The 1,153,433-nt window shown below is 28.3% G+C and overlaps 8 protein-coding genes across 23 annotated transcripts; 4 read left to right on the top strand and 4 right to left on the bottom strand.

Annotated features, from left to right (window-relative positions):
• Nucleotides 1-103,099: 103,099 nt before the first annotated feature.
• On the bottom strand, nucleotides 103,100-103,531 carry LOC129962367 (uncharacterized). The gene has a single exon (XM_056076114.1). The coding sequence runs from the start codon at nucleotides 103,529-103,531 to the stop codon at nucleotides 103,100-103,102; it is 432 nt and encodes a 143-aa protein (XP_055932089.1).
• Nucleotides 103,532-187,367: 83,836 nt separating this feature from the next.
• Nucleotides 187,368-188,408, bottom strand: LOC129962366 (uncharacterized). The gene has a single exon (XM_056076112.1). It carries the CDS (start codon nucleotides 188,406-188,408, stop codon nucleotides 187,368-187,370), a length of 1,041 nt encoding a protein of 346 aa, XP_055932087.1.
• Nucleotides 188,409-406,066: 217,658 nt separating this feature from the next.
• Nucleotides 406,067-1,054,696, top strand: LOC129962049 (tyrosine-protein phosphatase Lar-like). Of its 15 annotated transcripts, XM_056075745.1 has the most exons (41): nucleotides 420,850-421,014; nucleotides 541,016-541,048; nucleotides 543,004-543,145; nucleotides 619,236-619,350; nucleotides 661,308-661,377; nucleotides 710,179-710,261; nucleotides 799,120-799,239; nucleotides 891,755-891,793; nucleotides 916,022-916,306; nucleotides 949,606-949,788; nucleotides 974,166-974,276; nucleotides 983,296-983,574; nucleotides 991,518-991,805; nucleotides 994,420-994,440; nucleotides 998,662-998,762; nucleotides 998,969-999,164; nucleotides 1,002,395-1,002,679; nucleotides 1,006,363-1,006,671; nucleotides 1,009,918-1,010,229; nucleotides 1,011,554-1,011,751; nucleotides 1,012,022-1,012,114; nucleotides 1,013,250-1,013,436; nucleotides 1,015,358-1,015,565; nucleotides 1,016,692-1,016,878; nucleotides 1,023,167-1,023,261; nucleotides 1,023,861-1,024,077; nucleotides 1,026,740-1,026,909; nucleotides 1,027,865-1,028,047; nucleotides 1,029,907-1,030,136; nucleotides 1,033,339-1,033,591; nucleotides 1,035,939-1,036,244; nucleotides 1,037,910-1,038,023; nucleotides 1,039,537-1,039,691; nucleotides 1,042,966-1,043,251; nucleotides 1,044,766-1,044,862; nucleotides 1,045,035-1,045,111; nucleotides 1,046,664-1,046,798; nucleotides 1,049,145-1,049,270; nucleotides 1,050,346-1,050,500; nucleotides 1,052,028-1,052,163; nucleotides 1,053,962-1,054,696. In XM_056075745.1, the coding sequence occupies exons 7-41, from the start codon at nucleotides 799,146-799,148 to the stop codon at nucleotides 1,054,028-1,054,030; spliced, it is 6,180 nt and encodes a 2,059-aa protein (XP_055931720.1). In that variant the 5' UTR covers nucleotides 420,850-421,014; nucleotides 541,016-541,048; nucleotides 543,004-543,145; nucleotides 619,236-619,350; nucleotides 661,308-661,377; nucleotides 710,179-710,261; nucleotides 799,120-799,145; the 3' UTR covers nucleotides 1,054,031-1,054,696. The 15 variants fall into 15 exon arrangements, with proteins under 15 accessions (XP_055931721.1, XP_055931720.1, XP_055931725.1 ...); XM_056075746.1 differs by lacking the exons at nucleotides 420,850-421,014; nucleotides 543,004-543,145 and adding an exon at nucleotides 406,067-406,088; XM_056075750.1 differs by lacking the exon at nucleotides 543,004-543,145 and having other exon boundaries at nucleotides 983,296-983,568.
• Nucleotides 1,054,697-1,074,084: 19,388 nt separating this feature from the next.
• On the bottom strand, nucleotides 1,074,085-1,078,584 carry LOC129962365 (uncharacterized). Its single transcript, XM_056076111.1, has 5 exons — nucleotides 1,078,567-1,078,584; nucleotides 1,077,613-1,077,735; nucleotides 1,077,366-1,077,433; nucleotides 1,075,085-1,077,014; nucleotides 1,074,085-1,074,390 (listed from the first exon to the last, which is right to left on the bottom strand). The coding sequence occupies exons 1-4, from the start codon at nucleotides 1,078,582-1,078,584 to the stop codon at nucleotides 1,076,207-1,076,209; spliced, it is 1,017 nt and encodes a 338-aa protein (XP_055932086.1). The 3' UTR covers nucleotides 1,074,085-1,074,390; nucleotides 1,075,085-1,076,206.
• A 1,252-nt stretch (nucleotides 1,078,585-1,079,836) lies between these two features.
• LOC129960693 (uncharacterized) lies at nucleotides 1,079,837-1,081,573 on the top strand. Its single transcript, XM_056074261.1, has 2 exons — nucleotides 1,079,837-1,080,165; nucleotides 1,081,381-1,081,573. The coding sequence occupies exons 1-2, from the start codon at nucleotides 1,079,896-1,079,898 to the stop codon at nucleotides 1,081,495-1,081,497; spliced, it is 387 nt and encodes a 128-aa protein (XP_055930236.1). The 5' UTR covers nucleotides 1,079,837-1,079,895; the 3' UTR covers nucleotides 1,081,498-1,081,573.
• Nucleotides 1,081,574-1,085,322: 3,749 nt separating this feature from the next.
• On the top strand, nucleotides 1,085,323-1,088,245 carry LOC129960682 (ATP-dependent zinc metalloprotease YME1L-like). Its single transcript, XM_056074256.1, has one exon. The coding sequence runs from the start codon at nucleotides 1,085,705-1,085,707 to the stop codon at nucleotides 1,087,868-1,087,870; it is 2,166 nt and encodes a 721-aa protein (XP_055930231.1). The 5' UTR covers nucleotides 1,085,323-1,085,704; the 3' UTR covers nucleotides 1,087,871-1,088,245.
• A 5,717-nt stretch (nucleotides 1,088,246-1,093,962) lies between these two features.
• LOC129961703 (pleckstrin homology domain-containing family J member 1-like) lies at nucleotides 1,093,963-1,106,505 on the bottom strand. Of its 2 annotated transcripts, none has more exons than XM_056075247.1 (8): nucleotides 1,106,105-1,106,505; nucleotides 1,103,866-1,103,951; nucleotides 1,101,194-1,101,272; nucleotides 1,100,622-1,100,712; nucleotides 1,100,104-1,100,167; nucleotides 1,098,532-1,098,632; nucleotides 1,095,835-1,095,869; nucleotides 1,093,963-1,095,474 (listed from the first exon to the last, which is right to left on the bottom strand). In XM_056075247.1, the coding sequence occupies exons 1-7, from the start codon at nucleotides 1,106,196-1,106,198 to the stop codon at nucleotides 1,095,848-1,095,850; spliced, it is 537 nt and encodes a 178-aa protein (XP_055931222.1). In that variant the 5' UTR covers nucleotides 1,106,199-1,106,505; the 3' UTR covers nucleotides 1,093,963-1,095,474; nucleotides 1,095,835-1,095,847. The 2 variants fall into 2 exon arrangements, with proteins under 2 accessions (XP_055931222.1, XP_055931221.1); XM_056075246.1 differs by having other exon boundaries at nucleotides 1,095,835-1,095,867; nucleotides 1,098,524-1,098,632; nucleotides 1,106,105-1,106,495.
• Nucleotides 1,106,506-1,124,748: 18,243 nt separating this feature from the next.
• Nucleotides 1,124,749-1,130,224, top strand: LOC129962070 (40S ribosomal protein S14). Its single transcript, XM_056075781.1, has 5 exons — nucleotides 1,124,749-1,124,905; nucleotides 1,125,704-1,125,875; nucleotides 1,128,186-1,128,347; nucleotides 1,128,676-1,128,752; nucleotides 1,130,104-1,130,224. The coding sequence occupies exons 2-5, from the start codon at nucleotides 1,125,727-1,125,729 to the stop codon at nucleotides 1,130,169-1,130,171; spliced, it is 456 nt and encodes a 151-aa protein (XP_055931756.1). The 5' UTR covers nucleotides 1,124,749-1,124,905; nucleotides 1,125,704-1,125,726; the 3' UTR covers nucleotides 1,130,172-1,130,224.
• Nucleotides 1,130,225-1,153,433: the final 23,209 nt, after the last annotated feature.

Below are 1,153,433 nucleotides of genomic sequence, written 5' to 3'. Positions count from 1 at the left end.
TATTTTTCATAGCTCTTCATACTAGTGTGCTAACAGATAATTCAAATACCAGAAATAATAATTAGCTACTCCGGCGCGTCCTTAATTGGCTACTCCAAACCGGCCGAAGTTACACGGCTACATCTGATTGACCGGTCCTCAAGACAGCAAAATTGATGGAAATTATGATTGAGTCCTAAGGGCCATCACCAGCCACAGTACAACCCTCCCATGGGAAGCACGCCCAGTAATCGATAGGATATAACCTGCACCCACCATTTCCGTATTCGAATAGCGAGTCTTTTACTCCCCCAAGTAGCGAGAACCAACCACCATACCGGAAGCTTCAGATTCTCATTTCTGTGGTAACTCCCGCTGGAAAGTCATAGTGCAAAATCTCATTATTGCCGTCCATGCAGCATTCGTGGACAATGTTTCATAGACATAGAGTTTTACAATTGCAAACCACATCCGGTAAAATGATATTTTTATTTTCTCTGAAATGTAATTTGGAGACAGACGTCGCTTTAATCGAGATGGCAGCTCAATCCTTAAATTGATTGCTTTTCAAAATGAAGAAAAAATTATCCATTCTTTGTACGAGAAACTTATAATCAATAATAATTCTTCTTAAATATGGCATTTTAAAATATTTAAATTTTTCTAAAATATTATTTTATAAAGTTTTAAAATATAAATTTTTCTTAAATATGACATTCTTAGGAATGTGTTGGTTGGTTCTATTTTATACGACAGTATGATAAATGTTACTAAATGATAAATTAATTTACATTTTTTTTGTCATTATATCCGAATTTTTTGGCCTTTGATATTGCTATATGTTTGATATTATTATAAGTTAAAATTTAAATGGTGTTCCTTATTGCCATATGTCAGCTGTATAGTTGGATATTGGCCATAGTTGGATATTGGATTTCTAGATATGCTGATAAGCTTACAATTGTCTGTTACAAGGGTCTTCTTATATCACCTGACTTGACACTTATTGCATTTTATTAATTGTGTTATTCAAGTCTTTCCTGCCTTCTGTTGATGCAGAATATCTTTGTTGAAGAATTCAAGAATCCTGTCTTGATGTCGCAGATTAGCATCCATGTCCCATAGAGCATTAGCGATGTTAGTGAGTCGCTAATGCTCAAATTCAGTAAGAAGAATATAACTTTGTGTAGTTGTCACAGTTGTTCATTATAAACGAATTTCAATCAATATATTATTTAATAAGTTTTCAAAATTTAATGAAAAGTAATAATCTCTTTATTATATAAATGTAATATGATTTAGCCCTTTTAATAACATTTTCGGATATGTATATCATCCCTGAAAACGAAAATGAAAAACTCGCTCGAATCCTAGACTGAGATAAATATATTCTCAGTTAATAAGTTTGCTGTTTAATATCATAGCAAATTTTGCAGACAGAAAATAAAACTTTGTGTGCTTATAGATGAGTGTATGAAAAACATTTCCCTATGGAGACTATATATAAATTTAGTTTTTGTGCCTTTTTATTTCTAACCTCTATAGAATCTGAAGTTCTTTCACTGTGGTTGCCACTTTTTTCTATTGAAACTTTGCAATTGGAAGTATATGTCTACTTGAAATAGTTAAGGAAATAAATGTTTGTTCCATTTTTTGAACAAACATTTGTTACAGATTATTATATCCCCTTTATATATGAATATGTAAGTAATTGCAGACACATTGCTACTATTTTTCATTTATACAATTTTATTTTGCTTCTTGCGGTTCCATTGCCAGACAAGACAGATTCCTTTCTTATTTTTTCTGTAATAAGAACAAAATCCGTTTATATTATCTCAATGAAAGTTTCTTTTCCTACTTTATTTTTACACACATCTCTTTATAAAAATAAATATAATAAAGATAAGAAGAAATATCATACTAGAATAACATAATATTAGAACATAATAGCACAATATAAAAAAGATAAGAGGAAAAATTATATTTAGGATTAAGAAGATGTGATTTCTTCATCAAGTTCATGAAACCGTCTAGCAAGATTAAGGTTTAAGTTCCAATAATTAGATTTTAACTGGGAGAAATTTTGTACCGAATTTGTGAATTATTGCTTGAAAAAAATTAAAGTGTGACCGTTGTTCCGTTATTCTATTCATAATAATAAAATTTCGTATTCTCAACGAAATTAAATTATGATAATATCACAAAATAAAAAAATAATACAATGCTAATTATTCTAATTATGATAAAAAAATTGATGGATTTCTCAATATTTGTCACATTATTTGCACGGAAACTATTAAATTTCTGAATTTATTTATTCACTTAGTCACTCTTATTATTTATTTATTCACTTAGTCACTCTTATTACTTATTTATCCACTTACTCTCTCTTATTATTTATTTACCCACTTACTTATTATTTATTTACTTACCCATTATTCAAATTTATTTAAATCTTTAATGTATAATAACAATGTTCACATGAATAGGGAAAGTCAGAGATGAAATTATACCTTATGGCGCATGCGCGAAATTCATATCATATTTCCTTTCTATGTGAAATAGAAACACTGGAAGCAAAAATAAATAGTCGTTTCTGATAAGGGAAAAAAAAACTTCCACCATTTTAACTATATTTTTGTACAACGATATAAATCTATCTTTCTGTAAAAAAATATTTTTGCTACCGTATGAATGTTATTTTCCCTTAACTTTTCGTCTCTTGAGTTTGACAATCCAACTCTAAAGCGACTGACATATATTACCGAAATGAAAGTGGCAAATTCCCAGTCTTGAGAAAAATCCTACACCATTTGAATGACAAAGGTGAACTCTTATTCTGAGAACAGTTGTACTGGAAACAATTCAGTCTGAATGGTGTGTCATTGTTCTCTTAGGAGCCGTTTCTCGGAAATGAGCAGTTGAGCTGGATGGATAAGATTCAGAACCTTTTTGCTTTATGGTTTTTCTCCCCCAGTCATCATACAATAATAATATTAAATCACCGGCATTACTCACGTAAGCTGAAAACTCTCAGAATATAAATGTGCTGTCATTTCTTTTATTTAATAAAGATATTTATAGAAATGGAATTAAGTACGTCAGTATTTAATACATTTTACATCTTGAGTTTCTGTAATATCAACACTGCGTTAAACATTTAGTAGTACATTGAGCACTTGTTTAGTTAAACATTTTTATTGAACTGGAATTGATTCCTACTACAAAAATGGAGTTTTATAAACCGATTTTCGATTCATTTCCTGATGTAACAATTTTTTTAAAAAAAATTTTTAAATTTTGAATATTTGTTTATTCTATATGGCGGTAGACTATTTGATATTTTAAACAATCCTTGTTACGTAATAGATTATTTTAATTGAATTTCGATTTTGTACCTCTAGCTCCACCTGGAAGGGAATTTGTGAAAAATAAAGGAAAATGATTTCGAGATTAGTTTTATTTTGTGAAATTGAGTTACTTCCTATTGTAAATGACAATCACAATGATGAAATAAGAACAAAAGAGTTTAAAATATTAAAATAATATTTTCCTATTACTGATATATTAATAATAAACATGGTTTTAAATTAAATTTAATTACTTTTCATCGAATTACGTAATCTAGTCATTATTGATAGCGGTCCAAACTACCCTTACGGATAGTGGATTTCCTAAATTAATAATTATTCCTAGTAATTTTCCTAAATTAATCATAATTGCTAGTGAATTTCTAAAATTGTTAGCGAATTTTTCAAACTAGTCATTAAATTGTTTAAACTAATCTTTACTACAATTGAATTACTTAAACCAGTCGTTACTACTAGAGAATTGTGTAAGTTAATCGTTACTGTTAGCGAATTGCCTGAACTAGTCGTTATTGCTAGTGATCTAAACTACAATTATTGCCAGTGAATTTCCTAAATGTGCAGCAACTGCAAGTGAATTGCTTAAACTAATCATTATACATACATTTCCAATCATAATGTGGCTTAAAATTTGCACTTAAACACAGGGTTTTAATGTATTATCCTGTTGCTTAAGTGAATGAAAGCCAGCATACATATTTTACGATAAGTTTATTTTGTGAAAAATTGGATATTGCAGAAAAATCATCAAAATCTATATAAAATCATACCCAAATCCATTAATAATATCAATTTTCAAAAATTGCCAATATTTCCTGTTTTACGAGAATCAATCGTCAATGGGATGGTATGCCAAATAATTGGCAGAATCCCCATCAATATTCCTTTGCAAAGAAATAGCACTAAATATAAAAACACAGCTTCATTTTCCCATGTGAACATTTTTATATGAAAAATATTGGATAAAGATACGAGTAGCTAATTGCCATGTTTCTTTGTTAGAGATTACATCCATTTGAGATTTGCAAAAATAATTTCATTTAATTTTATCGTTATTATATTCCTAATTTATAACGAAATGTCTCTCACGAAAAGTGTATTGAATAATCGCTAAGAACGAACAATTCCGTCTTTTTAGCTAGCTATAACTTTTCTGCATTCGAGACATTTAAAGCAGGGAAACTTAAAATTTCTACAATATTACATATTTCTAAAACTTGAATGTTACAAAATAATTTCATTTCTACCAAATTCATCATTTAGGATGAGAACTTTGATGAATAGAAACCTTCACTGAGTGTCAAAAACGAGTTATCTCTTCTAAATAACTTTATTTGAGATTTTTAGCAGATGCTTGGCAGATGTGTCATATTTTAAATTAACATAGTATATTCAGCTATTAACTATTGCAATTAATTAATTATTACAATTAATAATGTATTCGACTATTAATTAGTGCAATTAATAATAATGTATTTGTTAATTATTTGTAATGTTATATATTAAAGAAATTCATCATTAACATATATATAAGAATAGAATAACATCTATTTCCTACATGTTTTTTCTTTGTCACAAAATTAAAAGATGTTATTTCATCCGGCAAAAAAGCTTTTTCTAAATGTTGTACAAAATATTAAAAGTTATTAATAATAAAAACATACGTTTACTAATATACTTACTATTACTTTCCTCTATAATTCCTTAGAAAAAAACAGCTATATAAGATGGCCAGTAAAAATAACCGATTAAAATAACTTGATTTGGCCATTTATTTTAATGCGTGCTGATATACCACATAAAAAAACTTTTGATTCAAATAGTGAAATTTGTTATCACACATTTATCTGAACTTTATTATAGTCATTGTCATAACATATTTATCATCAATTTGCTATCTGAACCCATTTCTTAGAAGAATGCAAGGAATCCACAATGTTTATATTCTTCTACAACTAAGCCAGCTTTATAATTAGGTACAGGATAAATCGTCAGCATTTACAGAAGCTCCTTTTTTGAGAACCATAACATATTTTTTTTTTCAAAGCTCACAATTAAGACTAACGAATTTTATTTTCTTACACATTATTTCTCTCTAAATGATCAGTTTATCTTCCCTTCTTTATAAAGTCGAAATTGCAACTATCGATTAATCAAAAGTTTTCGTGATTGGCAAGATAGAGATTGGATGATTGCTATTCGATGAATATTTACACAGGCCAGTTTTTCTGCATTGAATAGATTTGCTTTTCTGAAATAAATGCTTTCATCTAAATTTGGGATTAGACCTCTTTAATTTAAAAATAAACACATTTCTGCCCATTTTTAAACAGAACCGTGACACTACGCATAGACGGAAGAAAAGAGAAATATTTTACTAATTCACTCTTGTGCTGTAGGAGTAATTTTTTAAATGATTTTTTTTAAGAAATTTACTGTCAACCTTCACTAAAGTGAAAATGTTTTCATGCAATTTCCTTCTTTCTTTAATGTAACTGGAAGTATATGTCTAAGTGCAAGATTGAGAGAAATTAAAGCATGTTCCACTTTTGGGGGACATCCTGTATACCTATGCTTATATTGAATAATTAGTATCAGTTCTTATACCTCTTCTCAAATTCGCGGTACTATCTTTTATCAGTCATGCTGGCTTTGCATGGTTAGTGTAGTGTAATACACGTAAAATAAATATAAATTTGTTAATCTTTCAATAAACGATTTTAAATAATACTTTTTGGTTCAATCCAATCTTTTCTTAAATCTATCTGATTCAATATTCATTCCATTGTGAACTAAACTGTTCAATATTCCATGGTGCACAACTTTACTTTCAACAGCATGATTATGGAAATAGCACACAATATCAAAGTTTATGGTAACAAACAAGTCTAAAATTCAATTGTCTTCTATTCTGTATTATACCTTATAAATGTATCGCATCTGTCTTTTATATCCAATTGTTAAAAACTGTTGAAGGTTTCATTCCAAACTATTTCCTGCAATTTAAGATTATTTTCTGAGTTAATTGGCATTATATGCTATTTAAATCTTTGCCCTTTTGTTCATCATGAGAATCCCCTTTAATTTACCAAATATAAAAATTTAAGTTAAGTCATAATCTCAAAATAATGTTCAAAGAAGATACCATTTTTTTCACATGGCAACATATTTTATGAGAGGAATTGAAATTATTGATTCCAATTACAATTGCAAAATGTTCTGAAATAGGTTTAAATATAAATATCGGAAATATGAAAACATACGAATAAAAAACAATCAGATAATAGAAAACTCTTAAAAATGTCACTGATTTTATAATGAAGTATTCAGATGCTGTGTTAGAATTCATTTTTAATGAAGATGGTCGTGTAATTCGAGAAAGTGATACTCATTTTTGTGGTCAGTATGGAAGATTTCTGCATGTTAGCCAATGAACTTCAATAGTAATAGGAAAGTATAAAGAAATGATACAGATATGCAGAAAAATAGTTATACCGTTATATTACAAATTGTGATAATTCATGATTTAGTTGATTCTTTTAATATACAAATCCCGTATTTGAAGTTTAATTAGTTTATGTTAGAAAAGAAAACAAAAAACAATTTATATCATATTACATGAAGTTTTAAAAAAGAATTTAAAACTGCATGCATTTAAGACTCTAATTTACTGAGATTAATGCAGAAAACATCAGTATATTTCAAAATCTGTCAACACAATTGTTTAGACATTTAAAAATGTTCCACGTTTACTTCAAAAATTATTCTAAAATGTAATTACGAAATAAAAATTATTATTTTTATTTAATTAATTCTGATTCTTAGTAGTTAATTTTTATTGTTCTGTTAACTATCTATTATTTAGTTAATTTTTTTAATTAGATCTACTTCTTCAAGTTGAATGCAAACATTAGCATTGTTTGTATTCAATTTAAAATACATCTATTGTGATAATTTGAGAAAAAAGGAAATAAAAATACATTTTGAAGCACATATATAATCTCATAAATTGCTTGATTTTATTATGAGATACTTACATAAATACTTTTACTATGAAAGCTACATGGGAAACCTGATATTAAATGTAGATTTTAATAGTATCTGGATTTTCCATTTACATAAATGAAATAATAATTGAAAATTCTCTGAAAAAATTTATTAAAAACGACGCTAAGACAAGTTGAAATTTAGAAATGTTTTAGAAAATAATTTTTTTTGAGACCACAAAGTATTTAAATCTTTGATTCACATTCGGACATTGATTCAACCAGAGCAATATTGATGTACTGGCAGGCAATCCTTCCACATCTGAAAAATTTCTTCACGAAAAAAATCTTTACTTACAAAGAAAAACGAGATTTTGAAATTTTTGCTATTTATACCTATTTAGTTATTTTATCTATAAATTATATCTAGCGATGAATTTTAGTAAAATTAATATTCATCATAAGGACAATTAAATCATAATTTAATTACTTAGGATAAATATCATGAAAGCAAAACGTTGATTTTCTGCGTTTCCACTTTGTATGACGTGTCATTGTTAAAAGAAATTTGACAAGTAAAATTTGATACGTTATTTTGAAAAATAAATTTAAATAAAAAATAAAATAAACACCTACCAATACAAGCATTAAGGGTTGCATATTTCTTGCATAAAATCTAACGATTTTCTAGAATTGATTTTTAATTACTAAGCCAAAAAATGCAAAAAAAACAATAACCCTCATATAAAAATATAACAAAATTGCAAGAAGAAAACCTTTCCGTCAAGATGAACTTCGCCTTTTTTTTCCATTTCCTTCTTGCTAAATCAGGAAACAACTTTAATATTCCCCAGCTGCAATTATTTTGCAATTTTTACTCGCATCCGTAACTTTCTTAATTTCCTTTCTGGACTCACGGAAACTGCTTAATTGAACTCAAGGAATATTAAAGAATTTCTGATTTCTCTTATTTTGGCACAAAGAATCTTAGTTAGCATATTTATAAAATTTTTTTGTTAATTTCCTAGCATTTTCAACTGAAATAATGCTTTTGACATTAACATTGTTTGCTTTCAACTTGAAATAAGTTTGCTGTTTGTTCAAGAAAATAAATGTTCTCGAAACGTCTAAGACACGCAATAAGTGATTTTTTAAAATTTTCTTTAAAGCGATATATTTTTCGGTTATAGTGAAGAGTTTGTTTCCTTCCTAATATAATTCTACTTATTTTTTGGTATAATTACTTATTTTTCATTCTCATTCAAAATTTCAATAAAGATTCAGTTTTACTATATACTGACTTGCAAATGTATTCATATTTTAAATCGATAATTATTACTTTTTCTAGAAATTGTATGAAAAGTCTTTAAGAGTTTTCATTGCAACCTTAGTCAAAAGGCTGTCTATATAGCCAATATTATATACTAATACACTTATTTCCCATTGAGAAAACTTATACAGGACATAAAGAATTATATTTTACACTTATTGAATCAACTAATTCACTTTCACAAGAAATTTCGAATTTTAAATTTTTATACAATTTTCTCGTACTAGTAGTTATATTTAATAAAATAAATTTAATACTTTAATATTTTTAGCAAGTAACAGTTTAATCTTCATTATTTTAAGCTAATTAAAGTCCGTCGCGATGGAGCGTTGTTTGATTGATGGATTTTCCACGAGAACCATTAAAGCTATTTAAAGTAGATATGTTCGATGTTTCATATTCAAATCGGGTTTAGTCGCAGAAGTGATTTTTTTTGTACAAAAATGTTAGTGTTTTTTGTACAAGAATGTTTTATTATATACGAATAATAGCATAACAGACTATAAAAGAATTCAGAATAAATTTTAATTCTTTAAATAAATTGGAAAAACTTTTCAAGCATAGACTTATTTTTAATGATTTGGAAATTAACTTTAGAACTGCAATTAAAGTATACACCCTAAATCAGCCAATCAAACTAGGTTGCAATGGCTTAGTTGTTAAGTCTTTGTCATCAGAGAACTGCAGATTTGAAAGCCTGTTCAACTAATGTAAGTCTGGTGCACGATAAATGTAATATCAGAGATCCAATATAATTTTGCTGGAATAGCGTACATTTTAGAGAGGAAGGGACAAGATTAATTTATGTCCTCTTCTTCTGCCCATTGTTCAAAATTTTTTGAAATTTTCCAAAATAAGTCTCACGATAGTTGAAAATTACACGTCTTATTACTAAATTAAACTCATTCTATTATGTATACCTTTTTAGGGATTCAAGAAAATATTGAAACTGATAAAACATTCAAACCTGAAATTATCTACCAACAATTTATTCATATATATAATATGCAAATATTACAGGTAAGGCATTCTTCTACTTCAAGTGATCATTCATTGATTGCTTTGAAGAACAGTACATAACATATTTCGTCTTTATAACGATCCAATGATCCTTACAACTAAACCCTTGATTAAAAGATTTATTCAGATGTGCTTAACCAAATAGAATTAAATCATTACCACAAAATTCAAGACAAGAAAAATTAATTTTTGAAGAAAACTAAAAAAGAAGAGTTCAAAGAGAATGCATAAAAGAAGTTTAACATTTTTAAGAGAAGGCAGATTGGATACTATATATGTTCCGATTCATAATTGAACTGAGAATTCGATGAAGTTACGAAAAAAAGATATTTAAAATTATATTTTGATTTAGATTAATAATTACGTAAATTCGATAGGATACTGAAATTATTATAGTCTTTTAGAGTGATTCACTAAATGTGCTGAACATGATACCAAATCAATCCAAAATAAAGTTCCCATATTTTTATGCTCAAACATAATAACCTAAAATACCAGTTTCAGTTCCTCTACTAGTAAACCTAATAAATAAGAAACTGTAAATATTAATTAACAATAAGTTTAAGTTTATTTCGATTATTGTAAGTTTATAATGATTAAGTAAACTAAGTTTTAAATATATTATAAAATCAACTGGCTACATAAGGTAAATACAATATATTTTATATTCAAAATGAAAATGCTTCCTTGAATGTGTGAGTTTTAAATATATTGTTAAGCTTTAAATATTATAAAATCAACTGGTTCCATCAGGTAATTTCAATATATTTTTAAACTGAAAATCAGAATCTTTCCTTGAATGTGTGAACATACTTTAGACAAACTAATCAAGCTACTCCTAACGTTCTACCGTGGAATAATGCAAGCCCTGTCTTTTGCGAGGATGGATTTAGTGGTTCGTTCCCTTTGATAAATTATGGTTCAACACGCATAATTACAAATGATGAGTTGTCATTTAATGGTAAGAACAATTGCTTTCGAGCTTCTCTTGAATATTCATGAAAGGATTTGCTTTGATAAACAGTATGCCTTGCTTATTCAATTGAATCATTACTTTATTTCTTTCAAAGATTTGTTTGAATGAAAGTACTTTTTTTTTCCTTTAACTTATTACGATAGGTTTGAACAAAATATCTTATTAACTAATGGAATACAAACATTTACTTTTAGGACAAAGTCGTTCAATATGATATCACTTGATGTCTTTTAGCATTTTATAAAATTTAAATTGTTTTTGTTAATAATTTTCATAAACTTTAATATGCAATTAAAGATAATTTTTAAACAGTTAATATTTATTTCTTCAGTTGGGTTACTACCTCAACAAGTAATCGAGCTTCATTTGTGTATCAAATTATGACATTTTTAATCTTATATTAACCTCGTAAATATAATTCAACACAAAAATGAAAAGTGATCCTTAAACATTTCCTTGGACTCTCATTTTTATCAATGCAGTAATTATGAAAATTAAATAGTTTATCTAATTAAATAGAAAAATTTATTAAAGATATTAGATATTAGATCGATAAATACCAAAAATATATTTAATTTTAGGAAGAAAATATGCAATTTCAAAGCGATTTTCAAATGGTATTGAAGTGATTTTAAAATATATTGTACATTTTATTTATATGCATCAGGAAATTCTATAAAAATTTGGTTGTTTAGTTTTAGTCAATAAGTGTTTGCTCTATTCATAAAGTTTTGTCAGCATATTATCAACTACTAATGCATTTCATTTTCCTCTTACATTTGACATAATTCTTTTATGAATTTCTTTTTATTTTCAATCTCTTCAGAAAAATTAATTCAATTTATAAAGATATGTTTATTTTAATTTGTGATAAAATTAATTGAAACAATCTGCTTACAAAGAACTTTCAAAAAGTTATAAATAGATACGGAACAGATGCAAAGAATTAAAAAAAATATAAATTGTACCTAGTGAAAATATAAAATCTTCGAAGTAATGAATGCAAGCTTATAAAATGAAACGTTTTTTCGTGTATATGTCGCCATTTTGCAAGACAGATAATTTGACCTAGAATTATCGAATTATGTACATCTATATAAAGATGCAAATGTGCACCTTGAAACTTTTTATCACATAATTATAATTAAAGTTTTAATGAATTAAAATTTATTAAAATTTTGAAGCTTTTGCACCGCAACTTTAAAATATTACCATATAAAAGTAATTTTTATGCCAACTGAAAACACAAAACATTTTTTTTTTGTGATATCAATTGAATTGTCTTATAATGTTTCCTTGAAGTTTGCAAACTGCTGCAATGAATTCAAAACGTTTTCTTTATTTGTTATGTATTTAATCAAGTGATTTTTTTTTCATAATTAAGAGCTAAAGAAGGATGATTCTACTAATTAGCCTAGCAATTTAAGTTGAGGAACCTGAGAACAAAATTTCGTTACGAGGAAAGACAATTTACATTCTAAAATAAGGTAATCAGTCATTTAACTTTTTAATAGCATCATAATGTCATGGGACTTAAATTCAATACGTAGGTTCATGTGCACAATAAACAGAACATATATAAAACTATTAAATCAGCACAATTATATCAAAATAACAGGAATATCTTTTATAAATTCAAATATTCAAAATAATTTTTTGCGAAAATTAGGAATTTCAGATTTTGTGTAATAACTTTAATTAAATCTGGCACAATTAGTATAGCATACTTTGTCGAAGCAACTAGTCGTCAAAGGCGGCTATTATTAGATATTTAATAATAAATTTAATGTTAGTTTTAAAAAGATAGCATCTTAGTATAGTATGCAGTGTGAAAAAATGTAGAAATTAAAAGTCTGAATATATAAATTAGTTATGTAATTGGGATTTAGGGAAAAAATTGTCTTCTCAATATATAAAGTGAGAAATTTAATTAAAATTTCTATAAAAAAAGAAGACATTGAAAAATTCTCACATTACTAAATTCTGCAAAATCTTTTAAAAGAAAACTTTTTATGGACATTTTTAAAACAGTAATTCTAATAACTCTCATTTTCTGTCTTTCATAATTTAATATTTAAAATAATTTGTTGTGGAAATTATGAACTTCAGATTAAATACAGAAATTGCAAGTTTGAATACATGTATCAGTTATGTAATGGAGATTTAGAGATAAAAAATGTCTTAATATATAATTTGAACAATTTAAATAATATTTCTATAAAAAAAGAAGACATTTCAAAATTCCTAAACGCTTTAAATGGAAAAAGTTTTAAGGGTATTTCAAAAACAGAAATTCTAATAGTCCCCCCCGCCCCTCTTTCACAGTCATCTTTCTGCTCCACACATAATTTTATTTTCCCCACATTTACCACTCCTAAATTCAACTTTTGGAAATCTAACTTCCCAAAAATCCGCAAACTTGACTCCAGTCCCATGATAAAGAAATATGCGTCGAACACGACGCTTAAAAATCCTTCCCACACAGTGCTTTTCCCTCACTCAATTTTGGGAAGAAAGCAATTTCCTCCCTGAAGCCTTAGATGGTTCACCACACGTAATAGATTGTAATCAGTTCTCGGCAGGGAGCCATTTTGTATCCGCCATTTTCGCTCGCCAAGGAAAGAACAGTCGCCATCCATTTAGATAAATCGTGATACTTCGCTTAAGCCATTCAAAAAGACGCTTTCAACAATTCTAATGAAATGGACACTGAATGCCAGCAGAGTTTTCAGCGAGCCGGATTTGAATAGGCTCCGCCAAGCGGTGGAATTTGGTTGGGTGGATTCGAAGTGCAATTTGAACTCTTATTCCTTTGGCACCGAGATTGTCATTAGCCACGCGTGCTTTAAATAAGGTCTGGGATTTAAATTTCACCCCCCTCCCTTTTTCTTAGTGGAAGGTGTTTTCGAAAAAGACAGATAAGGTTTGGCTTTAAAATTCATTTTATTCCCTCCTCGTGGTTAGTCGGCGGTAAAGAAATCGCCCTTTATCAAATAATACTCGAGATTTGAAGAATGGTTTGAAATGTTTGGGAAAAAAAAATATATTTTTTCAGAGTCTAATTCAGAAGAAGAAAAATACATTTTTCTTTTTATTTCTTGTCTTTTTGTTTGTTTGTTTTTACTAAAGTTTAATTTATGATACGAGATAGCTAATTTTATCATAATAACATTATTTCTTTGAAAAGAATAGAAGAGACAAAAGCTTTCAATTAAAATACGTTTCAAAGATAAAGAATAAAAAAAAACGCTAAATATTTTAAAGTTTGTTAACATATACTTTAGTGTTTAATTACTAATAATAGTTACTAAACACTTTTAAATAACAATACTTTCTATTTGAAAAAAAATCAATGCATAAACTCTTAAAATGTATCTTATATGTAAATATGTATCTTAGAAAGCGCAATATTGATTTAAAAAATCCCAGAAAAAATTCATTTCAGTAAAATAAATATTTAATATTACGGGATAATTTGTTAAACATTTAAAATAGAATCATATAAACAAATACGAAATCAATTTTTTTTGAAAAAATTAAATTTTAATACATACTTGAATTAAACTATATTAAACTGCTCATTAAAAACTAATCTGTTCAGTTAGTGACAAATGTATTAAAATACCAGCTGAATCAAAGAATAAAATTACTGAGAAAATTATATTACATATTAATTAAATATATATATATATATATATATATATATATATATATATATATATATATATATATATATATATATATATATATATATATATATATTCAAAAACTGCCTTCATCATTTCCTTTAAAATTAAATCTATATAATTTTGATTAATACTGATTATTGTGATTAATAATATTTGTCAAGATGAAGAAAAAGTACAACCAATCACTGGCAGGACAAAACTGAAAGTCCTTTCATTCACAAATTTTATATTTAACTGGACGATAGACTTGAATTTTATATTCCAAACTATTTTATGCAATCAGTATGATTTTTATACGATTAAACCTAAATTAATCATAGTACATAATTCCGAAATATTGCTATCAATTATTATATTTCTTCAGATCAAAAGGAAATATTAATTGTAAGTAAAAATATATAGAGAGATTATTCTTTTCTCACTTTATAAAGCCAGCTAAATATAAAACATATTATTATATTTAGATTGCTCAAACATAATAATATAAAATAGATATATTTTAATGGAATTTAAGGTTTGCAATATTTTTGTTACTTAACTAACATTTAAAAAAATGTAAATAAATATATCTGAGATTAAGAATTATAAATAAAAGAAAATTGAATTTTGCATGATATGGTTGATTCAATTAAGATTAATATACATTAAATCATGTATTATTTCTACTATATCTATAATCCCTTCAATGGTAATACATGTAAGATTTTTTCAATATTCAGTATGAATTTCTTTTTATTTCCAGACTGATCAATTAGTTTCTATAATGACAATTCATAAAATAATTTATCTACTACAACAGACATTCAATTTAAAATATCATCTGTTACAACTATGAATTGTATATAAAACGTGTAATAATTAATAGAGTGTGTATAGTCATGTCATGAATATGACACACCCGTATACAGATGTCCTATCTTAATATCAAGGCTTGCTTCTATTGATTAAAGTCCGAAAGACCACTGGACGGTTATTTACCAGCTTTGTATAATGCATCATCAAATGACAATTTCAAAATGACCAGTGGCGTTGTACGGGACTGAATTCGCTGTTATGTGACAGTTGAGATTCCTGCTCGGTATTCTGGGAGCTCTAATCACATTTTAGACAGGATATTTAATCAGCCGCAAGTAATAGCATGCGTCTTGTGACAGGCGCAAACAAGCATGCTGGAATTATGTAGTTTCTGTGATTAAACAGCTAGAGTAGTTTTCGGACATTACTGCTGCGATAAATTAACAAATGCAGCAAGATTCGTTCTCACAAAGCGAAGTGAAAGTGATGTTGAATAATCTATTATAAAGAATCTGTCTCTTTTTCTTTATACTAATGATTTAAACGAATCAAATAGTTTTATTTTCTTTTAACAAGAAATAAAAATTCTTGTTTTATAAAAGTTTAGTCGAAAATGCATCTAAAAATAAAGAGAATTGAAAATACTTTCGGGAAGTTTATATAAAAAAAAACTTTTATTATTTCAAGGAAATAACAATTTTCTTCTTTATTGCTTTTTTTCTGATGATTATGCCGTTATTTTTTATAAGGTAGCAAAACGCAGCTGAATCGTATACAAAGACGACACTTGCGATAAACAACAGTAATCAGACAAAACAAAATTATTAAATAACAGCTACAGCGTTTTGTGTGTGCAAAAGGGCACTGGAGATTTCATTGAACAACTGATTTGAGATCAGCTCAACTTCACTCTCGGTCAGTCTACTGACTCTCATCTATGCCCCTTCTCTTTTTCGAGACAGAACGTCCAATGTTCTCGAGAAAACCTTGGAACTCGAGTCTTAATCCAGTTATCTCCAAAAATCTCGAATATTTTGTGTCCTACATTTTTGTAGCGAAATAATCGCAAAGGCTTTGGATCGTTGATCAAGCATCTATTCAGCATCCAATAGAACTTCTGTAAAACTATCTTCTTTACCAGGAAATATAATGCGCAGTGAAATAATATTTCAACTTTGTAACAATATTCAACTTTTGCGCAAAAGGTGATAAAAAAATAACACAGCTTTTGAAGTAAATAATACGATGAAACGAAATAAATCATCTTGTATCTTAAATAAATAAATCATCTCATTCAGAAATGAGATGATTTATTTATTTCTGAATGACATTATTCAAGACACAATTATGATTAGTAAATAAGGATTATTATTCATTCAAAATAAAAATCATTTAATTGTATTATTTGCCTGAATTGATTTCCTACAACTTGAACAGTAGAAGCGTACCAACTCTATTTTCCAAGGTGTGAAAAAATGTAAGTATTTTCATTTATAGCTACATGGCATAATGATATCTTTATCAAATCTGTCGATTTCTGGATTTTGCTAAGCGTTCTTTATTTTATAAATAATCTAAATGGAAATAATATAATGAATATAAATCTGGCGAGAATGGAAACCATATTTGATAATTCTTCCAAATATATTTGTCAAGAAAGTAAATAGCTGAAAAGAATTTTTTAAATTGAGATCCCATTATGCTTAAACCATTCTTCACATATCCGATAGGATACAGACTCTTCCAATGAAGCATATGTAGATACAGATAAAAAGCTGAAGTATTAGAAAATATCAAAGCACATCAAAGAAGAGCATTTACAGTTCAATGCATTAGGTGTCTATCTGTTAGCTATGCTAAGAGAATTTTTAGCCTACAAGTGTGACTGTTGTTTATCGATAAATGTCAGCTCATGAAGATCTTTTCAGTTAAAATACAAATTTGTATTGACCTCCCTATATTTGAAATACTCTTAATCGAACCCTCAATATTTTGAAACGAATACATATATTTAAAATTTAATTTTATTTTTTGAAATACGACAAACGCTTTTCATTCAGTAAAGTTTACTTTTTTCAAAATTCGAGATTTTCCAACTAATAACGTATTTCTGTAACTTTTCCATTAAATGGAAAATGGAATTTAAAATATATTTTAATTAAATATTTGTTTTCATTTTTCAGAAATTCTATTGCTCTGCTTTTAAAATATGAGGATATTCCTTTATTTTATTTTAAATGAAATGACAGTAGCTGATAGTATTTTATCCTCTGCAGTTTGACCTAAACGATTTCTGATAAGTATATTTAACTCATCAAATTTCATAAGTAAATCGATTTACTTAAGATCACCTTATCAAAAATTTCTCTTCCACACCCCTAAAAATTGTTTCGAGATGTTCCCGAGTAATGTTCTGTAAAGGATTAAGTAAACTTATTAAAAGAACTACATATTAAATATTTCCTAAGTAAATAATTTAATATTTGATGTCATTCCGAAAGAAAAGTAGCATCTCTCTATGTAAACGGGGTTGAAAGAAATCTAAATTTAATAATAAGTTAATGTTTTAATTTAATTTGACTACGATTCTTTAAGAGCTTTAAGTATATCGTGGAATGCAGCTGTTAAATATTATATAAAACAATAATCTGCAAATCATTTTAATATTGTTAGTTTTATTCGCAGAAGAAGGAAAAGTTTTTCATATGTTAACTGATGAAGAATATTTTTCTAGTATTCCCACTAATATTATGAATGATAGAACCCGGAAACTGTATAAATATTTAAGTTTCGTCATTTTCTAGTACTATATTTACTGACTTAAATAACAAAAATATAATTATTTACATAATTAAATAATTAATTATATAAATATAATTAATTATTTATTATTAATTATTGTAATTATTTATTTAAATCATAATTTCTATTAGAATGAAATACCTATCTTCGATGATTTAAAAATAAGTTAATAAATAATAATTAGAGTAGATAATTTGAATATAATATGAAGCGTTTAAAGTGAGATTCTTTAATGCATTTTACCCATTTCTTCTCTTTCTCTCCATTAAGATAATATTTCTTTTCTTTCTTGCTTTTTAGTTACACAAAAAAGGAAATAAAATCCAATATTTTATAGCAAAAATGGATATTTATAGTCCTTAAAATAGTTCATCCACTTCAATAAGAATTCATGGCAATTGATAGTTACTCTTTTTCATAAGTGTTCTCAAATGATTAGCCCATTTTAAAAATAAGTAAAATGAAATTCAAGCAATTGAAATTCCTTTTTTACTTTATTATGCTTAGAATATTGTTGTGTTTTTAACTTTCAAAATTAAATTCATTTCAAAATTCCGTAACAGATGATACTGAATCCTTTAAAAGCAAACAATAGGAAGCGTTCATCACTTGAACCAAATATCATTGTCTCGAATGAAATTTATAAAATCTCTCAAACGTCTCATTTGGAATTATTTCACAAGCAATAGAGAAATGCTATTCCATTTCTATCATCGCCTTCGACGTATTCCGAAAGGTTTGATAATATATTTATGTTGTTGTTGTATGACAAGTGCAATAAAAATAAGATAATAAAGGGAGTAAGTGGGACAATAAGATAAATATATAACTTTCAGATATCCTCATCAAGAAAAGTCCTATTCCATTTTTGTCATCGGCTTTGAATGTCAATAATATACATAATCTTTCAGATGTCTTCATCAAGAGAATTCTGCACATAAGATATCTAATTCGTCCCACCTTTTGTTCATGTAAAATTCTTAAAGAGTCTCAATATAATTGAAATGTTCATTGAGTAGATTCATATATTTGGAAATACGATATAATATCTCGCCTTCTTTGCATGAATCACGATATATTTTTAGAGTCACTTAAATCTTCTTCATATAGTTTTCTTTACTCATACATAATCTGAAGATAATATGCTACAGATATTTCTCGTTGGTACTAAATATCTTTAGTTATTCCTGTAGAGACAATGGGGACCCAACAGTTAATTTTGCTGGCTGTAGGAATAGTGGTGAAAATATGAATTTTCAGTTTCTAAAGTTTCTTGTTTTCATTTCGCCCCCCAATTTTATGATTAATGAGAGATCATGTATCTATTTTTTCTGGCTGCCTACATATATAAAATCCTTGTCTTTTTTTCACTATCAATAAGTATAGCTGTAGCCCCCAAAAATGGCAAAATGAAACTCGTTTGTACAACCCTTTGCAGTTTGATTTGAGGTGAGATAAACCTGCTATAAAAAAATTATTATAGTTTTGTGGTTCTGCCTCTGAATCAGTAGTGGTAAAAGAAATTAACAAACGTTCTTAATTCTGCCGAAAAATTTAGAACTTTTGGCAAATAACATGGGAACAAAAACATATGTTCTGACAAAGCATATATACTTATATATACAGGATATCTCAAAAACCTTGACTGCGGTTTTTATTCCTTAAATATTGATCGCAGACATATATTGTAAATTACAAAGTTGTGCAAAAAAAGGTGCAAAATGTTATGAAATCGATTAAAATTTTTTGGGTATTAAACTTTAAAAATTGTAAAATTTAAATTTCTATACGAACCCCGTACAAAAAAATGCCAGTGAGTAAAATGTACCCCAACCTCTAATGAGGCCATGTACAAAATTTCAGAATTTTATCATGAGAACTCTCAAAGATATGTTAAAATAAAGTTGGGGAAGGGTCAATCACAAATTAAAATGCAAATATTTACAGTTTCAGTGCACATGACGCGAAGCAGTAATGTATCATAAGGAAATAAAATATGCTTTATATCTTTAGTTTTAAATACAGATTTTAAAATATATTCTTCCAGAAGAATACTTTTAAATTTTATATCATGAATGACAGAACATAACTTAAAAATAGCACAGTCAATGAACTTGTAAAAAAAACTTATGTAATATTTCTTTGAAGTAATCTTTCCTTATATAATCTTTCCTTTAAGTTATTATTTCTACAAATTTTTAATAATTTTGAACCAATAAATAGCAAAATTATTATTTATTTATTCAATTATAACTTTCTTTGTTAATTTGTGTACGACCCCTACAACACGAACATCCAACATGATGTTTCCTCTTTGCGAACTCATATCCAGGCATCGAAAAGTGGTTTAAGTTAGCATTTATGTAGTTTCATATCTTTGAGACTTTTTGCGATAAATTTCTGAAATTTTGTACATGACCTTATTAGAGAATGGGGCACATTTTACTCACTGGGAATTTTTTTTTGAAAAGGGTCCATATAAAATTTAAACGTTGAAGTTTTTTGAAGTTTAATCCCTTGAATATTTTAATCGATTTCATAACATTTTACACCTTTTTTTACGCAAATTTGTAAATTACAGTATATGTCTATGATCAATATTTAAAGAATAAAAGCCGCTGTCAGGGGTTTTTGAGACACCCTGTATATATATATATATATATATATATATATATATATATATAATATGGTTAGAGACTTTTTAACTTTTTGTCTCATCTCTGTATGCTCCAAATGTAAACAAATTTGTTTGTAGACATGGATTATGAACATTTTTTCACATAAAGAAAAACATGGGTCTAATCAGAAAAAGGTATTTGAAGTTTTCTTCCTAGAATAAAATACAGTTCCCCGAAATGATTGAGATGGTGTCAAGAAGGATATTTTCCAGGTGGTTCAAAATGAAACATAATCTGAGAAGAAACAACAAATTTTATTACGGTGCATGCTAGATGCTGTAACCAAAAGGAAAATTATAACTTCAACTCAGAATTTAAAATTTTTTTTTCACTTGATAGTAAGGTTCGTAAGATAAACTTTTCCATGATGCATTTCAAGTTATCATTTAGCAGAGTAAAAACATTCAGAAATGTACGCGTTACTAAATACTAACAATATTTATGAAAGGCAAAAACTTTAAAATTTTATTTATATTTTATTCCGTGTCAGGGAGAAGCTCTTAATATGTTATGATTTGAATCAAAATGCTAATAATATACTAATCTGTGTGTGAAAACATTTCACATAAGAAGACATCATACCTCTAATAGTGCTTAAAAAAGGCCAAGCATGTTAAATTACATAAAAAAAAAACTCAAAAAAATAATAAAGAGAAATAAATTATATAAAAACCGATTTTTTTTGCAAACGTATATCAATGTACAAAACAAGAATTTTCCTTCCAAATATTTTTATTTTGGAATTTTTACAATCATTTACTATATACTATAATACATATTGTATATACTATTGTAAAATATTTTTCCCAGGATATATGTGTCAACTTTCAGGGTAAATGGAATAACACGCAAATAAAATATATTTCAACACTTACTCTACCGTATTAAGATAAAAAAATATTTAATCGATAAATACAGGGAATAATTAAAGTTATTTAAAACAAATTTTTATTATTTCAATTAAAAGTAGATTTCTATCATTTTTAGTTTTTATTGCGATTTTTACGGAATCTTTATATCAATTTCTCCTCAAGTTTCAACAAATTGGTTTAGTCCTTACGGAATTAAAGTCGGATTAAACTAATCTATTAGTTGATACAACAGCTTTAAACATTTAAAAATTTTCTACTGTTACTTTTAGAACTTTCAATCCTCAGAAACTTACAAAATGTATTAAAGTATTAATGCATTTTAAATCATGTTAAAATGCATTAATTTAACTTAATCAAGCTTATTAAGTTTATTAAATCATGTTTTAGTTAATCAAGTTTAAGCTTATTAAATCATTTTAAAAACAATTATGTAAGAATAAAAAATGAGCTTTAAAATTCAATATATTATTTCTCTGTAAGAATACGTTTTTAGAAATATTTGATAATTTCATTGAAAATATATTTAATTATGTAATGAAATAGTTATATAGTAAGATCAAAAGTTTAATAAAATGTCCCTTTATAGAATTTTTATTCTTTTCTTCAATCTTTTTCTATTACAGATCATCAATCTTCAATCTATTACATTGTCATTTCAATCGGGAACAATTATATCCTTAGTACAGAATATCGTACTAAAATAAATAAACTGAATCTTTTATTAATTTAATGATTTTACTTAAAGACATTTTAAAATAGAATGCTGAAATAATTATAGTAGCTGTGCTTTGATAAAGATATCTTAATATCTGATTGTTTTCTTTTACTTATTATGTGGATACAAAAATTGTTTGATTTTATATATATAGGAAAAAATAGTATTGAAATCGGTTGAATTTAAAATAAAATTTGAAAATCAATATTGAAAGAATGGGCGAATTCTGCTATATAAAGTTTATTAAGTTTTTCTTAGTCATTATAATTATTTTATAGTGAAATGATTAAATAAATAGTTCCAGAATTAGTTTGAAACATTTAGCGTTATATTTATATGTTAAATATAATGCTTTATTTGGCTTCAAAGCCATTAAAATTATTTACAAAAGAATTTTTTTACATGTTAATTAATTTTTACGTTACTAATAATCTTCTTTCAAGGTAATTTGAAAAACTTTCAAAATGATCTACAATTTCATCTATTTATCTATACTTATAATAAAGCTCAATGTGTGTGTGTGTGTGTGTGTTGGCGCTCTACAGGCCAGGTCATTTGACATACAGCTATCAAATTTGGTACATGTATAACTTAGAGGCCGGGAATGTGCACCTGGGGTCCCTTTATTTGAAATTTTAATTAGAATTTTAATTATTAATTAAAAACTAACTTTCCCGTCAAAAAAAACATCCATTTTCCCCACCGCCAAATGAGTAAGGCTTCAGTTTTTTTTTCTCCCAACAGTAATGAGGCTAGGGTTAATATTTTTCGGCGGATTATTTCAAACGATTCTGTTTATTTTCTTAATGTTTGATGCATTTAAAATTAAACATTGTTAATTAATCGATCTTTCAGATTCATTCTGAAGTACTTTTGAATTAAAATAAAACAGAATAAAGGAAATTAAAAATTTCTAATCCACATAGCGTTACCCCAACTGGCGTAGAAAAAATCACGTATTTGCGTTACGTAACTGGCGTTGAAAATTCACGCATGCGCATTGTGTTGACAATTATTATCAACGGATGCGGACTGGATTTAAATTATTTTTAGGTTCGTTGTATGCTTTTGTAATTAAAATTTATTTTATGTTAGTTATATATTTTTTGTATATGCTTATAGTTTTAAGTACATCGTCTTTTAAGTAGTTTTTTTAAAATCTGTTTTCAACCGTTTATTTTAAACGATTCGTTTTATTTTCTTAGTGTTTGATGCATTTAAAATTAAACCTTGTTAATGAATCGATCTGTTCATGATAAATCTAAGAAAATTTTGTTGACAAATTCTTGAGAAATTACATAAATTAAAAAAGATATTCTTTAGTGCCCATAAAGTTTAAACGCTGAGTAACTCTATTTTCATTAATCAGATTATACAAAAAATGCTTTGTTTCAATAAAAAATATTATTATATTAATTGAAGATTAATTCTTTCCACTTTAATTTAAAGCATAAATTCTACATGTGCTAACAGAAAATTAGAGAGATACATATTACGTTATAACTGAAGGCCGTTATAATATTATGAATGAATTTTATGACAATCAAAATTGAAGTTTTAAAATATTTTGATGAAGAAGCTATTAAAGTAGGAATTGCATAAAATATTTAATTATTAAAATTTTAACGATCATTAAGATTGGCGAACCGGCTGGTCGCCAAAGGCGGCTAGTTGTTAATAAAACCTAAATCATTGAAACACTTTTTTAATGAATAGTCAAGAATTAAAGGAAATCATTTTGAATTTTTAAATTCTTAATAGAAAATGAATTAATAGGAAAAGTCATTATTTTTCATTTTATCTCTATAGTTATGCTATTTATTTAATTAAAAAAACTTCTTTCAATTTAAAAGGTTATTCCGATAGCAAAACATTCAAATCATTGGAAAAATTTAAAAATTATCACCGATTATCTTACATTAATAGATAATCGGTTTAAAAAATTATATTAATAATCAAAATCACTAGCAAAATTCCGTCATAATCGGAATAAATATAAAAAGTATTTTATTTCATTCATTTAACGTTTTGACGTTTTATAATTTTTATTTTTGTCATAATCCAAAACATTATCCTCATTAAAAATAATATTAATGTTTAATATGATTGACATTTTATAACGTTTATTTAAATGCATTCAAGTATCTGAGTTATTTCTTATAATAATGTCAGTATCTAGAAAAATTGGATGAAATAATCCTCTACTTAGCTCTCTAATACTATAGTAATTTTGTAATGACTTAAACCCAAACATAGGATGCCTTTTATACTTAGCAGTAGAGTAGGAATATGCACATAATATATAAACATACAGAGTGCATCAGTATACAAACTTATGCTTATATGATTTCAAAAATGTCACCGTAAGAGAATTTTAAAAACTTTTTAATTAAATATTCAATACACCTTTTAATTTCTTCAACCTTTCACTTACTATAATATTACGCCAGTCCTTTATTATATATTTTTATGTATTTGTGATATATTAAAATATTTTTAGTGTTGGTAACTATTTAGGGAAAGAAGTTCATTATGTCTATTAGATAAAATTAACTTTCCGATTTGTAAATTGATTAATTGATAATTAACAAATCAAGGTTAGCAAATATATATATATATATATATATATATATATATATATATATATAAATATATATATATATATATATGTCAAGTACTGCAAATACTTAAGTTAGTGATCTTTTTAACATCAGTTATTAGCACAGTCCTATTGCAAAAATAATAATAATTTTTATTTGTAATTGATTAATTAATTTATATGACCAAAGTATTTGTTGATATGCTGTGTGATTTTTGGAGTTATTAAAAGATAGCCACTGTAATCAGTTATGGTAAAATAATTTGCTGTGTACATAAAAAAATATTGATGAATTTGTTCTTTTCGTTAAGTATACTTCCCTCGCAGTGTGAAAAGATTATATAAAGGTTTTTAGTTTTAGAGTTTGCTAACATGTTGGCACACATTTTTTATTTGACAATAGGGCTCAAAAGCCCATTTTTTTTTTCAATTCTTTAAGCCTACCTATGAAATTTAGCGTCAGTCGTATTTAGAAGTAACAATTATCACATTTTCTCAGGGATTTTCCATGAAAACTCTCGACGGCTATAACCGTGATTTGTTCATCACGACATTTTTTTCTTTTAGTATGCTTTTGCCTACAAACCGTCATAATTTGGACGGCTATAACTGTCATTTGCGGCAAACTGTTAATCACGGTAATAAAATCTTTCAATGATTCTTTAATTTTAATAAATATTATGAATGGAATTTTTCATTACAAATTCTCTATAAAACCATTTACCGAATTCATAATCTGTGATATTTTATTTGAAATCTAACTACTGTATGGTTTGTTTCAGTGTTTAACGACTATCGCTGAGATAGAAGAAGTTTTACAGATGCAGTGTACATAAGCCTTTATTCATTTCCTGTTTAGATAGTTTCTCATCACCTATCTCAGCTAAAATTTGCAAGATATGTTTTTGATTGTAATGAAAGAAAATTAGCGAAAGTTGGAATATAGTCTTTCATAGAAAAAAACTACAGTTAATTTCAATTAATCCAAATAATGTGTCTTTCGGATGCTTGCTTCAGTGTCTAAATCTTTAATCATGACATTTTTCTATTCAAGGACATGAAAATATAGCAGTTTAAAACTTAAATAAATTATTACACTTTTTCAAAACATTTTTGGTATTTTAAAATACAGGAATGAAAATTTCACTAATACACTAATACAGCTTTGATTTAATAACTTATTCAATTTTAATATTTTTTAAATGGATATTTTTCAATTCTATGCATAATGTTTGATAAATAAAACGCAATAATTCAAATGTTCACCGCTTTCATTTCGGTTTAAATTCCAAAATCATATCTAATAATAATATAATTATAAATGAAATACACTACCTAAGTTATGGATCTAAAGAAAAACTCACCTTTATGTGAAAATTTCTTGAACAAAAGTTTCAACAGAAGGAACGATGTTTAGAATAAGATGGCAATAATAGAATGAAATGATCATAGATGAAATGGTGAATTATTTTAAGGAGAAATACTTAGTTACCAGTCAGAGTGACATTCGACAAAGTGGGTCATTTTCCATTGCTTTTGAATAATACTTTGAAGATATCTAAGAAAACAGAATCATTAAACAGATCCTCAGCTTTTATTTACCAATTTAGGAGGGATGTAAAAGATAATGATCCGGTGATCATCACCGATGTTAATCTCCAATGAATCTCCCGTGTTAGAAATATATGTCAGGCATTTCTTTAGAAAACTGCCATGCAAAGACAGAGGTATGTGTAAAATGTATGTAGACGAAAAAAGTATTTCATAATTTAGACAATAGATTAGAAATACATTGAGAAACAATCGTTCTGCTGATAATAGAGAAAATATAAATATAAATTTTTTTCAATAAACAGAAATTAAAATTTAATATATTATTTTGAATAAAATATATATTTTATTTGTATATTAAATATTTACATTAGTCACATAGTTAAATAAAATTTATTCGAACCTTTGAATAATTTTTTTCAAAATGAAACATTTTTTCCCGTTATCCGTCATTTTTATCCGTAATGACAACTGTAAATATTTTTTTAAAAATATATCTTTTTATTTTAATTTAGGTCATAATAATGAAATTGTTTCATTATTTACTATTATATAGGTTTTGATAAATTATGTGATGCGTGGTTATTATTTCTTTTCCATATAATATCCCCTGTAAATTCTTTGCATGAAAATGTAGCTTTTCCTTGTCTTGTTTTCAGCAACAAAAAAAAAAAAAAAAAAAAAAAAAAAGAATAGAATTTTCGTTTTTAGCACTGCAATTGACTGCTGTTTTTTACTGAACATACTACATCCTTTTGCATTCAATACTTAGGGGTATTTAAAGATTATATACAAAACATTAACTTTAAAAGTGGAAGAGAATCTTTCAAATATTTTTATGTTTAATGGAATACTATTCTTTAAAGAAAGTTTTCCGTTTATTTGTTTTTTATTCAAACTTTTTCGAAAATTTGTAATTTTTAAAATTGTATGTAAACCCACATAATATTAGTTCTTTACAAAAATAAATAAATAAAATAGTAAAAGACGGACATCGACAAAAATCGGATGCTTTTCGGAAAATGTATTTAAAATGTATCGGATGCAAATGTTTCGGAAATGTATCGGATGCAAAAATCGGAAAATGTATTTAAAAAAAACCTCTTTGAAAAGCTCCCATTTCAAGTAGTTTCAAAAAAAAATATTTCTAATAAATAAGCCGAACGATTTCACTTTTAAAACACTTCTCAACTACAATACACCCCGCACATAAAAATCCGAAAAACCAAGTCCAAATCAAACACTGCATGAATAAAGTTAGAAAATGCAGCCCTCATCGAAAAGTGAGACCATTTTATTACCCCTTTAAAATCTTTTCTATCAAATTTTATACCGGACTTTGATGTTTTGTCCCTGTGCCTATGGTTCCCAATATCGGATGATAAGAAACCCTGCATCGATCCAGAAGTCTCTCTTTTGAAGAACTTTCTCTTTTCCTGTAGATGGCTCTGCTGTTGAAATAGCTTTGGTCGTGGCTAAAACCAAAGCTCACGCAGCCTCCAAAAGAATATGTTGAGAGGCAGAGAGTTCGATGCAACCAACCGAGACTAGTGTGTGCTACATTGCCAGTCGCGGCACGTAGGATGCACTGTGTTTATTTGAGATCATGTTGCTTGGAATTCCGGTATGGATAATATGCAGCAGCAGTGAGTTGGTTTGCTTCTAAAACAAACTGGAATTCGAGTTTGCTCTGTTGTTTTGATTCGATGTGATTGGGACACAAGACGATTGTTGTTGTGTTATTTTTTTTTTTTTTCGAACGGAACCTTTTTGGTGACTTTTTTTTAGTTGTGCGAGTGAAAAGCGTATTCAGTGCAGGAACTGAGAGCAGTGATTGGATTTTAAAGGTATTACATTTCAGCTTTTTTAAAAAATTAAAACTTATGATCTTATAAGATAAATATTTTCAATAACTCAGTGCTTTATCAAAATATCTAGAGAATATTGCAATAAAACAAATGAGGAGTGCGTATATTGAATACATAAAATGCACTTATTTTTTCAGTATAAAATATAATATTTTATTCCGAATAAAATATATTATATTCGGTATAAAAAATAAAATTAAAGAAAAATTCATTAACTACTTTAATATAGTTTTCTTGAACGAAATTTTAAAAACGAAATTTGGAATTAAAACTTCTTTCAAAACTTATACAATAAAACAAAGAGAAAAACTTTTCTACAGAGTAAAAACACATTTTTCTATATTTTTTTTATAACTGATGTTGAAACAAGTCAAAGAATATAAGTAAAAATAATTTTAACTCAGAAATTGCATACATAATACTATTTTATAATATTGCACACTGAAATCCTAAATTTAAAATAGCCTTATAAATCTTTCTTTAACACTTATTTTTAAAGGATTTTTTTTTACATACAAAATTAACATTTGAGAGATATTGAAAATTCATTATAATATACATAAATTAATAACCTTAAAGAGCATGGGAAACTTATAAAGAAGTAAATCTTCGTGCAAAAGCTATACAATTCCAAAATTTTGAATATTCTCTGATATAAAAGCAAATTTTTAAATAGTAAGATACTATTTTTGTTTACAAAATTTCTGATTTTAAATAGAAAAATAATGGTATTACTCTTTACTGTTGAATCAAATAATAAGGATTAATTTTTAAATCAAAAATATAATTAAAGCAACAACAAGTGTAATTTTTAAAAATATAAAATCAAAAATAAATAACAAATTATAAAAATATCTCGAAGCAGTGCCAATTTCCATTTTATTTCATTGTACATTCAATGCAATTATATATATATATATATATATATATATATATAATTAAAAAGCTACTATCCACTTATTTATTATAATGAAAATTAAAACAGAATTTCTGTGTCTTTATATCATATCCTAAAATTTTTCTAAAATAAAAATTTAAGCTCTCATTTTTAAAGATATTATGATTATTAATATTAAAAAGGTAATATATTTCTATTTAATAAATTTTATGAATAAATAGAAACTGTTATATTTTATATATAAAATCGTCATTGTTAAAAGAAAAAAAACGCTTACATAAAAAAGTTAAGGCTATGACAAAAAATAATTAATGTGTTATGTTGAAAGTATTTGATCTATAGCATAGAATATTCTAAATGTCAAATTGTATCCCAAGGTATTTTTTAAAATATTATAATTATTATAATATAATATAATATAATATAATAATATAAATATTATTTTTTGCATTTGAGAATTTCAAATATATTGGATTTAAACATTTTTCATTAACTATTAACTTTCCCATATATCTCCCAAATTTGAAGGTTGTATTTTTTGCTAATTTTAATAATTTATAAGAATTGACAGTGTACGAATATATTGTCCCTACCTGGAAGAATGCTTAATTTAAATAAAATTTAGGTATTTCGATTTTTTTTTAATTCTCAAGCAATTTTCAAAGATTTTTGTTTCTATTCAAAAATAGATTGTACAAAAATAGATACCTTCATATATGCTAAATTAATTTGATATGATAAAGAAAGTGTAGAAATCAAATGGCAAATTATTTTTTACATATATTAAATTCGTGCCACAAGACTTAATAAACAAACTTATTATCATACTTGCATCGAATATCATTTCGCAGTTTTGAAAAATTAGCATAGAAAACATTTCAATCGAAAAGTTATCACAAATAATAACACAATTATCTCGAAAACTTGATAACAAAAAAAAATGCCAAAGAATGAAAATGAAATAATATTATTAAGCATGTTTAAAAACTATATAATAAGGCATAAAGTACTTTGATGTTTTATTCCTGATAACTGAATAGAACATAAAAATATTATCAATATTATCATATTTGAAAAATGAGAAGGCATGGAAATTTTAAATTGCTATATGCTCATATTAATAGAGTAAATTTATAAGCTTTCATTTCGCCGTATTGCTTCATGCAGTGTATATATATTCTTTCTTTTTTATTCATTCTGATGAACAGTGATTTTATAGCTCTACATGAAAGTGTCAGTTTGTTTTTTAGTAATTAATTTAAACTATTCCATGTATGTTGATAATGATTAGTTAAAAATAATGATTAAAAAGCAAGTTTTTCTATGAGGTTAATATTTATGTAGATTGTAGTTCAAAAGAATACAACAGTTAAAATAATAAAAATAAGCTGCTGACGTTCATTGAGTTAAAATTGTGAATAAAGAAGTAAATTTTATGAGAATTCTGTTTTTTGAATATTTGAAAAGAAAATTTCATGACTGTATTTGAAGGATAAAAAATAATCAACAATACCCTCAACCTGCATGCATGCAAATTAGCTTATGAAAAAAAATACTTTGATGACATATTAGTTGCGTTATTTTATTCTGTAAAAATTAAAAACTATGCAGTATGGTGATTATTTATTATTTATTAAATAAATAATAATTATTATTTATTAAATAAATATTGTACGATAAAGCTGATTTAACAAAACATTATACCAAAAATTCTGATTCAATTCATTTTTTCAAAAAATTTGTATGTGTCTTCTAATTTTTTTTACATTTCAAAATTAATTTAGTTTGGATTTGTGTTTTCTCTTGACAAATGCGCACACTTACAATACGGTCTTTTGAAGTCTGTCTTTTTATGACAAAATTGTGCAGACCCAATAACTGATGCGAAATACAAAAATTGAAACTCCTGTTGATGTAAAAGTATTTATCACATATTAAATTCCTGTATTTAAAAATGTAATCTGAACTTTTCGGATAAGATAAAATGTTCTTTTAAAAATATAAAATAAGAACAATTTAAGACGACTGTCTTTTCCTCGTATTTTTATAATTCACCCAGATTATCGATGCTAAAGATTTAATAAATGTGGAAATGTCAAAATTTTTTTCAGTTAAGAACATTAAATATCACATTTTTTTCTTTCAATTGGCTCGGATCCAAGAATTTGTCTTTTTCTATAAGGATGGAAGTGATTAATTTAATTTTTACGAAAGAATGCAAAAAATCTTTCATTGATAACGAAATCTGTTGTCATGAATTTGGTGTTGTGATTTGTTTAAAAACTGAATTAAAATTCATTTGCCATATAAGTGATGGTCTTAAGATATTTTTCAGAATTTTCAAAAAGAGGATATTCCTATTTATGCCGGGTTATTTATTTTTGAACACATTAAAAAAGTAGATTTAGATTTGTTTTTGGGAGAGCATACTTAGTTTTACTCCCCTCCCCCCTCCAAAAGACATTTACATATTTTTGATACGCATCTCATTTAAGAGAAGAAATTCATAAAAATTTTTCAAAAAGTTATTTCCGATGATAAACTTATTTTTAAGAAAAAGGTATGATTGTAAAAAAATTATATATATATTACTTTTATAAACTTCTCGCAGATATACTCTAGAGCTGTAGAGAATGTCAGTTATAATGTGTGATCAGAATTAATTTAATGTTAATAATATACAACAAAATGTTGTATGAGTAACATTTTTAAAAATATGCATCAATGTGCATATAATGTATATAAATGACAGCGCAAATCATAATTGCTTTGAACATCATAACTGCAAAAATTCATGATTGTAAATTTTTGCTTATAATTGTACATATGTAATATAGAATCGGTAAACGATTCTATATCACTTTTGTTACACTACAGCGTTTAAATTTCAAACACTTATTTACTCTTTTGCTCTTAATGAAAGTAATTAAAAATAATTAAATAATAATAATAATTAAAATATTTAGAAATTAATTATCAGTTTATTATTAATTTTGTAAAATTTTGTCTCTGCTTTAGTGGTGGCAGAAGAAAAATCTGAGGAAAATTGATTACAAGATTGTGTGATGTTTTTTTTTTTAAATTTTTTTTATGATGAATAATAAATTAAAATCGAAAAAAAAAGAAAAACAAGGAAATAAAATTTTGGTATATTAAATAACAGTGTTTTATTAGAAACTGTTTTATTAAATATATTTACAATTCTTTTATTCAAAAGCATATCATATTTCAACTTATATGTAGTGTTTTAACTTAAGGAAACAAAACTTGAATTCTGGATTCTTGCTGAAGAAATGAATGAAAGTATTATAGGATAACTTTTAGTGATAGTTTAAAGAATATATTGCGATGGATTTCTTTAAAACAAATGTTTAATTGAAGATATCATTATATGGCCAAACCATGTTTGTTAAGTCCAAAATGTATTTTTCTGTCTCCATTAATAGTTTTATCATCGCATCTGTTGTATAATTTTCTATTGAAATAAACATTTTATTTTCATATTATCGATAATTGAACTAGATTTCTATATTATATGCATATAATTACTTTAAAAATAGTACGACTAATTTAAATTTTAGAAAGTAGAAACCCTTTCGTGACTGTTTTGCGCCATTATCGTTTAATGATTACTGATACATTTGCAAATTTATGAACTCCATTGAGCATATAAATTAGACAACAAAAATTGCTTTAAAATATCGAAAATTCTTTATGCTTAGAACAGCTTTATGTAAAATAAATGTTTGAGAATTTAAATTTTCCATCTTTTAAAATGTTGACTGTATACAGCTTTCTGCAGGAAAAAAAAATCTTAATTTTTTAGTTAACCAAAATTCTGTCCAAAATTCGGAGTATTTTTTTTATCAGTTTCTGACAGACAATTCAATACTTTAATTTTTTTCTTACTCCAGCACTCTTGAGAAGTTTATGTAATGGAGGTCAGTGACTCTAATAAAGATTCTAGAATATCCGTTCTATAAATATATCGAAGAGCTGCAATATTTCAGTAGAGTTTCTTTGATAGTAAAGTAATTTTTTTTATCAATTTTGTCTCTTTTAGAATATCAAACATTAAAACTAGAATCCTTGAGAATATTAAACAGGTATGAGTTATTGTCATTAACATTTGTGAAGTTAGTTGCATAAAAATTCAAAGTAAGATTTTATAACTAAGTAAATACTTTTAGAATCTATCTTCAGTATATCGCCGATATTTCTGGCGAACCCTTCTACAACCAATATTCATGTCTAATATGCTTTTTGAAGGAATAACAAAGTGCACTAATTGCTTTCCAGAATTTTATTAATGTTAAAAAACCCCAACGTAAATAAGTACCATCTCTCTCCAATGTAAATCCAATTTTTTTACAATAGTATTCGAATCTCATGCGTTAAAAAATGATATTTATACAAGAAAATTTCATCATTTAGTATGGTAAAGTACAGTATTTAATAACTTGTTAGGAAGTAGCAGGGTATCTATGATACAAAGAGGAGTCAGGAAGATAGTAGTTTATACAGCCCCTCGATATGAGGAAGAATAAGAAAGGCAGAAGAATATATTTCACTCTTAAAAGTAGAAGAGAGTAAGGGAAAAATTTAAGAAAATTGCCTAAAAATGAGACCACCAATATCTATACTGAACGCTTTCCACGTGATATACAAAGTTGCGCTCATAAACAAATAGCCGGTATTATTAGGATATCACTGATACAAACAACAAATTCTACAGAACTGTCTTTATATGATTCGATAGAAAGAAACTGCTGTCCATTTTTGAGAAATTATAAACTATCCACTATTCATCGGCGGTGAATGTAGTTTTGAAAACATTCCACAGGTTCTCTTTGAAAGGAGACGGCGTTTAGCGGTTTTGGAACTACATTCATGCATTGATTTTGGCTGGCCCATTTCTGAGCCATTGGGGCAGAAATCTTGAGAAATGAAGATGTGTTCAGTTTCCCATCAAACATGACAGAAGATATGATCTAACAAAATTGTACTTCTCGTTGACAAAAAAAAAAGGGTATAACAAAACAGACAGCTTCAAATTTTGCGTCTTCTACATACGTTAAAAAATTATCTGTTCTATTGTACTGTCAAACATTCGAGTATTTATGCTCAGTAATAACATCTTCATTCCACGACGTATATTTTTTTCGCGCCGCTTATGCCGCAAACTTTAACACAGAGATCGCCAAACGCTCAGGCACTGTAGCAGATTTTCAGAGATTTTTCACTCTGACATATGTGGTATCGAAAATTGTCCGATCGATTTTTCTGGGATTCCGTTCCTGTGCGCAATCATATAAATATTAATTCCTAATCCCGGTCAATCTAAAGCCAGAGGTTTAAAAAACAGGAATTATGCGAAACAGTCTTCCCTGTTGAAGCTTACTAAGGAAAAAACAACAACGTACATGAAATGCATGCCTGTGTTTTCTTGATTCATGCCACAAGCCAATTTTTATGTAAGAATAACAATGATTGAGACGCAAATTCGGCGTAAGCTGGCACCTTAAACTTTTGGACAGGTACTTTGTAAGAAGAAATGAATTTATTTAGATGCATTACGTTGATAGCTTCAAGATTTGTGCCATATATTTTGATTCAACTTTATAACTTGATCAAAAAATTGTTTTAATGGGAAAACGCCCAAAATTATCATGTTTCCTCTAAGCTAATTTTCTTTTCTTTCCTTTGTCAATTAATTAAAAGTTAATTATTTGATTTTTAATATTTCTTAGAAATATCGAAGGAAAAATTATTGTAATACTCAAAATAATTCATTCTTGACTAAACTCCATGTTTCAGATGCTTCAGAGTTTATGTTTATATGTTTTGTCTTTTATTATTATTTATAAGGATGATAATTCAAAAATGTTTTGAGCTAAATAAAGTTTTTTTGGCTTGTTATCCCTATTCCAAATTAATTTATTTCTAACGCATTTTTAGCGAAATCTTTTCATAGAAAGACTGCTTAACTGGCACAATAGCATGTGAACACAATAAATAAAACGATTTAAAATCTATTTACAATTCAATACCCAGTTTTAATAATTAGAGATTATATCTTATAGATGGTTTTAATTAAATAATCCATGTGGTTTAATGTCTATTTGCCTGTGCGTCTCCATATACATATAAATACGGTACTTTATAAAAGCAAAGATTTAAATAAATGAAAAATAGCATGTTAATTAAAAATGTAAATCATTTCCAAATTTTTATTTTAGAAAAATGCGTCCAAAATGCATATTCGGGTTTTCTTAACTAAGCTATAAATATAAAATTATCGCATGGAGGACTCAGAAAATAAAAATATGAGTAATAGTTAGGACTTTCACGACCTTGTAGCCCGCAATTTTGTGCAAAGGAAGGTGGGAATAGTATTTTTATTGGAATATGTGAGAAAGTTTTAAGGAGATAATTCCTCTTACATTTGATAATAATACAATTTTAATTTTATAAATTGTCAACAAAAATAATGTTTAATCCTATTTTTTAAGGGTATTAAATGAATACTGATTTACAGATAGACATATTTAGCTGTTTTTTTCTGCAAAACTATTGATTTATTATCTGTTCTAAATAGTTAAATCATACATAATAAATATTTTAATAATGATTTATATGAAATATCATTAGAAATAGTAGAATCACATGAAATAAGTAAAATATTGAACAAATGTAATGCAGTTATTGGCAACTATAACTTTTGATACTGTTTAAACGAAATCAAAACATTATGATTTTGATACTGTTTAATTAACAATATCAAAATTATGAAATTCTTCGACAAAATTAATTAATTTATATATTAAATTTCAAAAGTCTACTATTCAACAAAGAAGTCATAAAAATTATCGGAAATAGTAAATTGCAGCTTTCACTCTCTCGTATATCTAAATAATTATAATGGGACTCAAATAAACCTTTAACTTTCATATACAATTTCATTCAGAATATCGAATATTTCCAGTTCTGTTTAAATAAAAAGATAATTTTTAATCCCTCAAATCTTAAACCACTTATTCAGAATTATCACTTAAATGAAACTTAATATTTTTAAATGCACATGGACAAGACAAATGCGAGAGAATTAAAAATAATGTATCGATGTCATGAAAAATTCGTAACTTTCCTCGGCTTCATTAATAATTCCCGTGTAAACAAAGCTTGAAAGCTTTTAAATTTATTTGCTGAGATTAGCATCAGGATCTCGTTAAAGAATTTCTCCCTTCTAATGAGCTTAACAGTTATCTTTCATATTAATACATTTCGTTCCATCTTTATTTTTAAATTTCCGCACAAACACTTCTTCACAATTAGAGCATTTGGGACTTATCCTCCTCATTGCTGTTTTGTTGAATTTAATTGCATCATGTAAAATTTGTATACTTAATTTAACACTGGAACTAATTTGATACATTTTCACTGCGCAATTCTTTATAGGTTTTCCGACAAAATAACGTGGTTTGAATTAATTAGTATTTAATTACTATACGCAGGTTGCTAATTAAAATATCATTTGTTTCGTTCTGGACAATATGTTAGCGTCATTAGGATTGTATACAGCAATTTTTTCTAATTATATTTGTTATGTATAACCTGGAATTTTATTTTTGGAACATTTTTATGTTTTATCATTTTTGAGGGAGATTTTTAAGTTTTAACTTATTACGGATTAACTTTTATAATATAGTTATTTGGTACAAAGTTAGTTTTATGCATAGATCTTATTTAAATTTAAATTTAAATTTAGAACTCTGAAATTCTTATACATTTTTGGGGAAAATCGAGGAAGAAAATCAGCTTTATTTTAACGAAAAAGAATGTTTGCTATTCGTTTGATTTAGATAATCCCAAAATGGGTTTAATAAAATAGTATGGAAAGAAAGAATGCAATATACATCATTACAAATAAAATTTATCGCATATGCCTGATGAAATTTGTTCAATTAAGGATTAGAATATTTATGTTCTAGATGTCTACTTTAGTATCAAATAAAAATTGTTTTTTTAATTATATTTCTATATTTTCAAATTACCATATGAAATGAGATTGTAATTAAAATGTAAAAATTGTTGTAGTATTATCATTATGTAAAGCAAATACAATAATTCCTTTTGTCATATAATAATTTTAAATAAAAATGGTGAATCATCGAAATAAGCGATTTATAAAATAAATACTTCCGTTGGTATTTAATTAAAATAATAGTTTTCTGCTAATTTGATTTAAATATATACGTAAAGCAGACATTTAACAAAATTATTGTATTTATTTCTTCATCTTATTTTATTTTATTATAAAACACACAGTAATAAGTATTTTTAAAACTGACTCATTAAATGACTGTGATAAAATTTACAGATTTAAACAATCTTAAAAAGCAAATTATCCTTTGTGAAAAAATTTTCTTCTCTTTGTCTAAATGGCCTTTAACAGGGCGGACAAATAATACCATTAGTAAATTTTAAATGCATCCGACATTAACAATAATAAATTGCATTTCAATCATCATTCAAGTTATTTCATTGTTGAAATAATGATTCCTTCGTTTCTAACATTATAAATCATAAAAAAGTATCTTACTTATTCAGGATTATAATAATTTCAATGAATTTTTAATTTTAATTAACAGTTTTAGTAATGTATAAAATGAGAAATTTTAAGTTTCCGATTAAAAATTAGTTATTAAATATATTTAGAAATCTTGTAATCAGTTACTTCTGAAATTTTTTATGAGATGGATTGGTCCATTGGTATTGAATATATTATTTAACTATATTAAAATTTTAACTAGTAATTAAATACTATTTTCATTGAGCTAGCACGAAAGTAAAAAATTTAAATTTCTAATACATCAGGCAGAAAAAAATTTGAAAAAAAAAATCCTATATGGATTTGGACCTTTTTAAATAAGTTAAATATTTTCATGTACTTACATCAAACCATTTATAAACTAACCTTATCTTCAAATATCCTTAAAATGTTTTATTTTAAATCCATGCTGCCAAACGAATTCTTTGAAATATAATGTCCAAACAAAACTTTAATTTCCAGACTGTCCATGATATGAAAATTTAGTGTATGATGTATTAATGTGTTTGATAATTTAGATGTAGGTGTATGATAACTTATATTCTGGCTGATAAGAGAAGACATTTTCAATAGTTGTCAGCATGTATGTGATAATTTAGATTTTGGATGATAAGATGTGAAATGTCTAGTAGCTGATCCGCTTTATTAATCTGAACAGTATAATGAGGATAAGAACAATTTTTCCATGAACTATAATGCTCTTAGTTTATTGATTGTCGAAAAGTGAAATTTTAGTTACAAATAAAGTCAGAATTTTTAATGTGAAAACTGTCTAACATACTCAATGTAACAATTTTTGACAATGCAAAATTAATGTATTTTTCAACTTATTCGTATTTGGAATTTTAATATTTTTGTGGGAAAAATGTAAGCTTAAATGCAGTGTTTTCAAGAACATCTTAGCTGGCAACTGAAATTTCGCAATTTTCATATAAACCAATACATTTATTATGCTAAACTGGTTTCAAAGACTCTATCACTAAATTCGAAAGTTTATTCTTTGTCACATGATATTTTTGATAAATATCATATTTTTATTAGATATATACCATAGAATTAATATTTGCTTTTCAAATTAAATGTAATTTGGATCTAATTTGAAAGTAATTTTTAGATCAGCCATATATATTTTCATAACATTTTGGATTCAAGTCATGTAACTCATCCTCATCTGAAAAAAAAAAGCTAATAATTAATGAGGTCACTTTAAAAATTTATATAGTTAACTAGTTTAAATTCCAGATAAAGGGTGAATGAAATGATATCATAATGAATTAAAAAGATTACTTTTAATTTCTGGTATACGGTCCATATAAAGAGAAAGTATAATAATCGTCAAAGGTTCGATATCCAAATGCTGATGAATCTTCATATTCCAGTGAAATATCCATATTGATTGAACATGATAACTCAAAATCCATTTCTGTAGTAACAAAAGAAATTTCGTAATGTCCTTTACATCAAATTTATAGACATCTCTCAAGTTTTGAACGAAATTCATTCACAGGAAATCGATATGGCTACTAGAGTAAAGTTTATGTGTTATTTATGAAATGTAAAGAAGCAGATGAACACAATTTGGTATACTGATTTGTCATTTAAAATTCAGATTCTTTTCAGAATTGGAGCCATATCTGTCAATGAATTTATTTGTTAGTCTCTATCTTTTCATGCATATAAACGCGATAATTCAAAAACGTATTGACTCAAATTAATGAAATTTGGTGTGAGCTTTTGTGATTAAAATTTTACTTTTACGCTAAACTCTGGCTTCAACAGTTGGGAAAAAAGAATGCATTTGCAGTCATCGTAAATGTTTATGAGAAGTTTACATATCTTCTAAGTTTATTCTCCTGTTTATTACTATCAATGAAATTCCTGCATCTATTCTTATATGATCTTTCAGAAAGATCTAATTGAAGTATTCGATTGCAATACATTCTTCATCATATTGGCATAAATGTTAGGACTCCCTGATACCTGCTATTCATGGTCCTGCTCATTCTAAACCCTATGCCCTCCAGATACATAACGTAAAATATTTTAAGCAGAATCCAGAATTTTCATCAATAACTCGCAGAACTTCACATTTTTTTTCTTTAACTATAACCTTCAGGATATTACTATTACAGAAAAAGCATTGAGAAATCCGTGTTTCTATTTTATATTAGTAAGGAAACTCCCCCTTTCTACTTTTTAAAGTTTTCATTCATCTTTGATCTTTTCTCCTGCCACCTCCAATTTTTGTGGAAATAAATCAGAAAGAATTTCTGGTGGAATTTATTTTCTTTATGATTTTTAGAAAGTGAACGGAAAGAAATTGGGCAGAATTTATTAGTCCAAACGTCATCTATTTCATCTCGATTCTAAGAATTTTAAATGTATCAGTAAAATACAATTTCTGTTATTTTTTTATGAAACCAAGATAAGATATTTTTAATATTTTTGAATTCATAATAAATTTGTTTATCTAATAAGAATGAGAGAATTATTCTTTAGCTCTGCAAATATACAGGATAATTCAAAATGAATATAGCGATTACAACCGGCTATAACTATTTAATGAAAAGAATTTTTCAATAAGATTAACCCAAAATATAGAAGGAATTTCAAAATTTTGTATACATACGTCATAAATGCTCTATGTGATTTCCTTTGGTCAACGGACAATATCTACTCTGTAGTTCATTTCACGCCATACATTCTGAAGCATGTCTGCAGTCACCGACGCAAGCGCATAACAAATGTGTACTTTGAGTTCTTCACTTATTTTGGGCATGGAAAGCACATGCGCCCTGTCTACAATCTGTGTAAATCTTATGGATAAATTCTTTTTTATTAGATAGTTATAGTCGTTTATAATCGCTGTATTCATTTTGAATTACCCTGTGTAATAGATTAAAGAGGGTTTTCATGTTCGAAACATTTATTCTACTCTAACCCAGTAATCACACCATCACTTTAATAACTATTAATTTAATTTCTTTAGTTTTATTAGAAGGCTTAGTTCAAAAGATGCCTGACAAGAATCCGAAGCCATTGAAATAAACATTGCTGATGCTTCATTTGTTGACTCTATCAACACTGAAAAGTCCCAATCGCCCGTTGAAAGAAATTGCAATGGGCGCCCAAGTGGCCTTGATATCATTGCGAAATTTCCTCCTCCTTCCATTTATTGTGATTGATTGAATACCAATGACGCTTTTTTCATTAGAGGTGCTCTGTCAGATGGTTTTTGAAATGGGAAAAGAGCTCTCAAAGATGTCTGAGCATACATTTACTTAACAGTTATCAATTTAGAGGGGTTCTCTTTTGTATATCAACTGCTTAAGAACAAAGGCTGCCATTGAGGATTTTTACGGTGGTTGGGAATTTTGATTTCCCTGAGAGAAAAACTCGGACATTACAGAATTCTGATCTTAGGAAGGAGATATGAAGCAAATCAAAATTAGATTAAAAGATGTAATAGCCTTACTATTCTGAATAATTGTGAAATGCTAATATTTATTTTGTTTTCATATTTAAAAACGTTTTTCATTAATGTAGGCAATCTGAATAATTTTTAGAACCTTTGTTAATGCAAATAGGGTTACTATATAAGAAGTGAATACCTTTTGGAAGAGATTTAATTATATCAAATGAACTTGAAGTCATTATACTATGGTGTAATGATGTAATTATGCTTCATAGTTGGATTATTGTATCGTTACATATAGAAGAGTAGAAACCTGTTGAGGATTTCATTGATACATTAAAATTTAAATATTAATGTCTATTATAAAGTCTATTACCTTTCAAGCAGTTAAAAAATAAATAAAATTTCCTGTTTAAAAAAAATATAAGAGTTTTTTTTTTCTATTTGATACTATTTTTCTATAATAAATTTAACTTCATTTCTTTGATTTTTTTTATTTTTCAATGCTAATTTAAAATAAGTTTGTAACTGTATTTTATCTATTTAAATTATGAATTTTGGTTTCTTAATGTTTAATCATTAATAAAGAAGTAGTTTTAATGATATTAATAGGACAAAAAGTACAATATTTAAAAAAATTATTGAGAACTGAAAAGAACTGATTAAAGAGATTCTGTCACAATGTTTCATAAATTAATTTAATGAGATTTAAATTTTAAAAGATCATTAATTCTTTTCCACCTTAACTCTTTCAATACTGAAAGTCTTAAAATGCCCGTTCAATAAGTTGGAATCAAGACGTCTGCATGTCACTACTAGGTTCCTCCCTTCTTCGTTATGTGTGGTTATCGGTCTAAAATTTTGAAGATTCAGACTATTAAGGAAAAAAATTTATAATGACTGCAGCACTTTTTCTATGTATCAAAAAGTACAAAAAGAGCAAGATTCAAGTTTCTGAGAAAGACTTCATAACATACTAATTAATTATACTGAATAAGAACTAAATCGCTGCACAAAATATCCAATAATTTTCTGAAATTATTTATTGAAAGTAATAAGTGAATATAACATATTTTTGACGTATGTTCTTAGTTTACAATTTAAAAAGAGAGAAAAATTTATAATTGAGCACTTGCTTTGTTCATTAAATAACTCGTCCACATGGGTTTCGGAAGTAGGATTGTTTTCTGAAAATTTTCAAAGGATGTATGAGCATGCGTTTGTATAATAATCATCAGCTTAAAGGGCTTTGTTTTGTATATGATACCTTCAGAACACTGATTGTCATTGCGGTATTTGAAGCGGAATCGGAAATTTTTACTAACATTGAAAAAGAAATTCGGGCGTTTCAGTAATCTGAGGGACTGAATGGGGATCAATTTGAATGGGGATGTTAAAAGGTATTTCCAGAGAAAAAGTGAAAATTATAATTTTTAATCTTCTTCTATTTCTTAATGATGTTTAATAGCATTTTATTCGAAATTTTTTATTAGAGGAAAGCTATTTGTTTAAAACAAATGTGAAAGTTTAATTGTGAGGAAAGAATTGAAAATAAAAACTTGTTTTCTAACCTGGCACTTTTCTTAGAATGAAATAAAATATTTGGGAATGAATCAGGTAAAATTATATTTTATTTACAATAGGAAATGCATAAAAAGATATATATTACATTTTTTTTTTTATCTCGGCGTTCAGGTTTTATGTCATTGTCGCTGTTTCAATATACAAGATAAAACTAAGGGCATCCTTAAAAATAAATATTCTGCAGACCGGAAACAAACCTTTTCCTCTATAAAACATACGTTAAACCTGAAAAATGATCTACATTTTCATTTCCCAAAACTCTAGTAATGTCACTTCCAGGTAGACGCAGGAAGCCATACAGCGTAGACAAAAAAGAAATGGAATTTTCCTGAGATAGGTCCCCTTTACTTTCTTTTGAACTAAAACAAATGTAAACAAAAAGCGTATGAGATAGCTGGATGCTGTTTACCTTTAGTATAGTTTAGTTTGGAATAACAAAACGAAAAAGTTAAAAAGCAATCTTTAAAATAATTTCAAAGCTTTTTGTTTTGATACTTAAGCTTCGGTTATGGCGCATTCCGGTTTTGAATTTAATAGTTAATTTGGATACTCTACAAATCTTTCGAAAATATCTTTGCATAAAACTGTTAAATAGATTATTTTAAAATTTTTCTAAAATTTAATTTCTTAAAATGATTACAAAATTAATCTTCGAAACTTTTTAATCATATAAACTTTTTTTAATAAATAAAGTTATTAATACATCGTACATAAAATTAAATGTAAGGCAGGATACAACAGATGCATAGTAAATAATTTAATAAATATTACCAAATAGGATTTAGTAGGGATTTTCAACGAAATGAAGAAATTATTCTTTATTAAAAAAATTATATGGCTCATTAGAATTTAACTTGTACAAGATGAAAAAAAAAATTATATTCACTTATATGCAACACTTTTATTACCTACGTATAAGTACTTAGTAAGTACTATTTTATATTATTAGTATAAGTACTATATTAACTACTTATACTAATAGTAGGTAAGTAAGAGCAGAGTTAAAAATTGTTCACGAGGGTGAAATGGAAATGGAAAAAATGCACTAGAATGTTGAAAAAAGCATATACTTAGGTAGACAAGAAGAAAAGGGTAAGAATTTCTCTGCTTTTGCAATGCTATATGATGAGGATTGTTTATTTTAATTGCAGCTGCGTTCAGAGAAAGCGAAACTGAAACTTTCCATCATTCTTGCCTACTTACCTCTTATATTTTTGGCAAATGGCGAGGTTATAATGTTCTGAGATCTATAGGTGAAACGATTGCAATGAAATTTTCTCCCGCCAGATTTACAACTGACATTTAAAAAGATCTTCCATATATTCTACTACATATGACTTTTCTCTTATAAAAGTTGGTAATGGAAAAGAGATTATGGGTAAAAACAACTTAATTGATGATGAAGATGAAAAACGGGACACCAATGGAAGACAGTTAACGATGATAGTTTTGATCCTGTGCAACTAGGTATAGTGGCAGAGGAAATAAAATATTTACATTATAGTGAATCATCTGTATATGAATTTCTAACACATAAGAGCTAAAAATAATAATAATAATAATAAATAAATAAATAAGATTTTGAAATTCTAATTTCTGTTACATAAATAAAAATATTTTTAAAGTCATTTTTATTCAATTTATTTATTGTAGCATTTTTAAAATTCTTCTGTTTAGTTTTGTATTGATCTGCTCTGTTTTAAATTTTAAAAACAATAATTCTTCTATGTTTTAGTAGAAAACCTATGTTCTGTTTTCCAATTAAATTAGAGATAACAACAATGCTTTGTAATAGCTTTACTCTCACGATTTCAGTTATCCCAATTCTAGGATACCCTTATCCGTATGAAAATTTGTCTTTATTATTTCATGAAATATATTTTTATGCTTACATACCATATAGCAAAATTCTACAAATGCATTTCTAATTATTTCGTTCTTTTATAATGCTAACAATTAAAGTATTTGTGAAGTATTAAAGAAATAAAAACTAGTTTCATCTCACTCATTTCACTTAAAAGTAACATGAATTTTGCTCAAGTAGAAGAAAAATGTTCCTTTTTTTATTTTTAAAATGCCTTAAGCTAGAAAAAATTATCTATGTTTTTCATTTTTCAAAGTTTTAGTAACGTCACTTTTGTGTAGAATGAATAAACCGTACAAACGATAAAAAAAATTCCAAATTCTCTTGAAATTTGTTTTATTTTATTCTTTTGAACATAAAAATATAAACAAAAGACGCACAAGAAAGATGGATGCTGCTTATCTTATAAATGTTTTTTTTTTAATTTTTTATTTTGAGTTTTGAAATAATGCTGATTTTCCAAGAATTAAAAAAAAATACTTTCAGGAATTCAAAAAACACAAAATAAAGTTTATTTAAATTTTATTTCCTTACCTTAAGTTTATTCTTATATTTATGTTCCCACGTGTATTATTACATATATAATGAATATTTCAAAGCTATGCTATGTTTATGAGGAATTAAATCTTGTATTAAGAATTATGAACTCAATAAATTATTTAAGTGTTTACCTGTTATAAATATTTAAATAAATGTCAAATGGAAAAAAGATATATTTCATATTTAAAAATATTTTATCACCTTGATAAAGATTCGAATCAAAACTAAACCAAATCGGAATCTAAATCTTTCTTTAGATAATGATTTCAAGATGAAATTAATTGATGTGTCATGATTGTCATGAATTGAACAATCCTGCGCAAACTAAACAATAGCAGTTGAAAGGCACATATTGGTTTCCAAAATTAAAGTGGTGCCTAAATGATTATATCACAAGCATGAATTAAACGCATAAACTATGAACAATATAAAAAAAGTGATTATAAATACCTTTATCAATATTTTCTATGTTTTACTAAGATTTTCCACTTTTAAATTAGTATTTTAATTAATTAAAAATTAATAGAATTTTAATGTGTTTTCCACGAAAATTTCCGAAAATATTGTTGCGTAAGAAAAAATTTTGGAATGTTTCAAAATTTTAAAAAATGTATTTTTAATGATACCAATTTAAAATGCACGCATATATTCTCTAAATTTCTGTAATCTTTTAAGATGTTTTTTGTTTACTTTGCAACAGTAGTTATAACAAATCGTAATAACATTGTTATATTGAATTTTAAACCATTTTTATTAATTTAATATTTAATTTATGATTTTTTTCCATTCTTCCCATTCTAAAGAAGAGGGATTCTATTTGATATCTATGCAGTTTATAACACAAATAAAAAACTGAGATTACAATACCACGAAATAAAGAAGATAGACGAACCACACGTTTACGCTCTATATCGTTTTGATGTCATAGGCCTGGTCACCATTAGAAAGGTTCAATACACGATGAACAAAACGTAAGACAATTAAATAAAACAACTGCCAATTTGGTGGTATCCTTGTCATGAAATTATATATACATAATTTAATCGAAATGAAATATATTTAATATTCTCAGCGAACCATTAGGTTTCCAAACGTAACATGCTTAATAAAGAATGTTATGTTCTGCATGCTTTCGGCAAAGAAATACAATGAAATACGCTATTGGAATTCTATTCAAGGAATAATGCAGTACTAAATTATTCTAATTAAAATGAAGAACTGATATTTTTGCGTCTGAAATAAGATAGTATGGGAATAAAAGTCATGAAATGGATATTTTTCAATAACAAATACATGATAGGTTATTATAACTACCTTCTAATATTCGTTCGTGATATCTGTGTTTTCATACAGGCTTCAATTTGAAAACAAAAATGAATGCAGTCTTTGAAAAAAAGAATCTTTTGAAGAGAAACTAACATTCCCTTTGTCACAAACACTTAAAATCTCAAAAAGAAAAAATTATTAGTGTTTTTCATTTCCAAACTCCAAAATTTTCATTTCAGCCTAGAAAGAATTACGTGGAAGAAAGAAAATTTGAATTCACCAAAGATTTATTTCTCTTTCTTATTTTGAATGCAAAATGTAACCAAAAAACGTATAAAAGATCTAGGTGTTTGTTTTTCGAATACTTTTGTTTTGTTCTTTATTTGGAGAACAAGGGTGCATTGAAAAATTTAAACGATTTTTGTGATTTTTCAACAGATATTTAATGATTACATTTTGATGATTACTTAAATTTTTACATTAGCTTATCTCCAACTGACGGCGCCTTTTTTGACATGCATAAAAAGAGTAATTCTGAATATATAGAGTAATGTCGAAAGCTTAAAAGCTAATTTTTGTCACTAATTATATTATACTTGTAGCAAAAATTCATAAAAATAGAGATAGTGAAAATTGTAGATTCCGATTAATCTACGAAAAGATTTGCTGTAATATATAATAGGAAATATAAATTAACTCTATTAATCTGAACTGTAGGTAATGTCTAATAAATAAATGAAAAATGAATAAAATTTGAAGAAAAACTGTCGTTTTTCTGTTACATAACGGTGCAATTCTGTTCAAATTTCAACTGCTTGATTTTCAGTGTGGATCAACGATATTAGAGTAGACAAAATATAGAAGAGGTGAGAAAAAATGAGGCACACAATACGAATATTGCATTTAATAGATTTCTGTATGAATTCAGTAAAATTACCACACTTAGAACTTGAAAATCAGGGAATTTTTAAGATTATAAAATTTGTCTAACAAATATTGTATAAAATTATTGAATTTTATTATTTAATACTCGCATTAAATAATAATTTTGTATTATTAGTGCAAACATGGTTTTATGAGGTTGAAACTCATAGGGCAATAATTTCTAAACGGTAAGTAATAATCATATAAATCTAATAGAATAATGTAAGGAATTAATTTCAGTTTCATAATTACGAATTCAAATAAATATTTGTATCAATTACGGAACGTAATTTTTGGGCAGCTCCTAGATCCAATGAACCATGTATAATTTTTAAGATACTGATATTTTGAATAAAAAAAAGTTCCAGTCTTTTTCAAACAAAATAGTCTATATTCCAAAAAATTGATAAAAACTCTTTAAATAATTTTGTTCATTTTGAGTATTTTCTTTATCTAATATATATATATATATAAAGTTGAATGTCAATAAATTAGCAATGCAGTCATTCTTACGTCGCCAGTCTTTTTATATAAAGCTTTTAAAGAAAATAGCGATTTTGAAAATCAAAGAACTTTTGAAGAACATGAGGCTAATTTTAAAAAGAGAAAAATAAATTTACAATATGAGATAGAGAACAAAGGTTGAATGCATCTTTAAAAACAAAATTCAATACAAATATGAAAGATAAAATGAACATGGATATATGCTCTCAGTGTATTAGTACTAATCCAGCGTTATATTTTAAAGAGCAGTAAAATTTCAAAGTGCAGTGGAATTCCAATTAATTTCAGTCAAGAATTTCGTATAGACGTTATATATCTTTCTTGCAGGAACTAAAATAATATACAATTCATTTATAAATTCTGATGCATTACTAAAAACAATCACCAGACTAATCATGAAACTTTCAGTCTAACTTCATGTCTTGAATTATTTGTATTTTAATAATGCGTGACGTGTAGTTGGGTGATGGCATAGTAAATGTATTTAATCATCAACTGATTATCTAAAAGTATTAAAGATCACTCGAATTTGATGACATGTGGTTTGCCAGATTTAAAAACTGCTAAAAATTCCAATTTTATATTTTGCGTAGCTTAATCTTAGTGATTTCCCCAGCAAAATATTTTTAAGCTTCAAATTTTGTTAATCAAATAACTCATACTATTATAGAAAACTTTCACTATTCTTTTCATAGTACTATGCTTTCTGATAATTCTCTATTAATATCTTTATAAGCCCAATTCGATTTCATAAAAAAACAATTATTTTTTTTAAAATTTGATACCTTTTTTTAAAAAAATCCGTTAGTTATTTAGTTCTTGGAATTAAATCTCAATTCGAAATACATCAAAATTCCAAAATGTTTATTAAATGCGCGCTGAAACTTATTCAACATCAGGAAATAAGACAAATCTTTATAACATGATGAATAATGGAAAAGTGTCCGGGATGAATTATTAGTTGCAACGCTGAAATTTATTATGATTTCAATTCATCAATGAAATATGTTATTTAAAATATGCTGAAAATATGTTTAAAATTTATTTGAAAATGATGTTGAATTATCTTACGAAAATCAAGATAAATTCCAGTTAAAATTTACAAAAATAAATATATAATTACTCCGAAAAACTCATTCAGACCATCTAAAATTAATATCTGTCAAATATAATAATTCCAGTTTAAACGACTTGGCTTGAAGTTCACAAACAGGGAAAAACACATACGCACCCAGGCACACAAACACATTCATTATCAGAAAAGATGAATGTGCGTATTTTGATGCTTTACAGAACAAATCAATATAAATAGAATTCTGACATTTGACATAGATATATTTTAGAAGATAGAAATGTGGGTCTCAGATCGATTTTATTGAAATTTTAATTGTCTAAATTAAAATTCTTAATTGAAATTTAATCAAATTCTGATTATTTTACTCCATAATATCCAAAATTGTTGTAAAAATGGTTTTTGCATGATTTTAAATTTTAAATGGTTGTCGTTTCGCTGATTCAATTTATTTTTATTTAAAATGTGTACCCATTTTTAATTAATTACAAATATTTTAAGCTTCTTTAGTAATAATATTTTTCCCTATTGTAAATAAACTCAATTCGTTTTCTTTATTGATACGAATGTTTTATTAATTTTGGATTTTTCATCTATTATTGAAGATGGAGAATTGAAAAACATGATTTATTTTTACATAATGAGTGTATTTCTGATAAAAGTGAGCTCTTTAATATTCTTTTTTGAAAATTTGATTCACTGGTAACTAAGATTTAAATTGTAACACGAGTGACCAGTGAAGAAAAAAAATAAATTGATTTTTTTAGGGTTTGCTTCTTTTTCTTGTATGCTAATTAAAAGTGTCAAAAAATTATTATCGTTCTTATCGCTTCAGAATTTGTTTGCCATTGCATTAAACGGGATTTTATGTTGAATCTGAGAGCCCTCATTGAACAATCACCTGACATAGGCCATAAATTGTAAAACATTTCTGTGCCACCAATAAGACTTTGCTCCGGAACGATTAAATTTTCCGCACTTACTTATTTAAAAAAATATTTCATTTAAGCAAAAAGTGTTTTTGTATTGTTTGAAGATTAATGACTTCTATTAAATTAAAGTTCACATTTTAAGGGTGATAGCTGAAAATTAATGAAATGCATAGTATCATGAAGAGAATTTTATAACTCTTCTTAATTAGTATGAGTAATATAATTATCATATTTTGAACAGTAAAATTATTTGATGAAAAAGTAACTAGGTTAAAATTACATAAAATATTTAATTGAAAAATTTGGCTACCATTTATTACGAATAAATAACCTCCTGTTAACCATTTATATAAAATTTATAAAAAAAGCATTTCAGAGCCTAAAGCAAAAATATGTGGAAACAGATTGTGTTAAAATCCGTGCTTTCTGACAACAAGTGTATAAAAATCACAAATGATTTTTACATTTCTGACTTCACTCAGTATTTCACTTTCACTGCAAAATATCTCATTCTGCTAGACAAAACTAGCTGCATTCCATTCTTGCAATAAAGGATCTTTAAAGCGAAGATAAATACCATCCTTGTCACAAATGCTTAAAGTCTGAAAAAAATGATCTGACTTTTTTATTTCTCTAAACTTCAGGAATGTCACTTCGACAGAGAATAAAGAAGCCACGTAGACGAAAGAAAATTGGAATTCACTAGAGATTTGTTTCTCCTGCATACAAAATGTAAACAGAAAGCTCACAAGAGATCTGGATTCTGTTTACATTTCAAATACTTTTGTTTGATTCTAAATTTCGAAACAAGGATGTTTTGAAGAATTTAAAAGCTTTTTGTGCTCTTTTCCATCGAAATGTTTCAGTTATCTTTCAGTTTACCTTTATATAATTGTATCTTTTCTACGAATATAGTCGATAATTTGGAAATTTAAATTTGTTTTATATTGCTCAATAAAAGTCTACAGTAGAATTAGCTTCTAGTTTATCTCTGCGTGTTCATATCTGAAATGTGTTTGAATCTGATTATACTATATTATAAAACGGGCAGATGAATAAAAAGGGTACTTATTTAGAAAGTGTATTTACCAGAAAGAAGCTAACAACATACCGCTCATCAGAATATTCTTCTTGGTCCAGAAAAATCTCCATTTTGGTCCAAAAAAGAAAGGGGGGTCTTATTTCTCTCTATTTTTCCCATCCTGGTCTATCTCCAGGATCGGGGAGAGGGGAGGAGAGGCATTGATCAGTTGTATCAAGTGAGAGATTTTTTTCTAATCACATCTTAGTTGGCAGGTTCTGCCTATACCATCAAGGCCAGAAAACAGCTTTAGAATTAGGGTTCATTTCTATATCTGTCGTTGACAATCTTTTTTTTTTTTTTTTTTTTTTTTTTTTTTTTTTTTTAAATAAGGAACTATATTACCTATTCGTAATTTCGGTTGTTTACTCGTGCTTCGTACCTTATGGTAGTTTCTTAAATCAAATATAGATTATTCGACTATCGACACCAGATTGAAATTAGTAATCTTGCTGCATTTTCCAAAAACACCATTTGACTCAGAAAGTTTTGCACTTGAAGTCAATTTTCGATCTATGAGGAAATGGTCTAAAATTAAGACTTCCACTCGATCACTCATTCTATAATCTTACTCAAAAGAATGGCTTTTAAGAGCCGCTTTGACTCCAATTTACATTATATATAAGCTCGCTTTTCCCAAACGAGATCTCCCAATAGATTTACATAAACAATTTTTGTATAAAAGTTTTGGAAATAACAGACTTTAAAAAAATCCGTGGCAATTGTTGATTGCGATGATATTTCGAAAAGTGTTATTGAAATGGTATAAACTGTGAAACAATTCTTATAAAACAAAGTGTAATTAAAATTTATCTAAACGGGCAAAGAAGGTATAAAAGAGGAAATGAAGAAGAAATACTTGAATAATTTTTCTTCGTTACGAAGAAATGAAATTTTAATAAATTTAGTGAAACAGAAAACGAAGAAAATTATGAATAATATACAACAAAATGAATTTCTTCTATTTCTATTATATTTGCTTCGAATCCCCTTCAATATGTCTTATTAATACAAATTTAATGAACATATATTTGAAGGTAATATTGTAAATAAATTTATAACATCCTAATCTATGATTTACATTCTTTGTGAAATTATTTTATTTGATCATCTGTGAAGCTCAGATGTAACTGAATTTATTACATTGACAATATTTTATTCCCGATTAATCAGACTGTTAGTTTCGTATGTATACTTTTATTTCTGTTTTCAACCCCGTCACCATTTAATAATATTTTGTCTTTATTGTATTTATTTAGTTCTATTCTTTTTTTGTTTCATGTGCCATTCTTTTGTCTTTTGTATTGGTTAAGGAATAAATTTGTTTCCATCATTATTGCTTTCATTTTCATTTTTTTCTATATTTAATTCACTGTTAATACACTGATTATTGAGCATTTATTTACTTCTAAAAGCATATATTTTATACTTGTTCTTTGAGTTCTTCTTATTCTTGTCTTCTGGAGGATTTAAATGAAATAATAAAAGCGAATCAGTTTAAAGATAAGTTAATTATTTTACTTTTCACTGTCGAATACGTTAATCTATACTTAACAATTAAATTTAGAATCAAGTGTATCTGATAAATATCATATTTGTAATAATGTGCTACTTTTTATAGCACTTTATTTGTGTTTTTCGAATTAGATCTGTTACTTACCTTATTAAAATATTAAATGCTTGAGAACAAATGTTAATATAAACATATTTATTGCTTTTCAAGTATACATTAAGCAGTTTGATTTAGATTTGTGAAGAAAACTGACAACAACGTCTTTCAAATAATTTTTGCTTTTCAACATTGTTGACGTACTTCCTTTATAATGACACTTCAACTAATTTATATCAAAATAATCAGCATAATAGGGATTAAATTTTGATCAAAGGTTTTTAAACACACAATTGTTAAGTTTATTTCTATACAAATTTAAATATTATACATATGTCCCCAAAATTACGGATGTTATAACAGCTAAAGTTTTAAAAATATTCAGTATTTTTAATGGATATATAAATATAATATATATAATTGATTAAATTATATCGATCAAATGCAAAAGTGTGAAAATATGTTTATAATATTTTTTTTAAATGATACACATCTGATAATATTTATCATATTATAATTGCATTTCTATTTTGTGACAGAAAATATATTATAAACTCACAAATTATTACTATATTTTTGTTCATATATTCTCTCTTGTCTAGTTATTTAATTTTCTTATTACGGTGTTTACTTTGCAAGTTAAAAATTAATATTCTTTAAAAACAAAGACTTTTTAGACCGAAGCCAAGCACCTTATTTCTTAGAGAAACTTTAAGCTTGAAAAAAATGATTCGCGTATTTTGCTTCTCAAAACTTCAGGAATGTGATTTCAACATCGAAAAAAGAAGCGAGGCAAACTGAAGAGAATCCGAATTCTTCCGAGTTATGTTTCTCTAGCTCCTTTCGAATACAAAATGTAAACAAAAGACTCGCCAGAGAATTGAATGATGTTTACCTTTGAAATACCTTTGAAATACTTTTGTTTAATTCTAGGTTAAGAAACAAGGGTATTTCGAATTTTTTTAAAAATTCTTTTTAAAGTTACAGCAAATTAGATGTTTCAGTTTATATTCAAATTCTTCCTTCAGACTGCTTTTTATGACATCTTATTGTTACAAGTTTACAGTTAATTTTTATAATTTAAAGTTATATTGTTTTACACGTAAAATTTTCCTTTCATAAAAAATCTTTAAAAATAAATTTTTAAAAAATATTGATGGACCACAAGAGTAATTGGAGAGGTTTACTTTAATAGATTATAATAATTTAATTATATGGAATAACAATAAATGAGTGTCAAAGAAATAAAATTTAAAAAAAATATATATTTTGTTTAGAGCCGAATTTTTTTGTATCAATATTTGAATTAAAATAAATAATATTTATAAAATCTGTATTACATTTGGTTTGTTTCAGGGCACAATAATTTTTTTTCCCTTTTCTTTTCTGAACTGGTATACCTAAATTCTTTTAGGAATCCAATTTCTTTAGGATTTATTTCGTTTAATAATTTTCCCATTAACGTAGTGCCAGACAGAATAATGCTAAATAATAACGTAACATCATATATAATCAAAAATGATTCATATATGTGCTATAGTAGGCACATATATTAGTATAAGTGTAGTAGTAATTTGTTCCTTCTTTATTTTTTATAAAAAAAGATGTAAACAGAAGAGGAACAGAATTGCAATGATTTATCTTTCGAAAACTTTTGTTTCCGTCTAACGTTTTTGAAATAAATATGCTTTAGAGCATGCAAAACATTTTTTTTTGAAATTTTTCAAATTATTTCCATAATAAGAAAAGTTTGTTTTTATCTAAAATAAACTTTAGCTCATCAGTTACAAATTTGAAATGTTAATACATTACAGCCACACGTAATATTATATTTTCTTTTCCTTGTCCATTGAAAATGGTTTTTTATATTAATATTATAGTCTCAACGGGGGTTTCTTGCGATCTAGATGATATACAAGTTGCGTCACATTTACTACAAATTTATTACGTGAAGTGCTATATTGGACAATTATGATAATCATGATATGTATTCAAGAATTATTCATCCAATACTTTTTGAAATCTGTGTCAACACGAAATTTTTATAAGCTAAAAATTATAGGATGGGTCTTTATTTAAAATGGGTATTTTTAACATGGAATCAGGAAGATGCTTTTCTTCTTCTTAACTTTCTATAAGATAACAGAGTCCTATCAATAACTTATATCTACCTAATTAGTAAAAATTCAACCACACTTGGGAAAGAAATTATCTGCAGTATGATTGGAGTACAAATATTTTAACTACTTGTGACGAATGAAATTCTTATATTTTGAGTATTCGTTTATTTATAAGTATCCATGTGTTTCATAATAAATTTCTATTTATATAATTTCAAGTAACCATAATAAATTTTAACCAAATAAATTATAGATATTGTATCTCTAATAACGCCTGATTTTAAAAAATAACCAAATTATATATTTTAAAGCATTGTAGCGATTTTCATGCATGGCGATTTAGATATATCTAAATTTTCTGATAGACATTTAATTTACATATATCTGAGATTCATTACGCTCAAGTGAATGCGAAATTATGCCTTAAAGCTTTAAAAGAATTTATGTTACTACTAATTCACATACATATTCCTTAAAAAGGATTACATGTAATTATTTATTTATTTATCTCAACTATATAGCCTTTTATAGTCTATTTAATATTTTTTATATTAGCATTTTATAGCATTTCATAGCTATTTTAAAATCAATATTTAAGCTCTATAGTGATTTCCATATATCATAAATTTATATATTTAAGATTTATGAGGATTTACAGAAATAATAATTTACATATTAACGTTTATGAAAAGAAAATTTTTCACTGTTTTTTTATGCCTGAAAGTAGCTTTCGAATAAATTCAAATATGCCTCCTTAATGCTTCAAAATACAAACACACAAATATATTTTTTTTCCACAACTAATGCTCAGAATACACTCAAAAACTGATTGCAAAACAGAATATTTATCCAAAAATATTTTCTTTTACATCCACAGGCAAACAAATAAATGATTTCTTTTCATTAAGAAAGATAGCAGAATTTTCCAAAAAAAAAAAAAAACTATGCACGAATAGTCTTGTAAAAATAGTTAATGAATGCAAATCACGAAAATCTTCTAGAAAAACGAAAATTTCTTTTAACCATGGAACAAAACCGATCAGCACAATAAAAGTACGCAGTGGCGGAAGAAAATTTTTCTTCGCATTGAATTCAAAAGAACATAAAATTTAATTGAAAAACTTCTCGATTTCCGATATTTACCCGAGGCAAGTGTTGTCTTTCAATCGCTCCGGGAAAGCTCCGAAGCACATTTCATCAAATCTCCAGATAAAATAATGCCGCCCGTAATGCGATTTCTTATGATTTTGTTCCCACCCGTCAGCTTGCGAAAACCTTCGAAACAGCGATAATTTCACTCCCAACCTGAAGGATATTTTCCGATTTTCCGATATGGATCTCAATCCATCTCGTTTTGGAAACGAAAAAAAAAAAAAAAAAGGGGAAAAGGCAGATAGGAAATAGTCAGGAAGAAGGTCATACATCTGGAAAAATGCTTCATTCACGGAAATTGTATTTAGAGAAAATAGAACTGCAATCAAAGTTGATAGTAAGATTTTTTCCCTTTGACTTTTTCAAATATTTTATTTTATATAGAATATTTGAAGAATATTTAGGAAGGAAGTTGGTTGTTCACTGCATGGAATTATTTTGAACACCTTCCTCGTAAGATCTGCATTCTCACTCTTTAGATAAAATATTTCTTTTTTTTTAATATTTCACTGCATTTTGTAGAAAAAATAGAAATGCAATCAAATTTGAGAATAAGAATTTTTTCTTTGACTTTTGCAAATGTTTTATTTTATATAGAATATTTTAAAGATATAAAAGAAGGAAGTTGGTTGGTTGCTGTATTGGTTTATTTTGAATGTCGTCCTCGTAAGATATGCATTATCATTCTATAGACAAAATAGTATTTCTTTTTTTTTTAAATACTTCATGGAATTTTCTTGAGAAAATAGAACTACAATCAAAGTTTATAGTATAAGATATTTCCCTTTGACTTTAAAAAATATTTTATTTTATACTGAGTATTTGAAAAAGATTTAGGAAGGAAGTTGGTTGTTCACTGTATGATATTATTTTGAATACCCTCCACGTAAGATCTGCATTGCTGCTCTACCTTCTCTTTGAAATTATTCATTCTATTTTGAGACTGTTTTTATTCGTCTGTATTTAAGAGTTTAATTTTGCATTCAATTGTTCACTCATTCCCTGATAGTTATAGGTTCCCCACAGTAAAAATTCAGAATTTTGAAAATTTAATAATCAATTAATTTTAATCAATTAAATTGTCTATTCCATGTGCGAAGCGCTATTTGTTAATTTAATTATCGTAGAAAAACTATTTACAATGTTGCTTGTTATCTAATATATAAAAATGAATTTTTATTTTTCGTATCTTATGCGCTGCCGTACCGTTCAACCGATTGCGATGAAACTTAGAGTTTATACTTGCGCTAAAACTTATAGCTTGCACTTGCGCAAAGGTTATATTTTTAAATTGACAAAAGACAAACAGTAAACGGCAAATGCCATTCGGAGTTTGTTTTGTTTGGTTTAGTTATATTAACGTCCCGTTTGAAGTAACACTAGGGCTATTTTGGGACAGACCTCGTAATTTTGAACCGCCATCAGATGACGAGGACGACACCTGAGCTGGTATCCCCCTCTCCCCACCACACGACGTTTGGTCATGACGTATTTAACGGCAACAGACCCCCTTACACGACGGTTCTTCGGTGGAATCGGGTCTCGAACCTGAAACCCTCAGGTTCCAAAGCCAAGACCTTACCACCAGGCCATCGCGGCCCACTGTCATTCGGAGTTAATCGTACATATATCAAATAAAATAAGATTATTTGATATATACCAATCAATGTGTGTCATCTACACAGGATGTTGCCATTCAGCTTGTACAATATTTTATCTGCGGCAAACTGCAGATATTATTCAGAGTTTATCGCATGCATACAAAATTGAATTATAATTATCGATGCTGATCAAGGTAAGTTATATATAATGGAAATTTTCCAGTGTAAACAGTAATTTTTCTACTTATTAAGTGCAAAAGATATTTAGGTAAGACAAGCGTATATTGTGTTTATTACTGGGACAAAAAAATATGTCTCCAAACATTCATCACTTAATAGATCTACCAACTTAGTACATAAATAAGCCAATTCGAGCTTCTCAAACAAACGAGGAACGTCAAGCGAGCAATAAAGCAGATTTCTTACGAATTCAACATTCAAGTGCTTCAGAATCTCAAGAAAACATGCGGCTAGAATCGAAAGACAACGTTTATACGTTACTTCATTACACGTATCAGAATTAAAAGACCAATGCACGGCAAAAAGCAAGGCAACTATTATTAACGGAAAGTCTATTGAAGAAGATATCCACATTCCACGCATTCCCATTATTCCCACATAAATGTCTTTTGATTTCAAACGACTTCAGTTCTCCATTCGACTTGCATTCTCGATGATCATCAAAAAGGCGCAAGGTCAATCACTTTAAGCGTACGAAATGAACGTAGAAAATCCATGTTTTTCACCTGACCAGTTATATTCTGGATGCCTACTAGTCGACAGCCAAGAAATTAAGTTTAATTAATTAAGTTTTGCTAAAGACAGAAAAGCAAAAAATTTAGTCCCTCCGAAAGCACTTGAATAATAAAGTAAAAAATAGAGAATAAATATTATTTGTACTTCTCCTTTATATATCATTAATTTTCAATGAATGTCATTGCCGTTAAGAAAATAAATATGAATCTTTCTCTCATTTCTAATTAAACAACAGAGCAAATTTTAAACGATATTTCCAAAATTATTTCTTCTGTGGCAGCAACTCGCCAGGTACCAGATAGTTTATAATAAAAATGACGAGATATAACAAGCAAAAAAAAAAAAAAAAAGACATTGAAAAAAAAAAAGAAATATTTAAGATTATTTTAGTTAAGTGCTAAAAAAATGGGAAATATATATTTTTTTTTAAATATAGAGGCTAATACATCGTAAAAGTGCGAATATTGAAAGCAGTATTGAGTGTAAACTACATGAATATCATATAGAAGAAAATACCTGCAAATTTTTCAAGAAATATATATTCACTACTTATAAAGGAGAATATATGTGCATCTGCACTCTATAGACCGATTCACCTACAGCTACTTAACGTCATAGATATACGTTGCAGCGTGTGAATGTCTACCTCGGAGAGATTGTTTCTAAATTTTAAAGTGAATTTTCATTAATTAAAGACTGAGAGAAATATTTACTTCCATAAATTCTGATTGCAACTCTTATATTATCTTTAAATTAAAAAAAAAATTCTTTTCAATGATAAAAATGTTTGTCTATATTTTGCCAATTTTTAATATTGAGTGTATCTTGCAATGAAATATTTCATTGTTGGAATAAAATTACGATCGATTTTCTTGTTGCATTAAATACTTCAAATTAGATTTTTTTTTCACTTTTGATAATTACGATATACATATTTGTCTTACTTTTCAATCCTGAGTATTTTTCAGCATAATGTATGCGTTTAATTCTTTAAAAAATAATTTGTGCTATTTTCAATTCAAGGTAAAATTCTGGATACAATTGTGAAAATTTTGTATGGTGTTTGCCTTTTGAAATGTAGTTTTTATTTATTTATTTTTAAATATAATTGCGCACACAAATATATACTCAGAAAATCAGTGAAATACTTCACACAATTAACAAAACGACAGAAGACTTATAAAATAGTTGTCTGAATTAAATGTTTAACAAATTTTGTTAATCGGAGATTTCGATATTTGCTTTTATTTGTAAATTTTGCTTTTATCTTTTGTTAATGAAATTTTAAATTAATATAAAAACTTCTTACAACTATGCATTTCTGTATAACAGAATATAGAAAAATGACACTTTCTTTGTTAACTCTTTTGTAATTTTAGTTTTCTCATCATACAAAATTAAAATGAGTATTTATTTTTCTTTTACAAGGTGTATATTTTGAGTTTTTGTCATTGCATTTTTTCGATAAATTGCTTTAGAGAATTTAATACTGCACTTAAACACGAAGAAATAAATTTACTTATATTTTTTTAAGGTTCAATTTTTTTTATATATTTGCATCCAACATATTTGCTTTTATTTTCTGGGGGTTTTTTTTTCGTCAAATGAGTAATAAATTGTTTAATCTACCATTTATTATTTGTAATGAATAATTCCTTCTCATATAGAATGTTAAGTCATTTTCTAGTTTTAATCAACGATTGTTGAGTTAATTGGTATTACTTCAGTACATATTCTGTAAAGTTCGCTGCATTATTTCTGATTTATCGGAAAATTTACTATTACTCAACTACTATTTACTATTACTGTTAGGATGTAATTTATATGCTACAATTTGAAAGTTCATTTTTCTTCATTAGTAAAATATTTCTTTCAAGCCACCAGAAATATTTCTTCTAACTGGAAAATTATTTTAAATTATGTGTGTGTGTGTGAGTGCGTGGGATATAGCTTTATAATTTTCTTTTTAGTCTGAAGAGCAAATCGCAACTACGATTTATAGCTGAAGCATATTTTAGTGGGATGAAATCTGCAGATCGAAATATTTTCTTTTTGTTTTGTTGTCAATTAATTGAAATTAAGTGAGATTTTGATTTTGCTTAGTGTTGATATCTATGCCGTCTTAAAATACAAAAAAAAATATTTTTATAATGATAGAAATTTTGTTACTGAACTGTGTTTCCTCTAATTTTAATAAATTTCTAAATACAGATATATTTTATAGTAGTTGTTATCATTGTTGTAATAAATTCAATATTGTTTTTATTGGTATGACAAATATTTTTTTGAGTTTTGTTTCCATTGTTGATACAAAGTCTATGATTATTCCCCATATATTTTCAAACTATGCTGTATGATTACTGAAAAAAAGGAGCGCCGAAAATTTTTAAAGGTTATACATTTCAAAACACTATTGCTCTTTTATGTAATATAATTTGGATGCATAAAAATATGTTATCGTTCTTCAAATTAGAACTTTGGCTTTCTTTTTGCATTGTTCTAATTTTGATAATGAATGATTAAAAAAAAAATTATCATTATGAAAATTATGAAATATATTCGAAATTCTATAAGTTTTACAAAACATCGTAATATTTATTCTAAAATTAGATGCAACCTAGAATTGAAATTGAAAGGATAAGTACATTTGAAAATGCGTTTTTATTTTGACCCTATTGTGGGTATGTAATAATAATCAGTATATATACTCACTCGCAGCCGTCTGCAGTACTGGGCGGAACCAAAAATATCCCCACCCTTTTAATCTTCGTCATTATAGAATGTAAAATCTTAACTTTTGTTGGTTTTTTTGCATCTAGTAAGTGAAATAGATTTCTTTAATGTTTAAATTGACTGTTTTATCGCTGTGAAAATAAATCAATGCACAAAATGAAAATTATTTATGAGATTGTAAACTTATAAGATTATGAGATCGTAAAACATATTTTATTTAATTTTTTAAGCTGATTTGTATTAAAGGTAAATGAATTGGAATTTGCAGATTTTAAATATTCTCACCTTAATTGGAAGATTCTGCTACTTTTTTTCCCTTTAATATTATTTTGAATCTTAAATATATTTTTTAGTGATATTCTCTGCATTCACAATGTCTTTATCAATGTGAAAAAAAAAATTAAACAGTTCTTTTCACCTTCGGCTGATTTTCTTGAAACTTCGGAAAAGGAGAAGTCAGAAAATGTTTCAAAAGTATATGAGCATTGGTAAAAAAAAAGGAAAAAAAATTACCAGAAAAAGTTATTTAAAAATTTTCTTTTTTCATCAAGTAAATAATATTTGTCTTTAAAATTAAAGTCCTATAAAAACTTTCTTCAAATAGCAAACTATGTTACATGAAATTTCTTTTAAAGGAGACATTACTGTAGGCTTGGATTAACTTCCCGCCACAAGAGACTCTGCCCGATAGAGTTATTATGCCGATCATCTTGATAAATATTACTTATCACTGAAGTAAAATAAAATGTCGTTCTATATAAAAAAATCTAAAATATTTAATTTAAAAATTGTTTTCAAGATTTGAAGCTAATTTGAAAAAAAATTAATAAATAAATGGATATTTTGATGAAATCATTCTCCTGGAAAAACAAGAAAACTTTATGTCGCATCAAAATTTATATAATTTTCTCAAATTTAAATTCATAAGAAAAATATTTAAATTGTTTAAAAGACTATTCTTAATTATTCATAAATAATTTATTTAAGAGTTTTCTCTTTTTATCATTGTGATTTTTTTATGAGAAATACATTATTTTCAAAATGATTTTCTTTCTCACATATGTTAAATGACTTTTCCAATTGCATATTGTTAATTCAAATGCAAATCAAATAAACAATCTGTCCGCAAAATATTATTTTAATTTCATTTATATAAAGACCTAAAATTAATATATATATTTCTGTCATATAAAAATACCTAAATATTAAATTAATAATATGATCGTTATATTAATTATAGCATAAAACGTTTTAATAACAATAAATACATCCACTTCAATAAGAATTTTCTTTAACTATAATATTACCAAATATTTTATTAATATTTTTTTGTTTCTTATAAACCCACCACAGTTTTTCATTGCTAAATTTGTGTAAGATCCCTTGCGAAGACTAAAGTATATTTTGAGATTTTAACTCGGCTAAATCCAACTTTGTAATGATACTTTCTCTTTTTAAACAAGAAAACATAAATCGTAATTGCTGATTCGAAGCTTGTTTTTATAGTGCAATTATCACTAATTAACTGAACGTAAAATTTTAAAAGCAGTCTTTTGCGTGATTAAAAAGCGAGCATTCCTTTTTAACATTACGTGGTAATGTGTGTATTTAACAAAATTAGATGTTCGTTGTTTCTGCTGGAACCATTTTTTCCAAACTCTGTTTCCATTACTTTAGTATCGTTAATGTGTCTCTCTTTTAACGGTCCTTGCAGCGAGTTTATGAAGCCTTAATTAAAAATATAAGTGTCAATGCCCTCGTTGCCAATGGGTGAATTAAATGTAATACGAATATTGTAAAGGCACTTATTGTGAGATATATAATGTATCTGAAACTAAAATAGTTTATTTAATTGAAGCTCATCATATATCCAAACACTTGAAGCACAAAATGTTTTAGACGAGACAGGGGAGTTTACTTTTATATTAATGTGTATTGGTGCAGATATGATATTATTTGTTTATGATATAAAATGAATACTTAATGTTTTTGCATTAATTAAAGTTTATACATAACGCATTAATATAATTTCTTTAATTTAATGTAAATTTTTAAGGCAGTAATTGTGGGATATACAATATAAATAACAAAAACGGTTTATTAATTTAAAGCTCATCATTTATCCAAGTGCATAAATCATAAAATATTTTAGAGGAAGTACAGAATTATTTAAAATTAGATTTTTGTAGATAAAAGACTGTTAGTTATGTAATAATTTTTTTGCATGCATTAAAAGACGCACAAAACAATTCAAAAGCAAAATTGTTTTTAAGCATGCATTAATATTTATGGGATAGTTATAGATTGAAGTTATCATTTAATTAATATTCAGAGGTCGAGATTTTTTTAAATCAAATATCAATGAAATTAGATATCCGACTTTAAAAAAAAACAGAGAGTGTCGAATTCTTATATTATAAAATAAATAGAAAAAAGAATTTTTTACTAATTACGATTTCATATATCTTTCATAATGCATTACGAAATTAAATAATATTGGTACATTTTAATTAATTTTGTACAGCAGCGGAACAGTAATAATGAAAAAAACATTTCAACGCATTTTATTGTTTTACAAAGGATTTTCTGGCAATAATAACTAGTCACCATCTAGGAATTAAATCATTTATTATTTGAGGATTCCATTATCTCAAAAACCGCCCACTTGTCATTTTTAGAATGGTTCCGTGCTTAGCTCAAATTATAGATTTTATTTAAAGCTCTGTTATATCAAATTCATCGATAGACTTATTTACCACTAAAGATTTGCATTTAAGACTCATGTTCCAACAATTCGGGGCATTGATAATCGATCACATTGAATAAATAGTGAGAAGACAGTTACAATCTGTTTAATTAAAGAAAATTGGTTTCTGTAAACTAAAGCTTTTTTTCAACTCTTATTACTATTATTAATAATAAACGAATATATACAGCTCTTCGAATATTCAGAGATATTCTTTGGATTATGAGGCTTTATAAATCGAAGATTTTCTAAACGTTTGAATTAATTAAAAATAAAAGAAATATTGAAGGTTTTATTATCAATAACTTCACAAAAATATTATCACAAAAATGACCTGTACACTTATTTTATCTTATTATTTTACTGCTTTGCTAAATAAATAATAATTTTTGATAAAATGATGAATAAAATCAATTACTAAAAATGATATGTTTTAGCAAAATTACATTAAAATACATGAAACATTTTTCTTTAATTTCGATAACGTTTTATCAGTAGCTTTATACATACTTTTTATAGACGAATAAAATCCAAATCGTTTTCATTACTTCCATTAACATTTAATCACGAATTCTCTGTAGCTGCTGAAAAGCGGAAAATGAAGATCTTTTATTTTTTTAGGGGGGGGGGTGATTGAACTCTGGAATAATGTATTTCAGATAATAATTACCAAATATATCGTTCATTTTTGTTTAATAAAATAATGGTAAAGAGGAAACCGCTTTAAATATTGTTGTTTTTACTGTTACAGCTTGCCCTATATCTGTTGCAATTTGTAGTAACTGAGAAGTTTTGAAAAAATAAAGTTCTGGTAGAAAAAAAAAATCAACAAAATTATTGAAAGTTTTTATAAAATAATTTAAAATTATTATTAAAATTATAAGCAATTTTCAGAAAAAAAACCCTCTATGTTCGATTAAATAAAAAGGAAAAAACAGTAATATATATATATATATATATAAATGTTCAAAGTTTTGTACATATTAAAATAATTAAAGCATATAAAATTATTTTAATATCATACTAAAGCTGTACCAATATAACTAAATGTACATACAATAAAAGTATTATACTAAGACAAAAATGAAAATATACAGAAAAATACATTGCATATAAGAATACATTTTTTACAAAAATTCTAAAATTCATATAAACAATATTAAAGAATTACACAGCGGCTCTGCTTACTATAATTTTAGGTGCAGGGTATATAAACTTTACTTAAATATAAAAAAACTTAATAAAATAAACTTAAACATAATAACTTAACTTAATTATAAAGAAAGTTAAATCAAATATAAAGTAAACGTTAAAAGACAAATACATTACAAATATTAAAATTATATAAGATAAAAAAAAACATTTCGGAACATGAAGTATCATCAAAATAATACTTATTTCCGTTTGGTACAATTAAAAGATCATTGTTTGAAAGTATTGCACTAAATGAAAATGAAAAGATGCAATATTTGTGGAATACAAAGTAAATAAATAAAACATAATAATTAAAATGATAAAAATAAAATTAAAAAAAAACTGCATCATGTAAGAGGAAAATATTTAAATTGAAGCAGAATGTTATGAATGAACTACAAAAAAAATATTTCTTGAGATGAGTGCTTCAATAATAAACACAGAAATTTATTACGAATCGGCCGTAAGTTTTTATTTATTGGGAGTGGCTGAGATGGAAACTGAAATATATAGATTTAACAGAGAGCCTTTTTAACAGCGATTAATTGTTATAAACACTCACATCTGCCAATTTTTCAATAAATACTAAATTATTTAATTCTATGAATCCAGTTTTTCGCATATTTATAAAATAATTAAAACATATAAATCCAAGCATCTTATACCAACAAATGCATTCTACGTATTTTAAAATCCAAATTTATTGCAAGTGACGATATGGAAAGGACGTAGAAACTCACATCCCACATTCTGAAAAGATATAGAACCACAAAATTGATCCCAAAATCCGAAGAATACAGAAGATTCAATCCAATCCGTTTAACCCTGCAACTGACATGTACAATGCTCCCTTAAAACATATTACAAAAGACTTTAAAACAGCCTCAATCTCGTCTCCCGATTTTATGAAAAGCAAGCCATCGCAATCAAAGCGGGGACTAAGTTATTCTAATCGTACAATTCCTTGAGCGATTTATTTGGTCGGAGCTCTCTTTCCAAGACAAATAAGTCGCTCTTGGAAGCCGCGAGAAAGATCTTTCAAATGAGTGTTTGTCTTTCCTCGATCGAGATTTAGGAGACTCCGGCGTGTCGTTTCTCAACTACACAGATCTTTCAGATATAGGATGTGTCCTTCGGATCGCTTATTTACATTGTAGCGCAATTATTTGACGAGACGTTCTTCGACTTAGCGCCTGCAAGTTTGGGGAATTCCCTGCTTGAGGGGGTCGTTGTTCAAGTGCACCAAGAACGAAGGCATTAAAAGTACTCGTGGATTCTAAATGAAGTTTTCCAGCTGAAATAAATATCAGCACTTAGTGTCATCTAATAAAAATTTCTTATAAATGGAGATACACCACTATGACATAAAAAACAGATGGCGCAATTTTGAAAGAATACTGGCAACTTTTAAATGGCAATGGAATAATCCATCAAAACGCAATAAAATTTGCTTGTAGACTATCAAATGCAATGTAAATTTTTTCTATATATTTTATGCAAAATTGAAATGACAGTAACTCTATGCCTAAATGTTACCAAAATAATAAATAAAATTAAATATTTTGTGTCCATCTGACAAAAAAATATTGTATTATGTTTTCTTTTATTTCTTTTGCCATGTCCTTCATAGTATTCTACAGAGGAAAAGACTCCATCATGTTTAGTCTCAACTTTAATTTTTGTCTTAATTCAAAACAAATATCGGCCGCGGTGGCCCAGTGGTAACGTCTTAGCTTCGAAGCCTGAAAGTTTAACGTTCGAGACTCGTTTCTACTGAAAGGCCGTCCTCTAAGCGTGTCTGGGGCCAGTTAAATCCGTCGGGGCCGAATGTTCTCCCGCTGGTGTGGAAGTTTAGAAAGGGGGTGCCGAATCAGGTTTCGTCCTCGTCATCTGACTGCGGTTCAAAATTATGAGGTCCGTCCCAAAATAGCCCTAGTGTTGCTTTAAAAACTGGATATTAATATAACTGATCTGAACGAAAGCAAATATCTAATTAGAAGTAAAGTTATATCTCTTTAAAGTTATTCTCCGCCCATAAAAACTTATCGTTTATTCGTAGAAAAAAATTTCTGAATACAAATAAAGTGATAATCATTGGAAATTTGTTAACATGCATGATAACATAACTATATAAATGATGCCCTACTAGTGTTTATAGAAAAAGAATTAAAGGGATTTTATTATACTCATATACGTATGGAAAAGACGCAACTGTTTCTCTTTTATACCGTGAGACATAACGTATAATTTTATATCATAATCTGATACTGGAAGCAGAAATTATGTCTTGTCTGCAATATCTGAGCTTTGAATGTGAGAGAAAATCACGAGTTCCATTATCTAAAGTGGCAATATTTAAAATTAATACCTCGGTATTCGCTTTAACTATTAATTGTTGGTAATGCTTGCTGCTGAAACCTTTCATAGTTTCCATCTATGAGTTATGTAATAAATGAAAGTATCCATGGTACTTCCATGTAATAAAAATCTATATATTGCAGGTAAATCATACTTTTACACCAGGTGAAACCTAGGTGCTTTAAGATCTATTTGGGCAACAAAGAGTGCCATAATTCTCTGAAATCACGAGTCTGATTCACGCCTTTAATTATGCATGCTGATTTAGTAGGAATTATAACCACTAATCGAACATTTAAGCATTGTAGAGATAAAGACCTCCCGACCCCTTGGCGTGATGTCATTGTGTGTAAAGCATTTTACAATCCTGGGGAGTCCATATCTCCAGCACGCTGCTATATATATATACCTTACCCTGATTTTTATTTATGACTCCTGGAAGTTAGATAAACAACAAAATGAAAAAGTAAGTTCTAGAATTCTTAAGTGCTTGAATTTTTATTTGCTTCTTTTACTGAAAAAAAAATCAGAAGAATAAATGTGCGTGACAGTGCATCATAGTTTGCAAGTAGTATTCGATGCTCCCTTTTGGCAAACATCCAGAGGGTGAACAACATTTTACAAGCTCTCTAAATGAAACTTGAGAATTTTCTTCTATTTTAGATTAACAATGTATATTACTCTTTTGTAAACCTGTATTTTCTTATGAAATATTGATTAGTCAATGACAAGAAGTTATCATATAATATACAAAATGAAAAGAAAGTTCTACTTATTAAACATATTAATTAAAAAATAGGTTGGGTATTTTTCCGCTCATACTGAATTAGTACCTTTCTAATGATCAAGTATTTAAAACATTTAGAGTGGATACAGTTTTTGTTGCGATTAAAGGATAAATAAATAAAAAATCCCCTTTCAAGCTGGAAGCAAAGTTAGATTCCTTTTCATCTACTATCTCAAGAATCTAATTTCAGGTAAAATTAAGACTTGAAAATTACTTTTTGGCCCCTAGTTTCTAAGATATTGCAGTTATTAATAAACTTTATATATAGAAATTGTTCCTTTTATGAGGCGCTAGTATGGCTAATTTAATTTATTTTTCTATCTTCAATATTAAGGAAGTTAATGCGAAATTAATTCTTCAAACCCTCCACCCTGTCCACCCCCTTTGAGCTAGACGGCTCATTTACGAAACTCATCCGCGGTTTCTACATCTCTATCAAAGTATTGCAAACCGGTTAAATTCAAATGAAATTACTGCTGCAGTTTTCTTGCTTGCAAGATAAGATGAGGAAAGCGTTATACGCATGTATAAAAGAGAGTTTCAAGATTAACATTAAATAGAAAATATATGAGAATAGATAAATTATGAATGGCAGGCTTATATATTTTCAAGAAAACCCATCTACATTGCCATTACTCCATTTGGGAATTCCCAACACGGAGCAAAGTTTTCTTTCTCCTTTTTGCTCATCAGTCAGAAAACATTACTTTCATAATTTGCAAGGGCCACGATGGTTTAGGATGGCTAGTAATTTTGAAATATCAGACCAGTAGTTGTAAGGTGAAGAAATGCATTCTCCATCTCCTCCGATGACAAGAAATGAAACTTGGATGGCCCTGATGGCTTTGAATATTTTTGGCATGATATGAGAAGAAAGAAATAAATTGTCTTGGAACGTCAAGTAGTTGGTACGAGAAGATACGAGAGTTGCTTCTCTTTTAATAGCATGCGGTATTTTGAATTCGTCTTATCAAAAATAAATTTATAGTATTTCAGTACATTATTAGTACACTGGTGAATTTAAAGCACACTGCTATTTATATCATAAATAATAGTGTATATTTAAATAAACATAGAATAGGAAAAAATAAGATGCTTCATTGAGTGCTGCTACCTGCTTTTAATATACCACGAAAGTAGACAGTGCATATTGAATTAAATATTTTAACAAAAGGCTTAATGTTTTTCCGCTGTTTGTATGTAAAAAAAAAATTATGTTATTACATCGTTGAAGAGGAAACTTATTTGTATATAGTTAAATAATCACACAAATTTCACTTCTCCGATCCGCTCAAAGGCAAGCGGATAAAACTGAATGACCGGATCACCACGACAGCAACACTGGCGGGAACTGTGGTTGAGTCCTATGAGCCATCACCGCCCGCGATATAATCCTTCTCTTCGAAAGTGCGTCCCGTCATCGATGAGAGGTAGCAAACCATCACCTTTTTCTATACTCACCAGGGAGACGAGAACAAACCAGTCATCCTCAGCTTTGAGATGCCCCGGGGGGAGTATACAGTTCACTAAAATAGCTAAATTTAAAAGTTTTAAAGGCTTTAGTGTATTCTTTCTTTCTTTCCGCTATAATTACAAAAGTAACACAAATTGGACCACAAATATTTTGCAATAGCTTAGAAAAAAATATAATAACAAGTAACCTCAAATTCTCGAAATGGAACGCGCTCACTGCGTGTAGGTTTGATATGCCCTGGAAGCAAACTGGAAGGCAAGGATTGATTCTTTTTTTAAACACTTTTATTTAACATCCCATATTTCAAATTGTAAAAGCAAAATTTTGTTTCCCCACTTCCTCATGTTTCAGTAAAAAATATTATTATATTAATTGCAGATGAATCCTTTCCACTTTAATTTATAGTACAAATTCTACGGGAGCTAACAGAAAATTAGAAAGATTCATATTACGTTATGACTGAAAGCCTTTATAATATTATGAGTGAATTATATGACTATCAAATTTTGAAGTTTTGAAATATTTTGATGAAGAAGCTATTAAAGTAGGAATTGCATAAAATATTTAATTATTAAAATTTTAACGAACATTAAGATTGGCGAACATGCTGGTCGCCAAAGGCGGCTAGTATTAAATATATCATACTAATTTGACTTTACAGTATCAGCGTAACGTTATTTGTTATCGCGTTCAATATCCGAATAAGAAAGGATTAATGGTTTAAAACTTTTGTAGACAAGTGAATGTCGAAAGAAATGCACGCTAAAGTATAGAACATAATAGATTAATAAAAATTTTTGAAAGCGTTTTCCTCAATGTATTAAAAAAAACTAATAATTTATTATCAAAATTCTTGATGGCATAACAAACATCGTAAAAGCTTGAGACACAGAATAATATAGGAGTTTCCTATAAACCTCAATAGTTGTCATATGAAGTAACAAATCCTAATCATTCATTATATAAAAATTTAAGCATATTATAAATATGATTTTAATTCCAATTTACTTTTTCGATGTTTTGTATTAGTTTATCAGAATTAAGTAAAACTACGTTACTCATATTCAAAACGGATCTTCCATGTAATAGGTTTGCGAAGCCGAAACTGTCACTATGCCAAAGTACATTTGATTAATAAAGAAAAATGAAAATAAATCAATATTGCTATTTCTAATCTACCATTTATGTTAGTTGACTGCTGAGAAATAGTAGACTATTAAAAAATTTTATGGCAAAATTGTTTATACCCATTATGTAATTATTCCCCCGAATTCAATACTTCTCTGTTTAGAAAAGCTAAACATTTAAATAAAAAGGAAAATTTTCACCCAACATTATTTTTATCTTCTTTTTATTTGATTATCTAAAAACATTGATTGGATAAGAAATACAAGAATTTTCAGAATACCGAGGGTAATCCACGTCAAGAGTTATTGCAATAAATGGTTTTCTTAAAAGAAATTTAGTCTAAAGAAGATGAAGCATTGTGACATCTCTTATGAATAAAAATCGCAATGTTTATTTATGTACAGGATGATCAAAAAATAACGAGAGGTGATCGGAGCGTTGTAGCGTGTTATGTACTGGACGAAATATAACAAAATTTGGTCACCATACACATTAAAGTAAGCGATTTCAAATTTATGAGAAAAAAAAAATAGTACAAAAAAACGCCGATAGGGGAATTCCTTTCCCTGCGATCGAAAACTTTATTACATAATTCGCTTATATGGGTACTTTGTGACATGACATCGAAGATAAAAGGAAGGGTTGCGGGAATGTATATTATTCTGCAAGAATTCATCCGTCGATTGCGTTGTCACTACGTGAACGCGCCTTATTAGTCAACCTATTTTATCAACGGGATGAAAATGTCAGTTCTGCTCTTCGTGTATAACGGCGGTTAAAACAGTTACGTAGAGGACTGATGACCATAACTAACTTGCAAAGAATGGTTGAAAGATTTGAAACAACAGGAATTCTTGGTGTGCAACAAAGCCGAAGACGTAAAGTTATCAAGTAGGAACAAGTTCAAGAAGTTGCAACTGCTGTAATGGATCAGGCGATAGCTAAGAAGCAGGGTACCAGCAGTGCACATTCAATTTCACGACAAACAGATACCCCGTTCTAGACGGTGCAGAAGATATAGCATAAGATCCTGAAATTTTATCCGTATAACACTCATGAACTGATGACACTAAACTGAACCTTGGCAGTTTCTGATTGTGTGGCGGTTCTGGTTCACTTGAAAGTCGTTGTGTATCAAGGACAGGCTCTTGACATTCCTTCTCTAAAAGACCAAATAAAGTTACAAGTCAGACGAATAAATGCCGATATTCTAGGAGTCACCGTCGAAAACCTCGTGCACCCCATGCAATTATTGGAACATCAAGTGGGTAGTCACCTTGAGCCAAATTTATAAGTTGTTATAATAAACATTTTTTATTGGTATTTAGTGTGTTGTTATTTACTGTTTCCATTGGCAATTATGTATTCTTTTTCACATGTTATGCGCTTGCAGCAACAGAATTTTCCCTATCGGCGTTTTTGGTGCTATTTTTTTCTTAATAAATCGAAACCGCATACTTTAATGCCGTGATGGTGACCAAATTTTGTTATATTTTGTCCAGTGCATAATACGCTACAGGGCAACGAATATCTCCTGTTATTTCTTGATCACCCTGTATGTAAAACGCTAAAGTATATGACACAGAAATCGCTTTTATTACTTATTGCATAATGATAGCAATTAAGTGCAAACGTATCGATTCACGAAAGTTTCAGCAGCCCACTTTATTCAACTCTTTTACGGCTGCACTTAATTCAAATCTTCGATAATTAAATAAAATTTGTTTACTTCATTCAGTCACAAGATGTAAGAGAAATTAAGAAATAAACATTAATCGGAATTGAGCATTACTAAATATCACTATGGACATTTAGTAATCGAAAGTGAATTTAGACTTAACCATCAATATGGATACTTACCTATGGAAATACATGGCATTTAAAATTATTAATTTCACAAAACGTTTTTGCATTATCTTAAAACTCAAAAAAATTATCTCTTAAATGCTATCGATTTCATTTCTGTACAATTTTTTTCTTTATTTGAATAATGCTTCAATTTAATATATATTGTTACGATGCTTTTAATGTTATGAATTTCAAAATCAGCCATCAAAATATTCAATTTCATGCTTTTGCCGTTATTAAAATTAAGAATTAAAAAATTACCTTTTATGGAAACAGGATTTTCACTTCCATTGATATTTCATAGTATAAACGGTTTTAATTTGTTCCCACAATAATTTATTGCAGAATGATTCAATTAAACTCATATTTTAAAATCGTATCAAATAAAACTGAATTTTAAAAAAACGAAATTCATATAATCCTTGCCTATAAAGTCAATAATCTTGACGATCAAGCTGGTCGCCACAGGGAGTTAGTTTAAATATAAAACATCTCCCCAGAAAACATTTGTATTAATAATACATCGTTTATATAGTAAAACACGTGGTTCTCAAAATACACAATTAAAAATCAATTAACAAATGTATGTGTCTTGAAATATCAAACTTTAAAATTTGTGTGATTATGATTTGAATTTGAATCTTCTTAATCAATAAAGGTGTAAGCATAATTCTCTTAAAATACTTTCTAGATGATTCAGGTCACATTGTTTTAATTTTTTTTTATTTTGTTGGTACCTCATATTGATTAGAAATGAAAAGCTGTCTATTTGGAAGATCTTATTACCAAAGCAAATCCTCTCCATAGGCATTTCAAAAGCACCAATGCAGATTGTAACAAACAAACTATGCATATTCTGTATCTATTCCAAGAAAATTAAAGTACTTGAGTATAAAATGAAACTAAAAGAAATTAAACGCCCAGAATTCATTGCATGTAACACAATATACTTCAGAGGATCCCTCTGTGTAGATAAACGAACAGCAGTATCCTTGGGCGTTAATAACAGGCACTTTGGACACGGATCCAATCAAAATTATGAACGTAATTTTCAGATAAACATAATAACACCTTTCACCGTAAGACAGATCACTTAAATCTTGTAATTAAGAAGGAACTAAATATTGTCAGATATTCCTAACCTTTACCTTCTATCCTGCAGGCCCTGGTAATTACTTGTCAGTAATAAAGAATGAAAATTTGTTTAGCTTCCAATCACAACCTTTCGAGTTTTAGACAATTAATAAAGAAGGGGGGGGGGTGAAAGGGGATGGTTAAACTCATCACTCTGTTAATTAATTAACGAAGTTCTATTTGAAGCGCAAGAAAGGCAACAACTTCATAGACTTTTAAAATAGAAGACCTTTCAGAAGCGATGGACTGTAGATTAGATCTTGCAAGTCATACTTCAGATTAATTAAATTTCTAGTAAGTCTTTCAAATTAATATAATAAACGCGTGGCTTTAAAATAATTAACGCTGAGAATTTAATTTAAAACTGCGCTACAAAAGAAAGTAATATGATAGGCAGACTCAGAGTATTAGAATAAATAAATATCGGCATTTAGAAAAATGATGCTAGAAGGGAAGCCTTAAAACATATTTTTGTTTAATTGATGATTGTGTATATGGATATTATTGTATATTTTTACAAATAAGTAAAATTTCTTCGCTGAGAAATTACTCTCACTAAAAAGTGAATATTTGCAAATATCTTAAATGCACGATGAATGGATGCCAGTTCATCAATCTCGTCCTTGGGAACAAACACGACAATTACTTGAATTGGCTATTTATTTGGCAACAAAAATCAATGTCTTCGAAAATTCAGGAGTTTTGGCAATATCTCAGTTATGACTTTCTCAGTTCGAAGACTTTTCTAGAAAATTTTATGTCCTATCAGAAAATGTGAGTGTTAAAACAAATTAATAAACCGGTAATTTGTTTGGAATGGTGAACTCAAACTTCGGTGCTGCTCTTGTTTAATAACAATTTACTGTTTAAGCGTGTGTTTTGGATATCCGTAAGTATTGTGCTTATGTGTGCTTCGGTTTCGTTGTACTACCATCTGTGTTGTCTTATCACCTGCTCAATAACTGATAGCGAAAAGTATCACTATCCGTTGTTGAGCTAGTTCAATTTCTCACCGTATTCTTGTATTATTCTCAAACCTTCGTACTTGGTGAGTGGGGAATGGTTTCCGTAGCAATATAGACATTTAAAAATCATGCATTGTAGCCAAGTTATTCAAGGTGCAATGTAAAACGATTATGGGTTTCTCGTCACTTTTTAAAATGTTTTGTAAATAAACTTCAGTAAAGATGAACTAACATAGAGAGTACTTAGTAAAGATGGATTAACATAAACATTATTTAGTAAAAATGGACTATACATAATTTTTACGATCAAATTATATAATTTGATCGTAAAAAAGCACATAAAATGAAACTTCTAATAAGTCTCTAACACAATTAATTTGTATCTTTATATTATTTAGCAAAGAAAAGCTACTTAAAAATCTTCCGGAAGTAAAATTTAATGATGAATTTAAAATTCGTAATAGAAAGAAAATCTCTAGTTATTAAAATGAAATGTACTTGCATACATCTATTAAATAGTTAAAGTAGTAGTTATTCAATAATCATTTAAGAGACAGCAAGAATAAATTTTCCATTAGACATCATAAATTAATAATAATAAACCCCTCTGAATAAAATTCTACAGTTTCTTAAGATAATTATTCTGTTACTTTAATTAACTTTGATCGTTTAATTTAAATATCTGGTGAAATGTAATTCAGCCGTTTAATTTAAAATTGGATTAGGGATAGGATACCGGAAACATTATTAGAGTAAGTATATATCTTGTAAATTTTATAAATAAAGAAAAATCAGTAAAACTTCATAAAATGAAGGTATGATTTCTTCCTTACGAAAAATTATTAATATCAGAAAATTTTCAGTCCAAAATTCCATAAATTTATATTAAATGCAAATGCTAACATTTGTAGGCCCTTCACCTCCATTGCTTTATTGATGTTTGCAGATAAAACTGTTTTGTTTTAGGCGAATATGTTGTATTGTTTTCTTACATGATACCTCTCAAGATTCAGCGAGTTTTGCAGCGAGTTAAATTTCTCATATTTGGTCACTCCTAAAATATCCTGTAATTGTTCGCGGAAGTACTAAAAGTGATTTGACAGGTGAAGCATTATTGCCATTTTCAGTCAAATATCCAAAACTCGAAATCCCAGCATTATGCAACTTCAAATGAAATCGTAAGTGGACGTCAATATAACAATAAAATTCTTTTGAAATTCATAATAATAATTAGATATTTGAAATCTGATCTTTCATCCATTAATTTCAGAACGGTTGTAAAATTGTTTTGAAATAGATATAATAAAATTGTCATACATTTACAGCATCAACCAATGGCCTAATCCTAAGTTAAATTTCTTATTTTGAAATATATACGGGAAAATTATACATACGGGAAATATATACGGGTTCTAAAGAATATTTAAAAAAAACCATGAAATGTGTATCTATATGATAACAATTTCCTAAACTTTTACGTTTGTTCAAACAAACAACTTTGTAGACATTGATGAAAAATGACACTGAGAAGTGCGCCAAGTTAATTAATTTATTTATAAGCCTCATAGAAGTTCAGTTTCCTCCTAGCATATCATCCTCATGCTAATGATATGGATATAGAATATAAGCTTTTCAAGCAATGGCATGTATAATAGTCAGAACATCTACTATTTAGCGCTTGAAATCCTGTATGTCAAAGTGTAGCATCTAATATGCTAATCTGTTATTAACTTGCTGCCTGACCATAGAGTTCGCCAAGATTGATGGTTGCTGCAAATTTAAAATAAATATTTTTTAAAAACTTTTTTCTAAATTGTCTCTTCAGCATTTTTTTTAAACTTCTCCCTAAGTCTTTATACATCCGATTAGAACACAGGGGAAAGGGTTATTGTTTAAAAACGGCGAACTTTAAAAGTTTTTCGCATTCTCTGACTTTGAAGCTAAAATCTAATTGTAATACGAAAAAAATGAACATTTTGTTGAAAGCATTGAAAATTACTCATGAAAAAATAAACCGAACCTTTATTTGGCCATTAACAATGATCAAAAAAGGGAGAATGAAATATAAATAGCAATAATGGAAATTATTTGGAATTTACAACAGTAATGAAATATATTATTGTGAAACAAGATATAAAATATTTTATATCCTATTGTAAAAAAGGATATATATAAAATATTTTTTTAAATTTTATTAAAAATTTCAAAAAAATTATATGGAACAATAATGATATTAAAAAAGGTATTTAATTTTAAGATGATATGAAGATAATATTTGCGTTGTAATACTTTTGAAACATTTTTCCGAAAATACGCAAAAAGTTCTCGGAAATTTTAATTAATTACAGTTCTAATTAAAACTTCAAAGAAATCGCTCCGATATGGCGCACATTTAAAACCCCCAAATAATGTATATATCAGGTTTGGCGGCTTAGGTTAAACAGTCTGTCCGGTGAGGTGCCAATACACGCAAATTTTCTTTGTTATTAATAGAAATATTGTTACTAACAGAATTTCCATGACAGACTGTATTTTGTGTAATCCCATTTCGGAGGAAATAATATACGGAATTTCTAAAGAATGCAATATCAAAATTTGCACAAGTATTATCGTCACTCAGCTCTGGAATGCTGTATATTTTGGCTCGTAGGATGCAACATCAGCAAGCAGAATAATGAACGTAATAAGATGGAAAAAAAATAATAAAACTCTCCTTTCTTCCGTGCTTCATCCCAGGTTTGGAAGTTGGAATCAAAACAATTCATATTTCGAAGCATCTATTCTTATCATTAATTTATATTGAATGCCATTTGGAATTAAATTAATGGCACTCTACAGTCTGAAAAATGTTTTTTTTTCCTTCACAAGTCATATTTCATGTTGTGTCTCACTGTGAATTCTGAACTTGGTTAAATTCTGGGAAAATGTATTAAAAGGCTTCTTCTTAACAGAAAGCGCATTCAACTTTCTTTCAATTTTGACATATCAATTTAGAATTTAAAAAAAAAGTAATTTATCATTTTCTCCTATTTAAACCACTTTCTTTACATAAACACAAAATGCTGCTGTAAATATGTGGAAAATATATTTCAGCTGAATATAAATTTAATTTCTGTGATTCTAGAAAAGCAGCCTAACAATTTGGGGATTAAATTTAGCATTTGCGTGTAAATACATAACGACATTTGTTTTTTAACAGTCTACATATAAAACAAATCGTCAAAAGAATGCGAATCGCCGTTAACCTTCGACTTTAGAGAACTTCGAAGAATCTGAATATCGCCAAGTAAACCGGGGAATACAACCATTTTAGCATCTTATGTATAATACAGTTTAGCATTATTTAATAATGCCAAGTAATTGAATTGTCTTTGCATGCTTCACGTAATCCAAAAATCACCAAGTCAGCCCAGGGGTAAAAAAAATAAGCAAATACTTCAAAACTTGTAACAATTCTATAATTATGACTCACAAAACTTTTCTTCTTAAGTTCGTAATTTATGTAATACACAAAATTGCATGTATTATTTATGTGTTTAATGCTATATAATAGTTTATAGTTTAATCAGCTACAAAAATGCAAGTTGTATTAAAAAAAAGATATGTAAAGGTAAGAAACAGTGCATTATGACACTATTTTATAAGATTTCCGCAAGATTAGGATTAAAGGTATGGCGGCAGTTTAAGAACAAAGATCAGCCAACTGTTTTTGTGGCTTTTGAGATTATTCTCAAAGTACAGCTCAACTTATAGGTGATCAAATGCATTACGGATTTTTGAAATTTATGAATTATGTCCGGAATTATATTCTCTGCACTCTTAAAGTGTGCCAAATTTATAACAATATTGCTGACATATAAAGACTTTCATAAGACATAAAGATATTATATTGAATTGAATTGGGAAATAATAAAAAAGAAAATTATATATATAAAATATATAAATTATAAAATAAGGAAGATGAGGTCTAAAATTTGGAATGAGGGAAAATGAGGAAATTTTCTAACCATTTTTCACGTACAATATTTTTGTATATATATATTATTTAAAAGAATTATCATAGTATTTTTTTTATCTTTAGAACAAAAATATTCATGAAAAAAAAACATTTTTATAATTTAAGATAAAATATTAAAGGCAGATACAATGAATACGAATTAAGAAATAAAGAAAATATGCCTTTGCAAATCAATTAAAGGGAATTTACAAAATAGCTGTTAGTAATTCATTTGCAACAATAACTTAGGAAATTTCACAAATTTCTATCACTTATCACTTATCTTACAAAATCACTTATACAAAATCACTTATCACCCAATCACTTATCTTACAAAACCTGTTTTTTAATTACAGCCTGAATTAACATCATTAAAGGTCTTTCAACAAAAAATATTTTTCGTCTAGTTTGTAGCAAATGCATTAAAAGAGTCAGAAATCTGAAATATAATTTAATGAAATTCTATTAATAAATTTTAAGCACAGAATTTGTGAAGAATTACTAATTCAGGCATTTCTATTTCGACTGAAATGAAATGCTTTTGATAAAAATAACGATATTTGTGGAAAGGATGGGTTCTTTTTTATTTGACATATTTATAATAATCTTCATATATATTAATTAGATTAAATATATTGATCTAATTAATATATAAGATAATTATAATTTCTGAGGTGTTTTAAAAATTTAGAATTCAGAAACATATGAAGACATAGTTTCCATATGTAAAAAACATATTTTCTTAGACAGGTTATTTATGTAAAAGGTTATTTTTCCTTGTTGCGTTAAAGAGAATTTAACGCTAATTATTTAAATATAGCTAAAAAAAATTAAATATCCAAGAACATTTGATGTTGTCATGGCGATTCGTTACATTGGATAAGACATTTGTAAGAGGAACGTCATAAAAACGTTCAATGTGGTGTCCGCCAATTCTGAAGCTCTTCTGTTAAAGATTCACAAAACATTCGTGCTATAATTTTTTTATTATATAATAAAATATAAGCATATCTTACTTCTGTATTCTGTATCAAAGTTGTATTAAACGTAACAACAATTTTCTTTTATTTCTGAAAGCATCTCTTATTTTGAAACTAATAATAATTATATAATATTTCAAATAATTAGTACAGAGATTTTATCAAAGAAGTAATATTTTAGAGATTTTTGCCAAAGAATTTAAAGTTTAAGAAATTTCTAAATATTTTTATATTGATACCTCATTTCATAAATATTATTTCTTTATCACTTTAAAAAACATTATTTAGATAAATAAAACTAGCATTTAAAATTTATTCTTTGATTATTTGTTAAAAGCAGAAATTTTATTTCAAATCATTGTTGAAATGATTCAAATTTTTAATTTATTTATCTAATATATGAAAATCTCATGTCACGGTGTTTCTGTTCGAACTCCTCCGAAACAGCTCGACCGATTTTCATGAAATTCTTTATGTGTATTTGGTAGATATAAAAATAGGTCGTAAAGTATATATCACAGCACTAGGTAATTAGGGTGTTCCTATCCACGTTCACCGTGCACTGAGGAGATCAACGCTTGCTTGAAATCATCGCCACTGTGGCGTAATGTTGAAACAGTCCAGCTAAAAATAAACACGCGCGTCCAAATGCTACAGGATCCATCGGCTGACACATTCTCGGACCAATTGTTAGATATCGGTGATGGAAAAGTTGCAGTCTATGAAAATACTGGGTGCATAAAATTGCCCACTAATTTCTGCACTATCGTTGATTCGCAAAATGCTCTCATTGACCACAGTTTTCCCGATGTGCGCACATAATACATAAAGAATGCGTGGCTGGCAGAAAGAGCCATTTTGGCAGCAAAAAATGTGGACGTCGACGCTTTAAACTTCAAGATACAACAATCGTTGCCAGGCGACTTGGTATCATACAAATTGATCGATACAGTTTTTGATGCTAACGGAGCTGTAAATTATCCAACAGAGTTTTTGAACTCACTGGATTGGCCAGGCATGCCACCACACCTTCTACGACTGAAAGTTGGATCTCTGGTTATTTTACTTCGGAATTTGAACCTACCATGGCTGTGCAATGACACGCGATTGGTCATTAAAAAATTGATGAAAAACTCTATCGAAGCCACCATTTTGAATGGTAAATTCCTACCCGGAAATGTTTTGCTGCCACGAATTCCAATGATTCTGACAGACTTGGCAATCGAATTCAAATGCGTTCAATTTCCTATTAGATTCGCATTCGCAGTGACAATCAATAAGTCTCAAAGCCAAACGATGTCTGTTTGCTGCTTAGATTTCGGCACACCATGTTTTTCACACGTGGCATGTTCTCGCGTGGGCAAACTATCGAGCTTATTTGTGTTGGCTAAAGACGGACTAAGAAAAAATATCGTACACTCAATTGCTCTTCGAAATGAATATTGATTTTCTTCATTTTATTTTTATACTTTAGGACAAAAAATATATTACTTTTTTCACTTTACGTTTAATTTTTAAGAGATCAAATAATGTATATGTTCGTTACGTTAATGAAATACATTGTATTGAGAAAATGAATGTTTGGTGTTTTTTAGTTTTTATCGGCGGTCATCGTCTAAAGTGCTCCATTCCTCTTTCTGTCATAGATCCCATCCCTACACACTTACAATACATACTTACGTTAACAACCAAAATATTCAATAGAAGCAATTTATAAGGCAGAACAACGTTTGCCGGGTCAGCTAGTATAATTAAATTTTGTTATTTAATTTATATTTTTGAATCAAACTTCTGGGGATGTTAATAATAGGTATTGTATTAAATTGCACATTTGCATAAATTTCGACTAACTGCGTACATTAAGTTCAAATAAGCCTTAACTGCTTATTGAAAATTATTATACAAATTCCAAAATGCACATAGCAAAAAAAAAATTAATAAAAAAAAAAATTCTACGATTATATATGAAAATATGTCTTTTTTTGTTTCACTTGAACTTTTATTACACAGCATTCAATTCTTTCTTACTAAAATTGTCTATGTTTATTGCATTGAACAAAATTCAGAGAGATACAGTGAAATTTTGTCAAAACATTTCCAAAACGCACATTTTTAGAAAAAGGCATTGTCACAAAAAATTCTGAAAAATGACTTCATATAATCTTCATTATTTAAAAATATTTTATTATAAATGGTACTTTGAAAAGGATTTTCGATCTCACAACAATCCACAATTCGTTAGATTATGCAAAGTGTACCCGGAATCTATAGAATGATGGTATAGTCACAATTTTACAGCTGTATTAAATTATTACTCTTACTTTCTTCCACATATAGCAATTCTTGAAAAAAAAAGATAATGAAGAGGATTATCAAATGTGTGCATGTGTGTGCGTGTGTACGTGTGCACGCGAGCATGTGCGTTTGTGCGAGTGTGTTTTTTCATTTTACTAATCCAAAAACAGCGAAAATTTTCTCCTCGTTGCAAAAGTAAGATTCATATGATAGAGCATTTTCTGAATTTTGTAGTCTTAATATAATGATTTTAAAAAATATTAGTACAAGTAATAAACTTCATTAAAACTGAAATAAGATCGACCAAATTTCTCTCGGTCGATGTTATCTATTTATAGTTTAGTAGTGAAACTGGTAGGATTTTTTTCATATTTTTGAAAATTAACATTAACTCAAAAATTCAAGTCTCGACATTTCATTAAGGGCAAAACATTTTTTTTTTCCAAATAGGGCTTTAAAAAGTAATTCAAAAATATGTATTCCCTTCAGCATTTATTCTATTTAGATTTTCCTCAAGCGCCTATTGTTCCTCATTTAGTGCAATCTTACATTACAAATCATATAAATCTAACACTATCATAATGTATTTTTTCCCTAGGACATTCGGGCATGCTCTGATCATTGGCTTTAATAAGGAAAAATTGTACAATTATTGAACTGAAATAATATTTTCTTAAGGGTCTTCAACCAATACATGTGTCTAAATGTTTTGAATATAGACGTGAAGAAAATTTGCAATTAAATCACACCTCATTCATAATATGACATTTTTGCCCCTTGCCAACAACATCGGTTTATCGAAGATAAATGCCCCCGGTATATTTTATTTTCCCATCCTCCCATGATATTGAAATTTAAAAACTGATCATAATCGCACCAATGTTTTCTCTCCTTAACGTCCTCAAAGACTGACACCTGGGGACATGTATATGCCTCCTTATCCTCGATAGTTATTTTATTGTTCATAAATCAAAAAAAAAAAAAAAATTTTGCTCATCTAGTCACGGTTGAAAATTTAAAACTTGATTTTTATCTTAGGATGGACTCAAGACTGATGTACTGGGCATCTTAATCCATTGTTCTCGCCATCGCTTTGCCACTGTTAATTCTTGTTCAGATTTTGTACTAGTATAATTCTTTCTTTTGCCCACTAGCTCGTATCTAATATGTATTACTGATTCATTGAGGATTTCATTCCCTTCAATCAACTTTTTACAATCCTAGAGATATTATTACTCCTTTGTTTCATAGTATCAATAATACATGGGATCCTTCTACGGTCAACAATAAGAAAAAAAAACCTAAAACTTTCGAAATGAGGAGCCCATCTGATATTTAAAAAAGCAAAAAGATCTGATTAACTCTCATTTAGAATTCCCAATGTTAAAAGATATTTTGAGATTTCGTTCGTATGATTATCTGAAAATTATGTTTACACCATTAAACTAATGAGTCCTTCATTGCTTTATAACATTTATATCAACAAATGTATTCAAATGCAATTAATTAATTATTTTATATTTTCCAGACACAGTCTAATCCTGAATAAATCGCTGTTGAATCCAAGCAGCTGGAAAGATTTTACGAAAGTGGCTGAGTTTTGAAAATCTTTCTTGTAATTAAAGAAAGACTAAATCAATTATCTATAGTGCTTCTATACGTAGAGTTGCAAAGAAATCAGGCCACTAAAGCTGATCAGTAAGAAGACCACGTTCAACAAAGTTAAAGCTTGTAATCACGTTCCTCCCAGCTACTTCCACTGTAAGTACTGCTCTACTCTTTTAGATTCATTCAATCTTCCTTTTTTTCTTTCTTTTTTTTTAGTTCTTTTTTTTTACAACTTTGCACCTCTTAAGGGATTCTACCAAAATAACGGAAATGATACATTGATACAATTAACTCGAAATTTAAAACTTAATAAAGAATGACTTTGAAACTCTACCTCCTTCTATTTGCGACAAATTATTGTTGATGCATTTAATAAAAATTAGCGTGCATATATATCTTATGTTAATTGCAATAATATGCAATATCATATATTAATTGTAATACCAGGAAAACAAGCTTAGCTAAGCAATTTTTTTCCCATAAAATCGTGTATTTTTTTTTTTTTTTTTTTTTTTGCGACATTATTTATATACGAATCACATATTGATTACCTATGAATATTTTTTAATCTTACTTACGTATGAACTGATCATTTAAATAGAAAAAATCACGAGTTCACTTAGTTTAAGATGCTATTCAAAACAATCTGCTGTATTACAATCATTGTCAATCATTTTACAGTTTCGTTATCTATCAGAGAGCGGATAGAAAAAAGGCTCTGATAGTTAATCATAATCATAATAGTTAATCATAATTCTTTTTTATGTGTGTAAAATCGTGTTTTTTAAAGAAAGACGCCTATGTAGATATAAAACAAAACCTTATAAGTATAAAGTTTGATACAAATCATTAGAGCCGTTTCCGAGATACACGAAATAAATAGTTTTATATTTATACAAGAATTGCTCGTTTAAAGATATAAGATTTTTCTGAAGCTCGGGTGTTTACCTCGGTTTGTTTAGATTCTGCTTGGATTGTTGGCGCCATCTCTTGGACTCTAATGCGTAGTTATAAAAAATGTTTGTGAGTGAGAGTGTTTGTGTGTGCGTGTGTGTGTCAAACCGCATTTTTTCAGGAAAGATACCTATACCGATAGACTTAAAAAGCAAACTCTAATCTAAATATAAAATCTAATACACACAAATTTGATCCAAATCTCTTGAGCCGTCTCTAAGATACACGAGATAAATATATATACATATATAAAGAATTATTCGTTTAAAGATAGATATAAAAAATATATGTTCGTATGCATATACATTCGTTTACATAATAAATAATGATGTGAAACACCCCTTCTTCTATTTGTCATTGTAGATTATTGCCGCTGCATTTCCATAAAAATGTTCGTATTTGTTTACATTATCTATGCAAATCCATCTGCAGTCTTTATTGGTATCCATTGCTAATTTCGTCAGTCAGCAGGGTTCTAGAATGCTAAAAAATAACTTTGCCATGATGCATGGATCAAAGGGATAAGTTTGAGGCTTTTAATCAGCAATATTGAAAAATGGAAAGATGTGTGTTTGCTTTAATAATGTATTTTCTCCTCCAGAAAAAATAAAAATGTTGAAACAGAAAAACTCCCTTTTAAATCTTCTACTATCTTATTCTATAAATAAGATTCAAGACCTCATTCTGCTTGAGTCATTCCTAGATTTTAAATGGTCATCGTGACCAGCATATGATTCTGCTCTTTCCTATTCTCACATATTCTTTGCTGGAAAGCTATATTAGATATCAACTAGCTTCTAACAATTTCTAATGCCAAATGTTAATTTTGGAAATGAAGATAGACGCCAGATGTTTTTTTTTAAATATTCACTATACTGTGAAGTTTTACATTAAACACTTTTCCACTATAAACAAAAAATATTTGGGTTAAACATTAACAATTATATTTTAAATAACATTTCGAAACTGAAATCATCAACTCCAAATCATTTCCAACAATAATACCTTTAGATTTATATATTATTTTGTTCTTCACTCCTCTTATATGGTTTTGAAAAGTTTAGGGTTGAAAGTTGAAATACATTGCATATGCTTTATATATTGTATAATTGGCATTTTTTGTGTACTGCAATGTTTCGAGCGCAATTTAAAATTTTCCACCGTACCGTATTTGCAAAGTTAAATCTAAATTGTAAGAATTAAAAAAAGTTCAAAAATGTTTTAAATGTCAAAAAATTATATTGTAAATTTCAAAAAAAATTCGAACTCCAGATTCTGACACCTTTTCACGTTTCAGATCCCCTCTCAAAGTTTGAAAAATATATTTTTGACTACTGTCTCTCTGAGAAAATGACACAAACCGGTTTTTCCGATAGATGGATGAAATGTGTCATATGGACCTTAGACCAAATGTGTAGATTTCTGTCAAAGTTTTAATTAAATCCATTTAGAGTAACGTCTGTCCGGCTATTCGAGTATAAATAAATTCTATAATTATGAAGCGTAAAACGCCAGATATATAGAAATGGGTACTCATATTAGCATTAAAATATCGTTTTTTACCGGATGTTTGGAGAGGAAGGAAATTTGTCAAAAGGTTCGGCGTCTGTCGTTCTGTGCTTCCGTATGCATGTAAGCACAATAATTCAAAAGCCCAATGTTTTAAATAAATAAAATGAAGCACGTGATCTTGTAAATATAATACTGTGTGATATTTTGGTTTCAAACAGTTGTAAAAATAGCGCACGATAGATTCAATATATCATATTTGATAGCCTGATGGGTAGGACGTTGGATACGCGTCTCTTGGGTTGAGAGTTCGAACCCCGCAGCTCGAAGATTCCCCGCGTGTGTGGTGGCTGGCGCACGTATAAATCTGCCATGGTCACAAAGACCTCCATGTCGAGAGTAACACCACTGGGGGTACTGCATCAGGGGTGATCGTTCTCTGATTCAGGTCTAAATGACGATCTGTGGTTGCGTGAATGAAATGCATGAATGAAGTCCGCCTTGTAAAAAGGGTTGTGACGTGTGTAGTGGCAAAGTCGTACTCTTGGCCCTAGTTGACGCCACTAAAACAAGAGACGCACCGTATCTGCTTAAATCGCTGTCTTCGTAACAGCGGAGTTGTCCATGGCAAGTGCCATAAGAAACAACAACATATTTATTGTTCGTCTTTTGTTTGCAAGGCATTCTTGACCTTTCCAAAGATTCCAAATTTCATAAACACAATGTATTTATCGGAATATTTTGTAGGAGAAAAATGTATTAAAAGGTGTCATTTTGAGAAAAAGTTGCGTTTTTTGGTCGTGAAGAATTACCCATTATAAATATTGAAGCAAATGAATTAAATGGAACAAACACAAAATTCATTTTATTAATAAACATTACTTTCTGAACATTTTCAGAGCAATCCAATCCTAAAAATGATTCACGCCAAAGATAATTCACTCTGAAATTCAATAAAAGATCCCGGGATCTTAATTCATTTCCACGATTAAGGCATTTCCGATGATGATGATTCATTTTTTAATAGGTCGTACAAACCTATTTTAAATATTTATAAAATACATCGTGAAAAGTTATGTACATGCGATTTGACAATGATAAATGTCAGGCAATGAAAAGTATTCCTAAATATGTTTCAATGTTTAGGAATATTTTTCAAATAACGGTTAAATAACCAGACGATATTAAAAGGATAGTTTAGATCCTGTGATTGTGAGAATCTATTTTTCTGCTATCCAAATTGAATGATTTTTACTTTCATTGGAGATAAGAAAAAAAAACACATTTAAGAGCTAGGTTACAGGAAGGCAAGAATCCCAAATACAAAGTTTGTGAAAAATTCAAACTCCTTCAGTTAACTTTGATGGCACGGACTACATTGAGTTGATAAATTCGAAAAAATAGAGTCTGTCGCTCTCTTCAAAAATAGAAAGTTTGAAAATAAGCTTCTAATTCATCAGACCTTCAAGATAAAATTCTTCCAGAGTTTGCGTTTCGAAACTTTTTCGTGCCATAGAATAAGATGTGTCTGTTAAAAATTCCATCGACTTTGCCTTAGAGCCGCGCATATTCGGAAATGGAATTGTCTATAACATAGCACCGCGGCTCTCAAATCCTAAGTTTAATTTTTTTTAAATACTCATATAAGGCATTTAAGATCTTAGATTAAATCAATATAATTTAACGCTTTCCAATTGGTTGGCTGATTGAATAGGTTGTGTGTGGAGTCGAATTGCAGACATATTTTCGTGGTGAATTCGGACTCATTTTAAAAAAGATCGGAAATCAATGAAGAGTTTAAAAATGATGTGGGCTCATTAAAAATAAAATGTCTAAAATGCCTTACATCTCTAAATTAACAAGAAAGATGGCATTTTGTTACTTAAAATATCACTGAGCATATGTCTGTAAAATCGTAAACATTTCATGTTTTCTCCTCTCTTTATTTATAAGAACTCCAAATTTAGCGGATTATCTTATTTAACATTATTTATCTATCATCAAACATCTAAAGGGAAATTTCCAGGTTCAGGCAATCAAATCTTATATAATTTCAGCGAAAAGTATATTTTCGTACGTTTTCCATTATTTTATTTCCTAATTTTAGGTCTTTTAAAAGATATGAAGATTCAAGATATTCTTCTTCTAATGTGATTTACAATGATTAAAGGACAAAAGCACACATTTTGAGCTCTATTAGAATTTGAGTCTCAAAAAAATGATCACCATTCTAATATAAAACTTCAAAATTGAAGTCCACGACCATGTTAGAAACCTAGAATACCATTACGAATAAATAGGAAATTCCAATTTCAATATGTTGCAGTATTTATTTAACTTCATTGAAGAATATATTTATTTCCTTAAATTTGTCTACATTTCTGTACATTGCATATCATACAATGCACAGTATATTCTATAGCTAAACTTTACATCAAATATGTATATCCTTTATTTTAAATTCAAGTTTCCTACGTCATCATGTTGAACCTTGGATTTCAAATAAACCTAAGGAAGAATAAAAGTCAGTTGGAGTTAGACATGGTGAATGAAGCAGCTAGGCTTACTAAAGAAAGAAAAAAAACTCAGATATAAATTGATTGTACTACACTGCGGTAATAATAAAAATGTGTCATGTGATTCTTTATCATCATGAAGATTATCTTGTTTCTTTGATTGGAATGTCAGCAGGTTTTGTATTTTATCTCCAATTATGCCAATAGAGCCACATAATCCCTATTGTCAATTACCGTAATTAACAACATTTCATAGAACTGTTTCTTTATATATCATTAGTCAGCTTGTAGAATTTGATGATATTCGAAACATAGATTTAGACATAGAGGATTCTGAGTAGCATCAGTTTCTTTTTTTAACACCTTATGCTAAGTTAGATAATTTTTTTTAAATATTGTAAATTTTCGAAGTCTTTGTGTGTATACATTACAACATTTTGCGAAAACAATATGAAAAACTTAATAATATGAGGAAAATTCAAAAATTACGAATAATTATAAAGGAACTGCAGATACAGCTAAAGTGTTTTCATCATGAATCACCGTTATTCTTTTTTAAAAAAAATGTGTCTCTTCTCTTTGTAATGAAGAGAAAAAAAATCCAGTTATGAAATTTCGGAATTGTGCATAAAATTCATTTAACCATATAGTTATGTTTTCAAGTCAAGTCCAGTAATTTTGTTTTCAAATCATTGGCCGTTTACAAACAGGCTAATGAAAAGATCAACCCACTGTCAAAATGTAATTATAATTTTTATGATACAACTATATGTTCATTTTTATCATTTAAGCTATTTGAGATTTGGAGTTAACTTTTAATAAATCTAAAGACGAACAGACTTATTTCCCGTAGAAAGATTCCGTTGAAAATTTGATAAAATTTGCTATCTTGGAAAAATAGAAATAATAATTAAAAAATTGCCAACTAATGCAATGGTAGTAGCTCCAATATAAGTTTTACTTCAACATTCTGAGGCAAATATCGAAGTAATTATTTTTTATTAAAGATCGCACGTACTGTACTTCTAGTCAAAAATTCTATCTAAATCAATTATTTTAATAGCATTAAGTCTCCTCTAGCTAAATATTATAAATCAGATTTACATCAGAGAGTGTATATCAAGTGCTAGGAAGTAATTGTTTAATCCAAATTAGCATTTATATTAGATAAACTGATAACGTAAAGCTACTTAAGTGAAATAACACGCATTAATCTGCTTACCTAAATTGTGTTAGATTTGATAAATGATTATGCTTAGAAGATTACGCAGATTGTACCAGGAAGTGATAAATATTCAAAATATAAGCTTTTATTAATTTTATTGGAAAATTAAAATAAAGAATATTATTTCTTCTTAAATTATATGCCAGTAAATTTCTCAATTTTAGTGTATAGAAATTTAAATTTATTTAAAATTATATCTTAAAGCATGATTAAGGATAGATTTCTAAATTAAAATTAGTAATCCGCCACATCCCATCGTCTTTAACATGTAATTGTACTTAAGTTTTGACTGGAATGTTTTTGTTTTTTGTTTTCTATCATTTAAGTAACTATAATAGATAATTTAATTACAATTTAGTTTAGTTTACTTCAATTGTATTGGCATCTGATTTGCCAAACAATGAGTTGTTCTTAAGTAGAGGAGTGAGGATGGATTTCTTACAATTATAGCTTGGATAAAGAGAAAAAAACCTCTTTATTAACATAAAATGTCTTTATTGATCATTATGAAACCTTCTCGGTATTGTCAGGCTTTCTAAATATCGAACATCATCGAGAGGATAGGGTACAATATCTTGTGAAAATCTCATGCCATGCCAACAGAACGAGATTTTCCCACTTGGAATAAAAATATGAGTTGTGAAGAAAAGCAACATAAACATTGGCCTTCTGAATAGATTGAAATATATCTGAAAACTTTATCAAAATCCTAACTTGGGAAGAACATTGCCATCCTGATTGTTAAGCGACTATTGACTAAAGAATTGGGGGATGTTTAATCATCAACAATTATAAATATTATTATGTGTCTATTACGTTTATTGCAATTTTATACTTGCCTTTTTTTACAATTTTTACCCTTTTTCTATTCTACTTTTTTTCTTTCACACCTTTTTAATATTTTTCTTAATTTCTATTTTTATTTTTTACTATATCCGGGCTGATTTTACTTTTTGGCATTCCAAAGAGCTTAAATACAAAATATAAACAAGCACCCTGTTAGTCCTCGGATTTGCATTTTGGTGACCAGTATTTTCTTTGATGTTTTACTATTACATGAGAGAATTTGAGGCTAATGAGTCCGTTTTGCCTTTTAATTATTTATTATACCATACGCAATCTATGAGCATTGGAATTCTCGGATGCAACATAAAAAAACACATCAAACATATGAAGGTAACGATTGCAGATTCATTTAAAATTATTAATACAGTCTATCTTTCTTTTCGATATTTAGTAAGCCATGATTTTATCTACAATACTAAATTCTTCATTGAATAAGGAAGGTGCGCTCTAGATTTTCTCTTTTTAGGGATACCAGTGGCCCAAGTAGCCATAGTCTACGACTTAAACACGGTTCGAATATTAAGTGTTAACCTCCCAACATCAGATTTAATATGCAGCAAATTAATACATATGTCGTGTTTTGGATGAATTGGATTTTTATTTCTGGATTTTTGTATGCTAAAATTGATACCTTATCACCAGGCCTAGGCGACCTCATGTTTGATACAAAAGAATAAAAATGAATCGATCAAAACATTTACATATTAAATGTGCAAACATATACAACGATACAACATCAATCGTCATCCCTCATTGTGTGCCAAAAACATTGAACCAAAAGTTGAACCTGATTTATGGTTATTTAATGACCAAACTATCTACAGTCAGAGGTATTCAAGTTTATTGAAATATGAAGATTATTTTTGGACGAAAGGAATGGTATAATATTTGACTAACTACGTGTTTACAGGAACAAGTGTAATGAAGCGAAACTACTTCAACTTTAGAGACGGAGATTTACTGCATAGATTGTCGATTTCATATAATATTTGTCCATGTATATCAATTCTTTCAAATATATATAATGATAATAATACGGACCTTTTAATTAGGCGCATTGGTTTACAGTGTAGCTTTCACTGGATGATAGCCTACCTCGCATTTCAATTGGTAGTTCCCGAATGTACGAAGGGATTGAAGAGTAAATTATAATTTAGTAAACCTAACTCTTTTTTGAATGGAAAATTAATTTAGATATTTTCAAATTCATTTAAAATAAAATATTTCTAAAATTTTAAATTCCAATTTACAAAAAAAAACAAAACAGAAAAACATTAAAATGAAGAATTCAGAATTTAACTGTTTCCGCAGCTCTTTCATTTTCATAACTTTTCTTCCCTAAGTGCAGTTTATAATAACATTATTATATCTTCTACAGAATAATTTCTAAAGACTCAGAAATCTCTGTTTGTGAAATATGTATTATACACGCCGCTATTTTAAGACTCTGTTTGAACATTGAAATAATTTTAATTATTAATGTAAAGAAAAAAAAAGAAATTCTTAAAGTGTTAAGTAGTTTTTATAATAGTAAAACTATAAGTAGTTTTAATAATAATTACAGTAGTTTTGTGGTCGCCTATAAAAAATAATACAAGTTTTTAAACTTCCGAACAGTTTCAAGAGGAATTAACTTTAATCGACAGATTAACTAGGAATGAACTTTAATGAAACCATCATAAATCCGGCTTATTTTGAGTACAGCGTATTAAAACAGTATAAAAACAAATAATTTTACCATGAAAAATTTGTGATTGTTTTTTAATATAAATAATTCAAATCACATCAAATGTCCTTTATTTTTTCAGAAAGGAGCGAGAGTACATAAGAGTAGTTTTAGAAGCAGCCTTTATCAATGCAAGCAGTTATTATTTAGCTTTTCTTGGCTTAATTTCAAATAATAAACTTACAATGGTCAAAGGAGGCATTCAAAAGATATATTCTTACATTATTCAAATTTAATATCTTAAATCTTAACACATGTTAACTTCAAAATTACACATCAGCTAAGAAGTTAAAGAATCTTATTAAGAAACGGTATTCAATAAAAATCTTAAATTCCTTAGAAAACTGCAAAATGTTTACACACAAAATAATTAATAGTTCCGAGAAAAGAAAAACTTTATATACTGCTTTTAAATTAACTACTTACTACTGTATATTTCCCCTTAAGTAAAGTAATAAAGATTTCATCACAAAAATGAGCAACAAATGTTACGTAAATATGTACCTTCAACTCACTTCGGATACACGGCTTTTCGTTCGTAAATTATTGTCATGAGCATATAAATTAAAAGCCATGAAACGGAAAGTGAAAGAAAAAGCTCTCGAGAACAAACTTCCAGAAGAATATAAATGCATTGGAGACCGAAGCAGACGTAGTAAAATCTTCCCTCGGGCTTCTAATGAAGCAATAGCAGTGAATCAAACAACCGAACAAAATTCTAAAGAATACCGCTAAAAAGCCGCCGGCTTGATTGTGCAGCAGATCTCGATCGCGAAGTCTGTCATCTTATGTTTGAGTCGGAGCGAGCGGCTTTCAAATGTAATTTTTCTTCCTAGCGAAACAGATCGGCTTAGTAATCGGTTAATAGTGCTGTTACCTTTCTCTGCTGCTTTTTTTTATACCGTTGGAAAAGTTGGTCTTTTAAAGATTGTTCTTTAAGTTTATGTTAGAGAAGATCTTGATTATTAGAAAACGAGGATTTAATTGTTATAAAAAATTTCTTTAGGAATTTGTTTGGTAGTAAGGCAAATCTTCAAGGGTATTATTAGGATAGTGAATGGAAAAAGAAATACAGTTTGAGGTAATTTCGAGCTCTGCAATTGCCACAAGCGACAGGTATTTTTATGGACGTTTTTAGGAAAGAACTATTAATAGGTAAAAATAATAAATGACAACATACAGGTTCAATTTATCACTGGTGATTAAGTCCTATCTGTCGTGGTCTGCTGACTGCAATGTTTCAAGTATTCAAAGGGTTTACTGCACTTATCAGAAATCTCTACATGCAGAGATGATTAATTACTTAAACAAGTGCTTTCTGATAACAAAATCTATAAATGACTCCTATTAATGGAACAGTAATCTATATGCATAATGTCCAATAAAACTCAATAATACTTTGAAATTATAAAAAAAATCAAGAAATTAGTTTACTGGAATCGATTTGTACCTTTAGAGTTCATAAAGAGTAAGATTCCTTTTTCTCAAAAAAAGGAAAAAAAAAAAAGCCCTCCTATAAAACTCCTGTAAAACCGAGTTTCCTGTAATTACATTGCTTAAAAGAGAATTCGAATAATCATTTTATGAATCTTTGACAACTATTTGCACTATCGATGAGAATTGTAAGTTGTGTTTTCTCCTTCTGAAGAAGAAATACCTCTCTGATTTCAAGGTGCGAAAACACAACTTTTTTTACTCTATTCTCAGTTGATGTTACCTTGATATCCGTCTATATTTACAGGACACCATATAAACACTCATGGTTTCAGCAACAGATGTATATAATTTCAATAGAGAACACAAAATTTATCTTAGCTGAGGTCGAATTTTTCAAAAGGAAATTTGAGGATTTTTGGGGGGATTCTATGGAGAGACTGGAAGGCTTCTAGAGACGAAATATGGGCATCAACATAATTTGGTATATGATTTTAGAAAGGAGTGAATAAGTATTCCACACATTAACCAAATTAAAACTAGAAATAAATATTAAGTTTACAGCCAAAATCAAAAATAAAGATTAAATGAATCCGGTTACTAGTAATGATACTAATTTTATCTCCAAAACCTCAATTTTCTGGGATTTTCGGGTCACGAGGGGTTAGTTTGTTGGATGAAAGTCAGACCCCTCACAGAAAAAATCCCTGGTTTGAATCCTTGCATGAGGGTGACCCTTGAGAAAGTCTTCGGGCCGGATTCATTTAATCTTTCTTTTTGATTTTGGTTGTAAACTTAATATTTATTTCTAATTTTAATTTGTTAAGTTCATTTGTGTTTTAGTTGTAGCAGCATTAGCGTTCTCTAAATACAATGTATATTTTATATTTTATTATATAGATTCTGGAAATTTTATATAGGTGTTTTTGCACTTTGTTTATTTATGGATTGATAGTTTCTTATTCCACACATTAAGTATCTAGCCTAATTTGGCATCTTTTCCAGCTAGTCCTTAAAATCCGGTTTCTCTGACCAATGCTCTATGTAAAGTATGAAAACGATTCCAAGGTGTATGTAAAGTATCAAGATTATTTTGAGATCTTCAGATCAAAATTTATAAGTGGAATATAATTTTTAAATACATATCATCAAACAGCAATCATTAACACAGCGCATATTGCATATAGCACAAGAAAGAGTAACAGCGTGTACATATGAACTCATTTTAAATTCTTTTATCACTGCTTGATTCCGTAATTTATCCTTAATCTAAAGAACAACAAAATTTCAAAAAATATTAAAAGCATATCTTACTCACCTAATCAAAATGTGAAATCTACTCCAAATATGAAAATAAACAGAATATTCATATCTTTATAATCAACAATGGAAAAATCCAGATTCAAATATTAGTAGCAGTAATAACAATAATTTGAGTTTTACTTCAATAATAAAATTTATTGCTATAAATTATGCTTAAAATATTTTTAAAAAATAAAAGGAAATTATACGGCAAAAAATAGGTATCATTAATATATATATATATATATATATATATATATATATATATATATATATATATATATATATATATATATATATATATATATATATATATATATATATATATATATATATATTGTATAAAAAACTAGACTTTTGTAAAGATCTAATGTAATAATTCCCTAAAACATTACTTTTATATTAATTAAATTAATAAGAATTCAGATAATGTTTGAGTTATTTAAATTTATTCATATTAACATTGCATTTTAAATCCATGCAAAAGTTAGATCTTGTAATTTTGTACTATACGTATGTACAGTCATTCGGCAGTTTTGAAGTTGTCAAATTCAAGCATATGTTAGAATATTTTCGTATTGCAAAAATTCGAATAATGACCTTTACATCCAAGAATGATTTCGTTTCACATAAATTACAAACCTTTTTGAAATTTATATGCATGTAACTTTTATTAACTACTATAGAAAATATCATAATATTATTTCAAATCTCTTAGAAACATCTAATGTAATGATTTAATACATGTCTTATTGGTTACCATAATAATGTGGAAGATTCTGATATGAATAAATGTGTTGCGTATAATTTTCAGAACTATTTAAGCAACATGGACGCATTTAAATTTCCATAAATCTACCACGCAACTCATAATACACGTTAATTTCTATATATCATAAAAATTCGAGAATTTCGAGTTGGAAGCCGAATTATTTTCACCGGATTGTCACAATAATGTTATTTAACCTATAAGAAAGCATTCATTTATTACATTGTCAAAGAATAATTGTAAAGTTTTTAGAGCTTTTTTTAAAATTATTCGTTTTTATGTTGTATTAGTAGTTAATATACTATATGATATTTTTTCAATATTGCTGCAGTGTTTAATTTAGCAGCATAGTTTTAAGAGATCGTAATTTACTTCGATTCTTTCAAAGATATATTTTTGTAGCTAAGGTTTTGGAATTCGGGCCTGACATTCAAATTTTGATCTTTCCATCAATGATACAGTAAAAAGAGAAATGAGTTTTGTTGTGTATTTTCTAATCATTTAACACAGTATGAAAATTTATGAACATACATGGTGCAAACTCAAAATGGAAAATAACATAATAAATAAAATAACATTAATTTGATTGTGATTATTATTATTTATCTGGTTATTTTCTATGAATATATATATATATATATATATATATATATATATATATATATATATATATATATATATATATATATATATATATATATATATATATATATAAATATATATATATATATATATATATATATATATATATATATATATATATATATATATATATATATATATATATATATATATTACAGAATGTATCTGTATTTCAATCCACTTTATGATGAATCATGCCCTTATTATAGATTGCTCGAATTATATTAAGCAATTGGTTGAACGAGAATTGATTTATTAAAGAGAATTCAAGTTTGCTCCGAAAAATAATGAGATAATATCAGGGAACATAAAGCAGTGGATTTAACCCTTGATAATGTCTAATGACATAAAATGTCTGATTTTGACAGGAGAAGTGTGCTTTTATTAATAAATATATGTCATCATTTTTATACAGGCGTAATATACATTTTCGAGGATAGTAAATTTATCCAGTATAAATGAAGGATGAATTAAAATGTTTAGATGATTAATTTTGAAGTAATTAGTTTTCGAATGAATGAATCTGGATGAAATGAGTAATATTATACGTGAGGCATTGCTGTAATTTTTTTTTTAATAATTTGGCTTCGATAGTATATATGTATATATATGAGACTTATATTAATCATTTTGCTTGCTCTTATATAAGAAAAAAGCAAATCATATTTTACGTTACACAGTTTTTGGACTATTATATTTAACTCCTGAAGATGTTTTAGATTTTTCAAATCTTGTTTAAATAGTATCAGAAAAGAAAAATATTGATAAAGAGATTAGAATTAGAGGAATGATCGTAAAGAAATGAAATTAGTCTATGAATTATTCTTAAAATTTGAATATGATATAAAGAACATTTTGTTGCAACGGCATGTTAAAAATTTATTTTAAAAAATGGAAAATCAGTTTATACCCGTTTCGACCGTTTTAGAGGGTCAAATAATTGTTTAATAGCGCACTTAATGCTTCTAATTGCCAAGGAACTATGTCTCTTATTTTTTTTCGATTCTATCAAAAAATGTAAAAGCATATAACATTCAACTAAGAAAACAAACAAACAAAATTATATTCAAAGTTATCAAAGCCATTTTAATTTTGTAATTTTTATGTTTACTAATAACATTTCGCATATAGCAGTTGAGATCAGGACACCATCTTTACACCTACTGATTCGATACTGCTTATAGATAAAATATTCCTTATAATAGTTCCTTCTATGGTTCATATTAATTTCATCCCTTGATGAGTGATTAATACATCCATCACACTTTATCATACTTTATTTTATATTATATTTTGACTTTTGTTTTTGATTTTCGCTTTATTCCTTTATGTACGAAAGTAATATATTGAATTTATAAAAGTGAAGTTAAAAATTATTTAGTATTTGATCTATGGCATTTTTCATTTATAAGAGATGATGTATGGATATAATTTAGGTACAACAAGATTAAGTGTAAAGATAAATAGTTATAGCAAAAGTTTTGTTTAATAAATTCTTGTAAAAAAATGTAGCAAATAATAAGCATAAACCGAACATATTTCATACTCACCCACAAAATAACTCCTAAACCACATATTAGTTAGAAATAAAATTTCTTGACATATAAACATTTAAGTTATTAAAGTAACTTATCTAATCAATCATACCATTAAATCCCCTACCGTTCTTTAGCATTTATACAGATATATAGGGGGCAGGCTCAAAGACGCGCCCTCGACCGCAAACTAAAAAGAAATAAATTATTTTATGATGCCGGTGTAGAGCTCTTCTGCGTGGCGTATGGGAATTGATTAAGCATCTTTGAAGAATAACCCGTCTGGCATGAAGGATGCTCCTCATAAAAGCAAGAGCAACAACATGACCTGAGTGACAGATGAAAAATGTAGCATTTCTGCCACAGATGGCGGCGCGTCTAAATCATCTGCTATTGATCCGTTATCGGAACTTCTTAATTATGACCTTTGGGAATATTTTCCACTTTGATAGAGAGTAGATATTGCGAAGAAATGCGGTTGGCTGCTGGAAGTATGGAATTCGAGGTGTGAAAATAAAAATTGAAAGGTCACCGGATTCGGTTTTATCGTTTTGTATCATTCTTCAAGTATATTACAGAATATTTTTCTAAATAAAATTCATTTTAAAACTGAATTGAAAGCGATCATTAAAATGATTGAAATGATTGAAAGCGATCATTTGAGGCATTTTAATCCATATTGTAAAATTTTGAATTCAGTTTTTTTATATAATATATTAATGTAAAGAATTTTAAATTGAAAATTAATAAGAATTATTTTTTAATGTTATAAAAAAATATATTTATTATGTTGTAAAAAATTTATAATGTTATAAAAAATTTATAATGTTATAAAAAACAACATTATAAATAAAGAAAATGTGTGTAAATGTTTCAATGAAAAATTTTAAAAATTAATTTATAAGTAATTAAAATACAAATAAATAACGTAAAACATTTATTCATATATATATATATATATATATATATATATATTCACAAAAAAAATTAACAATCATCGCACAACACCTAATATTTTCATTCGTATTCAACATCCCTTACAACACACAAAGCAAAAATGAGAATATAGTCGACGTATAGTGATTAGCTTTTTGGCTAATAATAACCAGATTGCTCCATATTAAACAAAGCAGTCTATGAGTTTATTTTTCACTGCAAGAGAACTCCACAAAGAGATTACATAGATAGCCAGCCATTAAGTTTGGCAGTGGAGAAATTATTTCCATATGTATAAAATTATGATATTTCAAATAATTGAAACACCTATCAAGTAATATCTGGTAATCAGTCCAATTAGTTGAAGAAAATTAGTGAAAGGTTTATTTTAAATGTGAAATACGAGCTGATTTAGAAGTTTAAAAATTAAAAATTCATTGGAAAGAAACAAATTATCACAAAATATTTTGATATATCCAGATTTGATCATTGATAAACCGGATTCTTTTTTATAATGCAAACTTTTGCTTAAGAAGTCATCAGTAAAGGACGTTGATGAGAAGCTAATTTTAGATTTATGTAAATCAGACCTTAAAGAATCTAGATGGTCATAAGTTCTTCCTTCGATATCAGGAGTACCTTCGCGTTAGCTGATCAAGTTGTTTTTGATAAAAATAATTCGTACATCAATGAAATTTCAGCAACTATTGAATTAAAGGTTTTCGCATTGTAAAAGAAATCAAGACAAGAAAAAGTTTCATTTTATGGTTTGGAGAACTAAATTGTGACTAACTCTTCAAAGAAATGTGTCATTTGGAAAGAATTATACGTAGTCGAAAGACATCCGCAACAGAAACACACGTCTGTTCAGTACAAAAAGTCATGAAGCACATGTCAGTTCATGTCTTCTACAAAAAATACTACTCATGGATAAAGGTTGACTCCATGGTATTTTACATATGTACAGTATCATATACAGAATTTATATATCCACTAGGTATTATCGAAAGGCAATCATTTATCATCAGGGCTCTCATAAAAATTTAACAAGAATCTCGAAAGCTATTTAACGTCTTATAGGCTGATGAAATCCTATTTACACTGCACGGATACATAAAAAAAGGGAACACTCGTATGTAGGGAAATTTTGAGACTCCACCTAAGTCGCTGTGTTCCCTCCATATAGTTGAATAGAATTTGGACATTCATTGAGAGCCTTTTCTTCGTTAAAGAGCTTTGTCTAGTTGTATAGCGATAAAAATTATGCAGCGGCACATGAAGGGCATCTTAATTGCTTTGGTTGAATATTCTGCTTATTTGCAGGAAAGAGATATGCTAACCATAACATTCTTCATGCAAAGTTTACTCAGGCCCTACATTGGAACTTCAGTGAAGGCATTCCTCTTAGTGAAAATTCATGGTAAGTAGAGGCTGTAAGATGAAATAATCCCCAATGATGACCAGGTCCCTTGAACTTAGCAGGTCTTTCTTTGAAAGTCGAAATATTCAAAATCCTTAAAATATCAATCGCGCACTCTCTTCATTATTATTTTCAGAACAAAAGATGCCACTCTGCAAACTACAAAACTGCCATATTTGCAACATTTAGCTTTCACAACTGAGACTTTTAACTTTCACATATGACATGCGTCATATCATTTTAAACCTTTATATTAAAAAAATATATATGCTGTAGTGTTATTGTGTTTTAGTATTCAGTTTAGTGACACCACTATAGTAAAAATTATTTTGTTCTAATTATTCTTATATTAATTCGTATTATTTTTTGGTGTCAACTTTAACAAATCACAATTGTCTAAGCAAATTTGGGATTTTTAATGAAATTTAGAATTTTAAGAAATTTATGAAGCACTCTGTTTCCATGATTTTTGCATTTAATTATATATATCATTAAATATGTTTCTTTAACCTATGACAAGCGTAATATACGCTGAAGTGCCATAAAAATTGGTACAACAATCGAATATCGTGTAGAGCAAGATGATTCCTGCAGAACAGAACGCCGTCTCATACCCCTGTATTAGTGACTATTCTGGTCACTGAACGGTTTGGTGGGTATGTTACGGGAATTTTATTTAAGTAACAAAATATTTACAGTAGAAAAAACGAATCAAAAATAACTATTTACAGAATTTGCAAGCATATAAGAAATTATATTAAGATGAAACCGTTTACCAAATTTTTCAACTTAGAAATATAATTTGAAATAATAACAGGCTGAGAGATAAAATGTGTAAATATATACATATATTCTGTGTTCACTTATTTTTATGATATAGTAGATCAAGAGGCAGTAAAAAAAAATCCGATTTAAAATAATTTGGTAAATGGGAATGAAGAGAATCTCTGTTTGATTGAAATGTATGACAGAAGACTACTGTGCTTTTTTCCCCTTAGTCTTTTTTGGTATGAGACTTGATGTTGAGAGCTATGGAGGCAAGAAGAGGTCTCTATTTTCACTTATAAATTTGATTATATTGGGGATTTTTTGCTTGGACAGGAAGTTGCTGGAGATTCTTTTCAGCCATTCCTGTTCATGGCTTCGTGATGATTTTTTCATAGCCAAGAAATTGTGAGGATGCATTCCGTAGCATAATGAAGTGTGGGGCCAATCCCACCACAACTGCACTGGTCACTCTCAGATCATCTCTCTGATCCAGTTAGTGGGATTAAGGTTGACTGAAGGCAGGATATTTAAAACTTTTCTGCCTGTGACACCATTGCTCCAATATCCTTGCCATTCCTCAAGCATGTCTTTCCGGAGGAGGGCTTTTATATGTGGTTTAGGAAGCTTTATTTGCATATAAAATTGCCTATTTCGCGTTGCGTCCTTCGCCAGTTGGTCTGCTTTTTCATTGCCTATATTGTCTGCATGTGCTTTAACCCATGACTTTTACTGTTGATTTTGAAAACAGGACACCAAACATTTCTCTTGTTTTTTTTTTTTTGTTTTTTTTGGTTTGTGCTCTTTGGATTAGAAGATGCCATGATACTAGCTCTATTATCGACATGTAATTTAAAAATACTGTTGTTTGAGAACTGAGATGCATATTTTACTGCTTCATGAAGTGCGGTGAATTCAGTTTGAAAAACGGTATTGTTGTCAATCAATTTGGCAGGCCAGTGGTAGGGCAAGGAATCATTGAATAGGACACAAAACGCAGCTTCAACTCCATGTTCTGTTTTTAAGCCCTTTGTGAAAATATTGATATTGTTTATTTGAGATAAATTTTTTCCTTCATCTTCCAATGAGATTTGGTTGGGATTGAGATGCTGTGAATTGTAAGTTGACCAACCAGTTGCTTTTTTCTCAAGCTCTTCTGGTTGTATCTCTGTTATATTATGCGGAAGATGCATTCTTAGGCGATATATTGTCGTTAGTCTGGCTTCAAACTGTAATTGCATGTGCAGTGATGGAATGCCGAGAATGGTTTGTAGCGCTGCTTTTGGAGTTGTGCGGTATGCACATGAAATATAAAGAAGAAATGGTCTGTGAATGGTGGAGAGTTCCCTCTTCATACTATATGTTGGGTTTAGACACCACGCTGATGAACCATGGGTGAGCGGTCTCTCAACTACTGTTTTATAAAGAACTCTTCTGTGTTTCTGAGAGATTCCCCATATGCTTCCAGCGATTCTTTTGAGGTTTTGGTGCATTTTAATGACCTTTTCTCATTGCTTTTTTATGCCAATTTAATCGGCCCTCAACTTGGACTCCTAGATATTTAATCGATTTGTTTCTCTTGAAGATGTCTCCATTCCATGTGATTCTGCGGCCTCTCGCCATTTTGCTGAATAAAATATGGGTTGTTTTTTCCGTAGAGATGGAAAGTTGATTATTTTTATTTTATTACATATGCTCGATAATGTTCATGTCGGGGGGGGGGGAATTAGGTGGTCATGAGAGGGATTGAAATTCAGAAGAATGCTCCTTAAGCCACTCGGTAGCCACTGAATACCTGTGTGGTGGAGTATTATCCTATTGGAAATTGTCCATGTCCGTCAGAAGGCATACAAGGCATGAAGGAGGCAGGTGGTCAGAAAGGCTGTTAACGCACCGCTGACTTGTCATGGTCGAGTCTTGACGTATCAAAGGTCCCATCTCATGCCAACTGCACACGTCCTATACCATCACAGAGTCTCTACCAGCTTGAACAGTTCCTTGTAGGCATGAAGGATCTATGTATTCATGGGGTTTTCTCCACGCCCATACACGGCCATCCACTCAATACAATTGGAAGTATGACTCGTCAGACCAGGCAACGTTTTTCCGATCATTAAAAGTCCAATGACTGGGTTGGCAAGCCCAAGAAAAGGAAGTGCAAAGCTTTGTGCCTTTGAGTAAACAATGGTATACGAGATGGTATGCAGCCCATATCAATTAGGGTACGTTGCACAGTGTGAATTCTGACACTTGTTGATGGACATGCATTCAAATCCGCGGCAATTTGAGGAAGTGTTGAACGTCTATCCCGTGTAACAATTTTTTTAAGCCATCGATGATCCCTTTCTGTCAAGGTCGTTTTTCGGCTGCAACGCTGTCGGAGATTTGAGGTTTTACCGGAAACCTGATATTCGCGGTACACATTTGAAATGGTCGTGTGCGAAAATACAAATTTCATCGTTGCTTCGGAAATGCTGCGCCCCATCTCTCGTGCGCCGATGATTAGTCCCCGTTGAAAATCACTTAAATCTTGATAACCTGACATAGTAACAGCAAGAATCGATGTAATAGCTGATCAAACACCTGTGGTCTTACATATGTAGTTTCGACCACATCGCATTGCACTGATTGTTGAACACTTCCATTATTTGCATACGACCTGCTGTACCAGTTTTTCTGGCTCTTCATTGTAGTATATTCGATGGCAATTATGGGTTTAAAACAAACAATTTCTGCTTTTCAGTTGCATCCTTTTAATTCTTTTTAGAAAATATCTCACCAGTAATAAAGTATGCATCTTTCTAGACTCATATGCACATTCTAAATTGTCAAACCTAAGAAGCAGCCAAATCGCTGGATGGTTCAATTGCTTAGTCGAAGTATTCGTGTTGTTATTGAAAAGAATATGGAATCAATTATTCAGCAATGGAATGGATGCTATAGGAATATGCAGATATTACGAAAGTTTATCATTTCATAAATATCAATAGCACTGTAGAACATAGAAAGTAAAGAAGTTGCAAATTGCATACTGGAAGGCTCTGTTTTTTCTTAGATGTATCCACCTGAATGAATTCCTGCAATTCCTGAATACCTGCCAAAACCATATTTCTTCAAACTGCTGTAAAAAACTTACTTATGTTGCTCGCTTGTATATCGTTAAAGTAGCTAAGGTTTTAATAAAAAACCAATCAGAGAGAAAAAAGAAGTCAAAAACACATGCTTGATTATCTTCAATAACAAAGAAGTTTGGCACAAAATATAACTATTGGACTATTAGGAAAGATCTACAAGAAAAATTTTCTGTTTTCTCTTCACTGTTTGCATTTCCTGTTTCGAAATATGATTGCTTATAAGAATTGTAAGCAAAAACTTAGAGAGTTTTAAGTATTTATTATTACTGATTGACTAATTAAATAAATAATGACATCATTATTGATTTGCTTTAAATTATTCATTTGCACTGAGATCCTGTTGCCATCTGCTCTTTTTAAACTCTTTTCAACTCAAATGAAATACAGACACTCATATAAGACCAGATTATTACAACGATATCAAATGCCGCCATCCGTCTGGAAAGGGCTGAGATCGAAAACATTAATTCTTTAATTCTCAACAGAGCCTTTCAAACGTATATTTCAGAAATGCCATTTCTTCTCTAAACAAATGGTGGCAAACTAGCATTTCAAACTCTATTTAACTCATTATTAACGGAATTTTTGTCATCCGAGTTACGAAGTAAAACTAAATTTAGAAATTAACAATAAAATTTAACCTAGTCAAAGTTCGTCAATGAGGCAGGAAAACAAAATCACTGCTCTTTTAAAAGTTTTCCCAAAGACCTGGTCTATGTGAAAATTGGTATTTGAAGCTGTCCCTCGCGGCAATTATCTCTTCAGATGTCAGTAAAATGTTTCGTATGCAAATTACCGACGTCCGTTCCCATGGAAACGGCTCAGCATAATCTAGATCAAATGCCAGGCAAGAATCTTTGACACTGAATAGCTCCCGAGGGAGGATGTTGAGAAAATTTGTGATGACGGATAATTTCATTATATTTTATGAATTCAATCTAATGAGGTAAACTTCCATTAAAGACTCAAGGGAGGCTTTATGTTTATTTATTTTCTGAATGAAATATATCACTGTTCTTAGATGAAAGCAATAAATGTTTGGATGTTTTTGTTTAATTGTATCATTTCTGCTATTTTAGAATTTTTCTATAACTTTTTTTGATATTTTTAAATGTGTTAATTTGTAAGTATTAAATTAGACTGAAAGGTATCAACCGACATAAAACTAATTTTAAACATGTGCTGCCAACTGGGGAAATAAAATATTATATGCAGTCACGTGAAAACGTGACTGTTTTGTGGAAAACAAAATGGTTAGTAAATTTTGCTTGCACAGTTGCCTTTCAGCTGGTCCCATGGCGATATTAATGGATTTATTTAATTGATAGGTATGACCTTTTAATTAAATTAGTGAAATCTGTTTTGCAACTAAAATATTTGTCTTAAAATTTTTGCATAGAAGCAACTGCGTTTTCACATAAAGAGAACGTAAACCAACACCATTAATATATTTAGAAATTATATAAATATTTTTCTAATGGAAACAAATTTATTCTATCAATAACATTAATAAAATGCCGCAAGAACAACAGGTGTTTTTGTTAATTTTTTTTATTCCCGCTATTTAAACATTTTTCTATAACGTTTTTTCGATGAAGATTATTTTTAAATGTCTACTAAATTTTGCTTCCACAGTTGCCGTTAAACTGGTTCCATGGCAATAATAATGCATGTTTTTCTGTAAATCATTATTTAATCGATTGGTATGAATTTTTAATGAAATCATTTAAATCTGTTTTAAACAAAAATTTGTTTTAGAATTTTCACATTGAAGTAGCTGCGTTTTCACACAATAGGAACCCAAACCAACGCAATTAAAATATTTTGAAATTTTGTCAATATATTTCACATGGTAACTAATATATACTATGACATTAATAAAATACACAAATAACTCAATTATATATGAAATAGCACTTTAAAAAACTTTGAAATTTTTAAGGAATTTAAAAAGAAAAGAAAATAGAAATTTTCTAAAAAGACAATAGAAATTTATCAAGATAATGAAAATAAAATTCATTTCGTGTTCAAGTTATATTTTCTTTCAACCTAAAAAAAAGATTTTGGCTATCAAAGTTTTTTTCAAACTAATTTTCATTAATTAATTAAATTATTAATGAAATAATTATATATATATATATATATATATATATATATATATATATATATATATATATATATATATATATATATATATATATATATATATATATATATATATATATATATATATATATATATATATATATATATATATATATATATATATACTCATAATAAAGTTCATTGTGTGTGTTGGCGCTCTACAGACCAGACCATTCAACCTACAGCTACCAAATTTGGCACGTGTATACCTTGGAGGCCGGGAATGTGCACCTGGGGGTTATTTTTTCGAATTTTTAATTAGAATTTTATTTATTTAAAAATTAAGCGAAATTTTGTCGTGTTTCTGCTATAACTTCCGAAAATATTACCGCACAAAAAAGATTTGAAAAGTTAAAGATCAAAAATTTATCTTTTAAATGATACCAATGTTTTAACCTTAAAATTAAATTTCTATTTTTAATGAATTTTTAAATAAATATTTTAATTATATTTTTCAACAATTTTTTTTCGTACAAAATAAAAATAAAATCTAAGCTGCACGAGCACGTTTCGCATTCACGGGAAAAATTAGCTTTTTTTAAAGTGTTGCCATCACATTAATTAAAGCTCCAATTAGAAATAAATTAAATCTTTTTGGAAATGAAATCTGCAAAAATATAATTTTCGGCACGTCTCTGTAGGGAATGAAACAAATATGAAATATTATTTTTTCTAAAAAATAAATTCAAGAAAAATTATTTTACTATCTTTTACACTCTCTATATTATTAATCCAATAAATCGGTTTTATTTTAAGGCAAGTTTTGTTTAATATGAACAGGATATCCATTCAAATCAGGGCCACACAGCTAATTTGTAAACCTTTAGTAAGACTCATATCTGCTAAAATGGTCTAAATGGAAAATTATTATATTTTATGTAACTTGATTCAATAAATGCTCTAATAATTAACGAATATTTGATTTTACATAAAGCTTCTGGTGTGTAAATCACGATTAACAAAATGTTCTTGAAACACTAATATTTTAAATAAGAAGAGTTAATTTCCAATCAACTAAATCAACCACTTAAACTGACTGATTTATGAAAATTTGAATATAACTATTCAATAAAAAAAGGATAATTTTAGATTTTCCATCGATTGTTTCAAAGAAAATAAGTCAATCAGCGCGCAGGTTTCTGAAGATTAATTGGCCTAAGATTATGAAAATGTTGAGTTTTTCTAAATTTTTAACATTCAAAACTTCATAAATTAGTCTTTGTTGATCGTGGAAAATAGAAACATTCATTCATTTATTTAAAATTTGTTGTATCCAGAATATTTCTCAGAATATGATACCTTACTGCATTAAATTTAGACTTCATAATTTTTGAAATATATTTATAGGCCGGAACAAAATATTATTATTGATTTCATTTCAATCCTTTTGAAAGCAAAACTAAAAACTGAATTTTATGCTGAATCTGAGAAATTTTTATTGAATTATTCTTTGAGATATTATATAAATTATGAAAGATATTTTGTAGTTCACATAAGACTTAAATACCGAGCGATTCTGTTTGCAATACTCATATTCAATAATATTAATCTATACTTATTATAAAGCTCAATGTCTGTCTCTCTCTCTCTGTGAGTGTGTGTGTGTGTGTGTGTGTGTGTGTGTTGGCGCTCTACAGGCCAGGTCATTTGACATACAGCTATCAAATTTGGTATATGTATACCTTAGAGGTCGGGAATGTGCACCTGGGGTCCCTTTTTTTGAAATTTTAATTAGAATTTTAATTATTAATTAAAAACTAACTTTCCCGCCAAAAAAATCTTCCATTTTCCCCACCACCAATTTTTCCGCCAAAAAAAATCTTCCATTTTCCCTACCGCCAAATGAGAAAGGCTTTAGTTTTTTTTTTCTCCCAACAGTAATGAGTCTAGGGTTAACATTTTTCGGCGGATTATTTCAAATGATTCTGTTGATTTTCTTAATGTTTTATGCATTTAAAATTAAACATTGTTAATTAATCCATGTTTCAGATTCATTCTGAAGTACTTTTGAATTAAAATAACACAGAATAAAGGAAATTAAAAATGTCTAATCTGTATAGCGTTACCCCAACTGGCGTAGAACAATTCACGCATTTGCGTTACCGTAAGTGGCGAAGAAATTCACGCATGCGCATTCTGATTGTTGCCATGACAACCGTTATCAACGGATGATTTAAATTATTTTTAGGTTAGTTGCATGCTTTTGAAAGTAAATTGTATTTATGTTAGTTATATATTTTTTAAATATGCTTATAGTTTTATATACATCGTTTTTTAAGTAGTTTTTTTTAACCTGTTTTCAATGATTCAAATTATTTTTAGGTTAGTTGCATGCTTTTGTAATTAAATTATATTTATGTTAGTTATATATTTTTTTGTATATGCTTATAGTTTTAAGTAGTTTTTTTAAACCTGTTTTCGACCGATTATTTTAAACGATTCATTTTATTTTCTTAGTGTTTGATGCATTTAAAATTAGACATTGTTAATTAATAGATCTGTTCATGATGAATCTGAGAAAATTTTGATGACAAATTCTTGAGATATTACATAAATTAAGAAAGATATTCCTTAGTGCCCATAAAGTTTAAACGCTCAGTGACTCTATTATCAGTAATCATATTATTAAAAAAATGCATTGTTTCAGTAAAAAATATTTTTATATTAACTGCAGATTAATCATTTACACTTTAATTTAAAGCACAAATTCTACGAGGGGTAACAGAAAATTAGAGAGATATATATCACGTTATGACTGAAGGCCTTTATAAAATTATGAGTGAATTATATGACTATCAAAATTTGAAGTTTTAAAATATTTTGCTGAAGAATCTATTAAAGTTGGAATTGCGTAAAATATTTAATGGTACGACCGGTGTTTAACCCCCTGCTTGGCAAAATTTTTAAAAATCGCCAACAACGGCCTGGCGAAATGTTTAAAAGCAAAGGAGCAGATGTTCAATCATAGTGCATAATAAAGATTGCCAGCTTTGGTGCGTTGTCGCAACTTGGCGAAGAAGGGGGTTAAACTCCGGTTCAAGCTATTTAATTATTAAAATTTAAACGAACATAAAGATTGGCGAACCGGTTGGTCGCCAAAGGCGGCTAGTAATAAATAAATAACAATAAAGATGATAAATAAAATAAAACGCTTGGTTTTTTTAAAAAAATATCTTTATATTAATTGCAATTTCATCATTTCCACTTTAAATTAAAGCTGAACTTTTACCGGAAATGACAAAGCAAAATATATATAGTTTAGAAAAATATATATAGTAAATTGAACGAAACGATCTAAACAACAGTATAAGTTGGTATGCCTATCAAAATTTGAGATTAAAAATGTTTTGTTTGAGAATCTATTAAGAGACCAGTTACTTAAAATATTTAATTGAAAATTGTAGCCAGTGGTAATAGTGGCGCACCGGCTGGTCGCCAAAGGCGGCTAGTATATATATATAAAGTACAATGTGTGTGTGTGTGTGTGTGTGTTGGCGCTCTACAGGCCAGATTGTTTAACCTACAGCTACCTAATTTGGTACATGTATACCTTGGAGGTTGGGAATGTGCACCTGGGGTCCCTTTTTTAGAATTTTTAATTATAATTTTAATTATTAATTAAAAACTAACTTTCCCGCTAAAAATATTTTTATTTTCCCCACCGCCAAATGAGTAAGGCTTCGGTTTTTTTCCGACGCTAATGAGGCTAGGCCTAACATTTTTTATCAGATTATTTCAAATGATTCTGTTTATTTTCTTAATATTTGATGCATTTAAAATTAAGCATTGCTAATTAATCGATCTTTCAGATTCCTTCTGAAGTACTTTTGAATTAAAATAAAACAGAATAAAGGAAATTAATCTATATTTCTAATCTACATAGCGTTACCCCAACTGCCATAGAAAAATTGACGCATTTGCGTTACCGTAACTGGTGATGAAAATTCACACGTGCACATTGTGTTCTGGTTGTTGACAACTATTATGAACGGATGAGGACTTGCTTTAAATTATTTTTAGGTTAGTTGTATGCTTTTGTAATTAAATTGTATTTATGGTAATTATATATATTTTTTGTATATGCTTATAGTTTTAAATATATCTTTTTTTAAGTAGATTTTTTTAACCAGTTTTCAACCGATTATTTTAAACGATTCGTTTTATTTTCTTAGTGTTTGATGCATTTAAAATTAAACATTCTTAATGAATCGATCTGCTCATGATGAATCTGAGAAAATTTTGTTGACAAATTCTTGAGATATTACATAAATTAATAAATATATTCTTTAGTGCCCAAAAGGTTTATATGCTCAGTGACTCTGTTTTCAGTAATCATATTATTAAAAAAATGCTTTGTTTCAGTAAAAAATATTATTATATTAATTGCAGATTTATCCTTTCCACTTTAATTTAAAGCATAAATTCTATGGGATTCTTATTAAAATTATGCCCTTATCTATCAAAAGCGTTTAAAAACATATTTTACTAGGAAGGATTATTATTCTTTTCATCCATCTTATTCGCAGTATTCATTTTAATTCAAATAAAATAATTAATTCGAACTAATCATTCTAATTTTTGGCAGGAATTATCATGCAATGGAAGAAAAGTTAAATTTAATATAATGATTAAAAAAATCATAAAAAAATATTCGGAATATTTTAGTCGCTATTTTTTCTTCAAAGGCAATATTATCTTTCCTATCACAAAAACACATTTTATCTGTGTGTACGAGTCAACTCACATCTTATCCAGTAATCGGACATTTAATAAAATACTAAATATATTATTAAAAGTAAAGCCGTATTTTCACATATAAATTGGAATATTTTAGTCTTAATACGTGAACTCTAAATGTAGCCCATGAGTTTAAAATATAATTTTTTTTTGTCGTCAGATGATTGAAATGAAATACTAAGACACTATTGGAAATCAAAATCGGTAATCTATATATTTTTAGGACAAAGATAAATCCTGTTAAAGAATTTGTTTTATTATTTATTCCAGAAATTGAATTTTTTATAGAAGAGCGAAGGTAATATTTTTTAGGTGATTAGCCGGTAAACACGGAACATTTGAGCTCCATTTGTAGTCGATACTTGAAAAGAAGATATTTTTATTTTACCCAATACACGCATTCACTCAAATAATTATTAGAAAACAAGTGATAATATTAGGAAACAAGTGATTATTGGAAAAATTATTAACAATAAGAATACATTTCATTGACGTCAGTCAATTCAAACAAAATTCATTATTTTATGAAATCATTGAATAATATCATTTTTTTCTATTATTAAAATTATTGTGATTAAAAATGGTTAAACTTTAAAAGATTAATTCTAAAAATATAATTGGATTAGAATGGCAATTTTAAATTTTTTTTTCAGATAAAATTCGTTTTTACATTCCTTGATAAGTTTTGTATTAGAAATATTTTTCCAACTTTCTTCAAATTAATAAATTTTATAATAAATAATAATAACAAATATTAAAAAAAATATATAAAATTTTAACTAAATAAAGTAATAAAAATATTAAGTTTTTCTATATTGACAGATCTTTGATTCATTCCGCAGTTATTAATATTCTTCCTCACTTACCTTTGTAAGACATTATTTCTAAGAAATAATTGAACAAAAATTTAATGTTTGCCCAACTTTTGCCTGTCACTCGTTTTTAATACTTTTTTAAAAACTTATATTACAGTTATAATTTAATTTTATTTTCATGCTTATTCAGCTTTGTTCTCTCGTCCTTATCCTTTGGTTCAATAAATAAGATAATAAAAATAATTTTGTGATTTCCTAAATTCCTATATTTTGCGCTAAGCGTAAAAACTTAACTCACTACAACTGATAATAAGTTGATTTATTTTTAAATCCTGCTTATAAATATATAAATCATTTTCACATTCCTTTCAATTTTTATTCATATGATATATTTTAATTTTATTAAGTAATAATTACAAATTTTAAATAAAATAAATTGATACATATTATTTATTAATAGAAGCCAATATTTCGGACAAACAAATTGGTCGCGAAATATTCGTAGTTTATAGTATAACGATTGCCAATTTTGAACTTTTAATCAATTTTTCAAAGCAAACATATGGATCTACAATCACCTTAAAAAGGTGTTCAAGATGGTGAAAGAAACTGTTTTCAAATATTTATCCCATTCTAGATTCTAGGGGATTCATCCTTTTGATCAACAAAAGTATTTTCATGTTATTTTTTTTTATTACGCATTAAATTTTATGTTCCATTTTGATCATGTAAATTTTACTTTTCAGAAATTATTCCTTGATAACACTAAGTACTAATTCTACTCCTAATTTCCATACGAACAAATGAGAACATCTGTGTAATCAGTGGATAGAATTCAATCAGAATAAACAATCAAGGCCACAAAACAGTTGTACCACGTTTTAATCTATATGTTATCTGACAAATCTACATTTCAAAAGCAAAGTATAATAAGTGATAAGTAAAATAAGGTTGTGCCATATTCAGCTGCAACCTTACTTTAATAACATGTATAGAAGGACAAGATTTAATCGCTTTTTTTGTAAAATTGTGTTATTTTTTCGGAGAAAATATGTAGATACGAATCCCATATTGATTACGTCTGAATATTTTTTTTCAATCTTACCTACTTACAAAATGCTCATTTAAATAAAAAAGAAATCACTAGTGCACTTAGTTTAAGATGCTATTCAAAACAATCTGCTAATATCACAGTATTCAATTTACAGTTTCGTTATCTATCATTACTTATATTTTTGAACTTACACTCAGTCTTACTGTGGTGGAATCGGATCTGAGATGGCACTATATAACATTGCCAGCATGAAAGTAGATAGAAGCAATGTCTAATAATTAGTTATAAAAATTGCTGTTTTTGTGCGTAAAATCGCTTTTTTTCAGGAAAGACATCTATTTAGATAAACTAAAATTCAAAAATATTAAATAGAAATACGTAAGTAATAAAATAAAGCAAAAAGAAGCGACTCGAAGCGGGACCCGCAACACACGTGTCATTCATCTTGTTATAATCCTGTACTGTACTGTCCACACATAGAAGTGGAGGCTGAATATACTTATTCTAATAGTAAGTGATAAAAATGTTTTTTAGCGTAAAATCACCATTTAATTAGAAAGATACCTGTATAGATAAACTTAAAAGACAATATCTTATATATATATATATATATATATTATTCAGAGGTATGATATCTGTAATGAAGTATTATCCATATATTTGTAGGGGGCATATATATATTTGGGCAGTCCTTTTTATAATAATTTTATCATTTCTGCGTAAATTTTTCGCCGGGAACATGTGAGTGTAATTTGTATTTAAATGCCTTAAAAGATGTTAGGCTAAATTGCAATTATCAAAAGTGAGAAGTAAAATAACTCTCATTGCTGCCAGTACAGCTTTTGGAAGATTTCGTTTCACGGCACGTTTAAGACTTCATTGGAGGAACCGTAAAAGGCAGGAAGAAATAGTCCTTTAACTACGCTATAAAAGGCTGGGGGCAATAAAGAAAAGTGGCCGAAACCCTCAAACAACACCCGGGAATCTATCGGACAGTTAATAAGTAATTAAGAGCACTACCGGATATTGGAGGGAAAAGGAGAACTATGTTCGAAAAACTGGTAGGCGGCAAAAGGAAGGAAAATTAAGAATGAATTTGAAAATACATAGCTGAAAATTTTGTAGTTTTTTCTAGCTTTTCCTTTACATTATTTTTGTTTCCAAGCTGCAATTGAATTTTTGCGAATTGTATTATGGTTGCGAAGGAAATAAAGAAGTTTTGAAGTGTATTGTAGAGAAAACACGCATTTAAATATTCTTTCGAAGAAACATTTTTATTGCTGCCCTAATATTTGCCTCCATTTGTTAATTTCCTATTACTGGATGAAAAATATTTATAGTGGGGAGAATATGTTTGCGTATTAATGATTACATTTAAAATATATGGAAAACGTTGATATATAAGGTGATTATTTCAAATTTTTAAGGGGATTGGGGACTCTGAAATAAGCAAAAATGGACGAAAACATGAAATTTTATTTTTATCGTTTCATTCCCAAGTAACGTATTTATATTCAATTTAAATAGTGTCATAAAATGTATTCTTTAAAAAAATTAATATTTGAAGGACTCATTAAAAATACATTTTAATTACTTTTCTCAGAACTATATTGTAATTAGATTTAAATATTTTTGAAGTGTTCCAGGTATCTTAATTTTTGAAGAAATTAAATAGAATTGATAACAAAGAATTGGGTTAACCATTAAAAGGAAATAGGGAATGCATTTTATATTTCATGGTTTCTTTAGATAATTAAAAATCAATTTTAGTTCAGAAAAAAATAAATTCTAATGAAAATTCAGTAAAATATTTCTTAAAAAATAGCATTTTATTAGGATTATAAAATCATGTAGTTTTATTCAAAATAAATTTATATTGAGCAATAAGAAAAAAAAATGATGGTAAAAATTAAGAATTTAGTCGCCTAGTGTTTTTGGAAATATAAAATATATATATATTTTTTTTAAAATAATGTATTCCGTTTTAAGAAGGTTTTTTTTTAAGTTGATGTACTTATATTTTAATACATATGTATAAAAAATTTCATAACTCTAAGTGCTTTATAGAGTCCACCGTCCCTTTTACTATTATCTTTAAAGAAACGTAAAATTGAAAGTCTTTGGCAAATATAGCATTTTGATTTTGAATTAAACTCGAGCATTACGAAACTGAAAACTGAAGAATATTTCGCTGTTTATAATGAAATAATCTATACGGCTCGAAACAATGAGAATTTTTTTTTGTTTCTGTGATCCTTAAATGCAATCTATACTATAAGCCTCGAAATCCTATATTCATAATTCAAAAAAAATAGCTTCATAACTTTTCCACTAAAACTAACGTGATATATGCAAACTAAAAATTTAAGAATGTGTAACTCATTGTAAAAGATTAGAAAGAAAAAAAAAGCTCATTAGTTTGAATTGCAAGGATATTGATGCAATTAATTCATCGAAACTAGAAGATCTTCATTATTATTTTGATATGTTTAATTTTAATTTTAATATACAATTAATATTAATTATTGTATTAAATGTAGAGAAATAAATGATATATCCAAAGAAAATTTACTTGCAAATATTATTAACAATAAAATCTATATTTTACACTTTTTGTGAGTAATGATATTCATACCATACAAGTTGTTTATGCATTATACAATAAATGAGTTGCTGTGGAGTATTTTATGGTATCTCCCTGCAATAGATTGCCAAAGGTTCTGTAAAGCAATGTTGGTATAATTCAGATCAAACGGAGGGTATCCAGAATTCCATTCATTTTATCCCATATACTGACTGGATGGTCATCATATAATTTCTTTCATGGAACCATTCATAATTTCATTAAGAATTTTCAGATAATCATACATTTCTAGATGTGTCGAATGTTAAAAACATCGTTTGTTTTTTAATATTTTTATTCGTTTCATGCATGATATACGATGTTACACAAGCACCGCCCAATTATCTTAGCAATTCAATGCATGCATATCCGTAAAAAGATGGAGTGGATTGCTGTAAAGAATACTTGTTGCAGAAAAATATTTGAATTTCCTACTTGTAATACAAAAAAACATATTTAAAAAAAAGATTTGGCGATACTGAGTATCGCCCTGCACTGATTTAAAACATTACAAGAAGTTTTGCATTATTCTTTTAAGGATTATAAGATATTTCTGAGAAAGTTTTGAATTACGTTTGAATACTGAAGTACATGGATATTTTAATGAGATTCCAACGCTGAATTTCTGTGGAAAATCTGCCAAAATTCTGTGAAAATTATGTTGCATTCATTTTCAAACTAGACAGAAGACTTAATCTATTGATTCGGTCTTTTAGATGATTTACATTCTGAAAAATCGTGCTTTCAAAAATGTGCCAATGTGAATATCCATAGAACTTCAAATGCATAAGTTTCGAAATTAATAAAACCAAACTAAATGGAGCCACAGTTACGCATTGAAACAGCGGCTCCAGAAGTCGAGGTTTATTCCACTTTGCCCCAAAACTACTGACTCAAATGTTTAAATTTAATTACCGCCATAATAAATCAAGTCATTTTGACATAATAGAGATGATCGCGTTTAGATCATGAATTCAAATTCAAATTATAGAATGATAAGCGCTGACAAGGAAAAATGTCGTCAACCGGTGTAATCGTCTGATCCCAATAGTCGCAGGATTTCTATCCGCATGGCTGCATTACTTGGAAAAGTTTTGCTATAATCATTAAAAATTATGAGGAATGTTTTTAAGTTCATTATGGAGAAGCACAATTAATAAACTCACTTTATTGCTAATAATAATGATAATGAAGTCATTCTCACACATGGAGAAAAAAATAACAAATAAATATCATCAAAAATTAATTATGCTAAGTAATATAATTTCTAATTTCTTCCTTTATGGTCTATAGAAATAATAAATACAGAACAATAATAAAAAAGGAAATGAAATGGAACGAAATGTCGAAAGTAAACGTAAGTAAAAAATAAAAGTAGAAAAGCATAAAAATATGCAAAGAAAATAAAGAAGAAAATACGAACACAAAAAAAAGGCGCGAATGCTCAAAATACTTCAGTTTAAGGACTGCTGTGTAAATGATTCATAAATCAATTATAAAGATTGAAACAATAGGTAAAATAATTGAATCAACACATTAATTGCTTAACAAGGAATGAAATAAATGTGGAGCGGCAAAATATATGTAGAAATTTTTACAAAAAATATTGAACAATGAGTTGAAAAATGCATTTACCTCAAATGCTGTAATAATACCTCAATGCTGCATTTACCTCAAATGCTGTAATAAAGTAAATGCGGTTGAAAATGAAGAAGAAGTATAAAGACATTTAAAGAAAAGTGTATAACAGATTATCATAAATTAAACCAGGATACAAAACGGAATTAAAAAATGAAGAAATTAGAAAAAAAAAATGCTTATCACTAAATAGAAAAACGCAACACAAGGGACGTACATGTCTTTACATGCTGGGCGAAAGTATGTTTGCAGATATTAATGACATATCTAAGGAATAATCACAGATAAATCATCACACATTAACCAACGAAAGCTGTGGTAGAAAATTTCATGAACATTGGCAATGTGCTTAAGATATAAAAAAAAGTTTTTTGTAATATACTTCAGATTGATTCCTAAAATGGGATCTTCTACATCCGTATTGTTCATAAACACTCAAATGAGAACTAGACACTAAATTCAGATTTAAAAAAATAAGGATCTATTAATAGAGAAAAAAAACATATTGTCAAATACAAATAGAAAAAAATGTTGAAAAAATAAATTCTTTAGTGAACTGTTATGAATATAAAATTTCGAGAATTGCACATTTCAGCTCAATAACTTTGCTACATTCTAGAATAAAAAAGTTAAAATAAAAATGAATTCTATTATTCTAGTACTTATCAATGCTTAGCGTTATTCATGTATCGATAAATCAGTCAATTAAAATATTTAATAAACTATCTCAGCTCCTAGACGGAATTTTGCTTCCGATAATGACGCATATTAAAACGGCGAGGATGCTTTTCACTCCAGCAAGCGTAGTTTCAACAGACGACATTGGACGATTATATTATAGATTATTATTATTTTTCTTTTTAAGAATTTCATTTTTGTAAAATAAATTTAATTATTAAATAAATGTTTTTTTTTGTTTTTTTTTTCGCTAAACAATTATAAGATACATCAGAATAAAGCGTGAACAAAGGAAGTGCTGAAGACTGGTGCGCGTATGCACCACTCTTATCTCAAACGGAAGAAACGAAAACATCAAGCTCTGCTTCCACTTATGATTATTGATATAAAATATAAACGCGTAGGCAGATATTACATTCCTCAGATACCAGAGATAAATGAAGAAGATCGGAAGTAAGGAATTATGTTCTGCGTAAGATAAGAGGCAACCTAAAGCAAGGCTAATCTCCCTCCTGTTATTTTTCTAACCATTAGCTTCTTATCTACAGGGATGAGTTAATGGTGTTTCATGTAACTCTGTATTTACAGCTTATGGCATCTGGATTAGTATTCCCTGCTGCGTGTTGCTATTATTTGATGTCTTGCGTGACGCGTAAGCCCAAATGCCACGCATTTACTAGACAGTTATTAGATGGAATATAGAGATTCTTATGAACTATTGTTATGGATTCTCTAGGACTATGCATATATGGAAAAAAACGTTTCATGTCTAATTTTTGAAGGCATTCTTAGGATATCTTATTGCATTATTATTTAGCATTAGCTTGTTTATTTATTGTGCTAATTATTACGACAACTAAGAACCCTTAACTATATAGAATGTTCTTAATCATTTCAGCCCCAATTCATATAAAAATAATTTTATTTCGGTAATTATGAGGCAACGTTGTATTCATTATTAGATCAGTTTTTGTAAAAGAAGAGATCAGTTGTTATCAAAGAAGCAGATAATGGAATTCTGAAGCGAAATTAAAGAGCTAGATATGTCTGACAGTTTCAGTATCCTATTGTTATCTCAAATTTATTGATTTTTTTGTATGAAGATCTTACTTTTTAAATACGTATTTGACTAATATAATAGTCCAAGAAATATCTGTTTTAAAATTATTCATCATATTGCAGATAAATGAATTCTTTAGATATAACACTGAGACAAGGTTATTGGAGTGGTAAATTGCAAATAACTTGGAAAAATTTCAAAATTTCAAATTCGGTGAGGCAAAACGAATATGAATCAAAAGACATTGAAGCGTCCAATCTTTTTTAAATCAGCTGTTTACACTAAAATTATTTTTGTATTAGCTAACATATTCAGAAAGCATAATATTTTGGGTTGAAAATTTGTAAGATATAATGAATAGAAATTGTAATATGTTCTATATACAACTTTTAATATATTCTATATATATATTTAATATGATCTTTTATATGTTCTTTTATATTTTGTATATATTATGAATCCTTTCTTTCATGATATAAATTTCTAGAAAAATTTCTTAACAGTTTAAGAATAAACTTATATCAGTTTATAATGAGTTATTAAGAATATTTTTATATATAAGCCATTCAAGATATTTTCCCGTGGCAAAAGCACGCTTTGTTTCGGTTGGAAACTTTATAATTTACTTAGAAAATGAAGTAGTAAATGCTTTAAAGTTTAAGATTAAAAATAATTTATAGTTAAAAAACACTTTTGCAATCCTCCTTCGCATCGTCATCTGCATGACAGGTCTTTTATTTATTTATTTTTATAAATTTCAAGCCTTTAATAAAAAAGAAAATTCTTGATACTGAAAATGCAACATTTTTTTTAAAAAATGCTTCTATTGAAAATAAATTATGCTTCAATAAAATTAATTTCTTCTTGTCAATATCTACCAAGAGAATATTTCCATTTAAAATTAAATTTCATTCAATCATACAAATATAGAATTCTTTCAATTTGAAATAAAGAAAAGAATATTCTATAATAAAAGAAATTGTACACGTAGTAAACATCTGCAATATGATCTACTTTACTACTACTACTACTTAATTTTACAAACATCTACTTTTAATTTACAATCGACAAAAATAAAAATGAAAGTTTGAAAAGAATTAGGATTGAAACATCTTGCATTATATTTTATCTTTTTATTTTTTTATTTTTAAAATAACACAGATATTTTAGAAAGCTTTAAAGTCTCACTTTATTCGCATAACTTATTTATTGGTAACTAAGATTACCACATCCCTTCTAATAACTTAAAGATGAGGGTGTTTCCTAATTAATCAATCGGATTTCTCCAAAATAATGAAACGTAAGGAAACAATTCCTTTGTTGTATATCCTCAGCGTAGACAACTCTTTTCTAATTCAATGATCTTCACAATTCCGCTATTTTTTGCAATATATTGCAAATTTATTAATTTATATATTTATTTTTGTGTCAACCTGAAATATTACTTAAATTATATTCGATAGTAATTTTTTTTGTCATTTTTGATAACCATTTAAACCATATAAAATATTTTAAGTATTAACAATTTTAAATATGTGCGCTTTAAAAACGATATTCTTTTTAATTAAAAATTAAGTATTTAAACAAACTGAAATGGTTAAAATTTTAGCGTGTCATATAGAGTCTCTAATCCAAAAGGTTTTCAATCGGACAGCTCTATTTTAGAAAATCATTCTTCTTCCAAGAACAACGAAAATCCACCACTATGATCTACAGGTCTTTTCGTTGCTATTTACAGCTCAAAGAATTTTTCTCAACACTTCTTTTCTTTCTTTCAAGGGTTTGTAAAAATGCTGTAGACTCGAAATTGAAACTCAAACAACAGTGTGCTTTGGAAAAGACCTCGTCTCTCCTCTGAGGCATCATCTGGCGAACAAAGCCCGTAATCCCTCAGAGAGAAAGAGGAAATACGAGTCTTGTCCCCAGACAAACAAGATTCATTCTTCACTGCTGGACTGTCAATGGACGGCCACCTCCTTAGATATTTGATAAGTTCGATTTACCTCTAAATAGTACGTGATTGCGGGCGTGGACCCAAAATGAAGTTTACAAATATAGATGGGTTAGGAGAATTTCTGAATGAATATTTCATGATTCAGAGTTTTCTTTTAGAGACAAAAGTGCAATAGAAGTTTTGCCGAATATTTACGTTTAGTCCAGGATTTTTATTTTATTTTAAGGACTTGATAGACTCTAAAATAATCAATAGTATATCCGAATTGCATTACGCTTTTAACATTTAAACTATAAAATATATACTTGTATATGAATAAATTTCAGTATGAAGTATGCATCGTTAAATAAGATAAGAGTGCAGGGATTTAGAAGTGTGAAATTTGGAGAACCTACATGTATAATTTTTGTACTTACATGTGTTCCGTATTTCATTCAATTGGCTAACTGCAAAACACTCACTCCCAGAAAGATAAATAATTAGGATATTTGAAGAAAATATCATTCTATTAGCATATATTAAAATATTTTAATGGGTAGAATTTTTTTATCACAATTTATATAAAAAAAAATTATAACAGCATAAATAAAGAGAGGTAAAATAAAATATTTAATTAAAAACAATTATTACAATGATAAATAAAACAAAATTAAATTTTATTTCAAAGAACAACAAAAAAACCATATGTATATACAATGGAAATTTGCACGGAGGTAATTCAGACCAATAACATTTATGAAAAGACACGAAGAAAACTTTACAAAAAAATGATTTTATAATTAAGAAGAACACGATATAAATAAAATAGAAAGGATACAAAGGATATAAAAGGAATAAAAAGGATAAAATAAATTTCATGAACGAAATTTCTGTATCTGTCATAATATTTAAATGTAATACTTATTGCCTTGCGTTTGATGGTAAAATTCTACAGAATTTCAAGCTTCTTAAAGAAGTGAAATTCACAAAACTTCAATTATACATTATTATTACAAGGATATTCACCAATAAGGTTTAATTCCTTTTCATTTAAAAATATTCCTTCTCCACTCACCAATAAAACAGATCATCTTAGGAAAATTCTAAACCTCACATTATTAAAAAACAGCAACATATTTTTATTAATTTTTTTTCTAAAAGTCCCTAATATTTCAGTTTTTTTTTTTAATTCTAACTTTATTTCAACAAAATGCTCATTTCCGTTCATATTTATTTTTTTATGAGCAAAACATTTTTATATTTTCAATTTTGTTTAATTATTATTCGAAATCAATTTAATTAATATTTTAACTAAAAAAATAAACAATTTTTTAGATATGGTTTTGCATTACTAAATCTAATTTCTAATGAATTGGAAATCGTACCCTCAATTGCAAAATGAAGTATAAATTTAAATTGGTCTTTATAGTCTTCGCCTTTTTTCTATTCAAAATTGCTATTTTTACTACTTTTTGATACTGCATTGAGCTTTTAATTTCGCTATATTTCTAAATTTTCTACCAGCGATAACATAATATTTATAATATCGTTTAAAATTAAGACAGCTTGAAGACTTGAGGTTTTGGATACACTACAAAATTTTTCTGACAGAATTCTCATGGCTTATGGCCTCATACAATGTGATTAAGTGCTATGAAAAGTCGAAGTACTTGAAATTCATAATGGCTTGGTTTACTAGCGTTTTAGAGCTTCACAGAAAGTTCTCGAATAATCCGCATAACGCACCTCCTACCGATCTTATCCCCAAAATTCCTGAATATTCCAGTATCATCCATTTTGTTACCAAAGTCGCCAAGTTTGTTGCCAGACAACAGAGTAGACCGTAAAGTTATTTTTCCAAAGATGGTATTAATTGTGCTGGAAGCAACATTAGAGATTCATTACAATGTTCTATTTAATGTTTGTGTAGCGTTTGAGGAATAAGAATGAGAAGTTATAGCACCTCTAAAATTAGAACACAATAATACAGACAGTTACGTTTTTAATTGCTCTATGCTATAACGATATTTGACAACATTAGAGTGATTCATACTCATAATGAATATCATAAGAATAAAGCTATTATCATTAACATTATTTTAATGACTATTGCAATTAAAAGTTTAAAAACAATTTCTTAAAAAATATGAACGTCAAGATATGCATGAGAGTTCTCCAACGGGATTAATATTAGAGAGACCCAACCAGTATTCCCGAGAGCCAACTGGACACTAAAAGCTATTTTTGATTATAATAAACATTCCTTCTATGGATTTATATAAGTGTATCACCAATTTTTATTTCGCATCTTTCATTTTTGTTTAATTTTCAACATTCATAATATTATTTCGGGGACTGCTTTGATTGATACGAATTGAGGTTTTATCTTTTATAGTCATTTACTTTTTTTGTTTGATAATATTCTGTTGGAAGCACAGAAACATTTTTTGATATATAGACACGGGCAAAAATGCCTTCATCGTTCTATTAAACATCTGATAAAGTTAACACTATTTCGGTATTTTAATTTTTATATAGATATCTACCATCCTTTTGAAATTTCTTTTATTTAGTAAAATATTTTTTTATGCATAATGCATTAACTTTTGAATAGCATAAAAGGAATACAAACATGATATTAAAAATAAAGTATAAAGCCGGTAATATTGCAATGCTCGAACACCAAAAAAAATATATGGGTTTAACATCGGATATAAGGGAGGAATATTTACCAAACAGAAGGTGATTGCGACAAAAAATGTGAAAGTAAAATAGTGATAAAATATTCTGATAAATTTCTCCTTCAGGGCGGTTTGTAACATTCATTTTATGCAGTAGTTTCTGTATGTTTGGCTTTTCTCATAAATATATATCGCTTTTTATCTTTTTAAAACAAGGAAATTTTACTTTAAAATAGTTGGTATAAAAATAGTTGTGCATGCAAACATTAATCTCCATAATTTTACGCATTCCACCGGATTCGCTTGTAGTGGGTGTATGGTGTGAAAACACAATCAGAAGACCTCAGTAGAAAACAACAACAGTGTTTATTAAACGCAAAAACACAAACGACGAATACCAAGACGCAACTATATACAGCCTAGACATACACACAGGACAGCACACAGTAGTATACTACAGCAAACAGTAGCCCACAAGTAGTAATCAACCACAGCACACAAAGCGGCCAGACAAAATCCAGTAAGAGAGGGCATCCTCGGAGCTTCGCTCTACGCTCTCTCCAAACAGGCTGAAGTTCTCACTGTCTCCTCACTTTAGCTGTATCCAACTGCCGACTCACTACCAGACGACTGGCTACTCCACACACGACATGACGCTGCTTCCATTATTGACAACATGACTCAGCACACAGCTCAGTTCAGCACTAGCTTGAGCTCCACACAAACGCTAGCACTCCGCCGTTGCTTCGCTATCCTCTCGAAGACTTATTATTTGTCAATGACTCCAACTACTCGCAGCTCGAGACTGACGTCTTTTTATAGTTCCCGGGAGGCGGGCAAAGAATCTTCTAGGTCAATCAGGCGTATGTTGGTTTCTAATGGACGGATCATTAAAATTCTCGAAGTTTCCGGCATTATCTATTTTGTCTCCAAATTCGTCGCCAAGTCACTAAATGGTCGCCAAGTTTGCCGCCAAGCTCTGGTGATATCACTGGGTCGGCATCTTAGCAGCATCCAATATAGATGATTGTAAATCAGTCTTTCTGGTGATAGAATTAACCGTCCTGGGAAGCAACTTTACAGGCTTGTAACGATATTATATTCAGTGATATTAATATATGAGGGATTATTTAGATTTTCTATGCTTTCAGTAAAATAATTATAAATATACAAAATACTTTTAAATACATGGAAACGAAACTTAATTGAATTCTTGTTTCAATAATTGCTCTTTACATTCAGTGCATTATCTATAAAATAAATTAATAAAATCTAAATGGTTACATTGATTTAAAAATTTCAACATTTTGTATGTTTTAAACTTTTAATTGAAGTAAATACTCTTATTTCTAATAATGTTGGCATGTTGAGTTTGGAACTGACAATGAATTTTTAATTACTCGAATTCACTCAATTATCTAGTATGGAAATATAATTTAAGGCATACGAAGCATGTATTACAAGATCTTCCGTATAGGAATTACCAAATATTCTTTTAATCATGCAAAATGATTTGAACCTCTTAAACATATTGTTGCAATGCAATCTGATATTAGTTGCAAGTAGAGTACTTCTATACTGCCTTATTTTTCTACATTTCCTTTCATTTAGCGTGTGAATTTCCAGTAGCTTCTTATTATGGGTTTCATTTCTTTTGGTCGTACATTTAATAACAGCCCATAGTAGGTATATGTTGAGAAAAGTGTTTATCATATTCATGTTGAACCACAACTATAGGAGAGAAAATTGTTGCTATAATGTAAAAAAAAAGTACTTTTAGAAAATAAATTTGACATTTTGAAGTGCAAGGCTATTGTTTATCCTCATTTGTTTATAGGCTGTACTTGTAAGTGCGATGCTATTTCGAATTTAAAAACAATTGGGTAATGCAAGAAAAGTTAGCAATATTATTCCAGAACTTTCAAAACACTATATTCTGAATATTTTCAAATATATAATAACAGATTTCACAAAGGAAATCAAAGCGAATAAAATAGAATGATAGAACTCTAAATAATATTACATTCTGCCAATTGTTATCCATATATAAGAAGCTGCTATGAGAAATACTTATTTGATATAAAGATTAAGCATAGAAGCAGAAAAAAAACTATTTACCATATATATCATAAATAAATAAATAATAAAGAAAAATTAAAAAAATAGGATTATATAAATAAAAATTTCCCAAATAAAAACCGAACAAAGTGAAAAAAAGTAATATCTTTTTTATAAATTTAACAGAAATCACCAATGTTGCAAATAATCAAAACCTATTGTTTCGGCAATAGATAGATAATGTCCTTGGTACACAGCGACTGAAGTTATTGTTTGAAATCTTGCGCAGCTTTCTTTACTTCGTTGTCCACGTGAAAGCGTCTTCATTACAAACCATTCATAACTTCTCCAAAAATGTGATAACCACATGATGATACAACCAGGTTGTACTTTGATTATTTCCAAGTTTACTGGATCCTTTGGTAATTATATAAGAAGTTTGATCAAGCATTATCATAGGAAAACTAACTGTTGTGAGAAATGGTCAGAACAGTTTACATTTTATATTGATTGCTTTGCACAGTTTTATAAGAGTATTGAAGCATTATGCAGAATCGATAGTGCAGATATACGACAGTAAATCAATCAAAAGTATCTCACAGTGTTTTGAGGAAAACATTAAAGATATTTTTCCTTGATGCAGGCAGGCATCTCATTTAATGGTTCCATTGGGACATATTTTGCATGCTTTTACTTGATATATGTTCCCATTTATTCGGATCTGTAATAATGACACTATCACTTGTTGTCAACAAGAATGCGTTTTTGAAATGCAGAATCCTCGTTAAAACGGATCATATGGAGCAGGTTCATTTCGTCTCTTCTTAGAAAGTGTCTTGGTGTATAAAGTGCAGATGATGATAGATTATTGATTGCATCGTTCCTATACTCAGATTCACTGATGCACAAACTTCATGAGTCGCTAAGACCCATATTGCTGCACGCCCTTCAGCTCTAGATGCCATGCAACCTTAACACGCCTTAATGAGCAATCTCATACAAACAGGCGAATCGATTATACGTGGATTTTGATACACTCATCCAAAATATTCTGCTTACATTCCTGAGTGATATCGCTGTGACACTGCTACATATGTCTCCTTTTTAACTGGGTAAACCTTATAAATAGAAATTTATTTTCAAAAATTGCTAACGAACTGCAGTTTTTATTATCTGATTCTTCAACGTCCTCTCGTTAATAACATTCAATTATTTTGGTTTTTGAAGCTTTTAAGATATAAACCAGCATTATTCCAAAAATGTCAATATATGCTTATGTAAAACTCATGAAATGCATTGCGAGAATTTAATTTTACATTTCTCATGCTTCTCACAAGAAAACGTAAGTATTAAAATACCAGTAGAGCACAAAATGGTATGCATTTAGATGATAGAAATCTTTGCTCTGTCCCAGAAGCATAATATGCATTGATCCTATTAGATTAAAATCAAAACCTCGAATTCCTTGTGTTATGTAATAAAAGTTTATTGTTTAATACACTTTAAAAAATGTGTGCCCAAAGTTGGAAATCTATATATAATTTAAATATTGGGATATGTAACAACTTACAGAGTTGTCATGAAATGCTGGAGCATTTGTGGTGTATTTTTCTAAAAAAAGAATAAAAGTTTTTCTTATTTTCAAGCAAATAACATAATTTCAAAAATTCTAACCTTTACTCTTGAGGGCAGAAATACAAATACTTTTTTATAAAACTGAATGTTGTAAATGATAAAAGAGATCAGCGGAAATAATATTAGTCTATGAAGCAATTTCTTTTTCAGAATAGTTTAAAGCAATCGCGTTGATGGACCAAAACAACAGAAGAAAAGCCATGTTTCTAATCTCTTTAGGAGCAAGGATGATTAATATTTTTTCTAAGATAAAGTTTCCTCTCTACTCGAACGTTGGATTTCCCAGGCATCTTGAAGTTACAAAGTGTCGAAAGTGAAAAAATAGCGAGTCAGCAAAACCAGCGAGGAAAAAGAACCGTTTTCTCATTTTCCTCATGTATCAGCGAAATGCTTTCTGCGTTCTAACCCTTGTATTACTGCCTTCTTTCTCCAGACAGAAGACACTCTTCCTTTCATTTTTTCCCCTTACCTATCTGTGGAAGAACTCTTTATCTTATTTTCCTGAAAGAAGTTATTTCTTATGCCATGAATTGGTAATTGTTAGTAGTTGTTTCCTATGTTTTAAGCAATATTTGAAATACGCTTGAGTTTATAAGAAAATTGAATTTGTTTTCTTTCTATAATTTTACTTATCTATATAACAAGAATTTATAATTTTCTTTAAAAAATTTTATATGCTTGTAACATACATTAAATTCTCATAAGAGTAACTCTCATTATACTCTCATTAGCATACGAAATACACCGAAAACATGAAGCATAGGATTGAACTAAGCAGAAATTGGAATACTTTTAATAATACTCAAATGCTTCACAAATATAAGCAAAAGAAGAGCGAAGAAAGGGAGAGAAAAAATGAGAAGAAAATAAGAAGCAAAAGTCGATAAATATACACAAAAAATATTAACGAAATATGAAATATAAGAATTTTTCAAAATTAAAGAATTTGCCAAATTTAATAATAATTTGAAAACACAACGACATTAATTTCCTGCATCACAATAAAAACATAATACCGGAAAAGGATACAAGAGGTATTTGCGTGTATTATTAGTAATTATATTTAGAATCATATCATTTGTTTCATAAAATGTTAGACTGTGGTGTTCTGAGGATAGAATTTTAGGATAAGAAAAGATGGAGCGTAAGTTCGAACCTAATTTTGGTAAAACTACAACATTTATTAACTTTGTGTCTATTAAATCTGTCTTTAGAAGTAAAACGCTCTAAAAGTGATTTGTCTTTGATGCTTGAGAAGCGAAGTGACGTCTAAAATGTTACAAAGTCATCGGACCAAGATTACCACATGGTTTTCATTAATTCCAAATAAGTTCAAAATAGGAAACTAATCTATCAAAAAAATTAAATTCGATATCCTATACAGAAATTAAACAGGCATTTTAGAATATAAGAATCTTTGATTTTGTAAAGCAATACCCTAAAGCAAATCGTAATTCAAATATTTTCTCCAATTATGATTTGTTTGACGTCAACTTCTCAATCGAAATTAGAATTATTTTCTTTTCAGTATTGAGTTTATTATTTTGTAACTAAAGAGTAATATGAGAAATGTTTGTATTTATAACCTTATTTTTTAAATAAATATTTACATTATTTATGCTCTGAATTATCCTTGCATTAAAACAATTTTAATTGAAAGGATAACGATTTAAATGCAAAAATGAAATCTTTACAAAAACATATCAAAATTGCGTGCATTAAGGTATCTGCCTGAGTTGCCAAGTCAGTTTTTGACTAAAAATCACAATTTATTTTCATTGTTTCCTTTGAAAGACCAATTATTTATGTTTCCAAATTTGTGTTTGTTTTCTTTATAAGATTATTATATCAGAAAATATAGAAGTTTCTTTAAATCAAGATTTACGAAAACGAAACCGGAAGTAGCACGAAAATAACCGGAAGTCAGTTTTTTGTTCTTTAATATCATTAATATTCACTAAAGGTTGTGTTGTGAAATGTGAATGTGTAGGGCATGTTCAAAAGCGAGTGGTTACTCAATTGAGGTCTCGGAGGTAAAGGAAAGCTTACAGAAAATGTCATAAATATATTACAAAACTATTATGGAGTTGCTATAAGATCCAATGTTGGTAATTTATTGCAGATTCAAAGTGCAATACTTGTTGCATTTGCTCATGTTTGTTCCAGTAATAAATGCACAATGCCCAAAGGGAAAGGATTCTTATTGCAAATACCAACGTGCAATTCAGAAGGTAGAAATATAAAGACTGAAGTATAGGACTCCCCAAAAAAATATTATGAATATTATTAAGCCTACATATATTAAATTATGCGACCAAAATCTTTTGAAAAAAATGCCTTCATGGGAAAACACAAAATGTTAATGAACGTTTGAACAATCTATTATGGACAATTATTCCCAAAAATACGTTTCTTGAGTTGAAAACTTTGCGTTTAGGAACTAATATAGCTGTATTGCTATTTAATGGTGGTTTTTTTCTAGCATAATAGAAATTTTTAATGAATTGGGTATTATTCCAAGTCATTACATACTAACACAATACAGTAGCTTCGACAACGAGCGAATTGTTGTTGCAAAAAGACATTCTTTGCCTGTTACAAAATTGTCCAGAAAAATAAAAGGGGTTATTAGAAAGAAAAAATAATAATAAAACAGAGTATAAATATAAGGAAACAGAGTATATGCTACAAAAGTGGGGAATTTTAAGTGTTTAAAACGAAATATTATTTTAGATGCATACTAAAAAAAAACTTTAAATGCATTTTTTAAAAAAAATGTGTTTTTTGTCAAAATTTTACTATGCAAAACATAGTTTCTCAGAAACTTATGTATATATTTTCTTCAAATTTTGTATATATATTACCATAAGTGTTATGAAGGCAACGAACTAAGGATTTAGGTATAATGTTTATAGTTTTTGAATTTTAGCATTTTATTGCCAGTAGTACCCAAGATTTTTACAGCATTTGTACCATAAAAATGCTCGAAGACCCATAACTTTTTTTCATTTGTATATTTTTCTTAGCTTTCAGTTCATTTCCTTTATAAGTACAATAACCATGTTGTGTAGAAAAATAATTTAAATTGGAGAATTTGAATTTAGTGTAGAGTGTTTAGCGTTTCGCTCAAATTTCATCAAATTTTTCCTAAAATACCTCAATGTAATTAATTAAATTATTTTTAAATTTTTCTAATTAATATTATTTATTGTTTTGAGTCATATTCATTAAGAAAATCTACTAAAATTGATAATCGAAGGAGCTTTAAAAAATGTGCCTCCGAAACCAGGCAGATACCTTAAGAAAATGAATTCATCATTCGTGTAGTCTTGAGTGTATTTAAGAAAAAAGCTAATGCAGAAGAATATTTGAATATTGTGAAATGTTTTTGATAGTAATTAATAATGAATTGAAATGATGATACCATAAAGCGTCGAAAGATGTATATTCTACTATCTATCTACCGGATTAGACAATTTTTAGAGAAATATCCAATTAAATTCTATCAAAAATTTCAGCTAACTAAAATTATTCGCAGTTAATAGTTTTTGTCAAAAACTGTCATTTTAAAAATTGAAAGTTTCCACATAAAACTCAATTTATAAAAAAAAAAAAAATTGTTGCGTCATTAAGAGTAAGAGTTAGTAAAAACCCGATTTGCTGATTCATTGAATTTTAATATTTGCTACAAAACAAAATTGTGTTTGTTATTTTAAACACATGGAGCTAACGAATCTATATTGTGTATTAAATATCTCTAAAAAACTAAAAATTTCTTTTTCTCTCTGTTTTTGTTAGACTAAAAGCCTTTCAATTTACGTAATACATAGAAACATTTCATTTATATTATGAAATAGAAAATTTTATTTTCTGAAAGTATAGAAAATTGAAATTTGTAAACATTGCATATATACGTAGGTGTTCAGAATTTCATCAAATAAGTAGGAACATTGTGTAACATTAGTAGTAACATTGTGGAACACATAAGTAGGAACATTGTGAAAACTGGTTTCTATGGAAGTTGATAATAGAAAGTTAGAAAAAATTAAATTTTTATATTTTCCTTATGGTGAAAAATTGTCAATTAGTAAAATGTTTCGCTTACATTCATCCGAGTGCGTATAACGTTTTCATGCTTCTATCTACAAAATTTATAAAGATATGCTTATTTTAATATTTCAAGAGACTAATCATAAATTTAGATGAAAACATTTTTTCAGAAATGCTAATACATTCTGTACGAATAAGTATGGTATGAAAATATTTGTCTAGTATTACATCAGCATCAGAAGAAAATTTGCTAATCATGAATAATGTTGCACATTTTGATTGATAAGCAGTTGTAATTTCGACTTTATAAGGAGGAAGAAAGGAATTATCGATAACACTGAATCTTTAAGCTTTCACTCAAAAAAATATTAGAATGAGCAATTGTGTGCTCTTTTAAAGGATGATATTTTCTGAAATATGGAGCTTTTTAAAATACTGAGCACACAATTGATCTACAACATTTATAACAACAATGCTGGTGAATTTGCAGCAGAATGCGAATGTCTTCTGAATTCTCGGCATCCTTCTAATAAATGCTCTATTTAATTAGAGTAATTATTTCAAATAATCCTATAATATTTACATATCCATCAAATATAACAATAAAATTAAGACAGTTCATTATTTTAATTCATAATTATTTCACTTCCACTCAATTTTACAATTTTAAATTTCAGCAAACATTCGTCTTGTTGCCATTTAGCAAATCGCATAACATTTTTCACAGTCTGTATATCGTTTTCAAAATGATTGAAAATATTCCTCGAATCGTCCTTTCAATTGGTGTAATGGATTTAAATAAACCTATATATTTCAAATAAATCATGTCAGACAGTAAAATCAAAAATTTCCCTTATTTTATCCAATGATTATTTCACTTCTTTTCTTATTTTTACTTGTGTTTTTTTTATTTAAATAACTATTAGTTATATTATCAGTTTACGAGAAAAGTTCTCTTTGTTGAGGCATTATGAGAAATCATGAAATAAATAAGTACAAATGCCCATTATGATCAAATGAAAATAATTTGCATTCGTATTATAATTTACAATTTAAAATATTTCTATTTCTAATATTTGCTATCAAATAAAATGAAATAAATTTGAATTGTCCGATTTTACTGCTTCCTAAATGACATAACAGGTAAGTAATAAATCTAAAGAAAATATAACAACAAATTATTCCATCTCAGTACTGTGATGATATCCATTTTGCATGATCAATGGACTGAAATCTGATCAAAGATAGTTTCTTCCATCATATGCATTCTTTTGCTCCAAGTCCTATCTTATCTCAGGAGGCTCATGCTTGAGTATTAACTTAAAGTATGGAGCTACGTTAAATTTGATAAAATTATCAAATATTTGTTTTATATATGGCATTATGAATGTATAAATTGTTTTATTCATAAAACCTTATGAATTATGTTTCTACATTGATGCTTTGGAAAACTGCTTTCGGTTTTTATTTGCACAGTTTACGTTTCAATGCTATTTATATTAGATGTTAATTTCTGAAATGCTAAATTTTAGCAAAATCTTTTTATGAAAAATTTAATAAATAAAAATGTACTGCTTAATTTGAGTTCAAATTTTAAACAATAATATCACAATGGCACCTTCTGCAATTCCAGAACTTCCAAAGTAGCTTTTGTTTGTTTATAAAGATTTTACAGTTGTTTTAATGCCTCATACAGTGAAAAGAATTGAAAATTTCATATTTCAGTCAAGGCCTATTATTTAAAAATTGGATAGAAATACAACATTTTCTTTTGGCAAGAACTAGGTATTATATTTTAAGTTATGTAGAACATTTGAACATATCATTTGATCTTATTATAAGCTACAGTGTTTCAGCTTTAAACTATTTTTTCAACTAAAAAAAACATATTTTTCCGATTTTACAAGATATTTTAAACTTTAGATACATTTTTATTTTATATGCGTTTTTCAATTCATTTTAAGTATTTAATAACGTTTTTTGAAAAGCATTAAATCATCAGGAACGTATTCAAATTCATTAAAATCATATATCGGAAACGAAGTTTTTTTATTTATTTAATCTGATAAATAAAAAAAAAACGCATTTCCTATAACCATCTGTTATTTTAGAATGAAAATGTTTTACTTCAGAATATATCTGAATAAAATTCATAAATTTCTTCTTAAGACAGATGTATAATGTTATAAAAAAAGTAGATAAAAAATATATGTAGATAATAAAATATATAGCCTTTAAAGTCTCTAAAAAGTTATATTTCTTACACCGTATGATTTCTTACCTCACAAGAAATTAATTAGTCCATTACAGAAGAGATCCAATTATCTTTGGGACAAGAATTTCCATTAAATTGGTTTCAAAAGTGCGGTCAAATCTTATAAAATAAAAAAAACCTCTACGAAATCGGTCAGTAGAGCACAAAAGTTTCTCGATGCAGAAAATAGCTATTAATTTAATCAAATTACGAAAATCTGGAAAAACATCAAAAAATAGAGCAGTTTGAAAGCGAATGATGAAAAAGAAGATACAGTTTGAAAAGGAAATACAAAAAATGATCGTCGAAGAATTTTTCTTCACGAAGCCAGTATTTATAAGTTATATACTAAATAAAGCAAATTTTATTCTTCTGAAAGTGTTTGTTTACTGGACATATGCATTATATAATACAAACTTTCGGGTTGAGTGGCGGCTTACTGTTATTAAATGCTTAATGCTTTATTCACAAGCACAGCTGCCAGCCAGAAACCGTACTTTTTCACAACACAATCACATTTCGAATGGTACTTAAAATGTCATTCCAACAACTACAATACGTCTAGCGGTTTGAATAGGAAATTATACTCTACATAAATTCCAGTTTCGTTCACTCCCTTCTTTTTTTTCCTATCTTCATTTGGAAATCGTAGATATTTAAAACTTATCCTGACTTTTAGATCACCCTACACCACAAAAATAAATTATTGTAAATATTGTGAATTAATCCTTCTAAAAAAATCATGGTTTTATTAAATGCTTATTCCCTTAACTTATCTAAATATCTTCTATGAGACTCTTTTCTCTTTAAAAACAAATAATGCTCCCTGATGGCTCTAAATAAGTATGCACAACCTAAATACCCGATAAAAAATAATTTTCTTTCACATTATAAAGATTTACAGCGTTAAATTGCTTCTAATCAGAATATTTACTGCCGAATTCAACAATAGCGCTTTTTAAAAATATTTAAAACGAAGAGCACCCGATATTTTTAGGAATCTAAAGCTCTTCGAGAAATGATAATAATGAGTTATCCTCACGCCTGTAGTGTCAAGATATCCACTCTAAATGATGACTGAAAATCTGATACGTACCTCCGGAAGCCCATAATTAAGTGCCCCCCAATCTCTGCATACCTTTCAACTGCTTCCGACCTTATCCGAGGTTTACTAGGGCTCGTATCTGAACTTGTGTAATTAGTCATCCTTGACCAGCCCCTTGCAGAAATAAACGATACCCTCGGCAAAGCTCGGGTTTTAACCGAGGAGTAACGAAATAATGTGGTCGTTAAAGAATAACGGTGCTTCTATTATTAATGGAGATGCTGTCCAACTGCGGAGGCTTTCCTTTTAACGATAAACAAATGAAGGTAATATCGCCCACTGGATTGATGGGCTGAGCATGCAGATGTGATGTTGAGTGCTGATTATAATTGAAAAATAAGCTCAAACTCCTTACAAGTTTTCTCCGGTGTTTAAGGAAATGTATGGGAAATATGGTTTTCATTTTGAGGAAAACTTTTGATCATTGCGTTTTTCTGGACGTGTGCCCAGTCCTTGAGAGATGTAAATTATAAAGAATGAATCTTGCATTTTGTGAGAGTGATGTTATTATATTGTTTTATAAATAAGGCCGTGCACATTGTTTTGATGGCAGTTATGGACTTGGATAAATAAATAAATTGAATGGAATGCCTGTTAGTTGATTGTTTACAGACTCTTCCTCGAACGCTAAACAAGTGAAGGTAATATCTTCTCCCAGATTCATGGAATACATTATGCAGAAGAGAATATAATCGAAAAATGTCTCAGTTACACAGAAAATTTCCTTGGAAGTTAAGAAAATGGATAAGAAAGATGGTTTTCATTTTAGAGGATAAATTTTGAGTCTCTTATTGATAGAGTGTTGTTGGTTAGAGTGGGAAGAGACGATGTAGGTGAGCTTCAAAACGTTGTAATCCAGCTGAAAATGGCGTAGTGGAGAAGAGGATTTATGTCAGCAAAAATCATTTTCATTGAATCATTTGTTTTGTTTAAAAGCTATTCAAAGAAGAACCATGAATCCTCTTCATCAGTTTATTTATTGGTGCAGACTGGTGTAGATTGACGGCTATTTATTCATCTAATTGGCATAGTCCGCAACCATTTTGTTAGCTAAGATTGGTGGTTACTAAAAATTTCATTTAAATATTTTCTATAACGTTACCTTAATTTCGTATGTAAAATAATTTCAAATTTTGATAGACATACAATAAATATTACTTTATAAGCCTAATATATTTCAGTAAGTTATTTAGGTCATTGTAAATTGTTGTTGATTGGTAGCCATTTATTTATCTGCTTGGCACATTTGGCAATCTTCAGTTAGCTAAGATCGATGGTTACTAAAACTTTCAATTAAATATTTTTTATAAAGTTAAATATTTTCACATTTTGATATAACCAAAATACATATTACCTTAGAATAATAACTTTAATTCTAAAGTAATATTTATAATATTACTAATAACTTTATCTTCCTTTATTAATATCGTTGCAGATAGGTATTGATTGACAGCCATGTATCTACCTGCTTGGCACATTTGGTGGTCATATAGTCACAAAAATCTTAATTATTTTTTATAGCATTGTCCTAATTTTATCTGTAAAATATTTTCAAATTTTGATAGTCATATAATACATATTACTTTAGAAGCTAATAGCTCCCTGTTCCGTGTCATATATTCCCCTATGTATTTACGCATGTACTTGTACCACGTCAAATATTCTCTATTGCTTGTTCTGAAATTAAACATTTTTTCTAAGCACAAAAAAATTTCAAAAATTTTATTATAACCATATATTTTATTGAAGCTTATTCAACATGGAAAAAATCCTCTTCAATAACAGAAATATTGAAACTAATAAAATATTATTATTAACAATAAAAACAGCTTAAGTTTCGCTTTAAATATGAAGTGCATTGCTGTAAAACAAGCTTAAAATATTTTATTAAAATTTATTAAAAATGGAAAAAGAAGTGTTATCAATGAAAGATACTTTTTTTTAAATTAAAGGTGTTGTAAAATCATTTTTTCTTTAATAATATCGGAGGTTATAGGCAGATCTATAGGCCTGGCCTATAGAGCTGCAGCACATATGCACTTACAATCTCCTATATAATTAGAATATATATATATATATATATATATATATATATATATATATATATATATATATATATATATATATATATATATATATATATATATATATATATATATATATATATATATATATATATATATATATATATATATATATATATATATATATATATATATATATATATATATATATATATATATATATATATATATATATATATATATATATATATATATATATATATATATATATTGTAAAACATGCATAGAATATTTTTTGAAAATTGATTAAAAATAGAAAAATCTTAAGACAGAAAATTAGTATTCTTAAAAAGACAATTTTTTTAAAAAAATTGTAGATGTAAAAAAGTTTCTTGTTAGTATATATTTTCAGGAGTTATCGTAGAAATGTTTTAAAATTTCATTTAATTTTTAATTATTGAAAATTCCTTAAAAAAATTTAAATATCGCTTTTAATAATAGTTTCTTCTAAATCCTTTTTTTTTTCAACAAATTTGAGGATAAATAAATAAAAATAATTATAGAAATAATAAAAAAGTAGTTTTAATGTAATAAAATACTATAAATTAGGGAGCAAAACCGTATAATTTAAAGTAATAGTATCATTTAATTTAAATATATTGGAAAATTTATTTTATTTTTCCAAACAAAATAATTCTATATATAATAAAATAAGTATTACATTTACTCAATATTTCATCAAATCAATAAAATGTTTCAGATGCTATTATATTGTTATTGCAATGTGAAAAACAGAATGGGAACTATAAATTAATGATGATGACTGTAATAAATAAAATTAAATCTTTGGGATTATGCTTTTGAATATTTTTAGAATTGGCAATATTCGATTAACCAAAAACACGTTTATGTATTATTGATTTAAACATTCTTTCTTAAACTCACTTATTTATAGCAGAAAACTAGAAATATATATAAAGATATTTTATTAATATCTTCTTATTTAAATTTTTTCTCTAAAATTCCTGTAAATATAGATATTTATACTAATTATATATTTATACACAAACATGCGGCTTAATATGAATATTAAATTTTTTAATAAGCTTATTGTTTACTATAAATTTTGTTTAAGCGGAACTTTACTCCGTTTGATCTGATAATTATATCTATATTAATGATTTTTAAGAAAATAACTTTATTTGAAATCCTTTGCAGCAAATATTGTTTGTTGTAAAAAAATCTTATGCGTGAACTAAAAGAAATACAAGGATATTATGCATCATGGTTATAAATATTTTCAAAAGAAATCACATTTGTTTGTTGTTTCATCAAAAATGAAACCACAAAAATAAGGAATTTAAATACTATTAATTTTTGATATTAAACAAGGATAGTGATATTAATATATTTATTTATTTTAGAGCTGATTACTTTTAGTAATTTATTATGGTGATAGTATGACTTTTGCCACCTAATTCAAACGCCATCCTTTAATTTTTTCAAACGTAACTACATTTCATTTTTGTATTTAATTTCATCGAAGAATTAATAGGTATTTTAACTTGTATTGCCAATTTGATTTTTAATGATCTTTCCCAAAACATTTAACAATTCAACCAACTGACTATTCTAAAACAAAATGAAGCAAAAAAAATTTAAAAAAATAAGTATAAATGACAACTTAAAAAATGTTTGCAATTATTTTATACTACATTTTTACTACAGATCTTTTAAATGTGAAGAACAATGTTTATTCTGAAAAATTAATAGCACATATCGATATTAGAGCATAACATGCTTGAGAAAGAAAGAGAACTGAGATTATTAAATGGATCTGAGATCGTCACAAATTGAAAATAATTGCTTTCTAAATCAAATAGGAAATTGTAATATTTTGGAATTCTAACTGGAATTATATTTTGAATTTTCCAATAAAAATTAATAAGTATTTAAACGTGCTGTCGACTTCACTTTAATAACATATCTCCAACAGATTTTAAAATTCCTTTGAAGCAGCACGAACATTAAATAAAAAAAATGAATAAAACATTCTAGATTCTTCTATTTTCATTTCCCTTTTTTATTTCAACACTTTTTATCCTTGCTCACTTCCAATTTACGATCTAAGCTATTAAAATTACTTTTCATTTCGCCATTTTATGTAAAATTTCCATGTGGTGCGTAAAATGTGGTATTTGGCTCTGATCCAAAATGGCCACGCGCCAGCTGCCGGTTAATATCTATCTCGTCCGCATAGTTGACTGGATAAAATATCGTTTGGTCTAGATGTGATCTTCTTCTTAAATGTTTTATCACTATCGTTTTTGGTGTTTGGGTTAAAGTGGTGAAGTGTGTAAAATAAATATTAAAGAAGGCTCGTAAAGTGAAAAGAAGAAAGTCAGAACGTTTTGGTGAAAAAGGAAACGATTCCCAAGAGCATCTTTGATGTAATAATATCTGTAAAATAAAGGTAATACACTTGAAACACTAAATATTTTCGTTAAATAAATGCTTTTCAAGTTGCATCTATCTGTTAACACTGTAATATTTCTTCCAACTCCCTTGTAATTAGATATACTTTTCCTTTTTTCCCGTATCTTTTTTATACACTAGAGATATTATTTCTTTCTTTGGATTTCAAAGAATCCAGCGAATATTTTCAACGTATATACATAATTAATGGTCTACTATCTGAGAAAGAAAAATACTATTCTTTTGTTTCTTTCCGAATGTATAAATAACATTATACTATATTTTGATTAAAGTCTTTTTTTTTTTTTTTTTAGGATTTCAAAAAGTGATTTAGGAGCGTAGTATAAAAATAATTTGTGTATGCGAAACAATAAAATTTCTCATATAAATTTGTTTTAAGATTTGATTGTGATATTTAAAGGTACATATTAAACCTAAAAACATGATATTTATTAATTTTATACCTTATTTTACCAATGTTGAAAAAAATTATATATTTAATCAAAGAAACTAATTACTCATTTCTTTCTGGTGAACACCATTTTATTTTCGGACACGTTTTTTGTGCCACTTCATGTAGACTATTACAGATTAGGACACCTCTCACAATCGGGTGCCACGTCTAAGTGCTAGCATCGTTCTTACACACTCTCTACGTTCAGATACAAAAAGAATTAACAGGAACTTTGTACTCGACAGATACGCCATCTATCGGCGTGAAGCTGTAACAGAAACCTTTCTATCTCTAATTTAAAATCGATATTAAAATTATATTATTGAATATAATTTTAACATCAGTCTCCTTTCTAATGAAGACAAAAGCCGATATTCGATTTTTTTTAAATAATGAGAATGGAGACGTTTTTAAAACTGATCTAATTGGAGATATTTTTAAAACTGATGGTTTATACATATTTCCAAGGTTAAACTGGACCAGATTGTATCCGTATAATTTGGGTGTTTGTCTTTACCAAATGACTCGAATTGGACTTTATTGATTTTTTTTTTCCATTACTGTATTTAAAAATAAGATTTTATGTAAATATTTTTCTTTTTAGAGTGTTCTAGAACATTCCATCAAGTGCATAAAAGGTCTTTACCTGCATAAGACTTCAGTAGTGGCACAGTCTACATGGTTATGATATTTCTTAATAAATCATTCTGCGAATGAGTAAGAAATTAATTTGTACAAGATAATACATTTTAAATATCACATTTCAGTAAATATTGAAATTCAATAATTTTCGTAATGTAACCTTACGTAATGTAACCTTTCGTAATGTTCCGTTTCAATAACTTTCGGAATGTAACCTTACTTCTATTTTCTATATGACTTTCAATATGTAAATACAATTACTCTCAAAATCGAATCGAATTGATGACATTTTTGTTGAATTATTCTTAAATCTATATTGCTTGCAAATCTACCTTTCGAAATTTAATCTGAAAACATCGATAAATCTTGAATTGTTGAAGTTAAAATGACATAGAAAGTCAATTAGTACATTATGAGGGGGCTAAAGCTTATAATTCATAAGTTGTTCAAAAATATACCGCTGTTCTTGTATTGCTGAATCATATATATATATATATATATATATATATATATATATATATATATTTCTTATGGGAACAGCTTTCTCAAGTGCTTTAGCTAATATTTTCCTGCATTACTATGAGAAAAAAATCATTAAATATAATTTAATAAACGGGTGGAGATATATTGATGACCTACTTTTGATTAACTTCGACAATACTAATATTATTACTAATTGCTATCCAAAAGATTTAATTCTAAAAGATACAAATAAAAATCAACTTGAGGCTACCTTTCTGGATTTAAAAATCAAAATTGCTAATGATAAAACAATAGTTGGTATATACGATAAAATTGATGATTTCAACTTTAAAATAACAAAACTATGTAACTACCATTCCAATCTAAACTCTAAAATTTTCAAAAATCTAATTTTCTCACAAGTTAACAGGATCAAAAGGGTTTGCAATAATAAAAATTCTTATATTGAAGCATCAAACAACCTCCTTAAAAATTTAATTAAAAATGAATTTCCTAGAAATTACTGTAATGTCAATTTTTTAATTAAACAAGGTATGGTTTGGGATTAATCCTTTGGCTTAAATAAAAATATAACTTTCCTTGCATATTGGATCACTCAATAGATGGCGCTGGGAGCCTACATCTGTTTACATAGTTTACCGCTAGTTTTTTAAAAACAGGGAATCACAATCAATAGTTTAAAGTTTCCTTGACTGTTGATGGTATGTACTGGCCTTTTCGTTTTAATTTTTATTTTTAGTGCTATTTTTTGTTTTTATTGTTATTTTTGTTATTGTTTTTTTACTTTGTTGTGGTTAATTTCTTTTTATTTGTTGTTTTATATTTCCGAGTTTTATATTAAGTTGATTCCGAGTTTATTATTGCATTTCTTACCCTCGAACAATGGAGATAATGACTCTTTAAGTTAATGAAAACAATCTTTCAAAATTCGTAAATAGCAGCCTCTCTTCATTATAATTATGTTGTGGTTAATTTCTTCTTATTTGTTGTTTTATATTTCCTTTCTGTTAAAATGGTATATCTCTTGAGCATAATTTCAGGGGATTTTCGGGTCACGAGGAATCATTATTAGACAATGTATGTATTTCCTCACAGAAAAAATCCCTTTCTTTGAATCCCTGCCTGAGGGTGACCCTTGAAAAAGTCTTCAGGCCGGATTCTTTTTTTATATTTTTTATAATTTTTTTGGTTTAATTTTTATTTGATTTTTTGTTTTTCCTATTAATTTGTTTCTAATACTTTTGTATATATATATATATATCGAGTGTAGAAGCGAGCAAGAAAATTGACATCAAAATAGTAAAATAAACTTGAAGTTTAAATGTAACGATTTCTCTTTTCAATAAAAATGGAGATTGTAGAGATGTAGAAAGAAGCATGTCGAATTATCCATAGTTAAAATTTTAGCAAATATGTGAATGTTTATCAATGTCGTTGAATGTACTAGAATGAATAACCATTATTCGTCGTCTATAGTATTAATTGAATTGACGATGTGCCTGTCGAATGCTGGAGTTTATAGAGGCCTAGATTAAAAATCTTTTTAATGGTTAATGATAGTGTATTAATGCTGAGGGTAAAATAAGAGAAAAGTTATGCTACCAGATGTAATGCTGACTAGATTTTTTTAGGCCTCGTAAATATCACCAAAAATAATTTAGATGAAATTGAGAATTTTACTTGAAATAGTAGCCTGCATTTTCTACTGCTAAATTGAAATCTTAGTCCTTATTCGTTTTAACGTAAGTGTTGATACCTAAAATATATTTTCTTCTCCCATATCGAAATGTTCGACCATTTTTGATTTTATACTTGTTTATTTTTCGACTTTTCTCGACAAAAGGATTACAATTATCCGCAAAGGATACAGAAGAATTTAAATTTTTCAAATTTGCGGTGTTAAATAATTATGACAAATTTTATGCAGTATTCCAAAAAACAGAATATTTTATTGAAAAAATTAGTACTTTGGGATACTTGGAAACAGGCGAGAAAATAAATTTAAAGAAAATAATCAAAATTGATAAAACTTATTCTCTATACTATCAGTTCAATACTATGAGAAGAGGCCAAAATATATATCTCCAATTAAACCATATTTTCTGGAGTAATTGAGGACAAACCAAGGTAAATATAAACGCTGTAACTAAGGTTGGTTAATCAATAATAAATTAGAAAAACATATTAATTAATTATCCCTTTGGAACATGATTATACATTCACATTAATTACAGACTTATTTTCTTTCTTTTAAGAAGATCTTATACTATATAAAGTAACAACTTGTGCGAAATTCGTTCCTAATCACCCTAACTGACCTTATAAAGATGGAAGTCTGCGTGCCTGCATAGTAGGCATCAGAATGATAATCACCATACAACATGGGGTCCCAAACGACGTTTAGGGGGTGAAAATTGCAAAGATATAGAGAGTCGGAGAACTGCTGGAAACTGTAAAAAAATAATAAAAATTAACAAATGGTGTTTCAACTATAAACTTTTTTTAAAATGAAATCACATTCTTAAATTTTTTTTCAATGCTGGTAACATGCGGATTTGGTTATCTAAGGGGTCGAAAATTACTGAAAACGAAAAAGTAGTTTAGAACCCAAATTCGCGAAAATATCAAAACTTAAAGAAAAGTAAAAGCTTGAAAATGTAAAGAATTTTGTATTCTATAATTTGATAAAAGCCTGTAGTGTGAGAACTGGAGAGTTTTAAAGATATTCTAGAAAAACTGAAATGGGAACCAGAAAACATCGCTGCAACATCAGTACCTATGTTCTCAGAGAGCGTTGTCAAATTCGAAAGCGCTGTCAAATTTAGAGCAAGTATAGTAGGCATTAAGTAGATGAAAAATTACCAGAAAACATAAGATCGTAGGTACTGTTTGCTCAATGAAAATCGCAAAAACAGACTCCGAAAAGACAATGAGCGAAGAGAATCGCCCTATGAATGCGAGGATTAGTAACAAGGTAATCGAGAAGAAGCCTTCTCGTATGTAAATTTTGTATGCCTTCGAGAAAATAAAAGCAGCGAGCAAGTATTCATTAATGAGCATTGCAGAATTGATGGTCGTTAAACTTTATTCGCAAACAACAAGTCAGATTTGATGAACGCAGCTAAAATGCGCTGGTGCACCATCATGTACTAACCAAATGTTCTGGTGTACAATTGTCGGTGTTCGCTGCAGTAAATCCGGAGGAATGAGCTGGAAGGAAACAATATACTTTGTGCCGCTGAGGCATTCGGGTAGAAGATATAGTCCAAATAGATGACTCTGCCCAGAAGTTAATATCAAACGTGTTGTACGTTCGACGAGATACTGGTGGCCAAATATTCGCATTGTGCGTGTTCTTTCGCAAAGCAGGCTTTTTCTGATAATGAAACTCTAGCAGAAAATTGTGTATCTTCCTGTGTGGCACTAAGCATCCAATGTGCGAACTCCACCCGATTTGTGATTTTCAAGGAAATCGGGTGGAGTTCTACCTACCACCTACGACCCTACGTTTTCTGGTAATTTTTCATCTACTTAATGTCTATTAACCTAGCTCGGAATTTATCTTTTGAATTTGACAACGCTCTCTGCGAAGATCGGTACTGACGTTGCAGAGATGTTTTCTTGTTCCCATTTTAGTTTTTCTTGAATATCTTTAAAACTCTCCACTTCTTACACTACACGCTTATATCAAATTATAGAATATAAAATTCCTTACTTTTTCAAGCTTTTATTTTTCTTCAATTTTTAATATTTTTGCAAATATGGGTTCTAAACTACTTTTTCGTTTTCAGTCATTTACCACCCTCTGGATCCTCAAATGAACACGTTACCTACGTGAAAAAAAAAACTCTTAAGAATGTGCTTTCCCTTGAAAAAAATTCCTTGTTGAAACAGCATTTGTTATTTTTTTATTAATTTTTTGCAGTTTCCAATAGTTCGACTTTCTATATTTTTGTGATTTTCACCTACTAAACGTCGTTTGGGACCCCATGTTGTATGGTGATTATTTATCCTTTTAATGCCTACTATCACCTCTCTGAATGTGTCGGTCGAATTCGGCAACACCCTGTATGTTATATAGCGTAGGTGTATACAAACATATACATACAAAGATCTGAATATATTATATGCCCACCCATATGGAGAAGATCCAATATATAATTTTAATGTACTTTTAGAAGTATACATTATTTCAATATGAATTAATTAAGTTGTCTATCCAAATTTTTAAAATATTTAATTAGTAGTTTTATTCAAGTGCAATTAAAATGACTCAAAGTACTTCAAAATATTTTCATAATGATTTGAAACAATTTACTAAAAGTTGAATTTTTTGGGTAAAACTCGCTTTATTTAATAAGAATTTGGAATAAAATACCGCATAAATTATCCGTCATTTTATAAAGCTTTGTTTTATCGACTGTAATTTTGGAGAGATGTGGAAAGTTGTATTCCAATAATGCCCCAGAAATGATCGAACTGCGAAGCGGAACTCATCGTCTTGAACCCTTGCATAGGAAAAAGCCAGCATGTAAATGACTGTTATGGATTTCCTATTTTCCGATCTTTTGAGTGGCTGATAATCGAATGACTGGAAAGCTTCACAGAAGTAGGCAGCGCCGCTTCGCTATTTTCCACTATTTTCAATTTTCTGGAATAAAAATCTTATTATTTGATTATCAGGATTCACTCACTCCTATTTCCTTTTTGCTGGCTTTTAAATTATTTAAATCAATATTGTAAATTCCTGAAGTATTCAGTCCTTTCAAAGTTCGGTCATTCCCATTTATAAAGTTTGCTTTAATTGAAAACGAATTTCTTTTATCGGAATACTTTGAAAAATAATGAATCATAGCATGCACTTAATTTTTTTTTTTTTTTTCATTTTGCATATGTTTAAACAAATATGGATTAGAGATGTTAAGAAATCTGCACCAAATTTAATTTTTATGCATTCTAAACTATATCAGAAACAAATAACCGATTAATAAATTGGGTTATAGTTTAGTTTCATTACATTTTGCGAATATATTCTCCATATCTGAAATACACGAACATTTAATTGGATTTTTCTTTTACGAATAATGACGCTGCAACGAATGCCACCAAAACTTATAAAAATTAATTATATTTGCCAACAATTAAAGATTATGAATTGCTTCTTAATAATTTAGTTTTAGTTTAGTAATCTTAGTTTAGTAATTTAGTTTTAGTTTAGTAATCTTAGTTTAGTAATTTAGTTTTAGTTTAGTTATATTCATTTTATAATTTACAAGTGCTTACATTAGATGATAAGAAAAAAAAGTATTTTGTGGACTTATGGAGAGTGTTCTGGATTGGGTAGCACAATTATTGTGAACATGAAATGAATCGTAAATAATCAGATGTAGTTATGTACATTTTGGAACGAATTACCATTTTAAAAATATGAGTTCTATTATTCTTATAGTGTAGTATCTTACAATATATATATATATTTTTTGGAATGAATAAGCGTCATCAGAATTATTTTTATAATGTTTAATAAATGTGGCTATCCCTTAAACTATTCACTTTGGAAATGGTCCCTAACTGCTTCATTGCCCCCATTTATGTTTATGGACTTATTAATTGTTTATTATTATAGTTTATTTGTTTGGGTATTTTTGTGAAAGGGATATTTCTGAGTTACTCTCACTATTATATGACTCATTTAGCCAGTTCTTAGAGTCACTAATAGTTGCAAGTTACTTGTATAGTTATATAGTTATGGTGATGTTATACCATATGTAATTACGTAGTTTCGCTCTGGTTATTTTAAATCAAAGGTCAGTGATGGAACTTCAAAAGGAAATATTTTATTTCCTAACCAAGTAATATTGAATTGTAATCTGAAGAAGAGTGAAATTAAACTCCCGATATGTAAATGGAATGTTCAAATTAGCAATTCACCTTCATTCATATTTTCTTTTCCATTTTTTTTCTCTTACCTATTAATAAATGTTATTAAAACTAACACTCATTAAATTATATTAATAGCAATATAGTACTTCCGAATTTATTAAATATCAATACATGCAATTCCTCTATTTTAAATTTTCTCATATATGAAGAATAGAGAAAGTGTTGCAATCGTCAAAAATGTCAAAATCGAGATTTTAGCAAAACTCTCAGTGTTTTATATTTTTCTAAATTGGAAAAATATAAAACATTTTTGCCATTATACTTATTTATTCGTCGGTTGATCTGTTTACCACAAATATAACTCCAAAATACTTTCAGCTAGATTGATGAAATTTGATATATGGGCTGTACACTAAATTTTTAGATGTGTATCAAATTATGTGTAAAATCCGTTAAGAGAAAGTCTGTCTGACTGCCTGTTCTAATATAAGTTAGCATAATAATATAAACGAAGAGAGTTTGAAGGATAAAACTGAGTACACGGATTTCATATTTATAGTGTAGACACCTATCAAATTTAGAACTTAATCCAAATACGGATGGACTGTCTGTCGGTCTGTACCTTCAAAATCATGTAAACGTGATAACTCAAAAACGCAAGGAGTTCAATATATCCAATTTGATATGCGATTTTGTGATTACAAGTATAGTTCTATATCAAAACTTTGTTTCATTTGGCTGGAGTTAAAATGTCTAAAACAAATTTAATTTCTAGATGTTACTTACCGCATGCCGCCAAAAGCCTCGCCAATCAACACATGGTAGATTCCGAAAAATGCTGAATTCATACCAAAGGTTAATATTTCGAAACTATTGTATATCAGTGGCAGGGAAGGCGTTCTCTGAGGTAACAACTTCATTAGAAAATATGCGAGAAAGTTTTCAGAAGACCTCTCTTTCTGGTTCAAAAATAAAAAAAGTCTGCGACTTAATCCTCGTTTGAGCTGAAAAACTCCGAAAACCCATTGGACATGGGTTAAACGTTAGCCACCAAATCTAAATTTATACGTTACGTTAATGCAGGGATGGTTGGCCCGAAATATTTAATGTTCAATAGGGCGATAAATGCGACAGATCTTCCGAGGAATTGCTTTCAAACTGACAATTCAGCCATAATGAGACCGTAACTCTGCAATGAGACTACCACAGGCCTATTTAAGTTTCGGTATTGAGAGCATAATGTTCTTTAATATAAATACGAATTTAAAAACTATGAGGTTGCATTAGTATTGGTTGCATTAGTATTAGTATGAGGGTATCACACAAGCTTGCGATCGTTTTTTCATAAATTTTATCATTTAAATGCTTCCAAATGCTTTGATATTTTTTAAGTAATAACAATATACATTTATATATAGTTATAATTTTTATGATGTCTTTTTCACCAAGTTATTTAATTTCATTAAATTCTTTTCTTGAAAATAAATATCATTCGTAACAATTATATTGTGAATATAAGAATACAATAATTTTATTTGTTTAATTAAATCAACTATTGAGATGGTTGATGAGTTCATTTTTTATTTATGGATCAAAAATCATAAAATTTATTATAATCCCTCTAACGCTAGTCTAATTATATTCATTAAAGATATTTGATTTACTTTTTCTTGATCCTTTATTCACAATGCGTTTACATTTGTGCCTGTCAGCTGAAATAAAAACCCTATTCTTTAATTTCAGACAATCAATCATACTAGAATTGTTTGCTTGCATTTTATTTAAATATTTGGTTTTATATACTAATATTTCATTTAAAAATAGAAATATATTTATAATTTAAATTACACAAGAATTTATTTGCAAAATTTTATTTTTTAATTTATCCTTTATTTTATTTAAATAGCTGAAGACCTCAGCACCTTTGTTAACATAACTATGCAATTTTTTTAAAAAAATCATGCAATACAAATACTTTTTGTATATTTTGTGACTTTTTTTTTATATAGCATTATTTGATTTGTTGTTCATGGTATCTTTCTTATCTTAGAAAATATATTTTTTTACATGCTGCAACTCTTCCATATATTTCTGCTCTGTGTCATTTTGGTTTACATCATCTCTTCAATATCCTGAAATCCATATTTTTTATTCTCTTTTACCTGATTATTTATGCGTGAAAACCGATTTAATACTTATGAATATTTTTCCGATTTATAGCAACTTTAATTATATTTTTAACACCTTCTATAATTTTAAACTAATACAATGAAAAAAATCTAATACACATTCCCGATATGAAAATAGTCAATTATCCAATTATCTCTTCTACAAAAATATCTTCCTTCTTATAATTTTTTTTAATTTGCTTTGAATCATAAAAAATTGTAGAAACAATCAGAGATATATATTTTACGAATGAAAACGGTTGCAGAAAGCAGTAGGATTTTATAGATCATTAATGAAAATAGTAATTATGTTTCTGCCGATTTAGAATGCTCAAAGGTTAAGTATTCGAATTTGTAAATTTCTTACAGTTCACTTTTAATACTAATCAGCTAGAGCGTTCTCCTGAAAACTTTTTGGCATGCTCTCTTATAAAGTATTTGTGGATTAATAACTGCATGTCATCGGCGAAAAATATTTATAGAAGAATCGGTTTCATATTATTATGCGCGATTGGTTGTTGGGATGCAGTTAATACACAAGTACCAGAATATGTGTTTTAGAAGCCTTTTTTGCGACTGATTGAAAACAAAAATCTGATAGAGAACTATAATAGTTTTCAGAAAATCACATTCTAAATTTGATGAATTTGTCATTGCTTTTTTTTTCAGTTATCGCGTGTATAGGCTTCTGAAAGAACAGACCGATAAATATTCATTCTCTTGTTGGATTTGACTCAAAATTTGAAAGTTTTCTATACTTTGGATATTAAATTTGTGTATCAAATGTAATATATCTCACTCTCTTCGTTTCGTAGCTATCATATTAACTTACATATGGATATAAGGATTTCTTCTGAATTTATTTTGTTTAAAATTTCATAGAAATCTATAAATTTTAAATAAAGAACCTATACCACATTTCATCCATCTATACTAAAGCATTTTTTTAGTTATCGTGTTCAGAGACAGTAGTTATAATGCCAAAAATGGGTTTTTAGCATTCAGGAAGTTCTAAAGTGTGTGGCTCCATCAAAATCTCTAGTTCAAATTGTTTCTCTTATCTTCATATACGTGAAAGAGATAATAATTACTTGTAATTATTAGCTACCAAAAACTGTAGCAGTTATTCTAAAACATTATATTATAATCCTGTTCAAAATGAAATAAACTGAAAAATTAATTTTTCTTACACCAACCAAAATATTTTAATTTAGAGTTTTCAATAAACAGTACATTTTTAACAGCCGTCATCACAGACATTTAGAAATCGTCTGCCATTTTGAACTGCGTCATTGGTTTCCTATTATGTCTCAAATTAGATATAGAAAAAGCAAAAGTTCTGCTATATGTATGGATATTTTAAATAAAATTGGGCCATAGTTCGCTAATGAAATGAAAGATTCGAAATGATTTTACCAATTAATAAGTAATAAATCTGACCACGATTTTTTTTTGCGTTATTCCAAAGAAATATAAATATGTTTAAATTATAGATCAATTAAGAATCTGTTTTCTTTTTAGAAATCTTAAATATGAGATAAAAGAAATGATAATGCTTATTAATTATTTAATAAAATTTCTTAGCTTCTTCTATTATATTAATTATCTGAATGGAATTAAATAAGGAATGAAAACATATTTTTCTCATTGTCCATGATTTGTTCTATCTCTTCTATTGTTAACTGCTGTTATAAAGTAACTCCATGTTAGAGAAAAACAAAAACGAAAAAAGCATTGTGTGGAATGCTAAAATGCATTAAAATAATTCTTTAATAAATGCAACAGCATTTTTTGACTGCTCTTATTATAAAATAAGCCTTTAGAAGATTACTGATATAAGAAATACATTTAGTTGAATCACAGAAGAAACTTACTGTTTTATTTCATGCGATAAATTGTTAATTACTTCTGAAGTTGATTCCGAGTTTATTATTGCATTTCTTACCCTCGAACAATGGAGATAATGACTCTTTAAGTTAATGAAAACAATCTTTCAAAATTCGTAAATAGCAGCCTCTCTTCATTATAATTATTTTGCTTTCATCTACCGCAGTTGCAAAAGTTGTTTTGCCTGTCATTAACACTAGATTTTCGGTTTATTAATGGGGAATTTTGCCTCAAATAATCAATTACAGATTTACTCGTTGATGAAACTAAATAAATCATGTTAGTCATTGATAAAAAAAAGTTAATTTCAATTGCAGTGTAAAGATTGTGAAAACAGGCTTATAAAATTATTATTTTAAGATTATTTTTTATTATTTATTTTAAGAAAATGCAATATTTAAATAATTGAAAATATGTTTGCTATCATTAAGCTGAGTAAAAACTTTAAAAGTCGCATGCTAGTAGTTTACTTATTTATTTTCAATTTATTTACATTTAAACGCTGTGATGAAATTGTATCAGAATGTTATTCAGATTTTTTGAATTTGAAGGCAAATTTTAAGAATTTTATTTCTTGGTTAAATTTTTGAGTTAAATTTTGACAACTTTAATGTATTTAGAGTTATACGAATTAGAAATTCCTTATCTGTCTAAAACTTAAAGTTACGATGAAACATTTGCTTATTGAGGTACTAAGAAAGAGAATTTAATGAAAATATGAAGATAAGAATATAAATGAGGAAATATAAAGCTCTCAGCGTTTCCCGATTATAGACTTTCCACTCAACAGCTGTACGAGGAAAAGTCAATAAGCCTATTTAATCTACATTAAAATAGAAAACACATGAAGCAAAATATAGAAGAAGCATACATAAAAATAGAACTTATAGTAAAAAGCAGCAAATCGGTAATAAACGATCTAAACAGCAGAGTCCTCAGAGAGAACTTGCTGAAGACATTTCACTCAACTATTCATTTGAACTCAATTCAGCTGATTGGTCTATTATGTCTCAAAGGTTTTTACAACTTCAGTGACAGGTTAACTGGAAGTTCTAGAAGAAATGTCAATAATCGAGTTCTAATGAAGCTATTGCTAAGAATTTCGAATATTCTATACCCTTCAGTTTTGTCGCCAAAGTCGCGAATTAATCGCCAAGTTTGTCATGATGATTAAAGCTTATTGACTCGGCATCCATCCAAGAACCCTAACTATATATGCAAAACTATCTTCCTTTCCAAAAGTTTTACAGTGGAGGGAAGCAATATTGAAAATTCATAACAGCATGAAAGAATAACCATTTTTATCCTTGAGATCATAAACATGCTCATAAATTTTATTTCTCACATTAAATCTTCTGTACATTATCAGTTGCACAATCATTTGAGTTGAAAATACCTGCAGCTTTAAAAATATACCCTTATGAAAAACAAACAAAGCTTTTGTTCTATATATCAGAGATGATTTAATGTCATAATCAATTTATCCGAAACTCAATCTCATACCATAGAAATATACACCATCCCAAGTCTTAAGAGATTTATTCCCAACAGAAACAATCCAATAAAACACATTTGATCCCGAGAAGATTATAAATCACAGTATTCTTTTAAGGTAGTCACATTTCTTAAAAATTAGGAAGCCAAAATAAAAACGGAACTGACATTTTATTTGGAGAATGTAATCCACTATTCTTGCTGGCTGTGCCCACTAGCTTTATGTGAAGTTAATCCCTTTAGAAAAAAAAGTATAAGAATCCGATCCTTTCTTACGATTAATCGTAGCTTCCATCGATACAGACTGAAGCTCTGCTCAAACTTTCCTTTCAGAGAATTCAATTTATAACCCATCCTTCTTTTGTTCGGATCAAGGCTAATGGTCATCGAATGCGGAGGCTGACCACCGCAGAACGGGGAGTTACGGTTATGGTGATATAGGTCGTGTCTGTTTTGCGGGCAATTATTGTAAAACAAGGCATTTGAGAACTTCCAGACTGTTTAGATGGCCGGTGGATCCAGCGGATGGAAACACAGCGGGAAATATTACTAAAAGGCCCCGACTTGACGCATGAACTATATTGCTCTTGGCATAACCATTACCGGGATTTTCTCTCTTCATTATTCGAGGGAAAATGCCCATATCTCCCAAAGAAATTCGGCGCTCATAAGTCGCGTTATGGAAAAGTAAATAAATAACTCTTTTAGCGAGATAGGATCATTTAGTCATTTTCGTACAGAGTAAGAGTTTTAACGCCGATTTTTCAGCATTTTTCGCGGGTTGGAAGTCAATCTGCTTTTTCATGTAATGCTATTATCGGGTGGCATAAATTAATGGTTGAATTCATTTTAAGAATATTTGAACTTGTTTGTAAAGGTTCCTTCACAACAGTGATTTAAATCAGTAGAAGTGGTCTCCCCAATACTTTCTCGTATAAACTCTAATAATAATATCGAATAACATAGTCTAACAATTTTGCATCATAGTATTAATATGTGCACAATCGTGATTAACTTTTGCATCTCCCTGAAACTGTTTCGTATATTCTATAATAAATGCATCATTGTATTATTAAGCATATGCCGTAGGTAAAAAATAGTTAGAAAGGTGTCTATAATCTTTGGTCGCTGGGAAACTGTTAGTAAAAACGTGATAAAAACCGAATGTATATTTGGATTTTGTTTTCCAGCCTATCAAACCCAAAATTTGACCCAGAACAACAATTGTAGTTACAAAAACACGTGGGTTGGGATAGTCTGGTTGGTAGGACGTTTGATTCGCATCACTTGGGTGGCGAGTTCGAACCCCGCTGGCCGAAGACTCTTCATATGTGTGTGGCGGCTGGCGCGCGTATAAATCTGTCGTAATCACAAAGTCCTCCATGTCGAGAGTAATGCCACTGGGGGTCCTGGATCAGGGGTGATCATTCTCTGATTCAGATCTAAATAATGATCTGTGGATGAAGTTCGCTCTGTAAAAAAAAGGGTTGTGACGTGTGTGTAATTAAGTCGCACCCTTGGCTTAAAATCACTGACATCTAAAGTCAGTGGGCTTCTCTATAACAAGTGCCGTTAGAAAAAATCACATACCAAATTATATGTATTTAAACACTGTTTCTGAATTTATCGCATTTACATGCTTTTGAAAATACGGATCGACAGACGTTCAATTTCTTTCCAAATTTGATACATATCTACATTTTAGATATTAAAACTGTGTGCCAAATGTTATTCGCTTAACTCTCTATGTTTCGTTGTTATCGTGTTAACTTACATTCGAACAACCAATCAAGCCTAATTCTAAATGTCTTCAAACTTTGATAGATTTCGACAAATTTGTAAAGGATACCAAATTCAATCCATCTAACTCAGAGCATTATTCCGTTGTTTCTCTCACAAAGTCTAAAAATATGTTTTTCGAATTACAGAGCGTGGAGATTCAATAAAATCTCGAATTAGTACTTTTTGTTGAGTCCGGTGCTTTTTTTTCGTATACGAGAACGTAAAACAATCACTGAAAAAAGAGATTAACCTATTTGAATAGGAAATCTTTTGTCTACCCAAGTCTTCTATTAAAGGGATCATGATAGCGGAAAAAGTGCTATTTTAAAGCAACCAGAGCAAAATATCCCTGAGATAGTCTGCATTTAGTTGTAATAGTTTCATTTCCAGTGATTTGAAAAAAAAGTTTTAGAGAACTTCCATCTGTGTTATAGATTAAATAAAGTCCACTTTCAGTGATACATATACAAATTATTACTCTAACTGTTATCTCTTATTAAAACGCAATTCAGTATGCGTCAAAATACTCTTATTCCTAAAAAATTCATTTCTTTTAAACTGTTATTAGAATGAAATATTCTTTAAAAAACTACAGATATAAGGAGCATACGAGTGAAAGGAGTTTTGCAAAATAAAATTCTGTACTTCTTATTAAAAACAACTGTAAGACCTTTTATCTAGAATATATTGATCTAAAATAGACTACATGAAAAAGGAACTACAAAAAATAAGATTGAAAAAGATATGCGAAGTATTGGTATTTCATCCTCTTGTTCTTCTGAAATTTTAGCTGAAAATCTCTGTAAATAAAGCTTCACTCGCTCTGTGAGAATACTGTTATTTCTATAGTTTCTTGTACCAGTTGCTCTCAGATATGTTGGAAACAACGAACATTCATATTTCTTCCGTCAAGGAATGATGTCGCTTTATTTAGATTGCACTGTTTTATCTGCCACAGAGCAAGAAATGCGTCTGCGTTTAGCTTCGTAAAATATATTGTTGGTATTTCAATAAATAACTGAATTTAGGAATTTCGTATTATTCGCAACAAAAATATTTCGATGATTTTAAGATTTATTTGCGTTTATTCCAAATTGTTCCTCTCAAAATTTCACTCATGAAAAGTAATTAATTTATGATGTGAGGTGCGAATATGGAGCAATTCGATATATTTTTAAAATAGTGTTGTAATTTTCTCTACATTTCGTCTCAACATCATTTCCTTTGCTTTCCAGTATTTATTTAAATGATTGAATAATTAAAAGAATTTTAAAGAAAAAATTGATTGACTGACTGATTTTGACGAATCTACTTGTTATTAATTATATTAGAAAATAGAAAAGTTAAAAAAAATGATTCTCAAAATTTTCAAACTTATTTTTGTAAAAATAAGAAGAAAATATTTCTGTTAAACACACTATTTTCAAATGGATTTTCAGCTTATTAAATTGCTAGCAATAAAAACTAAAATGCTAAATTTTTATAACATAAACTACTATGAAAATTTTCTTATTAAATCTAAAACAAATTTTATATTTTGGGAAATAGCTTAATATTAATGATTTACATAATAAGAAATCTTAATAAAATAAAATTAATCTTCCAAGTGAAAAATGCATTCTTGTTTAAAAAGAATGAAACATTCTCAAAAAGTAATGTTAGCAAAATGAAAAATATACTTGCAATTGATATATTTATACCACACTTGAAAACATTTTTGGCAATATTCTGTAAATTATTTGGAGTAGTTTCTCTTTGTTTCCATCATTATAATGCATTACAATGATCTTCTATTTTTGTCAAATTTTTTGTTCTTTCTTTTTTTATTTTGAGTTTATGTTCAAGATTATAACTCTTCGAAACTATTAATTTTATTTTCCAAATTTCTGGAATATAACATTATACTGTGAAGAACATGAGATAAATTAACCTATCAAAGATATTCCATCAATTTCCATCTGTAAGGGATTATTTGTTATATAATAAGGATATGAAAAAAATTATTCGCGTAAAAATGAGGAAATTTTGTATATATTGCGAAAATGATAAATTCTAGTAATTTATTTATTTTGCGTAAAAGTCAATATTCATTCCTGATGTATTATTGCAATATCATGATAAAACCGTAAAAATGTATTAACAGTTTTAGGATTACTCTTTTGAGCTTAATTTCTCTACTCAAGGGGCATTTTTCATAAATGTTTGAGATAATCTGGTGCTGATTTTCTTATCATGATTTTTCGCTATTTGGATATGAAACCTTTTAATGCAAACAAATTCTTGACTGTAGGGATTATTCTGAAATAAGTGCATCGTATATATATATATATATATATATATATATATATATATATATATATATATATATATATATATATATATATATATATATATATATATATATATATATATATATATATACAAAAGTATTAGAATCAAGTTAATAGGAAAAACAAAAAATCAAATAAAAATTAAACCAAACATTTCTTTAAATACTTAAAAATTATCCTGGACAAAATAAAAAATGAAGACAACTTTATTATTTCTAGTAACAAAGAAGTATTGGATTTTCTTAAAGATAAAAACATTAATAAACTTAATACTTTTGATTTCGAAAATTTATACACTAATGTACTTTATGAAAATTTAATAAAGGTCTGCACTTTTATATATGACGAATATTTAAATGAAAATATCATTCCTAAAAATAACTTGGCTTGAGTTATGTAATTTTAATATTACTGAAAATTACGTGTTTAATGGTATTAATTTTTATAAACAAGTCAAGGGCATTCCAATGGGAACAGCTTTCTCAAGTGCTTTAGCTAATATTTTCCTGCATTACTATGAGAAAAAAATAATTAAATATAATTTAATAAACGGGTGGAGATATATTGATGACCTACTTTTGATTAACTTCGACAATACTAATATTATTACTAATTGCTATCCAAAAGATTTAATTCTAAAAGATACAAATAAAAATCAACTTGAGGCTACCTTTCTGGATTTAAAAATCAAAATTGCTAATGATAAAACAATAGTTGGTATATACGTTAAAAGGGATGATTTCAACTTTAAAATAACAAAACTATGTAACTACCATTCCAATCTAAACTCTAAAATTTTCAAAAATCTAATTTTCTCACAAGTTAACAGGATCAAAAGGGTTTGCAATAATAAAAATTCTTATATTGAAGCATCAAACAACCTGCTTAAAAATTTAATTAAAAATGAATTTCCTAGAAATTACTGTAATGTCAATTTTTTAATTAAACAAGGTTTGGTTTGGGATTAATCCTTTGCCTTAAATAAAAATAGAACTTTCCTTGCATATTGGATCACTCAATAGATGGCGCTGGGAGCCTACATCTGTTTACATAATTTACCGTTAGTTTTCTAAAAACAGGGAATCACAATCGATAGTTTAAAATTTCCTTGACTGTTGATTGTATGGTCTGGCCTTTTCGTTTTTAATTTTAATTTTAGTGCTATTTTTTTGTTTTTATTGTTATTTTTGTTATTGTATTTTTACTTTGTTGTGGTTATTTTCTTCTAATTTGTGGTTTTGTATTTCCTTTCTGTTAAAATGGTATATCTCTTGATCATAATTTCAGGGGATTTTCGGGTCACGAGGAATCATTATTAGACAATGTCTGTATGTCCTCACAGAAAAAATCCCTTTCTTTGAATCCCTGCCTGAGGGTGCCCCTTGAAAACGTCTTCAAACCGGATTCTTTTTCATTTTTTTTTATAATTTTTTTGTTTAATTTTTATTTGATTTTTTGTTTTTCCTATTAACTTGATTCTAATACTTTTGTATCAATTCATCTGTGTTTTAGAAGTAACTGCAATTGCGCTCTCTAAATACTATGAAGTTCTTTTTTGGTTTTAGTTTAAATATGTAATAAATTTTAGTTGCAATTTCGAAACTGTTTTGTTTCGTTTTCATATATATATATATATATATATATATATATATATATATATATATATATATATATATATATATATATATATATATATATATATATATATATGCCAAATACCATTTCTCAATATTTTTATTGTAATATTTACCATTGGGAAAAAATTTATTTACTAATGTTTATTAGCTAAGTATTTTAAAATTATACTCACTATAAATAATACTCGCCACTTTTTAAATTCCAAAGCAATGGATTTTTTCAAATTACCTTTTTCTTTCTAAATTTTATAATCCAATATTCGTGTAATCAGAATTTCTATTTGGAATTTTGGTTTTGAAATTATATTTTTGTATTAAATTGCATTTTTTTATTCTCTGAGAACTAAGAAAATATTAATTTATAGACCTCTTAGGCAATACTCACTTTATACTGCGCAATAGGGTGGAACGAAAAAATAAATTTTTGATTTCTAATTTGTAATAGCGCGGAAAAGTTGGCTTTTGGTGCAGATAAAATAAATTATAAATATGAAAAATACTGGAGTAGGTATTGAAGTGCCGGAAGGACGTTAAAGTTTCATAACATTGAAATTTGAGCTACATTTTAAAAGGTTTTTTTTTTCTTTTTTTTTACAAAATAATCAACTTTTGATTTTTAATTTACAATAGTGCGGAAAAGTTGCCTTTTGGTATAGATAAAATAAATAAAAATTATAAAAAATATTAGAGTATATCTTGAAGGGCCGCAAGGACGTTAAAGTTTCATAAAACACACCTTTGCAACTTTTTTAGAAATTTTGCGAGCCTCAATTATGAAATAAAATGCTTTAAATAGACGTTGTCATATGAATAAAAGTATAAAAACCGTTTTATTATTGCATTGGAATGGCACTGAGTCATCACCGGAACGGTTGTTACTGAAGTAAGGCGGAGATTTGCCTGCGTCCGGTGACAAGGACAGAGTTGGTTTCAAATCAGTAGCTTTGCCGAGTTCAGTTCAGTTGGGGTCTCCGCTCCGTCTGTTGTGTAACTGATTAACGTAACTGATTTGTTAGTATGTGCGCTTGTACGCTTCGTTATGAGTAAAAATGGCTCAGTCGAAATTAGTGAAGACAAGACAAATACCGGAGTGTTCTATTTTTGGGAAATTTAGATGATTTGCTTGAACTTGAACAAACTACTGACGAATCTAGTGCTACTGTTATATTAGACATAACTCAAAATTGCTTCAGAGACGGATACTTCTGTAAGCGAAATATGTGACACTTTAGTTCCCATAATAGAACAAATATGGTCAAGAGCTTCTATTCCCACTGCCTCTAGAAAAAGAATTTCACAAACGATAAAAGCTTATTTTGCTAAATACAAGAATTTATACTAAAAGCAGAAATTTTTCAGATAAGTTTGATTCCAACCTCACAGAATTTAGAGAAGAATCTAGATGTTTGTTTGATATTGCTGACTTGTGTAAAAGAAAAAAAGTGCCAGTTATGGAATAAAATGTTCTAAACGATCAACGCTCTAACAGGAAAATAGTTATAGGTAATATTGATATTGCTACCACAGCGCTTTGAGGAAGAAAGAAGCAAGAAAGAGTAAAGAACTACAGACAATGGTTAAATTTAATCAAGAACGGGCAAAAAATACTGGTGCATGAGAAACGATTACTGGCGGCAGTGCCAACGCTGAAGAACAACATTGTTCGTTACCAAAAGAGGCAAACCAACCAGATCCATCAAATAGACAAGAAGCGATAAAACTATCGAGTGGCTGTGTGGTTTAAGTAAAAAACTTTATACAGAAGGCATCTGAAGCTGAACCAAACACTATTGGGGACTCGGTTATCGACTTTCCCTCGGCTTTCTTGTCACATGTAAGCAGTGGAAAGATCTGTGAAACTGGTGGCCGAATCGGCTCAAAATGTCTGTGGTTCAATTGCCAGAGGAGGATACATAAGAGCAAAAATTGACTCAGGTGTGAATATGCCAAAATTTAACTTTAAAAAATTTTCAGTTTAATGTGGTAATGAAGTAGAAACAAGCTTTTTGCATTTGTAACATTTGTAATCATTAAGGATACAGAAGCAAGAAACGCAAGATTTGACAAATAATAATAATAATAATAAATTTTAAAAAAACATTTTTTTATTGTTATAATTTGTAATTAATAATTTTTCCCATTTGTAATGCATATATTTGGATTTAAAATCATCTTTTATAACATTAAATGAATAACAAATTCTTAAAAAGATTTTACTAAAGTTTATAATTTTTCAATTTTTTTTATAAAATTTAATCTTTTTGCGGTACCTTGAGATATTTTTACATTGCCACCAGAATTTTTTAAAATTCTTTTTGAATCTTAAATCTAATTTTTCTCCGCTATTACCAAACTAAAATCAAGAAAAAAATTTATTAAAGATCCTTTTTAAAAATTTAGATTTTTTTTCAATTTTTTACAAATTTTAAGCTTTTTGGGCCACCTTAAAATAATGTAATATTGCAACCAATTTTTAAAAATTGTTTTCGAACCCAAAGGCACCTTTTCCGTACTGTTACCAAGCTAAAATCTAAAAAAAAAAATTTAATTTAAAAATTTCCATTTTTTCATTTTATTTTTCAAATTGCAAGCTCTTTGTAGCACCTCAAAATAATGCAATATTGGAACCAAATTAAAAAAAATGAACTTAAAGGGCAGCTTTTCCGCGCTATTACCAAAATAAAAACTTAAAAAAAAAAAAAAAAAAAAAAAAAGGCCATTTTCGTTTCACCCTACTGCACAGTATTTCTTCGTTCAAAGAGAAAATAGTAATAGATCTCCTTTTAAGACCTACACTAAAAAAAAAAAAAAAAAAAAAAAAAAAAATTCTAAAAGTAAGATAAAACAAAACATTTTCTACTTTGGTATTTCATCCTCTTTCTCCTTTGAAAATTTAGCTGACCTTCACTATGGAATGCACTACTCTATTGTACGTGAGAATGCAGTAATTCCTCATGTTTTTTCTCTGTTGCCCTAATATATATAGGGAATGCAAAAAACATTTGTTTCCTTTTTGGTATACCTTGTCTATCAATGAACTTCCTTCCTTAGTAGAATATAAAAAAGACGTCTTCATTTAGTTTTGTAAAAAATATTTAAAAAAAAATCTTGTGAGGAATTTATTTGAGAGGTTAACAGCACTATTCTACAGAATTTGAGAAATATGCTTATTTTTGTTAAATAAATCTATCAAAATATTTTATTTTCGATTTAATATAATTATCTATAACTCAGAAAGCTTTTAGCATAATGAGTTTGTCTGCATTTCTTTATAGCAGAAACATTTCTTGAGATTATTTTGGACAGTTTTCAACAATGAAGACATTGAATGATTCTGATTAATTTATTAGCGATATGCTGGAGATAAAATATAAAAACATGAAAAATTTATTGAAAATACGAAACTTTATGCATATTATTTAGTACAGTAAATATAAATGCGAAAATCTTTTTGTCAGTTAATTAATCCTGTTCTGAATTTATTATTTGTTTCCCATCATAAATGATCAATCTTGCTTTTATAATTACATTTGCACATTTTCATTTAACATTTAAGCAGCAATATCAATTCAGAAAGATTTTCCATTTATTTTCTCAGATTGACTAAATATTATTAAAGTAATGTGCTAAAAAGTGTCTTTTAATGTCATGTATGTGTGTCTTATATAATGTAAGAATGCGATTTCTAGCTTTAAGTACAAAAAGAAACACAGACGCACAACAGTCACAAAAAGTTAATTAGTCTTGTTTCACTTTAACCATTGTCACATCATACTGAAAAAAAAATTAAAAATACTTTAAGCTAAACAATCTGTGTAGTAAAAGATATATATAAAATATTTAAAAGTTATTTTAAGGGAGACAATTTTCTCTCTCATGATAATGATAAGAGACATTATATATTTTATTCAGCAGTGCAGATTTTACATATATTAATGTTCAGTTAAAGTGGGAGAAATAACTGAACAATAAATTTATATTTCATAGCTTTGTTAAATTTTTATCTGGATAGCAGTTTATCTTTGTGTTTCAAATTATTCTGACATCATATTTTAGACATTTTTCTTGACACAAAATTAACAGAGATAGTCGCACATTTTTTTGGGTTTTAATCACATTTATATAAATTAATTTATAGTATATAATATTCCTTTCTTTATAGAAAAGAAAATCTTCCTTAAAACAAAAGAGATCTCTGATAAAAATAATTATCATTACAAAAATAGTAGCTTTTCTTTTATAGACATCTAAAAATAGAGAAAAATCAAAATTTATATCATAAAAGCTCGATTAAAATTTAAAATGTCATCGCAGGTTCCAACAGGTGAACCATTTCCAAGATGCAAAGCACAATGCAGTCCTCCCCCTCCCTCTACAGATCTTCATCAAGATAATACGCATGCATAAAATGCTGAAATAAACAGGAATCATTGTATATCCTCTTTCAAAACCAGCAATTCAAGAGGCCCTCTTCAAAAGCCCATGATAACCTCATTCCAGATCGCCATAAACGGGCTTATAAAGCCCTCACGGATGCAGAGTCGTTGACTTCAGAGATGGAGTATTTAAAAAGAAGAAAGGATGAAGCCGCCTTATCTACAACACTCCATGTACATTTAGGCCTTCCTGCCTGGCAGAAAATCGCCCTCGCATGCCTGACTCCATCCTCTTTTACTGACCTTTTACTGTTCTCAATCATGAGCGATAGTGGTCATGGAATTTTATGGGTTTCATTGTTTCTTCCTTTTTTTTCGAACACTGGTGGCTTAATCTATCCCGAGGGACTCACAAAAAAGTTTGGACAGACCCCGGCGGGTTATTCTGTTTCGATATTTACAACAAATGGCAAAATAAAAGGTAGTTGTTGGGAGTGTACCAGGCGTTCCTGTCAGAAAGCTTTTCGATTTTGTTTAATCTTTGAAGAAAAGCATTTTCGGGTATTTATGTTCCACTTTATAACTATTTACGCAATGTCTCTGTGCTCGTTAAGAGCAGATGGCTGAGTTCGTGAAAGAATTATCTTAAGTGGAACTATAAATGAGGATGTTTTATAATAATGTTCTAATGTTTTATAATACTATGCTTGGTTGTTAATTTTTTTTTGACTATGTTGGTTAAAGAAACTATATTAATCATCATTTTAATATATTCTATATATAAATATCGTTAAAAAATTATTATTTTTTCTTAAAACTTTTACTATTACTTGTCCACTGTAATTAATTACTGAAAGTTTACTTTACAAGCCGAATCAATGAACTTGGTGGTTCATTTTTTTGTCCGTGTTGGTTAAAGAATCAATGTCAATCATCAATTGAATCTGTTTTATATATAACGTAAAAACATTATTATTCCTTAAAACATTTGCTACTACTTGTCTGTTTTAATTAATTAATGAGAATTTACAAGTCGAAACAATGAAAACGTTTCTTTATAGACAGCGATATTTGATTACGGATCAAAATAGGTACTATTTTTGTAATGTATATTAACATTTATTTAATATCAATAAATAAAACATAGTGCCTTCACTCATATGGTTATCATCGAAAATGGATGTAGGTATCTGAAATAATTCAATTATATAGAAGTAATCATTATAAAAGCAATCATAATAATATGTTTATTTTTTATAGTTTGGTAATACAGATACATAATAGATTTAATTGAATTTACTCGAGTACCTAAAAAAATCACTTCATTTATTTTGAGGTAAAAACCTGTGCCTGGTTTTAGTTACTATTCCTAGAAAATTTTTAACTAATTTAATAATGTAACTCTTTGATAATTTTGATATCAATATAAATATTAATGTTTAGAAATTAATTATATTAAGAAATTGATCTTTAGTTGAAAATTTGACTTTAATGTTTCGGATTTCTTAATTCACTGTTTTTAACTCCGGAATAATATATATTTTAAAAAGATCTAAATTTCATTTCTATATTCGTTCTTTAAAAGGTTTTATGTATTTATTTTTATATTTTATAGATTACCTTTTTATTCTATTTCATATCTTTAAATGCTATTTTCTCCAATTCTAATTTCAGTAAAATTTTCTTACAAAAAATCTTATAAATTTAGATTTACTGCATATTTATTATTCGTATTTCGTTAATAATTTCTTAATATGATTTGAAATTTCTGAATTACAGAATGAAAAATATGTTCAAATTTTTAAACCCTGCAGTCTCCTTAATGCTTCTCTAATTGGAAATTTCAATGTTTTTTTTTTATGATTTGAACCCTAATATTTGAAGATTGATCAGTGATATAACCAACTTTTTAGATCTGGAATTATATAACAATTATATTAATACTATATTATATATTTTTTATTATATTTATATTATGTAATAAGTGATACCGATTAATAAATTTTTAATTAAATTATTTAATAAATTATTAAACAAAAAGGATTTTGTCCAATACCTCTTTTTAGCCAAACAAAATAAACTATATTTCTTATAATTTTCAAAATATTTTTTTATTATTATTGCGATATATTTTATATTTATGCGATATATTTATGCTTTTCTATCTTTTTTAAGAAAAGATTAAAATTTATAATTATTTTATAGAATTTTTCAAAAAAAAATTATATCATACGTAAATGCATACATTAATATAATTTATTTCTTTCCTTTTGCTAGAGTTAATAGTCATTTATTAAATTCATTTGTATTAAATTCAAGAAAATATAATGCATTAAATTAAATCATTTTGCCTGTAACAATTTTAGAAAACTACTTTCATAATGTAGTAACGTGCGAATTCTCATTAAAAATTTTTTTGTCTACCAGAATAATGAATTGAGGAAAAACCTCATTATATCAGCAGTTAAGCAGCAATAAATATGTCTGTATAAACTAAAAGAAAATCTTTATTGCACTTGTAATTTTGCCCCAACGCACTATTACATAATTGGTAACAAATAAATGCTGCCCTAAGAAATAATAATTTTTAACATCTTAAACTGATTTAAATCATTCAAACTGGAATAAAGTTTAAATGATGGTCATTAATAGCTGTTTTATGTTCATTTATCTATATAATGCTTCAGCGTAATTCTTTGGATGAAGGCAATCCTATTTTATAATATTCAAAGTGCAAGAATGTTAGATGAGAATAATTAGTTCCTAAGAGAACGTTCTGTTATGAATACTTGATATTTTGAATTACGCTGATTTTTGAAAAAAATATATATAATTTTATTTTCTTGTTTAGAATGAAAACTCTTCACCGGTGTATTGTTTGATCAATTAGAGATAAAAATAATTCAGAATCATCTTTCAAAAAACAAATAAAGAAATATTTTGGGGAGGGGTGCATTTACATTATACAAAAGAGTATATCAATGTTCTTTTTCAGTACTGTTAAATTTAAATTCAAGAATAATAATCATTTAGAAAAAACTACTTATATAAGAAGCGTCAAAAACATGTATTTCCTCATTGAATGTATACATTGCAGATGAAAAAAAAAAAAGAAAAAAAGAAAAAATATTTTTAAAAAATAACAAAATTTAAATTAGAAATAAAATGGGACTTTTATTATATAGTAAAGAAATCTTTACAATCTACATCTTGAAAAAAATAAAAGCTGATTTCTATTTATTTGGTATTTTTTAGCTAGTAAATCGCATTTTCCAAGTTTCAAAAAATTAGAATAACATCATGCAAATTTTTATTAATTAGACGATGAAAATTTATTTGTATCAATTTTAGTTGATGTAAATTGCAGAAAGAAAGTCCAGAAAATTTTCATACGGTTTTTAAAACATGAAACCTGATTGCTTCAAAAAGACATTTATCAATAAAAATTAAATTATTTCGTTTCATATTTAATAAGGATCTGAATCAACAAACGGTCAAAAAATTGCAGACAGGTATTCAGAAAAATTTCTTTTTTCATTTTCTTATATTATCCCTAATGGACTAAGAATCCGAATAAATATTTTATATTTCTATGCACTAGATAATAAATTATATTATGCAAAAATAAACATTATAAACGCTTTATATGCTTCAAAATAAAATAAATTATTTACATCTCAAGAAAGCTTTCTTAATGATTTTATATAATTCATATAATTTTCAAAAAATATAATTTTCTAATGTAATAATATAATTTATAAAAATATAATAAATATAATTTTATATAATTTTCAAAAAAAAAATCAATATTTCCATATTTATACAAAAAAATCTGATGCAACCATATATCTTGAACGAAATTATGTATAAGATTAATTAAGTTTTAATCCCCTTTAGAATGAAAAAATTCTGGTCTACATGCATCTACTAATAATAAGAGTAAATACGTCTGCAGATGTCTGCGTTTTGTTCAAGCAGCAGTTGGATCAGAATCTATTTGATGTTACCTTGAATCGTAAAAATCGTTTCTCCAATTTTATAATAATTTGAATTCATTTAAGAGAAGCATTTATTAAAGCATAAATTTTGGCGTTATCCATATTTAAGTATATCCATAACGGTTATCTGCTGAAAATACACCATTTTAAAATTTTAAAAAAATAAACTTATTAATGATGCGAGATTAGTTTTAATGTAACTTTTTCCATAATTTCCAATTCTTTTTTGAAAATCATTTTTATATAACTTAACAATACTACCTTTTATAATTGGTTGAAATTTAAGCTGTTTTCATTGCACCTACAAATAATTAAACGAGAATATTCCATTCATAGTTGAAAGCTAACGAATGATCACTAAATGCAATTTCTATTTATATGATAATTCATTTGTATATTCTGTAATGAGATTTATTTTATCTCTGTTTTCATTAACAATAAAAGGACATGGCGTTTGTTGGCCTATTATCATTTTATAGACAAACAGTTGAGAAATCCTGCACTAACGTTTATTGGAGGTTTAAAATATGAATACTAGGGCGATTCTTTTAAACATTTAATTAATTAAAAGTTAAATAAAAATGTGTAAATTTTCAAAGATAACTTCCGAAAGCATTAAAACACAAACATTATAAAACTTTTTAAAAAGACAAGGGAACATTTTCATAAATCTTTTATTTTAATATGATTAATATTATGAATAAAACAAATTTCAACGAAAACTTTCAAAATGATAATAATTAAATTTCGTTTGAGTTTTTTAAAAAAAGTGCAGAATTTTTATTATGAATCAACTTGCAATTTTAAAACAATTTCCTCATACTTTTTTATTGGTTTTTCTAATGAACGCTTTGTATGATTTTTCCGGATTCCGAATAAAATAAAAGTTTAATCACTCTTTCCTGTTGTTCCGAATAATCATTAACGGTATAAAAATGACAATGTAAAATTGAGTGCAATTCCTTTGAAAAGAAATTCGTTATATGTGGTCAATGTGTAATATTGAAATTCGTTACATAATATGAAATTTCGTTTAAATTTTATTTTTATTGCTTATTAATTTAATATTATTATTTTTTTGTTACGGTGGTGTTGGAAGAGAAAAAAATCTATATTGGAGTGCCTAAGAAATTTCTGCATTTCCCATCTTCATAAAAATCAATGAAATTATTTATTTCTTAAACTTGATGTAAAAAAGGAAAATAATGCAAATTTATCAAACCAATTTTTAAGATTGTAATGAATGTTATAAAAAGCGAATCATCTATTTTAATTATTATTACATTTAAATTCTTCAATATATATTTCGCTTTCACAGATATTTTGGACTCGATACTCTCTTAAATTCTATAGCAGGTTATGCCATGGTAATGTTAGGTGTAGTAGTGAACAAAGATTCAATTAAACTTATTGCTCGCTTATAATTAACTTCTAAAACATTTAAAAAATGTATTTTCTTATAAAGAACACACAGATGTACAAAATTTCTATAATTCACATATTAAAAAGTTAGGGAAAAAACGATATTACAGATGTGATTTAAGGGAAGTTAATTTAAATTGTGTAGAAATTCCTGAAATCTTGATTTTGGAAACAATGAGAATCTGTTCCTCAATTTAATCTTATAACAATCAATAATATTTATGAGAAAGATCTGTTAGAAATTATTTAATCTTTGTTTTACTTATTTTACACTGAATGGGCATCCATTGGAGTGAAACGTCTAATTCCTGATGTGTGGAACTTACGAGAGACAGCTGATTCAAACGTCCATTACCTAGTAGCACACAATATAGCATTACAATTATTGCAAAACAATAATCACAATGCTGTATAAAATTGCTGAATATTATATAATACGATATAATACTGAAAAATATTGTATAATAATGCTGAATATAGAATTATGTAATATTGGAGAATATTGTATAATACTGTATATATATATATATATATATATATATATATATATATATATATATATATATATATATATATATATATATATATATATATATATATATATATATATATACAGTATATATATATATATATGAAGAATAATATAATATGACAATATTTTACCATATTGTGTAATATGCTATTCTCTTATCATACCTAAATTAATTATTTGGGTAGTCCTAATATAGTTTACACGTTTCAGCAAAGCGAGACGACATTTTAATTTCAAAAATCACCAGATTCTATTAACAATTATTTTAGCTAAAAAGAGTCTATTCTTCAAAATATTCTTGGGGAAATTGATTCACAATCATTAAAAATTTCATCATTCTATTGAATTAATATATTCCTTTAAACAATTCTTTTATCAAAAAATTATGCAAGATTTTCTAATTTACATTCTACGAAAAATATTTTTGTTCAGATTTTGTGGTAGATTATACTGAACACATAATTTATCCTTCAAACAAAATATAACAATCAATTCAAGCAAAGATGCAAAATTTTAATGTTCCTTTTGTGCTTAAAATTTAGATGCAGTATTTAAAAGTAAAAACAAAGATGCTTTTAAAAGCAAATCAACGTTTCACACACTTGACAGAAATAAAAATTTTATCCTAAATCTTAGAAATTAAATAAAAGAGTATTTTCTCTTAATAGGTAACGATGAACTTTACAAACAACACACGGCGAATTCTCACGAGCGGTTTCAAAAGAATTCCGACTCCTCAATTTTTCATGTTGAGCATTTCATTAATTATTAGTAGTAGTCGTTAAGAGGGTCATCAGCAAGAGCTCAAAGCCATTCGATTTACAGCTTCAACTTGAGACCGTTATAAAAAGAGAAAATAAATGTAAAAGATAATTCATCTTTTCCTGTAAAAGGAAGAAAAGCGAAAAAAATTCTTCTTGAGCACTTAGGCAGTTTCTTGTTCGTCAAAATGAATTATGGCTCAAAGTTCGAAATTTCGAAAGCTTCTTTATTAGTCCAATAGCAATAATGCAAGGCTGAGAAAATTTTCAGCGATCATAAAATGGCACTCAGGGAAGTACTTCCTTGATTTATAGTGTTTTAAATATTTTGCTTAAGGAAATTGCTTTACAGAATCCCAAATGGAAACTAAATTTAATTTTAACGATTTTTTTTTCATACAAATATAGAGTATTAAGAAAGAAATTTTTTTATAATGCATTAAAAGAAAGAGGCATACATTTTTGAATAATAAGCATCTCTTTTTAAAAGCAAATCATGTGAAAAATATTGTACACATGTTAAAAGAATAAAATTTATTATTGCGCTTGTCTGGTGAGTGAGCACGCTATTTGCACATTCAATATCCAATTTAAGGAGTTCTGCATGGACTTTAATAAATGAATGTTTGAAAGCACAAGATCAGGGCTATATGGTAACAACATATCCCTATAATATTACAAATATTTTTTTGAGTGGCGAAAGATAAGTTGGGCTTTACGATATTAAGCTGGGAACCAAAATTTTACAATTTGCCGATTCTGCCCATTTTTCTTGAACTGCATGATACAGTTTGAAGAGTTCTTTGAAAGTAGACACTTGGATTAACCATTTGATTTCTTTGTAAAATTTCATAATCTAGAATTTTTTCTTAAGCCCACAAACTGACAGCGTATATTTTTTAAAGTGAATCTCCTGATTTTTTTATCCTGATTTTTTCAATTAATGTTGTTATAAACTATCTACATTTCTTGACTAATTATTATTTATTCCAGAAATGGATCAATTTTGTTTCGTTTCATAAAAATAAATAGAGTAATCGCAAACTCTGATCCGTTTCATGAAATGAATTGTTTTAAACTTAAATCGAGTTTTTCAACATAACCAAGATGATTTTAATTCTTTTTGAATGCATACGTAGGATACATAAAACATCTTTGCAGTCTTACGTGTTATGACGATCTGAATCGGTAATAGATTTGATAAGGCTCTCATCAATTTTAACTGGACGGCCAGATCAATTCGCTTTTCTGGCTGATATATCACCAAAACGAAATTTGGCAAACCAATTTCGACATTGCCTTACTTACAAAATTAATTTCCCATATACGGTGCATAACTTCTTGTAGGTTTTCAATGTGCTTCTTCCTTTTCAGAATTAATACAATAAAGTGCGCCTGAAATCAACTTTTCAGTTTTTAAATTAGAAAAAAAACCCCAAAGATAAAAAAACTGATCAATATAAATTTCTTACTAATTATAGGTTAACTCCAAACAATATGAAAACAATATAAATTAATACATTGACAAAACTAAAGATTATAAAGAAATATAAAGAACTACCTATCTACAAGATCTACAATCCTTTATTTTCCAGCCAAATAAAATAATGTTTAATACATTGTGCGAAATTCTTGAATAGCACGTCATATAGGAATTAAGAAGCAAAAGCTATAGAAACCCGTTAGAATACAGTATTTATACAAGGTGAAACAAGGAAGTAAATTAATTTAGAATATTATTTCGGAATTAATAATTCATATTTCTAAATCAACTTTCTAATAGTAACTATACAGCTTTGAGATAGTCTAACAAGGAGGCATGTCATTTCATTGTTAAACTGTATATTAGAAATCATTTGAAGTCTGTGAAAACTGCTCCAGGAATATCATAACAATTTATCTAAGATTCATATAATATACTATATCAAAAAACTGATAGTTCAAAAGCATATTTAAATATAATCAGTGTGTCCTATTTTCTATTATAAATCATTACGAACTGAATGATAAATTTCGAATCCGTACATGAATATAGAAATTTTATTTCGAAGAACTCTCAAATTATATGAGAGTTCAAAGAAATGATCACCAAATATTTTTCGACTGCTTCTATAGTTTATTACTACTACAACTGTTATTGTCTTCTTCTATACTTTATTCTACTATTACTGTCTGCTTCTGTTGTTTGTTTGTTTGTCTGTTACATTACTGTCTGTTTGAATATATAAGTCCTATGCTCTAACTCATATATCCAAACAAATAAAAAGTTAAAGTTTCAAATTTTTTTCAGGTTAGAATTTAATTCAAAGAAGTATGTTATGTATTGATATATTTTTGTCAAATCTAATGAGATAAAATAGTTAAAACCATTTTCTTAAAACAAAATGAGGCTTTCTAAATTCAACATCTTAATTTCAAAAAGTTCCTTATTTTGAAAACTTTCAAGAACTATCAAAACAAATGAATTAGTCATACTGCCTTGTATACTTGTAGAATTAAGAAATAAGGCATCATGTAACTAAATAGGGAATAAATTGCGAAAATTAGAAGAGAGATAAGTAAAGAATCCTATGAAAAGGTTATTTTTTTTTCTAATTTTCTGAAAAACACTATTTAAGATGATAGAGTAACGTTTATATTATCTCTAGATTAATTGCAAACAATAACGCAAATGCAATGCCTTTAATATATTTAGAATTGAATTGATGTGTCATAATTGTTAAATGAATTCGTAGATATAGATTGTTTGTTTTATTGATCAAATGACATCAATCTGTCAATACATGAGATATTGAATCTTTGTTTTATGAAGGGATACCATTCAAAAATGGATCTGTTATTTTTTTTTATTTTTTTTTGGTACAAGATGTTTCCAAGATTTTATTATTATTTAGTCCCATCTCTTCCTATTCTGATCCTTTCTTTGTACTGTACTTTAGAAGCTATAGCTTTCTTATATTCGAATAATTGGCTCATGGATTTCTTATATTAGAATAATTGGATGGATGATTAGAATAATTGGATTTAAGACAATTTTCTTTAAATTCTAGGTTTAATACTCCTATTGTTTGTCTTAAGTTGAAACAGTATTCCACATTTTACTGATTTACTTTTATGTTAGTGAAATTTATGTTTTTTTTTTTTTTTTTTTTGTATCTTTGCTTTAGTTTGATTTTTTTATATCGTTTCTTACTTATTTTTCTGGGCAATTTTATTTATAAGTACTGCAATTTTTGCCCTTGACAAAGGTTTTTTTTGTATTTTATAATGTTATGCAATATTAATTATTATTCTTATTTATTTTTAATCCCTATGTTTTAGTAGTTCTGTTAGTATATTGGAAGATAAACCAACGCATCCTGTTATCCTATTAACAATAACTCAAATGTCATTATCACAACTTAATTAATAAATATTAAAGAAGAAAATTTGAAGTATACCAAAAAAAGAGCTTAAAGAATTAGAAAAAAATAATTTTAAGTATACCTTAGATTATTCTTTAGAGTGGGTCTTCTCTGTCTGTAATATTCAAATCAAAATTGATCACTGAAATCGGATTAAAATAAATTGTGGACCCAGAAAAAGGAAAAAAAAAGCATGTATGAATCCTTTTCCGGATTAAAATTATTTTCTAATCGCTTTGACTCAGGATTTAATTCTGTTTTCCAATTCATATTACGCATATATATATATATATATATATATATATATATATATATATATATATATATATATATATATATATATATATATATATATATATACACACACACCATGTTTTAGTAGTTTTGTATATATATATATATATATATATATATATATATATATATATATATACACACACACACACAAAAGTAATAAAAATCAAGTTAATAGGAAAATAAAATTAAACCAAATAAAAAAGAATCCCGCCTGAAGGCTTTTTCAAGGGTTACCCTCAGGCATGGATTCAAAAAAAGGGATTTTTTTGTGAAGTAATACAGACCAGATAGTCTAATAATGACTCCTCGTGACCCAAAAATCCACTGAAATTAGGCGCAAGAGATATACCATTTTAACAGAAAAGAAAATACAAAACAATAAATTAGAAGAATACACCCACTAATAAGCAAAATACAATAACAAAAATAACGATAGTAAAAAAAATACCATATAATAATACTCAAATCAGTAATGCAAACAAAAAGGAAAGCCTATACCAGCAGCAGGCAAAGAAATTTTAAGTACCGATTGGGATTCCCGCTTTTAACACTTAAAAGCTAACGCATTTGAGGTAAAAAAAACAATTGTAGGGTCCCAATAGTTGGTATCTACGATAAAAGAGATGAATTCAACTTTAAAATAACGAAGCTTTGTAATTAAAATTCTAATCTAAATTCTAAAATGTTCAAAAATCTAATTTTCTCACAATTGAACAGGATCAAAAGGGTATGTAATAATAAAAATTCCTATACTGAAGCATCAAATAACCACATTAAAAATTTAATTAATAATGAATTTCCCAGAAACTACTGTAATGTCAACTTTTTGATTAGACAAGGTGTGATTTGGGATTAATCTTTTACCTAATTTAAAAATAGAACTTTCCTTGCATATTAGATCACTCAGTAGATGTCGCTGGGACCCTACAATTTTTTTTACCTCAAATGCTTTAGCTTTTAGGTGTTAAAAGCACGAATCACAATCGATAGCTTAAAATTTCTTAGCCTGCTGTTCGTGTATTCTTTCCTTTTCGTTTCAGTACTGATTTGAGTGTTATTATATGGTATTTTTGTTATTGTATTTTGCTTATTAGTGAATGTATTCTTCTAATTTATTGTTTTGTATTTTCCTTTCTGTTAAAATAATATATCTCTTGGGCCTAATTTCAGGGGATTTTCGGGTTACGAGTAATCATTATTAGGCTATCTAGTCTGTATTCGTCCACAGAAAAAATCCCTTTTTTTTGAATCCCTGCCTGAGGATGACCCTTGAAAAAGTCTTCAGGCCGGATTCTTTTTTATTTGGTTTAATTTGATTTTCCTATTAACTTGATTTTTTTTACTTTTGCCTTTATTCATCTGTGTTTTAGAAGTAGCTGCATTTGCGCTCTCTAAATAGTATGATGTTTTTCCTGTTCTTTTTTTTGTTTGTTTGTTTTTAGTTTGAATAAGGAATAATTTTTAGTTGCGATTCCGAGACTATTTCGTTTCGTTTTCAATATATTTCTTACTTTAGATTGGTTATATAATCGTTCGCCGCCATTTGGAACGTTGGGCGGAGTTAAATGCATTTCACATCACCGTCGTTCTCGGATGCACAAATCAGTAAATCTAATTTCCCTTCAAGCAGTTCAGACAGTTTCCTTCAAATATATTATTTATCGTTGTGGGAATAAATCTAAACCTGAATAGAAATTTGCTATAGGATCAAATCTCCAGGTTTTAATTGTATTTTTTATGCTGATTTGTAGCAAAAGTGTAAGAGCTGATCTCTGCAATTTTGTCAATCTTTATTTATCCAAATTCATAATATTCCCATTTTAATTGTAGGTCATAACTAATATTTCCTTTCAGCATAATTTTTATTTTTATTGACATATTTTTCCTTTGTATACTTTTTTCATATTCAATGCTAGAGGCATTTTTTTTCTTCTAAAATATTTTTAAGAGAATTTTTCATCTGAAATAAAGTTAATTAAGAAGAGATCAGAGGATTAGGCTGGTTTTGGAATTGGCAGAATGTGATGTTTTAAGTTTTAATGTGACAAAAATGATTCTGATGTCGATGATATTATAGTAATTCAGCATCCACGACTTTATTAAAAAGGATCGATTCTCTTGTTTCACACAGATTTAGGCAGATATTTAAGCATATATATAGCTGATATAGTGATTGTCCAACCATTCATAGTTTATCTGTCAAAAAAATATTTCCATCTTTTCTCTATGGTTGAAATATTTGAACTCACAAGATAAGTTGCTTGCATGTGCTATCTATTTCTGAACTGGTTAAAACTTGTTCAAAATAGTCTGGATATTCTTTATTCAAATTCAGCTAGAAATGATATTGTAGCGTAAATGAGGTTAGCGTAGATAAACCGTGAATTAGCTAAAGCCAAAAATAACATTTGCTAGTCTCAACTCGAGACTTAATTCAAGGAACTACACCTTACATCTGTTTTTATCCACAAGACGAAATGCCTCGAATCTTCCAGATTTAGAAAGACGCAGAAATTCTAAAAACATCCTAGAACAAATAAGAAATAACAGAAAGCAAATCAACAACAAAGCAAATTTTAGTCAATTTGTCTGCAGTGAGATACGAACTTAGGAACTGTTGCTTTCTGTTCATAGCATTTTCCCACGGAGCCATTCAGTCCTTACCACGTTCGAACAAGTTTCCTTACAATATAATTCATTTCTATTTGGAAAATCTAAGTTCTGTGATTTTTTTTGTAGTCTGTGGATGCGTTCGGAATTGCATAATAGTTATTTAAAAAAATGGATCAATTCATAACAACTATGCAGTTATTCATATTATCTAGCGTCCCTTTTCCTTACATTTTGTCGTCATATCCTTTTATATTTTGCCATATGCAGAATGCATTCCAAATTGAGATTTTTGCAAATGGGTCTCGTGTAAATATGAACAGGCTTACTTTTTTGATACCATTAGCTTCTTTAGAAGTATTAAATTTGAAAAATATCTGACTACACTTAAGTCATTTAGTTTTTATATAAATGCAATGCAAATGTTCAGTTTTGATAACAGCATGTCTTTAAACAAAAAAAATACTACCATCAAAACAAAAGCTTTGCAAGTCCAGTTATCTTCTTTGATTATTAGCAAAGCAGCAATAAAAACAGAATCCAATTTAACAGCTCTTCTCGACTGGACCTGGCTGGCTTTTGCACGATTCTTAGATTTATACTCAACAAGACCTCGTGCACTTTAAAATTGAAAACAGGCGTATAAGACACTTCAAAGAACTCATAAAACGTATCTATTGAACCTGGCTAGTCAATACAACTCCTTTCATAGCTTCTACTCAGGCGAGAATTTAAATGAGATCTGCAGGATTCGTTGAGCGTTTAAATTGATTCAAGGAACAAATACTTCCAGGATTTCTTTTTTTTTTTTCCCTTCACTTGCTCCTTTTTTTTTTTTTTTTTTTTTTTGCAATGAGGTTTCAAAAATCTAATTTCCCAACTTCGATTCATCCTCTCCAATGAGTGTGCAGCGCGTATACATTGATTTTCAAACATTTTGAGAAAAAAAATTATTTTTGTGTTAGTTTGAAAGGGAGGAATTTCGATTTTATTTTCAGGTGTCCATGTTATTAAAAAAGAAAACTATCAACTTCAGGCAGACTAGTTAGACTTTTTAGTAAAATTATTCCTCGGATTTTTCTTATTTTTAGGAATTTTAAAAAGCTATTTTGAAAGTGCTTCTTTTTGTGATATGCTTAACATTTTTTTTTTAAGTTATACATAGGTAAATGTAAGTAGATCAATATTTTATTTCTTTGTATTTTACTAAAAATGAATTTGCCCGAATTCTAGATTCCTCGAATAGTAAGAACTTCGAATGTCACTGAACCCCCAAAATTTTCTTGTGTTATTAATTCTTAATATCATTACTTGCATTTCCTTACTATCCATGCTAGATTTTATAATTTTAATCGTGAACATTTAAATAGATTATTTGAAAGAAGAATATTTTCTCTTCATAATATATAACAACAAACCTAATTTTTGTTTGTTTATTTTTCATTTGATTGGCTGATTTATGCACAGGGAAATCTAGGATTTTTATTAGCTTAAAAAAGTAACTATTATTTTGATAACCTTGAAATAATCAGATGGTCATCCTCCTCTAATACTCATCTCTTCTCTGATAGGCGTTTCATCATTAGCTGAGTTAAGTAGTTATTGTTTTTGGGTAAATTATCGTTTTTGATAATTTTCATAATATCTGATTTTAAAATTGCACTGTGTAGTGTCAATTATATTCCAAGTGACAGGGAAATAAATCATTGATATCAAATCTAAAATTGATGATGAAATAACTTTTCCAATTTTCGGTACTGCATATGAGAAAACTCATTTGTATAAGTGTTCTGCTTATATTTTCAGCAGCCATTAGTAATGCAATGATTAGTTGTCATTTTAATACTTGGCATGGACATTTTCGTAATTAAATGATAGAGCTTTGAATAATATGTATATATAAACATATTATTCAATATATACATATATGTTTATATATATGTTTGAATAATATGTTAGAAATTTAATTATTTAAGCAGTAAAATGTTTTGCAGTGACAGTCTGTATTTCTATTTTTTTTTGGGGGGGGGGGTAAGCAGTGAAGAATATGTATATCTTTTGCCCGTGAGCATTATTAACATTATTTCAGGAACCTTTGTCCCTTATTTCATTCAAAACCTAACATCACCTACTGGAATTTGACATATTCGAACAGCCGGGCAGACAGACTTCCTCTAAGCGGATTACGCTCAAAATTTGATATAAATCTACAGATATGGTGTAAAAGACTACATACTAAATTTTATCCGTCTAGATCAAAGTGTTTTCTGTAAAGTGGAGGTTCAGTAAAATTTCGAGTTCGAATTTTTTGACGATTACTATACTTTCTCTATACTACGTATACGAGAAAGTGAAATTAAATACTTTTGTACTTGCAACCTAAGAAATATTTTATCGGTTGAATTGAAAGTAACTATGCACAAAAACAAACCTTAGCTCCTATAAATCGAACATGAAAATATCATTGACCGATAACAGGATTAAAATTTCATTTATTTCGTTCAGGGGAGTTAATAATAAAATATCAGCAAAGTTTAAATCAACGTCTCCTTCCCAATATATTTCTTTTTAGTGTTATCCATCAAAAATATTCCACATTCCTGCTTCAAACAACGTTACAACAACAACTTAATCCCCTTAACCTCAAGCAACTTTAATATTAATTTCCGGGGCCAGCGCCACCTCATTAGACATCTAAGCTAACCAATGTTGCGTGATCCTTGCAAGAATCCGATCAGATTCTTGGCATTAGAGCTTGAGGGGAACTAATTTACAATTCATGGTCGAGAATTAACTTGAATTAGCGCCTGATCAAACGCTCAGAGGGATATTAATTTCCGTGGCCCCGAGTGTGCTGGGCCCTCGTTACTCACCGGTATCGCTGATGTGCAGAAGATTGTGATTATGATTAGCAAAATGACGGTGGGTAATCCGATTTCTCGAAGAGTTGCGGCAAGTGTGTTTCTCCCACTGATCAGCACTGCGGAATTTAACTAATGAGACCTTGGAGAACTCTTGATGGATGTCGATTTACCAAGGTGTGAAATATAATACTCTAACTATTAAAACGATCTGTAAAGCCATCTAAATTTATATTATAGGTTTTAAATGTATTTTCTTAAGATAAATGAATTTATGTTTTTACAATTTGATACTCAGAGATTAAATGTGCTAAAATTGTTTTAAAATATGAGGGAAAATTTGAAAATTATTACTATACAATAATTTATGCGTGTTTTTCCTTGTACTTTTTCTTGTACCTTCTAAATGAAAATGCTTTTATTTAATAATAAAATAATTTCATTGAAATGAAAAAAAACATATGTAAATGAAGAAATGTTATTAAAATTGTGTGGTGTAAAAGTAATTCTAAAAAATAATCGGTTTTTGGCAACTCTTATTTCGCCTGTTTCATTCATAAAGGTGAATTTACGCACAGCAAGTTATAAGATGCCCAGTAAGACAACACATGCGCAAAAGAGACTGATTTATGTTTGTTACAATTTCATTAGATAGATTTAGTTATTCCATGTTTGAGTATAAATTGCCGTTTTGGCATCCATGAATTTTTCTTTTTCACTGAGTATCGTACAGAAAGAAACATGGTAAAATAAAAAATAAAAAATGTCAACATAACCTAAATTTAGAAAATTATAGAAAAAAATGACAAATAAAATGAAAAAAAAAGCACTACTCGAATCAGAAAGAAAAAAAGTGCAAAAAATGCCGGAATTAATCTATGATAAGATATAAATTTTTTCACATCAAAAAGAATCCGCCAAATTCTACAAATGCATACGCAGTAAGGAAAAAAAACAAAACAAAACAAAAAAACAATACAACGACATTTTGCTGTCAAGTCGGGACAAGTGCTTGCCAAGGACTGAAGAGCATTTTTCTGCCTTTCTACGCATGCGCTAAATACTGGCCGTCTTATAACTGGTTGAGTGTAAACCCACCTTAAGCGCCGAAAGAATTACTATAATAGCAAATGCACGACAACTGGGAAATAATCTGCTTACTTACTTTTAGTTTTTAGGTGACGTTTCTTGTTATTTTTCAATTCAAGCATCAAAATAACATTTCAAGATTTAATGCGGGAAAGTATTTTAAAAATTAACAGAATCGTGGTTAGATGTGTTTATTTGGAATATTTAGTACAAAATAATTTTTTAATAAAAAAATCATTTCAAATGATTACACATTAACTATTTATACCTTTAAGATAATTAAAACGAATCATATGAATTTTATTTTACATCTTCGATTTTTCTATCTATAAGTTATTTTGAACTTTTTAGGAGAAAAAACAAAGAATTTCTCAACTCTTTTTTTTTAATTTTTAACGAATTTTTGAGATAGAAATTATACTTTAAAAAATCAGTGAAATTAAAATGTTGTTTAGTAGCTGAAATTAGTATCTGAAAAAAAATATTTAAAAAAACGTGTAATAGTTAAGAAGTTCAAAATAGTTCTTTTAGTTTACCAAAGTAGTTCTCCTGTTTACTTAGTACAAGATATAAACCCTTTAGCTGCCACAATTCTCACAGATTTTAGAATTTTACGTACACAACTCGGCCCAAAAAATATATTTCATACGCTTGACAGTTACGTTTCTTTCTATAATCATTTTAACAATCAATATTGTGTGTAGCAGAAAGCGCGTATTCTGTGCTCCGTTTCCTTGCAACAAGCAAACAAATTTGAAATTCGTTTATAAATTGAATGAAAATGAATTGTCATATTTGAAGCATTATATTCTTACTTTGGTTTTCTGTCTGTTTGTATTTTTATGTAGCTAACTCAGCCTTTTGTGTTTTATTGAAGTGACTTCATTGGTGACATTGGTATTATTATTTTATATTGACATCCGTTTTCAAAAATATCAAATATTTTTAAAACAAAACAGAATATAATTATATTGTTTCACAACTTATTGTGATTATATATAACTTATCAGACCCGAAATTTCAAAAACAAATTGGCAGTTAATGGGTTAAAAATAATTAAACTATACAAAAAAAACTTTATAATTCTAAAAAAATAAGCTTTGATTAAATTTTTAGCCAAGGAATCATTTTCATTACTATGAACATTTAAGAGCAACGTAGTTTTTCCCTTATTAATTAACGCCAGGTAAAATTACTGTTAGACATTTGTAAGCGTAACAAAGTAAGTAAATATTTAAATTATATTTTACATGAATATCCACATATACATAAATTAAGACACACCTATTAACTACATATAAAAACTTAAAAAAAGCCTCTAGTGAAAGGTGGTATTCTGTGAATAATTTCTATACTATTCTATAAGAATAAAATATTCCGAAATATGACTTCAGTACTAAATATTCCATTTAAAATTCTAAGAAATATGTATATTAAAATTCTAAATTTAAAAAATAAAATAAAAACTGTATTTTAAAAAAGAAAAAAAAATGTACATGCCTTCGCAATGTACATTATACAAGAATTGCAGTTTTCATGACAATGAATGCTACCATTTATTACCATCTCAAATGGAAATGGAAGATTACTTTTGTATTATTGAATGTATTATAATTACGCTATAAAGGGTGTCCCAAACTTAACTCAAGATTTACATTTGCCACCATTCGTGCAGTAAAGTGTTGACAATCCTATTAAAAACATTTAACAGCTGATAGTTTAGGGTTAGTAAAAAATAGAGAGTTACACGATAGAACAACGTATTTACGCAAAATTTGAATTAAATAAAAAAACACAGCTTTTTTTCCTTTTAATTTTTATATTTTTATTGAATCGTAAAGTAAACATGATACAGTTATGTATTTATAAAACAATATATAAGACAAATGGCCTCCACGACTTTGCTGACACATACACACTATTTCGTCGAAATTTTACTTGGCCATTTTGCATAAATGTGTTGAATTTCGCTGAAGCAACACTGAATTTCCTCCTTCAAATTTGCGTGCTTGTGGGATTATTGGCATAGATCTTTGGCTTCAAATAGCCGATAAAAAGAAATTCGATGGTGTTAAATCACACGATCTAGGGGGGCAATTATCAAATTTTGGAACTATGGCAGCCAGACTTTCATTATTTTTGAAATATTGTTCAACGATGAAAACAGGTTGTTCAATCTTGTAACGTTCCACCTTTACTAAACCTTAATTATCAGCTGTTAAATGTTTTTAATAGGGTTGCGAACACTTTACTGTTCGAATAAGGGCAAATTCAAATCTTATGTTAATTTTGTTACATCCCTTTTTAATAATGATTTTTTTTTTACTTATTATTATCGCAAATGGAATTGGAAAATTGCTTTCATGCTGTTGAAAGCAAAATAGTTATATTATATGTTAGTGTTTAGTGTTTTAAAAATAATGATGGTGCATCTTGGTAGATAATTTTATTTCTCTTTTTTCACAAACCACTCCTTACATCCCTATCAAAAGAAAGATGGAAGGCACTAGAACAATTGCAGAAACTTCATTCAACGATCTGTCATCCAAATACTATCAGTTTATTAAAAATTGAAGAAACCATCAAATTGTCAACAATATTTTGTTTATTCAAGGTATTAAAAATAATTCATACAACAGGTACAAGAATCTGTAAGAAATATTATAAAACCTATCTAGACAAAATTCAATTATATCTTTCTTGTTACTTACCTAGCAACAATAACTGTTTCAAATGTATATTATTTTCAAACTCAAACAAATGACTTCTGTTAAGTAGTACCCTTAAGTAAGTACTACCCTTACATAAATATTTCTGAAATACCATTAGTATGAATTGTAAAATCCCATTAGAGATTATAGTGTAATTTTACCTTAAACTCGTAACATTTCGCAAGAAAATTTTGTACTATATAGAAATACAAGGTGATTCATAAAGAAATATACAGTTTCGATGCACTATCATTTATTATACTTATGTGTCATCTATAACATAATTGTATGGGGTTATTTGTTAGAGACAGTCGCTGATGTTCTATGTTTGATCCCTTAAAAGATGCCGTACACTTTCTTTCTGGATACTGCACAGAACAAATTTACCTTAGGGGAATATCACATGTGTTGCACTGTGAATTTAGAATTCTATCTTCCCCAAAATGGAACATTGTACTTCCGTATTTTCCCATTGGCATGAAATATTGCTTCATCAATGAAAACTAATTGATTGGCAAAATCATTATTTTCCAAACAAAGCATATTGGCACAAATTTCAAAGCACTTTTGTTTGTCAAAGTCATTCAGATTTTCCAACATCTTCACTTCCTATGGAATCATTTTCAGCATCTTCTCAAAATTCTCTAGATGGTGGGCTGAGAAATCTGCATTTCACGATCCACCCATGATTTCTTGCGATGCACTCAGGCCTGCAGGATTTATACTTTTGCACAAACTACCCTAGTTTTAAATTTTTCCTGATACTGATAGATAGATTTTCTAATTGAAAATTTTCCAATTCTTAGAAACTTTTCCGAATTGTGATCGAAAAGGCCATTGCACAACAGTTGCGGATTTTGCTAAATTGAAGACCACAAAAAGACCTTCTACACCGCAGAAGCCGCCATTTCGACTGACTAATCACAGGGCACTCATTCTACTGCCCATGTGACTTCTGTAAAGGAAGAGACACAAACTTTAAGAGTACATCTACCTTACGATTCTCTAAGGTGGTCCGTGTCTTTGACTGTTACTGTTTTACAGCATCTGCAAAGTGTATACTTCTTTATGAATCACTCTGTACTATCATACATCAAAAGATTTAAAAAATCTCTAAAAATGTGAAACGTTTCTCGAAATTTTAAAATTTAACATCCAATAGCTTTTAAAAGTAATTAAGTTTTACTAAAGTTATAAAACATATACATTCAAGGCACAGATATCTTTATAAATGATCATTTCGGATTAGCAAAGCCTTTATAGAAACGCTTTCCACAATAAAATGCACACTTTAAATTTTTTTCCACAAGAACCTATTGGGAGCCCGTTTCAAGTGGTTGAAAGAAAAATAAGGGAAAAATTTGTCTTGTAGATCCTTGTTACAATCTTGTAAACTAGGATGCATGTCGAAAAGTCATCGGACGCTCTGTCTAAAAATATTCTCTTTCCGTTTTCGAATGTTTGAAATGTCAAAAAAGAGCAAAAATTTATTTTTTCCCGTGGGAGAAAAATGAAATTCGTTTATCGTTTCTTGGATTATTGTTATCCGTTACTATGGTAACCTATTCTGGAGAGAAAGCTAAAACAAAATCCACTGTAGCATCAGATTTAGGTAAACTTGAAATATGTTGTATGACCGACAGAAAATAGCCCTATTTGAGGGAATTTGTAAAAATATAAACTCGAGTCTTGGGAATTTTAAGCAAACCGAAGATTCTTTTTTTGCAAAGAACGTATATCATGAGTTTTAGCCGAATAATTTATGGATTTTTTTTTTTTTTTTTTTTTTTGCAAAATGAATATATTAAAGTAAACAGTATTTGATAGTTATTTCTATTTATGTACTGAAAAAAAATTACAAACACTCAATTTTGTTTTTATACGAAGTAAATTTTTCATAAATATAAAAGTATTTGTGGATAGAAAAAAATGAACAGACGAGTTCAAAGCTCTGTATATACATATATCATATATTATATATTTCAGTAAGTGCTTTAAGCCAAAACTTTTAAAAAAACATACATTTTACAAATTGTTTGCAAATTTTATGAGGTATAAATTTACACTTACAAATTTTATGAGATGTGGTATTCTTTACAATTCATTTTCTAATTTTGGCCTCATCATCTGGACACGGTTTGAAATTACTAGGTCCCTTTCAAAGTATCAATTGTGTTGCTTTAAAACGAGACCTTAATAGAACTAGACAAAAGAAGCTAATCCAGCACAAGCCTTGGGAGAGTGGTTATTAAATATCCTTAGCACATTCTAATTATTTAAAATAAAATTGTGTAAAAATTATTTAAATAATATAAGAATAAAATTAAAAATAAAAGATATTTTAAAAATGTAAACTATTATTGTACAGAAGCGCGTACAAGCTCGCTGTTGGTATAATTACTGAACATAATTTCGCTAAGATATATTCTTGAAAGTTTTTAACTGATTTCCGTTTTTTTATTGAAGTTATTCAGGGAATTCTTACATCATTCTCACTTGTTGACAAAACAGAAGTAATGAATTTGAATGCTTAATAAACTCTGCGGTCTTGGAGACCGCGCTCAAAAAAATAACTGAATTATTTTAAAAATCATCCGCTGAAATCGATTGAAAAACTGCACGTGTATTGAAGGTCACAAAAAAGGAAGCTACAGGATCAATCTATTCAAATGAGCTAAAAATAGAATAGGGATGACCGAAAATCCATCGCTAGCGGTCTCACAGACCACACGTCCCCAGTTAAGGTTTAATGCAACTAAACAAACTTTTTTTTCAATGAATGGATAATGCATTACTAAACATCAGCGCTCATTAATTTTTTCAACATTTCAAAAGGAATATCTTCTTTCAAAAACATTTAAAAATGCTTTAATTATGCATGGAAGTCAAATTATAATATTTCAAAATATGTCAATATATTTTAAAATTCGCAATTACTAAAGAAATATTTCATATATCAAATAAGGCTTCTAATAACCTTGAATTTAATTATTTATTACATATTATTTTATTTATTACATTATTATTGTGTTTATCTTGATTTATTACTTTTATTTTAAAATGCTTATACACCTTAAAGTTACATTTCAAAATGGCATGTGCCAATAAATATAAATTTTTAATTTCATTCTTTCCAATTAATATTTAAATTGTGTATTTTATATGAAATTAATATTCAAATTATATATGACATTCGAATTTGTATCAATAAGGAAAATATTTTTAATTGTAAAATGGACTGCAATTTTTTTAAGAATATTTTTTAGTTGAGTTGAAAATTAATTTCGAATATTTAAACTGAATATGTAATATCATTTCCATTTTCAGCCAGAAAATCTGTTTTTAGATCCATAATTAAGGGTTGACACAAAAAATACTAAATAAAATTTTTAAATACCAAAAAAATAACTTTAATTTGTATTTATTAATTTTGCACATAATAAATTGGATGTTAAAAAAATCAAGAGTACTCCAGAATAAAAAAAAGTATCAAAAGTAACTTAATTTTAAAAAAAAAGTTTGCCATTTTTTTTTTCGAGATTAATTTTTTTGCCCTTTTTTCTTTTCTAGGATCAATTAAAAAGAAATAAATGACAAATTTCCCACAGGACCAATGCATTAACTCAGTCTTTAGGAGAAGCACGACGTGAAAATGTTACCTCTTTCTTATAATGCCTACGCTTATACTCTCATAATTCTTAAAATCAAATTTTAACTTTTAAAATCTTTTAGCAAAAGGGATGAAACATTTTCATGTTTTTGGTTTTTAAAACAATATTTCGAAATGAAAGTGGAAAGGAAAGTTTTTAAATCGTCTTTTAAAAAAACAGAAGAAAATGCATTTCTGATTTTAAATTGAAAGTGCTGTCAGCGATTTAATTTTGTTTTTCATATTTTTGAAGCAGATAAGAGTTTTAATTTAACAATCTTATTTTACATTTTCTTTCAATTGCCTGATTTTAGAATTTGATTTTTTAAAAATTTTATACAATGTATAAGTATTGTTAAATGATAAAAATTAAAATATTTTTAAAAACTTTAAATTTTTAAAAACAAAACTTTTTTTATTTTTATTCATTTTTTGTATCATAAAGATTAATGACTTAAGATGATCATCAAAGGAGCTAAAATGTCAGAAATTGTCCATTCTACAAAAGAAGATTTAATTTATTTTAGTAAATTAACCCGTTTTAGGGCCGTGGGAAGTATGCTTCCCACCAAATTTATCAATTATTGTATGAATGTATGTAGGTTGCATCAGTTCTGACAATTTTTTTTAGAAAGACAGAAACTTAGAGGCTTCAGTTCTTTATCTTACACAAAATGATGTGTCTTGATTTGTTACTTAATTATAAATTAACCAAATTAATTAATTAATCAAATTAAATTTATCTATTATGCTAAATTAATCCCTTTTCTTATTCTAATTCCTAGCCTAAAAACTTTTTAACATAATATGACTAGAAAAAAAATGACCCTTTAAAGGGTTAAAGGAACACAAGTGTCATCTTGAGAATAGAAATAAAAAATATGAAAGTGTAAAACTGTCTGCAAATAGGAATCACATAAAGATCTTCAAATATGCAACTTTTAATCAAAATCGTAGTCTATTATCGAATAGTAGATTGCTAAGTCTATTAAAAAAGGAAGAGACCGGGCTGTTATTTACAATGCAGAATGTTTATGTGATTTTATTAGTAGTAATTTTTGTTTTCATTTAGTTACTGTATTTGTATTTTTTATTCTTTGCATACTTACTCATGCAGTAAAAATTAATACTGAACATAGATGACGCAATAGGCTGAAAACCATAAGTATGTTTGGAATGTGAGGGAAGCGCGCTCAAGCTTCTTTATTGTAAACACTTCAACCAGAGAGTTGGTGTGAAACTGGTGCAAGCAGGCACAGCTCACTCTTTTCTTAGCGGCAAAAAGAATTATTCGTTCACTCTTTGTTAGCGGCAATTTCTACTTTAAATGTATATATTATGTGTTTCCTTATATATGTGTGATCATCGTCTATGTGTGTTGTTATATGTTTGTGTGTGTGCGGAAATAAATAAGAAAAAGACAAGAAAGCCTCTTTTCTTGGATTAAATACACACACCCAGCTACACAGAATAACAAGAGGGAAATGGAAGTATATACCTCACAAATATCTTACCTATGGCACCTCAGATTTGAGGATGAAAAGCTTCCGAAATGGTATTTGGTTCTCGCCACCACAATAGGTACAGAAATGATATGGGCGGACTACCCCTTACCGATGACGAGAAGTACATCTCTTCATAGGGTAACCCTTAAGGTTTGCCAATGCTGTTGTGGTGGCTCTGTCATTCAGAGTTTATCCGTGTACCTCAGGGTCAGCGTAGTCACTGTATGATATACCACATAAATGGTTACTCATTCTTTAACATAAGCAACATATGTTGTTGTTACACATCCCCCTGTAGAAGGAAAGCCTAAACCAGGTCCAGGAGGCCCCGTCGCGTCAGTTCAGCATAAATCTGCAGAAAGTCCCGTTCAACCAGTAGCTGCTTATAAGAAGCCCCAAGAAAAAGAAGAAGGTGAACAGGACTAGCAGGCTGGGAGCAGGAACAAGGTTGGAAAGTCTTCTCCCCATTCTGACACCTTAAACACTTAAGATGGCCACTACGAAATCTGGCCATGGCCGATTGGAAAGGCAGAGAGCCACAGAATGTTATTGATAAGCCTGGGCGGTTGTCAGCATACCACTGATGAGATGGAGTACGGCGCCACTCTGAAAGCAAACGATGTTTTCCCAGGGAGTGTATCTCTGTGGGAGTAAGACGGTTCAAACAGTCCATTGGAATATCACAGCCATTCTTGGCAAGCACATCAGATATCTCATTGCCATGTATCCCGACATGCGATGGGATCCAATGGAGGTTTATAGGTGTATTCAAGCCAATTTCGCACAGAAGCTTCATAATCTCCTGGTCTGGAATATTAAATATTTCTGACCAGTTCTTGAAATACTGTATAGCATTCCTACTATCGGTCAATATCCGAATGCAATTGTTATCTGTTGTCTGGGCATAATTAAGGGCAGTTACAATTGCTATGATCTCGGATCTAAAGACTGAACAATTGTAAGGGGTTTGGATACTTATCCTAACTTCGCTATCATTGCTGTTGATGAAAACACCACTCCCTGTTCTATCGTCTTCCATCTTGCTACCGTCAGTGTAGATTACCAAGGCCCCAGAAGGGATACTATTGACAACCTCTAGGTCCAACTGTTTCAGCAGGTCTGGATGGTCCACTTGTTTATTGACAGGAGACCTCAGTTCGTCATTAAAACTAATGCCCCTAAGGGGCACCGTAGGAGGCAAACAATTTAGAGTATTCGAAGGAACGACCTCGAAGTCAATAACCCCCGACTTCCTGACATATTCCAACGGGATGTCCCTTTTCAAACGGTGGCTACCTCTCCAATTCAAGATATATGCAACAGCCCTGTTAGAATCACCAAGGCCCATTAATTTATTAAAATATTTAAAGGAACCAATCTTAAATCTCGTAGCCAGAGGCACAATGTCTGCTTCATATAGAGCACTTCATTGGGGCAGTTATTCCTTAACCCAGTGATTATTCTAGCTGCACTCGACTGGACGCGGTCCAGGATCTTTAAGTTAGAGGCAGAAGCCGTTTGAAATATTTGATAGCCCTACTCAAGAATGGGTCGCACGAGAGAGCAATAAGTAAGTCTAAGAGTAGAGTCATCAGCACCCCAGTCTCTACCCGAGATATGCTTCAAAATTCGTAGGCGCTCTCTCGCTTTATCTTCTATTTTCTCAATATGTTTCCTACAATTTATCTCAGGATTCAAAGTAAAACCCAAATAACTTGGATGTTTGTCACAGTCCAGTAACTGATCAGAAAGATACACAGCAGGAGAATAATTGTAGAGTTGTCTATTTGTATTGAAGAAACTACTAACAGACTTTGAAGGGTTAAAGTTTAACTTGTGATAGAGCGAAAAATCCCGTACAGCTTCCAAGGAATCGTTTATTTCAGATTCCTATTCTTCTATATCCGAACCACTAGACCACAAGAACAATGTCATCTACAAAAATGCCAATCTGACATTGAGGAACAGTTTTTTTCAATTCCCGCGATAAACATGGAGAACAGAGTAGGACTGAGAACGGATCCCTGGGGATTCCTCGGTATAACTTGAAAATCCTGTCTATTTTGAAAATGTATGCAAAACTTTATGTGATTTAGAAAGTTTGAGATCCAAGGGAGAGCTCTACCTCTAATGTTAAAGTCATTGTAACACTTGTTTAGTAGTCTATACTTCCAAACCCTATCAGATGCCTTAGTTAAGTCTAGAAAAACCGCCAAAGTGTGTCTCGTGGGTTTGTGGTTTTGGGCATCTCTAACACTTTGACTGAATAACAATATCTGGTCCATTGTGACATGGCCTCTTCTAAACGTCAGCAACATATTCTAATCTATACGATAGATACTGACCAAATACTTTAAACTCTGAAAATTCTTGTTACAAGCGCAATAATTCTGGAGGATAAACAAATTATAATGATAAAAGTAAATGAATATATGAAAAATTAAGTGCAATTTAGATTGCATCAACAACTTTTGGAAAGAAAAGTGCGTGTACATAGATCCAAAAGTATCACAAAATAATACAAGCATTCTTTAAAAAAATTAAAATATTGGATACATCCAATCCCAAAAAAATGATAAAGTTATCCCCTGTCCAAAAATTTTACATCCTTACTAGAGCAGCTGTTTTACACGATTAAATTTAATTCTTCGTAATTATAAATTCAAGATAATGTAAAGTGCAAAATATATGTCTTGCAAATAAGGAGTAAACGTTTCTTTTTCTTCAATTTTTCACTTTTCATCATCTTTAATTTTTTAGTTATTTTATTTCCGAAAATAAATTACACTAAAAATAAGATAAAAATGGTAAAAACAATTAATTCGATAACCTTAATTAAAATTGAATGGATTAACAATCCTTTTGTAATTTAAAATTTGTAATTCAAATATGAGTTATATTTTGACAAATAAATATTCGTATACATAAGTATATTTATTATTATAGTGGTAAACAACTTTTGATATTAAAAGCGATTTTGTAATGAACTACCATAAGAAAAATTTATAAAATAATTAAAGGAAGTTGATAAAAATATTAATACATAATTCTAAAAATAATATTTATAATAATTGCGCACAAATTGATGTATGCATTTTTATTTTCAAAATGAAATTGATATCTGGGTTACTAATTATGTTACGGTGCAAAAATTCTTTTAATAAAATGAGAAATATAGAAAAAAATATCATTCTGATTTGTATTCATTACTTTTACACACAATGACTGGGAAGCTAACGAAATAAAAAAAATCTCGAATAAAAAAAAATAGCTAACTTGATAAAAGGAAAATATTTTTTCGTCGTTCTTCTTTTCTTTCCTACATTATTCTTTTCGTCATTTTCGATTCTCTGGGAACAATTAGAGGGAAATAAATGCCAAATATCCCAGAGGGCTAGTGTATTAACTCAATCATTAAGAGAGGTAAGACGAGAAAAAACGTAGCTTTTAACTTTTTTTATATACTCGCGAGCTGTTTCTCCTTGGAATTCTTAAAATGAAAAATCTGAACTTGCAATTTTTTTTCTTGCTGCAGCAGAAAAATTTGAGAAAATTATTTTGCAATATATCCGCATATATAATATACCTTGGAACAATCGGAAAGTGAGTCAATGTTTTTTAATGAGCTTGAAAAAATCAAAGACAACGTAAATTCAGTTTTTTTCAAACTGTTTGGAAATAATTTGGTTTATAAATCAGATTCTTTGAATTAAATTTTAGTATTTATTTCGATCGTTTTTCGATTTTCAGTCAATACTAGGGTTTTCCGATTTCTAGTCAATCAACGGGGGGATACGTTGAAAAGTCGAGTCTTAAAGAGAATATTGGATTTTCCCAATATTCTTAATTATTCAGCAGCTTTCATTGTAAAACCGTTTGAATGTCTTCTTACAGGCACATATTTTCGAGTCATATTAGTTTATATATTTATATAAATTACATTTTAATGCTATTTTATATTTTTAAAGGCTATTTTCCCCAATTTTAAATTTTGAAAAATCTTTCTTTCAAAAATCTTTATAATATAAAATCTAATGAATATTTTTTTTAATTCATGTTCGATAAAATTGCAGAATTTGTCAATTAATTCTGCAGTTCTTAAAATCTAGAATAAGCTGTATCTGTTCTAGAATCTGTCGATTTAAAAAGATTGTGCATATATACTAATTCTTTACAATGCAAACAATATTTAAATATCAAATTATTTATCATTTTAACATTATAAATCAAGTAATATTTAGAAATACAGCTTATTTATTAGTTAAGGATTAGATAATACAATCTGTAAACTTCTGAAAATATCATTTTACAATATTCTAAATTTAAATGTTTATTCCATATGCATTTTCTTTACATTCACATTTTTTTTCATATATTTTCAAAACGCATTTAGTTTTATTGATAAAATTTTGTCTCAAAGATGTTTCTCAATCAGTTTTACGTAAAATTTCAAAGATGTGAATTTTATGTATTTTTCCAAAACATCTCTCTGGAACACGAACAGAATGATATTTCTCTTTTTAGTTTTTTCCCTTTTTTAAGAATTCATAGTTAATGGAAATTTCAAAAGTAAGATAAAAAGTTGTACAAATTAAAATGAAGGTGTTATGACGTCTCCTGTGCAAAAATTAATATTTAACGCATCATCGCCATATAAGATTTATTTATCACCACATAAAGCATATTTTTCTTTAATTTCTCACGTCAAGCCGATCTGCCCCAGGGCTGTGAAATTTCTTCAGAGATGGGGTTGAAGAATACGAGTTTTAAAATATAATTCTAAACAAATTTTGGTTTAAAATGTAAAAACAATCCAAAAAAAATACACGACTTCAAATTTGAGAGGAATGTTGGCAAAAAGATATTCATATGAAACATATAATTCGCATTAAATCTACGCATGCATATTCATCACAACAAAATACCGTAAAAAAATTCTAAATTCCAAGTGGTGCATAATTATATAATTACTAATTATATAAGCACACAACTTGGAGTATTATTTTGGCTATATAAGGAAAGGTAGCCATCTTCATTCATTAAACCAATTTACATTTATTGTATAAATGATAAATTCATATTGTTTAAAGAATTATACCGACTTTTTTGTTCACTATCTTTCAAAATATGCTCATTATTATTAAATTAAAATTTCAATAATTTGGGTTTTCAATGAAGTATTTTAATTCTTTGCGATTATAATCAAAAATTTTAATTTTCAATGAATTTTCGGTAAATACTTTTACAGAAGGATAATGTCACGGATAATTTGATAGAAATGTTTCCAAACAGGAAAGGAAATTAGGAAGAAATGTGCCAATAAACTCGAAATTATTAAAAATAAGTTTAAACTGTTATGATTTCTTTTCCAAAAGGCTATCTTTATATTTTTGTCAGAAGATATCAAGGAAGAAATGAAGTATATATATACAAACTGTTAGTGAGGTAAAGTTCAGAAATCCTATTAATGGTATTTTTAAAAAAGTACTTTCTGATTTGTGCTTATAGACTTTACAAGCGGTTACCAACAAAATCAAATAAACACTAGAAAATTAAAAAGAAACCAATTTAATGAAAAAGAAATATCGCTTTTCTTAATTCTCTTAATTTTTTCGGAACGTCATTCTTTTCCTCTTCTTCGATTTCCTGGTAACAATTAGCGAGAAATAAACGCCAAATATTCCAACGGTCCATTGCATTAACTCAATCATTAGGAGAGGTAAGATGAGAAAAAGGTAACTTCCATAGATTTTTTTTTCTTTTTATTCTAGCTGCATTTTTCTCCTCAGAATTCTTAAACGAAACTCGAACTGCTATTTTTTTGGCGTTGTGGTAGGAAGGATTGGGTTTATTAATTTTGGTGGATATGGGTTTTGATAAATAATTTTAATGAACTTAAGGAAGAAAATACTTTTAATAGACGAGGGAAATTCAGAATATATATATATATATATATATATATATATATATATATATATATATATATATATATATATATATATATATATATATATATATATATATATATATATATATATATATATATATATATATATATATATATATATATATATATATATCCTTTTTAAAAAAAAATATTTCCTATAATATCATTTTTATAGCAAATCATTGCATTGTTAGTTATTCTTACTCCACACTTTTCAAATAAGAATATTTTTAAAGGTTTTAATTTTTCCAACAAGCTTTTTAGCTGGTATTTAGCAAATCGTATCTCTATAGAAATTCATATTTAATAAGTAAATTATTATTCAATTGTATTTATATTTACTTATGTATTTATACTCAGTGGAATTTAATAAAAAAAATGTTTGCCTTAAATATTTGTATCGCTATATAATTGAGGACAAAGCGTTTTTTTAACGCTACCAGCTGATATATTGTTTTGTGATAACTTCGTTGAATTCTTTCTATACATTAAAAAGGTAACTTTTTTCATCATGTATCAAATTAGAAATAATTTTATCTAATCGAGGTAAATATTTTTATAAGCATTGAACCGCCATGATTTCTAACTCAGGCATTACTAAAGCGAAATTTGTTTCGGGGATCATACTTCTATATTTCAAATAAGCAAAGGTATACTTTTTAATCATGTATGGCTGCAATGAAAAGGTTTTTAATTTTAATAATCTGCATAAACTTAGCAAAAAAAAAAAAAATCTGGAAATCGATGAACTACTGTGGAATTGTTAATGAAATGTAAACTAATCTTTCATTTATAAATTATTCAATAAAATTCGTTCATGTTTGATAGATATTGTATATATAACTTTTCATCGACTTATTTTTAACTAGTTAAAATAATAATTTTAGTTGAAATAATATAGGAAACTTAGAATTGCATATATTATTTGAACTGAATAAAAGTAAACTGCTTTTGTATGAGATAACCAAATTTTGTTAGATATAGTTTTGAAAACTAAATTTAAATAATTCTTTATAGCCAATGTCGGTTTTACACTTTGTATATGAAATGCAAATCTCCAAAGCTATTTTTCAGGATAAAAAAAATATAAAATGAAAAAGTCATTTAATTTGTATTCATTAATTTTTATACACAATGACAAAGAAAGTAAGAAAATCAAATAGACTTCTAGAAAAGAAAAAAAAAATTAAGAAAATCTAACTTGATAAAAGAATTTTTTTCTTCCTTTCTTCATTTTTTTTCCTCCGACATAATTCTTTCGTCATCTTCGATTCTTTGGGAACAATTAGCAAAAAATAAATGCTAAATAACCCACTGGGCCAACGCATTAACTCAATCATTAAGAAAAGTAAGAAAGAAAAATGAACGTTCTTCGTTTTTATAAACATCTTTTCACTTCAGAACGTTTAAGACGAAATCTGAATTTAAAATTTTTTTCACTCAACGTTAGAAAAATTTCGGAGTATTGATTTTCGATATCTGAATTCTGATAAAATTGCTTTAAATAGACAGAAGGCAAGGAAAAAATTATTTACTGAGAATTATCAAAAATAATATACTTCGAGGATTTTAAAGAGTTTCCAGAGATGAAATTCTGCAGCTATTCAACTTTTTTGTTCCTAGTTCTGCTGCATGTCCTTTTAGAAATAATGAGAGAAGAAAGAATCGATGAATTTTGATTCTTTTCTTAATTTTAATTATTGATAATTAATAATTACTTCCGAATAAAACTGTTTGAATAAGATTTCCTTTTTAAAAAAATATGATTTCATGATAAGTTCAATCTATTGCATTTATTTAGTATTTCTAGTAACTTGATTTCTTTTTAATGGCTTATTATTTTTTATGTTCTGTATAATTATTGCAAAAATTCAAATTCTCTTTTGTTGCTGCATGAAATTGTAATAAACGTTGTAAAGTAGCAGTATGAATAATCTTTTATAGCTAAAAGACGCTTGTTATTTGAGTCTCATTCATTTAATCACACAAAAAATATGACTGGTGTAAAATAATTTTCAAGTTTCTATTATATTTTGAATCGTTTTTTATTTCAATAATAATCTGAGTGTAATAATTTAACGAATTTTTTACATTTCTGACAGATTTTGAAAGTTTTTAAAAAAATTATTTCAAAATCATTTAGTTGAAATATTTCGTTAAGTTTTCCTTTGAAAATAATATTTTTTTCAAACTGCACAGCTTTCTTTCCACAATATAAACATAATGTAAAAATATTTCACAATTTAATACATTTATTTATGAATTATAAAATATTTTATTGTAGATTTTCTGTAGAAACAGGTCATTAACCCTTATTCTTCGGATTTCTAATCAGGTGCTCTAGATCTGGGTCAATCTATGCAAGACCCAATTTAACATGCATAGAAAATGAAGATTTTCTGTTGCGTAACTGAATTTTTGATATGACTAAGACTTTGTTATTCTATAATTAAGATATTTTATTTCTATCCTAAGATATTTTAATACGTTTCGCCCAAATAGGATCTCTAACACAAGATCCTTCGATTCAAAAATTAAAATTATGTGTTAGCATAAGTCAGTATTATAATAACAATTGTGCTGAAACATTTTTTAATGTATTTCAATAGCCCAAAGCAAAAAGAATTTATGTGAAAGGCTGGTCCAGCAGAAAGGGGAGGGGAGCGAATAATGTAAGCTTCCAAAAAATATTTGAGCACTTTTTAAGATTTAGAATCAAGGAATTTAATTTAGAATATTTATTCTTCTAATGAACATATTTCAATATAATCTCAACAAATTTTCATACGATTACAATGAACTTTTCATGGAAACCGTTTTCACAAAGTCCCAAGGAAGTGAATGGAACTTTTAATGATATGTTTGCAGTACAGAGCGGAAGAGGAATATTAACCCTTTTGCAGCTTCCACTTTAATAAGCTGTAGGCAAGTACAATACGCCACAACGACTCTCAGAGGGTTGCCGCTCTAACGACTGTAAAGCTTCACTGGCTGTCTAAATTGCATCCTCTGCTTCGACAGCTACAGTGATTAAATATAATCAGTATACTTAAGTTCCAGATTCTAGAACTTAATTTCGTGCGTTTATTAACATTCCTATTTGAAAATGAACAGAGAAGTAAATATTGGATTAATATTCATTAAACAATACTGAATTTAACTTCGAATTGTTGAAAGAGAACGCTTATTCATTGCTTATGAAGATATTTACGACAGAGTTACACTGTGAGTTGATTAGTATTTATATTATAATCATTTTACTTTACGTCCAGTTAAAGAATTGAGTGAATTAATGGATGATTATCGAAATTATTTTGTTACTAAATTTCTGACATGTAAAAGGAAATCTTTGAGTCGAAATGTTGATTGATAAGTTAGTGATATTAAATAATTTATTTTAATTAAATATATATAGCTCAAAATCATTTTTCAGTATTATTCAATTTCTTTCTTTTTCTTCTTATTTATGTGAATGAGCAAAGGGTATGTTAGAAAACACTTGCAAACTGTGTTAAAAAAAGTAGATTTATAATGGCGATCAAGAGGTATATTATTCTATCATTTCCATGACAGAATATTTTGTGTAAATCAATATATGTATTCAGCAAGAGTAATTTCGAATATAAAATATGACCTTTTACCACTCTATTCCATGCTGGCAGCTGGTGACAAAATTCATAAAGTTTGTGTGTTTAATACAAATATCATCCATAATTTTTTCTAAAAATTAGTTTGTTATTATTTGAAAAAAATATCAATTATGCTGAATAAAACTATTTATCTGATTTCAGCTCTAAAAAATTAAGAAATACAAACGTTACTTTTTACCTCATAACAATTTTAATACTATTAACAAAAAATAAGTATAGAGAGACTAATATACTTATTTACTACAAAATTTTATTTAATCTCTTCTTAGCTAAAATTATTTATGTCAATTTAAATGCGAAACTATTCCGTCTTGTAACTTTGTTCACCATGTTTGTGTTGTTTCCTTCGCCAGTTCAAACAAACAACACATCATGACACACATTTCTTTGGCTAGGCTAATGCTGCGATGCTATTTATTTAGAAGAAACTAAGGACGCTACGATTTGTAATTAACACATTGACTCACGCTGATACCATTGGACTCACACTTGTAAATTACACCTATTATCTTCTTGAATGACCCGCTGTGTAGATAAGAGATAATAACGAGGAAATAATATAATGTGATTAAAAGTCTCAATGACAGAATTCAGTTGAATAATTTAAAGAATAATTTATTATTATTTATTAGTTGAATAATATTAAGATTGATTTATTATTATTTATCAGTTGAATAATATTAAGAGTAATTTATTATTAATTTTACTTTTATCTACCATTAAAATAAATTGTATAGTTAAATACCAAATGATAAAAAAATTAAAGTTTAAGTATAAAAATATGTATTATATTAAAAAATTAATTAATCTATGAGTATTATTTTAAAATTATGCAATCTCTATGATAACGATAGCGTTTTTGGCTTACTGAAGACTGCCATCATCATTCTGAATTGCAAGACTGGTTTGACAAGAAAAATCAGCTGAAGTTATCTCCATGAAACTTTTATAAAGATGTTATCCCTTCCTCTGTCTCGCATAAATTTTTTTAACATTCCAAGGCCATTGATGCCAAAAGTGCTCATATTTGTAGTTTTAGAGTTCCTCAAATAACGTTTTCTAATTCATTAAAAAACTTTTTAAAAAATGCATTTTCGATGCTCTTTTTTCGACAGATTAAAACCAAAATTTGACACAGGGCAACAATTTTTGTTATTAGATCACATAATGAAGTAAATATTTTTTTATCAACTTGACAAGTATGTGAAAATACTGATCAATAGACAGCCAACTATTTGACAAACTTCGTTAACGATATTTTTAATATCTGTACTTTAGATACTTAAATTATTTGCCAAAATCCATTTATGTAAGTCATAACATTTCTGAGAAATCGCATTTACATGCATATGAAAATGCAAACAAACACACTATCAAAATTGCATTATTTTTTAATGAAAATGTGTTGCAAATCAACTGAATAAATGTGAAATATATGTGCAAATTATTATTTTCCAAGCTTTTTTTATTTTGAGGAGTTTACTCGTAATCAAACAGCCAGAAATCTAGAATTTCTCTTCGTGGATTTCGTTCTAAATATAATAGCTATCTACAAATTTGGAATAAAGACAGCATACCAAATTCCATCTGCCTACCTTCAGACCTTTTTTACTTATCTTGTTAGCAGACAGTCAAAATTTAAAAAAAAAATGTGTTTTGGGGAATCAGTGGTCTGAAATGTGGGGATTCGACAAAATATGGATTTCGTATTTTTAGACCTTTATAATATTTTTTCTTTGTATATGTCGTATAAAAGAAAATTATAATTGGGAAGAAGAGATGGCAACTGGAATTAAATTTGTGCAAGAGAGAAAGGTAATCATTAGTGAGGCCTAGAAGCAGGTCATGAGAAAAAGGCATATTAATATTTCTTTTGAATAAATAAAACAATCGAATATGCTGAATTTACTTGTATTCTTACTCTTAAAGATACTCTTATTTTCCTGTAAAACCAGAAAGCCTATTTACCGATAAGGAGAAGTTTATATTAGTTATTCAAAGTTGCTGTTTGGAAGAAATTTTAAACAATGTGTTTGGCGTACGAGTTTGCCATTGCCAATAAAAGTAAGATTGTTCTGTTATGGATTTTCAAGAAAAGTTCAGGGAAAAGTATAAGTTCTCCCTGAAAAAACAACAGGCTTAATTGGAAACACTGTCTTCCATAAAGAAATCAGAACAGTCGTCTTTCTTTATTTGATATTATTCAACTGCAATAAGATCTTGAAATAACCTTAACTCACTTTTTTTTTTCTCTGGGTGAGCTTCAAATCATTCTTGGAGCTTCACTTCATGGATGAACTTTATCGTTCAGTCTTCAAATCAGTGGAGGTCCACCCAGCGCAATTGATGAGAGTAACCCCTGTTTATGATCGAATGGGACAAACTTTCTTCAATTCTTTAATCATTTTATCTATCTTATCTGACTAAGACTTGAAATGCTACACTGTAACTCCTTCATATTCAAGAAACTCACATACATGTTCTCTTTTTTTTGTGTAATGATAATGATTATAAAGGATCATTTTTTCATTATGAAGGAGCAACAGTGCAAGAAGCACTTAAAGACTTAGTCGGATCATCACACCAAAAAATTGGTGCGATGATCATGAAATGTTCATCCTCTCACCAATCATCTAATTCAGTCTGTTAATAGTTGTATATATGGTTCAATCAATATTTGTTACAACAAAGTGATGCACAATTAGATGCTGATCTCAGATATTAGTAGTAAATATGTCACCTTATATTACGTAGGGAGATTGGTTAAATTACTTTTATTAAATCTGGGACTCAAAATAATAACATGAAAAGGATCAATGCTAAAATCTTTGTTTTACTCAAAAGAAAATAATTTTAATGATGAATCTATGCCTTTTTATGTGATATATGGGTGGATGATTTATTTAGATTTCATGAATTATTCAGCTACTACAGGTTTATCAGTACGAATTCGTGGCTAAAACCTGTCAGTTCAAATAAACTATTGACTTTTGCAATTATATTCATTTACCTTTCCCTAAAGCCCAGAAAAGAGAAGGAACAAATTAAGAAAGTTCAAAATGTAATATAAAAATTATCACTGGCCTATCATATGAAACTGTGCAAGCTTGAAAATCAAACGATGGTCTAAGATGTAAAAAAAAAACATAAGAAAAAGACTTAAATCAAAACGGCAAAGAAAACGCATTCTGACATTGATTCAGGAAACGCGATTTTTCCATATAAAGTTAATGAAGAATTTCCTCATTCATTAAATAATTGCACAAAGAATAAACAGTTTAGTAACGAGCTTTTAGAAAGCTACGGAACCAAGAAACAGCTTGTACTTACTTGTAAAAATATGAGTTTAAATAAAAAATTACTATGTTATTTTTTAATGCGATAAAAAAAGTTTTCTTCTTTATGCTTATTTTCCTTAAAAGTCCAAGTTAAAATTATAAAAAAACCGCAGGTTAGATTGTACCTTTGATAGCATAACAATTTTATGTTTGTTTTAGTGCAGAATGTTTGAAATTGTTGGTAAATTTCATGCATAATAATTTTAAAAACTGCTTCTGAAATTTTCAAAATGAATGTTTAGAAATCAGAAGAAACTATAGAAATTATTGCAATACATGTTTACCTTTTAATATTCCTCGGTTCTGCTTGCTTTACTTTATTATCGTTATTATGCATAGTTAAGCACATATTTATAAATCCTAAATAACAAAAATTAAAGCAATTTTTAAATACGCTGTTCTTAATGAATTTAAAAAGTCGAAAATAGCTTTTACATGAAGAATATTGAAATCAAAACACAAATCTAAAGTATGATGTGATGATATTTTTATAATAAATGAAATGGACTTTATAGCGCATTTATAATATATTTCTAAATTATAATCAATTTTTAGGAATTTTCTTTTGATTTTTCATTGTGATCTAATTTTTTTTATGGTTTCGAATTCAGCAAATTACTGTTTTAACTAGTTTATTTCTCCTTTCAAAAATGTTATTTTTTAGTTTCTATCAGTTGTTTTTAGTTTGAAAATGTTTCATAATTCGTTATTTTAAAAATTATAGAGTATCTTGATCATTATTTCGGAAATTCTCTTCAAGATGGTACCTATAATATTGAATCAAAATTTAATTACAATAAAATGATAACTTAATTATTAAATTTTACTTATAAAATTTAATAACTTAGCTCTGAAGGTTTTAAAATATTTTGTTATAAAAGATACAGAAAAAGTGAATTAAAATTCTGTAATAAAATTACATCTTTATAAGCATAAAAGAAATCAAGATATTCTGTAATAAAATTACATCTTTATAAGCATAAAAGAAATCAAGATACATAAAAAAAGTGAAAACAATTTCCATTGTTTTTATATATATATGTATATAAAACATTTGTACTAGAAAACTCGCTTCCAATCAACAATAATATATAAATATATATATATTATAATAAAATATGTTGAAAGATGCAGCCTATTTTTCTCTAGCGATGCAATGTTTTTCTTTTTTCGCAAATCCTATTTTTATTCGATATACATTTGTTTGGAAGAAATTTGTTGTTCTGTATTTGGGGTTTATTTGACGAATCATCTCATGAATTTCAAAGCACGCTCGTCTTCAAATAATGTCCCGAGTCCCCGTTTCTTCTATTTCTTGGTCAAGAAATCTCACCAATATCCCTCGCGGAATAACAAATTGAATCTGCAATGAGTTTCATGAAATATACAGCACAATTCCTGGAAATGCCTTTTTAAGTGTTTAGCAAACAGCTCAGACCAAAATATACAGCCCTTGTCGAAACAAAAAGATTTGTCGAAACAGCAATTGTGTTTCAAATTCCGAGTAGACAAAGGCTTTCAGAAATGTATTATTCTGAAAATATAATGCACTGTGAAATACGAAAGCATCTCAAACAAAAAATACACAAGTTTAGAAATACGTTATTTTATAAAATAAATTATTTTAAGTCCAATTTCATATTGTTGTGTTTCGTTTCAATGCTTTGTATTGCATCAGGCTACAGGTATAGAGACGAAACGATGTAGAATAACGTTTGATAAATTATTAATATTTTGTCTCTCTTATTCTTATTATGACTAGAAATCCAGTAGAATTTTTTTACTCCTTACAAACAAATTATATTATAAAATTTCTCATCCAAAGGATCCATCATACATCTATGAAGCAAATATTAGTTAAATATTTCACATAATAATTTACACAGTTATAAATTACGAATTACCCAATTATACAATTTCCTATAATTGCTGGCTCGTAAGGAATGTTTTTATAGATAATTTCTATTATCTCTTTTATGCATAGCTTATATTTTTATCTTCTCCTCAAAGTAATATCTTTAAAGCAATTGTTATAATTAAAATGGTAAACAAATTGATATTAAAGTGAGCTACTTTAATAGTCTTACACTTGATCCAACTGTTGTATAAATGAACCTTCCAAATGAAGTCATATGCCATGATATCAGAGAAGCATTAAAAATAAAACTGTCAGGATAAAATAATCTAATTTCAAGCCACATTTTGTTATATTCTAATTTAACTTCCTTATTTTTCATAAAAACCACACAGATAACAAATGGCATTATTTTTAATTATTCAACAATATAAAAAATATCAAGTAATTAATATTTGATTAAACAATGAAATGGATTGGCATTTCTTTGCATAATAGAGAGTAAATAATTGAAAATTGTGCAAAGCATATTTTGAAAACTGTCGAAACCAAAAATTTAAATTTATATCACTAAAAAGAACACTTTTTTGAATTTTAAAATGGTATGAATATTTGAGCCATTGGTAAAATAAGGTTTATCGGAAGTTATCCTGAAAAAAAAGCCTAAATCGTGTTTAATATTTAGTTAATTAAAATCTGACTTTAAATTAAAGAATAAATCGCTCTTAGATGTACATTCCAAACCTCAAGATTTTATGTAATGAAATTTTGATAACGGAAACTCAAACACATATACGTTCTGCTTTATGATTTGTAGAGATTAAAGAAATTTTCTCAAAACTTGTCTCATATAATTCATAAAATTGACTCAACTTTTTTTAGATGGTAGGCTACTGAAGCTGGAATATGTTGCAACACTATTATGGAAAGATTTACATTTGCTAAATTATACCCTAATAACATTAAAATAAACATTATACTAGCATAGAATAGAATGCAAATAGTAATTCGCATGCTAAAAATATAATTAGTCCATTCTCTAACTTGCTTATGAACAGCAATATGCTTCATCTTAAAAGTATTTTGACTTAATTACTCGGAAGTTGAGTATCTATTCAACGAAGTTATTTATTGTAATAGGATACAATTAATAAAAGGAAACAAGTTAATATACAACCGTTATGATAATCGTATGGATTTCATGAGTCGGATAGAAATGAATCGATTCTTTTTGAATATCAGAAGAAAGTTCAAAACATAGTATAAAACATATTTAATTATTATTATTAGAGATAAAATCCATTCACACACTCTTTTGATCTGCATTATAGTATTAAAACTTGAGATTATTACTGAATATTTTGAAATTTAATCACAGCAGGATTAAAATAAAATATACTACAGGATTCAGATCTATTTTTTAGTGGTTGTTGAGTTCAGATAAATTTATTTTAATGGAAGAGGATGAAAATAAGTACTTCCCAATTTTATGTAAGTATAAATATCTAAAACGAAAGCAGTGTATAAACCTGGAATGAATCTTCTCAGTAAAACGTTGCAAAATTAAATGTGAAACTTAGTATTATGCATACTTACTTTTATTAACGAAATAAATATATGATCCTGATATTACTGATAAAAGTTCATTGTTTCAATTCTGAGAACTTCATTAATGATGATATTTATAATTTATATTTAAATATATTTTTAGTTTATTAATTTTCAAAGAAAATATCAGCTTTCGTATTCTTCAGGTATCAATTTTATTTTGTAACCAAGAAAAAAAAACATTAATGCTGTTTAAATGAATTGAAATATCTGAAATGACTAATAATATTTATGACTATTTTAAATGTTTTAATTACAAAAAAGAAACTTAAATGAATGAAAACCAATTTGTCCATCTATTTATTCATTTAAGTGTTAATTATGTTTGAAAAAATGATGAAAATTTAAATTCTTTTACTCTTTTAATAAATACACACATTTTATTTCGAAGAATTCTGAATTTCTTCATTGAAATATTCATTATTTTATTGTAGAAAAATCAAACAAAGGAAAATAAATATTAATTATGTGTTTACCATTTCAAATTAAGCATCCCAAACTTAATAAAATATGATAAATCAACTACTCAAATATTTAAAAATAAAACTTTAAATATTTTAATATTTCTACTTTATTATATGAAAATTTTAGGCGATTTTGAGATGTAAATATTTCTGTCAAAGCATTAATAAATGAAATGAAGTGTAAATTATGGATGCAATAAAATGTTTTTATAAAAATATTTGGAAAGTGTAAAATATATTGCATGATGTTGAATTTTTAAACTGAATCCTTCTTTGAATGACAATAATTTTTAGAAATATAATGAACAATTAATTTGTATTTAACACTTAGAAAATACACATGATTTATTGTTAAATCTTAAAAGAGATTTGCGAATCTTTCCATAAAAAAAATCTACGGAACTTTTCGGCAATTATAAGAAATTATCAATGCCTATTTTCAATAAAAAAAAAACGTTACATCAAAAATATTTTTGCAAAGAACTTTTATATGAATGAAACATAACAGAATTATTTTAAAGGAAAAAAAAATTACGCAAATAAGATGAAAAATTTTCGTTAATGGAAGAGGCGACTAATCTGTATTATTTTTCCTGGAATTCTTTTAAAGCTTTTTTTTAAGTATGCTGAAGCACATTGAAAGAAACACAAAAGATCTAACATTAAATTACAGTGAAAAGACTTAAAAGATTTACTCTTAAAATTTCGGTTATGTTGAGAGAAACCTTTTTCTATTTGACTAGAAAGTTTTGATTTTTCTTTTCTTTCTTATTAAATATAGGAAGAAAAAGTATGCAAACATTTTTAATATAAAAATGGTTTTCTTTTTCTTCAAAGAATTTAAGGAATGCAAAATGGAAATAAATTACAAAAAAAAAATGTGGCAGAATTTATGGAAACCCATTAATGCAACCGTAGGCATGAAAATATTAGAGTGTTTTTAAATATATATACACACACGTGCGCGGGCTCTCAGGAACAATCACACGCACACACACACGCACTCACACACACACACACACACACACACACACACACACACACACACACACAAACACACACACACATATATATAATATTCACACATTTTCTTTTCCTATTTATATTAAAAGTTGCATTTTTAAAAAAAAAATTTAAATTTTGTGAAAGTCGTTGAATACTTTAGTAAAACTGTGAAAAGAATGTTTTAAATTTTGGGAAATCGTTTTTATAATTGTCTTAGAATTTTTTTAAATTTTTAATTGTTACGAAGTTATTAATTTATTATTAAGTCATTATTATTACTTTCTTTCCCTTCTTAAAAAGGAATATTTATCAAACTAAGCTTTGATAAAAATATCTATTATAAATTTGATTATTTAAAATAAACAATGTAACAGGTTATTCAAATAGAATTACTCAATGAAAATTATTTTGAACATTATAAAACTGTTGCCTTTCAGTCATGCTATTCAAAATAAAATCTTAATCGAAAGTTTAGATTTTACATAGATTTATATTACAGATTTTCCAAATTTATAAAAAGAATCTTGCGCAAGTAAAAGTATTTCAATAAATTAAAATAATTAATTTGGGAACTTAAAATATCCTGAACCTAGTGATGATTTTTAATTTTTGAAGTATAAAATTACTGGTAAGGTTATGTTTTCTTATATATATATATATATATATATATATATATATATATATATATATATATATATATATATGTTTATTTTGTATCTACATATAATTTATAAATTATAAGTATTAATATAAATACATGTAATAAATATTTTATATCTTATTAATGAAATAAATGATATAATATACATATTTCTTAATTTAAATATGTTGAATATGTTACAATTATTTAAATTTTATTTTGATTTTTTTAATTAAAAGAATTAGTGAATATCAACTTTTATTTTAGATAAAAGAATATTTTGTTTTCGTGTACCTGTTACTAAGTTGTGGTCTTCCCAATTGGTATGGTGAGTTAAAATTTATGCATTTGTAAATTATAAATGCTGCAATGCATTGCTCATATTGCAATTTTAAATTATTCACATATTTTTAACCACTCGAAGCTTCTCTTTAAGAATGTTCTTAAGAATTCCCTAAATAAAAGTAAAATAATCCATATATAATATACGTCATAATCCCACCGAGGGTTACTCCAGATATTAGATTGAGAAGCTTCCGGCATGGGGATTGATTATCGCCGCTCTGGTGGGTACAGAAATGGTGTGAAGTCTACTATCCCTTACCAGTGAGAAACGTACTTCCCGCGGAAAGGGTTGTACCGAGGCTGGTGATGGCCTTTAGGGCTCAACCTCACTTCCACCAAAGTTAACGCTGCAGTCTGGTCATTCATATTTTATTCGTGAGCCACAGGACGAGTCGGAGTAGTCAATGTGTCTTAGTATCCAACATTTCTATAAATCATTAAAAAAAATCTTGAACAATTTATGATTAGATAAAGCCTCATAAATAGCTAATTTAAATAACATTCAAAATTCTCACTATCCTCTAAAAAATATATGAATTATTTTCTTCGAACATAAATATGCTATGCAGCAATTCGAAAATATTCCATACTGGGGATTAAATAATTGTTATGAACATTACTTCACAACCATACTAAATTATTAGTATTTATTTTATTATTACAGCAAATTTGAACACCATCATTGACTTATATTATTAATATATTGGTTGTTACGGAATACATGCAGAAAAAAAGTGCTTTTAAATTGCATATAGCCATTATTTTATTGTTTTGTAACAGGAAAGTTCCCCTTTTCTACTTTCTATAATAAAGAAAAATTTACAAATTTAAATTGCTTGATTTAAACAATATCTGAATCATACGCATTAATGAATTTAAAGAATCACTGTTATAATTGAAACAGAAGCTAATTACATCTGGATTTTGAAATTATTGTATGCTAGATTTTAAATATCTCTGTTATTTTTCAATTTCGAATATGAAGCCTTATTTTCAAAATTTATATATCGTTTTAAACTTGTTCCTAAAATACAACTCTTATTTTTTTTAATTGTTTAAAAATAGTATTGTATTTAACAGTATTTTCAGCATAAAACGTTTCAGTGATTAAATGCGGCATGCAGTGAATTTTTCCTACAAATCTTGTGCAAATGAAAGAAAATTTAATTATAGATAAGGATAAAAAAATATGTCAAAATGTAAGGAAATAAGATGAAATAAGTTGAAAATTTTTGCTAATGGAAGAGATGGCACATCTGTATTATACTTCCGAAACCTTTTTAAAAGCTTCACTGTGCAAGAAAAAAAAAGAAGTAACATTAAATTACAGTGAAATGACTTCCAGGATTTCAGTTTTCAGTCATATCGGAAAATATATTTTCTATCTGATTGAAAGCTTGAAATTTCTTTTGTTTCTTATTAAATTTAAAGAAATAGAACTGTATTAATAAAAAATTGTATTCCGCTCTTTCAAAGCTTTTAAAGAATTTAAAATAAGAAAAATTTCAGCATATATATAAGTTCTAGAAAATTAAAATGCAGCAGTACATTTTTGAAAAATATTAATCCATTTTTGATTATAGAATAAGTACTTCTTTTAAAATATAATACAAATATAAAATGCTCAAAATGTAAATACATGAATAAATTTTTAAATTCAATTTTTTTGTTTTTGGATATTTATATTTTAAATATATTTTGTTGAAATGTAGGATTTATATAGCTATTTGTATTAATTTTATTTAACCAATTTTTTAAGTATTTAACTTAGAAACGCATATTTTTGTATTCTGCAAAACATAATTTTATTCCTTTGCGAACATTTTTACATGTATTGCAAACGTTTCAAATTCTATGATTTGATGATTCATGATATAAAATATATGAAATTATACTTTTGGAATAATTGTATTATATTATTAATTATATTTTTTAAATAAATTTTTGAATATATGAAATTATATTTTTTGAGTTTAGTGTACAAAATAGTTATGTAACAAATTTATATTGCTGTTTGATGTCGATGCCACAATGCAATTTCTAATAAATATGATTAAAGTATTTTTATACACTTTTAAAGTACTTAAGAAAATTTAAAAAAAAATTATTTCAAATCAAATTTACATAATTTGTTTTGCATTTAGAAATCAGTTTTCTTTAGGCTATCAAGTATAAAGAATTTTAAGAATAAATTTTAAATATAAGTGTTAAAGTAATATTGTTTTTTTTTCCTTCTATTTCATAAGAAAATAACAATCAACTCATATATTTGTATTTAATAAAATTATATTCAGGAGAGTAGCTTTAAAATTTTTGAAATATATATATTTTTTAATTAATATTTCTTATAACCCAATAAAATGAGAAAATTAGTCAATTAATAGTTAGTCAATTTAGTCATTCAATATATCCAATTGAATGACTAAGTGAAAATTCATAAAACATATTTAATCAATTCAATAGATAAAAGCAAAATCTTCAAGATATTTTTAAGAAATTTACTATTGCTTTCTTAAAATTTGCTGATTAGATAATATTATAAAACGTGTTATTTTGACATTTAAATGAAGATATGTGGGTAACATTTTAAAACCGTGATTCAAGCAATCGAATTATCAAATTTCCTTATGGACATGAGAGTAATAATAGCTTCAGCAATGGATGTCGAAATAACTAGATTTAGCTAATTCCTATCTAAATTAAATCATTAAAATATGTCCAGCTATAATACTATAAATGAAGTGTTGCTGATGATGATTAACTGAAGCTAAAATACTTTTCAGTAACATTCATTGTAACTTGAGACGTTTCGGACAGATCTGAATAAAAATATTGGGCACTGTGAAAATAACCAAGGCGGACATTTCAGTCCTGAAGTTTTTAAAATGAAACTTTAAAATACAAAGAAATTTTATTAAAATATTTGGTTTTAGGACTTAACATAAAATGAGAGACATTTCATCGATAAAACTGAAATTTTCAATGTTTTATAGAAAGATTTTTTTAAAAAAACGTCTTCTTCAAATATCGTTCCTTCCAATACTCAAATTCCTTTAAAAAGTAATAAGTATACATGCGTTCTTGAAATATTTAATCTCTCTTTCTTATCTGAAGTTTTAATCTAAATTCAAAAAAATAATTAATTCTTTAAAGTGAAACGACTTTCCCTAACTTTAAATGGGAAGCATCTGTCTGTCAGAAACTGTCCAAATTTTCATTGTGGAGTTAAAATCACCCTCTTGTTTTCATCAATACATCATGTGGTAAGAAAATGACTTTTTATTCTTTTTATTATTCATTATTTTTTTCCTTCAAATTTAACTAAAAAAAGGTTTAAAAAATAATAATTCTTATCTTTTTCCACTCTGTTTCTTTCTCCCTCCATTAATTTATCATTGTAAAAAAGTAATGAAAGTCTTAAAAGTACGCTTCTTTAAACTGACGAAATAACTTTTCGTCAAGTGTTTAAAATTAAAAACATAATCTTAAACATGAAACACTGAATAAATAATGAAATAGCAATTTTAATGGCAATTATAACATATACTTATTTTGTATTAAGTATTTCAGAATGTACTTAGTTTAATTTAATATTTTTACAAAATTGTTTTCATCTGGAATTTTATTTTGACTCCTAATTTTTTTATAAAAAAAAATTTTATTCTTTTTAGAACATTCATGAAATGTTTTTAAACTTGCAGACTTTCTTTACAAACATAAATAAAATAATAAAGGAAGTGTAAAAATACTATTTTTTTTTCTTTTAATCAATCATGCACCTGTCAATACCGTTAAGTAAGGATTTTTCGGGGTAGTTTTTGAAAGACAAAAACTTGAAACATACAATGAGATTTCAAGTGGCGTTATGTTTTTTTTTTCATTTTCGCATACATCCATGATGTTTTAAGCAAATATTCAATAAAAAGGTATATCACTTAACCTTTGATACTTATTTTAAAATTTTAATGAAAGTATATATCAAACAAAATGTCATAACATAAAAATACAATATTCTTACTCAGTCTGTCTAAACGCTAGCATTTTATAAACCGGAAATTAATGCTTTAATGCATTTATTTGTTACTAAATTTAATCAAAATATGCATTAAATAAAATTAGTGCGTAGCAACCGTGCATTCAGAGTCATTCCGTCTGACGTACAACATTCTATGAGTGTGATATTAATGTCGTAATGCATACATTCGCTTGTAGCACTCCTCTATCGAGAGGAGTTGAGTATACGAACCCAGAAGCATTTGCAGAGAACATTTATCAAAGGCAAATGTACAGGATGGGGACTCTTTCGAAAATATATTGCTACGAAAATGCAGATGATATATCAAAATACCAACGATAAAACGAAAGAAATAAAAAGTACAGTTTGAGCTTTTCCTGCGTTTTTATTTTTCCTCATACTTTTCCTTCCCTTCCCCCCTCTTGCGAATGCTTCTGGGATGGCAGAAAAATTGAATGTGCCGTCAGAAATGTCGTGCTTGATGCTTCAACAGTAAAAATAAAATATTAAAAAAAATCTAAAAAAGGAGACGGGAATTCTTCCTCACCCCCGTCCACACACTCTTCTTGGAACTCTTTAATAAAGTCTTCCACCATAGCTCTATAGATCAGATATAAAATATTCAGTCAGAATGGGTGTGTCTTAGAAAGTAAGCGGCTACTAAATGGTGGAAATCCATTGAAAGGATTGGAAGATAGAACTAAGCCGTTGAGTTTGCAGATTTCTTCCTCTAGATTTGTAACTGAAATAGACAATGGGTTTCATAAATCGTAAAGCTGCATAATATTTAGAGATGAGTGTTCTTCAGGGGGAAATGAAAGAAATCAATTCAATATGAAATATTGTCTTACGTTCTTGTATTTTCACTCTAAGTTAGCTTAGATTTAATCTCAAGTATCGAGTTAGAAAACAACTTTAAAAGAAAGTCTTTTTCATTTTCTTTTTGAGTCAGGCAAGTCTACAATAAATGTTTATATTTTGGAGTGTTTATTTGAATAAGATGGCTTTTGTGCCATAAAATACAAACAAACTCAGATCCTTTATTTTGATATGGAGAGCTTAGCGATTCATTTTACTTTGGCATTGCTATGTTCATTCATGTTTTAATTATTATATTGGGAAAAGAACACAGAGTTATCTATACTTATAATAAAGCTCAATGTGTGTGTGTGTGTGTGTGTGTGTGTGTGTGTGTGTGTGTGTGTGTGTGTGTGTGTGTGTGTGTGTGTGTGTGTGTGTGTGTGTGTGTGTTGGCGCTCTACAGGCCAGACCGTTTGACATACAGCTACCAAATTTAGTACATGTATACCTTGGAGGTTGGGAATGTGCACCTGGGGTTTCTTTTTTCGAATTTTTAATTATAATTTTAATTATTAATTAAAAACTAACTTTCCCGCCAAAAAAATCTTCCCTTTTCCCCACCGCCAACTTTTCCGCCAAAAAAATCTTCCATTATCCCCAGCGCCAAACGAGAAAGGCTTCAGTTTTTTTTTCTCCCAACAGTAATGAGGCTAGGGTTAAAATTTTTCGGCGGATTATTTCAATCGGTTCTGTTTATTTTCTTAATGTTTGATGCATTTAAAATTAAACATTGTTAATTGATACATGTTTCAGATTCCTTCTGAAGTACTTTTGAATTAAAATAAAACAGAATAAAGTAAATTAAAAATTTCTAATCCGCATAGCGTTACCCCAACTGGCGTAGAAAAAATCACGTATTTGCGTTACGTAACCGGCGAAGAAAATTCACGCATGCGCATTCTGTTCTGATTGTTGCCATGACAACGTTATCAATGGATGATTTAAATTATTTTTGGGTTAGTTGCATGCTTTTGTAAGTAAATTGTATTTATGTTAGTTATATATTTTTTGTATATGCTTATAGTTTTAAGTACATCGTTTTTTAAGTAGTTTTTTTAAAACCTGTTTTCAACCGTTTATTTTAAACGATTCGTTTTATTTTCTTAGTGTTTGATGCATTTAAATTTAAACATTGTTAATTAATCGATCTGCTCATAATGAATCTAAGAAAATTTTGTTGACCAACTCTTGAGATATTACATAAATTAAAAAAGATATTCTTTAGTGCCCATAAAGTTTAAACGCTGAGTGACTCTGTTTTCAGTAATCAGATTATAAAAAAATGCTTTGTTTCAGTAAAAAATATTATTATATTAATGGAAGATAAATTCTTTCCACTTTAATTTAAAGCATAAATTCTACGGGTGCTAACAGAAAATGAGAGAGATACATATTACGTTATGACTGAAGGGCTTTATAATATTATGAATAAATTATATGATAATCAAAATTTGAAGTTTTAAAATATTTTGATAAAGAAGCTATTAAAGTAGAAATTGCATAAAATATTTAATTATTAAAATTTTAACGAACATTAAGATTGGCGAACCGGCTGGTCGCCAAAGGCGGCTAGTAAATAATAAACATTACAACAAACTATTCAATAACATTGTTATGAATTTCTAACATTGATACTCTGGTCTGTGAATCTTCAGATAAGGAAAACCATTCTATAGATATAACAATGATTGCGGATTGGAAAACGAGTGAGTACTCTTGACATTGGTGATCATTTGACGACATGCAAGCTTTGGCGAAAAAAATGAAAGTTTCCAAATATTCAAGAATTTTGGTGATAGCTCCATTAGAACTCGAGTTCCAGAGTTTATTCTAATAAATTCGATGCTGTGTCACGGAAGCTATAAAAACATGAGATATAGAAAAATGAATGGCTGAGTTAAAGCGAACAGATGAGCGAAGTCTCCCTTTCGAATGCTGATTTCCATCCAGTTTTCTTTCTGAGCTGTTGCTAATGGCAGTTCACTGTTTATGTGATACTGTTCAATGCACTTGCTGTTTTACATAAGGTCTAAAATGTCTTTCACTGACATTTATAAATGATTATCTAATATTTTAATTGCAACTCAAAAAATTTCAAATCTGATTTCATCGGTTGAAAAAAAAACCACTTCAATGCGAATGCACTATTTATTTATTTATTTGTCTTTTTCTACATTGTATAAGATTCTTTCCTATCTCGTTTTATATACAACGGCTAACTTTATTTCTAATGTTTAATGTTAATGATTTTTTTTCTCAAACTTTTATTTATTTATTTGTTTACTTATATTTTGTTATTTTGCATCCCAAAAAGAAAGAGATCCAATAATTGCAATCAAATATCTAATAACCATTAAAATAATAGATTCATTTATCCCCATATTACATGCCGGAATGGGGTCAATTCACGGTCATGTGACAGCTACCAAACAAACCGCATCTGTTCAATTTTCAACCGCTCTGCGCATGTCGGGATGTCTGCGGATAAAGTAGATGAAAGCATTGAAGTTGAATGTTGCACCAGCCGAATAATTATGAAACACTTTTGATTTTTCAAAATAGAAATTAATATATTGAATTATGTAGTAATGTAATTTTATTTTTTCAAAATAGAAATTAATATATTGAATTATGTAGTAATGTAATTTTATTTTTTCAAAATAGAAATTAATATATTGAATTATGTAGTAATGTAATTTTATTCCTCATATTAAAATTTTAATTGGTATTTTTAATGTAATTATTTTTTTGCATAATTAATTAGCATCGCTTTTTAATTAGTTTGGTGCATTTATATTCTTCCCTTTCCTTTTTTTTTTTTTCTTGTCCACGATACATTTTGACAAATGGCTATGGCAGTGTTTTTGAAAAATTACATATGTTTTTTCTTATATATTATTTCATTGTTATTGAATGTTGAATCTTATGAATATAGTTTTTTAAAAATAATTATTACTCTTAGATAAGTTAACATTTTGAAGCGTACTAATAAAATTATTACATTTTTTTTCGTATGTAATGATATTTATTAATATTGAGACACTGATATTTTCAGTTTGCTCAGAGGAAAGAACATGAAACTCAAATTTGTAAATATTGAATAAATTATGTTTACAATTTCAAATTATGAAATACAAAAGGTATAGATACCATTTTGTTTAATCTTTACAACTTATGGATCAGTTATTTCATTTTAATTTGTAGAAATCATTAAAGGACAAACAAGCAAAATTATGTCTTCATAATTTTTATTTATACATTATTAAAAATTATAGATAAAATACATATGATAATTATTTGAAAAAATATGACCAATGGATGTTACAATGTACTCACCTATAAAAAAAATCAAAAACTATTTATCAACATTTATTTTTCTAGACACTTAGAAAGAATATAAACATAGCATGACAAGAATGTCAAATTAAAGGATGAAATCAATTTATTCAACAGAAGCATCCTAGAACTAAACAACAGTTTTTTTTATCACCAATAAAAACATACTGTTGAACAATATACTTTTAAAGCAGAACATTACTAAAATGAATTATAAAATGCTAAAGTTACATTGAACGTATATCATAAAATAAAACAAAAACATACAGTACAGTAAATTTAATAAAGAATAAGGTCATGATATATAGATAGATAGATATAGATAGATAGATTAAATAGATAGATAGATAGATAGAAAGAAATTAAATAGGATATAAAGAGGAGTTGTAAGAAACCTTTATCTGCCATCACAACATCATTCGGTTCTAATACATGCATCAGATGACTTTTAATTAAAAGTTCCTTGTCAGATATGCTACCACACTAAAATGAAGCTGATGGCTCCTGAAGGTATTAAGGCTATCATATCTTTTAAAGTATTTGTTTTCTTATAAAAACTGAAAGTCATTTGCTGTTCTACTGGATTATTAGATTTCTATAAAGAAAATTCAGTGCAGTCAATAATGACTCTGGAATCTTTATTTTCAGAACCAAACTGTTTTGTCATGGTTCAATAACTAATGTCTTTGGAGAAAATATAGGTAACAATTTCAACTTTTCATTTAAAAAAAAACTTTCGTTACAAAATTAAAATACATTGAAACAGTAGAATCTGAAATTTCAAACAAAATAGTTAAAAATTCTTTTGAAATTCCAGTCCTTAATTTAACAAGGAACAGAACATATAAATCAACTTTACACTTCGACAAATTCAGTTTTTGAAGATCTGCTTCAAAATTCAAAAAAAGAACATATAGAGAGAAAAACCTTTCTTTAGTGAAATCTGTCAATGCCCTCATTTTCATATCATTAACAATATTTCCTTGAATGAATCTCTTTCTTTCTTGCAGAATCATGAAGTACTTGCAACTCATTTTGAAAATCTGTTGATCTTGTCAATTATTTCAGAACAAGTAAAAGTCTAGGAAGAAGCAGAGTACATTCCACTGAAATCATAATTCATATTTTGCTTAGTAATCAAATCTCTTGCATTTATATACTTATCTAAATGACATGTATTTTCAAAACATATATATATTTCTTATATGTAGCATTCAATTTATCAAATTAAGAGCGCTTTTACTAAAATGCATCAATTATAAATGCTGATAACAGTCAATTAGAAAGTTGTATTTTCAGTAGTTAGTAAACGATTCATTTATTAAATAAATCTTTACGAGATTTATTCACTGCCACCTAAGTTTAGCATTATTGTGGTTGTTAATTTTAAGTTAGGGGAGATATTTTTTGAAGTTTGTTTACTTACATCAATTAAATTTAGATAAGATTTTGCAGGAAAAACGTAATTTAATATTCATGTAAATGTTTTAAAACCTTCTAAGCATATTCAAAATTATCAGAAATTTTATCAAATGTCAATAAAGTAAATTAGAGATGCACTCATGATTTGTTTAATTGTTCTCATTTGTTTTTGATGGCAAATCACTTACCGATTTCTTTTTCTTCTTTTTTTCTTCTTTCTAAACAATTACTGGAACAGCTTTGGATTTCAGTTTCTTATATTTAGTAAATGGACACACACTGAATGAATTCTTCAAAATAATCGGAGCATATCACTGGCTTCTAAGAAAGATTAAAAACTTCGATTCCAAAGCTAAAATTCCAAGTCAGGATTGTTGAAAGGAATCTAAAGAAACATTTTATCATAACAATCCTTCATTGTGTTTCGCATTAAAGCATCCATCAGCACACCAGTATTTCCTCTTTTAACACATAATAAGAGGAGAAAAATGACTCAAAATTATAACTTCAAATATAAACAAAAAATCCGCTTCATAATTGGCGTAGAACGTTAATGGCAGACTCATTGACTAAAGTGTTGCGGATGAAAACTTAAATGCCATGCGCAAAAGTTCATGACACGTGACTTTTACGTCACATGAATTGACCCCATTTTAAACTACACTTCATCCATTTATAATGCCATTTTCGGCAAGTTTACTAATATAATTCAATGGCATTTCAGTTTATTTACTTACAAAGAAATTAAAATCTTTTTTTTAAATTTGAATCCAAAGTCTAAATAGTAGAAAAGTTTTGCCCTCGACTTTCTTGTATATTTCCATACATGGGCTTGTTTTCTGTTTGACCTCTCTACTATTTTGAGGTAATTGAATTTGCAATTCATAAATCATTCCTTTGATCAGTTGAACCCTTAATTTCATATACATTAACGACTCTTCTGTTGAAACGGGATACCACATTTCTTATATTTTGCTTTTTACAGCTTATTGCACTTCTGAGATATGCTTTTAAACACATTCAAATATTTACCAGTAAACTTTTGACCCTGAAAGTAATCTGGTCTTAAGGTTGGTTTTAGTACCATTTATGGCACTTGTTTATTTTTAAGAGAAAATTGTTTGAGTAATCCAGGATTTCCAAGATCTAAGTCGAGATGGTTTCAGTCTAGGATTTACTTAAAGGTTTTCAAACGATTTCGCCAATAATGTCAAGATAATGTATTTGCTGGGCACATTTTAGATTGCTACAAGATCGCCAACGATGATTGACGGTTCTCTAATCACGCAGAGTTGTCAATTGTCGAAGGTTTGCATTTTTTCGGAGAGATGGGAGAATTTATCGTGGATCCCCTAATAATGGACAAGTATTACATGTAAAAGGTGTCCCAAAATTAACGCCATTTTTTAATTTTCCACCATTCCATTCGTGTAGTAAAGTGTGGAAAACCCTATAAATAAAACTATTTGACAGCTGATTGTTTAAGTTTAGTAAAAATGGAGATTAAAACAGCGTGTTTCATTGACATTTCATTGATTTTTCAATATTTCAAAAATAATGAAAAATCTGACGGTCACAGTTCAAAAATTTGAGAATTGGACTCCTAGAAGGTGTTATTTAATACCGTTGGATTTCTTTTTATGGAGTTCTTTCAAGTCAAAGGTCTATGCCAACACGCCCACAAGCACGCATGCCTTTAATCTGAAATTTGGGAGCAAAGTCTAGACATAAAATTTCATTTGCCTAATATTTCCTCCATAAATGTTTTTTTTTTATTTAAAAAAAGATTTAAAACGTAGATACCCGTCAAAATATCGTGTTTGATTTTTTTTTTTTTTTTTTATGATGACTATACTGCCAACCAGTGCACTTGTCATATATTCATAGGGAACGAGATGGCGTTCTGTTTCTATAATTCTTGCACAAATATGTATAAACGATATAATTTCCAAAATTTAATTCACATTTTCGTTCTAGAAATAGCTCTAGTAGTTATTTTTATTTTATATCATTATGTTTCAAAAGTATCCAACATCAATAAATATCAATCAACTAAAGCATGCTATTTCTGATACGCCAGCAAAAGACAGAACAACTCCACTTACCTTCCAAGGCAATGGACTCCTCTCCCTCCAAAGGAGGAGTTTCACAGTAATCACCATCGGCAGTTGCATCTCGTATTTCCTTAATGCAGAACAAATAGTCGCAGAAACGAGAAGTCAGCGTCTTGATTAATGGTCATTTGGAACATTCGAAGGGTTCAAAGGACTGTTCTGAATTCCCCCAATGGATATAATTGCAGGGTTATTCGATACCGATGCGTGACAGAGACAAATATCAGTTTACGATTGGTGAGCTTAGGGCTTCCAATTTAATGACGAATCTGGAGGCATGATGCAATAGGTGTTACAAGGACGTAAGTCTATTGGAGGGATCTTAAGTTTAAGAGCCCATTTGGTTAACAGTGCAGTATCGTTTTGCCGAATATGGTTGCTCAGAATTTTGCAGTTCTGAATCCCAAGTATACGATTTTGAATCAACTCTATGTGTAATGTATTGTGTGACACGATTTCCAAACAATTGGCAATCAAATTATTAGATTTGGAAATAAATTAGTTCAAAGCTCTGAATTGAGACTGTTAAGCAAAAACGTTTATGTTCCATTTGAATAACTCATAAATCCTAACTGAACACTTCTTTTCCCTTTTTTTTTCTATCTTACTTCCATATATTGGAAATGTGGTTTCCTGGCATTTTATAAAATATTTTTGAAAATATAATTGCAAGATTTTTCAAGAATTCAAGAGAAATATTTTTTTCCTTGATAAATTTTAACAGAAATGCATTTTTTTAAAAAGTGCTCTAGGTCACCTTATAATGAAATACTAATATTCAAATGCAAGATATTTAAAAATAAATAGTTATTACTTAGCGTTTCATTTATAAATAGGAATATTAGTTTTGAAAATGATTTAGGATGACCTTAATTTCCGTATCTAAATATGAAAAAGTATTCAAGGTACACAAATCATAAAGATATACATATGTAAACCAAATTACATAATATTAGAATAATAATAAATAACATATTAATCTTTCGTTATGCTCATTTTTTGTCAGTAATTTTTGTTATTTGTGTGGCCTAGTTTAGAGCGATTTACTTTACAAATTTAATTTATAAATATGAAAGGAGTATTGAACATATTTTTAACATATGATACAATACGAGATATCTATTATCTATTGATACAATTTTAAAGAATATCAATTAATGAAAACAATCGTCATCAGACCTCTCTTAAAGAACAGCTGAAATCAACTCACTGCCTTAGCAACATCTATCTGAATATCAATGGTATTCAATTTTTTACATAATTTGCCTCATATAACCGATTTAAAACTTTAAAAGGAAAGGAATAAGCTATATTTAACGCATGTGAAATTAGGAAAAAAAATTCTAAAATTTACATATCTCAGCGAACATTCATATAATTAATTCCAAATTTTAATATAATAAACGAATTATATTTTGTCACATTTCTGCAAAATTTATTTTAAACATTTGAATTATATAAACAAAATACTTGCGGAAAAATTTGGATCTTTTTTTATGAACATACTTTCCCGAATTAACATATTCGTTTTATCATCGTCAGCTTTCTGTAAGATGGAATGAGAAGAAATCCTTTTTCATTAATATAAATTAATAGTCTAAGAGTCACCATGGCTAAATCTTCAAGGCAAAATAGAGGTTAAAGACAATTCGTCCTGCCTTTTTAGTGAAATTCGGAAAAATCCTAAAGTGCCCGTTGACCTTTGACCATATACTGTGTGTCAAATAGCCATTTTAATCAAATAAAAAAATGAAATTTAAAATTAAAAAATATTTAGGAAAGATAAAATAATTTTTTGGCCTTTTTTACAAAATTTCCTAATATTAGCTAAGGTACAAGAACAACTGAGCAAAGAGAAAAGAAAATAAATAAATAAACTATGTACCCAGTCTTTTTGTAACATTATGTCACAATCATAAAAAAGTCGAGAAGTGTATTGAAATATTTAAATAACATAATCTAACTTTTCATATCTCAGGTCGAATGTAATGAATTCATTAGCTTATTGGAAATCTTTATATTATTTCAAGTATTTCGACAAAAAGTTTTAGTAAGACCATAGCTTAGTAAAATTGATTATCAAAATTTAATTCCTTTCGTAGCTACAATGAAACACTTTCTCTAGAAACATTCAACCTCTTAGATTAATGTTTGAGAGATTACCTCCCATAAATTAAAGCTTTTCATAATTAGCTTCACAAATCTCGTCAGGCGCATGACATGCAAATTCTTTTTTTTCCTGGCTTCCTTTTTTTTCTCTGCGAAATTGAAATACCGTGTTCATTAAAGGATGCATATTTAATCGCTCTTTTATGAAGCAATTAACACATAGAATAATTGCTTTTGGAGGAAAAAATAAACGACTACGAAATATGGGAAATGAAGTATTGATAAAAGCATGCAAATGAAGAAAAACAGCCGCACAAAAAAAAATTAGACGAAGATTTCAAAGCTTAATGCCGCGATTCCTGAGATTTATGTTAATTTTTCCCACCGGGATACAACGAGATACCGGAAAGGAATCATTAAAGAAAGGAAAATATTTCTGTTCAAAGCAAAATGTTTCAAAGAGGTTAATTTCTCGGGTTAACAAATTTTCGTTGGTAGATGATTTCTACAAGAGAAAAATCGTGCGAGAGTATAAGCGAAGAGCGTCTTTTAAAGCAATCTTCTTTCATTACTTAAGACTTCCGTTTCGAGTTTTGGCTCAAGTGGCGTCAAAACCTAAATTGCATTTTGATTGCGAGAGCAAAAGTGATGCATATTAAACGTCTGCATTACGCTGATGTTGAGAGAGAAAACATAACGTTTACGTAGATAAGCCTAATGAACCTTTTTTTTTTCAAGTTTTTTTTTTATATTTTTGCAATTGCTGGAAAATTGTGTTGACTTTTATCATGAAGCATTACTTTAGTAGTTTCACTCTGTTTTTGAAAAGGCCTCTGCAGTAGCAAATATATATATATATATATATATATATATATATATATATATATATATATATATATATATATATATATATATATATATATATATATATATATATATATATATATATATAATATGAACATAATCATTTCAATTTTATTAACATTTCGTTAAATCCCAGAGTTCTTTTGTTCAATCTGGGAAAAACTGCCATGCGAATTGAAATATTTTTATTGCTATCTCTTTATGAAAATAACTTATTGGCCTCATTAATATTTTTCTGTCTTCTGCGAACGCATTTGTATGAATTAACAATCTCAATAGAAAATTTCTTAATCTTTTTATTTGTTCTCTTATATCGATCCTAACTTCAACCGTATTACTTCATATGAGTAAATATATTATAAGTGCATGAATAACCTAGTAAAGTAATTAACTTCTGATTCATATTTAGCAACTTTCTGCTAATAATACGTAGTATACAAATGGTTGCAATCCGCACGATGGATGTTCGGTAAAATGACTCCGTTCTCAGTAATATATAATAATGCTTTTTCTACAAAATACACGAATAATAAAAGAGGGCAACGTTTGTCTTTGAATTATAGAAAGGTGTAAAAATTGTTTATAAGCAAAAATATACTGAAATAAAGGAAACTGATAAAAAAAAAACTGATTAAATTTTAAAAATCTAGTATTATATGTTATAAATTATTCATCATAAAATTAAAATTTTTATTTTTAATTTGATTCATGGATTTTAAATATGTTAAAATGACATTACTTGTAGTAATAATATTTTTTTTTTCATTTTAAAAATTAACAATAATTGTTTTCAAGCTGCACAGTTTTCAATTCGGCTTAGCATATATGTGATTTAATATTAATTAAATAATTTCTGAAGACAGGAGGGATATATTTTTTTTTGAAATATAATTTATAAATTAGTTATAATGAAACTATTTTTTTTTATTTTTAATTTGATGCACGGATTTTAAATATTTTTAAATGATAATACTTATAGCTGATGCATTTCCTGCAAATTGTGACATTTTTTTTAACTTTTAATTTTATACACGGATTTTAAATACTTTAAAATGATAATACTTATAGCTAATGCACTTCCTGCAAATTGCGACAAACCAACCATTTCTATTCAACCTGTCAGCATAACCGCTTAACCGAATTTGACAGATAATTCTTCTTAGACGGTAGACGCTTATTAAGAGAGTGCATCTTATATCTATTTCAAAAAAATTATATCCCAGAAATTATGTAATTAACATTAAATCACATGTATGCTAAGTCGAGTTGAAAAATATGTAGCTTGAAAACAATCATTGTTGATTTTTAAAATGGAAAAAAAATCATTATTCATGCAAAAAGGACGAATAAATAGTTTTGTTTCATTTTTTAAGTATTTATTGCTTTTAAAAAAAATGTGTCCTGAAATTCACTATTTTTTTTTAAATAATAAGAAGATAAAAATTTTTTGGTATATTTTTTAATATTTATTCTTTATTGGTAAAATACTACTGTATTTTATTTAGGCTTACAAGTTTACAGTTTTTTTCCTCAGAAATATAAATTGCTTAATGTGTCCTTTCAATTTTTTTTCTATTTGAAAGATATATTTTATATAGATATATTTTTGTTTTACTTAATTTTTTATCAACTATACCGCTAACCTTTCAAGAGCCAATTACTTTCACTGAGGTAGGTTTAAACTTTTCTAAAAAAAGCAAAAAATACTGAAAAAAATTAATTAGCGTTCTATATTCATGGCGTATTCTTTTTATTATTCCAAACAATGCAATCAGCTTTTTTTTATAATAGAGATAAACCCTGAATTATAGTCAAATCTTTAAAGTAAAATGGCGAACCACTTACACCCCCGTATAAAAACAACATTGCGGCATCTGACACGTCCATTAAGAAAACAAGTTATTGCCTACCTTATGACGATAACAAAAAACCGCCGTGTCCGAAAGCACCTCATGATTCTAGCATTATGGCTTCACCTTCTGTGTTTTCACAGTAATGTTTCAGTTCCTGTAGGTGACACTCCACTGGAAAAACCGTAAACTATCGGTTTCAAGCAAAGCCAGACTTTTGCCACCACATTAGGTAGTTTAACGACGTAAAAGTATGTCTGAGTGTGACTAAACGCCTGCTATTCCTTGTTCTCGCTTCTTTTCCTCCTATTTTTAATGGCTGTCCATAAATAAAAAGCTCTTTATTGGTTGGAACCGTGGCGATGTTTCAACAAGCGTAGTGGCTAAAACAATCGATGCATTTTCTGCATGTCAATTATTCAGTGTAAGTGCCAGGTTCTTTATGGTAGAGATATAAAATGATTCTCCCCAAATAGAGGACTATATACGTCCGGAGTGTATAAAAAAAAGGTAAAAAAGAAAATTAGGATCGCATTACTTCAAATTTTATTATATGAATACAAATAACTGTTGAATTGTTCTCAAATGTTGTTCTTAAAACTTTAAACCTTATCTTTTTTTTATATATATAAAATGCTATGATTATATATTACAATAATCTTGAAAATAATGCCTCATTTTTTCGTATGGATAAAAACAATATTTAACGAGAATTAATATATCAAAGACGAGAATTCACGAAAATAAATATATTGAGTTGAAAAATTTTGAAACAAAATTTTCTGTCTGCTCTTTATGGCATGTCATTTTAGTGATTTGTGAAAATGTGCCTCAAATTTTTGTGAACTAATAGTGATCATCCTGTATATAATATCTTATGTCTTTGAATTGATAAAAACAACATTTAACGAGAATTAATATATCAATGAATAACCAAATTGTGTTAGAAAAAACTCTGAAACAAAATTTTCTGTTTGCTGTTTATCGCATGCCATTCTCTTGATTTGTAAGAATGTGCCTCAAATTTTAGAGGAGATTCTACTGTGGCTTCAGATTTCTGATACCGATCTGAAATGCAACTAAATAAAAGTCTGACTAGTAAAATTCTTGAAAGTATTTCAAAATATAACAATTTATTCGATAAATAAGATTATAAGCGAATAAACTATGAGTGATGTATCAATTCGTATACCTTTTTCTTTATCTACTATTATTGTAATGGTAATAATATTTTCAAAGGTTTCGCAGATTTTATTACTTAATAAACAAATATTGATTTCCCTGTTCTTTAACTCGTTAAAGCTTACGCGGGGTCTTTTTGACCATATTTTGTTTAGAATTTCTAGAAAGGAATGAAAGTTTGCAATTGTTACTTCCTATATCTTCATAGGAAAATCAAAAGAAGATTAGAATAATTAAAATATGTATCTCATTTTCTACAGGTGGCCTGGTGGTCAAATTGACCCCTGCGTGTGCTAGCATTTCAGATTCTTTTAATGTTATGACCATTACAGTGAGCATCATAGATTCAGTTATCTTCTCCCAAGTCTGATTGACAAAATAATGATTGCTCAGAAACGTTATATATTCATAAAATTTTGAAAAAGTGATCATGGTACAGAATCGGAACAAAATGCAGATTCTGAATACTCTGAAAAGTCTGGTAGAGTCCTTTCCTACTTGTGAAAATGTAGCAAATCCTTGTGTAAAATGCATTATCTTATAATATGAATAAATTGTCTTTAAATTTACGTTAGCAATTTATTTTATTCTGATGAGTAATAATGAAAGTTTTTTTTTTTGTATATGTATATAAAAGTGAAAGGTTAAAGTTATGAATTTTCAAAGTTTTATGTTTTAGTTTCTTTTACTAAAAAATTTCAAATGTAAACTTATATGTAAAATAAAAAATTTCTTATAGATTAAAATATATATCTGGTAAAAACAATGAAAGAGACACTGAAAAGGTATGGAGAAAGGGGGCTAAGTCTAATTTTCATTTTTCTTAATAAAAAAATGGCATTTGTGCATTAAATGAAAACGTATTTGGATGGAAATACATTTACAAGCACTGACCCTATTTTATTTTTATACAAATATCTAATAAGATTAGGGGTAAGTGTCTGATAATTTGGTGTTAAAATGTCCCAGCGCATTTGCTAATATTTAAAAACTTGCTTGAATGTGTTGAAGGGTTAAATCTGCTGTAAGTTTTACTGAAATTATCTTTACCATAAACCATCGAAAGAACAGAAGAATAAGAATACATTTTTTGTATTTTTTATATACATGCGTTATTTTATTTAATAAACATTTTCTTATTTTTATTCTTTTTTAAATTTGGATTGCTTAAATTTTGCATCAGAATATAAATTGCGATTTATTCCTTTCCTTATCCTTTACCGATACTTGTGTGCCAACCACATGGCAATAGCTAATACTTGTTGCGAACGAGCCTTAAAGTGCGATATTTGGCAATTAATCACTGGTATCCGATCAATAAACTATTTTTTTTTATTATTATTATTATTTTATTTTTTAAAAATTGAAGGAGAAATATATTGCAACATTGATAAAATTACTTCAAGATCGACATTCTCACTCTCCAAATTATGTTGCTGCCAAATTTCGCTGACGCGCTAAGTCTAGCATTCGTTTCTGGAGATAGCTTACATACACACCCTTTTTTTAATGAATTTTTAATTTCTTCTTCCATTAGAATTATATGGGTAATTATAAAACAAAAAATATTGGATAATTTTTGAAAATTTCGATTATAAAAAATTCCTAAGGGATTTTGTGTATAAAGAAATAAATTATGTATGTTGATTAATTGCACTCATTCTTCTTTTATTTTTATAAACATCATTCAATGCAGTTGATATGCTGTGTATTTTTTAAACAATGGATTAAGTCTATAACTCGTAAAACGTATGAGTGCAATAAACGATCAGGTATAAGACTCCCAAAATGAAACGATTTAAATATCAAGCATAATATGAAATATTAAGAACATTGCTGAAGGAATTTTGAAGGATATGGAGGATTTAATAAATATGAAATACAGAGCACCAAATGGAAGAACAAAATCAAATCAAAGTCACAAAATGATAAAAATTGTTCATAAAATAAGAGGAAGTGGAATAAATGTTTAAAGAAAAAGTATTATTTGTTATGATGATGAAATGTGCATGTAAAAAAAAACTCTAGCTTGCTAACTATATTTTAGCTATAAATTGATACAAAAATATATTAACTCTAAAATGCTGGGTTAACAAGAAATAAGTTACCCCCTTCAGAGGGCTCAAAATGCGTTCTATTGGCCCAAATAAGATAATATTTGAACTACAGATTATTGAGATGATGCTCTTTACATTTATTAATTAAAAAAAAGTTAGTGCAAAAATTTCACAATAGATGGAGCTTTAACACAAATGGCATTTATTTGCATATACTGAAAGTGTGAAACATAATTTGCGTTGCAGCGCATGTCTATTACCATTTTTCTTTTTACAAAAGAAAAAAGGCGGATTTTGCACGAACATTGGTTTTTTCTCTGTTCGCCACGCCTACATTGCAAGAAAAAGCGCTGCTGCTGAAATTGTTCTACCAGAACAAACAAAACTCCGTTGCAGCTCTAAAGGAATTTCGTCGTATGATGCAGATACGAAGAGGTCCAATTTCTCCAGGTGTCCTACGCAAGGCGATGCAAAAATGCAATAACCCTGTACTGAAATGATAGAAGAAAAAATATATAATATGATAATTTTAAACTGAAACTTTTTAAAGTTAATAATACGGAAACATGGGCATTGGTGTCAGAGCTTGAATCAAATATAATTTTTGATGAAATAAGTTTTGAAATTTTTATTATTTATTTGTTTATTTATTTAATGCTATAATCATGATCTAATTTAATCATGATTATGATTATTATTTTAATTTAACTCCAAATAAGCATTTAAAGACCTTTAAGAAATTGAGCGTTTGCACTTTAAATATTTCAAAATAAACTAATTGCCTTAATTCTCAAAAAATTGTATATAATATAATACATAAATAATATAGAGAATTTCCATTAAATTTGGTGGTTTAAAATAATAGAAATATTTTCAATCAAAAATTTTTAATTCTATGATAACCAAATGTTGGCACAATTTTTTTCAGTAATCACAAATGTGTCACAAAAAAGTATATAATGCATATTTTCATTCATTGAAGCAATTTATAACAAAGGCTATTTGGACTCTTATCAAAATAAATTTTTTTTAAAAAGCTGTTATGACCCCAAAAAAAATTCTTTCAAGAATGTCAATTATTATGCATTAAAATGTTTTATAAGTAATCCTATTATACTTTAATCGTCTTAAATTATCATTCTTTTGAATTTATTTTGAAATTATTTTTTAATAGGATTTCTTCTTTGAGTTTCTTTCTTCAACCTTTAATAGGATTGTGTGCATTTTTATAAGGTATTATGATGAGATTTTAAAAGAATACAAAATATCAAAATAGTGTATAATGTTGTATTCATTTTAATAAAACGTATGATGCAAAAGAAATTTTTATAACATCATTTGTAAGTTAAAATAATGAAAGCAAAACTTTTTTTTAGATTTACTGTAATTACATCAATTTTGAAGATGTAATAAATTCGAATGTTCAAATTTTGTAATAAAAAAAATCTGATTCTTTTTCTTATATATTACGAAATTGATGTTTATTTATAATGGATGGAGATTAATGTTTAGATGAACACAATGAGCAAAATTTGGGATTAATATAATTTTTGTTTAAATATGCTGTTTTTAAATGAATTCGGATATTTTATAGATAGGGAAATCTGAAAAAAAAATTGTCTTTCGTAATGGGCATTTAAAATATTCATACCCTTTTCATTAATACTTATTTAATTACAAAATTATTCATATATTTTTGTAAATAACAAGGTTTTTTAAAAAATTTATTATTGTTGATTTAAAATCCTTATTTTATCAAGGTATGAAAATTTAAAACGAATATAATATATATAAAAAGAATTTTTCATTGCTCAATTATAAAAAAAATCATTCACCATACAATGTGGGGTCGGAAAGTCGCGATAGGGCGCTTCGTCTGAAGTAGATAAATCATCCGTCTTTCGCAGAGCCCATCATTCTGACGCTATTCCTCGTCAGAGATGCGGCACTATTCGGATTCGGAGAAGGCAGATATGCTCTTCATGTACTGGCGTGCAAATGGCAACGCTAGAGAAGCGGCAAGACTTTAGCGGATGCGTTTTCCGAACAGGAAGCTACCCGATCGGAGAACATTTCAACGTTTACACAGGCAAATCTCGGAGACAGGTTCATTTCGCTGCGAAAGTCAAGATACAGATCGACCACGAAAAAGAAAATCGAGTAGAGAAATCCTGGAGGCAGTGGATAACCAGCCTGAACGAAGCACGCAATCAATAGCTCGGGAGCAAGGGGTGTATGGCCTGTGCTGCATGAGGAAAGGCCACACCCTTACCATCTCCAGCAGGTCCAGGCCTTACAGACAACTGATTTTCTACAACGTGTAACATTTGCACGTTGGTTCTTGTAACAGAGCAAATTGCAGCCCCAATTTTCAGCATCTGTCCTGTTCATGGAAGAAGCTACATTCATGTGTGATGGCGTATTTAATATGCACAGCAATCATGTATGGGCTTCAATAAATTCACATGATACACGTTCGTGTGTTAGCCAGCAAAGATTATCCATGAATATGCGGGCAGGAATGATATACAATAACTTAATTGGGCCGTATCTGTTACCAGACCACCTATATGGACAAAAGTACCTCATCTTCCTCCAGCTGGTGTTGTGCCTTATCTACTGCAACATGTACCGACAAATGTTCGAGGCATCATGTGGTTCCAGAAGACGGAGCACCAGCTCATTTTTCGAGGAATGTACAAAACAAACTATCTGGATATTGCCTTTCCGAACACATGGATTGGTCGCGGGGGTCCAGTCTCTTAGCCTCCCAGATCTCCCGATTTGTCCTGCTTAATTTTTTTTTTCTCTGGAGACTAAAATGTGTCGTGTACGAAACGCCCATCACGTCATCTTCACCCGAATCTCTTCGCCCGAATTAGCACTGTATCTGCAGACATTCGTGATATGCCAGGGATATTCAAACGTGTGCTGAATTTAATGCATCATGGATGTGAAGCTTGTATTACATTTGAATATTTGTTATAAATAAAAGTTCTTTGTTTTCATATTGTTGTTCTTGGTCTTTATTGTATTCACCACTTCTGCGAAGCAAGTATTTTCTCTCTACCCGACGTTTTCTTTCCGACCCCACATTGTATGGTGAAAGTTGCTTGTTTTGGCGAGCAAGAATGAATGAATGACTTTAAGAAAATCTCTGCAGCCATATATGCTTTTACTTGTATATATTTTTATGAAAATAACGAAGATTCTTTTCAAAAAATATTCAGTTTTCCTTTCTTGTACACGATATTGCATCGAAAGCAATAATATCGTCGAATATTTGATAACAAGATTTCGAAGAAAATCCAAGTTTTCAATATTCCCAAGTTTGAACTTTTTTTTATTTATCTTCCGATTTGACTGCCTTTGAACATCGCAACTAAAGCTGTAACGAACTTCACAAATGGAATTAGTTCTGCTGTCTTTGCACCACAATTGAAAATTTCTAGCATATTTTGAAAATACTCATCAACAAGAAGTCAAACCGTCTCGACCTCTTTGCACGTGTATGTAAGTCTCCTCAAAATTTCAATAAACATGATAGAGGAATTGAGAAATTTGATTTTACTAACAAAGTTGTACGTCAGTTTCATTTTTTGAACTTCACAGCTTGACTGCTTATTGAGCTCTCTATTCCTGTGAATTTGAACGCATTAACTCAAGAATGTTGATAAGTTGAATAATATTATTATATGGTTTTTCTTCCTAATTCATTAACATGTATATAATTTTGAACTAATCTCCAACTGGTAGATGTTTGTTTGTCTTCTGCTGTGTATGAGAATATAATAACTCAAAAGCGCAAGCAGTGGAAAACTGATACGGGAAAAAACTTTACCAGTCAGCAAACTGGAAAAAATTCTAATTATAGAGTCGATTTTCTTCGTCATACTACGAAACTAAACTCAAAACATGCCATAATATAAAAAATAGACAAAAACAACTGGAAGGGAAATTGAACTCTTATTTTACATAATCATTTTTGTATATCATCTTTCACTTTGCTGAAATAAAGAGCTATATCTTCTCACGTTCAAAGGATGTCAGCATCTAATCATAAATAACAACAAAAAATGAGCTAATGTTTATGAAATATTAAACAATATACTATGAGATTTACTCTAGACTGTAATTGTATTCTCTTATCTTACTTATTCTCATTTTACTTATATGCATTAAATATTTAAGAATTTATTCTTTTATTAATGTTATCGTATTATTTATATTATATCAAGTTTTTATTCAGACGTTATAGTCCTGTTTGAGACTTTTTCTCGCAGGAAATGTTTTCTTTGTAAAAATCCATTACCAAATGCATTCATGGAAAATAATATTCCGGCGAAAATATTTCCTAAATGTCTAGTTTTATTAACAGTTATTCCTAACTTTCCTAATACCAACTCCCTTTTTATCATTTAATTCCTTCCTTTTCTTCCAAATATAAGAAGGAATGTAACATTTAATGTCCCCGACAAAAAGTAAAAGCTGAACTAATATTTATCAAGAGATTTCTGGGCCAAGCATTCATAAATTTGTTTTAGAGCCCCCCCCCCTCCCTTTAAAAAGTAAATCCTCCTCCATGCGAGAAACACGAATCCTCATTTTGTGAAAATGAAACCGAAAACAGTAAGAATTGCTGACTACTTATAATGACATTAGAAACAAATAAATGTTCGTGTCCAAATCTCGTTTTGGATGTAGCGACGGCCATTATAAAACTCCATTCGCTGCCTTGAGGAGTATTATTTGGGAATGCAGGGTGGGGATTATTTCAATAAGCTGCCTTTTCACCGCCGCGCTACAATTTTCGTCTCTATGCTCCGGAATTACTTTCCATTCCCGTTCTAAGCAGAAATACACTTCGTCAATGGTTATAGAAATCTTCCGCTGGCAAGAGGCCAGTTTGAGTTTTTGCCAGCTAATAGGTAGTATAAAGACACGTCAAAACACAGTAGACATAGTTCTTTTTTATTGTGGCTCGTTCCTTTACATTTGTGACATATTGTGGGCAGGTATATTTTTAATATACGCCATCGTAGCCTGTCATGTAAAGAGGAACACTGACCTTTTAGATGTTAAGTAATATATAAAAATCACTCGTGCGGACCAAATTTTTGTCACGAGGATTTATTAATTCTTTAGAATCTTATAATGAAAACGTTTTTATTTGTTTGGATGTCTTACTTTTACTACTAAATTCCCAATTTATGACTCGCTTCTTAGGAAATAAAAGTAAATGGTTTTTTTCTTTGGTTTTTGGGCTTCAACTCACGTAGTGAAGAGGGGACGTTGTTTAATTCGTCTTATAAACACTTGTCCAATATTAAGAGGTATTCATGTTTTTCACTGCAAATATTTAGAAAGCTACATTTTAATCAGTTTTTGTCACAAAATTTTGCATTATTGTGTAGACTGTTTGCAACAAACTAATAAAACCATGAAAACTCTTTCATACATTCAACCTTCCCCATTCCCCAATGATTTAATCTTATGTTGATTAGGTGAAGTTTTTGACGTTCATCGTGGCAAGTGAACTAAAGTAGTTTGATAATGTGCGCATACTTAGAGTACGTTTTATAACACTGTATTTGATGTAAGAATGCAATCCGCTTGGTTGTTTCTTGTTCGACATTTTCGGTATTTGATTCAAAAAGGTTGTTAAACTACATGGATTTCATTATTTTTATTTAGATTGAAAAGTCAAAAAAAAAAGATAAAGTATGGAATATATATATACAAAATCAGTAAATTTATTATCAACACTCATTTTCAAAATATGATGAAAAGGCTGTATGGATTGTTTAACTGGAATTTATATTTTCCGCGGATTAAACATTTGATTGCTCTTAAAACACATGACTAAATAACATAGATAAAGTGTGCCTTGTGTGTAAAGATAGATAAAGTGTGCTCTTTCGCATTCTTAGTTATATGAATTGCTAGACAGGCGATTTAACGAAATATCTGTATTATTTCACCCTTTGCCTCAATTTAAATTTTGAATAAACAATGCATTTCAACAATAGTTCAGAGTGTAGTTGAAATTGATAAAAATATCATATCCATGTTATTAATGTTTTATTCTTTACATTAATCTTTGTATTATTTTAGAAAACTATGGACAACAGAGGTAATATATAAAATTACTTTTCTTTTAAATTATCCTGATTAGATTTTTTGTTATACGTTGTTCCTATAAATTTGTGTCATATTGAAACTGTGGCAATTTTAATAAACATCTTCGAAGCCTGTGGAAGGATAAAGTCTGTTTAACATTAAAAATTAAATATATGGTTCAATGATTTGGTTAAAGAATTAAAGAATAATTTAAATTCACATGAAAGCATTCTTCTAATCATCAATTAAAATAAACTAGATAAATTAATTATCAACTAGAATAGTTTTGCTTAAAGTATGGTAGTTGTTTTCATTATTATTTCTAAATAATAATCAAAATGTACAATTAATTGATTAATGTAATTAATAATAACTGTTTAGTATCACTTAAATAGCACTTTTAATTCTTTGAGAAATTGGGTGTCATTTCCGGAGATTAATTCTAATATGTCAGATTCATAAGCAAAAATTTAAAAAAAGTTTTCTTTCTGACATACTTTAAAAATTTCTTTAAAATGGTTTAATGTATAATAATAATTTAAATAGCTTAATGTATAGTTCAACAAAAAATAAATTATTTGTAGAACTATACATATTTAAATTAAATTTATCAAAATTGAAATGATTTAATACATACATAAGTCTTAAAAAAACTATTAACCACACACCACTATACACTGACTTAATATAAAATATATTGGCCAATTTTAATATTTATAATTGTTTGATAATTCATCATCGTTAGAGAATTATTAGAGCTAGACCGAAGGATGGATATATATATATATATATATATATATATATATATATATATATATATATATATATATATATATATATATATATATATATATATATATATATATATATATATATATATATATATATATATATATATATATATATATATATATATCCATCCTTCGGTCTAGCTCAGAAACTTGCAGCATGATAGGATAGTTCACCGCCTTAGTGGGTATTGCGTTCATTTCCACTATCCTACCCCTACCGTTAATGGAAAATGCCTCCTATGACATAAGTATATTGTAGCCGGTAATGGCTCCTATCTCAGCTTTAGTTCCCACCAATGCTATCGTATCATTCAGATTTTTCTGCATGTCTCAGGGAGTTTGTGAATGTGTCATTTAGGCTAAAGAATTCATTTTCTTCATAGCCCGAACAGCATTTGGAGTGGTAATAGCAATAGTATTAGTATCGAACATATTAATATCAAGGGATACTAAACTTGAAAAACAAAACAATAATATCGGATAAAATAAAATAAAAATATATCGCTGCCCTATCACATTAAAATCTATAAAAGTTTTCACGATTATATTGCTTAATGGTATAAATTTATAGTAAATTAGAAGTATATTTAACCATGAAAAATTTAGTATGCTAAGATAAATGACGTTTTTGCTTATATTCAATGCGTCCATTGAAATATTATACTTTTATTGAATCTGTAATAAAATTAAATCATTTGTAGATGATACCAGTTACAAATACTAAGTTAATTACATTTATACATTCATTGTAGTGCATAATACCGCATTCGCTTTCATTTCAATTTGAAACATCATAAAAGAATACTGTAATAATTTCTTCCAATTAATTCACCTGAGAAAGTATGTCTAATTTCGAAAATTAAAACATTTACTCTCGGCAAATGTATTAAAATATGAAATGTTCTATGAATGCTCGGTTGAATAAATGGAATAACATGTTTCTAAATAGATATTATCATATAATTTGATAATTTCAGAAAGCAAAACTTATAAAAGATAACAATTAAATACTCTAAAAAGAGAACTAAACAATCGCATTTCTTCGTTTTGTCCGGAGATTATATGTTAAACATAATTTATATATTTAAAAGAGTTTTTATACGCAAAAGAATCGATTCTCTATCCATTGATAAAATTTCTCGCTACCCAGAGGGAATCTTTTGCAGACTTTTATTTTTAATATTGTTTAGAGAATTTTAATATACTTTATCTGCAGCAAAAGCAAATCTTCGTGGAAAAATAAAAACCTACGCTATTCAAAATAAAATGTGATTTGGAATGTTTCGAAAATAATTGTTTTTAGAATATTGGCAAGTAAATATATATATATATATATATATATATATATATTACGTGAAATTTAAAAAGAAAATCTGTATTACTTAAAACTGTTATTTTGTTCAAATTAGACATTCATTATTCGCTTATCTTATTAATTTTTCACTTTTGCGAGCTAATTAAATACACTTTCATAGCTTCTCTTTAAAATAAAAAATAAATCAAAAATGAAATTAATTTTAAATATAAAATATGCAGTTATTATTTTTAGCCAAAATATTGCATATGATATAGTTTTTCAATTATTCTATTTATATTTTGGTATTTTAGAGATATAATAAAATGATTTATGATTTCCCCATTCACATAAATACTATCCTATGAAATATTAATTACTTGCGCAAAATGAAATAAATAAATAATATCTTGCTTTCCAAGTTTAAAAATTTAAAATTACAAAAGCTGAAGATTTTAAGAGAAAAACTCTGGATTGAAACAATGAACAGTAAAGAAATTTTAAAACATATTTTAGATTGTAAAATGATATTATCAAATATTAGAATTAAAGTCTTTTCTCATTCGAGGATGAAAAATAATTTAATTTCATTCTAGATAGTTTTCTAAAACTAATAATTTTATGTTGTTGTTTTTTTAAATTAGGAAAAAAAGATTGAATTTAGCATAATAGAAACATTAATAAAATATTTAAATTTGATATATATTGTCATATTATATTTATTTATTGAGTTTTTATACTAAATAGAGAGAAAAATATTTGTTTTTAAATGCATTGTAGAAACATTCTTCTGTCACATTGTATGATAAGTTTATTATTTTGGAAGAGAAACCTCTTCTTTTATTATTTTGATTTCACCATTTTGTCTCATTTTGGTAATCTTCTTTTGTCTATAACGGAAACTAAATCTGACATGCAAAATTGAAATTTGATATTCATTATATTACGATACGCATTTTAATTATATATATAGTAAGACTACTTTCATATATTAAGATATATATCAGCGATTCTTAAACTGTGGGTGAGCACACAAAAAGGGGGGGCACGAGAATATCCAAGAGAAAATATTATTTAAAAAATTGATTAACTGACTGAAAGGAAAGCACACATACACATAAAAAATAAAATACATTTCAACATATTTAATAACTTATTAAAGTAAAACAATTTACTAAACCAAAACTTACTTAATCAAAATATACTAAATTTAAAAAAAAAAATTAATAACTATTAGTGACTTCTTTGGGCCTGTCTTGCAGAGCAAAGTTTTTCGAAGGAAGACTTAATGATAGAAATAGTCACTCTCAAATCTTTTTCTATATTTAGCCGGGATCTATATTTTGTCTGCAAAGACGCCACAGCAGAAAATCCAGTTTAACAAAGGTAGAGTGGTGAAAATGGTAATAGAATGCGAAATGCACTTGTTTTTAGTGCAGAAAAATCATCCTCTACTCCTGCTCAAAATTCAAATAGTGATTTATTACTAAATTGCCTTTTAGTTTCGCCACTTGTCATGAAGTCTATGAATTTTTCTTTCTCATCAATTGAAAGTCCTTCGGGAGTCTTATGAAATGGATCCCTAACCCACTCGTAACTTGCTATCAGTTAGCCGTCAGCAAGAAAATACTTTTTAAAATTCTTTGGAAACATTTCTATATGATTTTCAATGGTTACAAAAACAACTTTTACATATTCTTCATCAGCCTTGTAATTTTTAATACAATCATCCACATTTTCAAACATTGTTAGGTTTTTTTTTGCTTTAAATTTCTGCTCCACAATTCCTACAATTCCTATTTTCTACAAAAATTATTAACTTTATCACTCGTATCCAACATAAGTGTATTTGCTCCTTGGAGTTGAAGATTCAAGTTATTTAATTTCTCGAATATGTCGACCAAGTATCTCAATTTCATCACAAATAAACCATCGCCAAAATTTTCGGCCTCCGGTCTGTTTTCTTCTTCTAGGAAAACGGAGATTTCTTCTCTTAATTCATAAACCGGTTGCAAAAATTCCCCACGTCATAACCATCTTGCCTCGCAATAAAATAGTAACGCTGAATGTACTGAAACCATGTTTTTATAAAGTGCGGGAAAGATTCTCGATTTCAGGGGTCTTATTTTTATATAATTTACTACGGTTACAACCGTAGTTAACACAGTATTCAGACCAGGGCTCATTTCTTTCGAAGCCAAAGCTTCTCTGTGTATCATGCAATGTGTCTAGACGCACTGGGGAATTTTTTTTTTGACAAGTGCTTTTATACCTTGGAATCTTCCGGACATTGAACGAGCACCATCGGTGCATATTCCAACGCAATTTTTCCATCCTATGTTTGCCTCGTTCAAAAAATCCTTTAAAATAGCAAAAATTGCGAGCGCTGTTGTTTTGAGTTCTATTGGTTTGCAGAAAAGTAGTTCTTCTACTACTGACATATTATCTCAAAATCGAACATAGGCAATTAAATGAGCATCTTAATTACTATCTGTTGCTTCATCAAGCTGTAGTGAAAACAATTTGTCAAGCAACTTCGAGAAACGCTGACACTGTACATCTTCAGCTATATCACCAATTGGCGAGCAACAGTATCATTTGAAAGAGGTATGGACTGCAATTGTTTTGAAAAATTATCTCCAAACAAAGTTTCTACAATCTTAATTGCTGTTGGCAAAATAAGCTCTTCACCAATGGTGTGAAGTTTTTTACATCTGGCTATTTTATATGAAACCTTGTAAGATGCAATTAAAGCTTTTTTATTCACAGACAAAGTTTCTTTAAAAAATGATTTTTTGCTTTTTATATGATTTTAATTTTATTTCGAAGAATTTTCTGGGTTTGTTGACGTACTCACTATGAAGTGTTTTCAAATGTCGTTTAAGTTTATTAGGTTTCATGCTGTCTGCTTCCAACATTTTTGAGCAAATGATACACAGGGGCTTTTCTTCTTCATTTACTTCAGTACTGGTAAACCCAAAATTTAAGTATTCTTGAGAATATTTTCTTGATTTTTTTTTCGGAACCACGCTCGTCTGTATACTTGTTGATGCTTAACTATCGTCTATAGCTCGCTTACTTTCGCTTAAAAATTTATCCATGAGTCTGCATAAATCTGCTGTTTAATATGGTGAACTGCAATTAACACGAAAACATATATAACATACACATTCATGATAGATGCGATAGCGATAGAAGGATTGACTCAAATGAGACTGGCTGGAATTGAAACTTGCGTTATCGAACATTTTTATTCTTACTATGAGAAAACATTTGCTCTGCGCATGCTGAAAACGACATCGGTCGTGTGGATTCCATTCCACAAACATTACTTATTTTTTCTCTCTTTTGTTTAGTAATGCTTCTGTCTCTTCTTCTTCTTTCTTTTATTATTCGAAAAAATGCATTCCCAGATACTAAATTTAGCTCACCACATCTAGGTTAACTTTCATTAACGAATTTTTCTATTTTCATATTCTTTTAAAGTTATCTACCTGTTTGGCTTTCATTTCAAATATAATATTTAAATTTTTCCCGCTTTCATTCGCTTCATCTGTTCACCGCCCGCTTGACAAAATGACAGATGTCGTTTCTCGCCAACGTTGGCGCGCTTTTACTCTTGTTTTTGCAATTAGTCAAAAATAATTTAAAAACAGAATCCAAAATACTGTTGTATACATTTTATTATAGGCGGGGGGCGCGATGAAAATTATGATGAAAACTGGGCCACGAATACGGAAAGGTTAAGAAACGCTGATATATATGGTAAAATTTTCAGCTAATTAAGACTTTTCAATAAATAGTATGTTTATGGTTTAATATTTTATAATAACAAATTTTATTCGTATATTTTAATTATTTTATGATTAACATGTATCCTTGTATTATTATTTAAACAATTTATTCTTCAAATACGATAAAGGAATGCCATTTAAAGATTCGTTTTTTACAAAGAAATATTTATATTTTTTGCTCTCTCTCTTTCTCTTTTGCAGGTATTAACCGTAAAAGTATCGCAAGCATTGTTTGTCTTGAATGGGCATTTAATATAAACTGTATACAGTGATGTACAACTGCTATTGTAGGTAAGTTGATTATGCTTTTGATAAGATGACTCAAATTCTCGTTTGATGCAGAAAAAAACAATTATAAATTCTTTGAAAAATAAATCTTTTATTATAGAATTGCAAGAAATCTTGTTTTAAGCAGATTTCGATTTTCATCATTAATACTTTATCGGATAGAGTTTGAATACATAAAAGTTTAGCTGTTAATGTCAAACATGTGTAATGATATTGCAATTAAATATAAAAATATTTGTTTCATTTAAATATGAAAATATTCATCTCATTGCTTGCCCTTAGTATAGAATCTGTTATTAATTTTTTAAACTTTTATTCGTGTATTAAATTATCAAAGTTAAAAGAAATTTCATAAAGACGATATTAGATGTAATTTCTTTGAAAAATAGGAATATCATTTAATTTCGTTTCATTTAAGCTAATTTAATTTGTGACTTCAAGGGTTTCCAAGCACAATTTCATTTTATCAAATTAAATGATATCAAATTTATTAATCTTATTACAGTTTGTCAGGAATTGAATCTTTTAAATATTTTTCAAAACTTAATGAAGATGTTATTTACCTTTATTAAATATATCATCCTTATTTTAAAAATCTTATATTTCAGAAAAGTTCAAGTAACATCAAAGGGGAAAAAATAAACATTTACCTATAGAATTTGTGTAGGATGTTCGTTGAACCAGTGGGAAAAATATAGTTTTTGAATTGGAAATTTCAGATTTGGAATCTTAATTCACTAAATACCCGCAGTGCTTTGCGAGTTTGTTGCAATCTTAGATTACTAAAATAAAGCAAGCTTCGTAATATTTATTTTGTTAGGAAGTTTATATAATGGAGTATTGACCACTATCTGTTTAAAAACAGTATAGAAAATTTGGTACATTTCGAAGATAACCTTGTATAGCTCCAAAGTAGGGTATTTCGAAAATAATATTAAATGATGAAATATTTCTAAAGAGTAACTTTTGATCAACTATAAAGTGTCAAAATTTGACAGCAGCTTTAAGTAATGAGTAGTTTTTCGAAAATATCACTTATTAAAACACATAATAAGGTCTTTTTTAAATAAATCTATTCTAATTATTCATAATTATCATATTCTGATCATATACTTATAAAGGGTGTCCCAAAATTAATGCGAGATTTTAATTCGTCATCATTCGTCCAGCAAAGTATTGGCAAACGTATTAAAAAAACCATTTGAAAGTGGTAGTTTAGAGTTAGTAAAAATTGAACATTATACTCTAGAACAAAGTATAAACGCAAGATTTGAATTAAATAAAAAAAAACAGTTTTTTTATTGATATATTTTTATTGAATCGTAAAGTACACAGGATAGTGTTATGTATGGAATAACACATAGGACAAATAGTCCCTAATACTTTACTGGCACATACGCACTGGCACATTTTCCATGATCATTTTGCATAAATAGGGCTGATTTTTTTTTTATGTAGCTTTGAATTTTCTCCTTCAATGCACGCGAGCTAGTGGGTTTGATGGCATGTCTCTTTGATTTCAAATTACCCCATAAAAAGAAATGCAATAGTTTAGTTTAAATCCCGCGATCTAGAGGACCAATTCTCAAATGTTTGAACTGTGGCAGCCATACTTTATTATTTTTGAAATATTGTTGAACAATATAAATACGTTGTGCCAACGTGTAACGCTTCATTTTTACTAACCTTAAACTACCAGATGTCAAATAATTTTCTTAATAGGGTTGCAGAAGCTTTACTGAACGAATGGTGGCAAATGATGAAATGGTGGCATCAGATGAAATCTTGCATTAATTTTGGACACCTTTAGAATGATAATAAAAGCATATTATGCATACTTATGAAGAAGTGAGTATCCATAATTAGTGTTCTAATCTAAGCAATTTTGTCTTCTTTCCGAAACTTGTATCTCTTTAAATGATGTATTTCATGTATCTCTTTAAATGATTTAAAACTCTATACCTTTTTCCATTTAATATTAATGACAGAAATGTATAGAAATAATGGTAAAATTCTTAAAAATAAGGTAATTAAACTATATCCCTAACGTATGTGTAATGCAATATTTTACTATTAAACCTAAAAAAGGCACTTTAAACTTAGCTCTGTCAATCAGAATAAAAACTGAAACGATTCTATCTGCTACTCTTGAAGTCAATTTAAAGAAATTAAAGAGAAATTTTCTTTTTATCGTTCATATTTTAAATAAATCTAATTAAACTTATGAAAAGAACTTTTGCAATACATTTTATATTTTTATTGTTACGTTCCGTCTCTCTTAATAGCTTCCATTGACAGCACACGACACGAATACAGAAAAAGAAAATTTTAAATTCAAATGCTCGGGTAAAGAGTCAAATTTGTTCGTCTTTTATTTCTAATATCCCATCTTTTCATTTTCTTTTTAGTGAGGTTTTCTTTTTATTCAATGCGAAAACATTTTCTTTTTCATGAATCGGAAATGTATTTTTATTGAAATTAAAAGATGGAAATAAATTAGATATTTAATTAAATGTTTTCCTTTCGAACGTAATCAATATTTGAAGTAGAAAAGAAAGAAATGTATTTAAAAGCACTTGTATTGCTATTCATGATACGTTCGTTCTACCTTCTTTTAGGAATTGAGATGCCTAATGAATTTTGGAAATCTAATTATTAATATTTAAAGTGAAAAACAGAATTGTTATTTAATATCAAAATAAATAAAGATATTCAAATAAATGTATCATAATCTGTCTTTGTATTTAAATCAAAGCTTTTAATATGACATTTGTATCTAATGAGTAAATAAATATTCAGGAGAAATGCAATTTGAAAAATCGCAAGTGAAATTGAATGAATTGTTAATGTATGAAAGGAGGGGAGAGGATTAATTCCCTTTTCACACGCATAAAGATTTCTATCATTACTTTGGTTATATATTTAGAATTTTATAGACTTTATCATCTTCAATTTAAAATAATCTTATGAAATGTACAACAACTCTCTAATTTACGTGAGTGCGTAGAATATTGTGGAAGGGTTATTAAACTATGCCCTTTTTTAATTATTAATTTACTAGCTTCAGTTAAAAACCTTCAAAATTAAATTCCCAATCGGTAATTTCGAAATAACCTCAAATATATCTTATCACAATAATGAACTGATTTGAAAAGAATATATTTCAAATAATAAAAATTATTACTTATTGACTGCAAATTTATTTTCGCTCCCTATTTCCTCAAAAGTACCGGTTTTCAATACAAATATGCTATGCATAAAATATCGCATACAAACTGTTATGGCTATTTAATCACTTCATTTTGCAGTAATTTAACATCATTCTGTCCCCAATTTTGTAGAAAAGATAGAAACTGAATTTTTATAAAAGAAAAAGTGCATAAATATTATGAGACAAAAGAAAGATATGTATTAGAGAATGAAACGCATTTTAAAATGTCTAAGAACTAATAGTTTAATTTAGTAATATAAACTAAAGTTCAAATAGAACATTTATTTTTCTAATCAACTCATATTTTCCTTGACTTTTATGCTACTTGAAAAAATCTGCTTCAGCTAAAGGACTTGGCTATATAGCTTTTATTGTACAATATTTATATTTGATTAATCAAATCGGTGCACTTCAAACTTGTTCCATTCAATTGATTGCCGCCAAGTTCAACAATCTTTAAACTTATGTATAATGCATCTTCACTCAGGCATCTTATTCGTAATTTATCAAAATATGCATATTTATCGAATAATTAACAAAGGATGATTCGAGATAAGTTACTTCTTGTATCTATATTACCATTATTTTTATTGACAAAATCTAAATCATCATCTTTAAATTCCTCTCTCAACATCATAATGTTTTTTTCTCCCTTGACATCCATTTTCCTCCATATTTGAAATCAAACAGCATTATCAATAACTAATTTTTACTCGTGAAAAATAATATACTTGCAGATCATAAAGCAGATTTCATTAAAATAGCATTTGATAATTTAATAGCCAATATCTTAAGTAAAGCAATATCTTTCTGAGTTGAAAAATATAATAAGATGGAATCTGAAGCTTTTGATTTCTAATAATTTATTTGAAGCTTATGTAATCATTAATAAGTATGGTGCTTTAACGTTCTGTTTTATTGGAAATTTATTACATTTCAAACAGCTAAAAGGAAAACAAAATACTTTGTATTAAGACACATTATCAGATAAAAATGAAGCATAATTTATAATTATATATCTATAAATTATCTAATCACTTTCATAAGTAAACAAACATTTATAAATAATCCATTAATTAAAGCTTTTAGCGAATTTCTTTCTGCCAAATAAAGGTAGCTTCTACAGCTGCATGTCAGAATTGAGAGCTGGAAAGCTCGCTTTCAGCAGTCTATTAGAAGCATGCTGGAATTCTTAAGCAACAGTGCGGACAACCAGAGCCGGGAATTTCATTATCTTGTTTAGCTCATCTTTTATTTTCTTCCTGGCAGGCACTATTCGTGCAACTAACGATTGCCACTGCTTTATTAGATTTCGAGTTGGATCCATTTCTTCTTTCGTTAGTTCCCAGCTTCCAGTTGAGTATACATCTCAAGGGCCTTACCTCTTCTTTTCTTTGAAACTATTTCCAACAATTGTTGCTTATTTTATTTGCATTTCACCTTTTTTTTTATTATTGTATTAACTGTATTGTATAAAACAGAAGTTCAAATAATGGCGGATATAATGATCATTATTTAGATATATATTTCATTTTTACTCTTTAAGCAATAGAAGGAATATACTGTTCTGCTTTTCAAAGGAATGCTCTATTAAGAAAATATTTATGTCTTTAATATGTCTAACTTTATTAAATCTTATTTACGTTTTGTATTAGTAGCAGCTAAGTTATAATTGGAAGCGATGAAATACCTCCCTAATGACAAATTAATAATTAAATTATTGTGTATGTTAATAATTAATCAGTCAGTTATTCACTATTATTAAATTTTCAATTTATACAATTTCCCATAACTTTTGTTAAAAAAACGGATTTGACATAATTTGCAAATAATCATAATTTGTCTTTAATAAGCAATCTGTTTCATCTCTTTTTTTACTGCAAAATTGTTTTATTTGTTGTTAAAACGTTAAAAACTAATGAGTGCTTTTTGCTTCAAATTCGATATAATAATTTCTCAATATGTTGTGTAAATCTCGATATAGAGAATAAGCAATCCATTATATTAGAAATGTTTTATAGGTGTTTTAGTGTTTCACAATGTGAAAAAGTGAAAAATTTGTGAAATATTTTTACAATATAAGAATAATTTTAACCCCAATAAAACCCCCAATATTTAAAAAATATATAGAAATACAACTTATCTTTTAATTAAGGAACTGGAAAATATATTTCTTAAACAACCTGCAAAAGTTTATGTAGAACATTTGATAAAACTCTAAACCAGAAGATTTCTGCTTTATAACTCCTTTTAGTCAAAAATTATTTTTCCATTTTTTTTTTAATTTTTACTTAACCGGTATATTTTGGACTCGTAGACAATTTTTTCAATCGCTTTTATGCAAATATTCAAAAATATAATTGTTTTTCAACATTTTCCAAAAACATTCATCCTGTACATAGTCATATACCTTCAAAGTTATAATCCCACTTTCAATAGAAAAAAATATTTTTCTGTCATCTTACAGATAGAAAATTAAAATAAACTAAACATTAGTTTATGATAAGTATAATTTCGTTTAACTAAATTTGCAATTATTTTGCAAATTTTAATCAAATACGAACCTTTTTACTGTAATTGTTATAAATATTGTAGAAATATACACTATAAGACACTATGAAAATATGCATGCCTTAAATAATTTTCATTTTAACTTCAAGTAATGTCTTAATTCACATATTAAGGAAACTCTATTTTAAGCTAAGCATACTAATCTATCCTTCAAGAAGAATTTGAAATTCTGCCACGCCATGCGGACGATCTGATTTTCGCTTCCTCAGAAATTTTCAGGAAAAGGAACTAAAATTCCTTGATGGTGAAAGTTTATTAAACAATACATTCTGCCAGTCAATTTTATCATCGAGCCATCAGCAGCTGCCATCAAAGTTTCTGATTCCAGTCGATCTAAAATGTCCCTGCGCGAATTTAGTCCCAGCCCCTAACGAGCCATTTGATATGCTCCGAAATTAACTTCCTGTGCAGGAGGAAGCGGTGCAAAGGAAGGAACATAAAGCGGCACCCCGATAAGGGAGTTGAGAGATCTGGGCAGAGTACAGCTATCCGTCTGGTCACGCCCCCTTATCTTGCCTTTCACTATCAACCAAACGTAATTAATATTTCATTGGTCCATTTGCTAACCAACTCGCACTCTTTGACGTATCAAATACCGTTTTATTTGTAGAACTGTGGAAATGGTATTTTTCCATTGATTTTTTATGTTCTTATCGGTGGCGAATCATACGGAAATGCAAACGAAATACTGGGAAGAGAAATCACTGCAGTGTTCTGGAAATTTTAAATTTCAATAAAACTGTTGCATTTTTCTGTAAGAATTACTTTCAAATTCTAGGTGCAAAGATAGTTGCCACGTATCTCTTTGGCAACTTAAACAAAAACAGTATTTGTAGTATTTATAGATGTTAAATTTTCATTAACTTTACATTTGATGTAATTTATTTTTTCCTTATTGCCACTTCTAAAAACAATAAAAATTATGGATTTCTATTTCATGCATAAAACATATAAAAATAATGATAAATATACATATATGTATATAGTGACAAAAATTAAAAAACAAAATTAAATTGAAAGTCGAATATAAACTGGATCAAGAAAAAAGTGCATACAAGAAGCATACAAGCACCATATATAGCATACAAGAAGTAAGAAACGAAAAACATGCTTTACGAATGCATAAAAGGATTAAAATCTAAGTACGCTGTTATGCATATGTCTCACCCTCGGCTTTATTTTTCGATTTTTAATAATTATTTACATAAAGAATTTATATATATATATATATATATATATATATATATATATATATATATATATATATATATATAAATCGAAACTAAAAAATTATTTCTGAATCAAACTACAAACTAAAAATAGAACAGAAAAAGCACCATTGTATTTAAAGAGCGCAAATGCAGCTACTACTAAAACACAGATGAATCTAGACAATTTCTATAAAAACCAAGTTAATAGGAAGAAAGTATTAGAATTTAACCAAATAAAATAAGAATCCGGCCTGAAGACTTTCTCAAGGTTCACCCTCAGGCAGGAATTCAAAATAAGGGATTTTTTCGGCGAGCATCCAGGCAAAATTTTCCAGCAGTATTGACTCCTCATAACCCGAAAGTCTCCAAAATCCCCTGAAATTAGGCCTAAGAGATGCACCATTTTTACAGAAAAGAAACAAAATAGCAAATTAAAAGAATACGACCACTAATAAGCAATTATACAATAACATAAAATAACCAAATAATAACTTTCATAACGAATTATGAAAACAAAAAGGAAAGCACATACAAGCAGTCGGCAAAAAAAAAAAAAAAAAAAAACATGAGCTGTCCCTTTTTTTTTTTTTTTTAATTTTAAAACCTTTTTCCCCGTGTTCTTTAAAATATAAGTTGCGTTAGAGTTATATTCATTAATTAATAGTTCTTTAAAATAATATTTACAAATTACAGAAATTATTTGCTGATTTATCTTTTACCGTAATAACAACTTTTTCTTTTAATTTTTTTTTTTTCTTTCTTTAATGTTTTGCTAAAATAGATCCTGCTTTCTTCAGACCTATCAATATCTGTATTCATTTTTATTTTAATTTCCTCTAAAATTCTCACTTTCCATTCACCGAAACCTTCCGCACGCCAATGATATTTCTAGATAATTTAGCAATAAAAATATTCAAATCTTTCCCAATGGAAATTAAGATTTTATTATGGTTTATTTTTCTCTTAATCTAAATTTAGTTCCTCTTTCCATTAATTCTCTTAAAGAGCTAGATTCACTATTTTTAAAATTACCTGAAATAATATGACCTTTGCCCATATCTATGAAATATTTACGGCTTTATTTGTTACAAATACAATTTGTTTTATTTATTTTATCTAAATTTTTGCTATAGTAATTATAATTACAATTTTTTTTTAAGTTGATGTATAACTAAATGCGATCGAAGCAGTTGTTTTTTCCACTAAAGGAAAAAATATATTATTATTATCTACAGTTTTTAGGTAATTTTAGTTTTTCGAAGTTAATATCCAAGAATTTATCACACAGAATTCTTTGTTAACATTATTTTTATTATTAAACAGTAAATCATTTTTTCCAATATTAAGCTTACATTTGATTAGATCAAGAATTATACATTTTAGTGTACGAATTTTTAAACTTTTAATCCCCAAATTTATTATTTATTAACCATTTAATTTTATTAGTTCTAAGACCAAAAATGCATTTCTTAATTTTGTGAAAGTTTTCACTATTGTGTGCCAGGTTACAATAATTTTGAGATTCCTCAAATATAATTTGAAAATTGCCACCTATTCCTTTACCTCTTTTAAATCCTTTACTATTGTTTTCTTTATTTAGAAAATCTTTAAATATATTAAATTTGTAATAAATGCAATTATTGTTTAAATCTCCGCAACCTTCCCCTTTTAATTTACTATTGTGTCCATAAGGAAATAAAGATTTTAGGTTACAAATATAAATGTTTTCCATTTCTAATCTTTTTTTTTGTCATTAACATTGTCTTCTAGAATGTAGATGTTAATATTATTAAAGTTATTGTTTTAAGAGTGTTCTAGTTTAAAGTCAGTAATCTTATTTTTTATAAAGTTTTTAATATCAGATCTATGGTTATTAATTCTTAAATTAAGTTCGGTGCTAGTTTGGCCAATATATTTTAAATTACATTCTGAACAATTTAAAAGAAAAATCATGTTTTTGTTTTTACAGAATATTTGTAAGCTTGAAATTTCATTATTGATTTGTTCTTTACCTGCTAATCGACAGTCTTAGACTTCCTGTTTCCACAAATTTGATATTTTTTATATATATTTAAGATTTTTATAACATTACAATTGTGCCAGTAACTTCTTATCCGTGAATGCTCCTGACACAAAGCTATCCACAGTGCCCCTTGGTTTGTAATAACAAAATTTCGTATACTGATGCAACAAATAATCTCATTAAAAATTTAACTAATAATGAATTTCCAAGAAACTACTACAATATTAATTTTTTAATTAAAAAAAAAGATTATTTCGGATTAATCCTTTAACTAAAATAAAAACAGATTATTTCGGATTAATCCTTTACCTAAAATAAAAATAGATCTTCCGTTGCATATTAACTAACACAATAGATGGCGCTGAGACCCTCCAATTATTTTTACCTTGCATGGTGTTAGCAAAAACAGTTTAGGGCGTAAGAAACAAAAATGGGGCAGCTTATGTTAAAAAAAAAAAAAAAAAAAAAATTACCGTTGCTGGTATATTCTTCCCTTTTTGTTTTTATAATTGGTTATGAGAGTTATTATATGGTTATTTTAATTTTTTTTTCTTTTTCTCTCTTTTCTTTTAATTTTTGGTTTGTTTCTTTTCTGTAAAAATGATGTATCTCTAAGGCTTAATTTCAGGGGATTTTCGGGTCACAAGGCGTCAATACTGTTGGGCAATTTAGTCTGGATTCATCAAAGAAAAAACTCTTATTTTGAATACCTGCCTGAGAGTGATCCTTGAGAAAGTCTTCCGGCTGGATTCTTATTTTATTTGGTTTAACTTGGTTTTTACTACCAATTGTATCTCTCTCTCTCTCTCTATCTATCTATCTCTCTCTCTCTCTCTCTCTCTCTCTCTATATATATATATATATATATATATATATATATATATATACAAAAGTATTAGAATCAAGTTAATAGGAAAAACAAAATCAAATAAAAATTAAACCAAAAAAATTATTAAAAAATATTAAAAAAGAATCCGGCCTGAAGACTTTCTCAAGGGTCACCCTCAGGCAGGGATTCAAATAAAGGGATTTTTTCTGTGAGGACATACAGACATTAAGTCTAATAATGATTCCTCGTGACCCGAAAATCCCCCGAAATTATGCTCAAGAGATATACCATTTTAACAGAAAGGAAATACAAAATAACAAATTAGAAAAAAACCACAAAGTAAAAATACAATGAAAACAATAACAATAAAAACAAAAACAGCATTAAAATTAAAATGAAAATTAAAAACAAAAAGGCCAGAACATACCTTCCAACAGTGAATGAAACTTTAAACAATCGATTGTGATTTCCTGTTTTTGAAAGTTAACGGTTAAATTATGTAAACAGAGGTAGGCACCCAGCGCCATCTATTGAGTGATCCAATATGCAAGTAAATTTCTATTTTTATTTAAGCCAAAAGATTAATCCCAAACCATACCTTGTTTAATTAAAAAATTGACATTACAGTAATTTCTAGGAAAATCATTTTTAATTAAATTTTTAAGGAGGATATTTGATGCTTCAATATAAGAATTTTTATTATTGCAAACCCTTTTGATCCTGTTAACTTGTGAGAAAATTAGATTTTTGAAAATTTTAGAGTTTAGATTGGAATGGTAGTTACATAGTTTTGTTATTTTAAAGTTGAAATCATCCCTTTTATCGTATATACCAACTATTGTTTTATCATTAGCAATTTCGATTTTTAAATCCAGAAAGGTAGCCTCAAGTTGATTTATATTTGTATCTTTTAGAATTAAATCTTTTGGATAGCAATTAGTAATAATATTAGTATTGTCGAAGTTAATCAAAAGTAGGTCATCAATATATCTCCACCCGTTTATTAAATTATATTTAATTATTTTTTTCTCATAGTAATGCAGGAAAATATTAGCTAAAGCACTTGAGAAAGCTGTCCCCATTGGAATGCCCTTGACTTGTTTATAAAAATTAATACCATTAAACACGTAATTTTCAGTAATATTAAAATTACATAACTCAAGCCAGTTATTTTTAGGAATGATATTTTCATTTAAATATTCGTCATATATAAAAGTGCAGACCTTTATTAATTTTTCATGAGGTAGATTAGTGTATAAATTTTCGAAATCAAAAGTATTAAGTTTATTAATGTTGTTATCTTTAAGAAAATCCAATACTTCTTTGTTACTAGAAATAATAAAGTTGTCTTCATTTTTTATTTTGTCCAGGATAATTTTTAAGTATTTAAAGAAATGTTTACCCGTATAGTAATTATAACTACCAGTGCTACAGGTTACGAATCTGAATTTTAATGGATTTTTATGAAATTTAACTGTTGGGAATAAATAAGGATAGTTAAGAGAGCAAGTCTTAGTTTTGGTTTTTTTTGCAAAAGCTAGCATTCTTTTATCTAATTCCTTTTTTCCGGTGTTCTTTAACATATAAGTTGCATTAGAGTTATATTCATTAATTAAAAGTTCTTTATAATAATATTTACAAATTAAACAGAAATTATTTGCTGATTTATCTATTACTGTAATAACAAATTTTTCTTTTAAATTTTTTATTTCATTTTTTAATGTTTTACTAAAATAAATTCCACGTTCTTTAGATCTGTCAAAATCAGTATTCAATTTTATTTTAATTTCCTTTAAAATTCTCACTTTCCATTCCCCGAAACTATTTCTATTGGTAATGATTTGGATGTTTTTATTGCCAAATTAGCTAGAAAATACCACTGGCCTGCGGAAGGTTTCGGGGAATGGAAAGTGAGAATTTTAAAGGAAATTAAAATAAAATTGAATACTGATTTTGACAGATCTAAAGAACGTGGAATTTATTTTAGTAAAACATTAAAAAATGAAATAAAAAATTTAAAAGAAAAATTTGTTATTACAGTAATAGATAAATCAGCAAATAATTTCTGTTTAATTTGTAAATATTATTATAAAGAACTTTTAATTAATGAATATAACTCTAATGCAACTTATATGTTAAAGAACACCGGAAAAAAGGAATTAGATAAAAGAATGCTAACTTTTGCAAAAAAAACCAAAACTAAGACTTGCTCTCTTAACTATCCTTATTTATTCCCAACAGTTAAATTTCATAAAAATCCATTAAAATTCAGATTCGTAACCTGTAGCACTGGTAGTTATAATTACTATACGGGTAAACATTTCTTTAAATACTTAAAAATTATCCTGGACAAAATAAAAAATGAAGACAACTTTATTATTTCTAGTAACAAAGAAGTATTGGATTTTCTTAAAGATAACAACATTAATAAACTTAATACTTTTGATTTCGAAAATTTATACACTAATCTACCTCATGAAAAATTAATAAAGGTCTGCACTTTTATATATGACGAATATTTAAATGAAAATATCATTCCTAAAAATAACTGGCTTGAGTTATGTAATTTTAATATTACTGAAAATTACGTGTTTAATGGTATTAATTTTTATAAACAAGTCAAGGGCATTCCAATGGGGACAGCTTTCTCAAGTGCTTTAGCTAATATTTTCCTGCATTACTATGAGAAAAAAATAATTAAATATAATTTAATAAACGGGTGGAGATATATTGATGACCTACTTTTGATTAACTTCGACAATACTAATATTATTACTAATTGCTATCCAAAAGATTTAATTCTAAAAGATACAAATATAAATCAACTTGAGGCTACCTTTCTGGATTTAAAAATCGAAATTGCTAATGATAAAACAATAGTTGGTATATACGATAAAAGGGATGATTTCAACTTTAAAATAACAAAACTATGTAACTACCATTCCAATCTAAACTCTAAAATTTTCAAAAATCTAATTTTCTCACAAGTTAACAGGATCAAAAGGGTTTGCAATAATAAAAATTCTTATATTGAAGCATCAAATATCCTCCTTAAAAATTTAATTAAAAATGATTTTCCTAGAAATTACTGTAATGTCAATTTTTTAATTAAACAAGGTATGGTTTGGGATTAATCTTTTGGCTTAAATAAAAATAGAAATTTACTTGCATATTGGATCACTCAATAGATGGCGCTGGGTGCCTACCTCTGTTTACATAATTTAACCGTTAACTTTCAAAAACAGGAAATCACAATCGATTGTTTAAAGTTTCATTCACTGTTGGAAGGTATGTTCTGGCCTTTTTGTTTTTAATTTTCATTTTAATTTTAATGCTGTTTTTGTTTTTATTGTTATTGTTTTCATTGTATTTTTACTTTGTGGTTTTTTTCTAATTTGTTATTTTGTATTTCCTTTCTGTTAAAATGGTATATCTCTTGAGCATAATTTCGGGGGATTTTCGGGTCACGAGGAATCATTATTAGACTTAATGTCTGTATGTCCTCACAGAAAAAATCCCTTTATTTGAATCCCTGCCTGAGGGTGACCCTTGAAAAAGTCTTCAGGCCGGATTCTTTTTTAATATTTTTTAATAATTTTTTTGGTTTAATTTTTATTTGATTTTGTTTTTCCTATTAACTTGATTCTAATACTTTTGTATAAATTCATCTGTGTTTTAGAAGTAGCTGCAATTGCGCTCTCTAAATACTATGAAGTTCCTTTTTGGTTTTAGTTTAAATAGATAATAAATTTTAGTTGCGATTTCGAAACTGTTTTGTTTCGTTTTCATTTTAGTTTCGTTTTCAAACTTTTTCTTACTTTAGATTGGTTACTTATATATATATATATATATATATATATATATATATATAAAGGGAAGTAATCTGAATAACAAGAGCCCCATATACGTATGCGAGTTAGAAAAAGTTACATATTTTTACAAGAGAATAATCAAATCAATGTTCTTACCTTCATTTAATATTTAATAATGATTCATCAATTCGGATTACTGAATTGTCAAATTTCCAGAATTATTATATTCAAGTTGTTTAAATTTAAAAATATTCTCATATTTTGAAAGATAACAACTAAGATATCTTGAATAATTTTTAATAATAATTCTAATTAAAATTTTGATTACATTTTTCTGTTAGTAAATCCAAATATCTATTGCTAAGTTAGTACATATTAAGGGTCAAGAATTTTAGTTAAAAGTCTCTCATTAATTTTCTGGAATTTATCAATAATGGAATTTTCTGGAATTTATCAATAAAGTAATTTTCTGGAATTTATCAATAAATATCAGATTTATAATTAATAATAATATGTTTCGATTAAACATTGTGATGATTTTTTTTCCGATATGTCTTGAATGAATTTCTGGAAAGAGTTGATTATCGAAAATGAATAACACACATGGACTTAGTCGGAAGCATGAACATCAAAATTCATCCTGCATAAAACATAATAATAAATATACGTCAAATCGACAGCATCTGCATAATAAAAAAAATGTATATATGTTTAAAAAATGCAAGAAAGTTTCTGGAGACTTTCAAATTTGTATACATAACCAATTTCTCATACAAGACATTGTCATCAAAACAACGATAGAGACAATTACAAATATGAATGCGACAGTATGTTCTCAAACAACTTCTTTCAGATCATATCAAAAACGTAAGCAAGGTATGATATAGAAACAGATTTCGGAATGTGTGAGACTGGAAAATCTATTCCTATGTCGTTGTATGATTTTAAAAATTCAGTCTGTTCATATCGAAGCTACATTATTTTTTTTAAAATTTTCTGTTAAAACTTTCTTTAGAAATGTCTGACAATTCTGGTCATATATGTTTTTAAAGTAGTTCTCAAAAATGTATGCCAAAGAGGCAATTATTTGAATAATATGAAATCCGTTAATGTCATCTGTAATCTAACGTGTAATTTTAATAAATAATTATTATTTAATTCAATGAAATCTAAAAGAATAATAATGATGTGTTTGGGATGAACTCAATAGTTTAATACGAAACTATCAAACAGTGCTGAAAATTGATCTAATAGTTTGAAACATTTAATATTATGTTCAGAGAAAGATTCTTTAATCTCTCATCCTATATCAGTGAGATGAAAAAGTTATTTCTGGTTACATTTAAATGTATAAAATGTATATAATTTGAGATGAATACGATTGATAGGATAATATTAAAAATAACTTTAATTATTCATAGTAACTGATTTTTAAGTAAATTATTATGAATAAATACTGTTGATGGATATTAAATGGTAATTGTTCAAATTATCTGAATTTATAACATTAACCGTAACTCATTGCATCTAACATAGAAATGCTTTATGTTTTATTTCAAATATTGCAATGGATATCACCAAATCTGATACGCGTCATAAATATTAATTTATAAACGCATATGAAATAAAATAATCATAATCTTCTGCTCCTGACAGAAATCAAGGGGAGTCATGTAACCGTGATTTTCTCGACTCATTTAACAATGCAGAATGTTTCAGTCAATATTATTATGGTAAATTATATAATTTGAGACTATCCTCTGTATAACCGGAAAGATGCAAAATTTGAAATGGTTTAATAATTTTAATGTCAAGACCATTTACTAAATTTTATTCATCTGTCTTGTAGAGACCTAAAAAGTTAAAAAAAAGAGTAAGCATAATGGGACGCTAAGAAGTATATACAAAACTAGAATATGGCAATAAAAGTTACTGTTAGGATGTACCTCACGTCTTCAATATGAACACTCATTTTTTTTTTCTTTTTGTTTCTTCAATATAAACACTCATTTTCTGTTCTTTAAATAATTAACACTTAATTATTTAAAGAATATTTGAAAACGCATTATGATATACGGTTATCAAAGCATCTAGAACGATAACTGACATGAAAATAGTAAAATTAAGGATTTCAAAATGTTTTAAAATCAAACTATATATGAATATCCAGTGGACGCAGCTTAACCTTTTCTAGAGCTATAGGAAGTATACTTACCACCAAATTTATCAAACTTTGTATGCAATTATATAGGTTGCCATAATCTCTAACAATTTTTTTAATAAGACAGAAACTTAGATGCTTCAGTTCTTTTTCTCACACAAATTGGTGTGTCTTGATTTTTTTACTTAATTATTAACTAACCAAATTTATTAATAGATGAAATTTAATTCATCATATAAGCTAAATGAGTCACTTTTCTTGACCCAATCTCAATCCTAAATTTGTTTTTAAATATACCATGATTAGAAAAAAAAATGAATTTTCAAAGGGTTACTATGATCGCAGTTATTGTTGTCATTCACCTTTTATTATAAGAAAACCTCTGATCTCAAACAGATGCATTTAAGTGCATAAAAAATATTCGTTTAGTGTAATTACTACAACGTTCAATGTTATCAGTTTTGAAGTAGAGAAATGACCAATCCTTGATTTTTAATCAGTCATAATGATTTGTGTTTATTGAATTTTTTGCTCTACTTGTAAAGAAAATTATTTTTTACACTTTGATTTCACATTCTTTTGTCTGGATACAGTAAAGCTATCTGGATTGATTCAAACCGAAAGCTACGCAGCGAAGTCTGGTTCTAATTTTGTTGAAGGGCCAGAAATCGCTGTTGGCTGTGATTGGAATTACGAAAGCAAACTGGTCTGAGAAATAAAGACAAAGTTTAAATTCATAACAAGTATGAAAGTTTACCTATAAATTATCAATGCAACAATGCCACGCAGTTGAGAATCTCGCCGTTTCTCTTTCGTAAATTTTTGTGAGCTGTTTTAAAAAGGAAATTAGGTAATACACCTTTGCTGCTTCAAAAGGAAAGAAATCCTCTTCCACCATCGGAATGAATAGATTACTTAATATTTTAAAATCTTTAATCATTGTAGCGTATATGTTTAAAAAATGAATACTAGTAACTAATAATTACTACTAAGTGTGTACTAGTGCTATTAATAATAATAATACTGGAATAATTAATTAAAAATAATAATAATGCTATAATCAAAAATGCATGTGAAAATGCATGTGTTAAAGAATAATTGTTGATAAGTAACAATTATATAATTTCCAATTGATATTTTTGAAATAAATCCTAATTAGACAAGAAGCAAATGCATTTTTTTTTCTTTTCCTTTGATATGATCAATATATATATTATTTTACGCAATTAGGTTTTGCTTTCAAAATTATTACGTTTTAAATTTATTAATAATAATAAATGCAAATAATAAATTTGTTAATAATAATAAATATTACTACTAATAATAAATTATAGAATAATAATAATAGTAATATAAGGAATATATGAAATCCGTTAAAGAATTATTGTCAATAAGCAACAATTAATTAATTTTAAATTGATATTTTTGAAATGAATCGTAGACAGACAAGAAGCAAATTTATTTTTTCATTTCCTTCAATATGATCAAAATATAGTTTATTTTACCTAATTAGGTTTTCCTATCAAAATTCTTACGTTTTAAATTTATTAATAACAATTAATTTTATTATCAATAATAAATTCTGAAATATTTCAAAAATAATAAAATTCAATAATATTTTACTAAAAAGAATGTATCTGATCCTTTAAAGAATAATTGTTGATAATCAATAATTATATAATCTTCAATTTATATTTTTGAAATGAGCCATAGATTGATAAGAAGAAAATATTTCTTTTTATTTACCTTTGATATAATCAAAATAAAGTTTATTTGCCCAATTAGGTGTTACAATAAAAATTCTTCAGTTTTGAATTTATTACATTAAACAGTATCTACTGTACTTAAAAACAAGGATTTTTGTCATTAATGAAGTTAGCATAATTTTCAAGAATACAAGCGTATTCAAAAACACCAAATATTTTTTTCTGTCGTTCTCAAACGCTACCAACATGAGAAAGACAAAAAAATGATTTATTCAAATAAGCTAACCAAATGGAGGGGAAAGATTATTTCTTTCTTCTTTTTGCACCAGTTTATTTTGCGTCCCTTCCCTTCATGGAGAGCTCTTAAAACAAGAAGTAATTTTAAATGGAAAGTACATCAAATAATATTCAGAAAGGAAACAGAACAGAGACGGCATTGAATGAAATCCAACCGTCCGTTTTAGTCTTTTACCTTTGAAATTGCATTGCCCCCAGCCTCTTGAAGGGAGATACGCGTTTCTCTTTTTGCGTGAATTCCGCGGATACTCCAGTTGAAACCACTCCGACAATTATTGTAAAATAAGATATTTGAGTAGGCACAGACAACTCGGAAATTTTCGATTCGCCCATGCGAAGGAATCATAGCCCGGAGCTCTGTATATGGCATAGAAACAAATATTGTCTCCGAACATTAACGTCAGAGAAACTAACGATATAGGGATCATTCCCAAATGGAATGACTTACTTTACTTATATTTGGTGATTTGGCTCTTCGAAAGAAATTGGCTTCAATATTTTGAGAATCATGGCACTTTACGTAAGTAGAAGCGATTTTATTTAATTTTAGCTGGTTTTTAAATTTTTATACAAATGCTGTTATTAGAAGATGTAAAAAATATATTTAATAAAGTACGTTCCTCTAAACAAAAATGACTTATAAGTAGGGATTGCAATATCGGACCAAAAGTTCAATACCGGTATTCGGTATTTTTTAGATCTTAATACCGGGATACCGGTTTTAATACCGGTAATAGAAATTTTAGAAAAAGAAAGATACCCCGGGTGTTTCTCTCTTTTATTTGCCAATTTTTTTAGAGAGCGCAAATATCACAAAAAATAATTTATAAATTATAACAGTATATAAAGAATCACAAAAAAAGAAAGGAACATCTTATTTATTTAAATCACAAAAAAGTATGAATATCACTATTCAGTCTGTGGTACTATTACGAATTTTCGAAATGTGATCTTAAAAAACATAATGCATCCATTCTACTGTCATTAAGCCTGGAACGTAATTTTGTGTAAAAATTACCAGCTGTCGAAAACGCTCTTTCGGCATCTACGCTAGTTGGTGGTACTGTTAGCTATGCGCGATATACTTTTTCCAAGTATTTACCTCTAAATCCCTCATCTTCAAATAAATCGATTTCTCGTCGAATGGTTTTGGATATAGCTGATTTCTGTTTTGTATTTTGGTTTGTTGCATTTTTTTATTTATCGCTAATTCTAACTTTTGTTCAAGAGATAATTCCTTTTCACTTTCCACATTAGGTCATCATAATCTTGGATAACTGTACCGAATTCTTCTGAATGTGGATATGTTTGTGGGTAAAACATTTTTAGAAAATTTACTATGAACGTGACCAGATTTGAATTGATTAGTCTCTTTTCTTTTTCATTTTTAAAATCATTATAATTATGTAAATATTGTAAGATATTTTCTATTTAGGTATGCCTTTCTTCTGTGCGATTTTTCAATGTAATATATAATTCTTCAGATAATGATGTGTGCTGTTCTTTCAGTGACTGCAACATGAAATTTATTGTTGCATTAGCTGTTAATAAATTAGAATGTCTTCGCCATAATGCCTTAACAGCCAGTTTTATTGGAAGTAGAGCTGATACAATTCTGGATATTAAGTCGAATTCACTATTTGAAAAATAATTTGCAGGTTTAAATTGATTACTGCTTTTGGAATAGGATTTCTCAGTTTCAAAAATCGTTCCATCGTAAACTGTAATCGGAGTAAACTGTTCCTACGTGTTTTAGAATCTAATATTAACATATATTCTGTTTTATATTCAGTTAGCATAAATGTTTGTAATATGGCATTTTTTTTAGGGAACGTTTAAATATCTTAAAATTTTTCGAACTTTATAGGAAGCAATTCTTGTTAATATTTCATCTTCATTAGCAATATCTTCTTCAACAATTACATTGTCATTATCTTCATTGTCAATCTCAATTCACTCTCACTCTCTTCAAAGTAGGAATCCGAAGTTTCTATATCCACAGTATTTGGATTCTTCTGTTCTTTATTTATTTACTAGCCGCCTTTGGCGACCAGCCGGTTCGCCAATCTTAATGTTCGTTAAAATTTTCATAATTAAATAGTTTATGCAATTCCTACTTTAATAGCTTCTTCATCAAAATATTTTTAAACTTCAAATTTTGATAGGCATATAATTCACTCATAATATTATAAACGCCTTCAGTCATAACGTAATATGTATCTCTCTCATTTTCTGTTGGCTCCCATAGAATTTATACTTTAAATTAAAGTGGAAAGGATTAATCTGCAATTAATATAATAATATTTTTTACTGAAACAAAGTATTTTTTTTTTTTTTTTTTTTGTAATATGATTATTGAAAACAGTCACTGAGTGTTTAAACTTTATGGGCACTAAAGAATATCTTTCTTAATTTATGTAATATTTCAAAAATTTGTCAACAAAATTTTCTCAGATTCATCATGACCAGATTGATTAATTAACAATGTTTAATTTTAAATGCATCAAACACTAAAAAAAAAAAACCCAATCGTTTAAAATAATCGGTTGAAAACAGGTTAAAAAAAAACTACTTAAAAGACGATGATCTTAAAACTATAAGCATACACAAAAAATATATAACTAACATAAATACACTTTAATTACAAAAGCATGCAACTAATCTAAAAATAATTTAAATCGTCCGTTGATATTTGTTGTCATGTCAACAATCAGAACACAATGTGCATGCGTGAATTTACAAAGCTAGTTACGGTAACGCAAATGCGTGAGTTTTTCTAAGCCAGTTGGGGTAACGCTATGCAGATTAGACATTTTTATTTCCTTTATTCTGTTTTATTTTAATTCAAAAGTATTGCAGAATTAATCTGAAAGATCGATTAATTAACAATGTTTAATTTTATATGCACCAAACATTACGAAAATAAACAGAATCCTTTGAAATAATCAGCCGAAAAATCTTAAGCCTAGCCTCATTACTGTAGGGGAAAAAAACTGAACTCTTACTCATTTCGTGGTAGGGAAAATGAATAATTTTTTGTCGATAAAGTTAGCTTTTAATTAATAATTAAAATTCTAATTAAAAATTCAAAAAAAGGGACCCCAGGTGCACATTCTCGACCTCTAAGGTATACATGTACCAAATTTGGTAGCTGTAGGTCAAATGGTCTTTTCTGAGGAGCGCCAACACACACAAACACACACACATTGAACTTTATATATAAGTATAGATGTTTTTTTAAAGCAAGCGAAGAGGGGAAAATAACTATTCTAAAAAATTGGGTAAAGCAGGTGTTCTTATTAAATAAGTAATTTTTAAAAAAAATGAAACGAAAAAGGGGAAAAGTTATTCTATAAAATTGTGTAAAGCAGATGTTCTGTATTAGAAACTTCTTTTCCCTTTGCAGCTGTGTTGCCATAGAAACCGGCGCACAGCTGTTTACACGTTTATGTTTATCTATTCAGATTTTGTAACATCTAATCAGAGTAACGGTGAATATCAGTGTGTCCGTGTTCGTCAATAAATGTTAATTTTTTTAATAACATGATTAACAAAAACAGAGTCACTGAGCATTTATAACTTATGGGAACTAAAAAATATCTTTCTTAATTTATGTAATATCTCAAGAATTTGTCGACCAGCCGGTTCGCCAATCTTAATGTTCATTAAAATTTTTATATTTAAATATTTTATGCAATTCCTACTTTAATAGCTTCTTCATCAAAATATTTTAAAACTTCAAATTTTGATAGTCATATAATTCACTCATAATATTATAAAGGCCTTCAGTCATAACGTAATATGTATCTCTCTAATTTTCTGTTAGCACCCGTAGAATTTATGCTTTAAATTAAAGTGGAAAGAATTCATCTGCAATTAATATAATAATATTTTTTACTGAAACAAAGAATTTTTTTATAATCTGATTAATGAAAATAGAGTCACTTAGCGTTTAAACTTTATGGGCACTAAAGAATATCTTTTTCAATTTACGTATTATCTCAAGAATTTGTCAACAAAATTTTCTTAGATTCATCATGAGCAGATCGATTCATTAACAATGTTTACTTTTAAATGCATCAAACACTAAGAAAATGAAACGAAACGTTTAAAATAGACGGTTAAAAACAGGTTTTAAAAAAACTACTTAAAAAACGATGCACTTAAAACTATAAGCATATACAAAAAATATATAACTAACATAAATACATTTTAATTACAAAAGCATGCAACGAACCTAAAAAAAATTTAAATCCAGTCCGCATCAGTTGATAATAATTCGTCAACACAATGCGGAATTCAGAACACAAAGCGCATGCCTGAATTTTCAACGCCAGTTACGTAACGCAAATACGTGATTTTTTTTTCTACGCCAGTTGGGGTAACGCTATGCGGATTAGAAAATTTTAATTTCATTTATTCTGTTTTATTTTAATTCAAAAGTACTTCAGAATGAATCTGAAGGATCGATTAATTAACAATATTTAATTTTAAATGCATCAAACATTAAGAAAATAAACAGAATCGTTTGAAATAATCCGCCGAAAAATACTAACCCTAGCCTCATTACTGTTGGGAGAAAAAAAACACGGAAACCTTACTCGTTTGGCGGTGGCGAACATGGAAGATTTTTTTGGCGGAAAAGTTGGCGGTGGGGAAAATGGAAGATTTTTTTGGCGGGAAAGTTAGTTTTTAATTAATAATTAAAATTCTAATTAAAATTTCAAAAAAAGGGACCCCAGGTGCACATTCCCGACCTCTAAGGTATACATGTACCAAATTTGATAGCTGTATGTCAAATGACCTGGCCTGTAGAGCGCCAACACACACACACACACACACATTGAGCTTTATTATAAGTATATAGATTAATTATTATTTTTATTTTTATTTTGGTATAATGCATCCATTACTCCTAATTGAATTCCATGAGCATAGCAAAATTGCTGATTTGCATCAATCAACTTTCCAACTTTTTTCATAATTGTTGCTCCATCAATTGTTATGGATACAATATCTTTTCTCAGGGATAATCCATGTTTCGCTAATTTAGATTTAAGCCTTTCCACACATTTTTTGGCTGGCATACTTCCCGAGACATGTGTAAGTCCTGTATTCCAAATTTTTTTTATCTGAATGAATTTATATTTAAATAGAGTCCATTTCTTACACTTGTCCATTCATCAAATGTAAGACTAAATTTTTCACCAATTTTGCCAGTTAGGGAAACATAAAAAAAAACGTATACTATTTTGCTATGTTGGCGATCCCTAAACATATAGTGGAGACAATTAAAAAATTTCTAGTAAATACCGAAAGAAACGGTATTTAAACTTGTGAATGCCGGTATTACAAAATTGTACAAATGGCTCAAAATACCAGTATTCGGTATCCCGGTATATCGGTATTGCAATCCCTACTTATAAGTTTTGCTTGTATAATCAGACAATTCATTTTTGGTTTGACTCTTCTAAAAAAATGTCTTCTATATTTTAAAAATCATGGTATTTTATGTAAAACGTTATTGTAGGAGCCATTTTATTTGATTTCAACAGATTTCAAATTTTTTATATATAGGCTTTCATTAGAAGACGTATATTTAATAAAGTACTAAACGTGTCTCGAAACAAAAATGCTTTTTTAACTTTTGCTTGGAGATTTACACAGTTTCATTTTTAGTTTGGTTCTTCTAAAAAAATTATCTTCTATATTTTAAGAAATCAGCATGTTAAATGTAATTTGTAAAAGCAATTCTATTCGATTTTAGCAGATTTTTAAATTTTAATACAATGACTTTTATTAGAAGATGTAAAAATTCTGTTTAATAAAATACTGATGTGTTTCATAACAAAAAGGGCTTATAAGTTTTGCTTGAAAAATTACACAATTCATTTTTGGCTGGCTCCTCTAAGGAAATTGTCTCCTATATTTTTAAAATCACGAAATTTTATGTAGAATGTACTTTGTAAAAGCAATTTTATTTGGTTTTAGGAGATTTCTAATTTTTTTTATATAAAGGCTTTCATTAGAAATTTAATAAAGTACTAAACGTTTCTCAAAACAAAAAAGGGCTTATAACTTCTACTTAGAGAATTACACAATTCAGTTTTGGTTTGGCTCTTCTAAAAAAATTTTCTTTTAAATTTTAAAAATCACGATATTTTATGTAAAACATAATTTGTAAAAGCGATTCTATTCCATTTTAGCAGATTTTTAAATTTTTATACAACAATTTTTATTAAAAGATGTTAAAATTATATTTAATAAAGAATTGTTTATGATATGGAAATGGAAAGTAAGTTTTTCTTGGAGACTTATGTAATTCATTATGCGACCTATCAGAAAGAAATTTTATTATCAAGATTAAATCCTCTAAGAATGTTATCAGATTTACTGTTCCTTTTTAACTCTTAAAAATCTTCTTTTTTACTGAAACTTTGCACATTTAGAGTAGCTGAATTTTAAAAATATTACGCTATTCAGAAAAATTTCTGATTGATTATTAACTCATAAATATTTATTCTAGTTAAAAGTTTATGAGTTAATAATCAATTAGAAAATAGTTAACAATCAATCATAGTTACATTTATATGTTAAATAGTATAGCTATATTTGAAATTAATTCTGTCATTTGTGATATAATTAGCTATTATAACATAGTTAATTTCAATTAATCATTAATGTATTAGATACTAATGCTTGCATTTCCAATCATAACACACAATATAATGCAATGCAGTAACAGGAAATAATATAATTAATAATTGTTTTAGAAACCTAATGAATTTATTTCAATAAAATTACACAAAATGTTATCTGAAATAAAACTGAAGCAATTAAGGATCATGAAATTAGCCATTTTTGAATTAATATTTATTTACATCGATTCTTAACAGTAAATGAATTTGTATGAGTACTATCAATTTGTATGTTTTCCATATTTTAAAACACTATCTGCATATAAAAAAGAAAAACTGACGCATACAAATCAGCAATTCAAACTGAAAATGATTACTTCTTTTTCTTGATCAAATAAATTTTGTTTGTGGCTTCCCCATCCTCCCTCTTTTGAAGAGCTCTTGAAACAAGAAACAATTTTTAAATAGAAAGCATATCAAATATTATTCAAAAAGAAAAGAAAATGGAAAAGAATCGAATGAAATTGAAAACTCGTTTAGTTTTCTGAAAATTTGTGTATTTTCTGACTGCCCGTAGGATCTTGAAGAGAAGTATGCGTTTATTCTTTTACCTGTCTTTCACTCTGAATTGAAAGTGCTTTGATAATTATTATAAAAGGAGATATTTGAGTAGATAAAGATAACTCAGAAATGTTCGAATCGCAAATGCGAAGGAATCATAACCCGGATCTCTGTATATGGCATAAACGCAAATATTGCCGCAATAAATTAACTAAGAAAAATATCGATAAAGGAGTCTTCATCAAATAGAATTACTTGGTTTATTATTTGATGTTTCTCTATAGTCAAGAGAAGCTGCCAGTGAGATTTTGGACATTCTATAGTTTTACATAAGTTTTTGAAATATCATTTATCTATAAAGGGTTTTCAGATTTTTATTCAAGAACTTCTGCTGGTAAATGTACAAAACATATTTCAAAATTTATGCACACTTTTCGAAACAAGAAAGAGCATATAAATTTGAGTGGAAATTTGCCCAATTAAATTTTTATGCTTACAACAATAAAATATTTTTTCTGAAGAGGAAACACGCTGAAAAACATTATAGAATTTAAAAATATTTTGTAATTTGACTAAATATTCATATTTTTCGAATTTAGTGGAGTAGATTCAGATAAATTGAAAGCAAATCTTATGTTTCGAATAATTTCCAACTTACAAAATTTAATGTTTTAGCTATTTTTTGCAAGTTAATATTACAGATATTTTAAAAAGTTTTCGCAAATTCAAATATTTAAAATTTTTATATTTTTCATCTTAAACTGTAAGTGAAATATACTGAGAAAAACATTAATTGAAAAATTCCTTTATGGAACATAAAAAAAAATATCCCTACAAAATTTCATAAAATTATACCTTTAGAACGAAATGAATTACTCATTTAAGAATCATAAAAAAAAAAAAAATTATAATTTGCATTACTCGAAACTGTATCTGTTGTATCAATCTATATATAAACATAACTTTAATTCTAATGATCTAAATAAAATTGTAAGAATAATAATGTATATATTAGTATAACATCAAATATAAAACATTTAAAAAAAACAGAATCATTTTTTAGCTCCTCTAACTCTATCCGCATTATGACAATAAAAAAACAGTGCATACAGAAGAACAGAAACAGTGTAACAGAATTTTAGTTTGCGACATTTCCCCTTCTGAAGAGCTCTTAAAACAAGATATATTTTTAAATGGAAAATACATCAAGTAATATACAAAAAGTAGAATAAACGTGAAAGGAACTGAATGAAATCCAACCGTCCGTTTTAGTCTTTTACTTCTGAAACTGCATTGTCTGACTGCCCGCAGCCTCGTGAAGAGAGATAGGCGTTTCTCTTTTTGCTTGCCCATTTCACGGATACTTCAGTTGAAACCACTCCAACAATTATTGTAAAATAAGATATTTGACTAGGCACAGACAACTCGGAAATTTTCGATTCCGCCATGCGAAGGAATCATAGCCTGGAGCTCTGTATATGACACAAGAGCAAACATTGTTTTCGAACATTAACGTCAGAGAAACTAATAGTACAGGGATCATATCCACATTGAATTCCTAATGTTATATCATTTTCTGTCAAGTAAACAACGTTTGATATTATTCAATGTTTTCATGTCTTGACAAAAACTGTCAAGGAAATATAAATAATTCAAATGAAAATGCCAATTAAAAGTAAGCTTGTTTTGAGTTAATAGTTATTCAAGAATATATAAAAGGTATTTAACTGAAATCAAAACTTGTAATGGGGAAGAGGAAATAATTCAAATAATATTTTTATTTATTTATTTTGTTTATCATGTGATCTTTTCGTTAATGTTTTAAGATTATGGTAACTTAAATACATAATTTTTTCAAGAGCTTAACATTCATTAACATATTCAACAGTTCGACAAGGCTTAAAATGCAATGAAACTCATTCTGTTATTATAATAAAATCTAAATTACCCAAGTATTAGCTATCGGAGTTAAGATGTGGTAACGAAAAACGGAGTGCTACGCTTGTTTAGAATGTGGCAACATAGGTTTAGCACACATGTAAGCCGGAAACTTCAAGTATTATGAAGTATGGCTGCAAGTGTAGCGGCATATCAGGTGATATGAATATCTCTACAGGACAAGAATATTAATTAGAATCGCCTTTAAACCGACACATACAATAACTTATAATCGATTTTTTATTCAAATTTTTCATATATAAATGAAGTGCTGTCTCACAGAGCTCTTGTTCATTTTATAAAATAATAAATGTAACAATAATAAATCAATTCATAATCATAAATTCTTAAATTTTATATTTAATGAAGAGACTGTAATTTTTTTGGAAATGTTTGTTTCAATCTAACGCATTCCACTCCATTCTACGGTAAATATATCCATAAATGTAAACATATTTTATTATGATATTTATTGACACAATCGATTAAGTACTAAGAATATCTAACTTAAAACAATCTCTCAGTGACAAGAATATTAAATCGCTCAGAAACTAACACTTATTATCTATTACCTAGTATTTTATTTAAGTTATTCATATTTAATTAAAATATTGTCGCAAAGAACTCTTGCTCATTTAATAAAATAATGATGATAACAATAATAAAGAATAGTTGTTACATTAAATCTCAAGGGTTTTTTTTCCATAAAGGCTTCAAAAACTTTAAATAGAGCGCAAAAATACATATTTAATTGTATTCCTTTAGAAATATGAAAAGAAGTCTCGATATCCTAACAGAATTTTTAATCATTTGTAGACGTATAAAAGTAGATTTTTCAGGAGATCATACTTTTAATAAGTTATTATTTCATTTGTATTACGTATTTCAACATAAATCCCTATATATTTTGTATTACTTAAAATATAATTTTCTCAGTAATAGGGAAATAGAGGAAATTAAATTATAAGAGATTTATTTAAACTGCTGAAGCAAATGATTTAATTAAGAAATGTTTCTAGAATTCGAGTAATTGTAGGAAATTCTTATATGCTTTTCTGCATTTAATCTGATAATACCCTTACTAACTTGCCTTTAATTTAAAATTCAGAATCTTATGAATTTTTAGAATTAAATTCAAATATTTCTCAATACGAAAGTAGAAATCTGCTTACTCCAAGACAAGAATACTTATATCTTCTCTTTTCATTATGCAGAATAGAATTGTTTTTACTGATTGCATATATATATATATATATATATATATATATATATATATATATAGAGAGAGAGAGAGAGAGAGAGAGAGAGAGAGATTGGATACATATTTATCTAATAATTTTTTGAAGGAAAGGCTAATGATTCTTTTAAATATATATATAAAGATTTCTTGTACACTTCATTAGAATTTAATTGGATACTAAGTAGGAAACAATAGGATAAGATATTTAGAATTTAAAACGAAATTTTTTGATTTATAATGAATTTATGTATTAAGAGAAAACGATTTTAGTGGAATCAGTATCAGTAAATTTATAAAGATAATGGACATAACAGTATTTATTCTACGTGATCTTTTAAAAAAATGCGAAATGAATGTTTAACTTTAAGTTCAATATTTAAATATTAATGTTAAGTAAAGCGTTATATATATCTACACAATGCTGCTAGAAATGACAAAAAGAAATTCTATATTACTAAAATAAAGCAAAAAAGCTATATATATATATTTCCTAAGAAATAATTTTTTTAGAGAGCGATAATAATAGATAAGATAAATTATAATTTAGCAATTTTTAATAACTCTAGGGAACAATAGATTTTAAATGTTTAAGTAAAAACTAATCATTGTGTTTTAACTCAAAACTTTTATTAAATTTAATAAAACACAGCATTAAAACTAACATATAAGAATGGATTGATGCAGGACTCTGAAGTATCTTAAAATCCAATAATTCACAAATTAATGATTAATTAAATGTAACAGAATTTGGCAATAACATCGATTCAAATACATTTATTGAGAAAGAAGAAATGAAAGCTTGTCACTATATTTCAAACTATAGGGAAATGATTAGTGTTTAATCAAGCTGATCATAGAAATATTGATATTTAAATCATTTATTTGAAATACTTCTCACAATATATGATTACTTTAATTAATATCAGTTTTAGATGTGAAACTTACATTTTCGTTTTAAAAATGTTTTCTATGAAATGTGATATTCAAAACTATTTCAAACTTCAAAAATCCTAAATTGAATTTATTTCATATTATTTTGAAAAAAACACTGCCTAGTTTTATTAAAATATAAGCAGGATAAAATAGCTTTCTTTTCTTTATAAAAAAAAAACATATAACAAGAAAAAGAAATAATTTCCTATTCCTTTAAAAAATGAACGCTTCACTATCTTCTTAATTTCCAAGAATTTATTCGTTAAAAAATTATTCAATACATAAAATGAAGCAAATCAAGGCTCTTGAAACAATAAAATTTTAAAACCATAATAAACAGTAAAGATGTAGAAATTTTAGTTTCTTAATTAAAAATATGTAAGATTAATATCTAGGCCAGAAAATTGTTATTATTAAAAATATATCTTCCAATTTCGGAAGGTATTCTGGAAATATATGGTATTAAAAATTGAAATAATTGAGCACTTTTAAAACTACATATTTGATAAAATTGATTAATTAATTAATTGATGCACGAATATATTGTAATTACATTAATTGAAAATTTATGATATATGCACCTCATTTTTTTAAAAAAGAAATTTTGGAAACCTATTTTTGGAAAAATTGGAAATTTTGGAAAAATAACATTTATTTTAAAAAGCAACTATGTTTAGATAGTAATGTCTTCGAAATAATTAATCTCATAGCAATATAGATTTTGTTTTCGAAACCAAAATGCAACATCTATTATTTTTAGCAAAAGTAGATATATAATTAAAAAAAATCCTTTCCTTGTGAAAAAGTGTGTTTTATTAAGCCTTAATTACCAAAAGGGAGTTGAAGAAAATTCAATTTAAACATATGCTTTGTTGAATGTTTCATATTTTTTTAATAAATAATATGTTTCTTTTGCATACATTTTAACGTATGCTTCCTTAATTTTGTACATATAGTCATAAATTATTCGTTTATTTTAATGCGCATTTTTACAAATAATTTGTGAGCTTTATATTATATAATGTGCAATAATACTTAATAATAATTTATGCAAAAAGTAATTTGTTAATTTTATACATATTATATAATGTGCGATGATACATAATAAGAATTTATGTAATAAATAATTTGTTATTTTTAGACAGATTACGTAATATGCAATAATATATAATAATAATTTATGTAATAAATAATTTTATGCATTTTTTTAAATAATGTGCTTAGTTATGAAGAAATTGAATTAATAGTACTCAAATTATATGCATAACATTGCATAAAATTATTGTTTTTTAAATGTTTTGTCTTCTGATAACATATATGCTCAATCAATTTTTAGTTGAATAAATCTTCTCAGTTTCAAACCACAACGAATTATTACAAGCCATTTTTCAAACCATCATTTTTACAAATAATATGTTCATTTTATTTATATTATATATTGTCCAATAATACATAATAGTAATTTATATAGTGAATGAATTTGTTAAATTTATATATATATATATATATATATATATATATATATATATATATATTCAAAAACCAAAGAATTATTACATACCATTTATGACACCCTCATTTCTACAAATAATATGTTAATTTTATACATATTATATAATGTGCTTAATTTCTAATGAATGAGTTGAACTAATATTACGCAAATTATATGCATAATCATAATACTTTTGTTTTTTAAATGCTTCGATTTCTGAGCATTATTCCAACATTTGTACTAAATCAAACTCCAGTTGGAAAAATCTTCTCAGTTTTAAACAATAAAGAATTATTACAAAACATTTCACTCCAAAGAATATTGAATCCCTGGAGAAATGTGGCAAACATTTTATCACGAAAAAGTACACAAGCTTTATATTTTTCACTTGAAATTTATACTTAAAGCTTGAGTGAATAAGAATGTACATAAAAAGCTAACTTAGAAACAATGTTTAAAAAACATTGACCATATTTTCATAGGCAGAATTTTTCTTGTAAAAACGAAAAGGCCTCATCAATCTTGTCAAAGGAAAATTTTTCTCCTTGTTGTTCTACTTTTATGCTTATGTTTTAAAAATGAAAATAAAAATTCTCTGGGCGGATGAAAAGTTATACAAAAGCATGAGTGTTTCCATTTTTATTATTCAAATTTGTTAACTGTACAAATATTAGAGTTGGAATTTCGCTAAAGATTTATGTTTTAAGCAGAGTACGACATTTGATGCTCGAAAAAAGAAAATATTTTTTAAAATATTCAACATGATGCACATATTACTTTGTTTTTATTGATTGTTTTATATGAAATAGGAATGTATTTAAAATAATTCAAAATTTTACTAAAGCTGATATTGTTGATTTTTATTAGAAATGATGGACTTCATTTCATCCTTTTTACATAAAACCTTAAATGAAGAGAAATCTGAAAAATATCATTAAAAAAGCAATATCTCAAAATGTATAAATTTTTGATTCAACCATGTGAACTTGAAAGCCGTCTTTTTCCACTCTCTGTCATAGTTTGTATATTTTTTTAAGTGCATCTGTTTTGAATAAAACTACATTTAATGTTGTTCATGTACATTTAATTCAATCAGACATTTACATCAATAAAAAACTAAAGAATTTCAATAAATTACCTTCTTTTTTAAAGAACTGTCATTAAACATTTAAATAATCTAAGTAAATAAAATTAGAATATGTCATTTTGATATGAATGCCAAGACTAAACGAAATATATAGAATAGTTAAAATTAAATCATGTAATACAATAATTAATTTTGCTTTAATTGCAAAATATGGTCTATTAAAAAACTATTTGAGTAGACAATACTTTAAAAGAACATTTTGATGTTCGTGAGATGTATATATAGGAATTATGAAACCGTCAAAATAAAAAAAACGTCTAAATAAAAAACGTTAGCTTCATTACAAGAAAAATGAAATACCAAAGTGTTACTACAAAGTGTAGCAAAATCAGAATCTAAAATGAAAAGAGTAAACTTTATGTATATATAAATATTTTATTAAAACAAATCTTGATAATTGTAATCATGAAAGTCATGTACCCTTCATAAATGTCAGTAAATTTGTAAATGTTTTCTCAAACCTTATACTGAAATAATAGGTGTGCATATAGAAATTCGGCTCTAAAGTTGGTTAAATTAAGAAACATACTTTAGCGCATTCGATTCGCCCCCTCCATTTTGGATATATATAACTTAATTATTGGGGGTTTTTTTCTTTGCACAAGTTTCAGTCATTTATAAGGTATCAGACCTTGCGTATCAATTTTATGAAAGAGGGGTGTTGACAACATTTGCGCTATTGCATTTCAAATTTTAAAAAATACTGCCCGAAATATGAAATTTATTAATTCAAAATTGGGTGAACGTTCTGTGAAACATAAGTAGAAAAAAAGTTGTTTGCAAGATTTCATGATTGGCATTCAGAACGATCCACGTCCAGGTGCAGTAAAAATATTTAAATTTCGCGTTTTATTGCTTAAAAACTCATATCAAACTCAAGAACAACTTACAAAACATATAAGAATTGCTCACCAAGTAAAACTACTTTGATTGCATGCAGTAAGTAAGATACAAAAGGAGGGGAAAGGATTCCTTATAAACTGATTGAAGAAAAAAAATGGCATTTACAAGAATTTGCATTTTTGGTACAAAAGAAAGAAGATTTTGTAAAAAATCATTACGGCTAATGAAAACTGGATTTGTTCGACAATCCTAAACGAATCATGGATCATGGTAATCATGGATTAATTTAGACCAGTCAGCAACATCAATTGCACAAACGAACCATGGAAATGTTACTATACGAAACCGTGAAAATGTTACTATATGTCTGTTGGGATTGGAATCGAATCTTTTATTACGATCTTCTGGAAAGTTATGAAATTATTATAGTTGAATGTTACCTGATCCAAATGATCATATTAAGTGATGCTATGGAGACAGAAAGACTATTCATGGACCAAGAAAAGCAGTAATCGATATTGTTGTATGACAGCGTTCGTCCACATGCATAAAAACGAACCCAGGATCTTATATTAGTTGTATGTTGAGAAGTTGTCCAGCATTCGACGTAGTCTCCAGATTTGGCTCCTTCTGATTATTACTTATTTAGATCGATGTCATCATATTTGAAATAGTAGCGATTTACGAAAGTTGATGTGTGAAAATGGTTTGTTCACTATTTAGCTTCGAAATTACCAACTTTCTGTCATGGAGACATTCATCATCTACCCTATAAATGGCAAAAGACCATAGATATTAGTTTTTATTAATATCTAAGGTCTTTTAATTATTTAGATAATTAATCTTTATAACAGCATCTCTTCAAAAAAGTTGAGTTCGAAAAACAAAAACTGAGTTTTTATAGGCACACGCAGATGATATCATCAGGCCTCAAATACGCTCATGCTCTGTAAATCAAGTTAAAGATATAAAGCGAGTCTGAAAGTAGTGAACAGATGTTAAAAAGTTAGGATTTAATAACTCTACAATAAATACTGTTACGAATTTGTGATGCGGCTTCCCAGCATAGTTGGTTCCATAGGAGGTCCCAGAGCTTGGCGACAAACTTGGCGACGAATTTGGCGACTTTGGCACCGAAATTTATTATACCCGAAACAACGAGAATTTTCCTGATCTTTCGAGTAGGAACCGAGATACGCCTCGAACGTTCCTGATTGGTTGAGAGGCTTCTAACCCCGCCTCCTGAGACCTATAAAAGGAGGCAGCCTGTGCTGTCAGAGAGTGGTCGGAATCGACAGTGTAGAGTAGAGTAGTCGCAGTCGGAAACGACAGAGTAGAGTAGTCGTAGTCGGAAGCGACAGATGAGAGTAGTCGGGATAGACGGTGAAGAGTAGTCGGGATAGACGTTGAAGAGTAGTCGGAATCGACGGTGAAGAACTGGCCTTCCAGAGATAAGCGGAGCAGCGACGGAGTCAAGCTAGTGCTGAGTGAAGCTGTGCGCTACTGTCTGCAGTAGAGTCTTGTTGTATGCTGCTGTGTATGCTGTTGTATGCAGCACGTCTTGGCTGAAGATAATCGTCCTCTATGCTATATATAGTTGTCGTCCTTGTGCTGTCCTGTGTGTCTTCGTGTAAATAAACGTCTTTGTTTTATTTTCTACTGCCGCCTGCTGATTGAGCGTTCTCCACACCATATAACTCCCACTATCCAAACGAACCCCGGAAATTTCGTAACAATACATATGTACCATATATAAAGGTTTTGTACCCATCACTAACGGTATCTGCAAAGTTTGTGAATTCTTTCTCGAACTTGTTATTAAAATAGTTGACTGAAGATGAAAATTTGTAAAAGCAAAAGATATAAACCAAAGTATAAAGTAATTAAAAATATTTTATTCTAAGTAATAAAGGTTGTGAACAAAAGTACAATAGATATAAACTTAAGTAATACGAATTTCATTAGACAAGTTCTTACTGCTGAAGTATTAAAGAAAACTTATAAAAAATGATCCATTCATGGGAAAGGAAGAAGTTATTTTTAATTTCGAAAAAATAACATTGTAATTAAATTTGATATAACAAAATATGTGCATTTAAAGAAATCCTTTTGCTTAGTATTGCATAGCTTTCTATTTTAAGGAAGGAAAGGAGTCACACATTTTGGAAAAGTACTTATTCCCGCTGACGGATTGCTGGATATCAAAATTTGTATTCTCAGTAAAGGAGTATAATCCGAAGTTTCTCCCACCAAGCTGATTTCATTTCACACCAACTTGTTGATACTCATGTAAGGATAACAGTTACACGTACTCGAATAATCGATATACAAAAAAGTCCATTTTTGCACTTGGTGAGGTCTATAATATCAAATTTCATTAAAATCTTAAATAAAAATTGATTGAGAATTGTAAATCTCGCATTTGAAAATCAGGGGAAAAAGAGCAATATTTAAATGATATAAAGATGATAACTGTACAATTCTTTCTGTTATTCTTTATAAATAATATTTCATGATAGTTATAAAATAGGCACATTTTAAAAATCATCCACGCATTTGTTTATATTTCATAAATTTAATGTCTGGAGCATTATTTATTTGCATCCTATCTCTTCATTATATCTTGAAGGCAGAAAAACTGCCTTCTTGCAAATAAGTACCAAGTAAATCCCTTATTAAATACTATAAAACATTCAAAACTTAACATGATCTCTGAATTGCAAGGTCTGAAGTAAGTTTGTTAAGCTTCAAAACTGTACCAAAAAGTTTAATGAGCAAGTTGTTTTTATATATAAAGTCCTCTATTTAAAAAAAATATTTAAAAAAAATTTTTACTAAATTTTTGCGAAAGAAATAATAATTAAATATTTTCTTCTGTAATTTCTGCATTTTATGATGTAGAAAAAATAATTGTAATAAATTTGTAAAATTATTTTTAAGTACTTTAATAACAAAAATTGCATATCTTTACATTCGTTGAATTTTTTTTTAAAGAATTCCACTTTTTAACTTATAAATATACTCTTTTTTCCTGTGTCAGAAAATGAAATGGCTAATAAAAGAAATGTGAAAAAAAACCTATTAAAATCTAAAGAAAAAATAAAACATTTCACAGAAATTGTTTTTTTTTTAATTATTTATACAATATTTCTAAGAACAAGAAAGCTTCAAAAATCATTTGTGAGGCGAGAAAAAATTTTAAAAATATTTTTAGGTATTATAATAAAGAAACTTACATACTGTTACAGTCTTTACAAAATAAAATTTTAAAAAATTCCAATTGTTTTAAAAGTTATATACATACTTTTTTCTTGTGAAAGAAAATGAAATGGCTAATAAAAGAAACATGGTACAAACAATTACAAACTAAATAAAAAATGAAACATATACAGACTTTGAATTTTTTATTTATTTAATATCTCTAAGAACAAGAAAGTTTCAAAAATTATTTATAAGGCGAGAAATTTTTATGAGATAATCTACTACAAATAAGTTTTTTTTTTCGGAAAAGGAAAATTTTAGCAAAGGAAAAAGAAAACTTAACTTTTTCATTTTTAATTTTCTTTCTAGAAAAACTTTCCATAAATATATTTCTAAATACATCGTTTGAAGTTTGAATAACTGTATAGTACATGAAATAATAAAATAATATTATAATATAAGTAATTTTCGTATTTATACTACTCTAAATTAGTTTATAATAAATTACTATAAATTATTTTACACTCATTTTGATACATTGATTATTATTTGCATTAAATTATTAAACGAACAAATTTTACAAGCTTCAGTATTTTACTAAAGAAAACATATCCTGTAAAATTAAATTTTTAAAAAAATGAAATCCCCTTTTTCAATTTACATTATGTAAAAACATAAACTACCCCTGCTGACTTCTCAAAAATATTACGAAAAGCTATTTAAAATTGTAAAAGTTTGAAATTAGAATTAATTTGCAGAAGGAAATTGTTAAATTTTTTTCATGCATATTCTGTCTTTCGGTAGAAAAGGAGACTATGCAAATAAATAATTAAAAATGCCATTCTACTTGTTAGTTTACTGGATTTTTAAATTTATCAAAATTTATTATTTTATTATCATATTATTTATATTATATGCTTTAATTTTAATATTTAATAGCAATTTATTTATATTTTATACAATATTAAAAAATATTTCAAATAAAAATTTTGATTATTATTTTCTTGAGAAATTTTATAACACAACTTCATAAAAAATATTACATATTTATATTTAATCAAACATTAAAAATATTAATTAATTTCTCATTTTTTCATTAAACCTTTTAGAGAACGTTGTTATAAGTCACAAAAAATTTACTGAAACTATTACATAAAATAAATGTATCATTTTATTCTATGCTATCATGATTTAAAATAGGTTTTTAATGATTACATAAATAAAATGGAATACAGAAAATTTCAACATTAATTGTACAAAAACTGTTCATTTGTAATTTGGTTAAAAATTTAATTTTTTTTCCAAAACAAATGTATTTTTTAAGAAAAGGGATTTTAAAGTAAATTTTTAAAATAATTATATTTCCATACACATAACAAAGAACTCATTGTGTTCCAAAAATGCATTAGAAAGAAAAAAATTAAAGAAATTTAAAGGTCTGTTTCATTAAAAAGATATTCTAAATATAGTTCTTCTTCCAGGTTAGGACTTATTAATTTCTATTACCGTTTCAATTTTTTTAAGTCCAAAAAATCCATTTTTAGAATGATTTATTACTGTTTGTTTAAGAGCACGGTAATGAAAACGGAATGAGTTATATATATATATATATATATATATATATATATATATATATATATATATATATATATATATATATATACAAAAGTATTAGAATCAAGTTAATAGGAAAAACAAAAACCAAGTAAAAATTAAACCAAAAAAATTATTAAAAAATATTAAAAAAGAATCCGGCCTGAAGACTTTTTCAAGGGTCACCCTCAGGCAGGGATTCAAATTTGAATCCCTGCCTGAGGGTGACCCTTGAAAAAGTCTTCAGGCCGGATTCTTTTTTAATATTTTTTAATAATTTTTTTGGTTTAATTTTTACTTGGTTTTTGTTTTTCCTATTAACTTGATTCTAATACTTTTGTATCAATTCATCTGTGTTTTAGAAGTAGCTGCAATTGCGCTCTCTAAATACTATGAAGTTCCTTTTTGGTTTTAGTTTAAATAGGTAATAAATTTTAGTTGCGATTTCGAAACTGTTTTGTTTCGTTTTCATTTTAGTTTCGTTTTCAAACTTTTTCTTACTTTAGATTGGTTACTATATATATATATATATATATATATAAACACATAAACATATTTTATAGCATTGACGCATTTTTTTTTCAGAATATCAGAAACCTTTAGATAATTGATATTTGGTATGTAATTTTAAATTTAATTATTTCATTAGCTTGTTAAATTTTGAAATTCTAGTCTGGTTATAATAGATTAGCATATTTCCACTGATGAATAATCTACCTGAAAATCTTTGTACACGTTAAAAACAACAAATAATTTTTAAATTGTATATTTCTATCTGTTTATGAACACAATAATTGAAAAGCAGAAAAAGGTACATAAATGAAACGTTGCAGGATGCTTTAATACTAGATAGTTTAATATATTATTACATTTTGGTTGTATATTTCCATTTGCAGCGGAATTTAAAGATATTGGCAGTTGTTTAAAAGAAAGTTCATGTTCCTAGATATTGAAACTCATTCAATGATTCTCTCATCATGCTCTTCACTCAACTCAATAATATTTCAATAAAATACTTCAAATGAAAAATTCAAAAAATGCATGTTAAAGCAAGCATTGCAATTTAATGTTTTAATAATTTTGTAGATTTTTTCCTAACTGTTGTTTTTAAGGTTTGAAATTTCTTTACACAATTAGAGAGATTCTTTGAAAATATCTACAATTTTTTATATAGATTTATTTCCTTATATCTACACAAAGATATCTGAAACAACAAAACTACTTACTTAATTTTGTTTTCTCATAAATGTAGGAAAATATTAATTAAATAATGAATTCAGCCACCATTTTTATATAAAGCCTTAAATATAAATTATTTCATCTGTCCATTCCTAACTTGATTTGAAGGTTTTGATCAATTATATTTTTAGGTTATGGTAATAGATGTTTCTTAAAGACCATTCTTTGTTTATCCAAAATTAGATTTTAGATCTACTCCCCCACTCATATTAGAAACAGGGCATTTATACATAAATACATTAATGGCCTGATAACATAGTTTTAAATTTAAAAACCGCTAAAAAATTTTCATTTATATTCTTGAAGTTTTTAAGAGAAAAAAAATCAAGGTAAAGGTAGGATTATCTTCAAAAAATTTATTAAAATATCTTAAGTAAGGTTTTTGTAGATTACTATGAAATGATTGAACAAGCTTCAGGAATTCTAAACAAGAAAACTACTATAATGCAGTAACATATTTTATTTTTTTTCTTTACCATTAACAGAAAATATTGTCTACAAAGATGGATCGTGCTTAGTGATGAAAAATAAATGAGCCATTCAAGAAATAACTGTTTAGTTTTCAAGTGATTATTTTAGACAAAAATGCCAGGTTAAATCTTGTCCAGAATTTTTACACTAAGACAATGTTTTCCTCCAGTAAGCAAATTTTTACTTTTAAGTCACATTCTGAAAACTTAAAGTTTTCTTTTGAAATACTGAAATAACCAGTTTAATTATTTATTCAGCCAATGTTTTTTTTTTCTTTTCATTTAATTCAGAAAAGGATTCAAAGTTATTATAACATTATAATATATTCAATAAAATTTTGCAATAATTATATCAAATATCTCCCTATCCAATTTTGTTCTATTTCTGAAGAATTCAATGAGATAGAAAGAAATCCAAAGCAATTTTTTAATAATTGTGTTTACTAAAATAGGTCTGACATTCTAAAAGCCCTGTATATATAGTTTATATATCCAGTGCTATCCAGACTTTCGATATCCATATATATATAGTTTATATAACTGTGTATGAAAACTATATAGTGCTTCATATATAGCACTGGATTTTAAAATTTTTGTCTGAAGTATCTCTTATATATATAAGAGATACTTCAGACAAATATTTATAGATTGTATATGGATTCAATAAAGCATAAGTATTTTGCATTGATAGTTTTTTTTTTCATAACTACGCATGCTATCATTTTAAATCCAGGCATCTCCAAAAGTGGCTGTCGTGGCTGGTTCGTGAGTGCTTTGAAAAAATTAGGCAAATAGAAAACTTAACAAATTTATTGCAGATTCGTTCGAGTTACTCTGCTCAGTAACTCCTTCTCCTCCAAGAGCAAACACTCGAATCACATCACTCTTTTAATTACACTCGCGCTAGTTGCCTAGCGCCATCTATGAACGTTTATTTTCTAACGCTTCAAAATCCAATCACTACAGTGGCAGTAGTAATAACAAATGTAATAAAAATAATCTTTCATTTCACATATTTATTAATGTACTAAAAATTATAATTTTTACTATCTTCTTTTTTGTAATTTAATTAATCATTTAATATTAAAAAAGTATAGAATTTCTGTTATTCACTTTAATTCTGAAACTCACTACCAGATGGACCATGTTCTATAATATCGAAATTTAATTAAATTAATCAAATAATTCCATTTAAATTCTGAATCAATAATATAATGTCCAGCCATTAAAAAAAAAGGAGCCTTTTAAAACTGTAACTGTAAGTGAGTAAAAATCAACTACAAGAGTTAAATGAAACGAAGATGAATAATTATGTATTTAAACAGAGTCAATTTTTCACTTCAAAAAACAGGCAAACAAAGCTGGCTTGATAATACCTGGCATTTATCTTTAAAAATTCAAGAAAAATGTTTTTAATGTAATTCAATTTAGTTATAACAGGGGGCACTCTTCGTGGGAATTAAAACATAACTAAATTAGTAGATTATATTATAATAAAATCTTTATAAATTAATTCGTGAAAACTATTGTCTTTTTCAACAGAAAATCAGCTTCAGAAGTGTACCTTTATATTCATAAAACAAATAAAAAATGTTAAATAACTTATTTCAATGCATATCTGATACTTAAAAAGCATTCCAAGAGGTTTCTTTTCAATAAACGAAAAGTTTGCTCGTTATCAAAATTAGAGAAATTATTGAGAAATAAAAAAGAAGATTTCTGAGGTAAAGAAAAAGTTCAGATGTGCATTTTTTGCTCTATGTTTTCGATATCTAACAGTATAAGGCAGAGATTTAGAAATATTTCGAAATTCCGAAATATTTTGAAATTATTTTATGCTTATAACTATATTTTTATTCGAAAATTATTAAATACAAAAACCCGAGAAATAATTTTTTTTTACTTGTGCAATTGCTTCTTTAAAGTTATGAAATTGCCTTCTTCGATAAACATAAATGCTGCACTAAAGCAGTTTTTAAATATTATTCTATTCTTTATTCTTCACAGAATGTTGCCCTCATGAATTATTCATTAATTGCACAGTAGCTTAGCTATTTAAAACAAATCTGAAAATCCGGTGAAAAAGGGACAAAATATATGTGATTAAATTTCACTGGAGAATTTCGAAGTATGAATAGATGTCAAAACTTTTTCATGTATTTTCTTTAAAGAATTTCACAGATTTTATGAAATGCTTTATTAAACTTTGAATCATTTCATAGTTTTTAATGCTCTTTAAATCTTTTGCACAAACAAAACGCTGCTTTTCTGTAAGGCATAACAATAATCAGAAAGCAATTAAAATTGGTGATATGAATAGAGAAAATTGAAAAATAATTCAATTAAACTTTCTGAAATTTAGTAATAGCAGCCTTTATGAATATATTTTCTATTTACTTTTTCTATTTTGAGACTAAATTTTAATTATACATTTTGCAATAATCGTTTCAAAATGTTTTTTAAAAATTTTTTTAGTAAATTATAATTTTTTGCTGAAGTGTTTTTTCCATACTTGCCTTAGTAAATGACAATTTTAAAGCTATTTAGTATTATTTTATAATTTAGAATCATTTCACTTGAAAATGCTAGAAATTTAAAAAAAGAATGCTGAAAATAAAAAAAACTCTTTACACATCGCCTCCAATTGGCGATTCAAGACTGAGGAGGTAGACCAAATGCAAAGAAAGTACAGATTGTGTAGACCAGAGAAAAAAACAGCCATCTGAAGAACTGTGAATCTTAGTGGTATATGCAATTCAGAAAAACAATTGTTCTATAAAAGTAAAAACCACTTTTTACAAAATTAAGAACGGTTTCTTATCTGTATTAATAATCTGGAGGGCAGTGTTTACCTCCTTTGTCAATTCGTATAACCTGTTTTGACAAGTTGCTGGGTGTGATTTAAAAATTACGTATCATTTGAATCTATTGTGATCACCTAGAAAATGGACACGAATTAAAAATGGTCGGATTTTGCTTTTTCATAACACATTGATGAAGAACTAATTCTAAATTTTAGAAAATGCATAGAATAAATCTGTAGTTTCTCTACCATTCTCTCTGAATAAATGCGCTCTTCTATTTGAGATCGAAAATCCGCTACCTACGTTGTCAAAGCCCGCAACATTTGATGCTTTGCTTTCCACAACATCATGAATATCAGTGAAATCAAAATTTTAATACCATGAAGTAAAATTATAAAAACAAAGTGCAAAAATTAATAATGATGTTGCTTGTTTGTTCTTTTCAAAACCATAATATTGTCTATTTAACGGCAGACGATATAAATAAAAGCAAATAACTGTGAATGCATTATATAAAGAAATACAAACAATAAAATTAGAAATTATTAAAAAGAACATTAACTGTAAGGATGCCGTTTAAATGGTATAAAAGTAATTTCCATAATTCTTTATTTTTTAACTTGGTTGCTGTTAAAATCATTGGAGAAATAGATTATATCGTCTGGTTAACCGTAGACGATATAAATAGAAGAAATAACTTTAAATGTTTTTTTAAAGAAGTGAATTTAGAGAATATAAAAAAGAAAATGTAAAGTTAGGGATGCTATTAAAAAATATAATTTTTTTCATGATTTTTGATTTCCTAATTTGGCTGCTTGCTTAATCAATGGAGGAATAAATTCTCTCTCAGTGGATCATCCATGGATTAACGAAAATATTCTTCTAACTTCTCAGAAAAAAATGAATTGGAAAAGAAATAAAAAAGTATTTTAATTAATCTAAATTTGGGGAAAATGTTGGAATAATTATCTCAAAAAATGTTAGAAAGTTAACGGAATTAGAAAGACAGCAGAAGTTTTAATTTCAATTCTTCACATTTTTTAGGAAGAAAAAATATTTTTTTGATTTCTCGAAATTTGGTAAATTACATAAGAGGTTTCAAACAAGGAAAATATACTATTGGTAACTATATAAGAAAAAAATCATTCATTGAAAATATGATAGAAAGGAAACTAGCACTATGAAGGGAAGCAAAGAGACAAGTATATATTTTTTCAGTAAATTTCATAATACAAAATTCTTTATTTAGGGAATGAAAGGAAATAAACCTGAAACATTATCATGCCAAAATGTTTTGGAAAAGAAATTCGAATTTACTTATTTGCCTTATTAAATATTACGCCACAACTCAATGCAAAATGATCCTCAACTAGATGATAAATAATGGGTGCATTTATTTTATTTATTATTCCTTCCTATTCCTCTTTCTATCTCTTGTTTCCCTACGATTTGTGCATTCTCCCCATTCATTTTCGAACAACTTGAAATGCATAGCATTTCCAAGAAAACAAGTGTTTATTTGCTTTGTCTTGAATAAATAAGTTCTTTATACTATTGAATGCAAACAAAAGATATATATTTTCAATAAAGAAGGGATATTGCTATAATTAATATTTTAGAAATATTTACCAAATTTATTATTCTAGAAAGTTAAAAATAAGTTTAATATTTCAGAAACATATATCAGCATAAGCAATCGTCCGCCGTCGTCTGTAAGGCAGGCAAATTTGAAAATATTCCTGTCCTTTCATTCTGCATAATTATCAGATATGAAATCCTAATTTCTGTTTCGACATCTAGCAATTGAGGCATTTTTCTTCTGATTAAGTTAACTAAATCATTGACATAGATAAATACTGGTATATGCAAATAGAAGTAAGCGTAAGTAAAAATTAATTATCGTAAACTAATAAACTTAATTATCTAACCTAAACTAACACTTAATAATCGTAAACTCACATTATTTACATTTTTTATGCTAGATTGTAGTTAAGATTAAAGAGCTGACGTCTGTACTTTCTATTAGTTTAAACATTTGTTTTTGTTAATAGATCACTATTTGTTACAAATCGATTAACTCATTTGTTTTGATTTGAATGCTCGTGAACATTTTCGATAAAGAAGATCCCATTGCAAGGAAACAAAACTTTAAATGCTATTATACATGTGCATTTAATGTTTATAGTAAATTATATTCTTTTAAGTGTTTCACATGCCAAAGGGTATGAGATTTTCTACTATATCTTTCATTAGTTAATCTGTGATAAGCATATCCGAGATATTATTAACAGGTTAGGAGAATGTGCAGGCGGACATATCTCCTAATAAAAAAATAGTTTTTCATAATCATAAAATAATCGTAAATGAACTGAAGTGAACAAATATAATGGAATACAAAAACGAGGCTGTGTTTTGTACTTAAGAAATACATATTTCATACCAGATCAAAATATAGTTCTGTCCAAAACATACCTTACATCTTTCTAATGGGAGCATTTTTTTAACCTGAGGCTTTAAAAGTAACTTGTGTTGAATTTCGGGAGAACATCTTTTGTAATATAAAAAAGATAAAAAATACAAAAAGAAAAATTCAGTAGAAACATGTCAAAAGTAGGAAGTATGTCGAAAGAGTGAGACGGCGAGAAAAAAAGTTTTTGAAAGAGGATTCTTAAAACTCTTTAGTTAAGCGCTAGAAAATCAAACACATTTTGAGAAGCTTAAAAAACTCTTTTCAAAGGACTTACTAAGGATATTCAGAGATTTTTTGGTACTTTATTTTAAGACTTATCTCCAGTTATTTCCTTAGAATGAGAGAGATGGCTTTTAATTTCCTTTGACAACATTCGTGATGTAAATTAATTAGGTTTTCTTCGTTTTGTTAGAGAACAAATAAAATTCAAGTGAGGATGTAAAGATCGTAAATTTAAGTTTTTCCTCAATTCAAAACTTTGTTTTCCCTGGAGGTTGGATGCAGAAAAAAGAGACATTGTTTAAAACTTGGGATGAATTTTGAAAGAACGTCCGAGTGAATAGAGATTTAATTTTGCAATCCGTAAAAATCCTAATTTCAAACTATAATTGTTAAATAGCCTCCTTAATTTTGTAAATAATTAAGCACAGTATGTTGGATAAAAATTATTTCTTAAGAATTTGTGTAATAACTGTTTACAAAACTATCAACTTTTTATATTAATTTACAAATCAATTAAATAGACTAAAGTAATTTACTTTTTTTACTACTTCGAATTTTCTATAAATTGTTTTGTTAAACTAGGTATTAATTAAAGAATAAATTTTAAAAAATAGGTTTTTTTCTTACAGTTTAAAATTTTATTTTACTAATAAAATAATGTTGAAAGAATATCCATCATTGAGATTTAAATTCTGGAACGCATTGCGAATATATTTGAGGTAAAAGATTGTCACGAACATATGTATAAATTGAAATCTATTTTGGAATCACAAAAAAAAAATCGAAATATCATTTTATAAAAGTTATTAGTTTTGTTATTTTTGCCACTAATTAAGCAATTTCCTTAGTACAACTCAATTGACAAAAAAATTAATTATATTATGAATTATCTAAATAGCTGTTTGGTATAGTGGTAACTTTTCATGTCTAAAAACTAATTAAAAAGATTGAAATATTTCAGAATATCTCATGATTTATAATTCTTATAAATAATGAAATATATGTGAATGATTTAAAATTCTAGAGCATAATCATTCAATTTTTTTTCATTAAAATATCTACTCATTAATATCCATAGTTTGCAGAAAGAAGCAAAAATATTCAAAAGTTTAAATTCTCGGTTGATTTTCGATTAAGTGTTGAAATAAATTCATTTGAAATTCTCATACTAATAAAAATTCGATTCTAAATAACATGAAAAATTGGCGCAATGTTTCACAATTTTTTTCGACATTTCTGTATATGTTTTATCAAATTGGTCGGAAATTTATAAGCATTATTTATGTGCCCTCATTTCGATTGTTTTCTATAAGAAAAATAGGCTTGGCATTCTTATTGGTGAAGTATTATCTAATCAAAGGCTATTTATTGCTCTAAAACCAAAATTTTGAGCTGCTTGTCATGCTAAAGATTAAAAAGCATGATTTATTTGAAAATAATGAAATATTTTCAAATAAATCATGCTTATAATAAATAGAAAATATATCAATATCAAAACATTTCTACAAAAACCGTTTTTCAGTAAACCTCTTGTTTAGTTTATTGGAAGTAATTTTTTTGTGTAAGATTTTGTTACACAAAATCAAACACTTCACACTTTTCAATAATCTATATGTTTTTTCCCTTGTAAGAATCAAATCAATAGAAACATGTATTTTTTAGAAAACAGAAATTCTAAATATGTTTTTCTGATCTTTCAAGCAAATTTCTTTTGGAAATCTTTCAGGATCTGAACAGAAAGAAAATATAAATTTTATTTTATACAAATTAAATATTCTTTCTATATTTTAAAATTTTCATAAATTTCATATTGAATTTGTAAATAACTAAATTAAGGGATTTTAAACTTTGGTTTAATTGTGAATTTCCTTTAAGAGCGTATGCTCGATTCATAACACAGGGTTTAGTACATCCATTTAAAGCGTAAAAGGCCTATGAAATATTCTCAAAAATATGGTGCATATTATAAATTTTGCATCAAAGAGAAAAAAATTAGATTTCTATTATTAAGAGAGAAAAACTGATTATCAAATATTTAAATGCATAATGTTACGCTTTTTTCTTTGATTCTTTTAAATATCAAAACGAGTGCGATATCAAACGATATTGAAGAATTAAATAAAATGTTTTTTAAAGAATTTGAAACATAATACTTTCAAAGAGAGACATTATATCTTATTAAAAATACATAGATAATTTAATACCCAAAAGTTAAGAAAAAAGCGATCGAAATTCCATAATCGATTCTTCAAATCTAGTTGCTTTTCTATCCCGAATTTAACAGTTTAGCAGTTTTTTCAAAGAAAAACAAAATTGAATTATAAACATTGTATTCTAATTTTGCAACTTCAAATAAAGAGAGATTTCGTTTCATCGCTGAGTATGATCTCAGCAACATTATTTTTGTCAGACACCGAAGAAACATAAATAGAATAAATGTACAATTATTTAAAAAATCAAATCAATCTTGAACATTTTTTATCCTTAATTTCTAATCATGTTATTTTCCCTTGAAGACTGATTCAATTTCATGACACTAAAACAATTAGTATTTATTCTTAAATTCGAACCCACTAAATTTGAAATTGTTAATATTTTCAGTTATGTTTCAATCTATTATAAAATTAAAAAAGTATTATGAGGTATTGTAAATATAAAAAAATAGCTTATATGAGAGTTTGTCGTTTGTTTTGTACATATTTTGAAACATCTTTATAATCCATTTAAAAATAATCATACTATTAGTGAAATATTAATATATTTTTATATTTTATGTTTTTCTTAACATTCATGAATTCTATTTGAATTTCATTTTACAGAATATTGACTATATATTTGTTAGGTAAAATTTTGGTAAAAATATGGATTAAGTTTCCGAAATCATGAAGTGTCACAAATTTTAATTAGCAATTAATTCTGCATTATTAAAAATCTCCAAATCAAAATTTTGAACATAATTCCTGAAACTTTTAGATCACTTACTCAATACAGTTTCTTTGTTTCTAAATAGAATCCCAGACACTATTCTAGGTAATAAGTAATACATTTTTCCAGACATGTAAGAGCAATAGATTTAATTATCAGGAAACAAAATTTAAAATGTTTCGTAAGTCAGAATCTCTAAGCCATCAAATGAAGAATAAGACATTAAAAATAAATGTATCAACCAGGAAATTTCAATCCCAAATTGATTCATTCAGAAAAATGTTGCTGTTAATTAAAATACGTGGACTAATAGCGTTAAGATAGAAATACGATAGGTTTTAAAGTAGATTATTTAAGTAGATTGCAATATAAATTGCTAAAGTATATAAGTTTTTTAAAAATCTAATAATAACTTCACATTAAATCATTATTGATTTCGAATTAATTATTTGCTTGATTTATAAAACAATATAATTAGTAGATTCGTTTTCTAGAAACCATTTACATATATTTAAATGTTTTCAATTTTCATTCCTCATTTCCGGTTTTTCTTCGATTTCATTTCTCATATGCTCATCTGAAAAAGTTTTGGATATGTTTCTGTAATTCCTGCTATCCTCTTTATACCGGACAACATACGGAAATAAAATGTAATTTTTAAGATTTCACATGACCAGCCAAATTTTCCAATGTCTGTCTTTGACACCTAAATATGAGTTTAATGGAATAACAATCAGATGTTTATTGAATGCTTTCTTTATCCAAGAATAATAAATATATAAATAAAAGATAATAAACAATAAATAAACAAAGGATATAGGATGTTTTCTTTATCCTTTATTTTTTTATTGTTTCCTTTATGTTCCACAAATTTTCTCACAAATATTATAAAACATAAGAATCTGTTTAAAGCTTAGTGATAATTTATTTAGTTAATTTTTCATTAAATAAAATCTCTGTGAAGTCAGTCAATTTTGTAGCAATGACTCCTTGTGTGTGTGTGCGTGTGTGTGTGTGTGTAAATAGTACTCCAGAAACTAGAATTTCGGACTAGGCTTACCTTATTTAGTATAAAATTGTGTGCCTGTGTACCACCATTCGATAAGTCAGAAGTTTGTACTAGAAATACCATATTTAATACAAATATTCTCAATAAAAGTGCGGTGGAAATGGGAACTTTGGAGAAATCCTTTTCTTTTTTTGTTCAATTTTAATTAATTAAATTAAAACGGGTATTTAGATTTTTCCGCAGGTTAACTTTTAAAAATATCATAGCTCAAAAATAAATTTTTCGCCTTACAAACACAGAAAATATTATATTTTCAATGATACTGATTTACATTCTGTGTAATCTTTTTTCAAAATTAATATTTTTTTATAAAATGAATGAGTGTTATGAATAAAATAAAGTCGTAATGCAAATCGCTTACATCGCTTCACCAAATATTTAAATGTGCAATGTTCTTATTATTTTCAAATGTAAAAAAATATATTGCCCTTGTTATCTGCGCAGTTCATATGACGAATTAGAAAATATTGACGTACGTGTCTCTAGCGAAATGCAGCATATTATGAAAAGTTATATTTCCTAGACGATTAAGTCTTTGATGGATTAGTGACTTCATAACATTTGACTTCATTAGAAAGTTTTATGTAAATAATATGCAGAATAAGTGCAAGGTAATAAAATTACAGGGTTTAACACCTTTTAGAATTTGATGCTTAAAATTACTTCTTTGATGAAACTGTAAACATCAAAGTTATGCACAAGTGTGTTTATGAAAATAAACACCATATGCTCCATACTCGTAGCCCAACGATGACTGTTCTTGCATAAATATATACCTTACTAATTAATAATTTAACATTTGCTTATTAAAGTCATGATAGAACTGTAAAAGATAAGTTTTATCATAGCGTAGAAGTTTATTTGCCTACGAAGAATAAAACGTTTCATTTGCCACTCCAGTTACTATTAATTCAAGATAATCAAACTAATATAGAGTTATTTTCGAATATTACATTATTGAAAAATATTAATTGCTGCAGAATACCTACATTACAAACATAAGTCATGATAATTTTAAAAAAAAAATATTTTAAATTAGAAATAAACTTAATTCTTACATCATCTATCATAAATAATGCTTTCATTTATAACGTGATTTGCGCTAGCTTGAATTAAAACTTTTCAATCTTCAGAGGTTTCGGTTACTATCGTACGCTTATTGAAGTTCGAACTTAAATTATCTTTAGTTTATGGCAGCATTGAAATAAAGTCTAGGGCGCTTCTTTATTCTGAATAATGTGTTGCATTAGGCATTAACTACAGGAATCCGAAGCACCTCTCCGATTCAGTTTTCCCATGCTATGCCATTGGAATGTTGCATCTCATAGAATTCTTCTTCCGCGTCGGCAACTGCTCCCCAACTTTATCGGTCATAATAAAGCTGTGTAGCGCTTATGGGTGTAACAACCTTCCTTATTGATTTTCGATATTGGATACTGGGTGGAGGACGACGGTTTCAGCAAGAACTCTTTCTGTTGCCTGCACGTGGTATTTTATAGAAAGGAATGGATGCCTGCTGTTGAAGAATCCTTTTTTATATTTTCAATGGCCATGACGCAATGGATACTGAGAGCTTTTATGTGAACTTTCAAAGAACTTTTTTTTTTATTCTTTGTTCAAAGAAGGAAATTTCAGCCTTCCAAGGGTGTGTTTGAGTCACTGATTGATTTTCGTTAGGTGACAAGAATACACCTCTAATTGATTTTATCTGATTGAGCCTCAAAATGTAAAATTTTTTATTCCTTTAATTTTTTTTGTTGTTTAAGTGTTTACGTTTAGTGGCATTTATTAATTTATATTAATTTTCATTTGCTCTTGTATTTACATAAATTCATTTTTATTCATTATATATTTCTATAGATTTATTTAATCTTTTTAGAGATTATTTTATTATTTGTTATTAACTTTTAATTCGTGATTTCATTTCATTTTTATTCATTTATTTTAATTCCCGTTTTTCATCGACCATCACAGATATGTTTTTTTCTATTTCAAAAGGATTTTGGGTTATTTTATTCCGACAAAAAATAAAAACTATATGAACCCTAAACCAGTTTTCAATATTTCATTTTACCGCTGCCAATATTTCATTTTACAGAAAATTTGAGCTAATTCTAAAATTTACATTAATCTTAAATCCATTGTCCTCATGAAGACACGGTCGATGTTTCATTTTTCCGCAAACTAACAAAAATAATAAAATTTACATTAACTTTGAATTAATTGTCAATGTGAAACCGTTGCTAATGTTTCGTTTTAAAAAAAACTTGCATAAATTCTACTCATCGATTATTCCAAGAAAATGTATTCAAACATTTTGATTATATTCATTTTTAAATAATGAAAAATATCTCAGATAAATATTTAAATGTAAATTATTTTGTAAGGTTCATTAAAAAATAAAAGAATAATTTTTATTTCACATAAATTCATTTATTTATTCATTTATAACTATTCAATAATCAAAGGTATTCACTAACGTTGTAACTGGATTAAAGCTTTTGATTATATCATCCAAACTAAAGAAAATTTGTGACGACGAAAATTATATTAATTAGCTACTTCAGATCTATCTAATATCATCATTAATTCGAATTTTATTTATTTCAAGGTATTTATTTAGCTTCATAAATTCAAGAATTATAAAGCAAAAAAGAAGAGAAGTCAAATGTTCAGAAATTTGTAGATAATAATTTGTAGACATAAATATATATATATATATATATATTTATATATATATATATATATATATATATATATATATATATATATATATATATATATATATATATATATATATAAATATATATATATATATATATATATATATATATATATATATATCTGATTCGAGCATCTAAAAAATTCACTTTTTGAAGCTAGAATAAAGTTTACATATTGTTAAAAATTAAATGCAATGTATAACGGAGATGTCAGTTTCTTACAGTAAGATTTTCTTTTTGATTATATTCATTTTCTATTTAATCTTAATTGGACGTTATTCTTGTGTCTACCTTAATAATGTATGTTAACAAATGTAAAAAATACAAAACTAAAAAATGTCCATATATTATAATAATGTATTAATTTTTAAAGGCCTTCATGAGTTTCTGACTCTTTCGTTAATATTGGCATATTTTTTAAATATTTATAAATGATTTCAGTAACATCCTTAGTTTATAACTTCGCATCAAATGATTCTTTTATTAGTAACGTTTATATATATACGTGTGTGTGTGTGTACCTGTGTGTGTGTGTGTGTGTGTGTGTGTGTGTGTACCTGTGTGTGTGTGTGTGTGTGTGTGTGTGTGTGTGTGTCTTTTTCATTAAATAAAGAGCAAAAAAGATTGGTAATGACCCAAAAATCATTCATTTTAATAATTTTCCTTTTTAAGATAATTTAAAGGGATGTTAAATACAAATAAATGCCGCGCTTTGAAATTTTAGATATATAAATAACACGTGCGTTATTAGACTGTTAAAAGATGAAAATATTCTGATCTCGTCATTCAAAATCAGAATGTATCAAATTCTAAAAATCAAAATATATCAAAATAAACACGTTAAAATCCAAGACGCGTAAGCTTTGCTATTACTTTGTTACTTTCTTTCAAGGAATTTAAATCAAATCGAAAATACTCCAAGAAGAATAGCACAAAATTCGGAATGCTTCACTTCTTACTGAAGAAAATTTAATTCCGTTAATAATTAGCCACTATGCTGCTTGAAAGACGGTTTCGGAATTCAATGGAAAAGTCAATTCACTTCACCGAGAATGCTCATTTTCCAACCCTTGCATCGACAACTTAATTAAATCTGGGCCAAAGTTTAATGAAAAGCAGGATACGAAGAACAGATCAAATTTCTCTTCTGGTAAATGAATTTTGTAAATAAGAAGAACATAAATAACCTGCAAACTCGCAAATTTCATTACGTTTTATTTCATCTAATCGTCATAAAACCGACGACTTATTTTGAAATTGCATCATCATTTTGCACCATCCAATAATTAATTTCGAGAAATATCGAGTTCTTGAAATAATGAACTATTTGTCGGTGGGAAAATTAATGAGTTGAAATACTCAATTTTCTTTTGCAATCTCTGATTATTGAATTTTGAGGTTAGAATAATAAAAGTACTTAAAGATTTTAGAAAGTATTGTATTAATTATTGCTCGCTGTTTTTAAATTTATTTGCAAAAAAATCAGTGAAATAAGATAATATTTAACAAAACAATTTTTAAAGAATATTTGATAGTATACTATATGTTTCCCTTTTGATTAACCAATTGTTTAATTTCATAACTAGATACCCATAAAAGTTGTATCAACCTCTAAAAAAGAAATAATTTTGCAAAATAAATAAATAAACCCTGTAATTTTAAAATTTTAAATACCGGTGCGGCATAAATTCGTGCAAATTTCAAAAAATCATAATAAAAAAGTAATGCCCGAAAAAAATTGAGGTTTGCTGGAATATGCTCAGAGAGCCTTTGGATTTTGTTATTTCCATTAAAAAAAGTGCATTTAGAAAATGACCGATAGATGGCGCTCACACGTCATACCGAGATGGTTTATGCAAATCAGGAAAACAGAACACAGTAACATTATAGTACATTTAATTTTAAAGCAAAAGATGCTCAACATGACAGCCACCACAAGGTATTAAGCAAGTGAGGCTTGTAGGATGTCGGCATCGATGCCACCAACCACCAATTGAATGGCATCTTTCAGTTCCATCAAAGTGGCAGGAGAGCTCCGGTAGACGCGGGACTTTAGGTATCCCCACAACCAAAAGTCCGCTGGAGCAAGATCTGGCAATCGTGAGGGCCACTCATTCTTACATCTTCTGCTTATCACTCTATCATCAGTGAATGTGTCTAGGAGGAACGTCTTAACAGAACTAGCAACGTGGGGCGGGGCACCATCCTGCATGAAGATAATGCACGTCTTTGCTGTAAAGCAGGCGTAATGTGATCACGCAAAAGCCTAAGAGAGCGTTCTGCAGTGACGGAACCGGTTTTCCAACCTTATACAGGACAACGCTCTTCAAAAAAGAAAGGGCCTAGAATGAAGGACGCAGTGAAACCGCACGAAACAGTCACATGCGGAGAATGTAGTGGTTTGGTCGTGTACGCACGAGGGTTTGATGTCGCCCAGATTTGCGTATGTCGCCTAGATTTGTCGACTGTTTTGCGTATTGACGTCACCATCCAATGAAAAGTGGGGCTCATCTGTCCACATGATGTTCAGTAACCATTCTGGGTCACGTTCCATGTGTGCGAGTACCCATGTTGCAAAGGCTTGTCTTTTCTCGCAAACTGCTGGCAACAACTGGTGAAATGTCTCTATCTTATACGGATGAAGTTTCAAGATTTCGTGCAGAATGCGTCGGATTAACCTTTACGGAATTCCTGTTACTTTACCTTCCTCACATGCACTGCAACTCCCCGTTGAAGTCTCGGCTGCCACATTTCTTATGACCCTTTGGATAACAGGGACGCGATCAGCGCTGTCGGATGGTCTGCCACTTCGTGGACGATCCTCTAATCTTCCCGTTTACTCAAAACGACAAACTCAATTCAATATCCCATTCAATGAAATTGGGTTTTTCTTCGCCTTAATTCCTTTCACTGTGTCGCAATTCTTTGGTCGCGGATTTACCGTTCTTATAGAACAGTTTAACCACTTATGCTCGATCCGGTAGCGATAGCATCCTTCTGGCGTCGAATGACAGATACATTTCCAGCCTTGTGTTTTATAACTATGCTGATTTGCATAAACCGTCTTGGTATGACGTGTGAACGCCATCTATCATTCATTTTCTAAATGCACTTTTTTTAATGGAAATAACAAAATACAAAGGCTCTCTGAACATATTCCTGCAAACCGTAATTTTTTTAGAGCATCACTTTTTTTATTATGATTTTTTGAAGTTCACACAAATTTTTGTCGCACCCGGTAGTTACATACGGAAGAAATAAAATCCCGAATAATTTATCGGTAGGAAAATTATGAGTTAAAATGCAATGTATGATTTTGAAACTAGTAATTGTTCAACATTAAAGTTAGAATAATAAAAACTCAGGAAAATTTCGTAATATATTGCAATAATTATTGCTTACAGATATTAAATCATTTGTGATTACAACCGAACTAAAAAATAATCAAAACTTTGGAGCGGGATTATTTGATATTAAAATTGATTTTTATATATTAATATTGATGATTATTTCATAATTTTTAATATTGCATTAATATTGCTGGCAGAAATTAATAGAGAATTAATTATGCTAGGTTAATGCAGAATTATTTATCACAAATCAAATAAATGTTTTTCAAAGAATCTTTGTAGAAAGATTATTTGATTATATTCTTACTACTTCCTGTCTTCCTTTTTTTTCAATTGGATAATTTTAGACCAGAATGTCACGGAAGGTGTAACAACACCGGAAAAAAGAGCACAGCAAACTGTAATTTTAGACAGATGTATGACGAAAAAGGGTAGTTAAGCGAAATGTGCCATTTCTTTAAAATTTTATATTCGATTTATTAATAGAATTTTAAAGTCCACCTTGATTAATTGAATTCTTCTGATATCGATTAAATCATGTTAGGATGGTATATATTTCACTTTACCGATTTTCGGTAATTAAACTTTTTAATAGAATCTTCAAGCACTGTGGGAAAAAAATTACCTAACAATTTTCATTATAAATTTCATAGATTTACTATTTTTATTGATTAATGAAACACTCGCATGCCAATAATATTTAATATTAACCGTCTTTTGCGAGCAGTTACATCAACAAAATTAATGAATTTAATAAAATTTAAAAAAATATTTTGCGTGACTTCGTTTTAATAGAAAAAATACTTCAGCGAAATATTTTTAAACTTTAAATTTTGATAGACCTGTAACCCATAATATTTTAAAAACCATTCACTTTTCTATTCATTGTGCTGTGCATCTCTCTAATTGTCTGTCTATATCAATTATTTCAAGAGAAAGAGTAGCAATCTTTAAAAATGCACACACATTAAAAATGTTTCACCATTCTTTTATTATTATAATTATGCCATAATATAAGACAGGGGGAGTGACGTGACGATATGTCTCACAATTTCAAAAGAATCAACTGTATATCTAGTTTCTAAAGAAGGAAAAATACCAACTAAAAAGTCAAATAAAGAGATTAACATTAAATTTAGAATATTAAATCGGCATTTGGATGTTTTTATAACATTTGGGGATTCCGATATGATATTCCGTATAACACTTTAATATATTTTGTAAAAGAACAATTCTATCTAGAAGATTATAGAAACAAATTTAGCTATTTAATGAGGAAGAAGGGAATTCAGAGTCTGGCTTTTAAATTTTAACCAACCAATAATAAAATTCTATCCTGATCAGTAGATTGATGGAAAAGCATAATTGAGACAAGACACGTTACAAAATCCCCTATAGGTAGCTGCAAAACACAAATTAATCAAGGATAACAGCATTCACCCCTAGTAACATTGTTCCCATCTTTATAAATTTCGAACAGTTGGTCCTTTTGCTCCTCATCGTTTCTGGAAAACGGAAGAAAGGAGATAAAGTCCAGGATGTAGGAGGAGGGGGAATAAAAGAATAAGCGCATGGTATAAAAGCATAAAAGTATAAAAGCATCTTGTACCGTGGATTATTTTGCATGCTATCGGAATTTGTCTTTTTTTTTAACGTAGAATTCCTTATGTTACTGTTTATAAATGATGAATATTAAAGTTGTATGGATACTAAGTATAACAATACCTATAAATAAAATACAATTATAATTTGTCAATTTTGAGAATATAATAGGAAAACGGCTCAAAAACATAACAGTCTTTTTAATATTAATTCTTAAAGAGCGTTATCGATCGCGATTTACAGTATAGTGTATTATATTTAATTGTAGTCATTTTAGAGAAAATTCAAAAATACATTTTATAGTATTCACGAAACGCAAAAACAAGTTTAACAAATCAAAATTGTACAAAACTCTATATTTAATTTGCCATTGAAAATGACCCTCGTTCTCCATCATATATTATACAATTGCGTGCTTATCAAGGTAAAAAATTACCAAACCTTCAGAAGTGGCCTACTTACTTATGCAGTATTAAATTAGAAGGTAATGGCATATCGCCCTCTGTAATTTGATAAGACGTTAAATTTTTAAAGAGTTATTGAAGATCTCAACTATCCAGACAGGCTATCCAACCGGCAGCTGGCTTCAGACAAGAAATTTCCTTTTTGCTGCGGCACATGCCAGCGTACTTACGAGATTGAATTTTGGAAACAATTATCCAGGCTGGCTGTCAATTCTCATTAGCTCCTAACACGCCACAGACCCATTTACTCATACCATCCCACCACTCTGCGAATTTGACAGTCCCTTTCCTACCTTCGCTTGCATCGCTAATTCTTATTACGGCAGGATCAATACCGTGATATGGAATAGATAATGTGATATTAAGCTAAAGCAAAGGGTGTCAACTTAGACGTGATGGAAAATATCGGATTTTTGATTGACGGTTAACTAGGAAGACCGTTTCAGTTAAATGTTATTAATTCTGGACCAAAGTTGATGCTCTGATATAGAGACAAAGAAAGAAGTTTTATGGCTCACGGCAATATGCTTTTAGATTTTAAATGATTATAGTTTGCAATACTCAATGCGTTTTATTGATGGATTGTATTAACCTTAGCAGAAACGTCATTTAAAAATGTGACTTAATTATATAATATTGAAGGAAATTTCCTTTTATCATGTGTATTTAGTGCTTTTATTTTACTAGCAACTCAAGGTAGCGTTCTATTTTTGCTGAAGAATATAACGAACGTCTTGTTCAAATTAGAAACACTTCAAGTGACAATTTCAAAAGTTTGAATGATATATTATTTGAAAAAATTCAGCTATTGTGTCTTCACGATTACGATTAATTCTGACTACGCGCGCGCGCACGCGCGTGTGTGTGTGTGTGTGTGTGTGTGTGTGTGTGTGTGTTGGCGCTCTACAGGCCAAATAATTTGACCTATAGTCACAAAATTTGGTACATGTATACCTTGGAGGTCAGGAATGTGCACCTGGGGTCCCTTTTTTGAATTTTTAATTAGAATTTTAATTATCAATTAAAAACTAACTTTCCCACCAAAAAAATCGTTTCATTTTCCCCACCGCCAAATAAGTAAGGCTTCAGTTTTTTTTCCCATGCTAATTAGGCTAGGCTTAAAATTTTTCGGCTGATTATTTCAAACGATTATGTTTATTTTCTTAATGTTTGATGCATTTAAAATGAAACATTGTTAATTATTCGACCTTTTAGATTCATTCTGAAGTACTATTGAATTAAAATAAAACAAAATAAAGGAAATTAAAAATTTCTAATCTGCGTAGCGTTACCCCAACTGGAGTAGAAAAATTCACACATTTGCGTTACTAACTGGCGTTGAAAATTCACGCATGCGCATTGTGTTCTAATTGTTGACAACTATTATCAACGGATGCAGACTTGATTTAAATTATTTTTAGGTTAATTGCATGCTTTTGTAATTAAGTTGTATATATGTTAGTTATATATTTTTGTATATGCTTATAGTTTTAAGTACATCGTTTTTTAAGTAGTTTTTTTAAACCTTCGACCGATTATTTTAAACGAGTCTGTTTATTTTCTTAGTGTTTGATGCATTTAAAATTAAACACTGTTAATGAATCGATCTGCTTATGATGAATCTGAGAAAATTTTGTTGAGAAATTCTTGAGATATTACATAAATTAAGAAAGACATTCTTTGGTGCCCATAAGGTTTAAACGCTCAGTGACTCTGTTTTCAGTAATCATATTATAAAAAAATGCTTTGTTTCAGTAAAAAATATTATTATATTATTTGCAGATTAATCCTTTCCACTTTAATTTAAGGCATAAATTCTATGGGAGCTAACAGAAAATTAGAGAGATAATATTACGTTATGACTGAAAGCCTTTATAATATTAAGAGTGAATTATATGACTATCAAAATTTGTTTTAAAATATTTTGATGAAGAAGCTATTAAAGAAGGAATTGCTTAAAATGTTTAATTATTAAAATGTTAACGAACATTAAGATTGGTGAACCAGCTGGTCGCCAAAGGCGGCTAGTATATATACATAATTGAGTTTCTGTAATGTGCCATGATGAAAACATTCATCTGATTCATTGAAATAGCTGACAGACAGATGGACAGAAATAATCTTATTAGAAATTAATACCGTTCAGCTGCTTAATATGACTTGCCGTGCAGAGCCACAACATTGGCACCAGCCCCGATCTAAAAATACTATTTGAAGGTCAGTAAACATTAAAAATATATTTTTCAGATTCATTTCTAATTTCTTTTGTTTATTCATATTGAAGTAGGAATATTTCTATTCTCCAGCGCATTGTAGAATTTTATGCAACATTTTTGAGAATAATTATGATTGTGATTCAAAGGTGGATTCACAGTCAAAGTTTGTGTGTGATAAAACCGTTTATGCGGGTTTATCTTATCCAACTGCATTGGGGAAAAGAACATTGGACGCCATCCGTGCTAGATAGCATTGGAAGAATGATGTCTTCCCAAAACAGTTGAAAGAACATTCGAAAATAATAAAGGTTAAATTCTTATACATAGCCAAATACTCTAAATCTTTCGAAATACATAACTGTAGAGAAAGTGGCATTACAATGTCCTCTGGAATAAGTTTAATGTCGCAATGAAGTTCATGTGCTGCCTTTGTTTCATACGATATACTTGCTATAAAAGCGCCATTTCATACCAAATGGATGATAGAATATTTTTCTTATATATATTTGTCAGCAAGTATTGAAGTCAGTAAGCATTATATTTGGCAGCAAGTGCTGTTGAAGTTTTGTTTCGAAAATAATTAAAGTCAAATTCTTATGAAGGGGAAAATGTAGCCAAATATTTTAAACCTTTCGCAATACATCATTATAGAGAAAGTTTCATTACGATGTGCTCTGGGATATGTTTAATTAGTCGCTCTAATGTCCACGTATTGAATTTATTTCATGCGATTCGAGTGCTAAAAGTGCCATTTGATATCAAATGGATGATGGAACTCTACCTTTCATTTTTCGAAAACCAAAGTATATTAGAGGGGGTTTCAAAAAGGTTTGGATATCTGCTGAAATGAAAAATATTCAACAAAAGTTTTGGTTAAAAAAAGGCAAGAAAAGAAAGATAATGCTCTAAAGTCTTAGATAGACTTTTAATATTTTTTATAGTAGGAAAAGAAGAATAGATTGACAGCACGAAAATAGTAAAAAAGAAGTATATCATTAAAAACTGCACATGCTTTAATGCCGTGAATCATATAAAAAATTCTGCAACTTCATTAAAATTATAGTAGGTGAAATGCGCTAAATACAATAATCAATACAATCTGCAATTTCAAAATACTTAAACTTTCCTTTTAATGTAAACGATAATGTTTCTTTTTCCAGGATGATACTAAATAGACAATTTCGAAACAAATATAAAATGGATGTTTTCTTGTTTGCTTACAAAATGAGAAAAATATGGCAATCGAAAAAAGATAATTTGAAAATTTTAAAGGTAAAAATAAATTTCAAATGTTTCAGTGTTCATTTTTTCTCTACATAAAAACAATTTTTTATATTAGAATATTTCAAAATTCTGCATTAGTGTTTCTATTTAAGCTGCCATTCAAAAACGATAAATGTTTACAGTGGCTCAAACAATTGAGAATACACCTTACTTTTACTTGATAAATCCGACTTTCAATATAAATAACACATTACCGAAAAGTGCAGGCACCTTTATATTCTTACACATAAAACTGGTTTAATTTAAAGTAAAAATAAAGAAAAATCAACGAAAAACCTCTAAACTGAAAAATTAAGAAGCATTTTAAATAAACATACGCAGATTTTTGCCTCAAAAAATTGAGAATACACCAATGAAATTTTTGTAATATCTCGCAAAGAAAAAAAGTCTTAATATTTAATTGCATGTCTTTTGGCTTTTATAATGGTCTATAAACGTCCTGGTACCAATTCGACCCATTTTTGGTGGTATCTGAAGATATTTTACTTCATTCTTCTTGCAAACTTGTTTTAAATGTGTTTTGTTTCTATTTTTGTGTTTTTGAACCACTATTTCGAGTGTGGCCCACAGATATTCAATGGCATTGGTGTCGGAGTACTGTGGTGGTGTGTGTAACTGCTGTTTACAATGAAAAAGACACCTCATTTTGACTTTACGTGCATTCCTGTTTGGGGTCGTTGTCCTGCTGAAAAATGAAATATCTCCCTAAACCCAAATTTTTACTACTTTCCTTTAGATTGCTGCAAAATATATCCAAGTAAGCCATATGACTCATAATGCCATCTTTAAAAATTAAATTTCCTACCCCGTATGAAGCCATATAACCCCAAAGCATGACGGAGTTGCCACCATGTTTAACTGTAGTGTGTAAATTTTTGGGATCGAAAATAGTATTAGGCTTTCTCGATACGGTGCAATGGGTGCCACTGCCAAAAATGTTGAATTTTTTTCATCACTAAATATAACTTTTTTCCAAAAGTTATTGGTATTCAATTGATGAGTTTTCGTGTATTTTAAACGCTTTCCCCTAATTTGCAACTTGATGAATGGTTTCTTTCTAACAATTCAATTTTTATATCCAGCTTATCTAATTACATTTCACTCAGTTTCAGCACTTACACTTCTGGTTATTATTTGAGAAATTCCTGCAGCAAGTTGGTTGAATGGTTCAGTAATCTAATAGAAAGTGCTAAAAATTTTGGTTAGATGAAAATTCATTTTCCAGCAGGACAACGACCCCAAACAGAACGTCAAAATATGGTGTCTTTTTAATTGCAAACAGCATTTACACACACCACCGCAGTACCCCGACATCAATGCTATTGAATATCTGTGGGCCATACTCGAAATAGTGGTTCAAAAACACAAAAATAGAAACAAAACCCATTTAAAACAAGTTTGCAAGAAGAATGAAGTAAAATATCTTCAGATACCACCAAAAATGGGTCGAATTGGTACCAGGACGTTTATAGACCATTATAAAAGCCAAAAGATATGCAATTGAATATTGAGACTTTCTTTCTTTGCGAGATATTACAAAAATTTCATTGGTGTATTCTCAATTTTTTGAGGCCAAAATCTGCGTATGTTTAATTAAAATGCTTCTGAAATTTTTCAATTTAGAGTTTTTTCGTTGATTTTTCTTTATTTTTACTTTAAATTAAACCATTTTTTATGTGTAAAAATACAATAATATTTGCACTAATGTTCGCACAATTTCAAAGCAAATCTGAAAATGCGACAGAATAATATTTAAATCAGAATAATCGTATATTTGCAATACTTATAAAATATAACAATACCTGGATAAAATTTGTTCAAAACATTTCATGCATTTTAAGTATTGTGGTTATATAAATTCTTTACATAATGGAACTGTGACATTTCTTTCTGATATGTTTTTGTTTGTTTGTTTGTTTGTTTGTTTCAAACGCATTTAAGTTTTCTTGCATTCCAAAATTCACTTAGAAATGTCAGCTTTCATATATTATTCATCGATGAAGAAATGCAGATTTTCTAATTTTTTGATTTTCTAATAATATTTATTAATAAATATTTGTGTAGTTATTATTACGAACCCAAAATGATCCCATAGAACTCTAACAAACATACTCACCCCTCATAAAAAAAAAAAAACCGTAAGCTTGGTGGCTGTCAAACTTTAACAAGTCAGAGTAGGAGAGCAAAAGCAGTTTCATAGAGTTTCTACTTCAGGAAAATTTGGCAAATTCTGCATCCTTATTCAACTATTAGGTATTAGGTTTACCTACTACTTGTGTACAGCGAATCACCCCGCCACCATTGAACGTAGAAGTAAGTAGATTTGTTGTAGTCGACTTTCATCTTTAGCATAGTCCGTCCAAAATACTGATCGATTCACCAAACTGACATCCTCTTCGAGGCATTTTGCCCCTAGCCAATAAGCGGTCAAGCATTGACCTTCCTCCTCATCTTCCCGCTCATCTGTCTTCCTATTAAGGTGTATGTACACACTTGAATCTTCGAAAATCGTTCAAAATATCGAATCGTTTTTTATTGCTTAATAATGTTCTCTGATCCTTTAGCTTTCAAACGATACCAAAATGTTGTCAAAATTCGAAATATTTCTCGAGTTATAATTATTTTTCTTGAGGTGCTTCCATTAAAAACTCTAGTTACGGTGTTTTTAAAACTCATTTTATGAAGAATGATATTTTTCCACTATGTTGCTTCATTCAAACAATCATAACTCAACAAGAAATTAAACAAGTACAGTTATTTATATATCAAAATAATATGTGTGAAATAGCGGATGTTTTGTACCTCAATCAAAGTTATATTTATAGAAATAAATTTTTAATAGCTGTTTAAAAGTTAAAATTACAGAAAAAATCTCACTTTTTCTAGTCATCGTTGATGAAAAAATTGTTTACAAAAAACTATACATTTTTATAACTTGTTTGAAGCAGACAACATGAAGACTAATATTAGGCATAATTTCCAACTAGAATTGTGTGTCTGTACAAATTAGAATTTAAGATATCATGTTTCAAAAAATAGGCTAATTAGCTCATTAAATATTATTTAATTAATTAATAATTAGTGTAATATGGTCTTTTCTCACTGAAATGAGATTAAACATATATTAATAAGCTACTGTGAAAAAACTGGATTTTTAAAGTTAAAATTAAAGAAAAAATCTTCAAGTGTGTACGTACACCTTAAACAAGGAACAGGACATCACTTTCAGAAAATCTACTCGAAATTCTCAGTATTTCTCCAAATTGTCGTTTCACGACAACAGGTATCCAAACACTTTCAAAATTTTAAACAGTTGGTAAAAAAACTGACAATCTTCAACATCTTGTCCTTCAGAATTCTAAGATTATCTGGTGCCATCAGTACTGTACTTAAGTCATCATTTTCAACTTTCAAATTCTTTCTTAATTTCCAAGATTTCTATGTTTTCCTTTAAATAATGGTAAACAGTATCGATTCTTCCACAAATGTATTTATTTTTCTGTATTTTTTCAAATCTTTGGAAATATGCTGGAAATCTCCCATGTCCTGATATAATTTGGATTATCAGTGGATGGTATATTTTTATTTTATTTTTTATTTCTTAGATAGGAATAAATTCATAAGTTTCTCTTCCCTTTTTGGTATTAAGTTTATCTGTAGTTAAAATTTGATCCTTCATTGATTCCTTTTGCATTTGAAGAGAATACATACAACAGTTCTTTTCTTGAAGTATGAATGATGGACTGAATTCCCGATGCTGTAAACAGCATGCCCAAAACTTTATTAAGGTCAAAACATTTCTGTCCAAATCTGATAATTAAATATATTTATTTCTGTCACAATGTTGTTGGGTATAATTATTTTTAATTATGGCTAAATTAGATGAATATTACCTTGTTGATGATTTATTTTATCTATTTTAATTTTTAATTGTTTTTATATTATCTCTTTCAATGAATTTCCTCGATTCTTTAATAAATGAAAACGATTTTTCTTCAGACCGTGTGTTGAAAACCTTTTCAATCGTTTCAGACGCTTATGTTTCCACTGTATCAGTGGTCGCGTATCTCGTTTATTTAATGATGATTTAACTGCAAGAAATAAATTTACATGGGATGAGGTCAAATAAATCGTATTAGTATTATACAATAACAATTCCGTACTTTAGAAAAAAAATGATATACGTTGAATCAAAAGCTAGTTCGTTGTACTGGTTTGTTTTTCAATAAGTCAGATTGTTTTTTCCATGTCTGTTCAAGAAATGTATTAAAGGCATCGTGACTTTCAAGTCTTCAATTCAATTAATACGTATGCCGAAAACATCAAACTTAATCAGATTAGGCATGGGTTGTAACCAATCTCTTCTCAAGTTTTTTTTAACCTCTTTAACTTGCCGAAAACTTTGCACTTGGAAAGCACTCGTCTACATAATTTTATGGAATCAGCATTAAGTTTTGGGGTTGATTTTAATAATTTAAATTAAGCATTTTCTTCGATATCACATGCATGAACCGAAATATTTTAATCAAAATTACAGACAATTACCGAAGCATAAAGAGGATGAAATTGTAGCAGTTGATTAAAAGTTGGGAGGCATTTAGTACAACTATGCATCGTTTGCCCTTCATTCATACCGCTTTATTAAAAAGTCTTGTTATTTATCAGACACACTTCATATTTTATAAATGCATTCTATAAAGGAAATGAGATTGGTATTCAATTAATTATCTAAAAAAAATTCTCGCAATATGCCTTTCTAACGCACAATAAATAATTATATGTGTTTCATGTGTACAGGCCGTGAATATCACCATGAATATTCAAATTATAGCGTGAATCTTTTTCTCATAACAGAAAGGTTTCGATATATTTTCTCATGATTTGAAAATGTTTTTATACGTTGTTTTTTTTTTTTTTAATTTTCAGTTAATTTCAATTTATATGCATAAACTTATAAACTTAAAAGCATCGTAATATTGATGTAAACTTGGGTTTTATAGATGAAAACACATGCCAAAAATATTATCTTCAATCCTGAAATATTTTTATAACATGTATTGCACTTTCGATATAACACAAAATACTTTACTTACACTACATTATTTCTGACACGCCCGTGAAAGGGGCATACGCAACACTCGCTTACAGCCCAACGCATCATAAATATTATTTCTATGTAGCATAAAGGTATTCGAATTACTTCCAAAATTTCGCTTGGAACTGTTTCAAAACAACAAAGAGCAAATTATGTAAATTTTATGTTGAAAAAAGGATTAATAATTGTGATTGCAAGAAAAAAAACAATTAAACAGAGATTCCAACAACTGGTTCAAAACATCGTAGAATGATAATATTTCAGACTTTATATTCTTATTCGTTCTATTCTTATTTTCATAATAAGTATTCAAAAATTTACTTTATAACATCCAAAAAACGCGCATATTTATATATAGTAAAACAAAGAAGGACATTGCCCTAAAATTATTTAAAAATAAATTTAAATAATTAAATTTAATTTCTATTAAAATTTTAAAAAATATTGAAACGAAGTAAGGGTGTTATCGTAAGTAAATCTATTTTTTTATTTTATGATAGTATATAAATAGTATAAACAGGACAGTAGTATAAAATGAATTTTGGTCAATAAATTACTCTGAAGTTATTGAGGGAAAAGTGAATATTTTGACTACTTTTTTATTAAAAATATCTATTTTCATCCCTGAAAAGCCCTTTCTTACAGGCCACCTACTACTCAAGAAACCACATAGGAAAGTACTGGTCCAGTAGTGTATTTTGTGCGATTTTTGCATTATACATGTCATATGCCTCAATTCATTGATAATGTGTTTGCTTGTAAATATTATTGTGCTAAAACGGAAATAATTTTCAAATCTTACATATACCTTAACTTCAAAACTTAATTTATTTTATATTCTTAGAATATTCCAATCCACAATTCGTTGATATTCCAACGGTCCCCTCAACCACTATCTCCCCAGTATCTAAACAAGTTTGGTAATCAGTGAAATTGAGAGATTAAATGCCACCCAAATCCTGAGCTTCGTGAAAATATTTGCAACTAACCAGAAGTTCACAAAATGGCATTTCTCTCCTAGAAATTATAATTATTCCGTATCCATGCAATGTCATCGCACGGCAACGGGATTCAAACTAAATTTTCAGCAGACACACAACATCCCCTTGTTAATGAATGAGTTTCTGCAAACAGTTCAGTTTATTTCTAATATAAATTTCTGGCTGTTTGCAAAGCTCTGGTTTGAAATACGACACTGCAGTTGTTAGTTATCTCTGGAATTTGAGCAACCTGTTAAACCCCACATTTGTCTGGTCTGTAAAAGGTATTAGCAACCACTGCCAGCGAGTTTTCAAATTTAAATAATTCATTAGAAAGCAGAAGGGTTCTTGAGAACACACCATGGAAATCGTTGGTTTCATTTTTCGGGTATTAAATGGTGTATACGTAGCATTAGTTTCTGTCAAGATATAATTTGAAAAGATGCGAGTTGTTATCCAGTAAAAACTTTTATATTCCAATTGGTAGAATAATTTTGAAAGGCAATTGTTTTCTTTCAAATGAAGTCTAGAAAACGTAATTACGAAATATCATAAGCAGGCTTTTAACCTTAAAACTAGATAAGACATTACTTAGAAAAGTAGTTTAAGATAATGATTGCGAAAAGGAGAAAACTAAACAAAATTTGTGATTTTTATCTTCTTTTTAATATTTTATCAACAAAATATTAGCAGCAATTTTTTTAAAAAAATAATATCTATAAATATATTCGCTTGCTTTGTAATGATATTTTTTAACAATGCTATAGATTGATATTAGATACTTTTTAGCAATTCCATAAAATCAAACTATTCACATTATAACGTATTGCGAAACATATAGTTACCTAAAGATTTTCTCCTTTCAAACTTTTCTTTATTTGTAACTTGAAATTTACTCCTTATATTGTATAAGATTATATTAATTACATTATTAGAATTTTGCATGAATAAATAATTTAAGAATTTCAATTTGAAGGATTGCACATTAATATTCCAAACATCTTTGCAAGTTCGAGAAATGTAACTTTAGATTTCAAGCGAAAATTGTTAGTAATAATGTATGAAAAATGTTCAGAAAGTTTAAAGTATCTACTAAATAATGGTGAATTGGTTTATTTAATATTATATTTTAATATAATGATATATTGTTTTATAATATATTTTAGTATAATGAAAAATTTGCAATTTTTATAATATTTTAATACAATTCAAATATTTCATATGAAAATCAATTTTTATTGTTAAAATTGCATTATGCTTTTTTTTACTGTGTAAGAACGATGAAATATACCAGTTATGAAAATTTAAAAAACAATAGATCAGAAATGAAGAAACCTTGCCTCGAACTTATATATAAGTATTTTTTTTTTTTTACTCTATTTATGACTAAAGTGAAAAATGAGTATGGATTTTCAATATGATTCAAAACTCTCAATTCTTTCCATCAAAAGTATTTTAAATAATACTGAAAGTGTATCATTATTAGATCAATATAGTTTTTTATGCATTAAATCATCGTAACTCAGCATTTCATGTTTTTAAAATGTATCCCATGAATGCTATAACGAAGTAAACACTTTCAACAATTAGGGTTTGAAAGAAAAATCTTCTTCTCCTTGGAAATCATCTTCTATTTTTTATTTAAAAACTGTAATTGTTAAAAAGGAATAGGCTCCAAAAGTCAATATTTTCTTTTCTTACAAACAGAATCCGATGGATGTAATTTGAATAAAAACAACTAAGCTGAATCTTCACATATCATTTCCCCAGGAGGAAAGCAAATTTTACTGCCGCCAATATAGGGTAACAAAAATATCCACAAAATGAACCTGTGGGAGTGTTCTCTTCCTTCGGTTTCAATTCTTTTCCAGTATAGCACGTCTTGTGTGAACTTTTATCATTCAATGTTTAACTATCTTCCCCTTAAATGAATGGATTCAAAATTTATCAAGTTAAGTATACTGTATGTTAAGATACACAAAAAAATTGCATTTTTCTAGCTCATTGAATGTTTCGAATTATAGAGGCCAAATGTATATAGGAGAATACATCACCAAACAAGCGTATCGCAAATGGATTTTAACAAAGATTCGTTAGAGATGTACAGTTCCAGTGCTGGACCCATATATCGAATTTCATGCATCTAACCCATGATTCTTTTATTTCTTCTCATAATTCTTCATGGGTCTTTTTAAGAGCCTCCTCGTGAATAATTTTTTCAATGGTAAAGGTTTTTATTGGTGATAGTAAAGTCTTGGATCAACTTTCAAATAAAACAACTCGAATTGAGTTAATAAGATGTGTAGGATTTATTTATGGGTCCATATTTCATTATATTAGATATCAAAATTAACACAGTATTGAAATAATTACGCATTAATTTTTAATAAAAGTCAAAAATTTCTGACCGTGCTCATCGGCTATTTAAATAGAATAATTTTAATACAATCTTTAAGTGCATTTCATGTCATTGAGCTTTCTTAACTTAGATTCAAATGAACTTTGATTTGTTTGCAGGTCTGTACCTACTTCAAACTTATTTCAATATTTTTTTTTTAAATTAATATACGCATAAAAAGTGTATGCTGTCTCTAATATCACTATGATTCATGAAAGGTTTTCAATATACTATTTCTTTAGCGTCGAATTCTTGATATCCTCTTTCCATTACTACTCATTTGATTTTCGTTCTTGAATATGTTTCAATTTTCACAAGAAGAAAATTTCACGTGGAAGAAATCTTTCCATTTTTCACGTGGAGAAAAACCTTTTTTTTTTCTTTATTTTAAATCCTAATGTTTATATATTACCTACCTCATTTAAATATTAATCTTTAGCTATAACCGATATTACCAACACCGATTTTGCGTAACCTTAAATTATCTGCCGTGTACTACCACCAGGAGTATACGTACTAAGGTTTGAAACTTCCGATCTATTACCTTATACTTTGGAGGTATTTTATTTGGATGCGTTTGGATGGATAGACATGTAAAGCTTTCGATGATGCATTTCATTTTAGTATCAAGACCAAACATCAAAATGCCTCCTTCTAGCTCACAACGTTTTGAATTATTTTTTACAGACACAGACTAACAGGAAGACAACAGCAACAACAAAAAAAAACCTCAATGATAGAAGTAATTCTTTGTTTTGCATAGTTAAATATTTTTAGAAATAAATATTTTTATTTATTGAATGAAATATGCAAATTTCACTTTACAACTTTTCCAATATTGGAATTACTATGACAGATTAACAAACAAAATACGAAAAATAGATAAATAGAATTTCTGTGTTTTATTATCAAAATTTTTTACCATAATGATCTTAAAGTAAAACTTTTTAAATTAAATTACCAGTACATTGCTTTATATAAAGCTTCGAACTTAACAATAACATCAAAATTATCAAGTGAAGCGCCTTGTCAGTCACCGATGATTAACATTAGGGTTTCTATTTGAACTGAGTCAGTCATCAATGATTGACAGTATACTTTTCGTTTAGGTCACATCGATCCCCAGCAAATGATGTTGTATTTTTATTTCTAAGAACATTAGTCATCGGTAAAAGACTATATTCTTTTAGTCCAGGCAGCGTCAGTCACCAATGACTGATTACAATCTTTTTGTTTAAGCCGTGTCAGTCTTTATCGACTGTAATACATAGTTTAAAAAACATTTTCTTCTGTAATAAAATTTAAATTATTTGGGGATTTTAAAAGCAATTTTAGTTATTAAATTTATTTAATGTGTATTATTAAAGCGTCATGTAACTTGAACCACAGACAATCAGATGAACAAAATTTATTTCTAAAAGAGTACTACAAATGTACTAGTACTAGTACTAGTATATGCGATCTTTGGTAACATTAATATACAGACATCTAGCACCAGTGTGTCTAAGAAATCGGACAGTGTGGGCTTAACTTTAAAAATGCCCGACCCAGTTGGCCACTTATAGTGTTAGATTTAGAAAGATAAAATTTCATAAAATTATTTAATTTACATATATGTAATAATGTATTTATTAATATATATTTATATAATTATTAAATATATATTGAATTTAATAATTATATAAATATTTATTTAATATTTATATAAATACTTTATATTTGTATATTTTCATTATTAAATCAAACTTTGTCATTTAATATTCTACAGTAAGAAAGTTTAGAATTTCTCCTGTAGATTCATATTCAAAGCTCCCGTAGATTCATATGTAACGACCTTTCCGGAACTTCCAATAGTGTTCGTTAGGGTCTATAACTAGCTGTTACGTGGATCTTTTATTCTATTCAAGGATTTTGTTTCAAGGATCTTCTCTTCAGTTGATTTGAAGAAGCTTAACTTTCACTTTTTTCCCCTGAAATAAAATAAAGAACTTCAGAATCCTGAGATGAATGCACAAATAGTGAACAGAAAATAGTCTGAAGTTGGGTGCTCGTTATAAGTATCTACAAAAACAGATATATACAGACAAAAAGTTTTAAGTACTCGTTATATTGTGAGTTGAGTTTTTAAAAAAAGATGCTGGAATCTGAAGTCATTTTAAAAATTGGTTGAGTTCCAAGAAAAATGCTACAGAATGTCTTAAGACGTTTTTAAAACAAATATGGAAAATGTATCGAATTGCTTTTAGAGTGGACAGAAAGGGCAAAAAACTTCATTTTATGGAGTTTTCTTAAATTAATAAATGTAGAATTTCAATTTTTATGATGTATACTTTGTACTAACTTGTTTTACAATATAAACAAAAGATTCCTCTTGCTTTAAATTCCTTTTATTTAATATTTTTATGCCACTTATATAAATAAATCCAGATTAAATTACACTATTCAGACAATGATTGCAACTTTATACATATGAGCAAAAGTAAAAAAATGTTTTGGAAAAAAGTTCAATTCTGAACGTTTCAAAATATTTTCTTTATAATTAATTTAGAAGTTAGCTTTGAAGATATTTTTATATAAATATAAGCTGTTTTGTTATATAAATATATAATGAGTATAGTAAACATATCGAGTTACTTAAAACTTTCTAAAAAATTTTTTTTTCAATATGAAGTTTAGTTTTTGTTTAATACTTGTAATATTTTTAAGTAGTCTATCTATTTTCATTTTTTGCAGCATGTGTACATTATTAACTTTAAGCACACATTAAAGTACCTTCATCAAATTATATTTTATTTAATGAAAAACTGAAGGATATTTTAAAATTTGAACTTCTTTCACATATTTTCATATCTATTCAAAAATTAAACCATTCTGGCATTTGTTTGAACAAGGATTTTAAAAAGTTAGCACAACGGCTAATGTTTCATTTCACCAACATTTTTCTTATTTTAATGAAAATCAGGCTCTTAAAATAATTACTTATTGATAATATTTAAATTCGTATTACTTTGTAAAAACTACCATCCTCAGTTTTTTTTTTTTGGTTTTTTTTTGTTAGGGTAACTAACAAAATTATAAGTTTTACTATAAGTTAATTTATAATTAAAAATTTTACTAATGGGAATAAGGAACAAGAAAAGCCGTTAATTCTTATTGAAAGGCATTCTTAGATCTTTATTAATTTCTTCCTTAAGTGTTTCATTAATTATATATTTTTTACGTATCAAATTTTATATATATCTGTGAGTCATTTACTGAAACTTTGACTAATTAAATATAAATCAAAATTTTTGCATATTTTCGCAATATATATAAAAATATCTATTGCAGCATAGAAAAAGAAATTTATTATCTTAAAATTAAAAAAAAAAAAACTTTATTTGTCTTAAAAATTAAAAATATATCGTTTCATTAATACCAACTTAATATTCATCCAAATATTTTCTGAATTTTGGAAAGTTTTTAAAAGCATTTTCGCATTCATTTTCTATAGCCCTGAAATTAAATTGTTTTCCTTATTTCACCAAATATTTAATCGAATGATTTCCTTCCATTGTTGAAATTAAGTAAAAACTTTGATTAATATTTATATATTTTGTAAAACAAATATAAAAAGTGAAGTTAAAGTACCGAGAAAGACAGATAATAGATGTTTAAAAATAATTTTTTGACAGAATTATGAATATGGGTATGAAATTATGTCTAAAAAGAATGATTGAATTTAAATACAACTAATATCCCAGGTGATCCAGCTTATCAACAAAGATATATATACATATTGTTACGAATCTGTGATGCTGCTTCCCAGCATAGTTGGCTCCATCATCAGTAAGACTGTTTTACAGTCATCTGTATTGGACGGAGTCTGGGTGTCGCGTCGGAGGTCCCAGAGGTGGGCGACAAACTTGGCGACCATTTGGCGACTTGGTGACGAATTTGGCGAATTTGTTGCCAAAATAGATTATACCCGAAACATCGAGAATTTTTCCGATCCGTCCATTAGGAACCGAGATACACCTCAAAAGTTCCTGATTGGTTGAGAGGCTTCTAGCCTCGCCTCCTGAGACCTATTAAAGGAGGCAGTCTACAGCCGCCAAGTGGTAGTCGGAATCGACGGTGAAGAACAAGTCTTCCAGAGATTAGCAGAGCAGCGACGGAGTCAAGCTATTGCTGGACTAAGCTGCGAGCTACTGTCTGCAGTAGAGTCTTATTGTATGCTGCTGTGTGCACGTCTCGGCTGAAGATAATTGTCTCCTCTATGCTGTATATAGTTGTCGTCTTTGTGCTGTCCTGTCCTGTCTTCGTGTAAATAAACGTTGTTGTTTTTTTTCTACTGCCGCCTGCTGATTGAGCTTTCTCCACACCATATAACTTCCACTATCCCAACGAACCCGGAAATTTCGTAACAATATATATGTATGTGTGTGTCTTGTGCAGTGCACTTATTTTTGTAATAATCTTTTGTTAAAATCAAGTTATTTACTCTCATGATAACCTAACCATATACAATAACTCTTTAGGAAGTTCATATATAATAATATCAAGTATTGCACTTTCGGGTAAACCTCAGCAGTTTTCTTTCAAAATCGTAAAAAAAAGAATGCTTGCTTATACTTTTGTTATTATTTATATTAATAATTATTTATATCATTATTAATTATTATATTATAAATAATCCTAAAATACATTTACAAGAATTAATTAATACTTAAATAAATCTTGAATTGTTTAAGAATTTTTCTTAGTCATTGGAGTCATTTAAGAAATCTAGGCCAATGTGGAAGATTAAAAATGTTTCAAAGGAACTACTCAAAATTTATCGTGTGCATCTAGTAACGTTCTATCTAACATCACTCCGAAACAAAGCACATTAGGACTGAGCGTATGTGGAAGTAAATTTTCAATGACTCACATCCGTTGAGAGAAAATTCAGCCACCGAAAACATTTCGGAGGAGAAACTTCATACTGCTGCGTGAACTTCATATTCTTTGGAGCATTTTATTTCAATTTCAATTTATTTTATGAGTTGCAATGCAATGTTTCTCATCGTCTCAGTACAGCTTGGCACACTCACCTCTCTATTTTTATATCTTTATAAATGTTAAATTTATGAATTTCTCTTATAATACTTATTTCAAACATATGTAATAAATATTTTTTAAATTTATTGTCATTAGTCGTAGTTAAATTTATTTTAATTTTTAAGAGACATAATTTTTTAATGCTGTGAGCTCGACAACTTCCAATTAAAGCTTTTCAAAATATTTTAGATACATTTTAATTCTTTCATATTTGAAATCCATTTTGGGTTTCGATATGAATTATGTTGGCAACACCATCATTAATATCACATTATTTTCTCCCTGTTCTGATTATTTGACATAATTGAAACATACATTCTATGTTAAAGAATTGCAAAAATTCTTACTTTAAACAATCATTTTGTCATTTACATTGATTCCATTGAAAAGGGATTAAGACATTTTGATATAAACAAACGCCACTCCAATTAATAGAATCTAATAAAAATATTTTTTTTTCTATTTTAATACCTTGACTCTTATATCCAGTCTAGTTATCGATGTGGAATATAGCATTTTCCCATTCTCGTTGGAGAATTATTATTATAAAAAAATATATTATAGCAAAAACTTTCTCTTTAATTTCTAGGATTTATCAACTCTATAATGATTTATTTGCACTAATAGGAATCCGTAGACTCACATATGTATAATAAAGCATCTCATTATTTTTCTTAGTGCAGAATAAGGAAAAGAAATATAAAAAGAAAACAAGAAATTGTTGTTAATATTCAGGTGTTGTGCACTCACTATAGAAAATTATTGATTTAATATTTATTCGATACTAGAATCCTATTTATAAATATTCTCTTGTTCATCCGGTCTGTAATGGTCGGAATCCATGTTCTGGTTCTAAACAAAGAGCTACTGTAAATCTTGTTGCATTTCAAAGATCGTAAGAGGGCTTATGCTTAATAAAATTTAACTTCTTAATAAATAGTTAAAGTTCATTTAAATTCAGCAAACAATATTACTAGAAAGTCCACATCCTTTCTCATCATCCTGGAAATAGCTGGAAATTCAATGAAAAATAAACTTATTTATATATTATTCAAGATCAGACAGACAAAGCTTATTTCGGCTTCTGTCCTCAGCAATGAAAATTGTCTGGCCTGAAAGCACTGAACATACTGAAACAATCTTTGCCTAAGTAGTGACAACAGTTTATTGCGATTTCAAAATTGAGCAAATCTGATTGATAAATGCATCTGGAAATTGAATGTGTAGAAGAGCTTATTAATTTAATATCCTTTACCTGATATTTGGATTAAATAAGAGGGGAATCAAGGTATCAGCCGATGGCAAAAAGGAAGAGATTCTATTGCATATATGAGCCGTTTATTTTGAAAATGGAGCAAGTCCATTTTTTGTTATTGCGAGATAGTTAAAGGTTTGCGTTTCAATAAATTTAAAAATATTGGTAAGTATTAATAAATATATTTTTTGTGTTTTATGGTACCAGATAATGTAGGTTTGTAATCCAATAGTGATTACAGTGCTGACTAAAAAAAAAATAAGAGTTCCATTATAACTAAATGAACGTGCCGCACTTTCAAAATTAAATAATTATTCTCATCATTCATTTAATTGGGAAATAATATTTCAGTTGCATCAGCCTTTTTTTAAGAATAAAAACAAAATACTATTCAAATTTTTATAAATATTTATTCATTTGATAAAAAAGGAAACAAAACCAAGAATATTCTAGTAGAAAATATAACATAACAACACACAATCCAGTTTTATTAAGAATTTCAATGCAATTATATATTTCAGTTTATACATAGGTATAATCAATTTGAATTTTATTCAAGATTTAACATTTTAAAAAATTCATGATGAACGGGAGGTACATATGGTAATAAATCTATCATATCCTTGTATTTTTCAGATGTAATAAATATCCTTTTTTTCTTACATAAAAGATAATTTTATATTTCTGAAATTACTTGGAATTATTTACCTTCCTCTTTGTGTTGACAAATCGATAACTTTAAATTCAAAATCTCGTTCTATCGAATATCGTTCTCGTTCTATCTTTTTTCTTTATAAAACCGTTTTTTCCAGAAGTTGGATTGAAAATAAATTTCGATGTTTAATTTCATGTACTAAAAATTTATTATGTTTTCGACAATTTTGTATTATTTTATAGTAATCCTGGGGAATATGCAAGGAACTGGTTTCTGGATTGAATAGTCACTGGATAGTTCCACTCCAAAATCACGATTGTTCGGTAGAAATGAATGCCCTGACAATAAAAATTTGTGATCAATGATATTTATTTCGTTGTCACTGGACTGAATAATCGGTGATGGAAGTAAACACTATTATCGACACACAAAATTAAGATATACTTTTTATTATTTATAAAATACTGTACAACCACCGATTTTCAATATCAAAAATAGATAAATAGAAACACCCTAGATTTCAGACATGATGTCAAACGGCCACATTTCCTTCACCATAGAGCAACCGGAGCTAAATTTTGCCGTAATATATATGGTCAAATATAATTTCAATGCAAGATGGACTTGCACCACTTTCAAAATAAACGGATTTTCAATACTGTGAAGAGCTAACATTTCAATCTCCAAAATACTAGAATCTAAATATTTTTTTACTATAAATTTTTTACTCTTTATGAGTCAGATCATAACAAGTTTTATCTATAACTTCCATTATCTCCATTTTTTTCAAAAATGGACTTGCCCCACTTTCAAAATAAACGGCTCATATCATTAAAACAAATTCTTAAAATTAATAATTAAGTGAATTATATAGTATTTGCTATGATTTTGGTTCTTAAATCACAATAATGTACTGACAATTCCTAATTTATTTCAATTATCAGAACAATAATATCAGATTTATAATAAGCAGCAAATAAATATTTCGTTATTTCAATAAAAATAATTGATTCGATTTCTGAAGATGTTTTTTTTTTATGTTTGATTATTTATAAAGCTATGCAGAACGATAAAAAAAATTCTCAAAAAATTTAATGTTTTCATTTTCATCAATATATGAATGCGAAAGAAAATACAAATAAACAAAAAAAATGTAATGATGCGATCAAAAATGTAATCGAATAATGAAGAAAATGCATTTTTCTTCTTCATTGTTCATTTGTGTACAATTCATTATTAAATCAGGTGATACGAAACAGAAACAATGGAATTAATTTAAATCGAACAATGAAGCTAATTAAAGTCTTAAGATCTGTGCTTTGTTAAAATGCTATTCTGCCCATTCTTTCATGTAATCAACTAAGTCATAGGACTAGGATAATTAGTTAGAATAAGAAAGTTTATCTTTTTTTTAACATTTTTAATAATTAAAAAAGCAGTTGGGTGACTGAAAGAAATGAAATGGCTGCAATCATGATATCGATTAATGTACAAGGAAATCATCATTGAAGTATTGTTGTTTAGAGAACAAAAATAAAGTACTGATCCAGGAACATCGCTATTTTATTTAAACGTGACTGTGAGACTTATATTGTTTTATCATTATCGACAACATATAAAGATGTTTATAACGATAGCCTGCTTACATCAATACCTTCTGTGATCTCAGTGTAAATCTTATATAATATATCTTGTGCCTCCCTGTGTTGATAATCACTTTTTAAATATATTTGTTTATAACGACAATTTTACCTCTCAAAAAAGTTAATATTGCACAATCCAGGTTTTTTTTTCTTGAGAAAATAAAGCCTTGTAGTCCAGAATATGAAATAACAGATTTTGAAGGGGACTAGAAAAAGAAAGTTATTGTAGCAGAGAATAGATCGAGGAAGTAGCGATTGAAATTTTCAAGGAAAACACATTCAAAGTGTTTAATACAGTAGTACATTCACACGCACATGCAGATTGTTATCTGTAAATGTGTGTTCTGAATGATCTACAACAGTAACCTCGCTACGGCAATTTTTAGCTCTTTGCAACATTGCTATAAACATGTGTTTCTGTATTTAGACCATGGGTTGGGTTTAGAGTTGGAGGTGGATTTTAATGGCACAAAAGCCAAACATGGCTATGTTACATATTTAGATCACGGGGAAATTATAGATACATAATGGGAAAATTTATAATTAGACCTTGAGAAAATCATATATAAAAAATACTTCCCATTTCCAAAAAATACAGCATTTTTGTGTCTATTTTATTGCAGTTTGACCAGTAAAATATGCAAACAAATTTCACGCAAATCATTCAGATGAAAATTTTCTTTGGATTGTTACAAACATGTTTTTAGCAGTTGTATTTTTTTTTTTTTTTTGTATTTACAATTTGTTTTCTGCAAAAGAGCTATGTGTTTTGGAGTTATGCGAATTTGTATGAATTAAATTGTAGCTACCATCTGTTATGAATAATTTAAAACGGCTTGTTAATTGTTGGTAGGTTAATCCATTTAAAAAATTGTATAATATTACACGCCAGATACATCGTTATAGGCGTAACACATTATGCAGCCAACAGTAATATTTTGAGGATAAATAGGATGCAACATGCTCGCTTATGGAAAATAAATGGAACTATTTTTAATCAAATTATGAAGCAAAAAAAAAACATGGATTTTAAAAAGATTTGAATCTTAAATTGAACGGATTAATTTTAGATGTATCAAAATTCATTCAAAGTTTGAAAAGGAAATACAACTGATCAAAATTGTTTTTCTGCATTATGCTGGTCGCTTTAATTTTAGTCATCACGCTGTTTACTTATCTTTTGTGCCTATTTTATAAACTGTTTTATTTTTTTTTTTTTACTTTTTTTTACCTTTGCTGGCAAAATTGTTTAAAAAGTTTATGAAAAGCAACCAGAAGCTTTCAGATGAATACACTTTTTTCGAATTTCTCTAGAAAAGCAGGGCAAACTATCTTTTCATCTGGATTATATAAAGAATAGGCTTACATCCATAGTTTATAATGAAAGTTTGGTCACGAGAGAGTTTTGGGGACCTACCAAAAGTGGATGAAAAAGAAAATGATTCAGATTCGTCTGGTTTCATAAAGCGCTGAAAATAATTTGCAACATTCAACAATAGTTTTATTTTCTATGTACAATATTTTAATATATTTCTTTGTCACATATATCCCGAAGTTATAAACGTAGTTTTCAAAAAAGAATATCCTAAATATTTTTGTATATTTCATGTAAGATTTCATTAAAATTATATGAAATTTATACATATCAATATGCCAACGAAACACAACTAAATTTTATAACACTATATATTAAATTTTTTAAATATTGGAGAATCCATAAATATTTGTAGAAAATAATAATTAGCTAAAAAGGTGCAAAACTTAGCATATTTTTTCTGTCATAAGTTTGAAATCAGGCACATAAAGCAGCTTTTATAAAAATTCCACTTGAATGCCGCAAAGCTTCAGAAGGATATTGGTACTGCAGCAAGCTGATTTTCAGTTGCTTTACAAGAGAAGCTAAATTTAAAAGGGCTTTGCACAAATTGCTATTTTTAAAATTTAAATTTTTGATTGGTTAATTATTTTCATTTGTATAGAAGATAAAATATGTAATATGATTATAAATTAAATACACAATTTGCAGTAAATTAGGCATGATAAATAGCAAAAAAATATTTTTACTTTGATTAAATTATATACATATAATGTTACTTTCATCGCAATATTTGTTATAAAATTACAATTGTAACATAATTAAATTTGATAGCTGGCATCTGTATGGTTTATTTATTTTGAATATGCTCCTTTCACTAAAAATGATTGCGTCCACTTTTAGTTGTAACAATGGTAGCTTCTTTCTGAAGAAGCCTGTGAATTTGATTTTTGGAATATTTTAGTAGTAACTGTATGCTATTCTAATGAGAGGAAACTGCGAAATATTTTTACTAATGTGGGCATTGCGTTGCTTATATGATTATCCTACATAGGAATAGATAGTAAGAATGTTCAGATAATTCGGAAAAGATACTAGCAGGTAATAAGTTATAATTAAAAATGTTATTGTATATTTACTGCAAATAGTATGTTGTAAACTATGCATATATGTATGTGCATTATATACTCCTAAACAAATGGGTCGTGTATGTGTCTTATATATAAATTATGTAAAACATACACTTAATATATAAGAGAAAAATACTGATTACTCTCTAAAGTGCAAAAATTAATTAAATGTTCAATTAATTAGAAATTAATAATAAAATTTGATATTTTTACATTTTGAACAACTTAACCACTAATTTTTATAATTTCTCTTTAATTCTAATATGTTTTTGATACTCTTCATCTTAATGTATTGATTTAGCCATGTTTAAAACTCATCCTAATTCAATCGTTCATACAAAGATAACCTTTCTTTCACTCCAGCATTTGTGATCAAAATTTGAAATATTAATATAAAAAATACTAATAACTTATGCAGAAATAACACAGTATACAAGGGTTGAATATTATTTTTAAAAATTCCACAAATGTCTTAATTCGCAATATTTGTTAAATATATATTTTTAGAATATAAAACCTAGGATTGATCAAATTATATTTATTATTATTATTATATATTTAATTTAAATATACAAAAAAATATTTTTTGGTTTCATGAAATAGAGAAAATTCTATTTCAACCCCTTTAGTAAAAGAATGGTAAGAAAAAAGAATAGCAGTATTCCTATATAGGAAAAGAAATAAATTTTCGAAACAAAGAGCTGAAATAATAAGAGCTGCCATTCTATAGGATAAAATCGAAATGGTCACGCATGCTAGTATATATATCACTTCTACAGCTATTTGTCATTGCTTAAAGTCCTGATTTCCTGTTGGGCAGGAACTTAATATTTGATATTGAAAAGCATATTTCTGCTTTCTCAGATATTTTTCTCGGAACATTTCTTTTATTTAAAAATGCACAGTTTGTTAAAGATTAGTTTGGCTGATATTGTAGCAACAGCAACAAAATAAAAGTAAACAAAATTTTTTGCATTTTTATAACACCAGTGTTTTTATAGTGTATTTCTTGAAAACGTTTTATTTGTTGTAACAGTACAATAACATGACTGCATAGGCACGGCTGTTCATGGATTTGAATTCTAGTTTTTAGGAAATTTGTTTCAATTTATCGAAAAATGTCAAATATCGATATTATAATAGATATAGTATGTTTATAAATATATGGAACTGAACATCTTTAAAGTGATAGTTTTTATAGAAGACAATTAAATATATCCCGAAGAGTCAAATTTATAAGGTCAGATGTTGAAATTATATCTTAAAAATCTGGGCAAAATTTTAAAAAAAATGTACTATTTGTGCTTTATAATCTAGTATTTGTTTCATTTTAATTTCTGTTCTAAATTTTTATAGAATGCGTCGATTTTTACGCATTTTTATTTAATTATATTTGCTGCATGTTTTCAAGAATTGAATATTACAATCGATTTCTCCCTTCCTTTCTTGATGTACTAGAGCTCTGAAATTTTGTACAATTGTGTATTAGAAGGAATGATGTACTACTATTCTAATAATTTCAGAACTTAACTACCAATTAATCGAATCATTTTTTCAAGCTAGTGGCACCACTTGGTAGAGAATTTAAAATAAAGTTTATTTCAAAATTACAGGATTTTTTTTATAATTAATTATGAATTTAAGCTAAAAAATTAATATAATTTGAATAAAAAAATGTTTTAAAAATACTTTTTGTAAATTTATTCTTAATATTCTTGCATATTTAAAAGTGTTCAGAAGTTAAAATTGCACACATTTACTTGAATATGTTATCTCAAATCTATTTGTTGCAAAATTTAATGCAATGTATAAAATAAATCTTATCTTTATGAAAGAGATTATATTGGATTAATTTCTAATTTAGTCAGATTTTTTTCCACAATTAAAGTATTCTACAAAAACTAAGTATTTTAATACTTTAATAAGAATATTAATAATTATTTCATTTAAATTCTGTCTAACACAAAAGATGTTTATTTATTTTATTTTTATTTGCCACATATAGAAAAGTCTTTTATTAGCTATATAAATAATTTCAGAATGGATTAAATAATTACACATACAATACGTTCTATTTTTCAACTTTAAAATCTGACACATTTTTATACGAATATTTTAGGATGCATGTTACATATATGATCCATCAGATTGTTATTTAAAAATTATCTTTCAGATGAAGTAAGTTCTTCGATTTGCTAAATTAAGAAATTGATTTCTGATTAGAAAAAATTTCTTATTGTTAATAAATATTGTGATGTTCATTATATGTATGGTTTCTCTTCATAACATGTTAATCTAACAAATAAAATTATACTGCTCTCTTTTTCATTAAAGGTAATTCAAATATGGTAGCAATTACTTTTTTCCACTTTAATGGTATGATATTAAAATTGGATTACTAAATTATTTGATTGTTTATCTGAATTGTTTATCTTAATCTTATACAGTATCTGATCTCATAATTATCTAAAAATTGGTTTAGCCGGTATTCTACAAATAAAATTGGCAAACTAAAGAATAAGAGAAACAAGTTAGCATCAAGAAATTAACGTAACATAAGAATTGACATAAAGGAAGAAGATGCAGAAATGACGCCATATTTTATATTGGAAAAATTTAAAAAGTTGGACAATTCTTGTTTGAGAATTAAAATTTCAGTTTTAAGAAAGTTTTTACTAGTTCGTGATATAAATTCTTTTGTTAATTTAACATTCCTTCGTGTTTTGTACATTTTAGTTTGTATTTCTTTCACTACTAGCTGTATTTGGCGACCAACTAGTCCACCGAGAATATTGTAGTCCATATTGATTGAGTTTAATTTCAATTAAATTTATTACCTATAACTAAATATTACGATTTCAAAGTTTTTCGATCAAATTATAGTAGACATTAGAGGGTATGCATTATTATATTTGACCTCCAATATTTATATTTGTATCAGATTTGGTTCACCCCGTATATAAATGCATGCACGCCTACACGTTTATTATTAATGTAAAAATCATATTTGTCCGATTTTATTTTTGGAAGTTATCACGAAGGAAACCCGATATTTTGCTTAATTTTCATTTAATATAGATTCTAACTAAAAGTTCAAAATAATTTCTTAGTGGAGCATATTCCTGGCCTCTAAGATATAAATGTTCAAAATTTGGTAGCTGTAGGTCAAACTATCTCGCCTGTAGAGCGCCAACATACACACACGAATTCATTTTTATTATAAGTGGAGATATAGATATAGACAGATATAATAACATCAAATAAAGTTATTGTTATTTGTGCTAGTATATAAAAACATTTGAGGGTTTCATTTCACTTCGTGTTGTTGCATAAACTCTGTCTCTCTTTCTGTATAATAACAGAAAGCATGAAGGTTGGCAATGTACTGTTTTATTCATAAATTATTAAAAAAATAATAAATGTTTTTCATAATGCTAATATACTTTAACATTATTTTCATTTTTCAGTATGAAAATGTTGAAGCTTTGATGTTTTCTTCTATTAGGTAAGTTTCTGAATATATTATTTTGAAACAATGAATAACGGAAACATAAAAAAACAATAATTTGAAATTTAGCAAAACAGTTCTAGGCCAGTGTAATCAAATTTTAGAGATAAAAATATATTTGTCTAAGCGTCAATAGCCTCCGAAGTACTTTAAAAACTGTCTAGACAATAAATTCGTAGAGGAGACGTCTTTCGCTATCGTTCTTACTCAAACTTTTCTAAGAATTTGTGGCTCGGTAACTTTATAAGTAATGTAGATAGGTAGAATCTTTCGACAAAGAAGAATTTGAAGAAACTGGCGAGTTGCCAGTCAGTTACAATCTATATTTGTGGTCGTTATAGACCTTGAGGAGCAAGAAAATTGATTCCTCCCGAAATCTGAATGAGTTTTGTATCAAATGATAAATGGATTCGCAGAATTTCGGAGTTTCCTTTTTAATAATGCAATATTTTTCATTTCCTACTGTCCAAGAATAAGGAAATGGAAAAATTTTGGAAAATATGGAGATGAAATCAAATACAATTTTCAAATAGAGAAATACTACTACCGTCTTTTCGTTTATACCTACCCATGTCTGAGTTTCATTTATTTTAATGTCGTATTTTTAAGTAAATAAAGAATATCTTAAGAGGATGAATTTCTGCAATATTTTAAAGCATTTCTAAAATAATTTTTAATCTAATCCCAGAAATGTACATTTCAAATTCGAATATCAAATTTCAAGTTGTTACGCTCAAAACTATTCTTACAAGACAATATAATTTCACTGCTTACTTTCTAGTAAACGAATAATATGAAGAAAAAGCACAGTAATCACAGTGCTCATAAAAAAATAATTTTGACGGATCTTCGTCTTTAAGACCTCTAATTCGGAAACAAATTTATTTAATTATATATCTCTGCCTTTCTGCCTGTAAACATGATTGATAACTCAAAAACGCTATAAGATAGATGGATGATATTTGGGATGCGACTACAATTGTTATCAAATTTTGATAAAATTGTAACAAATTCCTGACAGAGGAAATTCACATGCATACATGTCTGTTTTCGAATACAGGTAATTAGAAAACACAAAGAATTTAATGACTAAAATTTGGTACACTATTCATCTAAGGTTTTGTACTAAATCTGCCAAAGACGGCTATTCGTTCTATTATTTCAACCTTTTGATATCACTTGTTTAAAAGTTATTTCCCTTTAAATTAAATTATTTTCATTCCATATTTTTTAAACTGCAAGAGTACAGTGTTAGAATGAAACGCATAATTTTGAACTATGATATAATAACAAAAACAATACTTAAGCCTTCGAGATATTCAAACAAATCAACTTTGTGACAAATATTAAATTTAAAAAAAAGATAAAATCTTATAAAAATTTAAAGTCAAAAAAATATCATTTGTGTAAAAATATCATTTGGCAACAGAAATATTAGTATTTCATCAGCTTTTATTAAACCTTAAATAACAATCTATGATTTTCGATAAAAATTAATGTATATTTTTAGAAATATATTTGTCAAAAGAAATAAATATTGAGACAGATGATAATATTTTAGAGTAAAAAAAAAATTAGAGTTAAGAACTCTGCAATTCAAATTATTGCTAATATTCTTTTATTACTGTAAAAAGTGATTTTACAAAGTAGCGAAAAAAGTTATGAAAATGACGAATAACACTTAATCCTAGGCGAATAATATAAGAGAAAATGAAACCACTCATTTAATATTTAAGGTTTAATTATTTATAAGGAATAGAAGAATTTCAAATTCTAGAGCAAAAATATTTATGCAAAATAAAGCTTGAACATTTAAAAGCAATTAAATTTATCGCTTTCATTTAACAAAATTAAGAAACCTTGCATTAAAAAATGGAAAGTAAAAAATTTAATAGCTTCAAAAATAAAAATAATTTTCAACGTTAAAACAATAAAAACATTAATTCATTAGATTTCATATTTTTAAGTATTGTTTTTGTCATTATATCATGGTTTAAAATAATGGGTTTCATTTTTAAGATGGTTGTTTTGTTTAAGATGGAACTTCCTTCTATTTCTCATGTTCCCTCTATTCAATATCGTTTCATTTTTAACTTTTTCACATAATTAACATATATATTAACTATTTCGTAATATTGCAAAACAAAATCATGCTATTCAAAAAGAAAAAAAATCAATACTTTTTAAAATAATAGTTTAAGTAGTAGGGAATATATTTCTTTCCTAAATTTTGCTCTCGTGACCACACTAAATATTGCAGTTACCTTTCCTTTTTTTGTTATATCATCCAAATATTATTTTTAAAAGACTAATATGTAGAACTGTGTAAGAAGTAAACATTATAATCAATCTTTAATGGATAAACGAAATATTTCATGCCATTTGCATGTAAAGCATTAAGAACAACAGAAACTATAAAGATATTATTGTTTCAATAAGACTTCTACAAATAAACTCAATTCAAATTTCTTTTACTTTTAAACTAATATTTGCTGCTAGATGTTTATTAGCCATAAATATTAAAATACTTTAATTTCTGTCTTAATTGCTAGTAAAAATGTGAAAAATTGAATTTTTACACGGTATTTTAAGTATAGTATTAGAAGCAATTTTTCTGCTTTGAGTATTTGCATGCAGTTTCTCACCTTATTTCCACCTCTCATTTTTAGAATAATTTTTTTTTACATTTAATACATTTTTGAGGTTTATTAGAAAAACTCTCTACCCCGTATTGTGCATGGGCGAGAGTCTCTAACAAGCAAAGCATATTCCACAAGTATTAAATCAATCACTTCCAACGAAAGTTTGAAGGAAATTTTGTAATGGAATTCGAGCATCCCAGGCAACCACCGTAGTTTCGTTAAATGGGGGCTTGTCACCTTTCAGTACTGATAGAGTTAATGAAACTTTATAATTGAAACTATATGTCCACATACAATATTAGAAGAGCGTGTTCTACTTTTTTTTATACCTTTTATAGAAAGTTGATGAAGGAACTTAAACATTTACTTCTTTATGACATCTGAAAATCATACCTTGTTAGCCCTGTTAGACTCAAACAAAACTTTTATTTTATTCGACGCCTAATCAATCTCCACCTAAGGAGTCCATTTGAAATGCTATTTATGCATAAGCCTTTTTGGTTTGGGTATTTCTTGTTTCGATATTATTATAATTTGTCCTAAAACTATATATACAGTTTGTATAACATGAAAAATAAATTTAATGAACAAAAAGGGCCAATTAACAAAGTTGTCTTACAGATAGTTGCACCAAGGGCTTCGCAAAGTTTGTTAATTGTTATCAATAAAGATTTCCCTACTCCTAAGATTACTAAAGGCATGAAATTCTCGTTTCAAGTGCTTTTCAAAGCTTACTTAGCGAATCAATAGAGAGCCTCTAGGTGCTTTTGTTCTAGACATGCGTTTAAGTATTGTCTTTCTTGGAAATAGTCCATTCTTGTCTTGAAGTAGTAATTCTTGAGTGCTAACCAGAACTGACTATGCAATTTAAGTCAAGAGAAGGTACCTCAAAGGATTTGATAAAGTTGTTTAAAATTCTTGGAGTTAAAATGTAATTTATGGTTATGTTTGTATATTCAACTATTAATTAGAGATTTGGGGATTTTTCTAATTTTACTAAAATAAATTCACATTACATTGCTATTGAAATTTCTGCCACCTAAGCCCATGATGATTCATTTATTTTATTTTGGTTTAAAAATTGTAAAAACTTTACTTTGTAAATGCGATTTTGTTTAAAATAAATTATATAATATTGCAAACGGTTTTTTTATCACTTAAACTATTACAAAGGATTTATTTACACGTTTGCATAATTTAAATTTAGATTTCATTGAAAATTTATTTCTTTATATGTTTGAATTGAATATTTATTTCTTTTATGTGAGTTATTAGGCTGTGGCTCATATTAGTAAGAGATGCAGGATGTATTTGTTTATATTTTGGGTTAATTTGTGCTTGAAAATTCACATATTGTTAAATATGAGATAAAGTGGGTTTTCCTTTTGTATTTTTAGTTTACAGATGAGAGGCATAATGTAATTATGAACTTTCAAAAATTATTTTGTTTAATTTTTTCGGTATGTACTGTTTAAACATTTTTATTCTCTCATTTATATCGAGACGTCTGAGAACAATATGACCACTTTTATTTCAAACTAAAATTTTTATGACAGTGACAATGTGAAACAAAAATGGAATAATCTCTCTGGATTTTTCTTTCAATAAAAGTCTTATTCCCTTTCCTCCGCATAAAATTGGGGACGCTGGGCAAGGCCGAGAATACCTTATATGGTACTGGTAAACATTAACTAAGAAATATAAATCTTTGGCTTGAATATCTCCTTTGTACTGAATTTATCGGGGAAACATGTAATGCTGATGCCTTTTTACAAACCAAAGATTTATCTCACCGAAATTTGAACAATATAGTTATAGTCACAAGGCAGTATACCGGATTCCATTGATTTAAATCATTTCGTTTAGATATATTATGTGGAAGTGTGAAACGACAGAGGTCAACTGTTGGCCGAATTATGTTCAACATTTGATAAATATCTCTATTTTAGATGCTAAACCTGTGCATCAAATTTTATCATTTTTTAAAAACTATTTCTTTGCGTTTGGCAGTTATCGAACTCATTTATACTCTAAAGCCAGACAAATTTACAATGAATGAATTTAGTTCAAAATATGATAGAAATCTACATGGTCATATTTCCATAAACCAAATTTCATCCACCTAGCTCAAAGCGTTCTTGAGTTATCTTGTTTATAGATAGGCGCATTGAGAGATAGATAGACATAATGCCAAAAATGTGTTTTTCGGATTCGGTGGATCTGGAACGTAGAGATTATCAAATCTCTAGAAGTTTTTGAGTATTGCAATACTTCCACATACACTTCAAGAAAATAAAAACTGAAAAGCACTTCTTTATTAGCTATTCTCTACGCTAGTTTTAGAAGGAAGGCAAATACATAATTTTTTAAACCAAAAAAAAAGTCATCGAACCATTTCATCAAGGAATGCTACTGTAGTATATTCTTAGTTTTCTTTTTCCTAGTAAAAAACAGGAACTAACAAAGCTTTTAACAATTCTATTGCTTTTTATTATTGTGTAAGTGTCAATTAATAAATTATTTCTATTAAATTACACACACACAAAGTTTCACACTTTTCCCTTCAAAATTTGTAGATATATGTTTATCACAAATTAAAGTTGGAGCATTTATTTCAGACATACAGAAATTTACAAAAAATGGACAGGATAGAAAAATTACCATATGCAAATATTTGTCTAGTTTTATATCATCTAATCAAATAACTTGGAAAAAATTTGTTAACCGCGCGTACTGTTGTTCGCTGTTGGTCCGGATCTGCAACTTCAGCTCAATAAAGAACGAAAGAAAAATTTGGAAATCTGATCGGTTTTTAACGTTTTAACAGAGCGGAATTTAAAGTTTTAACAGAATAGAATAATTCCAAACAAAAAAATAAAATTATTTGTTGTGTTGCATTTTATGGTACAGTTTTGTACACCGTATTAAGTTTTCCAGAAGAATCGCGTATTTCAGTAGCGAGGAACATTTTAAAATGTTGATTTATACAGTATATAATCAAATTGCAGTTGCATGCAAGTATTGTTAGAACAATGCAAACTTGTTGAGTATCAAATATGTTCATTTTGAACTGGTTTTATTAACACTTTAATTAATATACATAGGAATTAGTTATGCTTAATAAGTTTAGTTAAATAAATCAATATTAAATAATAAATAAAAGTAAACAGAGGCATTATTGTCTAATTCCGTCCATTTAATAAAGTATTATGATATGCGCGTTATCCCTGAAATACCACTCAAAAGACATGATAAAACATAAGTCTGAGGTATGAAACAAAGGTTTGAATACATAATTTTGCATTTTAACGTGTTTGTTGTTTTTGTAAATAGAAACATAAAGCTGTGTAAGAGCATAAATGAATATATTTTACTAATTTACACTTTTACACTATGCAGACATAAAAAAATAAATTATTATTAAACTCTTTATTATTAACCTTTTAAACAAGAAAAAGTATATAATCTTACTGCATGACAGATTGCAACTGGAAAGATATATCTAGACAAAATGCTCTAGCTCCTTTTTTCAGATACCTAGATATAATTGTAAAAAAAATCCCAGAAAATTAACTAAGAAATATATATATATTCCACCGGAAAGTAAAAGGCACAAACAGTCAAGGTTTACCGAAATAAAACTCTTGTACAAAGTTTTATAATGCAAGCAGACAGAAAATTGTTAAATTGTTAATTAAAAAAGAAATAATACTCAGAGTGCAGATCCAGGAGGGGTGTGGGGGGCTTCCTCCACGATTGACATTCCAAAGGTAGAATCTATTGGTTTGCTTCAATAATATGTTATTTTATAGATTTTCTTTTTTAAAATTTTGATAGGGCATACAATTTTCCAAAAGTATATTCAGTTCTGGGTTTCTATTAAAGATAGAGTAAAAATACCTGTATTTTCCAAAACCTTTCATTTTTGCCAAGTGACCAAAAATTGGGGTCAAATAAATATATAAAAAAGCTTTCTGTGCTATCATATTATAATTTCAAAAGTTCAAAAGAATTTCAAAGGAAAATTAAAACCAATGCCACATTACTTTTAACCATTTATTTTACTAATACTTTTATCAATAAATTTCCTTTACCATTTAATTAGATGACGCATTCTGTTTGACATATTTATTGTAATTTAAATCCGTCTAAAATGTAAAGGCACCTGAGATATGTAAGCATATACAAATAATGCTTAATAATTAAATTTAAACTGCGCCTTTGATTTAGTGGCGGATCTAAATATCAATTATTCTACAATTCGATGACTAACACTGAAAATAGTTAGTAAAGTATTTGTTATCGTAAATTTCATTTCAGTATGTACCAGAAAAATTTATTAAATTTTCAATATTGTTTTTTTTTAAATAGATTTATTAGTAGACAAAATCTATCTATTATCTACAAAAAGGTTCGCTTAAAAATAAACTAGAAAATTAAAGGTTTAATTTAAGTATTTGTCTTTATTGAATTTTGTTAAATCGTCTTTTCATTCAGTTAGCTATGTTATGGGAAAAATTAACGATAATTTCCTTGTAATAAATTATAACGAAACTCTCATGTTAGCTAACTGGATCTTTAAAAAATCGTAATATAAATATATGATAGTTCGTTACTTAGTTTATAATGAAATAAATGTTATTTGGGTTCCAGTAGACACTCATCATGCAAAACCAGAGCAATAAAATAAAGAAATTTCTTCCATATCGTTCATTTTTTACCCCTGATTAACGATTGACTAACATTTTCACCCTATTTTTGACCTATTTATATTACGATAAAAGTAATTTTTAAACTTTTCTTTCATTATTATATATTACATGAAAATATCTTTCAACTTTACATATTTGAAATTTTTTATATACTGTTGTTTTTATATTTCAGAAACGGTTAATAGTAGAATTCTAGGTACAAATTAAATTCAATTAAAATATTGTGTAGAAGGAAATAAAAATCCCATTGGAAAACAAACTAAAATTTCATTTCAATTTTAAAATATAGATATAAAATAAAAACTATTTTGATGCTTTTTTACTTTTGAGTTATCTTTCAAATAAAAACGCATTGCATTGAAGTCTAATGCCTTTACATTGCATCAACTTGAGTTGATCATATTTCAGACAAGACTGGGATTAAGTTTTGCAAGAAATTACGTTCAAAATCTGATGGAATGTAATTTGATAGTTCAAAATGAATTAAATGAATACATGTGATTGCATAACTTACTCAAAAGTGAAAGAAATTTTAAACTAATCTCTTAACTATTCCTGCCCCAGACACTCATTATGCCAAAGCATGAAATCAAAAATCTCCAAAATAAAAGAAGAAAAAAAAATTTTTACACTGATATTTTTAGACGAAAGGTTAGGTGGAAGTGAAGCGAGGGGGCCTTCTGTGTATATTTGAGATTACTCTCCGGATTTCTTTTCGGCCTACACAAACAGGAGAGCTTATTGTAGTACTCAAAGAAGGGTTCTCCAGCAGAAAGGGGTGTGTGCTCTCTCTTACCAATCCTCTCCCCTCCCTTAATGCGTTTGGAGTGAGGACATTTCATCTTGCCCGAGAAGAGCCTGCAGGGCTACGGGTAAGAGCAAAGAAATTGAAATATGCCAATGTTACATATTTTATTCACGAGATCCAGTTGAAAGGACGTTTCCATTCGACATATCAATCATTCCATTGGGTGAGATCGGGGGAAGGGAAAGGGTGTATGAAGTATTCCTTTCGTTTCGGTCTGTCGATTTGAAGGATAAGGAAAGAATTTCCGGCCATCGCTGCATTAACCGTCCAAAAATCCTAAAATGGAAAAACGAGATGGTTTATGTAAGATTGCACTTGGAGAAGAGGTTTGGTATGGACTGACAGTAATAGAGTAACGGCAGATATGTGAAGGCCCATAAGATTTCGCAGTGGTCTCACGTCCGAGTGAAGATATGAAAGACATCTGAGTAGCTTTCTTGCCATTTCGAGTTTACTTCATGATTGTTATGCCATATTTTAACGTGTGTGCGCTCTTGTAGAGAAAGTTTTGTCAAATCATTACTTCTTCAAACCGTAGATCCTTTATGTTCTGAAAAAGGGCTTAAAGGCTGAAACTTTTCTTAAAGGTTTGCTTATGTATAGTTTATATACATATGTACCCACATGTAAAAACATTAGGCAACTTCAAAGAAAAATATTATATAGAGTTCAAATCAATAAAAATATAAAATTCAACCCAAAGTATGTAATTGTCTTGCCATAAATAACCCTATCGATTAGAATTAACTTAAATTTCGTGGCTCCAAATTTTATGTCGTATTTTACCCTAATATAATTTGCGCGCTTCTCTCTCTCTCTCTTTCTTTCTTGTGTGTGTGTGTGTGTGTGTGTGTGTGTGTGTGTGTGTGTGTGTGTGTGTGTGTGTGTGTGTGTGTGTGTGTGTGTGTGTGTGTGTGTGTGTGTGTGTGCGCGCGTGTGCGTGTGTGTGTGTGTGTGTGTGTGTGTGTTTGTACGCGCGTGACTTTTCCTACACCTCAAAAGTCAAATAATTGTAAATTCAACTGACATAAACCTTTGTGCAGCAGTTCTTTAGCTTTAGTTTACATTTCCCTTTGGAATAGGAGCTTCCCCTTATAATCAGTATAAGGTAGCCATTTTTATCTTTCACTTCCTTCCTTTTTTGCGTTTCCCTTAAATGATCATGTATAGGATATACTATAAACATTTTTAATTTAGTAAGAAACTATACTTGAAGATTAAAATAAGCGGTCTCATAACTTTTAATCTTGACAGTAATACTTTCATGATCACTCAGTTTTGAAACATTTTTATCTTTTATTATGTACATAATATGTTATTGTGAAAACCAGAAATCTGTCAAATTTTGATATTCTCATAGTATAATCGGCAGTATTCCCATAGTTGGCTTTCAACTTTCACCCGACCATAGTACTCATACTGACCAAATAATCTTGATATTTTCTAATTTCATTCTTACATAGTAATATATAAATATACACATTATTTCTCTCTCGCTGTTACATATCTTAATCAACATCTTATTATTATAACACCAAAATCTTTCAAAGTCACTATGGCTTTGTTTGGAGAAGGGATATAAGACCATCTGTGAAATACCTTTATGCCAATATTATGCTCTGTGAATAGGGAAATGCCCTTTTGATATTCTATAAAATCAGGATATTTACCAGCCTTTCTATTTTGTTACATCAAACTTTACTCGAGTATGAATATCTCTTCACAGTCCTTGTATATTGACATCAGGGATTGGATATCCAAATTTCAGATCTTTAAATTCAATCTATTTAAAGAGTCATAAGAAGTTTTATTAATACGGAAAATATCTTGCACAAAAGAAATTTAATACTGCGCCACATCATCGTTTCTAGGGTTTATATGACTTCTGTCCAATTCAGCAAAAATATAGGTGGACTAAATTGACAGAAAAATATAAATCTTAAACTTCGATCAACTGTAAAGAGATGTATAAATTGCAAAAAAAAATGTGACTATATAAATAGCAATGGATAGTAAAATCTAAGGCCTTCAGAGACCTCAGTCTCATTCTAATATGTGTATGATAAGTTTCGTTGAGCCGAAAAAAAAATCAACTTATTTAAACTTTAAATTATAGACATGTTCTTCTAGTATGTTGCTTGCGTTGGGCTATAAGCAAAACATGATATAAAATTTGGATATCTTTGAAATATGGCCGAAAATTATATCAAAAATATGAGAAAAAAATGTGCAATCATCAAAATAAACAACAATATGAACCAAAACATCAAAAATTAACAAACAAAAAAATTAATAGACGAAATGACATCTAAATTATCTAATGTATCAGACATTAATAAAATTGTTTAAACTTTAAGCATAAAATAACGATATAAAAAGTTAATATCAGTATCATGCGACAAAACTTCTCTATACAGTTTATTTCCTTGGTAAAATTTATCTAAGAACAGGAATTAATACATTAATAATAAAAGTATTTTACAATCACTCTTTTTCTGTTGAACTAAAAAATCTTTTATTTATTTTATATTTTTGAAAATTTTAAACTTTGAATTCTCTATAATAAATACTATGGAATCATGTCATCAATCTTTCTCAAAAACATGATCCTAAAGTATCAACTGACAGTAAATTATATTTATATTAATAGATTAATTTATAATTAAGTTTTGAAAGCTAGAGTCATGGGGCATCGCGATTAAGATTAGGCAAATCTCCCGAAACATCCAAATCAGCAAATCAGGTAGCTAGTCAAAAAATAATTACACACTTCCATGTTTACATATATGAAACAAGCTAAGTTGTATGCAAATATACGTATGATTTGAAATTCAACTCAAGGTTTTTAAAGAATCTATAAAAGCAATTAATTATATTAGTAACAAGGATCAAAAGATGGACATGATTAAATCAGACTAAGATTGAAGGAACCGAACAAGCAATGAAACACACACCACTGAAAGGGGAAAGAAAATGGTAAAAGTAGAAATGCAAAGTTCACGTGAATCTATTTGAAAGCGGAGTGAATGACGTATAAATTTTAAAACGATGCATCCTTCATAATTTATTTATATTTCCATCGTTATACTGGATGATTTATCTAGCATTAGAATCAAAAATTATTTCTTTTAATTTAAAAATAATTGAAATTTTAGTTTAAAATATAGATTTTGTTTAAAATAGTTAACACGATGTAAATTTTTAGTTCTAGAGACATTCCTTGAGTAGGTTTTACTCTGTCTATAAAAAGAAAAAGGTATAGTGATCCGAAAACATTCATTAGAACAGAAGTTGCGATTTAAACGCTACTCCTCAACTTAAAAATCACCATAATTGTAACGCTTATCATGCCCTAAGATCAATTTTTGACGTTTAGTGTCATTCAAGTCCGCTCTTCAACTACCAGTAGCACCTTTGTAATTGAGGAAGAACTGATAGGCAAAGAACATTTTCAGATGTCACTGAAGTAGCATATGGTGAGGAATCCAATATGTTTCTAAAAACAGGATTTGCCCTAAACTTATAGCCCCGATCTTATTCCCGGTAATTTCCATTTTTTAATGCACTTTTAGGAGCTATCTGTCCAGTCTTTGCCCATTGACAAAGAGTTACAGAAAACAATCACATGGAGGTTTCAGTGGAAGATTTCTATGGCACAGGATTAAAAACTTAGCTTTGGCCATTGATAAAAAGCTCATAGGCAAGATCCTTTACAGGTGCAATAGAAGAACGAAGTCCTTGAACCCACCATATGATGATGGACTTGATATGTCTCCATAAAGCTTATAGCTGCCATCTTGTTCTCGGTAATTTCCATTTTTTAAAGCACCTGAAGCTGCTGACGGTTCAGCGTTTCCTCACTGTCAAAGATTTGTAGAAGACTGTCTGATAGAGGTTTCATTGACAAATTTCTATGGCACAGGATTAAAATACTATCTTTGATCACTCAGAGACTCATAAGGCGATATGGTGAGCATATGACTCACCATATGCTATGGTGAGAATACTTTTGAATTTCTGAAAGAAAAAAAAAGAAAAAAACAACTGCTGAAACCTTTTTGATGGATAGTTTCCAGTTATTCAGCCTAAAGTTCCGATTTTATTTCCGGTAAATTTCATCTTTCTTTGCACCTGAAAGAGCTGAGATTTCTGCGTTTATGCATTGATGAAGAAGGTTGTTACATGGAAGCTTCAGTGGAAAGATTTTAATTAAATCACGAGAGTAAAAACTAGCTTTTGCCACAGAGGAAAAACTGATAGAGAAAGAAATTTTTTCAGGTGCAATAGTAAGAGGAAGTGAGGTGAGTTTTTAGCTGATGTATTTCTTTAAAGAAAATACCCTGAAACAAGAGTTCTACTGGATGATTTTTAATCACCAGCTCAAATGTTGTACCCAACGATTTCAATCTTTTATCACTTTTGAAAAATCTTGTCAATCAGCATTTACGCCACTAAAATTTGTAGCAGGTTGTCACATGCAGACTCAAGTCTTAAGTGGCATATTTTTATGCTACGGGATAAAATACTAGCTTTTCTCAAGAGGAGAGATATTTTAATTCCAATGCTTCTTGAGAAGTGGCTGAAAGGTTGCTGTATCTGCGCCAGTAATGTTTTTCAGTTAACTGAATTCTGATTTTCTGCTTATGATGAGCGAGAACCTTCATTGTGCTCTCCATATTCAGTGATTTTTGAAAGATTTTGCAACATTATTTAATGTGTTTGAAAAATATTTTTGCTTCTTAAAAAGATTTTTGCTCAAATGTACACATTTTAATAATTTATTAGGCATTTTAAAAAAATTCCATTTAGAAAGAAATAGTAGACATCAGGGTTTTTTTTTCTATAATCTTAGTGATTTTTTTAATCTGTTTTTTTTATAACTTTACAGGATTTCAGAATTAAATGCAATAATCCTTAGTATTTGATTTTTTCAGGTGACGAATATGTCTTCATATAAATTTTTATATTAAATATAAAAAAATTATTTGTCATTTATATACAAAATCATAAAATTATCTGAAATTATAAAAAAAATTGTTTGAAAATTATATTTTAAGTTTTTACATTCTGAGATGTAGGTCAAAGAATTTTATTTCTGATATTTAAATGATATTGTTTCTTAACGTTAACGTTCTTATTGTTAAAGTTTAATACACATTTTTTTAGTACATTAGAACAAGATTTCAAAATTCTTTTCAATTCAAGCGATTATCACTGGTCATAATTTTATGGGACCGAATGAATTGTTATATAAGAGAGATAGACTTAAACAAAAAAAAATAAAACGTATTTCTTTCTCAGTGCATTCCATATATTGACATTTCCTCAAACAGATGTGTGAGGGAATAGCTGGAGATTTTTGTACAAAAGCTTTCTTCACCTCCCGACATACTTGAATAGTTGTCATTTTCAGATAAAACTTTAAAATAAATATACTGAATCCTAGAAACTAAAATTACTCGAATTTCTAATTTAACTATGAAGAATATTTGTTGGTGCCATAGCACATTGAAAACTGAAGGGAAGAAATAAAATTTGATTCCATAAAAAAATTATGATTTTGCAAAGTTTTTTAAAAAAGAAAAATTTTGAAAAAAAAAAGAGTGAAAAAAAAGAGAAAAACTATAATTACTCGAGTGATTAAATAAAATACACTGTTCAGAACTCAAAAAAATAAGTTGGTGTAAAGGATAAGCCGATAGCAAAACAATGGAACCATCGAAAATAAAAAAAGAGAATAGGAACTATTAAAGTTAAAACACGGGTGAAAACTTTAAATAAAAAAACTACTATGACAGTCCGTGATTTACGGAATATTAGTATAAAATGTATTTAGAATAAAATGAGGAATTTTGTAAATTCTAAAATATGATACACATATTAGCAAATGTGAGTGACGATGAGATAATTGAAAGTAATGATATTGCATATAAATAACTATGCACTTGTCTGAGGAATATTAACTTCATGATTTTTACAAGCTCAACTTATATGTAAACAGCATATATGCTTAATCTCTTGACATACGAATTTATTTAACTTCCTAAATAGATGATGCATACAAGAAGCTTTGAGATATTGAAGCGTTTCTGAATGATGTTTGCATTTTTAATTACTTAATATTTTCATTTAATTTCAGGCTTAATTAATTTTTGAATAACTGAATTTTTAATTTAATTAAAAATTATGTAATTCGATGCGCATGTCAGAGATATCATTGTATGCGAAGAGATTAACAAAGCATATATGATTGCACAACATATAAATGCTTAAAAAATGTTCAAAACCTTCTCACAGGCAGAACATAGAATTTAGAACTATCAAATTTAGCAGATAGTTATTTATAAGGCAGTAAATAAATACTGAAAAAAAAATTTAAAATTTTAACTGTATTTTTAATAAAAAAGCTACTCAAATGTAAACTGGGTTTCAAATTGCTTCTAAGCATGCTCTAACATAATTGTTTTTGAAAAGTTAATTCAAGAAATTAATATTTCATTGATATAAATTTTATTTCCATACAACTCATTCTCTAATTTTAATGATTTTTTAAAATTATTTTAAACTACGTTCTGAAATGAAACTTTTTATTGTTTTAATAAGCGTGTTTATATACACGCGTCACAATGATGCAAATTCATTTTTATACACTATAATTATGAATCAAAATAACACATGGACAGATGTGTTAATATGGAAGTCTTAAGACATTATTACACTGCAGTATTTCGGACAAGTGTTTTCGAAATATTTTTTTAATTTTAATGATGTATAAAATAAAATTTGACTGTTCCTACTCACAAACACACATCAAAATGCCATATCGGTTAGAAAATTTAATAATTATTTTGAAAACTTTTATCTATATTATTATTATTTTATGAGCTAATTCGTTGTGAAGAAATCCGCTTGTTTGTGGTTTTTCTTTTTATTTTTAATAAGCGATATTTTACATTGTGGTTGTTTTAGGCAATACTTTTCCATTCTGACAAATCCTTAGAAACTTTAATGAAGTGAAAAATTTCGAAAACATTATCCGCAGAGATGCTTCAAGCTTCCACACCACAAAGCTGACATTAATTAATTTACGGGAGCGCGACTGAAAAGTGCTCTTCTTCAAAAACTTTTCGATATTAAATCCGCATTTCCACAAATATTTTCGAAATTAAAAAAAGCGCGATTCTTCTATTAAATCGCAAGTTCAGGAATTGAAAGTAAAAAAATTCTGCTATAATAAATCCCCGATGTGCATGCCTTCGGTAATCGAAAAGAATGCTCGACTAAAAGGGAAAAATCTGTTCTCCTCTTTCACTGTCCCATATTGATCGGTTTCCAGTGGAAAAAACAAAAAAATATCCAGCTACGTGCAACACAATGATATCTGGAAAGCTCAGCTGCAATAAGCTGTAATTAATGCAACGTTGATTAAATTATGCTTAGTAAATAATGTAATTCGAGTGCTGTGTTCAGCGTTCACGAATTTCCGTTGTGTATTGCTTAGACATTTTTTTGTTATTATTTTCAGTTAGAGAGCATTTACTTTAAGTTAATGAAATAAACGATCGCTTAGAAATCTGATGCTTGTAAGCTTTTCCAGATTAAATAATAATAACAACAAAACAAGAAAGGGAGTGTAAGAGTGACGGTATCTAGCGAAATCACTTTTATTAAATTAGTGATTATACCTCATTGAAAATGTTTAATGTTTAAGTTAGAAACAGATGTATTTGGTAAGTCTTATTAGAAGCTGCAGATGAAAAACAAGTCTTCATTTTGTTCTTGATTCAATATCAGAAATGATGAGTTTTACAAAAACTAGTATGTTCCGAATTATATTAACAAAACTTTGTTATTTCTTAAATAATGTATTGTTCTACTTAATTTCATACTTGCTAGAAATTTGAGAAAGCTGTTTCATTTTGGAATTTATTCTGAATACATCTGCATGTATGAACTGAATGTTAAAGTAAACGCTTATTGCGTTTTTATATTTTATGAGCATCCAATGTAAAATAATACACGCGAATAATTATTTATTTAAGTTAATAAATATTTTTACAAAATAAAATACTCATAAGTTGATATCCATTCAGCTATCTAAGAGTTCTAAAGTACTTATTTACCAAAAGAACTGATTTGATAACCACACTGAAAGAAAGAATTTCTAGTATAATGTGTTTAATCATATTTTCATTTCTTCAGAATTATACCCAAGAATATTAAAGTTACTTTCAATTATATAATTCAAATCTACAAATCAGAGAAGTAATGACATCTCAACGAAAAATATTTATAGGGAATTGGACATTTGGGTGGACAAACAGACAAACGGACATTTTCCAAAACTGTGCTTTATGAATTCAAATGCGAGGATTCGTCAAAATCTTGAATTCAAATATTTTGGCGATTACTATACTTTCGCTGTGCTTCGTATGCGAGCAAGGAAAAATAGAAAAAGATTTAAAAGGATGGACGCTTGAAATGAAGATTATAGATTCAGAACCTACTCAAAAAAATTGTTTGAAATTATGATATTTTCGAGAAAGATCAGCAGATTTCGAGCACAGAACTTTTCGATTTAGAAGTCGAAGCCTACTTTCCTGGCCATCTCAACCCGCTACGTGGCTTAAACCATAACTGAGAATTTACGATGTCATCCATAGTATTTCAATATTAAGAATTTGAATTACTGGCTTACAAAGGATGCTTAAATGATTTAACTCTGCTTTTATGGAAACAATTATTTATTTTATTATTTTAAATTGTTGTAATCTGTACTCATATTCAATGCCCTTCTGAAATTTATCATTTATAGAAATTCAGGTAATTCTATATTTATATTAAGTTATGAACTACGATTAGCGCTGTGTAATTGCTCTTCACTTGTATTAAAATAAGAGAATGTTAAAATGTCAAATAGGCTGTTATTATTAGAGATTAAGGTTTTGACAAACGTCATAAAATATTTTTATTTTGGAGTTTATGATTAAAATATAATGAAAAAACTCTTATGAAACCCCCAAAAAAAATTATCAGCTCCAGGCCAAAAGTGTTTTTGAATATTAGAAGAAGCGTAATTGCTTTCTTTCGCCTAAAAAGTTGTATAAAACAAAACCCTTCTAATTTATCAAATGATTTGTTCAAAATTTGGCAGAAAACTTAAAAAAGATATTATCTAATTTCTAAGCTAAGAAATGAAAATTAGCAGGGAAACATCCTTCGCTTTCACATTATGTATCATTAAAAGAATTGTAAAAACTTTTTTGATGAATGCTCATTCTGTATTTCCGAAATTCCAGAATATACTTAAAAATTATCATACCAAATAAAAAAATATATGCAGTAGAAATTTATTTATGGAGTATTTCATAAGAAGGTTTTGTTAGAATTTAGAATCCAAAGCTGTAGTATGCAAAGATGTAAATTAGCATTCAAATGTATATTATGCAAATATAAAAATGTATTTCACTCCTCAAATAATGATTGCAGAGACTAAATTCAAACAGGAGTACAAAAATGACTAAGGAATTAAAAATAGTAATAAAAAATATTCAATTCAAAAACAATAAAGACAGCTTTTTAAAGTAGAGTAAAGTAGTAGTAATCACATTGAGATATAGATTTATTCTTCTATGATCTTTTTTAGCAATAAATTTAAGTATGCGGCGCTGCAATAAGTTAGGATGTTAATTTATTTATAGGATAGTGACATAGTAAAAAGAAAAGTTTTTCATAAATAAGGAAATCTTAAATTATCTTTGTTAAAAGAACCATTTTAGGAGTTTGATTCAACAAATGAGCAAAAATTGCTTTATATTCAAAATAACTGTGAAGCACAAATTTGTTATAAACAATATAAACACACAATAAAAGTCACCAAGACCAAATTGAATTCTTGTGTTATCTTAAAGTATTTGTATTCTAGTGCCCACTTTACATACTTCCTCAAATGCAGCTCGCAATTTTCCATTAAAACGTCACGCACCATTCTCGTCAAACCCCAGCTTTAATACCATCATAGGAACGATCAACGAAATCGCTAAATCATTTAGCCAACCTCGAAGAGCGCAAAATGTCCCGAGTCTTGTCTTCCTAGATTAGAAGCGTCGACTGTCACAGGTCAGGCGGCTGACTAGCCGAAGGATTTGGGGCTTTTGGCCTGGGACATGAATGTTTCTGACAACCGCTGGGTCTGCGAGTGAGCGGGGCAATTCATCAAAATTTTGACACTTAGTCACATCCTCTCTAACTAATGACACCTGGGGTGACATGAGTGATAAGGCAGAACCTTTCTTGTAGAAGAAGGATTAGGAAGAATCATTGGCTTATAGATTGTTTTTCGAAGTGGTCAGGAATCCAGGGAATTGATGTATTCCTATTCTTTTTTTGAAAGGGACGCAATTGTAGATATTTCGTATAAAAGTCCTTTCAATATAACAATTATAAATTGTTTTGAACATTCATTGTTTTTAGTAGTAAGTAAAGTTGAAATGTTTTTATTTGGAAGCAATACATTTTGCCTTTTCTTGTCAATACAAATAATAAAGGTTTGTGCGGAGTTGCAAAGTAGAATGATTTTTTAAGTTTTGATTAATTAAAAATTAATCGGCATTTCGGCGTTTTTCCGTAATAACTTCTGAAAATATTTTTGCACAAAAAAGAATTTTATAACATTTTAAAATTTAAAAGTTTCCTTTTCTATAACAGGAGTTTAATAATCGTGCAAACTATTGCTGCATTTTGGCATTTTTTTTTGTACGTATAGTATGCGTGTGCGTCAGCGCTCTACGGGCCACACCGTTTGACCAAGAGTTACCAAACGGTACATAGAAGGACATAGATACTCTGAAAAATGTATCTTGGAGTGTTTTTTATTTTAATTAGAATTTTATTTAATTAATAATTAGTCGAAATATTGGCGTCTTTTTGCGATGATGTCCGAAAATATTATTGCACGAAATAAATTTGTGTACCATTCAAAAATTTAAAAATTATTTTTAATATTTATTATTTAATAGTCATTCAAATTCTTGCTGAATTTTGCTAATTTTTAAAAGTATTTTCTGGCCAAATTTCGAACAATATATTATATTGTTGTCGTGAATTGCAAAACGTTTTCAAATTCAACCCTTCATCAAACATTTACTCACTGTAATTTCTCCCATTATTAAAATCCAAAGAAGAAGGGTTCCATTTAATATCTGTGTGGTTTAAAAAATAAATTAAAAAATTGAATATGCAATAGCCCGAAATTTAACAGATCCATGAATCCTATATTTACGTTTTTAATAGCGCTACGATGTTATAGGACTATGTACATTGGAAAAGTTCATGTATGCAATGAATAGAACTTAACTAAGGTAATTAAAATAACATGGCTTTAATGTCAGACAATTCGAAGGAATGATGAATATGAAGTTATAAAGAAAGGTTAGTCTGAAGCCAAATATAATCAATATTGCCGGCGAACATCTGGTCGTCTGAAACGACTTATCTTACATAATATTATCTCTTTTAAAATTGCCAAATAAACCATTTAATGGATTTGAATCATTCTTACTTCAAATCATTATTTCTTAAAACTATTTCTTAGTTTCACATTTTTTCACGTTATATAAAAATATAAAACTAATCGTAAATATGTAACGTTAGATTCTGAATTATTTTCGTAGTTTTTCGAAGATATTACTAAACAGACTATATTGAATTATTGATTATATTACTGTTATTATATTCTTTTATAGACAAAGAGCCAAAAATCATACCTGAACAATTACTTTAAACTATTATTTGTGTTTAAAGTATTTTTTCGGCAGAATGTTTTTCTTATCAAAAAGCAAGTTTAGAAATTTTTTTATTGTTGAGTTGCTTGATATTAGTAGAAAATACAGTTTTTCACAAAATAATCACGAAATTACTACTATTATCTACCCTTTTATTCATATATAAAAACAAAAATAATGTTGAAACAGTGTTACAGTATTTAGCATGAATCCATCTGTATGTATTCAAATCCTAAAGTTAAAAGTCATCTCGATTTGTAAAACAAAGTCAATTTCTATACTTGCAAACCATGAAAGGTTTTCGAATCAAGACCAGAATAATAAATGGGTATGGAAAGATTGAAGCAATTCAAAATCAGTGAAGAAAAAAGCAAAACATATTTTTCGTAAATGAATATGCGACAAATTTATTTTTAACTGATATCTATCTAATCAGTCTCTAGGAATCTGTCAAAGTAATTGAAAATGAAACTGTATAAAGGGCAATCGAGATTGGCAACACTCTTCTAACACTTATAAACTTCTGTTCTAATATCTGTAGATTGATTTAACAACTTTATGCATGCTTACGACATTTGATATGCAACGACATTTGATGCTGATATGCATGCTTACGACATTTATTCTAATGACTTTGATTTCCTTTTACCGATTCTTCCTCATATAGGACTTGGCGAATTATGTGCCATTATTGAAATTATTTTTAGCATGCATGACTATGTAGCCGCCTATATACTATGGCGACAAAAATCATGGGATAGCAATATGCAAATATATTGATATTAATAGTATTGAGTACGAAATGTATATGTGCAGCGCATTAGCAGGACTTTCATTTGTATTGATGCAATTCGTATGAAGCGGTTTTGATGTAATTAACATGATTTCTGACGTGACGTGAATTAATAGATTTTGAACGCGAAACGATATTTGGAGCTCGACGCATGGGACATTCCATTTCGGAAATCATTACAGAATTCAGCATTCTGATACCCACAGTGCCAAAAGTGTGCTGATAATACCTAATTTCAGGCATAACCATCCAGTAAGAATAACGCAATGGTCGACTGTACTTAATGACCGTGACCAGCTACGTACACGTAGAATTGTCAGTGTTAATGCACACAGGCAACACAGTGTTAAATAATTATAGTACGCATACGTTAGAAACCGTACAGCGAAATTTGGTTTTCAACAAAAGACTAAATCGAGTGCCTTGATTGTCAGCATGACATCGCCTCTCTTGGGCTCATGACCATAGCGGTTGAACCCTAGACGATTGGAAAAATTTACTGAGGCTTGACCAGATGAGTCACTATTTCATTTGGTAAGAGCTGATGGTAGGGTTCGAATATGAAGCTGGCTCTAATAACAAGGGGAGGGCACAAGGTTGAAAATTCAGTTCGGGATGAGATTTAGCATAAAGGTAGTATACATTTAGAGTGTTCACTCACGAAAATATTAAAACGCAATTGCCAGTCAATTTCGAGAAAATGACCCTTAAATTTTCTGCATAGCTAATATATTAATAAAGTTTCGCCGTTATCGGGTAGCGAATAGTATAGCGGTTAAGACACTGGTGTAGCAAAGTGGAGGCCCGAGTTCGACCCTGGTATAGCATTTTTTGCTTTTTTATTCGTTTTTTTTAAATTTATTTCAAATTAATTTAGCAATTTACAAACAGTTTTAATTAATATGTTTTTCATTTTTTATTCAAAAATAAATACTTATTCTCCTAATTCTTAGATTAAAATTTAAGTTTTAGAAACAAAAAAAAACTTTTATAAGCATGAATGCATTTTCTTAAACATTCAGAATTACTTAAATTAAATTTATAATGTAAAGATGGTTTCAATTAATATGATACTCATTTTTATGTGGAAAAAAATAAATGTATTTTCTCTTAATACATAAGTTATAACCTTTTTTTTAAAAAGAAAAGTAATTATGTGTATATTGTTCTTGAATTATAACTATAATTTAATTTTCAAATGTTAAGATAATTATAAATATAATTTTTACTATAAAAATATTTCAAAATAACTATTTTTATCTTAAAATCATTAAAAGTTTTAAAAATTTTGGATTTTAATAAATTGCTTATAATAACTTTTCGAAGCTGTATTTATATCGGGAGTTAAAGAGAGCAGCTGAATTAAATAAAATTATATCCGCAAACATTTAAAATGTTAATAATCTAAAAGAAAAAATCGAAAGCAGGTATTACGTTATGGAATGCATGGGCATATGGTTCAAAATGTGAGGTAACATATGATATGCTTTGTGCGTTACACGATTTTCTGAAGAAAAAAAATATATTTTTTGAAGGTAAATGAAATTTTTCTTTCTTTATCTATTCTCTTAAGGTTTCTCTTGTGGATAATCATTATTTATAAATTTTGCAAGATGTCAGAATATATCTATCTTATTTGAAATGCTTTTACGATAATTATCATTCTGTCTCTTGTATGTAATAAAAAAAATTAATGAAATTTATTTATGATATCAGTAATTTAATTAACATTTATTGTCATTTAAGTTATATATCTAATGATTTTTCCGGCTTAAAAATAAGATTATAATTCAGTACATATTTTGAAGGGAGATTTATTTTTAAAACATTCATTTCTGATTGATAAAAGAGTTGCATATTAATTGACACTGTGTGTAATTTTATTTAAATATTTTTTTTAAAAGAAAAACGCTTTCGTACTTTAATTTTTTTTAAATTATAATTCAGGTATTAAGCGAAAATACATTTATTTTTCCATATAAAAATTAGTATCATATTAATTGAAATTTATTTTTAAATGTTAATTTAAGAAATTCTGAACATTTAAAAATGTACTCAAGCTTATAATTATTTTTCTTCTAAAAATTAAATTTTAATCCACGTATTACGAGCATAAATATTTATTTTTGTATAGAAAATAAAAAGCATATTAATTAAAACTGTTTGTAAATTTCTAAATTAATTTGAAATAAATTTGAAAAAACGAATAAAAAAAGCAAAAAATGCTATTCCAGTATCGAACTCGGGTCTCCACTTTGCTACACCAGTGTCTTAACCACAATACCATTCGCGACTCTGCAACGGCGACACATTATTAGTATATAAGACATGCAGAAAGTTTGAGGGCTATTTTCTCGAAATTAACTGGCCATTGCTCTTTAATATTTTCGTGAGTTCGCTTTAATATTTCTAAATGTATATTACCTTTATACTAAATCTCATCCCGAACTCAGTTTTCAACTTCGTGCCCTCCCCTTGTAAGCCATGGACCCAATTTTTCAATAATGCACTGTGCAAGCTGATGGTTGTTCCATAATAGTATAAGCTGTTTTTACGTGGAATAGACTATATCCTCCGGTCCAATTGAAACGATCACTTACTGTAAATGTTTACGTTCAGCTGCTTGGAGATCACTTGTAGCCATTCGTGTACTTCATGCACGCATACAACGATCCGCTGTATCACCTGGCCACGAATATTTTGGTGAGCGTTCTGGTCTGTTCCTGTAAAAGATGTGGCCATCTAGATTGTCGGTTATGAGTCCCACCAAGCATTTATAGGACTTAATTTAGAGGTCAGTTCGTGCTCAAAATCTTATATCTGCTACGCTTTTGCAATTATGGATGTCTGTAGAGGAAGCCTGGCTCAATATTTCTGCAGAAGACGTCGCATTTCTGCAGATGGTTTGCTGCACTTCGCCGAGCAAAAAGAGATTCAACAGTCTATTAGGAGGTATCCCATGGCTTTCGTCACCTCAGTTTGTACAGAAATACATTTAGAGGCGTTTAAAGAATTGTAAATAAATAAATTTTAGTTCACTAATTCTATTATAATTTGATATATGAAAAAATTCTGATATACTAATCTTTCTTAATATATTCAAATAATAACGTTGTATAAATAAAATATAATTTTCCCAAACGAACAAAAGATGGGTTTTCACTAAGCATGAAAAATGCAAATAATATTTATATAATTTAGGTAATCATTAGTTATTTAAAAGGACATAAAAAGGCTCCACTGGAAGACCCGTGATAAACCAACAATATTGATTATCAATAGTGCGAAATTTTTGTGCGTTTCACCTTTCCCACCTCACAAAAAAAATGACTCTTTTGCTTTTGATCAATGAAACTAAATACTCAGTGAAGTGTTACACAAGATATCAACAATAATTTATTGATGTGGATGCATTAGAATTCACAGCATTTCTTTGCCTGTATAATATTGGATATCAGATTGTGATAATTTTGAATACTTTGTTTGCAAAAATACCGCTTGATGTAATGACCCTTGAAAAATTTGCATCGGGCTGTCCATGAATAAATACACCTTGTGGAAAAAATAACTAAACTGTCATTTCTCTCAAACAAAATTTTATCAAGAAAATTAATTTTATGTTTGGCAGAGAAATTTCACCCCCTATGCGAGTTTAGAATCATAATATTTATAATTTTTCTCCATAGAGCAAACAGAATGTTTTGCCACACCACAGTTCTTTTACAGAATCTTTGAACAACAGTAATACATCGACAACTCATCTTGCTTTAGCTTTCTTTTAACTTTGCTTTTCAACCTTTGTAGTTTAGAAAATGGTCTGGTAGTAGGTCTTGTACAAATTTTCTGCTTCTTATGAGAGCTGACTGTCGTTTCCAGGATGATATTTAAAAGCAGGGTGAAATTTCTTACCAGGAGTGACAAAATAGTGCCAACCATTCAAAAATTTGTCTGAATTCTGTGTTTTTTAATTGCCACAAAGAAGGATAATAATCGGATATAAAAATGCAAAAACATTACCAGGGTTATCTCTTTTGGCGCGAAATCGAAAACTAATTTAACTTTGGCAGCCACGTCTTATTCTTACGGCGTATAAGGTTGTTGTTCAATGATTCTCTTGAGATAGACTTTCTTTCAGTTTCTCAGTTATGCAAACTACTCGTTGACCAAGCATTGTTTTCAGTTCTTCAAGAGACATAAGATATAAAGAGACTTTAATAACATTTATTGTTACGATAAGTGAAAAAAATACTTACTTGCACAAATCTAAATTGATAGCTCAAAAAATACTATTTTATGGAATAGCAGTTCTATGAAAGATAACTTAAACATTTAATAAAATGTCCGTTCATTTTTTAAATTTGCTAGAAGCAGTGCAAAAGAAAAAAATACCATTGGTAGTTTTATAAAAATAATTAACACATGAAAAAACAAATAACCGATATATGCAAGTTTATCGGATATTTTAGCTTAATAGACTAACTTTGAAAGGATTTTTCAAATTAACATTTTTATCCTTTAATTTAAATTCATAAAATATATATCCAACATTGCCCTCATTTGTAAACAAATTCTCATAGGTAACTACTCATTAAAAAACGCATTCGCTTCTGTAAATCGAGAAATATATCCAGCTATCACAGGTCATACCCCTAATGTCCACTTCTGCTCTATTTCAAACTTTCAACCCACCTGCTTTCCCATAGTTATTAACTCCCTGGCATGAAAGACTGTCCGCAGCGCATGAGTCAGGTGATTCTATTTCACACCTATTCAGCACATTTGGAATTGTCCCTTTGAATGGTATACTGAAGCTGGCTTCTCGGCTTCTGACCATTTGTCAAACCCCCACTTCCGATTCCAGAAGTAATTTGTTACTCCCTTTGGTTCGCATTTCAAGACCCTCTCTTTGTGAGACATATTGACTGTAAGTATGGTGGAGAGGTCTTTTATAACCTGGTGTAGGTTTTGAAAGAAAGTGATCCGTCTTACGATTAAAAGAAGCAATACATTTTCTCCTTTTCGCTTGAAGTCGATTAAGAATGAAATAATTGTTCTCTTTCGGTGGAAAGATTTTATATCAAGAACTTTAATGTTTATTTTCTTTGAATATAACCAAATTTGGAGGGTTTTTTCTATTCAAACTTTCTTTTAATTTAATCTTTAAAGCTCGAAATTATGTTCATATTGATTTAATACAACATTTTTAAAAATACAGCTTTTCAAAAATTTATTTTCAGTGTCTCCATTCTTCAAAAAAAAAGCAAAAACTTTATAAATATCTCCAATAAAATAGTTATTGTATTAATTTTCTGTAAAGAAATCCTGCAGTTATTATTCATTTATATTTGAAAATATAAAATTAAAAATCATTCTCATGTTCTGAAATATATAATAGAGATTCTACAATTTAAAAAAACAAAACAAAATCGATAGTACAAAAAATTATAAATTAAAATTACAATACATATTAATACACAACCTATAATACTGCAACATTTAGGTCAAATGAAAAAGAAATTCTATAAATAAGATAATCTTCTTTGATGACCTGATGATCCGCCGAAAATATTGACTGAGTACAGTTTCATTAAAATTTCTAAAGTATAATCTGATAACCATATATCTTTCAACGAAGTATTTTTAAGTATGAAATTTTGATAGATATTAAACCAGAATTACTTGAATAGTCCTGTGCCTGTTCTTTTTATTACATTTATGAACATTATGGAGTCGCTTTAAATTATATTACAATGATAAAACAAAACTGAAATATTCTGTCTTGTTATGGTTCGTTATCTTTATTTATTATGCTGCACTTTCTTTTTCTTCGTATAAAACTGTAGAAATGATAAACAGTGTCTCTTTTCTCTGGATTTTAACAATGGAAAATAATCGGGAGATAATAAAGAAATAAATAATGAAATTATAAAAATAGTCTCATTATTATTTCAACATTAAAATATGTTTCTGAGAATAACAAAAAAATGGTATTCAAAAATTAATTCAAAAAAGGATGCACGAAGACTTAACTGATATAATCAAAGCGACAACGTTTTAAGTTGTAAAGTAATATAAAAAATGTCTTTTTCGAAATAATATTTTTGGAAGTTACTATAGAAAAGTTTCAAACTTTTATTTAAATTTTAATTAATTAAAATTTCAAAAAAACATCTCTGGGCCAAATCTATTTTCGTCAAATTTGGTAGTTCTAAATCAAACGTTTTGACTTGTAGAGCGCACAGTAGACGTGCACATGCTTTTTCACTATTATTAATTCAGATAAGTAAATTGAGATAAGATAAGTAGTTTATAGCTATATTTTGTGTTTTGTTTTACTTATTGTTCTGACCTAGGGGCCAGAATTGTTCTTACAAAAATATCCCAATTACTGTTATGCTTCTATTATTATGATGAATGTCTGATATTAAAGAAACGAGTGATTTACATTAAGTACCTATGGAATTTTTTCACTGTGCACCATGACTGTACACAAAATCAATTTATATGTACAGTCGTAAACGTTGGAATGCTCACTAGGAGACCAAACAAAAATAGAGTGAGGAATGTAGATTTATCAAATTTTTGAAAACCAACGAAGTTTACGAGAGAATACCAACCCGTTGCAGATTACAGAGAGTTTAGAGCTCAATATTTTTAATAAAAAAATTATCGTTGTGATCAAAAATTTAAAGGTAGAAGAACAGAAATAAACAATAATGCGGTCAAGATAAGAGAGACACGAACTTCTACAGTTGCTGCATTTTCGCTGAGGAAAGATTGTGTATTAAAATTTGTGGAATTTCTGAAATGTCAGTCATTTCTGAAACGTTGCATTCGTGAAATTGCATATGACATAAGCTTTCAATCAGAAATCATCTTTCTTCATTATCTTCATCCTGATCATTGAAAATATCTTGATTGAGATTATACTAAGATTTATTAGATTGCAACTAAGGTCAAACAGGAGTCCATGATGTAGAATCATCCAACTTCCGCAGAAAAAAGAATAATATAAAATTAAACTTATTCAAAATCAGATTCTAAAAGCGAACAACTGCACGAATTCCTTCATCCTTGCGCAATCATTAACAGTGACTTGCACAACGAAACTCTCTTGATTGTATACCAGAAGGAAACGGTCAGTGTTGCGTCATCTTGTAACTGATGACACCAGATCCCAAACCTTAAATCACATATAATAGGGATTGTAGAGCAGAACTGGGAGGTTCAGTTACATCCAGATATAATCCAGGTTTAACTTTCTCATGACTTCATCTATTCTTGTATTTAAAGAAATTTATAGAGGAGAAATGGCAAGAACAAGAATTTCGGGGAATGCTTCAAGCAACCAGTATAAGTACCATGAACTATTATCACAATGAGATAAAGGCTTCAACGGTTTTTAATATTACATTGGAAAATAAAAAAATGCATACATTTCTTTGTGTAATTAATTAAATATTTTCGTGATGCCAGATATTAGTGCAATTTTGCTTTGTACTTTAATATAGAACACCAATAATATTTTGAAAATTAATAAATTACAACTTGAAAAATGCAGAAAATATTACCAATATCTTGATTATTCCTTACTCTTGTTTTTAAGAAAATTTAAAAGGAAACCAAAAATTTTATTCACTTATGAATTTTTTTACGGGAATCTGTTTAGATATAAAACAGAATAGAACTGATGCATTGCAGTTAAAATGAGCTGTGGGAATCGTTTTAACTAGAATGGAGAATTATCCTTAGGCCACATTATCCAATCTTAGCTGGTTCATTTCGGTTGATGTAATTTTATTATAGAATAAAATCTAAATTAATATTATCATCAAAAAGGTGGGCTATAAAATAACGTACAAGACACACAATTGTAACTGTTAAAAGCAAAAGAAGCACATCAGGAAGTGACATTATATATTTGATACCGTAAATAGATAACAGCAAATGAATTCTTTCTGAACTGCGTTGTTGGTTCTAGAGAAACCACTTACAGGCAAATTATATGCAACTAGAATGCGTATCCGTATCCTACTCATTACCGGCATGTGTTTCTCAACTCAGAAAAGAAGAAATCTTATGTTTTTTTAGATTTAAAATTACCACTCTCGAACACATTAAGATTGTACTCATGTTTTCTCCTTTATTTAAATATTCGATGGTGAGACAGATTCAATTTTAACGTCATATAGAGAATCATATGGAGTCAATTTAAACGAGTCATATGAATTTTGGATCAATTATTTCACCTTCAACATGAGAGAAAGAGCTTTCTTTTATAAAATATCAGTTTTTTTTTTAATATAATCTATGGAAATTATCAATTGTGAATTTTTTAAATTAATTCTAATTTTAATTTCAATTATTAGTTTATCCGTTTAATTAATTACAATTTTTAAAACAAAATAATACAAATAAAGTTATTTTAGTGTATTAAAATTAGATCTTCACTGTTAAATATCCGATTTCAAACTAAGATTATTATCAGAAAATAATAAAAAGTTAATTAAATATTTTTAACAGACAATAAATAAGTTAGTTAGGCAAGACAGTTAATAATTTAATTAAATATTTATTAACAAATTTCCTCTTTAAAGCAATATTTATTTATTTATTTTTATTTTGGAGTTTTAGTATTTTTACCTTACATTGTGATTATTTGTTGTTTCAATCACTATTATAATTGCTTTTCTTTCATTTCAGTTTTAATAATTTAATATTTAATTATAAAAAAATTGACTAGAAGGGTGTTTTTAATTCAAAACTTTTGGTAGAACAATTATTTATAAAAATTAATTAAATAATTTAAATCAAAATTATCTTCCTAACTACTTTAAGTCAACTTCATTTATTTTATGTTCATAAAAAGGAAATTTTGTTATCGATTTTTCATCCACTTACTATTCACTGAAATAATTCTGAAATTTTTATGGTTATTTGCTTTTAATGGCATTAAAATATTTTAATATTTATAGAATTTAGTCAGATAATAGTTAATAAATTAATTTTATTACATTTTGATATCGTGTGAGATTCGCCACTTCTATGAATTTGAAAAAAATCTATAGCATATTCCAGAAAAATTTTAATAAGGAATCACGAAATACATTATTTATTAAAACGTATAAAAGTGATAAAAATAAGTTTTTTGAAACATTCTTTTAATACTGTGTCTCCTCAGATATATTTTGTCATTTTATTATTTTAGAAAATAATATTTTTATCATGCTTTGAATATAAGGAATATACCATAAGGGAATAAAACCGTAATGAATATTGAAAGAAAGGCATTTTTAAGCATTCATTAAAAACAAAAATGCATTATAAATTTTATTAAAAATCAGTTTTAGTGTAAATATAATATGTGCTTCTTGTGTTTTGGGGGGTTTTATCTTCATTATACTTTTATTTAAATCCAATTTTAAATTTCATAACATTCCAATAAAACTTAGTCATTAAACCGCTTTTATTTTTATTATTATATTTTCTGCTTTCCCCATTCTTTAACTAATTAAATTCTCTAATCACGTTTGGCTCAGGAAGGATATTAACAATATTAAATTTCAGTTAAGTCATTTAGATATATCTTCTTTTGTATGATTCCGCCAAAATGTCAGACATCAAAAGTTTTTAACAAAGGAAGGAAATCACGCCATTAAATATTTGATGAAATTTTAAAAGTTGTTTGAAATTCAAGGCAGAAATATAATCTCTTGCTGAAAATAAGACATTATTAAAAATAACCCATATCTTGGAATAATTTACACGGCTAATTAATATAATTAAAAAGAGCATTTTATTAAAGTTTTGAATTGGTGTGAAATTTATTTTTATGCAATTGCATTTTCAAAAACTATCGCTAAAAACCCAAATACTCAGCTTAAATTTTTAATTAATTAAAATTTTAAATAAAATTACAAAAACGTTTCCGTAGTACACATTCTTTCCCTCCAGGATATATATATATATACTAAATCTGGTAATTGTAGGTCAAACGGTTTAATCTGTAAAGCTCCAATGCATATATACGTACATATATTCATCTTCATTATTAGCAGAAATATTTATTTTTAATGAAAACTTTTAATGAAATCTCATGTTTTATTGTTATATTTAGAAACATGGAATATTTTTGTAACATTTGAAATTAAATCTATTATTCCAAGACAACTTATTAAATAGCTATATAGATACTATCTTTGAAACTTCCTATAAATTAATTAATCTCACAAACAACAACGCAATTTTTCCCTGAAAAACCTTCTTGAAGTCGTGCTTTCTTATATATCTGCTGGATGCCGGAACACCGATAATGAAAATGTACTCGGAGGCATCAGAGAACATATTATGCGGCTTCCCGGAGCATTAAAGGGATGAGCAGTTCACTAGAGGCAGAAAGTGAGAAGAAAAAAGAAATATTTCGATCCTTCTTCTGGTATTAGTTGTTCGGAACAGCCAATAAATCCATCTCCCTCGGAATAAGTGAAAGAAAATCGATTCATCCGATGCAGACTATACAGTTTGCGTCCATTTCCGTTCGCAAGTTAGTCCATTGACAGGAAAGGGAAGGAAAGGATCAACTGGACTTGATCGTTTCACTCATCGCTGGTCCTTTTAACTGAGCATTTTGCTTAGATAATGTCTTTAAAAAAGTTTATGCATTTATATAAGTCGTTTAATAATCGTTTATATCGCCTTTAATAATCGTTTTAGTAATTACTATATCAAGGAAATTGCAATATTTTCAATAATTTTATTCTCTTATCTGGCTAATTCAAAAGTCTGTTGTAGTAATTCTAAGAAATTAGGAGATTAATTCAATTTTTTTTTAAAAAAATTGAAAACTCCTATCGCGAATTTCAAATTATCATATGAGAACATTATTGGTTAAGTCACATGGTATCAATTCGACAGACAAACATTATGTTCTCACTTAACTCATATTTCACAATCGCCAACATTTAGAAAAGCGATGGGTTTTGATCATCTCATAATCAATCTAATTTTTTTTTATATAAAAAAATTATAACACTTTTTTTTCTAGAGGCAAAAATTTTTTCCTAGAAAAAACAATTTAAACCGGCTTTAAACAACCACTATCAGATTGACTATCAGATTACGCATGCGTCGATATTTAGAAAACTCCAAAATGATTAGAATGATTACGAGACTACTTTAGTTCGCAATCGTCAAATGTTAGAAAAACGATGGTTTTTCCCCATTCTCTAAAACGTTCAAACTCCAAAATTGCAACTTTTTGTTGGGGATAAGTCAGCAATTGTGCCAGCCTTCTGTATCATTTTCTAATAACCCTGAAAGAAAAAAATGATGCTTAAAAGTGATCAATCGCTAATTTTCAGCCCGTGCATTTTGAGGCTTCAAATACCACAAACCAAAACAACATCATGGCCTCACATGATAATAGCCAAAAATATGAACTAATGATTCTGATTAATCTCATTTTTTTAGATATTCCTGAGTTCAAAAAAAAAAAAAAACACATGAGCACACTTATGAAATTATGACTGTCTATCTAAACACAATAACTCGCAACAAACTCTCAGAATATAAACCTACGAATTTTTTTATTGCGGTCCTTATTTAAAATTTATAAACGTTCAAATTTTCAACTAAATCCATATAGAGGTGGTTTGTCTGTCTGTTTAAGTTCAAGAGAGCACGATTGCAAAACGTAGAGATAAAATTTGGTACATCGTTGTAACATCTAAAGAGTAGCTCATTATCAATTTTTTAAATCAAATCCATCAACGCGTTGACCAATGCGTCAATAGTTTAATAATGAAACGTTTTAGACAAATGACATTTTGCATGCAGTCTTGTTGTAGAATATAGTTCTGCATCCAATTTTACTCCAGTCTGTTGAAGGATAGGGCTTCCAAAATGCATACTCGATTTTCTTTACGATATTACTGAAAAACCTAATACTCATGTATGCGAATCTGAAAATAAAATCTAGCGCAATCATGGCTCTCATGACCTTGCTCTAAGTTCATAATTGTATGCGTTGGCAGAGGGTAAAACTCTTTAATAAAGAATATGCCAGTAAGTTTCGAGGAGACCATTCGCATTGGATTTTTCCAGTTGACCTTTGCTTTCGAATCATCAGAACTTAAAACCTCGATATTGAGATATAAAAACTAAAAACTTTGGAAACAATTATGACATAGTTGTTGTTCAGAGGACTTTCGTCAAACTCTACCTGCTATTTCAAAGACAACACCAAATGTTGAGTTAAATATGGATTCAAAGTTTCAGAAATTTGGCTGTAAGCCAAAAAGAAGACCTCATTGATTAACATGCAATTGCGTATACTTAGTATTATTTCTTTTGAAAACAACTTCTTTGTCTGGCTAATGGAGAACTTTAGAATAAAATGTGGTACGTTTTTCGTGAGAAGTCCTCTATCAGCCAAGATACCACGAATCATCACAAAAAACGCACCAAATTTTATTCTATTTCATCCGATTTCTGTGTTGTGACTCTTTAAAAGGTTTAATGTGAAAAGCTGTTTCATATTTTAAGGATTATCTTTCGGTTTGTGAACTTGAGATTTTAGTTAAGAAAGAAAATGTAATTAAAAATAAATAAAATAATCCTTAATTGTTTTAGTTGTATTTTTTTTTCTTTTTTCACTTTATTTCTCATTTTTTTCTATAGTTTTCCAAATTTAGGCATATTTACCTTTTTTTTTATTTTACCATGTTTTTTTGGGTGAATATCCATCATTTTAATACAATTCACAGTGAAAAAGAAAAATTCAGGGGCACAAAAACTGCAATTTATATCCAAGCATGGAATGCCTGAATCAATGTCATGAAATTGTAGTAAATATAAATCAGTCACTTTCTGCGCATGTGCTGTCTTAATTGTCGTCTTATAACTGGCCATGTGTAAACCCACCTTAAGTCCAAATTATATTTTTAAACATCACACCATATACTTTACTTACATTTAATTTCATTGCATTAAGTATTATTCTTATTTTTTGCCTTCAATCATTTGTATCCTAAGCAGGTACCAAAGCAGGTTTTTTGATGAATCTAACCTTCAGTAAATGTCTATCCCGCAAGTATTGAAAAGTTTTTCATAAGCCATCACTAATAAATCACTCAGTTTTCTTTAACATTAAACTTAAATATAAAAAGACACTGGAAAGTACCGGTAATCACACGTTTTTGTCATTTATTAGTCTTCATTAATATTATTCTTTTATAGCTTACGCGTCAGTTAACACCAGGAATCCATTAATCACATTTGATGAATTACCGCAGGGAGTTTATGAGGAAGTGATACGCTTCCAGGAATCACAAGCAGTATATCTTGCAGATGAGCCGGAAAATGACCCCTCGCACCCATAATCTCCGGTTTAATTTCTAAATATCTCCGAGTCCAACTGCGAACTCGATATCTGGGTTTCCACCGCTGGGATACGCCATTAAGATACAATTATTGAAGAAAAGTCCTTTCTGAAATTGTGGGTTTAAAGCCAAAGGTAATTATTGCTTCATATTGAAAATTTGTGTTTGTGTATATGGAAACTCTTAAAATTCTTTCCATTAAATTGTATAAATAGTATTATAGTTTCTTTTAATAAGTTATCTGGAGACTCAGTTTCTTTAGCATTTTGATCTGAGAAGCATGAATGTTTAATTTTGTATCCAAAGTCAAAACGTTTTAGTCAGATGCAAAGGTTTTAATCAATGCAAATTGACTACACAAAGAAAAGAGTTAATCCTTTCTATATATAGTATCTTCTTGTTCTTGAGCTGGTGGTAAAATCAAAGCTTCAGAACCGAAGAATCGGATTTGGTGCATATAAAACTCACGTTCTTTTTATTTCGTTCGTGAATGTTTGAAAAGTGGGATGCTAATTTTAATGTTTTTTAATCTAAACATAGTTTTCAAAAATAGGTGCATTTTTTATTTTTCACGGCCCTTGCCATCAATTGCCGAAAATTGAACCGTCGCCAACTTGGCGACTGGCATCTCTAGGTTGGTAAAAATAAATCTCCAAGAAAATTATCTGAAAATATCCAAGTAAACCCAGGATGAAGCTGTTTTTGAAAAATTTTGGCATAATGTGTAATGGAGCTTGGAGATTAACGTAAACTAAAAATCGCCAGGTAAATCCATTATCTTGACTTTATTGGCATAATCATTTGATCATAGCCAAGTAATTTCAGAGATCGTAAAAATAAATAAATACTTAAAAGTACGAGTCTGAATCAATTTTGATTTAATTTCATATTTTTAATCACCATATAATTCTAAACAAAGAAAGTTAAAATAACCGCACAAAATTCTCCCTTGAACGGGCATGCACGAGCACGTGTATACATACGTACATTAAAAATTTTCGACTTTTAGATTTTAAAGTTCTATTTCTTTGTTAAGTATTTCTTTTCTTCCTTTCCTAAAGTCAAATTTGAATGCGGAAATATGTAATATACCATATATATGTAATATACCACATATATATGCCATAAAAGATTTCACACTTAGGTTGAAAAATATTAGGTATCAAGAAAAAAGATTTCATTGATTTAGAATAAATATTTGTTTTGTCCTAAGTTGCAGAATGTTTTATTATGTGAAGCTAATCAATTCCATTTCATTTCTAAACAGTGTTCTTGTGTTTAACAAATAATAATTAATCACTACTTAGTAATAATTTTTGTGCAGTAATTAGTTTTAGAAACATACAACGTTAAAAACTTTTTCTCCGTAATATTTCTGAAAGTAACTATATCTCAAAGTCTTTACTTTGGAATGGAATCTCAGGTGAACAAGTACATCAAACTCTGAAAAAATATTTTTAATAATACTAATATTATAATAATATACACTACATGTTTGAATATTATAGGTGTTTATTCTTGTGTCAAGCACTCCATGCGTAAAATTATTTAAGAAAATCAAACCATTTATTTACAGATGAACAGTTTAATATTCTACAATGCATTTTTTTATATTAAATAACAAATTAAGACATCAAATCCGAAATATGTTTTCGCTGATAACAGCATCGGCTTTGGGGCTAAAAGTAGATGGTTACGATATCGCATATATTCCGATATAGCGAGATTGATACGTATTTAGAGCTTAAAGATCAAATATCCAAATTTTATTTTGTAAGAATTTAAAGGGATGTCAGTTAAGAAAGCATTCTTGTTATATGACGATAGTTCGTAAATATTAGGTTTTTTTCCATATATTTTATCTTCAAAACGAGATAGTAATTTATCTAAACTACATTGATTTCATCGTTAAATTATTTAATATTGCAAATATCAGTGAATCCCATTTGATTCGGTTGGCAACATTTTAATTGTATAATATTGAGATATTCGAAAAAGTATGTATGCATTAAACTCTCTCTCCTTCCTTAAAACATAACATTTAATAAAAAAAACAAAGTTAATTAGGGAGACAACATATCTTGTTTTTGAAGAACTCAAAGTCATTAAAAAATGTATTACTTGTATTAAATTTATTATCTATTTTGGCACATAATAAATTTCTGAATCCGAAATTACTAGAGATTTAATCACAATAAGCTTCAAAAAGCATCTATTCATGCAGAAGGATAATCCACAATCTATAAAAAAATTCCTCGTCTCGCAGGAAATGAAATCTTTGGACAGCAAAGTACACAGATATCAATGAAGTCCATATTGCTATGTAAATATTTGAATAGTACCAAATAGAATCCCTCAACTTCATCATAAAAAGTCCTCAACCAAAATTCTACATATCACAGGAATTCTTCTCATCTCATCGCTAAACAAATGTAGATTGTTCAGAGTTAAATGAAACATTTGATGATTAACTTATTCACTTAAAATTAAGAGTATATTCTTAAAAATTAAGAAAGGGTTTACTTTTAAGAATTAAGATATAATGAATTAATATAAACTGGACTGAAGTCATTTAATTATCGATAAAAAAATTTGCTGTTATTTATTTAACATTTAATTATGGGTTGATAAGATTGCAAATTTCCGTTTGGAACGGCCATTTAAGGGAATAATTATATTAAAATAATGTTTGAAATCACTTTTACTCATAATTGTTAAATTGGTGGACGTAAGATTTTAACGCAATGTCATTATAGCCTTCTATCACAATATATACAAGTCCTAAAGCGTAAGACTAAATAAACCCTTAAAAATAGCAATGTTTAGTTTAAATACAGTAAAACCAATAAAAAACAATTATTTTTACTTCGTATTTATCCTTTTAAATTCGCTTAATTTTTAAATTCTTATTTGACATTAATATAAATTTTCTTTTGGAAATCCATCGACAAATTTAAATAAATCCACAAAAACTGTGTTAGATGTAAACTCAATCCTGATTTCCTGTGTAATAGCTTATGTAGTAGATACAGCTAAATTTCTTTCAAGACTTTAACTTTTTACTTTAAAAATATCTATCAACTCTTATCAGTTATTAAAATGCATTTGATTTAAATACTAAGTGATGAAATTAAATAAATAATAGCGTTTCGAATCTGTTATAATGCTTTCCAATAACACTCATTTCATCGTTAAAAAGCGAAAGGTTTACAATTTAATAAGTAAAGATAGATACAAGTGAATGACTTCTGATCTTGATAAATTTGTTGACTTGACAAGTTTTGCAACAAAAATGAAGATACTGGAAAATACAGAACTTTTGGCTCTATTTTTATTTTGACCGAGATCCGGAAGTTCTAGAGAATTCTATAACCATTTGGGAGAATATGAAAGGTAAAACACTCACAGAAGAGTTAATCCTCCCTTTTTAGGTACACTGATCGTGAAGTGACAATTCTAGCTGCACTTTCAGCTTATTCTTCTTTTGTGCTATGAGTTTCTACAAGGATCATTATTTGTATACTCTTCGGCTGTGTTTTTATCATCCGTACTTCATCAGGAATAAAGCGCCATTTTCCATCCTACAACATGTCGGGCTTCTTTTAGCGTATACCCACTAGACGATTTTCGAAATAATATTTCGCTTCTTATATTCATTTTTAAAACTCTTCAAAATAAATATCACCATCTTTTTTCGATCTTTGCAGAGAATTCTTGCGGAAAATTTTTCATTAAAAAATATGCCATCGCTAAATACAAGAAGCAAAAGAGCAAGAAAGCTTTCAACGGCATGATTTTTGTCCCTATCACAGAGATTGGCTGCGGAAAGAGGTTGAAACTCCAATAATCTCGCCGTTTGGTTACATCAGAGGAAAGAGATCACTAGATAATTTGTAATATCTTTGAAGCAAAGTTCAAATTCTGAAGATAGATTTCTTTCTATGATTCCAGAGTAGAAGTCAAGAGCAAATATCGAAATCGATCATTTATAAACAAAAGAGGGGAGCACACAATTAAACTATATGCCTCGCAAATCAGAATGGTTAGTAAGCGCTGTGGCTCTGTCGACAGAGCGTCTGAGTTTTGATTGGTTGGTCCTTGGTTCGAATTCCATCCGCGACATTTTATTCAGAAACTGGAATTCTTTTATTTAAAATGCTAACTGTTGTTTTTCTAAGATCTGGACGGTTCTAGATCTTTCTTAAATATTCAAAGTGGAATGTTCTCAAACATTCTATGTATCTATAAAAGCTGAGTCCCATCAGTGGTGAGTAAGTTCTCAGTCTCGTGCTGCTGTGAATTTCTTCGTTCTGATAAATCTAATTGTTTGATTAAATTGACGGCTTAGTTCTTCACATCTTCATGAGAATATTTATTCGTCATGAAACAAAAATTTATTGATAACATAATTGACAAACTATCATCTGGAAGTGCAGTTGTTTCCGCAGTTGCAGCGATTCATTAGAACCAATTTTAGAAACATCGTACTAAAAATATCAATAATTAGTAATTAATTCTGTCTGTTGTCTGAACAGAAAAAAACAAATGGCGATAATATGCTTTTCCCATTCAAATGTATAATTTTATAAAATTTATTATAATTATTTTATAAAAAATTATCATAATTAATTTATAAAAAAATTATCATAGTTATTTTATAAAAGTATTATAATTTTTTATAAAAATTATTATTTTATAAAATTTATTATAATTATCTTATAAAAATTATCATTATTTTTTTATAAAATTTATTCTTATTATTTTATGAAAATTAAAATTATTTTTTTTATGAAAATTAGAATTATTATTTTATGAAAATTATTATTATTACTATTTTATAAAATGTGTTGTTATTATTTTATAAAATTTGTTATTATTATTTTTAAAAATACTATTTAAATTTGTTAATTTAAGTATTAACCTCAATAAATTCTAGGAAATGACGCTTTAAAAGTTTCGCGATAAATATTGTACTTTTCATCAACATCTGCATGGATGCACATTTTCTAGTGTTAAACAAGTTTATTAAACTAATGCTTCTTATTTTGATTACTTTCTTTCCAAAAAGTAATTAATCTTAATTAGGCTATTAAGAGGGGTCTAAAAATACCATTACGATGATTAATCCACTCATATATGCCAAAAGCATAACATTCTCATCCCACCAGTCTTGTAAAGAATTCACCTTGTACAAGCAAAATCAATTTCATTTCATATTTTTGGTGTACCAAATAAGTATAAATAAATTCTACTTTTCATCATATTCTCACGCTGAAAATATTACCAATATTCAGTTATTTTGAAATTTAATTTAATACGGTAAAATGTCGTGAACATAAATACATCTTCAGAAAATTTGCCAATCCTATCAAAATATTTATCAATAAAAACTAGGCAAGAATATAACAATGACTTATTCTGCCTTTAATCATTCCATTTCTCTTTTTGTAAATATATTCAATCATTTTAGAAGTAAAAACAAATCGGCAAATATTATAAACTAACCTTATTGGTATGTCCTATAATTTTTGATTTAGGAACATTAATCCAAAATATGGCTATATAAAATAAAGAGAATCATATGAATTGTGGTCACATCATCACTTTTACCGTAATTTATAAAATGTAATGACATTTTTTAAAAAATTATTTAATTTTATGCATCAAAACTGTTTTTATATTGGATTTATTCTCCTGTTTGAAGCAATCAAATATTAATGCATGTTTTTTTCAACTATACTAAATACCCTCTATTGGCTGCTATTCAGTTATATAAGTCAGAAATAACAGCATTCTTTAACATTCAATAACGTTCTTTTCTTTCCATCATTCCATCCCCGCTTACGTTTAGCATTTCAAAATGTTTAACCTCAGCAGTGCATTATCTTTCTTATTATTTATTTATCTCTTATTATATACTTAAAAGTAACCTTTATTATTATCCATATAATATTTCCAATCAGTATTTATTAAAGGTGGTTTAAATAAATTCTCTTGATTTCCTGAAAAATCAACCAACTGTTGATCAGTTGCGTAGATTGATTGAAGTTCATGTGGAATAAGGATTTATCGCTAACCTATCAGAAACTTATCATCATCAAATGATGAGTTAAAACACAAATTGGAGGCGAATATTTTCTGTAATAATCAACATTTGCATCTAAAATGCAAAGTAGAGGCAATTTGTCTAGGATTATAAATTCTACGTTTATTTTTATGCTTTTAAACTGGAGTTTTTGGATTTCATAGGTACGAATTCTAAAATCCGTTCTATTATCAACTTAACCCTCATTATTATTGTTATAATTTTCAAGAAAAGCAATTGCTGTCAATAATGACAAGTTGAAAAGTTTTTTTAAACCATTTAAACTGATTTCATCTAAGTCCTTTATTATGTATTAACTAAATACATAAGATGAACAAAAGAATGTACAAAAATATTCATTTAGTATCAAAAATTGCAAACAACTGTCTTTCTGTTATTATTTATTTAAAATGGAATTTAAGGATTTCGCAAACTATGTTTGGTGGTGTTATGAATTTAAACAAGTATTAATAGACAACGCTACTATTTCATGTTGTCTATTTATAATGATTTGATAGATTTAAAAAATCAAATTTATTAATCATATCCATTTAAAAATGGTTCATAGACTGATTATTTTCCTAAAAAGTAACTAAATGCTTATAAGCCAGATACACTTATCCACTCATTTATTTCGCATTAGGTGCAGACGATCGCTCATATCATTTACATATATTTTGCATTCTTTTTCTTCTTTAAACAGTTGACAACGGTTTAACATTGACAAATTTTAGCTTTAATGACACATCTTCAAAACCCAGAAAATGCAATTCCTATCTATCAGATCTAAGAAACCTAAATCGCAACCTTTCTTTTCTTTTTCTTTGTTTTACATAAACTGTGTGCTACTATAATTTTTTAATATACAATTCTTTTAAAGTGGGCTGTGAATTTCTTATGGACATTTGTATAAAATTAATAAGCTAATACTAGTATATATATTTTTTAAAACTTCATGATGGCCTCTAAAATTAATGATGGTAAAGGTTTGAAAGAAATATGATGGACATTTTTAGCAACTCCTGAAAATGCAACAATAAATACAAAGTAAATATTTTGAGGTATTTAATTACCGAAATAAAGATAAAGATATTTTAGATTTAAAAAAAAGACCTGGTAATCCTATATATTATGCCAGACACTATGAGTATAAAATAGACGCGCTTAACGAACAGAAAGCATATAATGGTAATCCCGATCTAACATCTGGTGCATCTAAATATCTTGGTCACCTCGAAATGTTACGTGGATGATATCCTTGAATATAAAATGCCATAATTGACTCATGTGCATATGGTTATGTTCCTATAGAAAGTAGGTCCAATAATTGACGCACAAAAGCTCTACCTTCAGGGAAAGCAGAATCCTGTATATTTTATCAGCAACTTTTCTTTCAGAAGGAGGCTCAAAGGGAGGTTAAATATATTTCATCCACTGATCAACTGGAAAAACTGTACTGATACTGATAATAAAGACGAATATATGTACCTGCGTTTCTGTATGTATTGCTATTCTATGGACGAAACCGTTTTACTTACAGCTTTGAAATTTGGTATATATAAAACTTGGAGAGTACAAATGTGCACTTCAGAGAGTTTTTTTTTTTTTAACTTGAAATTGCAGTATTGATTAAGAAAGTTGTAAGCTAAATTTCGAGGTTTATCTCTCAATAACTTCCAAAAATTATTCAATTATTTAATTATTTAAAAAAATGTTTTTTACATGGTTTCAAAATTTAAAACAATATATCTTTTCGATTATATTAATTTAATAATCGTACGAATTATTTCTGTTTTTTATTTTTTTATTTTTTAGAAATATTTTTGCCCAACTTCCAATAGTAGATCACTTTTTTTGTTTTGAAATTCAAACCGTTTTCAATCTTGTATCTAATATTTAATCACGTGGTTTTTCTTCCGTTTTGGAAAGCTAAAGAAGAAAGATTCTGCTTGATATCTGTTTAATTTAAGAGACGAATAAAAAGTGAATTTGCAATACCGTTGAAAGTAGAAGAGAGAAGAATCAGGCAATTACTTTTCTAGTAACGCTATGGTGTCATGCGATTGGTCTCTATTAAGAAAGTTTATGTACGCATTGAGAAAATCATACATAAGACAATTAAAATTTCATTGTTTTAATGAAATTACATTAAAGTAAGAAATTTGAAAATAAATATAGACTTATATTTAATCCTGACATTAAATCCATTAAATCCTGACACAACAGGTGATTACCAATAGCGTCTGGAATATTATAAATACTGAAAATCAGAAAAAGAAAACTAAATAAGAAACAATCTTTTGTAATTGCATTAATTGTTGCATCGAAAAAATAAACATATCTTGTAATTTTTCCCCTTTTCTTGTTATCTACTGAAAATGGGTTCGAAATTTTTCAAGAACCTGATTTACCAATTTTATCTACTTTTAAAAAACCGTTATAGTCATTTTATACTCTTAAAAAGGCAACCGAATGTCAGCCAGCTGTATTCATTTTCTCTGCTCATTAAATAATCTTCATTCGAAGAGCATTCGGTAACAGATTTCCCCCTCTTATCTATTTAAAAAAAGGCATTATAATTATTTTGTCCTCTTGAAAAGACAACCAAATGCCAACTAAATGTATTATTTTACTCTGCTCATTAAATAATCTTCATCTGCTGAACTATTCGGTAACAGATTTATCCATATTATCAATTTAAAAAAACACACACTTTATAATTATTTTATGCTCTTGAAAAAGCAACCGAATGCCAACTAGCCGTATTAACTTTCTCTGCTCATTAAATAATCTTTTTAAGTTGACCATTCGGCAACAGATTTACCTATCTTTTTTTTATTTTTTTTTAAAAAAAAAGCCATTATAATTATTTTATGTTCTTGAAAAGCCAACCAGTTATATTAACTTTCTCTGCTCATTAAAAAATTCATCCGCTGACCATTCAGTAACATTAACTGAAGCAAAAAATGGGTCAAAAACTCTAAGAGACACATAGAGAAGAAGAAAACTAAAAGAATAAAAGAAGTTATTAGCCCGGGATAAAGCCCTTAGATATATTTCTCCTTTTCTCCCTCGACTGTAGGGAAAGGAGCCATTAAAAGGAGCTGCTGTGGGATGAATCCTTTGGAGTGGAAGCCCCTTTTAGCCACGTGACAAACTTTAACAAGCTCTCAATACACCCGATACCGTTGTTCACTCGGGAGAAGGTGATTGTTCGGTTTTGCTTTTTCGTCGTCCTCCCCCAGCACCAGCATAGGATTGAGCTGCATCTCAGGGCTATTAAGGAGAGCGACGAAAACTCTGGGGGGCCGTTCCTCAAACTACAGACAATTGTCTTCTTCGGACCTGCCTCTCCCAGAAGATTTCTTTCTTTGCCCACAAGAATTCCGATACGAAGGTGCCGGCTGGAAATGTTTTAAACGATTCTATTGACAGTATTTTATTTGAAGTCTTACTCTTGCGTTCGATATTGTTTAGTCCCTCGCAGGTCTTCGGTTTATTGCTGTTGTTTCTATAAGCAGAATTGTTGGTGTTAACATTGTATGGCATATACTGAATGGAACTTCATGATAGGATGTTGGTAAGTTAGATCTTTATCGGTAGAAATTTTCAATAGCTATTTCGAAGGTACGTAAATTACAAGTACAGGAATCATTTTAATATTAACAAACAATGTGTTTAAGAATTTATTAGCCAAGCATACTGTGCTTTATTATTAAATTTTATTATTTACTTTTATTAAATGCTATTTGTATATTTTTCTGTTTACTTTAAATGAAATCTTTTATTTTAATTACAAGCCACTGATTAAACGTTCGTATACTTTGATTTCTTCAATGCATTGGTTACATGATAATACCTAAGAAAATATCAAATCACATGGAAACTTTTGGGGAAGTTAAATTACCATTGTCGTAAATTAACATGGATAACTATAAATAAGTTGAAGATGATCAGGTTTCAGATTTTAACAATGCATTCATAGAGATTAATTATTACTATTGACTGCCCGTGTTCCTCACTTTTTTTTCTGAAAAATCAGGACATTACTAAAGTTTAAATTTTATTTGACAACGGTATCATAAATTGATTTGTGCTAAGTGCCAGCTCTATCTCCTGGAGTTTCGAGGGATGGAGATGTCACAAATTAGTGTATTTTTTGAACCAGTTGTAGGTAGATTCTTTTTAGGAAATCTATTTATTGCAATGTTTCTCATGACATTCTTTACTGAAATTGTTTACACATCTTTCATAATCATGGTCCCTACAGCCTAAACAAGTTCTCGGTCAAATATATACAGATAGGTGCATCTATAACGTCTTATGCATATTACCTTACAAACAAAATTATTATAGTAATTTTTTGTTAAATTTGAAACAGCGGTATATATGTCTTAAGAAGGAAACAATCTCCCAGAAAAACTTCCCAGTTGGGTCATCCCCTTTAAAAGAGAAAGGTATGATGGATACTGTAAATCCTTAACTATTAAAGATAGAAAAATTATTCAAAATGTGCAACTATTTGTCTCATTATAATGGACAAAAGTTTTACCGAATGTTATTTTTTTTTTCATATCTGACAATCCTTAGAAGAAGGATCCAGTATTGACTCAAGATGACAGTTTTGTATTAACTTTTCATTATAGCAAATTATTATTATGTTAAAACGAAAATTTCTCTGGTAAGGTATAGGACAAGAAAAACTATTTTCATAATATAAACAAAAAATAATGTAAATAGTCTGTTAACATTAACATCTTACTTCAATCTTCTCTATATATTATGCAGTAAATAAAAAAATATATACATAAAATATTAAGATATGGTAAATATTTTTAGGATTGACTCATTGTAGGAAAACATCAAAAGTAGGTGCAAGTCAAATATAAAAAAAATTAATAAATTATTAAAACATGCATAAAAAGTTAAATTGGCATCATATTCATAATAATTTTATAATAAACTATATAAACATTTTTAAAACTCTTTGGAATAATTAAGTACAATATCCATTTATAGGAAAAAAGAATAAAATGCATAACTGAATATTACAGCATTGACAACAAAATAGTTAACAGTTAAAACGGTTATTATTTTAAAAATTAAAACAATTTATTATAATTTTTGCTAATATTGCATGTTTTTAGGGTTCCGGAAAGGTCTTATAACTTTCAATTAAAATATTTAGCCACTTTTTTAACATAATATTTTAACAACAGCGAAAAAACTCAAATCAATCTGCTTTAAATGCATTTTTCATAGACCAGAAAATTAGATAAAAAATTATACTTGTAAATATACAAAGTGAAATTGGTTTCACTATATTACTCAATTGCAATTTTTTCGAATTTTATTAAATTTAAAATTTCGAAGCTTGTTTTAAAATATATTTAGCAAATTATAATTATATCATAGAAGAATTAGTCAGTATTTAAAGTCATTTCAAAATTTATTCCATTAAGTAAATTACTTAATGGAATCTATTCTGAAGTTTTAATAACATAGATAGATATTAAAAAGTAAAAAAATAATAATTATCCCAGAATTATGTGTAAAAGTTTCTTATAAATTGCTTCTATGTAAATTATTTTAATACTTCCTTATTTTATATATATAATATATATATATATATATATATATATATATATATATATATATATATATATATATATATATATATATATATATATATATATATATATATATATATATATATATATATATATATATATATATATATATTACTTATTTTCGTGTTTGCATTCATTTGCTTCTATCATTTAGAAACTCCAGAATGCATTTCTATAAAATTCCATAGCAGCTCATCAGATCTCAGATTCAGAGTTCCTGATCATATTTCACGATAGTGTGAAGCTTAAGATTAAAGTTGAAAAAAATATTTTTTTATTTCTTTTGTTCTTCTTATCATAGGTAACAAAATCAGCTTTTTGAAAAGAAAATTTTTTTGAGGCAGAATCGAAAAAAATTCTACACAGAAAAACAGAGTTACCATTTTTAATGAACCGATGGCCAAGGAAAAATTTTGATTTTTTTTCTAAGCAGTGCACAATCTCTCGCAGGGCACGCAGCATTCTGAGGAAAATTGTAGCAGTTTAAAGAGATGAAATAATAAAGCACAGAAATTTTTTAGATTTTGTAAAGAAAACCTTTCGTGAATTATTCATGAAAAACTACGTGTTTTATGCGTCCCTGTTTTTCCCGGCGGTTTTTGTTTACTCTTTTTCTATTGAATGAAAAATGAAAGAAAAAAATTTTATTTTATCATTAGCTATGACATCCTTTATCGTTTATGAAATGAGAAAACGTGCATTTCTAAAAAAAATGATTTAAAAAAACCTGCATAAATTTTTAATGACGTTAATCAAGTAAATACGGGTATAAAAGAATTTTTTTTATTTCATACTTCATTTATTTTCGATGAAAAAATTATGAAGCATTTTATCAGTTAGTAATTGCTTGCTGTGCGTATTGGCTTGCGTTCTTCTGTAATTGAAAAAAATGAATTAATTTCTATTATGTAAAATGATTCGAAGGACTAAAGAGTATTTTCAAAAGATTTCTTTAACTTATTGTTTTTAGTAAGAGACAAGAATATTTTAATATATTATGACAGAAAACGGAAATTTTTCAATAATAAGCTTTTCTTTGTTTTCAAGGTGATATAATGTCCCAATTCTAAAAAAGATACAAGACAATTATAAGTTAAACAATTTCCACAAACACAACTTTATTAGTACACTAAAAGTAGGGGTTATTTTTATTTAATCATTGATGATGTGCCCTTCTAAAAGGTTTGTTATCCTGCCAAAGATATCTCAGCTTCATTATTATATGTTGTTATAAAGAATTTATAAAAATGCGCTCGCCTAGGAAGGTTGCAAAATTCACATATGACATTCATTAGTCCACATTGCTTTCCTTCAGTTTGGTTTTCGCAAAACTAAAGATATTGATTTCAATATCCAGATTTTGTTGCTGATGAAAGCGAACGCTCTACAAAGGCTGGATAATAGTCTAGAGATTTTCTTTCTCTTCTTTTGTATTGACTTTCATTATCTACATAACAAATCCTGTTTAAAGCCCCATGACTTTTTCTCACCTTCCATCTTGTAACTATTTCTCTCTCATTCTAACCTTTGTTACTTTACAGATAGATCTTCTATATCCACTCCGTTCAAGAATACTCAAATTAAAACTAATAACTAAAACCGGATCGAAACAAAGAGTAATTTACTTAAAATGCAATATCAAATACAAAATAATGAATGATGAAAGAAAATATTAATAATAGCATCCAACTGGCAATCAAGTGAGAATATACTGAACCAGTATAAATATATAATAATAAAAATTGCAAACTTCTGCCCATTGACCCTTGCTACAATCCTGCAGAAAAATAAAAATAAAATGTGAAATTTTAGACCCACAACTAAGCTTTATTCATTTATTGGTACATCAGTCAATTTAAACATTTAAAAGGCGTCTGAATTTGTTAATGTTAAAACTGAAGTTGGCCTATACAAATCTAGAGTAAATAATAGTACAAAATTCCAAAGTTCTATCTGATCAGAAAATGAACAAAAAGTCAATTACAAAAAATTTTTCGATGCAAAAAGCACGTAAATCCAATGATCTGCAAAATCAACAGGTCCTGTAAAGTTAGTATACAGTAAAACAATCTAATAGGCTCGAGAACGACGATTTATTCCCCAAAAACATGAACACGCAAACAACAAAATACAGCCAAAACGAACACAAGAACAGACTTTACAAAAACAGCAGGGCGTAAGTAACGAATCGGCATTACACAGCGGTAGCAGTACAAAACTCAAAGACAGAACTCTGCAAAAGATGGACTTCGCATGATTATTCACATCCTTCAAACGTCTGATCTCCACTGCCTACTCAATTGATCTCGATTGTTAATTCACAGGTAACACAATGCTCGACTTAACACCGGCTGTTATTCAGCACACGACTCAAGGCTACTTCAATTCTTGACTCTAGACTCGGCGGACAACTGACTGCAGCTCTGTCTGCCAGTCTTTCATGGTTTCTATGACAAAGCAGAAACAGTTCCTCGTATAGAATGTGTATTATAAGACAGAAAGACTTCTCAAATCGCATTCTATGGGACCTATTGTGAACATTCTGGAATCATCATTTTTGTCGCCAAAGTCCCAAATTCTTCACCAAGTCAACAAATGGTACCCAAGTTTGCCAAAAAAAAAAAAAAAAAAGCTGAGGCTTATTGATCCTGAACCCGTTTAGCATCTATCAGAGCTGTATGTAAAACTGACTTTCTTACTAAGACTTTCATAGGGTTGGGAAGAAGCATTAAAATCCGTGCCAATATGAAATTAAACAAAAAAATAAGAATGCTGCTGTTTTTCAAAAAAAAAAAAAATATTATTATTTTTTTTTATTTTTACAAATATGTTTTAGAATTTTCTAAAATATTCAGAAAAGAAAGAGAAAATACATGAATTATGATTTATAGCTGTGATATTATTCATTTTAAACTTAAATCCTCCGTATTTCAAGTTTATCTGTCCATACTTAATATGCTTATATTGATATATCTCTTCATATTTTTATTGATAAATGTACTGTTAATTCTTATATTGATATATATTTATTATTTATAAACTTACCAATTTGCCTTCATTAAACTTATAGAGCAATGCCAGTCTGTTCAAAAGAAACCCTTTATGTGGAAAAATCTTTTAGTGGGATTCATTTTGTTATTTGTATATTTCATGAACTTATTTTATTTAAATTAAATGCTTTTGACATAATAACGCAATTTGTAGGTTTATTTATAGTGCATTCAATCTGATAAATTACTTCATAAAGGTTAAGTTTATAAAATTACAACTCTCTTTAATGCGTAGATCTCCTTTATTTCTGACATAACATTTTTTTTTATTTTATTAATTTATGTAAAAAAAAAGTTTCATATCAAGCTTGTTGCAGATACTATAATCAATTATAGTAGATTTTTGACTACATATTTTGTTCCCTTCAATGAGTCAGATAAGAGTGACACTACGGTGAAGAAAACAGAATATGCATTTCGGTATCTAATAAAAGTCAAACTAAAACAGATTTGCAGTGCTGGAAACCCTATCAGATAGATATCCATGTTGCCTTTTTGAGTTATCACATCAGCATACACTAGTCTATATACTGACTGAGAGATAATCAACTTATTGAAATATTATTTCCGAAATTTGTTATATTTATTTAATTCCTTTGATAATAGGCTTTTAACTTTCTAATTGGCGAAATATACAAAGAAAAAATATTGTAATCGGCAACACAGTCTACCTAGATATTTTGAATCGCCACGTTTTATACCCTTCGAATCTAAACACACATTTTTGTATCGCCATCTGTCTATAAATTAAGATAACTCATTAAGATTTAATGTTAGACGCTTGAAATGTGAGGTACCAATTTGTAGATACTTATCAAATTTTAAACGAAACTCTTTAAAAGGTTTTAGCATTTTGTATTACAAGGGAACGCGATAACAAAAGGCATAAAGAATTAGATAGACAAATGGAATACACATATTTCGCTTCAACTATTTAAATTGGTAATAAATTTGAATTTGCAAAAATACTGTCCAATTCAAGAGTTGACCTGTGAAAACGAAATGAACTAGACATATAACATTTACGGCATCTATTGAACATTTAAAACTTAGATCTGAATCAAATTTGGAACCGAATCCAAACTGTCGATCACTACTTTCTCTGTTTCTGTAAATGAGATAACTCAAAAACACAGTGACTTAAACAAATTAAATTTTGGCATGTGATCGTGTGACTACAAACGTAGTTCTCTGTTAAATTTTGATTTCAAAGTGCAAATAAATTTATATATATATATATACATTTCCAAAATTCATATTCAATTTCCTGTTGTTTGTGTGTTGTCCTGTCCGCATACCAGCAAGTAACCAAACACACACAAAAAAAAAGAAACACCGAACAATGCTCAATAGATTCAACAAGTTTATTACCAAAGATCTGCATTGCGTCATGTTGTTAGTCACAAGGCATTCACGATCTCATCCAAGATCTATAATTTTATGCAGGAGAAAATATATAATACTTTCGTTAGTGAGTTATTTGAGAACGTGTCTGGGAGACCATTCTTGCTGTTGTCAAATGCAAGCGTATGAAAAAGCAAACATATTTTTCGTTCTGGGATTTGATCTAAACTTTAATGCATATATACAAACTTGAAATGTTGCCCATAAATCAAACTTCATTTGCATGACTCATTCAGTTTGAAATCACTGTGTTTTAGAGACCGATAATTACTCTCAAAATTGTTTTTTCTGATTCAGGAAGGTGTAAAACATAAATTCACCAAAAGGTAGATAGGAGGTACGCATAGGGAGTACAAAAGGAGATACTGACGATTCTAATATTTTTATCCCTCTTCTCTTTGTTTATTTCTAAAATGAGAAATTAAAAGGAAAAGTGAGAAAGAAAACGTAAAATTTAAAAAATAATAAAAAATATAGCAGGCGAATTGCGTTTGTTATTTTAAAAGGGTTCCTTCTATGGATCTGCATGAAAATAAATAACAAAATAAATGTAATATTTAATAGGAACAGAATATACGTTTAATTTATCGTTTTTATAGTTTTAATAACTAAATAAAAATTTAAACAAATATGAAAATGAAGATATTTTATTCGAAAATATTTCTAGATCTTTTATATTCTTTTATACGGATCCACAAGATGCGTAGAATAAAGTGCTAATAGTTGGGGCAAAATAACTCTTCTCTAAATGTAGAATATCATAATTAAAGCATGTTTCATTTTTAGGAAAAGTGACTAAGTAACTTTCAAATTAATGTTTCTTGTTTGAAATCCAATCGAAAAGTATGTTATTCTATTTTGCATTCTGAAATTTGAATACATATATAATAGATCTTATACTTTCAATTGTTTTAATAAAGTAGCATCTTAGGATGAAAAAATATTAAAATATAAAGAAATAAAAGAATTGATAAATTATAAAGAAGTAATAAAATATAAATAAATAATAAGATATAAATATTTGACTCGGAATGGCTTTAAAAAAGAAAAAAAAACTCAGTTTTAAAACACTTTATAACAAAACTGAATATGCTCTAAACAACATCTAGAAAGGTGAATTTACATTTATTTTTTTCCAAATGAATGACAGGAAACAAAAATGCTAACAAGGCATCTTATAATTGAATGCTTTTATCCCATTTCCATTTAACTTGATTTGTTTTATTTTTCTGAAATGCTACTTTGTGAACAATTTTTCAATCTTTTCCAAATGTGCAAAAACTTAATTTTTTTTTTTACATTCTACCTGAAGATAAACTATTTTATTATTTTCAGATATCAATTATCAATTTAAGGGTTAATTTGATTACATAATGATTTCATACCAGTGGCACCACTTGGTAGTGAATTTAAAAAAAAATAATTGAAGACAGTGTGAGATTTTTAATAAGGAATTTTAAGATTAATTACAATAAAAGAGTCTACTTTTTAAATAAAAGTATATTTTTAAAATTATTTGTGCTCTATTTCCATTTCTTCACAAAACCATCAACAATCACATTTCTACCTCAAAACTTACACTTTACTTTTTTTAACGCTGTTTTCAAAGTTCCATAAATTATTTTTCAAAATAGAAAATATTTGTAGATTTTTTTTCCATATATGTTTTATTACAAATATTTTCTATCTTTATTCTTGTTGCCTTGACTTTTACCTGGATTTCTGTTGATTCTTATGGAAATAATCTAAAATAGATGGAGAGTTTTTGATTTAGAAAAGGTACTGAAACCTTGCCATATTTGATCATTTCAATTACTGGAAAGGCATTTTATTATCTAAAAGAAATTTATTTTCAGCTGTCTAATGATATTGAATGAACGATGGACTGCGCACTTCTCACCGTTGTCTTCAAATAAAGCCCAATTTCAAAACCCGAATGGTGTGTCATTTATGAGAAAAAGTTTTAAAATACTTCAAAAGTTTAAAATGAGTTCAGCGCAATGCTTAAAGTTGGGCATGTTCAAGGCATGTTCGATTCTAGCAATAAAATGTGCTGTCATTCTAGGAAATAATTAGCGGGTTACTGATAAATAATGCAGAAAATTGCAGATATAATTTTAATAAGAATACATTTGTAATTGAATTTATTTAATTTTATATTTAATTTGTATATTAATGATGTCAGATAAAATGCATAAATGATATTAAACAGAATATACATGGTGATACCGAATTCTACCGATAAATTCAGAGAAATATTAAAAGAATATAAATTAAATAGAGAACAAAAGATCGCATACTATGATGAAAGTAATAAAACCAAAATCACATGCGTAGATTACCGAAATTCTTTAATCCGTCGGTGACGGCTGTATAATGGCCTTGGCGGTCGCAACTTCGAAAAATTCCGGCAAAACTTTTTCACCCATCCCTTTTCTCATATCTGTACTGCAATTCTGCTTTACATCAAATAAATGTTTTTCTACTTTCTGTCCTTTTTGTAGCATTTGATGTCACATTCTTTATAACTATTTTTGACACTTCATTCCACTAAACAAGCTTTGCAAACTATGTTTCATGGCAATTTTCATCGAGTTGATGCCTACTATCTACTCTCTCAATTTGTTGGACGAATTCGTCAATATCCTGTATACTATAGCTGTATTTATGGTTGCAAATGACATTCACTTTTTTGATTTTATTCTCTCGTTTATTTTCAAATAATTATAGGATATAAGAATATATTTCATGCCAATATTCAGCAAATTTGATACTATTTTCTTAAATAGATTAGCTTTTTTATTTGAATTAAATTATTCTCTAAATATTTATAATAATATAATTCTCTAAATAGTTATTCTCTAATAGTAGTTAAATTTATGGGTGAAATTTTCTAATCCATTTTATTAATAGTAACAATATATTTAACAAGCATCATAAATACATTTATCATATTTGAATTTTATTTTATATACTACAAATATACGTGTAGCTTGCATTTTGAAGAAATCGTTCACCATTCCTAAAAATTTAATTTAATACTTTTCTCATTAAAAAAAAACTCTTACGCAGCTTTTTGCTAAAATCTGTACTTATTGCTTTGATGAAACTCAATCAAATATGTTTGCTTCTCCTTTCATATCCTTTTACTCAAAATGAAAATTTTCATTTAATATCATAAATTGGTTTTTCCATCGCATTACGTTTAGAAGCGAGAAAGATATTTGATTTTCCAAATCTCACGGGTTTGTAAATAGTAAAACTGCTTTTTGAATTCCTCATATTTCATCCTTGAGATTAAGGGGAAAAAATGACTTCTTTGGTGTTTTTATCAAAGCAATTAACTGCTTTGATATTTAGCAGAGATTATTACCTCTCAAATTGAAACAGTTAATCTAAAAAAAACTTATCATCATTCAATTTAAAATGACGAACGAAAACTAGAAATAAAAGGAATAAAATTTTAATAGCGAACAATTTTTCCTGGAGGATTTATATATATTAAAAAAAAATAATATCTTTTAATCGATATAAAATAAATTTCTCCTTAAAATATGGAACATTTAAGTACTTTCAGTGAAATAAAAGAAAGAAAAATGGTATATTTATTTGCTAAAATACAATATAATATTTCTGAACATGCTCATATTTGTAAATCAATCAAAAATTGCTTGGAATCGCTTGCTTTAAAAATTGCTTCGAATTGTATAAAAAAAGCTATAAACCAAAAGACTATTCATCTGTATGCTAAAAACTGCAGCTTCCTTCTCTCCGTTGAAGGTAATAAATTTGATCTGGAAGAAGAAATAGAGTATAGAATCATTTTGAACTAACTCTTATTAGCACGGATGTCATCCGATGAGTGTACAATAAAAGCCATCCAGCAAACTTAGCAGCTGACAACAAGAATTTATTCCGCGTAAAACATAAAATACAAAAACATAGTCGAGACATGATCAAGAAATACCATTTGATGGAAACCAATAACACAAACAGACAGCAAAGCATTAAATAGTAAACATTTCAGTCCAATCAACTAGAAAGTTCGCTCTGTGTTCAGCATTCCAAAGAAAGAATTGACTTGAATTATCATGTAAGCGCTTAGTCTTTTATGAACTTCAAACAGGGTAAGATATTTTCTAAATAGATTTCCTTATTTTGTTTCATAATTTAGATATATTTTTTTCGTATTCAATAGAATAATCGAATTTTTTAATTTTTGCCCAAAATCTCGAGGATGAGAGTCATTGACTTGCCATCCGTTAAGAATATGTGTAAATCTATAAATCATCCAGCCATCATCAAGAATATCTGTAAATGTTTCTTAACAGCAAAATCATTGCAATGATTCAATTTGTCAGATTTATAATAACATACTCAATGCCACTTGGAATAAAACAACCTGCATGTCTTTTATGATTTAATCATGAAAGTAAATCTCACAAAACCTTTAGTAGAATATTTCTTATGTTTTAACATATCCTTTCAAGACATATATCAAACAGGAGAATGGCAAACCGTCACGTATATAAGCGGTTTCTCGCTTTTCTCTAAGTTGCAATAATGACGATTTTTTTCTTAGTAAATGATTTTATTGCTGTAATAATTCATAAAGTTTCTCCACAAAACATGAATTCATCATTTGTAGTAAGAGAATTATTCTGTACTGATCCTCTCACCTGATCTTCTGATCTGTAAATGATCTACTGATTAATTAATAAGGATTACAGTCATCACATATATAATTAACAGCAGATAGCTACATGATACGCAAAGTAAAGCTTCGTTAAGTAAAAATGCATTTACTATTAGCTCTCCACGAAATGCAAATGAGAATATAAATATACGTATCTTTTAAAATGTATAAAACATTTACATAATAATATTATATTTAACAAAAAAATATATATAAATTTTTAGAATAAAATCCTATTCTATCCTATAATCATATGTAAATTTCATGATGCACAAAATCTTTTCATAGTCTGCATTTTTACATCTATGTTTTAAAGTGTGTGTCCAAAGTGTTTTTAAACTGAGAACAGTAAATCCTTGAGACAAAGTTTAAGTTTAGTAGTTTCTCGAAAGAATTAGATTGTGCGAAACAATTTCTGAAAAATATCGAAAGCTAAGCCTTTTTTTAGCATAAGTTAAAAATAAATTATAACAAATGATATAGAATTATCAAAAACACTTTGGATGATAACTCAGAAATGAATATATATATATATATATATATATATATATATATATCAAAATTATAGTCATTTTATAATCTTTTTTTGTATACAGAAATAGAATTTTCAAGAAATAAATATTATTTATTGAATTCATTGTCATGTTAATTGTAGTAAAATTCTTTATACTTCAAAGCAATCGTTCGTAAAATTCGGAGAAATTGTAATCAATATTGGATTTAAGTAGGTTGCAAACGTCCTGTGAGTTTACATTTTATATAACTATTTTTTTAAACATCAAAAATATTTAGAAATTGCACTCTTTTTTATTGAAATAAATTTAAATAAGAATTCTAACTTATTATATTGTATTTTCATTTATTTCTATTTCAGACTCTTAACTATTTGAAATAAATTTTTTACTCTTATTGAGAAAACTAACTTTGAAATTAAGAAACTTCAAAAATATAATAAAATATAAATCGTTGCGTCATTTTCATAAAATAATAACCAAATTGTTACAGCTAATATTCAATATTTGAGTATTAAAGCTTAAGTAAAAGCTTTAAATCTTGGGCGCAATAAATTAATTATTTGAATATATGTTTACAAAGTTTAATTTGCATAAAATTTCTTTAAAATTACAAAAATAGAGATGACAATCAGAAGTTTCTACTTTAATATATCTTGATATTGGAATTTGAAAATCAGTCTGTTTTATTATTCATGATTTAAATAAAATCAAATTAATTCTAATTTCATATTTCTTTAATCCTTAAATACCATTTTCATAAAATATTTCATTAATTTTTAAATACTATTTTCAATTCTTCAATATGTTTTAATAGAATTGAGGTTTTATATTTATTCTATTAAGAACAATTAGGTTTACAAATTAATTTTTAAAAACACTGTCAATCAAGTTTCATTTCTAGATTTTAATGATTTCGTGTTTTACTAAGTTAAGTAGTTCATATCTTGATTTGAAGGCTGTATACATTTATTTTTGAAATTTAATAATAGATTTTACGAAACTTATTTACTAAGCCAGAAAAACTTTCTTCGAAATATAATAACAATTTTACTATTACAAAAGTAATAAAAACAATTTTAAGGATTCAATTTTAGTATTATGCTAAAAACAAATTTAATATTTCCCTTATTTTCCTTATTTTAATCTTTAATTTATATTTCACAAAGACACCACTTTCATTTCTGATTATGACACACAAACGGAAGTGATATTTAAATTAATTAATCAACTGATAGATTAATTAAGTTTTGAAAATATTTAAATAATATTTTATCATAGAAAATGCAGAAATGTGCAAGATTTTTAGACTCTAGCATATTATAACTTAATTAAAAATCCTATCTTTACAAACAATTTCTATTTTTAATATTTGTCATTCGACAACTGATAATTAAGACGTTGATTTATGTAAAAGTTTTGTATATTTAAATTCTAACAACTAATTTAGTTTCACCAATGATTTTACTTAGTATTTTAAACTATTTTAATGGAAAATTGTAAAATAACTTAACTCTGAGATTTATATATACTTTACATGTCTGTTACCGTAATTTCGGGTACCAATAAAAGATATAAACCTTTGAAATATTCCTCAAATGTGTTTACGATATTTTAGAACAGCACAAACTCTTGAAAAGTGTGAATATTAATTTGCAAAAAGAATTTGAAGGAAAAAAAATTAATTTTAGACACCTGAAATTAATGCGAATTTGATTATGCCCGTTAAGGCTCCATTTCTAGATGAGAAAAAAAATGACTGAAGAGATTTTGATTGATTCCATAACTCGTTTTATCTCTATATGCCTTTTCTCCAAAGTAAGAAAAGGGCCCTTTGATGGAAAAAAGATTAAATTATTTTATGATTATCCATTGTATAATAATTTGTATGCCTTCTTTTGCTTTCATTATATTTTTATTCATTATTATATCCACCTTCTTATTTTTTCTAAAAAGATTTTTTTTTGTTCTTTTTTTCCAAATCTAAAAATGAGTGTTTTGAAAAAAACCTTAAGTGTGCATCAAACCATAAAAGCCAAGTCCATTTTGAACTTTTGCTTATTTTTTAATCCAACTATTCATTTTTTTTCTAGTTTAGAACTAAAAGTTCTATTTTTGTAAGATGGCATCATATTACATTTTTTATAAAATTTTTTGATTATCTGTAGTAAAACTCATATTTCAATGTCATAAAGATTTTGCATATTTATTCTTTAATCTTAAGAATTTTAACTACAGATTTAGCACTGATTGCTTTATATTAAAATAATTTCGTAATAATAAAATAGACATTGCTTTAGCTGCATAACTTTATATTTGTCACATCTAATTATTTCTATTGTAATTTCTGTATCTTCTGACATTTGATTGCTATTTTTTATGTCATTTGTCTGATGGACTTTGCCATTAAAATTAAAACACAAATGAACGAGCAAATATTTATACAGATATTAGGAAAACTTCAATACTAACACAAAAGATAAATTAGTGTTGTTTGTAAAAACAAACCGATGCTTCCTGATGTCCGTTTATAGTGTTTTGTGAAGTGTTGTATAGACTTTGTCATCCGCGTTGCAAGGAAAATAAATTAATGCAAATATTTATCATATAAAGGGAAACACTTCATTATTGACACTGAGAAATAAATAATAAATTATGTGTCTTATTCAATTATTTATAAAGTCAATATAATGTCTCCAGATGCCTGATGGTTATTTTTTTGTAATGTCAGGTTGTGTTTACCACGAAAGATCCAAGATAAATATATGGACAACTGAAATAATTTTCATAAATAGAACACTCACAGACATTCGTAGTTAGTTAAAATTAGTGTTTTCCGATATTTGATTATTATTTGCTGACATGTTGGGTTTTGTTTTACCTGTAGGTTTGATATGAATGACACAAATATTTATTAATGCATTGGAAAACTTTGATAGTTAATAATACAAAATAATTAAATAATAATACAAATACACAAATATAGTTCTACTTGATTTCTTTAAATTATCCTAATTCAGTGAGACCCAACAAGAGCACAGAAACAGAGAGGGGAAATGAACTCTAATTTCAAAAGAGAAGTCCTAATACGGTATTATGTCTTAGCAACATAGTCCGAGCTCACATACAGTACGGCATTGTACAACATTATTCAATATTATTCAATTTTGATAATATATATATTGATATATTGATAATGCAATAACATTCTACATTATATTTTTATACTTCTGCGTTATATAATTTTTCAGTATAATTTTTAAAGCAATTATTAATTTATAAACTAATTATTAAACATTGAATTCCAAAAATTTCAAATTTCTGAAATTTTATTAGACTAATTGTCGAATAAAGTGTATCCGATTTTTGATTTTCTAAATTTCACATTCAAACTATTTGATTTCTAAAAAAAATGGAATTCAAATTGAAACACAAATTTGAATATTCCAGTAAGAAGTAGCGGTACTTACGTACTACCGCAACCATGCCAACTTCCAGGATAACTCACCAAATTGGTTACCCCGATTTAGCACATGTCTAAGGCACTGAATTGGGAAATTTAATGTTGGAGACATTAAATTTTATTAAGTGTCGCCATTATGGTTGCAATAATACTAAATACCAAATTAGCTTGAATACATATGAAACTACCATCTCAAAGATGAGAATGATGGATTATGAATCGTCGGCATTTAAGCTTCCTGAAGTTGAATCCATTTTAATAAAAATAATTCTAATGCAAAAATAAGGAAATGCATAATCATTACAGCCAGAAATTTAAAGACGAAATACAAACACAAAATGATACATATTTCTACAGAAAGAAAGCTGTTCAGCGAAGTGCAATTGGAATCAATTATAAAAGCAGTATTTATCTGAAATATATATATAAAAAAAGGAAGAATGTTAATAAATCCACGAACGGGTTTATTACAAACTTAAAATTCTGATATGGTGGTTTCTGATATTTGATGGAAATATTTTCATATCAACTATTTTATCAAGCAATGAAAAGAGTTTGGATATCTTATCAATAATGAAATGTTGAAAATAATACACAAAAATATTTTTTTTTACAAATTGTCAAAAGTCAGAAAAATTATACGTAGGAACCAATCGATATTATTAAAAAGATATATATGAGTATGGAATTTTAATATGATGTAAAAATTATTTCTCTGCTGTAATAATTGTGGAAATTACAGTGGAAAATTTCCAAATTCTAGTAATTTTTAATTCATTAGATTTCTAATAAAAATTTCGAAAACTTGTCACAAGTGTGAGCATTTCCGCTCTTCAAAATATATTTATACTCAATTTGATAGGTCAGAATAAAGGATTATTAAAGAGTATAAGTTCCAATAATTAAAATCCCTTTAAAAGTATAATAATTTAAAGTGTAATTATTTTTACTTTTTAATATATAATGCTCAAATATTGACAATTTTTCTTTAAATATGAAAACATTTTACGCATTTTTATTAAAATATTTGAAATCCTTTCTTTAAATAAAAATTATAATGTTTATTTTTGCCCATTCGAGATCTTTACATTTAACTTCCTTTAATGAAATATGAGCCTTGCTTATTATTAAATAGGCAAATATTATTAAATAGGCAAATATTATTAAATAAGCAAAGTATTATTAACTAAGCAAATGCACATAATTAATATTTGAAAACAATGCACAAGATAAAATGTTTCAGATTTTCTATGAAAAGTCCCGAAAAATCAACAACGAAATATTTAATTACGATGAATAAATGTTATTTATCAATAGCCCAATACCATAATATTAATGAACGCAACCTATTTTACTTCCCAGTTATTCATCACAAAATGTTGCACAATGTGTTGCAGGATTAATGACTGAATGCTCCGATGTCGCGTCACAATAGCGCAAGACGTGATACAGTACAGCCTAGAAAGGAAGGAAAAAAGAAGGGAGAGAAAGTTTGTGTCAGCAAACAATTTGCGTCGTCATTTATCACAAAAAAATAAAGGACGCGTTTGTCCTAATGATTTCTGCGTGGCATCCCCGTCCTGGAGATAAAAGCAACACAAAAAACTGAAACAAAAATATTTTAATATACTCTGAATGGTGTTTAATCATTTTATTTCATTTATTCCGTTTTTTATCAGTTATATGTTATCATGAAATAGTGGGGTTCTAGATTGAAAGGAGAAAAAATAATACTTATTATTAGTGGAGTTTTGTAGGGGGTAATTTTTTTTATATTTTGTTGAGGGTAAGAAAAAAAAAAGATTCTTAGGAATCGATTGTAACATTTGCAGCTTACAAAACACTTTTTATAAGCTTCTTATAAAAAAGTGAAAAAGAAAATTGTCCTGAAAGATAATGCAGAATTGCTTGAGTTCACTAATGAATGAAAACTTTTGGTTATTTTTTTTCTTACTTCTTAGAAATCTCGTTCTTAGTAGTTTCTTTACCACAAACTATACCTTTAGGAGTTTCCTAACTTCTAGGGACCCAGAATTGAAAATTTACAATCTAAATTTAAAAAATGACTATTTAATTTTATTCAACAAAAAAAATATTAGTTAGTCATTCGAAATCGACAGCATAAGAGATGTTACAAAATATTAATCTTAGCAAAATAGATATTATATTACTCAATTTACAATTAACAGCAAGAAAATCGTTTCTCTTTTTATCAGTAAGTGTTGGAGAATAATTTTAATAAATTTGTAATTTAAATTCTGAAATTCTGTTCTGAGATTTTCTCATTTGTTTTTGCACTTGCTTAATAATATTTACTATTTGCATAATATTAAATAAAGCATTAAATTTCGGCTGATTAATTTAAAAACATATCCGGACAATTTTTATTATTCTTAACCTAAACGCGTTTAGTACAATATAGCATTTGACTAATGTGTCTTCTTTAAAAAATATTAATAACTGTATAAAGTGTTTTATTTCATACGTTATTTTCTATCATTTCATCTTTTCTAATATCTGCAGCAACCTTCAACTTTGATTCTTTCTAATGATTTTATTCACTTAAAATATGAAAAGATATGAAATTTTAGGTAATGTAAATCAAAACATTAGAATATATACATTAATAATCAATTGAATGATATTTTTAATTACTCTAAACAGCTGTGGACTCGTAAAATTGTGAATTAAAACATGAGTAAAAATATACTTATGTAATTTTTATATAAATATATTGCATTTTTCCACTTCGTAAAAATATACCTGACCAAAGAATTCTCAGAATATAGCTTCAAAAATTATAATTATCAATATGTCTTCCGAATAATCTATTTAAAATTATTGCAGGGACCTTCTAAGATTAAAAATATATTATTGCAAGAATTAGGCTTGGTTTTAGAAACATTATATAGCATATGAGGAATAAGCCACCCATTAAAATTCAAACAAATACCTTTACATAAAAAATATCGATACAGCTGAAACTAAAATTGGAGAACACATTACTATCTAAACTAACTAAGAACAAAAAACATGACGGAAAGTGTTGTACAGAATGACAATGTTATCCTAATGACTCGCGACAACTACATCAGCATTTCGCCAGACAGTAAACCTCGTGGGAGGACAAAGATCTCACTTCATAGATCACTTCCTCAGAAGAACATTTGTACCTAAATAGGTATAATACCCCCACTTAAGGTGGTTAGTCTCTGAGGGATTATGTGTATAAATTATCATAGAATATATTTCATGACTAGGTCAAAAAGGCTCAAAGTCTAGCGCGATAGAAGCAGAAAAATCAAGTATGCTTCTCATTAACGTCCTCGTTTGCTACCACACAAGAATGTCAATTGGAGCGTATAATCCCAAATAATTATGCCTAAAAATTTGCTTTTCCGATGATGTTTTTTGGACTACTGCACTTTTTATTTTATGATTTCAGCAATAATTTTAAGATTTGATTTTTATGATGATGTTGTCTGAATTCAAGAATTCTTTTTATAATGAAGAACAGGATAATAAGTAGGTTTTAAAATATTCACTCAATGGAGTGGCAGTACCTCTTGTTAAAATTAAAAGTATCAAACATGTTTGTATAATTTCAACTAACTACAATGGGATTTTATATGCTGAAAACGAATTTTATATTTCTGATTCAGTCTTACAGAAATTTCTATAGTAATGATGTCGTTTAGTAAAGTATCTTATTTAGATTTCTATGCTTAAAAGCGAAATGGAATCTATTTAGATGTAATTAAAAAATAATGTATTTTAGAATTAGGAAGGATTAAAATATTGACATTATCAAATTGCCGATGTTATTTTTTATATTTGCAATGCCTTTTCTATGTAGTTTTTCATTCAAAAATCAAAAGAAACGAGTGAATTGATATAGAAAACCTATTGCAGTTTGTTATAATAGCACTTTATATAAGAAATAGTATGGGAAATGGAGAAGATTAAATTTATTTGAAGCCCATTTAGAATCCAAAATTTTTATAAGGCACTGTTCTTATTAAAATAACTCAAATGGCAAAGCGCCATTCCGTAAAAAATGGCATTCATATCTCAAAGCAATTATGAATGACAGTTTTAAAGATAGTCCTAAAATAAGTCTACTAATGAAAGTGAAGTAAAATTTTGTGTTTTTCCTGCACATAAACTCCCAATATCATTATTTAATGAGTTAAGGCATTCATGCATATCAACTCCACGTCACCAGATGGCGTTGCTCAGAAACACAAATATCTATATCTCAAAAGTTGAGAGGGAAGCACTTATTTGGGGAATAAATTTTCCATGAGATGGCGCACTCCTCCGTTTGACTTGATGTCACTTCTTGTGTCAGACGACCACCTCGCCACCAATGAAAGAAGCAGTATCGACAGGATACGTGATGTCACAAACAGCCAAATAGCAATACAGAGCAGATTGGCCTGGTTCTCTCGCGTAGAGTTAATCGAAAAAAGCCAAACCTAGATTTAGAATTTTTGAGAGAAAAAAAAAGAAAAACGAAAAACGAAAAATTCAGCAAAATTTAAATTCAAACCGCGCATAGATCGTACATTGATTCTGAACACCTGCATGTCAACAGAACAGCATTCTCCCCAGTGGTTCTTCGAGCTATAGTGAATGTATAAATAAATTTTAGTATTCCTACAGTAGATTATTATTATAGGATCACGGATTCAATTAATTCCATCACACTTATTTAATTTTAAAAAAGCTTACAATTCTTCATTTTTCAATACTTTTTTCTAGAGAAAGTTTAATAATCATGTAGTTTTTTTAAAAAAAAGCAACTAAATGTATGTCCCCTCAAAATTATTGAAATTTTCAAAATTGTTGAAAGAAATACAGATAAACTTTAATCTGAACAATACTTAATTTCTGTAATTCGGAAAAAAAAATTAAAGATTTACTGTTTAGAAATGAGCTATTAGAGGCTGTTATTGAACTTATTAAAATTGTATTGAAGTTAAAAGTACTCATTTACTTTTATAGATATATTCATGACTGACATTTACTAAAAATTTACTGTAAATTATCTATTCATCGCTCTTAAAAATATTAAACTTCAACAATAACTCCTTTGACGCTTTAATCAACGACTTTGTTATTTTTAAATGTTTATCAAGGAAACTTTTTTAGAAATATTTTATAGTTATTTTCTTGGGTTAAATAATAATGCTTCCTTTACTTAAGACGTTTGCATGTCAAATATTTTCATTTTTGAAAACTGAATGCATTTATTGTTCTTGAGAACAAATCTTAAATCTTGAATATTGATAATAAAATTTGATAATCAAAATGTATGCTCTTGATTCAGAATTTTTATTCTTCCTTTGCAATTTACTAAGATGAACCAGACATTATTATTCGTGATAAAATAATAAAATATCATTTTTAATATTTTTACTGTAATAATTCCTTCATAATATGGCACATAAATAATGGAAGATTTTTTTTTTCATATCTTAATACATATCTCATGTAAATACAATAAAATTATAATGATAAATTACATAAAAATCATTGTTCTAATTTAATAAGATTTTAAAAATTAATAAGAATGTGTTTATAATAAAATCCATTATTGTTTAACGATAATTTAAGCAATCATTTTTAACTAAGTCTTTTTACAGTTTTAGTCATATCTAAATAACTTTAAGTGCATGCTATTATGAAAATGAATGGAATAAGAGATAAATGCAATGTTTTTCAAACAATTTTTTTACCCTCTCTCATAGTAATTTGTAAAAAGAAAATGTCAATGCATGTATAAAAACATGTCTGCAGATGTATTAAAATCACAACTTCCTATCATATATAAAAATATATAGGGAAAAAGAAATGAAAAATTCAAATTTGAAATAGATGTCTGGATATTTTAAATCGCATCATTGAGAAGATTCACTCTGTCATAATTTCAAGTTGAAATAAAACTGAGTATTCGTTAAAAAGGGAAGAGATTTATGAATCAAATAATGTTCTTCTTTGTAATGAATTAAAAGTAGTATATTAGTATTTTAATAATCATTATTTACGTAATAAATAATAATTTGAATATATCATGGTATTCAACAACAGAATTAACTCAAATATTTTATTTCTACATAGTATTCGCACTGAATTGAAGAGTAAAATATTAATCAACTTATTTTTAACCTATAAGAACTTTCAAGCGAAAGATTTCATCTCTAATAAATGGTCAATATTTATACAACGATTAATTTTCTTCTGTAAACATTCCAAAACTAATCAAAAAGGATTTTTTACATAATTTTAACATCTACTCACGCAGCACAAAATTAAAGATATTTTAGATATTTCGAAAATAAATTAACAGCTCTAATCAATTATTGCTTTAATTTTTCAAATTTTTGACAAATCGCGTTTATTATTCTAAGGCACTATATTAATAAAATCAACATTGGTATGAATCATTTGACAGTTTTTAATTTAATTTCATTAAAATAACATCTTGTTTTACGACTATACATAGACTATTTTGGAATCGACTTCCTAACTTTGAAGTCCATACCATAAAATAGTGGCCACATTAAAAGGAGGATGTTTGATCTTAAAAGAATCAACAACCGCCACATTCTTGTACAAGGTAAATCTTCGTGGAATTGGATATCCAAGAGGCTACCAAGGAAGTACATTTAGAAATAAATGCAAAATATTTCTTGAATTTTTTTTTCCAATGACACCCTCCCCCTTTTTAAAAAAAATACCTTTGTGGTCTGAGGTTTCCTGGTGATAAAATTAAATATTTAGGATAGAAGAATACCAGATTTTAAAGATCTGTCAAATATCTGTATTGTAGACGTAGTACCCTATATGTGATCCTGGTACATGTTCAAGTTGCTTCTAGTTCAAAATTTAAAATTTCGTTTCCAAACAGATCCTCTTGCTTCCAAAATAATAAATTAACCCTTTGCACTCGGAGGCACTTTGCAGGTATTTTTAACAATCAAAATTGAAAAATAATTATATAAAAGGTCAAAATATTGCAACGTTCTTAAATGGTGCCTGAGAGGTTCTATCCGAGTGCGAAGGATAAAAATAGCTAAACTAAATGAAATCGACAAAATATAGGTTGATAAGATTTCTGTAAAATTATTCTTCATTAAAATATTATGTTATCTTTCCCCTGAATGTATAGGTAAAAAAAAAATAATTGCTCATTTTTTACATTCTTCAGAAAGTCAATTCATCCAAAGACTTATATTTTTAAATTAATTCTGTTTCAAGGCTAAGGTATAATTTTGAAATGCGATTTGAACCTCCAGTGGATTTTCCATACCACATGATAAACCTTTTTCCAGCAAATAACTTTTTAACACATGGCAGATGAATGACAAGACATATACATAACATGCTACAAAGCATTTAAAAAGAAGTATTTCCAGGTTGAAATATTCACTAAACAATAATTTGATGAGAATGGTTGCCTTTCTTCGCAATATCGATTCCTACAGTTTTTGTTTTTGTTGTTGTTTGCGTCATTTTAAATTATTGTTATGCTTTTTAAAAAACAAAATATAATTTTATGATATCACTAGAGCATCTGATGAACTTACTACATCATATAAAAAATACTTTCGGGCATATTAGTTTTTAAAAATACATAAAATTTATGACACCATATTATAACAAACATCAAGACAATTAAAAAGAAAAATTTACTTTTTGAAAAGATATCTGTAAAATAGAAATTAACAAGAATTTTCGACATTTTCTTCTGTATATCAATTCACACAGTTTTTATTTTCTTAGTAAATTATATTTATCCTTATTTTAAAAATAAAATATCATTTTACGACGTCACTATAACCTTCAGCAAACCTCACCGAAAGAAACCCTTCAGCGCATTAAGCAAAAAAATGGCGAATTTATGACACAGCACAGTAACAAACTACCAAAGCCAGCAACCTCTGATCATGTCCCGCAATAAACAAAGCATCCAAGTTCCCTTTGATGCCTGAGCCGAGCTACCCTGAGTAGATTATTCTTTCAGTAGTTGGAAAGCAGCGGCAACATCTTGTTAAGGACTCTTCTGCTCCAACTTCTTTGCATGAGTAATGGCTCCATTCCCTATCGTCCTGAAGCAGCCGTGGAGGATTACCCCTCTATCAGTACCTCAACAGGAGTCGAGAAATATTTTAGCATGGCGTCTGAGGCATCGATAACACAAACAAACATGTTCCGTGGACTTGTGTTGATTGCTGCCAACTGATGGATCTGGCCCTAAAGGTAACGATCAAAAAGGGCTTAAATATTTAAGTCAACAGCCCAGGCTATCGGGAAAGGACTGCCTCCTTTGAGACCGGTTGTCATCGACTGGCTCGAAGGTGATGGATGGCCTGTTGAGATGCAAAAGGGGAGGGGGGCTGCCGATGCCGGAAGAGGAGAAGGCTATTTTTACGTTTCTAGCCGAGAAGTTTCAATTTGAAAATGAAAGTTTTGGAAAGATATGTTAGAGTTTTCTGGCGATAGATCTTCTTTTTCTATCTTTTTTCAGATGGATGATTTGAAATTCTTTTAGGAATTTTATATTGAAGATAATAAGTGGCATTTGAATGTTTTTAGATATTTTTTATTGAATGTCTGCATTAAGTATTTTGTTTGTTTCTCTCAAAACCTTTAATAAAGAAAGTAAAAAATTTTATATTTTATTATAATATTTTAGAACCTTATCAATTTTTTAATCGTACATTTATTTATATACTCTTAAAACGCTTTTCTTTTCCTGACACAACACAAACGCCGAATTTTTATGTTTTGTATTTTTTTTTACTTTGATATTTTATTAAAAATTAAGAATCAATGCCCTGGAACTATAATTAATTATTAAAATAAAGTTTTGAAAAATTATGTATTTTTCTATTTGCGGTTAGCAAATACAAAATAATTAATTGCGAACTATGTTAGCGTGTGGTCTTTGATATATTATGGCACATATAAAAAAAATTAACAAATTCAAATTAAAAATAACGGTTAATGTTAATTTGGGTTATATGTCATCAAAAAAATCCTTCCATTACTAAGTACCGGTTTCATAATCAGTGTCAGTAAAAATAATTATTAAATGTGAACTATTTTTTTTATTTGGCTGTAATAATTTGTCTTAGTTTACATTTCATTACTCAGGCTTAGATTGTCACTGAAATTTCCCAACTAATGAAGTAGTTTCGATTTACAATTACGTAAATAATTATATGTTCCTGAAAAATATATTTCTTTTTCAAATATCCAGATTATTGACTTTAGATTTTACAATTTAAAATTATAGAACAGAAAAGATTAACAAAAAAATTCCATTTGTTCATATTTTAAAACATAATGGTTGATATTTTTACCTGAAATTTTTCAAACAAATGCCTATTTTGAATATTTTGCTTTTAATTCCATTTCCTAAGAATGGAGAACAAAACCCATTGACCACGTGGAAGGCATTTGGCACAAGAGAAATTTTTGAAACTTATCTCTGTAGCAATATGGAACAAAATGACATATTTCGCATGATATATTTTCGCAATCTAAATGTTTAACATGTTAATCATTACTTAAAAATAGTTTAGAACACTGGAAACATCTGGCTCATTGTACTTGTAAAATTATACAAAGTGTTATAGCAATAATTATTGATAACAGTATTTTTGACAAGGCTGTCAAAATATTATAGTTGAAGATAAAACAAATATATATCACACTTCTTCCTAGGTCAAAGCATCTAAACAGCCCGAATGAAATGTGATTCAAGACCGAACGTGTCTATCTCTGTAGTTTATTAGCTGTTGCCTGCTATTTGCAAAGCAATAAAAAACAAAAAAATATAATATGAAATTGTTCATATCGTGTAGTTCCATTAAATATACAATTTTATAAATGTTTTTTTAAAAAAATTGTCGTTAGTAACTGGAAGGGAAAGCAATATTTCCAGAAATAATTGAATGATATACAGTCCGATGAAGCGGATGAAGAATTCCAAGGTCCCATTGATGAATACGAACCCGTGCTGAGCGATTCATCATCAATTAACTCTGCAGATGGCGCAATGGACAGTGAGAAAAAAAAGTCAAACATAGGACCAAACAAACCAATAGAGTTCGGTTGGTCACATATTGCCAGTTATTATGCATTTATAAGATCAATCTGAACTACGGATGGAAAAGCAAAAAGTGTAAGGTGAATGCTGTGTAATTTATATGGTTCAAATAAATATATTATCTGTAAGACACACTTGCTTCACGTAGAGATTAACATGTTAGATTATATTCTAAAATGCAAATGTATAATATTCTAGATATGTTAATATACGCACATGCTATTATCTCATAGCGTTTCGACAATGTTTTGATAGTTCAATTCTCCAGCAATTAATTGGATTCCATTTGCAGAGAAAATCATTTTAACAAATGCATTAAAGATTTCACTAGAGCACAAAATAATGATATCGCTTCATTTCGTAACTTAATTTCACTTACTTACTCATGATACCATCATTTACATTGACTCTACTAAACCAATTTTCGAATTATTTCAGCATCAAACTTCCATTCGACCTACAACGAAACACGAAATAACTATGTGTGTTGCTACTGTCTTATAATTAATAACTGCGGTATATTGTTGTGCAGATCTAATTGCCAGCTGCTGTACCTCTAGGGAACGCAAGTCTTCGGGAACAATGCACAGCCGAAGACACTGATGGCAGATGATTTCCATTCTGTTGGGACGGTTAGTAGGAAATTTTGGTCAATGAATATTCTCCCACGTATAAAGGTTTCTATTTAACTTGTTTCTCTGTTTATAAGACCAATTTGGAAGGCTTCATTCCACTGCAAATTCAATAAGTGAAACGGCTTGTTTTGTCTAGTTATTAATTCTGCATTAAGAATATGTATCTATTGTTTATAATTTGGATTATTTACTAAATGTGAAGACAATACGAAAATAATGGAATGTTTTCGGAGCAAAAGTCAAACCTCCAAAAATCAAAAAGCTTATAAAATACAGTGAATTTTTAGCACTAAATTCAGACATGATATAATATATTTGATTCTTTCGTTCCTCTGCAAATTCAATAAATTCTATAAACAGGGATTCAAAAAAGGGATTTTTTCTGTGAAGGAATACAGACTGAAAAGTCCAATATTGATTCCTCGTGACCTGAAAAACCCTTGAAATTAGGCCTAAGAGATATACCATTTCAACAGAAAAGAAAAACACAAAACAATAAATTAGAAGAACACGACCACTAACAAGCAAAAATACAATAACATAAAATAACCATATAATGACACTCAAACCAGTTATGAAAACAAAAAGGAAAAAAACATACCAGCTTCAGGCAAAAAAATATTTTTTTAAAAACATAAGCTTTCCCTTTGTGTTTACCGCGCTCTAAACTGCCCTAGCTAACGCCATTCAAGGTAAAAAATAATTGGAGGGTCTCAGCGCCATCTATTGAGTTATTTAATATGCAACGGAAGGTCTATTTTTATTTTAGGTTAATATTTTATTATATATATAAGCGATCATTCATGATTTCTATAAAACCTTTAAGAAATACTAATCAAGAACAGTTTGTTCACCGAGAATATTAGCTAAGTTTAATTTCAGGTTTATGTTTAACATAAGTTATGATTATGTTTAACATAATGTTAAGGATTCTCTAAAAAAAGAATTTTGATGCAGCAAAATTGTGACAAACATTAAAGTGTGATTATTTTAATAATTTTAAATCTGCTCTTTTATTGTGTTCATGGGCCTCCATAATAAAATCGACATAACATCCTGTGTTGGGAAAAGTTCAAGTATCCGAGTTGTCTATTTTGAGCAATATTATTGAAAAATTGTCTTTTGTGGTAATATAATTTCATTTTCTGATTCATCAGGTAAACTGTGCATTTAATGAGCAGAAATCTTCATCTTGAGAAGCATAGTTCTTCCTTAATTTTGAGCAATCGAAAAACCCAAACCATTAAAAATTTTATTCAGTAATGAAAACGATTTGTATTTCTTTCCTAAAATGAAAGATATTGTTGAAAATGGTACAAAAAATACTTGTTTAAATGCTACCAAATTCCAGAAAAAATTACATGGCAACTAATTTAGCATCGCGAAAATGGAATTTTTTTAAAAAAAATTAAAATGCTGTAAAAATAAACTTTTCGGATTGTATTTTAAAGTGGGAATCAGAAAAAATGTTAAAATCTCATTTAATTTCAAATTAATTTAATTAAAATTATTAAATTATAATTTGAAACCCCATCCTAGAGAATATATTAGTGTCATTTATGATATCTCTTGGTCAACGGTCTTTCTTTCAAAGCGCCACTGTGCACACATTCATATTCTTCTCTATTATTAGTAGAGATGATATTGTTAAGCATGAAATTCATATTCATTTCTTGCAGACAAGCAAAAATATTCTGAAAGTATTGTTTCAAACCAAAACGGAAATAACGATCAGTGGACAGTTTCAAAACTAAACAAAAACAAACACGAAGTGAATAAATCAATATATAACTCGTTTCAATCCAAAAATTGAAAGTGCTGTTTCTAAAAGAATTACATAGAAATGTTTTTTTCTACACTGCATGTTAAATGTAAACTTGGACAAAATTTTATTTGGATGTAATAGCCCAGTTGAGATTCAATTACCTTTCCATTGATTTCGATTTCATATTTAAAATTGCCTTAAAAGTGCAAGAAAACATAATTAAATATTGAATCAGCTATAAATCTTTATACACCAAACTATTTTTTTCCAATAATTAATTCTGAAAAACTGCAGCACTAATTTTTTTTTTTAATTATTAGTTGCAAAATATATGAAACTTTTGGCGATTTTATCGGCGATTCATACACGGGTATGTATTATCATTCAAAAATTTGATAATTGAAAGTTAGATTGAAAGAAAGGTTTCCAAGTTTTCTCTTACAAGTGAAATGAGGTATGGGGCATCTAAAGTATAGGAGAAGAATAATGAGCACTTGGAAGTAGATTTCAGTTCCGAATTTAAATCTGAAATTTCATAGTGCATAATCATATTAGTAAATCTGATTTGGACAAAATACTTGTAAAAATTACAATAAATGCATTATTTAATAACACGTGAACAAAAAATGAAATTTAAAAAATTGAAAGTCAATTTTTATTTAATTAAAAAAACGCATTTTTTTATTATATTCTTTAATTTTAAAACAAAATATATGCTTTACTTATTTCTATAACTATGCGTATATTACATGCGAAAAGTACACTGAATCAAATTATATAGATATTTGCTTTTGAGAGGTTATAAAAATATCTCAAAATAAATTATTAAAGGATAAAGATGAAGTTAAAATATCAGTTTATTTAGTACACAATAAGAATAATAAAGAAATTGCTTGTGGGATGTAATTCATTATATTACATTGTAACAAAAGCATGGTTTTATATAATCATGTACATTCTTATAATATCGCCTCAGGGTATCTATTTTATGAATAGTAAAATAATAATTATTGTCTTTTATATTCGGGTAGGAGGAAGAAGACAGTAATGCAAAGTTATGATGATCAAGATATTTTTCTTCCAAACTGATTTAATGAAGTTAATGAATGATAGATTTGTTAAATTTTCGAAATTAATTAAATTTTCATTTTTCATGTAATATTTGATATTTTCAGATACCTAGAAATTAACATTTTCTTATTTATAATTTTTCATTATTAAAGTTTAAAAAACAACTAGTCACGCAATGTAAAATAAAGTTATTAATTTTATAAGTATATTATTAACTTTGTTTATTGAATCTTTCATTATAAACTGTATACTGTATATTGTAAAGGAATGACTGGTTAATTAGTATACTCATCGTTGTAATCTATAAAGCTGGTTAGTGCAATAGTTTGAGTATATTGGTTAAAAGATTCAATCTCATCGACAAATATTTGACTTCCTTAATTATGCCTAAAGGGATGCAGCAGATTGTTAGACATTGATTATACATTGTGAACATTATATTGTTATAATATTGCCTGGGAGAATGCTATTTTAAGAGCATTAGGTTTATAATTGACATTCATCCTAATGAAGTTTCTGTTTAGTACTAATATTTTATTTAACTAATATTTTTATGTCCTATTTGTTATGTCCCAAAAACTGTTTTTAATATAACAACTATGAAATGAAGAATTTTTAATTTATTAAATACTTTTGGAACGTATCGAAATATGAATGTTTTAATCCAAAATACTATTTTTTCGAATGTATTACTAGTTAAAAAATAAAGAGATAATCATAAAACTTAGTTATTTTTGCAGAATAAAAAAGAGAAAGAATTATTTGCCTACAAATAATAAGTAATATGATTTATTTTTCGAGACAAGGAAGAGGTGTAGAGATTGAGGGATATGGAAGTTGTAACCACCTCAGAAGGATTGCTGCCCATTAAAATGTTTAAAAAATAACATCAAATGAATTAAATTTTTATTTCTGTTTAAATGAAATTATCTTCATTTTTGAAATGCATGGATTTGCTTTCAAAAAATATTCAAATTTCAAAACAATACAGAATTGAACGAAAAAAAATATGAGTATTGCCAAAACATAAACTACAGTTCTAAAATTTATCTTCTCAAACTACATTTTGCTTCACTTGCTCACGTGAGTTCTTCATATTTACTTCAAAATACTCTGATCAATTTATTGAACAAGTTACAACAGTCCTGAATAAGATTAGAAGCAATCATATGTAGATATTCAGACATGTGTTTATAGCATCAAAAAAGCTCTGTGATATTCTGGATATTGAAATCACTCTACCTAAATTAGCCAAAAGACAGGTTTAGCGATGAAATATAAAATTCACTAATACAGAAGAATATTTGGGAATTACTTTTGCCTGTCCTTGATTTTTTTTATAAATGAAATAAATAAACATTTTCTGAAACAGAAACGTTTCTAGGACATTTCAGATGCTTTCCTCTAATGAATTCTGAACAGTATAGACAGGTGATATATTTAATGCAAAAAATGTCAGGAAAATTGTCCGTTTCAATGAACTTCTAGGAGAATTTGAACAAGGATAGAAACAAGTAACCAGTCCTCTCAGATAAAAACAAGTATCAATGGAAACTCGCCGAAATCTCCGAAAGATTTGAGTGTATATAATATTGAACAATTTCCAACAATAAGAAAACTTCTAAAATCTTAGTAACCCTTCCTAAATCTACTAAAACTAATTAAATGAAATAACTTTTATTTTCTCTTCGATTATTGAACACTTACTTAAGTAGCAGAATGAGCATCGAGATATTTCAAAATATATTTTGGTACAAATTCGATATTTCCTTATCGATAACACATCGGGATATTTTTATTGACACAGAAGATCTTAGTCAGATGAAGAGATATTTGAGAATTAATTTATGAGTGTAATAAAATATTTTGCACTGATATGTGATTTTTTTTATATTAATTTCTTTAAAAAGTATTTTATGTCTTTTTAAAAAATTGAAACTGAATATTTGAAATCCTACTGCACTATATATTACCTTCACATCAAAATAAACACTGAAATTCAAAATCGATTTATAGATATGAGTTGATATGAAATCCCCTCCCCCTTTATGTAAAATTTCTTGCTAAACTCCTAAGACAAGGAGAAGAAAAATGTATGGTTAAATATATGGTAAAAGGTGTATTGCATTTAGAAATTTCAAAATGTTTGGATGGTAATTCTTTCACAGCAATTCTGAGAGATACGATGAATGAAAAAAATGGTGTCGATGGGCATGAAAGACATTGAATTATAAAATATGATGAACTGTTAATTTAAATGGTAAGTGCGTACCGAGTATGTCCAATACACAAGCGAGATCATTCCACGTCAACTCCACGCATTGGCAAAATTGGCCGATACCAGGTTTAATAAAATATAATTTATTCTGGATCTCGAGATCTCATATCTCTTAACAGAGAGAAAAATTTTATTTCAATATATTTTCCTATATCACAATATTTTGCTTTGCTGAATGAAAGAGAAATGGTCAAACACTCTGAGAGGAACTCTTGACTATATTTTTGTTCCATCAGCAAAAGTAATTAAAAAATAACGATTAATCGAAAATTTTACAAAAAAGTACGTGGCCTTTAAAAGAATCACTCTAACTTTACTTTAACTTTAACTGACTTTAACTTTAACTGAACTGCTAATGTCACACATTGCTATGGCGTTGACGTTAAGAAAGAATTCCCTTTAATAGTTGGATATATCTACCCATAAAATATATCCAATTTTTAGGCAAGGTTAAACCAAATGGACATGCATGAATATTATATTATCTTTTTCCCATAAAGGAACATGAAAATAGAACTATCGCATACCAAATACACTATTTCTAAAACTTATTTTGTCTGTATTTTTTCATGTTTACCCATCTTTGTAAGAATAGCTAAAAGACCTAATAAAAATGAACGAATAGAATGTTAAAAACAAAGAAAGAGTTACACGAATGAATTTACATTTTTATATATTTAGAAAGTACTAAATTATACATGTGTTTGTGTGTGAAAATGCCTTTTCTATATTTCTTATAAGTATACAAGTGATGTGACATACCCTTTTGTTGTAAACCCAAAAAAGAAAAGGGTTTTAATTAACATAGATGAGAATATTTTCATCCAAATGCTCAAAATGTATTTCATGCGCCGTTTTTTATGCATCTTATTGGTATTCTTATGAAAATACAGTTGATATTTTATATCAATATAGATAACGTATAAATATATTCACAGCTCTGTCTACTAAACCCGGTAAAGATTGTAATTAATATTTTGATCACAAAACGTTTACAATTTACTCTTACATAACATTGAATTAACTCACCTACCAACTAAGCCAAAAATTTAATAAGTAGATAACTTTAAAGTTAATTGATATGGATAAATCAATACTGCCAATATAGGAGACACACCAGCTGTCGTTGAAAATATCTAATCATTAAAAATTAATAATGGAATTGCATCTAATTATTCATTGAAGTCATTGAAGGACACATACCTGAATTTTCAATATGAAACAGGAATATTGAGGTGTTTAATGAAAAAAAAATTGAGCCTAAATGTTTATATGAGCAGTTTGTATTTCATTCGTTATAGGACTTGATCTTTCAAAATAGCAGTTTTGACATACTTTATTGGCTCTGCTCTGCTATGAAAAGCTTTTAAAAACTCGGCAACTGTAAACAGTGGATAGAGAAAGAGAGAGAGAGAGAGAGAGCAAAGCGCCTTATTTAGGTCTTTTGGAAATATTAAAGTAGACATGCTTCCACTTTCACTTCACAAGGGAAAGAAGACTGAAAGAAGGAAGCATGTGACAGTTATGACTTTTTAAAATTTCTCTTACAGTACCATAAACATTTGTATCTGACAGTTAACGTTTGGTGCAGAGCTTGTTTATTTGGAGAAAGTGGATTTCGAAGAGTTTTTCCGAGTCCACTTCTTGCAGCTATTGAAGAAAATAAATCTGAAAACAGAGATTTACGATTAGCTGAAATGTGCCAGTTCAATGTTTAGAGTTTGCATCCAAATATTTATAGTAATGGATTGTCTGAAGCTTTTATTATTGGCTTAGCAATGCCATTGCTACATTTCCACTTCATTATTTCCAGCTTTGGTTTTATCATTCTTTACATTTTCGAAACATGCTTACAAATCTTTATTTGGTAATCTGACGTCATTTTTAACAGGAAAAAATGGCCCAATTTAGAGAATTTGAATACTTTTTAATGTACAGTAATAAAGAAATAAATTTTATTTAAAAAAATTGTAGAAAATTTCATGAAGTGTAATTTTTTTCAGCACTAATAAAAAGTATTAAGAAATACATTTGAAAATAGTGAAGTAATAATAGTAATAGTTTGAAATAACAAATAAATAATAATCTCAAGTATGATAACTTATACACCTGCATTTTTTCTCTTTTATTTCCAGACATATTATTTAAAATTCCATAGACATAATTTTCATTATTTTTAACCAACTTTAGATGTTTATAATGTTCTCTTCCCTTTTTTATTTTCTCGTATACGTATACAAGGAGAAATGACCGTATTTCTTAAACAAATTCGAACACGGAATGTTGATGAATATTTACGAATCATACCTTTCTGAATCTGAAAACCACCTTCAGGAATTATTTCTATCTATCTATGAACAGGATAACTCAAAATGTTCCAAGATAAACGAATGAAATTTGGTGTATAGACTTCAAGAATTTTTTTTTTTTAATTTATGTTAAATGTTCAGCGATATTTATTCAGAGGAGGCATATCTATCCGGATGTCAGATTACAAGTAAATACGATTCTGGTTACATAAAATTTCAATTAAATCTTTTCGATATAATTTCATGTCTATGAATACGCCAATGTCAGTCATTAAAGTCTTGTACTTTCTATATGTTATGTTCATTCTATACATAAACCTTTCGACTTGGAACGATCCTATGACATCATAGTGCTATGAAATCCAGAAATATTCTGTTTATCTGTCTTCTAAATTTCTCAATGTTGTAACTTCCTTTTTTTTATTATTTATCTTGTAAACTTCACAGATATTGAACAAAATAAGTTTTTTTTTCTTTCAATATTGGAAGAAAATCACGTGATTTAATAATGGATAAAATAATGAAAACGCTTTGAATTTCAGAGTAACAATGTAACCTATTCTTAAAAGTTTGGCAAAAAAATTTTTTTTAATTGCCAAAATTCAGGAAGTATTTGTACGACTATTAAATTAATATAATAGTTGTGCAAAGTATTTTTTAAATTTTGCAATGTTATAAAATGTATCCAATTATATTTTCCGAAGCTATTGAAGGAAAACACCGAAATTCAGCTTAATTTCTAATTAAATAAAATTTTAAGTAATTAAAATTCTATTGTAATTAAAAATTAATTCTTCAAGGCCTATATGTGCCAAACGTGGTAGCTGTAAATGAAACGGTTTAACTTGCAGAGCATCAACAGAAACACAAACATTGATCTTTAAGTTTTGTGTAGATAGAGATTCTTTTCTTCATAGTTTTAAATAGATAAAACTTTATCTATAAAATACTACATTCAATTTGAATATGAATACAAAATAACTGGAAATTATCAATATTTTCGTAATTTCGAAAATTAAAATTAAACATATTTGTGATATTTTCTTGCATAGAATAATCACTGACTGCCATTTAGCTTAAGAAATATCTGTTTTCCATTCTTCCCAGGCTATTTTTTATGATTAATATTGGAACAGATTACGAATTATTATTATTCGGTTTCAAACAGAAATCTTTCTAATCATAACAACCGTTAATTCTGACATAAAAATAAATATAAAGAAGGGAACATTAATAACAATAGGGAAATTAATATACATAATTTAAATGCAGTTCAGTTTCAGAAGCATAAATAATTCAGATTCCATTATGTTTCCCGTATTTCAAAAATTCTAATTTAACATGTTTATTTCCTATTAATGAATAAAAAATGCCTTTTCATCAATCCAATTAAAGATTACCCGCACTATAGTCACTAGAGAATTTTTTGCAAAACCATTTTTCCCAGCATGGATTATGAATAATTACAACATTGCATAAAAGAATTGGCGAAACATTTCATATGAATCTACTTTCACTGAATCTTATTATTTTCCTTTCACTTTTCATATAAGTAAACAAAACTTAATCAACTTTAATTATTTATTTTTGCTTTTTTGTAATAATATGCCTTTTGAAATTCTGCAAACTGAGTATATCATTAGTACTTCAAAAAAATAAACGTGAAGATATAATTCAAATTAATTAAATGCATTAAAGTTCTTATCTGCTAAAAACTTTCAGAATATTTCAATTTCCACATTTACTTATAAATCCTGCCCTAAGTATCGAATCATTGATTTTAATGTTCTTTTTAAGATTCTGATATTTTCATTATAAACGTAACTACCATCATATTATAAAAATTTAAATTACATCCATTTTTTATTTCATTCTAAATTCTTCATGCTTTACAGAATTTGACATTTTCCAATTTATATATTCAAAAGAATTTTTTTGCTTTCGAAAAAGAATCTAAACTGACACTCATTTATTCTTTGGGCATTGATCTATTCTTTAGACACCGAAAAACCTCGTTTTCGAGTGAGTTTGTGACTCAGAAAAATTTCCAGGACTAATAACTTTTCAATAAAAGATTGGAAATATGCCAGCATTCCGTGTCTTTACAGACGAGAATTACCAGGTTTCTATTCTTCAGTTTCTTTTTTTCTTCATTTTTTTTCAAACTTCTCTCCGTTCGCTGTTTTTTTCAGCCAACCTATTAGAAGTAGAGAAACCTTTCAAAGAGTAAGTAAGCAGAAAAAGCAGAAAATTCAATGAACAACTAATGTTGCATAAAGTGCAAGTCATTTCAATTCATTTACAGCTGAAAAATAACGTCTCAGGTGTCAAAAGTTTGATTCTGTGAAATTCCTTTTATTATTATAATCTATTTTAGTACATGTGGAAAGTTGCTTCAATAATATCAAAATTTTCAATATTATTGTCACTAAAAATTAGAATTTATATCCGCCTTTTTTATATCTACTTTCAGGAGAAAATATTACATTGTATATAGATTCCAATTTTTATAGATATTATATCTGATGCCTCATCAACGAGAGGGGGATTATATACATTTTTTAATCTTTTATTGATATTAATGAATCCTTTTTACTATTTTCAGAAACAATACTTCTGATTTCTTATAAAAAATTTTAATTAAACATATCATTAATAATAAATATATGATTGCCATTCTGTGATTTTCTATTTTAATTCAATGATAGTCTGTTTTAGTGCATTAAAACTTGCTTCAATAATATCAAAATTTTCAATATCTGGCTACTACCATTAAAAATTAGAATTTATATTCTCCTTATTTTTAAATCTGCTTTCATGACATTATATCGAAATGATCCAATTTTTATGGATATTTTAATCAATTGCTATTTTTTTTATCGAGGTTCATTTGTTTGTTCAGACATTTGTTCCGAATTAACTTCATGTATATATATATATATATATATATATATATATATATATATATATATATATATATATATATATATATATATGTGTAAAGTAACGCTTCAAAATTCAGTTATCTTGTCTGTTTCTGATTGTTAACTAGGTAGCTGCTATCTTTCAGTATATTAAATTTTAAATTCAAAATTAATGTTAAACTATTGAATTGTAATAATTTTTATATTGTATTTTTTCTGAATTTCAAGATAATATTTTTTCTGAAACATGATACTACTTCAAACTAATTGCAAAATTACAAACACAGTGATCACAACTTTCTAATCCTTTATTTAATTTTTTCCAATCTAATAAAGATTTATTTTAACTTTCTATAAAATTGTCTGTTTCAAAAAATTTCAAAAGATATTATATATATAAAAATAAAACATTTTTGGATTGAAACTAGTAAACATAGTAAACACGGATACTTGTTTATTTCGATGTTTTCATCGATGTTTTTCGATGTTAAAACTAAATAAATGCTATAAAATTTCATTTCTTTAAGATACCAAAATAAGCAGATAAAAAAACACATCGAAACAGAACATCAGTAAAACTCGTTATAAAGCTAATCTAATAATAATTAAATAGAAGAGGAAGACAGAACAGTTACTCATATTAGCAAATCCTCCCCCTTAGATTATAAAATTATGTTATTTAATTTAATTTTCGTTGACAGTTTCCAAGAAATAAAACTAATTACTTAAGAAATTTTTACAAACTTGAATCATTTATCAAAACAAATCATAATAATTATCCAATAGACAAAAAATTACGTATTTCTGAGTTCAAATAAAATTTTACTCATTCTAGTAGCATTACCATCTATTAATCACAACGTTAGCACTTTTTTCATAGCCTATTTATATTTGCAAAACTATAAAAATTGATAAATAGACAAGGCACGAATTTTGTCGGCTTTAAAATTTCTTTAAAAAAATATTTTTTACTGAGATAAAAAAAAAAAGTAAATTCCTAAGTAGTTTATTTATTATTAGGTTTCTTATGAATCTTTTCGAAATATTTGAATTCCAAAAATTAAATTTCTTAACATGAATTTTGCATTCATTACGTTTGTCAGATTAATTCAATTTAATTCACCATTATGGTCAGTTTCTGAATCAAATGAGATTATTTGAAATTGAAATTTATTTCATCGTCTATAAAACTAAATACTTATTTTATCATTAATACTGTATTTTTTCGTAATAATGTAGAAAAAGGTTTTACAATGAAATGAAATGAAAATAGAACGGCTCTTTCTTCGTGGAATGCATTTGAATTGTAGGAAACAAATTTCTGTATTATAGATCATCATGAATAAGATCATAAAAAATTAAGTGATTAGAGTCTGAAATCGTAAAAATAGCACATCAGAATTTTTTTTAGCTTGTTAAATAGTATATTAGTGAATAGGTCTTGAAAATTTTTCTAGGGAATTAATTCTTTTTTTTTCATGTGAATTCGGGTGCATTTTATTGTTTTTAACAGTTCAATTGAGGCTTCCTCGCTCTATAAAATTTAAAGTAATTAGTGGAAAGGCTTAGAATTAGATTAATTAAAGTATTTTTTTTCGTATATGTATTTGTTTCAGAAGTAATATACTCAGATTTTAATTATTAATTTTAGAATTTAGGCTATATTGTGTTGTATGGTATAGCTGTTTTTGAATTTTATTCTCTTATCTGAAACATGATAATTTTGGTAATTATGTTAATGTTACTTTTAGAAAATTTGAGTTTCCGGGGGGTTTTTTTTTTGAGAGAGTTTTAGAACAATTTTTCCCCAATAATGGAAAAAATACCTGATGCCTCATCAACGAGAGTGGATTATGTACATTTTTTAATCTTTCATTGATATTTATGAATAGTTTCTGCTATTTCATGAAACAATACTACTGATTTCTATAAAAAACTTTTTTTAATTAAAAATAAATATGTTATTTCCCTTTTGTTTATAAACTGTAAAGAGAGGAAAGATTTTCATGTAAAAATTACCAATGGCAATGATCTTTCTGAAAGCTTAGTTTCACTTTAAAGATACAATCAGAATATATATGCTGAAATCTGATTGAAATCATATTTTATAAAATGTTTAAGCTTTACAGTGAATTTTCCTTTGTCTTGTTAACCTCATCTGAATAATGAATACTTTTTCAGGCGCACATTCACTGCGTTAGTGTATTTTAGTCCATTATATTTTTTAATTCAATTCTTATTTTTAAAAAATGCTTTTCAAGAACTGAAATAAATGTTGTCTAATTTGAATTATCTTGAGTTCTAACAATATTTTTTCGTCTCTTCTATATAAACATAAAAAAGCTGTTAACTATAACTATAAAAAAGCTGTTGTGTTTGACCGTTTTAGTTTTCTGTTGCTTTACTTTAGTTTCACTTTAAATTATATAAATATATGTATATTGTATTATAAATATATTCTATATAAAGTATAGGGCATTATATTCTATATAAAGTATAGCAAGAAATAAGGTACCCACTTCAATGTGTTCTATGGATCGAACAATTGGCCTCTACAATGTGTTCTATTGGTCGAAATAAGATAACATTTGAACTACAGGTTATTCAGATGATGCACTTTACATTTATTAATTAAAAAAATTTAGTAATAAAATTAGTAAAAATTTAGTAAAAATTCACCAATAGATGGCGCTGTAACACAAATTACATTTGTTTGTATATATTGATAATGTGAAACATAATTTGCGTTACAGCACATGTCTATTACAATTTTTCTTTGGATAAAAAGAAGGCGGAATCTGCACGAACATTAGTTTCTTCTCTGTTCGTCTTGCCTACGTTGCAAGAAAAAGCCTACTTGTGAAATTGTTTTACCAGAACCAACAAAACTCCGTTGCAACTCTAAAGAAATTTCGTCGTATGAAGCAGATATGAAGAGGCCCAATGTCTCTCCTACGTAAAATGATGCAGAAATTTGAAAAAAGAAACTGGGAAACTTGGCATTCTTCTAAGTAGAGGACGAAAAAAATCCAGTCTTCCAGAGTCGAAAATGTTGTGACCGCGCTCATTGAAGCCAACAGTCAGTCGCCGCATAATAGTGTTTGTCAGTTGTTTTCCGCATTCTGAATATGCCGTATTGAACTGTACGAAAAATCATACGGCAGATTTTGCATTTTTATCCATACAAAATCAAGTCTGTGCACCTGTTGCAGGATGGGGACTTAGAGGTCAGTAAAACTTTTGCACCAGTTCCTTGCTCGAATGGTGGTCGACATAACTTGACCATGGAACATTCTATTAGGTAATGAGGCCTTCCGCTTTTGACTCAATGGACAGGTTAATACCCATAACTGTTGAAATTGGGCAGAGTAAAACCCTCTCGTTATCCAGGAACAACTCTTGCATTCTGAATAAGTGATAGTATGATGTGGTTTTAAGCTACCTTTATCATTGAACCGTAATTCTTTGAAGATATAACTTCAAATGGAATCCAAACCTATTTCGTCACAGGGCAACGGTTCCATGATATGCTGAGGGATTCTATAATCCCAACTCTTCTACAGCGTGGATGTCTTCAAGACATCATTTTTATGCAGGACGGTGCACCACCTCATATTGATCGTCATGTAAAGCGATTGTTAATACAGCATTTCACAGAAGCACGAGTTATCAGCCGTCAGTAGTCTGGCCTCCTTTCTCGACGAAATTTACCCCTAGCGACATTTGGTTGTGGGGTTATTTAAAGGAAAATATCTACTGTCAAAGGCCATCATCTCTACCAGATCTGAAGAACAACATTCGGCTCCATATTCTTAATATTCCCCCAGACTCATACCGGTCATCCATAGAAAATATGGTTCTCCGATTACAGCATATTGTTGAAAATGAAGAAGGACATATTGAGCAATTTTAATTTTACTTCATTTAACAATTATAAATCAAATTAAATGGTTTTATGTGTATTAGAACGAAATCTAACGGTAAATCTTTATACTAATTTTTTTATTTAATAAATGTAAAGCGCATCATCTCAATTATCTGTAGTTCAAATTTTGTCTCATTTGGATCAATAGAACGCATTTTAGAGCCCTCTGAACTGGGTAACTTATTTCTCTAACCCTGTAAATTCTGTATATGTATTCAATGTATATGTATACAAACATCTATTTGAATTAATCATAAATCATTTTTTCCTTTAATATCTATTTGCAATTATGAGTTGTGTAACTTCGTTACAAATCACATTAATGTGTTACAAATATTGTTTTTCTATTACAAAATAATTCATATATAAAAAACTGAAAGTTACTATAATGCTACTACTATATACAATTGTGTGTGTGTGTGTGTGTGTGTGTGTGTGTGTGTGTGTGTGTGTGTGTGTGTGTGTGTGTGTGTGTGTGTGTGTGTGTGTGTGTGTGTGTGTGTGTGTGTGTGTGTGTGTGTCCAAATTTCAACAAAATTGGAAATTCTAATAAATTTTTAGATGTTACAAACAACCATTAACATATATCAGTAGTAGCACATAGAAAATTCTTGTTGAGAAGTAAATGTTCTAAGCTTATAAAACTGATATTTCGATATGCTGCTGATCTTATTAAATTATTATGTTGAATATATGCCATCATTTATTTATATTACAATTTTCTCTCTTCAGATTACTTCTTCATGACCTTCTTCAAACATATCTGTGTTCATTTATCATATCAAAAAGGTAAGGAATTTCTATACCATTTTTTTCAGTAAGTCGGTCGTGTTTTTAAAATAATAGCTTATCTGTTTCTTTAGATAAATTAGTAGTGGGTAACAAAGTAATTTTTAAGTTTCATCATAAATTATTGAACAATTCATTCACATGTAGTTTTAGATAATTTTCAGAATATTGAATTTTGCCCCTTTTTAACAAGTGGTTTTTTCAGTATCGATCTCTGTTAAAAAGAAAATCAGATGTTCATCATAATAAAATTTCATTCCTAAATAATCGCAACTTAGCAGTTAGGGCGATATTCAACATCATCCATCTCATGCAAATTTTGTTTTCTTTTTAAAGTATGTTGTTTAATAATTTAACGAATCTATTCCGTATTCCATTATAATTTTATATTGATATATTGTGTTTAACTTTGTAGTTTCTGACAAAATTTGTTATATTTTTTGATAAAGTTTTGAGAAAAATGAGAGAAATTGAAATGTTTCATATGGAATTAATTCAGAGAAAATTGAACGAGAACACTTTGGGCAAAATTTTTTAATCAAATTTCAAGCAAAGACTCATCTCTCAGTCTGTAGAGATTCACTTTACTGACCGAACTATTTAACTTTAGAGTACCAAAAATTGGCACATTCATTCTTTGGAGGCTGAAAGAGCGCATATTTGTATGAATGTTTTTGAAATTATAATCAATTAAAATCTAGCCAAAACTTTGAAGGTTTTTTCCCCTAAAATTTTCCAAAATATCACACACACAAGAAAAAATTACACAAAATTCAATTTCAAAAATTTATTTTTCCACTGAATTATTTTTTTATTGAATACACTTTTTCTATTTTTAATGAATATTTGAAGACGTATTAAGTACATTTTACAACGTATTCATTGTTGAAGCAAAAATCAAATATTTTTCATTATTGCTGCTAACATTTCATTTTGGCTTTGTTTCCCATTGTTATAATCAAGATATGAAGATTCATCTTATTTTCCCATGCTGAGTTTGCTTCAATTTAAAGCATGATTTTTATAAAACATATAAAATTTTGTCGTACTTACAATTCAGACTTAGCTCCAGGATTACGCAATGATGAAGGGAATCCATTTATAAACTGCCGTTCTTTTTACTTTGATGTAACTGTATATATAAAACTATTGACAAGAAACAAAGAAAATGCGTAATATGAGTGAATAGAAAGATGTAAGACGTTTAAAATAATATAATATAAATTATATGCCAATCAAAATGTGAAGTTCAAAGGTATTTTCTGAGGGGACGACTAAGAATAAGTTATACAAAATATTTAATTACAATTTTTAGCAATCGTTACTCCCTACGAACCAACGAATCTTGAAAGACATCTAGTAATTAATAAAGTGCCTTAATTTTATATGTTTTGTACAGTTTAGAAATATTGCAATTATTTTATTTGATATACATATACAGGATGTATATCAAAGGATGTATACAGGATGTATATCACACTCTAAAAGCTTCAAAATTATTGAGCAAAAATTAGCGACATCCTATATATTTTTAATTAAAAAAATTTCATCACTATATGTATATATATATAGGTAAATGAAACACAATTTTTAAATTGATAGGCTCAAAGTATTTTTCATTTTTAGCCTTAAAAAGAAGATTGGGATCATAATTTGATCGAAAAATGATGAATAAAATTTCTCAAAGAAGGCATAAACAATTTCGATTAATATTGAAATTGTGATTTTATAAATGGATTAATAGTTAGGTGAAGAAACGAGGGTGAAATGAATTTTTAATGATAAATAAGTCCAAACTTCATTAACGATAAATGATTTCAAAAATTGCTTTGATCTTGCTGTTGTTCTGAAAAAATAAATTAAAATAACTTAATGGCTGTTTTGGAAACCTTCATTTAAATGGAAAGAAATTGTGTGTTTGGCAGCAAAACTCCATTAATAACATTTATTCAAAACCCATGAGATGAAGTTTGAATATTTGTTTGTTTTTCACTAACGTTGAGATTTTTCTATAATTTTCCATTTCATAAGATGTTAATAAACAATTTTTAATAAGAAATGTGAATTCTTTTATAGGAAGTTTATCACATCTAAAAAGAAACCGTCTTTATTAATTTTTCACTGTTTCTGAGCCACCATTTTATTAAAATAAAGCATGATTAAATGCTTCTCGCCATGAAAAAGAAAAATATGCTTTAAAAATTTTCTGTTTTTGGAAAATAATATCTCATATTCTCTTTTACTTAAATAATTTCTCCGTATTTATGGAGTATCTTATGAAAATAAATGATCAAAAGATAACAAATTATAAGAAAATACGGGTTTAGGTTCTGACCTAAAGTACAGGCATAGCGATAACATTGTAATAAAAGAATTAAAAAGAAAATGTTATGAAGAGTAATTTTAATCGCTTTATAAAATAAAATAATCTTTTGTATAATTTACCAATGACAAAAGTATACATTCAGGCTAATTCCTTCTTCTTAAAATATCGATGTAAGAATATCTTATGCCCGAATAGGATTTGATACAAGATATTTCTGAAAAAAATCTATATATCTTCATGTATGCTTCTTCATTATGTTCATGTATTGTATCAATCTTCATATAATAAACCAATGACAAAAGTATACATGCATCCTAATTCGTTATTGTTAAAATATGAATGAAAAATGGCAGAAAGATATCGATATATACCAAAATTGCTGAATTTTAAAAAAATAATCAAGCCAAATTTAAGGTTTCTAATAATGCTATTTGACTATGCTATTTAAAACAGGGAAAATAATTATAAAGGACACAGTTATAATAGTTACAAAGGAAATAGTTTAAAGGACATTTTGAGTGATTTAAAACAATAAAATTCAATTCTAACTTGTCTCTAATAAGTGGCAATACCTAACAAATGAATTTCTCGTAAATATGTGGAATTAAAATATTTCTGGATGTTTGAGAGTATACAGTCTATTAGAAATAATCAAATGTATTTAATGGCGGATATATTCATGGTTTGTTAACGAAACTATTTTTCTCGTCATTGTTAAAGTTATGTTGGTATTAGAAGTGAAGTTATTTATTTTGCATAACTTCTCTTACAAGAGTGACAATCACATGATTTTAATAAAATCATATGCTCTTCCTTATTTGTTGTCAAATCGCTAGTAGCAACATAATATGTCACTTGCTGACGAGTTCGGACTCAAAATGCTGAAACATTATATAAACAAAAATCTCCATATTAAGGGATAAGATAAACATTCTGTTGTAAGTAAATAAGAGTATGTCCATCATCAGACAATTATTCATAGTAAAGTGTAATTAGTTTCTGTCCAGCAGTTTAATATCCTGGTTTACGGCAACAGTGCATCTTGTGATGAATTTCGATGCAGTGTAGAGAGTAAATAAAGCATCTGGCTGTTAAATGTCTATTAGATCTGGGCAAGTGAAGTTCACATAATAAGTTCAGAAGATACACGAAATATTGAATATTGAATATCTTTCATCTTTTTCTTTCAACTGAATAACGAGTTTTACCATTAGCATACATTTCATACTTAAGATCTGATGATTTAAATTCATTTAAGAATTTAATTTATCTTATATAGAAATTTAAAATTTACTGTTGTAATTATTATTCCTTCAATAATTAAATGAGAAACGTGTTATACTTAGTGATATTTATATTTAAAGGCAGTTTTATATTCCAAATAATCCCTTTAATTGTTCGTCCTTCTATTATGCTTGCAGAACGATTATGAAATATAATCTGATCTCGGGCATTATTGAAGATTTCAAAAAATATTTGTAGATTTTCAAAAAATTATTTACTAGTAGTTGGTGTACTCCACTTTGCTCAAGATGCATTTTTCAGTATTGATCCGATAGAATTTTTTATTTATGAAAGATCAACCGTTTAACCTTCTATTTTCCAAAATCATTCGAGATCATATCCTCAAAAACAAGAGAACCCGAGGTTCATTTTCAGTGATAAAGGAAAAGTCCTGATCCACTCAAAGCCGAAAATAATAACATCTGCTCTTGAGGAGTTAGAGGGTAACAATTCCGATAAGCTGATGATTATTAAACAAATGTATGCTTGAACATCTTTTGAGAGCTCTTAAAAGATTTCTCTTCAAACCCATTTGAGCAAACGTATCTAACAATAAAGTACGCATTTTGGTTATTCAGTCATTCACACTAAACACAAAAAGGCAAGAATTCGGCAATGATATCCAGGCGCCGCAGGTTGAATGGATGTTTGGGACCTACAGATAGAATTCATTCTTGCTTGTTCTTTAATATTTGTCCGTAAAATACATGATATTAACCCCCGAAGAATACCAAAGTGTTTCTAAAAAGCGTTTTTACTTTCTCGTGTACAATTATCGAGAAAGTATTGTATTAATTCTGTCAATACTAAAAACTTTCGATCCCGATGTTTTGATGAATATTTACGTTTCAGAGCCACCCTTAGTTCAAAAAACTCATTTTTTAGAAAATGTCTTTCTGATTGTCTATCTATGTGTAACAAAAATAACTCAAAAACGTTTCGAGCTAGATAGATGAAATTTTTTATACGATCTTTACAACGAATTTGTAGATTTCTTTCACATTCTCTGTAAAACCCGCTCTGAAAAAGTTCGCTCGTCCACCTACTCGAATATAAGCTACGACAATAACTGAGAAAGTTATTGTCGTAGTTATTGACAATAACTGGAGTTAGATGGATAAAATTCATTTACCATCTCTAGTGCAGACAGTTATCAAATTTTGAGCCAAATCTTAAATGAATTTTCTGTACTTTCAGGTGATATATTGAACAATAACTCAGAAACGAAATAATTTAAATGTATCAAATTCAGAGTGCAATTTGCGACTGTAGTTCTGTAAGAAATTTCAGTTTTGAAAAACATGTTTAAAATAGAAATTCGATTTTCGAATACTGTTCATCCCCTTCATCGCCAAAAACTAGCCAAGGAACATGTGATCGATTTAGTAAAAATGCTAAATCCCTCCCTCCAAGGTTAATATTTCAGCATTATTGTACGCTAGTGTCATGAGAGGTGTTCTCTGTGTAACACCTTTATTAGAGATAGTGCGAAAAAGCTATGGGAAGACCACTTCGCTGGTTTAAATTATTTATTTTTACTGCGAAATACTATTTCCTGTAAAATCTAAAAATAAAATTGCAAATGATAATAATATTTCATGTATTATGATATTTTACAGATGATAATATTTCGCATTAAAAATAAATAATTTAAAAACGCATATATGAAATCTTCCTATGAATATCATAATAAATGACATCTTTCTATCATTTGCAATTATTTTTTATTAAAATAAGAAAATCTTTTGCATTAATCAATCTAATGCTTGCTATTTAATCTCTCACATTTCTTAGAAGATTACAGATTGTCTTAAAAATGAATCATTCTAAAAAATACTGCAAACATTTAGCTTAGTAATGCAAGTGAGAAATTTAAATATGTGTTAATAAAATGGAATATTAAAACAGCCGTTTTCAACAGAGAATTTCAATCTCCATCAGCCGTTAAAAACAAGCAATCAAGTTTTGAAATCAATTTCTATGAAACAAGGAAACTGAAAATGAGTTTCAAACTAAAAAAGCACTTTTTTTAATATGAATAGGTTAAAATGAATCTTATTTAAATATTGTTTTTCTCCTTATTTTCGCTGTTTTAAATTCCGTTTAATAAACAATTCTTGAATATCACATTATTATTTGAGGGCGTGATACTGCGTATCATGAAAGAATTTTGTTACTATGAGGAGTGTGGCCTTTTTTTCTGGAATATCATTGTGTGGATGAATATCTTTGTGATCATTCATCCCGCTTTTCTCCGTCCGAATCACTCATCACCCGCGAACACTCGACGATACAGCTGTATGCGTAGGATTCTGAAGGTACTGAGAGGTTTTCTATTATTCGTCTATCCAGTATGAAAGAACTATGGAGGAGTGTTCCTTACAAAATAACAACAGATAAAATAAATTTTATTTAATAAACGATGAACTATTTTACTAACTATCAAGATACCTTCTCTAAGACTCTTTTTATAATTTGCAGTATTTGTAGTGAAAAAAAAATGTATATATATATAATAAATAAATATATATATATATATATATATATATATATATATATATATATATATATATATATATATATATATATATATATATATATCTTGGTTCCCATCATTATAGGATACAGATGCATTATATATAGATCATGTTTTTATTATTATTGAATTTGTTGATTTATCGGTATGCTAATAAATCTAAGCATGAACTGAGGTCTGAAATTTTTATTTTTTTTATATTTAAGGCTATTTATTATAATATTCTTTTATAATATCAAATTGAAAGTTATTAGAAATATTTTCTTTCGGAAATTCTTTAAAATTTTGTATTCGGTATTGTATTTTTTTCTGTTAGTGGATCACTATTTGTTAGAATCGGATTTTAATGATTAATTTTGATTTGAATGTTTGTAAACACTATGGATAGAATTGATCTCACTACAAAGGAATGAAACTTTAAATGTTGTTTCATATTTAGATTTAAAGTTTACTTTGAATAATAAGTCTTTCATTTTTTTACATAATCTGAAATCATTATGATATTTTTCTGCTGCATCTGTGACAATGAGATCTGAGATATTGTTAACATGATAATATCTTGTCTATATGAGAAAATTTTCTAGTTTTATAATAAAATAAGACACAAGGGAAAAAAATCTTTCGAAGTTTCAAAATCACAGCTAAACTTATTCTTGAATACAATTTATAATTTAACAATGTAGGATTGTGTTACACTGAAGATTACTTCTATAGTTTTAATAAAGATTTTCCAATTTTTATTTACTTTGAGAAGGATAATTTTCTACAAAATATCTGATAATAATGAAATATAACAACATGTTGCGCAAAAGATCTAAGCTAAATAAATTAATAGACATAGTATATTTGATAGATGAATGATATATATTTGACAGCTTATGCATAACCATCACGATCATATATGATTTGATATAATATGTTTAGACAATCTAAATGGAGCTAGCACAGGAGGAAATTAAAAATATCCCATTACATTTGTCAGGAAATGTTAGAAATTAATTTTAGAATAAATACGGAAATTATAAAAATCGATAAAAATTGCAGCTTTTTAAGCTAAAATAGTGAAATTTTGAAGGAATATTTGTTTACAAAAGAGATTTCGAAGTACCAAATTAGCACCATGACTATCATTCAATTTCCATTAAAGAAATAAATTAAGGGACTTAATTAATTCAGATCCCTAGGAGCGCCCAGATGCTAAATGTACAGGATGTCCCACAAGGTATTCAGCGTCTAATTTTTGCAGATTTGTATAGAACACGTGAAGACGAGTATTTTGATGTATAACATGTGGGGTCCCCGAATATAGTGTCATAGTCTAATTACACGAAGAACGTTAATCATGAATCCGACAGTTTGTATTCCAAATGACGATGCATACGACGATTGCCCATCATGGAGGCTATACTTGGTAATTATACAAATTCGTGGCAACCAATGAAAAGAAAAACGTGTCTGCAAGGGAATATGCAAATTCCTGTAGCGGCATATAAGGCTAGAAAACAGGTTTAATGAGAATGAGTCGCGCCTTATTTGCTAAAACATTTCGGTGTAATGTGCGTATGTGATTCCGAAATGAGTAAATATTCGATTGAACGTGTTTTCATGGTGCTGACTTATTGTGAATTGCAATCATATCACAGTGTGGTGAAAAAATTCGGCAATCAACATAACATAAACGGCACGACGATCAAAAGAACGTACAAAAGAATTAAGGAAACAGGTACTGCATTGGATACTGTGCTAGCGAAAATGTGAGATGCGTGCCAGAACATAACCTAATGTTTAGAAAGTGCAGGTTTTTGAATGACATTAACATACCATTCTTGCATGGCATAGACAAGAAGAGCGATTATTGGTTTATCTAGATAGTGTTAGACATCACCGCATTCTCGAAACTTCGATCTCTTAGCTGAACATTTTCACTATAGACTGATCGAGTTGGATTCCATTACAAAACAAATAATGGTAGAGAATAGCCACCTTCCAGCCGTATCTTAACCTGTGCGACTTTTTTTATGGGGACGTTTGAAAGACACAGTATATCTCATACATCCCTCAACACTGGAGGACTTGAGAGCAGCAATTGAAACCGAGGTCAAAGAAATTCAGATGTTCAGATGTTTTGCAGAAAACAATTGAGAACTTCGATTCTAAATTTCGCCATTTTATTTGTTCGAATGGCCGACATGTCGAAATCTACTGTATTCAATAAACACTAAATATCACTTGGTTTTCTTCTCATTTCTTGAAGTTTTCATGATACAAGATTCACGCCTTAATTAGACTATGACGCTATATTCGGGGACCCCACATGTTATACATCAAAATACTCGTCTTCACGTGTTCTATCCGAATCTGCAAAAATTAGACGCTGAATACCTTGTGGGACACCCTGTACATTTTTTAATTGATTCAATGCATTTAATGTTCTCTATATTATGATAAAAAAAAGTAAAAAATCTCTACGTAATTGCCTCACAAAATCACTGATGAAAACGCAGAATGGCATTTCAATGTGTGATTTTCATTTTTAAGTAGTAGAAAGTTCCACGTAAAGATGGTCACAAGATATGATTCTTTACGATTAGAAATAAATCGTTCATATGTGTCACATTGCTCGGGAATGAAATATTTCCCATATTAAAAAAATATCTTTCCATCCAAAGAGGATGTTGTTTTACGGAATGATAATCTGCAGATGGTGATATTAACAACATATTCTTTCTAGAAATTCAACTGACAACTGCGGTTTGATTTGTTCAAATATGCGGTATATTGGCGGCCAAATTTCCCTTCAATTGCCGATTTGAGGGGCGTCACAGAGTTCTTGAACTCGAGGTTCTTAACGTCCGGATTGAACAGTTGATATGAATATTATTATTAACATGACATTGGAATTACTAAGTAAGTGATTCCGCTTAATTATGGGAAGATATTTCATACGAAATTAAACTTAAAACTTATATCTCAGAGAAAAAAAAAATTTTAAAGACAGTTTTACATAGGTATTTTTTTTTCCCAAATTCGGTCCAGAGTCAAGTCGGTATGGAAAGACCATGATGAAGACTTGGAATGAAGGACATGAAGAGGTCTCTTGGTATTCTTTGGAAGCGTTCGATTGTAGGTTTCAACTTCTTTTACGCCGATGTTATCACTTTTATCAATTTTTTCGAAGAACCTTGTTGAGATTTTCTTATGAAATTCTTGAAATGTTGCAAGGCTAAGGTCTTCTCGGATTTCTTTGTTCCTAACAAACTATGCCATGTTACTAATTTGCTGAATTGCCGCATTTTCCAACCTTTTTCACGTAATGATAGTATTGACAGCAGTTGCCCAAGTTGGTGATGCATATGAAATGAGGACTTGAAATTTAGAATGAGGAAGATATTGGCTTTAGCTCTTTTGTAGTTGTTTTCAATTTTTATGATATATGCTTTTTAAATGATAAGTACTTATCCTCGAGCTCTTGAACTCTAGGTTCTTAAGCTCCTGACTGAATATGCGATACGGCATTGAGATTACTTAGTAAGAAGTTGTGCGTAGTTATGATATGAATCTTGTCTATCAGGGTGACGCCAAAGTAAATTGTATCACTGCGTCATAGAATAGCTTTTTTGCGAAAAACTTTGGTAGTAGTAGTAGGTTGCTTTTCTTCGATAAGTATACAACTTGGCACTTTCTGATTTTGATCTGGATTTTCCACTGGGTAAGCTACTTTTCAATTAATTTAAAATGTGCGGTAAGCTTACTTGATATGACTACAGGGTCTTTGTCGGTGCAGATTGCCTTCAGTAAACAGAATGTGTGCATATATTTGAAGTCTTCAATTTTTCAGGAAAAACTCTGAGAACTTATAGAAGTATCAAGTATATAGCAATTCAACAATACGATATTCGAAACTGTACATATTTCAGAGCACCTAATATCCTCCCAATATATGTAGCATTTTTTTTCAGTTGGTTTTGAATAAAAATCAGTCGAAGTGGTTTCCCCAAAGCATTCACTCATACTCTTTAATGATGGTGTTATACCAGAAAAGTCTTTGCATAACACTGAAGCACAATAGTTAAGAAATATTAACCTTTGGAGTAAATTTAGCATTTTTACTGAATCTAGCGTACCATTCTTTGAAAGTTATTTAGTGATTCATCCCTTTCATGCAGTTAATAGTGACCTAAAATTGAATTTGTGTTTTAGACGCCTTTTTGTCAACCAATTGAAATAAAACTTGGACACCAAAATAAACTTGTTGTCGCAAAATCACGTAACACATTTCATATATTTAAACCATTGGAACTTTCAGTTATCACGTTTTCATGTTTTTAAAAATATAGACCGACCAACCTTTGTTACATTGGTTCAAAATTTGATAGATTCTAGATTATAGGTCTAGAAACCTATCAAATCCAGTATACCAAATTTTACCTATCTAGCTCCCGTGTTAAAGAGTCATCGTGTTAAATTATATTTGAACAGCCGGACAGACAAACTTCGTCTAAGCGGAGTTTGGTCAAAATTCGACATAAATCTACAAATTTGATACAAAGACTGTAGTATGCCAAATTTCATCCGTCAAAGTCAAAGTGTTTTTGAGTTTTATTTGTCACAGACAGAAGTTTTTCCAGAAATATGTCTTTCGAACTCAGGGAGGTCTAAAACGTGAAGATTCGTTAAAATCTCGAGTTCCAATTTTTTAAATCATTATTATACTTTTCCTACACTGCGTATTAGGGAAAGTAAAAATGCTTTCCAAATAACGCGTGCAATATTTTATCAGACTTTTTCGACCACAACTAGAGCACTTACAGACACAAGATTTTTCATAAACTTGAAATGAATGAAGTTCCTTCATATTATCAATAAAATATTGATGTTACTGGTGACAATTTTGATTAAACATATTACTTTTTCTGCTTCAATCGTCCTTAAAAAATCATTTCATTTACAGCAACTCAAAAATAACATACATAAGAATAAACAAAAGGTTCATTGATATATCATATGAATTATCTATTAACTTAAAACGTACTTTAAAATAGGTGTCCTTTTAAGAAAATTTATATTTTATTCTGAGAAAAATACGATAAACGCTGAATTTGTCTTATGTAAAACAAAAATACTAAACCTTCTTCCAAAAAAAAAAAAAAAAAAAACTGAATAAGAGGTAACCAGAAAATTTTCTCTTAAAAAACGACTTTGCTTAGGTCTGTTGCACCAATTCTGTTGATAAAAAAGTCGCAAATGACATTACGTAAGAGAGACTACAAAAAGGTACAATTTCAACAATGTCAAAGAAAGAGTAATGGCTTATAAAATATGTATGTGTTACTAATCTGCTTAGACTTTAAATCTCCTGTTGCAGAAGAGAGAACGAGAACGAATTTCAGTAAAATAAAGTAAAAATTGTAACAACTAAATTTAACTCGGAAGAAGGACATTTACCGACGGACGTCAGGTTTATACCTGACGCAACTTCTAAGAAAAATCACAGACTAAATTTGTTCTTAATATATGCAGAAGTTTGAAAAATCTACCAAAAATTTCAAAAAGCAGAAAATTATATTTATTAAATTCTTCTATACATTTATTAATTGTGATCAACTTCAGTATTTTTCTGAGGAACAATGTTCCATTTTAAATTTATTTTGTAGGGAATACTATTTTTTATCATTTATTTATTTTGAAACGCTTTAAAAAAATAAACTGAGCAAATATTTTATTTAGAAGATTTATGAGTTTACTCTGCGATATATTACCTATTATCAATAAATAAATAATTACGTATAAGTATTTAAATTATGTACACAATATTTTGTGTATTCAATAAAACTAAATCATGTATGTTTCAGATGCAAAAGATTTTCCTTTTGTACAAAGACATGATATCTTAAACCGTTCGTCTCAACACAATTTAGGGAGTTCATCAACAAAATTCCTGGTCTTCTTTTTTTTTTTTTTTTTTTTTTTTTGCCCCAAACTTTATTGCAATAAATACTCCAAGCTTTAATTTTGAATAATTGTATCATTCATTTCTTGGGTCAAGTTGCCCTTCAGAATTTCTTGAAATTCGTCAAATAAGTCATGCAGAAAAAAAAAAAAAAGTGCCGCACTAGGCAATCTCCGCTGTTATGGCTTATTCCTTGGATTGTTCTTCCTATTATGAAACCCTTATCTCCAATTTGATTTCCAGTGGAGGTATTTGGAAAGAGCTAATCCGTTCTCGAAAACATTAAAATTGTGGAACCCTCCTCCTCAAAAATTTAAGAAACCTTCATTATGAGACGCAAATTAAGAGCATCAAAAGCTATTCCATGGTTTGTACATGAATGAATTTGTACAAGGATCTCATCACTACTCAATAAAGGAAAATTGAGATGGCTTCCATTTTTCGGAGAATTTATCTGGCCCCAAATCTTTTGAGGGATGTTAGACCTCATCCTCCGAAATTAGATTTAACTAATGGGAGTAATATGGATGTGATACTTCCATTATATATCTTCAATGTAATTGGAGGATCATAATCTATAGTATCACAGCCATTCTCAACGACATATTTCAACATTATATTTATATTTCAATTATATTTCAACAGTGAAAGTATAATATATGCATGCAAAGCAAAGTAGTTTAATTTTTATAACTTACTAATTTGGGTGCATATATTATAGATAAGTATACATATATTTTTTTTCGTATTTCAATAATTCTTACGAATTGCATACATCAGAATATTTCATTACTTTTAATAAATGCGTACGCCAAATAATTTTATATATTGTTTCTATTTTCAATCCTTTTATGAAGGAAAAAATGTTTGTCATATTTATATATATCTATATCAGTAATAAGGAATGGAAAAGCGAATTATTAGAGAATAAAAATTAAAAAGATATTTCGTAAAATTTATTTATTGTTCAAGTTTTAATGAAAGCCTTAAATCATGGTGACATATTGGATTATTTCTTCTTAATGATGCATAGTCGGAAAATGATCATATGCTGACTTTTTTTCGATTCGCAAAACATGCATGATAAGAACAATTTTAATTCGTATAATCCTGCAAAGTAGTAGACAGATTTCAATTATCAAGATTCTTGCATTTGTAAAATGTTACGTTGATACATAAACTGACAGAGAAAAAGACTACCTATTAATGAGTTTAATCTGAAACTGGAAACGCTTTATATTTCTTTTTGTATGAATCTCATGTATTAAAATTCATTTTTCTTAATAAAATTATTTATTATCTACATACGTTGCTACGTTCGGGATGAATTTTGAAAATATTTGAATTTTTGGATAAACTTCTAATATCCAAAATGTTTTTTTAAAAATGGAAAAAGGACCTATTTGGCTAAAGAAGAGTATAAAGCAAAACTCTTATAGCTTAAGGGGTTTATCAAAGAATTTGCTTAAATTCTGTATATAGAATTATATTACCTAGCTTCAGAACTAAAAAATAAGCTGTATTTCTATACACTTTAAATATTGGGGTTCGTCTGATAAATAATATGAGATTTTTTTTGAGTTTTTATGCATTAGGAAAAGTTTAAATAACTATAAAATATTTCTGAATAGTTTACTTATTCTCTAGTTCAGGAATTGCAGAATATATTGATGGATTATTATACCAAATTTGAACAAAAAATATGCATACTTTAATTTAAAAGGCCTTTCGTAAGAAAATTCTACCAAAGATTAGAATTTGGGATAGTAACATTTGAGAAAATAACATTTGGGATAATAACATTTGAGAAAATAACATTTGGGATAATAACATTTGTAAAATAGCATTAAAACGTCTATAAATGCAAATATAAAAATCAGTGTAACTTTCTAACAAATATGGACTTGGAAACTAATTTCAAACGGTCTCATCAAAAAAACTTATAAAACATTAAAAATATTAAATTTAAAAAAAATCATATTTTAGAAAAAAATAAAAGATTTTTTAACGTAATCACCTATATTAAATTATTTGCTATTCAAATTTATTGGAAATTAAAACTATTTTGATTGATATGCAGCCTGAGTGTAAAGATCATGCAAAAACCAAATTCTACTCCTATTGTTTTATTTTTAGGTTATAATGCTCTCATGTCAAAGAACAGTTCTCACTGTCTTACAAGTCCAAATTTTGAAATAGATTTTGGTAAAAAACATAGAATAAATTTTATTCATATCGAATATTCTGTTGTTTAATTCAGCTCGTATGTGCATCTGTTAAATCTGAGAAAAAGAGTGAATGCCCTAAAGGGAGTGGCTGTAACAGCCTATTCAAAAGTAAAATTATTGTTACAACATCCAAAACACCCGTAAATTAAAATAGATACACCTAATTAAAACAAAAAGAAATTCTAAAATTCACGACTGGTGATGTTGAACAAAAGAAATATTAAGAGAATTGAAATAAAAAGCTGTACTATTAATCGGTCTCAACCGCTGAGAAATGGCTAATCACAAAAGCACATCTTAACTTACTACATTCCCGTATCCATAGTTTCTCAGATTCCCTCCAGATGGCAGCACAGTTTGCCGAATGTGATCTCACAGCTCTGGACCGAAGCGGGTCGGTGGTTGTGCGGAGTCCAACCGTCATAAATTCTTTTTATCTGTTCTCGGGCGAAGTACGAACATAATCGTGGTGCATCAGTCTTCGTGCACGCAGTGTAGAAAAGTGTACGGAGCGCCAACGTTGAAATCGATTTCACGGTGCTCACGCATGCTTTTACATAGGATTATTCTATGGATTAAACTCAAGGATGTGAATCGCAAAGGTAAAAGTTACTTATTCCGTAGCTGGTGATAAGTTTTGCTTTTTCCGTAAGCCTAAATTCCAAGTTGCCGTCCTTTTGCGGGACTTTGATCGGTTGCCTTGTTTTTCCTCTGCCGTCACGCAACTTGTTTTGCGGTGCGTACGTGATTGGCAGCGGCATGTTTTGGTTTGTAACAGCAAAAAGGGTTGGGTTATTTATCAGTGCTGAATTTCCAAAGGGTGCATACTTTCAGATTTTATTTCTATACAAACATTTTGGATGTGTGATGCGTTGTAAATGCAATAAATAAACATAATCTTGTATTATCGGCTTTGCATAGAATATGTGTTATTTTATAACCATACATAGTAATTTTTTTAACTAAATGAATATTTAATAGATATTTATCGTTGAAAATTTTCTATACATTTATTTAAGCAATTAAAAACATTTTTTTTTTCGAATATATTTTGAAAAAGCTTAAACATGAATGCATAGTGGGGATGTTGAATGTGGAAATAATTTTATTTCATATACTGAATATATATATATATATATATATATATATATATATATATATATATATATATATATATATATATATATATATATATATATATATATATATATATATATATATATATATATTAATAGTAGCATGAAGTATATATCGACCAATAATTCCAGATACTATAGTTATGAAAGTTATTTGCATTGACAAATTTAAAGAGTTGCGCCAATAAATCTGTTTACATGATATAACAACGTGTTTACTTTCTACATAAACATTTCTAAACTACTTCTAATTAAAAATATACTATATAATATTTGATTTTTTTTCGTATCAGTATTCAAATTTATTTACAGTAAGTTATATCACTTCTCAAATATCGGTAAATAATCGTCAACCTATTTACAATATCGTAAAAAATGTTTCATATTCAGAAAATCGAAAATAGGGCTATTTGTGAACACTATTTACAATATCTTAGTTACACTGGAAATATACTGGATTTGTAACAAAATGTTGTGAAAAATGATCATTTATTCTCGAATTTAATGCTTGTGAATTTTCGAGATCATATTATCTCTAATATATATATATATATATATATATATATATATATATATATATATAATATAAAAAAATATCTAACGAAAATTTAAATTTTTATTAAAATTAAATGTATATGATAATAATTTTATCTTATTCCCTGGAAAATTCTTAATTTTAAAATCTTTTCTATGAAATATTACAACTATAATTTTATTAATCCATGAATATTATTGTTAAATAAAATTAAAATTAAGTTTCTGCAGATTTTATTTTCAGATAACATTAATTGTTTTCAGAAAAAAAAAGACAAATGTTCTTGATTGTATAAGGATGTTAGAAAAAAGAATGTTTTATAAAAATTATGAATTATTAAACTCGTATATCGATTCTACCTGATGGCTTGTATTTAACTTCCAATTTAAAAAGTTTTTATCCATTTCGTTAATTTAATTTTTAAAACGTCTGGAACAAAATATCGTTTGGATCTGTGCAGATAGTTTCTTATATTGCATTAATAAGCAGAATTTGAATCAATAATGTTTAATTTTTAGTTCCTCTTAAAATTCGTTATCTCAAATTTCTGACTTACTTGATAAATTCATTTTTAAATATCATGTTCCGATTTATATTATAATATGATATTGAAGTCTTGTCTCGATTTCAAATCTTCCTAAATATTGTAGATATTTTTTCTATTTCATTAGTTTATATAATAAAATATAAAAACGTCGATTAGCATAAATTCTTTTTTATAATAATTTGGTTTTAAAAATAGTATCAATTCAAAAAATATACAATTATTTCATAAAAGTGGCAAGTTTTATTTATTTAAAACTAAGACTCGACTGCGAGAATTGTATAATAATCTCAGAATTAATTAATAAATAAATAAATTTGAAAAAAATAAAATATTTAAAAAAACTCAGAAAGATATTGACACGTTTTAAAATTTTATAATATTTACAATTGTTGTATTACGTTGACTGATCTTTATTGGTTTTGTATAGATCATGATCATAATATTTGTTCATAGAATTCTTTTGAAGTATTTTTTAAAGATTAAATCTAGTCAATTTTAGTTTTAATATAAACTATTTAATTATAAGCAAAAAAGCTGTATTCGACTCAAATCCGAAATTTCCCATTTCATGAAGGTCGCCGGTTACTTTATCATTCATTCAAACATTTTAAAAATCAGTCTTTTATTTTTTATCTCTTTATTATTATTAGCCATTGTAATTCCTGGCTTTGCTTGTTCTAAGAAACCCATTTCATAATCGATAGAAGTCGGAAATCCAGTTTAAATTCATCGGAATCGACTCTTAGTCATCAGGAAAACCAACTTCTAACGAGTTCAAGCTTTAGAGGATAATGGGTGTGCGGGGAAAACACCTTCTCACGAAATCTTTAATTTTTTTTTTTTTTTTTTTTTTTTTTTTACATTACATTACAGTTAAAACTCATTTTAAGAAGTTGCGTGAATTAGATGTCTAGAACTAAGTTTTATGTAGAATATTTTTACAAACTTCGATAATCTGTGATATTAAAAAAAGTAAGCAGTGTTTAACAAACCTACATTCCTAAGAATTTCTCGCCTCTTAATGCTGGAAAAAGATGATAAAGCTTCATTTCATTTAACTTCAAATTCATTATATTATTGATCGTTTGTTAGTTCATATTCGTTACATTTAGTTATTAGATTATTTGTTTTCGATATTTAAATATTTGTAAATATAAAACTTTTGCTAAAAATGATGACGATAAAAATGTTTTGAAAACATATTGATTTAAAAACCGTGTGTGACAGAAATACTTGCATAAAGATTAAATATTTTTTAAAAAATGTGCAATGAAATGCTGAACTTTCTTTGCATATATATATATATATATATATATATATATATATATATATATATATATATATATATATAATATTTAAAGATGCAGATCAGCATTTTCGTATTTTGGTTTATCTTTATGATTATTTAGCAAGAGTAGAACCTATCAAAGATAAATTTTCATGTCTATAAAAACGGCCAGGAAACAATATTTCATTGAGAATTTGTAATTAAATAAACCATAATGTTCTTTCAATGTTTCTTTAGAATATTTTATATTAATGCTCTTCTTTTAGCGAGATATTAAATGTGAAGTAGATAAAACACCCGGTTAAGCAAGTTTCTTTCATAGAAATTAAATATTAAACAGGAATTCCTTGAGATTAACACACATTCTGAAACAGAATATCTTTCGAGTTTGTGTAATTTCAAATAACCTTTCTTGCGATACCAGCCTGCAAAAAAGAATAGATTTAGTGACAGATTTAGAGTTTGGGGATCCTAGGAGGTGGTGAGGCTCCTCCTTCAATATGATGGTCTATTTAATTTCATTTTTTAACATATTTTTACCATGTTAATTATTTATGTGAGTTTAAAACTTTTGTTTCTACTGTTTGACTCTACTGTTCGTTTCAATATCCTGAGACTAATACTTTTCGACGATTGTATTTCGCTAATGGGTGGTAAGCAGACAGTTGAGCTTTTATCATGCCTCCTAATTCCGAATAAAGTGAATTCACCCCCTGGCTAAATAGAAAATTCTCTTCATTTTATGTTTCCTCTCATCCCTTTTTTGATTAAATACACACTTCCTGAAATATGCTCAAAAGTACGAAGGTTTTACGAATTCCAGAATGAACAATGTATTTGTTTTTATTTCTCTGTTATGACTCCAGAATCAGGCTTATATACAGTATTATTGAAACAGATGCTGAAGTTTATAAATATCCTAATTATCCAGTGAATTGAACGAAACACATAGGAATTTGCCTATTTATACTTGGCAAAACATTATATTATCCTCATATTTTATCTTTCATAAAATGTTAATTAATTTATTTATTTGGCAACTAGGAAAATAAAGTTTTTGAATCGATCTGCTTGCAGCTCTTTTCCATTCTAGAGAGCTTAGGAAGCTGCCTGTTTGGTAATTCGCAATTGCCGAGGATCGAATATCAAGTTTGAGAGATAGAATCGGACTTAATAAGTATCTGGTTCTTGAGAACAGAATTATATTTCCGGATCTGACGCCATTAAAAATTCACCAAGCAGGATTTTGAAGAGATGTGATTCTCGAAATCTGACCTCATCATTCTAAATCAGTAGAGCGATTCTAAAGCAACCACCGAGCTGTTTGAAAACCAGAAACAAATAAAATTTGGTTTTATCGAGTAGCTTTCACAACATTTTAAATATGTATCGTTCTGCAAAATTTGGAAAACAAAATTATACAATTGGTTTTAACATTTAACGAAATCCCCAAAACATTTTAAAATATTTTTTGTTGATAGCATTTAATCAGATTAGATTACGTTACAAACTTTATTACTCTGATTTTCACGTGTTTTAAATTAAATGAAAGTTCATGCGTTTTCAAGTACTATATTCGAAAAAGATAATTAGCTAATACTCTTAAGCGCAGCATCATTTATTTGTCTATTAAATAGCTATAATCGGATTAAAAACTATATCTGAGGGAATTTGTAATTTGTCCCTGGAAGGTTTGTCTAATATATTTCACTATACCCATAGCATGTACTGCTCTTAATGTGGACAGTTAAATGTCAGCTACAAACCTCGAATTCCCGACATCCGGGACATTCAGGTCTCCTGCTATTAAGACAGAAGATAGATGTATTATTTGTTGTATTTCATTCGATTGGTGATCATATAATCCTCCAATTTTATTGAAAAATACATTTTACTAGGATGTCAATTGCTTTCAGTTGTTTTCATAATTTTAGTATTCTAATTTTTTGGCCATAATTTTGATAATTTTTATCTAAAAGAAATGAAATGAGTGCCAAGTTAAAATTTCTGAAAAAATATCAATTTAAATTTGACATTAGGGATTGCAATATCGAACTAAAAGTTCAATAACGGTATTCGGTATTCTTTAGATCTTAATACCGGTTTCAATACCGTAATAGAAATTTTAGAAAAAGAAAGAAAACACAGGTGTTTCTTTGTTTTATTTGCCAGTTTTATTAGAGAGTGTAAATATCACAAAAAATAATTTGTAACTTATAAATTATAACTGTATATAAAGAATCACAAAAAAGTGTAAATATCACTATTCAGTCTGTAGTACTATTACAAATTTTTGAAATGCGATCTTAAAAAACATAATGCATCAATTGTACTGTTATTAAACCTCGAACGTAATTTTGTGCAAAAATTACCAGCTGTCGAAAACGCTCTTTCGGCATCTACGCTAGTTGGTGGTACTGTTAGCAATGCGCGATATACTTTTTGCAAGTATTTACCTCTAAACCCCTCATCTTCAAATAAATCGATTTCTCGTCGGATGGTTTTGGATATAGCTGATTTCTGTATTGTGTTTTGGTTCGTTGAAATTTTCTTATTTATCCCTAATTATAATTTTTTTTCAAGAGACAATTCCTTTTCACTATCGACATTAGTGTCATCATAATCTTCGATAACTGTAGCGAATTCTTCTGAATATGAGTAAAAAAAATTTTAAGAAAATTTATTATAAACTTGACCAGATTTGAACTGGTTAGTATCATTTATTCTTTTTTTTCATTTTCATTTTTAAAATCATTATAATTATGTAAATACCGTAAGATATTTTCTATTTCGGTATGCCTTTCTCCTGCGCGTTTTTTCAATGTAATATATAATTCTTCAGATAGTGATGGTGTGTGCTGTTCTTTCAGTGATTGCAACATGAAATGTATTGTTGCATTAGCTGTTAATAAAGTAGAATCTCTCCGACATAATGCCCCAACAGCCAGTTTTATTGGAAGTAGAGCTGATGCAGTTCTGGATATTAAGTCGAATTCACTATCTGAAAAATTAATTTGCAGGTTTAAGTCGATTATTGCTTTTTGGATTGAATTTCTCAGTTTAAAAAGTCGTACCATCATTAGGAATAAACTGTTCCAACGTGTTTTAGAATCTAATATTAACGTATATTTTGTTTGATTTTCAGTTAGTATATATTTTTGACCTTGGATTATTTGATCGTGAGTTTCCCTCATTAGATACTTTTTAGCTCAATTTTTTTCACGTGTATGTGAATGGTGTGTTATTTCTGGCAGCATTTTATTTTAACTCCAAATTTCATATTGATATGTGTAGGCAAAAGTGATATAAAAACTTTCAGGAATGGTACGAAGAAAATTTTACATATCATTAAATATTGTGACCAAGAAGCAGAAAACGGAGAATTAAAATATTCCTGAAAAAATTTAATGGCATATAAAAAAGAAACATTTTAATATAAAAAAGATCTCATCTACTTGACATCTTCATTTTGTAAAAAAAGTAATTAACAAATTTTAAGAACAGAATTTTTTTATTTATTCTTCATAATTTAATGTTTATGTCCCTTATATTAAATAAAAATTGCTCTGAAATATTTTACTTACTGAAATATTTTTTTTACTGAAAATATTCTCCTCCTTTCACCTTTCCTCTCACCCCTATTTTGTGGAATGAAACCCATCCTAACGCATGCTCAAAACCGTGGAGGGTTTTACAATCCGTTGTCAAACAGTATTTTATCACTTCTCTTGATTGTACGATCAACTTTGTATTCACAGTCTAATTCATTTCGCCCGTTAGGGAGACATAAAAACAAAAACGTATACTATTTTGCTTAGTTGGCGATCCCTGAACATATAGTGGAGACAATTTTAAAAATTTCTAGTAAATACTGAAAAAACGGTATTTAAACTTGTGAATACCGGTATTACAAAATTGTACAAATGGCTCAAAATACCGGTATTCGGTATCCCGGTATTGCAATCCCTACTTGACATCTTTACTTACTGTCATTTTTTATTCCCGTAATATATTTTTAAATATTACTTTCAATTATGATCAAGATATCATATACTTGCATCAATTTTTTTATATGTATTTTTATAGCTTACCTAAATAAATATACCAACCAATAATTATAAAACATCGATATTTTTTAATGAAATGACAACACACGAACCATAAAATAATATAATTAAAATGTATATAATAATTTATTCAATTTCAGTGACATTAGATATATCAAATAATATTTTAGATTCGAATCGCTAATCCGAAATATTGCGGCATAATAATATTTCGAATGATTAATTTTTACTTTTTTTTTTCAAAAATGTAATTTTAATTATGATAACAATAATGTATTCAAAAAATTACCTTCAATTGTATCTTAGCAATTTCATACCTTAAAAAAATGCGCGAGTATAAGCGCGGTAGTCAAAACATTAGAAAGTATTGTTGTAAAATATTTTTTTAATTTATCAAAACTCAAAAATTATTGTAAGAAGATAAATCAGTTATCACTGAAAAGCTAATTGTTTGAATTTTAAATTGAAGTTAAAAAAATAATTTTTAATATAATTCAATTTATTAGAAAAATGTTTAACATGATAATTATATTTTAATTGAAATTAGGAAAATATCTTTCGTTACTAAATTGGATTGCTCTAGTTTGGCACTTAGTGACCGGAGCGATTTTTGCATTATGCATGTTGAGTTATCTTTTTCGATTCGCAATTTATAAATGGTTATACAAATTTATTAGCATTATCAAGCCAAAAAAAAGTTGTAAATATTGTTCGTTTTGTGTTCCTAAAGATTGAAAATAAAATAGCTAAACATTAGAATTTGAAATTTATTTCTGCAATAATTTCATTTAATCTGAAAAACTATGTTAATACGATCAATCGCTGACGGTTACGGTGAAAGATTTCAAATTAGGATTTGTAGAACTCGGTAGCTAGTCAAGTGTTGCAATATTTGCGTTTCTCTCAAAAGCGAAAATACCTTTATTGTAAATTTATTGTCGAAAAAAATTCCAAAGTTAATAATAATTATGATAGTTATCGGATATCAAAAAGAATCTGTAGAACATTTGATGTGTGTTGTTGATTAGGTGCAATTTTTATATCTAATTCTATCTTATTTGAATGACTTAATTTCAATTTATAAACTTGAGAAGCAATAATTCGGTAACACGACGAATAAAGAGTTAATAGAATGTATAGTAGTTCATTTAATGTTATAATACTATTATGTTGTAGTATATGTTTCATTAATGTAGGAGTATATGTTGAGTTTAAATATAAGAATTTTTTAAAATAAAGAAATAACTATTTTATTCCAGACTTAAAAAGATTATTATTAGTTCCCTCATTAAATTGAAAGCATAATTTTAATTCATAGGCTAAAAATATAAATATGGGTTAGGCATGTTTTGTCTGTACCGTTTAAATTATCGTTATCTGGAAGGAAAGTAAAGTTTATTTTATACTCTGAAAATACGTCAAATAGAACATCTAATTTATAAATCTTTTCATTTATTAGCCCAGGCAGTGTAAAAAAAATTAAGTTGCAGCAAAAAAAAATAAAACAATAACACTTGTTTTTACTTATCACATTTTCAACAACTGCATTTATTGGACTTCATATTTTTTTTTCTCTTCAAAAAGACAATAGTTTTGCTAACTTAAGTTTACCCAGATTTAGATATTTTAAAACAACTCAAATCTTATGAAACATAGATATTCAAGCGAATTGGTGATAAAAACTATGTTGAACTCACCATCATTTCCGATTGCAAACGTTTTACTTTTCAAATACTTTCAATCAGCTATTTTTAATCTCTGAAATAGAATTGAAAATGTAATGATAGAAAAAAAGATGAATTATTTATAAAAAGAATTTAAAAATTAGATATCGCTGGTTAATGATTATTCCTTTTGTTTTGATTAAGCATACTGCATTCGAACTTTGCTTAACGAGTACTTCTCATAACTAGTAATTTGCAAAGCATGCAATTAAAATGTATAAAAAAACACTCCCTTAATGAACGATGTTTCGCAAAACGAATGTCAGGAGTGTCATATGCTAATTCCTGACTATATCTCAGCTATCATTTTGTGTTTCCCGTTTGTTTGTTGATTTTTTTTTCTAATTTCTCTTAAAGATGGAATCTAATCTTTAAGAGGGTCGCCTAAAGAAAAAAAAATGTGAGACACTTTATTAAACATCATGGTTTCGCATTGCAGTGCGAGGGACAGGTATTGAAATAACATGATGGACCATAACCAGATGCTGCATTCTGTATCATGGCAATAAGTTGTGATGGAGATTTCGCCAGAGTAGGATGAGAAAAGGTTTAACATCAATTTTGTAGTGAAAAAAGAACGATACTGAAAGCATCGAAAGTTGCTACATCATATGTTCAGTAGAATCATCCTCATAAGGCTATATCAAAGAGTGCTACAAATATACTTAACTATAGTATTGTCTCAATTTCGCCAAATTTTGAAGCGTTGGCAAAAACCAATGCCTTTAAATATTTTTCTTGTGTAAAAGCATGCATTATAAATAATTATTTAAATTGTTATAAATTTGTTGGAATACTTTTTTTTTCCGAAATAGAACGCATTATCCTATTTTACATTGAACTTATGGAAATAAGGGGCTGTGGTGGCATGGTGGTCTCGATTCCGGAACCGGAGGGCTTCAGTTTCGAAACCCGATTCCACTGAAGAGCCGTCGTGTAAGCGGGCCAAACGTCCTCCCCTCAGTGCAATGTGGAAGTTTGGAGAGGAGGTGCCAGCTGAGGTATCGTCCTCGTCATCTGGCTGCGGTTCAAAATGACGAGGTCCGTCCCAAAATTGTCCTAGTGTTGCTTTAAAACGGGACGTTAATATAATTAAACCTACAGAGAAAATTGTTTCGACGAATGTTTCGCATTACGATTAAAGATTCGAGAATGAAATATGACCTTTATTAGAGGCCGCAATCTACTTTCAATAATGCAAAAAGTAATTTGAAATAATAATAATGTTCTTTTAATTATATATATATGAAATCCGTTTGACATCATTTATATTCTAATGTTTTTAATCGCACATGATAAAAATGTACTCCTTGGAACACAACAACAACAAAATAAAAAGATTCATTAGGAAAGCAAATAAAAATAAACAAATAGATAACCTTGTAAAATATAATGTAGGTCATTCTAAGTATGTTTAAACTTCATCCATCGTCAATCTTCTTTTAATTGTTTAAAACGGAATGAAAAATGTTCGTAATGTGTAGAGGAGGGGGGGGGGATGACACCCTGAACACTTTATTCCCTTTCGATTCCTCGTAAGCCATATTTCTTTTTGAAAGTAGGTCAGTCAGATGTCAAGCATTATGTTTTACAAAGCATGATGGGAAATGGTTCCAGCTTATGCGACTTGGAAGATGAATAGCGTCATTCGAGACAAAAAGTCCGTTTCATAATTCATGTCTACAACTCCTTTCCTGTCACTTAGATGCATTAAAATCACTTTTATTTTATTTTTTTAAGTTTCAAATCAATGTCTTGTCTTCATCTTGTGAAATAAGTTCTAGACTAGAATTAAAGATACATTATTTCTTTTCCGGTATATTTGGCTTGTAATGAAGTGTCTAATTACGCGAAGTTTAACTTTTACTGGAGATAAATGTTTTCATTTCCATTATAGGTGTATTAATATTAATGGCAGTAGAACTGTCATATCATAGAAATGGTTAATAAAATGATCTTCATTCACTATATCATCATTTTACAGATGTATGTTTTGACTTTTTTAAATAGAATTATTCATTGTGTTCTTTTTAAGTTGGAAATCTTAATTCATTTTATATTTTATAAAGATAAGCAGTGAAGCTATTTTAAAGTTCATTCAGCTTTTAATTGCAATATAGATTTTTGATTAACCTTAAACAGGAAAAAAGTTTAAAAAATGGAACGTTAAAATATGAAATCATATTTATGATTTCATATTTTAACATATTATATTTCATATTTTCTTATTATAATAAAACATGAACAAAATATTTTCTTTTCGAAAATTAAATTTTATGATATTTATTAGTTCTCATTTATTCTTTCTTGGCGTATGTTGATTTATAGAGAGCAAAACATATCTAACTAAAAATTATTTAAAACTTGCATTCATATGCATTGTTTGGAAATGAATGTACAATCGGGAAATAAGAAATTTGGTATAGTTATTGTCATTTCACGATAATACTGAAAAAAATAATCCCATCCATGGCACCAAATTTGTTTTTAATTTCGTCTTTTTGTATAAGGCTAGTAGACAATTTTAATTCTGTGATTTTATTGACCAATATATTAAGCTAACAACATTTTATGCTTATTACTGCTAAAACGATATTTACAGATTTTTCTTTAAAGTTAATGACTTCAGTTATTTAATTTTCAATTCTCTATTTTTTGCTAAATTGTTCATTCAAAAAATAACTGACGCAATACGGAAGGTTGGAATTATATAGAAGTGTGTGGTCTAGGCTTATTTGCCCTAAGATTACAGAGCATAGAATGTACCGAAGGATTGTCCACTTAGCTCTGTCCAGTGGTAAGTATTGAAATTAAAATCGTTATTTAAATATGCAAGATGTTTCGAAAAAATATGCTTAGTTTCGACAGAAAGAAGAGAAAACGTAAAGTTTCAAATTGCGACTGAACAATAAGTGAATGCAATTTTTCTACTGAACTAATGCAGATAAATCATTTGAATTATAGTAACTCTAATTAAAAAAATAACAACATGCTATTAATGCTTCTTTACCTCTTTGTTATAAAGCTATTTTTCAATAATTAGGTTTTTGTAGTTCACTTTTTTTTCGTTTGTTCATTCATTTATTGAATTTTATTCGGTAACTCTCATCCAACCCTCTGGTAGTCTTCGGTTTTTCAGTGTTACAGATTGCAATTCTGAAAATCTAGTCTCTTTAGTACAAAGGATTGTAAAGAAAATTCATTAAATTGCATTAAAAAAATGGGACAAATGTTATTTTAATGTAACCTGATTTTCCGATCTGTCATCCTAGACGTTCTTGGGAAAGAGACAAAGATGCATTCTTGTTTAAGTATTGTTTACATTTTTTTGTAACACTTTATCCTTCTTCCGGCTGATTTATACACTTAGATCGTAGTACAACGAGCATTTTCCCCCTCAAAAGTTGAATTAGATAGTTTTTCAGCAGCTAACTTTTTTAAAAAAAATGAGATTTAATTTATTGTCTTTTTTAATATGAACTAATTACTCATTCTTTTGAAAACGAGAATCCCATACAAAGAGTTGAAAATGAGTCTATCTGTACTGATTATTTTAATTTTATTTCTATTTTTTGCCACTTTAGAAAAAGTAAACCTATTTAATATTAAAAATCATGAAACTATAAGACAAACTGGGGAAGAATCTGGGACACATTTTCAGTGTGTAGCAAAAGTCATAATTAGGGTCTTCAAGTTATGAAATGCCTTTTAGCTTTAGTTATATAAGGGATATTCTCAAAATCAGTGCAACTAAATGGATGTGACGTCTTAATTATATAATTCATTAATTTTGAAAGGAATTTGAATAGATATATATGTTCTAAAGATATATATATATATATTCTTTAGAACATATATATCTATTCAAATTCCCTTCAAAATTAATGACTTTCTTGTGACGAGTTGCTTTCATTAAAATTAAGCGTTCATGAAATAAATATCCGCTTTGAAAAAAAGACAGTGAGCAAAAATTCAGTAGATCTAATATGACCTTGGTTATTTGTCTGTCTGTCATTCGAACTCTTAGAGGAATTATTTGTAATAATTCTTGGTAAACTATTGCTGACGAATACATGTAATTGGGGAAGTTTTGCAATTAAGGATAATGTCTTCTGTGAATGCATTCATTTAATCAACTCATTTATCATTAAGAAGACTTGAATCTGGGTGACACTTTCAAACTCCTGCGACAAATCATCATTTAAATTAATTGTTTCAGTTTGTGATCTCGGGATAAAAACTGTTTATTCAGTTTGAAGTACTATCATTAGCTTTTCACAAATATTAAAGAAAATTCAAATGAATCCAGTGCCAGATTTACGTAAAAGCTACTCAAATTATAGCTTAAAGCCCCTCACCCACACAAACACACAATTTCTTCCGGGGATGGGTAAAAAATCGTCCGAATGAAATGGAGTCATATACACAAAATATATTATTTAAATGAATTTATATGTAAAGGGTCCACATTTTAAAGAGCTTAGGGTCTCATGAAGACAAAATATGGAGTTGTATTAAAATCTTTGCAAGTCAAATGCATGGAAGTTCTTAACTCGTTCATTGAAGTGTCGAAAGTACTTGACATTTCCTTCTTCTATTTTATTATTATTATTAATGCGCGGAATATTAAATAACCATTTATGGTGGATGCGTTAAATTCCAAGATATTTTAACAATATTACAAAATGTTTCAGTAATGGTAGACAATTTCAAAGATCAGTATTATTAAACAAATTATTGTTTTAAGGAGTTAGAATTAATTGATATCATTTACCGTTTGAACCGGTACATGGTTCTGCTTTTTTTGGAATAATGTGTTCCAGGAATAACAAACCCATAATGAATGGAATGACACCTTAAAAAGTCATGATGAATGGAATGACACCTTAAAAAGCCATGATGAAGGAAATTACACCTTACAAAGCCATGATGAATGGAATGGCACCTTAAAAAGCCTTGATGAATGGAATAACACTTTGCAAAGCAATGATGAATGAAATGACAATCAATAATGATCAATGTACCTTCTTTCGTCCAGATGAGGAATCGTACTTTTTCTCAGAAATAAGGATCTTTTCTGATATTCATGTTCCTTTATAGTACCAAAATTTGTGCTAAATGCTGCAGAAATGTGATTTTTTTGCTAGCATAAATGTGAAGAAGACAGTAAAAGGCGAAGTGAATAATGTCCTAAAGTGAAGAGTTTATTCTGAACATTTATTTGTAATTACTCTATCTCTTATCTTATGTAAAACATTAATCCATCCACTGCTCCGCCAGCAGACAACCATCTAGTGGTTTAGTTTGTAAATCATCCAGCCAAATAATTTTAGTTTCATTACAGATTATTAGTTTATTTTTCCTTCTTTCTTAAAAAAGTCATATTTCTATCTCAGCCATTCGTAATTATCAATTGCTTCAAGTTACATCTAACGTTTGAATCATCCTGTACTTCAAAGTGAATGATATTAAAAGAAATTTGAAAAGTGGAAACCTTCGATTCCTAAGATAATTAACCTATGAGAATTATAGAAGCGAGTATATTATTTCAAATAATCATTGTAGCCATGGAATAAACATATCGCAACTGAATAATTTAGAGGCATAAAGATTGCTCAATTCATTGATAATGAATGCAGAAAATTGAATGCAGCTGTTCGTTCTGATTGGATAAAATTATTCACCAGTTTATCTTTGTGACTGCAATAGCTGAAATAGTTATTGTTAGCTAAGAGTTATTATCGCTGAAATAATTATGGAATTGAGATACACTTCTGAGAATTAGATTATTCGTGCGTTTAAATAATATAAATACGATATTAATTGTTTCCTCTTTAACACTCTCTATGAATTGTATTATATGAACATTTGATTGAGTAGCTCAAATTAAATACTTTTAAAACAAACAGTGTTGTGAGTTAAAACGAAATACGAAATATTGTTGTGGATTGTGTAATTTTAAAGTATTTTGGCTGCTTGGAAGATTTTTAGCCGCCAAACTTGCAACCAAAACTTCGCTAAGGAGCTAAAATACTTTAAATTTAGGAAATTCATTAGACTATTCTTATTATTTTAGGAAGTATAATACTTCAAGTTCTTTTGCGAGATATCTGGATTTATTTACACGGATAAATGTTTTTAAGTGCATGGAAATAGTTTAAAATTCTATGGCTGTAAAATCTGGGGATATTTTTTTAAATATCAGATTTAATATTCTTGAAACTGTAGCCCATGAATATTTTTAAACAGATTCCTTGCAGGAAGCTATCTATTGCAATGATTCCCTTAACATTACTATGGAAAGTCTCCTGCAGTTATTCATCGATTCATGATACCTAAAACTGAAAAACAGCCTCCGTTCAAAAGTTTATATAATAACTTACTTTCTCTTGTATACTCTATAATTAGTTATTTGTTTGTCTGAAATATGTTACAAGGAGAATAAATATTTCCGATGAGTTCGAAGATAGACCGTACAATTCAAAGAGGGTGCAAATTTTTAAAGGAGGGCAAAATTATTATTTCCCTATGATTTTCTTGCAATTAAAGATTAAAAATTAATCAAATTAAACAGTTAAAACGAATCAAATTAATTTATCAAATTAAAACGAACAAGTTTTATATTAAAAACTTTCGATATCTTAAATTACTTAAAAGTTAGGGGCTAAAAAGTGATTTTCAACTACTAGTAATTTTTAAAATGACCTTAATGGATAATTTTAAAATAATAACTTTTAATTTTTTCCCTTTCTTTCTTTGAAATTATTTTATTATTTTAAATTATTTGTATAAAATTATTTGGAACTGTTGCATGTTTCCCACAATATTTCTTTGATTGAAATCTGCCTTGTAACTGCAGGGGATTCAACAATAATTTTTGGATAATTTGATTTTGAACATGCCTCAGCGCTTTGTCAATCTTGGGTGACCATATATCCTTCTAACAATCAATGTACGGTAGTATCCTGTACTTTAGCATGTTTGTGTTCATCCACACCAGCATGTCACTTGCAACTCAATCATGATGGTTAAATTTGTATTCTCATTTGCATCGAACATTTTTTTTTCTTAAGACTTGTCGTTTGCTTTTCTGATGCTCTTCTTTTAATTGAAAAAAACGTGGAATGTTTTTTGTCGGTTTACGTTCATTTTGAAATGTGATTTCGTGATATGCGATTTGCAAAAAGATAAGTAGTTTGATTGTTCTCCATTGTTCTTTTTCCCCATCATCATTATGCAATCATCATTGATACTTTTAATATCAAGTTACAAATGCTAACTAGGCCTGATTTGCCTGTAATTTTCCAAATGAATGCCAAATGGAAAAACGATGTTTAGGGCAAAATGAGATTCCGATTTAAAAAAAACAAAAAGATAAGCTATCAGATAATAGCAAAATGATAAGCTTGACTGATGGATCACAGACAGAACATATATATATATATATCTGAAAAATAAATTAGAAATCTTACATTTTGGTTTCAAATTTATAGTCTTTAATTCAGGCATACTACACAATATAGTGATGTTTTTACAGCTGTGAATTCAAAGAATATTATTTGGGATAATGCAAAATTATAGAGTGAAGTGATTATTTTATTTTTGTCAGATACATTATTCACTACAGTTTTGAAACATAAGAAAGAATAGTCAAAGACCTCAAATCGATTTATAAACAGTCATCAGCAAAGCAAGTAATATAATCAGATTTAGATTAGATTTCTTTCACTGCTCTTTCGTTTTCTTTTCTTTCTGAATTTATTTGATAGAAAACGATAAGATTAAAGCTGGAAATCTGATTTCAAAAAATCATGTGTCTCATTTTATTTTAATTTCTAGGTTAGTTTGGTTGCGACATTCGAGTAATGTTAGTGTTAGCATTCAAAACTGAACGATCATTAAATTTTATATTAAAAATGAAAATTTTCTGCTGTAATGTGGTAGTGTTTTGACCGTTTTGAACAATGAGAATGCAGTTATAATCGACAATTTAAATAAGTCTGATTTAAAATTAAAATAAATTCTTTTGTATATATATATATATATATAGCGTGCTACTTTTTTCATTCAACATAAATTGTTGCCAAAAAACAAAAGTAAAGTATTAACATTTCCCAACAAAATGTCAAATATTTTCTTTTTCGAATCGTCTGTTGTTTCTCATTCAACTAAAAAATTTCATTGGCAAACTGTTTTTGAAAAAAATTAAACGTATTATTACATACCCGTAATAAAATAACACTTGCTATCTTTAATCGACATAAAAAAAATTAGCCTGCAACGAGTATATTTATCTGTCACTCTCTCGGTTACGAAATGTACTAAGAAGTAGCTATTGTAATCATGGAAAAATGTTGACAAAAACAGTTTTAGAATTAAGCAATATCTATGTGTTTAGGTATCTGATTACGCAGTGATATTGATTAACTAAATTTAGTACTTTTAATTCCATTCGGTCTAAATGAAATGGCCCAAACTACGTATTCAATTTCCCTCTCTGTATTATAAAGCCCCAAATGCATAATATACAATCATATCATGCAATAAAGTATACTAAATCGGTAATTTTGAATTACTAATTTCACTTGTAGTTTGATGAAGAGATTAGTAGATCTTAATAGAATAATAATTAAGCACCGAGCCATCGGACACCCCCTCACCTCACGCTGAGGAAACACAATAACTGGAGAGCAATTGCTTTGTATATCGGCTTAATAGAAACGTGTCCAACTGAAGATTCCACCTACCATCCGCAAGCTCCTGTAGGTATTCTATGTATCCACATAACATTAGCAAGAAAACTGGTGACAAATAATGTCACATTTAGTTTGCTGTTGGAACACTCATATTATGTATGATCTATGGAATAGTTAGTCGAACACGGTGTTTTTCTCTCGATATAACAAGTCACTGCCTTTGAGCAACTATGTTCCTCATCATGGTAATTTATCATATGTGAACAAACTTTTCCAGACTACGGGCTACTTCTAATTTTTTCAAGGTGTTGCGGTCCATCCAGTGGCGTAGGTATGGTGAACTGAAAAAAAGGTCTACAATATTTATTATAATTTAATAAAAAATGGGAATATGTACTTTTCTACATAACTACAAACATAATAATAACAAGATACAAAATAATGAAAATAACTTTCGATGCTCCATAAATATGTTTCTTTTACTATGCGTGTCTTGGGTCTTAATAAAAGCGGCCACCCAAACTGTCTTGCTGGTTCACCGACCGATAGCGATCGACTTAATGCCCACCCCTGATAATACACTATGGCGTAATGATGATTATTATTCAGTTAAGGCATACTAATCATTTCATCAGTTTAATGATGGCATTATTATTATTCAAGTTATTGATTTGTCTGCTTTTAAATATTATCCACAATATATGAATTAAATGTTGAACAGTGGTTCCCAACCGGTGGTTCACGAGAACCTCGGGACTGGTTTGCATGAGGGCCTGTCAGCGCATAAAAGAAAAATATATAACAAGTCATTGCACCTAAAAGTAACTCAAAATGCATCTTTTTAACATTCTAATTCTTGAAAATTTTCTAGAGAAAAACTCTCTAGCCCCTCCTTTATGAAGGGTTACTCTTTACATCTCCCTCTGAAGCTTTCACCTCCCAAGTTGGATGTGGAAAGTGATCTGCACATCTTAAATTTTTGGTTCATTGCTCCTTAGATTCCTACAAACGGGAATTTCTTTATATATATATATATATATATATAACGGGAATTTCTTTATATATATATATATATATATATATATATATATATATATATATATATATATATATATATATAAAGAAATTCCCGTTTGTAGGAATCTAAGGAGCAATGAACCAAAAATTTAAGATGTGCAGATCACTTTCCACATCCAACTTGGGAGGTGAAAGCTTCAGGGGGAGATGTAAAGAATAACCCTTCATATATATATATATATATATATATATATAATATTATAGAGACATGAAAATCGAATATAATCGAGTCTTATTTTATGGAAAATTTCAACTGATTTAATTTGGTGATCAACTGTCTTTCAGTCTATGTCTGTACATCAGGAAGTGATAGCTAGAAAATGTAATTAAATAAATAATTAAAATATGATATGTGGGAAAATTATAGATTTGTTCAGTTATACTGACGTCCCGTTTTAAAGCAACAGGTGGGCTATTTTGGAACGGATCTCGCAATTTTTGAACCACACAGATGACAAGGACGACACCTGAGCAGGCACCTCCTCTTCGAACTTCCGCACCACATCAACGACAGGACGCTTGACTCCGACGGATTTAACGTGCACCTGGCCTTCTTAGCCTCGAGCTTACCACTAGGCCACTGTGACCTAGGAAAAGTATTGAAATCAATTAAAAAAATTTCACTTGATGGGACGGACGCAAAAGGATTCAAGTTGTAATATTAGATTCTCTTCACTTTAAAATGAAATTAACCATAAAGCTTTTTTATTAGATAAAAATAATGAAAAAAAGGGAGCACTTAAATTTAAAAGTAAAATCTTGCTCTTCACCCGTAAACTAGAAATTTTGTAATTAAAATTGAAAATGTGGATTATCTTGATAATCTGATGTTGAAAGTAAGTCGAAAGCTTTTACTTACACGCTTCAACTCTCCTTTTGAAAATTGCTTTTTAACACTTTTAATAACCATAAAACAATGCAGACCGCAAGAGTACTTGCCGGCAAAGTGATTTCCCTTAAGGATTCTTCGCCCTTCATAAATCTTGTTTTCTTAAATAAGATTTTCCGTGAAAGGGCGAAGTCAGAAATATCGAAAAACTATCAAGTCCGTTTAAATTAAACTTTGTTTTATCACACGGAAAAAATGTTCTCATCCGTGTATCTCAACGCTGAGTATTTATTGGAAAAAATTCATCGCTGCGTTCGCTACGTTGAGAACGAAAGTGGTTGCATGTTCTTTCTGGGATATATATATTCTTGGTTCTTTTTTTTTTATGAAGATTGCATCTATGTGCAGTTTTTCTTTATTTTTTTTTCCTTTGATATGTATTGACAAGTGTAGTTAGATGTCTTGTAGTACAGTACATTTTGTTGAACAATTTGGAATTCGAATCTGCTCGTTTGATTCGTTGAATTGAACCTTGCTATTCTGCGTACAAAATACCTTGTATATTTGGTCAATTTTATTTTTATTTAACCTTCTGCCCTCGGATGGGGCCTCTCTCTCACAATTCAAAACGGTGCATCATTTTGACGTTCTATTTATTTTTTAAAATTTTGATTGATAAAATTGCCTACAGAGTGGTGAGAAGATGCCGATTAATTTTTCGTGAAAATTCAACTTTAAAAAAAATGCATATTTATTATTTTATAAGTTAAAGAAGGCCTTGTATTAAATGAATAATTATGCATGGAATTACTTTTCCGAGTGCAAAGGATTAATAATACAGCAATATGATCATAAAATGCGTGGAATAAGACAAAATGTAATGCATATTGGTACTGGAGCATTTTTAGTTGTTAAAAATAGAATTAGTATAAAACTATTTCATTGGTTTGAATTGACCCATATGTTGAAAGCAGAAATGCAGCTCTAATTGTATAAGGAAAAAAAATCTCGCTCATATGTATTTAATGAATCCGTTACTTTGTTGATTACTCTAGCATTTGGGTTTTCGGCCTATAGTTCTCAACATCAATTTTGTGGTGATATCAGCCGCAAAAATGAAAGGAATTCTATGCATAGCATTGTATTTTACCTGATCTTCATTCAGATTAAGTGACTACATAAAATACACTTTTCTTTTTACTGTTTTGTAGGATAATTAACTCATGTGAATCTCGCATGAGGAAATGAGTTAGCGAACAGTGATTAAACGCATGATTGAAGTTAAATTGGCAGAATCGGTGACAAGAAGCCTTGTAGCAAGTTCTGTGGCATTAAGCCTCTCATTCGAAACCATTCTGATTAGATTTCGTAATGGATGCTCGAGATTTATAAGTCGTTATCTATTCATGGATAAAGCAGCGATTACTTGTGTCCTCGATATTTGTTTTATAACAGTTAAATGCATCCTATGGAATGTCTTCATCTTGAAAGTCATCAAAAAGTTTACCTACTTTGTCTACATTCGCCACACTGATTGGTGGGCAATTCCGCGCTTACCTTTCCAAATTTTTAAAAATCATCGAATTTTATATCAAGGTTAAACAATTATTATGACCATTTAAATTTCTTGTTCAATCTTTACATTTTCATGCCACGCATGTAGATTTTATGCTTTTGCCTTAAACTTCTACAGACTATTTTAATGAATCTTGGTTATTATTCACAAAATTTCACTATATTGTTTGACGCAGCATGGACAAATAAATGCTCTTGCTCCATTATTTCAAACAAACTGGCCGATGGACTTGTAATAGTCTGTATTTCAGATTCTAAATAGACTCAATTCTACCAAATTTCAACATGCATGATGGATTGCTGGCTGAAAATTTAATATACATCTTATGAATATAGCGTGTGATATTCACGAATCTAGTACATCACAAGCTTTCCATATTTGGCATTAGATATATTTTATGGTAAATCTTACTCAAGTGGAATGTTTTTGTATTTGATAATATAATCTGAATTTTGAAATCATAGATCTGGCTGCTTTAGAGCAGGTCCATCAATCCTTATTTCACATGGGATCATTCACGTATTGAATTCACCATAGTCTCGCTTCTCCGACTTTTATGATGTCAAAAGAAGAGGACCATGCCCGGTGTCGTCTATCGCCAGCCTGCTCTAGAATAACTCTTCTGTAACATCAAAGTTAAGCATTATTCTAACTAAACTAAAACTAAGCTAATGAATGATATTTATATGCTGGGATATAGAATTAAAAAAGCAGGAAGCTGTCAGACTCGGCTGTCATCATCGCCGTCTGACGCAATTCTAGAATCCATTCACAGAAACACTCAAGCAATCAAAACAATCCTTAATCGCTTGATTTATATCTAGATTATTTTATTTCATCTTTCTTAATCAAATCGAAATGATAAACAATATGAACTAACTGCCAAGAGAAATTGATCATAATTTAAATTTCCTTTTATGCACATTTATATTTATTTGATTTATTTTGCATTTGCGATTTATCACTGGTTTCCTGATTGTCTAGAGTTTTGAAATTTTGTTCATTTTCGATTGTAGCTCATCATTTTAATATTTTTAGAACTTTATTCTGAGTCAATCAATTTTTTAATTAAATTTCTGTCCTTTCCATTAAAGACATTTGATAAGACATTTCAGATAAACTAATTTTAAAATTCCTCAGTATTTGTAATGCATATTTATTAGAAGCATAAAAAGTATAAAATATTTTATTTATTTTTCGTTTCTTGATGAGCTGATTTTTCACTAATTTCCTGATTATTGGAATTAGTACTTTCAAATTTTGGGATATTGTTTTGTACAATCAGTGTTTCAATATTTTTAGAACTTTATAATCGGTAATCAATTTTTTAATTAAATTTCTGTCCCTTGCATTATAACCTTTTGATAAGAAATTTGAGAAAATCTAATTTCAAAATTCCTCAATAGTTGTAATAAATATTTATTTAAAACACAAAGTATAAAATATTTCAAATGAATTTCTATTTAATTCATTAGTGAAACTGTATTTTAAAAGTTGTCTTTATTAAATTTATTTACAGTTAGTCATATGAGAAACAATATAAACAAGTATTCAGCAAAATTGATCCTGATTTGAAATTCTTAACTTAAATTTATCTTTATTAAGCTTAGACTAGCTACTCATTTAATGTTCAATATAGTATCTGGCACAGTCCGTTCGTTCTTTACATAGAATTTTCTATAACTATGATTTATTGTGCCTTTGTTTAACACAGAATTGCTTATAAACTAAAATTTAGTTTTATCAGAAATGTTCTAAGTAGATGTTTTGAAATTTATTTAATCTCTTCTGAATCGAATGACAGATTACAGAAGATCTAAAAATTTTATACGCTTATCTTTGTTTTTGGATAAATGTGATTAATTATTCTGCAATAAATTTAAATGAACATTTCTGATATTTGATCTGATGTTTAGCATCTAGACGTTGTTTACTATGTCGAAAGTACAGATAGGATGAAGTATTTTAATATGTAGTTGTAAATTATTGTATTCAGTTATACTTTATGACACAAACACTTTAATCCATGTTTTCGTGAATATCCTCGCGTCCGAAATTTATTTGATATGAAGGGATTTAGAATATTTTTAATGTTTTTGAAATCAGCATATTTACCCAATTAGATTTTCTCACCATCTATGACGTGTCACGTCATTATTTTTACAATCTATGCATTAGTGAAATCCCTTGTCATTGAATATCACGAAATTTATAAGGGGCAGGTGGATTTGTTATGGGAAATTTGCTTTTAAAAATAAATAATAAAGGTTTAATGAATAGAATGTATTTAACGAAATCCAGTTATTTATAAAGACTCAGTTTAATTTGCTTCTATAGTAAAATAATTTCTAAAATAAATTTCCTGACACATCGAATATGTATTTTGTATCATTTTATCCAACCGATTTAAAGTAAAACTTGATATGAAATCAAAAGTGTAGTTATAAGATGACATATGAAATTGGACACGAACTATTGCTGTAGTCACAAGACCACATACCGAACTTCATTGATTTAAGACTGTGCTTTTACTTGCACGAGGAAACATAGGCAGAGTAGGTCCATTCTTTGACAGATTTGATTCAAAATTTTATAAGAATCTACATTTTAGATGCTAAACATGAAACCAAATTATATTTGCATAGTTCTTTGTTGTGCAATTATCGTGTTTCTAGTTTACCTTTATTCCAAAAAGTTGACACACAGACTTCCTCTGAATGGAACTGGTTCAAAATTTGCTAAAAATCTATTAAGCTCTACTTTAAAGATCAGATATCAAATTTCAGCCGTTTAGCTCATATCATTTTTAAGTACAGCACGCAGAAAGTCAAAGCAAAAGGAGACTATAGTTCGATTTTTTATTTTATTTTATTTTATTTATTTATTTATTTATTTTGTCTCGCGAGATCCGAAATATTTTGCTAAAGAAAATCTCGAATTTGAATTTTTTGACGGTTGCTACATTCTTTTCTTTGTATACTTTAAATGCTAGAAATAAGTAAAATAGACAAATCAATTCTAAAATAATATTATGCTGTCATGCTTTGGACGACAGATTCGAATCTCCTTTACTGCATTATAAATCTTTCTCGAATGGGTTTAACTGAAATAACTTTAAAGTTACGCGCGAGTTTTGACAAAAATGTGCTACAAGCGAAATGAATTAAAGCCTATATTGATAGAAAAGGATCATGACCTGCCGCCTTTCTTTTTTCCCCCATCGACTTAGTATCTGAGTTGTACTAAAAAGAAGTTTTTGTATCTGCGTGATTAGAACCGGAGTCTTTTTGGCAAAAAAAAAAAAAAAAAAAAAAAAAAAAAAAACACTCAGTAGGGTCGGTTCTTCCTAAGATAAGGTTGAATGCTCAACCGAAACTTTCTTGATGACAGCACTTGTTTATCTTAAAGGCTGAGTGCATTTATTGGCACTTACAATGTTATCTGTGCTAGTCTATAGCACCTTTTTTATCTGTTGCTACCGATGAATTAGCCAAAATAGGCTTCAATGAAGACAGGGATCTTTTGTAAAAAATAAATAACAAAACACAACAAAAAATTTGTATAATGAACTTATAGTGAATTATTTATATAATAACTTCATATTAACTGTTGCATAGATTATTAACTTGTAATTATCAAATATCATTATTTTGCCATCATGAATGCATTGAAAGGATCATTTTTACAAAAATTTAGCTTTAAGATTTTAATCTTCTGATATTAAAACATACTGTTTTAGGTCACTTCACCATAGTGTCAATGGTGAATGTTTAAGTTTTTTTTTTTTTTTATTGTGCAAAAGTGAGACTCAATTTCTTCATATATTCACCATGGTGAAGTCACCTAAACTAAGTTCAGAATTATGAATTCTAGATTCTTCATATGTTCACTATGATAAGGTCACCTAAACAAAGTTCAGAATTATGAATTCGAGATTCTTCATTTATTCACCATGGCTAAAGTCATCTAAACGAAGTTCAGAATTATGAATTCGAGAATTTTTAAGACACAGAACTGAATATTGCTCTTGTAGCTTCAAAAGAAGATATAAATCCTAATAAAGTGAATTGCAAAATTCATGATAAATATTCTCCGAAAAATCATTTAATACCCGTCGAACTTCTCAAATATTTAGTAAAACAACACATGCATTTGAATGTTCAGCTGTTTCTTTGTATTGTTTTGTTTGTAAGGATCCATGGAATTCAAGCTTAGTTTATTTCTTGAAGCTCTATAACATTTTGATCATTTTTCATAAAGATTAAGTTAAAATAATTTTAATTGTATGCGTTTTAAAGTTTGTTTCTGTGTACTTTTTATTATTTTACTCTGTTTTGATAATTGAGCTCATCATCTTAGTTATCAAACGTAGCAAAAGGCTTTTATTAACACGATACTGTATTTACTGTTATAAATTTACTGCAAACTGTTTATAAATTTAAACATGCACGTCAACATGCTTGATTGTGAAATTGGTTATTGTGGCATGCATGATTTAAAATCGCTAATAAGATCTACAGGCTTGATACTTGTATATTAACCATACTCCGCAATATACCGAGAACTATAAATATGGCAGACAGTTATTTTTGGGTTAGTTGGCGTTCCCTAAGAAAAGCTTTTCAAGTTTTTAATTTAAAAAATGCAGTAGAAAGAAAGCTTAAAACTTTTGCTTTAATCAGAGCATATTATTACACAAAATAATTTTAATTTAAACATTTATAAAATTAATTTACAGTTATTTAATAATATGATGTGATGTTTACATTAATATTTTATTTTGTTTATGATTTATACTTATGGTATTTATTTTTATTTTTGCGACTTAAAATAAATGATGCGATGTTTATATTAATATTTTATGATTTATACTTATGATATTTATTTATATTTTAGCTATTTAATAATAGGTAATGTGATGTTTAGATTAATATTTTATTCCCTTTAGGATTTTTGCTTATGATATTTATTTTGATATATTATGCAGAAACTTTAATGAGAAATTAATTTTAAATCAAAATTTAGATTTATTTTGTCATTTATTTATTTATTTATATTTATATAGCATTGTTGGAAACAGATAAATTCGGTCAATTTAGGATTCAGAAAATCCAAATATAGTAATTTTTTGTATTTTGATATGTAAATGATTAGATATATAATGTCATTTTTCATTCTTTTATGATAAACACTTTCGAAAGATATTAATATCATTGTTTTTAATACTCTTAAGAATTTTTAATTGCGGGAAAAAAATTGTAGTACAATATCTAGAACTGAATGAGGTTGTGAAGAATTTTTTATATTTAGTGAGTAAATATTTTCCCATCTCATTACATGTTTCATTCCTTTTCGAATGACGTCACATTTTAATCAGGACCATTTTAATTAATGCTTATTTTAATGAAAGCGCTCAAAGAAAAATCTCAAGAATGAAACACGATGAATTTTTAATGCATTAAATGTCGTTAAAGCGTAACGAAAAAAAAAAGCTTTCAGTATATTTTTAGTGTGAATTTCCTTGTAGATACTTTATTATCATTTTCCTAGTTTATAAACAGGCTACTGTAAAGCTCATTTTTGAAGCTTTAGTCCTTTTACATTTTTTCTGGAAAGGTTGCGTTTCTTTAAGTAATGAAGTTTCATGAAGTGACAAAAATCTTTATTAGATATTTTTTCCTTGTAAAGTACATTGTTAAGGTAAGAAAGAAAATGTTTTCGTAGTGTATGTAGTGATTGCAATGGCATGGATGTTGTTGTTTCAAAGTTTATTCTAAATACATTTTCAGTATCCTCGTAAACATAATTATTCATGTAATACAAGGACTTGTTTATTGCTCTGAAAAATAAATATATATAATTGTTTTAAATTGAATTTCCTAAAAAAACTAATATACATCCTCTTACCATTTTGTAGGTATATTAACAATGCAGATAGTAAATGAAATGCCAAAATGATGCACCATTTTGAATGGCGCCTTAGAAGAAATATCCACAAATAAGTACCACAAATATCCTCAATAAAATATCCAGTTAAAATAAGTTCGTGAAAACAGTGAAGAAATTATTACTTTCAAAAAATAATCAGGAGGATTGGTTTTCCTGAAATTTTTCCTCATACTCTCTCATCTCTCTGTATTATCTCTCTTCTCGTACATAAAGTTGTGGATCTTGGGTAGGGACGTAATGTCTTGCACGACATTGGCGGACAATGGATAGATCTTTGGCGTAAACCCAGCATTTCTACTGAATCTAACTTGAGATGGATGGTGACTTGTTTCTTGGCGATTAATCTATCTCGTGCATTTTAAACACAAATATCTGAGAATCGAATACATATTTTGAGTGCATTTTTATATCGATTGAAATTGAAATCTGACCTATAACTACAATTTTAGTGACAGTATCGTCTACTTAAATTCATGTATTGAAATCTTTGCGTTAATATGCAGACGAAAATACGACCAAAGGTTTACTGATTTTTCTGACCCATTGAAACCGAAATCTGATGTCAAACTACAATTTTAATTACAATATCACATACCTAATTTCATTTATTGAAATCATTGCGTTTATATGCATTCGAAATGACGACTATAAGTTTACCAATCGATTAAAAGGATGAAGGAGTAGGTTTACTAGTCTACAGATGGTAAACTCTTTGACTAATTAGATTCAAAATTTGACTAGAATTTATATTTTAGATGCTAAATCTGTGCTTCAGATTTTATTTATTTGATTCTTTATGTTTAATTATCGTGTACATTCATAATCCTAAAGCCGAACAAATCGGCTTTTTCTTAATGCATTTCGTTCAAATTTTGGTAAGAATCTGCAAATGTGGCGTTGTGTATTAAATTTCATCCGTCCATCCTGAAGCGTTTTAATTTATTACGTTCACAAACATATTGATAGACATAATTTCAAAAATGCTTCTCGAGCTCAAAATAGTGAAAGATGGAGTTTTATCAAAAACTCGAGATCAGAATTTTTAGGAATACAATGCTTTATATACTTCGTATACAAGAAAGTAATTAAAATGATGTAATTGAATGGAAACATTTCTAGTGCCGTTAGAATCATTTGATTAACTTAACTATCCATTTAATCCAAAAGTACAATGTCAGAAAATATGCTGTAATGGCTCGTCCTTTGTCCGTCTATTAGCATAAAATGTCCTAGTTTATTATTACGATATTATGCGGCATTCAGAATATTGTCATAACATTCCTCAAGATTTCATGCAATATCTATTGCTTATAGTCTGGAAGGTGACAACATTGATTTAATTTGCTGTTTGAATTGTAATAAATTGTCTGATTTATGAATTTCGATACACATTGTAGCTTGCTTAAGTTTTTGTGTCTTAAAAGTTTTCTACGCTTGCGATTTTAATAAATTGTTATTATGCAAACAAAATTTCTAAAAAATTTGTTTTAAATCCTTAGTTTTTTATGACAGAAGAAGATACCCGTTGTTGGTTTATTAAAATCATTATTTCCCTAAGATCTCTTTCTTACAATGGAAACAAATAGCCTTGTACTTTAAACAATTATTTCATAAAATGACTATTTTTCTTTATAAGTAGATTATTATTAATGATAACAAAAGTTGAGTCTTAATCGACATCAAGATTACTCGATAAATTCTGCAAACGTTATGTAAAAAGTCATTCATTTTTAAAGTACTACGATTTTTAATATATCAAATATGATATAATTTTTGGCGACTACTGATTAAGGAAAGATAGATCAATGCACACAGAGCCGAGCCAAACATTGGATTACTATTCTGCACTGTCAAACTTTACTGAGATTCCAAAATCGATTGTAGCCAATTGTAAGTTGCCAATTTAAATCTAAAAATTTAAATTTAAATTAAATTAATTATATGGATGATATTACACACAATATTCAATGATATTAATTATTATGTACTAGACTAGTTTTATTTAAGAAAATTAAAACTAGTCTGAGTCATAATGAACTGATGAATAAAAATTAAAAAAAATAACCCATTTTTTTTCTGCCTTACTGAATTACTGTCGATAGAAAACTATGAATATACAAAAATCAGATTATTGCACCATTAAAAAAATCTTATATTAATTTTTACAAATACTTTTCTTAATTTGGAGTGGGATTTTTATTTTAATTCAACTTAAGTTTAGTAAGTATGGCCCCTAAAAGAAAATCTTTAATTGTGGACGAAAAAATTCAGCTTAATGAAAGGCATAGTATATGAAAAGGAAAATAAAAATGCAGTAAAAGAATATGAAATCTTGACGACTGCAGTTTTAGAAATTTTAAAAAAATCATTTTTTACTATACAAAGTTAAAAACAATTTTCTTCGATATTTAATTTTTTACATCTTTTTTAACTTTTAGAAATTTTATATGTATAAATATTTTTACGAAGAAAATTATGAAAAAAATTGTAATATTCTTTTTTTTGTATATTGAAATTTCTATATAGAGTCATTGTGAATAATTGGAAACAGTGACTACAGTATGTATTGGTGGAAACACAGAGAGATAGGAAACGTGCTTTCATAAAGATATTGTAAACGAAGACAATCAACACTTTGAGGGTTTTTTCAGTACCATTTTCTTACGTTTGTTTATTTAATTCCAACCGCATTTAGAAAACTGGAACCAAAACTTTTCAAAATGTTATTATTCATTGTGTACATCGGTTATTTGCAAGGTAATTTGCTAAGTTATACGTTTCTTTGTTCTTCTTCTTCTTGGTACAACCAATCACACAGCCACCACTGAACGAGACAGTATCGACAGGATTTGTTGTGGCCGACTGCTGCCTTTAACATAACCCGTCCGATTCACCGAACTGACATCCTGGTTGAGGCGGTTTGCTCTTAGCCACAAAATGGTCAATCTCTAACCTTCCTTCTTATCTTCCCGTACATCTATCGTTCTTTTAAATAAGGAGCAGGCCATCACTTTAAGAAAATCTCCTCAAAATTCTCAATATTTCTACAAACATTTCTTGGATCTGTAGGATATAATGGTTACGAATAAAATCCTCTTTTCAATTTTCAGTTTTATCTTTAGAAGTAGTATAGGGTTCTAAATAACCGGCCAATTTTCATTGTAGGATAATTAGGATCAGGTTTCTAATATAATAGAAATCTATATATTTCCTGCATTTCGAATAATTTATTATATATAGAAAATGATGTTAAGGCTAGGAACACAGGAATCACTGTCCCGCCAGTTATAGTTTTTTTAAAATTTATTTTATACCAAAATAACAGCTAATATTTTAAAGAGATCTTCCATGTGATCTATATACATAACTAACTTTTAAACTTGAAAAGTATTATCCATCTATTATATAGAAAAGTTATGTAAAGATTGCGTCTTATTTGCTTTGTGATTAGTAGATAGTGAATCACCTGAGTCGTGACGTTTGATTTATTTTGCCAGTATCGTTTGAAATATTTAAGGAAAAGTATTATTACGTCGTAGTAAGTATTTATATTTCGCTTGACGTTGATAAGAAAGCTGACAAATTGTAAAAATAAAGCTTTGATTAACATCTGATTAACAGCAAATGATTTTTAAAGAATATTATTTGTTAATTCTACATTTAGAACACTGTTTGTGGCAACAGTGATGCATAACTTTCCGGTTTGTTTAATGCCGGATTTACATTCGGCCAGTTATAAGACGACCAGTAGGCAGCGCATGAGTAGAAATGCTGTTCGGTCGATGTCAAGTGCTTATCCCAACGGAACAACAACATGCCGCTGTACTATATTTCTTTCTTACTGCGCATGCGTTTGTAAAATTTGGCGGGGTTTCCCCTCCCCTTTTTTTCTGGCGTGTAAAAATTTATCACTTACCATAGATTAATTCTGACATTATTTGCTCTTTGTTCTTTATGATACCAGATAGTGTGTGTGTGTGTGTGTGTTTTTTTTATTTTATGCGTCATTTTTTCTATAGTTTTCCATATGTAGGTATGCTGACCTTTTTTTTCATTTTACCATGTTTCTTTGTATAAATATACATCATTTTAGCACGATACGCAGGGAAGAAGAAAAAGTCAGGGACTCCAAAACGGCAATTTATAGCCAAGCATTAAATGCCTGAATATATCTTATGTAATTGTGGAAAACTTAAATCAGTCCCCTTCTGCGCATGCGCTGCCTACTGGCCGTCTTATAACTGGCCGAGTGTAAACCTGGCATAACTTTTTCTAAGGACCAAAATTTGTAGTCTCTTAGGTATTCAGACGATTACTAGCTAAGCAATGTGCGTGTCTGTTTATTTGTATTGCGTATTGTTTGTTATGGGGCGTCTCGCAAAATCGGATGAAGGGGAAAAAATGCGAAGAAAGATCGAGCGAAAATTTGTCAATTTGAAAAACAAAGCTGATCTTAAAACTGCTACATTGGCGGCAAAACGTAAAAAAATTTAAACAACATTTTGATATTGGAGACATGAGCAAGGAATATTCTCATTGTGGGGCTTTGTGTTTTGAATCGGAAGCAGGCCGATCAGCAAACATGTAATGTCATCATGTAAAGATTAAGCTTCCAACATTGAACAAATGGCCAGTGAAGTTCAAAACTTGGTAACTGACACTGACAAACATCGAAATCGCAAGTTGGCAAGTGAAAGCGAGCAGGCGAGCAAAGCCCCCTAGTTAATAATGGTTCGATTCTGGCTGACGTCGAGTATAGGAAGAAAAAAAAACTGACCTCAAGGGCGAAAAAAAAGTGCGATGCTGAAAAGAGAAATCTGAAAGTTGACTCTTTTCAATAAGAAATGGAGATTGTGGAGATGAAAAAAGTAACATATCGAATTATCTACATTTGAATTTCAACAGATATGTATATTTTGATCGATTAGGTTGTAGATAGTAATACGAATGATCTTGATTCGTTCGCCTATTGATGAAGTTGATCGTAGTCAACTGAATGTGACAGGTTTAAAGAGCGTCAATTTGGCTTAGTTAAAATTTATTTTGGTAATTAATGACACTTTACGATTGCTAAAAGTTATACTACTAGATTCTATTACTTGGATACAACTAGATCCTGCAACTTGGTGGGGGTTTTTTCCAAGTAGTTTAAATGCCAAAGAAATATTAGTTGAAATGAAGACTGAACTTTCTATTTGAAATAGAAGGTCTACTTTTTGCTACTAAATTGAACTAATAATGCTTATTCATTTTAAAGTAAGTTTCCAAATCTTATGTTTTCTTCTCTATTTTTTAATATTCAGCTATTTCTGTATTTATAGATTCATTTTCTGATATTTTCCCGAAAACAATTAGAAGTGGAATGATTATAAATTACCCTAAATTGTAGGTGTCAAAAGGTTATGACAGATTATATAAGCAATTGCAGCAAGTAGAATATTGAAAAACAGCAAAAGATCCACTTATTTAGTACATTTGACAACGAGTGATAAAATAAATTTTGAGAGAACAATAAGAGATATATTATCTTCATATTTGATAGTTACTATAATCAGAGGCCAAAATGAATATTCCTAACTATTCCACATTTTCTTGGGTAATTAGAAAAATACCGATGAAATAATAAACTATGTTGTAACTAATACTGGTTTTAGTAATTTAGATAAAACGGCATTCTTTAATAAGCCCTTGGAACATGATTATGCATTCATATGAAATATTATATCCATTTTTCTTTTCATAAGAGATATTTAAATCGAAGAAAATGACAATTTGTGCGACATTCGTTCTCGGTTACCATAACTAGCTTTATCGAAATACATTGAATTATTTTCTTCAAAATTTGGGATATGATATAAAGAGTTTGCATTGTGCTTTAAATTTTTCTGATATTTCCAGAAAATTCTGTATAATAAATATAGCAAAAATAATATTGACATCTCATTATAATATAGTTCTATATAGCAAAAAGAATTAGTATATTGTGATTTGAATTAAGATTTGTAAATGCATCCTCTGTATTAGTAAATTATTTCGAAATCAATGTCCGCTGAGAATTTTATTTTGTTTACAATTTAAAAAGTTATAGAAGTCCTTTTTTTATGCAAACTTAATGTAACACAACACGCTATTCTAGTTTCTCTATTTTCTTGCTGACATAAAAGGACATTTCTGAAAAAATGATTGTTCATTTAATATTTTTGTGTTTTCTAAACACCGTCGAATGATTTTAATAGCTCTTTTTTTATTTCTCTTAGAGCCTATTTCTCCATAAGATTGTTTTTAATTACGAAAAAAAGTTATTCTACTACAGGGCCAAGTAATTAGTGCAGTTGCGGTGGATTCTTATTTAGTGAATAAATATTTTCTCCCTCATTACATATATGCCGCTACCCGTGGAGCGACGTCATACTCTCATCAGCACCGTTTTAATTAAAGTTTATTTTTATGGAAGTTTACCGAGACCCAACTCGCGAATGAAACTGGATTTTTTTAAAAACATTAATAGTAGTTGAAGCACTAAGAGAAATGGTCTTAGTATATATATATTTTTTTTTCCTCTTGGTTTATAAACACAACATTGTAAGTTTATTTTTTCATGCTTTGGTTCCTTTTATTGCTTGTGGAAAAGTGCTTTTTAAAGTAATAAAATTCATGGTGCGTTAAATAACTTCATCGTTTTCCCCCTATTTCGTTCGTGTTAAGTTTTAAGAAAACGTTTTTCAAATGCGTATAAATAATAATAGAGGTGTGAAGATAGTGGTTATAAATTTTATTTGAATTACATGTTCTTAATATTTATGGTATGTCATTTGCATGTGGACAGGTGTTGTTCCATAATAGTAAAGTTTAGATCTGTGTTAACGGAATAATATAATCACTATCAACATATGACTATTTAAAGTCAGCAGGAGTAGCAGTTCTCCGAAACTTTCTAACGTACTGTTTAATAAATGCATTTTGTGTGGTTAATAATTTCCTACTAGAGGACAACAGTTACGAAAAAGTCTACTAAAATTCATGATGCGTTAAAGAACTTCATCGTTTTTCCTTTTTGTGTTAACAGAAGAATATAAACACCATCAACAAATTACTATGTGAAGTCAGCGGAAGTCTATCTGAAACTTTCTAGCTTACTCTCTAATAAATGTACTTCTGTATGGTTAATCGTTTCCCATTAGTGAACAACAGTTATAAAAGAATATACTACAGTTCCATCTTTGAGTATTTATCTTCGGAATGCTGTTAATACTCAAGTGACAGAAAACCGAAGATACATATTGGAAGCTTTATTTTTGACCAATTAAAACCAAAATTTCACATGGAACTAACTACAGCTGTATTCACAAAACAGCATTCCGATTTTTTTAAGTTAAAGTAGCTGCTTTTTGAGTTATCGCCTTTCTATACTTGTAAGATTATGGATCGATAAACGACCAACGCTTTGATGGATTTAATTCCAAATTAGATTCATACTTACATTTACACCTACATTTAAATATTGATTTATTTTATCTCTCTAGCTTTCTTCGTTGAATAGTTTACGTGTTTATTTGTCCTCGGACAGCCAGTGAGACATGTTTCTTCTGAATTGATTTCGTTCAAAATTTGATAGAAATCGACAAATTTAGTCATAATTCCGTATATCAAACTTTAGCTTCCTCGTTAAAAGCGTTTATGAGCTATGTTCACATACAAACGCATAATTTCAAAAATGCACATTTCGTATCTCTTTGAATTCAAATAAATAAATAAATAAAATTAAAAAAATAAAAATTTCGAATTTTTTCATGATTACAATACTTGGCAAATTTCGAATACGAGGAAGTAAAAATAAAAGTTATACAACATAGGGAATATCCATATTTCTTTACTTAAATGAGTTCGTTGCATAAAATGGTTCGTATTAAATGCATTTTAAATCGGTTCCTATACCTTTTTTGTTACTTTGTCTCGCATTTTGAGACAATCGTATATTTATTGAAAATGGTGTGAATTTATTTCAAAATATATGGATTTTCTCATAAATTTATATGAACGAGGCGAAAGTATTTATTCTTGTATTTATGTATTATTTTGCCAAATGAGTAATTGTCAGAATATAATTAAAAAAACTTTTCATGCTACGCTACTTCCAAGTCCAATCATTAAAAAAATGAAACGAAATAGATCTTTTAATTTTCATTGTATTACATTTATATCACAATTAACTTTCCAGCTGCTCATCCCTTGATTTACGCGGGTTGAACTTAACCTTTAGCACTTCACTGGCGCCGCTACGGAATGAGTCGCATGCATACTTCAAGCTTAAAACTCATAAAATATAATTTTTTATTCAAGCATTGTAGACAGACTTTTACCAAGACAGCACTTACTAATTTTCGGATCCTATTAAATGATTGCATCCTCTTTCAAAGAATTTAGTCACCGAACACTGTAAATATCGAAGTGGTTATTTGGACGGTACAAGATCAGTTATTTTCTTTTGAATTACGCTGTATGTATGAGGTAATAAATTTAAATCTTATCATTATAGCATTGAATTATTATTCTTTTCTATTAAATTAGTATTGTATAATTAACAGTTCACTTCATTATCAGAAGAACTATTTTGCCCTATCTCTAAATATTGCACCTAATAACGAATTATGTAGTTTGAACATTCAGTTTTGATTTTTGGAAGTTCGCATGTTCATATCTGGATTCCGTTCAAAAAATCTTTACGTGTACTGAATTTGTGTCGATATAGTTATATATTTTACATGACATCATATATGATGGACTGCATGTGCTGGAGCTGCCATCAGTTTGTAAAGAAAGTCCAAATTTTATTTACTAAAGTTTATAATGAGCCTAAGGAAGTAGATATAAAAGTAAACAATTTATATGTCAACATACCTTTTGCGACTATTTCGTTTCTTTGATGTTAAATAGTATCAGTATGTTTATTAAATTTTTGTCTAATAAAATTGGCTAGTTAGAATTTCTAATTTTATGGTTCGTCTTATTTTTTAGGAAGTTAATTTTTGAAAAGAAATATTGCTTCTTTGATTCCTTACATATTAATTGTCACCGGTTGTTCAATGCTAATGGAAGTATTCTTATCAAATCTGTAAAGAAAGGCATTTTTAATATCTTCATGTAAACCATTAGCCCGTTTTCAGAACTTTAAGATAACTTTTAATTCGATTCGGATGAAATCGGTCTATTTTTTTTTTTTTTTTCATCGGGCGAGTAATTATATAAGATAATTTGGTTTTTCGTGAGTTTGTATTATTGTAAATGTGAGTTGAACTTTTTCATTGATTAATTAGCAAAATATTTACATCAGTATTGAAGCAAAATACGAAACATCGTTCATATATTTCACTATGGGAATGACTTTCTATACTTTATTCTTGTATTTCTTGAAATTTTGTCAATTTCTATCTAATGCATTGACATGTTTTCTAGATTCTTCAACATTCTTTAAGAAATTTGATAATTAATTTTCAAAACTGACTTTTAATAATAAATATTTGAGAAAATCTATGTTTTTAACTAAACTGCTCCGAAAATTTGTCAACGTTTTACATTTTTATGACAGCTTATTTTTTTTCTGTATATTATAGTTTAAAATATAAATCACGTTAGTACAACATTATTATTTTAAATTTTGAGATAACTTTTAATAAATTTTATGTTATTAAAATTGACGAAATGCTTCTATATTTGCAAATATATGCGCATAAATTAATAAAAGTCTGGAAAGCATATATTTTTTTTTTAATTTGAGAGATTTGCAGAGTATATATTTTATACAAAAAATCCTATGTTTGTCTTAAAATGTTCAGAATACTTTAATGCATAATTTTGAGCTTAAGACAATCTTTAAGTTTTGAGTTCTTCTCTAAGGGCATATTTGATCTCCATAGCAACCATTTATGTTTTTATGTAGAAGTTCATAATGTTTGTCATAAAATTCGTAAGATCTTGTTTACGATTTTGGTACTTAAATTTCGAAGCTACCACTTTATTGAATTTGTAAAACTGAGCTGAATGGGAAAAGTATTCGTGCCTCATTCAGTATGAGTATTTCTGGAAAGATTTTTTATTAATTCCTAAGATTTTAGTACATATTTAGTGTCAATATTTAAATATTTATAATAAATTCATCAAATCATTTTAATGCATTTTTTTAATTATAGAAAATCTTTCATTAAATTTATAGTTAGTATACATATTTTTAAATTTTAACGTAACATAATTGGGAAATGTAAAGTTTATTAGAATTTGTTGTGATTGTGGCCTTGGATTTTTTTCAATAAGCGAAATGAGAAGTCGCACAAATATTGGAATTTTTATGCTCACTATTTCATGGGCCTAAAACTGATTTGATTAAACAAATGATTTAGCATAGTTTAAGAAATATGGAGGAATAAATGCGCCAGTTTACTGGTCGAATGCGCCAAATTCTTGGGTTTGAATGTAGCACACCATTTATTACCCATATGAAAATATCCCTTTTAGTTGATAATGTAGAAATAAATATCAAAATAATGCTAATTTTTTAACTGCAAAAGTTTTGCTAATATGATGTTTTTAATAATTAAAAATAGTCAAATTTGATGTATTTATTCATTATTAAGTACATGTTAAAACTGAGCATGCAGTAACCATTTATTAGCTTTACTGTTTTATGCATACGATAAAACCAGCAAGTTGTCTTCTCGAAACTTTCTCCCATATTCTCAAATAAGTGTCTTATCGCCTGGGATAAAATTATTAACCTTAGGTAAGGCTATGAATGCGTTATATTGGAAAACAATAGATATGAAATATAGACCTGGTTTGAATCTAACAATTTTTACTGAATCTTTCCAGCGTATATGCATTTTGAACGCCTTTTTTCCTAACTATTGAAAACAAAACTTGATATGGAACTACAGTTGTACTCACAATCGTATAAAACTTTTTATTGATTTAAATCTTTGCGTTAATGAGTTATTGCGTTTACATTATATGAAAATAAAAACCAACAAACAGTGAACTCCTTGACTGATAGGGTTCAAAATTTGATAAAGTTTAAATGCCAATTGTATGTATCGAATTTTATTTATATAGCTCTGCGTTGTGAGGTTATCGAGTTCACGTGTACTCGAATATTCAGATTTCCTCTGAAAGCATAATTTTCAACATTTGATAAAAATCTACAAATTGGATCGAAAATTCATATCCCAAATTTCATCTGTCTTGCTTAAAGCGTTTTTGTGTTATGTTCAGACATAAAATCAAAAATGTATTTTTTTAGCTGGTGGAGGTCTGTAACGTGGAGATTCATCAAAATTTTGAGTTCTAATTTTTTGACGATTACAATAATTTCTGTATATTTTGTATATAAGAAAGTAAGAAAAAAACTGAGATACTTGCATCTTTTTCGTTTTTTACTTACAAAATTAAAAAAAAATTTATTAATTTTTAAAAAAATCAGTTAACAGTTTGGTACTCATTTCAATTACATACGAATTCGGAGCAACAATATTTCTGCTTTAAAAAAAAGTGGAGATTTACAAAAACGTTCAATTAACTAAAAGGACAATGAAGAAATAATTATATTTATTTAAAGTTGATTTCATTTGAATGCCGAACTTCAGTATTGCAAAAAATGTTCAAGAATATTTTAAATAAAGAAACTACAGTATTCCGTTTAGTCTAGCGTTAAACAGCGCAAATTCGTTCAAAGAATAGACTGCATTAAATTTAACTTAATTATCTATGTATAGTTTGTGCATCGAATTATGCCATTTTTCAACTTGTTAAATGAAATTATATCATTAGTGCTTTTTGTAACTCTATAAAAAAAAAAAAAATTATAGTAATCCATGAACTATGCTTGTTAATTTCTTAGACGAACCAAAACAAGACATTTTTAAACCCGAAAGCGTCATATAATTAAATTTAACGAAAAATAGAACAATTAAGTATATAAGAAGCGACTTCAGATTCTCTGTTTTGTTAGCTTTTTTTTGGATTAATAGTTATCATTAACTATCCATTTTTACCATCTTTATCCGGTCTTTTCTACAACAAATTCCGTATGTTGTATTATTTTAGTTCTCGAAAGACTTTTTTTTTTTTTGAGGAGGGAGAGTTAACCTTAATTTAACAGAACGATTCTGCTTGCACAAGCATTCCGAAACTTTTAATATGATTAGATGTAGAAGAACCTCCGAGTAAACAGAAATGTTAAAAAAAAAAATCATGGTATACGCCTTCTTTAAATGTTTTACCTATTACTGTATTCTCTTTTGGTATTCCACTGTTGTGTGTAAGTTTTAACTTCTAATTACTTTCTTGCGTGTCATGTACGTGATAAGAATGATTCTTCCATTCAAACAAATAAAAATAAGCATTGTATTGCATTACTTTCAGATAAGATGTGACAAATACTTGTAAAAATGCAGCGACATCGTCACAAGGTAATAGTTAATCTTTAAAACTATTACTTTCTAACTATTTCAACATGGTACTTTTATTTATTTACTTGGAATGACTTAAGGGTATTTAAAGATGATAGCTAAAAATTGAACAACTATTCTCTGAAAGGGAAATTTATTTTTTGAAATGGTTAATTTGGTTAACTTTATTGTGCGAGAAGTAGAATTAAATAATGAAATTGTATCTTCATTTCAATTATTTCGGTGAAAATACTTCATGAGAATAAATTCGGATGTAACAAAGCATTTAATCTTTTTTAAATGTAAGATATTTGAAATTAGTGATGACTTTGTAATAGAAGTATTTGATAAGCTGAAAATCTAAACAAAAGAAAAAAATTTTGGAAACTTTAGGAAATTTTATCTAAATTATATAATTTTTTTCAAATTTTGTTTATAAAATAGCCCTTTATTTAACCCTGCATCTACTTATCCGGCAATTTCCACGGGTTGACAATCAGTCTATTTTCTATTGCATTCCGCGCCTTTCGCAGTTTCGAATGTTTATTTTTATGATTACAGATTTTTATTATATCATATTATTATCGTGTATATCAGTTCATTTTGTTTAAAAAATATTTCAACTTATTAGCAAACAACACATTTGAATAGTGATTTTTTTTAAAAAAAATTACGCAGATTAAAGATAATGAGTATATGAGGGAACCTCATGACTTAGTGTTTCATTGCAGAATTAAGAGATAAAGGCAAATATACTTTTTTTTTCTGTATTAATGCCTTAATCCTAATCTGTATACAAAATATATTCCAACAAATTTGAGTAAAAATTAGGTTTAGAAATTTAGAGAAATTTATTATTGAAAATAAAACGAATTTGAAAATAGAATATTCTACTTATATCAATAAATTAAAAACTAGTTATAGTTTTAATTAAAATGTTCTTATTAAAACAATCTCGAGCGTACTGCTCAAAGTATAGGGTTAAAATGGTCATCCCATATATATTCTATATCTGGGACAATAATCAGTGCGAGAAATTGGTTATTTCGAATAATAATCGATTGATAACTGTGGCCTCATGGATCTATAAAATAATATAAATCCATGCGCACACGCACGAAACCCATGAACCTTTCGCCAGTTTATTTCTCTACTTCACGAACCATTCAAATTCACGCCCGTTCTATTCGGCCACAATTTTGAAAGCATCCATCACGGCCTGTCGCAGCGCAAACGACTCGTTGTGAGTAAATCATTCGATTCCGGAAAAACAAGGATCGGTAGAAATTTGGAGAGTTGATAATTGAGCCCCCCCCCCTTCTCCGGAGCGGGATTGGGTTGAGAGCAGAGTTCGGGATCGCCATCATTCATTTTTGATACCCGCAGCTGGGAACTTGTCATTGTCGGATGGTGCCGCGCTCAACACTCTACGAGCGAGACCTTTGCTGCATTTTACTTTTTCGCTCCTTATTGCTTACTGCCGAGAAATGCTTAATGGTATTTTGTGAATTGAAAAAAAAATCGTATTAGTTTGCTTTTGGATTTGAGATTTCATTTCTATTCCTTTTGAGGTATTTGACCAGTCGATTTTAGACATAAAAAAAATTGTCACCTTTCAAATTTAAAAATTATTTCTTGCAATCCATCAAGGGGAGTAGTACCATACAATTGTGCAAGTTCATGAAAAATGCAGCAAAGATGCAAGCCTTTTAACCCTTTGCTCTCGGAAAAGTAATTCGATGCATATTTATTCACTTAAGACAAGTACTTGTACTATTTTCCGACATATATATATATATAATAGTTTTAATTTATATTTTTCCGAAGTATTTTCTACATCTTCTTGCCATTTTGTTAGTATTTTTAACAATTAAAATTAAAAAAGTAAATAAAATGCTAAAATGATGCATCGTCTTGAATGGTGAGTGAGCGGTCATCATTCGAATGCAAAGAGTTAAAATTTTCTCATTCCAAATAAAACAAGTTGTCGCCTTCATATACAAGTTAAAACTTCATGTATAAAAAAGGATAATACTCGTACCTGAACCACGCATATTTAATAATATACTATATCGAAAAAGGGAATAAATAATGAGAAACCTCAACTAACCCATTAGCTCTGAATTTTCCAATTGACGTGACTTGGAATTTAGCGTATTTTATGTTATCTATATTTTAGTCTATTCAGTCTATGACTCATGTTGGTGTATATGCTTCCCTATTAAAATACTTGAGCATGTTTTCAAATGCAGTAAAGATGCTCTTTAATGATTTAAGATGTAATAATGTATATGAGAAGCGGATATTCAGATTTTTAATATTAAAAACTTCAAGCATTACAGGAGAAAACTATTTTTTTTTAAATCAAAAACATAAGCATTTCCAGAGAAAAATTATATTGAGGTTAAATATGATTAATTTCATTTATCAGTAAATAATATCAAATATTTTCTTTTCAGTGTTTTCTATGTTTAGTTAAATGAATGTAGTTACTGCTTTTGCCCCGGGTAAGAAAGCAATAACGTTCAGAGCAAGCATAAAATAGCAGCCTTTAATCTTATCCCTTAATCTGAAATCCTCCATGCTGCTTAGCAGATATGTCTATTAAAAGAATTTATTCCATATAAACTTTAATCCGCTACTTTGTAAAAATTTACAGACTTATTCACTTCCATTTCATATAATTAGCAATTCAAAATAAGCCACAATTTTAAGCAAAAAAAGTGAAAAAGTTAACGAAAAAGTTTTGCATTCTACTCGCCTCTTATTTTTCAGTATCTCCTGATTTTAAAGTTGACAATCTGAATCATAATTTTCGGCGATTGTGTGTTGGAAAAAATGTTATGAAAATCTCAAGGTTACGACACTTTTTGGTGTTATTTCGACTTTACAACGCTTGAAAGTCGCCAATCTTCACTCTTCGAATGCCTTTTCTTTGTACTGAAGACCTTGATAGATCTATTGACTCGTTTTCGCATAATATATAGGTGTGGGCTAATTCTCTTGATCCGTTGCTGATTTACAGTGACTAAAATGGATTCGAAAATTACGTTTTTCGCATTCGAATTCGATTAAGTTTAATCCTGAGTAATCTGCATGTATCTTTTTTTTTATGTGAAATATTTTACTTCAAGAATTTTTGAAGCGCAGTTATTTCTTTTCAACTAAACATTATTAAAGTTCCCCCCATAACGAAATTTGGCAGATAATCTTGTTTGAACGACCTTTATAAGTTATTTATTCTCCATATTACAAAAAATAATTCAAACATAATTATTCTACTTAATCTTTTCAAGAAAAATATTTTTCTTGCAAATGTTGGTTTTTTTCACAATATTCGGCGACCCCATTTGCTGAAGCTTTTTCGAAATCGGTTAAATTAGCTGTTCTAAAAAATGGAAGCATCTGAAAAATAAGAGACTTGTTAAAGAAGGCATAGATCTATTTATATTTGCCTAATTGATCTATTTAATTTTTAATTAACATTATTTACTTTATAAAAAGCACAAAAATGGTTGTATATGGAAAGATTTGTCATCTGCTAAATAAGGTCTTGAACTTTTTTTATGAGATTGATGAAGGCATTATGACTGTAGAATATCCTAAAGAGCATGGCATATTAAGTGTTGAGTACATTTAAAATGCTGTAGTGAAAATGATAATGAAGAAATGGTTAAAAAGGTCTACAAAAAGAAATGCTAATAACATTTAGTTAAATGCGTAAAGGATTATAGATTAAAGAAAATACTGCAGATGATGTATTCCAATTTTTGCGAAAAGATGAAATTCTTCGTGGAAAATATTTTTTTTTATAAAACTGTATAAAACAGGATTGCTTACATTTCACAAATTAGGATACGTACATGAATTCTTTTTACGAATTCACTCCTGTAATTCAGACCATCTAATTATATAGGTTTCATCTAATTAGATGGTCTGGATTACAGGCGTGAATCATGCTTATAGTACATGTTAAAGTTAAAATTAAGTTGATACGCAATTTTCTTTTTCTTTTTATTTTTGTTTCGTTTTTGTAACCTTTTACAGCAAATTTTTATTTGACGAATTTTTGGTATATAGAAAATTTTAAGTGAAATTATGACTTTTTTTAAGTGATTCTCTTGTAATATCCCCAAGTCAGTTTTAAATTCAACTGTTGATCGACATTGAGACGCAAATTTTGTAAATACTGTCTTGTTCATAAATAATCAAATCCAACTTGATACATTTTTTTTTCAATTTTTTAAATTAAAGTTTCCTTTTCGAATGATTGACAGATTTTGAAGTTATGACAGTTTGAATTATTATTTTAGAATGGAACCTTGTATTTCTGAACTCCATTTAAACAACGAGAACCATATTTGAGCCTCCAAAACTTCTCATTAAGTTTATATGCTACTATTACATTGTATTTATATATACAAAAAAAAACTGAACTTGACAATAACTAATAGATACTTTTTAATTTCTCTTATATGAAATATGAAGAAAGTGTTGTGATCGTTAAAGAATTTGAATACTATATTATGACGAATATCTGTATTTTAGATTTACTGAACACATTTCTGTTGTGCCTGTTTGTCAGTCGGTCCTTCTGCTTCTCTGTCCATGAACACAATAACTAAACACTCTTTGAACTGTATGGGACAAATTTGGTGTATGGACTAACGACCAAATTTGATTTCTTTCTAATTTCAAGCGAAATTCATTCACAAGTAGCCTGCCTGCCTACCTGTCTGGCTGTTTGTCCGTCTGACTTCACACAAGGAATTGAAGTATTATTTAAATCAGAAGAGTGCATGTCGGGAACACTTATTGGTCCTTATAATTCGAACATCACTCGAAAAACTGAACAGTCTTGGCTTCTTCCCAGATTGGTAGGTTGATTTATTGTGGTTCAATACCGCAAGATGTCTTCCTTGCAGAAGGAAGGGTAGAAAACGCTGTTCTAATTTGAAATCAGAGTTAGTTAAGCAATTCCACAAATTTAGCAAATAGAATAGTCTTGTCTTTCTCGAAGCTTGTATGGTCATTTAATTGTGGTTCAATGGTACATGTCTTTTCTGCAGAGGGTAGCAAGGATAGTTAAGCAATCTCACAAATATTAAACACCTTAAAATTCAAAAACATGTGTTGGTTACCTAAAGCAAATAATAAAAACTCTTATAAGAAGCAGTTTAAAAAAAAGGATTTGGAATAAAATATTAGTTTTTATAATATGCCTCTAATTAGTTATGTGTTTATGGGTTCCGTTATAATGGAATTATTTTGTTTCAAAATACTATCATAGTTTCGATGTAACAATTTCGATTTCTTTTTAAATATATTTCCATTTAATGGATAACATAATATAATTTCCGTATATCGGATATATTAAAAATATGTAATCAACACATTTAGTGGAAAGGCTTTTTAATTTAATTAAAAGCTCTTTCAAAGAATATAACATTTACTTGAAAAGGTTCTTTCCAAATTAAAAACTTTGTCGAAAAAATTCATTAAAAAATGTTTAGAATGAGCTCTTTATTTAATGTTTTTAATAAATGACACTTTACTTAAGAAAGAACTAATGTATCACTCTAGTTTTAAAGCAAGGGATAAAAAAGATTTATCCTTTTAATTCTATTAAAAAAAGAGGAATGCATTAAAAATCTGAAAATTTGATATTATCACAATCTTTATTCCTCATCAACTCTTCTCGGGAAACCTTTTATTATAAAATTTCCAAAATGAAAGAGGATTATTTCATTCAATTTTCTTAATAGATAAACTCCAATTTCGTAAACAGAAAGCTCTCCATCACGTAAATGGAAATAAAAAAAATCCAGAAAGAGAAGAGAAACTCTTATCGGAAGCGGAAGAGAACGATTTCAAAGGCGCACAGATCTTGAAATAGAATATGTTCTCTCTTAATATCATTGTTGTGTTTGGATACGAGCGTTTTCTTTTCCCAACTATATTTTTGCTTCATAACGAAAGGGAATCCTTTTAATTGAATTGAATATAATGCTCTTGAAGTCGTTTGCAATCCTTCTAGTTTGAAATGCGACTTTAAAAGTTCTTTTTTTCTCGAGAATGTATTCATTATCCACTGCTTTGAACAGCGAAGCGGCTAAACGCATTCTTGAAAGGTTTTAATCATTTAACTTCTCTAAATTAGAAACCGGTAATGAAGGTACAGTGAAGGATTTCTCAATCATCTGCTCTTAATTTGGGATCTATTCAGCCATTTCTCAATTGTTTCTTTCTGTTTGTTCTTTTGGAAATGAATGACGTTCGCAATAATTGCGGTTTTAAGTACATTTAATTTTATGTGAATTCAATTTTATAGTAGAAGGGGAATTGAACTTTTATTCAATCGACATGTTTAATGTATATAAATTTTTTAATATTTTTATAATTTATACTTATGAAAGATCAGTACCTTTCATATTTTTATTGAAGTGAAACATCTAATAATTCTTTCTCGTGCACAAAAATTTTGAATCAGTAGGTAATTGGAGAATTATCGGACGTTTTTGAGTAATAAATCTTAAATAATTCATTATTTAGTTTAAATTAATAATTACATGTTCTGTTTAATTAACAGATTTATTCCACTCTTGTATAATTAACTCTATTTAATTATCAGATCTTACATTATCCCAGAATGCTTAAGTGTTACTTGCATTTTTATTATCCTTTTTAACCTTGAAAATTGGTTTTATTTATTAAAGAGGTTTTATTCTATTTAATTTTCTGACCGGTACCGGTATTTTATACCGGTACAACCGGTATTTTGCAAGTGCTTTTTTTAATGAAACTCAAATTTTTGAAAACATTTAATTTTTTTTTGATTTTTTTAATTTTTTTAATATATATGTAAACATATTTTAACAGTTGGAGGGCCAAATAGAAAAAAAATTTCGCTTTATTCCATCCCGGCAGACATAATATGTACTAGGCACGATCATAAAAGATGCGTCTGTCACTTCGCGACACTGGAGCAGAAGAGCTAAAGAGACCGAAATATTTCCCTTCAACGGTTTTACTATGAGGTTTTTATTAAGATTTCTTTGACAAGTGTAGTCTTGGGAAAAAGAACTGTAGACATCTTTAAAAAATTTTGTAAACATGAAGGATTTTTTTTTTTTTTCATTTTGCTTGGAGCGTGGAAAAATGCTTAATTGAACAGTTTTATAGAAAGCGAATTTGATTAATTAAATAAAGCAGTGGTAATTGGATCAGGAAATAAGAGACCATTTTAGAAGGAAGTTAATATAGGCTAAATTATGATGAAAATTGGAAATTAAGATTTAAATTAGATTTTAAAATATTATTACATATATATAAATTTAATCGAAAATACTTTGCCTAATGCGTTAAATGAATGGCATCTTACTTTCAAAAGAGTTGAAGGCAATGCTTTAATTTTTTTCATTCAATTTTAAATTGCATTTTTGGTTTACTTTTTCCAAAATTCTGATTATACAAAAAATGATTAAAATTTTGCATATTTCAGAATATCATTCACGTCAGCTCCTCGTGAAATAGCCTTATGAAATTTCTCAAAATTGATGAAAGCATTTAATTCAATTTCCTAATGGATAAACCCCCATTTCATAGGCATATAAACTCGCCGTCACTCTAATGCAAATCAAAGATTTAGAAAGAATGAACAGAAATTATTACCACTAGAAAAATAAAATAAAATATTTAATGACACAAATCTTCAAATGGAATGCGATTTTCTCTTGTATCTTTCTAATATTTATCTATTTGAGTTATTTCCATAACCATATTTTAAGGAATTATCATGAAAGGGATTCCTTTTAATTCAATTTAATGTGATGGCTCTGAAGTTATTTTTAAAACAGTTTGATAATATTGCGATTTTAAAGTATTTATTTGCTTTGCATGATCAATTTTGCAAAGTTGTTTTTTAAAAGTGAAACAGCTGAAAGTATTTTTTGTAAGATTTTAAACATAGTTATCATTAATTAGAGACCATTAATGAAGAAATGGCGAAAAATTCTTCAATAATTTATTCTTTATTTTAAATATTTTCTGCGATTTCTCACTTGTTACTTTTAATTGGTTTTTCGGACAGGAATCTCTTTTGGCATAATTTCGTTCTGGAGTTTATTTGAATATAAATATTGAAAGGTTTTTGTCTGTAAACTTATTTAAATTGGTTCGTTTATCCCGTATTATGGCAACTAAATTGATTTAATACTTTTATTTCATTAGAACTAGAATTTATATATTTGTGATAGATTTAGAGACTTTGATCTTTGCTCATTAAATTATTCCTTATGTTTTTGGAAGGTCTAAATAATTTCTTGTTTTCACAAATTTAATTAGTATTTAGTCGTTATATTTTAATTTAACAGATTCAGTTTCGTTCCTGTATTGTTAAAATTTGTCATGTCTTCAAAGAAAAAAAAAAAAAAGATTCTTTGAGAATTGTGATTTGTAGAATTTATTGGATATTTTTTTTTTGAAATAATGACTTTTTTGATGAGAAGAAATATTTTTAGTATGAATTTAGAACTGATATGAATGTTATTGTAAAGATTGAAAGAAGAAATTACTAATACTAAGTCAAAAGCGTTTCTAGGTTAAAATGTGCTCAATTTTTCACATATGTTGTTGTTTTATATCTTGTTCTTAAATTTTTCATTTAAACAGCAGTTAATATCCTAATATTTGGTTTGAGTTCGTTTTTAGCCAGCGGAAGTTAAAAATGAAACTTTCTCCTATACTCTCTAATGACTGTTATGAGCTGTAATTTACCATACCTATTAGCGAGTAACAGTTATGAAAACACCTATTAGCCGTGTGATCTTCAGAAACTTTTTGTCAATTAATAGTTTAGATTTGGTTAATGCACAAGCAACAGGACAACAAATATGTGTATTTTGTCCACCAGATTGAAACTAAAATTTGACGATAATTTGACTTTTTGAATGTTCACAAAATAACATTCAAAATTTCACATATTTAAATCATTAAAATCATTTAAATCAATCATTTGAGTTATCTTTTTCACACGTTTATGAAAGTATTGACTGACCAATGGTCAACCTCTCGATAGATATGTTTCCGAATTATATTGTTATTTACATTTTAAATAAATAATCTTTTAATATGTGTATCAAATTTTATTCATATATTTTTCTTCGTTTTTTTCATTATCGTGCAAATGTATATTCGGATAGCTAAGCAGACCGACTGTCTCTGAATATATTTCGTTCAAAATTAGACCGAAATCTGAAAATGTGATGTAAAGACCATGTGCCAAATTTCACCAGTCTTGTACAAAGTGTTTTGAACCATCGTTATTCACGGAACAGATTGACAGATGTCTTCCAGAAATGTGTTTTTGGACTTGAGATATTCTGATACCTGGAAATTCGTCAAAATCAAGAGTTCGAATTTTTTGATGACAATACTTTCTATTTCTATACTTCATGCAAATTCAATTAAAATCGATTAAATTCAAGAATATATTTGTTAAACTATTTTTAAATTAAAGATCAAATTTCTATTACATTTGCTGTTAAACACAGCGCAATAATATGCTTTGAAAATTCGTCTTCATCTATATCTATACTTATATATAAAGCTCAGTGTGTGTATGTGCGTTGGCGCTCTACAGAAAAGACCATTTGACCTACAGCTACCAAACTTGGTACATGTATACCTTGGAGGTCTGGAATGTGCACCCGGGGTCCCTTTTTTTGAATTTTTAATTAGAATTTTAATTATTAATTAAAAACTAACTTTTCCGCTAAAAAAAATCTTTTCATTTTCCCCACCCCCAAATGAGTAAGGGTTCATTTTTTTTCCCAACAGCAATGAGGCTAGGCTTAAGATTTTTTGGCTGATTATTTCAAACGATTCTGTTTATTTTCTTAATGTTTGATGCATTTAAAATTAAACATTGTTAATTAATCGATCTTTCAGATTCATTCTGAAGTACTCTTGAATTAAAATAAAACTGAATAAAGGAAATTAAAAATTTCTAATCTGCATAGCGTTACCCCAACTGGCGTAGAAAAACTCACGCATTTGCGTCACTGTAACTGGCGGTGAAAATTCATGCATGTGCATTATGTTCGGATTGTTGACATGACAACCATTATCAACGGATGATTTAAATTATTTTTAGATTAGTTGCATGCTTTTGTAATTAAAGTGTATTTATGTTAGTTATATATTTTTGTACATGCTTCAATTTTTAAGTCCATCATTTTTTAAGTAGTTTTTTTAACCTGTTTTCAACCGATTATTTTAAACGATTCGTTTTATTTTCTTAGTGTTTGATGCATTTAAAATTAAATATTGTTAATTACTCGATCTGGTCATGATGAATCTGACCAGATCGTTAAAATTTTGCTAACAAATTCTTGAAATATTACATAAATTAAGAAAGATATTCTTTAGTGCCCATAAAGTTTAAACGCTCAGTGACTGTTTTCAGAAATCATATTACAAAAAAATACTTTGTTTCAGTAAAAAAATATTATTATATTAATTGCAGATTAATCCTTTCCACTTTAATTTAAAGTATAAATTCTACGGGAGCTAACAGAAAATTAGAGAGATACATATTACTTGACATATACGACTGAAAGCGTTTATAATATTATGAGTGAATTATATGATGATCAAAATTTGAAGTTTTAAAATATTTTGATGAAGAAGCTATTAAAGTAGGAATTGCATAAAATATTTAATTATTAAAATTTTAACGAACATTAAGATTGGCGAACTGACTGGTCGCCAAAGGCGGCTAGTATATAATATATGAAGAATCAACTTTTATATAAACCAATCGAAAAATACCAGTTTAATTCAAGTGCATAGAATTTTTTCCATTTTTTGAACTTTTAAAATATTCCATGTACATTTTCCCTTCACAGAATTTCATAAAAGGAAAGAAGTTTTTTGGCATCTGGAAATTTATTTACTTTGCAAAATGTCTTCTAATGAAATTTCTCAATATATATGAGGATTATTGCATTCAATTTTCTTAAAAGAATAACCGATTTGAATGGATGAATCCAAGAAGGAAATATTCTAGAAATAAAATGTGTTTTTAATATCATTCTTGTATTTTGTTAAGCGCACTTCTTTATTTAATCATCATTTTAGATTATTAGGCAAGGAATTCAATTTAATTGAGCTAACTTAATGCACTTTATGAAGCAGCATTATTAGGAGTTCGACTTGAAAGGTTTTATTTTCTTGAGAAATATGAAGCTTTATATGATTCTTTCAACAGCGAAGCGGCTAAAAGTATTTTTGAAAGGCTTTAATCATTTAATGACATTAATTAAAAATTGGTAATGAATGTGCAGCGAAAGATTTCTGTCATATTTTTTTTAATTTAGTGGCGGTCTCTTTAGTCGTTTCTCAATTTGTACTTTTAATATTTCTTACGGAGATGAATGTCATTTGATAATAATTGAATCTTATACTGAGTCTGTTGTGATTTTCTAATGGACTGCCCAGTTTTAAATACACTAGTTTTAATTTCCACAAACACAGCTACACTACAAAATTTACAAACACACATAGACAATTATATTAAAGAAAACAGTATGGTGGAGGGATTCCACAGTTTCCAACTGAAAGAATTCGGCGTTAGCGCAAGATTGCGCATAGGGAAAAAGTCGACCTGAGGATGCAGGTCTGCCGTTCATCTGCTTGTCTATTGTAAAACGCCACAAGGAGGCGCTCTCTGCACCTAAATATTTCCCTTTGCAGGATGTAAAGCAACAGTTCTCGCGGTTGGCTTGAAGTTTGAAGAGGATCAATCTTTCAAAGACACACTGAAAGTCTGAGAGGTGTTTTTTAAATGTCTCTGACAAAGTGGAAAGGTCTAGGTAGGCGAGAGAAAAGATATCTTCCAGACCATTGCGGAAACGGTCTATTAATCTTTGAAAAGTTGCCGTTGCATTTTTGAGTCCAAATGGCATCTTTTTGAAGCGGTATGTTCCAAAAGCGCAAACAAATCCTTTCTTAAGATTCAGGACAATACCTGCGGCTCTCAGAAAATCTGTACCGAGAAGAGTTCGGTTTCCCTTGGAATTCTTCAAAACTATAAGTTTCGTGGGGTTAGCTTTTCCTGCCATACCAATATCTACCGTCATTGTGAGTGTATCTGTTTTTTTTTTTTTTTTTTTTTTTTGTACATGCCCGTCGGCTTGGGCCATGTCAACAGTAATATTTTAGAATCTTCGTCCATTGTTCTTGAAGAAATGATAAAGTTTTTCTCCGGCAACCGAATGTGTAGCCCCAGTGTTGGCACACACTGCTGCTTGGGAACCACAAATTATAATTTCAATAATGTTTTATGGCTGGCTTTCTATTGAGATACTATAAAAGTCCATGTGATTAAATGTTGGAGGTTGAGTACTGTCATCTTGAACAATAGGATTACATTTCGCACATTTTGCCTTTACAACTCCTGGTGTCCCACAACCATAGCATGAAAGAGGGGGTCTGTTTTTGTAGCTGGGATCCTATCTGCTTTGACTGGGGACCCCAGGATTCCGCCTACTTTGACTGGGAATCCACGGAAGACCCTGTAGACCCTGTCTCTCATCTCTTCGTTCAAATCTGGTTGATGGATATTGATTTATTTTGGGGTAAATAGCTTTTGTTTCATGTGGCTTTGGGGGAAGCTTTAGGTTTACAGAGCGAGAGTTGTCATAACTGTCCGATTTCTCCACTGGATCATTTGGGGTAACCCATTCACTCCATACATCAAAATGATTCTTGACTAATGTTCAACTTCTTCATTTGATCCAGGATCATTAGATCTTTCAACTCTTCAATCTTCGTTATGTTCAATTCTGCTAGCCATGCTTCAAAATAGCTACGCAGTTCAAAATGGAAGTCTTTCCATGTGCTTTCAAGATTTTTCTTGTGAGTTACAAAGAGTTATAGCATCCTTTCAGCGCTTAATTTAAACAGTTGAAGTAACATGGATCTAATATTATCAAAGTTATGTGCTTTCTGTTGTGGTTCTCTTGCGATGCGCTGTGCCACACTATTGGGTAGTAGCTCTAGAAGATGAGCAAGCCAGTTCTGTTTACCTATTTTTAGAATTTTCATTTGAGGTTCGAATAGATTTCAGAATATGGCCATGTCCCTATCCTGAGGGTCGATCAAAAGCAGGGAGCAACTTTTTCAAGTTAAATGTAGCTTGTTGGTCTGCAGGCAAAAGTTCAAGACCAGAAGTCTGCTACAACTTCTGAGATTCCACTTGCAGACGGAGTTTCTCCAACTCATAAGCTTTGTCCCGTTCTATTCTTTCTGTTTCATCAGTGACACGTTCTCGTTCCTCACTTTCTAATCTTCCAGTCATAATTTTTTCAAGGGTATCTTTCACAAAGTCTATATCTTCGTTGTAAATAGACGTTTTCAATATTAATTCGCGTAATTCAATCACTTTAAGACCACCTACCACCTCCTCACCAAGTTCTGTGGCAAGTTTTATTAAATCTTGTTTCCTACCTTTAGACATAAATGCCATACTGAACGTTTATCTTTACGCGACACCAAATAAAAGTTATTTTTCTCTAAGCACAGTCAGTTGAAAAATGTTCCTAAAAAGTTCACTTTAAATTGAAAATATTAACAATAAAATTTGCAATTACGTTAAAAAAAGAAATAATATTAAAATTTTACTGATACACAATTTCTAATTCACTTTTCAATATACAAAACTATATAAAAAAAATCTCAATTAACATTTGTAAAACAAAATTATGTTTTGGATATATTATCGAATTTCTCAAAATAAAAATAGAAAATCATATATTCAAATTTCTTAAGTCAAGAAATATTCTAAATGAATAAAACAAGGAACACACATGGTATATTTCAAATACTATAAAACAATTAATAAAAACATATCAATAAATCAATAAAAATATCAATAAAACAATTTCTCTTCTTGGAACTTTTCCTATTTCGAGGGAGAAAAAAGAATACTTTCATCTACTTTCCTTTTTCCCTTTTTGTTTTAGAAAACTTCCGTTAATAAAAGGAATAAAATAAAACTAATAGCCTATCCTTAAATACAATGCAGTATAGAGACACAAAAAGAGCAGAACAACGGATTTGCTAAATTTTTTAAAAAAATAAAACATTCTATAATAAAGCAATAATTTATCTGTTTCGTCTCAAAACGAAACGATTCAATAAAAACAAAATTACGTTTTGATGGAGTACAGAAATGAAACACATAAACAAAGCCTTCATAGATTTTAGAAAGATATCTCATTTCAAAATGAATACTCACAAAGTATTTTCTATAAACTTATCAAGAAATGTGTTTAATCCGAACATAAATACCTGGTTCTGTTACTTACAGAACGGTTTTTTAACACAAAACTTACTGTACAAAGTTACATTTTAGTTTTCTAAATTAGAATAAAACAAGTTATAAAATAACTTTTCAATTATTTTCAGAAGCAAAACAAAACTATTTATCTAATCCTTGGATTGGCTCCACGTTTTGGCTCCACATTTTATAGTGAGTGTGTTGTGATTTTCTAATGAACTGCCCGGTTTTAAATACACTAGTTTTAATTTCCACAAACACAGCTGCACTACAAAATTTGCAAACACACATAGACAATTATATTAAAGAAAACAGTATGGTGGAGGGATTCCACCGTTTCCAACCGAAAGAATTCGGCGTTAGCGCAAGGGTTGCGCATAGGGGAAAAGTCGACCTGAGGATGCAGGTCTCCCGTTCAACTGCTTGTCTATTGTAAAACGCCACAAGGGGGCGTTCTCTACACAAAGGTAAAAAGAGGTGCTACAATCTGATAATTTAATCTCAAGTAGCTGAAATCAATTTGATTGATAGTAAATTCCCTCTTTTAGGTTGAAATTATAAATACATTGGTATTACATTATACAATTAATATTTTAATAGAAATTATTCACTTTCCTCTGTATTATAAATAGCTATATACGATATGAATAATCACAAGTGGATTACTCCGGCCCGCCCTGAAGCACACTGATAAATCTGAATGATTGGGCCGCCCTACAGCATTCTTCTTGTATACTTACCTCCGCCACCACTGAACGAAGCAGCATCGATAAGATTTGTTGTGGGTGACTGCAATCTTCAGCATAGCCTGCCCATAACGCTGGTCTATTCACCAAACTGAAATCCTCCTCGAGGCAGTTAGCCCCCAGCCACAAAGTGGTCAGTCACCTACCTTCCTTCTCATCTTCCCGTACACCAGTCAACCTGTAAAACGAGGAGCAGGCTGTCACTTTATGAAAGTCTCTTCGAAATTCTCATTCCACAATAATAGAAAATCAAACAATTTAAAACTTTCAAATAGCTGGTAAAACTGACAATTTTTAACATCATGTGTTTCAGTGTTTTAAGATTATCTGGTGCCATCAGTACTGTACTTAAGTCATCATTTTCAACTTTCAGATTCTTCCGAAATTCTTAGATTTCTATGCATTCCTTTAAATAATGGTAAACAGTACCGATTCTTCCACAGATGAATTTATTTTCCTGCGTTCTTCCGCGACAGAATTAGCGGGAAGTAAGGTTGAGTCCTGAAGGGCTACCACCGGCCACGGTATAACCCTTCCAGTGGGAAGCATGTAGCCGATCCCCAATCGTTTCTGTACCCACCCAGGTGGCCTCCTCATATCTAAGGTGCCACCTAGGAAGGGATATATATGAAAAAGAGAGAAAATCCAAGGAAAAATGTAACAATAATGAAACAAAATAATAATTCAAATGTAAACCGGGGTATTAAAAAAACGGCTCTGAACGACAAAAACACAATAATTAAAAGGGGAGAAAATATAAAACACAAGCGCAATGAATGTAGCAGACCACAGTGGCCTGGTGGCCGTATCGGTTTCGGAAGCTCTGAATTTCAGGTTCAAGACCCGATTCCACCGAAGAACCACCATGTAAGCCGGTCTGGTACACGTTAAATCCGTCAAAGCCAAACATCATCCCACTGGTGTGTTGTGAATGTTTGGAGGGGGGAGGGGTGCCAGCTCAGGTGTCGTCCTCATCATCTGACCGCGGTTCAAAATGACGAGTTCCGTCCCAAAATAGCCTATTGTTGCTTTAAAGCGGGTTTTAATATAATTGAAAATGCAGTAATTCAAGTAACGCTGTGGAAATTCATAAATAATAAATGTTAAAATGTGATTGAAGACAATCAACTCATTAATTCCTCTTCAGAAAATAAAATTATAGTGAACCGCAAAAAAACCATTTTCTGCAAACAGTATGAAACAATTACATAAATATTCAAATCATGTGGTTCATAAATATTATTTCTATTACTGTGATCTGATAGAAATCAAAAATGTAGTGTCCTATTTTTTTAATTGATATGATTTATGAAAGGCACTTAAAACAACATCTAAATATAAAAATATTTATCAAAAGTAATGAAAAGTTATCGGTTATTAAAACAATGTATCAAGGTCTGAAAATAATTTGCTTTTAAAGCTAGATCCGAATAAAATTCTGGCGTGCATTTCAATAATATGTTTGACTAAATTTGCATTCAAATAACTCTCTAAATTTTCCCAGTGATCTTTTGTTGTCACGATTGATTTAGTAAAATGCTTTTTTTTCTATATTTCTGTATTTGGGCTGAATTTATCATCCAAAATTTTTTTGCACCTGCGAAGCAAATGCGGATAAATTTATTTTATATATTTACCTCTTCCTTTTCAACGGTTTTAACGTAAATGAATGGTAACTAAGGAAATATTTAATAAATCATACTTTATCTGGGTTTTCAATATTATACAATAATTCGAAGTTCCAAATCTATTATAATAATAAATTCTTTAATTTGTATCTGAAATTTTATATTTTATTTCAAAATGGATCTAAATATAAATTGTGGTTTGTAGAAATCACGTATAGCAATTTTTAAGTTTTAGTACTTTAAAAGCTTGTGAATATAAAAATGTTTAAATTTTAAGCTTTATCAGTCAATATATCTGTTTTAAAATTTCTTTATTTTAGAGTTTTTTTAATTCCCCTCATTTTTAATTTTTTTTATAAAAAGCTTTCTCAATGTTTGTTTATAAGGAATCATGCTTCCAGAAATGACGATCATATAAAATGTCTCATTATATTTAAGCATCAGAAAATGACGTTTCTTAAAATGTAAATTTTTTAAAATAAAAATAACATTTGAATTTAGAATTATTTTTAAAGATTTTTGTTATTTATTCATTTATTTTGCAAATTTCTATATAAAAAAAAAAAACCTTTTTATTGACTGTGTTTGCAAATAAACTGTATATTCTTTTCTTTTTATATTAAATAAATTCTTGTATTTATCTTCAAGACACTGCAGAAAACTAACTTATTATTATCAAAAAATTATTTATTTCGAAACTGCTTTTTTTATCTGTTTTCTCAATTTATTTTATTTTCTTAATAATTTAACAAACAAAGTTTGACAACCTGCCATTGTTTCATAGTACATTAACCACGGATTCTTTTTGGTTTTTAGAGGAAATTGGGTAGCATATGTTTGTGAAGGTGTTTTCAGGGAAAAGGCATTTTGTTCGAGATTTTCCTTCTTCCGTGAAACATGAGATTAAATGAATGCTCTTAAATCGGAGGCTTATATAATATATTTGCGGATTTTTGTCAATTTTGTATTATATCTAGAAGAATCGAAAAAGATACAACGTACTAAAAAACATGTTAAGAAAATATACTTTTTGAAAACAAAACAAATTCCATGGTTTATTCACTTTCAGCCACAGCCAAAAGTTCTAAAAAAACAGCATATTTTTGCATATAACATTTATTTAATCTGCAGGACATGGTACTCTTAAAATTATAATTGTTTAATAAATGTTTAAAAATATTTAGTTGTTTGCAATATATGCAGATCTAACGTTAAAAATAAGGTTTTTTTTTTATTTGTGTATAAAATTGTATGTCATTTCTGTTTTTAGTCACATAAGATAATAAATCAAATACAATTTTAAAGATTCTAATTTTCTTAAGAAATTATTTTTATCCTTATTTTAAGTAAAAAATATTATAATACAACAATTAATATCCAACATTTATTTTTAGATTTATGGAAATCTCTGCTTAAAATCTTAAGTGAGTTTAAAATCTTATGTAACCGTGGAAACTCCAATTTATTTAACTTTTTCTGTAAGAAAAAAAAAATATTTACTATATATCTGGCATAGTTTATGTATAATCTATGTCTAGCGATTATGTGTAATCTATGTCGAATCTTTGAATATATGAAAATCTTATTTCTTAAAACGTAAATTGCATTTAAATAAAGACAACGTTTTAACTTTAATCTTTTTAAAGATTTTATGATCCATGAACAATACATGAATCTGCTGCGTGTTTAACTTGCAATCGAAAAAAATAAATTTTTAAAATTGTATCTTATGTGACTGAAAATTGGAAATTACATGCAATTTTTCACACAAATAAAAAAAAAATCTTATTTTTAACGTTAGATCTGAATATTTTGCAAACAACTAAATATTTTTAAGCATTCATTAAATTATTATAATTTTAAGAGTACCCTGTCCTGCAGATTAATTTAGATTGATGTGACATGGAAGTTAGGTGAATTTGGTACTCCTGTGCCTGATCACTGTCTGAGAGTGACCAGTGCAGTTGTGGTGGAATAGGCACCGCACTTCATTATGCTACGGAATGCATCCTTACAATCTCCTGGCATATGAAAAAACCATCACCAAGCCATGAACAGGAATGGCGTAAAAGAGTCGCCGCCAACTTCCTTTCCAGACAAAAAAATCCACAGTATAATCAAATTTATAAGTAAAAATAGAGACCTATTCTCGTCTCCATAGCTCTCAACATCAAGTCTCACACCAAAAAAGACTAAGGGAAAAAAACAAGCACAGCAGTCTCCTGTCACACATTTCAATCAAACAGAGATTGTCTTCATTTCCATTTCTCAAATTATTTTCCATCTGATTTTTTATCTGCATTATGATCTACTATATCATAAAAAATAAGTGAACACATATTATATGTATATTTTTTACACATTTTATCTCTCAACATTATATTTCTAAGTTTATTACTACAAATTATATTTCTAAGTTGAAAAATTTTGTAAACGGTTTCATCTCAATATAATTTCTTATACAATTGTAAATTCTGTAAAAAGTTATTTTTGCTTCGTCTTCCTACTATAAATATTTTGTTAATTAAATAAAATTCCCGTAACATGCCCACCAAAGCGTTCAGTGACCAGAATGGTCACGGATACGGGGGTATGAGACGGCGTTCTGTTCTGTGCCTGATCACTGTAAGGATTAATGATTCCCTTCTTTTAATCCAGCATGTAGATTGATGCATCGCATTCTTGTAAAATGAGTTGTTAAATGGCGAGTTATTATTGATAACATTTTTTTAAATATCCCTCATCAATAATGCTTTATCCCTTAGGATGCACATATTCCCGTAAATTAATGCATATTCTCGTAATTGGAGTGGTACTTAAATAAACAGCTATTTTAATATTCTTATAACGAATGCTCAGTGAGAAGTTCTTGAAAAAAATAATTTGTTTTTTAGAATTTGGTATTAATGGAGGAAATAAAAATGAATTAAATAGTGAAAGAAGCATTTCTTTTACAGTTTAAAATTTCATATATAATTAATTTTAATTTCTATAATATTAATCTATATAATAAATTAATATTTTGCTCGTATTCCTTTCACTGAAACTTAATGTTAAATAAATGATATAATATAAAACAATAAATAAGTTCTAAATAGCCTCTTAAAGTCCCCATGAATTTTCATTTTCGAAATTCGTTCGCTTTATAGTAATTGTGAATATTGTAAACAAAATTTTTAAGTTAAATCTCAAAAGATAAATGTTTCTATTTCAATTTAAAATGTTAGAATCTTATATATTGATGCAATTCTTACTTAATAGAATTGCGATGAATTCTGACTTTTTTTCAGAAAATACGAAGAGTTTAAAATATTATTTTATTAGATGTAATAGTTTAATTTAAAAACATTCCTTCGTAATAAATGAAAAGATTTCCAAACTGTGCACTTATTATTAATTGTCAGAAAAATTCATCTTTTATTTCCTTTCTTCATGTATCTTTTGCCCTGGAATAAACCAGTATCAAATTATTTTGCAAAATAATTCATTCATTCGCACTAACATTAAAAAGATAATCTAGCTCCTTTAAGAAATTCTCAAATTTTCAAAGTATTTCAACTGTCTGTTGTGAAATTTAAAACTTATTGGTGGCTGTCATTATGTATTTTTTATTAAAGATATGCTTTAATTAAATTCCTTTAATCTCTAGAGAGCTTTAAGAAAATGTCACCTTTTGAAGCTGTCTGTTTCTGCAAGATAATAAGTGGTGTCGTTGAAGGGATTTAGGTGGTCTTAAATGCACCTAGCAACAAACTGTCAGTCGTTTGCAAAAATGTAACTAAGCTGAGTGAAACTTTTCTGTTATTCTTTTATTTCGAGAAAGTTTAAGAAAAAAATAAAATTATTCTACAATATTTATAAACATAGTTAATAAAAATTCCATCTTGTTTAATAGTTTTTCTCTATTTATTTGATTATGGTTGAATTATTTAATAATAATATAGTTAGCGGCTTTTTAAAATCTTATTGATAAGAATTTTTATTTGAATGTCATTTTAAGCATAATTTAACAAAATTGTTTTCATTGTTTTTAATTTTTAGTTCAAAAGAAATTGGATTTTTTCTGATTACATGCTGATTGTATTTTGAAAATATTAAATTTAGATTCGTTCTATATATTTCAAAAATGTATATGCAGTATCTGTAAAATGCATTTTATTTCTGTATAAATTTGTTACACTGATACCATATGAAGCATGAAGCTATTTTCACACATAGGTAAAATATAAAATCTGTTAGGAAAATTTACATATCTACATATTCAATTGAATTTAAAAGAAGTGACGTTGAAAATTTTTTCAGTCTGATAAATCATCAAATTCACTAATATATATTAAATGCATAATTATTTTTGTTCTCAGAAATGACTATCCGTTTAGTAAAAATGAATTTCATAATTAAAAAAAAATTTGATTTGATAATTTTTTTAAAGTCCAATTTGTCTAATTACAGTTGGATCATGTTCTATGTACACACTCAAATGTCTATATGAATATTTTCCGAATTCATTTCCGGAAACATTTGAGAAACAATTATGTAGCGTGTTGTTAATATTAATGTCTAAATATTATTTTTCAATGTTTTTACTTTAACTTTTTATGTATAGTAGAAAATTAAAGCATAACAATACTTTGAATCATCAGAGTGAATTTATTCCATTTCCTTTTAATAAATAAAATTGTGAATAATATTTAAAATGGTATTAGCAAAATTTATTTTTGCTCGATTTAAACCTCCTCCTCCTAAACTTAAAAAAAATGTAAATTAAGTTTGGATTGTAATTTTATTGTCATACAAAAGTTTTTATTCATTTCCAAAACCAAGGAGTATGTGTTACACAATGTTACATTATTCAATATTCGACAATATTTTATAATATTCCTAATATTGTTTAATATCAAACTATATTTTTCAATATATATGTATTAATATCACTATACAGGATATACGTATAACAAAAATTTTATTTTAAATCTTCGTTACTAAATATTGAAGTAACATTTATTAAATTTATTTTTCAAAAATAATTTCATACCCTTTACTTACTAAATCATGTTAAGTTTTTTTTAAATTATTATTATTATTAGTAGTAGTATTTTTTTCCCTAACGCAGATAAATAAATGTGATGCATACCTACCAATTTCTTGTAGCCTGTCATGCATTGATACAATGCCTTGTCGTTCAGTGGGCACAAATTTATTGTTTCTTTACGTGCCTGTAATGAAAATACAAATACTGAATTTCATAATGTTAATAAAATATTTTATTCGGTCAGTCATTATAATTTTTCTATAGAATTTAAGATTATTAGTAGCTTCTTTAAAATTTTTAGCCTATCAATGTTTCGCTAATAAATTATTAATTAATTTAATTTAGTTAAAATCAAAAAAATTATTTTTTGATTATATGCATTATAAAGTATATTTTTAAATTCGTTTATTAGTTTTTATTGCTCTTTCTATTTAATTTACGAATAAATTTCCAAAATCAGTGAAATTCAGAGATGAACTCGATGAAACTTTTTGGTGAATGGCTTCATTGATCGCGAAAATCTTGAAATAAACGCTTCATTTTATAGCAAAGAAACTACTTTAAAAATGAAAAATAAATAAAAAAATTAAATCGACTATCACAAATTTCAAGTTATCATGTGAGAACATTATTATTTTTTGTTATTATTTGTCTAAAATTAAGTCATTAACCAATCTTAACCGGTTTGAAACAATTGCGAGACTTCTCTATCGGTCGCTATCCCCCCCCCCTCTCTCCTTCTCTATATATAATGATAATTTTTTTAGACTTTCATTTTTAATTTTTCTAGCTGGCAAACAAAGTTTTGGAGCTCGACCGATTTTGAGATGAAAAAACTCATCATTTTTTTAAATATCGACGCATGAGTAGTTTGATAGTCTCGCGATTGTTCCGAACCGGTTTAAACTGGTTAATGACTTAAATTAATTAAAACATTTCGTAAGAATTCGGAGAATGAATAATTTGGGAATCAAGTTTGGGATAAATCGCCAAATGTGACAACTTTCTGCATTATTATCTAATAACCTGATTTTAATTAGTTGAAATTATCCCTGAACCAGCAATCTTCATCGATTAAACAAACAATATTTTAACTTGCTTGTTTTATTTTTTAAAAAAAATGTTGCGCGAGTTAGGCAATAACACTGTGATTTCCGAGGGAAATACTACAACAGCAGACGATAGGTAATTCAAAAGCTATACAGTGGAAACCGACTCCAAAATAAAACTTCATTAGCAGACGATAGACAATGGAAAAACTATACTGTGAAAGCCGACTTCAAAATAAAACTACATTAGCAGAAGATAGATATTTTAAAAGCTATACTGTGAAAGCCGACTCCAAAATAAAAAAAGGGATAATTTGTTGCATACGTATTTTGAGGCTTCACCAATTTATTGCCTTCAAATCACTTCAAAAACCTCAAGCCAAAACAACATCATGTTCTCACTTGATAAAAGATTCAAGTTCAAGAATATAGAGACAAGAAATAACTGCAAAAATTATCTCGAAAAGCCTCCATTCAATTCTTTCTTTTTGATTACGGAATTAAAAAAAAAAGATTTTTCAAATTAGTCTGAAAAATGTTTTTATCCTTCATTTTTCAGGCTTTAGTTTGATTTCATTTTTGATTTTATTGCTTTGAAAAGATTCTAAGTCGCAATTGGTGAACTATCATTTTTGTTATAAGACTTATTTTTGGAATTAAAACCACGGAATCTTTACTTATTTTATGCATAGTTGGAAATGTTGTGAAATTTTTAATGCGATCGTCATTACTTTTATTTTCTTTCTTTCTGTGTGTTATTACAATTCATTTTAAGTTTTATCAAGCAAAAATGCGTCTTAGTTAGGTATTTTAAAATAATTAATTTGTATAAACATTAGATATTTACACAAAAAGCTTAAAAGAAATAAATTTCAGGCATGGCACATTTCCGTGGTAACGCGAATTTCAGTGGAATTTCGGCATTACATTTTATCATTCTTGAAATAGATTAATCTTTTTTATGTAATAATTTTAGACTCTTCTTAATGCCTTAAGCATTTTTGTATAAATTTATTCATTTTATTGTCCAATTAATCATACATATTTTATTTCTCAATATGTATATATAGCACAAATCATTATTTTAGGAAGTTCATTTTTATTGTTCCAAGCCTGTGTCATGTTTCAAATAATTAAATGATCGATTAATCAATAACAAGGTACATGCTATGGGCTAACTGAAGTGCTTTTAGATACATGTTTACTAGCTCATATTTCAGCACACAATGACCTTAGTTCACGCACTCGTTCTATTTTAACTAGTGTTTTGTCAGCACATGTAATTCGTGATTTGTCAGAAATCACGTTATTTAAATTTTATTTATGACTAATTCTTTTACATCTTATTGAATAGTGCAGAAGTCGCAAAAATTTCCCTCAATAAAAATGATTTTCTGTTTCTTTACAATTCATTTGCTAATCACTGTAGATTTTGCTTAAGTATTTGTTTCGAAAATAATGCGAAATTCCTAAAAATGTAAAATAGTGTAATTTGATTGGAATATTTAATACATATTTGATACTGTATACAGTAGTAAATGAAAAACATCTACAGAAAAAAAAAAGAATTTAGCAATTATTTGAAAGTATTTCGATATGTAACTATTAATTTCCGTTTTTCAAAATTTGTCATTAATTTTTAATGATTTGTTGACTATATAATTAAAATTTATTTCTAAAATCGAAAGGGAAAAACTAAAAATTTTTAGTAAAAATTTAAGCTAAAAAAATTTAATTCTTTAAAATTTTAATTTGGAGCGACTAACAGTTCATTTAAAACACAGATCTTCACCTTTGTAGTGTTGCTAAAATTTCTACGCGTAGAGAATTCTTTCATGTGTATTCTTTGTTATAAATGGAATGTTAAATACTGTAGTAATTATATTGTATGTCTTTTTAAAACTTCAGTTTAATTTTTGATTAATTTTTTATCTAACAAATCCTATTTGAAAACATCAAAAGTTAACTTTTCGTTTTAAATTTCTACACTATAAGCTTATTTTTCATGGTAATATTTAAACTATTAAAAGACAGTAATAATATATAATTTTGTATCACTTAATGCACTTAATGATTTGTACATTTTCAACCGTTGTAATATAATTTTCGCTTACTTAACGTCTTGATAAGATTATCAGATCTTAAAAACAAAACAAAAATAAAAAACTATTAAATTCCATATTTTTTTTTTTTTTTTTTTTTTGGTAATTTTTGAAACAGCTCGACATAGAGCAGGATGTATTTCCGAGTTGAATTAGCTTTCTGCGAGACGAAAGAACTGGGTTTCATTATTGCTTTTTTTTCCCAAGTCCCTTTTATCATCATTTCAAAAATATGAGTCTTAATCACTTATAAATAAAATTAGGAAATCTCAAATTTGTAGTTTATAATGTTTAATCTTTTAAATGACAATTTTTGGGATTGAGTTAACTGCATTTTCTCAGGGATTTTCGAGATAAAACTTTTCTTCACTTTTATTCATGATACAATGGTAACTTTTTTACAATGTAACTTTCATTAAATACATTTACATTAAATTTTAGTTACGAGTAAATTATTCAAGATTTTCTTTTCTTTCTGTTAATTGAAGCAAAATATGGTTGAAAACGTTTTTCCTTGTTTATTCACATATAGATCCTTATGTGAAATGATTCATGAATGAAAATATGAAATTTTCCTTCTAAAAGGAAAATAAAACATATTCTTTTTGTTAAAGTTTCATACGTTTTAAATTGCAAGGAAGATATGTGAAATTGATATCACGTATGGGATTCAGATATATAAAATTTTGTTATTATGTTCATATATATGAATTATCTTATAAAACATCCACATGCAATTTAATATCTTCCGAATTGACTCTACATTTTTGGATATATATTTCTCAAATACCTTAATCAAAAATGTGTGATCTGGAGAACTTGCCTATTAAAGAAACGATAACATTTAAATATCTCTTTAATACATATAGAAACAGTTTCTAATTGCAACGATAACTTCAAAGATATCATTATTTCAGAACTTGTGACGAGATATCTCGTCTCATTATTAATATTAAAATTGTACAACATCCGTATTTGTTGATGCCTTTGATGAACTTTTTCCCGTCTGAAACTATTTAACTTCCAAGGACTGCATGAAACTAATTAATAGTTTCCAAATTGCGAGATAGGCAATCCGAAGTGTTATTTTTTTTTAATTTGCATTAAAGCATTTGATTCGAAACAACAAATGAATTAGCGTGAACTAATTCTATGCACTTGGGAGTCTCCAGTGGAATCAGCTTTAGATCTCTCAACCCTTCCTCTATTCGTATTGTGTTCAGTTTCAGATTGTATTTCGGTTATCTCTCCTGTATGTAAAGGTACGTCTGGTAATGGAAAGTGACCGGCATGCATTTCCACGGCAGCCTTCATAATCTTATGTGTCAAATCCAATTACGCGCATCCTATGCAATATAATTCCTGATTCTATAAAAATCCGACTGACAAAAGAGAAAATAACATTTTTCATTGTATTCTTCTTACATTATTGCTAAACCAGCATTTATCTGTTAATGCCTTAATTTTGTATTCAGCTTGAAATCCATGGGGCGCTAATTTATTTTTAAAAAAGAATTATTTCCTTTGTACGTACTTAAGAAACAGTGGCGAATTTCTAATTGGTCAATTGCATAAACCACAGACAGATCGATCGCATTATTAGCTTGGTTACCAAACAAATTTGTAAAAAATGCGCATTTAATGAATTATAAAATAATAAGATTAGTATTATCCTAACTCTTAGCAAGTTTAATTGGCCATGTTTCTCTGTTACATTCTCTTGCTTCTTACTAAATGAATATGTCTGCTTAGATATAATTCTGCATAAATAATCATGAATCATAATAGATAAATAAAAATATGAACATTTACATGAAATTTCTGAAATTAAAACAAATAATTAGCAAGTTCATTAAATTAAAAAAAATTTTGAAATGTGAAATTGAACGACTCTTAACTAATATGATCAAAACAGTACCCATGATGGTGGCATAAAACGAAAGGTATCAAATTATTGATCAAAAATTATTGCATCGCTTGCAAATTAATTAATTACTGACTGCAATGCTACATTTTTCCCTATCATCAAAATATGCCTTGCTACCGTTTCGAGAAATCCCTATAGAGTTTAGTGATTTTAAAAAAAATCTAATTAATGGATTCAAAAGGTTAAAAAGGAAATCAACGTTGCCATATCAGGCGAATACGGAAGTTATGGAACCGATCAGATGGATCGTTTTGCAAAGGCTATCGGTTATTTCTCCACAATTTCTGTTATTTGATGTCTTCCTTACAGGAACCTGTTCAATAATAATTCTAATTGTTAAAGGATCCAATTTTCTGATCTGATCGCCTTGTTGATGTTAAAACTAAATGGATAGTCTTCCAAAGCGCGAGTTTTACATGACTGATTCCCTATCTTCTGTAAGTATTTTATTGCTTTCTAATAGTCTTTGTTTACAAGCAATTGTTTTAAAAGGCATTTCACAACATTAGACATTTTTGCCGCAAGACATGCTTTACTAAAAAGATTAAAGCGCTCTTTCCTCAATGGCATTCATCAGTTTGGAAAATCTATAACGCTAAAATTCCTAAACCATTAAAAACAAATTTATTTTCATATGTTAAATTGAAATAAATTCTGCTCGTTGTCAAATGTTTATATAAATCGTAAAATTGAAAATTTGAATAAGTAAATAAAATGAATAAAAGTTTGGAAGTAAAGAAAGATTTAAAAACCATATCTACTGTAGATGTATATTAAATGGATCTTTCCAGATATTATTATTTTACCACACTTTTAAAACAGGGACCGCATATGTCTATCACCAGAAAAGGAATCAATCCACCATTAGCTAACTTTAATTTATCCTTATCTATTGCAATTTTAATTTTAACGTAATTTTTTAAACTGATAAGGAATTTTTACGTACTCTGTTTCGGTTGACTTATAGCATTCATTTAGTGAATGAGAATTTATTAGTGATATTTATTGCAATAACCTCGTAAAGAATCACCATTTAATATAAACGGTTTTGTTTGAAATCATTTCATTTTCCCCCATCAACGTCTACTTCCCAAGATATCTTTATCGAAACTGCGCCGCTGTCTGGATAACGTATTTCAATTTTGTCGCCTCTCTATTGGACTTCACGTGAACAAATACGGAAGCGAATTCTGTCAAGTATGCTAACTTCAAAGACGTCAACATTTTAGATGGCGTGCTGAGATATCTCATGATTAAATGCCGAAAATAATTAGTTACCGCATTTGTTACCCTGCAGTCTATTCATTGATTATATGCCAAGTAATGTTAGGCATGGACGATTTATTAGAAGCGAAAGCGTTGTTTGGGATTTTCTTTGTTTCTATATTTTCTGCGCTGAAAAAAAAAGATACTTTGGGATTACTGTGTAAAAGTTTTGGATGAAGGATTAATTTGTTGTTTCTGCGAGTAGTGTGTATAGAAGAGTAATTATTATTCTAGTCGAAACTTGTAGTGGGAAGAAGTTCGTAAGTTAAAGGAGAAATGTTGTCAAATTGTCAGAGTGATTAGTGCTCTTTTTGTTTGGTTATTACTAGGTTTTGATGTTTAATCAAAACTTATCGTCTAAAGAAAACTATTCACAGAGAAATAAGTTGTTGATTTCTTTTAGTTAGAAATATGAGTGAATAATATCATAGAAGATAATTATCATTTGATGAAATTATAGTGACTATAGCAAATAGATATATTTGAAATGAATTATTTTTCCATTATCATTAGGTTCCAGTATTTATTTATTTTTCAAGATTTGAATTGCTGATATTGTCATAATTTTCTTTTTTGTATTAATACTAGAATTCTATATGTAAAATAACCATTATATTCTAAGATTCATCTGTTTAAAATTAATTTTATAAAATGAGCACTAATCAAAAGTCAAAAGTAAGCAAACTATCCTACGAATTTCATACTGCTTCATTGAACTTTTTTACATGCACTGAATCCAACGCTTCATTAACTTATTAATGAAGCAGCAAAATATAATTAAAAATGTTCTGGTGATGGTTTTTCATGTCACCAAAAAATACATTCAGTCAAAGGAAAGGTGTTAAAGAAATATGATTCAACTCTGTGTTTGAAACCTACACAAAAATAGGATTAGCCGTCGCGAGTGACTTGCCTATGCCAGTGGAAATTGATGTTCATATCTTCCAAAAAATTACCCTGAATGAGTAGTCTTTGTATTATCTTAAAACTTTTACGAAATATATTTTTAATGATCACTATTTCATTTTCTTACAATTTTTTCCTCTTTAATTTATATAATACACTATCTGTAACAATGTTTATAAACGTTATGCTGGAATTCAAACTAATCCATCAAAACATTCAATCTCTCACTTTTACCAGTAATTAACTCCGTTGCAAAATTTTCACTTCTTCATTTATTTCATTTCTTTATTTTTTAGCTTTTTAGTTTACTTCTTCAGCTTAAACATTCAATAATCAAGGAAAACAAGCTAGTTGCCAAAGGCGGATAATTTATGATATAATATAATGCCATTCTGTGCTTTCCATTTCCTATAACGCTGAATAATCTAACCAGTTGGACGGGCACAAAATGGAAGGAAAAGAAAACGAAAGGAACACCAAACCTCTCACGGAATCTCTACAGTTCTAAAAATATTAATTTTCCTGTTGAAAGTTGAGTCATAACTAATCTATTGAATGATATTCTGAAAAGATATTTGTCGCAATCAGAACGATATCGAAGATAAATCATCATGTTATTGTTTTATTTCATTCAAAAAAATGAGATAAACAGGCGACAATTTCTTATTTTTTATTTCCTTAGTACTTTAAAACAGGGAAATCTAAATTATTCTTCAAAGAATACTTTTCTTACAAACACAATGATTTTTGAGAATGGCTGCGAAACATTTAATTAAAATTCTTACATATATTGTTGATATAAATTACTGAAAGCAAGACAATAAAATTAAATTAAATATATGACAACAAAATATTTCGAAAGATAAAATATATCATTAATAGTTTCAGTTGTATTTTAAAATCAACATTCTGTGCTACATTTTGTTGCACGTAATGAAATAAAAAAATAACTGAAAGAAAGTATTAAAGAAATTAAAGTATTTCTATTTATTATAAAATAAATTGTAAAGTATATTTCTTATATTGTAAAGTAATATTGCTTCTTATTGCTATTCATGAAAAAATAATGCATCTCCAGTCAAATACTTGTTAGTATCTCTCCTAATTAAAAAAAAATGAATAATTCATTGCACCAAATATGAAAGATTGTTTAAATAAGAAGGAGAATGAACAAAAAATTATCCCTATATTATATTTTATTTTACTTGAAGATGCATTAAAACGTATGACGAGGAATAGTGTTAAAATAACAAAGGTTATGCGCATAAAATTCATTTGCTTTAGCTAACGATTATATGTTTAAATCAAAAGCTATTCGAAATTGTTTGAATTTTTATTGTTTGCGGAATTTCATATTAATGTCAATGAACTCGCATGAACTTAAAATTTGCATGGAATTGATGAATCAATATAATATTCATTCACTTGACTTAAAGTGATTTGTTGAGTTTTGCATAATACGCTGAAACGAAAAAAAAAAAAAAAAACTCAACTTCATTTACTGAAAGATTGATGAATATTATTAAAATAAATTGGATCTACTTGTTATGCATAAAATTTTTGTATTTAGTTTTCCAATTTTTTTTCTAATCCGGAATTATCATTTTTACAATATTTGTTGCATCGATTTAATCGATCGCCGACGTAATTTGTGCTAATAATATTTAAAGCGAAGCGGGGAAAAAAACTTTTTTTAAATTTTTATTTCCCGAGATTGTTTGATCTAAACGCGTAAACATAAATTATGCTGTATTATTATGTTTATTAGGTTGTTTTTGTTAATACTCCTGGTTCAATATATTAAATAAGTCTAAACAATTTTTTTCTTATTTCATAAAACTAAATTTCAGTTAAAAATTATTAAATATTTTCGTACAATAAGTATGATTTAGAAGATTAGAATTAAATGTTACCTTTTTAAAAAAGTTTATTGGTCATTTTTTATTGAAGATAAGGAAGACAAAATTATGTTGTTTGGCTTGATTCTTTCTAAACTTCACATATAAATAATTATTGTATTTAAAATTCAGTATAACAATACTTTTTGTATCATTATACATTATTTTGTCAGTGGTAATAATGAAAGAAATGTATGAATAAATTATATTTGAAGTTTTGTATAACTTGAGGGTTCCTGGGGAAAAAATTCGATACATAGGAATTTCAGTATAAAGAAATGTATATTGCCGTTTTCTCATATTCTTTCGAAAAGCAATTATACGCATTTCATTGCTTTTAACTATTATTTGTATATTTTTAAATTAAACGAGATTTTTGGAAGTTTTTGTTGATACACGAATTTTTGAAATTTCATATTTTTGCTGTTTTTTAATTTTACACTACACTTTCTATTTATTTAATTTAACTGAACTTTTCTTTTTCATATTTTTTTCCTATTGATCCCTATTAGTATTTTCCCTATTTAGTAACCATTCTTATTATAAGAAATCTATAATTACATTGAATTTAAAGTAAATGCCGTCGTTTCAACTTAATTCAGATTAATTCATTGTTAAGAAGTTAAAAATAACATAATTCACCAGCTAGTATTCTTTACTCTTTGTATATGACATCTAGTCTTCTGAGAATAATTATGTGCGTAAATTATAATATCCTACAAATCTATACGATTTCTTAGATTTTTGCAAAAAAAAAAGCGTCAATTTCCTTTATCAAAAAACTCAATCCATATTCATTCCCTTTGTATCGTTATGAAGAGCACGAGAAAAAGGTACTTTTTCCAAACAGCAAAAAAAAAAAAAAAAGTGTTTTTTTTTTCATTTACTATTATCTAATTATTTCACTCTGGCAGAAGGCCAGGCTGTTAGATAATGGTATAGCTATAGAAATAATTGGTCTAGTTAAGGGAATATTAACAAAATAAAGTCCATTTACGATCCATTTCTCCCAAAAGTGCCCATACCAAAACCAAAATTGAATGATGGCCCCCAGTAAGTTGGTCAGAAGCGCGACATTTTCTCCTTTGTTTCTAATTCGTCTAATTGCACTGGTGATATACAATGGGAACGAGAGATTCTTGCCAGTCCCCGAGTTTCTAATCCTCTCGATTGTATGGGAAGCCTGTCTGCTTCCCACCAACTCTCCCGGCGTGTTTTGAGTAGATCTATTTTTGGTCATTTGGAGTGCTTGGCTTAAGTGGTTTCTGGCTTAATGGTTTACTGGTAGACCGACGTATAAGAAAGAACTCGAGTGCAGTGATCCACGTGTCTGCTTCGCCGCTAAGGATCTTACTCAAGATCTCGTTGTTTTCAGACACTTTTCTCAAACATGTATCAGATTTCCGGACTTGAGAACCTTGGGCATTTTTATAGGGAAGCAAAAAATAATGTAATGCTATGCGAGAACTTTTTTTGGTACGGTTTATATTGTTCTTAGAAGTAAGGTATCATGTGAAGTGAATATATTGTTATGAATAAAGAATAATATATTGTTATGAAAGATTTGTTGGCTGATCTGTATTTGAAAAAGTTAATTGTGGATCTAATAAGATTTGATATTTGACCATTTTCGCAAATTTTCCTGCTTAATAGGACTTATTATATTCTCAATACATATATTTTAATTTTAGATAATTAAAATATTTTGTGAGTACTCTATCTTAAATATTCAACTAAAATAATTTTGAAAAGAAAAAGTAATTTTAATCTGACTCTTTAGTTGAAAATTATTTGTTTAATTTCACTTTAAAAATTTTTTACCCTTTTTTATATATATATAATAAATTGGCCAGAAATAAGGTTCACCAGTACGGAACTGCAATATCTCAAAAACCAATGTACATAAATCGTCAAACTTTGAAAATAAACAGTACTAACAACCAAAATGAGGATAAATATCGTTTTCTCTGTAATTGAAATTATCATCACTTACTTATTACTCTATTATCAATTACTTATCATTTATATAAAGAGAAAAGTAAATAGAAATACATTTAAACTCTATTTTAAACTGGGCAAAAAAGATGATGATAGAGGCAAAAAAAAATCAGTTATCATTAGTGAAAAATCCAAATAATGCAAAGTATTAAAATTGCAGTTTTTAATTTTTGGCATAATGAATAGAAAGATAAAAGCAGTGAAACAAATTAAAATAAATATCTATATTTTAGTAGATTTTTGAATAAGACTAATATACCCGACACTTAAGTTATAGTATACATTTAAGTTATAGTTATACGTTGATATTTCTGACTAATATACATTCATTTAAAAGGATGTTTTGAAACTTTAAATCGATTTTTAATAATATTAATTAAAATTTTATTATTTTCCTCGATTTCAGAGTATTTTATGCCACGAAAACCATTTTTATCCGATTTTAAAATACAAAAAATAAGCTTGTCTATAATACCAATTTTAGTTTCGTAGAAATTTTCGTCATATTACAGTAAATCAGAAATATTTTAAAATATGTTTTATAGCCGTTAGTTTCATTGTTTTATTTATAACATTTATAAACATAGTCTTTTGATTACATCAAACATATCTTTTTTTTTCACGTTATCGCTGCTATACAATTACATTTAATTTTTGAATTAAAATGGAAAGAGACAAATCCAGCCAAAAACACATTCTTGCTATAATGTTTCGGACTAGCGATTCGAATTTTCTTTAATTTTATTTCTATCTGGACTGTCTTTGGTAATTCATATCTTGTTGACTTCATATGACTCTAGATTATAGGGTTTAACATATTTGCAAATCTTAATATATATAAATTACGTGTCACGTTGTTTGTCCGCGATGGACTCCTAAACTACTTAACCGATTTTAATCAAATTTGCACACCGTGTGCGGTTTGATCTAACTTAAAAGATAGGATAGCCCTTTTTTTGAATTTTTAATTAGAATTTTAATTATTAATTAAAAACTAACTTTCCCGCCAAAAAAATCTTCAAATCGCCAAATGAGTACGGCTTCAATTTTTTTTCCCAACAGTCATGAGGCTAGGCTTAAGATTTTTCGGCTGATTATTTGAAACGATTCTATTTATTTTCTTAATGTTTGATGCATTTAAAATTAAACATTGTTAATGAATCGATCTTTCAGATTCATTCTTAAGCACTTTTGAATTAAAATAAAACAGAATAAAGGAAATTAAAAATGTCTAATCTGCATAGCGTTACCCCAACTGGCGTAGAAAAAATCACACATTTGCGTTCCGCGACTGGCGTTGAAAATTCACGCATGCGCATTGTATTATGATTGTTTACATTTCAACGGAAGCGGACTCGATTTAAATTAGTTTTAGGTTCGTTGCATGTTTTTGTAATTAAATTGTATTTAAGTTAGTTATATATTTTTTTGTATACGCTTATAGTTTTAAGTACATCGTTTTTTAAGTAGTTTTTTTTAACCTGTTTTCAACCGATTATTTTAAACGATTCGTTTTATTTTCTTAATGTTTGATGCATTTAAAATTAAACATTGTTAATGAATCGTTCTGGTCATGATGAATCTGAGAATATTTTGTTGACAAATTCTTGAAATATTACATAAATTAGGAAAGATATTCTTTAGTGCCCATAAAGTTTAAACGCTCAGTGACTCTTTTCAGTAATCATATTACAAAAAAATACTTTGTTTCAGTAAAAACTGTTATTATATTAATTGCAGATTAATCCTTTCCAATAGTATAAATTCTACGGGAACTAACAGAAAATTAGAGAGATACATATTACGTTGTGACTGAAGGCGTTTATAATATTATGAGTGAATTATATATCCAAATTTGAAGTTTTAAAATATTTTGATGAAGAAGTTATTAAAGTAGGAATTGCATAAAATATTTAATTATTAAAATTTTAACGAACATTAAGATGGGCGAACCGGCTGGTCGCCAAAGGCGGCTAGTCACCTTATATATTTATCTATTGTCTTGCGGGGGAACGTATTTTAATGTTTTATTTATTTAATGACTATCGCATTGAGGTATACTAATTTCATTACATATATATTTGCGTATCTAGCTCATGCATATGCATGCAGAATCTGAATCTAAAACAAAATAACGAGTCATATCAAAAACGTCATGCATAAATATCTCGATTCTCGCGCGCATATATAAAAACTGAAATATTTACCTAAATAAGAGGAGTCATGTAATCTGGATGGTTAATAAATTCAAAGGTGAAGTGAAGGGACCAATTAGAAATTTTCCAATGTTATATATTATTAATATTAAATGTTTTTCTAATGCTTTTTACAGGGCACCTTTAAAACTTTTGTACAATTACAAATAACTAATCAATTCTATATTTAACAAATTAGAGTTTTAAAAATATTAAGTAATTTTTTTAGAGTGCAGTAAAAATTGCAAAAATCCGTTCCTATAAAACCTAATATTTGTTTTATATTTCTATTTCTTTATATAAATTGTTTTCTATTGTTTTATCTGATGCTTGGCCTCGAAATTGTATTATACATGCTTTATCAAAGTAATTACTTTAAAAAAATACTATTTATATGGTTTTTTTGTGCGCTGTAAATATTTATTGTAAGCCTTGTAAAAATAACAGCAGATTTGCATTAATTGTGCATTATAAGATATGAGGCACACCTATTTAATTAAGTTGAAAAGAGTAAAAATACAGAAATAAGGATAGCTTAGGAAAAAAATTGAATGAAACATAAAAAAAAAATTACCAAATTCAGAATAGTGTAGTAATTAAACCACACAACTCGTTTCAGTTATAAAAAGACAACTAAGCTTTAAAATGCTTGAATAAATTACAAATTTGTATGTTAACTGCTGATTATTTTAAATGAAAAATTTACAAAAGTATTCTCTTCAAATAAAAAAAATCAATAACCTACCTAAATAAATCAGTACCCAAGCAGCAAAAGATCGTTGGCCAACCATTGGCCAAGCATCGCCCCACGGAACGAGCGAGATTGGGGCGAGATCGGAGGCGATCTCGCCCCGACATTGGTCATGTCCCCCGGCGGTTCGCCGCGCGATGGTCGCCCCGACTTGTTTTCGATGAATTTGCCGATCCTTTGGCGACTTGTTATTATCACGGGCGACGTTATACCAAGCATTTCGCGACCTGTTTTATCAATGAGCGACCCAATACCAATCATTTCCCAATGTGTTTTAACAATCGGCGACCCAATACCAATCATTTCCCGATGTGTTTTAACAATCGGCGACCCAATACCAATCATTTCCCGATGTGTTTTAACAATCGGCGACCCAATACCAATCATTTCCCCATGTGTTTTAACAATCGGCGACCCAATACCAATCATTTCCCCATGTGTTTTAGCAATGGGCGACCCAATACCAATCATTTCCTCATGTATTTTAGCAATGGGCAACCAAATGCCAATCAATAGGCAATTTATTTCTGAACACTTGCTGGTGTCAAATTGAAATATTAGTTTAATGGTTATTCAATTTTCTCAAACTCTAGAAACTAGTGTCATAATATTTAAAACTATCATACTTTCAAAATTTTGTCAAAAGCCTGAAAATACGAGATATTTTGAATAGTTTACTTTTCTTTTTTACCTATTAATAATAGTGTTTGTTATTTATTTTGATAAATTTAAAATTCCATAAAATACTTGTTTTCGATAAAAATTCATGGAAAATGTCATTCTAACAATTCTTCCAACTTTTTTTTAACTATTATTATAGCATAGATTTTACCACAATTTTACCCTATAAAATGTTTAAATGACATTTTTTTACTGTTCTTTAAAAAAAATAAACAAATGTTAAAATTATCTGAAATAATTTTAAATTTGATCCCCTGAACATCTATCTACATATAAGATTTATTTCCTTCGTTGATATTTCCTATTTATTTTCATTGTTTAATGCATGGGAAGAAATGTTAACATAATCATAGTTTCAATTATATAATTAATCAGTATGATTTTAACTGATATTAGAAATTTAAAAGTAGATGTATTATATATATTGCCTATATCATTTGTTTTTAAAAGCTATTTTATAAAAATTCGAAACAGAAAAATATATAATTCCTATTAAAATATATATATATATATATATATATATATTTTTACTATACACACTTTTATATTGCTTAATGTGAGCAATAAACAAATAATTCCTAAAGAATAATGAATAAAACACAAATTCCTATTTTAACACCCTAAAATTTAATGCATTGGTTAAAAATAGTTTCAAACACTAAATTATATAATTCCTATTATATGTTTCTTCAATAGAAAATATTTTACAAGCACAAATTAATAAGTTACTTCAAATTTCTAATATTTTCATAATTTATGTTTAGTGAGGTTTAGATTCGTAGCAAAATAACAAAATTTGATCAATGTTAAACCCCGAATATTTCACAAATATGTTTCATAAAAATTCCATATACAAAAATGTAACACTTCTTTCAATTTTACTGATTCTATTTACTATTGATTTTACAAAATTACTTCATGAAGAAATTTTATACCTCATTATAAATTTTAGTGTTAGCTAATGTCCAATAGATAACATTTTACAAGCACAAAATAATAATTTACTTCAAATTTCTAATATTCTCAAAAATTCCATACACAAAAATGCAGCACTTCTTTCAATTCTACAAAATTCCTTATATTTACTATTAACATGTAAAGTTTCTTCAAGTTGTAGAAATTTTACACATTATAAATGTTAGTGTCGGTTGATGTCCAACATACAACATTTTACAAGCACAAATTAATAATTTACTTCAAATTTCTAATATTTTCTTGATCTATATTTAGTTGTTTGGTTTTGTAGCACAAGAACCAAATTTAATTAATGATTAACACTGAATATTTCACAAAAATTCCATACCCCAACATGGAACACTTCTTCCCATTATAGGAAATTTTATTTACTATTAATTTACAGAGTTACTTCATATTGCATTAATTTTAAACCTCATTATAAATGTTAGTGTTAGCTAATATTCAATAAACAACAATTTACAAGCACAAACTTACTTCTTATTTAATAACTTACTTCAAATTTCTAATATTTTTATAATTTATGTTTAGTGAGGTTTAGATTTGTGGCAAAATAACCAAATTTGATCTATGATTAACTCTGAATATTTGAAAAATATGTTTCGCAAAAATTCTATGCACAAAAATACAACACTTCTTTTACTTATACGAAATCTTGTTATTAACTTACAAAGTTACTTTATTATTATTAACTTACAAAGTTACTTTATGGTGTAGAAATTTTATACCTTATTACAAATGTTAGTGTTAGCTAATGTCCAATTGATAACATTTTACAAGCACAAATTAACAATTTACTTCAAATTTCTAATTTTTTTTTAAATCTATGATTAGTTTGGTTTTGTTTCATGGCACAAGAACCAAATTTGATCTATGATTAACTCTGAATATTTTACAAAAACTCCATACCTAAAAATGTAAACACTACTTTCAATTATACAAAATTTCTTTAGACAAATATTTTTTTAATTATTATTTTCCCCTCTTTATTTTTAGGAGAAAAGAAAAACAACTATGCAAAACAATTTATTTACAAAGACCTTCATTAAATAATATTTTAGAAATACAAAGTAAAATAATAATTTACTTGAAATTTTTTACTGAATTTTCTGTAATGACTTATACACCCAAGCAAAATCCTGCAACTATGACTTATAATTTAGAAGAATAAATAATATTGACACAAAGTAATTTATAAAAAATTTATTTAAACTTTATTTATTATGTAATACTTGAAGAGTTTGAAATTTCTAAAAATCCACACACATTTATATAAATATTCTATATATGTATAACTGAATCTTCAGCTACATATAAAAAATTATACATTTATTTATACATTTCATTTTTCCTCTTTGCTGAACCTAGAAAACAATTATAATAGTAATTGAGATTTCGCTTCATTTAAAAGTACAAATAAAACATTTGTTGACAAGTGGACATGAGTAATTAACAAGCAAAAGTCTTATAGAACTTCATAAGCATAATATTTTTGTTCTGATACTGGACTGTGTAAGCAAACTTTATAATAATGTTTAGGATAATAAAGAAAAAAAAAACTCAAACTAATGGGAGTAAAATTTATGATACTGTTATATGAAATGCGAAATACTTTGAAACTATTCATATAAGAGAACTCAAAAGTGCCTGCATAATCTCAAGTTTTAAAGTTTTTTTTTTTTTTTTTTTTTTTTTTGAAGTTTAAAATAAATACATTCTGCTAAACTTTTTTTTAGCCTCATGTCAAAATAAAAATAATTACACAAATGTTATTTCAATACCAAAATATAAAAATGTTATTTAATACTTTATTAAACTTCTTTCATAGAAAAATTGTAAATGAAAAGGAAAATTAACTAAGCTAAATAGAATTAAAATCACTTGAATTGTCAGTCTGAAAAAATAATGAGGTTGCCATTAAAAAAATTTATTCAAATTATATAGAAAAATAAAATTTGTACAAAACAAAATTTATGCCTTTCTAATTAAGGCAAATAAGTTTTCAGATAAAAAATCAGAAATTAAAATTTACCTACTTGTCATTCAAGCCTATCACATTGCAACATTTTGAAGTTTTACTACATTTTTCACGAAAAGACATTACATATTTTGGCAGTTAAACACATACATCTGATAAATCCTTGATTGCTTCCACTGCTCTGAGTAATTGCAACTGAGCAGAGAGAAATTTTCTGATTTGGAATATCTTCAATTCTAAACAAGTTCTTAGGATATAAAGTGAATTGGGACATATAATTGTTTTAAATTTCCTTCTGATGTTCCAAGTAGGTAGAAACCATACTCCGTCACATTAATTATAACTTCCAATATTTTGCTCTTTCTTGAAGTCAGGAATAGAAACTTGCACAGTAGTTTCCAAAAAAATATTGAGAAATTTTTTTTGTTTATATTTATATCAATTTTAAAATTTATTTTATCTTTAATTGCATTTTCAGTTTTGAAACAAAGGTTGCACAAAATTTTTATTTCATTGAATGAGAGAAGTATTTCATACTTTGCCAGGTTGTCATTTGGCATTCTATAGAATGCTTAGAAAATGTATGAAATACAAATTGTTTCATACATTACTGGCTTGTTTTAGGCATTATATACAATGCTTGGGCATTCTATAGAATACTGGATTTCATATTTTGCTGGTAATACATATAAAGAATTATACATATACTTTTCTTCAAGTACACTCTTCTTTTTGCAGATTTGATGAACCTAAAAAACATATTCCTTAATTAGAATAATGATTGAGCTTTCACTTCTTTTAAAAGTACAAATAAAATATTTGTTGACAATTGGAGATATGTAATTAAGGAGTAAAATAGATATATAGAACTTCATAAGCTTGATAATGTTTTCAATCTGATAAAACTATATAGGCAAATATTATAATAATGCTTAGGACAATAGAGAAAAATAATATAAACTAATGGGTGTAAAATTTATGTTACTATTTTATGAAAGGTGAAATAATTATAAACTATTCACATAAGAGTATTCAAATATAACTACATAATTGCAAGTTTTAAAGATTTTTTTCTTTTTTGAAATTTACAATAAATATATTCTGCTAATCTATTTTTTTAGCTTTATGTCGAAATAAAAATAATAACACAAATGTTATTGCAAAACCAAAACATAAGAACGTAATTTAATATTTTTTAAAAAACTTTTTTCATTAGAAATTGTTGTTAACAAAAGGAAAGGCATTGTAAATGAAATGGAAAAATATCTGCAATAATTTAAGAACAGACACACACACAAAAAAAAAAAGATAGGAAATAAAATCACTTGAAAAGAATACAAACAAGAAAAGAAATGATAATCGTAGCTTACGCCTAACGCTAATAATATCACGTGCAACTCCATGTTAAGCAACGAGTTCGAACGGCTTCAGCAAAAATGATCTTTTTTATTCACTCTTTAGAATAAATAATATATTATTTACAAATATATAATAATAAAAACTTTACACTTACCAAGTTTCTTGAAATGACAGTATGCGTTGCTGGTTGAATTTCAAAATCCAATACACGCCAGGTGATTCATGGGAAATTTCTAAAATATGTTCGCATAGCGCCACCTAGGAAAAGCAACTTTCCCGACATCGAGGCGACTATGGGCCGATTGCTTTGAGCCGGTCTTTTTCACTAAGTCGCCGTAGGAGTTCGCCCCGATGAAAAAGCGATCTTCAGAGGCGACAGAAAAAAATATGGTCAAAATCCGATCTCGCGCCAATGCAAAGGTGACATTGGCAAAATACGGGCGGCGTATATCAGATGGCTGCGATGCTTGGCCAATCGTTTATCGACTTTTCTTGCTGCTTGGGTAAAAACATAATTATAAAAAATTTTCAAGAAATCTAAAAATAACTCTATGATGAAAAGTTAACGCTAATTGTGTTTAGTCATATTGACTTTTTCTGCAAATGGTTTTCCTTTTGTTTGGATTCGGTGATGACAATTTAAATGATTGGTTCTAACTCGTGATGTAAGTACGGCTTGGTCCGTTTTTTTCTTCCTTTTAAATTGCCGCAGTTTCGCTGAAAAGATTTTCTTGTAACCATCTATAATTGTAAACCGAAAATTGTGTTGAGGATTTTCTTATAGATCTCGATAATAATACATGTGTGCAAGTTATTGAAAGATGTAGGTAAGCATGTACCGATTTCCCTATCATAAATCCTCGATAATCGCATGTCTTTTGAAAGCATGATGAGATGAAGCACAAATTGACATATGAGCTCGTATTAAGAAAGAATTTTTCCATGTGGTAATGTATGAAGATTGATTTGTTACAATTCTTATTAATTCGATGAGCTTTTTACAGATTTTACTGAAAAAAATAAAGGAATTTTTGTTTACATGTTGATTGACGTATTAAGGGTTTTCTTTGTCAACAAGTCGGTTTTATTTATTTTTATTTTTCTTATTTTTTTATCTTTATTTATAATTTCCGTGAGATTTTTAAATAAATGAATAGTTAATTTCTGTTATCAAGAATTTAATATAAGTTAAGATTGCATTTTAAGAATCGCTGTTGTTTTGCAACGCATAATTATCTTTCACTTTTAACATCTAAATTTCATCCGGAACTATTATCAAGACTTTTTTTACATGAAGGAAGTTCACGGCAGGACGCAGTCAGTATTTTCACAATAGTACAAACAAATATTTTTTTTTTTCTGGACTGCATAAATGTTAAGGTAGAATCTATTTTTATCAATTAACTTTATAAATATTATTTTGTTTTCTTCATTTATTTCTTAGAAAAAAATGAGCATAGAATATATTTTCAAAACAAGATAATAATTTAAATGATTCCAATGGAGATTTTTTTTTTTCATATTTGAATTTAATATGATCGATTCTTTTTAATGATTTCCTATTGTTCTGGTTTTACCCTTTACGTTTTTCTGAATATATTTAGTAAATTATTTTGTAACTCTACAATAATATTTTTATTCCTAAAATAATTTATTTAAGTTAGGAAACAACGATATACATTTAAAATTTTTAGTATAAAGCTGTTTTTAAAGCATATTTTCCTAGTAAAATGTCACTTTCGGTTAAAAAATTATTTTAAAAAGTCCAACGGAAATGGTAATATTAGATCGTTTGCAGCTGACAGAAGATCGAACGAAAAAAAGTTTTGAAATGAATATTTTTATTAATTTTGCTGACAAAGTATTTTGTCTTTAGAGCGATGTCTTTGGTGACTTGGCGAAACTTTTGACCACAGATTTGGTAATATATTTGGGAGCTAATTAACGGAAAGTTATCTACTACTTGTCTTCAATTATGTTGTTGAAATCACTGTACACTTGTGGAATTTTAGCATGGAAATCGCTGTTTCGATATCCTCCGAAATGTGTATTAGAATTTCGATACTTGGCTGAATTGTGCATAGATCCATTTCAGCCACAATCTTTTCTGGTGCTTGTAAAAGTTGAAAAATTTTTAACAAACGATATTGCATGCTAAGTGACGATATGCCGCAGGACGTATTATGAATTCCAGGTGTTTTTATGCGAACATAAATTGATACCATTCTAGTAATTTAATGAGGACTTAATCAGGAAAATATTTTTTACTATCCATGTGAACAGGAAATATATAAAACCAAGAATTATTAATAATAAACAAAAGAATATGTACTTAAATACATTACTCGCGCATTTGCATTTCCTTCTACAACATTTTTCCATCGTTTACGATACTTTTTGTCGATCCTCAGATATCAGTGCTTATTAACTATGTAAGTAGTTTCTGCGGTATATATATTATTCTAATTAACACTATTACTCTTCTGATTTCTTGAAAATTGTAAATATAAATAATAATGTTTACTTACTTAGTAAATTTTTAACATAGTCTCAAAATAAGGTATTTTCGAACGTAATGTGCTAAATGAAATTTTAGATTTTGAAAGAAATCCATGTTATCAATATTTTGCCTCATTAAAATTTAATGTTTACCATCCCACTTTGAAGCTTAGTGATATACTTAAGAAATCATGAATTAGAATATTCTATTCTTTTAATATTTACAAGAAATTATATGTGTTATTTACGTTCTTCAGAAAACAAAGATCTAATATTTCTTCGAAACAAATGTTCCGTCAATCATCTGTGCATCACGCATTTATGGAAATATCTTTTTCGATTATTTACAATATTTATGAATATTTATTTAACCTTTGATTCGGGCAACTATAAATAACGAACCTGCAACATTCTATAATTTATCTCAGTAATGTTTTTGAACAGGTTAATCACCTTTCTTGTTCCAAGTTGCTGTTATTTGCTCACCTTTCATGAGACTGCCGATACTTTAAATTCTTCCCTGGTATCTGCTTTTATCTCCATCAAAAGGGATGGAATCGTGAGCTGCAAATACACGATCGTAATAATATTGACGGCATTATATCTCATAGATAGGCGGCAACAAAAAAAAAATGCAGATTTCGTTCCAACTGTGAAGGAGTATTAGATAGACATTGGCTTAGAGCAATGACCGTGAGTTAGTTATCGCCGAGGAACTTGTCTGGGGTCACATGTAATATTTATGACAGTTATTAGTGTAACTTGTGAATATGATCTATTTAGGAGGCTGATTATCTTGTTTTTGAATGGTGTTAACATTCCAAAATTTCGAATTCGATACAATTCGATATGGAATATATTTTAAGAATGTTGCCAAAATGGCTTCTCTCACTCTAATGGCACTTACGTTTCGGTGATAGGACGTTTATGCATGGCCAGTAATTGGAACAATTAAAATTTTTAACTCTGTTTCAAATTGAAAAATGTTAATGAAGCTTTTATAAATAAATTCATTTAAATTCCGAATTCTATTGTTCTTTTATATTGCGTGTATCTCAAATACCTTGCTGAGATTTTAATAATGGTTCCTGTTTGGCAAGCGGGCAACAAGTTTCAACAAATTTTGCACGCACTTGTATTACGCGAACTGCTGATTTTTGATAACATATCACGGAGATTATAGTTTTATTATGTCCGCATTATTATTATTGGGTTTTTATTGCTTCATAGTTGGCAATCCGAATTTTGTATTTAATCACATATGTCAATAACGAGTTCATTTATAACGTGTTTACAGTTAGCACGTGCTATGAAATTTCAGTCAACACTTTCCATATATTCGTTTTTAATGTTTTGTAAAATGAGCTTTACAAGTGAATCAGAGGATGTAAGTTTTGAAGAATTGTGAAGAGATTTTCATATGTGTTTGATTCTGAAACTTCAGAATTTATTATAATGATGATTCCGCATAGTTTTTACCAGGCCGCAAATGCAACAAAATCATGTTGAATGTTCTACATATTTATATTCCATTTTATAGAATCAAAATTTATTTACATTCATTTGCATTCTATATGCTGGATTTCATGTATTTACAATTTGCAATTCCGTAACTGCTATTGAATATTCCCTGCGTATATTCTCTAATTAAAATGAATTATAATTCTAAGATTGCGAAACATTTAATCGTTGACTTACGGCTATCAGTGTGTAACTATCACTATTCTATTCATTCACTATATTATTTTCAGTCACTGGACCTCCAACTACTTGATTTTTTAAAAAAATATTATCAATTAACAATTTTAAAATTGTAGGAAAATTAGTGAAGAAATATTACCTGCATTTTGATTTTATATATATATATATATATATATATATATAATTATAAATGTCTGGAATATTTTTTGAAATACTGAATTTATATAATTAATTTAATGAAAATGAGAATCTTTGTTATATTTAGATTTTCTTGTTTGGCAGTGCTTAACTTTGTACTTTTTAATTTATCAGTATTAATATATTAATGATAGTTTAAAAAATGAATATATTTATGAATGTAATTAATATTTTCCCTAAATTCTTTAAAGTTGTCATTTGTGTATAAAGTGATTTACTTTTTTTTTACGGAATTCCCAAATGAGTCTACTGTGAACAATATGTTTAAAAGCACCCAATAAAAAGAAAACGAGGCACTGTTTTGAAATATTTTCCATCTGCCGTCTGTATTATAATATATTGCGTAGAAATTCAAAAAATACTCATCAGTTTCAACATTTCATAAAAAAAAACACTTCTATGCTTATATTTTTGTTCTTGAGTGATTTTCAATATTTTATTTATTATTATTTTTATCAAGAGAAATGCCAAGCTTTATATTATTAAATAATTTTAAATTAATTGACCTTTTTTTTTTACATGTCTTCAGATTTCAGAAATTTTACGAAGGAATTCTAAACACTTTTAAAATGTATTTATTGTAAATAACCTCACTTGCAAACGGATGGTCCTTTTCTACGGCCACATTTTCTTGCTGTTGCTACAGAATTTTTGGCTTATAACCATAGCATTAAAATGATCCCTAGGGAACATTTATTCAAATTCCTTCGAAATTGCAGGTATAGTCATCCATCCAGTTTCAATGAAGTCCACCCCTTTCGACCTCGTAGCATTGGATATTTTATTTAGAGAAAGGGAAAGAAAGGAAGTGAAATAAAGAGTGCATATTCACAAAAATCAAATTGGGAAATGAAATTGATCACCCTAGTCCCAATATGAAGAGGAAAATGAATTTCGCCCTCTATCAAGATAGAGATATGCAAAAGACCATGATTCTAAACAAAAGGCAGGAAGCCATTTTTATCCTAAGCATTGTTGCTTTTAGATCTTTGCACGTTTGGTTTTACGTTTTTTTAGTCGTAATTTTTCTGAATCTGGATCAACCTATTTCCATCGTTATGACAACGTAAAGTCGGCGTAGAAAGTGACCGAAATTTTCAAAAAAGGAAGAACAAAAATAAGCAAAAGTCATTAAGTCTGTAGTCATTAAATTCGATTTTGAGAGAAATTATTGATATTAATACCTATAGTGCAGACGAATAGTTTAGGTATTTATATTTAGGTATTTTTATTTTATATATTATAAGATCTTTAGGAAATTTTTAATATTCATTCAGTTGAAAATAATGAATTGATTCTTATTTCAATTAATATTTTGTTCTCCAAAAATTGCAAACACTTCAAAATGGCAAACTCCATTAAACAGACAATTTTACTTGGAATGAACACACAATTTTGCTAGCAATTATAGACAGGTATTAATAAATTTTATTTTACAGACAAAAAAATCTACTAAAAATGAGACTTTTGGTCGTTATCAAATATTTTTTCTTAAATGTGTAAGTTAGATGAATGGTAATCCATGATTTACAACAGGTTGTTTCTTGAGGACCCATCTTCGAATCTTATCCATTTTCTAAAATACCCTCTTCACTAAATCAAATCATTTCTTTATTCCAATAAGTTTCTGGTGTTCTTTTATTAACGTCTTTGCTAAAGATAAGGAAAACATTGGCGTTAAATGTTTTAATTAATCACGTTTAAAAGTAATAGACCTGCGTGGTTGAAGGCAGCTTCTATAGTTAAATTCAAATTCAACATAACTAAATAGGATTGTAAAAAAAGAGTTAGAATCTCCAAAGTATACTTCTAAAAATATAACAGCTTACGGAAAACATAACGATATTATATTTTTTCAAAAAATAACTATTGCTTTATAAGCAGTCTGTTGCGTAGTGAACTAGAAACTTCTCTTTATTTGGAAACATGTCTTTTCAATCTGGCATTTTTATTTATAATAACTCTCCAGATTGTAGCATTTTTTTTGTAGTTCCAACCATATGTTTATAATATTATGCACAAATCAGACCCTTGTGCGATTGGAAAATAATTAACAGAATTCATTAGCATTAATTTAATTTTGTACATTTAAGTACAGTTTCTGTACCTAAAACCCGTAACATGATGATTGTTTCTCCATTACAAAGTCAAATCTAATTATGTTCAGTTAAAAAATTTTTTTAATATCTTAGTTAGCTTTAACATCTATTTAAGCCTAGTTGCTCCATCTTTTAAAACTTTCTGGATTTTGTCATTTGCTTGCATCTCTAATCATAATCTCACTCAGCATGGCAATATCCGATTCCAATGTTATAAAATCTAAATAAACAGCAGCAATGATTACTTTTGCATAGTTAAGTACGAGTACTTATATACGGCGACTTAACTCAAAATCCGTAAAATGTCTCCCTATTGCGTTACTACGTTCCATTTAACTTTCCTTAAGAATCCCAGCTTACGGGATCACACGCGGATGTACAATCGCTAATGAAGGCATTCACTTGCCTTCATCGCAGGCGTCGTAAATCAGTCGTATTATCTTGTTCCAAATTATTCACGACTGCTAAAACGAACCTAATTTGAAGATTCTTCTCTCCAAAACAGCAGCATTTTTCACTCTTATTCTAGGTCCAGCAGTTTTACTAATTACGCTGTTTAATATCCACTCTTAACCCACTCGAATATTCATGAGCTGCTTTTAAAACCAAGAAGCTTTCAATTTCCATTTAGGCTTCGTAAGCGAAAATGGAGAACCAATATCCTCTATATTGAAAAGTGTCACGGTCGCAGGCAAAAGTGGTGAGAGTTATCTTTTTTTAGGCGTTGAATATTTGAATAGTAAGCTTATCTCGCGCGGAACTTCGTATTCAATTTGTGTCTTGATGGAATTTTATGGATCACCTAACAGCTCCTGGTTTTCCAATTTTGGATATGTTTATCTATGCATGCCGAGAAGGTTTTGCTTCAGATTTCTCGCTGGATGGCGCCAAAGTGGTTTTGTTGAAGACGACGGAAATAGAGTTGTGCAAGAATTTATTCCATATTTTATTCTAAATATAGAACGCAAAGAGATAAATTGTAATAAGTCATGTTTTTAATCCTTTTACTCGAGATGCGTTTTATAATTGAGACAAGTATTCGAAAAATTAGTTTTTATCAATTCAGTTGCATAGCATTAGAATTTTAATTCTTTTACTATAGTAATGTTGTTGTTTCACTAAAAGCCATTAAGGAGCAGTTTATTAATCTATAAATTTATAACACAATTCATCTTTAGTTATTCTAAACTAATAAAAATTCTGATGGAAGTTGGCCCCATTTTAACCACGTGACTTATATTTGAAATGGTTTTTCTTTAGAAATGAGGAGAGATGTGATTCATTTTAATTAGAATTCAAATTTTTATTCACTTCACTCCTATTAAAGGATGACTTCAAAATTTAAGGTGTGTTTGGTAAGTGTTTTTTTTTTTTTGGAACTATGACATTGGCGTAGTTCGAATTGATTGCAAGAAAACAAAGATCGTGAGAAAGTTCTCATAACTTTTATAGCTTTATAATGGAATTTTACTGAAACAGCATTTTGCTTTTGGCACATGTTAGATTCAGCGTGGGAAAATAAATCCAGCGCAATTCACAAGTTTAAGTGAAGCCTCAGTTCGAGTGATTAGAAAATGATTATTTTTATACATAGATATCATTAAATTATTATGTTTTTGCTAAGGGTAATGCCATTAATCGATTAATATTAATAATTTTCATGTTTTATCCGTTAATCATTCAATACGTATTTACTTACTGAGTCAATACTTACGTTAAATATCTTATTTAATAGTAAAATTTTCCGATATCAAAATAAGAAATTTATGAATATTAAAAGTAGACTTCCAAAAGAAGAAGCCTTTGTATAAGAGAAATAACGTGAATATTTGGTAATCTATGATCCCATTTAGATGGTGAAAGCTAACGTTTATTATATTAGTATACTAGCCGCCTTTGGCGACCAGCCGGTTCGCCAATCTTAATGCTCGTTAAAATTTTAATAATTAAATATTTTATGTAATTCCTACTTCAATACTTCTTCATTAAAATATTTTAAAACTTCACACTTTGATAGTCATATAATTCACTCATAATATTATAAAGGCCTTCAGCCATAACGTAATATGTATCTCTCTAATTTTCTGTTAGCTCCCGTAGAATTTATGCTTTACATTGGAAATGATTAATCTGCAATTAATATAATAATATTTTTTACTGAAACAAAGCATTTTTTTTAATAATATGATTACTGAAAACAGAATTACTGAGCATTTAAACCTTATGGGTACTAAAGAATATCTTTCTTAATTTATGTAATATCTCAAGAATTTGTCAACAAAATTTTCTCAGATTCATCATGAGCAGATCGATTAATTAACAGTGTTTAATTTTAAATGCATCAAACACTAAGAAAATACACAGAATCGTTTGAAATAATCGGTCGAAAACCGGTTAAAAAACTACTTAAAAAACGATGTACTTAAAACTATAAGCATACACAAAAAATATTTGACTAAAATAAATAAAATTTAATTTCAAAAGCATAAAACTAATCTAAAAATAATTTAAATCGAGTCCGCATCCGTTGAAAATAGTTGTCAACAATCGGAACACAATGCACATGCGTGAATTTTCTACGCCAGTTGGGGAAACGCAACGCAGATTAGAAATTTTTAATTTCCTTTATTCTGTTTTATTTTAATTCAAAAGTACTTCAGAATGAATCTGAAAGATCGATTCATTAACAATGTTTCATTTTAAATGCATCAAACCTTAAGAAAATAAAGACAATCCTTTGAAATTATCTGCCGAAAATTTCTTAAGCCTATCATCTTTAGCCTGGGAAAAAAAAACTGAAGCCTTACTCATTTGGCGGTGGGGAAATGGAAAGATGTTTTGGCGGGAAAGTTAGTTTTTAATTAATAATTAAAATTCTAATTAAAAATTCAAAAAAAGGGACATCAGATGCACATTCCCGACCTCCAAGGTATGCATGTGCCAAATTTGGTAGCTGTAGGTCGAACAGTCTGGCCTGTAGAGCGCCAACACACACACACATTGAGCATTATATAAGTATAGATAGATGACATTCACGCTTACGTATTGCAGAACAATGAAAATATTAGAACATAAGATTGTTTAAAATGTCTGTTTCTGAATTATGATTCTCTTTATATGAACAAATAATATATAAACTGTTTAAAAAACTGTTTATAACTAAAGATATAAATTAAAATGAAACTACTTTTCCATGACACACAAGATGTATTTTTTAATTGAAACATCTAGAATGCAATGCGTAATATTCAGTTAATGACCTTTGGCGTAACGATTTTGACCTTTTCACTCATCCTTTATTCATGAAAAATTTAGAATAAAGGATAGATATATGAAATGAATTTCTTTCGTATTTGTCACAAGATGTAAAATGATTTCTGTATTTACTATCAAATCTAAACGTAATATCATCTCCACATCGAATAAATAAAGTAAAATTTGTTTAACTCTGGAAAATTTTATTAAATGTTTTCATTTATTTGGTAACACTCCACATCCTTTACAGAAAACTTCAAAGGAATTATCCAGATTTAATTTATTATATAAACATATATAATGATCACAAAACTGTTTACTTATTATCCAGTCAAAAAGATTTCATGAATAATAATTCATAAAACAGTCATATGACTTTATATTGTGCATAACATACCCTGGATGAATTAAAAGTTAATGAATTAAACAAAATCGTATTTCAAATTCATAATGGTTTAAAGTGATTTCTAGGCCTGAATTTGTATGGAATCATGCATAGTTTCATTTTCAGGTAAATTAGATGAATTAAAAACCCATTAAAATATTCGATTCAATATTAATTATTTTAAATGGTTTTTGTAAAAATATTACTCAAAGTGAATTCAATCTCAATTTTATCTGAACATATATTATTGCTCACATTAATCTCTTAGGTTTAGTTCAATTTTACTCTACTGTTTTAGTTTTTATTTATTCAGTTTATTCGCTTAAAATGATGACACATGCTATAGGATCAGGATAGCCTCTTTTCCGATTCTTTCGAAGGGTTTGTGAAAGTTTCCAAAATGTCAAATGTTTTAAATTGTCCCATTTTTTATTTAAAAGCCGGGTTACTTCTAATAAGAATGATTCTATATTTTATTTATTATCTTTAAAAATTATTTCTTGTTTTAAGTTTTCAAAAGACTGTTTTTCCCTACTTTTTGCTATAATAGTATATCGTCTATAAAAGGATCATCTTGAAAGTATAATAGCATAACTGATGGCAAAATATTGTAAAGCATCCGTAAATGTTTCTAATGTAATAATGCGTTCTCTACTGTTTCCTATCATAGTATATCGTCTATAAAACGCTATTCTTGAAGGTATAATAGTATAACTGATGGCAAAATACAGTAAATCATTATCCGAAAATGTTTCTAATGTAATAGAAACTTCAATTAAGACAAGAGATGCAAATCTCTAGTATTGACCATTGCAGCATATGGTAATATTTTAAGTTATAATCTATCTTTATTTTATTACAGAAATTCAGTATATAGCAGCGATGAATGTATTTAATATCATCGTAATACGCGTGATTTAAAATCCAGTAACTTTAACAATGAAAAATAGTGTTGTAAAATATGCTTAAAATACATATTTAAACTTTTATTAAAAGCAGAGAAAAATTTCCGCACCGAAACAAAATTGATATCACTGTTTTCTAAATTTAGTGCGTTGTAAAAATAGTTTTTGCTCCGAAATTCAGAAAGAACGTTAATTCTTATTCTTAACGTTAATTTTATTGTATTGAATATTCATTCAAAATGCATATACTTATTTATTTTTTTCCGAAAATGCCATTTTTCTATCACATCTCATTTGAAAAAGTAAATAGAGCCTGATTTGCCTCTAAAAATACAGTATTGAAGAGTTATTTTTAAACTGTAATGAGTTGGTCAATTTATTTTCCTTTCGTATCAAGCGAAAAAAAAGTGACAAACTTTGTGTACCAACCTCAAACATTCTCATTCCTTACCTGCATCACTCTTTGTTTTGGCGTCGCTTTGAGATGAACGGCGACTTTGTGCATCGGCTGTCCTTGCGGATTTTCATTTCAGTGCGGAAGAAGGCCAGATGGCTTGCGTGTAATGACGAATCGAGAGCAAAAATAAACCTCTCAAAGCTCATGTGCCGCGTGAATGGCTGTTCAAATATTTGCTCAAATCCCGGTAAATTTGCATAAACCAGGTTCGAGCGACTCCAGATGGAAGTTTTGGAGTGCTATGATAAATAAGTAATGCGGAAGATATTTACCACCTTAATTTAATCTGTTGTCAAAAGTGTGGTGTTTTTCTTTGGATCAAACTTTCATCATGTGGCTAATGGTTATAAAAGCCACTCAAATATTTCAATCTTATCTTGTATGAGGGTCTCCAGATGGAATTCAATTGCTTTTTGATTGAGTAATGCGTTTTATTCTTATCATTTCACTTTTTGAAAAATAGTCAGAATCGTACCATTTTCATTTATTAGATGCCCACTCTGTCTATCGTGTTCACTTTAAACCGTTTCAAACATGCACATACTTCCAGATTAAAAAAAATGCTTTAAATAATAAAGAATTATATTTCACATTCTTTGAGTCGAAACATGCACTAATGAAAGAATTTTTTAGCTTAAATTTTTATACTAATCCTCTGTTCTATTAGAAATATTTAGTAAAATATTTCTGATATTTTAAAATTTGAAATAAATGAAATTTCTTCTGCCATTATAACTGACAGAGTTAGGAAGTTCTGAAATTCTTTAGGACCGTGGTGGCCTAATAGTAAGGTCTAGGCTTTGGAACCGAAAGGTATCAAGTTCTCGAGGTTCAATTCCACCGTAGAACCGTTGTTTAAGTAGGTCTGATGCACGTTAAATCTGTCGGAGCCAAACGCCCTCCCGCTAATGCGGTGTAGAAATTAAGAGAGGGGGTGCCAGCTCAGGTGTCGTCCTCATCATCTGACCTCGGTTCAAAGTTACGAGGTCCATCCCAAAAAGCCCTAGTGTTGCTTTAAAATGGTACGTTAAAATAACTAAATAAAACTTCATTATTTTAAACCAATTAGAGATCATATCGCACTGGCAGTTCATTTGCAAATCATCCTCGAGATAATCATTGAAATGCTCTAAACTACTCATATTTAAAAATTCAGAACTCCGTCAATTTTACTTGCGGAAAACTGTTTTTATTTTATTTAAAATGTTAGTGCCAAATTTATTTTACTAAATAATTGTACAATATGCGAGGACTGAACAAAGATTTTCATTTAATAGTTTTAAGCAGTACATTTAGCTAAATTAATTATCTGTAAAATTTATATTTATAAAAATTATATTTATTCTATCTAAAACTTATACGTAAATGCTTTACCGCATATTATATTTAGTTATGTTATTACGATTAAGATTAAAAATGTAACATTTTTGCCTTTCATAAATAATCACATAAGATACTTCATTAGCTTTACTATATAAATAACATACACTATAATGATTTACACCATTTGTATGACATGCGTACCTTATTAGCACAAAATGCCCGACAGCATTTCAATGATATATTCATGATTTTGTCAGGCAATCAGAATATCGAACAACATCGTGCAATAGCTTTGGGGACAAGAGTAGAGAGCACGTCTTCTCCAGTTAATAATGTTGTTTATGAATGGTGATAATAGAGCTTGCTTTTTTGTTTTAAGTTGATCGCAAGACGCGAGGAAGTGATTGCAATTTGCACCTCTATCCGAGATTGGCACTATTTGCTTTAAATATACGACTCGCTCATCAAAGCAGCAGAGCCAGAATCTCTCAAAGTCGAGCCATCGATATGTATTTCCACAATATCAAATGGACACAGAAGAGGTCTTTTACGACTCTATTAATTCATGCAAAATAGGAATGACCTGTTCAATAAGAATTTCATACGAAATATATTGACTTGATTAAGTGTTGGATTAATATCATTTTTGAGATACATGTACTGTGCTATGCAGATATTATTCATTAAGTAGCCATTTTTTGTGACTAGCTTATTCTTTGGGAATAGCGGATGTGTTTATTTTAAATTAAATCTCTATATAAAGCTCATGACTTCCTCAAGAAAATGTTTTTAGCATTCAATTGAGACAGACATCAAAGCCATGTTACTTTAAAAGCCTCGCGTCTATTCTGTTCATTGTGCATAAGAATCAATTTTATAGAGTTAAGTCCCATAACGTCATTGTCCTATTAAAAAATATAACTTTCAGGATAATTGACCCTTTAATTTTCACTATATTGTACTTCCACCTTCATACTTTTAATATAAATAGTACGGATATTAAAAATGATCTTTCTTTCTGATTTAGAAAACAATCGCGCATTTAACTTTTAATGGAATAATGAAAAAATTTGAATTACATTTCAAATATCTCAATATATTGTTGAAATATAATTGTATAAAAAAATAATTGTATAAAATTGCAAAAATCAGGAAAAGTTGCACGATAATTAATTTAGTATCATTAAAAAATATTTTTCAAATTTTAAAATGGTGTAAAAACAATTTTATGTTGTAATATTTTCGAGTGTTATCGCTAAAATTTCGCTTATTTTTTTAATTAAAATTTCGAAGAAATCGTGTTCATCATCATCCAAGTATATATGTGCAAAATCTTTCAACTCTTGATTAAAGGGTCTTTCCTACATAAAATCAACAAATTTGAAGGCCTTCTCCTTTATTATTGGTTGATATTCATCATCATCAGGTATGTATCTACTCGTATCTAAATTAATGGAATTATAATGAGGTATTGTCTGCACTTTATTTGCGTCATAATATTTTGCTTTTAAGCGAAAATTAAATTATTCAAAAAGGCTATTATTCAATACGTAAAATTACACATAATTTACAAACACCTCAAATAAATGCTTAGCTGAATCGCGTGAGACAGACGTTCCCAGGACAACATGTGTCATTTAATCTAATCTGCGGAGAATCTACAGACCAGGTTCGGGCGGTTTCAGTTAAAGGTCTTGAAATCAAAGATCGTTAAGAAAATAAATCACGCGCATTTTCTAGATACATTCTATAAATTATTTATCATTTTTAGAGAGTGTATCAAAGGTTTGGTGTGCTTCTTGACGTTTATGTCATTTTTCCTTCTTTACGATAATCTACTCCAGAATCGAAAGAGAAATTTTACCAGAGTATTCATTTGATTAATAAGTGGTTGATTTATGAATTTCTATTTATGACTCAGTTTGTAATGCTAGATGAATAACATTTTATGCGAAAAGACAAAAGTGTCAGAGGTGAATGAATCTGGAAAAAATATTTATATATTATATTTAGATAAAAAAATAACTTTCAGCATAAATTCGAGGATTTAATATCCATTTATTGAAGTAGCAATCTATTTTTAGATTCTTTATCAAATTAAATTAATTAGTTTCTTGTTCTACATTCTTGATCTTGAATTCTATTAAATATTTTTGTTTTGTATGAATAATTCTATGAAGCATTCATATAAACTGAGAATTAAAAACAAATTCAATTTGAATGTAGCAATTTTGTGAGCAGAAAAAAATATATTGTATCTTTTCTTCCGCGTATTTCATATCATTAATTGGCAATACTTAGCATACAACAAATTTAAATTGATATTCTTTTATTGCATTAATATCTTTATATGTTCCAAGAAGTTAGTTTAGTAAATAATGAATATTTGCATTATAAATATATTCAAATTAATCGTTTTACTTATGTAAATTTGAATTTTAAATTCTTTTATTTCGGTTTTTGACCTTCATCTAAGCCATTATATTTCAATCAACTAAAAGCATAATTTATTTTTCTCAAAAACTTGATTTTTTTAGCTTTGTATCTCTTTAAATGTTGCCAAATAAAAAGTAAATTCAATCAAAATTACTGCCTTGAAATTGCTTGGAGTAAAGTTTCACTTGGAAAAAAATATAAATACATTTTTCATTCTATAGGAGAGGTACTTTTGATTAGAGCGAAATCTCGCTTGAAACTTTGTTATCAGTTGGAAAAACAGCACAAAAAGAACTTTTAACACTGAATAAAACAGGAAACTCTTTTTCGCTATATTCAGAACAATTTCCAAAGAGGGGTTAGGGCATTATCTTAAAAACATTGCAGCACTCCCAATGACTTGGCGCTTTATCTGCACCAAATAAACAAGATTTATCAGATTAAGAAAGCATGTTTAAGGGCCTTTTTTTTGCTCTATCATGAATTTTTTTTTGTGTGCTATTCACTGCTATCTTCATTTTTCTTTATTTTTTTTCGAACAAATAGGATTTTTCCCCGCTTCAGGTGTCGGGAAGTATGAAGAAGAGTTCCATTTCAGATAAACATTTCATTCCGTATCACTAAGAAAAGTAAATGTGTCATTTTTGTCATATTTGTAAATATTGGTGACCGCAGAAAGATATCTTTGCTTCTCAATTTTTATTCAGTGCTATGATATGTGCCTGTCCAGCTGTTTTTTCTTTCATAAAAAAAAGTAAGAAGTTTTTACGCGATCTAATGTTTGATTTTTTGCACGTCTATTTTGCTGGCGGTGTTTTCACACATCTGGTTTGCCGAATAAATTTTGCTTCATTTTTTAAATATCTGCTTGCTGGTGATGTGGATGTTTTACCATTATTTCCTGTAGTAGGCTAAATATTCTATATTTCTACAATGAAACTACTTTAACGCATCGCTGTCTAATACTTCATTTTTCCTTGCGCCAATTTTTTCCTATTTAATTGAAAGATAAAAAAAATCTTTATGATAGAGCTTAGTGAATTCTGAATTATCACAACATCGATGTCTTCTTTTTGAATTCAAATAAAAGCAAATATATCCTGATTTGCCTGCACTGTATAATTAGAGAGAGGGTAGGTCTTTTATGCATGCTGAAGAGAATTATTGCTTTTTAAGGATCTCTTGAATGTTGAAGTGAATTTACTTGTTTCTAAATTATGCAGAATTGAATATTCGATTGAAAATACCGAATGAAAATTGAGATAGGGTAAATGAAGAAATCATTAACAGAGATATTTTTAAAACACTGAAAAATTTCTTCGCATTATTATGTCATGACCCTGGAGGAAAAAAAAAACTTTTAATGATATAAATTAAAGCAAAATTAATATATTTGGGCTCTTAAATCAAAAGACGTAGCAATCAAATTGAAGTTTTAAACAAAATTTTTTAGAAACTTTTCTATGACGAAAGAAAAACCGAGAAAAATTATTTCCATAAAAAAAAAAGTTGGTTTAGATCTTTTATAATAATAAACTAAATTAAATTGTGCAAGTTTAGTTAACTTTGATTATTCAGTTATTGGATGCATCAGCAAGCAAACGTTGATGATTTTCAAAATAACTGTTAGAAGATCCAAAATCAACAATGAAATGATTTGAAACAATTTTATTTATATTTTTAGGCCTGCATGTAGATTTAAGATTTAATGGATTGCTGTTTATATGTTTCAAATTTGTTGGAATCAATATTTACTTATACATCGCCCATTTTATTGTGTGTTCAAACACCTCTTCTTTATAGTTGAAGTTTTTTAACATTTTAAGACTGACAACGAAGTTAGGTGAAAATTTCTTATATATCTAATAATGAGAATTTAATTTTATTTTTATGCACATTCAATCTTCCATATACAACATATGTTTTCAATATATGTCCAATACACAACATATGTGTTTATTTTTATACAGCAAGTATATTGTATAAAAATATCTTAATCATCATTAAATTCTATTATTAGTGTTGTATTTTAAACTCTTATTAATATTTTTGACATTTTAATCACTATAATATGCGACATGATTATGAAATATTTATTATATAATAGTCCTCTATATTAAAGTGAGTCAACTTAACATAGTTTTAATCATGATTCGACAATGCGTCACTCTCGTTTTAAGATCATTTTGAAATAGTTCCATGTAAAATGTACCTTCTAGTATAAGCATTGATAAATGCAATAAATAAATGAAATTCGATATATGATCATATGACTACAGTTCTTGTGTCTGTGTCAAATTTTTGCATCATTTTGTTGGGAAAGGCGTCAAATATACATATTCAGTTCTTTGATGTTTCTGCATTAACTGCATCTCAGCAACTAATCGTAATAAATAAATAAATAGATGAATAATGATCGCATGCGAATAGGCTCTTCAGTAAGTGTTGTTCGCTAAATGGCATAGGGTTATTAATACACAAGTACCAGTTTCGCTTACTATTCTACGAAGTGCACTACTGTCATGTGTGAAAATAAAAACCTGAGTATTCATGGCGTTCACGGACTTACCAACGGTCCAGTATTTTTATGTGTAGCTTGGGTAGGGTATAACACTTTTATTAATGAGTTTGCGAGAAAATTAAGCGGGGATTCCCTACCTCTGGTTATGTTCTCAAACCACACAATGACAGAAATTGTTCTTACGAACTCGAACGAGGTCTCAAATGTGGATATACACCAAAATTTCGAATCTGGTGTTTGTGAACGATTGCATAACTTTCTATATTTTGCAAACGAGAAATTGATTAAAAATTCTTTTCTTTTGCTTAGATTTTTACTTCTTTCTTACTATTAAATTTTATCCTTTAATACTAAACAACGCCTTAGAAAAATAATGGAATTTTTCTGCATTGGGAAAAATGTCGTAATTTACCAGCACATTTTTGATGAGATGCTCTTATTTTCTGAATCGATTTGTAGCAAATGTGAAATCCCATGAAATATTATCGAAATTTAATTCTTATAAAATCCCAAATGAAAAGGTGATGATCAGGTTCACTGTTATTATTTTTATATACCCAACAACTACCAGAAGTAAATTTGTTATCGGCTTTTTTACTCGATACAGTGTTACACTTAAATGAATTTACAATAACTTATTGTTTATACGTTGGACGTCTGAAAATAAGACCGATATTCGATATTTTTTCGATATAGGTGATAAAAACTTTTCTCCTTGAGCATCTCGATAGAGAAGGCATTATCATTTTGTATGGAATGTATGTTTGTCTTTCTAAAAACTAAAGGATTTTCGATCCACTGCATAAACCGTATCCGAAGTTTCCATCTTCGAGTGAAAATAGCCTTAACAGCGATATCGATTCGTAAATGGAATTCATTGTTTTAATGTATCTCACAGTTCGATTTCTTAAGAGCACTTCAGTAAGAACCAGCTTCATGTTTCAAGACTATTATTTGTATCGGAAACTAGCAATTGGTCCCGTTCAAAACTCCATCGATAGAAGCGAAGTTCTGCGATAAGTAATGACACTTTATCTCCGGACCTTCTGTATATATTTCCAGTTCAGATCGATGAAAGGCATTCATGCGCTCTAAGTTTTAAGCAGTGATCTGAAGTTTTGACACAATAACTTAATCGGATATGATGTATCGCAACAAAATATATTCTTCACTTCCACAAAATTTTGCTGTGAGTGTTGCTTATGCGGAAACGAGAGAGCAGATGAATATGCAAAAAAGGCTGCACAAAAAGATCAAATAGATATTGTAAGTCACAGAATGATTCCAAATGTTAAAGAAGGAAATTAGGAGAGCGATGACTATACAGTGGCAAGATAAATGGACCATGCCGTGCAGAAGACGCATAACATATGAATTCATACAGGAACCAAAAATTTTAAAAACAAAATTTCAACCGATGATAGCGCATATTATATCGGGACCTGGAAGATTTCCTGAATACTTTTTCAGATTCGGAAGGATGCAAGACAAGACATGTAAGAGGCTCGGTCCAGCACTACATAACAGAATGTGTCGAACTCAAAGAAATTAAAAGACACATTATGGATAGTAATTTTGATACAGTATTACAATATCCTGAGAAATTTAAAAATATTAAAAGAAATGATGGAAAATATTTTTAGCCTTTATCAACAGTTTGAATATTCTTTGAACTTTTGTTGCCCGTTGCTTTCTTAACAACAATTTGGATAGTTAATGAGCATAACAGCCAGTCACAATACTCCCTCTTTATATTGCCGCATTGAAAAGAGGCAGTCGACTCTCCATGGCCGAATGGTCATAGTACTGGTCTCTTCATCAAGAGATCATAAGTTAGAATCCCGCTAGAGACAATGCGATTCACAATCTGTGTAAATATCGAATTCCTTGATTTTATGTTTTCCTTTATTTCATGTTCCAGAAGATTCTGGACATTTCTTTAGTTTACCAGACAAGTGTCCAGGACTTTTCTTACTGTCTCCAGAAAAGTATTCTGGGACTTTCCCTGTTAGTATAAAAGCAGAAGATCTGTCAGTCACTGTGTTCTCAGTTCAGAGTTGAGTTAATAAATTGGTTTAGCTCTACTTCTTGTGTGTGTCATTGAGTTCCACATTAAAGAACCTACGTGATAATATGTTTTAGTTCTATAGTAATGGGGTGACTGGCTGTAATTTAAAAGATAAGTGTTGCTTCGAATTCCATAATTTTTATAGAATTCGATAATCGTGTTTGATATTTAAATAAGCTATGTTTGTTTTGCTGCTTCCACGCTATATCGCCAAAGAAATTCAAATCGTATCAAAATTAATGTAATAAACTTTTATCTGCCTAACTCATTGCATTCATTTGTATACAACCAACCAACCAGATAAACTTCTTTTGTTTGAATTTCGTTCAAAATTTGATAGGTATCTACAAATTTGATCGCAATTCCATATACCAAATTTCTGACATCCAGCTCAAAGTGGTTTTGAGCTATCGCATTCAGAAAGAAGTTATCATAAAAGAAGAAGTTACCTTAGAAATACAGACATAACGCCAAAAATATCTCTCTTTGGACTCGGGAAGGTCTGAAATGCAGAGATTCGTCAAAATCTCGAATTCTTTGACGATACTTCCTTCCTGTACGGGAAAGTAAAAATGAATAAGAAAAATAAGATTTTTAAGTCTCGTTTCTATTTCTATGCATCTTTTAAGCTAAAATGCTGTGTATTTAAACAAAATAAATCTCTATAGCGTATCTGCCATGCTGATTGATTAAATCTGAATCATTTGCGGGCCTTTGTTCAAAAAAAAATGTATCAAATAAATGAATGAATTACGGACCCAAGAATAAAACCTATAACTTTCTTTTCATATATGAAAAGAAAGATCACCTCTGTAGTATCCTAAAAAATCGGATTCTAACGACATTTTTATTTTATTACACAAACTGTGCATTCCCATGAAAATGTGCTTCTTGTAATATTTTATTTCAATGAAAACATAAAGATTTATTAAAAATTATTTTGATATCCGCTATCCATTTGCTACTAAAAGCTTAAGAAAACGATGAAACTCGAACTTACGTGACAGCTCTGATTATTGCTCAACGAAACGCTTTTTTGCTTTTATCGTCTAATGCCTTTTTTTCTCTCCTCAACTTGTTTCGATTTCAGATAAAGAAGCCATTATTAAACGCATTTAGTGTTACTGTCGTACCTTACTCTGTGTCAAATTATGTCGCACATTATTCTTTGAGTGAAAGCTGAAATTTGTTTCGTCAATAACATCGGTTTGTGTAATTGAACTGTCTTCTCTGCAATAATAGCCATTACATTTGCTCTGAGAGTGACAGAGCAACTGCCAATACAACGTTCTCTGATTGCTTTATTTTATGTGTTATGGAAACTCCAGTTAGGTGGTTTTCTATTCATTATATGTTGCTTTGACGTAGCGTAAATTTTGTTTTATTTCCTTTCCATTAACGTTTGTTTCTTTACATTTAATGTTACTTTTGCTATATTCATGACAATCTTTGCCTTCTCGTGTACGAAGTGTAGAGAAAGTATTGCAATCGTCAAAAAATGCGAACTCGAGATGTTTTAGATCTGCCTAAGTTGGAGAAACTAATTTTTGGAATTATGTCTGTGATAAAATCTCAAAAACGCTTTGATCTGGACAATTGCAATCTGGTATATCGTCTTTTCATACTGGTGATTTCAATTTGAGGATTCTATGAAATTTCGAACGAAAGCCGTTCAGAGGAAATATGTCTGTCTCTCCGGTGATCCGAATATACTTTAACACGATTACTAACAAATTAAGAAAGCTAGATGGATAAAATTTGATACTCCCGTTTAATATCTAAAATGTAGATATTAGATTCCAAACAGACCAAATCCTACAAAAGGTCGACTTGCTGTTAATTTGTACTGTCACTTACACGTAAACACGACAATTCAAAAACGCATTCACTTAAATATATCAAATTTAGTATGCGGTCTTGGACTACAATTATGGTTCTATGTCATTTCTTTTATTTTAATCGGATGGAAAATCCGTGTTTAAAACACATTCGATTTTTGATATAATGAATCGCATGCAAGGGCCATAACTCTCGCCAAGGATTATCCGATAGATTCAGTCAAAAGGCTAAATTCACGCCAAAGATCAATATTTCATAACTATTGCTCACCTGTATTATTCAAGGCATTAGCGGCCTTATCCAAAGTCCCACATTTTATACGGGATAAATGGAATAACATCTTTAATAGAGAGCATCTGAGAAAGTTTTGTGAAGACCACTGCCACTGGTTAATAAAAAGGATTATTCGGTAAAAAAACTATCATAAAAATATATGTTAGGATATGTTTAATTATTAAGAAATTCAACGATGTCCGTTTTCTGCCTTGAAATATCTTACTGAGAATCTATACGGCAAGATTACTTTACTCTAAAAAAAATTTGTTTAGTAAAAAAAGGTTTTTAATGCTGAGTCGTAATTTAGCTCGGAGACGCAATCTTAGACAGTGATGGATTTAGGCATTTTTCGGTCCTAGGCAGTGCACATAATTAGGCCCTTCTTTTAATAAGATGGCCGATTTAGTTTCACATTTTAGTCCATTTTTAACATGTTAATAATTTGTTGGGTCAACATTTTTTTTCTTTTATTAATATTGTGAATATGCAGTTTTCTTGATTTATGACTCGAGTACCTTGTACCAACGTTTGCGCATATTATAATTATTTGAAATGTTCAGTTTTATAAATATTCGAAAAACTAAGTGAATGTACTGAAAAAAAAATAAGAACCAGACAAAATTAGACCTGAAAAAAATAAATGCTATCCTTGTATTTTATCTTTTAAATAATTTGTATTTTTTTAACTTAATTATTTAATTACTAACTAGGAAAAAGAAATATTTTAATCAATCTGTTTGAACCTGCTCTTTTCCTGGTAGACTTTAATATCTGACTAGTCTGCCTAATTGAAAATCTGGCACATCTTACTACTAAACGCAATTTTAAATCATAATATGCAAAATTATGGTTTAAAACAATTAATTTAATTATTAACATTTATATCATTTGAGTTTTATCAAGTAAAACTCATACTTACTTTTTAGATACTCAAATTTATGTTCAGATATTTTTTTATCAGTAATATTAAATCTTTAAATAATTTTCTTAAGGCAAAATATATGTCAAATATAGTTAATTACATATGCATGACTTGAAAGTACTTCTTTAAGCATCTCAAATGTAAAATATAGTTCTTGTTATTTATTGAAATTTTCTAGACAAGTTTGCGTTACTTTATTGTTATAAAAACGCACAAATAAAATCATTTTTAAACAGTCCTTATCGATATTTTCAAAAAGTTTTTTTTTTTTCTGTGCAAATTGGCTTAAGTTTTAATTTACATCTAACGAACATTCAGTTCAGAATATGTAGCTGTGCATATTCTGACTCATCTTTCCTACTTTTTATTAATGTTTACTTAAAATTAATGAGTTTTATCAAAAGTAATTTCAAGCTGTTTTCCATATTTACGCTTAATAGAAATAAAATAAAAAATGTTTAGCGCCTTATTTAAAAAGACTTAAATTTTGCAAAATTAATCTGTTTTCCGTATTTTAATATTTCTCCGTCCTTTAAGAATTTGATATGATTGAATTGATTTTCTTAATGAATCTATTTTCATCACGAATTAAATCCAGAGACCGAATGCATTTTGCTAATTTGATTTATTTATTCATATTTTAATAAAATCTTCCTCTTTTCTAAATTCTCTTCCTTAGTTATTTGATAAACTTAATTATTTATGTAATTACTGAATTTTGTAGAATCTTGCTTTTTAAAAGTTCGTGTGTTTTTGTTTATGAAGTATAAATAAGGTAATGTTACCATGCAAAAAATATCAGTTTTGATGCTTTAATGAATTTAAAATTTTAAATCTTCTTGAGTCCTAAGAATTGTATTTAGGTTCCGCACCCGTTCATCTGTGTATGAAAGTAAATCAAATACTCAAAATAAAAAATCGTTTAGACAAGTTGTAAAGCGAAGCCATTTCCATTTAGCTGGATATATAAAAATCTTTCTGCCACTTTTCTGCCATTTTTTTCCCCTTCAGTATTGGAATTACGAAGATGTAAAAAGTGGAACACGAGACATTTCTTTGAGGTATCGCATAAATTAAATAGTTGTCGAAATTAGTAATTTAAAATGAATTTTTATGCTTTTACTTTTAAAAAAATGTTTGCCTTTGAAGAATTTTTCATATTAACTAAACGATTTTTGACCTAGTTTAAGATATCTTATTTTCTTCAATCTTAAGGTAGCTGTGTTTATTTTAAATTCTTTTAAAGCTGGATGGCCCATCTATGAATTTGACTGAGATTTTCATTCAAACATATCAATTGCCGATTCTAATTCCATCAGAATTATTTTACTTCCGCAAAATATAAAAAGGGCAAAGTGCTGGTGATCTCTGTGAATACGTGAAATACACTTTTAAGAGAGAGATGTTCTAGAGTTCTAAGAACCGAGATGGAAGATGCAGAAAATTTCTTACAATGGTGTCTTGTGAATCATTGCCAGTAGGTTCGAAAAGGAATCTACCTAAAACACAATAAGATCGATGCATGAAACTTTGCATGAAAGCCTTCGCTACACCCATTCCTTGTAAAACCCAAACGAGTCATGTTAGATTAAGAGTTTTGTTTTTGTCCAGAATTTTGTCCCGTTTTCCTCGTAATAAGGAGATACATTTATTAATATCTTTTAACTGTATATATTTTTGTTTTGGCCCAAATATTACAGATACTTTATTAAAGCATTATAGATTTTCTGCATGTAGATATAAGAACTGATACCGCTTATCTTTCATCTATGTAGACTTAATATAATTTGTCAAGCTCTCTCATGTTGATACAGTGGATATTTTGATGTCTTTTATTCCCTAGCATGTGACCGCAGTTAAAGAACTAAGAGGCACTTCATCAACAGATTTCGCATAGCTTTGATATGTTACCTAATAGTGCGCCCCCCCCGACACCCACACAAAAAAAATCTGTTTGATATATTTCATATTTTTTGTTCTTTTAATAACTGAAATCAATGTATTCCTATTACTTTTAACATGTAATATCACAAAATTGCAAATAAATGGATTCAGCTTGCTTTTTTTTAATGAATCAAAATTGAATTGGAAATACCTGAAATTTCATATTAAGATAAGCTTTAAAATTCTTGATTAAATTATATTCTTCGTGTCAAATAAATTGAATACGCATTTAATTTTTTTGCAACCTTTACCAGCAACAATAATCTCCCTTCACCACTCCCCCCCCCTCAAAAAAACATTTCCCACTTTAATTCATTTTTTTTTTCTTTTTACTTTAAAGAAATAAAACTGTGTACTCCATATGCGTAGTAGGAGGGAGGGGAGAGAAGAGGAGTGTTTCGTACCGTGGATAATTCGTAATCTAAGAAATTCGGCGAAAACTTATTCGCTGTGCCTACACTTGATTTTCGAAGATTTCTCACCACGGGGAAAGGGGGAAAAAATCGTAACTCAAGAATCTTGTTTAAGCAGTACTTCAGTGGATACAGAAGGGGAAATAGTGGGGAAAAAATCGCCTTGAGAGCAGCTGTGGGAATAGTTCCGGCAGAATTAAATCGTCTTGTATGTTCCCCAAAGACGAACGCAATAAAATTAATCGAAATCTTGACTCAAGCAGCGCATTCGCCTAACCAACCGAGAATAATTGCGGCTTCTTTTGTGAGAGATGGGGGAGGCGTAAATACATGCAACCCTCCCAGGGAACGAGGCCATAAATTACAACAAAATTCTTGACGCAAGTATAATACACTTTGAATAGTTTTGTGTTGTAAAATTATAAAATATTGAAAGAATATTATTCAACATAAGTTTTTTTCCCCCCTTCTAGCGTCTTTCTTGGAAAGTAAAATGTGTGATATTAAGCTAGTAAAAGAAAATAAGCTCATGAATTTTCATGTTTATCATTTTATTTGTTGTTAAAGTTTTTTGTTTGTTCTTAAACTATTCCATACAAATAAGAAATATTATCTCTTTTTGTAATGAATATTTTTAATGAACATTCTACCAATTTGTATTGATAGATTTTTATGTTAATTAATGCTTTTATTTATTTTATCAAAAGTGCAATTAGTAACAGATTTCATAGCATTATATTTTTCAATGCATTGTAATTGCATTTAAAAAAATGCAATGTAATGTGTTTTTATGCAAAATAATGAAAAAAGCAATGATTAGTATTTTTTAAAATCTTAGTTAAAATCCTGATGAGCTCGCACGTTATTTCAGTATATCTTCTTGAATTCTATACTAATGAAATTTTACATACAGAAAATACTTTAATTCATCAATCTAAAAATTTTAAATAATTGTTACACTTATATGAAATTTTAGAATTAATTATACCCATTAGTGAAAAGCTTAATAAATCGAGAAATTTCCTGTCAAATTTTTATTAATAGCAGTTATTAATCGCACTCGTTTCATAGTAGGGAAAGCTAGCGAATATTGACCGTTGTTTTGTCTTTATCAACATTGCCCTTTGTATAATATAAACTGTCACTTTCTAGGGTGCCTGTGATCATCAATTAACAATGATTAATGACTTGATCTGCTACCAACAATACCTGATAATGATTAGAATTCACCTTAACATTGCATCATCAAACAAATTAATTGGTAAAGCTACAGTTCCTTTCAAATAATCAACATTTTGCAGAGGAAAAAAAGAAAACAGAGAATAATGTTTTTATTTGTTATACTTTTTTCGACCTTATGTCATCAGCTAAAATAATGTTTGCATACATACATACATATATATATATAATATAATATAAAGTAATCAAAAATATAAGCAATATGAAATTAAAACCTATTTCTGAAACAATCTAAATTATTTCGGAAACGAAATTTAATACTAGTTAGTATATACCAATCCATAAGCAGATATATAACAATTAAGTGATATTTGTACCAGGTCATACAATCAGGTGATAAACTCTATTGGTGCAGCATTTGTATCAACCGTAGACAAAAGCCCCATTGGATTCAAAAAGAATTTTTTTCATATCTTACACCAGTTTTATAATCAGCTGTAGATATAGAAGGCATAGGGTCCATGAACTCACTTTTTTCTCCTCCCCCTGAATGCATCAAAATGATCGCCCTCGACTCAGTTAAAATATTGACATCGAAGTAACACAATATTTGTCTTTCAATTCCAAATGCTTTAAAATGTTTGAGATTTCCAATTTTATTCACAGATTCTTTTCATCAAACATCAGTTTTTTTTTTTTTTTTTTTTTTTTTTTTTTTTTTTGCAAAGCTGATTTATTCCTGACATTCTTGATGGAAGTTCGTTAACTTGTATCATAGACTTCCTGGGAATTGCGTCAGCCTTACTCATTACGTTTTCGTCTGCTGCTACTGTGTGCTCTTTTAAATTCGAAAACAAACGAACATTCCATACTTTGAATATCGAGATTACATTGTGTCATTGAACTTGAATGATGCTTGTCCTTGAACTTCGTAGTAATTTTTAATAATTCGAATTTTGTTAATTTTTAATTAGTGAAACAAAAATTATTCAACTAAATATTTACATTGCAAAAAATATTTTATGGTCAGTTATTCATCTGAATACAACAAGAAAAATAATGATAAACTCAAACCTCTATCATACGATAAATTCATTCGATACTGTACATTCATTCAATGCTAAGGGATTTGTAATTCTGGTTATAGGAAAAGTTGTCGTTACTTTTGCGTTGGATTATAAGATTATATTTCTGCACCATCTTATATGAAAACTACTATTTTGGCGCCATGCTATTCGAGAATTACTTTTTTATATTATCTCAAAATATCTGTTTTTATGCTATGTTATGTGAGAATTTACATTTTTCAACTACGCTGTGTAAAAGCTCTTTTGCATCATATATTGCATTTTGCAATATATGATGCAATGCATCATATATTGCAATATATGTATATGTATATATACTGTATGTATATATACAATATATGTATATATACATTGCAATATATGATCATATATTGCAATGCATCATATATTGCATTTTATACGGAAACTTACTTTCATATATCATATAATATTTGTAGCATGAAATTATATATATGTACTTTGCTATTTAAAAATTCTTTTGTATATATGGAAATCTGTATTTCTGTACTTTATTAATTAGATTCCTTATTTTTCGATGATCTCTGTTTTTAAATCGTATTTTTTGAAAATTTATTTTGTCAGAATGTTTTTTTAGAATCTCATACTGAAGGAAGAATGCATTTTTTATTTCACCTTTTTAAATGGAAATATGTTTTGGAGAAGCATTTCAAAAAGGATTCTTTTTATTATTTATTATAAATTGAAATCGTTAACGAAGATAAATAGTTGATTGTCGGTAAGAAATCCTTTTATATTTTCTATTCACTGAATTTGATTGTAATAAATAAGATGGAAGCTGAAGTAAGAAATGAGTCTATGAGGATAGAAACATTGGCCGATTTTGTATTAAGTTTTGTTGTAAAATGAATTTTTTCAATTCTGCAAATCAAAGATCATTTTAAAGTACCCTTTTTTATCCAACATAATGTAATTATTTTCTTATTTAATTAAATTCGATAATGTTGGCAATATCAGAATTAGTAAAATATATCTCTATCGCTTTTACATGATTTTTTTAATCGAATTCTCAGTAACCTCTTCGGTAAATTCATTGATTGTCAGTTTTCAGTCTTCTAATCCATTCTTTTTGGCATTGTACATATGTCCAAATAAATAAATAAATAATAATATATGAGATTTTTTTTAAAGTTATAATCTTGGACATTGATGGAAGAGGTAAAATGATAGATGGTATTGGACAAAACTCAAAATAATTGTTAATTTAAAGGAATTTTAAAATAGAGAAAAAAATAAAATAATTAACTATTATAATTTTGTTAGAAATTTTAATGAGATAAGAACGTATTAATTTCTGTTTTATCAATTTTCGTCGGATTGTTTTGACTTCATTAGCAATATTACGATTTTCCGATTTTATACATAAGAAAGTTGCATCGAGAATTTTCCAAAAGCTAAAATTGAAATAAAATTAGGGATGAAAATTTATTTCTTTTCAATTTTAACTATTTATTAATACGCAACGACAGGATAATCCTGCACTTGTGATTGAATTAGTAATAATAATGGAACACATGTTCAATCAGGAGTGAGGAGTGAAAATCGGGAATGGCCCGATTTATCTGGTTACCCGACTCCTCATCTCTTTTTCTTTTGGATTGCGTTTTATTGTTTGACAACGGATTCTAAAAGCCTCCGCGTTTTTGCATGCATTAGGATGGGTTTAATTAGTCAAAACAGGGGTGGGGGGGAGATGAAAAGAGGGGATGTTTCATTTAACAATAAAATGAACTCGGATTACTCGCAGAATGAATTAAAATAATACGATCAGAAACGACACGATATTTACATACACTTGCCAAAAAAAAAAAAAAAAAAAAAAAAAAAAATGAACAAAAAAATGTCTAATAGGTCGAAAATCAAGGTCAAAGAATGACGAAGAATTCCGGATGTGCTCTTATCCATCCGCGTCTCTCCCCTTAATGAGATAGAATCGTCGAGAAGGACTGAATACTGAAAAGAACAGTGAAACGTCTTTTATATGTATTTTAGTATATGAAAAGTATTATATGCGTATACGAAAATATAGCAAAAAATTAAATGTGAGCTCAATAAATGTTAATAAGCTCATACAATGTTAAGTCAATAAATGTCTTCGAAAAAAATGTTCTTCTCTTTATAATCCTCATATACTAAAACCCTATGAAGCGTTTTTGCTTCGGAGTGCATTGAAGAAAACTTAAATGAGTGCATTACTTTAAATAGGCTGAATCCAGGTCACTTTTAGTAACAAGACTTGCATGTGGTTTTCAAATATCAGGTGCAAATATACTTAACTGTCCATATTTACATAAGCTACAATCTGTTGAGGAATTTGGTCCAAAATTTAAAATACAACTAGATATTTACAATTTTCAGTTTTGCAAAAAATAAGAGTCAATTATTGCAATTTTTTTAAAAAAAAATATGCAATTAGAAGAACAGACGGACTTTCTTTGAACAAATTCCGTCCATAATGTCACAGAAATCTACGATTATTTGTTGCAAAGAAAGAGCCAATTTCATCAGCCTAGCTTGTGGTCCTATCCATAGGCAGGCATAATATCAAAGGTAATTCTTTATCCGTCTCAGAAATCTGAAACTTGACGACTAATAATCTCGCTGTTAAATTTGTTGATGATTATAAATACAATGCTTCGAATATTAGAAAGTAAAAATATGCATGTGAAAAATATAATTAGATAAAATTTATAAATTAATAAGCAGCATATATTACATGCATTAAAGCCTTTTCAAAGATAATCTCCTTCTGTTTAACACACTGCTGCAACCAAGTTGAGTGACGCTGTTTCATACAGTTCAATCTTCGTCTCTCAACACGAATGATCGTGAGATACTGACCTTGACGCATGATTTAGAACTAGTCACGCTTTTCAATCCTGACACCTAATGGTTGTTCAATATCCTTAAGTAGCTTTAATATATCGTTGCGTGGATTGTTCTTTCGACACTTTTTAGAACTCTTTTTTTTTTTTATGAAACTTTTTTTTACTAAGAAAACTGCTCTAAAGGGCCTTTTTAGGTATTTGAATTTTACTGTGGAAAAATACGTTTTCGGATTTATAGATCGCAAATGTTTTCTGCTTGCTTTTGGAAGAACAAAATTTAACTACGTGAATTACAGTACACGTTTTTTTAGAATGTGGGTGCGAATTATCTTCATTCTCGCTGAAACTAATAATTTGCCCCCTGCTCATTTTCGCTCGCCAATCCCGATGAAATCCAATATTGTACCGATGTTCTTTTGTTCTAGTTAACAACTTTTTAAACTTCTTTGGCCATTTGTTCAATGTTGGAAGCTTAATTTTCCCATGATGACAACATACATTTGCCGATGGGCCTACTTACAATTCAAAACTCAAAGCCCCGCAGTGAGAATATTCTTTGCTTATATTTGCAATATCTAAATATTTAATCAATTTTTCACATTTTGCCGACAATTTAGTAATTTCACGATCAATTTTTCTAATCAAATTTGCAAATTCTCGCTCGGTCTTATTTCGCATTTTTTTTTTTTTTTTTTTCGTTTGATATTGCTAGACGGGTTAGCACAAGTATTGCTTAGGTATTCAGACGATTGCAAGCCGAGAGATGAGAAACTTCCGTCACTCGAAATAAGATAAACTAACCGATAAGCTATTCATTAGTGCTACTAAAGATAAAATTAACAAATAATAATGTTGTAAACTCATTTAGTTTTAATTAAAATTTTACTTTTCCTTGCTTGGCACCATTGCAGCGTTAAGTCATGGGTTAAGTAACTCACTATTTACCAATCACAAAATAATAATAATAATAATAATAAATGTAACAATTTTTGCAGTAACATTTTTATATAATGGATAGATAATGATGAATTGACAACCGGTATCAGATTTTGAGTTTTTAAATAACTTCCACATTGAGGAAGATAAACCAATAAATTGAAATAATTATACTATTCAGTTCACTTTAATATATACGAAGATAATTTTCTTGGAATTCCCTTCAATCCTTTCAAACCTAATGGAATTTAAGAATAAATTATTTAAAAAACAAATTTCACTTCCAAATTTAACTCTTAAAAACTTATTGGGATATATTTTTGTCACTGCACTTTGAACTTAATTTCAAATTCATCCTCAAGAAGTTTAAAAATTGAAAATAATTATTTTCTCTGTGTATTTTTGTTTTGTTAATTCTGTTGTTTTTTAATGAATTGATGAACAGCGAATTTTATTCCGAAATTTATATACCGAAAAATTTTATTCAAATTATTTAAAATAGTAAAAATGGATTCAAATGTGTTAAAAGTTACTCACATTATAACAACAATACATGCATGATGGAGTTCTTTATTTAATAATCTGTATGTCTAACGATTATATGTATCGTTATAAATTTGTTTAATTTATTTATCTAATGTTTTGATTATATAATTTAGAATAAATGATGAGAATAAAAATTTATAAATGTGCTTGTAAATACGTTTATAAATTTACAATTAGTAAATGTATTTACGATTTTTTTTTTATTTCCTGTTTTATTTTATTCAATAATATTTTTAGTTAACAATATTATTTAGTAAATAATGGTATTTGCTGTATGCTTTTATCTATTCTATTCTCTTATGCCTATAATCTTCGTTCTATATAGTGCAAATCTGAATGTGAATTAAAATTTCCTGACATCTGATTCCTATTCTTCAATTCTGAAACAATTTTTCCCACAGTAAGACAAACTGTTTTTGTTTTTTTTTTAATTCTTTAAGATGATGATGGATTAATATTTAAGTAGGCAGCTAAAAAAATGGAATGTTTCAGAGCGGCCCTTGACATCTTAGAGCTTTTCTTGCTTCTCATTTGTCCTTGCATATCAACTTAGATTTAAATATTCCACTTGCATATCTTCTGTCAACCACCAAACAAATTGAGGATACTAAATCAGTCATCCTCAAGTCCTCCAAGAGCCCGCCCTTTATCACGCTCTGCCGTTTCCGAAAACGAAGGAATAACTTCCACCATTAGTTGAGGAGTCCCAAAAATGAAACTAATTATGTCGGTAAAACACATCGTAATTTACGCCAAACTTTTGGGGGTAATATGTAGACGTTGGAATGCGCGGCGCGTCAAGTACCCAGCGTTTTAATTTAAATGCTCACTTTATTTCCCTGCAATCTACACACAACTTAAAATATGAAGTGTTTAGCCCAAGCCCCGACACTACCTTTTCCCGGTCCTTCTTAATATTCAACAAGCAGCCGACACACGCGGTGAATGACAAGTCATTACTCAGGGATTCAAGGAGTTAATTTAAAGCCTCGTCTTAGTCGGGGGAACGTAGCGGTGGCTGCAGCAAAATGTCTGAACTTTCCGCTTGAATGTAGCCGTGACATATCTTTAATGAGTCTCCCTTGTGGTGGTAGTAAGAGTTACTGAATGAATTTTTGGGCTACGTATGCAAAGCAAGGGAGTTGGCCTGGACCAGGAAGTCTACTCCCTGGCATGGAGTAACTTACTCTCTACTCTAGTTTTGATCCAAAAGGACGACACGACAAGGTCATTTAGTTCATGAAGATGGGTTGGGGTTTCAGAACGTGTTTTGATTGAAGTAGCCGTCACGGAAATGTTAGCAGACGTAGAGCGCCTTTTATGTCAAAAATAGATTTGTGTTTATTATAGTGATGAAAAAGGTTTATGAACTGTTATTTGTTTATACAAAGACATATTATTTAGCTGGTTCTTATAAATGTGTTCTTTGTTTTGGTTGTGCTGACAGAAAACTTATTTGCAGTCTGGAGTTCGGAAATATCCATTCAAAATTAAATTTCTTCATGCATGCTTGAAATATGAACACATTAACAGTAATTATATATATCATATAGATGCAAAGATTTACAATATTTTCGTAGATTAAATTATATACATATACTAGCTGGTACCCGGCGCGTTCCTGCCGCAGAAGAAATATTTTGGAAGTATTTCAAATTTGAAATGGCTGTCTTGTTTAATTTGGAATGATATAAATAATGATTTTTATTTTCATGTCTACAATGAATACATTTAATGATGCATAAAGTAGAAGTATAAATAACATTTATTCTATTTTTATTTATTTATTTATTACTTTAGATATAATAGTTGCACTGTGCCTATAACCTTCGCGCAAGTGCAAGCGATAAGTTGGCAAAGTTATATCGCAATCGGATGAATGGTGTGGCAGCGCATAAACTACGAATAAACAAAAATTTATTTTTATATGTTGGAAGTTATAATAATTGTACTATGGCTACAACCTTCCCGCAAGTACAAGCAATAAGTTGGCAAAGTTTTATCACAATCGGATGAATGGTGTGGCAGCGCATAAAATACGAATAAGCAATTCATTTTTATATATTAGTTAAATATTGGCAATATTTGTCCTTTCTTAAAATACATAGCTCTTTGAATATTTCAGCATTGTGTATGCATCTTTTATAAGAATAATTTTTAAGTAATAAAGTCACTTTCAAAAGAAAAACAATGTTCTTTGATTTCACCATTTTCATGACCATATATTTGTCCTGCTTTAAAAAAAATGGCGTGTGTGGTTTACTAATGGCGTGCAAGTTTCAGATATAAGCTGCCATTACAGTAATGCTATCACGGATTTACGTTATTTAAGCAAAATTGCATTTTTAACATACATCACGGATATATGTTATTTACTAAAATGACATTTTTCTTCGATCATTTAGAATGCGGCTCAAATAACGAAGCAACGAAATCAACATATCAGAAAATAAATTTCTGGAATATATAACATAATAAATATGAAATTACTTTTCGATCGCATGCACCAACTTGGATTCACCTTCACCATGATTTCTACTCTTCTACCGGTATATTATTTATCTACCAATATATGAGATATCTTTAATGCATTAATATTAGAATTATCTTTTTAATATGAATATCGCGTAATAATTTAGTTTTTGAAAAATATGTTGATTTTCTTAATCTTTAGGCTTTAAAAAAAAATTCTGTTATCAATAGAATATATGAATAAAGCCAGATGTTTCAGAAAATGTGCAGTCATTTCTTTAATGGAAATCGAAACTAACATGTCTTTTAACTTCCTTTAATATCTGTGATTTAAACAAAAATTTAAGAAATACAGTAAAACTTTGATTGAAAGAATATGGAATTTAAACATACTTAAGATTTAACTACCAAATTTTGAATAATGTATAAATTACAGTTGGAAGAAAAATCACTGATGGAAAATCTTCGAACAGGTGAATTCAAATTTATAAGCATTTTTTAACTTATAGTACATGAATAATAAATATTCTGTTTGTATATTATTTAACTCATTTTCATTTGCGAACTGTTAATTTAAATATTGTTCACCACGCAAATTGTCAATGAATGCGCATCAGAATTTACAAATATTCTTTCGCCTCTATAATTTATTTAATCAAAGGTTTATTGTATGCTCCTTAATTTACATGTTTTTTAATCGATATTAAGTCCGCTCCTATTCTGGTTTTAAATATTGTTCACCACACAGCTTGTGATTTAATGGGTATCAGAATTTGCAAATACACTTTCGCTCCCTATGATTTATCAAATCAAATGTTTACTGTACGATCTTTCATTCACATGTTTTTCATCGATATTAAGTCCGTTCCTTTTCTGGTTTATTGAAAAATCGGATTTATAATGATAGTTTGTTTACAAATATTGTTTGTAGGAATAATAACTTGCTTCCAATAATTTCAAGACAATTCATCAAGTGCGAAATTGGATTTATACAAGGGTATTTGTGATATTAAATATCGTTATAAAACTTTTTTTTTGTATCATGAACACTATAAAAAATAATTATTTTACTCCTTGTTTTTATTACTTTATTCCTTATCTTCTTTAATCTCAAATTCTTAATACCATTGTTATGTTGAAACTCATTTAAAAATTGTCATTTTTAATCATATCATCTTAGATATTCAATTATCTCATTCAGATTTTGCCTTGCCTCCATCACAAAAGTATTCATGTACACTGGCAATTTCTTCAAAAACCATTTTAATACATCATTCCCCCTTCCGCAAACACCTACCTATTCGGTTTAAAAGCCGAATCCTTTCTCAACAGAGCTCTAATTGAATTTTAAAGCTGTTTCGTTCAAATGCTGCTGGCTCTCATTTCAGCGCGCGAAATAAGCCCCTCACAACTGAAACCTCTTAAGTGTTATTCTCGTAATTAACTTTTCTTTAAAGCACTTAAGCGCGGAAATCTCCTGGTCCAGAAGGAGAAAAGCGCACAATCTCCCAACCGAAAAGGAGAAATACATCTCTTGGGAGGAACAGTTTCGATTTCCTGCGGAATAAAAGTGTTTCACATTAAAAAATGCCGCGGAAAAAGCGACAGAGTGGAGTGGGATCCTAGAAAATGGAGTGTGGACTACCTGGGCAATCGTCGCATCGTTGACCTAATTACTTTCACCGTGGTACGTTATTACGATAATTGGAAAAGCTTGAATTCCGCAAGCGACGCTAATTTCATGAAGTTTTCTGGAAAATAGGCCTGTGCATAATTTAGTTGATTGCCAGACAGCGTTAATCATGTCATCAAATCAGGAGGAGTGGCACTGTTGGTTGGAATAGGCGAGTTCCCGAGTATCCTGGGAGAGTTGTCTATTCAAACAATGGCCCATGATTGCTCTTTCAGTGCTTTTCAGTTACAGTTGGGGGGTTATTCAAGGTGACGTTTATTTCTTTCGCAGTCCATTGGTATTCCCAGAAGTGATATACTTGTATAAAATGTGGACGTGCCGGAGAGGATTTATTAGTGTTGCTTTATGATGTCTGCGTATTATGTTTCTTGGCAAAACAATTGAATAGCATGGATAATTGTATCTTCGTGAAAGTAACGTTTTATATTATTTTAACAAGATTAGGGTATATTGCACTTATGAATTCAGATTTACAGTACATTTGAGAATCTTCGTATAAGGAATTGGAATAATCAGTTAAAACGTGTTATATGCTAATATAATATATAATATGCTTTTGATTTTTTTTTTTTTTTTTTTTTTTGAATAACGTTTAGAAGTAACGAACCAAAGGCAGCTTCAAACTATTTGATTGGTTACCATTTGTTACTATCGTATTGCTGCTGTAATTTTAAAATTGACTTCAATAATGAAAATAATATATGAGTTTTAAGTTATTTGAAGAATTTCCTTGGAAATTGCAAACAAACTTTTTATCATATGATCAGGTTAAGAATATGGCAATTTCTGTATATAGACAAAGACGTATAACTTCATACAACTTTTTTTTTTGTAACAAAGAAAGCATACATTATAAATAATAACGTAATTATAATTTTAAGATTGGGAATGCGTTATCCTATTTCACTTGGATTCCTGCGTTAAAAAAAATGGTTAGACTTAGTGAATGTTTCGCAATACGAGTAAGATTCGGGAACGAATTGTTCTTGTTAAACGAGGTTCCCGATTTTTTTTTCGTTTCATAAAACAGCACAAACTTTTAGAGTTAACAACTGACTTCAACAATATTAGAAACGAACTTCAATGCTGCTTGTTTGTATCCCTGTCCTGCATATCTAATTGCAGTATTGTAAAATTAATCTGCCATTAAATTATAAAATAACTACTATTAAATTATAAAAGAAAGTATCCGTTTGCGGCTTTAATTGCAGGAGCCGGATTTTTTCCATTAAAATCTTTTGCGCCTCTTACTATGAAATTATCAAGTTATAGTTCCTGTTTATTAGATTGATTCTGTTGGGATTTTTAGATGTGGTAAGCTATTTTTAGTCGTCTTCAGTCAATTAATTTCATCTAATTAAATGATAAATACGAAGTAATACAGAAAAGAAAAAAAAAATCGTTGAAACTTTAATCTATGGCTGAATGTAGTGTGTAGTTTTTCATGAGATCTAAAACAAGGAATACATTTTAGTTATTTCTGTCTATAAATAGACATGAATTGAAATATTAAAAAAGATATTAAATTAAAACCAATTCTTCATTTAATTATGTATTTCATGCAAAATTTGCTGTAATAAAGGTCACTTTTACATTTCTAAGATTTTACTTCACTGTTAAATTATTGAGATATTTCGATTTTTTAGCTTTTGCTTTCTTTATCATCATATATTGTTTGGGGGTTTTTTTTTGGGGGGGGGGTATGATTTTATATTAAAAAGTCTACATATTGCCTTTGTGCTTACTATTTTGATCTAAAGGTTTTAGCTTATATGTATCTAATTTTAAAACAAGTTGCTTTTTGTTGTTGCTTTATATTCAAATTAAAAAAAAATCGTTTTTAATCAACAAAAAAAAAAAAAAATTATGCATAAACAAATCTTGGTATTGGACTTTACTGGAACATCTATGTCTAATATTTGTTTGCAGAAGATTTAAAATAATTATTTCAGCGTTGCAAATTCATAAATAGCATCATATCACGTTTCGTAAAAAAAACATCACCGGAATCCAAAAACATAAAAAACAAATTTGCAAGTCCAGTAGGTGAAAAAAAAAGTTACCATGACCTGCTGCCCTTTATTCTTTCGTGATTGAAAATTTCAATTTTCCGCGTTATTTTGTCTTTAACGTGGTATTTGAATCAACTGTAAGTTGATAAACTACCTCCACAATGTGTGACGCTGGCACTAAAAATTCGAGTCAATGCTGCAATAAACCAAATCAAAAATGCTGCCAACAATTTTCTAAAAACTCCTGTATCAATTTAAGTGGGTAGCCGTGTGTTCAATGTAGAGGACGAAGGGAACAACGTAGGTATTCAGAGGGGTCGACGATAAGGAATTTAGTTATGAGGTCACTCGCCTTGAATGCCATTGTCCAACGTCGTGTCCTCCCCCCTCCTCAACAATTCTTACGATTGGATAGCATCTGTTATTTATTGTTTCCCTTTTTTTTTTCTGTGGTCGCGTATCTGTTGTAGACGGTTGTTGCCTTGTAGCTTTATTATTATTGTTATTATTCCTCTTTTTTAAAAAACCTATTGTCCGAATATGGATGGGGTTCTGTAAACTTCGCAGTTATTGTATTTTTTTTTTTTTCACTTGCATTTTTGCTTCGTAATTTGGTTCTTATCAGCGGTATCTACTGAGGAATATCTAAGATCTTTTAGAGAGACACAATATATTTAAGTGAAATAAAATGAATCTGTGTGAATAGGTCTTTGTGGCGTCACAATTTTTGCAAAGTCAACCATTGCTGTACTTTTTTTTTTTTACTTAGATTTTTTTTCTTAGTAATTTAATGACAAGAGACTACTAGTAAGAAATGTGAAGGGACTTTCCACTTGGATTTTAAAGTAATCAACAGCGATAGTTTTCTGGATTGACAAGCAATACATTTAAAGTCACTAAATCAATTTTTAAAAAAGTTTGGATCATTGTTTTTTAATTCAGAAAAATGTGTTTCTGATCGAACGGTTTGCTAAAAATGATGATTATATGATTTTCTAATCATCATTAAACATCATCTGTTAGCTGTGTAATCTTCGGATAGTTTTTGATTTAATATATGGCTATCCCATTTTATCAAAAATGCGTACTTGAAACTCTACGAACTAATGATGAAATAAAAATACTTATTGAATACCTTATGATACTGCATGTCTTCTTATATTAAAATTTTTGATAACGCCGCAAGGAAATTTGATATTTTAGTCTGACATTTTTTATAAGGTTTTGAGCAAATAGTTATGTATATAATTATTTTCGCATCTTAAATATTTTATTTAAGTAAATTTGTGTAAATAAATTTAATGATTTTATAATTAGGTACAATTTATAATTTTTCGTGAAATTAATAAATGATTTCAAGGAAAAAAAATTATTCACTAGTAATATTTCTAAATATTAGAAAAGTGCTTCATTATCATCTATTTGATAATTTATAAATTATTTTCATAACTCTGTGCTTTTACTTCATTATAGCTAAATTTCCTGGCCGTGAGTTGTTTGAATTTGTTTTTATTTTTAAATGTATGTCAAATCCATGGAACTGCAAATGAAACTATTCTTTAAATAACAAGGTTTAGTACAATATAGCCTTTCAATGAAAGTTTAAGGCTACATCATTTTAATTATTTCGGATACACTACAAGTTTTAATATCATTTACACTATTTGACTTTTATGACTATAACTAAAATAATACAAAGGAATGGTTTATTTTCCTCTAACAATTTAGAAGAATTTTTTAATAATTAATTAAAATTTCTATATATATATTTTAAAAATTGTGTACTTTGGAAAATGAATTTCAAGTAAAATTTCAAAATACAGTTGAATCATGAAAATGTTAGTGAATCTTTTTGTTTAACAATCATGAATTCTAATTATATTAATTCATTTTTTAGGATTTCAAGTGGTGTTTTGAATTGTTCTTTGTGGTAAGTCGAGTTTATGTATTTAATCAGACTTATAGATCCGAATTTTAACTTCCAATATTCATGATTTTATAGTTGTTATTTTACTTCATTTTCTATAAAATTCAACCATCTTAACATTTTTTTCTCTTAAAGATCTCAAAAAGAATTAAGCATTAATTAATGGAAGTCATTTATCAATTTAAAAAATATATATATCCAGTGATATTTTGAATAATAAGTATTATTACGAAATAGAGAGGAGGGGGAATGTCCAAAAAATTGAAGAATTAAAATAAGATTAAGATTTTTTTTTTAATTTAACCTTTTTTTATTTTTATTTTATTTAAAAAATCCACTTTTTAAATTTCTATAAATTTAATTTCATATTTCCCAGTGCAACAGATGAAATCTTTATCTTTTTAAAAGGCTAATCTTCATTATCAAAATATCATTTTTGTTTTCTTTTCTCTCTCTAAATTGAGAATGCTACACACAGAGAAAAATCTTCTCTTATTTCTTTTGCTTTTTTTATTCTTACTATATTTTAATATTTCTATATGGTAAAAGGAATACTCTAAAATATAAAGTTCTAAAACTTTCTCTGCATTTTAATATGTATCTTGTTTGGAAGACTTTGACAATATTCTTTTCACAATCGATTTAAACAGTCAACAGTAATTACTATCGTTTAAAATTATTTATTTATGTTTCATAATTTGAGCTCACATATAATTATTTTAGTGATTCATTCAACTGTTGCATATTATTTTCTCCAAATATATTAAAGACATCTTTATTAAATTATGTTGAGTGATATTAATAAAGCTAAATTTCGATATCAAGAGAAAAATGACAATTAAACTGATAATGTAATCTCAAATAATATATAAAGAACTGAACATTCAAACATATCATTTCCATTTCACAAAGTATGCCTTTTCATGTGGATTAAGAATCTGCAAGGCACAACCATATGAAATAAAGTAGTCTTTGCGCGTTTATATTACGTTGTATCTGGCGATGGATTGACTTGAAAATAAAATACATCTGCTTAGTATATCCTCCTTATGCTCTCCATTAAACTCATTTTAAGATTTATAGAAGTTGTTGTGTTATTGAGAAATGCAAATCAAAGTAGATGCATGCATGTAACTAAAAGAAAAGCAGAAAATGTTATATCAATGTACGCATTCATTGGTAAATTGGGTATAAATCAAAAATTATAGATTGTACGTTTGTGTTGTAAGACATAGCAGTTCTTTTTTGAAATTAGAATGAGTAACATAAAACTTCTATAACATAAAAAAATTATAGAAATAAAAAAGGTATTTAAAAAAAATCTTTTTGGAAAAAGAAATTTTGGTGGTTAATGATTGAGCTACATTTTTAAATAAATGGTAGAACAAATACAGAAGCTGTCGTTCCGCCCTAAAACTACTCATTTGAGCCCCCCCAAAAAAAAAAACCTCAAAGCACTATAATGATCAAAACTCATGTGCTTTCATAAATAGTTCATTCCAAAATACTAGGTACTTCTTTTTTTCTTTAATTCCAATTTACAAACACCCACTCCCTTTCTTTTGTAAGCCCGACAGAACTATTTACTCGAGCAGTTTTAGTATCCTTATGATCATTACATAAAAAAAGGTACTCACGGAGAGAAAGAAAATACTCTGGAAATACAGATTAAAAAAGCGGCTTTATTATTTAAAAAGCTTTTCTTATTCCTGCCTTGACTACTATAACGCTGAGCCTTGCGTGCCTCGGAAAGGCGTTCGGACAGGCCTGCCTACATTGGAACAGACCTTCTGTCTGAATAGGACTGCAATTTTTTTCTTTCTGCCTGTAACACAATTGTCTCCGTAGTGTGTTTTTTTTTCCCTTTACCTGGAAGTTGTCCAGCAGTCATAATTAATTCATTTTCATTCCCTATCTCAGAAAGAGGGGAGCTTATTGATCGCCCCTGCCCTTTACAGGTTTCTGTGCTTCGAGTGACGGACGGAGAAGGCAGAAATAAAGATTATTCCTGCAGTTGCATGGAATCACGTAATTACCTACTGTGTCAGAGTGACGGCCGTTCTTTTGTACGTGACCAGCTGAATGTAAATGTAACGTATGGTGTGTAACTTTTCTATTCCCAAGCCTTTTATGAAAATCAATTCTTCTTTTTGTTGGATTATATAATTTTCCAAGTTCCATTTAGGAATCGATTATTTTTCAGTGTTACATTTAGGTATTTTGACTGTAATAATTTAATGTATATTGTGAACAGTACCTTATTTATAATGCCACACAATTCAGAATAACCAGCAATCGCCGTGGCTTGATTGGTTTGGTTTTGTGGGGTTTATTGGCGCAAGAGCCAATTTGGCTCCACTGCGCCAAGCGTACGGTAAAATAAGATTTTTAAAAGGAAGTGTAAATTGTTAAAATCACATAAAATGTGTTGAAACAAATATTTAAAAAAAACTATTTTAAAGTAACAATCATCAATGATGTAACAATAATCAATCATATTTTAAAAGTAACAATCATGAATGACGTAACAATAATCAATCATATTTTAAAAGTAACAATCATGAATGACGTAACAATAATCAATCATATTTTAAAGTAACAATAAAATAATAAGACGAATTTAACATAGAAAGAAAATAAAACAAACGAAAAAGGTGTTAAATGCAGTTAAAAAAACCAATAGCTCTTAAAAATTCAAAAATATGTGGGTGGTATTTTTCATCCACCAGATCCTGCAAGTTACGAGAAGACGAGTAGAAAAAAAATGACGATGATGAATATTAAAATCAGAGCATTCAATTCAATATGTTTCACTAAAAGCAATATGACAAGTTGAACACAGTGGATGTTTTCACCAAAGTTGAGATGACGATGAGTATAGCGGGTGTGTCCTATACGGATGCGAGTCAATTTGATATGAACCTCTCGTAAAGGGGAGCAGGCCACATACCCATAGAAGCCCTGACGTAATGAAGTTTATTATGGATCCGCAGATCCCATGCCAATTGCCATGTTGAATGAATATGTTTAGTGTAAGACCGCTTAATATCACAATATTGAAGTCCTTGGAACAAAAAAGAATTTGCAGATTCTGCCGCTGAATCAATCTCTTCATTCCCAGAAATGCCTACATGACTCTGAAACCTACTTAAAAGGATATGAAAACCATCATTTTGCAGGAGATGCAAAGTGAATAGGATTCTAATCGCAGGAGATAGATACATCCGATTGTTGTACTGCGAAAGTGTCTCCAAAGCATTCATATTATCGGTATAAATAATAAAGTTACGCTGAGGAGAAGGCGAAATTTTCTGAATTCTATAATTCAATCGGCTGAGCATCTCATTTTTGGGTCCATGGTTCGAATCCTAGCCACGATTTTTTATCCAAAGACTGGAATTCTTTTATTTAAAATGCTAACTGTTGTTTATCTAAGATCTGGAAGGTTCTAGATCTTTCTTAAATATTTTAATTTTCTTGTTCTATAACATTCTGTACATGTATAAAAGCTGAGCCACATCAACGATGGGTAAGTTTTCAGTCTCGTGCTGTGAGTTGCTTTGTCCTAATAAATCTAATTGTTTGTTTAAACTAACGGCGTAGTTCTTTACATCTTCTTGATAATATATATTTTCAAATTTATTCAAAAAGAAGGAACAGATTTATAATTTTTATTTCTAATGAGCGACAATAGATAGATACACATACTATCCATATCTGGATCGAAAAAAAATTATTTTTTAAATGTAACAGGAGCCCTTTTATGCTCCACGTTATAATGCAAATATTGAAACGAAAGTACATTTCTCACTACACATAAATTAACTGGTCCCTGTTTATTGGAATTCATTGCGGCAACAAACTTTATTTTTCAGATCTTAAAGTAGGCACAGGTGGTGCACTCCGTCAAAAAAGTGTCCGGACACTGTTCCAGACTAATTACCAGACAATAAAACTGTAGATGCCTGTTATTATAGAATTATGTTCTCTATAGATATAAAATATTTTTTCATGTAAGCTGTCATCTCTATATTTAGATTTACACAAACTCAATTTTTTCAAACATCAACTCCCAATTTCGAATACATATGTGATGTCTGTAAATTAAAATAATTCAAATACATATAACATTTTGTGATTCTGAATGAATGGTTTATGAGTTATAAGCAATTAAAAATTTGAATTCTTAATATTAAGATAGTTGTTTGCATACATTAAGAATTTGTTTTTCTAGTATATCTCTGGTTATTTTGAATCGATTGGTCTAGAATTGGATATCTAGATATTTCTCATTTTGCAGAATCTGTTTAATGACGAAAATGTTGAAATGGAAAAATATGATGATTATGCAAAAATAAATTTGTAGATGGCTCCTTGTGAATGCAGTTTGTATATATTTAAAAAGGACATTATTCTGAATAAAAAGTCATTTTTCCTTGAATTTAACTGTTATAGACTACGAGCAATAACTAGTGTCCGATTACTTTTTTGATGAACTGTACATGCATGCTGTATTTTATGTAACACCATGAGTAAGACAGCATTCGAAAGAGAAGCATTCGAGTTTAGAAACTCTCAAATTCTCATCTGATATTCAAGGATGATCACTGCTTTTTTCCATGTGTATGCAACCAGAATCTACAAATTTCTTCTACCACTATAAATCTACTTATAACTAGGCAGTTCTTACGTATTTCGTTTTAAATTCAAGTTTCATTGCAATTGTGGACTCATTCTGTATACTGCAGCAAAAAAAAAAAAAAAAAAAAAAAAAAAGCGTTAGACATCATTTTTTTTTGTAACAAATAATAGCCCTGCTTTTACTCGTATTATAAGAATGCATTTTTTTTTACTCAGTGATGTATTGCTTAGAAGAAACTTATCTTGTTTGTCTTATAAGATAAACTCCTGAAGATAGTTTTACTTTTATTACCATGTCTGATAGTGTTACTTCATTTGTGATAGCTTGCCGTGTAAAATTTCTCCTTGTCTGATGTTATGTCCTATATGATTAATCCATGTGTGATGACTTGTAATATTACTCCATGAATTATAGATTATCTTCTTGTATTACTCTATGTGTTAGAAATTGATTTAATTGGCTTATTTAATGAGGTTAGAACAAGTAGCCCGAAGGGCAGTGAAAAATGACCGCCGAGTTTATCTGCTAATAAATGTAATGGAAAAAAAAGTAATATTCTTTTCTTCTCCAAAATAATATTTGTAGATTTTTTTTTTCTTTTCGTATTTTGAGGATTTCAGTATGAATGGTCGTGCCAAGCAAAATTTCAACTTATGGAACAGAATTTCAATTTTTTGTATTATGGTGATTCATTAATCTTTTCCCCTGCATTTCTTTTTCATTAAATGGTAAGGACATAAAGTATATTTTTTTAGTCCCACGCAGATGCTTTGGAGCGATTTTAGCAAATTTTATTTAGTTACTAATAGATAATTATTAATATTAAATATTTATTACAGTCGTGGCGCTAGTTGATTTTAAATTAATGCAAATGAAATAGTGATTATTATTATTATTACATATATATATTCAAATTCAATTACCAGTGGTATAATAAACATCAGTATGTTAGATACTTGATAATGGGTAAAAATATATAAGAATAAATTACATAAATGGAACAGAAGTTTTGAAAAGGAATCTTTGGCCTTCTTCAACAACCCAATAATCTAGAGGCATTTTAGAATTTTAGAAGTGACTATAACACGGTTATCATTTAAGATATTCATTTGCAAACACCGAGGCATTATATTATAGAATATTTTACATAAGCTATTACAAAATACGAAACAGTATTTCTTATAGTATATTGTATCTTCAAAAAGCTTTTACTTAAAAATCTAAATTTTGATTTAAAACTTGATTTTAGGTTATTATTTTTAAACAAAATCTGATGTGGTAAGTTTCTGTTCTTAGAGATGCTGTCACGCAATACAATGCGGTAAAAAATGATGCTCACATTTATAGACTCCGTGCGATATCTATTGATAATATTATGAAATAGGTATGTGATACAAATAAAAGCATTTTATTTTTCAAAGCTGAACAAATACTATAATTGTCAAAACTTCTATTGCAATATAGAGCAAAAAGAATACAAAATTAATTCAAGTTATTCCTTTATTAATGCTCAAAGTCTTGAAACTTCTCTGTATAGATAAATTATCAAGTGATACAAAGAGCAATCAGCATTTTATAGAGAACTGTTCCACTTTTTTTATTAATGTTGAAACTTTATTATTCCTAAATAAATCAAATCGAAAAACAATTATGGATGTTGGAAAAGTAAGTAATTTCTAAATGCCTCATGCTTTCGAAAGAAATTATTTTTGAAACTGAGTTCTTTAATTTTAAATTTATTAAAAGGATAGTTTAACTAGAACATACTTCTTACAAAAAAATAAGCCGTTCTTCATATTTTCATCAACAATGGTAAAGAGCCAGGTAGAAATATTAGTAGGAGCAATTAAAACGATTTGCGCTTAATTTCAGCTATGAAATATATTCTTGTAAAATATGCAAAAAAATATTTCTTAAATTAATTAAAAATATAAATATTTAGCAAACAAATTGGTATAATTGGAAATATTTTTTTTTCAATTCTAAAATAATGTAAAATGTCTTACGGTGAGCTGGTCGTCAAAGGCAATTAGTATATTATATAACTAGGGTTATAGCTTATACTTTGCATGAAGTTCAAGAAGCTCGATAATGGATAAAGCATATTATTTCACGTAAAACGCGATGCACAGGCAGCAAAATGACAGTCGAAGCGCACACAAATAAAGCAATTTCAGAAATCAAAATCACACATGCAAATAGAGAATTATCATTAAATACACCATACTACAATAACTCTCTATGTAAAACAACTTTAAATCACATTCTGAGACTACAATAGTCTTGACTAGTCTGACACATCCGCTTTTGTAGTCTTCATGATATGGTGTTGAATTTTACATAAGGATCTTCGGATCTCTGAATAGAAATACCCATATTTTTTAAATAATTTCTAAAGCCGTTCATTTTTGTCGCCAAATGGGTGCTGAGGTTTGGCGTCATTGACCGGATATCCTTTAAGAAAATCTGTAAATCTCTGTTTTTTGCGATGATTCTATCAGTGAAATAAAGCAATATGACAGATTCGTAACAATTGCGTTTTTTCTTAGATGAAATGGATAATTTGATTGTCTTGATGATTATAGTCATGGCTTTTTAATTATTTCTTTTGTGTCATTAATTTGATATCATATTATTATGCTGCAATTGATCCAAAACAAGTAACAATCCATGCTGAAGTTGATTATTGGTTTGGTAGTGTCATTTGAATAATTGTTTTCGATAGATCTGATTGAATTGAATGGCAAGTAATATGATGATGTTGATAGAGATCTGTTTTATAATAAACCTCACTAATGTGCGATCGAGATTCTTTGGAACATATTGGTAATTATAAACAAAACGGACAGTTGCCATAGGAACAAAACTATTTTTCGCTTTCAGAAATCATTTTAAAACAAAGCATTTACCTTCAAAAACATTATTGGTGTGCAGATTGATTTGTCTAAAAATGAGGGATTGTTCGAATCCCGTAATATCCATTATCATTCCTCGTTTCAAACAGAAGACGGCGCTATTTGTTATCGCTTAACTTCTGCCTATTCCCAAACCGTGCCTTGGAATAAATTTTTTCGCATCATTGTCATGAAAGACATCTATTTCTGATGATGCGTCTAAAACTATCGCTTCCATTCAAAATGGCGAGCAAAATCCACAGTCAAAAGCGGGAAACTGGATAATTAAAAACTTCCGCTTACGTGGAATCGTAAAACGGCCCATTTGAATGGCAACGCACCGCAATATATTTAATTGATCGGTAGACGGCCAAACGGGCTTTTAAATAGCTGGAATCTGTATTATCTGTCTACTATCAGTTAATGAGAAAAACCGTTTTTTTTTTTTTTTTTTTTTTTTTTTTTTGTCCTTCCACCGCTGCAGTTATCTTTGATGCCCAATCGGCCGAATTGCAGGCGGTTACAGTGAGAGAAAGAACAGTTAACTAAAAAAGCAAAATGTTCATTATTGGCAGTTAGGGAGAAGCTCGCCGGCCCAGTGGTGATCAGTTATCTACTCAATGGTAGAGATAAATTGTAGATCTTAACGTTATTATTAAGTGAAAGAAGGAATTTAAACAAAAAAAAAGAGGCTTTTCTGGAATTAAAAGTAAAAAATTTCTATGTTTCCGTAACTGCTGGAAGAATATGTATTCAGTCGCTAAGCGGATGAAAAATTTGCATTTGATGTTTTTGATTGGAATGGAAATAACACAAGAGCTGCTGTAGTAAAGTAACTTTTCATTTTCGTTAAAAACGTGAGTGTCTTTTGGGAAAAAGAGAAATGTCCTTTTTAAAACAGCTTCTTCTCGGGATTTTTTTTTATTTATTTCCAGCGAAGTACAACTGCATTAGAAATCGTTTTACATCCTAATTATGTTCTCATAAAAAAAATAAAAAAAAATCCCACCTTTCTTTTTATGGCATAATTTTTTTTTCTTCCATTAAGGCTAGATTTTTATTTTTAGTAGCTGCTTTGGCGACGCTTTTGGTATATATTGAAAAGTTTTTTTGTTACTTTTTTTAAATGTCGTACTTATTTACGCTACACTTTTTAAGCGTCATATTTGCTGCTTGCGAAATATAAAAATGAAGTAATAAATCTTTATCCGAATGTAGTGCATATTTTTTTAGTTCCGCTTATTTATAGAATTATTATATTTTTTAAAAAATAATTAAAATTATCAAATATTCTATTTATTAATTAATCACTGCCAGATTAAAATATTTTGCTGCCGTAGATGATATGCAGTGTTAAGCACCTCTTTTAAAAATTAATCGTTTTAGTTTCTCATTTCAGCATATTTTTAACTTAATTAATATACCAACGATTTATTTCTTTTAAATAGGAATCTATAATTTTATTTTTTAATTATTTTATATATATAATATAATAAATCACGGAAAATATCGCGCAGGTAGCAAAATTTGGAAGAAATTTGTCATTATTATTAGTTTATGATTTCCTTACTTATAAATGCAATAATTTAATTATTATTGAAGATTATGAAGAAATAGCAAATATAACTTTAACAATTATAGGTTCTATCAAGTGGAGAATAAAGGCATATCTACGTCCGTTAATGATTGGTTTATTAAATGAATAATTAGGCTTCCAATATATTACAAATGATAAATTTAATTTTAATGTGCGATTATTTATCTTAAAAATTCCATGTAAACACACATTTGAGTTTAATATATTATTACAGATAGAAATTCAGATTTTTATAAAATTACTTATTTGTTAAAGAATCTCATTTTAAATCGATCTATATGCGGCCATTCTCAACCTATTTCCTTGAGGTAATTGTGTAGTATATCTAATTAGAAAATACCGGCTATTGTTAAACAGAAAAAAATTAATGTAGGCTTACAAAATATATTCTAAATGTATTACCTTAAATTATAATCCAGAATTTACAATTCCAAAACATATGTTGCATTTATAAGTGTTTTGTGAGATTAATTTTGCATTTAGTAATGAATGAAAAAATAAAATAATAATTTAATAACCGTCGACTTAGATTCTAATTAATGGTACTGAATATTTGGAAATTCAAATTTATCGTTGAATTTAAATAAATTGAACTACTTTTTTACTGAATTATGCGTTAGATAAATAGAATTTCATTTTTCAATGCGTTTATAGAAATCGCATGCATTAATTTATTTTTTTATACTAAAAAAAAATAAATAGTATAGAATTTAACTCATTAGATAGAAACGATAAAACGATTACAGAATTATTAGATATCTCTAAAGTTATTAAATAAACTGCTTAATAACATTGGAAAGTATTTGTAATTTCCATTTATTTAATCTCCTTTAATCTATACAAGAGTGTCAAAGAATGTTAAAGACTGAGTACGTAAAATTAAATATGAGCAAAAAATAACCATATTGATTTTTTAAATTCAAAATAAGATCCTCCAGGTTCCACGCCCTTGGTATTAAGTTCTAATTAATGCCTGTACCAAACAGTGTTTTAAAATAAGTCCAAAGCTGTTTGTTTGGTCTGAATATCAAAAAAAATTAATGCCTTATTAATTTGATTGAAAATTTGGAAGATACGGAGAAATCGCAAAGTGCTAAATCTGGTAAATATGGTGTTTAATTCAACACGCAGACTATTTTTTTGCCAAAAATAGAACAATAAGTTGTGCAACAAACACCAACTATTTTCATCCTCTTAATTATTGGATGAATGCAACGAATTCGGGTCATCAAACACTTCAAAAAATTTAATTAAGACTCATTAGTAACCGCTTGTCTGATTAGAGCAATCTTTTAATTCATAAAATTCTTAATATCAAAGAATGTAATTAGCATTGTTTTGCTTTTTATGGAAATTTTCTTGTGGTGAATCTTTTTTTTAATTCGTTTCCGTACGTTGTCGCTTTGGAACGATTGGATTTCAAGAAGGTTATATCATTTCATTGACTTTTTTGTTCATTAGTTAAAGTATAAGGAACAGATATTGAACAGCATTTTGTTTCGACAAAATCTTCAACGAAATGGTTCGAATCTGTTCTTTATTGACACTGAAAGACTTGCACCATTTTCAGAAACATACAATGATTTCGTGACAGAAAATCGCGTACTTTTTTTAATAATATACGTATCCTATATGAACTTGGTTCGTGGTCTTACGAGTATGCTAATAATTTTCTAACATACCTTTTCTGTTCAGAAGAAACTTTATACCTCAGGAAAACACTAATCTATTTAAACAAAACTCACCTTAACTTGCATCATCAAATGGTTTATTGACGAGGCAGTTTTGCCACGTCGTGCATTTAATTTAGCTACAGCTCTTTGTTCCATCTTAATAATTTCACATATGAAGAGTTTTGCTTCTCTAATGAGCAGCCATATTGTTTCAATTAGTTTAACAAATGCGCGGGACTTTTGGCAACACACCAGTAGAGGTCGAAGTTTATCACGTACGCTCTATTTCACTGATGGCGCCATTTTTGGCTGAGATCTAATTCCAGTCTGAAAAAGTCTTTGACGCATTGAATATGAATTGGTGAAAGCCACAATTTAACTTCTCCTGTCACCATTGTGTTAATATAAATGTGATGAAATTAAAATACCTTATATGAAACTTTAACATTAATAAGTAACTGAAAATTATAAAAAAAAATATTATGAATTTTAAAATTCTTTCTTCATTTTTTCTCCCTATCTTGATATTCAGGAAAATGTGTGTATCATTTTTAGGATGACGTTTAGGCGAAATTGCTTGAAACTCTACTTTTAAAATAGGATTTCTGGATCTAAAAACAATTTAATGCACTGCATAAATTGATAAACTACTTAAAATAAAATTGGTATGATGAACTTATATTCTTAAACCGAAATTAAAAGTTTTAAAGGGGAATTACAACTTAAACAAACAAATTATATTGTTTGAGCTAGTTTTATTCCTGACTTATTGAGATCACAACCATGGCGTTTGCCAGATTCCAAATTTGTTATTTTTCGGTCTAACTTGGATCGAAATCTCGAGGCCGATGTTTTAAACGATTACATCAGTTTCTCACTGATTTACACCGTATACAAGAAAACAAAATGGATTTTTTAGGATTTCAAAAACTGAACTGATTAAAGGCATTAGATTCGGTTATTCTGAAATTGCGTTTGATTGAATACTATATGGAGGCGTACGAAGCTGCGATGAGTTAGTCATTAAAATAAGTTGTAAAAAGTAATGCATGAGCAGAAATCGGAATAAGAAATAATGAATTCTGTTACATTGAATTAAATTAAAATGTCTGTTTTAGAAATAAATAAATATTTATTAACTTTATGTATTTTTTTAATATTTATTGATTAAAATTCTAAAATGCATTACAAATGGCATTTTTTAAAAAATAAAATACAGTGCAATCCGTTTTAACGAGCATAATTTGTTCCCGAATCTTACTCGTAATGTAAAGCACTCTTTAAGAGAAACAATTTTTCCCATAGGAATCAATTTAAAATAGGGCAGTGCATTCCATTACGAATAAAATTACTCTTTAATAATGTAATTTATTATTTATAATACATGCTTCTTTTACAAGAAAGTTAACTAAGACATTTTTCTTTGGCTGCGCTTCAAAATTTCGTTAAAAGGCGGCACAGCATTATCATTAAATGAGTTTGTAGGACGCATAGTTAATGTCTTATCAGGTGGTGCTTCTCAACATACGATGCAATCATTTCCCATGCTTTCAATATCTCCCTTATTTCACTGGAAGGGTCTTACACTCTTGACCAAATCTTCTTCGCAACTTTTTGACGTGACACAGAATGTAGCTCCACAAGCTTTTTGGTAAATCTGACTATAATCTTCCATCAACTCATCTTTGTCGTTTATATCCACATCTAAATCCATAATCTTGGCCAGATATACAATCTCGAGAATTAAGGTTCCACAATCGCTTGTTCAATCCTCTGGGAGTCGCGTTCGACAACGTTATCCGACCAAAACTTTCTTTAAGTGGATATAAATTTATCTTGAAACAAACACTCAATACGGACCAATACAAGTCAATACAGCATTGATGTCATGATGTATCCCGGTCTCTCGTTCTGCTAAAATCACTCGCTAAACGAATAACTTTTTTTACATTTTATTTTGCTCATTATACGAACCACTCAATATACGAGGTGTTCATCAAGCGAGTTTTGACTGTATTGGAATGGAACGTGCTAATTTTCGCTTGCATGAAAATTTTTATTGCAAATAATAATAAAAAAAATATTGCACAAGCAGGATATAGTTTTGTAGATAAAAGAATTATTAATATATCTTATTGAAAATAATTTTAACGAAACCGATTCGTTTTCGATGGAAAATTTGCTTTTCGTGGCCCATTGTTTATGGAATCGATATTAAATTTTTAAAAAATTCTTTGATATTTCTGAAGATTTTATCGAAAAGTCACGTTATCATGATAGACTCTATTCACTTAGCAAACCTTTATCTTATCGCCCATAATTATGGTTATGAGCTGTACCATCGATTTTGCAATTTCAACGAACAAGTGTTACTTATTGAAACAAAGACTATTTTATCATGAATCTGCTGTGAAATATAATATACTATGTTGAATCATTAGCCTAACGACTGGAATTCCCATAAAACCAACTGTGTTTAATGAGTCTCTTTTTCCGAGTTATGTGGCAGCTGAAAATGAATTTACGGCAGAATTTTATTGACGACAATCCGGAAGCAGTGGTTTTATCTGTTTCGTCGGGGACAGTAAATTAATTTAGAGAAACAAAGCTCATCTTCTCATCATTGCTATTACTTCCAAACCGGTTCTTAATGATGCTGGTGCAGTGCATCAAATGCCTTGGGCAAACCTATCGTAAGGCCACCATGCTGGCTTGGGATCTTTAGTTTTGGATTATAATCTAGAATTAACAAAAACAACAATCTACTTATTGCAAGAGATACTCTTTTAAGCATTACGAATTAAAACGCTTACTCATTTAGCTGTCACTCGTTGGAGTCATCATTAGTAAGCCATTGCGATGCTTATTTTCGGTCTCCGATTATAGTCTAAGATTTTTTTTAAAAAAGCTGCAAGCTGTTGTAAAAGATATTCATTTATGTTTTGTGGATCATCATTCACTTTCCATCATGACAACTTGAAATCAGATATTCATGATCTAAATTGGGGTTTGAAACTGTCTCCACCCTCAACGAGAAGGCATAAAACTATAATAAGTTTCACATTGCCTTCTTTAATTTTTCCCCATATTTGTGATAAAAAAAATAGTTGAGAAATGTTAAATAAGCGAAGTAAAATATTTCATCAGGTTTTTTTAGTAAATAATTGTTGTAGTAAATTTCTTTTCATTTATTAAACTTTATTTTCTTATTTAATTTGCAAATTTAATTCATAGCGAAATTTTTGTGAATGTAAATGGTGAAAGTGAAATAAATTTAAGGAGTCGTGATCTCAAGCAGCAGTTCCCAATTATTATTTCCTCCCATACTCTTTGATTCATTTCTGAGTATCCCTTACCCTCAAAATTCCAAATATCTCTTCATGTAATTGATTTTTTATCAATAATTAAAAATTTTCATTAGCTTAAGAGTCAAATATTTGGAATTCATTTAACATCATTTGCTGCATTTATTTTTGATTTTACATTTTTATCCGTTTTTTCCATTTGATAAGAAATCAAATAAACATTGAAATAATTTTGCTATAAAGTATGATGAAAGCTAACAATTATTCATTGTTATAATCAGCTATTCAAAATTTTCAGGGTTTTTTTTAAATTTTATTTTCTTCTAGGTACTATGTTTTATAACGTTAGTATGAAATGATGAATGTAATTTCATATGTGGAATTATATTCACATGTGAAGTTCCAAGCTTATTGTGATATTTGTTATTAATAAATTTATGAGACTAGTATATACTTTCCACGAATTCTGTTATGTTCGTTGAAGATATTAAATATTTTATTGTTTTAACACTGACTTATTGAGTCTCCTTTCGCTTCTCATTGTTGACTTAAGAACTTTCATCATTTTGACTTCTGCGATGAACAAGAAAAACAAAAGATCCCAATTTATGATTTTTCTTTTCTCTTTTAATCGCTTCTATTTAATATTTCATGCCATTATCAATATTATTTTCTGGTGACCCTAATATTTCTCCCTGACGTAAGCCTACTACAAGTTCAGAATCTCTGGTTTGGAATATAGATTCGCATACATTGGGTTGTTTATTCATACTTTGATTTGTTGTTTATTCATAATATTCCTTACAAATTGTGATATCGGATCCATTTATCATTAAAATCTTTCAATTTCTTAAAGCATAGTTTGTTGAGTAATTTCCTAGAAGTGGGAAATAGCAATAAAATGTAATAAACTATTTCTTCTTAAATATTTAATTTAAAAAAATGAAGCTGATTTTGAAGCTTTAATAAAATTGTTAGGATGAAAATAGAGCCTTGAAAATCTTGTCCACTTCCTTCCATACACATAAATTGTTACAATAGTAAATAATTTTGATTTTCATTTATTCGACTTCTAATATAGTAAGTTAAATTTAAGCATTCTGAATCAAAACCTTAACGAGGCCCTTTTTCATTACTTGAAATCTATAATTCAATTGCTACTATTAGTTCATACTCTCCCTATATATATTTATATATCTTGTCCAAATTTTCAGTCGTTAATAAAGTACTTTTTTTTTTTCATCCACTCAAATTCAAATATATTTTTTTAAACTTGTAGTGGATGACCTTGATGTTAATACAGTTTTTTCAAATATTAATTCATTCATTAATAAATTTAATTAATTTTTAATACTTTAAATATAGTTTCAGCAGTTTGTAATGAAAATTGAAATCTACATGCAGTAGCTCAATCGGTAAAATGTAAGGATTTCAGTATTTTTCACATGAAGGTGAAGAATGTGAGTTCAATTCTTGCAAAAGTAAGAATTGACTTAATTTTTATATATATATATATTACTTGTTTTTTGCCTAAACCTAGGAATTCTTTTATATATATAAAGATAAAGCCTTGAAGCAATTGTTGTGGCCAGGCCTTTATACTCATTACATTGAATACCTTTTATTAAAAGTTCATCGATATTAAGATTTAAGACTAACACTTAGAGTAAGTTTACAAATGAATTCATTTTTTTTTCGGCAACATGATAGCCAATATTTTTATTTTCGATTTATAAAATCTGTATTATTATTAAATCGATCTATAAAATTGTATATAATTATTATAATTTTATTATAAATTATTATTATAAATTCGATCTATAAAATATATTATTCGAATCATAAAATCTATTATAATTTTTAGATGGATTTTTTAGGATTCTGATACTTGAATTAATGATGAAATAGTACATTAGATAAACCAGCCCAGATTTTGTAAAATTGAACTTGTGGCGAAATATTGAGAAAGAAAAGTATTATATTAAATTAAAGCAAATCTTTAAAAAAAGAAAAAGAAAAAAAATTAACTTAAACTACGGAAAAATCAATTATTTTGTAATCTGCAAGACCAAACAATATGCCATTATATTTATTACTATGTCTTTGCATTTATCCATTTTGGTCATATTCTTCTTAGACCTAAGAATTTGTTTTTAGGCATCTATTTTCCGCTTTAAAAATTTATAGAAAGTTGTGTACCACTGAACTGAAATTATACTGGCTATTAATAACTGCGACAGTTTTTATTTATCCGAATGTTATTCATGTGTAAAAATATGCGCACAATTAATTGATTAGCTCCATATAATCAACATAAAATCATTTTTATAAATTACAAAATTCTCAAAGAATCAACTTGGATGGATGTATTTCATTGATGATAAATTCTGGATGAAATAGTTTTTCAAGATTTTTTCGAAATCAATATTTGGAAGAGGTTGCAATTGTTTATTAACCGTTCTTTCATAAAAATGTTTTTTTTCCAACTTAGAGATTATCAGGATTTTTTTTTTTTTTTTTTTTTTTTGTTTGTCTAATAAAGAGTTTAAAACCAAGATTAAATAGGATAATCCGTAAAGTCTAGTTACTTAAGTGGAATAAATTTAGATGAGTCATAGTCCCATGGTAATTGTAAGTGCTGATGGATGTCATTTAAAACGGATTGTATTATTCTGCTCAATAACATTACGCCCATCTTCCTTTCTACAAAAGCAATGAAATGCAAAAAAAAAAAAAAAAAAAAAAACCAACTGATGTAATTCTGCGCTCATTGCGCGCGCACTTCATTGAACGCTTAAGGGCAAACTCATCATAAGTTACTCCAAGCTGTCCCCGAGACCTTTAGCTTCGGTTTGAAATAATGTGAGAATAAAAAACTCCATTCCATTTGTAAGAGATACTAAGCTAAGCATCGCGAATTAAAACACTCACAAAGCAAGTTTTCATTCATCAATGAAACTCGAGATTCTCTCTCTGTGTGGGAGTGGATGATTCTGATCTGTCATAAGTTAATATAAAGTTACATTTCTTTTATTCGGTTGAATTACAAACTCTAAATGAGTAATGGTGGTCCAAGCAGAGGGGGGGTGAATTCCAGGGGGATAAATAATGTAAGCAGCATGGGGTCGCGTTTATGTTACGGGCTCGATTTGTTCAAGAGATAAAAAAAAAACACCTAATCCTTTTCTTCATTCATGTCTGCAGCCTTCCGTAGGTGTTTGGTTACTTAATGAATGCTGCCACACCGGTTAGAGTTTGGCGGGAATCGAAGTTAGTGTTGCGTGAATTCTTCTTCAGCGGTGTTCGTGTTGTATGAAAGAGTGGGTTTGCCTAGTTGCTTTCACCACTTGTTATGTTCAAATATCATTTTTTTTTTTTCTTTTTAAAGAAAGTAAAAATTTGGTGCTTAATTTGACCTTGAAAAATGAAGGTCTTTGTCCCCGTTAGTCGTGAATAAACATTGAATGAATTATTTGCCAACATTATGTTGAAGATGTAATATTTTAGTGGTAATGCAACATAAGTTATACGAATAATTTAGTTTCCGTTGTAATATAACTGTCTCGTTTACAATTAGGATTTCCTTAATGTAATTGAAAACTTGTTAATTACATTAATTTAAATTTTGCTTTTTTAAAAAAAAAACTTGCATTGTTTCGTATATTTGATTTATTTTTTTATTATACATATATATATATTAAATCTTCCACGCCCATTATATTACTGCCTGCAATATTTACCTGACATCTACAACGCTTTTTGTTTATTCCTATGTATTAAATTCTATGTATTAATTCTCGAAGTTTTTTTTTTAAAAAAAAACTATATTCTTCTTATTGTTTATGCCACCCAAAATGAAAGTAAAATAGCATTCTATTCTTACAAAAGCACTTCGACTAATTATAGTGTTTTCTTTTGGAATAGTGAAAAATTTTTATTATTCTTTTATCAGATTAAAGTACAAATGAGCAACATAAGAAATGAAACTTGCGAACCGAAACTCTTCTTCGATTACAAATTTTGTTTGGAAGCAATATTTGTTTTTTCATTAATAATAAATGTTTTTATGATGAGTATAATAACTAGTCATTAAAATGTTAATGCTTCTGCAAATAAAAAAAACGTTTATTATAACTAGGCCATTCCATACCCTATTTTAAAACATAATCTATTTTAAAAAATGAATGTATTGCACCGTATTTTAACTCTGTTTTCCTACTGAGTTCTAAAACCAGAAATTGAAAGGCCAATCATTTTATCCAATTAATTTTCATTGGATTATTGTTTATTAGGAATCTAAATACTGTATAATAATAATGATGTGACATAGTGTTTTACTTTTTTTTTTTTTTTTTTTTACTTTCTCGTGACAACACTCCCTGAATTCGAAAAACATTTTTTTGGATATGCCCTGCTGAAGACTCTATAGTTATTCCCTGAGTTTTAATAGTAGAGAAAAGTCATAAAGGATTACTTCAAGAGCAATAATAAAGAATTCGCAGTACTGTAATATAAACATGTTTGATTTATTTTTACATTACTTTTTTCTGAGTCTAGGTAAGAAAAAATTAAAAAATAAAACAATTAATAATATTCTGAACAATTTACGGTTTAAGACGAGAAACGAATTTAATACTGAAATTAAAAGTTGTTGAAAGAAAATTTACATAATGTAAATCATTTACGGAAGTAATTATTAAAATTGGGAAAAGTGGGATAATATGAATAAATAACTTGGAATAAAGTGTGATATTCAAGAAATCGTTAACTTTTTTGAATTAACTTCTTTTTTAATTTTTTAAGAAGCTTTTTAAATGTTACAATATATTTGGTGAATAAAATATGAACTGAATAATATTCTTATACAAAATTCTAATATACGTAAAATAAAATTTCTTTTTTAATTAATATTATTAACTCTGTAATTACCATCTGTTAGTTTTATAAATTATCTTCTGTTTCTTTTAAGATTCATTAGTCTATTTTTTAGATGAATTGTTTCTGGATTTTTTACCGATAATTCCAGAATTTTTTAGATGAATAGTTCTGGATTTTTTTTTATAATTTAGATTCATTTGATGCAGATTTTTTATTAGAATATAAATGGCATATTAAAATTTGCTTTTATTTTTGTCGAGAATACCGAGGTTAAGAGATGCATTATAATTTACCGATGCTTTTATTTTATTTCCAGAATCTGCTTACTTTTAATTATTTTTTACCTTCTGTTTTTCATGCCAAAAATGCGTTATAAATAATAAACTTCATGCGTTATAAATAATAAACTCACATTTATAGATTTAGAGATACATTGCTTTCACATTTCCTCGGGGAAAAGGATGAAATACATTTTTGTTGATATCTTTCGTAGATGTGTTGTCAGTATTTTTTTTTTCTTTATTTAAAATAAAAACGCTACGAATATACGTATCGCCTGCAACTGTTTCTGAACAGTATCGTTTTAAGTGGCGTCAGCTAAATAAAATAACTATGCAACATCGAACTGAACATTGTCTTATGCAGTGTCGTGATATCATGTCTTTTTATTTTTCCACACATGGGTATAAATTCCAAAATAAAAAAGGCGCATTGTATTTGATGTAAGTATTCATTTCCCACGAAATTTGGCAAACAAATAAATAAGAAATGATATTAATTGAAATACATAGAGCCACATTAATTTTTTTTTAAATTTTAAACCAGTACCAAAAGCTGAACTGGATAGAATTATTTTTGGAATTAAAATTTTTGTTAAGCATATGCGCATTGATTAATTATTGAGAATTTTTTGGGGAAAATATGTACGCACTGAAATTACTAGTTTTCTCAAATCAAAAATACCGTATTTCATATTTTTTTTAATCCATAGGACGATAAATCGAATTGATTTTTATTGCCTTGATCTGAAAATCAAAGATCAGATATCAGACATTGCATTTACACACTTAGAGCATTGCAGACTAAGACTGTTTTCCTCTCTTTCTTATTCATATAAACAATTTCGATTTTAACCGAAATAAAGAAAGAGACAATGTTTCCGAAATTTCTTATTTAGCTATCGATTTCAGGTATTCTGTTAAATAAATTGTTATTGTGCGATTAGTTCATTTGAAATCTTAAGTGCTTTTCAGTATATGAAAGGCGGGATGCAATTTTCGTATTTTTTGAGAAGCGCTGTTAAGACAAAATGCGTGGGTTTGCATTTATTATAATTCTTTTTATTTTTCAGCGAAAGGGTGATAAGAATGTTTTGTATCTGTTGAAAATATATTACTGTTTTATTAGAAACAATATACTTGAATTAAATATTTTATTTCTAAACATGCTTTTATTTCTAAAAGTTATTTATCTTTCCAAGGAAAAATTAATTTTGGGGGCGTTTTACTGTTTTCGTTCGCATGTTTTATTAAATTTATGATGAATTATTAAATATTTTACACGCTTTAACATGTTATTCAATGAAACAAGTAAAAATAAATTTTCATCTCTCAATCCTCGATAATCGTTTATTGAGTATTTTGAAACGAATTAAATAAGTTTTCCATTTACAGAAGCATGTTTTTTCCATGAAATTATTTCCTTGAACTTATATCGATAACTTTAGACCTATTCCATGGTCTTTTAGCTTTTTTTGTGAAATTACCGGAGAGTATTGAATGTCAAACGTTTTTTACAATTATTTGATATTCAATTTCATTTATCTTGATGTCAGTACAATTCAGGCTTGCGTTGGTGTTTTACGAGACAATTGTGGATTAAAATTGATTAAAATATAACTTCAGTTGTCATTTGTATATAAACGTCAACATGCAATATTATTTACGTCAATATAATTTCAATGTCATTGAATTTTTTTTATATTAAGGCCAATGTAATACCTTTGTGACATTCAATAAACTTTGTGGCAATACTCAATAAACGGCAATTTATTACATCGCGGCTGAAAGATGAAAATTTAATTTTACTTGTTTCTTTGAATGAAGTGTTAAAGCATGCAAAATATTTAATAATTCATCATATATTTAATAAAACATCTGAACTTGAATTGGTAATTTCAATGCATGTTAGCAATACAATTATATTTAACTCATCTTTTACTAATTAAAATAGGTAATTAAAACCCCCAAGTTTTTCTAGGTTTGAAAATGAAATCTCCCGTTTGACAAATTTAAAAACAAAAGAATCTCGTCACTAAACACATAATTCCGCCATGCTATCACAACTTAAGTTCTGCTATTAATCATTTGCATCATCGCATACCTTGTTTGTTGCTGTCAGTTTAAATCTGAATTTAGAAGTAGTTTCTAAATTACTGCATTCCATTTTGTTTTCTCCCTTTATTCTTGTGACAAATATATTTTTACACAAACTTCTCATTAGCAAATTCAAAGTTTCTGAATTCCAAAAGATTCTTTGGTCCCCGTTTCTAAAGTTCCAAAGCAATACTTTCACAACAGTATCCTTTTTTTAAATTAGATCCCATCAAATTTTTTTAATATTTTTTCTTCTTAATTCCCTCTCCCTTCTCTTATACATTTCCACTGGAAAATCTCTCACCTCTTTCGCCTTCCATTAGGCCTTCATTACCATCAGCCTCTTGGGTTTGGATAAAAGAGCCTCTTTCCAGTAACGAGTTGGCGATGGTTTGTGCCGTTAAAAGAGCAAACCACGTCTCCTGGCGCAAATTAGTTCCAATTATTTACACGAGATTTGTACTCGTAGAGAAGGCAGTTGAATTTCTTCCCTTTATTAATAGAAAACTTAATTCGGAGAACGCGAAAGCTATGTAATTGGCGTGTTTCTAGGGCACCGGGAGGAATTTTCTGCCGCCAAACTGAACTCTTCATGAGGGAGGATTTCGTAATTAGCGAGATGCTTCTCAGCAAGGGGGTGCTGATTTCGTAATGTAGATGAGATCTCTTTCGAGACTCAATGCTTTAATTACTGTTTTGAAGAACGAAGTATATTTACAGATATCGCGTTACGATGTAGGAATAAATTGTCGAGTTTATGGCAGAGATTGTTGTAGCAATGGAGCAATGTTGTAGTTCGCCTAGATAGTGATTTTTAATGCTGATTGAAATTTCGATGTTATTGTAATCGATAAATACAGATGAAAGGGAATTATCAGCTTTGAGCTCGTTTGTCAATTATCCGTACACTTCTGCATTTAATTACTTCTTGGTGTGCTGCATTTGGTATAATATTCAAAGCACTCATTTTCCTCTGAGAGTTTTATTTGACGGGGGAGGAGGTGATAGTGATTCTTTCTACTACATTTTGCGTTTATGGGAGATTTCACTGCTAAATTTTCCCTTTAAGCATTTTTATTTTTTTTATTTTGAAATGTTCTTTCATCAATATTATTCTTATATGTCCTTTCATCATCTTTTTTTTTGAGCTTGCGTGTTTGATCAATTGATAACATTAATAGAAGTTTCATGAATATCTTCAAAAGAATACAGAAATGATTGAATTACAAAAATTGTTTTTGTTTTAGCTTTTATTTTCATATTGATCCACTTTTAAATATCTTTTCAGAATGCTTTATCTCTGTAATTGTAACTTTAAAGATAAATAGTAAGTTTTCGTTACTTAAGAGGTTAGATGTGCTACTGTCGTAATATTGATGGTGGAGATTCTCTTTGGAGATTCAATACCATAATTATTTTGTTAGAAACGAAAGAAAAATGCAAACATCCTTTGCCAGAAGATGACAAATTGTCAAGACGGGTATTTATTTATTTATTTATTTATATATATAAACATAGATAGATATTACATAGTTAAAAAAAAATCTCGGGCTGTAAAATTTTTAGAAAATGTCATCTTGATGAAATTCATAACTCAGTTCATTGGAAATATTTAGGGTTTATTCTTCAAATATTATTTTCAGCAAATCTGAATTATGCTCATTGTCAGAAAAGTAAACAAGCTCTAAGAATTTTAGAATGAAACAGAAGACGTAAAAGGAGATTGGACAGCTTTTAGTAGCTCATATAATGCATTCCTATTTCAGAGACCGGAACCAAAACAAAGAATTGCTTGCCCAGCAATGACCAGACACTGAAAGGATAGTTATTAGATCCTAAGAGGCATGGAAAATTCGCGCAACTCATAGTTCTTTTTAAGACTGAATTTCAGTTGAAAATAATTCATCTTTATAAACGCGTATAAATTAATTCTGTTGTATATATAAACAAATAGATGGATGACACTTTTTAATGTTTACAACTTTCTTTATTGCTGCATTCTCTTCAAGTAAGCTTCTAAATGTAAATGTAGGCAATTGATTCAACAGCACAGTGTAAAGATATTTTATGGAAGAGTGTTAGAAATTTAAAAAGCTCTAGTTTAAAATATATGATTATGATTTCAAAATTTTTGCAATTTTTATTTAATTATGATAATAATGTTTTGTTAGTAAAATAACTTTTTGCGTTTTAAATTTTAATAAACGAAATAAGTAAATTTTAAGTTTAAATTGCAACATATTTAAATTTGGAATTTAAAATTTTCTCTAAAAAAAAGGAAGGAAAGGAAATCTTTATTTAATCTTTTCATGATTAAAGTTCTTCTCTAATTTTTTTTATCATGTAGATAGTATTTTAGTATTTGTGGATGAAATCAATCAAAACTTTTAGTAAACAACAGCTGTTGTTCCCATTTCGGTTTCTAAATAAACTTTTCCCTATTATTACCCTTTCGAAATATTAATTCTCGAACCCTGCTTAACTTATAACATCGTCGTACTGAACGGTTCCATTCATTGCGTTTTAACAAAAATAATTTAATAATAAATATATTCGCTGTTTTCTTTAGTACTACTAAGTCTTGCAGACAGTCTTTTTTTCATTTTACTCAGTCAATATTGCAGCAGATGTAATATTGAAACAATTTGCTTGAATATTTTCAAAACTCGGATGCTTTCGACAAGACGCCTAAAAATGCTTCACGCTTTCAATCACTGATATCCGTATTTCTTCCCCAACTCTTTATAAACATCACAAGAGTAACTCTCTTCCTTCCACCAGTCAGCGTTGAAACACATCCAGCGCGTGAAAGCTGTTCCGTTTATTGTCTTCCCCACTTTCTGGAGAAAAGTGACAAAACGTTTGACGTTATGCATGTGTGATGCCGACAGATATGACACTTCATGTCACCAAAAACATTTGTTCCCCAGTGACGTAGATTTATGGACCATTTTTCTAGCACGACACCACTTTTATGCCTCTTTTTGGGTCTGCTTGGCTGCCAAAGCGGAAAACCCACATTCGTTTTCGAGTGGATCTCTCTTGAGACTTTGAGGAGGCCGACGATATTTTGAAAAAACAATGTTTCTTTATTTTGAATTGGAATGATAAACTGCGTAAGGTGAGATGAAAATTCGAAACAAAATATCTTAATCGTTTGCATATAAATAAATGGTAAAATCGTTTTCATATAAATAAAAGAGAAAAGGCTGTTTTCAGTTTAAAAGGAGATGAGGTGTTCTTTGAACAATATTTTAAGCAATTATTATTTTTAATTGGGAAAACTTTTGTTAACTGAGAGAGGTACAGATTGCTTTTGGTTTCTAATTTTTTTTTAAATCTATGAATAATTAATAATTATACGTAGTATAATTATATTATCCAACATAATTATTAAAAATAATTATTGGGTTATAAAGAAATAAAAAAAATCAAGCAAATATAACATTAAATATTTTATGTTATCTGTTAGAAATATAACGTAAATAGCAAAATGAATTATTGATATTCCATTATATTATAATAAGTTATATTTCTTTTCATAACACTTTTAATTATTTATACAATACAACCCTACTGTTTTATAATTCATAGAATTATGAAATAGTAGGACTATATTATGTATTTTTTATATTTATATATTTATTAAAAAGATTAAGAAAATTTTTTAATCGGCAATCATAGTTCCAGTGTCCTATTTAAAATCCTATTATAAATGTAAATAGGACACTAGACATTGATAGTTTATCAAACATTTTTTTTAATTGTTAAAACAATTATCTTATGCCGATATAAATATTGGTTTTAAATTAACTTAAGTTATCATTTACATATATCAATTTGATAAAATCTATAATTGCATCGCATTAATGATGTAATGATGTTTATGGTTACATAATGTAATGCAAATGGAAGTTAGTGTTACAAAGTCTCATAGTTTTCTAGTTAAAAATCTAGTGCCATCCCAAAAAATTGTGACGTGATTATTATAAAATAGAGATGAATACGACAAAATTTATTCTGCTTATATATTCTCCATAGTACATCTTGTGGTCTAATCGCCATTTTTGAAACTTCGAACAATTATTTTATTCGGTCAACTATTTTATACTGTGAGCCTAAATGCATAGAACTAAAATATAAGAATTTTATTCAAAATACCACTCGTCTAACAATTTAGAAATTTAGATCGAACATAAAAACTGTCAATTCATTTAAGTAATATTGCCTAAAATCACCTGGAATCCAATTTCTAATTTGATCTCTGATTATCAATTATTTAAACTGATCGATCGTTGTTATTTATAATACGATTTTCAAACTTCAAAGGGCGGAACTCATAGTAAAAATGACCCCCAGTAAGTGTACAACTTTGGGTTCCTAAACACGTAAGATGCGGTGTCATCATTGTTAACTTGAATATTCGCGTTTCCAGATTCAGCTCTTATATAGCTTCAGCATTTTTTAAATGTCTTGTAGTTGTTGTTCTTCTTCTGCACTTTTTTCGATGTTTATCCTTTTTGCTGTTTCTCATTTTTGGCTTTGATCATTGAATCAATTATTTCAAAAAACCCCTAAGTTTATAGTTTTTGAAAATCATGTACTTTTACTGAAATCGATTCTGAAGAAATAAACCGCACAGTATGAGGCAAAACCCCTTAAGCCAAGTTACTGATCGTTGAAGATTTCAATGCCGATTTATCTACGGAAACATTTCAGACTCAAGAACAATGTTGGAATTGCTCTTGGGCTCCCTGATGTGGCGTCGGTCTTCCAAAGTGTGTTTTTTGTAAAAATTTAATGAAGTAAATGATGGGCAGAAACTCTTGAGATTACATTTCCAGTTTTTTTTTTTTTTTTTTTAACAACAGAATTATTAACTGGCTAAATACGACATTCAGTATCCCAAATCACGAACAGCAAAATCAAAATAATCATTCATAATAATAATTTTTTCTTATTAATTGGTCACTTGATCTTCATATTATTCTTTAAAGAAATTAAGAAAAATGTTTTTTGTGATTCTAAATTATTGTTTAGTTGACATTTCGCATTTATAATTTGAGCATGCTTTTGCAATTCGCAAATACAGAAATGCCGAACGTCTGAATAATTAAAAATGAATTTGTAGATGTGGGACACCTGGGCTTTCAAGATTAAACATTCAAAGAGATATTTAATCTCCAACGAAGTTTTTGTCCGAAATGTATAATAAGTGGGAAAACAGATACATCAGATTCTAACAGTTATCTCTGACTGACGAAATTTCTGAAATAAGTGACGTTCAGCAGCTCTTTCCAGAACTCGTTGCTTTTAAGTAAATAAACATTCTTATAATTCGTAACTTTGAAATGGAGTTACTAAAGATAATGCTTAACTATTCTTTAAAGCGTTTTTCAATGTCTTTTTGGATACGTTATATGTCAACATATATAATCCCATTTATCGATAATGAAACTCTTTAATTAGAGGTTAAAAAAATTAAGCATCTAAACAGTAACATAAAATATACTACAGTAGACTCCCGATTATCCGCGGGCGGGTTATCCGCGCCTGCCGCACTAAGTTTTTTTTTTTTTTTTTGCTTCCAAGCAAAGAGAAAATGCTTCCAAAGCAAGAAGCAAACACAAATGATTGATTTCTTCAAAAAGGTGTAGTTTTACAGTTATGCTTTTGTAATTACATAATACATTACAGTATTAAAACAGTACATATGTATTTATTTTTCTGTGTATCCTTGACGCTTCTCGTTAGTACAAAGCCCCTTTCTGTTTTCATTAACAAAATGTATTTTAGGTTAGCTTTGAGTGATATACTAAAATATTAAGCGTTAGTTAAACATTTCCTGCTGTTTATTTTAAGTTTTATTGTACATAAAACGATTTTTCAAAGTTGGAATGACTGTTTTCTCTTTTGCTATACCCGTTTTTAGCTTTTTTCGGATTATCCGCGATTTTTGTTATCCGCGGCGGCCGCGCCACCCAATTCCGCGGATAATCGGGAGTGTACTGTATATATTATCGTGAAATTCAATGTAAAGCTCCAACAAATAAGTGAATGAGAAATATCATTTCTTGCAACATAAAATATCTAAATTCTAAGAATTCATCAGATAAATCCTCAAAGTATTAATACTTTTCTTCCGTATTTCAAAAGAAAGAAAGATATACATAAAATAGAATCATTAAAGAAAAACATTCTGTATCTTTTGCTAGTGTAGGCTAGCGAGTTTGAATGAATATACGTATAAGAAAAATAAATATATGAAAATCAAACGTACTTAATATCCGGTCTGAGTCAAAGCATTGATCTTCAGATGAGCGTAATATTCAAGGACAAATAATAACCGTTTTCGATTCTGTTTCAAGAAAAGAAGTAAATGATTATGGGCAAAACAATAATTTTTATGTGCACTAAATTACTCTGAGAAATGAAAAATTCGTCGTCAGCAATATTAAAAAAAAGTCTTAAAATCCAAATGCATGAAATACCAAACAAAAAATATATGCATTACAATGAATAAGATGTGTTAAATAAAAACCTGTAAAAAAACAATTATTTAAAAATTTATTTGCATATTATATATTCTTACGAATGTAATTAAGAGATAATTAATGTTTTTCTAACGAATTTTGCTTTAAATAATAATAATAATAATTTCGTTTAGATAGAAAATTTTAATGTGTGATAAGAGCATATTTTTGTTTAAAAAAATTCTGATTAGTTCATATGAAATTGTTTCTTGAGAATTAAATACTATAAGTTCGCTGTAAATTACCAGTGCACTAGCCATTCGGCTGTTATTTTCTCCTAGATCCCAACACAAACACAGCTTTGGGAAGCTTCTGTGCACCTTCTTTGGGCTTGTTGTACCTTCTATTTTCGGCAAGCTATTAAAAAAAAAGTTTGTGAATTCAAATTTCTGAGCTATGTAAGAATGTTCCTAGATAAGCTTCCTTAGTTGTTCTTGCATATTAAAAAAAATTATTCTAATTGAAAAATCTATCTTCTAAATTATGTAGGTTACATGAGACAGTTGGAGTTCCTTTTTTCTTGCCACAAAAAATGTAACTTTTGCTTATTCTCAGGAAAAAAATTTAATTAATAAAAATGAATTGATTGTCCTGATTAGGGATTGCAATACCGGTATACTGAATACCGGTATTTTGAGCCATTTGTACAATTTTGTAATACCGGTATTCCCAAGTTTAAATACCGTTTTTTCGGTATTTACTAGAAATTTTTTTAAATTGTCTCCATTATATGTTCAGGAAACGCTAATGATGTGTGGAAGTGCTTAAATCTAAATTAGCGAAATATGGATTATCCCTAAAAGGAGATATTGTATCCATAACGACTGGTGGAGCAACAATTATGAAAAAAGTTTGAAAGTTGATTGATGCAAATCAGCAATTGTGCTATGCTCATGGAATTCAATTAGAAGTAATAGATGTATTATACCAAAAAAATAAAAATACAGGGGAATAATTCTATACTGTCGATATAGAAACTTCGGATTCCGACTTTGAAGAGAGTGAGAATGATATTGACAATGAAGATAATGACAATGTAATTGTTGAAGAAATTGCTAATGAGGATGAAATATTAACCCATAAAGAATTGCTTCCTATAATTTATAAAGTTCGAAAAATTGTTAAGATATTAAAACGTTCCCCAACAAAAAATGCCATATTGCAAAAGTATATATTAATTGAAAATAAAACAGAATATATATTAATATTAGATTCTAAAACAATTTACTCCTAATGATGGAACGATTTGTGAAACTGAGAAATCCAATCCAAAAAGCAATAATCGACTTAAACCTACAAATTAATTTTTCAGATAGTGAATTCGACTTAATATCCAGAACTGCATCAGCTCTACTTTCAATAAAACTGGCTGTTGGGGCATCATGTCGGAGAGATCCTAATTTATTAACAGCTAATGCAACAATAAATTTCATGTTGCAGTCACTGAAAGAACAGCACACATCACTATCTGAAGAATTATATATTACATTGAAAAATCGCGCAGAAGAAAGGCATACCGAAATAGAAAATGTCTTACGGTATTTACATAATTATAATGATTTTTAAAATGAAAATGAAAAAGAAGAAAATAGACTAACCAATTCAAATCTGGTCAAGTTTATAATAAACTTTCTTAAAATTTTTTATCCTCACACCAATTAACATTCAGAAAAATTCGGTACAATTATCGAAGATTATGATGACAGAGTGAAAAGGAATTGTCTCTTGAACAAAAATTAGAATTAGCGATAAATAAAATTAAAAAAAAATCAACAAACCAAAATACAATACAGAATTCAGCTATATCCAAAGCCATCCGACGAGAAATCGATTTATTTGAAGATGAGAGATTTAGAGGTAAGTACTTGGAAAAAGTAGATCGCGCATTGCTAACAGTACCACCAACTAGCATAGATGCCGAAAGAGTGTTTTCGATAGCTGTTAATTTTTGCACAAAATTACCTTCCAGGCTTGATGACAGTACAATAGATGCATTATGTTTTTAAGATCAAATTTCAAAAATTTGTAATATACCACAGACTGAATAGTAGTACACTTCTTTGTGATTTAAATAAATAAAATATCCTTTTACTTTTTTGTGATTCTTTGTATACTGTTATAATTTATTAGTTACAAATTATTTTTTCTGATATTTACGCTCTCTAATAAAACTGGCAAATAAAACAAAGAAACACCTGTGTTTTCTTTCTTTTTCTAAAATTTCTACTACCGGTATTAAAACCTGTATCCCGGTATTAAGATCTAAAAAATACAGAATACCGGTATTGAACTTTTGGTTCGATATTGCAATCCCTAGTCCTGATATATTATTTAGAAAGGCTTCAAATGAAATTTAGCAGGCATTTTTGGACTTAACAAGTAGAAATTTACTTTCTTCAATTCCCATTCAAAAGCGTCTAAATTTCATGCTTTGCATTGTCCATTGAAGTCTATGGAAAAATCGCTGAATGTTTGGTTTACCGCTTGATGTAATTCGAATCTCCACGAAAATAGAACTTCCTCCCACTTGCAGAAAACACTTCAATTTTAAAACAACAAATTTGAAGCTCTTTGTCTAAGGATCAAAATTCTGATGCAGAAAAACTGCTCCAGAACTTAAAACATTTTCATAACTATGTTGGTGTAATTTGAATCAGGAATTCAGTACCAGGAGGTATTTGAAAATCAGTAATTCAGTAACTTCAAACAAATAACAAGGCGTTATGAAAAATTGCCAAAAACGATTAAGTGCCAGTGGGAAGTTAAAAAATCTAAATATTTACTAAGAAGATTGTCGAACATTAGCATCTGAAATATCCGCTAGGGCGAGAATTAGAACTCCAAAACATACCTGCGCGACTGTTCACAGAAATAGCTAGACAGTGCCAGATCGGCAGTTAAATCTGATGACTTCATTTGATTTTAGTTCGTAAATTTCTCTGCCTTAGTCTAGGTATCATATTCTTGTGGATTCCCTTTCTAAGTCGTCTTGGGAGGATTTTCAAATCTCCTTTCCTTCAAAACATAAATGGAAAGATATTTGAATGAAAGCGACTGGTTCATTTCATTCAATTTTAATTCATTGCGACTTCGTTTCCTTATCTATCAAATTGGAGGTACCCATATTCTTGTGGGTTCACTCTTCAATGCCGTCTAGGGAAGCTTTTAAAATGAACCGTCATTCATAACGTAAATTGAAAAGATATTTAACTTGTTTTATTAAAATCGACTCGATTGGTGAATATGTGAAAGAGATTTAAAATCTTTCTCTTTTGTTTGTGAATAAATTTTATTCGCAAGCAAAAGAAAAAAATCAAATAAATTATCTTTACCGCATACATTCTACAATATTGCCAACTTTCCGTTAACAACACATCTAAGAGGTACCACAGTCTCGTAAGTTGATACATTGTGAATACCTGGTAAGTCCCCCAACATGGAAGGAGGTATGTCCTTCGTATTGTCCTTTTTTTTTTCTTTTGTTGCATGCATATTTTCTTTCAATTTCTTCATATATTTCTGTGTATCCATATTTGTTTTATTTGATATATTACGCTTTTTTTCTCTTAATTCATTTGTATCTCCGTGGCACTTTTTACTCTTGTCCATATTAATCTGTTATAATATTTCTGTTGAAGAAAGTATATTTTCATTTAATTGTTCGATAATGTTTGCAGAAAATGCTGCAATCCGTTTGACAGTTCATATTCCCTGATACAGCTCCCGATGAGCAATTAATGTGTTGACTGCTTTCATTTTTTTACGTTTTGTTTCTATCTTGATTAATGATATATAAAGAAATAACTGTGACTAAAGAATAAACTTATTATTCTGATACAAAGAGAATTTTGTAGTAATAATCATAATGAGATAATTGGATATATATTTTTTTTTCTTTTCGTAATCTGTCCTTTTTATTGAAAAATGAACATTCGATTTTTAGTTATTTTGCTGTTTAATTCGCGATTCACTATCATGAATCGTAAATAAATAAATTTATTATATTTATAATCCTTTAATAGTCTATGCATTAAAAGATTCTCAATAAGGTTGACATTTTAAAACACTTAAGAAAAATACTTTATAAATAAATACTACATTATAAAGTTACAGTATTACATGTAAGTCATTGTTTTTAAATAATCACTATTAAGATTATGATTAATTATTTATGATGATTGAATATCCTTCATAAATAATTACTAAGAAATTTGTAAATGAAATTTAATTGCTTAAAAATATTTTAACTGGCGCAGAATCCTTGTGTTGCATTTATTATAAATTTATCCTTCGTAATATTTGATTAATGGTTCAACTTGCACTATAAATTTATCATGTAACTCTCGACCTGAAGGAACTACTTCCCATTTCATTTATATTAAAAGCAAGTTTCGTGACCTAACTCGTAAATTTTCCCCTTAATTTCTCGAAACTCCAAAATGTCTAGGGACAACAAAATATTTACACTGCCTATTTGCGTCCAGTTTTAACATACGCATGTCCGGTTTGGGGATATGCTGCTAAATCTAATCTAAGGATTATCGAACTTCAACAAAACAATTTAATCAGAAGATTCTGCAATTGTCACTGGTATACGCAAAATATTAATATGTATAAAGCACTTGACTACCCTCCCCCACTTAAGAAATTCATCAAAAAACTTACCATTATTTTTTTTTTTTTAAATCTTGACTCTCATGATAACGAAGCAATTCTTTCTATTCCTAAATACACTTCAAATCCACGAATTAAAAGACCTCGTAATATTCTACTTTAAATTTCCCTTTCTATTTATTTAATTTTTTTCAGTTAATTTAAATTTTACTTTCTTCATCTTAACTTAGGGCAAATTAGTTTTTAATATGACCAATCAACACACCCCCATTCCTTGTTGCATCCTGACAGTCAATGGAAGCTTGATCTTCGTCACGCTTCTCTCACCATCTCTCCTGTTAGTACTCTAAAAGAAAATGCCATTTACTTTCGAAGATGGTCTCTGAACCTCCCCCCCCCCAAGTGACGGGATATAAGAACAAAAATAAACAACTGACGGAAGAACGACGTTCCCACCAAGAGGAAACATACAGGACGTTTCGGCGTTAGCCTCAGAGCTAAATAAAATATGCAGTGTCATAACTTTTTTCAGTGTCACAACAGGAACTTTAGCAGCAATGCAACAAAACGAAAACGTGTGGGAGAAACTGGTGGTTTTGGCCGAAGCGCTTAAATCCCCAATTACTAACAATTAAATGTCTTAACCCATGACCCGTTTCCCCACCCGCCGACGTGACGAAATTGTTTCCGCTAATGGCCTATGAACTAATCCTGACAATGAATATCTAATATAGTATCATTAAACTCTGAACCACCCGTATGGGGTTTTTTTTCTTCTTCTTTTAAATTTTAGTTAATCTTATTTAAACTTATCTTAGCATTTACTGTTTTAGAGTTACTTGTTATCTATGTTCAAAAATTCATGCTCAACATTATTTGTTTGTCATCACTTTATCATCAATCCAGTCGAGTGGAAGATAAAAGGACGTAGAGCCTAGGCGCTTCCAAAGAATCCCCCACATCATTGGCATTGGTCACTGAAAGCCAGGCCTTTTTCAAGTTCTCCATCTACCGGAGATTAAGCCCCCCCCCCTCCCTCCTCGACCGGGGCTAGGAGTTTTCATGAACCTTGTCACTATCGACCTGAAGGAACTACTTTGCCATTAATTTAGAAATATAAATATATTTGCTATAAACATAGGTATATTAACTTCCACTTTCATGAAAACATGCTTATCTTTAAATTGTAGTTTTAACGCTTTTTGGAGTTTGGCATTTAGAACGTTAATAAGGGATGAAGCTCTCACTGGAAATCAGATGCAAATATTGGAATACTTACTTTTATTTAATACGTTGTCGTCACAAATGATTTCATCTGCTTTAATTATGGGATTTATTTTCTTAAAACTCTATAGCTTATGTCGGAAAAATTATTATCGTTATATCGACAGATCTAAAATTATTTATAAGTGAATAAATAATATGTTGTTATTGAAGTAACTTCATAAACTATAACTGTGTTTTAAAACATATTATCAAAAGTTTTCAGCTAACTTTTTAATAATAATAATTCATTTTTAAAAGTATATACAGTGTCATTCAAACAGAATATTTAAATAACTAACCCATTTAGTATTTTTAAAGATGCTGTTTGATAAATGTGTTTGTTAAAAATATAAAATCTGTCTGACTTATTTTCGGAATGTTAAAGATCAAGCCGCAAATATCTAGATAACTTTTTTTTTTGTTATCGAATATTTTAATCATTAAATTATTCTGACTACAGATCGTATTATATTTAGGATGACAAATGTTGTTAACGATAGTAATATTGTAACGCAATAGTTTTAATCCTTAAGTGCTTGTGACAAATATTCCATATTAGATTTTATTTCTTGTTCCTTTTGAAAACTACTTTTGCACTATCTCAGTGCTATTAGTTTAAATTCATGGGGATTTCACTAATGAATGTCAAAATATCTTTCATGTTTATGATTGTATTAAGTTTTTTTTATTATTATTTTCATAGACCTTAAAATATAAAATATTTTTATTATATAATATTTTATATATATTTATATATATTATATATATTTTTATTATATTATATATATTTTTATTATATTATATATATTTTTATTATATAATATAATATTTTTTGTTATAAAATATTTTTATTGTAGCTTAAATTGGGAGTCCATTCGCATTGTGTCCAGTATTCCAGTGTTATGTTACGCCATTATTTTATATTTTAGCTTTACCTCCCGATGCGCATTCCATTTCAAAATGAAAATTGGATCGGCAAATTTGACGTTTATCACGCAATCATAAATTGATTCCAATGTTTGTTTGTTTTCTTTATCTGAACCTACCTTTGCTTCCTTCTTTATACTGCAATGAAATAATTTATATACATATTTCCGTTTACCACTTCAAAATGATATTCTTACTAAACGACTTAATATGAGATCTAGTATAAAAATATCTTAAACCACTTAATTTAGCCACGCAATATAATATTATAGATTATTTAAAAAGATTTAATAATATATTTTTGTATATTATCTATGGGCATAAAAAACACCCTCTGGGAACATGAAAACATTTTAATTTAAATCAAATATTTATGAAACGTTTCAATAAAAGAACTAAAGATTTAATATAAATAATAATTATCGCAATTTTCTTTTTACAAAAGCTTGGGACAAAATACGGCAAACATGAAACTGAAATAAAAATTGTTTAACTTATTATGCAAAGAGCTAAATTTATTTTTCGATGTGAACAAAAGTTACATATAGAATTGAATCATTGCCAGCTAGATAATATAAATTTCTTTTCTAATTATAAAAAAGGAAAAATGGAAGCGGAGAACAAATTTAAATGATGAAGTTTCTTTGTCCATAGAGGAATTAATTATTATGCTTTTTCCATTGATGTCGGTTAATATTAATCGGATTTCCCTTTTATAATTTTGAAAATTCCATATAATTAAGGAACTCTGAAAAGTAATGAAAGTATTTTCATTGAATAAGCCCTTTAAACCTTTTCTTTATCAAATTTTTATCAAAAAGTATATAGTAATAGAATGTAAATATTTTTATAAAAGGTACTATTATGCCTTAAATGAAATTAATTGCAATAACTCTTACAATAAACTCAGCCATTTTATTTTATTTTTGACATCGACATTATTGTAATCGACCTTTGTAATAGTTTCTTAGAAAGTTTGCAACCCTCCCCCCTTCCACCTCTGATTTGAACTATTTTATAATAAATTTTTGTACATTATTATGCTTACAATATCAAACAATCCCAATTTAGACTTTTTAAATTTTAAGATTCCATCATAACTGGAAAACTGTCGATGGTAATAATAACTCTTATACTACCTTAGTCTCCGTCGTAATAAATATATTTCTCCTTTTATGAATTAGCTATAGTCTTTTTGTAATTTTCATTACTATATGTATTACGATGCATTAAATATAGTCATTACAATAGGTATAGAATTTCTATTGTGTTCTATTCTAGTCTGAATTTCTTACAATTGTAAAAGACCCTCTTGATTTTTTTAAAAGAAGTTCGTAAAAAAAATAAAAAATCTCAAATATGTAATTCTGTTTGAAAAAATGTTATTAAAGTTTTCATTTCCTGCTCGATTTTAGATTTTAGTTAAATAATCGCCTTTTATTTTCTTGCATACAAAAAGTAGTGTAATCGTTAAAAAATTCAGACTCAAGATTTTGATGAATTTCCACATTTTCTACCTTTCTAAGTAAGAAAGGTTCATTTTGAAATTATATTTGTTTGTCTAACTCCTGATAACTCTAAATGAGTCAAATTTAGTATATGGCACAGCAACAAATTTGTAGATTCCTATCAAATCTTGAACAAAATCAATTCAGAGGAAGTCTGACTGGCTGGCTGTTCGAATAGAATTGATCTCGATAACTGCAAAATGTAAAGAGTTAGATGTATAAAATATGCACACAAAATTGTAGAATCTTATTAAATTTTGAGCCAAACCTGTCAAAGGATTGACCATCTGTCGGTCTATATGTATGTATCCTTTTAAGCATTGACGCTATGACTTAAATCAATGATATTCAATGATTAAATATGACTTAAATCAATGATATTCAAGTAATTTTTTTTAACTAAAATTGTTGTTCTGACAAATTTTGGCTTTCAGTCGGTCGAAAAAAAAGGGGTCCAAAATACATTTCCGATTTTTTGAGTATATTTGTATTAACTACATGGTAGAGATTAATCGCCAAAAAATATCATTAAAGGTCGCAGGATAAAGTCAGTAAAAATGCTAGATTCTTGCCAACGATTTATGTATTGTAATTGTTTATCGCAAAGCATTCGTGGCCTTATCCAATTTTTTTTAGTTTTATAAAAGAGAAGGGCATAAGACCGTTATTAGAGAGTATGCAATAAATGCTTGGGGGCACCAAGTTCTGGCGATTCCTGCTGGTTTAAAATTATGGATAATTAAATCGATATAAGAAAAAAAAATCAGGCATTGGAAGCTCAGAGTTGACGATTCACGGAATATATATGAGGGAAAATATAAGGATTTTTTTAACAATGAAAGAGATACGAATAAATTGAGATCAAGATAATAAACGACTTAGTAATGAGAACGTTTTTATTAAATCTCAAATGTTCTTTTGCTCGCTTGAAAATGTACCACCTGTTGCGATATACCAAAATATATGAGTTAAATAGAGCATACGAAATTATTTAAATCTACTATTAATAATTCAAAGTATTAATAGAACCATTAATAGAAGCATATTTTCATTTTTTTAACCGACAAGTCAAAAATATGCAAGAAATAAACTCTTGAAACAAAACAGTAATAAACCCCTCAAAATACATTTAAAGATTTTACGTGCTCGAAATTAATCGTAAATATTTCAAAGAATTCTGTATGCTCTTTCTTCTTGTATACAACATTGAAAAAAAAAGTCAAAGAATGCGACAAAGCTTAAAATAATGTTCCGAAGGTACAGCATTTTCACAGAAAGCAGATATAAAATTGAAACGGAAACGTACTGCGCAGACGTTAACGAGCGTTTAACCTCCATGTTCTGTTGACATTGTGACCCTAAAAATGCACACTCCCTTGGTGGCGGTTCTCTCCTGCCATTTCATCCCTCTTTTTTTTCCACCTCCCCTCCTCCCCACTATGCTAAAGAACTCTTTAAAAGTGATATGCTCTGTCAGCAACTTGAAACTTATGGCGTGAAGCTCCATTCTTTTATTTCATTGTAACTGTAACTTATACGCACGTGTTTCTTCAGTTATTATTATACGTATGCAAACCTCACGTTTTGTCCTAGATGTAAAATTGATGTTGAGGGCTATGATGACTTTTAACTGTCTGTGTTTTTGGCATTTATCTGCGATTATTTATAAAATATGGACGCTGCCTCTATAATTTCTTTCACTTTTACTATTTTTCTTCTTTTCTTTATTACTAGCACGGTTATTAGGTTTATTATTAGCATTATTTGAGACTAAACTTCTTACTGCAGTTTAGTTTCGATACTCCTTGTTTTATACTGATAGTAATGACTTGAGAAATTTAAATTATTTTCTCCTAGTTTTCTAGTAAAATATTACAGATTCACCTTTCTTTAGAAAAAAAATAATAATTCATATTACAAATTATTCATAGTTTTACTTATACATTTAATAATGCAATAGGATCAATCTAAAAAAAATGTGATGGTAAATATATATTATTTATATTTCTCTCCCTTTCAGCTTGCAAATTTATTTATAGTGTGTGTTTTATAATTTACGTTTTTTTACATTTGTACAAATAGAATTATTTCCACTTCATATTAAATTTCCCCTTCGAGATTCTTGGTAAAGTATAGAATTTGATATCTGAGGGCTCTAGGTTCGAAACATAATTCCAAAGAAGAACAGTTTTGTAAGCAGTTCTAGTGCATGCTAAAATCATGAGGATTAAATGTCTTTCTATTGGTGTGGCACGCAAGTGTGTGTGTGTGTGTGTGTGTGTCCCTGCTGCGTAACAATCCATGTATTACTTTAGAAAAAGGACGTAAATATAATTAAAACTAAAGCAATGCTACTCCAATCCCAGTTAGAAATATAGTTTGTGCGTTCAAGTTTTCGACTTTTTTTTTTCTTTTACATGCTATATTCTTTTGAAGAATTTGAAATGTAAGTAATCAATAGCAAGATAATTTGTCTTAGCAGTTTATACATATCTACTTCTAGGGATCGCATTTTTTTATGAACAAATGTAATAATAAATTTAAAAATCAATTTTATTAATAAATTTAACAAGAAATTAAAATATAAAATTTTTAGTTTTTTCCCCGTGCTATCTTCAAATTCCCAAAGGAACGAAATCAACAGTTTAAAAAAAATGAAAAATGATTTTTTTTAAATGCTATTAATTTTTATTAATATTTTGTGTATTCAGAACTGTACAACAATGTAATATTTTTTACTTCAATGCATTTCTTGTGTTTTTAAAATACTCCTTTATAATATTTTAAAATATATTTTATAATATTGCAGCTTTACTTTCATCTTTTTCCATAAAATTTAGCTTTTCATATTATATTACGTTGTGACGACAACGTAAATTATTAAATGAAAATAATAAAATTTTTACTGACTTATATAAATGTTGGCGTCATTTCTTTAAATACCCAAATGCATATAATCACACAAATATTTCATGAAAGTTGAAAGTCATCTCGTTGTAATGTCCTAATAAGTTCATGCTACTTTTCATTAAGCGAGCTTGCATTAATACTTATTTCGCTCCTAATTAAATGACATCAATGTTTCTCTTGATTTCTGATCGAAGTGCAATTTCCTGTGGAATCGGGTATAATTGCAATTTGCCATAACAGCTTTATAGTGTCTCTCGTAAAGACGTTTAATAATTCCTACTTGTGATGCTTACAACATACTTTTTCTGAATATGCTTATGAAAGCTTAGTTCGAAATACGTCCGGAATATGTAAATAAATTAATTTGTGAAAATTCTTTTAATGCGCAGAGGTTAAGATATCCCAACACGTTCGGAGCACTTTTTTATAAAAACATGGTGTAGTCATACTTTAACCATATTCCTGGGTTTAAGACTATTCAAAATGAGTAATAGGATGTCAATATTTGAAATAAACTTTAAAATTTTTTGAAAGTTGGCATTTAATAGCATAAATTTAAGTAAATTCTTTAAAAACTTCAAATTGGCTGCACCAAAAACTATTACTCTCATCAAAAACAAAACTTATACCAAAATAAACTGCATGGATTTCTCTAGGAATGAAGTACAATCGTATTGTTATAATTATAAATAAAAATTTTAGAGCCAGTCGAAGAATTTATCATGAAATTTTTAGTAAATGTATGACGTTGTTATTCGAACAATAGGTTGTAAATTGAAAAGTATTTCCTCAATTTAAATTCTTTTAGTTCATTCCCTAAACAATAGTATAAAGACAAAGTCCACCAAATTTCATAGTAATGTGATAGTTATATTTTGAGTTATTTGATTTAAAAGAAGCAAAAAGTAAGGAAAAATCAATTTTGAGAACCATGCATTTAAAGTATACACTAACATGTTTTTATAATAAATTATGTGTGTACATACTTAAAATTCATCACATTTATAGATTATACCTTCTTCCTCCTCAGTATTTAATAATTTCCCTTTTTTAATTATTTTTTTTTCGGGTAATTTTTGTGTTTGACAGTGAATGCCGCCTAGATTCGTATATTCTGTTTTTGTCGAGCTCAGCAAATGCTCTAACTGCATTTGACTATTATACACTCCAATAACCTTAAGAACATTCAGTAATCCTATAAAACCTTCGTTAAAATGAATTACAGACATAAATGCCCCTCATCTGAGGGGTCGGAGCTCAACAAAGACATCTTTAGGTACACATTTCCACAAAACACCGTTTAAACTCTCATTGGCATTTTTCATTTTGCAGTGCAAAAACTGTTTCGTATTTAAAACGGAATTTATATTGTTTATATAAATTTTAACATGTTTTTGGCCGTTTAAATCGATACTTCCGGTTATTTAAATGTCCACTTCCGTTTACCGATCATTACAAAAATATCAATATATTGACTTCTAATTAACGCACAGATAAAAATAAACCTGTTTTGGATAGCTCAAAGGCTGGCCTACCCAATAAAATTTTTTTTTATAAATGTCATTTTTGGCGAAAATCGACTTTTTTAACGTATTTGGATACCTTAAAAAAGTATTCTTATTTTGGACTGTGAATTTGGTAAGCAATTTTTATTTAATTAAATTTTCCTGCGGGGAAAAAACTGATATTAGCACGACTCTAACGAGTTGAAGTCTCACTTTCGACCGCAGACGAGTGCAGTTATTGTAAGGGAGAAAGGTATAAATTTTAGAGTGAAATAAATGCAAATTAGAGATTTTAATAAAAATTATTGTATTCAACTCAGCACATCTTTTTTTTTACTTCTACAGAGCATTATTAATAAATATGGTGTTATGAAGGGGAGAAACGCAATAAGATCCAGCAAATTTATATTTAGATTCATCTCCTAACTTATCAGACTAGACTCATCTGATATCAAGAAGCAATTCTTATATCATACTATCATCATCGTGTCACTAATCCATCAGATCTAAGCTCCTGTGATGCTGAAATAAGTTATGAAAAATATTTTTGTTCGAAATCACCCAGTTTGAAAACGTTTTATTGCATCGACTTATAAAGCGCAGAAGCAACCAAATTCAATTTCACTTTTTTTATGATGTCGTAAAAAACATTTCGTTTTGGAATTCACTTGCAGACGATTTATTTATAATATTTCGAATTCAATTTACTAAAATTTAAAGAAGATGTCGAATTTTCAATTTCAACAACTTTCAATTTAGAAAATACTTATAAAGATTGATGAGAATTAATAGTGCAGCTATGACTTCACTCATTTATCTCCTTTATTCAGTTACCTCAGTTATTTAACTTCTCTCATGCTTGTGAAGGTGGAATATTTTGATCGTCTTTTCGATGACTTGCCGTAGCCATTCTGAACTTCGTGCTCATTAATACAATGTAATATTTTTAGAATTCATTCATTTATTTTATTCATTTTGATTCTTTGAAACATGCCATAAGTGCAGAATTAAAAAAAAATATTTAGAAAATGTAGTGATCTTGTTATTTAACATTTAATTATTACATAATAAATTTTTAAAAAAATTATTATGTAATAATTAAATTTAATATATTTAATTAAAAATTTATTAAAATTTAATATATTTATCAATTACCAAAAAAAATGCGTATTGATTTTTTAGCATTTTGTTAGCAATGCTCCATTAGATGACTTTAACATCTTTCAAAGGTGTTAAACTGATATAAAACACAAAATTCTGTTTTAATGTCCATATTAAAATATCTAAAAGTTTTATACACCAAAACAATTTGCGTGATATAAGAGAGAGAGAGAGAGAGCACGTAAAATTAATTGTTACGCTCGTAAATTTAAATAAATGCATGCAAATGCACTTGATATTGATTGATTAATATTAATGTAAAAAACCAGTTAGTATTGTCCAATGTATCAGTCAATTAATAACATGCATTGCAACCAAAAATAAAATTATTCCAAATGTATTCAAATTTTTAAATTTTCCTGATAATACATGTAGTATTTTTTATTTTAAAAATCAAAATACGTTGCTGTTTAAATTAATCTATTGCACTTATAATTTCTTTTGGAAAAGTTCTTTAAATTTCATAATAAAACGCTTACAAAATTATTCTGATCGATTTAATTAATATAAATTTCTTCAAAAAGGAAGGCTCGCAGTGAATTTCTAAAACTTAAGCTGCTGCAATGGTTTAAGATGAATGACCCGTTTCCATGACAACTGCACGAAGTAACATTTTCATTTTGGCGTATTATGTTTACAAATGTCATGTTTCCAATCATATTAATGTCTTTTTAGCTAGCAGTGTTTAAGTTCATTTGACAAATGGCTCGAAACAATTTGTTTTTAGTTTATCTTATTTGTAAGAAGACCATTTCTGTACCATCGTAAATCGAGAGATTAGTAAAATAACCGATTTTTTTCTATTGAATTGCAGATTTTTAACTAAGCTTTTATGATAATACTTATAGATGGCATAAGTTTTCGTGTCATAAAAAATTTAATTCATTGATAATGTTCAATAACGGAGCTAGTTATAAAAAAATTATTGTCACTTAGAGTAGAGATTCACAACACACTGTGTACGTAACTTTGGAGGTCCTCATTTCGCCAGTTAGGAGTAAGTAAAAACGATGAATAACTTAAAACATCTATCCATTTAAAATAATAATAAAGGTGAGTTTGTGTATGTGTTGTCGATTTACAGACCGAATCTGTTGATTCACTACTGCCAAATTTTGCACATGTATTAACTTACAGCGTAGATATATCCACTTCGGAGAAAATAATTTAAAAAATTAATTAAAATATTAATTAATTAAAAATATAAATGAACTTTAGTGTTTCGACGTTCGAAAATATTATTGCACAAAAATAAATTTTATATTGTTTTAATATTAAAATTATTTTTTTTGTCTTAATATCAATTTAATAATCATATAAAATTATTTTGAATTTTGGAAATTACACATTTGTTTTCAGCAAATAAATAAATAAATAAATAAACCTTTGTTTTATTTGAAGTTTAATTACTTCAGATTTAATTCAAAGTTCAAATTTCACGGGAGCTGAAACAGGAAATGAAAGAAACAAATAATAGAAAGAATTAGACTACGTAAGTCTTTTATAATGGTATGAGTTATATGACTATTAAAATTTGAATAAAATATTTTTCTAAAAAAACTGTTATGAGACCAAGCTATATAATATATTGATTTGAATATTTTAGAGAACATTAATCCCGGCGAACCAGCTGGTTGCCGAAGGCAGCTAGAGAAATGAACAAAAAAAATTTTGTGCAGATATGTTTGAGATAATATAACAAAAGAAGGTAATCAAAAGTAGAAAGACTAGTGCTCATAGAGTAAGGAAGAAATAAAGGTTGGGAACTGCTGGCCTAGAATAAAATAGTTTCAAGCTGGAATGGGCTTCTGTTTTTTAATAATTATTTATTAAATTATTCTAAAAAGGGATTAGGGTGTATCTTTGAGGCATCAACATATTTTTTCTCCATGGATAAAGAAATTGTCAATGCATTTGCAACGTAAAACGGCAGCTGCTAGTATTTTTTTCTTCTTCTTTTTCAAACAGTTTGTATCTCTTTTTTCTTATAAATCAGAAGTTGCGATTCGAAACTCTATAATCACCTGTTATCTCTAGTATATTCTGTTCTATGTTTGCCACAAAAAGAAGAAACGCCTATTGTCTACAGCAGCGATTCTCAACCTGTGGGGCGCGCCCCCTTAGGGGGGCGCGAGCACACTAGAAGGGGGAGGGCGAGAATATCCAAGAGAAAATATTATTTAAAAAAATTGATTAACTGACTGAAAGGAAAGCACACATACGAACAACAAAACAAAATACATTTCGGCATATTTAATATCTTATTGAAGTAAAACAACTTACTTAATCAAAATATACTAAATTAAAAACAAATTTAATAATTATTAGTGACTTCGTTGGGCCTGTCTTGCAGAGCAAAGTTTTTCGAAGGAAGGCTTAATATTAGAAATAGCCAGTCTCAGTTCTCGAATATGTCGACCAAGTACCTCAATTTCATCACGCATAAACTATCGCGAAAATTCTCGGCCTCCTGTCTGTTTTCTTATTCTAGGAAAATGGCGATTTCTTCTCTTAATTCATAAACACGTTGCAAAAAATTCCCACGTGATGACCATCTTGCCTCGCAATAAAATAGTAACGCTGAATGTACTGAACCCATGTCTTCACAAATTGCGGAAAAGATTCTCGATTTCAGGGGTCTCATTTTTATATAATTTACTACGGTTACGACTGTAGTTAACACAATATTCAAACCAGGACTCATTTCTTTCGAAGCCAACGTTTCTCTGTGGATCATGCAATGTGTGCACTGAGGTGATTTTTATTTTAAAAGTGCTTGTATATCTTGGAATCTTTCGGACATTGAATGAGCACCATCGGTGCATATTCCGACGCAATTTTTCCATTCTATGTTTGCCTCGTTCATAAAATCATTTAAAATAGCAAATAATGCGAGTGCTGATGTTTTGAGTTCTATTGGTTTGCAGAAAATTAGTTCTATTATTGACATATTACCACAAATTCGAACATGGCAATTAAATGAGCATTTTTATTACTATATGTTGCTTCGTCAAGCTGTATTGAAAACAATTTGTCACGCAACTTCGAGAACAGCTGACTGTAGTGATTGGATTTTGAAGAGTTAGGAAATAAACGTTCATAGATGGCGATAGACAACTAGCGCGAGTGTAATTAAAAGAGTGATGTCATTCGAATGTTTGCTCTTGGAGGAGAAGGATTTACTGAGCAGAGTAACTTGAACGAATCTGCAATAAATTTGTTGTTAAGTTTTCTATTTGTCTATTTATTCAAAGCACTCACGAACCAGCCACGACACTGTACATCTTCAGCTATATCGCCAATTCGACGGGCAACAGTATCATTTGAAAGAGGTATGGACTGCAATTGTTTTGAAAAATTATCTCCAAACATAGTTTCTACAATCTCAATTGCTGCTGGCAAAATAAGCTCTTCACCAATGGTGTGAGGTTTTTTACATCTGGCTATTTTATATGGACTTTGTAAGATGCAATTAAAGCTTTTTTTATTCACAGACAAAGTTTCTTTAAAAATTGATTTTTGCTTGTTATATGATTTTAACTTTAATTCGAAGAATTCTCTGGGTTTGTTGACGTACTCACTATGAAGCGTTTCCGAATGTCGTTTAAGTTTATTAAGTTTCATGCTGTCTGCGGCCAACAATTTTGAGCAAATGATACACAGGGGCCTTTCTTCTTCATTTACTTCAGTACTGGTAACCCCAAAATTTAAGTATTCTTGAGAATATTACCTTGATTTTATTTTCGGAACCACGCTCGTCTGTGTACTTGTTGATGCTTGACTATCATCTAATGCTTGCTTACTTCCGCCTAAAAATTTATTCATGAGTCTGCATAAATTTGCTGCCGTGAATATTTTATATGGTGAATTGTAATTAACACGAAAACATATATAACATACAAATTCACAGTTTATTCGATAGCGATAAAAGGATCGACTCGAATGAGACTGGCTGGAATTGAAACTTGAGTATCGAATATTTTCCTTCTTCTTATGAGAAAACATTTACTCCGCGCATGCTCGAGACGGCCTCGGTCGTGTGGATTCCCTTGCACAAACATTCCTATTTTTTTTACTTTTGTCATGCTTCTGTTTTATTTCTTTTATTATTCTAAAATTGTTTTCCCCGTTTCCAAATTTAGCTCACTCCGTCTAGGTTAACTTTCATTGATGAATTTTTCTACTTTCATTTTCTTTTAACGTTATCTCCCTGTTTGGCTTTCATTTCAAATATAATATTTAAATTTTCTCCGTTTTCATTCGCTTCATCTGTTCACCGCCCGCTTGTCCAAAATGCAAGATGTGGTTTCTCTCCAACGTTGGCTCGCTTTTACTCTTGTTTTGGCAGTTAGTTAAAAATAATTTAAAAACAGAATCCAAAATACTCAATATACATTATTGTTGTATACATTTTATTGTAAGGGGGGCGTGGTGAAAATTATGATTGAAAACTGGGCCACGAATACTGAAAGGTTGAGAAACGCTGATCTACAGAACAGGGTTTTTCTTTCTTACACCTTTGTTTCCATACATATCTCACAATGTAAATTAGACAATCAGATTTCCAAGAACATAATATGATGAAATTTACGAAATCAAAAATAAAATTACATTATAGTATATTTCATCCAAACAATGAGAAATAAAATTAATTTAAAAATGTGATATTCATTTTAGTTTGGTCACATGAGAGTTTGTGAAATATTTACATTAATTGTTGGTTCTATTTTTCTTGCATGCATTTATGCCGCTTTTATAAATACGATAATAGAAGACTGGAATAATTTCATAATTGTCTATTTCTTAATATTGTCTGCAACTAAGCACTTAACGCTGTGCTTAATTTAAAGCATAGAGTCTACGAATTTCTTTTTAATTATGTTGAATTAAGACAACTATGAACTAAAATTAAATTTTGAAAAAGTTATTTTTTTTTATAATTTTTGAAACATTAAAAAACAAGAATAATTGTTAACAATTTTCGTGGATAAATATTAAAAATGTATTTTTTTTTAACTATAGTAAATTTTCTCAAAAATAAACAATTATTTTAAATTTCCCCCATTACGTTTAAAATATGTTCAAAGCAAAAATTATTTAATTAAAACACAAAAAAATATATATCTAAAATGAATACATGTTGATTTCAAAATCTGACTATTGAGTGGTATATGTCGTTTGAAAATTATTAAACAGTTTGAAGAAAAAAAGAACATATTGAATTCTTAGACAAATTAAAACATAGAAACTATAAAATGTAATTGTCCTATAAATAGGATGATAGGTATTAGCGGCCTAGTAACATAACAACGTTAAATACATTACACAAAACACCAATTGTTATTAAATATATACAAATATTTAATAATAAAATTATTATTTAAAATAAAAGAATATACCCCCTTTTTCTCTATTTTAAAAATGACGGATATTTATTCTGAAAAACATCCTGGCATTTACAAACTTGTACAAAATTGCAAAGGTTTTGCAATTTTAGAATTTATTCTTATATTTAAAGTGAAAGCCGTTCAATAGTATTAAACTTTGCCAGTTAAAATAAAATCTTGACTATTTCTTTGAATATAACTTTTGTTAATTTCAGTAACTGAATTTTCAATTATAAAAATTAGTAAATCGTTAAGGTTATTATTCTCGAAAAATTGTTTGGAATATTATACTCTTTAAAAAAAGCATGTACCCAAAGGGATTTGAATGAATACTTTTTGAATCAATAAGTTAAAAAAGTAATAATCATTAATAAACTTTTTAAAAAGATGCATTATAATATTGCATATTATTTTTAAGTTGTGTGAAGCTTTCTTATTTTTTATTTATTTCAGTAAGATGATCAAGATGTAATCATGATCTAGATTAGTTTATTAAACGGGTAAATATTTATCCCTAGTTTTGTAATTTAAATAAGACGAATCGACACATCAACTTTTCTAAATTTTTATTTATTTGTTTATTCTCATCTTATCGGTATCAATTTTAAATTGTTTTTAATATTGGCTTCCAAAAGTATTATTTTTCTTCTGCGTACAGAATACCTATCATACTTTAAAATGCTGAATTATTTCCTATAATTGCATCCAAATTTCAATAACGATTAATTGGGATGAATAATGTACTTTTTTATGTTGTTATACTATAGAAAAATTAGAAATACATTATTTTCAATTTTAATTCGAAATTTTTCTATCTGCTTTTAATGGAATTTTTTTTAATTTTATTTCTTGTACAAAGGGAATTTTAATCATTTTCAATGAAAGAAGTTCACTATCAAATGCTGTATTCTTTTTCATATGGTCTCATGTGAATTGTCTGATGTTTGACGCTTGATGTATATTTTAAAAGCTTTGATATTTGCTCCGAATCAAGGCACAAAAGATTTGGATTTTTTCATCTTTGAAAATAATATGATCTGAAACTTTGATAAAACTAGAGATAAAATTATTTTCTAGACAAATATTTTTTAAACTTTCAGCAACTAAATATTTGATAAAAAAATATTCCTCTAGGCATTAATAATGCAGCACATGTAATCATTATACGTACGTTTCAACATTTATGGAGAACAAAATTTTAAATATTCTATTCAGTTACTGCATGCAAACGTCATTTTTTTTTATATGAAGAACTTAAAAACACTAAAATAATTCTACGATGAAAATTTTTGATTAAATGCAATGGTTATTTCAATAAATTTCAAAAAGTAAACGTTATGAAAATAAATTAATTTCTGACTCCTCATCTTCGTTGATATTAAAAATATGTCAAAATAAAATTTTAATTATTTGTTTTTATCTGAAAGCATGTTATAGATTTTATAAAAAAAATAAAATTAGTTGAAAGATAAAGTTAAATGCTTTCCATTAAAACAGTATCGATAAAGATATATTTATTTTTTTGTAGTATTGCTACAATTGACACGTGATAGTCGCTCTAAAATTTATGTGCTTCATCTGTCAAATGTTTTTACAGAAAAATCGCAATTACCCCTCTTTTTGAAATTATACAAATACCGATCCCTTTTTTAAATTTATAATTATTATTCGACTTTTTTCAGTTTGGGTCAAACCAATGTTCAAGTTTGAAATATAATCTGCATTGGTTAGATCGACTGCGACGGCCACCTGCCACCGGAAACATTGAAAAAAATTATAGATGCACCTGGCCTATAATATATGCTATTGCAAAGAAACACGTATGCATACATTTGTGTGAATATAATTAATTTTTCTACTTTTTTATTTCTCAATTTTATTTATTAACTTTTTTTCTGCAAGAAACATTGCAAATAATGCTACCTGCTTAATATTGCGTGTACCCAGTGTGGATTTAGGAAAGAATGCGGTATATATATATATATATATATTATAAAGGGTGTCCCAAAATTACCGCAAGATTGAATTTGCCATCATTCGTGTTGTAAAATGTTGGCAACCTATTAAAAAACGTTTACAGCTGAGAGTTTAGAGTTAGTAACAATGGAGGGTTACGGGCAGAACAACGTGTTAATGCAAGATTTGAATTAAGTAAAAACACATTTTTTTCTTCTTTAAATTAGCAAATTATATTTTTATTGGATTGTAAAGGATACAGGATAGGATTATGTAGGGAATAACACAGAGAAAATGGCCCCCATGGCTTTACTGGAACATACGCAATCTTTTGTCGAAATTTTTCATGGCCATTTTGCTTAAATGTGGCTAAATATCGTTGATCCAGTGTTGAATTTTCACCTTCAATACATGCGTGCTTGTAGGCTTGTTGGCATAGATATTTCACTTCAAATAACCTCATAAAACGAAATTCGAGGGTGTTAAATCACAGAATCTAGGGGGGCATTTCACAAATTTTCGAAATTTGATCGCTAGAATTTCATAATTTTTGAAATATTATTCAACAATGAAAACATGTTCTATCTTGTAACGTTCCATTTTTACTAACCCTAAACTATCAGCAGTCAAATACTTTTTTTAATAGAGTTGCCAACACTTTACTGCACGAATGGTGGCAATTTCAAATCTTGCTTTAATTTTGAGAAACCCTTTATAGAAAAAATAAATTTCAAGGTACAAAATGTCTCGATGAAATGTGTTTTTATTTCATGGTATTTAAATGTGGAAAGTTAAAAAAATGTCTAGTTTTTTTAACGCAAAAATAGAATTAAAATTATTATTTATTTTTTCTGTATATCATTTAGTAGATATCACTCAAACCATTTCTTGTCATTAATTTTAACTCTGAAACTAACACATATAAATACGAGGCATTTGTAACTTTACCATACTGGTTTTATAAAATGCTCTTAAAAAATTGGTTCTCCGGTTGAAAATCTAAACCTTTTTCCATCTTCTCCTTTCAAACGTTATTTCTTTGACCTCATGAATGATAATTCTGGGAATAGTGATGACAAACCCACAGAGAATAGCACAAATGTCATGAATTAGAATGAAATCATTAATTAATTTTCTCGGTCTCTAGGCTGATGATTCAGCATTTTTTGCTCTTCAGTTTAATTAAAGTAATTTAATGGTGAAATTTCCTAATCTTTTGTCTTGTTACGGATCTGACATTCTGCATTTTTATTTCTTGGATATCTGCACATTTAGTTTGCTGTCAAAACTGTAAAAAAGCAGTATAAAGAATTATTAACGTATCTTAATTTAATGATAATATATGATTCTATTTTAAATATTCTAAACTACCTTTGGACTGTCTTATAATTTATCACAGCTTACAACCGTATAAGTTTATTAAGTGTTATTTATTCTAAACATGGTAGACGGAAAAAAATGGTACTGTTTTATAAAAGGATATATGATTATGGGAGGATTCTGTATTTACCTATGTAGAAGTTATTTGCATTAATTTTGTTTCCAAATGATAAATCACACATTTTGATAACATACAGGATGGATTATCAATAAGGTGATCATTGAATACATGGGCGTCTTTTGTATTATCCATATATTGCAAGCTATATTTCAGAATAATAAACTGCATTACAAAGAAGTTCTTCAACAATGCCAAAAAAAGGTATCTCAATACAATAAATTCATACTTTAATTAATTTTATTTTGACTTCGGGAGTTTTTATTAAAAAAAATCTTAAATCTTGGTATTTGGTAAATGCTAGAAGGGTACCATTGATTTGATTGAAATTTACATGATCTTCATATGATCATTGGTGATTTTAATTGCATATGAAATAAATATAATAAGTAGCTTGGGGAATGGCTCTTTAGTTTTGCCAATTATTTTAAATATGCAGATGATGACTGAATAGTTGGTCACCCAAGGCAATTTCTGTACAAATTAGTTTTTGAAAGCATTTGGGTATAATATTGTCATTGAATCCAACTACTGTACAAAAGCTTAGATTTCTAAGATTTGAAAAAATGTTCATGTTTTCAAACGAATTTTACAAAAATAAATAAAAGCATGTTAGATTCTGAACTATCTTAATTTGAAATATTCATCCACTTTTATAGTAAATGAAAAAAGAAACAAACACAAAAGTAGGTTATTTTTTTTCCAGCTATATATAGCATGCAGAAAGGAGAAAAAAATATTTTATCAATAAGGCAATTATGTGAATTGTTTGTAACTTTAAAAATTGACTGATTTGCAGAATAATAACCTTTACTAGATAAGCCAACAAATCCAAGATTGAAGGGTTCCTAAAAATATATATATAAATTAGCTGAAAGTTTATAATTAAAGGCTTACTAACGCGACTAAGGATTTCAATTCCTTTAAATCAACACGCCTGTAAATTGCGTTTTTAGACTCTGGTTGTAGCCGATAATTTTACCTTGCAATTCTGTAAATGTTGCGATATTTTGTTCAAGTAATTCTGCAAATTTTGCGCATGGTTATAATGCAGTTTCCATGCTTATTCGTTAATCGTGCTCTCTGCAGTAACAGTACCCAAAAATGATGAAGACGTTGACCGAACAAACCAATTTATAAAAAGAAAAATATAAATATAAATTGATAATCCATCTCTGGAACAAAATAGAATGAATAAAATTCACAGATGAAAACAGAAATATTTTCAACTTAAAAATAAGCGGGATTTTTTTTCCGTGAGGATTATTTATAAAAAAAATTAAATCTTTTAAAGAGATCAAATTTCTATTCAATTACGTTTCTTATACAGTTATTTTATCTAATATTTCGAAATATATTGAGAAATAATTTCTATTTTAATTATATATTTTATAAATGCTTTAATTTTGAAAAATTATTCATAAGTAAGCATTCTTTATAACTTGCTGTAAAGCTGTAGAATTTTCCTTATACTATTTATATTCAAAATATTTATTTTAATGTACTTTCACGTAGCATATAAAAATCAAATAAAATGCCCCAGTATTATGAAATTTTTTTTAATATTCAGGGTTTGTTTAATCTCAGTAATACCTCCTTTAACCGGTTTTGTTAGTCATTTTATCGAATTACTAATAATAAAGAATGCTAGTCAATTTACGAACGCTGATCTCAACCTATTTCTCTAGCGACGCCCGTCTTTATCAAGGTCATTTTCTTTAAAAACATCAGAAGTGAGCTATCAAATCCAAATTGACACCAAATTCCACCACTGACCATTTCAGCAATTGGGGAGAAAATGCAAATTGCATTCCTTCAGGAGTCCAGGTGTGTTCGATTTTAACACCACAAGGGCACGTTCCTGTTGACATTGAGGCTCCCGCCATTTACATATATATTGGACAATTAAACGCCACTGTGATTCGGGTTCTTTTACTCTATTAGAGGCTTGTAGCTGCTTTTCCATATAATAGTGATTTAATTCCTAGTTCATTGTACTAATCCGTTGGCGAAAGAAAGTTGAGTCTGAGTTTCTAGGAATTCGTGGAACATCGGGCGTCTGAGTACACCATCGTGAATAAGTAGTATTTGTTTTGGGATGAATAGTACTGCCATCTGCACGTTATTTCTCATAAGAGTTTTGTGTGCGAGTTGGGTCATAAACTAAAGGAAGTTCAGGAGTCTACCAACTTTTCTAGCGGGCAAATAAGCTTTTGAAGTCCATCGCAATGCGGCTATTCAAATTCAAATAGAAGGGCTCGTATTAGTTTGGAATTTAGGTGAGTTTGGAATGCTTTATATATCTCTGCTAATAATTAAGGTATGTTTGTTGCTGTTATTTATATTCTTCTGAGACGTAAATAGATTCTGAGACGTAAATAGACTTTGATGTGATGTGTACCGTTTTTGCTGTTTTAATTCATTTAAAACTAGGGGAAGTTTTAATATTTTTTCTACAATAAAGTACGAAAGTATTACATAGTAGCTGATAGTTTAAAGCAGCGAATATAGAAATAAAATTCAGTTATTTTTATTTTCTTTTTCACTGTATTCACAATTATTACTGAAAATTTTTTGTTAAGCATACATACAAAAAAATACAGTTTTTTTGGGGGGGGTTTTGCTGTTTTAATTAATTTAAAACATTGCAAAATTTTAAACTTTTTTCCAAATTAACATACGAAAATATTAGAGTAAAAAATATATAATGTTTAATGATATCAATTTAAATGCTGCACAGTTTCTTCATGAATTAAAAAAATTAAAGATTAAATAGCATATAATAGTAATTAATTAGAGTGATTATCGGGACGTAACAGTAACAGTCTATATTTTCAAATCGTTTTCAATATTTCTCTAAATATTTAATGACTATGTTTTACCATTCTATTACATTCTATTAGGATATATATATATATATATATAGCTCATGTATAAAATATTTAGTTGAAATTGAATAGCATGTCCTTGATGAGGCAGGTTATCTTTTAAAAGCAGATAATATAGAAATAAAATTTGCTTGTTTTTATTTCGCTTTTTCACAATTTCACGATTATTAATGAAAATTATTTGTTAAGCCTACATACAAAAAATGCATAGCTTTAAATTCATTTCACCAATTTATTTTCTAACAATTTTTATCTTATTCATTTTTTAGTGCATGAAATAAAGCATCTATTTAGAAAATTATAATTTATTTTTTATCTTTAATAAATATTGAAAAACTGAAATTCTGCTATAATTAAAAAAACATTAAATTCAAATGAAAAAAATTTGGATCTGAAAATAAATTTCAATTATTTTTTTTTATTTTAATCTTATTTTCTTTGACTGCAGAATCGGAAGGCTTTTCGATTCTATTAAAGATCCATTATGTATGCCGACCTATCATTCATTAAATCCATTGACTTCAAATGTCGTAAAAGTGCTCTCGTATAGAATTGAGAGGCAAGGTATCGGTTAAGGTCTCTTCCTTATCATCTGACCATAGTTCAAAACTGCAAGGTCCTTTTGTAAGACTTTCCTCCTTCTTAGACTTATGCAGCTTCGAAAGGGAATGCTAATCTGGCATAATTACAATGAAGAATAAAAACTAACAAAAATGTAAAAAGCAATTTTTAAATCTCGATAAAATTGGAACTTCTGTAGACTTTCCCTTTACAATGCCCTATCCTAAATATTAATGTGTTTTAAGGGGGGGGGGATGATAATCAGAGAAAAAAAAATGATTTCATATTTTAAAGAATATTGGCTCAGACTTCTAATCTCGGTTCAAAGTTATGAGAGTCGCGCTAAAATATTTCTTGTATTGGTTCAAAACAAAACGTAAATCGATGGAAATAAATTACAATAATTTTTTTATCATAAAAATGTTTTAAGTATTTAAATATTAAATACTTTGAGTATCCTTAGGGTTTTTATCTTATTTCTCATAATTCCTCCTTTTAATTCTTAAAAAAACCTTTATATCGTTTATTTAGTGTCTTTAGTAAATAACTCTTGCCACAATCAACAAAGACCGAAACCATAATTTCATCATTTTTTAAAACTGGAGATTTTTAAAAATTATTTATTGAAATTCAGTAAACAGTTTTGCTGCCTAAAAAAATATCGGTTACGGATTCAATTTAAGGAACATGAAAACAAAGCATCACATTAGAGTCTAAATTTCGTTAAATGTCTGTCATGTATCCGCTTATTAAATGGCTAGACGCTTCACTTTGAGTGTAAATATAGTTGCCATGGATTGTAGCTTCAGGTGTTGTCCTTTCTACGTGATCATGATACACTTAAAGCGAAATAATGGTTAGAACTCGATCTTCGAGATAGGATTTCATCATGCCGTCAACCATCCACAATGTAATTCGATCTGATCAATAAATCTGTCTGGAATAGAATGCATTCACATTAGTTTAGAGTGCAATTTTAGAGAGATAGATGCCAAACTTAATGTAATCATTGAAGTAAATAGTCAAAGTGCATCATAAATAATACGGATGTGGTTCAGAATTCGAAACACGCCATCAGAAATCTTCTTGTCCAAGTTTCGATGTACAAGGCCCATTCCAATAGAATCCGTTCATGATGCGTGATACACGTCAAACGCTGGTACTAATATTAGTTAGGAATCTATTACGAATTTTATAGTATGAAAAAAGACGCCGCAACACAATACGGGATGAAGTGAATGGCAGTTGAATGTGGAATAGCAATTGCGTTTATTTTATGGCAATTATGTCATTACGTCATATTACTTAACTCTAGCAAAATATAAATTTATCTTAGCAAAACTGACCCGAATTTCTGAATTTCAATCCAGATGTTTCAGGACTATACAGCTATTTAAGAAAATGCGCAAAAAGAAAATTGGACACACGCACAGATATCTAAAATTGTCTGAGTAAATAATTCACCTAACTTTAAAAAGTGGGAATGGTGTCCTCGAAACGTTCTCACATTCTCTCTAATAAACTCTTCATGCCAGAAAACGCCTTGCATGGCACTGGCATACAATAATCACAAAATATTAAGTAGCGTTGAGGACATTTTCCATTTTTGTAGCTAAATAAGGACGTTTTCCAAAAATGTGTTTTTAGAACTCGGGGTAGTCCAAAATGTGATTCGTCAAAATTTCGAGTTCGAATTTTTTCTTCGATTATTATGCTTTATTTATAGAAAGAATGTAAAAAAGGATGTAAAATGATCAGAAGTAAGGATGTAAAAAAAAAGAAGGGGTGAATTCAAAAACAATAAGATAATAAGCTTTTCCAAAAAAAATTGAAGGTATGTGAAAACATATTTACTTAGTTCCTTGAAGTTCCATATTAAAATGATCAAATTTTATATTGATGATCATACTAACTATTTAAAGTTGGGAAGACGAATTCCGCGATAGCTGATTTTTGATGACTTAAATATGATTAATTAAAAAATTTTTTACTATAAGCTGAATATAAATAATTAAATTTAACAATCCAGGACGTTTAATACAAGGTATTTTTTTAACCTAGGACAAAGTGTCTTGATTTGTATTTTTTCTTTTGTATAGCAACACTAAAAAATTTAAAACTTTCTCTAAATTTATAAAAAAAAATTAATGAATCTTTTCATATTTCACTTGTAAGTAAATTTCGGGACATATAATTAAAATTCGAAAATATCCTGGCTAATTCAACATATTTGCCCAAATGATCTTGTAACTAACAAATCTGCCACAGTATTCACGTTTTTCTCCCTTTAATATTACTTAGATAATTCTCAATTTTGCTATTTTCGTTTTAAATATGTTATTTTTTATTGAAAACGGTATCTATATCTTCGAAATGGAAATCCCACATGTTGAAAAACACACAGTTTTTAATCTTTCCTTTAATCTTGATTTTATTCGTAATGCTAATAGTCGATTTATTCAAATTTCAGTGTGCTCCAATGGTTTCTGGGGAGATAAAATATGCTGACTGTGCGGCATTCGGGACCGCGAATTAGCATTTTTTAATATTTATGCTTTTTGAAAGGTGAAACAGTATCCGCGCTCCTTTAATTGTCCTTACCCGATTTCTGAAATCTAATATATATTTTTTCTCGCTTTTTTTTTTTCTTAATTTGTGTATCGATCGTAATCTTTCGGTGCTCCCGTAAAATTTATAATTCGTCACTTTTTTTGAATAAATGATTATAGAAATAATCACTGATAAGAGTTATTTTGTAAAAACTAAGACTATTTTGTCAAAGAAAAAAATTCAGAATTTAATTCTGTTCTTTAGTTTGAATGTCAGACTTATTCTCATGGTATTAATTTAATCATTAGAAATACAAAAAGGGAGAAACAAAAATGTCCGTTTTCATCATAATTTTGAATACGCCTGTATTAAAAAAATTTAGTATTATACATTCAAATTGTTTGAAGACTTTAATTCAATGTGCATACATTTTCATATTAAATTAAACCAATTTATTAAAAACATTTGTGGTAGTCAAAATGTCATTTAACTCCAATTTAGTTGAGATTTATATGTAGTATAAATCCATCCATATTCTTTTAAAATATTCTGAAAGTTTCTATTTTTTTTATTAGATAAAGAATTTTTACTTCTTAGATTAAAGATGAGTTACGGGCCTTGAGTTGGAAGCACAGCATCGAGACAGATTTGAAGCACAATCAAGGTGTGCTCTTGAATTTCCTTTAAGATCACAATAATTTAAAGTCCCGTATCTAGTGTAGTATAGAGGGTTGAATATCGGTACCAATTCATGTTTCATTCTCTTCCTCTACCCTGGATTCATGGTAATGACATGTCACAAAATAGGCCTCGTATTGCTTTAAAACTGGATGTTATTTATTTTATTACACCAGTATATACGCAACAGTTAAATGGTTATATTCTCTAATTTTGAGTTGTAGCTGGGCAGTAACGACCACACCAGTTTCAAATATTCCGCACCAAATTGCCTTTCACCATAATTGGGTTTATTAAACATTTAATCATTAGATGGAAAGAAAAATTAAAACTATATTTTGTTCTCCGCGTAAAATTATTAAATATCAAAAATAATTTGTGTCTTTAAAGTTTAATGTGAGTTTCTTGAAAAGGGAATCTGAGACAAATAATTTCACCAACGAGATTTAAACACCGAAAATCCTAAATCCTTGATTCTTTTTAACGTCCTTACTTTTTTAAATTTATACAAAAGACACAAAAAAAATAATTTCGAATTTTAACATTTAAAAAGATTTAACGAGTTTTCAAGTAATCATCAATTAAATTCCCTATTTTTAATTTAGAAAAGCATCTTAAAATCTTCCATATAAAAATGCGTTGTTTACTATACGAAAAAATGTAAAGTAATACCAGCAACAGTGGATTTGATTTTTTTTAAAATATATAAAATCAGTCTTAAATAATTGAATTCTTGAAAGAGGCTAACAACAGAAAAAATACCAGCATTCTTTGCATGTTCGGTTAAATGATATATATTATAACTCCGCTTGATACAAGGTGTTTGTACAAGGTGTCTTGTGTGACATCTATAACTTCGTTCGGCTCGAAATTCTCTCCTCAATCGTCGGTGATTTTTTTTTAATATTTTTATTGTGATTCTGGGTTTTATTTAATAAGAAATAAACTTGCCGCTCGATTGGATTATGCAACTAACTTACTGACCTCGGTGATTGGTTAACAATTTAGTATTATATTTATATCAAATCATCTAATAATGTTATGAAAGTAGTGGGAATGTTCTCGTATATTTCTGTGTTTTAAGTTCCTCTTTATTGACAATTCAGAATGCATTTTAAATATCTTCTCTTTGTTCAACTGTTTCTGAAATTCGAAATTTTCTATATTCTTATTGTCGAACCTGAGTACCAAATTTCACATATCTAATTTATTGATTTTTTTATGTATCGTATTTATATAATTAACAGTGCGTGTCCAAAAATATAGAACTTTTGGAATTTTAACTTCGATTTATTTTATCCTAGGAGGCACAATTTGCACGAAGAAAAAGTGGTAGAAGAAGCGTTTGTCTACATCGCGATGCAAGAACAAAAGCGACAGAAATTTTTCACTATAGTGATTTTACTATGAAATTTTGATAGTAATTTTTCTGACGCGTGCAGTTTTAGGCAAGGAAATCTTGGGTATCTTTAAAAGAAGGTTTAGGGAAGAAGTTTTAGGGATTTTTTGCCCCTTTACTTGGGGCATAAGAAAATGGTGAAATCTTCAGTTTTTTTATGGAGCGCATGTTAAAATTAATTAAATCAAAAAATGGAATTGGATCAGGAAATAAGAGGTCATTTTAGATTGAATTGTTATTATGAAATTAACTTGTGCTAATTTAAGATAAAAATTTGGAAATCATTTAAGATTTAAATTACATATTTAAAGTATTATTACATATATATAATGCAATGACTTCATATGTATCCCCAACCATTTGACTGTTAGTGCATTTCAATTGTGTTCACAGACAGCCCGAATATTTCCATAATATATATACTTTGCCTTTTTTTATTGATTGATTGATTATGGGGGTTTAAAACGTGAGAAATCTTTAAAATATTCAGAACTAATTTTTTTAATGTTGTAATATTTACTCTTTTTATGTTTTGAATTCGAGAAGATTTAAAAAATAATTATTCATAGTATTATAATGATTTCTGTCAACAGGAGGTGGAATAAATAGAGTAATATTGTTTATTGCTTTTCTAATTGCAACAACTACTTCCAATTTTATACGCATTTTATTGTTTATTGAATATAATCGCAATATCCGAGAGCGTCGATTTCTCGGTAATGAGGTTTTAATGTATTTCCAAATCTTTAATCTCTACGGAAAAGTTCATCTGTCTTCGTACTTCATTTAGAGCACAGTCTATTAAGAATGTAGAAGAATTCTATGTTCATTTCGCCATAAGCTCCAAATAATTATTCGTCCCTCTTACATTTAAGAGTTTTAAATAAACTTCCGGGAAAGAAAATCTGAGACAAATAATTTCTCCAGTATAATTTAAACACTAGAATACTTTTAAAAAAATCCGTCTTTTTTAATTCACCCCAAACACAGAAAGAAAAGGTAATTCCAAGTTTCAACAACCACCCATTTAAAGAGACTTAACGAGTTTCGCGTGCTCATCAATTAAATCCCTTTTTCTCATTTAGTGTGAAAAAATTAAGAACTCCCTCGCGAAGCTTACGTTGGTTTGTTTTAAGAAAAATGTGAAGAAACACGAGTGGCCTGGAGTCTAGAAAAATCCGTCTGGTTCTTTTTAGAAGCAAACCTTTTAGGAAATGAGTTAAAATAGCCGCTCTAGGGGATAGCGAAAAGATGTGTTTCGCATGTTTTTTAAACCCATCCATAATATTTTATCGATTCTTTTCTTGGGTGCCTGTTTATTTTTCTGTCATTATAAGCGGAGTCTAGAAGATATTTATATCTGCTTTGGCTGGGAATTATGCTCCATTAACTTCCGGCTTCCGTACTTGGGCAGTTCCTGATGACAGATATCGGAAATCTGGGGGCTTTCCTTTTTTCTTATACTTCTATCGATTTTTTTTGTTTGTTTTTGCAATTTTTAAAGGAGAAACCGTACTATTAAAGATTTTTTAATTATATTTTAAGATTTTTACGCGTAAAAAGTGTCCAAAATTCTTTCAGTATTCAGTATCCCAGAAATTTAAATGTCCATATTATAACAATGTGAGGACGTTTGAAAATTCTAGGGAACCTCCCCTAACGAGTATAATTCCTTCCTGAATCTGTGAAATGCGGGTCGAGCGAAACAATTTTTTTCCTTTAGGCTTCAATATTAAATTGTAAAATGCGTTCCTTTTTCTTAGACAAATATTCATATAAATATATGATAATGTAATTTATTATTTACAAGTATATACTCGACAATTATCACTTACATTCAGAAATAACTGAACCTTAACGAAAACTAGCCAAAAAAAAAAAAAAAAAAAAAAACCTGATCAGATAATCTCATAATAATTGCACGATAACGCATACTTTTTTTTAACAAGAAAGTTATCTTAAGACATTTGTCTTTGGATATACTACAAAATTCTGGAGAAAATGAGACACCATTATCTTTAAATGAATATGTAAGACGCATTGCAACTGCCTTAATAGGATGATGATTCTCAACATAAGATGCAATAACTTCATATTTTTACTCCCTTATTTCACTGGAAGTTCGTTGCTCTGCTGAGGTTGTTATTTCCTCCTCTTCAACTTTTTGCTGTGGCGCAGAATATACCACCTGAAGCTCTTCGGTAGTTCCAATTCTTCCACCAGCTTATCAATGTTGTTGAGTCTCTAGTTTTATAACCTTGATCAGAGACACAATTTCTTCGATTAAGATTTCACAGATACTTGCACACATTTCTCGTTGTCTCACTGGGTAATGCTATCCGGCGAAAGCCTTTTCTACATAAAAGTAAGGATTCTCTTCAAATAAGCACTTAACACAAACTGATAGCCGAGATACTGATAAATCTTTTCGTCTCCTGCTAATGTCATGATGTCTCCTCGCCATTTGTTCTACGAAACATCGCTCGTTATAAGAGCACTTATTTAGCATTTTGTTTTACTCGTTATGAGAGGCGCTCTTTAACGAAGGCGTGACTAAAATATTCATGAAATTCGTGTACAATATAAAATCGTTGCATCTTATTAAATATTAAGTGCCTTTAGTAATGAGCTGATTCATCGGGAAGTTGGATGTGCTTATTTTTAATTAAATCTTTTGTGTATAACTTAATATTCATGATTCCGTAAGAAAATGTTTTTCAGCACATAATTGCGACAGATATTGAAGGCAAGTTCTTTTAATAGCTTATACATGTTCATGAAAATTGCATTATTAAATATTAGAGATAACAATAAAAAAGGTATTATATTTTAACCCTTTATTTACTGAGGGCATTTTAAAGTACCTTTTAAATCCACCTGATATCTACACAATATGATTATTTTTTTTAACAGTATTTGAAAGAACACGATAGAAAGCAGTAGATATCATCTCATATGATTAATTTAATTATTTTAATAAATTAAAAAGCTTTTTTTTTCTTTTACCTGTGTTTATTCTGTATCAAAACTTAACTAATGGTTCAAAAATAAATTTGAAAAATTGACGGTAAAATAATTCGGTAAGTAAAAGGTTAAATCAGCAATAAAATTAATTGTTAAAAATAATATGACATTTAAATTGCTCTCATTAAAAGACAGGTTTTAATATTGTGTTAAAATGTGTTTTGTACAATAATTTTTGGAAGTTGTCGGGCTAAACACCACTAAAAATATATATAAAAAAAATCTCAAAGAGGCATATTATTCTCTTTCAAAGTATATCTGTGCCAAATTTGGTAGCTCTTGGTTAGATGGCCTGCCCAATAATGCTCCAATATACACATATAATCACCTTCTTTATTGTCATTATTTAAGATATAGATATTTGATGAAACAATAAAATTATAGAGTTTTATGAAATTTTAAACAGAATCCATTCATAGGATATCTGACTGACTAGCTGTTCGAATATAAGTGAACTCTATAACTACAAAACTGAAAGAGTTTGTTTGATAAAATGTGGTACACAAATTTAGCATCTTAAATTTAGATTCTTGTCAAATTTTTAACCAAATCTCTCAAAGGGTTTATCCGTCTCTTGGTCTGTACTTTCGCTTAGATGTAAACGCAATAACTCACTCAAAAGAATGAAAATAATATGTGAATTTTGTGACAACTGCAGTTCTGTGTCAAATTTTGATTTCGATCTGTTGGACAAAAGGCTCAAGAACATGCATTCCCTCAATAGATCCAGAAAAAAGGCTAGATTTACTTTCAAGTTCTATGTTTCGTAACTTTATTCGCCAGTGCTATGCAAGACATTCGCGGCTTTATCTAAGGTCCTTCATTTTATGTAAGGTTGGAGGAATAACAATTTTATTGGAGACAATATGAGAAAAAGCTACCGGCAGGCCACTCCCATTGTTTAGTAATCGTATTCACGGACCGACGCACTTTCTAAATTATTTTTCGGGATTCTAGTTCATCTAAAACTTAAAACTTCATAAACACAGCAATTTTGTGATAATTATAAAATTTATGTTTTCATACTTTATACAAAAGAAAATTAAAATGAATATTTTCCTATTAAGATATGACAATTTTTGCTATTTACATTTTTTAGACTATTTTCTTATGCTTCATTCCCGATTTCTGTTAATTTTCTGTTCTGAAATCTTTTAATTTCAGAATAATCATGTCTAAGTCTAAAGGAAAAAGTATACCTGATTTTGTTTAAATCCATCGATATATCATGATCAAACAAGTTACCCAGAATTTCATTTGTATGCATTTTTATAAATCTATAGCCGGAAATGTTATTATTTTACATCTATCAATTGAAATCCATCATTTATTATTCCAAAATTAATTTATCTTCAACAAAATACAATCTTGCAAAGCTATTTCCAAATTTTAAAGAATAGTTCCACCGAACAATTTGCTAATTCTTTCAAAAGTACACGAGAATTATCCAACCAATAAATAAAGGATTTTTGTGCTGAATGCTGATTTAAATTAACCTTTTCCTACCAAAGTAAATAAAGGTGGAATTAATCTAACAGAAGAGTTTATTTCTTTAACAATTCGGGCGAAATTCCACGAGAGAGAGTATGTGAGCTTTTTCTAAAGACTTGTATTTAATCTCACATTGATAAATGCGGTTAGAAAAGTCTTTTTTTTTAGTAACTGTTGAAATAAGTTACCCAAATTAAATTAGCAGGTTAAGTTAAAGAAATTATAAATCTGTTTCGTTAAAAGATAATGAATTTTTGTTTCTTTTTGAATATACTTATTCTAATTAATAATCAATGATAAAAGAGATATTAAATTAGCATTGTTCGTTACATCTAATTTACTTTTACTTTTTTTTTAATTCAGTTCGAAATTGCTGAGATCGTAAAACTTTAATTTGTGTGTCTTAAAAGAAAATGAGCATTATACTGTATTCTTTTAGCCTCTTATTTTGGTTATTTGAATTTATTAGTTTGGTTTAGAATTTTAAAACAATTTTATTTGAAGTATTTTTTAGAAAATAACAAAAAATATTATTTTATTTCTTAAACACCACAAGTCAAAATTAAAGTATAATATGTTAAATAAGTATGGCGTAGATATAAATTTCAAAATGCTTTAATTTACGTTTATTAAAAGATTAGAAAATGGAATAATAATGTCTTTTAAACAAAAATAGTCAAAATAAATGTAAATTATAAGTTTGTACTTTTATTTTTTTATATTTTCCTTAATTTTAATTTGCTAAATCTTTATCATTGGACTATGTGTATTAATTAAGTTAGATTCTGATGCAATTTTAAAATCGGATAGTGTGATAAGCACGATTTTTCATTCGTTAAATTTTTAAAGAAGAACGTAAAAGAATGCCTGCCTGTCTGTTTATGCAACAAATCGCTTATTTTATAACTCGCTTTTATTTAAATAAAGATATTTTTGTAAAAGAATTTGATTCTTAATGAACACAAGCTTTTAAATTTATTACGTTTGCTTATTTTCGCTGAATATAAATTATTTTGCGATTTTTCTGAACCAAATCATTATAGATTCGCGATAATCCGGTTTACAGTAAACCGACTGCTGGAATAATAAGAGCACCAGATTATTTAAAATTCATTTAAAAGATCTTTTTTCAATGAAAAGATCTATTTTCACAATCATAATACAACAAAATGTATAAAAATTATACAAAAGGTTGTAGTACATATTTCTGTCTGTACTAATAATAAGGATATGTGAGTGTAAGTACGTCTGCGCGTGCGTGCGTACTGGAGTTTTGAAAAACTGTCCATGGCATTATACAGCTTCGAAATTTAGCTCTTAACATTTTTTGGAAAGTAGAAATATGTATTTCAGACGGATTTTTAAAAATTTTAACTAAATAAAAATGAATCGAATTTTTTACAACTTTTCACCATAAACTTAGAAAATTCTACAACACAAATATAATTTTTACTTTATCTTAAAACTTGAATCCTTAAATTCTAATTAATCTTCACAATGACATTTTGTATCTTTACGATTTGCTTTCTGTTTTTAAATCTTTTCAAGCATCTTTTAATGCACAAAATATGTTAAGCAAAATTTACGGCAATATACTGCATTGTTACATAAGATATATATTATTAAAACTAGGCCCTCATTGAACTCAAATCTTGTGTATTGCTACCGCAAACAAGCATTCTTTTCCATTCTTGCATTTTTCTTCCACCATGCATACATTTTTCTTCCATGATGCTTGCATTTTTTCCATGACAATGACGTTGCGGATTATTTTACCAGGTTAGGTAGATTTCTGTTTAAGACATTCCTTTAATAAAATTTTTATGATTTTGTTGTATTTAAAAATAAACTTTAACTTCAGAAGTAATATAATTCCTTTCGAAATTACGTATTAGATTTCAGGTGAGATGACCGACAATTAGAAATGATACTTTGTTATTATTTAGCACAGTTAACAGTTGTATTAATTAATATTTCTTAAACAGTACTAGTTCCATGTTTATTAGACTTGAAGTTTCAACATATTTCGATGAGGAAATCATTAAAATCTTGTTACTTCAAATGTTTAATAGGAATTCTTATAAGTATTAATTTCATCGAACCACCTGATTGCAAAAAGGCGATTGGCAATAAGTATTGCAGAATATATTTCAAAATTTTAATGTTCAAGTCACTGAAATATATATATAACATGACTTATTTTTCCTTTAATGTCATAGACTCGGCTTTCTGAAAACACTGGACTACAAAAGGGATAGAATTGATATAGTGGCTGGATTAGAGAGTCGACTATATCAGTTAAACTTTAAATTTAATTAGTTTTTGATTAAATGCCTCTGGCGTAATGGGTACAAAATTTGATAATAATGATTTCAATATACCATAATATTTATAATAATACATGAATTATACATTGAGTAAGACAAAGTGTTGTAAATAATGAAAACAAAAGTGTTCTGTTATTTGATATGGTAATAAAAGTGTTTTTTAAATTAATTTATTGGTTTTATTGGGTCTTTAGATTTCTATGTTTGTAAAATTTGCCATCGATATACATTATCTAATAAAATCAGCGTACTTATTTTCAAGGCAAAAAAATATAAAATCAAGGCATTAAAATATAAAATGTGCCGAAACTGATACAGAAAACAAATTTTCAGAAAACGGTTTATTCAAATTTTTGTGTAAAATTAAAGCATACAATTTAATTTAAATGAAAACTAATATATCTTCTGTTCCTCATATGGTTAGAAATTATTAATATGCTTTAATTGCTAAAAGTGTATTGAAAATGATCATTTAACCAAAATTGGACTGACTTGAAACATTCATGCAACGAAAGCAAATACTTAAAAAAAATAATTATAAAGAAGAAGAAAAAATCACAGTTGCAAACGCGTTTTTGAATCCTGTTTGCAAAACATCATAGATTTAAATATTCCGTGTCAAAAAAAAAAAAAAAAAAAAAAAAAAAAATTCTTTAAGCGTAAATCAAAAGAGTCTTTATACTTCGAAACTGTGTCAGTGGCAAGAATAGTTCACTGGAAATGAAAAATGCTGACATTTTTTTTTCTTTGTTTGGTGGTAGTAGTTACTGGAAAGAGATCAAGGCCTGAATTTTATCTCAGCCCATCTGTTATGACGAACGGAAGAGGCGCTACGTAAAAATTTATTGCCGGATAGCGTTTACCGGATATTCGTGACTACTAATGTGTATCTTGCGGCGCGTGTACAAAGCCCCCACAATAACGGAAAACTATTAAATCCGCATCCGGAAATGACAAGCGGAGGTTTAATTCCCAATTAAACTAGGTTTAATTATCGCGCTTTGTTAGAACTGGTAGCCAGCTGTCCATTAATTAATTTCTACGTTTGTGTGAACTTTTGTATTTGCTCCAAAGCATTTGTTTTGGTTTCATTAGACTGAAAAAGGTATTTTGTGGGTTTAATTGGGATGGAAGATAAGGTGATGAACTGAAAAAACAAAAAATTGGTGGACTGCATTAGAACTGGATGCCTGCTGCCTACGTTTATGTAAGATTTATTCTATAATAGCATCTTTCATTGAATGTTTTATAATCTCGTATGTATAAATATAGACGGACTCTATCATGCTATCCAGCAGTAAAACTTATTTCATAAACCAGATTAGGAAAGATGGGCAGAAACAAAAAGAAAAGAAAACGTATTGTTTTATCTGTTGCCATCATTTGAATGCATTCATGAACTAATATAGCCATACTTGAGACACTTTCTACCATCTTATGTTCTTGTACTGCAATATCTACCATCACGTATAATTTTACTTCTGCAATATCTACCATCTCGTGCAATTGTACTTCTGCAATATCTACCATGTCGTGCAATTGTACTTCTGCAATATCTACCATGTCGTGTTCCTGTACTTCTTCAATATTTACCACCTCATGTACTTCTTCAATATTTACCACCTCATGTACTACTTCAATATTTACCGCCTCATGTACTTCTGCAATATTTGCTTACTCGTGATATTTCTTCCAGTCATGTTATCTTTTCGTATTTCATGCATGAGGCAGACTATTTCTTAAAAATTGAAATAAATCGATCTAACATAAAAATATAAAAGGTACGTTCAGGAATTTGGAATAGAAGAAAAGTTTTGAGCAATTAAATGAAAATAAAATTGTCACGAAAATAGATTAACATGCATGATATATTTTCACTGAAATGCGGATTTCAATGTTTTTGAAATAGAATTTTATCATCCTTGAAATAGATTAATTTTCTTTTATGTAATAATTATACAGTACTTTTCGTATTTCAATTACTTTTTCTATTTATTCCTACAATTTGAATGTTCAGTTAATCATATTTATTTCACTTCTCTGTACTTATGTTTGGATGTAGTTCTTAATTTTAAGAAGTCTAATGCTGATATTTTTCTAAGTCTAATATTGTTCTAAGCCTTTGTCTTGTCTAATTCTGATAAATACTGCATATATAAGTTTAAATGTGGTTCATCTCTTTCCTTTGAAATATCAGTTTTATTTCAAAGTGAGAAAAAATGTTATTTTAAGTACATTTTCTGAAAGAAGGAATGAAATATGTGTAAAGAAGCCTAGATTATACAGTATTATGCAGAAAACATTTATAAACAGTGCAATTCATCCGGATGTCATAAAAATATTTCATTTCTATACTGGATTCAAAGCATCTCATTAATTTATTAAAAATGAAACTAATAACTTCGCAGCTAGCACATTTCTATAGCATAAATTTGTTATTCCTACTCTGTATAATTCTGGCAAATGCCAGCAACATTATACTTTCCGTATTCGTAGCACTGAATGAATCAACAGATTTGAAATCGAATTTAATCTTTCAATGTAACTTTAATTATTTTGTGTACTACAATGATCAAGTTCTATATCTAATGAAATACTTTTTGGTAATTTGTTTTGATTACATTACTAATAGAAACCAAATTAAATTCCAAAAATGGTTGAAAAATTTCTGAAGTTTGATTTGCATGCTCATATGGGTAGAAACAGTATAATCTCATATGAGCTAAATTTCTAAAATGTTGTGCATTCTCTAATTTGAAAATAAAGCAAGCTGACACATAAGAAAGTTATTTAAAAAAAACTGTGCGTGTTACATTAATGAACAACAGTAGCTTAAATTTAGATTTTTGCTTATTAAATTGTATTAATTAAAGTTAACAATTGCTCTTGTAGATTTTTTTTTATTTCGAAAAAGTGCCATCAAAAAATTAAATTGTTTACTCTCCAAATTACAATTGTCTGTGAAATAAGAATTATTTAAACGCTACCATTTTTTTTTTCCTTTTTTTCAACGATTTTTGAATAATGGAATAATTTCTTGGTGAATACGCTTACTACAATATTTTTTAATGGAAGGAAGTTTTTATTGGGAGAATTTTAAATTATACATTTATTTTTAATTTATTAATTTTATTTAAATTTTTTTGCCTTTTCTTTTTATTCCGTAACACTTATCTGTATAAATTTGTACAACTTACTTTAAAAATTTAAGAAAGTAAAAATGATTCAAGTTTAATCCCTTGAGCTGCAGCTTAATTAGGTGCCATATTTTATTTCTGAGACATTTATTATAGTTTTCAGCCGTATCTAATTTACTTAAGCGTGTCTGAGTGATTTTCATCTTTTAAATTAATTGCTACTTTAAAAAAGATTATTTAAATATTAAAAATAACCTGTAATTCAATAGACGAATCTGGCACGTCATTTCTCTTTTAAGGGTTAATTGTCAAAAAAATTTTTTCACTAATCCAAAAAATAATTTATTTTATGCTCTTCAGCATTCATAAAATAAAACGTTATGTGTAACTTAAGAGTAGCATTCTTATATTAGATTTAGAAACAAAGTGCTACATTAGGCTTTTGATTTAATAAGCTGTTTTAAAGAGAACATAATTGGTTACTAATAAGTACGTGCATAAATAGCAAACCTATTTTACAGCCAGACATAAACAATATTTTAATACTCTACATTTTAGTTTAACATTTTTTGGGCTCCTCAAAATGAACCCTTTCATCCAATGGTATTCGTGACTTAGAGCTCGTCTTAAGAGAGAGCCTACATGCCCAACGGCAACCGAAAACTTGAACAGTTGCTTTGAACTTTGAACTTTATTTAATATTCTCAAAATCCGGTTTCGCGTTATCAACGTTTTTCAACCTATCTCTTGAAATCGTCTTTTCCAAAACTTGCCTAAAAGCATATTTTGAAGCACTATTAAATGTTATCACACCTACGTTGCTTTATTTGGTACATAAAGATGGCTTAATATATTTCAATTTGCTTTTAAGATAATGAAAGACAGAAGACGCTATAAAATTGATATCGGGTCTTATTGAAAGATGACTCGTCTTATATTAAGCGAGTTGAATAATTTTAAAAATATATTTCACAATAAATAAAAGCAAAATAAATGTCTAAAGGTGACAAAGAGAGTGCGTTTTTCGGTCTTTTTGCGTTGCTTTAGTGCCTTCAATAATTAAAAAATAAGTAGTTAAAATTTGCTGAAGCTTTAAGGTAATTAGTATTTTTTATCACTTAAATTAGTTTTATTTTTTCATTTGTAAGCTATAAAAAGAGATATTTTGTTACATTTCTATGTTTTAAAAATACCTGAATACGAAAAATAATCCTTTACAAAATTATAACTTTTTGTCATTTTTATGGGCACATTAAAAAAAAATTCATTTCCTAAAATGTGGGCCGTTGTTCAATTTTTTTGATGGTTTGATAGATTTTTTTTTAAATGTGTATTCAATCGCGAAAAGCTATTGAATATATTTATCTTTCCATAATTTGCAAAAATTATTATTTGATCTTATTTGATCAAAATTGTAAATAGCTGTTAAATTTTAAACCATTATGGTTAATCAGTCTGTACTCAAATGTATGCAGATCTTATCTTATTGAGAGTTGCCGCATCTTCGTCGTATGATAAAATATTTTTATCGTAACACAAAGCGGTCTCAGAAAGCCTGATATTCACAAAGAAATATATTTCTACTGGTTCTTTTTTCTTATTGCTTATTTTTCTAAAAATAAATTGCGGCTCTTGATTTTAGTGACAGATATTATCTTGACTATAATCATAACTAAATATCTAATTTCTAAACTGTTAAAGAGGCATACATTTCTAAATGGTTAAAAGATGTGCTAGTTCATATCAGCCGCCTTTGATGATAAAATCAATGATTGCTAAAAATTCCTATTAAATATTTTCCATAATTTGGTCGTAATGACAATTCTTGCAAAATTTACTTTAACTTTAAATTTTGGAAGACATTTTATTCTTACTATTTTAAAAGCCTTACACCATTGAGTTCACTGTGCTAATATATTTCTTAATTTCCAGTATATCTTTTTAGTCATCCAATTATATCACAGAAAAAAGCATAGTATTTAAAAATAGACCGCGTTAAAAGTTTTGCACCATTGCTTGATTGTGAAATCAAACCATAATTGAAAGTACAGTTTTCTTAAAAAAATTATAAAAGCATGCTTTATATTAACACTATTCAACGGGAAAAAATAATCATAATCCTTATATTTTGAACAGCAACAATGAGAAAAGAAATCCAGAATGAAATGTAAGTATCAGCAATCAAAACGATTTGCATTATAGTATGAGGAATAAGTGAATAAAATATTTAAAAATGTTTTTAAAAAAATAAATGGAAGTAGAAAAAGTGTGCTTTAAAAAATTGGTCTTATTAAAAATTTAATTTAAGGTGGTGTAAGTATAAATTTTCTGCTGAAATTATCGAGGAAAAATTTCGAAATTTTGTTCAATTTTTAATGAATTAAAATTCTAAACAAAATTTTAAAAAAAAAATGCAATCATCCGATGTGCACATTTTTATCCTTCAAGTTCGGTAGTTGTAGGCCAAACAGCCTAAGTGTGTAAAGTGCAAATTATGAATAGAGATTATTTTAAATAATAATTTTACTCTTAAAAATTTGCTCCTAAATTTTTATATAATCCCTCCGTTAATCATATTTGTTCAGATGATCTTGGCACTTTGAATTTCATTATTTTAGGCCAATCAAAGGGCTCCTCGAGGAAGTCATTAATTGATTGGCGGATCTTCCTCGAGGCGGTTGGTGAAATGATTTTAAAACAACTAAAATGCCTTATCTCGATCAGCTTCAGTCACAGAATAATGGAAATACTTTGTTTCTGAGTGTGCTAAAAATAATTTACGAACTACGAAAATTTTATAAATCCCTATTAGTTAGTTATGCGTTTATTAAATTTTATCAATATAATTCTTTGCATCATTTAAAGTATTTTTGCAACTGAAGAAAAGCTATATTACCCAATGTATGTATTATTAGTATATAATACACTGGTCCAGAAATGCATATTTGCTTTAACCCTCCAAGCGGCAACCCCGGAAAAAGACGGAATCTTTTCTCCCTTCAAAACGGCGGACCCGTCTATAGACGGAAACAAAAACTCCCTTAAAACTGTCACTGCCCGTATTTTTACGGGTTCCAGTTTTTCCCTACCCCCAATCTCAAGCTGTGAGATAATGAGAAGGGAATGTGAGATAAGGAAAAGTGAATCGTTATCAGTGGACGATATGATTGATGTGTTCCTGCTCACGCCCTTTTAAGAATTTTAAAATCTCGCTTACGTTCTGAGGCGTTACTTTTGAGATTTTGATAATAATTACGTATCCAAAATGAAATTTAAATAACGAGAATAAAATTGAAAGTATGAAAATATATACCTGGAATGAATACATACATAAACGTATTATTATTAATAATTTGAAACATAAGATTTTAAAGCTTTCTAGCATAAGAAAATAGTTAATGTAAAAAATAAATAAAAAATATATAATTAAAATTTGACAAGTTTCTTTTTTATAGCGTGCTTTCATTTAAGGATTTTAGAATTGACATTGCTTATGCAACTTATTTTTGGAAATAAGACACTAAACTTATTTACAGAATTTACTTAACGAACGAAACTTTTTAACTTTTAATGAATTATTTTTTTTAGTGTTCATTAATAAGTGTATTTCAAAACGGGGAGATATTTAGAACCAATATATTAAAGTGCGATTTTTCGGAAAGATTAGTATTCGTTACATTAAATCCTTATTTTTATAACGTAATAAACTATATATGAAAATTGAATATTTGTTTCATTCTTTAAACCTTATAGAATTTCACACTCGTTGACGAATTCGAACGAAAATGTAAGCATTGTAGAGATATAAGTTTCATTGTTTTTATATTTTTCCTCTGGTTTTTAATAATATTTTCAAAGTTAATATAAGCGCAGCTTTTAAAGGTTCTATTTTTTGTGTCGAAATATTAATCTTATTTCACTGTACAATCTTATATATACATCGCACGATTCTGTTTATATGAAAGTGGTTTATATTGACATTTTTACTCTTAATGCTGAGTAATTTAATCCACGAATTTTAATCCACTTGAAAGTGAGTGAATGTGTGAGTTAAATGTGAGAATAAATAATTTTAAAATTGTTGCCATTATTTTAACTCCTTGATCTAATTTTATCTCATATGTTAGCATTTAAAAATTTTTTAATGCGTACAACTGGCATTTAGACTATTTTCTTCTCTTGTTTGGTCAGTTCGAGTTCACTGGATGTGATTTTTAACAAACAAGACGGGATATGATCTTTGTTTTATTTTATTTTTGATCACGAGAGTAAAAAAATTTCGGAAACTCCCACTTCCATGTAATTTGAAATTCTTTATTCTTAATAACCTTTAGCCTCACATTTTCATTTTTTAAAAACAGAACTAGTTTGAACAAGGCTGTCAGACATGAAGGTCGCTTGCGAATATTTCTATTAAAGTAGCGAATATCTCTAATTAAAATGAATATGAATGTTCGTATTGGCGATCTCCAGATCAAACTGTTTGACTTAGAGCGAACGCACTTCGCCATTAAATAATTAGAAAACTGTTAACGTTCACCTCGAGAGGAAATTTTCAAAATTTTAATTAAAACTTCTGTTAATTAAAAATTATTTAAAATTTTACCATTTATCAGCGATAAAATACGAAATTATTCTAATATAATTTATACAATGTGTCATTTATACATTTGAATGTATCACCAAGAAAAATCATTCTTTGAGGTAAAATTAAGATCTTGAACTTTTAGTGACTTATTTATTGAGATGCTAATTATGGAGCATTCTCTTCAGCCACATGGTTTATTTGTATTTCAGTAAAGAAATTTTTACCCCTTTGCTTTTAGCTTAGATCTTTTTAACCTTTTAACTAAATCATCATCAATGGGTAAAAAGCCGGAATGAAATATAAGGATAACAATGAAAACGTTTAGTTTCAATTCAAAACTAAAATATATTTTTAAAATATGCTAAAATATTTTTAATTTAATTAAAAGTGGGGGAAAACAATTTGAATTCACAATTAATGTACAAATTATTTTTCTACTGTGATATTTTCGAATGAACTTTAAAATTTTAATAATTTTTATTAACCCTTTATACAAAGAAATTATTACAAAAAAATATTTTGACAATTATTTTTATTTGTTACAATCATAAGGCGCATCGACCAGTTATTTCAGCATTACTGAATAACTGGCCAATTAAATATTGTACAGTATATTTAATTATAAAATTTTAATCATGCAGATAAATACTGAAAATCGATATATTTGAAAGTGAAACATTGCATGAAATTCCCTAATTACACAATTATTTTTTTTGAATACTGAAGAAACAAAGTTATAACGTAGTGTTACTTATCACAATTAATGTTTTAAACACGCATTTTAAAATATTAAAATAAATTGACAATGCGCTGAAAGGTTTTTTTTAAAAATTAAATCACTTGCAGGTAATGTCGAGAAATAATTTCACAGTACTACGGAATAAAATAATTTGCGAAACATATTGCAATGAAAAAAATATTAGACGAGGACTTTTATTTTATTAAAACCAGACTAGTATCAAAATAAACATGATAATAACTTATTCCTAACATAAATTTTATGTATTGTTTTATAAAATAATCGAAAAACCTCTAAAAAAACCAATCACATTTTCGCATTTTCAATCGATGTTATTGTCAATCTCTTTCTAAGCACTGAAAGAAAAATGCTCTTAGAAATCGAAAGACTACGATAAGAAACACCTGCTACTCACAGCATGAAATTTGCTAATCACTTCCCACCTGCAGCGCTGAACTGACCGCAAAAGGGGAAAGCAATCCTTTTGACCAAACCGCGACATTTTTAACGTTGAACCTGTTATTCCGGCGTGCCGCTTTGGGTAAGGATAGCAATCTGAAAGCCGCCGCCAGGAGGGTTAAATAATTATAGCAGGAATAATTAATAAAGATATGTACTTTTTGTTAATCAAATTACTTACCAATCTCGTCTATGTAGTTTATCTATTTGGAATTCTGACGATGACTGTTGACATTCAATTGTACCCATCTTCACTGCTTCAGTTCTGTTAGGTCATCAGAAGGATCTTATATATATAGCTGAAGATTAAATACTATTGGTGAAATAAAAGCAGTTTTAGAAAGTGCAAACGCTCATATAGAAATGGATATGGAGAACAGACGTTTGTAGCTCTATCACCAAGCTTTTTCTGAATGTTCTCTTCTTCATATTGAGCACTTGAGATAACAAACAATATACTTCGTCTATTTTATTAAATTCCAGCTATTAAGATGGATATATGTTATTAATTATTCATTTGTTTTTAATAGCTTATATAGAAATTCACCTGTTTAGAGACTGTATACTTTAAAAATGATCATTGTGTGTTTTGAAAGCACCAGTTAAACATTCAGTAAATGATATCTTCATGCATGAATTTATTTTAATATACAGTATAGACGCTAATATATCAAAATGTTGCATGTCAGAAACTTCACAAAGCAAAACAAAATTCTGTGTTAACATCTCGTTTTCTCTAATGACATATATCATTTTGTGACTGTTTATATCGATAGAATATAATAATTTGATAGCATGTCTAGCTAACGATACATACCAACGAAGTGTTTAAGATAATTTGACATACGATGCTTTGATATAACAATGAGGACAAATAACCTTCATTAATGTAACATTTATTAAATTTCACACTCAGTAAATCTTATATCCTTAAATATAAAAATAAATTTTAATTAATAGTACAGTCGCGTTTATATCAATATTTGATACGTCTAAAATCAAACGTGCAAAATATATTAAATTTTGATGTAACAGTTAAAGTCGTTAGTTACACATGGCATTTTGTGACAACAGTCGCATATCACAAACAACAATTTTATACCAGATGTTGCTAACCTACACAAATGTTTCGCATTAATAAAATGCCTTGGCAAATTTGATATAAGAGCCTTCGATTTAACAGTGGCAATACGCAATCATTGCTGATAGTTTGTATTGGCTAAATATATTTATTTGCTAAAGTATATACAGATATTCCTTATTGTTTTTATACTGTATAATCTGAAGGCAATTGCCACTGAAAAAGTCACTAAACAACTCGGATCGAAAAAGATTTTTTATTTCTGTTATTACCTATTCTTTGATAAATTTCAAAGTTTATTATTTATATTTTTATGAAGGTTTTTTCATTAAGTGTTCCTTAAATTTCTTAATAGGTTGTGTCATTTATAAGCAATCCATTCAATTTTAATGAAAAAATTAAACAATAATTAATATCGAAAAATTTTAGGATATTGAATTATGGATACTCAGTTGCTGGGGATACTCAGTTGCATAAAATTTCAATCTCTTGTATATTAGGAATAAAAAAATCGATTGAAGAATCCTTTTGTTATACATATGAAACATAAACATGAAAGAAATCAAGTAAAATAAAAGTCTTTAATATAGTGAATCTATTAATGCATTAAAATGCATAAAACAACAACTACTCCTCCCTTTCAACCAGAGTAGTACAAATTAAATTGGATGGATTTCAGTCAATAAAGCAATGATGGAATTACCATTATTTCTCTAATTGACTAAATACTAATTAATTGTTTGAAGAATTTTTAAGCAGCATTGAAATGCAATTATTTTGTTTTCAACCGGAAAAAGAACTTGTAGAATGTTGAATTGAAACATTTTGCAGAACAGGTGTGAACAACTGTAGTTCTTTCATAAACCAAGTTCTGATAGAGACTAATCTGAAACTCATTAAGTGAGTCATTATAAACTCATCAAGAGCTTAACGTGTGAAATGGTTGACCAAATGTGACAATCTGCTCCTCGGCGGACAATTCTGTAACATACGAAAATTATTTTTACTGTTAATTAATGCAAGATTATATAAGTATTATTAAATATATAAGTATTATATAAGTATTAAGTATATAAGATTATATAAGTATATTAATAAAAGTATTCCGTTTTATAAAATATATTATGAAATATTATTTCTTCCTTAATCGGTATAGTATCCCTTTTCAATTTATTTTAAATAATTCATGACTTTTTGCGGATTGTATTATAAAAATAATTTTAATTAAAAAAAGTCAATTTAGCATTATTTTGATATTAAAAAAATTTAAAACTCATAAAATATTTCATTTTTTTTAATCATTTCATTTGATTTTTATTTTCTGGATTATTAGAAGCAAAGTCTAATATGGAATTAAAAATCTGACTCTTTATAAAATTTTAGTAATTAGTTTTTCAACTAAATCTAAAAACAGCGTAAAAATTCAGATAAATATATCATATTTGAGATTATATATATATATATATATATATATATATTCATATATATATATATATATATATATATATATATATATATATATATATTCATATATATATATATATATATATATATATATATATATATATATATATATATATATATATATATATATATATATATGAAAGTATATGCAAAAATTAACATTTCAGTAACTCGGGAACATTTTGATCATGCTATTTTCTCTATAAAGCAATAAATAAGGAACAACAAAACATTAAACTGCAAAATGCTTTATAAAAAAAAAACTGAATGTAAAAACTAATATTGGTTATGAAAAAGTTCTCTTTATGAGCATATTAGTTAGGTAGTTCATCCTTCACAAAATATATTATGCGCCTTATTTCAGACTCTAGAACGAAGGATCTGTCCTGTAGAGTAGTAACACACACACACATATTTTCTTTCGTTATTAGTAAAGGTAGGAGGTAGACTAAAATGCCTTAGCATGCGACCAAATGCATATACGGATATACAAATCTCTATTGCAAATTTATTGTTCCTACAAATTAAAGCATAATCACAGTTAAAACTCAAAACCTTTAATAATTCTTTGTTTTTATCTTCTTTTTAACCGCTTTAGATTCTTTAAAAAATTATCCCTGCAAGTGGAAATATTGAAATATTTTGTGAATATTGATTCTCATTTTTTTAAGTATTGCTTAAATATTGATAAAAGCATATTTGTTAGAAATGGTCTTTTGGCAATTTCAAGTATATTAAAATCTGCAAGTCACATATATCTGTATTTTATTGAGTGATTTATATAATAATTCATTCATTATTTTTTTAATAATTTTTTCGAATTTTTTTTTTTTAAATTCTTCAAATATTGACAGAGAATAAAATTATTCATCAGTTTGAACTAAGAAATAGATTATTCTGCAAAAGAATCAACAGTTTGGAAAACAAATACTAAATTGTAAATTTTCCTTTTACCAATAAAGGTTCTAAAAAAAAGAAATATATAAATCGTATTCTTGATTCTTCCTATGTATTCCAAACTTGCTGTTCAAAAATTTAAGTTTATTGTTCCGTTTGAATTGGGAAGGAATTTTATTTGCGCATTTTATTTTACACTTTCTCTGTCTACGTGACTACAGTTTGTTTAGTTCCATTTTCTTATTTTTTCTAATGTTTTTACTCTCTTTTTTTCACAGATCTCAAAAGCTACTTGACGGTTACGTGTTATTTGTACGAAAAGCTATTGGATGTTTAGGATTTGTATCTTGTAATGTTATGGACTAAATATTTGATATCAACCCTTCCTCAGCGGTAAGTAAGAAATATACGTTCTTGAATTTCTGTGTAATCTAATGATTTCATATTCTTTTCAAATTTAGCTATAACTTATCTTCAACATTATTACTGTTTTTTATAAATATATTTTCTTAGTTTGATAAATTTGTTTCTGTGTATAAAATGGGTCCATCCAATAAAGATTATCCATGTTAGTTAAGCTTAAATGAAATGCCATAATCTGACTGTTGGTGCCCTGGCTATCGCATGAATGATGGACAACGACGAATATTAATGCAAGATATTGTTTCAAAACCAATTCTTTTCATAGATAGTATGATCAATATACTCTTCAAATACTATCACTATATACCTTTCTAGGTAATCTTAATTGTATTTGAGATATTCTTAATAGTCCCCCTGCCCTGTCTAGGGTGGTGGTTATCTGAATGATGATCGTAGCTGAAACTGAAGACAAAAATCTTATAATAACGACTAAAACCGCAGCTCACCTATCGAATAGGTAGGAATTTCCGTCTTCGGAGTAGAGGTAGCTCAACTTCGCACCATTTATGTACTCATCGAAGAAGTAAAAAAAAACCTGCTTACTTATACACCAGCTTCTCATACGTGTATTCTTGGTATCCTCATGAGACTGTTCTTTATGATAATCTTAAACTGGCTACTCCGACGCACCGGAAAGCACACGGAAAACTCTGAATGACCGCACCGCTGCAGTAGCAACACTGGTGGGAAGACCCCCACCTTTTTTTGTGTGCCCACCAGGGTGGCGAGAACCAACCACCATCGCGGAAGCTTCTCGTCCTCAATTACGACTTGCTCCCCCTTCCCCATGGGGCTGCTGTTAATGATAAAAAAAATCTGTAGCAAAATTATTTTTTGCAGTTTCAAAACAAATGAAATATTTTGTATTTTAAACATTTATTTTAATTTTTATGAACAAATTATTGAAGGATATGCTTTGAAAGAAGGTTTAATGTATATTCCTTGATTCAAAAGTTAGAGCAACTTTAAGAAAATGATAATACGAAAGCAAAAGATGACATGGTGGCGTTTGTACATAAATGATAAAAATAACATATTTTTTGACATTGAATTAGAATTTATAAAATTACCCAGTTTATAGTTTAAGTCACTAAATATTTTGAGCCGTCTGTACAACTGTCATGCCTTCTTAAGATTAGACGCTGTATGAAGTAACGGTTTTCAGATATGTATTCAGTGTGTCGTCTTCCATTCAAAAATTAGCTATCAGACAAGGAGTCCTATTTTTCAACAATAAGAAACAATTCTGTTAATACGATAAAATTCGAATTGTGAAAAATAGTCAACAATTAAGTCTAACTGACTAAAAAACATAAAAATTCACTAAAAAATAGGAAGAAAATTACCAAAAACATTTACAGTCACATCTACCTCCAGTTGGTTTTAAATCTCAATTATACAGAATACCAGACACCGTGAGCACCAGACATTGAAGCCATACAAATTTCAAAATTAACATGCAATTAACGTAAGGTCACCTAACGATGGTAAGAAGTATTTATTACGTTTTTGAATATACATTTTTTAGTAAATTTAGCGACAGTATTAGTCAGTATGAATTATTTGATAATTTAATGTAATGTCGGAAAGAACATGAACAGAATTAAATACCAATTACCGATATTCTGTGCTTAAAAGAAGGATTTTTTATTTCACGAAAATGGTATGTCATGTAAATGGTGAGAATGAACACGTATTGGGTAATCGGAAGTTAATTTCTTATGTACTGTCCACTAGATTTGTCTTGGTTATAAATGCAGCGGAGGATTACCACACTTTAAGATGCATTGGTTCACGTGAATCTCTGCTAAACTTCCATAACCTTCCTTTGTCCTTCCTCACTGAAAAATGAATAAATAACTGGCACTGTTTAAATTAATACATTTTAATTTTAACAAATTTAGTGATAGTTTTGTTCAGAATGAATTATTTGATAATTTAATCTCGGAAAATACATGAATATAATTAAATACCAGTTACCGATATTTTGTGGGATTTAAATTCTGTGTTTAGCATATTTTTTTTTAATTTCATGTTTCAATGGTTTAAATGTGAGATTAAACACGTATTGGGTAATCGGACAATTAGTTTCCTATGTACTGTCAACTAGATTTGTCTTTGGCTGTAATACCAGCTGGGGATTACCGCAGTTTAAGATGCATTGGTTCACGTGAATCTCTGTTAACCTTCCTTTGTCCTTCCTCACTGAAAAGTGAATAAATGACCGGGCATTGTTTAAATTAACCAGTGACGATCCCAGCCTCGATGTCTAATTTGTTAATGACGCTTTCGGGAATGTCGTTCAACGGTCTGATAATTCTTTCCTGAATTATGGGAAAGAGGCGCTTAATTGAATTTATGGCCATGCAGCATTCTCATAGCCAGGGATTAGACTGATTATACTTCGGAGACCTTCATTCATTGGAAAGCTTAGACGTTTCACCGGCACAACTCGCTATCTTTTTAATTAAAATCAAAACATTAGCAAAGCTATTGGGAGTGGCACGTAGGAGTTAGTGCCGGTAATTGTGAACGAGAAAAGTCGTTTTTTAATCGCTAGAGTATCATAAATGCTCAAACTTGCACATGAAGATGCAATTAGAGGAATGCGTCAATATACCGGATGCTGCTTATCCGAACATTTTACTGATTTGTTAAATGAAGGAATAGTTTTGACCATTAGGGAAAAACTTCGCACTTCTTAACGGTCATGGCGGCCTGGTTCTGTAAGACAAAATACCCAACAACTTTATTACGATGTCTTCATGAGGTTATTCGACATTTAGAATATCGAATAACATAGTGCTTATACCGTGCAATATCTTGCGCTAATAGGGAATAGTGATATCATCTTTGGGGTCGAAGGCTTGCAACTTTGAAATTCAATTTTGCCAATGATCTATCATTGTTTCATCTCATGCACTCGAAGATCGTGTGAAGAGCCATATATTAGAAGGTATCTCCATCTGTTGTGATGTGGATGTTTTAAGATGGGTTCCCCTCTCTGATGGCGTCCTCGTCATCTAACATGATTAGAAACGCGAGATCCGCCACAAATTATCCCTTGCGTTACTTCAATGTAAAATAATATTACTAAATGAACAAACAATTATAATTTCTAATTTTCTTTGATTAGAAGGATGATATTTTAGCTGGAATAATTCTAATATCTTTATATCGTAACCACAGTTCACGTCTCTTTAAAAATAATTACTGCTCTCAAGAGATACCAGGCTTTTTCAAACTGAAAACTTTGCTTATAGACGAAATACTTTATTATTAGAATAGTTATGAAAGAAGAGAGGCTGTTATGAAATGATGTATAAACGAGAAAATTTAACTGATTCCTTACTGTGTGTGTGTGTGTGTGTGTGAGAGAGAGAGAGAGAGAGTTTTTTAGATATAATAAGAAATTGATGCAAGGTTTTGCTCAGAATGTATAAGTCATATTAATGAAAAGTTTAAAAAAATGAAAAATTAGAACGCTTGGAAATTATAAAATTGTTAATTAAACTTTTAAAAATGTATTTAGCTACAAATATTTTTAGCAACATTTAAAGTAATTATATCAAAATCTTAGTTCATATAGAATTTCATAACTCTAGTAATATAATTAGTGTTATGGATATTATATTTGTCTACAGTTTCCATATGTCATTTTCCCTTTTGCTTTAATTTTTATTTGTTCATTTTTCTAAAATGTATTGATTACCCATTTTAATCATATTTATCTTTAATTCATCAGTTAATAATACTGGTCAATAATACATGCCACGCAGAATCAAAATTCAAATATCCGGAGTTTATACAAGTTTCTATACTTTTTTCTCTACATTACACCACCACTTCTTAAAATATCGCTGAAAATAATTTTTTCCTTTTAAATTCCTTTGCTCGAGTGCATTAAAAAAATCGTCTGCACAAAAGGTAGTGGCAGAGAATGGACGCGGGAAATGATCGAAGGTAAGCGCTCCTCCCCACAGTATTGAATGGCATGTTCTTTTGCACCCACAGGGATTAGTTCTGGGGACAGTCTCCATCTCCCTTTATCGTCTGAAGTGGCCACGTGGTCTTTGTCCAGCCTATTCGGCTATCTCTGCACAGCATCCTTCTCCCATCCATTGTGCAATCCCCGTGGGAAGGGAGACTGTAGTAGGTGGGGATCGCAGTCTTTTGATGTCATGTAAGAGCCCGGGTACTTGAGATTGTGAACACTTTTTCCTGTTTTTCTCGAACTGCTTCGACAAAATCGTCTGCAATCCCGTTCAGGTTCGACTGAAAAATGTGCGGTTTTTTTTTTCCCCTTCTCCTTTACTTTGCTCAATTGCTGACTTTCACTTCTTTATTTTTTTAATGTTTATTTCCTTGGCCTTTCTTTTGTTCTACAGTTTACAAATGGAATGAATAGGCTAGTGTATGTATAGAGGCGTACTGTTTTTGCAGTCATGTTGTGTAATATTGAAGTAATTTGTATCTCCCACACTAGATGGCGCATTGTGTTTATTATAGTTGTTTTCACCCTTTTAAATGAATAAATAGTTTCTCCTCTGCTGTATAAGAGTGCGGTATTGTCAATTTCTTTCTTCTCTAATAATACTGTTAATTTGCATTGATGTTGTATAAGATTGAAGTAATTTGTATCTCCCACACCAGATGGCGCAATTTTGTTTATTTTAGCTGTTTTTGTCTCGTTTACTTGTATATATGTAAATAAATAGTTTCTCCTTTGCCTTATAAGGGTGCGATAGTCAATTTTTTTCTTTTATAATATGGCATAACTTTCCTTGAATCAGGAGTCGGGCCATTTAGAAAAGTTCAATGTATGTATATCCCATTGCTGTCTCGCTGTCATCACATAAATAAAATTATGAAAACTAGATAATTTTTTTAAATTTTCGTTTAGTTTAATAAATGTTCTAACATGAAATTATTTTAGGTTTGTTCTGAGATAGACTATTTAATTTTGAATTTGTTCAAATGACAAGGACGGAATTTGGATCGGCATCCTATTCTCAACATTTTCTTACTACATCAACATTCTATGATAACCTATGATAGATGATGTAACGCTTCCAGAATCACATAAACAGCAGAAGAGACGCGGAAATTTGTTTCCAAACTACAAACCGTCGATCCCGAAGCTCAAACCTTGCTGCCAAACCTCATGTTTTTAGATGCTGATATCTATATTGATTAATAGCGTAAAAGTGCAATTATGAAATGGTAGAAAAATTTGTTCTGTAGCTGGTCTGCATAGTTGAAAAAAAGTAATAATAGGTGTTACGAAATTGGTTTTACTTTGAATTATCAAAAATTGTATCAATCTGCTTTAATTTATAAGTGTTGCATGAATTTGTTGAAAACAGCAGTCGTGGTCTCCTTCAAACTTTCTCTTATACTCTGTATTTAATGTACTTTTGTATTATTAACCGCATGCCATTGGCGAACAATAGTTACGAAGAATTCAGTTAGGTATGATTTTTGCGTTTTATCTTGGTGTTTAATCACTGTGATGCTGTTACTTCACAGTATATACCAAATGCGTATTTTAGATACCTCTATTCTGATCAATTGGAACTAGAATTTGGCAAGAGACACAATAGTAGTTACAAAATTTTAAATATTTAAGTTCTAATATTTTTGAGCTATTGCATTTACTTGCTTGTAAAAGTAGAGAACAGACGATCAACTCTGTGACAGATTTGATTCCACATTTAACATGTATCTGCTCTTAAGATGGTAAATGAATGTACCAAATTTTAGCCATATAGAATTCTTCATCTTATAGTTTTTTTCTGTTATATTTAACAACTGGCCAGATAGACTATCTCTGAATGAATTTGGCGTAAAGACTGCACATCTTCATCCATCTAGTTCAAAGCGTTATCTTGTTCACAGGTAAACAAAATTCTAGAAATATATTTTTTGGTGTCGGAGAGGTCTGAGATGTAGAGATTCGTCAAAATTTTGAGTTAAAATTTTTGGACGATAACCTTGTATACTTGTTATACGAAAAAGTAAAATTGTGAATTTTGCAAAAAGTGACGGAATTTAACTATTTATACGGTACACAATTTCTCCCCAAAATTTATCTCTTATCAAATTTCATATACTGAAGTCATTGTTTTTTTCAGTTATTGCATTTATATGCTTGTGAAAGCACAGACTAACAGATAGTTAATCTCTAGACGAACATGGTTTCAAATTTGATTGTTAATTACGGCTTGATTAAGATAAAATAAAAACACATGAGAATCGCACATGAATAAAATTTTAGCTCCTTTCATTTGTATACGTTTTCGAATTTTAAATTTAATTTTAAAAATTGATGTTTTTTTTTAGGAGGTGGGGGGAACGTGGGAATCCGAAATTGTATGTCTTCTTTTAAATTAATTTCTGATAATTGTATCAAATTTTTCGGAACGAAAACGATATATTTTTAAAATGTGTTATATTACCTGATCATTTCATAAACTCGTCTTGATTTAACTGAATAAATATAATTGCTTTTTTATAAACTGATTTTTTTTTCATTTATTTTTTTAAAGAACAAAAACTATACATGGAAACATTAATTTTTTAGATAAGCTAAGCTCATTTTAAAATATTTTAACAAAAACTTTATAGTTATTTATAAATCAATAAATGAATAATATTAAATAAATTGTTTGGTTAAATAAATTTTAATTATAAAAAGTTATGGCTTCGGTTAAATAAAGTTTATTTCTTGTTTTTTAAATCAACACATTATAGGCAGCGATGTACAAAATGTCATTTGTACTTTGGAGACCAAGATTATTTTGTCAACTTCCTGCAGCTGATCTCTCAACCCGTATTATCAATCACTCTCAATAAGCAATCTACTCGCATACACAATGATTATGTTTTAATGTATGCGAGTAATCGTCTAAAAAAATTCCTCGGGTTTTTCTTTTTTATTCATTATTATTTTTTTTAAATTTAAAAAAATTTATTCGTTTCTGGAATTTTTTTTAATTGAGTGGATTCCGGATTATATTGGCTATTAATTCATATTCAGTTTTGTAACGTAACGAATTCGCCTTTTGTTGTTAACTGTAGCGAATAACAGGTAAATTTTAGGGTTAATCTTTATTAAATTGGCACTTATTAGAAATGGTACTGGAAAAAATATTTAAAAAAAAAAAAACAGAGAGAAAAATATCAACCTGAAAACCATTGCTTTCTTTCTTTTAGACATTTCAAAGGCTTACTTTTTTTGTCCAACTTATGAATAATAACTTAAATATATGGGGAAAATTATGTAACTTTGTATATTAGTGAGCTTCGAAATAAAAAAAAGGATTCTTAATGTGATCGTGCTTCCATTTTGAATCTCGTTTTAGCTAGAATATTTTACTGCCGCCTGTGTGCAACTTTGGAACCTTGAAATTACTTTTCCAAAAATTATAAAGTCTCATAAATTATTTATTTTCATGCTTTCATTCTTGCTCTCTTCTAAAATGCATATAAACTGCGAATAAATGTACGTTTATTGGAATGCACATAAAATAATCTAAAATTTAATAGGAAAGAAATTAAAATCAGGTGAGGTGTCCCATAAGCAAACGATTTTTCTTCAAACGATTTCTTTCATATAACAGTTTTTATTGTAATGTAATCACAAAATAAATAATCTAAAATACAAGGACGACACATCTTTAATTCATACTATCATTATTTAAATTCTGACTGGTTTGCTGCTTAAGGTATAATTAGTAGTACCCGTTAGCTAAACCAGTTATACTATTAACTGCCGTTAAAAAAAAGTAACACCATTCTCATTAACACACACAATGCAGTCAGCAGAGCATGGCTTTAACATGAAACGAAGTTCATTGAACTTGGTTGCAAGCAATCAGGTGAAGGTTTGAATGACTTGGCTCTTTTACTTCAGTGAGCGGCGCAGGTATTTAATAAAAGGTATCTTTTATCGCGTTCACCATCACTCAACTCGACAGTCGGTCGTCGGGGTAACTTAGTTTTCGGCACCTTTTTCGTCTATCAGATACGATTCATGAATAAGCTGCTCATCTTCACATCCAGTTAACATGGCAAATGTCTGTCATTCATTATTTATTATTTTATTTTGTTTGTTGATATTTTCCGTGCGTTAATTGTTCTTGTATACTAATTTTTTCTTCATTAAAATGGCATTGTAAATGCAATAGCATTCATAAATCTCCTGAAATTTCTATTATTTCAAAAATAGCATTCTTAAATTTCCAGATTTACTGGGAGAAAAAGTTCTGTTATTTCAGATATTCTTTATTTCATTTCGTTTTATAATAATGTGGAAACATTTAAAAGTGTCGAATTGCTTATTTGGATAGAGTTATTTCGCTTTTTTGAAATATAAATGTATTCAGTGTTTTTGAACACGTTTTTTTTAAAAATCAAAATCGATATTATAGAAAATAATTAATCTCTAGAAAGTTCTATAGTTAAAAAAAATAATTTTATAAGTTTCAGGACTAACAATTTTTTTTATATATTCAAAATCCCATAAACAAAAATTTTTATTACAATTTTTATTTGGAACTATGTAGATCATATGAAAAAAATATTATATTTAATTAATTAATTTCGAGAAATTTAAATGAAGCTACTTAAATATTCAGCTTAATTAAATCAGATTTAGCTTTCCAGATTTTAAAAGTAATCAAGCATTCCTTATTAGGCGGTACTGTCTGAAATTCGATCATTCTCTCTGAGGTAGGTAAAGTCTGCAATTTTAATTAAATGCCCGCGATTGTCTCAGTTTTTTTTTCATTTATTAATAGATACTTCATATTAAAATTTCAAAAAAAAGGGATAATTAATTCGATTTAAATTCTGAAAACTTTTAAAGAATTTTCCTTCTGAGCATGTATTATATATATCGGATATAATCTCTCTCTCTCTCTCTCTCACTACACACACACACACACACACACACACACACACACACACACACATATATATATATATATATATATATATATATATATATATATATATATATATATATATATATATATAAATATATATATATATATATATAAATATATATATGTGTGTATATATATATATATATATATAAACCAAAAATATTAGCATTATGTAATTAAAATCTATAATTGAAACAATTTAAAATTAAAAATATTTTGGAAATGAAACTAAATTATTTCGGAATCGCAACTAAAAATTTTTTCTATATAAATATATGTATATATTATTTGGTTTTATTTTGATACTTTTTTTCCCTATTAACTTGGCTTTTATTACTATACAAGCACACACACACACACACATATCTATATATATAATGGCAGAAATAGATAGCATACATATGCAGTTAAATCACTCTGAAAGTAAAATAATTGAATGTATTATTTAAACTTCTGTATGTTTCTTTTTTAAATAAAAAAAATATGTATAATTGTTTCGGATATTTTTGTTGAACTTTTTATATACGAATTTTTTTTCACTCTCTTTTGTATATAAAATTGTCAGTCCTCTAATAGTGTGTGACCAGGATTGCTTTTTAGACTTTAAAAATGTACGGATTAAAGATCAGAAAATTTAAGCATTTTAATATCTCTGCAAATCAAATGGAATCGTTACAACTTGTAAAAGGCAAACTAATAAGGTAATAATCTTATTTAATTTCATGCTTGAAGTTTATTTCATTTAGAAAATGTGTTAATAAATACATTATCTTTTTTTATTTATTTGAAAGAAAATCTTAAAAACATGTGGGACAAGTACTTTAATTTTTTCTGTTGTGAGAAAAAACATCGATATCATTGTAAAATTTACAAAAATTACATGATTTATCTATATACTTATAATAAAGCTCAATGTGTGTGTGTGTGTGTGTGTGTGTGTGTGTGTGTGTGTGTGTGTGTGTGTGTGTGTGTGTGTGTGTGTGTGTTGGCGCTCTACAGGCCTGGTCATTTGACATACAGCTATCAAATTGGGTACATGTATACCTTAGAGGTCGGGAATGTGCACCTGGGGTCCCTTTTGTTGAAGTTTTAATTAGAATTTTAATTATTAATTAAAAACTAACTTTCCCGCCAAAAAAATCTTCCATTTTCCCCACCGCCAAATGAGTAAGACTTCAGTTTTTTTTTCTCCCAACAGTAATGAGGCTAGGGTTAACATTTTTCGGCGGATTATTTCAAACGATTCTGTTTATTTTCTTAATGTTTGATGCATTTAAAATTAAACATTGTTAATGAATCCATGTTTCAGATTCATTCTGAAGTACTTTTGAATTAAAATAACACAGAATAAAGGAAATTAAAAATGTCTAATCTGCATAGCGTTACCCTAACTGGTGTAGAAAAATTCACGCATTTGCGTTAACGTAACTGGCGAAGAAAATTCACGCATGCGCCTTATGTTCTGATTGTTGACATAACAACCAACGGATGATTTAAATTATTTTTAGGTTAGTTGCATGCTTTTGTAAGTAAATAGTTATATATTTTTTGTATATGCTTATAATTTTAAGTACATCGTCTTTTAAGTAGTTTTTTTAAACCTGTTTTCGATCGATTATTTTAAACGATTCATTTTATTTTCTTAGTGTTTGATGCATTTAAAATAAAACATTGTTAATGAATCGATCTGTTCATGATGAATCTGAGAAATTTTTGTTGACAAATTCTTGATATTACATAAATTAAGAAATATATTCTTTAGTGCCCATAAAGTTTAAACGCTCAGTGACTCTATTATCAGTAATCATATTATTAAAAAAATGCTTTGTTTCAGTAAAAAATATTATTATATTAATTGCAGATGAATCATTTACACTTTAATTTAAAGCATAATTTCTACGAGGGGTAACAGAAAATTAGAGAGATACATATCACGCTATAACTGAAGGCCTTTATAATATTATGAGTGAATTATATGACTATTAAAATTTGAAGTTTTAAAATATTTTGCTGAAGAATCTATTAAAGTTGGAATTGCGTAAAATATTTAATGGTACGACCGGAGTTTAACACGAGTTCGCAAATTGTACAGACTAAGTCTATGGCAAAGGATACCTACGTGCTCTGATTGGTTTAAGCTTTGGCATCTTTTTGGCAATGTTTTGCCAAAAAGATGCCATACCGAAATATATTTTTATAAAAATAAATAAAATATGTGAATTTATCCCCCCCCCCTATTTTTAACGGTTTACATGTAATATTAATCTGGAACGCATATACAGCAGAAAAGATAACATTCCGAAACCTAAATTCAAGAAATATAAAAATTACAATTTATTAAAAATATTTTTGTGTGTGTTTCCCCTTAATATGATTTTGATATAATTAAAAAAATTAGCTACGTAATAACATATTCCGTTAAAGCTTACATATTTATACGTTTTGGGCATTAAGTAATTATCTCCCCATATGTAGTTAATGGGAAAGTCACAAACGTTCAGCAACAAGTTTCAATGACTGCATAAATTATCTAATAAAGACTCGAAAATCATAGAAAAATAAGAATTATTTATTGCTGCATCATATGTTGAATAATTATTTTCATATAGTTATTATACTTCTGTGCATAAACAACATTAGTTACTTGTTTTTAATAATAGTTAGTTAAATTTTTGAAAAAATTACCAAAGAAATTGTGAACATTGGCACAAAATTATTTTATTTTGAGCTTTAAAACGTTTTAATAATATTTCAGCTCATAGAAACATTAAAAACTTTTTAAATCTAATTTATTGTTTCTGTCGATAGTAAATTTTGAACCATAATTGGGGAAACATTAATATAATCTCCGTATGTTACAGCACCATAAATACAATTTCGAATTTATCATTTCTTGCCTTGTTTAATCTCTTTTTTAATTATATTATACCATATTGATGATTAGCTTTGTTATTTCTTTCCATTTCTGTCAGCGTCTTTTAGACGACTTTTGAATAAAATACATTTTTCTAGGAAATAAAATACTCGAGCAGCGATTGACAAATATACATATATGTAGTAATATTTACTTTGAAGCAATTAATGAGGTAATCGATACAAATCTACATTTTATCCGAAATAATGATCACATTTATATTGCTTTGGAATCTATACTTTCCTTCCTTGTTGAAACATACTCTTAAAGCTTAATTTTCTTTTATTAAAATTTTATTTTACTGATATTAATCACTTCTGATAATTTTAGTTAAATTAACCTGATTTAATTAAAATAATTAATTAAATCATTTTAATTCTGATCATTTTAATTTAATAGGATGAATTTGAATTTAATTCTCGAAACTAAATTCATCTTATTTCCATGATTACTCCAAATGATTAATAATTTGCCTTTCTCAAACTTTAAAAATGAAAGTTCTATTGAGTCATATAAATAATTTCCTATGTCTTAAGTGAATACTCATTGCTAAGTGAATATAATTGCAATTATTGTATTATGAACACAGAGATGAATAAAATTTAATTATGATTGCCTTCCAATTTTAATTATCTCCTCGTAAAAGCTATAAAATCACAATCAACACTGCCGTCACTTTTTTAATTTCTAACAAATTTTCAAACTAATGGTTTTAAACAACTATAAATTCTTGCAAAGTAACGTTAGCAATTTTGTTGTTAAATATTTTCCATATTTCAAATAATTGATTTATAGCGACGATATGATCTATTATCTTGTTTTGATGAACGAGTGCTGTATTTTCTATTGTTCAAGCTTTGTATTTAGAATGTTTGATTTTATTTATTTCGCATTTCTGTGCTTGACTAATGACATTAATATCATACAATAAGAATTGGCCAATTCGATTTTCTGGATATTTTCGATGTCTGGACTATCCCACTTAAAAAAAGTTAAAATATTATTTAATAATAAATTAAAATATACAAAAAATTGCTTATATTTTGAATTATTTTTATTTAAATATAAACGCATCTTATGATGTTAGGATTATAAGTGAATAATTTTTAGTACTTTTACTCTATTTAGAGAATTGGCTGCTGTGTAATGCAATCAGTCAAAAAATCTCAGTAAAAACAATTTTTGTTTTTTAAATAATTTTAGCAATTTTAGATGTGAATTATTTTATATATTTTAAAGTTTCATTCTTTGTGTTTTATTCAAAATACTTATATTTCTGTTTATTCAACTTATTTATTGACATTTTGACATTAAAATTTTAATTATTACTAATCTGTGAATCGCAGTTGCTTGTTATTAATTAATTAATTTATTTATTAATATTATAATTTAGTTAGTTAATTAATTAATTATTATTGTTTATTTAATAGAATTAATAGATATTAAAACAAATTTTTACTGTTCTTTTTCGTTTAAAAATTTCCAAATTAATGAATGCTTGCAACACTAATATTATGTTGACAATAATTAACTGAAATTCTAATATTTGTTGAACGAGTCTTGTCAGAAAGCTGGAAATTTAGATCCTGAGTCAGAGATGTTAATGATGGTGAGGGCAAGAGAGGCTGTAGGTAACACAAATTATAACTTTAGGGAATGGAGGAGAGGTGACGAAGTGAAGGAAAAATAGTACATTTGCGTCATTTTCAAAATTAAATATTGAGAGAGGATAAAAGATAGAATATCCTTGCCAAACTATTGTCATGAATATTAAAATGTTGAGAACCTCTGATCTATCTTATTGTATTATTTTTACGATAAACAGCATAAGCTTCCATCAGCGTGACATTACATGATCAAGAGAATCAATCAAAAAGATACTATCATTTAACATTTATTAAACTCACTTTTAATAACACAACACAAATTGTTATCATTATTGAAGATAGCAGGACTTTAATTACCGTAATAACCTATTTAATTGCTCCGTTGCTTTTATTAGCCTAGATTAATGATAAGAATCAACTCATGGAGTTGCAGCTTATGAGATTAGTTCTCCCAACAAAAATAATATTATAAAATTGTCCTAAGCTCTGATTATTAAAATCATTAATTTGCGATTTAATACCAAGGAATCTAGTAAATTATTCTGTAATAAAAAAAAGCTACTTTAAACATTGAGATAATCAATCTCAAGATTCAATTGGACGAAATTATATTTCGATTGTTTTCAGGATTATTAAAAAGTGTTTTTTTTCTGTATTATTTTTTCTAAAAAAAATAATAAGTAAGTTTTTAGCTTTTTGAATAATTTTATTCAAAGAAAGTTTTCAAAATGTATGAAAGAGAGAGAGGAGGATTGAAGGAAGGTAATTCATATCAGAATTATAAAAATTGATTGCCAACACAAGAATGAAGAATATTTTTTGATCTAGTATTCTTGCCAATAAATTACTTTGTTAGTTATTATAATTAATAGAATAATATCAATATGTTCTATAGAACTCTCATTTTGCAACTAGTCTTAGAAACAGATGGTTTTGATGGTTATTAAATCCGTTGTTTATAAGAGAATTAATGCCATCAATAAATTTAGCGAAAAAGATTATTTGAACTTGAAAAATTTCTCTCGGCAAGCTGGAAGGCAAAAGTAGATTCCTTTTCATCTAAGTTACTATCTAGCAACATAAATTGTTGATGATAGAAACATTCAAAATTTGGGCTTGCAAATCCCTTTTTAGGCCGTAACTTTTAAGATATTGTGGTTATCGAAAAACTTTAAATACATCATCTTAATGAGATTCTAATTTGGTTAATTGTATTTATTTTTCCATCTTCAATATTATACCGAAATGAATGGGTAGTCTTCCTATAGGAATCTATATAAAATTAATTTCTGAACAATTATCCTAGTTAACTTTTATTATTTATATAATATGAACACTTATTTTTATTGCAAAGTAGCAATTCCAAATATTATGATTTCATTGAGATCTCTATATGAAATGCGTATGTATGCTAAAAATTAGACTGAATTTGTTAGACTTGCACATTAGAATTGTATACATGTTTGCCTCGGCGGTAATCTGAGACAGCACTATTTTTTTAAAAGTTGAATCATATGAAAAATTTAGTTTAATTCTTGCAATTTCGATTATAAATTCGAAACCGTCGAAAACGAGAAGTTAGAGCAAATTAAAGTGTTAAAGAACCTTTCATAAGATTCGGAAAAGATTCAATCGAAATGAACATATTTGTGTGATAAATGATTAATATTTCCGAATTATATAGTGGGACTATGACAAGACACTGTCTTTTTACCATTTCTGAGAAAAAAAAGCGAGTAAATTGAAAGGGAAAATATACGGAATGTTGTCGTTATAGAAAAATCTGTTGAATCCGCCAGAAAGGTTGAAAGATTTTACTTACCGCAAAATTTCCGAGAGAAATCTCCTCAGCAATGAAACTTGGCGAAACTAATCGCGAGGTAAAGATTTTAGAAACCCTTCACGCCAGTTTTAAAGGATTGGTTTCAAATTAATGTAAATAATCTTGATTTTGAAATGTCTTAGAATTATATATATTATCGCTTTCTAGCATTTACAAATAATCTCTCTGCTACTTAAATATTTTAATTTTAGAAATTAATGATTTATTTTTTACTTGTTGGTGAAAATTTGGTTTTATTTGCATAATTTATACATTTAGAATAATTTAAACGTACCCCTTCTTATAACATAAACCATAACTGACTATAATGACTTCAGAGACAGCGCCATCTGATGCTTTGTAGCGCTCTGACATAGTTCAGGTCAGACGATAGCATGTGCTGCATGCTTTGATCGATGCTCTTATATATATATGTGTGTGTGTGTGTGTGTGTGTGTGTGTGTGTGTGTGTGTGTGTGTGTGTGTGTGTGTGTGTGTGTGTGTGTGTGTGTGTGTGTGTGTGTGTGTGTGTGTAAATTCTGATAGGGATTTCTGACGGATGTCAATCACAAGTAAGGGAAACACAGGGATCTTTTAAAAAAGAATGTGCTTACTGGACATTTCCCTATCCTTTCAAGCTGACCGTGAGAATGTGTAGGCGCTTAGCCGATTCAGCAGTTTTATAAAGCTTCTCTTGAATTAATTAAGTAGAGAAAGTGGAATTGGATCAAGAAATAAGAGAATGAACTTACAATGGGCTAAATTAAGATAAAATCTTGGAAATTAATTAAATTGAAATTAAGAGTTTAAAATATCACTACATAATATATATATATAATGTTTTAAAATTATTCTAAACTTATGTACGTAAATTGTCTGTGTGTACCGTAACATGTCAATAAATACTGATACACTAATTCGGACTTTTTATTGAATCCCTTAACGACCCACCCCCACCACACACACACACACACACACACTTTTTACATGCCTTTAGAAATAATTTAAATTTCCGTTTAGTAATGAATATATTTATAATTTCTTCATATTACCGCAAATGTTTAAATATATAATGAATGATCGAAGTGATCCCAAAAGAGTCGCAACGTGATTCTTGCTGACTGGTGAGCGAAACAAATAAATAGTGTGGTGACATCCTGTGGTAAATAGTGCAGTCCCCTGTTTATTTATATATGCTTGTAAATCAGTTTATTCCCTAATATCTTGCATTATATGGAACAGCCAAATTTTTCAATAATTGAATAATAATTAGTAGATATTCTTAATTAAAAATATCTTGTTCTCCAACTTCTAGTATTTATTAAATATTGCCATGCGTTTTAATGTATAATGACAATTTTCAATACCTCAATACATCTGCATTTTTTTAATCCATTATACGTAAATATGTCGGTAATGTTATTGTAACGTCACATTGATGTTTTAATACTGTAATACAGCATCAATATTAGATGACCAATAGTAGCCGAAACAATCTGTTTTTTTTAATTTTTATTGTTTTTCGATCTACTGCTTCCATACCTTCAGTAAGAAGGTATGAAAGCAGTAGATCAGAAAAGAAGACAATAAGTGCATTTTATCCTAATTCAGAATAAACAGTTGAAACAATCTTGACATTTTATCCTAGTTCAGAATCAACAGTTTAAACAATCATGGTGTTTTATCCTACCATCATTAAATTACTTTAATTATTTATGGGTGATCCATTAGATTGGGAATGTATACACTCAAATATGGACAAATATCATATAATTTTTTGAGATTAAATAATCTTAGTATAGAATAAAATACTGAGGAAGAAAAGCAATTAAACAACAAATTCTATAAAAGTTCTTAACCACATCCGCCAAAATCACAAAAGAACTCCCAAGCATCGGGTCTTTTCTTTCACTCCCATTAAATGGGTGAGGCCCACTCAACCCGTTGCGTTTCAGTTGTCCTCTAAAATCACCCTCCTTTTTTCCTCCTACCCAACCCTTTTTCACCGTTCACCCATCGCTGATAGCGAGCCACTGTTGCAGAAAGAGAGAGACTCGAACAAACCTGATTCCTGGAATGCAACTGTCAGAAAGTTGAGATGTGGTATGCACTCAATGGGTCAAATGTGAATTTATCTTGAAAAGGAAACGCCTTCTTGCTTGGACAAACAACCTCAAGAAGAAAAAGAAGGGTTTAGGAATGTTTTATTTTTTAAATCTTTTCTAAATCGGTTTGGGGCAGCTTTGGATTTGAAAAGAATGGATTCTGCAACAGTATAATTGGCTGGTGGTGGGTAGATAAGATTATTAGTGATTGATAGTAATATAGTGCGAAAAGAGATATTTTTTTTGTTTGCATTTAATCTCTTGGAGTAGTGACTTAATAGTATATATATATATATATATATATATATATATATATAAACAAACGCTAACATACGAGGCATAGCATAGAAATCGCTCTTATTACTTAATATCGAATGGTAACAATCAAGTGTAAACAGACCATCGTACGAATTTCAAATTGCTTCATGTGCTGCGGTGGGCCGGTCGCAAGGTCTCGGCTTCGAAATCGAAGGGCTTGGGCTTCAAAATCCGATTCCACCGAAGAACCGTCGTGTAAGCGGGCCTGGTGCACATTCAATTCGTCGGGGCCAAACGTCCTTCCGCTGATGTGGTATGGAAGTTTGGAGAGAGGGGTGCCAACTCAGGAAACGCCTTCTTTATCTAACCGTGGTTTAAAATTACGTGGTCCATCCCAAAATAGCCATAGTGTTGCTTTAAAAACGGGACATTAATATATCTAAATCAAACTGCTTCATTGAACGTTTTTATTCGTTTTGGATTTAATCCTACGCATTGCTAATCAATAGGGTTGTAAAATATTATTAAAAATGTTCCTTTGCATTATCAAAAAGGTACATTCAATCAGAGGAAAGAATATATGAAAGAAATCAAGAAATATGCTTCAACAGACTGTCGTAGATGGGTAAACATTATGACTTGCCTATGGAAAATGATATCCATGTGTTTCGAAGGAATTATCGTATAAATATAGTCTCTAGAGCATCATAGGATTACAAAAAATTATTTTTTATATTGATTTCATTTTTATAGAACTTCTCTCTTAATTTTATAAATATTTGAAAAATCGGAGTTAATTTGATACATTATATGTAACAATTTTTTAAATGCTATGATGGAATTCAAATACATCCATAAACATTCAACATATTCATTAAGGGCTTTTGTCAACCTTTACCTCCGTTGTAGGATTTTCACTTCCGCTTTTATCGCATAATGTATGCAGTTTTTAATTTCTTATGAGCTGATTCAAAGGATTTTATGTTTTTTCAGTCGTACAAATAGTAAGGTGTTTTTTAAATACATCCTATAAGTTATTTATCAGCCTAAAAAGTTAATAAGGTCAACGAACAATCTGGTCGCCAGTGACGGCTAGTACTGAATTTTTTATCCCTGTTGAATTGTGTGATCTCGTAACATTCTTGGCAGTCTTACATTAATCCATTGTATCTACCTGATTTGTGATGAGGACTTACAATTAAAGAAAAATAGTTTACTAATTAACTAGAAATTTACTTAAAAACTGATTTTTAAATTTTTATTCTTTGTTCAATATGTTTTCATTTCTGAATACTTAAAATAAAAAAAAAAGGAATTTTTGTCTTAGTTTCTACAAATTTTCAACATTATACTTTTTCGAAAATTTTCTTAGTGTAATTCTCCAACCCGCTGTCTCTTATTGATTTTATTTCATTTAATCATTAATTAGCTTTTATTATCTCTAAATCAACTTGCTCTATTTATTTGTTTAGAGGACATCTGAATATTTGCGTATTTAGACATAACAAATGTTTCTTGTTCACATCGATAACTACAATTTATTTTTCGCTTTTGAAAATAATTGAACTATCCCTACCAATTTTCTTATCTTTCAACCTTCTTTATTTTGGTGCGTATCTCCGCTTTGCAATCTGAGGATTTTTTTTGGAGTCCCTATTCCACAAAAGATCCGCCATGCATGTGAGCCTAATATATGTTAACCTTTCTTTGGGGTAATTAATATTACAAGAATAGAATTTTTTTCTCTGCGTATAGAGTAGTGTAAATGCTATACCACTCAGCAATTATTCAACAATTCGGATTTGGAAGCGAAAGTTTCCAGTTCGTCACTCAATTCTATCAAGGATTTACCATGCTTTCTCTTTCTACAGGCTGGTACAAAAATTGTTATATCAAGCCACTGTTTTCTTTCCTACAATTGCGAGACTGGAAAATGCAGAATTCGATTCCACCAAAGATATGCATTGTTTTATATTCATTTACAAACATACAATTACCAATTTATTATTTATATTCATTCCTAAAATTCGGAAGCGGAAAACTCCAGCTACGATATACGATTACGCTAAACGTATGACTTGTTTTTTCTACATGCAAGCTGTAGAAACCTGCTACCAATAATTTATTAGTTACGCACTCTCGAAAGCCGAAAACTCCAGGCTCGGAATAAGATTCCACTAAAAATACGTTTTTCTTTCTTTGCATACTAATTGTACAAACGTGCTACCACTAAATTATTAATTACACATTCTCGGAAGCCGAAAATTCCCGGCTCGAAATAAAATTCCACTAAAAATCTGAAGTAGAGGTCCCACTGGAAGTTTAGAGAAGGGAACATCAGAATAAGAATCGTCAGTTGATCCCGATTCGAAAATTCAGTCATCCACCTTAAAGTACTTGTCATCTTATAGTAATGAAAATAATAAATACATTTGTTTATCTATGTAATAAATAAAAACCCATTTACTTTTAACTCAGAATATTATGATAACCGAACATATCTTTTGTCATTAAATGAAACATAGAATTTCGCTATTTGAAATAGAATGGATTCCTAAGAGTCCTGCATTTTCTCCTCTCTTAATTTCAAGCTCTTCTCTGAAATTTTAGTCGAAGAACACTCCAAATTGTTAATAATGAATGCTAATGAGCAATTATCCGTTGAACAACAGAGAAAGAAGGTTGCTACTTTCAACTTCAATTAAAAGTACTTTAACTAGAAAATCAATAAAGCGACAAAGGGCTGAAAAATAAATGTCTTATTTCAGGTTATCTACTCCACAAATAGATTGCAAAGTAGTGATTTTGTTCAAAGAAACCAATTAACAATAAATCGCTGTAATCTTCACGACGAGAACACTTAAAGCGTGTTTTTATTCTGGTAACAATGTTTATCAGCTAAGCTAATTTGAAATAATCTTGTCTTTTTAATTGTATATTTTAGAATTAGAAAAATGAACTAAATGTGTTAAAAGCATATGCAATTGGATGTAGGCTTAAGAGTTGTATAATTCATAACTTTCTTTAATAGATTAAAATTATTTGCTTTCGTTCTTAACTATAAGGTCATTGGGGGATTTAAACATTTTGCTACCTCAAGCAGTGTATATTATGTGGCTGCTCTTTTAATATCTGGTCAATTTAATTTTTAATCTGAACGATAAATGGTGATATATTATAGTTTTTTTTATTAATTCTATAAATATATATGTAATTATATCTCTTAATCTAAATCCTAATTAACTTCTTTTTTATCTTAAATTATCTGATATTACTTTATTCTAAAAAATTATCATATTTCTTTATCCAACCCTCACTTTTTTATTTAATTATTTCTAATACACGCTCTGAAAAAATGTAATTCTAAGCGTGAGAATGAATGTAATTCTAACTCTGCAAGCTAAAGAATATAATTTCCTTCCAATAATATCCAAGATTTCCTCTCCTGAATCGAAATTACTATAATAATAACACATTAAATGTCTTGCCGATATTTCATCCCTTTTCATTTGGTCCGCGTTCTCCAAAGTTTCCCTCGGTGTTTATATTAAATTATTAATAATTGTTTTTAGAAAATTTAGATGTGTTTGTTAATTTATTATTAGAATGTAGTTTTTTACTTTGTCACATTTTATACTGTCAGTATTCAGCAATTGTCGCGTCATATACGAAAAATTTAACGGCAGTCACCAATGACTGACGTGGTACGTACCTTGTTAAAGCACTGAAGGAAAAAATATTTCTGAGAACTTAACTCTTGTGGCGCGGTACGAACAGATGTGTTCCACCGTTTTTCTCCGCGTAGCAATTATGCCTTAATTAAATTAAAGTTAAATTCTCAATTTGTCGATGTTTATTTTACTGTAGGTTTCTTGTAGGCTACTTCATCTGTCATGGTCTGTATCGAATACATGTACCAGCTATTTTTTTCTACTCTTCTAATTAATATTTTTTCATTATGTAAGAAAATCCGCATTATAATATTTGTTATATGTAAATAGTGAAAAGTTCTTTTTAAAGTTAATGTATTCCCAAAATTAAATTAGAATAAGAAGCACAATTATTCATTTATTAAAAAATAGTTAAATTTCCAGCAGTTGCAATTGAATTGACGTTGATCCAATTTGAACTTGTAAAGATTTATTTTGTAGAAATACTGAAAATATCATATAACTATAACTGTTCTAAGAAGTAAATGCGACTATGCTCTCTACTCTGATATCCCGCCTTGTCAGTGCCCCGGCTTCACCCGACTTCTAAATATATTATTGGATGACTGTGAGCCAATCGCCACACATGTATGGACTGCCATATCTGCTTTAGCAAACAAGCTTTATACCCACACGACTCGAAGTTACTCTAAACATGAGCCAAACTGGAATGAATGAATTTCAACACTCCAAATGGCCGTCAGTAAAGATTTTTTGTTAACAAAATCGATTGAAATAATAAAGGAGCCAAAAATGATTGTCTTGTTTGACAATCGGCATGGACATCTTCATGCTGCCATTTGCAAATATTAGATGAAGTGCTATTGGAGCATATATTTTACATCTAAATTTCTGATATATGACATTTTTGTTTCCGTGTTAATAAATAATAATTTTTTATTTAGTTTCTGTGTCTGTAAAATGCGCCATCACTTCTACAAAACAGCCAGTCTTAAAACTCAAATTAAATCTATATTTCATTGAAAGCCGCAGCCATGACGCTTCTATTTCAAAGATAAAAACACTTATTTTCAACAGCTTCTGCTGTAAATATAACTGTTTCTTTCATATATCAATAAATTTGGATGTTTTCCAAATAAAGAATAACGCTGACAGTCCTCATACCATCCTTCAAAACCCATAATCTGATTAAATTCCAGTTCAAAATTATACCCTTCGCTTTTCCTGCATTGAAAACGAGAAAGAAATACGATAAACTTTGGGAAGTCAAAATTACGTTTCCCGATAAATAAGCTGTTCCACATAGATTACATTTCATCATTTGTCAAAAGTACCTCTCACAGTCATTGATCAAAACTGGTCTCGTATTTCAAAGGAAGTTACAGCAAATTAAATAATTTACCTTTCGATATTGACTGAAACTATGCTTTTTAATTCAGTGGCGACCCCATCCCTGGTGTTATTTGAAGCGCAGAACCGATCAAATTCCATTTAAAATGTATGTGATTAAGGATAAAAACAGGTTTCCCATTAATTCCTCTTCATCTTAATCGCACAGCTTAAAGGAGGAAGAGGACCCACCTTAGGGTGCAACGCCCAAACTGGAGGATTTCTTTTTCCTTCTTTTTTTACACCTTGCTTAGTTCAAGGACCAGGGCTTCTTTAACGTCATTAGAATTCAAAGATCTGCTTCTCTCAGAATGACTTGTTTTCATTATTATTTTTTTAAGACTCTTGTTATTTGCTGTTTCGACACTTTAGATCATGGTTTATTTTGACTTGGTGTATTAGGTTGTTCTTAGCTATTCGATTCTCATTTCCATGTTGGATTATGTTTACGTATATGGTGGTTCCATGTTACTTTTAATTCTGTAATTAAATATTTGGGATCGGGCATTGTTTTTAACTTTAAACCAACTTCTAATACATTAATTGTAATGAAAAAGAAACGATAAAAAATTTAATGGTATTACTTATCCAATATATAATGTTTAATTATTGAAGGAAATATGCAAACGATTATAGTATATCATCCAAATTTGAATTTCAAAGAGAGCGAGTGGATCCGTAGCATAAAGAGAATGCCCGTATGCTGTAAATCATTATTTATATATCTTTCAAAAGACTATTATATGTTTATAAAAAGACATATAATCACATTTTAATAATGAACTATTATTAAAATTTTAATGTTACTAGTGCAAATTCATTTAAAAATCACAGTTTTGAAATTTTTAAGATATTCTGTATATTATAGCTTAATACTGAAAACAATGACTGAATTAGAAAGCAAAGGAATTGTAAATTGAAGCTATTCCATGGACTACATTATAGATTTTTTAAAAACACAATTTCTTATTGTTAATTTTCTGCATTTTATTTGGCAGTCCATTCTGTAGAATTTTTTATAAAAGCGCAACAGTAATTCTTTAAACTGGAAAGTTGTTAAACCTATTCAACTGTAAAAATAACACTTCTTAGTTTATGCGCCGCATTTGCTATAATTCAGAAGAAAATTCCGAATGCACAGAGAACGCTATCTGCCAATGTCATTGATTCGGCCGTTGCAAAAAAACAGCCAACCGTCTAAATCCGCAGTAACTTGTCCTTAAATTTATGGCTGGTGTAACGAAATTTTCTTTTTCCCGGCAATGCGGTGAACATGTGTGAATGAATATGAGAAAACCCTCTGGTTTCCAAGAAAAATTCTGAATTTCGTTGTTTCACTCCATTGAGCTTTTTAGCATTCGTATCAAATGGATTGGAGCAGAAGTCATTTGTACAGGAAGTGTTTACGAGTTGCTTGGAGGGCAATACATTTTCTTTGCCGGGACTGTATTTTCTTACTGCTGCTGTAAATAGCCATTAAATTTTTTAAAAAATGACATATCTGCATTGCTGTTTTGGTTTCGATTGTGGATGTATTGTGCGCGCGGGAATCACTGATGCATATTTGCGAACATTCTTTGAATTCAGTTGGGGGGACGTAATATTAACTGATTTTATTTTTAACATATTTTTAATTTAAGCTCGTATAATTTGTCTGTCAGTGATAAAAAAAAGTTTCTAATTAGCTTTAAGTTTCAGTTCTAAAGAGTGAATTTATATTTCTGAATGCAATGAAAATGTTAGTCTTCTCTCATAAGGGTATCATTTCTATAAGAATAATTAAGGTTAATTTAAACCCTTAATTTAAATTTAATCCCGTAAATTAAGGGTGTGGTTTAAACATCTCTCATAGGGATGTCACTTCAAACGGGCTGCAAAGGGAGATTGATCTTGAAATAATAAATAAATGCAGCAGAGACTAGAAGAATCTGCTGGGAAAAACAGGGGACATATCTCATATCAATAAAAAATATATTTCACTTTAAAAATAATTCTTAAGATTCAAATAATTAAAAAGTAGATCTGAAGATAGTTATTTTCAATTCGAAAATTTATTATGGAAAAGGGGAAAGATTCAAAACTAAAAGGTGAAAATAGAATGATTAAAAATAATTTAATAAAATGGGTTGCCGTCTTACTTAATTTACTTAAGAATTTAATAAATTGTTAAATATAAATGAACCATTCTTACAGGTTTTAAACAACGTTTCATTTATACTAATTAAATAAAATCATTTATTGAACAGAACATATATTCTTTAAATTAAAAAAAAATTGATTTTTAAGGAATACATCACCTGTTCTTTACAAAAAGAAATTTATGCTTGATGCACAAATGACTCCGTTCATTTGAAGCTGTTAGTAGCCTGTTATAGCCTGCATATAAATCAAGAAATTTGTATTTGACAACACCTTTAAAAATGAGTGTGTAATGTTTGGCTAGGATTTTTTTAAAAAAATTTTTCTTAGCTTAGAATGTATATCGATTTTTGTGCCAAAGAAGCAGCATTTGCTAGAAGTTTTGTTCTATTATTTCATTGTATCTCATAACTTCAAACGAGCAATTGTTGTATGCATATAAATTCATTTATTTCCTGTATCTTGGAAACGGCTCTAACGATCTTTATCATATTATATATATATATATATATATATATATATATGATAAAGTTTTGCTTTTTAAGTTTATCTATATAGGTGCCTTTCCTGAAAAAACATGATTTTATACCAAAAGACACATTTTTTTATAACTAACTATAAGAACCGTTTTCTCTCTGCTCTCATGCCGACAATGCATGCAGTGCCATTTCGTAAATTTTTGTGGTACTTGTATTGTTGCCATAGGATGATATCTTACTGGTACCACAAAAATTTTTTCAGATAGCGCTGATGGATGTGAGATGAGGTAAGATTGAAAAATGTTTTTATATAATAATTTATGTGATTTGTATCCAAATGTTTTTTCCGAAAAACACAGTTTTACAAAGAAAAAAAAACCATCCGAGCAAAACTTGGTCTCCCAGATATTAGAAAACTACATCAGAAACATATCGGTTCTATTGAATATTTAAATTGAATATGTCCCATTGAATACAACGTGCAAATAATTATTTCGGCGATTTAAAAACAATGGTTTCAATACGCATGACAAAGACCATGTTCAACCACCCATTTAATTCCAAATTCAGAAGCATTTCTTGATGAAGTCATCATTGTTGAATAACAGCTGATCATTTGAACAAAAAACAAAACATTGATAGAAGAACGCCCAGAATATTTCAACTCGATAATACTCGCCCACGTGTTGCCATATCAGTGAAAGAAAATTTAGAATTACTTCTTTGCGACTCCAGCCATTGTATTCACCAGTTATTACTCCTTCAGACTGTTACTTATTTCGATTCGCACAGAATAGCCTTCTGGGGTGAGGTTCGATTCCCGTGAAGATATCAAAATGTTTTTAATAATGGATTGTAGAAATAATTTTTTCTTGTCGGAATTTCTTTGCTGTCTCAAAGATGGGCTAAATATAATTTCAGGAAGGAAATATCTTTTAAATCGATCTTTAATTATTATAAAAACAAATGTCCTTTTTTAACTTAAAAAAGGACAGAATCATGTCTATACATCTGATAACTGACAAATTTTTAATGCATATGTCACTTTCAACATAATTTTTCTTTTAATTTAACTTTTAACGGTTAACGTTTCCGCATTCTGTACATTTTACTTTATAAAACATCCTAATGATAACAGTCATTGTTAAAAGGTATTTGCTTTCGCACATGTGAAAATAATGTCAAGGAAAGATAGCAATTAAATAAACGATTTTTCCAAATTTAAATCTATAATAATGCCTTAATGTTTGCTTATAAAATTTTCTTTGTTTTATCTTTATTTCCATTGCATTGAATGGCTGTTCCCCATAATTTCATTTGTTAATCATTCAGTTTTCATTGCGAAATTTTTTTCATGAAGTTTTGAAATTTATGATGTAATTGTAGCACAGCATTTTGCATTCTCTTCAGTTTTTAAGAACTAAATATTATTTGCTTCGTAATTTTTAACACTAACTGCTTTGGAGTTGGTCATTTAATTTTAAATTCATCAATCACTTTTATCTATATGTTGCAGTGTTTTGGTAAACTCGGATTTTTTCCTATTTTGAAAATAAATATTGGATTGAAATGAAGAAATATATTCATGTTATTAAATCCTTAATTAAAATTTTTATGAAAACGTATCTTAAAATTCTATATAACCCCTTGAATATCGGAAAAAATTAATGTCGTAAAAATTATTTTGTGAGTTTTTTTTTCTTTCCAGAATTTTCTGTATTTTTATTTTTAAATATGGCTCTTTTATTTTTGTTCTGTTGCATATTTTAAGAATTATTATGCTAACCCTAAAAAAATGGGTGCAAAAAAGTAACACAAAAAAAATTAGTTCTTCACTATTAATCAAAAAATTAATTAGAAATAACTATTCGAAAAAAAATTTGTACACATTTTAATATTTTTCCCCAAAAGGTTTATACAAGTGCTGTACTCTGATCCTATTTTGATCTTAAAATCATTTACTATCCTGAAATATTCATTAAATCGTATTATAAAAGTAGCAATTAATACATTAATGATAAACAATAATGAGAAATTCGGTAGTTGCTCTTGGAAATACTAAGGAAATGTTTCAAATTGCGATAACATTTTTATATTTACTCAAACTGATGAAAAGATCGAACAAGAAAAGCAGTTTTAGAATCCCTATTTTACGATACCCCCTCCCCTTTCCCGAAAAAACATTCTGAACTTTTTGTTATGTTGAAATGGTAACCCTTTAAAATGCTATTCTAGATATCATTTATTTTATTCCTGCTGTCTGTGTAAAAAAATTTCCTTTTAGTATAAGTTAAAACTTCTGTTCCACGTGGAATTTTTTAAAAAAATATTTTGCATTAAAGCGGAACTGTAAAATATCCATCTTACGCTGTCATTAAACAAAATTAAAAATTTATTTATTTTAGAGAAGTTAAAAGAATGTTTCAAATTAATATGACTTTCTTAGTTACTTTTGCTGTCAAATTCTGAAGAATCTCACTCAGCATCACGCCTTTTGAAATTTCTCAAAGTGATGAAGCGACCTATTTCAGACTACCCTTATCCCATCCCCTAAAAAATGGTTTTTTTAAGAGACACAATTTTTTTTATTTTTAGAGGATTTTTAAGGGATAAAATGTTTATTAAATTGAAATGAAAATTTAAAATATCATCAAAGTCATCTTGTCAATTATTTACATTTTTTTTTTATCAAGCATGTAAAGAAATTTTTTTACATGTAAAATAGAAATTGTAAGGACTACATAACATTCTCTTTTGATAACAACAGATGGCGTTACCTTATTAACATCAAGGAATATTTCCCATGAATCCGTCATTATTAGATTGTGTTAAGTCAGTCTCGTGTAGTTTCGTGTATGTGTTTGTTTTGTCTTGTGAAATGTGGAACTTAGAAAATAATTAAATAACTATTCCTGAAACTCGTGTGTTTTTTTGTTTTTTTCATCTATCTCATAATAAAGTTATAAAGAGTCTCGTCTCTCTACAAAATTTAATTCTTTGAAGAAATTTTTTTGAAAAGATAGATAACATTTTATTTTAAAATTATCTCTTGGAAGAAGGTAGCTTGTGTTAAAATGTCAATGTGATAAGAAATGTAAAAAAAAAAAAAAAAAAAAAAAAATCATAAAAATATTTTAGAATTACGAATATTGTTTTATCCAAATAATGCATCGTGATGTTAGCAAAATATCGAAATGAATTGCAGTTTCTGCAAAATAATTAACGAAATGAATTTATTTTTGTAAAACAACGAAATAAATTTTAGCAAGAATATGTTACATCTGTAAATTTTCCCGAATAGATTTAATTGAATTTTTTGGTTGAACGCATAATCTCAGGATACCATTTTTATAAAATACCTTGGATGAAATTATATATGTATAATTATAATGCTCTTTCCTAGTAAGAAGCCATTAAATTTTATAATCATCTTTGCTAGGAAAGCATCAACTGTAAGTCAAGTAAAAGTGAGCATTTGGAAACTAAGTCGTAACGCTGAAGCACAAAATTTCTCAATTTTTTTTTTTTCTTCTTTTTATTTCTAACTTGGTGGAACAACGTAATATTTTTAAACTGGGTTTGTCCTGCATTATTTTATATAATAAAATTCTTCTGTCAGTTTCAGTATTTTTTGAAAACTGAATTTATAATTTCTAACCCGCTTTTATTTTGAATAGTTTTTTTTAAATTTATTTTTGTATTTTATTTTTTGTTATAAGGTTACAGTTTTAATTTTAATTACTGATTAAATACGTCTAGTAAAATAATTTTATGTATGTCTAAGGTGTTCAGTTATATTATTTGGTCTTCAAATAATTTTATTCAACTGTCATAAATTGTTAATTCATTTTCAGATTACGTTTTGTTATGCTTTTATTTTCTGTGTCTTCTGTTCTTTGTCATCATATAATTATTATAAATTATTTTTGGTTTTAAAGTTCGTTTAATAAGTTTTTGTTTAAATCTGTTACGCGCATCTTGTATGATATCTTATCGAGAAAATTTAAATTTAATTTTATTTAAGAATATTTAAATTCATTACATTAACATTAGGTATTCAAATAATATAAATACTTAAAAGAAGTAAACACTGATTTATCAAATAATAATTTTCAAAATTTTGAATTTTAAATCATTCACGCTGCTCTCAGCTTAGATGGATTCTTTATTATACATACCGCACGGTGGCGCTATTCATATTTATATGCATGTGAGCTTGTTTTTTCTGTGAAGGGCGTAGATTTATCACATTTATATCATATGTTTTCCTCTCCTTCTTTTCTTTAATTTTGCATAAAACTTTCTGTTTACGGATTTGTACTTCTGCTTAAAACTTCACATGAATCTATTATGAAATAAGTTTGTAATAATTTAAAACGCTGCAATTTAGAATTTTACCATTAGTCAATGACAATAATAGGGTGTATCATTATATAAGGTAAGTTGTTTGAATGTGATCCCGTTATAATTTAATATATGTTGGTAAAATTTATTTTCAAACATCAGTTATTTGATATCCTAAGTTATAAACTAAAATTTTAATTTCATGCCGTTGCTCTCTTACTAGAATCCATTTCTAAATATCACAACATGCATTGATAATGCTACCTTCCGTTTATTCTCATCATTATCATAGATTTTGGTATATCAACTATATTGCTATGAGAAGAAAAAATTGAAAGGGCAACGTGATTGATTTGTAGGAAAATGCATTCTTATTACATAGATTCCTATAGGAAGACTACCCATTACAATAGTTCTTATGAGAAGACTTCGGGAAATTTTTTTCCTTTTTTTACCGATCATGGCTCCTAGAACCCAAAATCACCCTCCCTTGAAAAGTTTATTTATGTATCTAATATAACGCTTTGCCCATGTTATCTTGTGAACCGGATAACTAGATTAATTTTGTTTGGATTTTAACTGACTCGGATTATGTTGTTAGAAATGTAAAGGTCCCGGACGAGTTGGTAAGTGGCCCATCTATCGCAAAGGGGGTTGAAATGGTAGGAGGGTTGAAATTTTCATTTCGGTATAATATTGAAGTTCGAAAAATAAATACAATTAACCAAATTAATGCCCTATTAAGACGAGCAACTTTTGTATTTAATGATTTTCGATAACTGCAATATCTTAGAAGTTAGGGGCTGAACAGAGATCTTCAAGCCCTAATATTGACTTTTTCTAACACCAATAATTTATATTGCCAGGTAATAACTTAGATGTAAAAGAATCTACCTTTGCCTTCCAGCTTGCAGAGAGAAATTTTTTTTTATATACTTTATTTTTATCTATTATATGTTTAAACCTTAAATTATATTGAAAACCCGTTTTTTGTTGAAAATGTGATTAATATTCATTTTAACTTTTAAATAAAATAAAATGCCCATTTGTTCTTATAATCAAACATTTATTTTTGTATTATGCAAATAATTAACACATAATTCTTATTTTTGGCAGAAAATAAAGCTGAACTAAGAATTTGTATAAACTTTTTTGCAACATTTTATTTTCGTCACAAAAATTTAGATTTAAAGAGGAAACTCGGTTCGTATTTAAAAAAAGCGTAAATTGCCTTTCAATGCATCATTCCATGCGACGTGACAAATTCAATTACTGTTGGAAGTCTTATTTGACTAGAAACTACTGTCGTTGTTCACTGAAACTTGAAAAATGCTCTAAAAGAGTGAGGGAAAAGTAAGAAATAATTTCTTCTTTTCCAACGTGTTTTCTTGATTTTCTGCATGCGAAAAGCTTTAATTATTTCCTGTATTTTTTCCCGGAAGGAAATTTCAACAATAAATTGCTTTCACCGGAAATGATGTGCAATCAAACTGGGTTGGATTCGCGAGTCTTTCGGCGGTCTACCATTTTGAGTGAAAGGATTTGCCGCCTCGACTTTTAAAAAAGAACATCGGAAATATATTTTTTTCTAGATTTTTTTTTTCGTTTCTCTTCTCGTTTTTGTATTATTATCATATTATTTTTCCATTCCATTTGTTTACTTAGAAAGTTGTTTTAAAGCTAATGATGACAATGGCATGTTGAAATGCTTTTCTAAAATGATGGATTTTTATTTTTTTCAAATTAGAGTTATGCAAATGGGATAAAGAAAAAACTAAATTGCGTGCTTCATGTGAATGATAAATTGAACCTTTTCTATTATTAAGTTACCGCAATATTTGTTTTTTCGTTTCTGTAGAATATCTTAGAGCATTAACCACTTACCAGCATTTGTGGGTTTACCTTTTATTCAACCAAGTTGAGCAACATTTCTTTTACTTCCAATATATAATTTTTATGACTCAGACTTCTGTATTCAATAAATGCACTTTCAAATAAAATATTTTTTTATCTTAAAAATTATTTGTACCCAACATTCGTGCAGATGTATACTTCATGTAACAGCAAAAATAGTGAGAAATTAACTAAGAAGGTTGGTTATTAATGTCCTTAAAAAGATTCGTAAAAATCAATAAAACTCGATTATTGTTGACTTATCTCTTTTTAAAACGCATATTTTTGTAAAATTCGACCATTGTTGATATTTTTCGCAAGGAAATTTTTATCTTCTATTAGGCTTTTTCTTAAATAGAAAATAGAAATATCTACCTAATTAAAAAATATTATTACCTAATATTTGTTTTGAAAAAGTATTAAAAATCCGCCTAGATAATTTTTTAAAAAGAAGTATGCAATAAATTATTCCTTCAAAGCGAATTTCGTAAAAAAAAAAAAGTGTGAAACAGTAGATAAATCTTAACTACGATGATTATAAATTTGTGGTTCTAGCTCCCTTTAAGAAAGAAAAAGTTTTTAGAGATTAAAAAAAAAAAATTAGAATAATATATTGGCAGGAAAATTCTCCAAATATTCAAGAAAACCTTTAAAAAATTAAATTTCTATATTTTAAAAAATCCTTTCATTGGATTCCAGTGGACTCTTGCATTAAGAGAATTTGTTTTTACAAGATGTAAAAAAATCTGACTACTATCTGCTCTCAGATACGGAACCCTCTTCATGTTTGTGCATGCACCAGGAAGCGCTGATTTCGGCAAAATAAGAATGCGATGAAAGATAGAATAATATATGTTTATATTTTTTATTTGGCGATATAGGAAAACTTTAATTATCAGTGGAATTATGTGACGCAGCCGCGAATAATCTGCAAAATAAAATTAGCCGCATGAACAATAAATACACAAAATTCGAATTAATACAAAATGGTATTGTTAAAAATTGCAGAAGAAAAAAAGCATTGTGAAAAAATGCATTTAAGAAAATGAAGATCAAGGTTTAATAAAGAGCTTCAGAAATGAGCTCATTTTATTGCATTCCATCCATTTGCGGGTAAAATCGCTTAAAAGTGTTATTCAAAGGTACTGAAGCAAGCAGTTGTTTTCAGAGTGTGATCAGCGTTATTCTTCAATGAATTTAACATTTTCATGGATTGTGGTTTTTGTTCAGAAAACTTCTTATTTGTTGTTATAATATAAATTCATTTTTGTGTTGTAAAATTTTCGAATATTATCACGAAAAAACTTCAACATTTTGCTTTATTGATTAAAATTTTACTTAAAATTTCAAAAGAATCGCTCACATTCTAACATCGCTTATCTTCAAAAGCATAGAATTGCCAACTTTGGCAGCTCTAGGCTTAATGATTTGACCTGTATAATGACAGTGCTCTCACACACTCACTATAAACTTTATTATGAGCATGTTTGTTTAGGAGTGTTTTGAAAATTTTTTGAAAGATAAATGAACCTTTTAATCTGTAATAAATTCATTTTTTTTTCACTAATTACAAAGTAATGATTTCTTTTTTCTGTTCAGAATACTTCATTCAGAGTTTTTTTAAAAATAATACTAGTGGAAGTATCTTTTACCGAAAGTTATTTACACCTACAAAACTACCAACTAACTATTAGAAAATTATTCCATGTCCCATGGCTACTGTTGTTAGTTTTCATGTCCCAAAAATAAATCTGTAAGCAAAACAACGAAATACACAAATGAAAACTGTAATGTTTCTAATGTTTTTGAAAGTACATCATCATTTTCCTTGACTTTCTTTTTCTACATATAAAGAAAAGCACGTCCTGGTGACATATTTTTAAAACTTGAATATGCTTACGATTATTCAATGCTTCACATAATTAGTATTCTCCTTGTTTCTCCTTTGTACCGTTATGTCGGAAGATGTTCTTTCCTGGTTAACCCATGCATGAAGTGTGACTAATAGCCTTTTTCCACGAATGGCTATTGGTTCTGTGCTATCACATGCTAAGATCTGCAATGGCAGGGTGAACATCAGATATAAAATCTTAAATTTATCATTGTGGATATAGTCATGCTGTTATTTTCAATCTCTGGAAAGAATGAGTGCGAAAATTATGCAACAGCATTATCTTTTTATTATTATTATTTTTTGCCGGCTTTGAATTAATTTTAATGGCTAGCTAATGAATAGATAGTCATAAGTTTTTTGGATTTAGAAAATGATGCTTTGTTATTCTGGATGTTATATTTATTTTTCTTATTTTATTGAATTTAATGTTGCATCATGAAATATCAACCTGAACTGGAAGATGCGTAGTTAATTCTAAATTTAAATTCGCCCTACACACTTTACGAGTGTGGCTTGAATATGAATTTGACTATATTGGAAACAAAACTTTGTATTGGAATTTGTTTTGGAAAGTGATGATTATTCGTAGATATTAATTATGTCTGTATTGATTGAAAGCTATTTTCTTCAGATTCCTTTTGTCCAATTCAACGAATTTATTGACAACTTTTTTTTTTTTCACTTTCAGTATTTATTTTTTAGTAGATAAAATCAACCTAAGCATTTAATATCTTTAAATTTTGAAGAGAAATCGTATTTTTTCCAACTTGATATTATTTTTTAAGTTTCTTTTGATATCATTTTTCTTCAAATGTGAGAATTCTTTTACCTAATGCTAAAGAAAAATTACAAGTCTTTAAATAAATAAAAAATCAAACATTTATATATTCATATTCTTTTAAAAACTTGGAATCTTTGAGAATACATCAAATTATTTTCCAATCGAATTTTGCTAATCTCATTCATTTTGCTATTGAAATTTCGTTGAAAAATGTTGACAAATTTGAAAATTTTCATATTGTGTTAAAATATATTATATTGTATTAAATTGTTTTTGTTTGGATCCTATTTCTTTTCGCTGAAATATTACTGTTAAATTCAAATTTAATATTTCACCGTTGCAGTATAGACTCAAGGAAAAGAAGTACATTTTTGCAACTTCTTTTCTAACACTTATTTTTAAATTCGAGTAAAATTATGAAATCGTTTCTATTACCGTACTAAATATTAAAATTTAATAAAATGTTTTGAGAAATCAAAAATTTATTACATAAACTTATGTAAATTAGAAGTAATAATTCATTTTAATACATCATTAAAAAAGATTAAATTTGACACACAAACCTACATTCTTAATGCTGCAATGTCATTCGAATTAATGGCTCAAATCGATATAATTTTTTTTCTAAATTTAATAAACTCTGCTTTAATTATATTCTGGAATGGACAATCCTCATAAATCCATTTCTAATTTATCCAACAAGTTTCTTTCATATCAATTCATAAAATTTCATATCAAATTCAATAAAGCATTTAGAATTTTAACCAACAATTTCATTGACAAAAAATGGCGGAATTAATTGGCTCAAATTATTTTTTTCCCTTCAGTTTAATAACTTAACACACTGTGAGTAATCCACTAATTTTTTTTTCTCCTTTGCTGTCTTCCGAACGCCAACCATGATTGTGATAAAGAAAGCTTGCAAGAACGAGTTTTCATATTTTTAATTTCCTGGAAACCTTTCACTGGCGGGCATTTTTATTTATGTCGCCGAGCAGTCTGTTGTTTGGCGCTCGGGAAATCCTGTCTAAACTTTCCTTTGCAGCTGTCAATCTGAAGACCGCTCACCTGTGTTCTTGCCTTCACAAAAGACCTTGAGCCGCCGTAACTCACGTGATCGCATGATTGAAAAGATTTCGGCCACTGAACGTCTACACTCATATTATGTGCATCACAGCTTCGGTGATTTTTTTTTTCTTTCAATGTTTATTTTGGGTTTAAAGGGAATGGCCCTTTTTGTTGTCTTCTAAAATTTGGTTTAGAAATGCGCATTTCGAGTTAAATATATTTGACTCTAATATATGCTAAATTGCAAAAATAAAGAAAGTAAAGAAGAAGAAGAAAAAGGAAAACTATTCGGAGAAAGGAAGTTTTCAAATGAATATAGTATCAAACTAAAAGAAAATTGGTAGGTTGCATGCACTACCCTATCCACGTTAGCTCATCTTGACAACTTGATTATTATTTAATTTAGATTAGTTTAATTGCATTAACCTTCCATTGAGGAGCAACAGTAGTGTGACTTTGTGGTGAACCTTTTAATTTTGAATCCCGGTCAAATGACGAGGAAGACACCTGAACTGGTGCATTCTCACCATGCTTCTACTTCACACAAATGGGAAGATGTTTGGCCTAGGACATCGGATGTAATGTGAACCAGTGTCGTATAAAAGAAGGATCTTTAGCGGGATCGTGTTTCGAATCTGAAACCCTCCAACCTTGAAATTGGCATCTAACTAGTAGGCAACCGGGTATTTGGTCATTGTAGGTCGGTAGGGAAGTTTAGAATTTTTTTTTTCTATTTATAGAGTTAAAAGAGTAAATTAATTAAAAAACAAACTAAAATTATGATTTTAGCTTGTTTTCAATTCCCAGTTTGAAGGAAACAACAATTAGGAAACTCTATATAATTCGCAACTAAAAAGTTGGAATGCAGAGATCTCCTTCCATTTTATTACTCTGCATGTAGCTTGAAGAGTTGTTCATACTGTTCTGTAAACTATGGAAGAATATATACATGTAAGAATGAAAATATAGATAGGAAAGTGTATGGATTTAATTACTGAATACATTTGCGATTAAATAAATGTATTTACAATTGATTGTCTGATATTTTCAAAACGTAATCTATCACGTCTTTTATTTACAATCTCGCTGCTTAGTTGATTTGTATTTCAGAACAAAATTTTATAACAAAATCTCTTTCTGAATAAATATTTAAAAAATCAGCCTAGTTATTTCGTTTTGGATTTTACAATTATCAAAATTCTAAAGCTTTAAACTTTTACCCATTATGAAATCTTATCGGCTTGAAAAAAAAAATAAAAATATAACCTCTCCATGGTTCCAACGCACAAATAATTATTTCAATTATATGTGTTTGTTAATCCATAACTAGGAAAATCATATATATAATTGAGTCATTAATTAATAATAAAAATAATTCATATACATTAATTTGAAAGTTTCAACAAGATGTTTGATATCAAGAGGAAAATCTTAAAAGACGGATGCGTTGTCACTGTTTTTTGCTGCAACGAAATTATGTAAAAAATTTAATCTTTTGCCAACGCTCAAGAAATCCAGTATAAATTTTTATATTGAAGAAAATGTATTTTAAATTTATGATTTGCGCAATAATATATTCTTGATGGCTTCTTTTTTTTTCTTTTTTTCTTTTTTTTATGCTTGAATCCTTTTGCCTGTAATATTAATTGTCAGCAATAAAATCTTAGACCTTCTGACTCAAAATATAATTCACTTATTCTTTTTAGCATGCATTTGCTTTTAAAAGCAAACTATTTTAACAATTTTTAGAGCAAACTGTTTGAACCTCCAATAATAGAACTTTCATGAGCAAATTGTTGGAAATGAAAATTTCAATTGTGTTTTATCGGAACATTGGAAATAATCGTGAGACTAGATCATCGGTTGTTATGTCAAGCCCTAGAAAGAATCTTTTCGAAAGATTTTAACCAGTTATTCCATCTGTTAAGCATATGTTCTTTTCTAAAAGATGAGACACTTTTAGAACGCATAAAAGAAGATGTTTCATATTCTATTCTGTTCTTCAACGTAATATCTAGATGTTACAATACTGTTTCAACAGTTTCTTGTAATTAAAAAAAATATTCAATTCTTTTTAGAATTTTTTTTATTTAATAGTAATTATATTAAGTGAAAATTTGGAAACATCTCTTGAATAAATTTACTTTAATCTTAACTGTATTTTTTGCTGTTTGAAATAACATACGAAAATAAGAGTGTAGTTTCAAGTGATTTGATTTTTTTTTCTGTTTTACAATAGATTTTTTTTTAATTACATCAATATGTTTAAATGATATTGAAATAAAATGCGTCATTAGATTTTTGAAGCCACGTATAATACTATAAAGTTTCAAAAAAATAATATGCTAAGGCATTATTTTTAATATTTTTTTATCTTTGCAGCTTATTTTAACGACACATTATACGCTGCGAAGATTGCTACAATATTTGATTTAAAAGGAAATTATCTTTGATATTTAGCCGAAAGCGTGTTTAATTTTTTCTCAGATTAGCAAATGGAATTAAATATAAAAACAAGTTTCAGTTTTAAGATTTAAGAAAAAAAAGTAATTATTCTTAGACATGTATATTAATATTCAGTACCATCACTCATTGAATGATTGATTTCGAATAAATTAAAGATGTAGGACAGAACGGTTCCACCTGCGTTTAGTGGTTTCAGAATGAAGTTCTGCATTGTGTTTTTTCACAAATTCCTTCCAGAATTCATTGTTTGTTTAGCTAATAGTTACGTCCTTACCTCAAATAAATTATCTGAAGTAAGGACGTGACATTTTAAATGAATTTATATTTTGAAAAAATACAGCTGTTCATTAAAAGCTTTATTTAAAAAATTTTGTTCGATTTTTTTTTTGGGGGGGGGAGGATGTGAGAATTACGTTTAAAAAATTTTTTTCATATTACTTTACATTTAAACAATTCAGTTTTCACTGTTGAAGACATTTTCGCTTATGAAAATTATACAATAATTTTGTTTATTTAGAATAGTATTAATGTATTGCTAAAATAGTAGCCATAGTATTGAAAGTATAATATATTGCTTTATTAAAATTTTACTTATCACTTTTTTACATAATCAATTTACATTACTTTTTTTTACATAATCAATTTCTGTTTTATATTCAGTGCCACCTAATTCAGAATTTCTGAAAAAAATAATTTTACTTTATCGGCTGACTGCAATAGATTTTATAAATAATTTAAATCTTATACTATACGAAAGATTTAAAGATATTAAAAATATTATTGAACCAATATCTTATGTCTGATCATTTAATTCATTAACTGTCAACCATATAAATTGATTTACATATTAAACTACCTATCTTATGGCGCATTAAATTTTAAATGCATAAAATTATCGCTACATTTCATAGTGAACTGATGCGTGAAATTAGTGCATAAGTAAAACAATATGGTAAATTTTTCATTTGGCAGTAAGCGTTGAAATGAATAATTGTGACATGAAACCCAATTGGGTAGTCGATGCTTGATGACTTGTAGAGTCAATCTCCTTTAAAATATTGAATGCTTTACTATCAAATACATCATCAAAATAATTTTGAATTTTGTGACAAGTACAGCAAATGACCAGAACTGAATATTATCAATATAATCGGGAAAAGTCAAACGATTGCCTTCCGTAATCACATAAAAAGCGAAATCCCAAAAAGACTGACAGCCCTGCATTATTGAAGTGTAACGAATACATTAGGTAAAATTAGAATACAGTTGTACAAACATTTAAAAATAGAAGCAAAGGCCTTGGTAACTCAACTGAGTACGTAATTTGAAATGCATCTCAAAATCAGTATTAATTCGACGCTTAGTATGAAAGAGACGTACTCTAGACGAAGTCATATAAGGAAGAAGAAGACAAAGTTAATTTAATCATTTCTATTAGTAATGAATTTATTTCTGTGATTCAACCAAATATGGCAAAAAGAAATTTTGAAAAATATGTACTCCTGGCGTTATTTATTCTTGTTTGTCATTTACTAAGATTTAAAAAAAAAAGATTTTTTTTAATCGTTGCAAAGTTGTTCACTTTTTGATTTGCTTTCAAGAAATTTAAATAATTCCTTAAGCTTTGGAATTATTCTTTTCTAATCAAGTTTAAAAGAACATAAATCCCAGCTTTTCAGTTAATTGAAAGTGTATTCTACAAAATAATAATAATAATAAGGCTGTTGCCACAAAAAAATTAAATAAATAAATGTAAGAAAATTATAACGGTTCTAGTGCGTTCACTCGCTCACTTGGTTTATTGTACAAACTTTAACCCCAACCCAAAATAATTTTTACTACACCGTGATTTAAAAAATCTCAAAATGTATACAACAAAAGAACTTGCAAAACTCTTTCAGCTTTCAAATAGAAGGCTTTTAATTTCATTTTGTTTTTTTAATTGCCAGTAAGTGAATTAAAATTATATTTACCAATAATTTTATATCGTTTGCATTAAAAAAAGTTCTAAGATAGCATCATTTAAAATGTCTTTAATGAATACCTACTTCTGTTTGTATAAAATGAAAATAAACAAATTGTTACTACGTATTTGATAATTAGATTAATATTTTTTAACTTAATAATCAATTATTTTTTAATTCTTAGCCGTGCAAATTGTATATTAATTGGCATGCTTTTCGCTATGTCTGAGTATAAAAAAATTCTCTCATTAAGAGACATTTTGTTATAGAAGATAATTGATATTTTTGTACCAGGATTTATTTCTCTGAAAACTTCGACGCTTTCTGACTGTTAAATAAATTCCTTTCTATACCATTTTTAATTAATTAAAATGATGTATACAGATTTTATAAAATCTAATGTTTTCATTAGTATCATTATAGAGTGAAAAAATTTTTCCTGGTTATCTAAAAATAATTGGGAACGGAATTTCAATACGAACTCAATTATATTGGATTTAAAGTAGATACATTACTTACGTATGTGACTGAAAGTAACTACAGAAATTAAATTAAAATCCTGTAACATGACAAATATTTCAAATTCCAGTCTCTATCTCTTTTTTACGGCAAAGAAATTCTTTTCTGATTTAGTAATGAAAAAAAAATGTAATGGAATTTAAGAAAAACAAAAATAAAGAAATTGTTTCTTCTTTTATTTTTTTATTTCCGTAAGTATTCAGTATGTGTGGAGCTTTAGAAATATTGATTGCAATTTGTGTTCTTGAAAGTTTAGCAGTTTATTGTGAATGAGTATGAATTTATCATTTTATTGGTAATAGTTTCTAGAATACATTATGTTCTTACACTTATGAATATTAAATATTTTTTTTAAAAATAGAAAGTTTGATATTTCTTGGTATATTTTTATATAATATGGGTTAAATTCAGGCAAAATTTTATTGAAATAAATTCAAATTATTTTTTATACATGCATTTTTAAAATACTAAGTTAATCAGTATAGTTTGAAAATAAAGGAATTTAACTTTTAAAATAATAGAAAAATAATAATTTTTGATCAAAAAATAATAGAGCATTATAAATTTGAAGAATTTGGCTATTAATGTCAATCCTGCTATAAATAGTTTGGGGGAAATTCCAACAACTGATAGTTTTTTTTTTTTTTTCATAGTTTTAAATGAAATGGTCGTTACAAAATTTAAATATTTTTTATGTTCAATTTTAAGGTTTTTTCATGATAATAAATATAATACTAGAATATGCTATTCCATGTAGAAAGAACTTTTGAGTATGCGCTTGACACATGGCATATTAATTGTAAAATTTATTATCGGCATGAAAAAAAAAATGTATTCTAAATTTTTTATCCGTCAGTAAATATGTTTGGAACTTTTGTTGGGAGACTTTCAATGAACTGAAAGTGAATGTCATCGAAAAAAAAAGCTAAAAAATTAAATAAAGATAATTGTATGAAAACCTCAGTTGGAAAGGGAAAAGTTTTTTTATGAAAACGTGCCTGACATCTCAAGTAGTGTTGTGAAGTCAGAAACTGAAAAATGTAATCAGCTGAGCAGGTGATATTGATTCTGAAAACTCAATATTCAAACATCTGGCGCCATCTATTGTCCATTATCAAAGTACATAAAACGTTTTTTTTAAGTGCATTGAACTACTAAAACGGATGAGAGAGAAATATTTAAAAATAAGCAAGAACAGCAAATTATTTTCATATTTTTAATTACTTTATTTTTTTTTAAATCTTTTGCTGGAGAAAATGGTTTTGAAAGCAGAAGATATAATTTTTTAGACTTAAAATTCTGAAGTTGTTTAAATCGTGAAATGAAAATAATAATTATAATAATAATAATTGACTTGCATATACAAATATTAACTTCATTCAAGTGTTAAAAAATTATTCGTTTCATAATGGAATTGTTATTTAATCTGCAATACATTAATTTTAGTTTTAATTATCTAACTGAGACGAAAATGCATGAAAATCGGATTGTACTTGCTATTCTTCCTGTTTGCAATCTATCAATATTATCACAGTGCATATTATATAAAGTGATTTTTTTATTATTGCTTCATAACTGAGTTTTTATTTGAATCTAATATATATATATATATATATATATTTATTTATTTATTTATTTTATTTACTAATTTTTTTCTGGTTTTCAGTATAAAATTTCATCATCTGTGTACTACATATCACAAGCTTCTGTCATATTTGTTGTAAAAATCTAACTCGGTAAGTGTTATGAATTTTATCATTAGGATTTTTCAATTCTGTGATATCCTAAAATTTAAATGATTTTGTTGTTTCAAGAGATCATTCTTCGTCACTGTGTTATTTTTGTGAACCATTTTACATTTTTTTTAAAAATTCATTTTTAAACAAAAAATATCTGCGATTATATATAAATGTTACTGTTGAAGATAAGAATTTGAACGAATTTTGGAAGGCTAAATTCTTTATCTATTTAGATATTTTTTAAGGATATAGGACGGATATAGATATATAAGGATATAGATTTAAGGATATATGATGTATAAGGATAGCTAATTTTTTCGATGCCAGCAGAATTATTCACATCAATGTTTTTAAAGCTTAGTATTAGATTTATTAAATCGCAATAAAAAAATGAGTAATCAAGGCTATGCAAAAGTAATGAGCTTCGAGTACTAGAATTTTACCTTCTTTTTTGTAGAAGTATATATCATCTATCAGTAAAATTCTTTCCTAATTACTTAAGAAGTGAAATTAAGTATATATAAACATTAATTTAAAATTTTTAGATTTATAAAGTTTTTCTGGGAGTATTAATAGTAATAATGGAAATATCCTGGGGCTTTAAATATGAACTTTTTTCTCATTTTCGTCAATTTCAAAAAATAGGCATTCTATGATTTATTTTTTAAGGCTATGGCATCTTGGGTAGATATAGCATTTTAGCTCCTGGCACAGAATTGTTGACATTTCTGAAACATTATATGTAAATGCAATTAATGAATGTATAATGTGACAAGAATCAACTTATTGATTCTTAGATATGCGAAATTTAAAATGTCAGAAGCACAGCGTTTTTAAAGTAATTTCTTCTTCTTAATATGTAAATGAATTGTCCGTGAAAATTACAGCATTAATTGTAATTATTTTTTAATTAGCCATTTTCTTGTCATCACCTTAGTAATTGCTAAGAAAAAAATATTTTTCTTAACTATGCTGAAAATAAACGATTGTGATTTATAAGATTTTTTTTTTTTTTTTCATTTTTTCATAAACTTAATTTTTTTATTAGCATTAGTTTTTTCATTTAGCAACTGAAGGCACATTATTTATACGAAAGACGGAATTTATCTGTATTAGCTTTGTTTTATTTTATTGGGTTTTTTTCGCAAAAATATGCTAAATACAATTAAATTGAATTTATTTTTTTAATTTTAGCATTTTTTAATAGTATCTTTTTTTTAATACCGTTTTAAGTTTATACTCAGCGTATTTATTTCAATTTTGAAAATTTTTAATCTTTTAGAGGTAGTAAAGTGTTTAAAAAAATCAGTTTATATGTATGTTTTTTTTCCATTTATGTAACTTATTGCTTAGCAATTTCATTAATGAATTTGATAGTAATTGAAATTAATTTAGAAGAAAAAGTAAGAAGAAAGGAAAATTCATATTTCGAATATTATAAAAAAAATTATTATAAAATTATATTATAATTACATTATTATATATAAAAGTATTATATTATATTATAAAAATATTATAAAATTTAATGCAATTTTAATTTAATTTAGTATTTTAATATAGATAAAACAAAAGAAGCCTAATTTTTATTATTTGATTTAAGTCAACGAGACATAATTTATTTCTTCAGCATTATCTACGTTTTTTTTTTAATAGATGGATATAAAATTAAAACAAGAAAACAACATTATATTCAGTACTATCTAAAAAGAATGCCACTGCCTAAAGAAAAAAAAAAAACTTGCCTGAACAATTTCTGTTTGTTGTTAAAATACGTGTTCATATCTGTCGTCTGTTATTTTTGCGTCTGACGAAAATCAAACTTCAGGGAATTTCAACAAATAATTTCTTTTCTTTCGTGTTGCAGTCTCGGAGCGATTTGCTTCTGATATCGATAACACTGAATGTCTCAGAATGAAAAAGAAGAAAGACGAAGAAGAAAAAATATCTTCCACTTTTTAGATCAGAAATAAGGATATAAAATTTTCTTTTTCAACTATTCTTTGTGTCATACAGAAGATATAAAAAAAAAATAGTTTCGACAGTGTTTGTTTTTGATTTGCGTTTGTGTCTCAGGCTCTGTGAGTTAATATGCCTTGTATATTGATTCTGTTTGTGCGAAATGCTGTCCGACGAATTTGAATGTCTATGCCAACCCTAAGAACTCAGAACCAATGATGATGCGTATAATACAGCGGATTGTAAAAATAATATTGGTATGCAATATCGGCAGGAACTAAGAATTTTGTACCCGTGGAATGCGGGAAATTGCTATTCACCAAAGGAAGTTCAGGGGAAAATAAAAGCTTTGGAATACATGAGATTTCTATTTTGAAAATTATTTTTCTTTAACTTATCTAAATGCATGTTTCCAGTTGAGGTGTTTTACTTTATAAAATAATATTATTTTAACATTCTTGTGGAATTTTCCACGTCCTAATCAATTTCTGTGCTGGTTTTACAAATGTCTTAATAGATTTTAGTTATTTATAGTTTTTTTTTTCTTTTAGTTTATAATTTGTGTTGGCACATTATTTTTTGCCTTATTAGATTTACCATGATTTGGTGAATGGGGGGGGATTAATATATTTTAATTTCTAAACTGAAATATGAAAGTATAATAATGTTTCAGGGCTTGCTTCTCTTACCTAATATTTTTCTTAATTATAGCAACGATAATACGTACAAAAAATGTATGTTATATCTTCGAAACGCGCGTGTTTGTAAATGCATCAAATAAAACAATGAATGATTAAAGATTTAAACAAAAATTTAAAATAAAAGGAATCCGAAGTCACATTCCCGTTCTTCAAAGCCTATTGGTTAGCTCTAGGATTACCGATCTTTATTATATCCAAATAGACTGATTTTTAACTTTATTTGTGTTATATACGGGCAGTGTTATTTGTTATTTATTACATGAAACGTTTTAATTAATTTATTATTGTATTTAGCATTATGATTTATTTATTCTTCATCTTGGCTTCGAAACTTTGAAAATTTTCAACATAAAAACTTTGATATTTTTAGATTTTAGTCTTCAACTCATTCCTTTGTAAATTTTTTGCTTGCAGCAAAACTATAGCGAAATTGTTTTTAATGTTATACTTACTATAAGATTTAAATAATTCTCAAAAGTAAAGATCTAAAAATCATTTTATTGAGCGGCATTTTAATCGTTATAAAAAATCGATACTATTCGCATTCCTTTTCAATAACTGTGCTAAATATGAATTTTAATCACGGGGAAGTACAATATGTGGAATGGAATTTCTTTGAGTGTGTAAGTAGAATATATCCAATGTAATAATGTAGTATCATGGCTTTTGATGTAGCTGAATTCAATATGTATTGTCAGCTTCATATATAACAATCTATTTGCTTAACACTTAAACCTGTGCTATTGATAATAATATTCCATGCAAGCATTATTATCACTGACAATATGCGTTTGTTCAAGTCTTGTTAGCTAGCTGGCATATGTATCAAATAACACAGCTGAAACGTATAGGAGAGAGCGCCTAATATTATTGAATATTGGACACTGATTGCAAGGATTCTCAAACTGTGGACCGCGAATCAATTTTTGATGGATGGCGCAAGATCTTTATGTATAGGAATCTTTCCATTATTTTCAAAAATATGAGATGAGCTTAAAATTTTCATCAAGTCATCATTTTTGATAAAATTAGTTGTGTAGAGTAACGAGACGCTTTGTAACTTCATTATGAGGAAGATGAAAATAATAGACGAGTTTCAGGAACAGTTATTTAATTATTTTCTAAGTTCCGCATTTCACAAGACAAAACGAACACGAAAATACACGACACTCTCTTAGAATACAATCTCATAATGACCCCCAAAGAAGGGTCATGGGAAATATACCTTGTTGTTAATAAGGTAACGCCATCTGTTATATTAAAAGAGAAGGTTGTAGAGTTTTGTAACCGCTGCAGTTATATGTAATAAGAAGTGTCCTTTCTTTCACAAAAGTTTTCATTTTTCATTATTTCTTTCACAAAAGTTTTCATTTAAAATTTCTTTCAGAAAAAACTTGTTCTGGAAAAAATATTCAATGTGAGGGGGTCAATGTTTGGGGATGAAATGGATCGTTATAGACTTATCTCTAAAAAAGTGGCACGCAACGTTCAAAAACTTGGCAATCTTTTTTTTTTTTTTACACAGTACTATTATATAAAAAAAATTTAATTATTGTTCCAAGGCATATTGTATGATATTTCATTTCTTTAATCTTCAAACATTTTTGATATTTTTTAATTCTGTTTGTTTATTTCTTTTATTTCTACATAGTATTCAATCTTACTTTTTTACAGTCAGTTCGTTATAAAAATTAAAGTTATGTCAAAAAATCATGCAAAAATTCTAAATTATAAATAAGTTTTGCTTCTGTATTTTTATAATGATATCGCTGGCCATACACCATATTATATGTAAATCACCTTGTTTGAATGCGTATTGTAAAAGAGCTATCGCAAGTTTTGAACTGTATTAAATGGAAATTGTATTATAAAAATGATTTATCGCCAAAGGGCTTATTTTATTCCACAAATATTTAAACCATGTTGCCAAAATGTCGTTTTATAGGAGGTCTATTACAGTTTTCTGTCACGCTTTTTATGACATTTCTATTATTTGAAATCTATGTTATAAAAAGATTGATTGTGGATCTTATTATATGTAAATCATGTTATGTGTTAATGAATTGTTTATCATTGTGTCATTATTCTTTCAGTTTTAATATTATAGCGGTTACATAACCCTACTATTTTCTCTTTTGATACAGCAGATGACGTTACCTTATTAACATCAAGATATATTTCCCATGATCCTTCTTGAGGTTCATTATTAGATGGTATTCTAAGTGAGCGTCGTGTATTTTCGTGTTCTTTTTGTATTTTGAAATGTGGAACTTAGAAAATAATTAAATAACTGTTCTTGAAACTCCTCTATTATTTTCATCTATCTCATAATGAAATTGCAAAGAGTATCTATCGCCCCTCTACAGTTTTTTGATTATTTAAACATACTTTGTAACTGCCACTGAACAGCTGCATAAATGCTTAGGATAAAAATATAGCTATCTTTTAAAGAGAAACTGCGGAAGTTTTAATCAAATAGAAATGTAGAACACAACTTCTCGTTGAAAACAAAAATATTATTAGGATTTTAATGCACCTGTTCTTGTGCTTTCAGCTCCACGCGAACTGGAGAAAAGTTACACGATTTTCATTTTACAAACGCATCGTAATACTTATGATTTTTTTTAATGCTTTCCATTTCTCATCTTTGAGCATCAGCGACGCTGCATCTTTCTGCGTACGTCATTGCTTTCTACGGTAGCAGCAACAGGTTTGGCTTTATAATAGCTATAAACATGATGAAATTACCGCTCGAGTTGAGAAGGAATGACTCTACATGATGTTTGAGTATAGTGATTTGACTTTTTCCTCAAGGTCGTTGAGGCTTGAGGTGGAGGTGTACGTGCAAAGGAACGAGTTTCAAAGACGTTCTAAAAACAATAACAGGAAACTTCATGAAAGGGAGAGGAACCATTCCATAGTTTACGTCAGACGATTGTTCTCTGTCTGCAGACGATCATTAAACAGGTAAGAGAAACAAGAAAAGGACGGAGGAATAGGCCTCTTTTCCCGCCCTTTTCTGATCTTGTTCTAAAACGAGATGGCAAAGGGATGTTATTCATACTAATTTGTTTCTTTGTAAAAGAATAACACATCCAAAAAAAAAAATTCGGGGGCTGGGAGGATATAGGAAAAGGAAATTATAATTTTAGATATATAAAGCGGTTTTTGTTTGTAACAAACTTAACTAATAATTAACATCAAGATATATTTCCCATGATCCTTCTTGAGGTTCATTATTAGATGGTATTCTAAGTGAGTATAAGTGAGTAAGTGTAACAATATATAAAACTTAACTAATATAGATTTTTTCACATCATATATTTAGTATATTTCGATTATTATCAACTTGTAACTATGTGGGAAAATAAAAGAAACTATACAAAAAAAATGGAAAGAAAATTTTATAAAAATAAATGAAATAATAATAATAATAAAATGATGATAAATGGAAAAATAAATTTAAAAATCCCAAGTTTGAGTGGTTTCCCAAAAACTTTCCCGCATACTCTCTTATAAATTTGTCACGCCAGACAATGTCTTGCATGGCATTGGTGTATAATAGTTACAAAATATTGACTTTTGGCGTGAATTTCGCACTTTTACTGAATCTATTGTGTTATCCTTGGCTAGTTATTTGGCGATGAATCCCTACCATGCAGTTAATAGTATTCGAAAATCGAATTTGTGCTTTAGACAAGTTTTTCTCTACAAATTGAAACTTAGATTTGACACAAAGTTGTAGCCACAAAATTCCATACCAAATTTGATATATTTAAGTCAATGTGTTTTTAATGACCGCGCTTACCTGTTTCTGCAAATACAGATCGACAAACAATCAAACCATTATGGGATTTGACTCAAAATTTGGCAGGTGCCTACACTATAGCTGCTAAATCTTTTCACCGAATTTTATGTGTCTAGCTCTCTTTGTTTTGTAATTAACTAGTTAACTTATATTCGAACAGACGGACTTCCTCTAGACAGATTTTACTCAAAATTTGATAGAAATCTGCAAATGTAAAAGACCTGTGAAAGACCGTATCCCAAATTTCAACATTCTAACTGTAAACGTTTTTGAGTTATCTTTAGCACAAGCAGACAGATAGACGGACATTTTCCAAAAATGTGTATCTGAAGCGTGCAGATTCTTCAAAATCTCGAGTTCGATTTTTTTTATGATGACTCTACTTTCTCCACACTACGTATACGAGAAAGTAAAAATGGGCAGATGACTATGTAAATAATGTAAAAGGCATTTCTACTTTAATAAAATTATGAAAATTCATTAGTAATGAAAATTTTATTCAAAATCATATGAGAATTTCGGTCCTACTTTTATTCCTACAGATTATTCCATGCAGTAGATTTCTAACCCATTCCATTTATCATTTTGCTGTCATAGTCCCTTTTTATTCTAAAATCTTACAAATGAAGTATTAAAGGAAATTGTAAAGGTATTTATTTCATTTCACCCTAGCAGCAGTATTCTTTATTTACAATTGGTCAATATTTTACCATTTATTACTTATTCAAAGATAGTTAATGACTACAGAGAGTGTTTATAAATTTTTACACTGATTTCGGAGTTATTTAATTCATTTCTAAAGCGTTTAAACTATTTATTAAATATTTGATCCGATAGCTTTTGCTTTCTGGACAATAAAACTATCAGCGATCATCGTGATTTCCATGACAGAAGGACTTTTCGTAAAAATTCTACGGGTATTGATCTCCATTCCACTTCCAAAATCCATCAATCAATGGTGAATTTGCTCTTATAAAGAGTTCGTTTCGACATACTGAAGGCAAATAGTCCATAGATGACACATCAGGGAATTTCTTAACAATATATTGAATATGTATCAGCAAACCTTCTCTTGACAGTACATTGATTTGATTTTATTTTTCTCTCTTCTGATTTTTAATGACCAGTATAAGGGAACGCCGTCAACAGTCATAAACCTTTTGACTGATCTTTCTTTGCATTGACAGAATCAGATGTGTGCATTTTTTTCAGTCGATTTCTATTGTAAATAGATTTTTGTTACATTGAGGCCACAATGTATTTCCATTTATTTCCTGTTAAATAGTTTTTAGAGTGTTATAAACTATTTTGTATTCAATAACGTGCCTCGGCAAAAGCTTGTGAATGTTATGTCTTTTTAGCTTCTAAATTTTGGAATTATTATTTTATTTATTACTGTTACAGTTTATTTTAAAGACATGATCAGTAACTGATTCATGCGTTCAAATTTTCTCGAACTGTTAACTATTTCATTTTAGAGGTTTAATATAATAATAATAATTAATTCTATAAATATTTTTATTAATAATCATTTGTATAATAATAATTTCTTTTCATTTGTATATATTATTAATTTTACGAGGTTTTTTTTATTTTTTATTTATAAGTTTTCGAGTCTGTCGTCTGTGTAGAAGTAATGGTTGATGGTTTTGTCTCTTCCCATTTTGCCTATTAATAATGTTTTTTATTTTACATTTATAATTTTAATTCTGTAATTTCACAACTTTTTGAATGATTGAAAAGGAATTTTCTCTTCAAAAAGTACAAAAACATATTCTTCAATCACAACTTTATTTCATGCGACATTTTAATAGAGAAATAAATTTAAAATTAGTAGAAAATATTCCTTATTTTATATAATAAGCTAACGTCAGACATTTTTATTCTAAAACATTTAATTTTTAAAATTCTTTCACGAAATTGTTCAAGTTATAATTAAATATCCCCTTTAGAAGCTAGCGATATATATATATATATATATATATATATATATATATATATATATATATATATATATATATATATATATATATATATATATATATATATATATATATATATATATATATATATATATATATATATATACGTGGGATTTATTTTAGTAAAACATTAAAAAATGAAATAAAAAATTTAAAAGAAAAATTTGTTATTACAGTAATAGATAAATCAGCAAATAATTTCTGTTTAATTTGTAAATATTATTATAAAGAACTTTTAATTAATGAATATAACTCTAATGCAACTTATATGTTAAAGAACACCGGAAAAAAGGAATTAGATAAAAGAATGCTAGCTTTTGCAAAAAAAACCAAAACTAAGACTTGCTCTCTTAACTATCCTTATTTATTCCCAACAGTTAAATTTCATAAAAATCCATTAAAATTAAGATTCGTAACCTGTAGCACTGGTAGTTATAATTACTATACGGGTAAACATTTCTTTAAATACTTAAAAATTATCCTGGACAAAATAAAAAATGAAGACAACTTTATTATTTCTAGTAACAAAGAAGTATTGGATTTTCTTAAAGATAACAACATTAATAAACTTAATACTTTTGATTTCGAAAATTTATACACTAATCTACCTCATGAAAAATTAATAAAGGTCTGCACTTTTATATATGACGAATATTTAAATGAAAATATCATTCCTAAAAGTAACTGGCTTGAGTTATGTAATTTTAATATTACTGAAAATTACGTGTTTAATGGTATTAATTTTTATAAACAAGTCAAGGGCATTCCAATGGGGACAGCTTTCTCAAGTGCTTTAGCTAATATTTTCCTGCATTACTATGAGAAAAAAAATAATTAAATATAATTTAATAAACGGGTGGAGATATATTGATGACCTACTTTTGATTAACTTCGACAATACTAATATTATTACTAATTGCTATCCAAAAGATTTAATTCTAAAAGATACAAATATAAATCAACTTGAGGCTACCTTTCTGGATTTAAAATCGAAATTGCTAATGATAAAACAATAGTTGGTATATACGATAAAAGGGATGATTTCAACTTTAAAATAACAAAACTATGTAACTACCATTCCAATCTAAACTCTAAAATTTTCAAAAATCTAATTTTCTCACAAGTTAACAGGATCAAAAGGGTTTGCAATAATAAAAATTCTTATATTGAAGCATCAAATATCCTCCTTAAAAATTTAATTAAAAATGATTTTCCTAGAAATTACTGTAATGTCAATTTTTTAATTAAACAAGGTATGGTTTGGGATTAATCTTTTGGCTTAAATAAAAATAGAAATTTACTTGCATATTGGATCACTCAATAGATGGCGCTGGGTGCCTACCTCTGTTTACATAATTTAACCGTTAACTTTCAAAAACAGGAAATCACAATCGATTGTTTAAAGTTTCATTCACTGTTGGAAGGTATGTTCTGGCCTTTTTGTTTTTAATTTTAATTTTAATGCTGTTTTTGTTTTTATTGTTATTGTTTTCATTGTATTTTTACTTTGTGGTTTTTTTCTAATTTGTTATTTTGTATTTCCTTTCTGTTAAAATGGTATATCTCTTGAGCATAATTTCGGGGGATTTTCGGGTCACGAGGAATCATTATTAGACTTAATGTCTGTATGTCCTCACAGAAAAAATCCCTTTATTTGAATCCCTGCCTGAGGGTGACCCTTGAAAAAGTCTTCAGGCCGGATTCTTTTTTAATATTTTTTAATAATTTTTTTTGGTTTAATTTTTATTTGATTTTGTTTTTCCTATTAACTTGATTCTAATACTTTTGTATATATATATATATATATATATAATTTCTTAGGAATATATATATTTATGACGAAATTTTAAAAAATATATTTAATTCTCATAAATAATTTTTCTAAGAAATTATATTTGTTAGAATTATTTTCCATTAAAATTAGTAAAAACTTTGAAAAAGCGAAATTTTGAAAACTAATTTAATAAATAATTTTGATTGATATTGTATACAGAGTTAGCTTTATCGAGAAGATGTAAGATTATGAAATGCGATCATAAATATGTCCAAGATTTTTATTAAAAATCATATTCAAAATCATACTTAGAACATTATTTTCTTTAATCAAAGTCCTCAACGCGGAAAAATAAAAGAAACAACCGAAAGAATCGCCAAATAAGAGTAGACAGCCAAAAAGGAAATAGAAATGAAAATGTCAGTAAAATGAAATTGAAATTTGGAAATAAAAAGAGGTATATAATATAAATTTCGTTCTTCTGTAATGAAGTTTGAAGTTGTTGGGTTTCGATGTCAGTTTAAATGAAAAATTGAAGGAAAAATATATCTGAAATCTTTTGATGTTGAAAATAAGTTTATTCTAGAATATACGGGGGAAAGGGGGATTCCTGTATGGAATTGCAAATGAAAGCGGTTCTTAAAAAGTTGGTTGAATTTGTTATCTTTGAAATGCGTTTGCTTTCATAAATAAGTTTTTAAGAAGTTCAGATACAAACCTGAAGAAAGAAAATCCGTTAAAAAGTAGAGAAGATTTTTTTTAAATAAACTTCTTTTAAGACTGGACAAAGCATAGTCTTCTTTATACTTATTTAAAAGGATTACAAAAGACAGTTTAATTTTTCCCTGTATCATAAAAAATCACGTATTTTACAAACAATTCATTTAAAATTTAAAAGGTTATTATTTAAAAATTATAAAGTTATTATTATTAAATTGACCCTTCCATTTTTTCCTCAAAATATATTATTCTATTTGTAATTTTTGTGGCATACCTACCTCTTCATATCTTTGATAAGATTTACATTTGCCTAGATAGATCAAAATGAAGTATGTATTCAATTATCTGTTATTGAATATAAATTGAATTAAATTCTTGCATGACTTTAGTTTCAAAATTAATCCGGCATTCTTTTTAATGCATATTTTTATAAAGTTCTATATTTATAATTTGAACAAAAAAAATCATATTTTTTAAAATATAAATTATATTTTTTTAAATTATATATTTTAAAACTTTGGTATTATCATTATTTTTTTTATTATTTTAATTCTTTATTTATGTATTCATTTAAAATAGAACTGTATGTATAATTAATAGCAACTATTTAAAAGCTTATTGTATGTAAATTATCTATTTAGACTTCACATATTATGCGATCATTGTACGCTTTCTTTACTAAGCCTAACAATGATTTAAAAAAAAAAAAATGCGGGAGAGGTGGAAAACCTCAACTGATTTTCAAACGATTTCTCCATTTATTACCAGATGTTTTGATATTAAACTGTTTTAACTACAACCGTTAAAAATAAATCATGCGGAAAAATGACAGAGAAGGACACACTGGGGAAAAATCTCGAGGAAAATATGAGCAGATGTTTACCCGTTGAAAACTAACTGAAGAGCTCTTTTGGAATAACTTAACGCATGATTTAACGAAACCGGTTAAAATATTAATAAATGACAATGAAAGGACAATAAACATCTGTCATATATTTCCTGTTCTAGGAAGAATGTGCGGGGGATTTTATTATGAATGGTGTCTTAAGGAAAGATTACTGCTTTATAAAACTGTTTTATGATTCTATGCTTTGATGCAAAAAAAGTTGTAATTTCCTTTGTTTATTAGTGTTGAAATTTTCGTAAATTTTCCTAGGATAATTGTTTTCTATAAAAATTAACAACAAAAAAAATGAATTGCCCTGTATATTTTGTCAGGAATTGTCGCTTCAGCAAATATTCATATATATCATTTATATTTCAATGCTGTCATGGTAACAATTTACTGACGTTTTATGTTATTGCGCATTAGCAGGAACTCATAGTGCTTTGTATAATAATACGAATAGGTTTGTTTTCTGAGTGAACCTTCATTTAGTAGACATTCTGATTCATTATACGTAACAAATTAAGTTCTTAAAGGCTACTCATTTGGTTGGAATAAATACATATTTGTGAATGGAATTATTATAAATTGTAATTAATCCATTTTTAAACATAACTATTTCTGTATTGAGTAAATGTAATGAGATAAAATTAAATTATAATTGAAATTATTTTTCATGAGATTTTAAAACCACAAATTTAAATTATTTATTCATAAATGATGGCATTTAATTTATAAGTTAGAAGCTTTGAATCAACCAATTGGTTTTGAATCAACCATTTGGTTTTGAAAAGTAATAATTTTTTTATGAATCTGCAACTTATAAACACAAAGCGCTGCAGACGCTTCCAGAATAAATGCTGTGAAATTAACGTTTGTTTGTCATTTTGTTTTGATCAGTAACTATGGGAATTTTAAATTTAAACTATGCATTTGAGATTTGTTTTCTGATTTTAAAAAAAATGCGCATTTTGTGATTTTAGATTAGAAATACTACTAAATTATGTAAAAAGTTTTTTTACAGCCCAATTTGAAATGAATTTGAAAATTATGTATGTTTATTCAAATGTTTGGAATCTGAAATTGTAATGATTACAATAGAGATTAAAATTCTTGTCATTTCCTTTCCCTATGTACATATTTTATGTATATTTAAATTATTTTTGTGAGCTGCAAATTACCGGCATTGCATTTTCAATTTCATTTTTGCTTTTTTCGTAGTTGTTAGTATATCAAAAAATACGTAATTATTTAATTTTCGAATGTAAACTGCATTTCTAAATATGAAAGCTCTTTAATATGAATATTTTCCTTATTATTATTTTTAAAAATGAAAATGTACAGCGACATTTTACATTTTTTTTTATTTGTTTAAAATGTACTAGTTTTAATGGTAAATTTAAATTTTTATGTATCCATTGTTAAAATCTGATAATCTGCTCCTGAAGGGAGATTTTCAAATAATAATAATAACATAATTTAATAATAATAACTCCTCAATTTTTTTATTAATTGTTATTTACTTTACAAAAATTAAACATAATTTTGTGTTGACAGAATTGTTTTTTTCTTATATAATATAATTAATATAAGTATTACAATTTGTTCTATGATTTCAAAAGAAATTTAAATTATAGAATTGTTTAAGTAATATTTAAGTGAATCAGGCATTGTCTAAAAAATTCAAGTAATTGAAGTAATCTTGTGATCTTTTCATGTTTGCGTCAATTGTACGCTTGACAATTTAACATTTTTTTTATAGTTTGATAGTTAATAAAAGAATATATTAGTTACATTTTACTTAAATTTTCAATTTATTTGAATAAAAATTTGTTATTAAACATTTAAAGGATTTGAGTTAACTTATTTTTGGTAAAGTTCTAAATTTAAAACTTATTTTAAAACGTCAGTTTCCCTGTATTTCATGCGTTTATTTCTATCATACGTGACTACTATTGAAAAAAGAGAGAGAGAGAGAGAGAAATATGAAAAAGTACCAATAAAACTTTTAAAACTCAAATTCTGTAAAATGGGTTTTAACATCATTAACATAAGCATGGTACTTGCTCATAAAATTAATTTGATTTTTTAAAGATTAATCAGTTTATTAATAATTAATCAGTTTATTAATAATAATTAGACAGCTCTATTTTTACACTATGGCTATTATTACGGCTCTATTAGACTAACTCTAGACAGCTCTATATTATAATATATACTAACTATAATGTATATAACTATATCATACTAACTATATTATACTTCAGTTTTATGAATAAATGTCTTATTTTAAATTTTGAATATGTGAAATTCATAAAAATAAAAAATATAAAAACATAAAATAGTACTGAATATAATTTAATTATTTTAAAGTTATACATTATTTTGCTAGCAAAAAATAATTTTAAATTAAATAATTTAATTGTTTTGGAATGATACTTGACAAAATTTGTAAATCGTATTCATTGTGTTGTTAAATTTCTGTGAAATTTAAAAATAAACTCCGAATGAATTTTATTCTTTACTTTAAATTGTTTGAATTGTTCATTTACGGCACTACTTTCTTACAAAAAAAGGATGCTTAATTTATTTAAAGAACTTATATTTTGAAATAACAAAAAATATATTAATGCTCTTTTAATCATTAAAATATTTTTCGAAACGAATACATTCATATTTTTGATATTTTTAATTATATAATATATTTTCTTAGACTCTGATTACCATAATTTCCTTATGAATAATATAAAAATAATTTCAATGTGATTTTTCAAACCATCGTATTGCTACACTACAATATTATCGATGTTTATTATGTTTTTGATTTTATCAATGGTAAATAGATGGCAGCACGAACAACATACGCTTTCATTTTTTCGAATTTCGGAACTTTGAAATGGGATGTCATATACTTAAGAAAATGACATGAGCTTCACTTAAAATTCATCTATCATCTTTATTATTAATGTAATGAAAGTTAAAATGGATTTTTTTTTCTAACCCTTAAACTTACCATTTAGTGCAAAATACAACTTACATGAAATTTTTTTTCTATAGTTTATTTTGTTTTGAATATTTCTAAAAAATAAATTCTACATAATTTGAATTAGTGTGAGAAAAATATTGCAGATTTTCTAAAATCACTTCGATAGATTCCCCCTCCCCTCCCTGAACCGGCCATTTCACAATTTCAAGTTGGAAATATTAATTATTGTCTACGATAGATGGCAGCACGATATTGTTTCTTCTGCAGTATCAACCTCGAATTATAAGTCGGTGTTATTTCTGTTTTTCAGTTAAAATTCAAATGTTGAAAAATGTCTAAATCTTACATTTCCTTTATTTTTGGAAATATTGAATTTTTGCTTGCTTGTTCTTCACTTTTATCCAGCTTAATCCACTTCACAGTTACTTTTAACTTCGTAGTTCCTTCCTTTAAATCGCTATTCAACCCTATTTGCACAGAATGACAACAAAAAAATAATAATTAAAAAAAATGTCTTGCATTTTGAGTATGAAATGGCACTGCAAAGATATTATACTGTATCTAGTGTTAATAGAGAGCAAATACGTAGTGAGCATAAGAACCACTGCTGTATGAACCATACTTTTCTAAAAGCACATAATACTGTACAGTTTTAATATCTTCGCGATGCTATATAACATTAGAATATCAAATAACTTCGTAGAGATATAATGTGCTAATAGAATTATTGTTCTTATTTAAGCCATCGTTGTTAAGATGAACAAATAAAAGTGGCTTACTAAATTATTATCAGAAGTATCTGAAAACTGAAATCGGATAATCAAATAGGCAAATGTATAGGGATCTCTTAACTTTAAAGGCCAGAAGCTTTGATTTTTTTAAATTGTTTCTCCTTAAATTTACCTAATTTAGTACTTTACTATTCAAATTATAATCAAATATCCTTTAAATGTCTGAAAATTATTCTTATTAAGCTGTTTTTCAAGTTTTCAAAGACAGTTACTGCCTTGAAATCAAAACAGCAACCCTGATAAACTTTTTGTTTGACTATTCAGAATGCATAAAAAAGAGTTTTGAAATTTTTGTACCATTTTTTAAAAATTATTTTATGTTTCATAAATTTCTTGGTTTGAAAGCTTGCATTATCTAAGGGACCCTGCAAAACTTAACACAGTCCTGACAGCCAATACTTTTGTCAGTGAGAAATGGAAACTTATATATAATTATGCAGACAATTTTTTGAATGCTATGCTAGAATTTAATTTCTTTTTCGTAACAATTGATTCCTGATCTATAAATTTTTATGTATATATCGCTGGATATTTATTTTAAAATATAACGTTATTAAGAATGTAGTAAAAAAAAGTGAAGATCTTAAGTATATAATCTGGGTATTATTACATAAAAAAAAAACACTATAATGTATTATTTTGTAATAATACTCAATTTGTCGCATGTAAATAATAAATATATTAACAAATTATAAATAAATATTATTATTTTGCGTCTCTAAAAGGAATAAATCAAATTATTGTAAAAATCATAGTTAAAGAAATGACCAGTTAATAACCATTGAATGTTTTATATATATATATATATATATATATATATATTCTGTAATTTTATATAAATGTCCCGCTATAAAAGTTTCACACTGCCAGAATGATGTATTAAAAGAAAAATTTTTTGTTCATTCGTTTAATGATTATTTTTGGCTATTAATTTCACATTGTTAAAATAATGTAATTAATAAGGAATTAATCAAAGGAATAACGATTTCTTATAAAATTATATAATAAATCATTAATTGTTAATGAGCAGTCATAATAATAAACATTACGAATTTTTCTCCATTATTTATAGCATATTCGTCAGTATTAATTTTACATTATTAAGAATGGTGTAACTGCTAACTAATTAATTATAAATTATTATAGTGTAATTCATAACGAATTAATTATAAACTATAATAATGTAGTTAATAATGAATTAATTATGAATTATAATAATGTAATTAATAGCGATTTAATTATAAATTATTATAATGTAGTTAATAATGAATTAATTCTATAAAATTTATACTAATTCGATCATCTAAAGAATAATCCGAATAATGACATTATCTTTAAACGAATTGAATATTTGTGCTTTTATAAATTTAAAATATAAACAAAATAATTTGATTTTTAATTTAAAGTATAAACAAAAAAAATTTTCATGTTATCAAAATGATTCAGTGAATAACGAATTAATCAATTTATCTTTAAATTCTATAGTAAATCGATGGTTGTGTTACGACCATTGGTTTTGAATAGTTATATTTGTTAACGGATTACCTACAATAATTTTATAAAATAGCAACCAATAAAAATTTTACGTTCTCCTGATAGTGAAGTTAACATATTTATTTAACGATAGACAACATCTTTTAAATGACCACATTTATCCAGCTTTAATAAAGATTACAATGTCTTCATTCTCCCAATGTCATGTTTGTCGAAAGAGATCGTTGGACATTAAACCAACGTCATTACCTGCAAAGGTGTTGTAAACCAATTATGGTTTTCCCCGTTTACTTTGCCTGGCTTCTCGTGACAAAATCTAACTATCTCGGAGCATTTTATTGCGGACGAGTTCTTCGCGTGATGAAGTTACTTTACAATGCTTTCCCCCTTTTGACTGGATAAGGTAAAGTTATTGACTGGCCAATAGTAATAAAATGTTTGTATACGGAGACAATTTTATTATGTTGGTTGTCGTGGTCAATTGTAGACTCGTATAAAGGTGATTTGTGGACATTGGGGTTTTATCATCACTAGATAATGGAACTGTTCCTTAATGTTTTGATCTTTCATCTTATACGAACCACGTCGTTTGATCATATCATAATAAAAAGCTATGTTATAAAGGTTTTTTTAACTTTTTTTAAAATGATGATTATGGATTGATATATTATCCATAAATTGTCACGTGCATGATGAAAAACTAATTCAATCTGCAGTATTGGGACTGTATTCGGACTTGCAGATACTGAATTTTACGTGTAGTTAATTCTTAAATAGTTTATGAAAAGATTTTTCAGAATTCTGATTATATTCGGTGTATAAATATGACTCCGGAAGTGACTGAATGAAGGGATTTCTTATTCATTTGGTTCATATTTTTCTATGTGCTATGTTAAGTTTTTGCTAATTTTGTGTAACAGTGTGACAGTGAAGAAAAGCAGTATATCCATCGGAAAAAAGCTGGTCACCAAAAGCAACTAGTTTGAAAATGAAATTATACATTAGAGTGGTAAAAGTAGACTTTTTTTCTTATCAGTGTCTTTAAATTAAATTAAAATATATAAAAATTGTTAAATCTTTCAATAAATCAAAAATGAATTAAATTGAATATTCATCCCGAAAATATGTGATTTATTAAATGAAAATCTTATATGTATATAATACTATGGATATGTTAAATGTTCAACTTTGATATAGTCTTATGCTAGTATTGATTATTTCTGAAAATTGCTTTTAAACTCTAGACAGATTGCAAGTCTATATTAAACTCTAGATTTTCGAATTGCATATGAAATTTATAGAATCAATCGTGTAAACAGTAATCAAATAATTTCTGTATTTGATGTATGAAATATTTTGCTGTTACATTTCTATCTTATTTGAAAACATAATTTTAAATTCGTTTTCAATCAAATACGGTTAGACAGAGATTGAAAAAATGAATATTCTTACAATTTTTTAAAATTTATTTTGAGCTTATCAGTGTTTTTATAAGAAATTATAATTTCAATAAATTATTAAACAGGGAAATCTAGATTTTATTTCTTATAGTTCTGTCTAAGCATATAGTGTATGAATATCTTATTTTAGGTTATGCATGTTTATTGACAAAAAAAAAAAAAAAGAAAGAAACTGTAAAGGGTTTCTTAGGTATTTCTTAGAGATTTCTACTTGTGGAAAACAGGAGAAATGTTTCAGAAAATTCTGTCAAGTACGAATTTTTTTTCCCGAAAATAAGGTTTTAGGAATAATTTTAAACTTTTTAAGTTCTACTTATTTCCAGTTATAACTAGTAGAATTAAGTAGAACTTTTTAAGTTCTACTTATTTCCAGTTCCTTATAAGTTCTACTTATTTCCAAAGACAAGCAAAGATTTACAAGAAAGATGAAGAAAGATATCATTTAAAAACAAAATAAACAATAAAGGCCTGAACCTCCGTGAAACAAACGTATGCGTATATGTAATTTGACATATAAACTCTGGTTGCCTTATGTAACTTTACACTTTGTTTTTGTTTGTTTTCCTGTAAGAAACAATTGTTTGCAAACAATTTCTTCAGGTTCATTTTAGGTATATCTGCTGAACTTGGAAATGATTGCATCACGGCCGAGTTTCCTGTTTTTGTTTCAATAGCTTCTTCCATTCTTATTAAAACAGTTGCCAGTCCAATTTGGCTTCTATATCGAGCGCGAAGTTTTAAAATAATGAAAATAGTAAAAAGAATCTGCTACTAACATTTTCTTTCGTATATGAATTTTTTTTAATATAAATAATTATTTAAAAATTTGGATTAAGCTACTAATTGAAAAAACTTTATTTACCGTAATTAAAATTTACCGTAAAAAAAACCCTACGAATGTAGGCACCGTAATCGTTACTAATAATCTGCCGCCTAGGATAATCCGCGGATTATCTGCTGATTTTTTTTACGACTAAATGTAGCGCTAGCGGATTATACGCCGCCACGAAGAATACGCAAGAAATTACGGTATATGTCTGAAAGAAAAAATAACAAAACGATTGTGGCAGGCATTCTGTAGGAATACAGAAACGAAATTACTGAAATAAAATCCTCAAATTTGTAGTTTTCAAGTCATAGCAATTGAAACTAAGATTTTATATCCTAATTAATACTTTTCTTTGAAGAGAAAGCAGAATGTTCGATTATTTCTAGTGACAGGAAATTAAACGAACAGTATGGGAGTTCTATACATACAAAATAAACCATTAATTATGTTTAATGGCTATATATAAAAATCATTTATCTATATGTAAATAAATAATTGTTTATATTTTCTAAGGTAAGTCTTCTGTAAAATCATATCACTCAATTTTACTCTCGATGTGCCACTTTCTCTATCATCAAGACTATTAAATTACAGACCAAAATGATGAATCTTTTGCTAAACATTTACAAAGTTGTATCATAAAATCCAAAACAAACATCACCAAAAAAAAAAAAAAAAAACCATCGCTGAAATCCAAAATATTAAACCAGTTCGAAGCAAGGCGACATCTTATTTACATTAACCGACTTCGGAAATCACCATTAAAAAAAGGACACTTTCTTTTCCGGTAACCCGTTACAATTCCTCCGCAAAAGGCTGAAAGAAGATCTGACTTGAATATTCCTTTTACCAAAAGATATATCCTATTTCTTAAAACAACCAGCCAAGCAAAGTAACGGCAAACACTTAGTCAAGATACTTACGAATACTACCCACTTTCCTAGACAAGAAAGATACAGTGGGGGAGGACAGGAAAAAAAGGGGGCCAGGCACTACTTTGTCAAAAGCCCTCCGGTTCTTTTCGAACTGTGCAATACTTTCAATGGAAACCCCTGCGGCCCACGGAATAGATGGAAGAGTGCCTCCAGTCGCATGAATATTAAATTAACTGCATTATTTATGACTTCATCAGAGTGCGCTAGACGACATGCCTTAACGACGTAGGCGGCGATATCCTTTGATGGCTAACAAGCCATGACACACCACTATCCTCTACGTGAAATCCCTTTTCCGGCACAAAGTGAGCTAAAAGTATGTAATACAATGAAAGAGAGATTAAACATTATGTACGATGGAGTGCTTTTTTCGTTATTATTTGGCGCTTTTTTGTTCTCGTTCTTCTTAATGCTATTGTTATGTCCGTGGAGATTTGAGCCAATGTGTTTTTGAAACAGGTCCTTGCTTGGCATCGCAATTCCGACTAAATTCTTTTTTTTTTTTTTTTTTTTCACTCCCTCCTTTTTTTTTTTTTTTTTTTTTTCTGTTGTGGAGAAGTTTATTGTAATTAAGGTAAAAACAAAGATGGGATGGTATAGTTAGGTTTGTATTTTTCAAAATAGTATTTAAACAAACTATTATTAGGAATAGTATTTTTTTTATATATATATTTCTTAGAGGTGAAAGAATTTTAATGATTAGCAGAGATTCAATCTAGTTTTTTGAATTTTCATGCTTTCAAGATATGCTGCTACGTTCGGGATGAATTTTTTAAAGAATAATATTAAAGGCTTATATTTTTGAAATTTTGTTTAAAAGAGATCGAAAATACATATGTGAGTTAAAAGCTAAAATTGCTTTAATAATTACAAGAAACATTTTTTTTTTTTTTTTTTTTTTTGGTTAAAAGGATTTATATAGTATAAACTGGCAAGTTTTGAAAGTTTATTAAATGATTTGTTCGAAATTTTGTAGATAAATTAATTAAATGTCTAAGTTCTTGAACTAAGAAATAAACTGCATTTCTATCCAAAATTAAATATGGATTTTTAAAAATAGTATGAAAAATTCTGTGTTTTCCGCTGTATGAAGTATTAAAATAACTCAAAAATCTATTTTAATAAACTGATTGATTATTATGCAATTCAGGGACTGCAGAACATTTTGAGAAATTATTATATAAAATTTGAATAAAAAATAAGCATTGCATTTTAATATCTAAGATCTTTCGTTTGTTTTAAATAAAATTTAGAATTTGAGGAAATAAAATGTTTTAGGATGTTATATTAGCATTTAATAGGATGGTAATAGGACGTTATATTAACATATTAAACACATATATTTAATATAATTATGTCATATTTAAGGTTGTTACATATTATTAATACGTAAATTATGCTTATAAAAATCAATGTAATCTTCTTAAGAATTCACGCAGAACAAAAACTCGAACGGTTATAAATGAGAACTGTTCAAAATTTAAGAATATTGAATGCAAAAATATTCGATATTTTTGCCCAGAGTTGACTTTTCAACGTAATTATTTACCTTAAAGTAAATAACGCTGAATGTTTTTTTAATAATTTTAATATGTGTGGGTTTAATAATTTTAATGTGTGTGCGTTTTTTTTTTTTTTTGTTGTTGTTGTTGTTTTTGACAGAGTACAACTTTATAAAGAAAAAAGAAAATGGTGCTTTTGTGCAAAATACTATTTTTTAAAGATGTCTATTGTTGTGTGTATGCTTTCACTAAATATTTTTAGGGTCATAATTTTTTGATATAGTTGCTTTGATCCAAATATTGCAAGACCGATTTTCCACATGTTCTAAGATTTGTTTCGCCAATTGTAGCAGAAATTAGGAAAATGTATGCTGATTGCATGAATGAATCACATAATATAGTAGTATTGTATCAGATAGGGTAGAATCCGTAATCTAATTTGGAATGCTATTGCCATTGACTCCTTTAATTTATTCATGTGGAATACAACGTTAAAAATCTCTATGAGTGAATTTGTCTATCCTTTTCTATTCGCTAAACTATACAGATACAGATATTGAATGAAAATGCTGATCTGCTGCTATAATACCTGTGATTGGTATCGAAATGCTCAATGCACTCGATGGTATTAAATTCGGAATTAAAATTTTAACTGCTCAAACTGTAAGTTTTTAGAAATGTTTATTAAAAAAATTATGGAAAGAAAATTAGTAATACATTTTATTATAACAGAATAACAATTACAGAGACCCCTCTTGCTTATTTAACAGCTAGTCAAAATTTGTTGATCAGTCTTAATTTATTTGTCAAGTCTTAATTTATTTAATTTTTGCTTTGAGAATTTGATTAATAAGAGAATATAAAATAACTTTTTAAAATGTTTGCTTAGGAAACATGGTTAGTGAGCATGTTTTAACTGTGTTGCCTGTTAAAGTTAATTGTGATGGAAGGGATAGCCATTTAATACTTATTCCTAACCACCAAAATATTTTTTTCTATTACTGCATCTAAACACTGTGAAGAATTGCAAATGACTGTGAAATCTGATACTACTTGCAGTAAAAAAAAAATATTAAGATAGATTGCTTCTAGTATACTGATAATGACTATGGATTAGCAATATTTTTATCATGTATCCCCCTACTCCTCCTTTCTGTTGGTGTTTTTGTTAAAAAAAAATCTCTAACGCCGAGGAAACTTTCGCCTTGTTCTGCAGTCTTAGCAGATCGACCCGTTGCAACATTGTTGGAAAATTCAATTTATTCTTCAGCAATTTTTTTTCTTCTGAACCTGTCATTTATTTCTTTTATAATCTGAAACATTTGATTCTTTTCACCTCAACTCATTTCCTTTATGAAACGTCGGCTTCTTCTTGAAAACACTTTTATAAAAGGACTTTCATCCTTAATGAAAAGTGGTGAAATGATCTCTTATAAAATGAAGTAGAACAATGAACGACCCATGTTGTCTTTTCATTAAACATAAATTAACTAGTATCAAACACTGCAAATATACATAATAAATGAAGCAACCAGAAAAGAATTTAAAAGAAGAAAAAAAAAGTGTCCTCCACTTCAAGATCAAGACCTTAAAGAAAGCGTACTCACCGACAAAGTCGGAAATTAATTTGATCATCTTATAGTCAAAAAGGTCTCCGATATGCATGCGAAGATCATGAGGAGGAGGAAGGAGGTTTGTGCCCATAAACAATAAATAAATTAATTGAATTTAAAAAAAATCAAGGCGAGCGCACCTTGTGTGCTTGTATGTGTGTGTGTTTGGTAATTTTAATCGAGTCATTCGGTCGCTAAAACGCAGACGAAGTAATTAAAGAAGCATTAAACAAATTACCGTAAAGTTACCCTTAATCCTGCGCTGCAGGAAGCAGTAAGGGGAGGCTAGGGGAGGTTCAACAAGGGGTGGCGGAAATACAAAAGAGGGGGGAGGGCGTAAATAAGGGATGCCGGAAATTTTATCGAGTCGCAGCCGGAGGTAGCAAGCGATCTTGGCTTCATCAGGGCTAATCAAAGCCCTGAGTCGAAATTAAATTGAGTCCCCCGGTTCACTCCGATACTCATACATCCCGGTGCGGGAGAGATCACAGAGGAGAATAGATGCTGATGATTTCGCAGGTGGGAGATGAGGGGGGGGGGAGGTCGCTGAAAGGGGTGGTGTTGAAAAGGAGGGGATGCTTTTAGGAGTGCTTTGGAAGTTAGCGCGTCTGCCTGGCTTTTGTCCCTGCCCTTGTGTCTCGGTAGACGCGTGCTGGGGATGGAGCAAGGATTTACGATAGAATTGGACGTTCTGTTCGGAGTTTGTTTGGGGTGTAAATTACAAGCGTAACTGTTGCTCGCTTTTGCCTTTGTTCTGCCGTCTCGTGTGGAGATGAGGTATTCCTGAGGTCACGCCCAAGTTTGTTTCCGTCGGGCAGTTCCAATACAATGAAAAATGAGTTTCCTGTTATTTTAATAGGTGGATAGTTAAACTGTGATGATGCTGATTTGTGTAAATGATGCATTTTCACCTTCCGTAACCTTATATGCACATAACAACGGCAATTGTGAAAAAAAAAAAATCCATTGTTGTTAGGTTTTTTTTTTTTTCCCTTGCATTATATAAAACCGTTTCATTGTAGATTAGAACGAGATTGATATTTTGTATCTGTTGATTTTTATATGTGTTCTCAAAATGCACTGGGCGAAAATTAAAAATATTTTGCTGTATTTCAATTATTATTAGACAATAGGATTTTGATTTATGCGTTTTGCAGGATAGATATTCTTAGGCATTTTAGTAATTATATGCCATCAGCATTAAACGAAATGATCAGACTAATCGCACTCAGCATGCTCCACGAAATCGAGAATTTAATGAAATATATTTTTTATTTACCATTTCGTATAATAAATCAACGTCGATTTCTTTAGCATTTAACATTTGTCTTTACATTATAATCAATTCGTTTTAAGCATTGTGTTGAAAAGCTATTAATTTTTTGCCAATATCTAGTTAAGAAATTTCTTTTTATGTAATGCACGGAAAATAATAAAATAATTGCATCTAAACATGCATGACTACCTTTAATTAATGTCAAGTTGACGAGCAATATGTCTTCGATTATTTTGTCACAAACTCGCCAAAATCTGCCTATAAACATTTTCAAATTCTGTTTTGATTCTTTTGTAATGTAACATTTCAAATAATGCAATGCTTCGTTAAAAAATTAAAGAACCTGAGCATTGCATCAGAGCAGAATGAAAATCTCGCTCTCAGTTCAATTATTTTATTCGTCTAAGTATATTCATGATGAAATAACAGCGGTTGATTTGTATCATATAACACTACTTTCAATCCAATTCACGAGACAAATTTTCATCATCTGATTACAGTTTTTGTTCAGCATAGCTTTCGTCTTTTTTTTCTGTATAGACATCGACGCTAAGAAGACGATACTCAAGTTTCTAATCGTGACTATCCAATAAAACTGTAAAATGATCATCAAGATTAAACTTTTTTTCTAGTGGTAAAGAAATAAAATAAAGCAGTAATTTACAGGTCCGATTCACCACATCATTTAATGCCGTACATTTCATATAATGCATATAGATATATTCATAAATTAGTTGCAAATGGCTGTGAAAAAAAGGTAGGAAAATCCAAATAACTGTACAAAAGGTTATATAATAACTTTGCTGTAAACGTGATTCATCCGGTCATTATGCATAATCACCGCTACACACAATGCACAATCACCAGTTCATTGTCACATTTACCGTAACATATAAAGAAATATAAAGCTACGCCAAAACCAAATAACTGCCTGAAGTTAATGTGAAAGTAAAAAATAAAATCATGATGGAAACAATTGGTCTTCAAATTCACAAATATCTGAATAAAGTTTTAATAAATATTAGGCTCATTTGAATTCAATATTTTAGAACGTTTTTTCCTGTTTGAAAAAATCTTTTTGCTTTGTCACAGGATGGCTATTATTTCTTCGATTTAATATTTATGTTAGCAATCGTTGAATGGTGTCTTTGCATATTTCTTCATTGTATGTAATTGTTAAATATTAAAAAAAAAATACTATTGATTTTGGCGTTCATGTTTTAAAGAAAAGATATCTCTGAAATATTCTATCTGTTAAAAATAAAATAAAATGATGCTTATTCTATTCGAAAAAAAAGCATTATTATCAGCATTCTGAGTGCTATCTATAAATTATAATATTCATCCATGATGCAAATAATCCAAAACGCTCTACGGAGCGGAGCATTAAATCTAGAACTAATAAAAGAGACGCGTAGTTACTTCTTGCTTAGTATATACTCACTAAGAAAGGATTTCGGACATTTTTTATTAGATTTTAAATTATTAAGGATTAATCCAAGATTTTTATCGCTTAAAATTTAAAATTTTCATCTTCAAAAAATTTGGAATATATGATCACAAAAAAGATACTTGTGTACCACTTAAAAATAAAATAAAATAGTTTTCGATCATACCAATATAATAATTTCCTTGCTGTGGCGTTTTCTTTCTTTCATTTAAATACATTTTGTCAAAATGAGTACTAAACACAATGATAAGTAGAAATAAAAGATTATACCACTAAACAAAGCTAAAATATATTTCTTGGTAAACATAATTTTAAAATTATGATTTGAGATTTCGTATAGGAATGTATTTACATTTTTATAAAACATGAGCATTGCATTTTATATGTAAATTCCATCTTATAATTTCCTATTTTTTCTTTGCCTAATAGGTGTCTAATATTTAATTTTATTCAAACCCCTATGCTAGTAAAAATCTGAATTATATTTTCATAAATTTATGCCAATTTTTTATGCATAATATACTTTTTAACCTTAACCTACATTCCTCACGTTATTTTGTATACGAAAAGTCTATTTCCAACTCTTACTGCTACTAAAATAATCCATGTGGAAATTAAAACAGTCACGTACCTTTATACAGCTTAGCTGTGTCACTTGAATCGTGACCACCTGTTGCTGGATTTCATTATAAACAAGAAAAATGTACGGGAATCGGCAGATGTTTCGAATTTGTTAACCAGGTGTTGTATTTCTCAGCACACACTTATTCCTTTCCCTCCTTTCCCTCTCATTCCTAAAGACCGTGGAAAAAGCGCCACCTAGTCATTTAACTACTTTTCGAAAGCGACAGACGAAAGGAAATGTTCGAATTACTTGCACTTCCTGATTGGCCTGGTTAAAATTCTAATTTGTTTAATTTTTGGAGTTGACTTTGTGGTTATGAATAGAAATGCGATTGTTGCATCTGTTTATTATGTTCTTTATAGGCATTTGCAATTGTTCTCTGAGGCTTATAATTTTTGGAATTTCTGATGAATGTTATTGAAAAGATTGTATCTAACTTTTGAAAGCAGTGTCGTCTTATTTATTAAGCTAATTAGGCTGTTGCCTATTAACGACTAAAAATTAGCTATATTATTTTGTTGTGTTATGCTGATCTTATATTAACTTCCAGCCAATAAATTTATTTAATTATAATTTTAAAATGTTAAAAATATGATTCAGACTTGTAATTTAATGTCCATCGTTTTTTTTAATATTACATAAGCGTGAAAGAATAAAACAAAAATATTTTATGCGAATATATATATATATATATATATATATATATATATATATGTTTAAATGTGTGTGTGTGTGTGTGTGTGTGTGTGTGTGTGTGTGTGTGTGTGTGTGTGTGTAAACACAATTATTTCAGCAGTTTCATCGTCGAATAGAAAAGACATTTTTTGTAATTTTAAAACTTCGCTTTTATTCCATCCCGGGAGGCATAATTTATGTACAAGCAAGAAATGACGAGATACGTCAATCTACAGCACAGCACAAGAGCAAAACAGTGCCAAAATATTTTTCCCAGGGGTTTTATACTATGACATTCTGATAGGGATTTCTTTACACGTGTCTATTTAGAAAAGGGAACTATAGGCATCTTTTAATAGAATTTGCCTAGCTAGACAGATTTTTTTTCCTTTCACTTGGAGCGTGTGAAATTGCTGACTAAAGTAGTTTCACATAGGTCATGTAGCATTAATTAAATAAAAAAGGTTGAATTGCATCAGGAAATAACAGAACATTTTAGAATGAAGTTAATCTGGGTTAAATTAAGATAAAAAAATTAGGAAATTAATTAGGATTTAATTTATATATATATATATGATGTAGCCATTAAAATTAATCATATTTGTGATCGGGAAGCCAGAGAACATCCGATTTTTTTTTCTGAGTGTGTCCATAATTATTATTTATGTTAATATATTTATTGAATTTTGGGCTCTCCGAGTCTTGGTTATGGATCTGATAGGAAGAAAAACTTCTCCGTGGCAGGACGCTTAAATTTGTTAAGGCATTAATATGTTTATATTAAACAGATTAATGCATTATAATTAAGTATTAATATATTTATACTAAACATTAGAATTTGGCTGCATACGAATTATGGCAAATAAAATGCTGTATTGATATGTTTTATATGAAATTATCATTTTTATGGCAAATAAAATGCTGTATTGATATGTTTTATATGAAATTATCATTTTTATGGCAAATAAAATGCTGTATTGATATGTTTTATATGAAATTATCATTTTTATGGCAAATAAAATGCTGTATTAATATGTTTTATATGAAATTATCATTTTTATGGCAAATAAAATGCTGTATTGATATGTTTTATATGAAATTATCATTTTTATTTAATCTCGAATTTAAATGACTATGTTTATGTATTATGTAGTATATTGTGTCTTTCACTGTTAATTTGAAATAAAAACAAAATTCATAAATACATGAAAAAGAGTAGTAACATTTAATCTAATATTTATTAACCTTCAGATTTAAATAATTTTTCTCCGTAGTTTTTATCCCATTCTTCCATTTTTATTTATAAAATTAAATTTTTTTCCGCTTTTGAAATTTGAGATAAAACTATTTTTTTTTCTAGACATCCATTGAAAAATCAAACATTAATTCCCAAAAATAAATACCTCCGGAGCCATCATAATAAAATTTTAACAAAAACTTAAGAAGATCTGTCCCCCCACCCTTTTTGTTGAGGATCCTGTCTTCCATGGATTTCCGCAAAAGAGAAGAGATTTGTTGTGGAGTGTCTTCTTTTTGGCGATAAATCCGGTCGGCATCGCGATATCCTTTCAGCGATTATTTTATTACGATTTCCCGGAACACTGAAATTCAATTCCACCGCTTAATAGATGCTTGGCTCTCAAAAATCCTGTTATGCGCGCAACAATGATTTCTTGCGCGGATCAAAACGATTTGCGGTAAGGGACCACGGCTGCTGACGGAATGCGAAATATTTTATTTTTTTCTCCCTTGTTTGGCAAATGCCTTTTTGGACTTGCGCATTATTTCTTTTTTTCTATTTGCGTTTGTGAATTTGAAATTTGCAATTTATTGATAAAAAAAAGCGCCTTTTTTTAGTTTGTATAGAAAATATTATACAACATATGAATTAAAAGTGAGTAGAAAGATACATGATTTTAAATAAATGTAAAAAAAAAAATGAAATTTCAAATATGTTTTATAAAAAAGGTAAATGCATTCATTACATCGATTTCAAGTTTTAAACCAGAAAAGAGATCAAATTTATAGCAGTATTATTTCATTACTTTTACTTACTACTTTATTTCTTTATAAAATTTCTTCTTTCCTTCACTTATCTCTTTTCTATTTGGGTTTTGTTCTTAACTTTAATTCTTTTAAACCTTTCTTTTGAATTAAAGTTAAAAATGGATATTTTTGAAGAAACAAAAATAAAATTAAATGAATCAAAGAAAACTGTAGTTTCTCATAGATAGTTTTATCGCATTGTATTGCGTGCAATTTCACTTTCCTCAGTATATTATATCTAAATTGTGGCAATATTACAAAGAACCGAAATTTTGTTTTTACTTTTATTTTCAATATCAGATTACTTTCAATTTCTAAAGGTGTTTAAATGGAACATGCTGTAAAATGGATGAAAACATTGGCCTGCATCCGCTAATCTGGTATATATAGTTATTCTGTTAGATGTATAAGAATATTCATGGATTGGTAGGTCTTTTAACCAAACCTAATTAATCCTATATTAAAATGAATCAAGTATTCTTTGTAAATATCTGATAAATTAGAGTTGGGGAAAAAAAAAAAAAAAAAAAAAAAAGATGGTGAGATTTGTTGTCAGATTATGCCCCCAACCTGTGTTCCAAAACTAGTTGGACGATATAAATAATTGAAGGTTTTAGTCGAACTGGAAATGGAAGTATTCCTTGTTTTCCTCTCAGAAAGGCAACCTATTTCTGTATTTTGGAGTTCAAGTATGCGAGTACATTCGGCATGATTCTTGTTTTGAAATTTTGTTTTATAAAATTCTTAAATTCTTTGTATTAAATAAATAGTAAGATCAACTATGAAACGAAAATATATTAATTAAAAGCGGGAAATATTTAAAAAATGAAATAAAAAATTTGGCATAGAGTAAAAATTTCCCGGTTGAAGGAATAAAGTTGGTATAAAGTAAAAATGTTCCGATTCTGAATAAAGGGAAAAAGTTGCTCAAAGTTTTGCAAAAAACTTTAAAAATATAAATGGTACAGTGTATTTTAGAATTTTAATTTATATATAGGTCCTCCTCTGTATACAATCGAGTTTTGTTTCAGTTAAGAGGTCGTTAGATTAAAGTTTTTCAACAGTGTTTTCATTCAAAGAGGTTATAAAAGTTGTTTATAAAATGTAAAGGCCGTAAAGGCGTATAATTACTGTACATAATAAGAAAAATACATAATATGTATGTTGTATGTATGGTAAAAAAATTCTACATAAAATTGCAATTTATTTTTGACGACTATAAATGTAGAGTGTCTTAAACAGTAGTAAACTTGTATATATTATATGTTTATTTATACGAAATATTGATATGTTTTTTGATGTTATAATATATAAACAGATCCTATTTACCAGCTGACATCAGCCTTCAATCTTTCTTTTGTACACCTTCCCTTTATATCCTGATTCTATTTATATGAGAAATGCAATTCAACATGGCCTCGAGGCCTTTCAATCTTATCGTTCACGATGAACGCAACATTTCATGCAACGGAAAGAAACTCGGAATCAAGAAGTAAATTTAATTTAATGTAGCCCTCTACTTCTTTTTTCCCTGACAAAGTGCAGAACTTTATTTTTATCCTGCAGTTATCCTCGAAACCACAGAAAAGAAATATATGGATTACATACCATTTCAGAAAAGCAATATTAAAGGCATTAGAGTTTAAAAGAAAAAAAGAAAGCTCTTTTTTGGTGTGGTTGCAAAATTGGATGTAAATATTAAAAAAAAAAAAATGTTAAATTATTGCGTTATGTTTATATTAAAAAAATCCCATAAAAATTTAGCTTACCTGTGATTTAAAAATGATAGGTAATATTTAAGGTATCCGACTAGGTTGAAAACATGAATTTGGATAAAAATTCCCATTCCCATTTCCATTTTTTTTTTTTTTTCAGTTTAAAAAAAATATGTACGTTTTTGTTTCCTGTGATATCTTTATTTTGTCTCAATATCTATTAGAACCCAAGATATGGCAAACTAATTGGCATGTTAATGATGCTTATCTATTAGCATTTTAAAACTTTAAATTCATTTTCTGAAGAACGAGTTTTTTTTCATAATTCTACTGTACGAGTATCGCCATATCTCAAAAGATAATCAAGATATCTTAATGGAATTTATAATTGCTGTTCGTTATGTTATACAGAATGTAATGAGCTATGGATCTGATGTTGAATGCTCTAGAAGTGGATTTGTGATTGTTTAATGCGAATATTGTACAAAAAATTACAAAATTTCATAAATAATTTCCTATATTACATTATTTTTGAATATTATTCTTAGATAATTGTTAGTTACATTCTAAGATCCGTTATATATGTAATGTTACAAGAAAAATGAAAAACTGTAACAATTTTTTTTTCTCTAGTGTAAACCTAATTTTTAAAAATAATGCTAAAATTTACATCAGAATATCCTTTTTTTTTTTTCAAAAGCTAGATAAATATTTAAATAATTTCACTTTTATTCATCATTTTATCCTTATATTAATACAAAAATATCATATAAACATTAAAATATTTGTTTAAAAAATCCTCTCTAACACTCTAGACGGATACCTTAAGGAAGCATGATGTGTTTCTGAAGGAAAAATAGATTTTTTGTGAAAATTCATATTAAAAAATAATGCAAAAAATGAAATGTAGGACCTGAAAAGTAAAACATGTTGTATGCAAGAAAAATATGTTCTATTTTACCTGATTCTATGCATTAAGACTCTTTTTAATTATAGCGGCTAATTCTATTTAATTATTAATTATTGAAATGAATTTCGATTGATATAAAACTTTAATGATAATTGAAAAATGAGTTTTACTATTTTTCAAAGTTATATGAAATATTCAATTTTTTTAAAACACAATAAAGGTGCTTTACTTAGATATAATCGATATCTAAGATTTCTTAAAAATAATATGTTTGAACTTTAATTCTGATTTATGCTTGATTAATGTTATGTGCAAACAAATATAAAGCAATTTGTGGAATTTGGTTTTTTCTTATTTTCACAGAACCGAGTGCAGAATATAAAAATCATGAACACTCTATTCTGAAACTTAATTTATATATTTCAAAACGTTTATATAATTCAAAACAAATGATAAAAACAAACGTATTTATATATTTCAAAACAAATAAGCAAAATAAAATAAACTCTTATATTCTTTTTATTCTGTAAAATCCGTGGCCTTATGACGATTTGCAATGTGGTTTTATAATGATTTGTTCTTAATAGCTGAATTCTTTTTCCTTAATGCTATTCTCCTCAGTTATTCCCAAGATCTATTATTCGTTGTTGTTGGCCTAACGACATGCGCAAAATATTTCAGATACCTCAAATAAACCATTGAATATTTTGAATACGTTGGAATTTGGATTTTACGAGTAGCATTCTAGACAAAATGTGTGTCTTGTATTGATTCCCGAATATTATTATTATGCTGTTTAAAAATTAAAAAGTTTCTTGCCTGAATTCATAAGCAATTTTATTAAGGTTCTTCTATAGTAGCCTTGCTTCGTGTTAAACTGTTAGAATCTCCAAATTAATTTCTTTTTACTATAGAGCTAATTAATTTCTTAAATTTACAAAATAAACCAAAAAAGTTAAGATAGGACCAAGATTAGATCAGTATCATTGCATTAAAAATTTGGACCACAAAATTGACTTTTTAATACAGACAAGTAAAGTGGCAACAAGAAAATGGCAAATAAAATCTTAATAAAACTAAATGGCAAGAAAAGTAATTTAGACAAATAATTTCATATTCGACATTGAAATATATAAAATGATGTTTAAGAGGAAGCACTACATGGTTGCAGTTGGAGAACAATTTTCAGTAACGCCAATTAAATATTTTAATAAAAGTACTAACAATGCTTTGAAAATAGTCTCAAAATGTGTTATCATATAATCATATAAAAAAACTAATTTGCTACAATTTACTATAATAATTTATTAAAATATTTTAAATATAAGAATAGGATTTTTTTCGTCTTTGTCTGAAAATTTCCTGGATTTGATTGCAAACATTTGTCAAGATTGGACAGTTTAAATTAATAGTAGTATTATTTTGAACTGTTTTGAAGCATAGTCTGTAGAGCAGTAATAATCGCTATTAACTCTCATAAATTGAAAATGGATTAAATATCAAATGATAAAAGAACATTTAAATACTAAGGCTGCAGAGCTTTGCATCATATGTGAGATGATGCAAAGTTACTGTATATAAAATAACTACTGATGCCCATGCATTGTCTGTTATTGTGTCGAGAAGGAAAATAGGCAGACCACAGTAATTAGAAATGTTATTGTAGTATTTTGAAAGGCAATAACTTCTCAAAAAAGGACATTGCATATATAAAGTGCAATGTCATTTGGGCAGCCACGGGGAAGGCCAGTAATTATTCTAGAAATGTTTAATTGATATCTTATGCACCAAAGTAAATAGGAATATTAGAGAGCTGTAAGTTGCTCTTAGAGTGTTACTATCAGCAGCTGAATCACGATCGGAAATATATTTGTGGATGTTTAACCTTTTCCTACATTTAACCAACTGATTTTCAATATGTTGTTTAATATCCTCTTATATCTTTATATATATTTTAATAATATGTAATATAGCTATATATAATATGTAACCATGTTTCAGCAGTTGCGTGGCCGAATAGAAGAAACTTTTCAAATTTTAAAACTTTGATTTATTTCATCACGGAAGGCATAATTTAGGTACGAAGAATAAGTGGTAAGAAATGCGTCTGTCTACATCGTGACACAAGAGCAGAAGAGACAGAATTTTTTTTCCCTTCGATCATTTTACTATGAGATTTTGATACAGATTTCTTTGACACGTGTCGATTTAGGCAAGGGAATTTTAGGTATCTTTAAAAAAATGTTTGAGCACTAAGGAAATCCCTTCACTCTAAGCATGAGAAAATTCTGAAGTGAGCAGTTTTATGGAGCTCTTGTATAATTAATTAAATAAAAAATGGGAATTAGATAAAAAAAAAATAAGAGAACATTTTAGAATGATGTTAACATGGGCAAATTTCAAATAAAAATTTGAAAATTAATTAAAATTTAAATTAGATTTTAAAATACCAATACATTTATTATATGTTATTAAATATCTTCTGATGCAGCTATCAAAAAAGCATTCAGCATATTTTAAATGACTACATTTTTCATCGACATTTTGGAAGTTTTTGCATTCAGGGTTGCTGTTGTAGTTATTTGGTTTATTGGTGCAAGAACCATTTTCGGCTGAGCTGCGCCATGCATGTAGCAAAATCTGATTAGGTTATAATAAATAAACTTATAAAAGCAAATGCAGAAAGATAACACTACGAAAAATGACGCTGCAAATCAAAAATTATTTCAATATCTTAAGATTAACAAAAGTAATTCATAAAGTTTCCGAACAATGATATAAGGAAGAAATGCATAGTGAATAGAAACGTTAAATACAATCGGGGGGAAAAGTGCTGAATGCAAGTGAAAAAGTCAGTGACTTTTAATTAGTTAAAAAATATTTGGATGGTATTTTACACCCACCAGTTATGTAACCCACATAACTGGTGGGTTAAATAAACTGGTGGGTGTAAACCCAAAGTTTTACACCCACCAGTTGTATGTTAAGGAAGACGAAGTAAAAAACAAACACGATAAGAATTAAGAGCAAATCTTTCAATTCAAACATGACGGCGTCTATTGCATATAGGCGCATTTTCGGCACATATAAGATGTTTGCGGGCGAAACATTCTTGAAAATAGATGATGTAGTAAGGTTTGATTCCCTGGGATTAATAATAATAACATCTATGGTATTCTGGTGTGGATTCTAAAATCAAACAGTTTTGATTTAATTGTTTTCAGAATTTGATGTTCCAATGAGGGAAATGGCAACTCATTAGTGCAACCTTAATATAACGCGATTCTTAAACCATTTGATTTCCTCTTTAATGTGTATTTATAAAAAGTTTATTACATTGTATTAAAGATAAACTAAATACCAAAATAGGTTAAGATGTATTTTTTTACTAAAATTATTTGTCTATAACTCTACATTAAAAATCTAAAACAGTGCTTCAACATTTTGGAGCTTTAGAATTTTTATTGATTCTTCCATTTTCATGCTAGAGTAAACACTTAGAGCAAATATTGTTATGTCTCCATCATTTTTTAGTCACAAAATGTCCATAAATATACCTTTTATTTATGTATATATTTGTTTCATTGTATTTCTTCTTCTTTTGTATTGTTCAACAAATATAAATAGGAAAACACACATGAGCAATACACAAAAATAGACACACTAACGCATTGAAATTTTCCCCTGAAACACAATAAAACTGGTTTAGGTCACTCATAATCCGTTTCCTTTCTATTTGTTGACGTTGTTGTTTGTTTACATTTCTTATCTGGTTCCTAATCCTTCATCTAAAACTCTAATAACAGATTTCTTTCTTTTGAAGTATTTTATTCTTTAAGATGATACAATGATACAAAATATATGTAACTAAGACGAATTATTTACTTTTAAACGAAATTTGTGTTTTTCTATGAGGGAAGATATCGCATATTTATTATATTGTTTATATAAATACTTGAAATTTAAGAATTTGAACGTAATATGAAAAACAGGCATAAAATATTTTTAAATTTAAAGAGAAAAATTTAATATAACATGACTTTCACTATCAAGAGATCTCCATGACTATTTGATCGACGTTTAAAAATTGTATGTTAATTAACTCCCAACTCTCTCCCTAACGTGGTGGAAGAGCAGGTCCGACAACAAGAAAGAGTGAAAGAGTGGTCTCACTTTCTTATCCAAGCGTGGCATCCAATATATATATATATATATATATATATATATATATATATATATATATATAAACCTATGAATGAAAGCTGTTATGAATTTTCTTTAAAATATTTGTGAAAAGACATTTTGAGCAATATGTTTCTTTTATTTGATTTCTTCAATTCTGCTTTTAAAAAATGGCAAACAAATTCATGCTAAAAAGTGAATTTATTTGAATTTGAATGCAATTTATCAATTTTAGCATTTAAATTAGTTTTTATTTTGTGGTTTATATTTTGTCGCAAAGTGGAAGTTTATTGAAGTAGCATTTTTAAATAAATGTATGAAATGTATAAATGAATTATCTGGTGTTATTAGATAATTATAAATCTTTTTACCTTTTTTAAATCATAACGTTAATTTCCTTCAATTTTTAAATTTATTTAAAATCAAAATCATACAACCTTTCTGATCCCATTCAGTCTAAGCTCTATTTTAACAGTTTTCATATTTATATGAATCATATCACTTATCGTAAATACCTTTTTATTAGTTTCCTGTTTATATATATTCCATTTAAAAAGTAAAATTTCACTTTTGAAACATTGTTACAGTCTACCGTTGTGAAATATATTCAATTAGTAATCCCACGCACTTTATTCCCCTTTCGCCAAACATAGTGAATAAACCCTATTTTAGGAAATTCAATTTCACATTAAAATGATTCTGCTTTAATCATATATAATTTATTCCCTAACGCCATGTGCACTATTATATCGAAGAAAGATTTTAATTCTGCTTGAATAACGAATGAATGTAAATACAATTGAGGTAAATTGAATTCTTCGCGATCAAGAATGCATCGTTTTGTAATGTAGAAAATTTTCTAGGTTTTATCAATATTTACGAAACCAATCGTTCCATGATTTTAGCTCATCAATTTATTAAGTACTGCATGGGTTTAAATTATTTTTGAAATTGCCATTTACACAAATGAATTTGTTTTGGCTTCTTGGGTATCTGAATACTTATCGATTGCGCCGAAAAGAGCATACAGTTATGGAAATTTGAAGCCAATTTTAAATGCTAATTTTTCGCAATCTTATATGATGTTACAGAAGATATTACGTTTGATTAAGTGGCCGGGAAATAGAGCCAGCGGGTGTGCTCTGCCCCAAACTTTCTTATATACTTTCTAATAAAGAATTTATCCCCTCTTCCTTCCCCGACATAAAATTGTGGAACATATGTAAGGACTCAAATGCTTTCCTTCAGCGAATAGCAGTTACGAATTATTGATCGTTGGAGTGAATCTAGCATTTTTACTGAATCTGTCGTATAATCTTTGGAGATATTTTAGACGATTAATCCCTGGCATGGAGATAATACCCAAATACCCAAAATTCAAGTTTGTATTTTAGGCGGCTTTTTTTTCAAGTGATTGAAATCAAAATTTGACATCCAACTATAACTGTAATCACTGTCAGATTATTAACATTGCGATTTTAAGTTCTTGCATTTTCCATGCATGCAAAAGTAGAATCAACCTTTTGAAAGATGTAATTCAAAAGTGTAATTCAAAATTCATTAAAGAATCTTTTCTTTAGACTCTAAATCTGGACTTCAAATTTTATTTATATAACTTTTAAGTTTTGTTAGTATCATGTTCACTTGCATTCGGACATTTAGGCAGACAAAGATCCTCGATTGTATTTCGTATAAAATTTGATATTAAAAAAACTAAAAATATGGTGTTAAGTCCATATATCGAATTTCATTGGCCTAACTCAAAGCGTTTTTTAAAGTTACGTTCAAAGACAGACAGACATTCCAAAAGTGTATTCTTCGGATTCAGATAGATCTGAAATATGGAAATTCGCCAGGATGTGTTCGAATTTTTTTGACGCCTGCGACACTTTGTCATATAGAAATGAACCTTTTTTGTGTATATATTCATTATTAAGTGCTACCTACAAAAGGGAGGGATCATACAAAAGCTAAATTCAAATTTTTATTATTGCTTTTTTTGTTTGTTTCACTTTCAGAAATACTATAATATGAAAGCTTACCTCATTTGAAAATTTTTGGTAACTAGAAGTGCATGCCTACGATATACGGTAGCGGAAATAAAGGCTGTTTATAGATAACATGATGCACCCTCTATATGCAGAGTGATTCAGAAGTCCTGACTATAAAAATTAATAGTTTGCAAACGAATGAAAACAGAAAGATGTGTGCATAAACAGGATAAAAATTTAACCGCTTTTTCCATTATATAACAAGAATTTAACGGCGATATAATTTACAATTTAAGCCGTTATACAGCTCTGCTATTGATGGAGCAATACATTTTATGGAACATGTCATTGAGTAGTATGTTGGTTAAATTATCCATTGTGTGGGCCTGTACTGAGAAAAAAAAATCTATGCAGACAAGAACATTGTTTTTTGTTGTTGTTGCTCTTTTGGTGATATCAGAGGACAAGTACTTATTTGGGAATGTGTATATCAAATTTATAATTATATTATGCATGTTTTTTTCTTTAAATTTTATTAAATTTTTACTACATTTTTGGAGTACCTTTATATTTGATGCATGCCGCATCTTTCAAAAAACGATGCAGGATTGTACGGCGCGCGCAAATAACACGATTCCATAATCTCGTTCTACGAATACGTAGCTCTACTTTTTTTCCGCGGACGGATACAGAGAGGTTTCCTGGTCCCCTTCTCCGTGACAAGATGCGACCGGATAGGCAAATCTCCTTTTCCGAAGTCAAAAAAATCCGGCAAATCCATTTTGAATGGGTAACGAGGGCCTGCTTAAAGAGAAAACCGGGTAAATACATTACTATCGTCGAACCGAAAATGATCGATGGAGTCATCTTTAATCTAATTTATCCGTTGTGACGTCACACTGACTCACCCCACCCCACCAGTATTCCATTTTCCGTGCTGCTGAAGCCGGTAATATGTAATCTCTATGCAAGCGTCCCCGAGTATCTGCTGACCTGTCCCTCTCGGGATCCGGCAGGTAGCAATCCACTCTGTAGGGGGAGGGCCAAATTGAGTTGCCGGATAATGTTTTCGCTGCATTCTCTCCCCCTCCCCCCTACCTTTTACCTTCTTTCTATTGTTATTAGGATGAGGTGTGAGAAATTGCATGAAAGGGGAAAGGATGGCGTTTTTTTGGTGGGAACGGAAGTGCATGAGAATGCCCGAAGGGTTGTTTGTTTCGTAAATAAAGATTTATTCCATCGTCTTGTAAAACGCGACGTTATCGTGATCGTAACAAGACTGAGTCATCGCTTTTGTTGTCACAATGACTTCTTTTTCGGTCTGATTGCTGTTGTGTTTAGATTTTCTTTCCTAATAACAATGAAAGATTGTTCTATAATGTGCCATTAAACATTGGTGGCTCGTCATCTCAGATACGAACTTGCCGCAAACAATTTTTCCTATCTTTCTTTTTTATTTGCTTACCTCTTGGCGCATCATCACTGCTCCACGTGCGTCACGTGTAATTATTCGCACTTACTTACAGGTACAGTGATAACATTTTGGTACAGAGATATTTTTACCGATTTTTTCTGGCTGGAATGATCTTAGAAATAACATATTATTTCAGAAAACAATTGCATCCCTGTTTTCTTAAGGATTATGAAAATACACTTATAATCATCAAGTTTATGTCTGTCGTCCTATTCCTCTTTGCGAAGTTCAGATCTTGAAACTGAAATAAATATCTAATTTGAATTTAAAACATTCATATTTTACTAAATTAAAATGACTTCAGATTAAAATGACTCATTTTGATTTTTTATAATGAATTATAATTTCAATTCGAATGTTAAATGTAACAACGCCTTTTTATTTTTTCTCTTACATTCAATCTATCTATAAATGTATAGCATTCTTTTTTTTAATCCTTTTTCTTATACCCTGCTTACCTCCGCATACTCATGACCTGGTACACTGATGGTACACATTACAGGTCAAGAATCGCCGCTCTAGAATAAAACTGAAATGCAATATTAAAAAGAGAATTTTACCTCAGGTTTTTAATTAAAATCGCCTGAATTGTATTTAAGAAAAATCGAACAAAACAAAAGAAATATGTTTTAAAACTCATGTGATTCTGTCAGAGAAATATGGAAGTAGAATGGAAATCTTGAACTAGAGAACGATAGAAAGCGAATGTAGTGAAATATAACGAATCTTCAACAATAGGGCCTAAAGAATATAGTGTTGGGTATGACGGAAGATATTGCCGAACGCCAAATCGGAAGTCGTAGAGATCTTTATTGAGCCCCCGCTAAATTCAAGGGAATGAAAAACAACTTTTTACTTCCTGTTCTGACACTCAACGATGAGCAGTGAATAAATTTTGATACTTTCGCGGGCAAATTGCCTTGTATCATAAGGCCTGTATACCTGCTTATGTTGATTCATTTTTCTGCATTTCTTTCTACGATTTTATTATAATTTTATTATCGTTTCATTTTCTTTGGTCATTGAACTTGCTGAGCGAAATAATAAATAAACAAATTTAAAAACGAAAAAAAAAAAAAAATGAAAGCAACAACAGCTTTGTAGTTTTATTGGACAAATCTACTCTGATTTCCAAATCAATATGAAATGCTTTTGGAAATAATTTAGAAAACTCCATCGATTAATTATTGTTGATATAAATCTAATATATCCTTTTTTCCATTTTCAGATCTTATTAATTAGTATTATTATCAGTATTAATATTTCTATTCAGATTTATGATAAGAGCATTGACTTATTAGGCTTAGTTTTATATTTTAAAATAGAAAAAAAAAATTAATTTTTTCAACGATGACGAAACATTTTTCATCGGTTGAATTTTTTTTTCTATTGTTATCGATATTGCATTCAATTTTCCTTTCAAATAATTATGAAATTTTTTTCCTTGTTATGCATAATCGATAATTTATGTACTAATGTTTATGGCTTTTTGAAACAAATTAAGAAATATAATCTGATAAATTATTTTATGAACAAAATACAATTGTTGAATATGATTTTTACATTCTCATATGTGAAACATGGAAAAAGTATTGCAAGCGTCAAAAAATTTGAAATTCGTGATTTCAATGAATCTCTACTATTCAGACCTTCTTGAATTTGCAAAACATATTTTTGGGATTATATCTATCTGTTTGTCTATGAACATGATAACACAAAAACGCTTTAAGGTTTGTAAATATCATAATCTAAATCTGTTTATAGACATTTAGCAGACGATTCCTTTTCAGACATTTTATAACTGCTACTATTTTTATTTCAGCTAAAATATTATTAAAGGTAAAGGATTTTTCTTTGATAAATATATTTTATTAATATTATTTCGTTTATTTTTTGTATAATAGCTAATGATCAATTGTAAACCTTTTGGAATCTGGCAATGGTTTGTGATATATGCTGTTAAGTTGAAAGAATAAACAAGCGGATGGAATTCAAAAATGCTTGGAGTATTATTTTAGTTTTTAAGAATTTAAGATGCTCTGCAAGCTATAGTTTGAAGCTTAAGAAAACGGATAGTTTCCTAGAAAGCATGCAAAAGTGAGCGGCTAAAATTTAGTTTATGGACTTGCCACCAAATTTGTAGATTTCTATCAAATTTTGAAGAAAATCCATCCAAAGGAAGTCTATCTGTCTGGCTGCTAGAGTACAACTACAAAACGCATAGGTACAATAACCAAACTTAGCATATAAAATTTGGTATACAGTTTTCTAATTTAAAATTTAAATCTAATTCGTCTAAAAGTTGGCTGCTTGTCTGTAATTTCTCAAACATTAAACGCTATAACTCATAAACACAATGACTTAAAGCAATGAAATTAAGTATATTGCCTTAAGACTAAAACTGCATTTTTTTTTTTTTTTTTGGCAAATTTTGGTGTCAATCATCTTGCAAAAAGCCATTGAAAATACATATTCTCACGATAGATTCAAAAAATGCCAGATTCACGGCAAAGATCTGTATTCCATAGCTTATACAATGGTGAACGATGGACGGCTTTACAATTCTCGGCCTCACCCAAGATACACAATTTTAAACAGGTGGAGGAAAGGGGATAAGACTTTTATTGGAAAATATACTAGAAACTTTCGGCGAGAAAAATCCACTTGTTTATATTAGTTCTCTACAAATTTATGAAAAAAGGGGTTGATGATAATTATTTCAATAATGCGGAAAGTAATTGTTTCGTACCTTTGGAACTTAATAACAAGTACCAAATTACAAAATGTTTAATAATTTTAATTTAACTTTCTAAGCATGTTATTCTCCCTTTTTAAAAAAATGACATTTTAGTGTGAATTCAGTTGTGCATCCCTTGCAACTGCAATTGCATGTAGTTCATTTACCAACATTCTTATGGCATTTACTTTTTAATAAACAATTTCAGATACGCAGAAAAATTCTTGTAGAACTATATTCGTTATATGAAATAGATTTAAAATGAGAGATCTTAAAAGCTGAGAAATTTTTCATTCTTATCAGTTGCTCATTGACATATAACTAATATAATGTAAATGTGTGTGGCTTATGATATCTCTTAATCTAATTTAAATAATAGTTGGATTAAAATAATTTTATGATAATCTTGTAACATTTAACTTGAACACATTGCATCCAAAAGTAGACTTTCACTAAAACATGTATAATTTTTTATGCGTGATCTTAAGCCATTTTTCTCTTCCTTAGAATCGCATTTTATTCAATTATCGGAATTGACCCTATCAGATGTAGATATTTATTTTCAAATCATATAACGTACTATAAATAATATTATTTGGAATTACGATAGACATGGAAGAGTAAAATAACTAATATGTATACAGTATTACTATTTTGCTTTTAAATCAATAATATATTAGTATGCTGATCAATTGATATGAGAATCAAAAAAAGCAAATTAAAATCATCTTGTCTTGCTCATTATACTAAGATATATAAATAATGTAGTTTCTTCACATAAAATTTTTACTTTATGTATATTATTTCTTTCAAATAAAAATAACAATAACTTGGCGTTAAGCATAATTCTAAAGCACTGTGTAACGGAGAGAGAAAATGATGGATAGTTTATTTGAATATGTGTCTTAGTTTGAATTATAAATAGGAGATTATGCTGTTATTTTACCGAACCGAACATAAATTAATAACATGTCTAAAGACATTTATTCAAGATATTATCATATTCTCAATATTTCTAACCTCGACAGGCCCGAATTCAATCGATTAATTTGAAATCAGCTTACAAATATTATTTCCAAACTAATAAACCAGAAAGATATAACTATAATTTTTCTTTTTTCTTTAAATTAGTTGTGAAAACGAAAAAAACACCTTTTAAAGTACTCCAATGCTCCCAAATCCGATTAAAGACTTCCTGAAAAAAAGAAATAACCACTAACTTCAGAGCGACAGTTGCCCCGAGCATGCAGGTTGACAGGCACTAGGAAAACTGCACACCAATCAGACACAAGATCCCCTATGCCTCCCCCAGAAAGGCAAGGAGGCAGTTTACACCAAACAGACTTCTAGTTCCAAAAAAATCACAGTCGCAGGCTGGCACTAAAGCAATCACTAAAGCACTTTTTCGTCTTCCATCCAATAAAAAGAAAGCGTAGATGGAATAAAAGATGCTATGCGAGAAGCATTTTAAGCACGATTTTCTACCCGACTCTGTTGATCCGGATAAAAGATCCCAGCATTCCCTTTTATATTTTTCTTCCTTGTTTTTATTTTTAGTATCCGTTGTGTGGAAATAACCCGTAGACTTCTTTCCTTTAATAACAGCCTCTTGATAAAAGCCTGCATTTGTGTCGGGTTTATTTTGCTTAATCTCATGCTTGGGGATTTGGGGAATTGTTTTTTCTATATATGATTCTAAGAAAAGTCCAAGAGAGTTTAGACCACGTAAAAGAAAGTTATATAGCTAGCTTTCAGGAAATAAAATAATTGTTTTTGGGATTAGAATTTTTTGAATCATTTTGATACGTGAAAGCTGAAGCCTTTGTGGATCCCTGATATGCATAATATAATAATATCTCTTGATTTCAAATCTAATTAATATGCTAATTTTTATCTTGTTTTAATCCATGTTAATTTCATTCTAAAATATTCTATTTCCTAATCAAATTCCCATTTTTTTTATTTAATTGTTTCAACACACGCTGTATAAATCTGATGAATTTAGTCTATTCTCACGCTTCTAACGAAGGGTTAAAAATCCTTAATGCTTAAAACATTCTTTCAAATATACGTAAGATTCTCTTGTCTAAATTTACATGTGGCAAAGAAATCTCTATCCGAATCTCATAATAAAATCACTGAAGGGATAAATTTCCCTCTCTTTTGGCCTTTTGTTGAGATGTAGGCCAACGCATCGCTAAAAATTTTTTTCTTGTACATAAATTATAATTCAAGGATGAAATAAAAATGAGTTAAAATTTCAAAAGTTTCTTGTTTTTAGCCATTTAATTTCATATATATAAACATATTTAAGCAATTGCTTGACCGAAGAGAAGAAACTTCTGAATTTTTAACTCGATTTATTCCATTCAGGGGGCATATTATGTTCAAGAATCATTATAAATGCTGTCACTTTAAATAATTTTCTTTATATAGTTTTCAAAATATTTTTAATTTGTTAGAATCTTACATTTTAAATAACATATTTTTAAAAACTATATGTTATATGTATATAGTTTTATATATATGTTTATGTTATATGTTATATATTATATATGTTATATGTTATATAAAACTATATATATGTTTCTTATTATATTTCAGCTTTTTTTATTGATACTTCAATAAAGTGATAAAACATGAACTATATTCTTTTATTTGCTTATCATATATTGAAATTAAAAACTAATTTTTGATGGAAGCATTTTTTTATAAGCGTGAGTTTTTTCATATCCAAATTATTTTCGTTCAAAAAGCGATTAAATATTAATTTTGTGTCTGATACCATCCCAATATTAAGACATATAACGAACATTTACGATAAGTAAACTTTTTCAATAAAAAAAAATTATGCATCAGAGTTTTTTTTATATACTTAACATTTAAAAATTTACTTAATCTCAGCTCCATACTGCATAAGAAATACATCACTAAAGTAAATCATTAAGCCTCTTCAAACATCCCACCTCTTGAAATTTTAAATAATTTGTTACTCTTCAGAATAATAAAACATTTTCTTAAGTAGCAATCAATGCATTTCACACCTTCAAAAGCGAAAACTCTTCAAAGCTATCAGCACTAAACTTTTCCACTCTTTAACGAGAGCAATATCGTCATCTTGACTTTTAAAATTCACCTCCACGAAATCTTTGAGATGTCGCAAGGCAAACTAATTAATTTAAAGTTGTTAATGTCATCTTTCATCCTTAAGATGAAGCAGATAAGAAGAAAAAAATACCATCCTTTTAAAGGTTTATGTGAATTCTTCATTAGTTGTCGCTTCAACTGAGTAATTTGTTAAGAAAATAATACCTTTGTTTATGGTTTGAAGGATACATAATTAAATGTCCTTAATGATTTATTATTTGAAGGTTGACTTTAAAAAGTTGACTTTAAGTTTATTTCAGCGTATTGGATAAATGGTGATTGCTCTGTTGCATATTTTTGTGTGTAATTCTGTTTTCTGGTAGTATGGTATTATTCATACGTCAAGTGTCTTTAGACTGCTAATTAAGTTTTCTTTAACAAGTAGAAACTGCTTATTTTATGTAAAAGAAAAGAAATGCGAGCTCTTAAATACGGTTAAGACCTTAGAGTAGCTTAAATGCATGAAATTTGAATTATTCTCGGAAGACTAGGAGCTTTTGTATTATTGATAAACACGATTGGTTTGGAATTACTTTAGAAATTGATTCATTCAGAGTGTGATTCCTTTTAAAAGTTTAAGATTTAACAGCAAACATTATCTAATCAGGCACCTTTTGACATTTCATCTGCAACGTTAAATCTTGAGTATAATCATTTAATTTGCATTTGCTTTATTTCTGTTGGTACACATAAGATGATTAAGAATTTTAGACGACATAGTTTCAAAAATTAAATTCTTTTTGTCTCGAAATATTTATTCAAAATCTTTAAATTTAAGGATAACCAATTACTTTGGGAATTAATTCAAATGATCCACTTAACGTTTTGACTTTGATCTTTTGACTTTGTTGCAACCTAATTAATTAGATAATGAATTGGCACAATAATCTCAGTATGAGTTTTTATTTTTACACGCTATTATTTAATTTAAATTGTGTTATAATTGTAATGATGGAATTATGTTATCGATATATCGTTTAATTCTTGATGTGCTGATACTCAGAAATTCCGTACCGTAGTAAGTTGATGCTAATAACATAATACTTCAGAGTAATTGCGAATTTATCGCTTATTATTATTATTTCTAATTTTGATTGGAAAATTTCAGAAAAATTGTAGTAATGATATTTAAAATGCGCAAAAGGAATGATTAAAAATAAGAAAACTGAAAAATAAATAAAAATTAATGTATAAAATAAGATGCTCCTTATTGTAAAATAAAATTACTTTGACCAAAAAAAAAATCTTTCTCCTTAAAAATATTTTTGAAACATATCTTTTTGGAAGATTGCCTTAAAAATATTAATTGTGATAATTACATAATTTCATAAATTTTGCGATATTTTCTTAAAACTTAATAGTTTTTGAAATCAGCTTTTTTAAATTTTTATATTTATAATAAATTGTTAGAATTGAAGCAACTCCGTGATTGAGATTGGTTGAGCTGAACCAGTATTTTTTACAGTATGAATTATTAAAATCGGCAATAGGTTCTTGGAAAACTTTGGATTCTGAAACAAATAATTAAAAAAAATTGTAAAATTATTAAAATTTACAAAGTTTAACCCTCGAAAATAAAATTGATATTAGTTACTAACAAACTAATTTATAACTTTAAAGTGATGGAAAAGTGGTTTTTGTGATTGAATGCACTTCGAAGTTATTGAAATAAATCTTAACATTTTGGTTACATTTTAATTGACTAAAAAGGTCGTAAAAACTTTGACGAAAAATTTTTTAATGAGTACTTACTGCCTTGCCATATTTGGTAACTTTGTCGACAACGAATTGTTTTGTAAAGTGTTTTGAATGATTTTTGTATTACGCATGACACAATATTTAACTATATGTAGCATTCTAGGTATAATAATTTTTGTATCACAAAAATTACTGATTGCATGCCAGCTAATAATAAGATTACATTAATTAAAAAACAGGCTTTTATTAGCCTATTAAATCTAAAAAAATAATTTTACTGAACAGAAAACTTGAGGCTCTGAAAACTATGCAATAGAGATATTAAACCACAATGAATAAGAAAAAAATATAAATTCAGATAAAATTTACTAAAAATTAAAAAAAATTTTGGTTGTAATTATAATTTCAATTTTCTTTAGAATAAGTAAATCATCGCCTCGCAATTTTACAGTTTTGGTTTCGATCTCCAGATTTTTTATTTCAAAATTATTATCTTTATTTTAATGCACTAATAAAGACGTCTTTCTTTTTTTACAAAAATTATTTTATACTTTTTATTATAATATGACAATAATTATTGTAAGATGTGGCACAATGATGCAAAAATTATTATAATACTAATGAAAAATTATCATAAATAATTGTTTTGGACAAAATGATTATGTAGCAATTTTATTTAGATTAACTTAATATAAATTAAAGTCGTTGTAGCTCTGTTCAAACTTTCCTCATAAACCACTGAACCGAAATCAACCAAATATTGCATAATTATTATATAAATTATGAGAAAGATTACTATCAGATTTTTAAAGTGCAAAAATTAATTAATTACTCAGTTAATTATAAATAACAGAAAAATGTATCTTTCTTACATTTTGAATTCTTCTACTACTATTTTTTAAAAATTTCTTTTATTTAATTTTTTTATGTTTTTATTGATTTTAAAGTAGTGATTTAATCATGCTTGAAATTAATTTCAAGTCAATCGCTCAAATGAAGACACCCTTCTCATACTCCTGCATTTATGAATACAATGTGATAAATAAATCTAATTTTATAAATATGAATACTTATGTAGAAAATTAACTATCGATTGTTTTCAAAACTCCCCTGGCTCTATTGATATTCTACATTTTAATTAAAAGTAGATGATATTATATTTTTATATTTATTATTTATAGTTTATTATTATATTTTGTGCTAAAACAATTTTTACGTAAAAAATATTTTCCTCCATTTTTAATCCCGAATAAACGTCGGGTTATCAACTGATATTTCACATATTCCTATAAAAAATATTTTCTTTTTACTTTTCATTAAAACTTGATTTTTTTAATTGTAAATAATATTTTATTTAGCAAAGCTTTCACTAAACGTCATAAAATCAATAATTAAGTAAAATATTTCTATTAATTATATGCTTATATTTCTCTAGGTGTTAAAAAGAACTATTTTCTACACATTTCAATGGATGAATATTCATATATTGGTGTTTTTCAAACTTGACTCGTTGTAAAGGTAAGTTATACTGTGTCTGTCATTTTCTCTGTTTTGATTCTGAATATAATTTTATAAAATAGCATCAATTTGGAAGTTTTCTCTTGCTTGTGTGGATATAGTACCCTTAAAAATCGTCTAAGACTGTTAAAATGGAAACATTTCGCTGATGTACATTTGTTATAGCAACTATTCATCGGGAAAAGTGGCAGACTCTTGCTTCGTAGTCTCATATTAGAAGCTTAGGGGCTTTTTTTTCCAAAGGAATCTCTCCATTAAGTTTATATCATATATATAATTCCAGAGAGAAACAAATAATATAAAATCCACTGTACTGACCGTCTAAGTAATTGATTTTTTTTCCCGTAATACAAGTCATGCGCAGAATGGTAACATTTCATTCCGTCAACAGTAATTTCCAACTGGAAATTCGATAAATGTAAATTTTCAATTAAATCATATGCTGTAAGCTTTTTCATACTGATCAAATTTATTGGAATGAAATTTATAACTATGAAGTAGTCAGTATTCAATTTTTGAGTGATATAATGACTATTGTTTTTCATAGTTTTAGTCATCTGTCTATGAGATTTCAGCGCTTTTTCCATTGCATTTTATCTTATTAAAACATAAACCAGTTGAAATGTCTACAGTTTAAAAAATTTCCTGTCAAAGATATATGTATATTTCGCATATAGATTTCAAAGATAAACTTAATTTCCCTAAAGATCAAAATGTCCAACGTTTGTATCTTTCCATACATTTGATGAACAATGTAAATTAATTTTCAAGACGCTATAACTTTTCACAATAATTTCACAATCTTTTTATCAAATGATTCTATGAAACGATCGGTGGTCTGTGCTGCAAAGCATTTTCAGGCATCTACAAATTTCTTGCTGGAAAATACGAAATTCTTTATTATCTAATATATTAATCTATATAATATCTAGCTTAGTCAGCCAGTCTCTTATCGTTGAAGAATCTTAGGAAATTCTTTATTAACTCAATAAGTTAATCTGAATAATATGCTTTATTCTTGGCATTATAAATAATACTATTATGTTTTCGTAATATTCTCTGTCTGTAAATATCTGAAGAACTCTTTTCTCACAATGTTTGAACCATACCTTTTTAAGATACCATATTCTACCATTTCTTTCTCAACTTCACAAACTCTTTAAAAAGTTCTCTCAATGTCCCCCTGCCCACTCAAAACTAAATCCACCAAACTAACATGCAAAAAGCGTCCGAAAAGTGACGGCCACCGGGACACTGACCACTCTACCAGTATCTCAATAACCTCTTTCCACCAACCAGCTCCTCCCCCATCACATCCCCTGTATGATGTGGAAGAAGGGAGAATGAACGCGTTTTTAGCTTCGAAAATGTCTCGGTAATCGCCGTAACGATCCCCTTGGGTGTGGTGCTGATGGGAAGATGTTGAGTGCAGAAACGTGTAACTTGGAGACGAAGAAGATGCTCTCCCTGCCCCCGCAAGGGAAGAGAATGGTGCTGAGTTTTTGCAGGATAGAACCACCGTGCACCCCCTGACGGATGACGCTCTGTTTGCATAATGCGGGGATGGGAGTCTAATGGGAGTGATTTACCATAGAATTGTTTGTTTTCTGAATCAGAGTTCTAGTTTGTTTTAAAATTATTCTCAAGTCTACTTGGCGTGCATAGACAAGGATGGATTTTACCAGAATGGTCTCTTTTTTTTTTTTTTTTTTCCTACAGTCTGGGCGTAAATTATTATTTTTTGGTCTCAATAAAATATGCTTACTATATAAAAGGAAGTGTATCAGTTGCGTCCAGTATATAACCATAAAATTTGGCTTGTAGATATTGCACTGTAATTCAAGGAACCTCAAAGACCAAATTTAAAAATTTATTTATGCAAGTTTTTGATTTATATTATTTCGTGTGAGTTTTCATGTGCATTCGTGTAATGAATGTGGGGGGGGGGGGCGATGCGCCATCGGATGAACAATAACATTGTAACATTCTGTGACTGTAACCGTGATGGTTATTTAAATTGCATATCATAAAGGTTACAGTCACAAGGGTAGGAGAGGGTGAATAAACAAATCCATTCCTGTGGAATTTATTTTGAATGTATGTTATTAATTAAATTTAGTAGAATCTTTTAAAAAAATACAATTTTACTATTATAAGAATTAAAACTAATATTCATTAAAAGAAATTAGTCAATGCTTGTTTTACATTTGGGATGTAATAAATAGAATATTTCCTACATAGTTGAAACCTACTCTCGAACTCAAGAACTCTCGAAATATATTTTTAATTAAATTTTAATTGTTTTTCTAACTAGTTCAAAGAATTCCCTTCGGAAAACACAATAACAGAAGAAAATATTTTTTCTACGCTTAGTGTCTCATGTGTTTTTCCAATCTTGACTTGGCAAAGATACAAATGAGAATGCATGTTTTAAAATTCTTTTTATATTATAACATCGTTTGCACCAAACGATTTAATTTTATTGACTCTTTTCTTTTCTTTGAATATATCTTGGCTTTCAATTAGTTGTTAGTTTGTTGTTCTGGACACGGCATAATTGTTGGAAAGGAAATAAAATATGCAAAAGGAATCTACTTTCTTGTTTTAATTTCGTTTTTATAATGCTTTTTTTAAAATTTATATTATTGAAGCCTTCTCGTTAAATATAAATTTTAACTTTCAAGTAATTTGTACGATTTAAAAGTTTAAGTTGAGAAATAATGCCTTTACATATATTTAACAATACTGAGATTTAAGCTTATAATTAATATAATGGACTATCGTTGACACATAGTATAGATAAATCAGTGGTTAAGCATTCAAATTTTATATTAAACTGAACAAAAAAAATGAAAAATTATTCCTAATAAATATTTTTATTCAAGTTTAATTAAGAAGCTTATTCAATTAAACTAACCAGAGTTTTCCTCAAAACTACCTCGTATACTCTTTAATAAATGTATTATTATCCCCCCCCCTCCATCTCACACACGCAAAATTGTGAACCTCGCGCAAGAACCTGAACGCCACTAGTGTTAAGATTTTTATTTTCAGAGATCCTTTCATTAGAGATGTGTGAGTCGTAGCTTAGTAAAGATAACAAAATATGTACTTTCCTCGACCCATTAAAACCAGATTTGACATAGAACTACAATTTAAGAGTCAAAATCACGTAGGTAATTTCAAGTCTCCTAAATTGGCGTGTTTTTGAATTATTGCATTTACATACATAAGCAGAAACAACAATTGTTCAACCCCTTAAAAGAACAAATTCGGATTTAGATCCACACTTTAAGCATGATTAAATTTGTGTGCAACATTTTATTATTATAGCGGTTTACGTTTTGTAGTTAGTATGCTCACTTCTGTTTGGATAGACAGACAGTCAGACAGACTTCCTGTGAAGGTATTTCGCTCAAAATATAAAAATCCACAAGACAAAAGACTTAAAAAGACTTTATTGCAAAATTTATTTGTCTACCTCAAATATTTTTTTGAGCTACTACTTTTTGAACTACTTAAAAAAACGATGTACTTAAAACTATAAGCATATACAAAAAATTTATAACTAACACAAATGCAATTTAATTACAAAAGCATACTATTAACCTAAATAGGATTTAAATCAAGTCAGCATCCGTTGAAAATAGTTGCCAACAATCAGAACACAATTCGCAATTGTGAATTTTTAACGCCAGTTATGGTAACGCAAATGCGTGAATTTTTCTACGCCAGTTGGGGTAACGCTATGCAGTTTAGAAATTTTTAATTTCCTTTATTCTGTTTTATTTTAATTCAAAAGTACTTTCAAATGAATCTTCAAGATCAATTTATTAACAATGTTTAATTTTAATTGCATCAAACATTAAGAAAATAAACAGAATCGTTTAAAATAATTGGTCAAAAAATGTTAAGCCTAACCTCATTAGCGTGGGGAAAAAAATTGACGCCCTACTCATTTGGCGGTGAAAAAATAAAGAATTTTTGGCAGGATAGTTAGTTTTTAATTAATAATCAAAATTCTATTTAAAAATTCAAAAAAAGAGACCCCAGGTGCACATTCTCGACCTCCAAGATATACATGTACCAAATTTGGTAGCTGTAGGTCAAACGGTCTGGCCTGTAGAGCGCCAACACACACACACACACACACTGAGCATTATTATAAGTATAGATGGAAAAACTGGCCTTAGTAATATTTTTTAAAAATTGAATATCACTGATTTTAACGAAAGAGAAAAATGTACTATAAACCGATGATTGATGAAAATGATTCTACTCAAAATTTATTCCATTAAACGAAACACTGCTAAAATTTTTTAACTTAAATATTGTTGATTTAATAATATTGTTTTTATTCCTTTATTATCATTTTTATATCTTAGAAACTTCCTGAATACCACATCTTTTGAATTAATTTGGATTTTGTTTTTTGTTTGTATTTCCGTTACTGTTCTTTTCCGCCGTTGCATTTTTATTTATTCATTTTCTTCCTTTATTTTCTTTTTAAATGGAGAAAATTTTGTGAAGAAGATTTCAGTGTAGAGCTTTTGATGTCAGTTCTTTCGGATATATGTACATCGAATAGATTTTTGAGATCTCGAGACACCAGGCGACCGCCTCCAAACGCCTATGTGATAAGCCACCACTGATCTTTTGATTTTTTTTTGTCGATGTTTTTCTATGGAGGAGAATTTGTTTAGCCCTTGAATGAAATTTTATGTGTGTTGTGACTACAATTACAGTTCTATCACAAATTTTGATTTCAATCATTCGGCAAAAACGCATCGAAGATGCATATTCCATTTTCTGGAACTTGTATCAGTGATTAATTATCAGTGATCGCACAATTGAATAAAAATTCTAAATTCATGCCAAAGATCAATCTCCCGTAATAATTACCTACCAATGCCATGCAATTAATACACAAGTGCTGTTTTTATTATTATTATTATTAGGAAACACATAACTCTCATGTGGGAAAATAATAGTCTGAATATTCATGGTGTCGTGCTTAAACCAAGATTACGCGAGAGGAGAAAGTTGATAACATTTTTGTTGGAGAGTATGCGAGAAAGTTTCAGGGAGATATCTCTCGGTGGTTTAGTGTAATTTACATAATATGTGATAAAATTTCAAGAGGGAAAAAAATCTGTGTTTCATGATGAATATTTACAAAAAAAAAAGTGTTAAAATTTTAAGATAAATAGTATTTTTCTGATAGGGAATTTTAGGACCGGTAGCGAATAAAAAAATGAATAAAAGAATACGGGAAAGTGCTGTTGCCAATTTATGTTCAATGATAATATTGTATTTTTCAAAATTTCAATATATTTCCGTTCAATATATTGTTTTTGAACTTAGATTATTTTAATTTTTTCCACAAATTAGAAATGAATGCTAAAACATAATTGATTGGTTTTAATGAATACATTTCTATTTTGTTTTGAAATAACTATTGCGGATTTCATTATATATTTGGAAGTTTAAGAACATTTGGCTGAAATTTAAATCAGTTAATAATACATTTATGTATTTTGAAATTGAGTTACTTCTGTGAACCATGATTAAAAATTTACGCCACACGCTTTTATATCGACATTGTAGAGAAAGAGTGTTAAAGCAGCGCGTTCTGCTTTCTATGCATCCGACTTTTTTTTCCCCTCCCAAAAGAATTGACTCGGCATTTCTTTGAGACTTGTAATTTTCAAGTGCTAAACAACTCGAGTTGTGGTATTTAGGCTTCCTGTGGGAAAAAAGTCAAATGTCCATATTCAGTGGTTAGTATCATGAAGTTTGAATTTAAATGGTGCGAAAAAAAATTAACTGTAAAAAATGTGGAAAGTTTTGACCCTAAAACCTGGAAAACGCCTCTCTACAGGTAAATGCCCTGTTATGAATATGGAAAAATATTCTGTTCTTGCTATTACACATATATGATCATGACCTAATCTTCTCCAAACATATTCAAGGTTTAGAATTAGCTTTGAAATATGTCTACTTTTGAAATATGTCGAAGAAATTTTTCAACTTATCTTTCCAGTGTCCTCTTTTCCTGTTGAATAGTTTTTTTTTCTTTTCTGGATGATTGTTGATTCTAATATTGTTCGAAATAATTTTGAAAACCATAATATCTTACCAAATTTAATGTTGCACAAAGCAGATAGCATAATCTGGAATTGTCAATTTATATGTGTGATATTATATTCTTTATGCAGTTCTAAAGACAACAAGATTTATGTCTTTAACCCTTAAATGCATATTTATTTGTTTTGAATTAAAAAATCGTTTATTATAGGAAAACAGTCATATATTATGTAAAAAATAAATAAAAAGAATCTAGGTAATAATATGGTATATTTATTTTGAAAAAAAATTATATGTAGACTTTTGGCAACATACAGTATTTCCCCAAAATCCGTCTTGTATTCTAATTTTGAAATACAACATCATACGTTGATAGTTACCTGACAACAGATGAGAAGTAATTTTTTTTAACAATTAGATAAATCACTCCTTTATAGGAAACTCGACAATAGAAACTTATCTCTTCAGGTAACACTCTGAACTTTTTCAACCACCACATTCAAATGTAAAAAAAAATGATAAAACTTACCCACCAAAAATAAGGTCAACTTTTTTCTTTCGCACATGATTTATTGTCTATGGTTATTAACGTGCATTCAGAAACGGGCACACTCAGATATTTGAATAAAATTAAGTGGAACTGGATGTAGACGGCAACAATATATATATATATATATATATACATCATATAAGGGTTATAATAAATATTCCATTATTTTTGGAATATTTATTACACCTGGATTCTGTGGAGTTTAAATTGATTTTATAAATTGCATGCGAATAAAGTTAAGGAGTTGATGAGGACTTTATTTTTTTAGATTTGTATTTTAGAACATTTCATTGAAACTATTCATTTCACTCATAATATACTATTAAAACGTTCTTTTCAGTCATACTATCCATAATATTGAATCAAACTTGTAAATTAAGAATAAATATTTTATAACTAATAATTCCTCTCAAATAGAATACATTAAAATATTTCGAGCAATATTTATTGAAAAACCAGAGTTTTTTTTTATTTATTAGTTTTCTTTCATCATCGAGAATTAGATTTTTGGATGTGAATCTCATCTTAATCGAAAACATCAATTCAATTTCAGGTAAGACGAATGTATTTGTAATTATCATTGTGACATCTAGTGGTAAAATAAGAGTAACAAAGCGATGCGAAAATGATAGAATTGTCTTCTTTTATGGAATTCTTAGAAGCAATTTCAAAATCGTCTTGAAATAGCGAATAAAAAAAAATCAATTAAATGAGATAAAAATTTCCACTCTACAATAAAGAAGAAAAAAAATAATTAATTCGTCCGCTTCTTGCAAGGAACGTTTTCTTTTTCCTTCATAAGTGCTTATAAAAAAAATTGAAAATAAAAACTAAGAAGAAAATCATTTCTTTTTCCCTCCTTTCTTTCAAAATCTTTTCAATATCTTCATAGTTATGAAAAGATTTCTATTCGATATGTTTGCCGACACGTTCGACATAAAGACTTATCTTAAGGACAAAGTACTCAAATGTGTTATTCGAGCCTCGTATTTTCAGAATTTCTTTTTCAATGGTTATTCTGAGGACTTTGAAAATGAATTCTTAGTTTTAAAGTGTGCAGTTTTAGATTCTCACTCTCTCAATGTTATGTAAAGTGATTTAAACAAGAAGTATTCTGAAGTTTTATTGTTTTGGCCGAAATGTTGTATAATTAAGTAGTTTATTGCTTTATTGATGAGATTATAGATTTTTATACCTTTTTGAAGAGATTTTAATTTTTTATGTCATTTTTAATCTAAAACTAATTTAGTATTTTCTTATATTTAAAGTAATAGAATTTTTATGTTGAAGTTGGAATCCTTTTTTATACGTACATAAACAGATTTACTTTACTAATACAATCGTGATTGAGAACTATTATAATGTGTATATTTTTCCCTGCGATAAATTTTATTTTGGGAAGCTTTAATCTGTTAAGAATAAAGCAGCGTTCACATGAGGCCAACTATTGTGTGCAATCGAAGGTCACGCCTATATCAGTACGATCACGCGACCATAATGGCAAATGGTAGTCGCGTGACCACAATGGGGCTACTCTTTGTCCCACTCTGATCACGTAGTCTTCTTGAAGTAGGCATGACTTCCTATTACGCGCAATAGTTGGCTTCGTGTGAACGCTGCTTATAATCTTAGAAGCTAAAGAATAGTTGTGTTCGATATGCTTATGAACCAATTATTACATTTTATGACACGTGTTATTGTAATTTATGCGATTATTTATTTCTGCACAGTCTGGAGAAAAAAAATTTATAGTGACCATATGCTGAAAGGCCATGACGGTTTTCAAATTAATTTATAACAAATCATTAGACATATGTTTATGAATTTTGTTCTATTTAAAAAGTTTTGAGGCAGTATAGTCTGTTCACAATTTATAGCCTTTAGACAGTTAGTTCTGTTATTTCTATTTTCGAATCAGTTGCCCCATCCGTTTAACTAGGAAATCAAAGAATCTTGAGAATGTTGTGTAGTTTTTGTATTAATCTGTTAACCGGGTATGACGAAATATTCCAATGCGAAATTAGCTGATTTTAAATTAATTTCCCAGTTAACAGGTTAAAGAATAAGATCAAGTATAAAACTGAAATTAAAACATTGATCGAAAATACGATAACTAAGGCGTATGTTTCAGTCGAACAAATCTGTAAAATGATTAAATGTTTGATTAAATTTTACTCTTGAAATTGTTTGGGAAATACTCAGTGTATTCGAAAAAGTTGCGGCTATTATTTTTAAAATATTAGTTTCGAAAGCATTTCTTAACAAAGTATTTACCCTAATATTAAAATTATTATTTAGACTCTAAATTTCAATTTTGACAAAAGAAAAATTCTTCAGCTCTTTCAAATGTAAGGGCTGTGACTCTTACATGAAATCATAGAATTTTCGCTATTTGTAATTAAGGGAAATAGTTATTAATTGAAGTAATAAAATCTCTTGGGGTCTTCTTAAATATTATAGCAGATTTTACGCCCTTATTTAGATTGAATTAATAATGAATTACTACAATAATATTAGTCATGAAATGCGTTACAACCAAATTTGTATTTCAAGGATTTCAGCGGAAAGTGTCATAAATAGTTAAATGTTACTATTCGCTTAGATTTTTATGTTTATTTTTGAGTAAGATTGTTGTTTTTCTAAAAATATATTCTATATTAAGTCACTTCAGAATTAATAATCACATCTTTTATTTTTAACCTACAGGCTTGACGAATTTATATTTATTATAAATTTTTTATTTATATGGTAGATTAAGTATATTAAATAGTTTATTAAATATAGTAGATTACCAAAGCATATTTAGTTGATTTTAAAGCCCCTTATGATAAATTAATAGTACCGCGATTCTTATAATTTAATTGCACTATGTTCCATGCACTTTCCATGTTTGGAAAGTTATAGTAAAGCGATATTTTTAATATTATTAAAATTAGATTTTTTTCCCTTCAAATTCCTCGAATAAAAAAAAAAATCATAGTTTGCTAAACATTAAGTAGAAAAAATAATGAATCTTAAGTTTCGAAAAAAAGAATCTAAATTTAAGATCAGAAATAATTCAATCCATGTATTCTATCAGTCTAAAACGATTAACAAAGAGTGCATAAATCATTTATTAATACTTTTTATACATTACAGAAAAACCATACAACTCCTCAGTATAACCGAAACTTTTCAAGTTAAAGTCAGGTAATATATCTTAAGGAGGAAAAAAATCGTATTCGACCGAAATTAAAACACTGATACATATATCAAGTTAATTGCTCTAAACGTTCTGACCCTACCCTAACCCAATTTCCTTTTTTATACATTTCTTTCTCGGGGAGCAGTCTTTTGTTTTTATTTTCAATTCCCTTTTAGCAGTTTGGCGTGTTGTCACTAGCTGACCTTTGGCTAGCCCTCCGCCAGTGTTTTGTTACGCAGCCCAATAGCTTCAGTTGCCATGGCAACCAGAGCATGGGTCAACAGTTAAGCTCGAATTGAGGCCATTATGCGACGTTGAAAGCCAACGTAGGATACAGAGGAGAATTTTAAGGATTTATTGGCGTATCTTCTATTCTGCTAATATTTTTTGGCGATTTTTTTCCCCCCAGCTTGATCTCTCGATGTGTTTCACCAATATCCACCCATCCTTTCGCTTTGTTCTAGAAGAATAGGAAAATATATTTTTTTGGCGTCACAAAATAGAAGCCCAAACATGTATCAAACCAGGTATGAAAGGAAGGCGTGGCTCGTCGTAGTAAACATTGTCCAAGGTCATTTTTAGAGCGTTTTACGAGAAATCCATGCAGTGGTTGTGAGCGTTAATTTGTCTACGTTCATTCAAGAGGTGTGCGTTTTTCTTTTTTGTTAGCTTGTTTACGATCACATCATCATAATAATTTGGTAGAAAGGAAATAATTTTTAACTAAATAGGTCTGGGAACATGGATGGTTTTTTAATTTCCTGATAAACGCAAAGTAGTTTGAAACATATTCTACGCGAAGAACCGAATTCAACTGAATAGTGCTTTCAGTTAGTAAGTTTGTTGCAGTTCACTGTGATTCAGAATTGGGTGATATTCTATTAAATATAGTTTGATTGCAATTAATGCATGTTTTTTTTACCGATTTAAGAAGTATTATTTATATTTTAATTTATTTTCTGAAGTGTTTTAGCTGTATTTTAAATCAAGATAGAAGAAATAAAATCTACCGATATTCTGTTATATGTAGTTTGATAACAGTTTTTTAAATTGATTTAAAAAAAAATATTATTAATTAATTGAGTGAAATATATAAATCAAATAATAGGTAATATCTTCCATATATTTGAGTAACCAGATTAAAGCCAATTTTTAGGTAATTTCCTATAGGAAGAATACCTATTGAATGATTCTCATGACAAGACTTCGAGAGATGTTCACCAATCATGGTCCTTAGAGCCCAAAACCTCCCTTTGTTCTAAAGTTATATACTATGCATATAACACATTGCTCAGGTTATCTTGTGAATAGGATAACTAGGGTCATTTTGTCTGGATTTTGACTGGTTTGGAATATATATCAGAAATATAAAAATCTCGGAGGAGTTCGTAAACGGCCCACCTAGCTCGGGGCCGGGCGGGGTGGAAATGGTGGGTGATTGAAATTTTCATTTCGGTATAACATTGAAGATAGAAAAATAAATCCAATGAGCTAAATGAGCGCCCCATTAAAACGAACAACCTTTGCATTTAAAGTTTTTCGACAGTTGCAATATCTTAAGGGCTGAAAAGTGATTTTCAAGCCCTCATTTTGACCATTTTTAGCATTAACATTTCATGTTGTCAGATTGTAATTCATATACAAAGGAATTTATCTACCTTTGCCTTCCAGTTTGCCTAGAGGAATTTTTTATTTACAGAGAAGTTTTCATTTCAGTAAGATATGAAATATTATTGATTATATTATGTGAATAATTTTTTACTTTAAAAAAACCAGGCAGTAATATTTTTCTTATAAAAACTTCGTCTAATGATGATCACATTAATATGGTGTGGAAATATGCAGAAATATTTGGTCAAGATTTGTTATCTAAACATAATGCAAAGACTGTATGAATTGGGATAAATGAAATTATGGCAAAAGCTGCATTTTCAATCAACAACGCTCTCAGTTTAAAAGTTTTTAGCGTGGTCATAGTATATTTAAAATCAATTGATAAGATTCAGATCTGTTTGATATTTTTTTTCTTTCGGTTAAAAGCTATTTAATATGATTCTAATGCATTCAAAAGTAATCTAAGTTCAATTTATAGATAATGATTTGAATAGATAATCTAAGGTAGTTTAATTATTGAAGTCTCTGTGATCCTTAGATTCGTTGAGCCCCTTGTTACCTTTTTCATCTGATGATTTATCTTTGTAATTGCTGTCAAACGGAATTACCACTAGAGAAAGTATACCCGAAAGAGTAGGTCACCACTGTGTAGGTCAACTTCAGAATAGAGTTTTATCTTACAAATCACTTAATCTCCATCTAATTTTTCATCATCGTCTTTGAAATCTATTTTTTGTTATCGGATTTAATGGGCAAAAAGTTATTTCTACACGTACTCAATGGCATTGTGTACATTTCATCCGTTACGGAAAGATAATATTTGCAACCCTATATAAACATCGAAGTTTATCACGGCAGTTTGTATTTCTTCTATTTTCATTCTTTTACACTACAGAATTAAATTCCGTTTGTTTTTAATGAAATGAAGGAAATAAATTCTCAGTTCAGTATTAACTGAAATCACTGAAATAAAACAACATCGCATCAGTGAAAAACACAACAACATCATGAAACCTCATCCGTTTGGAAAAAATGCATTCTTTTTATATAACTTTATATTCTTTCTTATTATTTTTCCTCTTTTGCATATCGTTTTATCTCTTCATTTTGTTTTTTTCCCTCTTGGATACTTCACAACGGATTCTAAAACCCTCCGCGCATTTACGCATGAGTTAGGATGAGTTTAATTAGTCAAAACAGGGGTGGGGGGAAAGATGAAAAGAGGGGATGTTTACATTTAACAACAAAATAAACTCGGATTACTCGCACGCTGAATTAAAATTGTACGGTCAGAAACGACACGATATTCACATGCACGTGGAAAAAATATTGAACAAAAAAGTATCTAATAGAATGAAAATCAAAAGAATAACGCAGAATTCCGGAAATGTGCTCATCCTTCCGCGTCTCTCCCCTTAATGAGATAGAATCATCGAAAAATGGTCGTCTCAGAATGCTGAAACGAGCAGTACCTTTATTTATACCCTGTTTAATTATATTATATCTGATTTCTATTTACGCCACGTAAGTAATCTTGTACCGTAGTTTATTATATCGCACCATCTATTGATTGTCGCTTATTAAATATGAAACCAATTGAAGTTAATTGGATCCAGAATTTCATAGAAATTTGCCTGATAGGATAGAATTGTTTACGTTGCGGTCGGGAAGTAATCGGACGCGAAATGAATGTTCCTTACATCGTATAACAGGATTTATCATACGTGGAACCTTTAAATATTTATAGCAGTATAATTATTATAACATTACATTTATGATTAGACCTAGACCTCTTGTCATGGAGATAGATATCTATGTGGTTAGGGAAATGAGCAATGTTTTGGGAAATAGAGTGAAAACTATCCAATATAAAAAATAAACTTTTTTTCTAAAAAAGTCTTTTATAGTGAGACACTCTTGCTACAAATTTATATTTGAACAGAATAACAGAAAATTTCGGAAAGAAATATATTTTTAACGGCTGTATATTTTTCATTTATTGTTTTTAATTTTATCTATGGAGGATGGATACCAGTATGGATTTAATATTGATACTGACTTGAAAACATAAATTATAATGAATGAGATGATGATAGAGACATCCAGGTATTAAAAATAACTGTTTTTTAAGAAAAAAGTTGGAACTGTTTTACATCTGGCAGATATCAGGTTAAGAAATTTCATTGAAACAAATGTAAAAAAAAAAAAAAAAACTTTGTCATCTAATTTTTTATAAACATTCTTTAAAGTATTTCAGACTTTTTATTTCTACTGTTCTAAAACCAGCGGGGACCGCAAAACCTTGGGCAATTAGTTACCGCATACTCTAATAAACGTGTCATGCCAGAGGAAGCCTTACATGGCATTGCCGTACTATAGTTACGAAATATTAACCTCTGGCGTGTGTTTAATATTTTTACTGAATTTGTCGTGTTATCCTTATCGAGTTATTTGGCAATTAATAATATCCAAAATTCTAATTTATGTTTTAAACACGTTTTTCCCAACCGATTGAAACAAGAACTTGACACAAAATTGCAATTGTAGTCACAAATTTCCATACTAAATTTGATGTATTTTAAATCCTTTTGCGTTTTGATGTTATGGAGTTGGCATGTTTCTAAAAGTACAGCCCTACAGCAGTCAACCTGGATTTCGTGCAAATTCAGGTGCCAAGGCAATAAATGTTAAATCTGTATACTTAATTTTATCTATCTATCTCTCTTCGTTTTGAAATAATCGTGTTTACTTACATTAGAACAGCCGGGCAGACAGACTTTCTTAGAATAGATTTTAGAAATCTCCAAATTTGGTGTAAAGACCATATACCGAATTTCATCCATGTAGCTCAAAGCGTTTTCGAGATATGACAAACAGACGGACATTTTCCAAAATTCCACGTTTCGAACCAAGAAGGTCTGCAACATGAATATACGACAAAATGTCGAATTCGAATTTTTTGACGATTTCTATACTTTATTACATACACGAGGAAGTAAAAAAATTAAAATGCACATCGCCGTTTATTCATAATTGAACTATTTTATCGTGTGCTCAGATTAAATGTAGAAATGTCCTTTGCACTCCGAAAAGAATGGTCTGAATGTGATGCATAATTATTCACCTAATACAAGGACTTATTTATTGCTTCTAAAAAAAATGTTATTATTGTAAGTTGAATTTCTGCAAAAAATGTATCTACATCTTCATACTGTTCTGTTTATATTTTTAAGAATCAAAATTAAGATAAAACATCAAAATATAAATAATAAATAAATAAAATGTCAGACGGTAGATATGAAAGGACACATCCGATTGCGAAGAGATCTTGATATATTTTACCTTATAGTTATTATTTTGTTGCTTTGCTTTCAGCCACAACTAATCCTATTACATAATGTTGGTATCATTCACCGCTCATTCGATTACTCCCAAACTGCCATATCAACAGCTCTATCCTATTAGGAAAATTTCTATTGGGTCCTGAATCCAATTATTCACTATCGCTTTCATATTAAATGAGGAAATAGTTCTTGAATTGCGGGATATAGTAAAAGGGAACTGAAAGATGACTTATATTTTTGCAAATAATACAGAAATTTATATCATTTTTGCAACTATTCAGAAACGTATATGTATGGTCAGTAAGTTTAAGTCGTAAAGATCTACACATAGTTTTTTTTTAATAAATAAAAAATAAGGTTTAAGTGTTACACTGTCAAAATAATTTAATATTTTTGTTTAAGCTTGAGATGTACACTTATGCAGCTACTAGTTCTATAAATTAAAAATATTTCTGATACACAATGCAATTTTTACTCAAATGAGTAACAACTGCTGAAGTGAAAAATAATTTTACGAATATTTCTTTGTTGCTTTAAACATATTATGTTAATGTAAGGAGTATCTTTTTTTTGGGGGGGGGTGGAGAGTAAATTCTTCATTTTTTGGGGGAGGGGAGAGTAAATTCTTCATTGAATTAGGGATTGAGTTTTCTGCATCTTGCCAAAAATAATTTTATTTATTGCATTTGAACAAAATGCCATTTGTACAGATTTGTTTTATTTTTTTTTATCTCATCAGAATAATAAAATAATTTATTTATGGTTTTATTCGAAGTACTTAGTTTACATTGATAGTAATTCAAATTGATTGAAAATTTTTAGCTAGTTTTTTTTAATCCTGTGCAGCATAGTTTTTGCAAGAAAAAAGTTTTTAATTTGAAAAGTGCAGTGACTCTAATATTATGCGTAATGCCAAATACTCGCTAAGCGAAACAATTTTGGCTATGAAACAGGAATCATTGTAAAATAAGGAAATGATCACTTAAACAAATTTATGATGATGCAATTTATAATTTGTAATGTATTCTTTTTTTACAATAGAGTTCTTTAAAAGAGATTTGTCTTTGGCTACACTTCAAAATTCGGCTAAAATGAGATACAGCATTATTGTTAAATGAGTTTTAAAGCGCATTTTTTTTTTATTTTTTAGCCTTATTAGAGTGACGCGTTTCTACATTCTAATTCAATAATTTATGTTACTTTCAACATCTCCCTTATTTCACTGGAAGGTTGTTGATCTGCTGAAGTTATTATTTCCTCCTCTTCTGACCAAAACTCATTCGCAGTTTTTTATTGTGACACATAATACAGCCCATTAACCGCTTAACTGTTTTGCCCGAGTGCCATACGTGCATCGATTTATCGAATTTTGATAGTTGTAAGCAAAAAATAAATCATTCATAACGATTATAATTCAATATTAAAATTACTTCGAATACATCGATAAGTCAAGTATTCAATGGATTTCGATTTGAATCAAAATAAGAAAATATTCCCATAATAGAAGGTGTCATCTTATTAGATAGTAATGAAAATAAAACAGTTAAGGGGTTAAGCTCTTCGGTAGCCCTGGAAAGATTTTTCCAGCTACTATTTCATCGATGTTGTTGCCAGACCGTTCTAACCCCATAATATTTTCAAAAGATAAAATCTCGTCACTTAAGGTACTCGTTCAAACCACTCGAAGTCGCGTTCAACAACGCTATCTTACCAAAGCTTTTTCTATGCAGAAATAAGGGTTCTCTTGAAACAAGCAGACAGGCTAATCCTGCGTATAACGTCTTGATGTCTCGTCGTCACTTGTTCTGTGAAACATCGGTCGTTAAGAGAGTCATTTTTTTTAACTTTTTGTTTTGCTCGTTATTTAAGATGCTTGTTAAACAAATTAAAATTTAAATAAATATTTTTTTTATTTCTTGTTTTAAATATAATATAAAAATTTTCTCCAGTTTAACTTTATTTCCGTATCAATTATTTGTTATAAGCAATTTTCATGTTATAATAAAAAATAATTTTGTGTATATACAAATAATAAACTACTCGTACATTGCTATATTTTATTAAAAATCTTATTGATTTCCTGCATATGCAACCAATAAAACTTATTTTCTACTCCAAGCATTATTCGAAAAATTAGCAGAATTGCACACAAGCATTTATTTCTCACTATGTCATCGACTCAGATTTAATATTTAAAAATTGAAAGATTTAAAATTCGCTTTTTTGCTCAACGACTCCGAATATTTTGCAATTCCCAAGAAAACCACCTAAAAATATGTACTGATATGAATCCAAATTTTGAATGCTTTCATCGAATGCATTCCTCAATCCTGATTTACTTTCCCTGGAAAATACAATTCATTTCTGCACGTTTTTACACACAAAACTACACTTTCGCGTGCTACCCAAACTTTGTAATTGCATAATCATTCCTGTGTATTCGGAGGTCACCGCCAGATCAATAATAGTGGATACATGACGTTTGCCCTAGGAAAAAAAAATTTCGTTTTTCTTTGATATCGCAATTTCGTGCAACTTGCTCTTTTAAGTCGCCTACGATTGGTTTCCTTTCTTTTTTCCTTTCAATGTACTGTGAGCATTTCGACTACCCTTACATCGGTAAAATTATCCCCTCCTAAGTGCTATGTTTGATGATAAACGAGAAGGTTTGGGCACGCAATAGCTTAAGATACATTGGATCTGTATTCATTCTGATAATTTTGACAATATAAACACTACAAGGAAATACTTCTAATCACATGTTTATAAAGTTCTGTTTTGGTTGTATAAACTATTACCCCTTGTTATATAAAGAAAAATCTAAAAAAATGAGATCATTTGATAGTGACTATTAAATGTCTTTACCGTTATTATTAACCACAAATCTTCAATGCAAATGTAAGTTTGTAAGATTATGTGCTGGTACTCTCCCGTTATATGAAATATGTTCCGTTTTCGGACCAAGTTTTCAACTTCTTTTTTGTTTTGTCCTTGTCAGAAATATATAGATACTATTGTAGGAAATCACTGCAAACGCATATTCATTTAGTTATGTCGTAATTGGATAAAGCAATGAATAGTTTTATGGCATTATATATAATTATAAATAGTTGAAATCATTCGACTTCTGATACCTTATCTTGGTTTTTTTTCACTGTTCATGCAGCAATTTTTCATCACTTGGTGATCAGATTTTGCGCTGTCTTCTCGAGTAATAATTTTACCTGTCATAAAATGAATTTGAACTTCTAGACCACTAGCTGTTTTCTTGTCACAAACAGTACATGACTGCAAAGATATATCTTATCGTAAGTGAATAAAAGATGATGTATTGAAAGTAATAAAAATTAATTAAAGCTATAAATGTGTATATAATTTCATACAATTGTCATTATTTATTACCTGAGCACTTGATTAACACGATCGCTGTCAAGACTCGCGCCTGATAGTGAAACTTATCAGATTATCCCTTCTCTTAACTATAGTAGTGAAGGATCATTTAGTTAGATGGGCGATTTCGTACAATTAGGTAATAGGTGTGAACTATAAATGAATCGCGTGACAGCCAATATATTAAAGAAATGAACTATGTGCGTATAGCTCGACTTATAAGTGCTGGAAATTCATCACTGTTTCAACGATAAGATATATCAATTACTTAAGTATAAACAAATTGTCATTTTAGAATGAAAAATACTATATAATTTGCTATCGTATAATGATATAACAAGAGCCACATAGACGCATATGGCCACAAGACTTTGTGGCATTGTATTGCTTATTATAAATTTCGAGGGCTACATAATAATGGTTCTCACGTCTGAATTACTTCTCATTTTACATGAAAGTTACTCCACCGTATTTTTCATAACACAATAATACTGCATTGCTATAGATTTTGTTGCATTGCATTATATTGCTTACTATAAATTTCTAGGACCACATAATAATAATTCTCAAATTTGAATTATTTCTCATTTTCCATGAACATTTCTCTACCGTAAAAGTTAAATATTATGTAAATCATGTTTCAATCTAATTTAAATGAGTCATGCGGCAGTCAACCTGTTAAAGAAATGTCCTAAAATAAACTATGTACTTAGAATTCATCTTATAACTGTTAAAAATACATGACTGTTTCAATAATAAGAAAGATCAATGAATTAAAAATGAATTGTAACTTGAGGATGATAAATGCTATATCATTTACTATAGCATGATTGTATAGTAAGAAAACACAGCTACAAGATTTTGCCACATTATATTGCTTACTATAAATTTCGAGAACCACAGAATAATAGTTGTCACGTTTGAATTATTTCTCACCTTACATGAAAGTTACTCCACCGTAAAAGTTAAAAACCATTGGTCTAGTACTATTCATCGGCATTATTCATCTTCGTTTCATATCCCTAGTTTATCTTCATTTTATTTTAATCTTAAACTCAATGACATCTGTACGGAAATGTGCTGCAACGCGCTACAATATTGTGCAAAGCTGGAGATCTTATCTATCATTTTATTCTAAGAACTAAAATCTGTGCTCTTGTTTAATCACGATTAAATTTCTGTGGTACTACTTTCAACTCACAAATTGCGACGAGGAGCACTCTGTAAACAGTCCTCTCGCCTTTTCCGGGCTTATAGATGACGTGGAGCTTATCGGCGCGCAGCTTGCGTTTCCACGCAACTAATTACCTGCAAAACACTTATTTACATAATGCGGCCAAGTTCGTTATCTCCGAACCCCATCCTTTAATGTCAAATTCCCGCCCGCTGTCCCTGCGATTACATATTTATCTTAATGTAAATGGTTGGCGTTCGATTGATGTTCAGTTCCCTTCGGAACTCTTCTTCTATTCAGTTAGCGCATTGGCGATAAGATTGGCGGTAGTTTGTTTTCGCCTTTATCTCTCTCGTGGCCAGAAATCATTAGTCATCATGGAATGGCATTCTTGAATTGTCTGGCATCCAAGTCGAATGCGATGGATAAGTTGATTTCGCTCTGGGAAGTACCCTTTGTCGCTTAACTTTTCTGTTCGGGAGAGTTTGTTTTGGCGGGAACATCGAGGGAGATCCGAGGTCGTTTGGTTCTTTTAAAAATTGAAAATTGTTTAGTGTTACATTAGAAGATCAGAAATCATTTCTTGTTTATTTTTATTTTCTCATATAAATATGCTAAGAGAAAATATGGTAATCTTCCAGACATTTTAAGACAAGATTTTAGCAAATGATCTAATTCCAGACCTCTCAGAATCCGAAGAACGCATTTTTGTAGTTATATCTGTCTGTGAACACAGTAAGTCGAAGCATTTTAGACGAATGAAATTTGGCATATAGTTTTAACACCAAATTTGTAGATTCCTATCAAATTTTGAACGAAATCCATTCATTGGCTGTCCGACTACAGGTGAATACGGTAACTACAAAAAGTTTTTTTTAAAGCATAAAATTTAGTACAAAGTTTTTGCGTATGAAGTTTTGCATAATACAAATTCTGTACCAAATCTGGCAAACAATTGATCATCTGTTGGCCTACACTTTCGCATGCATATGTAAGCGTGATAAATCAAAAACGCAACGATTTGAATACTTGAAATTTAGTACACATATAAAAAGTATGGGTTCTTTTCAACTTTTAAGAAAAATTTATCAAACGAGCTGACCATCTGTTTGTCTATATACTTTCATATACATATAAATGTAGTAACTCAAAAATTTCCTGACAAATAAAAGAAATTTGTCATATGATCTTGTTACTAAAATTATATTTCCATTTGAAATTTTTGTTTCAATCAGTTGAAAAAAAAGTGTTCAAAATGCATACATAGTTTTCTTCATTGTACAGGGTAATTCAAAATTTCAAAATGAATATAGCGATTATAAACGGCTATAATTATTTAATGAAAAAGAATTTATCGATAAGATTAACACATAATGTAGGCGGAAGTGCCCAAAACAATTGGAGAACTCAAAGTACGCATTTGTAATGCGCTTGCGTCGGTGACTGCAGACATGCTTCAGAATGTATGGCGTGAAATGGACTACCGCCTGGATATTGTCTGTGTGGCCAAGAGAAGTCACATAGAACGTCTATGACGTATGTATACAAAATTTTGAAGTTCCGCCTACATTATGTGTTAATCTTATCGATAAATTATTTTTTATAAAATAATTAGAGCCGTTTGTAATAGGCTATATCATTCATTTTGAATTACCCTGTATTATGGAGCACAAAACGCACATATGTTAGACTGCGCAAATAAAAATCCGAGAGGTCCTGACACAAGTCCACTTCTCTTTTTGTAAACGCGATAACTAAAAAACGCAATGACTTAGATAAATGATATTTTATTTGTGAACTAGTTAATAAATTTGTATTTTCTTCTCAAATTTTTGATTTCAGTACATCACCGAAAATCGTCTACGTTGTGAATTTGGTTGTCAAATATTGGTTGTTGGTTCGGTTATACAAAGATTCATTTGCAGGGCTCTGGAAATATAAATTTGAGCAGTTGTGGCGCACATGACCTTACTCAATCATTACCGCGGCAGTTTTACGCAAGGGGTGGATTTTTAAGCTGGAAGAGAGAGATGCCACCCTTATTCAGGAATACGCGAAAAAGTTTCGGGAGAATCCAGCTCCGCTAGTTGTGTCAGAATATATCAATCAGTAATGTTTCCATTTACTTTAAAATGCAGTGCAATATAAATGATATTATTTTTAATACGTGATACAAAATATAGATGGTTAGAAGTGCAAAATAAACATGACTTACTTTATTGTTAAACTAGCCGCCTTTGGCGACCAGCCGGTTCGCTAATCTTAATGTTCGTTAAAATTTTAATTAAATATTTTATGCAATTCCAACTTTAATAGATTCTTCAGCAAAATATTTTAAAACTTCAAATTTTGATAGTCATATAATTCACTCATAATATTATAAAGGCCTTTAGTCATAACGTGATATGTATCTCTCCCATTTTCTGTTACCCCTCGTAGATTGTATGCTTTAAATTAAAGTGTAAATGATTAATCTGCAATTAATATAATAATATTTTTTACTGAAACAAAGCATTTTTTTTAATAATATGATTACTGATAATAGAGTCATTGAGCGTTTAAACTTTATGGGCACTAAAGAATATCTTTCTTAAGTTATGTAATATCTCAAGAATTTGTCAACAAAATTTTCTCAGATTCATCATGAACAGATCGATTCATTAACAATGTTTCATTTTAAATGCATCAGACACTAAGAAAATAAAATGAATCGTTTAAAATAATCGGTCTAAAACAGGTTTAAAAAAACTACTTAAAAAACGATGTACTTAAAACTATAAGCATATACAAAATATATATATAACTAACATAAATACAATTTAATTAAAAAAAGCATGCAACTAACCTAAAAATAATTTAAATCATTGAAAACAGGTTTAAAAAAACTACTTAAAAAACGATGTACTTAAAACTATAATCATATACAAAAAATACATAACTAACATAAATACAATTTACTTACAAAAGCATGCAACTAACCTAAAAATAATTTAAATCATCCGTTCATAACGGTTGTCATGGCAACAATCAGAACACAGTGCGCATGCGTGAATTTTCTTCGCCAGTTACGTTAACGCAAATGCGTGAATTTTTCTACGCCAGTTGGGGTAACGCTATGAAGATTATACATTTTTAATTCCCTTTATTCTGTGTTATTTTAATTCAAAAGTACTTCAGAATGAATCTGAAACATGGATTAATTAAAAATGTTTAATTTTAAATGCATCAAACATTAAGAAAATAAACAGAATCGTTTGAAATAATCCGCCGAAAAATATTAACCCTAGCCTCATTACTGTTGGGAGAAAAAAAAACGGAAGCCTTAGTCATTTGGCGATGGAGAAAATGGAAGATTTTTTGGCGAAAAAGTTGGCGGTGGGGAAAATGGAAGATTTTTTTGGCGGGAAAGTTAGTTTTTAATTAATAATTAAAATTCGAATTAAAAATTCGAAAAAATTAACCCCAGGTGCACATTCCCGACCTCCAAGGTATACATGTACCAAATTTGGTAGCTGTAGGTCAAACGGTCTGGCTTGTAGAGCGCCAACACACACACACACACACACACACACACACACACACACACACACACACACACACACACACACACACATTGAGCTTTATTATAAGTATAGATTTCTATGCTTATCTAGCATCAGTAAATTCCGTTTATTTCAAAAGAATTAAACTATCTTCTTTACAATTAATAAATTTAATAAAAGTAGTTTTAAAATCATACTTATATTTGAAAAATAAAATTTAGAAATTATTTTAATTATTTCATACTCTTTGGTTTTCATTTGGTCAAAATGGAATGCACCTTTATTCATGTTATTCTGACGTATAAATAGAAATGGTTCATTTCTCAATAGATTCTACATTTGCTTGAAAAATACAAAATAAAATTACTCTTGTATTTTTCTTCTGTGGAACAATTGATTTTCTGTACTATGAAAAAAAATATGATGAGAAAAGTATTCAAAAAATGAATTTTCTTTCTCCCCCCCCCCCACACTTTATTTTTTTTTTTTTTTTTTAACCCAGAAATAATAAATAATATGAAATGTACGTGGCCCCAGGTTTACTCTATAAGTAGCTTTTAATAGCAATTGCCGTATTTGTTAATAATTTAAATCATATTCGCTTAAAGTAACTAACACGTAAATTAAATCAGAATTGGGAATTAACTTTCAGATTTCATATCATTTTTATACTTTCTCAATCTATTAACTTACTTTAATTTATAAATCAATCTTATTCGATTTATTTTACCAAAACGACTTAAGCCATTATTTGAAATAATCAATCTATTAAGTAAAATGAGATATATTTCCACGAATTTAGCAACACTGTAATAATTTCTAATAAAATAGACATTTTTACAACACATCATTCCGCCTAAGTGCTTTGGAGTAAATTAATTAATTCTTGGTCAACTGTTATTATTAGAAAGGCGATATAAGCGGTTCTTGTTATTGACATTTATTGCGTGTGATGAAGATTAATTTACGAAGCCTTTTTAGCTTCACTAATATATATCAGTATTATTTGTCATTAGTATCGGTGCTTATATATTATTGTATGTGTGATCATTTGATTTAACGATCTCAAAGCCATATGTCAAACGATTAAGATGAAGATGTTTGAGCAAGATAATTCAGTTTAGATTCTGTGTTTTATGGATGGCAAGAACATATTTATGATTATATTAATAACATATAACGTTTGCATTCCTACGCATGTGAAATACAAAGCAACAACTAATATGTGTAAAACATCATAGAATATAAAAAAATGACATTTTTTTAACCTTTTTTTACTGAACGAAAACTCATTCATTAAAATATTTGTATTATCCTTGCATAGAAAGGGCCACCTGATGGTAAGGTCTCGGCTTCAGAAGTGGAGGGTTTCAGATTTGAGATCCAATTTCACGGAAGAGTCGTCGTGTAAGCGGGTCGGGTGTGCGTTAAATGAGTCGGAACCAAACGTCCTCCATTTGGTGTGGTGTGGTGTGGAAGTTTAGAGAGGAGAGTACCAGCTCAGGTGTCGTCCTCGTCATCTGACCACCGTTCAAAATGATGAGGTCCGTCCCAAAATAGCCCTAGTCTTGCTTTAAAACCGGACGTTTATATGACTAAACTAGACTAAAACTAAACATTGCATAAAAAACTGAAATTATTAATCCAAAATAAAAAGAAATCAAAATGTTAAATGATGGCCTTTATTTGACCCTATGTTTTCAAGGAATCGCAGACTAGTTCAAAGACTGAAAATATTTAAGTTGCGATGCTAACAAGATTTTCCATATATGCAAAGGAAATGGATCGGCCTTTATATTTTTATATACTGATCATCGGAAATCATTCTTCCATTTTATTATGAGCATCTAGGGATTGCAATACCGGACCAAAATTTCAATACCGGTATTCGGTATTTTTTAGATCTTAATACCGGGATACCGGTTTTAATACCGGTATTAGAAATTTTAGAAAAAGAAAGAAAACAAGGTGTTTTTGTTTTTTTTTTGTTTTATTTGCCAATTTTATAAGAGAGTGTAAATATCACAAAAAATAATATGGAACTTATAAATTATAACAGTATATAAAGAATCACAAAAAAGTAAAGGAACAACTTATTTATTTAAATCACAAAAAAAGTGTACATATCACTATTCAGTCTGTGGTACTATTACAAATTTTTAAAATGTGATCTTAAAAAACATGATGCATCAATTGTACTGTCATTAAAGTTGAAAAGTAATTTTGTGTAAAAATTACCAGCTGTCGAAAACGCTCTTTCGGCATCTACGCTAGTTGGGGATTCTGTTAGCAATACGCGATATACTTTTTCCAAGTATTTACCTCTAAATCCCTCATCTTCAAATAAATCAATTTCTCGTCGGATGGTTTTGGATATAGCTGATTTCTGTATTGCATTTCGGTTCGTTGAAATTTTTTTATTTATCGCTAATTCTAATTTTTGTTCAAGATATAATTCCTTTTCACTATCGACAGTAGTGACATCATAATCTTCGATAATTGAACCGAATTCTGAGTATAGATATGTTTGTGGGAAAAAAAATTAAGAAACTTTACTCTAACTTAATCAGATTTGAATTGGTAATTTTTTTTTCTTTTCATTTTCATTTTTAAAATCATTAGAATTATGTAAATACTATAAGACATTTTTTATTTTGGTATGCCTTTCTTCTGTGCGATTTTTCAATGTAATATATAATTCTTCAGATACTAATGTGTGCAGAATAGCACACATTAGTATCTGAAGAATTATATATTAGAATATATTCAGTGACTGCATCATGAAATTTATTGCTGCATTAGCTGTTAATAAATTAGAATCTCTCCAACACAATGCCTCAATAGTCAGTTTTATTGGAAGTAGAGCTGATATAGTTCTGGATATTAAGTCGAATTCACTATCTAAAAAATTAATTTACAGGTTTAAGTCGATTATTGCTTTTTGGATTGGATTTCTCAGTTTCAAAAATCGTTCCATCATTAGGAGTAAACTGTTCCAACGTGTTTTAGAATCTAATATTAACATATATTCTGTTTTATTTTCAGTTAGTATATATTTTAGTAATATATCCTTTTTATAGGAGAACGTTTAAATATTTTAACAATTTTTCGAACTTTATAAATTATAGGAAGCAATTCTTGATAGGTTAATATTTCATCCTCATTAGCAATATCTTCTTCTACAATTACATTGTCATTATCTTCATTGTCAATATCACTCTCACTCTTACTCTTTTCAAAGTTGGAATCCGAAGTTTCTATAACCACAGAATTTGTATTCTTCTGTTATTTATATTTTTGGTATAATACATCTATTAATCCTAATTGAATTCCATGTGCATAGCACAACTGCTGATTTGCACCCATCAACTTTCCAACTTTTTTCATAATTGTTGCTCCATCAGTCGTTATGGATACAATATTTTCTTTCAGGGATAATCCCTGTTTCGTTCATTTAGATTTAATCAATTAATTAAGTCATTAATTAGTTAATTAATTTCGCCCGTTAGGTAGACATAAAAACAAAAACGTATACTATATTGCTATGTTCGCGATCCCTGAACATATAGTGGAGACCATTTTAAAAATTTCTAGTAAATACCGAAAAACCGGTATTTAAACTTGTGAATACCGGTATTACGAAATTGTAAAATGGCTCAAAATACCGGTATTCGGTATCCCGGTATACCGGTATTGCAATCCCTATGAGCATCTATGTCAAGAGACTATTAGGAATTCAAAACATTTTATTATTTTAGATTTAAACTATCGACATTTTTGGCGCCTCTGATACAAAAGAGTTCAAAATTCAATGGTTTCGATATAATAGATGATGGTTAAATATTCATTAAAATTTCATAGGACAATAATAATCCTTCTATGGCTTGTTTTTCTATATTCATCTGATGAATGTAATTATTCGATATAAAATGCAATATAATTATGCAAATTCAAAGAAAAAATATGAAATATAAGAAAACATAATTTATTTTATGATCTCGTCAACAAATATTTAGATTGAGATTTATAAAAAGCAGTTTAAATTTAACATCTAATTACATTTTTTCATTAAAAGGCTTCAAGAAAGTAATTTAAATTTCAAATACATCCACAAATATTTAAACGAATTCATGCAAAATTTTTGTTTCAGTTATACATATAATATTCAAAAGAAACTGCAATATACTTTATTTAAATTTTCAGAAAGTTTATATTTTTCATTTTGTACCCACGCCGAAAAGACATAATCCCAGTTGGATATTATTTATATCTGTAAAGTAATTTATAGTTCTTTCATAATACTATTGTAAGTTGTAACAAAGTTAAAGTTATATTATCAGATATGTTTCTTTTGTAACTCGTAACATCCAAAACTTAAAAGATATTTATTATGTTTACTGAGTTTCTTTTCAGTATGATGACAACGGCTCTTATTATTTTTTTTCATCTATCTTCATTTCTGTTAGTCATCATAAACATTCAATTCTTTAACTTTATTGTATCTTGCAATCATATGCCAGGATTAAATTTGCCTCGGTTTTGAACGACATTTTAAGTTAACACTAAATGTATGTATGTGTATTTTCTCTTCTGTGAATTATAGGAACACTTTAACTAAGTAATATTAATTTTTTATGATTGTGTTTTTCATTATATACGTTTCGATTGTTTAATGTATAAAACTAAATTTTGCTCAGACATATCGTTTACTTTTAAATATATTTGAATTATATTTTTAAATATATACTTAGACACAATGGAACACGCCAGACTTATGAAGTATTTTCGACTTAAGCTATCACTTAATTATATATACTAAAAATTTTATTTTTGACGTTGTAAATTCTTCTTTTTTCTAAAAAAAAAAAAAAACTATCATTTTTAAAATTTAATATTTTGTCAGTGTCAAGTGTTTCTGTTTGTTTCCAAAAATTTGTAAACAACATTTTAAAATCTTAAAGTCATTGATTTTAATTATTCTTAGTTAACAGTGGTATTGATTTGGAAATCATTTTTAAATACAAAACGTGAAATCAATTAAAAGATATTTTATAGATATCAGTATGTTATATCCGTAATATTAATATGAAGACTTTCAGCGGAACATAAATTTGCTCTGATAAAAGTCAATTTATGTTTAATTGCACTTATTAACATTCAGTAATAATACAAGCTCGCAATTTGTTGTCACGGCAAAAAATGAAAAGGGAAATGAAATGAATATATGTAGTATGTAAGGACATTTAAGGAAAAACTATTATATAATTTTTTTTAATAAGTCGTTTTGCTCTATATTTTCGTATTTTTACTTTTTGTTGATAATTTCATTTTTATATTTCTGAGTGCTCGATTTAATTATTCATGAAATGTAATTCTTTAATATTAAAAATATATTTTGAATAATATATAAACGGATAAAATTCATAACAAAAAATTTTAAATTCATTCAAAGAATAAAAAAATTCGCTGTATATTCATCTGTTCCTCTTCAAATAAATTTAATTCCATTTCAAAATTTTACTTTTATCATAAAATTTATTTACATTATGATTATACTTTTAAATCTATGAAAATTTCAAGGGTTTCTTTCAAAGCTACTTTAAAATAATTTTGGAATATGAAGAATTAGTTTTTGTGTTACTCTAATCTATAATTTGAGTGAAAATGAATAAAAGCTATGAAAATTCCTTAGAATTCATTTTGTTGCAGTTGAGCTAATAAAATATGTTATGATATTCCTTTGACAATATCTTTTGCACAGTCGTTTGTATTTTCATAGTTCTAGTTCATCAATTTCATTTTTCATTTAAAAAGTAAAATTTCAAAGAAAAATCTACGACTATATAAATTTGTTGGGATATATTTTGTACAAAATATTCATAGAATATCTATATTTTATATTCTATCGCGTGCAAAGTATATAAATGTGCAGTGTTCTGTTTCAACTCAATTTAATTTCATTTTAAGATGTTATTTCTTTTAATGAGATAAAGATTACCAAAAATTATTATACTTTCAAATATTTCTTTAAAATTTATTGTTTTAAATAAGAATGCATTAATTTGAATTTCTTCAGAACTATTGTAAAATTCATTTAAAAAATAAGTAAAATTTATTTTATTTCAGTACGATTTATATTTTGAGTTAAAATATGTAGAATTTATAAGAATCCACGAAATTCTTTTTTTTTTCTATATTTTAGCGAGTATAATACTCCGAGAACTTTTTTTTTTTGTTAAATTTTCTTTTGGATTAGTAAGTTATATTATTCGAATCATTTATTTCATTATTATTCGTTTAATTCTTAGTTAATTGCAACTGAATTCTACCTAAAATGAATTCAGTTTTATAAAATGGTACTTGTTAGAATAAGGACAAATTTGATTCATAAGTTTCTTTTTAATATGACTGTTTCCAAAATTGCTATTTGGAATTTTCTCCAAACTACCATAAAATGAATTTAGCGCTATACAAAATACGTTTTTGAAATAATGTGATCTACAGTTCTTAGTAAATCTGTAGAATCTATAAATCTTCTCTGTAGTTTCTGCAAATAAAATTCCCTTTTGATATAATTATAGCTCATTCGTTCTCTCTTAAGCTTTTATGTAACTTCTGAAGGAAGCTTTTGGTATATTGGAAAATGTTCTCTGTGGGCTGGATTCAGCTCTTTCAATTAAAATTACCTGGGGTTGTTAAAATGTTCTAACTCTCATCATCGCCCATGGGAATTACTCCCGTCGCCTGGTAACATTCAGACTGTTACAGTGAGAATCAAGTCGTTTGAATCATCTCCATTTCAGTCTATCCTCTTGTTTCGTAAAAGGATTTGAATTAGAACTTTTTCGGTTCATGCAATGTTTTCTTCAGCAAGTATATTGCAGAAAATGTCACTAATTGAAGAATTTTTGTGGCATCTACTTCACAAGATATTTTGTACACGCATTTCGTAATGTATTCGTCTTTCTTCCAGTTTTCTTAAAAATATTTTTTTCTTTTTGCAGAAAGTGGTACTGCACTTTTAATGTTTTTAAAACTCTTTGGTTATCGAAATTAGTCTGCGCGAATGCACGTTGATCTATATTGTCTCATAATGAAATAAATTTTTCTGGTTAGAATTTAAACTTTCTGTAATACTAATCGCAACTCGATTTTAATTTTTTTTTCTTTCTTCCTTTTGGCTTTCCTTACAGATAAAGGACTTTTGCACTTTTCAAGAATCCAGAGAAATGCTGCTTACACCGGCGCAAAACATAATTTCCCGGAAACGTTTACGTTAGTTTACAGACTATACTTTTTACAAACAATAAAAAGTGTTGTAAACAATGGTGAATATTAAAATCTTTAATGTAAAAGCGGGGTTATAAAAAAAGAATCCTATTTGAAGTCATTTCTTTATTTCCTTAATGAAAAAATGCCTTCTGTGTCATTTTCTATGAAAACATGCTCCACTTAACAACCGAATTCATTTTAAAATAATGACAGATTTAAAGTGAAAGTGACATTCTTTTCCTAAATGAACGTGTTGTAAATAATGTTTGATTTGAATTAATATATCAAAATAAATATATAGCTTCTATATAAAAGATTTTTAGTATAATATTGAAAAAGGTGAAAATTTTGAAACGTTAACACATCTACTAATTGTATTTTATAAAAATATTATATTTATTGAAATGCACAACAATGCTTTTAAAATCTTTAGTTTAATGACATGCAAAATTACAATACAGCAATACATTATTGCTATTATCGATTACAATAAGAAAGAAAGTAATGTCAGATAAGCCATATAAATATATTAGCGGTTTTTTTTCAATAGTTTGCTTTTAAATCGTTACAAATATTTAGAAACTAATAAAATTATAATGGTAATAATATTATCTAAAGTAACAATATTATGCATCAGGATTAAATCCAAAAGTTATTCGTACCTGCCATTCCACATTAGCTCACACTCATTTTTTTATTGCTTCGCTAAATGAGCGCTCACTCATTCGACGGCGTCTCTCATCTATTGCATTAGCAATTCCTTACTTTCAAAAATAAAAGAGAAATCGTCCCTCAATAAGGACTTCTCCTTCCTCATGTAGGGCAGTTTGTTCTCTGGCAACACATTGTGCCTCGACGATCGATACATTTGTGTATTATGTATGAAGAAAATGGAAGACAGATTCTCCTGCCAGCAATACATCTCTTCTCCGCTGCTGATCCCCATCTCTTCTTCATCTCCTTCTATATGTATTCTCCGTTAGACGAAAATGGCGACACTTTCAGCAAACAAGTGGTTACTTCCACGCATACTAATGCGCTTTCTACGCTCCTTGTCAACAGGTTTCCCCAAGTGAGCTTCACCAACTTATCTTTCTTTCATTTTTTTTTCTCCTCCTGCCTTCCCTTCGACCCAAAGTAACTGCCTTCCTCTGATCTCTTAACGCGGGGAGAGATGTAGAAATGCATAGAGGACAAAAAAATAAAAAAATAAATAAAGGATGAAAAGGAGAAAGAGAAAGTAGAAAAGAATTAAATAAAACTCACTGTGGAAAAAAAATGAGATGTCGCATGTGGTTTTTGTTTGAAACGTGACTGCATGTGTTGTGAGCGATGTCTAACAGCGAAATACGTTGCTGTCTTCTGCGGGGTTTTGTAATTATGCGTCCTGAGATTGTTGTCCTCGACATCGAGGTTGTTCTGTGAGTGGAATTTAATGGAACTTGCAGTCTTATTTTTTATGTTAGAATTTAATAATTAATGCAGTGCATCTTTATTTTTTGCCTGTTAAAAAAGTGCAAAAATAGGGTTGAAGGAGAAATGAAATTAATATTTCACTAAAAGTTAAAGAAGAAAAAAGTTTTGTAAACTAAAATTCTGCATGCCTGTTCGAATAGGTTAGTTGAAGTAACTTGATTAAACATTTTTAATGTCAGCAAAAAAAAAAAAAAAGTTAGGGATATCACTAATGAATTGCTTTCAACTTATCTGGGAAGATATGATGTTGTCTTGTATTGGGTTATGAGGCCACATACTGTTGTCTTCACATTAGCAGTGATGTGCGTATTATATTTTGTGCGGAAGTTAATAATTAATGTTATGCGTCTCTATTTCTGTGCGTGTTGTAAAAGAACATGCATACGCTCTAAGAAAAATTCTCCGTGATTTTGAATTTAGCTGTAATTTTGTTGTTAAAAATGATTTTTGTTTTCATAAACTTGCAAATTTCGTCTTTGAATCTGGTAACTGGAATTTTTACTAAAATTTTTAAAGTTTTTATTAAAGAAGTGAGATAAAAAAAATAAGTTGGAGACTTGAGACCTTATTATCGGTGAGTGGCAATTTCATGCAATGCTTTCTTTTTTTAAATTTGCATTTCATTGCTCTTAGATTGTTGCTTCAAACGTGTTCCCTTTAACTGTTTGTCTCAAAATTTGATTTGGACTTCCAATTTTATTCAAAAATACAATATCAAATAATTGTTTTTCATTTCATTTCATGAATTATTTTCAACTTATTTGACAAGATATGATGTTGTCTTTATTGGGTAATGAGACCACATACAATTGTATTCGTTATTAGCGGTGCTTTGTGTAAAAGAGTTTTTTTTTTTTGAGAGGCAATTAAAAACTAATGTTATGTGTCTCTCTCTTTGTACTTGAACATGCATATGCTCTAAGAAAAATTTACTGTGGTATTGAATTCAACTGTAATTTTGTTATTGTTAAAATTTGCTTTTATTTTCACAAACTTCCGAAATTTCGTCGTTAAAATTGGTAATTGGATTTTTTTTACTAAAATTGTTAACTTTTTTAATAAATAAGTGCGTTAAAAAATGAAGTAGAAGCATGAGACCTTATTATCGGTGAGTGGCAACTTGTTGCTATGCTTATGCTGCGTGCCTTGACACAAGTGATGACACTTTTCTTGGCAACACACATTTATTATATTTTAAGGATTAAATTAATGATAACTATTTACATATGTACAATTAAATTTATCTTTAAATTTAACCTCATTTCTCGGAGTTCCCACTGGGGCTCTTACTAACACACGCTCTTACCGGTATCAGCCACGCACTCCCTTGTAACTGTTCTTCTCTCTTCACTCCATCTCCTTTCAGCCATGAAGCCGGAACAGCTACGTGGAGGTTAGAAGCATGACAGATTGCTCTTAGGTTGTTGATTCAAACATGTTCCCGTAAATCTGTTTGTTTCAAAATTTGTTATGGATTTCCAATTTTGTTGTAAAAAGCAATGTCAAATTGTTGTTACCTAATTTTATGTAAATAATTGTGTGTTTTTTAATTATCGTATGAATAAATTCGCGAATACACAATATTTCTTTTGGTTTATTATTTCAAACGTGGAATATAATAATTAACTACAAGTGTAATATTAAAATTAAATGCCAAATTTTATCAGAATAACTTATTCAGTTTCGATGTTATTGCCTTTACATACAACGGGCAGACATATACTATTCCATCAGTGATTTTTTAGAAGCCAGAGAGATTTAAAATAAAGTTTATTTCGTGAGGATATCAAGGTTGAATTTCGAAACGTTTACGATACCTCCTCTTTGAATACCAAAGATGCAATAAACATCCAAAAAATTCACAACTTTCCTAGAGGGTTTTAACTGGATAGTCTTTATTAAAGCATGCCTTGGTTATTCAGCATACTTTTCAATCTCCTTCTTTCCAAACTAGTTTTTCTTAGGAATTTTAAATCTTAAATTTCATCACAGCAAAACAAATCTTCCTTTTTGCTTTCGTAAACGAGTTTCCTCAAAATGGGTTTTCCATCATGACCCAAACACACAGCGTGAGAAAGCTTAGTAATAGAGGAAGTTGATGAAAAGAGTCGTTAGATTCTTCAACTTCTGAGTCATTGCGGTCTACAGTCCGGGTCACCTAATTTAATGTAGCTTTAAAAGGTGTGCGCGCGTGATGGGGTGGGAGAGGTCCTGTGATGTTGAGCTCCCCCTCTTCCCTTAAATCACGTTTCGCCAAAGTGAATTTCCTCTTCTTGCTCTGTTTTTACTACTTGGCGAGAAAGAGAAGGAATAAAAAGAATCTAAATTATACCTGTTGGCGATAAGAGTTGTGAGAAATCCAATCCATCAAAGAAAATACTGTTGGAAGTTTTTACATTTTAAACTTTTGTTTTTTATCTAGTTGTTACTGGAATTAGTTTAGTGAGTCATTTAAAGTAAAATTTGGGAGAATTTTGGCAGATTTTTTTTATTTATATTTGTTTTCATTTTCTTATATATGAAATATACTAAAGGAAAGTATCACCTCAAAATATCTGACGTCAAGAATTTGAGGAGTCGCCATACTTTATATTAAACCTTCCGAAAAGGCCGTGTTTGGTATATACTGTTCCTAAACACTATAATATGAAAACAAAATAATCAATATGAATGAAATATGGTAATTGATGTTTAAGCCATAATCTGTATCTTTTTTTGCACCAAATTCAACAACGAGCAGATATTTTTACTCTCTTGTATACGAAGTATAGAAAAAGTGTTGTAATTGTTGAAAAATTTGATTTCGAGATTTTGATGAATCTCCACGTTTCTGTCTTCCTAAGACCAGCTAAAAAATCTTTAGCATTATGTCTGTTAGTGAACAGGATAACTCAAAAACTCATTGAGCTGGATTGTTAAAATTTGGTGGGTACGCTCTAAACCAAATTTGGAGATTTTTATCAAAGTTTTCTCAAGTATTCTATCAAAATAGGTTGGTCTGTCAAACTTACTGGAAATAAACCCGATAACTACAAAATGTAAAGAGAAGATATTCCGAAGTATGCAAAGAAGTTTTGTGGTGATCAATTCCGCAGGTTCGCATTCTCTGTCTAACTATGAAAAGTTCTACGTCTCCAAACTTTTCCGCATACTCTCTTATCAAAAGTGCTGTCTCCCTCCCCCCGCATATGCCTTTTGACCTTGGATAAGACCATGAATACCTTATTATGGGCGAACAATTTTGTGAAATATTGATCTCTGCCATGAATTTGGCATTTTTACTGACTCTGTCTTGCAATCTTTGGTGATTAATCTCTAGCATGCTATTAGTAGTTTCCGGATCGATTATCTATTTTAGGCGCTTTTTTTATAACCTCTATATACGAGAAAGTAATACATAGCATATTTCAGTATAAGCACACTTATAAAGAGAATAGAAATCGATTGAAACCGGAGTGCATGGAAGGAAAACAGTAAAATCCCCGTTTTGTCAAACTCAATACTGATAAAGAGAATCTATTTATTATTTGTTTTAAAGGGACTGGCAGTGCTATACGAATTAGGTGACTGATTTAAGATTGTTATAACGAAAGGAATTTAAATTTGATTCAAATTGTACATTGAAAGGAGGGGAATGGTCATTCTTAATTTCAACCTCTTGTTGGTGTGCTTTGCCCCCAAGAATGTGTCACTTTGTGACATTTGAAGTATAGTACCACATCGCATACCTATGGTTTTAAATACGTCTTTTTAATTCGAAAAGTATTTCACTCTATTATTGCTGAAGAGCCCCAAACGCCCATCCAACGAAACTACAGTAGGATACATTGAATATCATTGCGAAGTTTCCTCTTCTTTTTGATAAAGCGTGATTGACTGAATGCCTATGTCGTATACTTTGTTCGCTAGAAACATTCGCCCGGAAGATTTTTGAATTTGGAAGTCGGGAAGAGAAAGGATTTCCAAGCTTGTAGTTGCTTAGTAATCGTCGGTTAAGGGAGGTTTTCTTTTGTATATCAACCGCTTAAGAGTATAGGTTATCATTGCGGTTTTTGAGTGGGTCGGTCATTTTTCCTATCTTTAAGGAAGAAATTCGGGCTTATCAGTATTTTCTTAGATACCAGAATTGGAATTACCTTCAAAGAAGTAAATAAATTGATAATAATGGTCATAAAGGTAATTAAAGATGATTATAAAGTTAGGTAAAATCTGAAGAATATGATAGCAAATACAGATAAGAGCTTGATCGGTTTTTTATATATATATATATATTTCAAACAATTTCATCTTAAATGTTTCAGATTGGTAAAATTAATTTGTAAAACAAATGAACCGAATTCTTTTATATTTAATCATATCTTTGAAACTTAAGAATAATTTATGCATGAATATTTAAGAAAATACACATATATGTGGGTAAAATTTGCTTTTGAACAAGAAATGGAAAAACAGAAGAAACAGGTTCACCGCTCAGAGGGACAAAACCGTAAATAAACAGTAGAGTCAAAAGTTCAAAAGAACGCAGAATGTAATGTCAAAAAATGTATTCATATAATAATTTTAGAACACATTTTTTAGCTTAAAATTTATTAAAAAGAATTTTTTTTAATTTACCAAAATAATTTTATTTACTCCTTTAATTTTATGATACAGTAATTTTATAATAATTTTATTCACATCTTAGTACAATTGATATCGGTCTTTTTAAAGATAGTTTGTATTGAAATAAATTCATCGTTGTTAAAAAAATTGTTTTACTTTTTCTAACACGTTATTGTGATAAATATTTTTTTTGTTCAAATAACGGTGTTGATAGCATTTGTTTACATATCATTTTCAAATGGTTTTTGAAAGAAGGGGGGGGGAAACAAATATTCGCAAATAACTCAAAAATCGTCTTTTTATACAGGCCATGAAATTTCAAATAAGTTTCAACAAAATGTTAAAGATAAATATTTGTTTCGGTATTTTTAGATACGCTTCTGTTTTTTATCTATAATAGCAAGCCATATTTTGCATCTGAAAGTTATTTAAAACGTTGTGTAAATACTTTGGACACTCTAGAAATACTTTAAAAGGCGAAAATAAATTTCTTTAAGATATTCTTTTTCTGCGTTATGTGTTCAATTTTTGTTTTATTTAATAAAAAATTACGACTGAATAGAGAGATGCAAAAATTTCTTTTCAAAACTTTAGAGAATTTCGATTTCGTGATGAAATGTATTACGCGTTTGCGCGTAATTTAATTAATTTGCTCTCAGCTTCTAAGTTTGTAATCTTATTGTAAATTTCGACTGTTTTAAAAAGAATAAATGTTTTAAAATCCTTTAAATTTTCTATTTTAGGAGTGTTTATTCCTATTGTCTTGGAAAAAGCTATGTTTATTTTCTTAAATTATTTGTTCTATCTACTGTTTTAAGAAATTATAATTTCTTAATCAGTATTCTTTTATTTAAATATAGAAGCCTTTCTTAAGAGTCATTTAATGTTAAATACACTCATATCCAAAATTAAGGTCACAAACATAAAATCTACGAAAAATGAAAAACTATTCACTGTGTTGCCACGAAATTTGGCACAGAGGTACACTACAATGGAAGAAAGAACATAGACACATAACAGCATGGAAAAGATTTTAATTGGGAATTAAGTAACAGGGTATATCAAAAAGTGTTAAATTATGAATCAGAGATAAAGCATTTATCTCGGGAAAAACGTGTCTAATATGAAATGTAACCACCGTGCACTGCTATACAGGCTACACAACAAGCTTTCATACTGTTTATGAGGGTGTCAATAATGCTTGGGGAAGCAAAGCCCATTCTTCCAAAAGCGCGGCTTTTAACTCATGGAGGGAATTAGGAGGGGAGTTACGCTGTGCAATGGCTCTTCCGAGACCATCCTCAACATGTTCAATAGGATTAAGAACCGGAGACCTAGAGGGCCAGTCCATACGTCGAATATCCTCTTCCACAAGAAAATCGTCAACGATGTGGGCTCTGTGTGAACTCGCGTTATCGTCCGTAAACACGAAATCTGGGTCAAAAGCCCCCCGGAACAACCTCATATAGGCTTCAAGGATCTCATCCCTATAGCGATGTGCATTGACAATACTCGCATCGAAGACGTGCTGTTGTGTATGGCTGCCCAACATTATGCCACCCCAGACAAGGATTCATCTGCCACCAAATCTGTCGATTTCTTTTACGTAGGAGGGATGATAGCGAGATCCTCACTCTCTCTAGATGAAGATTCGACGAGTGTCCCTCTATGTGGTAAATCTCGACTCATCACTGAAAAGAACATGTCCCCATTCTTGCTGTGCCCAAGACTGATGTGTTCGGCACCACAACAATCAGGCTTTTCTGTTGGATGCAGTCAAAGGGACGCACTCAACTGGTCGCCGGGCATAAAAGGCCCTCTCTGCTAGACGTCTGTATACTGTTTGTCTGGAAATTTTTATTCCAGACGCAGCAGCAAGGTCACGAGCAAGTTGAGGAGCCGTTGTCAGCCTATGCCGTCGTACGCTTAATGCCAAATAGAGATCCTGTGCAGGAGTCGTTACTCCGTAACGGAATTGGCCGACCTTCCTGGTTACAGTACCACTTGTTTGGAATGATTCCACAACCTGCATACTACTTTCGGTGCCACTTGTAACCATCGAGCCACCTCCGCTTGAGACTGCCCAGCTTCAAGCCTACCAAGGGCTCTTCATCTCAAGGAATCGTCTAAACGATTATGAGAACTCATTCTCACTGGAAACAATTTAAATTTTTTGTTTTAATGCAATATTCATAAAATTGCAGGCAAAAATCCCAGATGCCTAAACGGTCTAATTTCAGTAGTTCCTCAAAAACTAATGCTAAACAACATTATTTCCCACAACAAAGGTTAATATCGTGTTACCACTCCTTCACAATATACAAAATGTAATTTGTTTAAATTTTACTGGTATCTATTTAGAAATACTTTGAAAAACATTTTTGTTACCTTAATTTTGGACATGAGTGTATGTAAAGCATTAGAATAGAAAGTGAATTATACTAAAATATATAAAACTTATTAAAACTAAGCCATTCACAAGCTTTACCGTCCGATATATAAACTATGTGAAATCGATAAATATCTCAAGCATTCCCTAGTTCTTAATTGAATCAATATGAAAGTTTTCGGAAGTAGAAGCTATCTAATTAAGTAACGAAGAAAATTATTCAGTTAAGGAGTTATTTCGTTCTTTAATTTGCGATATTGTGAGAAATAAAGACATTAAATTTAGTTAAGTCTGTACCAATAGTTTATATATAGCTATACTGGATAATATAGAATCGGTTTTAATAACAAATTGATTTATTTGCAAAACAGAAAAGGGAAGCAAGAGGTCACAATAAACGACGAAGAAAATAAAAGAACTAAAGCACTGCTTATATTTCAGAAGGTTGCAGAAGTTTCAAATAGTTGCCAATCAAGCCAACGATATGTAAATTTAGTAATACATAATTTTGATAGCTATAAATCTTATTAAATTAAGAAATGAAAGATTTTTTTTCTCGTTTATTTAAGGTAGGTAAATACGAATTTTTTTGCAAAAATCTATCTACTTATAATAAAGCTCAATGTGTGTGTGTGTGTGTTGGCGCTCTACAGGCCAGGTCATTTGACATACAGCTACCAAATTTGGTACACCTATACCTTAGAGGTCGGGAATGTGCACTTGGGACCCCTTTTTTTTGAAATTTTAATTAGAATTTGATTATTTATTAAAAAATAACTTTCCCGCGAAAAAAATCTTCCATTTTCCTCACCGCCAAATAAGTAAGGCTTCAGTTTTTTTTCTCCCAACAGTAATGAGGCTAGGGTTAACATTTTTCGGCGGATTATTTCAAACGATTCTGTTTATTTTCTTAAGGTTTGATGCATTTAAAATTAAACATTGTTAATGAATCGATCTTTCAGATTCATTCTGAAGTACTTTTGAACTAAAATAAAACAGAATAAAGGAAATTAAAAATTTCTAATCCACATAGCATTACCCCAACTGGCGTAGAAAAAATCACGTTTTTGCGTTACCTTAACTGGCGTTGAAAATTCACGCATGCGCATTGTGTTCTGAATTTCGCATTGTGTTGACAATTATTATCAACGGATGCGGACTGGATTTAAATTATTTTTAGCTTCGTTGTATGCTTTTGTAATTAAAATGTATTTATGTTACATATTTTTTTGTGTATGCTTATAGTTTTAAGTACATCGTTTTTTAAGTAGTTTTTTTAAAACCTGTTTTCAACCGTTTATTTTAAATGCTTCGTTTTATTTTCTTAGTGTTTGATGCATTTAAAATTAAACATTGTTAATGAAATAATCTGCTCATGATGAATCTAAAAACATTTTGTTGACAAATTCTTGAGATATTAAATAAATTAAAAAAGATATTCTTTAGTGCCCATAAAGTTTAAACGCTGAGTGACTCTATTTTCAGTAATCAGATTATAAAAAAATGCTTTGTTTCAGTTAAAAAATATTATTATATTAATTGCAGATTAATTCTTTCCACTTTAATTTAAAGCATAAATTCTACAGGTGCTAACAGAAAATTAGAGATATACATATTACGATGACTGAAGGCCTTTATAATATTATGAATGAATTATATGAATATCAAAATTTGAAGTTTTAATATAATTTGATGAAGGAGCTATTAAAGTATTAATTGCATAAAATATTTAATTATAAAAAAATTAACGAACATTAAGATTGACTAAGTGGTCGACAAATTCTTGAGATATTACATAAATTAAGAAAGATATTTTTTAGTACCCATAAGGTTTAAATGCTCAGTGACTCTGTTTTCATTAATCATGTTATTAAAAAAATTAACATTTATTGACGAACACGAACACACTGATATTCACCGTTACTCTGATTAGACACTATAAAATCTGAATAGCTAAACATAAACGTGTAAACAGCTGTGCGCCGGTTTCTATGGCAACAGAGCTGGAAAGGGAAAAGAAGTTACTAAGACAGAACATCTGCTTTACCCAATTTTATAGAATAACTTTTCCCCTTTTTCGTTTCATTTTTTAAAAAAAATAACATATTTAATAAAAACACCTGCTTTACTCAATATTTTAGAATAATTTTTTCCTTTTTCGCTTGTTTTGAAAAAACAACTAAACATAAAAAAGAAATCAAAATTCTAGACAAACTGCGCATGCGCTTGTCTTCATGGGAACAGAGCTGGAAAGGAAAAAGTCGTCTCTAAGACACAGCACCTGCTTTACCCAATTTTTTAGAATAATTTTTTCCCTTCTTCGCTTGCTTTAAAAAAACATCTATTCTATACTTATATATAAAGCTCAATGTATGTGTGTGTTGGCGCTCTACAGAAAAGACCATTTGACCTACAGCTACCAAATTTTTTACATGTATACCTTAGAGGTCAGAAATGTGCACCTGGGGTCATTTTTTTTAAATTTTTAATTAGAATTTTAATTACTAATTAAAAGCTAACTTTCCAGCCAAAAAATATTAATTTTCCCCACCGCCAAATTAGTAAGAGTTCATTTTTTCCCCCCAATAGTAATGAGGCTAAGCTTAAGATTTTTCGGCTGATTATTTCAAACGATTCTGTTTATTTTCGTAATGTTTGATGCATTTAAAATTAAACATTGTTAATTAATCGATCTGTCAGATTCATTCTGAAGTACTTTTGAATTAAAATAAAACAGAATAAAGGAAATTAAAAATTTCTAATCTCCATAGCGTTACCCCAACTGGCGTAGAAAAACTCACGCATTTGCGTTACCGTAACTGGCGTTGTAAATTCAAGCATGCGCGTTGTGTTCTGATTGTTGACATGACAACCATTATCAACGGACGATTTAAATTATTTTTAGATTAGTTGCATGCTTTTGTAATTAAAGTGTATTTATGTTAGTTATATATTTTTTTGTATATGCTTATAGTTTTAAGACCATCGTTTTTTAAGTAGTTTTTTTTAACCTGTTTTCAACTGATTATTTTAAACGATTCGTTTTATTTTTTTAGTGTTTGATACATTTTAAATTAAACATTGTTAATTAATCGTTCTGGTCATGATGAATCTGAAAATATTTTGTTGACAAATTCTTGAAATATTACATAAATTAGGAAAGATTTTCTTTAGTGCCCATAAAGTTTAAACGCTCAGTGACTGTTTTCAGTAATCATATTACATAAAAATACTTTGTTTCAGTAAAAAATATTATTATATTAATCGCAGATTAATCATTTACACTTTAATTTAAAGAATAAATTCTACGGGAGCCAACAGAAAATTAGAGAGATACATATTACGTTATGACTGAAGGCATTTATAATATTATGAGTGAATTATATGCCTATCAAAATTTGAAGTTTTAAAATATTTTGATGAAGAAGCTATTAAAGTAGGAATTGCATAAAATATTTAATTATTAAAATTTTAACGAACATTAAGATTGGCGAACCGGCTGGTCGCCAAAGGCGGCTAGTATTAAATATTTTTTATTCGGTATTCTTAATTTCTCAACAATATTCTTTAAAAAATCATTTGAATTTGGTTTCTAAATTTATTCTTTGGGAAATTACATTGATTTTTATATTTACATAATGCGTGTTTTAATATTTTTTACATCTTTAAATCCTATTTTCTTAAATTCTGAATTTTGATAAAATTTTCTTTCGAAAAATATAACAAATTAAAATATAATGCACATTTTTTGTTCAAATTTGGTACAATAATTTCTCAATATGTTCTGCGGCTTTTGAATTAGAGAATTTTGCTATCTGTTTATTTAAAAATATTCTACAGTTATTTTAATGTTTCACAATACGTAAAAAATTTGAAATTTCATGTTATTTATCAATCGAATCTCAATATTTAAAAGTTGAATAGAAGGTAAACTTATTTTTTAGTTCAGGTACTAAGAAATATATTTATTAAGCATCTGCTATATTTCGTGCAAATTATTTGCTAAACTTTAAGCTGGTAGGTTCTACTTTATACTTGTTTTTAGTCAGAAAAACCTATATTTTTTTTTCTAATTTTTAAAACACTTCTGATATTTAACTGGTATATATTAGTTTCAGAGAGGGGTTTTAATCTATTTTGTGCAAAAACTCAATAGTATTACAATTTTACAGCGTTTTTCAAAAAAAAAATCATTCTGATATAATCGCATACCTTAAATTTGTAATTTATTTTTAGTGTAGATAACTTTGGAGCAATTTTTTTAAATGAGCCAATGTTTATGCAAAATTAAATATTAGTATATTATAAGTGAAATGAAAGATGATTTTAATATTTCTTTAATAATTTTAGTAAAAAACGAAATCTTAAAAAAAAAAGAATCCGAAGGAAGAAACATCGCCTTTCTTAGTTAAAATCCTTTCATAAACATATAACTACATTTAATAAATATTACATATTTTATTCTTAATGAAATATCATATGCATGTACGCATTTCCTCTAATTTAATAGTCTATCCTATTGTATCTTTTTGAAAAGCATTCCATTGCGATGTGTGAAGATATTACTGAACGATTCGAAACCCATATTTTCAATAATGCGCTTCCTTACGCCACTGCTCCATAAAATATTCTCCTTCTCCATAACTGGCAGAGGGATGGAAGGCAGCAGCATGCAAATATAAACGCCCCTGCCTCCCAAATTCATCGTAAAGAATGTAACAATGGTTCGCCTCTAACTGACAGGCGTGTATTTCCCAGAGAAACAACCCGAGCTTCTTACAAGTAAAGGAAGGAGCTGCTCGACTGACATCAAAGGATGCCGATGTTGTTCCGCATCGTTCTGGAGAAGTGTCACCAATAGATCGGAGCTGGTGCCTTATCTGCTAATACAGTTTCTGACACCAAGGCTTTGTTGTCAACCTGCTCTTTCTTTTTTGTTGCTGTTGATGATCATGTCAGAGAATGATGCTTATAAAGAAAGCTTTCCTCTTCAAAAAAAAAAATTATAGACGTTGTTACATTGTGGATGCTTCCTGAATCAATGCTGAAATTTTTGGAACGAAAGAATTGGAATTTTGGAAAGGATACTTTGTCGATTTTTTTTGTTGTTGTTGGTTATGATTTATTCCCGTCATAATTAAAATAAAGGAAATTTAATTAATTTGTATCTGTTAAATTAATTAGTTCCTAAGTGCAGATTCTTAAGTAAGAAATTTCGATTGTACAGTTTTTTACCAGAAATGCAGACAGTAACCTTGAATTTTTATTGCAAAAAAAAATGAAATGGCAACGATGTGTATTATCGATTATTATTTGCTCATCTATTTTATATAATTTAAGAAAAAAAATATACTCCTTAAACATGAAATTAATATTTAAGTAAAATGAGATTAAGATTTCAAATCTACTGTACGCCAACATTTTTGTTTCGAAGAACTTTTTTTTTTATTTTTTGAAACTTATTCTAAAGAATTGTTTAAGTAAATACTTTTGCGTAATAAAACTGGTTTATGGCATGTAAGTTACATAGTGCCGGCGTCCTGGCATAGGGATAGCGCGTCTTCCCCGTGATCTGGGCGTCCCGGGTTCGAGTCCCGGTTTGGGCATGGTTGTTCTTCTGTTGTTCTATCTGTGAGATGTGTGAATGTGCCCTCCTGTAAAAAGGGGTTGTGCAAGCGAATGAATGATGCGTGAGTGGCAAAGTCGTACTCTTGGCCCTAGTTGGCGCTGCTATAAAAAATAAGAGACGTTCCCCCTCAGGCTTAAATCGCTGTCTTCGTAACAGCGGGCTTGTCAGTGGCAAGTGCCATAAGAAACAAACAAACAAGTTACATAGTAACAATTGGATAATAACAATTTCTAATGATCTGACATCAGCCATTAATTTTCTACGCAGTAAGTAATATGATTAAGTAATAATTTTTTCTATTCACACAGCTAATTATTATTATAATTATATAGATATTATAGTAAGACCCAAGTGAGAATGGAAAAATGCATGTGGAAAGCAAAGAAAAAAAAAAAGGAAAAGAAAACGCTCTAGAAAACTAATAGATCAGCAAACTATTTCTGTATTCTGAAACATATTAACTTTTCTCAAATAATAATAGTGCATTTTAGATAGAAAGAGAATAGTGCATTTACATTTTGGACCCACCAACGACCTAATGAGTTGAATCGTGGCAAAGAAGAATGTCACCGGAATCATTGGAAGAATGCTTCGGTTTCTATGTGTTAATAGTTGCAAGCATATATCCGCTTTACCAATGTAGAGCAATGTCTTCTGAAAATCCTTTAGGGAAGTAACGCATCTTTATGTATATTAGTTAAAAATCAGCATTTTACTTGAGGTTTTACTTAGATGCTCTAAGATCGTTTTGACTAACAGAATATGACACGTCATGAGTGCTTGACTCTTGTTTTTTAATTAGATACGCCAAATGAATTACGATTAGAACCGCCATACACAGAGAGATCTGCAATCAGCTATAAGGTTTCACAATGTGGCATTCTTGCTTTGACTAGTCCATCAAGTGGGTTTAGAACCGCCATGTATAGAGACCTTCAATCTGGGATCTGGTTTTCTGATGTGACAATCTTGCTTTGACTCATTCATCCAGTGGGATTAGAACTTTTATACACAGGAAGACCAACAATCAGAGATCAGATTTCCCAATGTAATATTCTTGCTTTGACCTGTTCATTAAACAGAATTAGAATCACCATATACAGTGAGACCTTCAATCAAGCACCAGATTCCCTGATGGTCGTAGATCAGATACCAGATTCTTGCTTTGACTATTTCTTCAAGTGGGATTCGAATCGTCATATACAGACAGATTTAGATCAAAGATCATATTTATTTATGTGATATTCTTGCTTTGCCTATTTCATCAAGTGGGATTAGAATCGTCATATGCAAAGAGATTTACATTAGGGATCGGGTATTTTTATGTGACATTCTTGCTTTGACTAGTTTATCAGGTAGGGTTAGAATCACCATGTACAAATGAACTTTCAATCAAGAGTTAGAGTTCCTGATATGACATTTTTGTTTTGACTTTCAGTGTACTCCAAAGGAAGGGAACAGTTCAATTGAAATATTCATGACAGGTTAGTTTACATGGTTTTATTGCTTCACCTTTTACAAAAGAATTAAATCTAAGGATGAGATTTTACTGATGAAATTTGCTTAAAATTTAAATAAATTTTTGACATTTTTAAAATTATAGATAGATTTTTATTATATATTTTCCCTTGTATTTCAAGCGTATATATGGAATAACCAAAATCTTTTCTAAACCTTTATTAGGAATACATCCCTAAAGTATCGTAAAATCGAACACTAAATGCATGCCCGAGTGAATATTTTAAAAATTAATACAGCATTTTTCCATCATACTTAATAACATTTCCTGCCCTAATCTCTTCTTCCGAACACCTTGACATGGAGCACACTAATTCACCTAAAAAAAGTCATTAATCTTACCCCGTGACGAGCAGAGGGCTTGATTGCGGTTTTCACACCCACGTGATTCAGGGATTTCATCCTCCCTCTTACCCGGAATCGTGCTCTCAACTCCTTTCCCTCTTGAAGCGGAAGCCCCGGAACCGATAGTATGCTTCACTTCCCTTTCCACTTGAGACTGCTTTGCTTCGCCTATTAAAGCGATATATTTAAAATCGTTTGGCACTGTTTTCTAAATTTCCAGTTTTGTTTTTATGGAAATGATTTGATTTATTAAAGTGATATATTTAAAATCGTTTGGCACTGTTTTCTAAATTTCCAGTTTTGTTTTTATGGAAATGATTTGATTTATTAAAGCGATATATTTAAAATCGTTTGGCACTGTTTTCTAAATTTCCAGTTTTGTTTTTATGGAAATGATTTGATTTATTAAAGCGATATATTTAAAATCGTTTTGCAATGTTTTCAGAATTTCCAGTTTTGTTTTTATGGAAATGATTCGATTTATTAAAGTGAGATATTTAAAATCGTTTGGCTATTTTTCCAGCTTTGTTTTTATGGTCCGATTTTATTTATTCTAAATTGAAGCTGCTTTTAGTTGTCGATTTCATTTTGTCCAAAAATTAGCAGAATATTAAATAATTTTTGAAATTGTGGGTTACGGTTCCTAAAATAGTCGCGAAATTTATCAAAAGGCTTCTCAAAATTTGCAAGAAAAGTATTTAAGTGAAGAATCTTGCTTCAAAAGATTTCATGAAAAGTTTCAAGATAATTATTTGTAATTAAATTGTTTGTCAATTGCAATTAATTTAATTTTCGATTTTCTTTAATACTGGAACATTTTTTTAAAATCTAGAAATGATTCGAGAATGAATATAATTTTAAGAACTTTTGCTTTTCATTAAAAAAAGTTTTCAGTAATTTTATTTATTAACTCAAAAACTCTTTGAGCTAGGCAAGTGAAATTTGATCTATGGAATTTAGATCAAAATTGTAGATTTCTATCACATTTATAAATGAAATCCATTCAGAAAAAGTCTGTCTCGCTCTTTGAATACAAATGAACTCGATAAGTACAGCCCGTAAGGAGTTAAACTGATAAAATGTGATGCATAGGCTTAGCATCTAAAATGTAAGTATCAAATTTTGACCGAAGGATTGACTGTCTGTCGGTCTGAAACACATTGTCAAATTTTAGTTAACGTTGTTCGGGAAAAAGGATGTCCAAAATACATATTCGCATGATAGTTTCAGTAAAAATGCTAGAATCATGCCAAAGATCTATATTTCATTACTTTGTAGTTCAAGGTCACGTAAGACATTCATGGTGTTAATTAGCGTTCCACACTTTTATACAAGAAGGGGGGAGATATGTATACAGGATATCACTTTTTATTGGAGAATATGCGAGAAGCTTTCGAAAAGATCACCCTTGCTGTATTTTTACTAAATGGTTTTTTTTTTTTTTTTATGTTCCAGCTTTTAAGATATTAGAGGTTATAAAGTGATTTTTTACTCCTAACTAAAACTGCCCTTTGGTTTAGAGGCACCTTGTCAGAAGGTTCTCATCAGTTTCATTGCATGAAAAAATATCTGAAAGAGTTTAGGAGATGTGGAAAAGTTTCCTGATATCTGCGCGGGTAATCATGTGAATGTGGCGTGATATGAACAACTTTTCCGATGTCATGATTCAGCTAATTTCTTCAAGTTGGGGATCCCTTCGGCGACTGTTGTTTTCTTCGAGCACGCGATGATATTCGCCTCACAGATTCGAATCTTTCAAATCAAAGAACACATTGACTTTTTTAATCTGAAACGTTGATATCATGATTGAAAGAAAAAGTCGTTCAAATGACGGCATCCTCACATGACTACTTGAGCATTCCTCTTCACATTTCTGAAATTTTTATTTTCAGTATTCTTTCCTATAGTGAAATAATCATAAGTGTATTTTGTTTTGTTTGGAAATTGCAAGAATCAAAAACCTCAGAATTACTTTACGGTTTGTTCTTTCGAACATCGAATGCTTAGTTTTCTATACTTTATAAAATACGAACTTAATTACTATCAAAGATCCTGCATTAATATTTGTATAAACAACATTCTATTGATCCAGAAAATTTTTAGACCTAATCAATTTTATTATTAACTTTTTGGTAACAAACAGATGATAAAAATCTTACTGTTCAAGAAAAGACAAAGTCTTTAGCAGTTCTCTTGCATATCCATCATGTGGATCTTCGATCGTTTTCAATTTTAAAGTCCCCGTCAAGTCTAAAGAAGACTACTAGAGATTTCTAGTCCCTAGATATAATGGCTGAGTATCTTCAGTACGAGAGGCTACCCTGCTGTGGATAAGATATACTTCCTTTAATCCCAGAGGAGTAAAACACTTCCGGAGATCCTGAAAGAATACGTGTTTTTTTCCCCCATCCCGTTAAAAATGAAGTGAAGTCAAAACTCCCTACCTCGACGTGATAGATGATGCCTTGACTGTAGCTGATGGCCTGCCTAAATGCCTGTTGCTTTTTAGAGAGCTAAGAGGGTTGTAATTGATTGCAGAGATGGTGTCTTTAGTAGCAATTAAAGTAGTGGTGTTTTACTTTGTGTTGGGATTGTGGGTAAGCGAGGTTCATTAAATGTTCCCTATGCTGAAACATCGTTTAGTGGTGTTTAAAATGATGAAAAGAAGTGTAAAGTTTGAAAAATAATTAATGGGCTTTGAGTTTAAATAAATTCAAAAGTAAGAAATGTGTTGCTGTATATAGCTACACATTTCTTAGTTAGTTATGATAAACTAGTCTGGGCTGGCACAAAAACGAATGAAACTAATCCTTGGCACAAACATTTGTGAATGATTAATTTATAATCTAAAGTTTACCTCATGCAAGTATTTTTTGTTTGTGCCTATGATTTTTTTAATGCAATTGATATTTATAATTGAAATTATTTTGTAAAAACAGTCAATACCATATATGTAACATTTGATTTGATATCCTGTTGACGAACTGCTGGAAGTTTGTTGTTGGTGGCTATTGAATTTTTGAAGAAAATCATTTGTAATCTTATCTGTCACTTCGTTTTGCAAATGTTCAAGCTGCAGTTATTTAACACTGATATGATTTAATGGCGCTGAAGTCATTGATGCTACTGTGCCACATTATTGTTTAAATAGTATCGAAGTTTTCCAACCTGCTGTCGCATCCGGGTAATCTGAACAACCGCCATCGCGACAGCTGGAATGGAGACTGAAGGTGGAGTTCTAAGGATCGCGACTGAAATAGCCGTTTTCACCAATACTTCACAATCTCTCTCGTTCCACCATTAGAGTGATGGGAACTTGCTGACTCAATATTACTTTCATCTACTAAGGAAACGAGATCTACTTACTTATCCAGTAGATTTTTCATCCACATACTGTGGTGCTCTCAGTAAATATCTTTTAAATGTAAATAAATGTAATTCTTGAATGAAGTCAAGTCGCTATCTTAAAATTAAATGGGCAAATCAAGTATCATAAAACAAGAGGGAAAAACAGTGGTGTATAATCAGTCAAGTCTGGTGATAACACACCACATCACAGAACATTTCAGCAGAACAAAATTTTTTTGTGCGCCAATCGTGCAAACCCAACAGAAAATTTATACTATTAAAAATTGACGGTTTTTAGTGCATTGTATTTATATCTATTTCTCACATTTTTTTTTACCCTTTAGTTTTGTATAATTTGCATCAAAACTTTTCTGTTTTGAAATATAACAACTATTAGAAGTCGTTCCCCACGTTACTAAACTTCCGTCTGAAAAAAATAAAAAAAATAATGCTATCCATAGAATTTATCTAACAGTTTGATCTTGAAAAGCTATTTTATTTGGCTGTTTTTGAATCAGAAGTGGAAATACCACGTTCTATAAAGGTATGGATGAAAATAGAGGAATCTCGATAATAGAATCCATGCACAAATAGTGATAAAATAATTATAATTAATATCGCTGACTTTTAGTTAATTCTTTAATAACGATACAAAATATGATTCAAACACCACACAAAATAACACTCCATACGTTTAGAAAATATTTTATTTCAATTTTTATTACATATTTTTTATGTGTATTGCTGGCATTTTGTTTGACATTAAGACGCAAAATGCATGCCAAAATATTTCAGATGAATTTTAGCATTAAACATCGTTTGCTGGTTCAATTAAATAACGTTATTTTAACATAAGATAAATTCTCATTTATCAGATTTATAAGAAGTTATCTGCAAAATGTAATCGCATTTTTTTAAGTGCTACCACAGTAGCTTCAAAAACAATTTTGTCTGTTTTTATCCAAATTTTATTTACTTTACATATTAAAGCAAATTTATAAAGATATAATTTTGTTTCTTGGATTCACAATCTTGGAAAGCAACAAAAAATAGTATTTTCCATTAAACAGCGTCGTTGTAAAACATTAATGAGAACTAAGGATTAAAATAATGCTGAAATTTGAAAAATTAATTACAGACTAAAATAAAATTAATTTCAAAACTATTTTCCTAAAATTAATTTCAAAACTATTTTCCTAAAATTAATTTTGTTTATTCCTGTTTTATAGGAAATACCAGACGAAGAAAACAACTAAAATATGATTTTTTTAATTTTAGTAATGCATCGTTAAAAGCTTAATTAACGCATTATAACGTTTTAAAAAATGTTGACTCTTACATCTTCTACTCAATTTGCATGGGGAAATTATTAACTTTTTTTTTCTTAGAGAAGCAAAAGAATTATTTGTGCAACATTAAAATGGAAGACGTCTGCTAAATTCAAATTATTTATTTGATATGAGAAAGGACCTTAATATAATGTTAAAAAAATATTTAATTGCATGAGAAAAGTCGATTTTTAAACTAATAACTAATATTAAAGTAACAACTAATTCTATGTAGCTAGGCTCAAATATTTTTTTTTTTTCATCTAGCACAAATTTCTTTAAAATAATTTTGATTCTAAAAGTTTCTAACAACGAATTCATTTTTTATATCGTTAAGTTCATTTGAAAAATCATATAAAATGTAAAATATACTTTTAATAAGTCATTCAAGTAACTTGTAACCCTTTTAAAATGGTAATCCAACTGATATGCCCAAACTGACTGTAATATTGAAATTAAGTTAATGATATTTTATTTTTCTTTTATTTAGATGATATCTATTAATAATGTATTTAAATTTTTTTATCATTTCATTAGTCAAAATTAATTTATTCCGTACTTAATTATAATAAAAATATTTAAATTTGCACGCTATAATTCTTAAATAATTAATACTTTAATGATAAATTTATTAAAAATCACGAGAGGGAAGAAATTAACACAAAGTAGTTTAAATTTTAATTCTTAATACCTTAACTGAAGAAAAGAAATTAATTCATGAAAATGTATGAATGTTTTATGAATTAAAATGTTCTCGGACGCTAAAATATAAAAGCTACTTTTACGCGTAACATAATCAAGTTGCTTGATTAGGAAAATATTATTTTCTTTTAGTTTTTAAAATTTTACTTTCATCAAGTAATCAATTATTTTTTTTTTAATTAAGAGACATCATGTTATATTACATATCTATACAATTTTCATATTCAAATTATAATAAAGAAAAATAAAATCTATTGCAAAATTCAATGTCTATAGCCATAACAGATGTTAAATAATAACATAGTGCAATCTATTCGTTTGACGTTACACCCACGTGAAAAGCCTAACATAATATATCATTCAGAATATTCTATGTTCCAAAATTAACTTTACATTTGATGTTGTAGCGTATTGGCAACAAAAGAATTGAAGAACTGTTTGAGTGTATAATTTTTATTTTCCAAGTTTTCATTGTTAACTGTATTATTATTTATTATTATTTAAGCATCATAGTAACTGTAACGCAAAACGTGTTTTTTTTTTTTTTTTTTTTTTTTTTTGCTACAAAAATATTTATTTAAATATGGTTCTGAAGAACATTGCGTGTATCAGAACGCCAAAGCAAAGCGGCAGAAAATAAAAAAATGTTCTGCGTCACAATTACAATTAATCCGATGTTTAAGTAGAAATAATAATAGTAACACAGTTAACAATGGCAAAAAAATTGGAAAATAAAAATTATGCAGTCAAATAGTTAATGAATTAAAAAGATTTCTTCAATTCTTTTGTTACCAATCTACTACATTAAAATGCTGCATTTTTTATGTTGAAATTTAAATTCCTAATTCCAGGAATTGGAACATAGATTTTTGTACATTATTTTCTATACTTATATAAAGCTCAAAGTGTGTGTGTGTTGGCACTCTACAGGCCAGACCGTTCGACCTACAGCTACCAAATTTGACACATGCATACCTTGGAGGTTGGGAATATGCACCGATGCACAGGGTCCCTTTTTTTGAATTTTTAATTAGAATTTTAATTATTAATTAAAAACTAACTTTCCCGCCAAAAAAATCTTTTCATTTCCCCACCTCCAAATGAGTAAGGCTTCAGTTTTTTCCCCCACGCTAAAGAGGATAGGCTAAAGAAATTTTCGGCAGATTATTTCAAAGGGTTTTGTTTATTTTCTTAAGGTTTGATGCATTTAAAGTTAAACATTGTTAATGAATCGATCTTTTAGATTCATTCTGAAGTTTTTCTGAATTAAAATAAAACAGAATAAAGGAAATTAAAAATTTCTAATCTGCATAGCGTTAACCCAACTGGCGTAGAAAATTCACGCATTTGCATTACCATAATTGACGTTGAAAATTCACGCATGCGCATTGTGTTCTGATTGTTGACAACGGGTACCGACTTGGTTTTGAAGGCTTAATATGTTTTCGACAGAATTATTTCAAACGATTCTGTTTATTTTTTTAGTGTTTGATGCATTTAAAACTAAACATTGTTAATGAATCGATCTGTTCATGATGAATCTGAGAAAATTCTGTTGAAAACTTCTTGAGATATTATATAAATTAAGAGAAATATTCTGTAGTGCTCATAAGGTTTAAATACTCATATTTAAAAAAAATGCTTCGTTTCAGTAAAAAAAAATTATATTTATTGCAGTTTAATCATTTCCACTTTAATTTAAAGCATAAATTCTACGGGAGCAAATAGAAAATTAGAGAGATACAGATTACGTTATGGCTGAAGGCATTTATAATAGAATGAGTGAATTATATGACTATTAAAATTTGAAGTTTTAAAATTAAAATGGGAGTTCTATAAAATATTTAATTATTTAAATTTTAAAGTGCATTAAGATTGGCGAACTGGCTGGTCGCCAAAGGCGGTAAGTAAAAAATAAAATAAAGGAAAATAAAATTTATTATTAAAATTTCATGTGTACAGTCATCAAAGAAGTTAAATAATAGCTAAGAGCAGTCAAATCGTTTGACATTATACCCATATGACTAGCATAACATATACATGTCATTCAACATATTGCATGTTCCAAAATTAATTTTATATTTGATGTGGATTTACTTCAGGATGATAATATTTTTTGTCTAAATTTAAATTTCTAATTCCAGGTGCTAGAACATTATTTTGGTTGCGCTGCGACAAACAAATGCTTCATTTCATTTTATCATTTACTTTGGATATTCCGCTTATTAGTCTTATTTCCACTCAAGTTTATTTCTAGAAAGTTCTTCGCTTTTCATCGACAAAAATGTGCAGCTCACTCGCAATACACTTAATGGAGAATTTCCCGTAGTAATGTCTAGACTTGGAGAACTGTTTCACTTCATTTACTTGTTCGTATATTTTTAGGGAAATTTGTTCCCAAGCTTGCATGCGAGTCCCATTAAGTGATCTTGACATTTTTTGCTCTCTAAGCATCGGAGAGGACTCTACTTCCTGTGAAGTTTAATACAATTGTTGAGATACCAAATATCAGGATGGTCTTATGGGAACGAAGATGCAAAATAGTTTCATCTTCTGTCATTGATTTTTGAGAAGTGGATTATATTTCGGCCAATGTTTGTGCTTTATAAATGACGTGAGGTAATGATGCGATACTAATGTTTATGAAGCAATGAGAAATATATTAAATCTTACCTTTATATAATATGAAGAAGCAGTTTCGTATGATTTCCTTGCAGTTATTTATTTATTTTTTTGTATATATTAAAGCGGGCTTTCCAATAGCTAAGAATATATTTTTTAATGTTTGCGTTTGAGATTTCAGAGACTATTTCTTTTTCTAGCTTTTCTTTTAGAATTTTCTTTAGAATTTAGAATTTTCTTTTTTTATAACTTTTAGAATTATATCTCGAAAGTCATATAGTAGTAAAGTTTTATGAAATGAAAGGTATATGTATTTCTTTTCCTCCGATGAAATATGTATTAAATTTAAATAGACAAATTATTCAGAAATTTCAATAAAATTGTTATTTTATGATTCCTTTGGCAAACGCAAAATGCTAAATCATTATATTTTAAATTGTGCTACGAGGTTGAATTGAATGCTGAATTGAAATACTCGAATTGTATCCTTTTATATATATGATGATTTTGTTTTTTATTTTAATTTTAATATCCAGAACACAATACATTAATTTCTCTTATGAAAATCAACTATTTCTACATTAATCTAATGGTGAGTTTAGAACTTAGGTTGTTTCATGAAAGTATCTTTTGTTCTTACTTATTGCACAATATTCTTATTAAAATAGAATTTTCTTAATAATTTTCATTTGAAAATGCTTTTTTACGTAATTCTAGCGATTGTTCTAACAATAATATATTATCTAGATAGTGTTCTTATAGATATATTTTCTTATAAAAAGTATTCTTCTATACGAATAAATAAACCTGTTCTTAAATAAAAAATGCCTTCAGTTATGATTTTTTTCTTATGAAAATGTTCTAAAATAGCACAGAAATTGTGTTAAAAATAATTAAAATGTGGACTTCTGTCCAAGAACTAAAAGTCACTGCTATATTCTATACTTTTTTTAAATTATCTTATGGTATTCAAATTAGTTTCAATGTTTTTGTCAGATTATATATATATATATATATATATATATATATATATATATATATATATAATATACTTTATGTGTATCTGATCCTGAAAATGTCTGCCTAGCTTTCATTATGTTCTATCTCCGGTTTGATTTCCTGTATTTCAATCTTACAATTGGTGATCCAAAAAACGTCAAGTGGGAGAAACTTTTTCTTCGCGATTGCAAATTCGTAAATTTGATTGCCTTTAAAGATATCGTTCTTTGTATTTCATTTTAAATCATTTTATTTTAGTATATCGGCATCATTATCTGACCACAATACAAAACAATGGATTTCATTTTCAGTGTTTGAGCTCTCCTATACATGAATTGAATCCATCAAATCATAAATATACTTATTGTATAACAGGCATTTACTAACTCTGTATATATATATATATATATATATGTGTGTGTGTGTTTGTTTTACTAATTAATTAACTATAATCATAACTGTATAAAGCTACATTCCTGGAAAAAGAATGGTGTGTACTTACAGAACAATCCTCTGCGTTTATTTTTGACCTTATCTTTGCGTTAGATTTTTTTATTAAATCTGAGATAGATGATACCCTCAAATTAATTAGTTACCGACTACATACCATCAAGATAGGGTTGGTGAGTGTATGTACTTTATTGATATACGCTTTTCGACGTACAATTTTAATTAAGAACCACCTTACTCGAACTCGGGTAATAACGGTTCATAATTAGGTCGTCATCGATCTTGGTGGAGGTGAACGTTTCCAACTCTACTAACACACCAATGCGAAATTTATCTCTGTGTTTCTGATATCCACAATTCTAGCGTGAAGTGCTGAAATTACGAAATGTGTGGGTAGGAGAGAATTATTTAGGCTTTTCTTTTCGTTCCTTTTTAGCTTCATTCATTGCTATGGCGCTTTAATTATTGGAAATTGTTTAGTTTCCGCCGGAATGGGATGAGATATGCCATTCTTTTGTAATGGAAAATTGATTCATTGCCTTTTGGTTGCGGGTAATAGTGGGCTATGAGTCATAGTCATCATTTTTGGGTCTCTTGTGTGATTTGAATGATGTGGTTAAGAGGCGCTTGAGTTTGTTTTTGATAATTAATATTGATATTGTTTTATTTCCAGAAATAAATAATTTTGTTAATAATTCTATTTTTAAAAAGTTATTTATTTATTTATTTATTTGACAACCTGACTTAAAAAATTTTTATGTATTGGATAAGCACGTTAAAAGCTTTGATTTATATTTATTTAATTAATTTTGGGAAGTTTTATCTTCGTGCATTTATTATTTTAAGTCTTATTGAAAATTAAAACTTAAAATTATTATATTTTAAACAAAATTTCTTTTTAAACGTTAAATAAAAAAAAAAATTCTTCAAAAAAAAAACAACAACTTGGGTAGAAAAAAAATTTATTATATTGTCACGTAGATACTTTAGTATATAATTCAATGATACACACACGAAGTAGAGCTAAATCAATTTATTAACTGAACACAGAACAGAGAATACAGTGAATGATAGATCCTCTTCTTTTATACTAGAAGGGAAAGTTCCAGAATACTTTCCTGGAGACAGTAAGAAAAGTCCAGAACACTTGTCTAGTAAACTAAAGAAATGTCCAGAATCTTTCAGAAAATGTCTTGAAATAAGGAAAACACAAAATCAAGTTATGAAATATTTGCACAGAATGTGAATGACATCGTTTCCAGCGAGATTCGAACTCTTGATTATGAGGTCAGTGCTATGACCATTCGGCCATGGAAAGTCGACTGGTTATTTTTAATGCGGCAATATAAGCATTTTAAAATTTGTGGCTGATTTGTAATATATTTCAGTTTTTTAACATTGTTAGCAAATACTGATTAAGTTTCAGGAATGTTTTTTTCTAGTTTCTTTAATTAGATTTTTTTACATATACAGTAGACTCCCGATTATCCGCGCCTGCCACACAAAAGTTTTTTTTTTTTTTTGACTGATTTTTTCAAAAAGGTGCAGTTTTACAGTCATGCTTTTGTAATTACAAAAAGCATTACAGTATTAAAACAGTACATATGTATTAATGTTTCTGTGTATTCTTGACGCCTCTCGTAAGTACAAAGCACTTTTCAGTTTTCATTAACAAGACGCATTTTAGGTTGGTTTTGAGTGATATAATAAAATATTAAGCGTTAGTTAAACATTTCCTGCTGTTAATTTTACGTTTTATTGTACATAAAACGATTTTTCAAAGTTGGAATGACTGTTTTCTCTTTTGCTATACCAGTTTTTAGCTTTTTTCGGATTATCCGCGATTTTTGTTATCCGCGGCGGCCGCGCCACCCAATTCCGCGGATAATCGGGAGTGTACTGTAATAATTTCTCGTTTTGATGCAGCTTTATTTATTTAATTAATTTATTTATTGTTGCACATGCGTATTCATAATTCGAAGTATATTCGATTAAAATATAAGTATATAAGTACTTCTTAATATATTCAATGTTATTTCTAATGATTTTCTTGATGTATAATAGGGTGGACCGAAAACATCAGTTTTTGATTTTTAATTTGTAATAGCGCGGAAAAGTTGCCTTTTGGTGTAGATAAAATAAATTATAAATATGAAAACTATTGAAGTAGGTCTTGAGGTGCCGCAAAGACGTTCAAGTTTCATAAAATTAAAATTTTTGCTGCATTTGATTTTTTTTTACAAAATAATCAACTTTTGATTTTTAATTTGAAATAGCGCGGAAAAGTTGCCTTTGGGTATAGATAAGATAAATAAAAATTATAAAAAAATATTAGGATATATCTTGAGGTGCCGCAAGGACGTTAAAGTTTCATAAAAACACACTTTTTTAGAATTTTTGCGTCCCTCGATTATGAAATAAAAAGTTTTCATTAGGCATTGTCATATGAATAAAAGTATAAAAACAGTTTTACTATTACGCTGGCATGGCACTGAGTCGTCGCCGGAGCGGTTGTTGTTGAGGTAAGACGGAGATTTGTCTGCAGCCGGTGACAAGGACAGAGCTGGTTTCAAATCAGTAGCTTCGCCGAGTTCAGTTAAGTTGGCGTCTCCCCTCCGTCTATTGTGTAACTGATTAACGTTACTGATTTGTTAGTTTGTACTTGTGTGCTTCGCTGTGAGTAAAAATGGCCCAGTCTAAATTAGTGAAGACAAGACAAATACCGGAGTGTTCTATTTTTGGGAAATTTAGATGATTTGCTTGAAGTTGAACAAACTACTGACGAATCTAGTGCTACTGTTATATTAGACATAACTCAAAATTGCTTCAGAGAAGGTTACTTCTATAAGCGAAATATGTTACGCTTTAGTGACCATAATAGAACAAATATGGTCAACAACTTCTATTCCCGTTGCTTATAGCAAAAGAATTCACAAATGATAAAAGCTTTTCATGCTAAATACAGGAATTTATTAAAGTCTAAACGCAGAAAAGTTCAGATAAGTTTGATTTCAACCTCACAGAATTTAGAGAAGAATCTAGACGTTTGTATGATATTGCTAACTTATATAAAAGAAAAAAAAAGTGTCAGTTATGGAATAAAAGGTTCTAAACGATCAACGCTCTAACAGGAAAATAGTTATAGGTAATATTTATATTGCTACCACAGCGCTTTGAGCAAGAAAGAGTAAAGAACTACAGATAATGGTTAAGTTTAATAAAGAACGGACAAAAAATACTGGTGGATCAGAAACGCTTGCTAGCGACAATGGCAACGCTGAAGAACAATATTGTTCATTACAAAAAGAGGCAAACCAACCAGATACATCAAATAGACAAGAAGCGATAAAACTATCGAGTGGCTGTGTGGTTTAAGTAAAAACTTTATACAGAAGGCATCTGAAGCTGAACCAAATGGTATAGGAGACTCAATTATCGACTTTCCTCGGCTTCCTTGTCACATGCAAGCAGTGGAAAGAGCTGCGAGACTGGTGGCCGAATCGGTTCAAAATGTCTGTGGTTCAATCGCAAGAGAAGAATACATGAGATCAAAAATTGACTCACGTGTGAATATGTCAAAATGTAATTTAAAAAAACAGTTTAATGTGGCAATGAAGTAGAAACAATCATTTTGTAGCTGTAGCATTTGTAATCATTAAGGATACAGAAGTAAGAAAGATTTGACAAAAAATATTTTTTTTTATTATTATAAATTGTAATTAATAATCCCAATTGTAATGCGTATATTTGTATTTAAAATCATCTTTTGTAACATTATATAAACAACAAATTCATAAAAATATTTTATCGAAATTTATAATTTTTCAATTTTTTTAAAAAAAAACTTTAAGCTTTTTGCGGCCTCTTAAAATATTATTGTATTGCAGCTAAAAGTTTTTTAAATTCTTTTTGAACCTAAAAGCTAACTTTTCACAACTATTGCCGAATCACAATCTATGAAAAATTATATAAAGGTTCTTTTTAAAAATCTCCATTTTTTTCAATGTTTCTACATTGTTTCGATGTTTTTGCGGCAACTTATAATAATGCAATATTGCAACCAAATTTTTAAATATTGTTTTGGAATCTAAAAGGCAACTTTTCCGCACTATTACCAAAGTAAAATCTAAAAAAAAAAAAAATTAAATTAAAGCCATTTTCGTTCTACCCTAATATATATGGATTTGCACAAAGTTTATTATCATAGAGCTAAATGTTTCAATTGATGCTGATCTATATGTTAAGAGCTATAATACGAATGACTCAAAGACTACTTCTGTAATTAAAGTATCGCTCATACTGCCCGTTCTTTAGTGTCCCATTACTGTTTCATTAAATATCTCATAAAATAAACTGTCAAAATTAAATGCTTTGAATATGGAAAATTTTATAATCAGTCTATCTCCAATTTTGTCAAATTTTTTGTATAGATTTTTATTACATTCATTTATTATATGAAACAGTAATAAAATGATACGGCACAGTTATGCAGAGAAATGTATTACTTATATTAAAAATGGGTACAAATTTCGAATTTTACTTAATAATTTAATACTTATAAAAGCATATCTTCTTTCCGAATTGAACTATTCATTGCAAGACAGTTTTTTTTAAAGAATATGCCGCTACTCCTCTTTTAAATCCCACTAATATAATTTAATGTATTTTTTACTTTTTGGACAAAGTAAGATTGTTTTAAATGTGTATTATGCACCGTGAAATCCATTATTTTAAAGAAAAAGGAGGAATTAGCTTTAAAAAATATATTTAATTTAATTTGTTTGCAATTGTTTCTCACTTTGAGGAAACGAGAAATATATGGACCATCATTAATTGTGAAACGTGACAGATAACGTGGATGACCTCGAAGGTGGCATTCATTTACCACGTTTCTGCCCGACGCCAATGGGAGGACATATGACCTTATCGTATTTTACATACTTCACAACCGTTTAGACGACGGCTATTCGGTGTAATCTTTTTTTCAACTTAAAATCCTCCGGCATCGAAGCCTGGCTTCAAGCGGCAATCTTTTAAATAAAATTATTTTAAAAATTAAAATGTAGGTGCCAAAATTTTTTTTAAAAATCACGATTTTATGTCTATTTTAAAATGCATGAAAATGACATTTTTCAAATGATCTATTAATGTTATAAAATATGTTGTGTCGAAGAAAACGCTATTTAATTTTTTTTTTAGAGATATTCTCAGAATTTTGTGAAAAACAGTTATAAAGAGTGTTAGCAAAACATATTATATAAATTCCTGCATTTTCAAAAACTCTTACATTTATTTAAAAAGTTATATTATCTTTTAAAAAACATTTTCACATATGAGCATCCATACATTTGATATGAGAAAAGAAATTCCTAATTTTATATTATCGTAAACACCGTTTCGAATATAAATATTTTGAACAAAATTCCTTTGGCAAATTCTTCCGATTAAATTCAGAAACTCTTTCGTTAATGGATGAATGAATTTCTTTTGCAGAAATCAGCTCACTCTTTACCGAACGAAAGAGAGAGAGAGAGAGAGAGAGAGAGAAGTCAAACGAAATTCTTTTATTTCTTGAATTTTAATTTAGAAAGTGAGCTTCTTGGAAGTATATATGAAAAAATAAAAGTTAAATAACTATCTGGTATGATTGAAAATGCCATCCATTGCTGCTACAAGGGAGGATAAAAAAATGATTAAGAAAAAGAAAATCACAAATTTTGTCCAAACAAGACCAATCCGTAGACTTGAAGCTTCTTTCCCCATGTTTACGGTTAATGAAAAAGGGGAGAAAAGCCCTTTGGATTCGGAAATGAAACGGATTTTTGCCTCATTCCCCCCCCCTTCCTCAGGAAAGAATATTTTCTATCTTTTCCTGACCGCTTTCAATAATTAATGTCTTACCATCCACAGAGAAATGTCAAAAGAAGAATGACGAGAAAAAGTCCGCGGTTGTACAAAATTCAATATTAATAATTGAGTTCCAGTTCAAATCGCTGGCAGCGTGAATCGTATTTGAGTTCATCGCATCTGAGTAGATGAGAACGCTGTGCTGTATCGCTCTTTCTCTCGTTCTCTCTGCAAACAAAAGTGAACGACGTTAATTAGGTAATGGCATTATTTTTTAGGAAGGCCAAAATAGAATGAAAAAAAATGGCTTTTGATTTGACAATTTCCCTCAAGACGATGCCTTTTTTTAATTAAATATTTCCTATAAAATTATTTCTGTTGAACTTTATGCAGTATTTTTTTTTAAAGTTTACATCATCATATAAAATTTATATGTTTTGTAGTTTAAGAAAAATTAAAATTTGCAATTGAATTTGAAAGCCAATTTTGATTAGCATTTTTCATTTATCATAGTTATAATTGTTGTTGTTTTTTTATTTCGTCTACACGTTTTTGTTAAATTGAAAGATAATTTTTTAAGTCTGATTTCAATAATTGCTACACTTGTAAAGTTATAATAATTAAATAATTAAAAATCCTTAAAAATAATTTTAAAACATCCTTTAAAATGTTGAGAAAACTACTGTCTACTATTCTCAGATGTAGAAACCTTTTACGCATGCGCCAAGGCACTTTGATTTTACCCTGGCAGCATGAATCGTATTGGAGCTCATAGCATCTGAATAGATGAGAACGTTGCGCTATGTCATTCTTTTCCTCGTTCTCTCTGCAAACAAAAGTGAACTACGTTAATTAGGTAATGGCATTATTATTATTTTTTTGGAAGGTCGAAATAAATTGATTTTTGATTTGACAATTTCCCTCAAGACGATGCTTTTTAATTAAATATTTTTTTTAATTATTTCGACAGTTGAACTTTGTGTAGTAATTTTTTTAAATTTTACATCACCATATAAAATTTATGTTTTTGTAGCTGAAGTGAAATTAAAAATTTGCAATTGAATTTAAAAGTTAGTTTTTATTGGCATTTTTCATTTATTATAGTCATAATTATATTTTATAATTTTACTTCGTCAACAAGTTTTCTTCTTAAATTAAAAGATATCATTTGGAGTGTTATTTCAATAATTAAAAATCCAATATTTAATTTAAAAAAGTAATTAAAGAATTATTAATATAAAGAAAGACGATGTCTATTTTCATATGTAGAAACTTTTTACACATGCGCCAAGAAGTGCTGATTTATCAAAATAATGGTGAATGGACAGATGGAAGCAAAGTTGTTTACATGTTATTTAAAAATGTAGTAAACGTTCATTATCTATGAAATTAGGGGGCGTATCATCTGTGGATAATAGAAATGATAACTTATCGTATGAATAGAAATACACATGTTTCGAATTAAAATAAATTTTTGCATTTCAAAATGACAAACAGAGGAAAAAAAACTGAAAGAATAAGCATCTTTCGGCATTACTGTAAAAACCTAGCAAAGAACACCGGAAATGCGATCAGTTTACTGCGTATCATATCCAGCGGGGTAAAATCACCCAAAGGGATAGCCTTGGTTTAGAAGAAAGGAATAGTATATTTTTATTGATATTCTGAACTGCGAGTCATATCGGACTTTGATAATTTCCGTTTATTCCATGCTCTTGCATCATAACATCTAACAAATTCGGTCCGTCTTATAGATTCTATGATAAACACAAAAACTAAATATGACAAAATCAGGAGGTGAATTATAACTTTAAGAATTAGAAATAATAACTTTAAGAATTTGATAAAAATAAGTTTTCTGTCATTTACTTTTTATTAATGTATTTGCAGCGCCAAACCACCGCTGTTTTCTAGACTTCACAGACATTTATTTATCTAATAGAAGGAAGAATCCCATGCATTAACCATAATTTGACTTTTTCGTATCTGATATGTATCTGCTGCTTTCAGTGACAGAAGATCTACCTTTTTACTATTTGCAAACGTAAATTCGTTTAAAAATGGAAAAATCCCATACATTTCTCCCGATCATACGAAGTGTTATTTAAATCATTTTGATCTAAAAAACGCTTTTAACATTCTGTAATGGCTTGGGTTCAGAATACGAGATTCCAGGTTGGAGAACTTGAATCCGCCGAAGATCCAACCTATATGCTTAAACTGTTGCTGAAGTCCGGAAAGAAATGCTGCAGCAAGTATTGCATTCGTGAAAATTATTAAATATTTAATTCTAAAATTATGAAATATTTTTCAAAATATTCCGGTTTGGTTGCTTCAAAATGAGGTATTAATAGTTTAACTAACAAAGTAATAATTAAATTAACTCTGTAAACTTTAGTAATTTGTATTTATTACATGACATTCAGTCGTCTTTGTTTTATATAAAGCTACATTTTCTTCTCAAATTGGAAAATTTTAGCTACTCCCCCCCCCCCTTCTTTTCTTTGAAAACTGTTTATTTGTAATGTTTTTTTTTAAATTTTTTTTAATAAATTCCATATTTGAAATAATAATGCTAATCGTATAAGAATTCCCCAAACACTCTATGATATTTAATTAACAACTATCAGTTTCCAAATAATCAAGAGATTCTGATTTGTTCAAGCTTCGTCTGAATGTTGTAAGCTGAAAAGTTTTTAGTACTCTGTGAAATTTACTGGAGTCCTAATGAATAATTGTGAATTTTGCTCTCAAATATGGAACTGGAGAAATATTAATCATCTTAAGTCGTCACCTCATAGCCAAACGAATCGAAATACTAATTTATTTACTTGTTCTAGACTTTATAACCAAAAACGTTATCCATTTCATATCTTTTCATCATTGCAGATTAATAAGTCCATGTAAAAACAAAGGAATTCTCATGTATCTGAACTGATCAAACTCGAATTTTCCGGGAAATTTGGTAAAAATACTCACGATATAACAAATGCAGTAGGAGATTGTTTTGAGTGCTGTGTAAAAGACTTGGCGGCAATTCGTTCAATTCATTCGAGCCGTAGACAAACAAGTTGAGGGTCTGAAGTGACCCTGAGCTGGAATGACTCATGGTTACAATGAGAATGTATTCTAAAAATAGACTGCTTGATTGAAAGTGGAAGGGTTGATTTTATCTTTTACCTGGTTAGCTTGAGTCGAATAGGTGTTTATTTCACGAAGTTGTTACACTATCAAAACTTGTGACGTCGTACCAAAGTGTTGATCGAGTTGAAATGTATCTCATGTGAATTAATTCTTATTGAACTATCATATCATTACTTCCACGCGACACTATTTTCAAAAAGAAACAAAGTAATTCAGAAAAAAGTGACGATTATGTCTGGACTGATCTTGTGTAACAACACACAGATATTTCTAGTGCGCTTGAATTTACACATTAGATGTAGAACAGCACGCTGTTATTACCCATGTCATGTTGTTGCGCTGCTGGGGCAATAATATGGTGTTAAACAAATTTAGTTTTATACATAAAAAAGACGTTAACTATTATGACACTGTATTATTTCTTAAATGCGAATTCAATTATTTTATTTAAAATTAGAAGGAAAAAAGACTATCTTTCTCTCCTATTCATTATTGTTATTTTTCTTCCTTTTTTTAATAATGTTTTTTTCAGAAAGAAAAAAAAATGTTTGAATTATCCAAAATTTTGGATTTTTGGGGTTCAGAATTACCGAGATACTATTATGTTTATTTTCTAAGTTTCAACTAAAGATAGTTTTATTCTTTCTCAGAATATTTAAATATTACGATAAATGTTTTACTGTTATATATAAGATCTATCCTAGAACATTTAGCACTGACGATATCGACATTTAATGAGTTGGCGTTTAAAATAAAATTTATCCAATATATTTAACTTTTCCATAATGCTTAGAATATTTTATATGCTTAGAATCAAGACGCTGTTTAATTCAAACCCAAGTTGAAGTCAAAAATTGCGCAAACAATAACTACTAGAGTTGTTACCATTTTAATATCGAAAGGTATTATAAGCTAGATAAAGCTTTTTCTTTAAAAAAAACTGTTTCTTTTTTTTACAGTTTAGTATTTTTGTATTCTTCTAATTCTTAAATTAGATGTCAAAGACATCTTTCTACATGAGAGGATAAGAATGTGCTATAGCTGGCTGTAAATCGGTCATGCTAAAAGTATTTATTTATTTATCTTATGAACTCTATAAGTCGATCTATATCACAAAAAGGAATATCTTTTTTAAAATTATTCCTCAATACTTACTATACGTGGAACTTTCTGATTGGTTATTTTTGCTTGAATGTGACGAAATAAATAATTTTTAAGAATAAGATCTATATCAAACTTTAAAAATTATCTCTGAAACAGAGGTTTGTGGTAAGCATTCTACCATTGATGATTTATCTAGGGTTCGTGAGCTTTCATATAAAAATTAGAGTAAAATACATTTAATAAATTTAGAATAATCTTTATTCTTATTGGACTAGGATAGTATTATTTTTTTTTTGATTTACCAATTATTTTAAATATATAGATAGCAAACACAATTTATGATTATGGCATTAGTAAATAAAAATAACTCATGCGATTGATTTTAGAATTATTGCTGATTAAGTATCGAAAGATATGATCAGTTAGATGAAGATTTATGATTTTCACTTTATAAAGAGATTTTACTCTGAAAGAAATCATATCCCCCCCCCATCATATCATAAAATTTGCACGTTACAAGATCATATAAGCACCTAGTTTTTATAATTTTGTAGGAGGGGAAAAAAATTTATGTACCAATTTTCTGCTTGATAAGATAACAGAAACCTGAAAGCGGAACTAAGCGATTCTAAAAACGGCATTTGTAGGATTTCCGTGATTCATGCAAGTTCACGAATACTATCCTTTACATGTACTATCTTTTTTCATTTCATTTTTAGAAACTTCGAAACCGCTTTTCTCTTGTAATATATCTTTCTGTTTCATTACAACCTGCATAATTGATATGAAAAGTTCTTATTTTTCATTCGCTGTGTAAGGCATCGATTATTTATATGGTTGGTAAATTTATATCGTTTTCATTGACTCGTAAGTCAGGCTTGTGGCTGATATTTTACTGGCTTTACATCATAAATTTTGGCAGTTATAGTGGAAAAACAGTTTTAATTGTTTTAATATATTCTAGCGAAATTGTGAAAGAATAAAGCATTTAGTGTAAGAGTTTCTATAAACTATGCATGCGCGTATGGGTGAAGAAATTTGTACTGTATTGATTTGCCTATATTTGTTCCTGTAATCAAAATAACAAGCAGTTAAAAATCTTGTCGTGCGATTTTTAAGAAATATATTTATAAGCAAATTTTGTTTGCTTAAGTCATTTAGTAGCTATTTCTGCTTTTTTTTTAGTAAACCAATGTTGCACTAGCATATTTTAAATATTACTATTTCTTAAAAAAAAAAAAGAAGAAGAAGAAGAGTCGTAGAGATTTGGTCATGAAGTCTTTGTTTCTATAACGACCGACTCTATTAAAAATTCATAGTATGTGTGAGTTTAGTCACAAGAAATTTCTTTCGTTTTTTTAAAAAAATGCTTTATTTTGATATGAGTATTAAAAATTATACTCAAATATAGTAAAATAAATTTTGATAAATGAAGCCGATGTTGGTATGACAGAAAAAAAAAATATTTTTTGGAACAGGAACAGGAACAAAAAATATTTCAAGGTCCGACTCCATTTAAAATTTCTCATGTATGCGGATCTGGTGCTCGTAAAATTGGTTGCATTCGAAAGTTTTCTTTTTCTCTGCCATTTTTTAAAAATTTGGAAAAGGTTGCATTTGAGATTTCGTCCTCCTCATCCTCCCACGGATCAAATTTACGTTCAGTTCGAGATGACCTTCAAGTAATTCTTCAAAACGAGATTTTTAACTCACTAAACCTATCCACATTAACCCTTTGATACTCAGAAAAGTAATTCGATGCATAATTATTCATTTAATTCATGGACTTGTTTATTACTCTAAAAAATAAATACATAAAATTGTTTTTAAGTTGAGTTTCCCTGAAATATGAATATACATCTTTTTACCATTCTGTCGATATTTCTAACAATTAAAATGAAAAATAAATAAATGAATATGTCAAAATGATGCATTGTCCTGGAAGGTGCTTGAGAGAAGATACTCGAGTGCAAAGGGTTAAATCTTAACCACTTTTTTCAATCTATTATCGCTAAAGATCGGCTAAAAATAGTTAATTTTCTTCGAAATAATATTAATTTTACCCAACAATATCATCTGAAATCATTCTTTAATCTGATAAAAAGAAAAACATTTTACCTTTCTCATGCAATTTACTTCCTCTTCAGCCTTTCTGCTTTATTTTTTTTTAAAGTTCATATTGCTGTAAAGTTTCTTCTTTTTTACCTTAGTATTTCGGGCATAATAGCTCATTTTTTTCTGTTTTCATGCACCTCACGCTTCCGGGCGGAACTTGCACATTCATAATATTCTAATGGACTACGCCCGTTTGTGCAAAGAAATGTAGAGCTATTGCGTATTCCTAAATGAAGTTCTCCCTTGTCAACGCCACCGTAATGCTTTAATAAAGAAAAACCATTTAAGTCTTTTATTGTTAAATTTTCACCAAAGCATTTCAATGTTATTTTGAGTAAAATAATTGAAAACTAGTTGCAAATTTTAATATTCATGCTGAGAATATCTATTATGTTTTTGATAGTCATGTATGGCATTTCATTTCATATAGCAACAACTAACCCAAATACATATAAACCCCAAAGGAGCGATGTAATGATTCAGAATAGATTATTTATTTTTGCCTACCTGAAAATACATTATGCTTAACTGTAACTATTATTTGCCAAATTTCAAGAGCTGAGATATAAACTATTTCAACTGTACGCCAAATTTTCGCTCTTATCAGCTTGAAAGTTTTTTTCAATTTTGTTAAATACTGGTTAAAAGTTGTATCATTAAAAAGTTGCTATAGTTTTAATATTCAGATGAATTTTATTTTAGATCTCTGTAGATGTAGATAAAGGTTTATTAATTTTCTTGTAACAAGTACCACACTTTCAAAACCATAAGATGGCGGTAGTGTATAGTAACGGTTAATTTTACACATTTTTTTTAAATTCTTGGAATTATATTATCTTAAGTTTTATTATGGTATTGAAAATTCTATGTATGCCAGTAACAGTTTTTGGGGAACAGCTTGATTTTATCGGCTTTTTATTCACCTTGTGCTCCTTACAGATGTCATTTGTTTTTCGTTCTTTCATGGAATTGTTTCGTTTTACCTCTACTACCCTAAAAATTACTTTCTACTGTGTAATATCAAATGACTCCATTTATTGTCCCAGGCGGATGACAAACCTAACTAGCAGTACAAATGGACCAAAAAGTTTATTTCACTATGGCATGAAATGAGTGCTAGCAATCTCCCCCTTTTCCTTAATTATAATTTGAAAAAGAAACTTTCATTCTCGTCTTCTCTTGATTCATAAATTGGAACTACATATTGATACATTTGGAAATGATAGTGATTGTCATAGCATATATTTAATATAGTGGAACCTGGATAATTCGAATGTTTTTCATTGTTGACTTTTTGTTTTGTTTTTTCTTTGGTGCCTTGAATTTTCTATGAGCACAAGATTGAAATATCCTATAAATAATTTTTATTTTGACCTATGGATGTCAAAACTCAAGACTTTCATCGTTAACGAAATAGATCTATACTTATTATTTAATATCTATATTTACCTATCGTAAAAGCATAATTTTCTACATCCATTAAAATGTAATAAAAAAGCGATGCATCTTATTAATAAAAATTGTAAATGCTATTTTCTTGTTTATTAATTATTTTTAACATTATTAAAACATTTGTAATACTTGCCATTTGCCTATTAGAATTAGTTTAGAATTAATTTATTTACAGTTTTTAAAAACTGCGAGATATTTAAAAAAACCTTTTTTACCATCTTTTTTATTTTAATTTTTTATAGTCATTTTTATACCCGTTTTTGCTAATTCAAATTTTTATATTAATCAGATTTCCAATTTAGTTTCATCAGCTTCGTTTTATCCAAATTACTCTACTTTGTTTTATTACCATTCATTTCCATTTTATTCAACTATTTCTCTTGGACTTAAGTCGAAAAGTGGCTAATATTAGTGTCAACAAGGCATTTTTCGTTTATTGGGATTATTAATTTCTAAATCGTTGAAATATTCTAAATTAAAATGCCTGTCAACTAAATTACAGTATATTTGTTTTTTTTTAACTAGTCACATATTAAAAAAAATCGTTTGTGCCATTTAAATTTAAAAATTGTAGTGTTCTTTTATTATAATCATGCCGGCGTAATGGCATAGGGGTAGCGCGTCTTCCCCGTGATCAGGCCGGCCCGGTTTCGAGTCCCGATTCGGACATGGTTGTTCCTCCTCTGTGTTCTATCTGTGAGGAGTATGAATGTGCCCTCCTGTAAAAAGGGGTTGTGCAAGCGAATGTAACGCATGATCTAGCTAAGTCGTACTCTTGGCCCTAGTTGTGGTACTGAAGAAACAAGAGACGCTCACTCGGCTTAAATCGGTGACAGATAACTGCCAGCGGGCTTGCAAAGTGCCATAAGTCACAACAACAACAACTATATTCATTTTCAGTCTGAATTCTCCTTAATTGGATTTTCGCAATATATCGAATTTTTACAATCATCCCATCAGTTTTCAATTAGCCGTTTTCCAATATATTGTAAGGTTTTTCAATCCCGTTTAATGCAGCCATTCTTTTTTTGATTAGATGCTGTCAGAAAGTAAAGAATATCAATAAAAAAAAATTTTGATTTGAAATTTTATCTTATGAAATTATTCCTTTTAAAAATTTTCAGTGTATATTTACTCTCTGTTTTATTTACTAAGCCCACAAAAATATATCTTTTGTCCGCTATTTTAAATTTAAAAATGGAAATTTTCTCTTGCTGTGCTCACTTTCAGTTCTATTGCAGTTTCAGAACAAATCGAATTTCTGTTGTCATCCCACCAACTTTCAATTAGCCGTGTTGAGGTATAATGCCTTTCAATCCCATTTAATGCAACTAATCTCCTTTGATTGGAAGCTGTCGAAAAAGTGATGAATATCGCTGGCAGTATTGCATTCCATTCGGCACCGTGAAATGGCACGCGCCCAGTACATAAGCTCATTAAACGGCTGTTTAGTAGAAGAGCGATCAATGCGCCCACACCTTCCGAAGCAGGTTGCATGTTTTACAGTTCCGTCCTCCTTGGATCCACCCATAAAACCCGGAGTAACCATGACGACACACAGGCGTCGTGATTGGACTAGGTGGCCCACACCCCTCCTAGACGACATATCACTTTTCCTTGGCGCCTCACAAAAAGCTAATTCGCCAAATTCTTCCTCTTGTGATGAATTCTGTACCTTCAAACAAGCAAAATTCATATTGCTTGCTTTTAATTGATTTCTGCTTCGTTTTGAAATTGGCTCGTTTTTGGCTGTCGAAGCTCGCGTGATACTAATAGAGGTTGTCGTTTAAGGCGGAAATGATGAATGTTCAAGTGATTGCCTCGACTTTTGGTTTAAATTCAGTCAAATTGTCATAAGATTAATTTTTAATGCAGCTGTAGTGATGTAAGCGATAAAAAAGCGTTAGATTTGTAAATGGTTTTAAAATTTGGCGTATCAAATTTGTATTATTTAGAGTATTTCACCTATTTGATCATTAATTTGAGACCATAAAAGTACGTGAAAACTCTTGCCTAGATGATAGTTTGCAATAATATTGAAAATTCGATTAAGCTATAAAATAAAAATGTTGAATTAAAATTACATTTAGTAATGTTGATTTCCACATACCATTTTCTTTGAACACAGTGATAAAATTTTTCCTTGAAGCATAGGCTTACCTTTGTCCTGCTTTTTTCCATTCTTTTTATATCGTAGATTAGATTTGTTGTTTTGAGTATTTTAGGGGCCCTAATGTATAGATCTGAATCTTCCTCAATTTCATACAGGACGATACTGCATTATCTGATGTCATCGTAAGCTTCGACACATTCAACAATGACCTTTGAGTTAACCTCAAAACAACCTATTCTTTCCTTTCGTTTATGAAACTCAACTTGATCAAACGCTCCCTTTTGGGCTCTTAATCTTTTAAGACCCACATTAATTTAAAACTTAAATTCCAGTAAATTTCTTTAAAATTATGTTTTAAAAAAATCAAAATTAAGATCTGTGAAGTAAAATTTTATTCTTAAAAAAACTAAAAGAAAATCATTTAAAAAAGTTTTTTTTTTATCTAAGAAAATTAAATTTTTTTTAAAAAATCTGGTAAATATGATTTTCATAACACTTGCCAGTTTTTTTTTTTTTTTTTTTTGAGAAAATGAAAATAGAATGCAAAATAATAGTAGTGCTGTCATATATTAGACGCTATTTATTAAACATTTTTAAGATTGTTCTGCTTAATTTTTAGTAAAAGAAATATAATTTTTATTCCCAGGCGAATGTATAATTCATTTTCATAACGGGAAGCAAGTATGTAATTGGGAACCAATTCCTAAACGAACATCTTGCAATATAGCTGTTTTCGTAAATCAATACAAAAAATATTCTGATGCTGCATTTTTTTCGCGCTTCATTGTTGCTGTTGCTTTGCAAAAAAATTGCAGTTGGTTCAATTTACATGACAAACTACACACTTTTGGACCTAGTTTGAATCTTCCACAGATAATTTGTTAAATTTGTTCTATAACTGAGCCATTGTGCAGATTGAATAGATATTTGAGTCAGTCAGTAAATTTTATTGCACTTGTGACATCACGAACGAATGTTAACGGGTACAGGAAAAAAAAAAAAAAAAAAACGTTTTGTAGAAAAACATATAATGATAAAATGGAACCGAGGTAGGTTAAAAATAATGGGATTTGTATTATATTGCAATGACAAGCAATTTGAAAAGCAACACTGCATATGTCACGTTCCTTCTTCTCCAAATATCTGTAAAGTCTATCACCACCCCCACCCCACGCCCATGTCGCTCGAGTGGCTGTATCCTCATTCGTACAACATGTAGAAAATGTGGAGTGTTCAAATGGAGTAGCGTGAAATTCTTCTTTAATCATGAGTAATTCTTGACTAAAATATATTCAACAAATGTGCTTATCTAGAATGCAATTTTTTAACTCCTTCTAAAGGTTCAAATACAGTAGAGAAGAAATGAATGATGACCCATGTCCTTCCTGACCAAATTTGAAAAGTTTGTTCGATAACAGAGCCATTGTGCAAATTGAATAGATATTTGAGCCAGTCTGCAAATTTTATTACACTAATGTCCTGTGCGGTCGAATATAAATAGGTTCAGGGGAAAAAAAAAAAAAAAAAAAAAAAACCATGATTTTTTTTTTTTTTTTTTTTTTTTTTTTTTTTACCTGGATGAAATATCAAAAACTGCACCGGAGTTTTTCTTCGAGCACAGGATTTTCATTTTAAGACACCTGTCCGGATGTTGCACTATATGATTTTTTTAAAATTATTTATTATTTTTTTTAATTCTCCAGGACCATTAGACAAAAAAGGACTTCGATATGGGTTTATATAGACTGACAATAAAAACGACAAAGGTAATGAAAGAACTTTCAGGAAATAAACTGAAATGGTGCTTAGAAAATAATGAAAAACTGGGTGGAATGATGAATGAATTGAAGTGGGGAGCATATCGACGGTGATAATATCAAAATTATAGTACATTGAAAATAAATAGCTTTATGGCATCAGTTTGGATATTTTTTTTTAATAACAACTCGTTACAACATCTAATTCATCTTTAAAGTTTATCTAAAATTTCGAACAAAAATCGGAAATTATTTTCGTAAAAATTTAATTCTTTTTAATTTATATTTCAAAGGAATACATTTTTTTTATGAATTTTTATCGTTTTAATTAATCTGCTTAAAAGTTTATAAAATTTTTGTAGATTCAAACAAAAATCAGTGGTATGTTTTTTTTTCTATCTTATGACTGCAAAATTATTTCAATCTTTAATTTTATACTCTACATATGGTACAACCATTGCAAAAAACTGAAAAAACGGTTTCTTTTTATGCATTACAAATTTTAATGCTTAGCACTTTAAGGATTTTATTAGATTCAAATCGCATTCCGTAATTATTTTAATAATTATTGAAATGAAACACATTAGTTTATTTTTGCATATCAGACGCATAAATTATTGTCCTTTTTTTACAAATTCTTATGGAAGTTTTAATTAAAGTTCTCTACACATAATTACTTTTTAAACTTAATGGGTTTTCTGAATCTTTGCGTACTGGATATTTTAGTTTTCGTAGGAGTTGTCGTTTTTGTAAACTAATAAAATATAAGGATAAGAATACGCATATTTTTAATTAATGAATATTAATTAGGTACAAGCAAAAACATTTCAGATGCTTTTCTAATGTTCCCGAATTCTAATTATTCTCTTTTACTCTAAAGGAAATCAAAGGGGAAAAAAAATTTCTCGCAGAAATCTTGTTTATCTTGCCCTTTTCTAATTTATTATTAATAAATTTTAACACGTCTTATTTTTCATCAATTAATTATTGCGCTCTTATAAAATTCTTCTATGTAATATCCTGATTTGCATTTATTTGGTTGCCTATTATTTCTATTTTATTATATCGTATTTGTTCAAATTTATTGCACACGCGTCATGGGAAATTTTCTTGATTGGACCGTTTGAGCTGGAACAAACTGGGAATTATTTCTATTTACTAAACTTTTTATATTAAGTGATATATTTGCTACAATTAATTGAAACAGTGAAAGTGATTTCTGTATAATCATGGGCATAAATTACGTGCGAATACAAAAGTGTAACTTGATGACTACTTTGGGGCAGGTTAATGAAGAGTTTGTATTGATAATATAATAACAATCAAAATTAGAAAAACAATAATCTTGTTTTTTCTCTTTATAATCGAAACTAATTAAAATGATGTCTTGAAAACATATTAATTTTTTTCAGAGCATTAAGATTATATAAATTTCAATAAAAAAATACATTTCCTTGTTTTATTGCTCATTTCGTGCATTTTGTGATAAATAATGACAACATTTTAATAAATTGCTATGATTTATAAAATAGTTTGCGCCTGAAAAGAATATTTTAAGGAATTGCATAATTAGGATCCAAAATCTCGCATTATTCATTCATTGTCGCGCTTCACTCAGAGAGTTTGCATGTTCGCAGACCAACAGACTTAATCCTAAAAATTGTGTGATTCAGACTTTGAGAGTTGTGAAAAGCGGGGATTTATCAAAATATAGAGTTCGAATGTTTTGACGTTTACATTAAGTCCTTGATACTACGTTTACGAGAATGTAAGAATCCGCACTCAAGGGGTTAATTTCATTTCGACCTGAATTTTTTGCCATTTATTGGCATTGCTTACAATTTATTAAACCCATGAAATTGAAGAATCAATTATCAACACTCAAGTATATGGTCTTTAATCTCCTCCAATTGAATATTTAGTGACATGACAAAAAAATGAAATAAATTTTCAATAAGATTATTAACTATTTATAAAAATTTCCCTTTGACTCTGTCTAAGGATTACATGGAGTTTCATTCGTTTATATATTTGACGCCTTTGGCACCAATTAGTTTGCTAGGAATATTGATTATTTTTAGTTTCAACTGAATATTTTATACGTATTGTTCATGATTTTATTAAAAAAGCATTAACGGGACACAAATTGTGTTATAATCTTAAAGACGTGCCATTTTAACAGCTCTTCGCCGGTTTTGTTTATTCTATGCACGAACATTCGTAATTGAATTGGATGGCATCAGAATGTCATTTTATACAGAAGCACCGCCATATTGGCCTTTCAGTTTCTGATTACTGGCTTTGCCAGACTAGAAGAAATTACTTTCTTGTAAACTGGCTGGACCATAAACAAATTCTTTCTCTTTTTACAATAATGGAAGAAAATTGCGCAAATAAACATTATTGAAGCAGTGAAAACAGTTTGAACGTCCCTGTAACTATTAAATATATTGTTGAAATGAATGCTAAAAATATTTATAAAAAAATTCTGAAGTAAAATTTTATGTCAGCTAAATTGGCATCATTGAAATATTTATTTGTTTTAAATTTTAACCCACTCTGAGACTTACTTTTGTGTCACGAAATTTTCGAAAGTTATTGCAGAAATGCCAACGTCTCACTTCATTTTTAATAATTAAAATCCAAATAAATTATTTTAAAAATTTCTGAGATGCACTTTTTAACCTTCTAAAGTATATTTATGCCCAATTTGATAGATCTAGGTCAAACGGCTGGCCTGCAGAGCACTAACAGACAAGCGCGTTCTTCTTTGTTGTGAATGACAGTAGAGACTAGTTATTATTAGGAGGGGAAAATGGAATTTTTAACTGCTTTTGCTTTTTTAGCAGGTTTTTCTTAAAAACTGTGTCAGTTTTTCACTAGAACAAATTCTTTTTGCTTGATTATTCTACTTCAGAAGGTAGTGGATGGGGAGGGCTAAAAAACGATATCTTAAGAGAGGGAAAAATCTGTGTTTAAATTACTCGCCTACTCATCTATTTTTGTTACTTCTGTGATCATAAACTGATATATTCTTACTGTTTTATTGTTATTGTTGATTATTTTTTGCAAAAACTTTTCCTCTGTTTTGCTAATTGAATTCTTATTTTTTTTTTAATCAATTCTTTACGAAAATTTTTATTCTTGACTTTCTATAGCTTTTGCGAAATTTACTTTCTATGATTCTTTTATCTCCCCCCCCCCATTTATTTTTAGCATTAATGTATGTTTTCGATAGAATTAAAAAGTACTAAAATGGGGAGACGAATGAAGTACAGTGTTCTATATAATCTGGTATTATTATTAAAATGATAAAAAAAAATATTCTTTTTTTAGAATGTAGTTCTAGTATTTCTTCCAATGCGAAGTAAATGTTTACTACAGCATTTAAATGAATTTTAGCATTTAATTTCTCAAAGTTTAATTATTTTGCCTGAAAATTTTTTCGTAGATTTTTATTATAGAATTATTTTACCCAGCTTTCAAATTTGCAGATCTTTAATTCTAATTAATATGAGCTTCTTTTTAATCTTTTCACTTTATTGTGATAAAATAAGAATTTAAGTTATTATAAAAGGAATTTAAATTTTTTCCACGAATGTATTTAAAAAAGAATTCATTAATAAGCGTCCAACCCCTATTGACAAAAAAAAATTTAGTGAAAAATAATGGTAAACTATATATAATAATTCTGCTATAAATTATTTGTTTGACTAAATAATGCACTCTTACTGAAAACATAAACTATAGAGATATCATTTACGATGTCGCCAAGGTTTGTATCTTAATATACCATTCATACATTATTTCTTTTAAATTTTATTTTTTCCTTGTTTTATTCGATTTTGACTCCCTTCATTCCTATATCTATTAAAATATTCATCGTCCTTTAACAATCAACCCTATAAATCATACTTCTCCGCTATTTATTAATGTGTGTTTTGCATGGCCCGAATTTCCTAACGAGAGAGCTCTATCACTCGAGTAACCATATCACTCATTCCCACACAATTAATCATACCAGTGCGAACCTTCATAATGGTTTTCATTGATCTTAGAAAGTTCAATTCAACAATTGAAAATCATTTTTATGAAAGTGACAATTGGAAAGTAGCTTTCATTGGAGATGACATAGAAACTAATCCATAAAACAGGAGACTCGTGCTGCCTTTCCCCAATTTTGTTCCGGTTTCTATTCTTTATTTCATTTTTTTTATATCTTTCCTTTCTCTATTTTTTTCGAGCGTTCATTATTCTTGAATAGTTTTTGTCTGAAAAAGTACTCAAATAGGAAACACTAACGGTTCTCTTTTTCATTTTCCTTTTAACGATTCTATTTCAAACCACAATCTGTTGTTGAGCAAGTGTATTTATATTGCAAAAAAAAAAAATAGGATGCTTTTAATAAAATATGTTCTCAAATATCATCTGCTAGTTGAATATAATCTTTTATCATCAAAAAATTTGAGAACTCAATAAATACATACAGTGGCTCAAAAAATTGAGAGTACACGTTACTTTTATTTGATAAATCCGACTTTCAATATAAATAACACATGATCGAGAAGAATAAACATGTTTTTATTTTTACCATAACAAATGGTTTAATTTAGAGTGAAAATAAAGAAAAATCAACGAAAAACATCTAAATTAAAAAATTTCAGAAGCATTTTAAATAAACATACTCAGATTTTTGCCTCAAAAAATTGAGAGTACACCAATGAAATTCTTGTAATATATCTCATAGAAAGAACGTGTAAGTATTTTGTTGCATGTCCCATTCTTCTTGCAACACTTGTTTTAAATAGGTTTTACTTTTAATTTTTTTGTTTTTTAGCCACTTTTTCGAATATGGCCCACGAATATTTTATGGCATTGATGTCGGGGTACTGTGTTGGTGTGTGTAACTGCTGTTTACAATGAAAAAGACACCACATTTTGACGTTAAGTGCATTCTGTTTGGGGTCGTTGTCCTACTGGAAAATGAAATTCCCATCTAAACTCAAATTTTAGCATTTTCCTTTAGATTGCTGCGAAGTATATCCAAGTAAACCATATGATTTATAATGTTATCTATAAGAATTAAATTCCCTACCCTGTATGAAGCCATGCAACCTGAATTCATAACTTAGTCACCACCATGTTTACCTGTAGGACGTAAATATTTTGGATCCAAAACAGTATTAATCTTTCTCCATACAGTACGATGGCTGTCACTGCCAGAAATGTTGAGTTTTCTTTCATTACTAAATATAACTTTCTTTCAAAAGTAATTGGTCTTCAATTAATGAGTTTTTGCAAACTTTAAATGCTTTACCTGAATTTGCAAGTTGATGGACGGTTTATTTCTAACAATGTGGCTTTTATAGCCATCTTGTCTGATGGTATTTCGCACAGTTTCAGCGCTTAATTTTTGCCTATGATTTGAGAAGTTTCTGCAGCAAGGTGGGAGAACCATATGGTCGCAGCAATCTAAAGGAAAGTCGTATAAATTTGGGTTTAGACGGAAATTCCCTTTTCCAGCAGGTCAGCGACCCCAGATAGAATGCACGTAACGTCAAAATATGGTGTCTTTTTCATTGTATACAGCAGTTACACACACTACCACAGTACTCCAACATCAATGCGATAAAATATTCGTGGGCTATACTCGAAAAAGTGGCCCAAAAACACAAAATTTAATTCAAAACCTATTTAAAACAAGTGTTGCAAGAAGAATAGGATAAAATATCTTCAGATACCGCCAGAAATGGGTCGAATCGGTACCATGACGTTTAGCCATTATAGGATCCAAAAGAGATGCAACTTAAAAGTGACACTTTGCTTCTATGCGAGATGGTGGAAAAATTTCATTGGTGTACTCTCAACTTTTTGAGGCAAAAATCTGAGAATGTTTATTTAAAATGCTTCTAAAAATTTTCAATTTAGAAGTTTTTCGTTGATTTTTCTTTATTTTTACTCTAAATTAAACCATTTGTTATGGGTAAAAATAAAAACCCGTTTGCTCTTCTTGGTAAAGTGTTATTTATATTGAAACTCAGATTTATCAAATAAAAGTAAGCTGTACTCTCAATTGTTTGAGCCACTGTATGTATTATCCGTTTTAAATATCAAATTTATTATCCAATTTAAAATAGTAATTTTTTAATGTCAAAATACCTGATATAAAAGTTGATAATATTTAACACTTTTAGAACTTCATAATTCGACACTTCGGTTTAAAAATATGATTTTTATTTTATTCCTTAAAATGAGATATTTTAGTAGAACAACAGCAATTGTTACATTTAATTGTATAATTTTATTACACAATTTTTATGCTGCTCGTTTTTAGAATTTAACGAATTTAAATAAAGATTTTTAGTTTAACAATTATATTATCTTTATTGTATCCTTGAGCTAAATAATTATATTGTAAAATCATATAAAATAATAATTAGTTTATAAATTGTTTAATAATGAATTAAATAATTAATTAGTGGAAAATTTCCGAAAAACTTTTGATGTGAATGGATCAGTTTTATTGTGTGTAATATAACATTTATTTAATGGAAATGCACTTTACCATTTATTATTGGCGATTCAGAAGAATTGACTTGATCGGTCGGTGCTTGGATTTCAAAGAAATATTAATAAAACTTATGTTAATTTTGCAATATTCTTATTGAAACGAAATAAAAAAAAATATCTGATCGAAACATCACAATTTAAAACCTCCTTTTTAAATGTAGTTTTCTTAAAAATTATAATTATTTTAATTATACTTATTTTTAAAATTTTTAATCCTTTTAAATGTTTTAAGTGGATTAACCACATTAATAATGTGACGATTTCTTTGTATAATTTTCATTCTTTTTATTCACACATTACATACTAACAGGTAAAACGATTTACGAAATTAATATCAAACATAATAAATTTGCTTTTCTTCTTTGTTTTAATATGCTTGATATACCGTAAACACTTGATTTAAATAACTTTGCAAATAAGAACAAAATTTGATTCCTATTCTCGTATTTTCTCCACACGTCTAAATGAGATTTTTTCACTTATCCGATCCATTTTTGTGAGGAATTTATTCTCTGAATATAGCATTCACGTGATATGATTACTTTATATAATATAACTGTGATATTCTTTTTAAAATTTTATTTATAATGTAGTCTGCTACTTAAAAATGACACTTTCACCACATTTAATCCATTAAACCAACGAGTTATATTTCTGTATCCGCAGAATTAACACTTTCAGCTTCATTTTGAGTTTATAAAAACTTAAAATAAATCACAATTTTTCAGTACTTAGTCGCTTTTCGATTTAATGTACACGTGCAAGGTTATAGAAGTTGACATTTGTATTCAAACCCCAACCGTCTTTTCTATGGAAATTTCAAAATTCAGTCCGGTCTCTCTTCTTTATTAGTATTTTGTAGTTCTAATATTTCTTTTATGTATAATTTGGTAGTTATTTATGGCTGAACTTTTTTTTTTTGCAATGTTTTGGAAAGTATAAAATGTTTATAAATATTCTGAATACTCTGATGTTTGGAAAGTATAAAACCGTTTAAGAATACTCAGAAGAAATACAGATTGAGAATATCAAAGCTGATATCGTCTTTGATGTCATTTTCAATAAATCTATTTTCTAAATTCTACGATATGCATGCCTTAAATATTAGATAGCAGATTTTAAAAACGGATATTCCCCCAAAATTGAAGAAAAAATAAGTAACTCCTAAAAGACGCAAATGTGGAAAATTTAAATCTGACTAAAAAACTAAATCGTTCCAAAATTAATCAACTCTGCAATTTTTTCTCTTTTTTTTTCTGCTCCAAGTATTTAACATACCATTATAGCAATATTACAATGGTTTTTCGATTTTATTTTAACGTTCTGGCCTCATTATGTTATATTCTACAATAATAAGCAAAATTTATGAAAAATTTAAACATCTTAAGTCTTAGTTCAAAATGCAATAACTATTTGAGTAAGTGATTTTATATGTATATGTAAAATATTTCTTTTATGACAGAATCTATACACTTCTGACTGCCTTTTAAGAACGTCGTGAATTTCGTCTTTACCTCATTAAAAATCGACTTTTCAATGATCATTCTCTTATTTTATCTATTTCAAGTGTTTCTAAGACCATAAAAGAAACAACTGCATACATTCCACATCCCTTCATATTTTTTTTTATAAAAAACTCTATCCAATTTACCTTTGCTCTTTGTTTTAATAACATAAAAGTATTTTTAAAGTGGAAATATATTTGAAACGAAATATTTTTGCTAGCTCTTCATTGTGTAGCAGATTCTTTGTAGTCGTAATTCCTTTCCCTTTGCCTGTAATTACATGTCCTTTGTATTTAAGTCGTTCACCAGCGACTCATATTATCTTATTTCTTTATCTTGCAGATATTTTGTGAGTATTTTCTTATTTTCGTTCTCGGTCAGTTTAAAAAAAAAGAAAAAAAAACTTCTTCAGCAATAAAACACTGAATTTATAGATGTAGATCGATTTTAATAACGTTACATTGAAAAATATTATTCTGTTTTCAGATTTTCGAAATTTTATATTTTTGTTTCCTCATTTGCTTGGCAAAATATTTAATTGGAATTTTCTGAAATATTTTACATATTTGTTGCATTGAAGTTTTGCTGAATATCGAAAGCTTAATACACTGAGAGTCGAATACAGATGAAATTTATATTGCTCAGATAATTTCTTTTTGATTTCTCAGATATTTCTTTTATAAATTCACCGAAATGTAAATGTACAATTTCTTTTGTCTCTGATTTCAGAAACGAATCTAATAGCCAAAAAAATGTTAGAATACATTTTTCAATATTTACACTCTTGAAATATCATTTTTTGTATGATGGAAAGCGATAATATAAATATAGTGAGTAACGTGACAACATTATAGACTTAATTATTATTCTTTCAATCGTTATTGCATAGTCGGAATGATTTTTTTTTTATTTTTTTTTTTACAATTTGTTTGTTTTTGAAGTCTATGGCGTATACATCAAATTGAAAAAAAATGGAAGGAAAAAAATCTTTAGTGTTCAAAGCCTGACTATATTGCACTAAAAACAAATTTAAAATATTAGATGTACAGAAGATTTAATATTTTATAATATCACTAAATTAGAAAGACAATCGGTTCATGATGTTGGATAATAACAAATGATTAAAGAAGCGGTTAAAGAATTGTCAGCACACGAGCAAAATACAACTGTAACAAGTTGAAGGGTTAAATTAGAATAAAAAGCTGTAAAACGAACATGCAGTGATGAAGGTAGTAAATTTATTAGAAAATAGGATATAAAATATTTTTGAAAGTTAAAATCAATTAATTTTCTAAGCTAATAGTTATATTAAAAAAATCTAAAAACACACGACATTTTTGATGTTATTTTTCAAGATGTCTGTAAATTATTTATTTGATAAAGATCTGTTATAAATAATATAAAACAAGAGATGGAAAAAAAAAGACTTGTCGAATTTCAAGTAGCAGATTCAAGAAACTGCTAAGCATTTGCGGTGTCACAGTAACTGTTTTGTGTAGGAATTTATTTTCTTCATTCGTCACACTGCAACCCTCTGCATCATAAATTTGACTCTACAGATATTATCAAAAAAAGGAATCGAATAGTGGGTATAAGGAAGAACCTTAGGGAGCATCCCTGCTAATTCACGAACCTGGGAATGCTTCTGAAAGGTAATAGCATTAAATTGAAAAAAAGTAATTTATTCGAATTTAATGAAAATCCTTGATGCTAAAATATGCTAAACATTCGGTCTATCGAAATGTTTTAGGCATCTTTTAATTGATTATTCCGTGGCAAAAGCTTATTAGATTTACATTTGGATGCTTTTTAAAATTGAAATAAAAGTTCTTTTGATGTATCTGCCACATTTTTTGATTAGAATCAGACGCACACAATCAAATCTAAAGCATCCTAAATCAGACTCCATTTAAAATGCTTCCAGTAACTCTACACCTTTTTTTTTTTTTTTTTGATAACACGTTAAAAAGTTTGTAGAAGGCTTCCTCCAACAAGATGGATAATTAAACAGTTTTCCATATAGCAAAATTTAGCAAACTTGGATATATATTTATCATACAGCATCAAACCTTGATGCTAATATGATTGGGCTAATTACCTTAGTGCCGTATGGAGCATAGAACGAATGAATCGCGTTGCTGGAAGTTTGATTGTACAAGTCTTTGCAAGATTTTGAACTAAAATTTTTAGAATAAATAACGAATCTCAAAATTTTTCGATGCATATATATGATATATTAGATATTTCATTTAAAATGGTGATCGTGTGAAGATCCATAACAGATGTATTAACAAATTTCCATCATGAATACTCATCCCACCCCCCCTTCTCCGAATAACGAGGTGTTCGCTCGTACAAATTTAATGAAAAACAGGCTTTCCATTTCTCTATATATTTCAATTAAAATGGTAATCGTATAAAAATCCTGACATATATACTAACAAATTTTTATTGTAAATACTCGGGTTTTTGTTTTGTTTTTTTACTACAGAAAGAATGAACAAGAAATGTTTCCAATGACAATTATACAATATACTGTTAATAAGGTTTGATATCAGTTCAAAATATTGTATGATAAAATTCTCGAAATGCCCACCTTTGCATAGCGGTCACCCCTCTCAACGACCACTTTGACTTGGCGCAGAAGTTTAGGTCCATGGACTAAATACTACACCTCCTCGAAAAGTCCATTATAACCTCTCTGAGCAACAAAGTGTTCACTCGTTCAGATTCACCGAAGCACAAGCGTTCCATTTCCCTGGCCACCTTTAATTAAAAGAATGATTAATCAAAACTAATGCAAATAAAATTTAAATTGTTATTCAAGTGAAATTTAATCATATTCTAAACAATATGGAAAGAAAAATGAACCCTTTCTATAGGGGTGGACGGTTCAAAGGCGATAATCACTAAACATAAAATGAGCTATTTTGGCCATAAGCGTAGCCTTTTGACATCTGAACGATGTGCAAAACTGTTTGTTTTTTTAACCTAACCAACGTGTAAAAGTGTTACATCCACGTAATTGTGGAAAATAGGATCGGTAATTTGATGATTTTTTTAATTATTAAAAGAAATAAACAGGAAATGTGCAATCTTTATTCATTCGATCGACATATGCTTTGGAAAATTGTTGATATTATTGCTCATTTCTCTATAAAAAAACCCTCGAATCGATTAGGAATTTACTTTTCCAATTAAAAGCAGAAACTGAAAAAAAATTATCCCTTTCCCCTCAACGAAAAAATCTTGAGCATACACAAAATGTACGCTTATGAATAAAAAAAAGTATGGAAAAAAGTTAGAAAATCTAATGAAGTATTCTTTTTTTTTCCAAATAAGTTTTGAAATCCAATGTGCCAGAAATAATGAATTACAGTTCATTTTAATAAATTTTAGTTTTCAACAACAGAAATCTATCAGAACAAGCGGTTTTATTTGGGATCTCGGCTATAGAGATGTTTCGTTTCGTTTAATATATAATTCACAACACCATTCAGTTCTTCTGTTTTAACTTAATCTATAGTTTTCATGAAATCTCAATGAAATGAAATGCTAATGTGTTTTTTTAAATTCTAAAAGCTAATGAGTGTTCTATCATTCAAAATATCTTATTATTTTTTTTATTTAACGTTAAGCTTTTAAAATATAACAAAAATAAATTTTGCGTCCAAATGTCAAATAAATATTGACATTTTCTGTAAAATAATTACTTATATAACAGAAACTCAATAGTTTAGGAAAGGGCTAAAAAAACTAATGTTGTTTTTATATGGAAGAGGAAGCATTTACGCTCTTGAAATATTAGAGAAAGACAGTCTGATTCCATACACAGTCTATATAAAAATACATATTTTTAAATATTTTTCAAAAAACAAAATTCATACATACTTTTTTTTTACAAATCAATCTATTATTTGTCCTTTTATATCGTCTACATCAAAAACTTTGAAACAGTGTTTGTTCATGGTATAGCTAACTGAATGACCACTTTTCATTTTCCAACATAACATTATACTCATTTTTTTTTCATGTTTCATTCAGCTAGTAAATGATATAAATAATATTTATTAAGTAATATAAATGATAATATTTACTCGCCTATGACTTTCAAAATGTTTTACGATAAAATTGCTTTAAAAAGTAATTCCGCATTCAATTTCCATGCAACTTAATAATAATTTATAAAATTTATTCAAAGTTTTTTGTATATTTAAATAAATTCTATTTCAACTGATTGTCTCTTTAAATAATGTATTTTAAAAGTTTAATCCCGGAGTTTCGCGTGTTTTAAATTTATTCAATATTTGTCACCATAAGAAACTTTAAAATTATGTGAATAAAATTCTTTACGCAAAATTTTCTTTGTTAAAGTTATAATATTTTGATTATCTTGTCACGAGCATCTCTTTCTTTAGGCATTTCCAATATGCTGGCGTTGTTCGGAAACAATGCTTCCTCTGGTGGGGAATTTAAACAAAATCTTATTATCATAGCATTGGCTGATTAATATCAACAAACATTGGCTTTTGTCGAAAGCTTTTCATATTATTAATGTACAGTAAATTTTATGGTTGAATGTGCTATCATTTAACAGTCCGTAAACATTCTTAAATTGTTTTCGATTAATCTTTCATTTTGTACTTTAAAGAATTGATTGTTACATACAATATTATTTTCTACCTAATAACAGAGACAGTAGAAATTTTTTTCGTAATAAAATTTTTCCTATGTGTCATTCATTACATTATTTCTTTTAAAGGAAATTTCGAAGTGTGTTACATAGTGAGAGTCGATGAGTGGTAGTGATTTTTGAAGAATTTATATAATACACTTGTGGATCATCTAATTTTTAGATTTAATTTTAATACTTATCGCCGTCATAGACAATCAGTTTTCTCAGAAATATCTTGAATTTTTTAAATAAATTTTTAAAATGAAATTAACTTCATTTCCTTACCTTCTATTTTTAAACAAAGTATTATTTTCCCAAATGCATAAATTTCCTCGACGCAGTCGGATATTTCTGAGCTCTGCTCTTATTGGGAAAAATAAAAGATTCTTAATAATAATTCTTGGGGATTATTAATTATCAGTATTGACTGTTATATTTATATTTGCTTAAATTTGAGAAATATCTCGTTCTTAATTCTCACCATATAGTTAAAAATAAAATGAACTAGTAAAATGGCAATTAAATATATAATCTCAGGAACTCCTGTTAATATGGAGTAAAAGACCATGGATATAAATCTTGCCGTTCGTTAAGCTAGTGTAATGTAAAAATTGAGTTGACATTTATTAAAAATTGTTTTTACGGAATTTTTAATCTGTACGCACACCTTGACGAATAACCTTGAAATGACTATGTTTCATCTAATGCATTTATAAACTTTTATTTAAAGCCCTGATACCAAAAAGTGATTTTTTAAAAAAAATTAAGATATTGTAATTGAATGAATAGAGGTATGAATTATTGAATAGTCATAGTAAAATCAGGGAATCTTTTCTACAATTTTCCGAATCTTTATTAACATTTATTTCAACCAGTATCTGACTATTATATGAAATTCATAATTATTTTATTCAGTGAACATATTTATAAAAGAAGAAAAGCACAATTGTTTCACTGAAGAAGTTTCATTCAAAATAATTCCTCTTCACATATCTCAGTTATGTGGTTTGACTTTGAATTTAAAAGTATAAAATCATGCAGTTTAAATTCTTTTCACCTAATCCAGGAGACTCTGTGCTGACACGAACTTTCAGCTAATCAATGAAACTGGCAGCATTAAAACTCTAGTAACGATGGCATTATTGATTTACTTTAAATCAATTATTGATTGCTCGTCTTTTGCATACATTATTGAGTTACCTTGATTTATTTTAATAATGAAAAAAATAAAATTCCGGAGAGAGAAGTTGTAGAGTTTTGTTATTGAATAATTAAAATTCATGAAGAAGAGTTCAGAAGATAAATTTTCGAAGATTGAATTAATTTTTAACTAATTCTTCAGAAAAGTAATCGTGACTTACAGCAGTGTTAGATAATGGAACAAGATTAGTTGGAGCGATTCGAATTTGGTCTCTAATTATTTTCTCCTGCCTTTGAATTCCCTCTTAACATTATAGTAAAATATCATATTCATTTTCAGTAATTCGAAATCGGAACTAAAAATCGTTTTAAAAAGTATTAATTTTTTTAATGGCTTTCTTTGGCAAATTATGTCTGTACTTTGTATACTAGATGAACTTAGGTGAACAATTTTTTAAGTTCTTAGTTCCGACGAGGATTTTATTTCTGTACAGTATATTCAATCAAACAGCCAATTAAAGTTCATCTTTTTTTAAATATATTAAATATAGATATTATGGTTGATTTTGAAATTTTATTGTGCAAATGCTGCATTAATAGTTATGTATTATTATAGTTACTAAAGTTAGTTACTCATATGCTGAAATCACTATTTTATAATTATTGAAAATTATAATAATATTTGTAATTATTAAAAATGCTTATTATTTATTTACTATTTATCAAAACTCATAAAAGTAGAAAATAAATCTTTACCACCATTAGTAGCTTAAAAATAGTCATTTTCTTTTGCTGTATTCGTTTCTATCAAGTTTTTCTTAAATTTTAAGGAAAATGATATCGTTGTAATAATTACTGCCATTTCCGAATTAATTACGCCCCTTTCTATTGCTTAATAGATTATTGGCTTATCAATAACAGGTTTAACGAATTAAAAAAAAATGCGTGCCGTGTTGACTTCAACAGTCTATGAAAGAAGTTAATAGCGGACTTATAATTGTCAAAGTGATTTTTTTTTTCAATATTTTCGAAAATTATTGAACATTTTTTTCTTAATTTCAGACATTTTAACTACTTTATAATTTATATTTTTTTATTAAAATCTACATTAATTGATTGCAAGTTCTTTTTTTTTTCCATTGGTGCACTTTCCTCCCACCGAAAAACAGTAGTTGGCCATTAATTATTTAAGTATTAAATTTTATGACCACTTGTTTCAGAATTCCACGGGAACCCTTGTCTAATACCCGCCAAAAGTCGAGCAATCGCACGCTGAGCGATTATACCGGCCTCCTCGATCGTACTACGATTTTCTTTATTCAAAGGGGATGGGCCGAGCAGGCGCAGACGATATTACCGGTCCGTCCGCTCGCCGACCCCCGCTACGCTGAGCCGCGGTCGGTGCAGTGCTTGACTGCCGCCGAGGACGGCCGACCGTGGGAGGTTCGACGCTCAACCCCCCTACTCTGGATTATCTCCGATGAGGGACTGTCATCGCTGTTACCTCAAAAATTAATTATGCTTTTATTATCGTCTGCGTCAATGAGTGGATATTTTTTCTTACCACCCCCACCGAAAAAAAATAATTTTTACTTTTGCGCGTTTCTTGTGTGTTCTATTCCACGTGGGTGCGAAAATTTCGCTGTAACATCCAATTTTTTATAAAGAATTATAAAAAAAAATATATATATCATCGTCATCCGAATTTACTGACAAACGCACACGACGAGCTCTACTGCCCTTGCAACGAATTCCGTTATAACGAATGGATCTGTGATAAAGATGTTCATAGAGCAAGAGAGAACTTGGATAATATGTCTACATATCTGCGAGTTGTATCCTTTGAATTTTGTTTGAATTTTTCTTTGCAGGTTCTATGTGTGTACTCTACTTCTAGATGAATCCACTAGTCTTCAAGATGTCTTTTTATCGTCTAAGTGTCATCTTCTTCTTACTTGTCTCTGAGTGTTTTCATATTTGCATATCTGATGGTGAGTACCCTTTTAATTCATGTGTATTTTTTTTGAAGCTTTGTGTACGTATTTTTCTTAAAAAAATATTTATCATGCATATGTAGCAGAATTGGTTGAAAGTTTTGCTGAAGAGTTAAACTTCGTATAAAATTTTAGATTGATGAAAATCTGGTGACATTTCGCAACTTTATCAAAATGCTTTTTTTTTGTTTCTTAATAATTTATAATAAAAATACAAGAATAGTAATATATAGTAGAATAGTTATATATATTATGGATTAAAAAAATATAAAATTATTTATAGTATTTACAGGAAATTAAGAAACGTTTGAGGGCAACACATCGCAAACAGTTTGACCTTTTGAACTTTCTTCAATTTTCAGACTGAAAAAAAAGCATCTATTTTGTTATATTATTTTTTTTTCTAATTATTATTAATTTTTATTTTATTCTACGTATTATTTTAAAGTATTTCTTAATAGAAGAAATTTATTTAGATGTTTAATTGTGTATAAGGACTTGTTTAGAATCGAGGGAAACAAAATTAATAAATAGAAAATTTTACAAAATTAACTTAATTAATTTTAAAATTCCTTAATTAGAAATTAATTTAACATTTATAAATCTCAAAAAACCAGATAATAAAGATATACATTATTCTTTATGATTGACGATGCGGTTTTTCGCTATGAAATAAAGATATGTTTTATTTATTTTTATCTATGGCTTATTGAAATTAAGAACTACTATACATTTTAAAAAATAGAGTTCTAACTATTCAGCTCAGAAAAAATTAATTCGAAATTAAAAATTAATTAGTGTAGAGTAATATTACATTACAGACATGTATTGAAAATTAACTAATTAAATTTATTCAATCTCGATTTTAACTTAAATATTTACCTTAGAAATGATTCATTGTCAAAAAAAATTATCTAATCTAAATTCCAATGTCTATCTTAAGGTGATGATTAATTTAAAAATATTTAAAATAATTACAAGGACAACTTGACAAACTATGTCAAAAGTTATATAAACAAAATGCCTTTGCTTATCTTAATTTTATAATTTCCTTAAGAATATTTAAATTACAAATCAACCTGACAAACTATTCTGTGTGAAAAAATTATTTTAAATCTTGAAATAATGCCGCTTCTTATCTGAACTTTGCGACTTCTTTACATTTATTTAAGGTGATAACAATAATGGTTGTACAAATTTCTTCACCAGTATTATATAAGGCTATAGGGATAAATAAAACGTTAAGAAAATGAAGGTTTAATTACACAATAGGAAAAAAAAAATTCAGTATTCGTATTTCTCCGAATGTATTATCGAAGAACAAAGTATGTATTCTTATTATAAATTCAGAACAAACTTACATAAAAAAAATCAATATTCTAGATTTTCCTTTAAAGGAAGAAATAAGATGGTAGAGTTGTTATTCTATTTCTTGTAGTAATTTTTTTTTAATTCCTGTTTTTTTACTTTAATAGCTTTTGCGTAAATGAATTAATTATTTGTGGAAGAAAAAAACATTTTATGAATAGATTTTGGTTGCTGTTTTTTAAAGAAATTTTTTAATTCATTTTTTTCCCACAATTCCCGCAATTTTTATTGTATCGAATCTAGAACGAAACTAATATTGCTTAAAATATATTAATTTTAAAAGAAATTTTATATAGAAAATAAAAATTGTAATTCCTTTTGATTGCTTTTATCAAACATCAAATAATCAAAACCGAATACTTTATAAATTTTCTGTACAAAAGAGAGAGCTATTTTTAATTACTATTTATATGTAAAATGTGCGAAGGAACTCAGCAAAAAAACTAATTTTTATTATCCAAAGATGTAATAATGCCATCCATTAAACTGTGTAAAATCGTTTTAAAGCTATTCCAATAAGCAAGAGGTAAGTGGATTAATAAATGTGGAGGAAACTGTCTTATTAATAAACTGTTATATTAATATTTTCTCATCAGAATTTTGAATATTTGATTAATTAGGATTTACATTTCCAAATCCCGGTAATTTCAAATTTTATGTAAATGAAAATAATTAATGCTTAAAAATTAAGTTATTCATAAAAACATTAATAATTTTTTAATTTAAAAAATCGCCTAGTTTTGTTTTACTTCAATTCATGCGATTTGATTTGATATAATTCTTTATCTTGCTGGAATTTTGTTAAATTTATTTTAAAGCTGTAATCAAATGCAGAACTAGAGAAAATAGAAACAAGGGGGCTTTACACTTCTTTTATTTCCTTTTTCTAAAATTCAAAATTGCCATGTATCAAGAAAAAAATATTTATTCTTCACGAGATTTCAAATATTTGGTTAATTAAGATTTTAAAGGTTGAATCATGATAATTTCGTTTTAAACTTTACAAAAATAATTTAAACCATTAAAATTTAAATAAAGTAAAATATGTTAATTCTTAAGAACACAAAAATTTAACAGTTCAATTTGTAAAATTGTCCTATCATTTTTGTTCCATTCTAGTTAATGGGTAAAATTTCGATATAATTCTCTAGAATACGATTAATTATCTAACAAATGTAGAACCGTCAAGGTTGAAAAACGGATTCTTAACATTTCCATGGCACCTTGATAAAGAATTTTTAAAATTTAGTAATAAACTTTTTTATCGAAAAATATAATTACATTTTTTAACTGCTTTGTTTTTATTACTTATGATTATACGCTCAGTTTTACATTTCAGCCTCTATAATTTATAATTGTGGAATTTTTTGAAATTTTCCAATAAAAGCTAAACATGAGAAAATAGGAATATTAAGAATTTTCTAAATATGCAAATTCTGAAAACTTGAAAATTGTTTGATTCGCAGGAATTCAAAAATAGTTTTAAAATTATAATTAGGTTTTCATGAGTAGAATTAATGTATAAATCTTCTCATTTCTTCAATGTGTCACTTGTTAAAATCTCTTATGAATTAAAAGTTGTTGAAAATTATTCAAAATGCGCAAGTGTGTAACAGAAATAATTAGAATTTTGTCACTGCTTGATTAATCGAAGATTTTGAATCGCTTTATTCAAATCTAGAATTTCCTATTCTATTCCTCATGTGGCTACAAGTACTGAAAGTCTCCAGCAAGTTCCCAAATTTGTTGAAAATGTTGAATACACGAGGATGAAATAGGGATATTTCGAGTCCTAACTACGGCTACCTGCGATGCTCTTTCCTAATTTAAAGATCCATTTATATTCCGTTATGTAGTAGTTGGAGAATTTGTAACCCATGTAGAATAATTTGATTTCAAGTTCGGTTACATTTACATCGCATGCAAATATGGTGGAAAATGAAACGTTCTGCTAAGTGCTTTGGATTGCTATCAGTCGAGGTTTGGCTTCTAAAGGAAAGCGAATTCTCTGTTTAATATTTTGGTGGGCAAAGTGATATTTGGAGTCAAAATACCAAACTACATGAAATTTGGTAATATAAAAAGAAAATAATATTCGAAAGTCACCTACAATTTTTAAATCAAACTGTTTCTATGAACTAATATTTTACTAAATAGTAAGTAGTTTCTGATAAGCGACCTGGTTTAATACCTAGGTAAATGGTGGTGGAAAAATGGAATTGGAATTTCAAATTAATGAACTTATTTTTAAAATATTCAAAGATAATAATAAGATTTTATTGTAATATATTCCAAAAATTTAATCCCATGAATGGAAACAAAATTCAACTGTTGCTTTATGCATATTTAGGTTTACTGTTTCATATTTAAATGTTAAATGTACCTCTTCTTAAAGCTTTAATTCTTTAAAAATTTGAAACCTCTTTTTTTGTAACTATGGTATTTTTTACAGCATCTGGTTCTTTGCTAAGGTTTTATTGATTTAATGCATTTATGTCCCGGTTCATTTCTATAAATAAACTAATTTTTAAATGTCTTGGAAGGATTTTAAAATGTACTTGCTGTTTTATTGAAAAAGGAATCCGGAATTTAATCTGCTGTGCATTATACAAAAATATAACTGCATTTTAAGATTAAGCATGATGCTTATTTATAAGAAAAAAATCATAATTTTTAAAGTTATTTACGCGATTAAAATAGAAATGCAGATGATGTTATTACATTTATATACAATAACTTTACTACCATAATTTTCTACATTATTATCTTATTATTCAAAACTATTCTTTAAAAAACAAGAGAATGATCATTCTAATTATGGAATTTTCAATTTTTTTGACAAAAATGGATTACGTATTGTGTTCTTATCTAAATTAGTATTCATTAAGTAAATCCATTATGTAAATAGTCCCTTTTTTTGTAATTTCCGATACATTTTTGCTTATTGTTGAATATTTAAGTTATAGCCTGTAGATTTCGATGTGAAATTCAGTTAAAAATATATATATATATATTTTTAAAGTTTAGGCTTATGATGCTATGAAGTTTATGTAAAGATTTTTTGAATATATTCACCTTTCTGACTTTGAAATTTTTAATGAAAAAATCTACAGATATTCAGTCTACGAATTGTTATAAATTGCAGTTTTTATTTTTAAAAATTTGGGGCTATTTAACTAAATTATTTATGCCCACTAGAAAAACGTTCCTCCTGCTTTTGTGACCTGAAAAAAATCTTTTATGTTTTTATTAATCTTGATTGGTATTATTAATTTATACGGATCACTTTCCTTAAACATGGCTGCTTTAGGTAAGGAGCTCGATCCAAAATGAGTTCACGGAAATTTTTGTTCTACCTTCTTTCAATTTTTACTATTATTCCTAGTCAAAAACATTTTTAAAGAACTCGTCTTGTGTTAAAATATGTTAAGATTGTAAATTTCAGAGGGTTTTTTTTTGTCTGTTTGTCATCGATGCATTTTTACATTTATCTTCAGTCATGAAGATAGCGACACATTTTTTTCAGTCATGAATGTACAGTAGAAAAACATTTAGGAAATTCATTTTGAGTAAAACTATATGTTTAAACTTGTCCAGATTATTATTGTAATTGAATTTTTTTATTATCATTATCATCATTTTCTATTTATCACTGATGCCTTTTTACATTTATCTTCCAGTCATCGAAGTGACAATATATCTTCCAGTCATGACGCGCAGTAAAAAATAATTTCTTAGTTCGTCTTGAATTAAATTATGCAATTAGGATTGACCAAATATATGTAACGAATTGAAATGCCTTTTTAAGTGTATGTCGTTCATCCATTTTCTTATTTATTTTCTTGTCAAAAGACCATAACAAAATTTATCGAATATAAATCACTCTAAAAAAATAGTTAAGAAGCTTATCTTGGTGTAAAATGTTCTTCAAATTGTCCAAATCTATTGTAAATTCGAGTTTTTCCTTATTTGTCCTCAATTAATTCTGCCATTTTTTTTTATTATTAAAGTCGCGAAAAAAAAATTTAGATCTAAAGATAATAACTTGCGTCCTGCGAAAAAAGTTGTCAACGTTAAAAGATTATGACGCTGTATTCTAATCTGTAGTAGTGCATTTCCTCATATGTTAAAATTTAAAAATAAGTTATGCTTGCGCCAAGTCTATAATTTCTCAGTGAAAATTCCAGTTTTATTCTGTGTGCATTCAAAATTCTTCACTAGCAACTGAATTCAAAAATATCTTTTTCTTTAAAATAATACATATTATTGTGAATTGTAAATAGATTATCGCATATATTATGTATATTTTTTATAAGTTTACAAAATACACTTGCTGCATTGAAAGTAAGCAAATTGATTAATATAATCGTTTTGTAATGTTAACTGAAGAAACATCTTTTTATATATTTTTATAATAAACTGTAAATTAGAATGATTTACATTAATCTGATGGTACAGTGAAAGTCGGGCCATTTATCGATTACTCGATTCGATTATCTTTCAGAATTTATGAATTAGATTGATACAATTAAAAAACCAGATGAGCAGTTCATTAAAGAAAATTTCTTTGTTTTTAAAAAGTTTCTCGTGAATAATGTGATGATATCTTAATTTATACGTCACTACTATGGAATTTGAATGTTGAACTCAACAACTTATCCCTTCGCGATATATCGAAAGGTTTTCTTTAAATAATTATAGAGCAATGGAGCAGTTTAATGTATCTTGCTTTCAGTACAAATGCATATAATATATATTGCATAAGCTTGGACATATTGAATACAATAGACGGAATGGTTATGCATGTATAGAATATAGATTGACATCGAACAATATTCGTAATATCGTATAAAGCTGTAATAACTATAATGTTATGTGAGATCGAACAAATCGTTCGGTCTATATTTTTGGGGAAATGTATCGTATCAAATGCGTATTCAGACTTCAAGCTTCTATTAAAATGAGTCTTCATCTTCTTAAATATTTTAAAAGGAAATCATAAAACGATAGAAAAATCTAAAACAGATAAAATTTTCAAGCAGCTAATTGATATCACTACTAGATCAAACAAGGTACCCACACGTCTAGACAATCTGTGCATTGTAATTAATTGTACAAATGCTTTCTTTTAACAACTGAAGGAATAAAATATGGAACAAATAAAAAATTACATTTCGAAGAATTAAAAAAAAAATCTTTGTTTAGCTTACTAAGGTTGCTAGTGAATGTTAAATTGAAAAGGGTCTTTTTTCTCTTGACAAATTAGTAGCAATTTTTGCAGCCCATAAATTATAAAAATTCAGTTCTTTACCAAAATATTTAATCATTTCTATTCAATACCTTATTGTAATTGGATCAATACGTATCAGCAAATCTCTGATATATTTTCAATTTATATAAATTAATTCCTTAATTATCCTGTTTGGACGTATGTGACTACTTTTAGAAAGAATATTTTGATAAACGTTCGAGAATAGTTATATTTTTTAATATTTGCGTAAAAAAGATTGCAAAAATATCTGTGAAACCAAAATATGCTATTTAAATTGAAAAAGTTCTTTTTTTTTTTTTTAATAGAAAAAAAAAGACTTTTTTGGCTAAAAAAGGCACGAAAAAAATATCTTCTGGTTTAAAGGTTTATCAAATGATTTGCTTAAACTTTTTCAGATAATTTAGGAAAAATATTATCGGCATATTTAAACATAAGCTGTATTTCTGTCTATTCTTTAAATATTGGATTCGACTGATAAAAAACACAAAATTTTCATTTTTTTTTTCACTTCTGTGAAGCACTAAAATAACTATAAAATGTTTCTAAATGAATAGATTACCTATTCACTAGTTCAGGATTTGCAAAACACATTGAGAAATTTCTATACCAAATTTGAACAAAGAATAGGCATTAGATTTGTAATTTATGAGGGTTTTCGTAACAAAATTCTATCAAAGATTAGAATTTGAGAAAATAGAATCTAAAGGTGTAAAACAGTATTAAAACGTATGTAAATGCAAATATGAAAATCAATGTACGTTCCTCTCAAAAAAGTCCTAGAAACAAAATTCTTACGGCTTTATAACGGAACACGTTCAAACATTAAGAATATTAAATTTAAAAAGTTCATAATTTCGCAAAAAAAAAAAGTCTTTTTGGCGCATTTACCTACATTGATTCTAGAAAAATATATTCGAAAACAACAAGAATAATGGAGTTAATATTACTTGAATATAAATAACAATTATTTTAAGAGCCGTAATTGCAGTGACGGAAGCTATCGCATCTATTATTGTCATAATGCTGCTTATAATTAGCTTTCGTAGAATGGATTATGTGCAATTATTGAGTTATTGGAGTATATGTTTTCATTATGAATTTGTACTTGAAAATTCATCAGCGGTTTGCCCAAATGCGTGAGATATAATTTCATCTTCGAGCCCCCTCCCCCACTTTATTTTTTTTAAAGAAATGGTATTCATTTGATGGTGGGAAATCGGGTAATTATTTTAGCATTCAAGCCAATGTTATAGCCGAAAGGGCTTTCCAGTTTTTTTCTGCTAATTTCAGTAATAAATGCTGTTATTTTTTTATATTTCCGAGGTTCCTTTTGAAATTTGTTCTAGTCTTTAAAAAATAATCAGATTTATTTTTAACAACGATTTTCGTTGTATGTTCCTTCTTTTTTAATTTTATGAGATACATTGATAAATAATGAAAATAATACTAAAAGGTTAAGTTTTGTGATAAAAATTAATTTTTACAATTGATTTAATAATTAGGAAAAAAATTTCAAAACAATTTAATCAGTGCTTGAAACAAAATTTAGAATTTCGTAATTCAAATAATGATTCTTCCAAATATTAAATTTAAATTAATATAAAATGAATGTAACAAAGAGAAAAAATTGACATTTTAATACATCACTTGAAATCTTGATACGTTTTTGAAGTTTGTGCTTTTAGGGCGATTGAATACTTTATCCTATGTGTTTTAGAACGGTGTTGGAGCCATTTATTGACAATTCATAAAGAAATTATTAATTTCTAAAAAATCTAAATTAACAGTTATTTCAATTTTTATTCATTCAAAAACAAATAGTAATTATAACAATTTACATATATATTCATTTTGCAGTACTCGAAGATGTATTATTATCAACTGTCTTTTTCCTTTTCTCTAATTTGCATTGAATATTTCTTACCTCAAAATTTATGAATTATATTTCTTTTAATTTACAGATTCCATATAATTAAGTTCCAAGAGATTAAAAGGAACCGCGTCATTTTGAGTTAATATATTGTCAATGAAATAGGCAATTACTATGACAGAACAGATTGAAAATTGCTTGTTATGTTTTTTTGTAAAAATATGCATATTAAAACATTTAGGTCGCTACGCTATGTGCACTAGTTTTCTTTGTTGTATTTACAATTTAACTTTCATTATAAATCTTTCCATAGCTTGTTTCTTAATTTTCATAGTTATTGCATCTATATTAAACAAACGGTAATATAGATGTAATAATTTATTCTGATTTTTCATATTGCTTTCCATTGCTTAGCCTTCTCTTTTTTTAAAGTCCAAAATTATTATTTTATTCTAAACTAAATTACTCTTTTATTCTATTCGCAAGAGTTCGGAATAGCTATGCACTTTTCGATTTAAATTATGAATGATTATATATTTATTTATAAAGTTTATCGATATTTTTTTCTTTTGACACGTTTTTTAAATTGAAATAAAAGGAATCACAACAGAGATAGTAATAATGAATAAAAGAATAGTAATCATGGCAATAAAAGGAATGTTGAAATAGATTATTAAGATATTTTTCAGATCTTAAAATATTTTTTAGTAAATATAATAAGGATTCATGTGTATTTCTTTTAATTCTCGAAAAAAATCAAAATAATATCTATCATAAAATAAACAGAACAGCCTCTTATGAAATCCTAATTTAAAATGCAGAGGCAATTTTAACATCGAAGTTTAATTTTATATGATTTTAGGGAAAATGAGATTCTGTTGATTTGTTACATGATTTTTAGATCTTAATTTGAAGTCGACAGATTCTTTGAATTGTTAGATACAGTTTTCGTTTCCAATAATCTGGTTTTAGATAATGAAATTTTGATAGCTATGTTTCTTCGTCACAAGTGAGATAGATTAGCTTGATTTTAGTATTAATTTAGGCATTCATGGATGTCATTTGACTGAAAAAGCACCAGTCTGTAAATCTCATATCTCCTTGAATTATTTATCAAATCAATTAGACATTTCCAAAATAAAAGTTATCATCTATATTTAGATAGTATTTAAAAAACCCAGTTATTTATTCAAAAAAACTTTAAACTCATGAATAAAATATTTCTTTGTTTTCCGGAATTTTTTGCAAGCAGATTTATAAAGAAAAAGAAAATATGCCTATTTCTCCATAAAAATTCTTTATTTTTAAATGTGCCTATTAGAAATTTGTTAAAAATAAAATATAATCTTATTAGAACATTTTTAATTTTAAGAAAGTCTATTTATTAAGCTATATTAATTCATTTTTATTCTTACGGTTTTTCTCGTAATTTGAAAATGGATTATATTTTTTCTCTAATTATATATCTGAAAGACTTGTCATTTCCCGCTCCCAATTTCAATTATTTTCATACAGAAAGCTCTTTAGAATCGATTCTTGTTATTTAAGTTAAGCTCTAAACCCATTACAAAAAGAATTAAATAATGGTTTGGAAAAAAAATGCATTTCTAATTCAGATGCTTTTTTATTTTATTATTTTTATATAATTAATTTTCAAATATGTATATTATTTTTAACCGCCAGACATATTTAAACTCGTTTTCTCCCTTCTATATGATATCCGAAATCTTAATAAATCTCCATGATTCATTTTTGTGGGAACAAATTATGCCAATATTTTATGTATTTACTTCCTTAATTATTTGTAAAATGAAAGACTAAAATTTTTTTAAAGAAAATTAAACACTTCATTATTACAATTTCATATTCGGTATGGTTTTCAGCATGCTAAATTTTTTTACAAAACGTAGTTAAAACCTTTTAATTATATCCACTGAAATTTAATTTTTGTTTACAGGAATTCGAGGACTTGAACCTTTTTCTGGAGTTATCTTTTGGTTGTATTTAAGGAGGGAACATTTAAAATTTTTTATAATGTGAATTTTTCATGGGGTATTTTAGAAAGGTTTCACCTTCATTTTATAGCTAACTTTTAAAAATTGGTGCTCTAAATAATTTGGAAATTGCCATCATTATAGCGAACATTTTTAACAAGGATTTTATCATCATTTCTTTTTAAAAAGCTTTTTAGAAACATGTATTTTCATAGGAATCATGAACGATATCATATTGTTCCGAACTTTTGCTGAATTTAGTTTAGGTGAAGAAAAAAAATCAAATATATCTTTCAAAAATCGTACAGAAAAATAATTCATTGTTTCATATTTTGTATATGTTACCGATTAAGCTCGAAATCCGTTGATGTGTAGATTACTTAGCTGATTTGCAGATAAACTGATTTGCTCTGTTAAAGTGTGGAATCAAGAGTTTCCCGCATTTTAACTGGGTAATGTGCACATTAACGGCTTCCGTATCGTTAGAGTTCAGAAGTTTGTTTCTCTCATTTCTTGTCCCTACTCCCGGTTTCAAAAAATCTGACTCCAAATAGCTATGCTTGACGCAAAAACCAATTTCTATGCGACTCAAAATGTCACCAATCTATAGACTGCACCAATAACTAAGCATAATTTTGTCACATGCTTCGCAAATTCATTTTCTTAACTGCAATAATATGATAAACCGTTTGATTCTTCGTATTCCGGTTTTTCGGTTGATCGATGATTGTTTTTATCAACGTTGTTGTTTGTTCGATTGCATTAACGTGATTCCTCACATGTCGAAAAAAAAAAACTAACATTATGTCGATTTCCTTTATTGCAATAATATTTTAAACCGTTTGTTTCTTTGTATTGAAGTTTTTTCAATTGATTGATGATTGATTCTATCAACTAATGTGTTGATTGCTCGACTGTCTTAACTTATGACCCCAAATCTTTAGATATCAAAAATGAATAAACAACATTTAATTTAAGTGTACAGAAACGTTGCTATTGTACCAGCCAAGATCTTACTTTCACTTTAAAGAGTGTCTAGTAGGTAACGCGCAATTGTTTAATTTGAGAAATTAAACAATTTTCCACACTTTAGCGGATAATCCTAGTTAATATGCAGAGTAGCTAGCTAACCTGCAGATTAACTGCTTTCTGTACTTCAGCGGTAACATATGTTATGTAAAATATTTTAATTCATTTTTAAAAAAAATTCTATACCATTATGATTTTTAGATCTCTATGTTCAAAGCCCACTAAAATGTACCCCTTAAAATTATTTGGTGTATTTCTATATTTATTTTTATGCACTGCAAACATGCGAACTTATCCAAAAGAATACATTGATTCTTAATTAGCATCATGCTATTTTATTTTATTTATTTATTTTTTCATTTGGGACAATCTAAATTTTGTGTGTTTTCTCCAGAAGTAACTACTCTACTTCTCTGTATTACGTTTTTCTTTTACCATAAAAGCTAATATGAATTCAAATAGCTTTATCTTCTGAATATTCAGAGTATTCATTTTATCCAAATTCAACAATAAAACAATTCGTTCTTCCTAACTATACGTGATATATCGATAATTTTGCTCCAGTTTGTATCCATATCTATTTTTATTTACAAATAACTCGTTATTATGTTTTTGTTCTTCGTAAGCAAACAGATTAATGCCCTAAGATGCCGAGAAAATATATAGTATGCCTCCGCGTTTTTCTTGATGTCCCCTCACCAAATTACTGCCACGAAATTTTCTCTCATTTCCCCAAAAACAACACTTTGGATGAAGTTGGTGGGGGTATTATTTTTCATTTTCATCCTATTAGCCTCTTTTTTCTTTAGACTTTTATATGCATTTTTCGACTAGAATGTTAAATTACCTTATAGATGTTACGAGAGAATAAAAAAAAGGAACTAAGTCGACGAGATATCGCTTTTTCTTCAGGGCGCTTCATTTTCTCCTGCTTATTGGTTTGGGAGACATTATTAGCTAAAAATAATGGTCTTAAAAAGAGATAACAATGAAAAAAAAATTCATGACTTCACAATGCTAATTAGCCGTTATCAGAACCCCTTGTTTTCTAACATCATTATCAAGCCGTCATTAGTTCGCTTTAGTAATCAACACAAGACGCCATTTCAGTTATGCGCCCTTGCTCTTCGATTCGCCGTTTTTGTTCTTCTAAGATGAGGGATACTTTCGGGTGGAAGTGGAGTAGTTAAAAGTCTGCTATTATGCTCAGAGATTGAAAGGAAAAGAGTGCAGTGAAATGACATTCATTTCAGTCATTTTATCGTTTTATCGTGATATTCAAATATCCAGACCTATGTGCGTTCCATTTGTTATTTATGCGTTTTTCTATGCACTCAGATTCGTAAATTTGGATGAAATATATATAAGAAAATGTATCTGATGTGTGTTTTTAAAGTGTGCTTATCTTTACTTTTCAATAAAATGCATTAAGTGGTGAGCAACACAAATTTTTTTAAAATTTCTTTTTTTTATCCATTTTTTTTTTTTTTTTTTTTTTTACTTATGCGATATCATTATGTTCCAGCAAGATGAGTGATATTTTTAAATGCAAATCAAGTTGCTAAAAATATATCTTTATGTTTTAAGAGTTAAAGGGACTAGCGCTAGGAAACTGCATTTATTCAAGTTATTTCAACTTTTTTTGTGAATAATTTGCATTCATTCATCCTTTTATTGTAATAATTTAATGTGGAGGCCTGAATTCTATAGTCTTGTAATTTATGCTTTTCCGTATCCATTCACATTGTATATAGCGATGCAATACATTTAGATAAATGTATTTGATATGCTTATTTAGGGTGTACCTGCCATTCTTTTTTTTATGAAATGCATTAAATGTGTTACGTCTAATTTGAATCAAATCTTATTTTTTCCCACCCATGTACGATACAAACCATTTCCATAAGACATTATCTTTAAAAAAATGACTAAAATAAATCATAATTTTATTTGGGTTTTTTTTAAGTTAAGCGCCGTACAAATCAAAATTTTCATCATTGCTTCCAGTAATCGTTGGTTCCGAATCGCATGGATAAATTACTTACAATCTGAATTCATAAATATACTACTAGTTCGTAAAAGAATTTACAAAATATACTACTAATACTTAATTTACTAGTACAAAATATACTACTAGTACTTAAAAGCATTTTCAAACTCTACTATTAGTACTTAATTTATTAATACAAAATGTACTACTAGTACTTAAAAGCATTTTCAAAAGAAGTTTTAGTTGCCATAAATATGCTTAACTTTATACTATATCATGATGTTTTAAAGGTGGTTTTATTCTTAGTAATAAGTTTGAAATGTATTCCTTGAAACTTTGAAACACATTGTTATTTTATCAAGAAGATAAAGGATACTTTTGTGGAAACAAAATAGATAAAAGTATATTATATTCTGTATGATATTAAAAGTATATTATATTATATTCTGAAACTGAAAGGAAAGAATACTGTGAAATGGCATTCGTTTAATTGATCAAATATGCAACATGTTATGCATATTCCATAGTTTTGCAATTTACAAATTTTCCTATATATACAGGTTATTTTTTAAAGAATTATATTAGGTTAAATTTATCAGAAAACATGGGCTGTTTTCCATTCCTTTTTGATAAAATATATCAAATGTGTTATACTTTGTTTACAAATTTCAATTTATAGCATTCAACTTTTATGTTTACTTCTTTAAAATTGAGATCATAATCTTGGTTAGCTTTGATATAGTTCTAATGTTATTTATGTCGAATATAATATAATATTTTAAATATCAAAAGGATTTATTTTAATTTTCTCGTCAATATTTTATTTCGTGTTATCACACCGAATAAATATAACTTATTTATTTTTTAGTGTATATATATATATATATATATATATATATATATATATATGATGAATCATTGAACAATCGTTTCTTAAATTTAAAACAATTTTTAATTAAAAATTAAATTATTCGAAGACACGAAAATAATATAGAAAAATTGCATAAAATCTACAAATACTTATAATATTCTATGGATTCTTAAATCATTAGATAGCATAATATAATAATAATAATATAATTTGATATAGTTAGCAGTTAAAAAGTTGATTAGATCGTTAAAATTTATTATAATAAATATTTGAACCCCCGCAAAAATTGTTAACTATTTTAACTGTATTTTGAATTTATTTGTATCGATTTATACTAATTAATTTGAAAAATATTACTACTACTACTACTAACATATTATTATCAATAACAGACTAACAAAAATATTTTATAATTGGTTCGTTGAAAGTTCGTCTTTTTTAACTGATAGTATCTATCATATTTTTTTTTTTTTTTTAATCTTTCTAACTTTAAATGTAAAGAAAAATAAGAAGAAATGGTTCGTATCAGTTATATCCAAATTATTCATAAAATATCAATAGTAATTTCCAACGTGAATAAGAATGATGAAATCAATTTTATTCAAACATAAAACTCGCTACATATAAAATCAACATGAGTAAAAATATAACTTTTGTCATACTATTTAGTTGATAGTAGTATTTCTATTTAGTGTCTAGTATTATGATTATTTAAAAATCATTATATGTTTTTGAAAATAAGTCTACATCATTTGCTTCGCTACATCATTTCACGCCTACATATACATCATTTGCAAATACGCCTCTACACACTTGAATAAAAATAACTTAACTAACTTCATGCATGGCTGTGTAAATGTAAATTTGGATACGACTAAGTTTTAAAAAAAATGGAATCTTTAATTTTCGTTTCAGAATGGATATGTTTTGTGATATATATCTCTTGAATTAATTCATATTCTTATAAAATTCAACCCCAAATTTATATAAACTTATTGGTAATCTTTTTTTTTTTTTTTTACCTCTACTGGCGAGTAAATTATGTTTTCTTTCCCCCAAAATTAATTTTTGTTTGTTGTAGTTCTATGAAAACTGGAGTGTTCTGTTTTGAAATTGCGGTAATTTTGATCGAATAATTTTAATACATTTAATTTATATATTTCTGCATCTTTCTGGTGAAAATCCTGTAAAAATTAAATTTTACAAAATAATACATCATTGTGAGAAATTTTAGCGTCATATATGAGTAAATTTGAAAGCCATTTTATATTTTCAGTATTTAGTAAATAAATATTATTGAACACTGAAAATCGATTAATCATTGAAAAATGATCATATAAAAATTATATTTCTACACATTTAAAAATAAACCTTTTTTAAGGAATAATAAAAACTAATTTAATCTCTGAGACAGAAATATTAAGCGAAGTTTAAATCTACATTGTTTGAAAAATAATTGGAAACAATCGCTTATTCTTCAAATGAGAGATTCATGGGCAAAAATGTATTGATTATAAAAATTATTTTTCTTTATTTGAATTGATTACTGAGAAATAAATTTCTTTTTGAGTCATATTTGATTTCCTTAGAAAACGTTAATATGTTTTTTTTTTCCGATTAAAGGAATAAAATGTTTCTATTTCACAGAATCTTGAGTTTCTTTTGAATTTCTTTGCATTTTTATTATTGTTTTTACAAAAAACGATTTTAATTTGAGAAAAGTTTTGTAAAATATTGGATTCAAAAATAAAACTAATTTAATCGTAATCTGTGTTTTTAATATGCGGATTTATTATTATTTTTAATCGAAATTACTTTAGAAATTTTTAGAGTTGAAAACGGGAAATAATTTTTACAATTCCAATTATACATTCTAAATTTTGGTATCATATTGAAACGTAATAATATTATTGAATTCCTTGAAACGATATTTTCAATAATTGTATATTGATGAAACATTTTCATTTGAAATTCTCATAAATTTTTATTTTCATTTTTCAATTCTATTTTTTTTTCGAATTATTAGTAAGAAAATTGAAAATTGCAACTAATTCCACTAAGTCAATTTCATTTTTTTAATATTTTTTTTTCTTATTTATGTCAGAAAAACAATAATTCGATTGATTTATAACTATTATTTACTAAAAAAGAACCATTTACTAATAATACGTAGAATATTTCAATTAATATATATAATATTGATTTTAAAGTAACTTTCATGAGAATATTGTTTTCGAAATATAATTAGTAATTAAATCTCTCTCTTTAAATTGCTTGTGAAATAATCAATTATATAACGGAATAAAAAATTGGAAAGGTTACGATTAAAGGATTTGGATATTACTAAATGCCGTTAGATCTATTTAATATTACAATGCACAATTATTCATATTTTTAATACTAACTTTTATCATTTTTCAAATAATTTCTAATTATTTCAAAATTGTTTGATACAATTATTCACTTAATACAGGTTTTGGTTGTAATAAAAGTTTTTAATAAAGAAATTATTTAAACAAGTTGCTACAAATATGAAATATGTTTTCATTCCATGAATTTTAGTGAAAATTTAAGTTCAAAATTAATTATTTTCTTGTTTTATTACATATATTATATTTATATGTACAACTTATTAATAAATAGGCACAAACATAAATATAAGTGCATTAGTAAACAAGTTTGTTTGATTTGTAAGTATGTGTTATAGATATGCTTAATAAAATTTAATTAAAATGATAAAGTTTGTAACTATATTGAAGTTATAATAAATAATAATAAAAAATTATTTAAAAATATGGAAAATCTCCAAATACAATTGAAATTATTAATAATTTTGCGTACTGAAATGTCGCTAACTTTCATATTCTAATTCGTGCAGACCTATCTTTAAACGTAGCATTCATTCTTTTACCATCGAGACTGAAGAACTAATTTTGAATAAATTACTATCATTTTTTTGCTGAAGCTTCTTCATGCACGCGATAAACCTAATGATTTAATAGTCTAAATTGCTAATGCAGTAAATTAAATTATAACTCCTGGAGAACAGACGTTTTATTTGTTTGACAGAAATTCCCATTTCAAGTACTCTTTAAAGAAAATACTCATTTTTTTCATAAAAATATCGAAATATGTTTATTTATCGCTTCAAATGCCAGTAAATGTTTAAGAAAAAAGTAATAAAAATTATTTTTATAGGCCCTAAAGAAAATTATAATATTCATTTAAAATTATTAAAATTACCATGATAATAATTTAGAAAGTTGTAATGAAAATATTAGAAATGAAGAAGTATATTTTCGAAATTTAATATAGTTACTTAGTTTCTTAGAAATGAAGCAGTATATTTTCGGAATTTAATATATTATTCTGTTTCTGTGTACTATTTTTATTATTACAAGTTTCTCCAGCTAATTTTTCTTTTTTCTTTTTCATTATTTCATTATTAATATTCATTTATTAATAATTTTTTGTAATTTAACAATTTTTAATAAAATAATTTTATTTATTTCAGAAAAATAATTTGATAATCTTTTTTGGATGCTGGAAGTAATTATATAAAATAGTAAATTTGAAAATGTCAACAAAATAAAATGTATTTTTTTAATTAAAATTATAAATCCATTAAATATAATTTGCTATTATATATTTCAATATTCCACTTAAAAAAATTACCTTTCAGTGACTTTATTTTTGAAGAAATGCTTCATTTCATATAATTTGATTTAATTTTCTTTTGGGGGTTTGCAATTTTAAATGCCCTGCAGAACTTAGATATTAAAATATGCACATTCTTTCGTTACTTCTTATGAAAAATTATTTATAATCATTTTTTGAACGTTGTCGTTGTACACACACGCACACATTATAGAGTTGCCCATGAAACGTTGACATTCGTTGAAGAAGCACTTCTCAATAATTTATTTACTTTATTTTATAAATTCGAAGTTTAAGTTAGAGGTTCGTAAAAAATAGATTTTATATAATAGATCATTGATTGCAGAATGGATAAATATTCTAAATAAAACTAAAATGTAGTAATTTCTTGAACTTCTCTAGAAATTAGTCTATTTTAGAAGTGACATTACATGTATTATACATATTAAAAGCATTTATTAGAAGTGAAGAAAAAGACTTTTGTTCAATGAAAATTCATATAATGTCAGTATCGCATGACAACAGTAAATGCGCTTACCATCTAAATGCATATTATCTTTCACTTTTTGGGGATGTCAGTTATGCATTTTCCTTCCTGCAGATTCTAAATTTAATTTAGTGAGCAGCGTGTGACGTGTCTCACATGAGCAAGAATACATTGCCATCTCATCTCTTATGTTCAGTTGAAATGCCTCATGTATTAATTTTCATCATATATCCTCGACTCATAATTTCAAATTTATTGTTATATTAATCGGTCATGTTATAATTTCAAATATCATGATATGATATCATAGTTCACATGCAATATTTATTATGTTCTAATTTCATAAGGGCATATTAAATTTTCTTTATCGTTCTGAAAAGCGTATCATTTTTTTCCCCTTCTTCTTCTTATCAGTGACAGCTCTATTTCATGATACAACTAGTGCATTTATTCTCGGAGGACTGAGTCATGGGAGAATAACAGATATTTCTAGTGTAATAATAAATAATTAAATAAATAAAAATATTTCATTTTAAACGTAAGTTTTCAGAATATCTATTAGTTATGTTTAAGATTAAATCTTGTTTGAATATATTAATTTTTAATTCTTGGGATTTTTTAATTGAGTGTAAGAATTGAGTTGAGCAATTTAAACTGTCATCGACAGTAAATTGTATCGACTTTACTTAAACCTCTCAAATCAGAATTGTTTGGCTGATCATACCACTGTTGATCTGATCCTTTAGCCCCGACATCGTAACTAGATATTGGATTTGCATCTGTGATGCCGGTTCTTCCCGAGATCGAGAAGAATGCACTGCGATAAGATTGCAGACTCTTTCACACTCATCACAAAATCGAACGCTGCCTTTCTGTACGTTTTTGTTGCGACCTCCGCTCATTATTATTTGTTCTTCCGCGCCTGCAGATAAGCGAAGATCGCTTCATAGTGGGTGGAGGGGGAGTACTGCCCCCAACAAGCGAGAAGATGGGAGGGGGGAGACATCGAGTTGCATAGTAAAAGAGTTAGGAATGATGTGCCGACTGCCAACGGACCTGCAGTCATATTGTTCGACCTTTCAATAACATCTGAAACATATCGCTGGGTAACGAGAATTCGTTTTATGGATTCCGAAAAGGGTTTGCTTCGTCTGCGGTGAAATCAAAATGGGGGTTTGATAGTGTGCCTTGCGTGGAGTGGATCTCTCACCCCTTTGCTCTTTTCTCCTCGACACCTTCGACCCTCTGAAGCGTGAAATTGAATTTCAATTTAGCTCGGTGATAGCGCAGTTTAAGTAACCAATTAAAAAATGTGACATCTTTACTTCTCTCCTTCGTCTAGACTTTTGGATTGGCATCATAAAATGCATGGCAAGGAAGTGTTTTATCCTAAATAAAAAGATTTGTTTTTTATGCTGTTGCCTTGATGTTTTTTGTCATGACGAGTTTTACAAAATTTCTCTACAATCTGGTCTATTCTCTCCTTCGTCTAGATTTTCGAATTGGCATCATAAAATGCATAGTGAGGAGGTGTTTATCCTGAATAACAGTTTTTTTTTTCTTCTTTTTTTTTCTATTGCCTTAAAGTGAGGAGTTTCTCCAAAACGTTGTCCATTTGTCCACAATTTTGCCTGTTCTTTCTTTCGTCTGGACTTTCGAATTGGCATCACAAAATGCAGGGTGAGGAAGTGTTTTATCCTGAATAGTAGGGTTTTTTTTTTCTGTTGCCTGAGGTTTTTGTCGTGATGAATTTTACAGAATTTGGCCACAATCTTGCCTGTGCTCTCCTTCCTCTAGACTTTCGAATTGGCTTCATAAAATGTTGGTGAGAAAGTGTTTTATACTGAATAGCAGGTATTTTTTTCTGTTTTCATGTTTTTGTCTTGACCAGTTTTGAAAAATTGACCGTGATGCTTTTTCAACTGAAAAAATGTATTTCTGAAGAGTTGAAATACGTTTCTCCTCTAAAAGCAATGCGATTTTAAATTATATTAAAGATTATTATATTCAGTATGAAAAATTTAATATTTTCTTGTGTGTTTTAAGTATAGTAAAAGTTAAGCAATAGTACATTTGATATTTATTTAAACTATTTTTATTTAAACAATAATATTTTAGTGATAGTATTGTCGAAATTGTTTCTTTAGAAAATATTTTACACTTATAAAAATAAAAAAATATTTTACACTTATATAATTAATACTGGAAAGATATTCAAATGAGGTTATTTTCCTAAATAACAATTTATTTTTATCTGACTAAAGGAAAAAATAAAACATTTAAATAACACATATTCAGTTTAAAGTATTGCTTATTCATAAACGTTAAAGCAAAATAGTTTTTTCTTCTCGTTTTTAAAGGGAGCTAAACCAACACACGCATACTTTTCTTTGATTGTGTGGCGTTAGACTTCCATTTCTCACTCATCGAATCGAAATTTTATCATGCTCTCTAATTAGTTTTTAAGTACAGATTCAAGCTTTTCAATTTTGTAACTGATGCATCCCCCCCCCCTTTTTTTTCTGTTTAACATAATGTGTCGGCGAGTCACAAGAGTTTTAAAATTCTTATTGTAATTATAGAATAAATTTAACGAACTGAGGTTTACTGCATATTTATTATAAATAATGAAAATCATTTACTATCAATTTATGAAAAGACCATAAAATTTATTAAAAAAATGGAAAAATTTTAAAAAGGGGGAAAAAAGGGAAGGAAAGGAATTTCTAAATGATGTCTTAGGCTTCTAGGCAGTGTTTTAAGCCTACCTTTATTTTATCTTTGAAATCTGCTCTCAATTTCAAAGAAGCTATAATGCATAATCAAGAATCTTTGCAATGCTTCTGAATATAAATCCAGTTATTAAAAGAATAAAATGTTTTGTTGTAAAATATATATATTTATAATATATTTTTTATAAAATAAATTATAAATTAAGTATATATTTATTATATTAAAATTAAGTAAAAAATTTAAAGGAAAAACAATTGATATTGCTGAAAAGCTAATTTTTTCATTTTCAAAGTGCTGGGAAAATGACCTTTTATACGACAAAGGGATCTTTAAAAACTGAGGAAAAATATTAACATTTTTATTTAACTTTCTGTGAACAATCTATTTAAAATTTTGAAAAATCTTTATTATTTAGTATTTACTACCCAAATTATTTGTGCTTTTGTACTCTTGTCTGTTTTATACACATTCAAATGAAAACTTTGTATGTTGAATATGTTTTCATCATTATTGGAAAAAAAATCATCATTACATCATTCAAATACTAAGGAAAAAATGTAAAACTACAACACTTTGAATATGAAAAAGTTTGTTTCAAAATAATAAAGCGATTTGAAAAATTTCGTTTGCAATTTATTTTTACCAATTCAATAGACTATGTTCATTTAAAATTATAGTAGCAAGTTCTTTTAAAATTGATTTTGATATAATTGTTGGAAACATTTATTGAGAGATAATTAGTAATATAAAATTACTTTAACCTTTTCTTTTTCAATTAGTTAGCTTTTTTTTTTTGAAGAATAAACTGTTTTCTGCGAATGGAAAGTAATTACCTGTGACTTAATTCAGATCTTGGCAGCATCTAAATTATCTTAATTCTCTTAGCGTCTTATTAAGATTAATGAGTTTCTCACTGTGCAAGGTTAGTTACACACTTACTTTGTTTGATTGTTATGATACATTTTGACATGCTTGGGCATGTTTTATTCATTTTTCTTGCTTATTTATTCATTGTTTTATTTTCCATCGAATTTGCTAAGTAATAACAATGCTCTAATTCGTTCTAAATTTAAAACACACGATTTTTTTTTTTGTCACTTTAGTATTGTACAAGCTAGAAACTAGTTAAAATGAGCTATGTATCCTTTAAAAATAATAATAAATAAATAAAAGTTATAATAATTCTTTATAAAAAAATCATATACTTTTATTATAAGTTTTTATTTTATACCAGAAATATGTTATTCGTTGAAAGTTGATTTTCTTAAACATGCATGTAATTGAAATCAGTCAGAGTTCCATACAATTTATATTTTATAATGAAAGAAGATATATTTTAAGCGGGCTAAATTTGTATATAATTTCACACATAATTGCGAAACAAAAATCAATACTGCTAGAATATTTATCATGTTCCATTAGATAGTGAGGTATTAATGTATTTTTCTGAGTAAAATATTCTGCTCTGAAAAAATTCCTTCGTGCGAGATACTTGAGATGTATTATGCCATATAATCAAAAAATAAATAGCTTCAATTTTGGGTTAGGATTAGAAATTTGCATTGATTTTAAATTATTCTTTTGAAAAAAAGATATTATTACAGCGCTTTATCAAGAAATAAATGGCTGTTTAAAATCGTGTTTCAAGCGACTAAAATGAAAGAAACAACAGAAAATTCTCAAGCAAAATGCATGGAAAATTAGTGTCAAAATTTCAAGTAATGTTAAATTTGCTCTTTTATAAAAGTAACAATATAATTGGAAAATAAAACTATTAGTTTCATTTTCCAATTGGTATATTTTGAAAGAAATTTTTGCTCTGAAAAACTCATGTTATAAAGCATAAATTATCATGACAACATTTGATGAATTCAGTAGAATATTTTGTACAGAATTTTGAATTTTTTAAATGATGCGTTTTTAGTACCACTACTTTATTACCTTGTGAGCTAATATCTTTTTTTTAATCTGGAGAAAAATAAATGAAGTGACTAATTCTTCTCTACTGATGCAGTAGCAATTTTCTTTTTAAAGAAATTTCACCATATATTTGCGGTTAAATTCTTTTTTCCTATTGTAATATTTATTTTCATTAGATTTCCATACTTGATCTAATATAGAAAAACAATTTTATAACTGCCTACTTTAATACAAAATCGACTTTAGTAACTTTCACTGTTTTTACCTAATGTAGAATTATGAATGAAAACAAATACATCTACTATATAGTACAGAAACCTACAGACAATATATCGGTGTTTTACCCTTCTTTCCATGATGATGGAAATTTCCATCATAAAATTTAGTGAACAAAAAATTCTACTCAAAACAGTTGTACTGTTAATTGATTATTGCTGGCAACTTTTTTCACTACTATTGGAGCGTAGGTGTAAAAAAAGAATCAAATGTCACAATCATTATAGCGGGTTTGAACTTGTCATTCTGCTGTTTGTTGTGGTTGGAAGAAACATGCGATTTCTTGAATATTTTTCATAACTAATCTGAGATTTTTCCTGCTAATAAAAGCCATGATGAGTGGAAAAATTTAGAAGAGAGGGACAATGGAGATTTTGTACTGAGCTTAACATATAAATTTGCATGATGGTGGATATTTTCATTATGCTGTTTTTTTTTTAATTATTTTATATTATATATTTATACCACGATTTTTTAAAACATTTTTCCTTTAATCTAGAGCATGAATTATTTCACCCTGATTTATTTCTCAAAAATAAAAAATTAAGCAAAGAAGTGTTAAATCTGCTAAGCGAAAAGAATAGTATATCTCAAGTCAATATTTTCACGGTTTTACTTTTTTGTTTCAATGAAGTGGAAGAGAAGGGAGAAAGAATCACTTATTTTTGCCAGGCCATTGTTTTTTGTACATATTGGTCTATATTCACGATTTTATTTTTCGACTTCAGGGAAATAGAATAGAAATTTAAAAAAAAGTATTTGTCTTAATACGTCGTTGTTTCTTGAAAGTTAATAATAATGAAAAAATGATATTTCATATCAAAAATAAAAGATATATTTTCTTGGTTTACTTTCTTTAATTCAAAACAGTGAAATCGAACTAAAAAATTCTACATTTTGTCATATCGTCATTTTTTGTTGAGTTAATGAAAATGCAAGAGGATTAAATATGTATTTATAGCTAAAATTAATGAATGGATTGAAGCCAAGTTAGTTTCTTGAATGTTAATGATAATGAAAAAAGTGATATATTTATATCTAAAGTAAACAATCTATTTTCTTGGTTTTCTTTCTTTATATTAAAAAAGCGAAATCGAATTATAAAAGTTTTTATTTTGTCATGTCGTCGTTCCTTGCTAAAATAATAAAAATTTAAGAGGAAGATACATATATTTATAGTTAAAATGAATGATTGGATCGATGCCAAATTTCATATATTGATCGTAAAAGGCATAAAAATATAAATTTCGTAAAGAAATGACAAGCCTATCTAAATTAATAAATCAATAAAAACAATGAACGTATGGAAAATGGATGAGGCAATATTTCATTAATGTTATAATAATAATAAAAAAAGATTTTTATATATAATATAAAGTAAAAATGAAAATGAAAATACAGCGTAATAAATGAATAAATAAATAAAATAAAAAACTTTTCTTTGCCATCCTTTCTTTTTATCCCCTGGTGGGCAGTTAATGAATTGATCTTGTTTCATCCTCTGCTTTACATTTTTTTCCACTTTTAATATTGATTTACGACATATATAATTTGCAGAAATCATCTTCACATGCCTTTCACTATCTGTATATGGAAATTTGTTTCATCACATTCTTTTATTTTAGCTGCAAATGCCACGAAATAGGCAAAGTGATTTTACAAATAGTAAGTTCTATTTAAAATATATTTGTTTGGTTACTTACACGCAGTCTGTATATAAATAGCAATGTTTAAAGTTTTTCAAACCTAATATAATATGTTTCAAGAATTATTATTTTTTGAAACGGAGTAGATAAGGATATCATTTGAATATGAAATAAAATATTTTTTTCTTTCTTTCCTGGATCTTTCATACTAAACGTTAATTAATTCAAGTATACTTTTACTTATAGTAAAATGAATATCTTTTATTATACGTGTTTGTAAATAAATGATTTAAATAAGTATTAACATATATCTACAAATTATAACACAAAATTATATCGTATTCTTTCTTACATGCAAGCTATCTTTACATTAAAAAAAATTAGAAATATCAATTTGCATGAAATATAGCTTCAGACTGATATGCTGGAGCATCTAGATGTACAAAATCTAGTTGTTGATATGGTTGCGAATATTTCAAATTACAAAATGCAAAACAGTTCCATGTTTCATTTCTCCATGGAAATGAGATGAAATTTTAATATATATTTTTTATATGTTTTTTAAGCATAATTCTGGATTGAGCTTTAAAAAGAGTGAGAAGCTGAAGTGACGAGAAAATAACGAGTCCAGACATTTGATAGGAATTTAAGATCAATGCTATTTGAATGAAATGTAATTTATACAAGTTGGTGAATGAAATGTAACTCAATTTTTAACTTCAAGGAATAATGTAATATTCTTCTCGATCTTCATTTATCATTGTGCAAAGACTTTGAATAATATGTTACAACTTAGTAAGTTAAATTTTGCTGAATAGCTTTTTTAATATTTTCAGTATTAGAAGTTTCATCTAATACACCGACAATCTGTGACACACTTTATCACACCTCAGTGTACGTAAATAACGTATATTTGTTTTATGGATATGGAATGTTTTTACAATAAACTATTCATAAAATTTACCAAATGTATCTTTTTTTAATGCTTGGTTACGATAATGAACAATAGGGTTTAAATTTGAAAAAATGTTTTAAATACCACACATGCACATTAGTGAATTACACGGTGAATCTGCCTTTTACCAGAAACTATTCATATTACCAAATATATATCAGACAGACATTGAAAGATTGCGTTACATTTAGAAATAATTAATTACACAAATATATAAGAAATAAAACATATACAGAACACAAATTTTGAAAATGAAAACTATTAAAATGGAGGAATGTTTACATCAGTTCTTCCCTAAACTATTCCGACAAGAAGAGCAAAATAATAATTATACAATCGAAATTCAAGAATTTTTACCAGAAACTTTGACTTTTGTCAAGAAAATAACTTTTGAAACTTTCTTTGGTGGATGATATTTCTCTTTCTGGCAAGCAATATTCTATATTTTAGTTTTCAGTTCTATGTCGATTTGTATTTATGTAATGATATATCTTATTCTAATTTAAATCCTGCTTAATTTCCTAGTTTTTATCTTAATTTAGCTCATATTAACTTCACTCTAGAATGATTACTTCTTTTCTGATCCAAATATCACTTTTTATTTAATTGATTCTACACGCTCTCAAGAAAAGTGATAGACTTAGTATTTTCTCACGCTCCGAATACGGGATAAAAATCCCTAATGCTTACAACATTCTTTCAAAGATACCTAAAATTCCCTATCCTAAATCTACACGTGTTAAAGAAATCCCTATCAAAATCTCATAGTAAAATCACTAAAAGGAAAAGTTAATACGATATTTATTATACATACGTATATATTTACGTGTATATTTACATATATGTTGCTGTTTCTTTTTAGTTTTGAATAACAAAACTTAACCAATCAATCAAAAAGAACAATTAAAATATTTATTGACAATCTACGAATCCACGCTACAAAATCAATACATCGTTATTTCAAGTCGATGAAGAGCAATACAATTAATGGACTCAAGTGGCGTAGATTGGAATCCGTAAAAAGCAAGCAGAGGGAGATAGAGAAATTAGCTCAAATAATCTCGGAAACTTTCGAGAATGAAGACCTCGAGATCGATTGTTCGAATCCTTTGTTCCATTTCCCTCGCTGTGCCATTGTCCCCTTACGATAACGACATTCACTCTTCTCTTTTTCTTTCACTTCTTTTTCTTTCCTTTTTTTTTTTTTTTTTTTTCACTTCCACGGTCCCCCTTTTTCGACCACACTCGGGTCATCCACTGTGGTAACGTACCGAGGGAAGAAGCTAGGAGCGAAACCTTATTATTCAATATTCCATTGGCTGCCTGCTCTGGTGGTCTCTCCCTTCCATCCCCTAGAAAGGCTTTCAAAACGAAACTAATGGCTTTTCGCCAGCGAACATTAGTGCGGTTCCTCATTTACGCTCTGACTGCGAATATACGGGTTAGCCATTACTTTTCATTTACTTCCGCCCGGAACAATAAGAATCTACGATCGTGTGTCAATCGGCGCTGGAATATATGTGCGTAGATCAAGAGAAGCGGGGTAATTGATATTTATATCTTTGCTTATATAAGCATCCAGAACTTCAAATCCCACCAGCAAAAAGTGCGGAACGAAATTTGACATTTTCATTAACTATTCAACAAGCTTCGTGTCTGAGTTTCGCAGCTCAGTTTTCGCTTCTTTTTTGTTTTGAGTGGGGATATTTCTTTTGAGCTTTAGATCGCTCAAATGAATGTGTTAAAAAAATTGAAGATTTTTCGTACCTTCAGGGGAGTCTCGAGATGATTTGAAGCGTGGATCTACTCCCTCTTGTTGATTTTTCGTAATTGGTGAAATTTGCAAGTTTAGTCTCTGGTACCTATCCTTTTCATGAATTTCATGTCAAAGTAAGGTTTTACTGTATCTTGATTGATTTTCCCAGTGGATGCATATGAGCGTTTCAGATTTATGAAACAATGCGACTGGTAAACAATAAGAAAAGTTAAATTGAAGCTTTACTTTTAACGTAAATAAAATATTTCTTATTTGGTATAGCATATATTTTTGCATATAGCATATATTTAGGTATAGCATATATTTTTGCATATAGCATATATTTAGGTATAGCATATATTTTTAGCTTTTTTGGTATAGCATATTTGTAAGCTTATTTTGGTTGAAGCAGAATGCAGGTTGCAAGACATTGAAGAGATACATTAAAATTAATTTTAATATCCGTTCCAGGAAAGCATAATTATTTACAAGCAGAGACGCCCACAAGGCACGTCCGCCACAGCGCGGCACAAAAGCAGAAGTAAGGAAGAGAGAGCTCCGCGTTCCGTATATAACATGGGATTTCCGGCCGCGTAGCGATTGAATACACGTGTTGACCTTTGACAAGAGAAAAGGAGGGATCATTTTCACTTGATACTTGAGAACTGATTGCGCAGTAATTTTTACACAGCTTCATACGTGGAATGGGATCAAGAAACAAGAGAATACTTTAGAATGCCCCCGACATGGGCCGAATTAGGCAACAAATTTAAGAAATTAATTTAGATTAAATTATATATTAATATATATATTGCAATATACAATATTTTAGCATAGCTAATGTATAGATTATTACCTATCACTTATACCATTTAACTATACAGATAAAATACTATCATTTTATCCTGTACAGGTGTTCCATGTACTGTCTTCATCATATATATATTTATAACATCTTTATTGTTCAAATATGAGTTTAATTATTATTCTTCAAATATGCACAGATGTCATATGAGCTGTGTAATTTGTTTGTTAAAAGTGAATATGGAGGAATTAAATATTATTTACCTTATTATATTCTAAATCGATTATTTCTTTGCCATAATTAAAATTATTAATAATTTGTTTGATAATGTATTTAGTGTAAAATAAGGTAATTTATTAGTATTTTTTATTCCTCTTTGTTTTGAAAAGTTTTCGGACCTGTTAGTCTTGTTAGTTTTAATATTTTTGATGAAAATTTAATGAAGTATTTTGGATTAAAAATAGATTTCGATTTCGCATTAATAAATCAAGAAATCAGACAAATTAACACTTATTTTTAACTAAGCATCATTATGAAATGCCTATGTATGAAATAAATTCCAACTCTCAGCGAGGGGGAATGTATTACTTGCATTTTTTTTCTGTATGATATTTGCATTTAGGATAATACATACAACCTCTATCATTTTAAGCAAGCAAATTTATACCATGTTTTCTATATGTATTTGATTTATTCTTTAATTTTAATTTTATGATACAATAGCCTATTTCGGTATACTGAGCAAATTATAATTATTATCTTTATTTTTAGACTATTTTTAACTCCGCCTTCATTCGTAAAAAAAAAAAAAAAAACTTTTTTTTTTGTTATTATTTTTCGAATTATTTTCAATCTCTTAAGAGTTTTTAAGATACTTAACTCTAAATTATAATAATTAATTAACTACTACTCTAAAGCTGCTGGACAAATGAATGAAATAATGAAATAAAAACTAATAAACATATCAAATAAATAAAATCTTATTCAATGAACTCAAATTTAAAAAGAGAACATATATATTATAATATAATATAAAAAAAGAAAAGAAAGAAATCTACGATCGCAAATTTCAAGTTATCATGAGAGAACATTATTATATTTAAGTCATTATTTATCTTAATTAATTTAGGCATTAGCCAGTTTAAACTGGTTTACGAGAGCTCCAAAACTTTTTTACCAGCCAAGAAAAAATTGCCATTTATGCTTTATTGCTACGCGATTTCGCGCTTCTAAATCCCCTAACCAAAACAACATCATATTCTCACAAATAGGAATGCCAAGTTTGAAAACTGAATAACGAGCGTTTCCAAAAGCGAGCAATGCGATTTTCAAATGATAAACTATTTACCAATAAATTTTTAACATATTAATTTATATAGAATTTTTATGATAACAATATTTTTGTAAACACAAACTGCTATTTTCTAATTTCTGAGATTATAAAACAGTTTCATAATGGATTAATCTTAGAACATGAGTCAAATTCTTCAATGTTTCCCATTTAAGAATGAATGAAGTGATATTTCCCCATTGGGGGAAAGAGAAAATGCTTTTATCAAAACTGTTATTTAAACGCGAGTGGAGTTTTTTTTAACTTATTAGAAAAATTAAATTATTTAATGTCCTCCGAAAAAAATTACATTCCATGAAAATAACAGCTATGATGTCATAGTGCTACCTCAACCTTTTAAAAACGCATCTGCTTTCAAAGAAGCATATAAAATAATAATGCAATTCTGGTAAAAGCAGGTGAAGAAATATATGCGATTAATAGATGATGATGAAAATTGCCATTTATGCTTTATTCATTGCCTACGCAATTTCGACCTTCAATATTCATTGCCTACGTGATTTGGAGCTTCAAAACCCCCTAACCAAAACAACATCATGTTCTCACATGATAAAAAGACAAATATACCAATTGAACGTATTAAATATTTTTAAAAATATTTAAATATTATACAAAATTAGGTCAACAATTAAGGAAAAGCGTAGCTGTTTTAAAAGGCAATGCTTAATTACCACGGGCATATTAAAATTTTTGCTTTTAATCAACGTATTAAAAGTAAAAATAAAAATTGCAAAAAATATATTCTTGATTAAACAATGAAATAACTTTCATATTTCGACAGAAAAAAAAAATGGAACTTGTAAAACTTATGTTTAAATTAGCGATGAAAAAATAAATCAGAGAAAAGTAGTATGAAATGATGCTACTATAAAATTAATTTTTTGAAATTTAAGATGATATAAAAACATATTTTGGGATAATTTGCTCAAAAATCAAGGTGGATAAATGTATAGCATTTCAATTCACGTTTCATCGCCTTTAGGGATGCTTTCGACGTGTGTTTGTTACCATTAAAATTCGAAAACCGGTTATGTGCAGATTAACTAGCTAATCTGCATATTAATTTATTTGTTCCTTAAAGTGCGGAATCAAGAGTTTTCCGCATTTTAACTAGGTAATATGCACATTAGCGGTTTCCGTATCGTTAGAGTTCAAAAGGTTGTTTCTCTTATTTCCTTCCCCCTCTCCCACCATATTTAGTTTAGCTTCACCTCTGTCGTCGACACCAGTTTCTGCATGTTAGCGCGTAAATTTCCTTTGTGATATTTTATGTAGCAGATTTATTATTTATTTATTTATTAATTTAATTAAAAGCTGATTTTTTTAAAAAAGCAGCAATTAGTTGGTTGTATCAACTAATGGGTTGATTGTTCAACTTGATTCTTTAGATATCAAAAAATAAATAAATAAAATTTAATTTAAGCGTATAGAAACATTGGTGTTGTTCCTGCAAAAAGATCTTATTTTCACTTTAACGAGTGCCTAGTAAGTAATGTACAGATTACCTGAGTAATTTGAGAAATGAAACAATTTTTCCGCACTTTAACGTATCACTCTAGTTAATGTGTAAATTAGCGGTAATGTATACACGTTAATACAAATCTCCATTGTGGTGCGGTTGGTCTCTGTGTAATTTTTTATCTAATAAAAATGAAATTTTATTCACTAAGCTGGAATTGTTTAGAATTTATTATGTAGCCATTTGTATTGGGTTTGACATATATATATGACATCGCTTGATTTTAATTATGCTCCGCAGGAGGAATTTTTAAAAATAAATTTCGCAATTAACTGTGAACGCAATAAAGCCTTCTAATTGCTCAGGAACACGTGTGCCATATTTAGTTCGAATCCGTCAAAGGGTGTGGAGTTGTATTTCAAAGAGACAAACGGATTTTCAGTTTAGTTCCTGAGTATACGTTAATGATGTTATCGTTATTGAACATTATGTTATAAATTCGTAGTATCGCCAGTTTTGAGCACTATTAATTTGTTTCAAACGAATGCGATTCCTTCTAAAGTTTATCTTTTATATTTTTAGCTCAATTTTGCTATTGTAATCATGTCTTGTGTTTCCTTTATTTAAATTTCGATTTTATTCATCCCAGATAAACTGTATGATAATAAAACAAAGTTTAATATTCTCTTTATGATTAAGCGTAATTTCAAGATGAAAATTTTAAAATCATCCAAATTGAAATGAATAATGTTTGAATAACTTTTCTTTAATTATTTAAAGAGAAGTGAAATTTTTGGAATTGTTATTTTTAAGCTGTGAAGTAAAATACTTTTAAATTCCTTTTCCTTGAAAGAAAGGAAACCGTAAAAAATTTTGTACAACTGTTCAAAAAGCAAGCCATTTGTCGCACTGATTTCAAAACTTTTTGTGTTTGTGACCTCATAATATAGAAGTCCGCCCCCGATCGTATGTGTTGCCACGGATCGAAAATATATGATAATAATACAAGAATTACGTGATGTTCTAACTTTTTTTCGTTTTTCTTCCTGTTTAATAATTGTAATTGTTACTATTCTTTTTTTTTTCAAGAATCAGAGTGATTTATTTTTTTTTAATTTCAGATTTTCTTTACCATTGAATGTTTGATTGTTTATTGCTATTTGTATGCAAAACAGCTCTTTGGCAAGTTAAAAAAATGCTTATAAAAACCAGAATTTAAAAAAAACATACATTTTTATTCCTCTTTCTAAAATCTTAACAACAACAAAAAAAAGTGGAAATCACGGGCTGAAAAAATCGATCTTATTATTATCTTATTGCACGATTTGACTGTAAAAAAATCCTTCATTAATCACTTTCATTTTACCGATTAATAATCTTTAGATGCACGTTCCAAAGAATATTACATCCTCAAACCCAAGCCCTAGAAATCGCTCCATCCTAAAATAACCTTAACGCAGAACGAAAGCCAGCCCCGGACACCATTACAAAAGTAACTTCTAATGGAGGAAAAAAAAAATGGTTGTCGAAATAGACGGAACAAGTCGATGCACAATCTTCTCGGTTATTCTGCGACCGTAACTGCCATCTCTCACGCAACATTTTCTGCCGCCCACCCCACCCCCTTTACGCCTAAACTCGGACACGCGTCATTGGGTTGAAGCGCTTTCCGATTCGAAAAGCACGGCCACTATTTAGGCTTTAACGTTCCCACTGATGAATCGATCTTTGATTGATTGTGAAAGGTCCTCCCCTGCGGTGACATTCACAGGGAGGAACGGAAATTTATTCAATATCCCTCTCCCTCCCACCCCCTTAGAAGTGTTTTTAAGCACAAAATTATGTGTTTTTAAGTATAAAATTATGTCCTTGATGGGCTGGGAGGATGCATTTAATCATTTCTAAAATTCTTTTTTTTTTTCGCTTGTAAATCTGTTACATCGAAAATATAACCTATTTCTACTTTATGGCTTTAAAAAAAATAATTCGAACTCCTCAGACAGTGCCGAAATTAGACAATTTTAAACTCTCTTTGAATGTTTTAGTCTATCGACTATTGCGATATGCTTGGGAAGAAGAAAAAATGAAACAGTAGCAATGTTTTTCTGTTTGCAAAATCTTTGATCAGGGCCCCTGAAGAACGGGGAATCAGTCAGTAATTACGTTGCTGGCTTGAAAATTTTATTTTAAATTGCTTCAAAATGTTACTTTAATGCCAGTTAATAATTGTGTTACCTTTTTAATAGCATCATTCATTTCGTTTCTATATTTGTATTTGTCGCTGAAATGTGGAAAACGAGTCCTTTAAAATAATTTATTGATTAACTTGAGCGATCCGTTAAAGACAGAAATTGCTTTTCCTTTCTAATATTGTCCCTTTTTCATCCTGATTTATTGGTATCTATCAATCTATTCTAAAAGAGTTTTGCACGCACAACACAAATGTTTTTGTACGTCTAAATTAATGCTGAAACAAATAATTGAGAAACACTTGGCACGCAATAAAACAACAGAAAAACATTGTATAAGTTTTATTTCATTAAATTTTAAATAATTTCATATAATAATAATCAGAAGAATCTAAAAATATATTTATTGGCAATTGCATGATAATCTTTTTTTTATTATTATTAATTTGATGAAATAATCTGCAGATGATTAGTAATAAATAGTGCGAACTATTGAGATCCAACATTATATGTTTTTCGATGCCTGGAAAATCAAATTTATATAATGAATCAGTTTGTAGAATGATAGAATAAATCACTAAAAAGAAATAAAATAGTGAAAAAAAGTTTTTTTTTTTTTTTTTTTTTTGGATTTTAATTGTTCGAAATGTATTAATATGCTAATACTTTGATGAAGTGCGGAAGACTGCGAACTTTAAAGCAGCAGATTAGATAATCTGTAGATTAACATACGATAAAGTGAATATTGATGGCTTTCGAATTTTAATGAGCATTTGTTATAAAGAGAAATGCCGTCCTGCAGATACGACAAAAAAAAACCAATTAGATATCAAAAATGTGTGATCACAACATTGTTCACAAATGGTTATATCTACAAATAAGGTAGCAACACAAAGAAATATATCCATATTGCGGAAGGAAAATGCACGAATTCCCTAAATTATTTTCCGATATGTAATTTCAGCACCGAATATCGCATTTATTAGCCTTTGTTCAAGATTAAGAGCATCACTTTATATTTAGATCAAAAATAAGAAATCAATCACTGCCATAAATTTAAAATAATTAATGTGTATGTAGTTAATCATTTTATTATGAAAGTGGTAAATAAAAAAAATGAAGGAAATATATCAAATTTTTCATTGCAGATTAAATAATTCTACACCAACAAATATTATTCGCAATTATTATGTCTCTCTATTAATAATTTAAATTCTTTGCATAAATGCGTTTGTAGCTTCATTCAACGCTTGTGAGAAATCCAATGAAAGGATACAGAATTAAAAATTATGTGAATTAGGAATGTTTCTAACTAAATATTCCCTCCATTGACAGCTAGCATTTTCAGGTTATTAAGATAATTTAGAAAGATCTTTAAGATGTCTGCTATTTTCATTTAAAATATGAATATGCTTGCTTAGTTTTTATAAATACTGCTTAATATATATTTATTACAGAAAAACTCGAATTGAAATGTATAATAAATTTCAAAATATTTTCAACATAAATTATAAATTGCATCTCGCGAGAATGCCACTTAACACTTTATTCAAATTTCGAAATAAAATGTTGACTTATCTAACTAATGCCACTTGTTATCTTTGTTGTAGATAACAATTTAAATACACCAGAAAATTTTATAGAATTAAACTTTATGACGTTATTTGAAAAATTAAAAAGAATATTTTCAACACATTTAATTCCACAAAATATATACATAAAAATATTTCTATTTATATAATAGGCAGCATAGTTCTCATCTGTCGAATTTTTTTATCTTCCTAATTTTTTTTTTCATTTACTCTTTTTAAACAAATTAAATATAAGCACTTTTACAAAATATACTTTATTTTCTCCATTGAAATGAGTTAATTAGTACTAGGAGATAGCACATTAGAGTACTGTTCTGGATGATCTTGCTTTCAAGGGAAAATACTCCATCGTATCAACTAATGTCTTAGAATGATATAAGCAGAAAAAGAAATCCGAACCAACTTGTTCTTTTACTTCCTGCCTGCTGCAGCAGTTATTTCTCTTATTAATGCGCATAGATATGATTATAATATGTCACCAATGTGCTCACTGCAGCCCTCGATTTCGTCCTAATTATTCTAACTATCAACATACAGACTAATAAAGTTTCCTAAAGACATTTATTTAAAGCACACATAATAAAAAAAGAGGGATAAAGTGTGAGGAATGCATTCCAAAAAAGACAAAGTCCTGTTCCCTCTCCGACCTTCAATACCAGAAATTTTCTTTTATTGAGTTTTAATTTTGATCATAGTAGAAGCGGTTTTAAACAGTAAATTTTGATAAACTGAAATATTAAAACATTCAATCTCGAATCAGTATATCATCTGTAAAAACTATTCATAATTGAATAAAAATAATTTTAAACAAAATAATAAAGAAAGAAATGAAAATTTGTTTCACACAATCGACATACCACTTAATTATAGGATAGGATGGTTTTTAAATGATTAAGCAACATATCTAGTTAGAAACACCATAATATAAATTTATCAAAAGATGATTATGTAAGATTGCTTTCTAGGATAGTGTTTCAAAATTTAAACAATATTTGATTTTATTTTTACAAGTTCGAGTGCACGACGCTTCTGAATCGCCTTTCTCTGAAAATATCTCCAAGGAGGCCAGACCAGTAGAGACCTTAGGCAGTTGCCTACTTTGCTTATTTATTAATCCAACCCTGATACTGAATTCATTTTAGATTTTAGCATTTCAAAGACAAAAATTAGCATACTGTATTAAAATTTTATTAATGTTTCTGTGCATGTAATACGAAGTAGAGAAGGTTTTTTCTTTTGTTTTGTCGTTTGTAAACTTGTTAAAATTTACTGATAATTTAAAATACTATTTAATCTTAGGGTAGGATGGTTTTTAAATTATTTAGCAACACATCTAGCTAAATATGTTAGAAAGTTTGCTAAACATCGTAATATGAAGATAATTTTGTAAAAATGCTTGCTAGAATTACATTTCAAAATTGCAACGCTATTTAGATTTTATTTGTACAAGTTCGAGTGCACGACCCTTTTAAATTACATATCTCCAAGAGGACCATATTGGAAAATATCTCCAAAACAGTGGGACCCTTAGGCAGTTACCTATTTTGTTTATTTATTAATTCAGCCCTAATACTGAATTCATTCTGGGTTTTTGCATTTCAAAGTTAAAAATTAGCAAAATTTAAACGATAATTAGTTTTATTTGAACAAGTTCGAGCGCACCACTCTTCTAAATTACATTTCTCTGAAAATATCTTCAAGGAGGTCAGACCAGTGAACAGAAAATAGGCAGGCGCCTACTTTGCCAATTTATTAATCCGGCCCTGGTACTGAATTCATTCTAGATTTTAGCATTTCAAAATCAAAAATTAGCATACTATACATTTCAAAAATTAACGTACTTTATTAAAATTTTATTAATATTTCTATGCATGTAATGCGAAGTAGAGAAGGTCTTTTCATGGGAATTATTTTATCTGTTTCTGTTCCTAATAGTCTTATTCGATAAATTAAGTCTAAGAAATTTTTGCAGAACATACTGCATCTTCTTTTAATAAATTTACCCCAAAATCAAAAGGAAATGGCACACTATAATACCATCTGGTTTATTCTGATTTCCAAGAAGAGAAGAACCCTACCATTGTAGCAACTAATGTCCTAGAATAATAGGAATAGAAAAGAAATCCGTGCTAGTGTATGCTTTCTCCTCTCTTCCTGCAGCAGCACTTAATTCTCTTACTTTGTAATCATCCTCTGTGCGCATTAATGTCGCCAAACTTTTCCTGGCTTCTCGTCGCTCTGCCGCCCTCGATTTTGTCCCAAATCTTCTAATCCTGCGCGCAGCTATCAACTTGCAGACTAATACAGTCTCCTGAAGACACTTAAGACAAGCAAAAAAAAAAAAAAAAAAAAAAGGAGAGAAAGGGGGAAAAAGTGAGGAATAAACACGAAAAAAGGGAGGAGGTTGGAAAAAGATCTAAATCAATTTTTGCTCCGCTGTTTACTCGGTATGAGCTTCTTCATTCTGGATTTTAATTGAAGTTTCTGGCGAGTAGGATTGAGCTCATTATGGATTTTAGCATTTAAAGGTCATTAGCATACTTGGAGATAGGGCCTACCTTAAGGAAAAGCATGGAATTTTCTTTGGATGAGTTGATGACTTCGTTTTCGCAGATTGAGACACGCATTTTTATCCCGCCGACACTTTTTTTTAATCTTCTCCCTTTCTTAATAAAAACCAATTTTATGAAATATCCATATCTTCGACGAATACCGGAGAAATGTCTTTTCAGTGATGTTGGATGAAAAAAAAAAGCGTTTGGTAATGAATTTTGTGTTAAAAAAATTGATTAAGTTAAGATGAATGAATACCAAGTAGGAAATGGAAAATGAAATTTGTATTTAGGGTTCTTATTTGTGAGGCATATTTTAAAAATAGGTTGTCAAATTTGTTATCTTAGTAATTAAGTTTTGCATAATACTGAATTTAAATTGAATAATCTTTTTATAACTGAAACTTAAAAGGGTTGTCGGACCCTGTTTTTTAAAAAAGATGAAAGTTGCATCTAATTTAACATCTGTTTTTGAAAACAAGGAATTTTTTCTTTGAAAACCTGGTCAAAATCCTTCAGTGCATTTCAAGATCATTTAAAACTGCTATTTCATAGACTCATAAAAACTGGCATGTCATTTTAGCACCAGAAGATTGGTATTATATCAGATTTTGAATTAAATCTGTTGACTGTGTATACGTTTGTAATGGGGCTAGTTAACTCAAAAATACAGTAAGCTTGATAAATGAAATTTAAACAACTATCTTTAAACACATTTCGTGAATTGTCTTTAAACAAATTTTGTACCTAATTGGTAAATGTACCAAAATTCAAATTCGATTTTTTTTCCACTACAACGTAACAAAATACAAAATTTGCGACAATATATGCATATCAGAAAATTGGTTAAAAAACACTCTGGATTTTTATTTTGTGTTATATTAAACTTATTAGTGACTAATTGAATGTGAAACCTTTTAATGGTGAAAATAAATACGGTTAATTTTAAAAAGAGATTTTTCTATCGTTTCGTTATTATTATTATTTTATCTTAAAACTTTAAACGAGCTATTCTTGTATATATATATATATATATATATATAAATTTATTTATTTCGTGTATCTCGGAAACGGCTCTAATGATTTGAATCAAATTTTATATTTAGATAAGCTTTTGCTTTTTAAGTTTATCTTTATAGTCGCGATTTTAGACACAAAAAAACCACTTTTTTTATAAGTATATTCAACTTGCACTGCCCACACTTCAAAGTGGAATATAGTGGTCAGAACAACATGAATGACGCGTGTGTTGCGGATCGTCTATTCGAGTAGCGTTTTTTGCTTCATTCTCTTACTTATTTTTATATTTAATACTTTCGCTTTTTAAGTTTATCTATAGAGGTAAATTTCTTAAATAAACGCGATTTTAACAAAAAAAGATTTCTTAAAAATAACTATTAGAGCCATTTCTATCTGATCTCATGCTGACGATGTCATGTAGCGCCATCTCGGACTCGATTTCACCAAGGCAAAAATTGAGCGTAGGTTCAAAAATATAATAGATAAACTGTAAAATGAATAAATATAGAAGTATAATATGCAGTTTCGAATAATATGCTAAACTAAGTGCATTCACGATTTCTTTTTATTTAAATGACCAGTTCATACGTAGATAAGATTGAAAAATATCCATACGTAATGAGTATGTCATTCGTATCTAAATATTTTTTTCGAAATAACAAGATTTTAGAAAAGAAAAAAAAACTGCCGAACGGAGCTTGATCTTCCAGATAATATCTTCTAAACCTCCACGGTATTTGTATTCATAATGAAAATATTATGATCCATCATATTTCTTGGAGATAAAACTGTAGTCCATAAGCACATTTATATCCAGTTTTGTTTACTAAATCTATAGAATATATTTATTAAAATGCACTAATTGTTTGCATAAAAAGTAAAACATCCATCATACTTTATTTTCATGTCATATAGAAAAAGACATAAAAATAGCATTAAAAATTTCACATTCACACTGTGTTTGCTTCAAAGGATTACCCCCACTACTATTTTGCATCGAATTAATACCGTAAGTGGGCATATCTTCTATCGCTTTCTCAACTTAGAATATGCCGCTCATGTTTTAATGAGGAACATGAATTTTCACTCAATATGTTCAGAATTTTCGGTCAAGTGTGTCAGTTTCATACCGAAAGCGCTTCCGTTAAAATAATTAGCCTTTAATGAATATCGTCTTTCCAAGTGATGAGGTTGAAAAGGTGAGAGTGCTTTGGAGTAATTGGAAAACCGTCTTAAGCCTGTTTGTTTGGGCGTCTACCCCTTTGAATTCTTCGTGGCGAAAGCTTGTTGCCGAAGAGGAATTTTAAATAAGTGATTTTGAATGTAATTTATTTTATAATTACATGCATGTGGGATCGTCAAGTGCTTTAATTAAATTTCGGTAGAATGTAGGCTTATAGATTACTGTTTGTGTTAGAAAAATTGCACAGTGTTTTTTCCCAAAATAAGACCGGATCAAATGTCAATTTTTGATACTCAAATTTTATTAGAACCTTATTTTGAAGATATATTTTATTTTCAAGCAAGATGTTCAGGATGTTTCAGTTTTTGTTATATTATTTTTCTTTAGTAAATGATAATCCAGCTAATCACCCTAAATAGGATTATGTGTTAAATTCATTATAAAAATAAAACGGGAAGTTTCGCTATCTATTAATAACATAATACGAAAAGATTACTGTGTTTTTATTGTTAGTCATGACAATTTAATATAAACGTGGAAACAGGATACGAAAAGATTACCATGTTTTTAGAGATAGATATGGCAACTTAATATAACCGTGGAAACAGGATACGAAAAGTACCGTGTTTTTCGAGATAAGCATTGCAACTTAATAATTATAACCGTGGAAAATATTGTCTTATAATATCCCAGTTGCAAATTCACAGAGAATAATCATTCGATTAATCATCCTCTACTGAAACACACGATAGAAGTCATGCAGAGTATTCTATTATCTGTAGATAGAAAAAGAAATTATTATAACTTGAATCTTCTTTTCGTCTTATGTCTAAAAAAAATAAAAATTTATAATTTTATTTTAATTATAAATAACATTTTTATGCACCATCTATTCAATTATTTCTATAAACAGTAGACAAGAAACGTTAATTAAAAAAAAAGAAAGAAAAATTATAATTCCGTGCAAAATTATCCAGCACGAGATAGTCTTGCGCCTTGGATATCATTTTCTATCTTGGATTTTTTTTCTTTCCTTTTTTGTTCTGATTTCAAATATGATGATGAAGAAGAAAGGTTTTTAAAGACGGTTTTGATATTGGTAGGTCTAAAAACTGTTGCCTTAAACAGATTTACTTTTTTTTTTTTTTTTTTTTTTTTTCTTTTTGGTATTCTATCGAATAATTTTGCAGAGTATTTTGTTATAAAGAATTTCAAACTATTTTTTGCCTTGCTATATTTTCTTCATTATGCGTGATAAATCCTGCTTGTAATCAAGACTCCAACTCCTTCCTCCAATCCATATTCCATCTTTACCATATTATATATATAATATGATTTCCTTGTGCTCTACCCAACATCGTATTTTAATTATTCTTTTCCTGACCATTGGCAGAAAAAGTGATACTTGTTTTTCCCCCCTGAAAGACTGTTACTCAAGAAAGTAGAATATTGTTTTACTAAAAGAAAAAGCGATTTCAAATACCGGAATAAAAGTTTATATGTCTACGAGAATAATTGCTAACGCATTAGAAAAAATTTGAACAAAAAGGTTATTTATAATTAAATGAAACTAGCAAAGCAATTTTTTTTCCTTCAGAAGTTTATTTATAGCGCGCATAGTTTATTAATGTTTTTTGCTCATTTATATGTTTTTATCCCACTGATAATGAGTTTCCTATTGATTTTAAATTTCTATGAACTTTATGATATCTTTCATTAAAAACAGTTGATTGTGAGTTGAAAAGATTTGGAAGATAGTTAAATAATTAAGAAATAGAAGTTTTGACATCAGAAATCAATGAAGACCAGTTATTCAGAAACATGGATTAGCATTCATAACCTGATATGCATTGTAGGAATATTCCGCTTATTAATATTGTGATTTCAAGAATTTTTCTTGGCGTATCTGAAACTTTTCTTATTTTCAAAAAATGCTTTTATAAGAGGTTCAAAGCGATTATACCAATTTTTTTAATACCATAACATTGTTGTTTGTGGAAAAAAACTCCAGAACCGAATTAATTGTTAAATTACATTCTTTTAGCCTCCTTTAGTACAAAATTAGTATATTTCTTCAATTAAAATACAGCATTAAAGAAATAAAATGTTTTTAGCCTAACAATTATGAATGCAATTTTATATAAGAATATCTAATATATTATATAACTATTGTGTTACAATTTATCTTTTATAGTAGTGTAGTGAATATAATCTTAAAGATATTGTTATGATTTCAGTACAAGATATTATAATATACTGTCAAGATGTTGTTTTCATTAAAGTATCGGATGTTTGAGTATGTAGGATGTACCGAAATTCACCTTTCTACTGATTAGCTTTCATAGATAATTTTTTTTCTTCATTGGGTACATAATGATGTGATTTCAAAAATAGTCACTTTTTTATTTTTTATATTAATTGTTCTTGAATATAGTTATATTCTCTAGAATTTCTTTTTACTCTACTTTAAAATCAATTTTTCAATTATTTATGATGCTGAGGTTTTATAAGCACGCATTTTATAAGCACACATGTATGGATCATAAACATGGAAATATTAACAAATAAACATGGAAAATTCAAATTCTCTTCTTTTATCTAAATAAAATTTTTATCATAGTAATTCGTATGTTTTCTGAAAAGTTTTTTTTAATTCCAAATTTAAATTATTCTGCAAGAAATTGGGGGAATTTCTGAACAGCGAATAGCATATTTGATGCTGACTCGATTGTAATTTTAGTTCATTTTTAGATTTTATTTGTGTATCGAAACTGTTTCTAAATTTAATTTAATTTTAAAATCATACGGATGATTCAAAATTATTTTCTATCAAATGTTGAAAGGATGCAAACGATTTTTTTTCCTTCTTTATCTTTCTTTTCTTTCTCTTTTCTTTCTTTCTTTTCTTCCTTACTTTTTTTCTTTCTTTCTTTTATTGGTTGAAAACATCTGAAAACATTTCCTGAAACATTTGAGCCATTTTAACAGTAATTTGTTGATAGGTCATAATTGAGTTTGTGAAATGTATGAAATATTCTACTAACTCACCTGTCTTTTTACCACCGTAAATATTGCGAAAATTATTTTAAAATCATTAAAAGGAAACTTTTTGATCCAAAATTCAATGGCAATTCAATATCGCAAATGGTTCTTTCCTTTCACCATATTGGAAAAGACATTTCTTAAAAGCCAGCGATTGCATTCATCCCGAACCCGAGATAATCTGAACAGTTTCTAACGACCTGTTACTGCAATCTTTTGGTAAATAAGAATGAAGAAAGAGAATCCCTTCCGCAGCGATCGACAATCTTCCACAATTTTTTATACAGAGTCACTCCAAGTCAAAATTCGTCACCCTTATGATTAAAACCAGCGTTTTGCTACCAATCCTCCATTCGGGTCCCTCTTCTAGTATACACTATGTATAACTCTTGTGAGTATAGATTGAAAAGAAACGCTTGCAATACACTTTCCATTTGCTTTTTTTTTTTTTTTTTTTTTTTTTTTAGCAGAGGAGGAGTGCTGCATTACCTCCGTCTGCTCAATCCATGGTGTCCTGGGCACCCAATTTAATCGAGATGATGGGTTTGTGAGGCCGCCCCCAACTTCCATTTGATGATGGAAATTCCCTGGGGTCGGCTGTTTCATCCCCATACCCCCACCCTCGTCGACTTTCGGCCCCGTCAAACACGCAACTGTAATGAATAGGACAGCGTTACTGTCTGTCTGTTCGGTGCCATGAGCCGCTAGCGAGACTGTTTCTTTCCCGTTCCATAGCCCGCTAGTGGCACTGGTACTTTTTAGCAGATCCTTGTTGTTGTTTTATTCGACTCATCGCATTGTTTCCGAGAAAAGAATTATAAATATAGCCTTTTGTTTTGCTATCGCCGACAATTTTTGTTTTGTTTGGTTTTTGTTTGAAACGACGGTGTGAAAATCGATATTGAACTGAATTCAAACTAGAGGTACCCCGAGTAATAGGGGGAAATATTTTTGTGAAAGGTATTCCCATAGTTTTGTTGTTCAGAAGTAGGAATAGAATTTAGCGATATTTCAAGTTAACAGTTCAGAGAAAGTTTCTGGATGTACTTTTACTGCTTTTGACAGAATCCTAAATATGATTTCAATGTATTTAGCACTGGAATGGAAAGGCCGCTTCTGTATTCTTTTAGTAATAATATAGAATTAATAGAATTCTTTCGATAAGACTAATACATTTTGAAAGTGTTGACACATTACGTGATACAAAAAAAAATAATTTTTATTTATTAATAAACATATATATTTCAAATTAAATATATAATAAAATCATATATTTTTTAATTATTTGTATATTTTAGTAATTGTATTAATGATTAATCATTTATTGACAGTTTGTAACGCCGTATTTAAAATAAATGCAAGGATCATTTATTTGCAGTTTGTAATAACTTCGTGTTACAAATAAAGGCAATAAATATTTATTTGCAACATGTAATTTCTATTTGTCTTCTTTATTTTAACGTAAATAAAAAAAAATCTTATAATTGTGTGTTTAATGTTTTCTTTTAATTTTGTTCACTTTTATGAGAGGTTAATTTGACTCATAAACTACTGTTGAACTGGAGATAACAGGCAAAAGTAGGATGGTGTTGTTGTTTTTTTTTGACCTTTTTTGATTAAGGAGGTATCATTTGACTCATAGGGTTTGAAAAAACTGTCTTCTGAACAGGGCATGCATTAAACAGTATTATATCATTCACCCATGATCACTCCTACTTTTTATAAGGTCTCAGATTGAGTTGTCATTATTGTAAAAGCTATGATGAAGTGCTAAAATCCTCTTTATATTTTTCTGGGGGAGGAACCAAGTATCCTCTGTCAAAATTAGCAATATCTCAAATTTATTTAGCTTTTTCTGGTTACATATTTTTTCCCTTATTAAACGCGTTCAAAATACAAAAGCTCTATCAAGCATCTATTTATACATATAGTAATTGTGCGATTGGAAGATTATTTATTCGAGAACTTAAACCGAACGACATGGAATAACATAATTAATTGCTAATCTTATATTTACTAAATATAAAGAATGTTGTTTAAGTTATATTACCATTATTATAAAACGACAAGGAAGATTTTCTGCTCATTATATTTACCTTCTTTACTAAGTCTATCATAGGTCAAAACAGCAGCAAATTAGATTAAAAATGTTCTTATGAAAAGGAAAATAATATATGTGATAACATATGTGTCTATAATACATGTGAACGCATAATTATGTTCAGGCGGCTCATTAAAGAATGCCTATTCCTCCAAATTATTTTATTATTTAACTATTCCCAGTTACTACGACGTTCGTAATTACTCTGATATGTTTACAATTATTCAGAAAATATGGAGGTTGGGAACACATATTTTGGCTTCTTATCAGAGTAATAAACTTAATTTGAGGAAAACATATTTATTATGATAAACATTTCTGCTTATTTCCTCAGAACTAATCTTTGATGAAGACATGTTTGATTTTAAAGTGCTACATAGATAAATAATTTTAAAAAAAAAATCTAAATAAGCATTATTTTCTCAAACAGCAACGTGTATTTAAACACATATTGATTTCACGACAAGGTCTGAAATTTTTATTCATGGAATATATATATATATATATATATATATATATATATATATATATATATATATATATATATATATATATATATATATATATATATATATATATATATATATTTCGGCATTAATTAATTTTTAATTTTCACCTTCGCATATTTTTTTATGTTCTTATCATTATATAATCCGAAGAAAATATAAGTACATTTTCTTTAAAATAATATAATTTATTGCATAATTGGAAAAATGGTTTATTTGCAATGGACAGCAATTTTAACTTGCATTTTTTTTTAAAAAAATTCAGTTGTAAAATTGCGTTATATTTTATCTCTTACCTTTGTTTTGATTATTAGATAGATTAAGATTATTAAGACATAATAAAGTACCGTGGAAATGCGGATTTCACCGTTTTTAAAATCAAAGTGTTCTTGAGATTGATTAATTTTGCAATGCAATAATTCTACAATATTTTCAATACCTCAAACCCTTTTTATATAAATTTGTTCAATTAGTCATTTATTTTACTTCTTGTTGCTTATATTTGGCACAATTCATTATTTTATGAAATTAAACTTTTTTTTTTTCTCCAAGCTTGTGTCGTGTCTGATTGTTGATTAACATGAAATATTATTTACATACAGTGTCGCCATATTTTTATTAATTTTACTTTCAATGAAACATTTTCGTCTATTAAAAATCATTTTTAATAGACAAATATTTTCCGTTTTATTATTATTATTCTTTGCTGATGGGAATAATCAAAAGCCAAGTATTTGTTTACTTTCTGAGATTATATGTCTTTAAAAATAAGTTTCTCTAAACTGGTGTATAAGTTTGTTAATTTTTTATAAAAAACTAGCGTGTTTTTTGAAATATAATTATTTTGCCCTCAGATCAGGTCTGATGTTTTATATTTTTAATTGTTCTATATAAAATATAAATTATTTTAAAATGTTATTCCTATTTATTTTTATAACTTATGTAGATTAAACAGATATTGAATAAATTATTTATCAATATTAATTGCATTATTGAAATTATGCACATTACTTAGTAAGGAAAACTCAAAATCCAAACGAATAATTGCTCTAGCTAAGAGAAAGTTGTTTAAAAGTTTCATTTCATTTCAAAATACGTGTAATATTTTCAATTTCAGAATATCTAACAGCATTTATTTTAATACTGCCACATATCTTTTGTTTCCTTATCTTTTTTAGTTCGCCATGCTCGCTACAAGTACGCATTTTGTTACTTTACCGGAATTTTTTAATGAAAAATATGGTTTTACAATTATCTATTGATTAGGATCAGGCAGCTATTTTTGCTCTGCTGAATTTTGAACAGTAATAATTATCATTTCATGAGATTATACAAGAAAAAAAATCAAAGAAAGAATGAAAAAAAAAATGAAGGGAAAATAAATTCAAAATTTCTTCCTTTCCACTGTAAATTCATAGGGATTATTTCAAAAATGTAATATATTGCAATTAGGAGTTTCGACCTAATATGTTTTTACCCTCAAACAGTAATTAAGGGTTCGTTTAAATTTCTTAATCTAAAATTATGATCATTTCCTTGATTATCTGAATACTACAAACTGTGATTAGCAAAAATTTAACTATCTCTGTCATGATTTTTGACATGGTTTTCATGGTTATTTCCAAATTAATTTTCATCTGCTCATAAAGTGTAACATAATTACGCAACAATCAGACTGTTATACTTTTTTTATGTAAACATTTTTTAATAAATGAAGATTTTTTTGAAAAGCAATCCATTTAGTGAGTACAAAAAACTGCAATCTTTTATCTCAAACGGCTAAATAAATAAGATTCAAAAACATTCGCCTGACCAAACACAGATGGGAGAAAAAGAAACCAGTATTATTTGATTTCCTTCGTTTTTTTTAAAAATTCTTTTCCTTCAGTCGATTGCCGAAATCGTTCATTTTCAACGAGTATAGATCTTCTGAAGATCGAAACCGGCTCAATATCCATCCCATCCTCTTTTTCAGCAGCATCCGAAGGGAGATTGTTGCAGTAATCGGCTTAATCATCTTCTTGTGGGCAACCCTTCCACCGCAACTCTCCTTTGTTCAGCACGCTCCACTGGCGCGAATTATTCCGAGGTGATTTTATTTTATTTATTCGCTGTTTTTCTTTTTTTTCCCTCCCTCTTTGAAGAAGTGCTGGGCATTATCAACATGAACTCTGGGCTGCTTCATTAAGAGGGATGGGGCATTAAACGAGTAAGACCCTTTGTGTGCCTGGGCAAGGGTCTGTCTGGGCCCCAATTTCCATTAAGAAATGAAGACAACTTCAGATTTCGGTGATGGGACTTGGGATAGCTTTTGATGAGTGCCATGGATAGTTGTTGTTATCGCTCGCATCACTGTCAGTGGAAGTGATAATGAGAACTTTTATTGCCAGAAGTTTTTCCTTTGCTATTTATTCTCTATTTGCTACAATCTGTTGTGTGCATTTAATATATTGTAATTACGCTCTGATATTGATATTGTTGTTTCTGAAGAATGATGTTTAGAATAGCCATAACTGATAACATTGTAAAGTTAAGTTATCACTTAAGATTCTCCTTCAAAAATTATGCTTCTTCAATTTTGTGAGTTTTTTTTTATTTATTTTTCTTTTATGCTTTTATCATTTATCATTGTATTGGAAATAAACTTTAGTGGAATTAAATTATTTTGATTCTGAATTTTTTTGTTAATGAGCAAGGCACAGTAATTTTAGTTACTTCGACATTATCGTTTCTTTCGGAGAATACAAGAATTTTGTTCTTTTATCTTCATTTATATAACGCTTATTTTTAGTTTTATGTTCCCTAATCCTCTTTCAAGATTTAATGGCGTGTTATAAAAGTTTGGGAAGAGAGTGTCAGTTTATATAGCCCTCATTATTTCACAATGGTTCAAATCTATGATTTCTGTTCCAAATTAGTCGGCAAAAATTTTTTTAAAACATGATATTTATGTTACTAATTTTCTTTTAAAAATGAAAAAAAAAATGTTTCATTAAATTTTATTTTTCTATTAGATTTACTAATTTTTTTAGCCAATGACAACTATGAATATTAAAAGGATAATTTTAAACTCTCAAATTTGAAATTTTTCGATTCTTTTTATCATAACAGTTTCTAGCTAAATCTTTAAAAATGTTATGCTTCAAAGTCCTCAGATAATTTTTCATGCACAAATTTTACCGTTTTTTGCGATTCTAAGTATAAATTTCTTGTGATAAATTTTTTTTAACTACATACTGCATTTCATTCGGCTATAGAAATCGCCATTTTTTGAACAATTAATTTTATAACTTTGTCATTATATAATAGAAGTAATGACTTCTCTCAAAAAAGTTAATAAGAAAGATTGCAGTGGCGAAGTCCAGATTACTAAATATCTGTATTAAACGTTACAAGTGTCCCGATTCAATTTTTAGTATATTTTTAAACTAAAACCTACTTATCATTTTTTCTAAAATAGAAAATAATTGGCATATGACCGACCTTCTGTAAACTAAATAATATATTCACAATTAATTTAGCAGATAAATTAAGTTTCCTGATTAGTTTAAATTTCAATTCATATATATTGCAGCACCATCCGCTTCCTGACGCAGACACAATGGACGTTTGTTTTATGTACTCTCAATCGATTATATCATCTGCTTTTGCAAAATAAGAATCTTATATTGATTTCTCCCTGTTATTATGAGTAAATCTAATTTTATAAAGCTATATTTGATGGTATTTTTTTCATTTTTCATTATTTTTGTGTTTATATACCTAAATCGAAATGACTGTTATTGTTAGATCTTTTTTTCTAAAACTTATTGTTGTGACTTTCAATTTAAAATGGGGCATTGCTTTTAATATACATTATCTTTTGTCATCAATCGAACTTGGCAAGTTCCTGGAAAACACATTATTGATACTTCTCTTAATCGATTTTATCAATTTATTCAGCATTTTTTTTCTTTTGATAAATCTATTTTCAAATAATGTTGTCTCAATAAGGCATCGATTATCAAGTGAATGGGATAATGTCGAATGAGATATCATCCACCAGTGAAATAATAGTAAGAAACATTTTTACTCTATCATTTATGCCAGTAATTGGAATTTTGTATGAAGATTAGTTCCACTTTTTAGCAACTTCTGTAATGATTGAAAAATGCTGGGAAAATATCTCGTTTGGCTTTTAGTAAATTGCTTTAAAAATGATATACTAAGCAAAGTATTTATTCTGTTTTAAATAATTAATTAAAACTTATTTTTTTCCCACAAAAGGGTGCTGCTTTTGGGCCAAATCGAGCTGATTATTTCTCTAGACCCAACATACTTTCCCCTTTTGTCCACAATAGCCAATGCGATTAACTTGATATAGATACCGGAGGAAGAATTTTATGTGTTCTGCTTCCTTTTTGTGCTTTTAAAATCATTATTCGAAAACTAGTTATTAATCTGAGATTTTACAGTGAATTGTTTGCTGTGGTCGGGCTACTTGCTGGAGATTCTACTTTAAGTAAAACAATGCGAGTTAGCTCTCCTGAAAAAGGCAACTAACCTTCATATGTTAGAACAATTTAGAATTTTGTTCCTTCTGGTACTCTAAAGTTGGTTCCGCCATCATAGTATCCCACACTTTTTTAACGTATTCCTTGATCGTACATAAGATGTGTTTCACCATTTGGACTTAAAACTATCGCATATCGTCTAATACTAAACAAGGACGTATGTTTTCGGGAACGTTTCTTCTAATGATCACATTTCACACAACACAAACACAAAAGTGAAAGACAAGGCATTAACGCGCGCCTTGTATCTATTATACAAAAGAGAAGTTAGAGTAATGCAACTGCAGTGAAATAATATATATATAAAAATAAAGGATTCAGCTCATTTTTCTGGACCACTAGGTTTCTGTCGAAATCGAACAATAGAAAAAAAGTCCCAAACTTTAAAAGAATCGGTAAAAAGTGCTTTCAACTCAGAGGATTAAAGGGGCCGATCGACGGCATTAACCCTCCTGGCGGCGGCTTTCAGATTGCTATCCTTACCCAAAGCGGCACGCCGGAATAACAGGTTCAACGTTAAAAATGTCGCGGTTTGGTCAAAAGGATTGCTTTCCCCTTTTGCGGTCAGTTCAGCGCTGCAGGTGGGAAGTGATTAGCAAATTTCATGCTGTGAGTAGCAGGTGTTTCTTATCGTAGTCTTTCGATTTCTAAGAGCATTTTTCTTTCAGTGCTTAGAAAGAGATTGACAATAACATCGATTGAAAATGCGAAAATGTGATTGGTTTTTTTAGAGGTTTTTCGATTATTTTATAAAACAATACATAAAATTTATGTTAGGAATAAGTTATTATCATGTTTATTTTGATACTAGTCTGGTTTTAATAAAATAAAAGTCCTCGTCTAATATTTTTTTCATTGCAATATGTTTCGCAAATTATTTTATTCCGTAGTACTGTGAAATTATTTCTCGACATTACCTGCAAGTGATTTAATTTTTAAAAAAAACCTTTCAGCGCATTGTCAATTTATTTTAATATTTTAAAATGCGTGTTTAAAACATTAATTGTGATAAGTAACACTACGTTATAACTTTGTTTCTTCAGTATTCAAAAAAAATAATTGTGTAATTAGGGAATTTCATGCAATGTTTCACTTTCAAATATATCGATTTTCAGTATTTATCTGCATGATTAAAATTTTATAATTAAATATACTGTACAATATTTAATTGGCCAGTTATTCAGTAATGCTGAAATAACTGGTCGATGCGCCTTATGATTGTAACAAATAAAAATAATTGTCAAAATATTTTTTTGTAATAATTTCTTTGTATAAAGGGTTAATAAAAATTATTAAAATTTTAAAGTTCATTCGAAAATATCACAGTAGAAAAATAATTTGTACATTAATTGTGAATTCAAATTGTTTTCCCCCACTTTTAATTAAATTAAAAATATTTTAGCATATTTTAAAAATATATTTTAGTTTTGAATTGAAACTAAACGTTTTCATTGTTATCCTTATATTTCATTCCGGCTTTTTACCCATTGATGATGATTTAGTTAAAAGGTTAAAAAGATCTAAGCTAAAAGCAAAGGGGTAAAAATTTCTTTACTGAAATACAAATAAACCATGTGGCTGAAGAGAATGCTCCATAATTAGCATCTCAATAAATAAGTCACTAAAAGTTCAAGATCTTAATTTTACCTCAAAGAATGATTTTTCTTGGTGATACATTCAAATGTATAAATGACACATTGTATAAATTATATTAGAATAATTTCGTATTTTATCGCTGATAAATGGTAAAATTTTAAATAATTTTTAATTAACAGAAGTTTTAATTAAAATTTTGAAAATTTCCTCTCGAGGTGAACGTTAACAGTTTTCTAATTATTTAATGGCGAAGTGCGTTCGCTCTAAGTCAAACAGTTTGATCTGGAGATCGCCAATACGAACATTCATATTCATTTTAATTAGAGATATTCGCTACTTTAATAGAAATATTCGCAAGCGACCTTCATGTCTGACAGCCTTGTTCAAACTAGTTCTGTTTTTAAAAAATGAAAATGTGAGGCTAAAGGTTATTAAGAATAAAGAATTTCAAATTACATGGAAGTGGGAGTTTCCGAAATTTTTTTACTCTCGTGATCAAAAATAAAATAAAACAAAGATCATATCCCGTCTTGTTTGTTAAAAATCACATCCAGTGAACTCGAACTGACCAAACAAGAGAAGAAAATAGTCTAAATGCCAGTTGTACGCATTAAAAAATTTTTAAATGCTAACATATGAGATAAAATTAGATCAAGGAGTTAAAATAATGGCAACAATTTTAAAATTATTTATTCTCACATTTAACTCACACATTCACTCACTTTCAAGTGGATTAAAATTCGTGGATTAAATTACTCAGCATTAAGAGTAAAAATGTCAATATAAACCACTTTCATATAAACAGAATCGTGCGATGTATATATAAGATTGTACAGTGAAATAAGATTAATATTTCGACACAAAAAATAGAACCTTTAAAAGCTGCGCTTATATTAACTTTGAAAATATTATTAAAAACCAGAGGAAAAATATAAAAACAATGAAACTTATATCTCTACAATGCTTACATTTTCGTTCGAATTCGTCAACGAGTGTGAAATTCTATAAGGTTTAAAGAATGAAACAAATATTCAATTTTCATATATAGTTTATTACGTTATAAAAATAAGGATTTAATGTAACGAATACTAATCTTTCCGAAAAATCGCACTTTAATATATTGGTTCTAAATATCTCCCCGTTTTGAAATACACTTATTAATGAACACTAAAAAAAATAATTCATTAAAAGTTAAAAAGTTTCGTTCGTTAAGTAAATTCTGTAAATAAGTTTAGTGTCTTATTTCCAAAAATAAGTTGCATAAGCAATGTCAATTCTAAAATCCTTAAATGAAAGCACGCTATAAAAAAGAAACTTGTCAAATTTTAATTATATATTTTTTATTTATTTTTTACATTAACTATTTTCTTATGCTAGAAAGCTTTAAAATCTTATGTTTCAAATTATTAATAATAATACGTTTATGTATGTATTCATTCCAGGTATATATTTTCATACTTTCAATTTTATTCTCGTTATTTAAATTTCATTTTGGATACGTAATTATTATCAAAATCTCAAAAGTAACGCCTCAGAACGTAAGCGAGATTTTAAAATTCTTAAAAGGGCGTGAGCAGGAACACATCAATCATATCGTCCACTGATAACGATTCACTTTTCCTTATCTCACATTCCCTTCTCATTATCTCACAGCTTGAGATTGGGGGTAGGGAAAAACTGGAACCCGTAAAAATACGGGCAGTGACAGTTTTAAGGGAGTTTTTGTTTCCGTCTATAGACGGGTCCGCCGTTTTGAAGGGAGAAAAGATTCCGTCTTTTTCCGGGGTTGCCGCTTGGAGGGTTAAATACATTAGGAAAGATTAAAAACAAATAAATCTCCACTATATAAATTCCCTCCCTACCTGCTGGATGGAACCGTATCGGGGTCTACGTCCCGAGCCAGATGGGAAGCGAAACATAATACATCCCCATCATCTCCCAGAGGAACACAAGGGATAGAAATCCCGCATCACTTGAGATGCGGATCAATTTGCCGCAAGCGGGAGCAACAGGAAATCAGAGTGCTCCCCCTCCACACTTCCGAGGCATTTTTTGTGGATGAGAATTGGAAAGTGACCTCTGCAGCAACGATAGCATTTCAATGACAAAGGCCAACAAAAAGAGGTTTCCCGGGGAAAGAATGAATGGGAAATTATGTTGTGAATTTTTCAGCTTTCGATAGTAGAGCGGTTATATCTGAATAATCCATTTATTTATTCGATTGGGAATGAGCGAGGTGAATTTTTTCTGTTAATATACCGATTCGTAAATTCCCGAGGTGTTGGTTTCTTTTCATGTTCGGGAATAAAATTCATATCGAAAAGATAAACGAAATTTAAAGTTTTTATTTAAATACTTCAGCAAAGATATATTCAACTTTCTGGAACTTTTGAGGTATTCGCTAGTTTAATTTAGTTGAATTAATGCCTATTTTTAAAACACAAGCATCAACTTCAGATAGACTTTATAATTCTGAGCCAAGACAATACCTGGGCTATACTTCTCTCCCTAAACGTTCACACCAGTGGAATGATATCTATCCTTGGTGAATTTAATGTGAATCAGGCGGCGTGCAAGATAGTCTTCAGTAGTACCCGAAATCCTTCAAATGTATGAGTTCACTAAATTTCGAAATTGAAGCTCTGCTATCAAGTCTATTGTTATCATACTTTTGCGACAAGGTATAACCCCGATAGATTTAATACAAACCATGCCTTGGACACAACGTAGTCTCACTCTCCGAGAGATTTGAGACTATCTCACTCAAGTCCCAAACCTCTCGGCATTTAAGTTCCAAAATTAAGACTTTGCAACTATGTTTTAACCTAACTAATTTAAACATGTAAAAAAAAACAATTTATCTTATTAACACCACAATCTGTAATGTCTTGATTTAATTTTAAGTTACAGATAAGCAAAACTGAAATAATCCTCCTAAAATTAATCTTTTAGGAGGATTTAAATTAGCTTATCTTCATAATTAGGAACTGAAAAATAAAATCTGTAGTACAATGAGACCACCTAGGATTATTATATATTTTGCGTCTGACATTAGCCGTAAATCTATCCATCACGTATTTGATATTACAATAGAACAAGAACACAGTCTATGGAATTAATAGATAAATGCCATGAGCAAACTTAAATATTAATCGCGTAGAGATATAGTAAATACAAAATGTCCACTTGCGCATCCTTTTTACTATCTTAAGTGTAAAGCCAATTTTATTTCACCTAAAAATTTAATTTTTAAGTCCAAGAAATAACACAATTTATCCATAGATGTTTATTTATTAATTTTATTTTGTACTGATTTGCATTTTATCTTTTTTTTTTATTTCATTTTCTCGTAGACAAAATTCAGAATTTGTCAAAAAAATGCTTTTCCTTTTAGACCTCCCTGAGTGCGAAAAATAAATTTTTGGAAATCGCCGTCTGTCTGTGACAAAGAGAACTCAAAACTGCTTTCAGCTAGATGGTTGAAATTTGGTGTGAAGGCTTAAAACCAAATTTTCAGATTTCTGTCAAACTTTGAGCAAATTCCGTTCAGAAAAAGTCTGTCCGGCTGTTCGAATATAAATTAGTACGATAACTACAAAACAAAGAGGTCTAGATAAATAAAATTCTGTACACAAATTTAACATCCACAGTGTAGTCTACTACCAAATTTTGAGCGAATTCCAACCAGCGGTTAACCGTCTGTACTTTCAGCAATATGTAAATGAAATAACTCAAAACTGCAATGACTTCAGTATATCAAATTTAGTGCGTGATTTTGTAATTACAAATGTAGTTTTATGTCAAATTTTTTTTCAGTCTATTGGGAAGTATGCGTCTGAAGCTCAAATTCGAATTTCGGTTACTATTAACTGCATGCAAGGGATTAATCCCCAAAAAACGCACCAAGGATGGTCTGGTAGATTCAGTTAAAAAGCTATATTCACACCAAAGTTAATATTTTGTAATTATTGTACACCAATGCTGTTCAAGGAATTCTCTGGGATAACGTTTTTATTTGGCAGTATGCGAGAAAGAGTTTTGAGTAGACCAGCCCCACTAGCTTTTAAATGTAAATGCATATCGATCACAACTGTTGAACCGTATTTTTATAACTCATCAACAAAACCAAAGGGGAAATACAAACCCATGACTAAACATGAAGAGCTATTCTCTTGCGTCTGATAGTTGCGATTTCTCTACGAAATGCATTAAATATCCTCTCCTTGTTGTCAGAGCACTTGTCTTCTCCGTAGTTTTTCCGATGACACACTCTGTTGTCTTAAGCCCACACTCGATAGGTTATGTGGGAGCATTAAAATACGTCTATTAGACGTCAGAGCTCTCTTCTTACTTTTGCCATTATACTCCTTTCTCGAAACCTCGATATAACGTCACTCCACTGAAACGTTTATTTAACATGGATAAGGTATAAAACAATTTCCATTATTTGAAAAAAAATCTGTAATTTTTCTAAATGACTGGAAATGTGATTGAAGTGCTTTTAATCAATTTAATTTCTAGATTATATTTATTAACTATGTTGTTAAGGTCTGTGATTCAGAGGTTGGTCTGTAGGTTAATTTAATAGGACTATGAATTGTTCGTATTTAAAACTATTAACAGTCGGAATATTCCAAATGATTATGACATGAAATTTCTGAATGTTATTTATATGCTATTGACACACTCGCTTTTAAAATTTGTTTAAAGCCTAGTTCTCTGAAGTGACTACTATTAACTAATGAATGCGTCTACTATTAACTACTGGCAATCTTAAATTTTTAATATGAGCAAAAATTTCATTAAATGTCTATAGTTTTAAGACTATAGACATGATTTATTATTGGTTGTTAAATGTTTATAGTTATTTCATTTAAATATCTATAGTTAAGCTTTAGAAAACTTATCTATGGACATTAGCTTTTAAAAAACCTTGTTTTGTATCAATGGCTTTCATCATGTTGTTTAGCTCGGTGAAGTATTTTCTAGTTTGAAGGTTGAACAACAGGATGATTTCAAAGTAAATTTTTATTTTTCCTTTTAGTGCTTTCTGATAGCATTATTTGTTATTATTTACTGTCCAAAGTGTAATTTTGTGTTTGGATAGCAATAGATTATCCCTAATTGCATTTTACCGTGTTTATAAAAACTGAAATATAGAAAATGTGTTTTTTGTTCTTACTGAGTGTTTTTTGAGTTAGAGTAATAATAGATACGAGTTCTGTCTCTTGAGTGCCCATAAATTAAACTTTATCGTCTGGTGAGGGGAAAAAATAAATTCCATTCAAAGAACTAAAAATATAAAGTTGTTATGATAGTTGAAGATATTTTAAACGTCTCTTAATTTTTGCTACTTTCTGTATTCTTACTATTCGTTCTTTTCTGACAAGGGGTCTTCAAATTTTGGAATTTAGTTTTGAAATGCTAATTTTATATTTAAAAAATGAATATGATATTTTTATACCTAAATAGTTTATTGCTATATAAATACAATAAATTATTATAATTTATCGATAATTATGATGATAATTAAGAACTAAAATTTGCGTACTAAATTATTTTTATTTATTATCATGTGAGAACATGATGTTGTTTTGGTTAGGGGGTTTTGAAGCTCGAAATCGCGTAGGCAATGAATAAAGCATAATTTACCTGCAACCTTAATTTTTTTTAATATACAATCTTAATTTTTTACCTGCTTTTACCAGTATTGTATTATTATTATATATGCTTCTTTGAAAGCAGATGCGTTTTTAAAAGGTTGACGTAAAACTATGACATCATAGCTGTTATTTCATCTGAAAATCGGTCGAGCTCCGAAACTTTGTTTGCCAGCTAGAAAAATTGGAAATGAAAGTTTTAAAAAAAATTATCATTATATGTATACAGAGAGAGGGATAGAGACCGATAGAGAAGTCTCGTGATTGTTTCAAACCGGTTTAAACTGGTTAATGACTTAAATTAATTAAGACAAATAATGACTTAAAAAATAATAATGCTTTCACATAATGCTTTTCTCCAGTTTTTTTTATAACTAATGTTAAAATAAACAGTTGAAGAAAAGTTTAAAATTTTAACAATTTAATGGAAGATAGTTAATTTTAGCAATTTTTTTATGATTCAAGTTGGAAGATATCAATGTCATTAATTTTTTTCCTCTATATTTCTCGCCAACTTACAGATATTTGGCATTATAGCAACATGAAAAAATATATATATTATTTTTTTTTCTACTACCGACCATAACGTACAGTCATTTTAAAACGTTACATCAGCGGTTTAAAATGAAATGCAATAAGTAATTTACTATTTAGGAACAGCATTTCAATGTTGTCTCATGTATTTTTGTGTAATAAAATCCATAAAAATTGAAGCAACTTCTTGATTTTTTTTTATTTTACCATATGCGAGTTGTTTGGTGATTATTTTAACTAGAAACTTCATTATGTCATGATGTCGACAAATGGCCAATTGTATCTTATAAATATGTGTATATTGATTTTTTTTGTTCAAAATAAATATAACGATCAAAACTGCTTTTTCTTTCGTTTTTTTGAATCTTGGCTTATTGATCGATTACGAGGACATGGAAATAATTTTTTAATCACATCAATAATGGTATTCAAATATTAGTGTATCAAGATTCATTTCTTTATCGCCAAACAGTGGATTCAAATAATTGAAACTGTATTTGAGAATCCATTTTCACATATTTCAGGAGTTAAAAAAATATTATTTCAATTGAAAACAATGTGCAATCGGAAGGCATGCGTACTTATATTTATCATACAATTACCAGTTCCATTCTTTTACAAGAGTAAATATTGAATCAGTATTCTCTGATGCAATTCCCAAAGGAAAATTGAGATTTGAAACTAACTGATGGATATCCCAAAAGTCAAAAATGAGTTGAACATTTATTTCATCCGATTCTGAAATTATTCCACTCGACAAGTGAATAAAATGTATCTGCAAAGAAATCCTCTCTCTCCATATTCCCTTGGCCGATTTCAAAAACACCTGAAGCGAGACCTTCCAGCGATCCTCTGAGTTAATTAAACTTACTAACTCAGGTGTACTAATTACTCGATTGTTCGCTTACAACTAATCCTTGGTAAGTCTTGAGGGAGGATCCAATGCTTCAAGAGATGCATCGGAACTTTCTTCAGTTAATAAAGTACCAGAAAACAAAACGCCATAAAACAGAACGTTTTAAACAGGCGGAAAGCGACTGGTTCTTGTGTGTCGCTTGGGGCGGGTAATTTTCGTCGTTGAGCAACTTGTTTACGGGGAAACAAACCCCGAGTTAACAGGGTTCGTTGAAAAGTGACACTTGAATCTTGAAAGTCCATTTTTGCACTTTGAAGCAAGCAGAGTGAAAGCGTTAATTTGGTTGAGGATGAAAAAGCTAATTTCTCTTGTTTCAAAATCTAATTATTTTCTTAGAGAAGGGAAGATTGTTTGGTTGGATTTTTTTCTGTAGTCTTTTTTGATAGTTGAATATTCGCAGTCTGGTATTATGAAAATATGCTTTTTTTGTGTGTTATTTAGATGGTTATATTCAATAACTTTAATTTTTATTGACATTATAGATTGTTTTTAGAGAAGTAATTAAGCCAAATTAACTACAATAGTTTTTTGCTTTTTTATTATTTTCAATTCAGATTCATTGAGTAGGCATCTGTTGAGTTGTTGGTTTCAATTCTGATTTTTTTTAAAAAATTTAGATTTGACTATTTATCATCAATCGTTGATTCATTGATTGATTTGTTACCTGAATGTGCCGTTTCAAAAGTAAGATATTGTCGTCTTGTGAAAATTCTGAATCGGAACTTGCAATTTCGAACTTTATCAGAGAGGCAGAAAAGCATCTGACCTGACATTCTGACATCATATTAATCTGGTCAATAAACACTACCATTTGGCCAAATTAATATTGATTATGATTAAAGAATTACTTTATTGCATTTTTATCAAAAAAAGTTAGAAAAATATCTTATGATTTCTTTGAATGTACAATATATACATTGTCATCTGAATTTTTAACATACTGTTATGAATTTGACATACATGATTTGGACTGTGTAAGATTGTTTTTAGACTGTTTAAAAAGTAAACTTCCTTTTGAAGTGGCTGGTTCTTCTAATTATGTATACAGATTGTTAATAAGTGCTGATATATTTTATAAATTCCAATTAATGCTGTTAAAATTATAGCATTATATAAAAAAATCATATTTCTTCCTTCCACTTCGTTCTTTCATGCAAAATAATCAATGCAAGAAGTGTCACCGTAGCATGAAAAGTTTTAATATCTCACTGCACCATGATTTTACTCTGTGTTTTAATATTTAGCTCGTTTTCTTCTGTAATAAGCTCAATAGATTCTAAAATTAAAATGACTCATCGAATTTAATATAAATCAACTGAAAATGAACCGATTGCATTGAATGAAGAGAAATGCATTTGATTATATATATTTATGATTTTCTTCATCAAACAACATAAAATATATAATCCTATTCATTTTATAATAACTCAGATGTATAAAACTTCCTTTTGTTGAGTCAAGTTTATCTTTCTTTCATAACGTCTGGTTTTAATCTTCTTTTTTGGAGTTAACTGTTAGCCTTATATTGATTTTGTTTGTATTAAACTGTCATGTGATATTTCAGTGTTATAAAACCCGTTATTTTTATTCAATATATAACCAATTATCCTAGAAGTGGATTTTTATCTTGCTTTACGTACTATGAATTAAATGGAGTGTCAAATGAATGCAATATAAAAAAAGAGACTTGTTATCTTACGTTTTCTTACTTGGTGTGTCTTTCAGAGACAATTTTCCTTGACATAAAAACAATCCATTATCTATTGAAAAGCGTGAAAGTTTTCAACTGTTGCTAAGATACGGTTGAATAGAATTAATTTCAACAAAAAAAGAAAGCATTCTGAGGAATTGTCCTGTACTAAATAATAAAGTCTTTGAACAACCAAAAAAAAAAAAAATATTTCCCCCCCCTTTTCAGAGGCACCTTTTATTCAAATCAGCCTCTACAATCGAAAAAAAAAAAAGAACAAAAACTAAGCTGAAAATGTACGTTTGCCACCAAGCGTATTAAGCAATCATTCCAAATCAATCATTTGCAGGATCCCCTCCTGCCTCAGAGATCACAATAAACTTAGAGGTAGGGCAGGGGAGGGGGGGGGGTTAAGAGCTCTGTGAAAGTCATGAATGGAATAGGCAGAGGGGTGGGGTGGTTAAGTTTAGTGGAATAAAAAGATTAAAAAAAAATATCTATATAAATAAATAAACCTACTGGTGGAGTTCATGAAGGAAAATGGAGGGGGAGGATGAGGAGGGAGGAGCATCAGCACATCGTCACAGCATTAGCGGCTTAGTGTGACAAAGAATCTAAATCTCCGTTTGATCCGGTTTCTATTCTGGAGACGGGGCGTAAGCCAGCCCTCTTTCTACTCCTGAGGATTGAAGAGCACTTGATCATTGGTAGTCTGTTGAGGCAACGAATTGATCCGGTGGGTAATCAATTCGTCGTACTCGTGAAACCGATCACGTTCACGCAATCCAAATGAATATTTTGTCTCGGTTGTTAAGTTGGCCTTTTTCTCACGATGGTGCGTGGTGAGGATGAAATGTGACTACGTGTTTCAAGAGCACAACTTATGGTCACCTTTCATGTGACTTTAAAAGTTCTCAAACTTATAAAAGTTTTTCAAATTAATTGTGATGGCATTTTCCTTTGCATTCTTGCTACATTTTGCTGGGAATATTTGGCTATCTTATTTTTTTGGTGATTTATGTTTAAAATTAAAATATAAATGCATTCAGATCTCAAATTTTAGGATGTGCTTAATTTGCTGATTCATTTTGTTGGTCTTGCTTCTATAATTAACAATTATTTTTGCTTTATTCTATGACACTGAATGTAAGATGTTCTTACAAATTTGTTATTTTTTTATTCGGTTAAATTAAACACATTGAAATTTACATCTAATGAATTAAACTCATTGATGCGAACGTCAAAATTAAGACAATGTCTGTATTTTACTTGTTTCAGATTTTATGTGTTGATAGCAACCAATTTTCCTTTTCAAACGTGTATTGAGAAAATATATATCGTTTCCATATGCTGCAAATTTTTAATTATAATCACTTATTTAGTTTTGCTGTATTTCACAAGTTAAAAAAGTTCTTATATAATAAAATTTTTTAAATCGTTTTTTTTTTAAATCTCAGGTATGCTGTTTAAAAAATTGTTATGTGGATATTGTTTTCATGAAGGCTGTGAAGATTTTGAAGACATTTTTCTTAATTTAAAATGTAGTTTGAAGTATTGCACTGCAAATATTGCAATTCTTAAAAATATTTTTAATAAATTTATCATATGCAGATTGAAGCTCAAACATCTTAGTGACTGGATTTGTGGACATATTATTTGGATCTTTTCCTCATTTCCCTCTTATGGAATCATGAAATGCAGAAACAAATCTTCTGCATTTTACATTGTTCAAGAATTTTTCAATCACACTCATTTTTTCATACTATCTAATTCCAGAAAAATAGAATTGTCTCAGATTTTTCCACTATATCAAATATGCAAACGATACGAACGTGCGAGCTGTTGCCAAATGACGATTAACAAATATAAGCTTTTTATATATTTAGATTTTTATAACAACTAAATAACACCTCATAATAGTATTAATGATATTAAAATTTACGAATCATTTAACTAAATCATAACTTTTTCGAAATCTGTTAATAGCCTACAATTACCTGACATTAGCTTTCGACTGCGAAAAATTGTGAATATGTCACTCAAATTCACGCTAAAGCCACAATTTTTCCTCTATTGTTTTGTACTATTTTAAAAAGAAAATGCCGATTCTGTTATCGTCCTTATCATTATACCTTGCCACAAACTTACGAAGACTGCCTTAAAGTTGTCTACGCGTCATTTCGGAAGGAGACTTAATCTAACAGAAACTAATATCAAATTTAATAACTCTTACTTATTAGGAAACCCTACAACTTCCAAAATTTGATTTCCTACCAAATTTCACATTATAAATATTTTTTATGCATAGTATGTGCATTTATGCTTTCAGCTTTTTTCCCTGAGACAATCTCAAAAAATTCATTCCGGTAATTCTATCAGAATTGATCTGACGAGACTTATTACTTTTTACTTTATTCAAAGCCGTGTAGTGCCTAAATCATCCCTCAGACTTTTGCTGGAATCGAAGTATTAACTCGAAGCTTTCTAGTCCGAAATTCAGTTTAACTCTTTAAGTTACCACGGTCAGCCTGTTTCTCAAGAACAAATCCTTAGTATGAGAATCTAATACTCAATCTCTAAATTATTTATCAAAAATAAATAAATTGGATGCTGAAAATCACATTGTTAATGCATTTTTATATCAATGCTCGCATTTATCGGTTCTGCTGATTTTTATTATTATTTTTTTCCTTCCTTTGCTGTTTCCATCAGTGCCTGAGATAAATCTCAAAATATTCCTCTCGGTGATTTTGGCAGAATCGATCTGACGAGACTTATTACCTTTTACTTTAATCAACACTGTGATGTGCGTAAATCATCCCACAGCCCCATGACTAATCTCAGTTTTAATCAAATGAACTTTGTCAAACTGAGAGGGAACGGCTTGCTGACACTTTTTGAAAAGAATTTTATAAAATTACTTTTTTTCTTTTTCTGTGAATACTCAGTTTTTCCCCTCCCTTCAAGTTTACTCAGCAAGAGCTCAGACTTGCTGAGATAAGGAATCGGGCCAGAAACATAATTAATCTTGACGTCAAGAATGTCAGAAAGTGCATGTAATAGATTGGAAACCTATTAATATGTCTTGGTTTTGGAATTACAAAATATATTTTTTTCGTCTTTCTTTTAATAAATTTAAAAGGTTATGAAAAATATTATCGGTGTTATTTATTTATATTACATGTCATTTACTTATATTGAAGATTCTTATATTCTTCTCTATTTAATAATAAGGCTGAATATGCTTGCTTTAGCATTCCACGTGCCAGACCATGTGACATAGAGCTATCAATCTTAGCTCTATATATTTTGGAGTATAAAAATATGTCCTTTGGAAAATTAAAAGAAATTTTTTTTAGAATTCGACATAAATAAAATTTGAAATAATTAAAATTAACAATATTTTGGCGTTTTACGTTATATTTTCCGAAAATATTATTGGACTAAAAGGATCTCATTTATTTTTAAAATTAAAAAAATTATCTTTTTAGTTAAAACAATTTTTTACTTTATATATATATATATATATATTTTAATAGCTTTAAAAATATTTTAAGCATATTTTTTTAAAAAATATATTTCAGTGTTGAAGTTAAGTTCAAATCGCTCTAATTATTGCTACTAATATATCATTCTGGCTCTTTTCCATTGCTGATGAAAGTATGAAGTATGGCTTATTCTCCACTCATTAGTCCAATCATTTCCTTACTCCAATCACTTCTATTGTTGCTTGTAATATTTAAAGCTTGTCTTTTTTCCCATTATCAATCCAGAGCCAAGATATGAATAGTCGACTTATTTTTCCATGTTGAGCAGATTTCAATTAAGGCATGGTTTTAATGAAATTCATGAAATTTTGTTGTGTTTACAATTAATTGTACTTATACAATTAGCACGCCAGACGATGATTTTTTATAAAGTAAATACCAGCATGTACCTAAGTCGCATTAAATAAGAAATTTATAATAAATTCTCAATACAATCTCGATAAATGCAAAATGTTCTCACTTTCAAGACAAATTTTAATTAATTACTAATTATATTTAATTATTGTATTTGTTTTTGTGACACCATTCGTTTAAATAATTGTCAAAACTTTTAAAACTTCTGTTACTCACTTTTGTCTCAGTATTAATCACGATTGAAAATTCTCCAGAATTATTAGATACATTATAAAATATGTTTAAAAAATTACTAAAAAGTAGGAATAAAATATCTATACTATCTTATAAGCATTCAGTAAATTTCAAGCTATCGTATTTGCTTCAATTTTGTCTACGTGATATACAATTTTATGCCAAGTATTAGAAAGCATCCGAAGAGTCATGGAATTATTAATAACTAGCCGCCTTTGGCGACCAGCCGGTTCCCCAATCTTAATGCTCGTTAAAATTTTAATAATTAAATATTTTATGTAATTCCTACTTTAATAGCTTCTTCATCAAATATTTTAAAGCTTCAAATTTTGATAGTCATGTAATTCACTCATAATAATATAAAGTCCTTCAGCCATAACATAATATGTATCTCCCTAATTTTCTGTTAGTTCCGGTAGAATTTATGCTTAAAATTAAAATGGAAATGACTAAACTGCAATTAATATAATAATATTTTTTACTGAAACAAAGCATTTTTTTAATAATATGATTACTGATAACAGAGTCACTGAGCGTTTAAACTTTATGGGCACTAAAGAATATCTATCTTAAGTTATGAAATATCTCAAGAATTTGTCAACAAAATTTTCTCAGTTTGATCATGAACAGATCGATTCATTAACAATGTTTCATTTTAAATGCATCAAACTTTAAGAAAATAACATGAATCGTTTAAAATAATAGGTCGAAAACAGGTTTAAAAAACTACTTAAAAACGATGTACTTAAAACTATAAGCATATACAAAAAAATTTATAACTAACATAAATACAATTTAATTAGAAAAGCATGCAACTAACCTAAAAATAAATTAAATAATTGAAAAAAGGTTAAAAAAATCTACTTAAAAAACGATGTGCTTAAAACTATAAGCATATACAAAAAATATATAGCTAACATAAATACAATTTACTTACAAAAGCATGCAACTAACCTAAAAATAATTTAAATCATCCGTTGATAACGGTTGTCATGGCAACAATCAGAATGCACATGCGTGAATTTTCTTCGCCAGCTCCGGTAACGCAAATGCGTGAATTTTTCTACGCCAGTTGGGGTAACGCTATGCAGATTATACATTTTTAATTTCCTTTATTCTGTGTTATTTTAATTCAAAAGTACATCAGAATGAATCTGAAACAGGGATTAATTAACAATGTTTAATTTTAAATGCATAAAACATTAAGAAAATAAATAGAATCGTTTGAAATAATCCACTGAAAAATATTAACCCTGGCCTCATTACTGTTGGGAGAAAAAAAATTGAAGCCTTAATCATTTGGCGGTGGGGAAAATGGAAGACTTTTTTGGCGGAAAAGTTGGCGGTGGGGAAAATGGAAGATTTTTTTGGCGGGAAAGTTAGTTTTTAATTAATAATTAAAATTTCAAAAAAAGGGACCCCAGGTGCACATTCCCGACCTCTAAGGTATACATGTACCAAATTTGATAGCTGTATGTCAAATGACCTGGCCTGTAGAGCGCCAACACACACACACACACATTGAGCTTTATTATAAGTATAGATTATGGGGCATTGCTTCAGTGTTAATTGTTACATAACACAAAAATTTGAGAACCATGTTCATGATATGCGACGCAGATAAATAGCCATATTTCATAATTCTCTTTTTATTTTTATGTTCTGTCAGATTTTATATTCCCAACTCATAAATGATTTGTTGAAATGTAGAATTTCTTAATTAATCATTAGGATCTTTATACATTAGAAACAACAACATGAATTTAAGAAAAGTTGTTCATAAGATACTCTCGAATTTATTCGAAAGAGTTTGTTTTTAAGCGAAAAATTTAATTGGTGTATTTTTCTCAATAAAGCAAAGAAAAAAAAAGGAAAGAAAGAAAGAAAAAGGAATTGGAAAAATACGTAATATCACGAAAAAAGTTTTTTAGTTTATCCAATGGAATTTTAAAATTTTTCTCATACATAATTTCTATTGAAATTTCTTAAGTCCAAATAATAGTGAATAATCGTTTGTTTACTCATACTTAAATACACGCAACTGCTTCAACTGAATACTTTTAAACAATTATTTAAAACCAAACTGATAAATTACTCAACGACTTTCCACTTTAATGCTATCTGTTTGTTGTGCAAAACTAAAATTATGTAGAAAAAAAGTAAAATTAAATGATAAAATATCTACAAATTCGTTTTTAAAATTTTTAAATGAGATAGACGAATATATACCTTAAAAAAATTATTTCACTTTTAAACATTTTGAAATGGTGTTCCAAGCTATACAATTGCCTATCTACTATTACTGTGACTTTATCATTTCTTTTCTATAAAATCGAAATAAGGGCGTATTGAACAGTCTGTTGCCAAACGTTTGATAAGAAAAAGAAAAGGCCCTGACGGAAGACGACTTGTATGTATTTGTCTGTAGACTCAGTCACCTACGGCAACCTCCAATATTTTCCTTTTATTTCATTTTAAGAAGTGGCATCTCTCTACCCAAAAATTATTAGAAATTGTATTGACTGTACTCTCGAAAAAACCTACCTTCGTCCGTCGAATGAATGGGATTTCATATGTTTTACTGAAATATTTCCTAACCATAATTGTTTACTGGAAGCAAACTGATAATTTTTTTTACCTTCCATTCGTAAGATTCCAGAGCTAAAAAAGAAGTTGCAATAGCTTCTACTTCGTGAAATATCTATCATCTCATACAAGTATTCTTGTACCGCTGCAATATTTATTGCTTCTTTCATTTTTCTCGTGGTATTTTTCCCAATAATTTCATGTTATGAGAAAAGCAGAAATATTTCGGAAAGGTTGAAATATATAGATATAAAAAATCTTATTAAAAAGCATTCAGAAGTTTGAAATAGAAGGGAATTGTTAAATAATTAACTGAAAATAACATGTTTCCGAAAGTAGATTTGAACATTGCAATAAAAAAGAAGCTTGAAATAGAAGGACATTTTTTAAATAATTAACTGAAAATAACATATTCCTGAAAATAGATTAAAAATTTAAATAAAAATGAACAAAAATTATTTAACGTTAATAGACTCTGTTGTTCCTGGAAAGTTAATATTTTCGTATATTCCTTATAGGAACACTAACTATTGTAATGGATTTTAGATCATATCAAGACTTTTTTCTGTCGTTATATGAGTATAAAGACAGAATGTGTACTTCTGAAATGTTGAAATATATGGAATAAACTTCTGAATGTACTTCTGAAAGGTTGAAATATACAGATATAGCAAAATTTTTGGAAAAAAGCATTCAGAGTTTCAAATAAAAGGAATTTTTTTAAATAATTAACAGAAAATAACGTATTTACGAAAATAGATTAAAAATTAAAATAAAAAGTAACAAATTTATTTAACGTTAATAGACTCTGGTGTCTGGGGACAGTCAGTATTCTCGTAGATTCTTTATGGGAACACTGTCTATTGTAATGGTTTTTTACATGATATCAATACTTCTTTCTCTCTGTGTATGAGTGGTATGTTACAGTGAATGCAATTAATCATTTATTACTAATAAAACCAATTAATCACATTTATTGTAACATGTATACAAAATGTTTTGCGCATATTATCTTGTGAATAAGATAACTAGCGTAATTTTTATTGAATTTTAACCAGAAAGGAATATGATATAAGGAGTTTAAAAGCTTTTCCAAGTTTCTAGATGGATCTTATAACTTAGAGGGGAAGTTGAAATTTTTATTTTACATTAATTCCCCAGTAATCTAAGTTGGAAATATAATATAAATGTATTATATTATCTCTTCATCATGACGAATAATTTTTTGATTGATTCTTTTTATAACTGCAACTGCTTAGAAGTTTTGATTGAAAAGTATTTTCAGTTCTTAACTTTGACTACCTTTTAAACTATGCATGTGGCATCTTATTAGAAAGCTCTCATCAACTGTATTCGCTTCCATTCTGTTTCGTTTGTATAGTTCCGAAATTTTGGAGGTGGGGTGAAAGATGATGATATTTTCTTTTCTTTATATCTCCGGGAAAATGGAATCTTATAAGTTTTAATCTGTAAAATCCAAATTTATTTAATGCTTTCATTGCATGCATGGGTATTTTTTGCAATCTTTTTCTACTGCCATTTTCTTTTAATAATTGTATATTAAATTTTGTTCAGTTTTTTTCTAAATTTTCTGATGTGAATAGTTTTTAAATGACGTGACAAGAAAGAAAGAGATATATCACTAGATTTTTTTTCTTTAAATAAATATCAGAGTGAACTTATCTTCTTTCTACTATCAATTATTAGTAGAATTTGCCTAAAAGATCTTTGTCCGATTTTCTGTTATTCAGGTTTATTAAGATGCGTGTAAGATACCGTATTCCTCGTATTTTAGTCGTTTATTTGGTTTCTTTTTAGTTCAAGTACAAATATCTCAGATTTATGTACGAGATTATTCTTAACCCTCAGCCAATCAGCCCATTTTCTATTGCATCCCGCGTTTTTCGCAGTTATTCGTTCGCGTTTATTTTTACGATTACAGATTATTATTATATATTATTATCGTGTATCGTGTAGTACCAGTTCATTTTACTTAAAAAATATTTTAACTTATTTGCAAACATCGCATCTAACTAGAGATTTTAAAAAATTACGCAATTAGAGAGGTAAGAAATTGTTTCAGGGGTTCTTTTGTTCTCGTTGTTATACAAGCGTAATGTTTTCAATATTTACGGGAATGTAACTAATCTACGTCATTAACCCCCTTCATTTTGAGGTTGCAACCTGAAGTTTTCATCGCAACAAAATTGCTCAGTGAATCGTATGGTATACAGAAGATTAATATATTAAAGATCAAAGCGTAGTGCAAAAATAATTTTCATTAAATAACAAAAATTACCGCGTTAATTACCGCAATACAATTACTAATGTTGCGTTTGACACATTATTATTCCTGAGTATGTTTCCCTGTAATTTCCTACCCATAATCATTCGAACCTCAAAAGTCTTTCCCTGACTAATCACCTGTGTCTGGGCTCGGTCCGTCGTGAATTTGCCGGTCGCCTAATAGAAAAATGGCCGATACTAAATGAATTCAGAGATTGGCCTAGCGCCAAAGGCAAGCTTTGACGTGACCGCACCCAATGCGTTTGCTTGCTAGGCGTAACGGATAAAAATCGTTTTCATAATCGATGCTTCCCTTCGACACCCCCCACCCCTGCCCAATAGGAAGACACTGCGATTTGTCCGGCTTTTGTTCTTTCCCGATATGGTGGATTTAGTTGCCCTTTTCAATATTTAACGAAAGAGGAGAATGTTGTTCAACGCATGCTTTGCGATAAGTGATTTGCCGGAACTTTGGTCTTTTGGAAATCGACAGGAAATGTGGAATTTAGAATAATAAATCAATTGTATTTTGCATTTAATATTGTATAGAAAAATTAATCAAAAATACCTTTTCAATGAAAGAAAATGAGATTTAATGGTCCTAATAATAGCTTAAAATATTTTCAATAGAAATTATTTACATTTTGCAAGAAATTAGTCATGTTTTAAGAAACGTTTAAAGTGAAAGTTATTGTTAAAAGCTTCATCTATTCGAAATTATGAGAAAGGTTAAAGTTTACTTTTTGCAGGATTTGTTCTATTTTTCAATGAATATAATATTTCAAGAATAATATATTGAATACCTGTTCAGCGGATACAATGTTCAGTTATTACATTTGAAAAATTCAGCAGTTTTGTAACACTTAACACTTGTTCTTGTGAAAATCATTAGGAAAATCTTGACTTTTTTCAAAACATAATGGAATTCGGTACTCAAAATTATAAGTCCATTGTATTTTATAAGTAATAACATTCTGGAATCCATATTTTAAAAGACCCTTTATAAAAAAAGCATTCTGAAACAGTTTTATGGTATTAAAGGCATAAATGAATGTAAAATACCAACCATTCCATGAAAATATAATTCAAAAAATTGCAAGCTAACTGAAATATACAGAAAATACCCGGAACAAAAAAAGTCTTGCCAGTTTATGGTTTTTAGGGGTGTAAGCTGTATGTTCATAAAAATCTAAATGGTCATTAATATCGTAAAATTGTTTCGCAGTAGTAAAGACATAAATGAATGTAAAATACAATTTCATGAAACTATAATACAAAAAATTGCAAACTAACTGAAAGAAATACAGAAAATACCGAAAACAAAAAAAAGTCTCACCAATTTATGATTTTTAGAGGTGTAAGCGAAGTGGTCATAAAAATTTGATTATAGTCTGTTTCATAAAACCTTAGTAGTGTCTTCCTCTTATTGTAATTCATACATAGCCATCATCTACGCATTCTCTTGATCAAATTATCTTACAGAAATTGAATTGTGTTCTGCCACTCCTGTTTAAGTGCCAAAAGAAGTTCTTTTTAGATTGCGCTCCGCCATGCGTTTCCTAAGTGCATCCGTATACGTTATGAGGGATTGAGATGGGGTGAGCCTACTAGCCACCCCATTCGATATAATTGTTCACTTTTGGTACCATCAATACAGATGCACAACAACAGCATACATTATCGCCCATAAAAATAGAAAGTTTTCTAATAGCACTATGAAAATTGTACACATGAGGCTTGATAATATCCTTGGAAACATTATGTGTACCTTTAGCGTCCCTGTCCAACACATGAAGTTGCTTACACTTCTTTCCAAGACGTGAAGTTACTAACACTTCTTCCCAAGATATGAAGTTGTTTACAACTTTAGACATCGTGCCTACCCAGATTATATCACCATCTCCTCAGTAATAATCAACTCGCGAAGTGTTAGTGCAAGAAAAGAGAGTTCCGATTTCATTCAAAATGTTATTATACTTCAAAACAGACGATGTCTAAAGTCTGCTTTCTCCTGTAAACAGGACATTTCTCCACTGCTAATCAATTTACATATTCACGATATCACTCGTATAATTTGTTTATATTAAAAATTGAGTGGAATATACCTAACTTATTTATGTGCAAACAGATCATCAGCACGATTCAGTTTATTGACCGTCCTCTTGTATACCATGTTTATCTGTATCCTTTGCTTCAATGAGACAGCAGTTATCCGAGGATTTCTTTTGAATGTAGTCTCTATATAATGATTCTCTTTCGTGAAAATTTTGGCTGGTTGACCAGAAATATCTGTTTCAACTTCATAATGTTATTTTCTACAATCCTGCAGGAATGATTTTGGTAATTCGCAGCTCATAAGTATCATCTTTGATTGAGCGACCTTTTTCTAATTTAGCAGAAATACTTTATTTTCATATAATTTACTATGTTAAGAGAAGAAACATAAATTATATGCACAGCACATCTTTAAGGATTTTTATCCCTTCGTTGAGATCGTGAGAATATGCTGAATTCATCAGCTTTAGAATTAATGAAATAAATAAAGTCGGAATTGGATCAGGAAATAAGAGAGCATTTTAGAATGAAGTTAATATGGTCTAAATAAAGTAAAAATGACGAAAAGAATTAAATTTTCAATTCGATTAAGACATATCATTACACACACATATACTATTTTGGAAAAATCATCAGTCAACAAAAAGATAACAAATCCTTGTGCATCTATCTCTTATTTTCACTAATAAGGTTGTTTTTAATAAATTCTTTCTTTTGCAATAAATAGTTTTCGATCTATCTGTTTTATAATGTATAAAAAAAATTAAAATCCTAGTTCTATGAGAATAAAAAGAAAATATTCAGAATTGCGGGCTTATTGAGTTTAAGCATTATGACTACTTCCAAAAGAAGTACTTAGTTAATGTCTCATGCAAGTAACAGTTCATTCTACCTTGTCACTGCAACATGGTTTACCATTTTGCGGCATCATTTATTTATTTTCTGTTAACAGCATTTAACGTGAAGATGGTTTTGAAAAACTAATCTAATATCTATTAAAGTTTCATGCTGGCTATCTTTTATGAATGAATTCTGTTTACGATAAATAGTCTGAGTGCATTTATTATGGAATATACATAACTGATTCTAAACGCACATTTATAACTTTGAAATAAACATCAAAGAACTATTTGAAATCTTCCAAAATATAATCATATAGAAAATACACCTTTTCATGCGTTAAACTAGCAATGAATTTTACTAACATATATCAAATAGAATATTCATTTAATCGCATGTTTTGCAAATATCATATATACAGTTTTTTCTCTTGATTTTGTTTTTAATTTACCAAATAATAGTAATTAATAGTAGTAGTTTAATAATAGTTATTTAATAGATATGAGAACTGTGACTAATGAGAATTAATAAGTATAATATAAAATTTTAGAATGTAATCGAAAGTTTTATTTTATAATCGTACATTGAATAAAAATTATCTCTTGCGATATAAAGCAGCATATAAACTTATCCTTATGTTTAAGATCAAAATTAACGCATGTAAAAAAATCTTTTGTATAAATTATACGTCTTCTCGGGATATATAAATACAAATGAAACTTTTGAATAAACTAGTTTTTATTTGAGATCTAAAACTTTAATGTCCAAAACTGTAGCTAAAATCCTTTCGCAAGAAATAAATAGCTTGAATTAAATTAAGACCTTTAATTTTAATATTTAATTTTATTTATTATTATTTTTTTCTTTTCAGATTTTTATACATTTTTATTTATAATTTGTAAAATATATCTACATTTTTATTTATAAATCTTAAAATATATTTACATTTTTATTTATAATTATTAAAATACATTTAACACAACTTTAGCATTAACAACAATTTTAGGTGTTGATGTTTCTTGCTTGTTTACATTTTTCGTAAATTATTGCTGTAAATTTTACGAAATTTTATATTTTTACCATAAATTTGCTTTTTATAGTTTATTCCGTTGTGTTATGAAATATTTTTGATTATTTTGGAAAATGCTAATATATGATTGAGATTTACGTTATCTTATGAAAACTGTGATAAATGTTTTTATTTACCAAACTGTATATTAAATTCACCTAAACTAAATTAACTGGTTCCAAAGGGAAACAATGTTCACTTTCCTAAAAATCAAAATATGCATAAGTATCATTAGCATTTGTTGTACGTAAATTATTCTAGAGAATATTTTTTGCCATATTGAGGAAATTATTATATTTCTTTCCTCAAAAAAAAAAAAAAAAAAAAAAAAAAAAAAAAAAAATGGAATTCGTACTTTTAAAAATTTCTGTATGTATAAAATGTACGGAAACGTAATTGGTGACTATTTCATGCTTAGAAATTCATTTTATAAGCTGTCTTATGGAAAATAATGGCATTAGTAATTTTCTGTGCTAAATGCTAGAAATAAGAAACGTATCAATTTGCTAGGGCTTTGTACAGTAACTAGATACAGATTTTTAAAAGAAGTCGACAGAAAAAGTTTAAACTGATCTTTTGCCTTCAAATAAACATCATTAAAAAAAAAACTTGGAATGCGTTTCAATTTTAATTTTCCAAGTACTGTTTCATAAGAAAAAGCGAGCACTGGAACTAAAAGTGGCGTGTTGCACTGTTTATACGATCCCCTTGCTACGGCGTTCACCACATCATATCTCCCCTATCCTTTTTATATATTTTTATGAAGACTTATTGTTGTTGGCTTGTGGATTTTACAGGAGGTTAGGGGCTTAGATGTACTGTTAATGCTTTCCGAGGGATTTGTATGTTTTGCATACATGTGTGATGTTGTCACATTTGCGTAAAAGGGATTATCTTGATGTATTCATTCTGGTGAGCGGAGTTTCCCCACCTGTATGTTGCAATTCTCTAATACCCTAACATATTGAATAGAGTTCAACAAATGGGTTTCGGTTTCATTTCTTAAGCTTGATATTTGCAATGCAAAACCGCCATTTTCTTTTTGTCTTATGTATAAGAAAGGAAACGTGAGTGATGAAATGCAATGCTTTATTGCTGTTTGGTTTAGTAACATTATAATTTTCGCATGATTCATGCGAAGGCCAAATAATATTTATCTGACATTTTGTAGATTTATTCGGGTACGAAATAAGTTTGATTTTTAACATTTTCCTATGGAGGGTACATATATAATTAGAGAATGCATATAGAATGTCTTCTATATGAAATATAGTAAAGTTTTTGAATTTTCTTTCATCATACGAATTGGTATAAATGTTTTACTATTATTTGATGATACCTACTGGAAGTCCCAGTAATGCATTCACGTAAAATTTCGTTGGAACAGAAGAGAAAATTAGAATCTTGTTCTACATATGGATTGATAAAGATGCCACTATACCGTAGTACCTAAGTTAAGACCCAAGTTACCGTACCTAATTACTAAGTTACCGTAGTACCTAAGAAGATATAAATTTATTCTGCACAAATTTAAAAAAAATCAAGGATTAGTATAGGACCAGTAATTAAAAAATTAAGGATTAGTATAGTATCAGTAATTAAAAAAATTATGGATTAGTAATTGTTTCCTAGATACTGCTAAGCCTAGAAGATGTATATGTAATTTCTTCTATCTGGAACTGAAAATATTATAATTCTTCCTTTGGGTGCCTATTGGTAAAGACAATTTACCATTACGTTAGGGTGGAAGAAGGTAGAGATAGATTTTGCTCTGCATTAAATCGATGCAAATTATCTCTCCTCATATGTATTAGTATACGGCTGCTGTACAATAAGCTGCAAATGCTGTATTACTAATCCTTTAGAATTTGAAACACACATACACACACACCCTTCATGAGCTAGTATGATTGTCATCTAATCACATTGTATATAATTTTACTCCCCTTTTCTATTATGTCACATCTTATAAGAGTGTCATATTCTTTCTAATGAAGGAAGGTAGTAATATCTAATACCACGGATAAACAGGGATAGTTTAACCTGTCTTAAAATAATACGATAAGCGTGAGAAGCTCTTTATGATTTCTAAGCCGAAATCAGCATTTAAAAAAGGCATTTTAAAATAAACTAAATAAATTCTTTAATTATTCTAATTAATTCAAATTCTTTAAATGAATTGAATTAAAAAATAAGCTGTGTTTGAGTAGCATTTTTTTTTTCACATCCATTATCCATGATAAATAAATTCTGCCAGCATCCAACTTTTCATTGTTTGTTTTTAATTTATTCGCAGAAGAAAATATATTATTTTCTAATACTACCCGATTTCATAGGTTACTAGCCGCTATTTTCGTGGCTTCGCCTACGTTTATCTGCTCTATATGTAACTAGAAAAAAAGCAAAATACTAATACTTCGTACAATTTTTCTATTAAATTCCTTAAGAAATTTTAAGACATTCAACTAGGATTAATTATTAATCTAAATATTTCGAATATCAAATATGTTTAGTCCTAAATTTGCACTTATATATAGAGACCGCATTGAGCTAATAATATATAATCGGCTTTCTGAGAAACATTGAGTTTTTAGGTTCATACTGGCTTTTTTATGAGATTAAACTTTATTTTAAGAGATTAATAATATCATAAGAGGCAAGTTAAAATCATTTTGGTATCACATATAACAATCCGATTTAATACTAGATGGAATAACATGTGTAGACGTCTTAAAATACATTGCTACTAAAAAGAGAAACTTAGCAATTTAAAATTCAAAGAGTGTGCAAGTAAATAATTTTCATGAATTAAAATGCAATGTGCGCGTTGAAGATTGCCAGCATATATGTAAATAAGTTTTCATTTGGAAATTATTTTGGGTTATATATTTTTCCGGAAATACTTTTGACTTGATGTAGATTTTACGATCTTCTTTCATATCCGTTCTGTTTCATAGAAACCTTATTATTCAAGTTTTCTATAATTTTTAATTAACTATTCAAAACTCAATACTTTGTACCAGATGATACTACAATAATGATAAGCAAGAGAGACGAAATTAAAGTACGGTCCGAAATCTGTAGTCAGAAAATAAAAAGATAACATTTAAACCAATACATTTAAAAAAGTATGACTTTGAAGCTGACGCGATAAAATATATAATGTAATAAAAACTGACAAACTTACCAAGGAAATAAAATTTTTAGTCAGCGAATTCAAACTGTAAAAAATTACTAATAAAGCATTTGATATATATGACATAAAAAATATTGAAATCTTAAAAATGCTTAAATACGAGACAAAATTAGATCAAATAGCTAAAAATATTGCAACAATTTTAAAAGACAATGGTTGAAATAAATTGCCGCACACGTAATGTTGAAATTTTTCTTTTATAATTAGAGTAAAAATAAAAATTCTCTTGAGAAGTTAACACTGACAAAAGCGTGCGTATGGTATATGTCATTAACGAGTGAAATAAGTTTAATATTCTGGCAAATAAATATTATTAATAGAAAAATGTATTAAAATTAATTTTGAAAGATTGTTTGAAAACAAGAGAAAAATAGTACGGTAATAAAGTCGGTGACACTATATATATATTGAATTTTTAGTAAAAGTGTTATTGCAGAAATACTTTTTTGGGCTGTGCTTTGTTCAAAAAATATGTCTAGAATAAAAGATTGAAATATCTTAACCTCTATTTCATTTTCTCTAAAGTGTCATAGAAACATTTTGACATTGCAGTTCTAGATGCTAAGGAGCATGCATGCCCAATTTCGTTCAAATCCGCCTGGGAGTGTGGAATTGCATAAGGTTCAAACTGGCTAATGAAAGGACTGTCAGTTTCATATACAATTTCCTTCTATTTCCCTTTCTTAATACATCATTGATATATTTTCAATAGTGGAAATTGTTTTCATTGTCAGATAAATTGAAAACGTATATTGGCTAATCAGGAACGATTAATATTTGACATAAAGGTCATTAAAGAATTTCCACACATCTGTTGTCAAATATATTGCAAAAGAAAAAAATCTAGATGATGTAGTCATTCAAATCTGCCTAAATTTTATAAAAAGGCCTGAAACCCAGAGACATTCATAATGAAAATATTTTATAACTAGATCTGATATATCGTAAATAATATAAAACAAAAGTAAACAAAAAAAGTATTCTTTAAAAAGTATTAAAAGTATTCTTTTATGAATTTAAATATTAGCGAAGAAAAACTGATTCTTGATCTCATATTTTTGATGATTCTTTTGAAATTCTTTTGAAAAAAAAATTTCTTTGAAAAAAAATGATTCTTTATTTCTTTTTATTGAAGAAAAACTGATTCTTTATCTTACTTGCTATTCCATTTTTAGTTGTTAAATTCTACTGAAATGTTTCTAATCTCGTATCTAATTACCTTAGAAGTTTTAAAAATAGTTTTCGAACTTAAAAAATCAGGCTTTTGAAAAAAAATGTGATTTTTTTTTCAATTTAAAATGTTATCTTAACATAGGCGGATATTTTTTAATGTATTTTCTTTCGACTCGAAAGATATTTCAGAACAGATAATTTTCTTCAGTATAAATTAAACTATGAAGAAAATATCTTCAATCCCAAATAATTTTTTATGAATAGAATTGCTTCAGTGTCACAAAGATATGCCGAACTTCTTATCCGCTTCTAGATAAAGACATAATTTCAATTCTTTTTCAAAAATAATTTCAACTTTTTTAAAGATCGTCGCTTGACAGTAACTGATGATAGATATTTCTGTCTTTCATTCTGCGATGAAATCTTATTTTTCAATTACATTCGCTTCATTAACTTAATTTGCTGACAATTACTGTGCGTAATCAGCATCATACTTATGGAAAGAAAAGAAATATGTTATATTTTGAAAGCTCAGCTTTTGTAATGGTTTTCAAATTCAATATCCTATCTCGTCATTTTTTTCCCTTTTAGCGAAGCTATATTCTCAAAGCATTGTATCATTAGATTCTTGTATTCTTGTAGTTTTAAGAAAATAATTTGAATATCTATAAACGGGACATTTTTGTTGGAGCTAATTAGAATATGCTCTTTCTCTAATGAAATAAAACGCTTTTTATTCTCGCCTTTTTCGAACTCAAAATTTAATTTATTTTTCATTTTCGAAAGATTTGATTTCTATCCAATTGCATGTTGCATTCTTTCATTAGGAAGCTCTAAATTTTTTTTTTTTTCGTTTCACTTATTTGAAAGATTGGTATGGCTTTCTAATGTGATTGAACGAAAAAAAAGAGTGTCCGGAATATATAAATAAATTTTCTTCGAGAAAAACTATTAACGTAATAAACATTTTTCAGTGTTTGCGATTGCAGTTTTACTATTTCCAATTGCGATTTGGTTGCGTATCTTTAATTTATTTCATATAAAACTTAGCGCTTTAACCGTTTCTTATGAGCTCGTCAATAGCATAGCACCTGCATATTAAAATAAGGTGAAATAAAAATTAAAATTCTTTTATTTGCTGCCTTTAGGTTTTATTTATTGAAGAGCTGTATGGCATTTTTATGTTTTCAGTTCCAAGGAATAGGCTAAAAATGTTTCCTCTCTTTGAAAAAATACATGTGATGAAGATTTTAAAGTATTTTAATTATTTATAGATATATTGTAGTTGGCTACCATTTTCTTTGCATAACATTTAATGCTTTTTGAAATGCATTTTCAAACATTATAATAATCTTCAGAAAATAATTTTAAGCTATATATATATATATATATTTGGTATTATTTTGTGATGTTTCATATCATAATAATTTATTTGAACTGCGACATGATAAAAGATTTTTGCATGTTTAATCCCCTCATGATTGTTAAATTGTTTTTAATCATTAAAAAAATATTAAATAATCTTTCTTAGTTATTTTTATCCATTTTGAAAGGTAAAATTATGCTTCGTGTTTTAGAATACAATTGTCGGCTTTATTTTAAATATGTTTCTTTTATTCATTTCCAAGATAATTTAAAATTTTCATTTTGTAGCATTTTAATTAATATAATTTTTATTAAATTTTTAAGATAATTTAATATTTTATTTTAAGTTACATTTATAAATAGATTTATAAAATAAGTTAATAACTTAAAAACTTATTATATTTTTAAAATGGAATAAAAATGATCTAGTTTTGTAAATTAAAATGATTTACTTTTGTAAAGTAAAAAATGAGCAACATTATGATAAGATTTTGAGCAAATATTGATTGTTCTGTTAGTTGGTAGTAATATTTTATTGGTTACAGGCAATCATGCTAAATGATTGATTTTTGATAAGATTTTTTAATATTCTACAACTTTTTTATCAGGATTTTTTAAAACTCTTTTTATATCATATGTTGTTCCAATTATATGCAAATATGAAGAAAAAAAATTCATCACATCACATTCCATATACTTTGTTTTCAAGAAATTACTAAGAAAATTTTGATAATTAATTAACATTATACCACTTTTACTATATATTATATTGAGCAATGATTGGGTTCCAAAACTGCTGAAATTAATAAAAACAATAAAGCATATGAAACAACTGTATTAAATGACAAAAACTATATAACTAATGGATTCGAATTTATGCCTTTAAAGAGTATTCCTAGTTAACCGAATGATAACGAGTTATTCGATAAAAACTAATGGAAAAGGCGAAGGGTAAAGCTGTTTTGATATCACAGTTGTGAAAATGTATTGTAAAAATATGCTTTAGCTGTGAGAACTAAAATTGTTTTATGAAACTAAATGGTTTTTTTTATTGATATCTTAAATACAACTGTTAAATCATAATTTAAATTCTTTAATGCTTTCTTCATTTTTTTTATCAAATTTTCACCTATAAATTCGCATTTAGATTAGTGTCAGATAAAATTAGAATAAATATTTTTTAATAATTTTTTTCATTATAGAATTTTAAACTTTGCCTGAAAAAAACTGAAATTAATAACTAATAATCTTAATATTTGAAGGTTTAAGATTTGAAATTCAATCTATCATATTAAGCTTTATTTTTCTCAGGAATTACAACCCTAGTAATTCCGTAAGCCTTATACTTTCTATAAAAATGTGTGAGAAACTTTATGAAGATAGGTTTAACTGAATGTTGGAAAAATTAATGAATTTTACCCTTATACCATTCCCCACAGTCTTTTGTTCCTGTTATAAACTGTAGAAGCACACTTCTTCACTACTTGAGAGCAAACTTTATCTTTCGGATGATAACCACTTACCAAGAACTTTAATTCCCTTTAATGGCTTTTAAATCCGATTAAGAGTTGCCGTAGATGATAAATTAATGAATTTTCTCTCATGGTTCGCAAAAAAGAAAAAAAATGTTAATTTCGTAAAGATTTTGCCGCTACCCTCTTTCTGAGAAACTGTTACTCGAAACATTCACTAAAAAAATTGTGCCTTGAACATATTTAGTTTATTCCTCTAATCCTTATAAAACATAAGAATCGAATAAGATGCAAAATATTTCTCTGCAAAAATAATTGTTATTTTATTATTTTTTTTTAAAGTTGATAGGTCTTAGTTGTTGCTCTAAAAGATCAGAAATGCTTTTATAAAATTGCATTTATTTTTACTTCAAATGCGCATATAATCAAATTCTGTTTCGATCTATAAAATTATGTCGTTCGTTCATGTGGTTTTAGGTTTTGTTTAAATAACGCTAAAAATTTGCATTAATTTTTAATCTTATAAAAATTATATGATAAAAAATAATATATTCAATATCATTAATAAAATAAAAAAATGTCACTACTGCTGCTACAATCGATTTCTTTTGAATATTCATTATCTGTTATTTCTGTTTTGGGAAACTAAATTATATCTTTATATATTAATTCAGTTCACGGATTTATGATCATCTAATGGATGTTGGTTTCATTTATGGAAATATATGTAATTATATGTTTATTTAATTCATATAAATATTAATATACAGAGGTTTCCAAACTTTTCGATTGTCGTCGCCTTTACTGATTCCATATTCTCCTAAAGCAATGCAAAGTACTTATCGAAAAAAATTAATTTTCTGTATATAGATTAAGTAAAAAATAAATAAAATACGTTTCATGTCCCAATAAAAATTTATTGAATAAATTTTATATATATTTCTTAAATAAATTTATTTAATATAAAATTAAATATAAAAACTATTAAATAAATAAAATAAAATAAATATAAAATCAATGAGTTGTAAGAGATTATTAATCAGAACATATTTTCTGTATAATAATTGATGTTAAATTGGATACAACTACTCACTGATTTTTATACAGTTCTCTAATTTTATGGCATTCACTGAAAAATCTTAACTTTAAGGAGAAAAAAAAGTGAAATCAAAGTTATTTTATCTTTAGCACTTAGGATTAAATATTCATATTTCAGTGACAAAATTCGGTTATAAAAATATATTTTTTATCAAAACAGTCTGAGGTTTCAGTTTGCCAAAACTAAACAGTACGGGCCTTGGAATAAAAGTTTAGTCAGTTCTGGAGGATAAGACAGAAACTATCTATATGTCATTAAACATCTTTGGTAGAGACCCACTATGATCATAAGACTCAGGTATTTTTTTTTCTTATCCTGAAAGCATTAAATAGCTACTGTTTTCTTCACATAATTGTTAGCATAATAGAAAAATACAATGAGCGATGTGCAAACTACTGTTAGTAACCAATCTATCTGACCTTTGGTGGTAAATTTGTTGTACGCAGAAAAAATGTGGAGAGTTAAAAACAGAAACTGAACTAGCCATTACAGTCTGTTTCTCACAGACATCTATGCCCATTTATATAAAAACAGAAATATCACAAATTCTAACAAAGTTTTTGTAAACCATTAAAAACGCTCTAATTAAGGTTGATGTTGCAACCTATAAAACTGAAATAAAATGATAAAATTTATATATCTCACAGTGTCCTTTAGTGGATTTTAAACTCCCTTGGACGCCGGCCGCACACTTTGGATATAACTGGATTATGTAATTATGAATTAGAAGTTAGTTCATTCCTTGGTAATATAATTGTATGATAATATTTCACGAATTGTATTTCCTGAATTTGTTATTCATGATGTTATATGATCGCTGATGCGCTTTTAAATGGATCGCTGGAAACTGTAGCTGCATTAATGTATTAAACAATACCTGTCGAAATTATTAAAAAGAAACTTCTAAAGTATACAGAACTTGTAATTTTCAAATGTAAATGTTTGTCCAAATAAAAGTAATACATCGAGTTTTTAATTCGTAACCAATTGAAATGCAGTTGAATATAATCACAACTTCTCTTTTTTGCTCTATAAATTTAAAAAAAATATTTCTGAGACATTTTTAAGAATAATTAGAAACATTTGCTTAATTATTTGGAAATAAAAAGAAATGCATAGGTATAGTCTATTATTTTTACAAAACTAACTACTGAAAACAAAAAAATCAATGAAAGTTCATAATATACAAAGAGTTGGAAAATAAGAATAGATTATTCAGTATTTATTAATTGTAATTTTCTTTTCGATGTGCGCCTGTTTTAACAAATTACCAAATGTGTTATTTTTCGAGCTTAAGTATTTATTTTATTTCATTGAATGTCTGCCAATAGCGAGCAATGCACTTATCACATTCACTCGTCTCAATTGCAGTTTCCATATAGCAAACAAAACTCTCTAATATATATTTGGACTCATTTATGCAAACGAGGACCAACTATCAATTTCAAGTTCATGATTGAAACAGTGTCAGAAGTTTGTAGATCACTCTGCAACAATGAACCAACAGCAACTGTCCTTAGTAGTTGTCCGTATAGCAGACTGTTTAGAGTCCAAATTATTCATTTTGAAACTATATAAAATAGATTTTTCTTTGTAGTTTTTGTATTAAAATAAACTATGTCTCTATGTTGTGGAGATGGTTCATCTCTAGCGTAACTGCATCCATTAAAACCAGTTAATCACAGTTGCCCATTCGATTACCAGTCGGCAAATCACCTAAATCCAGAGGGATGGTAAAAGGCACTTTTTTTTCTCTCGTCTGCCTCCCCTTTAAATATAATTACCAGTCACCCGTGCCAAATCAAACCTCAGACTTCGCTAACCCCAAATCGAAAAAGACCTGTCTGATAAGTCCGCCCCATATTGAATTCGTCTCTAGCTGGTGGAACAAATGTGCTTTTGCTTCGGCGAGCGTTTAGCGCTAATGTGTATGCTGGGCTACGTCGTGTACACAATGCGATACTGGAGGAAACCGATATCGATTGGTTACAAAAACTGTGTCGAGTTGACACACACCAGCCTGGAGTGAATGGTGTAGGCGAGATGTCGACTCTGTTGATATGATTCCCGGACTGGTGCTTTTCTATAGGGACGTTTGATACATGAATTCACTACCTTAAGCGAAAATGTTTCGATTTTTACATTGAAACGGTGAATAGAGTATCATTTTTAAATGGAGAGACAGGAAAGGGCGGTGAATAGAGATGTTTACTGTTTAAAATCTAATTTTTGTTTCGCTTTCACAATTTATAAAAATTCAATCTGCATTAAATGAATCAATTTGAGATAAGGTGGTGCATGGTATGAACGAAATAGTGAACTGTGTTGATATTGATTCTCGGAATGCTGCTTTTCTCCTGGGATGTTTAGAACACTAATTTTTTTTCTCGGAAATGTTCGAATTTTACTTTGAAAAGACGAATGGAAAGGAATTTTTTTAAGAGTCAGAAAAAGGTGAGGAATGGAGACTTTTATTTCCCCTGTTTGCAAAAATTCAACTGGGATCAAGATTAATCAACGAATATAATTGAAATTTGAAACCAAGCATAACTCACTGTAAGTTACCAATTTGTAATCAAATATTAGAATAATAAATACATTTCAATATACACCAATATTCACTGATTTTCTTCTTATAAAGTTAAATCTGTATTAAAAAAAGTTATTTCTGTGTGCTTGAAGAGTCAATGTTTAAATTTCTGAAGAAGTACATTTTTCTTATTTTTAGGTGCTTGCGTATATTTTGATCATTTTTCACTTTAAAAAGGCATTTATTGAGAAAAATTGGTTGTAATATATATCAATCAAAATATTTTTCATCATTTTCTACAACTTTTCCCATTTTCGTCCGATAAGTCTTGCAGCTGATTGTCTTCAATTTTTTTTTTTTTTTTGGTCCTTCAGGCCGTTCTTTGTCACTGGCATCGAAATCACCACTCTTAAATGATTGAAACCAAAACCCACAATTGGAATATGACGGAGCTGCACCACTATAAATTTCTAAAAATGTCTGATAGGCTTCGGCAGCAGATTTTTTTCTAATAAAAAAAAAATTAAAAAAAACAATGGATATCGAAAATGCATTTTGGAGTTTTCCGTAATTGGGGTGGTCTCTATACATTTAATAACTCAGTAATACTAAATGGAAAATTTCCAAAATGATAACTGTAAAGTAACAGTAAATTGGTTAAACCCAAAACCGTTGTCGTTTATATAGATACTTCGCATTTTTACCGATATTAAATTACATGCTGGCACCTAATATTAGCTGCTGTTTCATCATTTCAGTTATCGATTACCGTTACGAATTACCTTTTTTCAGTGCTCACCGAAAATTTCAGTATTTATATTATATATTATTTTTTTTTTTACTCGTGTACCATTATAGAGAATGTGTATTACATTAGTATTTCTATAGCCACTCAACATTCCTTTCTGCAGCAATTTCATGACACAATTTAATTTCGTTTATTTGTTATGTAATAAGCAGCTTTATTGATTATTTAAAAATGTAATCGTTTGAGTGGCTGAAATAATTTATTAATTTTCCGTATATTTCGCCTTATATAATTGTTCGTAATAACACAAAAAATAATCATTCGGCATTGATTTCTTATTCTACTTTCTAACATGTATTAATTATAAACTTATAAATTCTTTTAGTAAAAACACAATATAATATTTGGGAAAAGTGTGAAAATAAATGTCAGAAAATATAAATATTAATTTGATAAAAAAAAATATTACAGAGTAGAATTTAATTTTTGTAAAAGATATTTTTTTCCGTTTTTCTTTCTTAATTTCGCAATATTTACAAATAATAACCTATAATAAAATATAGCATCTTTTGGTAACAACAGCAATCACGTGTTCCTTATTTCACAAAAATAATTTTAAAAGATAACGAGCATTTTTCTGTAGATTTTCTCATGTATTTAAAAGACATCGTTTGTTTTGTGCTTAATTACGCATCATAATGAAGAAAAGCGAGTTTGTATTTTGGATCCTTTCTTACCAATTAATTGGAATCCAAATTGGATCGAAATCTATATTCTCAATATCAAAATCTTGCACTTAAATTCTTTTGTCTAGATTTTCTTTTAAATATCTCTTTCATATATTCATGGGTAAACAGATTAAAAGACACTATTTCAAGTTTTGACACCGATCTGCAGTTTTGATGATAAAAAACACATACGAAATATCATCTATCCAACTCTTTTCACATTTAAGGGATCGAGACAAGCGGCTGACTGTTCTTGTTTCAAATGTGTTTGAAATCTACATTGTAGTGATATGACCACGTATCGAATTTTTTCTCCATGTTTCCAGTTTTTTTCATCCGATATTATTGTATTTCCACGGTATCATGTACATAAACACTAAATGAATCGAAATCTCAAGTTTTTCTCTATTTAAATACTTTTTCTTTAAGAAGATTAAAAATGTAATCCACAATAAAACTTTTAAGGGGGAAAATATGTTCATTTCTCTTATCTTTAATTACTGCCATCTCATTTTAACTACGGATAATATAATTTTCAATTAACATAATACGATGTTTAATAATTTAAACAACACTTAATAATTTTATATAATATATATCAGTTAATGTAAACAATTCAGAAAGGTTAACACGTTAATGCCTGTAATTTATAATTAGACATTTAATACGTTTCGGCAAGTAAGAACGAAAATACGATTCAGATTGTCTTCTTTTTAGAAAAGCAATTAAATATTAAGTGTAGAGATCGAGCGCAAACAAGCGTTAGAAAGTATAATATTTAATTTGCTTAGGAGATGTTACTGTGTCGACGCGAATCTAATTTCTCGATAAGCGGTTTTGCTGTTCATTACGTATTATTAATTTCGTGGTGTTTACAGAATCCTACTGGAAATGAAATTCCCTTCTTTTGGTGTCAAATACTTCTCCAAACCCCTCCACCCACCAGACTTGTGCCACCAAAGGCAAAGCGCTGAGTAACTGATGTTGAACGGAACGTATAAAAACCGTCGCTTTTGGCTTTGAGTCTGATGAAGAGCTTTTCATTTCCGGTCCCCGTATTTTGCTCGGGGACAGACTCGCGCGGAGTAGTTTAATGCCTGTCTGCCCCTAAATGAAACATACTGCTGACATGTGAACTGTCTCATGGGGTGTAATAACGGGGCTAAAACACACACATTGGCGCCAAAATGAAATCACGCTTTTAAGGATGGCCCAGTAAACGTCGATGCTTGCCGTACTTCTTTATCGTGTGGTTTGCTCTAGTACTCTACTCATAAGATCAGTCAATGTAGATATTTGCGAGCTGATTGAGTCTTGAATAAAAACATATTCCTTATAATCGAAATTTATTTACCTTTGGGACTTTTATAGGCAAGTAAAATCGATGAGTAATTGTTTAACACATTCGGCACATTGTTAACACATTCACATATCAATTCTTCCGGCTGCTGACATTTTTTTATACATATACAAAAAAAAATGTTTTAAAGTAAAGGTATTCTTCAGATATGTATTAGAAAGTTCAACCTATCTAAACTGACCTAAGAGACCAATTTTAGTACACGGAATATGTAATTGGTAACACTTGAAAGACGAGATACCTCGTCTGTAACGTTGAAAGTGTTAAGAAAATCCATCAATCAGTCAATGCTTGCCGTACTTCTGTATCGGGGTTTGCTCCCGTATTGCACTCATAAGATCACCCGATGTAGATATTTGCGAGTTGATTTGGTCGTGAATAAAAACATATTGCTTATGATCGAGATTTGTGTTAAATTTATTTACCTTGTGGATTTTTATAGACAAGCAAAATCAGTGAATCATTGTTTATAGAAAATTACGCTTTTAAGGACTGCCCGATAAACATTAATGCTTGTTGTACTTATTAATCGTGATCTGAGACTACCAGGTTCGAGTACCGGTTCGGGCATGGTTGTTCTTCTTCTGTGTTCTATCTGTGAGGTGTGTGAATGTGCAACCCCTGTAAAAAAGGGGGTTGTCAAGCGAATGTGACGCATGAAGTAGTTAATTCGTACTCTTGGCCCTATTTGGCGCTACTGAAAAAACAAGAGACACTCACTCGGCTTAAATCGCTGACAGATATCTGTCAGCGGGCTTGTAAAGCGCCATAAGTAACAAGAACAACAATTTATTAATCGTGTGGTTTACTCTATTACAACACTTTATAAGATAATTGGATGAAGGGATTTGAGAGCTGATTTGTCGCAAATGTAAACATATTGCTGATGATGGAAATTTTTCTGAAATTTATTTACCTTTGAGAATTTAAAAAGTATGATATAGATAAACAAACTCAATGAATCATTGTTAGTAGACTATACGCATGTTAATTTTTTTTTTAATCCAGATAAGTAAATAAATTTTTGTCTTTCTAACCTATCAATTCTTTTTAAAAAATTGTTATAGTGATCATGCTTAATTCTCCCATTATTGCATTTAATAGAATGACTAATATTGAAGCTGGGAAAAGTGTGATTATGGATAAAAGAAAATGTATTTACTTTTGAGACTTTAATGGACAAGCAAAATCGATTAATCATTGTTTATAGACTGTTGCTATTTAAAATAGTTTTATTATCTACTTGGAGGAAAAATTAAAAATAATTAGATGGGTAAATATTTTTTTTTTGTTTGCGTATCAATTTTTTACGGAAGTGGTTATGCTCAATAGTCTTTTTTTCCCTCTAATATATTCTAGTACTATACGTATAGAATCGGTTACTGTTAAAAATGGGTCTTTAATAAGAAAAGTGTCCTGTTTAATAAATGTTGCTTATCTAACTATTCACTGTTAGATAATTCTTTCTAATCAAAGTTGTGTTATAAACAAACTAATTTAAATAGTATTTTAAAGTTAAATTTGTCTTTAGCTAACTGAATTGCATTGTGAATCTAATTGTAAATTCCTTCTACTGATTTTCGAAGACTGATTTTACTGATTTCGATTTTTAATATCAGAAAAAAATGTATATATAATATTTTGAAAAAGGGATAAATTTTGAATATTTTCTGCAACTCGAAAACACAGATGAATTCTAAATTAGGTATTTCAAAAAAATTCAATTCCTGTTTAATTTCTTCGTGTTAGCAAGAATACTTTGTATTTCCAAAACGCTGAAATTTATTTACAAATGTAGCACTATTTTTTTAGAGCAATACTGATTCATTTTAAGAAAAACTAAATTTGATGCCATTTTTCATACATGCATCCATCGACGTTACTTTCAAAAATAATATCTTGATCACTGCTATCAAAAAATGATCTTTATTATTTTTTTAAAATTAAGGCTTGCAGTAATATTTTATGCATTAAGGAAGGTGGTTCTAAATCACAATTTGAATGTGAAACCTGTCGTACAGTACCATAATTTGATTTATATGTACTTTTTAATGACTTCAAAATAAATTTCGAGATCTAAAAAAGAGGTTTTTCTGATTTTTGTCCTCGATGAACGATTACTACAGAATCATTTGTCATCATTTAATAATTTATTTATGTTTTTCCACTCAAATTTTGATGCAAATTTGCTTCAGAATAGTGATAGGGGGGGGGATTTGCAATTTTTATTTTTAAACAATATTTCAATAACAAATTCAATGGAAATAAATATGTTACACATATTTATTTCCAAACTAGGTAGATATATACAAAAAAATCTTAAATATCACATAAAAAATTTTTAATAAATTACATTAAAATAATTCTGAAATACTTGAATGGTATTTCAGAAATTCTTTTATCCGTCATTTCCAGATATATTATTTATAAATGTATCTATTACCTCGCACTTCTTAGTAAGAAAACATTTATTATCATTTTCAATTACATATTATTGTCAGAGAAATCAATTCACTCAACTTAATTATATAAGTTGCAACTACCTTTACCTCCTCATTTGAGAAAACTAAGGATCTTTCTGGTTTCTCTACATCAACGCTTTTGTAACAAGTTGTTCTTGTGGATACCAAAAGTGGTTTTTATTTTTCTTAGAGAACATTCACCTTGTATAAAGGGAAACTTCTGGGAACTCGGACGAGTAATTTATATTCTTATAAGTCCCTAACTTCCTTTTATGATCTTATGAATATCAACATCAAAATTACTTATAGTCCGCATTATTTATATTCTAAAAACAACAAAAATGGAATAAAAGGAAATTATTTTCTCCCACAAATTTCTTTGGTATTAAAACTTTCCTTTCCGTTGCAAAGTTACCCTTTATATAAAAAAGTAATTAATTACAAATAAAAAAAGCCACGAGTTTCTATTGTATAAAAATGTTCTTTTACTGTGCAAAGTTACCTTTTCAAAAAAGAAGGAATTTATTACAAATAAAAAAATGACATAATTCAGTGTTTAAAAAAATGAAAACTAAGTTAATTGTTTTCCCATCGAATTGAACTTGCCTTCCAAATTGTTAACTTTCTTCATAAGGTATAGATTTTTCTCTTCATCAGGGACCGAAAATTTCTGTTACAAAGTTGACTCAAAACCTTTTTATTCTTTTACTTTCCAAATCTCTGTCGGCAATTTAGACAAAGTTTGGTACACTTTAACAGTTATGCATTTTTCATGCACTTAAATAATGTTTTTTTAGCAAATCCCTCACCAGTAATCGGTGTCCGTTATCAAAATTGTCTGCGTTTTTAGCAAATTTTCAGACATCTAACATTGTATTAAAGTTTGTAAAATAAACTTCATGATCAGTTTTTTTAATTGGCCATATGTTCTTCTTGATATAATTTTAAAATTTTCAAAATCGTGCTTGCGAGGTTGTGCAAAGATTATATAAAAGAAATGTAATTTTTCATCAAGTTTTTATTTAGTTTTAAAATGTGCTTCATAATTTAACAGTCGATAATTACTATTATCAATAAGAATATTAACCAGTTTAATCATAATAATGTTCTTTATTTTACATCACTTTCTTTAAATTTTTACTGTTTTGCGTTTAAATTTTTTATAATTCTAAAACATTAAATGCATTCTGTACTGTTCTATTTTTTTTTGTTTTATTAAATAACTTAAAAACAACTATGCATGATATTATAAATATGCTTTCATCTACATCCTCTGCTTCTTCTAGCAATTTATACATCATAGTTTTATCTTATTTTTATTTCTGATGTCATCTTAAAAATAATCGACAAACTTTTCATAAGCAAAGAGAATGTGCAAAATGTTTTCTTTTAATATCTATCATAAAAGAATAAAATAAATTTCATAAAAGGAAGATTTTAAAACAATCTTTGTCATTAATGCGTCTGGCGTATCAAATCATTGAAAATAAGCCTAGTGGAAAATTGCTATCATACATTAGTTTCAACAAAACCACTCACGTATTATTTTCATGTTAAAAATATTATTCTCTTCAGCAAAATAATCAAACCAATTGTAGAAATTTTAATCTTGAAAAGTGTTGTTGTTTACATGCATACCTATATATATTTATTTATTTAGTTCTGGAATAAAATATTTTTGTTTATTGAATAACATGTTTTTAGAGCCATTTATTTAAAGGTATTGATGTTTTTTGTTGGAATTGTTTATTTTCTTGATATATGTTTTGCTTCATTATAAATATAATTACTTTTTTTGCAAAGAACATTAAAATTGTATAATTACATTAACTAAAGTTTAATATTCAATTAGGAAAGCCAATATCAAATATCATTTTCACCTTTCCTTTCAAAACAGTTCATTTTGCTGTTTCTATCTAGTTTCTAAAGAAATTTTACATTATTTGAGTTACTTATTTAATTAGAAATAATTTTTGAAATTATATAATCATATTAAATATAATTTTTAATAAAATTAATAAATTAAAATATTTTTTTATTATTATTATTCATCTAATTGTTTATGACAATGAAATCTAGTAGTTTATTTCACTCAAGTGCTTTTTTGCAAATATACATAAATTTTGTTATAATTTTCAATATCAAGCAATTTGCTAGTAATAATATTATTTCTTTTTAAGTTTTTTAATGTGAATAAGCAGAAGCAATGAATTTTCATAATTTTATAAATGACGTATTGACTTTATTCATTCAAAACATTTGGATTTTAACTTGGAGAGAGTAAAAATTTTGAAAATTTATATACGACCATACATTTTAACTTAAATGTTTCTTTTTTTTCTAAATTATTTGCTTTTATTCATATAGATTTTTTGTAATTACATTTATATTTTCTTGTCTAAAAGAATTAAGTGAAATATTTATGTAAATAACCAATAAAATTTTTTTTTAAAATTTCCCAAAACGTTTGGGATATTTGAGAATTTTGCATTTTTTTATTATTACTCAACTTTATTTATATTAACCTTAATAAATAGTATCCTCATTCGTCTATATTTCACAAAATCCTCATATTAATATATTCTATTCTTTTCACATCGATTACTTCAAGATCGCCAGATGAGGAAGATAAATATTTAAATAGTTGTGATCTAACTCCCAAATATTTTTCGAAATTTGGCAGAAACCAATAGTCTCTGATTATGATGTTGGCATTTCTAATTCATTTATTTGAATGTTACATTTTATGAATTCTTGTTACCATTCCAATGTGTTACCATGAGGTAAACATGCAAACAGATACACTCATCTCTCCTTGGTGCTGTTACTTTCAGGCGATTACTCCCAGCGAGAATACGTCAAATTCCTAAAACGTAAGTAACGATTGTCAACGTAAGTTTAGCCGCTTCCATTGATTTTCGTCGAAGACGTTTCTGTCAGAAACAGCTCTATTTACTTCGAGTAAATAGACTTGAGTATCAAACCGAATAATGCGAATGCAAATATTAGGGCTTTGCCGCGGTGCTTGGTGGGAGGCTTAATCCAGATTTAGTTCAGTATTAAATGGATGTCAGTTTAATCGAATGAGATGTTTTGGGGATAATATCCTGTCTGGTATGTTGGTTTATGGTAATTTTAATTCATCTGTCGCTGTCCATGAGCCAAGTGCTGAAAGCACTCATCTGTGATATGTATTTGGTAGTTTTAATTTTAAGCTATTTCATGTCGATTTTGAAATTTAATTATAACTTCACTGTTCCGTATTCAGTGTTAATACACGTAAATGGAATCGTCTATCACATTTGAAATGCTAGGTTCTCCCTATTTTAAAGTGGTAAAAATTGATTTTTTCTTTTAGCCTGAAAATAGGTTATTTTGCTTAAAATGATAAAAAAAAAAAAAAAAGAGAGGAAATGGTTGAAGTTGTGAAATTTAAGAAGAAATTCAAAGTGGCTGCAATTCAAAACGCTTCAGATAAAAATATTATATATATATATATATATATATATATATATAAGATAAAAATTATAAAAAGTCATTTTCATTATTGCAACGAATATTCGTGTCAATCATTTAAATTCTGTATTATGAGGATTAAAAATGAATACATAATGTACTAATTAGTAAATGGTTTTTTTTTTTTTTTTTTGTGATATTACAAAAAAATATATATTCTTTAAATTTCTTTAACATTTTTTTTTCTGGACATATATTTTGGCAACAATAAAACATCGTTTAAATTATTGTAAAGAATTTTCGTTAAATTTATTTGAGGACTTTAATTGTCGATATCAAATAATTAAATAAATAAAGTAAGTTGAAATCTATACTTATATAAAGCTGAATGTGTGTGTGTGTGTGTGTGTGTGTGTGTGTGTGTGTGTGTGTGTGTGTGTGTGTGTGTGTGTGTGTGTGTGTTGGCGCTGTACAGGCCAGATCGTTCGACCTACAGCTACCAAATTAGGCGCATGCATACCTTGGAGATCTGGAATGTGCACCTGGGGTCCGTTTTTAATTTTTAATTAGAATTTTAATTATTAATTGAAAACTAACTTTCCCGCCGAAAAATATTTTCATTTCCCCACCGCCAAATGAATAAGGCTTCAGTTTCTTTTTCCCACGCTAATGAGGATAGGCTTAACATATTTCCGACCGATTGTTTCAAACTATTCTGTTTGTTTTCTTAGTGTTTGATGCATTTAACTTTAAACATTGTTAATTAATCGGTCTTTCAGATTCATTCTGAAGTACTTTTGAATTAAAATAAAACAGAATAGAGGAAGTTAAAAATTTCTAATCTGCATAGCGTTACCCCAACTGGCGTAGAAAAATTCACGCATGCACATTGTGGTCTGATTGTTGACAACTATTTTCAACGGATTCGGACTTGATTTAAATTATTTTTAGTTTAGTTGTGTGCTTTTGTAATTAAATTGTAGTTATGTTAATTATATATTTTTTGTATATGCTTATAATTTTAAGTACATCGGTTTTTTTTAAGTATTTTTTTAACCTGATTATTTTAAACGATTCTATTTATTTTCTTAGTGTTTGATGCATTTAAAACTGAACATTGTTAATTAATCGATCTGCTGCTGATGAATCTGAGAAAATTTTGTTGAGAAATTCTTGATATATTACATAAATTAAGAAAGATATTCTTTAGTGCCCATAAAGTTTAAATGCGCAGTGACTCTGTTTTCAGTAATCATATTATTAAAAAAAAGGCTTTGTTTCAGTAAAAAATATTATTATATGAATTGCAGTTTAATCATTTCCACTTTAATTTAAAGCATAAATTCTACAAGAGCTTACAGAAAATTAGAGATATTATACATTATGGCTGAAGGCCTTCATAATATTATGAGTAAATTATATGACTATCAAAATTTGAATTTTTAAAATATTTTGATGAAGAAGCTATTAAAATAGGAATTACATAAACTATTTAATTATTAAAATTTTAACGAGCATTAAGATTGGCGAACCGGTTGATCGCCAAAGGCGACTAGTCATTAAATAAACAAAGTAATTTCAAAAATAACTATCTAGATCAAAATTTCCTGCTTGCTATTATCGCGGAAATACTCATTCATTTTAAATTCTAATAAATACATTATGCCTTACTAGATGCTCCTGTTTCATTCTACTAATTAATTTTAAACATCAAATGGATAGAAATATTATAGCCAGATTATTTTTTTAACTTTGTGTATATTCTATTTATTGTGTACATGAGTTTTTTTGTTGTAATCAAAACTTATAACAATATAATATAGTAATATAAATTCAAATATATTTTCTTTTAATGGCAGGTTGAATTTATCGGATTTGTAACTTCACTTTCGAATTTTCCAGTAAATTGTATACAAAATGCATATAAATCATAGGAATCAAAATTTGTCTTCATTAGCTTTGAACATTCGAAAAAAATCACACGATTATTTTAATGAGACAATGAAAATGGCTTACATTTCTTTGGAACAATTAAATATATCGTTGAAAATTATGAAAAAAAAATATTTTAAAAATAATTTCAAAACTCTGGGAAAGGCTACACAACAATTAAATTATTATCATTTAAAAGACATTTTTAAAGTGGTGTAAAAATAATTTTAGTGAAATCACATTTCCTGAAGTATTCACTGAAAACATCAAAATCATGCTTCATTTTGATTAATCGGAATTATAATTAAAATTTCAGAAAAAATTCACCCACGGTTTGCGTTTATCAAAATGTCAGAATTACTATTCTAAATCAAATGGTGTGGTTTCTTGAGCGCTAACAAACACCCTGGCAGACATTCTTCTTCATTGGTAGTGGCGAGAAGTGAAAATTCTTCTAATATGACAGCGAACTGAACAGTTATGTCCTGAATATGAGCACATCTCTTTACACAACAAACTAAATCTTTTTACAGACTGCTTCGATTTTAATTTTTCCCAGAACGAACTTTGTCTTTTATATTCACCATTTTCGGCGTTGAACACAAGACCTTCCTTTGTTTGATATAGGCATTAATTTCTTATTAAATTTGGCTTCGAAACAGAAGCACTGTCAAATACCTGAATTTATCTTGGAAAATGTCTGTTGAAAAAATACTCCTCAAGATATTTACATAATGAGAATAATGAAGGGGATGTCAATGTGTTTGAAACATCGAGACTTTTTATTTGAATAATTTATCGTAAAACGGTGGGAAATAAATAGAAATTTTTAAGCATAAGATACAGACAGATAATGTAAAATCGATTTATTGTTTTAAAAGAGAACACTAAAATTTTTCTATTATTAATTTTACAAAAATGATTTTACATAATGTGGAAGCCGTTATATTAAGAAAATTGCAATAAATCTCGTAGACAGATGATTGTCTTCTTTTTCAATGTTTATAAATTCTTACATTAATTTTGCTCTCATAAATAGATATTTTATATATAAAAAACACATCATTTGGATTCTCAGTAGAGACATGTTTATGTTTTCAAGATTGTTTTCATTATGTTTCTGTTATTTATCTGTTATTTGTTAATATATAATTTTAATTTTTACGGGAAATAATTTATTTTGCATTAATAATTTCTTGATACCACGCCGATTAAATAAAGTTTAACTAGTATATAGTTTTTTCAATAGGTTATTAGTAATTATGACAGTTTTTTTCTGCTTCTTTTAAATAAGGAATTTATATGAGCGTTTGATTTTTTAAAAAAAAGGAAAGAAAGAAAGGAGGGGGGAATCGAATTCCTATATGTTTACCACATTTTTCATTAATGTCATATTTATTCAAATAATTTATGAATATTATAATAATAATTAATAATTATTCATTTCATTTATGAATTAATTCAAATAATTTATAATGTATTGGGACTAATAATTTACTCCTACTATCCCAAACCAATAATAGCAAGTCCGTATTTAAATGGATTATTATTACCGAATGCAGTTTAAGTTCTGTTGTAGTGCAAAATTGCGAAGCCTTCTGTCAAAGTCAATGTTTCATAATGTGCGTCATTACTTTTTGACATATCATTCATTTTTTAAGTAAATTAGCCTCATTATTTCATACTATAATTTTTTTCTGATTTCACTCGTTGATCGAAATCAGTTGTTTTATTTCAGTTGAATTTCAACCAAATTGTAAAGATAAGTTGAAAAAAAGCGAGTTTCCAAGCAGAAATCGAGTTCCGATTGTGCAGGTCTTGGTGAATTAAAGGAAAAATGAAAAGTGCAATATATTTAACTGCAAAACTATTTAAGTGCATTAAAATAACCATATCAAGAATACGGAAACATGGTGTCGAAAATGATTGTCAAGATGGATCTTATGCTAATGTAGATTTTTAAGAAAACAAAATTGAACATAAATGCAAAGATTTTGGAGAAAAAATTTGAAAAAACTTAGATATATTTTCTTTGAGCAAAAACTGCACCATCAGAAGCAGAAGGACGTTTCCAAATCTACATTTTCTGAATTTTGAAAAAAGGAAAAAATCCATGAACCCATTTTCAAGCACCATCAAACTTATTCTTACAGAAAAGAATAAGAAAGAAAAGCTTCACAGCTAAGGGATCGTATTTCCAAATTTGAAGTAAAGTGACGAAATTATTGAAAAATTGGAAACTATCTGAATATTCAAAATAAAAATTAGAAATAATAATTTTAATTTATTTTTTTAAAATTTAAGCTAATGTTTTTGATAATAAATGCTGCATTCTGCATTTCCTTTTTCTGTTATTATTATGGAACGCATTAAATTCATGAATTGCTATTATTATTAGGGGATGGAGAAAAAAAATTTAATGCGTGCGATTAATTTTGTAGAATTTTCAAATTTTCATTTAATTTAGAATTTTATTATTACGACTTTGATATTTTTTAAACATGTAATTCGATTATTATTCATCTGTTCTAATTTTGTTGAAGAATAATTCTGTAACGTCTTTTGGTCTCTCAGTCAGCCGTATTAAATATTGATTCTGATACGAAAAAAATTCAGAGTACCTCCCTAAGTTGTATGGTGAAGAGTCCAACAACCTTACTTAAGAGATAACTTCGCTTTAACTAAGAATTCACAGTAGCGAGATACAGCTGAAGCAAGAACACCTTGCAGTAAACAGCAGCAATAATCAGAAGAGTGCTATTAAACAAACGCAACTTCACAACGCTCCCAGACAGAACTGGACTACTCCATCTCACGACCGGGACTAATTTTGCAGATTACTACAGCAGACTCGACTTGAATTCAACTCAGTTGACTACTCTTCAATTCTGACTCTAGCCTGTTAAAGTTCTTGTGAAAGAGCCCAGAAGCTTTTAAAACAAACGGCAAAACTCAAGTTCCAATAAAGATATTGCCAATATTCTGGAGTATTCTCGGTCGTACGTGGTTGTCACAAAATGATCAACAAGGTTAGGGGTCATAGACTCACAACCATTTACCGTTTCTGTAAAACTCTCTTCTTTACCAGCAGACTTAATGCTCAGGGAAGCAATATTACAAATTCTTAACTACATTTTAACCAGTCTATTGTTATTTTTGTCAATATCAAACGAGTCATTTTGTAGAACGCGGAAACTCATTCTTCCAGTATAACAGTTACTGAATTTCCTTTTAGAAAGGTCTTTTTCCCCCCTTTCTTTTTAAAAGCAACTTATTTTACACAAGGTTTCCAAGATTAGTGTCATCCTAATACGTGAATACCGGCGCGACTCTAGTTCCTTTTCAAAGTTGCCTTCCAAAGATGCTCTGTCGTGCAAAGAAGGATAAGGTCTATTTCAGATAAAAAGCAGATTAGAAGCAACTGGCTGAAACAGGTTCAGCGGGGACTAGAGTGCTCTAGTAGCGGATACTACTGCGGGAAGGAGAGGGGACAGCGTTTTGTTGCAGCCTAAATCGAGTCCTATAAATGCTTTCCCGTGGTAATTTCCGGTCGTGTGGCAGATCAGGAATGCATTGGTGAGTGGGGGTAGTCCTTCGAACAGGAGCAGCGGTGTTTCTTTTGTGGCTCAGGGGGCCAGATCAGCATCAGACTGACCTTATCCACAGTAATAGGCAGGGGAGAGCTTATCGAAAAGAGTTTTTCTTTATTGCCTTCTAACCCTTTATCAGAAAATGTCCCCCGTGTCACAGAAAATAACTTTATTTGTGACCCTTTTATTGGAACCTTTCAAGACGGCTTAGATAAGTTAAATGATTCTTTTGTTGGAATTTTTCTTTGTTCTTCCTTTTTGGAAAAACTCGGAAAGTTAAATAAGAAAAAAAAATCGGATCAATGCGTGTTTTAATTTGTCGTTTAATGGCTATTTTTAAGCAATCAAAGTTTTCTTTTTGTTTGAAATAAATGTTAACAATCCAGTCTTCTCAACAAAGCAATTATGCACAAATAGAGTCGAATTTCTTCGGTCATTTTTAAGTTTTATACTTTAAAAGAAACCTTAAATATATTCGTGAAATATTCTGTGTAGTGACGTTGTTTATTTAATTAGGTGAGAAAATATTTTTATAATCTTTTGTTACACTACAACTACTTCTGTTCTACTCAAATTAGTAAAATTTGCGATATTGCGTTTGTTTAAAATTTTAAAATTCAGGTTTTGTCAATAAAATAATCTGTTACTGATGATTCTTTGTTTTTACCAAAAAAGCGAATTTTATTGGTTTGTTTAATTTTGACTATTCTATTTTTAAATTATTTTATTTTATTTTTATCATTATGAAATTCTGTACAGACTAATGCAGCTCTTTAACTCCCTGGAAAATAACAAAAAATATTGTTAGCAATCTGTGAATTTATTCAAAACAACTAGTAAAATTTTCTTGAGTACTGATACCGCTATTTACTAACTTTCTTTTAAATGTATTTAAAAATGCTTAACAAACTAAATGACAAAATCATTTTAAATGACAAATTTTATTTCAAAATTAACCAATTTAATGTATCTGATAATTAATTATTTAGAAAGAGCGTTTTTTTTTAAATTTTAGTAAATTTATTGCCTTTACATTATAATAACAATGTATATATATTCGTTATAACTTAATTTAAATTATTGTGCAAGTTACATATAAATGTACCTGAATTCAAAATATAAATTCGTTTCATTAAAAAAAATTGAATCACATTTCAAGAGTTTTAGAACACTCACAGATAAACTAAATGCAAATAAGAAAAATCTGAGATAAGTTGAACATCTCAGCTAGTCTGATTTTTCAGAAACTGAACGAGACAGTAGACAAACAATAATTCTAATATTGATATTTAATTGCATAATTCTAATATTGATGCATATTAAGTATAATATGACTTTTAAGTACCAAATAAATAATAACATATAAAAATAATATTTGAGTTGTATAGTTAATATTATTAGAAATAAAATTATTATTTTCGAATATTTTGTGTTAAGATAAAATTATTCTTGCAATTATCTATTTCCTAATTTTTCTAAATGTGTTTCTCAAGCCTTTTAAATATTTATTCAATAGTTTATTTAGTAGAATGAGATTTGAATTTTGAATTTAGCACTGTGAAAATTATGTACGATCCTAAATTTACAGAAATACCAATTATAATATCGTTTACATATTATTTTCCTGTAAGTGAACCTCCAAAGGTTTTCATCTACCTATCTATCGCCTACTTGAAAATTGAAAATATATTTCATTTTCTTTTTATTGATTACATCTTATATCTGCTATTCTTCATAATCTTGTTAGTAAAGAAAATAAGAATAGGCTATATCATAAGCATTACTTGCCTGTTTGCATCTGCTTTAAATAAACCATTAATTCTGAGCCGTTTAAAAATATTAGAGATACGAATATATTAATGAAACTTTTTACAGCAAACCCGATGTACACCTAGGGAAGTATTAACCAGAAACATTATCCCCCTGCAGAGAATATTTTTTAAAGTTTAAACCATTCTTTTTTCCAAGAAAGTTCGTTTATTTTATTTTTAGAATTTCATGCACCTAGATATTAAAAAAAGTTCCAAGTTCTCTGCTATTCTCTTTTCGAGCGTAGCCTTTTCACCAAATAATCTAATTTTCTTTAAGTCCTTAAGAAAGACCCCGTAGGTGAGCTTCAATTGGATTTCCTTTTTGTCTCATGCACTTAGAATGAAGACAATGGTGTGAAGTTGAAATTTACGTCACTATTCTTTGGATTTAAACATACAATGGACATTTCATGTTTATCTGAAGATATGAAATATTATATATTTGAATTCATAATACTTAGCTTGTTTATTTCAGCGCGCTTGTTCTCATAATACCATCCTTTTTGTTAGGTATTAATATTCAAATGCGATCAAATATTTATGCGCTTGGCTTTAATGTATTTCGCTTTATCTAGAAGTTTAAAAGAAAACTTTTCTTTGGCTAGTCGTTTGGAATTATATTTAGTTAAGCTGAAATGGATTGTTGTGATTTATCTAGTTTTTTATGATTTCCAGTAACGGAACAATAAGGGATAAACTTTACATTTAAAAGTCTTTGATATAATTAGTTATGTTGATGAAAATGTTCAATATTTCCTTTTAACCTTTAGGTAAAACGTTTGAATAGATATTGTTGTTATGTATTAGTTAAAGCTAATTTTCTCTAAAATCGATTTCCACAACCTTTTAATATATTAAGCTAAGAAAATGTTCTTTATCCTAGCATTTGGCTTAAAATAATCAGTCTGGGTTCTCAAGATAACATACTTTTATAAAAATCATTTCTTAATTCTTTTTTTCTTCTAACATTTCGAACCCATTAGGTTGAGTTGCAAATAATGAATGTGGAACGAAATGAAATATTCTGATTCAGTTTTCTGGTGTTTATAAAATAGACTTTCAAAAATATTTCTGTTTATTCTTTCACTAACAAACAAACAAAAAACAACGTTTTCTCAGATTATTGTTTATGATATTTAGCGAGCAGAAAAAGGACATGAATTGGCGGACTGTGAATTTTTTCCACTTTGAAAAAAATACAGAATACTTATTAAGATATTTTAACCACACATATCAACTCATTCATTTTAAAGTTTATATATTTATAAAACCGGAAGAAAAATTTCTGTAAATTAATACATTTATTTATGCTTTAATCACACTTTAAATATATGGAAGAGAATATCAACTTTTAAAACTAAATGTATTCTAATGTTTATGTGTAAAACGTATATTCTAACTAAATGTATATTAACTTTTTAAATGTACTCGTTATGAAAAAGCATCTTTTATTCTTTTATTTAAAATGAATTTTAAAATTTCTTTAAAATGTTTTTTGTATGTTTTGTGCCAAAATGTTGTCAATAAATATAAAATCAAATGAAATTTATCTCATATGAGTTTCTTAGACATAACAAAACTTGAGCTTCGTGATTAAATTCAATGCTTCATATTAAATTTTTGAATACTAGAGATGCAATTGTCACCTTAGTTTTCCTTTCGCCTGTTTCTGTTTAAAATGATTAATATTTAATCTCAAAATAATTCAAAGCCAATACTTATCCTTATATCTAAAACAAATTTCATTATTAGCATTCAATGTAAAAATGATGCGAGATTGTATTTCCGCTCTGAAGGGAATACGCCTTTCAGGAAAGTGCAGAGATTTCAAGAGAATTGGAAAACCATTCACACTTTACTTGAAAGAGAATTGGTAATAGCTTACCATTTCTGTTTTAAATCCAGCTGATTAAAATATTAATAAGAAGATACGAATACGCACTTACACTGATACAGTAAAAGGAATTTAACTTTAAGATTGGTGTTTTAATTCTTTTAAGTAATATAATCAATTTTGTATTCATTTCAAGCTACGAAAATTCGCTGTAAATTCAAGCATATTGTATCAAGAAAAATAGTCATACGAATCTTAGGTGTCTAGATTGATTCTAAATATTGATTTGTCTCTTTTATATTCGCGAGTGTGAAAATATTCTTGTACAAAGTGCTAGATTTGTAGTATTTGTGTCATTCTCAGTTACCTTTTGTTTGAAATTATGCATACTAATCCAAAACAAAAAACGGCTTGTCAAGGTTTCTTTTGTTTCATCTCTAATTTATACAGTTGTTTAGAAAACTGTTGCTTTTAACTTGGTTTCGGAATAAAAATTATCTCGACACAAAATTAAACAACTTTTAATTTTACTTTGTCATAAGTAGATGTGCTATTATGCATAAAAGGTTGTTATTCTGAATGGATTTGAATGAAGAAGTCTCGCTTTCGTGCATCTGTGTATGTATATGTATAATCTTTTTCAGTGCTGTTCATTATAGAATCTAACTTGCCATTTATTGAAAAATTTACTAAGAAACAAAAGAATGTGTTATATAGAAACATAGATGGGTTCTTTCTTAGTTAATTATCTTAGAGTTACAGTTTTTCTTTTTTTGAACTTTTAAATATTTCCTATAAATTACTAGACAACGAAAGTGGTAATTAGAAATACCTCTAATAAAAGTGACTATTGTCAAATTGCATGTTTCTTTTGTTAAATCTTATAAGCAACTGTGCTCGATTTACTGATTAATTTTGATTCAATATTTAATGAAATATTCATAATTACTGACATCAATACATCAACTGGTGAGTGGGTTTAATTCATACTTGTATTTTTACTCTTAAGAATCGTCGTGTCGTTTAAATTTCAAAATTCAATGTGCATTTTACAGAACAAGAAACATCACGATCGTCTAGCCCAGTTAAATATTAATTTGCCTGATCTACTTCGATAACCATATGGTTCACCAGGAATTTGATGATGTTTAATTTCCATATTCTTTTTTTTTTTGCATAGCTTTATAATAAAGTCATGTCACGTGATGCCATAATGCTATTAAAAATGTATAATCTATCTACTAATTTCAATTTCCTGTCTTCTCAATATATGCAAACTATGCATATATTAAAAACGAATTCTTTTTTTTAACAGTGGAAGAAAATTATGCGATTAATCATTTGAAGAAACAATGGAAACGAATTTTAATTTCACTGTAACAATGAAATTTACTGTTGAAAATCATACAAAAAAATAATTTTTAAAAATTGTCAAAATTAAGAAAACTTTTATGTGATAAATAACCTGGTATTATTAAAAAGACTTTTTTTAAACTTTAAAACGTAGTAAAAATAATTTTTGTGCAATAATTTTTTCAGAAGTATAAGAAAAGACGCCGTAATCCGACTTATTTCTAATTAATGAATTAAAATTCTAATTAAAGTTTCAAAAAGTCGTTCCAGGATTCATATATTCACCCATCAAAAGTGCATTTATGCCTTTTTTATACTAATTTCAGAGCTCTAAATCAAACGGTCTAACCAGTAGAGATATGCAAGTTGCCATCATTAACTCATATTTCTCTTTATTATTAATAGAGATATACAAGTTTATGTTTATCATGAGATTGTAACATTAAATTTTGTGAACCTGGTAATAACACCTTGTATGAAAACTAATCAACTTTCTTTCTGAAATCACTTAAAGAATTTTTATTTCATTTATTTTTTAATCAAATATAGATTTTTTTAATTCTCGATTCTTTTACAATTGTTTTAAGAGGTTTAGAATTGGTCCATACATTCTACGGCATTGATACTTACAAAAATTATAATTGAAAGTACTTTTCAGAATGTGGCTAATAGGGAAGTACAGTCCTCGATTTATTACAATTTTGTATTGAAGAATTTACATTCGTGATTTCTGATTTAAACTTTACTTTTGAGTTTCTTCATTTATTCGCATCGCTTAGCCAAAACTCATTGACTGCTAACATTCTCTTTTTATTTGACTTTAGTTAAGATGTTTTATTTTCCTACAATATTTCGTTGGACGATTTATAAAAGTCGTTTGAATCATTTTCTTAAAAGTTGTTTTTATTCTTTTGACGTGTATATATATATATATATATATATATATATATATATATATATATATATATTCATTTCTCAATATTTAAAAAAAAACGGCATTAAATGTAATCATGATTATATGAATAAAATTTTCCTCGAAAGAAATATCAATTCGTGTGGTCTATCCTTTTAGAAATCAAACTAGACATTTTTTTCATTAGATTTTTTTTCTATTGTATATAATTCCTTTTCTTACTTTAAAGTTTTCATTCACAACTTTTAAGCAATAACTAGCTATTTGAATTCGTTTTTATTACCTTCAGTTATGGTTTGTTTACCAGTAAAACTTCCTACTAAAAATATAGCATGAGACAGTCCTTTTAAAAGTCACCTTTTCAAAAGATGTGGTTTTCTGATCCCCTTTTTTTCTATATCATATTTTTTTCACTTAAACCTCTAATAAAATCCATCCGAGTTGCGAAAACACATCCAAACATCTAGCTTTCGTTACAATAACTCAGATCTATTTTTATTTTGTTCTTACCACAAAGCTTTCCGAAACCGAAAACAAGCGCCAAGATTTCCAGTCTTGGACTGATTGTAAAATCTTGTAAAATCTTCATCGAGCTTTCCTTGAGGCAAAAAGACGAACAACAAACTCCATACACTGCTTCAGGGAAGGAATGGTAATAAATTTCTATTACACTCTATGAAGACGAATGTCCGCTTTCAGCCGATTGAAAATAAAATAGCTCTTGCTTAGACCTCCAGTGTGCTCTTCGAGTTTTCATCTTGATAAAGAAAAGCCTTCCGCTATTCTGTTTTAAAATTTGTTTTCTTCGTCCTTATCTTCGTGTTGAAGTTTGTTGCTGCGTTTTTCATAAACTTCATCATTTTTGGCGAAAGTGTAATTTGCTTATGATGGCTAAAGTCTGGCGTGTAATTTATGAACGTAGATGGAAGAGATAAGAGTGAAAATGAGATGTGCCAACTTAATTCAAATAACGGCTAAAAGGTGTTTTTTTTTTTAATTTTTTTTATTTCTTGTGAAATATGGTGTGAAAGAAAACTTGTTATTTATCTTTTCCGATAATTCGATTTTAAATGTATTCTTATTATTTTTGCAATGAAAATATTATTCAATAATAATATCAATTTCCAATCTTGATAATATCAGTTTTATATCTTGATTTTTTTTAACTTCCAGAATTCTTTGTTTTTAATTTGAAGATATTTTCTATTGAAAGAAATATGCGACTTTATATTTAAAAAATAATAATAAGTACTTCTTTATGAAAAAGAGTTGTCATTTTCAATCAAATAAGGACTTAAATAAACAGTTTTTTTTTCTTTCTTAAAAATATTTTATAAAGATAATGAGATACTCTTGCTCGATTCCGATAAAAGCTGAAAGACCCTTTTCATTTTCAGCCATTTCATGTGAAATATGGCGTGTGAAAAAAATTGCCATTTTTCCCTCGTGATTCGATTTTAATGAGATGGAAAATATTATTCAATAATATAATTATCAATGTTTTTTTTTAATTTCTTGTTTTAAATTTGTTATAACTCTTTTGAGTTTAAAAATATTTCCTATTTGGCTTCTAAAGATAGTAGGATTTTTTTTTATAAAAATAATTTTTTTTTCTTTATGTTCAGCATTTTCAATCAGCGTTCAAAATACTTTTTTTATTTTATATATGTTAATTGATAAAAAGTCCAGTTAATGCTAATTTATTTTTAGTGCTTTTTTTTTTTTTCATGAATTCTTCATTATTTTTGATGAACACGTAATTTAATTCCTATAAGGAAAGCTTTCCTGTTACTATATACACAGCGCAAAGGAAACACTTTTACAGGTACATTGGAATAATTTATTTACATGACACGTTTTCATTGTAAAAAGCCTTTATTTTCTGGGGGAAAAAAACATAATGTATATAATATTGTTGATTAATTAATGCTTTGATTCTATTATCTATAACGTTTCAACTTAAAAAAATGTAAATAACAATTGAAATTTTAAAATATACGTTATTAATTTAGTTAACTTTATAAAAAATTAACTATTTCTCAAAATGGATATAAAAAATTACCAATTGAAAGTTAGAGTTAAAATTTTCTATGTGTTATTCAGTATTTGTTGCTATGTGTTGAATTAATTAATAAAAGAAGAAACTAGAATACTAATTGAGAGTTTATAAATATAAGGCGCTTAATTCCTTTTCCCTCGGTCTATTCAAACAAAACTTTTTAATAATGGTTAAAATTGTCAGTGGAAAATATTACTGAAGGCTGTTAAAAAAATTTATTGAGTTTTAATTTCCCAAAAAATGCAATATTTTGAATTTAAAATTCATATTTTGATTCCATCTCAGAATATTTCTTTGTCAAGTCGAATTAATTAAATGTAATGTGTGTGTAAATGCCTTTTAAAACACCATTAAATTTCATATATCTGTAAAAAAATGAAATTTAAACTAAATGTTAGTTTAATATAAATTTTTATTTCCAAAATAAATGCTTGATCAATTTAAATATTTAAACTAACTACGAGATGGCTTTTAAGTTGCAATTCTTGGATATAATTCTAAAAGTACAACGAAATAAGCAATAGGCAACAATAAATTTAAAATATTTTTAAATTCGCAAAATATTTTTGATAAAAATTCTTAATGTCAATACATGACAAATACAGAATTAAAATAAAAAGAGAGCATCTTTTATAATAACTGATCATATAGTTCCACTTTCATTTTTATTAATAAATATGGGTATTGTTAAATAAAATTTTGATGGTTTGAATCAATCATGTTTCAATTTCTACCATCGTAAAATAAAACAATATATTTTTTTTTACAAATAATATAATCATCAATAATTAGTATTATTTTCTTTCGCGTTTTGTTATATTTTAAAAGAAAGTAGATGGAAAATTTTATGGAGAATTTATTTTAGCAATTCGTAATCTTAAAATGCAATACATTAATAACTTTTGATGTATCCATTTTTCCAATCCTAGAAAAATATCTTTTCTTTTATTTACGTTTTAGATTCATGTGTTGTATTTACTTCGTAACCACTTAGAATATTTTAACCACATGCATTCAATTTGTATTTTTTTATGGTTCCATCTCATGAAGTATTTCATTTACTATAAACTTACTTATCCTTACGCCAAACGAACTATTTACTTAGCTCTCACGTAACTGACTTCTATCTCTTTCGGCAAAAAAGAACCAAATGCATTGAGAATTTATATCTGATGTTTTTTAGCATTTCTTGGTTTTTAATTTTTAGATGGATACTATGTTTATCATTAATAAACTATTCCAACTACGAAAAAAACTAAGCTATTTTTATCACTGCTAAAAGCATGTCTTTTTCGCCATATGACCATTATTTGCTTTTCGTATTTTGTCGTGTTCTGCCTTTTAGTCGTTACGAGTTTGCAAGGAATAATAAAGCAATCGCGTTGGCTTGACTTAGTGGAAGCGTGGTCTAACCTAGTTTAATGAAAGGATATAAATGTTTTAGTTGCCCTTTTCTTTATCTTTACTATCTCTCCCTATATAACAGCTATTACTTTTAATGGTAGCTTCTTTTGCGTTAATTTCGCCTAAGAGGTCTTAAAGATAGATATTTCTGCGCCTAGAAACTAGTAATATTTTTTCTTGTTTGTAAATTTGCTCTACTTTTGGTTTCATTGAACCGCATTCATATAAATAATATAAGTGAGGAATATCTTAGTAACTGATTCTTATCCTTAGTACCTAAAGGTTATACGCTTGAGACCCAATTTCATATTATGTTCACGCATCTGTTGCATGTAAAATAAGTAATAATCAAGAATCTTCCTCTTATAAAGAATTTTTTTAAAAAAAGTTAACACGTTTATCATTTTTTTTCTTTCATTTAAACACGATTTAAATATGTCTACTCCGAAATAGCACCTGGTATTATTAATCAATCAATCAGATTATGACTGAGTTAATTCAGATTTTCATTTGATCACATTACATCTTAATTACTTGCATCGTATCCGGAATCGACCAATGGATTAAATCTTGATTACATGATATCTTGAATATATTACATTAAAATAGAACTAAACCCTCATGAATTATCAGTTGTATCATGATTATATTATGTTATAATCTTGATTAGATTACATTATAGCAGCAGCATATCTAAGACCAATCAATCAATTAGATCACGGTTAAATTATGTTAGATATTGATTGTATTTTATCTCTATTAGATTTTACGAGATTCTAGTCGCCTTCGGCGACCAGCTGGTTCGGTGGGAATATTTCTTATCTTTAATTTCAGTTAAGTCGTTTAGATGTAACTATGTAATTCATCTATCTTATGAATTTTATTCTAAATGAGCGTCTTTTTATTCTTCAAGACTCCGCGAATATTAAACTGAATCTTTTTTTCCCCTTTAACTTTCGATAACAGAAGAAAATCACGTGATCACGTAGTTGATGCAGAATGAAAGTAGTATGATTTTCAGAGTAACAATGTGATCTGTTGTTGGAAATTAAGCAAAAAAAAATTAATAAAATTCTGAAAATTAATTTGCGCGCGAATATTAAATTAGTATCATTAAAATGATATATTTTTTTTCATTTTCAAATGATGTAAAATCCTTTTTATGCTGTAATAATTTCAGAAGTTACAGTAGAAAACATCAAAATTTCGCTTAATTTTTAATTAATTAAGATTTTAATTATTTTTTTAAATCTCTTCGAGTTGTACATTTTCATCCTTCAAAGTGTATATGTACCAAGTTTGGTAGCTCTAGATAAAATAGTTTCTCTCGTAGAGCACCAACACACCCACACATTCATCCATATTCTTCTTTACATTAGTTGAGATTCACTTACTTGATCAATTTTTCCTAACTGGAAGTAACTCTCGATGACTTATGTTGAAGATGGAATTCGTAATTATATTATTTAGTTGATTGAAGAGATCTTTGTCCAATATATCTCTGTTTAAACTTCTGCAAACAGCATTGTGTCTGCGGTAATATTTTATGGTGATGGAGGCTCATGAGCTTATTCGACTTTAGATGCACAATGCATAGGAGGTTGATACATACTAAAATTGTATTCCTGAATCAAAGACTTTACAATTACACCACTTCGATATGCCAAAGATAATAGTGTTTAAAACTTTGATGCATTTGTTATAAACTAAGGCAAGGTTAACCCTAATTATTTTCTAACTTAAAATAGGTTCAAAAATTTGGCAAATCAGTCCATAATAAGCCAATTTTTTTCTTTCATAAAAATTTGTTTGCACTTCAGTAAAATCAAATATAAGCTATTGCATAACCGAGAACAGAAAATAATATTAGCAAACTTTGTTTAGAAAAAAAAATTTAATTTCGGAGAATTTTGTTTCATCTTTAAATACATCCATATTTCATTTGTCTTCTGTTTTGTACATTATAACTACCTCTAAAAGTTCTAATAAATATGGCAAATACGAAAAATATTGCATTACATTTTCAGACGAAATGGAAATCTCAGTCTTGTTCTTGTTTCAAAATACTTTTTTACATGTTTATAGCAGCTTCTATTCCTCAGAAGATGCTTAGAGATCTGCTCTCTTGTCTTAAACTTGATATGGAGTGGAGATTTGAAAAATGGGTTGCCCGTCTGGTTGTCCATGCTGACTTCAAAATGGGATATAAATAATTTTATTCTACTTTTTTACATTACGAAACTCTCAAGTTTATATACTGATTCTGAAATGGAACATTTTTTAACGCTGTTTGCATTGGTTTGAGCAAAATGGGCTCTTTTTAAATAAGTCTAAATAAATATTCTAATAAATAAGTAAGAACTAAAGCTAAATAAATATTCAGATAACTTCAAAAGTCATTTAATAAATAAAATTCAAATAATCACTCTTCATATGGTTTTTGAAATTAATTAGATTTTAAAATTTCAAAATTGACAAAGAAATTTAACGAATTAAAATGCTAATTTTTTTCTATACAATTCATAGAATTTCTTTTAATATTAAGGACAGAATACAACTACTGCAAATAAATTTACATTATAAAATACAAAAGATTGGCAAGATCGATGCTAAAGCATAGTAAGTTTTGATTTTTTAAAGTCTAAAACTAGTTGTTTTGTTTAATTAATAACGAAAATTATATATTTTCTCAAATGTTTTATTCCTTTTTGATAATAAAATGAAATTATCTCTCTTTAGAATTATACTTCTGTGTCAAGCATGTTTTGTTCTTGTATATTCTTGTATATTTTCTGTGAAATAAAAGATCGTCGTGCCATCTTTGTGTTTTACAAATTTATTAGCTTATATTGTCATTTTAATTATGCCTAATACTCTTTTTCCCGAATAAATTTGTTCGTCAGAATTGAAAAACATTTTGATTAAGTTAAATTTAAAGCAAGTTCTTTTTCATTAGCGTTATACTTTCAGTAAACTTATGAAAGGAATTTTAAATTTAAAATATAATTTAACTATGCAATAATTTTAATTTTTAAAAGCTAAAATTTAATTTATTAAAAATTAATATCTTATAACGAATACGAAAAATATTACTGAGTATTATCGTATTTGCGATATAATTTTATTAAAAATTACTATTGTTGTTTTTTATTGATTTTCGAACAATACATGTTAATTTAAGTCCTTAATCTTTTTAATCGACATTTTAAATCGGATTAACGGTAAGTATAAATGGGAAATTTAATCTTTTTATGTAATATATTTAGCTATAAAATCAGAAAGTTTAAAATATTTCCTTTTCGCTCAACCGTTTAATAAAGGATTAAAGATATTATTTCTAAAAATAAACATGGTACGATACATATAGTAGAATACATCAACTTATAAACTGCTAATGCTCTTGCGTAATTTTGGGGGATATATGAGTAATTTTGAAATAAAATTTCGACTGTAATTTTTATATTGAAAACGGACATATATTTTGATAAAATTTTCTAAATTAAAATGTTTCTTTCATTTGTAATTATATTTTAGATACACGTTTCATGAATTATCAATAGATAATTACAGAATAACTTTAACCAAACAAATGTTTCGTAATTGTATTTTGTTTGTATAATAAATTTGGGAATCGGCAAGTAATTTTATAAATAAATATTTTTACTTAACTGCCCTCATTATGGAATTATTGTTACCATCATTATGGAATATATTGTAATTTTTATGCACGCGTTTTCCTGCCATTCTTTTAACCTTATGAAATATATGATATAAAAATATCAAATATTATCTTCTCAGAAATAATGTTATTCATAATTATTTATTTAATAAGATTGCTGTTTTTGGAGAACAATTTCATTTTCTATCTTTCTATTTTGATAGCAGAATTGTTAACATAATCACCCGATAAAAATTATAAGGGTAAAATGATAGACTAAGGCAAGTATGATAGTCTCTGGTTTATGCAGATAAAATTTTGTGAGATTTTTTCAATGGAAAGTTAAAGTTACTTGTTCCCATCTGTGCTTTAAAAAGAAAAAAAATACTAAATGAAAAGTCGAATAGATCATTTAGTAGAATATAATGTCGTTGTAAAATTTCATTCTTAATGAAGTCATTAAATGAGATTACAAGCTGATTTGCATTGATGAAATATAATAATTAACAATTATAATACACTATAAATATAACAAATATGGTACAATATAAATATAAGGTCATAATTATAATATAACAGTTTTAATCAACAAAGTCATTACATCCCTATCGCATGATAAAAGTCACTGCAATTGTCAATTCTTATTTGATTATATGTTGTTTTACTTTGCGCCGTGACATCTTTTTCCTTTTGCAATATTGCAATGATTTTAATATTAGATTGACGCATTGCGCTTCATGTATATCATGTGATTATAAATTAATACTAAATAAACACTTCCTAAGGTCATGTTCTTGGTCCATCTGCGATTATAGTTATTTTCTTTACCTCTTAATTAAAAAAAGCGTAAAAAATGAAAAAAAAACAATTTTACCTTTTAATGTGGTTTTAATAATCAAATGACTATTATTATCAATTGAAAATAATAATGCACCAACATTTAACATTGAAAAAATATGTAAATTTTCGTTAAATTCTTTGATTTAACAGAAAAGAAACTGTTCCAATTTTTTAATCTCAAGCAGTAACTAAATATTCTAATTCATTAATTCATTTTTATTTAATCTAATTAATTTTATTTAACAAACTAAGTGAATTTCTTAAATCAACATTCACTCACAAAAATACTTTAAAAACTTAAATTTACACATTAACATGTGTGTGTGTGTGTGTGTGTGTGTGTGTGTGTGTGTGTGTGTGTGTGTGTGCATTCTTGGTCAAAACACGAGTTCTTTATGCCGCATGTAACTATGTAACTTTTTTAAGTAATAATGTCTAATTTAAGTTATAAAGTCTTCGTGTAATAATTTTTTGAATTATGTAATAATTTTGTACACATATTGTAGAATTAATTCATATTTAAAAAAAACTGTTCTTTTTATTTCATCTGTTTTAAAAAAATCTATTCCTTTTAATGCATCTTTTAAAATAAAAATAAAAACTTTTTTTTAATATTTCCATTCATAAATTTTTTGATATATTTTTCAAATATGTATTTTTTGTGATAGGTATTTCATTTATAAATGTTTGGATATATATATATATATGTGTGTGTGATAGATTCACACCTAAATGAAATTCCTTTACATCAGGAATAAACGATGCGAATTTTTGTGACATCGCACAGAGCTACATTATGCTGAGCTACCTTATACATTGATAGATCTTTATATAAGGTAGCGCAGTTTGATAAATTGGAAATTATTATTTTAAATGTATTGATTCTTATAGATATGAATTAATTTTATGAAATGGATATTGAAATATATATTATGAAATCTAACAAATTTGTATCTTGTTCTGCCAATCCTGCAAATGTAAACTTTAAAAAAAAAGATAATATTATATAATTTAAGTGACGATAGATAAATTTTCTAAAATTAAAACAAAGGGAAATAAAGTTATACTAGATTTGTTTTTATAACATTAATGTATTGAATATTACTATTTAGCATAGAATAATCATTGTATGTCTTCCTTTTTTTGAACTGAAGATTAAAACCAATTTTTAGTTATTCAGTTTTTTTGTTAACTAGGACCCCACTCTTTATTTGTGCTCAAAACCTTGAAATATAAAACACGGCGCTGCCTTTTACACCTAAAGTAAACGATACGATTTATTACGTAACAATCACACTAACCTTCAGGGCGAAGAGGTGCTTATTTCCATCCACTTACCCCATTCTTCCTAAGATCTTCGCATCTTCCGGGGTTCGCATTTTTATCTCGGCTCCAGGCACCTGCATTACACAAATCATGAATATTTGATGGGGCCCTAGAAAAGATATCTGCATTCGTGGGTTAGATGTTTTTGGTGCTTTTATGAAATTTCTGCTCTCTTTTAATGGAAGTTGATTTTAGAATCCTTCAAAGAGATGCTGCTGCGAGTGCTCTCCAGCATTGTCGCTTTGCATGTCGGGATAATTTCTTTTGCGTTCCTGCTTATCCGTATTGCAGGGATGACTCTTTCGAAAGCAAATCTGGCACGTCGCTTTTTCTTTTGCAAACATATTTTGTTGTTTTAAAAATGAGTTTCTCCCTCCTCTACCCTTATATCTGTGTTAAACTATTCCTTTACCCAATCTTTTAAAGTCTTCGTTAAACTCTAGAAAAAGAAGGAAGTTGTGTTCAATGCTTTATGTTAAATGGAAGAATAAAAGGCTTTCCAGAAACACTCAATTATTATTTTGTTGTTTTTTTTTAAGTATGTGGCGATGTTTCTGAAAGCTTCTCTCTAAATCTATCGAAAATTCATGATTTGAAAGTGTTTGCATTATAACTTTATACCTTGTGTTTTAAAAAATAGAAATGTGTATAAATTGTTACGTTTTGTTATTTTCTTACTTGGGGAATTTTAATGCATTTTAAAGATATTTTTAAATATATTCAACAAACATTTTTACAATTTCTGTTTAAATAAAGAATCATATTAACCTCCCTTTTCTTGAATATTTAGATTAATAAGGATTAGTTAAGTCCTGTGGGGCTTTTTCAAGTGTATTAATTCATCCAGTAGTATAAAATTTAGTTAAAAATAACATTTCATTTTTAGTAAAGTTTTAAAAATATTGCGTCGAAATGGCAGACAGTTTTTGTTTTATTTGTCTAATTTTTCTTATACCATCAATCTTCTGAAACGCTCTTCATATGTAGTGAGCCAAGGTGCTACTTTTGTTGTATTTGTCTTTTGTCAGCGATATAGAAATTTATTTTTATTGTTTTTAGCACTTTAAAAGTAAAAAATAAGTACTATCTAAATGTTTTATTTGCTTTCTTATTTTCGCTGTGAAAGATTTGCATTACATTTATTTCTTCTAACACATCATTAATTACCATTGAAAAATAATATAAATCTTTTATTATTTATATAAAGGAATGGATAAAATTGGTATGCTATTTAAATATATCTGTAACTTTGTAACTAAAAGTAATAGGAAGAATTCGTAAAGACGTTGAAACTTTTGTGCAAATAATTTTATTTTCTCAGAAAATTCTTTTAAAACTGAAATTCACCTGTAAAATTAATTTCCTGAATTCATAAAATGAAATTCAGTTTACATATATATATAAACAAAATTTATTTAGATGTGTGGCCGAAATTTATTTTTATTATTTTCTTTTGGAATTAACTTACTTTACATTGAAGGCATATTATGTACAAGGGAAAGGCGAAAAGACCATGCGTCAGTTTGCATCAGGACAAATGCGCAAAAGATATAGGACTCATGCGAAAGTTGCCCCTTCAGTGATTTTACTATGAAATTCTGTTACCACGTGTCTACGTAGGCAAGGGAATCTTAGGTTTCTTTTTAAAAAGATGCGTAGCTGTTATGGATTATTATGCCTTCATTTCTGGCGTGGGAACCATAGAATGAGCAATTTTATTAGTCGCGTGTTAAAAACAACCAAATAAAAAGCGGTATTTGGATGAGGAAACAAGAGAACTTTCTACAACGAGGCTAACATGGGTCTATCTAAGATAAAATTCAATAATAGGATAATTAATAATTAAAAATAGGATTCACACTAAATTAAGAGATACCATTATATATTATTTCTGATCAGTTTGTTTTGCCTGTGTATCATGGATGAAAGTTATTGCATACCATGTAATAAACAGATATGTGTAAGAATATATATATATATATATATATATATATATATATATATATATATATATATATATATATATATATATATATATATATATATATATATATATTACATAAATGTATAATAGAGGGAAAATGTTGTGTTTTACTGAATTATTGATTTCCGATTTAATGTTACTCTACTATTACATTATTTACTGATTTTGCACCAAATATTTCATTTCATATGAATTATTCTACTAAAACGCAAATCTCGCTTATTTTTTCAGCCCCATTATTTAGTTGATCTCGCATATTTATTTTGTATTACCGTATTAGATAGTTCATACTGACAACATTATTCAGTAAATGATTATATATTATCTGCATTATTGGATTACTCGTTTCATTTTATCTGTATCATTAAGTCTTAGATCTCATCCTATCATTGATTTCACATTGTTTATATCATTGAATCCGTGATTTTAGACTACCTACATCACTGGATCATTGATCTCACACTGTGTTGATCATTGAATCAGTGATTTTAAACTACCTAAATCACTGGATCATTGATCTCACATTATATTAATCATTGAATCACTGATATCGCCCTGTCTTTATCATTTGATCACATATTTCTTATAACTGCTTCGTTGATTTTCACTTTATTTGTTTTACTGATCATGGGTTTCATGTTGGCTATATCGCTGAATAACCATACTGACTGGACATCTTTCATTTCAAGCAAATCACTTATCTAATTATTCTGTTTTATTGAATCGTCTCAGAGATCTCGTGCTAATACTGTCTGTTAACAGATCTTTTAACAGGCAGATCTTTTCTATTTGCTTAAAAAGAAAACAGATCTTTACCTTACTAAAGACCTTTCCAAAAGATCCTTTTTACTTGCTTAATAAATCATCATCCCATGTTCGATATCTTTCCTTTACACAAAAGCTTTACATTTAACACTCGTGTTCTTATTTTATCTCTGTAGATCCACCAAGAATTGAAACAGCTCCTCGCAATCAAACGGTGCTGAACAACGGAGTGGCCAGCTTCGTGTGTGCTGCAGTCGGCAACCCTAAACCCCAGATAGAATGGAGGAAGAATGGAAAGCGTGTCACCACACAGAGGTACACAGTTCAGGAAATGCCCAACGGATCCGTGCTCCGGATAGATCCTGTCAAAGCAGGAAGGGATGACGCCACATACGAATGCATGGCCGAAAATGGAGTTGGAGAGCCGGTCCGTGCACTCGCCACTCTCACTGTTTTAGCAGGTGGGTCCTCTAAATTTAGTTATTGCGTATAAAAAAATTTTCAATTTCAATTTTGCGATTCACCACGATAAAATTTTGTTGTACTTGTCTTTTTTCCGGCGTATAATTTCCCACAGTCTAGCCGATTTCAACTTAGAAACCAACATAAAAACATGTCGTTTATTTTTTCATGGATCTGATGTTTTCTTTAAAAAAAAGCTTAAAATGGACAAATAGTCGTTTAAAAAATAATTATTTCACTAAATTGAAATATATGTAGTAAATTTCTCTGGATATTCAAAAACCTTATTATGGCATAAGTTAACTTTCAAAGCTGTAGAGAGAGAGACAAGGTTATGGGCCCAAATTATAACAGCTGATCTTTTTGCATGATTGACTATTATTTTCAAGTATAATAAAGATTCGTCGGATATCTACTGAGCAAAGACTTTTCTTTGTCAACTCTATGCTTGATATTGCGCATATCCACTGCTGTCTTCTTAGAAAATCACAAAACATCTTCTGATATCTCTGAAACACTTTCTCAAACAGCATGATAATAAACTCTAGAGCTGTTTTTGCTTTGATGCAGAATTACTAAGGTAAAAACATCACACATGAAATCGGCGATTTCGAATAAAAAACAGAAATAAAGGAATTGCAAAAGACAACAATAGACAAGTAAATAACATAAAGAAATATCTGGTTGTTACATCGATTTGTAAGATTTTGGATATCATTACATCGATTTACAACTATATTTACAAAGAAGAAGTTGGACATTGTAGACATCCTTAAATTGATAATTTCATCTATAATTAAGCATAATTTTATGAAATTATATAACAATTTCTAATACTAATGATTTAAAACTAATTTCTAAATTTATTAACAAGTAAACAGACATTCGAAATAATTTTATTAAATCAAACAAAAGAATACTTATTTCTCAATGTGCTTAAGCACATTACAATTTTTAATTCTGCTCAGTTTGAATATCACTTTAGTTTGTTACTCTGTCTATATATACTTGATACAAACATCATTATCTTTCGAAGTGCGCAATATGCCACGCACATAAATTAACAGTTAGGTGGGCAAATACTATTTGTACACTTGAGTGCCGGGTCTAGAGTCCAAAACTTTGAATATTAAAGTTTGGTTTAATGAATTTTCTAGTTGATATACCCGGCGTTGCACAGGATTAAGATCCTTACATATATTATATTTTTGTATAAATTAGATAATATTTTTGTATAACATATTGTTATATACAAAGCTGTTTTTACAAAACGTGTGTATTAAAATAAAAGAAAAAATTTAAAAAAATGTAATAGAATAGTTCAAAGCTTTTTTCCTTGATCAGCGTAGGAGCTGCTGCAAACTATCGTATTTCAAAATCATCTGCGTTAAATTTTCTAACAAATTAATAACTGAAAGAAAAATTGCACAAAAATGAAACTGATATTTTTGAAAATGTAAAACTTTTAAGTTTATGATGGTATAAATTTTTTTCTGCATAATTTCCTTCAAAGTTCCCGTAAAAAATGCAAAATAACAATAATTTCTCATAGCATGAAAAGGCTGCTTTTGTCGAATATCTATTTCATTTGTTCGCAAGGACTTTATTTTTTTAAAAGATAAATGTTTTTTATAAAATTTTAAATTAACTTTAGTATCTCGACGTTTCTCTTTCAATTTCTTTTTGTTTACTTTGAAACAATTTTATTAATCTGATCTCTCATCCCATTTTTAAAGATTTTTAGAGAAAATTAATGTAATCAATGATCCTAAGCCATGTTCTAAATTCACAGGTTATTTTAGAGTAAAAAATAAATAAATTTTGTAGATAAACTCTCTTGTTAAATAATCGTTGAATTAATATGTAGAGACACTAATAGGGAGGAATTTAAAGGATTCGCATGTAATATTTCTTTCTTAGTTTCTGATTGATTTTTTTTTGTTCTGATCAGATTTCTAAGTTCTTATTCTTAGTTTTAATTGACTGTATTTACATCCCTCGTCTCAAGGTTTTTAAAAAAATTAAATTAGTTTTTTTTAAATATGTCCTAAATTCACAGATTATTTTTGAGTAAGAAATAGATTTTATAGGTAAGCTATTTTACCTACTTCGGATTAATATATGGTACAAATAAAAAATAAAATAAAGGTATGAATACTGATAATAAAGGAATTATAGGATAAGCATACAAATGTAGAGAATTCTTATTGTAGCTTGCAGTTTCGTTCAACATGCAGAAGAAACACTGAAATGTCCGTATCATTTGAAATATATTATAAATATCTGACATATTATAAACAGTATCTGATATATTCTCACTTCCGTGACTTACAAATATAAATTTTATTGACCTAAAGTTTATAAAATGAACTACTTTACTTTACTTTTGAATGGAGATCACTAAATTTTACTTTTAAAAAAAACAGAAAAATTATGTTTTAATTTCTAATGTCAGAAACATGTAGGTCTTAATTGATACACCCTTATCACCTTCATAGCTAAAAAACGATTATTTCATTTAAAGAGAAAGACATCAAATATCAAGTAAATTTAGATGAAATAGTTGAAAGCACACTATTTCCAATATTAAATTTATTTTTACAAACTTTTTGAAAAATTTTAAATAACATTGAGTAGTTATTTTTAACTATGTTATTTTTTCTTCTTTATCCGATATAACGTTTTTACTAATTAATATAGCCGGAGTTACTCGAATTGAAATCCTCTGATACATAATATATTTACCGTAACAAACATTACTTTCTTTTTAGCCGCTGTTTTTGATTAAAGTCCATTGAAATAGACCAATAATGAAGTTAATTTTTTCTATAATTCGTAAAAATTATTTTAAATTAGCATTACAAATATTGTTCACAAATGTCTGTTGTCTTCGTTTGAGCGATTGACTTAAACTTAGTTTTAAACATTAATGAATCGCTACTTCAAAATTAATAAAAAGCACTTTTAAAAAGTGTATTAAAATAAAAGCGAAATTTTTTTGAAATATAATGGTAGAGCTCAAAATGTAAAAAAAAAGTTATGTTAATTTTAACTGAATAGTTAATTAATTTTTGTGCTTTGAAATTCTAGCAGTATTATTTATCATAACTTGTTTTGTAATGTTCAAAATTTGATCGAATTCGTCCCAATTGCTCAGGAAGAAAAGGGGCACATAAATGCTTTACCACAACGACTTTCGAGTTTTGCAACGTATTGTCTCCCGATACTAATAAATGCCTCACAAACTTAAAATTTTCCTCACAATAATTTATAATCAGATTTAATATTCAGGGTTTCTTCTAAACGGCGGATCTTTGATGGAACCAGGTTTCAAACTTGAATCATTCCTTTTCATAGATATCTGACCTTTAAACTATCTCTCAAGAGTCGCTAATGACCATCCATCCTATTTCCTGACAGTAATTGATAATCAGATTTAACATTATGAGTGTCCTCTAACGGAACATCGTAGGTGGAATTAGATTTAATATTTTTTTCAAAACTTACGTCTAACCATCCAACTGTCGCTATAAGCCGCTAATGCAAAAAAAAGAAAAAAAAAGTATATTAATTAATTTAATACATTTTCCCAAAAAATTATGCCTTGGTTGTTTTTAACTTTATTATTGGTCCATTTTATGGAAACCACCGTCTTTTAGCCTCGCATTGTATTGTCTGATTGTTTCCCGATACCGATAATTAGTCGCATGCCTCCCCAACCTAAAACTTCCCTCACAATAATTGCATCGTTTGATTCTAATCACCCCACTACATCCCCTCAGGTGTGCAATGAGTCCGACATAGTTCGAATTCCGCTCTCAACGCTTCAGATGGCAACTAATTCCCCTTAACCCTCATGCCCGAAATGAACATGCAGTCCGCATTCAATTACACCTTTGTCTATTGGTGCATCGGCATGACTGTATAGATGTCAAAAATGTTTCGATTGATTTAGCTATCTTTCAGATGCGGACTGATTTAATGTTAATGAAGTTGAGTTGTGTGGAGAGCGGGTGATGTTTCGAGTATCTTTTAAGCCTGGCCTTGATTTGCTTATTAATATCGGTCGAGTTGTTTATTAACGGGATGACTGAAATATGAAAGCTCTTTTCTGTAATCTGATAAGTTCATTAAGCTACTTATAATTAGAGTTTAAAATAATCTCTATACTGTATAATATGTGGCTTCTTGTTAATGCATTAAATTAATGAGATTTTTAATAACAAAAAAAAAATATTTTCAGTAAAAGTCCCGCTTTTTTTTAAAGATGAAACCCGAGAAGGTCTTCATTATTAAATACATCTTTATATAATTTTGCCATTATGTTATACATATAATACTTACTTTTATCTTATTTGCAATAAGTAAAAACATATATTTTATATGTTGATTTTTAGGCAAGATATATATAAACCGTTAATTTGTTTTCTTACTAAATGAAATTACAATAATAATAGCGAACAAATATAGTTTTTAATATGTTTAAATGAGTTCAATTCTAATAATTTTGGTAAAATGTTACTTCGAATTTAATTTTCTGCGTGATGACTAAATCATTTAAGATTTTAGAATGAATGATTAGGAATTTAGAATTTTAGACATTATTTTATTTCCTGCGAAACAAGTACAAGACAAGTAAAAAAGTACTTATAGGTACTTTGGACAAAGTTGAATTTTTCAAAAAAGCACTATAGATGTCGATATGAAATCCCTTCCTGTTTGCTACGTATTAATACAAAACATTTCTTGAAGTTCTCTTAAATAAATGTTTTTAAACCTTTTTTTAATTTAAAAAGTTTTACCTAACTTAATTAAGTTAATTAACCTTTTGGTGTTTTATTTTATATGTCACTTTAATACCAATAACCGCAAGCTTATACATTCTTTTCAGATTAATAGCTTTTTATTTGAACGCTAATAACTGATGTTTAATATTTTTTAGACATTACTATGGTCGTTTTCTAAATCTTCCATCACATTTGTCTACCAACTCTGCAGAAACATCTAATGCTTTAAATTCTAATAGTGCTACCAGTTTATTTTAACTTAGTGAAAAATAAATTCTAATACCGTTTCCAACCTTTCCGTTCAAATAGAAATGCTCTATCTTCATTCATTTGAATTTTAATCTCATTTAAATGCATTCGTTTATGACTTACTGATTCCTAATTGTTTAATCATTTTGCTTAATACCACATTGGTCACATGAGAGTGGGTCACCAATGACCGACATCTGATTATTTCTATAGCGCCGTTGGGCTCATAGGCGACTGGCAAAGTTGACTGATATTTGAATTATCTTTCAGCCCTGCCATTCACACTTTCTTCTGTATTTCACCACATAAAATGACTGATGTGGCACTTCTGCACATTACTGTAATTTGGTCTGAGAATATTCTTAGCTGCTTAATCAATGCTTGTGGCTGAGAATATTCCTAATTATTTAATCATCCACCAAAATACTACATTGGTCGCCATGGGGTCACCAATTACCGTCATCTGGTTATTTCTATAGCTTCGTGGGGCTCATAAGTGACTGGCCAAGTGGACTGATCTGTGAATTATCTTTCAGTTCCGCCCAGTCGCACTCTCTATGTATTTCACTACATAAAATGACTGACGTGGCAATTCTGCACATTATTGCAATTTTGCCTTAGAATATTCCTGCTTAATCAATGCTCGTAGCTGAGAATATTTCTAAGTACTTTACCATCCTTCATAATACCACATTGGTCGCCATGGGGTCACCAATAACTGACATCTAGTTATTTCTGTAGCACCTTAGAAGTCATAGGTGACTAAAAAGGTTGACTCTCCAGTCACACTCTCTGCGTGATTCACTACATAAAATAATCGACATGGCATTTCTGCATATTACTGCAATTTGGCCTGAGAATTTTTTTTAACTGCTTAATCAATGCGCGTAGCTGAGAATATTCCTAATTACTTAATCTCAACTATAATACCACATTGGTCACCATTGAGGTCATCAATAACCGACATTTGATTATTTCTGTAGCGCCGTGGGAGTCATTGTTGACCGGCAAATTTGATTGATCTTTGAATTATCGTCCAGTACTGCCAGTCACACTCTGTTTATTTTACTACATAAATTGATCAACGTGTTACTTCTACACATTACTGCAATTTGGTGCGAGAATAGTATTTGAAAGAGACATAATTTATGCTCAATTGTAATAAAATTATGCCATTAACGACGTGATAGCGCTGGTGAACGAACATCAAATAAACATTATTAAAAATGTACCAAAATAATAAAATACTATTATATTTATACTATAGCGTCACGGTATAAGCCTAAAAATCAATAGTCATTTTTCAATCAATTTATATATAATAACGTGACGATATCAATATGTTGAAATTAAATAAAAGGATAGTGTTTAGAAAATAATTTATACAGTATAAACTTGGATGAGATCGAAATGGACAATTTCAGAATTAAAAGAAAACAAAAATATTAATCTTAACAAAGAAACACATCGTTATGAATACAAAATCTATATTTATTTAAATGCACAATAAAGAAATAATTGTATCAAAAGTATTGCTGTAAATTTAAAAAAATAACGTTGGTGTAAAATGCTGATATTAAAAAAAAAGAATTTGTTTGTATATATAAAAAAAATCTGAAACATCAAATAGATGCAAATCGTTCCGATATCAGGAACGAATGCATCATTTGAAGCTGAGTTCATCCCTGAATAGAAAAATATTTTGCATAAAAAAAAACTACAAAGCAAGGGCATTGATACATTTTTCTAAGTATGTATACAATTCTTTTCATTTTATTCTTTCATTCAGAAATATATTTTTACAGAGGCAGATACAACGGAAGAGAAGAAATTCCATTTCAGAGTTCCGCGCTATATTTTCTCAACAATAACGACACACAATGAATTTACAATTCCCCAAAGCCCCAAAGTGGTGAACTTGTTTCTACAATACACTTTAGAAAAGGCAACAAAGGACATAAAAAAATGGACGCTGTCGGCACAGGATTATTTTCCGTTTTAAAAGCATGTGATAGCGGCTCCAATGCGCGTCTTCCTTTAACACTCGTTCCAAGCACTCTGTTTACTTTAGGTAATCCCAAATGGCAACCTTTAGCCCCGACTTTGGTTGTCATGGCAACGACGATCAATATTCCAGGTGCAAATTTGTATTGTAGAGACTTTTACCTTAAATGTGCCTGCCTTTCGAGCGCCCTGTCGCACTTTTCGGACCACACATAAAAGGGACGTTCTCTTTTTAATTTCCGATCCTGAAGAAGCGACGGAAATGTGGAGATTCGACTAGACACCAGAGATGGGCCATTAATGTGCGTCTGAAGATGATAAAGGTTGATGCGCCTTTGTTGCTTTGAAATCGTAATGTGGATGATACATTTTTATCTTATTTGGGAAGCTATTATTCAGATTGCGTATCTCATAGAAAATTTGAAGTTTGAGAAAATTGTTGATTATCACTGAATATAGTTTATAAAAATTTCCAAAATCGTACATGATACAAATTTGTTGTAAATCTTTATATATTTAGCCGATTAATATAAATATGTCAAATTTTCTTTCATTAAGACAAAAAATAGATGTAAATCAAATAGCTAACAACTTATTTTTTTTCTACGCTTCTTTATTCAATGGTGCATTGCATCTTACTCTTTTTCTTCGATAACTTTGAAATAACTTCCAAAATTATAGTAAATATCATTTTTCTACTGGCAAAACTACTGCACTAATTTTGCGACTATTCAAGTTTACAGTTTTTTTTTAATTACCGTTTCAAATTGTATGAATTCTGCAATCTGGACAGAATCTGTGGTTTAAATTGTTGTGGATAACGAGGATGACACGTGAGTCGGAATCCCTCTTTCCAAAATTTCGCGCTTCCAGTTAATGAAATCAACTTCGAACCTTGGAATCATTTGGTACCGAAACCGAGAATGTACAATTCGATAGCCACATTCCAAAATCTAAAGAAATCTGAGATATTTTTGTTTATTTATTTCTTGTTTCTGAGTTCATATAACTCGAAAACAAACATAAAGTATCGATTAAAGTTATGAATTCAAATTTAGGGATGAAACTAATTATCATCATTGGTTGCCAGATAACTGAACACTACTCCCTGACTACTTCGATCCAAAAATAAAAAATTAAGAGAAAGAAACTGTCCACTACTCTTTAGAATGGGAAGTATTTCTGGAGTCCAATTTGCCGGTTGAGGGCAGAGAAAAAAAAATGGAATAAACCATTACAGATGTATCAGACTTCTAAAAATTCTTCAGTAGTCATTTATTTAAATAAAATAATTAACCATGTTCTGTTCAGATAAGCATTAATATCCACGTAGCTGAAAGATTAATACTTCAGTTGTAAATTTTTATTGCAAAAACTATAATATAAATAATATTAATATAAATCGCTTAATATAAATGATGTTAAGCACATTGACATACTGCTCAGTTTTTACATTCTCTAAATTCTTCATGTCAAACAAGGAGTATAAATGTACAGATTCAACGAAAGATCAGAATGGTTTCCATAATGAATACTGAAGATGATATTGCTTGTTGCATTTTTATTGCAATCGCTTTTGAATTTCTACTCTGTGGAATATACAAACTTACTAACACGCATAATTCTGATGGGAAATGAGTAGATGAAAATTCATATTGCGTGTGATGCGCATTTATTATTTTTCAAAGTTTTTATTTTCTTCCGTAGAGAGTTTAATTATTTTTATGTCGTGTTTTCAAGCAAATTTTAAGGCTATATTTTGGCGCGAACTTTGTAATTTTGCACCGTAATGAATTAACGAGGCCAATACCAGGATCGTCATGCTCTTCTAAAATATTCTACTCCAAACCGTGCAAATTTTGGAAAAGTCGCTTGAGGTTTTGAAAAAGTTATTATATGTTCCAGGTGATGTGAATTAAAATAAGTTCAGTTTGCGAAATTAGAAGATGTATCTTCATAATTCTTAGTATTATGAGTCGGTTAGTACAAAGCTGAAAACCTTCTTACGAAACATTGCCTTGGGGGTCAAGAATTACTAGAATAAAGAATAATTTCATATTTTTTTTAAAAAATGGAACTAAACTGATTTTTTTTAATGGGACAAAATTTATCAGCTGTTTTTGTTAAGTTCTCCATTGTTATTAAACAAGAAAAATAGTTATCACTATTTTAATCTTGAATATTTGTTATGTTGGTAAATTTAGCAGAAATTTTTAATGAGCAGTAATCTTTTAGGCTTCATCAATATTGAATTTGACTATTATATTTTCCTTTTTTCTTTTCTTTCTTTTTTTTTTTTTTTTTTTTTTTTTGTTTATTTTCTGTTTTTACTCTTCAGATATGTGATTAAAATGTTTAGCCAAAAATGAGATAATGGGTGGAACAATTGTTTAGAAGATTTGGAATCAGTAAATTTATTAACACTCATAATTTTTATGGAAAATGAGTAGACGCCATCAGCTTTAAGCTCATTATCAGGGCCGAAATGGAGAAAACATTCTAGTTAATTTTCACTCTTGTTTTTGTTACCACTATGGCATACCGATTTTTAAGCAAATTTAATAAAATTTCTGAAGATTTAGTATATTTATATTATAATCATTAGTAGAACTGTGATAAAGATTAATACTATTATCATACTCTAGATACTAAAACTCAAAAACAAATATTTGTGTCTTACATTTTTCATTAAGCTTTAATTTCAGCTGCTATTTGAAAGAGACCATCAGCACCATACTGATGCAACTGATAGAATTATCAGATAAGTCAAATGTTGAGATAAATTGGTTTGCGAAGTTTAATTTAATTCACTTAGATATTCCTGGAATGCGTAATAACCTCATCTTTACTTGCGAAATGAGTAATAATTCATACGTTCACTAGCAACTCGATGTTTGTCGAAGTTAAATGTAATTTAGAATAATATTTCTGTTTTATCTCTACTGCAAGTGATTTAATTATACAAATATCTAAATTTCCGAGACAAAATAGCATTTATTTCTATAGTGTTACCGGTATTAAGTAAATACAATAAACTTAATAATATTAAATTCTACCAAATGTACATTAAATCGAAAGGTTATTATTGGTTTTGTCGTTAAATTTTATTAAATTCAAACTGGAACGAATAAAAGCTTATATGCTCCGACGCAATTTATGATGGCAATACTAAAAGTTTCTAATATTATGAGGAAAGGAAAGAATTTTTATTATCAAACTTTGTTTTTATATCACGAATAAGCACGCTGACGAAGTCAATTCATGCTCACTAGGCACATGACAAATAGAAAATAGCATCTTTAATTTTGAAATCTAGCACGCATCTTTCGTGGGAAAAAAAAGATGAGACATACTTTTAAGTTCTATTAATTGTTGTTGTTCTTCGTGTTTATTTATGTGTTTTGTATTTGTTTGCAAATAGATCAGTATTTAACATGATCTATACAGTTTTGTAAAGTAAATATTTATGGCTTTATCTGTGTAGAATGCTGATAGATTTCTGTTCATTATGGACATTTTAAAAACAGAATGCTTAGCAACGTTTCTTTAGATAATTTGGGAAGAAGAGTGAACCTATCTTTCTATCCATCTCTCTCTCTCTCTCTGTGTGTGTGTGTGTGTGTGTGTGTGTGTGTGTGTGTGTGTGTGTGTGTGTGTGTGTGTGTGTGTGTGTGTGTGTGTGTGTGTGTGTGTGTGTGTGTGTGTGTGTGTGTGTGTGTGTGAAATAAACACATTGAAGAAAGAAGAAATAGCTGTTATTACTTATTATTGAATGGCATCAGGGAAATATAAACAAATCGCTACATGAACATTTCAAACTGCTTCATTTATTAGTTTTACTTAAATCAAATATTTTGCCAATTATTCGAACTGCAAAATGTTATTAGAAACACTCTGAAGTGGGCTGTCTGTGTCACAAAAATCTCCATTTTATCAGAGGAAAGAAGATACTAAAGGAATTAAAAAATAGGCGTCAAACAAAAAGATTTATAGAGCTCAAAAATAAGTTCAACCAGAGCTAAATGGACAATCGCAATGTCATTATTTATTATAATTTATTTATTTCAATTTTTATTATTCGCAATGATTTATTTTTTCCATAATTAAATCATTGCCAATGCAGCGATTTATTTATGGAAATTAATGACCATATCTTCCAAAACTCTTATTTCACAAAAGTGCTTTTATATTGTCTTCGAAAAAAAATGGCTCTTTCAATGATATCGATTTCTTTTCTTTTCTGTACACTTGGTTCTTTATTCTTATTAATTTTTCAATTGAATTTAATTCACAATCCGTAACAGAGTTTTTAATGTTATGGTATAAACTCATTCGCATGGTTTTGGCAATATTAAAATCGAGATTTAAAAGATTACTTTCTTTTGATATTTTCAAAATCCGTATGAATCATTTAACAGCCTAAAAAAATCTATAATCCGATTTTTAAAACGTAATTTTATTTTTTATCAGGATTTGTATTTGAAATTTCGCTTTATTCAGCAGTTCCACAAAGCATATTCTAAGCATGATGCTAGGCAACATCACAAAACATATTCTATGCATTTCAGAGAAATTTGCAGCTTTATTGTAACCTAATAATAGAACACCGGGCTTTAGAACGGAGAATCGCTGATTCGAGTCGTGAAATTTGGAGATTTTTCGTTGCATGTTGGTCTGATGCAGATGCGTGGAAGTTTGTAGAATGAGGCACAGGTACGATTATCATCCTGATCGTGTAACTATTGTTCAAAAATATGAAGCACGTCTCAAAGCAACTGTGTTACAGTTTCAAAACGAAACGCTAATCTAACTCCAATAAACTCCGAAAAACCATAAAAATCTTTTAAAATTAGCTTACATTTCTTTGCATTCATGAAAATAAAAATAAAATAGTAGCGAAGCGCAGGTACGACTATTGTTATGATTATGCAACTATTGTTCAAAATCCTCGTCCCAAAGCAATTGTGCTACAGTTTCAGAATGAAAGGCTAATTTAACTAAAGTACAATAAATTACGGGAAACAGTAAAAAGTATTTGTAATTAGTTTACATTTGCTTTCATGGAAATAAAAATAAAATAAAACAAATTTAATTTTAAGACTTGCTTCGAAATAGGTTTTGAACATCAAAAATTTTTCTGATGCAATGACGTTGTGAGAAACAATGCCGTATCGATCAAAACTAAATTGTAACGAAGGAGTAAATGTACTGTCCCAAAGCGATAAATTATAAGCAAAAAAGTCACAAAAAGTAATAAAAGGGGGGGGGGGAACGGCATTGAGAATAGTTTATTTCATAATAGCTCATCAGCTTCATGATAATTCAATTCAGAATATAATCCTAAATAATTCTGAACTCGTTTGTAAAAATCGCATCACATAATCACCAACCACTTGAATCTAAAACTGAATTCCCAGATGGGAGTTTTTATGATGGAGATGTAATTAAAATTTTTAATTGAAACTGAATAAATTCGCACGTTACAGAAACTAATACTTATCATCAGCTAGAAGGCGACTAATTTTACTACACATGGAACTGTGATCATAATTTAAATGGATTATTCTCTGGGACTTCCCGTCACCATGTTTATTCGTTAATTTTGTCTCCGACCCCCCTCCTCTCAACTCTACTTTCTCCCCACCCCCATTCCCCATATTGCAACGCATTGTGTTTCCAGAAACCAACCACTTTGCTATTAGGAGTAGTTAAATCCTCTTTGTTGACAAGGCCCGTCGGAGTAATGCAATTTATTAATACAAATTATTTCCCGTTCATTCTTGTTAAGAGATTACTAAAAGCATTAAATATTAGAAGACTTGATTTGCAGCGCTACGACTGCGTTATAATCAGGCTCTTTATGCTGCTGCGGTGAGATCATGCGTGAAAAATATGCGTTCACTAGTCAATGATAGTATGATTTTTTTTTTTCACTTCTCGCTTTTTTAAATTTGTGAGAAAGGTTTTCGATTAATTACCAGGTGTAATCTTTTCTTGAACTGTTTTATATTTCCTTCACACACAAAAAAAATCTGTTAATTGAAGTAATTTGTGATATTTTATGGGTCTTTATTTTTATTTGTATCTGCGTTGATAATAATTTTATTTTGCCTTAAAGGCAAGATAATTTTCAAGAGATATATTAAAATTGTTATGATTTATTTGAATTTTTAGCTTCTGTTTGTTTCAAATTAAATCAGATTTATATATTAACATGAAAAATATGCATTCATTTGTTAATAACGTATTCTTTTTTTCTTTTAATTCTATCCTTCTTTAGTATTTCTAATTCTTCTAATTTTATAATCTTTTCAATATTTATTTTTAATTTTTACCTTTTTTCAATTTTGACAAACTTATTAGGGGATATGCTCTTTGTTATGTAATTTCTTTTTAAAAATCTGTTTTACTTGTTTGTTTCTATAATTTTTGAACTGAATTATTTTCGAACTTTTGTGTTTAAACTGTTATTTTGAATTTTTTACACTTTAATAAAAATAATATTTCATAAACAAATGAATATTAGTTTGCCAATAATTGTAGAAAATGTTCCTTTTCAAATTCCTATTCCTTTTTTTTAAAAATGCAAGAAAATTTTTTTTTCGATCAAATATTATATGACTCGTACCATAGTTGAAATAATTGTATTTTGTTTAAAAGAAATTTTGTCAAAAACAAACACTTGATGTAATTTGAGAGGTTTTGTTTCCATTTTAAAAATTTTTTCCTGTCAATTCTTAATTAAAGTTGTTATTTTTTTTATTAGACATTTAAATTCTCTTATTACCTTTTTGCACAATCAGTCTGGAAAGTTATTAATATTCCCTCTGCTAAATATTACATTTCAATCAGTGATTATGAAATGTTTTTATCATCGCATAAATTTAATTACTATTTGATTTTTATTTTTTATTTTATTGATTTATATATTAGTCAGTAAAAAAACTAATACATCAGAAATTCTTAAAAATTATCCTATTTCTCTTTCAATTTAGCAATCGAAATCGTATTTTCAAAAATGAGTTTAAATTTTTCGGTAATTTAAGACTAGAACTCAGATAATTAATTAGAAAGAAAAAAGAAGATAAAGAAATAGAAAAAAATATATAATTTTTTAGCATTTAATCGGCATTGTCAATTAATCTTCGTTTCTAACTAATGAATTTTTCTTATTCTTATAACCGAATTAAAATTTCAGAAATTACTCAGAAAGGCACATTTTTATTATACAAAATATGTTTGTGCCAGGCTTGATAGTTTTAGGTCTGTACTGTAGAACACCAGCACAGATACGCAAATATTCATCTTTAATATTAGTAGATATAGCTATACTTTCAAATTAGAAGACGATCATAATTTAAATCTAATTGTAGATAAAAGCAGATTGACTGATTTTCAGAAACACCACTCTATTTTTTCCACTGATGTATCGGGTATATTAAATATTTATGAACATGAATAAAATAATGTTTTTGTCTCTTTTTTCCGAGGGAAAAATAACGCAGTTTTCGGTGAATACAAAGCCTCCTCCTCCATTTGCATCTAGTACGCTGTTCCTGTCATATCTGATACAAGATGAAACAAACATGAGGAAACGCATTGGTTCTTCGGGATATGCACTCATGTCTTGTTTCATAAAATGTAAAGTTTATTTTTGAGACAGTGATTGCTTAAACTCGAGAATGAGTGCGGCGTATTTTGTCCTGCTCTTCATAATAGTTCATTTTTCATATTTTTTTTAAATCTCTAAATAGATTTTAGCATTCCCCATTTTCTTATTCTTCGTTTTCGAACAAGCTGTCTTGTTCTTATTTGTTTTTTAACCAGTAATAAATTTTATAAGAACCTCCCCCCCCCCAAAAAAAAACCTGGAAGTAGCAGTTGCATTAGAATATCAAAGGTTAGAAATAAAATACGAAATAAATATTGCTTCGAGAAATGAAATGGAGCAAATATTATCTCCTTCATGCTGTTTCTCTGCAATTGAAATATTCCAATGTGGAAGTCACGCTTCCAACTTTTTATTTTAGTTTTTTATTTTTTATCACTGTCTCCTTTTCAAAATTTACTCCGTTTCGTTGGGGGAGGACATTATATTGCCTACTTGTTCGGTAGCTAAGAAAATTTACTCCACGATCTTTATATCTATCCCAATAACATATAACCTCTTTCTCCACTGGTAATGTACGCTCTTTCCTAGATATCTCACTTTATACAACGCCCGTGAATTTACATAACACCGACCGAAGAAGAGTTTATTGAATTTTTACAGGCTTTTCTTGATCCTCCCTTTGCAGCACCTCTCCCCCCTCTAGACATCAGAGGCGTGATTGTTTTTGCCTCCTCTCCATAGCCAGAGGCTGTTTCGCATAATTCCGTGGGATTAATAAGTCTCAATTTGAAATTTCCTTGCTCTTTTTCCTTAATTGCGCTGAAATTGGACCCAAAAAAGTCAATAAGTTGTTGAAAAGGTTTTTTTTTATATATATATATATATATAGAAGTCACTGTATTCTCTGAATCTGTTATTATTTGTTTCCGTCTGAGGAATTTGGAAATGTATGAATAAAAATGTTTTCTACTTACAAGGCGTGTTTTAGGTACGGAAGAAGAATGTAAAATTATAGGAAGTATTTTGAAGATAAATTAATGTTTAATGAATTCATACGCAGAAGATCAAACTGTCAGTGAGATAAAATATTTTATTCAGTAATCGTCATTTTGGGTTTACTTCATAACTGATTTTGTTTCAGTTTCGCATGAATTATAATGCGCATAATGTAATTTCCATTAGCTTTGCATAAATTCGGCCTATGAAAATTAACGCGACGACTGGATAGTATGAAATATTGATAGCAGACTATGATGTTTAATGAGTTCATACTGGCGAATTAAAACAATGAGGAGAATGAAATATTTGATTAAGTAATCATTATTTTAGCCAGCCTGCATAGTTGATATTTGTGTTTCACATGAATTACAAAATGTAGGATTCAATTTTCACTTGGTTCTAAGTAATTTACCTTCTGGTTACGAAACTTATCATGACAAATGAACGTCCTTTGTTTCTTGCTGAATTATGTGTGCAAAAATGTATGTACAAAAAAAAATTTCAACAATGTTTTTTTAGGTACGGAAATTGAATTTAAAGTAATCTAAAAGATTTTGCAGTTAAATTAATTTTAATGCGCTTGTACGAAGAAATACAAAAAAAAAAATGGGCAGATATAATATTTGATTTAATAATCATTATTTTATTTGGACTTCATAAATGATATTCAACTATCAATTTTTTCAATAGGGAGTATCATTCAGTTGTAACTTAGTTTTAAATAATTTCTGCTCAACTGTAGAATTTGTTATTAATGCGCTTTATTAAATATTGAAATTGCAATTACAATTACAGCTTTCTTTGAATACTAGAAAATCTCATTTAAAGCTAAAAAAAACTTTTTGAACATAGAACTTTTTACTTATACATTTGAATGTTTTTACTACAAATTACAAAATTATTTAAACGACAAAAATCATGCAAGAAACCTTTATGAAATATGGATGTTATAATCACATAGCCTTTATTACAATTACATAGTATTCTTTTAAAGGATGAAACATTTTACTATATCAGTTACAAAAATCGTGACATTTGCAAGCTAATTGTCTGAATTGAATGAACTCCCTTAAAATCTTTTCATCGTCAAACAAAAATGTTGTAAGCAGATTTATTTTATTAACCGTTTATAATGTATAAAATTTTGTGTGATTATTAAATTGTTCAAAATTTGTTGTTTTTATGGCGCAAGATTCAAACATTATAATTCTGCGGCAACAAAATTAAGAAAACTCATATCATATTAACAAATGAATCAAAAATAATAAAAATGAAATAGTTTCAAAAGCATGTTTTTATTTATGCTCTAAGAAGTAAAATAAAATTATTTTATCAACGATCCGGAGTTTAAAAGAAAAATCTGAAAAACATAAGACGTTTATTTAAATGTGCTGGAAACAATCGGAATCTTAATCATATTCATAGCAAATTTTAATTTTTAGTAAATGCTTAAGGATATTATTTTTATAATTCATTGATAATTAATCTCTTTGCCATAATTTCTTTAACACAAACTGCACTTTTAAGAACTTTCCGCTGACTTCCAGATTTTTTTAAAAATTACTTTCTAATTATATTTTAATTCATCATAATTATTATTCAGTTTTGTAATCAATTTTTCTCAAATTCTTTACCAGATGACGCTTCACATATTAAATCAAAATTTAACTAAAAATTTATTCCGTCGATTGTTAATTAACATCTAAAACTATATACTACTAACATACTGCTCTAATTTCTAAAAACTCATAATTTCAGACGTCTTCTAACATTTCCAAAAGTGAATCAAAAAATCTATTGAAAAAACATTTTTCTTTACTAATATAAAAAAATGAAAATAAAGAATAAAAATATGTTAAAAACAAATTATTTTATAGCAATAATAATGAATTTATCTTCTATATACATAAAAATTATATTAATCATTTTTGTATCTATCACATCAAAGACATCTATTGTAGCAAAAAGCTATCCATGATAAAAACTTCCAAATAATAATGTTTCCATAATGGGCGTTAAACTATACATACTATCTAAACTACTTTTTAAAACATTCAGTCTCTCTTTAAGATGCAAAAACAACAATAGTGGAAATAGACACATTTTTCTTTTGCTTGTCTCTTCAAGAAAAGGAATTTGTGTAAGTAAAGGCAAAAGAGAATCGCGCTCGTGTTAGCTTGTTATAGATTAATGTAAGCTGTATTTCCTAAAAGCTTGCAAACAGACTCCGGGAAAGAGAAGAGGTATATTTCTTTTCGGATATTCTCCTGGAGATGATTAGATGTTGCTGCAAGGGAAATAGTCTCTTTGTGTTTTATTTGGAGAACAGGGAAAAACCTTTACGGTGCATTTCAAACAATATTTCTCTATCGTCCTTTTGAAGTAGGCTGTGCTTCAGATGCTGCCAATGACTTTTCTCGATGCGTGTGGCTGTTTCTAAAGTCTGATTTTATCTCTTGGTTTTGAGATTCAGCATTATTAGATAGTTAAAAATTGTTTTACTAAATGTTTAGTGTTATTTTATTTGATGGTTTGGTGGAATTAAATAGCTATTTTTTTAAATTAAATATATTTCTAATTAATTGTTATTCGTCTCACTTTTAAAGGGATTACGTTACTAAAGGTTTAACATTAAAAATGATGAAAGGATAGAGACAGAACAAATGAAATATTATACAACTAAATTCATTACATATAATAATAGATATAATTGACTGTAATAAATAGAATTATAATTAATAATAAGAATATAATTAACTAAGATAAATATAATTATAATTGACTTTAACAAATATAAAATAACATACAAGAATAGAACGATAATTATGTATGTATGATATTTGTTATGATAAATATATATTTGTTATTTAATTGTTAGCACGTAACATTTTTAAAGAGATTGCGCTATTAAATGTTTAACGTTACAAATGAAGAAAAGATAGAGGCAGAGCAAATGAAATATTGTACAACTAAGCTCATTATATATATAATAATAGATATAATTGATTGTAATAAATAGAATTATAATTGATAATAATAATATAATTAACTATGATAAACGTAATTATAATTGACTTTTACAGATATAAAACAACATATAAGAATAGAATTAATTAAAGAAAGGACTATATTTAATAGAAAGAAAACAACGATATAGCAAATAAAGTAGAACAAATAAAGCAATGAATATAAATTGAACAAATGATGTAACAGACAACAACATAGCAAATAAAATTAATAAATCATATAAAGCAAGGTGGAACAACAGCCAAATTAATATATGGAATGGAACTATCAAAACTAGAATGGAAACAGTTGCATTTGCATATATTATCGTCAAAATATTAGAAATAAAACTTCTCTAATTACCAAAATCCTGGAACATCAGATTCTTTTAATCCGTAAAATTGATATGGAACTAGGTAAATTTTTTTTGTGTGACAAAATAATGCTCACAGTTGTAAGAAAAGAATTTTAATAAAAGTAATATTTATGAAAAAAAAGAATTCTGAAAGAATTCTCTTAAATTATCGTTTGCGTTTTAGCAAGAAATTGTTAAGTTGAGTTGTATAAATTAAATAGTATACACGACAGAAATAAAACCTTATGCAGTGAAAATTAAGGATTATGTAACATCTAGAGGAAATAAAATATTAGATAATACATCAAATAAAATTAATAGATCAAGCAAACCTGTAGATCAAGAATAAATAAAGGTAATAAACATGAATGGAATAACAGGCAACAATAGAATATACAAAACAAATAGAATACGTAAAGCAATGGTAGAACAACAAAATAATCAATATATCTAAATGGAACAAATAAAACAATAAACAAAAATGGAGGAAATTAACGAATAATTTATATCTAGAAAAAATACTAAACAATTATACAACAAGAAGTAAAATAATAAACATTAATAGAATGAATGAAACAAATACTAGCTATAAAAAAAGAATACTAGAATAAACAAAACAATGGGAAAACTAATAAAGCTATGAACAATAATGGAATAGATAAAACAATAGAACAGAAAATTTCTTTATATAAATAAAAAAATATAATTACTTTTATGCGAATAAAAAAATAATTAAATTAAGCCTTTATTAACATTTGTGTATCACGAAGGGTAATCTGCATTTTAACGAAAAAGAAAACATGACTGGTATCGGAAATTCAATGTTATGATATAACAGAAATTATGAAATAAGATTATTGCGCTTCGAAAATGCGGATTGAAAAATTATTGCAAAAGAAAAAATATAATACTCTGTAACAAAGTTTGTTATAAATTTTTAAAATCCTTAGCTCCAAACAAAACATTGTCAAATCTTGCAAGTGCAGTTTCTATTAAAATAGAACTACAGATCATTCTGACGGTTTTTACAATAATTTTTTACCTATTTTCGTTTATTTGTACTTTAATATATCTTGAAAAGTTCAGTATCAAAACAAAAATTTCGAAATAAGTTGACACAATATAAGCTTCAGGAAAATTAAAATGAGATTTTTTACACCTTTGTTTTTTTTAAAAATTTTTATTCCCTAGTGACCCCGAAAGTTTTATTAATTCAGTATATTTTATTTTTAATTTGCATCGTGGCTCCTTATAGTTATATAAATTATTCATTTAGTTTATAAATTTAGCTTAAGAAAAACTTACTTAATAATAGAAAGAACCTACAATATGCAGATCAAAATAAATGCAAATGCTGTTTGTTTAAAAACTGAAGGGTTGTTTTCTTTGTGTGTGTACTGACTTTTCGTTTATAGTTAAAGATTAGTTAAAATGAAGCTATTAGTTAAATTATAATGTTTCAGAACTGTGTACGTAAAGTATTTGACCTCTACATACGATTTAAAATTCTAAATGCCACGAATTGATTTTTTATATTACACTATTCTATTTTATTTTATTAATACGTTTACATTTTGTGCGTTCTTTTTAATGCTCCATTCTTTAATCAGTTGAAAATTCTACTGATAGTTATTTATGTATTTTGTTATTTATTAATTTAATGGATTAGTGAACACCATGAACACTACAAAAACCTCATCTTTCATCATTTATTTCAGATTAGCCGCTCTTGGCGACCATTTTGTTGGGAGCAATGGTGATTGAGATTCATTTGAAATGAACATCTTATACATAATGCAAATTAATTGAATTTACTTTTTTAATTTTCTTACTTTAAAATTATGATAGGTATTTAAAAATATAAATTATAGTATTATTGCATTTTCTGTTCATTGTAAATATGAACGTCTGTAATTATGTCAAATCACATACAGTATTGTGAAATTTAATTGGGACAAACACAAAAAGTTTCATCTTTGTTGTTTAATTAGTATAGGTTCCCTTACATGCATGGTACAGCTATCTAGTAGAAAATTTGTCCTCCTGTAGTTTTAATGAGATCATGTACATGTTTTAACATGGATTCCACTAATTTATAACATGCGCTTTTGATATCATCAAAATGAAACCAAACTTTTATGATATTCTCAATCATATTTTTCTTAGTTTAACAGTCCGTTTTACTCGCGTGTTTCTTCGCAATACTCCAGAAGTTTTCGATGACATTTACATATGAGGAATTACCATGCCAATCCAAAACTGTTAATACCTTTTCTTGAAAATTTTTTTACTGCCTTGGAATGATGGTTTGGAGCAAGATCTTGTTGAAATTCCCCAACACTACTAGAAAACATTTGCATCAGAGACACAATTTTTTCTTCTTGTATTGAAATGTATTTTTTAGAGTTCATCATCCCTTCAACTGTTACTAAGCTACCATTGTCCTACAGTTGTAAAATGACCCCAAAATATCTGCTTCTGAGAGTGCTTAACTTTTTTATTAAGATGTTATTCTCTGATGAGTTTTCCAGCACTTCGTCTGACAAATGTTGATTGAATCCCTTGCATAAAAAATGTTTTGTCGCTAAATACAGCCTCATTCCAGTCTTGTGCAGTTCAGGATTGATATTTCCTAGCCCAATACAAACATTTTCTCTTCATTGCAGGTGTTAACAACTGTTTTTTTTACTGGTTTCCTACCTATCTCCCTGCTTCAATAAGCCTTCATCGTATTGTTGATGAATTAATGCTCACATCAATAGCTAATAATTCTCTCTGAAGATCTGTTCTTGTTTTGCGAGGGTGCATTTTGCTATTTTTTACAAGAAATTTGTCTATCTGAGGTGTTGTATTGCGTTTGTATCCACATTTACTCTGTCGTTTTGGAGAAATTGTCCCAAACTTAATTTGCTGATTAATAATCCTTGAAACACTCAATTTTCCAACTCCAGCTGCTGCAGTAATATCCCTCACTGTTATTGAAGTGTGCTGACTGAGGATATCAATTCTATTCCTTTTCCTAGGAGTGATATATACATTTTTTAATATGCATTAGAACTAGACAATTCACACAATCAAACTCCTGAAGCAATTGAAACACAACTGCTGGTAAAATGCTCTACATGTGATGATCACATGGTCAAACCAGTTTAGTCTAGTCAAGAACAATAATTTTTTTGTAAGAAAGAGGCAGAAAATTCCTGAGAAATGAAGACATTTATAAAAAATGGAGTTTGTCCCAATCAATTTGCACAGTATTGTAACATAAATGTCTGACGCATCTTGCAGTTAATTGCACGTTACCAGCGTCTACTTCACATTTTTATTTATGCAAAATATGCAGTAGATTCCAATATTAAATGGTGTTAATATATATATCGGGGAGAGTTTTATTTAGAGATTGCACAAAAAACTGATGATATAAAAAATAATAAATTAATAACCTTTTTACAGAGAATATGATAAAAATGAGTAAAATCTTCATTCCTTAGCTTTGAACAAAGGAACAGGAACTCGTAAAATAATGCATGATGGCACTGCAAAAGTTTTGAATTTCATTACGATAGTAAAAACTATTGTTACAATTTATGCCGCAAAATATTTCTACTTTAAAAGGACTGAAGCTATAATTATATAGATAATAATGAAAAGATAATTTTCTTATACTTTAAAATGGTCTAAAAATGATTTTTGGGCGATAATATCTTTAAAACTTACGGACAAAAAAGACGCATGGAATTTTGAGCAATTTTTAAATAACTGAAATTCTATTTAAACTATCTATAAAGTCTTTTAGATATGAACATTCCTCTCGTCCAATGTGTATTGGTGAAAAATTCAGTAACTTAAGGCTAAAAAGTATTTTCTATAAAATGACAATTACAATATATTTTTTAGTAGTTGAAAATTCTCACTTATAAATTACTTAAATAATATTAATGTACTATTAAACCTAATTATATCTTTGCTTTGCTTCAAAATATTTTATCGACCTTGCTTGTAAATAACGGTTAAAAAAGAATTATATTCAGTTTATCTTCAAAAATTTTTGAAATACATATTTTCTAATGAAAGTAAATTTATCATTCTGTTTATGTTCTTTTTAGAAATGTTATTTATTTCACACAAAAAAAATTAAATCGTCATTCGGATTTGTCAAATATTTTACAATTATCCATATATTATGTACATCCATCGAAAAGTAATTACATTTAAAGACTGGATGATTAATATCAGCCCTTAGAATCAAAGGACAAGAATTAATTTTCACGCTTAAATTATATTTAACTGAAAATAAACTTAAGAAATATTTATTCGGCTTCAGAAGTATAATAATCTCGAATATTTCAGATTAACAGTTAGAAGAAAATAATGAAATTATGAATGACTCTGGATCTTATTATGTATATAAAAATTAAAATGAGTTTTCAACGGCCTTAAAGTTTTCAACATCGCCATTTCATGGTGAATAGCTTTCTACAGAAGTTAAAATTTACTGCCCGTTACAGTAAAGGGAGCTAATTTAAATTTAGATGAAAATGCGATGGAATTTACTCTGAATCGTAGAATATCTCTCATTTAATTTCTTTTTCGTATTTGAAATCTAATGTAAATTCTGATTTAAATTTATCTCGCCTAACTCTTCTCGTGTTGTTTTATAATTAACACGAAAAAAACTCAGTTGGACAAAATTAAGTTCAAATTGTAATGTGGGATTTTCCATTTCCCAACTTATAACAATTCTTAAAACATATATTACGTTATGTTTATACATATAAATTATAGCATTAATTTTTGCCATTCCATTCAACGGATTCTGACTATTTAGTTCCTTCATAGCATATTTACATTTAGGTCTTTATGAAAACTGCACGTTATGAATGGGAAAAAAAATTAATTTATAAATTTCTCTATGTTGTATTATAAAGTGTAATCAAGTTCCCCACCCTTTGTATATAAGAATTATATTTTAGAAAAATTTTGATTTTACAAAATTTTATTTGTTTTTACACTTTCTGTATAGTATAGTAATTATTTTAGTGAAAAATTCTTTATCGTGCTAATACATGTAAACCACAAACTGGCAACACCGACCTGCCGTAAGGCATACGGAAAACTCTGAATGACCGGACCGCCGCTACACTGGCATGAACTGTGGTTGAGTCCTATGGGCCATCACCGGCTACGGTATAACCCTTCCCTTAGGAAGTAAGTCCCGTCATCGATGAAAGGAGACAGACCCCCACCTTTTTCTGTACCCACAAGGGTGGCGAGAAACAACCATCATGCCGGAAGCTTCTTATTCTAAATTACGAGCCCCCCCCCCCCTTGGGACGCTAATACATGTAAAATAAAACACAAAGATAACGAAAAAAATTTCATATAAATATCATAAGATTGTGATTTTTGATTAACCAATCTTATTAGATTTTTTTTCCAAATTTAGTGGGAACTTAGGAATAAAACCCTTGACATGAAAGCTTACTTATACATATCAAAGTAAGCATTTAAAGGCAACCGCTATGAACAAGATTGTTAGATTAGAAAAACATTTCTTGTTATGCTATTCCATAACAAAACACAATGATAACAAAGAAAAATTTAAATAAATGTCGTTACATGTAGTGAAATTGCGTTTTTCAGTTAGAATATAAGCTTGAAAATGAAGTTCTTGGTATGAAATTTTTTTATACAAATGTAAGACAAACGCAGTATAACAGAATTATTTGATTATTCATACATTTCTTGATATGGATATTCATGTAAAAAAAACATAAAAAAAGTAGTGCGTTAAAGAGGATTTAGTTACAAAAATAGACTATAGAGCGTAATTTCGAGAATGGATCTCATGATATGAAATCTTTCTAATTAATTTTAGGATAAGCTCTTATAGATTCTTCCTGTATAACAAGGTTATCAGATTACTGAAAAACATAATTATGCGAGTCTCTAAAAAACAGGTCGAACTCATATGAAAAGTATTAGATAAAGGAGAAATTTAAGAAAGAAAATCATTTTATTTATATGACTAAAAGTAACATCTTGATTAAAACAATTGCTGCTAATAGAATGATATATTAATATACATAAAATGTTTTTCTTCAGTATTATTTTAACTCGTTGTCTAAAAAAATATTTGTATTTACTTTTCGGCGTGATATTGTTTATTCATTAATTTTCCTTCGTTATTAATTTCGGCTTGAACTCGCAATTTTTAGATAACAATATCTATAACTTTTTATGTCTGTTTTGGGCCTGGATATATTTATTAATTTCTTTCCTTGATTTTCAATGCTGCAATATTTCTCTTAAATGTGGCGTTTTATTCTGTTGAAATATATTTTTTTCGTGAAATATCGCTCAAATCTATGCGTTTGTTTACTCTTAATAAAATGACTAAATGTCTTTTTGCTTTTAAAACTTTTATTATTTTTCATATCACGTGAATGGTACCAACTTTATAAAGACATTTTCTAAACTTAAAAGCTTTTATTATATTTTTTCCAAATTTTTCAAGTATTTTTTTACTTTTATATCGTAATAGAGCAAACTCGTGGTATCGGATATATCAAAGTTTTTACTAAGTTCCAAACCAATTTTTTATAAGTGTCATCTTGCACAATAGGTGGGAAAGATTATATCTGCTATGGAAAATTGGGCTTAATCAAATTTGTAAATCGTTCTTGTGTCAATTTACTCAATTCATTGGCATTTTTTATGAATTCAAATTTAACCAATAAATAAATATTTACGAAATATTACTAGCGTTTCTTTTTTTTTCTCCTTATTGTTACATATTTTCCTCCCTCTCAGCAAATGCACTCGTCCGTTTAGTATCGAAGGTCAGCCGTCAACTCGTCAGAGTCATGCTACAAATTCTAAATGTATTTTTTGTATTGTGTAACTAAACAAGAAGGCCGAGAGAAGAACTCCCACTGCTTACTAATTCTATTTGACATTTTTAATTTATATAAAACACAGGAAGTTTTTATTTTTAATTCTTCTAATCATACTGATTTTTAATTTACTTCTCTTGATATAGATGTAGGAAAAAAATCGATTTGATATATTTTATACTTGAAGTGAGTCTGAATAATGAAATATTATATGGATGATGTGCGTTGTTTCATAATATTTTCTTAATAAATTCCGAGAAATTTAATGTCCTATAGTTCTTACATTTTGTATCCAACATAAATATTTAAGTTGACATCTAGAATACAAAATGATATTACAGGAGTTCCTAAAGTATATGTTTACAATTCCATCCCTCAGGTGTTGACAAAAATTGTAGTCAAATTCAAATATAGGAGAATAACCTTGTTTATAATGCCACGAGGGGGATTCCAGTCGAATAAATGCCATGAAAAAGCGTTGGATCATCTCTTTTCAATGCTTTCTTTGAAATCAGCAATCAAATTAGAAACACAAAACTTTTTTTTTTGCGAAAGTATAATATTATATTTGACTTATATGCATATGATAAAGCCTTCCGGATAGTTTTATTTTCCATCTTATTGAATCAGCCTTTCTTTAGTGGATTGCGTTTTCCTGTAAAGTTTACTTGCTATTGAAGTAACCAAATATATTTTTTAAATATATATATAAATGTGTCACTTTACAAATTTCTATAATTGGTACAAACTGTTCATTCATACGAAGTGTTAGAAGTGCAACAATTTTAATACTCCTTGTCTTGGCTATTTCATGACATTTATAGATTATTTAGTGAACAAAATCTTTAACAATACTTTATTTGATTATTTAGTGAAAAAAATTCTCTAAGAGCACATTATTTAGGCAAACTGTCTTTAATATTTTTTTTTATTTTCCAATTTAATTTGATAATTTTTTTAATTACAAAAAATTTTTGATAGTATCGCATATACATTGCTGAATTTTAATAACATTCCATTTTCCTTATTAATATTTATTTGTGTTATGATAGATATAGAATTATCTGCAATTCTATATCTATAGACAAAAATTATGATTTATTTAAAATAAGCAGATTCTGCTAATTAATGTTACTATTAATAGAGATAATAATTTAAAACTATTTAACAGTCATCTGTTAAATGTTGATTATGGTTGAAATATATTAAATTAACTTTAAAATCTATATATGTTCCAAAACAAAGTACTTTTATTTCAACACAAGCATACAGTTATATCTTTTTAATATTTTTACACATTATGTCTAGATATGTTACACTTCAGCATGGGTGAGAGCTCTTATGATACAAATGTCTCAAACAGTCTCAAAATGTCTCTAACAGAACTTTCCAAATCTGTCTCACTGTTTGAATTCAACGTTCATTGAATGTTTATTCAGCTGTTACATTCTAAACCCTTTTAAAGCAAAGTTTTAAGAAGTGTGTAGAAATTTTGCAATAATCTGTTTCATTTTATCTTTTGTAACATCAATACAATTAAATATTTATTGACTTAATACTTTTATTTGATTTTTCCTGTATTTTTCATACAATCGGAGTCACATTTAAGTGTTAGAAGGAACGTTTGTATGCATTTGCAAAAAACTAATTATTTTAATTCGGAAGCAGTTTAAAAATGCTGAATTTTTTATTTGACAAATAATACCAAAAATGCATATTTCCTGAATAGAATCGGAATATATCTTAATTTTTAAGTTACTTTTTTTTTAAAAAAAGATTCTCTAGTATTCAATATTTTATGTACAAATTTAGGGTCGTTAATTTTATTTCCAATATTGTTAAAAGTTTGTCACTGACATTTTTTGTTAATAACCACAATTACCTGTCGTAGTAAATATTTGGTACGTCTTTCATTGAGTGGATTAGAGCTGATGTTTGACAAAAGAGCTTAGATTTCACTTACATCAATTATGCAATCATAAATCACGTTAATCAATCATGTAAATGCAATGCATTCTTGTGTACATTAGTGATATTTAAATCTTTATTAGTTCACCTTCTATGTTTCTGAGGTCACTCAGCGTAGTTAATTTCATCCTCACCAACTCGTATGTTTTATATCTAGTATCTTATATTAGCTTGAATCCGACATTTGCTTCGTATAAAAGTCTGTTAGATGTTTAGGATTTTGCGTTTGAACACATGAGGAAGTAGCCAAAGTCTTAATTACAAAAATCCTTCATTCAAATTAATCAATGTTGTGATTCATTTCCTGAAGCAATGCATCGACCCAATCAACTATCATGTTTAAAGCCGTCTGTCAACTATCGTGTTTAACGAAATAATAAATTTGACTGTTTTCAAAAAGTTAACTAATTATTTTGCATTATGATCTTTCCATTTCAGCAACATAGTCTGAAGTGATCACGATTACTTTCCACTTGGAAGTGCAAGTTCTGATAATGAAGGAAATGTTCGGCATATGGCTTGATGTTGACTAAATGCAATCGCATTTATTTACAAAGTTTAGGCCTTATTTCTGTCTAACCAAAAATTTGGCTTCAACTGTTTGCTATCCATAGTTTGATTTCTCATTTATAGGAAACATAACAATCAAATAATTTAAAGAATTATTTTCGAATTATTATATTAGTTTAATGTGGAGGCCGCGTTTCACTCTTCTTAGCTACTCAGATGACTCGATATGCGCGTGCCTAGCTAATCCTGACTCCCATTAGCGTCAGTGTTGCGCATATATGAATATCGTGTAGTGTTGCATTTCTTTTTAATAGTTCTGTTCACTTAACTATAAGTTTCTATCCGGAGATTTCGCAGAGAATCTGTACCTGGGCTTAGGATTTCACGCATTGTTGAACATAAATGTTGTTTTGATTTCACGACAATTGTGAATATTTGACAACTCAAACGCCAACCATCAAATGTTTTCAAAGGATTTAATTTGTTATTTACAAAATCACTAGTGTGATTTATGAAGTTTCCTTCCGACAAATTTTCACAGAATCAATAATTAGGAGTTCATACAATATATAAAACACAAATATTATGATTTTACAATAGTTATGAAAATCTAATAACATCAATATCATGCGTTAAAAATTTGAAAAGAGTTCGAAGAATAAAACTAAACGGAAAAAAAACTTTTATGTCATTTTTTTAATATCATATTAGATGGTTGAGCTTTGGAAAGTTCAAGTCACATACACTATAGAATTTTTTAATCATAAGTAAATTCACAAACTTAAAAATCTTTAAAGAGAAAAAAATGACGACAGAATGTTTACTATGTAAAATACAAAAAACACCTAATAATTAATTAATTTAATCAAATGAAACATTTTATACCGTTTAGTTCACAGCTGTAATTATGAAATGAAGTTTCGATTTTGCTCAGCTTTAATAATATGTCTCACGTATGCCTGTCTATATATTTAACACAAAAACTTTGAAGCTTTTTGAATATATTAAGTAATATTACATGTTAATTTTTTTGAATTTACAGCAGGAAAAGATGAAACGAGTTTGAAAGAACAATATTCATCAATTGTGTCATTTCTTTGTAATAAATTTCTTTTTTTCAATCGCAGTCATTATAAATTTTGCTTCTTATAAATTAATATGACGTTTCTCACCTTTTATTTTGAGATTAAAATCTCCTTAATTACAAGAATTTCCATTCGTATTCTAAAGGAGTAAAATATTTAAGAAATTTCTTCCCATTTTGTCGTTAGCCTATTTTAAATTAATATATTAAAATGAAAACTAAATTAATTAACTAAAAGTTAAATGCTTAACTAAACTAAAAGTTATATATTTAAAATGGAAAAGGGAAATTTCCATTCCCTTTTAGTGTAACTTTAAATAATATCTTATTTTTTATATTGAATGAAATAAGTTTTCTTTCATATGTAAATGAAAGACTTTTTTTAATATTCTAAAAAATCTCCATAATTTTTTCGCTTAAAATTGATTAAATTTTACTTTGCATCTATGTTTTGTATTGAATTTTTATAGAATGCCTTTTAATCTACGTTTTTAAAAGAAGAAAAATGTTTTACTGAATTAAAGATTGCTTTTCTTTAAAATGTTCTTATTCATCTTTCCGCCATTTTCCAGAAATCTTTAGAAAAGATTAATTTCTGTAATTAGTGCAACATGTTCTCTATTTTAATCAAAACCGAGACAATAATATTTTAAATTGACTTCCCTTGTGGAGATTTTAAACACAATAGTCAGAGTTTAATCACTTCTCACTTTTTATCGAGTTCTTCAGCCACTTGTTTCTGTCCTTCGACAGGTTTTTACATAAATCCTCTCACCTTTTATTTTGAAAGTTAGCTTCCTTTTTTTTTTATCAGAATTTACTTGATTTCTTTCTTTTTTTCCTTTTTTATTGCTGTCCAAATAAACGCTCTACTTTCATTTTGATGCAATGTGTTCTGTCTTTTAGGAAAGGCTCAAACAAAAGTAATTAACTACATTAGTACTGCCCGTTTAGTTTCATTCGCTTAAGTCCTTCTGAAAGATTTTCTTGTTTGTTTTTTCCTGTTTTTTTAAGTTAACTCTTTTGTTATGCTTTCTAGTATTCTCCCCCGTTTTCACTTTTATCACCTCGTTCTTTCTTTTCTTTTTTCTTTTTTTTTCCCTATTCTCTAAATCATTAAAAAAATTGCATTTTAAAATGAACAGTTTCCTTTTAAGAAAAGCTTTACATGGCTAAGATGATTTTAAAATCTTTTTTGTTGTTGTTGTTGACTGTGAAAACAGTTATTTTGGAGTACAATAAAGAAATCTCGTTAACAAAGTCAAAGTGGCAGAAACTCCATCTGAAAGAAATTGAACTAATAGATAGGATTCGTTGGAGATGATTTTTACGAAACGTTTTTCATTAAAATAATATGTTCGTAAAATTTCAATTCCATCTTGAATAAATATTTTTTCAAAGAATCTTGTATTTTAAAAATATTTCAGAAATCAAATGATAGAGAGTTTTTAGTTTTCATTTAACCTTTGAATTTCCGTGAATTTTTAAATTTGCAAACGATAATTGATTTTAATAAAGATTGAGTTTTTTTTCACGTTATAAAATTACAAAACTGTTGAGTTTTGAATTTTAAGAGTTGAATTTATATCTTGGAAAGAGGACTTAGACAATTATTTTTAATGGATTATTTGTTTTTATTTCTGTATTTAAATTAGGCTGTTCATCACTGAAAAAAGCCAACAAAATTAGTCTCTTAAACTTTCTCGATTGTTTATTTTTTATTATATGTTTCTTATTAAAATTTTTTAATAAGTTGGCGAAACTCAAACGTGCATTTTAAAACCTTTTTCATCCAGCCATGATCCAAAATTTCAGATAAATTTACAATTTTGGTGTAAATACTAACATGCCAAATTTGTAAGATCTTGTTTTTCTATTTTTGAGTTATCTTATTCTCTTACTCACAGAGAATGTGGTGTAATGATTTTCATTTAATAAGATATCCTGTATTCTGAAGATTATACATTTGTCTGAATCATGCATGTGTCTTAACTTTAAAAAGGTCTTGTAATTAAAAATGTATCTTCGAAATTATGCTTGATGATGATAATAAACAAGTTAATAAGATTTGTGGCTACTTTTCAACTGAGGTTACAGAAAATTAACTCAGTATGTAATTATTTCTAAAAATTTGTGATTGTTTTTTTTTAATATTTTTTACTGTGCTTTTTATGGTTTTATGTAATCAAAGGTCGATTTTATTCTGGAAGCTTATAGCAGCTAAAGTGAATCATAACTGAGTTAAAAAGACTATTTCATAGAGTTATTCCTATCACTGCAACTCAGAATTTTTAAAGCATAGATTGCCTCCAAATAGAAAAAAGTTATTTTAGTTACTTTTATTTTCGAAAATCGGTGTTTGGTGACCACAAGTTTTGAGGTAAATATTGGACATGTCCCTTTGTTCTGATATTTTTTTATATCCCGAGTGTTCACTTTAATCATGGTCCAATAACTAAACTCCAGGCAGTTAGAGATTTGTATGCATTTCAAAATACTTTCATTGATATAAAAAATTATATATTATGCTGCTTGAATCAGTAAATATATTTCTGAAGGAATCGTAAAGTATCCAAATTTTCATGCTGTGCTCCACTATTACTAATCGTATTTTGTAAAATATTATTGATATTCTAAAATTTCTACGAAACAATTCTTCTAACCGACAGAGTTATTAAGCTTTGAAAATTGCTATTTTTTATGATTCTAGAGCTTTAAAGATCACATTACTCAAAATACGCCATATGCCAATTTTAGAACATTTTAATAACCGCTTGAAAGAAGATGCACAGATCAATTATCGTCTCTTGCTCGAAATGCCATTGAATGGTTTAAGTTAATGAAACTCAACGTTTTATGTTCATCCAATTTCAGTCGTAGAAAAAGGGAAAATATTTAATGTAATGAATCTAGAATATTTTGCTAAATGTTTCTTGTGTGAACAGCATAAAAACTAAGACATTATTAGGGTTTTAGTTCTCATTTTACCGAAAAAAGCAAAAAAAAAGCAAAATTATTTATTTCATTGAAAGCTTTTTTCCACTTCTAAATATTTACCTGTCTCTAGCAGTTTAGAAATTAGCTATTTAAAACCACGATTAGAATTTACACATTTTTTATAAATATAATTAATTTGTTAGATTTGAATATTTTTTTCTTTTTCAGATAAATAAATAAATTCTTTGAAAAGGTTATCAAATAAAATGAATATCCTTTATTCATTTAAAACTTCAATAAAAATATCAGAATTACAATAATTTACATACAGAAGCGGCATTTTCATGTCAATGTTGAACTATTCTTTAAAGACTGAATATATTCAACTAAATTTTGTAATTTTTTTGTCGATGCTTTTACAATTCTGACTTCTTTACATAAGGTATAACATTCCATTCCAAAACTCACCTAAAAAAAGTCACTTCTTCCACTTTTATTACTATCCTGAACAAATGCAAGGGGAAAAAACTGTTTTCACCTTTTCATTCCAGAAAGTCTTAGTTGATTAGCGTAGTTGTGAAAAAAAAATTCTTGAACTAGAATTCCTTGAATTATTTTTTTTCCGCGTTCTTTGGATTGTTTTTTAATGATTTCATTCAACAGGGCGACCGCTATTTAAGTTAGAATTAATTTGTAGTTTTCAAAGGATCTTTAACTTCGATCACTTTATTTAAATTTGCTTTCCTTGTTAAATAGGAAAATAGTAAATGAATTAAATGAGAAGCCTTTTCTGAACTTTATCAAATATTTGCTCTTGGAACTTAATTTTTTTAAACTTTGTTCGACATTCAAATTTATTTTAAATCATTCTTTTAATGTTTCCTTTTGCAGAAGATCAGATTCCTCCTGGATTTCCGCAGTTCACGATGCAGCCCCAGATTCAAGGTGTGGAGATGGGTCGAAATGCTCTTCTACCTTGCCGAGCGGAAGGAACACCCCAACCAACCATCAGGTGGCTCAAAAGCTACATACCTGTCGACATGAGTGACCCTCGCTATTCACTTGTTCAAGGATGTGAGTATTTTATCATTTATTATTGCATGCAAACTCTAGATAGCACAGTATGTTGCACAATATTGTATATTATTGTGCGCTGCTATATTATTCGATATTCAACAAAAATTATAGAATATTGTGAATATGTTTTAATATCATATAATATATATGTAAACATATTTAGCAGTCTACATCGCGACATAAGAGCAGAGGAGACCGACATTTCCCCCTTCGATGGTTTTTATTATGAGATTTTGACAGAGATGTAGACTTAGAAAAGAGAAATTTAGGTATCTTTAAAAGAATTTTGCGAACATTAAGGATTTTTATACCTTCAGTTGGAGCGTGGGGAAATGCAGACGTGAACAGTTTTATAGAGCGCGTGTTTAATTAATGAAATAAAAAAGTGGGAATTGGATCAGGAAATAAGAAAGTAAGAGAACATTTAGAATGAAGTTCATATGTTCTAAATTGAGATACAATTTAGGAAATTAATTAAGATTTAAATTAGATTTTAAAATATCATTTTATATTTATGCTATTATCATTTTGCATATCAATAGCATAAATATCATTTTGATATTTATGCTATTGTGGACATAATATTATTGTAAGGATGGTATAAAAATAATTGTGAATAGAGGGGAAAAAACCTCAAAATAATACGAGCAACAGCAGTTTTCCGAAAAGACTCAATATTTAGGAATGGAATCAGTTGCGTCAAGATAAAAATAAATTCGAAAATGGAAGGCAATCCAAAAAACAATTCAAACATTGTGTATTTCAATAATTTTCTTGGGGGATTTAATGCTATTAGAGGAATAAGGTTGAATTATAATAATTCAAAATAGATAAAAAAAATGCTTTTTAATAGGAAATGCCCATCTAGTATGATAAATTTTGTAAAAAGGATTCAATATATTTTAAGAATGGTTTTCATGTAGCCAGAAAATACTCAGGAATGTAAGAAAATCCTTCTAATTTCTGAAATTTTTCGTATGAGGATACATTTTTGAGAGGATTCATTGCCATTTTAGGAGTGTGCTGCTCTTGCAGATTAAAATTGTAATGAATCGACGGAAATGCAACAAACATGCGGCGACAGTTCTCCCTAGAACGTTGTTAATGGTATTAAATCTTCTTAGAAATTTTTAATTGAGTTATATTATTTGAGGAATAGGATTGATGATATCCACGTTGATGAAATAGATACTCATCATGTAGAAATATCCGTCCATCGTTATAATCATAGGGAAAAATTTTTTAATTTATTTTATAAGCTTGTGTCCTTATAAAATACTTAAGAATGTAGGTTAATGCGTTTAGCTTTACAAAGATTTCATAAAATGACACTTTTTTCGGGAAGATTCAATATTATATTAGAACTGCAACCGATGATGTTGGCGCAGCTTAAAAATTGTCATGAATTGAGAAAAATTCGAGAAACGTTCATATTCAAATAATATAAGACAGCAATTTTTTGAAAAGATTCAATAATGTTATTAAATCCTAACGAATAGTATAAATTGAGGTATGATTATATTATTTAGGGAATATATGGTATTCACACAGATAAAAAGAAATGTACATCCTTGGAGAAAAATCCATCTATCATTTCGATCACCATATAAGGATTTGCTTTAATTTATATACTTGTGTCCATATAGAGGGAAAAATGCATTTGAATGTAGGAAAATCCATTTATCCTTACAAACACTTCTATGAGGATACTTTTTGGAAAAGATTCAATGTTATATTAGGATCATAGTCGATGCTGCTGATGTAGATAAAAGAATGGTGGAAAATACGTCTAACATTGTGTATGGCGATAGTTTTCAAAGAAGATTCAATACTGTTTTGGGAATTGAATGGATGATATCCAAGAGAGATAAAAAGTACTCGTGTTTGATGTAAAATCTATCCAACATTAGAAACATTACATTTAATGACATTTTTACATGAAATTTAAATTTATTCTATGTACAGTGTCCATATAGATAAAAAATACGCAGGAGAATCTTTCAACTGTTACAAACATAATGTGTGGTCACAGTTTTCTGAGAGGATTTATTATTGAATTTTAGATATAAAATTATTGAATTATCCTGTTTGATAGAAAATACGCATAAAAGGTTAAACATCAGATAAATTTTTTCCAAATGACATGCAATGATTGTTTGCCTAGAGAATTTCTTGATGTTTTACGACTTATCCATGTAAACTGAAAATACTTGTAAAAAACTGGAATTCCAACAAACAGATGTGACATGACGCATATAAAAAAAATTTCTGAAGAATTTAATGAGCATTCATTAAACCACGTAAGAAGCTGGCGAAATTAAGATCCATGAATTTTTTAACTGAGAAAGGTCTCCTGTTGATAGTTTAGGTATTTGTTTCCTCAATGCTATTTATATCCATATGACATTTTCTTATTAGAAACTGTAAGAGAATTGGACAAAAAAAAAACTATTTGAAATGATGCTTTAATGTTGGTTCGTATGTTGAAAAAACTTCCGACACAATTTTAAAACATAAGGAAAAAATATAGTTATTGGAAAAGTGAAAAAAAATTCTAGAAGTCATAGTATTGTTTAATACATTTTGTAATATTATTCATGTAATTCATGTAAAAATAATCGCTGGAATTATTAACTTCTGTCTTATTCGGTAGCTAAATCGACTTCAAAAGCAACGCCTTTAAATAATATGACGAAAGTAAACAAGTTTTCTAGAATGAAACGAAATTTCCTAGAATGAAAACATTAAACGCCTTAACATAAAGGCTTTATTCAGATATCCTTGAATCTTTATTGCAAAGAATTTAAGATGTCCATTTCATTTTAGCTAATAAAAAATAACATTCCGATATTTTTAAATACTTAAAGATGTGCTAATTCTGTTATTTATTTTTTTTTTTCAACAGGAAAGCTGTTGTGCTGAAAAAGCGCAATAATTTTTTTTTTAATATTTTAACTCACGGATTTATTATTTCAAAATAGATTTAATATAAAACCAATCCTAATATTCAAGAATCTCTTTAAACTCATTTGGTAAGGAGTTTGTTTTTTTTCGTTTATTGAATGAACAATCAAAAATACAGATTGACCTTTATAATTAAACTCATTTTAATTTAAAATAGTTCATCTGAAATTTCGTCCTATACTTCCCGGTAATTCTACGATAATTTAATAAATGGAATGAGCCGTTTGCAAGAAGAATTAAATGTAATATTTATATATCTTATAACTTTAAACGAGCAATTCTTTTATATATATATATAAATTTATTCTGTGTATCTCGAAAACAGCCTTAACGATTTGGATCAAATTTATATATAGATAATGTTTTGTTTTTCAAGTTTATCTATTTAGGTGTTTTTCCTGAAAAAAAAACGCGATTTTACGCACACATTTTTCATATGTAACTAACTATTGGAATAAGTATATTCAACTTCCGCTTCGAAATGTCGGCAGTGCGGTGCGGTATAGTGGTCAGAACGATATGAATGACTCGTGTGTTGTGGGTCCTCGGTTCGAATCGTGATTTTTTGCTTTATTATTATTTTTATTTATTTATTTATTTTTCTTTTGCTTATGTATTTATATTTATTATTTTTGCTTTTAAGTTTATCTTTCTTGGTATTTTTCTTTAACATCGCAATTTCATACACACACACACAAAAAAAAAACATTTATTATAACTAACTATTAGAGCTTTTTCCTATCTGCTCTCATTCGAGCAATGTCTTATAGCGCCATCTCAGATCCGATTTTAACATGGAAAAAACTGGGTGTAAGTTCGAAAATATAAGTAATGATAGATAAACTGTAAAATGATTTCTGCAATATAACAGATGGTTTCGAGTAACATGTTAAATATATGTGCATTCATAATTTTTTTTATTTATTTCTTTAAACGACCCGTTCATAGGTAAGTAAGATTGAAAAAATATTCAGTATGTGATTCGTATATAAATATTTTCTCCAAAATAACAGGATTTTACAAAGCAAAAAAAAGATGGGTGAAGCTCGGTCTTCTAGATATTTACTTACATTAAGCCATTTTACAAATCAGAAACATCTTGACGTATCTTTACCATATTTCATTTCTTTTTAAGACAAATTCTCAACGTATATTTTTAAAATATAACAATAAAATAACATTTAATTCCTGCACGCAACCCAGCACATCAGACTTCCTGTTCGTTAATTACATCCTGAAATTTAGCATTATACTTACCGATAATTCTAGCAATACATTAATGAATGGAATTGAAATTTTTGTATTCGTTGTTATGAATAAGTAAGTATGTATTTCTGATATTACATAATAAAACAACTAATACTGTACTAATATAACTGTATGCGCTACATTTCATCCTAATTCTCCTCAATAATTTTCAACTTGATAGATAATATCTATTTTCCGTGTATAGATCAAATAATTTAGCACTATACTTCCCGATAATTCTATCTATCCATTAATGAATGAAATGGAAACTTTTGTATTCGTTATTACGAATAAGTAAATATTAATTTCTGATATTACATAATAAAATAACTAACACTGCACTAATGTAACTTTACACGCTGCATTTCATTCTGATGCCATTAATCCATTTCCCACGTATAGGTAAAATAATTTAGCTCTATACTTCCCGATAATTCTGCTACTCATTAATGAATGAAATGGAAATTTTTACATTCGTTATTACAAGATATTACATGTTATTAAGAATAAGTAAATATTAATTTCTGATATTACAAAATGAAACAAGTAACGATTTGTAATGTAACTATACACGCTACATTTCATCCCAGTTTTCCCTCAGTAATTTTCCAACTTGACAGATAATATAATTTATTTCTCACGTATAGATAAAATAAAGAAAAAGGATAGTTTTCTCTCTCCGCCATCATTTTGCAAAATAATCGATGGATTCTCTTCCTATAAAAACCTACTTTAAATTTAATTCCAAGTTTCATTTGACAAAATATGCGTCATTTTTTAAAACAATTCTAAACACCGAGCATATCGGTTCTTAATGGCGCAATACGCGCTTCCATTAGGTTCATCTTTTTCTGTGTTTTTCGAAACTTTGACAAATCGCCCTCGCTTCTCGCTGTTCTTTTACTCCTTGAGGTGCTCAAAAAAGGGTTCCGATTAGAGATTCGTTTCAGAGAGAGGGTGAAAATGAGGCAAAGGAGTGAACGCAGGCAGTCTGATACCTCGTTTATCATCATTAAGGCCATCTTAGTGAAGAGAAAAAACACCTTGCCTTTTGGAAAGATGGCGAACGAATGTTTCTTCAATCTACAGTTTGGAATTTTTTCCTCCTTGCTTTCCTGTTATTATTCTTTCATTTTTCTGATATTATGGCTGTCTTTAGGATCCGTTTGATTGAAATTGATAGATTTAGAATTTCTAAGTTTTGAAGAATTTTTTAGAGAAAGTAATCTTTCAGATAATAGTTCCTTGTTGTGTTAAAGGAAAGTTTTGGAAGAATAAAAAAGGCGGGAGAGCAAATTATTCGTTTTGTTGGTGGTTATTCAATATAATTTTATTTTATATATGTTGTTTGGCAATGGTACTTTGTATATTTTTTTCTGTCTATTAAAATCGTTTCATATGGTATTACTTGGTCTTTTTTTAGGCCGTCATTTTCTTATCACTAACTATTGTTTTTGATCTTCTCTCTGCATAATTCAGCAATTTCATCTTTTCTTCGTTAGGAAATGATTATATTTAATGTATTCTTATAAACTATTTATCAAAAAGTACCCATTTTTTCTGATAATATCCCTGGCAATTGCCTGAGTTATGCTGAATGTTTTTTTTTTTCGGTTAATTCTTAAAGTGAAATATTTTTGAGCAACTCATACATTTCTTTAATTTTGGAAGTTTAGTTACTTTTACAAAAAAAAAGCATGGTTTCACTGTTAAGTAACAATGGTTATCTAAGAAATCAAAACATGAGACTGAAGGCAGGTCCCAAGTATGAAAAGAGCATTAAAAGTTTACTTAAATTATAGGACATTTTTCCTTCATTATGAACATCACAAGAAAGTATTCAGCCATACTAATTTAGATAGTGCACAAAAAAAGATAGAATAATATTCTGAGATTTATACCTTGTTCTGCTGTTATAGTACCAAGTTTTCTACATTTGTTTCATATTTAAACTTTCCTTGTCTTTCAAATAATAATTATAGTAATTCACCTTGTATGATAAATGTAAAATGAATATATAATGAAACAAATTTCAAGTTATCTTGCGGGAACTTCATTTTTTGTGTCGTGGTATCAATCCGACGGAAAAATATCGTGTTCTCACATGACTCATATTTCGCAATCACCAACATTTAGAAAAGCGATGGTTTTAGACCATCTAAAAATAAATCGAGTTTTTAAAAAAAAATTTCACCGGGCCAGAATTTTTTCCCTTGTGAAAAACCAGTTAAAACTGTCACGTGACTATCAGAATAAACATGATTCGACATTCAGAAAACGATTTTTTTTTTCCTCCCATCTTAAAATTGTTCGAGCTCCAAAACTATTTTTGTCAGCTAGAAAAATTGAAAATTTCAATATATATATATATAACTTTCGATACCTCCCCTTTCTGTTTCGCGTTCATTCCCATTTTGTTTTCTATACTTCTTCGGGCGATAACTTCTTACGACCCTGCCCCTTATTGGCCAGACAGGAGAATCGGCTACATTGTGGACAATCGCGCTCAGTTGTAGCTTTTGTAAGCGATAAGTCGCCAAATGTCGCATCCTGCGTTATCATTTTCTAATAACCCTAAAAGTGAAAAATTGATGCCTAAAAAGAGATAAATTGCCTCATTTCTGCTTGTACATTTTGAGGCTTCGAAAACCTCAAATCAAAACAACATCATGTTCGTACATGATAATAAAATGAATATATTTTCTACTATAAAATGGAGAATATACTTTATTAGTGTAAAAGCTCCAGAACAGTGTTTTTCCTACTAAAACCTTACGATGGTTGTTGCTGTTTTTTTTAAATTGCTTGGTGAATAAAAAAATATCGTGTTTGAAAAAGTAATAAATGAAGTTACTTCAGTATTCATAGAAAGTTTCAACGACGTATGGCAAGAAAGTCATATAAGTTTGAATATGTGATTATATGGGAGAATAACCAGCACATATGATGAAAATATGTCTTATAAAAGGATGTTATTTACTTTATTTTGAGAATAAATAATCTTGAAATAAATTAAATAACATGTTCTTCCAATTTTGAGTATTTTTGCATGTTATTATATTTTCTCGTGAAATATTTTATATTGTAAAAATAACGAAATCTGTATCTAAAATTTTGTTAGATTCAAATGTTATGCTTAAACCGTCATTCCTACAATGAAACAATAAATCGCTTTGTTAAAATAATCATGACTTTAAGAATTTACAGAGAAATAATGATAAAATGGATGGTGGAAATGCAAGAGAAACGGCAAGTTTCACAAAATAAAATCACAGACAATGCAATATTCAAGAAATAATTTGAAATTATCAGCTTGATAAAACAAATAATACAGCGGGCCTCTATCTATAACGAGAATAATTCATTCCCGAATATTGTTTGTCATTGAAACATTCTTAAGCGAAGCCATTTTTTTTTCTATAGGTATCAATGTAAAATAAGAAAATGCGTCCCCTAACGAAAAAAATACTCAAATAAATTTATAACTATGCAGTTACAATGAATTGGAATTTATTATAATGCATGTTTGTTTACAAGAAAGTTGTCCGAAGACATTTGCCTTTGACTACTCTTCAAAATTTGACAAAAATGAGACAACATTATTGTCTGATGAGGGTGATGCGTCTCAACTAGGGATTGCAATACCGGTATACCGGGATACCGAATACCGGTATTCTGAGCCATTTGTACAATTTTGTAATACCGGTATTCACAAGTTTAAATACCGGTTTTTCGGTATTTACTAGAATTTTTTTAAATGGTTCCCACTATACGTTCATGGATCGCCAACATAGCAAAATAGTATACGTTTTTGTTTTTATGTCTCCCTAACGGGCGAAATTAATTAGCTAATTAATGACTTAATTAATTGCTTAAATCTAAATTAGCGAAACATGAATTATCCCTGAAATAAAATACTGTATCCATAACGACTGATGGGGCAATAATTTGGAAAGTTGATTGGTGCAAATCAGCAGTTGTGCTATGCACATGGAATTCAATTAGGAGTAATAGATGTATTATACCAAAAATATAAAGAACAAAAAAATCCAAATACTGTGGATATAGAAACTACTAATTCCGACATTGAAGAGAGTAAGAGTGAGAGTGATATTGACAATGAAGATAATGACAATGTAATTGTTGAAGAAGATATTGCTAATGAGGATGAAATATTAACCTATCAAGAATTGCTTCCTATAATTTATAAAGTTCGAAAAATTGTTAAGATATTTAAACGTTCCCCTATAAAAAGGATATATTACTAAAATATATACTAACTGAAAATTAAACAGAATACAGAATATATATTAATATTAGATTCTAAAACACGTTGGAACAGTTAACTCCTAATAATGGAACGATTTTTGAAACTGAGAAATCCAATCAAAAAAGCAATAATTGACTTAAACCTGTAAATTAATTTTTCATATAGTGAATTCGGCTTAATATCCAGAACTGTATCAGCTCTACTTCCAATAAAACTGACTATTGAGGCATTATGTCGGAGAAATTCTAATTTATTAACAGCTAATGCAACAATACATTTCATGTTGCAGTCACTGAAAGAACAGTACACATTAGTATCTGAAGAATTATATATTACATTCAAAAATCGCACAGAAGAAAGGCATACCGAAATAGAAAATGTCTTATGGCATTTACATAATTCTAATGATTTTAAAAATGAAAAGAAAAGAAAATAACCAATTCAAATCTGATTAAGTTAGATTAAAGTTTCTTAAAATTTTTTTCCCACAAACCTATCAACATTCAGAATTCGGTTCAATTATCGAAGATTGTGATGTCACTACTGTCAATAGTGAAAAGGAATTGTCTCTTGAACAAAAATTAGAATTAGCGATAAATAAAAAGATTTCAACGAACCAAAATACAATACAGAAATCAGCTATATCCAAAACCATCCGACGAGAAATCGATTTATTTGAAGATGAGGGGTTTAGTGGTAAATACTGGGAAAAAGTATATCGCGCACTGCTAACAGTACCACCCACTAGCGTAGATGCCGAAAGAGCGTTTTCGACAGATGGCAATTTTTACACAAAATTACTTTTCAGGCTTAATGACAGTACAATTGAGGCATTATGTTTTTTTAGATCACATTTGAAAAATTTTTAATAGTACCACAAACTGAATAGTGATATTTACACTTTTTTTGCGATTTAAATAAATAAATTGTTCCTTTACTTTTTTATATACTGTTATAATTTATAAGTTACAAATTATTTTTTGTGATATTTACACTCTCTAACAAAACCAAATAAAAAAAAAAGAAGCACCTGTGTTTTCTTTATTTTTCCAAAATTTCTAATACCGGTATTAAAACCGGTATCCCGGTATTAAGATTTTAAAAATACCGAATACCGGAATTGAAATTTTGGTCCGGTATTGCAATCCCTAGTCTCAACGTACGATGCAATAATTTTCCACTCTTTCAGCTCTTATTTTACTGGAAATTGTTGCTCTAATGAATCTATTATTTCCCCCGCTCCAGGACAATAATCATCCGCAACCGTTTTACTGTAACGTAAGTAGTAGAATGTAAAAATTAGAATGTAACTTTATACGCTCTACGATAGCTTTGGTTATGTTCTTCAACCATCTCATTGATGTTGATGCTCTCCACCTCTAGCCCACTTATATTGACTAGAGACACAATCTCGCCACTTAAGGCTTCACAGACACTTGCTGAAAACCCTCGGAATAGCATTCGACAACGCTATCTGGCCAAATATTCTTCTATGCAGAAATAAAGATACTGTTTGAATAAGTGCTCAGCATAGACTGGTACCCGAAATACGGGCCAATTTTACATATGTGACATCATGATATTTCCTCGTCGTTCATTTTACGAAACAACACTCGTTAAAATAGTCGTTTTTGCTCTTTATGCAAAACATTTGTTATGGCAGTTGCTCTTTAAGCGAAGTCTAGCTGTACTTTCATAAAATAATACCAACTTAATATATTTTAGATATATCAAATCTCACTTACAGCTTTCAATAAACAATTTACAATCGCTGTTTCAGAACTGAATAAAAACATGCCGGCAATCGTTGAACTCATTATTGTATTTGAAAAAATTTCAAGATTTTGCGGGGAAATAATCTTAATAAAGTAGAAACCTGCAATGTAAGAAAAAGAAATACCAAATTGTATTAAATATCAACTGGTAATGCAAGATTCTAGAAATAATTCATCATTATCGAATAACTGTACTAGTGTTACCTGGCATTTTCTGTACAGAATTCAAAGACTGCGTTGTAATTCGAATTTATATTTCAATTTTGAAATTTAATTCCTTTATTGTGAAATTTAAATAAAAGTCATCGAATTCCTCTCGGCTCTCCAATTTTGTCTCTATTCTTCAATTTCTTAACAGGTGCTTTTCAATTTTCTCTTAACATTAATACTTGATTCATTAAAGCCGCTAGGAAGATTTTTTAACTCTATAATGAGGTAAATATTATTAATTCAACACCAACAGCGGTTCATTATGAAATTAAATTATTTAAAATTAACTAAACTCTAAATTTGAAAACTAAAGAATAACATTTCATTTAATTTAGACGCATTTTGTAATCAATTAGAATACTTCTCAATTTTAAATAGCTTTTAAGTTCATTAACGTATAAAATCATATGGATATTACATGACTTAAGTGAAATATCATGTCATTTGTACGAAATAGAGCTTAGTAAAATATTAGAGTTTAACAAAATCATATCACTTGAACGAAATAAAGTTTAACAAAATCATATCACTTGAACGAAATAAAGTTTAACAAAATCATATCACTTGAACGAAATAGAGTTTTGCAAAATCATAGAGTTTAACAAAATCATACCATTTGAACGAAATAGAGTGCAACAAAAACAAAATAAGAAATTTTAAACCGGGAAAAACTAATTTAAAAAACGAAACAATTCATCTTTATTTCTTTAAAACAGTCTTACCCGAAGCGAAGTACTTATCATGAGCTAATTCATTCTCTGGCTCACGTTCCGATTGAATTAGTTTAATTAAGTAGTGTTTAACATCATTATTTTACATCTCCTTTTATTGACGAAGAAAGAATGAAGAATGATGTTAACAAATGAATAATAAGAATTTACGATCAATTGGTTGAAAGTCTGGAAATTTGATTACTTTGTTCTTTGCACTTTGATACATTTAACAAAAGAAAGTTGCTTTTTGCCTTTTTTCCGTTATTGTAAATGAAGGTAATGAAATGTTAATTGAAAAAATGCCGTAAGAAATATTCTTTGTTTTCTTTACGAATTGCGTAGGCTGGTTCAGCAGAAATGTTTTATGAATCTTCATTCATTGTAGTACCAGAATTAAGTAACATTTTAATAATTTTTTTAAACATCAGATTATAATGAACATACTTTGAGACTGTCTGCGTTGATTAAGATGAAAGCTTTTCATATTATAAAGCAGTGAAATTGATTGATTTTATTAAGAAATTTGATGATTTAATAATTGATGATTTTAATTTGAATGTTTCTCATGATAAATGTTTATAATAAATTTGAACCTTGAAGACATTCAGTTCCATTAAACATGCAAAAAAAAATTTTTTTTTAATTGGTGCATTTTTTTAAAGTTAAAAATGTTATTCTTGTATCAAAACATTTAATTTTTTAAACTCCATGCATGTGAAAAAAATTTTTGTTAAATTTATTTCAAATTTTTGGATATAACTTCTTCAGTTTGTCAACAATTATGATCCTTAAATAATTTTTATACATTTTTTTTAGTTCGTTTTTCCTCCTTCAGATTTACGAAATTATCTTCATGAGTAAACTTGTCCAGTTTTATCATAAATCATGTGCCTTAAATGGTTTTTATTCAACTTTTTTCTTTTTTAGTTCCATTTTTGGCCTTCAGGTTTGTGAAACTATCTTCATGAGTAAACTTGTCTAGTTTTATCATAAATAATGAGCCTTAAGTTGTTTTTTATGCACCATCTTTTTAGTTTCATTTTTCTTCCTTCAGATTTGCGAAATTATCTTCATGAGTAACATAATTATCGGTTTCTGACCAATATCGCAAATGTTGAAGCATTTTTTTTTTTTTTTTGGAAAGAATTTCAGAGCAAAAGTTTAATGTATTAGTAACTTCACTGAATTAAAAACGAGTGACTTTATTTTCTATAACTACTAAAAGATAAAAATGTTTAAAATATTTGGGAAAAAATTAACAAGAATTTGTTTTTGTTTTTATGATGTTATTTTATAGTGACCTCGCATTTATAATGCTTATTTTGTACAATAATGTCCTTAATGGCATTACGTTATTTGATATAATTATCCACTTCATCTAAGAGCTAATGACACGTTGCGATAGAGAGCGACATTTTATTATTCCTCATGTAAAATATGCAATAGATGCTAACATTATGTAATGAAACATGTCACGTTCAAAAGATTATAATCTGTGAACGATAAAACTTTTAAAACAGAAACCTTGATAATTTAACTCACCGAGTATATTTTTCAAAAACTTTGAAAACATATTCCTCAAAAGTAACATATTCCTAAAAAATGAGGATAAAATTAAATAAAAACTAAAATTCATCGCGATTTTACGAAAAAAAAAATAAGCAGAATCTTTATTCGTTAGTTTTAAACAATGGATCAGAAAAACGTTATTAATTGTTACTACAAATAATGGAAATGTGAGTCAGTGGCAATTAAATTGGAGGTTAACAGAAATAGGAATCAGATCCCTTCGCCATTAAAATTTTTAAAAAAGATATACGATTCAGCTGAAACATTTTCATACAACAATATTAGAACTAGAGGACCGTATCTCCTTTTTCTTAGCATATAAATTATTTCTTTCTTTTGTTTTAAATTGTAATAGCATATTTATAATGTGACCCATTTTTTAACACTTATCTGAGAAATATATTATAATGGGAAAAGGAAGTATCATTCTAACAACGAATGGAATGTAAACAAATACAAATGCGTAAGTGGTCAAGTGCTTCAGATATGTATCTTTGCTGTGAACGCTTATTGAAAATAAGATTTATTTTGCGAAAGAATTCAAAAACAAATATTTCAATTTATATCTCCATTCATATTATTTTTACATTCATTGAATTTCTCTTGTTCTTGCAATAACTTGAGATTTCATTTCTTTCCAATTTCGATTTTCGTTGTAATAATATCTTCACATTTGTTGACATCATATCGCATTTGCAAACGGGAATCTTTTCATTAGATAAAAGAAAATGGGAATATATGTTCGTTCTCTTTTGCGTTATTCGCTTTTGTCATTGAAATTCGTATATTGTTTAAATGAGAGATGATGCAATGCACTTGTTTTATAAGCAGATGATTTTTTTTTCATAAATATATTTCCCTATTTTTCTATCGCTACTTTATTCTTATCAAGAATTGTATATGAATTCTTTGAATATCAAGAATTGTTATTGTATATGATATCTTTCTTAAAAAGGATCGTTGTATAACTAACCCACGTTGTTATTAATTAGAAAATCTAAGATATTTACGGTCATTTTACAGTGTATTTATTAGTATAGAGGCTAAAATAAAGTATCTCTTTTGAAATACAGAATGTATTTTGTAGCGTTATTTTCAATTGTAAAAGGAAACAAATATTTTATTTACTTTATTCCGTGAAGTTTAGTTGTGAATTAAGCTGTTAAAGCAAGAATAGAATAAAAAAGAAATATTTTATTGCTAAAGTAATGCTGTCATTCCTGATATCTCCAAAATCTGCTAATAATAAAGATAAATGTAAGTGTGTCTATATGCGTTGCCTCTCTAATGATCAACCCTTTGTCCTACAGCTACCAAATTTGGCACATATATAATTTGGAAATAAGGAATCTAAATCTCGAAACAACTTTTTTTTTTGAAATTCTTTATTATAATTTCAAAGAATTTCAAAAAAAATTAAGCGAATTTTGACGTTGTTTCACCATAATTTTCGGAAGTATTACAGTAGAAATTAGATTTTTTTCATCGTCTTAAAATTTAGAAACTTATCTTCTCAATGATTGATTTTTTTCTATTTTTAGATTAATCTTGAACTTATTTTAAGCATATTTTATAACTATGCATTTCATTTTTGAAATGAAAGTTTTAATTATTTCCACTAATAATTTATTCATACATTTTTTTTTCATTCTTGCTTAGATTTTATCATTTTTCTATGTTGAGGTTTCACTGTAATGTATGCTTTTAATAAAATTCTTGAAATACTTTAATATTGTTGCACTTGTGGTTTTACATCAAAACCAAGAAATGCTGAAAAAGTTTAAGATGCATCTAGTTTTAAACACTTTTTGTGATATTACTGTATACGTAAAAATGATATATATCCAGTTTCCCTTTGCCGTGATATTACTGGATATATTATAATATGGACAAAAAAAGTTGGAGATGCACATTGAACAGAACTGTGTAAATCTCCTAAAGCAGTGTTTATGAGAATTTTAAAAAAGGATTGCTGTAAGAATCATTAAGAATAAGCTACATAAAATATTCAGTAGAAAATTTTGGCAATCATTAATTTCTGTAAATTACTTATTTCCCAAAAGCGGATTATCTCTAAGAAATAATAAAGGCAAATATGTATCTGTCCCTTTCTTTACATGCATCTTTGTTGTTGCTCTAGATACTAGACTGTTTAAACTATAACTACCAAGTTTAGTACAAAATTGCTTTGGAGAGTGGGTGTATAGTCCTCTGAATTTTTTTTAAATTATTCGTAATTTTGATATCTTTTCATGACCTGTACATCTCGAATTACTATTATCACAAAAGAGTTTTTGTACCCTTTTCAAAATAAATTTTAATGCGATTTTCTGCTTTTATAGTGCGATTTTCTTCTTAATTTTGATAATATTTTCAAAAGGTTTTTATGGTGTAATTACAATAATAACTTTCGTCGCTACAATCCATTTTTAATCGTTATTAAATTTTATCAGCTAATAAAAAATGTCATTTTAAAAACTTCTTCCTAGAAGAATTCTTATTTTTTTGTTTGTTTAAATAAATAAATATTTTGAATTATCTACAAAGGCCAAAAACGCTTAATAATATAATAGTTCAAAACGATAATGAGACTAAAGAAACAGTGACATTTATTATTGAAATACTTCGATAACATTCTACTCCATTCACTTCGATATTGGCTTTAATACTACAGACAGAACGCTCAAAAGTTTAATTTATTTTAAATTTATGCAAAAAACCTCATTACCCAAGATCAATGGGAAATAAATGAATTCTTTATGAAGAAATCAGTCAGATTTAATTTTAGTAATGTCGTGTTATAATTAACTTATTTAATATTCAATTAATATAAAATCAATATTAATATAATTAATTATATAAAAGTATGTAAAAAAAGAGAAAGTAATCGGCTGTTTTAAAGTAAGATTTATTATCTTTTAAAACTATATTTACCTTTTTTTTTAGTTGTTTTTCATTCAAATTTCTCATTATTACTTTTTTCGTCTAGTAATCCAATCATATATTAGAAAATAATAAAAAAAATATTATTTAAAAAAATTAAGAGAATTTTTTAACAATTTTCTTGCATTTCAAACACAAACAATAAGCTCCTTGACATTTAATTATGCTTTCAATTTTCATAAATGATCGTGGAGGCAAATATTTTCAGTATTTTTAAATTGCGTAATGTTTTTTTTTTTTTTTTTTTTTTATGATTGGAATATTTTTAAAAATTTGTATTTTAAATTTATTTATGATATCTGTTCTTCGAGTCGAGGCGCTTTTAAAATTCTTCTTCGAGTCGAGCTTCTTTTTCGAGGCGCTTTTAAAATTAAAAATTAATAAACTCGTAAATGAATTTAAAAATTCTTTTATTTTGACATTTGCTCTCATAGCTGAAGATATGCTTTTTTTATATATTCCATTTATCGACTCTAACAGTTTCGCTGAATAATAAATTCTTTTAATTTGAATTTTTTAATAAACATTTATGTTATTAAAATATGGAGGAACGGCTTTGCGGCGTTTTTCATAATTAATTTAATGCAATATCAAAATTATCTATTCGCCGCAATTTTTTTTGTTTCTGCTTCGAAACCATAAAGCAATGCGACTTGTTATTTTATGAATTAAAATTAAACCAACAAGAATAATATCCCGGAAACTTCCTCGCATATTCTCTAATAAACGTGTTTTAAATATATATATATATATATATATATATATATATATATATATATATATATAATAAAAACCAAGTTCATTGGAAAGTATAAAAATTAAACCAAATGAAATAAGAATCCAATCCAGCCTGAAGACTTTCTCAAGGGTTACCCTTAGGCAGGGATTAAAAAAAAAAGGATTTTCTCTGTGAGGAAATCCATACTTAAATGTCTAACAATATTGACTCCTCGTGACCCGAAAATCCCCTGAAATTAGGCCTAAGAGATACACCATTTTTACAGAAAAGAAAACAAAACAATAAATTAGAAGAATACAACCACTAATAAGCAATAATGCAATAACATAAAATAACCATATAATGACACTCAAACCAGTTATGAAAACAAAAGGAAAAGACCATACAAGCAGCAGGAAAAAAAAAAAAAAAATAACATAAGCTTTCCCATTGTGTTTCCCGCGCACTAAACTGTTTTAGCTAACGCCATTCAAGGTGAAAATAATTGGAGAGTCTCAGCGCCATCTATTGAGTTAGTTAATATGCAACGGAAGGTCTATTTTTATTTTAGGTAAAGGATTAACCCCAAATCATCCCTTTTCTAATTAAAAAAATTAATATTGCAGTAGTTTCTGGGAAATTGATTATTAGTTAAATTTTTAATGCTATTATTTGTTGCTTCAATATAAAAAATTTTATTATTACAAACTCTTTTAATCCTGTTAAGTTGTGAGAAATTAAATTTTGAAAATTTTAGAGTTTAGATTAGAATGATAGTTACAAAGTTTCTTTATTTTAAAGTTGAATTCATCCCTTTTACCCTAGATACCAACTATTGTTTTATAATAAGTTATTTCGATTTTTAAATCCAGAAAGGTAGCCTCAAGTTTATTTTTATTTGTTTCTGTTAGAATTAAATCTTTTGGATAGCAATTGGTCACAATATTGATATTATCTCAGTTTATCAAAAGTAAGTAATCAATATACCTTCACCCATTTATTAAATTATATTTAATTATTTTTTTTTCTCATAGTAATGTAGGAAAATATTAGCTAAAGCACTTGAGAAAATTGTTCCCATTGGAATGCCCTTTACTTGTTTATAAAAATTAATTCCATTAAAAACGTTATTCTCAGTAATATTAAAATTACATAATTCTAGCTAGTTATTTTTAGGATTAACATCTTGATTTAAATATTCGTCACATATAAAAGAACAGACATTTATTAATTTTTCATGAGGTAGATTGGTGTAGTCAGTATTTGTCCACGATAATTTTTAAGTATTTAAAGAAATGTTTTCCTGTATAGTAATTATAACTGCCAGTGCTACAAGTCACGAATCTGAATTTTAATGGCTTTTTATGAAATTTAACTGTTGGGAATAAATAAGGATAGTTTAGAAAGCAAGTCTTAATTTATTTATTTTTCGAATCTAGCATTTTTTTTATCTAATTCCTTTTTTCCCGTGTTCTTTAAAATATAAGTTGCGTTAGAGTTATATTCATTAATTAATAGTTCTTATTTACAAATTAAACAGAAATTATTTGCTGATTTATCTATTTCTGTAATAACACATTTTTCTTTTAAATTTTTTATTTCTTTTTTTAATTTTTCGCTAAAATAAATCCCGCGTTCTGTATATTTATATATATATATATATATATATATATCCCATCCTCCGCATAAAATTGTAAATCTTAGTCGGAGCCGTGTATGCCACGAGTACTCAGATTTTGCTTTCAGAGTTGTGCACATTAGAATTTTGGCTTCTTAACATAGTAAAGAAAACCTAATATGAATTTTGAACGTTGTTTTTTTTTTTTTTTGCTGAATCTAAACCAAAAGTGGACACTGAATTGTAATTTTACTGCAAAGTTCACATACCAATTTACACTTATTGAAATCATTGAGTTTTTTAATTATCGCGTTTATATTCATGCGAATGGACAAAACGACATATGAACAATACTTTGACGAATGTTGATCAAAATTGGAGACGGGCCTACACTTTAGATGCTAAATCTCTTAATCAAATTTAAATCATCTTGTCTTTTCGTTTTTTATTTATCGTGTTCACTTTTTAAAAGTAAGTAAACCGAGTAAAATTTATTCCAACAACTAGCCAGACAAATCTCCTAAAAATGGATTTCGTTTAAAATATGATGTAAAGACCACATCCAAATTTCATTTATCTTGCACATCGTGGATTTTTTTTATTTATTATTTATTTATTGGCTATTATTTCCACAAATAGATATAATTCCGAAATTGTGTCTTTTCATCTCAAAAAGATTTGAAACCAGATCTCGAGTTCAAATTTTTTCGATGATTATAATACTTTATTTTTTTGCAGAAAATAAAAAATAAAAAATTTATTCTCTACTGATAACAAAAAAATGTGCGCCTGAAGCGAAACTTTGGTGTTCCTCCACGATATACTTATCATAGTGTAAAATATTACAGCACAAAATTGATTTTTGCAAAATCTTAAAATTCAAATAATTATATTTTCAATGATACCCAGTTGTTTTGTTGTTTTGGTTTTTAATTTTTTTTTCTATTTTTAATCAATTATCCAATAATATTTTAATCGTATTTTATGATTTATTTCATTATGGAATGAAACTGAAATCTTTCATTTTAATGCTACTAATATTCCATTATTGATGATAAAGATATTAAGATTGATTTATGTTTCGGTATTTCCTGGATTTTAACGGTAGTGTGCAAGGCATGATTTGAATATAATTTTAGAATGCTTTTGTTTTTACAAATAAGATTTAACTTCAGAAGGCAATGCTGAAAAAAAAAATTGAATGCATCCGTTTTTATACACTATCACTTTTTTCTCCGATATAACCTACTGCTCTTGTGTGCAAGTAGATACGGATGGAAAATCATGGAAAGACATACCGCAATGAACCTGATGGTGTAAGGCTTAAAAATATTTTGCTGAGAGAGACATTAAGATAAGTTACAAAAAAAATGTAATTGAAATTTATAAATTAAAAGAAAATATTTCATCGTTTTTTAGCAACCGGTGATATTAGTGAACCAACAAATAGCAAATGGTTAGTTGAGTATAAAATAAAACAAAGATAAGTTTCGGAATTAAAAATCCCTGTAAATGTAAATTATGCCGGTTGGTGAGGTTTAATAGCTTAAAATGGGAAATTTGTCCAAATTGCTCCAATAATTTTAAAAATAAGCATCTAGAAACCATGATTTTATTCACACTATTTTAAATGAGATGAGAGAAAATGCTAGTCACTCCTAATCCTTAAGTCATTATGATTTATTATTTCATGAATGAAAGCAAAAAATTAAGTCGAATATTAAATAAGGTTTTTCGATAAAAAAAATACTTTGCCCGTTCTTAGTGAAGTTTATTCATACGGAAGTATAAATTAAACAAATTGCGCCAAACATTTGATTAAAGATTAATATTAAACAAATTATAAAATCTCATTAACTTGAGTTAAGCCATAAAAAATATTAATAGAAATCGATTAAAGTATAAAAATTTTACTATGCAAAAATTAGATTCAGCTAGGAAAACAAAATCTTTAAAATTTAGTAAATAAAATCAAATAATGAGTAAAATTAAACGCACTTTAAAAATTGCTAGCAAAGTAGAACGTAGAAACGCAATGCATTAATAAAAAAGGCGTTATTTATAATGACTTTATTAATTTGTCTCATTAAATTTATATCTTTACTTCAAAAAGTATTATTTTAATGAAAGAAACTCATGCGTGTTTTATCGATTCGCTTGACCAAAATGTTTTCTATGTAGCTTCTTACGTTATTAAATTGAAAGCTGCTTTTTTTATGATAGGCGTGGTACAAATACAAAATATTCACTTCTTATCAAAGAAAATAGGGTCTGTTTATCTGAATCTCATGAAACAACAGACTTATGTTTTATGTACTCGTATTAAATCATTATTCATTATGCACGCTGTTTTTGTTATATATTATATATGATTATGTACTCGATTAAATTCACAATGATAGAGGGGTTTACATTATATTTTTTATCACATATACAAAAAATTCGATTGAATATTATGTGCCGAATAGGACAAAAAAAGAGATTTTAAATTAAGAATCTGTTTAAAGAATTTATGTACATCCGATTTAACTTTTGTATCACAAAACATTAAAACCTAACATTGTGTGCCATTTTTAACACGGTTTACCGGGATAAAATATTTTTAAAAAATACTTAATGATTTCTATTTTATCACCAACATGATTATCTTAAATCAATGTTTTAGTATTCACTAACATTTCAAATGCGTTACTATGACAACAACATGAAAGCAAACATTAAATTGAAATTTTGAAATTCGTTTTTCGTATAATGCCTTCTCTCAATTGCACAGTCTATCAAGCGTATAATATGTTAAACATTTAATTTTCTTTTTTTTTAATTGCTGATCGTAGTAAACAAAACTCAAAGCTTATTTAATATCTAAAGAATCTCTTTAATAGAGCAAATAAATTATATTAATGTAGAATATATGTGGTATGTTACTTTATTGTTGATTGTTATGTAGAATTTGAATAAAATAACAACAACAAATCTATTATTTTTATCCATAATTTTGATCTCGCTCTATTTCATATTCATTAATCATTCACTTCACTCATTACTCAAGAGAAAGGTTTTCTTTAATTCAAAATATGTAACGTAAACGTAAAATAAATATTGTAATCGAAGCAACTTCTAACATCTTGAAATATCTTTTCACTTTGGATTTGGTAATTCATCGCGTGCATTTCCCATAAATTAAGATCTTGGAAATTTTAAATTGATTCATGAAACGAAAACCAATTAAGTATATGGAATTCAAAGCATTTGACCAATAATACTTTTTGAAACATCTTTATTTATCAGAAGGAAATCAGAAAATCAAAAGTGGAAATATATTTCAGCATTTTCAATTTACATTTCCAAATTAATTTCGAAATGCTTTTTCATTCCGGCATTTTAATAGTTTGCTCTAAATGGAAGTCTTTTGTAATTTAGAATTTAAACAAATAAAAAAATTTTTGTCAGTAATAAATAAACTGTCTCAGTTGTTGTATCACACAATTTTCGCTTTGAGTTATTGTATTGAATACAAGCTGTCTCAGTTGCTATACGTACGATTTTTTTTTTTATTGTATGAAATACACTTTGAAATGTAATATATATTGCACTAAGTATCTTCTTCCTGGTGTTAATTCGTTACCAGATTTAGTATATTTTGTTTTGAAAGCATAAAACGTTTGTAAATTTTAAACATTAAGCTGCAAAAGGTTTCATAAATTTCGCATTGTTTCTAAAAATACACTTGCAAAACCAGCGTAACCGTTTGTGAAGGCTTCCCTCCTCTATTAATCTTTAAATGTTTTGAAATCAATGACTTCTCCAATTAGGTAGTTGCTTAGGAAAGCTAAGCAAATGAAAAGCTGTAACCAGATCAATTAAAACATTTTATTAACAAGTCAAAAGAATTCATAAAAAGTACAAATTCTATTATTTATAAAATGTTAGAATAAGATAAATACTTTTTCTAGTATAAATAGTAGTTTTCCTATGTTTCATTATGTTCATTGAATCCGAGTATCGAACCGAAGTAACCGAGTTCATTGAACCGAAATAATAGTGTGCTTAAACATGAATGTTGCCCAATCATAGTAAATAAATAAAACCATATGTATTCTCATAAGTTTTCTAAAATGAAAAATTAATTTAACTAATTAAGATTATTGAAAAATAATTAAATTTCTAAAATAAAAAGTAATTGAGTAAAACAATTTAAAGTTAATAAATCATTAAGATAATATTAAATTAAAAATATATTGAAATTTAAATGAACTGACAATTTTATTGAAAGAAAACCTTCATAATATGCAGTCTAATATTGCAAAATTTCGAAATTCTTTATTATCTAAAATCAAATGTTTAAGCCAATAATAAAAAAATTTTGATGAATAAAAATGTATAAAAATAAATATTTGAATCTTGTTTTCGAATGAGTTATTTAATATTTCGTTAAATATAAATCTGTTTTTAATTAACTCTTTAGCTTCTCTGCAATACAATTATGGCGTGATAAATTGAAAATTTTTTCAAAAGCAGTAAAGCAACTCGCAGTCATAAAAGGCGTAGTTTATTTTTAAATATTTAAAGAACTTCAAATCGTAATAAATAATAATACTAGCCTTTTCAAATGCTGTTATCAATATACAACTTATAAATAAAATATGAACCAAAGTATGGATAATAAGTATATAATGATACAATTCCTAAAGGGCATTATAAATTTTTAATTGAATCTGTCCGTTTCTTGTTTTTCTGACTATTCAATTCCTTTTCTACTAACATTTATTATTTAAAAGCGGAACGATTTGATAGAAAATAAATTCCTTTGCTTTCATATGTATCTGTTATTGAGGTATAAAGAAAAAGGATCAGATTCTCCTAAAAATAAATCGCAGGGTTTTTTTTATGTATTATCCCTGTATCAATTTTCTTATCTTGGGTAATCTAAAAAAAATTCCAGGAGACTTCTGTAAAAAGACGAAGTCGCTATATAATTTTAAGATGAATTAAAACGCATCTATGGCCATTTAAAAAATTTTACTAGTATTAGTGCTTTGTTGTAAATTATCAATCTTAAATTAAGAATTTGTATAGTAAAATGTTATCCTAAAATGATATTTTTTTCAAAAATTTCAACTATGGAATCTACTATTAATTATGTATGTTCCGGAAATGTTTGAAATGCCGGCATATTCTGGAATAACAAGCATTTTAGGCAAAGTATAAAATGTGGGAATTTTTTAAATATACTATATACTTTCTCTTAGCTTTGTATTTAAGCATTCTTTAGAATGACAGATATTATTTAAGCATTAAAATATAGAAGAAAGGTTATGGCAAAGGTTTTTGTTTACAAGATACACATTCTACAGAAATATTAATCTTATTTAGAAAAAAATGATAAGAGTGACTCTAAAGATCTTTTAATGGTACTAATATGTAAAATTTAAACCATTTATTTAAAGAAAACAATAAAATATATACCTACTTTTACATCAATAAAGGTAATCATTTTATTTTGAATTCCGCGTAATATTATTTCTTTTTTTTAAATAATTGGAGATTACGCTAAAAATAATTATACTTTGCCGGTTTGTCTTTTGGCAATGTATAGAATGGCTAGAATATTAATGAAATATTAAACGTTTTATACTTTGCGAGAAATCTCTAAGTAAGTAGAATGCCTTATTTCAAACGTTGCCAGTAACACATATTTTAGTTATTTCTAAAATACAGTTCATCCCCGAGTATCCGGCCTAATGTGGCGGAAGGGCAGGCCCGTTAACAAATAAGCGGGATGGACCGGAGTTCTATGAACTCATTTCTTTGCTCACCAAAAAACAAAGTTTTTATACCAAACTCACTGATATAATATGTATTTTCTCACTTCTTGTTGAGTACTAAGCCCTTCATTTTTCTCTACCCACGCAGAATATAAATGCGACCGTGGTTCAATGCATCATAAAAACAGTTGCCGATAACGTGTCGACTTAAAACAGAAGGCTCTGTACTGGTAGTTTATAAATGTTTATATACTGCACTGCGCGTTTCAAGAATTTATTAGAAAAAAAGTAAGTTAAAGGATATAAACATTTGACATTTTAACATAAATTTTGTAATGCCTAACTTAAATGCGGGAAACATAAACAATGTTGCCAATGCGATGCCTTGCCTTCCTGGTTTAATTATGATAAAAGAAAATTAGGCCAAATAGTATTGAACCAGGATAATCGCGAACCGGATACTCGAAAGTGTACTGTACACTTTCTCGATAATAAAAGGGAGTTTCATGTATTTTCCTATTTCATCTGCATTATATTATATTGTTTTTTTAAATTCTCACTTTGAATCGTCATTATTGCAGCTTCTCTTCAAATCATGGAAACAGAGGAAGACGACCAGGGTAGCTATGAATGCGTTGCAGATAATGAAAAAGGAACGGCCGTATCAGGACCTGCGACATTATACGTCAGAGGTGAGCACAATATATTTTTAAATGCTATAAATGAAACATTTAATGAATTTCAAAAAAAAGGGGCTATCGTTGGCATCTAAATAAATATTTTAGCATGATGTTTCTGTCATGTGTCAGCGTAACAATTTTATCCGAAAATTGATATTTTCTAAAAAAATAATTGGACAACGAATAAATATTTACGTGTTTTACAAGATGCATCAGATTTACGTTAATTGAAACATGAAAACTTGCTCTTATTTCTAAATTATTCAAAATAGCATTTTACGTAACATTTAGAATGTAATAATATATGAATTGAAACCTTTTACGTATTTATTTGAAAATTGATTAATTGTATTAAATGCGTCAATAAATTCTGCTTTTGCCCATCATGCTCCTAAAGTGCTCGATTCATCTACAATGGCTCAAACAATTGAGAGTACACCTTACTTTTACTTGATAAATCCGACTTTCAATATAAATAACACATTACCGAGAAGTGCAAACATTTTATTTTTTTTTACTCATGAAAAATGGTTTAGTTTAAAGCAAAAACTGCATTCGAAACAGTGGCTCAGAAACACAAAATTAGAAGCAAAACTCATTTAAAACAAGTATTGCAAGAAGAGTGGGATAAAATATCTTCAGATACCACCAAAAATGGGTCGAATCGGTGCCACGACGTTTAGAGACCATTATAAAAGCCAAAAGACATGCAACCAAATACTGACACTTTCTTTCTATGCGAGATATTACAAAAATTTCATTGGTGTATTCTCAATTTTTCGAGACAAAAATCTGCATATATTTATTTAAAATGCTTCTGAAACTTTTCAATTTAGAAATTTTTCGCTGATTGTTCTTTATTTTTGCTTTAAATTAAACCATTTGTTATGTGGGAAAAAAAATGTTTGCATTTCTTGGTAATGTGTTATTTTTGTTGAAAGTCGGATTTATCAAGTAAAACTAAGGTGTACTCTCAATTGTTTGAGCGCCGCTGTACTCGTTATATATGTCAATTTGTCATATGAATCTAAATTAAAATCCGCAACGCATATTGTCGTCGCAGTACTACATAAAATACAAACAATTAAGATGTTGGTTGACGTGCAATGATGTTTGTCATGTGACATTGGTATAAGAGAATGAGATCCATTGATTTAAAAAGTATAATTATAAGTATAATATATAAAGATATATGTATAATTTTGCCATATTTATGCATAATTTTTCTTTTAATCACGTGACGTGTTAGTACAACGCGTTAGTTTTGGGATGCCATGTTCACTGATAGACATAACGTAATATTTCAAACTGTTATTTTTCGAATTCTGAGAGATTCATAAATATTTAGAAATAGAAATTTTGACACTTACCATACTTTCTCTTTATTTACGTATACGAGAAAGTAAAAAAAATCATAATAATAAAACAAAATAATTTGAAAATAGAACAACTGAAAACGAATGCAGCGAAACAAAACGCAAATTCTAAAGGAAAAATATGAATAATGAAAGAATATTTCTTTTTACACTATTTTGAGCTCGATTTAAATTCTTTGCTCTTTCCAACACAGGCTAAAATGGAAATTCGTATTATCGAGTGCGTGATTATATCCCAGGAAAAATAAAAAAATCAACGACAATGAAGAATCACAAATTGAAGTTATGATAATATCTGTCAATCCTTATCTTTATTATTGAGCGCGCCTCTTCTTTTTATAGGCTTTATATAGAATGAGAAAGCTTACAAAAATCAAACGCTTAAGTAAACATGAGCAACCTGTTATGTCTGTCAGTTGATGGCATAGTACGTGTATCCTCGTCAAAATGTTTTTATCAAAATCTTCCAAATAATTCTGCTTTATTGATCCTATTGAGCAATAGGGTGGAGCAGTAGTTGGGAAAACAACAGAAAAAACACTGTGTATTAAAACTTCAATAAATCAGATTAATATGCTGTAGTTGTGAGCTGCACGAATCTTATTTTCGAAGCTTGGCTCAGCGTTCAGCAAATGTTTGTTGTTTACGTTCTTTAAGGTTGGATTTAAATAACGTATAAATAGAAAATCATATAATGGAAATTTTAATAAACGATGGTAATGGGTTTGATACAATCTAGGCATATTTATTGAAAAGTAATAATTTAAAAAAGTTTAAGACAATACTGATATATTACTTTTAATATTGAAAACAATAATTTAATTCTAAAATTAAAAATTTATCATAAAAGTAAGAAAAATTTTTATTGCCTGCTCTTAGTTTAGATTACGCATTTCTCTTTTTATACAATACATGTGTTTGGCATTATTTGTGTTTCGTGTTACATTCTTGTGTGTAAATGGCGTTTAATTAAAAAAATAAATCGCTATTTCATGTGTTAATTATATGTGAGTATTAAGTACAGAATTACGAAATGATGAAATGATTGCATTGAATATTCATATATTCATTATAGGAAATTTCATTGAATACGAAATGATTTCATTGAATATTCTTTCATTAATATTTTGAAAAACAAAATATAAATTCGGAGATTTTTTAATTGTCCATTATGAGTTTTTTTAAAAATTGAAATGACTTCTTCACACTCCGCTTCTTTATCTCTTAAATTGGCATTTGACAATTTGACTTCTATTTACTCACAAATTGTGAATAATTCTGAATCCAAATTTTTGAAAAGATTGGAAAAACGATACACAGACGAAGCTTTACAACGTATTCTAAACCAAATGCTTTATCATTACTGTTTTGTATCGCAAATAGCTTTTAATTCTTTTTGCTGTTTATGGGAGTTACTTTTCATTTACATCTCAATTCTAAAAAAATAACGTATCTTTTTCTATTCGCAAACGATTTATAAAAACATTTGAATATATTCTGGTAGAATTGTAGTCCAGTTAAGAAATCTTTTTGTGAAAGTGAAGTTATTACAGAATGCATAGGCTGCTTTTTTATTTAATAAAATGGCTATCATTTTTATTAAAAGTCTTTTTTAAAAAGTCCATTATTTTTATTAAAGTATTAGTTTTTCATTTCATCTGGAGATCTTTTTGATCATCCGAATAAATGTCAGTTTTTAAAGGCTCTCGTGAATTTTTCCTTAGTAGCTGTTATTTGTAATTTCGATGGTTACTAATGAATCGAAAATATGTTCAAATGATATATAATGTAAACCACATTTAAATGAAAAACGTATAAACAATATCCCCTCATCTATCTTTGAATTGTTATATTTCATTCGAAATGATTGGCTAGAAAACTCTGTTCGTTATATTGTCTTAATTGCAAGAAGTTATTTTATGGTTGTTTAATTGTTTTAAGTTTAAAAGTAGCTTTTCAAAATTAAAAATAATTTCAAACTGTGCAAGATCGCCGCAAATCATCTTGAAATTCAAGGAATTTTGCTGTATTTATCAATGGATCATGAATTAGATTTTAATGATATTATCATTAGTTTTGCTAATGAAAAAAATTGCATTGTAATTTTTTAAATATATTACAAATACAATTTTTTTCCCCTTAAATTGGTATTTGTAGGTTTTAACGGCAACCAAAAAGCGCCATGAAAAAGTGTTGACAAATTATAAAAATATACTCAAGTGGATAAATATATATCAAACACGTGCGAATTACATGCTATATGCATAGTTTGACGAGTGAAATCGCCAAATTGGCAAAAATTTTTCTTGGCACTTTTTGATCGCCATTACAATTGATAAGCACTCTTAAATTTATTATTTATTGATGTTATATATGCTTATAAAAAAAGTGGTCAGTTGTAAGTTCTCTCCTGACGAAAAACAAAATTGCAACAAAATATCTTAAGTTTCTTGGATATTATTAGTTTTCGGAAGTAATCCTTTCTTTTTTTTAATTTCTATATATAAAGAAGTATAAAGAAAAAATTGCAATCGTCAAAAACTTCAAATTTGAGATTTTATTGACTCTCCACATTTCAAACCTCTCTAAAAACATATTTTTCGCATTATATCTCGCAGTCGACATGTTTGTCTGTTATTTTCTAGAAAAAGAAATATGATTATCTCTATTAAAATCTGATATTTATTTCTAAAATATTTATAACTATGTATAAAAACTTTCACCGCCGAATTCAGATCTTCCCTTTGAATCTCATATTGCTGACCCGAAACAGTTTTTAGTAAAATAATTATTTAATAAAGATACAGTTCTACTCTTAAAACAAGGACACTGCTTAGTACATTTTGAAACTAAATTATATGGAAGTATTCCACATATCCCTTCAACAATTTCTATGAAATATACAGTCCTTAGAAGTGTTTCCCACAGAAATAGCCATAAGGCTTGAATGTCTAAGCTTATTTGCCAACCATGGCTTTTCCCAGAAATCTGGCGATTCCGTAATGAATTGATACATAGATTAGTCCTGGTAAAAGGTATTGATTAGAGTGCTTCGTGGGACATTAAACACAAAGTGCAGTCTTCGTGTCATTGAGGGAAAGATGGTAAACTTTTCCGCACTGAAATTGAAAGAGATCTGATATAAATTTGTATGTGTGAATATCATATGATTCTCCTATCAAATCCTTTAATCCTTATAGTAGGATTCTTTTTTTATTTTTCAACGAAAGTTAAACAGATTTGTATAAATATATGAGGGTAGGAACTGGCCAAAAAAGGCATTGCACAATTTTTACATACATGAAGTATGCAAAATAATGTATTTTAATCGCCAAAAACTCAAACACGAGATTTGATGATTAAACGAAAAATCTATATTACGAATTATGTCTGTCGATATCTTGGCACAATAAGTTTTTTTTTTTTTTTTTTTTTTTTAGAAATTTCAATTCGTATTAATGAAATGCAAATAAATGCTTATATTTGGAGTTATTTAATAATGTTTAGTAACATTTTTTAAAATCATCATTGATTGGAAGATACATCCATGGCTTTTATATTTGATTTGTCTGGCAATCCTAATATAAATAAATAATTATATTTTAACAAATAGCATCACTTGGTAATTTTAATTTAACACACATGAGTACATGAAACATTTAAGGAAAAAATCTACTACTTTGAAAGTAAATATGCAATGTTATGTCAGAGGGTAGATCTGCTTTTAAAGGTTGATTTAAAATAATTTATAAATTTACATATTCTGCACGGTGTTGCATCATTGTTTGGCCTGATTTCTGAATTCTTTAATAATACATATCTTCAAAATTATAGTTTTTAAAAATTATATTATTTTTGATAGCTGATTTTTGCATAATTTTTAGTCCTGGTTCCACTTCAAACTCGTTTAATGACGAACACGATTTCATATTTTTGAGGAAATAAATCAAAATATTTTGATATTTTCTTTTTGAAAACTCATAATTATCTATTTTGCATTTATATTCTATCACTCGCAAATGAGCAATATACTCAAATTGCAAATGAGTTAATAAGAGAAACTGCAATACCTTACAATAGTAAAATGTTACTTTTTTTTTCTTTTGCTTCTCTTCTCTTTTAATAAATTTGCCAAAGTTCTTCTCTTTTCAACATCCAGCAGTTATCAAAAATAAAGCTCATATTCCATTTCCTTGGTGAAATTTTGTATCTTGCTTCTAACTTATTGCACGTAAATTTTTAAAATAATTACTTAGACTGCGAAGGGAAAAAAAGAATTTTATTGCTTGATAACACATATCTTGAAATCTGCTAACATCTCTCTTGCAATAGATTTAAAGTTTGGGTTTCTATAGTTTTCAAAAAAAAACAAACTAAATATTAATTTGAAAAATTTCCGGACTTTCCTGATCCTTCAATCTTATTTTAGATGAACCTGAAAAATTTTCGGAAAGAATTTGAAACATTTTTCTCATTTTGTCAATACTTTAGCAAAGTTTACATCAAATGAAGATAAATATTTTACATTAATCAAACTTTTTGAAAACACAGTTCATATTCTGTATGAGACTTAAAATTTATCTCGACTCCCCAGTTTCAGGCCAAAATAAACAAAAAATAGTTTTCTCGAAAATCTGAAATGTTACTTTTTTTATTTTATAATTTTCACAAATGTATTATAAAAAATTCGGTGAATTAATTAATCCTCTGGAAACAGTTTGTTACAACCTCAACACAAACCAGCAGAAAAAGACATCTCTTCCCAAAGCCCGCAATTCTATTCATATGTACAATTAAATAAAAAAAAAAACACAGCTATGAGAGGAATAACAGGAAGAGTAATGATGAATGGGATGCGGACAGATATGAAAAACAGACTCGTTTTAACCTGTTTTATCTGGTTGTACTATTTTGTCTTACTATGTAAAGGTAAATCCTTAAATCTATAAATGTATTTAATAAAAGCTTTCTAATTATAATTTTTTAATTACAATTAATTATTTTTTATATAAAATTCCATCGTAGGCCTGGTAATTAATTTGCGAACTAACTAGTTTTATGATTCCAAGTGAAATGTTTCTTAAAAAAGTTCTAGTTAAATAAAGGCAGCACTTAAACTGTATTTTTGTAAAAAAAATTATTAAAAAAACACTAATTATTTTTTAAAACATTTTCAAAAATCGTACCATTTTAAAACATTTTTATCGTACCCTTTAAAAAATTATCAAAAATCGTACCGATAGACTTGTCATTTGAGATAAAAAATATAGTGATGAAATTTTTAAAATTATTTTTTCAATATTGGTATCCAAAAAAAACTATTAAAAAACATTAATTATTTTTTAAACATTTTCTTCTTAGACGTGGTAATTAATTAACATACTGGCTTATCACCTCTACGATTCGAAGTCAAAGCGATTCTAAAAGAGTTCTGATTAAATAAATTCCGCACTTGAAAATTTTAGTTAATTTTAATTTTATTATCGCATATTAATGATTTGTTCAGGTTTAGCTATTTTTTATCAGATTATTTACAAGACAGGAAATTAATTTTCGCGTATTTCTTTATCTAATAGATTTATTCAAAAACGGTTGCATTTTTTTAAAAATCTATTTTAGGTCAACATTGTTGCTGCAAATTTTTTTAATGTGCAGATTTGATTGTATTATGTGATAAAGTGTTTTCAAAAGCAAGAATTTTAAAATTTATGTGTAAAAAAGAAATGGAAATTTTGTTTTTTCTTAAGTCATAATGGCTGTGTTGCTTATATTACCCATAAGCGTTCTCCATTGCTGTTAAAGCTATTTGCAATTATCTGATATTTACGATGCTTAATATTCTGTTGTAATAATTGTAGGACATTTTAGAAGTTTTATTGCAGTAGAAAATGGCCACCAGGGAAATTAAGCTCACTAAGTTTCACATGTATTACAATACTAAAGGGCTTTATCCATCCAACTTTAATTGTCTGATTTATGACTTTTATTTTTCTTATCCGAAATCAGAAATCTGATTTTCAGAAGAAAGAATAATAAATCCATTATTTATTTATTTCGAAATATATGGTAAATAAAACTAATTTCGTTGGTTTTACTTTGCGTGTTAAGATTACTAAGTAAGTAAAAGTGCTACGTTGTGACACCAAGTCAGAATCACAAAATATTGCCATTTCTTCTCAGACAGTCTTTTGTCTTATGGGAGAGACTGTAAGTCTCTCACTTCTTCACCTTTTTTCTCTAATATACCATTCTTTATAAGAGTGGCATTTCGAAGTTCCAATTATTGTTATCAAACATAATCGAGAAACGTGAATTAGAAATTGAATAAAGCGGATCATTATTTTTTCATTTTTCAATTAAGAAATATGGTATTTGCATACATCATATCAGTTAAAAGATGCATGACCAAATATCTAACCCCATTTTTATTAAATTTGGCCTTGTCTATTTTTTAAGAGGAAAAAGGCAAGTTAAGAAGATAGAATGAGAAAATAGTAACGCAATTAATTATTAATTCCTGAAAAAAGTTTTATACAAATATCGCATCTGAGTGGCTAATTTCTAAGCCATGAGATATATGACTTATTCTTCCAGATGAAAAACAGCGGAAGTGCTCACACTCAAATTTTCTATATCACATACCAAATTAGATACATTTAAGTTGTTGCGATTTTGAATTATCGCGTTTACGTGTTTCTGAAAGAACAGACCGACAGACGGTCAACCAGTTCTTGGATTTCGCTCAAATTTTGTTAGATGTCTAAACTAAAGATTTTAAATCTGTGTACCTCATTCAATATATGTAGTTCCAGTCTTTTTGTAGTTGCGGGCTAATTTATATTCGAACCGGCGGACAGACAGATTTCCTCTTAGCGGAATTTGATCAAAATTTGATGGTAACATGCAAATTTGGTGTCAAAAACATATACCAAATTTCAACCGTCTAGCTCAAATTGTTTTTGAGTTATTTTTCGTCACAGAGAGATAGAGACAGAAATTTTTTTTCTAATGCAGGGAGGTCTAAAACGTAAAAATCTCGAGTTCGAATTTTTTTGACGATTACTGTAGTTTCTCTATACGAAAAAGTACAAATGCTTTAAATATAATAAAGAATTATATTTTATATTGTTATCAATAAGTGTTCTGCTGAGAAATGGCACAGCATACATTTTTTATACAATTTCCCAATTATTTTAGTCATATTCAGTAAACATTTCTTATACACTAGAATTTTTAGCAAATGTTTGCACTCTTTTATGTCTAAAATTGATAGAGCTGTGAATATTAATATTTTAAGTGATTTTAGACAATTTCAGTGGCTACATAGGAAGATTCATTAACCAGTGTATGACTTTTGCGAGGTTAATATGATATTTTATTACGAGTAAATGGAGTTAATAGAAAAATGGAATCGAGTATCATAATTTTTTTGTCAATGCACTCATTGACTTATACAACATAAATCGTAATTCTTTACATCATTTAAAGCATTTTTGCAATTCGATGTATATTCTAACAATTGTTGGGCTGCGATTAGAGTGAACATCCTGTATATCACATACAGGTCAAAACAGCTTTAAAATATTTATGATCAAATTAAAGAATATAAGAACAAAATTTTCATGTCATTATATCTGACTTATTTCTAATTTTAGTTCGAAGGGTCCCTCCATATTTCTCCATACCACCGGAAGAATTGTATGAAGTGATGCCAGGATCGAATCTGAACATCACCTGTGTAGCAGTCGGATCTCCCATGCCGTATGTCAAGTGGAAGAAAGGCCTCATGGATATAACGTCAGAACACGATATGCCCATAGGCAAGAACGTCCTGCAGCTGGTAGATGTCCGGGAAAGTGCCAACTACACGTGCGTTGCGGCGTCCAAGCTGGGGAGCATTGAAGCTGTTGCACAAGTCGTCGTGCAAGGTAGGGGTTAGTACATATATTCTATCCCTTTCTGTATGCCGTCCTCAATTAGATATAACCCTTTCGCTGTGAAAACTTTTTTCTAGTAATAAAATATGTTTGTAGTACTGCTATGCATATGCTAGACCTTATTCAATTAGTGCTTTAAAAAATTAATTTAGAAACAGCGCATTACATTTTTTTTCTCCGTTTGAAATTCAAATTTCTGTATTTTCGTATTGATCATGTGTGTCATTGCCTGTCTGTACTGACTAATTAATGGGCTAATACTATTTTGACAAATCAGTTAAAGTACAGATTTGACTAGTTTGGCGATTACTTTCTAAATTTGGCGACAAAATAAAAATTAAATTGTACTTTCATTGCGATATTTTGAAGTGAGAAACAAAATTTTCAGAATTTAAATACAAATATCTTGAGATGTGATGATGAGATTAAAAACAGTCGATGAATCATTTTAACTGAGATATGGTTACTGTTAATTTAACAAGTATAACTAATACTTCATATTTAAATTATTTAATTATATATTTACTTACATTTATTAGCTAATCCATATGTTTTCTTTCATCTTATGTGTTTACTTAGTCAAATAATGTCTTCTTTTGAAAAATAAATTTATAGATTGTAATGAAGCAATACTTAGATTTATCAAAATTAAACTCTCTTCAAATCAAAAGGATTTTTTTAAGTAGTATCCTTGTTAAGATTTCTCTTTGTCAGATTTGATATGTGAGACTACAATTGTAACAAACATCTGCTATGGTGCGCTATCAAGCATGGTAGAATGTACTCGTTCGAAAAAAATATCATTTGTAATGAGTATTTATCTGTACTTATCTGTAATCTGTACTAAGTATTAAGCATGATACCCAGAACAGAATTAAACAGCTTTCTGAATATTGGAATGGAAACATAGAATTAGATTGACTTGCATTTGCTGATCTGTGATTCCACGTGGCTACAAAACGAAGAAAACTTCCTCCTCGTTATTCTATTTAATGACCTTGGATAAATGGAGAGCCAGAAACGTCCGTACAAAATACGCCATCTCCAATTCAGCAAGTTTTTTTTTTCAAATCATGAGAGTGAAATTGCTCCTTTACAAGATTTGAAATGGATTTAAAAAATCTTTCAGCGTTCAAAAAAAAACTCATCTTTTTTCTTTTTTTTTTTTTTTTTTTTTTTTTTCGAATTGAAGCACTAAAGTAGTCTAACAGAAATATTACACTCGACAACTTATCCCCAAGCATTTCCCTAATATCGTTATTACAAATGATAAAGTGTTTTTAATTAAAAAAAAACATATAAAATATTTTTAAAATATGATTTTGCTCAATTTGATATGATTTGCTATCAGATAATTATGTATTCATATATTATCTGGTACTTTCAAAATTAACTGCTCTGAGAGCAAAGAACCAGTTGAAAGTTTTCTTATATTAGCGTTATTTCTGTTTTCACACGATTAATCTAAACCAGCATCTAGATTTACCATAGCGAAAGGGTTAATATTGTTACAAAATGTTTATATTATTGAATTTGCACATCCATGTTATTTATCTTTTTAAATCGTCTCCTGCATTCTGCTAATTATACTTTCTTTTATTTATTTTGTAAATCTTTAGTTACTTTTTTATTAAACTGAAGATATCTGTTACTGTGATTATTTTTGGAAAAATTTGAATGTGAAGCAGAGGGTTCATTTTATTTACTAGCATCTAAATTTGATGACTGATAAAATTAGTTGAAATATTTAAAAAAATTTATATCGTTAGTATTGTGCTTGAAAAAGTAATTTGATGTAATGGTTTTATTTGAACTTTACTTGTCATTTTTGTCAGTCTCCTAAACATTTCGAGGCAAATGAAAGGTAGGAAATTTCAACATCATTTATGCTAATAATGTCATTTAATGGAAGACGCTTTATGAAACGAACTGTTACAAATATCGATTCAAATCAATATCATTCTAGACATTTTTTAAATATATTTTTCAACTGAAACAGGTAGAAATTGTAATCTTGTAACAAAATTGACATTTCGTATTTTGGAAATAAGCGGCTCAAGGGGCTATATATAAAATATTGTTTTTAAAATCATAACGTAACCCCTTTATGGTCGTGCACTTGAGTCTCACGGATATCGAATTATTGCTTCCTATATTTATAAGCTGAAATTAAAGCATTCAAAGGCACTATAATTTGATACAAAAATCACGCAGAATCAATGAATAAGCAGCAATTGATGGAACCCAGCAAAAATATTCCATGAATTCTTAATTGAATTAATTAGGAGCACATTCCTGAAAGGAAAAGTATCATTTAATTAGATTGCGGAAAATTCAAAGCATTAATGCATTAATGGCATTCTCAGAACGCATACTTATACAGTATATGGAAATATTCCGTTTCAGATTAAATGAACTTAACTGCGCAATAACAATTAACTTGAAAATCAATATTTTGATATGTAATTGTTTTCACAAAAAAACATTGAAAACTGCATTTTTTTTTCAAGATTTATTTTTGAATTTTAAGAGATAATTGCGCAGCAAGTTGCAATTATTTATATTTTTTTATGTGAATTAATGGCATTTAGCTAATTTAATTTTTTTAATACTGTTTTCTAAATCCATAAAATTATAATTAATTCCTTGTCGCATAACTGCAGCCATAAAAAGAAATACATAAAATACATCGTTTATGAAAAAGTTAATGAGACATGAAAGAGAAAATAAAGTGTATCTTATTGAACACTAGCCGTCTTTTGCGAGTAGGTAGTTCGTCGGGAATATTGAATGTGATAAATTTCAATGAAATATCTTTTACATAACTTCACGAATTTCTCAACAAAATCATTTTAATCATCAAATTGTGAGAAATATTAAAGCCTTGTCGTTTTAATACCATTACACCGTTTACTGTGCATTTAATTCTTACTAATGGAGTGGAATGGCTGGACATTAAAGTGCCATTAAAAAATGAAAACACATTTTGAAATCGATCGCCAAGGTATTTATCTTTTGAAATTATATTGTTTCAATTTCTGATTCTTCATGTAAATTGCACAAATAATAAATAAAATCTTTCCTTTATGACTTAATAGCAAAAGACTATCACTCAATTGAATTCTTGGAAATGAAACTGTAAAAACTGTCATGGAAAAAATTATATCTATTGTTGCAAATTACGCAAAAAAAAAAAAAAAAAAAAAAAAAAAAAAAATCAAAATTCAGAAAAAAATTTACACGAGAAAATGGGTATCTTGAATTAATAAAACGCTGTAAAAATTAGTTTTGTGCAATAATATTGTCACTAAGATGTTAAATCAACGTAGTTAGTTTAAACAAACAATTAGATTTATTAGAACTAAGCAACTTACAACAGCATGAGACTGAGAACTCACCCTTGACCGATGGGGTGCAGCTTTAATACATACAGAATGTTCGAGAACCATTCAATTTGAATATTTAAGAAAGATCTAGATCCTTTCAGATCTTAGATAAACTATAAGTAACATTTTAAATAAACGAATTCCAGTCTTTAAATAAAACATCGTGGTTTGATACGAACCAGAGACCAACCAATCAGAAATGAGATACTCAGCCGATGGAGCCACGGCGATTGCTGGCGATTCTGATTTGTGCGACAATATTTTTGTTAGTTATAACTGTAAAGTCCCGAAACGTCGCTTTGTTTTTCCTTAATTCTAATTTAAATTTCAAAAAAAGTCACTCCTAAGGTGTGCAGTTCCTCCCCCTAAGGTATATAATCACCAAATTTGGAAGCTCTAGGTCAAATGGTCTAGCCTGTAGAACACCAACACATGCATTCTCTTTTATTATTAGTGGAGATAATAAAACATCGAGAGGCAGTTTTATCTACGATTTTGAAGGCGAGATCTTTCAGAAATCATAATTCATATGCAGTCGAAATTATAAACAGTGAGATCTTTTGGAAAACAGAAGTGACCTGTCCTATCATACAGGATTCATCGAAATCCAAATGGAATGCTTCACCTTTCATCTTTAATAAATGAACAGATCTATTTATGCTTTTGAATTTTTTTCTTTAAGTTTTGAAACAAATTTATGACGCAAATTTAATGAATTTTTTAAAAAAAATCTGATACTTATGTACTTGGCCGCACAATTAAATGCTAATTCAAAGTGTAAAGTTTCTGAAATTTCGATTGGCAATTACAGCAGCCACGAGTTGCTGCTACAGTGCTTACTATTTATTTAAAGTGTTTTAGTCACTGCCACTTATCGATTGTGAAGTGTTAATGTTATTTAATTTTAATGGAATATTTTTTTAATCAGGGTTTTTTGAATCTAATTTCAATTAGAAGCTAAAATTAATTCTGATTTAAAAATACACTCTCAATTTAAAAGCTCTTTTAGCGATTAATAATTCAGACTCTGCGTCGGCGGAAAATTTTGAAATGGTTATTTATCGTAAATGTTAAACTTTTCTTCACCTCCGTAAAATTTTCTGTTTTGTTAGCTTATGTTTTTAAATACCGAATTAAATATTAAATAAATCTCATTTAGATTCTTTAATGTGTTAGTTCTACTAAAAATTTATTTTTAACTTCTGTATAGGTCAAATATTTTAGTTGTTTACTTCTATGGGGAACTTTATTTTGTTTGACTTAAATTTAATTCTGTATCTCTAGTTTTTTTTTTATTACATTATAGAACTTTCTTTGAAAAGAAGATTGTATTGAAAGAAGAAGATAATTATTTGAAAGAAATGCAATTCTTTTGAGAACTTATTCAATTTATTTTAGCAAAAAAAAAAAAAAAAAAAAAAGTTTAACATTTTTGCGTGTGTTCATCTGAAAAATAATTATTGTTTTAAATATAATTATTATTTAAATGTTAAACCTAACATAATATTAAGCTTAACCTGCTATTCCGATTCCTAAAGCACATGAATAAATCTAATTGACTGGACCGCAGCAACACTGACGGTAACTGTGGTTAAGTTCTAAGGGCTATCACCAGCAACGGTACAATCTTTCCAGTGGGAATTACGTTCCGCCATCGATAGGAGGTAGCCACCCCCTCCACCACCATTTCTGTACCCAACCACCATACCGGCAGCTTCCTCTTTTCTGAAATGCTACTCGGTGGGGTTAAACAACAAAAATTGAATCTTTATTTATTTGCATAAAAATGTAATGTTTTATAAGCTTGACTGATTAGCAAACTTTTAATAGCTCGTCTTAAAGCTGCAATAGGATTTCTGAAATTACTAAAAGATGTGTCCATTCAAGTAGGTTGTTATGTTATTAACAGTATCTCAGATCTGATTGTCAGAAATTAACTAACAAAAGTTGTAGTACAAAATCCCATGTGCATTGGAAAATGCTTAAAAAATTAAAAGAAAAGAAAGGAATTTGCAGTACACTTTAGATGCAAATATAAAGGCATTAAAATTTTTGTTTCTTTGCTATGAGATCTTCTCTATCCATAGTGTCCACAAGCACTAATCACCAAAACTGGACTGAAATAACTAATGATTCGCTAAACAGAAAAAGAAAATGCTCTGCCGAATACAAAATAAAGAAATGACGAACGAAAATATTAACAATAACGTGCAATGTCTGTGAAGTGAAAGTAAATTGAATCAATAAAAACTGAAAATCTCAACTCATTCATCTTTGCTGTTTACTCATGCTCAGGTTTATTTGCACACCGATGAATCAATAAATTTAAATATAAAAAATTGCCTCAGTTGTTTGATGCCAAAACAAAAAGTTGGTATTTTGCATTTGATGATAACACAGATCAAAAAGTTAGAGATATTTTTAGTTCCAACCTGCATTTCAGATATATATATATATATATATATATATATATATATATATATATATATATATATATATATATATATATATCATACATAATAAATAAGACATAAATAAATGAGAAATGTCAACATAAATAAATAAGAAAATCATCTCACTGTATATTTATTTTGTCAACTTCACCTTTTATTGTTCAATTATCGGTTAGCGAAAATTTTTGTTAATGCAAAATGGATTTCATGGTTTAATAAAAAAACATTTATGAAGATTTGTACAATAGACCAAAACAACGTTCAATATTTCACTACCTTAAAAACCAGATTCTTAATCAGCCCATTGAAGATGGAATAAAAGATGTGAATAAAACAAAGAAAGAAATATATATCCTTGATATTCCGGTACTGATACCACTCCTCGGTGTTCCTTCATAAATGTTTATTGAAACCTGGTTGGTGAAAAAAAGAATACAAGAAAAGAATAACATCGTTTTACAATAAGTATAAAATAATTATAACTGAAATTCTCTGTACTTTACGAAAAGTTTTACAAAAATTGCTCGTTTCGAATATGTCCATTCCTCTTATTAAGCAATTATTGAAATTAAAATGAATTTCAAATGTCTAAAAATAATATATACCACTAATACTATATATAAGCATATAGGAATGTATGGGCATAATAAATGACTACTATTCTCTCTCTCTCTCTCTCTCTCTGTGTGTGTGTGGGGGGGGGGCGCTCTACAGAAAGGACCATTTGACCTACAGCTACCAAATTTGGTACATGTATACCTTAGAGGTCGGGAATGTGCACCTGGGGTCCCTTTTTTGAATTTTTAATTATAATTTTAATTATTAATTGAAAACTAACTTATGCTTATAGTTTTAACTATATGCTTATAGTTTTAAGTACATCGTTTTTTAAGTAATTTTTTTAAACCTTTTTTCGACCGATTATTTTAAATGATTCATTTTATTTTCTTAGTGTTTGATGCATTTAAAATGAAACATTGTTAATGAATCGATCCGTTCATGATGATTCTGTGAAAATTTTGTTGACAAATTCTTGAGATATTACATAAATTAAGAAAGATATTCTTTAGTGCCCATAAAGTTTAAACGCTGAGTGACAGTGTTTTCAGTAATCATATTATAAAAAATGCTTTGTTTCAGTAAAAAATATTATTATATTAATTGCAGATTAATTCTTTCCACTTTAATTTAAATCATAAATTCTACGAGAGCTAACAGAAAATTAGAGAGATACATATTACGTTATGACTGAATGCCTTTATAATATTGTGAATGAATTATATGACTATCAAAATGTGAAGTTTTAAAATATTTTGATGAAGAATCTATTAAAGTAGGAATTGCGTAAAACATTTAATTATTAAAATTTAAACAAACATTAAGATTGGCGAACCAACTGGTCGCCAAAGGCGGCTAGTATACAATAAAATAGATTAATTATTATGACACAATTATGTTAAAAGATAAGTATGATTTTAACACAATAATTCACAAAGAAATATATGAAGTTCAATGAAGACTATTGCAGTTCAACCACCTGTTTCGAATCGAAGTGAAAAGTCTAAATTACTGCTATTTTCTGTGATTTCTAAATCACTGATTTCGTGAAAATCATTTTATAATTAATATGTGTGAAGACATGCATTATCGTGCAGTCTTTGATGCTGCGTAGCTTATAATTTGTGATGAATTCTTGTACTTAAATTATCTTTAAATTCAGCAGGGCCGCGGTGGCCTGGTGGTAAGGTCTCGGTTTCGGAATTGGAGGGTTTCAGATTCGAGACCCAATTCCATCATTTATAAGCGGGTCTGGTACACGTTAAATCTGTCTGGGGCAAACATCATCTCGCTGTTGCGGTGTGGAAGTTCGGAGAGGGGAGGCAGCTCAGGTGTCACCCTTATCATCTGACCGTGGTTCAAAATTACATCCCAAAATAGTCCTAGTGTTGCTTGGACATTAATATAACTAAACTTTAAATTTAGCTTATCTGAAATGTCCTTGCGTATCGGATTATATATTGAAAGTTTTAATTATCAAATTAGTTTTTAAACTGCACTATTTTCACCCACAAAATTGTTGATTTTTATTTTTCGTTTACAGCTCTCCCTCGCCCACCAACTCGAGTTCAGATATCTGACGTCACAGCTTCATCTGTCCGAATCGCTTGGTCCTATGACATCGGTTCTGAGAATATCATCTACTACGTGATTCAATACAAACCCAGACAAACCAATCAAGATTACAGCGAGATTAGTGGCATCAACACTATGTTCTATACAATCCGAGATCTCACTCCATATACGGAATATGAATTTTACGTTATAGCAGTTAATGCAATCGGCAGAGGTAGCCCCAGTGCGCCGGCAGTTATTACAACTGGAGAAACGGGTAAGTATGTTACTTGTGAAAAGTATAAGTACTCGGCGTAGTTATAATCAGTATCTGTCGTTTGATTATCATATTATATAGCACTTTAAAAATGTATTTATTCATATAGGTGTCTAAATCCATTAGTAACTTAAATATAGATTCTTCCGTAAATATAAAATAAAATGTTTCTCACTTTCTTGTAAAGTTTTGGTAGATTTAAACATCTTCATTTAATTACTTTAGAAATAAAAATCATAATCAATGGTTTAATAAGTTTTTAGAAGTAAGTAATAGTAAAAGAGAGTTTATTTTATTCTTCACCGATTCAATGGTTTCATTAATAATTTATAAAGTAGGCTTTTTTTTTACTTACTTTTAATTTCTTTGTTATAAATTAAGTTATTTGCTACTAAGTACAATAATTCCTTTTCTTGCAAAAGATTATTGTGACTAAAGCTGTGATATTTATCGTAAAAACATTTCAAACTCTATACATAATTATTAAGCATTTTTATCAGAAACATCAGCTTGTAAAAGAATAATACTATTACGTGAGCTGAATTGCTACCTTATAATTTTAATTGTTAAATAACTAAGCCTCTAAAATGTCAAACATATAAAAGCTATTAGATATTTAATTCAGCGTATAATTTCAGCATATCATTTACGATTAAATAATTTTCCCTTTTCGTCTCTTATCTTTATTTTCTACCATTTTTAAGAGTAAAATAATTTAAATATTCCTGTCACTACGCTTTAAAAAACATTTAAAAAAATATTTTATTCAAAATTTTTAATTCAATATATTCATATATTCAAAATTTAAAATCCAATGCATTTTTTGGTTTTTAACATTAATGCAATTTTTGGAAGGAGATAGCCGTGAACTGTTTTTGTTATCAGTTATTTAAATTCCAATGAATCTTTCTTAAAAGATATAAATTTTGATGTTTTTACAAATTAAATTAGTCTTTCATTCTGCATATTCACACTATTATATTTTAAAATAAAGAATTTGGAATAAAACAATTTTCAAGTAAAAAATTAAATTTTTTTTATTTACAGATTTATTTAAATAACTTTTATAAAGAACATAATAAGTGCAGAAAAAAAATGTTATATATTTTCTTCCTTCATTATTACTTTTTAATATAACATAAGAAATGCAGACATGCATATGATATATTAAAAATTAATACTTAATGTATAAAAGCATCACATGTTCTAAGAAAACTTCTAACTTGCCTATCAAACTTATCCTAATAATCTTTTGCAATAAATAATTCGAAGCTTTTTACAGGGCGTATACCTATATTTTTATACAGAAAAACCCACGATGGAATGAAGAAATTTGAAATTATGAAACCAATATTTTCTTTATTACTTTAATTCCTTTATCAGTTTTCCAGTATGAAGGTGATCATGCGCTAGCATCCTGAACTTTATCGCAGTACTTCTAGTGACGAATCTTGGAAGCTATGATTTTTTCCCTCAAAAATGTTAATAATTGGCATATAAAAAGCCCAATTTTAAAAGTGTGGAGCATCATTTATTTCGTCAGTAATTTAGTTAAAAACCCTGAATTGGCTGCCAATGGTATATATTTCCAACTGACATTACTATAGTTAATGGATGAAATAATATATTATTTTATCTTTTTCACATTACTCTGTTGATTTACAAATTATTAACTAAAATTTAATTCATTAACCTAATTGCATTTGTTTGTATGGAGATGCTACCGGTGTATGAAAGAATTCTTTAATATTAACCTTAAATATATGCTAATTCAAATTAACCCTTAAAAGGGCCATTTTTTTTAGTCATATTATGTTAAGATATTTTTAGGCTTGAAATTAGAATAAAAAAAGGGATTCATTTTGCTTATTGGATAAATTTAATTTGGTTAATTAATAATTAAGTAACAAATCAAGACACGTCATGTTGTGTGAGATAAAGAACTGAAGCATCTAAGTTTCTGTCTTTCTAAAACAATGTGTCGGAACTTATGCCAACCTACATAATTTCATACAAAGATTGATAAATTTGGTGGGAAGCATACTTCCCGTAGACAGGATTAACATATAAATTAGTTAAAAATGTAGAGTAGTGAATTTTTTATTCCGATAATTGCAGTAATATATATTTGAACTTTTTCAATAGTAACAACGAAATCAGATCTTCTAATCAAAATGAAGTGAATTGAGAGGCATTTATTTCAAATTGGTAACGATCTGCACTTTTGACTGGGTTTTTAGAGCTGCCATGGTTTTTGAGATAAAATCTCTCTAATTTTTAGGATTTGTTCTAGAAGAGCTGTTCAGGCTCAGACGATAGCGCATGGCCACTTAACAATAAGTAAATATTATTCCACAAATGTTTTCATTCCAATATATAATTGCTCTGTATATAAAGGTATGAAAATAGATACTACGCAGATGCTTTTACTAATATAAGGATTTTTTTAAGAATTTCAAAGTGCTCTTCTAGCTTAGTTAATGCTGAGAATTATTTATTAATCCTGAGAATTATTTATTGACACTAGTTTAGATGTTTATTTAACACTGCTGATGCTTCTCTAACTTCTCTTTCATTATGGCTTTGACACTTTCCTTTTCTATTTTTCCCATAGTGGATTCCGTTGGATCTGGCAGTAAGTTCTCTTTTAGCTGCTTTTCCTGATCAAATCCCGCCCTTTTTAATTTCATACATTACTTAGAATAGTGTCTTCTTTAAATATTCCGTTTGAAGTCATTTGATTAATTAAAACTGCAGCATTTTTAAACAGGAGTGCTGTTTTTTCACTTCTGAAATTAATCATATTAATGTTGTGAGATCTTTTTAACGTTTCTTGCGCTTATGCAATATTAAATAAAGTAAATATGTTAATACTTTTGCTTTAAATGTATTTTGAATCTAGAAATTTTTTTGTATAGAAAATAGAAGTTCAGTTTTTTTTAGTTAATGGTATGTATTACAGTATAACTTCGATTATCAGAGCTGATTTTAACCATAATAAAATATTCAAAAATGCGATAGATATAATTTAAAATTTTTATCACGGCTTCTTTTCTATCTACGAATTTTTCCAAATTTTTTTTATTTGAAATTATAAAAATAATTCTGCAATTATTGTCACATATTAACATTTTAATATATTCATTTTATTAGCTGTCAGCCTTCTTACATGTATTTTTAAAACGCTGTTTAGATTATTCCCTAATATTACTGATTTGGGCTGTTTGTTTCCTTTACATTTTGAATAATTATTTAAGGATGTTCTTAAAAAAAATATTTTACACCACTTACCTAACCGCTTATTACAACAGATTTTCAATGTCATTTTTCCTCCATAAAAATACATGAAATTTATACATTTCATCGTTGAAATATTTCAGAATGGAACATTTCAATGCCGAATTTTTTTTTTCTCTCTTGATAACTTTGTGAGTTAGAAAATATCATTTTCCGATATTATTGCATCATGAAAAGTTTCTCCATCATCAAGTCTGACTCACTTAATCTGAAAAATTCGTTAACTTTATTAAACTAAAAGGGTGAAACAGAAATCAATTTTCTGATAACAGTTTTCTTTAGAGAGACCTCGTTTGACATAGGCATGAATAATCGAGATTATCTTATATTAATTGATAAGAATGTCATGCTTAACTATTACAATAAATGCCAACTTAAAATAACAGTACCCCCAAAGACCTTGTGGTAAGTGAATGAGGCAATACACCCTTGGACTGGAAGAAGGAGAAAAAGTTATGAAAATTACTTGTTTTAAATATGGTATGTTCATAAAATCAAGACATGGAATAATGATATATAAAACTAAATTCTATTCAAATTCAGGGTCAGTCAAAATGAATGCCTTAGTCCAAAACTTAACGTACTACAGGGACTTGCTGCAATATTTTAATTAACAGAATATTTAATTAATTAATGCATTTAATTTAAAGATATATTTTAAAATGTAATGCATGGGGTTTGAAGGAGAACATCATAGATGCTCAGTATGTAATCCTTTTGTTACCCGGCATACATCAAGTTTGTAATAATTCTTGAAAACCCTTTTGTGATATGTCTCTGTCGATGCTGCTATACTGGTTTCCAGTCAGTGTTGGACCTATATGCACTACTTCTATAACATACAATCTGTGGATTGGTCTCTCAGCTTGACATTGATATTGGACTGCTATTTTAACCACCACGGTACCTAAAGCGCATTTATTGTGAATTCTTTTATTGAAGATTTGCATGTACGTATATCTCTGCCCCATGGCAATCATTGATTTCTTTGTTGTTATCACCCAAATGTATTTACCGTCAGCATTCACAATGACATGTCACGTTTTCAGTAACAAGATTTGTATTGCAAATTTGGTATATTATATATAAAAAAGGAGAAAATATTGAAACTTAACGCTTGAATTCATTACCTCTAGTAGTATCATCTTTCAAATAAATCTTTAAATGGAATTATAGTTTGTATTAATTAACTGCTCGGTATAAAATATTACTCGGTTTTTCCTAATCATCTTGGATTGCAATAGTAATTTTCTTCTTACTTAAAAGAAATCATAGGGGTGCTATAACTTCAAAAAATATACATGTAAACATATCCATATTAATGCACGAGATAATAGAATGGTATAGTTGAATTGAAACAACACTAACTGAATATGTATTATTTATTAAGAGTATTGAAATTATTTCTAAAATGTATCTTTTTCGTTTTGCTTCTGTAGAAACCTTTAATAATAATTCTTTGTTGCTGTTTATGATATTATTTTTAAGTATGAAAGCCGTGTGATAGAGTCTTAGCTTCGAAACGGTAATTTGTTTCAAATTGTTTTCACTGAAATTTCGACGCGTATAGAGTGCGTTATGCTGAACCATCAAGGATCAAACTTGCTCTCATTGGTATGGTCTAGAAACTTAATGAAAGGGTATTAACTCAGATCCCAACCTCGTTACTACACCATTATTCAGAATTACGAATTTCTTCTCCAGATTTTCTTTGTGTTACTTCTGAAGTAAATGTTAATATAATTAAATAAACTAGCATTTTAAAAGTAGAAGGTAAAAGATAAAATTTTCCTTTGCTATCATTGCATGTGCTTTAATACTTCTCAAAAGATTTCATAGCATCAGTCACTGCACCTAAAATTTTCTAATCTGTAACGAATCTTTTCAACGGAATTTTTACTTTTTTTCGCAAAGATTAATCATTCAGTAATTATTATATTAGAAATAAATAAGTGAAAATAGATAAATGCATTTTACTAATCTATAGTAATCATATTTTTATATTATTGCCGCGTTTCCACTTTAAAATTTGTCTTATTAAATTTTTAATTCCTTAGAAATTAATCTTCTCTCGGGAAATATATATTTAAAGATTGTTATGAAAATGAGTGGCATTATTTTATAAAATAACCGAATTAAATCTTATTCTAAGAAATAACAAATTAAAGATAAGAAAATGTTTATATATAATCAAATGGAAGAAAAATTGTCAAAAGCTTCTTTCCTTAAAAAGAATCTGAAATATATATCTGTAGTAAGTTATAATAATTATATAAGCTGTAATAATTATTACTTTCCATTTTCTCAAAAGGCACCGCCAAGTACAATCAGACGTTCTATTTAAATAAACTTAAATAAATACTTTTAAAATCCACCTCTGTCATAATTAATATTTAATAAGTTACTCAAGAATATTCTTCCTCTTCGCCTTTAATTTATTCATTCTCTTCCCTTACTTATTAAATTCATCATTAATATCACTTTTCGGATTTCATCTAATTATGTCGTCAGTTCGTCTATTTCACTTTCTGAATAATTTAGAAAAGGAAACGAATTGTTTCCAGAAGATTATTCAATGACTTACAGCTCCAAATCATTCTGTTACAGTTCTTAAACCGTATACCTTAACTTAAATGAATAATGATTAGTTGCATTTGTAACTGTGAATTATGTTTAAGAATTACTGAAATAGGTGCGTGTCAACTGTTGGATTTAATTCAGGACAGTTTTCATGATGTTTATTTTATATTGAACATTAATGCATAAAAATTAGTTTATTTATTAGTTAACATAAAAATTAGTTTATAATTAATGCCTTTTTAGAATCTTTTCTACTACCGTTTAATGGGATTTTAATGATGATGCCTGACTAAATTTTCACGAAACTATAAATGGTTTTAATATATAGTTGCCAATAATTCTTTTTTATTTGATTAAAATCACTATTCCAGTGAAAGTCTTAATTTCCTCGCAATAAAGTTAGAACTGTAAAAGAGTTGTTGATATTGCTTTTATAAAACATTTCCGACGTATTTCAACTTTACACACTTTTCAGCGGTCCGACTTTAATCCTCCTGGCAACGTAACGGAACAGAAATTTAGACGAGTTGACATCGCTCCGAAATCTTATTAATCCCTTTGACTTGATTTAAACTAGTAATTAATTAACTATAATGCCATTAATTTTCGAGCTAATGAAAATAATTTTAAAAAGAATTCTAATAGTCGATGTCAACTTAAATTTAACTCCATTCTGACTTTTATAAATAATATATTAAAGCTGTTGCCAAAGTAATTTTGTCTTTTCTCACCGATAATATGAATTAATAATTAAGTTAGAAGTTCTGAAATAATTACTGTTACTTTGTTGGACATTAAAAGTGTCTTAATTTTATCACGTTCAAAATTAGAAATATTCATTAAATATGTTGAGTTTTTCAATACCTAACTAATTTCTTTTGATTTTCAACTACTTAAGAATAAAAACATCAATTTTATTTTCTATTTTGGCTGTTGCCACCTGAAAAGAAAAATATTAAGTAATATTTATTTCTATCAGAACCTGGTAGTGCTCCTCGCAATGTTCAGGCTACTCCTCTTAGCACCAGTACTGTGGTTGTTCAATGGGACCCACCAAAAGAACCTAACGGACAAGTCACGGTAAGTTGACAATATAAATTAATATCGTCGCTAAAGTCATTGTTAATTTAGAAGTTTTTATTATATAAGCGTTGATGATATATTTTCCACTGTAATATATATATATATACGGATAACAATTTTTGTGATGACGTACTCATCAAACTTTATTGATTCTACATGTTACATCATAAATCTGTGTTTAATCTCGCTTTTATATGCTGAAGGGTTACAAGGTTTATTACACTTTGAATCCTCATTCTCCAACACAAACATGGATGAGTCAAATCGTGGACAACAATCAGCTGACAACCATTAGCGATTTAAAAACTCATGCTATCTACACGATGCGAGTCCAGGCTTTTACCAGCAGAGGTCCGGGTCCATTGTCAGCACCTATTCAAGTAAAAACCCAGCTAGGAGGTAATTATATATTATTTATTTATTTATATATATTTTTTTTTATTTTTACAAATTCTTACATCAGAAATAATTAACGTTGGAATTTCCAATTTTAACATTGCTATTTCATACAATAAATTAATCTTGACACTTCAGTAGCATAATAAATGCAGCCATGAGGGCCTCCTAACATCTAAAATCACAATGTTTTATTATAATGTTCCGGCAACGTCATCTTTTTGTACCTCTATTTTAAATGTGTAAAGATTTCCAAAAACATTCCCTTAATTCCCAAAGAAGAAGACTCCGACCTATTCAAACAGCGATGGTAGCTTTTTTACATTTAGGATATTTCAGGTGCCGAAATAGCCGAGATATAGGCAGGATTTTATATGTGACGCCACGGTGTCGCCTCGTTACTCGTTCTGAAAAATATCGCTCATTAAGGGAGTCTTTTATATATATATATATATATATATATATATATATATATCTTGTTTTGCTTGTGAAGCGAGGTTTGAATATATTTTATATTTTACGCTGAAAAATAAATAATAAAAACACTTTAAACATTATATATTTTTAATCATTTTTTAATTATCAAGTAACCTCGTTAAAATATTTACTTTTATTGCATTAAATTAAAATAATCCTATAAAATTATTTCATGATAATATTATAAATCCCCCAATACTTTTTATATGGTTTATACATCGTATTCATTTTATAAATTTAATAATTACCTAATAATCCATCTTAACCCTTTCAGTTAAATTTGTAAAGCACTTTTAGAGAAGATACTGTTAGTACTAGAAGCACTTGTTAAGGCGTCGGCATAAACTCACTTTGTAATTTGACTCATGCGTCTCTCTAACACTATGCTATCCATTAAAATGTCACATCTCGTTTGAGTTGAATAATATGAAATGCTGCAGCGATGGTTAAGTTCTGCAGCTGGTAGAACTGCTCACCTAAAACTCGAATTAACACGTGAAGAGTGAAGTTTTTGTATCGTAGCGTTGTATTAGTAAGTACAGTGTAAGAAAGTGTCTCATATTCTCTTTGATATTCGCCCTTAATGTAACTTTTAATTATTATTTTTAATGGGGGTTTTAATTCACAAAACTATAGAGTTTTTGTTTATCTTTGTTACTGAATCTCAGTTCAAGATTCGATTTTTATCGAAAGAAATAATATGGCGTTTTATACTCTGTTTTTCAATTACAATGGAAATCAAAACGTATTAAGTTCTTTCTATATTTAAATTTGATTTTAAATAAGATATTGATAATTGTTTTTTAATTCTACACTGCATTAAGTTATTATTCCATAGGAATTACATAAATTTATGTAAATGAATGTAAGAAATATAGGAAAAAAATAATAATAAAGTAAAATTTCAATGAAAATTAAACAATTAAAATATTAATTGTTTAATTAAAATTCCATTACTCAAAATAATTTTCTTCTTTAACTCAAGTATTTTTAAATAATTTTTAGATTCAAAATTATGGGGAAAAAAGAAAATGTCAGTGATGCATGTGTCTATTTCTGCTTTATGTAAAATTGTGTTAATAGCATTTTTATAAGAATCAAAACTTATACTACCTTTGGAACAGCATTGCACTTGTTCAGTTCTAGCAATTATAAAAAGTTGTAAAAAAACGACAATCCCAAACATATTCTAATTCAATGCGGTACAATATCTATAACAATCCAAAATAGTTGTTTTCTTTGTTGATGAATTTGAGTAAAGCATAAATTTGAGAAAAATTCTTAAATTCTTTTTAAGCATTTTTTTATTTTTTAAAACTTTAATGAAATAAAGCGTTTAAATACCTTACCTACTAATTAACTTAACAGCAATTCTAAATATGCTTAAAAAATTTTATTTTTATTTTTCAGAGGAAGATTTTTTTGTTTAATCTTATTTTTCAGATCTAGTGTTGTTTATACAAAGGTATTAGTCTCACCTTATATTATCCACAAATTCTAGATAATTCTTAATATCGATAATTCTTATACATATGCCACATAAAACAATGAAGAATCGAAGGGGATGACTCAATTCAGCAAAGAATATTTAACAGCTATTTAATTTTGACATTACCGAAAAATACCGAACTTTAATCCGCAGATCATTTTTAGAATGTGCAAAGAATGTTTTTAACTCCAGCCTTCACAAATGTTCAATTTGTAAGTGTTTATTAGGAAAGTATTAAAGGAGCTGCATTTATAGCTATTGTATTATCAACTATATCTTTAATTGCGATTACTTTTATAATTCAGGAATTTAAACATTTCTATTTAGACTTCTTCTGCCGGTGCTAGTTTTTTCCCAGATTTTTTCTTCAAAAACATTTTAACAAATTTTACTTTATATAGAGAAAATTTTGTTATTACATCTAGCTACTGTAGGGTTGAAGTAGGAATAAAATTTATTCACCTCCAAATTCTGTTATTCGGGAAAGCAGTTATGTGTATTAGTTATTATTACCCATATTATATATCGCATTTCAATGCACTTTTCTGATTCCAATCTATAACTCGCAACAACCAAATCACTTCAAATTCTTAAAATTTTGAGCGACCGATGGACTTAATTCCTTGCGCTTACTTTTGTGTTTTATATCTCAAAGATTCAGTAAGAAAGAAATGCCAATAGAATCTGTCCGCCTTCCTGAGAAACATTGGATTTTTTTTTTCAAATTCATTTCAAAACCTTAATATTTTTAAAATTTTGAAAATATTTACTCAATATTAACACCATAACCTAGTTTTACATGTCATTTTTTAGCATGATTGACATTTTATGATTTTCCTTTTTTTATTTGAGACATTTGTGCATTCCTCACGTCAATGAAAGACATTCTGGTACCACCTATTTTTAAAAAAAGTCAACTTGTGGTATTAAGTGTGATCAATCTGTCTCAACTGAGAGAAGAAACAAGTGATACGTAGTGAAACCTCCCAGAATAAAAGTTTGTTAATGATTAACTAATTATTTATATGCTTACTTTCTTTAATTGTTCAGTATTTTTGCTTTATATGTATGTAATAATAACTATGCAAATTTAAATTCATTAAAAGAAGGTCAGATAGTGTAATGCATGCAATTATTATAAAGTTGTGTCAGATTTTTAATCGTGTACATGGCGGAATATGGCTCTTTTCTAATTTTGCCATTAAACCAACCTTATTCATCAACTATCACAAGAATGATAAATGTATTAATAATTTTTCTTTCTCAGTTCCAAGCCAACCAACCAATCTGAGAGCTACTCCAGCCTCTGCAACTACTGTCCAATTAAGCTGGACCAGACCAACACACACCGGTGAAAATATCATCGGTTATGAATTGTATTGGAATGACACTTTTACACAGCATGAATATCATCGTGAAATACCTGATGTGGAGTCGTATACTCTTGGAGAGCTGTATCCGGATACTTTATACTTCGTATGGGTGGCTGCAAAATCGAAGAGAGGAGAAGGCGCTGCTACACCCCCTGTTCACGTTCGAACTGAACAATATGGTATGATTAAACTTCTATTTGTGGGGGAGAGATTACTAAAGAAGTTTATTTTAGAAACATATTTTTGCTAGAAAATTCAGAAAGTATTTTAAAAACAAAATTTTTATATCATATCCGTTTTATAAATCAATGAAGTATTAATGACGTATTTATTTCAATATACGCGACGAAATGAATTAATCTTTGCTAAACGCCGCGTTAGCACGTTCGCTGCCGCGACTCAATCCCGTGATTTGAGGTATCGCATCTCATTTTTATGACCCTCTTCTTTTCTATCTTTTAATTGTAACAGAGAGGGGATCTTCTAATTGGGAAGTAAGTGTGAATCATTTATTCACGTGGCTAACGCAACTAACGTTAATTACATTTACCATAAATTAATCAAATTTTTAATATAATATATCCATAGTAAATTATTTTTACTATCTCTAATTAGAATAATTTTCTCTTGTGGAAATATTCTGCATTAGTAATATGAGACTTTTTCTGTTGCAGCGACGACATTTTAAAACAAAAAAATATATTTACTCATTTTTTTTTCTTTTTCTTTTAATTTCATTCACTTTTAGATGCATAATAACGGCATGCTAATTCTTTTGCATGATTTTTCTCTCAAATGCTATGCAGGACGATCCAAAAGGATTCCGATGAACTTTAATGGTAGATTAGAAATAACGAAGCAAATCCATTTTACCTAGGAATATATAGTCCGAAGAGGTCATCTGAGCTTCTTACAGAACATTATATCACATAATATTATATGAAATCAAAAAGACGATCCCTCAAGAACATTATTATAGTCAAAGACGTGAAGAATTTGAGAATCCAATTGTTCAGCAATACTGTAATGAGAGATGGATACATGAGGCATCAAAAGAAAAAAGAACGTCAGCAGTCCGTTTGCCTCATGAAAGACTCTAAATATATGCGAAGGATCTGAATAAGATAGAGATTTTGTGTATTTTGTGTTTCAGATACACTTTGTTACTTGATGCATCATAGATTAATTAATATACCATATATATATATATATATATATATATATATATATATATATATATATATATATATATATATATATATATATATATATATATATATTATCCCATATACAAGAAAATGTCACCACAAATTAATTCGGAATTTTTTGTGGCAAATTGGTACTTGTCCACAATGTTTTTAAATTGTATATATTTTTTTTATATATTTATAAGGATGCATTAGTCATTTTAATAATATTTATATGAATATATTGATTACTCAAGATCTTGTTTTCCTTATCCGTGTGTGCGCCACAGGGAGGGTCTGAGTAATCAGCTTGTGATTATCAGGCACAAACAAAAACAGGGATCACATTTTTAAAGATAATTAAAACATTTTATGGATTTTATCTGGTATATTATTTTGTGAAAGAAAATTTATAATTTATTAAGTTACATAACAAATAGGATTTTCTTATTAAAGCATTTTCCAATCAAAAAAAATATCGCATTTTATAATTCCAAATAGCAATTTTAATTAAATGTTTTAAGTTTCATTTCTCGTTAATTTAAGAATTCATTTCGAATTTATAAAATTAGCATATAAAAAAATCACAGCATTAGAAAACAGGGAATTTTTTAAATATATTTTTCTATTTGCAATGATTTTTTTTATATTTTACTTTTTTATGATTTGCTACATAATTATGGCAAATTAATTGTTGGAGGCTTAATAATGTTTATTAAGCTTTTCAGAATTTTTCTGTCATTGCATTTTTTTAATTGAATTCTTTGGATTAGAAATCATTTTATCTTTAGTTTATTATTTAAAGTAATTATCTTTTGTTTTGATATAAAAATGTAATTGTTTTTGACATATTTCATTTCTTGATTATTGTTTTTTTTTATTTGCATTTTTGTTACGTTACAACTGGAGCTATCTCGTATGTCCATTTTAATTATTTCAAAATATATTAATTTTTTTTCTGTATTTCAAAATGAAATAACTTGGCCAAGATTTTAAGCTTTTTAAAAAGTAATGTTACCTGTAAACATGAATATTTAAAAAGAAGGCAATATTTTTTAAATAAAAAATTCTTATCATTATTTTAATTTTTTGAGCAAATTAATTATTTTTTTATCATTGTTCTCAGATATGGCGAAATTTTTATATTGTTAGCTGAATTAATTTTTTTTTTTTTTTTGCTAATCAAGTTAATTACATATTTAAACTTGTTTCATTTGTTTATTAGCTTCATTTAAAAAATAAATCATTCAAAAAATTACAGATTTAAAAAAAAACATGACAGAACTAATAATGTACATTTCTGAGAATATTTTATTATTAATAATTTTAAATCCTTCTTTTAAACTTCTTTACTACTGTTTTCACTTCTATTCCTAAATTTGCAAAAAAAAAAAAAAAAAAAAAAGTGGATTAACTTTATCTCCTAAAAAATTTCTAATAAAAATTTTATAAATTTAATATTTTGCTGTTTTAAATTATCATTTTTATTATTGCATTTTGTCTATAAAATAGAAAATGTTAAAAAAAAATGCTGGTAATGTTTTGAATACTGCAAATTTTTGAATCTGAAAAAATTAATGGGAAAAACAAACTGAACTGAAGATAAAAGCATTTTCCGAAATAAAAATATTTTCAGTCCTTTATCATTTGTTTCTGACATGTTGACATTTCAAAAGTTTCATTTTATCTTTTAATCTAATACATAATTTAGATAAAGATAAAATTTTAAGAATTTTTGCTACAGATTCTTAAAACTTATTGTTTTATTTATTTCGTTTAAAAAAATTGAGTTTGGAATCAAAATTTAAAATCAGGATTATTATATAAAATAATAAGATTTCTACCTATATATAAATATATATAAATTAATTTTATTATGTTTAATTTTTTGAAACGTTTATATTTTATTTATATTTTATAACCGCTTTGTTTCAACTATGAATTTTTCATAAGACTTTTAAAAAATTAATTATTTAGCTTATTTTATTATTAAAATTGCAATCTGACTGACCTCATTTTTTTCTCTATCCCTCAGAAATCTCATTAGCGTAAAATTTTATATGATATAGGTGATAAATCTAAATGCCCTTGTAATAAATTTACAAGTATTGGATGTATTTTTATAATGTATGGCAAACGGATCGGTTTGAATGAATCTGCTACATTTTGCGATACAGAGCCATTTCGAACTAAAGCTAAATGCTAAAAGAGAAATGTATAGCAAGCTATTGTTATGAAGCTTGCAGTTTCTTCATAACTTCGGAATTTAAGGTTGATAATTACTCACATTCGGCTACTGTTGCCTTGACAGAAAAATTCGTGGCATTTAACGAATTTTATGTTTGGGACAATTTCTATCGAACTAACGGAAAAGTGCATATCTATTATCGCGTTTGATTTTCTATGTAAATTTTTCGCCATAAATGTGAACATCATCTATTTATAGGATATTCATTTTCAGAAAAAAGATACTAATGTCTTAAAATGCCTCAACTAGTAAGCAAATATCAACATATATTCAGACGAATATCCTTTAGAGTTTTCTTCATTTAAAATTGCATTCATTCATAAAAAAAAAACAACTGACAAAAGATAGCTCCATTTGTGACTTCCTCATTTTTATTTTTGCTTTTTATTTCTTTTGTTGCTTGCGCTTATTTTTCTTAACCCTTTAGCTCCCAGCTCCCCTCCCTTGGAAGTTACGGGCGTAACCCTCAATTCCCGTTCCTTGCGCATTTCTTGGGAACCTCCTCCCAAAAACCACTGGAACGGAGTTTTAAAGTTTTATAAAGTATTGTATCTAAAAGCTGATAAACCACCCGTTCCTGCCTCTGCCAATACAAAGATCGTGGATGCCAAAGACACCCACGTGGTACTGGACAAACTCAACACTTGGACTGAGTACCGAGTGTGGGTTTTAGCTGGTACCGAGGCGGGTGAAGGACCTCTCTCGGAAGCTATTGTCCTGCGTACTGACGAAGGAGGTAAGATTGGAAAGACCCTACTAATATAAAATGCTCAACAGCGTTGTCACGATGTGGACCGTCATTCAAAATGCCAAGCAACAATTTTACACAAAAGTCAGCTTTAGTTAAACTGCTCCACACTCTTAGAACCAAAATGTTTGTATCAATTTATCATAAAAACCGAGGTATGAAGTGCGAACGAATTTTAAATAAGTAAAGTAAGTTTTAAAAAGTAATCATGTAGGATGATTAAAAAAGATGGATCAAAATTTAATAGGCGATAATGTGCTCCAAAGCAAGTAGATTTCGTAATAGATTGTATGATCCTTGGCCAAACTGTACAAGCTATTTTCTCATATAGTAGTTCTAATCCCACTTGATCTGAAATTTCCAATTCAATGAGTCTAGTATTTATGACAGAGTGGAAATGGGATAATTTCTATTGGTCAAAGCGATGTTCACCATCTAGGTACCATCTTTAGCGGAAGCCTTACTTAACTCCAATATATGAGAATAGATTGTCCTCCTGGAGAATATTCAGAGACATTACCATTTGTGTCTGTCTGAGAGTAAAACCTTTTAACAACCAGATTGATTGCAGACAAAAACTTTTGGGAGAATTGTAATTACTCTATAAGAGAACAACCAGAGGGCAATACTGGTTCAGAGTACAACCAGAAGGCAGAATCCATAATCTTATTATTAGCAGTCAGACATACTATGGTGTACTCCACCTGGCATACCAATTAGAAAGCAGTGATTCCGCGATTTAACAGTATTATTCTAGCTTTTACTTCCTAGTTAAAGAAGGCCTCAAATTCAAATTACCACTGGGGAAGGAGGATGAGAATTTTTACGTTTTTCGTAACAACAACTAACTTTTCTGGACTGTTTCAATTTGCTGAATATGCGACATTGTTTGATCTGTCGGGAGTATTCCCTATTCTCCAAACTCCCTCAGTATCTGTGCGAAACCTGCATTTAGATTGGCGATCCTTCTTGGTACCATTATTTTATCTACAGTTTAAAAACTTTCATCTTGTAATTTAGAAGTCTCATTCTTGTATTATCGCTTCAGTTCGTGAATTACACCATTTAAATATCCTCTTGAACATTTATGTTACATTTCCAAGCAGAAAGCTCTGAGAGAAAATGTTTTGTGTAGTAATCATCGCCTCTTTAAATATTTTATCCACCTTTTTTTAATCACCCCATGTACCAGAATACTGGCCTCAATATATAACAAATTTATCACTCTTACATTAACAGAAATAAAATGCTGTTTGATATTATGGTTGGCGTTAAAGTAATTTAATATAAATCTAAAAATAATAAAGAGAATTCCATTTGCTATTTTAGTATGCTGAACTTCATTGCAATACGTAATTTTTTTATACTGTCCTGACTTTGCGTGTATAGCAATTAACTCATTTTAAAGTGTGAAATATTTTCTTTTTTCAAATATTTATTTAGAATTTATCTTTTGTTTAAATATCTTTTAAATGTCGAATTTTATTAATATATTTGTTCCTTCACATTATTAGTTATTTATATACTAGCTTGGCAACATTTGCATAAAACATGAGTGTTGTGAAATTGTATAACATTGAAAGAATTAATATCTCTCAAAGTATATAAAACGGCAACACTACTTTTTTATATTCCAAAGAAAAAAATAATTTACCTAAATTATCTGCAAATATAATTTATGCTTGATTTACCAAAGTTGTAAATAGATATAGAATGCTATTATTATATATGAAATGTTGTATGATATATATGAAAAGAAATATCTCTATACAATGAGCCATTAATGCTATCATTTAATTCCGTATTGAATTTACGTATATATACATATAACATATCTACCATAGGTTAAAAGTTTTGGAGCTTTTCATGTATATTATATGAACTTAACTCTTCGAGTTGATTTCTGTCTTGAATATTAGGAATTTGCTAATGATTCTAACACGAAGAGCCACATAGTGGATTAAATATAAATGCGCAATTTAACATTCTACGTTTCCCATTCAAGAATGCTAGAAACGCATAAATTCACTCGAATGGAAGTGAACTTCTTAAATTGCTCAATACAGAAAATGAAAACCCATCACCCTGAACGATTTATTTTATTAAATAATTGTCTTTGCGTACTGAAAACTGAACTGATTTTTATGCTTTCCCTTGATATTATAGAACTTGATATCATATTCCTCAATATCAACTAAAAACATTCACGTCGTATATATTATTAAATTTTTTGCACAGTTTTAGTTACCAAGACGCAAGCATCAAGGGAAACAGTGTTGCAGCACGTAACAGTGGCGATTGGATTCATGTGAGCTGCAAAACAACAATAATTATAATAATGATATAATTAAAAAAAATAACCGCTTCAACAAAGCGATAAAACTCCATCTTTGTAAATAGTCAATGCTAGATCAAGCCATCTAGGCGGACAATTAGGCAATGCAAATTTCCGGGATACTTCTATCCAAACTTTCAAAACCAAATTTTTTTTAATCAATTTTATTTTTATCTTTGTATTGTAAGTAGTTTCAAGTAGCAAATAGCAAAACGCTTAGTTGCGGATTACTTCCTAAAATGTCTGCTTCAGTATATCATGTATAAAAAAATATACAATTGAAATATAAAAATAATTTTAAGCAAAATAGTTTTGAAAAACCTTTTCTTAGCACTATCTCAAAAGCATTTAATAATAGGATCGGACATTTTTAATATAGAACACCACATTTTTCAGAATTATGAAATAACATAAAACTTGGAAATGGTAATTAATTAGGAGTGTTACTAAAAAAGCTTTCCAAAATTAATTTAAACAATACTTGATCGTAATTTGAATGAAGCCGTGTATAATTAAATGTAACCACAAAATTAAATATCTTTCAAAATACAGCAAAAAAAAGTCGATTCCTCGAGTCTCATAAACCGAGGGAGTAATTAACTATATTTAATAACGTATCTATGGTAATAATGTATACGATTTTTGAATAAATTAACACAAATTTGTAAAGAACATTGCTTAGAAACCTTCAATTATATGTTCATAAACAGTAACGTTATTCTTTGACATATTTGGAATATCATTTCAATTTTCATAACTTGAAATTTCCTATAGCAAATCGTCTTAAAATACAGATTTACCACCTGCCTTAATAAACCCTAACCTTGCTCATTTTAATGAAATTGCTATAATTATCATTGTCATTAATTTATTCTAACATCTCTGTTATGCGATTTCAGTTCCCGGCATGCCTCGTGATGTTGAAGTCCGATCCCTCAACAGTACGACCGTGAACGTCCGCTGGAAAGCCCCTGCCAACCGCGACCGTAACGGTCTCATCAGGGGATACCAGATCCACGCGCAGGAGATGAATCGGGAGGGAGATCTGGTGAATGAAGGCATGCGGTACGACGTGGCAGAGGAAGAAGCTGAAGAGTACAATGTGACTGGGCTTCAACCTGCGACCAATTATTCCATACAGGTGGCAGCTGTGACCAGGAAAGGGGATGGCGCCCGCAGCAGGGCGGTTACGGTGGAGACACAAGGTGGAGGTGAGTGAAAAAGGATTTGCTGAAATAAAGAGGAGGTTTAGAAATTGAAATTCATTCAAATGAAGAAGCTCTGGCTATTTTTATCCAAATGAAATTTCATTTAGAAAACTAGCTGGAGTGGTCTCTTCGAAACTTTCATGTCGATGCCTCTCCTTCCGCAAAATGTTGTGGACTTTGGGTAAAAAATATGAATGCTTTGCATGATATTGGTGAACAGTAGTTACAAAATATAGATATTTGTCATGAAACTAAAAATTTTTATGATTTTAATGTGCTTATATGAATTTTGAACACTTTTTTTTCTGATCGATTGTAACCAAAGTTTCATAGATGTAGTCACAAGACTCATACAAAATTTCATTTATTGATGTTAAGTGACTGAGCTTACATGCGCACAAAAATACAGACCCGCAGAGGTCAACCCTTTGTCAGATTTAGTTTTAAGATTGCATAAGAAGTTAAATTTTAGATGATAAACCAGTGCACTAAGTTTTGTTTGCCTAGCTTTTTATGTTTGGAAGTTACCAAGTTCATTTGTATATAAACAACCAAACAGACAGACATCCTTTGAATGGATTTCGTTCAAAATTTGATAAAAATCTAAAAATTTGGTCTAATGTCATATACTAGATTTCCTCCATCTCCCTCAATGCATATTTGAGTAATCCTACTCGCATAATGTCAAAAATGTATCTGCGTATTCAGGGAGGTGCGAAACGGGGAAATCTCGGATGCGAATTTTTGCAATATTTTAGCTATATTTCATATATGAAAAAAAAGAGAGAGAGAGAACGGAACTGGATACACTTGTACTTTCAAAGTTCCATTCTTTTCGCAGTTCTTTTTATGTTTCCGTGGTTTATTTTTATACCATCATTACTAATGGATTAACAGGTATTTGTATATAAATCTTGTTGTTCAGAAGGAAGGATACGAGTAAGACATACACACCGAATCTAACTAACAAATAACATGCATCGATTTAGTGTTTTAACTTCCAAGTATTTAAAATTTTAAAAATGAATAAGCATTTGACTATTCGGAATATATTGTATAAAAATGAGTTTTATTAAACTTAAATTCAGGAAATCCTAATATCGTAGATTTTCATCTTTCATGGAAAATGGATTCCAAGTGTTCCTCAGAAATTGAATTTAGAAAAAGTAATGGAAAACCAACAGCAAATTTGGGGAATTAGATTGTGCAAAAATTTAAAATTTAAAATGGCTGCTTTATGTATGTATGAAGTAGAATAACTTATCTCATTATTATGTGTTTTCAGTATCAATATATTTTGTTTCATATAATTTATTTTCCATTTCAGTACCAACTCGGCCTGAAATGACGCTTCAGTTAACTCAAGAAGAACCCACACCAGTCGTTCAAGTCCAGTGGTCCCGCCCTGCTCATATTTATGGTCAGCTATTGAGCTACAGGCTAAGATATGGAAAAGTAAATGGTACTGATTTAGAAGTGATGGATATCAATCCGCTTGATCATCACACAAGTGTTAGAAATCTGGGTAAGCCATTTATTTCTTAGAAAATATTTTGTTTTAGTTTGCAAGTTAATTAATCTGGATTGTTTTTTAATTACAGACAAACTGTAATAAAATAATTATTATTTTAAATACTAATCGCATACCTTTTCTTTCAAACTGAAATTTTAATATTTATTCATTTTTTTTCTTTTAAGATTTTAATAATGGGTCTACTTTTTTTTAATTTGATAATAAAATTTCCGAACTTATTTTTTAAGATTTTAATCGCGGTATTCATTTATGATTTTTTAGATCGAGGTACCAAATATGAATTTCGATTATCCGGCCGAAATGCTTTAGGATGGGGACAAGAATTCGTCACTTATTTGGAAACTCCTGAAGGAGGTGAGATTTGATTTTTGCACTCTTTGTAATTAAATTACGTCGTTTGAGTTAATGATTTGATAGATGCAGAAAAAAGTGTTTATTGGGGGGGTCTGTTATAATTCCGTTAATTTTCATTTCAAAAAACTCTAGCCCCAGTAATGTGTAAATGACGATCCTGTTAAGAGACTCTATCTGGACAGTCGTCAATTTTAAAATGATGGTGTAATAGTTTAAAATAATAGCATAATTAGCACCATGTTTTAAAGAACATTCAGAAATATATTAATTCGGGCCTTCTTACACAGCATAGTATTAAAAAGAATTTTAAATAAAATTTTTGTATCTTTATTGAGTTTTATTATGAACCAGCCGACTTTGGCAACCTACTAGTTCCCCTGGCTGTTAAACTATAATACATTTATTTTTTTTAAAAAATCTGTTTTTTGATAAGAGTGATAATATGAATTTAATTTTGATAGTATGAATTTAAAATAATCAATCTACCACAAGTTAACAGTGCTTTGAGCTTTAAAAATTGTATATATACTACAAAATAAAAGCAGAAATGAAAATATTTCTTCCTATTGAATGTCCAAAGAAAGCATTTTCATTATCTTAATTTTAACATTGGCTAAGGCACTTGATTGTACGCAATGATGATCAGTTTGAATTTCTTCAAAACAGTAAAAACATTGTTACAGATTTTGTATCGAATTAAATTTCAAAAATATTATTAAAAATACAAAAAAAAATAATTAAATCAATATCATTAAAAAGGTAATTTTTCGAGTTTTAAAATAATGTAAAAATTATTTTTTGTGATTATATTTTCGCAAGATACAACCGAAAAACATCAAAACTTTAGTTTACTTTTAATTAAATTTTGGGCTTCAAAAAATGTGCTGGAACCTTTTTCTTATCTTCAAAGGTAAGAATGCCAAATTTCATCAAGAAGGCCAAAAACTAAAGATTTGTATTAAAAACATACAAACAAACATATTCAGATTTTACGCGATAATAAAATTATAATTTTCGCCCAAAATTATTTTTATTCATTTCATTCATTTTTTTGTCTAAAGTTTCGACACTAACTGGTGATATATCTTCTTTCAATTTACCTTGCTGAAAAATCCATTTTTTTTTTTTTCTGTAGTCCCCACAGCACCTCCCCAAAACTTGACTCACAATCTCCAAAGTCCAACGACTGTCGTGATCAGCTGGGATCCACCTGTTGCTCAGTATCGAAACGGCAAAATTCTTCACTACGGGGTACAGTTCCACAAAGCTCTGGAATCAAAGGCACCAGAGAGGAATACCACAGCTTCAAGGCTTGTTTTCAGGTCAGTTAGTGTTTTCCATTTTAGCTTTCCATTCAAATGCATTTGATTTGCTTATGTATAGTCAAATCTCTTTTTGTGCCGGGGATACGGACCGCATAAAAGAAATCGCACAAAAATAATATTCCGAAATTTCGTAAATATTTACAACAAATAATTTTTTACAACATATTAAAGAAAAAAATTATGCGATGACCGCTTGATAAAAAAGTCACTTAGAAAATCTGTCGAAGATTTACGAAACAATGAGAAAATGCTTCCCAATTAAAATAAATAATTAACTTACTTAGGGAAATATTTTTAATTAATATCCCCATTTCAAAATACACATAATACGACTCGTCGTAATCCAAAAATGATCATCTTCTTGCGATGAATGGCTTCAAAATCACTTTCATCACTTAAAGATATTATTAAAGTTGATTTATTTTTGGAATATATTATTCATTTTATTTGAGTTTGGCTGATGTGACATGTACAAACATTGTTTACCATTCACATTCTGTTAGTGTTCTTATATACATTAATAGAAAACATATCAACGGTACACAAAGATAATGCCAAAACTATTCGAATTCATATGCCGTATAAAAAAATCACATAAAAAAGGGCTGCACAAAAACATATTTGACTGTAATTGTTAGTATATTTGTATGAAGACTTGATATGATTCATCATTTTAGCCAATTTATTTAATGAAAACTTTCGTAAAATAAAAGCTGATATGGAATTTTTGGTATTACTAAATACTTAATTTCCGTATCATTAGTAGAATTTTTTTCCTTGCTATTTAATTTCTTTTCTGTGTGTGTGTATGTGTGTGTTAGTTTTCTTGCAAATTTATCTAATCCACATAAGTTCTTATGCTATTTTGATTGTATTTTGAAATTTCAAACTCTTTTTATAGTAATTTCCCAAGTTCCATTTGTTATATCTTTCCAGTTACGTTTATTTGATCAAGTATAGTCAAACAAAACTTATACCTCTATTTTTGCTAATTTCACAATACATTTCTGAGAAATTCGATTCTAATGTACAAAGTATATCAAAATCCTTGATGCATTTTAAAATTAAATAGAAAATAATTTTTTGGCATAAAATGCGATTTGCATTTAAAACTTCTCTTGTGGTGTAATTTTTTTTCTGCGAATAAAAATAAGGTAGGTAGGTACTTCTGAGGTAGTTCTGTACTTTAAAAGCAGCTGAAAAATACAATTTTAGAAAATAATTGCGTGACACGAAATTACCAAACATTTATATTTTACATTTGCTAAACATTTATATTTTACATTCAAGCTATGTATTTCTTTTTAGCACGAAATGTAACCAAATGATAACTTCCAATACGATCCATGGGTCTTCTAGCGTTAGTTGCGAAACATCTCCTAGCATTAAAGATATTTTGTTTCATGTATAATTCGTGTTTCATCTGAAAATCCCAAAACATTGTATGTTAATAAAATATATAAACAAACAGCAGCTTCCTTACCACCTTTTTTTTTTTAAATTATTTCCAATTTTACGATACTGCACCATCTGAAAGCAAAATTGGATATCAAAATGTTTTATTAAACGGGAAAAAAGTTCCCGGGAAAACGGGAAAAAGCCATTTCAAGAATTTTAATTCAAACTTCACTCTTCTACATCCATTAATTTATTTTAAATTTACGAATAAATTTTAAAATTTACCAAGTACTTTTGATACACCTTGTAAAAATGAATGAATTATTATGCTAGAATATTGGCAATTTTGCCCTTTTTCGTATAGATATCATAATTTAATTTGTTTTACCTAACGACTTTTGCCAAGTTGAATTTTCTTATCTAATGCTTGTTAAAATCATGTAATATTCTCCAGTGCTCTTGATGAAAACATGGAATACTCTTTTCCAATGATTGTAAAAAATCTTGCATTGCTTTGCAGTGCTCTTGATGAGAATACTGAATACGTGTACCGTGTCCGAGCTTATACCGCCAAAGGCCCTGGTCCTTGGAGCAGCCCTGCGACAGTGCACACTCCTGGAGACGTTCCGACTGCCCCCACGAATGTGCAAGCCATGGCAACTTCAGAAACAACAGTCCTTGTTTGGTGGGATCAAGTACCCTATTTCTTGGACATCCTGGGATATAAAGTAATTATAATAATGAATCGATTAATCATTAAATCGATTGTATGTACAGTTTTTATATACCATTTAAGAGTGTGCTTTCCTGAATACTTTTCAGTATTTTCGACACTTTATTCTCTATCATAAATTTAATGTGATCTAATGTGCATAGAAAAAAAATGATGATCATCAAAAATTTCAGACTTCAAGATTTTAATATATTTCTAAAAAATTTGAAAACGTCAGCTTTCAAAAAATTATTTTTGAGATATTGATATATTTTCCAGTAGTTTATGTTATAATTTGTCTTTTCAATTATTCATTAAGTTATTTGAAATTATGTACGTATTTATAGTAATTTCGTTTTGAGATAGGCTACTCCGAGGCCTTCAATCCTTGTGCGTTCCGTTGCCTGCCACACAAGTGGCAAGGCTTATATGGCTCAAATGAGGCTCAATAGCGCCATCTGGAGGAACAAAAAACTGTTACAGGAAGCAGACCTGTAATGACGGGCCAAATCTTCAAGTGGATACGCCTTTCCTAAATGCACAATCAGTTTTCGTTACTGTTATGTAAAACTTTACAAAAAAAAATAAAAAAAAATAGGGTTGTTGCTTTTTTCAACAGATAGGTTAACATTCATATTAAATTGAAATATTCCAAACATTTTTAATTGCTGCATTCTTTTACTTTTGCGTTGCCACTCTATACAATGGAATTATCTGTATGCTAGTTAATATAAATATTACTGCCACTAATTTTTTTAAATTTGGAAATTGGAAAAAAATTAAAATAACAAATCTGCATCATACACAAGATTTTTTTTTTTTTTTTTTTTTGTCAGTTTTATCATGATATAATCTGGAATTTCTTATTTTCCAATATTATGCGCAGAAATAGTCAAAAGAAATAAGAATAAAGCAAATAACACTGAAAAAAAACGCCAGCAGAAGAGTTAATTTTGAATCATTATAGGAAACTTTTACTGGTGCTAATCTAGAAAATTTAGTCGAATAATATATAGGCAATAAGATTTTTGCGTTTGTGGAAGTGTACGAAAACATCACGAAAGTGTTAATTTTAATCTATTTTAATAATATTTGCATTCATTTTGCGTAATGTTTAGAATGCAACTTAATCACTTCTATAGGTTCTGTACACACTGACGACCGTCGAAGACCTTGAAGAATGGCACGAAAAAGAAGTCCCTCTTACGTGGTCAGCAGAACTCACAGGTCTGGACACGCATGCCATGTATGCTATCCGTGTCGCAGCTGCAACTCGACAAGGATTAGGACGCCTGTCAGAACTCATAACTGTGCGAGTGACACCGACAGGTAAGCTTGTGCATAGATAACATTATACATAGAAGCATAAAATGCTTTTACGCTCTTTTATTTCTTTTTTATTTTAATAAGGATGAAATTTTGTAATCTTCATATTTATCATTTGCTTCTTGATGTAAAATTTTCAATAGTTATTAGCTCTTACTGACAATACAATATTTTAACATTGTCATAATTTGTTTATCTATTGATTGATGGAATTTAATTTAATTTTGATTTTTTATGAATGGCGACATCTTGTAGCGAATTTGAGAAAACATTTATTGCAAGCTTCCGTAATGTTTATAGTAATGAATTACGAAATATATTTTAATGAAAAGAAGAAAAGGAAAATATATGCTGTGTTTAAGCAGTGCAGTGAATATTCAAGGGGAACTAAAAATAGGATTAAAATTCTAATTTTCTTAGGATATTTCTAGTAACATGTCAAGTTTGTATGATTATGTTACTACCTCCATTTTTTTTTTCTGATTAAAAACTTTCTACTTTTTACTACTTTAATTTACTTTGTTACCTTTACTAAATAACTTTTGATTTTTTAACAAATAATAATAAGTCCTTACTCCTCCTTTTAATAATAACTTGTTTTAATTTAATATAACTTGTAATTAATAACTATAACTTTAATAATACTTGTTTTTGTTTCTATCTTTTAATTAAAACCATTTAGTGCGTAATTGCTTCTTGGTTAATTGTTACCCATTAAGAAAAGTTCAATATTGTAATTATATTTTTTATTAATTAATTGAAATTTTTAATTTTCCTTCATAGTGCCAGAGCATATTGTATCAAAATCATTTTTACAATATTTTAAAACTCAGCATAAGCTTTTCCGTGTAACTAATTTTATTTATGTACCATTCAGTTTTTATTTTTTATCAAATTTTTTAAAAAAAATATTTTTAAGTATATTGCGCAAATAAATAAAGTAAAAATAAATAATAGTTGCGTAAGTAAAAATATTTTTAAGTATATTTTTTTATTGTTTGAGTTAATGGATTTTTACTCTCGTACTTTAAGAGCAATATTAAATACAATTTTGCATGCATTTTACCGCTGGTATTATAGAGTCAAAGGCAAATTTACATATTTCAATTGTGTTCAAATTAACAGTTTTTTTTAAAATTTAAATTATCTAATTTTTTTTAATCTTGGGATCTATGGTTTTCCAAACTCACTACCAATTATCATCACCGCTGACACGAATTAAAATTTCACGTAACTGCTGATTAATGGATAATTGAGTGCTGAAAGTATTTAAACAGCATATTGTCATCGGAAATATACATGCTTGCAAGATTTCAATACTCGAGCACGTCAGGAATTTAGTGAAAAGTCTATTACGAAATTCCAACTTTGCAAACATTAAACAAATCAAATGAAGCAAGAATTCCATTACTTCATAACAGGTAGGTAACTGTTCTCATTTTTATGTACCCGTAATGTGGTTAGTTTATTACGCTGGTTATATTATTATTATAGTCAATATTGAGAATTTTCGTGGGTCTATTTATGACATATCTTTTTACTTAAACAATTAACATGACTATCGTTAAGAGTTTTTCATGTTTCAAATAATATCTCTAGTGTCCTGAAATGGTACCGAAATGTCGCCTATACATAATACATAACCAACCCCATAAATCTTCTTGATTGAAATAATATTAACAATTGTTTAAATGGTACTGAGATGCTGCTTAATTTAACATACAGTTAAAAACGATAGGCAAATAACAAAAATTATGTTATAGCGCGCACTTTAATTCTTTGATAACTGCTGAACTCACTTCAAGTACTTAAACTCCTCCCCTTTCGAGCATTTGACCCGCCGTTGCGACTCAATTAATCCCAACTCCGTTTTCCGGTACTTATTCCGCAACTCAGCAATCACATTAAACAAGGGATCCGCTATGTAGAGAGTGGGAGTCAGCGAACCCATTGATCAGAGGTTCCATTTAATCTCTCCAAGTACACCTCTAAGCTTTCTCAATTCCCCGATTAAACAATCTGGTAAATGTCCCACAGACACGGCTAAAGGGGGAAAAAAGCGATGTGCGGTAGACTATAAGCTTCTTTCGCTTTTATTTCTCCTTGATCGCTTCGCTCATACTACAGGGCATTATCAGATATTGTGCGATTGTAATGGGATTTCTTCGAGGCTCCCTTCCCGCTGACCGAGGGAATGACCCGTGTCCCGATGACCCCTCCTCGCTATATTAAGCCAGTGCGAAAGACGAGCTTATTGCAATTGATTTATCTTTGCAATGACGTCCTTTGACAAATGTTGCTTTCGCCATCTTTCTATCTCCGTTACATTCTTGGCGACTTTCTGTTGCAAAGTGGCCCATGTCTGTTCTTACTTTCAAGGACAAAAATGGTTGGCACATTTATAATCGCTCATCTTCCACATTGATAACTGTTCTTGTGTTTTAGCGTTTTTCATCTGAAGGAAAATTGTTCATACTTAAATCACATTGCTTCTTGTTTTAAAAAAATGGCTAATGGTTGCCAGAAAATAGCTATTTGTCCATTAAATACTTTCCCATTTACCGATCCTAGTGCTTTATGAAGAAGGGAGCGTGGCCTATTAGTCCTTATTTGCGATTCCTTGTATCTTAGAGAGCATTAATAGTGTCTTTTTATTATAGTACAATTAAAAATAGCAAGCAAATTATAATGTTGAGATATTCATATACAGTAAAAACTCTTTAAATAGCCACCGATGTCATTTTTCTTCCTGTCAAATTATCATGTCATTTAGTCACACAAACATTTAATTAATTAAAATAGCCGTAGCTCAAAAGGATTGATTTTTTTTTTGTCGTTTAATTATTCCTTTATAAAAATCAGGTTGCCGATATCTTCAGCGCAAGTAAGTGCACGGGAAGTGATCCAACTCAAAGTTCAGATTCTTGCTTACCCTAAAAGTTGGCAAGCAACCGGGGAAAACCGTAAATCGTCAGGGAATTCCTAGAGCTCGGGAAAGATCAGGGGAAAATATTTTAAAACTAGGATTTTTTTATATCAACAATTCTTATGGAACTTGACAATTCGTTGATATTTTTTCATACATAGAATGAAGTAACGTTGGCAATTAATGAAAATCAATCAATCGATCTAATCTTTCCATTCAAACTCATTTTATATCTATACGATTTCTTCTCTAATTTTAATAACATTGTAAGTATATTTTGCTTCAGTACTTTTTATTGCTTCAAATACTACATTTAACGCACATGCACGGTGTGACAATATTAAGTGTGTGTGTATGTGCGTGCGCGCTCGCTCGCTCATGCGTTAGAAGTAAGAATAAATGGATACATTTTTTTAATAAAGAAATAAATCAAAGTATCTTACTTCAATGTTATGGATCGAGGCTTCAGATTTCCTTTAAGTTTTTAATGTATGTATTTGTCTTATCAAGAACGCTTGCTGTTTAGAAATTGAAAATTATTCATAATTGATTTCATGAAAGCGAACAAGAAATATTTTTATTGTTCTGGGTGCGGGAGGGGGATGGAATTAGATTACTGTATTTAGTCAATTTTCCGTTGAATTTCATTTTATTGTTGTTTGTTAGCTTATAGATTGAATTTGTATATCATAAATTTGGACAAAAATAGCAATATACATTAATATTCTGATCATAAATTGTATCTCTTCTTCCTTTCGAACGTTTTCATTTTCAGAATATCAAAGACTTTCTCCCTTTCTTCATGGCTGAAATATTTTTCCGTAGTTCGCGTTAAAAATGTTCAACTCATTCTAAAAGTAAAAAAGCACATGAAATGTTCAAGATGATTGGTAGCTCGCTCAAAATATCGATATTTTTGGGGCCTCAAAAAAATACAGAATCGTATAAAAGAAATATGTTCGCCATTTGACATTATGTATCGCATGAAATATTTCTATCTGCTTGAAAATAAATACGCTTTTTTCAGATGCATATCTTGAACTTGTTTCTCTCTTCTTTAAAAAAAAATTTTATCAAAAAAGATAACAGTAAGAACTGTTTTATAAACCCATATTAAATAGTTTCTCCTATTAGTAAAGCAAAAAAGAAGAAATATTGTTGATCTTGTAAGCTTATTTTAGCTATCGTTATTAGAATAATAATCAGTATGGTATAATTTAATGTTTCCTTTAAAATTTTATATTTTTTACTTTCTTGTATATGTAGTATAGAGAAAATATAGTAATCGTAAAAAAATTCGATTTTGACGATTTCCATGTTTTAGACTTCCTTGTGTTCGAAAGACACATTTTTAGGAGATGTCGATCTGTGTATGGCAAAGATAATTCAAAAACGCTTTGAACTAGACCAGGGATGGCGAACCAGTGGTACGCGACACAAGATTTTGGGCACGCCGGCAATCAAAACGGTTTGCATTTTGGTTCAAAATAACAAAGTTCATTATAAAGTATTACGAACAAACGCGACTGTTCCCATTCTATTTAAAATTTCCCATTCCATCTTTTAAAAAACACATATATTTGTACGGCTGTTAAAAATTCGCTTGTTGAGAAAGACATTGATTTGAAAAGAATTGTTTCATTAACTGATGGAGCTTCAAATATGGTGGGAATAAATTGTTTTCATTAGTTTATTTCAAACAGACATAGGGCATTCGATTCTTGAATTTCACTGCATTCTCATTCGCGTTTTTGGCGCTGGACTGCATGTTTTCAGGAACGATATTATTACAAGAAACTACAAGTACTTCCTAAATTTGAAATATATATATATATATATATATATATATATATATATATATATATATATATATATATATATATATATGTACCTGAGAAACCAGACGAAGAAAAATTATCGAGGAATTTATTTCCGTTATTGATTCTTCAATTAAGGAATTTTCAACGAGATGTTCTCAGTTCAAAGAATTATCGGAAACGCTCATATTTATTATGTACCCTGATGTGACTTCATTTGATAAATTGAATGAGTCCCAATTCTATTAGTTGGAAATTAAAGAATTTGAAATGCAACTGATGGATTTTCAGTCCATATAGATTCAAAAATTTATTGAAACAAGGAAAAAGTGGGAATTGATTCAAACAAAAAGATTAACAAGCGTATAAATAAAAATGCCAGTAACGAAATTTTGTAAGCATGGAATTCGGTTCCAAACACATTTAACTGTTTTGTGAAGTTGGCTCATGCTATTTTAGCCATATTTTCATCCACATATGCCTGCGAGTCATTATTGTCAGAGGTGAGTAGCATTAAAGACTCTCTTAGAAACCGTTTGGCAGATGACACCCTTTCAACATGCATTCTGCTAAAAGTAACATCTTCCAACCCTAATATAGGTTATTTGTCATCTAATTTGCAAGCACAGAAGTCACACTAACGTTACTTTAATTTGAATTATTCGTATAACTTAAACCTTTACTTCTAAACAGTGCAAAATATATATTTCGCAGTAAATAAAGAGTTTTGAGTTGTTAGTATTTAGTTTTATTATTATAACAATAATCAAAAGTCAAAATTATTTGACGGCACATGTATACCTCATTAAACATTTCTTAGAAAAGATGGCACGTTGATCCATAAGGGTTCGCCACCCCTGAACTAGACAATTGAAATTTGGTAAATAGCTTTTACAACAAATTTGTAGATTTCTATCAAATTTTGATTGAAACCTGCGGAGAAAGTCTTTCTGATCGGCTGTTATAAGTTTATACGATAATTACAAAATGAAGAGAGCTAGATAGATAAAATTCGGTACACATATTTAACATCTGTAGTTTAGATACCTGACAAATTTTGAGCCAAATCCAAAAAGAGGTTGACCATCTGCCGGTCTGTATTTTCTGAAACCTGTAAGAGCGATAACTCAAAAACGCAATGATGACTACAAGTCCAGTTTTGTGTCAAATCTTTGTTTAAATCCATAGAGAAAAACGTGTCTAAAGACAAATTCGATTTTCGTATACTATTAACGCTTGCCAAGGATTAATTGCCAAAATAACTCACCAAAGATGACACGGTAGATTCGGTAGAAATGTTAAATTCACGCCAAAAGTTAAGTTTCGAAACTATTGTACGCCATTGCATTAGTAAGACAAGTTTATTAGAGAGTAGGTGAGAAAGTTCAGGGAAAAACCACTCTTGCTAATTTACCATTATAGACTTAGTTAAAAATTTATGCCGTATGTAAATTTAGTTATAATATTTAATTGTTTTTATTTTTTGTTGAAATACAATAATTTTCTTGCAGATAAATGGTTCTAAAATTTGTATTACTTTTTTTCTAGATGTACCGACTCTTCTTAGAGCGCAGGAAGTGACAACTCACTCAATGCTGTTGACCTGGAAAGCGCCATCAAAACTAGATCCAATTAAATATAAGGCAAGTTAATTTATTATTTATATACATTTAATGCAGAAAACAGTTTTTAAATCTTTAAAAATCTTAAATTTCCCTTCTTTGGTCAGAATTATTCATTCAATATATACAAGTTTGGTAAATGATTCTGGTGAAGTTGGCGACCATTTCTTAATTCTTAGAATAATCATTAAACGCTTCTCCTGTCGTGTCTACTTGCCAGAATTCTTTCGATTCCACTCGATTGACTTATTCTATTTGTGTGGCTTATTCTATTGCAAATGCTTTTAATATAAAAATGCGGAAGAATGACATTTCGAAATATTTTGGCAAAGAGGATATTGGCGAAAGATACTTTCTTCCCTCTCTATTTTTCGAGTCATTGAAATGCAATATTTTTGTTCCCTCCCATGTGTTACCCATTCTTGTTTTCACTCATTAGTGATAAACACGAGGTTATACAACAAGGCAGAAAAGAAATTTTTTTATGTCGGCTGTTTAGATAGACGCTGCTGCCGAATGAAATCCTGAAGATTTAATAGTAAAATATTGGCATCACCTGTAAGACAAAGATAATGATTGTTTTTAAATATTATAATGAATCGGGCATTAATTCTTTACAGATATCGTACAGTGCTCATAAGGAATTCTACGACAGCCATGGTCTTCTTCAGGAGCTTCCCATACCTCCTCAAGATGAAATAGTCGATGCCATGACGACAGAACTTCGAGTGGACAATCTCATGCCCTTTACCAGTTATCAAGTGAACATTACTGCCATTCCCCACGACGAAACTTTCCGACCTCCTGCCAAAATAACCGTTACGACTGCCATGGCCGGTAAACGAGTTGTGGTTTATTGATTTTAAAATAAGTACAGTCACACATGTTTTTATGCCATAGTTGTGTTTTTATAAAAAAAAAAATCGCACAAAAAAGTATTAAGTAACTTCATAAATAACTATAACAAATCATTTTTTACATCATATTAAAGAAAAAAATTTTATCGGCTGCTTAAAAATATCTCACTTAGAAAATCTGTCAAAGGTTTACGAAATAAGGAGAAAGTGTTTTTCAAATAAAATAAATAATTAAATTATGCATGGATGCACTTTTAAAAAAATTTAATTTCTCATTTTAAGCATGCAAAATTTTCAAAATATATATAATTTCATACCACTCGTCGTAATTCAAAACGCGGATCTTTTTTTAATGAAGTAGTTCAAAGTCACTTTCATCACAAAGATATAAAGAAATGATTTATTTTTGGAATATATTATTTATTTTATTTTAGAATATTGGAGTTAGTTGTCATGATATGTTATACATTTTATATTATACACATTGTAATAGTGTGCATATGTACATTAAACATACCAACAGTGTTATAATGCTAACACCGTTGGAATTTATATACCACATAAAAAAGAATCGTATAAAAAAAGGCCATACAAAAACAGGTTTGACGGTAATATAAATAATATAAGATACAGAACAACAAATTTATTAATCCTTTTTTACTACGCATGATCTCTATACAAATCAGAACTACGGCGTTACCTTTGAATACTTCAACAAACACGATAGCAGATGCTTTGAAAGAAATGTGGGTTCGACGCCCAGTTCCATCGCAGATCAACTGTGTCAGTGGATCTGGTATAAGATTAATTTGTTATCGCACGTAAAACATCATGCCGTTGGGAAAACATTTGTTGAATATGGTATCCGTTGCCACATCGTAATCGTCATTCAGTAATGATACGAAATGACAAAATTCTTCCTCTGTGTAACTTCGAAACTAAATATCATCTTCTTGTCAGTTTTGTGTACTATCCAGTAAATGAAATTTTAGGTATATTCCTATAGGAAGACTACCTACTGCAATGGTTCTCATGATGAGACATCGGGAAAATTTCTACTTTTCTTTACCAATCATAGTCTCTAAAACGCAAAACCACCCTTCACTCAAAGGTCATATAAGAGTATAACGCTTTGCACATGTTATCTTTTGAACAGGAGAACTAGAGTAATTTTGTTTGAATTTTACTGGCTTGAAATATTTTGCTAGAAATGTAAAAATCTCAAACGAATTAGTAAATGAGAGGGTGTGGAAATGTTGGGAAGTTGAAATTTTCATTTCGCCATAACTTCCTTAATATTGAAGATAAAACAAAATCCAATTAGCCGAATTAACGCCCCATTAAGACGAACAATTTTTGTATTTAAAGTTCTTTGATAATCAGGGGCTGAAAAATAATTTTCAAGTGCTGATTTTGACTGTTTCTAACATCAATAATTTATGTTGCCAGATAGTTACTTAGATGTAAATTAATTTACCTTTGCCTTCCAGCTTGCCGAAATGAATTTTTTTTTATTTCGTTGTAGTATTTAAATTTACATTGAATTAAGGAATTAAGTAAAAATGCGATGTTATTTCTGCAGCGAATTATGACGCCACTTAATATTTTATTTTATTTTTATAAATGTTAAAAAATCGATGCAAGTTGCACAAATGATAGTGGGTAAATATGTTAATTTATTAATGTAACCACTCAAGGCATATCAAATTCAGTGCTAAATAAAACGGCTTACAAGATCCTTTTCATTAAATTTGAAATCATTTTTATCGCAGTAGTCATTCGTATTGAAGATATATTCTTGAGATGCTTTATTAACTTTCAGCAAAGCACTCACTTTTATTTGAAGGCAGTTGATACCAATAACGTTACCCGGTATGATAATATATTTTCATGTCTTATTTTATCAATTTAAAACACAAAATTCTCTTATTTTCTGTAACTTTTTAAAAAATTAAATTGAGAATATCTGTTTCATGAATCAGTTTTTAAATCTGACTGTTTCTGGGAAAAGTTTTAAATTGCATCAAACGATTTTTGAAAACCACCGAAAGTTTATTTTTTCAATAAATTATTAATACATTTTAAAGAATAATATACAGTTCAAATCAACATATCGAGTGACATACAAATTCATTCGAATTTTCCGTTATCCCACTCAACAGGAATAACCAAATTAAAGATAAAATAATAATTTATATATATCAAGGCATTCTATAAAACCTTCCTATTTCGTAATATTTGTAAGCAAAATTTGAAGAAAATCTATTTTGCAATTTAGATTTCTGAAGCACACAAACGTTTTATAATAAATATAATTCGAAAACATGCGAATGAGCCTACTTATATAGTATTCTTATCAGTTCTTATCTCTTTGCATTTACATTACTATTTTTGCTCGAAACTGAAACCTATTTTTAAAATCTTAACTTTGATGTTTACATATGTTGAAGAATCTCAGAGAAACTTGTCAGAATGTTGGCGACCCCAATATTTCTCTATGTGATACCACCTGTAACCTTGCTAATGAGTTTAAGTAGCTCTACTTTAATCTTTCACATTCATATTTTATAAGATATGTTTCGTTGATAAAATTCTATATGCTCTTCTTTTTCACCCATTCATTTATATTTGAATTTTTGCAGCTCCCAAACCTATGGTGAAGCCAGATTCGTTTGGAGTTCATAACAATATGGAGATCACAGTTGTTCTACCTCAGGCATCTGAAGAATATGGCCCCATTAGTCACTACTTCCTTGTTGTTGTCCCTGAACAATTTGCTACAAAAGAGCCAGATGACTTTACAATTGAAGAAGTGAGTTTATTGTATCGAATAAGAAGGGGTGACAGTTTCAAATAACATCTGTCTTAATTTGTTTGCCAATAATAATTGTTCTTCTATGCAGAATATCAGTCTGATATAAAATTTAAAATGTTGTCGAAGTAAAAAGAATTGCTCATATATTTAAAAATTATAATTTAAGTTTTTATATAATTATTTATTAAGAATGTCTAATAGATTTATTATTATTCTTAAAAATTGGGGTTTTTTAAATTAATTGCATATTTTAATATTAACTTCAAGTTCTGAGTTGTGTATTCTTTATACATTATACATTGGCAAATGAAAGGACTTTACTTTTTAGCTCGTAACTGAAACGCAACGCCAAAATATATTTTAATAATCATTTTTCCCCTTCGAATTTATAAAGAAAAAGATTCAAAACATGTACGCAATCATTTGACAACACGAAAACGATAAATATCGATCAGTCATTATTCGACTGTTAAGTTGGCGTCTATCTTGTTTTTAATTTTGCTGTTAAACTTTTTGATCCAACAAAATATTGAATATGGGGCTCACGTTTCATATAGTCCGGATCTATCTCCTTGATGCATTTTTTATTTGAAATTCAAACAATTAATCAGAAGCTTTTCTAATCAATGGCATTTTTGAAGAATGCCATGATGGCTCTAAAGAACATATCAAAAGATTAATTCCAAATTTTTTTCGATTTATTCAAGTGTATGCAGTTAGAAATTTGATTTTTTTTTTTTTTTTTTTTTTTTTTATAATTCTTTCATAGTATTTTTCCCCAATAAATTTCTTTTTTATGTCAACTGTATTTGCATTCGTTATTACAAAAACATTTTATTATGAAATTACTATTGAAATAAGAAACAGTAATATCATACGACATCATTGCTTATAATTGAAGTAATTTTAATAATTATTTTATTCTCATATATCATTTCTGCATATTCCTTAGTTAACTGCAACCAAACCTGATCAGACTGGTCCCTTCATTGCTGCCAAATTTCTACGAAGAACGATGCCTGAGAATTTTTCATTGGGTGACGGCAAAATGTACATGGGTTTCGTTAACCGCCACTTGTTGCATGGGGTTCGATACAAGGTTTTTGTGAGAGCTGTCGTGGACACCCCTCATAAGGTAGATAATCAACTTTGTTCTTACTAAAAATTTTGTTTCATGTGTATAGTTTAATTTTTTTATTACTTTCACTATAAAATATTTATATTGTTTTCACAAATACAAAAATATGTAGAATCTTACAGTACCTCATACAAATAGACGAGAATGGAATCAAATCGTTATCGTGACATCGAATCCATGACATATCTTTCAGATAGAATTACATGAAACAATGGTTGTTATGTAGAATTCAAAACCACTTTAATTGTATAATTATATGCCATCAGTTAGATTGTAGAGTTCTTTCTTGACACAAAATAAAAGCACACTCAAAGTGTCCATTGGTCTAAAACATATTTACCTATTTGTATGAAATGAAAACGCAAATACGTAATTTATTTTAAATAATGTGTGTTGATTCTTTGTATTTTCAAGCAAATGTTCGCTTTTGCTTGAAATAAATAAAATAAATAATTGTTTAAATAATTTGTTGTTGATAAAAAAAATAACACCCACAAATGTGTATGCGTTATTACAAATATAACATGTCTTAAAGATTGATGCATTATTTATTAATTGAATATTAATTATTTATTAATCTAGACGAATTTATTAATACTCACAATTTCTTTCATTTAAAAATGACAAATCCAATTTTCTTCTGAAATTCTTGTTAAAATTTTCATTCGTCTTCTTGTACATTATCATATGGCCATATAAAATTTATTTGTGCAAATTCACTAATCCCTTTATAATAATAGCAATTAAAGCACATTTTCATTCAATGTAAAATCTTTTCGTATAAAACAGAAATGGCTTCTGTCTTCTTCAATCTTTTATTTTGCTGATTTCAATTTTTAATTTTTTAATGGCTAATTATTTATTTTAATAAACAATTTTTAAAAAGTTCGTTTGATTAAATTAAAACAAAAGTATAAATAATAATTAATAATAATCGTTCCCTGCATCTCTCTCAAGACAAAAACAATTTCAAGTATTTTTCAAATAATACCTCTTTTGATATTTCCTGTGAACTTTAACGCAACTGTCCTGTGAACTTAACAATCTCAACAACTGCACCTTAGCCATCATACCAATTGCCAATTGTTCATTAGCCAATTTTCCTTTTTTCTTATTTTTAAAAATGTACACATTTCCCTCAAATTAAATATCAAACTCATTCATTACAGTTAGTCATTCATACAGCCATAATCACTCCTGCTTATTATTTGAATTTTGGTTTTATTTATCGTTCTCATAAAACGTTTCGAAATTTTTTTTCATTAATGATTCTTATACAGAATAGAAATGCGTTAAAGTTGAAAGCTATCTTTTTATATAATATTAATTTAACCATTCACTTAAAAAATTTTCTTTTATATATGCTTATAGGGCAAAAAATTATAATCGATTGCCTATCCTTGAAATGCCCTTTATATTTAGACAACACACACTTACTTTAAATCCTATAGTCATCGATTTTCTCGACCGCCTTTTCATCCACACTAAACTCTAAAACCTGCATCATTTCCCAGTCATCCCTCCACAAACACACACAGCACAAAAAAAATAATAATCTTTCTCATAAAAATTCAACTACTAATCCCCCCCTGAGACCCCTTAAATTAAGAATGAACTCTTCCACCCACTCCTTTGGACGATTGCCCAATGCAACGTCCCCCGAATCCTTGAATGCCCTCAGTGGTATCCAACACTGCTTGCCTTGTATCGCTTAATTCGCAAGGCCTACTGTCATCCACCCCAACAGACGAAACATCCGTCTGATTGTCTCCACACCGAGTAGAAATCGATAGAAAGAGACTGAGGAATCGGTTGCTGTGTCGTAAAGTAAATCTTTCTTGTTTCTTTCCTTCCAGAGTCTGTATACCAGCAGCCCTTTCTCGGACAGCCTGAGTTTGGACATGGCAGCAGCTCCTGGTCACCCCGTACTGGTGGGCAGCGGGGGCATTTGGGACAAGACTGACCGGCCGGACATCTCGGAGATCGACGGCAGCTCGGAGGAGGCTGGGGTCATCTGGATCGTTGCACCCGTTCTCCTGCTGCTCATTATTATCACTTTTATCGTTGTCTTAGTCCTGCTGAGGAGGTATGCTTATTTTTAGTATGAATATGTTTATCTAAGCTTATGAGATTAAATTTTGCATCAGATTATGTATGGATTGTTTGGCAAAAGGATGAGTTATAGCTATTTTTGGGGGTTTTGCCTATTGTGGTATTTATTATTTAAAAATAATATTATAACAATAGGGCAAATAAGCGATACAGAAAGGAATAATATCAAATGATGGGAGAAAAGATAAAGGAGGTTGTACATGAGGATGGTACGAAAACAAAGATCATAATTATTGTCGTAATACACTGATTCTCAATGTTTTGTGGTCCAATTTGTCATTATAGTTTCGAATTTTGCCTTCTATTCTATTTTGAAATTATTTCTTTCATTATTTTTTGTGTTCTTATATGAATTGACTTATTTTTAAACTATATACATGAGAGGAATTTGTTCAACATGTTTTAAAATTAAAAAATTCTTTAAAATAATTTTCATTTTTTTTTTTCATATTTTCATTCTTCTATTTTGCTTTGAGCCTCTTTGTAATGTTCACTTCATTGCAGCACACTTCTAATGGCGAGGACTCAACAGGCTGAGAAAATCTGTCGTTCTAACACTTTTCTTGAAAATAATATTTTTATAATTAATTTTGCCCTTCAAACAAAATGTTTCATGTGTAATTCCAGTAGCAACAACAACAAATCCAGCAACGTTATGGGAAGATATATATATGTGTTGCGTTAAATTAATAAAGTGATTATGTATAATTACCTGTGATTATCCACAATCTTCACTAAACTTTTTGGTGATTAGGAATAATCACCAGTTTATTACTTTTACAGTAATACATATACAACTTAGTTTATTAATTTGTAGAAATCTTATTTTTTTCAAGTACTCTTATTAAAAATACATGATCAGAATGAAAAAAAGTTGCCTTTTCCGTAGAAATACACTTGCTATTTTTTTGTTTTAATTTTCTATACATTTTTAGTTTTTTTTTATGCTATGCAATAATATAAAATCTCAAAGCAGTATCATTAAAAGTTTTCTGCATAAGATTGATAGGGATGTGAAAACAGTGTTCTACGTAATGTTTGAAATGCAAAAGAAAACAATTACAAGTGATGAAAAGATTCGCTTTTTTATATATATGCACACTTTTTTGATAAATTCATATAACTCACATTTTATTTTATTTGATATATTATTATTACTTATTTTTGTGTTGTTGTTGTTTTCAAATAATTTCATATAAGCTTCAAAATAAAGAGCACATTAAATTGCATTATTAAGTTCCAACGCATTTCTTTCAGTAGGTGCTAGTTTGAGATTAAAAGCGGTTAGAAGATTTTCTTACTAATTTTAGTTCATTTTGTTTGTTTTTTTAAGACATAACAAGATAAGATTTTGAAACAACGTGGAAGTGTATTTATCAACGCTTTTAATCTCAGTTAAATCGGATGTTCAGATTATCAATTTAATGGTTAAAGATTATTTTAAATCTGTGGAGGATTTTTCGGCAGAGGAATACTGTCTAAATGAATCACTCTGCATTAAAGATTTATGCCATACCATTTCGTATATATTCGTATTATTCCAACGAATATATTCGTATATATTCCGACAAAAAAATATAAAATTAAAATTCCGTTGGAAATTTTAATGTCACGTGCTTGTCTGTCATGCACTGATGGCAAAGAAGCATGTGACATACTTTTGAAAATTATACTCCATAAATACTCCAATTATTAAATAAAAGTATTATGTTAGTATCCTTATCAAGTTCACACAGTTCTACTTCTCATACTTTTAATTTATATTCTGATGCGGTTTGATTTTTCTAATAGAGAAAATCACTCCATTAGCAAAAAGTTGGCAAATAGGTAATCCAAATTTCAGCTATTTGATCATCGGGCAGTTTTAAAAGCCATTTCTACCATTTATGTCCTTTCAGTGATTGTACCGCCATCTGTTGTGCTTGAATTAAACTATTTATTATTGTTATTCTATTTTTTTTTTTTTTTTTTTTCATTTTTTTATTCTAAATTCTTAAGGTTGAAAAACGCTGTACTAATAAAGCTATACATTTGAGCTTGAAAATATGTAACGTTGCTCATGAAAATGTAATCATTAATTTAAATATTGTATTGTATTTGGAATTTATATCGCTTTTAAAGTTTTTCTTCATGCATTCTTCTTTAGTATTGTTACCTTTTAATTCAGTGGCATTGCAATAGAGAACGGAATGTGCGCAGATACTTAGGTCCCATTTAGGCAAAACATTAATCCTTTCTTATTGTGAAATATGAGGAGAAGCGAAAAAGTAAACCTATGCTTCGGCGTCATTTAGTCTTGGCAAATCACTAATGCTTTCTAAGGGGAGGGGGGATAGAAATAATCACATTGTTTCCTGCGCATTCAGCATCACTATGTTACCGCTCAAACTTGCCTCAAAACAAACAAACAAACAATCTTGTATTTGCCAGTTTACAATCGCTTTTTACCCCTAGAATATTTATATATATATATATATATCTTGCAAAATATATCCGCAGTCCTTTTATTTGAATTTACTTAAGATTTTAGATTACTTAAAGCAGTACTTTCAAATTTTGTATTTAAAAAAATTATGTGCATTTTATTAGAAATGCTGCAGAATATTTAAATATATAATTTATTACAGCCGTATTAATCTAATAGCGCATACTTATTGTATAATATTGTTTGATATTAAATAATATTCTCACTATTATTTATTATTGTTAATTATTGAATAATATGACATAGCATCGCATAGTATTTTACAATATTGTGCAAAAGGCTTTGCTATTCGGATATTGTTGTTATTAATACTCTTGAAAAATTACATCACATTTTGACCCATTATCCCTTGGTTCAGTTTCTTTGTTTCACTTCACAAATAGTGCAATAATTGTAAAGTTAATAATATCTAGAAAATTATTGCAATAAAATATCAAATTTACGAAATCATAAAAAGAATTACCTCAAAATTACTTAAGCTGTTTTTGCTTGCTACTTGCATAAAATATTTTAAATTCAATTTATCTTTTTCCCTGCAATTTTTTAAAATGTAAATATAAAATCCTTTATTTGGATATTATTTAGAAAGAATTTGTATATATTGTCCTTCAATAAAGTCCTTTTCAAATAAAAGGATATGTTTTCATCACAAATATGAAGGGAAGAGGACATCTTTAACGACCTAACAAAGGCGTTATACCCTTGTTTTTTCCAGGCGTCGACAGCTGGCGAAGACACCTGCTGGCGAAACAACCATGAAACTCCTGATGAACGTGGCAGACCGCGAAATGGTCGCCCACCCTACTGACCCGGTCGAAATCAGGCGGATCAACTACCAAACGCCGGCCATGATCAACCACCCTCCCATACCGGTCTCCGAACTCGCCAACCACATCGAGAGGCTGAAAGCCAACGATAACGTTCTCTTCTCACAGGAATATGAGGTTAGAATAACAAAATTTGTTTGGAATGGATGTAGATTTTTTTGGCTTAAGATTTTCAAACGAGACAAGCAGTGCGATAATTAAAATTTACTCCAGTATAAGATTCTGAACTCATAACATATAATAAATATGACTTTAAAAAGTTTTATAACGTAGGAAAATTTAGAGACTTTTAGATATGCAAAAAGGCTAATAACATACTTAAAATGTTTAATTGAAAATTTTTATACTGAGCAAAAGTCGAGCAATTGAGTTAAATATTAATCCTTAAGACCATTGACTCCTCTATCGATTACAGTTGCTAAACACTGTAATTCATGCAAGAACAAATATTAAATGTTTTATACAAAAATCATGGCAAGTGATTTCCTTGAAACTTTCACGCACGTTTCTAATAAACATGTTATCGCAAAGAACGCCTTGCCTGTTATTGACGTACAATATTTACAAAATATTAAGCTTTGGTGTTAATTTAGCAGTTTTACTGAATCTATCGTGTGAACCTTGGCGACATTTTTAGGATTGATCTAGTTTGCGGTTAATAGTATTCGAATTCGTATTTTAGACATGTTTTTCCCAACCAATTAAAACAACAATTTGATACATAACTATGCATTTAGTTATAAAATCCCGTTCAAAATTTGATATATTTAACTAATTCCGTTTTGAGTTATCGTGTTTATACGTTTCCGACAGGACAGACAAACAAACGGTTAAACCCTTATTGGATTTGGCACAAAATTTGATAGGTGTCTACACTACAGATGTTAAATCTGTGGACCGAATTTCATCTGTCTAGCTCTCCTCATTTTGTAGTTATCGTTTTCCCTTATATTTGGACAACCAGATAGAGACTTCATCCAAAACGTTTTTGAGTTATCTTTGTCACAGACATTTTCCAAAAGTGTGTTTTTCTAACGCAGGAAGTTCTAAAACGCAGAGATTCGTCAAAATGTCAAGTTCGAATTTTTTGACGAATACAATATTTTCAATACAATATTAATACTTAAAAAGCGATTGATTGATAACCAAGTAAGTATGATATCATAATGTCTATTAAATGAATTCATACTCATAACTGTTGATATTGTAGTAAAATAATAAAATTAATAATTTGCGTTTTCTTAAGTATATCTATTATTTAAATTTATAATATACGTATATATCTTAATATCTGTTGACCGACTAAATTGGTTGTAGTCCTAAATCAAAACTGATTTGACATTCACAACGACGCACCTTGTATATGCTGACCAGTTTGTGTAATATAGGCGCAGTATTAATATTTGAAGTTTATTTTTGCAATTGGTAAAACTTGAATTGTATTCAACTTTCAATTCTTAAAAAAGAACGCGCATCAGCCTTAAAGACTCAAAGAAGTGTTCAGATGTAAATAGTAACTGATGGTTGATTAAATACATGAAAGTTAATTTATCTAAAATTCTGCTGTTTCAGTGCATTTCAAAATCGATTGTATCAAGGTTATGCATTTTAGCAAAGTGCTAATTTAAAATTAAAATTAATTTAGTTGCTCAAGGAATTTTAAAACTTCTGAAAAGTTATTTAACTATTCAGAATGTGCAGCAAGAAAAATAAAGCAACTTCTTTCATGTAGAAACCATTCTATACTCTGTTTCTTCCCATAATTGCCTGTTTTTTTTTTTGTTTTTTTTTTTTTCTTTTTTTTTTTCAAAATTGTTTTTCCGAGTATTAAATTTCATAAATTCTAATATCTTCTTTCACAAACTGAAACTTATTCTTATTTTAAATTAATAGTAGAAAATTAACATTAGTTGAGGAGCGCAGTTGACCTATACATGAAGTTTCTTTTTATTATTTTTCTTCTGCTCTTTCAATCCGAAAGGTTTTTCTTCTTACACAGTAATTGCTGTTAAAAACTGTAAAAGGAGAACCACTTTTCTTTCAATTTTAAGGGATTTATGATACAAATATATGATTTATTATTAATATTATTTAACTATTCAGAATGTGCAGCAAGAAAAATAAAGCAACTTCTTTCATGTAGAAACCATTCTATACTCTGTTTCTTCCCATAATTGCCTGTTTTTTTTTTTGTTTTTTTTTTTTCTTTTTTTTTTTCAAAATAGACATTGTTGTTACAAAACTGTATCAATAACGGCAGGATTATTAAAATCTTCGGAAAATCAAAGTTTCTGAATTATCTGTAGAAGCTCTTCCTGTATAAGCATTCACAAAGAAATATGAAGTACTGTATAAAATTCACAATTGCGCTGCGTTTAAATAAAAAACAAGCATTTGAAGCATAACAAACAAACAAGTTGAAGCATTTCATGATCATTTAACTTCTGTACTTTGTTTCCTTCAGTCTATTGAACCTGGACAGCAATTCACTTGGGAGAACTCGAACTTGGAGATTAACAAGCCAAAGAACAGGTATGCTAACGTTATTGCATACGATCACAGCCGAGTTGTTCTTCAACCACTGGATGGCATTCCAGGATCTGATTATATCAATGCCAATTACTGCGACGGGTACCGCAAACCAAAGGCATACATCGCAACTCAAGGACCTCTACCTGAAACATTTTGCGATTTTTGGCGAATGGTGTGGGAACAGCGTTCTGCTACCATTGTAATGATGACAAAATTAGAAGAAAGGACCAGAATCAAGGTAAGGAATACTGCTTTCTGTTACTTAATTGAATTAAAAGCTGAAAACTCTAAACTTAAAAGAAAATATGAACAAATGGATGCTGATACACAATTTATTAAAATTATTTAGAAATTGGCCTATAAAAATGAAGTCAAAGTTATTTTGATTATAAATTCATCTTTTAGAAATAATTAGCTATCTAATGTTTGTAAATTTAATACAAATTTATATGAATTATAATCACTTGATTTGCTGAATTCACGGGTTGTAAATTCTAAGCCAATTACATGAAATATTAAATTTTCTTCTTTTTCTTTTTGTTATGTGTTATATACTTACTTCTGCAAGCCCCGTGTGATACTTTGTGGTGCACGGGGTTTTTATAAATGTTCAATAAAAAAAAATTACACGAAATTTTATTTTTATTATATAATGAATTTTTTTGCTAGTATGAAGTATTTTACCCATAAATGGATAAAGGTTTTTAAATATTGATATATGTAGTATTTTAATGTTAATATATATATGGTATTAAAAATTCCATAATATGTCTTGCATAAGTATGTAATCACTTTAATCTTAAATTACTCAAGCCTGCGAAATTGAAGTTTTTGAAAAATACAAAAGAAGTTTTTGTTGATTTTTTATGTTATTTGGTGTGCCTCCATTTTTTTCCCCATCACATCAGAATGTTTTGTAAAATCGATATCGATATTTTTGCTAAAATCCTATTTGAAAAAGAATTCTCTCCAACAATTGATTGGATTTGCTTCAATTTTAGAAAATATTGAATTACTGAATGCAATTGAAAATCTTTTCTGGATGCTTAAAATCTTAAAACTTTTCAAATTTTTGCTTATCGTGTTCTCCAAAAGTTACATGTAATAATATTATTATCTCTATTAAATTGTTATATAATTTGATTGTATAATTAATAGATATTTACTTTCTATGAAATCTGGAATTTCATGGAAATTCAATTTTTTAATTCGAAGATAAATTGCTTTCAAATTTTTCTTGTTTCATATTGTACGAGAGTCAGTCAAATAGTTAATAGCACTGCTTAAAAAATTTTTAAAAAAAGGCTCAAAATTTTACAATAACTTCATTTGTATCCTAAAGCTTCGTACAAAATCTACTTTTCGGCTTGATGACTCCGTCATTTAAATATTTATGGAGACCTGGCTCAAGTTTTTCACTGGTTTCTTCAAAGAAATCCCGTCCAACATCATTCATCCAAGCATTGAAAACAGAATTTGTCGAAGATGACGGTCTTCCCTTGCGCTCAGTGTCGTCAATGTATTTACGTCATTCTCAAACATGTTGTGCTACTTCACGATAGCTTGATGTGACATTGCATTTTAGCCATAAACTTCATTCAACTATTGATAAATTTATTTGCAGGTACCTCTTTTCGCATGCAAAAAAAAGGAATCATTGCATGCTTTCCCAATTTGGACACTTTCGCAGCGGACATGACATGGTTATGACGGATTATTACACAAACAAAATTGCCGCGTGAAAGCCGCTGCGTCATACGATGAACTTTTGCCACAAAGTTTCATCAAAATAGTTTTTTACCAAAAAATTTTTAAGAGGCAATGCAATGAATTTTTTGACTGACCTATGTATATTGTACTGTTTTTTGCAGTGAAATACAATTTTATTATTTTACTTTTACAGTGCGATCAGTACTGGCCCAGTCGTGGAACAGAGACATACGGGGTCATGTATGTTAAATATACTGAAGTGTCAGAACTGGCATCTTACTGCATCAGAACTTTCCATCTGCAGCGAGTAAGATTTACATATTTTTATATGTCTTATTTACATAATGTAAGATTACCTTTAGCTAAAGATTTATATATTTTTATTTGCATATTTTTAATAGCAATAGTTATTAATACAAAAATATTAATATCTACTACTATTTCTTTATACAATAATACAGTTTATCTAGACAAAGATTGAGCTGGTAAATGATTTATTCCTTGGCCAAAAAGAGGATAAACATAAAATATACATCTGCTTTAAGCAGCCCAGAAACTGCAACTTAAAATTGGTATAAGCCGATAGTTATTTTATTAAAGATTGGAAGGGAATTTTCATAGAAAATACTCCATCACTTATGAGAACTCATAAGTGATGAAGTATTAAATCAATTTTCGTTAGACTGGCATCCCGTTTTGTAGCTACATGAAACTATTTCTGGAACTAGCCTCATATTTTTAAATCGTGGTCGGATACCTACGGCCAACACATTTGCCAAACTTTCGCAATATGTTAGCGGGAGGTTAACTCCGAAATGATCGCTGCTCTTTACTTTCAGGGACATTGGTCTTGTTTAAAGACTTGCTTTGCAATCTGATAAATCGCCGTTTGTTGTGGATAGAGGTTTCACATTTCTAATAGCGGATTTAAGTTTCTAACCACCTCTTTAGAGCAGAATTCTGAAATGATCGAGGCTGTTGATTCACAAGAAAATTTATAGTTTGTTAAGAGATTTTTCCAGAGTCATTCTGATAAATTGTTCTGTGCTTAAGGTATAAGTTTTAAATTTCTAATATTCTAGGGATTAAAAGCTCAAATTTATCGAAATAATTTATCAAAACTCTACTAAAATTGTTACTTTTTTTTTTGTATTCAGCAATGTTTTTTAAAGGAAAAAAAATTATTATTTTACAGATTCACAGAAATACAAATATTAACCTTTGTATAAAAATAAATGGAAATAGTTACCTTTATAGAAACTAACAAAATTTTAAACGTGCCACCTTAAAAAGCGTATAATTTAAAAAATAGCATTTCGAAAGTAAATTCTAATCTTTGGTTCATTTTCCTTATTTGCTTTTTTTCATGAATATTATATATATATATATATATATTGAATGTTAGAATCATTTGCAATATCTTATATGTAGCCATCTGCAAATCATTAACTGAAAGTGTTTGAATTAATTATGCTTTAAAAAGTGTATTCGTGCATTTTGTTATGAGAATTTTTTTTAAAGAATACAGTTATGCTAATTGTGCTTCATGTTTACAAAACATGATAGCAGTTCTTTTTTTTTCCAACTAAATTTTGTAAGTAAGACATTCTGGAGTTTTTAACACAGCGAAACATCTATCCTACTCTGAAAAATTCTGTAAGAAAGCTAAATAAAAGCTAAAATTACATATTCATACTTTATTCTACTAACATATTAATTTTATATTTGAATTAGTAATATCTCCCTGCTTTTATTTGCTTTCTATACTTCTCAAATATTCATACAGACATTCATTATTAACTTGAATTCTTCACTTCCAGGTTGGTTTCCCAGAGACTCGTGAAGTTCGACAATTTCAGTTCACTGCTTGGCCGGACCATGGTGTGCCAGAACATCCAACTGCATTTCTCATGTTTTTGCGTCGAGTGCAAGCCATGAATCCCATGGATGCTGGACCAATTGTTGTTCATTGCAGGTGATGTTTGTCATCTAATTAATAGTTTCCTTTTCTTAAAGGTGTTAAAAATTTGTGATATTGCTTAATTTCCCGGTAAAGAAGACAGTTTTTACAAATATAATAAAGGACTTCTAGTGAATGACCCCTGCCTTTGGCGACCGTTTGGAGTCTTGGTGACGAATTTAGTAATTTTTACGATAAAAATAAAGGACCAAGACTTCGAAAATCTTGGCGATAGCTCCATTGGGATTGGAATTCCAACATTTTTTCTAGAACATTCGATGCTCTATCACGGAAACTATAAAAAGCAGAGTCGAGGGAGTGAGTTAAGTTACGCTGAGCTCAAGCGAATAATTAAGTCCCCGCTAGGGGAGACAACTTCTCTGGAAATGCTTTGTAATGTTGTAGTTATTTAATGTAGATTTTTTGCTTTTATGTTGCTATTTCTATTACTATTCTTGCAAATACTATTCCTGTCTGTGTTTTGGCTATGTTTACTCCTGTGCTTCCATGTTTTCATATAGAATAAAGCATCATTATTTCTTGCCGAATCATACCGAGGGGAGGGGGCACCTCAGATGTGAGAATAAATAGCTTCCGGCACAGTAGTTGGTTCTCGACATCCGGGTGAGATAGAAATGGCATGGGGTCGACTACCCCCTACCGATGACGGGACGCGTTTCTCACGGGGTCGGTTGTACCTTAGTCGGCTTTGGCCCTTAGAATTCAACATTAGTCTCCGCCAATGCTCTCTCGACGATCCGGTCATTCAGATTTTACCTCGTGCATTAGGGGTAGTCGAAGTAGTCAATGTACGATTATCTCTTATCCTGTTGGTCTTTTTCACCATATACCCATCGGACGGACGTTTCAAACAAAATATTCTCCAAAAGAATTCCTTGGCATTTTTGAAAAACTGCTGTCATCTTATAGTTCGGTCTGGCCATAAGCCAGCCATCTAACTCTCCAACCCGCCACGAAGGCACACGGGTTTAAACCAAAAAAAAAAAAAAAAAAAACTGAATGACCGGACCCCCACAACAGTAACATTGGCGGGAACTGTGGTTGAGTCCTAAGGGCCGTCACCGGCCACGGTACAACCCTCCCCGAAGGAAGTACGTCCCGTCATCGATGGGAGGAGTCAAATCCCCCACCTATTAGTGTACCCTCCAGGGTGGCGAGATCCAACCACCATGCCGGAAGCATCTCATCCTCATTTCGAGGTGCCCCCCGGGGGGTCGTGGTCTGGCCATAAAATAAAACATTTTCTTCAATATCACAATAAATTTATAGAAGAAAGAAAATTTTTCAGGAAAAATATTTTTGGAGTAATAATATTCGCAATTTTATGAAACCTCAACTTAAGACAGCTAAACTGACTAGATATTCTTTAGTTGTTAATGCTTTTTAAGGTACTGTTTTTCAGCAGCATGAACAGTAGAAAGAAGTTTCTGAGTTATCTTTACAGTCTGCATCCATTAATGAAACTGTGCGTGTAGTCTCCCCAAAATTTTCTCGCATACTCCCTAACAAAGGCATCATACCCCTCCTCCAGCCTAAAATTGTGGACTATGAATAATGATGGTCATTATGTTTTGCATGGCATTGGCGAGTAATAATTACGAAATAATAATATTTAGCATTTTTACTGAATCTATCATGTGATCCTTGGGATTAATATAATCATTTTCATTCCACAGTGCATGCATGACCGATGAACAAAAATGAAAAAATTATAATAATTATGGTTTTTGATTCAAAGAGATCAAATTTTAGACCACTTTGCAATGAGATTTCTTTAGGTAAGCAACCTGCTTCTATATATTGCAGCTAACTCGCACGTTCACTCAAACCCTTACTAGATGCTTCCAAGTTATTTCTCTGTGGCATGCTTGTAGTTAATATAGTTAAACGATAGTAACGATCATTTAAGATGTGCACTGCTGTAGATCATTCAATTGATGATCTGAATATCAGGTATGATTTGTGGCTGCGAACGTGTTAACTAACATACGGTACGACTTATTGTCCCTGACTCATGAATTTGTCGATATATGTTAGACAAAGATGATCAAATAAGCAAAGGCCCTGATTTTGAATTGCAATAAATAGCTAAATGTAGGATAAAAGTGAGAATTTTACATAAATGATTATCGCTTACTTATCAGCAAATTAATTTTTGATTAAAAGTCGTTTTAATCATTATTTAAATTGGCAGAAAGTAAAAATCTCTTGGTTGATTTACATTTTTAAAGTTTAAAACTGTAATCAGTGGCTTCAGATCAGGATCAGATCTACATCGATTCAATATATGCTCGCATGAGCAAACGCAAAGCCTTAATATAATTTTGAATCTTGTGATGTATAATTAAATGTAGACAACATACACGTTAATGTTTACCAATTATCTATGACGATGTATGAATTGGTATCATTATTCAACTGTAAAATTTCAATTAATGTAAATAGAATAAATACAATAAATAAAATAGCATTTGGTGGGGTTATACTGCTTTAACGTGAAGTTTTATTTTTAAAATGGATTTTCATATATTCAACCTAGTAATGCTTAAATTACATAGATGTTTCAAATAAATCTACACTAATATGCAATAGCAATACTACTTAATGATATTAATTCATGCTGTATGTAATTATTAGATCCCTTAATGCTACTTTAAACTGTCTTTTAATAATTCTTCTTGACAAGAATAACAAACTTGAAAACTCATACAGATAAAATTTCGTAATGTGACGGAAATGTATATCAGCTAGATATACAATGGTTCTGGAAGTCCAAGAGGATAACAACGCTTTATTCCAAAATAGAATCTGAAACACAAGTGACAAAATATACCTAAAGCGTGCACAAAAGCAGTACTTTCAAAAATTAATAATTCCAATGTTAACAGCAAATCTTTAATTAAGCAACAGCATGATATTATATTATTAATCAATAGAAGGAACACGCTGCAACTCTGTCACAGTGCGATGATATTCCAAAGAGAGGATTCACTTTTTATAGCTTTCTATCAAATTTCAAGAAGAATCTTTGAATCTCGACTCTTAATAAAGATATCATCATAATTCCTGTTTTTTTTCCAGTTATTTTTGTTGCCGGGGTCGGAGGTCATATATCTAGCATCCATTTAGAATAACTATAAAGCTCTTTTCGTCAGCATTTGCTGCAACATTACATATAGTAACAATGCAGGAAAGCAATATAACAGTTTCGTAGCAATATATATATTATATTCATTGTATCTTAAATCTGTATTTTGCTTTCTTTCAGTGCCGGTGTGGGCCGCACAGGTTGTTTCATTGTAATTGACTCTATGTTAGAAAGGCTGAAGCACGAGACTACCGTTGACATTTATGGCCACGTGACCTGCCTCCGTGCCCAGCGGAATTACATGGTGCAGACGGAGGATCAGTACGTATTCGCTCACGACTCAGTGCTGGAAGCTGTGGTCGCGGGAGTCACTGAAGTGCCGGCCCGCAGTCTGTATACACACATAAATCAACTGATGCAAGTCATACCCGGAGAAAATACTACTGGAATGGAATTAGAGTTCAAGGTGAGAAAATTGCATTTTAAAATCAATCCAAAGACTTGTGATTTTTAGTGAAACTAGCCTGTATAAAAAATAATCTCGAATGAAAAACGACGTAAATGCTTTCAGTCCATTAATATCCAAGGCAAATTGTCTTTTAACATCGATAAAATATATCAATGCATCCTTTATGTATAACTTTAGAAAATATAACTAATATATTTGTATTATTTAGAATATATAATGTATATTTTTTATGTATTTATAATTTCATGAAAAACTTTAAAAATTTAATTCCAAATGCTAGAATAATTTACCTTCTCTACAATCTACTGTCATCAAGTGCACTTTAACTTTTCATTCAAATAAAATTTTAAATGTTAATAACTATATAAAGACTGTAAAATAGTAGTCTGTAACTGTAGACTGTAAACTGTAGATAAAAATTTTAATATATGATAAGGAATTTATTGTATAAATAAACAATTTACAAATGAAAATAAAGACATTAATTTATATAGAAAATTATGAAATATTTAAAATTTAATATCATTTAAGGTAAATGTTTTAAAAGGCTACTCATTGTAACTTCCTTGCTACTAATTTAGCTTATGAACTTCCTATTTTCACTAAAAGGTGAAGCCTAATTTGCCATAATAAAAAAAATGTTTGAACGTACAATCCATTATCCATCAACAATTAAATTATTTCAAAATAATTACTGTTTTGGCCTTAAGAAACTACCAAGAGTAAAATACATCATGTTACCGAGAATTCTTCCAGGATTAACAGTCCACCTGGAAGATATTGAGTATTAACAGTCGTATTAAGATTTTTAAATAATTCCAATAAAACTTTTCAAAATTTCATAACTATGATAGGTTCAAATTTCCTGACTGAAGTAAAATAAAAAGAATTTACCGCTTTTGGGCAAACTAAAAACTAAATTCTTACTCAAAATTTAGATTTCTTGATCGAAAAAAGTCGAACAGCACATATCACATGTCTTTGCCATACTGATTGGGCAATTTATTTTAGATAAAGATTTCTGTTGAAAAGATTTTTAAATATGAAAAAGCAATGTACTGTAACTTATTGAAATTTTAAATTGAGCATTGTATACCTCTAAAATAAAATTGTTTTATATGTTTATCAACAGTTGAAGAAGTATAGTTGTGTGAAAATCCCTGTTGTTGAAAAAATAATGATAAATTTGTAGTTGATAATCCAAGAATGAAATCAGATATAATGTAAATAGTTTTAAGATTTTTATAATATTGATTATATTTGTATGATACCTAATTTTCAAGAAATATCTTTGAATAGTATCATTTTTTATGTTGGATTTTTACATTAAGACTTCGAAATTTTTTACCCTATTACCATAGGAAACAAAAAAGTGAAATGATCCATACATTTTATTACACTAATAAAGTGAACTTTTCTTTCCATAATCAAATGGCATCCATATTTTTTTATAAATTTTATTACTAATTAGAATTTTTTTCTTATATCTTTATATATTTTTACTTTTGCAGAAACTCAGCATGCTGAATAACAGTAAATCTGTAAAATTTGTGAGTGCCAATCTACCTGTTAACAAATTTAAAAACAGATTAATGAACATACTTCCATGTAAGTAATGCATGCAAATTCTTTTCAAATAGTTCACTTTTTTTATCATATTTATTTTGTTCAAATAGTAAATTTTAATATTTTGTACATTAAACTGTAAAATATGTTTTGCAGTTGCATATTGTTTTAGAATGTTAGATTTGTAAACATTAAAAAAATGTTATTCGTTTAGATGAATCTACTCGAGTTTGCTTGCAGCCAATCAGAGGAGTAGACGGCTCAGACTATATAAATGCCAACTATATTGATGTGAGTATTTTATTTCATTTTGGTTCAGGTTCTGACTTTTACACGATATAAAAATTTCCCTATTCACTGCGATTCCCTACGGTATTTTTACATCCAATAATCTAACATATTTTTACAAACATTTTAAATATATTAGATTAAAAGAAAAGTGCATTTACAAATTTCTTTCTTACCCTTAAATGCTGAGTAATCCTTCAAGCAACATAACCAATTTTGTCTTCTAAAATACTTCATTTATTGTCAGTGTAATTCTTAAAGCAACCAAGTCGGAAGAATGCAAAATTAAAATAAATTAATGTATTCGTGTAGTTTTAAAATGTGTTTTGTTACAAAAGAAATCGTCTACATCTATGCATTGTCAGTATACAATTTATGCAAGACATGTATTAATATGAACTGGGTTTTTTTTTTTTTTTCCTCTGTTAATTCGTTTTCTTTTTATTTCGATTTGGTCATTTTTTAGCGATATACCGATGATATAAACATGAATAATTTTTTGTTCAATATGGGTTTAAATATGAAATATTAATTTTTAATATAATCACAAATTCTAACAAAATTTCAAAAGTATACAGAATATAAACATCATTATGCAATTCTAAGTGCTGCAATTGTTTATGTTTCTTTTCTTGTTTTTTATTTTAAAATCTTTAACAATTTTTTTTTAAAATCGCCGACTTTTAGCGGAATCAGTGGTTGCTCAAAATTTCAATTAAACCTTTTATGTAAATTGCTGTTAATGGACTCTTCAGCAAAACATTTTTAAACTTGAATGTTTGATTGGCGTATCATGCTATTAATATTTTATCATACTATTTTAAGAACTTTCTCATTTTATCCATTGCGCTATGCATTTCATTAATTTTCTATCGATATTTTCAAGCACCAAATTATCTCAGAAAGGGCACTAGTTTTTAAAAATGAACGCATTTAAAAAAATTCATCATTACTTGATTCTAAAGTTAAATCTTCATTGTATGTAAAATTTTAAAAAATATATATATTAAAAGCATGCTTTATACTGAAACCTAATTACTGTACTCATACAGGAGATGTAAATTTTACAGATATTGAACAGAATTATTTTTTCTTAGCTTTCAAAAATGAAAGAAAATCACGCGATTAAATATTCGATGAAACAATGAAAGCATTCTTATTCACAACAATAAATATATGTTGCAAAATATGCTTAAAAATATTTTAAAAATCAAGTAAATCGTAACTACAGAGTTAAACATCTATTGTTAGCATCATTTTTAAAAAAATACCTTTTTGACGTTTTGGTTTTAAAACGTTGTAAAAATTATTTCCGTGCAAGAATATTTTGGAAAGTTATTGCTATAAAATGCAAAACTCTCTAATTTTAATTAAAATTTTTAAAAATTTCTTATAGATGCTGATTTCTACCCTCTCTTATATAATTTAGTAAATACCAAACTTGGTAACTTGGTAAATCAAGCGGTCTAGCCTGTGGGGTGCCAATTCACACAAACACAAGCACATTCTCTTTTATTATTAGTATAGATAAATGAATGCTACTTTTCTGTTGCAGGGATATCGTTATAAAAACGCTTACATCGCTACTCAGGGCCCACTTGCCGAAACAACTGAAGACTTCTGGAGAATGTTATGGGAACATAATTCCAATATTGTAGTTATGTTAACAAAATTAAAAGAGCTTGGCAGGGTAAGTATCATATTGTTTTCTTCCATAGACCTCCTTGTAAAGTGCTTTTTTCTTTAGAAAATCTGATTTAATAATGCGGGGTTTCATGATTATTAAATTTTGGAATAAAGAATCTATAGAAAATCATAAATTAAAGAAATAATTGAATTTATTTTGAATTTGAGAGTATGGGAAAGTTTTTCTAACAATATTCATGGAGTTAGTGACCACGATAGTTTACCATCCGATTCTATTTAAATCAAAGAAAGAAAAAAAAACTAGGAACTTATTTTTTCTTGTACTATTAAATTTGTTTAAAACTTCATTTCTATAAAAACTTAAATATGATTGTTTGATTCAAAAATAAATTATTTGGTGTTGTAATAAGCAATGATAAATGTCCGCAACATTGAAGAACTGTCAAAACATGATTACTAATGTTAATAATTTACTGTTAGCGTAGCAATGATAAAGCATGGCAAGGGAAGGGCTGAGGGACTGGCCTTAAAAAATAAAATATGTTTGTATTTATTTCGCATTTATAAACCGGACTATGTCAAGTTGGGAGAGATAAAAACGGCTCTCCGTTCTTTTATATTAATAATCTTTATTTAAAGTTTAGTATGAGGATTCATTTATGCTTCTTTTTTTTTTTTTTTTTGCGTAGAGTTTTATTTCATAGAATTATAATTTAGTGACCTGTTAACTGTAAGTAGGTTAGGATTTAAATAATAAACTTTGGTAAGAATGGCTGCTTTAAATAAAGAATTACTTTTTAAATATCGAATTCTTACATTTATGTCAATTTGTCCTGAGATTAGTTTTAGTCATGAAACTTTCATATGTAATAATTCTTCAAATTGCATTGTTAATGTGACAAGAGGAGAAGTGTGAAATCATTTTAAACTGCGCATGCACAAAATCTATTTCAAAGTTTACTTTTTTTGTAATGTATTTTGTGAAATTGCAGACTGACTATTCACAAACTATTTTGGATTCATCTTCACTATATGATAAAGAAAATATAACCGCAACAGTGAGCTTTTAAATTATCATTCGATTTTGAACTCTTGCTCGTTCTACGTCTGAGACTAAAATTCTATATACAATTATAATTAATTTGCGAAATTCCCCAACCCAAAATTTCATTTATCTAGCTTATTTCAATAATGGCATATTTATTTGTAAACAAATTAACAGCCAATCATTCTGCAGATAGATTTGGTCAAAAGATATTAGGGTGCCCCATAAGTTTCTTTCCTATTTGTAACATGAAATGAATACACAATATTTACTGTTTAAGACATTATTTATTTTGTTATATAAGAACCTTTTTGCTCTATTGCCTTCGTCCATCTCTCAGGAAGCCCCATTATGCCTTTTTCCAAAATTGTTGTGTTTTGGACAAGAAAAAATCCTCGAGGTGTGCTTTATTTCGCTAAAGCGCTTATCGCGAAGATAATTTTTTTAGGACAGAACGAAGTAATAATCAGATGGAGCGAGATCTGTAGAGTATGCAGGATGCTCTAAAATATCCCAATCAAACTGTAAGAGCTTCTCTCTTACGATTAATGCAATACGTAGTCTCGTGTTGTCATGATAAAAAAACATCGCCTCGTCGGTTCATTTATTCTGGCCGTTTTTTGCTATGGCAGCTTTCAATTGATCCAATTAATGACAGTTTTTCGTAGAATTTAATGTTTCCCCTTGAGGAAGGAGCTCGTAGAAAATGACGCCTTTCCAATCCCACCAAATGGACAAAAGAAATTTTAGGGTGTAGTCCCGGGTTTTGCGACAGTTAAAAGCCTATTGTCCTTACACCAAGTGCGTTTTCTCTGCACATTTTCATGTAAAATCCAATTTTCGTCTCCAGTGATAAGCCTCTTTAAAAACGGGCGAGAAAGAAACCTTTAGGACACCCTAGTATTAATTCACACTTCTATTAATTATATGCTAAATTTCATTTACTTAAATGCACTTTTGAGTTATCGTTGACTCATGCACACGGACTGATAGACCGATTTCTCTAGGAAAAATTTGACCAAATTTATGATCGAAATATAAAAATTTGTGAGGGGAGGGACACCTTATTCAAAATTTAATCCTTCGTGCGTGTTGCATTTTTTAAATAATAGCGTTCAGAAACAAATAAATTCAATTCCAGAAACAGCTTTCTCAGATTGTGGGATATTTAAAACATTAAAGTCTATTTTTTAACTATTACAATACTTTCATTTTGTAAAGGAATGAGTAAAAATAGTAAACATATAGCAGAAAATTTTCATCCTAAATCATTTTTTTTTTTTTCATTCAAATAGTTATATATATTGAATATTCTGACAGCAAAGTCTTTTTGTTCCTTTTCAGGAGAAATGTCATCAATATTGGCCAAACGAGAGATCTCAGCGGTACTTATATTATGTTGTTGATCCCATCACTGAGTATAACATGCCTCTCTATATCCTGAGGGAGTTCAAAGTGACAGATGCGAGAGTAAGTTTTTTCCCAAGACTTAGTGAAGTATATAAGTTTAGTTTCTTTTCACTTCTCTGCAGTTGCTGATTTTTAAATGCAAAATACATTTTGAGGCCTTTTAATCACCATTTTATGTATAACATTTCATGTATAAACAAAATACATAAAATCTAAAGCAGTATAAAATTTTTCAATAAAAATTATTTTTAAAAATTATTATAAAAAATGTCATTTATTTCTATTCCAAATTAAAATTGTCAAATTTGTTAGAATGAAAATGTTTTGGTTAAATAATTCGTTTAACATACACTATTCAAGACAAAAAATATTTTTATGTATATGAATATATTATCTTTTACTAAACAAAGTATTAAATGTTTTATGTATTTATCTCCTTTCAAAGAAAACAATTCCATTGACTATATTTAATGCTCGCACGATAAAAATCAAGTACCACCAGTTTCAATGTGAAATGTTTTGTGTATTTTGAAAAGGGGGGGGGGATATAACGTCACAAGATAGCATAAAAAAAGCGCGCTGTTTGATGTTAGGTGACTTTCATAATTATGTATAATTATGTTTGAAATATAATTATGGCATCATGTGACGACTCCGTTATAAAATGGAATTGAATACAAAAAATTCTTAATCCAGCAAATGCACAAATATCCAGATAATTGATAAATAATCTATGACTCACATACCAAATAAAGATTTTAATATTCATTCAGTAATTATTTGACTTGTTAATTAATAAAATAATTACAGTATGAAATCATGAAATTGACAAAAAAAGAAATCTAAAGCAACTCATTTTATATTTTACTTTACTCCCTTTAATAACAAAAAATATGTCGCTGATTAAATCTATTTTTAAAATTTTATTTTTATCGTTCAAAAAATATTATACGTTCAACAAATTCGTATGATCCTTTATATCTAAAAAACTTTTAATGCAATCATTAATTTCAATTAAACGTTTGACCGATTTTCGCATACATAATTATTCATTAGTAGTGTACCATCCCCCCCCCTAATTTCTGTAATTTATTTATTTTCGAGCCTTATAAACTCAATCTTTTTTACGTTTTAGGATGGTCAATCTCGAACCATAAGGCAGTTCCATTTCACGGACTGGCCGGAACAAGGAGTTCCAAAATCTGGCGAAGGATTCATAGATTTCATTGGACAGGTACATAAAACAAAAGAACAGTTTGGACAGGAGGGTCCAATCACTGTGCATTGTAGGTAAGTGTAAAACAATCACTTCAAAATTATATTTTTCAAAATTCCATATATTTTCATATGCATGATTGCATTGGAAAAGTGTATGTTTTTTCGCTAACTCAACAAAATATTTTGTAAACATATTTTAGCAGTTGCGTGACCGTATAGAAAAAGAAACTTTTGAAATTTTAAAACTTTCATTGATTTCAAACTGGCATAATTTACATACAAAGAATAAGTGATAAGAAATACGTTAATCCACATCGTGACACAAGAACAGAAGAAACCAAAATGTTTCCCTTCAGTGGTTTTATTATAAGATTTTGATAACGATTTCTTTGACGCGTGTAGTTTTAGGAAAGGGAAGTTTAGGTATCCTTAAAAGAATGTGGGAAGCATTAGGTTTTTTTATCCCTTCTCTCGAAGCGTCAGAAAATACTGAGACCATCAGTTTTGTAGAGCACGTATAGCATTAATTAAATAAAAATTGGCAATTGGATCAGGAAATACGAGAACATTTTAGAATGAAGTTAATATAGCTAAATTGAGATAAAAATTAAGAGATTAACTAAGATTTAAATTAATTAACAGATTCATTACATACATTACATATTAAATTCTTTCTTTCAGATAATTTTCAGAATAGTCTTTTTTTGTAAGTTTTCATATTCTGTAATTTCTTTAACAATAACTCAAAATTCTTGCTTAAAATGTTTCTCTCTGCATAAAATTATTTCTGGAATAATTATTATTTCCTCTTTTAACAAAGTTTATTCTATTAAAAAGTTATACATTGTAAAAAATTTTCTTGTATTTCAAGTATTTGTATTGAGTTTAATATGATTTATAATGTATTTTAGAAGCATAATATAGTGGATATCTAGTTAACGTCTAGTGTAGTCTAAAGAATCAGACTACAAACATGCATTCAAATAGTAAAATCGGAAGAATAAACCCAAGAAGTGACAGAGGATATAAGATTTTAAAACTGTGTCATAAAGACATATCTTGGCCTTTATAATTCGTTGTAGGAGAGATGATCAGTCGAGTTTGGGATACTAACTGCTTCCAAAGCAGCAGTGAATTCTTCAGACGAACATACAAGAGCGAAAATCAAAATGAACTTTTATAATATTATGAATGGTTTCGGTAGCAAGATTCTAACAATTATACGCATTGCTTTTTTTTAAACGCTCTGCAGTTGACTTATGTAATCGAAGTTTTAATAAATGTTTTTCTGGATTTATTATTTTAATAAAACTTGTTTTGGGATCTTAAAAAGCGAGTTATTGCGAAATGTTCATACCATAAAAGCCAAATAAGAATTGCATATAAATAGTCATAGTAATAAATTATGTAGTATATTTAGATGTCCATACGAAAGTAGTAAAAAAAATCCCACAGGAATATAAATGAAAATCGATTCCCTCTTAAAGAACAGCCAGAATAACGAATATCGCTAGAGTACCTCTATATTAATCTCCCAATTCCCTGTTATAAAATATTCTTCATAATACCTTTTTTTAATAGATTCGCTTTTCTTTTTAGTGCTGGTGTTGGCCGTACTGGTGTTTTCATAACACTAAGTATAGTATTAGAACGAATGCAGTATGAAGGTGTAGTGGATATTTTCCAATCAATTCGTATTCTACGCACACAGAGACCGGGCATGGTACAGACAGAAGTAAGTGAAAAAACAGCTTGTTTTAAATTTGAGAATATGTCTCAATATCTTGCATCAGTTTTCAAAATTTTGAATGTATTTTACTTATTTTTGATTTTCGTGCTTCATAACATGTGTTTTAAAAAGTTGTATCTCTAGTAATGATATATAGGGCCCCAAAAGAGTTTAATTTAAAAATCGGAAAGAAATACTAAACTAAAGAGGAAAAAATAATCATTAGATTAAGGTATGTGGCTACATTCGTGATAAATTGTTTCAAAAGAGTGATATTTTTAAATATTTGCATAAGAAAGATTTTTTTTAAAAATCTATGAAACCAAAATATACCAGTTAAGTGCAAAAGTTTTTTAAAAATTGGAAAAAGGGCTAAATTGGCTAAAAAGAGGTATAAAGCAAATATGTTCTAGTTTCGAAATTTATCAAATATTTGCTTAAAATTCTACAAATAGCTTAAGAAATATATTATCTAGGTCCTGAACTAAAAAAATAAGCTGTATTTTTATCCATTCCTAAATATTGGCGTTTGATTGATAAATAACACGAAATTTCCTATTTTTTTCACATTGTGAGGCACTAAAACAACTGTAGAATATTTCTTAATGAACAGATTACTTATTGTCTAGTTCAGGAACTGCAAAACATAGTAAGGAATTATTATACGAAATGTGAACAAAAAAATATTCTTTGGGTTTTAATTTATGAGTTTTCAATAAGAAAATTCTATCAAAGATTAGAATTTCAGAAAATAACATCTAAAGATGTAAATTGGCGTTAAAATGTATGTAAAAGCAACTATAAAAATCAGTGTAACTTCCTAAAAAATAGGCTAAAATTCTAGCGGTTTCATTAAAAAAAACCCTGTTCAAATATTAAGGATAATGAATAAAAACGTTATCATAATTTAACCAAAAAAATATACTTTTCAACGTAGTCACTATGTTCGGTTTGGTTCCATCTATCCACTACAAAACTATCTGAATCGTCTTCAGGATGGAAGACTTCTGCTGAATCTTATCCTATTTTTAGGAAAACTGATATCACTGCTTTAGCATGCCTTGCATGGTTCATTTTTAAATGAGCTTCTCAGATAATATTTATATAACAGAATTATCTGCTCTGTCTTTGCAAGGCCCTGCCGTTTCTTAATGTAATAATTATCCAATAATTACCGGCATATAAAAAACCTTATTTTAACCGTCAACCTTAAATGGGAATGAAGAAGCATGGTGTTTTGTGTACTCAGCTCCATTTCAGATTCCGCCGCTGTAGAGCGAAGAAGGGAATTCTGAAATTCAGATAATAGTTTTCCAAACCCTAACTAGTTAATTTGATTCCGCGTACCTGACTCCACTCGAATTGACAAATATAATCTCTGGGGAAGGTGGCAAAAACCACTGAATGCTCAATAGAAATTATTAAACATATTGATTGAAACAAAAGATCAAATAGGACAAGTTTTACAACAATTTCAGGAGCATCCTTTCATTTTGAAATGTATTATTATAATTTTTAAGGAAATAAAATCATTTGTAAAGTTTTTTTTTATAAAATGCATTTTAGAAAAAAGTTTGTGGGGCCTCTGTTGATATAAAATGTGCCAACACCAATAAATGGAGTTAATCAATTGAAGCAGAAGTCAAATGGACTCCATGTGTTCATTAAATGATCTCAATAGTGATGTTCATAGATATTTAATGAAAGCAAATATCTATTTGACCCACTATAACCAACATATTGGCACTTGCATCTTACTATACTGAAATTATTCAATTTTAACCATATTTTTTTTCTATTTCAGGACCAGTACCAGTTCTGTTATCGTGCCGCTCTGGAATACTTAGGCTCATTTGACAATTACGCCAACTGAATCCATTTTCGCCATGAATGTGACACTGCTACATCGTCAGCTTCCAGCATACACAGGGTAGTACGGCCATCAAACAGAAGAGGGACTCATCTAAGATCTCAAAAAATAAAATAATTCTTTTTTCCCGATGGGAGGTCAACCCCTCGTCGTCATTCAATCTGTCAATGGGTGTTTCGTTTGCACAATCAACAAGTTTCATTTTTTTTCCGATGGCCCTTTCGATTCTACGGGGCCTGCTTCTGTTCCCTCCAAAGAAGTGTGATGCCATGTACAGGCCTTGTAAAGTTCCTTTCATCTTGAACGCTCGTGTCTCCTGAATTCGTGAATATTGAACTTGATTTCTTTTTTTCCACGTGGAATGCATTCAATCTAAATGTGAACTTTAAAAGTGCTGTTGTTTCTCCAAAAAAAAGAACTCCATAATAATCAATTTAGTGGTGCTCTAATACATATTCTTCTCGGGCAACTTGCTGTCCTCACTGAACTCTATGTATGGTTGGTGATAATATATATTGTTGTTCAGAATTTATGATCATTTATGGAGATATTATGTGCATTTGACCGTGTTGGCGCACGAGAATGTTTCAGCTACTTTTTATTGATGTTTTTCAAAACACAGAGTGATTTTAAACTAGAGAACATTCTAATTAAAAACTTTGCCATGTTTTTTATCTAGTTTGTTGTTTATTTCCCACCACACTTTTTTCAGGTATAATAAGGCGTCAATAATAAGGCGAAAAATTTTGAAATCTGAATGTTTAATAAAGTCATTTTTTCTTCCATATAAATATGGCAACTTCATTATCAAAATTTGATACATAAATCATTGGTGTGAAATATATTCAGACCTATTTATGCAATTAAGAATCGTTTGTACCAAGCCATTTTATACATTTTGAATTCGCTATTGAAAGCTGTATATACATACCTAAGTGTGCATAATTTACAATCCAAAGTTGTAAATTATGCACATTAATGTATAAAAGACTACTATTACTGCAATTATCTCTTTTTTGAAGAACATAATTAATGAGGAAAAAGCATATCAAAATTTGTTTTGTAAAATTTAAAAAACAAAATAGTTGAATCTCAAAATGTGCGCAATTGGTTTTTCATTGCGAAGCAGCTTACATTTTTTGCAAAATATATTGACTGCTTTTTTTTTCATTATAAATTTATATTTATGATAATAAATATCAATCATAAAATGAGAATTTCACTAACTTTATTTGCTGATTATTTTATTGTAAATACGTTATTTCTTAAATAATATTAATTAATAAAAGTCACAATGTATTTTTTTTATAATCTAAAATTTGCTATTACCTATCTTGTTTGTAATTGAAATAATTTAAGGACAATAATTTTTGTCACTGTCAATTTTTTCCCCTACTATGGGAAACGTACGATATGTTATGCATTACCTTTTCAAATTTTGATTGATTTATAAAAAAACCCTCAAATATCAGTAAAGAAAAGCTAATTTTTAAAATAATTATTGCATGCTTTTTTTTTCTTTTATCATGATAATGTTTATAGCTTGGCAAGCGTCTATAAATTGCATCACGGGAAGTCATGCAAAACACTCTACTACTACAAAATTTGACCCGTAGTTACATCTTGGAAAGAAGATGTTCGATACAAAAAAAAAGTTGTTATTAAAAGATAAAGGATTTCAGTTGAATTTCTAATTTTAAATTAATCAAAATTTTAACATTTTCCCCTCCATAACTCAAAGGCGTATTATTTCATATTTTAAAAAATGAATTTTGCAATTACTACCATTTTATTTCCATAAATGTATTCAAATTTTTACTTTGTAACAGTATTTTACTTTTATATAATCGCATGCAACAAAATAACAAAACTGTGTAATAAATATAAATAATTACATATCTTTCGTAAAATAAAGAAATAAATTTTTCAATTTATTACAAACTAATACTTTAATATATTGCAAAATATATACGATTTTCACCATAAAGGTTTTTAAGCTGGCATTTTTTCTGCAAATTGCGTAAAATGAAAATCTTTACGACCTGGTTGTAGCAGCATTGATGCAATTATGCCAGTAGAATCAAGTTTTATCATCTTATGATGCTCCGATTCAGAAGTTCAAATCTAAGCTAAATTTGACGATGAAAAGAGAGAATTAAGAGTTAATTGTGTACTTCATTTAAATTAATTTTAAAAACACTTAATTGTTAATTTTTTTATTATTATTTTAAAACTTTTCTACTTTAATTTTCATTTTAAGTTTACTTTCTATTTTTCTAAATCAATGAATTTGTATTTCCTACTTCAATATACATAATATAAATTTTATTAATCCGATTTTTTAAAAATGTATTTCAATTAATGACAAAAATTATGACTATTTTACATAATTCATAATTCAATGTAAGCTAATTAGATATATTTTAATAATTATTGTAGCAAACAATCCTTATCATTTTTTAGTAATAATTTTTGCCAAAAAAAAGTCCTGAATATGCATTTCATAAGCTTTTTGTTTTTTACTGTTTGTTTCAATAGTTAGGCTGTTAAAAAATTTATCTAAATAAGGCTTTTTTTATATCAGATTTAAAGTGTCTAATATCAAGATTTATCTATTAATTTTTCAGATATAAAATTAATAAATTATTCAAGCCGTGTCGAAATTCAATGAGACTGTCTTATTGACGCTTTATTGTACAAGAAATATTTATTTAATTTATCCATATTATACATTACATGTCTGCCGAGATGTCTCCCTAATTCAAAGAAAAATATCGCCCTCTCACTTTTGCATGAGTTTTGAACTATGTAATAAAATAATATAATTGTGATTTTCATTGTTTATTTAATATGCATACTGTCAAAAGAAAGAAAATAATAAAACAAATTGAATCGACAATTTCGACATTAATTTGAAATACATAATAATTTTTAAAAATTAAAAAATATTAAATTGAATTATCATGATTTAATAGTGCATCAACTTCAGAATTCGTGCTGGCAAACCATCTTTTTATTATTATAAGCCAACCACCTTTAACGACCATCTAATTGTCGATATTAATGGATGCTAAACATCTTAATAAAATATTTTGTAAAACTATATTATAACTTTTTAAGCAATATATTTTTAATCTTTGCATTTTAATAGACATATAACATTATTTTATTTTAGAAGCTTTAAATCGTTCAATTCATTGTGCTGGACGTTTTTCTAATTTTCTGTGTTAAAAGCACAATTATATCAGAGAAAGCAGAAGCAAAATTTAAAAATGAGAGCACTTTAAAGATTTTTTCACCACTCCTTAATTTTAGAATTAAATCTTTATTGTTAATTGCAGTAAAATTTCAGAAAATTTATTAAAAACGTACCTTATATTGGAAAATACTTAACATGGAAAAATAAATTGAATCGTCATGTCCTAATCATCAACAATGAATAAAAAATTAACTCAGATTATTAATGTACTGTCTCAATAGAGTCAAGTCCCGTGACGTCATAGCAAACACAAAAACGTAATTATCCTGTTCATCTTTCTTGTCATGTAAACTACTCAGACATTAAACACTTCCTTCTACTTGAGGTTTCATCGAAGGGGAAAAAATCCCGCGATTAAGTATTTGTTGAGACAACAAAAACGATTTGAATTTCAAATAACAACAAAATGTATTGTTCAAAATGTGACAAAAAAAAATATTTAACTACCAAAATTCAGGAAAATATTCCAGATTATTAAATTGGTTTTCTTCAAAAGATAATTTTTTTTTAACTCTAAGATGTAAAACTTACGTTTGTGTTGTAATATTTTCGGGATTTATCGCAGAAAAATGCCAAAATATCGCTCAATTTTTAATTAATTAAAATTTTAATTTTGAAAAAAATATTTCCAAAGTGCGCATTCCCACCTTCCAAAATGTATATGTGACAAGTTTGGTAATTCTAAGTCTAGATATCTATCCTGTAAAGCTTCAATACACACAAGCATTTTCCTTTATTTGTAATAGAGATTAATTTTTACAAAAAGAAGAACAATCATTTTGATCTGAACTATATGATTTGCTGCGCCTTTAATTTTTTACGATTAGTTTTTTTTATTATTATTTCCCATATTTAAAATAATTATAAACTAATAAAAAAAAATTTGAAAATAAAAAAATAAGTTGATCATGAAAATCATAATAAATATGAAGAATCGTAATCGTATCGAATGAATAATCGTAAGAAATATGAACATGATTGCAATAACAAATAAAATGGTGGTAATTGTTTAGTTACATTTTTATACGAATAAATAACGAGAGAATCACGAAAATTATTTGAAATTTCAGATCAAAGTTATTCCCACATTCAGAAGAATGCTGTTTAGAAAAATAAAAAATAATTTATTAAGGAGAAAACATACAGAAAAAAAAATTCCAATTAGTATATTTGAAATCTAAAATTGAATCCTTATGCTCAGAACTAAAAGAAAAAGAAAATTTCACCAGAATTCACCTTTATACCTCTCATTTCACAAAAGTTAGAGCTATTAGGTTTCTAAAAATATGGAAGGATACAACTGATGGAAAATTTGGTACACATGTTTAGATTAAAAAGCAGTCGAAATGAATAACTAACAATCGTTTTCCTACCATTCACTTATAAAGGATTGTGGCTATTCGAAAAGTCCGATTATATCTTAGAAGAAGGAAAATTACAATTTCAATTTGTAACTTGGAACTGAATGACTCATTTTAGAACTCGGCCGAGATTTTCACCTATTTGCAACATATGTCATTTCAATTATAATCAAAATGACTCTCATTTCAATGTTCAGGAGATAACATGGACGTCCGTACACGTATATAATTTTTGGGTTTTTTTTTTTTTTTTACCTATCATGATTGAGAAGTTATACAAAGAAATTTCCTCTTAGTTGTGCTTCGAGAATCAATACAGTTAATTCAATTCATTCCAGTTGAGTTTTCCAATCCTGTTACATTCAATTGAATTTTTTATTTCTTTTTAATATGTTAAAATTCTTTACAATGAGTTGTCCCTACTATGAAGTAAATAGAAAATAGAAATGTATTGCTGAAAAGCAAACCTCAAGCAGTTATCATTTATTAATTTCCAAAATATTCATTTTAACATCGGTTTGATTTAATATTACATAAACGAAATCAAATTTATTGATACAAATATATGATATAGGGTCAAAATATATAGATTGTGGGGTTTTATGAAGTTTAGTATCAAATCCAATTATCAGGAAAGGTATTAAAATGGGAAAAAGTACGTAACAGCAATATCATTGTTTTGAGTTGTTAGAATGAACTCTAAAACAAGCCTGTAAGTTTGCACCTGGATATTTTACCGGAAAGAAAGAGGAAATACTTTTTTTAAAAAATTGAATATTTCAAGCTTTAATATCCATAAAATTCTAATAATTTTAACTAAATTTGATTTGTTTCAATTTTTTGTAAGTGTATTATTAATTCTTATTTTATTATTAAATAATAACTGATGGTTTTACTATTCTGCATATTTTTAAAAAACAAAATAAAGGCAAACAAAAATTAATATTCTAAGAATGACTTTTTTCATGCATAAAAAGAATTGAAAAAAAGTATTCCTTTTTTTTATTATTATTATTAAAGTACTCGGGTTTGTTTGTTTTCCCCTCCTTTTTGTTCGATTGCTTTTCTTTTCTTATTTCTAGCGGAAAACGTATAAACATGAACAATAAAAATTAAAACAAATTTTTAAAAATGCAATTTTTTATATTCATTTCGAACTATTATTTAGATCTTTCACGGAAAAATTATATATTAAAAATGAAATAACGTGCCATTAATTTTGAGTCTTCTATAATCCTTCACTCCTTTTCTAAAAGAGCATTTTAAATTCTATTCCGTAATATTTTTTAAAAAATTGAGGAGAAGTTCTTCATAAATAAAAGAAAATTTGTTTTATGAATTTATTATGCAAATAGTAAACTAAATTAATTCATTTGTAAAATTTCATTACAAAAACTTTAACCAATAAATTATGAATTATATGCTATGAACATATTCATTAATTTACTTGAAATGTAATCAAATGATAAATATGTTTATGATAGTTTGTTTAAAAAAGAAATTTCTACCTATTGTTTGTTGCCTTACAGTATTTGTTACCTTACAATATTGTTACATAAAATGAAATCGTGAATAAAGAATTCATTAACAGATGTTAATGAAATTTTAGTTTCTCTCGAAAATATTTTAACGTTAGTATTCTGCCACTTCCATGAATAAAATTTTTTTCAATATAGCGTGAAATTTATTAAAGATTGCTGCTCTTTTAAATTCTATAATTATGTTAAATTATTTTTTAAAAAAACACTGAAATTTTCTGTAATAAACACTGACTAAATTTTGCAACAGATGGCAGCATGATACTGGAAACAATTTAATGTCAAAAAATCGAGCTAAAAGAAATTAATAATTAAACGACTTTCGTAACATAGAAAAATTTATTATTGAATAAAACTCTATTGATGTTTTCCATAAAAAGAAATAGTAGTATTAATTATATGTAGAAAGAAAAGTTTCAACGGCGAGCCACTAATGCCATTAATTGTAAAATTAATATTTGCAACAACAATTATCTCGAGCCAAACATCTGACAAAATCTGTCTTACTGTTAGAGAAGAACCAATTATTCTCACACACTAATTTTAATAAATAATGCTTCAAGACACTGAACCATTTCATAAAATGAGTAAATTCATCTTCTTAAAGAACATGTGGAATATTTTCCTTCAAACCACGTAATGAGTTCAAGGAAATTTTAATTGCAAACCTACAAAACTGCTCTCTCCGAAACTTTCTTGCATACCTTCTAATAAAGATATCAACCCCTTACCCAGCATAAAAATGTGGTCATTGGGCCAAGCCGTGAATGCTTCGAGTATTCAAAAAAAAATTAATAAATAAATACTCGTCCCACACACGAGAGCTGCGTGCTTCGTAATCTATCTATACTTATATAAAGCTCAATGTGTGTGTGTGTGTGTGTGGGTTGGCGCTCTACAGGCCAGACCGTTTGTCCTACAGCTACCAAATTTGGTACATGTATACCTTGGAGGTCGGAAATGTGCGCCTGGGGTCCCTTTTTTTGAATTTTTAATTAGAAGTTTAATTATTAATTAAAAACTAACTTTCCAGCCAAAAAACCTTAATGTTCCCCACCGCCAAATGAGTAAGGCTTTAGTCTTTTTTCCCACGCTAAAAAGGCTAAGCTTAAGATTTTTCGGCCGATTATTTCAAACGATTCTGTTTATTTTCTTAATGTTTGATGCATTTAAAATTAAACATTGTTCATTAATCTTTCAGATTCATTCTGAAGTATTTTTGATTTAAAATGAAACAGAATAAAGGTAATTAAAAATTTCTAATCTGCATAGCGTTACCTCAACTGGCGTAGAAAAATTCACGCATTTGCATTACCGTAACTGGCGTTGAAAATTCACGCATGTGCAATGTGTTATGATTGTTGTGACTGATTGCGGACTAGATTTAAATTATTTTTTAGGTTAGTTGCATGCTTTCGTATTGTAAATTGTATTTATGTTATATATTTTTTGTATATGCTTATCGTTTTCAGTACATCGTTTTTAAGCATTTTTTAACCGGTTTTCAACCGATTATTTTAAACGATTCGTTTTATTTTCTTAGTGTTTGAAGCATTTAAAATTAAACATTGTTAAATAATCGATCTGGTCAGGATGAATTTGAGAAAATTTTGTTGACAAATTCTTGAAATATTACATAAATTAAGAAAGATATTCTTTTGTGCCCATAAAGTTTAAACGCTCAGTGACTGTTTTCAGTAATCATATTACAAAAAAATTATTTGTTTCATTAAAAAGTATTATTATATTAATTGCAGATTAATCCTTTCCTCTTTTATTTAAAGCATAAATTCTACGGGAGCTAACAGAAAATTAGAGAGATACAAATTACGTTATGACTGAAGGCCTTTATAATATTATGAGTGAATTGAAATTTGAAGTTCTAAAATATTTTAATGAAGAAGCTATTAAAGAGGGAATTACATAAAATATTTAATTATTAAAATTTTAACGAGCATTAAGATTGGCGAACCGGCTGGTCGCCAAAGGCGGCTAGTATCCAATAAAGAGAACCCTATGCCTATATTAATTATATACTTAAGTATTAATTATATAGCACTGGCAACAGCTATTATAAAGTGTTATATAGCAATGGTATTTAATCATATAACACTGGCATGAAATCTAGTGTCCGTTCCATTTTCCATTTGGTAATTAATCGCTGTCATAAAGTTAATACACAAGTGTCAGAAAATCGAATATGAATTTTGGGTGCCTTTTTTCCTGCCAAATGAAACCAAAATTTGGCATAGAACTCAATTGCTGTCACAACATCTCATACCAAATTTCATTTATTTAAGTTATTGCGTTTACGAATTACCACGTTTATATGCATGCGAAAGTATAGACGGTCAATATTTTGACTAATTTGATTCAAAATTTGATTTAAAAAAATGTTTTAAATGCTAAAATTATGAGCCAAATTTTATTTGTCTTTGTTGCTTGTTTGAATTATCGCTTTTAATTGCGTACAAAAGTGCAGACTAACAGATGGGCAACTGCTTGACGGATTTGGGTTCAAAGTCAATAAATATTTTTACTTTAAATGATAAATCTAAAACTGTATCCATCTAGCTCTTTGTTTTCTAGTTATCATGTTAACTTGCATTCAGACAGCAAGACAGACAGACTTTCGCTGAATAAATTTCGTTCAAAATGTAATAGAAATATAGAAATCTGGTCTGAAATCAATATGCTAAATTTCATCCGACTAGTTTAAAGCATTTTCTGGCGTTGTCAAAAACAGACAAATAGACATTATTGATAAAAATGAAGTCTGAAACTTAAAGATTTGTCAAAATCTAGATTTATTTTTATTTATTCTTTTTCTTTTTATTTTTTGACGATTACAATATTTAGATATGAGGAAATAAAAATAAATTCTAGCAAATTGTATGTTGCAGTAAAAGGAAGAAATGCGAGGTTAAATTTTCCATTCTGGGTTATGTGATTAAAATGCAACGCAATGGTTAAAAATAGGAGGTGAAGACACTATTGGACTTGACAACAGAGTTTCAATGGAGGAATTTAATTATATTATCGACTCGTTTTGAAGGTATGCAAGGATTATTTTGGAACTGATTTCATGATTTTGAATCAGGGCAAGATGACAAGGGCGCACCTAAATCAATAGTCCCTTCTCCAACGCATGGAACCAGAACAGCTGGAGGACGTTTAACCGTCATCCGATTTAATAAACACTGGACCCTGATGCATTAAAATTCTTCAGTGAATTTGGGTCCCGAATCCGCAGAAGGTTAAACCGAAACTTTGCGCGACATCACTATGATCCTTTTCGACTAAGGAAAATAAAATAAAAAAATTAGAAAACTCATCAGCAAAAAAGAAAAAAAAAAAAAAAAATAGATGCAATGCTATTATTTGACATTTTTATAGTTAAGATATTTCAATACCAGAAATCTCTGCATTCAATGAAATATAGAATTGAATTATACAATTGCTAATTTGTAAGCGAAATAAAATATTCAATGTTTCTTAACAAGCAATGTCATCAGCAACGATTTCATAATATAGTTAAGAGCAAGAAGAAAGCAAAAGTGAATATTTACAAATAATAATGCATATTTCAGAATTTTTTTTCATATCTAGAATGAGCATTTGTCCGTATTTTTCTTACCATTTAAAAAAAAAATCTGAAATATTAATTATTTGTTTCAAAAAATGCAATTTCTTCTTACTCGTGTAAAACTTGGAAAAATAAGATAGGGGGAATTGCTTATTAAGTGGCGTTATATCCACTTCGGCTCCGAAATTATAATACCAACACAAATTTACTTTATAGACTTTAAACACATAGTGTGACATCATGGGTCAGAGAAAAAAATATTTTTCTGAAATTTATATTTTAGAGGATCAAAATCCATATGTATAGACTTTAGATTCCAATTAAAAATACATCGACAAATTTTATCGAAACACCTCCGAATGTTACACATCGATGTTATTTACATATAGGAAATAACATCGGGAAATTTTCAAATAAATAAAGCACTTAAAATTGATTTAAAACTTAAAAAGCAAGCACAAATGTGTTAAGTGCAATAATAATCTCTTTATTTAACAAGAATAATATCCATTATTATTAAGGATTTAAAAAAACAAATTTTAATTTACTGATATTAAAAAAGTTTTTGTTAACTTTCTTAAAAATCTAGAATGATATTTTTCGAATCAATTATCTTTTACTACACACAAATACATATTGTAATTTATGCATATTCTGCTAAACTTTGAGTTACGCTCTAATTATCAACACTTGGAAGCCTTTTTGACATCCATAAATGATAGCACATACCCTATTCTATCCAGTCGCACTTCTTTCATTGACTGATTCTCAACAGTTTTCTGTTTCACAGTTTACATTTTCATCATTTCTCATGCACACAAATTTCCACTTCTGTTTGCTGGTTGTTTGTTTTTTACATTGTAATTTAAAACTGTTATGAAATATTTCAATAATTACACATATTTCTTAATATCATTAAAAAATCGATCAAAGATGATTGATGTCACAATGAATCCAAAAATTGCACACAGTAAGATTCATAAAATGGTTAAACATTCACACTGACCATTGTTTAGTTTTATCAGTGTATTTGTACCTTTCATAGATTTATTGTACAGTCATCAACAAATAAAATTGGAACATATCTGAAATTTTTAAATTTATTATTGCATCTATACAAAATTTGATGAAAATGATTCAAAGAAACAAGTTTGTTCCAATCGAATAAACTGATTAACCGAATTAATTAACTAATTTTGAAATTTTCCAATTATGATTATCATTTGTTTTAGCTCATCTTATTATCACAATATTAATTTCCCAATAACATTTTAAGAAATTTTCATGATAATTTCAATAATAAAATCATTTAAATATTATTGAATCTTCTTTTTTATCAAAATCAAGAATCGGGTATTTAGAGGTAAAGAAAACTAACTGGTGAAGCATACAGAAAATTAACATTCATTACACCAAATATAGATATAAAAGAAATAAAAGTTCAGCCGTTCTTAGATTTTGCTAAACGGCTTCTTCGAATTTCTTCACCTCAATCTATATGCTTTTATTATTTTTAAATAGGACTTCAGATTTTATGGAATTTCTGAAGAGTCATGTCGTAAATTGAATATTGCATATAGTAAATATGACATTCTACATTCCTCGGCTTTTATAAGCCAAGACAATATCAAAGAAAATGCTGATAAATATTTACATGCGATTTAAGGCAATATTCTAAAGCAAACTGAAAGAATAACTTTGATTTTATGTCATTTCATATATTTGTTTTCCATCTTTAATAATGTAACCTAATGCAGTTTATTTGAACCTCTCAAATATAACATTATTTTTACAATCTAAACTGGAAAACATTTAAAACATCGAACAGGAAATGATACAGTATGAGATGATATTGCGTCTCGTTATACTTTCGTTTATTCAAAAAGGAATAAAATCTGCACACATATAACACTTTAATTATTTCATATAAAAATCAATAAAGCTTTTCGGATCTTTTAAAAAATGAAAAATATGCTGTCAATGAAGTTGCTTTTCTAGCATTGAATAATGTACATTTAAAACGCATTTTGTCAATCTTGCAGGATTAAAAAAACCAACAACTGTGTATATGTTATTTATATTTTAAATTATAAATAATTGAAAGACTTTAGAAATTTTTTATAATTTCGTTCAAACTTTAACTCACGCACGTCTAAAGTCATGAAACATTCTGGAAAAGAAATATCTGTTCATACAAAGAATCTTATAAGTTACAAATTTTAGTTACGAATAAGCAGCTTGTTGAAATTCTTCTCTATTTAATTTTACAGAAAGAAAATGACTTACCCCTATGATGTTTTCAAGGAAACTCAAAACTTATTTTTCAAATATTCTTTATGGTGCATCTTATTTAAAAACGATTTTCTTTGTAAATATCCATGGTATTCGAGAAAACACGAAATTCCGAGGTATCATTTTATATCAATAAAACAGGAACAATTGGTAGCACAATTATATTCAGGAATAATGCCATGTATCACTTAGAAGTCTTAACTAAAAGCGTTATCTATAAAAAAGAGAAATCGGAATTTTATATTAGAGAATCGCAGAATAGAGTGCAGCTAACGTACAGAAAAAAAAATCAATTCTTTTTAAATAATGCTATTTCAATTCTCCACTGTCTTTCACTGTCAGCATGAGATCTTCCACTAAAAATATTTCTACATTTATTGTAATAATTGTATTTGGAAACAAATATCCATCACTTTCATTTTTTTTTTCAAAATTATTCCTTGGAGAATCAAAGATTAATTAAATCGTTAACTATTGAATGTGGTTAGTGTTGCATCTGGCATGTCTGCTTTTACAATTTCGAGTAATGTCAATAAAGTTCTCAGCAATATTCAGTTTCTGTTTAAGATTGTACCAAAGAGGAAACTGGAAAGATAGTTCTGGTTTTATTTACTTTTTTAACTGATAATTCAATGCCAAAGTTATAAATGAGAGTTGATTCTGAAACATTCAATGATGTATGAAGTTATCAAAAATAAATGATAAATAAATTATTTTAATGCAACTAACTAAAGATATTTTCAATTCAAAAATGGTCAGTACAATTTAACATAGTAGATCAGTTAATTTTCAGATTACCTTGGTAATGTGTAAATTATCGATTTCTAATATTTTAGAACAGCATTTTGATAAATTACTGCACCTTCAAATTTGTTAGTTCTGCGGGAAAAATAAGATAGACCATCATCCTCTGAAGAACGAGATAATTACAATTAATAGACTTTGAAATATTTCATTGTTTGCAAAGAAACCTGTTGATCAATATGTTATTGTAATTAGTAGGATTTAGTAATTACATTAGAATAGGCTGCAAATTCAATTGCTTATGAATTTGATTCTATCATTAGTACTGGGATCTTATTTCTTTGGTCCAAGTCCTTTTGGACAGTTTATCTTTTCGGGCGCTCTATTTTTGACATTACTGAACACAAATAAGTTTTAGTTGTTTTTGTAAAGTGCATGGCAAGATACCCTCCATCGTAAATGGAATACAGAATATAAAATAATTGTAAGGGGTTTTTGTTTGTTTTTTTACCTTAAACAATCCACAAATGTAGTTTTTTCCGGACGCAGATTTTGCTCTTCTAATAGCTGTTCACTTTTAACTATTTCCTATAGAATTTTTTTTTTTTTTTTTTTTTTTTTTTACAATTTATTCTAAAGAATAGTGTACACAGAGCATTCACAAAAATGTTGCACATTTCATTCTTGATTTTGTAAAAATGATACACGAAAATTTCAAAAAGGGCAGACGGAAGTACATTACTTGTGAGTAAACTACTATTTAGTGTAATGATGTTGGAGAAAAATAACTCGTAACGAAATTGAAAAAACTGAATATATTTTGTCAATGACTGTCTTGGCTGCTATGCTAAAACACTATCAAAAGTTTCCTTTTCTGATTCCTTTGAAAGTTCCATTGCACAGGAATCTAATTCCCATTATTTCTAATTTCTTTAAATCTGAAATATCACAATTTTGAAATAAAAGAAATATAGAAAACTTTGTTTATATCAATCTTTGGGTTTCCCATTATACTCCAACCGAGACGGATTTCTACAGCTACATGATCAGATGGCAAACTAATGGCATGATCAGATATTTCCTGTGAAATGATTCACAGCATAATCAGCAGTTCTTGCGATAATGACTTTTGGCGACGTCAGTGAATTGGATACCTTTATTTTTTAATTCCATAATCCATGAACCTTCTTATACACAAGGAATGGGCCAAAACTTGCATCTCAAAAGTATAAATTTTCTTTAAGTTGTACACCGACAATTTATAACATTTATGGAACTGACACCACTAAATACTACAAGCACTAAAATTTCACTTGGTTCGTAATAATTTTCATTTGGTTGATTGTAGGATTTAAAATATATGCCATCTGATATCCTGTATTGAATAACGCCCCAGCAGTGTTACTTTTCTCATCACTTAATCTACTAATAATGTTTGCAAAAAGTTTCTGGTTGAGTTTGATTCACTAACGTTGCATTTTCATCGCTAGGCGAGTTCTTTTCAGTATAAGTCTTAACCATATTAGATACTTTTGGATCCATTATAGTTCCATGTTTTTTCTGACATATTATACAAGGCGTTTCATAAATGATGGGAGTAACTTTAAGGGGTGATAGTACATATCAAGACGAGTAATAGTAAATAGGAAACCAAGTGTCCCAAACGTCTTCCGAAGGAGATAGGCGCCATCAAACTTTAGGCCCTAAATTTCAAATGATGATAAAAAAAACGGAAAAATGGATCGATTCATTTGCGGTCTTCGCTAAAATCATTCTTTAAATTAGTATTTTCTTAAAAAATAAAATTTTTTAAGACAAAGTTTAAAAAATGCCGATAGAGGGTGCTCTAGACTTTGGAGTACCAAACAACTACTTTTTACCAGTTTTTTTTTTTTATTATTATTTTGTTAAATGATTACTAAAGCTTAGACTTTAACTTAAATTTTAAGCGCAAAATTGAAACCATCGGGAGCGGTTAAGTGGCGCAAATTTTACAGCGTTCAGGGGGTTAAATTTTAAACGCTTGTATCTAATGACCAAAATAATAAATGATGAAGCAAACTTTAATAGGCGATAGTAAAACACCAAAACAAATAACATTCAAAGAAATCATAGTCGTAATTTTAACCCGAAGGTGATAGAGGGCGCTGAATGATTTCGTTTTAAGAGACAAACGAAAACAAAGAACATTTACGTTATAAAAAATAATTATAAACGATTTCAATAGCTGTTCGAAACACTGACCATTAGAGGCGATGCATGCGGTACAACGGCGAAGAAGGGATTCACGAACCCTCTGAAACACGCCTGGAGTATCGCGCACCTCCCCTGCGGCGGCCGAAAGTCTGGCGACGAGTTCTTCTGCAGATTCGATAGGAGTCTCATACACAACACTCTTCAGGTGCCCCCACAAAAAGAAATCCAGGCATGAAAGATCGGGGATCGCGCTGGCCAAGGGACAGCACCACCTCGCACAATCCATCGATTTGGAAAGGTTGCGTTTAGATAATTTCGCACCTCTGGCGCATAATGAGCTGGTGCTCCATCCTGCTGGAACCACATTACTCGCCGGATACGAGGAGGAACATCTGTCGTTTCTGGCAGCAACTGTTGCAGAAAGGCAAGATATATTTTTTCCATCCAGGCGTTCTGGCAGAAGATAAGGTCCAAGTAGATGGTCACCAATTATTCCTGTCCAAACATTTATGGAACATCGTCGCTGATATGCATGTGTAGAAGATGCATGTGGATTTACATCTGCCCATTGGTGGGAATTGTGGGTGTTAAATATACCCTCACGTGTAAATGTACATTCATCTGTAAAAAGCACAGTTGCACCAAAATTGGGATTAGGGCGGATACTAGCGAGCAAAATCCATTCGACGAGGAAAAGCCTTTTGAGTCGTTCCTGGACTCGTTGGTCATGAAAAGGATGCATACTTTCAGCCTTTAGTACTCGCCATGTCGTGGAGGGTAATACTTCAATTTGACTAGCCACTGCTCGCGTGCTTGTATTTGGATGATCAGCCACCATATCCAGAATTTTCTTCCACAGCAACCATTCTGTTAGACTTCGCACAGCCTGCATTTGAACGTGCACCAAAAAAGGATCCTGTCTCACACAACTGTCTGTGCAAGCGCACAAATGTTTTATCATTGGGCAACCGCCTGTTGGGAAACTTTTCTCCGTACAATCGTCGCGCCTCTGCACTATTCCCATTTGCAGTTCCGTAGATGAAGTGCATATCAGCCTTTTCTTGATTAGTGAAGGGCAACATCTTTCGCTACGTTTCTACCGTGATTTACACTTGCACACTCGGGTCAGTGACTTTTATCTTAATAACAATTTGCATATGCGTTCTTCTTCCCCATATCACAATTTCATGTTCTTCTTCCAGAAACTTGCAGCTATAACGCTTGCATGGATAAAATTTGAAGATGTTCTAACACGTTTGCGTTTGAATTCAAATCATGCATTTTCTAATGAAAGTTGATTGTTTTGATGTTTTACTATCACCTATTAAAGTTTGCTTCATCATTTATTATTTTGCTCATTAGATACAAGCGTTTAAAATTTAACCCCCTGAACGCGGTTAAATTTGCGCCACTTAACCGCTCCCGATGGTTTCAATTTTACGCTCAAAATTTAAGTTAAAGTCTAAGCTTTAGTAAACATTTAACAAAATAAAAAAATACTGGTAAAAAGTAGGTGTTCGGTACTCCAAAGTCTAGAGCGCCCTCTATCGGCATTTTTTAAACTTTGTCTTTAAAAATTTTTTTAAAGAAAATACTAATTTAAAGAATGATTTTAATGAAAACTGCAAATGAATCGATCCATTTTTCCGTTTTTTTATCATCATTTGAAATTTAGGGCCCTAAACTTTGATGGCGCCTATCTCCTTCGGAAGACGTTTGGGACACTTGGTTTCCTATTTACTATTACTCGTCTTGATGTGTACTATCACCCCTTAAAGTTACTCCCATCATTTATGAAACACCCTGTATTATATATACATCGAACATTAATCTTACAGATTCAAGGACGGTTTTTGATCTAGAAACAAAAAAAAAAAAAAAAAAAAAAAAATGCTTTCTTAAAATGACCTGCTTTTCTTCAAAGAACAATTTTTTTTTTTTTTAACCTTTGAAACAGTTTTGAAGATTGTGAGTTTTACCACAGAATACATGTGATTTCAAATTTTTCGCCCCATATGTTAAATCGAAGATGGAAGTCGATTTTTTATTTTTATTTTTATTTTTTATTTTTTTTGTAATTAAAGATTAATTCGGTTTGAACCCAATTTTTTTCGCGAGTTCGCAAATTGTACAGACTAAAGGTGGGTTCAGACGAGGCTTATTATTGTGCGCAATAGAAGGTCACGCCTACTTCAGGAAAATCACGTGACTGCAACGGGACAATGGCAAATGGTTGTCCCGTCGGGACAACTATTAGCCATTGTCCCATCAACGTTGTCTCAACTGTTCACACGGGGACAATAGAGGGACAACAGTAGAGAGACAACGATTGCGCGCAATAAAAAGCCTCGTGTGAACCCACCTTAAGTCTATGGCAAAGGGTACCGACGTGCTCTGATTGGTTTAAGCCTTGGCATTTTTTTGGCAATGGTTTGCACTCATAATAGTGTAGTTATCGCTTATTTGGCTCACACCTTGTACCTTTTATTAGTTTTATAGAAGATACGAGTGAATATCAACCCGATCTAATTTTTGTTAATATAATTGTTTTCTCTAAATATTTGTTTTTAATGAAACATTATTTCAAACCAAATAGAAAACTATTTCAATCGTGAAAAACGTTTCTATTTCTAATTTATGAAACTAGTAATACAAGTAATTAATGTTATTAATGCACAGAAGTATAAAAACTATATGAACGGAATTATTCAACATATGATGCAGCAATTGAATTATTCTTATTTTGCTATGATTTTCGTGCCTTTATTAGATAATTTATGCAGTCATTGAAACTTGTCGCTGAACGTTTGTTACTTTCCCATCAACTACATATGGGCAGATGATTACTTAATGCCCAAAACGTATAAATATGTAAGCTTTAACAGAATATATGATATCATAGCTAATATTTTTAGTTATATCAAAATAATATTAAGAAGAAACACACACAAAAAAATATTTTTAATAAATTGTAATTTTTATATTTCTTGAATTTAGATTTCAGGATTTGATCTTTTCAGCTGTATATGTGTTCCAGATTAATATTACATGTAAACCGTAAAAAATAGGGGGGGGGGATAATTTTACATATTTTATTTATTTTTATAAAAATATATTTCAGAGTAATAAATAATATTAAGAAATTTAATATAATTTTCAAAACTTTTATTAATTATTCCAAAATTTTTATTAAGAGATGTTAAAAAGAATTGTTTTAATATTTATTTTGCAATAACTAAAGTCATATATCCCCAACTCCATTTGAAAACAATTTCTTTGGACATTCAAACAATTAAAATTTTATGAACATGTGTCTTTAGTATTTGTGACTTAAATATATTAGTTAAGTTCTTACAATATTTTTTCTATTTCCACAAGCGAATACAGTTTGAATTTGATCTAGAGCAAATAATATATCTTCATTCCCTCAACAATGAAAACAGTTTAATAAAGTTACAAAAAATGGCATAACATGGCATTAAAGTCATTGCTATGTACTTTAAACTGAAAAATAAAATTTTTATTATTTGGGAACTTTTTTAAAAACTCTTTTCAATTGGAAATTTTCTTATATTTTGCAATTTATTAATTTCAGTTGGAGTAATAGTAGATACTAACTATCAAAACAAAATAGATTTAGTACAGATTTTACTGTTCACATAAATTATTTTATTGAAAAAACATATGCTGACTTTAAACATGAATATTCTAAATACTTAGTCTATTTTTGCCTCCTTTGTGAACTATATTTATGGAGTATATCTAAAAACCTCAAAATGAAAAACTTATTTAGGACATGATCTCTTTTTACAAATAAATTAAAACATTCATTATAGTTTGAAGACTTTTGTACCCATTTATGTTTTTAAAAATGATTTTTTTTTTTTTTTTTTGTATTTCTTAGTAAAAATAATTCATATGTATAAAATGTTGATGGTAGACTTGCTTTTTAATATCTCATAATAATAGCATAATACTGATTATTTTTACAATTCTTAGAATGAAAGATTTTGTGGATTAGGAATACATTTTTCCTAATGCTTTTTCTCTCTTTGTTTAATTGATAGATTTATAAATGATATAGAAATACATGTTTACAGAAGATAATAAAAACTATAAATACTTCATATATTTCTTTTTCTTATATTTGAAATTTTAAAAAAAATTAATATTCTCGATATTCTAATATAAAATGTTCTTATCATTTTTAAGTTCAGGCACTATGTTAAATCCCTTCTTCATTTCACTTTTCATCCGTTGGCATGACTAGTCAATTTAATTATATGGATAAAAATTTTTTTAAAAAAACTCTAACCAATTACATTAAATAGATTTTTAATCATAAATATCTAGTGTTTTATATTTTAAATAAGTACAAACTATGTTTTATGTAAATAACTACTTCAATTTTCAGCCGGAAAGGAAGATGCAAATCCTTTCAGGCTATGTGCTTCCTAATGCTTTTTAATCCCTAGGAACTAATTTTTCAACTTCTATTTTTTATGATAAAAATTAGTCTCTTTTTTTCTTTGTTTCTTCTATACACTGCTTAAAATCATGTACTTTGAAAACAATTTATTCCAGAAGTTTGAAGTATTGCAGAAAATAATAAAAACTAAGGAAAAGAAAGTGCAGGAGAAGAATGAGTAAGTTTGTGAATGAGTTCAATGCATAGGAGTAAGTTTTATAATGCACATGTAAATAACTACTTTATGAAAAGTTTGATATATAATAATTTTATGAAAAGTTTGATATATATGAATACATATAACATCAATAAAAAAATTCAGGACTCTTTGGTTTCAAAGGTATGTTTTATTCATCTTCTAAAAATGTTTAAATATACAACAGAGCAACTTGTTAATACTTTTTCAACTTCTTTAATTTTTAATATATAATAAGCTGAAAAATATTTAACATACAACAGTTTAATGGAAGTGCTATTTAATACCATAATAGCATTAAAATTTTATATCATATTAATACTAATTATTTTAACACCATACAAATCCTGTTAAAATGTTCTAATACATTTTTAAAGCATGTACAAAAAAAAAAAAAAAAAAAAAAAACAAGGCACATATTTTTTTTAAAAGCATGATAGTAATAAAATAAATATAAATTAATTTGGAAGAGATACATTCTTTTCAACACAATGCGTCAAACTATGTTTTGTTTTTCGATGTTTTTTTGGTAACTCAGAGAATATTCCATAAGTATGTTCTTTTAGGGCAGGTGGTAATGCTCGTTTAACTGGCCTTCCACCAACTTGAGTTTTCCTACCAGAATAAATAGATTTTCTTCTTGCAATTGCTGTAGGTTGAACAGGAATTTGATTGCCTCTCCTTCTGCTGCACTTCAAAACTCTGCTTGAGTAGTTAAGGTTTCTAAAAGGAGGGGAAAACAAAAGAAGAAATCTAAGTAAATTTCTGCCAACTTCATCATACAACCGAAGAGTTTAGTGGAAGAAAGTCCTACATGACATTTTAATAAATTAAAGAAATTTAGCTTTAGAATGTATAAAAATATCAGAAAGATACTTACAAAACGCCTTTTCATACTGAAACTCTCTTATTAAATTTTCTATAGAATAATATCCTACCATATTATAAATGATGAATGTATAAGTTTTTAAATTGTTATTTGACACTTTCTTTCGCTAAACTCTTTAAATGTGGTGTAAAAAAAGTTGTTAGTATTAACCCATAACATAAACATTAATTATACTTTAGAGAACATTAAAATAAAATTAATAAAAACCCATACACTGTTTAGCTAAAATTTTAACAATACATTTTTAGATTCTTGTATTGAATGTATATTGTAGTAAATGTATCACTCTTTCAGTTTCAATTTTTACAGCAATAAAAATTAAAAGAAAAACATCAAACAATTAAGAAATCTAAAGCTAAACACCCTTCAAAACTGGATTTTAAAAAGTTTAGTCTTTAAAAATAATAAAATTAATTTGCTACAATATAATATAAACATTAAATTGTTACACATTAAATCTTATTTTCTATCTTGCGAATTTTCTAATGTAAACTTAACAAGCCTACAAAAATAAGTTTAAAAAAGTACCTTCCAAAGTTATGCAAGGCAGACACCAATCCAGTTTCTGTTTTTCCAAACTTGTTAACATTCTACACCATTTTTTTTATTGCTGGCTTAAAAACATCAGGATTATTTTTGTAACCGGATGTAATCCGATTAATTATATCATCAATTTTTTGTAAATAATCACCATCATCATCATCTGTTTCACTGTCCGAGTTTTGACATATAGCTGTAATGGGCTGTGAAGTAGTGTTGGTAGAACCATGTTGTTATCATTGCAAGGCTGTGAAAATGTGCCAATATCTCTAGGTGAAAGCGTGTCATTTGAAGAATGTTTAAGTGTATTATTATTAAATTGTGAAAGTATATCGTTAGATGAATGTGGAAGTACCGTAGAAGAAAATTGTGGTTGTAGAGCATCATCAGATTGAGAAGAAGGAAAATTGTGTGATGGGTTAAAACTTAAAGGTAGCAAGAGGGTGCTATTTGAATCCAATTTTTTCCCAGTAGCCACTTCATACATTAATTTTCTACTTTCTAGAGAATAGACAAATGTTGATTGTTTATTTTGTTCCAAAATCACAGAACTTAAATGCTTGCAAAGCTTTCCATTCATGCCAACAAAGCAAGTACAAATGGAACTTTCCAAATCAACAAAATGTTGATCAATTTCAAAATAAGTGTTATCTTTATTAACTGATCTGATGTTCTGAATTATTCCTTTATCATCAGGCAAAAACCTTTTTACTAGTTTTTTGTTAGAACGACCAAAACTAAAATCTAAATATCTACTATGTAGATACTTCTCAAATTTTGTGACAATGAAGTCCAATAATTGAACTAAGCTAAATGCTTTCACTCGTCCAAGTATGGTCTCTTTTAAAACTTTGAACAAACTTTCAACATAGTTTGTTGTATTGTTTCCCCTGGTTAAAAGCCTTTTTCTATGACAAGTGCACCATAAATGCTTTTTGAAGAACAACTTGCTCAAATATATGATGAACTTGTCATATTTCCTGACTGTGCTATTCTCCAACATATTTTGAAACAACTCTTTCAGTTGCATTTCAGTTTCTGCATACATCAATGATTTAAAGGAAAAATATAATTCTTGACGGTGCTCTTTTAGAACTTTATTTTCACTGTTCATAAGCATCGCCACACTGCTTTTAGCACATGAAACTGACAGAGTAAGTAAGTAGAATTCAGCCATATTTTACTCAGAACTTCTCTTTCCTTCAGATCATCATCTGTCATTACAATCAGTGGCCCATTTTGCAATAAACAGCATTTCTCAGGGAAACACTCACAAAGAAGTTTCACTCCTTCACGAAAAATATTAGTTTCTTCTGCATTTGTGATAATGCAGCCAATAGGTATTCCACCAGCTACACCTGGAGAAATAAAAAAATAAACACGATGATTTAATCTGTCCATGTGGCCAGATGCATCAAGCATTATCATTTCTTGAACGTTGCTAAGTAAATCTATACTTCGCTTCATTATCGGCGTCACTACAGCAATCGCCAAACTGTTCTTTACTTTTGAAAAAGCAGCTTTACAGAATGGCTGTTGATTGTATGAGGAAATATATTTTTCAACTTCCCTGTCAATATCGCTTTCTCTTCGAGATCCATAGATTTTCCTAAATTCATTATTTAACAAGTGATTTACGACAGATAATGAAGGTAGCTTAGAACTGTCCATGAATGCTTCTACATAATCTTCATTACTCTGAAGCTCTAATTCCATTTGCAACATCTGTCTTGCAGTAGCTGCAGTATGTCCTAATTCAAACAATTCTATCAGACGCTTTTGCGTTAGGTTTGATAATGGCCTGAACTTTTTAACAGCAGCACTGTCAAGCAAATGATTATGCAAGTACAGAAGCTCACAAAATGCAGGAAACTCTATAACTTCTGGGAGTGGATCTTTGTGTTTTGGCAGTGAAATCCTGTAATCAAAATAATTTGAATATTTTACCATGGATATATTAAACATCTAAAATAAAAGCAAAGAAAATTTAAGCTTTCCAAAATATGATAATTCATAATAATATTAGAAATAAAAAATTATTATTGAAAATATAAGAAATAATTATTGATACTGAAAAATAAATAAGTAAATGAAGATATTAGGTATTGACACATATAAAAAAAATGTAATCTATTTTTTAAATGAGTTTTATAAGTATGTAAGTGACAAATAAATCCAACAATCACACTAAATAAAAATATTTGATTACACATTATTATATATGTTATTTGTTATTATTATTAATCAAATTTAAATAATTAAAACTTACCTTTGAATAGTAATTTTAAGAACTGCAGGGCATCCAGTATTTTTACTTTCTTTCACATGTTTTGATACCTGTAAAAATAATCTTTATATAATTATCAATAATGAGAGCACTGTGCCAATGAATTTCAGTAGAAGCTAAATAAACTTTAAATCTAACCTTGTCATTATATAAATGATAAAACATAAAGTGTCTAAAATAACACACATAATGCATTTGAAGCAGTAAAATATAAAATATTAGTTATTACCTGTTGCACATTGTGCTGGCATCTAAAGTTACCTTTATAAACATTAAGGCGTCCAATTGATTTATGTGTTCTCTGAACACGCCAAACTGTTTCCGATCTTTGTTCATATTCTTTAATCCATTCCTAAAATATGTGTTACAGAAATGCAAGAAATAAGTATTCAAAAGAAATGTATAAACTGTTTACATATTTATAAATCTTAATATTAAGTTAATAACAAATATCAAGATTAATAATTAGATTGTTAATAACTATATGAATCTAAATATCTTAACAAATATAGCGCATTTGCAGATAGACATCTAATGGTAATAATTTGAATACAAAATTAAAAAATAAATATCTCCTTGTGTTATTTTATTTTACATGAATATTCAATAAGAATTATAATGATTTCTATTCTGTTTAATGTCATCTAAATATCTTAATAAATATAGTTCATTTGTATATAAATATTTTATGGTAATGATTTTAACATGAAAATTTAATTAAAAAATTGGCCGATCATTTCCCGTAAAATGAAAGCTTGATTTGCAAGTCTTATTTTAATAATACTTCACAGAAAAATTGCTACCTGAGCTTATTCTTTATTTACAAGATCAGAAATGCAAAAAATAGCTCTATTCTCATCAATCTCAATTATTTTATAACTGTATTTCTCTGGAAGATTTAATTTCTCCATTTTGAAAATTGGCAGGCAAAAAAGTACGTACAACTAAACAGCAATGCAACAAGGTTGCTACAGCATAGAAAGTCTGTGCGAAAGAAATTGACCAATCAGAGCACGTCGGTATCCTTTGCCATCAATTTGCGAACTCGCATTTTTTTCTAAAGAAATCCTTCCTTATCTTCAATTTCTGTTTAAAGAAACAGCAATAATTGCGATAATTTATCGCCATAGCAGCTTTTGTTTTCTTCTTTATTAATCACCGGATATTGTAACCAGACGCTTACTAATTCTTGGAAATGCATGATTCTACCAGAGAAAATAGAAGGGCAGTATATTTCTCAATTATTATGCCAATTGATTCCAGTGATCCTAAATACGACACTAATTTATCATACAGTTGCATCATTCCAAATTTAAGTTTAATATTGGTAGCATTTTTTACCAAAAAGGTTAACAGTTCTCTAATACTCCATGAATAATTATTCGAGATCGAATATCGTTTTCAGGTTATCGATAACCGTGGTGTAATTTGCAGCAGTTGGTAGGTAAAGGTGGGTTCAGACGAGGCTTATTATTGTGCGCAATAGAAGGTCACGCCTACTTCAGGAAAATCACGTGACTGCAACGGGACAATGGCAAATGGTTGTCCCGTCGGGACAACTATTAGCCATTGTCCCATCAACGTTGTCTCAACTGTTCACACGGGGACAATAGAGGGACAACAGTAGAGAGACAACGATTGCGCGCAATAAAAAGCCTCGTGTGAACCCACCTTTACTGTCAACAATTTCTCGTGCTCTTCTGCCTGTTGTCATATTCTGTATGAGATACTGAAATTTAACTTCACCACTAATGCTAACATCCTCACGAATTCTACAAAACTGATCCCCAAAAACTAAGCCAGTCTTTTATTTCTCCGCTAAATTAAACAAATTCTGTTTTAGGAAGTTTCAGTTTTGAATTATCAGCCTGCACTGCAGTTGGCATTTCACACAGAGGAAAAGAATGTCCGAAATATACTTTTGTTCGCACCCCGGAAATATCTCATTTTTTCTGGTATTCCTCAACTTGCTTATTCCACGTCATAATTGGCAGAACTAGCAATACATATCCAACTTTGCCAAATTAGTAGCAATTATTTCTAAACATAAAAGTTTTATTTCAATATGTTTTATTCTTATTTACAGCCGTTGTAAATTTGTTATAATGTTTCGTAAAGTTTGTTCTGACTGAACTTCACATCTTAATTAAAATTTCCATTCTTCAAAATAAACAATATATCAATACAAGATTTTCGTACTTTAACGGCCGTATTCACCAACCGTTGTTAAACATCGGCTGATGATTAAACGCTGATCAGCAGTCAAATCGGTATTCACCACACCAAATCGGTTGACGATTTCCCCCTGTTTTGCCCCATTTTTTGATTCACGGACTTCCGATAATCAAATTTGATCAACGGTTTTCCGCATGCGCAGTTCTCAAAAAGGACAACTGTTACATTAGTTTTCAAACAAACATGGAGGATTTAGATACATTGCAACTATTGCAGTTGATATCAGATAGGAGGTGAATAATTTACACTGACAGAGTTTCTGATTTGGATTTGTTAGATGAATGTGATTTTGTTTCCAATGCATTTTATCTTTGAGAAGGAGAAATTAAGCACCAATATTTTACGAAACAGTGCTGTAACTACTGAAGAGAAATTGTGTATTGCCTTACGTTTTTTTGCTTCAGGAAGTCATCAACAAATAATTGCTGATTTCAATCAAACTATCCAGTCATCATGTTGCCGGGCTATAAATGAAGTATCTAGATGTATAGCTGAAATGAGGCCAAGATTCATTTACCTACCAAATAATGAATCTGAGCGACTTGAGGTATGTTTACATTTATCCCTTTTACATCGTTCATATGGGAATCCCTTTTTATTGTTATTATATCCGAGTTGATTTTTGATTATTATTTTCTGGAATTAAAATTAGAATCTGTCATTTGTATAATTCCGTGAACATTCAAATTTTTGAAGCAAAGGAATTATAATTAAAAGAATTTTCTAAACTTATTAATACCTTTTAGAAAACTCATCAAGTTTAGTACGATTATACTGTTTTTTGTCAATACTGTTTTACAGTTTTTTGTTCCTTAAAATACTTCCATTAAAAACATTTTATTGCATATTTTCTATCTGGTTAATCTAATGACTTGCTCATAAAATAAGTTATTTCATATCTATACATATTCATATCATTTGTGTAGTCTTATAGTTTTTTTAATTATGTTATTATGGCGATATAAGTTATTAAAAATTGATAATGTATGTATGTAATATTTTTTCAAATCATTTTTAATTAACTTTTAATATTACTTTTATAACTAGAATTCATCTGTAACAGTTTTTGCATTTGTTATGCTATAAGAAAATTTTCCCATTCTTTACATAGACAGTGTGCATGTTAATCAATTTTATCCTTGCTCCTTTTATTTTTCAATTTTGTAAATCTGTAAAAATATAATAATGAATTCAAGTATTAAAGATCAATATAAACTTAAAATTTTAATTATGCTTTATTCCATATTGAAAAATCTTATTCTTCTACCCCTACCATTATACCACTGTATATCAAAGATTATGGCAGATTTTTGTATGAATAAAGCAAGAAGGGTTTTTGAGAAACAACCACCTAAATAATAAATATGTTTTCGTTGAACAAATAATATTTTAAGATTAGGAAAAAAAAATATTCTTTCTGTAGAATATTTTCCAAAGTTATCTGAAATCACTTACAAATATTTTAGAATGCACATTTCTAGTGATTGAGAATAGAATATCTTATGTCTTTTTTTTATATATATAAAAAAGTTTTAAAAAGTACTGTATAAATGAATTCTAAATTTAGTTACAAAAAATGGAATTTTTGTCTTATATCAAATATTATAATATTTAAAATATTTAATATTATAATCAAATAAATTATAATATTTGTGTTTATACTATCAATTTTTAAGTATGTCATGTAAGTATTATTGTTAAATTAGCAATTTTTTTCATTAGTTATTTATAATATAATTAATTCTTATTTCACATTTCTCAGATTAAAGACTTGCAAAGATATGGAAGAAATAAGGAACAGCCTTTTCCTCCTGAAAAAAAAAAAAAAGGAAAGAAAGAAAAGCAACAAACAAAAAAATCTTTTTCATCTGTCTGGTGATGATTATACAGGATTGCTTTTTGTATTTTTGAAACTTCCCTGTATGACTCATTTCCATGATTGTACACTGTTTTCACATGGGTATATAAGTTTTTTTGTTTTTTTTTAGTAAATTGATTTTTTATGTTATTATTTATTTTATAGAAAAAGAATTATTGCAGTTTTTATTATGATTAATAATTAGAAATTTAAAGAAATTACTTTTGTTACTTATAAATTGTTTGATATAATAATGTGCTTAGTTACTCAATATAGCTAATCTCTTTTACAATATCAGTTTACTTCAGCTTTAATCTTCAACAATGTGTATAAAATTAACATTTTTTAAAGAAATCAAATTTTGACCTTTGTTATCTGCTGAAAATGATTACCAATTTTTATTAATGTTTTCCTTCTCATTACATAACAAATTTTAACATTATTTCTAATGTATTCTCTACCTGATTATTTTTTGAATTTATCTGTATAGAAATGACTAAATAATTCCTTATTCCCATCTTTGAAAATCAAATGTATTTTTAATTTGATGTTGTTCTTTTTATGATTTATAGAAAATGACATGCATGTATGACTCATATCAGTGTAGTTATTTTTTAGTGGTTTTATGTGCTCATTATCTTATTACAATATGTATATGTATTAGAGAAATAAAAAGACACATATAGAAGAATTTTGTATTAAAAATCAGCATTAATGTTGCACCTCTATTGACACTTTCTTGTAATTCTTGTAGAAGAATTTTGAATTAATAATCAGCATGAATGTTATATTTTAAAGTACCTTTAATGGAACTTTGTTTTAATGCTTGTAGAAGCTCTAACTTCTCTGTCAGAATTTTCTTTTGTAATTCATATATGTTACTTTTCGAGTCAAATTTGAATAAAATAGATTTTTGTATACAGAAGTCCTTTTTTAATTTTGCATATTTTAAGACATTCTGAGAAGTGTGTGAAAAACAAAGAAAATAGATTAATTGGGATTTGAAAATTTTGGAATTTGAAAAACAAGTATAGATAATAACTTATCCGAGTTAATTCAAATTTCTACAAATTATGATGCAAATATAAAATTTTAAAAAAGAGGTTTTTATTTTAAAAATTCAACTTAATTTAACTGACAGTTTAATGTAACCTATAAGAATAATATTTAAGATGATTTCAAGAAAAAAAATTTTGTGAAAAATTCTTTTACTTTTTTGAAACATTTCAATTTGGATAATCTTTCATCAAATTTAAATATAGAAAGAGATTCCTTGTTTAAATACACAAGATCCTGAGTTGAAAAATTTGACAATTAAACAAAGGAAATTATGCTGACTTAACAGTATTTAGTTAGATGTTGTGCTCATAGGTTTATGATTTCAGGAAGTAATGATTGTCATGAAGATATGAATAATTAAAAACATCGTGTGAAATTAATATAATAAAGTGACAGATATTATTCAAGTATGAGTAGAAACTAAATGTTAAAATATCAAAAAATTAATAACTTTTTTGGTACAAAATCCTGGGAATAAAAAAAAAAAAAAGGCAAAAACTTGTTGAAACAAATGGAATTTCACATTTACTTGAAAGAATTAAAATATCATTACTAGTTTCTGACAGGCTAATCAAGTTAAACTGTGTTGCTTTTTGATTAAGTTTGAATCATCAAGCAGAAAGTGTTAAAAAATGTATTGTTAATTGTAGATGTTTTGCCACTCAATTTATTTGAACAAAAGTGAATGCTTATGATGTGCAAATTAATCATTTATTTCATTCAGGGATATCAATTCTAAAATAAGTATGGTTTTCATCAATATTTACATTATTTTTATACTGATTTGTAATGTCAAGTACATGTTGTCAAGCTAACAATTAGCCCATTCAAATTTAAAGAGTTGCTAAATTCATTGTTTACAAAAAGTTTTAGATATGAGGTATGAATGAGTTTCTTCACTTCCACAATAACTATATACTATTTAAATTTATTGCATGAATATTTATTTTGGTGAAATAGCTGTTGGTCTTCAATATTTATATACAATTTTCACTGACTTTTGTTTATAATTTGAATCTTCTGATTTGCAGCATATATTCTGAATGTATATATTCTTCTTATATGTATATATTCTGACATTTATAACTATAAATTTATATCTTTTTAACAAAATATATGTAAAAATTTAATATTCTGATAGTTAATAAAAGAAAATTTTTCCATATTTGCTTTTCGATAGAAATAAAAGCATACCACAGAATAAGTATTTTTTACTTTTATTCAGTTTTGAGGGAAAAAAATTATCTCAAAAACTACTGAATATGTAGACAGCTAATAAATATTTAAATATTGACACCAAAAACAATCTTAGTATTTTTTTAAAATATAATATATTGTGGAAGTTTAAAACCTATTTGTTTAAAAATAAATGCTGAAAGTCTAATAACAATCTTAAAGAGAAGTTTGTAATATATGCTATAAACTTCATGCAAACAATTATATGGGATTGCCAGAGATATCATTGCAATTTAAATAACCTTTGGAAATTGAAATATTTTGTGTAAATGAAAATTATTTACTAATATGAAAGTCATAATACTTGTAAGCAAGATTTTATACACTACATTTCCTCCTCTTTTATTATATTAAAAATACAGGATACTACAATTTTTGTTAAATTCATTGTTTAGAAGAAACTTCAATGAACTCCTCACTTGCGAAATCAGTTTGCAGCAGTTTGTTATTTCTATGGTTTATGTATATACTCTAGAATTATATAAAAAATTTTTAAATATTTCCATAAGTAAATGAACTAATTTAAGGTTAATATGCAATTTTTTCAAAAATTTAATTCAGATAGACCTTTTGTAAAAGTTTAATTCATTGGAAAACTATTCAAAGCACAGCTAATATGCATATTCTCAATTCAAAAGAGAGCAAATGCTCAAATGTTTTATTACATAATAATACAGTGGAAATTTAAAATATACTTGGTTAATAATGTATAGTCAGAGAAACAATCCTACGAAAAGCTATAATATCATGTAAGCAAATCGGTGAGATTATCACTAGGCAATATCACCTTTGTTTTCTTGTTTGATCTTACCACATTCCTTGTACACATCTGGGAAAGAAACAAAATAACAACAAAAACACGAAACAGCGCCACCCATCAGCTGATAATCATGTGATATATATAGACCAATGAAGATCCATTTCCGGTTGAAAAAGGCAGAAAAAGCTGCTTGTCGTAACCTTGATGCTTAGTCGTGAAATTACTGTTCGTGAATACCAATGATCATTGGTTGATGATTTATCGTTGATCATGGGTTGAACGATCCGATGTTTAGCAACCGGTTTGGTGAATACGGCCGTAAATTCTTTATCAAGCCCACAGAGACCACAATATCACTTGCTTTCAAGAAATTATACCAATTCCTTAAACTTTGCGATAATTTATTTCAAATCAGATTAAAAAGAATGTCACGCCAAGGTTTTTGCCTGACAGCAAATTTTTATTCTTCAAAAATAATTTATTTACAAAGTCATTGCCATAAAAATTAAGAGAAAATGACGAATGTTCTAGTGCATCTGCTGGCTTACTTAGTTTACTATGCACAGCAGATTTGTTTTGGTTACCTTCAATCAAATGAATATACTGACATATGAATAAAGTCCATTCGTCCAAAAAACAATTCTGAAATGCCATAAATCATTTCGTTTCAAAGGAAAAAGATTTCTTCTAGATAAAGTATTCTGATGGTAATGAAAACTTTGCTGCCGATTCCAAGGAAATGTTATGATGGCTTGCCAAATTTTCCCTTTTCATAGGGAATTTTTTCCGACTGAGTTGAAAAGGTGGGAGTTCGCGCAGGCGCAGTTAACGATCAATAACAATTGGCTCCTATGCAAAGTCATCGTTTAGCTGTACCGTATTCTGTGTCCATACAAAAAATTGTACTGCAGTTTTAAGAATGTATACTTCATTTCAAAAGCTAACGTGTTTTAACTGATTAGGTGAGAAAATGTCTGTTACATAATGCATTGCATTCAATAGAAAGCATGATGTATGCATTAATCTTGTAATTACAAATAGTAAGTTATTTTTTCACATCTTATGTAACTGACGGCACTCGTAAGTTATACAACAGTGTTTAATTTCTGACCGATTGTGGGCTATTGAAGATCTAATATTATTACTTGTTGAATTCAAGCAAATTATATAAACATGTTGCAGTTTGGAACTCCCGTCTATACGTTATCTCAGTTAGTTTTACCATTTAAAAATGTTTCTTCCATTTTATCTGGTTATGCAAACAAAATAACTGTGAAAATTAGGGAAAGGAAACGTAATAATCAAGATGATTCTAAAAGTATTATTTGTGCTAGAAGTTTGCAAGAAGTTTTACATAATGTTGATCCAGCTCTTATTAGAATGTGTTCATATTTAACTTCAAAACGGCAAATTGATGCAATTGATCAAGGTTTGAATTTACATCCTGTTGTTTATTCTTCTGCTGCAACATTTTTTGAAAATAAATGTGGATTCCCTGAAGTTGATTTATGTCGAAACTATTTATTGCCCAGAAACAGCAATTTAGTTTGCCCTCAAATATATTTTACTGTTTTACAAAAGAGAGGATTTAAAACTCGTAGTTTTAAGAAGGTCACAGGCTTGAGAACAAGCTCAGAAAGTGTTGAATCCACTTCAAATTGGATTGAGCGTATTCCAGTGATACGTGGATGGACAAGCAAAGATAAAGCCAAAACTCAGAGTGAAGTTGAACAACAACGGAAATTAAAAACTTTGCTTTCAGATGAAAGCTTAAGTCTTGAAGAACAACAAAGATTAAGAATTGCATTTGCTGAAGGATACAGTGCAGCCGATTCCAAAGAAAAAACAAGTTCAAAGTTAGGAATGTTTAATATTTTTAGAGATCTCCTTGGAATAATTTTAATTTTATATATCCTTTCATCTGTAATGACAGGTTCATTTCGAAGAGTTTTCATGGGTACTGCTAATGAAGTATATCCCGAAGAAATTGATGTAACATTTGAAGATGTTAAAGGTGTAGATGAAGCCAAGCAGGAATTACAAGAAATTGTAGAATTTTTACGCAATCCAGAAAAATTCTCTGCTTTAGGGGGTAAATTACCAAAAGGTGTGTTATTAGTTGGTCCACCTGGAACAGGAAAAACATTATTGGCTAGAGCAGTTGCTGGTGAAGCTGATGTACCTTTCTTCCATGCAGCAGGTCCAGAATTTGATGAGATACTTGTGGGACAGGGTGCGCGGAGAGTTAGAGATCTTTTCAGTCGAGCAAAATCCAGGGCACCTTGTGTTATTTTTATTGACGAAATTGATTCTGTTGGTGCAAAACGCAGCAATTCTTTACTTCATCCATATGCTAATCAAACCATTAATCAATTACTCACTGAAATGGATGGTTTTCGTCAAAATGAAGGCGTTATTGTCTTGGGAGCTACAAACCGTCGAGATGATTTGGATAAAGCGCTGCTACGACCAGGCAGGTTTGATGTTGAAATCAATGTTAGTATCCCAGATCTTAATGGACGTAAAGAAATACTAGAACTGTACCTTGGTAAGGTAAAGCTTGCTTCAGATGTAAATGTTGAAGTATTAGCTCGTGGAACAACTGGATTTACTGGAGCTGATTTGGAAAATATGGTTAATCAAGCAGCTTTAAGAGCTGCTATCGATAAAGCAGAGGCAGTATCTATGTTGTATTTGGAGAATGCTCGAGATAAAGTTCTTATGGGACCAGAGAGGAAATCTCGAATCCCAGATGAAGAAGCCAATATTATCACTGCTTATCATGAAGCTGGCCATGCCTTAGTAGCTCATTATACAAAAGATTCACATCCATTGCATAAAGTAACGATTATACCAAGAGGCCCTTCTCTAGGACATACTGCATATATTCCTGAGAAAGAGCACTATCATGTAACTAGATCACAAATGCTTGCTCAAATGGACACACTTATGGGTGGCAGAGTAGCTGAAGAACTGATATTTGGACATGAGAAAATTACCTCTGGAGCAGCAAGTGATTTAAAACAAGCCACAGCAATTGCAACACATATGGTGAAAGAATGGGGAATGTCGGATAAAGTTGGAGTGCGCACTTTTGATGAAGACCGCAACTCACTTGTTGTAGTGAGTGATTTATCAGCTACTACTACTGAGGTAATTGATGCAGAAATTAAACGTCTTCTTAGTGAATCGTATGAAAGAGCAAAGAACATACTTAAAATACATTGTAAAGAACATAAATTGATAGCTGAAGCTTTACTAAAATATGAGACCTTAGATGCAGGTGATGTCAAAGAACTAATTTCTAATAATGTTATGTCCCGTGTTATAAAAAAATGAAAAGTTATTATTGTAGGTAATGTAAAAAGTTTAAATATTTTTAAATAGTAAAATCTGTAACTTTTCTGTTTTGTTTATTTAATATCACTTAGTTTTACATGTTGAAATTTTAGCTGTTTATTTTAGTATTATTCAAAAGAATCGAAATGCATCTGATTCTTTTCTTGTCTGCTCTACAAAACTGTTTAATTATTTTAAATGTAATTAGTCTAAAAAGGATTTAGCTTGTAATTCTGTTTCAACTGTTAATGATTTTAATCATTTTCTTGTAAAACTGCCTTCCACCCTTGTACTTAATTTCAAAGACAACCTATTGGAATAATATTTTGTTTTGCAAACTATTCTGGGAAAAAAATAAATCAGTATTTTAAAAGTTTGTTTTTGTCTTTCATGTATTAATTTTATTGTTTAATGATTTAAAAGGCTTTGTTTACTAAACAGTTATTATAGTTTATACAAAAAAAAAAAAATGCTTTTAAAGTGTAGGATACTTAAATTTTGATGCCTGTAAGCATTAAAAGTAATACATAATAGAAATTATTTTGCTAGCCACTGATTCTGATTCTATTTCCACAGTAAAAATTAATTTTTTTAACCTAGTTTTATTAAATTATTTTCTTTTTTAGTTTTTCCTTATTGTCTTGTATTAATGTGTTTCAGATTGTCTTCTTTTCAAATGTTGTTTTTTATTAGTATTATTTTAGTGTGGAGATTTAAATTATTCAAGAAGATTATATTTGCTAATGAACAATGGTGCAATGCAAAGTTTGATTTTGCTGCATAATTAAAGACCTTAGTGGTAAATTTTTAATGCATAATTTGCATATTGAAATTGATATCATTAGAAGATGCTTATATTTTGTCAATGAATATTAAACAAAATTCATCAAATATTATTTAGAACAATAATTTTTTTTAAATAATTTGTAAATTCTTTTTATTAAAGTTGAAAAAAAAATCATACTTTTGAAATATTTATGTATATAAAGGTACATTTTCTAGTATAAATCTATTTAAAATTAGAAAATAAGTCAGTACACAAATTTATTTTTTAAAAAATCTGGTTAAAAATTGCTATTTTTAATTTTGCATGTTAATATTTTTAATCATTTGTTGAAGTCATCCAAACAATAAATTATGATTTTTCTTAACTATTTTTGCTCATATATGAAAGAGCCTGAAAGATAATTGATATTAAAGTTTCTGTGACAAATATTCTATCTGACTTACAATTTAAGAAGTTCTAAAGTAACAAAATCTTTGTGCATATCGAATATATTACTTGCTTGCTGTTTAAAATAAAATATACGGTGGACCCTTGCTTAGCGAGCATAATCCTTTTAAGAATCTTGCTCATAATGTAAAACATTTATTTTTCACAGGATTCAATGTAAAATAGGACAATATGCTACTGAAACAAATTTATAATAATGTAATTTCTTATTTATAATGTATGCATTTTTACTAGAAAATTGTCTAAAGGCATTTGTATTTGGCTGCACTTCAAAACTTGATGAAAACATGTTTTTGCTTGATTAGGGTGATTCTTCTTAATGTATGGTACAAGAATTTCCAGTGTTTTCAGCATATCTGTTATTTTACTAGAAGGCTGTTGTTATTTATTGCCTTCTTTACTGACCAAATATCATCCAAAACTTGTTGCTGCGACACAGAATGTAGCTTCATAAGCTTGTCAATAATTCAAGCTTCTGTTTTATCAACTCGTCAGTGTCATTACTATTCACCTCTAACTTGATAATCTTGCACAGAGACTCGCTTTCATCAATTAAGGCTTCACAAGCACTTGCTCAAACCCACCAGAGCTTTATGACTGAAACTTCCACCGTATAGATATAAGGGTTCTCTTCAAATAAATACTCAACTTAGACTGATATAGAGCAACCCAGCATATGCCATCACAGTGTCTCTTCGTCATTTGTTCTGCAATGCTCGTTAAGTGAGCCGGGTTATTTTTTTTTAACATTTTATTTAGTGCATTATACGAGATTTGACTACATATTATTCAATTTCAGTATAATATAAAGTAATATTATATTGAAATCACGTTTTCAGTATAATATTATTACTTTATTATACTGAAAACTTCCTTTATTACTTCAGGAGTATTCGTAAGCTTTCTTTCTGATGAACTGGCAAAAAAAATATATATATATATATATAAATTGATGATATGTATCTCTTTATTATACATAATGAGTACAAAATCCCATTTAAAAAAATATTTATTATGAGTAGCATATTCTTCATAGCTTATAAACACAACCTTTGTGGTCAAAAATATTTTAAACTGCTTGTCATGCAATGTTAAATTCTTGATGTGTAGTACAATCTCCATTCAGTAAGACTCAAAAATGACCAATAAAAACTTCTGAATATTATTTTTTTAAAATTATAAACAAAGATTATCAAACCTTCATATCTTCATTTTAGCCTTCATAAGCATACCTTTATTTGAGTTCCTAAACTATTATTTGTTCAAGTAAATACATAAAGAGCCACATAAGACAAAAGTTGACTTAAGTAGCTTATAATTTTATACTTTGTTTTATATAAATTTTCATTTTCTAAATTTTATATTTAAAGAATTCCAAATAAGCATTCTAAGGAAACTTCCATTATCCTCTCATTTTGTAAAACGATTAATACGATTCTTGCAACACATCAAATACTTAAAACTGGGAACTGAACAGAAATGAAAATTTTTAAACACATGAATCTGATGCTGGAAGCTATGTTGAAGGCTAACTATAAAATTCACTGATCAGCAATATAACAACTAACAAACTTTTTAATATTCAATTTTATATCTAATTGAAGTTATTTTATAGGTTTTTTTTAATCAAAACTGTTGTTAAAATACATTTCATCTCTTCAAAACTAATGCATGTTCTTTATTATTAACTTTTATTATCTTATTCATTTAAAAGAATAAAATGATCCTGTCATTAATGCATAGAATGTGATAATCTTTTTATGTGAATGGTTATAGTTATTTAAAGCATATCTCATACCCTTCAAATATTATCATGCATTGCAATTGTAAACATACGAGTATTTTTAATATACAAGTAAAAAGCATTAATTTGATTATTTATAGTTCTGCTACTTTTAGTCTGACTTGAATATTGTAAATTATTCTAATGCATTTAACAAAATACATATATTTTATATCAATGCTTTTTTTTAAAGATATGAATGAGAATTTATAATCAAGATTTAATATTTTTCCAATGCTATTAAAAAAGATATTTAACCAATAAAATTTCAAAAAGGGCAGAATAATAAAAATTTGATTATTCTAGTATGGTTCAATGGTTTCATATCTGAAAACAGTTTTAAATAAAATGGATATATATAACTTTAAACTTATCTGTTTTAGTATGAGGTTTACATTAATATCAAAAAACAAGCAATTTCCTTAATTATTAAGGCATTATAATTATTAAAAAATTAAATTTTTTATAATGAACTCATTTGAAAATACTATTTATCTTGGACATGTCAGCAAAATAATTTGTGTTCAATTATTATTTTCAAAAGATAGATTAATGCTACCTATTGTTTATAACCAGAATAAATATTTCCAAATGTCTTCAACTGTTGTAAATGCCACTGTTCAAATGACTTAAATGAAATGGGAAATCAAAAAGCTACATATCAAAATTCTTTACTCCCCGGAAAGAAAAAAAATATTACAGCTATCAAGTTACTGTGAAATACAGTTCATTCTCAGATCCGAAAATCTTCTATGCTTTTGAGCTTGTATCAGAACACATTTATTTAATTAAAACGGGGCAAGAGAAAAGATGTTTACATTTAACAATAAGATAAACTGTTTTACATAGGAGGCGTAAAAGCTGTGGATAACTTGTAATATTGTCAAGGAAAGATTATAATTCACAATAAAATACTTTAGAGCAATTTTTATTTACTATAAGGGACTTAAACATTAAACTATGATAAATAAATGAAAGAATTCTGTAAATTCTTAAAATTTGGCAATTCACTTGTTAATTTTTTTTATTGAATTTTCAGATAACATTTTGAGATTAACAACAGTTGATAATCTCAGTCACTTTTAAAGATATTATATAGAATATTTTTCAGGCCACTCCTGAAAGCTTTTTTACCACTTCAAAAAACTCAAAATAAAATAGTATGACCAGAAACAACATGACACTCACATACTCATGAAAAATATATTGAACAAAATAGTTTCTAATAGAGTGAAAATGAAGCTCAAAGAATAATGAATTCCAGTAATGTACTCATTCTTCCATGTCCCATTCCTTGGTCAGGTCAAATTGTCAAAAATTAGTAATTTCAGGATTTTGAAACAAACAGTACAAGAAACTTTTTTAAGCACTTGTTTACATGTGTATAAAATATTCTATTATACTCCACTTCTATATATGAACAACATTTTAGTACACTGACTTGAAGAAAGTAGTACAATAAGTACTCCTTGTTAAGATATTGGATTCCCATAAAATGTTTTAAAAGCACGTGTTTCAAAAATAATCAATCATCTTATCAACTGTGTAATCTGAATTGTTTTTAGTCAAAAACATCTATTAAAGACCGTGTTTGATTATATCTGAAAATGGTACACTCCTATACAAATGTGATGCCAAAATAAAAATGTATAATATACAAAAAACTGTTTCTCATATTTCAATTAGTCAGGTATGATGAAATATTTCATAATAAAACAAACTGAAGAAAAGTTAATTCCATATTTATATTCCAGGTTGTTGTACCATTATATAACAATATTATGATGCATCTGCATTCATTACAACACATTTTTTTTCCCCAAATGCATTTAGATATGGCTTTAAAATTAAATAAAAAACTAACAAATTAATACTGATTTTTTAAAATTACTTTTTTAATTTTACAGGTAACAGGAAACTATTAAGTTTTGCTTTATGCACAATCAGCAGTGTCTAATGATTTACACTACAAATGCAAATCATTTGTCTTTGCTGTATAAAAATAATTTCCTGAATACAAAATCTGAATGATAAATTTAGTTATCATTTAAAGAGAAATCTTTTGCTTATGAATTTATAAGTTGATGTCTGAAAGACTACATTTAATTCAGAAATTAATGTTATTTTTGGAAGCCCAAATAAGTATGAGTTTTGAAACAAAAACAATTTTTGAGGTTCAAAACAAATTACAAACATTCAGAAGTAAGAAATAAACTGAAATTTATTTAATCATATTAGGCTATCTATTAATATGAAGATGCTTTCTGTAGTGACTAGGACATTAAAATATCTATTATTCTTAATGCAATAAATTTTGATATATGGTAACATTTAATATTTTTGTTTTAATGATTATTAGTATATAATTAAAACAAATATATATCATATGTAATGTATATCACTTTTACATTATTTTATTCTGCAGAGTTAAGAATAATACTTTATGCAAAGAGCAAGAAGCAAATCTGTCTAAAGCTCTGCTAAGATAGGTCCCCTCCCTCCTCTCTCCAATGTTAATTTTCATTTGAATCATATTAGTTTAATTCAAAACTTGTATTTTTCTATATTGCATAGTAAAAAAATAAACAGGATACCAAAAGGTGCATATATAAAAGTACAGAGAGGTTTTTGATCTGAAAATGAATAGTCTGTGGTAGTTTAGTATAATTTTTCAAAAAAAATTTAGAGCCAAGTTAATTTTCTAAAGTTTAACACATTGACTACCGCATGAGGCGCCAGTGCGTTACAGATAATATGTAATTGTACCAAACCATCTATGTTATTAGATGAACCCTTCTCTACTACAGTCAAGAGATAGCAAAGAAGGGGTCATCTAACTAGATAGAGGACCCGAATGTTAGGTGCGAGTCGTGGCAGGGAAAGTGTTAAATGACTTAAATTACAATAATGCCATCATATTAAAAAAAAGCTCTAAAATTGCTCTAAATTCATAATAAATTTAGCTCTACTGTTAATTTAGTTCATGTTTATTTTTAAAAAATTTCAAATATGCTGAGTTTTTTAGTTTGTTCATTTAAAAGATGTGCAGCATTATAAAAAAAATGCAAAGACAGGTCAGATTATAATATTCATTTATTTAGAAAATATTTTATGACTAAAAATTTTTATTATAAAATATTGTAAAGTCTGAAGTATAAAAGGTAGAGATTAGTTTTAGCATAACATTAACTGTTTCAATCATTAATACAAAAATGGAATCTATCCTTTATATATATATTTATATATACACATGTAATATGTAGGCATTCTAAAATAAAATCTACATTTCAACAAAATCAGGTAAGTTTATGTTCTTTAAAAGTACATCCATATTATGCAGGCCTGGTTCTAAAGGCAAAGCCATTATTGTACCATATAATTTTAGCTGTCCTCCTAACCCCCATAATACCTTCATTAATTTTCTAAAGTAGTGTTTAAAATTTTTTTTAAAAAATCCACCATTTCTAATGTCAAAAAAAATAGAAAAAATTTTTTTGTAAGGAAAAAAAAAAACAACGTACTTTTAGATTTAATGAATTAGCAACACGTAAGGATATTTATAGAAAAATAAAAATGTAGATATGCATATATAATAAAACAAATTAAAAAATAAATATTGATTATTAAATTACAGGAAACATAAAGATGCCATTAACATATCTTAATTAAATCACAAATCCTGATCTGGCCCGAAACATTCAGAGGGAATAAAATATATTAAGTTAAAATTGCACTTTCCTTGCTAAGGTTATAATTTCATCAATAATGCTATCTATATTAATTTCTTCCAACAAATCTTTATAGTAATTAAACCTACAAAAAAATTACAGAATATTGAACACTACAAAAACTTTTGATGTGCTGCATACTTAAGCTGCCCCAATTCACACATTTTGACTTATCCATTTTTATTTGAATTATTCAATGGGAAAAGACAAGCCTTCTTCTTGTTCAGGATGGCCATGCACATACACTTTTACACAATAGGCAGAACCAGGTCTGATAATATGAAAAACAACAAATAGATACAATATGAAATAACTCCAAAATACTAACTTGCAAATAAACATTTTAAAAAGTTTATACGAAAATATTGTTAGCACTGTTACAGGCTAATCCATTTAATATAATAGATGTAGTTTTTAAAAAAAGCCCCACATAAGTTTATTATTTGACTAGCTTACTTGGAATATATATATAGAAATGTAAAGTATAAACAAAGTATTTGGACCAGGAAAGAAGATAATCTCTATGAGGCATACATTAATAAGCAAATATTAAATATAAAAAATTAAACTGCATTATAATAAAAACGCACTGAAATCAGTGTAGTTGCAAAATAAATACGATCTTATGGTACCAATGAATATTAACATTTAACTGTTTTCCTAGATATAAAAAAAAATCATATTACAAAAATTTGCTCCATTTTTCCTGAGAAGGATGAAAACATAATCACACTGTCAATACACACAAAAAAATTTATAAAACTACATGGATAGAAAATACATACAACAGGAAAAACAATACTGCAGAAGTAAAAAATAAATACTCTGTGTCAGGCAACAAGTGGCTTTTCTAGAAATCCTGTAAAAAAAGATGCTATAATTTCAATTTTATTTAGGATAACAAAAATTAAATTATTAAAAGCAGTTTTGGTATTAAAAAATTAACATTATGATTAAAAAAATTCTAGATTATGATAATGAATAAATCAACATATAGTGAGTAAGTCTTATTTCAATATTTAATTACAGCATGATAATTGAAAAATCTTTTTGAAGTCTCAGTCATTTCATAAATCATGAAACAGTATCTAAAATTATAAAGCATTAGTGTTTATGCACCTTAATAATTTTTGATGACATACTTGATAACCATTTATAAAACATGTGAAAACACTTATTAACATCAAACATTAATTAGTATAACAAATATTAACCTTACCTTCCAGTGTGCTTTAGATTAAACTTGTAAATTCTAGGAATAAAAATATGTTAATTAGAACACTGTATGAAATAAACTCAACTTTTAAATACACAAAACATTTTTTTATCAAAGCTTTCTATCTTCATTTCAAAATAAATTTTCCAACAAAATCTAATGTTAATTTAAATCAGTACTAATTCCAAACCAAAATGTTGTATCTATATAAATCAAATTTAAACATAAATTCATAGTTATTTTGGTTTTATTTAAACTAGTAGAAACCAATGAAAGCTTTGGGTACATAGGCATTTTATCTTTAAAAACAAATATGCTATAGTATGAATAGGCTTTAAATATCAATCTTTTTCACCGCACATAAAAAAATCAATAATTGTTTCAAAACTCTAAAAAAAGCACCTTTTCTATTCTATTTAATTTTCCACTTGTGCTCGAAACACAAAAATCTACAAAACGGATTTATTTTGGATGCAAAATCAAAAATTCTAAGGTGAACTCAGTAACTTCATAAAGTTTGTGATTATTGCTGAATATGCAGAAAATAATGAATCAGTCTGTAAAAAAATTAGAGAGGTGATGGGTCAACCATTGTATTCCAAGATGGATGCTCAAAAATCACAATGACAACTTTTTATTTCAAAATTACAGAGGCACACATTCATTATGAAGATGCTAAGAAATATTTTAAAATAACTGACAATTAGGTTCAGAATGATTAAATAATTTTATATAATAGATCAAATATAATTCATTTATCTCATTAATGGAATTTTATATAAATTTTAAACTCTAAAAGATCATGGCAAATATAATTCTTTTAAGATTACTGTCTTTAAATATTACACTATTGCAAATTATTGTTATGAAATATCTATTGTACTTTTTTTTTTTTTTTTTTTTTTACAATATCTAAAAATCTTTTACCCAAGAAAAATTTTCATAATTCTTGTCTTTAATTATTTGCTTTATTCAATTAGGGCAAAGGTTTATAGTCTGACCTTTTATTTTTCTAGGGTTCATTTATGATAAAATTAACTAAAAAATTTCTCTAAATAAATATATATATATATATAAATTTTCCATTTAATGCATAAAATGTTCATCTAATCAATATGCACAGCCTATTTTTTCCACAGGTATTATATTAAATACACTATCTTATTACAAATTCAAAGATTTCAGAGAATTTCTTAATAAAAATGAATTAACATAGTCAATAATACTAAAGTCCTATTATTCAATGCCATTTTAAGAAATTAATAATGGTTTCAAGAACAAATATGAAAGAAATTTTTAAAAAATTCAGATTACTTAATGAAAATAAGTATGCTGTATGTATTTAAGAAGATTAAAAGACTAATCACTAAATATTATTACAAAGATTAATCACTAAATATTATTACATTTAAGCAGTCTGTACTCCAAATTCGTATTTCTTAGAACTAAGCAAGTTTCACAATTACAAGTTCTATTTAAATAATTACAATATAATTCCAAAAAATAATTATTTAACTTTAATGACTATGTTCATGCAAAGCTGTAAATTATGCACAAATGAACCACCAGAAGTTATATTTAAAAACGCAACAGCATTAAAGAAGATTGATTTTAAGATGATTCAGAAAACTTCCAGTGGAATGCATTATTGTTCTAAACTATAAAACCTAAGGCTATTCTATGGGGGAAATGTAAAGGATATTTAAACCTTTAAATTTGTTTTAAAACTAAAAGAATCTGCATAGAGTTGCCATAACATTAAAATATCAATTTGCATTATAAAATAAAACTATAAAAACTACATTTGTTCAAATTTATAATTATTTACAATAATGCACATATAAAAATTGATATGTATGTGTAAGATATGTAAAAAAAAGAGAGTGAAAGAATGAAATAAAAATATTTGGTACTGTAAACAAGACAATTAGTTTTTAAATTAAGTAAAAATAAGTTCCATAATTCATGGAATAAAGAGACCCTAAAATGAAGTAAGGTTTCAGTTTAAGTTAACAAGATAAAATCTTTGCATACTGCTTACAATAATAAACATTCGCAAAAGTTATTAGTTATTTTGAATTAAACTATTCAAAAGAATGATTCCAATTTGAAATTAACACACCAATAAATTCTTATTTTTTGAAAGAAAAAAAATCTAAACAAAGTAAGATTTATAAAAATAATGTTCAATAAATCTTGTTAAGGAAAGAAAGCCGAATTAAATTTTAAATTATCTCAAACAAATCAAAACTTAAATTAACTTAAATATAACCATTATAAAATTCAATGGGGTGGGTGATGGAATTTTCAAGTTCATTAGTTTAAATTTTGAAAATAGGACACAATTGATTTTTTTTTTCAGCTTTGTTAATTGATTTTTAATGAAAGTGCACACATGAATTTAAAAAAGAAAATCTCAGAAGAAGATAACCACATTCCGAAGTATTTAGTTTATCATTGTAAAATTGGTTTTCATTCATCCAACTGAAGGTAACTATATCTGCTTTGTATCATTATGCTTGACAATATTAAATGAAGACCCTGGTGCATACAACAAATTAGTTATATAATATTAATTAATACTAATTAATTATATACTAATATGTAAAGACTGCAATGATAAATCATAGATATCTTCATTGTAACACTAATTATAATTTTTAAATCTATATTGAAAATTTTAAAAAATTACCTCCATTTGACTTAGAAAATGGATGCACCCGATTGAAATAAGTGTCAGAATCATTTTCTTCGACAACTGGTTCACTTATTTTTGTGGAAGAAAATGTGCTTAAAGGATCCTGAAAGATGTAAATAAATAAGATAATCTCAAAAAATTTTCTGTAATAATCTCTAAATAAATATTTTAATAAAATCAAAATTTTTAATGTATTTCAAATCAAATAACATGATCACGATTTGTATATAAATTCATTTCTAAGCGCTGCAAAAATCATACTTTCCCAAAAATTTTACAAAATTGTTTTAATTATCTAGGAATATTATAAATATAGATAAAAGAATGTATTTCATTAACATTTCTATAAAGAAGCAAATTGAAAAAAAAAATCAAAGTTTAAAAATAAAGTGAAATATGTAAAAGTGAAATATCATAACTTCAATTTTGCAACAGCACCCTCTGAATTAATTTAAATTAATGTTTTAAATTTCGTTCATTAAAATTAATCATCACAAATGATTTAAAAGATCTTTGATATTATGAAAGAATTTTACTACTTTTCTATAAAACTGAATAGTTCTATGAGCAAATCTTATAACTGGAATAAGCAAAGAACAGCTTTAAAGCTCATATCGTTAGTTTAACTAGTAACATTACATAATGAATTTTCAAATGAATTTGTTTGATGAAAAAAATCATTTATTTACATTAGAAATGCTTTTTACTGGAAACTTTTTTTAAGATGACGATCATGTTCCCCAATATTAGCAAATGATAAGAAATACACTCAAGCCATGGAAATTCAATATACAGATATTAGAATATGAGTATTAAAAACATAAAAAATTATATACTCCAATTTGAAAATTTTCTGAAATATTGATTGATTACAATAAGCATTAAAAAGAAGTTACAAAATATGTGAAGATAAATACTTCAACTGTGGTTATGTGCAATAAAACACCAAAACAAAAGCACCATACACACACACAAAAAAAATCAGATTTAAATATCTGGGAGTGATAAATTCCATTTAATTCATAAAAACCTTCAAAATAATAAGTTACAATCTGACAACAGTCTGCCTCCATTATAAATGCTAGATGGAATATAATCAATAAATACTTGTAATTTCTCAAATAATCAATAAAATGGTTGATAACTTACTTTAACACAATACTCATTTTTTATAAACAAAGGTCAAAACATTAATAATATACAAAATGACAATACATTAATAAATTTTTTATAAATTTAAAGTTGATGGACCAATTTGGTCTTTAATGACCAAATTGGTTGTGTTTTTTAATAACAAACACAACAACAGAAGAGCATTTCAAAATAAATCATAACTAATAATTATTTAAACAAATTATTTTTTAAAAAATGATAAAAAATTCTTTACTTATTCTAAATGTCCTGTAACACTGCTTTAAAGTATCATTAGAGGTTGTTGCTGTTTTTTTGATAATGCAAATTTAAATCAATGTTAATATTTATTGCTATAATACATTAAATTATGCTATTAGATGATTAAAAACATTTGTTAGAAGCAATATTTAATAAAATAATTCCCTATACTTGATGCTTACTCTTCCTGTACGTTTTAAGAGTTTCTCTTGTAACTCCTTTAATAATGTACGTTGATATTCATAGCTGAAACAAAAAAACATTATTATTATTTCAAAACTTGTAAAATTTTAGTCAAAATAAATTTAAATTTTAATCATGCAAAAAATTATCAGACTGAAACTAGAAAAAGTTTCAAAACATTTAAGAAAAAAGTGATTTTAAACTTATCTGTATAATTTTAATTATATACATTGAATATGACAAATATAATATTAGCTTACATCACATAATGGACTTTATTTATTATTATACAAAGATGCTTATTTAAAAGTTTCATTTTCTTAATATAATTAGAAAATACAAAAAAAAAAAAAGAGTATAACTGAGTAAGTCTGATAATAATATAATAACCTACGTTACAGATTAACGTACATAAAATATCTACAAATATTTAAAATTCATTAATTAGCATTATACTTTAATACACACTACATACAATAAACACAGAACAGTATGCAAGTACAAACTTAAATGTTACCTGCACAACTTTAGATAATTAACCCAATCTTCAGTTTGTTTTTGTGTTTGGCAAGCAAAATAATGTCTTCTTTCAAAATCATTGGCAAATGCTGCATTTAGAGAAGATTTATAATAATCGAATTAAAAAATATATTCAAAAACTGGAACAAATCTTGCAAAATTATACAAAAAATTAAAAGTATTTCGAGTATTCATTCTGAAAAGTTCACAAATTGATCTTTTGCATTTAACTAAGCATTTAATGCTATTTTATGATAATGATCTTTGAAAATTGAAATCCATACTTGACAAATAACTGCAACACAATGATCTGAATAAATAAAAAAATATTCTAATTTGTTTTAAAAAGTTGGTGTAAGTTCATTTACATACAGAACTATTGTACTTGAATATGGAAAATATACAAATGATTTCATAAAGTTGAGATGATTTTGGCTTAAAAATTAAATGTAATGGGAAAATTTTAAAGAATTTTATTACAAGCAAGAAAAATATCAATTTAAATATCCTAATTTAATCAAATTTTATAGTTATTTTATTTAAATTGCTTTAAAAATTCAAAATACTTACTAATAGAAAATGCATTGGGTAATTCTGTATATAATTCATTTTGAACTCTGCATTGTTCAATTACCAGTAATCCAACAGGCTATGACAAAAAAAAAAAAAAAAATTAATATAAAATAAAACATCTATATTAAAAATAATTATGTTTGAAGTTAAAAAAAACCATTAATAACAATGAGCAATTATAACCTAAAAATAAAATGTACATTTTTTCTTAAAAAATAGTAAAGATGCACAAAAATATGGCAATCTATTATCCTAAATTAAGTTGAAATCTGTTTAAAACATAATTGAAAGGAGACAAAATTTTTGTTATTTCAATTCTAAAAGCATTAATATCTTTTAATTATATTGAAAACATCAGTAAATTAGAAGAAAAAAATTTCATTACTTAAAAAGAAAAGCTTTACTTAAAAGCTTCATTACTTAAAAAGAAAAGCTTCACTTAAAAGCTTCATTACTTAAAAAGAAAAATTAACTTTTGCAATAAAAAAAAATTTAATTGAATAAATTTACATTAAGCCATTTAAAATCATTTTTATCTTATCACATTTTAGATATATCCCCTTTCACATTTAAACACAAACTACTACAAGCATACTTTTAAAATATAATGACTAAACAAGATTTCAATTCATGTATTTAATTTATTCCATCCTATTTCCAGTTTTTTTGATTTTGCTGGTTGTAAGATTACATTATTTAATCATAATAAATTCAAAGTCATAATATTTTATCTCCAAATAATTGAACATAAATTTTAAAAAAATTCAAAAAATATTTCAGTGATTTATCTGTTGTTGTTTCTAATGGCACTTATCATAGACAAGCCCACTGACTTTAGAAATCAGTGATTTTAAGCCAAGCGTGTGTCTATTGTTTTATCAGGAGTGCCATCTAGGGCCAAGAGTATGACTTAGCTATACACACGTCACAACCCTTTTTACGGGGCGGACTTCATTCATGAATTTCATTCACTCATCCACAGATCATAATTTAGACCTGAATCCGAGAACGATCACCCCTTATGCAGTACCCCCCAGTGGTATTACTCTCGACATGGAGGACTTTGTGACCACAACAGATTTATACATGCCCCAGCCACCACACACACGGAGAGTCTTTGGCCGGCAGGGTTCGAACTCGCAACCCAAGGAACACGAATCCAACGCCCTACCAACCAGGCTATCCTGGCCTCAGAGATTTATTTAAATAATAGAATCTTGTTGTTCTAACTGATTCTGTTATTTAGAATCAGAACAACAAGTCACAATATATTTGAATTATATTAAATGCACAAAAGTTACCTACTTTTATAATTCAAAAATAAAACATTTGAAATAAAATAAATTCTAAAGACTAGGAAAATTAAGATTGCATTAATATTAAAACATAAAATAGTGAGTAGCGTAAGAAAAGTTTTTAGCTAAAATTGATGACAAAGTGTAGATTTAGTGTATGGATTAGGTATAGCGTATTTAGGATATGTCACAATAACTTTTCAGAAAATTTTCATAAATGATTTAAATATTTCCTTATCATTATTTTATAAATGATAACCAAAATAGGATAAATAATTCTACAGCAGTATAAAACTAAATCATTTTCAGGAATTCTATATAGACTTATTGCACTATTTAGGCCTCATTCTCACCTGCTTTCAGAATCTTATTAGGTTCTTATTGCTGAAGCTTCATTTTGTGCAGTTTCATACCAGGGATAGAAAAATGTTTATATCAGTAAAAAAATGTACATAAGAAGGAAGAATATGAGAAAAAAAGAATTTCTCACATAAAATTTAAATTTGTTATTCACAGTCTGTACCATTTAACAATTTCAGTTTCTTTTTGTGTGTGGAAAGAAATCCTCCCCCCTTTTTTTTAATCAAGATTTTATCAGTAAACAAGAATGTAGAAAACATTTTATCACAAATCTGGAACTCTAAATACAAATCATAAATATGAGGTATGGATAATCATATTTATAATATGCTGCACCTTTATAGAAATTTTGGAATTTTTTTTTTTCATTTCAATATTTATTATGGATTAATTTTTTTATTGTATCATTTTTAGCAGCATATGAAGCTACTATTTTAATTATGACTCCAAATTCTATTTGGATATATTTCATAATAAATATAGAATCTTGTAATCATTTTTTTCATTAAACATTATTACTAATTATATCTTATTTTTCTACAACTAATATTCTAATTTTTTTTCTCTCTTTTACATTTTATAAGAATTTGAATTTCTTACAATAAATATACTATCTCCTGAGCAACAGGTGAAATATCCAGTTTGATTTCTTTCTTTAAAATTTTTATTCTGTCAAAATAGCTTACAGCTGTTATTAGAAAAACATCAGAATGGCAAATAGTTGCTTCAAAAAAAAAAGAAAAAAAAAGGCAGAGCAGATAAATTATTCTTGATTTAAATCAAAGTTTTAATTAAAAATGTACCTTTTTATTAGAAACAAATTGGCTAATTTCCGAAATTTTGGAATTCCAACACAAACAGAAAGAGATGTATTACAAAATTCTATGTCTATTAACATGAAACAAGATAAATAAAAACATGAAAAACAGTAAGCAATATTAAGTTATAATGCATTTTAAAAAACTAAGCAAACGAAATTTAAATCAGAGATTAAAGTAAACATTAAAATATTACCTCATTTTCAAAAACAGCACCATGTTCATTGAGTCGAAAATAAAAAAGTAGATTGCCTTTCAATTTGAACCATCTCTCTTTATATACTAACAAAAATAAACAAAAGCAATGAAAAAATAAGATCTCTTTTTTTTGTTGTTGTTTCATTAATACAGCTATAGTAAATTTTATAGTTATAAAAGTTAATTTTCAGTTTAATCATAAAAGTGTGTTAAAATTTTAAAGAAATGAGAATGTAATCATTACAATATAATCAATTAAAAATATTTTTAATAAGTAAAATTATTCTGATATAAACTTTAAATAAGTAAGATGATATTGATCTGTAGAACAAAATTTTTTAATAAAAAATGTAGAGAGAATAATATAAAAAATACTTGTAAACAGTTGAGAAATTTTATTAAATGACTTAATACTTTGAAATCTAATCTTTCTCTAAGCTTTACTACTTCCTAGAATTAGTGTATTGTCTAGATTATTGCTTGCATGCAAGCTCAGTAAATATGAGACAAAAGTCAAGATTTGATCAAGGTCAATAATTTAGTTTAGATTTAATGCAAGGGTTTCCAATTTTTTTTAAATCTACAGTGTCCGTGTTGAATCCAAAGTTTTTCTACAAAAATTTACCTAAAATTTACCCCCCCCCCCCAAAAAAAAATAGTCCGTTTTTGTATAGGTTAGTTAAAAAAATAAATAAAATACATTTTTGATAAAGCAAAACTTTGATAATAATCCTTATTCATTATTATATTCTTATTAATACAGTAATTATTGAATTGGATGCACTTGTTAATCATTACATATCATACACTTGTTAATCATACATTAATCATAGAATGTAATTACATGCAGTAACATATTCAATACATTTCCTATATTGGTTTTTGTACAATACATTTATTTTTATGACAATAACAGCTAATCACCAAATTTTACATAAGAAACAGATAATGATAATAAAATTCTCTGAACCAGATTTTATTAATAATATAAAACATCTAATAGTATCCTTATGAGAAAGTAAAAGCTCTAAGTACCTGCAGTACTCTTCATGTCTCTTGTGCACTATTGCCTTAAAATATTACATTTTAAAAATTCCAAAATAAAGCTAAAGAAAATATTCTTATAATACAATTATTTCTTAAATTTAATATTCTCATAAACAAAAAATAAATAAGAATAATAAATGTCATCCCTTCCCTATTATATTGAAGCGGTAGGCGAATGTGCTAGGATAGAATCTGGGACCTTGTGGTTTGCATTCACCACAATATACTTAATTCAAAAGAACAATATTGTATAAAAATTATTCTTTCAAACTTATTTTTAAAAAATTACCTTAATCCCGACAATTTAAAATTATTGAAAAAAATCACTTTAAAGATTTTTTTTATTCAAAAGATTTTAATTACAGGATGACGAAAGGTTTTAAAGATGATAGTTTAAAATTAATAAAAAGTTTTACACATAAATATTATTCTTTTTAGTAATCAGAATAACATTTTTCATAATATACACTTATATTATAGATGGCCTCTTCATTCAGATAAGCTAAATACTTTATTTTCATTTGACTTTAATTTTTTAAGTGAATGCATACAAAATATGAATACAAAAATATACTGTACCCTTCCCAAGAAACTTATATTTGTAGATTAAAAAAGACATAAAAGGAAGAAAAAAAAACATAGCACTGATTGGGAGTGCTTTTAATATTTTAACATTTACTAATTAAAATAGTTTAAATCATTTAAATTAACTTAAGTAAATATATGAATAAATTAAAATTCAGATTACATGATTATAAAGAAAATGAAGAGATTATTTCTCCCTAATATGCACCATCACTACACAAATGTAAAACTAATGTCACCAAAAATCAAATCAAAAAGAATAAAATATATACACTCCAAATAAAAAAAAAAAAGCAAATGCATAAACTTAATAAAATAGGAATCAAAAACAAAACTATGAGGTAATTTGACTTGATGAGAAGTTCTGACTTATGCTGTCTTCTTATTAGCCTTTGACACCAGAAATAAGGCAATTTAAAAAAAATTAATAATAAAAACATAAGAAGACAATTTATTTCCCTGCATCACTTAAGTATCCAAGTAATGTAATGCAGAGAATCTTAAATATATCATGTGCTAAGTTTACAATACTTCATGCAATTCCGGGTGTAAAATATACTTATAATAATGAAAAATGAGCAAATATTTCAAAGAAATTTCCTTACCTTCTCTAAAACCAGGACCTTTGTAATACATTCTACCCTCTTTATCGCCTGGTTGCATTGCAACGCAAGCTATTTCCTTCTCATTAAAACGCATTCTTGAAAACAAAATGGAATTGGAGTATGAAAATTAAAATTTGTTTCCCGTTCAGCAAAATTATTTAGCATTCGTATTTTTTATATTTTACACCATTCTGTAACATAAGGCACTTAGTACTGTTTCCCAATCGCAATATTTTCAATTTATGTCAGCATTTATCACCATTCTGCAACTACACTATACCTTTAATACATATTGAAAACTAAAAATTTTATTCGTCAAATATTTGCACCATGTGACTCAGTAGCACCTCAAAACAATAACAACCAATAACATTTTAAATAAACAGAAGGCGGTTACGAAGCGCTGTACCACCATAACACGTCATTTCCGTTTCGTCATACTTTGTTTCAAACAGTGTTCACAGGTAGGGATGACGAATATTTTCAGAGCGGTTATTACGTAACCAATATCAAAAAGTCACAAATACAAGAGATCAATACTTTTCAAAGAGGGGTGTGATTCAAATCCTTCATACGATCTTACTGATGATATTTCGATTACAGGTTTTGGATCACGATAGAAACTAACAATCGATACGATATCACTGAAATTTGCCGGAGCGGTGACGATACGATCTGTCCAATGGAAGGTCTCGAAAGAAATCTGTGATTGGATTGAAAAGTGAACGGACCGGTTATTGGAATTATCGTATCGTAACGTATCATTGAATTGCATATCACTGAAATTTATTGGAGCGGTGATTTCACCGGAAAGTGCGAGGTCACCGCTCCACTTTACGGGAGTGACCGATATTCGTATTTGATGATGCACTATTCCATACGGATCATTTTTAATTGCTCGTGACATGATTGACTTTGATTACATGTACTCTGTTTACTGCTGGCGCCATCTATTGGTAGAATATAGGACTAAAGTAAACATTTTAAAGAAATGACATATATTTTTAACTCATCTTTTCCAGAAAATGGTTCACTCTAATAAATAAATTAAATAAATAGTTTTGAGGGAAAAAAAATTTAAGAAGTAAGCTGAAACAGATAAATTAATTCAATCACACGTTAATTAAATTAGTAAATTAAGTATTAATTACAATTAATAAATTCTATATTTAATATTAAGTAATAATTTTTAATTAATAATATGATTGAAATAACAGATATTTGGAACGCCTATTTAAAAATAACAATAGCAATATTATTTGTTATTCAAAAAATCGTGGATTATGCATCTCTAGTCAGGAGCATCATCAAGATGAAGTATATTTTCGTGTTTAGAAAATCAAAAATGTTAATTTTTTTATCATTTACAACTATTAAAAAAAGTAGGAACGTTTTTTTCAACGTATTTTGAAAGTTAATTAAAAAACTATTTTATAAATAAAATGTTTTATAATTCAAACTTTAAAAATAGGGTTGATTTTTGGTTTCATAAATATTTAATGAGACTTCCTGAAAAATGACAGTAAAATTAATGTGTCTTCAGTTCTATATTGAGGATGTAAGTTAGGAAAGTATGGTTATGTTTCTTTTCCTTATATTTAAAGTAAAATAAAGGTTAACCTTATTTTTTTTTAAATTTTTAAATGCTTTATTTAAAAATGTTAGTAATCAAATACCCATATATATGAATTTAATATAATTTAGAAAATTTAAAGAAATTTATCTTCCTTTGAGGAATTTCTGAGAATAACATTTGAAATCATTTTAAAAAGGGCTTTTGAGCAACAAGGAAGTATCAACCAGCATATTAATTGAAGTTACTGATTTTCTGCATATCTTCTTTTGTTGAGTATTTTAGTTAAAAAAGTTTCTTTTTTTTTAATTGAAAGATGAGCTGATAAAAAATTACAAATTCTAGATCTTATTTTTGAAGTAATTTGAAGTGAGAATAAAAAATACAATAATTATATATAATACTAAAGATTCCCTATCATAGTAATCCGAATTCATAAAAAACAGGATTATTTACACCATGTTTCCTAATTTTTCTAAGAATTTAATAAATTTTCCACTTAAAGATTCCATGTAATCAATCCAAATTCCATTTAATCAATGTATTTTTTAAGGAAATAATCACTTTAACTATTTTTGCAATAAAAGTACTTTGCGTACATAATAATTTTAAATATAATAAGTATCTACATCCTTTTAATGGAACAAAAATTTGATCTAAAACCTTTTTTGAGCAAGGAATTTAAGGGGATATACTTCTACTGATTTCAATCATTCCTTAAATTTTATTTCAGTCTAATAAATAATTGAAAAATAATAATAATGAATTATAGTTTTGAAATTCAATTATGGCAAAGAAAAAAAGCCATTTGTCAATTAACTGTGATAATCGTGAACTATTCTGCAGCTGCATTTTTTTTTTTTTTTTACCTTCAGTGGCAAGGACTTTCTTTTAAAATATATACACTTTTTGTTACTGCATATATTTTAAGTTTGATGAGTACTTAAGTTTTTATTATGGTGGCATCAGAGAAAGATAACCTGAAAAAAAATCATCAGTTTAAATTAATAATAAAATGTTTATCAAAAGAGAAAAAAATAAAATTTAATAAGATCCCCCCCCCCCAAATTTTTTGGATTCTTTAAAATAAACAATATTTAGATAAAATTTAACATGACTATATACTCAAAAGGGAGTCAATCATGGAATAACTATCTTGGCCATGTCTTGCTGAAATAGTTTTCTGTAGTTAGGCAAGTAGGATAAAATAGAAAATCTACATGTTTTCACCACCATGATTGATATGCATTTATCAGAAACAAAATTAATCAATAATCCAAGAATAACTATTAACCATTTCTTCTTTAAAAAAAAAACCTTAATAACTCATATGATTTCAACTTTTGTCCAACCAGGACTACTGGTGTAGCTGCCGAGATTTTTCCGCAATTTTTTTTTAATTCAGAGAATTTAATTTACTATCTCATTCTTTCCGATATATTTAAATAATGCAAATATGTTTTTAAAAATTTGATTTCTGGACATTTTAATTTAAATAAAAGTTTCAATATTTTTGTTTGAAATTATGAATTATAATATTAATAATTTTATATTTTTTTAAAAATCTGATAAGATATATTATGTTGTCATACCAAAATGTTAGTGTTTTTATAGAAAAATTATAAGAGATTTCTTATATCATGATATTCATTTTATTAATTTTAAGCAATAAATATTTTGATATTTTTACTTGACATTTTTCTAAGTTAAATGAAAGAAAAAGTATACTGAAATGTAAAACTGAATGAGAATAATAAATTAGAAGAATTATAAACAATTTTGAAATTTTTATTACAGACATCAGAACTACAAAATGCATCTGATTACTCTTTACAAAATATAAGATGAATACTGCACTAAGTTATAAACATTTTTCAAATATCAAAATCACAAAACAACTTTTGAAATTATAAAGTAAATTATTATGAGTATAATTTAATGTAGAATTTACAAAAGTTTTACAATGTATAGGTAGAAAAGTTAAAATCAAGGTAAGAAAAAAAAAAAAAAAAAGAAAAAAGATTAATTCTCTAAAATATCTGAAAATCACGCAATATAAATATAATTGTCATTGTATATAAATTATAAAAATTAAAAATCATGAAAAATTCTGAATCTTCTGGACTAATTAATAATACAAAAACTCAAACAATATAATTGAAGATAATTTGAGAAAAAAAATTGCAGAATAGTAATAGAACTCTAGATTGACAAGATAGAAAGTTCAAAATAAAGTTTACAACTAAATATACATAAAATATAACATACATTGTGCCATTATTGAAAATCAATGCTATTTTTCATGAAGTAATCAGTAATGCAAAAATTCAAACAACAATATAATGAAAATTTAAAATTATATACGTTTAAAAAAATTGCAAAATATAGAGGGTTAAAGCAATACATGAGTGACTTGATAGAAAATCTAAAATAATGTAAAATTTATAAATGAATTTAAAATCAGATATGTAAGATTATTATATTCCTTATGAAACCTTATCATCATGTTCCTAGTGTTCATGTTCCTAGTAATTGAAAAAAAAGAACAAAAATAAATTTAAAAAAAAATAAAATATTGCTTTTGGATATGCACTAATCAGAAATATACAAAAATTAAATAACAATGAAAGTAATATATGTAATTGTGAAAGTGTGTGATTAATAAAGCATATATTGATAAATAATACAAAACCATAAAGAATTTTATATGGCTGAAGCAACATAAACAGTTTTAATATAAAGCTTTATATATATATATATATATATATATATAGTAAGATAATATATATGATTCAATAGGTGAAAATAATAATAAAAAAAATAATGAATTTGATAAAATTAATCGCTCAAATGATTAAAATTTTAATTTAAATCACTGCATAGAATAATTCAATTAAAATTATTTATATGCCTATGTATACATATATGCATAATTCTAGATAATGACACATTTAAAGTATTAAACAAAAATCTAAATCAAAGCAAAAAAATTACAGAATTAATAAAACAAATAGTCTAAAAGTATTTGCATACAATAATAAACTTCAAATAATATTATATCCGATCCAGGGTGCGTAGTGTGACATGGATACAAAAATTAAGCACCTTAGCAAAATATTATCGACTAGCCGCCTTTGGCGACCAGCCGGTTCGCCAATCTTAATGTTCGTTAAAATTTTAATAATTAAATATTTTATGCAATTCCAACTTTAATAGATTCTTCAGCAAAATATTTTAAAACGTCAAATTTTGATAGTCATATAATTCACTCATAATATTATAAAGGCCTTCAGTCATAACGTGATATGTATCTCTCTCATTTTCTGTTACCCCTCGTAGAATTTATGCTTTAAATTAAAGTGTAAATGATTAATCTGCAATTAATATAATAATATTTTTTACTGAAACAAAGCATTTTTTTTAATAATATGATTACTGATAATAGAGTCACTGAGCGTTTAAACTTTATGGGCACTAAAGAATATCTTTCTTAATTTATGTAATATCTCAAGAATTTGTCAACAAAATTTTCTCAGATTCATCATGAACAGATCGATTAATGAACAATGTTTCATTTTAAATGCATTAAACACTAAGAAAATAAAATGAATCGTTTAAAATAATAGGTCTAAAACAGATTTAAAAAAACTACTTAAAAAACGATGTACTTAAAACTATAAGCATATACAAAAAAAATATATAACTAACATAAATACAATTTATTTACAAAAGTACACAACTAACCTAAAAATAATTTAAATCATTGGAAACAGGTTAAAAAAAACTATTTAAAAAACAATGTACTTAAAACTATAAGCATATACAAAAAATATATAACTAACATAAATACAATTTACTTACAAAAGCATGCAACTAACCTAAAAATAATTTAAATCATCCGTTGAAAGTGGTTGTCATGACAACAATCAGAACAATGCGCATGCGTGAATTTTCTTCGCCAGCTCCGGTAACGCAAATGCGTGAATTTTTCTACGCCAGTTGGGGTAACGCTAGGCAGATTATACATTTTTAATTTCCTTTATTCTGTGTTATTTTAATTCAAAAGTACTTCAGAATGAATCTGAAACATGGATTAATTAACAATGTTTAATTTTAAATGCAGAAAACATTAAGAAAATAAACAGAATCGTTTAAAACAATCCGCCGAAAAATATTAACCCTAGCCTCATTACTGTTGGGAGAAAAAAGAAACGGAAGCCTTACTCATTTGGCGGTGGGGGAAATGGAAAATTTTTTTTGGCGGAAAGGTTGGCGGTGGGGAAAATGGAAGATTTTTTTGGCGGGAAAGTTAGTTTTTAATTAATAATTAAAATTCTAATTAAAATTTCAAAAAAAGGGACCCCAGGTGCACATTCCCGACCTCTAAGGTATACATGTACCAAATTTGATAGCTGTATGTCAAATGACCTGGTCTGTAGAGCGCCAACACAAACACACACACACACACACACACACACACACACACACACACACACACACACACACACACACACATTGAGCTTTATTATAAGTATAGATTAGAGCTGCCTGGTGGATATTTCTCCCGAAAAAATTTTCTAACGGCCGTATTCACCAACCGTTGTCAAACATCAGCTGATGATTAAACGCTGATCAGCAGTCAAATCGGTATTCACCACACCAAATCGGTTGACGATTTCCCCCTGTTTTGCCCCATTTTTTGATTCACGGACTTCCGATGATCAAATTTGATCAACGGTTTTCCGCATGCGCAGTTCTCAAGAAGGACAACTGTTACATTAGTTTTCAAACAAACATGGGGGATTTAGATACATTGGAATTATTGCAGTTGATATCAGATTGGAGGTGAATAATTTACACTGACAGAGTTTCTGATGTGGATTTGTTAGATGAATGTGATGTTGTTTCCAATGCATTTTATCTTTGAGAAGGAGAAATTAAGCACCAATATCTTACGAAACAGTGCTGTAACTACTGAAGAGAAATTGTGTATTGCCTTACGTTTTTTTGCTTCAGGAAGTCATCAACAAATAATTGGTGATTTCAATCAAACTAGCCAGTCATCATGTTGCCGGGCTATAAATGAAGTATCTAGATGTATAGCTGAAATGAGGCCAAGATTCATTTACCTACCAAATAATGAATCTGAGCGACTTGAGGTATGTTTACATTGATCCCTTTTACATCGTTCATATGGGAATCCCTTTTTATTGTTATTATATCCGAGTTGATTTTTGATTATTATTTTCTGGAATTAAAATTAGAATCTGTCATTTGTATAATTCCGTGAACATTCAAATTTTTGAAGCAAAGGAATTATAATTAAAAGAATTTTCTAAACTTATTAATACCTTTTAGAAAACTCATCAAGTTTAGTACGATTATACTGTTTTTTGTCAATACTGTTTTACAGTTTTTTGTTCCTTAAAATACTTCCATTAAAAACATTTTATTGCATATTTTCTATTTGGTTAATCTAATGACTTGCTAATAAAATAAGTTATTTCATATCTATACATATTCATATCATTTGTGTAGTCTTATAGTTTTTTTAATTATGTTATTATGGCGATATAAGTTATTAAAAATTGATAATGTATGTATGTAATATTTTTTCAAATCATTTTTAATTAACTTTTAATATTACTTTTATAACTGGAATTCATCTGTAACAGTTTTTGCATTTGTTATGCTATAAGAAAATTTTTCCATTCTTTACATAGACAGTGTACATGTTAATCAATTTTAACCATGCTCCTTTTTTTTTCAATTTTGTAAATCTGTAAAAATATAATAAAGAATTCAAGTATTAAAGATTATTTGCAATATAAACTTAACATTTTAATTATGCTTTATTCCATATTGAAAAATCTTATTCTTCTACCCCTACCATTATACCACTGTATATCAAAGATTATGGCAGGTTTTTGTATGAATAAAGCAAGAAGGGTTTTTGAGAAACAACCACCTAAATAATAAATATGTTTTCGTTGAACAAATAATATTTTAAGATTAGGAAAAAAAATATTCTTTCTGTAGAATATTTTCCAAAGTTATCTGAAATCACTTACAAATATTTTAGAATGCACATTTCTAGTGATTGAGAATAGAATATCTTATGTCTTTTTTTTTATATATATATAAAAAAGTTTTAAAAAGTACTGTATAAATAAATTCTAAATTTAGTTACAAAAAATGGAATTTTTGACTTATATCAAATCTTATAATATTTAAAATATTCAATATTATAATCAAATAAATTATAATATTTGTGTTTATACTATCAATTTTTAAGTATGTCATGTAAGTATTATTGTTAAATTAGCAATTGGCTAAATTCTAGAGACGGGTACCGCCAAGTTTGGCGCCAAATGTATGGCAACCCTGTAAAGAGAATGGTGCGATGTAATTATAAACTAATCAGGTATGAATTGACTTTGAATATCAACCAATTAGGTATAAGTGCAGCTTTTCGCGGGGAATTTCTAATTTCTACTGCTCCCCAAGTCTCGTAACGTATTTTTTCTTACTTTCTTCGATTTCTCTTGTGCTGGCAGCTTTTTGTGGGGAATTTCAAAATTTTCTCTTCAATTGGATTTATTCTGATTTCTTCTGCTTGTAAAGTATTTTTTTTTCTTACTTTCGTCGATTTTTCTTGTGGTGTAAAATGGCTGGTGTGAATGTGACAAATGAGGAATCCCTTAAATTGAGGGTTTTTTTTTTGATTTGGAACGTTTGGTAGCGAATGCGTGTGTTGAATGGTGCATGAAAATGGATTTAATTGCTGATGGAAGTGTGGTGAATGCTGGCAGGATATGGTATTAACAGAAAGGAAAGGTTTTTAGAAGAGGAGGGCATTATTGTAAATTAACGAAATTCACATCGTTAAATCGGGTGAGTTAAAAAAAAAATTTGTATTGTTATTTTTGTGCATTTTTTTAAATCTAACATTGTTCAAATTGTGCTATTTTTAATTATTTCTTATATAATTATTCTTATTTTATAATTCTAATATTGTAAATTCTAAATATAAATATAATATTATAATATTCTATTAAATATAATTATTCTTATTTTTGTTCTTTTTGTATACTTCATGCCAAATTTTTCTCCTGCCATCGCCCCAAGGACGCTGTAATCTTCAGAAAAAAATCTCTTGAAAATAGTCATAATATTGAGAAATACAATTCTGAAGATTACAGCGGCCGCGGGGCTTGGCGAGAAAAATTTGGCGGGAAATCGCCAAATGGTACCCGTCTCTAGAACTGTACCTAGCAATTTTTTTCATTAGTTATTTATAATATTATAATTAATTCTTATTTCACATTTCTCAGATTAAAGACTTGCAAAGATATGGAAGAAATAAGGAACAGCCAAAAAAAAAAAGAAAAGCAACAAACAAAAAAATCTTTTTCATCTGTCTGGTGATGATTATACAGGATTGCTTTTTGTATTTTTGAAACTTTCCTGTATGACTCATTTCCATGATTGTACACTGTTTTCACATGGGTATATAAGTGGGTTTTTTTAGTAAATTGATTTTTTATGTTATTATTTATTTTATAGAAAAAGAATTATTGCAGTTTTTATTATGATTAATAATTAGAAATTTAAAGAAATTACTTTTGTTACTTATAAATTGTGTGATATAATAATGTGCTTAGTCACTCAATATAGCTAATCTCTTTTACAATATCAGTTTACTTCAGCTTTAATCTTCAACAATGTGTATAAAATTAACATTTTTTAAAGAAATCAAATTTTGACCTTTGTTATCTGCTGAAAATGATTCCCAATTTTTATTAATGTTTTCCTTCTCATTACATAACAAATTTTAACATTATTTCTAATGTATTCTCTACCTGATTATTTTTTGAATTTATCTGTATAGAAATGACTAAATAATTCCTTATTCCCATCTTTGAAAATCAAATGTATTTTTAATTTGATGTTGTTCTTTTTATGATTTATAGAAAATGACATGCATGTATGGCTCATATCAGTGTAGTTATTTTTTAGTGGTTTTATGTGCTCATTATCTTATTACAATATGTATATGTATTAGAGAAATAAAAAGACACATATAGAAGAATTTTGTATTAAGAATCAGCATTAATGTTGCACCTCTATTGACACTTTCTTGTAATTCTTGTAGAAGAATTTTGAATTAATAATCAGCATGAATGTTATATTTTAAAGTACCTTTAATGGAACTTTGTTTTAATGCTTGTAGAAGCTGTAACTTCTCTGTCAGAATTTTCTTTTGTAATTCATATATGTTACTTTTCGAGTCAAATTTGAATAAAATAGATTTTTGTATACAGAAGTCCTTTTTTAATTTTGCATATTTTAAGACATTCTGAGAAGTGTGTGAAAAACAAAGAAAATAGATTAATTGGAATTTAAAAATTTTGGAATTTGAAAAACAAGTATAGATAATAACTTATCCGAGTTAATTCAAATTTCTACAAATTATGATGCAAATATAAAATTTTAAAAAAGAGGTTTTTATTTTAAAAATTCAACTTAACTTAACTGACAGTTTAATGTAACTTATTAGAATAATATGTAAGATGATTTCAAGAAAAAAAATTTTGTGAAAAATTCTTTTACTTTTTTGAAACATTTCAATTTGGATCATCTTTCATCAAATTTAAATATAGAAAGAGATCCCTTGTTTAAATACACAAGATCCTGAGTTTAAAAATTTGACAATTAAACAAAGGAAATTATGCTGACTTAACAGTATTTAGTTAGATGTTGTGCTCATAGGTTTATGATTTCAGGAAGGAATTATTGTCATAAAGATATGAATAATTAAAAACATCATTGGAAATTAATATAATAAAGTGACAGATATTATTCAAGTATGAGTAGAAACTAAATGTTAAAATATCAAAAAATTAATAACTTTTTTGGTACAAAATCCTGGGAATAAAAAAAAAAAAAAAAAAGAAAAAGGCAAAAACTTGTTGAAACAAATGGAATTTCACATTTACTTGAAAGAATTAAAATATCATTACTAGTTTCTGACAGGCTAATCAAGTTAACCTGTGTTGCTTTTTGATTAAGTTTGAATCATCAAGCAGAAAGTGTTAAAAAATGTATTGTTAATTGTAGATGTTTTGCCACTCAATTTATTTGAACAAAAGTGAATGCTTATGATGTGCAAATTAATCATTTATTTCATTCAGGGATATCGATTCTAAAATAAGTATGGTTTTCATCAATATTTACATTACTTTTATACTGATTTGTAATGTCAAGTACATGTTGTCAAGCTAACAATTAGCCCATTCAAATTTAAAGAGTTGTTAAATTCATTGTTTACAAAAAGTTTTAGATATGAGGTATAAATGAGCTTCTTCACTTCCACAATAACTATATACTATACAAATTTATTGCATGAATATTTATTTTGGTGAAATAGCTTTTGGTCTTCAATATTCATATACAATTTTCACTGACTTTTGTTTATAATTTGAATCTTCTGATTTGCAGCATATATTCTGAATGTATATATTCTGACATTTATAACTATAAATTTATATCTTTTTTAACAAAATATATGTAAAAATTTAATATTCTGATAGTTAATAAAAGAAAATTTTTCTATATTTGCTTTTCGATAGAAATAAAAGCATACCACAGAATAAGTATTTTTTACTTTTATTCAGCTTTGAGGGAAAAAAATTATCTCAAAAACTACTGAATATGTAGACAGCTAATACATATTTAAATATTGACACCAAAAACAATCTTAGTATTTTTTTAAAATATAACATATTATGGAAGTTTAAAACCTATTTGTTTAAAAATAAATGCTGAAAGTCTAATAACAATCTTAAAGAGAAGTTTGTAATATATGCTATAAACTTCATGCAAACAATTATATGGGATTGCCAGAGATATCATTGCTTTTCATTACAATTTAAATAACCTTTGGAAATTGAAATATTTTGTGTAAATGAAAATTATTTATTAAGATGAAAGTCATAATACTTGTAAGCAAGATTTTATACACTACATTTCCTCCTCTTTTATTATATTAAAAATACAGGATACTACAATTTTTGTTAAATTCATTGTTTAGAAGAAACTTCAATGAACTCCTCACTTGCGAAATCAGTTTGCAGCAGTTTGTTATTTCTATTGTTTATGTATATACTCTATAATTATATAAAAAATGTTTAAATATTTCCATAAGTAAATTAACTAATTTAAGGTTAATATGCATTTTTTTCAAAAATTTAATTCAGATAGACCTTTTGTAAAAGTTTAATTCATTGGAAAACTATTCAAAGCACAGCTAATATGCATATTCTCAATTCAAAAGAGAGCAAATGCTCAAATGTTTTATTACATAATAATACAGTGGAAATTTAAAATATACTTGGTTAATAATGTATAGTCAGGGAAACAATCCTACGAAAAGCTATAATATCATGTAAGCAAATCGGTGAGATTGTCACTAGGCAATATCACCTTTGTTTCTCGTTTGATCTTACCACATTCCTTGTACACATCTGGGAAAGAAACAAAATAACAACAAAAACACGAAACAGCGCCACCCATCAGCTGATAATCATGTGATATATATAGACCAATGAAGATCCATTTCCGGTTGAAAAAGGCAGAAAAAGCTGCTTGTCGTAACCTTGATGCTTAGTCGTAAAATTAACGTTCGTGAATACCAATGATCATTGGTTGATGATTTGTCGTTGATCATGGGTTGACGATCCGATGTTTAACAACCGGTTTGGTGAATACGGCCGAAGTCCGTTAACATTACATGTGTGCGTGAATCCGCAATCTTCGACGAAGCGAGTAACAACTCAACTCCGTATTGAATCAACAACAACTTGGAATCAAACTTGAAAAACGGAACAGCGTTGTGATCAGCAGCTGAAAAGATACTGAACTATTTTATTTCGGAAATGCAGTCATTTAAACTTAATATGTATATAGAATAGCTTGTCTTGTCGTAGAAATAAATGTTATAGTTTATTTTTTCAAGGAGAGTAGTTTTTTTTCAATCACAGTAAAAGAACCCGTGTAACATAGGCGAGTACACGACAACATTATCGTTCTCTCGCTATCCGCTTCTCAAATTATAACATCAAACGTAAACAAAAAAATCCGCTTCATACTCAGCGGAGAACGTTAATGACAGACTAATCGACAAAAGCGGTGCGGATGAAACTTAAATGCCATGCGCGGATAGCTCATGACATGTGACTTTAACGTCACATGAATTGACACCGTGGTTCAGCCTTTAATTTAGATTAATCTCTGCTTGTTCTGCCTTTTGAGTCATTTTACTTATTTTAAATGTGAATAAATCTGAACATATATACTCGACACAAATATCTTGAATTTGAAAATAGTTTACTTACAATAATAAAGAATGAAATAAAATATGAACCATTTTGAATAAAACAACTCAGAATAAGTGAGAAAAAGATCCATGAATTAATTACCTTCCAGTTCAGTAATCGGAAGTAATATTCAATTCGTATATAAATTTACTTCTATCTCACAATGTAATGCAGACTACTATTTGTCTTGTCGCCGAACGCCAATTTTGTTATGACTCAATGCAAACTCTCCTTTCGTTTTAAATATATTTATCTTCACAACAGAGATAATGAGGCTACTTATAATTAAAAAGTGTAAATTAACGTAATCACATGAAAAAAACAATTCTATTCTTACGGCCGTATTCACCAACCGTTGTTAAACATCAGCTGATGATTAAACGCTGATCAGCAGTCAAATCGGAATTCACCACACCAAATCGGTTGACGATTTCCCCCTGTTTTGCCCCATTTTTTGATTCATGGACTTCCGATAATCAAATTTGATCAACGGTTTTCCGCATGCGCAGTTCTCAAGAAGGACAACTGTTACATTAGTTTTCAAACAAACATGGGGGATTTAGATACATTGGAATTATTGCAGTTGATATCAGATTGGAGGTGAATAATTTACACTGACAGAGTTTCTGATGTGGATTTGTTAGATGAATGTGATTTTGTTTCCAATGCATTTTATCTTTGAGAAGGAGAAATTAAGCACCAATATCTTACGAAACAGTGCTGTAACTACTGAAGAGAAATTGTGTATTGCCTTATGTTTTTTTGCTTCAGGAAGTCATCAACAAATAATTGGTGATTTCAATCAAACTAGCCAGTCATCATGTTGCCGGGCTATAAATGAAGTATCTAGATGTATAGCTGAAATGAGGCCAAGATTCATTTACCTACCAAATAATGAATCTGAGCGACTTGAGGTATGTTTACATTGATCCCTTTTACATCGTTCATATGGGAATCCCTTTTTATTGTTATTATATCCGAGTTGATTTTTGATTATTATTTTCTGGAATTAAAATTAGAATCTGTCATTTGTATAATTCCGTGAACATTCAAATTTTTGAAGCAAAGGAATTATAATTAAAAGAATTTTCTAAACTTATTAATACCTTTTAGAAAACTCATCAAGTTTAGTACGATTATACTGTTTTTTGTCAATACTGTTTTACAGTTTTTTGTTCCTTAAAATACTTCCATTAAAAACATTTTATTGCATATTTTCTATTTGGTTAATCTAATGACTTGCTAATAAAATAAGTTATTTCATGTCTATACATATTCATATCATTTGTGTAGTCTTATAGTTTTTTTAATTATGTTATTATAGCGATATAAGTTATTAAAAATTGATAATGTATGTATGTAATATTTTTTCAAATCATTTGTAATTAACTTTTAATATTACTTTTATAACTAGAATTCATTTGTAACAGTTTTTGCATTTGTTATGCTATAAGAAAATTTTCCCATTCTTTACATAGACAGTGTACATGTTAATCAATTTTAACCTTGCTCCTTTTATTTTTCAATTTTGTAAATCTGTAAAAATATAATAAAGAATTCAAGTATTAAAGATTATTTGCAATATAAACTTAACATTTTAATTATGCTTTATTCCATATTGAAAAATCTTATTCTTCTACCCCTACCATTATACCACTGTATATCAAAGATTACGGCAGATTTTTGTATGAATAAAGCAAGAAGGGTTTTTCAGAAACAACCACCTAAATAATAAATATGTTTTCGTTGAACAAATAATATTTTAAGATTAGGAAAAAAAAATATTCTTTCTGTAGAATATTTTCCAAAGTTATCTGAAATCACTTACAAATATTTTAGAATGCACATTTCTAGTGATTGAGAATAGAATATCTTATGTCTTTTTTTTATATATATAAAAAAGTTTTAAAAAGTACTGTATAAATGAATTCTAAATTTAGTTACAAAAATTGGAATTTTTGACTTATATCAAATATTATAATATTTAAAATATTTAATATTATAATCAAATAAATTATAATATTTGTGTTTATACTATCAATTTTTAAGTATGTCATGTAAGTATTATTGTTAAATTAGCAATATTTTTCATTAGTTATTTATAATATTATAATTCTTATTTCACATTTCTCAGATTAAAGACTTGCAAAGATATGGAAGAAATAAGAAACAGCCTTTTCCTCCTGGAAAAAAAAAAAAAAAGAAAAGAAAGAAAAGCAACAAACAAAAACATCTTTTTCATCTGTCTGGTGATGATTATACAGGATTGCTTTTTGTATTTTTGAAACTTTCCTGTATGACTTATTTCCATGATTGTACACTGTTTTCACATGGGTATATGTTTTTTTTTTTTTTAGTAATTGATTTTTTATGTTATTATTTGTTTTATAGAAAAAGAATTATGGCAGTTTTTATTATGATTAATAATTAGAAATTTAAAGAAATTACTTTTGTTACTTATAAATTGTGTGATATAATAATGTGCTTAGTCACTCAATATAGCTAATCTCTTTTACAATATCAGTTTACTTCAGCTTTAATCTTCAACGATGTGTATAAAATTAACATTTTTTAAAGAAATCAAATTTTGACCTTTGTTATCTGCTGAAAATGATTCCCAATTTTTATTAATGTTTTCCTTCTCATTACATAACAAATTTTAACATTATTTCTAATGTATTCTCTACCTGATTATTTTTGAATTTATCTGTATAGAAATGACTAAATAATTCCTTATTCCCATCTTTGAAAATCAAATGTATTTTTAATTTGATGTTGTTCTTTTTATGATTTATAGAAAATGACATGCATGTATGGCTCATATTAGTGTAGTTATTTTTTAGTGGTTTTATGTGCTCATTATCTTATTACAATATGTATATGTATTAGAGAAATAAAAAGACACATATAGAAGAATTTTGTATTAAGAATCAGCATTAATGTTGCACCTCTATTGACACTTCCTTGTAATTCTTGTAGAAGAATTTTGAATTAATAATCAGCATGAATGTTATATTTTAAAGTAACTTTAATGGAACTTTGTTTTAATGCTTGTAGAAGCTGTAACTTCTCTGTCAGAATTTTCTTTTGTAATTCATATATGTTACTTTTCGAGTCAAATTTGAATAAAATAGATTTTTGTATACAGAAGTCCTTTTTTAATTTTGCATATTTTAAGACATTCTGAGAAGTGTGTGAAAAACAAAGAAAATAGATTAATTGGGATTTGAAAATTTTGGAATTTGAAAAACAAGTATAGATAATAACTTATCCGAGTTAATTCAAATTTCTACGAATTATGATGCAAATATAAAATTTTAAAAAAGAGGTTTTTATTTTAAAAATTCAACTTAACTTAACTGACAGTTTAATGTAACCTATTAGAATAATATTTAAGATGATTACAAGAAAAAAAAATTTGTGAAAAATTCTTTTACTTTTTTGAAACATTTCAATTTGGATCATCTTTCATCAAATTTAAATATAGAAAGAGATTCCTTGTTTAAATACACAAGATCCTGAGTTGAAAAATTTGACAATTAAACAAAGGAAATTATGCTGACTTAACAGTATTTAGTTAGATGTTGTGCTCATAGGTTTATGATTTCAGGAAGTAATGATTGTCATGAAGATATGAATAATTAAAAACATCGTGTGAAATTAATATAATAAAGTGACAGATATTATTCAAGTATGAGTAGAAACTAAATGTTAAAATATCGAAAAATTAATAACTTTTTTGGTACAAAATCCTGGGAATAAAAAAAAAGAAAAAGGCAAAAACTTGTTGAAACAAATGGAATTTCACATTTACTTGAAAGAATTAAAATATCATTACTAGTTTCTGACAGGCTAATCAAGTTAACCTATGTTGCTTTTTGATTAAGTTTGAATCATCAAGCAGAAAGTGTTAAAAAATGTATTGTTAATTGTAGATGTTTTGCCACTCAATTTATTTGAACAAAAGTGAATGCTTATGATGTGCAAATTAATCATTTATTTCATTCAGGGATATCAATTCTAAAATACGTATGGTTTTCATCAATATTTACATTATTTATATACTGATATGTAATGTCAAGTACATGTTGTCAAGCTAACAATTAGCCCATTCAAATTTAAAGAGTTGTTAAATTCATTGTTTACAAAACGTTTTAGATATGAGGTATAATGAGCTTCTTCACTTCCACAATAACTATATACTATACAAATTTATTGCATGAATAATTATTTTGGTGAAAAAAATTGTTGGTCTTCAATATTCATATACAATTTTCACTGACTTTTGTTTATAATTTGAATCTTCTGATTTGCAGCATATATTCTGAATGTATATATTCTTCTTATATGTATATATTCTGACATTTATAACTATAAATTTATATCTTTTTTAACAAAATATATGTAAAAATTTAATATTCTGATAGTTAATAAAAGAAAATTTTTCCATATTTGCTTTTCGATAGAAATAAAAGCATACCACAGAATAAGTATTTTTTACTTTTATTCAGCTTTGAGGGAAAAAAATTATCTCAAAAACTACTGAATATGTAGACAGCTAATACATATTTAAATATTGACACCAAAAACAATCTTAGTATTTTTTAAAAATATAATATATTGTGGAAGTTTAAAACCTATTTGTTTAAAAATAAATGCTGAAAGTCTAATAACAATCTTAAAGAGAAGTTTGTAATATATGCTATAAACTTCATGCAAACAATTATGTGGGATTGAAAGAGATATCATTGCTTTTCATTACAATTTAAATAACCTTTGGAAATTGAAATATTTTGTGTAAATGAAAATTATTTACTAAGATGAAAGTCATAATACTTGTAAGCAAGATTTTATACACTACATTTCCTCCTCTTTTATTATATTAAAAATACAGGATACTACAATTTTTGTTAAATTCATTGTTTAGAAGAAACTTCAATGAACTCCTCACTTGCGAAATCAGTTTGCAGCAGTTTGTTATTTCTATGGTTTATGTATATACTCTATAATTATATAAAAAATGTTTAAATATTTCCATAAGTAAATTAACTAATTTAAGGTTAATATGCATTTTTTTCAAAAATTTAATTCAGATAGACCTTTTGTAAAAGTTTAATTCATTGGAAAACTATTCAAAGCACAGCTAATATGCATATTCTCAATTCAAAAGAGAGCAAATGCTCAAATGTTTTATTACATAATAATACAGTGGAAATTTAAAATATACTTGGTTAATAATGTATAGTCATAGAAACAATCCTACGAAAAGCTATAATATCATGTAAGCAAATCGGTGAGATTGTCACTAGGCAATATCACCTTTGTTTTCTCGTTTGATCTTACCACATTCCTTGTACACATCTGGGAAAGAAACAAAATAACAACAAAAACACGAAACAACGCCACCCATCAGCTGATAATCATGTGATATATATAGACCAATGAAGATCCATTTCCGGTTGAAAAAGGCAGAAAAAGCTGCTTGTCGTAACCTTGATGCTTAGTCGTGAAATTAACGTTCGTGAATACCAATGATCATTGGTTGATGATTTGTCGTTGATCATGGGTTGAACGATCCGATGTTTAGCAACCGGTTTGGTGAATACGGCCGTTATTTTTTCTGTAATCTAAACTAAAAATAAGTTGCCAGATTCCAAGTTGGAATACGCTAAGAGTAGAATTAAAGAAACAGGAAATACAAAACTTAATGGTGAGTGGCAACATGTAGCATGGGATGGTTCGTTAGCAGGACGGAAACTTCTCAACTAACGTTCTTCCTTCATTCTTGTGTGTCGAAGTGTGTGTTTGTGAATGTGGGCTTCGTAGATAAATTTATAATCCATATTAATCGTGAGTAAAATTATATTTTCATCATTCTTTATTCGTAATTTCTTAAATATGGAATTGTTATGTTATATCTGCATTCGTCTTTCCGTTATATGATTTTGATGTTTTGTGTTTGAACTATGTCTATACCTGCTGTGGATTTGTTTTATTATCTATTTTGTGTAAATTTATTAGTAGTAAGTGAGCTAAAAGAATATTTAAAAATTTATTAAATACTGCGAATTTAGTTCTCTCTTTTAATATTTCGATATCGAAATTTTATAGTAAAAAAAATGCATTGAAGATTTTTTTTTTTATAAACCTTTTAACTATTATAAATTTAGATTTCGGAATGATAAATTGATAATTAAAGAAAATGAAACCTGAATAAAGTTTTTTAATCATATTTTGAAGCATGATTTCGGTATTAATAGATTAAACTTGGTACATAATATAATAATCATGGTATTCAAATTGTGTTAAATCAATATTTTAGATGCGTTTTGCAACACTAAAGACAGCCAAGGTATTCTAGGGTAGACGCTGACTGAAAAATTAGTTTCTAGCCTATTTTGATGCATTTTTTGGGGGGGGGGCTTATTGCCTTTTTTTTTTTTTTTTGGTACGACTAATCTAATGGTCGATCAATTTCTGGATGATTTACATATCCAACTATGTAAATTTGTATTTATTGTTATACTTATTTTATGAAGTTCATAAAACTTTTTTGAATTTGATCTTTGACTATTGTATGACTTTTGTTTCTTGACAGATGTCTAATATCTGTATTACTGTGTATTTAATATGTACTTTATTTCTTAGGAAGGAAACAATAAAATATAATAATGGCACCCCGTAAAGGAAAGGTGAAGGAAGAACAGCCCGTAGTTGCTCTTGGACCTCAAGCTTTGGAAGGCGAAAATGTTTTTGGTGTTGCTCACATTTATGCCAGTTTTAATGATACATTTGTCCATGTAACAGACTTATCTGGGAGGTATGTAATATTTTTGAGAATTAATCATTCAGCCTCTGCAATGTACTTTAATATTTCAAGTATGTGCATGTCATAAGTTTTATAATTCTTTGAGATTTCAGTACTTTGAGAATTAAAGGCACAAGATCTATTCTCTATTTATATAATTGTTACTATAGGATTGTGTTTTTAAAAGTAATGAAACAATTTTTTCTGTTTTATTCTCTTTATTTATTAATAGTGCAGCATGCCCATCTATGAAATCAGGCTAAAATATTATTTACCGTTCATTTGAGGGCCCTGAAATTAGCATTTTTTTACAATTAACTTTGTTAAGGAGTGATACATAGAAAGATGAATGGTTATTATGCCTCCTATTTCCGTGAGTAATCGGAGTTCACTGTATTAATTGTAAATATTTTCTATCTGGCTCTTTTTTAATGAAAGAAATGCCTCCTAGTGCATGCACTGAACTGTGATGGATTTTTTTAAATCTAAAAATTAACTTTCTTTTAAAATGCCTTATTTATAGCTGAGAAACTTTCAAGTGACTTTTATTGTCACTTTCTTTTGACAATTTAGTGTAGTAAAATGAGTTATAATAGTTCTTCTATTTCATTGCGAAGCTTAGTATCAAGTATAATTTTAACATTCTTTTTTGACTTGGAAGGCATTTTTTTTTTCCTTATGATATCCTTAACTACTGTTGAGAAATACCTGCTTTTTTCTGCCTAGCATGAAATGTATATAATGAAGAAAAAAATAAACATGAATAAAGTAGTCTGTTTTTTTTCTATGAATTAAAAACAGCATATATATACTTAGGGTATTTTTTTACATGATCTGCAATCTAGTGATTAATTAAAGAAAATCAGTAAGGGCATTATGTTTATTGCTGGTTGCTATAAACATGATATCAAAGAAATTAATTATTGACTGTTTGCTAATGGCATGTAGTTACACACAAATACTGTAATTTGACTTTAGACTTTTGTTTTAAAATCTTGAAACATCTGTTATAAAGCTAAAAATACATCTGAATTTCAAAAAAAAGCATGTCAGAAAAATACTGAAATAGGAATTAATACAGATAATAATGTAAATTGGTCTTAATGGGTTAAAATACTCTGAAAAATTAAGAAATTTTGCTGTATAATAAAAACAAACATTTATTTCTCATATTCCTTTAATTGACTAATATTCTTTGAACATATAAGATCATAGTGATATTTTCTTATTGTTTAGATACTGTATCTCAAATTCTCGATTTCTGTTTGAAATTAAGAATTAGAAAAAGGAAAGGGGGGGGGGGGAATGGAACTAAAAATTATCATTCTTAAATATAACATTAGAAATTGGCTCAGTTAAGTTGCTGTAGAAGCATAATTAACAGGAATAACATTTTTCTTTAAAAAAAATCCAAGGATAATTAAGTTTTAAGTTGTCATAAGTTTCATTAATAAATTGAATAATGGCTTAATTTCAGCTGTTGAATTTTTTCCCAATGAAATTAATCATTGAAAACTTTCAATTATTTTTAGTTTGATTTCAAGTCTGCTTAAAAATCCATCTATATATTGATAAAGTAATCTCTTAATAATAATTTTACCTTATATGATAAAGATATCACTCTTAAATTTATGCTAAGTAGCTATGAATATATGGATTTATGATTTCATTTTAATGTAAGTACTGATATAAAGTTTTTCCTTCTTTCTTTTTTTTTTTATTCAGCCAGATTTTTGTATCTTGAAAATTTATGATTGGCTGATTTTTAGTTTGGAATGAATCAGTTTTTACTTCCTGATGTTTTAAAAGATTTTTGATGTTGCTTAAGATTTTGTCTTACCTTTTCTTAATCACATTGTATTGAATTTCTATATGTGAATGAGTGATTAAAAGATTCATGTTATTGTCTGACAGATAAAGAAAAACAACTGATAGTTGAATATAGGTATTTTGATTATTGAACATGATTCTGAAATTGATAATTTATGAATATTTTGATTTTTAATAAATTGTTGCTTTGAATAGTACAATTTGTTATGAGCGACTTAGCTAGAATTAATGGCAGTATGTCATTTTGAATCAATAAGTAGATATCGTCTTTATACCTAATGAAGTCAATTTATTGCATTGGAAAGAAATTAATTTGGTTTCATTTTTTGAACATAAAAATCTTTTTTTATCTTGGAATGTTTTTATCAGTATTTCTCTTTCCTTTTTAATTTGTTACAGGTGTTGAGACAGATGCACAGTGATTTCGCATAAAATATAACTTATCATAAAATTAACCTATCATTCTACAATTAAATATGCTGTCTCTTTTAGGGAAACAATTGCAAGGGTTACTGGTGGAATGAAAGTAAAAGCAGATAGAGATGAAGCTTCTCCATATGCTGCTATGTTAGCAGCCCAGGATGTTGCTGAAAAATGCAAATTGGTCGGAATTACTGCATTGCACATCAAGCTAAGAGCGACTGGGGGAACAAGGTAAGTTTTTAAAATATTGTTTATTTTTTAAAGGAATTATTCAGTTATATTTAAAATAAATGCCAGATATTGAAAAAAGGAACATGGAAGCGTTTTACTATTAACGTGGAAGGCACGTGATCAAGTGAAAGTGGTATTTAATTTTTTAAAATGATTAAATATTATGCTTTTTTAAATTAAGAATCAGTTAATTAGATTACTAGCAAGTGAATTATTTTCTTTATTTTCACCTAATTTTTGATTAATTCTTTTCATACTGAAATAGTACCTCATACATTATATAAATTTCAATGAATGATATTTAACTGTATTTGTAAAAATTTTTCAGGACAAAAACACCTGGACCTGGTGCACAGTCAGCATTACGTGCTTTGGCACGTAGTGGAATGAAAATTGGAAGAATAGGTAATTGATTTTTTTTTTTGCAGTTTATTTTCTTTTCATAATTGAAATATTTATCAACTATCTTTTAGTGTTTAGTATATTCTTCAGTATTATGTTCTAAAAATATGATAAAGTATAAATAAAATGTTAGTTTTTATTTCCTAGAATTTGTAATTGCATATAGCACGCCAGTCTAAAATGCATTTTATTTAATACATCTTATGATTTTTTTCACATCTGTAACCTGTTCTTTGTATACATAAGTGAAAATAATGATACTCATTCTTTGATATTTGCATACTATTCTAAGTGAAAAATTGGTTAATCATAATTTTCTTAACTACACCATATGAATTTTTTTATATAGAGAGTAAGAAATAATTTACTTTTTTTATAATTTTAACTCTTTAAAAATATTCCCAAAACTTGTATATAGTGAATCTTTTTCTCTTGAAATGAACCATCTTAATTATATGAAAAAAAACTACAATTTTATCTATATTTGTTAAATTACTGAATGAATAAATATGTGAAGTTATGAATTTCCCCTAATACAGTTTTTTATATATTTTTTCTGTTATTAGTCTTGTGTATCTTTATATAGTATTTTTTAATATTGAAAGATAAAAATTATGAATTATCTGTCCTAGTTAACATCCTACTTAATTAACATCCTACTTTTAAGATTTCAAATTTGATTTTATGAATACTGAAAGGTCCCAATTGCTCATTCATTGAAATTATCGGAAGTACTTGAGAACCTTAATATCACTGCAAAATTTCTTTTGCTTTTCATTTAGTAAATATTATTTCTTCAAAGCCAGCTTTATTTGTTAGTTGTTTACACAGATGGGTTTTGAAGATATGTAGGCTTTCTAAAAGCATACATTTGTTTAAGAACCATTTGTTAAACTGAATTCTCTTTTGTCTATCAACCTGTTCAAAACACCTGTCATGTCAGCTTTTCGAGGGGTAGCTGATTTTTCTTTGATTTTTGTCTTTAAAAGAGAAATTCAGTCTTTCCAGTATTCTATAGTACCTGAATTTAAATAACTCAAGTAATAAATAGTAAGATTTAAAATATTATTCATTTTAATTTTAAATGCTCTTACAAATTCTAATGGTCTGAAAGATGTTTCTTAATGCAATTTTGCTCAACAGCTCCTTTTTAATTTAGCAATGAATGCTATATTTAAGTTTGTTTACCTTTTTCTGTTTAATGTTAATTTTTAATTTAGACATCTTAAATTTAAAATAATTATATAAATATTAATATATTGATGTTGTTGGGAACTTCATACATATTGAAATCTTTTCTACCCTTCACAAATTTGAGTTATTTGTAATAATGCCTTTTTTTAATTTTTTACAGAGGATGTGACCCCTATTCCATCAGATACTACTCGCAGGAAAGGTGGACGACGTGGTAGAAGATTGTAAACAATCATTTATTTGTGAATAAAGGGAAAAAATAGCTGTTATTGTTGTTTTAATACTGTTTTGTATGACTTTCATTTTATAAACAAAAACAAACAATTTTATAAACAAATGGTTTTATTTTCTATTTGATATGTGTTCTAATTTCCTGAATTTAATTAAACATCAAAATGTTATTCAGGATGCTGGCAGATTTTAATATTACTATTTAAGTACATTCATTAGTTTTGTAAATTTAAAAAAAAACTTTATATAGCCATTTACATATATTTTAATACTTATAAGAATATTATACCTTTTACTTGCAATATTAGCCATAACTTTTTAGCTTGATCCTTCCCATGTCCATCCTTAAAATTTAAAAGTTAAGGTATGACAATTATATTGGTAGTGTCATATGAGATAAAATAAAAGATTTTGAGTTATGATTATCTTGATAAAGTTTGCGACTGAAAATTTCAGAAATTGAATTAGAGTGTTTAGTAATGGATTTGTTCTAAATTAAAGACAAAATGAGGTATTCAGTATGCAAATTAAGCACTCCCCCACCTCATCTTTCATACAACAAGGGGGAAAATAAAAGAACATTCTAAGTTTAGATTTCACAAGTATCTTATTTTATGCTGTTACTAAGAAAAATTTTATACTATTGAATTTAAAGTATTTTTTTCACATTTTTTTTATTGCTTTGTGCACTTTATTAAATTTATACCATTTTGATGATGCAGTATGAAAATTGCACACCTGAATTGGCTGTACTGCATTTGGTGGCAAATTGTGAATCTGTAATAGAATTTATGAATTTTGTTTTATTCATCTGAATTCCTGTCACTACATCACAACCTAAATTGTGCTTTACAGATTTTTACTGAAATATAGTAATATCCAACATCTATTATTTGAAACTGACAATTTGCACATTTTGCTTAATGTCATGAAAAGTGCTTAAATTTCGAAGCCATTTTTGAGGTGCTTAATTTTTTTGAAATGGGAAGGAAAAAATGGATATCAACATATAAAAATAATACTTAATGGTTTTTCCCACTCCCTCTTCAACAATGTCCATTGTTTATTGAAATATTGTGAAGGTTATCCCAAAAGGACAGTATGACATATATACTATGCCATGCTTCTTGTGATTTGAAAAATCTTCGAGCATCAGTGGAATTGAAGATAATGAATATGTTAGCTATACCTGATAAATGTATATTTAACCTTTTTATTTGTGTAATGAAAATTGCACAGGATGAATTTGGTGTGCTAAAGAGATAAATGAACATGGGAGTGCTCTAAAAACACTTATAGTGAAGCTTCTTTTGACCATTACACATTTAAGAATTGTTCGTGTCGATTTGTTTTAATGTCCCCTTCCATTTATTGGACCAAACTTGTCAAATTTTAGTTAAATTGTGCTAGATCTGTTGCTTGAAATTTTTAAAAAATTCTAAAAATGTTTCTTTTGCTTTTTCCTCTTTTTGTAACTCTTGCAGACATATCCCCCCCCCCATTGAAATCTACATATATAGAGCGTTGTCCTGATTGACAGAAACTTACCATCACAAATAATTGAAGTTGAAATTTGGCAGAAATTTGCTTCTCGGATATTAGAAAGGCCCACTAAAAATGGGATTTTAATTAAAATTTTAACATGTTTCTGCCATTACATCGAACCATATTATTGATTATTTTTTTCAAAAGGGACTTCTCAATGATATCCAATTTTATTTAAATACATTTTCAAAGATTTTGCCCTAAATTTTAAGATAATAGGTTGTTTAAAATAATGAAAGTTTAAAAAAATACTTTTTAAAAATGCATCAACTGTCTTTTATTTTCATTTTACTTCCAACTACAGAGCTGACGTCTTTTCAATTTTGTGAATTTGTTACTTTTGAAAGCTAGGAAAACTATTTTCCTTTCTTTGTAAAATATATAATCATGTTTTTTTAGTAGTTTTTTAAAAACTAAAGTAAGAAAATTTTCTTTTTGTATTTGGATTAAACTTAAGAAATATGACGTAATAAATTTTTTACTGGCTGAAGAATTCTAAATGCTGCTATTCTTTTCTATAAATTTCACCTAAAAAACTCAATTAAAACATGGCATTGCTCTGCTGTATATTTTTATCAGTTTTCCCCTATCTTATGATGGTATCCATCTTGGAATGCATTATCTCAGCTTAATGAGGCTGCAAATAAATTGCTAATTATTGTGAGTTTGCATAGGAGGGAATTTATACTTTCCATTGCAGCCATATTAGATTTTATTTGTTGCTGTACATATAAAAATCAAATACAAAATTTTTGGTAATTCATATGCTTGTATCCTACATCAATATCACATTTTCAGAAATGATGTATCCATCTAAGTTAACTAGTAATTTTAAGAAATGTTGAAAGAGGTCACAGGTTTATATTGTTAATTTTATAAAAGATTAATTTCTTTAGTAATGATAGTTTTTTTTTTGTCAGCACGAGGAATTTTTATTAAAACAGATGACATGCTTTTGCAGTGTCATAAAAATAAATATTTAAATTTTAAACCTACATATTCAAAATTTAATTTTTTATGCAAATAAAATTAATTTTAAAAATGAAAATTTTAAACTATTTCTAATAAAAAGAATGTTATTGTAAAGCAGAAAAAAATACTGCACTTGGAAAATATGCAGGCTTATGTATGCATGATATAAAGTTAATTTTTTTTTTTCGAGTGCTTAACTCTTGCAGCAATTTCTCACTAAGCACTCTGATGTATTGCATAAAAAAAGTAATATGAACTCGTTTTTTATTTTCTTTTGCATAAAATTAAACAAATTTTTAGTAGTTTTTATAATAAATAAAATTAAGTTATATTTTTAATTTTAGTCTACTTTCTGTGCTATTTTAGATTTACAATCATGAGTTATTGGTATTATTAAGAATTACTTCAGCTACATATAGTTTAAATATTGGCTGAAATGCTCTACATTATAATAGTTACAACATTATTATATTTTTGGAGCATATGTATCTTTGAGCTGTTTTTATAAGTCTCCAGCTATCATAAAATTTTTGTAGAATTAACCCCTCAATTACTTTTTATCACAATAAATTCAAAAATATTTAATGACCCATTAACTAACTCTTTATTTTTCAATTTCTGTGTTAAAACATATCTTTTTTTTTTAGTATGCATTTTTAATTAATGCAGCAAAACAAGACTACATATACTTTTTCAAAATTTGTTCTTTTTCAATATTTATATTAAGCAAAATGGTAAATTATTATCCCTGTTAATTTATGAGAGTGTTTTTGTTAAGAATAATCAACGAGATAATTTTAATTTTTATATTTATCTGTACAGTGAGAATGTTAAGGGATTGATCGAAAAATGTACAGAAATTTTAGTTCAAATTGCAAAAAGATGGGAAGTTCTAAACAAATGACATTTTCAAATTGTAATTCACTTATTTATAGTGCAAGTATATTTACCTATGATTGTATTTATCTATTCAATTCAAATTGCATAGCATGCTAAATTGCTTATTTAAAGGGCTTGGCAAAGATAAAAATAACCTCAAACTTAAATGAATGGGTTCTAAGTCGAAAGGCATGGTATAAAATTCGCATAATTTGATATATGCGAAGGTATGCGATATAAGGTCTGAACTACAACTGCAAGATACATTGGGAGTTAAAGAAACAAAGTACATTTTTTTAAAATTTATATTAAAAGTAATTAATGGCTTTTTTATGGACTGTTATTAAATTGATTTTGACAGAAAAAGTCAATTTATCAAGCATTGCTATTTAAAAAAAAAAAAAAAAAAAAATTGAAGTGTTTTTTTAAACATAAAACATTTAATTTTTATTTTAAAATTATTTCAATTCATTTTTATTTGTTGGATTATTGGTAACAGAAAATATCGAACTGAAGATCTGACTGCAAAATTTTACTAATTATTTTTCTTGAAAAACTTAAAAATTACTAAAATATATATAGAGAGAGCATAAACAGAAACGATTTGAGTTATGAAAAATGACAACCATTTCACCCAGTAAATTGATTTATATTCAAAAATATTTGTAATGAATTAATTTTAAGAATGAAAAATTGCTTTAAATTGAAAGAACTAACTGCATGCTTTCCGTTTGAGACTGTTAACTCTCTAGGAGCTTCAAATGTTTTTAAAATTGCATACTGATGAAATCTGAAAGTTTTAATCCTTGAATAAAATACTTTAAGAATGAACAATCAAACAAACAAAAAAAAAATGATTAGTTCGTGGCGCCATCTAAGATGCATAAATGGAAATAAAGTATGTTTAAAGTTAATTTGTTAAGCACTGTTTCACATGTATTACGCTTACGTAAATGTAATTTCAAAACTTAATGGAACATGAATATATGGTGCAGTGTTTTCTTGTAACTCACAGTGACTAATAATCAGGGGCTTTTTGCACACAGACACGCACAAACCATAGTATATATATATATATGTTTTAAAAATTTAAATCATTAGCGTAGCGAGCGGGCAAAGGGTATACTTAGGAGGTGCGAAACTCATTTGGAAAATGTTTGCATTAGTTCTTGGTTTCCAAGTAATTTTAATCCAGAATAGAAAATAAATTTTATAAAAAAACCCATCTTTTAAAAAGCTCGTTCATTAGCGAGTTAAGAAATGTATTTTTTATTTATTTATTTTTTAGCGATTAATTATTATATACATTATGTGGAATCTTAAAATTATTTTCTTTTCTCTAATTCACATCAAGTGATACAACACACATGGAATTGAAATCTTGAACTGATCAATCCTGAAGTAGATTCTGAAAAAATTAAAATTCCTCCAAACAATGACGGAGAATATAAGCGTGTAGATATTTCCAATTTTACCGAATGGAGAAGTAAATGGATATTCCATTACAGTTTGTCGATTTGAGGGGAGTGTCACGGAGTGCTTGACGTTATAGTTCGTAACCTCCGGACGTAACAGGGAATAGAGTAATGGCAATGAGACTACTTAGTAAGTGGGTGTGCAAAATGAAAGGAGGATTTACTTATAAGATAGCTATTAATTAATAAATCGAGAGTTAAAAAAATAGGAAGAAGAAAGAAAAAAATGTGCATGAATGAATTTCGGCAAATTCGATCTATTTCCTTAATTATATGCATTAAGAATTCCATTTTAAGAAGAAACGGAAATAAACTATGTATATTAGTTGTATGATTTATAAAAATATATAATTTCCAAATTTATTTCCAAATTTTTATCTATACTAAATGATGTCTTCTTAAAGCGTCTGTATGTTTGAAAGAGAAAAACCCGAGAAATACTTAACTGATATTGGAGATATTTGTACCATTTTGAAGGGGAATTAATTGGGGAAGGTTTTAGTATATTGAAGTCATATCAAAATAAAAAAGGGAATATAAATTTATAATTGCGATTTTAATTATTTTCCTACTACGATTCGCGCATGCATAAGACAGCAATATTTATGCTTTGCATTTATCTGCGCATGTGCTAAAAAATCAAACGGTGTGTGCATAAATAGCAAGACCTGTGCTATGCATATGCGATACATTTCTTTGTTTACGTCTGATTTAAGCAGCGATTCAAAACTCATTATGCCCAAAATAAAAGGAAATCCAATCTTGGCCGGAGCACATTAAATGCCAGAACGGTTCGTTTGTTGCGCGATAATGAAAATATAGAGGAAAGAAACGTTCGGTTAGCGAATATCAAAGATAGAATGTCCCCACTTAGGGAAGGAGTGTCTTCTGTTGTGCGAAGTAACCGTCTTTCTTTAAATCGCATTGCAATGGGGTCAATTCATGTGAAGTAAAAGTCACATGTCATGAGCTATCCGCACATGGCATTTAAGTTTCATCCGCACCGCTTTCGTCGATTAGTCTGCCATTAACGATCTCCGCCGAGTATGAAGCGGATTTTTTTTGCTTACATTTGAAGTTATAATTTTTGAGTCATTTTCTTTCCTCTTATTATGTGTTAAAAGAGGAAATACTGGTGTGCTGATGGATGCTTTAATGCGAAACACAAGAGTGACTGTCATGATAAAATGTTTTCTTATTTTCCTTTCAACAATCCTACCTAGGGTTGGTACCTTTGGTGTAGATTTTTTCAAGCCTTCGAAGTCGGTGATATGCTTCGATTATTTTGAAGAATTCATTCAGTGTGTGTTTATTTCTTAAATCGTAAATGGAATTCCAGTAATCGCAAATGTTTTAGTAATTTTTTAGAAAAAATCTTCGAAAAAAAAAGAAATCGGCAAGCGATTTGCCAACAAAAATAATCAAACAAAATCGTGAGAGCATTTGTAATTCACATTTGATGAACTTTCTGATAATTTTGAATATGCTTCGAAGGTTTTAAAATGTTTACATGAATATTACATTGAATTTTCCAAAGAATCTTATCTAAATTTAATTAATGTAAGTAAACAAACTCCTGTTGCAAAAATAACAACTGTTATAATGCTAAACTTAGGTGGAAGTGAATAAATTTCTTAAAGATTTATTTAATAAGTGAAATCTTTACTAACTATTGAAAATTGAATTTTCTTATTGACTGTTATAATATATATATATAATTGATGTATTTTATTAAATGTGCTCTTAATTTGATAAATTGAATGTTATATTTAAGAAATATATATATTTATTTAAGTTTTGAGTGAGTGAGTGAATATTATACTAGCGCAAGATCCATTCTCTGGATAAACTGCGCCGCTACTAGATGAAAATTTTGGTGCTTAAGACTTTATTTAAAATGTTTATAATCTGTTTTTTTTAAAAAAATACAACTACAAATTAAGAACAACGACAAGGAAAAAAAACAAAAAACATATCAAATTTCTTTGATAAAACCCGCTTTTTTTAAATACAGAAAAATATTAAAATGCGGTTTATGTCCTATTAAAAGCGGAAGACAAGGAACAACTGTATTAAAATACTTAAGACGCAATGAGTCCAGTGACTGACATTCGATCAATATATGTCTGATAGTTAAACTATCACCACAACGATTACAAATTGGTGGTGGCTGCTTTAAAAGTATATATTTATGCGTTATTCGAGAATGCCCTATGCGTAATCGTGTGAGAATAACATCGCATCTGCGATTTAAGTTTTGAAAACACATGTCATTTAATTAAGTATATAAATTAGTTAAGTATAAAAACCATTAATTAACGTCAAATAATTTTTGCATTTGATTTTTAGTTTTTGGCATTATAATAAAATGCATTATGAGGTTTTACTTTTTTTTTATTATGAACCTTAAAGTTTTCTTTATCTTTTAGTAATTCATGTTATTCATTTATTGATGGGTAATCATGCCTAATAACAAAAGAGCAAAATGGATGGCTACAGAAATCATTATTACTAGTTTTCTAATTACATTTGCAGATTTGTGATGGATTCAAAGTGAATTTATATCGAACAATTTTTCTATTGTTCAAAATGAAATGTCAATAGTTTATTGTATTTAAACTGAAATTGACTGTTATCATAATATCATGTTATACCATTGTGCACCTCAGTGATTTCTGTTTTAATGAATACAGGTCTTTTCATTGAAAATCAACTTCCATATCAGCATTTATTATATAATTTTTATTCCCAACTTCATTGCTACATGCATGTTTTACTTTCTTTTCCTATTCTTTTAACATATCAATTTTGAATTATAAAATTTTGTAAAAGCATAAAAGTGTTTTTTCTAACTCATCTTTATATCCTATTTAACCTCTCTCTCTCTCTCTCTCTCTCTCTATATATATATATATATATATATATATATATATATATATATATATATATATATATATATATATATATATATATATATATATATATATATATATATATATATATATATATATATATATATATTCTTGTTTATTAAATTTACTGTATTGTATGTTTCATTTTATGATATTCATTCAATGTAATTTTTATCAATGTAACTTTAACATTTAAAAAAAATTTCATAAATGTTCTGCTTTAAAAGTATATTGTTCAACATAATGTTTTTATTCGTGATAAAAAAAACCCTGTTGTTTAGTATTTAGAATGTTTCTGTTGAATAAAATTGATTTCATCATTTACATTGACATTCTTGTCATACTGTGTTTATATTTTTTCTAAGTGTCTAGAAAAATAAATGTTGATAAATAGTCTTTTGAATTATTGAGTACATTGAAACATCCATTTGATCACATTTTTTCAAATAATTATCATATATATTTTATCTCTCTCTCTCTCTCTCTATATATATATATATATATTGTAATGTGTAAATAAAAAATATGAAAGTGTAATTTTGTTTGTTTTCCTGTAATGAACTCTACAAATTAAAATGAAATAACTGATTCATAAGTTGCACAGATTTAAAAAAAGGTATCTATACCTTTTATATTTCATAATTTGAAATTGTAAACATAATTTATTCAATATATACTAATTTGAATTTCATGTTCTTTCCTCTGAGCAAACTGAAAACATCAAAGTCTCAATATTAATAAAAATCATTAGATAAGAAAAAAAAATTTAATAATTTTATTAGTAAGCTTTAAAATATTAACTTATCTAAGAGTAATAATTTATTTTTAAAAAGAACTATATTTATAAGATTCAACATTCAATAATATTTAAATAACATATAAAAAAAGAACATATGTAATTTTTCAAAAACACTGCCATAGTCATTTGTCAAAATCTATCCTTTGGATAAAAAAAAGGAGGGGAAAAAGGATATGGGAAAGGAAAGAATTAAGCAGCACCAAACGAATTAAAAAGCGACTTTAATTAATTATGCAAAAACAATAATTCCATTGAAAATACTAATTAAAATTTTAATATAAGAAATAAAATTATATAACTACGAAAATTTGGAGAAAGTAATTCAAAATAATATCTTAAAAAGAAAAATCAGAAGTTTTTAATAATTGATCGGCTAGCGTAACATTTACTAAAAATTGGTTTCATCAACGTTATCGGCAGACATCCCGACATGCGCAGAACGGTTGAAAATTGAACAGAAACGGTTTGTTTGGTACTTCACTCGTGACCGTGAATTGACCCCATTGAATTACAGAGTCAGAATGACTCTCATGTTCATGTAGAGATGCATAATCCACGATTTTTTGAATAACAAATAATATTGCTATTGTTATTTTTAAATATGCGTTTGCGTTCCAAATATCTGTTATTTCAATCATATTATTAATTAAAAGTTATTACTTAATATTAAATATAAAATTTATTCACTTCTACAAACTTCTGCTACTGACACATTATCACAAAATCCTACATAGGCAATTATATGAGCATCTTTATTACTATCTGTTGCTTCATCAAGCTGTATTGAAAACAATTTGTCACGCAACTTCGAGAAACGCTGACACTGTACATCTTCAGCTATATCACCAATTCGACGAGCAACAGTATCATTTGAAACATGAACGGACTGCAGTTGTTTTGAAAAATTATCTCCAAACATAGTTTCTACAATCTCGATTGCTGCTGGCAAAATAAGATCTTTACCACTGGTGTGAGGTTTTTCTACATCTGGCTATTTTATATGAAACTTTGTAAGATGCAATTAAAGCTTTTTTATTCACAGACTAAGTTTCTTTAAAAAATGATTTTGTTTTTTATATGATTTTAATTTTAATTCGAAGAATTCTCTGGGTTTGATGACGTATTCACTATGAAGCGTTTCCAAATGTCGTTTAAGTTTATTAGGTTTCATGCTGCCTGCGGATAACATTTTTGAGCAAATGATGCACAGAGGCCTTTCTTCTTCATTTTCTTCAGCACTGGTAAACCCAAAATTTAAGTATTCTTGAGAATATTTTCTTGATTTCATTTTCGGCACCACGCTCGTCTGTGTACTTGTTGATGCTTGACTGTCGTCTAATGCTCACTTACTTCCGCTTAAAAATTTATTCATGAGTCTGCATAAATCTGCTGCCTGCTTAATATGGTGAATTGCAATTGACACGAAAACATATAAAATACACATTCACGATATATTCGATAGGATCGACTGGAATGAGACTGGCTGGAATTGAAACTTGTGTTATCGAACATTTTCCTTCTTCCTAAGAGAAAACATCTGCGCATGCTTGAGACGGCATCGGCGATGTGGATTCTCTTCCACAAACATTACTTACTTTTTTTCTCTTTTGTTTAGTCATTTAGTTAGTTTTATTTTTTTTTATTATTCGAAAAAATGTATTTCCAGTTTCTAAATTTAGCTCACCCCGTCTAGGTTAACTTTCATTAATGAATTTTTCTACATTCATATTCTTCTAACGTTATCTCCCTGCTTGGCTTTCATTTCAAGTATAATATTTAAATTTTCCCGCTTTCATTCGCTTCATCTGTTCAACACCCGCTTGGCAAAATGCCAGATTTGGTTTCTCGCCAATGTTGGCTCGCGTTTACTCTTTATTTGGCAGTTAATTAAAAATAATTTAAAAACAGAATACAAAATACTCAATATACATTATTGTTATAAATATTTATTGTAAGCGGGGGGGGGCAGATGAAAATTATGATTGAAAACTGGGCCACGAATACTGAAAGGTTGAGAAATACTGTTCCAATTAATTTCATAAGATTTAATTACAAAAACTATACCGTTTAATGTGATTGTTTCAGGACTATTGAAAGACGTTAGTAAAACATATATTTATTTCTTGGCGATACGTAGACTTTACAAGTAAAAGGTAGTTTTTAGAATAACAACAAAAAACGGTTGATGCCACTCAACCTAAAATTAATTATACTAAATTGTTTGCTTGCTTGCCGCAACAACCTCCCCACTCTGGTCAACCTCCAGAGATATGACCAGTTGAATTGGACGGTTAATCTCCTTTCCTTTGACACGAAGGATGCAGTATGAATTTTTCCGTCACGATTATCAATTAATTTCATCACGAGAGCTTTTTTCCACGTATGTTGTGGTCGTAGATCTTCTTGTAATAGGACTAAGTCTCCTACTCTTACTCGTGTTGATTGCTTTACAATTCGTACTTGATGATATGTACGTAGTTCCAACAGATATTCTTTGGACCATCTTTTCCAAAATGTATCCAGTAAATCTTGCTGTTATCTGTAAATATTTATGAGCTTTTCATTTCTAGGCTCAGGTCCGGATGGTACAGTGGTCAACTTTCGACCAGTTAGGAAATGAGCTGGGGTCAAAGCTTCTTCTGTATCATTCTCACCACCCTCATAAATCAAATGTCTGATGTGGAGCGAGACTTCTATTCCCACTAATACCGTAGTTAAAGCTTCCTCATCTAGTAATGCGCGACCAAGTGATTTTCGAAAGCATCATTTGGTTAGATCTATTAGTCGTTCCCCCCCATCCTCCCCACCAAGTTGCTCGTAGTGCAATAAACTCCCACTTTATACCATTGTGAGCATAGAATTGCTTCAATTTCGCTGAAGTGAATGTATTCCAAAGGAAAATGAGTTCCTTGTTTTCAGCATGGAAGATGGTGGTGTTGTCATTGTATATAGTATGTGGAAGTCTTTTTCTACTGACAAATCTTTGTAAGGCCAAAAGAAACTTGTTTACAGAAAGGTCAGAAACAAGTTCGATATGCAAGGCTCTAGTAGTGGAACATGTAAATAGCGTGATATAAGCTGTATTTGAAGGTTTATAGGTCCTAATATAAACTGAGCGGCAAAGTCTATCCTAGTAGTATCGAAAGGTATACAAGGAGTAAGTCTGTCAGCTGGAAAGGGGGGGGGGCTTCTATTTCATTAAAACTAAGCATGGGACAGTTTGCACGGTAAGCGAGTTTTAATCACTCGCATGATGGCTTGACTACTTCGGAGTATCCAAAACCGAAACGTAATTTTGAAAGAACTACACGAACATAGAAGTGATGTAGACAAATGTGCTTAGATCCTTCAAGTAGTTTTGGGTGTCTTTGTTCAAGTGGTATCCGTGAGAATTGTAGCCTACCCCCAAAAATGCTTGACGTCCGTCTCTCGGGATTGCGAACTTGTGAAGTCGAAATCGTAATAATGTTGCAAATATTTCTGGAAGCAAATTAGGACCCTGTTCAAGAGCCTCATTTAAGGAAGGTTGCCCTGGTGTATAAGAAGAAGCGTCAAATACAATTCGCCATTTATTTTCGTTATTCTTTTGCTTTTTCCCTATATGAGGAGGCAGGTAAAATAATTTTGATTCGTTGCAAGGACTATTATCGGCAAGTTCAACATGTTGGTTATCGATATAATTTTGCATCTGTTCTGTATAAATATCTTTTAAGTCTGAATGAGTGAAGAGTTTGTTACGGAGTATTTGAAATCGTTTGGGAGCTATTTCGTCATTATTAGATGAAAGAAGCACCTCTGGTTTCTACGGCAACTTTATAACACGACGTTATCAACTTTGCAAAAGGAATTGTGAAAAATCACTTAAAATTTCAGAATTATGAGTAGTCATCCCTTTATCTTGCTTAATTTTAATGCCAACTGTTTCCAAGTCCCAAAACTATCTCACGTGATCGTCCAGACAGCTTACCAAAGTTTCTGCGTTAATGTTGTGAACTGAAGAAACGAATATGCTACAGTAGTGAACGAACGGTTGCCGGAAAGAATCCATCCATATATCGTAGGTATTAACGCATGAGTTGCAGAAGGTTTAATAGGAGATTCAGTATGCCCTATAGTCCAATAAAAATCAGCACCTATTAGAATTTCTATAGGTAAGTTCGTTTAAGCTGTCTGATGGATCAGCAAGTTTCAACTTTTGACTATGAGCAAAATAAGAGACAGGTTGTGGAGTAGATGGATGAAAGGCATAAGTATTCGAACTTTCAAATGCTTGTATATTTATTTTTGAGTTGCTCCAAATACTTGACAAGATAAATTTGACCTTCCGTCTCGTTTCAGTGTTTGTTGAAATGGATTCGAATGCTTGAAGGTTCAGTTTTTCTGAGCTAGCGATTTTCAATTGCTGGAAGTAATCCCAGTAGGATGAATGAAGCTGGACTGACTCCCACCGTCTAAGAGTCACCGCGTTACTTTTGTTTTACTGGTTGAGCCATTCACACATATTCGAGCAGTTTGCAGATGAGTTAATTTAGGAGTTATAATGTCAGCGTTATTAGTAGAAGTAACTGGAAAAGTAGTTAAATTTGGATTCTTACAGTTTTACAAATGGAAACATGGCGCCTTTTTTTTGCATTTATAACAACGGGCGTTGTCTTTCCATGGGCAATTATTTAAGTTGTGACCGAGGTTTGGGCATAAAAAACAATGATTACTATTTTTTAACTTTTGCTTTCGAGTATCTATATCAGTTACACTGCTACAGTCTTGTGGCAGTGTCCATTAGTATAACAGAAAGCACAAAATGAAGAACGTTTTTTAACTGGCCTAGTGTTTTTGGAATTAACATACAATTTATCAGTGGAAGGTTTAAAATCATTGTGAACAGAATGCTCACCTCTGATTTTCAGAGTTGCAAGTGCGCCTTCTACCTTTTCCGAGAGAAATTGTATTAATTTCGTTATATCATCTTCCGAAATTTTCTGAAGTTTCACAAAAATAACCCAACGGCGAAAAATGTCATCAGGAAATGCCCTTAAGATTTTAGGAGTTAAAATTCAACCATAAGCGTTAATATTCTCTCCCGAAGCCCATAGAACCTGTAACTCTTATTACACTCAATAAAAACTTCATTCAGTGATGTTGGCGATAGATTTCGCGCGTCAATTTTCTAGAAAGTCCAAATGAGCTTGGATAATTCTATTTTTGTCACCATATTTGTCAATAAGGAGTTTTTTAGTAGCTTCATATGTATCGGCAACAACACTTATACCATTGAACAATCGCTTCGGTTCACCTTGGAAAATAACCTCTTAAAAAACATGCTTATCAATAACGGAAAAATTCGTATTAGCATCTACGGAAGATTGAAACTGTTCCCGAAAACTTTGCCAATCGCCTTTAAATGGTTCTAGCTTAATTGTAGAGAATTTAACTGCATATGATTGAGTAACAGGTGTTGTAATACAAGGGTTTAAATTTATCGCCAAATTAGTATTATTAATAGCCGAATCAATAATTTTTAGTTGGCATTAATTTATTTTGAAGTATTTTTTGAGTTTTAAAATTGCAAATTCAGCATTATCCGTATAGCTTTCACATTGTAAAACATCTTTTTCGGATTCTTCATCAGAAAATAAATTGTGCATTTGATCATCTGTTATTTTCATTTCATTTAAAGCAGTAGTTAAGCGATTACAAATATATTCCACATCTTCAATTGAAAAATCATCTTTTATATTACTTATTCCAACAAAAAAATGAGTAATATTATGACGAATAGTTTTTCCGTTTCCGTTTCGGTTGCGCCATTTTGTCTATAGCTTCATCAGGTGTCACCATTGCAGTAATCCGTAGTATAAACACAAAAAATCAGTAAAAAAGTAAACTTGCCGATATTTCGTAAAAAGCAGGAAGTATAGATTCAATGTCCTGATTCACATAGAGTTTTCGGCACCATATATTGAGAGACACTTGTAAATTTCTTATATATTTATTTCTTCGCGATGCTTAGACGTTACAAGTAAAAGGTAGTTTTTAGAATAACAATAAAAATAAGGGTGATGCCACTCAAGTTAAAAGTAAATTCGCTTAAGTGTTTGCTTGTGTGCCGCAACAAGGACTTTAGAGTTTTGATAATTCAACTAAACTTCAGCTAATTTAACTATCGATAACAATAGCTGAATTAAGTGAAATCAACTATATTCTTATCATGACCGAAAAGAAATAATAAAATACTTAATTTATATTTATCTGCCATTTATTTCAAAAATATCAGTTAAAATTTATTAATTATTATTTTATATTTATTATTTTTAATGGTTCATTTGCATATTTTCCATATATATTTGTATTGCTTTTTAAAAATTTGTTGAATGAGGATCCTGGGTTTCAAAATATCAAGCGCTTGACTCATTTCGGCGTTGATTTTTTCAATGCATTCTTCCCTGTTGGAATTACAAACATTTATTATTGAGTTTTATTCACAAAAATCTTGCGATTCCTCAAATTTTACAAAGAAAAGACTGTGAAATTCCCAATTGCGCTTCAACATTACATTGATTCATCATTAGGTAAACGATCATTTCAATTTTGTTTTTCAAATCAGTTCTTATTTGTCCATTTTGCTTTCTTAATCTATTCGCAAACAACAATGTTTTATGACTGTTATACAGAATTCATGTCGGATCTGGCAGCGTAGCTGTATATCTAAATGAATCTAGATTGTTTTGAAAAAAAAAAAAAAAAAAAAAAAGAATGTGAAATTCATCCTTTGCTAAAATTGACTCTCAGATGTTTCTTTACAAGCGGAACAAGAAATTTCATGAAAGTTAATCTATTTGAAAATAAAAGATCAGTTGTTTTTACTTTCTTGTACACGTAGTATAGATAAAGTATAGTCAAATTGTCAAAAAGTTTGAACTCGAGATTTTGATGAATCTCCACGTTTTAGACTTCAATGAGTTCTAAAAAAACGTTTTTGAACAAGTCCCTCTGTCTGTACGTGACAAAGATAACTCAAAAGCGCCTTGAGCTAGTTAAATTAATATATTTAAAATTTGGTATACTGTCTTTACACCAAATTTGCAGATTTCTATAAAATTTTGTGTAAAATCTGTTTAGAGGAAGTTCCTTTGTTCGGCTGCTCGAATATAATTTAACTACAGAACAGAGAGAGCTAGATGGATAAAATTCGACACACAGACTTAACATCTACATTGTAGACACCTGTCAAGTTTTGAGCCAAATCCAACAAAAGGTTGATTGTCAGTCGATCTGTACTTTCAGAAACATGTAAAAAAATAATTCAAAAGTGCAATAACTTAAATATATCAAATCTGGAATGGAATTTTGTGACTGCAAATGCAGTGTTGTGTTAATAGGCTGAGAAAAACATGTCTAAAACACAAATTTGATTTTTAGATTCTATTAACGCACTTCAGAGATAAATCGTCAAGTAATTCGCTAAGGAGACACGATAGAGTCAGTGAAAAGGTTAAATTCACATCAAAAGTTGATATTTTGTAACTATTGTACGCCAATGCCATGCAAGGCATTGTCTGGTGTGACGAGAGTAGGCGAGTAAGCTTTGGGGAGACCACTGTCCCTGGTTGTATTATTAATTTGATAACATTAAGCGGTGTGGTGATCAGACTAAACGAATATTTTTGTATGTATTTGAATATGCCGGCTAGGGACAAGAGGGTGTTTTGATAATAAAAAAGCGAATGGTAACATTAACAGCAATCATATTAATTGGCATCCATTCAATTTTTTTGGTTAGATAACTAATTTATAATTTAAAATTACGAAATAAACTAAACTATTTATATGAAATCGGAAATAATACTTTATTGTGCTTATCAAAGCAAATATCTGAAGGAAAAAAATGAAACAAAATAAAGGCTTGAAAAAAAATTATTTAGAATGAAAACAGAAAGAAAGGTAAGAACTAGATTAGCTTTATAGCTGCAATATTATAAAAAAATGTGATGTGCAAATACGTTATTATTATTTCTCTAAGATGCAAACCATTTTCAGATAAAAGACGAGGAATTTTTTTTTCCCATGCCTAGTTTTCCCTTTACGGTTGTCGTTTTTCCTTTGCATTATGTGTTCCTAGTGAACTTCGTTTAGCCTCCTTGGACCGTAATGAGGTGTTGCTGGAATAGAACAGCGAAAATAATCGTCTGGACATCCATATCCAGCAGTTCCTTCTTTCTATTCTTTTCCTGATGCATTCTGGGAGGATCTTTTCTTCTTTCATCCGTTCCATTGTTGCAGAGCGCGGGAAAACATCGCTCGTCGATTGATTCCGCATGTCAAACAGGGTTATCAAGAAGGCATCTTTGGTGAATTGATGATTTTCCTCACCCCGAAATGATTCCATTAGGGCCCTCTTTTTTCCCTTTTTTGTGTTGTCAGTAAGAGCGAGAGAGGTAATGATGGACGATATTATTTTGCTTATTGAATCGACCAAAGTTACGTCAGGATAAACTAAGCCTAACTATCTCTTGAAGGGAAAAAATAGGAAAAAGTAATTCGAATGCCTATTTGCTCTCTCCCAAAAAACTAGTATAAGTATTTTTTAGAAAAAAAATTATATATATAAGAAGTAAGTGGATTCATTCAAAGAAAGTTTTGGTCAGTTTTACAAATGATTTAGCTTGAGATCATGGAGTTATTTTACGTATTCAAATAAATATGTAGGCTTCTTTTTGAAAGCTCAGTACGCAAAATGCCGTTCATTAATTTTATGAAATTTAAATTCTTAAATAAGGAATCTATAATCAAGCATCTATAACAACCAGTATTTTTTCTTACTTTGTATTTTTGTATTAATCGTATTATACTAAGCTTTTATGGTTATAATGTACAGATGGGCGTTTTTTATACAATGTTAGCAATTTAGCAACCAGCTGGTTCACCGAAATTAATGATCACTAAAATCTTCAATTCAATATTTTATGTAACGTGGTATTCAGCAAAATATTTTATATTTCAAACTTTGATAGTCATAGAACTCATACTGTTGTGGAATCATAACGCATTTCTGTTTCTGGTATTATGTATGTCTTTAAATTTTTGTCAGCTCCCTTAAAATTTGAACTGTAAACTGAAGCGGAAATGATTAAATTTCAATTAAGGGATTTTTTTTGTGTGCTGAAACCAAACATGTTCATGTTTTTAAAAATATGAGCGCAGAAAACAGAATTTTTCAGCAAATTAGTTTATAGTGCACTAAAGAATATTTTTTATAATTTATGCAATTTCTCAAAGAATTATCCAATAAAAGTTTTTCTGTCTCTTACTAAAATTCGCTTTTTAGTTTTATTTCAAAAGGATTTAAAAATGTAAATAATAATATTCTACTTTGTTTTAGTCTATAAATGCACTTCTAAAAAATACAAACTTTTGATATAATGAGTCAAATATTCTTAGTACTTTAAATAATAATATTAAAAAAAACCGTTTATATCTTCTGCGACCATTTCTGACCGAAATGAGTTTGATGAAGTTTCAAATATTGTTTATTAGGACAATAAACAATTTCATAATTTTAAGCTAATCAGTCTTGAAGAAACTCCAGTCGCTGATTGGTGTATCCTCTTTAAGTTTGTCACTAGAATTATCTGAAATCATTTGTTTTTGTAAGACAGTAATATTAAAATTTTCATTCATCAGTTTTAGTCGCAATAGAGCGAATATTTTCTTTTATTTGAAATGTTAGTGACTCAAGAATATTTTGCTAAGTATGATTCATAGCATCGACGGTCTGTAAAGAAATATAAAATTAAAGAATTAGAATATTTATTGACTCAAATTGAGGAAAGTAGTATTTTTTATTTCACCTGGATCATTTTTGATGGACCATTCTCTTAAATCATTACTAGATGCGCCTAACACTGTTTAGAAATTAGATATTGTTACCTGATTAGAGTACACATTGTGTATATAACCTATTTCTTGTATTTAACTTTCTAGAAAATATCATATTTCATATTCAATTTATTTCTTATAGACACGTATAAAAATGACATTTTTCTTGGTTTAGTTTGCGGCAAGAGTTAACTTAATCTTTTAATTTCAGCTTTCGTCAATGTAATCGCAATTTGCTGATAAAAGTTAATTTTTCCCCACTGAAGCTTAACGTGCCAAAGCACCAATGGGAATATATAAATTTTAATAGATAAATATCATCCTAAACTAAACCGCAGCTCTATATAAATTTTAGTAAAAAAAAATATGTTCTCATATTAAGCATATACTACAATCTGAAGTGTATACTTTCTCTCTAAAAGAATATTCTCTTTAATGTGAATTCAAAAATGAAATTTATTAATCTTTACAAGGGTAAAAATACAAAAGAATTCTTCCACCATTATTGTTTAAAATACATAATATGCATTTAAGAGTTACGCTACGATAACACAATTCAATACTCCCAGTATCTCTGTATCGAGGAAAAAAGCCCTCCATTCGATTTCCTCTTAACTTTTACGAGTGACAGATTTGGAGGTCTTGACCAGCCATCTTGCTCTTCTTTGTGGATAGAACGAGACAGCTCTTACTAAGTTGTCTTATCAATCCACAAAGAACTTAGGGATCTTTGAGCTCCTCTTAAGTCGTCCTTCTACTTAAAAGAGAATAGCTGCTTTGACCCATTTGTTGCCCATCGAATACGGTGAAATCCTACCGCATCTGACGTCGCACCACTCACATAAGAACAACGACACAAGGAGTAAAACTAACTTTCGGCCATTTTTGGTCACATATTGGACAATTTGCAGGGAGGATGCCCTGGATGGGTGCATAAAATTAGATTAAATTCTCTAGAGATCCCCATGTAATACTAGCATTGGGGCCACTTTCCATTTCCTAAATTCAAAAACCCGATATTTTTATTTTCTCGTATACGAAGTGTAGAAAGAGAAAAAATTATAATAGACAAAAAAAAAAAAAAATGAACTTGAGATTTTGACGATCTCCGAATTTCAGTTCTCCCTGAAATTTGGAAATTTCTCCCTACCGAAAAACACATTTTCATAAGACCGTGCGTCAGTTTGCATCTCGACACAAGCACAAAGAGAAATTTATTCCTTCAATCATTTTGCCATGAGATTCTGATAGGGAGTTCTTTGCCACGTGTCGACTTATAAAAGAAAATGTTAAGTATCTTTGAAAGGTATGTGTGGGTGCTAAGTCATTTTTTCTCTTATCTCGGAGAATGAAAAAAATGCATTTGCTATGAATTTCCTAGTGCGTGTGTAAAAAATTATAAAGTGGGAATTGGATTAAAAAATAAAACAACATTTTGGAAGTTAATGCTGGCTAATTTAAGATAAAAATTGGAGACTAAGATTCAAATTAAATTAAGAGATATCATTACACACACACACACACATGCATGCATGCATTAAATTTGGTACCAAATCTGTCAGAGGTTTGACCATTTGTGAATTTGTACTTTAAAGGTAAATGCGATAATAGCTCAGTAAAATTTGGTTCACTTTTTTAGCTGTAAGATTTTTATCAAAGTTTGAACCACATCTCTCAAAAGATTGATCAGCTGTCTGTTTGTACGTTTACGTGTATATAAATGCGATAACTCAAAAACGAATGAAATTTGGTATGTGATTTTGTGATAACAGTTGTAGATCTGTAACAGAATTTTGGTTTCAATCGGTTTTAAAAAATGGTCCAAAATACATATTCGGCTTTTTGGTATGTACATATTAGCCACGTCCTCGCAATGAATCGTGCAGAAACATTAAGCTCAGATCGCACGTTAGTAGACTGTTTCGCAAGTATTGTTCTCTATTGGTATATAACTAATAATGCACAAGTGCAAGTTTTCTTTTCTACATTACGAAACACTTAGTGCTCAAGTGCTGACTTTGAAAATAAAATATTAGCACTTATGGCGTTCATGGTTTTATCAAAGGTACACAATATTTGCAGCGCATTTTTTTTACGCCCACCGTTGCAAATAGCAAATTTTAAGAGCATAAAATAATAAGACATTTTTATTTTTGGTTATTTTCAAGTTGGATTCAATATTACGTTTACAAAAATTAAAATTAAAATTTATAAGTAATTTTTAATAAACTAGTAAACAAAATCAACCTTTTCTAAAATAATCTAAATACAATTTAATTATCTGATTGGACGGCTTTTAAATTATGAAGCGACATATCTTGTTAGAATTATGAAATAGCGTAATTTAAAAGTTACATACAATAATTAATCAGGTTTACGATTATTTAAAAAGCATAATATGTACTATATTAGGCAGTTAATAAACCATAAATCGAAAACTTTTGTTAAAAGATTTATTACTAGAGATATTTATTAAGTCCTGTGATCCTTGAATCAGCATGTGGATCAAGGATGCTTTTTAATTAAATTGTTTTCAGAAAACCATAAAATTCTGATCATAGCCTTCTTCATTTTGGTATTTTTTTTCCATAACTATGGGTCACAATCAACCTTCTGAATTTTGTTTTAAAAGTATCAAATTAGTGTCTTCCTTTTACGTAATCATAATTTTTAACTCAGAGAGAGCATTTTATATTTTTTTTAATGGTACTTCATCAAAAAGTTTTTCGAAATTGTTGGAACAGTTTTTAAGATAAAATGTGCTGAAAGTAACTTGAAATATCCACCAAAAAAGTTTTGTTTAAGAGCTTCTTCTTACTGTTCTCATCATGAAACAGTTTTTATGCAAAAACCTTTAATCAACAGGATGAATATTTTTTAATGCTTTTATCAACTTTCATCTAGATCCACTCACCAGTAAGTTGTAGGAAAGACTAGTAAAAAACCGTAGGGGAAAAAAATGTGCACAAATTTTTTTTTGCTCAGCATTTAGATCATAACAACTTTTTTTACTCTCTTCTTAATTACCCACACGTAAATTAGAGCTCTAAAAGAGATTAATAGAAAAAAAGAGGGGAAGCATGTATAATTAAAGTTACCCAAGAAATTCTTGAAAAGAGTCAACTTATGCATTAGGCAAGGTTATATTTTTACATGTGTACTGCACACATTAATGAAACTTGAAGAGATATTTTTAAAAATAAGATAATTAAAATGCCTCTTCTGAATAATGTTCCCTTATTTTTTTTGTCAGCTTGTATTCGTGCGACTATTAGTTCCTATTTTCTAGTGCGACTGTTAGTACAATCATAATTAGCAAATATTTGAAATTAACAAATATTACAGGATAGAATTCTTTAATCTTCTGTTGCTCATAATTCAATTGTTATTCGATCTTAAAAATTTTTCAAACATTTTTCATCGAAATGTAGGGAATTCAAAAAGATATTTAGACTATTCATACTTAAATTACTTTATGTTAGTAATAATTTCAACTTTTTCAGTTTCATGTTTTAATTATAACAGCTATATTATTATGTTACATGTCGTAGGAGAAATTCGAATTTTCCCTATATTTAATTGATAAAAAAAAGATATAAATATGTTAAAAATAATTGAGAAAATTCTAAGAAGTTTGTTTATTCTTGCATATATTATGTCTTCATTTATGAGTGACTGATTTATATGATAGATGATTGATTATGATTTGTATGAGTACATGTCGCTATAAAGCATATGAGTTGCAGCTAGGCCTTATATATTTCTATTGTTTCAGCAAATATATTCTAATTCAAGCTATTTTGGAGTCAATTTAGGCTCACTTTAATATATATCAAGTAAACTGTCCTAATTTAGTTTTGCATGTGGAAAAACGGCTTGAAAAAAAAAACCGAAACAAAACATAAGACAACATTGAGTAAAATGTCAGATGACATGAGCAATTTAGTTTGTCATATGATTAGGATGCCAAGAGAATAGTTCTATAATAGGTAAAGAGTTTTTAAGGAGTTTCTTTGCAGATTGCAGAAACTTTCCTTGAAGATTTGCCTCTAAAATAAATGAGTTACAGTATTAATATAAGGTTTATTTTTATTTAGTTAGATTATCTTCTTGTTTCTGAAGATCCACGTGAGCTATTTTGGGACAGACCGCATAATTTTGAGCCATGGTCAGATGACGACGACGATTGATGAATTATAGGATATTACACCAAAGGAAGGGAATTAATATAAAGATTATATAATTATATTGTGCAATGTTATATATAAAATAAGAGTGCTTTGAGAACTATGAAGCAAGATTTGAATTAACCGAATAAAAATTGAAACTTCAACAAATCAAAGACTACTTATGTTTCGAACTAGAATATAATTTCATAATTCATTTATGTACAAAAAAAAAAAAAAATAAAAAGAATTTTAAACGCCGAATTTTAGTGAAATTTTTTATTGTACAGGGTGGTTGTAATTAAAGTGCAAGTGCTTGAATACTTGTAGTATGTTGAAGAAATTTGGTATATTTTATATTGACAACATGGGAAAATGAATGACATAATAAAAAAATTTAGTTCATTTTTTTGCAATAGATGGCGCTGTAGATGATTAAAACGTTGGTTTTGCTCTGTTACTATGTCAAAATGAATACTACTTCAATTTTAAAATCATTATGATGATAAAAGTCATGTATCTTTGAGCTATAGCCATAACTTTGTCAAAGGTAGAATGTGCTCTGTTAGTAAAATGTTATTATCAAAACAATAGCAATTATAGTACTGCTTTGAAAGAATATTGCCGTTTTAAAG

The sequence above is a fragment of the Argiope bruennichi genome, chromosome 2 (genome assembly GCF_947563725.1).
Source record: "Argiope bruennichi chromosome 2, qqArgBrue1.1, whole genome shotgun sequence".
NCBI lineage: Eukaryota > Metazoa > Arthropoda > Arachnida > Araneae > Araneidae > Argiope > Argiope bruennichi.
The sequence above is the reverse complement of the archived record's forward strand: the minus strand, read 5'-3'. Positions and strand labels throughout refer to the sequence as shown.

What these genes read in the sequence shown, in the direction of transcription:
- LOC129960693 (XM_056074261.1), top strand. Translation starts at nt 1,079,896, where the DNA reads ATGAATGTGATTTTGTTTCCAATGCATTTTATCTTTGAGAAGGAGAAA. An exon ending in ATGAATCTGAGCGACTTGAG is followed by an intron (nt 1,080,166 to 1,081,380) that starts GTATGTTTACAT and finishes CACATTTCTCAG; the next exon opens with ATTAAAGACTTGCAAAGATA.
- LOC129962366 (XM_056076112.1), bottom strand. Translation starts at nt 188,408, where the DNA reads ATGGGCCTTGGTGATTCTAACAGGGCTGTTGCATATATCTTGAATTGG.
- LOC129962049 (XM_056075746.1), top strand. Translation starts at nt 799,146, where the DNA reads ATGAATCCACTAGTCTTCAAGATGTCTTTTTATCGTCTAAGTGTCATC. An exon ending in AGTCGTCGTGCAAGGTAGGG is followed by an intron (nt 983,575 to 991,517) that starts GTTAGTACATAT and finishes TTTCGTTTACAG; the next exon opens with CTCTCCCTCGCCCACCAACT. An exon ending in GAACTTTCCATCTGCAGCGA is followed by an intron (nt 1,038,024 to 1,039,536) that starts GTAAGATTTACA and finishes CTTCACTTCCAG; the next exon opens with GTTGGTTTCCCAGAGACTCG.
- LOC129962365 (XM_056076111.1), bottom strand. An exon ending in GCCAGCACAATGTGCAACAG is followed by an intron (nt 1,077,434 to 1,077,612) that starts GTAATAACTAAT and finishes TTATTTTTACAG; the next exon opens with GTATCAAAACATGTGAAAGA. An exon ending in CTTAAAATTACTATTCAAAG is followed by an intron (nt 1,077,015 to 1,077,365) that starts GTAAGTTTTAAT and finishes TTTTGATTACAG; the next exon opens with GATTTCACTGCCAAAACACA.
- LOC129962367 (XM_056076114.1), bottom strand. Translation starts at nt 103,531, where the DNA reads ATGTCAGGTTATCAAGATTTAAGTGATTTTCAACGGGGACTAATCATC.
- LOC129962070 (XM_056075781.1), top strand. Translation starts at nt 1,125,727, where the DNA reads ATGGCACCCCGTAAAGGAAAGGTGAAGGAAGAACAGCCCGTAGTTGCT. An exon ending in GTAACAGACTTATCTGGGAG is followed by an intron (nt 1,125,876 to 1,128,185) that starts GTATGTAATATT and finishes TGTCTCTTTTAG; the next exon opens with GGAAACAATTGCAAGGGTTA. An exon ending in AGAGCGACTGGGGGAACAAG is followed by an intron (nt 1,128,348 to 1,128,675) that starts GTAAGTTTTTAA and finishes AAAATTTTTCAG; the next exon opens with GACAAAAACACCTGGACCTG.
- LOC129961703 (XM_056075246.1), bottom strand. Translation starts at nt 1,106,198, where the DNA reads ATGCGTTTTAATGAGAAGGAAATAGCTTGCGTTGCAATGCAACCAGGC. An exon ending in AGGTCCTGGTTTTAGAGAAG is followed by an intron (nt 1,103,952 to 1,106,104) that starts GTAAGGAAATTT and finishes TATTTTTGTTAG; the next exon opens with TATATAAAGAGAGATGGTTC. An exon ending in ACCCAATGCATTTTCTATTA is followed by an intron (nt 1,100,713 to 1,101,193) that starts GTAAGTATTTTG and finishes CTCTAAATGCAG; the next exon opens with CATTTGCCAATGATTTTGAA.
- LOC129960682 (XM_056074256.1), top strand. Translation starts at nt 1,085,705, where the DNA reads ATGTTGCAGTTTGGAACTCCCGTCTATACGTTATCTCAGTTAGTTTTA.